Source organism: Typopeltis vanoorti, chromosome 19, assembly GCF_054136105.1.
Source record: "Typopeltis vanoorti isolate ZY-2024b chromosome 19, IOZ_Tvanoo_1.0, whole genome shotgun sequence".
In the NCBI taxonomy this organism is placed as follows: Eukaryota; Metazoa; Arthropoda; class Arachnida; order Uropygi; family Thelyphonidae; genus Typopeltis; species Typopeltis vanoorti.
Window position 1 is genome coordinate 52265890 of NC_143567.1, and position 978268 is coordinate 53244157.

Consider the following 978268-nt stretch of genomic DNA (forward strand, 5'->3'; position numbering starts at 1 on the left):
TTCCAACATTTTTCTCTAAATCCAGAGTAATTTAATAAAAAGGTGGCACACCTTTTGGCAACTCCTATAGGTAAAGATGACCTCTCCATTGCTTCTGCCTTGGTGGTCTCCACTTGGGCCTGGCTCCCAGTCCTGAAGATATTTTCAGGCGCAAACTTTGTTTGCTCACACTTGGATAGAGGATTAAATTAAATTTATTATAGTCTAACCAAGCGAAAAATAAACTTTCTGCTAATACCCCTAAACAACTTATGTCTCAGTCGTATCCCTGCACCTCCTCCTCCTTCTATCTACCAGTCTTAGTAAATTTAATTTCTTCAATCTTTCTTCAAACTCAACATTTCAAACACCAGAAACCATCTTAATCAACATCTCTTGACTCTATACCCCAGCAATACGAAATGTTATGGTCAAGGCTACAGCCGTATTGCGACTGTAGCCTGGAACTATTTTTTTTTAAAGCAGTCATATTATATATGTAAATAAAGTTTATTTACAAATGAAAACTTTAGAGTAATTTTCGCAAATGTAAAAGTTATTCTGAATAGCTTGGTCAGGGAAATACGCCAACCAGGTTAGTCATCGATCTACACCATTAAAAGTTTTTTTTTTTTCCATTTCGTCAATGAGCTTGTCATGTTTGCAGATAATTGTAGTATTAATTAGTGTAGCACTTTTCACTTAACATTAGCGTTGTTACTGTAACAACAATAGTGCTAGGTAAGTTCAGCTTATGGCCTATCACAGTGTTCAATACACCATCGTCACTAAAATGAATCATTTTAACCTTAGTATCTAATGCAAATGGATTTACAATTATTCTTTTGACTGGAGCAACCGCACCCTTTGAATCTGTCATTATGAACAACAACAAAATAAGACAATGGTTATAAGCCCAGGCAGTAGCGCACCCAGGATTTAATCTTGGGGGGGGGGGGGTTGAGTAGACGATTTGAGAATACACACTACGCATCGCATACGACCTATGTCTGAGCATCTGCAATGATCGCTAATTCATAAGTAGTATAGAAACAGAAGACACAACATAAATAAAAAAAAAAAATGAATTTTAATCAGGAAAAGATTTTTGGAAATTTTTCTAGTGTTTTTTTTTCCTTTTTTTTGGGGGGGGGGGGGGGGGCAGGGCTCCCTTGGCTCCCCTTCTGGGTGCGCTACTGAGTCCATGGGACTTTCTGATTTACTTTTTGCACATCGGTTGATTGAGGAGAGCGTCATGTCTCCAAACCTTCTTATGGGTAAATTCGCTCTTGTTTATTTCGCATTAGTTGTAATCGAAAAGCGTCGCATGGACGGATTGTCGTAAGGCGTGATATTACTGTCTCTTCATCCTTTTTTGAAAACCACGTGACCAAATCTATGCACATTAATTCATATGCGGCCTGATCAAAGCCGTATACAGTAGAACCGTAACTCTTACTTCTACACTTCACAATTTTAGCGATTTCTCACGAAATTTTAGGACTTTGTCACAGATCCCTCATCTCTTCCGCCTCCTCTAAGATATTTCCACCAATTTCCATCATGAAAAGGATCGTCTGATGAGATTATCAGACGATCCATGACCCTTGAGCCTAACGTGCCTTTTGTTACATACTAAGGAATTTTCTCTCGAAAACTCTAGAATTTCACTATTTCTTCATTTCAGTCTGTATTACCATAATTGAAATCACATTACCAATAATGATCACTCTTTTCTTATATAACAGGTTCATTTGTCTTATGCATTTACCCGGTTTACAGCAATACTCAACGAAATATTTCATGTTGCACACCTTTACCAAACACCATACTGGCTGAAACCACCGCCAGTATTCTCCCTTGCATTTCCACTTTAGATGGGCATCACTCCTCTGCTGCCATCAAAAGTACTCCGTCTCTTCTTATCTTTAAGAAAAATATATCCGTCCATCTCTTTTTTTTATCAGGATGTCATATTCTGATGAAATATTTGGGCGAATAAACTTCATCAATTCAACAATTTCATTCTCCTTATTTCGGATCCTTCTAGCATTGGTATACAAACATAATAGATCATTTCTAGTTGTATAAGTCTTAACAACACTTCTTTTCGGATGTGACTCTTCGATATCTTCCCTGGTCCTTTCTCTTGCATTGCCACCAATTCTATAATCCTCCCCAGACTCAAACGTTCCTATAGCATCGCAAACTACCTCAGACTTTTCTTGCTTACGCACACATTCATTTCTGAATCCAGCATCCACACTTTTTATGAAGTATCTCTCCGTCCACTCTAACTACCCTCGCTTTTCCTTTACTCGTGCTATTCACTTCTCCATTAACAAGCTCCTTCTTACATATCCCAATTTGATATGTTCCTTGTTTTCATCCAATACATTCATTCCTACTGCCACTGGTTGTTTTAATACACGATCATTTTTGCTGCAAGCAGCTGATTTAGAAAGTTTAGATTCTTGAGTAGCATGGTCCATAGTTTGTTCCTTAACACTCTGTCACAAAAATCCTATGTGTGTTTCTGTGTTGAATTCGCCATATTTTTCCATTAAGATTTTTAATGTAAAAGCTGGTTCAATGGACGATCTTCCTTTTCGGAAGCCATTTTGTTCTTCACAAGGTTTGTCTCCTACATATGATTCAAGTTTTCAAGTTAATATTCGTGCATATAACCAGTATTTAGGAGACTAATTCCTCTGCAGTTATGACAATTGCGCTTATCGCCTTTTTTGTATACGTGGATGGTCTGAAAGGTTCTCGGCCTCATAAGCATCCATGTGAAACTGCAAGTCATTCTATCAAGTAGTTTGTTTTATACAGCTGTCTGAAGCCAAAGGGTTGTCTGTATCCCCTGAAATGGGTAAATTTGAGTATAGTGCGGTTATAAAATTCTTCGTAAAAGAAGGTTTAACGCCAAAAGAAATTCATTCGAAGTTCATAAAAGTTTATGGACACTCTTCTCCTTCGTTTTTGACAATTAAGAAATGGGCTGCCGAGTTTAAATGTGGCCATACCAGCCTTGAAGATGATCCACGTGAAGGACGTGGATCATCTTCAAGGGACGTGGATCGTGGACCAAAAAGTGTAACAACACCAGAAATCATTGATCAAGTGCACGATATGGTACTGGATGACCGGCGAGTCAAAGTGCATGAAATTGCTGAAACTATAGGCATTTCAAAAGAACGTGTAGGATATATTTTGCGTGAAGAATTGCAAATGAAAAAGCTTTGCGCAAGATGGTTGCCGCGCTTGTTCACAGCAGATCAAAAACGCCCTCGCATGAAAATCTCTGAACAGTGCTTGGAGCGTTTTAACAAGAATAAAACTGATTTTGCGTAGATTTAGTACTATGGATGAGACTTGGATTCACCATTTCACACCAGAATCAAAACAGCAGTTAAAACAGTGGACAGAAGCCAGTTGTTCAACGCCAAAGAAGACTAAAATCGGTTTAATCAGTAAGAAAGATTATGGCATCGGTGTTTTCGGATGCTGAAGGCATTTTGCTTATTAATTATCTTGAAAGGGTAAAACAGTAGCAGAGGAATATTATTCCGATCTTTTAACTAGACTAGACGAAAAAATTCGTGAGAAAAGACCCGGTTTGCAGAAGGAAAAAAAACATCTTTCATCAGGACTATGCACTTGCCCACAAGTGTTTTGGCAATGGGAAAATTAAGGGATCTGCACTATGAATTGTTAGGACATCTACCCTATTCTCCACATTTGGTTCCCTCTCACTTCTATCTCTTCCCAATACTAAAATTCTTCCTCGCTGGTCAACGTTTTTCTTCAAATCAAGAGGTGATTGCAGCTGTAGATGGATATTTTGCAGATCTTACTGAGAACCACTACGGGGATGGGATAATGGCGCTGGAACATCGCTGGAATAAACGTATTAGTCTTAAGGGATTATGTTGAAAAATAAAATTAATTTTGAAATTATAAATTCGTTTTTTCACTGCTAGGCCGAGAATGTTTCAGACCACCCTCGTATTGGGATGATAACTGCTTATTCCACCTTACTGGTATTTTCCTTGCTGCCAGATATTAAATTATTTTAAAAGTTGTTTAGAGATTAGGATGCTTGCATATTTTATAAGTTTTATATTTATTCCATCTTCTCCAGGAAGTTTTCTGATTTTCTTTGCTGTATTGCTTGTTGGGTTTCTTGTAATATTATTTCTTCCACTGTATAGTTAGTAGCATTATATCAGCTTTAGATTCGTTACTATCTTGCCATAAGTTTTGGAAGAAGTCCAGCCAGGATTGCTCTTTGATTATTTCAAATTTTAGTTGTTCTTTCACCTCCTTATTCATACTTCTTAGAATTTTGTATATATTTGGCCTCTTCACTGTAGAATCTCTTTCCATTTTTGCTATGAAGTTGTCCCATGTTTCTCAATTCATTTTTCGGCCTTCTTTTTTTTTTTGCTATTGCTGTTTTGTATTTATAATTAACTTCTACTTTTAGTAATTTTATGCTTATCCATTGTTTATATGCTTCTTTCTTATCTTTGATTATTGCTTCAATGTTTTCATCCAAGTTTCTTATTTCCTTGCTCCTTTTCCATTTACTTCTTTGTTCTAAGGCATTCTGTTGCTGCATTTATTAAAATACACTTTTTTAATTATTCCATTCTATCTCGATGTCATCATTTTCTTTTATTTGCTCTAGTTTTCTAATTATTCTTGGCAAATAAAGGTAGTTACTACCTTTATCATCCAAGAGTTGAACTCTAAAAGATTCCTGTAAATTTCTCTTAGGGTTGATTTGTCAAATTTTATACACCTTGGAGATATTGTTAAATTTCCTTGTAAAAAATAATAATCAGATTCTTTTTCTACACTTTTGCACCCTGCCATCTAGTGTCATATTAGCTGTTTTCCTATTAGCTATTATATACTCTGTTATACTTTTTAGGTTTCTTGTTTCCGAAGTGAATTTATAGCAATATTTATGCTTGAAAAAAAAAAGTATTAGTAATTTTTAATGTAGTTAAAATTATTTATCATGTAGTTAAAGATTTCCAAAATGTATAAAAACAAATGCATTATTTCTTGTAATTACAAATGTTTATATAGGACAGCTTTGTTACTTACGACCCGTCGAAAACTATTTGATTGTGATATTTATAGTTATAAAAAGGACTCACCTCTAGTGTAGTTTTTTTTTTTTATTTGATTTCTGTAAAATAAATTTGAGAGATGAAAATGTTGAACTTTCTGACTACGTTTTCACGTCATTGAAGAACTGCAGTCTTGTTTACAAACGACATCCATCCCACCGCCATATTGCTTACAGCGTCAGGCAGTAGTGCGCTTGCGTGAACATTGTATTTCCGAACAGGAAGTTGAAGTTGATTTACTTAACAAGAATAAAATAGAACAGCTGTTGCGTTCCTTTCAGAACAGACAGAGACGACGCTTGGAAGTCGTAGGGGAGAAAATAGAGTTTTGCTGAATTTCTTAAGACGAAAAGGTGGATAAGAGTGTTATGAGGGAAACAAATAATCCCAAAATTAACAGAAGAATTTAAAGTTAGTGGTTTCTCAGAAAATCCTGTGATTTTGAAGAGAAGGAATCTTATGTAATGTTTATTTTATTTAATTGTGTTAAATGTGTGGGCCTTTCTTCTGTTTAGGAGATAAATTTAATTAAAAATACAAAATTGTATATAGCGCTTTCGAAACAAACATTTTACACATACCACTGAAGATCATACCGAAAAATGTACACTAATTTTTTTATTTTTGAATTTCCTTTGTCTCTTACTCAATCTCTTAATTTATCATAATAACATATCGAATACGAATCTGTGGTATTACCCATCACATTACTTATTATAATAATAAGTAATAAAAATAAAAAAATGCACTCATATGTGGAAAAATTCCAAAGTCTGTATTCATTTCTATTGCATGTAGTTTCATCATTTGTTCCTATATTTGTACCTAGTGGAATGCTCCGTACTCTTGCATTGAAATCTCCCATTATTAAAAGATAATCATTTGAGTTTATTTGATCCTTTATTTATTTATTTTTTTTTTGTAAATCTAAATAAAAAGGCATTGATATCCATCCTCTAGGGCATAGTCACAAATAAATCAGGAAGCTAGTACTTATTTGTAATCTTAGTTCTAGAATTCTATCGATTCAGTACTTGTGATGTGTGATATTATTTTAAAAATTGATTTGTGAATAAAAATCATTATTCCTGCTTTGGCTTTTTCTTCCTTTTCGACTCCACTGTAGATATTGATGTAATTATCTGTTTCATTTGAACCCTTTTTTCTTTATTTCTGTTATTACTGCTAATTTGATATTTGTTTCTAATAGAGTTTTGTGTAGATCTTGGTATTTGTGATGGATACTGCTGATATTCCAAGTAGCAGCATTCCAGATATTTTTTTTTTCTTTTCTTATCCTGCTCACGTCCGTTAATCTGTCAAAGTCATTTTGCAGAGTGACAGTCCAGTTACTTCTTTCCTGAGACACTGGAGTAAGAAAGGATTCAGCTGGTTTGCTTACCGGCCATCCTCAGCCTAGTTTGGTGGTGGGAGCTGCTACCTTAGGGTCTCCAAACTTGCCCTAATTTTCCCTTCTCTCCTTGTACCTGATCAAGCTTCCCACCGAAGTTAGTATCCAATCTTCCACTTGGTTGTTCAGGTCCCCAAGATCACCACGTAGGGGTGAGAGTTGGATCGGGCAGAAGAGGCTATGCAGTCCTACTTGAGAGGATCATATACTGCATATCCATCCCCTTTGCACCCCTTTATTTGAACCCACTCTACATGAATAACTACAGTGGTTAAACTATGTTTTTTTTTTTTCATTTTTACATTTTTCGTATTTATTTATTTTCAAACAATATAACTGCTTGGAAAGAAGTCAGCGGACACGATAGTGCGAGGAAGAAACAGCCATGGAGCTCACCTTAATAAGATGTAGAACCGATATCTATCTCGACTCTGAATGTTTTTGAGCAGATTCGTGTTCCAGTCAATGCTCGGAACTCTGTATTCAACGTGTCGGCCTACGAATAGCGGTTTTTACATATTATCCTTCCTAGCACACGCTACGGTCATGTTTGGTGAGCGTGGTAGGTGGTCCACTGCGGGTAGTACTTGCAGTTGACTCCCTGCGCTTCCATCTCAGTATGGTATCACTGACTGTTGAACTGGAACAGCTCAATTTTTCAACAATTTGCTGAATAGATAGGCCTGCAACATGACATCCTTTCAAACTCCGTCAATTCCTTTCTCGCAGCCCGGACACAGTCGCAGTGATTTGGGAGCTTCATAATCCTCCAATTTCTACAAACACGTAACTCTTTACATGGCACGATGCACCTTGTCGGGGGGGGGGGGGGAGATGTCCGTGACTTCTTTCCAAGCAGTGTATAGTGTTAGGGATCACCAGAGATGGCGACAGTTGTCTGCTGTAGTCTTTTCCAGATGTCAAATAAAATCTTTACCAGCTGACCAGCCTAGAATATTCTTCATTCGGGACTTAAAGGTATTAATGAATATATTTTATATTCGTTCTTCATGGTTATCACTCTCTTTTGGAAGATTATTAATTGTAATTATGTATTGCAAATTACACAGTTTTAACGAACAATTATATTACTGGAGGCTCTGTAACTTAGTTTGTTTCGACGGAGCAATTTACTTGGAAAGAACGTTCGAATTTTGTCTATGACGCAAAGAACCTTTATTAGGTTTTTCACTTGGTCATAATAAATTAAATTAAACTTGCAAAGAAATTATATTTTTGTTTATCCAAGTGTAAGAAAAAAACAATGTTTGGGCATGAAGTATCTTCGCGACGAGGATATCATCAGCCTCTATTTACTTGTATATAGAGGCTGATGACTTCGCATCAATTACCTTGGCATCCCATAATGCAAAGCACACTTTCTTTGGGACACTTGGATAAAGGATTAAACAAGAATATAATTTCTTGTCTAGTTTAATTTAATCTTTATCAAGGTTTTTAAAATTACAGGTTAGTTATCCGGTCTCATACGGTGGCAGAGTGTTTTGGTCAAGAAAATCCGGTTTTTCATCCCTCAAAAGGCAACCCACCCCTTGAACGCACATCTACAAATGTAAAATACTCGTTCTTAGGGATACAGATTTGAAAGACGTAATTAGGGGGTTCGACCCGTATTGGACGGACGAGAAATGAATGGTTTATATTAGTTATAAACTTCAGGAAGGAAAGAAAAAAATCTTAATACTAAAAAATCTTAATGTTCTTGATATGTTGTTATGGCAGAGAAATGTATTATATGCGACAGCAACCTGCTCAGATACGTTTTACAGAATCGATTCCATAAACCATAGTTTAATTTAAGAATTATCTATATCTATATGTTCACTGGACATTCACAGATGCCGTATGTTCACTCCGATGCTCAGTGATGTGCCACACCAGGCCTCGCATGTAGTCCTGTTGTTTGCTTTTCTGGAGACTTCAGCTGTCTGAAGATCAGTCACTCCACACACGCCATCCATCCATCTCATTAATGGTCTACCCCTTCCCCTTTTTCCAGGAACTTTACCTTCTATTACTGTTTTGAGAAGTCCTCCTTCCATCCTTTCAATGTGTCCAAAATATTTTAACTTTCTTCTGTCAATATCCTTAAGGAGTCTTAAAGTTCTGCTGATCTTTTCTAACACCCATTCATTTGTACGCTTTTCAGTATAAGATATCCTCAACAGTCTTCTGTAGTAGATATCCTTTTCTTATCTGACTTCTTTAGGTTCCAAGTCTCGCATCCATAAGTCGCTGTTTGAAAAACAACTGCATCCAAAATCCTCAACTTTGTTCCCATGGAGATAGATCCATCCTTCCAGATTTTAGACAAGTCTCTGACTGTTGTTTTAGCCATTCCTAACCTTCTTCTGATGTCTTCTGAACAGCAATTCTTCACAATAGTAATGGGTCCCAGGTACTCAAGCTATTTAAGAATTAACTAAATCTTAATCGAAAAAATAAATAAAAATAAAACGGCGTTCTACTAATCCACTATGACGTTCAATTGTGATTCACGAGAATTGCAAAATATTTGGACCATTTTAGAGAGAGTATTCGAGCAAAATTACTTCAGATCTCTAGTCCAAATCCGGTGAGTTGGTGATCATTGTTATTCTAGAGAGCTGCTAATTTTAATAACAATTATTTCTACTGGCGACTAGCGCGCCATCTGGTTTTAATTTAATAACAGAATATATAAATGGCAAGAAAATAATCAAAAAGTAGTCAAACATCTTTTTAATAATAGCTAACGTAAAAGAACCAAACACAGGTTCTGAACACACAAGCACGCTAACAAAATTAACTTCAAATTCACTTCCTATTTATCAATCACACTTTCACTCAGTCATTCTGGAAGTCTGTACAAACGTAATCAACACTCATTAGTCCTCATTCATACAGACTAGAGGCTTACTGTAGTTGCTAAGGAAACCGGATGTGACGCTCCTGTTATGTGCAGCGGTAAACTTCCGGAAGAATTCTGCGTACCAGGCACATATTCCTGAATAAAAGATGTTGCTGAATGCGATTCAGTCCTAATTGTTTCAATAGCTCCTCCGCCAGGAGTATTCCCGTAAGGTACACTTTCGACTGGGACTTGAAATTCAGGCTGACGAAGGCTCGCGGAGGTGAGTGGAAGAGCGATGGAATCGCACGCAGACACCTGCTCACTTTCTACCAAATGCGAAGTAGGGGATGAAGATGAGATAGCATCGGTGATAACAGGTGTGTCATGGCCGCAAGTGTCCAACAGATTCACTCCCGAGTCATCCCCCTCAGCGGCGGCGTGACCCAATATACTGTCCACATCCAAGTGAGCTTCCTGAAATAGCAGGTGCTGCCACAAACCGAGAATGAGAGGGCTATCGGATGGCACGTGCTCTTCTTCCGTTAAGAACCGGATCGCTTCTGCGGCACACGCGCGGTAACCGGCAATTAACATTTCCCATTCGTCCTCATTTTCCTCGTGCGATTGCGATGCAATAGGCATGGTGGGCGTTGTTTGTTTGGGGGGGAATCCAAGTGGTCTGATGGGAAAGTAAAAGATGGATTATCTCGTCATGGTCAAAAACCTGCGGGAGAAAAGAATTAGTTAATAACAAATGCACAGTTTGTAATTTAAATAAACATTCATTTGATTTTTACGTGAGTAAAAATCAAAATATTATTATACAATACAAATAAGATAAGCGAAATGATGTAATGTTTACTTGCAGAATGAGTAACTTCACTCGACCAGTGAATTTTTATACCCATATCTACCATTAAAGATAAAAGTTTAGCAAACGTTTATAATAAAAAATATAAACAGTTGACACACAATTATTCTAAAGTTCTAAAAAGAACTGGGCGATGGACTGAGTCCTTGACTCTTTATCCCGTCATCTGAATGAAGGAAATCTGTGTGGATGGGGTGTTATTGAGATAAAAGCTCTAGTCATGGCTGAGTAACGGCAGCCGAGCCTCAGTTAAAACTTCATTGGCTACAGCATTGCTATCCGCTGCCCTGGAAGTCCTAAAAAGGACTGGGTTGTTAATTGTCCGTAGACCCCCCCATTACACACAATTATTGAGCAATTGATTCAAACATATAGATGCTTCTTAAAGGAAATTTTGAGGTGTTTTTGCAAACCTTAATAATATTTAGGATTTGAATATTCGGTGAAAAATTGTTAATTATCTTTTCAAAATTAGAATATTAATGCAAATTATATATATATATATAGTATGGCTTAGTATGTAATGCAAAGCAAACCCCTTTCAGACGTGTATAATGCAATGTATAATGGGAAGGACGACTACCCAGACCGGTTTCGACCTTTATTGAGGTCTCTTCAGTGGGAGCCAAACCCGGGAGAGAGATATCAACGCAGAACGTTACTGTCTATATGGTGAAGCATAATGCTTTTAATCCCTTCTATCTGATAAGGTTACTGTGTAGGGAAAAATTTATAAGCTACGTGCTCGGCCCGAGTTGGGCAAGTTATAGATCTTGAAAGGGAACTAGAATGGCTTTAGGTCGTCTATATTTGCATAATTCCGATTCATCATAATTTGCTGCTTGTTGGACTATCATTTGGAGGATATCATTTGGAGGTGAGGATGATTTTGAGAAGTACTTTGCTGGAGAGATTGCAGGAAAGAGTAGATATAAGGGACATTTGTGTCTTGATGAAGTTGAACATTTCTGATGTACCATGATGCATTTAAGATCATGCGCAATTTTGCGCATTTGTTTTGCAGTCTAAGGATATTTGAGCTTGAAGTATGGCTCCAGGCGGGGGACGCATAAGTGATAATGGGACGAATCACTAACTGGTAGAGGAGCAATTTGATTTTAATATCTAGCTTGCTGTTCCTATTGATAAGAGGGTAAAGCTGTGCTATGACTTTTGATGCCTTTGCACATAAGGATTTTGTATGCGGGCTGGAGGTAAGTTTTCTGTCTAGCAGTACGCCGAGATATTTGGCTTCTGTTTTACAGGGAATCCTGATGCTAAATAGAAAGATGTCTTCTTCGGGAGATGTTAATTTTTTTGTGAACAGAAGAGCACTGCTTTTTTGAGGATTTACTTGCAGTCTCCAAATGGAGAACCAGTGTTCCAGTTTCAACAGGTTATCTTGTAGTTTCTTTGTAACAAGATGTTTTTTAAGAGATCTGACCAGTATTGCTGTATCGTCGGCATAGAGAGCAATGGCATCGGGTTATGTGGGATGTCCGCCATGTAAATCGAGATACAAGTAGACGAAAGGTGCTTGAGCTTCTTAATAAAAATCTCTGGATGAGAGAAAGATGTAGAAAGTTTTTTACCTTGAGTGTAAAATACTTTAAACATACCAAGAAATTCTGAAATTTCTTGTTATGTTTAATTCAGACGTGAGTATATTTCACACGCAGTTATTTGGGAAAAGGGATTAAAACCAAGTATAAAATTTGTTGATATCCTTAATGTATTTTACACCCAAGGTAAAAAACTTTCTACATCTTTCTCTCATCCAGATATGTTTTTTTTAAAGAAGGACAAGCACTTTTCGTCTACTTGTATAGGAGATATGACTTCTGCATTACTTCAACCTTGGTATCTCTCCCGGGTTTGGCTCCCACTGAAGAGACCACAATAAAGGTCGAAACCGGTCTGGGTACTGGCCCTTCCCATCAGTGGCGGCTCTTGTGGCTTGAAATCGTGGGGGTGCTGCAACTTTCGAAATATACATACACACTGTAAGTACAGTGTATACGTGTTTGGATAAAATATAAAAATTATGATAAAAAAATTTTAAAAAAATGTTTATTATCGATAAAATTATACAGTTTGGTATAATTCAAAATTACTTAAAAATAAGATCCACTCCTTTAATTGCAATTAAAGGAATGAATTTACAATTTTTGGACGTCACAATTAAATCATTTAATTGTAAGGTCCAAATATTTAAAGAGACGGAGTAAACACGATAAGCACTACGAACACTCTACTACTGGCGCAAACTGCATATAAACTACAGTGGAACTGCGCAACGGACAGTGCCGCATTACGCTAATATCTCGCATCTCAGTATGACGTGCATATACTTGAGCGCGTAGCAATATGACACTGTGGTAAACACAGTGCTGCTAGCGTCCTTTGTCCTCCTAAGTGCTACAAGATGGATTTTTATTATTTTTTTATACAAAATAAAAGAATTGTATAGGATTGCTGATGATAAAATTAAATATTACAAGCAAATAATTAAATTAATAAATATATTTATATATCGAGAAAAATTGGGGTGCTGCAGTTCTGCAGTGCCTATGCACGAGCCGCCCCTGCTTCCCATTATGCATTGTATTATACACGCCCGAAAGGGGGTGTGCTTTGCATTATGGGATACATAATTCAAAGCACACGCGCAAAACTTTGTTTTGTTTACTTGGAAAAAAGGATTAAAAACAAGTATATAAGATAAAAAACTTTCTACATAAACTGCATTTCGAAATAATGTAAAATAATAATCGAAATATTTCAGAATAAATAAATTACTAATGCAATATATTTTAAATGATTTAAGTGATTTTAAATCTGCCTTCTCAATTTAATGTAAAGTAATAAATATTTGTCATCAAAATGTTGATAGAATAATCCAGATAATTTCCTAGAGATATTTCAACAGTCTTTTTTTTAAAAAAAAAATAAGTAACATAAAGTGCACAAGAAAAGAAAAGACTTAATAATATGCAAAAATTATTCATCTTAATATAATGCATAACAGTTTTAATATAGATTTTAAATAAATACTGATTAATGTGCGAAAAGTTCGCTATTCGGTTGGAAGCAATTGTCTGTCGAAAACGCAGACGAGATCATAACAGCTGCATGTTGAATGCTTTACATGTACCAAGCGACAGATGTTACGATCTCACGGAATCTCCTGACAAGTACGACGTAGTGTGCACACAGGAGTGGTGAGAGGACTTTCGTGTACGTTCGGATCAGAACAGAAAGGAGAACCACGAAGTGATTGTTCAGTTCAGGGTTCAGCAAAGCCTATCTCCCCTCCGTCATATTTACTTATAGATAATCTATTATATTAAAAGAGCCCTAGGGTTTATTTAATCAGCTGTTGCGAAAGTGAACATTAATTTTTTTGTAATTGATATGGCCAATGAATGATTATATATATATATGTATGGGTTTACTATATTTACTTGTACCAAGCGACAGATGTTATGATATGTCGTTTGGTACCGAGAGGATCATAGCTCCTAACATACAATATTTAGTTATATATCTTTATACTGTATTACTGCTAGAATATAATGAGATTAGTTCTGGAATTTGACAAATCTAAATTATAAAGAAATGGGGAAATCTTAAAACCACGTTTAAACTCGGCAGTCCATTTCTTAATTGTCGAAAACGAAGGAGAAGAGTGCCCATAAACATTAAGAACTTTGAATGAATTTCTTTTGGCGTTAAACCTTCTTTTACAAAGTATTTTATAACCGCACGATGACAAGTGTATCAACTTAGAAAAAAAAAATTTCTTGCCGATAGTGTTGCCATCTATGGTCGAAGCCGAGAACTTTTCAGACCACACTCGTAAAATAACATGGGAAATAGAAAATTATTCTATTTCTATTATTCTAAAATTATTTTAATTAAATTATTAAAGTTGAGAGACAGAAATTAAGAAGATTATGCTGGGCTGCTTTGAATATACAACCGAAGCAAATAAGGCTGGGGCAAGTTTATTAACTGTGTGTGTGTGTGCCCCGGCTGGTTTGTTTCTTTTGTAGAATGAAAAATTATTTTTCTTTTCGCTTTATAGAGTTCCGCATTGGCCAGGAATTTCATTATTACCTGATGAGAAATTTAATACCGTCGTTTCTAATAGTTTATAGTCAAATAATAGCTGTTCATCTAGTTATACTATGCTTTGAGGAGAGGCTTCCTGTTCCTGTTGTTTATATAACGTTGGTGTTTTTAGTCTTACGTTCTTATCGAATGAGGGCTATAAAACTTTCAAAATTACTTTCTAGAATCAATTTTAAGCAGTCATTAACAAGGATATATCAACAAAAATGACTCTGTTTTTACAGAATAAACTGTTTAAACGAAAGCAGAAAAAAATGTTTCGTCGCCATCATTAGTTCAACCCATTAGCAGCATCACGGCCATCATCATATCATTCATCGTCGTAGAGGTTGGTTCCAGTAGGGGTCGCTTAAGAAGGTAATAAATGATTGCGAATATTTGGATTACTGAGCTCCCCCTTAATAGTTTTAAGCTTTCGTTTTATCAATAGTCAATCTCTTTTCTTCCCCCCCCCCCTCCATATTTCAAGTGCTCAAAGATCAACGTCCTTCCCTATCAACAGTGAAAAGAAGGGGAGGAGATTGGGAGATTTCTTTTTTTTTTTTTCTTTTCTTTTTTTTTTTTTTTTCTCCTTCAGCAGCTGCACACAACAATGTTGGGTCAGTGACTTGCCAAAAAAAAAAAAAAAACCGTAGTGGGTGTTGGCTGCGATAAACGAATGAATGACTCGTATACAGCAACGACGAGGCAAAGCATGCCTGAAAAAACATCAATTATTTGTAGCTGCTAAAGCGCGGTAACCTTAGGCTGGCGCGTGCCAAGTTATGGCAGGTGACTTCCGTCTTCTGCCTCTTCTCACCTTAGAAAGATAAAGGAAAAAGTTTTCATCCAAGACAATCTTGTCTCTTTTCTCTTGCTGGTCTTGGGTGATATTTCAATCCCACAAATAACGATCTCTATTAGCAATAACATTTTGAATGGGACTACGTAAAAGTTTTACAATTCTTATGTTACTCATTTGAAATGCTAAGTGCATAACTTTTCAAAAACGGTCTCATGAGACAGACATACACATCCGGTGGAAAAAAAAAAAAAAAAAAAAGGAATTTCATTGATGTCTCTTCACAAAGCCATCCTGGATGAATTTGTCAATCGGTTGATCTCTTTGTTTGTTTCTTGAAGTGTAATCCCTGATCCGTATACGAGCAACGGTGTGGAAAAGAAAGGAGACGGAGCTTCATACTCTGTTTCTCAGCACAAGTGGAACTGAATGGTCTATACGATTCCACCTTTTGCTTGCCTTATCTGTGATTGAAATTAATAGAATTCTCAGATATCGCGTGAAGCATTACAGCAATCTCTTTCTCTGTTGCACGACTGGGAAAGAATTTCCAGTCTTATTCCTATATGTATTTTTAAATAATTAGGTTTATTATCGTACCAAAAGGAATTACATGTATATGCCAGAATTTAAGTAACAATATTACATTTTTTTTATAAGTTGAGAAGAAGAGAAAATAACTTCCTGTTGTCACTTTAAAGCAGTTATCAATGATATTACATTTATTTATTGTGGCATTCTACATTTTTATTTACATTTATTTATTTTATTATTTTTATACCATATGCCACCAACGAAAAATTATTAGTAAACCTATAGTATATTTGAATCGTGGGTAGGCTAAGGATGTTTTTATTTTCATTTTTATCAATTTTGTATCTTTTATTTTTTATTTTTTGTAATTTTTTATTTTATTTTTACATAGTCCGGAGACCAAACAGGACTTTTTCAAGCGACTTCAGACCTCAAAATAAGTGAGGCGGTGGTGTCAATACCGGGTGATTAAATTCATCTCCCACCTAACGACAATCGCAAAGACTCGAATCTGCAACCTATTGGTTGGAAAGCGGGTATGCTAACCACTCGGTCGCCCAACCAATATTTATAATTATACTGCAGTAACATAAGTTTGTTCTCTTGTTAAAGACACTCACGAATGACAAAAAGGGACGGAAAATCCTTTAATGTTTTTTGACTCTAAAACAAAAGAGACAGAACATAAATTTCCTCAAATGAACGTTTCATTCATTAAGAATATTTATTTAAGTATTTTAAAAATGCTTAAATATATTTTTCAAGCCAGGCAGCTGTTCAAGTCAAGTGATATGGGAACATAGTTCTCTAATGGAGACAGTAAAATAAAAAACTGCCCAATTTTAACATGAAGATTAATGCTACGAAATTAGTTTTAAAAGGATTATTGTACAAATATAAGCGCAGATATAACATGTATAATTGTATATAATCATGTTATATTTGTATAAGTACAAATATAACACGATGAAAGTCAATCTCCGTGAATCTTTTTGTGTATTTATTTATTTTGATACGTATGGTATTCTCTATTTAGTAAGTTTTGTATTTGTGTTATATTATTATTATTATTACTACTTGACACTTCAAAGGAGTCCATGGTCTCACCGCGAGAGGGCACTGTACACCACACAATCTGCTATCTAGTCTGATTAATTCTGCATATCACACTGCACCATCTTACCGCCAACTAACAATATTTTTGTCTGAATTTCGTATGCTCCCTGGCCGATCCGTCTGTATGCGAGATAAAAACCCGAATTTCTTGGAGGAAACCTTGCTGCTTCCGTATGAGATTGGCTAACTCACCTTCAATTGAAAAAGGCATTTTTATTATACACAAGAGAGCTAGCTTCTTTACGTGAAAAGTCCTTTATATATAATGTAAAAAATACAAATCAAAGAACGTATGCAAATATAAAAGTGGATATATTCAACTTTATTTGCTTCAACCTGACCTCAACAACAATAGCGCTGCTACTGACATAAAATACTTACAGTGGAGTTGTTATATTTATATGCGCTACACGTTATTCACATAAAACTATTCATTTAATTTATAACTCACAATAATAAGTTAATTGTTATCTAAGGTTGCTGGGGAGATATAAATAGCTTCACCATCTGTAAGAAACTATCAGTTCCGGGTAGCCTGAAAAAACAGAGTCTGAATGTAGTAACTTCTACTGGATTTGTTTCGTGATTTATAAACATCACCGTGATCAGAGCGTGGTTTTGGATGGTTCTTTATTGCATGACTTTATGAGAATGAAGCCAACAATGAGTACAATCATACTGAAGGAAGGACCGACGAGAGGATGATCTGGTTCACAAAAAAGGAGCAGCAAAAAGGATTATATATTAGCAATTTAAAGGAGTAAGGAATGTTTGGCCACCAGGATTTCCTAGTTTCCGCCATATTTGGTTGGCGAATTGAAACTCTTGAGTAGGAGATTGCAGAATACTGTAACCTTTTGTGGAAGCCCCGTAGAATATCTTTTGATATCGCCGAAAATTTTAACCGTAGCTCTAACAGTCAGTGGTACTATTAGTATCATGTGTGGGCATATCCGAAACACTTTTATATGCTTCGGATGAGTATTGATAACAAGCCACAAAAGGGAAAAAAAGTAAATAATAAAAAGGAACTCCAATATATATATTGCAATGATTCGTTCTGATTTAATTAAGTTTGATATGCTAAAATTTGTGAACTTATTCAACTGGGCCATTTCATCGTAAAATTTGATAAAACAAAATTATGTCTACAGGACAGAATCCAAAAATCGACCACAAATTCAACTATTGTGATAATGAATCATGTCAGCATTACAAGAATGCTTTACAAAAGGCACTTTTTTTTTTTAAATGAATATCTAGATCAATTCTTACTTCCTGGCAATGCACACTAGAACACATAATTGTGATTTGCTTAATTCTTCTACAAAGAGTCAACTGAAACTAAAACTGACAAGTACACAAATAAAGATATCCCAAGTGTCTAATTTTATTAAATTGCATTCGGCCACTGCGAAATATTAACTTAGTTCAACTGTCCTGTCAAATTTTGTCAATAAAAAATGTTCGCATTAATCCAAAATCGAACCACGTGAGCATATTTACGTCCTAAATTCCAAATATGAAATCCATCACTCCAGAGTGCAGGTAGCTATGCAACGTATAATAAGAAGCTGTTGGTGGTTCCTTTGTGCACGTGGAGATTTAACTGACTGAAACGAAACACTGAGATGGCTCGAGAATGGTTTATAAGGATTACAAATTTTACTGGGATTAAATTTCAATAAAAATCCGTATAGATAAATTGAAGTGAACTACTTTCGGGTTCTGCTACAATGAATTGGTGATAACTTTTGAAAAACCTGAAGATAATCTTCCTCTTTTTGAAATACCTGATAATGCGAAGTGATATGAATCGTTGATTACGACTTTGAATTACAAACTATACTTTTACTGGCATTTTCTCAAAAACAGTTTTACACAAACATTCGTAGAATGTCATTGTTCCAAATGTAGGGGCAGAAATAATCCATACCGTGTTCCATTAATCTTAAAATATCGAAACTCACAAGTTAACCATTGAAGCAAAAAATAATTAATAATAAAGAGAACTCATACATTCGAAAATGGAGTATTTTAAAGTCTCCAAATATTGAAGAACTGTTTTCTAATATCCATTGTGATTCCGCCGCTTAAATATGCAACTGGAATACTTTCCAATTAAAAGTAGATCTGTTGGATATGAAACATTAAATATATATCATAAATGCACCATCACTTTAGTACTTGTATCTCAAGCAGAAAAATAGTTACCATGACATGCATCAGTCCAATCCAGTCGCCAATTTATTCAATACGTGTGTAATATTAATTTGTTTCTTTCTGTCTTTTTTTCTTTTTTTTAATTTCTCCATCTTATTCCATCTCTCTGTGATTCTCAAATTAATGTTCTTCAGGATCATCTAACTGAATATCCTGAAATAAAATTAGTTTTATTTTACAAAAGAAGCGTCTCTGTCAGGTTTCTCTTTTGTAAATGGTGTAAACTAGCAATCCCTCTCTCTCATAGGGGTTCGTGTATCTCCTACACCAAATGACAGCTTTTCTAAGCCTGCTGCTTTTGCTGATCTCGTAACTTAGCAACGAAAAGACGGGCATAGCGGCAGATGGTGCACCACAAACAAAAGATGGAGCACGCACCAGGAGACAAAGCACTTGAATTGGCGCGTGTGGAAACCTAAAGGAAGCGGGTACATGTGATGAGGGAGGGAAAAGACATGGAGAAGCAAAGAGAATATATTTTCTACTAAGTCATGAGGTAACAACTGGGTGAAATATTATCTTTTGCAAACTATATTAAGTCACTTGGATTTACAAAAATATGTTTTAATCTGCAGACTAAAACAATCACATTTGTATCGATTAGGGAAATACATAAATCAACTTTCGTGCCAGAGCAAGTCGAGTCATTATTTTATGACTCGACTTGCTCTTAAAGGCACAAGGAGTTGTGCCTTTAAGTCCCTCCCTCTCTCCATTGCTTCCTCTCTTGTCTGCACACATACAACAAAAATGAGATTGTAATTTGTGGCGGAATCTAGTCCTAAACTTTTTCCCTCTGGTATTTATACCTAACTGGGCATCATTAGACTTTGTTTCATTCCATCCTGGAATTTAAAATCAAATGATTTATGCACACTTTCTCTGTATATACAGTTCAGGCACAAGAGCAACCTCTGTATATGTTGCTCACCTGTCTCTTTCATTTCTGTCTCTTTTTTTTTTTTTGATTGCCATGTAAAATATTAGAGAAATCATCATGACTACGATATTGGAGCACCTAATGGCACTCTAATTCGGTTGCATTCTGAAATCCTAATTCTTAATCACACATCGTTAAGTTATTTTAAGGTTCATTTTAATTTAATTTATTTCATAGTAAACGTAAAGCATTTCATCTTACTAATGTAGAAAATGTCTGTTTACTAAACTAAAATTTAACATATTCCATAGTAGTTGTAACAAAAGGTCACTATTTATGATGTTCCGTCAAAGACATTTTCCATAGCGTCGATGTATTTTGTTAGAAGTAAGAACAAAGCAAAGCATTTAAATGAAAGTCTGTCATCTTCACTAGAGGAGCAGATGGAAAATCAGAGATAGAATGCATTTAGTTTCTTTGATAAGCTGGTAAGGTAAGAACAGATTCTTTAAAAGGGCACTATCGCAGAAGTTCTTTAAAAATAGAAGACGGTAATGTACTTCCGGTAAAAGTAACTGGGCAGAAACAGAATACTACAGAGGAGAGACTACTGCAGTAGAACTATGGTGTGTCACAGTAGCACGGTCTGCAAAAGAGAGTATAAATTTTAGACAACTACTTGAGGCGATGGGCTTCTAATGTTTCATCCCCATTGTACAAAAGGGCTGGAATAATAGTGAGAACATGTTCATAGAAATAACTTGACTCTGGGATAAATGTCAACCTATATTTAAACAATGTCGTGAATCACGTATATCCTGAATCAGTGTTACTTTCAAGATGCCATTGTACCTATTTCAGGAGATGTAGCTGTGTGAACATTGGCGAAATCAATTTTTTTTTTTCCCCTGGGAAATGGGGGCAAACCGAGTTTTCTGGAAGATCTCTAACATGTCTTTGGTCTGAATTATAGCTTTGATTCTATATCGCAGCCTATAAAATAATGAAAGCGTGGAAAAAAATTCATTCCAATTCAGTCATCAACAAAATTCGCAAATCTCGAAATAACACTATCACTGGGAAAGCCTGCGTATCTGTAATATTCACTATGAATTCGGTTTTGGCAACAAGACTCTTAGGATTATAACCTTGGAAATAACTGCCTCCATAAAGATAGAAATCTAACATTGCCAAATGATATATTATTCCTCTACTAAAAGCATCTATTGTCGATATAAAAGCAGTGGAGGATGCACTGTTTCGCGTGGTTTTGGAGCTTCCTCTCAATTAACTTTTCTATTTGAGTAATAAAGCGCAGTTATTTGTAGAAGCTGTGGTTCTACCATTCCTGAAAGACTAAGACTGGCCATTTTCGAGTCGTGTACTATCGCAACAGTCCTCTATACAGCAGCACTTATATGAGTCCCATGATGCTATTTGAGAATACTGATTGGAGGCGGAGGAATGAAGAAGAAAAAAAATATGTTCACCAACATTCTTCCTCCCTCCACACTTTACAAGATCGTTTTGATAACATGGGAACGCCTTTTTTCACGAGCCCAAGAAGCGGTTGTTTTGTTTCCACAGAGAGAGACAGGTGGATGCGAGGTCAGTGCAGAATGAAATAGGAGGCAACAACTAATGAACCGTTCACTTACGGCCGAGCTGGCGGTGTCACCTGCGGCTGCCCTCATTCATTACGGCATCTCTTGGCGCTTACGGCAGACTTTCGACATGGCACACGCAGATGGGAGAAGGTTTTTAAACACTGTACAGACCTCGTCTGGCGGGAACTTGTTTGGCTACGTCACCACTTTCAACACCTGGCCCCATGTGACGGAGGTTGAAAATAGAAACGACCGGATGTAGGGCTTCTAGAGGTTTATAGACGCCTTAGTGTAGCAAACTGAGGCAGATGGGCAAACACAGAGAGAGATTAATTTCTTTTAGAACTTTTCTTAATGCAAATGCATTCATTTGTAAGAATTCATTACAAAATTTCCAAGGATTATCATTTTCTCATCTTGATCATAACTTATTTCGAAATATGGTGAAATTACCGCCTAGCCGATACAACTTTTTTTTCTACCCATAACAGATTTTTCAATAACGGTTGTACAATTTCATAAAACTCATCATATAATTAAATCATTACTTTTGTGTATAATTATCATCTACACTTTATTTTTGAAACTTCGGTGGTATTTTGTTTTAGCAATTACTGCACGAATATTATTACATATACAGTATATAATGCCTGTATACACGATAGATAACAACAGGCCATTACTATTTTGCTGGTAAATTTATATATAAAGTGTCTGATAGGACTTGTAAAAGGTAAATTGTTATGTACAACTTTTCTTCCCCCCCCCACCCCCTGGAAATTCATTCTTTGAATAAAGGATATTTTATGTTATTTGATACTAGTCTCTAATCTCAAACAAACATACATCGGTTAATGCAGAGGATTGAGCATTAGCTTAAAAGCTTCTCGTAATGGGATAAATGAGCGTAGATCAATTATATATTCTATTTATGTATGTTGGTTTAAAAATCTTTCCATCTGTATAATACAATACAGCACACAGACTATCTATCTGTGTGCTGTATAATCTGGAATCCTTTGTGGAATTCCAAATTAGGCAGTTTTAACTTACCACTTCATGTATGTCGTATTATACGAGCGCGCTATTTAACACAGCAGTCATGTTCATATTGCAATATTGCATGCTACTGCTAGTAACACAGGAAAGTCGACCAAACCTGCGCTAACTATTTCAAAACAGCATTAATATTTCTCTACACTGGCATTGTATATATATTCCTGTACAGTTACAGATACAGGTAAAAAAAATACATCAAGTTCTTCTTCCTAGTGTTATGTCCCGCTTGGTGTAGGGTTCGCTAATTAATTAATTAATTTGGTCTAGTTCTCCCATGATGACCCACTCCCTCATGGGAGTGTATATATAGATGTATGAATGAATATATAAAGCTGAAAGACAATCACAAATATCCACGGCGGGATTCGAACCTACAGCCTTTTGGCTGGAGAGCGGATACGCTAACCACTCAGCCAACCAGGCTGGCAAAGAAGTTACCAAGAAATAATACGAACATATAACTTATTATACTTTAATTTTTTTTTTTTACTATAAATGCTTATAAGTTATGATACCCACAACATTTTCTCCTGAAATGCCTTTTTCTCATTTATAATGCCGTCCTGCTTGCCTGTGCAACCTTGCACTAACTTCTATAGTACCAAAAGCGGAGGAAAAGCTATTATGGGTTCGATTCTAATCGCCAACAGAGGTACTATTTTCTAAGTTTTTTTCAGCTCGTCCCCAAGTCAGACGATCTAGCAGGCAAATAAGATTTTCATCCGCAACTCAGAATAATTAACGGGAGGACAAACTGTTTTAAACAATAATACCAGTTAGGCTTAGAAACTCGAGATGGCGGCAGTTGGCTTCCATACGCTTTCATTCCCGAAATTTTCGAATTACAGGCAGCTATGAACTTAACAACTACAGCAGGAGACGGTTCCTTACTGATTTCATAAAAATTAAATAATAAATAAAACAAAATAAATAATAAAAAAAAGTTAAAGCTATAAAAGTTACAGCTACCTCCTTTGGGAGCTGAAAACTGCGTTAGATTTATAAATATCCAAATGACGTCATTCAGATTAAGAGAGCCAATAAACAAAAAAAGCTTAACGCCTTCAAAATTTACCATCACGCTTTCTTGATGTTACGTATGTATAACTTGATATTGTAAATAAAATTCTGATCACACCACCTTTCTAGGTGGTGTGAAGCCGGAACAGGCCAGTAGGCCTAATGCCCTGGAAGGAAGAAAGGAGTTATTACAATGTAATTCTTTGGCGTAAATTTACTTAATTTTACGTTTCTGTTACAACAGAAATGTGAGGTAAAAAGTTGGGCAAAAAGGACAACAGTTTAAAAATTTTGCAGATTCCATCCCTCGAAGTAGATGCTGAATTACAACATCCTTTCTTTTATTATGAAGTCATGTAAGGTGGTTCATAAATAATCTACTTTTAAATTTTAAACAAGAATTTTATTTCTAAAACAAGCAACTTTATTTCTAAAACAAGCAACTTTATTTCGGGTTTAAACATCGAAGGAAAGTTGCCACATCGCTCAGAATTACGGCAAACTTTGGATGAGTCTCTCCCAATCATTGGTATTATTCAGGGAAGATCGAAATCTCGGTAGATTTACAACTTTTATTCTTTGTCCTAATGATAAGTCAATATTAAGTTTGAACTATTTCCGATTGAACAAAGTGTAAAACACGAAAGCGGATAATAATATTCGTTGTGAGTGCAGATGGGAACAAAGCATCAGAACCATAGAAAAATTCGTCTGCCTAATATTTCAAAAACTTTCCATGTATCAGGTGGTTTATGTTCGCGGAAATGCAAATAATTCCTAAATGAGCTATCTTACAACTACAGAATAAACTTTTTGTTTGAAGATGAGAAGATGAATAAGAATACAATAGCTTTCTTTCTTCTTTCCTTTATTTTTTAACTTACTAACATTTAAAGAATAATACAGAACTGCACCTATTCTAATGACTTTTATGTCGAATGCATGAATAAATGCATCGGTTATTTAATTTTTGAACTTCTGTAATTATGTAATAATAAAATTGTTTCATTTAAGATAAAGAAGTATACAATTGAATACTGTGTGCTTCTTTCGTATAAAACAGTGCCTCCAATAGCATGAACACAGAATTTCTTTCATTGACCCCCTCTGATTTCCTCGAAAGGTCAAAATCCCATTTCACGGGTATATACTTCGGGAGAAAACTAGGAGATTAAACTCCGGAAATTGAAGCTTAGGATTGCCTTCAGTCGTAAACACTTTGATCGCTATTATCTTGCTTTGTTTCTCTCCTCTTCAGTTATATTTTCTAGCAAACCTAAAATTTCATCTACTCATTTTTCAAAAGAACAGAATAGATTTCGTGATCAGTTTGTAATCAGACATAATTACGTGCTATCATATACGTATAGCGCGCGCGCACACACACTTAAGTGAGCGGTGTAGCTGGAAAAAAGCTACTTCGGGGTTAACTTACTTATTTACCAAAATACATTCACATTCGGCAAGCTTAGAGGAATAAACATCAAGTGAAAACATCAGTAATATGCGCACCATCGTATCGATATATAACAAGCTTTTTTTTTTCTTATGAGTGCCGATCTTGCCTAACACCCAATGACCTTCGTCTCTAAATCTTGTCTTATTTTGAATAATAAGCCTTAATTGTCTACTACCACATATTTCTGTATAAACAAACAGAATATAAACTGGATATTTAAAAAATATCAATAAAAACTTTTCGCCTGCAGTTTCGTCCACCCTTAACCTTGATTTCGAAGCGTAAGAAAATAATAAACAAGCGTAATGAAGTAGTTAATATCATATGATAATGAAGCAATAAACCGTCAAAAGTAAATAAGATAATCTCATTTCCATTTTATGCTAGTATTTCAAAAAACTAGACGACCATGCTTGTGTAAAGTCATGCGGACATTTTGAATATTACCAGAATGACATTACGTCTGCTCTGATAATTCACTGGAAATAAAAATATCTTACTTACCTTCAGCAATAATCATTAAAATACTTAAGTAGTCTAATTAATAAGGTCAATAAATATATAGTCGTGTCCTACTTTTCTCCTTACACATGCACATTCCTCTCCCTCCAATCTATTATGTGAGGTGACATATTGTATAGGTAATAGCTACTCTTTGACACAGTAATGAATACATCAAATAATCAAAGCTAAGCGAATAAACAATAAACGCTGATTATTCCGGAACAGGAGCCTCCGTAGCTCAGTTGCTATATACGAGCCTTTTGGTTGGAAATACTCGCGTTCGAATCCGGCCTACGCCTGAGGAATTTTTATCAGGTGTTTTCAATCCAATGGTGAATACGGAAGTGGACGATTTTTCTCCAGGACACTCAGGTAGAGATCCGTAATAGTCAACCTTCTAGATAACAGAATATTTCGGAAAATCAATATTTTTTATTATTATTATAATGAAACAGTATCTATCACTGCAAAATTAAATTAGCTGATTTGCGCATGTTCGGTCTCTAGTGTCCGTTAATGCTGAGATCCGGAAGATAACTGGGTTAGCGTATCCACTCTCCAACTAATCAACAGGCTGTGGGGTTCGACTCCCACAGTGGGCATGAATGTTTTATGAAATGTCCTTAGGTTATTAAAAAAAAAAAAGTGTGACCGGGTGTGAGACCACTAGTCTCATTACTGGAGACCTGAAGTGGTTTGAACAGGTTTACTGGATTCGGCAGAATTCTACATTAGTATTGAATTTCCCCAGGTCTATAAGTCTAACTTACATCACCTATCTTTGGACAAGTGTACGGAAAAGGTGGGGAAAATGCACGTTCCTTGTGTTTGACATATCAGAGGAATTTGATCGCTCAGACATAAATGTTTTTTGAGCAACATACGATCCTATGGGATTCTACTCAATATTGCATCTAGAAATAGTCTGATGGAACACAGCTTTTCATCCTCAAATTTGTCTACTCTTTAAATCTTCTGTATACCACTTTGTATAAAAGAGTTGATGAATACATATCAAACAGTACTCAGGATACTGTTTGATATGTTGACACGTCTTCTTGTTTTAGAATCCTTGTAATGCACAACACAATTTCAATAACATCGACCAGCTCCATAAATGCCAGTCTTTATACCGTGTTGGAGCATAGCAGAAGAATTAACCCACTGCCCTTTGGATCTTATATTTAACGAAACATTCAGATTTGCAAATGAGAAAAAGATATCGCTTCTCAAGATAAACTTAGCATCCCCAAAGTGTGTAACTTTCTCTTTTATTCTAAGCATTTCTTCTTAGCCGAACAATTTCTTAACCTCTACCAAATTCACTCGATCTACAGAATAATGTTTCTTCATTGTATGATATTTTTAAACAATAAATTAACTAAAATTAAAAAAAAAAAAGACTTTTGCTCTCTCGATCCATTCTTTATCATAAAAGAAGCTCAGTTTTCTCTCTGTACTTCTTCAACTGATGGTCACTGTTCAGCAGATTTGGCATCGGCAATTCTGCCATTCTCCTGAAAAACCTATTGAAATGTTAAATTCGCCATAATTATTTACAGCCCAATTTTTGAATTCATTGCCTGATTGGAACTTGAACTGGGTTAGCGTATCCGGTCTCCAACAAACCAACAGGTTGTGGAATTCGACTCCCACCGTGGCCATGAATGTTTTGTGATTGTCCTTAAGTCGTAAACAAATTTATTTCTTGGTGTGAGAACACCAGTCTGATTACTGGAAACCTGAAGTGGTTTAAACAGCTTTTCCAGATCTGGAAAACCTGTTGTGATAGGGAAACCCAGATCAGATAACTTAAGGTTATTTCATCCGGAAACCCTTTTCAAACCACTTCAGGTATCCCATCCACAGTATTAATAGTGATGCACTGTACTATACGCGGTGGGATCCACATAAAAAAAAAATCCTCTTATCATTCTATGCTACAGGTGAGTAAGTCAATCTCACAGGGAGGCGGCAAAGATTTTCTTCCCGGAAAAAGACAAATCAGCCAGAGAACACATACTTGAAAGAGACATCTAATACAACTGCCTGTCTTAGTGTAATGCTAAACAACTTCCAGTCACATTATTAATAAGCTAATAACTTCCAGTCACATTATTCTGTAACGAAATAAGCAATAAAAGCTCACACACATATACATATATATAAGAAAACCTCTGTGTACAAAATATTGAATCACATGCATAAAACAGTAAAATTTTCATCCTTTTAAAGTGAGTGTCGAATACTGCTAACTTACTTGGAAAAAGAAAAAGAAAAAAAATCCTATGGTTTAATGATAACCCGTACTTCACAAAGCAAGCAAATGGGAATTACTACATTATCTTGTTTCGTGGGGGGGGGGGGGAATTAATTATAACCGTCTTGTAGTAATTGAATTTGTAGAAATATTGCAGGTAGCCAGATTAGAGAATGGAAAATAACCAAGCTTTTCCTGAAAGAAGTTACATTAAGACTTCAGCTTGTTATTGTGCCCCGAAATCTGTTTACTGAAATCTGAGCGCATCATGTGAATTGCTCAAATTAATTAATATCAGTATAGTGAAGTCTTCTTGGCTGATAAGTTGCTGCCTCTAAAAGACACATTTAATATTTTATTTTTCTTTATTTGGAATATACAGAAAAGTGCGTTTCAAATAAATATTTGAAATATAGTATATGCATTTCAAATAATTTTACACATAAAATGTAATGTATCGTGAATTAAGAATAATTTTACTAATCTCATAAAACAGTGGAGTAAAATATTACATCACTTAAAATAAAAACAACGATATAAAATTTTACACCACTAACGTATTTTAAAACGCTTCGTCAAATATTGTCAGTATATTAATCAATAAATATCATATTATATATGATATTTATTGATTAATATAATGGATGCATACAAATTGAGATCACATCAATTATATTTAATATAATAAAGTTTCAGCATAATTAAGCGGAGGTAATGCTAATTAAAAATTGATTGAATTTGGTCATGAAGTTTAGTTCAGTCTCTACTCTTAATCAATTCATACAGTTTCCGCTATTAATTATTTCTGAATCAAACTTAAGTTAAAGATAATGAAGAACTATAATTTGATTGTGTAACAAAATCCACTCTTTCTTTAAGTTTTGCTAGGCGATATGCTTGCAGAGTTAGTAAATTAATACAAAGTATTACAAAATATTACATATAGAGATGGACATAAATACGGTACTGTATTTATAAACTAATTCTACGACAATCGAAAATAAAACGAGTCATAAAATCTGATTATAATAATATGATGAAATGAAAAGCAGAAGCCAAATCTATCAAGTTGTTTTTGGTATTACATATTTACCCGCAGTTCCTTTAATACTAGCAATCAACTTAAATAAATTTTAAGAAGGCTACTTTGCAATAACAATAATAATTGTATTTGGCGTTTATTTATTTATGTCGCAAGAATGGGGGGAAACAGCGTTGAAGTATTTAAGAGAGAATAAATTAAATATCTAATGTTGTACGACCATATTTATAATAAAATATATGAGAATGCAAAATGCACTAATAATGCATATTATAAAGAATCATAATGATATTATTAAATAACAAACAAAAGTTGTAAACCGCGATATCAAGAACATCGGCTTCTAATCACCTATTATAATCTTCGAACAAAAACTAACTTCCTAGTAAATATTAAATATGCAATATAAATACCTTCAATCATTTATTTCCTTGTGATACTAAATGCTACTGAAGATGAAATGTAGTTAACAGAAGCGAAGTTTCATATTTACATAATTAAAAGTTCTATAATTTATGGGATATAGCCATTACCAAATATCAGTTGGAAGGCTTACCTTTGCAAAGAAACAGTACAGCATAAAGTATAATAACAAATGCAAATAATAAAATTTAAATAAAATATCGGGAACTAAACGATACATAAACTACAATTCAAATATAATATATCGGAACAGGAAATCCTCAGATCTCGCAAATAGATAAATGAAGCTTTTTTCTTTTCCGTGCGTATCTGTGGACTTCCGGTTTCAGTCGATTTCTTTTCCTCAGTTTTATATTTTGATTTAATAAACGTTATGAAGTAATTATATCGTCTGGTATGTACAGAGGCGCCGCCTAACATATGCAATATTAAAAGAAAATCAATAATATCCTTCGTTTATCAAATACAGCTTAAAATTAGCTGAATGTACAAAATCGATCGCCAACTTCGATAACTACAACAAAAACAGAGAGATTTTCGTCTCGCACTGGCTTTTATTATGTAACCAGAGCAGCATATTCGAAAAGGGAATTAATGATCACTGCGAAAAATAACCATAACATGTGCCGTTATTATCAAATTATCAAAAGTAAGGCAAGGCTTACCTTTACAGCGAAATAGAATGCACTCAGAGAATTGCACGGTGATGGCCAAAACGGAAGTCCATTGGGATACGCATTCCTTCAGTTTACGATTTCGACTCACGTAGTGTCGGACCCTCGCTGCACGCGCCAGGTGTGTTTGTCTGTATCAGACTCGTGCACGCCACACGCAAAAGATTCGGAAGCAAAAGGAAACGAGGCCGTCACTAACCAATAGCGCAATGCGTGTGCGCACGTGCTAGACGCCCGAGACTGAGCCGCACGCGACTCGTTGCACGTGCGCAGAACAATGCAGTTTACCGCAAACTGTGTTTAGCCAACGTCCTCCGTCGTTCTACTTTCCAACCCCCATTTTTTCCACCCCTCTTCCTCTGTCTTTCCTCCACCAGTTCTGTGCCACTCTTTCCCCTCTACCTTTCGTTCATGCTCCCGTGGTTATGCATGCGCAGAATCATCCCGGCATACGTACTGACGCGGGTAGCTTCCCAGATGTTGCTACACTCCATCTGTTGGTGGGGGTAGTGGAAAAGAACCCGAAGCTACCAGGTGATACCCCGAGGGCTAGGGTAGGCTTATTCTCCTAGTTCGCCTGTACTTCCAGTCTCAATGTCGCCAGATGCTTGACTACAGGGCACGTGCCAAGTGCTCACCCAGAGGTCCGAATTGGTCTCTTCCGATAGGCTGCAATGTTTATGACAGCAGTGTCTCCCCCCCTCCATCCCGTACACACTTCTATCCATACAAACAATAAAGAAACAGAATAGGTAAAAATACTGAAACGTTTCTTGACCAAAACTTCAAGCACTGACATTTGACTTTGGATAAGAATTGATTTTTACTTAATAGTATCGATTATACTTACAGTAGATTATGACCAATCCAAAAAAGAAGAAATAAGCAAGACTAAAAAAGTGAGAAATATAGATTCGTCAATGACATAAGAATGACTTGATATTCGTGAATTATAAGCCATTCAAACGACTTTCGAAAATCTATTAGCAAGGATGGAAAGAAAGATGGAATCTTGCTTCACTGAAGAGCGGGCAGATTTTACATGAAAAAAAAAAAAATAGAATAATAAAGCACACCACAATAAACTGGCTGGGTGAAGCATACATTGAAAACGGTAGCATGTTATGCCACAATTTTCTGTATGATATGATGCTCTGTGGAATTAACAGCAAACGTATAAGACATCAGATTGCTGTATCAACAACTGAAATTGTGGTTGAAAGTACTAGAAGACTGAGAAAACCTTTCTTTTTTTCAAAACTGAATAAGACAGATGTGCGGTCTCTTTATCTCTTTTTTTTTTCCTTGAATGTCATTAGAAAGTCTACTACTGAAGTAGGCTCATCAGCCGGTAGAAGAAGGATCAACAATCCGAAAATTTAGATAATCATTTGCTTTAAGTTTAATTTTAAATATAAAATTAAATATACATTATTTTGAGAATGTTTCAGCAATCCTGTTTCTTAGTTCCTATAATTCATGGAAGCTGGAGATCTAAAATGAATATAAGAGCAGGGAAAGCAACATTAGGATTACATGACTTAGAACCATTACGAAAGATTCTAAAATACTACTGAAAAAAAAAAAAAAAAGACTTGTGGATACTTTAGTGAACTTCCTGCTGCTTTACAGATGTGAGTAATGGACTTTTCTGCAGAAGGATGAAGCAGGAAAATTGGCCTTTTGAAAAGAAATCTTACAAAAATTTCCTGAAGATTATTTAGATCATTTGCGAAATGAAGGTGTGAAAAAAATAAATATATGCAACTAGAAAAAACAATTATAAGAATAAGAAGAAAAAGAAATGATTGGGCATGCTATACATATAGAGGAATAGCCACTGGATCATAGGAAGACCAAGAGCTGCTTGGTTGAATGAATCACGAAGTGGACAAACACTTTATTCCTCGTCCCACACAAAAATTTCCGCTGCCCATTACCCAAATCCTGCTTTACCAACTACTGTGCATCAACAACTACTTCAACTATCACACTCTAATGGTACTATTGTATTATCACTAAAAGTAAATAAAAGACCACATACTCTCATCATATTTACAACTCGTACATTTACGATATGAATAAATCTCTTCATAACATACCAAGAAAGGAAAGATCAATGGAATGATCTTTCCTGCAGAAATGTCACAAAAAGCTTTATTGGTTTCATACTAAAAAGTCTTCAGTCTCCAACTATATTCTCTAAATCTACTAAAATCTTACGTCCCAGAGATAGGGTAACAATGTCCTCCCTATGGTTTCTGCCATTCTCCTTGTATATACCTGACATCTTTAAGGTTAGCTATATTCAATCTCCAAAATAAGAAAATAAAAGTCCGACTTCAAACAATCATTGAATTGCTTCATTACGTATATCTTAAAAGAAATGGATCGGTAGCATTTTTTTTTGTATTTTTAACTGCTCAGAATCTTCCAAATAGGCAGATTATGAACTTGATTATTTATTAGCGATCGTTAATATGGATTTTAATACACTCAGTTTATAGGAGACTTTACTAACAACATATCACTGAACAGAATCAAACATTTTTCGAAGAAATTCAAATAATTGCCTGTTATTGTTTATTAGAATGTATTTAGAGAGCCTCCTTAGCTCAATCAGCATGGACGCAGCCCTTTGGTCTGAAAGACCTGGGTTCGATTCTCGTCAGTGATGTGAGGAACCTTTATCTGGTCTCTTTCGACTAAAGGTGAATTAGCCGGTACCATAGGTGGGGGTAGGGGATTTTTTCATAGGTGGGGGTAGGGTGTTTCGTCTCCTAGAACACGCAAACCGGCCGGCCCAATGAACACACACATAGATTACAGCCATCAGGTCCGGCTCGAGGCAGGGGCGGAATGCCGCAGGCGAAAAAACTAAAATATTAAATTTATATATACATATTTATAAAGATAATTATATTTTATTCTAATTATATAAGCTCCAAATAATTATTTTTATTTTGATAATCCCCGGGAGAGAAATATTTAGATCCAATTTCATTGAGAAAATTTGATTCTCTTATAAATAGAATATTTTTATTTAAGAAACAAAATTAATCGGAAATTTTTATTTAGTAATTTAATATTTCAATATAAAAATTTGATATATTAATAAATAATATAAATATGAAACCGAAGGGCGGGAAAAAATCTTTTCTTCGACCGGAGGGCGGAAAAAAAAAATCTTGCACACACTCAAAAATTTGCTCGGGCCGGCGCTGGCAGCCATATACCGGTCCCGAGCCCGGATAAAATTTGGGGAGGGGGGAAGCAATGGTGCACTACACTGTATAAATCTCAACAGGAATACTTTGTGGTCAATGCCTACAAAGTCACCTACGGGCGGAAACGACTGAAAGGAAAACCAGGAAGGAAGAATGTATTCATGAATGATATCCTTTTGCAAGGCTGGTCGGAAAAGTGTAAAGCGTTTCTATTCTCCAACCATGCTGTGATCAACAAGCTTGGAGAAGTTTTACCCTGAAAATCTAGCATAGAGCTCTTGTTGACCTCACCTCTCTTTTCCTTCCCAGTTTTTTCTCTCTACTGTCTTAATTGAGTTGTCAGTTGACTGGCTCTCTGCGTGTCATAGGACAAGGGTTTCTCAAGGTACTCAAGGATTTCTCGTCTCTCTCTCTCTCTCTCCCACTTGCTCATATACATTTGTGACTTCATTATACTATATTAAACATTATACTTCTTTTAATTCGTAGGTTTCATTACTTAAACAATCACAATTTCAAAATATTTTACAAGTGTGAGTTAGGTTGAGATCTATTTGCCATCAGGATGAAAACCACCTAGGTTGAAGTGAAAATAAAATTTCAGATTGCAAAAAAAAAAATTAGCCTCTTCCCCCATACATTAGATGATGTCAAATTTTCTCAGAGAAGATCGGATTTTTTAATCGGGCTACATATTACCTTCAGCCTACTGCAAAAATTCTTCATTTCATTCAGAAGAGCACAGCCTGGGCCACCATCCATACATGGATGGTGGCCCTATTTCTTTTTCAGTTTTCTCCAAGAACTACTACCAGCAACGGTTGTTCAAAAAGAACATGAATAAACTTCTCCTTATCATCCATTTCCACCCAAGACACATATATGACATTGATGCAAGCTCTAGACTTCTCATGCATGAGAATAATATTAAGGAAAAAAAAAGTGCAACTACAGAAATTCAAATATATGTATAATATTATGTAATAGGTAGCTGCTATCTGAATGGGTTTACGCAGATTTTTACTGAATTTCTCATATTTTTCACAGCCACCTGCTGTATGCCAGATGACGCTTTCATCGTTTGTTGAAAACCAGACGATTACGTCTTGGTTGAAAGTTTATTTCTGTGAATTAATTTATTCTTTTAAATTTACCAAATAATTAAATATTTGATTAACGTAAAACCAATGTGAAATTCCACCTCATAAGCTTTGATTCAGAATGGAAACAAGTTTAAAACGTAAGTGATTTTTAGAGGAAATTAATGTAGTTTAGTAACACAGTAAATACTTATAAGTTCATTTTATTATTTTGTTCAAGGAAACTGTCAGTTACTTATACTGATTATGTTCTGAAGTTTGGGTAACATTCAATAAAGTTTCGTATTTGCGTCTATTTAAGTATTGCTTAATATATATTACATATACTTAGGAGCAATGATAGCTTAAGAATGGATCTGAAGTAAAGAGTTCAATTCATTTATATTTGTATCATTTTTTTTTTCTGAATGTATCCGCGAATAAATCGTTTTTTTTTTTTTAACTTTATTTTGTAACATTTTCCTTTTGATAGCATTCGGTTTTAGTCAGTTATATAAAAGTAGGATATTATTATCAAGCAAGATACATCCCAATTTGATCACGACAAGCTAATATATCCACGTGGATTGCATTATTTTTGTGGTTGCTACTTGTTTTTACTTCTTTATTTCTTTTTAAACTCGTTTTCAGTGCCACAGAATCTGGTTATAGTAATCACATCTCTGAACTGGATATATATATAAGCTGAGAAAAAAAAAAAAAATAACCTCCAACATTAAAATATTTTTTTGTATATACAGTGTGGTCCAAAATGTACCTACGAAATATAATGATGTATTATTCTTGAACGAGGAGGCATACGAATCTCATCTAAAGTACTTAAAGGACGACATCTTATGCCATTTATATTACAACATGTTCAATATGTTTATCTTCAACCTCGACGATCTTCCGCAATCGTATCACAAAATTGTACACCACCTTGTGGAGGACGTCTGTTGGAATAGCCAAGATTTCACGCTCGATAGATGACTTTAGTGCAATCAGAGCAATTCAAAGTCTTTGGATTATTCTGATACACTTTGTCTTTGAGATGTCCCCATAAAATTAAAAAAAAAAATCCAAAGAATTGAGGTCTTGTGAATAAGGTAGCCAGTCAATTCCGCTTCCGTACTGCTTTGGATAATCCAAAGCAATGACATTCCCATGGAAATGTTCATTCAGACGCACGAAAATGGATTATGTGCAATGGGGACAGTAGTAGTAGGGGCACTTCTGACAAGATCAAGATAAGATAAGGAATCGTGACGTGAATGTGTTGTTATCAGATGAATATAAGTGATGTAATTTGTTAGTTGTAAATAAGTGACGTTATTATTTTGAATGGAAAAAGAAGATATATTAGTGTCTAAGCATTCGTGTCGTGATTGGTGGGACACTTCTGACACGATCAAGATAAGGAATCGTGTCGTGGATGTGTGTTGTTTTCAGATGAAGATAGAGATTGGAATTTCACTAGGGGTCCCCATGAGTTCGTGAACAGGCAGAACTGGGGGCGAGTAGCACCTCTTGCATGAAAACGTGACCCAGAGGCCAGAACCATAGAGGCCCAGAAGGAAAGGAATGAAATTGTTTTCATTCCTATGGTATTTCATACCTCTGCAGATACAATCTCCTCAGGAAAAACAGGTCCAAAATGCCAACTTTTGACAAGGCACACCACACAGTCACACGTTTTGGGTGAAGACTTGAAGTAACCGAAACATGCGGATTTTCTGATCCCCATATTCGCCATTTCTGCCTGTTCACGAACTCATGAGGCCAAAAGTGTGCCTATCTGAAAAACAGATGAGATCAGAATCAATTTCTTGGTACTAAATTCTTCTGATCATTGCATTAGCCCAATCTTTCTGCCATGTTCGCCTCTGTGAGCAGCTGTTGAGTCTGGATTTTATACGGAAACAGATGAAGATCTTCCTTGAGAATTCGCTTAGGACTCCTATGTCTTTCTTGGCATAATATTTCATGCATACTCAGCTTCTAGAAAACTTAACATGCTTTTTTCACCAAAGATTTTATTTGACATCACTTCTCTCCTGTTATTTACATTATACAAATCATAGTTGTTGTAAGTGGTCCAGGAGGCTTGGTACTTTTGGACGCCTTGTTTGAGCCATTAGCTTCATGTTACCTGTGATTCATCTCTTAGGCTTCTTTTGTCTGAAGCGCCAACAATGTACCACAAGGTAACACTACTGGTGTGTGTGTGGGGGGGACAATGGGAAGGCTGTCTCAATCCCCCAATCTAGAAAGCCTCTCTGGTCCATGGACGAACTCTCTTGCTGCCCTGCCATCAATACCTGACATGTGGAGAGAATGCTGGTCCAACAATCTCCCAATAAACGGCTTTCTGGTAGAAGATCCCTGTGCTCTGTAGCCTGGTTTTGCTCTTCCTAGGAAGATTTGGTCATCAATCAACAGGATTAGAACTAACCATGGCAGATGTGGCTACCTACTACATAAATGGGGAGCTGTTAGACCACCCTTATTGTGATTGTTCTCCCGTGGCTCGACTGCCCAAGGCGCCAATTTTATGGTGGTGGCCTACAGGACATCCACAAAGTGACGGATGAAGCCCTGGATTGGCTTTCCAGACTAGACATTAACCTGTAGTTGGTATGGTGGTGGCGGTGGTTATGGAGGAAACAGAAGATCAAGGTCCCGTTTCACCACGAAGACGTTATTCTCGTAGTCGCTCTCATAGTCCTCGTCGAAGTATCAGCAGAACTCCTCATGCTAGAAGATTATGATGTAAAATGAAATGGCTTTTCTCTAATGGATCAAGATTTTCACACAAGTCACAACTGCTCTCTAATAAAACCTCGGATACAGCTACATTTGTGTTGTGATGTGTTGAGAGAACATACAGTCTTGTCATATTTCGTGCAGTACGATGATAATTTTCCTTGGCTTGATTATAACAAATTACTTTTGCTGTTTTTTAAAAAAGGAAGACTTGGAAAGCAGTTTGTGTCTTTTATGTAATGAACTTTTACATGTTAATATTTTCATCATTTGTTTCTGGATATTATGATTGTACATTTCACTTGCCAGTTTCATAAAGCCATATGCGTAAATAAATCAAATTATACAAATCTAAAATTCATCCAACCTTGCAACTTCACAAAAACCACCTCTAAAAATTCTTTACACTGTTTTCAGAAGAGGTAAGTTTGGTCGATTGCCACTCTCACAGACTCTCTTATTGTATGTCTGAGACATTTCGAAATTGTGTCTCCTACAGATATTTTCATACGCGCTGTCCATCACGCCCACATTTCTGCTAAACCTGTAACACGAACAACAGCTGCTCAATATCCTTTTATACAGTTGAACTGCTGCCTCACCATACCTGCTGCTTGCCTTCGTCTTTCATTCCAGCAACCTCAATTCTGTGGAACAGCATTTCTCATAAAGTATACTCAAACGCTTCCAGGTCTTCAGAAAGAATATCAACAGATTGCTTTGCTCTTAATTCCTGTCCACACATGGTTGATTTGCTGCAGGCCTGCCAGTATTGGTGCGTGAGATCGAGAAAAAAAGGACGATGGGAAGATTTTCCAAAAATTAGGACAAGGGGCATTCCTAGAAGTTATGCAAATTAATTGTAAGTTACAAAAAAAAACCGAATTGTGCTTTTTTGCATGCAGAGCGATAGGCACATCTAAGGCATTGTCTGAGGAGATGGCGAGAGCGCAGATATTTAGTCAATTTAAATTATGGTAAGGTCAACTTTTTGGTATCAAAAACGAACCTTCTGCAATGCGTCGCAAAACTCCTTGTACCTTTTGTTGTTGTTCTTGTTGTAATAATAACAATAATCTTAACAGATGCCTGCATAATCTTGTGGTAATGTTTCTGATACCATAATAATAGATCACTATAAGAAAGACTGCTATAGTTGTGATTCAAGTCACTAATGAGGAAAAAAAAAACACTTTTGTAGGGCCTTTTTCCCGCTTGTTCTTAGTCGAGCTTTGGTTTTTAACCACGCTACTGGCCAAGACGTCTATAAGGTTATCATGGATGCGAAGTGCATATTAAAATTGTAATACCATTGATATTACATTGAAATATATGATGGAAGCGTATGAAGACCCGTATTTCATCCATAATGGCCGGTAAGCTGGTTAATCTCACAACTCTCAAAAAATCAAGTGCTGAACTCATAGCAGCAGTTGTCTCCTATGACCTAGTCCAGATAATTTTAAAATCGATAGTCTTGAGATCAGCTTTCAGTGCCTAGGATAGGACAGTGGCGTGGCTGGAGGGAGGAAAAAGGGGCTGTCCGCCCCGGGAGGCACTTTGCCTTTACGAAATCTTGCCGTACTCTCTATAGAACAGCAAATGAGTGATGAAATGGACTTCGCCAATGTCATCGACGATTTTGCTAACAGAAAAGCAAGAAAAATAACATTTTAGAATGTTGGAATTAAAGTTTTACTTCAAATATAAACATAGTGTTTTAATTTATTTCCCCATACGTCATTTTGACTTTTTGTAGTATTTTTAGTGTGCATTGATACAGGCGGCAAACTCAGGGACCGCCCCTGGAGGTAAAAGCCCTAGCTACACCACTGGGATGGGGCCTACCCTATACCGATTTCCAAAAGTTTGTGAAGGTTAAAAGAGCTTCGCTTGCTCCCTTTAGGAAATTACGAACATTAAAGTACGTTCCGTTTCAGACTTATGAAGGATAAAACAAGAATTTTATCTAGATGCTGAGACTCATTTGTTATATGAAAAAAGATCGCCTACTGGGATTTTTTGCTTCACCTGGGAAACAGCCTACGTTATCTTCCTGAACTTTTTAGGAAGATAATGTAGGCTGTGGAAAGATAATTTCAGCTGAGGAAAGTATATTTAACCACGCTACCGGCCAAGACATCTATAGATGTCAAGGTTATCATGGATGCGAAGCGCATATTAAAATTGTAATCCCATTGATATTACATTGAAATATATGATGGATATGAAGCGTATGAGGATGCATATTTGATCCATAATGGACAGTTAGGTGGTTATTATTTCTCATTTCTCGTTCTCATTTCTGACTGCAGTCAGAAATGAGAACGCGCCACTAGTTGAAAAAAAAAAAAAAAAAAAAAAAAAAAAAAAATCGCAATATTACGCTTATCAAGGCAGACAAGGAAATGTGATTTTGGATTCCCGAGTAAGTTAACGGTTCTTCTGAGGGATCTTTTTATCAATAAACCAATGATAAGAGACGCAAACGTTCAGCATGCAAAGAATGAACGTTGAACCAGAAAGAGTAATACATGAATTAGGCATTATTAACCTTGTGGTCTACTTATAAGCTTCGGATTTTTTTAAAAATCTAAATGCTTGTGTAACCATGTGAAAATGATGCTTGCGTCTTATAGCGCTAGGTCGCCCTGGGAAAGATCGATTATAGTCGCCGATTACAGGAAAATTTTCTAACTCTTTCATCGATCGAATTAGGTGATTTCTGGTGCGAGGAACTAGTTTATTTTTCTTTCTTTTTTTTTTGGTTCCTGAAACTTTTTTTACACTGTCAACTCCATAAAATCGACCTTAGGACTTACACTATTTCAGACAGTACAATAACATATAGTGTCATGGGACACGAGATGGCGGCCGTTGTCTCTCCTTCCGGTGTGCCATTTGAAACCACAGTATTGGATCAGCTATTCTGTGACTGATTAAGAGTTGAGGTTAGCTGCCCAACCCGTAGTCAAATCAAAACGGGCGAGCAGCTAGCCTTCAAAAGTTAGTTGGGCTAAATGGCTTCGCCTACTCCCTTTGGGGAATAAAAGAAGTTAGAGATTTTTGTTTTTTAAACAGAAATAGTGCACTTTGCAACACCTCTTTGCCTTTCCTACTTCACGTAATAGTCCACTTTACTGAGTTTTTTTACTCTGATGATGCGTCAAGATACTCATTATGAAATGTGTATTTTGTATTAAATTCTACTGTATTTTCAACTTTACATATTTAAATGTGCAGTCACTTCTTTATAGAAACGAGAAAACAATTTGTAGTAAATTTAGGTGGAAACTGAAAAGTAGTGGTGGTCAAATTTACAGTAGAACATCACTTTTTATTTAAAAAAAAAAAAAAGAATTGTGTTGGTACGGGTGATCTGAAAAGGGTGGTCTGAAAGTTCTCGGTCTAACAATGAAAAAAACGAATTTATAATTTCAAAATTATTTTTATTTTTCAACATAATCTCCTTTAAGACTAATACATTTATTCCAGCGATGCTCCAGCGCCATTATCTCGTCCCTGTAGTGGTTCTCAGTAAGATCTGCAAAATACCCCTCCACAGCTGCAATCACCTATTAATTCGAAGAAAAACACTGACCAGCGAGAAAGAGTTTTAGTTTTGGGAAGAGATAGAAGTCAAAGGGAGTCAAATCTGGGGCGTAGGGTAGATGTTCCAACAATTCATAGTGCGGATCCCTTATTTTTCCCATTGCCAAAACACCTTTGTGGCATTGTCCTGATGAAAGATAATTTTTTTTCCCTGCAAACCGGGTCTTTTCTCATGCAGTTTTTCGTCTAGTCTGGTTAAAAGATCGGAATAATATTCCCCGGTTATTATTTTACCCTTTACAAGATAATTAATAAACAAAATGCATTCCAAAACACCGATACCATGACCTTTCCTGCCTGCTGATTGTTTTCTTTGGCGCCGAACAACCGTCTTCTGTCCACTGTTTTGACTGCTGTTTGGATTCTGGTGTGTAATGGTGAATCCAAGTCTCGTCCATAGGAATAAATCGACGCACAAAATCAGTTTGATTCTTGTTTAAACGCTCCAAGCACTGTTCATAGATTTTCATGGGAGTGCGTTTTTGATCTGCTGTGAGCAAGCGCGGCACCTATCTTGCGCAAAGCTTTTTCATTTGCAATTCTTCATGCAGAATATATCTTAAATGTTCTTTTGAAATACTAATAATCTCAGCAATTTCACGCAATTTGACTCGCCGGTCATCCAATACCATTTCGTGCACTTGATCAATGATTTCTGGTGTTGTTACACTTTTTGGACGTCCTTCACGTCGATCATCTTCAAGGCTGGTACGGTCACATTTAAACTCGGCAGCCTATTTCTTAATAGGCTTCCAAGTTTAAACGTCTTTAAAAGTTTTATGTCGAAAATGAAAGAGAAGAGTGCCCATAAACTTTTATGAACTTCGAATGAATTTCTTATAGCGTTAGACCTTCTTTTACAAAGAATTTTATCGCAAGATACTCAATTTTATCCATTTCAAGGAATACAGACAACACTTTTGCTTCAGACAGCTGTATGAAACAAACTACTTGATAGAATGACTTGCAATTTCACATGGATGCTTATGACAGATGTACCAACTTAGAAAAAAATTCGTGCCGATAGTGTTGCCATCAATGGTCGAAGCCGAGAACGTTTCAGAACATCCTCGTATATCACGTAATGGGGGAAAACATTTTTTTTATATACAAGCATTACATATCCAGATACAGATATACCAAGTACCAATAAAACTGGAGTTAATATTTTATTTGAAAGTGATGTAATGGTGGTAGAAGAATTTATTGTTCTGCAAAACAAACTGCCAAGGAATGCACACACAAATCGCAGATTTAGCAGATGATATAGATATTAGATTTCTATGAAACCAAGTTAGCAGGCAGTTGCAGACTGTTCACAATTGAGAGATGAAGTCGAGTTATAAATGAAAATTAAAAAAAAAAAAAAATTGAATTCATTTTCTTTACTCCGTCCCCAAGAAAAGAGGTAGAGCTTTTGACATTTTTTTTGAAATCCAAGGAAAGCGATTATCACTTCTTAGCCATCAAAGGCTGCTAGAGTGTGGTAGACATCTGCCGCCATTTCATGGTTCTGAACCCTAATTAAACCGAACTCTAAATGCCCATACTCTTATTGTTGTCTAAAATAGTATAAATATAATATTTTCCATTTTACACTTTTCATACACACAGATTTGTGTGAAAACAAACCTACTTATCCTGTGCTAGATTTTAACGAAAAAGATTGTTTTATGTAAATAAATGGCGGACGCTGCAAAACATGCGCTGATATTAGTGCATAAACAGAACATACCGTTGCTGTAAGAATGTGGAATCATGACATGACACTTATCTTCTAAATAAATATTTATATTTTAAAAAAAGCATAAATAAAATATATAAATTGGAACAAGAAGCAAGGATTATTCTCGACTTCCCCACACTGCGGTTTCATGATATGCCACTGTGCTTGTACCCAGAAACAACAGTGAAAAAAACCTGCAAGTATGAATAATTCTGGCGCAGAAACAAAAACAAAATTGAGAGAACTGTCAATGACTTCTAGAAATGCAGTTAATGATAAAGTTATCACCAAGTATTTCAATAGAGACTTCAAACTGCCTATTTCATGATTCCATGAAGAGCAGAATAGTTATATTGCACTCCCTGATCAAAATCTTCTCAATTCCTTTTCATATGCTGCAGTAGCGTAAAGGTCATTTCTGCTGTTCAAGGTCGTGTGGGAACTTTTATGGTGCGGGAAGGAATTTTTTTTTTTTTTTTCAAATTGTTTATTCAGGACGACGTTCCTCCACCCTTGATGGTGCTGTAACCTCCCTGGTATATACCACGGTGACAAAACTTTGTCACATGGCTGGTGGTGTGTGCGTGTCTTCTAGAATGCAAATACCACTATCTTCGGTCCCAACCAGAATTAGGAGAAAACAGGATAGTGAATGCCAAAAGATCTTTCTGAACGGCACAATTACTTGCTTTCTCAGTTACATTTCGTGAGATATGCTGTTACAACGGCCATCATATGTCTTGTTGGCTGTAACCAACACTGGGCTTAGTCGGCTGATAGGGGGAATATTGCACAAGTAGGTAAGGCTATGAAGCTACCTTAATGTCAGCAAACTGTTTTTCCTGTTTTCTGGGATGGAAAAACTGGAGTTTTCGAGACTAAGCACTTGCAGTTAGCAGCGAAACTACAAACAGTGGATCACCATCCATTTTACAATTGTGTCCATGCATAATTTGCACCTGATTGGTTTATAAACCAGCACAAAATTTACATACATTTTTTAATTAATCGTATATGAGAAAAGTCAGATATTGAGAATCTAAAAATAAACCATTTTTTGTTTTTAAAATACTGCCGAAGCAACTACAGTTATAATGTCAGTATATTATCTATAAACTGCGTATTCTGGCTTGCGGGATGAAAAACGTTTTGAGAAAACCCTCATAAAAGTTCTTGCAAATAAATCTTCTAACGCATTTTTTTTTTAACTTCTTGAAGGAAGTAGGTGATATTTTTAGCTCTTATCTGACAATCGAGGCATTCCATCTCTCACCATTACCGATGCATTCTTGTGGCATGCAGATGCGATATTCCTAATACTTGTAAACATTCGCGTGTATTGTATGTTAGATTTTGAAGAGATGCTGACTTAAAACCCAGGATGGAGCACTATTTATCTTGTCAATGGCGACTCTCAGAAGAGCAATAGTGTTCACCGAACACTAATAAAGCTCTTGTAACATTGTCGTCAGTTCCTCTGAACATTTTAGAGAATTCATTATTCGTTCAATGAAGAGCCAGCAATATTAAGAATGTGAACATCCCAAAGAAAAATGATCATTAATCAGCCTCACGTAATAATAGTTCAGTGAGGCCATATGCATTACATTCGATTTGGCATAGCGATTTTTGCAGAAACATGTGCACCTGCACCTTTTCAAACAAAATGAAAAACATTCGTCAAAATCATTTCGAATTAAGTTCACATTTTAATACACTATCTGATCAGACATATATACGGGTAACCCTTCGATAAGGCTAAATACATCACAACCGTGGCTCATATAGGTATAAAAGGAAGCATACGGTCTTGCAATCATCATAGAAAAACAACTGCAAAATGAGCGTACCGAAAAGCTCCGTGACCTTCGACATGGCACTATCATACGATGCTACATTTGTAACAACTCAGTTCAGGAAATTTCTGCCCTCCTGCAACTGTCCCGATTAGCTAAAAGTGATATTGTAAGGTGCAAATGCCTTGAAGCAATAACAGCAGCACAATCGAGACCTGCTAAGTTTGTTACCTAGCACAAACACGAAATCTGTGATTTTATGCGACTCTCGCCATCGAGTTTGGAAATCTGCGTGCAAAGTTAATATCACAACTGTTCGTTGGAGCTTATGAAGTTCCATGCCCCCGTAGTTGCACACAAGCGTAATATCTGCAAGAGTAACCCTAACCGTCTGATGGAGTGATGTAAAGCTTGCCACTAAAAGAGCGGTAAAAAAAACACGTCTGCAGCAATGAATCATGCTTCATCTGGCCCCTACGGAAGAGTCTGGGTTCAGTAGATGCCATAAGAACGCTACCTCCACGAATGTCTTGCGAACTGTGAAGTTTGTTGGAGTGGGCATCATGGTTTGGACTGGGTCTCCTAGTTCCGGTAATGGGAATCTTAATGCTGCAGCCTATGACATTTGAGACAATTCTGGGGTTTTAACTTTATGGAAAGTTCGGTAAAGATCCTTTTATGTATCAACATAATTTCCCCCACCCCTACCACAAAGTAAGGTTGTGCAAGAATGGTTTAATCAGGTGGATATTGAAAAACCTGACTGACCTACACAGATCCCTGATCTCGACCCCCATCGAACACCCGTGAATGAATTGAAATGCCAATTGCAAGCCAAGCCGATTCGGTCGACATCAGTGACCAATTACGCAAATGTTCTTCGAGAAGAACGGAAGGGAATCGCTGCAGCATACCAAGATTTGTCGGAAAGTCTTGCCAGAAGAATGAGTTGATGTACCCTTTAAAGTAGAAAAGAGTAAATCAGCCCCATAGTAATGCCTTTTATATTAGATTGGAGAGAGTTGGGAGGGACAGGTATCTAGATATTTTTGATCAGATAGCATATGCTAATACATGAAATCTATGGACATGACATTACTTCTCCTTTGAAGAGGGAAAAAAAGTGAATTTTTGGACAGATTAGAAAAATGGCAAAATATTTTGGAATATTAAAAACGCATTAAGGGTCAAAGCTGTATAACTGAGAGGAGACCTCCACATAGCCTTTAAAGGAATGCGTAGAACCGATCAGGGCTTCTGACCTAATGCCCAATCCTCACCTTCTCGTGGTGCACCCTGTTGGGTATCTACCTGGATACTGAACGAACGAGGATGGGCTGGCAATTTGCGATTTAGCTGACCAAATTGTATTCTTATTGGCTTAAACCACAATATTAAATGTTGGTACAACATGATAGAATTTCATGCTGGCTGGGGCGTCGCCCAGTTAAACAAGGTTTAACTGGGCGACGCCCCAGTAAAACCTTCCATGTCAAAGACTGATTGCACCTCGTTGGCGCGCCGATGAGCTCTTGCGTTTAGTCACGTGACACTCTGGCACATCAGGCCGTATATACGCCATCTATCAACCTCTTTTGTTAATACATACAGCAGCATTTTATTCCACAGAAATTAATATTGTGATGAGTGGTTTCGCCACAGTAAAATTAGTCTTGTTACTTATTGAACAGCCCATCTACATTAGAAAATGAAAAAAACATATATAAATAAAGTGAATTTTTTCCGTGCTAACATACTTGCCAATTTTTTTATTTTTTTTTGCTGTAATATTTTTGTTGGCAATACCTGCCATTTTTTTTATGAAGATAAAGATTTCAATCAAAATGCCTTACAGCTATACAAGTAGTAGCAAGGAATATCAAGTTTGTGAAAAGGGTGGTCCATCAATTTCATATATATTCCTACTAATTATATGCAAATACTGAATGATGCATCCTCAATACATCCCTCTGTATGTCTATACTAAGATTTTTGCAACTTACAAGTCTTATTCCATAAAATCAACTATCCATCAAAAATATAGGCTTATGTTTTGTACTTGTATTCCTTTTCCCTACAGGTATAAGATAAGAAAACCAACATATTTCCCAGTTGTCCTTGTCAAATGTATTGTATTAAAATATTCTGTTGCACTCACTTCCATGGATTATACTTATAACAACAGTTCATTAACATCTCAAGACAATCACACAGAAGATAGACCTATGATAGTCATTCTGTATCTTCCCGAGAAGACAAGGATTCCATTCCATGCATACAATTACTTCAGAGAAGAGCCAGATTTTAATCTTATCCATTTAGCAGTCATGTAATCTGAATGATAAGGGTGTGTGTGTATATACAAATAGGTGCATGCTCACCCATGGTGAGATTTTGCCAGCTGGAAAGTAGGCAAACTGGGCAAAAATATTTTTAAATAACTTTCTAAACAGAATCTTTATAAGAAAACAGAATATGCATAATTTAAAGGACTAGTAACAAAATAATTTTCTGAAAAAAAAAGTTAAAAATTCATTTTATTTGACTTTTTTTTGGAATGGTTCTCACACAAAAGAAACGCTCTCCAAACAATGATACAACACCAGTGATCACTTTATGAAATTACTGACTTATTGAGGCATACAAATAGTCAATGGGAGAGCCTTAAGTGAATACTTTTTTTTTTTTTTTTTAAATGGAGAGAAGGATTTTGCACAATCTCACAAGCCTTGTGTGTGAAATATCCACCTATGAAAGACTAAACGCATATCATGTCAGCATTAGTATTGTGGATAAGCTAAAAAAAAAAGCTCATGAAAAGTTAATATCCGTCTAAAAATAAATTGAAAAAAAGATGAAAATTTAATTTGGGAACACATTCAGCCTTTAGATTATGAGAAAGTTTTCTGATGAAACACAGAGAAAATTATGGAGTACAGCATACAAATGTTACACACATACATGTTAGCTTCCAGACCAGGGCAATAGTGAACCCACCCACTTGTAGATGTCTGCAATAGTGTTTCTTTAAAGCATTCATGTATGTGCATAAACAATGTTGATATAACACAAATGATAAATTGAGAATAACCTTTGCAAACAGAAAAGTTATTCTGAATAGTTTGGTTTAAGGGAACATGTCAACCAGTTTGGTCATCAATTTACACTTAGTTTTCCACTGCAGCAATAAGATTGTCACAATTATGGATAATTATAGTATTAACTAGTGTAGCACTTTATTTCATGTTTTTAGCAACTGTAATAACAGTGGTGTGAGGTGAGTTTAGCCTGCAGCCTAAATTCACCTATTTTAATCTTTCTACGTAATTTACAGGTTTAGACATCTTGTTCTCACTGGATGCAACAGCACATCCTTACTTTCAATTGCATATGCCATTATTAACAACACTAAACATAAAATAATGGGTAGTTTATAATTCACAGCAAAACACAAAAGAGATGTAGCAAGTGATGATGTTCACAAAAACTATATTAGTTGATTCACAGCAGTGCGATGTTACTAAAACCTTCTTATAAATGGGCTTGGTCATAATTGAAAACTGTTACATGAGTGAATGCAGCACTGTGCAAATGGGCACTGGTTATAACTGAAAAGCATCATGAGCAGATCGTTTTAAGGTGGAGTATTACTGTATAATGGAAAAACATGGATATCCATTACATTTAGTACAAGCGATACAAAATTTATAAAGACAAAGTTATAATAGGTAATGAATTAAGATATTGAAATTAATCAAGATTAAGAGAAGGTTGTAGTTTGTCTTCAACTTTATCAAATTATCATTATAGAAAACAATCCAGAAGGACTTCTCTCAATACAGTGCTGTATGCTCATGATCAGATTATATTACAAGAAAATTATAAATTATGACAGGGTGCTTTCAAGGTCAAAGCTGTATAACTGAGAGGACACCTCCACATAGCCTTTAAAGGAATGCGGAGAACCGACCAGGGATTCTGACCTAATGTCCAATCCTCACCTTCTCGTGGTGCACCCTGTTGGGTATCTATTTGGATACTGAATGAACGAGGATGGGCTGGCAATTTGGGATTTAGCCGACCAAATTGTATTCTTATTGGTTAAACCAAAATAAAAAATGATGGTACAACATGACAAAATTTCATGCCCGCAGGGGCTTCGCATGGTTAAACAAGGCCCCCCCCCGTTGTTTTCGCCAGGGAACCAGGACGAACAGCGAAAAGTCAGCTACTGGAACAAATCTGAAAACAAACCCCAACTCAACATCACCAGAGTTAAAGATCGGTACTATCAACGTAAGAAGCCTGAATGGCAAAGAAATGGAGCTAGCTGAGGAATTAGATAAGTATTAGATAGACATAATAGGGGTGACTGGAACAAAAAAGACCAAAACTGGTGAGATCTTTCTGAGCAATAAATACAAAATGTTATATTCAGGCAATGACAATCAAGGAAAAGAAGGAGTAGCCATAGTATTCAACACAAAATACAAGGCTAATCTTCTTGAATGGCAGTCAGTCTCAAGTAGAGTAATGTGGGCAAATATTAGAATGGGGAACTGGACAATGAGACTTATTTGTGCCTATGGTCCCACAGAAGATTCTAAGATAGAAGTGCAGGAATTTTTTTTGAGGCTTTAGAAAAAGCAACTGACACAATGAAAAAGGAAAAGTTGGTCCTTCTTGGGGATCTAAATAGCAGAGTAGGCAATGACTGTGCAACATACAAAAATATTTTGGGAAAATTTGGAGAAAAGAGCAGCTAATAATAATGGCAAATATCTGTTGGATTTTTGCTCAGGACATGGACTGGTTATTACTAACACCATGTTCCAACATAAAAATGTGCACAAATTCACATGGAGAGAAGAGGCTAGGAATAAGAAAAGTCTCATTGACTATGTTATTGTTGATAATGATGTTTTCTCCCTGGTGCAGGACACCAGAGTGTACAGAGGATTTGAAATTGGAAGTTATTACTATTTAGTCTTGAGCAGGATAAAATTGAATTTCATATTGAAAAGAATAACATGTAAGAAAGTTTTAAAGCGAATAAAAGTTGAGCAGCTTTCAGATGTGAACTATGGACTAAAATACACAAAGATTACTGAAGAAAAAATGAAAGAGTTTGAGAACAGGAATCAAATCTTGGAGATTCAGGCAAACTCTGAAGAAAACATTGATTCAGCTAGAGAGGCATGTGGTGAGATTGTGTGCAAGGATAAAAAAATCGGAACTCCCTGGTGGACACAGAAAGTTAAAGAGGCAGTGAAGGAAAAGAAGAAAGCATATCAAAAGTTCCTGGCAAATAAGTCAGCTTTTACTCTTACGGAATACAGAGACAAATGTAAGAAAGCTAAACAGTGTGTAAAACTAGCTAAACAAAAGTCATAGGAGGACTTTGGCAAGAATATAGAAAATAAATATCAAGAAGGTGGCAAAATATTCTGGAGGTTGTTGAAGAAGCTTAGGAATGGAGGAAAGAGTGCTGTAAAAGGAGTTAGAGATGATAAAGGTGACATGAAAACGGGAGAAATAGATATACTTGAAGTATGGAGTAATTACTTTGAAAAACTGCTAAATGAAACAAGCAGTTATGACAGCATAGTGGTAAAAAACACTGACCATGCATGCAGTCAGGAATACATATTCATACTTGAAGTAGAAAAAGCCATCCAAGGCTTGAAATGTGGAAAGGCAGCAGGAGTAGATGAGATTCGACCAGAAATGCTGAAGTATGGTGGTATAAGTCTTACAGTGGCTGCACTGTATAGTTCAGAAAGCCTGGACAGAGGGACAAATTCCCAATGGTTGGAGTAGAGCTCTCATAGTACCCATATATAAAAAGGGAAATAAAACTGAATGTGAGAATTACAGAGTGTTCCTAGCAAGATCTATGCAAGTATACTTGAGAAACGGTTGAGAAGAATTGTGGAAGAAAAGCTTGGTGAAGAACAAGCTGGATTCAGGCCAAATAGAGACTGTCAGGATCAGATCTTCACTTTACGACAAATAGTCGAGAAAGCATGGGAATATAAAGATCCGCATTTAAGTTTTGTCGATTTGGAAAAGGCATATGACAAGGTGCCAAGAGAGAAGCTATTCAATACGCTGCAGTTATATGGTGTCAATGGGGCATTAAATCAAGCAATACTTAGTCTTTGAGTTGTAAGTCAGCAGTTAGAATTGAAGTACAGGAAGGTGATTTAATATTAAATCTGGTGTCAGACAAGGATGTACATTACCCCCTCTGTTATTCATTATCTATATGGATCACATTATGAAGGAAAGTGGTGTTAAACATGATATCAAAATTGGAGATGTTAATGTCAGCTGTTTGCTTTATGCAGATGTTATACTTCTAAATAAATCCGCTACAACTCTGCAAGATTCTCTGACTAAATTGAATAGCTGTTGTAATAGATATATGAAGGTCAGCAATAAAAAGACAAAGACAATGAAAATAATCAGAATCATTGAAAATGTCAACTGTGTTGTGAATGGAGAACCTGTGGAACAAGTAAAACATTTCAGCTACTTAGGCACAATTTTTAGTGAAGAATAAAATTAAATATAGTAATAGACAACAGAATCAGCAAAGCTGGTATGGTGGGAAGTCAATTCTCTCTTATTCCATGTGAATAAATTCATATGGAATAAGAGAGAAATTAGTTGGAACACTAAATTAGCTGTATACAAGACAGTGTTCAAATCAGTTTTAACTTATGGATCTGAGAGCTGGGTCAGAAGTAAAACACTTGACCAAAGACTAGAGACCACAGATATGAGAGTCCTGAGAAAGATTATAGGCATGAACAGATGGCATCAATGGCAATATCATATTAAAAACGAGGATATTAGGAAAGAACTTGACATTGTCGGCATCCAGGAATGCATTACCAGAGCTAATCTCGGGTGGTATGATCACTTAAACAGAATGGTCGAGGAAAGATTAGCAAAACATGTTCTCTGCCAGGTTGGCAGCAAAATGACCCACAGGAAGACCAAAATATAGTTGGATTGATACGGTACAAAGTGCCTTAGACCAGTGCTTCCCAAACTTCTAGATGCCAGGGCCCCCTTTGGAAAAATTAAAATATTTCACACCCCCCCTTTCGAAAAAAGATCGTGATATAGACATATATTATTAGAATATTTATTGTATTTATATTCAATACAAAACATACACAGCGAATACCGCAAAAATCAAATATTATATTTTTTGCATTTTACATACACATTTGACATGGCACATTATCTCATTTTTATATAGACAGATATATTGTTATGGTACATTTGCAGTAGAAGCACATGAAACGTAAGTTATTAGAAATAAAGAAAGAATTAAAAACATAAAAGAAGTTTAATAACAATTTAATGTGATGGATGCGTTTCAGTATTGCTAAACAAAAAGTCAATATCAGGTGAAATATTTGAAACCTCAATTGTTAGATTTCTGCTTTGAAATGAAACTTATATGAATAAGTATATTTTTACTGATATTCATCAAGTGCCAAAATACTCAGGAAGCAAAATTTGTGAACCCGCACCAATGCGATTTTTTTCCATTAAATATCAAAAAGGAAATAATAAATATTAAAATACGTTTCTTTTAAGATAAAAAAAAATCTACTTAGTCTTAAAACATTTAAAATTTGTTTTCATTATTTCACGCCCCCCCTCAACAAAACTTACGGCCCCCAAGAGGGCTGCGGCCCACAGTTTGGGAAGCGCTGCCTTAGATGATAGAAATATAAGATCTGATAGAGTTGGAGTCTTGACATGTAACAGACTGATTTGGAGGAAAATTGTAGATAGGAAGTCAGTAATGATGTAATTTTTTTCATGTAGTACTATCATATCCTGTACACCCCCTTGAGGGTACATGGCAGAAATTTGACGATGATGAAAATTATGACCTTCAAAAATCAGTTTAAGAATTAAATAAAGCCAACAATAGAATTTAAAGATTTCAACATTTAAAAATTAAGATCATATTAGATCAAAAATAGTCATAAAAGGTAAAATAGAACAAGTGACAAAATGTAATTATTTAGGTTGCATAATAACATATCTAAAATATAGATATCAATGACAAAATAAAGTAATTTCAGAAAATCAGTTGAACAATTAAAATAAAACCATAAAGTAATGACCACTTCCATTTCACTATTATGGTTCAGAAATGTGTACTGTTAAAAAGAAAGATTTAAGTAATATACAGGCAGCAAAAATGATTTTTAATGACATTTAAATTTTTTGACCACAAAATTAGACTTTATAAAAAATGCAGACAGTTTGATATCTTCAATATTCTGGGTGAAATTCACAACATTTCACCCAGAATATTGAAGATATCAAACTTTAAGCAATCAGTTATCTTTTCATGGGGATCTCAGTAATGTGTTCAGGTTTTCAGCAGAAAAAAGTATCTATATATACTTCTGCTGAAAATGCACTCTTCATTCAGACTCAGAGTTAAGGATGGGACATTGAATTATGAGTATTAAGAATCTGATGGACTGCAAGAATGACCAGTAAGGTTTTAGAGAATAGAATATAAAGACAGAATGCTCCTTGGAGAAGATGATCGCTAAACAGAAGTTTATGTACTTTGGATATATTATGCAAAATGATGAATCATTGGAAAAGGCAATTATGTTAGGGAAGACTGAGGGAATGATGAAGGCCACATAAAATAACTTACCAACTTGAACTTACAATTGTCAAAAGAAAGGATAGGAGGCCAGGTAGGATGGAGAGCCTTTGTTCACAAGATCACCAAAAGTTGAAAATGACTGGATGGCACATAACACAGATGGCAAATTATTAGGACTCAGTTTGACAGAAAGCTTACATTCCTTGGATATATTCAACTAAGAGAAAAGTACAAGAGAGCATTAAATATCCTTAATAATTATTATCAGAGACCTCCAGGGAATTTAGGGCTCATTTAACCCTTTCTGCCCAAATGATTCCAATTGGAATCACTTACTTTCTTGGCTTTCATAACCCATATTACTTAGCCAATGATTCCAATTGGTATCGTATGTCGTAGTTCCATTTTTTGCTGACAGATTGCAGCTGTCTGCTGTTTCATCATGATCGGTTGTTCACGTATTTTCCTTTTGTGCGTTTATGTCCGCATGGCATGTCGACATCCTGGTGCCCTTGAAACTCTCAAAAATAATAACAGTATAAATCTTACCAATATCGGCTTTTATGACTTAGATAATTGTAGAATAATATGCATATATTGGATTATAGAGTATAGCTCAGAAGTTAAATATTTGCTACCAGAATATAATGATTCCATTTGGAATCAGTTGGTCACGTGTATATAATAACATGTTAGCTACAACCTTGTTTATTTGGGATTACGTGGCTATTTGTGCGAATTATTTAGTTTCTTCTTCTGAAAATTTATAGAGAAAAATCTTATCCTGAGCTGAGAATCTAGCCCAGATCCTCCACAATGATAATGTGGAGGACCTGGGTTTGATTCCTGGCTAGTTAGGCATTTGTAGATTGTGTCACAATATAATTATGAGTTTGATATCTTTTTCTTTTAGAATATGTCGAGGCCATTATCATCTGAAGAAATTGTATTTCTCTTAGAAGGGGATATATCGGATGTCGAGTTGCAAGATGATGTGGAGGAGGAGGAGACATTGAGGGCAGCTGTTCGAGGCAGATCTTCAGATGAAGGAGCTGCTGCAGGTGAAACTTTCACTGTAGACAGCTACAGTGTGCCTGTGGAAGTTCATAGGAGGAATGGTGATGAAGATGACACACCCCTCAGTGTGCGACTTGAAACATGAAATCAAAGTGAGCCACCTATATGTGACATAAGAAATCTATGGTGGCGACACAAAAACATGGAAGCAATAGATGTGACCTATAATTCCACATTTTCTGATCCTCCAAATGACAACTTAAGCCCACTGAATTACTTTGAAAAATTTATTAATAACAGTATCAGAAAATTTAGTTGACCAAACAAATTTGTATTCTATGCAAAAAACAGGAAAGTCTATCAACACATCTGTGATTGAAATGTGCAAATTTATTGGTAAACATATTTTGGCTGGAGTTTTTCAGAATCCAAAATACAGAATGTACTGGGCTGATTCTACATGTTATGAGCCTATTGCAGGAACTATGTCACGTGATCGATTTTGAATTGAGGAACTATTTGCATATAAATAATAATGATAACATGGTTCCAAGAGAGCATAGGGACTATGACAAACTCTTCAAAATTAGGCCATTCATGGAATCTCTGAGAAAAATTTTTCTGAAAATCGAGCCAGAGGAACACAACTCAGTTGACGAAATGATGATACCACTCAAGTCTCATACTTCTATGCTACAGTACGTAAAGAGCAAGCCACACCGCTGGGGGATAAAAGTATTTGCACTGGCTGGAGTAAGTGGGATAGTGTATGATTTTGAAATTTATGTGGGCAAGGGGACAAAAGTGAAAGATGATCCCTTAGGTATGAGTAGCAATATGGTCATGAGGCTAGTTGAGGATTTAACATAGGAGCCATAAGTTATTTGTTGATAATTGGTTCACTTCATTTGACCTGGCAGTAGAACTGAAAAAGTTAGGCATATATATGGTGGGAACTGTCATGAAGAACAGATTGGTAGGCTGCTCTTTGCGGACAGATGCTTCTTTGAAGAAGAGTGGTCGAGGCTCGTATGATTATAGAGTAGAGACCAACAAAAATATCATACTACTGAAATGGTTCGACAATAAGGCAGTTCACCTTATCTCCACTTATAAAAGTCAAGAGCCCATTGAAAATGTCAGACGATGGTCTGTTGCTGCTAAACAACATGTGAATGTCCCTCATCCATCAATAATCAAAGAATACAACACTTTTATGGGAGGTGTCGATCTGCACGACATGCTTGTTCAGCTATATCATACCAACATAAAGGTCGTCGCTTCTACTTGAGGATCATATTTCATTTGATCAACATGTCATGTGTCAATGCATGGCTCTTGTATAGAAGACAATGTGATCAGAAGAATGAAAAACACTAACCACTGCTTGATTTTGTGTAACATTGCTACTGGCCTTCTAAAAAGGAGAACGAATGAACCAAGAAAAAGAGGGCGTCGATCTGACTCGCCAAAGCCAGGACCACTGAAGAAGAGTGTAGAGAAAGCACTGCGTCCTGTTGCTGAGGTACACTATGATGGTGTGGGTCACTGGTCAGAGTACCTCCCTGACAAGTCAAGATACAAAGTGCATATCAAGAGTTACAGCAGAATGAAGTGTGGGAAATATAATGTTTCACTTTGCCTGAACAAAGAGAAAAACTGTTAAGGAATTCCACGTAAAATGACTTGAAAGTTACTACACCAATATAGCAAGCGTTTTCAGAATATTTAATGTCTGCATGACAATGTCTCCTAATGATGCCAATTGGAATCATTTCAGAACCTATCCTGAAATGTATTTTTCAGAAAAATACTTGATACCGTTGCTTTTTTTAGACCTAAAGACAAAATAAATAGAAAGAAAAAAAAAATTCAGGTCAGAAAGAGTTAAGGAGGCCATACATCACCCATGTGCAGCTGTCGTAACTTCTCTTAAACTGATTTATACTACATACACTCACTACTTCAACAGGCAGCCTATTCCACCATCTCACTGCTCTGTGAGAGAAAAATCTTGCTCTCACTTTCTAAACTGCACACAAACTTCCATATAATATAAATTTCATCAACTTCCTCTAACACCCTTTTAGAAGTTTAATGTCTATCATAACTATTTCTCCTGTTAACCAGTGTCTGCAGTCCACAGTCTAATTTATATTCCAGAACTCTGATATAGTCTTTGTAACATCCTTTTGTCTAAAAGCATATGTTTTAACTTGTTTAATACAATTTTTTGTAGAAAAATAATGATTACAGTTCCCCACTCTCAGTTTGTTCACTCCAAAGCCAAATTCATATTCAAAATCAAATTTTATTTTTCACATATTCATAATAGATATTAGTCTTACAAAAATTTCATTAGCACTTCAAAAAAATATTATACAAATTTCAGATCTAGATTCGTAAAGAAATTATAAAATATTTATTGCAAATTTAACAGTGAAAAGAAATTAAAAGAGCCATAAAATAACAAACAGGGAATAAGTTCAGCAAAAAGGCTGATAGCATACAGTTATACTAAGAAATAGATAAGAAAAAAATTGCTTTGTAGCAGCTAAATTTAACAAGATTTAACTTACATGATATTAAATGGATACTTTGCATTTCTTTTTTTATATAAAAAAAGTAGATAATACTGACTGCACTTGAGCATAGTTTCTGTTCAAGGTAAACAGTTAACAGCACTGCATGAATATTTTTCTCAACAAACTCTTACAACATATGGCTTTATGGGAAATTTAAAATTTAACAATAACAAACTCTCCATTTCAATTTAAACTGCAAATATTTAATGTTTTTATTAAATTAGATATGCAAAAACTTTCAGAGCAACAAGAAAAATATTTCTGCACACACAAAAATAGTCTGACAAACAATCAGTATTAAAAAGGAAATCTGTAACAAGCTTGAACTAGCACCCCTACTGCACTTTCCAATGTTTTAATAATACTTTGCAAGCTAAGTATGACCAACTTGATAAACTGACCATCTTTATAAAGTTACTCAAAAAGACAAACCCCACTTTCACATAATGATATTTTCAATGCTAAAAGTGAATTTCATCTTTAAATAACACTTACAAACAATTAAATTGAATTTCTAATTCAATTTAAGAATATCAAGAGATGAATTATGTTAAATGAGTTGAGTTATGAATAATCATTGTTGATCTAAACAATTCAGATGGCCAAATATGAAGACAATTTTCACTTAAAAAATCCTTTCCTCTCATTTGCCTTTATATTATAAAACAATATTTATTGCCTTTTGAACTGAACTGTGAGGAACAAAGGGCACCATTCTCTCTACAAAATTCTTTTAATCCACTGCTGTCATTGTTGCACAACTCTTCAGAGGCCTAACAAAATCAACAATTTCTCGATATGAACCATGAATGATTCAAGATGCATAATTTACATGAACCACTTTTCATTGGTCCCAAAGGTGTAAGAGTTTTACTACACACTTTCCTTTTGCAGAAACTGGCAGTGGAGGAATTTCTTAGGAGGGACCAAATAAAAGCATTTGTCAGAGAAATGAAAAACATGCATCTTAAAACTGCTATTAACTCACAAAATTTCAGAGCACATGATATGCTCTGAAATAATTAAGTAACATGTCAAACAAACAAAAAAAAAAGCTTAATTAAAAACAGATATGATATGTTTTATATTTCTGACTAAAGACTAATTCCATAAAACAGTACAGAAATAATGTGTCATACATGGATACAAATGGGGTGCTGTTCATCCAGACATCAGAAAACCACAACCTCACTGAGATTCACTCATGCAATTGAAAACTTTGCAGTGATATCCACAAACTGTACAAGCAGTGCCTCCAGAATATCTTCTTCCAAGTGAAAATGTCAGTACAGGAATAATGATAGTACAGTATAAAGTACTCAGCTAGAGTGACAGCAGATCATCCATTTGATCACTTAAAAAGTGGTCAGTATCACGAGACTTCTCTTGGCTCTGTACAAATTGTTCAAGGTCATGAATATCTTCAGGTTTCAGGGTAGTGTTGAACATTGGATGAGATCTGGAATGTGCTAATCTGAAATAAACATCAAGTTTCATTTAAATATAAAGAGCCAATAGGCTTCATTTCAGCAATATAAACATCATTTAAATTAAGGGGATATTAAATCCCACATTATTTTAAAACCGAATAAGAAACTCAAAGAATCTTTGAGTTTCTTATTCGGTTTCAAAATAATGTGTGATTTAATATCCCCTTCATTTAAATCAAGTTTCATGATAGTATATCTCAAAGCACATTTTAGAAACTAACAAGGAAATTACATCTTTTTTGTTGAACACTTACAGAATTGCAATTAAAGCTTGCATAGCCAACTCTCACTGTAACAAACACATTTTCAAGAACATGACTATAAATGAGAAAATTGTAAATCTTGGAGCAATCTCTTCCTCCATAGCAAGGATGCTCTAAAGAAATTAACCATTATAAACCATATCCTTGGGTCCCTTGAGTTTGCTATGGTGAGAGTTGACAGTAATATGAAAACTGTACAATACTAACAAATGAATTATCTTAATAGCAAATCTTGCTGTGCTTTTCTCTAATGAAATAAACATCAAGGATACTGCATCTCAAGGAATTTCCTGAAATGACTATTTCAGGAAATAGTCATTTCAGGAAATTTCATATATTGCAGGAAATGACTCCATTTTGTGGAATCTAAGCCAATATTAAAATATTATCTGTGTATGTACACTTAATTTCTATATTATATTCATTATAATTGTGAATCACTTGGACATAAACAGCAACACACCAGTAATCAGAGAATTAACTTAAAATGATTCTGGGTTCAGTCTGACCTTTTAGAGATTTTCCTAATTGCCTCAATTTGCTTAGTTTTGTTCTTCCTATGGAACTTTTAAAAAGCATAAAACATCTTTTGTGATTTTCCTTACTTATTGTAGAATGTTAAATTCCTTTCCATCTATCTAGTATTCAATTAATTATTTCTGACATAACTTTCAGATCCATAAATTAAAAGCTGGTTTAAATACTTATTTAATGCTACTTGGTGTTTTGGCCATTTTCTCTCTTATTTTCTATAACTATCAACTGGTTTCCCATTAAACTAGCTTTGCTGATTCTATTATCTATTGCCATGTTTAATGTACACTTCACTACAAATTTTGCCTAAATAACTGTCATAGTTTTACTTGTTCTATATGCTAACTATATTCTCCACTGATAATAATTGATGTTTTTCATTCTTGCATATTTTTCATAGTTTTATTTTTATTGTTTTCATGTCAAACTTCTATAGCAGTTACTCAATAAACTGAAAAGTTTTAGTGAATTTAAAATATATACACTATCTACCTAAAACAGATTTTGATATCAGGTTCAATGCTACTTTCCTTATCCTTGCCTTATTTATACCTTTCATATAAAACACCTTATCCTGTACACTCTTCAAATCTAACTGCTGACTTACACTGAAGTATAGGGTTACCTACTGCTCTGTATAATATTTCTATTTACATTATAACAGTAGTGTTTTGATGAGCTCCATGGCAGCTTAATCATATGAGCTCCCCCTCCCCCAAACCTATTCCCACAATTTCAACTATTTGTGATAAAAATACAAATATGGTCCTGACATCTATTTAGCTGAATCCAGCTTGTTCTTCTCCAAATTTCTTTCCCACAATTTCTCTTAGCCTCATATCAAGTATACTTGCATACATCTTACCTAGAAAATTCAGTAAGGAAATTCCTTTGAAATTCTCGTATTCAAATTTATTTCCTTCTTTTTTGCAGCATGTCATAGAATTCTTCTTTCTCTTCTGTTTTTGCATTGTTTGTTGGTCCATATATGTTTATTATAGTCACATTTCTGTATTTAGTTTTAAATCTAGCTTTGATGATTCTTTCAGAAACTAGTATCTTCAATCATCTGGAATATCAGAATTACACACTGTAGTTACTGTAAAACCTATACTTTCATATCTGAGCATTTCTAGTCAATCTATTCCAAGTTGTCTTTCCACATGTTTTCTAAGAGGGTTTTATCATCACCAACACTGAAATACACTCAACTCCATTTCTAGTGGATATTTTCTACCACCGTTCTATTACTGCTTATTTCTTTTAACATTTCAGAAAATTCTTAAAACATCCAGAATATCTTGGGTTTGTCCAATTTGTTATATGATTTTTCTACTCTTCCAATTTTTAAGCTTTTGTTAGTCCTGAGAAATATTTTGCCACCTTTGTGGCATTAGCAAATTATACTTAAAGAATTATATATTCTTGTTTTCATTCTTATTTTTGATATATCATTATTTCATGCATTATAGGAAGGCTTACTACTCAGATCAGTGTTAACCTTTGCTGAGGTCTTACCAATGAGAAATCTGTGCACACACTAAGAGCTAATACAATGGCATCTTTAATTTGTAGTATAACCAAGTGGAAAAATTTCCAACATCTGCACATAATAGTCCAAGTGAGGTCTTATCAAGGCCTTGTAAAGAGGCAAAATGACATCCTTATCTTTACATGTGAATTTCAGCATTGCATCTATCTTTTGAGTTTTATTTGCAATCTTTGCTACATGGCCTCTGAACTTCAACTTGCTATCTACTAAAACTCCAAGCATAATCCCACCAATACAATATGACAATGTATCTAATCACAAAGTGAATGACTTATATTTATTGACATTGAACTGACATCCATTTTCACATGCCAAAATTCCAGCTTATTCAAATCATTCTGCAAGTAGTACTCCTAAATTATCATACCTATCTTTGCATCATCAGCAAATAGCTATATATAGCATGTCAAATCCTTCCCAGTGTCATTAATGTACAGACTGAATAACAATGAACCAAAGACTGATCCTTGAGACACACCACTGGTTACCTTGAATCTTGCAGATTCACCTCCATCCTCCACATACAACTTTTTGATATCTATCAGTTAGCCATCCTCTTATCCATGCCAATAGTTCATAATCCAATTCCATATTCTCTTATTAAAGTCTTCCATGTAATATTCTGTTAAAAGCCTTAGAAAAATCCAAAAGTATCATGGTGTAATTTACTGCCCATGGTATTAAAGTACACAATTTTATAGCCTTCCACGAATGAGATCATCATTTAAAAAAATAATTATGATGAAACTTGACACTATAATTAAAAAAAAAAAAAAATTAACAGATTCATAGTATGATTTTATATCTGTAGAATTTCACTCAGCATGTAGGAATCATTGGTATGATTTTTAATGAGTATAAATAGCAGCATAAATGACAAAAACTAACAATGCATATCAAGAGCAGCAGTCTATAACTTAAGTTCCAACAACATTTAGTAGAAGGTATACAAATTAACTTTGATGAGTAGTGTTAAGCATTATTACTTCCCACAATTCAGATAATATCTACCATATCTATAGATTTGGATGAGGTAGTAGTAATGATTCCAAACTTTCCTTAGTTCTTTCAATAAGGAGCCTACTTTTATGCAAGAGACTGTCTCTTGCATAAAAGGTGACTGCATGCTCTGCAAGCCCAGACCATTCTAATTTCACAATACTTGATATATTCATATCCCTCACAATGAACAGCTGTAGTTTCTCAGATTTGCTAAAGTAAAATAAAAATCACAAAATGTCACCAGTCACTAATGGGAACTTATTTGCAGAACCCAAAAACAAAGAAAGCATCACAACAGAATGACTTGACAGCTAAAATTTCTATCATAACATTGTGCATGGATTCCTTGGACATAATAGATAGTATTATGTCCTCTTCTTGGATGATTGAGGTAGCTCATATCTGTTTATGGCCTTGTTGATGAAGCATCACTTTTAAAACTATTATAGAAATTAGACCATGCTCTATTTCTTGTTGTAATAATCATAGAGACAGAAAACTCATATAGAAAATCTTGATATTAATTGTAAAATTTTTGCTTATGTTTCACAGGCATGGTATTAAAGTACACAATTTTATAGCCTTTAATTTTATAGTCAATTTGCTGTTCCACTTCTTCAGCACAGAAGTGGAAGAGCAAAATATACAAATACATATTCTAAAAGCACCACCATAGTAGCTACTGTAAGCTAACAAAAACTAACATTTTCCTAACACACACAAATTAGGAAAGATTAGCTACTTGAAAAGTAGCTTTTCCCATAAAGGAGATAAACATAGACCAAGATCTACTTTGAGTTTAGGTAATGGAGTAATGTTTCACAAGTTTCCTTATAAATTCCATAAAAACATGCTTTTATGAAATTTTTTTTGTCTTATTCCAGAGAACATTGTGTTTGGTAGCAATAACATCTTCAGAAAGCCCTGATTGTTCAAGTTCATGGCATCTGATATAAGACTTGCATTCTTTATGATGGATAAAAGCAGATCTCCCAGATCCACAAAAATTTACTCATTTAAAATGTTAGGAGGTTTTAAAAATTCTTTTTTTTTGAAATTCTAATAATTTCAAAACTTCCTTTCACAGAAGGGAGTGGAATATAAGTGAGTTCCTCTTCAGCAGAAGAAGAAGAAGGGATCCTATAGTTGCTGAATGATTTATTGCTGGTGTCATTGAAATCATTTGACATGAAAGTTGAACTAATGTGCTGCAATTCTTTCTATAGAAGTTCACTTGAAGAACATAAATAAGCATGTCAACATACCTGTACCAGTGTGCAGGTCTATAAGAAATATTGTTAAGGAGAGACTTCTTTCAAAGTGTTCCATTAAATAGTTGGAAGAGGACTTCCCATTGCCATTCTTTCAGTCTGTTGGTATAGTTTGTTTTGAATAAATATCCAGAATTAATAACAAAGTCAAAAAGTTTGACCATACCAAATTGAAATTCTTGCTGGAGTAATTCAATGGGATCTGACATGTGACGACAACAACAACAAGCTTAGATGATAATAAATATTGTTTTTCAAGTCTAAAGTGTTTTTAATATAAGTTGAAGATTTATCTTACTCATGTTACTAAGGAAAAGCTTCGATTTTAACTTCAAATTTTCATGAATGGAAGAGTTAAACTTTAGTCAATTGTCATGTAACATAGATGGCAGGCAACAAAATATCCTCTCCCCCAGAGAGAGCTTAATATTAAGTTTTAGCTGAAAACCATAATTATACACAATTGCTCTCAAAAGGTGATGGATTTCTTTTATTCAATAAACATGAATAATAACCCAGTGGAGTGGTATTCTCCACTTCCTAATCTGACCTTAATCTTCAAAAAACATTTTATGTCCACAGTGGGATTTGAACTTGCTGTTTAATTGTTGGAAAGGAGAACCTCTCCATTCAGATTACATTGGCAATGTGAAGAGTAATTTGATTACAAAAATAAGGAAGCAGTGGGTTACCATAAAAAGCCTATCTTAATGCTTAGGGATTACTCACATATTATTAAATCGATGATCCTACTGAAGGTCAGAGTAATGGACACCCCACCCCCTCTCCTCCTTGAAGTATGACACTATAGGCATCCATGAACATTTCAGCAGTCCCCTATAGCAGACCACTGTCTGTACCAACTATAAGCGTACATGCAATATTTAAGCTGCTTTTATAACAGCATCTCTATGGATTTTAAAAACAATCAAGGAACTTCATCTCACATATACAGATATCCTAATTAGTGTTTCATTATGTGAGATGAAATTAAAATTAAGCTTTGATTTTGTAATTAATTTTGGCTATTTCAGTTATCAAAATAAACTATATAACAAATCATAAAATATACAAATAAAAAAAAAAAAAAAAAAAAAAAAGGAAAGATCTCTTCTGTCTACAATGGCTATTCCCCACAGCATTTATTCCATACCTATAGTGCAGCAGATTCACTGATGAGATGTTTGCAGCATTGCAAAGTTCATTAATTAGGTTTGAAAAACTAGGTGGCACACTGAGGAGGATGACTGTTAAGAGTGCTCTAAAAAGATAAGTTTCTTTTTATTAAAAAAATATTGATTTATAAATTTTATGTGGTTTAGTTTGGATTTAGATTATTATCATAGGGTATGGTTGGCATTGTTCCTAACAAGTCATGTTCATTTTTGATGCTCTTAAGTTTAATATTTAGCATTGTAAAAACTATCATTATCTATTTGTAATATGTGCTCTCACTGGGTATAAAAGGATATTATGATGTTAGGAAGACATTAATTACTAATTACAAGGTATTGTAATTAGTAATTAATATGTAAAACGATATATGTATAACTATAAGAAACAATGTAAGTAGCAAGTCATTCAAAGTGTGGCTAAAAAAATTTTTGTGCAATGTTTGCAGAATGTAATTATCAAATGGGAATAGTTTATGAAAATAGGATAGTTTATTAAACAGTTAATGGTTAAACTATTTGTCAACAGTTTATTAAATTCTAGCATTTTTGTGCTAGAATTTGTCAAAAATGTATTATCAGAGAAAATATGAATGAGTGGAACTGCAAATGAGGGAGCAAATGAAATGATGTGGGAGGTAGTGATACATGCAGGTGGAATGCAAACACAACATTAAATTAACCTTTTTATAAAATGATTAAGAATTCTTTAATAAAAAAAAAAAAAGCTTTCAACATTATGGTACCTCTACCTCTTCCAATATAGAAGAAATAACTCTTATTCCTATTCCTTATATGCAAAGCATTTCTGAACACATAGCCAAAGTTTAAGGATGAGCTTCCACCTCAGGTTTTCCAGGCCTCTACTAGATTCCTTGCTCTTGTGGGTTATCTCATTATAAACAAACTCTAAGATTTGCTTTTATATGTCTAGAAGAACACAAGTCTTATATTAAATATCATAAGCCTGAACCAGTCTGGACTTGCTAAGCATGCTATCGGCACTAAACATAGTTTATTGAAACAAGACAAGAATCCTTCATAAACCATTTCCTCATAAAGGATCTTTATAAAGAAATGTGTGAAACTTTACTTCACTGTTAACTTAAACCAATCTGAAGTTCTATGCCTATCCCCTTTATGAGAGAGAGTATTTTTTAAATCTGCTAATCTTTCTTAAATGTTACACACACTTTTTTTTTTTTTTAAGAAAATTAAAGTTAGGAAATTATTGACTGTATTTAATTATCTTACATTAGCTACTCAGGTGGTGCTTTTTAAAATTGTCTGTTATTGTTTATTTGCCATTTTATGATCCTGTACTAAAGATGCTTGCAACACACCTAAGTGAAAATTTTACATTAAGTTATTTAAGTGAGGTTTCCTCTGTTTATATTTACTGTATTTTTTGGACCATAAGACTCACCTTTTTACACAGAGAAAGTGACTTAAAATTGTGGCGTGCCTTATGGTCAGATAAGTGATACCAGGTAAGTCTTGGATTCCCACATTTTCTATGCGAGCCAAACAAGTGTTTCGCTGCATATGTGGGAATCCCCGATTTACACAGGAAAACTTCACTGCTGTCAATAGTAGTTAGTAGGTGAACGTATGCAGTTTTAAACTGAAAATACTATTATTAAGTCTTTCAAAAGACGCAGCATAAGTAACGCGATGGATGGTACTGAAGATGACTTGGTTTTTCAAGAGAGTGATAACAATAGTTCAGACAATAACACGAAAAGTGAAAGTAACAAGACGAGTGAAGACAAACTGAATGCTGCTGGCACAGGTTCTGGTAATGATAAATGAAATTTAAGGTTTGTGAATATTTTTATGTAATATATTTCTTCTAAAAATTGTCTCAAATTTGGGGGTGTGTCTTATCTGAAAAATACGGTATTTTGATTATGTTTGGTTTTTGATAAGCAAGACAGCAGACTGTCATTTTAATAAAACCCCTCTACCACCTAGAATTGACCACATAAGAAACTCTTCCCTCCTCCCCATATAGTTCGCCCACTGATTAGAGGTCCCTTGACACTTCTGCGCATGTCAGAAAAAGGAGAATCCATTCCGATAATAGGGTAATCAATCTGTCTTCTGGGATGTGTTTGTTTATTATTACAGGTCGGAAAATTTAGCTTTTCTTTTACGAACATTGTAGTTTTTAAAGTGTAACTATTTCGCTTATATAACAGTTGGAAAAATGTACGTAGAGTATTAACAAAATTAAAAAGGTATAGCATAAAACAAAAATTTAACTAAGTTTATTTTTAAGAAAGTTTTCTATAAAATAAAAATAATTATACAGAAAAACAGCAATTTTTTCAAATGAATTTGGATATTCTAAACTTAGTTGGGAGAACTGAGACACTTTAATGTCCTAAACCGATTAATTATTTATGACTTGTTGTGACTCTTAACCCATGCAAAAAAAGGTTGGAAAAAAATACCATTATCAAATCCTTTTAATCTTCATAGTCATCTGAATTGATGTCTGAATCGCCATCACTTTCACTTAAACTGATCACTAAAGGTTCACATAATTCTTCGACAATTCCGTCTCTGTCCCAATACAGATTTTCCAATGATGTGACATGAAAGCAATATTTTCCCCAGTTTTGAACTGTAATACTTTCAATCGCCTGTTCTGAAAGCTTAGAAAGTTTCGACATGTCAATATCTCCAGTAACGTTGCGATGGCGAATGAAACTTTTCACTTCTGCCCAAACATACTCAATAGCATTAATATCGCAATGATATGGTGGTAGCCTCAAAGCTAGAAATCCATGCTCTTTGGGCATTGTGTCGAATTTAAATAGTTTAGTTGTGGGCAAGTTTCTTTTGACCAAATTAAGCAATTAAATTTTTCGCTAATCTGGGGAATGAGAAATGTTATTTGCAGAGAGCCAATCCATAAGAACTTGCTTCTTGTTAGACCAATTTGGAACTTTGTTTAATCGAATACAGTGATGATATGAAGCGTTATCAATTATAACAGTATTTTTAGGAAGGTTTGGAATCAGTTTTTCTTCTGCCCAATTTTCGAAGATTGTAGAATTCATTTGCCTATGGTAAGTGGCTTTGTATAGTAAGTTTGAATTCAGCATAAAATCAATTTCTCCACTCGCACACAAAATTATTATGCGTCGCAAGGCATTTCCGGTTTGTAGCACTCCACATTCTTCTTTAGACTGCCAACATTTTCCATAAGTTAAATTACTATCAATCCAAGTTTCATCTAGATACAAAATCGGTCTTTTCTCCTCCCTGAAACATCTTATTGCTCTCAAATACTGCCCTTCTAGATAAAACAATGTCACTTCGCTCCATGATAAGTTTCCTTTTATTCTGGGACTTTTTAAAACAAAATCCGATTTCATGAAGTATTTTCCTTAAAGTTTCTCTTTTCCAAGGAAAATTAATTTTTTTTTTAAGCCACAGGAATCAATTTCGGAACAGTTGGCACTCTTTTCTCGACCACGTAAAATTCGTGAATAGTTCTTATAACGTCTACATCAAAATCATTCAAAGCTACTGTTTCGATGCTTTTCTTTACTCTGGCAGTTTTTTTTTAGGAGATTTAAATTTTGGCTTACCTTCACCTTTTGATTCCCTACGAATTCTTTTAACAGTCGACCACGATACGCCCGCAATTGCACTTGCACGTTTTATGACCTGAGAAAGGGGAACACGGAGAAGATTTTTTTTCCGCAGAATGTCAGCACATCATTCAGTATTCTTTTGCAAGAGCTACTGAAACGTTTAACAACAGAACTTGTTGACTGTACTGGATCCATCATACAAATTAATAATAAAAAAATAATGCAAAAAAGCAACAACAAAAATCAAGCTAGTACTAATACAGCGACAGACAAGAAAGCACGTGATTTCACATGTTGGTGACCAATTCATACATCCTTCATTTCTTTCTCCCCTTCTGCATGAATCGACTATTCTTGGCAAAATGCCAAGGAGAGATCTACAAACGGTGGGCGAACTATACTAAAATTCAAATGAACTTACAGTAACACTACTACTGCAGTGTTACCATAGGTTCACTACTACTGTGAAAGGAAAAGAGTATGTGATCTTCTGCAGTAACAAGAAAACAGTTTTCATTTTAAGAATATAGTCAGTATGACAAAAAAGGTAGAGAATTCAGTTGCTAATCAAAATTCAATGCTGAAAGAGTGTTCAAATATCAAGCACTGCACTAGCAGGTTGATCCAAGACAATAACAAAGGCACATTTTTGCATAGTGACAAGATTTAGAATAGCAACTGAACAGAGCCATTTTCTGATTTATGTTTATTTCCTTTTGAATCATGCCAGCAATTTTAGTCCCTGAAATGCAATGAGGTCCAGCAAAACAGAGATCAAAAATACATAATATCAACCAAATCCATCCAGAAAAATGTATAGATGGACAATACAGCTGATAAGAGCTATTGCATTTTTGCAAACCTAACCTAAACCATTTTCTTTAATTAAAAAGGAAATTGAAAATTAACCTAATTTTCAAAAAGTTACAAATGATTAACTTTTATACTGTCAAACATTGTTTTAGGACTTTTTTCGCATTTTACGCATTTTTCTAGTTGATTCTAAACTAAGATGCACTGAGTTTGTATTAAACTAAAGAAAATTAAAATAACATTACCTAGAGAAACTGTCATCTAAATTCCTGTCATTGTCAAAACCCTAGAAGTAAAGAAATTATTATTATTATTATTATTATTATTTTTTTTAACTGTTTTGCAGTGACTAAATTAAATTCAAATATAAATGGCATACAATTTGTTATAATCGACTATTCCTAGAAAATTGGTATAATAATGGTAACTAAAAATTATTCACTTTTTTTACTAATGTATTAAATCTGATAAAATACATACAACTGAATTCAAACTTTTTTTCACGAAAGACTGCTCTAAAGCATAATCCAACCAAATATATTTAACAGGTACAGTCTACTTTCACTACAGAAAACCCCATTATGAACTTATTCATTACTACTGAAAATTTCAGATCAAAGTTCCATAAGCACCATGCTACTCTAAAGAAAGTTCAGTATAGCAAACATTCCACTATAACAAACTATTGCTGCAAATAAATTAAAGATACTAAGAAATTATATATTTGGTTTAATCCTTTATCCAAGTGTAAGCAAACAAAATTTGCACCTGAAGTATTTTCATGACTGTGGCAACTTATATAGAAGCTGATGACTTCACATCAGCTGTCTTAGTATCCCATAATGCAAAAAACATATCATTATGGATATGTACAATGCTATGTGTAAATTGTTGGAAGTTTTTCTACTTGGTTATACTATAAATTAAAGATACCAAGAAAAACTTCCAACAACTATCTCTAATCCAGAGTATTTTAATAATAAGGTGCGACACCTTTTGGCTACTCATATAAGAAATTATGACTTCGGCATTACTTCAACCTCAGTATCAACTCTAGGTCTGGGTAGTGACCCTTCTCATAATGCATAGCATTATACATACCTGCAAGGGTTTTTGCTTTGCATTATGGGATACTAAGGCAAGTGATGTGAACTGATCAGCTTCTATATAAGAGTTGTCGCAGTCCTGAAAATACTTCAGGTGCAAACTTTGTTTGCTTACACTTGGATAAAGGATTAAACCAAGTATATAATTTCTTAATATCTTCAAATTTATAGTATAACCAAGTGGAAAAACTTCCAAAACTGTTCCCACAGTTCCTAAGAGTTCTGTATTGACTGCAGTTTTACAGGTTTGGTACATATACAGGGTGTTCGGGATAAATTTGACATATTTATAATTAATTATATTTTTCCGTAAGTTACATGTATTAACACACACTTCTCTTCATTTAAAAGTTTGGACCCTTCTTCATTCATATACAAGATGTCAGAAAGGATGGATAGCTGGAACCCACCTGAATCATGGAAGAGAATAACTTGTATCATGATGATTCGTGCCCGCCATCAAAATAAGGATATTACGACTGCTGCCCAATGCTCCCTGAATACAGTAAAAACAATCAGGCATGAACTAGAGACTTGCAATGGTGACTACGAGGATGTAGCAAGAAGAAAGATCCCTAGCAGACGATCTGATTGCGTTCGTACAGCAGAATTCCTCGCAAATCTGCAGGAACAGGTGTTGAAGAACCCTGGCATTGGAATTCGGGCTTTGTTCGTGGAGTTGCTAACTGTAGTCAAGCCCTGGATAACAAGGGTAGCCAATGGTAGGCCGTATGTATGGCAGCAGGATTCGGCCCCTTGCCACACCTCTGGGAAAAGTCAAAAATGGTTGTCTGAAAATTTCTACGACTTCACCAGTCCAAATGTTTGGCCTCCAAACTCCCCAGACCTTAACCCCATGGATTATTTTGTATGGGGCGCAGTTGAAAAAGACACCAATCGCACTTCCAGTAATACAAAAGCCCAGTTAATGGATAAAATTAAAACAGTTTTTGCGGCCCTTCCCAGGGAGACTGTAGCATCAGCTTGTTCGAGGTTCCGAAGCAGAATTGAAGCTGTGATCGATGCTAATGGTGGTTATTTTGAGTAAATCTTGTTGATAGTATTGTAATTAACTCTGCCTGTAATGTTTTTTTGTCAATTCATTAAATTTAATAGATACAAAGAAGATTTTCTTTTTCCTTACGAAACTGTCAAATTTATCCCGAACACCCTGTATATATATACACACATGCAGGCAGAAACCTTAATCTGACCTGATATTGTTTTGGTATTGAATGGAAGGTTTTGCTCTTAAGATTTTTACCTGGTCTCTGAAGAGAACCAACCAGTTCAAAACAACTGTCAAGCCACTGAAACCTTTATCAAAATCCACTAATAAAAGGCAACTATATGAATGCCTGGGCAGTGCTCAGGTCTTAAGTAGTACAAGCTAAGACAAGTCTAATGCAGATTTGTGTTATTAGATTAGATATGTATAAGATTTCTGGTAAGAATTTCGAAATTTCTACATATTTGGCTTTGAAATAACGTTGGATCTTTAATACTAAATATTTCTCTTTAAAACACAACATATCTTATTGCAACGAAATACAGTAACTACCCACATATAGAATGGAAATTAAAATTTATCATTTTTGAATTGTAAGGCCCTGTTAATCCTCAAATGGGAGCTTGTGTAGATGAAAATAGAACATAATTACTTTGAAAGATTAAATTAGATAAGCAGTGACAGAAGAGAGTGGTAGAAAAAGCCAAAACCTGAGATTTGGAAAATTAACTGGGATACATGATACGAAGTTTAATAGTGGCTAACTGCACTTAACATGAGAATGAAAAGGGATAGTTGGCTGTTTGGAATTATGACCAAATCAGCTAAAATTATAAAGCCAGTGTATCATATTAATTTGCTGTCCAGTTTATTTTCCAGGATGAAAAACCCTTCCGCCTCTACATGAGACTAACCACTAGCTAACTCACTTTCACATGTAAACCACCTTATAAATGTTCATGTCCTAGATGGGATTTGAATCTAGACCCTGCTAAACCAAAGGACATTGTTGAAGCTGAGCTAGAATTTCAGGGGAATTATCTGCTAGTGCTCCAAGCTGGGTTTAAGTCGAATAAGTTATGAAGACCAGATCTTTTACTTTAAGAAAAATTCAGGAAATCAAGAAAGGATAACAAGGATTTGTAAGTTTTGCAGATCAAGAAGAAAATCTCTTCAAAATGCTATAATTATATAGTGTAAATATTGTACAGGAAAATATAGAGTATATATTTAAGTTGAAAGTCAGCAATTGCATCTAAATGTTCAATCTCTTCCAAAAGTCTTTGATAGAAAAGTTTCCATCTTTAACAGTTGCTTCTATTAACATTTCAAAAGTCTGAGATAATGTGCTTTAAACACTGCAATCACTCCTGATCCATTGGTTGTAAAAGAGAAGTTACATTTGGAGATAAAAAGACTATTTTTACATTATGGAAAATGTAAGCTACTGATGAGAGATGGCTAGGTGCACTGTCAATTATCAGAAGCACTTTAAATGGAATTTGTTTTTTCTCATAATAAAGTTTCACTTCAGGAACAAAGTGATGCATAAGCCAATCTTTGAATAGGGAACCCATCAGCCAAGCCTTCTTATTTGCCTTCCATATTACTGGGAGAGTATCTTTATTAATTTAAGCATCTTGGATTTTCTGATCGATGCACAAATAAGGGTTTTAACTTGCAATCACCATAGTTCTTACAGGCATCTGTTTCCAAAAAAACTATCTCATCAACATTAAAAATTTGCAGCAATGGCAAGTAATTTCCTTCTAATTTTTCTGGATGAGATTTTGCAGCCCCACTATCGGCACTTGAAGCTTCACAATGTACTTTAATGTTATGCCAACCAGTTCATTTTTTTATAGTGGTAATAATGGTATAGTGCCTTGGCGACACAAGTGTGTCGCCAAGGCTCATTCTAACTGATCATTGTCATTACATCCTGCATAATTCCCCATATACATCCCTAATCGCCTTTGCAGTGCACAATTTAAAATAAAAATTCCGATCCAAAAATTTGTAAAGTGAAAACTACCTATATTCAACACTAAAAATAAACAACTTGAATGAGAGCGTTTCAAAGTAAAGCATTATAAACAAATTTTAAAATAAGAAACTGAGACTTATTTGTGCTAGTCAGTCCCAAGGAAGGTTCTAATAGAGAAGCATTATTCAAGCCATTGAAGGGACAGATGCAGAAAAAGGAAATCTGATTTTTGAGAGAGATTAGCAGCAGAGTAGAAAATAAACCCCAGACATAAAAATGTTTTGTGAAATTTGAAGAAAATGATAGGGCTAATGAGGTCAAGTGCATGAGAGGCTTCTGTTCAGGGCAGACTAATAATTTTTAGCACTGTTCTAAAATAAAAATATTAGAGAAATGAACATGAAAAGAACTCACACAAAACATCTCATGTTAGTCCAAGATACAAGTGTACAGAGGATCTGAAATAGAAGTGAATGTCAATTAGCATTAAAAAAAAGTGAATATTCCACTGAAGAGAAAAATGTGTAAGTTTTGTAACAAATCACTTTTCACTTGATTTTTATTGAAAACAATCAAGTTGAACTGTAGACTCGCATTTTAAAGGTTACTAATTAAGAAGGCTTAATGAACAAAGGAAAAGTATCACAGAAGAATTCAAAGAAATGATATGAAACTGAAGATAAGGATATCAGGAAGAATTACTTTGAAAAATGAGGTAGTGAATGACAGAACAGTCAGTATCCAAGAATATATTTTCTCATGTTTAGGAGCAAGTACAGTCAATTCTTGCTAAAACAATGCTACAAACTACTGAAAAGACCCAATAAAGTCTTATTAGATACATTATGCTCAAAGAGATTCACTACAGCAAACTGTCTTTATAAATCAGACTATATAGTGAGCATCAATTGCTGTACTTAGGTAGAAAACATCAGTAATTTGAAATGTGGAAAAGCAACCAGAGTAGATAATAGTCAACCTAAACTAACAGTGAAGATGTTTTGCAGTGGCTACAATGCATAATCCAGAAGGTTTTGGGTTCAAGTTAAATTCCAGACAATTGGAGTAAAGCTCTCATCATACAAATCATTATTATTTATTATTGTGTGTCATATCCAAGGACTCACTGTAGGAGAGCACTCCACTATGTGCACCACTGTCTATAATATTTTTGCCTATAAAATTGCATGTGTATTATGGCTGATTTGCTTGTATGTGGAATTAAAGAAATCAATTTTCTGGGAGGAAAAAACCTTGCTACTTTCATATGAGAAAAATCTTCAACTAACAGAGCACATATAAAGATTCCTCTTGTCATGATAAACTAAACTCCCATCTTTTCCTACTGAAGGGGACATTGTCCTGTTGTTCTTTCAAATGCAATATGGAGGTACTTTTTTTTTTTTTTTTTTTTAAGACAAATTAAACAATGAGATCAGAGAAATTTCCTTGCAGGAAAAGTATATGTGAGCATAAACTTCAGAAAAGACTAGGCTAGACAAAAAAATCATAGAAATAAATTATGTGTGTTTGATCACTGTTGATATTAAAAAAGACATGATTAAATACTGAGAGAAAACTGTCAAAACACAAAACTTTTGCTTAAGTTATAAATTAGCTGTACAAAGAGACAGTTCTGATGTTAAATCAAGGGTAAGGCAGGGTCATGTCCCCCTCAAATGCTATTTATGATTGTATATGACCCACACTGAGGAAACTTGTATTAAACCTAATAATTGAATAAGATAAAGCTTATTAATTTACTCAGATGACATTCTTTTAAATCAATCCAATACAAGTCTTCAAGAGCTTTTAGCCAAATTAAATAACTACTATGACAAACATGGTATTAAAATCAATAAGTGCTTTCAGGACAATCCATTCTCTGAAAGGGGAAAAACCCTGCACTTCTTCAAAGACGACACGCTAACTCACCTTTAGCTGAAAATCTTACAAAAGGTTCCATACATTACTATAAATGCAACGGTGGTCAAGTTTCCCAGACAAAGAAGATGTTTTTCAGATATTTGCAAGCCACAAGATATTTTCTAAAAACTTTACTTATTAAAAATAGACTATATAGAATAGAATATTCTGAATGATACAATATTAAATATATCTGTTAAAATTATATATATCATGAGATTGTCTTTTATGATAAAACCCCAAACAACTCAGCAAGTAGAATGCCACTAGAAAGCCGGGATATGACCATCACTGCTATAATGCCACTGTTTGATTGGCTGTTCATGAAACTGCACTACAAAGTGGCGCAGAAAAAAAACTCTCAGAATAGACAAATTTCAGCCACAATTTTTAGTGAAAGGTGGTAAATTAAATATGGAAACAGAAAAGATAGCCTGTATATCCCTGTGGAAATGGTGTTTGCATCCATAGTGCTATGCTGACTGAAGAAAATGTTCTAGATTTGATTCTGGTCACTGACGAGAAGAAATTTTTATAGCCATTTCTCTGACCACCTGAGTCAATCAATCTCTGCCATGGGCAAGCAGGTTTTTCTCCCCTATAACTCAGGTTTTTCGTCCTATAAGCCAAAGAAAACTGACCATAGAACACACCATTTCAGACAATAACGTATTGCATCAGGGTTAAGGACCATGAGAAGGCAGCACCTCTCTGTCCTCTTCACATGCCATTTAAAATTAATTACTCTTCAGCCAGCTATTTGATTGTGGAGACTGACTGCCCTTCAGTCTCCAAAAGTTAGATGGATCTAAAACAGCCTCAACCTATTCCCCATTGGGAATAAAAAACATTACTGGATTTATATTTATATAAATGTATAGAAAAGATAAGGCTAGTATGGTAATAAACCAGTTAAATTTATATGGAATAAGAAATCAGCAAAAAGACCAAGCTAGAAGTATACAAGACAGTGTTCAAACCAAATGAGCACAAATGACAACTGATCAGTTTAGAAAAGTTGATGGACTAGTGATGACATACTGTGTTAGACTAACATACTATCTACCAAATCCTTTACAGGTATTCACAACAGAAAATAATAATGAACTGTTTATTAAATTAATTATCTTGTACTCCAAATTCTGATGCTGCTCCAAGTGCAAAAAGCTTGAAGCAGCTCTCATTTATCCAACCAAAATCAGGTTTGTTTCAATTTAAAAGGTGACTTGATTTTATGACCTTGTTTGTGAACAGCTAAATTTATTTAGCTTATGCTAAGTATAGATGCATCCAAAACACCACAAACTAGTTTAGATATTTCATTATATATTACATTTAACAAATATTCTGTATGTATTGAGAATTAAAGAATTCTCAATTAAGAACTGATTTTAAAAAAAATTAGAAAATATATTATGAGGAATATCTTTTAGATTTTACAGCATATTACTATGCAATATAATACTGGCAACTGCACATTGTCATTAAAAAAAAATATATTGTATAGCAATGTATATACAGTAGTTTAGTGCTTATCTAATCATGTATCCAAAATGATAAGTTTGGATAATTGAAGGGTCAGATAACTGAAGTACTAATTACATGGTGCTCTACAGAGAAGTCAGTTAACATGCAAAAGTTGGTTAATTGAATGGTCATTGTTTTGAAGGTCAGATAAATGATAGATCACTGTACATTTTTTTTAACGAAGATGTTTAAGCTTAGTGCATCAGTAGCAACAACTGCCCTTTTAGATTAAATTCTGTGTAATTTTACATTATATAAAATTTGTGTAAAATCTGGAGAGGTCATTTTAACAGGTAAAACTATTTAAAATAAAGCCACTATAGTGTAACAGCTGGAATCAATTTTATAATCTTCAAATACTGTTATAACTTAAAAAAAGAAGCAAAGAAGCAACAAAAACTACTATCAGTTAAAACTAGTAGTCTTCTCAAAGACAAGGTAGTCAAAGTACTACTACTATCTGATCCTAGACAAAAGAACATGCAGTTTTATTTCAGCAAATTCCTGATATGTACCCTCAAGAGATGTACATAATACTATGACAGTACTACATAACTATCCCAGTACAATTTTCTTTCAAATTAGGTTATGTAGCCAAAAATTACAACAAATTAATAGAAACACTGTCATGATTCTAAGTGCAGGTTACCTTTTGCAGCAATTTCTGGAATCCCTCATAAAAATTTCAGATGGTCAATTTCTTGCTAAATTAGACTTTAGCCACTGATTCATTTCTAGCAGTGAAAGGGTATCTGGGAGACATTTTTATCCATTTTTAACACAGCAGAACCATTTAATTTAATTAATGTTTCAGTTACCATAAAGTCAATTTTGGTTTTAATAGGAATTTATATAATCAATTAAAACATTTAAAAAACATCCAAGAAACAAGATATATTAAATAAAAACTTCATACCCATATTTTCATTGTTTCACTTGCAGACTGGCAATCCATTCCCAAGTCAATTAAAGTGACTTGATTTCCATCAGATGTTCCACTATCAGTAATGTTGGAACTATTGGTATTGGATATGTTATTTTCAGAAGTACAATTTACTCTATCCTATGAAAACAACATGGGGAATTAGACTTGTAACTCTAACAGAAATATATTATAATATTTAAATTAAGGGCATTAAACTTTATAGCACTGTGTTATAATGACTAGCAGTAGTAATTTGTACATTCACATTAAAAATTAGACATAAACCAAACTGCTGGCCTGGTAAGCAACTATTCTCTAAACTACAGTGCCCATTTAAGTCCCACTGTGGAATGGATGTTTGTGAATATATTTAGATTATAAAGTAGCTTCATCTCCTGGTTGTAAGACCAGCAAGCACATTGCACATACTTGGAAGTCTAAAGAAACTTATAATCCTTATAGACTTTTGGCTCTTTATTTTAGTAATTACTTTTAAGCACCAACTGAGAGTTCACTTAAGAAAAATACATTTCTGACATTTAGTACTTCCTTAGTACTGAACAAAAGTTTTTGTTCTCTTAAGGTTTCTGCCAGTCTCTGAAGAGAAGCAACCAGTTCGAAACAGCTGTCAGGCCAGTGAAACCTTATCAAAACAGACTAATAAAAGGCGAAAATATAGATGATTGGGCAGCGCCTGTCTTTTAAGTAGTCCACACTAAGGCCACTCAGGGATGCCCAGGGAATGTATTCCCAAAACTTTTGTAGTTTCTACATTCAATTTTGAAATAATGCTGGATCTAACATCCACTTTACTTATGTAATTTTGCATCGCCACTCTGAAGCCTTTTGGCTCTTTATTTTAGTAATTATAATCCTTAGCTTGCTTGTCTGGTTGGCCGAGGGGTTAGTGTATCTGGAGTAATAAACCCAAAACCCATGTGTTGAGGCTTAAGTGCTGTGAAGAAATCATGTTGAAGGTTTAATGGAATATTATCAGCACCGAAAAAGGATTAAAACTAATTTTAATGCTTTCAATATTTTGTCTCCGTCACAGAGACATCTTCAGGATTACAAGTCCTTCCACATTCCCCAACCATCTCTTCAGAAGGACTTTAGAAATGCTATCACCATACCTTACATCTGTAGATCATCAGAAAAAATAGCCAGATCGTTAAAAAAGTACAACCTCAATACAGCTTTTAAGCCTCACTGTAAACTTTCTACCCTTATCCATTCTACCAAAGATCAGCTTCCTCCTCCTCTCTCAGTGCCTGGAGTATATAGAGTACCTTGTTCCTGTAAACTGGCTTACTTTAGACAGACTGGCAGATCAGCAACATCCTATTAGAACACAAGTAATATCTCCGTAAATCACGAATACGGTTCTAGCCTTGTAGACCATGTTTTGGATACAACCCCTCTTCTGGGAAAAAACACCATGCTCCACCATAGTAAATTCAAAAAAGAAAGACTGTTCTTTGAATCTGCATCTGCACTCAAGAATCAACCTAATTTAAACAAATACAGTTGCATAATTTTCCCAAATTTTGGGAAGTTTTATGCAACTTAATTACTTTATTTACAGTGCTGATAATATTCCACTAAACCTCCAACATGAAACCCAAAACCCTCCCACAATGGAAGAGGCCTTCACCCTGCAGTGGATAGAAAAATAGGCTGCTAATTAAAATTAAATCCTTAGCTTACCAGAAATAAATATGCAATAGATAAACTCTCACTTTGTTCTAAATTTCATATACTTTTCATGGATATGAATAAGATCATTTGTATCCATAAAAGATAAATCTATAGCATATTTATTTTTGGAACAAAGGGTCATATAATCCAGAAAAAACCCTACTTTAGAGTCTGAACATAGTACTTTTCCCCTTATCTGAAGTCGATTTAGGCTTCAAATTACACATATTGCTGGTCTCACAACCAGGAAATAAGAATAGTTTGACATCTAAATACATTCACAAACAATACAACCATATATGGAGATTCAGTAGCTCAGTAAAACTGCCCATTAGATAGAAAGACTAATTTGAATCATGTCTAGTTAGCCAGTATCATATGGAGGAAGCAGGGCTTTTTCATTCCACAAAACAAACAGCAGGTCAAAAAACACAAGATGGACAGGATTAACTTCCCTATCATTAACTATCAGGTTTCTAGAGAGCTGACTATTTAGCTAATAGGCCATGGATTCTAACATGCAAAGAGAAGATAATATATACCACTAAACAAGAAAGATTTCTTGATATGAAATCTCAACCAAACCTGCCATAAGATGAGCAAGTTGAATCTAAATCCAAAAGGGAGACCGAAAGGTCATTAAAATCATACTTTAATGCAAGACTAAAGAATGACAGAAAGATTAGGAGAATTTCATAATGTTTTACCTTGCAAAATGAAATTTTGCAACTTTTCATCAAATTCCTGATATGTATTCTCAAAGGATGTACAGGATACTATCACAGTACTACAAGAAAAGTTGATGTTACTAACTTCATACTGATACAATTATCCAGAAGTCAAATTTCTGCACAAGCTTTCTAAATTATGCAATACAGCCATTGTAAAAGTTTTATATATTGTTTGAGCATTTCTGGTTGAATATCAACCAGATTTCAGCATCATTCCATAATTCAAGCTTTTTGCAGCCTTTTTTATCTCGAATAAATGTATTCGTCATGAATATTCTCTACCAAAGTTTTCTCACTTGTTTCATTTAGAAATCCTCAAAGTAATTACTCCAGATATCCAGAACAGAATATCCATCTTCAGTCACATTACCTTTATCATCCAATTCCTTTTACAATATTCTTTTCTCCATTTCTAAACTTTTTGTAATAACCTCCAGAACACTTTTGCCACCTACCTGATATTTACCTTTCATATTCTTGTCAGTCTTCCTATGAATTTTGTTGCAGCCCCTTTTAACACAATGCTTTATTCTTACATTTTTGTCTCTCAGAGAACATGGCTCACTTACTTGCTAAAGACTTTTTATATATTTCTTCTTTTTCCATGGCTGCTTCTTTAACTTCAGGTTCTCTGGCTAAACCAATGTTTTCTTTAGTATGCCACTGTGTCTCCAATGTTTGATTCTTGTTTTGAGATTGTGTTTTCTTGAATATTTATATATTCAGTCTCCAGTTAATGAAGAAAGCTACTTGACTGATTTTTCCTTTCAATGTTATATTCAGTTTCATCCTGCTCAAAACTAAATAGGAAACTAATTGTTTCCTATTTCAAAATCCCTTGTATACTACTTGTGTTTTCTGAACCCACATGAAAATACCACGACCAGCAATGAGACTTTCTCTTATCTGCTCTCAAACCGAGAATCTGTCAATTCCCCATTGATATTTGCCCATATCAATCTACTTTAAAATGCCAGCCAATCTAGAACATTATCCTTATGTTTAGTGTTAAATACTATAGCTATTCCCTTCCATTATTGCCAGACTATGATATCATGTATTTGTTATTTAACAAATGTTATTTAATATCTTGTTATTTCGGTAACACCAATTATGTCAAAGTACTTCACTAATTCTTCTGCCAGTTCCATTTCTTTTCCAGTGCTAGAAAAACATTAGATGCCTGGAATAAACCCACTGAAGGCTGTTTGAAAGAAACTGCTCATCGTTAATTGAAGACTTAAGGTTTTGAATCTTCTTTGAATAAGAAAAATGAAAGCAGATGAAATACCAAATTGGTTTGCTCTAGAAATCTTTAATGAAGATGTAAATGAAAAGGAGCCTACATTAAGGAACTTTTTGAAATAGAAGAGAAACCATTGAACATGATGCTGAAAATCTATCCACACTTTACATCACAAAATCTCAGGCTTTTGAAACAGATGATCCCAATCAGAAAAATTTGAAAATCAATTATCCCATTTTGTAAAAATAGAGCTCAACGGTGTTGTTAGCCAGGGTCAGGAAAGTCTTCTTTGAGTGCATCAACAAGTACCTTATGTGCCACCACTTCAAGGTGGTATTATATTGTTCAAAACTATTTTCAAGACTAACCTCAATTCATAATGAGCCTATGGAAATTAGGATTTGATTTACAATGGCTGACTTATAGTTTTCCAGAAACCAATTAGCAAGGGTCTGCTGATATGTCAAAAATGGCTCTAGGTTTAATTGTTGATAAATATGAAGAACCCATCATGCTTGGTCCTGAAAGTGTAAGGTTGCAATAGCAGAGTGAAGTGATGGGTTCTTCATATTGTCACATTATCCTTGTCTTTCCATAAATATGAATTATGGAGAATTGGGATTCATTCTATACAGCCTTTTTTCCACTGTCTTCTGATGGAAGCCTACCATATCATTTTAATTGGATAAACATAGTATCCTCACCAGCTGTCTGCTGTTCAAGATAGCGTCATGACATTTTGGTCATATTAAGAATATGATGGAATGAGACATTCATGATGGGAACCCACCAGCACATCTGATGACCAAGAATTCAGATCTGAAATAGGATAATCTATGAAATGTTTTTGTACCATCAGTATGGTCAAAAGTCATTCTGAAGTAGCATTAGTGATGTTACAAAATGATGTTTCAATACCAAGTGCTATTGAAATATCAATAGAATGGCAATCTTCCAACTGTTCCATATTAATGTATCAAATCTAAACCCTTATTCCATAAATGAGCTGGATGTTTTTTTTTTTTTTTTTTTTTAAATAGAACCGAACCTCTTATTTCTATTGAAATAAAACATGTTTATTGTCCACAAGATATAGTAATCATCACTACAATATTACATAACATACAACATCAAATTGTAGTGATGACCTGGCTGAGGCCATATGGAATGAGGTCAAGTGAGATTTATAAAATACAACTCAGCTGAACTGCATTTATAGTATGCTCATGAATGTACTAAATGCATCAATCATGATGATTGATATGGCTCAGATAGGAAAAATTAATATATATTTTAAAAACATCTGAAAGACACTGGGACAATAAGGATTTATATCATTTTATTAAACTACTTACAATTTTCATTTACTCATAAGGATTGTTTTTAGAAGTTTAAATGATAATTACTTTTAGAAGCACATGTAACATGGAATTAGATTTACCTCTTGAGGTGTGGAACAGTTTGATCTTTCTTGTCTTGCTCTTTCCCACAAATCAAAGGCGATATTGAAAGCTTGCGAGATTGTAAGTGCTGCTGCTTGAGCAACTTTCCTTTTGGAACACAGAAATGCATGACATTCCAGTGTTTCATTTTTATTTGTTGCAATAAAAGCCACCACACGATCATAGTTTGCATCTGCTGAACAAAATGATATCCTGAGAAAAAAATACTTTTTTAAATACTCAAGAATAAAAATGTCTAGATAATATAATTATTTTATGATTATACATACAGTCAACTCACAGGGACCAAAGAAATAAATGTTTAGTGGGAGTTTTGTTTGAATTTCCTATTAAAAATAGGAATTGTGCATAGTCGGGACTAGTAGTTTGTTATACTGAATCAAGATTACTCCCCCCCCCCCCCCATGAGAATAAAGCATTTCTATTAGTAGCTTTAGATTAGATTTTAGACTTGACTATCATTTCAAGGTTTGTAAAAACTACTTTAGTTATTATTTCAGTTAACTGTTGAACTGTGTATGTAACAAAGAAAACTATCTAACGCTTATAACAGCCCAGTATGCTATGTCTGAAATGTTCTATGACTGGCTTGCCTATCATGCATGATTAAAAAGAAAAACATACCACAATCCATATTAGATCAGCTAACTCAACATTTATTTAAAAAGCATTTATAAACATTCCTCACACTATTTGAAAAGGAACCAATTAGTCCTTCCAAAAAACATTAATCATTACTAACTCCAATATAAGGCCCAAGGATATTAAACAAGTCAAATATTCACAGGTACTCTGTTCCAGTTCTGAATTAGCATTATTTTTTATGCTGATGATATGAGCATCTAAAAAGAAAGATGTCCAATTATTTGCTGAAGATGAGAGGTTATACAATTGATGCAGTATACCTTAATGAGAACATGAAAAGCCATATGCTGCAAGTGCCAGTTGAGAATAGTTTGATATTGCCAAGTGTAACAATTTGCAATATATTATTAAAAACTTATGCAGTTCATTATACAATGCAGGTGACATCCTTCATAAGCATGCCTAATACTAGCTAGGCAGTCAGTATCTCCTCCATTTGACTCTACAGATCAGCTGCAAGAAAATACGCAGGACTGAACCTGATACACGACTTCAATGCTCATAATTTAAATTTACTTCACTTCTGTTAAACACCAGCAATCAAGCCGGAACTAAAAAAAAAAAAAAAAAAAAAAAAAAAAAAAAAAAAAAAAGCTATTAGTAATCATTTGACGCAAATTATCCATTACTCACCAGAATAATGGATATCGTGTCCAACATGATATCCATTATTCTGGTGGGTATGGATCGTATACAGCACTCAGAAAAAGATTCTAAAAATAGAATCTGCAGCAGCTCTCAGAAATCAACCAAATCTAAATAAATACGGTTGCATTAAGCTTTCTAAGATTTGGGAAACACTAATCATCAGAGATCCCACCTTACACTCCAGGCCACCTACAACCACCCATAGAGGGTCCTCCACCTAGATAGAACTTTAGTCACCAACGTGATTGGCATAGTATTGCGTGGTATTTGTGTATATGTTACGTTAGTATTTTTGTAATCCCAGATGTCTCAATGACTGAGACAAAATATAGGAAGTATTAAATTCTGTTTTAATCCTTTCTGAGTGCTGTATACAATCCATTAAGCCTCCAACATGATGTCATCACAGCACTTAAGCCTCAACACACGAATAATGGATAATTATTCATCTTCCCAGCACTCTGGACCTTCTCTTAACCAGCTTTCTTTCCAAATATACTGCAGATGTCAATTCTCTTCTTGGTAACTCAGATTCATTACCTTGCTCATTTTTTTCCCTCCCTCATTCTATGGAATATTATTTAGCCATTATCAGTCTTGTCCTTTGTAAGGCAGTACCAAACAGGATGCCTTCTAATTTCTACTCTTTTCCATGGTCTAACTACTGTGCTGTCACTCTCCCAATTCAAACACCAATAACCAAATAAATAATTCTTGTTAAAATAACAACCTTCATCCTCCACTTCAAACCTTGAATATTCAACAAGTGTTGAAAACATGCTAAAGTTGAAAAACCGTAAGCTTTTAACACAGCCTACTTTGCAACCCATGACATCTGTAAAAAATACCATCAACAAATGCAAATTTAACCCTAGAAGAACCAAATGCAGAAACTTGTCTTATATCAGTCCTTTGATCCATCAGCATGGAAGCCAATATCACCTCCAGGTGATACCAGCTGAACAGAAGTTTAAATTTTCATGTCTTTCTGGTGAAAGGAGGCATTAAGCTGTTCTTGGTATAGTGATGTCATTGCCTCATACTTGATCACCTCCAGGTGATTAACCAGAAGACAAGTATATGGCAAGGTTCCTGCATTTGGTATGAGACAATCACATGACTATACCAAGAACAACTTACTGTATGCCTCCTCTTTTACCAGAAAGACATGAAAACTTGTAAAGTTTCTGGTGCAGCTGGTAGTCCCTCACCCAAAAGTGCTGAAACTGCTCCAGAATTAACCCATCCTATATAGCCTATGAGCAGCACTTATCTGTCACATACCCAACAGCATGGAAGCAATATTCACTGAGGAGTGGAATAAAAAGCCAGCCAATAAATTATTGCCACTTTGCCTACACATCTGAAATTCTCTTGAAAACAGGTCATCAAAATCTTCACAACCCAGAGACCTATCAATCAGTGATCACCAATATGGATTCCACCACTCTTACACTACAGCAGGCCACGCCAACTTTTGAACAAGCTAAGAAAAGATTTACGCACACATGGTTGTACTTACTTGACATTTCCAGGGCATCTACTCAAATCTAGTATAGATGTCACCTTATAGCCTGCTCAATGCAGATGGGCTATCAGTTTTCTCTCTCTTTCTCCTGGTTTCACTGCCAATGCTGGAGTACCCCAATGGCTATTTTTACCCACACTTTTCCTCCTATACACTAATGGCAATCTTACCAACTTCAAATCCAAACCATAGTATTGCTAATGACAGTACACTCCATTTCTTTTCAGTTGACTAACCTTGTAATGCTCAAATGATCCAAGCTGCAAGATCTATAATCAATGCTTTAAACATTCATTGCTATTTTGCAGATAAGTGAGGATAATCCAACAAACTGCTACCGTTTACACTCCATTATTTCGCGTAAAATCTCACTTCAATTTCTCTTCTTGATAATAGTCAAATCTCTGGTCAAGATTTGAATATATATATATATATATATATATATTTTAATAGCCGACTTATGTGTCTAACCTTTTTCGAGCACTAACATTTGGTCTCCAAAATCCTGTACTTTTTGACACTTTACCTACAGAACTCCCCACCATTAGAATACTGATTTTTTTTCACATTAGAAGCAGTGCACTGAAACCCTTCTCTAAACATGATTATGAATGAGATGGGTCTTTTCAATATACAACCAATTTAAGTCTTGCTCCACTTTCTCAAAAAAGTACCTGGGCATTTCAGAAATGTAGGCTAGGATCAACAATAAATCAGTTATTCTGCAAACCGATTAAGCAGTGATAAAAACATGTAAGCTAATTCTTCCACTATCATGCCTAGATGCTTGTTGTTCCACTGGCTTTCTATCCATTATGCCAATCTATTATCTTGCATTATTTTTTTAATACTGTTACACTTTCAGTTTTCCTTTGATATTTTCCTCTTAATGGTTTCATTTGCTAATTTTTATAGTTTCTACAACACATGTTAAGTGTATATATACATATATATATAAATTAATCCCACACAGGAGAGACAGTGAGGCCTATAACATAAATACTGTGCATGGGCAAGGGTTAAGATCAGAATAATCTCTGCTGATATTCCACTTAAACAGTTGGATGTTTTAGTCCTTTGAAATACTTCATGGGGTAATTGATCCACAGAACTGAGTGGATAGAATTAAAGAAAACTAAATAGCAAGTTTGGTGAGTATGCAGTTTGACTGTAAAGGGATGTTAAGCAGCTGTTGCCAAAGTTCTATAGATCTGGTAGAAATGGAAGGTATAATAGATGCTAGATCTGCTGAACAGCAACCATGGAAATATCTGTAGAAGAGACAATTCAGAAAATGATCTATGAAAAAGTGACTGAAGAAATCTGTAAAAGATGCATCATTAATCAAACCACCCTTTTATAGAATTTTTAGAGGGCTTCAGCATACCACCCCAAACATAAGAGCAGTATTCCAAGATTGACCAGATTTGTTTATATCAAGTAACTGATCAGAAGAGAAGTAGTCTTGATAAAAAAATAAAAAAAAAGGATGCCAGAGAAGTGATATAATTATGCCAGGAAAGATTTGGAGTAAGTCTATCTGAGAAGAAAGATTTGGTCTTTCACTGATAAACTGACCATCAAAAATGGACAAGATCGAAGGTTTTTTTTTTTTTTTGCAAGAAAAGAAGCAAAACTGTATTTTGGAAGCAAGGAAGTTGAGTAGAGGGAAAGGAAGGTGTAGCTCTATAGTATTGAAAATACGAGGCTAATTTTCTTGAATGGCAAGCAATATCAAGTAGTGATGTGGGCAAATATCAGAATGGGGAACCGGATAATGAGACTGATTTGTGCCTATGGTCCCACAGATGGTTCCACTAAGGTAGAAGAGGAGAAATTTTTTGAGGCTTTAAAGAAAGCAACTGATTCAATGAAAAAGTAAAAGTTGGTTCTTGCTAGAGATCTAAATAGCAGAGTAGGAAATGATTGTTAGACATACAAAAATATTTTGGGAAAATTTGGAGAAAATGGCAAATACCTGTTGGATTCCTGCTCAGGACATGGACTGATTATTACTAACACAATGTTCCAACATAAAAATGTGCACAAATTCACATGAAGAGAATAAGCGAGGAACAAGAAAGTCTCATTGACTATGTTATTGTTGATAGTGATGTTTTCTCACTGGTGCAGGACACTAGAGAGTACAGAGCAGCATTTCTCAACCCTTCTAAGTAAAATTCCTAAATTAATTCTACAGACCACTAAGTTACAAAGGCATAGCTTGGGGGGGGGGGGGGTCCCCCTCGGATGGCACTTTTTTGGAGTTTAAAAAATCTTGCCATGCTGTCTATAAAACAGACATTGAGTGATGAAATAGACTTCGACAATGTCATCGACGATTTTGCGAACAGAAAAGCAAGAAAAATAACATTTTAGAATGTTGGAATTAAAGTTTTACTTCAAAAATAAACAGTGTTTTTAATTTATTTCCCTATACGTCATTTTGACTTTTCGTAATTTTTTTAAAAACATAAGTAGGAATTACCAACATTTCGGAAAAACTGTGTCATTTATAACATAATAAATCTAAAAGCATGTTTTGAATACATACGGAAACATAATTAATTAGATTGGAAGTAAACGATCAAAAGTGTATCATCATTGAACAAAGTTTTAATTTTTATTAAACAAATAAATAATATGATCTAATTATGTTACTACTTACTTTTAATGAGATGGTTGAGCTTCTCGGTCCTTGCAGAGTTGCTGGATATCTGGCTCAATATTGGTCAAATTCAGTCGAAGATCGGCACACACATGAAGACGATTTCTGTATTTTGTTTTTATTTGAAGGAGCGATGAAAATCCTTTCTCACAAAGATAGGGTGTAGAAAACTGCATGATGATTTTCAATGCTTCTTCAGATAATTCGGAAATTCACTTTTCACTGAAGGCGAGATCCAAAATCGAGCCAAACCAAGATCACTGAATTGCATTTTAAGTCCACTGTCACTTAAAAGCTCAATTAACTGTTCTTTTTTCGATAATGAAAGGTCGTTCTCGTGACTGCAAGCCTGAAATGGATTGCGAACGCACAGAAATTTCTTATAAAAGTTATTCGGAAAATATATTTCAAAATTCCGTTTCAGATTTTTGAGGTGGTCACAAACCCTTTCCAGAAACTCAGAATCAACAAAAATATCATTTACCACTTAAAAATGATTCCAATGTTGGAAAAGGTGCAAATTGTCTGTCTTTTACATAATTAATCCATAAAACCAGTTTTTTCTCAAATGCCTTTATTTTGCCATAGGCATACAGTTAAAGAATTTCTCTGAAGGGAGAGATTTAGTTCATTTAATTTCGAAAAAATATCTGAAAGATAGGATAGTGTTGATAACCATGCTTCGTTAACAAGGAGTGATGCAAAATCAGAATTGCGTTCATTTACAAATAATAAAACTTTGTGCCTTAATTGTAATAACTTAGTTAGTACTTTGCCCCTGGAAAGCGAGCGAATTTCAGAATGAAGCAAAAGTTGTATATATTGACTGCCCACTTCATCGCAGAGTACTGAAAATAACCTGTTATTTAACGGTTGAGCTTTAATAAAATTAACTAGCTTTACAGCATTACATAGGACAGTTTTAAGTTCTGGTGGCATTCCTTTGGAGGCTAACGCTTCCCTATGTATGAAACAATGTACCCAATTCATAACCTGAGCTACTTCCTTGACCATAGAAACAACCCCACTATGCCTGCCCATAAGGGAGCAAGCTTCATCCAAACAGAAGCCTATACATTTTTCCCACTGGATCCCTTTGTGTATTATGTAATTATTGAGAGTGTGAAATATTTCTTCTCCAGTTGTTTGGGATGGCAAAGTTCTGCAAAACAGAATATCATCATGAATGTTGTTATCATGTGCATATCTTACATAGCATATTAACTGTGCATCACTTGTAACATCAGTAATCTTGTCTATTTGTAACGCATAATAAGGGCTCTTAACTCTTTCGATTAACTGAGATCCTACGTCACCTGCCATATTATTAATTCTGTGACGGACAGTGTCATTTGAAAGAGGAATCAAATCAACATCTTTAGAATGTTCGAATTAAAGTTTTACTTCAAAAATAAACAGTGTTTTTAATTTATTTCCCTATATGTCGAATTTTTTGACTTTTCGTAATTTTTTTAAAAACATAAATAGGAATTACCAACATTTTGGAAAAACTGTGCCATTTATAACATAATAAATCTAAAAGCATGTTTTGAATACATATGGCAAAAAGTTACTAAAAACCACACATTGTTTGTTTGGCATTTTTTACCACATCTTTTATAGCTAGAAGTAGCAAATTTTTCCCGATAGAATGAGGTTTCCCTGTTTTCGCTATGCATAAACTTAAGAGATAGGATGCTTCCAGTGATTTGCTATTAATGGAACCCATGGCCAAAACTTTCTCATAATTTTTGTCCCTAAGTGTCGCTGAAAAAATTCAATTGGCTTATTTTTCACATCACAATGTTTGGTTTCTAAATGCTGGAGTTTCGCAGATTTCATGCACTCATTCAACACTCCATAACACAAAAAACATTGAGGTTTCTGTTCGCTTTCATTTCCACACCAAATAAACCCGAATTCCAAATATGAACTGTTATATTTCCTACTATATATATATATATATATATATATATATATATATATATATATATTTTTTTTTTTGAACTGCTTGTTTATTCTTCTTTAATAGTATCAGATTTACTCGTCGTTACAACACTTGTATCACAATTAGGGTTAGCATCACCTGTTTCATTTGCCCTTGTTTTAAAAGTCCTAGTTCTAAGCCACTTTTCCATTATTAAAAAACGTTTCCAAAAAATATATAAATATATAATACTGGGGTTAACTCAGGACACACTTTGTCCAAGTATCACTAAGCACTTCTCAAGGCATACTGAGCCTTGGTTGAAAGAAGGGAAACTTTCAATCATAAAAATCAATAAAGAACAAGCCATTGGTTTAAATGTGAATACCACATGTTCACTTCAAATCAGACAAAACAGCAAGTGAAGGCAGACGCAATAAAACTATATTGTTGTTCACTTCACCTCTTTTTTATTATTGTCATTCTACCGCTACAAATTTAGTGGCAGAATGACAAATAATAAAAAGGGTGAAGTGAACAACAATATAGTTTTACTGCTTCTGCCTTTGAACATTCTGACGACATTTGGTGTGTTCTTTTAAGTCTCCATTTGATTTCAATAATTTTTACTTACTTATTCAATTTTAATTTGTTCAGATAATTCAAAATATATTTATTAATTTAAGTCTGCACGCAGACCACCTGTCCCATCGTCACAGACCACAGGTTGAGAAACACTGGTACAGAGGATTTGAAATGATCACCATTTAGTCTTGAGCAGGATAAAATTGAATTTCATATCGAAAAGAAGAACATGTAAGAAAGTTTTAAAGCTTTAATAAAAGCTCAACTTTTATTAAAGAATAAAAGTTGAGCAGCTCTCAGATTTAAACTGTAGACTAAAATACACAAACATTATTCAAGAATTGAATAATGTTTGTGTATTTTAGATTGAGATTCAGTGGCAAGCCTTGAAGAAAACACTGGTTGCCAGAGAGGCATGTGGTGAGATTGTCTGCAAGGATAGAAAAATCAGGACTCCATGGTGGACACAGGAAGTTAAAGAGGCAGTGAAGGAAAAAGAAGAAATCATATCAAAAGTTCCTGGCAAATAAGTCAGCTTTTGCTCTTAGAGAATACAGAGACAAATGTAAGAAAGCTAAACACTGTAAAACTAGCTAAACAAAAGTCATGGGAAGACTTTTGTTTAGCTAAGAACATACAAAATAATTATCAAGAAGGTGGCAAAATATTCTGGAGGCTGTTGAAGCTTAGAAATGGAGGAAAGAGTGCTGTAAAAGGAATTAGAGATGATAAAGGTGACATGAAAACTGGTGAAAAAGATATCCTTGATGTATAGAGTAATTACTTTGAAAAATTGTTAATCGAAACAATCAGTAACAGCACAGTGGTAGAACAGGCATGTAATCAGGAATACTTATGGAAAGGCAGTGAGAGTAGATGATATTCGACCAGAAATGTTCAAGTATGGAGATATAAAAGTGGCTGCACCGTAGTTCAGAAAGCCTGGACAGAGGAATGAATTCCAGATGATTGGAGTAGAGCTCTCATAGTACCCATATATTATTATTATTTGACACCTCCAGGAAGTCAATACTCATTGAGGGAGACACCTGCTCTATGACTCTGTCTCTGCCAACTGACTGCAACTACACCAACGTTATCTACCGCCCACCATAAACACTGGTATTTCCACAGATAATCACAAACACCCATCCCTAAGGCAGGATTTGAACCCACAGCCTTTTGGCTGGAAAGCAGATACGCTAACCATTCAGCCACCAGGCTGGCAACATATAATAATGGAAATAGAACTGAATGTAGGAATTATAGAGGTATTTCCCTATTGAGTGTTCCTGGTAAAATTTATGCAAGTATACTTGAGAAACAGTTGAGAAGGATTGAGGAAGGGCAGCTTGGTGAAGAACAAGCTGGATTCAGGCCAAATAGTAAAGAAATCATGGGAATATAACAAAGATCTGCATTTAAGTTTTGTAGATCTGGAAAAGGCAAATGACAAGGTGCCAAGAGAAAAGCTATTCAAAAGGCTAAAGTTCTACAGTGTCAGTGGAGCATTATATCAAGAAGCACTTTGTCTTTATTTGAGTTGTAAGTCAGCAGTTAGAATTGAAGTACAGGAAGATGGTTTTATGTTAAATCTGGTGTCAGACAAGGATGTACATTATCCCCTCTGTTGTTTATTATCTATATGAATCACATTATCAAGGAAAGCAGTATTAAACCTGATATCAAAATTGGAGATGTAATCTCAGTTCTTTACTTTATGCAGACAATGTTATACTTTTAAATAAATCCAGTACAAGTCTGCAAGATTCCCTGACTAAATTGAATAACTGTTGTAATAGATTTGGTATGAAGGTCAGCAATAGCAAGACAAAGACAACGAAAATAGGCAGAAACATTGAAAATATTAACTGCATTGTGAATGGAGAACCTATAGAACAAGTAAAACATTTCAGCTACTTAGGAACAATTTTTAGTGAAAATGGCAAATTAAATATGGAAATAGACAAGAGAATCAATAAAGCTAGTTTCCCCAAGGGCTCACTTTAGTGAGTACGGGTATGGCAAACCCGAGGTACCTGATGCTGGACCATGCCTTACTTCATGTAATATATATATCTGTAACATTATTATTCTGTAGACTGGTCCATCCTCTTCTTTCTTTGCTTCTTTCTCCTCTCCTTGCTCCTTCCCCCTGATGCTATTAGAGTATTCGAGGGCTAGGGGTGAGTCTTTCCTATCTTGCCAAGTCATTTCGTCTTATGCAGCCACCGAAGGAGGCAAGCTAGCCTCAACAGGTGCCGGTCCCAAGTCCAGATAAATGCGAGGGTTGATGTCAAGAAGGGCACCCGGTCGGAAAACTTCAGTGCCAACTCAAACTATGATTATGAGTCTAAGAGAAAATGATATAAGGGTTAGGGCGTACCCCTTAAGCGACGCGCAGCCACATCGCCCTACAGCTGTGAGAAGTGGACGAGGGCTACCGCATCAATGGCGGGTGCGGTTAAAGAAGCGAGCCCAGCAGGTGGAGAGGATGTTGCGAGTGGGAACAATGAATGTTGGAAGCATGACTGGAAGGGGAAGAGAGGTGGCAGACATGATGAGGAAGAGGAAGTTGGACATTTTATGTGTGCAGGAGACAAGGTGGAAAGGGGGAAAAGGCAAAAGAACTGGGAGATGGATATAAATTGTTCTACTCTGGAGCGAATAACGAGGGAAGAAATGGTGTAGGAATTGTGGTGTGTAGCAGAATGAAGGGTGAAGTACTGGACGTGGGTAGAAGGAATGACAGGATCATGCGAATGAAATTGGGTCTTGGAGAAGAGCGGGTGGTCGTATTATGTGTATATGCCCCGCAAGTTGGTTGTACAGCAGAGGAAAAAGATGAGTTCTGGAATGTGTTAGATGAAGAAATGAGGGAACTGGAAGAAAATGAGATGGTGATTGTCGGAGGAGACTTCAACGGGCACATAGGAAGACAGGATAGAGACTGTGAAAGGGTGGATGGTGGCCACGGAGCGGGAATGATGAACCAGGAAGGAGAGAGGGTTGTGGACTTTGCAGTAGCGTTTGATCTGGCAATTGTGAACTCGTTTTTCTTCAAGAGGGAAGAACATTTGATAACATTTAGAAGTGGTAACAACAGCTCACAAATTGACTACATTTTGACTAGAAGAAAACATCTTAAGGTTGTGACAAATTGTAAAGTAATTCCAACAGATCAAGTAGCACAACAACACCGACTGCTGTGTGCAGACTTTAAAATAAGATCGAAGATAAGAACTTCTGGTTGCCATGGGATGAAGACAATTAAGTGGTTTCGCTTAAAAGAGGAGAGTGTGAGGAATCGTTTTAGGGAGAGAGTGTTAGAGAGGATTTCGGATGGACTGGAAAGTGTACAAGATTGGTGGAAACATAATTCAAAAGTAATCCTGAGCTGTGCAATCGAGGTGCTTGGTGAGACATCTGGAAAGATTAGAGAGCAGAAGGAGGGTTGGTGGTGGAATAATGATGTACAATTGGCAGTGACAGCTAAGAGGAAGGCAAAGCAGAAGTGGGATGAGTCAAGAGTGGAAGAGGACAGAGAGGTGTACAAAGAGAGAAAGCAAGAAGTCAAGAGAGTTGTGGCACAGGCGAAGGCCATAGCATATCAAAATCTGTATGATCAATTAGAAACAAAGGAAGGACAGAGAAAAATTTACCAACTAGCGAAATGTAGAAATAAAGCAGTTAAGGACATCTTACATGTGAGGCAGATCAAAGATGCTGAAGGAAGAGTATTATGGAGGGATGTGGACATAAGAAACAGATGGGAAATATACTTTGAGGGACTTTTGAATGAGGAAAATGCAAGGACTCAGAGAGGAGATGGGTAGCCTTCTGAGGGGATGGTACAGAACATCAGTAGAATGGAAGTGACGGAGGCCATGAAGAGGATGAGGAATGGAAAAGCGGTGGGCCCCGACAGAATTCCAGTGGAGGCATGGAAGGCACCGGGGAAAGAGAGAATTGACCTGCTGTGGGACCTGTTCATGAAAGTTTGCCAACAGGAAAATATACCCGAGGAATGGAGGGAGAGTGCTCTTGTTCCCATCTACAAGGGTAAAGGGGATGCACAAGACTGTAAAAATTACAGAGGAATAAAGTTGATGTCCCACACAATGAAGATCCTAGAAAGGGTTCTTGATAGTAGATTGAGGGAGGAGGTGGAGATTGCAAAGGAACAATTTGGCTTCATGCCTGGTAGATCAACAACAGATGCTATCTTTGGGTTACGACAGATGATGGAAAAATATCGAGAGAAACAAAGGGAGCTACATCTGGTATTTATTGATCTGGAGAAAGCATACGATAGAGTGCCAAGGCAAGAAGTCTGGAGGTGTCTGAGGGAGAAGGTGCCAGAGAAATATGTCAGGTTGGTGCGGGAAATGTACAGAAATGTGAAGACAAGTGTTCGGACCTGTTTGGGACAGACAAAGTTTTCAAGTAACAGTTGGCTTGCATCAAGGGTCAGCATTAAGTCCGTTTCTGTTTAATATTGTGATGGAGGTGGTAACAGAGGAGGTGAGAGAAGATGCACCTTGGACAATGTTGTATGCAGATGACATCTTGCTGTGTGTAGATTCAAGAGAAGAAGTGGAAACTAAACTGGAAAGATGGAGAAAAATACTGGAAGAGAGAGGTATGAGACTGAGCAGAAGTAAGACAGAGTATATGTGTTGTGCAGTGGGCAGTGGCCAGGAGACAGATCTGGAGCTGGAAGGAAATGTCATCAGGAAGGTGAGAGACTTTAGATACTTAGGTTCAACAGTGGAAGAAGATGGAGGAGCTGAGAAGGAAGTGGGATGCAGGATAAAAGCGGGTTGGAGGAACTGGAGGGAGATGGCTGGAGTGATATGCAATAAGAGGGTGCCGATCAATCTGAAAGGCAAAATTTATAGGACAGTAGTGAGGCCAGCTATGACATATGCTATAGAAACTGTGGCCCTGAGGAAAAATAACATCAGCAGGATGGAAGTAGCAGAGATGAGAATGCTTAGGTGGATGTGTGGTGTGACCAGAAAGGATCATCTGAGAAATGACTATGTCAGGGGAACAGTGAAAGTTACGAACTTAGGAGCGAAAATACAGGAGGCAAGGTTGAGATGGTTTGGTCATGTGATGAGGAGGGAGGTCGAATATGTGGGAAGAAGGGTCATGCAGATGGATGTGCAAGGAAGGCGGAAGCGTGGGTGGCCAAAGAAGAGATGGAGGGAGCTGGTAGAAGAGGACTTGAAGATGAAGAACTTGGATGTGGTGACAGCCCAAGACAGGAAGGTGTGGAGGAGACTCATAACAAACAGTGACCCCACTTAAGTGGAAGAAGCTGTAGAAGAAGAAGAAGAATCAGTAACGCTAGTATGGTAGGAAGTCAAGTGAATAAATTTATATGGAATAAGAAAGAAATTGGTCAAAACACAATCAGTTGTATACAAGACAGTGTTCGAATCAATTTTAACTTATGGATCTGAGTTAGAAATAAAACACTTGACCAAAGACTAAAGGACCACAGATATGAGATTCCTGAGAAAGATAAGAATGAACAGATGGCATCAGTGGCAATATCATATTAAAAACGAGGATATTAGGAAAGAACTTAACATTGTTAGCATCCAGAAATGCGTTAGCAGAGCTAATCTTAGGTGGTATGGTCTAAACAGAATGGGAGAGGAAAGATTAGCAAAACAAGGTTTCTCTGCCAAGTTGGCAGGAAAAAGACCCACAGGAAGACCAAGATTATAGGTAGACTGATATGGTAAAAAGTGCATTAGAAGATAGAAATATAAGATCTGACAATGATGGAGTCTTAACAGGTAACAGATTGATGTAAATGATTTCAATTTTTCATGTAGTACTATCATATCCTGTACATCCCTTGAGGATATATATCAGGAATTTGATGATGATTAAGTTGGGTAGGTTGTTTTCATACCTATCAAGGATACTGCAAAAATCAGTGTTCAGGGCACTTATTACAGATAATCTTGAAGCTCGAGATGATTGTGCACTGCAAGGCTTATCGTATGAGATGGATAATCTCACAATTTCTTTGTAGATTTTTTTTTGTTTATGTTGTTATTTCAGATAAGAGTAGTGAGAAATCTAGATAATCCATTAGCTTTCATTTGCTCGTTCTTGTACTTCATTTTTGTTATGCTACAGTCATTTAGTTCTATTCCTATAACTTGTTCGATTATTTTCCTTTCAATTTCTAATTTAGATCTTATGGGCTGTCTAGCAGTTATGATTTTATAGTTCCTGTTGTTATCTATATTTCTTTCTTTTTTTATGAATGTACTTAGTAGATCATTATGAATCATTTTCTGTTAGTAAAATAATATCATCAGCATATTTAATTACTCTTCATTTTTAATCTGTATTCCACACTTTTTCATTTTGTTTACATCAAATGCTTAACATGTACTCTCAGAGGGATTTACAGGATATTATTATAATACTACATGAAAAAATTACATTAATAACTTCCTATCAACAATCTTCTCCCAAATTTAATCTGTTATCTGTCATGATCCCATTATTAAATCTTATATTTCAGTTTTCTAAGGCACTTCTAACTGCATCAATCCACTTAGTCTTCTTTTCCAATGGGTCTTTTTCCTGCCACAAACCATCTGTTTTGCTACCTTTCCTTTCCCATTTCTATTCAAGTGACCATACCACCCGAGATTAGCTCTGCTCACGTATTCCTGAATGATACCAATATCAAGTTCTTTCCTAATATCCTCAATTTTAAATGATACTGCCACTGATGTTATCTGTTCCCTTCCTAATCTTTCTCAGAACTCCTATATCTGTGGTATCCAGTGTTCTCCCCCACCCCAACCCAGTTCTCAGATCCATAAGTTAAAACTGGTTTGAACACTTCTATAGTTTTGTGTCTTCACTAGTTCCCCTCTTATTCCATATAAATTTATTCAGCTGACTTCCCACTATACCAGATTTACTAATTCTGTTGTCTATTTCCATATTTGTCATCTTCATGTCATTTCATATCAGGGAAGCCTGCAGACTTGTACTAGAAATATATCATCTGCATAAAGTATGGATACATAACAGTGAAGATAATGTACATCCTTGTCTCACACATCTGATTTAACAAACCATCTTCCTGTACCTCCTCTAACTGCTGACTTACAACTTAAATATGGCCTAAGTATTGCTTGATACATCCATTTACACCATATAACTGTAGTGTTTTGAATAGCTTTTCTCTCAGCTCTTTGTTATATTCTTTTTCCAGATCCATAAAACTTAAATACAGATCCTTGTTATATTCCTGTGATTTCTCAACTATTTGTTTAAAGTGAAAATCTGATCCTGACAAACTCTATTTGGCCAGAATCCAGATTGTTCTTCACTAAGCTTCCCTTTCACGCTTTTCATCATCTTAGAAATAAGATTTGAGTGGTAACTGTTAGAAAGCCATGTTGATTTAATATGCTGCAATCGTAATGCAAAGAGCTTCCATAGAGGAAACTAACATAGGAGGGTGGTCTGAAAAGTTCTCGGCCCCGATGGCAACACTATCAGCAAGATAGTGTTGCTTTTTTTTTTTTTTCCCTAAGTTGGTATGTCTGTCATAAACATCATGTGAAATTGCAAGTCATTCTATAAAGTCTCTTTTATACAGCTGTCTGAAGCAAAAGTGTTGTCTGTATCCCTTGAAATGGATAAAATTGAGTATCGTGCAGTTATAAAATTCTTTATAAAAGAAGGTTTAACAGCATAAGAAATTCATTCGAAGTTCATAAAAGTTTATGGGCGCTCTTCTTCGTTTTCGACAATTAAGAAATGGACTGCCGAGTTTAAACGTGGCCATACCAGCCTTGAAGATGATCCACATGAAGCTTGTCCAAAAAGTGTAACAACACCAGAAATCATTGATCAAGTGCATGATATGGTATTGGATGACCAGCGAGTCAAAGTGTGTGAAATTGTTGAGACTATAGGCATTTCAAAAGAACATGTAGGATATATTTTGCGTGAAGAATTGCAAATGAAAAACTTTGTGCAAGATGGGTGCTGTGCTTGCTACAGCAAATCAAAAAACGCACTCGCATGAAAATCTCTGAACGGTGCTTGGAGCATTTTAACAAGAATAAAACTGATTTTGTGTGTCGATTTATTACTATGGATGAGACTTGGATTCACCATTACACACCAGAATCCAAACAGCAGTCAAAACAGTGGACAGAAACCAGTTGTCAGCATCAAAGAAGACAAAGTCAGTTCCATCAGCAGGAAAGGTCATGACATCAGCGTTTTGGGATGCTAAAGGCATTTTGTTTATTAATTATCTTGAAAAGGGTAAAACAATAACGGGGAATATTATTCTGATCTTTTAACTAGACTAGACGAAAAAAATTCATGAGAAAAGACCCGGTTTGCAGAAGAAAAAAAATCATTTTTCATCAGGAGGACAATGCACCTGCCCACAAAGGTGTTTTGGCAATGGGAAAATTAAGGGATCTGCACTATGAATTGTTGGAACATCTACCCAATTCCCCAGATTTGGTTCCCTCTGACTTCTATCTCTTCCCAAAACTAAAACTCTTCATCACTTGTCAGTGTTTATCTTCGAATTAAGAGGTGATTGCAGCTGTAGAGGGGTATTTTGCAGATCTTACTGAGAATCACTACAGGGAAGGGATAATGGCACTGGAATAAATGTATTAGTATTAAGGGAGATTATGTTGAAAAATAAAAATAATTTTTTAATTATAAATTCGTTCTTTCATCGTTAGGCCGAGAACTTTTCAGACCACCCTCCTATGTGTATAATGAACTAATGTCTTGATAATGGCCTCGATACATTCTACAATTTCTTAACACACCTAAACAATGAACACCCCGATGATCCAGTTTACCGTGGAAAAAGGAAAACAACAGTCTCCCATTCCTAGACTCTGATTACAGAAAATCTACACATACAGGTAGATACATTAACCAGCCATCATCCCCCCCCCCTCCTCCTCCCAACACTATGGGGTTATAAAAATCCTATATAATAAGGAAAAATTAATCTGTTTGGATAACCAGAGCCCCTAACTACTGAACTTGACCATATCCTTAACACTTTCTTAGCCAATGGCTAAGACTCCCAAAAAATAATAAAACACTGTAACAGCCACCCCCTCTCCCCCTTCAAAACAGATTACTCAAAATCTATCACCATTCTATATATCTGGGGCACATCCAAAAAATTAACAAAAATTCTAAGGAAATATGACCTTACAACCAGTTACAGACCACATAAGAAATTCGCATCTCTTATCTGCTCCACCAAAGACCAGCCACATCCCCTAGACCTACCAGTAGTATACCATGTCCCTTGCAGCGTAAACTGTTCTACTATGGTCAAACAGGCAGGATAGCCAATATCAGGATATCCAAACAAGGACTACATCCAGTTCCACCAATACAGTCACTCCAGACCATGCTTTGGACACCCACTGCAGGATACACTGGAAAAAGGCCAGTATTACACTGTAGCAAATACAAGTATGAGACTATTCATCGAATCTGCCTCAGCTTTGAAAAACTTTCCAAACCTCAACAAATTTGGATGCATGAGACTGCCCCAAATCTGGGAAGCATACATTTTAAGAATGTCAGCCCAGCAGCCAAGGCAACCCAATTTAGCCCACAGGGCACTGTTTAGAACTGTAGTCCCAACTTCTGTTGCCTTTATTCAGCTCATTTGCTCAGTGTTAGTGCCTGCATACAGGAAAGTATTAAAGTTTATTATAATTAATATTCTAGTATACATTGTCATTTCCTGAAAAATTAAAAGCAAGGTAATAAGTAATAAACAGTTAAATAACACTTTATATACAAGGAAACGATAAGTAAAAGCAGCATCTTACATAGTTAAAAAAAAAAATAAGACTATACATAAATGCAAAATCCTCTGGAGGTAGGTGAAAGCTATGGTACAAAGGATTTCCAATTGCTCTATAGCACTTATCTTGCGACTAGCATACATTGGGTAGAAAAAGTTAGATGTTTGTCAGATATGAGCCAAGAATTTAGCTTCTGTTGCAACTAGGATTTAAGCTTGTCCTCTCTTCTTAGTTCTGGGTCAGGTGAAGATCTGAACCCATCTGCAAACACTAATTTTGAAAGATGGTCAATGGCTTCTCATAGCTGTCTATGACCCTTATTACACAAATGGCAGAAAATGGTAAACAACTCATCCAAATAGATGCCGTTAATTACAGTTTGTGACAGTGTCATTCAATTGAGTTAAAAAACATGCCACTTAAAACATTGTAGGACGCTCCTCTTGAGTATCGGGTTGAGAGAGGATGGATCCCACTCAGACTTTGAAGATTGGTTGGATAAAAAGAGAGAGATTTCTAGAGACGAAAGTAGTGCAAGTAGTTCAGTATTCCAAATCTTCAAGCTTTGTCATATTCTTTTTTTTTCCACGTTAAAGTTAATTGATACTAAATACCCTATGTTTTGGGAAGGCATCTCTAATGGATGTTCTAGTCAGACTAGATCAGTTGTTAAATGTTTATGAAAGACTACTTTGGGAAAAAAGTTCTCTCCTGAAACTATGAAAAGATGATAGTTAACCATTGCTTCTATGATCTTGCATTTGCAGCTGGTCAGAGCAACTGGACAATAATTTGAATCTTACATGGCTTTGGAAAGGCAATAACTGCCTTTTGCCAAACATCCAGAAACATTCTCACAGAAAATTCTGTTCACTAGCTGTAGAATAGGTGATCCATGGAGGATGGCAAAAAATGTTTGTCTCAATGTAATCTGGTCCTATAGCAGCTGGGTGGCATTTAAACAAAACGACTTTCAGTTCTTGTTTTATGAATCACCACCTGTTATAATCTTCCTGGCCATTCAAAGAACAGAATTTAGTATTTTCTGCTTTGCTTTTTTTTTAGACACCAGGAACTTGGGAGAATAAAAAGTTATTGTTAATATGTTGGCAAAAATCTCCCCAAGAGTACTGACAATTTCGTTGTTGGAAGTTTTAAATAATTTATACAATTTCCTTCTCAGCCAGCAAGGACTAAAAGTAAGTGGGTGATATATCTGTCCTTTATTTTCTTGATTTTATCCTAGATCACTTTGGTATTGGTTGATTTAGTTATAAATTATGTACACAAGCACAAAACAGATTTGTTTTTATCTATGCAAGATGCCTTAACCTTTATTCTGAGCTTCCTTCACTGCTCTGTGTTCAGCATTCCACCCTGGTTTGGAAAAGTGGAAACAACTAGATGAATTAAGTATTGCAGTTAATTTTAGTTATAAATTAGATTAAAATAACTGGATTTTAGTGCATAAATAACAAATCTGAATGGGATGGTGAGGATTCTATTAGGTAGGATACCTGAATATTGCACTGGAATTCAGATTTAAGTTCTAGCATTAAAATTACAGTAAGAGGTAGAAAATATTTTATGCAGGCTGGATCGCATAAGAATGTCATTCAAATACATTGGTCTGTGTTTATTTTTTTTTCGGGGGGGGGGGGGGGGGAATTCAAAACTAACTATTGCTAAATCAAATAAACATTAGCAAATAATTTCATTAGTATGCTGCCTAGATTTAACAGCAAGGAATCCATGGTCAAGAAATGACAGCTAATCAGAATTTTGAATGGTTCAACATTAATTTATGGGATCAGCTTATTAATCAGAAAGGATGTAAGCAGCATTGGTTTCCACTGAAATCCATAAAATCTATTTTTTTAAAAGAAATTAAAAATGGCACCATAGGAAATATAGCAAATAGTCTGCTATAGCAAACATCCCCCACTCATAGCTAAGAGGCTTTGGTCAGGAGTTTTGGCAGTTTGATAGAGTGAGCAAGTTTGTGTTTACTATAGTGAAAATAAACTGTAATGCATAAAGAATAAGCTATGTAGTTTAAATTAGTAACTGGTGAAATTAAAATGCATATTGTGGAGATTTCCAAGTCTTGGTTTTGATATGAAAGGGACAGGAGCTTGAAACCGTGTAATACATTTAAGAATGTAGCTTGTACAACTGAGGAAAATAGAATGTGTTACTATAGTGAAGAAAGAACTTCAGTGATATGTTATTTTAAAAAGATAAAAGCAAGTATTATTAAAGGGGAATTTTAATACCGGAGACACTGCATGAGAAAATGAAATGGCTGATAATACAACGGGTAGTATTATTTTACACTTCAACAACTTTAACAATTTTATACTTACAATGTCAGTTATTTGCAAAAACATAAGCTGCTAAAGATATAAGATCCTTGATTTTACAACACCAGAGAAATCAGTGATAGACCATATTACCTAGAATCCCTTTGTGACAGTGATCACTCTGATCATGAAAGGAGATTAAAAAAGAAGAGCAAAACTGATAATTAGAAGCATCAAAGCAGAATTTCAAAAAGTTAACTTTGAGGATATGAGGAAAGATTTAATTGGAAAATACTGTTTAATGAGATCATTAAAATATTCTGTTATTTCAATTTATTACAAGAAAGAAATTTCATGATAAATCTGAAATTGGCTAAATGACCAGTCTCGAATAAATGTTAAAAAAAACCCTATGGGAAGAATATATATATGATAAATCAGTTAAGTATAACAGGATTTAGGACTATGTAATGTTAATTAAATTATTAAAGATTATAAAGTAAAATGTGAATTGATGATAGCCAGAAATAATAAGATTAATTCTAAAAACTTTTATAGAATTTCTTTATGTTTTATAAAAAGAAATAAAGGTAAAAGAACAAATTAAGTAAAACCAACCTCCTTGGATATAAATATTTTATGATATTTATTATCTAAAAGCAGGGCTGTCCAATCATAGGTAATCTGAGGGCCGCATTAAAAAAAGATTTATCCGAGGGCCGCATCACAATGCGTATCTAGTAATTTGCTGAGCAGCAGTGATGCAATCTCAAAAGCTGAACAAACGGACAACACTAATTGCACACGCACCTTCCCCATGAGCATCCAGATCATGCGCATTGGAACAAAATAGTGTATAAACGCTTCTTTGAGACATCTAATATTTGAAAAACACATGGGTATATAGTGATGTAAAAACACCAAATAAAATTACCAACATTGAGATCAACGATTGATGATAGTTAAAATATCTAATACGCATTCAATTCAAATTTTTATTTTATTTTTTTGCTCGTGAAAACCAAAGTCCACAGGCGAGCCGCATCCGGCCTGTGGGCAGTGCTTTGGACAGCCCTGATCTAAGGCACTTATGATTTGTTGGCATTATTATGTGAGAATATATAAATGGTAAAAAAGTGAGAACGAAAAAGAGAACAGACTGACTGAATAAATACAAGCCATCCTACACATAAAGATATAAATCTAGTGTTATACATATTGGTTTGAACATAGGTATGATTACTTAGTACAATTTATTTGCAAACATAAAACTGACCTTTAACACATTAAGCAAGTAGTTAGACTTGCTGTCTGGATATAAATACAAATGTGGATAATCAAATTCCTGATATGCATCTTCAACAGATAAGTGTACAAGATAATATGATAACACCATGCAAACTTTAAATTAATAACTTCCTACCAACAATTTTCTTTCAAATTAGTCTGTCATCTTTCTCATCTGGCTATCTCTGGCCATTTGTCACCTCTCTGAATCACGATAATTGTGACCTTTTCCTTCAAAGACTGCAGTCATCAAGCCACCAAGTTCTTTTTAGTCTCCTCTTGATAATTTTCTTCCAATGACTGTTCAAGAATGCTTTGTAATCTGAGATGACATTCTCTGGAGATGTCCAAACCATCTTAACTGTCATTTAAGAATTATATCTATGATATCTTCTCTATGGCTTAATTGGTATTCTGACCAGTGAGTTATTTTTCTTAAGCATTTCAAATGCTCTGCTTTTCTGTATGTCTTCCTGATTGAGTCCATGTCTTGACTCCAAATGTTACACAGGTATAATAATGGTTTTATAGAGTTCAGGCTTTTTGAAATGTTATTTTTCCATATTTTGTTCAATTGATTCATATTAGACCATACTATGTTAAGCCTGTATTTTATTGTTTGTGTTGTCAAATTTATAAATAATGAAACTGATAACATATGTAAATTGTTTTACCTGTTTAAACATATGATTTTCTAAGTTCACTGAATTTTTCACCTCATCTCTTCCTATATATTCATTGTTTTTGTTTTACAGCAATCCCTCGATTAGTGCACCTAATGCTTTCTTTAAAACAGGCATACTAATCGAATATAATAACCTATGGAAAAATGCATAATTCGTTCCCCAAATTTCTTTTTTGAACCTTAATTTTTTTTTTTATAAAAGAATTAAGATATGTCTCAGGGCCTAGTCAACAGGAAAACCATGAAGTTAAAAGACAATAAAACATTTTCAGAATATAAATTTTATTATTCTACTTCTTAATAAAGAATTAAGCTAACGTAGTTGGCGGGCATTTTGTTTCTTTTTTTTTTCATACAACCGACAGTATGGCCCTATTGCCTCTTCTACTCTTCTGCAAATTTTACTGCTTCTCTCTCTTTATCAGGGTCAGCCTCTGAGCATTGCCGTTTAAAAATTCCGATTGTATGAAAAATATTTTCAAACTGTTTCTGTGAAATCTCTTTTGGCTGACTATCAGTGGTTAAATTTTCTTCATATTCTTCGGGACCTTCCCGTTGTGCATCTAAATTTAGCAGGGCGGAATCACTCAATTCTTCAGAATGAGATTTAATTAACTCTTTGACGTTATCATTGAAGGGGAGAAAGAAATGAAGAACGTATGAATTGGTCGCCAACACGCGAAATCACATGCTTTACAGATAAAATTTTCCAACTGCTATACAAGCATAATAGTTACCACTTTAAAAACTACAATGATCATAAAAGAGAAGTTAATTTTCCAACGTGTAAAAATAAACAACTCATCCCAGAAGATGGATTAATTACCCTATTATCAGAATGAATTGTCCTTTTTGTGACATGCACAGAAGTGTCTCGAATCTGTGTGCGTACTATAGTAGACTACATAAATTTTGGGGGTAAAAATTTGGAACAGTGTACATGGAAGTTATGTAGCATGCCATTAAAAATAACCTTATAAAATGTTTTAAATCAGTAACTAAATATTTCATTCTGGCGAGTGATTGTTTAAAATAATTAGCCATAAAAATGTATAGATAGAAAATTTTTAAAATTTAAAGGCGCACTAATCAAATTTTAAAGGTAAACTAATATAATTTGGGTATCGAAAAAAAAAATAAAAATGACGCACTAATCAAGGGATTACTATACCTAGATTGATTTTAATTCCAAAATAGTTTTGTATTCTTCATTTAAAATGTCTTTTCCAATTGTGTTCTAGATTCGGCAATAATAATAATAATAATATAGTCTGCATAGTGGTTGATATCCTTTCAGGACTCCAATATCATCAGATCTCATAATTTGTCTTCTAAAGTAATCCTAACTACACCAATCCACCTATATTTTTGTCTTTCTCAGCCATTCTTCAACATAAAACCTGCTTTGCTAACCTTTTCTCTTCTATTGTTTAAGCGATAATAACCACCTGAGATTAGCTCTGCTCTCACATTCATGAAAGCTATCAATGTCAAAGTCCATATTTGACTTCTGGATGGAGATCAAATGTTTATCAAAGAAAACTAGTTTTATTACTCTGACAGTTCCTTCTAATAAACTCCACATAATCACCCTACATCACAAATGTTACAGAAAGATTGCAGTGATCCTAAGTAATTGTCAAAGTTGAAAATAACCAAATACAAATCAAAGAATGCTTATGTTGGACTTGTGCTACAGGATCACCATGCTGTGATTTGACAAAGATTGCTGAAAATTTGTATCGACATCATAATACTCTTCAAATCAGATGATTATATTTAAGTACAGTGTCTGCCAGAACATTTAGACTGTATTATCACATCTATTAAGTGTCATGTTATGATGTACAGATGCTTTCCCTAATTTAGACCAGAATTCTTTTTTCTAATGTACCCCTTCCCTGCCAAAGGAAACAATACATTATATACTGATGTGCCAGACAATTCTGTGTTGGTGGAATTCAACCTAAACTACCTAGCTGAATATTAACATATAATCTATCATGTCATACTGTGACAGCAGGGAGAACAATTTCAGGATACAGAATTGTAAATATTAGACTGGACAGCCATTCCAAACTAAATCCTGTAGAGCATCTTTGAGAACAGCTAGAACAGGGAAAGACCAATACTCAACTTCATTACAGGAAATGACTACTATTTTGGTGGAGAAATATCTTCTCTATTGATTAACATTTATCTAGGAGAGAGCCATCTGTAATTGTGGGCCGATATGTAATGAGGTTTATAAATCTTAAATGAAATACTCAATTCCACATAAGTTTTGCATGTTACTACTGTAACATGAAAAATAAGAAAATAAGAAAAAATGCAATAAATGAAAATCCAAAGCAGTACACACCTATATACAGAAAAATCCAAATGTTTTTCACCACTGGTAAGGTCTGTTGTAATAATACCTTTAGGATTAACTGTCAGTGCAACTCGCATCAGTTTCTTACTGCTTGCTTTGGCCTAAAATGGTATATTATTTGTATTAGAATGTAATTTACATAACCTTCAGAAAGAAAATTAAGATTAACTAAAATATGATACAAAAAAAGTACTTCTTGAAAAAAGTAAATATACATAGGTTACAATGTATATGTTAAAGAATAAATATTTATTAGAATAAAAGCTGGTAGTTCAACTATTCCATGATTTCACATAATTACTTCAACAAATTCATGCAAAAAATGTTCTGCAGTCTGAACAAATCACTGGCATTATCTTTTTAACCAATGAGATGAATGGGAGCAGTTGCAGAACTAACTGCTTCTCACAATGCTGTGAAGTTTGAGTGGTGTTTAGTTCAAACTAATAGGATTTTCATCTAAAAGACTTGAGAATACTTTTCTATCTGCCTTCATACTTTATACTGAGTATAGTAGAAAATCACTATGCTTGGTTCAGAAGTATATATATTCTTGTTTTAATCTTTTACCTAAGAGTAACAAAACAAAAGTTTTCACAACGTATCTTTACAACTAGGCTACTTGTATGTAGCTGTTGACGTCATACATCAATTGCCCCAGTATCCCATAATGCATAGTATACACTTCCTTTCAGATGTTTATATTGCTATGCATTACAGGAAGTCACTATTCAGTTTGGTTTCAACTTTTGAGGTCTCATTCTCCTTGCATTCAGCAATCTTAACAATTTCATCTTACCATCTTTTTCTTGGTCCTTCCTTCTACTACTCCTTTCCATAGATCTCCAAGTTAATAATTTAGGCCAACTGGTGTTACATCTTGCAATGCCTCCATTAAAAAAAAAGTTTATAAACTCAAGGAGCTATATAAACTTATTTAGAGAGGGCTATTACATTCACACCCACAGTGGGAATTGAACCAACAACCTGTTAGTTGGAGAGCAGGTATGCAAGTCCACTCAGCCAAACAGGCCATCAATTTTGAATTGCGCAATTTATATGATGTCCTCTACACCAATTCTCGATTTTATTATATGGGATGGTAAGTATCAGCATATTTCTTTTCATTCTTCTCTCGGTAAGTTTCATTTTGTGAACTATATCTTGAATCAAATTCCAGGCAAGTAACTAATCAAGAGTTTCAAACTAATGGGAATATCACCTTTCAAGATATCTTTCATCTTTCTAAAAGCATTCACTTGCATCTTTTTTAATTCTTCTATTTGTCCATCTTTCAATAATTTTTTTATGGTTTGATCCCAAAATACATGAATCTATACTCTTTCTCCACTCCTCCATCTTAGAGTATAATTATTTTTGGTGGTAAACTATAATTCACCATTACTTTAAGTTTTTCAACCCAATTTGGACACTTGAGCTAATTCCCTTAATTTTATTTCTAGATCTTCTGCCAAGAGACCTATCATCAGAAAAACATAGATAAGTCAATCTTTCCATTAATTTTAACTCCTCCAGTCTCTCATTTCATGAAAAACTTCCTCTAAAGCATATGTAAGGAGTTATGGAGATACTGTACCTCACTGTCTTATTCTCCTATTTATTGAAATATTTTTCACTTTTCTTATGCACTTTATGGGGGTGGCATGACATTATAAATTTTCTTTCAAGTTTTCTATGTATGTTTCTTCTATCCCTGTTTAATTAGTACAGTAATTACATCTAGACCATGTTTCTCTCCTGATTGCATATACTCAAGCTGATGCATTATTACTTTTGTAAATGTTTTGTATACAGTAATAAACTAATGGGTTTGTAATTTGATATTTTCCTTTTCACTTTTTATAAATAATTATTAATGCCCTATTCCATGCTTCTGGTATTTTTCTGTTTTAGTATGAAGTCTTGCCAGATAATCAGCTGCTGTCTTCTCTCCAAATTTCAATAACTCCATTTAAATCCCATCTTCTGAAGGAGCCCTTCCCTGTTTCATTTTTGAAACTGCTTCAACTTTTTCTCTTGTAACTTTTGTTGATAATGCAAAGAGATACATAACTGACAATCCCTGCAAGATGATTTGAACAGACTAGTTCTGCAGACAAATACTAATGAGTATCAGTTTATTACTGCCATGTGTCAAGGTTATGCATCATGGACTAAAGATATTGCAGGCAGAGTATTATATTAATGGGAATATACTACAAGTAATCAATAAAGTCAGACCCGAGGGTGACAGTGAACAGGGCTGAAGTTTAGCTGCATAGAAATAGTTGAAGAGAACAATGGTCCAACTACAGAACCTTTGTAGGAATAAGAAGTTTACTCTCCTGCTTTGATAAAGCCATCTATATTAATGCTTATACATAGTTGCCTAGGCTCCATGAAAATGGACAGTTAAAAACATCCAGTGAAAGGTGACCAGGATTGATGTCTGGCTTATGGAACTGTGAATGAGGATTCAATGGACTCTTGATAAGAAATGATAACAGATTTGACATATGCAAATCCAATTTCATCGATCATCTTACAGGAGAAGGCGACATTAATTTCAAAGGCTTTTTTTAAAGCAATTTTAGATATTGAAGTATTATAGATCTAGTCGAATAATGGCGAGACAGACCATCAACACTTGTGCCTCATACATTTCTTTGTATTATCACTTGGTCGCCTCCATAGTACTATCTTGGGTTGGAAACTTTCGCTTTCTAATGTTGTGGTGTAATGAGATAAGAGATTGCATATGCATATTATATTGCATATAAACATATATAAATTTATTATGCAAGTTTAATTGTATAGTATGTTAGGAAATTATAGTATATTAATACTAAAGCAGTAAAGCTGTTGCTTTAATTTCAACCCACAGTTGTTTGACTTTGAAGTTGAGAAATAATCAAATGAGGAGATATGATAAAAATCTACAGGTCAGTAAGAGAATCTTACAATATAGATATATTTTGGAGCGTGTGATAGATGGAGGGAGAGCTTAGAGTGATCCCTAGAAACTGAGTAAAGGTGAAGCTAAAAAACAGTGAAGTCCAGGTTATTCTTATGGCTTGTAGTGAATGTGTGGAATGGGCTATCACCTGCATGATGTGTCTTCAGTGAATGTATTCAAGAAGAGATGATAGATAAGATGACAGATGATTCAGGCTGTTACACAAGCACACTTCAAGGATTAATGAAGTAGGTTTCCTCACACAATAGCCTGAAAACGAAGAGTCTCATTTCACATGATGTTCAGAATTCATATCCAGACTTACAATTCACACCTAATATGCTTCCTGCAATAAAGTGCAAAAAATGATAGACAGATCATGCATATAAGCTGCCATCAGCTGTGAACTATCGTATAATTAAAAAAAAAAGTTTTTTTCCTTCAATTGACTTTAAAATATATCCAAATTTGTTCTTTGAAGTTTGCAATCTTCATTGTTTCCTTCAACAAGGAAATTTTACATCTTGAGACAGATTCTTTGTCTTTTGATGGATATTTACATCAGAAAGGAATAGGTGATATAAGCCTTCATGCCTAAGGTATGAAGGTTTATAAGGTATAACCTTCCAAGTGTTATATGCTACTGATATGCTTCACCTATTGCTTGTTTTGCTTTCTTACCAGTGGAAAGAAGGATGTTTGTGAAAAAAAAAAATGAAAATATACACCTAGAAGGGTAATGAAATATGTCTATAAGACATCATATCAATATGATGTTTTCTTTGTATTTTTGAAATATTTTCTGGCTCAGAAAATATTTCAAAATCTATATCTGTGAAGTTAGAATGTTAGCAAATATGCTGGCTTGGATAACCAATTGGTTAGCATACTTTTCATTGCAAGTTCAAATCCTGCCATGGGCATGGATATTTGTGAATGTCTTCGGGTATTATGATTTTGACTCAGTGGGAGACTACCACCCTGCATAATGGAGAACACTGAAATGGCTTAAAAAGTTCAATGTATGGTCTTTAGAGAAGGTTTTTCTGGATTATGTTAAATAAATTATTTTAAAAAAGTCCAGGAAATCTTAGCCCACCCACAGCACTAATATACTATAGGTTTACAACTTTTTGTGAATGGGAATTTAAAAAAACACTAATTCTTATAGGACCTAGCAGTATAAATTTATGGTCCATTAATGGCTGGTGATGCACAGTATAGATATAACATCTTACCAGCTAAACCAATACCACACTCTTATGGTGCCATGGCCTGATTCCACTAACAAGACTGCTGAAACAAGTATTGTCAACTTATATGCTCATCTTTCTCACATGAACAAAATGCAAGCAAGACCTCTAAGTGATAGATATTTTCATTGCCTAGTGAAATATCATTGCCTTGCTCAATGGAAGTATGAAGTGACTACCTACCATGCTTTGTTTCCAGAGCGAGGTCTCTAGTTTCTGTTCCCTTCATAAATGTAGTGTGAAATAGTTATGGCTTTGCTGGACATGCTCAACATACCATAATTAACCAGACTGGACTGTGCACTTCTTCCATTTGAGAATACAGTGATAAAGCAGTTCTGAAGGCTGGCTGCCAGAGAATACATGGGGCCCGACCTGATGTAGCATGTCAAGGGTAACCAACTAGGTGGTGAATTGTCTTGTTTGTGCTTACTCTGCAATGAGAACCCGAGTATAGCAGCATACAGGAAGTAATTGTCCAGGCAACACTGGAGACAGCACTACATGTAGGAATTACAACCACAATTTATCCCTGCTGAAAACCTCTGCTTTGAGATTAATATTATACCAATCATTAAAGATATTGACATGCAGTTAAAAGCCTAAAACCCAACAAAATTCCATGGAAAACTTTCACATTGCCATTTCATCACATGTGGAAACCTTAATACAAGCATTAATGATATGCATCACCACTTCAATGTAATGGACCAATTTAGGTCTAAATGCTGCCATCACCAGGTTTATTCACCTGTCTTGTTTACCATAGGCTATATCTGAAGAAAAATGTTCATCCAGTTTTTTTTGGTCTTTCATTACCACATCAACTATCCTGTTCAGAGTTCTCCTGTAGATCATTTGTCAATTTTTATTTGTAAGTACTCATTTGATCAGCTGGTTACATATCCTCCAAACATTATCAAACCACTCAAATCTTACTTTTTATAAACAATAGTGTTGGATCTTTGAACAGAGTTTGCAATTCTCCATTTGTCTTCATATAGTACAGTATGTAAAATTTAAATGCAAGATGGTCCATAAATCTTTCTCAATACTTATCTTTCAAATAATGTCTTTCATTATATCTAGTTAATATCTGGGCAAAAGATAACTATCAAAATCCAAAAGAAAAAATAATTTCAAATTTGTAGGAGAAATAAAACACAAAATATCCATGACTTGTTATCTCAATTTCTCCTGTATCTATTGTTGAGTATCACACAGCTATTAGTATTGAATTCTCCCATCTTCTGTTAGTGCTAGCCTCAAAGGCCTGTCAAAATTAAGTAACTTGGCATCTCAGAAACTTGAATGTTGCTTATGAGAGATCAGTCAATCCCATATGCATTGACTTTTATGTCTGCAAATTGCATATGTTATGGGATGAAAAACAGGAGTTTCTAGGAAAGAAAGCCAGCTAACTCACCTTCACCCTAATAAATGTTTCTGTCATGGACAAAATTTGCTCCCAGAGTTTTCTTCCAACCAAATGAAATCTATGCTGAGTTCAGTTCAGATATTTCAAATTATCCCAACAAAAATAATTATCAACAAATAAGTTGGACTGGTGATGATGAATCCTTGAAATGCACATACATTTACAGTCTGACCACAGATGCAAGACCACTCAACAATTCTGCACAAGGCAGAAGAAGGTGAATCCATTCTGACAATAGGATAATCAATGCATTTCGTGGGATTAGTGTTTATTATTATACGTCGGGAAAATTAGCCTTTATTTTATGAAAATTCTAGTCTTTTAAAAAGGGCTAATTTTCCCTTTTTTTGCTTGTATAACTGTTGGAAAAGTTTAAGTATAAAGCAATGATTTCTTGTATTGGTGATGAATTCATACATCGCCTTATTCCTTTCTCTCCTTCAACGTGAATCGATTCTTCTGAGCACTGTACCAACTAGGGTTCTCGCAACTATGGGCAGACAGTCATTTTTTTCCTGGTTTATTGACAATGCCCACAAGCTTCTTAGTTAATTTAAGTGTACTTTGTATAAAATCCAGAAGAGCCTCTAAGGATAACAATGTCATCAGCATGACTAGGTCTTGCCGCTAGGTGGCAAAGAGAGAACTGTTCATCGAGATCACTGTGAAAGGATAAGTTTACATTTTAAAATTGTATGTGTCAATAGCGATATTTAGTTTTTTAAATATTGTTTTCTTGTCATATCGCTATTAATCCTGTCCACATAATTATCTTCAATCTCTCCCCAAGCATATATACATTCATGGAATCTCACCGTTTTTTAAAAAAATCCATCCCACTTTTTGTTTCATGCATGCTGTCTTACATTTCACTGCCAGTTTACTCATGCTCAAAGCTGTACACAAGAAACAAAAAGAAATTTAATAAATACAGAATTATAGTTACACTTAACACCACCTACCAATCATAATTATCATACAACAATATTATTATTATTTTTCCGGGAAACTCCAAGGAGTCGACAGACTCATCGAGGGAGGCCCTAACATCATGTCTGGAACAACTATTCAACATTTACACAGTATCTATCATATCTTGCTTTGAAATCATTCACGGTCGTAGCACCCACAACAGACTCTGGAAGCTTATTCCACTCATTCACCACTCTCCAAGTAAAAAACCTAGCTCTAACACCCTTGTCAACCACGCTCTTGCCCAGCTTCCATGCATGGCCCCTAGTCCTCCCACCACCAGTCATATTTTCAAAAATATCTTCTGGATCAATCTTATAAAAACCCTTCAGTAATTTGAATGTCTCAATCATATCACCCCTCCTTCGCCTATCGTCCAATTTCTGCAACCCACAAATCCTCAACCTATTCTCATAAGGTTCATTCCACAGACCTGCTATCATCTTGGTCACTGGTCTCTGGACCCTCTCCACTTCCTCCGCATCATGAAGAAACCCTGGTGACCATAACTGCAGAAGTCCAGATGGGGCCTTATCAAGGCTCGATACAGAGGAACAACAACTTGCTTCTCTCTGCATGTTAAAGTATTTTTCATAAGCCAAGTGATTTGGTGAGCTGTTTTAGTTACTTTTGCAATGTGCCCCCTAAACTTAAACTCCCTATCCACCAGTACTCCCAAATCCCTGGTCTCATCAATCTCCTGGAGTACGGTTCCACCTATGCGATATACTGCTGCTATTCTTTTCACCCCAAAGTGCATAACCTTACACTTTGCCACATTAAACTGACATCCATTTTTCCTAGCCCAGTCCTCCAAACTATCCAAATCATCCTGTAAAATTTTGACATCCTGTGCACTCACAATTGCTCTACCCAACTTTGCATCATCAGCAAACAAGTGAACACTTCCTCTCAAATCCTTTCCAATATCATTGATGAACAAATTGATCTCTGGTTCTCTCCTTCAACCACCCTCCTATCCATCTTACCAACCCTATATCTATCCCCATCCGCTCCAGTTTACTGATTAGGGTTCCATGTGGTATCCTGTCAAAGGCCTTGGCAAGGTCCAGTAGTATCACTGTAAACCCATTACCCCTATCCAGTTCAGCCATCACTGTGTTATAAAACGTGAGCAAGTTACTGAGGCATGATCAACCCTTCACAAAACCATGTTGTCCCCCATACAATATCCCATTTTCATCTATCCAATACTGTATTCTTTTACTGACTAATTTCTCTAAGACCTTGACAATGATTCCTGATATGCTAATCAGTTGGTAATTTACAACAGCAGTCTTGGAACCACCTTTATGCAGTGGAACTATTTTCCCTTCCTTCCACCCGCTCGGGACTAACCCAGACCTGAGACTCAAATTAAACAAAATGGTCAAGGGTACTGACAATTCTTTAGCTGCTTCTCATACTACACGAGCTGGTATACCATCCAATCCCACAGATGTATTGACATTGAGGTTATGCAATAGACTACTCACCTCCACTTCATTCACTGCAATTCCCGTATAATCTACTGGTTTATTCATTTCTGCAATGTCACCACCTGGATGATATATTCTTGCAAAGTGCTCACTCAGTAACTCAGCTATTTCAACTGATTCAGTTACCACCCTACCATCGGCATTCTTTAAAATCATTCTGCCATGTACATTTTTTCTTTTACTTGCTACATATCTAAAAAACTGTTTAGGATTCTCTTTAGCCTGCATGGCCAAGGTTCTTTCGTAATCTTTTTTGCTTTTCTTACCACACTCGTCACCCTTCTGGCCTGCGCTTTATACCGTTCATGTGACTGCCGGTCACCTTTCTCCTTAAATTCCCTCCATAGTTGTTTCTTTTTTTTTGCAGCTCAAGCTTAATGGTGTTATTCATCCATTTAACCCCTACTTGATTTATTATTCGGACTCTAGGTATACAGTCAGCCATTGCTTCATGCAAGCACTTCTTAACTACCTCCCATGCACTATCAACTTCTAGTCCTTGCAGTTGTACATGCCATGGCACTGAGCCAATCAAACTCCTAAGCTTGTCATACTTTCCAGCCCGATAATTCCACATGTACCCTGTCTTAATTGAAAATTCTACACCTTTAGCCACCTCCCAAGTCAAAGACCCTATGATCACTCTCACCGATTGGTGAGAATGTGGTCATATTTGTTACAGCCAAATCCTCAGATGTAATTACTAGGTTAAGCACTCTCTGACCCCTAGTATTTTCCATTACATGCTGTCGCAGATAGTTATCCCTTAATAACCGTATAAAATCCAATTCCTTCCTCCCGTGTGTCCTCTCCTCACTCCAATCAATGCGACCATAGTTGAAATCTCCCATAATAATCACTCTCCTTCCACTCATTTCTTCTATTTGCTTGTGCATATTGTCACCACCATCTTTTCCATCACCTGGTCTATAGCAGCACCCAATTGTATATTTAGTTCTGCTAGCCACAATCTCACACCAAATGGCCTCAAATGTGCTCTTTTCTCTATCCTGCAATTCAACTTCTATTCTCCTTGGCTGTAGCTCATCAGCTATCATCAACAATACTCCTCCCCCCATTTTATTCTCTCTGTCATTCCTGAACACACTATACCCATCACATTCAATCCCACTAGCTATATCATCTACAGTCAGCCATGTTTCACTAATACCAATAACCTGTGGTCTGGAAGTGCCAACCATGGCCAAAAACTCTTCCTTCTTGTTCCTAATACTCCTAGTATTAGTGTACATGAATTTAAGACCCCCATTAGCCCCAACCCTACCTTGATGCCTTATATTAATCCCACTCTGGTTTGTTGTCCTTATTTGCTCTAGCATATTATATTCATTCTTACATTCAACTGCCTCCCTAAGGACTGTATATCTACTCCCCCCCCCCCTTAACAAATCTAGTTTCCCTGAATTTGCACATCCACTACATTCAGCAACATTTTCTCAAGTCTTCTTACACCATAACCATTCAAATGCAAGCCATCCATCTTATATAGATCCTTTCGCCCATGAAACTCACTCCACACGTCCACAAATTCCACACCACTCGTCATACATAACCCACGCATAAAGTCATTCGCAATTATGGCCCTCCTTTTAAACATTTCACTGCCATACCGTGGCAAAAGACTAATCATTCTCTCTCACTCTTTTCTTTTGCTACCTCAAACAATTCATTCAGGTCTTCTATCATTTCCATTTTATCTTCTTTCAAATCATTCGTACCTGCCACAACAATCATTTCTTTCACCCTTTCCTTTTGCTCTCTAATAGACTCAGTTACATCCTTTATGGTCGCACCAGTTTGGTACGATTTTGTCAAATCCTCTACTAACACACCTCGTACTAACGAGTCTCCATACAGCACTCTATCCTTCATTTTGTTCATGTTCACATTCATACGCCTATTTTTCTTGTCATACCTATTATTATTGGTTGGTTCATTCAGTCAACTTTTGTTCATGCACACTAGCTGCTGTTTTGCCCTTTCTATCGCACCATTCAACAACACGATCTCATTCAATGCATCTATCTCATCTTTTTTTTTTTTATTCTCTGAGAAACCATTAATACTATCATTCACACTTTCTACATTCACACTCTCATAATTCTCATGTACAACCTTGCCGTTTCTTGTCATATCGCTATTTGGTGTGAGATTGTGGCTAGCAGAACTAAATATACAATTGGGTGCTGCTATAGACCAGGTGATGGAAAAGATGGTGGTGACAATATGCACAAGCAAATAGAAGAAAGGAGTGGAAGGAGGGTGATTATTATGGGAGATTTCAACTATGGTCGCATTGATTGGAGTGAGGAGAGGACACACGGGAGGAAGGAATTGGATTTTATGCGGTTATTAAGGGATAACTATCTGCGACAGCATGTAATGGAAAATACTAGGGGTCAGAGAGTGCTTCACCTAGTAATTACATCTGAGGATTTGGCTGTAACAAATATGACCGCATTGCCACCAATCAGTGAGAGTGATCATAGGGTCTTTGACTTGGGAGGTGGCTAAAGGTGTAGAATTCTCAATTAAGACAGTGTACATGTGGAATTATCGGGCTGGAAAGTATGACAAGCTTAGGAGTTTGATTGGCTCAGTGCCATGGCATGTACAACTGCAAGGACTAGAAGTTGATAGTGCATGGGAGGTAATTAAGAAGTGCTTGCATGAAGCAATGGCTGACTGTATACCTAGAGTCCGAATAATAAATCAAGTAGGGGTTAAATGGATGAATAACACCATTAAGCTTGAGCTGCAAAAAAAGAAACAACTATGGAGGGAATTTAAGGAGAAAGGTGACCGGCAGGCACATGAACGGTATAAAGCGCAGGCCAGAAGGGTGACGAGTGTGGTAAGAAAAGCAAAAAAGGATTACGAAAGAACATTGGCCATGCAGGCTAAAGAGAATCCTAAACAGTTTTTTAGATATGTAGCAAGTAAAAGAAATAATGTACATGGCAGAATGATTTTAAAGAATACCGATGGTAGGGAGGTAACTGAATCAGTTGAGATAGCTGAGTTACTGAGTGAGCACTTTGCAAGAATATATCATCCAGGTGGTGACATTGCAGAAACGAATAAACCAGTAGATTATACGGGAATTGTGGTGAATGAAGTGGAGGTGAGTAGTCTATTACATAACCTCAATGTCAATACATCTGTAGGATTGGATGGTATACCAGCTCGTGTAGTACGAGAAGCAGCTAAAGAATTGTCAGTACCCTTGACCATTTTGTTTAATTTGAGTCTCAGGTCTGGGTTAGTCCCGAGCGGGTGGAAGGAAGGGAAAATAGTTCCACTGCATAAAGGTGGTTCCAAGACTGCTGTTGTAAATTACTGACCGATTAGCATATCAGGAATCATTGTCAAGGTCTTAGAGAAATTAGTCAAGAAAAGAATAGAGGATTGGATAGATGAAAATGGGATATTGTATGGGGGACAACATGGTTTTGTGAAGGGTAGATCATGCCTCAGTAACTTGCTCACGTTTTATAACACAGTGACGGCTGAACTGGATAGGGGTAATGGGTTTACAGTGATACTACTGGACCTTGCCAAGGCCTTTGACAGGATACCACATGGAACCCTAATCAGTAAACTAGAGCAGATGGGGATAGATATAGGGTTGGTAAGATGGATAGGAGGGTGGTTGAAGGAGAGATACCAGAGAGTGGTTTATTCAGGAGTGGAGTCAAAAAGACGTCTTGTGGCTAGTGGAGTGCCGCAGGGCTCTGTTCTTGGAACACTGCTTTTCAATTTGTTCATCAATGATATTGGAAAGGATTTGAGAGGAAGTGTTCACTTGTTTGCTGATGATGCAAAGTTGGGTAGAGCAATTGTGAGTGCACAGGATGTCAAAATTTTACAGGATGATTTGGATAGTTTGGAGGACTGGGCTAGGAAAAATGGATGTCAGTTTAATGTGGCAAAGTGTAAGGTTATGCACTTTGGGGTGAAAAGAATAGCAGCAGTATATCGCATAGATGGAACCGTACTCCAGGAGATTGATTAGGCCAGAGATTTGGGAGTACTGGTGGATAGGGAGTTTAAGTTTAGGGGCACATTGCAAAATTAACTAACAGCTCACCAAATCACTTGGCTTATGAAAAATACTTTAACATGCAGAGAGAAGCAAGTTGTTGTTCCTCTGTATCGAGCCTTGATAAGACCCCATCTGGACTTCTGTGCCCAGTTATGGGCACCAGGGTTTCTTTGTGATGGGGAGGAAGTGGAGAGGGTCCAGAGACGAGTGACCAAGATGATAGCAGGTCTGTGGAATGAACCTTATGAGAATAGGTTGAGGATTTGTGAGCTGCAGAAATTGGACGATAGGCGAAGGAGGGGTGATATGATTGAGACATTCAAATTACTGAAGGGTTTTTATAAGATTGATCCAGAAGATATTTTTGAAAATATGACTGGTGGTGGGAGGACTAGGGGCCATGCATGGAAGCTGGGCAAGAGCGTGGTTGACAAGGGTGTTAGAGCTAGGTTTTTTACTTGGAGAGTGGTGAATGAGTGGAATAAGCTTCCAGAGTCTGTTGTGGGTGCTACGACCGTGAATGATTTCAAAGCAAGATATGATAGATACTGTGTAAATGTTGAATAGTTGTTCCAGACATGATGTTAGGGCCTCCCTCGATGAGTCTGTCGACTCCTTGGAGTTTCCCGGAAAAATAATAATAATAATAATAATATTGTTGTATGATAATTATGATTGGTAGGTGGTGTTAAGTGTAACTATAATTCTGTATTTATTAAATTTCTTTTTGTTTCTTGTGTACAGCTTTGAGCACGAGTAAACTGGCAGTGAAATGTAAGACAGCATGCATGAAACAAAAAGTGGGATGGATTTTTTTAAAAAATGGTGAGATTCCATGAATGTATATATGCTTGGGGAGAGATTGAAGATATTTATGTGGAAAGGATTAATAGGAGAGATAAGTTTGGGTATGTAAGAAGCATAGCATATTTATGGATTACGAGATGTAATTGAATGTAAGCAATCGCAAGCAAAAGACCATGGATGTAGAGCTATGGGAGTAAGCAAAGTTGACGGTATGGCTGAGTGCTCTAACAGTAATGGCAAGACAGTTGACAAGTGTCAATGATTTTAGCAATGCTGATTGGTAAGACAGTGTACATAGATCAGTAAAGAGCAGTAAGACAGCATACTTGCAAGATAGTGAAAATGTTTGTGTAAATGGCACTAAAAAATTAATTGAAGATATGAAATTGCAAATATGAAGAAGAATGGGATGAAAAATTTGCAAGCAATATTAAATGAATTGAGAGTGGCAATGCAAGGAGATTCAATGATAAGAGGTGCAGTGAATGAAAAGGTGCACAAGATCTGTTTTCCAGGAGGTAGAATGAGCAGGGTGGTTGAAGCAGTGGATAAGAGGAATAGCCGAGCAAAAGAGTTGGTAGTGGTAGTTGCCACTACCAACTGTTTAACAAGAATGTAAGGTAAAAAGAATGTAAAGAGAGTGATGGATAACAGTATGGTAGATAAAGTAGTCCCCGTGTTGCCCAGGTATGATGAGTTGAGAAGGTGAGTGAAGATTATGAATGGTGTGCTAGTAGAGTAGTGTGATGAGAAAGGAGTTCATTTTGTAAATGTGTAGGATGAGTTTGAGGGATAGATAGTTGTATAAAAGAGATGGGCTGCATTTGAATGTAGTTGGAAAAATTGTTACTGCAAGAGAGAATGACTGAAGTGAATGAAAGACCTGAGGAAGCAAAGAGATGTTGTGGAATGGACAAGTTAACAAGGGAGGTCAGGGTAGACAGGAGGACACTGCATGAAAAGTGTAGATGATTTCAGGAGCAGATGTGTGAGTGCACAAAAAAGGATTAAGATAATAATATGCATTGTTATATGTCAAGGATATGGGGATGACATTTAGGTCTGGGGAGGAGCATAATATCAGCAATGATAAACAGGAATGGATTTGGGGAAGTCATATTCAAAAAGTGGGGTTAGTGGGACTTGTTATAATAACAGAAATGAGCTTGTGTGTGTTTACAAATGCTAGAAGTATTCAAAACAAGAGAAATGAAAATGTAAAACTGATAAAGTTCATTCACCCAAAAACTATTGGTATAAGTGAGACATGGTTGAACGAGGATGACATTCTGACAGGAATAGAGATGGCTGTAAACGCAGTCTTTCATGAAGACAGACAAAGCAAAAAGGAAGGAGTGTTATTGATGATGGCAGAAGATTTGGGTCCATCTAGGGTGGAGATGCAAGGAACAAATACTGAAAGTAGTTTTGAACCAGTATGGTGTGAAGTGGAGGTGGACAGGATGAAATGTTTAGTAGGGGGTTGCTATAGACTTGGTAATGTGGAAGGCAGTGAGAAGGAAATATTTAAACAAATTGGTCTAGTTAACAAGAAAAGGGTGATCATTATGAGCAATTTCAATTATGGTAACATAAGACTGGAATGAAGAGACAGTATCGGGAACCAAAGAGAATGCATTTCTTGAGTTTTTAAGGATAACTACCTTAAGCAGTATATAACAGAGGCCATATGTGGATTAAGGGTCTTGAATTTGATTAGGTCAGAAGATGTAAATGAAGCACCACGTCTTCCTCTAGTTCGTGAAAGTGACCATGAAGCAATCACTTGGGTAGTAGCCAGCCATATCAGGACTTTCATGAGAAAGGGTTATATGTGGAACTATAGGGCAGGTGATTATGGCAAGCTCAGAGGCAGCAATATCATGGAATAAGGAATTGCAGGGGAAGGAAATCAATGCTGCTTGGTCTCTACTCAAGAAGTATCTGGCACAGGCAATGACAATATATACATTCCAAAGGTCAGGAGAATAAATAAAGTAGGTGTAAAATGAATGATTGAAGAGGCGAAATATGCAATCTGGAAGAAAAAGGCATTGTGGAGGTAGCACAGTATGAGTGGAGATAATCATTTACATGATAAGTACAAAAAGCAAGCAAGGAAGGTGACACTTAGTAAGGGTAGCAAAAAGTGCAGTATGAGCAGCAGTTAGCAAATGATGCTAAAAAATCCTAGGGAGTTTTTTTTGATATGTGGCCAGTAGAAAAAAGAATGATTATGGGAGGATGATGTTGGTCAGTGATAATGGGAGAATGATAAACACTGAGGATGATTATAATAGATGTGTTAAATGAACTGCTGATATGAGAACGATAGGAATGGGGGGAGGGGGGAGTTACAAATGGTGAGTGAGCAGGAGGTGTAACGAATTCAGTAAATTCGGTGTCAACAAAGCCATGTGGCTTGATGGTATATCACTATATATGTCTTGAGGGAACGTTCCAGCTTTAACTTGCATTTTTAACATGATTCTTAAATTAGCACAGGTTCCAAAGAAGTGAAAAAATGGCAAAATTGTTCCACTTCATAAAGGGAATAAAACCAAGGCTTCAAATTATAGGCCAATCTGTTGTCTGGAGTTGTGGTCAAGGTGTTGGAAAAGCTAGTGAAGACAAGGATTCAGAACTGGGTTGAAGCAGTAGAATTCTCTGTAATGGACAGCATGGATTTGCTAAAGAAAGATAGCATTTTAGCAATCTGCTTGCTTACAACAAGGTGACAAATACATTAAACAAGGGAGATGCATATACAGGGTATATTTAGATTTTGCAAAGGCTTTCGATAGATTGCTACATGACAACTGGTAGTTAAATTGGAACAGTTGGGATTGGATAGTAGATTAGCGCATTAGATGGGATGTCTGATAGGAATCAGCAGGTCGTGTATGAGGGAATGATGTCCCAGAGATCTCTTCTGGGGCCATTGGTGTTTAATGTGTATGTACAACAAATTACATTGGAAAGGACTTAAATGATGATATACAGTTGTTTGCACATGATGAACAGTTGGGGAGTGTTATGAGAAGTAGAGTAGATGTAACTTTGCAAGAGAACCTAAATAGGGCAAGTGCGTGTGGACGATGTCAGTTTAATATAACAAAGATGAGATGCAAAGTTTAGGATTGGTGGGGATATCTTAAGAGGAGGTGGAGAAGATGAAAGATCTGGAGGCAATAGCAGATACAGATTTGAAATTTCTTGGCTATTTTGCTAAAATTGTGAGGACAACACAGTGGATTATGGGAATGATGTGTAGAAGTAAGGAAGTTTTGATTCCACTGTACAAACCTTTGATTAATCTACATATGGATTACTGAGCACAGATTTGGCTTCCAGGTTTTCAAAAGGATGAGATGTTGGGTTCAGAAACAACTAAGTTGGTTTCTGATCTGGAGTGCGAAATATGAGGATAGATTGAGAGAATGTAAATTATGAAGAACGACACTTACAAGTTGGTAAGGGGTAATTACGAGATTAAAGTAGATGAGAGTTTTAATAGAATATCTGGAGACTAGGAGAAAGAGAAGTCATCCCTGGAAGCTGTATAAGGTGGGTGTGGGCAAGGGAAGTGAGAAGTAGATTTTTTGTATGGAGAATGGTGACTGGAATGCATTTCCTGAGACTGTGCAGCAACAATGAATGCATTTAAGTGTGGGTATGATGAGCTGTGCATGTGAGAGTGGGACCTCCCACAATGAGTCTTGATTCTATGAAGGTCTGTTGATAATGATAATAAACCAATAGGATGCTCTTCTAATTAACATTAGTCTGACATTCTTGCTAAAATTCAGGATTTTTGGAGTTACAAAACTGCAAAATATCAAATTCCCAAACTTCTGTGCTATTCTGAAGACTCACTGCAGTCCATAGTTTTGATATATACCATCATTGCCTATTTATAGTCCACAAATACTAAATGCAGTTCTTTGACAATTATTAGAACACAAATTTGATCAAGTATGAAAATGTCAGCATCAAATTTTCTTTACAAAAGTCAATGATAGTTTAATGTTAGAGGCATTAATTATTTTCCAGAAAAGTGAAGATGGCATCCTGTAGTTTTGAAGCAACTGCCAAAGAGGAAGAACCTCTACAGTAATTGGCCAGCCTGGTTGGCTGTCTTTAGATCCACTCTTCAACCAACAGCTTGCTTGTTCAAATCCCACTGTGGGCATGGATATTTGCAATTGTCTTCTTTTGGGGGGGGGGGAGAATTTTCACTGCACAGTAGGAGACCACATTCCCACTCATTGGAGGTGCAGCTTGAAAAAGTTCTGTTCGATCACTACAACACGGTTTGTGGACTACATAAAAAATTAATATATATTACTCGCCAGCTGCAATAGTGGCAAAACTCAAAATTCTTAATTTTTGAGTTAATACAATATTTGAGTTGTTGGGATAATGGACATTATCCCAACAACTTATGCCATTATTCAATAAATCTACATTTATGGAATAATGGCATAAAAGTTCAATACTTCCTTTCTAGGTGACACAAGTGTCATTATGCCATATTTTTCAGATATGCTACTATTGCAGCTAGTGAACAACATAAAAAATTAATAAAAGAAATGAAAAAAAAAAAAATCCTTAACCCACCCACAGTGCAAATGCACTATAGGTTTATTATAGAAGCCTTTCATGGGTGGAAGTCACATAAAAAAAATCAGGTCTGATTGTTTAAAAATAAGATTTTTAAAAAAATATTCCAATACACTGCAATTTCTTGACATATGAGCCTGATAAGTGCATAAATTTCAGTTGCTAGGGGTGTTCCCATTTTTAGTTTTGCTACAATTTATTCACCTACTGCCTTATTTATTTTTTTTTTTTTAGCATTTTAATAGCATTCTTGATTTCAGTCGGAAATCATTTCTTCAAATGTGGAATCAAACACCAGAAATATAAGTGATTAGTTTAGTGGTCTCTCAAAATACTGTTTGAATTCCTCAACAATTTCTTTTTGTTGGATAAAGATCCTGCTATATCTGAAGAACTGGAAGATTTGTATTTCTAATTTCTTAATTTAAATTTTTTCTCTGCCAGCCTTTTCTCGACACATTTACTATCTTAACCTACTGCACTTCAATATTCTTTGATGATTGGGCCTTATATTTCACCTCATCCTATTATGTTTTTTTACAGCCTTTTTACATGCACTATGATACTATTTGTTTTATTTCTAAATTGAAGTTTCTTCTGTACAAGCACAAGAAGTAATATTAGCCGGTTCAAATCAGTTGCAAACCGGATTGAAAAGTCTGGTGTTGTAAACTCAGTGCAGGACTTCATAACTTTTTTTTATTATTATTAACACAATGTTCCAACATAACAATGTGCACAAATTCACATGAAGAGAAGAGGCGAGGAATAAGGAAAGTCTCATTGGCTATGTTGATGTCCATAGTGATGTTTTTTCACTAGTGCAGGACACCAGAGTGTACAGAGGATTTGAAATTGGAAGTGATCACAATTTAGTCTTGAGCAGGATAAAATTTAATTTCAAAAGAAGAACATGTAAAGAAGTTTTAAAGCAAATAAAAGTTGAGCAGCTCTCAGATGTGAACTGTAGACTAAAATACACAAACATTATTCAAGAAAAAAATCAGCCAGAGAGGCATGTGGTGAAGTTGTCAGGAACTTATGCTTCTTTTCCTTTACTGCCTCTAACTTCCTGTGTCTACCATGGAGTTCTGATTTTTCTATCCTTTCATCTAGAAAGGACAGAAAAATCAGAAAACCTTTCTAGAGCATCTAGAAAGGACAGGTTACTATATTATTTTATTTTTCTAAGGTGACCTGGATTCTGGGGTGCCATCTGTTAAGATGGAGGAGGAAGAAGTAATGTGTCTTAGCTATGTGGCCAAATAGAGACACATATGTATCTTAGATATAAGGTTGATAATAGCATATCAAGAGCCTGTTTTTGAAAATGCTCCATATAATAATGGCCAGAGGAGGAGAGCCAATGACTGTGCTCTCAATCTGTTTATAAATACTTATCATTCCAAGTGAAGTAGCCAGAATGAATGCCAAAATTAAAAAAATATATATGAGGGAAAAACATTTTTTAGTAAATTGAAATGTTTCAAAAAAGAGGGATATTGGTAAAAAAGAAAGCGACATCAAAGCTTATGATTGTTATTGTCTAAAACAAAATTTTGGATTAAAGATTTGAAATAAGTGGAATTTTTAATATAGAAAGAATAACCTGCAAGTGGTATTAAGGATTTAGCTAACTTAAAAAAGAGAATCAGTAGTATCTATATGGGATGGAGTTATTGAGTTTACGAATTTTGACAATCTGCATTTATGGGGCGGGGACGAAACAGAGTTTTTTTTAACTATTTCAGAATGCCAAGATGTGACATTTTTAAGAAGCCTTTTTAATGTTTTCTTTTGAGAATTAGTGGGATCATAATCCAGTAGTTTATAAGTAGTGTGGTCTCTGAGTAACACATTCATCTTCTGATTATCATCGGTGAGACAGTTGAGTGTAAGAATGTATATAATGTACCCAAGCCAGTACTGCAGCGGAGAATAGTAGTTGTATTGCAGGATAGTGAAAAGAGCTCATTTGAGGCTATTTGGTGTGAGATTAAGACTAGCAGAACAAAATAAGGACAAGAAATCAGAATGAAATAGTTAGAATAAAGCATCAAGATAGGGGTGGGACAAAGGGACCTCTGCATTTCATGTATGCTAATACCAGGAGTTTAGGAACAAGAAGAAAGAACTTTTGGCCTTGGTTGGCTCTTCCTGGCCACAAGTTATTGGCATTAATGAAACATGGCTGACGGAAGATGATATAGTTAGTGGGACATAATGTGTAGGTTATAGTGTGTTCAGGAGGGACAGAGAGAAAAAAAATGGGGGGGGGGGAGTGTTATTGATGATAGCTGATGAACTGCAGTGGAGAATAGTAGTTGTATTGCAGGGTAGTGAAAAGAGCTCATTTGAGGCTATTTGGTGCGAGATTGAAATTAACAGAACTAAATATACAGTTGGGTGCTGCTAAAGACCAGGTGATGGAATAGATGGTGGAGATAGTATGCATAAACAAATTGATGAAATAAGTGGAAGGAGGGACTGGAAGGAGGAGAGGACACGTGAGGAAGGAACTGGATTTTATTCAGTTATTAAGGGATAACTATCTGAGACAGCATGTAAGAGAAAATACTAGGTTTGAGAGTGCTTGACCTGGTAATAGCACCTGAGAATTTGACTGTAATGAATATGACCATGCTGAGAGAGACTATTGGTGAGAGTGATCATAAGGTCTTGACCTGGGAGGTGGCTAAAGGTGTGGAATTTTTGATTAAGACATTATATGTGGAATTACCATGCTGGCAAGTATGACAACCTTAGGAGATTGCTTGGTTCAGTGCCAAGACATGTAAAACTGAAAGGCTGGATGTCGATAGAGCATGGGAAATAAGGAGCATTTTGCAGGAGGTTATGGCTGATTGTATACCTAGAGTCCGAATAGTAAAACAAGTAGAGGTTAAATGGATGAATAACACCATTAAGCGTGAACTGCAAAAAAAGAAACAATTGTGGAGGGAATCTAAAGATTTTTGGGAATGCCAATGGCAAGAAGGTCACTGAATCAGTCGATATAGTGGAATTACTAAGTGAGCACTTTGAAGAGTATATCATCCAGGTGGTGACATTGAAAGAATGAAGGAACCGTTAGTTTATAAGGGAATTGTGGTGAATGAAGTGGAAGTGAATAGTCTATTACAGAACCTTAACGTGAATACATCTGTGGGATTGGATGGTATACCAGCACACAGGTCTTATGTGAAGCAGCTAAAGAATTATCAGTGCCCTTAACCATGTTGTTTAATCTGAGTCTCGGGTCTGGTTTAGTCCCGAAAGTGTGGAAGGAGGGGAAAATAGTTCCACTGCATAAAGGAGGTTCCAAGACTGCTGTTGTAAATTACCGACCGATCAGCATATCAGGAGTCATTGTCAAGGTCTTGAAGAAAGTAGTCAAGAGAAAAATACAGGAATGGATTGATGAAAATGAGATACTGTATGGGGGACAGCATGGCTTTGTGAAGGGTAGATCATGCCTCAGTAACTTGTTCAAGTTTTATAACATAGTGACGGCTGAACTGGATAAGGGTAATGGGTTTACAGTGATACTGCTGGACCTGGCTAAGGACTTTGACAAGATACCACATGGAATTCTAATCCGTAAACTGCAACATATGGGAATGGATAAAAGGTTGGTGAGATGGATGGGTGGGTGGTTGATAGAGAGATATCAGAGAATAGTTTATTATTCAGGAGTAGAGTCCAAAAAGGCAGCCTGTGACTAGTGGTGTGCCACAGGGTTCTGTTCTTGGACCACTGCTGTTTAATTTGTTCATTAACGATATAGGGAAGGATCTAAGAGGAGCGGTTCATTTGTTCACTGACGATGCAAAGTTGGGTAGGGCAATAGTGAATGCAGAAGATGTCAAAATCTTGCATGATGATTTGGATAGATTGGAGGTCTGGGCTAAGGAGAATGAATGTCAATTTAATGTGACAAAATGTAAGGTTATGCATTTTGGAGTGAAAAGATTAGCAAGCAGAGACAAGCAAGTTATTGTTCCTCTGTTCCAAGCCTTGATAAGACCTCATCTCGACTACTGTGCCCAGATTTAGTCACCTAGGTTTCTTCTTGATGGGGAGGAGGTGAAGAGGATCCAGAGGCAAGTGACCAAGATAATAGCAGGTCTATGGAATGAACCTTATGAGAACAGGTTAAAGATTTGTGGGTTACAGAAATTGGTTGATAGGCAGAAAAGAGGAGATATGATTGAGATATTCAAATTGCCGAAGGGTTTCTATAGGATTAATTCAGAGGATATTTTTGAGATCAGGACTGGTGGTGGGAGGACTAGGGAAGCTGTGCAAGTGTGGTTAGTAAGGGTGTTAGAGCTGGGTTCTTTACTTTTAGAGTGGTAAATGAGTGGAATAAGCTGCCAGAGTCTGTTGTGGGTGCTATGACAGTGAATGAGTTCAAGGCAAGGTATGATAGATACTGTGAGAATGTTGAATAGTTGTGTGCATGATGTTTAGGGCCTCCCTTGGTGAGTCTAAGGACTCCTTGGAGTCGCCCGTAGTAATAATAATGATGTTCGCTGGCAGTGATGACCACAGAAGAATTACCTTTGTTGATTACCCTACTGTCTTTGCATAATTTACGGAGAAAGAACAGTTGGCTGTTAGAGAGATTTCTTCTAGGCAGAGAACTTTGAGAAAGGATGCCAGCTATGTCAAGCCCAATACTGTTGTTGACGGTAGGAGGCAAGTTGCAAATGCCACATTCTACATGCAGCATGAAGTTTAAAGATGAAATCTGATACTGCAAAGATGTGCCGAGGCTAAGGACACTAACAGTTGTTTCGTCAAGCATTTTACGTCAAAGATAAATTTTCAGTCAGCCATTTACAACTTGAAATGGCTGACTGCAACCGAGAAAAAAAGAAAAAAATAATCGACACAGTGCTATATTTCTGAATGTGTTTCTCCTTAATTTTCAGAAATTCTTTACAAGTCAATTTATCTGATATATAGAGAGATCAGTACAAAGTTCAGGATTAAAAATTGATGACAGTTCTGCTTGGAGAAAGTTAAATGGCATTGACAATAGTCAGAATAGCACATGTAGCACCAATCTGTTCTTGCAGTAAAGCAAAGGTAGTGCACCCGTAGATATGAAGAGCTTTAGAAGAATGAAATTTAATTTTCAGCTTAACACATGCAGCAATGATTCCAGTGTTCCTGAACCTTTTCTGCTGAGGCTGATCTTACTGCTGAACTCTCCTTTATTCACTACTTTTCTGTTCAATGGCTATAATGCCAGAAATACCAAATTAATTGTTCCTCCCATCTCCTTGCATCCCTCTCATGCTGACTATAGCAATGCTATCATTGTTCTTTACATCCAAAACACCTCAGGAAAAAAAAAAAAAAAAAAAAAAAAAAAAAAAAAAACAGAACTAAAAAAAGTACAATCTCTGTATGACATTCAAACCTTATCTCAACCCTCATCTCCCAAGAATCCTCTACCTCCTCTATCCATTTCAGGTGTTTACAAAGTTCCTTGTTTCTGCATCTTATTATGGTTGAATTGGGATATCTGCTAACACTCACCTAGAAAACAAAAAATGCATCTGTCATCATAAGTATGGTAAGTCAGGGCTTGCTGACCCTGCCTTGGATATCTTGTATAGAATCAAACACTATGCTTCATCACAAAAATAAAAACTGAAAGGCTTTTTTTAGAATCAGTAGAAGAATTAAAAAACTAACCTAATCTTAATAGACATGGTTGTATTAAACTTCCCAAGATTTGGGAAATAATTCTTACGCCACCCATCCAACAGCACCCATAGAGTGCCCCTCATAAAACTTTAGGCTTTTAGTCTAATCATTTCCACTTATTGTTTGTGCAAATTTGTGTGTTTTTGCAATTTTAATACTTTTTCCCTGACGATATCTCAGTAACAGATGAAATATATAGTGATTAAACATTTTAAATTATTTATTTGAATTTATTTATCTCAGGCAATGCATTCCATGGTTGAACCATGGAATGCATTGCCTGAGAGAGTGGTGAGAGCAAGAACAGTCAACGGGGGATATGACACTGTTTCCTAAGAAGGACCTCCCACAATGAGTCTCTTGACTCCATGGAGGCCTGAATAATAATAATATGCACTGTATTATTCCATTAAACCCCATAACGAGTTCAAACCAGCACATAAGTCTAAATAGTCAATCTTTCATACCCAGTGTGTTAAATATCGATCCCAAAATTCTTGAATTTTAGCACTATCAAAACACTATCTTGCCTTACTTCTCAGATCTTACTTTACTTCTTTTTTTACCTTTGATAAATTTTTGATTTCCAGTAAGGATCATTTTTTTCTTTCTTGGATTTACTTTTGCATCTAGCCTAATATGTCCTAATATGACATCCACAGTTTCACCAGCCTCCATGAATTTCATCAGCTAGTGTGAGAGCATTGCTCCACTTAGTAGAAACCTGCAGTAGCTTGAAAAAGTTCTGTATGGTCTCAAGAGCAGGGTCTCCAAATTATGTAAAAAAAAAAATAAAATAAAATAAAAAAAAATCCTTAGCCCATCTGCTGTACTAGGATAACTATAGGTTTACAACTTTCATGGGTGGGGTTACATAAAAAACATTTTCTATGTAACAGGCTTAGTTTGACTTTTATCAATTAGCTTATATGCTAATTTAGCATTTATCCCATATGTTCTTAAAATCTATTGCACTTACCATTGCAATAATAGATTTAATGGCATCAGCTGTAGCCTGTTGTCCATTTGGCTCCTCGACTAAAGTGCTGCCCAAGTATTTAACATAAAATGTAATTCCATCAGCAACAGGTTGTTTAATACTATCATCCCATTCCTCTGGTAGTTCTAGCAAAAAAAAAAAAAAAAAAAAAAAAAATCTTTAGCTTAATCTCTAGCTTAAATCAAATTTTATATATGCTTAATAAAATAATTAAACATTAACAATAATCATGATCTGCTGAACACAAACAATATCACAACCTATTAAACCCAGCTTTAGTTATTTGTCACATTCGTTTTTTGGTCAAAAAATCCACACTTATCATTAACAATATATAGTATTTTTCACAATATATATTATTTTTTTCTTTTTATTTCTTTTGTATTATAATACAACTCTCATTATTGCTATTTCAAATACAAATTTAACTACTCATTACCAATGAACACTTTAATGAAATTCTATTCACAAGAGTTTCCAGCCTACAATACAAGTCCCATAATAAGTAGACCAAGAGAAGGAAATTTAACTTAAGTTTCTTAAAAATGCCATCTGAGATAAGAGGAACTTGTTTCAGGACAGAAAAAAAAAGATGAGTAGTTTGACTAATACTTCCAAATATTAAGATTATGAAGATAGTAGTGGAATAATAGATATGTTTAGATGAACTATGCCAAGCAAATCAACTATTAAAGAGCAGAAACCGAGCATCTGCATGGGATGGAGCAAATTAGTAAAAGATTGCTGTGTTTTACAGCTAACTTGACTAGTGTTACAAGTCCAGTGTTATTATGTTTGTTAATGATGCATATTCTGAGTGGCATGCTAGTTTGCAAGATGAAAAGAAACAGTTTTCATTGGGTTTTTTTTCCTGCAAAACTAGCATCCAGCAGATTTATCTGGGAGGAAAAAACCCGACCCTGCCACCTCTTTATGAGTCAAAATATGGTAAGAAAGGAGATGTTAATCAATGTTTTCTTACAGAATCTACAATTTTCAGGGATGAGTTTTTAGGAACATCTCAGATTGTATTCAATAGAATGAATATAAAATTTTTAAAGGGTAAGCAAATGTTCAAACAATGGGTAGTGTGTAATGTAGACGAGTGTATCCAGTTTCTTAGATGTGGAGTGCTTATGTCAGGAAAGGATTGAAGATACTGTAGTCCTAGTAAAGGAAATTTCGTTGTTAATCTTTGATAACCTGCATGATAACTAAAATTAGGTTAGCAGGATTATTTATTTATTTTTTTTTTTAATGATAAATAAGGTAGGATTGAGTTTTGGAACTGAATTCAAGTATGTTTTCTTCCATTGCAGAAGGTACATTATTATTATATTGGGTGGAACTGTGACCTATATAACTAAGGCTATCTTATATTTGTGTGTTCTCTAGCTGCTTTGCCTGTTTTATAAGGTGAAAATGGTTCAGGGATCAGCATTTAAGGAAATGGTTCTGGATATTCTTGATAATATCTTATTGTTTGCACATTAAAAAAGGTTTCATAAAATTTCTCCAGAGAAAAGTAAAGTAATGCTCATGAAATGGCTCAAACAGATTTCATCTGACAGTTGATTTGATGCAATACTACAAATGCATCATAGAAGTTGGCTGTTGTGAATTTCTCTATTTGGAAAGGAATATTTGAAAATGGCAACAAGATGGAGAGGTTTAGGGATTTTCAGAAGAAATGAAGGGATACTACCAGGACTTGATAATCTGGGATATTCAAAGTGTTGCTCATGATTTCCCATTTTTTGCTGACAATTAAAAGAAGCATTCCAAATGTGTGAAATGTATGATGTAGCAATAAGAGGATATCTTCATTAACTACTAATGCAGAAATTTTAGGAAAAATGTGATACCGATAGTATGATTTGCCTTTTCATACTGTTCTGGAAAACTGAATTTTAGATTAGGAGGCCGCCAGGCAGACAGAAGTTGCAACCATCAAATTTCAGATCACAGGCCTAGTTATGTGAATAACTTTGCTACTACCCTTCAACCAACAGGTTATGGATTTGAATCTCAATATGCATATGGATATTCTTGAATGTGTAGTAGATGAAATTTACTGCCAGTGATAATACCACCCTTGCTTATTGGAGGTCTGAAGTAACTTGAAAAATTACTGTGTAGTCTCTAGAGCAGGGCTTCCAGATTATCTAAACCCTTAGCCTCACAGTACTAATGTACTCTAGGCATACAACTTTACATGTTTATGATTCACATTAAAAAAAAGTGTGGCCACCACAATAACTACATAATCATGAACCGCGTTTCTAATGGGACAAACAATAGAAGATATTGTTTGTCCTCTACAACCACTTTCTGATAATAAGTTACATAAAACTGATAAAACGTAAATTGATCAAAGTAGAAATGTCTTGTCCCACATTTAGCTTTGCAATTTCAAACCTAATTATATATAGCTGATAACTTATAATGACAATAGAACCTGCACACACTTTTTTCTATTCAAAACAATACTGTACATATCAAAATGCAAAAACTTCACTGGAGTCTTAACATGTTCATGCCAGGCACATACCAACTGTCTCACAAACTTACTCACAGGGCAGGAGATGAGATGAGAAATTGTCTTGCTTTCCATTTTCGCATCTTTTCTAGTGAATCCAAAGCTAAGTAGAGAGAATCTGTTGGTTTCATAATTATATAATAAACCAATTATTAAGAGTATTTTCACATTTGGAAAGTGCAGTCATCCCTCGACTTGTGTCTGTTCGAGTTACGTCCGTAATCCCATAAAGGAATAAATAGCTATACTTTCGAACAAGACACAAGCGAGCATAAGGTAAAGCATGCACAGTGGCAACAGTGCATATAGCGGCAACCTCCCTAGGCAGTCTGCATGCGTCTTCAACAGTTTCTCTGTTGATTTTGTGTTTGAGAAATGGGTTATTTGTGTATTTATCGTTAAATATTTCCCGGTGTTTTGTGCAACATGGCTCCTACATGCACAATTAAAAAACCTAGTGAAGAATCACAGAAAAAGAGGCAAGCATTTGATCTTGAAATGAAGTTGACAGTTATAAAGCTGGTAAGCCCATCACTGATCGTACATGACTTCGGATGGTCTCATTCTACAGTGATGACCATTTTGAAAAATAAGGATAAAATTGTGGAGACTGTTAAAAGGATCTGCTTCCATTAAATCGATGATAGTGATGAAGTAACGAAAACTATCGATGATATGAAAAAGCTACTTGCATCACGGATAGAGGACCTGAACCAAAAGCACATACCCCTTAGCTTTGTGACCATAATCGCTATGGCACTAAGTCTCCTCAACATGTTGAAGGAGAAACCAGAACCCGAATATGACTACGAATTCAACATTTCTTCCGGTTGGTTCATGAGATTCAAGCAGCGTTTTGCGCTGCATAATGTGAAAATATATGGGAATCTGCAAGTGCTGAAAAGGCTGCCCAGGAGTTTGTCGAAAAATTGAATAAAATTATTATGGAGGAAAATTATTTGATACAGCAAATATTTAATATGGATGAGACGACCTTGTTTCGGGAAAAAATGCCTGAGCGGACATTCATCCACAAAAAGCTAAAATCTATACCTAGTTTCAAAGCTCTTCATGCCCTTATTATGATTCTGTTACGGGTAATGTAGCTGGATATAAACTGAAACCAGCTATGATGTGGCACAGTGAGAATCCACGGATCTTCAAAACCATACTCCCATACTTCAAAACCATAGGAAGCATACTCCCAGTTCATTATCGGAGCAATAAGAAGTTGTGGATGACTCAAACATTGCTTGAGGATGCCTTAATTAACCTGGAGCATTATTAATTCTAGATAATGCTCCAGGTCATCCGTCTTATAACAGCGATCTTCACCAAGTTCAAAGCCATGTTTCTCCCTCCAAACACTACTTTGTTGATTCAACCGATGGATCAGGAAGTTCTTGTTTTAAGGCTTATCTACGGAGAACTTTTTCACAAGCCATTTTTGCTACTGAAGGAAATGACCAGACTCTCATGCAATTCTGGAAAATATTCAATATTTATCATGCTATTAAAAATATTGCTGTGGCTTGAGAAGAAGTGACCTCTCAATGAGTGGTATATGGAAAAAGACATTAAAAAAGGTTTGTGCATGATTTTGGAAGTTTGTAATAGTGTGCCTAACAAACAATCTGAATATAGAAGTGAATGGTGACGACATAATTCAACTCATAGAAAGTTCCCCTGAACAGTTAACCAACTAAGAATTGGTCAAACTGGAAGAACAACTGTTGCAGAAGAGGAAAAACGAGAAAAGGAAGAGGTAGTTAAACAATTTAGAGTGAAGAGTCTTGCAGAAGTGTTCTTTGCAGTTAGCAATGTTCTCAAAATGGCTGAAGACATGGACCCCAAAGTTGAACGCTACTTTAAAGTAATGATGTGTTTGCTTGCTATGAACAAATTTATCATAATAAAAAGAAGAGGAATAAGCAAAGCACATTTTCCTCAAAAAAAAAAAAAAAAAAAAAAGGCTATACCAGAGGAGTCGCAGCCTGGTACTTCACATAGTGAAGATAATGAAGATGTGATTGTGGAGAAAGATTTGGATGATTATTCTCCTGTTTTATTGTGACAGTATCACACAGTACAGTTTTATAATAAGGTTTAAAAATTAAAATGACAGTATACTTCTTACGGTTAAGTCCCTAACCTCTATAACTCTGTCGATTTCATGTATCGACTTACGTCCTGCCAGATGGAACGGAACCCAGACATAAGTCGAGGGATGACTGTATATTAAATTAGCAAACGATGGAATAAATTACTTCTGAACCAAAAACCAAGACAAGAATGTGTGTATACCAAGCTTAAAGCAGAAAAGGAAAATTATAGAGAGATTCAATACAGAAAAGTACCTAATAGTTTAGAGAATTTCTGTATATATGTAGATGGTACAATAAAAATACAACAGGATGGAGAGAATTACATGTAAGCCTATAATCTATCAACAGAAAGCTGATAAAGACAGGGATTCACTGTTCAAAAAATAATCAATAACTGTGTGTGTTAAAGATACAAAGCTATTTTAAACCTGGTTTTACTCCATTTCCCAAGTAAGCAAACAGACAAATAAGTCAAATTTGCACCTGCACGTAATGCAAGGCTAGCTGACCCTGCAGGTAGTGCAAGACCAAGGTAACTCATGGTAAAAGTAGAATAAGCTCTGATCACTAATCTTAATATTTACCCATAATGCAAAGCACATCTCCTGGAGGAGATGTATGATTTGTATTAAAGGCAAGGGGCCACTATCCAGACCGGTTTCGACCTTTATTGAGGTCTCATCAGTGTTAATAAATTTGTAATAAGGTTAAAACACCTTATGGTAACTTGTTCTGGTAAAATACTTATAAGCTCTGTATTGCTAAAATCTTGGTATTTCTAGCCTGGCTACCACTGATGAGACCTCAATAAAGGTCGAAACCAGTCTGGGTAGTGGCCCCTTGCCTTTAATACAAAGCATCATACATCTCCTCCAGGAGATGTGCTTTGCATTATGGGTAAATATTAAGATTAGTGATCAGAGCTTATTCTACTTTTCCCATGAGTTACCTTGGTCTTGCACTACCTGCAGGGTCAGCTAGACTTGCATTACGTGCAGGCGCAAATTTGACTTATTTGTCTGTTTGCTTACTTGGGAAATGGAGTAAAACCAGGTTTAAAATAGCTTGGTATCTTTAACATTTATTATACCCAAGGTAAAATACTTTCTACACGTTATATATATAATTTGTGGTTTAGTGTAAGAAAGATCAAATCCAGCTGATCACAGTATGTGTGATAAAATAATTCATCTGGGTATAGACTAAATCATGCAAGCATTCATCAAGTAGTGTACATAAAACATTTAGTCTAAGATTATTTCCAGAAAATTCTTGCTATCATTTTGTTATTTATAGAAATCAACTAAAAAGATAAAAATTAGGAATCAACTTTATGAAAGATATGCATTTTGAAATTGGCAATTTTCAAAATATGCAAATTGTGATTAAGAGTTTAGTTTTAATTTTCTTTGTATATAAAAAAAACATTCAAAGTAATAAAGCACAATAGCAGTGAACGTATTATTTTCATGTTTATTACATTTCAATGGATAAATTGAAGGAGTGGTGAAAACTGAACCTGTAGACATTCAACAGCCTATAAAAAAACTTTTTTTTAAAAGTAATTGTTATAATTATTTATAATCTTAGTCATATATAATTATAAAATCTAATTATCTAAACCATAATTATAAAATGTTAGTCATGCTATGCACACAAATATCTTTACTCAGCACAAAAATCAATGCATTCTCATAATAAATTTTAAAAATTTAGTTAATTGACATATTTGTGAGTTCCATGAAAGTACATTATTGAAATGGTCTTCAAACTTTCATCCCCCCCCCAAAAAATGCCATCCAAGAAATGTTGATGGATTTATAAAATACGAGCATGCCAGATGTAAAATTCAAATGCGAGTGCTTCAAATGATCTGCACAATATATATGATACACAGCACAGCTTGAATGTATTAATAAATTACCTAAACTGCATTACAAAAAAAAATTATTGCACAACTAGCTAACAAATAATATAGACAGTAAAAAAGCCAAATCCTGGTATCCTGGGGGGATCTTGGTTATCATGATGAAAATTCTTCTGATCAGAGACAAAAAAAAACTTACATGTTATTCAATTTTCAACTGATATAAAATTCTTACCATAGGGAAAAAATTTTCAGTTATAAATTGAATAATATGTGACAGCTTTTATATAGACCTTTTCCAAAATAGGAAGTATTATTCTTCCTAAAAGAATCATCTTTAATACAATCAGTGGTATTATTCCCAACTATATACTACTGATAACATTAAGCTTAGTTTTACAAAATGATATTGTGAACCATAGCTACAATCTAATACTTCTGAATAATTCATGACTACTCTGCATTATTAATATCAAAGGTGTTTTTTTTTTTGTTTTTTTTTTAAAATATAGGATGTCAGTTTTCAATGAGGTAAAATAATGAATGCTTGACATGCAAAAGCAATTGCAAAGAAAAACTTCATAAGTGGCCAATGGCAAACACTTAGAAATATGGAAATAGTCTATTTAATGCCTGCAATACAATGAAAAACTTGATGAGAACCTTACTTTTTTTTTTTTCAATGTTATTTCTTTGAATGTTAAACTACTTTAATGGTAAATCACTTTAATGAAAAATTTATTGAAATGAAACACTGGAAATGATCATAATATACTGAGAAGATAAATTTTGAAAAGCAAGATGAAGGAAAAACATGTATTTATAAATAAGCTGACCAAGTTCCCCCTCCTTCTGACAATGTTATTATCCACAAACAGTTAAACATCAACTGTCCTTGTTCAGTAGCATTAGATATCAGTCATGTTATTTCAAATGCCCTCTCACAAACTCTGAAGTGATGAGATGTTTGAGTGATAGCAAGTTAGGCACATGAAATAAATAATGCACAAAATGGCATTCTGCCAAACATTTGTTTTTTTCCTGGTACACTAGATGTGTAATACCGAAAGAATTTTTTTTTCACTTGTTGCATCCAATTTAAAAGAACATTTTAATTCAAAATATAGGTGGAGACTGGTAAATTAATACAGATCATCTTTAAAATTGCAGTAAAATGCTGTCAAAATAAATAACCAGTCACCATGCAGTTCTGCAACCTAATCATATTAGCTGACTGAACAGCTATATATCCAGACTGATTTTTGTTGCATGCTTCTCATTCCACAAAAGAAAAATGAAGAAATTAACTTTAATAAGGTACATTCCAATACAGATGGCAAACTTACTAATCTATAGATGTGGGCAAAATGTATACTTTAAGGCTCAGGTAAAGGTATAGATTAACCTGCCAGGTTAATCCATAGTAACATTCAATATGAAGCTGGAAAGAGTGCACTATCTTGTATGCAAGAACTAAAAACTATAAGCTAGGAATCCTACAATGAATTCTGAAAACATTTCTGTCATGTGTTGGAGCACTTGATAAACACTACAAATCACAAAAAACAAAAACTTTGTCCAAGTGAGTCAATTTAAAAAAAAAAAGGCTATTATAAACTATTTCATCATATACAACTAAAACTGTATTAAAAGAAATGTTGAAAGCCTTTGTAAATTTTTTTTTTTTTAATGCAATGCTAAAATAAACTCTTGATACAAACTTTGTACAATCCAACAAGCCTCTCTTTTAAATGTGATAACTTTATCATATCTACTAATGTGGATAGGCTAAGGATTAGATAATCTGATTTCTAGAGCACAATTCCCAAACAGTACATCTTCTAGCTACTTCAGAATATCACCTGGGTTTCTTGGGGAACAGGAGGTGGTCAAAAAGATTCATGGACTAGTTTTTATTTTATTTATTCATATGGAGTTCCCTCCCTTTTCTCCCCTGTCCCTATTGGGGAGAGTTAAGCCCCTTCATGGGGGTTAAGTATTTATGGCTGTAGATCCGTGTGTTCACAGGGCCTGTTTGCCTGCTTGAGGGATGAAAAAAAAACCAGATAAACTGGGGAAAACCCTGCAGTCCACGCCCAAGACCGGCTAACTTGGCTATGGCTGAGGAAGATCCTTAAGCTCCTAAAGTCGGCAACGGGAATCAAACCTAGGACCCTCCTTGTCCAGGCATATGATTGCAAAGTGCAAAGCCACTAGGCTAACCGTGCGGACCATGGACTAGTGACCAAGATGATAGGTCTATGGAATACTCCCGATGAGCATAGGTTGAAAGTTTGTGGGTTACAAAGTTTAGTTGACAGACAGAAAACATGATAGAAACTTTTAAGATATTAAAGGGGTTTTATAAAATTGATGCAAGTGAAAATTTTCAATATATGAATAGAGAACTAGAGGCCATCCGTGGAAGTTGTGTAACAGCGTGGTTAGTAGGGGTGTGCAGACCATATTTTTTTGCATAGAGTGGTGAATGAGTGGAATGATTTGTCAGAATTGGTTACGAGTTTCCTGACAGTGAATGGATTCAAGAAGGGGTATGATAAGATTTGTGTGTATGATGGTTGATTTGGGTCTCCAGCAATAAGTCTCCAGACTCCATAAATAATAATACCAGGTAACTAAAATAGTGACTGGTGTGACCTTAAGAATGGTTTATATTATTGCAGTTTATATCCAAGCCATAACAGGATTTGAACTCAGTTTGAAAGGCAGGGGATTATCCATTCATCCAACTAGCCTAGCCTTTATTTTAAATATAAAGTTCCTCAAACAATGGAATGAAATTAGTACTGTATTATCGATCGATATCTAGAATAATATATTATTAACATCAGATCTCCAAGGAGTCTGAAGACTCATTACAGGAAGTCCACATCATTATTATTATGTGACACCTCCAGGGAGTCCAAAGACTCATTGAGGGACAGTGTGCCAACAGCATCGAACGATCGATTCCCTTCCACCTGCTAACTGCACTCAAACTTGCTTAACGTTTTGCTTAGCCATTAGTAGCAGAGGCTCTATGCAGGTCTTCATACAAAAGATAAACCCTGTCTTAAACCTATTTAGTTTCTGCACTCGCCACTCTCAGTCAATTCATTCCATTCACCAACCCTCTCCATGCAACCTTATTCCCTTACATTCTCCTTATACAATTTCTAGGAATGATCTCTTCTACCTTTGTCTCCATCCACTCTTAGGAAAAACCTCTTCCACAATAATCTGATAACCCCTCATTAGCCTATACATCTTAATCATATTCCCTCTCCACTTGACTGACAGTCAATCTTCCTCTGGACAAAGATATTTTCATCCCCTTAAAAACCAGGCAATCGAAATCTGTGCATAGCAGTCCATATGCAGTCTGATCAAGGCATTACATAAAAGGAACCATAACCTCTTTGCTTCTGCATGTCAAGGTCCTCATCATTGCAATAATTCAATATGATGTTCTGAACCTTAATAATGTAACTCCTATACTTCATCTTCTGTTCACCAGATTTCTCATTTCTTTCCCTTCCTTCAAAATTTCCCCATTAACTACAACCCATTCCTGCCTACCAAATTTCAAATACCTTTCACTTTGCAACATTAAATTGATAGATCCATTCTTTCCCACTCAGTGTACCAAGATCCTTCCTGTAAGACTACATCTAATCTACACCTCAAATCTTCCCAACTTTGCATCATCTGCAAATCTGTTGTCAAGCATACTCCAATATCATTAACATATAAATAAAACAACAATCACCCCAAAACAGACCCCTTAAGTAATCGACTAGTGACCTTTCTCTTTTAGGATACCAATTCGTGACCTTATCATTAAAGTAGATAAGGACAATGCCACGTGAATGACATGTTCTATTTGGCTACATGGTTAGAATACATTGAAAATGTATTAGTATACCTAAACAAGCAACATCCAGGAATCTGTCATCAGTGGAATAAATATGCCCTTTTTTGACACTCTGGTCATTCGTCTGCCCAATGGAGCCTTATGCTTCAAGTGTATGACAAACCTACCCACACTGGAAGAAGGTACTCCATCTATCGTATCACCACACTGCCCATGGTTATGTTATCAAAACCTCACCAAAATGAGCTAGAACCATTTGCTCCAACCATACTAGTCTATCTATAGAACTAGGCCACATCTGAAACTGCTTTTAGCCACTGATTTTCCCCTTAACAAAAATGACAGAACTCTGCACTCTCCTCCCAAGGTAAAAAATCTTCCAGAACAAAGAAACTCATTGCCATTCTCTACATCTGAGATCTCAGAAAAAAATCCTTGCATATTCTAAAAAAGTATGACGCACCTCCTTCAAAGACATAGCAAAAACAATTAGCTATATTTATCTGCTCACCATCTTGACCCATCCTGAAGTCCACAGCATCCCTCACTCCTGAACTTTTGTGCTTAGACAAACAGGAAGAATAGCTAATATCTGTCTGGAAGAACACAACTGCTATGTCCATTGCCTGCAATAGTCATTCTGAAGTAGGAGACCATGCCATGGATACAAAGTACTGGATCCAATGGAACTAAACCTCCCTTTTATACAGAAGCAAATGTGAATTAGAGAATATTTCTGGCTTCCTTCACTCCAACAGAAGGCACCAGTTAGGGCCATAGGACACTGCCTTTCACACAAGTGGTAGAACCCAACATAATTGCCATATGTAGTTTGTTAGTGAAGATACAGAAAGGAAAAGGAGGAATCGGTTGACATTTTTCTTGAAAAGCTGGAGGTGGCTGTTGGGGAACCCTTCACGAGAAAGGCATTCCAAAGAACAGACAGAGAATCAAAGAGGATGAGGATAGGCTGGTTTGGCATGTTTGCAACTGAAATAATAAGTCAGCAGAAAGGAAAACAAATATGGATGCTAATTTGGAGCAGCAATGTCATGAAAGCACCTACAGAAAAGACATGAAACAGACTGGCTGTCAGATAGTGGATGTAGTGAGTCAATGAAGAAAAGACCTATTAAGTTGAATCTTCTGAATAAAATCAATAATTTTGGGAGGATTTTGAGTGTATTATCTTAACTATAATAGTATTCTAAGGATGGAAAGATTTGGGATTTGCATAATTAGTAGCTACAGGATGAAAAATAGGTATTTTAACCCTTCAACCGGCCAGGAAATATATATACGTCCAGCTAAATCTGGATATGATTTAATACACCTGTTGAAAGAACATGGATAAGAAGTGCAATTTGACTGTTCTGTCCTTTAGAAGGTGCGATAATCCTTCACACTGCAGAGAACACTTAAACAGATTATCTCACGAAGCTGAGTCTCAGGTCTCTATAACAAGAAATGCAGTTCCTTGTTTTATGCTGGGCAACTTGACTGTTACTTATATTAGAGAGGCTAAAAATATAGAAATTATTTTTATTTTCTCTTTTTATGTACACGTTATAATTCCAGGACAAAATATAAATCCTTGCATACTTTCTTCACTTAAATATTGTGTTACCTTGGAGAACCAATGCTTAATGTTTTTGTGCTAATTTTGTCATATCATATCACTAAGTTTTTTCAAAATATCATAATGTACTGTTCTTTGCACTTTCACCTTGTTGGTTTCCCTGTATAAACAGTCTTTACAAAATGAAATAAACGGTTATTATTTAAATTGATATGTATATATTTTCTGCTAGTTTATATATTTTTCTCCAATTTTAAATTAAGCGATACTTTTGCATATATTCTCCAATACAAATTATATATGTATACATGTGCATGCATCAAATGTGAAATTTCATATTTTCACAATAGAATTGTAGCAAATTATTTGCTTTTAAAAATTGTAAAGTTTCCAATGGCGAATTGATGTTTTCTGGAAGTAAACTGTTTAGAGATTTAATTTCTTCTAAGAGATTCAATGTCACTATTATTTTCATGATGAAGAATCGAATGCAAATCCATACATTGATTTTTTAATTCATTTAAATCGCCTATTTTATATTAAAAAGAAAACCCCAATTTCGCTCGTACGCTTTTATTTGTTCAAATCTTTCTCCAAGAGATGTTAATATCGTGTCCACAATGATGTTGATTATCATCAACTCTTGTTGCTGAGAGAACAAAGAGTGTCTTCAGATTCATAACTAAATAATTTCTTCCTACGAATTATTCTTTTTTCAGTAAATATTGGCTCCGTTCCTAAAAGCTTTGCTAATTCCTCAGCTTGAGTCAAAGCATTTTCAAATTCTAGTGTATAGTATTGTCTAATGAATTCCATACATGATTTTAATAAATTTATAACTGCTTTTAAATCCATACTTTTTGTTTGCATTGATTTGCTATGTTAATATGACATACTTCATCAGATTAACATAGCAAATATCAGATTAACATAGCGTCACTAACATAACTAAAAAAAGGAATAATTGCAAAGTTTTTCTGCTAGTGTTAAAGATTCAGATTTGGTGGCTGCATCGGTTGAATTTTCACTAAGTATTATCAGGGCAATATGACTTTCGACAATCTGATACATAACTGACTATGCATTCAATACAACTCTCCCAACGAGTTTCACATACTGCTTTAACAGTGAAATTTGGTACATTATCAGTCAAAATTTTCCATCTAGAAGGATGCTGAAAATAATGTATAAAGCCGTTGAATAACACCAAAAAATGAAACAGATTGTGGGCAAGACATTGCTGCATCTCCAATAATTAAATTTAAAGAATGGCAGCCACAAGGTATGTAAAATGCTTGGGGATTTACTTGCCGTAAATGAGCTTGAACACCTTTATTTTTCCCTCGCATATTGAACCCATTGTCATAGCCCTGTCCTCTAATATCATTAATATTTAATTTTAAAATCTAAAAGCAACTTAATGATCTTATCATATGATTCTCCTGTAGATTCATTGATTTCATAAAATGAAATCAAAATGTTCTTGAATAACTAAAGTAGACTGTTAAATCTACGAATCGTAAAGTAAAAGAAAGTTGTTCTTTGTGACTAATATCTGGGGTGTAATCTAAAATAATTGAAAAGTATTTTAATTATATGAAGAGCCAAAGGCTTCAATTCGGCAACATAAACTTAAGTTAAGGGATATTACATCCCATATTCATATTCGAATAAGAAACTCAAAAGAGTTTCATGCCAAATATAATAAATATATAAAGTTCGGCGAGTCCATGCATAAGCAAATACCTGGATAGTGTTACAACTAACCATTTAGGGAGTGCAACACTGAGGCAACTCATGGTAAGGGTGGAGCAAGCTCCGATCAATATTCTTGATATTTCCCCATAATGTGAAAAGGTCACTACCCAGACCAGTTTCAACCTTTGAGGTCTCATCAGTAAGTAGGTAGACCTAGAAATACCAAGTTTGTAGCAAACAGAACTTACATATACCATAATATGAAAATTGCCAAGAAGGTGTCCTAAGAAATTATTAATTATGCGAAGAGCCAAAGGCTTCAATTCGGTAACATAAACTTATTTAAGTTAAGGGATAATACATTCCATATTGTTTCTTATGAAACAATATGGAAAAGTATTTTGCTTCTTTGGCACGCTTAACAATATCATCGCAAATAGCTGATGCCAAAAGAGAAATTATTTCATTTTGAGTAGTTTTGCTGCAATATGTTACATGGGTTTCTTTCGACAAAATGTGACGTACATGTTCGTGCATAATGACATTTACTCAATAATTCTATCAAACCCAAAAAAATTGCCATTATTTGGAGTATACAATCGATTTGATGAACTGCAGAAAGCCAAATTATGGGTTGATAAAAATAATATAATATCACACAGCCTTTTCAATACATTTTTCCAATGCACTCGTTCTTTAACAATGACTGACTGCATTTCTTCTTCTATTGTTTTACTTTTTTGAAATCTCTTATTTGTTTCAACCAATTTGAAATAATTTTTTTACATGTTCTGGTGAATTTTCACGACTCTTTAAATTAATCATTTATGTTTCCACTTACAATGACGAACTAATCCTAAGGCTGAAGTTACTTTATTAGAGTAAAATAATTTGCAGCAAATACAAAATACTTTGTTGGCACTCGTTGAATAAATAAGCTATTTTCGTAAATATTTTTCACCATTTGGAGTTATTTTATAATACATTGATGCTGAAAAACATCGATTTTCTATGTCTCTGGGATAAACGAAATCAGTGCTTTCATCTCTGGTACATTCTAATAAATCTGAAGATAAAATATAATAGCGAAAGGCCATGTAGCAGGATCGTTATACTGAGAAGTATTTTCAGAACTGTTCTGCGAGTTTTCTTTGAAATTTGCAAATCATTATTTTCATTTTTTTTTTTTTATCTTTTTCATTTAGACTTATATCAGAGTTTAATTCTCTAGAATTTATCACGTGACAAATCTGCTTTTATTTAAATGTTAAAAGAAGTAGAGTCAGGTGAAGATGAATTTGTTGATTCTAGGAAGTTAGTTAAATATTTTGCACTTTTAGAAATATTTCTTTCTTTTTCTAATTTTCTGCTTCAGATAATTTTTAGAAGATATTTTGAAGGGTTAGAAATTCCAAATTTCTATGATTAAAAAAAAACACAGAACAGACAGAGACGATCTTGTATAATTCTAATTTAACGAACTAACACCTAAAATTAGAATCAATATGGAGAAAGCCTTTGACAACTTTTCCAATTAGTACAGTAAAACCCCGAAGTTACGCTGTAGGTGGGGCCAACAAAAAGCGCTTTAGTCAAATTCACATAACTCGGGGTATAATTTTGCATGTAATTTATATGCAAACATACAATTGGGACCAAAGGTTTACAAAAACACCTATATTTTTTAAGAAATATAATCATAATTGTAGTTTTTCGTACATAAAAAAAAGAAAGTTATTTCGATGTCGATGGTTTCATAAAATCTAATAGATTCGTCTGATGGCATAATGTCTTTGTCTTGTCATGCAAAATTTCTTCACCGCAAGCTAATGATGTTTTTATTCCTTGTCTTGTAGCTACAATTCGTTCCTTGTTAGAATCTATGTCCTCCAAAAGCTGTAAACCTTTCTTTTATGATTGTTCTTACTGTGGATTTCTGTAGATCGAACTTCTTTGCTAGCTCACAAATTTTCATTCCACCTTCAAAATCCTTAATAATGTTGAGTTTTGTTTCCAAAGTCAATATTTCTCTTTTCTTGCTAGCTGTAGAAGAATCGGACTTGCTTCTTTTGGATGACATTATTATTTTTTATGTGATAAAATTTTTATCAAGAACATAACATTAAACAATCGCAAGGTTTGTAGACTATAAAAATCATGTATGAATGGAGACTGCACGAAACACATCAGTGCTTGTTCACAGCATGTGCGACACTAGCGAATGCGGCCGGCACCTAAAAGATACGACTAGTGGTGAGGCGTGAAGCGGGACAGGAATATGTACACATAAGAAACCGTGTAACTCCGGATTCGTGTAAGTCGGGGTATGACTGTAATTGGTTTAGCCAAAGCGCCATAAATATATTCAACCTTTTGTGCAATCTTCCACCTCGCCCACTGAATAGTAGGTACATTTTTGATTTGTTTACTAAACTTTCATAATTCGAGCTTCAATTAAAACAACTTTATAGTACATGGTATTTTTAATTTCTTTGCGATCCATCCTATCTTAAATATTAAAAAAAAAAAAATCACACATAATGAATAGTGATGATGACTGTTATAAGATCAAGTCCCTGCTATCTAACGGTGGTTTATTTTACTGCTACTGTTTATTGTTGATATCAATACATTCTTAATTCTTCCTAAGAAATAAGACCCTGCTTCTTTTCAAAGTTGCATAGATATAAGACTCTGTTGCTGGCCTTAGCTTTGGCTCACCCCTACATTTGCCGCACCCGAGCAGCTGCCTGGTCAGCCCGCCCCTTAATCCAGCACTGATTACAAAACAGCAAAGTTTGATAATAAATATTTGCACTGCAATACAGTTCGACAGATTGAACAATATTATTGCATTATTTCTTTCCTCCTGTAGGAGAAAAACGGTAAAATGTCACTCGTATAATTATAGCAGATTTTCTATTGGCAAAAATGGTAAGAAAATAATCATTTGCACTTTCATTTCAAAACACAAAGAAAGAACATTGTAAATTCACCCAATGAAAAAGAAAGTACTACATATTTTTCTTTTATTATCTGTTTTTTTTCTTGTAGTAGAAAGAAGAAATTACTGCACATATTTCTTTTGTCAATACAAGAGTGCAAAAATCTGTAAATTGATTACATTATAGCTGATAAATAATTTTTCTGGCATGAATTCTCTATGTAAGAGCATCAGCAGATATAACAAAGATCTTCATTTTTTTCAACACTTCTGAAATCACACACAAACCTTTTTAAGGTCTTTTTCCATATGTCACTCATACATTGAGAGGTCACTTCATTCCAAGCCACAGCAATATTTTTAATAGCATGATAAATATTGAATGCTTTCCAGAATTGCATGAGAGTATGATGGCACATGAAAGTTCTCTGTAGATAATAATCTTTAAACACTGCAAGAACTCCCTGATCCATCGGTTGGATCAATGAAGTAGTGTTTGGAGGTAGAAACATGACTTTGAGATGAAGATCAATGTAAGGTGGATGACCTGAAACATTATCTAGAATTAATAAAATTTTAAATTCTACATTTTCTTTCACACAATAGCTTTCCATTTCATTCGCATAACAGTTAAGGCATCCTCAAACAATTTTTCAGTCATCCACGACTTCTTATTGCACCGATTATAAACTGGAAGAGTATGCTTCCTAATGTTTTTGAAGGCTTGTGGATTCTCACTGTACCATACCAAATGGTTTTAGTATATATCCAGCCACATAATTACATTATATAGAAAAGCTTCTTGCATCATTGATAGAGGACCTGAACCATATTAAATATTTGCTGTGGTAAATAATTTTATCCAATCTGTCCACAAACTCCTTAGCAGCCTTCTCATCGGTACTTGCAGATTATTATTATTGATACCTCCAAGGAATCTGAAGACTCATCACGGGAGGACGCCTACTATACAACTGTCTCCACCACTACACCGAACCTCTACTACCAATCATCTCCATCAACATCATCCACTGTCCACCACCACAACTAGTATTCTTTGTCTGTAAATTACGTGTGTTCTGAAGGGCCAATTTGTCTGTATACAGGATGAAAAACCAGAGTTTCCAGGAGGAAAACCCTGCTACCTCCATATGAGATCGGATAACTCATTTTTGATTGAAAAAATCCACATAAAGATTCCTCCTGCCACGACGAGAATCGAACTTAGGCCTATTCCAACCAAAGGGCGCAATGTACCGTCATTCTTCCAATTGCGCTACGGAGGTATTTAACCATACTTTTTTCCACGTTATGCTACATAAAATGCTACTTGAACCTCATGAACCCAACCAGAAGAAGCATTGAATGTGTAGTCGTAATCAGGCCATGCTTTCTCCTTCAACATGCTGAAGAGACTTGGTGCCTTAGCAGTTATGGTTTTAGTGCTAAGGGGTATGTGCTTTTGGTTCAAGTCCTCTATCCATGTTGCAAGAAGCTTTTCCATATCACCAATAGGATCTTGTCATTACTTCATCACTATCGTCGATTTAATGGAAACAGACCCTTTCATAGCCTCTACGATTTTATTCTTATTTTTCAAAATGGTCCTCACTGTAGAATGAGACCATCTGAAGTCATGTGTGATCACATTGACAGGCTTACCAACTTCATGTTGTTTTATAACTTGCAATTTCGTTTCAAGATCAATTGCTCACCTCTTTTTCTGCGATTCCTCACTAGGTTTTTTTGATTGTGTGTGTAGGGACCACGTTGCACAAAATATCGTGAAATATTTAACGATAAATACACAAATAACCTATTCCTCAAACACAAAATCAACAGAGGAACTGTTAAAGACACGTGCCGATTGCCGAGTAATGTTGCCGCTGCGCATGATACATTGTTGCTAAATAAAAACTTTTTTATTTTATGCTCCCTTGCGTCTTGTTCAAAAGTATAGTTGGAAATGAGAATTATTCCCTTATGGGATCACGGACGTATCTTCAAACGGATGTAAGTCAAGAGATTACTATTTTGCTTATTGGAGACTTGAAGTTCCATTTTTTATCTCTAGATCAGAGTTTTTCAGATTATCTAACCTTTATTCCATCACAGTACTAATAATATAATACAATAATACATTAGCATTAGTACTGATTGCTGTGAAACAGCAGAAAATAAAAATGTATAAAAATTACAACCTTTCATGGGTGAGATTCATATAAGCTCAACAAACTTGACATTACATTTATTTATTGTACTGAAGTAAATCAATCAAAAGCTAAGGGCATATAACATCAGATTCATCATATGGTCAACCACTGATTCTGTTAGCAATACCTATATAGTCAAAGTTTCTGTCTAACACTGTCTTATTACAGGTAATTCCACAGTTCATACATCAAAAATATCACTAACTTACTCTCAAAAAATTTAACGTATGATTCTTCTGATACCAGAGAGTTCAATCACCTCCTTTTTTTTCTTAAAAAAGGAAAAATAATAATAATAACCTTTAGGCAGAACATTCATTTCTTGACTTCAAGTTCCTTCACTTTATGCTGGGTAAAATTCCATTTTTCCCTTTCTGGCTCTTGATTTATATACAGGTGAACAACTAACAAACCTAACATTCTTAGAAATGTGTCTGTCAGCTGAATGTTCATAAGAATTTTTTTTTATGAAAAAAAAAAATTTTTTTTTTCATAAGATAAATTGTTAAATTTGATGTTTCTTAAAATAATGTAATACACAAAGTAAGAATGAATATTGAAGATCTATGCTAAATTAGATGAATTAAAGATGCCAAGAAATTATACTTCGTCTTTACGTGCAAAGTTGGCAAGTGAAGACACTTCACATCAATTGCCTTGGTATCCCATAATGCAATGCACGCATCCTTACAAACATGTAAAATGATATGCATTATGGGAAGGTCTGCTATTCAGACCATTTCATACAAGTAGCCCAGCCATGAAGTGTCTTCACATGCAAACTTGTTTACTTACAGTTGGATAAAAGATGAAACTAAGAATATAATTTCCTAGCATCTTTAATTTATAGTATAACCAAGTGAGAAGAGTTTTGAAAGATAAATTAGATGAATTAAGCAAACACCATAACCTCTTTGGTTCTTTAATTGAAAAAAATAAAAATAAATTACAATTTACGTAATAACTGTTGGTACACAACCAATGTAAATTAACACTTCAGCAGCATAAAAAAACTAAGCATTCCCCCATTTCGATTCTGAATCCAAATTGTTAAGTAGCATTCCATTTCTTCAATGACAATATTTCCTTTTTATAAAGGACTATGGACTGAACAGAGATTGCATGCAAGTATAAACAATCCTTTGTTGTTGTTTCTTTTAAAATTGCTACAAGTATTAAAACAATGGCAATTATAAATGTGACTTGAAGTGAGTGAGTTGCCATTTTCAAATCAATTATTTCCAGTTTAGTTTCTATTGAAATTACTTTTTTTTTTGCAAGTTTAAGCACTTTCACAATCACTACACCTTCATTTGTTTTCCACATAAAGCCTCCTTGACTCAGTAATAACATTGGTGTTTGGTAAGAAATCTCATTTAGAACTTCAAGAATGTTTATAAGGACTACAGAAGGTGAGTTAGCCAATCCTATAGAGTCCATCATCTTACAAAAATAGGCAAGCTGGTCAGAAAATAAATGCAACTGACAGACTATGCAGATAGGATTAACCCACATATCATTAGTTAGGTTATATAATGCCAAGTTACTTGGCAATACTCGATGAGTCTTTGGACTCCCTGGAGGTGTCAAATAATGATAATGACAAGTCAGCATAGCTAACATGCTAGAGAAAAGTCGAGATTTTTTTTTGTATCTGAACACCGATTGGTTTGCATGTCTCGATGAAGAAAGTCAAGAAGTTATTCAAATTTTGGTTAGTAGATCTTCATTGCCTAGTGCACTAATCTTGCCTACTGCAAGATTAAAATGGCATCTAGACCCGAGTTCCCATATTAGTACTGTGAGTAAGCTGAGGATTAGACGATGTGCAATGATTTCCCCACCTTTCATGAATGGGTCTGTCAAAAAAGCTGATATAAATTTCCCTTATACCAATGGTCATAAAGGAGTACTAAACTCTTCGTCAAAATTCAGCTCATCTTCAATACATTTTAATGATAAAAACATTTTTCATAAATTTTAAAAAACTGTTCATGAAGTACTGATATGCCAAAACTATCTGAAAATATACGAAAATTCCTAATTACAAAATTTTAAATGCTAAATAATAAAATGTTTCATTATCATTCTCCTGTGATTTAGAAAAATCATAAAAATATTCCATTAAATTTTGAAAACAAAAATTAATATGGAATATATACATAAATATATTTAATACTTTATTATAAAAGTGAAATAAAAATCTAGGCCGTAATGGTCAACTGTCCAACAAGCATTATTCATATTCTATTACAACATGCATATAAAGATGAAATCTTTTACAGACCTATTATTTTCTCATTTAAAGCATGTTTGTTAATTTTATTCTGTATAGCAGTAATCCCTGTTATGAAGAAATTAACAGGAATTAAATGAAAAATTGCCAAATATTTAATGTACTTTTCATACTTCAGTGCAAGAATTTATTGTAAAGGTAGTACTAACTTCAAGAAGGATACACAGAAGCTGAATTACTATTCATAATATTCTTTTGATTCCGAAGTACGATTTTGGAAAGTTGCCAAAGTAATCAGGGTCCTTGCCCTGATAGTCACAACTACTTCTTGTTAAAGAGACAAAAGTCAGGAAATAAGATTAAAAAGCTGATAACTTTATGCATAGTAAGAAAGAGAAAAACAGTATAACAAATTAAAGTTTAGAATAGTACTTGAGAAGGATATAATTTTTTTAGGCTTTAAAATAAAAGTGAATCATCATGTTATCAACAATTTGATATAACGGTATTTGAATAACAGTATGAAATTTAATTCTCTATAGCTGAGTTTCACTAGTTTCTTATAAGTTAATGGTGAGCCACTACAAAAACAGAAAAGCTCCCACTTAAATGCTTGAAATATGAAGTATTCAAAATTTAAAAGTAACTTCACCTATTGAGCCTCTCTTTGACAATCAATGATCACACAATATGACTAAGATTAAGTTATCATCCAAACTTAACACCAAGCGACAAACATGTTAGAAAAGCAAAAGTATTTTATTTTCAGCTCATACTTCTAGAGATATTATTATTATTATTATTATTATTATTATTATTAAACAAGACCTCATGGAGTCAAAGACTCATCTAGGAGGTCCTTTTATCTCACACACATCTCATCATACCGGGTCTTAAACACATTCAAACTCCCTGCAGACACCACACTCTCAGGCAAGGCATTCCAATCATTCACAACTCTGCACGAAAAAAAACCTGCCTCTCACTCCCCTACTCACACCCTCTTTATACAGTTTCCAGGGATGACCTCTGGTTCTCCCCTGATCTCCCACTATTCGCTGTAGAACTTCTCCACCATTGATCCTATAGCAACCGCTTACCAACTTGTAGGTCTCTATCATATCTCCCCTCTTCCTTCTCTCCACTAGTCTCTGCAAATTACATCTTTTCATTATATCGCAGTAACATTGAAAGTAATGGCCACAATGTTTACAGAACTACAGAGATTACAAACAAAAAACATCAAGTTTTAAGGGAGGAGATGGAGAGAAGCAACTAATAGCTATTAGGAGAGCTAGTGTTGTTACTGTAATTTACTAGAGTTTTTCATGTATTTATAATGAAAAATTTTAAAGTTTCAGAAATTTTTTTTTGGTTACTGTTTAGCCAAAAATTCCCAATTGTTCTGATTTGTATTTAATCTGATAGAAATTGGTCATCTAGTGTTCCAAAATGTGACTTTGCACAGGTATGTATACATCAACAAATGACAGTAGACATGATATTTTATAAATGAGCTGCTACTTTTGCAAGATTTCAAAACTTCAGGCAAGTTTGTTTCATGAATGGAAAATCCAAGTTTCCAGAAGGGCACTTACTTTCAACTGAAAAACCTTCATATGTTCTGATAAGGAAACAGACAGGCAGAACTGCCATAAACAAGTGTGCAAGTTGTGCACTGCACAAAAGGCATAAAAGAGGATGGGACAAATTGATTTCTAAAATTAAATTTTAGAAATCAATTCTCTATGCTGAACACCATCCACATGCGTTCACTTGCATCAGGTTTTACTTTTTGCAATACTAGTGCTGTATATAAAATTCAGAGAAACCATATGCATCACTCAATCTAAAACTATCAGCACTGCTGACATCTTCCAGTGAGCATATTATTGCAGTTTCAGGAAGTGCAGTCTAACAAGTAAGAGATGAGCTTAGTCTTCTATGCAGATACAAATCAACACCCTTCAGTCTTTCTATTGGTTCTCTAAGTTAAAACTTTGTAGTCATCAGAACACTATATTCGATTACTGAAATACTGGAATGTTTGTGATAACATCTGCAATGGCCATGTGAAGGATTTCATTACTGTACATGCATGATGTTGGAGGCTTAATGGATTTTTTTTTACAACACTCAAAAAGAATTAAAATAGAATTTAATACTTCCTATATTTCGTCCTAGTCACTAGGACATCTACGGGGATTACAAAAACAATTAATGTAACATATGCACAAATAACAAACAATACTAAGCCCAACCACGTGGGTGACACTAAAGTCCTATCTAGGTAGAGCGCCCTCTAAGGGCAGTAGTAGGTGGCCTGGAATGTAAGGTGGGAACTCTGGTGATGAGTGTTTCCCAAATCTTAGGAAGCTTAATGCAACCATATTTATTGAGATTTGGTTGGTTTTTGAGAGCTGCTGCTTCTAAGAAAAGTCTCTTTCTTGAATTTGCTGTGGTGGAGCATGGTGGTTTTCTTCCATGATACTCTGTGGGTGGTGTCCAAAACATGGTCAGCCAAGCCTGAATGGCCATAGTTGTGTTTGAGGATGTAAGACTTGTGTTCCTCTAGACGGATGGATGCTGATCTGCCTGTCTGTCCAAAGTACGCCAGCTTACAGGAACAGGGTACTTTGTAAACTCCAGGCAGAGAGAGAGGAGGGAGTGTCACCCACGTGGTTGGGCTTAGTATTGTTTGTTATTTGTGCATATGTTACATTAATTGTTTTTGTAATCCCCGTAGATGTCCTAGTGACTAGGACGAAATATAGGAAGTATTAAATTCTATTTTAATTCTTTTTGAGTGTTGTAAAAAAATCCATTAAGCCTCCAACATGATGTCCTCACAGCACTTAAGCCTCTACACACGTGTACATGCATGATTGGAGCTCTCTGATGCTGATGTATTTGTAAAAGTATAGTCTGACTTTAAAGAACAGCATGTAAAAAATATATAATTTTTTTGTTTTGATAAATCTTGCAAAAGTCTTATATATAGGGGAAAAATAACTTCTATATCCCTGCTTTTAGTATAATCTGAAGTGGTGTTTTGGCAATCTTTGCAATATGTCCTTTAAACTTCATCTTCCTGTCTACAATTACCCCCAAGTAACTGGCCTCATCAGCATAGTACACAGCTAGTGATCTCATCTTCTCAAAGTGCATCATCTTACACTTGGCCACATTGAACTGGCAGCCATTTACCTTTGTCCATACTGCTAGTCTACTTAAGTCTTCATGCAGGATCTCTACCTCACATTCATTTATCATTGCTCATCCAAATTTAACATCATCAGCAAACAACTGGATGTTTCTTGTCAAATCATTTCCTATATCATTGATGTATAAATTAAGAGGATCAAGTACAATGACTAGTGGTACACCACTAGTCACCTACCTTCTACTGGACTGAACTCCTCCATAAACCACTTTTTAACATCTGTCTGTCCATCAGCTACCATTCTAAATCCAAATCACCAGATTCATATCTATCTCCATTTGCTTCAATTTATGCAACAGTTTGATGTGGAATCCTGTCAAATGCTCTTGCAAGGTCTAGCAATATCACTGAGTAGCCATTTCCCTTATCCAACTCCACTGTCACTTTATTATAAAAAAAAAGCAAATTACAAAAGGCAAGCCCTATCCCTTCACAAAACCATGCTATTTCTTATAGAGTATCATATTGCTATCCACCCAGTCCTGAATTTTTTCACCAATTTCTCCAATACCTTAACTACTACTCCTGAGATGATTGGCCTATAATTTGCCACTTCTGTCTTGGAGCAGTCTTTATGAAATGGGACCATTTCCAGTCATCATCATCATTAGTGTTCTGTCTCTTGACAGGTCCAATGGTATAACTCAGCAGATTCTCTTCCCCCAATTTCCTCTGTCTCTTGCTTCCTCCTTCATTTCCTGATATCTTCTTGCTCCCATTATATCATCAAGCATCATTAGTTGTCTCCTTTTTTTCCAGCACTGAGGCTTAAATTAAACAGCATGATCAGAGGAACTGTTATTTCTTTGCACATTCTCATAATACATGTATGATATGCCATCTAATCCCATGATTTTATTTATGTTGGAGGTTTAATGGATTTTTTACAACACTCAAAAAGAATTAAAATAGAATTTAATACTTCAATTTAATAATTAAAAAAGTAACCTCCTGGCCCTCCGACGTCACGAAAAAACTTAAACCTTTCCGCTCCCGTCCCCCTCGAATATACGGTTTACCAAAAATCCACAAACCTAATTCCCCACTCAGGCCTATAGTAGATGCCACCAATGCACCTTGTTACAGACTGTCTAAACAGCTGGCCAACTCTGTCCCCCCTCACCGGAAATTCAGCTTCCTATATAAAAAACTCGACCCACTTTAAAGCCCTCACAGAAAATTTAACCTTGAATAATACAGACATATTAGTAAGCTTTGATATCTCCTCCTTGTTTACCAATATTCCCTTAACTGACACTTTATCTCTCTTAGAAAACGTTTTTCCCTCTGACATCTTAGATCTCTTTTCCTTTGCCATCAACTCTGGGTATTTCGCTTGGAATAACAAAATCTACAAGCAGATAGAGGGAACTGCCATGGGCTCCCCCCTCTCACCCCCCCTTGCCAATTTCTATATGGAAGATTTCAAAAAACGAGCCATAGACTCAGCCCCACTCAAACCGTCTATCTGGCTTAGATATGTAGATGATGTGTTCTCTATTTGGCCTCATGGCCCAGACACGTTAGATTCCTTCCTTGGTCATCTCAATAGCCTACATCCAAGAATCCAGTTTACTATGGAAAAGGAAAAGAACAATTGTTTACCCTTCCTAGACACCTTAGTCACGCGCCTGCCTAATGATATACTTGCCTTCACTGTATACAGAAAACCCACACACACAGGCAGACACATTCACAAACTCTCCCACCACCACCCCTCACAACAATATGGCATCATTAAAACCCTTACCAAGAGAGCCCACAATCTTTGTTCCAGTGGAACCGCCCTCACTACTGAGCTTAACCACATACAAAGAACTTTCCTCTCCAATGGCTACAGCGAACACAGCATCAAAAAAATAATAAATTCCTCCCCCATTCCCCGTCCCTCTCTTCAACAAGAATTCAAAAATGCCATCACCATACCCTACATCCGTGGCACTTCGGAAAAAATAGCCAAGATACTAAAAAAGTATAACCTACACACAGCATATAAGCCCTACCGCAAACTGGCTACCCTTATCCGTTCTACAAAAGATCAGCTCCCTCCTCTCTCTCTGCCTGGAGTTTACAAAGTACCCTGTTCCTGTAAGCTTGCGTACTTTGGACAGACAGGCAGATCAGCATCCATCCGCCTGGAGGAACACAAGTCGTACATCGTTAAACACAACTATGGCCATTCAGGCTTGGCTGACCACGTCTTGGACACCACCCACAGAGTATCATGGAAGAAAACCGCCATGCTCCACCACAGCAAATTCAAGAAAGAGAGACTTTTCTTAGAAGCAGCAGCAGCTCTCAAAAACCAACCAAATCTTAAAAAATACGGTTGCATTAAGCTTCCGAAGATTTGGGAAACAGTCATCACCAGAGGTCCCACCTTACATTCCAGGCCACCTACAACTGCCCTTAGAGGGCGCTCCACCTAGATAGGACTGTATTGTCACCCACGTGGTTGGGCTTAGTATTGTAAGTTTTTGTGTGCATGTTACATTAAGTGTCTTTGTAATCCCCGTAGATGTCCTAGTGACTAGGACGAAATATAGGAAGTATTAAATTCTATTTTAATTCTTTTTGAGTGTTGTAAAAAAATCCATTAAACCTCCAACATAATGTCCTCACAGCACTTAAGCCTCTACACAATAATCCCATGATTGTGCTTGCATCGAGGTTGTGCAATATTTTAAACACCTCCATTTCTTCAATCTCTACTCTCCCATCAGTCAATGCAACATCACCACCTAGATGGTACCCTGCAAAATGTTCACTCAATAATTGAACCATTTGGTTTCCTTCTCTTACCTCCATTAGCACTTTTTAAAGTCATCTTTTCTTAGTCGTTCCCCCCCTTTAACTTGCAAACAATGAAAGAACACTTTAGGATTTATTATGGCACCAGCTTTCTCTCATAATTAGCTTTGGCCTTCGTCCTTACCATACAGGTCATCATCCTTCTTGCCTGTACTACTCACGGGGCATGCTGATCACCTTTTTTCTTTATATTCCCTCTACTACATTACTTTGTCTGCAACTCTTGCTTAATGATGCTATTCATCCATCTAACTCCTGATTTATCCTTTTTGGCATACACATTCTGATACTGCTTTCTTCAAGATCCTATTGACCACCCATGTACTACCAACACCTCTCCTCTCCAAATTCTTATGCCATGGCAATGCCAACTCTTCAAGCTTGTCAAAATCACATGCTCTGTAATTCCACATATCTCTTCTTAGCAGAAAATTTTGCATGTCTTGCAATCTACCTGGTCAAGATTAAACTAAACGAAGTTCTGATGCTAAGACCAAATCCATCACTCTTGAACCTCCTGTCCCCTTCATTACATGCTGCCTCAGGTAATCTCTTAGCAGATGCATAAATTAAATTTCTTTCCCACTCTGACCCTTCCTCCTCCTCCCAATCCATGTCCCCATCGTTGAAATCCCCCATAATTACTTGGCATGCACTCATCAGGCTAATTTTGAAAAATGCAGATTTTTCAAAATTAGAATTATACATCTCCTATACATTCTTGGAATAACTGATCCAAAATCTGAACAAAAATGATGGATTAATTATTCCAAGAATGTGGAGGATCCATTTGCAACCCATATAGAAACCAGAACAACCCAAGACAGAGGAAAGTCTCAATATGAAAGAATTAGAAATTGTTTAATATAGTTCTTTTTTTTCTCACCAGAGGTCAGGCTAGGATAAATGATTAACAAACATTTAGATTTATTTTACTTTTGTATAGTGCAGTGGCATGTAGCTTGTATATTGTACATATGTATGTTTTCCCTGATGATCAACCCAATACAGAGGTTGAAACTTCAATTGTTACTTGCTTAATGTTAAGTAAAGTAATTATTCTAACACTGTTGTGTCTCCATAAATTCTTCACTATGAATACTCACCACGTTCCTTCTAAGGAAGGTGGTCAGCATTCTGTGTAACCTTAGAAGAAAGAATTCATTAGTTTTTTTTTTTTTTTTTTCCTTTTATCATTCTTCCTTTTATTTGGCATGTAGCAAAAGAATTTTGAGCTTCATGTGGCCTGACTTGATAATTTTCTTTCCATTCGATTTTGCATTCTTTACTGCTGACTACTTCTCTTTATATACCCTCCACAACTTGTGCTTGATGATGCCACTTATCAATTAAACTGCCATGTAAATTTGTCTTCCATCTTAGATACACAATCTGATATTACTTCCTCTCAACACTCCTTGATAATTTCCCATGCACTGCTAAGAGTTTCCCTTGCAGTTTTCCATGTCATGGCATAACTCAAAGCTGCCTCCTTAACATCAGCTTTGTAGTTCCACATTGTCTTAAATGAAAACTCCACAAGCTTAAATGGTTCCCAGTCCTAGACTATTATGATCATTCTTGTCAGTCAGAGGATGGTTATAGGAACTTTTTTTTATGCTATCATCAAAATCACCAATCCTAAGGTTCCTTTATTGCACTTTCGATAATTGTCTCTAATGCAAAAATTCCGTTTCCTCCTATGTTCCTCTCAATCTATTTTCCCATCATCCAAGTTAGTAGCATAACTAGGTTACTGGTACCCTTAACAAATTCGTAGTAACACACTTTTTTTTTTTTTTTTAAGTGCAACAGTTTTGATGACTTAGTACCCTTTTGACACTGTGCCCTTTGTAACTGCCCCAATGCTATAGCATTCCTATGTCTCTAGTTGTTCAATGACTATTTATCCTACTCAATGAGCAAATTTACTGATGCATCATCCACATTTCTTCTGTACTATCCCTGTCCCAGCCTATAGCAACAACCAACTATGTATTTGTTTACTCTTATCACACACCAGAAGATAGCTCCAAATGCTCTACTTCTTCTCAAACCCTACCTTCCTGAACTCATGCCTTGCCAGCTTCAATTTTTCTGCTATCATTAACATTTCTGTTATCCTTCCTTTCATTCTGTTCTATACCAGTTGCAGTATCTTCTTCTGTCAACCTAGTGTCATTAATGCCTATAATTTTTGGCCTAGTCATGTTAAGCAATGCCAAAAAAACATCCTCTTGGATCCACAGCTACCCTTGCATTTTTAATGAATTAAAAATGCAAGGGTAGCTGTGGTCTCTCATTCTATTTTGAGATAAGAGAGAGAATGCTGAATGCAGTTTCTCTGAATTCAGTATTCTCTGATCTTTTACATTCTCGCACTAACCTCAAGGGCAGCTTGCACATGATCATCTGCATCCCACCTCTAACAGCTATATTTTCCCCTGATTTTGTATTTTCATTCTCTTCCTAAACAAAACTTTCTCCATAAAACTAATTCCATATCTATTCAAGTGTAATCTATCAATCCTTTCATCCATTAAATTCATTCCAAACATTTAAGAAATGTACAACATTCCTCTTTTCCTATGCAATGACTTATTTGCTACAACAGGTCTTCTCAATTCACTACCATATCTTACAAAGATACAACAGGAGTGAGCAAACTTTACTTTACTTTTTGCTTCTAACTCACACTGTAAATTTACACACTTTTCTTTCCAACTGCTCCAGTGCTATAGCATTCCTGTCTCTGACCGAAGTCCCAAGTCCCCCATAACTACTTGCCCCATGTTCAATGATAAAATTTACTAATGCATCATCCACATTTCTTTTGCACTACCCCCCTTCCTTGAGAATACAGCAACGAGTGGACTATAAGAAAAAAAATTTCCTAGAAAACTAGGATTTTAGCTGCTTGCTGACAGAAGTGCTGGCAATTTTAAAACTTCAGTTTCAAAAGCAAACTTTACTTAGTTATAAAACAGCAATGGATCTTTACTATTTATTCTCTGGCCAGAAAGTTTAATGAGCATCTAAGAAAATGCATCTCCTAAATGGCAAGTGCCAATTAGGAGATGCATTTCATGTCATACTAACAATGCCAAGTTTTCCCTGTATAACCCTAGATTAATGATTAATATTTTTAAACCGAATTTGCCACTTATTTAAATAACTGTAGATACAAATACATTGCTGAAAACAATCCTACAATTTAACTGTCATACAGAGGTGGTCAAAAATATTATGAATAGTTATTTGGCAGTAATTTAATCATGAATAACATGGGGGGGGGGGCAAAATAATGTTTACATTTTTTTAAGCAGAATTAAACGAAATGCGGTTATTTGTTAGTAGCACAAAATCTGACAAGTTAGACCCAATCTATTAGCAATGCTTTTTAATATTGCTCTACTGAATTCTGTATCATATTAAGACAATCTAAGAGAAAGGCTGATTGCATCATTCGTTCTCAAATGTAACTCAGTGTGCGCTATCTCTATAAAAATTCATGATCAAACATAGCCCACATTAAAACAACTAATGAAATCTACTTAAGCTGCATTCCAAAAGTGAGCATAGCAAAACAAAATAGAAATTAAAAATATTTATATTTCATAATCAAAAACTGCGTGCATAATAATTTTCCATTCCTCTGCAACTTCTCTTATCAAAACGAAGTGGCATAACTAGCTAGCTTCTCCAGACCTGTCTAGGCGAACCAAACACGTGCCCACAAGGACGAAGAAGCTGACGGGTCAGTCGAGGAACAGGTGCTACGCCCAGCAGTCAATTATACACTAACACAAAGAAACAGTTTTCAAAATTAAAGTTCAAATATTTTCTGAACATCTATGCAATGAAACTAACGATATAAATCTATGGCAAAAATACTCACTTTTATGCTTCAGTCTTCCAAATAAACCAGAGGAACTTATCCTAACTGCTTTCAATAACGAAGCCATTCCTACAAACACGCTCCTAAAGATTTACTCAAATCGCACGCAGCACGGTTAACCACAAATATTTGCCGTTTGGCGCCCTCTATATGAATATTGGTTGTTTTCTTAGCTGAAATATATTTCCAATAAGCAAAATAAACAAAAGATTTCAGAATTACTGTATTGCTAAGTATCCTAAAATGACACATTACATTATTTATGTAAGCCACCAGAACATCCATTATGAAACATTTATTAGGAACCGATTTCAATTCGTAAATCGAAATACACAAACCGGTTTCAACCTGATGGAGACTATACAAAGACAGAAGTTAAATTGTGCGGGGTACTTTAGAAAAAATCCACTAGCACTTATTGCACGGTAATAAATAGAATATCCAGTTTAAAATATCAATTCATTCTTTGTCAATAGTAACGTTATGCATAATATTGTCTTTGATAATCATTTTACTCAATTACAGCAAGCAAAGAATATAATTTATGAAATTTCTTAAATTTTCACGCCTCGATTTAACTAGAAATGACGCGTCAAACGTTCATTTTATTAAAATATTAAAACTCAATCCCTTATAATGTTCAAAGTCTGTTACAGCCAAGTAACCTGGCTTCTTATAAAGCTATTTTTTTGTTACGATGGGGTGGTTACTATCTAGATAGTCAGCTGTCTGCGTGTATTCTCTAGTTAGTTTGCATGTATTTTTATCGGCAGTACCTATTATCTCCGTAACCATTAAACCAGAAAGTTAATTTTCCGTAACCAGAAAGTTAATTTTCGGTTGTAAAGCTGCCATAAATGTTCTTGCGTCCTCGAGATTAGAACCAGTTCCTTTCAATAAATGAGCATCATCACTACAGCTATAATGTTGCTGATTAATTAAAACTCATTATTTTTTTTGTCAATATGTCTGGGTTTCAGCCAAATGAGGTGAATTGTCATTAAATGTTAATATTAATTTTATCAAAGATATTATAAATGTAAATATTACTGGATATTTATATACTTATATAATATTATATAAAATACACCTCCGCAGCACAAATGGAAAAACGAAGAAATTGTACTTTGCATTGGCGCACCCAGGGAGGGGGCCAAGGGGCCTTGGCACCCCCAAAAGAAAAAGGAAAAAAACACCAGAAAAATTTCCAAAAATCTTTTCCTAATTAAAATTCTTTTTTTTTTTTTTTTTTTTATTTATGTTAGGTCGTGTCTTCTATTTCTATGTTCGTTATATGTTCCTTATGAATTAGCGGTCACATAAGGTGGGAATACCCTATAACGCTCGAGAATCCTGGGCGCTGTGAACGCAAGGCGAACGAAGTAGTGCTCGGGGCCACGGGAGATCACCGGTATCATGTATTGGCGATCGCTGCAGATGCTCAGTCATAGCTCGTATACAGTGCATAATGTGTATTCTCAAATCGTATACTCAACTCGATCTCCTCCTCCCTCCCCCCAAGATTAAATCTCGAGTGCTTGGCCCCCCCTCCAAGATCAAATCCTGAGTGCGCCACTGGTACCTTGTGAATGAAAAGACCCAAGTTCGATTCCTGTGGTGACTAGAGAGATAATATGAGCTTTTCAACTAAAACTGAGTTAGCCGATCTCATACAGAAACAGCATGGTTTTCTGCTCCCGAAGTTTTCACCCGTCCCCAATACAGACAAATCGGCCAGAGAACAAATAAAACCTAGAGACAAAACTATGCTAGACCAAGTGCAGTACCTGTCAATGAATGCAATTGAGCCGAGAATTTAACTGGTGAGCATTTAAATTTTTTTAAAATCCTGATTGCATTATTTCTCTCGACGCATAGCAACATTAATTGCATACTAATGATTTAAAAGAAGATGAAATATATTATTATTATTATTATTATTATTAAGAGACTTCCAGGAAGTCAGGGATTTATCAAGGGAGGTCACGTATACACGTGACTTCTGTCACGTGTATGACCAGCTGTCATACTTTTTCTTGAATTTATTCACACTGCTTGCACAGACAACATCCAATGGCATTCCATTCCAATCACGCACCATTCTAAGAATGGAAAATCTAGCCCCCCCCCCCCTTTAGCAGCATACCCTCTTGTCCTTTTCCCTCTCTTCATAAAATTGAAAATTCCATCAATAGAAATCCTGTATGACCCTTTCAGAAGTTTGTAAGTCTCAATCATATCACTCCTTTCTCCTGTTTGGTAGTGTCTGCAGTATACAAATTCTCAATCCATTTTCGTAATCAGTATTTCAATCCTGATATTATTTCTAACACATTCCTTTGCACTCACTCTCTCCACTGTATCAAAATCACAACGGAAACCAGGAGACCAGTCCTGTGCCCAATAGTCTGGTGAGGTCTTAACAAGGCCTTCTAAAGAGGCAAAATGACATCCTTATCTTTACATGTTCAAGTTCGTTTTGGCATCGCAGTTATCTCTTCAGTTGCATTTGCAATCTTTGCTACATGGTCTTTGCTTAATGTACAGATTGAAAAACAGTGAACCAAGGACTGATCCTTGTGGTACATCACTGGTTACCTTAATTCTTGCAGACACATCCTCCGTATTTCATGTATATATATTTCATCAGATTGTAAATTAAATACAAGTAGCTCAGACGTGAAAATATTTCACGCGCAAAACTTTGTTTTGCTTACTTGGGAAAGATTAAAACCAAGTATAAAATTTCTTGGTATTTTGTAATATATATTTTTTTTTTTATTTATATATATATATATATACAGGGTGTTCGGGATAAATTTGACATATTTATAATTAATTATATTTTTCCGTAAGTTACATGTATTAACACACATTTCTCTTCATTTAAAAGTTTGGACCCTTCTTCATTCACATACAAGATGTCAGAAAGGATGGATAGCTGGAACCCACCTGAATCATGGAAGAGAATAACTTGTATCATGATGATTCGTGCCCGCCATCAAAATAAGGATATTACGACTGCTGCCCAATGCTCCCTGAATACAGTAAAAACAATCAGGCATGAACTAGAGACTTGCAATGGTGACTACGAGGATGTAGCAAGAAGAAAGATCCCTAGCAGACGATCTGATTGCGTTCGTACAGCAGAATTCCTCGCAAATCTGCAGGAACAGGTGTTGAAGAACCCTGGCATTGGAATTCGGGCTTTGTTCGTGGAGTTGCTAACTGTAGTCAAGCCCTGGATAACAAGGGTAGGCAATGGTAGGCCGTATATATGGCAGCAGGATTCGGCCCCTTGCCACACCTCTGGGAAAAGTCAAAAATGGTTGTCTGAAAATTTCTACGACTTCACCAGTCCAAATGTTTGGCCTCCAAACTCCCCAGACCTTAACCCCATGGATTATTTTGTATGGGGCGCAGTTGAAAAAGACACCAATCGCACTTCCAGTAATACAAAAGCCCAGTTAATGGATAAAATTAAAACAGTTTTTGCGGCCCTTCCCAGGGAGACTGTAGCATCAGCTTGTTCGAGGTTCCGAAGCAGAATTGAAGCTGTGATCGATGCTAATGGTGGTTATTTTGAGTAAATCTTGTTGATAGTATTGTAATTAACTCTGCCTGTAATGTTTTTTTGTCAATTCATTAAATTTAATAGATACAAAGAAGATTTTCTTTTTCCTTACGAAACTGTCAAATTTATCCCGAACACCCTGTATATATATATATATATATATATTGAGAACTTTAGACACCAAACTATATATCACTGCAAAAATAGTTTAAAAACAAAAGTACATTACATATGAAAACAGCACGATATTTAACAAAAGGTTTTAGATTTTAACAAAAATGCGGTTTAGGAAAGCAATTCGCAATTAGAATTATTTACAAAGATTATGTAAGCAAGAATAATATGAATAAATTAATTTTGAAATCCATTTATAATTCAGATAAGAAAATAGTTTCCGTGCTTAAAAAAACCATTAATACAAAAACTAAAACGGAAAAGAGCATTAATGATCACTAATTGACACCGTAATACAATGCAATCTTACAAATGATATATAAAAAAAAATAAAAAGAGCATGTTATGCTCTGTAAGATGTAGTGCATTACACCAATAATAAAAGTAAATTTTAAAATAAATATTTCCGATGAGCCAAAATTATTTTCTCTAGACTGTTTTAAGCAAGTAGTCGAACTACTTGCTTAAAATCTTGATTTGCATCAAAGAGGTCATGTAAAGTCAAGGAAAAATTAGAAAAGCGGTGTGGTGACTTTATGAGAAAACTTGTATGTATAAGTTAATGCTCTTCCCAAATGAAATTTATAGGATAAATAAATGATTCATAAGGTAAGTGTCTGATAGGCTCTTATACATTCTTCAAACGCTTATATAAAATAGCGAATTTTAATATAAATGATTTTCAGATTTTTTAAAATTAGTCTTAACTTTTTATTCTTTTTTAAATAGTTATTTAAACTATGACTGCCCATACAAATAATAAAGTTTAAATAACTTTTATTTATGTTAATATTTTAAAATACGTATTTGAGAATGGTATAAAAAACACCAGTCTATACTTCCTGATATTTATTTCACTGGACTAAAAGTGTGACATGATAAAAATAAATCTTATATGTTCATTCCCATGTTATAATGTTACCCGTGTCAATAGCACTTCCACTCTCCAACCAACAGGCAGCAGATTGGCATCGCACTGCAAGAGTGAATGCGTTTAGTTAGTAGATGAAAATATTCTGCTGCGAAACAACCACTATTTACTGGAGCTCTGAAGTGGATCGAAAAAGTTCGATGTTGGTCTCTAGAGCAGGATTTATGTATTATCTAATCATTTTTCCACCCATCGTACTAATACCATAGCTTTGCTAGTTTGCTTTCGCTAATGTGATTCATGGTGTGTGTGTGTGTGTGCGTGTGTGTGTGTGTGGTGAATTGATTGGACATTTATTACTACTATGGCATATTCACTTCCAGTTTTAGGAATAGCACCTATGCTGCACAGATTACCTCGTAAGGTATATTTTTTTCATGGAGGGGAGGAGGGGTAGAGGTTTGTTAATTTTATGCGTTCTCTTGGAAAAGTTTCCCCAGAGTACACATAATTCAAATACTGAGATATCTTCTGTAAATCTACAGAATCTCAGTATTTGGAAACTGCATTGTGCAGGACCAATTCTGAACTCAGTCGGACGGATTTTGTCCAATTAGGCTCAGTACTAAATGATGAAGCAAGGAAATGAAAGTTTTGGAAGATTCTGAACAAAAAGCAAAAAGAAAGTTTTCTTTGAACAGTGTGTTTTTTGAAAAATTATAATAAATATAAATTTATTTATTTTCTTAACTTAGGGGTTTCAAAGTAATTCCGTTTGAGCCCCACATAATTGCTGGGGTTGGGACTGGCTCTGTGTGGACAGACAGAGAAGAGATGAATAAGTAAAGAATGCGAGATCGCATTGGAAAATTCTCCTTGATTATTAGTCCTTCCCGGAAACACGTGTTACCATTGTAGGTCATGTGAAAATCCTATATCCTGCTTCACCTTAGTAGTAGTCCGGCCACTAGTGACAAGATCAAGATAAGATAAGGAATCGTGACGTGATTGGTTGTTGAGAAGATGACGTCATTTTGTGTGTGTGAGACATCATCAGTTTGGAATTTCCCTGGGGGTATGTGTGTCAATGGCTTCAGTTCGTGTTTTGTTCGCGTATGGAATTATGGGTGTGATTAGAGATAAGAATTCGTGTTGTGATTGGTGGGACTTTGAATAAGACCAAGATAAGATAAGGAATCGTGTTGTGGATGTGTTGTTATCAGATGAATATAAGTGACGTAATTTGTTAGTTGTAAATAAGTGACGTAAGTTGTAAATAAGTGAGATTATTGTTTTGAATGGAAAAGGAAGGTATAATAGTGGCTAAGCATTCGTGTCGTGATTGGTGGGACACTTCTGACAAGATCAAGATAAGGAATCGTGTCGTGGATGAGTGTTGTCAGATGAAGACTGAGTTTGGAATTTCGCTTGGGCCTCCCCCCCCCCTTCTGTCAGGGACATCACGTGGTGTGTTGGGTTTGCATTAGTATTGTGGGTTGTAAATTGTTAGTTGTAAATAAGTGACGTAAGTTGTAAATAAGTGAGATTATTGTTTTGAATGGAAAAGGAAGGTATAATAGTGGCTAAGCATTCGTGTCGTGATTGGTGGGACACTTCTGACAAGATCAAGATAAGGAATCGTGTCGTGGATGCGTGTTGTCAGATAAAGACTGAGTTTGGAATTTCGTTTGGGCCTCCCCCCCCCTTCTGTCAGGGACATCACGTGGTGTGTTGGGTTTGCATATAGTATTGTGGGTGTATTTAGAGATAACGAATTGTGACGCTATGCGCTTGGAAATTTCTGGGGAACACGTCTCTCTGTGATATCACATGGTGTTTTGGTTTGCCTATGGAATTGTCGGTGATGTTTTTGAGATAAGATATCTTGGAATTTTTCCCAGGGTGACACACATCCATCATTGTCGTCATGTTTTGTCTTTGGTTGTCTATAGATGGCTGTACTAATTTTCCAATACAGTTTGGGGTATTTCTTTCCTGTTCAAGTTGGAAATTTTTAGAGTAGAATCGTGATGGCGGCAGTTATTAGGCTTTACTGAATAATGAAATTATATGCTGGTGTCCCTCAAACACACACTTTTTTTTCCATAGCTCATACATTTTATTAATATTCTAAAGACTATGGTAATTCTTAGAGTATAGTAGAATCAATATGGCGGCAGCGTTTAGGATTTTCTGAATAATTTAATTTTATGCTGCTGTCCCTCAAACACACTTTTTTTTTCCCACAGCTCATACCATATTTTATTCATAATTCATCCGAATATTTTGATTTGTCTAAAATTAAGATCTTAAATTTCAATAATTAAATAAACAAATCGTGTGTGAATTCACTGTGATTTCAAAAGTGATCTTACTTAAATATGCATAACACATCAACGACACTGTTTGTTCTTTTAAGCTTACACATTTATTTCACAGATATAACTTGCATTTCTTTCCAGAATGGGACATCTTGGAAATATCGAGGTTTTCTGAATAGTCCAAATTGCTGATTTTAAACATATATTCACAGCACAAAACACACGATCTGAAGCGCAGTTGACTCTTTTTTTTTCATTATAGGGTACTGGGGCAATTTTTTTTTTCACTTCATTTGGAGGGAAAAAAAATTTTTTTTTTTCCTCCAAAGTTATTAGTATCAGTTGGAGGTGACATCACTAAACGATATCTGCAAATGATGAGCTGGCTCATCTTCACTAGGCTGAGCAGATTTTCTGGAGGAGAGAGGGATGAGGGGATTAGAGTATGGGGTGGGGAGCATTGCAGGGAAGCGTTTTTTCTTTTCGCTCTGCAGTTATCACTATCAGTTGGAGGGGACATCACTAAAAGATACCCACAAATGAGGGGCTCGCTCATCTCCACTAGGCTGAGCGGACATCTTCTGGAGGAGAGGGGGTTAGAGCATGGGAGGAGCATTGCAGGGAAGACCACTGTCACCCTATCACTACCCTTTCACCACCACCACCTAATGCTATTTATTTTTTTTTCCATCACAACAATTTCGGACATGAGTAAGAGAACTAGTCACATGGTCTTACATCCTGAGCAGACATATTCTGGAGGAGAGTAGGGTGAGGGATTAGGGGATGGGTGGGGAGCATTGCAGGAAAAACCACTGTCACCCTCTCACCTACCATTTCACCCTCCACCACCTAATGCTATTTTTTTCCCATTCCAACAATTTCGGACATATGAGTGAGAGAACTAGTCACATGCTCTAACATCAAAAACGCTTTTTGAGGATAAAATACTTAACATAATAAGGACAAATAATATAGAATACCCTTCGAACCACAGAGATAAGGTGTGCCCTGTGATGTCTCAAAGTAAGATAATCTCACATCAACATCATATCCAACAGCATGTAGAAACATGTCTGTGAATCATCTGTGTGAAAGTTTCAATTTGGAAGGAACGGTCAGTGTAAGGGTCAGGTAAACAGTACTATAAGAAAAACAATCGAGTCGAGTAGCTTTTCAGTTGCTGCAATTTGTTCATAGTGCAGCTATCGTATTGTGTTGTTTTGTGTCCAGTAAATTAAAATAATGAGTGAACCACAAAAGTCTTTGAATATTTTTAGGTAATTACATGTTTCTAATATTTTTCTCTGTAAATAATATTTCAGCAAATTAAAATATGCATTTATAAACTTAAATAAACAAAGATGTGTGATGTTGTTGTTGTGTTTTCCACAATGAAATTTTTACACATTTATTGTTTACAATTTGATAAAAAAATCCATAACTTTATATACCTTAACGCAATTCTGTTTAAAAAAAAGGTATCGTACTGTGCCAGATAACACAAATACAAATTTTGGGGATTGAGAAGACAGGGTGAATTAATGTTCATACAAGGAACAAGAAGAAATAGACAGAAAACATTTATGGTGTTTTCAAAATAAAGAGAAGGTACATGTTCTTTTCTTTTCACGCATTTGTACATGATAAAACTTTAAAATCAAGTGACTGCGAGTCAAAACTTATTTCACAACTTTACCACCCATACTATTTTAGTGTAGGGAAATTAAAACCAGAGGTCATAGCAAATAACAGAATTGTAGTTTTGTGAATAAAGTACAAATGAAGTGAAAAGTGACAATTTTGTTACTATATTTGTAGATATCTCCACCAGACTAGAAGAAAACACTCGTACCAAATACTAATGGCACGACTGTTAGAATTTGGCTATTTTACAGAGAGACAGTATATAATTTAACCCATCACATTACTAAAACTCTTAAAAAGTTTGGAATAGAAAAAAAAGGTATGATACTGTGTGCAGAAAGCAAAAATATAAATTTTGGGGGAATGAGAAAACAGGATAAAGAAGAAATAGAAAACATTTACGCTGTTTCCAAAAATAAAGAGAAGGTACTTTTTTTTCCTTTTTCACACAACTGTAGATGATAAAAGTTAAAATCTAGTGACTTGAGTGTGAGTTAGAACTTATTTCACAAGTTTATCACCCATACATTCTAGTGATGGGAGAATTAAAAACAGAGACCATAGCAAATAACGGAATTGCAATTTGAATAAAGTACAAATGAACTGAAAAATGACAATTTGTTCCTATATCTGTTGATAACTTCAACAGACTAGAAAAAGTTGTAGCAAATTCAAACAATACGACTGTTAGAATTTGATTTTACAGAGACAGCAGATATTTTAGCCCGTCACATTACTGAAACTATTTAAAAGATTGCTGTAGAAAATAAAGAAGGTATCAGTAGCATGCAAATAACAAGGAATCAACACGTATATATCAAATAATGCTCCCCATTGGAAGAAAAAAAAACATTAACGAACTTCATAGCCCGATCCGTTCTTCTTTTAAATGATACCAAACGATGAAAACAATATGGATATGAATTTCAAAACTTTGAAAAGCTGATGAATTTGCTTGCTGTGATCATAAATATTTATTTGAAGGTAAACATCTTATTTTTCTTTACAATTTTTCTTTCCTTTTTTTTTTTTTGATGTTTGACATCGTTGCATACTGTTTTCAAGAAATATGGAACCCTGCTTTCAGACACACGTTAAGTTTAATGTCTTTATTTTTGTTTAGTTAGGAATGCAAAAAATCCTTGCAATGTAAAAAAAAATCCTTCTAATGCTAAAGAAAGAAAAATAAATAAATTTCAGTTACATAAGTAAGTTACAAGCTTTGGAATTAAAATGCGACTGTAAGCATTTGATGATTTAATATTTGAGCAATATAAAATATACATTTGTAACATAATGAACAAACATGTGTGCTGTTGTTGTTGCATTTTCCAATAAAAGTTTAAAAACATGTGACAGGCAGTCAAAACTTTTTTTCTTCAAAACTTAACACATAATATTCCATTAGGGGAACGAAAAAAAGTGGGAAAACTGATATCCTGTAATTAATTATTTTAGAAAATTGTCGAATGCTAACTATTGACATTGTTTGAGATATATGTAAACGTTTCGTTCATATATTCGAAAACCCTAAACTACTAATCTCTAATAGAATGTTGGTGTCATAAGAACACAGAAAGACCATGCAAAACATCAAAAGGGAGGAAATTGAGTCATGAAAAGACATGTACGCTTACCTAAACATATCATATAGTGTCAAGTTTTAAATGAACTAATGTTCCCACACTCAGAACGAGGACTGAAAACAAATGACCAGATGAGTCACTCAGTTATCTACAAACAAGACTAATGAAATTAACAGTGTGGGAAAATAATACACATTTATTTATTTACTAAGTTAATCTGGGACTAATAATATTAGTCAGGAAAAGACAGTTTGAGTTTACACTCACCACCGTGTGAATAAAAACATAGTATGACCCCAATGTGAAGGAATTAACGGACTACCAAACGGACAGAAAATCTAAGGGAACAAAAGTCAAATAGCTTTTCAGGTTGTTTACAGAAATTTTGTTCTTTCAAGCTTGTGTGTGTTGTGGATATATGCTTTAATTCAACTAATTTTGGAATATCATCTATTCGCATTAAGAAGATTCATTCTGGAAAGACTAAGTAAATTTTAATTATCATTAGAATTTCTAGACTACATACAAAAGTTCTTGATAAGCAAAGAAACTCCAGAAGTGTGTGAAAAAAAAAAAAAAAAGCCATGAGTGAAGGGAAATGAAATGTCCCAGTAACCTATAATGAAAAAAGAGTCAATGCACTTCAAATCTTGTGTTTGTGTGTTTTGTGCTTTGAATATATTGCTTAAAATCAGCAATTTGGACTATTCAGAAAACATCGATATTTCCAAGATGTCCCATTCTGGAAAGAAATGTTAGTAATATCTGTGAAAGAAATGTGCAAACTTAAAAGAACAAACAGTGTCTTTGATGTGTTATGCATATTTAAGTAAGATCACTTTTGAAATCACGGTGAATTCACACATGATTTGTTTATTTATTTATTGAACTTTAAGAACTTAATTTTAGACAAATCAAAATATTCGGATGAATTATGAATATAATATAAATAATAAAATATGTATGAGCTATGGGGAAAAAGTGTGTGTTTGAGGGACAGCAGCATATAATTAAATTATTCAGAAAATCCTAAACGCTGTCACCATATCGACTCTACTATACTCTATACTACTATATAGTATCTCTAGTCAAAAAAAGAATCGAACCCCAAGTTTTTTCAATCAAACAGTGCATGTTTCATCGTTCTTCCAGCTGAGTTCGGAGAGCGCATAAAATCAAGTTTGAAACTAAGTCGGACGGACCATAACTTTTATTCGCAGTCTGTTTTTTGTGGGTAGAGTATATTGACAAGCTTGTTCTTCAGGGAGAGGGAATTAAGTTTCTTATGTGTGAAACGTTACCAAAGATTTTGCTGAAATCCAAATAAATCAACATTATAGCTATTAGTTGGTCTACAGCAGGGGTGGCCAACCTTTTACTTTCCATGCGCCAATATTTTCCCGTATGAGTTTAGATGTGCCATACAACTCTTGTATCTTTAAAAATATGTTGTTATAGACATGTTTAATAAAATCGAATTCACGCTTACTATCACCTTCTGTTTTCCCTTTTGCACTGTGATGGGTAACTGAATGTAGAAAGTAAGCGTGAATTCGATTTTTTTTGAACTTGATTTTTCGAAAAAGTACAAAACCGTAAATGTTCACAGGCGACGAACAAAGCACAACTCCGTAGCGCACGACTATCAATTGTAAACTGACTGACAAAAACCTGCGACGCACCGCTGTTGCTAACGCTTGGTGCCTCGGGATCAGACAAGAGAATGTGCGAAAGATGTGCATGAGACAAAGTCGCTAAAAATAGTGATCAAGTTTTAGCCTTTTTTCCCCCTACAAATCGGTTTCTGGTTGATATTTTTTTGCAAAAATAGGCTTACTTTTTTATTATTATTATCGTCATCATTGGGGGTCCAATGCGCCACTTCTAATCATCTGATGTGTCATAGATTGGCCATCCCTGCTTTAAGTGCTTGCGATCTCTTACTGAAATGTAGAAGCGTCTTCTCGCTTACTAACCAAGAAAAATTTCATCGTGGTTATCCTTTCTCCATTATAATAACTACAACAAAAATTCTCCAATAATAATTATTATTGGAGGTGAGATTACCTAAAGGAGGGGGGTTACGTAAAGAATCGGCAGATTTAGAAGATAGAGGACTATACTTGATGCATCAAATCGGGGATAGATAATTCTAGTCCAAATTCAGGAACAAATAGTTGGAATTCAAGGGAAAAATCCTATCCGGGGGAGGCATTTTTCCCTGGAATAAACAGGATCTCTTGAATGAGCATGTGTTAGACACTGATTTTAATCTGGCGATTTCAGACATATATACTTGAAGCTAGAACATGCGATCTGTTTAAAGCTATATCTAAGAAATGGGGCATAGTTTTTTTTTAAGGTGTTTGTAAATAGTGATTTAAAACTCATTTAAAGAAGTTATTGGTCACTTTGATTTGTCATTCATCCCTAAGTAGGCTATTTTCAGATTATCTTAGCCCACCGATGCTACTAACAATCTTTTCCGGCTGGTGATGTGGATTTTAAGTAGCATATTGCGAAGATTTCTGTATCTTGACTATCAGAACTAGAAAGTCGATCCTCACAGTGGAAACATTTGATTTCTCCTCCCCGAAAATCTTGTCAGTAGTTGATGATTAAATTAATAATGGTGGATTACGACAGACAGAGTACCTGCAAGGTCGGTCGATTACCATCGCATTATAGGAAGTTTCTAAAAAGGTATTTTGTGCTCGAAGGTACGCAGCAAAAAATCCTGACCTGTTCACTGCCAGAGCCTCACATTTTGATAATGCGTAGCTGCATGTTTCATGTCAAGTATCTGATCTTACGGAAAAGTATGGATGACAAGTACTTCCTCATTCCCATCCCTCCACTGTTCACTACAATCCTGACATGAACCCCTCAGATGTTAATCTGTATCCTAAGTTGAAAGAACCACTTCCGTAGGAACTGTTTCCTCGCAATTAAAAATGTTTCTGCTGAAGTTATCAGCCTTTTCAAAACACATCGGCAAAAATTATTTGCTGGCATGAATATAGGACGTACTCAAACGTTGGACAACAGTTAAAACAGAATTGGAAATTTTCCAACGTCATGCTATTTGGGAAGATGGTTCATCGCATATAGATTAATGCTTGTTATAGATGCAATAATGGAAAAAATAATTAGGAATAGTATCAAGGATATAGAAATCACTTGAGCAGGATGTAACATAATATAAGGGGAGATCGGTTCTGACAAATCTGTCTTACTTTTTGTGATGACCATGAGGGAAATACTGTAGACCAGGGCCAATCTATGGCGCATGCGCCCAAAGTGGCGCATCACATGATTAGAAGTGACGCATTGGACCACAATGATGACGATAATAATAAAAAAAAATAAGTCTATTTATGCAAAAAAATATCAACTAGAAACCGATTTGTAGGGGGAAAAAAGGCTAAAACTTAATCATTATTTTTAGCGATTTTGTCTCATGCACATCTTTCGCACATTCACTTGTCTGATTCCGCGGCACCAAGCGTTAGCAACAGCGGTGCGTCGCAGGTTTTTGTCAGTCAGTTTACAATTGATACTCGTGCGCTACGGAGTTGTGCTTTGTTCGTCCCTTGTGAACATTTGCGGTTTTGTACTTTTCGAAAAATCAAGCCTTTCTACATTCAGTTACCCATCACAGTGCAAAAGAAAATGAGCAAAGGAAACAGAAGGTGATAGTAAGCGTGAATTCGATTTTTTTAAACAGTCTATAACAACATATTTTTAAAGATACAAGAGTTGTATGGTGCATCTGAACTCATACGTGAAAATATTGGCGCATGGAAAGTAAAAGGTTGGCCACCCCTGACTTAAAGTATACTTATTTCGATTTTATTGGCCACCATACCATCCTATTCCAATTAATATACCACTAATACGCTGTTTAGATGTGTTATGCATGGGAAGCGATTCAAAGATGGTGAAACTTTCTATGTTGAATAGTTTACGTAACTACATCGTGAGTTGCTCTTGGCGAAGCAGGGGGAGAGAGAGAGAATGCAAACGCATACCATGGCTATAGTCACTTGGGCCAGCAAGCACCTGAATTCCTGAACCTTTATTTCATGAAAAGAACCCCAGCTACTGCTTGAATACATTCATCGGAGCCAGAGGGCAAACTCCCGAACCCTTGGGATGGATATGCCCTACTACTGTATCTCCTATTCAAGTAAATCTCTTCATTTAAATGGCATGTCGTCAGCTAATCCGATACCCAAATACCTCTCCCTCCCATGTTTATATTTAGTAGAGTGTTGCTAATCCAGAGTTTGTTTATTACTATCTAATCTATAGTTCATATTTGAGTTATTTCTAAGCAATGCTTATAAATAAACTTAATATTAGCTAGTCACTTGATATGGTCCGCACAATTTTTTTTTGTTTTGTTTTTTACCGTAGGTTTCTTATCCATTCTAAGAAAAATAAAAATTAAGGACTAATATACATAATAAACTACTTCCATTCTAAATTAATTCTAAAGCTAACATCCTGCACAATTGAGCAAAGTTTAAACTTCTAATTTTCTTTAATTTCTCTGCAAAAAAAAAAAATCATATGCATTCTAAATATCAATCCATACAGAAACACTAGAATGAGCTGCAAATACACCTCGTTAAAAATCCTACTACTTAGGTCATTATGCTACAAAATACTACTGTTCTTAAAATCCGATAAATCAGGATGTAAACATTCGCTGCTGCTTCTGTAGAAAAGTGGGCATGAAATATGTAATCCTAAAAGCACACAAAGTAATACGTAAACACTATTACAGTATTTGTTTGTCCTAAAACATCTTTTGACAGCTTACCTCTCTTCTACCATCAGAAAGAGGGTTTCCTAAACCGTCAGTTTGTTTAGAATTAAGCGTGTAACTTAAGGAATCAGTTCAGAACAGTCAGTTATGTGTGTATATAGTATTTATAGGTTATCCCGTATATCCTGCTTGTCAAAAAGGTCAACATTGATGTGTGTGTGTAATTATATATTTACAAATTATACATCTCAAAATATGAATCAGAAAAAAACATATACCTAATCAAAATTTAAGCTCACAGTAATTGCTTCCACACACCACCTATTTAAATAACATTTTATAATTAAAGCTAATTATATTTTGAATTATGAATACTTTTTTATAAATACAAAATTTCCACAATTTATTCTAGGAAGACGCACCAGTTGAACAACTTTGGGGAAATTTGTTCTGACTGCCATCCTGGTTCGAACTTACAACCGGAACAACGAATTGTAGGTTCAAATGTGGACCTTAGATTTTTTTTTTTTTTTTTTTTTTTTAATATATTTAGCCGGTCAACAACTCCGCTTGCGTGAGACCACGACCATCCTCCCGTCTTACATATCCCGAAAAAGTTCTATAGTTAATCCTAAAGTTGTTTCAACATTTTGTAGGTGGGATTGACATATTATATATACATATACACACACCAGATGAAAAATCCAATATAGTGAAGCCAGTCGACAGTTATCGTTAATGAAGATTTGAAACTTGGCCGTTTTTAATTTTTTAAATTGAATTATTATATCATTTAAACAAAATTATTAGATACTCCCTTTCATGCATGTTAAAAGATAAAACCTTCTATTCTTGTTAATTAAGATAAACCTCAATGGCTCCTTTCAGTTGTCTAAACAAAAAAAAAAAAAAAAAAAAAATCCTATCTACACCAACATATACCCTGAATACCTAAAATTCATGGAATTTACACCTATTACCACCCGATCCAAAAATATGGATTATTTAAAACGTTGGCATTTAAGGCTAAAATATTCCAGCAACAATAAATTAAGCCATATTACGTAGCACTGTAAGACTTCAGAAGTATGCGTTTGTGAAGAGTTTGAAAAAAATGCATGTAGCAGTATAGCGTTCACACCCAAACAAGATCCTACCCAGGATATATTGTGCTCAAGAATAGCACATGTAAACAAGGCTATAGTCTCTGGCATGCCTGAATTCAGAAATGGGAGTCAACGGAAGTTATAAACACAAAAGTATATCGACTGTTTCGAGAGGCAGCAGATGCGAGTCTGAATAATATTAATTGAAATGCGACATATGATACTCAGTTGAACAGTGGCATGTGTTACACAGGCACATTCATGCAACCATCTGATAAACTCGGCATTATTCGGGAATTGTGTGTGAGAGAGAGAGAGAGAGAAATGTTAAGTTACTATTAACATCGATTCGTGTATATTATATATACCTTGACCTATTTCAATAAAAATCACATACTCGAAAAGTTTTCAGCCTTTCTTTGGAACGAAATCGAGATGGACCAGACTTCCAATTAGGTTGTGTCAATATATAGAACTATCCATTCCCTCATATATCGTAAGACATAGCCAGACAAATAAGCGTGTGATCTGAAATAACACATAGCCCCAGACTTTGAGAACAGAGTGCTGGACAAGAATTTTTTGACGCATTTATTTATATAGTGGGCTTGTCTTCTACAAGAAAACTCCCCCCTCCCCCAAGAGTTTAACGATTAAAAAAAAAAAAGGAGATGTGCCTTAATGTTCTCCCAGCTTTATTGAATACGCCCACAGTTGTTGATGGAGTGATACCAACCGCGCGTAGCTTATTTATTAATAGAAGTCTCGGCTGATTAAATTATATATATATATATATATATATATATATATATATATATATATATATAGCCCATGGCCACGGTTTGTGTTAACAATTCTTAGATGGAGTTAATATTACACTTTACAAGATAGATGTGGAAATAGGGGAGGGGGGGGTGTTAAATCTCAAAAACTGAAGTCGAAGATTGAGTACAGGCGAACTGCTTACTCTATAACAGCCTTTCCCAATCAGAAAGTGTTTGTTTCTTTTCAATGTAATTTTTTCGCGATCCATGATATATACATACATGTTTGTGTATGTATACTTCATATTTTTGCTTGTATCTGATACTGGCTAGACAACGGACATGGACGAAGTGTGTATTTCTATTTCTGTGTGCGCGCACGTTTGTTATTAAACTTGAATACGCAATACACTTTTTTTTTTTTTTTTTTTGAAAATAAAAATACCGTTTTATAGTTGATTTCTGAGACTATAAAACGGTATAGTCTCAGAATCCCCCCCTCCACCTCCAAGGACCTTATATTCCATTTATTGAATACTATTTTTCCCCATACGCTAATTATGGCTGAAACATACATAATAAATTATGCTAATTTATTCTGAAAAAATGTATTTAATATTATTATGTGATACCTCCAGGGAATCCAAAGACTCATCGAGGAAGAGTGTGCCAACAGCATCGAACGATTGAAGCCTTCCAACTGATAACCGCGCTCAAACTTGCTTAACTTTTTGCGTGAGCCATTAGCAGCAGAGGCTCTACCACTCGACCAACTTTTGCTGGCAATATGAGCAGCGAATGTTCATTGTGTGTGTTCCCCAGTTAGTTTGCCTGTTTAGAGACGGAGGAAACAAATAAATAAATAAACGATAGCCGCATTCATTTGAAAATACATTCTAATGTTCCTCATATCTCAGACGGGACTCGAACCCAGATTTTTTCCAACCGAAAGAATAATATTGTATATTTGTGTAGCGACTAAATCTATTAAGAAACAAATCCCTTAAGAATTTTAAAATAACCGAAGCGGGGGTCTTTAAATAAATCCGATTTTATCCGGGCTCGGGACCAGCATATGGATGGGACGTATTCATGACTGTAATCCATGTGTCCACGGAGCTGGTTTGCCTGTTCTGGGGGACGAAAAACCCGAGTTCTCAGGTGAAAAAAAAACACTACCACCGTATGAGACCGGCTAACTCACCTTTAGTCGAAAGAGACCAGATAAAGGGTTCTCACGTCACTGACGGGAATCGAACCCAGGTCTTTCCGAACAAAGTGCTTCATCTATAGCGACTGAGCTACGGAGGCTCTTTTAACGAAATTGCATAATTAAATGCCACTAAAATAAACCAAATGTCTTACAATTTTATTTTTGTTTTTGGTGTGATTGTGGCATTAAAGTAGAGGAATTAGATTTAAAACATCTAATTCCTCTACTTTAATGCAAATCAGCCATTGAAACTGGATCGACTTACTCAACTGCAGGTGAGGGAAACTACTGCCTTTCTCCCATTCCTATAGATATACAAAAAGGTTTTCACCCTTCCCCATTGTGTTTATGGAGGAGAAAATCATTCACCAGAAGTAAGAAAGCTTAACGCGGCTTTCCGGCACTCTAAAGGAAATTCAGGAACGACTTTTCTCCATCCATCTCCCGACAAGAGGTCAACGAACCCTGAAATATGTTAAGAGACTAAGGGAAACAAAGCTTTCCCCTCCTTTATATACAGCACATATCCGTGAGATGAATGAAATTCTTGGAAAACAATCCATAAATATTATTAATAATACAAATTTTTAAAGCTTTCTCGCAGTGTGCCGTTTTTTTTATTTTTTTTATTTTTTATGCTGTTCATACTCTATAAAAGGTGGTACCTATAATATAGTACATTAGTAGTGTCTAGAGATTAAACATGGAACTTTTCTGAAGCCACTTCAGGCCTTACGATAAGGCTATGAAATTTATCTCTGCCTAAAGAAGACAGCGGGATTCAAACTCGCAACTTAACTTTGTTGGAGAGCGAGTAAACTATCCAGTATCCACTCTGTCAACCAGCCCAGCAAGATGTAAAGCCAATTGACACATTATTCAACTGCCATTACAACAGTTCACACCCCCCCCCCCCCTTTTTTTTTTAAAGCAGTTGGTGGGTTTGATATCTCTAAATATTTTTATGATGTTATTATGGTTTTCTTGTTGACAACAGTTATCACCGAGAGTTAGTTCCTGCTTCCGTAGAGTATTTAACTGATTATTTGAGATTTTTTTTTATTGTCTTTTATCAGTTTTCGGTACTCGATTAGATTTTGTCAAAAAAATCCTCTAGAATTAAATCCCGAGTGTCAACACTGATAAAACAGAACTAATTGCACTGACATTGAAAATGAACAATATAAAACTATTCCGAATCAGAAAACAGGAACAAGAAAAGCGTAAAATCAACTTTGCAAGTTTATTTCGATATTTTATATAAGGGCATTTTATTTTGCATTGACTTAACGTTGTTTTACGACAGTCCTAGTTTTTTTTTTTTTGTGTGTGTGCGCGCGTTATTCAACAAGGATAAATATTCGTATTTTTTCAATGAAAATAAAAAAAAAATTCGCCTCATTAGTCAGCCATTTTTTAATCCACGTAATCAAGATGACTGAACGGAGTCATTCAAGAGGTTTTACGAGCTATTCAATAATATTTTTTTAATGCAACTGCTTACCTCATATCCAGTGATGTAAACGATTTTTTTTTCCTTATTTTAACTAGTTTTCAGAAAAATCTTTAAAATTTATTTAATGGTTTTATTATGTTTATAAATAACAACGTAGCCTAAATTTCCCTCAAACGCTATAATTCAAAATGTAAGCGGTTTAAAATATTTTTAAATTCTAAGAACATATCAAATACCTTTTAAATTTTCTATATCGTAACATTAGACACCATAAAACGACACAGTTCTATGGAAATCTTAATTGTTGGCGTTTTATACTTCAAAGAACAGACCCTCGTATTCCTTCACTATGGGTAAAAATATTCTGTTATGGTTGTATGAAATGAGACAACAGAAGCGACGCGATCGGGATGGATAGATACTTCTACTCGCGGTTGCTGACTGAAATAACAGCGAGTAAAACATTTTAATTAAAATGTACGATTTCTAGTAACTGATTCAACGTGATTTATTATTATTTTTTATCGAATGAGTGAGTTTTACGTCACGAAATATTGCATACATATATTTCCATTAAAACACGTCGCTGTGCCCAGATTACTTCACAAATGCAATTTACTTCAAATTTGTTGACTGTGTAGAACATGTACATATTTATATTTATAACCTCAAAACTCAAGAATAATAAAAAAAATTTTAAAGACACGGAAAACAATGACATTAGAAGAAAATATCTTTTTTAGCCTGAAACAAGTCGGGTTTTAGGGAATCCTCGCGTAAAAATTATCGCATAATATATAAATAAATAAAGACACACACAATGTTTATTTATTTATTTTTTCAATCACGATTTGTCGCGAAACCTCAGTTGAAAAAAAAAAAACGAGTTAAAAATTGGCTACTAATCAGACGAGACTTGTATTATAAAGGCTTTTGTTGTGTTTGGTCTACAACGCCGATTTCTATTAAGAATAAAAATCGCATGAAAATAAGTTAAAGGCAGGTAGGTTTGGATTCGATGCCCGAGCATAGTCTTTTCCTTTATTCCATCGCCTTTTAGCATCTCAGCAGCAGTTTGTTGAACAATGTTCTCCTCACGTCACTAAGCATTCCATTTCTCTTCTATTTGAAACCGCGATTTAATTATACTGTACTTTAAAAAGCAGGAATGTTCATTATGTTATCCTTGTAAGAGGCTGGCTTTGTACACTGCAGTGTTGAAGCTTTTATCTTGTATTATTATTATTTGTAACATTAAATTTGGGTTATCTATTGGCCCAGTTTCCATCAACTATTTCATAAATCTCAGCTTCTCCATATCCTCTTGTAATCTGCGAACGCATATTATATCCAATTCCAGAAGAATGTCGTTTTTTTTTTTTTTTTTCTTCCCCAACAGATTCTTAATTTGGTTCGATTTCGGTAGGGTTGTTTACTCTCGAAAGAAATTTGAATTTTTAACTGAGGGTTTCTTTCAAGTTTTTATTGCTCAAATCAGAAAAAATCGATTATATATAAAATACTAGTTAGGATTAGGAATGCAAGATGGTGGCAGCCGTCTATCGTATTTCTGTCACTTGTCATCTAGAACGCCAACAAGATACGTCCGGCGTTAAATCTGGATACTAGGAAATTTGCGGGTTTCTAAGAAAGAAAAGAGGTAAAAGAATCCCAACTGCTCCAATTCATTTATTCATAAATATTTGACAATATATGGTTACTTCTAGGTATGTTTGTTGTTTTTACTTATACCCCTTTCAACTCAATGCTTGAAACACACCATTGTTTTCGTTTTGTAGCAGAAGTCTCCTGCAAAAACATTCACTGTGCAAACTCGAATATTTTACGATGTTTGTGGGTTACACATCTCATTCTGAAACCACTGCTGTAAACCACCTAGAAAAGTGGAATTTTTCATCAAAACTGTGGCGAAATCGAGTACAAGATTCTTATTTGTTTAATATACGAACAGTGAGTCATTCACTCACTGTGAGTGAGTCATATGTCCCCCCCCTCTCCCCGACACATGCATAACTCGATAAACTTATTTCCTGAAAGAAAAAGTTCAACTGCACGTAATATATTTGATTATATATTGGATTAGATGAAAATATAAAAACGAAATTCATAAAACAAGAATCGCCGATTTCATACAATGTTTTCAATATTATGTAACCCTTTAATCCATCCGGTATTAAATAAACAGTTAAAAGCAACTTATTCGTCATGCAAACTGTTATACATCTCCCGCTATACACTAAACAGTATAGACGTCCTTGAAGTGAACAGTTCGACTTCCGTATTCATTTCTATTATTAGCGAATGATTAATTTTCATAGCAGTGATTCATTATTTCTCTCTGTACTTTGCAGATCTTATGATAAAGGGATAGCAATTAACATTATTTTTGGAACAAACAACTATTACTTGAAGTAAAAGATTAAAACGAGGGCTATACGTACATACGCAGAAGATGCATTTAGAACATTCATAAACACTCAGAATTAAAAACAAAAAGTCTGGCAATTATGTTCGTATTCTTCCATTTTACGAGCTACCGCACGCGGAATCTTCCAAACTTTAGGAATCAATTATTTGAGTGATAAGCCTTTTTTTAACGAGAAGTGCGCTAATAATTATTCCATTTTACGGTTTTTGTAACAGGTAATTTTGCATGAAATCACTGGAGGAAACAACCGAAGTTTCGCAGTTACTCCAGAAATATCCTCTTGGCTGTTTCAAGTGATGAGCTGGATCCGGTTCTTAACTGTGAGAACCTGCCCTAAACGCTTGCTCTTACTTTTTTTTAAATAAAGGAATCTGTGCGTAAAATTTTAAGGTTAGAGCATATTTAAATTTTAAACATTTAGAAAATGTGTAATAATTCTAGAGAAACAAGCCTTTAAATCCAACAATAAATTTACACCTGCATTTAAAATTCAGTTTTTTTCGCCATAGTCTTCTTAATCGGTAAAGATACATGTAATATGGAAATCTAAGTATGTATAGTGGAGAATAGCCGACTATTATTATTATTTCTGATACCTCCAAGGAGTCCGAAGACTCATCGCGGGAGGACGCCTACAACTGTCTCAACCACTACACCAAACCTCTACTACGAATCAACGCCATCTACCGCCCACCTCCACAACAAGTAGTAGTTTTTGTCTGTAAATTGCGTGTGTTCTTAACGGCCGATTTGTCTGTTATTTGACTATTATTTCGGTTGAGCACTAAACTTTTTTCTCAGTGAAGTATGAGTTAAGGATACAATATTTGCAACTAGTTATCCTGATCCTATAAAGAAATTGAAATAAATTTACTCGCTCCTTTTATTTCCAGAGATGGGAGGCGAAAAAACTCTTTTTGACCTAAATCTTGGAAATCGGTGGGCAACTGGGGTCAACTTTAATTCGTTGCCAATAGTTGAGTTCGAGGCTACTGGCAATTTCAAGACTTCGGGAAGTATCAATAATTGTTACGTTTCGTATTCCAAAACTGGTATGTTATTGTCTGAAAGATTCTGAGTTACACGGTCGATTTTTATAAACTCAAATTTCTAGGAGAACAAACTACATGCCAGCAGCAAAGTTCAATTAACTCGGGAACCATCTGAAGAGGGGGGGGGGGGAGGAAGCTCAGAAGTTTCTCCAGCCAGCGACAAGATCGAACTTATAGTGGTCTTTATTCTTAGCAGAATATCACTACAGAAGCACTTTACAGGGGTACCTACACATCAGAAAAGAAAGAAACAAGTAAACGTTGAAGAATTTTAGAAGCAAGTTTCGAACTTCATCAGAACAGCTAATAACATATGCGACTGACAAAGTAATCTGATCAAAAATATCGGGATGCCTGCTCATTCCAACTCTCACTCTAATATGAAAGGCATTGATATGGAGTTGGTTCACACTTTCTGAGAAGGGATTTAGATTTTGGTACTTTGTCGCGGTAATTCCCGTCCACTTCTCCAGAAACGAATTAGCGAGATCAGTCACTGATGTTGGACAATTCGACCTGGCTCGCAATCGGCATTCCAATTCACCGCGTAGGTGTTCGATGGGGATGAAATCAAGGCTCTATACAAGCCAGTCTAGTTTTCTTCAATACCCTTCTCATCAATCCATTCGTGCACAGACCTCGCTTTGCGGACAGAGACACTACCGTGTTGATACAAAAAAGGCCCTTCACCAACTGATGCAAATAAAGTTGTAAGTACAGAATTGTCTAGAATGTCATTATAGACTGCAGCGTAAGATTCCCTGTCATAGGCCTACTAACCGAAACCATGAAAAACTTCCCCAGACCATGGGGGACGTTTTTCTCCTTACACTAAACTTCAGTTGAGAACACTTTAGGGAAAGAAACTTACTTTTTTCGGCTCTCGACGAACAGTTGTGATGAGGTTGTGCAGGAAGTATTTCGGAACTGGGTAGCGAGTGTTTCAACGTGCTTTATCAATTGCAGTTCTGCTCTGTGATTTTATGTGGCCTACCAGGTCACGATTATGGTGTTGTGGCCCCTAGGCATTTCATGTCACAATAACATTACTTACAGTTCATCGAGGAAGCTGTAGCAGGGCAGAAATTTCATGCCCCAGGAGATGTAGCCATTCTTCAAGGGTTGATTCCTTGAGTGATTTTAAGTACGCGCACACACACACAAAAAGTTTACATCGACATGGATCCAGTTTTTAAGTGATGTGGAACATTCGAATTGTGAGGAAAGAAAACAAAACTAAGCTTCTTAAACATTTCAGAAGTATTTAATAATTTTAAAATAAAGTTAAGAAATAAATTATTTTAATAAATGATCAACAATAAAGCTCTTATAATAAATGTTAAAAACGTTTGCGTTCGATCTACTTGGATTCACACTACTGCGCATCATACTGCCGGCCTGGTTGGCCGAGTGGTTAGCATATCTGCTCTCCAACCAAAATGCTGCGGGTTGGAATCCCGTCGTGGGCATGGATGTTTGCGATTGTCTGTGAAAATAGTGGTAGTGGGCAGAAAGATGGCGTTGGTGTAGAGGATGCGGTTTGCTGTAGTTGGTGGATTGATAAGTCTTTGGAGTGTCACATAATAAAATAATGACTGCGTTATTTCCCTATTGTTAATTGATCATTATGAATGTAGTCTCCAGCATAAAATATTTCCTGATGCACTGAATTCCCACTTTTTACTTTTTCCTTGTACACCAACACTTTCACGTTATTATCTCCGAGTCCAGTCTAAAGGGTCGAAGCTTGAAAATCTAGATAACTTGCCTTGACCTAATCCTATAGGAAGGGCTGTTTCGTGGGTTTCCGTCGCCTAGGTGCATTCTGCACCCCCTTCCATTAAAAATTAAAAGATCCCGAAGTACAATAACACGTTACATAACTGCCCCTAAATTGTGTCGCCCAGGTTCTTTGCACCCCGGTACGGAACGAGCCTGCCTGCAGGATTAGTTCAGCGACTGAGAACACTGACGATTCAGATACATGGAAGAAATGCGGGAGTTCCATTGTGACGAAAATACATACGCCATCCTATCAACAAAAGACTGCTTCAAAAACGCCCGGAAATTCACTTTAAAAAAGGGATTCTCCACTGAATTCCTTTAACATATATGGTTCAATGAATTGTTGCCACTAACTCCGCATCTTACATTTACTGAAACCCGGTGCCGTATTAGTACACTATGCTCACAATAAAGGCTCTTAACAACGTCCGTGTTACAACTGAAATTGAATCCACGCTAGTATGTAGGTTGCCAAGTGAGTAACGTATATGGTTATACTAATACACCATGATTATCTGTATGTTACACGACATTGCTATGATTTTTGTAGCACTTTCCTTTCCCCTATTCTACAAGAATTGCTTTTAGGGCCATTCAAAAGCTTATCTTGTCTCAGAACCATCTCTGGATCTGCATAAGTTCGCCTGGATTTTGCGAGATGGTAATTATCCAATCTACATGGTGATTGCAAAACTTTCGGAAACTGACCACTGGCGTACGATTATTTCACTTAGCGACTAGCATTTACAAATGGTGGAATTGTTGCTAGCCGAAAGAGATATCATTAACCATTGTAGGACGCTTCAATTCACCATAATAATTAGATTTCGTATTGATTCATCAAGAACAGAACTAGAATAATATGAGCGCTGATGAATCGTGGCTTTATAGCTATATCTGGAAATGAAACAGCAATTTACACAATGGAAAGCTCTTATTTTCCATGACATACTCAGAAAGCGAGAATGAATACAGTCATCCCTCAACTTACATCCGAGTTCCGTTCCATCCGGCAGGACGTAAGTCTAGTCAAGTCGATAAATTAAATCAGAGTTATACTGATTAGGGACTTAACCGTAATAAGTATACTGTCATTTTAATTTTAAACATTATAAAATTGTACTGTGTTACTGCCACTATAAAACAGGAAAATAATCACCCAAATCTTTCTCTACAATCACATCTTCATTACCTTCCCTGCGTGAACGATCAGGATGTGGCTCTTCTGGTGTAGCAAAACATAGCAAGCAAACATCATGCACTTTCATTTCTATTATTAAGTAGCATTCAACATTGGGGTCCATGTCTTCAGCCATTTTGAGAACATCGCTAACTGTAAAGAACATTTCTGCAAGACCCTTCACTGTAAATTGTTTAACTACCCCTTTCTGTTTCCCTTTCGTTTCTCGTTTTCCTCTTCTGCAACAGTTGTTTTTTCTCTAGTTCGACCATTCTTCGTTGGTCAACCCTTCAGGGGAACTTTCTATGAGATGAATTATGTCGTCATCATTCACTTCAAGATTCAGATTGTTTGCTAGGCCCACTATTACAAATTTCCAAAATCATGCACAAACCTATATGCCACTCGCTTTGAGAGGTACTTCGTCCCAAGCCACAGCAATATTTTTAATAGCATGATAAATATTGAATGTTTTCCAGAAATGCATGAGAGTCTGGTCATTTCCTTTAGTAGCAAAAATGACTTGTGAAAAAGTTTTCCGTAGATAATAAGCCTTAAACACTACAAGAACTCCCTAATCCATCGGTTGAATCAATGAAGTAGTGTTTGGAGGGAGAAACATGACCTTGAACTTGGTGATTTCCTTCAGTATCTCGCTTCAGTAACTCGGGATCACTATTAGACGCATAAGACGGATGACCTGGAGAATTATCTAGAATTAATAACATTTTGAATTCTACATTTTCTTTCACACAATAGCTTTTTATTCCCCCCCCCCCTCCTTATAGTTGATTAAGGCATCCTGAATTTTTGAGTCATCTACGACTTCTTATTGCCCCGATAATGAACTGGGAGTATGCTTCCTAATGTTTATCAAGATTCGTGGATTTTCTGATTTTGAAAATTCATGGATATAAACTGAAACCACAAATGGTTTCAGTTTATATCCAGCCACATTACCCGTAACAGAATCGTCATATGAGCATTAAGAGCTTTGAAATTAGGTATATATTTTAGCTTTTTGTGGATGAATGCCCGCTCGGGATTTTTTTTTCTGAAACAAGGACGTCTCATCCCTAAAAATATTTGCCAAAGCAAATATTAATATCTAATTTTTCTACAAGCTCCTTGGCAGCCTTTTCAGCACTTGCAGATTCCCATACATTTTCACATTATGCAGCACACAAAACGCTTCTTGAATCTCATGAACCAACTGGAAGAAGAGTTGAATTCATAGTCCTAATCGGGTTGTGCTTTCTGCTTCAATATGTTGAAAGTTATGGTCACAATGCTAAGAGGTATGCACTTTTGGTTAGAGGATGGATAGAGGATGCAAGTAGCTTTTCGATATCACCGATAGGACCTTGTCGTTGCTATCATCGACGTCATGGGCGATCACTTTGAAGGGCTTACCAGCTTCATGTTGCTTTATAACTTGCAACTTCGTTTCAAGATCAATTGCTCTCCTCCTTTTCTGTGATTCTTCACTAGGTTTTTTAATTGTGCGTGTAGGGGCCATGTTGCACAAAACATCGTGAAATATTTAACGATAAATACACAAATAACCAATTTCTCAAACACAAAATCAGAGGAACTGTTGAATACACGTGCCAACTGCCGAGGGAGGCTGCCGCTGAAAGCGCTGTTGCCACTGTGCATGCTTTACCTTACGCTCGCTTGCGTCTTGTTCGAAAGTATAGCCGAAAATGTTATTTATTCCCTTATGGGATCACGGACGTATCTTAGAGGATGTAACTCGAACGAACGTAAGTCGAGGGATGACTATTTCTTTTTCCTCGACGTGGGAGGAATCTTCTAGAAGGCATTGACCATGAAGCAAACTTTTTAATACAGCTGTGGCAACAAAGCCACAAACTTTGAATAGCAGCGACTAGTTTCTCCACCATGACAATGCATCTGCTCTCTATCGTGTCCTTACAATTTGATCTCATGGTAATGATCGCCTATCTGCTGAACCAAGTTTAACACTTTCGGACTTCTTTTTTTTTTTTTTTTTTTTTAAACTCCTAAAACGAAAATCAAATTGAATGGATGCTTTAAAAATAGGACGAAGGCCATCCTAGTTCGGTACTGTTTTCAGACATAAAAATCCTGGTGTACTCCCTACATCTACACTAGAAAGGATTATTTGGAAAAGACAACGTTAATTATTTCCCTTACGAATCATATGGTTTATAAATCCATTCTCCGAAGTATGGATTATGCCTCGTATTTCTACCGAAGTGTTACTCAGCACGGCTAAAATATAGCCCTATTTATGTACAAGCAGTAAAAAGAACCGCTTAGGATGCTAAATATGTAAGGTTAATTTATATAGTCTTCACATTGAAATGACTCATCTTATTGATCTTTTTAAATTCGACATGTTTCAGTTAAGATTTGTATATATGTATATGGAACAAAAAGAAGAGCCTGTGTAGCTCAGTGGATGTGGCGTTTGCATACCACGGCGCCTCATCGCACGAAGGAAGATTGCGTTTGGAAGTCGGCGACTAGAGGAAATTTTTCTAAGCTTTTTTCGACCGGTTCCCGAGTTAGTCGATCTCTGGCACGGGCAAGCGGGTTTTTCGTCAAACTCAAGAAAATCGACCGAAGAACCCACATTATCTGAGAAATTAAATATATTGTATTAGGGACCACGAGATGGCGGTACTTGTCGAGCCCCATTCTCTTCACTGCGTGCCGCTTAATTAGTGATAGCCTTGGGCCAGCTATCTCTGATTGGGTACCAGTGGAGATTGAACTGTCTACTCAGTCTCCAAAAGTTAGTAGGGCTAAAATAACCTTGCCTACTCCCTATACGGGAATAAAAAGGCGTTAGCTGATTTTTTTTTTTTAATGGAGCAAAAGGTGCCCTAATTATGCACAAAGTTGATGGTTGGCATGATACCTTGGAATGATATTATAATAACAAATATATTAGTTTTTTTTTATATAACTTTATATCAATACCCGAGTTTCGGTCGGGTAGGCCAGTTCTCCTTGAATTCTGATGACTCGAATTTTGAAGACACGAAAGGGGGGTTCACCCCCCCTGGCGCAATCGGCGCCCAACCCTCAAGTTCTGGACTGGTAGGCCGGTTCTCCTTGAATTGTGATGACTCGAATTTGAAAACTCGAAAGGGGGTTCCTCCCCCTGGCGCCTACAGCACCCAACCCCCGAGTTCCGGACTGGTAGGCCAGTTCTCGAATTCGTATGACTCGAAAGGGGGGTTCCTCCCCCCATGCCACATACGCCCCCCAGTTCCGGACTGGTAGGCCGGTTCTCTTTGAATTCAGATGAATCGAATTTTGAAGACTTGACACTCAGGGTAGTCCTGAGTTTCAAAATGTTTCAAATAGCTTTACAAAAAACGTGACACAAAAACGTTACAAAAAAGGCTTATCATTTTATATTATAGTAGATATATAGCTATAAAAAAACAAAGCAGAACGCTTTAACTTTTGTATATCAAACTCCACACGTGCGCGCACACACACACACACGAGAAATTGGAAAACATATAACACAACAGTGATGTGTGAAGAAATTGTTACAGAAGGAAGAAAGCCTACTGATGAAGGATGAGAAGTTGAAACTAAACTTAGCTGCAAACTTTGGAAGATGTTTACTAGCAGCTGATGGTATTTTTACATGCTTGGAGGAAAGTGGGAAGAACTGATAGGACCATCTCGGTAGCAATAGCTCCCTTGAAAACTCTTAAAGACAAGACCCAAGCAAGAAGCAGAACGTCTATCTGAAAGTTAGGACGTTAACGCACGACCCAAATGCGAGAACAGTATTCTAAGGTTGAGCGAATTTGGGATTTATAGTGTTAAGTCATACAGGCGAGAAGTACTATCTTCGGTGGAAAATGCATCAAGATATTTGGAAACTGAGAAGGCCATAAGTTGTAATGCTTGGTGTCAAAGAAAAATAAAAGGTGTAAGTCAGTCCATGAAGAGAAATCTGGTATTGTCTAGAGATCTGGGAATTATTAACAAAGTAAAGGAAGAGAAATAAGACGGGACTACCTTTGGATACCAGTGAAACAAGATCCAGATCCCACTGAAGAATGGAAGATCAATGTTGAAGACACTGGTTATGGGAGATATTGAAGTGGATTATGGATAGGATTTGAGGTTAGTGAGAGATTAATATAGGAGGAAGAGCGTGGGTAAAAACCCTGGGGTACTGCAACATTAAAACAAAAGCGAAAACTTGCAACCCAATCGCAAAGGTCAGAGTTAAGATAGTAGATTAATAAGAATGCTTATATGCCAGATCCAATCAAATGTTCAAGAGCGACTACAGCAGTTTCTCGAAACATTTCCACGACTGGAGTCCAAAGTTAAGCAAGATTGTCTAGATATGTTGATGGCAGAATCCATGTTGGCGATTGATAATTTAAAAATAAAAAGGTAAAAATAAAAAAAGTTGGAAATGTATAAACAAAATTTTTATTGAATATTATATCTAATTATATTTGAATATCTAATTATACCAAATAATACCAAAACAATATCTAATTATATTTGAAGAGAAGAACATGGTGCACACAAAAATAAGGCTGATAGGTGCTACAAAATCTTAACCGATCACTCAGTTTGGCTTACAAAAGCTATAAAAAAAGTATATTTTAATTAACTGTATTCGAAATGGACGTGTAACATCAGATTGCATAATACAAACGCTTAAAAATGCGCTGCAAACTTTTTTTTTTTTTTGATAATACTCTTCCTTGAACTTACTAATTACGAGAACGTTAATGAATCATAGGAAAACCTAAGGAGATAATTTTTCGATATTATCATGTAAACAAGACAGCAGACGCCAAGTTAAATTAAGCGTTAAAATATATTGCTTATTATTTCATTTTTAAATTCACGTTCTGCACACGTTCAAATGTGCCGTTTCTTTGTCTCTGTTATTCACAAATAGAATTTCGTTGTGAAATCAATGCCAAGAGAAACCAAGTTTTAATAATAATAATTATCATAAAAAACAAAGAGGGAAGAATGGAGGTATTTTAAATTTCAACATGTCGAACACGATGTGTAATTAGCTGGTGTTAGCTCTTGTGCTCTTTTGATATCGTCGTGGAAAAAACAGGTTTTGTACAAAATGCCAATTTAACTCTCCATGACACGAACGAGTTTGAAGATGAGTCAGAATTAAAAGCAAACGTGTATTTCCACTGGGAATAAAAAAAAAAGTACGAATAATTTAAAGAATTTTATTTTGATGTGTGCCCATATTGTAATGTCTAAAGTTTCCGGAAGTGTCAAAGTTGATAACTGGTGTGGTCAGTGAATAACAGTATAGCCAGTTATTGTACAAAAATGTATACATCTTGAATAAAATGTTAAACCCACTAAATTGAAAATAAATATTTAAATATCTATTTTAAATTTTATATATCAGTTTTACAAATTAGTTTACAAATACGGTGCAGGTTGTTAATTAAAATGGAACCGAGCTAAGTATATTCTTCCGAGTAACTTTTTTTCAATTTTTTTTTTCGATATGCGTTGCCCCCCCTTCCTATCCGATTGTTAAAAAAAAAACGCTATTAATTTTGTTTTCTTCTTTTTTGTTTTGTAATTTTGGATGCACAGAAAAAGTGTGGTGGAGAGGCTCCATATCCCTTTGTTAAAGACCAGGTAGCTAATTTCATTTTCTCTTCGGAGAAATACGTCATTTCCTGTTTCAGAACCTTCAATTTCCTTGCGACCACAATCTTTAATTTTTGGTTTAACCCACTTGGATAATTTGGAGATGCGTAAATGAGGCATTGGTAAAAGGTGGTTGGGTTATTCAAATAATGAAAACTGTAAGGTAAATTTTTTCTACCTTAACGCTTTGACAACAGAAGTGTACCGAATAGTTAACGAACATTCCTACCTGCAAAACAATCAACTCGGCATGCGCATAACGCTGTAAGTTATGCGCATAACTCCATCAGTAAGCGTCAGTATCTTTTCTGTATACACATAGATATCTGCAGAAGACGATTACTTATAATTGCAATTTGGTATAAAAAATGTTAAACCTAGTGTGTCAAGACCTTCAAGACAACCGATTTCTCGTCTTTAATTTATTAAATCTCCTTAACGTGTTAGGCTGAGTGACCTGCCAATGTTTAAGTGACCCAACTTCACAGAAACTTAAAGAATGCTATGTACGATGTTAGTTTATCTTATTATTTTGACACCTCCAGGGAGTCCAAAGACTGTCTGAATTGTGTTTATTCTCTGGCCGGCTGGTCCGTCTTGAAAATATAAATCCCATGACACTTTCGTATGAGGTCAGCTTACTCTTGGCAAAACATTTAAACTGGTATTTATTTTATTACGGTTTAGGATCGGGCTAACTATAAAGAGCTCATGCATAGTCTATAATGTATTTCTAGAGGTACGTAGCGTTGCGATTTGCCCAGAGGCGGCTCGTGCATAGGCATTGCGGAACTGTAGCACCCCCGATTTTTCTCGATATATAAATATTTATTTATATTTGCTTGTAATATTTAATTTTATCATCAACAATCCTATACAATTCTCTTATTTTGTATAAAAAATAATAAAAATCCATCTTGCAGCACTTAGAAGGGCGAAGGATGCTAGCAGCACTGTGTTTACCACCGTGTCATATTGCTACGCGCGCAAGCACATGCACGTCATAGTGAGATGCCAGTTATTAGCGTAATGCGGGTTCGCGTTGTTAGCCTAGTGGCTGTGTGCTTCGCAACCATATGACTGGGGAAGGAGTGTCCCAGGTTCGATTCCCGTCGAAGACGTGAGGAATCCGAGGATCTTCCTCAGCCATAGCCAAGTCATCCGCGGGCAGTAGGGTTTTTTCCGTCAGTTTATCTGGCGTTTTTCATCCCGCAAGCAGGCAAACCGGCCCCGTGAACACACACGGATCTACAGCCATAAATACTTAACCCCATGAGGGGGCTCAACTGTCCCCAATAGGGACGGGGGAGAAAGAGGAAGGAAACTTCATACGAATAAATAAAAAATATAGCGTAATGCGGCACTGTCTGTCGCGCAGTCCCACTGTTGTTTATATGCAGTTTGTGCCAGTGTTCGTAGTGCTTGTCGTGTTTACTCCGGCTCTTTAAATATCTGGATATTACAATTAAAGAATTTAATTGTAATGTCCAAAAATTGTAAATCCATTCCTTTAATTGTAATTAAAAGAATGGATTTTATTTTAAAGTAATTTTGAATTATACTAAACTGTATAATTTTATCGATAATAAACATTTAAAAAAAAATATTTTAACTTCAGTTTGATATTTTATCCAAACACGTATATACTGTACTTACAGTGTGTGTATGTATATTTCGAAAGTTGCAGCACGATTTCCCACACAATTTCAAGCCATGAGAAGCCACTGGATTTGCCATCTCCTTTTCCAAGATTTTGTCTGTCACAAAATTGCTCATTGATACGATCAGATTTTTTTCCTTTTTTTTTTCTTTTTTTAATTTGATCTGAACTATCAGTTTTCCTTTATACATGTGGATGGAAGCGTTTTTCAACAGGGGAAAAAAAAAAAATGCTAATGGACAGTCGAGAATACCAGAACAGTTTTCAACTTTGAATACGTCGCATTTGCAGTAACAAATCTAATGCTAAAGGGTGCACAACGTGATAACGGAAGATGAAACGATCACATTCCTTTTCTACACGTCTTACAGTATGCATTTATTATGCAGTATCATCTTCAAGATTTTGGGTATTGCTTCAGCATTATCATATGCCGCATGTGTGCATTCAGTTTGGGTTTTAAAAAAAAATCGATAACATTGACCGAAACTCATGAATTAATGCAAATATAATTCAGCGATAGCACAATAAGTGGAACAAGAATGCTCGAATAATTCAGCAGGTTTTAAAGGTAGATGAGAATGTATCCAAAGTGTGCTCTCCCACGACGAGTCCTTGGAGGTGTCAGGTTGTAATAATAAAGTAACAAGATGCCTGAAAATTATGAATCGGTTATTGAAGATTGTCTAGTATTGAATTTAAGCGAAGAACCATGGGGGAGTAAAGCTAGGCTCAACAGTCCCGCAATCTCGTGTCACACAATCGGATGTACAATAAATAATGTTATCAATTAAGCAGGAAATTTAGCCAGTATACGTTTATCATCCTGATAGCGAAACAATGTAGTATCTTACATGATAAGACAAATATCCAGTCTTTGATATGAATATAGTGAAACTTTCGCTTGCAATATCAATAACAAGCAACATTGCTAAGTGAAATTTTAACACTTTCATATTACAATAGATCAACTGTTTTTGCACTTACCTGCTAATAAATTACTGACCGTTCTGTCACTTAACATTATGTAAATACTAAAAAAAAAAACATTGATGGTGTGAGAAATAAAAGCAGTACTGGGATTCGGAAACAGCCTTACCCTTTCAAACTAATAAAATTAGGTATTGTAATACTGTATTTTTTTTTTTTTTTTTCCAAAGATCAACACTAGGGGGAGAATAAATAACGTTTTCTTTCCGATGCATCGTATAGAATTCAAAATCTCTCAATAAAAACGAATCCCTCTCCGATCGCTGTAAAGTTTGATGACATTATCATTTACATAAATAAACATTTATGATCACTGGGAGATTCGAACGATGCAAACTACGGTTTATCATTCACAATAGTTTATGTCGAAAAAGGGGACGAGCCAAGCGAAAACATCTCGGCAAGCAAAACAGCGGGTTAAAGTCGTAAATTGAAATTTCTGTTTTGTGCGCCATGATTTATGTGCTGTATCAAGTGCCGTTCGAAATGTATCTGATTCATTATTTGGACAACGACCATTTATCACGTTCATTGTCGTTTCGAAATGGAAGCTGCGAACACCGTTATTTTAATCGATAAAACAACACTTTCTTTTGGGAATTAAACTGTCATTCTCACCGGTGTGGAAAAAGTTTATTACTGATATTCCTGTATTCTTACACAGTTGTCTTTATAACAAAAGGCTTAACGCTATCTCTTAAAAAAAATCTGATCCCGTGTTGTTTTTTAGTGCCATTCATATGACCATAAATTTTACAAAAACATATAATACACATCTTTTTCCGAAAATAAAAACTTAGACAGACCTATATAATTGCATTAAGTTGCTATAAGTCGCTGGATAGTTAAATAAATGGTACGAGCTTCAACACAACTTACTTTAATCACTGCTCTCAGCACATTGAACGAACATTCTAAGAGTAAAATAGAGAATGAGCAGTGGGTGTGTGTAATAATGGCTGCATACAATAAATAATAAGAATGGTAATATAAATATACAAAAACAAAGTAATTAACACTAAACAAAAAATATTTTATGCTTAATGCATGATGGAATGGGATCTCTTATTTTCGTAATGAAAATAAACATACGGGACATATTTATTGCAAATTACTTGAGTAAGCTTTTTCCTCATTTTTTTCGTCTTACTTAACCTAGAATGGCCTCGAGTGTCGAGTTGTTTCTCGAAAATAATTAATATACATAATCAATTGTGTGCTCACAGTACAGAGTTGATGATTTTTTAGTAAATATCTACGTTAGTATTAAAGAAGGTAAGTTGTAATATTAATTTGCTAATTTATTTCTTCCTCCACATCTAGATCTGGAGAAAGAAAGAAATTAGATTACAAAATAAATTATCTAATGACACTAGAAAAACAAACTGATAAATGCCCTAGATTTATGCGATGAATTAGATACTATTAAATAGGTGACTTGGAGGGTAATGGATGGCACTGCTGTAGCCAATGAAGCTCTAACTGAGGCTCGGCTATTGCTGTTACCCTCCTGCCATGATCAGAGCTTTAATAGCTCAATAACACCTTATCCTTACACTGTCCTCTACAGATAACGGGGAAGATGAAAAGCATTCTTGCTTCGCCCCTTTAAGCCAGTCCTTATAAGGACTATTAAATATTATTTAAAACCACAAATGACTGTTTAAATATTTTGCAATTTATATTTGAAAATAATTTAACAATGTTATTTCCGAATTTGGGAATAGCTTTACGTATTTTTTTTTTTTTTTTTTTTTTTTTTTTTTTAACAATACCATTAACAGTTGCTTCTGGAGAAAGATCCTTTTCAAAATTAAAATTAATAAAAAAAACCACTTACGATCGAGTATAACACAAGAAAGATTAAAAAAGTTATCCATATTAAGTATAGAAAATGAAGTATATAGCAATTTAGATTTAGAAGATATAAAAGATTTTTCTGTAATGAAAGCCAGAAGAACATCTCAGTAGGAAATGAATAAGTTTATTATTATTATTTAATACACATTCCTCTTAATGTGCAGTATAATAAAATGTTTCGTAACGTGTTATTGTACTTCGGGATCTTTTAATTTTTAATGGAAGGGGGGGGGGGAATTTTGCACTCAGGCGGCGCAAACCCAAGGAACGGCCCTGCTGATGCCATCCGAAATCTGGTAAATCTTTTAGACATAAACCTGACATATAATGCATTCACTTTCTGTCCAAAAGTTTCTATCATTATCAAACGTAAACAGAAATGTCGCCTGCTTTCTGTTTGTTACATTTTAGTGTGAATTAATCATCTAAAAAATAAAAATAAAATTTATTGTGTACATGACGAATGCATGAAAAAATATGGCGTATTAAATGTAATAAGACCGGAACAACAAGACACGGGGAAAAAAAAAAAGTTTAAGTGCTTGAATATGAACAAGAAATAGCAAATTAATTTTTTCTGGATATTATTATTATTTCGGGCAACTCCAAGGAGTCGACAGACTCATCGAGGGAGGCCCCTAACATCATGTCAAGAACAACTATTCTACATTCACACAGTATCTATCATACCTTGCCTTGAACTCATTCACGGTCATAGCACCCACAACAGACTCTGGCAGCTTATTCCACTCATTCACCACTCTTCAAGTAAAAAACCTAGCTCTAACATCCTTGTTAACCACATTCTTGCCCAGCTTCCATGTATGCCCCCCTAGTCCTCCCAGCACCAGTCCTATTCTCAAAAATATCTTCTGGATTAATCTTATAGAAACTCTTCTGTAATTTGAATGTCTCAATCATATCACCCCTTTTCTGCTTATCAACCAATTTCTGCAACCCACAAATCTTCAATCTGTTCTCATAAGGTTCATTCCACAGACCTCACACCATCTTGGTCACTCGTCTCTGGATCCTCTCCACCTCCTCCCCATCAAGAAGAAACCCTGGCGCCCATATCTGGGCACAGTAGTCCAGATGGGGTCTTATCAGGGCTCGATATAGAGGAACAATAACTTGTTTGTCTCTGCTTGTTAAAGTATTTTTCAGTAACCAAGTGATTTGATGAGCTGATTTAGCCACTTTTGCAATGTGCCCCCTAAACTTGAACTCCCTATCCACCAACACTCCCAAATCCCTGGCCTCAATCTCCTGGAGTACGGTTCCACCAATGTGATTTACTGCTACTAATCTTTTCACTCCAAAATGCATAACCTTACACTTTGCCACATTAAATTGACATCCATTTTCCCTAGCCCAGAATATACAGTAGCACGGAGAAATTTTTTTAAATATTCGCACATATATAAAACGTTGACGCTGTATTTTTGTCTTTCATTAGTCAAATAGTTATATCAAAACCAATTTATTCATCAGCTTAATAAATATGCATGTTCCTAAGTTTGTTAAATTTTCAAAAGACTGTTCAATTTCTTCCACCTATATTTAGACTCGTATTAAATATGCAGATTATCATCCACTGACACTGGAACGAATTACTTTAATTGATAATTCTTTAAACCGAATTAATATAATTATACAATATGCTAAGTATTTCAAATTAAAATAACATTCCTAGTAAGAAAAAATTCCTGTTATTTAATATAATGGTATTTACAGAGCTATTTCACATGAGCGTATTTATAATTCAAAGAGATTCAGAAATAGGCAACAAATAGTTCCCAAGAACGAACGAAATGCAACTATATACAAAGTATATGAGAAAAACTGCATACCATTATAGCACAACTGCAGATTAACAAAGAATTCAACGTACACATTAGCCACTAACCTAATTAGATAAGCAGAATTAGGAAAAGAGAAAATTCTAAGAATGCATCTTCAAAATGATGCTAGAATTCCTTCCGCCTTTCTCCTGTTATTGCGACATGGGAGCTATTATTCTAATGTTGACCTTAATTTTTCTTGCAACCGCATAGAGCGCAGGTGTCCTTAGTATGTGTGCGCATGTGCGATTAGCAATCTACAACAGAAAGTAAACATCAGAACATATAATAGTCCAAATATAAAGCTATAAATAGTATTAAAAATCCTAACGTCTGTTAATGCAAGTTGTGCGCCCTCTACAAGAAATCAGCTATCGTTAACGTACTATGTAAATAAATAATTGTATTCATTTCGTAGGAACAACTTGAAACTCAGTCGCAACTTGGATAAAAGGATGTCGGGTTATCACCTGTAGGAGTGGTATCCGGCTAAACCTGGTACAGTTAAATACTAAGAATAAGAAGGAAAGATGTTCTTAGGGGGGGGGGAATCCTGTATTCGCTGGACATTAACGGTTTTTTTATTTTATTTTTTTTTTAATTTGTTAAAATATTTCTCGCCTTCCTAATAATGGAGACGAAGCTATCTTAAGGCTTGCTTTTTAGACCTCTCCTAATACTTAGCTTCACAAAAAACGTGTGGTATATATACATTTTAAAATATAAATTGATGTTAATTTTATTTCAGAATATAAAATTCCACATAAATTAAAATAAGAATCTGATCTTGTGTCGCGAAGTAATATATTTTAATTGTGTGGCAAAATGCATACTTTATAACGATCATTATAACCTTCCATTTTTTGTATTAGTTTCTATAATTAAAAATAACTAAAACAGTAATGATTATTTCGAAAGCAATTTACTATTTTGTTATTAAATTATTCTAAAATTATACCAATATGCCTAATTATTTAAATATAAATATTTAGGCATAGTGGTAATAATTTGCCAATGTGCCTAAATATCTTCAATGGAATAAAGAAAAAAAAATGCATAAATCTGCTAATATTAAAAAAAAAAAACTCCAATTTTTGCCAGTTGTGAAGACAGAATAAAATCAATGTCTAAAAATGAATGCCACGAGATGACTTAAGGCACCGAATGGTTGACTTTCACGTCATTCTCTTAGCTCTGCTAAGACAGCTAAGGAAGCCATAAAATGTCCATGTTAAAATACACTGCTCAAAACAATTACGGGATATTTTAGTTTCTCTCGGATAATTATACATTTCTGCAAATAATTATAACTATTGGTACTTTATACATGCATAAATATTTCTTACTTATGGGTACTGTGTAATTGATGAGATAGTTTAAATAATCGATATTTATTACAAATTGTGCTACATTTGTAAATTATTTTTATAACTTTATAATTTACAAGAAAACCAAAATATCCCCTAATTGTTTTGAGCAGTATAGTTGTTCTCACCCACGTAGGGTTGTAAAATCCATCCATATTTTTTCTCGACACTGTGGGTAGGCTAAGGATGGGATTAATCCCGAATATGTGCTCTAGAAACTAAACACGGCACTTTAAACTACATCAATCCTGCAGTATGCAGGGTTATGGCTTGTACTAGGAGAACGAATGCAGTGTTCTACTTAAAGAAGCACAAACATCGTGCAGCAACGTCATTCGAATCTACAGCCTGTTGGTTGAAGATCAGAGACGCTATCCACTCAGTGAGTTCCAGGGATATCGGATATAAATGTGTTTCAAAGTTACTGTATGAAAAGGGTCAATTCTTGCTTCTGACAAGGGGAGATTTAAGAGATTCATGAAGCTCGAGGAATGTAAATAACATTTATTGTAATATGCAATTTGTGATCTCAAATTGTTTTCAGGAGCGAAGACATTATCTCCAGAGGATTCAACATAGTATTATTCAAGTAAAAAAAATTTGCTGGCAAATTTCACTGAAACAAAGACAACGCGATTTAGCGATTAAAACAAAGTAGCTATTAAAAATGACTCATAATTTCCCCAAGATAAAAGTATTCATTTTTGTACGTAGTCAAAAAATTTTTTTTAATACTTGATCAGGCGTATTTTCTATTTTTTTTACTCCTTTTAGTGAGCAAAATCATATAGCTTCATATTTACCTACGCACTATCCTATTTCTATGCGACTTCTACCTCTCTTTAATCCCCAAGTTTGCAATGCAAAATTCAAAGATGCCTGTCAGTTGAAGATGGCGAGGAAAAGTCCATAAGTTACGCACTATTTCCCCTCCCCCTCCGCGCGCACCCAGATTAAAATCTTGTAACCTGTTAAGACAGCAGTCCTTTAAATGACAATAGCACGATGTATAACTAAGTTTGTATTGGGGGGGGGGCACAAGCTTTGAGAGAAGTCAAATTCAGAAGCAAAGTCAGTTACCGTATTAGTGGCAGAATTTTTTTTTTTTCCCTACTTTAGAAGCCTTTCAGTATCGTATTCTTCAAGTAGTAATGGCTAGCAGAACTAAACTATGGTGAATATCTGAAATATATATTAAGTAAAATTAACAAGAGCTGCTTTTTTTTTTTTTATTGTAGTTAAATTTGAAGTAATCTGTAGTTCCTGAATTTCTTGTAATATACGGCTATTTTCTGATCGGACCGTAATCTAGTCTAAACCATAATGGGGGAAGGGATAAACCACCTTTATCCCTTCCCCCATTTTATTCCCTTTTTTCCCAATTACCTATAAAATGATTTTGAGTCATCTGAAAACAGTGAAATTCAGCCTAAGCAAGCATCTGCTCCAAAAGGCAAGACAAGACATTTAACCTTGATGCTAATTTTATACATATCTCAAACCAGCTGTCATGACAGCATATAAGTCACCCAAACCAGATGATACGACGGCTGGTTTGGGTGATGTATCGCCTCCCTCGAAGAGTGCTCGACTCCCTGGCAGCAGGTAATAATAATTAAGTGTTCTGGTAGATTAATTCAACGACACAGATTCGCCTTAAAAATATTTACAAATGGATAATAATTAGCTGAAAATTCGCATGTCCATATACGTATTTACTAGTTTTAACAAAATAATAATAATTCTTAATGAATTTTAAGTTTGTTACAAGCAAAGTTGAACAAAGTTTTTTCTGTAGAAAAATGAAAAAAAAAAAAGGGAAGGAAGAAGCCTTGTATTTAAAAGTGAGTCCTTCTTGCGACTATTTGGATAAAAGAAAAATGGTTCCGTGTTGTACATCAGTCGAATTTATATATTTAGTCGGCACTAGATGGCGTTCGCGTACAATTTGCATGGTTTTGAATATTCACTGCTGTATTAACATGCTTTATTATTATTACGTGACACCTTCAGGGAGTCCAAAGACCCATCGAGGGAGAGTGTGCCAACAGCATTGAACGATTGAACCCTTCAAACTACTAACCACGCTCAAACTTGCTTAACTTTTTGCGAGCCATTAGTAGCAGAGGCTCTACCAATCGACCAACCTTTGCTGGCAAATCGTTTATTTTTTATTAGTTACTTCGCTACACACCAGAGAATAAAGTAAACAGGTTTTACAGTTCGAAGACCAAGTATTATGCATTTTTTGTTTATCGATAAACAGCTTAAATTTGTATACCTAATTCCCAGATTTCATATTAATACTCATAGATGTCAAATTACAAATGAGATGCCAAATTACAATTGATTCAACTAATGTCTTATTTAATTGCTTTATTATTTTAAAAGATTATTAGTATTACTTGATATCTCCATGGAGTGCAAGGACTCATCGAAGGAGACCACTTTACCCTACTCGATCCGCCATCTACCGGACACCACTACTACACACTGAAGTATTTTTGTTTGTTAACTGCGTGCGCAGTTAACAAAATTCCGTTTGTTTTTTTCCTGTAGGGGGAAAAAAAATTCTACTTTCATATAAGAATCGTCTGCAATTAACGAAAACTATAAAAAGATTCTTCGTGGTCATGATGAGAAATTGTGAATTTCCGACCACGTGATTATTCAAACAAAATTTATATTTATAAAGCACAAATGGAACATTATTATTCGAAAATAAAATATTTTATACTATTATTCAACCAATTATTCTCTTCTGGAGATGTATATAAATCTCCCCTTTTTTTCCCTACCTTAATTCCTTCGACAGTTTTAAGCGTTATATTATTAGGAACTCACAAAATGACTAGAATCAGAAACAGGCCATTTTGATGGGGAGGGGGAAAGCGCGAACGGTTATCAGTTTTTTTTTTCCTCCATTTTTTTCCTTTCATATCGGAATCATCTTCCGTAATAACATTCCTATGGGAGAACTCATTTGTGTTAATGCAGAATGATTGAGGTTCTCGAAGGAACTAAATTAAAAGAAAACAAACTTATCTAACGAACAAAGAGACGTAAGATTTCCCCGAAGAATGGGTTTTTCTTTTTTGCTGTGATTCGTTCATCAAAGCTCCTAGCTTCGTCAATAGAACATGCTATATGATCAACTATAATTAATGTAGCCGAAAGTATAATTAACTGCAAGAGGCAAAAGAACATCGGAACAACATCGTCAGTAACAATCAACCTGCATTTCTCTTTCTACTTTTCTAGCAAATATAGAAAATATGATTTGTAAATGTTGTTTACTCTAATGGAACATCGATGATACTATACAGAAGTTAAAATCAACAGAGCAGGAAATATTAGTAGAGGGATAAAGAACAGTAGACGAAGGATACACAAAGAATGGCGAATGCTGCAGAAGGAGATGAACAAGAAATTAGATTGTTATGACAACCTACTCTTTAATTACAATGGCATCTGGGGGGGGGGGAATAATTTATGTAACTGCATTTTATTTGTCCGTTGGAAGACTCAATTACTAATAACGCACAGTTTTTTCCCCCTTAATACATGAGAAATGTAATTAATGACAGTGTGTAATGTTTTATATTTCAAATAAACTATTCAATCTCTACAAAGACAACAAAATTAGTGCTGCCATCTCGTGTTAATTTCGAAAAATTAACTGCTGCAAAACAAACTTTACTAATTATTTTTTATTTTGCAAATCAAATTAATACATTAAATTATGGATATCTCATAAGTAACCGTGGATATTAATTCGAACTAAAGATCCTTGACACAATATAAAATGCGATGAAAGCGAAATACTTTTAGATAAAAGATTTGATCTGGGTACACGTCACAAAGTAGAAACTGGCAAAATAAATAATTATATAAACAAATAATGAATATATTATACATATTTGAGAGGATAGATGCCACTGTATGGAATATTGCATATCATTATAACAGTTATTTTTTTTAAAGGTAATGTATATAAAAGCCTTTCCAAATGTTCGTAGACTGATTTCACTCTCCCTTCAGTTTTGCTCAGCATAAGCGCTTTCATCTATATATGTTCGTTTAATAGAAACCCATCCTCATCTCAATATATATATATATATATATATATATCAGATTTAGGTGGTAAATCTTTGTTCACTGAGATCACCATCTTGATTATTGGAGGCCTGAAATAGCTTGATAAAAGTTCTCTGGTCTAGTGGGATTAAAGATTCGATTCAGAGTATCGCTGTCTCAGAGCTTTCAGAACCCACCGCGTTGGTAGCATGTTGTAGGTTTCATGAGCGTGAATACTCACTCACAAATTGAGGGTTTTTTTTTTTTTTAAATTCCACAAGGGGTTAAAAATTGTGATTTACAAATATACTTCGTGAATACAAAAGAAACCTGCTTCCCAAGAAGATCAATGCAAAAGTGAGCAAAAAATAAATTATTTATTCGACTTGTGTACAATCTAAAATATAATTCCCACGTAACAAGCCGAGAATAGCAACCTACGTCGTAAAACTAAATTACGATGTAAATTCCAACTACTTAATTATTATTACGTGAACACCACCAAGGAGTCCAAAGACTCATCACGGGGGAGGGGGGGAACTATTTCGCTAAACACCCTCTCACCTACTACTACTTAATCCTACTACAAGACCCCCTTTACAAGTCCATCATACGACTTGCAATATTACAATTGACGTACAAATCTCAAATCATTAACTACATGGTATTTTTAAAATATATATCGTGAAACAATCATTACATAATCTTTCTTCCACCCCACCCCTTTAAAAGTCCTTGGTTTCTTCATAGAGAAGGAAACATATGCATGCAATTAAGGGGTTTTATAAGGTCCCACCAATAAAATGACAAACTAAAGTACCACATAACTTGAATTGTTGATTATGTCAACCAATAAAACCATTTTCTCAAATTTGCTTTTATATTCAATTGTTTTACACAGAACAACGGAAGAGGTGTATGAGTAAATTTTTATAAATAATCAAAATTATATCTAAATATTTAAAATGTTCATCCAAATCACTTTTGTTTATAATGTTTACATATGTATTTTAAAGTTATTGTAACATTATTTAGTTTATATTAATTAAAATTTCAAGTTTTTTTTCTCGTGTTATAAAGATAAATAACAACAGCAAGATACAGTACAGATCTGAAAAAGTGTTTCTGTATAGCTGCTGTTATTTCATGTTTGGATTATCTAAATATAACTAAGCGGGGAAAAAATTAGTTACGATATTAAAAAGAAAATCTGCAGCATATATCACAATCGGCAACTAATTGCCAATGGCAATAATATCGCTTAAGCAACCTCTATGGTCGTTTTAGTAAATATAAGATACAATCATGGGAGGAAAGAAAAAAAAAGTGATTATCCTTCACCACTAATCTTCCTCCTACCTTTAATATTCTTCATATTGTGCTACAAATTTCTTCACAGAATATGCACTCATACGTCTCTTAGCAATCTCTACGTTTCAATTTTCAAATGTTGTGACTAAATTCTTTAATTTAGATGTCTGAAATCTCTTGTATTGTACTGATACTGATATCTTTTGCATGGCGAGCGGAAGCTGTATTCAGGTTAAGCTACCTGGAGCATAGGTACAATGTACTTGATTTTACGATTTGCGATCAATTATATTTATTCATATATTGTCAAAACACTACACATATCACTTTATAAAATTTAAATAAAGATACTAGTTAATTACTACTTATAAATTCAATATTTATAATTTCCCAAAAATTTACGTTTTCACCAATCACGATACTTTGTACAGCCACGTTTTATAAATAGAGAACCTGCTGCAAAATTATAAAATCGTCAACAGCATAGTCAATTCTAATATTGCATTTATATTAATGTCAGTATGTACTTGTCGATGTACAATGGAACTGTTGCTTTCAGAATAAATCTACTGTTTAGTACTTTATGGGGAATTCGCTACAAAACATCAAACTTAAATCATAGCCTGAAGGCACCCCTAAACATCCTACGAAGGTATCCTTTATCATTCAGGTTGCTATCATTGCTTCAGTCGCTTACCTGAGTAACATTTGTTTCAATTTGTCTTTTGGACTGCAGTGAGTGCCATGCTTTCAGGCTGTTACGTTCGGATAATATGGATGGCGGAAAGCACAGTTCGCTGTAATCACAAAAGCAACACGCCATCCGCATTTGGCAACAGAAAGGGAGTTACTGATTATAAATAACCAATGTAACGGACGACATATCGAGCAAGAGATACTTTTCTAGTATCTACGAATCTGTATGTCTTTTCTAGTCTTAAAAAATTAATTCTACTTTCGAGATTACATTAGACGATAGTGTCTCCATCTAGTGTTTTTACAGTATACTAATTATCAACAAATGCTGTAATTTAATTCTAAACACGTTCAATTTAAATGAGAAAGAAAGGCAAAGAGATAAAAATTAAAGCGCAAAAACATAAAATGTTGTTTACGATATTTAACGAGATTATACTTTGGCGTCGTTTGCAAAAACTGAAGCAGGAAAGAAACATTAGCGTGATTTGCAAATTGTTGGAACAATAAGTATATAATGAGATCATTAGTTCTGCTTCAAGTTAATATTGATTAAAAAAAAAACATTATTTTTATCTTGAAACTTCAAATTATTCTAAAAAATAATGTAATTTAGAGTTTCAGAGAAGGTTGTTTTTTTTGATGCAGGTAATTTGTTGTTGAAGTAGTTGTGGTTAAAGAATTTTTACAGTTTACAAATTACACTAACTTGTTAAATTATACGCCATAAAACTGGGGACACTGCGTAACAACTCATGAATATGATAAACGGGTAAACAAAATTTCGGTTGTAAAAAAAAAATGTTTAAAAAAATGAGGGAATGCTAGGGAATAAAATTGTGAGCATGCTTAAGTTTGGAGTTTATTCATGTTTTAAATAAAAATATGCCTGTTTCTAATAAGTTCAATTTCCTTTATTTCATTAAATCCTTGTTGTCATTAATATTTCAATCATACCATTATGTGAAGAATAATTTATTATGCCATAAAGAAATATTATACTACATACACTGTTTTAAACATTGTGCATATCAGCATATCCACTCTAAAGTAATAAGGCTACGGGTTCGAATCTGGCTGCGGGCATGGATGATCATGACTGTTTTTAGGTGGGAGATGAATTTCATCCAATGTGAGACCACTGCTCAGCTATTTATTTATTTTTTCTAACTTCGCACTGAAACAGTGCTACTTACTACGGCCCCACACGTAGGACCAAAATAGGCCCAGGTCCCATCCAGATCTTGTGCTATCCAAGACCTAAGGATTCGAGAAGTCGTTCTCTGGTCAGTCCTCTACTACCGCGTGTGCCCTTCAAGGCACGCAAAGAGAGAATCTTGAAATCAACCCGAGAGAGTCTAAAGCTCTTAGTAAGTCCATATAACTCTGCTAACGCCACACACCTTTAAAGGATATAGTTGTAGAAGTAAATTTTGGTACAATGTGGTGCTTTTCCTGAAGAAGCCATACCAAGTCTTGGTTTTCAGCATAGCAGACAGCTTTCTCATGATGGAGGGCAGTGAGTGGTCGGCCAGCACCCACAACTTGTACATCAATAACGACTAACTCATCTCCTCTATTTACTACAAGGTCACGCTTCTTTAATCCAACGTTAGTCCTATAATGGGGTTCTATTTCTGTTATCTAATCTTTGTTCTTTATTCTCTATAACCCTACCTACTGCATTATGTCTTCTGGCACGTACTCCATGTGTGCGATAATAACATTGAACAACATGAGCCAAAGTTCCTAGACTCTGACAGCCTACTGTGCACTTCTTGTCATCACTTCCTCGAGTTATGAGCTCGCGTCAGCAGAGCGTTGATTCGTGTCCCAATCAAATCCATATATTCAAAAACAGGCAGGAAGCGAGTTCCATTTTTGATCCATTGATGCTCAGAAGGAACGTGCGTTTTTTGTAATGCAGCTCCATTAACTGAATGATGCAACATTAAAACTCATCTCCTTTATTCAGACAAGGCAATCGTAATCGGTATCCTTCCATCAACACCCATCCAGAGATACATCGATAATCATCCTTAATATATGAAGTCCTAGAGGCAACTAGTCTAAAGTAGAGATAGAAATCTCTGTAATCTGGACAGACGTAATCTAGGTACTAACCATCGCAGATGGAATACCAAGATCTCCATGGTTTACAGTGGCATGAAAAAATGCTAGTGGCACATCGTGAGGAAGACGTAACCACGAAAGGACTGCTGAGTGAACTGCCACGTCCATCCGGAATAGTGCTGAGAAAGAGAAACTTTAACTTGGACTAACGTATGTTAGAGTGCAGGAAGAAGAAAATAATTCGGAACGAAGAGCCTCTATTGAGGTTTAAGTGAAGCTTTACGGAAAGAAGAAATACGAGAAATATTCGTATACTCGTAAAGTATCCCAAGGTATCTCCATTCTTCCAGAACCGAGATAGAATGCAAGGAAAACTCAAAGTTTTCAACCTTCAATTTCTTGTCTCTACCTGAGGGGACAAGAGAAAGCATACTCAACTTTGTTGCATTGATCTTTAAGCCTAGAACTTGAAATTAATCGATTCATGATTAAGGAGTTCCTACAAGCGCCTTCTCTAGTAGAGGCTATAAAGTCATCAGTGAATGTCATAGAATTAACGATGGTTGTGTTAAGAGAGTAGCCAATATAACTTGAAAGAGAGCGAAGAAACTCATCATAGGAGAGAGAGAGAGAGAGAGAGAGTCTCCTTGGATAAGGCTCCTAAGTGCTGAGATGGATGTCGATTTGGAGCCAGGGGTGATAGTATATCTCTGATTTCACCACTAGGTGGCTTGAAAAGGTTCTATAAAAAAATGTTATATATTCTATAAAAAAGGTCGACGCGGTTAACCGAGTGGCTATGCGCTTCGCAACCATATGCCTGGGGGAAGGAGCACCCTGGGTTCGATTTCCGTCGCTGACGTGAGGAGCTTAAGGATCTTCCTCAGCCATACCCAAGTTGGCCGGCCTTGGGCGTAGGCTGCAGAGTTTTTCTCCGCAGTTTATCTGGGGATTTTCATCCCGCAAGCAGGCAAACCGGCCTTGAGAACTCAACACTTCTACAGACATAGGATACATCGGAAGGCATAGGGCTAGCCACCTTATCTTTGAAGAGGAAAACAGGAATAATAATAATAATAATAAATATATCCGGGAGTTTTTTCACCCGGAAACTCGGATTTTTCGTCCCCTGAATTTACAGAATAAATTCGTCTCCCAGAACAAGCAAACCGGCCCCGTGACCACACGTATATCTACAGACACAGGACACACTGGGAGGCATAGGGCTAACCACCTTATCCTCGAGGCGGTCGCAGTTTCGAATCGTAATAGACCATGCTAATACGAGCGTAACAGGCCACTAGGCCCAATATACGTATAAAGAGGAGGAGGATATATATAATTAATAAAAAGTAACAAAAACAAAAAAGAATAAAAAATCCTTAGTACACTAACGGTACTAATGTTCTATAGGTTTACGACCTTTTGAGCGTAGTAGATTGATTTGGATTTACAGACAAAGCAACTGTAGCTTGGAGGTCAGTGTATTATGTCTTCATTGCAGGTGTTCTAATGAATGTTTTGCGGGATGAGAAACTCCGGGTGAAAACCTTCTGCCTCCGTATGAGACCGACTAACTCACCTTTAGCTGAAAAGCCCTGTAAAGGTTTTTCGTGTCCTACATGGGATTCGAACCCATGTCTTTCCTTTGTAGCTGGGAGTCGCATAAGTGTGTGTGTGTGTGTGTGTGTGTGTGTGTGTGTGTGTGTGTGTGTGTGTGTGTGTGTGTGTGTGTGTGTGTGTGTGTGTGTGTGTGTGTGTAATATTTTACTATGAAAGATGCGTTCACAGTTTGTCAGATAAGGATATCATTTGACATGAATCACTTGTATAACTCTTTGAGATCTGAAGTAAACAACTGTCTTTGAAAGGCATTGCAGTGTTTGTGCTTTCACTAGTTGGGCTTCAAGAGCGTAGCAACCTCCTCTTGATATCGTACGGGGTCATGTGATGTCTCCACGTTTGCAACAGTGACAATAACCATATTAAGAGGCGTAGAAATTACAGGTATTGATAAGAACCATCAATGCAAATTTATGTAATCATGAAAAGAAATTAATCCCACACACGATTCTTCTATAGTCAGAGGTTGATGACAGAAAGAACTGTTGTGGACTGTAATCCTTTGGGAATACTGGATGAGAAAAACTGTCCTAGAGAACAGAAGCAAAACTATGGATGAAGAATAAGAGAAGCTAGTTTGAAGGGCCGCTCTGGCATTGATAAGTAGAGTGGGAAGCGCTCCCCCTCCCTCATGAAAGGTCTTATCGAAAAGGCATGCAGCAGAAACTCAGTGTGATAGATATCAGAATATATCTGTATAGAAAAGGTAACTAATGAAGTGAATTGTCCTTTCCTATATAGTATCGAGAATTTTTGGTTCCCAGGTGGCGCTCTATTGTAGTATTAGCAATATAATAGAAACAACATTCTCCAAGAATTTTCAAAATAACTATAACGATATTTAAACATATTTTAAAGAGACCTATGTAAAGACATGGATGTTTCGTGACTAGTGTTTAGTTGATAGACCATCCGTGTAACAGAATTTAAATTCTGTTACACAGATAGCAATGTTAGAATGTGGAAACAACCACAATATTTCAGATCACGAATACCCTACAGTGTTATTTTATGTACCCCAAAAGTGATGGCTAATTTCAGATGATACTGCACCCGTAGTTGAAGTCAGATCTACCTGTCGTTTAGAAATGTGATATCAAAAACCTTAGAAAATGTAACCCGACCTTTTACGTGACCATCGCACTGTTTCATTGTCTTAGGGAAGACATCCTCTAATTATCTCAAGAAATACACTGTAATCAGATGGTGACAGACTTGTCCGTATAAGACTAACCTTTGTGTAAACAATCACTAGAGCTGAAGATATTAACCAGTCAACGCGAAGCCTGTCCGGTAATGTACCATATTAGAATCATTTATTTAATCAACAAATACTTCTCTGTACTGCGAGCAGTCTTTTTATTAGGACTACTGCTGTAGTCCTAATAAAAGGATCACTGCTGTGGTTCTGACAGACGTAAATATACGCGATACACGTAGTACTTTTCATACAAAAGTAGAAGAGTTTATCATCAGACAAACTAGCCAGGAAGACGATACACACATTTCAGACATAGCAGACAACACGAATAAATAGGTTAATCGCCCGTTTCATAAGCACTTAGCAGGTTTTCTAAGAGGCCAAGCCGTAACAGGCCATTCCTCCTAACACGAAAAAGGAAGACAGAATGGAACGGACGAAAAAATATTCATTTTTTTTTACCACGGAATCACTTAAGTTTTGATTTTAAATGCGAAACAAGTCTTATAGACTATGATTTTGCTTTCATTTTCGTATATACACTACGTAACTAATTATATGGTCCATTAAACCCACCAGGAAATTGCCGATACTGAACTTAATATTATATTTGTTTAATCGCTGTTCGCCACCAATTTTCAATCTCATTAATCATACACAGGAATGTTTTTTTTAACGGTTCTTGAAACGCTCAATTGCTAGCAACAGCGCATTCATCGAAATTGAATCTTGCCTGCACACACACTGGAAAACGTTTTTTATAATACCTGCTGCACAATTATTCCTAAAAAACTGCAGCAGAGACGAGATCAACCTCACAATTTGAGTTGGAATGAAAGTATTTTAGGCTTTAAAGCAACAAAAAATTCATATAAATTTTGTAAAGGATTCAAAGCACTGAAATCATCTCTAAAGTATTAGGAAAAGATCGACCAAGAGCTACAATCCGTTGTCAGACGTAATCTTGCCGCAACAACTGGACTAGATGGAGGGTCCCGCACAGCTCCTTCTGTAGAGTTGCATCTCAGTAAAAATTCATGCTGAAGTAATCTCAAGAATTGTCTTCAGAACTGAAAACATATCTCCTGGAGATATTGAACCTCCGTAGCTAACCCGGTCCATAATGACCATGTCCTTTGACTAAAAAGACCTGGGTTCAGATCCACTCCAGGACACTAGAAACCTTTATAAGATATTTTTCAACTGCTTAACCATTCACAGAAGGAACAGGGTTTTTTCTTCCGAAAATTGGATTTTTCAGAATCTAATTCGGATGACGTCTCCCAAAACTACTCGGCCATGCAGGAACCAAAGCATTGAGTAGTATAAACACAGTCCAACCAGAGATATATCATCCAGGCTGTGACAAGGCATTTGAGTTTTATTTTATTATAAAAGACAAAGAAAAGGACAAAGACTATAAAAATAGGCAGAAATGCCAAAATATAGCTGCATCCAGAGTGGAGAACCTATAGAACAATGAAAATATTTCAACTATTTACGCACACTTTTTTTTTTTTAGTGAAAATGACAAATTAAATACGGAAATAAACAACAGAATTAGAAAATCTGGTATGGTGCAAGTCAACTAAATAAATTTGTACGGAATAAGAGAAAAATTACCCGAAACTTTAAACTGCAGTAGGTGTATTGCCTTGTTACAACCAGGCAATATTCAAAAACTCATTTTAACTTACGGATCTGAGAGCTGGGTTAGAAAGAAAATATTTGGTCAACGACTAGAGACCTCTGATATGAGAGTTCTGAGAAATATTACTGGAGTGAACAGATGGCATCAATGGCAGTATCGTAAATGAGGATATTAGGAAAGAACTCGAAGTGCTATCATTCAAGAATTTGTGAGGAGAAGTAATTTAAGGTGATAGGATCAATCAAAACAGAATGAAATACGAAAAGTTAATAAAACAAATGTTTGATGTCAAGATGATAGAAAGAAAGACCTAAAGAAGACCTAGGTGGCTTGATATAGTTAGAAGTGCCTTCATGTATCCTCTACACCCCCTTGAAGGTGCATATTAGGCATTTGATAATGATGTTAATAAACTGGGTCTATCCTTTGAAACAATTACGATACTATTTTATCAATAACCCATCAAATAGCTTTACGGTTATTTCTGTGTCTTTTCTAGTAGTCCACAAGGCAAATATCCACGCTAAAAGTACCCACTGTATGAAAACGTTGAAGCAACAACATTGGTTTAAGCTATGAAGCCAGCTGCAGATAAAATATTCTGCCTGCTGACTATGAATGTGACCATTCTCGCAACCTGTCCAATTTAACTTTCGCAATGGAGGATGCTACTTTCATTGAGTCGTCTGTTATTTTTGTCGAACACTTGTTCGGTACATTGGTTGACCAAAAAGGATTCTAACAACCAATGCAAATACTCGTTAGTAGCTGCTGCTTTGCCACATTCGCCTTATACATGAAAAATCATAAAAACGTTCCTCGAGGCTATAGAAAAGAAACAGATGTACACAATATTTCTTTTTATTTTGCTTTCCGAATAAGAAAGCAGGATTGTACCGATCTTTTCTAAAGTCTCCAACGAAGAAAATGTGTGTTATAACAAACTCTGAAACTGACTGCTAATGCAAAACTTTTTTTCAAAAGTGAACTCATTAAATATGTGGTTTGAGCTAATTTTTTTTTATTATGTAACCCAACAAGTAGGACACACACTCTCTTTAAAGTTAAGTAGATTATCGCAATTTTCTCCTAATAAATATTTAGCGAATGTACTTAGGACTAGGGGCCATGCATGGAAGCTGGGCAAGAGCGTGGTTGACAAGGGTGTTAGAGCTAGGTTTTTTACTTGGAGAGTGGTGAATGAGTGGAATAAGCTTCCAGAGTCTGTTGTGAGTGCTACGACCGTGAATGAGTTCAAGGCAAGGTATGATAGATACTGTGTCAATGTCGAATAGTTGTTCTTGACATGATGTTAGGGCCTCCCTCGATGAGTCTGTCGACTCCTTGGAGTTGCCCGGAACAACAATAATAATAATAATTATCACGCATGCGCTTCGGGAAATGCTATAACCTACAGGTTCATTTCATCTTCTGCCTACTAGAACAAGCAAATAGCCACTTGGGGCACTAACTTCAAAAACCACTAAAACATTTAAAATAGGGTTCTTCAACGCATGGCCTGCGGAGCTTTTTGCCGTGGCCCGCCGGCCATTTTAGAAAAACAACTACTTAACATTAAAACGGGATTAAATAAAAAATAATTTCAATGAAGCCCGCGGGCCACTAAGCTATACTGCGGTATTTAGAATTGTAAGATGCTTTCCAGATTCACAAGGAACGCTGTTGCATTTGATACTTTACATAAAATCCTATAAAAATAAATATTAAATAGACATGATTCTTCAGCCATCTACCAGCGCCCAGCGGTACTTAAGTACTAGTACTAACGTCGCAGATAGATGGCTGAAGCAGTAGTTCGTTCGAGTGCGCTGTCTAGTGCCTTCCAGATACATCTCGAAGGTTCTCGATACTTCGTTATTTTCATATAAATATAAGAGGATCTCATCCAAGGATATTCTGTGCCCAAATAATAAGAAAGTGTTTAAAAATACGAGTTTGTCTGGGGTAACTGTAGCACGACGTGTCGAAGAACTTGCCAATGACATTGAAGGAACTTTAAAAACACGGTCGTCCGAATTTACGTCATATTCACTTGATTTGATGAGAGCACAGATGTGAAGGATACAGCACAACTGGCTATCTTTGTCCGTGACATTGATCAACAATTCAATATGACAGAAGAACGGTGCCCCTGCTATGGTGGGAAAGAACGAAGGGTTTGTTGCGCTGCTACGGAAAGAATAGAACCGGACCTAGAAGGAAAAGATTTCGTACATTACCACTGTTTCATCCACCAAGAGAATTTGTGCACGAAAACTATTGGATTTGAGAATGTCATGAAAGTTATTGTGACTGTCGTCAACATTATTAGGACAAGAGGACTGAGTCATCGTCAATCCCAAGAGTTTTTTGACCCAAGAGTGCGAAGCGGATCACGGCGATGTGGTTTATTATAGTGATGTGCGTTGGTTGAGTAGAGAGAAGGTTCTTAAAAGAGTCTTTGACTTGAGGAGAGAAATACAGCAGTCATGCAAAGCAAGGGGAATCCGATTGGGGAATTTAACAATCCGAAATGTATGACAGACTTTGCCTTTGTGACCGACATTTCGTTGCATATGAATGACCTAAACACGCGGCTACAATCCAAAGATGAACTGGTGCATACTCTGTTTGATCACATCAAAGCTTTTGTGGCCAAGCTCATACTTTGGGACGCACAACTCGCATAAAAAGACTTAACTCATTTTCAGGTTCTCGCTGAGTCCAACTGTTCGTCTCTTGATGAATAGGCTACGAAATTAGCCGTGTTGCGAAGTGAGTTCGAAGAGAGATTTAGTGATTTTCGTAACCAGCAGTCTTCTTTAGATTTATTTTCAATGCCATTCGGTGTCAATGCTGCCGAAATGCCAGGATCAGTGCAAATGAAGCTGCTTGAACTCCAAAACAACTCTTCTTTGAGAGAAAAATTATTCAATGTGCCTTTGCTTACATTTTGCAAAGACTACATTTCTCAGGACGCATTTCCTAATCTTCGCCGGCATGCTTTGAAGATGTGCGCTTTGTTAGGAAGCACATCCTTATGTGAGCAGTTTTTCTCCAGAATGAAGCATGTGAAGTCCAAGACAAGAACTCAGATTAAGGACCAACATCTCGAGAATACTCTGCGCATAGCGACTTCCAACATTGACAAGCTGGTCAAGGAAAAACATTGCCAAGTCGCCCATTGACATTGCAAAAAATGAATGTTTTTTCATTAAATTATCTTTTTTCAAGTATTGATTGCATTTACTTATCACCAACCCGATTTCTACCTACGCTCTTAAAGCTGAGTTTGTTTATTTTTATAGGATTTTATGTAAAGTATCAAATGCATAGCGTTCCTTGTGAATCTGGAAAGCATCTTACATTTCTAAATACCGCAGTGTAGCTTAGTAGCCCGCGCGCTTCATTGAAATTTTTAATGAGGGCTGCACTGTCTGAAAGGTGGAAGACCCCTGATTTAAAAGCTCGTAGAAACTACTATATTTAATCGTTTCCGGTATATACATTATTATTATTATTATTATTATTATTATTATTATTATTATTATTATCATCATCATTATTATTACAAGTACGCCGTCCTTATACTGCTGGACCTAACCAAAGCATTTGACACACTTGAACATGACATACTACTCACCAAACTGTATTCAATAGGTATAAGAGGAACACTGCATACCTGGTTCAGGAACTATCTCTCAAACAGAACACAAGTAACAAAAATAGGTACAAAAATAGATCCCACGTGGTCTAGTGGTTAGGATATCTGGCCCTCACCCAGGAGGCCCGGGTTCGATTCCCTGCGGGGAATATTTTTTTCATAAAAGCTAACCCAAGCTTCGAAGTAGGTGGGATTAACTTGCCTCACTCATCTACAAGTAATCTTTATAAGCAAATACAGAAATTTGTATGTATAATCATTCTTTCTCAAACTTAAAAAAAAATCTACATATTGTACTGAATCTTTGTAATGTACAGAAAATATGTCTCATGTATATATACGTAAATACTATGCATGATAAATCTTCTCAGCGTGAAAAAAAATACTGTTATTATTATTAACATTATTATATTAGTCATTCATTATACAGAAAATTCTGTACAATCTTCATTGTTAATATGCGAAGAACATGTGTTGTAAATACATAATACAATTAATATAGAGGCAAAAATTGAAATTTTTAATTGAAATCCAATGTAGAAAATTAATCATATATGCAGCACTTAGTGCTGAATTTTGTAAACATAAGTTAGAATGTCACTCAAGATGATCTTTGCATATGTGTAAATATTTTAGAAATCAATAAAATTATATATTATAATATATATATATATATATATATATATTATTATTATTATTACAAGTACGCAGTCCTTATACTGCTTGGCTTAACCAAAGCATTTGATACACTTGAACATGACATACTACTCACCAAACTATACTCAATAGGTATAAGAGGAACCCTGCATACCTGGTTCAGGAATTACCTCTCAAACAGAACACAAGTAACAAAAATAGGTACAAGTCACAGCCGGGGTATACAAATAAAACACGGTGTTCCTCAAGATGCCATATTATCACTCACTCTATTCAACATATACATTAACGATGTTCATAACATATCCATAAGACGCCAAATATTTCAGTACGCAGATGATACCACACTACTAGCAATCCACACAGACATCGACACGGCTCTCTGCAAAGCACAACAAGACCTAAATGAAATCACAACATACTTCTACCAAAATGCAATTGTAATCAACGGTACCAAAACACAGATGTTGATAATACACAACCCAAGAATCATGCGCCCCGCACCACTATCGATACACTGTCACACATACCGCTGCATTAACAACAAAAATACCTGCCAATGACCCGAAATCAAACCTGTAACACACGCAAAATAATTTGGTCTCTATACATTGCCTACCTTAAATGGACAAAATATATAGAATACCTACATACCAAACTCCGGATCATCGCAGCAAAACTCTTCCAAGTAAAAGGCATTATTCCATCCAACATAAAAAAAAAACCCTACTCTATTCAACATAAACATCACGGTATCTGCGAATCTTTACTCAGATAGGGTATAATAGTCTATGCAAACACATTAAACAGCCACTTAACAAAATTAGAAACATTACACAGGAAAATTGTGTCGACAGTGATTTGGACACCTTCCACGCAACAACCAATATCCGACCAGCACATGGCGACACATGGAATCCTGAGCATTAGAAACCTGAAACACTACATGACATTAACAAGGAATTACTTCAACATCACCTATCGAAACAACAGAGACACATATCGTATAACACGACCTACAACAACTCTCTACATCTCCACACCCTTCAACAACTCATACGGTTCTTTTGTGAGATCACATCAGATACCCACGCAACTCAACAACCTACCAAGAAAGTTAAAACACGTAGATAACTACAGAACATTAAAAAACGAACTCTGGAAAATAAACCAACAAAGTTAAGATACCATTAACACTAATATACACATCACAAATCACCCGCATCCAATGTCTACATCCCATACATAAACAGTAGCAACAACACAAATAGTGAAGGCTAAATCCCACTCTCTTCATAAAAGCTAATCCAAGCTTCGAAGTAGGTGGGATTAACTTGCCTCACTCATCTATACGTAATCCTCATTATTGAAAAATTATGGAAACAATGAGTTTACATTGTACAGTATGTTTGTGGATAATAGGAAATATAATATTTTAATTCCATATGTGTAAATACTGTTTGTATAACTTTCTCAAACTTTGAAAAAAAAAGTAAATTACAACATGTAATATTATATAACTTGTGTAACTCTGAACTATATAATTGTAAATTATTACTGTGATTGTTATTTAAAAAAAAATAGAAAATAACTATGGTATCATCATTATTATTGAAAGCTCATTATATGTAGCACTTAGTGCTGAACCTTGTAAAATAATATAAGTATTTTACTTATATTATGGCTGGGTTATATTATGGCTAGGTTAGGTATTTATGGCTGTAGATCCGTGTGTGTGTTCACTTTTTAACCAGTATATGTATAAATAATATACTGAATGTTACTCAAGATGATCATTGTATATATGTAAATATTTGAAAGATCAATAAATTATTAAGTTAAAAAAATTATTATTATTGAATACATTTAAAGCAAAAATTGTAAAATATATATAACGTATTGTTATACTATAAATACTGTTAAAAATGTAATCTTATTCAACTGCAGCTATAAATTACCATCTACAGTAACTATTATTAACATGTGGAACAACATGTATTATAAATGCATAATACATAATCATAATATTAATAATAAAAAAGCATTGAATTAAAAAATACTATTATTATTATGATTATTATTATTATATGTATGAAATTTTCATAATTTTTAAATTTTGTAACTTCTATAATTTTATAATGTAATTATTAATTGTATGCAAGATATAATAAAGTGTTCATTATTATTCAAAATTAAAAAATATATTATTATTATTATTATTATTATTATTATACAAACACCTCCTGGAGTCAATACTCATCAATAGAGGCAAATAGTTTAATCCCTGTAGATTAACCATAGGGATTAAATTTATCACTATATCCATTAATCCATTTCCCATATCAATGGAAAATTTTCGCCGAGTTATCGAGAGGGAAAAAAAGAACTTTCTCTTTCTGTACAAGAAAGGCCTAAAGGAGTTGCTCAAGCCAATGGCGGGATTTGAATTATTTCTTTTGCAAGCCAAGTGATGCGTTACTAAACTATCGGCAACTGTGACACCGTAATTAATTTTTAAGAAATATCCGCAATGCGTTTTATTAAGCAAAGGGAGTAGGCGAGGAGGTTTAGCTCTCACTAACTTTTAGAGACTGAGAGGGGCACTCAATATCAACCCTTAACCAATCAGAAATAACTGGCCCAAGACTATCAATGATTCTGATGGGCATCCAGGGTGGGGAGTATGGCAGACAACTGCTGCCATTTCGTAGTCCGTAATTCCAACATTATAGATTATCGTCTGAAATGTGAGAGTTCTACGGTCAAATTTCTCGCATTGTGGGATTGAAACCTGAGTTTTCAGGAGAAAACTTTATTTTTCCGTGATAGAGATCGACTAACTTGGATAATGGTAAAAAAAAAAAAAAGGTTTAGAAAAATTTCTCTAGTTGGCGACTAGAATCGAACTTAGGTCTTTATTTGCATGCCCTATCGCTATGGATGCAAATGTGATTTCCACAGGGCTACAAAGACCTTAAGTAATTATAATAAATAAAAAAAAATCAGCTAACGCCTTTTCATTCCCGTATACGGAAGTAGGCGAGGCCATTTAGCCCTATCTAACTTTTCGAGACTGAGTGGGCAGTTCAATCTCCACTGGTACCCAATCAGAGATAGATGGCCCAAGGCTATCACTAATTAAGCGGTACGCAGTGAAGAGAGACGGCTCAAATGTGCCGCCATCTAGTGGTCCCTAACCCTAACACAATATATTTAATGTCTGAAATAATGTGGGTTCTACGGTCGATTTTTTTGAGTTTACAGGACGAAAAACCCGAGTTTCCGGGAGGAAAAACCCGCTTGCCCGTGCCAGAGATCGACTAACTCGGGAACCGGTCGAAAAAGGCTTAGAAAATTTCCTCTAGTCGCCGACTAGACTCGAAACCAAGTCTTCCTTCGTGCGGCCAAGCGCCGTGGTGTGCAAACGCCACATCCACTGAGCTACACAGGCTCTCTTATAATAAATTAAAATCGAAAAATTGTAATCAAAAACTAATATCAGAACTAAAAATAATTTAAAAATTAAAATACTAATTAAAATGAATTAAAAAACTAAAATAATAATTAAAATTAATTTAGATTAAAATTAAAAAAAGTAAAAGTAGATTCAAATTTTAACATTTTTCAAAAATTTAAATAAACATTTTAAATTAGGACTATCTTTATCCTCATTCTATTTTGATATATTTGACATCAATTATCTTCAGTGAGAGACAAGAAAATGCAAAATTTATCTCAAAAAAGATGTTACAGAGTGCTCCTATGATTTTGGTTTGGAGGGGAAAGACATCACGGCCAATCTTGAACAGAATAAACTACAATTATTATTGTCACCACTAGTCTCCATTGTTTTTCGACATCCAAATAATGTTGGCCGAAGTAACTGAGTGGATGGCATTTCCATTATTCAAACAACAAGTGAAATGTCGAATCTCGCTGTGCTATTCTCCTCCTCCTTCCAAGTATCTTAGCCTTAGTGGCCCATTACGTTCGTATTAGACATAACCTATTATGATCTGAAACTGCGACCGCTTCGAGGATGAGGTGGTTAGCCCTATGCCTCTCCGTGTGTCCTATTGTGTGTAAATGCGTGTGTTTACGGGACAGGTTTTCCTGTTTTGGGGGAAACCCAAAACAGGAAACGCTACCTCCGTATGAGACCGGCTCACTCACCTTTAGTCGAAAGGTACCTCACGTCTTGGACGGGAATCGAATCCAGGCCTTTCCAACCAAAGGGTTTCGTCTATACCGACTGAGCTACGTAGGCTACGCTGTGCTATAGATGTTTGTAAAAGTCTTCAGGAGATGCTTTTTCATTGTTCATTGTGAAATCGCCATCTTCTTTATTGGATTCCCCGACGACTTTACAGCACAGCTCCCAAAATATCTGCCCACGTTACTAAATATATTATGGAGTTCCATCCTTTCATGGACAGCATAAAAACAGTTAATAAACCTCTACAATCAACTCATAAATCCTTTTATACATTGTGTATTTAACAAACTATCTGCCTCTATATATAAACCATAGCATAGTAGCAATTATATAATCACCATCTTTCCTAAAATCAATTTTTCATCTAATTTAAACCAGTAATGTTGCTAAGGCACGCATACGGATGCAGCTCTTGCGTGCCTTACAAACATTATAAGGCCAATTACCCCCAAGATGCTTCTTATCAAATACATGCAGCTAAAATAGCAACAAAAACAGCAAGTGTAACAAAATCTATGACGCTTAGCAAAAGTAAAATTTTATTAATCATCTACAGCTGCTTTGGTTTTGAAAGAAGGAACCTATTTTCGTCAGCAACTTGGTGAATAGGTTGCCAACGAACAAACAAGTCCATCCAGACAATGATTAATAACTGCACCCAAAGTATATTGTATTGGATTCCTGTCACCGTTCAACCGAACTTTGTATTCTGTCTCTAAATCGGAGCTTCTTCCGTACAAAAAAAAAAAAAAAAAGGAAGAAATTAAAAAAAGAGAAACTCGAAGGTCTTCCTAGTCATTTTGGACACTTAGTATTTTTATCTTTCATTCATTCCATCGACGTCGGTGGCGTCCACTGAAAGAAATTTCGTACAAACGGAAAGAGAGAGAAATTTTGTGACAGAACCATTGAAACTTGTGCCTAAAGAGGGAGGTCTATTAACCCGTCCATTTATCACACGATCATTAATCTACCGTTACTTATATAGAAGTGGAAATGTAATCGATCAACCGCACCATGAACAGTAGCTGATAGTTCCGACAGAGTTGTAGCCAACAGGAGTTAAAGCGACTACTAATCTCATGCAGGGGAGGAGAGATCCCCCCCCCCACACACACACGCAGAGAGAGAGAGAGAGAGAGAGAGAGTTTTCATGTGCAAATTGGTAAATGACAATCTTGGATCTTAGGACTAAAAAAGGAGAACGTTCAACTTCTTGTCATTTGTTTGCAATTGTTACGACATCATAGGCATGTTTTATTACCTCTGCATTATACAAAATATAAATTGAAATTGAAGATACAAAAAATGCGATTGTAGCACATAGGTATTCGAGGAAGGAGATTGGTTACCAGAATCAGGTATCTTTAAAATCGGAATTTAAAGATGGTAAGGACTGGATACCTTTTAATTTGAATATATGCAAAAAAACAATTTTTTTTTTTAAATTTACTCCATTTTCCAAGTAAGCAAACAGACAAACAAGTCAAGTTTGCACCTGCACGTAGTGTGAGTCTGACCCTCAAGGTAGTGCAAGTCTAAGCAACTCGTGTTAAGCATGGAATAAGCTCTAATCACTATTCTTAATATTTACCCTTAATGCAAAGCCCATCTCCTTGAGGAGATGTATGATGCTATGCATTAAAGGCAAGGGGCCACTATCCAGACCGGTTTCGACCTTTATTGAGGTCTCATCAGTGGGAGCCAGGCTTAGAAATACCAAGGTTAAGTAATACAGAGCTTATAAGTATTTTACCAAAACAAGTTACCAAAAGGTGCTTTGACCTTATTAAATAAAAATCTCAGGATGAGAGATTATACCCAAGGTAAAAAACTTTCTATATATATATATAGCTCGAAGTCAGACTTAAGTTCAGCCTAGTCTCCGACTGGAGGAACTTTTTCTAAGCCTTTCTTCGACCGATTCCCGAGTTAGTCGATCTCTGGCACGGACAAGCGGGTTTTTCCTCCCGGAAACTCGGGTTTTTCGTCCCGTAAACTCAAGAAAATCGACCGTAGTACCCACATTATTTCAGACAGTAACATATCTTGTTAGAGTTACGTACCAAGAGATGGCAGCACTTGTTTGCCAGCCTCTTCATCGCATCGGTGGCTGCTATAATTAGTGATAGACACGGGCCAGCTATCTCTGATTGGCTACCGGTGGAGATTGAACTGCCCACTCAGTCTCCAAAAAGATAGATAGGGTATAAAGACCTCGCCTATTCCCTATAAGGGAATAAAAGGCGTTAATGGATTTTTTTTTATTTTATATATATTCAGTAGATCTATGAGTTATTTTCAGATTCTAGATTTGCGTTTACAAGAAAAAGAAACAAAAAAAAGCAAAAAAAAGACGCTTCAGGCATTCACTATGTCTTCCATCTTGGTAGAGGCAAATTTGAAGCTTTCGACATCTTTCAATACACTTGAAACATAACTCGTTTGAAATTCAAAGCTCCATCGATTGATGTTTTCAACAGCAATTCATGGTGCTGAAGGTGAAATGGTAATGACGAAATGGTAAAAGACATTGTCGATCCATGAAGACATGGATGTTTCGTGACTGGTGTTTAGTTGACAGATACATTTCATTGCCGTGTGCGACCACCATGCTGCTTACAGGAAGCATGAAGTGGCTTGAAAGTATTTGGTTTCTTGAACAGAGTTTGCAGACTGACTGTCAACCGCTCTTAAATGAAATTTACGTAGAAATATGAACGTGAATCCGATAATAAACGTTTAATGAAATTATGCCTGTTTGAATTTAAACCAAGTATGAATATGGCAGGATAAATCAAACCGATTACTCGCGTGTTCAACCACGCAGACTATGCATTTGATACCGCTATGGTAGACGAAGTTCATTGTCCGGTTCATTTGAAGATCACCCTCCTGCACACTGCTGGCCTGAAGTGGCTTCAAAACAATGTTTGGTCTGTAGAGAACATTTTACAGTTTATATGATCCTTAGTTTACCCACGAACACCAATGTGTGTGATAGATTTGTCAACTCTCTGTTCGAGTTCAGACTTCACATGTGCGAATACTGCGTGCATCGTGTGTTTATTTCAGATTATAGGAAACATATTAACAGATAGCGGGGACTGCGTGTGAGTACACGTGTGCAATTCAACGTAATAATGGGCTAACACTGGGACTTAAATGGCTTTAAGCCGTGTTGGTGTACCAGATGGTGGCGAAATTATCACTGGAATATTTTGACTTGTTTGAGTATTCATACAGCACATGAGCCTAGTGTACGGAGAATGGGTGAACACTCCCGAAAACGTTCAGCCAACTTGTGGCAGGAGACATCTTTGATGTTACAAGCCAACAGATGTTTTCGAGAATCGCGCAATCTAAAAGACAAGTCACAATCGGCAGGCACAACAAATGGCAGCGAAGAAGGATACAGGTATACCAAAAACGGACACCTAGAGAGTGAAAAAATGTCGCCGATCTAGTCAATTCCAATTTATGTTATTCCACACTGATCGGCTAGGACGTGGTGATTCAATTGAAGCCTGCTGGGAGACAACATGGCCATCAGGAAGTAAGTACGGGAATTTGAATACAAGTAGTATTAAAACTTCGTTTCAAATTGTAGACATTAAGATTAAATAAGGCTAACCTTTATTAAGCTCTAGCTTATAAATGTTTTTATAAGCCTTCCATCTTTGATTTCATTTAGATATAGAATTTCACCCAAATTCGTCAAAGGATTTAGGACAGTGATCGCTTTTTTCAAATGTGCACGTAGCACTTTGTGAAAATAGCTGTAATAAACGAAATCAGAAAGAAAAATGTATTGCCTTCGGATTTCTCAGACGAAGGACAATAAAACATTTAAAAGATATATTAATGATAATGCATCCTAATGCTTATAAAAAAAATAAAAAATAAAAAAAGGCCTAGTTTTCAGAAGGAAAAAATTTCGTATGGAATCCGGTAAAGCCGAAAAGGAGTGGAATTTGTGTGTGTGTGTGTGTGTGTGTGTGTGTGTGTGTGTTAACATATTTTGAACTCTTTCTTCTTTGCTGGTAAACTGAATGTACTACTCGTTTATTTGGTTGGGATTTGGTTGGGATGTCGATCGAATAAAAATAAATAAATAAATAAGCCATTAGAAAATGACTTTTAAAATGAAAACAGAGAGAGAGAGAGAGAGAGAGAGACAGTGAAAAATGAGAGGTTGGATGTGATTATTGGAGCTAACAAAGAGATAATTAATAGTTATTAATTATGTCTGTAATTGGAGTAGACATCATGCGATATGGTTGCTTTATAAGAATTAATTAACAGTTAACATAACACCCTGTATGTTATCTTTAATGGATGACGTGAACACAAACACATTGCCTGCAAATATCACTAAACATCTGCCTAAACAGGAAATTATTTGTTGTGCTGATGACAGTCTAACTTAGCACACCATAATTACGTCCCGATAAATGCAGAAACATCGGCGAAAAAATTTGTAACAAAAAAAAATTATTTATCTTTCATAACACACGAACAATTTTTTTTTTAAAAAACCAACTTAAGACAGCCAGGGTGAATTAAAGTTTTCTTTTTCCGATCTCATCAAGCTACTAGTGGCACGCTAACAATACTCTTGTTGACAGAATCGATTTATTGGTGTACTCCCCCACTGCGAGATACCATCATTATTAATACAAGTAGCAGTGAGTTTTAGATTTGGAATTATGCCAATACATTCTTACAGAATGGTTCATTCTGTTGGCCATTATATCTGAAATAATTGCATTTCATAAAGGCTTGCAATAAATATACAAAAAGAAACATTAAATTTGACAAAGTGCATTTATTGTTTGGTTGCAAGTTTGTTTGCATTTAAGAATTTTTTTTTTTTTTTCTTAAATACCGGTAAATACCAGAGATGCGCTGAAAAGATGGAAGAAAACCTAATGATATTTGTTTATTGAATTATATTTTATGGGGAAAAATGAAAAAAAAAAAGCTAGTGATAAATCACTAAAGAGAATGGAATTATTTATTTATTTACAGAAAGGATAACCTATTTAAAGTATATCAAGCAAGCCAGTGTAGAAGTCAATTACAGAAAATGCAGCATACATGTAAGGTTCGTGGTTTAAACTAACTCATTTTTTTTCCGGCTTTCTCTAAGGCTAAATGGTAACGCGATCTTAAAATCTGTTGTTTTTGTGCTCTCTGCGCATGCACAGAAATGCCAGTAGTAATCCATATTTAAATCATGGCAGTAAATTATATGAAAATAAAAACAGAATTATCCACACGTTTCCATAGTAATTACTTAGTAATAGGAATACTGAAACAGTGAAACTAACAATAAAATATTGTATTCGCGAGTTTCTATGGTAACCAGTACTTTATAATCATGGCGCATGCTAAAGTGGAACTTAAAAAAGAAGCTTCATGCGCATGTTTCTATGGGCAAATGTTTTGATGAGGATGAATTAAAAATGAGAAAATTAAAAATAAAATTCCGCGCTCGTTCGTGCCAATGAGTTTCTGGTAACGCTTATCTACTATAACGGCAGTAAATATGATAATAGTAAAGATAAAAATGCTGTGGTTTCGTGTTTGAATTATTATGCACCTGCTCTGTGGTAATCATAACATGGGTAAATTTTTCATTAAAAATTATGAGAAGCGAAACATAACTACAATTATGTTCTCTCGCTATTCTTAAAACAAGCAAAGTAGTGAGATCACGTAAAGGATTATTCTAATAAAATATTAAAATTGTATTTTGGATCATGATGTTATATTTGACTAAATGAATGCAAGGATACTGTTTTCATGACAAAGTTCTGATTGTTTCTGCGCCATCAGAGTTGCGCATTTTCAGACAAGGGTTGTTTAATGGACACTTAGTACCTCCATTTTTATTATTTTGTTGTTGCTTCAGCGTATTATTCCTCCCAAACGATCAACCGCCCGAAGATTTAATATTTTTACTGCACTGCATCGGATATTTATGGACTGAATCTCACCTCTTTCACGCGATTTACCTCTACCAAATTACCATTTTAAATGAATGCAATTTTTAAGTATAAGAAGCTACAATTTATTCATCCTATTTGCAAAATTTAATCCACCAGTCATTTTAAGTTATCCTCATTTCTTTCGAGAATAAACTTCAACATCAACACAGGCGTGCAATGAATTATAAGTGCAATGTAATTTATTGCTGACCCGAAATTTTTTTTCTCCTTCAGTTAATTTATGAACACTACTGAGTAGTTTTATTGGTTGCCATAAAGTACCCGTATGCAGCAACGGGCCGTGACAAATACTTTGGAGCAAGTTTTCTGATAGCCGTGACTTGCAGTTAGTTGGCATGAATAATTGATTGGTCGTGGCCAAGAAAGCTACTTTCTTCCCAAACTTTCGGGAGGACTTTCCACATTTAGCTGCTAACCCCCTCGTCATATGGAGTTAATTTGTTAAAGTTTATTGCCTTGCTTCATTGAATAATCGATCTTGGAAGCTTAAAACTTTACTAGCGGTCAAAAATAATACTTTGATGCCAATAAATGGAAGACAAACCAAACTATATAGTTGGCAGATGACAATATACAGTAAATCACAGTATACAATTAGCCCACGGTATACAACTTGCAGACGACAATATACATTTCAGTTTACAAATGGCAGACGATAATATTATCACAGCATACAACTGGCAGACGACATATATAATAGTATACAATTAGCAGATAACGTTATTATAGATCTTTAGATCCTGAGCAGTTTTTAAGATTTATAAGCTATAAATAATTACTTTTTTACTTATTTATATTTCATTTTTATACAAGTATTTTCATAGCAATTACAAGGCAAAAAATGAATGATTTCGAAACCTAGGAATTCCTTTACTGTAAGTAACATATTTCCCAAGAGATGGCAGTTCTATCACAAAAAACCGACTCACTAAATGTTCGTGCAGTATAAAAATGAACTGCTTGATGCTGCAAACCTATAATGAATTCCGTTTTATAATACGGCAATTCCCAGTCAGGTAAAGGCATTATGATTTTTAATAAATCATCACTCGGCCGTTGCTATTTTCGGAAGTCTGAGAGATCACTACGGCTAGAGGAAGAGATTCCGGCCATTATAAAAGTAGTTATTGCTACTACTCAAGAGAAAGTGGGGGATGTTCGGTGTTATCATTCAGTGCAACGGCAGCCAAGGAAGTCTAATACAGATTTAATCAGGACCACAGTCATTAGCATGTGCATAATTAAGAAGGTTTGGGACGAAGATATCGTTGATGGTATTAGACGGCGGATTTCTCATTAACTGAGAATAAAAAAGAAAAAAAAATTAAAAACGTTTGAGATGATTAAAACCGACATCTCTAAAGGACTAAGGATGGAATTCCAAACGTCCGCTTTTCTCTGTTGATTATGTTGTGTGTTTCTTTGTGTTATTAGTTAACTAAAAAAAAGTAAATAAAATAAAGGACTAACTTCTTAAGATCTAACGGTGTTTCATCAAATAAGCTGAAAAGATTCTGCTTTTTTTTTTGGTAATCTGGAAAGAGGAAAAACTGAAAAAAATCGATTGTTTTTCACAATGCTTTCTGTTTTTCTCCAACTTTGTATCAACAGGATTCAATGAACCTATACCACGTATCGCAATACTGTTTTCAAAAAGTATTGGAATACGTAAAAGTAAAAATACTTTTGGAAAACAGTATTGGGATAGGTGAGTACAGTGGCGCACCCAGGTGAGGCCAAGAGCCCTGCTCCCCCCGCCAAAAAAAAAAAGAAAAAGGGAAAAAAACACTAGAAAATTTTCCAAAATTTTTTTCCTAATTAAAATTATTATTATTTATTTATGTTGTGTCTTCTGTTTCTGTACTACTTATGAATTAGCGGTCACATAAGGTGGAAAGATTCTATAGCTCTCGGGAATCACGGCAGCTGTGAACAAAAGGAGAATGAAGTAGTGCTCGGGCGGACCGAGCGCTACTTCGTTTGCCTGAGCTGGGCCAGAGAATATTACGGGTATAACGTAGTATTGGCGATCACTGAAGATGCTCAGTCACAGGTCGTATGCGATGCGTAGTGTGTATTCTGAAATCGTCAACTCAACTCGCCCCACCCTCCCAAGATTAAATCTTGAGTGCTCGGCCCTCCCCAAGATTCAATCCAGAGTGCGCCACTGGGTGAGTACATGTACATCAAATGCATAAGCTCTAAAAACAATGCACAAGAAGTTCTGATGGTTTTATTGGTATAGGTGAGACAAAATGGGTTCAAATACTTCGAATGTAGATATGTGGTCGGATATACATTTCAATGTGTTTAGATAACTTAACTAGACAAAGAAATGGCTTTTTAATGAGGTCACTTTTAATGGTGAAGAAAAAAAAAATTATCTATGGCTACAGTGGAATTAGTCAAGAGGTCCATAAGTGCCACGGCAGTACGATAACTGCATACAAGCCCTTGAACCCGAAGAGATTTCATGGATGACCTGCGGTTCATAAACCTAAGATCAAAAATTATTGTGCGATGGTTACAATATTTCATGCCGCAGATGCTGGACTCTGAAGGGCAAAATGTTTCAGAGTATTGAGATTTATAATAAACCTCAATACTTCCCTATTTTAACTAGTTAAAGAATCAGGATCTAGCAACCGTTTGGGTGGCTACTTCCAAACAAGAGTATCCAGCCATTATAATATGGAGGTAAAAGTGTATTATTATTGGGATGTATTTTCTAGTATGGTATCGGCTGCTTGTTTCTACCGATAGTAGAATGACTACAGACCAGGCCTCATTGAGAAGGGGGGGGGGGTTCATAGCTTCATGACTCCTGCGAAATAGAAAAAAGCAGAAAAAACTGTTTTGAGTATAGATTACACCCATTAATTCTCTGCGTCGAAAAGTCTCGGGATCCTGCAACTTTAATATGAAAAAAAAAAAAAAAAATCTCTAAACCCGTGTAACCTCAGTGTGCAAAAGTTAACCTGACCGCTGGGTCAGGCTCCTTCCCCACACATTATTCTGAAAGACGTCCCAATTTAAAATTAGTCACCTGAATGACTTGATGGACATTATTTCTTTTAATCTAAATTAATTTTAGCACAGAAACGAATACGTAGAACATCATCGTGCATCAGTTTGCAATGTCGGGAGTTAAGAAGAAATAAACGTATTATTATACCACACGAAGGAACTATGAGCGTTGGGATGCCAACAATTCTTCTTGCTTAGTCTTGAACAACTGATGACATAGTGAATGAATCTTCAAGTTCTATTATTTTCATCCAAATATATTAAAATGTATGAAATATAATGAACGTACCTAAATAAATCAGTAATAGATATAATAAAAAAATCCAAATTCAACTAGGATATCGCCCAATTAAACAAAAATTTAAAATCTGAAGTCATTTAATAAATGATTCCACCTTGTTCTTTCGGAAAGTAGAAATCCAACAAATACGAATCGATTTTAAAATAATACGATTTAATTGGGGAAAATATTAAATCCCCGTCAAGAATTCCAATATACTTTTATCTCAGGAAATTTCTTAATGAAAAATCAAAATAGATTAAATTGAAAACAAAAAGAGGAAGTAGTTAATTAATTTCTTTCTAAAGTTACCCGAAAAAGACTATCGATGGCGAAAAAAAGAATAACCAGATATCGATTCATTGTCAAATGTCTCAAGTTTTAAATTTAAACCGAAGTAAAAAGAAAATCTTTCTGTCTGGGTTTATCATATTGGTTTATTAATTGAAGTAAGACATGGAATGAAGATAAAGAAAATTTTCAATTCCTATTTAATTGACTAAACAGATCAATCAGGTTGTATTCACTGAGATTTCCATCAAAATTTCTTCTAAATCGAATCAAAACAATCTAAAATGGAGAGAGGATCATGGAACAAATCTCTTCGTTCTAATATCTAATTTATTTAAACTTCGAGTCAGTAGTTGCTTTAATGTTGAATCCAGCTTGACAGCAAATACTTGTAATGCCTGCATTTGTTTCACTAAATTTCCCAGCTCATTCCAGTAGAAAAGCTTGGTCCTTGGTTAGGAAGCTTGACCTTCTAATACAAGGATTCTGGTAAACTGCCCGCAATAGATCCGAAACACACATTGCAAAGCATATCGTCTCAATGACTAAATCCTCAAGATAAAGTAGCTCCAAGAGAGGTGAAACAAAAACTACAAAATCTCAAAACAGATCTTCCACCATCATCACTATCTCAGGCTTTCACTTCCCAGGAACTTACCAAAGCAGTTAACTTATTGAGGACTGGGAAGGCGACCGGACTCGATAACATCTACCCTGAATTCATTAAAAACTGTGGACCAAAAACTATTCAATGGCTTACTGCTATGTACAATAATATCCTGGACTCTGGCATACTTCCATCAATTTTTAAAAGATCTAAAATCATTGCTGTCTTAAAACCTGGCAAAGACCCTACAATTGCTTCCAGCTACCGTCCTATTGCCTTGTTAAGTATCTGCCTGAAACTTTTCGAAAGAATGCTACACAACAGAATTTCTTCAAGTATACATAACAGGACTCCACAGGAACAGGCTGGCTTCAAACCTAACAGAAGTTGTGATCAAGTACTGGCCTTGACAACCTTTATAGAGAACGGTTATGAAAAACAATTGAAAACAATAGCGGTATCCGTGGACCTCTCTGCTGCCTATGACACAGTGTGGAGAGAGGGTCTTATCTTAAAATTCCTAGAAACTATCCTATCACAACTAGCTAACCAGAGAGACATACAAGTATCTCTCAATGAATCCCAAAGTAAATTCTTTAAGATTAAAAATGGCCTACCTCAGGGGTCATTTCTTGCCCCATTGCTCTTTAACTTATATATTAGTGATATCCCAGAGACAGCATCCCGGAGATTCATGTATGCTGACGATATTGCCATTGCAACTCAACATTCAACATTCCAAAAAAGCTGAGAACACCTTAACTGAAGATCTGGCTGTACTTGATAAATACTTTAGACGATGGCGATTACAACCTAACCTGAACAAAACCGAAGTAGCATCCTTTCATTTAAGTAATATCCAGGCCAACTATATCCCAAAAGTTTACTTCAGAAATAAACAGGTGAAATTTAACAATCATCCAAAATACGTAGGAGTTACCCTAGACAGAAGTTTGACACTTAAATATCATCTAGAAAAGATTGCTGGGAAATTAAAAACTCGTAATAATATAATGCATAAACTTGCTGGTACTTCTTGGGGTGCTGATGCCAACACACTGCGTACTACCGCACTGTCTTTGGTCTATTCCACAGCAGAGTATTGTGCTCCTATGTGGCTGAACAGCGCACACGCTTCTTTAGTCAATGTCCAGCTGAATCAAACTACGAGGATAATCTCTAGAGCTTTAAGATCTACTCCTGGCTACTGACTCCCAACTCTCAGTAATATAGCCCCTCCCTCGCTCCGCAGGACCCAAGCCTTAAGCTATGGCCAAAAATAATTGGACACAGTTCTTTGCCTATCCACCGAGACATTTCCTTCCATACTTCACAAAGACTGAAATCCAGGCACTCTGCCTGGAGGAGTGCAATACAAATAAACGACCAGAACTTCGACCTATGCGAATCATGGGGAGAGTAGTGGTTTCAACATACCCCCCATCTTCAAATACACATCTCAAATCCGACATCTCGTCTGGAGGGGTTCAATCTCCCTAGACATGTATGGACTACTTTAAATCGGATCAGATCAGGACATGGGAGATGTAAGCATCTCTTGCATAAATAGAACTGGTCCGATACTCCAAACTGTGAATGCGGAAGAGGGATCCAGACTATCAATCACATTGTGCTTGAGTGCCCTAGCTACTCATTCTCTGGTTCTGAAGAGGACTTTTTTAAACTGACCCCAGAATCCCTGGAGTGGATCCGGGATTTAAGGATTAAGCTGTGACTCCTGATTCTTAATTTTGATATTTAATCATTTCACCCTAGTGTACCCCTTTTAATATGATTTTTACAATTGTTTTCATGCTGTTTTATGTAATTTGTATGTTTTATTCTAAGACCTGTACATCATACGCAAAATAAATAAAAACTAAATTTCCCAGCATAACTTTGAATCTCGATTGCCACAAGGTTTTAATTCGCAATTGTTGAGATAATTACAGAAAAGCAACCGAAGAGAAAAACTTTTTTTTATTTTCCGGCCTGAATTTTTAACTGTCGTGCTCAGTGAAGCGCAAGATGAGTTTTCCTTTGCGCATGTATTGGAGATGCGTATGATATTTATTTTTAATAACGCCAAACAGCTGTTCGTCTTCCCTGCATTAAGCTATTTCTTTGACCATTCATTAAAAACATTATTACGGATACGTCCAAGGAAAAATCAATGCTTTTTTTTTTTGTTGTTTGTTTGAAATTCTCTTCGTTATTAAGTTTTCTTTAACTGAACGAGTATCTTAATAGCTCAGCCCATTAATCGTTCATTAACAACCCGTGAATTTCATGAAGTGGCCTGTAATTCGTTGAAGGAACGAAAGTATACGTTGGGGAGATTTTAATCGAGTGGGGGAAGGGAGGGGGTTAGTCTTATCGAAATACGACTCAACATGCATGCATCATTAAAGTTTAGAAGGGGCGCAAGTTTGCGTTATGCGTACCAAAGTTGTAAAATAAAACCGCAAAATTATTTAATTTTATTAAATCCTCTAGAGAATCCAAACATGGAATCTCTAGATAAATTGATGGCTTGTTAGTCTTGTGATCAGCAAACCGTAACTAATAGACGTATGAATTTTACAGCATAGAACCGTTAGGACCTATTTTACAGAATAGGATCAGTCTTCAATCATTTTGATTTCAGATTTTGGAATCAGTGATGCATTGATTTAGTGATTATTTACTTGGGTCGATTATTTATTTATTTATTAGGCAACTGTTGCATTTTGGGATGGTCCATGACTTTCTACGGAGCCCAAAATCCCGATATTTCTTTTTCGCCAAAGGGTCAGTGCTTCTTACTTCATAAAAATCTCCGATCTTTTTATGTCATGAAGTAACTTTCCCCTTTGGTGAGGTGTCTCCCCAATATACCAGGCAAATCAAAAAACTTTTGACGACATCTTTATTGTCATATAAGCATCTCAAAATATTCAAATACAAGACAAATTCTAGATGCATCTTTCAGAATTTTTTTTTTTTTCTCGAACAGGTGGCAACACTACACTGGTTGTTCTTGCATCCTAAACATGGCAACTATCCAAATCAGAACACTACCTTATAATGCAAGTAGTCATGGGGTGATATCGTAAACGTTTCATACGAAATGTGAAAATGAACAGCAACTATCTTGATTTTTCGCACTTTCTTTTGCTCTGAACCATCAGTGGCGTTCGGGATCAAAGTTCTTGGACCACTAGACCTTTCCAAATTTGTCTGTTTATCGCACCAACAATTTATCACCTAGTGTGGCAAACATTTATCGCCATATACAGTGCTAAATATCGCTTTGTATAATATTCCGGACCTTAAAAAAAAGTACAATACTTTGTTGTCACCTTGTCCTTGAGACAGAAGGCAGAAACGCCACTGTTACAACATTTGCTATGCCGTAAATCTGAAATGTTATCTGTTTATTTGTATCGGAAACAGAGTAAGAGATTGCTGGCAAAATAAATATTTGGATAACAATAGTATCTGTTCATCTCAGTTCACCCTCCCTTCGCGTCGTTCATTATTGGCTATATACTAGTATATTCCTAAATTTGTACCTTTCCTTCGAGAGAGAGAGAGAGAGAGAGAGAGAGAGAGTTAGGTTTTTTATAACTCATTTATTACTGAGGGTAGTACCCCCGCTCCTATCACAAAAGACAGTTTCTCTGGTTCCTTTGTTGTAGATACTTGTTCAACTGAATTGGTATCTAAAATTTCTCCCCAAATCCCCAAATCTGTAGTCGTCAACCGGTTCCTATCTCTGCTTCGTATATTGCTGTCCATCCATTGGCTGAATGAAGTTTGTTGGCTTGTAATCAAAACAGACAACACTATGATGTTCATAGAACCGTTTACTTGTGCATGCGCAGAATATAACAATTAATTGCACATCACTACTCTGCTTCTACGCAAGCGCACAGATTTTAGGAAACGTTGTCCACCATCCAATCACATCGAAACTTCAAACTTCAAACTTTCATTCTCTGCATTCAATCCTGCTATTTCCTATTCATTTCGTAATAATGCTCACCCGCTAGTATTTCACAGAAATTATAATCTGCGATTAAACTGAATGCCAATCAATGCCACCTTTTGTCCTGTATGGTCTGGTACTAAACATAGTACACCGGAATTACACCAGTAAGTAATACAAAATTTAGTAAAATAAAGAGACAAAAATCTGTTTTCCTTTAGCGTATAACTTTCATATGTTTGATATTTTAATTGGAATAGTTTAGCATGAAATGGAATATACATTTCATTTTATAATGATTTTGAATATATATATATATATATATATACACTATGAATACATAATAAATGATAACATTAGTGTTTATTTATTATATCTCTGAGCGAAAAAAACATCGCAAAAAATTGTCTATGAGTTCAAAAATAAAATAAATCCACTTGCAGATGTGTGTGTGTGTGAGGGGGGGGGGGATCTCTTGGAATATCATTGATTAAAATATTCACGTAGTTTAAAATTAGCCCTGACTACCAATGGAATTTATCTTCGAAGTTTGTTTACCCGTCGTAATATGAATATAAAAAAAAAACAAAAAAAAAAAACAGGTTTCCTGTTCGCATCATCTGCCATCCAACCTTCATTAATCTCAGACAGCGGACGTCATCTCAAAGTTACTTCAGAGATCCGTCCAAAGTTACGCAGTTTATGATAAATTATTGTCATGTTTTCTGGGTGAATTCTGTTGATCCTGAATGAAAATTATCTCAATAATTGTCTGTATTTCTCAGGACAGACGGTTTATTGTTCAACTGCGCTTCTCGGGATTTGTGACTGACTTAAACCTGAGCTGGATTTAATATTGTACCGAAGTACTTTAATAAATATGTACAATTTAATAATCCTTAGTACTTGCAGGCCTTTAAAAGGCCCAAGACCTGCCAAGATTGGGTTGCAAATTTTAGGATGAGATCTATGTACGGATTCGAACCCAGGTCTTTCTAACTAAAAGTTGAACTCAGGTCAATTCGAACCCAGGTCTTTCTCATTCCGTTTCGTCGAAGCGGAGTGAGCTAAGGAGGTTCTTGCCGAAGCACTTAATCATGCTTTTTTCTTTTTTTTCCTTAATATATCGCCAAGTTCTCGTGCAAGTGTAACATTCCCTTAAATTTCGGAACTATTTTATAAATATAAAAGTAATTACATCATTAATTACACCATACGAAAAGTGTGATTCAACGAAAACAATTCGCCACCTCCAATCGATATTGGTTCAATAAATGCTTTTTCATTGCACCTCGGAAATCTTCGAAACCTTAACCAGCCTGTCTTTGTGTGCATCCTTTGAAATACTCCCCGTGTAGCACTGCCCCCGTGGGAATATAATTACGTTTATCGATGCACACGAACGGCAATTATTTTCAACTGCCTTTCGGTGCAGTTAAATTTTTAATACAAACCACCACACAATAGAGAAAACCCACTGGTAACTATTGATGAAGATTATCGATTACGTGATCGATTTTCCAGTGGCCATTCCATTTTTTTTTTCCCCCTTCTTGGAAAAGTGATTAACTTGGAGAAAATTCATGAATATCCTAGGCTGATCACCTGTACTTAGTTCTGCACATTGGTTTGCCCGTCAGAAGAAAATAAGTCGCAGACTAAGTATCGGCAATATGTCTTCTTAATACCATCAGTCTAGACGGCCAGCAAAATAACTCAGAAGTGATGACGGGTCTACTTTTCAAGTACGAAGTTCTCTAGAGGTTTATTTAAGCAATGATATGTAAATTTTTCGAATTATCCATCATTATTTCAGCACCACTTTTAAAATTCGCGTAGTTTTCTTTTGTTTCCTTTGAAGACAACCAATTGAATTAACATCCGCTTTCATCTTCTTCAAGTCTTCTTCCGCCTTTGCTCACATTTAATTACCCTTAGCTTATTGTTAATTATTTGTCTCAACCTCTTTCTCGTCTTAGGTTGCATGTACTTAAGTTAATTCGCCATGAGCCTCTTATGGAAATTTCGGTAGGAGTTGAAGAAATTTATTTCAAACATGAAACTCATGGTTAGTTTTTTTTTTTTTTTTTTTTTGTTAAAAATCGTTGATTCTCAAAGATCGTCTTGAGTTTACTACATTATTTTAAAAATTATGTAAACTCAAATTTATACTTTATGAAAGAGTACTTGAGAACTCTGTAATAATCGTATAATTAATTCGTTACACGTAAATGTCGTAGATGCCAAACTCGAAGAGGAAAATTGGATAATAAAAAAAATACATAGTGAATTTAATTCCTTAATTATTATTATTATTTATTTTTTTTTTTTTTCACATTCAGTTTTGAGTTGAAAATCTTTTGAATAATGGAAGAATCCGTAGAGAAAATATAATGGAATATCAGATGGTTTTTAACCGGTCTGGTAATGCATAGTATTATACACACCCCAAAGGATGTGTGCTTTGCATTATGGGATATACTAAAGTGATTGATGTGAAGTCTATTATATAAGCAACCCAGTCGTGAAGATACTTCACACCCAAAGCTTTATTTGTTTATACTGGGATAAATGATTAAAACCAAGAATATAATTTCTTGGTATCTTTAATTTATGACACTTGCTTTGGTGTCCTACTGAGCAAAGAATTCAATTTCGATTATCAAACTATTAGCCTATGTGATATTAATAAACTACAGATTCCTAACATTGGACATCGTCGACCGACTCCAATAAATTGAGAAATCCGTCAAGGATGTCCAAAATCACCATTCATTTAATATCTATATAGACGAAACAGTAAAGAAATGGAAGAAAAATATGAAACCATTTAAACTGGATCGTGGAACTATACATTATACCCTGTTGTTTACAAATGACCAAATAATCATAGCAAGAAATAAAAAAATATAAGATCTGACAATACTGGAGTCCTGACAGATTATACTGAAGTAAAACTGTCAATAGGCAGCTAGTAATAATGTAAGCTTTTCATAGGGTACTTACTATAATAATATTCCGTGCATCCCTGAGGGTACATATCAGGAATTTAATTATGATGATGTAATTTCACCTTCTGTCCATTGCTTAAAATTAATGATTTTTAACCCCAACTCATCATTTAATACTCCAAGCATTAAGCTAGGTGTAGAAAACTCCGAGAGTGTAACTAGTAACTATAAGCTGTGACTTTCAACAACCATCAATTAGCTATCAATTGATATCTGCATTATAATTGCTTTGTTAATATACGTAAGCAGATTTATGACTAAAATATTGTTTCTTCTATGATATTTAAGGAATCTCATTTTGCTATGAAATATTATTGTTATTATTCCTGATACCGCCAAGGAGTCCGAAGACTCATTGCGGGAGGACACCTACAACTGTCTCAACCACTACACCGAACCTCTACTACGAATCATCTCCATCAACGCCATCTCCCGCCCACCTACACCACCACAATTAGTATTTTTTGTCTGTAAATGGCGTGTGTGTTCTGAAGGGCCGATTTGCCTGTATGCGGGATGAAAAACCCTAGTTTCCGGGAGGAAAAAACCCTGCTACCTCCGTATGAGATCGGCTAACTCACCTTCGATTGAAATCGTCCAGATAAAGATTCCTCCCATAGCGACGAGAATCGAACTTAGGCCTATTCCAATCGAAAGGCGCAATGTACCGTCGTTCTTCCAATTGCGCTACCGAGGCGCTTTAAAAGGAGGCGAAATAAAAGCATGAACTCAGAATATTACGAAGTTATAACTTACCAATTTCCTGAACTTTCCGTGACTTAAAAAGAAAAAATGATTTACACTTTGAGCCAAACAACAAACTATTAACATTTCCTAAGTTACTCCCCACCCCCTCCATACACACAATGATTATCCAGCAGCGTGGTGAAGGTTACTACTGCACATGCTCAGATTAATACATGCAGCGAGCGCCATTGTTATACGAACACAGAATACAGTAATTAAAATAAATCCAATTATTTGTTTAGACCCAAAACTACTTATTTAGTGATTTAAAAAAAAAAATCAATAATTCACATTACATCTAATACAGAACATGATAATATTATCGACTTAATGTTATAATACAGAAGTACATGAACAAAAATTATACATAAATTTTTTATATAATTCATTTGTAACATTACTCTAACATTTGGTATATAAGATAATAACGTTATTTTTATTATTATTTGTCACCTTTATGGTGTCCAAGTATTCATCATTGATTTCACCCTATTAAATGTATTTTTGTTCGTTAATTGTAACATTCTCCAACCAGTTTGCGTATTTTATCTAAATAAAATCCCGTGGAAAAAATCCGGGCGAAATTTATATGAGATGAACTACCTCTTCGTTTATCTATACAGTTCTGAATGCATTTTTGTGCGAACAATTATTGAAACTATTTAAAGAAAAATATATGAATGTATATGTATACATCTCGGTGAGTCTTTGGACTCCCTGGAGGTGTTAAATAAATAATAATAATAATAAGGTATGTTCATACACATATACGTATTACTTTATTAAACAGGGAAATAGGAGAGTTATAGTAACAGTATTAAAATAGTCGTCACTACTTGCATGTCCTGTATTTTTATCAAGATATGCCACAAATATACAACCGATAATATTGTTTAAATATTAAATTCTCTATGAAGTCGAAGTCACACAAAGATGGCAAGTTTTTACCAATAAATTAAAATCTGCATTTTGCAGTACATATAAAACAGCGTTTATTAGATCTTAGAATAATGAAAATACGTCTTATTTAAAAATTCTTTAAGTATATTCATTTTAAAATCTGTATACAATATTGGAGAGTGGATAGATTTCATTTGACACATCTGTGTGACTTCGAACGAAGTTAATAAATGTAAATATTTACTTACTGATTAGTTTATAAAGTGTTATATTAATAACCTGTTGCTATGCTATATTAAGAGCAATACACTATGTCTTTTGAAATAACACTGACGCCAATAGGTGATGACGGCGACTTAATTCAAAAGACGAATTATATTTGTATGATAAACACCGTAATCATAAACATATGTGCATGTCTGGGAATTGGCAAGCGAATGAACAGTTTGCAATTTGAGTGCGAGATAAAAAAAAATAATAATTTATTATTTTTTTGTTTGTTTGCCACTGAGAGTAGACGTATTCAAGTCCTATTAAAAGTATACCATAATTTAAGAATGACATTTCATGTATTTACAATAAACAGAAATTCAATTTATAATTCTTAAAAAAATATTTTAGAAAAATATGAAACGTATATGTATTAAATATAAATATATATATATATATAAACACAATTACGTGTTTGTTTCAAAGGCAGCTACTTCATTAACATAGGTGGCGCTACTACAACCTGGTGACAAGCTGCCATCGTTCGCTTTGCTAGAAGCAAAATTTTATGCATGCAACTCTTTTGAGACATTGATCAACATCTTATCATAGCAAAGAACCGGAAGGCTGATAGACATTAAGAAAAAAGAACATTACTTACAAGCAGACCTTTTTTTTTTTTTTTTTAATTTTTCTTTTAAGATACAAGGAATTTTTAACTTTTAACATGACAGCACAAAAATCTTTGTAAAGAAAATAAAGAAAGGTTTTGTTGGGAAAATACTGCACTGAATGACAACTAATTGCATTATGGAGCTCTTGCAGTCATATAAGGTGACACTTGAAATAACGAATCAATTCTAACATTGTAAAAATCGTGTCATATTGGAGAGTTTCTCTCGTAAACAGGATGTTGTTTGTCATTTATTCCCTCTAAAAAGAATTCATTGTGTTTCCACGTGATTTATGTAAATGTACAAACATTTTGAATATTTCTTTGAAAATTTATTACAAACCACGCTTTATGGTTCATTTACAGGTTTATTAATGTGTTTCGCACCAGCATAAAAACAAAATAGCGCTCTAGTGATTATGCAAATGAAAAATTACTAATGGAATTAAAGAGTGAAAAATTACCTTTCCTAAAAATTAATATTGAAATGATTTTTTGTAGCCTAATGAAATGATAAAGTAAGAGTTCCTTGATACAACACAACTTTTAAGAGGACGGGTGTGACGAGAACGCATTTTCTCAAGTAGACAGAAATATGTTTTTATTTATTATTTTTTTTACGATGCTTCTGTATTATAACATATTATGTCAGTTAAAAGTCATCTAAATGAGTATTCAAATATGGTCAAGTCTCATTCAGACCACTAGAATGGCGAAGTAGATGAAAGCAGATCTCAGAAACAAATTAAGGATGAGAGGCATTATCACTGTTTTCAACATAAACAGCTTTTGGATGCGCTGAGTGGAATTACTGTCGACGCAACTAAGCCTACGAGAGTATTATGTCCGCTGATTAGGTGTGGGTATGTTCTGTTCGACTCGCTTGTTTTGGCGGGACAGACAAACCATGTTTTCGGAGAGGAATAAAGTTTTTCACCCGTATCAGACCAGCTAATTCACCATCGGGTGAAAAGTCTTTATAAAGGTTCTTTGTGTCCTAACTGAGATTCAAAACCGAACTTTTCCTAACCAGGGTATCGATAATTTATATGAATTTAAGGACCAAAGCTGCCACTTAGTGTGTGTATATATAAAACAAGCATCATAAGTATGGTCTCGACCATGAAATAGAACAGGAAGTGTTCCACGAGAAGTTCTCCTGGAATTTGTCATTTTAGTTTTCTAAGCATTTTTCATTAATAAATATTTTATAGTGGAAATATTCTGAGGAGAATAATGTTCATGAATATGTCGAAAAGCTCAGACCCAGAACGCCTAATAACATGTGTAGCAAATGTTAGTGACCAAGCCGTGAATTTTTAAACGTGTAAGTATTCGTGAATTATCGTTAATTTTCACACATCGAAACCTTTCAACATTCGAGAAAGGGAATACCGCTGTTTATGACCGGTCATAAAAATTGCCTGCAAGCCGATTACAACAATGGGCGGCGTATCCTCTGTTCTCAAAACTGAACGAAATAACATGTGTTGCAAAGGTTAGTGACCAATCAGCAAGGAAGTATAAAGAAAATTTTTCCAATGAAATTGAAGATCAAGGTAGTCTGTATCCGGTTCTCAGCTCTAGTAATACTGAATACTTTCTTCACAAGTTCGTATTGTAGGGTGAAAGTGCTTGTTTCGAAACCGTAGTGCCGTGATTTTTTAAAAGTAATAGGCCTACAGATTTAAATTTTAATATGAATAAGAGACAAGGGACTTGTTTAATTTTTGGTGTTAAGAAATCTCTTATTGAAGGTGTTTGTGATGCAACAGATAGTGATTCATTCCCCCTCCAGCCTACAAAACGATCACTAGGATGTACAAAAGGAGGGGAAAATGATATCTTTCAACATTCGATTAGCACACAGGTTAATTAATTGATCAATAATTATTAATTAATAATTATTGATCAATTATTAATTAATTAAAATCAGTTAAATTAATTAGTAATTAATACGTTACAAAATAACCAAGGTGTTCCGTGAAAATTTCAGGATTTGTGAAGTGTTCCGTCGTAGGAAAAGTTTGGGAAACGCTGAAATAGAGATTCCATTGAAGATCAAGGACAAATAGTAAATTAAAATAATAATAATAATATTTTATTTGGGATAGGAAATTCAAGATCATTTTAGCAAAATGCACCGCTAGAAAATAAACATTTATTTTATATAAAATACTATTGCGGTATTTTACAATACCAGTAAATATTATTAGGCTAACTTTGTCCCAGTGATCGTAATAAACTTGTACAATGTCATTAAGAGAAACTCAAATTAATGGTTTAACTTAAATTTTATTCCGAACAACCACCAACCACTAGAGGCGAGTGATAGACAGTTGCAGGTCTGTGGAATGTTTTCTATGAGGAATCATTGAAGTTCTGTAGGCTAAAAAAAAATGATAGGCGTAAGGGAGAAGATATGATAGAAGCATATAAGTTATTAAAAAGGTTTTATAGGATTGATCAGGGGCGGCTCGTGCATAGGGACTACGGAACTGCAGCACCCCCAATTTTTCTCGATGTATAAACATATTTATTAATTTAGTTATATTTGCTTGTAATGTTTTATTTTATCACCCACAATCCTATACGTGAGATGCGAGCTATTAGCGTAATGCGGCACTGCCCGTCGCGCAGTTCTACTGCTGTTTACATGAAGTTTACGCCAGTAGTAGAGTGTTCGTAGTGCTTATTGTGTTTACTCTGTCTCTAAATATTTGGACATTACAATTAAAGACATAACATTTGGTATAGTTTTTATTTTAGAACATTATTGGGGTTATGATAATGGATTTTATTTTAAAGTAATTGTAAATTATACTAAACTGTATAATTTTATCGATATTAAACGATATTTTTTCGTGTTTAATTTTTTTTTACATTTTTACCATAATTTTGATATATTATCCAAACACGTATACACTGTACTTACAGTGTGTATGTATATTTCGAAAGTTGCAGCACCCCCACGATTTCAAGCCACGAGCTGCCACTGGGATTGATACTGATGACTTTTTTTTCTGTACAGTGCAAGAAGGGAGAGAACGAGGGGTCATCCTTCCTGGAAATTATGTAAGAATGTGGTTAACAAGTGTTATGACTATATTTTATGCTTGATGGGGCGAATGTGTGAAATGCGTTGCCAGAGGTGGTTGCGAGTGTTTTGTCTGTGAATGAGTTAAAGGAGAAGTATAATTTTTGAGATAAAAGAGAAGTATGAGAAGATAATGGTTGATGTGTCAATGCAGGGTCTTCCGCGAGGAGTCTTCTGACTCCATGGAGACACCGTTATAATAATAATAATAATAATAATAATAATAATGATAATAATATCTCCATGAGGTATTAGTTTTTCTACTAATAATTTTAATTTAGGTTCTATTAATTTTTCTTAATTGCATCTCATAATCAGCTTAGTTTCCTATATTTTATTGCCTGTGCTTTTCTATAGTTTTCAAGAAATAAAAACTCTCACAAGTGTCTATTGTTGTGGGAAGAAAGGGAATTATAGGAATAGTTATTTCTTGAAAAAAAGAAACATAACTATACATATATATTTGCTTTTAAATATAATATATAGTTTTATTTTATGTTTAGTTGTAAATATTGATATTTTATTAGCGTGATCATTATTATTTATAGGAATATCGTGCAATTTTTCGCATTACGTTTCATATAAGATTCAAAAGATTTCTTTGAACAACTTCTGTAAGCTCATTTGAAATGACGATGCCCTTCGTTTGGATAGACTCATACTATAATCCCGTCTAGGAAAGGATAAACCTTTATATGGAATTTACAACCAAAAGAAAGTTAGCTGGTCTCATATGGAGGTGATGGTCCCCCCCCCCTCTGTGAAACTAAGTTTTTCATCACGCACAATGTACAATCCAACTAGATACACGCAACTAACAGCAAGTTGGCCGTGACATACCACTGCAGCTACCACGACAAGGAAATTTGAAGATGATTTCATTTATCGGAGAATGTGATTCTATACGATCTAGCAATAATTACATTGGCCGAGTTGATATTACTACTTACACGTTCCATTTTTTTTTTTCTTTGTACAGTCGGAAGATATACCATGTTAGAATCAGAAGAGTCGCGAGTTACATCATAGCAGTATCAACACATACAAAAATGCTTATATTATTATTATTATTATTACTATAAAAACCTCCGTCTCATAGACTCATCATGGGAGGGCTACTGTTATACACACAGTTTATCATACCACGCCTTAAATATATTCACTGTCTCTGCGCTCACCACACTCCCGGCAATGCATTCCAGCCACTCAAAACTCTCCATGCAAAAAACCTGCTCTCACTCTCTTGCTCACACCCTCTTGTTCTATTCCTATCTTCACCCATTCTGTGCAAAAGCTCCCCGACATTAATCTGGTAATAACCTCTTAAGAGCTTATTGTTTCGATCATATCCCTCCCCTCCTATCCACCAATTTCTGCAAATTGCATTCTGTCAATCTGTCTTCATACTCAACATTCCAGAGACCAGAAACCCCCTTAGTCAATCGTCTCTGAACGTTTTCCAATACATCTTCATCTTTTTGAAAATCAGGTGACCAAATCTGTGCACTTGTAATCTATATGTGGCCTGATCAGTCTTATACAAAGGAACCATAACATCCTTACTTCTACAAGTCAGTGCCCTCCGCATCATTCCCATTATCCGCTGTGTTGTCCTCACAATTTTAGTAACATGCCCCGAAATTTTAGGTTGTTCTACAATAACTACCAGACCTCTCATCTCCTCTACCACTTCGAAGATATTTCCCCCGATTGTGTACTCTACATCTCCCATCTCGGCCTCCAAATTTTAAAACCTTACACCTTGCAACATCGAATTGATATCCCCACTCATTTACCCATTCAGCCAGTGTATTCAAGTTCTCTTGCAAAGCTACAGCATCCTATCTACTCCTGATAGCTCTCCCCATCTTTGCATCATCTGCAAACAACTGCATATCACCATTGAGACCTCTCTAAATGTCATTTACATACAAATTAAACAGCAATGGACCCAAAACAGACCCTTGGGGTACACCACTAGTAATGTTTCTCTTCTGGGATATCGCTCCTCCATAGACAACTCGCTGATACCTATCAGACAGCCAATATACAATCCAGCGAGCTAATCTACTGTTCAGCTCCATCCATTACAATTTAATTATCAGCTTGTCATGTGGCAATTTATCAAAGGCCTTTGCAAAATCTAAACATACCACTGTGTATGCAACACCCTTATCCAACGCATTTGTCACTTTATTACAAAAAGTAAGCAGATTGCTAAAGCACGATCTTCCTTTAGTAAATCCATGTTGGTTGCCAAAGAGTATTTTTCGGTTGTCAACCCAATTCTGAATCTTGGTCCTAACTAATTTCTCTAATAACTTAACCGCAACTCCAGACACACAGACTGGTCTATAATTGAAAGCCCTACTCTTATCATCTCCCTTATGAATTGGTACAATTTTACCCTCTTTCCACTCCTTTGGAACTTGACCCAATGAAAGGCTCATGTTGAAAATATATGCTTAAGCTGTTGTTAATTCTCTGGAGCATTCCCTCAAAACATGATGAAATAGTATCAAGTCCCACAGCCTTATTTAGGGGAGAGTTGCCTAATGCGTACCGGTTGCCTAAATCGTACTTTAGGTATTTTTCATAAACCCATTAATATAAGCAGTATCTAGCGGCTGGCACATAAACTAAATGACTAGTCTGTATTGTAGTAGGAAAAAAGTTGAGAGGTTACATTGTGATTTTCGTAAGTTATTAAGGTCTAAAAAAATCAGGTAAGTTCAATGTAAATTTTAACTTTATTTATATAGATGATATCGATCGAATAATAACATTTGACGGTACGTTACTATAGTTTTTTTGATACTAGACTTGTTATATTATTTTCAATATTTGTTTTATAAAAACCATTTAACTCTTGTTAAGGTTATGTTAGTTTTTTAAACGAAATGCATAGGTTCCTAAATCGTACCACTGTAGTGTTCCTAAAATCGTACCGGTATTCAGGACTTCCATCGTGCCTTTGAACACCTGTATGACAGAGATAAACGTTGTGTAGTATTGGAGGGAGATTATTTTGAATCTGTGTAATTGACAATTCCAAATATATTTTTTTTTGTTTTGATATAATAATTGCTCTCCTATGAGCAAGAAGTTGCAACATGTAAAGAATGCGTCCAAAAGACTTTCAAAACATCGGGGTTCTGATAAAGTTCATTTTAACGTTCCATCAACAAGTACCGCTCCAGTAATTAAAATATATCTGTAAATGAAGAAGAGTGGTTCTGCTTCCTTTGTCGACAAGCACGTTTAGAAAATATGATTCAATGCATTACTTGCAAGTTATGGGTTCATGAAAGTTGTGGTGGTGTACTGAAAGAGGACAAAATATATAAACCTCAAATGTGATTTATAAAAATCCCAAAACATTTTGTAATTTTTCAATTTTGTTTATCAATCAATTGACTTTCTAGAGTAAGTTTCATATTACTGTCATTTCCTTATTCACAATTATTAGGTACGATTTTGGAAACAGACCAGTACGATTTAGGCACCAGGTTTCCTAAATGGTACCGATTGCAGAGTCATAAAAAAAAACGTTTAAAAACACTTGGTCAAAAAAGGAAAAAAACGTGCTAAAAATACAGACATGAGATGCATAAGGAATCAATTTGTAGAAACAAACATGATTTATCATTTAAAAGCATATTGGGTATATGCTTTTAAATGATAAATATGCCGAAAATGTCTTAAGCAGTACGATTTGGGCAACTCTCTCCCCCTACATCAAGTCTATTCAATTCCTCATATACCTCCGGTTCACTTACTAACAGTTCCTCCTCCTCCTTCTTTCCCACTGCTTTCAAGTTCTGCATGATGTCACATTCATAAGAATGAAATACCTTTATAAATGGCTCATTAAATATCTCAACTATATCCTCCGCAGCGGTTTACATTACTTTCTTTCCAACCTACATTGATCATGACAAGATTTGACAAAGTTGGAAAAAGAAAAAAAAAAGTTGACTTCTAGCAAAGTGCTCTTTGAGTCAAAATCAGTGAATCAAAATCTGAGTTATTTAATCTGAATTTATTCTGAATAATATTTTATCTAATTTAAGTTTGTTTCTTTTGCAATTTATTTATCTGTGGTCTAACATACATACTACTGCCATCTAGTGGTCATGTGCAGATTACAAAAACTTTGTGATTAGTTTCTTGTTAGTAACCCGAGGAAGCAGAACAAGATCTAGTTAGGATACTTTGAATAGTGGTCTGGGTTGATAAATTATCTTGAATTGTCTTTCTGTCCTTTTATGCTCATTTAATTCACTGTGGATTCGACCAGAAAGACAAAAAAAAAAATTGATTAAGCCAATGGAAAGTTTTAAGTGTTTTTTTTTTTTTGTTTTTTTTTTGTTGTTGATCAAACAGTAAACTAAATTTACTTTTTTTTGTTCTTTGTAAATTTAATTAAAATGCATATTTACGATTAGATAAAAAAGTCTACTTTTGACGGTCGTGTGCGAAACTAGATAGACAAATATCTTTATAGGATTTTATAAGCCTTTAAATTAGTGTAGTGAATTGCTATTGCAAACAATGTTAGTTCGTTCGTATTCGCTAAGCCTAATGAACTTACCACTTCATTTCCTATCTCATTTCGAAGACGAGGGCCAGTTTTAATGCATACATCTGTAGCGTCATTAATCCATTTTCCTCCACATAATTACTATTCATTATTCATTATCTGAGACAGTAATGGTAACAGCATCAGAATCGTTCTTTTCACTCGGAGAGCGAACTTCGCTTTGGATGATCATTTGTATACCATGACAGCTATAATTAACCGATGATCAAATTCCATGCGCCCTCTGAAGTATAGGTTTGGCAACTCGTCATTATATCGTATCTTGACAGGGACACTACAGTTTCACATGTCAAGATTCGCTGTTCTGCCAATAATAAAACCAATTCTTTCAAATGATTTAAAATCATTTTACTTCTGTTCAGTAGAAGATTCGTATATAAAATTAGCCAGAACTGCAGTAGGAAAATTATACATAACTATATAAGTAGACAGCGTTTTGTTTATTAAAATGTACGTACGAAATATTTTTATGTAAAGAAAAACAAATGTGGTCGTCTGCTTTTTAACTCGGTAACCAATAGATGATCAAAGTCAACAGAAATGAACAGCGGTCTCTGGCGGCCATTTCATAACTAGTGTCGTATATATTAATCAGAAAAGAAAATGTAATGATTTTAATAACAGAACTGTCCTTTTTTCTGCAGACGAGAATAAAAAAAAAAAGATCCTACCTCAATACAAGTTAATAGGAGTTGTTTTGAAGGGGAGAAAAAGAAAGCACATAAATAAAAAGAAAATGAATGAAAATGGAAATATTTATTCCAGTTTCAAGATACAAAACGATATGACCACTGAACTCGAGTTCAGTGCGCATGGCTGATACAGGCAGTCATACCTGACGTCATGTATTGATAGTTCATTATCTGTGTAGTCATGGCGATGGTTGGCGTGAAATGTAATACATACATTATTAACACAGTACTGTGTGGTATTGCGCACTCTATTTATTTTTTATTTTTCATTTTATTATTTTGTAATATAATAACAAAAATCAATGTAATGGTCCTGATGAATAAGCTTCTGTGTTCGTTCCAACTTTCTATCCATTCTCACTATAAGTGTAGAGGCTTCTTTATCATTCTTTTTTATTTTTGGAATCGCTATCAAAAGTTTTTCTGTCTCTGAGGTTGTTGCGTTTAACATTATAAATTTCTTTTTCGGCATATTTTCCAGTAACATTCCTCATCCATGGTTAATCGTTGCGATTACCCCTTCCCCTCTAATTGATTTACTGAGAATTTGTTTTTCTTCGCATTCAATACAGTTATTTATTTGTGCTTTTATGTTTAAAAAAAGTTTTCAGCTTCGGACTTTAACCATGTTTATGAGATTATTTTGAAAAGTTAGAAGTATCGAACTAACTTGATATCTTTTCATCTTAACATCATCTAATAGCATTCTTGCATAAAGTCATCAGCCATTATTACTAATCCTAATTTATTATTATTATTATTATTATTATTATTATTATTATTATTATTATTATTATTATTATTATTATTATTATTATTATTATTATTATTATTATTATTATTATTATTTAAATCTGTATTATAGGGAACTCATAGCCGCTTGTAACAACGTGTAATTCTGCTTTGTTTTGCCTAATATAGTTTGATTTAAGCTAAAATTGCACGATAATATCTAAATATTAATAAAATGCGAATTTTGTTGAAATTTTATATTTCTAAATCCTTACAAATATTTTTCTGTATCGATATTTGATTTAAATCGGACGGTTTTTAAAATGGTAATATTTACCAAAAATAAAAAAAAACCATCCTTATCCAGTGCAATAATTGATAAAAATGTAACAATAGTTACTTTAGAATCTAGAATCTCTGGAATAGCCTTCGCAAAGAGTTCCTTATAACCTCCAGATTTTCAAGAAAAATATCAATAAGTTTCTTATATTTCTAATTTCGCATAACTCCTACACACGGCACTAATGTGCTATCGATTCTTCCACCTCTAGCGTGTGCAGGACTGATATTTAAAATAATAATAATAATAATAATAATAATAATAATAATAATAATAAAAAGTCACCCTGGCTGACCAAGTTTGCGTTTCGAATTTCTAACCGACAGCTGTGGGTTCGAATCTTAACCTGAGCATGAATCTATATGAATATCTTTAGACAGTAGTTGATTTTTCATTGCGCTAAAAAACCATAGTAAGATAGATCTATAACCTTACTTGGGTGGGGGATTCAGATGAAAATTATAAATGTTATAAATCATTGGTATGCTATGACACTGTCATACACATTCACCTGTGGAAAGCATCGAGAGGTATCTACAATGCTGCAGGCCATATTAGCGTCGTTCTGAACATAATTTCACTTAATAATAAAATTTAGGAATACCCGGTCAAAACGATAATGCTATGTTAACACTGAATTATGTGAAATGGAGCATGTTTTACTGTCACTTCATAACCGCAGAACATCACACGCTTCAGTAAAAACACGTCACTCATTCTTGTCCAGCTCAGTAAACTTAAGTAAGACGAAGGCAACACATGCCATCAGCTAATAACGTTGAGAAGTGGGATATGTGAGGGGGGGGGAGAGACGATCCATGAAAACTTTAACAAGGGACGAAGATATCTTTCACTTAACAGACAGTGTGCATTCTCCTTAATCCTCAGAGGTTTCCACCAACTGATAAAGATGCCTATACGGAGAAAGCTCTCTACCCAGCATCTGAGGTGGTTTAACTTGTCTTACAATCAACTGACGGGCCGTACATTCAACTGACGGCAAGAAAACAGCGAAAGATCAGCCAGCCGAGAATTATAAATGACATTCTGGAAAATTCGTTCTCTTGGCACAGAAATGCGTCTATAGGACGCGCGAGCCCACATACACACAAAGAGAGAGAGAGAGAGAGAGAGAGAGAGAGAGAGAGAGAAGAGAGATACTGTTATTAATTTAACGCTGCCCTACATAACTGTACGCTATTCGAACACGCATATCACGTGAGGATAGAACGCTAATGGTTGAACTTTCTGACTTTTGTGTTGATACGACATCGTTACTGGGGCCTTTTACTCCCCATTCCCTCTGTTCTACGGATTTAATGGCGGAAATAAATGTCTGAGTTTGTTTACGATAACTAAAGTTAGAGCAAAAGGTTAATTGTTGAGAACTGTAAAAATATTCCACATTTGAATTGCATACTGCAGCGCCACTGGAATACTGCCAACGCCTTACTCCCATTTAATATTGCATAACTTTTGTTGGAAAACAGCGCTGTAGATCGTTTCGTGTGTGAAGAATAGTTATTAGTAATCTCTAGTGTCTCATTTATGCTTTTCATTTTATTTTACATCATCGTTTTAAGAGCCACTTGTGTGCTATTACAACAACATGCTGTGTGATCTATCTATGACATCACCATTAAAGGCTCAAGTGCCATCTACAGAAATACTTATAAAAAAATAACTTCTAAATTTCTAAGCTTTTTTTTCGCAGTAATTACGGCTATGATTTTATATTTTATTTACCGTCCTGGAAATAACTGAAAGACAATATTTCTTTACCCAATGAGCTTTATTTTAAAAAGATAGCAGCGATTTGTATGCTAATATTATTTTGTATTTCAGTTGTAAATTTGAAGATTCCACATTTGAGTGAATTGTGCGCCATTATAATAATTTGCATCCTAAGCTACCTATGACATCACCAGTAGTAACTGAAGTGCCACCTATAGAAATATTTGTATCAAAAGCAAACTACTAAAATTCCTAAGCCTTTTTTACGCAGTAATTACGTCTATGATTTTATATTTTATTTAATGTTCCTAGAAACAACCGGAGGAGAATATTTCTTTAACCCACAGTTTTTTTAATTAAATAACAGCATTTTATATGCTAATGTTACTTAGTATTTAGTCGTAAATTTGAAGATTCCATATTTGACTAAAATGGTCACTCACATTTTTGATGTTTCCAATATATATATATATAATTTTTATAATATTCAATTCACTTTTTTTTTTTTTCACCAAACTTGGTTACGATGCTTTCGTTTTCAGGCTTAACTTATTTATTTAACGCTGGTTACCAACTTCTAAATATTCCAAACTTCATTATCACTTAATCCCCCGTAGAAAGAATTAATTGCTGTTTAATAATATATCATTTTTCCAGCAGAAACATTTCACATTTCCGTGTAGGAAAAACAAGAAAAAAAATTGATTGAATCCGCTTCTCGAACGAAGATAAACCGATGCTACTATCATCTTGTAATGTATTGTTAACAGCAATTAAGACGGCTCAGTATAGATTAAAGGCTCTTACAGGTATAAAGTTTATCAAACTCACTTAGAGGGTTATCATTCTCTTGCATCGTTCTGAGCGCTTTATGATTCTATCCATTAAAACTGAGTATATTACTTCTTTCGTTTTTTTCTTTCTTTCTTTCCCTTTTTTTATGAATGTCATTTGATCGAAGCTTTAGTTTATTAAAATTTTGTTTTCCTGGTCAAGGCTTTATTTAATCAATAAAAGTAGTTACTCTGGTTTTAAAATTATAATTAAGATATCTCCAACATAAATGTACTGAAATATGAGTATTTCTAACTTATTATTAATAGTTTTCTTTCGGTAATTTAAAATTTAAATTATTTTTAAATTTTAAAATTTAAAAATAATTTAAAACTTTTATTTAAAACTACCCAACGAAAAGCGCATGAAGAAAAATTCAAGGTGTTCTTAAATTATCATTTTAAATTCTTATTAATGGCGGTCAGGTCAGAGAAGTTGGACTGTAACCTATCATTTAAGTTTACTTTTTTCTCTAACGTTGAATTTATTAATTACATAAAAGTAAAATATGATTCATCTTTGACATTTCTAGTACAGTATCAATACCCTAACTGCTTGCATCCATGTTGGCATACACTCCACTAGATCACGGGATATATTCTGGACCAACTACAGAATAACGAGCCGGAGGTTAGCCACCAGCGGGTGCTACATTCCACATGGTCCTACAAATATTAGAAGTGATTTTCCAGTCAAGAGAATTAGGCAGCCAAAGGAGCACACGGAACTGGGATGTGCTCTTCAAACCATGCTTCCATAATGCAAGCTTTGTGACTCAAGGAGTCTTGCTGAAAAGTTCCGATCCATCGGCCGACATTGTTACCATGTAGAGTAGAATCTGTTTTGAAATGATCCCCGGTTAAGAATTAGACGTCCAGTGATCATCCAGTGATGTCTGTGAGAACAATTCACATACCAGTATAGTTATTACCGGCGTGTTTCCGGCCAAACCGTGAATGGTTGACCAGAAACAGGAGAGATCATAATGTTTTGGCGTGTGAGTGTGATTTTTCCTACAGTTTACAAATATTATCTGCGTATAGATGGTTGACCGTTATATCATTCATTACCAAGCGTAAAAAAAAAAAAAAAAGTATGACTTACAAATATTCAACCTGATTGGGTTATTTGAAATTACGACCAAAGTAACCAAAGCTGTAAGGTAGTTTATTATGTTTATTAATTGCGTGTATTCTTTTGGCCGATTTATCTGTTTTACGGAATGAAAAAATCTTCCTCCAGAATATAAAATCGCTCAATTAACCTTCAAATGAAAAGTCGAATAAATTATTCTGTGCGTGCTAGACAGAATTCGAATCCTAGTCTTTCCAAATAAATGACATCGTTATTACAGACTAAGTACAGTCAGTGGTTGTGCTTTTTTTTTTTTTTCCCGCCTCGTGCCACATTTATAGCGATAACCTATCCCCACGTCAAAGCTACAAGACTTGGACTTTACCAACCTTGAAGTTCACCTATTAATAAATGTGAATATCAAGGAGATATCACTGAATCTTAAAAAGCCATTATATTTCTTCTGTCGTTAAGATGGGAAAATGATAGAATTTTAATAGTGATTACATTTTCCAGCGAAATGACAGAAAAATCAGTAAAATAGTTTTATTGATTGGGAACTACGTGGCGAAATTATTCAGAATTATATCTGGCCGTTTAAGACTACGAAAATCAAGTCTTTGTGGAACAGTAACTTCAAAATGACTGTAAATAACCTCGATTAGCTTCACCGGTTGACGAAAGCTCAGCATAGCAGCATCACAGACATAACTCATGGTATTTCCTTCTTGTAACACTTATCTAAATTAGTAAATATATTGGTTTTCAAGGCTTTTTCTTCCTTCTTTGATATAGTGGGAATGAAAGAGAAGCTGTTTTGTCTGTAGGTAGAAATTTTCCTTCGTCTTGCAGTGTGTTCAAATCTTTTATGGTAGAAATGACAGTTAATGGAATGTTTTGTGGTATACCATCTGAAAGAGTGTTTTCGATACAAAGTTATTTAATGAAGGTGGAAACAGGAACACATTTGAAAGTCTTCAATCTTTAGTGATGACATTGATGTAATGTTGCGTGAGGAAATCTGTAGCAAGTACGAAAACATTTCTCAGAAAACCCTTAAAATGGAAGAATTTTTTACCGAGCATCTCTACTCATCAATTCTTCTTTTGCGTTTTCTTTGTTTTTTAGAAATGTCACACGAAGACCATACTCCATCTTGATGTACTGTCCATTGTATCATCGAGTTTTCTTGAAACGGATAATGATGTGAATGCTATCATCTGACAAGATCGAATGTAAGAAAAATGTACAATGAGTGTCATATTCCACTTTTCATTTGATTGGATATCCCGTCATAGGGATATCCAATCAAATAATAGCATTCAGAAAAGACAAAAACTAGGCTTCGCTAAAGATATTATTAGACTTTGGTTGTTTTCTTCTTTCAAAGTTATGCTTGTAAGGAGGATTTCCTGATAATCCTCTACAAATATCCAGAGATAGTCAATATTTTCCGACCCAGTAAACTCTTATGCTCTTCAACAAATGTATGCCATTTTTTGTTTGGCTTACAGGCATGCACATCCTTTTTTGTCGTATTGCGACAAACTAAAGAAGCAAAAAATACAATAAAAAAACCATTAAAAATAACTTTAAATGACCCTTCACTACTTTGTCTCTGTGGGACAAAAAAAAAATCCCTAAAGCACTCTGACTTGGTGTGATTTTATTTTTGTGTGAAGGGTTGTCTGCCATTCACATACGAGAAACAGTCCATTAGCTGGGTGGCTAAGTACGATCGATGCTCTAATTTGTCGTTCTAAAAAACCATTCCACCTAATTTGTCACTGTTTTTTGGACCTCTCTAGATATTAAAGGTTTGATTAATAACTCCACATCCATACAGGAACTATTAAGTGTAAAATTAATTAATTACGCTGTAGGTAACAGGAGGTTTGCTTTAATTAAGGATACATGACAGACAGGTTAGAGTTATACGTGGGGATAGTTGCTGGTTTGCTGATTGGCAGGAGCAACAAATGATTCGTCTTGAGTAATTGATTTCTTATGTGCTTGTGTGGTTATGATGCCCTCCCTCTCTCCTATTGTAATAGTCAAGTAATCAACCGGTCATATTTTCTTTGTCTACTTCTCTCTCTCTCTCTCTCCAAATTAGGACACCACACACACACACACACACACACACACACACACACACACACACACACACACACACACACACACACACACACACACACACACACACACACACACACACACGCGCACGCACGCACGCACGGAGGGAGAAAAGGAGAGAGAGAAATACATTATTTGTACCAAAAATTATGAAATTTTAAAGCGCAAATTAAATTATGGATTTTTAAATAATAATAATAGCAGTTTATTATCACTTAGAGAAATTACATATGTATAAACAAGCAGTATTATTACAAATTCAACACAGAGAACTGCATAGGTATTGTTATCATAATTAAAAATTTAAATTTTTAATCGTATTCCAAGTTATGTGTTGTGGTAATGGTAAGCTGTTTAGATTAACAGTGAAGTCATTCAATGCTCAAGAAATGTAGAAAAGTTAATTAGTTTCTTTGTTCATAAACTAAGTTACAATAGCACTAGAGTATAACTATTATCACGATCCTTTCTATAGAATCTATAAAAAAATCTTATTTATCTCTTGTACTCTACAATGACGTCACATCCGGTTTATCTGCAGTTTAGGATATTGGAATAATCCTTCCACGCGCACAAAACAAGTAGAAATTAAACAAGTAAAAACTGTCACGTAAGCAAGCACGCACGCACGCACGCACGCACACACACACTCACTCACACACACACACACACACACACACACACACACACACACACACACACACACACACACACACACACACACACACACACACACACACACACACACACACGCACACTTTGTTGACAAAAGTGTTTCGACACTTCACATGCCATGCAAATTTCCGATCATACCATATGCAAATATTTATGGGGGATATCTGCGTAAATCTGGTAATAAAAAGTAGGATGTGCTACATGTTTACCACTGTACTCGATGTCAAGATGCCACGTGCAACTGAACTGATAGACTTCCAACGTGAGATAGTAGCGGGTAATAGCGCACTCAGGATTTAATCTTGGGGATGGAGATGAGCGAGAACTCAAGATTTAATCTTGAGGGAGCGAGTTGAGTAGACAATTGAAGAACACACACCACACATTGCATACGACCTATGACTGAGCATCTGCAATGATCGCCAATACATGATACCCTTAATCTCCTCTGTTCCTGCTCGGGCAAACGGAGTAGCGCTCAGTCCGCCCGAGCACTTCTTCATTCGCTTTGCATTCACAGCTGCCGTGATTCCCGAGAGCTATAGGGTATTCCCACCTTATTGACCGCTAATTCGTAAGTGGTATAGAAATAGAAACGCGACACAACATAAATAAAAAAAAAATGAATTTTAATTAGGAAAAGATTTTTGGAAAATTTTCTAGTGTTTTTTCCTTGTCCTTTTTTGGGGCAGGGCCCTTTCCCCCCTGGATGCGTCACTGCTAGCGGATAATTAGTGGTCTTTCTGTCCGTGACATTGCTACCCGTCTTAGTATAACGAAATCCCCCGTTGCTTGTGTCATTTGTAGATGAAATGTGGTGCTATCACAGCAGGAAACGCTCTGGGAAGCCACCGACTCACTGGCCAAGATTGACGAACTCTGTCCAGGAATATTCCAGCATCCCGCACGTCATCAGCGGCGGATCTCGAAATCAACCTGGAAAATGCTGCATAGATATCTGGCAATACCAGAACTGTCTGCAGACAGTTGCATGACTTAGGTTACCAAGGCAGAGCCACTGTGAACAAGCTACACTTCGTCCTACCTCAACGCCAAAAGGCGTTTGGATTGCTACCTCTTTCACACCATTCCTGGACCATAGATGATTGGAAAAGGGTTCGGTTAAGTGACGAATCATGCTTCCAAATGTTTAACTCTGACCTGGGAAACGATTCTGACAGGACTGCATCATTAGGGTACTGGATTCAACAACCCAGTACCATAATGGTACTGGGTTGTTGAATCCAGGTAGCCACCAGGCGCCACAACCGTGATGTGTGGTGGCTATCTGGACATCCTGGACAACTTCATGCCTCAGACGTTGTGGTAGTACTTCGGCAGTAACCCTTGCATGTTTCAGCACAACAACGCACCATGCCATACTGCACTTCGTGTCCGAGATTGGTTTCTCAAAACAACATTGATGTGTTGGACTGGTCTGCTCAGAGTCCAGACCTGAATCCCATCGAACAACTTTGGGGAAAATTAGAATGCCAAATTCTCTCCAGCAGCAGTAGTAGTCATAATCAGATCAGCAGGGATAAGTTTGAGCAAGAAATGGAAGAATGTTCCTGTTGCAGCATATCAGAAATTGACTGAAAGCATGACCTGAAGGGTAGTTGCTGTCAAAGGTGGTCCCTCTGACAACAACTAGATGTTCAGATACTTTTGTTAACATACTGTATATATAAACGCCTTTCATAGGGATTATACAAGGCTGTTTTAGCCCTATCTATCTTTTGGAGACTGAGGGAGAAATTTAGTGTCCACTAGTAGCTAATCAGAGATAGCTAGTCCAAGCCTATCACTAATTTTAAGCGGCATCCGATGAAGAGACGACTGACAGGTGTCACCGTCTCTTGGTCCTTAACCCTAACATAATATGTTATTGTCTCAAATTGCACATGGGATACACGGTCGATTTATTTGAGTTTTTGGGACGAAAAAATTGAGGAAAAAAACCTGCTTGTACGTGCCAGAGATCGACTAACTCGGGAACCGGTGGAAGAAAGGCTTAGAAGTTCCTCTAGTCGGCGCCTAGCGCAGAAGATGCAAACGTCACGTTGCAGTAAAGCAGTTTCATCATGAAGCGTTGATGATGGGAGAAAAAAAAAAAAAACCAAAGTTCCTCACTAACACCTTCATACTCTGCAGTATTAATAAAAAATAGTCAGTGGCATTTTCACTAATATTGAGTACTGAAGTTTTAATGTAAGTTCACAAAGAAAGAATTTCAAGAAGACTATATAAAAGAGTTTTATGCAAATTATATTTTTTCATGTTTTTAAGTTCTATTTACCTTATACAGTAAAGTAGTATCACAGTTTGTAATGGCTACAATATAAGCATTGGAGGAAATGTAAAAAGCGTTTTTTTTTTTTTAATAGTTTGGATGGATAAGCCTTACTACAATTAATAATCGCAATTTAATAAAATAAAACAAATTAATAAAACAGGAAATTTCAAATACAACCTCATCAAGCCATTTAAAGAAACTAGATAATATTATTATTGTTAAACTTGGAACCCTCTAGCGGACGTTCTGGATAGAACAAAAACTATGACAAAAGCTTTTATCGAATAATAATCAATCAGAGTGTGTGTAGTCAGCGATGGTCTCTATTATGATATAACTGTTATTAATATCACTCCAATAGAGGGCGTACGTTTTTGTTAGAGTAGATATTTTAAGCAATTCGATCATTGATTCGTAGCACGGAAACTGTCATTTTTTGCATCTCTTGTTTTCCGAATAGTCAGCGATTATTGAAATTATAAACTGAAATTATAAATTTATTTTTCATTTTTGTTCGCGTATCATAGTTTCCAGATTCATTCTTTGAAATAAACTGCAGTTAATATCAGCTTAAATTATGTAAGTTCCTTTTATTTTCTAATAGCGTTCCATTCCACATAAAAGAATATTCTTTTATTCATTTTATACCACGAATACTTGGCAGTGAGTTATAGATTCTTGGATCTGACACAATAAGAACAATGTATACCCAGAATTCCTTAAGTATATTGATTACTGCTTCTTGCAAACTGGCATTTTCCAACTAAAGACTACTCCGCGTGCCAGTTAAAATATGCGGTAGAAAAGCAAGCGTATTTCTTGGAATAAAAAGCGTTATTGTCAGACGTCTATCTACATAAAAGAAATGGATACTATTAAATAAAAAGCGGTATTATAATGGTCACTTTAACTCTATTTCTGAGTGATTGGTTACCATGCCAACCATTCAGTGCAGAAGAACATAAACGTCTATCGTTAAATATTTCTCTATCACTCAGAGGTTTGAAAAGTTGTCACTTTCACAAAAATTATTTATTTTTTTGTTTGTTTTCTACTTTTATCATTACTCTCGTATTTTTTTTTATTTTATTGTATTTTTTTTTCGAGATCATAACTTGTTTACCTGCACAGCCTATCAATCCACAAAAATACTAACCAGAGACAAAAACATACGAAAAAAATAAACTTTTCAGAACTGGTTTGTAATTTCGTTTACCGATGGTGTGTTGTCTTAGCTGATACGTCAGGATACAAAAACATGTGGGCGCCTAAAGCAAGATAAAATGATATTTTTTTTTTTTTTTTTAGCGAAGACCTGGTAAACAATACGGGTGTTATCAAGTTAGCGCCTTCAAGTGTCGTAGGAAAAGGAAAAGACATTTTTTTTGGATAAACTTATTCGGTGTTCTGCCGATGAGATAACACGACTACATAGACAGAAGTTCACAACATGAAAAGAAATGTTTTGTAACAAGTTGTTCTGGCGTGTAAGCCTAGAGATTTTTTTTTTCTTGTCAAGGGAAATGAAAATGCAATCTAAGTATTAGATTATAACATATCCCTTGGATTACTTTTACATCTATCTCACATTTAATATTTTTATTTTCATACGAACGACTTCTTCAGTTTCTTTCCTTTTTTTTTTTTTTTTTTTTGTGCTTCGGGCAATGAGAAACTTAGTGAACATTTCTGATGGCAAAGTGGAAAGAAAAGTAAGTATCTAGAAGCGTAAAACTTTTATAAGTCTTTTATCTGAAGGTGTCAGGTAGACTTATACGGGGACAGAGGGTCCTTTCATCATTCGGCTTTTTTTTTTTTTTTTTTTTTAATTCTCGCAAAACAAACAGACCAATGATGTGAAGAAAATGAGATCAATCGCATCCTTCCCGTTTTTTTTCCCTACTAAATGTGTTCGAAACAGAAAAAAATACTCCGGTGTTTTGTCTTCACAATTTATATTTGTGGCCTCTTTACATTAGTTATTTCTGCTGTAATTCCAAACAACCCCACTTAAACAAACAACAATAACCCCTTGTATGTTGATTTGTGTATAGTCACTAAACTAAAACAGCATTATACAAAAATGTTTAGTTAACCTAGCTTCCAGCGATAACAACTACAGTATTTAATCTTTTCTTGGTAAATCCATCTCTTCTAGAGCTCGTTGCCGAAGGCTTTTCCACGCTGTTTTCAACCTTGACAGTAAATAAGGAACTTTCCATAATTGTTCCCACTATCGTATTCACTATGTTTTTGTTATGCTTTCTACTAAATTCTGGTTCAGTCAAGTGCAATCTTATATATGTGCACAACTAAGTGACAGTCTTCAATTTAGTCCCCTGTCAGCTAAAGTCAACAAATAACACTAACCAACCGATTGTCATAACTATCACGATTCAGTCCACTTAGCGAAACTTCTATTATACTTTCCAATTTCTCTTTGCATCCATTAGAAACTTTGGTGAAAGCTCCGAGCAGTAATTTAATATTAGCTTCACCAGATACTTCTCTAATGGTGTCATATTTTCATTACCCTTATACGTGAAGCATCTCTTAAGTAAACCGACAATCTGCTGTGTTTACTCATTTACTAATACCATGACCGCTGAACTTGAATTCCCAATACACCCAATACTTGTATGAACTAAAATCTAAATAAATCACTCATAGCCATTACTTGGTTTATTTCCCATCATGGTTTTTATAAGAAGGAGGCGATATTGGCATTCGAACCCCCCCCCCCTAGCAACCCTGTTCTTCCCTAATCAACAAGAATCTTTGAATTTGCAGGACTAAAATAAGAAACGTGGCTAATATCCTCATTTTTAATTATGATTCTGCCATTGATTCCATCTGCTTACGCTTCTAATTTTTCTCAACACTCTCTTATGTCTGATCTCCATTCTTTGATATTAAGTGTTTTATTTCTAACTCAGCTCTCTCATCTATAAGTTAAATTTGGTTTGAACACTGCCTTGTATTTAGGTGAAGTTTTTCTCTGATCCTGCCTATTTTCACAGTTCTTTTATTGCTAAGTTTTATGACAAATTTGTGTTAGCAATCACTCAGTTCAGTTTAAGAAGTTATAAGTTTGTAGGATGTCTTAAATAAACGGAGATTAAATCTTCAATCAGGTTTAATGCCTTTTTTTCCTTCATAATGTGATCCATATAGATGATATGCACCCTTATCTCGCGCTTAATTTAAAATCAACCATTTTTTCTGTACCTCCTTCGATTCTAACAGCTGACTTACAACTGAAATATATACTACGCATTGATCTATACGATGTCCCGTTTACGCTATATAATTGTAGTGGTTTGAATGGTTTTTCTTAATACCTTGTCATATATCTTTTTCAGATCTACAAAACTTAAATACGAATCCTCGTTATATTCCCATGGTTTCTCAATTAATTGTCTTAAACTGAAAACTATTTGGCAGGAATCCAGCTTGTTCTACTTCCATTATCCTTTGCAATTTTAAGCTTGTTTTCAGTTATTTTTTAATACATCTTACCTGAAACACTCAGCAGCGAAATTCCTCTGTAATTCTCCTATTCAGACAGATTTCTCTCTTTATAGATGGCAACTATGACAGCTCTACTCCAATCATCCAGAATTCGACTCTGTGAACAAGCCTTCTGAATTTTATGAGTAGCCACAGTAAAACTTTTATACCTCTACATTTGAGAATTTCTGTCGAATATAATCCAGCTGCCTTTCCACATTTCAGATTTTGATGGCTCTTTCTATTCTCTCTGAAGTATCGATATGAATTCGGGAATGCATTTCTCTAGAATATACGATATGCTTTTTCTTTGTCTGTCTGTCTGTTAATATTTGGAATCTCAAGTTCATTCAGTAAATGTATTTCCTGTGTCTTAAAATAATTACATAAGAAATAATAAGAAATAAATCATTACGAATAAACCTATAGCTTCGTTTCCAGATAATTCGAAATTGGTGGGAGATGTCAGAATAATTATTTTTGCAGCTTTTTATAAATAAGGGATATTACTGTTGTTTTATTTATATTATGTCATCCAATGATCCAAATGCTACGAAACTTCGTAGAAATACATTGTGCATCATGCGGAAGCGATAACCGAGAAAAAGAAAGTAGTTGCATAATTCAACACCAGGGGCGCTGTATGATGTACGAATGTAGATGTAGTAATTTTTGCATGTGTGTAAGGAGAAAAGTGACACAAGCATAAATAACACATTTTTGTTCACTTTTATGCCATCACTGTTATTATTATTACGTGACACCTTATTATTATTATTAATTAATAATAATAATAATAATTTATGCCATCACTATGGAGGGGATAAACAAACAGAATGAAGGGAAAAATTCCGTGTCCATCTTTTTCAACCCTCCTAGCACCAGCTGAGTTGCGTGATATGCAAATTCCATGCATTAGCTGTTTACAACGCCCCCCCACGGTGGTGAGTTTTGAAACGACTCCCCCCCCTCAGATATCGCTTTCGCAAGTTTTGCAGCATTTGGATCTTGGATGGCGCTCCACAAGGCCTTAAATAGGGATACTTTAATTTTGATCACCCTGTGTGTGTAAGGCCTCAAAAATGCATCAAAACTTATAAAGACAATAATTAAAAATAAATATGAACATTAAAAATTGTATAAAAACCAGTATAAAGTAGAATAAAATGCTTGGAAAAGCCACTTAGACGGACGGACGAAAATAATAAGACAAGGAAAAACAAATTGTGAAGAGACCTGGCTTGGGAGATCCGGACTTAAAAGAACTGGGAATCGTTTCGCTGTTGGCCTTTGCAGCCCGGGTTTATTCAGGATGGCCCCTTCCCACATAAAATAAAACGAATTTCAATGTCAATAATGACAAAAATAAGTGCCCAGATTAAAATCAATCAATGTAAAATCAATGATATCCCAGATGGACGCCAACTTTAATTTTTCTTTGTATGACGTTACAAAGTGTGGGTGGCCTACACCATTTCCTTAAGAACCCTTCTTCGCCCAAGCTTTTTGGGTAGAATCGAAGTAAATAGGCTAGGGAAGAGTTCCTAATTTGAGGAGAGTTAAGTTTTCCTTCGTGAGGAGATGTTTCTTTCTTATTTTCCATATGTAGTATTTTAGATCGTCAGTGAGTAAAAATTGGCATATTTGGTTTTTCGTCTCGGCGGGGGGAGGGGGGGGGGAGAGGGAGCTGTAACAGGATCATCTCTGAAAAAGTTGGCATTGGAATCCTAAGCACTTAGCCATCCTCTGTCAAATAGGCAATGATAGAAGAAGTGCCATGCCTCACCGATTCAATTCCGTGGAACACGGCGCAATAGCGGTCGCGATCTTTCAAGCTAACCCCCGGGTGAAATGGAAGCTCCGAACTGTATCTGATGTTCGTGAAGAACACCTCTTCTTTCGTGCCAAGGGCTGGCTCATCAAAACTAGTTTCCAGTACAATTGTTTCGGAGTTAAATGAGATACCCTGAAATCATCTGTTTAAAGTCATTTTTTTTTTTTTAGTGTGTTATACCATTTTGCACCGTCTCCGCATGGAAAGTGGTTCCCAAACACGGTAAGAAAAATACTTCTGAATGGTTGAATATTAATTTGATGCCAGTATTTTTTTCGTATAGTTAGAAAGAATGTAATCTTTGATAACAGACTGAAAATAGTATGACATTTTCGGTACACTACAAGGAACATATTAAAAAAGAAAAGGTGAATTATGAAATTTTACAATATCTTTTATAATTTTAAATTTATACTCCAAAATTTGGAGATTTTCCTTTTAGAATATAAGTTGTTTTATTATTCTATAGAAATATGTAATTCTTTTGTAGAGTTTTCTTATCCTTGCTTTTTTTTAGCTTTTTATTTAAATCAGTTCTAACAGAATGATGGGAATTGCACTAATAGCTTAATAGGTGAGTGTAAAAAGATACCAGTTGTTAAAAAAATTAATAAATGAATAAAAAATGGCATATATCGATTCTCGATCACTTGACTTACTAAGATTCAGTTAGAATTTAGAGACGAGATGGGAGAAGTGAAATGTTAAATCAGCACATTATTCACATCTCATTTCACATCCCATATTTATTTTGACACGTAGAAAATAGAAGTGATCTCGCAAGGACGGTTGCTTTTTTTTTTTTTTTTTTTTTGATTTTGTGGTTGATTTCGTTGCTATTTAAGATTACACCAAAGCATCTTAGACGAATATGTTATGTGTACTTATTGGAAATGTTCTCGGGCTTGTTTGTTTGGCTGCAGTTCGCCAGTTTCCAGAAGAAAAAATCCTGCCGACACCTTACGAAACTGGCTAACTCACTTTCATTTGAAAAATTTGTTATTACGAAGTTTCCTTGCATCCCAGATTAAATTCAAAATCAGATGTTTTCAACCTACACTTGCAAGAAGGCGTCATCGTGTTCGAGGTCATTTTAATGTTCCACAGACGCTTATTTTTTTTTTTTTTTTTTTTAAATCATGGGATTTTTTTTTTTTTTTTCAACAACACCTTTTCAAACAGACCTGAAGCCATTAAACTTTTCACCTTATAACACAAGAGAAAATGTCAACATGCTTCTCACCATTAAACAATATTTCAATGATCTTGATTAAGAAGAAGACAAAAGTAGTTCTGTAAAGGGGAAAAAAAAGTTAAAATTCACATTTTTTTCTGATCTTTATTTCCCTACTTTCTAGAAAAAAAAATCAAATTTACTTCGCATAGCAGCACTTATCATTGCGGGAGAAGTGTGCATTTCTGCGATTCCGGCCAAATGCTAACCAGCATTTATTTATACAGCCACTGATTATTTAATACCATGTTGGACCTCTTTTAGTGACAGACTGTCTTATGACCGCAGCAATGTGGGTTATTTTTCCACTGATTTAACACTCAAGATATCTCACCTTTTGAGAAACTAGTCAGCTCCGCTGTTTTCAAAATCGAGACATGCACTTGCAATAAGCCCTTTATTGAACTCCCAAAGATCTTTTTTTTTTTTTTTTTTATAGATCAACACAATTGACGATTACTAACCAGCAACATTCTTACATATTTGCCTACAACACGTGGTGACATACGTGTTCACGTATTTTGCATGTAAACCGCTCAGTGACGACGTACATCTGCATAAAGGTTTCTAACTCAGTGGTCGGTATTGTGTATGCACTCATATTATCTACAATCGATTTTGTTGTAGAATTAAAAACCGAAGTTTCTTTCGAGAGGAAAGGGCTCTACTTGTCTCTGTTGAAGAATGATTAACCATGGAATCTACTCGGTAATAAAAATTGACTTTGTAAATCTATATTCTTCAACCTACGTGGACGGTGCTAAGAACTACACGGCGGGTTTCCGAATGATAAAATATCTCGGAATAAAAAGCAGCACGTTTCACAGAAAAGCAAATACAAAACGAACAAACAAAAAAAAAGAGGAACAAAAACAATAATTTTGTCAATCTTTGTAAGTTATAAGTTATTTATCACTTAGCCATTGTCATTGATTTTCGTATGCTTTGCACTACATATGATCGTTTGAACAACATATAATATTCAACAAGTTCAAATATAGAAAAAATTACTCTTAGGACGTTGAGTTTCCAAAAATAGTTGGAGAAATAGATAATACGATCTTAAATCACCAATGTCAATAATCCGATATTGTGCTTAATCAATGTAGATGGCAGCAAATGAATTGCATCAGTTTTATTGTACAGAAATAGACACAGATATAGAGTGGTGACATGATAGAGTGGTCTAGAACATGTTTACAAAACTAAAACAACGCTCGTGGATAGTCTTGGATCGTTACGCTATTAAATGTTCGTGTGAGGTAGAAGTATTGTCATATGGAAATATTAATCGATAAAGGAAGGATCTTATAGCTATTTAGAGATCTTTTATCTATTTAAAATAATTATTATTGATTTAATTATTTATAATTATATCGCATTGTCTAGCAGAGCATAAATTACTATCTAAAATGACAATCATTAGTGCAGATCGTGTGTAATTTTAATATTTTGCTAGCATTGTCTTTTGCATAAAAATTGTCAACAATATCGTATTAAATGCTTCTGACATATTTCCGCTTCTCTTATCTTTGTCGGGAACCTATTTCATGCACTACACGCCATATTACACTTGCGAGATTTGCTACATCTCTTTTACAAGCACTCTTTTAGCCTCCATTCATTATTCGCTCATCCATAGTGGCATTAGCAGACTCGACTTTAATTTTCAACAACAAACCAAACGTCATTGTAAAGAGGAAAACTTCTCAACGCCTTCGATTTTAATTATCTGGCCAACACTCGAGTTCGAGAAACACATTTGTAGCATTTTCTCCATCCAAACGTGGCATGTTTATACGAGAGTACTGGAGCGAATCGATTAAGAAAAATCGGAGTGATTCTTATCCTCAATAATTACTTAAAGGCAAAGATACTTCAGTTGTGGCAGGTGTTTGTCGATATTAGTGCCAAACGAGAAATATTTTCTGGAATTAATCTTTTTTTTTTTTTTTTTTTTTTTTTTCACTGACATAATCCTACACCAATGTGTGTTCCCATAAATACAGAAATGTATTTTTTTTTTTTAATTTTTGTTTCTTTATTTATTTTTTTTTTAACGCAATTCTAGTTTCCCGGTGGTGTTCGCCCAATTAGTTTAGCACACGAAAAGCTGTCGTTTGTTAAAGTCTGTTTTCTCTTTACCAACAAGCAGACGAATAAATATTTTTGCAGGTCTAAATTTATGAGGAAATTGAGAAACTCTCGTAAGGCTTTTTGCACTAGAAGAAATGGAATGCATAAAACATTTGCGAAATAAAAATGAGAACGAGGCGAAAATTTAAGTAAAAAAAGCAAAAAAAAAAAAAAAAAAAAATAGGAAGGTAACGTCAGTAGATGCTTTCCTGTGTGGCTCCAGGCTGCCCGGGGTTTGGTGAAGAAAAATAATTTTGGAATAAATGCACACGGTTTCTTTTCTTTTCGGTATTCTTTCTAATTATATGTTTTTAGAACGGTAGCAAAATGGAATTTCAAATTAATTTAATTACTTCCGAGGTTTCTTTGCTATGTCTGATAAAAAAAAAATACTGCTTGCTCTGTTGGTTGTTCTTTTTTCTCTTTAATATATTTTACAAAGCACCGTTATCTAAGTGTGCTACTTAAGTTAAATGATATAATTAGAGATAGTTTTGTCCGGCTTTGTTGTCATGGAAATAGCAAGATCACGTGATATACTACCGGAATGCTATCTATGAGTTTATTTTACGCGCATAATTGTTCATTTCGCAATATTTAATATTTCTCTTAAGCAGACGAAAAAATATATTTGTTTTTTCGAATAAATTTTTCAGTGGTATTTGTATTGGCCACCAGGGGTGTTAAAAGGAATATCTTTTAACAGTGCCAACGTTGATCTGCAATGCGCATGTGTATTAAACAACCTCAGGTATGTTCTTGCATCGTAATTACGTCTATCAGCTAACCTGCCTGTTACTTCAACATCTGCCATTTTTACCGATATCCTAGGCTACTAATTAATTTTGTTTCTGGCAAGCAATTACCTCGTGATGTGTGTTCTTTTCTGTCAGTCATCTGCCATTCTGTCCATTGCGGCCTGTAATTACCAGCAACTCTTTGTTTTTATTCTCATCGCAGTATGAGTAGCTTAATTAGAATCGCTAATAAAGGACAATGCTAGGAATCTAAGGGAAAATTCCATTGGGTCACCATCCTTTTGATTAGACTGAAAGCTCTCTCTCTCTTTTCTCAATCGAAGATTATTCTATAGAGATGGGTTGAAGAGAGTTGTAATATTTTTCGGTTTTTAATTTCAAAAAATGATTCTTACATTTAATATATTTTTAAATCACAATGTAATGTTCAAGATTTTTTTGCTTTATAATTATAAACGAATAACAACAGAAAGTGCTAATACTGCAGAGGAAATGCCATTGGTATAAGTGAATCTCAAACTAAGATGTTTGGATCATTACTCATAATTAAGTAAGCCAGTTGATTACTATATATTTATGTATAAAAAATAAATATAGATTTCCAGGAAATAAAAATTCCTTTTTTTCTTAATATTTTTAAAATTAATGCTATTTTAATAAAATACCTTACATATATTTGTATTATACAAATATATATAATCACACGTCTTTCGTTTTATTCTGATAGATTATTAAGTGTCTATACTGTATTGGAGTCTGATCTGATATTCTGTAGCATGGCTATGTCCAAGACATCAGCCCAACCATATATATGTGCTGGAATGGGTGGGCTCGGCGGGACCTATCACAACGACGTTGTTGAATCCTGTATAGTTTGCTAGTATGTATCCGTTTTTGTTGGTAGAACAGCTATTCCAGACGACCATAATCCAATACTCTTAAAGTTGGGAAACCAAGAATAAACTGTCCCCCCCCCCCTCCCACTCATTCATTCCTTGAGAAAGGTTGTCCAATGTACTCCAGAAATATATTAGTTCCGTACCCATCACTCGACTTCAATTACATATATAAGATCCATCGACACGTCAGATTTTCACTGAAATCTTCTGTCACATACTCCAGTCAAACTACACCCGCATCACCTGCTGAAATATAAGATATAAGCAAGAAGTTAAACAACAAAAAGACTCCCGGTTCTGACGGCATCTCCAACAAGGTGATAAAGCTACTACCTCGCAGAGCTATTGTGCATCTGACAAATATAATTAACTCCATCCTTCACTACAAATATTTTTCTTCCTACTGGAAGCTGGCGGACATATTGCCAATCCATAAGTCTGGAAATGATCCGCGATTGCCTCAAAGTTAGAGACCAATCAGTCTCATCTCAAACCTGGGCAAAATCGCCGAGAAGATAATTCTTATCAGACTAAAAGAATCAGTACACAAGCTAAATATTCTTCCTCATGAGCATTTTGGGTTCCGTCAATTTTACAGCACCACGCAACAAATATACAGATTAGTGGAATATATCACCACGGGTTTTAACTGGCATCAATGCACTGGGGCTGTTTTCCTTGACATAGCCAGTGCGTTCGATAAGGTTTAGCATTATGGTTTGGTATAGAAACTGATATCCACTGGAATACCAATGGGAATGATTCATCTAATCAAGGCACACCTCTACGATAGGAGCATGCAAGTTAGGATGTGCGGTACAGTTTCGACACAAAAACGCTTGTAAGGATCCTTGTGGGCTTGAGTCCCACAAGGATCCTTACTGGCACCGATACTGTTTTCCATATACATGTATGGTATCCCGCACAACCCATTGTCATCAATCAAAGCCCTATACGTGGATGATACAAACCAGATCTTTAAAGTGCAATATAAGCCAGATCTTTAAAGCCGCACCTAGCCATCAAGAAACTACAGGAAAACTTATTGCTAATCGAACAATATTTTGTCAAATGGCGACTCCAAGTGAATCCTCAGAAGAGCGTGGCCGTACTATTCTCCAGAAGATTAATGCTTCCTAAAGAAGACATCCTCCTATTTAACACAAAAATTCCATGGCTAACTGAGATCAAATATCTTGGTGTACTATTAGACAGAAAACTGACTTTCAGCTCCCATATCAAGACTCTCTGTGCAAATACATAAAACCCATAGCCCAGCTCTACCCGCTAATTAACAGAAACAGCAAGCTGAGCACCAGGATCAAACTATTCATATATAAACTGATGGTTCGTCCAATACTCACCTACGCTTCTCCGACCTGGAGTCATACCGCTAATACTGATATTCTTAAGTTGCAACGTGTGCAAAATAAATGTCTCAGAATGATCCTGAACGTCCCATGGTTCGTACGAACTGTGCAACTTCATCCGGACACAAATGTCCCCTATATTTACATTTTCATGCAGACTATAGAATAGAAACCAAATTCTCCTCAAAAGCATCTGTGCACCCTAACAAACTAATTTAACTGGTTGCGGATTATTACACAACGGATCATTTCGAACATAAAAGACCAAAAGCCATCCTAAACTACAATTCTGAGGACTAATCTTCAAGCCCACTCAGAGCGATCAATTAGCTCAAAAAGTTTTCTCCACTCACAGTTTCTCTCAAGATAGCGGGGAATATGAAAAGCATTTGCTTCACCCCTTAGGTCAGTAATGTTCTAAGTTGACATTTTATTCTTGTTATTTTGTTATTTTTTTTTCGATATCAGATTTGAATGTTAGTCGCCGATTATTCCCGGATTATTTCACTTATTAATATAAGCGAAATGGCATCATTTCTATAAATGAATTAACAGATGTTAACATTAGTTTTATTAAATGCCATGTCACTAATTATGTCACTAATGTCATTAATTAGCATGCCCATTAACGTAGCTTCTTATAAAGTTAACTTAACGTCATGAAAGAGCTGGTGATCGTATTTATGTCTGTTAGGTCTTGTGAAAGGGTTCTCTGGCAGTTCTGTCGGATACCAAGTTTTGAGTCTGATTTACCTTCAGTTTTTCAGACCCATGAAAGATTCGCGTTCTAAACACTATTCGAACCATATCTTTTCCAACGAACATGTCCATTCGATTCTGAAATACAGAGACGATGAGATAATAATATTTATTTCAAATCTTTATTTTACTGTAATGAAATTTTAATTAATATTAACAATTTAAATTTGGATTTATAATTTATATTTATATTTGCATTCACACGGCTCTCTAAGCAGCCAATTGAGAGCCTCCTATCCATTACCAGCGTTCCCACAACTTTATTTTAGCAATAAATCACAATCAAAGGGTATTCAAGGTCCGTTTTTGTGTTTTTGAAGAAAAGAAAAACTGCATCATCCGGAGGTAAATGTTACACAACATCCTGAGACACGATTAATTCAGTACTCGGCAAAAGATTGATGGAGGTGTCATATTGTGACACTTATTGGAGTCTTGAAGCGGATGGAATAAGTTCCATCTTTTTTTTTTTTTTTTTTTCTAGAACAGGAATTTCCGGAATATTCAACTCTTATCCTACTCCGTCCCCCGCTACGAAATTTGCTTGGATGGGAATGACATAAAAAAAAAAGCGTTTTGATTAAACCAAAGTATGTAACATAAGATTGGAATCTCATGTTAGTGATACAAGGAGGTTCGTATCTTCAGGCCGATAACCTAACAGTGAAAGATATTTTTCAGTCTAATTACCATGTCTAACTCTAATACTTGTTAACCAGTTCGTTGCCACTATTCGTTTAACAATTAAAACTCAAACTTCAATAATTTTAAAGTTTAAAATATAACTTTTCTTAAGTCCATGTTGGTTGTTACATAATCAGTATACTCGCTAAAAAACAGCAAGTTAAGACTTTACTTTTGCCAGTGTACGCGAATAACACTGGGAAAATTGACGCGACGGTAGGACTGTGTGTGTGTGTGTGTGTGTGTGTGTGTGTGTGTGTAGACTCACGTTCTGCACATTCGTCTGACCTGCTCCTACACTAACGATGAGATGATTAAACTCCACTGTACTATTTCATGCCATCTTTCCTGGGACTCACGGTCATTTGAATGCATAACAAGGACATCATCAATATTTGTTCATTGTGTCTACGGCAATTAATATTTCACATTAACATACATACCTGGATGGCTACATGTGTTTGTGTAGAAATAGCAATAGTGGTCTACCTACGCTTTGCACGCCTCTTTTGGGACTTACCGTCATTAATATTTAGCTGTCCTTTATCAGACTTAATACGTGCGGGAAAGCCTGTGTGTATACGGTGGGGGGAGGGGGGGGAGGAGGAGATTTGAAGGAGCGAAAACTCCAACAACGTAACCATACTAATGCTGGCCAATCGTCCAGTGTCATCAGCGATGCTTGCACGACCCATTAGCTTCTTCCACGCTTGGTTTCCTATTTAAATTGCTGGATTTGCGTTAGACTAATATTTTCCGGTTCGGTGTACAGAGACTCCCGAGCGTTGGACGCTTACAGAGCACGTTCTTATCTATTCACCACCAGAACGGACAAGATTCCCTCAGCTCTGAAGCAATTTTCGTAGATGCAATCAAGACAAAAGTTTGCTAACCGAAAAATAAAAGATAGCCAAAGGAGACCAAATAGTGGGAACCGTAAGGAAAATAGTAAGGGTATAGAGGGGGGGGGTCGACTCGTAAAACTCTCCACTGAAACCTTATCTTTCTACGGAATCAGTGCATGATCGCAAGACGTTAAATACACTTCAGTGTTCGGCAAAGACTCTTTATTGTTGTATCTTTTTTGATTAAACTCAGCTACCGTGAATCTGTAAGAAGAGTTGGATTTTAGAGTCCGTTTCGGAGTTAATGAAGCTGTTCAATTAACCTCCTTGCTATTACTGAACCTTCACTTGTGACATGGCTGTGGCCTTAAAATCTTTCTGGTTTAAATGGCCGGTAAGGTAGTTAAAGATCAGAGACTTCAGGATTGCTTAACTTTTTCGGCTCTTTATTCATCCTAAATCTCAGAAGGGCATTCTAGAAGCTCACGATATATCTTTTAATAATTTAAATATTTTTATTATACGATTTGTTACATGATTCAGAGGAATTCGAAGTTTATTTGTTTGTATTATTTTTATAACACCGTAGTTTCCCTTTTTTTTTTTTTCCGGTTCCTAATTTCACACAAGAATAGCAACAGTCATACGAGCAGTTCATCTTCCATTGTCATTAAATTCTCCTGTTGATAAATAATTTGTAAAATTGAATATTTTTACCCTGTTGGAAAAGCCAAGTAATATGTGCATAACGTTTCGACAATTTATATCGAAACCATAAGCAATTTATTTTACTAAAATACACAGCGTCTCAGTTTTCTTAAGGAATTGCATTCCTATTTCATGAGAACACTATGATATTCCAGTAAGTTTAAAAAAAACGTCCGAAGAATGCAATCTATTTCGAAATAAACGTCCAGTATTCCGTAAATACCCAATTTTAATTTTAAATTCGCTTGAAATAACAAATAAGATATTGGCTGCGATCCAGAAATAATCTATAGTCATCTTTGACGGCATATTATTATTTTATTCTTCCTTTTTTTTAGTCCGTTTTTCTTTCGTCAATCCATTTATTTGTAATTAGAGTTAAATCCAAAAACTAATCAAGAGTATGTCGCTTTTTTCCCGTCTACAACTGTGTCAGTGGATATTTTCATAACTCCACACCATTCATTAGATTGCACTCTAATAATCTTTTGTTGTCCTATTTAGCCTTGTCAATATTTAGACTATTAAACAACATCTGTACAAAAGTAATCATCCCTTCAACATCGCAACAATTTTTTTTTTTTTTTTATGTTTCAATCTAGTAAGTAAAACACTAATTATAAAAATATGGACTTGTAATATTTGCTAAAGCTTAGAAAGATTGGCTGGCTGTGAAGAAATAAAGACAAAGAACGGTCTTTAATTTTGTCACCGTACAATTACACGTTTCCAGTGGGTGTGTGGAATTACAAAAATAATGAATTTGTTTCCGGCGGATGTCTTTTCTCCTTAACTAACTCATTTCAACGACTGCCCTAATCAATTACAATGAAGAATCCTAAGTGATAAATGAATACGATATCAATTATGGTTGATAATCGAGAAGTCCGATGGCGTTCAGGACCTCCCACTTTTGCATAGGGAAACTAAAGACTTCATTTGTCTCTCTGTGCTAAATTAACTTTGACCTTCTCATTAAATTGTGACGAAGGTGCGCCGAAGGCAGCTATTGAATGCACTAATGAAATCCCTAACATGCATTATTCAATGCTAGCCTGACTCGAACATCGGTACATAATACAGTTTTGCGTGGATACTCACAATTCGATGATATATGAGATCAAGTGGAATAATAATACTCATAGTAACGGCAACGCAAACAGCTAATAAAGAGATAGAAAACAATTAATAATAATGTCAAGAATGAGACTAATTTATTCAGATGTTGAAGATGATCGGAAGAGAAGGGCCCTGATTGATGTTAGGCTAATATTAGATCCAACAGTACGCAAGCAGGACCTGCAGACAGGGCAGGGGGGGGGGAGGGACTCAAAGAGAAAAACATGGTTGGATTGATTCACTTCAAGTATAACAATGATCCAGTTTCGATCCCGTGTACATGATCTATGGCCTTTGTATTAAGCCTTGAATACACATAACAGTGTTAAATAATAGTCATAGTAGCAATAATAATAAACTATCGTTCTTCCAGAGTAATGTTATTCATTGCCACTGCAGTCACGTGTTTTAGTTGCTAATATAGCATCATGTACGAGGGTGGTCTGAAAAGTTTTCGGCCTAACAATAAAAAAAACGAATTCATAATTTCAAAAGTATTTTTATTTTTCAACATAATATCTCTTAAGACTAATACATTTATTCCAGCGATGCTCCAGCGCCATTATCCCGTCCTTGTAGTGGTTCTCAGTAAGATCTGCAAAATACCCCTCTACAGCTGCCATCACCTCTTGATTCAAAGGAAAACGCTGACCAGCGAGGAAGAGTTTTAGTTTTGGGAAGAGAACAGAAGTCAGATGGAGCGTAATCTGGAGAATAGGGTGGATGTTCCAACAACTCATAGTACAGATTCCTTAATTTTTCCATATCTAAAACACCTCTGTGGGCATTGTCCTGATGAAAGATGTTTTTTTTTCTGCAAACCGGTTTTTTTCTCACGAATTTTTTCCTCTGGTTGAAAGGTTGTAATAAATATTCCCCGGTTATTGTTTTATCCATTTCAAGATAATAAACAAAATGCCTTTAGCATCCCAAAACACCGATGCCATGACCTTTCCTGCTGATGGAACCGACTTTGTCTTCTTTGGCGCTGAACAACCAGCTTCTGTCCACTGTTTTGACTGCTGTATGGATTCTGGTGTGTAATGGTGAATCCAAGTCTCATCATTGGTAATAAATCGACGCACAAAATCAGTTTTATTCTTGTTAAAACGCTCCAAGCACTGTTCAGAGATTTTCATGCGAGTGCGTTTTTGATCTGCTGTGAGCAAGCGTGGCATCCATCTTGCGCAAAGCTTTTGATTTGCAATTCTTCATGCAAAATATATCCTACGTGTTCTTTTGAAATGCCTATAGTCTCAGCAATTTCACGAACTTTGACTCGCCGGTCATCCAATACCATATCGTGCACTTGATCAATGATTTCTGGTGTTGTTACTTTTTGGACGTACTTCACGTGGATCATCTTAAAGGCTGGTACGGAAACGTTTAAACTCGGCAGCCCATTTCGTAATTGTCGAAAACGAAGGAGAAGAGTGCCCATAAAGTATTATGAACTTCGAATGAATTTCGTTTGGCGTTAAAAATTCTTTTACAAAGAATTTTATAACCGCACGATACTCAATATTATCCATTTCAAGGGAAACAAACCACACTTGCTTCAGACAGCTGTATAAAACAAACTACTTGATAGAATGACTTATAATTTCACATGGATGCTTATGACAGATGTACCAACTGAGAAAAAAAATATCATGCCGATAGTATTGCCATCTATGGTCGAGGCCGAGAACATTTTAGACCACCCTCGTAAGTTCCAAAAATTGCGCAGTTTAAAGTCAAACTGAACAAATAAGATATCCAGTGTCAAATTTCATCCAAATGAATCCATCCGATGTAGAGGTAAATGTGCATATAGACGGATGGATAAAATTCACCTTATAATTATGAATATATTAGTTTTTTAAAAAAAGTTAAAACTTAGCAGATCAATAAAAGAAAGAGAAATAAGACGAGAAAAAAAGGGGGGGGGATAAAAACAAACATAAAAAGAAAATCCATGAAAGAAAAAAAAAAGAAACACAAAGGAAAACGCAATAGCTTTTTATTGCGCCTTTACTACAGCTATAAAAAAGAGGTGAATGGCAAAGCATGATGGGAAGGACGCAACGAAATTCGTTAGCGTTTATTTGGTCTCAGATAAACATCGAAGGTGAAGCAGTGCTCAAGGCAGATTAATCACCCTCCCTTATATATACCCCCTCTCTTAGCTACTGTTGTATGTAATGAACACCCGTCATTACCTGGAAGGAACGCAGTGATGCAAGCATTTTGGACACCCTCTGTAATCAGTACTGCGAATGCGATTGGGAACGCAACGTAAATCACTAAATAGGACACATAACAATTTGATAGCTGGGTTGCTTTTCCGATCCATTAAACCTACTATCTCCATTAAATGGGAAGGTTTTGTGTCCTAAACACACACACACACACACACACACACACACACACACACACACACACACACACACACACACACACACACACACACACACACGTAGATCAATACTTCTTACGTCAGGTTTGCAAATTGAAACAGTACACATGTTAAGCCTTATTACTATGCTCACTGACGCTAGTAAACACCGGAGTCTACACAGAACATGTTGTACTAAAACTTTGACATCTTACGGAGTACAGTTCTCTAATCTAAAACAAGCTAACGCACTCTCGTGTGATGCCAATTCATTATGGGAGTAGTTTATGCAGTCGAAGTCACTAAAATGGGATTTTGAACTCATCTACTTAACAGTTTATTTGGGAATAAAACCACCAGAGATCACAATGTCAAAGTATTTTTTTTTATTGAATGGAAACATCTTTTTTATTTTATTGTTAGTTTATTATACTATATAACATCATAAATACATTATAAAACAGGTAGATTAACATAAACGTATTTGCTTTTTTTTTTTTTGACAGCGAACGCATTTGTTTGACACCTCATCGTTTTCCAACAACGCCATTCCAGGCTTGTCAAAATAGTTCTCTCATTGACTTAGATAAAGTTTATGTAATCACAGCGCCATCATACTCAGTCAAGCCTCCTGCTCGTATGCATAGAATCAAACAACAGTGGGACTGATGGTAGTCTATCCATGCACAGATAAATTTTACATTTTTCACTTACCGTTCTTTCATTGATCTTAATATAAGATCAATGATCTTATATTACTCTTAGTCGTATATTGACTGCTATTACAGTCAATATACGACTAAGAGTTTATAAAGCAAAATATCGGGATAACATGATAACATTCATTTTAATTGATAACAAGACGTTTCATCCTAAATGCACTGGACTTCCTCAGGTGTAAACATACAAACTAGTAGAAAAAAAACAGTAAGGACTAACAAAGGTGACAACTGCTATACACTTATAGAAGAGACTGATTTTTTTTTTAGAATATTTCTAATTGTTATGTTGTATTGTTCAAAACGTTGTGCGTGCTTACGCGTTCGCGTGTTTGGCTAATGAAAGCTAGAATGTATTCAGACAAGTTGATACTTGGGTTAATATTTAGATGTTTAGGATCTAATGCCATTCCCAAAGCCTCACACATTTTTTGTCTCCGTTGTATCATAGCAACGGTGTAATAGTTCCGATTTATCCTATAACACTGGATGTCACATTTGCGAAGCTCTTTTCGGTCAGTTGAAGAGAGAACACGTGATGATAAACCCGAAGAGTGAAGCTGGCGTTTAATTTTCCGGATTCCTTAGTTAGTAGAAGGTCCAGAAATGGGAATGAACCATTAGATTCTAATTCATAAGTGAATTTTATATTAGGGTGTTGACGATTCACTTATGAAAAAGTAGAAGTACTAGGGTTCCAGACTAAGAATATATCTCAACGTATCCTTTCCATCATTATGATAGTATTCTTCTGGGACCTTGTTTTCCAATATTTCCATATGAAGATTTGCTATGGCACTCCTCAAGCATCTATGCAGATGCTTGAGGAGTGCCATAACCTTAGAGAATTTCTCTTGTAGCATATAGATCATCAATAGGAGCATCGGTAAACAGATTAACTATATCAAAACTTGTTAAAATGTTGTGTTTGTCAAGGATAATATTGCTGATGCTCGAAAGAAAATGTTCAGAGTTTTTAACAAAGGATGGTGTTTGTTCTGTCAGCCCCTTAACTAGTTTAGCTAAATGTTTGGCAAGAAGATATATCGAAGAATCTATCCTTTCTATTGGACTTAGAAGTGTGTCTACTTTATGGATTTTAGGAGTCCCGTATAGGTATGGAGTAAGAGGATGAAGAGATTGGAGAACTAGGTTGTTTTCTCTGTTAAACTCATAGGGTTGTTTTCAAAAGGTTATTGGTACGATTTTGAAGTTCTGAGTGTTGAGAAGCTGTCTAACTTTGTAATCATAATGATCTGAGTCCAAGATAACCGTAGTGTCTGTAGGCAGGATCACTATGTTTACAATTGTTTCTAAGGTTATTGGGAGCAGCCAGTTTTTAAGGTTTCAAAATTATCTTCGGCCTTTGGGACACATTAAGTTTACGTGCCATGCAAATTTCGGATCGCACCGCATACAAATATTCAGAGAGTGTCTGCATACGTCTATCAATAAAAGGTGGGATGTTCTGCATGCTTTGCACTGTACTCGATGTCAAGATGGCACGTTCAGCTGAACTGGCAGACTTAGACCGAGATTGTAAACGTGGAATGGTAGTTGGATGTCACATCAGTGCTCTTTCTGTCCATGACATTGCAACCCTTCTCAGAACACCGAATCCACCGTTGCTTATGTCATTTGTAGATGGAAAATTAATGGAGCAACAATAGCAGAAAAACGCCCCGGGAAGCAACCGACACTCACTGACCGAGATTGTCCTCAGAAGTTGCATGTCTTGGGTTACCAGGGCAGGCTGCGAACAAGCCCAACATCATTACCCCCCACCCCTTTCAATGCCAAACGATTTTGGGGTTGGTGGCTTTCACGCCGTTTCCAGACAGTAGATGATTGGAAAAGGTTCTATGGAGCGAATCACGCTTCCAAATGTTTCACTCTGATAGTCGTGTTTGGATCTGGGGATTACCCGGGGAACGGTTCTGTTAGGGCTGCAGCATTCCAATTGTTAAGTCTAGTGGAGGCTAGGTAATGGTATGGTATGGAGTGTTTTGGTTGGATTGTATTTGATTCATTGGTGGATGTGCCCGAAACCATAACGTCTAAATAGCCACCTGGACAACTTCATGCTTCCGGCTGTGGAAGTACCTCGGCAGAGATCCTTGCATGTTTCACTACGACAATGCTCCATGCCATATTGCACTGCGTGTCCGAGACGTATCGAAATTTCTGTCATCTAGAAATGTAATTAAAACGCATTTTTAACACAACTAGGTGTCCTAATTCTTTTGTCAACACAGTGTATATCGGTAGTAATAGAAGAAGATAATTTCAAAATTATCTTCGGCCTTTTTAGTGTATCGTGTAACAGCACAAATGAATTGCTAACACTCAATTCATTTGCCCAGAGTTTCAGCCTATATTCATTTCATTCTGCACGTGCTGATTGCCCAAAAGTTATTTAGGTGTAACCAACTGAATATCCTCTGTTCGGCCAGGTCCTTCCCAATATCATTAATGTATACACTGAACAATAATGGTCCATGAACTGTTCATCTTATAAATCCTCTTTATTCCCAAAGGAAGTAGGCGAAGCTCCTTTAGATCTAAATAACTTGTTGAAAAGCGAAGGAGAAATATGTTTCTCCCTTCAGTCATCACTGAGAGCGAGCTTGAGACTGTTAGTGAAGCTAGATTTTCAGGGAAGAGATTATGGAAAACGATTGCCGCCATGTCGTAATTCTAAATTACTACATGACGTGTGTATGTGTGTGTGCTTGCTTTTAACTTGACAATATGTTGTCAATTTAAAAGCAAATAAATTGACAGATAACCACCTGCCGTTATACGCACACGGACTGCGATCTCCGTAAACCATTACATAATAAAATATAATGATTATTTCATTTTAAATGTTTTAAAGTACATTATTATATATTATTGTAACTCTGCATTCGCCATTATATATTATTATTATAATAATATATAGTGCCTATATATTATTATTAAATAATAATATATAGGCACTCTGAAAAAATATCTTCTTGATTATTTAACACAACTGCACGGTATGTTTCGCTTATACTGCACATTAATGGTGTAAAATATTGTATAAACAAAAAATATGCAGCGCCCTCTAGCTGTATGAGAGGAATTATATGTATAGCGCCCTCTAGTAGAGTGACGAGAATTAGATTTTAGTAATTACCGAATACCAAACAAATTATATAATCAATTATTACATCATATTATATTAAGTGTACTTCAGCCTAGCCGGATTGAATCCTTGATGTATCGCGTTCTAGGTCTATGCGTTTAAAACTCCTCCGCTAAATTCTTCGGAAGCATCAGCTCAAATGGAAATAAACAGGAACTCGATTTTCAACCCAAATGTGAAATACCCTAGCGTACAGCTCCCATCCATCTACGTGGCTATCGCGTCTATGTAAGGAAACTTATTACCCTCAGGGACTTCAGTCACTGCGTTTGGCGTAATTCCCGAGGGTGGAGTAGAGAACTTGTGTCTGCTTATTCTTCATCTTCCTCTACCTTCTACACGTTATTAAGAAATGTGGCGAATGCAGAGTTACAAAGCGACATGCAGATAAAAAGAAAGAAAAAAAAAACCGAACGAAAATAAAATAAAAAAAAAAAGACAGAAAAATGCTTCAATGGTTCATTTCAGTGGGTCCTTAAACTCCCTTCAAACGTGTTCTTGTCTAAAAGAGGTCGCCGGTCGAGTACTGTCAGATTAATTATAATACGGGCCATTCTTTCTTGGAATGCATTGGCGAACTCTTGACATGCAAGCAGATTTCAACTGTCAAGGCAGCCAGAGCCTCGTTCGTTGGCAAGACATAAGTGTCAAGAGTCTTAGCGACAGCTGCTTCCATCATTTGCAGAGATGGAAACACCTTCCTTCCTAGTTCATTTATTTGTGGCATGCAAGATCACAAGGATGGCCCCTCTTGTCGCTCTGTACCAATAGAAATAACGCAGTTCGGCAGAGGAGGGGGGGGGGAACTGTTGCAGCAGACACAACATCAAAATCCATAGACATCTTTGTATTGATTGCTCAGTAAACTCAGGAAAAAGTCCAGGATAAACTCAGAAAATGCTCAGAAATAAACTCAGAAAATGCTCAGAAATAAACTCAGAAAATGCTCAGAAATAAACTCAGAAAACTCAGGAAAAGTTCAGGAATAAACTTAAACATACACACACACACACACACACAGAAAAATTCAAAGTCGATATACATATGGAGATAGTTTCTTTCTTCATATTTGTTATCGCAATAAATTTTCATCTGTATCTGCCTTTCTTTTGGTTGCATTTTCTCTTCTTCTGCCATTCGCTTCCTCTATAGACTGTATATGAGTAGAAGATGAGCAGTAGTTTTTTTTTATTTTTTTTTATTAAAAGCCTTTCATTATTTATGTATAAATTAACACTAGCTAATATTGACTTTGCAGTTCCGCATATCTTCCTTCAATTAGGTAATGTTATTTATTTGCGCATGCGTACCTACCACCACCAAGCGGCCATCCAATCAAGTAACCAAATTGCTTTTTCTTTTTATTCGTCTGTGTTAAATTATTAAAAAGTTCGACTTCTGAACCTTTATCAACAAGAGAGGTGCAAAGCACAACGAAGTAAAACTATTTAAATGTTAATAGGCCCAGGGATGCACATCATATATGCACAGAACGTGCCGAAATTGCAGCAAGCGCTTGATAAAAATATCGTCTGCTAAACTACTAAATAAAACCTCTTAGCAGACGATGTTTTTTTAAAGCAGAAGACCGGTTAAAAATAGCGGTAACTACTCGCAATTTTCCAATCTTTCGTGTTCCAAATTGTTTGAACACGTACGCCCCCTCCCCATCCCCCCCACTCACGTCACAGTTCTCCTGGGACTGAAATGACCACATAATAAACCCCTTTTGCTTCAAGGCAGCGAGTGTTGCTTGGTGTGCCGGCACCATTTCTATTGATTTAATCCCATTTGTTCGACCCAAAACTTCCCAGGGCTGCGTAGAAAAGATCTTTAAGATGATCTCAGAGTCAGACTCTTACATCTGAGGTAGTTGTACTTATGACACGGCCGATGCTCACTGAGCATCAGGTGAAGTAGCCCTGCAGGACTGGAAAACATAACCTGATATGTTTTCGCGTACACGAACTCTTTTAAACCAGAAGAATCGATCTGTGTTGCCCAGCAACGCAAATAAAATCGGAACATGACATTTATCAATGCTTGTTTGGGGAGATATTCAGAGCGTGTGTAAGTGAGAGAAACACGTTCTGCCTTTGGCCCCCTAGAGCAGGTGTAATGGCTCGGATTTAGCAGTTTATGGTAGAAGATTAAAATTTAAATATTTTATCGATGCACTTAGAGGAAATCGTGCATAGAATAATCATGAAGAAAATCCAGTCGCATACACATACACACAAAAAAAGAGATTCTATCCTTACATGTATCGCTTATAGTTATATATGTATATATATTAAGCTAAGCCTAACAATATGGTCAGTCTGGGCGTGCATACCGAATATGCAAGACATAAATAGACCCACCCGTCAGGAGACATAGGTCCATCTAGAGTTGCAATGGCATTAACTCCACGAATTTTATTATTAGATGTTTCAGAACATCTAATAATATTCATGCAAGAAAAAGAAGCGTCCTCAGCACGAATTATGAACTAAATTTACTATACGAACTCACAGCTATTAAATTGCAAAAGTTGTAACCTTGTTGTCAACTGTTAAATTTTAGGGCGAGATTTTAACGAATTTTAACGATGAAGGGATTTTTATCCCTTCATCGTTAAAGAGTTGAGAAATGAAGAAAAGTTTATCGAGCACCTGGCTCACCCAATTTAGGGACTTGTGAGAGCGCTTGTACCGATGAGCAGAACTGCCTTCGGGCGCTTATGTTTCCACCTGTCGTTCTCGTCCTAGTTTAATGACTCTTGAATCAGCTGATTGGGGTGGAGAGCCCCCTTGGCGAAGTATGTAGAGGCAATCCTGAGAAGTAATGTGGATATATCTGGGGATGTTAGCATCCCGTTGGAGAAGAGCATTCATGATAATGGAGCATCAAAAATCATACGCAGACTTATTTGGAATCACTTGTAGTTTTTTTGATGTTGCTGGGGGGGGAGGGGGGAGTGTGGCTCCAAGCCGGTGATCCGTATGTTAAAATGGGTCTGATGATTGACGGTGTTAACTGGCTTGTCCTGTTGAGAATATTTGATTTTGGATTGCCATGGAATAACTGCATTGAACAGTTTGATTTCTCCGGAGTGGGATGTTTTCCGTCTTGTAAAAAAGTATGGCTGTGCTTTTGTCAGCATTGACATCTATCCTCCATTTCTTAAACCATCTTTCCAGGATTCACTGCTGCATTTTGTAATCGCTGCGTAGCTAAGTGCGGCCTGAGAGATCTGGTCAAAATTGTCATATCGTCCGCATAGCAAGCTATGGTGTTTGATGCTGTGTTTGGGGCGTCTGCGACGTAGATGCTGAAAAGCAGCGAGGATAATAGCGAGCCTTGAAGTACACCGGCAGTGATTCTTTTTGTAGTGGATTTAAGTCCGCGTAGCTTGACTTGGAATTTACGTTTTTTTAGAAAGGAGTCAATAAGCTTAGCAAGGTATAATGGAATGTTGGCTGTGATTAATTTGTAGATAAGGCCTTTGTGCTAAACCTTATCAAAGGCTTTTGCAATATCGAGAAAGATAGCTCCTGTATTTTGCCTCCAACTGAAGCCTGTCGTTATAAACTCTACTAATCAGTGGACTTGTTGAGTTGTGCTGTGTCTAGTACGAAATCCGAACTGCTCTTTCGGGATAAGACTGCTTTTATTCACCTCATCTTGTAGACGGTTGAGAATAATGTCTTCGACAATTTTCCCCCAAAATGATAAGAGGCTGATGGGCCTATAATTCTGAGGGAACTGTGGTGCTTTCCCCGGCTTATGGAAGAGAATTATGTCTGCTTGTTTCCATCGAGTGGGAAAATAACTGAATCTGAGCATTGCGTTTATGATGGCTACCAGATACATAACTGCTTTATGTGGGAGCGCCTTTATGGTTTTGTTGGTAATCTCGTCAGGTCTTGGAGCCTTTTTGTTGTTGAGTTTCTTGATGATGGTATAAACTTCCCTAGGTGAAGTATGACAAATATTTTCGCTGCTGCAGGGCTGATGGAGAGCGCAGTGAACATGTCTGTGGATGTTTTCAATGAAAAACAAATTCGCATGCGTGTAGTTAGGACTACATTGTAGCTCCAGGGCGTCCGCAAAAGCTTCAGCCTTCTCATCATCTCTATAGACTATGACCCTTTCTCCGTGAATGGGCTGTGTGTTGGAACGATCCGTGGGAGAGATTTAACCAGTTTCCATAACGAGTTATCCTCAGCTTTTAGGGAACCATACAGTATCACACTTCACTGTCAATCTTCTTATAAAATTCAATCAGGCACAGTCTAAAATAATATAATATAATATAATATAATATAATATAATACATCTACATCCGATCACCTTTCTACAACACAATTACTACTCGAAATTTTCTAACTTTGTAATACTTCTCTAACCATTTATGATAATTCATTAGATATATAAATTATGGTGTGGGAATTTATTGGAATCAATTAGAAAAATATTATCCTATATTCCAAATACTTATTCATTTTTTTTGCTTTTAGTTATAAGTTGCAAGTGTTTTATAATTATTTTATTAAGATCACAGTTTGAAAAACTTGGAATAGGACATATAGAAGTGACAGGCAACACACAATCCTAAAAATTAAAATGATTACAAATTCTAGTAAAGATTCTGTATATCAGATTTCACCTGCGTGTTGGTACGAACAACGACACTGATATATAATTTACAGAGAAACACAGAATAATGAGAATGTTCTTAGTTTACTAAATAGCAGGATGAACTCTAAATTATGGATTAAATATCTGTCTGTGAAATTTTTCTTTTGCTAATTGAAAATAAGACCGATGTGATCATGCATATTACTCAACGCTGTTTAAATAGTTAACTAACAATATTTTTAAATTTTGATTAGAAATAATGTTGTAAGTTATATTTTACTTAAAATTTCAAAATATATTTTAAGAAATAAAACTAATTACCACTAATATTTCAAAAAATATTAAGTACAGTTTTAAATTTTTTTTATCACATTATTATAATTAATTTATGATACGTCTTGTATTTTAATTTTTTAATTAGGGGGAAGGTGGACAATAATACTCTTGGAGGGTAATGAAGTTTAACTAAGGCTCTGTTGCTGTTATCCCCTGGGGCGCAGAGACTCGAAAGTTTGAGTTAGCTCTCTTAAGGTTTTTGCCCTAAGGGAGCAATTTGATTCTCCGGGGAAGGTGTTCTCCGGCACGGCTTGCTGATGATGGGCTTTGTCGGTGAATGCTTTTCTTCGGAATCGGAATATGAGCGGTTCTGCTCGGTGGTGGTGTGTGGGTGAAAGACCAACGATGAGATGGACGGTCTTTCGCCCACGATTGAGTGGCCGAATTTTTAGAGACGGCTTTACCTTTACATATACATATGTAGCCAATGAAGTTCTAACTGAGGCTCTGCTATTGCTGTTACCCTCCTGCCATGATCAGAGCTTTAATAGCTCAATAACACCTTATCCCTACACTGTCCTTTACAGATAACGGGGAAGATGAAAAGCATTCTTGCTTCGCCCCTTTAAGCCAGTCCTTATTATTATTATCATTGTATTTTAATTGAGGAAGGAAGAAAGTCCTTTTTAGGACTTCCAGGGTAACAAATGGCAATGCTGTAGCCAAGGAAGTTTTAACTGAGGCTCGGCTATTGCCGTTACCCAGCCATGACTAGAGCTTTTTAGCTCAATAACACCCCATCCACACAGATTTTCTTCATTCAGATGACGGGATAAAGAGTCAAGGACTCAATCCATCGCCCAGTTCTTTTAAGAGCTTGTATTTTAATTAGCAAAAAATATAAGAAATCTTTTATTACTGTGTTTTTTCCAGGTAATAGATAAGAGATAAGATAAAATATAAAGATATTTTTTTTTGTTTATTATTAATGGCTAATAATATTTTTTCAGCAACGATATCAGTTAGATTTTTTTTCCCCATTGAATCATCCTGCATTATTTAACTGGCTTTGTGCATTAGCTAGAGAATGATGCAAATAAATAGATGTTTGCAAACCCTCGTAAACTAGTATGATAACTAACAGCAGCTCGCATAGTGGAAAAACTTGCAAATAAATTTGCAAGTTTTTCCACTATGGAAGCGAGCTAACCAAAATAGCATGTAAGCCCGGAACATCTAACTACACAGTAGGCTTTATGATAAATCTCTAGCTGCAACGTTAGTGCAGCAATTTTTATCCTGGCCTCGCTGACGTACGAATATGACTGAAGCAGAGAAGGTGCTGACAGTGTGGAGGAAGTTTTTTGAGAAATAACAACTCCTTAGGGTAAGCTGTCTTGTCATGTCATGTTTAGTGGGAGAACCAATCCACAGTGCGGAGTCCAGGTCGACGGCCATCATATAAGAGGAATTTCCAGGTACTGTACTGAAATGAAAGGCCTGTCGCATACCTCCTGAGAGCTTCAATGTCTTTACTTTGAAAAAAAAAAAGTTTTTTTATCATCGCCTAGCGAGAGATTCCGACATTTGGTATATCAGCTTCGAGTTTGTCATCTATTTCAATTCCCTCTTGGCCAAAATAAATAAATATTAAAGTGTTAGAAGAAATTGATGAGAAAATAATTTAAATTAATATTTTTGAACATTATTATTATTTTTTAAATGTTCAAGATATTTAAATATATTATTCATTTTGCTATTAAACTGCATACGATTTTTATTTCAAATCTTTCAATCATTGCTATTTTCTCTAAATTAATAGTTTTGTTTTTTAAATCAGTTGACTGCATTTCCCGATAGAGGTCGCGAATGCTGTTATTAGCGTATGTTATTTTGTATAAAGAGATGCATTAGTTTTTAATTAAGTTTTTAATTATATAATAATAATAATATTCGTATGGGGTTGAGCCCTCCTGATGAGGGGATTAAGTAAATATATTTTTCATCACTATAGATCTGTGTGTGTGTGTTCACTGGGTCGGTTTGCTTGTTCTGAGGCACGAAAAAAACCCTTTACCTGCGTATGAGACTGGCTAACTCACCTTTAGTCGAAAGACACCACATAAAGGTACCTCACTTCATAGACTGGAATCGAACCCAGGTTTTTCCCAACAAAGGGTTCCGTCTATAATGACTGAGCTACTGAGACTTTTTTTTTAAATTATATTAATTTCTATTACAGAAACTAATGAAAAAGACGTTACACATTACCTGCGAATAGGATTCACTAGTCAAATACAATCTGGTGAATTATATTACGAAAATCACAAAGGAAGTGCAACAGACGGTATATGATAAAAGGGATGTTATGTTAAGAAGAAATGGATGTTATCGAAGCTATTATTATAATACACCCTCTGTCCAAAAAGAAACCGAACTTTCCGAAAATAGAAGAAACTAGTGGCGCCACCTGCTGCATCTTTTTTGTTGTCGAAAGCTGTAGCCTTCATTAGTGTTGTGTCAACTTTTATGACATTTGTTTCATTAGAAGCTGAGTTATAGTGCCAAGAGTGAGTGTGTTTTGACGAACGGTCGGAAAATGAGTTTCAAACAGAGAGCTGCGATTGACTTTTGTGGTAAACTTGATAAAAGTTTTACCGAAACGCATCAAATGCTTCAAAAACATTGGGTGATGAATGCTTATCCCGTACTCAAGTTTACGCGTGGTTTAAGCGATTTCAAAGTGGTCGTGAGAGGCTTGAGGACGACGAAAAGCCGGGCCGTCCAAAAACTGGACTGAGCGAAGTTAACATCCAAAAAGTGCGTGATTTCATCAAAGAAAACCTGAAATCGTCCGTGAGATTGATTAAAGATGAATTGGCGATTCCAAACAAAATCAACTGTATATAACATTTTGACCGAGATTTTGGGCCTTCGTAAATTGAATTCGCGATTTGTTCCCCACAAGTTGACCGACGACCAAAAAATATATCAAATTGAACACTGCTAGGACCTCATTAAAACCGCTCGTAAGGACTCAAACTTTCTTGAAATGATCGTTACTGGTGACGAAACGTGGTGTTTTGAGTATGAGCCCGAAACAAAGCGCCACAGTGCTGAGTGGAGACCAGCAGAAGAGAGGCATCTGAAAAAAAATCGCTTGGAGAAGTCAGAAGTAAAGACAATGCTGATTTGTTTTTACGATTCCAAGGGAATTATCCACAAAGAATTCGTTCCGCCTGGCCAAACGGTCAATGGTGAGTTTTATCTCAAAGTTTTGAAGCGAGTGATAGCGAGAATTCGTCGCGTACGGCGTGAATATTGTAACGACCGACCGTTCGTCAAAACACACTGTCACTCTTGGCACTATAACTCTGCTTCTAATGAAACAAATGTCATAAACAGTTGACACAACACTAATGAAGTTTGCTGCTTCGACAACAAAAAGATACAACAGGTGGCGCCACTAGTTTCTTCTATTTTCGAAAAGTTCGGTTTCTTTTTTGGACAGAGGGTGTAGATTACCTGAAAATACGTATAATAAGAGAGAGAGACAGAATTTACGTGTAGCGGAGCATGCAAATATTTTTCTTCCCTATTATATTCATATTAGCTAGGTTTCCTACGATTATGGCAGGGTTTTTCTTCCAAGAAACTTGGGAATCTTATCCCACAGAACAGGCAAACCGACCTAAAGAACACACACAATTAGGAGACATAATACTCTGCTGTTGTAATCTTTTTGAAATGAGTGAAGAGTACCATGCAATTTAAAATAATAATAACAACTATTTAATAAAAAAAAAAGCGAGCAAGAACAAAACAGACCAGCCATGATTTAATTTTGTGTTCCAAAAATCTTCAGGCACAATTTTAAACCGATGCTTCCCAGTGAAAGGGGGGGGGGGCGTTAGGAGGGAGAGATCCCGGTCACTTGACTTTTCGCTTCTATTAGCAAGCGGTTTCCGTTCCCAATGCAGGGAAGAGAACAAAGCATCGAGCACATCCATCTTTGATGCATTCTACTCTTTCGTATTGGCACAGTCAGACTTTATTCTCTGGTGACTTTTATGTTCTGCCACGCGTTAGGAACACAGCGGTGGCTAATGCGAGCCCTGTCACTGCCGTATGGAAAGGAGTGCATATTTACCTGCGATGTTAAGGCTAAGAGCAGTTTTCGGGCAAGAAGTGGGAATCCATGCAGGTGTGAAAGATAAGGAAGCAGTCTAGTAAATATACTTCAACGATGCCGGAGAAGGAGAGGGTGAGGCTAGGAAAGGGGCGGGGGGAAGAAGTTAAAGATGAGAAGAATGCTATCAGTTCAGCGTCGTGTGTGTGTGTTGATAGTTTGAGCTCTTGCCAAGTAAGTGTAAAAAAAAAAATCCATACCCGGATGTGGTGACAGATGACTTGAAATAAGACAATCTTTGACAGATCTTAAGAGAATGTTAAAGACTTTCCCAGACATTTGGAAGTGGTTTTACTCTTTTATATATCTTCAAATTTAGTGCATTTTGATGTAATTAAATTGGAATAACGAAAAAATAGATGGCGCTACCATTAACTACAGTTAAAGTCCGATATAAGGATACTGCCTATAACAAGATCATTTGATGAGTAATTTTTTTTTTAATTATTTTCTGATATCACGTGAAGTTATGGCAACGCGGCTTAGTTTTGACTGCTGTGGTCTGTCAAATACCAACGGCAACAGTACTCTGACTGATGATGATGACGTCATTGTGTCATCTAAGATTTATATTTCGTTCGGTTTTTGACATGAGTGAAGAGTACTATGGTGATGGTTTTCCCTTTCAGTCGTTTCCGACCGTACGTGACTTTGAGGTGTGCCCACAAAGTGTTCTTGGTGAGATTTTTTACAGGGTAGTTCACCATTGCTTTCCCCCAATCCCTCCAATTTTATCCGGGCTCGGAACTAGCATATGGCTGGGAGTATTCACGACTGTAATCCATGCGTGTTCACGGGGCTGGTCTACCTGTTCTGGGGGAGGGGGGGAACCCTACCTCCGTATGAGATCGGCTAACTCACCTTTCGAAAGAGACCAGATAAAGGTTCCTCACTGACGGGAATCGAACCCGGGTCGTTCCGACCAAAGGGCTTCGTCTATACTGAATGAGCCAGGAGGCTCGAAGAGTACTATACTGTACTTAAATCCACATATTTACATAATTATACGTGATTGGTCATGTTTATATGCTTCTGCAGTGAAAAGACATCTGAGAAAAAATCGTTCCTTAATCTCCACCCAGACCAATCATATTAAGTCATAGAGTATGGTTCTACTCTATGATTCGTTTATTTCTCCACCTAATTAATATTCGATAGCCATCCAGTCGATTAGTTTTTTTATTCTCTTTCTACCATAGAATGGAAAATAGCCTGTGGTTAGCACTATTGTCGTGATAAACTGCCTTTCGTAGATAGCAGATTTTATTCTCCACGATACGATGCCACTGTATGACTAATGATGTTGATGTCGACTTATAGACATGGATATCTACAAAACATCCCCACAGTCCATAAATGGGGATAAGATAGCTCTGGAACCTTGTAAACCCCCGCGACGTGGTCACTCATACTTATTCACATGCCTTTAAGTTTATCATTCTGGTTTGCATATCGCACATCCAAGTACTATGGTAACAGTTCGTGTTGCAAGTAATATTATACTGGCGTAGACTGGACGTGTTCCACTCTGGATGTGAATGGTCATAGTTCAACATTGTCAGCGTAAAACCACATTTATTCGGCTGGGTTACAAACTCACATTTATAATAGAATTCTGCTGTATAATACGAATGTATATATCTAGTTTTATAAATAGCAAATAGACGCTTCTATTATTATTCCCATGCATGTAAATGAACGTAACATAATGGTATAGATAGGTTTTTACTATACGCTTTATCCAATTATAATAATATATCCATTCGAGAATATATACATTTCGCTAATCGAATTATACCCACCATGAAGCCGTATGGCTCTTTTTTAGATTACTCCTAAAGTAGCATATATCATTAGGTAGCCAACCAATTCCCTTGTTCCCCTTTTTTGATAGTCCAATAGATGGCGCTGTAATCAAGAAATGTAATTCGCTTACCTTATGTTTAATATCCTGAGTCAGATAAGCTTGTATAAAGAGAGATAAGCAACGATGTTTTCACACACACACACACAGCAAACGATTTAGCCTGCAGTCAATATCCCTGTGTAAATTTCTCGCTACAGCAAAATTCAACCACCCATAAATTATCTTGTGCCTTCCGGCAGAGCCCAAGTCAACCGACATACATTGTTGACTTTGGTAGGTAAACCAGACATCGATCTTGTGCCTCCCTGTCTGCAACACCATCGTGTTCTCTCTCTCTCTCTCTCTCTCTCTTATACTCTCCAGTATTGTCAACATCCTGTTTTTCATATCCCGAAGACATTTATCAACTAATTTTAAACAGTGCTACCTTCAAGTCTTTACAAATTCCCCATTCTAACAATACCCAAGCTTTCAAAGTCGTGTTCAATCCCTAATTGAGTTTGCACTGATAATTAATTACCTTGTAAGATATAAGACACTACTACCGTTATTTTTATTCAGCGATAAAATCTTTTCTTGGGCTAACAAACTCTTGTATCATTGAGTTTGAAAGCGAAAAAGAAACATCGTCTATGCTTTTGCTAAGACTTTTACACATTTATTGATAAAAACAATTTTTTTTTGTTGTTCTTTTTTTTTTTTTCTATTTCAAATTTCAGCTATTTGGTATTCTCCAATGCAACATGGACAAGGTAATATTCCATTGAACTCACCATCTGGAGTTTGGTATTATGAAATGCAACACACAAGGATTTTCTGACAGTATAGCCAGTGTGACCCAATAGCTCGGAAGTGTGACGTAACACAAATATTTGCTGCCACAGCGCATCACGTTCGTGTGTGTGTGTGTGTGTGTGTGTGTGTGTGTGTGTGTGTGTGTGTGTGTGTGTGTGTGTGTGTGTGTGTGTGTGTGTGTGTGTGTGTGTGTGTGTGTGTGTGTGTGTGTGTGTGTGTGTGTTTCGGAAGAGAGATAAGACAAGTTATTTTCCCATACAAGAGCCCACAGCTAGGAGTGAAGGAAAAATGATAGAAAGACAAGTTGAATGTAAGAAACAAAATGATAAAGCATCTTCGTTCTTCAAACTTATGATTATTGTCATGTGTGTAGACGTCACTTGGTGATATGGAAGGGATAAATCGAGATGTCAGCTATCTTGCAAAATACCATCTGGTGGCAGAGGATAGTACTGTCATATGATATAAAAATTCTCTCATGAGAGGAATATTTAATCAAAGAATGGGTTTCTTTATTTAATGAAAAAAAAAAGTGATTTTCCATCAGTATTTTAGAACTTTGGCAATGGAAAGATTGGATTTTTTTTTTCAATCTTAGTCAGATTGGTTAAAATCAATCAATAATACTTTGGTATTATTATTGCCAGACTTTGGTTGTTTCAGAAATTTTATTCTTAAAAAAAATCGTAAAAATGATCAGAAAAAATGCTCTGTTTTTTTACATTGGGATGGCACACAGGAAAGATTTTGGCTTAGGTATGTTGTCTGCAGTGGCGGCTCGTGGCTTGAAATCGTGGGGGGTGTTGCAACTTTCGAAATATACATACACACTGTAAGTACAGTGTAGACGTGTTTGGATAAATCAAAATTATAATAAAAATTTTAAAAAAATTAAACATGAAAAAATATTGTTTATTATCGATAAAATTATACAGTTTGGTATAATTCAAAATTACTTAAAAATAAAATCCATTATCATAACCCTAATAATGTTCTAAAATAAAAACTATAGCAAATGTTATGTCTTTAATTGTAATGCCCAAATATTTAAAGAAACGGAGTAAACACGATAAGCACTACGAACACTCTCCTATTGACGAAAATTGCATATAAACAACAGTGGAACTGCGCGACGGGCAGTGCCGCATTACGCTAATAGCTCGTATTTCACTATGACGTGCGTATGCTTGCGCGCGTAGCAATATGGCACTGTGGTAAACACAGTGCTGCTAGCGTCCTTCGCCCTCCCAAAGTGCTACAAGATGGATTTTTATTATTTTTTTAAAAAATAAGAGAATTGTATAGGATTGTTGATGATAAAATTAAATATTACGAGCAAATATAAATAAATTAATAAATATATTTATATATCGAGAAAAATTGGGGTGCTGCAGTTCCTTAGTGCCTATGCATGAGCCGCCCCTGGTTGTCTGGAATGAGAGAAAGAGTCAATTCGTAAGAACCGTTATGCCTGCCTCTCTGCTTGACGAGTGTTTAGCGTATCTGGTTTTACAACCAACAGGCTGCAATCTGGTCGGGAGATGTTGGTGATTTTTGTCACTCATGTAAAACTACCATCCTGTTGATCTGAAGCGTTTATTAAATTAAAAGTATAAGATTAACCCTAAGCTTTCCTTCTCCCCTGATTCTCCCTCCCCCGGTACTAATCTGCGATGTTTACAATCTCTCATGAGGTAACTATTGCACACGATATTCGTTTAAAAAATAAATTAATTAAGGGATTAAACAAATAAAAGGCTGTGTATTTTTATATTTTGTTTATACTTGTGATTTTAAAGTTACTGAATACGTTTCAAGTGAGGGATAGATTTTTGTTAGCTTTAACAACAGTTGAATGAGATTTCGGTTGTTCTTCAGGAAGATACTGAAGCAACTATAATAGATCTTGTCTGATATTTCGTGTATTGTCCAATTGTTTTATTTGTTTATTTGAAAAACTCAGATGAATTGGAGATATTTTAAAGTGCATATAACACCATTTTTATTTTTTAAAAGTCCAACTTTTGCAATATATATTTTGGAACGTTTTATCCCTTTTTGTCCATTCAAAAATGTCCAAGTAACACATCGGTGGCTTAATCGAGACTTCTCAACTAAAAGTTGAGAAGCCAGAATACACAAATAATTAAAAAAAAATAATAATAATAATTGTTTACTCTTTTTTATCACAGTCATTTCAGACTAATGATGAACAAATGCAAAGATTAAAAACCGACTACAAAAATCTTATTCTCTATATACATTCAAATGAATACTTTTGAGTCATACATTATTTTATTTATTTATTTATTGATTCGTGAAGGGGACTGAGTGATTGCGAAAATTACATTTTAAGGGAAATGGCTCGCAGCTCTTTTTTTTTTTTTACACAAGAGGATTCTTCAACTCCATAATAAGACATTCTGAAGGCAACCATGACATCACTGTTAAAAATCAAGAGACAAAATGACAAAAAAATTTTTTTTCGTATAAATAGGGTAACGCTAAGTAGAAAAACGAGTACAAATTCTCGTAAGCCAACAACTCGGCTAAGAAAAAAAAAAAAAAAAAATCAAACAGTTTATAGCGATCTCATCCGGTGGGAATAAGTGAATGGTCATGTGTCTCCAGTAACAGGGAAAAAAAGTCACAAAGAACCGTAGATGGGTGGGGGATGAAGTTTCTTACGACACTAGTACTCCTAATAAATTGCAACCTCTTATCCATTCGGTATATTTATTTTATTTTTATTGTAAGCGAACTGCAATAGTGGAGCATCTCATGCATAACAAAACCACTGGCAGACAAACATGGGAATTCCAAGGAGAGGAAACGCGTATTTTAATAAATTATATTTTGTGTGACATCTCTTTTCCTGTGTGAGATGCCCCCCTCCCAAATGAAAACACTTTTGGATTCCTAATGCGATTGTTAAATTAAAATAGAAAACGCTTTCATTACGCTCTACTCTCTTGTGCCTTCAGCCGTGTCTGATTGGTGTAAGAAAAATATTTGAATGACTCCATTCACTGGCAAAACAAATGCCATCTTTTTCTTTTTTTTTATAATCCTTTCTTTTCATTTTTTTCCCCATTCCATAGTTTCAAATCACATTTCTTCCAACTCATTCTGTATTTTGTATTAACAGAATAAATCTGGACTTCCAACTCCCGGGACTATTAAATTTGCTTATTATAAATACCACATACAAAAGAAAAGGAGAAATTCTCTTTTTTAACAATATCAAGATCGATTTTAATTCAGTTGTTTCTAAGAAAATGTAAACGAATGAAAGATCTTACTGTTGTGAAATAGTCTGCAAGAGCAGGAAGAGGCAGAAACAGAGAGGATGATAAAAGAGAAATATCTTTTTTGAATACGCAAACAAGAAAAGAATATTTCATAAACATTGCATAGAAGAATTTTAAGGTTTTCCTGATTTTCTCGCATCGGGTTTATGAATTTTTAATGTAGTTATACGAAGTTTCAGCTCTTTTGACAAAAATTCTGCTCTTTCTTAAATAAAAATAATAATAAATGTTGAATCGGCGAGTGTCTTATATTCACGCAAGAAGTAATTTTGATAGAAAACACAGGTTTTTAATTAAAAATTGTAATTTCTTATTGATTCATAAAGTATACTGTATAGGGTTATGCATGGAATAGCATATCGGGTAAATGGCCTCCACGGCTTTGCTGGCACATACGCACTCTTTTGTCGAAATTTTCCATGACCGTTTTGCATAAATGTGGCTGAATTTCGTTGATACAGCGCTCAATTTCCTCCTTCAAGGAGTGGGTGGTCGTGGGCTTGTTGGCATACACCTTAGACTTCAAAAAACCCCAAAGAAAAAAGTCCAACGGCGTTAAGTCACATGATCTGGGCGGCCAATTCTGATCACCAAAACGGGAAATTACACGACCAGGAAATGACTCATGCAGTAATTGAATTGTTTCTCAGGCTGTATGGCATGTGGCACCGTCTTGTTGAAACCACATGTCGTCCACATCCATATCTTGCAATTTAGGCACAAAAAAACTGGATTATCATGTCGCGATAGCGAGCACCATTAACTATTATTGCCTTACCAGCCGCATTTTTGAAGAAGAATGGACCGATGATGCCTCCAGCCCAAAATCTGCACCAAACAGTGACACGTAGTGGACGCATTTGTTTCTCAACAATCACTCGTGGATTTTCTGAACCCCAAATGCGACAATTTTGTCGATTAACGAAGCCATCAAGATGAAAATGAGCCTCATCGCTGAAGATGATTTTGTTCGAAAAATAAGCATCCACTTGCTGTTGTTCCATAATCCATTTAACGAACTCTCTTCGCTGTGTGTGGTCAGTAGGCTTCAGTTCTTGAGTCAATTGAACTTTGTAAGCATAAAGATGCAAATCTTTCGTGAGAATACGCTGTAGAGAGCTTCTCGAAATGCCCAATTCAAGACCACGGTGCCGAATTGATGTTCCTGGACTCTCAGCAACACTCTCACGAACTGCTTCGATGTTTTCTGTTGAACGACTTGTTGAAGGACGGCCAGAGTGTATAAGATCACTAACTGATCCAATTTCCTTGAATTCTTTAAATTAATCTTTTCACAGTTGGTGAAGTTAAATCACTATTCCGACCATATTTTGTACGAAAATTGCGAATTGTAGCTGCCAAACCTTCATTATTTTTAAAATATTGCTCAAAATGAAAATGCGTTGTTCTTTCGTGTAGCGCTCCATTTTTAATAACCCTGAACTGTCAGCTGTCACGCTGTCTTTTTTTTCTCGTTGGCAACACTTTACCGCACAAATGGCGCTAAATGTAAATCTTGCGTGAATTTTGGGACACTCTTAATTTTATGTTTATTTTATTCATTTATTTATTATTTATATTTAATTTATTCATTGTCCTGGGAGAAAACAGTTCGTTACTTGATCAACAGATGGTGCGCTGGCTTTATTTTTATTTACTTATCTTCTATTATTTATATTTTATTTATTTATTGTCTCGGGAGAACATAGTTCGTTATTTGACCAACAGATGTCGCGCTAGCTTCGCATACGCTTGTTATTGTGTGATATATTCTATAAGGGGACAAATTCATTCAGGGGGGTGTGCAGTCTTTGAAATACAAAGCTTGGAACCCGCATAATTCTCTTTTACTAGTTCATCGTTAAGGTTTCCTATTAGACAGCACTTTTCTTTTTTGGTCTCTGTATGTATGTTTTGAAGGAATGAGTCGAATAAATGAACCTAGAAAATGTAGGATACTTCGTTGCTACCAATTAATAACCGTAGTGATTGCATATCAACAGATTCGAATGAACCTCGTTTCTGGCTAAGCTGTGTGGACCGTAGGTGGAGATTGTAGATTATGCTATGAATGCCTGCACAAAGTACCTGGCCATTGTTGCTGAACAAATACTGTCTGTTCAGCAACAATGTCTGTCTTCCCAGAGGGGACGTTGGTTCCAGCAAAAAATAATGTGCTGTGCTGTACCACATTGCTGGTGTCATTTGAAAAGGGTTCGCTAAACAGAACAGCAATTCCAGATGTGACCATGGCTAACGAATTCGCCGGATTTGAATTCCACAGATCATTTCTCAGATTACGTGGATCTAGATCAGCATTTGAATCCTTCAGTTAAGACACTTACATCTACGAGAATGTTCAAAATTCATGGCACCCTCTTCTAATAGCAACAGGGAGTTCTGTAAACTATTAGGTTCTTATTCATGTTTTGACTGGCAACATCGCCTGACAGATAGCTTTTTGCATAGTGGTAAACATGATTAACCATACTTTCGTTCCCCATTGCATTGTGAAAGGAGTTTATTAAAGGTGCATCATCATCAAATGACCCTTCGGCACATCTGTTTCACCCTGGCTAAAGAAAGCGAACTCTAATCAAATATCTAAACAATCCTGATTGCTTTGCTTTGTAGACTGTTTGGTGTATCAGGAATTTCATCTTCAAGGCTAATTCGTGAATCAGATGGTCGAAACGGAATCCAGACAAATTCGTCGGGGAACGGCTTCACGAAGCAACACAAATTCAACACCATTACAATGTACCACCATCAACAAAAACAACTTTGACTCTCCAGGAATTCTTAGCCAAGCACAGCATTTAAACTGAGACTTTTTTCCCCTTTCCACCGAGGCTGGTGATCCCATAAAGAAAACGATTTCCGATAGTCAAGGATATACAGCTCAATACCGGAACTGCAAAATTATTTTCCCAGTTTCTTCTAAAAACTGCTAGAACGCAAGCTACTGCTAGTCAACACACTTCAACTTCAAACTTGCTGAATCAACTTCATTTCCTTTTCTTTCCACGTAATGTATTCTTTAGAACAGCCTTTCTCATTCTGTCTTCTCCTGCCACTGAAGATGACCTGAAAATAACAGGTCATCTTCAGTGGCAGGCTAGTATATACAAAGGTAAAACGTTAACAATGAATATTAAAACACACTCACACAATAGAAGCTGCGTAATTCTGTAAAAAGTAAGGCGCTGTGTGGCGCGATGTACTAATTGATATGTCTGATAAGAATGAGACTCCCATATTTCTGGTAAATGCGAGGCAGTGATTCCAATTCAAATTAGGACAAATCAAGAGGGCTTCAGTTCTCTTCTTAAATAAACGTTTGAATTTGAAGTGGCAACGGTGGAGTAAGCCTATCTTAGACCAGAATAGTCTGTTCCATGATGTGCTAGACCTGATTTCTCAGAATCTTGTATCAAAAAACGTCCAATTTGTCTAACGCATCAGGGGATTGATTTCGACCGCAGAATCCCTGGTATCAGTGATAGATCTGGATAGTGCAGTCAGAAGAGCTGCAGATGCCTTTGAATTAAGACTGTTGGAATCTAATCTAGTATCGATGAGAAGCACATGCATGCTAGAGACATTATACCTTTACTGATCTCTTCATCTTAAACAGCATTTAAGAGATTTCAGTAAAACAATGTGGACTGAGTTTCTTTTTTTTCTCATAAACGTGTATGTGAGGAGAATTTGCTGTTTTTATGTAGAGAAAATAATATTACTATATCGCTTGTTTGTATTTTGTGATTTATCTTTGAAAATTCGATGTTCTCTGATAACCTGTATTTTGAATGTTACTGCATGACATAAGACATATCACCACATCACAATGCTCCTGCACATTTTTAGCTAACTTTTGGCTACAATTTTGGTCAGTCTCGAAAGGGAAACACACACACACACACACACACACACACACACACACACACACACACACACACACACACACACACACACACACACACACACACACACCCTCCATAGTCACCAAAATAACTCCATGTGACATTTTTCTTTCTTCCTTTCATTAAAAGAAGCCAAAACATTTGAGTATGTTAACACAGTTAATAAAAAGTAATGACAAAACTTTTAAAGATATTCCAAAAACGACTACAGTCAGCATTTTGGTTTCCCTAACTTCAAAATTGCAAAATTTTTATCAGACTTTACATTCTGGTAGAGTCTGATAAAAAAAAAAAAAAAAACTTCCAGCGCCACCTGGTAGATAAATTTACAATTTTTCTACTAGGTGGCGCTGTAAGTAAACTTGCTTAAAAGTCAAATAAAAATATTTGGATAGACATCTGTTTGAATTTGCATTGCAAATAGAGGTGTATCAATGGCGCAGATAATGTCCAAAGCATGTTTATAAAGGAAATGTGTTAAGCACTAAGTTGAATTCAAATTAAATGAGAGAACAATATTTCAAGTGAACCAAGAATCCAACAAACAGAAAACATGCATTCTATTAGTGTTTATAAAGCGGAGAGTGTTTTCCTCCATTAGCATTAGATCATCCCCATACTGGTGGAACTTCGTGTGAATGCCTGAGCCCTATTTGAGCAGTCATTCAATGCATTTCTTCGCTCTATAGTATAATAACGTTTACATCCTGGGTTTTCTATTTTCATGATGAGCTATTAGAAATAAGGAAGTACAGCACTTTGCATTGTTTTCTCCCGGTATTTATATTTCTAAATTTATGTATAAAAAATAAGGTTAATAAAATTAAATATATGTCCATCGTCGATAAAGTTATCAACACATAAGCTGTAGATAATGTTTTTAAAGATACACAACAATATACATGCCAATCGACTGATCATTCCTTACTCGCTCACTAGATGGCGATACTCAATACTAGTCTTAACTACAGTACTGTACTGCATTCTATCCAACATTAACAAGCGAAAATAATTAAACTCCTCCCTTCTCAATACTTGGCAAAGTTCCATGATGGTCACGTGAGACTGGGTAACAATGAACAGCATTTAGTGTTCAACCAATAAGCAACAGACAAACATCAAGAATGGTCTCTAGGGAACAACTGTTCTTCTATGGTCTACGATTTCTCCCGGTCGATAACCCAAACCATATACTTGAAGAAAGCAAAACGTTCTAAGTAAAGATGCTTTGTACCTATGTTCCTGCTGTGTGTTCCCATGTTGCTACAACTTGGGCTGTACAATGGAGAGGTAAAAAAAAAAAAAAAAAGCTAAAGAAAATCTCAATGTACGCTATGGAAAAGTGTTGCTTAGTTACCGCCTACCAAGTAAGCAGATTGCGAAGAAAGTGCGTCAGGTTAACGACTTAAAAAAAAAAAAAGAATTTGCGCTTAAGTATAGCGAGTAAACAACCAAGAAATGAACTAGCGCTGCCATAGAAACGCACGTTCTGTAATAAACTAGGGAATAATTGATGGGTTAGTTTCATGTTTGAAAAGATAAACTTGGAAAATGGGTTCTAATTTTTTTAGGTTACTTTAAAATTCTTATGTATTGACGAATTTTTTTTTTCTATTTTAATTAAAAAGAATTAAATTTTAAGGCATGCTGTATATTTAGAATTAGAATTTATATTTCCTCACTCATTCTTATAACACGCCCACCAGTTCAAAAAAAGAAAAAAAAAAAAGAGAGAGACAGCTTAGACTCGAATGCAAAATACAAGGTGTTTGAAAAAGAATGTCCCGATTTTAATATTGTATATCTCTGCAACCACGAACCACAAATAAATGCGACATGTACCACGTGAACGGACTTGGCCCATAGTTTTTTTTTTTAAAACAGATTTTTGTGCTAATCTGTTAGAGAAGGAGGACGACACCTTCCTACAAAGGTTCAAATTTTAGTGATGAAGCCACCTTTCATCTGAGCGGTATAGTTTCGCTCCACAATGTTCGCATATGGGGAATTGAGAATCCATGAAATTGTACATGAACACGATTCACCAAAACTGAATGTTTTTTGCGCGGTTTCTGTTAGAAAGGTTTAGACGGCCCTTTCTTTCTTTCTTTCTTTTTTTTTTTTTTTTGAGGAAAACACTCTTACGGGAAACTCCTATCTTGAAATGCTGCGGGACTGGCTACTTCCACAGCTGAATGAAGAATCTGAAGATTACATTTTCCAGCAAGACGGAGAACCGCCACATTGGAACCTCCAAGGTTTCTAAACGAAACATTGCATCAGCGTTGGATTGGACGCACGGGGTCCCACGACTTGGCACTACACTCTTGGCCTCCAAGATCTCCGGACATCACGCCTTGTGACTTCTTTTTATGAGGATACGTAAAAGACTGTGCTTATATTCCTCCATTACCCGCTGACTTGGTTGAGCGCAGAACCAGAATCATGGCTGCAGTAAATTCTGTGACAGAAGACACTCTCAGACGCGTTTGGGATGAATTAGCTATCGGCTTGATGTTGACGGTGCAGCAGGTGGAGGGCACCTTGAGCATTTGTGATTTGTGGTGCGTGAAACGTTAGGCCTTACTTCATACTTGGTAATTTATTTTGTAACTGTACCACATTTTCATTATTAAATATAATTATTTGAAACACCCTGTATTTTGTAAATATTGGCCTGCTTCTTACCACCAAACTAGGAACGACTCGTCTATTTCATCCTTGGCGAAGCATCACGTGCTGCTCAAGAGAAATATACATTCATAAGACAACAAATGACCACAGAACCTATTGTTAGTCAGTTAAACTGAATGGTTGTCTGAAAGATTCACGAACCTCCCATAGCTCAGTCATTATAGACGAAGCCCTTTCATTTTTATTTATTTACTTTATTAATTTATTAAAATAAATAAATAAAATAAAATAAAAATGAAAAGCAGGAAACCCCGAGTTGACAAAAAAAAAAAAAAAGAAAATATATTTATCTGTATTTAGGCCATTGTTGCATAAAAGGCAACTTTAAAATTTGTTGTGTTTTATTTTATCGCATTTTTATGTAGCGTAGCACTAATATAAATTCGCTGTTATTTCCAATTGGAAATACGTTTTTTTTTTTTTTTTCTTAACCATGAATCGAAAGCGAGTACTTAAACTTCACGAAGTTTATGCACATGGCCAAACAACCACAGCGAAATGATAATAAACCGATCCTAGCGTCCCCTCAGTATCTCGTTTATTATTGTTTATCAATCCGATAATATTGAAGAATTCTGAAAATTACACACTGGTCTCATGCATTTGTTTCTATTAACTATATACCAAATAAGGCATACTGGATATAAATACTATAACAAATTTCAATTTTATTCTTTATTATGCTTCACATCTACACACAGCTTGAATTTTTCATGAAATTTATACTTAATATCAAAGCATAAAGATAATTAATTTTTGTTTCGCTTCCAAATAACGAAAAAAAAAACTTAGTTTAAAGAATGTAATCCTTTTATGAGCCCATCAACAATCAGCAGAGCCTCCTGCTTCGAAAGTAATTTGTATTGCCATCCTCGCTCTAGCAGGAACTATAAATTACACTTTAGATAGTGGATTGGGTTATAAAATAAGTTGTAGCGAAATTCAAATAATAGAAATCTTTTGGGCCATTTTTTAATCTCGAAATTTAATTCTATGGCTTCCTTTTGACACCGCGTAATATATGAATGGTTACAAAACAAACCAGTGCTTTCAAAGAAAAAGAAAGTACATAAATCAGACTACAATATAAAAGAAAAGGGGAGTGCTTTTGCTTGCAAACAAACCCAATCTATGATGCCAGTTGCGGTTTCTTGTTCAAAAATATAACGACAATGCAACATTTTGTTGTTGTTCTTGTTGGCCGTTTAAGAATAATTCTCAGTTTTTGTCAAAGAAATCCAAACATTCTCGTCTTTTAGAAGCTCAATAAAATTTGATTTTGTTTTCTCCATACAAGGATGTCTTTGTTCCTACGTCTTCGGAAAAGGTCATGATTGCGTTGCTGAGTTACAGTCGGTGCAAATATCAAAGAAAGAAGTTCGTTGTAGGATCTTTATTGAGCAATTCTCTTCTTACTTCATTCTTCCTATTTGGACATTAATACACTCAGTCGGAAGGGGGGGGGGACGAAAAAAAAAAGGATTATCGCTAGAAGCTATAATGGTGTCTGTGTTGCTTTGGTGTAACCGCTCAAAGAATTCATTTCGAACAAGACCGTACTTTTTTAAATCAGATGATTTATTGGATTTGGCGATGTTTTCATCGAATGCATCGTTTCATCAGGTGAATTGCTGTAGTTTGCGGGCACCGAGTTGTAAATAAGCAAAGAAAAGGAACTAGAAGCGGTTTAAGTGTCCACATGAAATGATTTGATCAATAGAATCTTAAATTATTGCTCCAAACCTCTACGACATTTCCTGGGCTATCCAACGCTTATATTGTTGTGCTAATTAATGATCCATCCTAAAAGAATGACGTTGATTATTGTAGCAATGCCACTTAGGCCATGGGGCATTCGATTGTTGTATTAATAATAGTGACTGCCATTCGTTGCTGCTATTTTAGCACGTGATTTATGAACCAAAGGCTTACAACAGTAATTTACTTGTGCTAAGGTGAGCGATACAATTAGATCCGCAACACTCCATTTGATTTTATTCTTTGGATTATTTCCACACTTGTTGTTTATGAATTTTAGTAGCAAGCATAAATGTATTCGTCAAGTACGGTTTGCTTAATTTTATTAAATTCGATCTGTTTTTGTTATTAACTTGCATTCATTTGGTTAATTGCTTCCTACAGTGGAATCATTGATGGGTGGACTGAGGAAAAATTTGCAATTTAGAAAATGTTATATATATATATATATATATATATATATATATATATATATATATATATATATATATATATATATATATATATATATATATATATATATATATATATATATATAGAGAGAGAGAGAGAGAGAGAGAGAGAGAGAGAGAGAGAGAGAGAGAGATGAAAAAAGGAAGGATATGAAAACATAATATGAAACATACTCAGAAAGAAAGAGAGAGAGAGAAAGATAAAGAAATGAATCCAGATTAAAACAGAACGAAAGAGAGAAATGAACACAGACTAAACTAGAGAAGGGGAAAAAAAAAAAGAAAGAACGAACGATGAAAGAAGAGAGTTTAAATACTGGATGTGATAAACAAAAATACGATGAAAAAAAGCGAATGAAAGTAAGAAAGAAACAGGGCACGTTTCGGATGCGAACACAAGTGAACGAAGAATATGGAAGAGATGGGGAATGATGACGCGTTATTAGCCATTGAATATTTTTCAGGGATTAATGATCGTTGCTCGAAAATGAATGCGATACGTCCAAAGGCAAATTTAAATCGCACACCAAAGAAACGAAGTATCCCACTGCTTGCCTTTCAGTGTAGCTCGCAATTACCCGGAGATTGAAACCATAATGCGGCACCACCGCAGACATCTCATCTCTTCTCCTGTATCCACTTCCAGTTCGGTGTTTCATTTTGCATTTGCAGCAGTCTATAAATAGCCGCACACATCATTTTTCCTCTCACTTCCCATTCCCTGTTACAAACCAGACATGGTCAATAGATCTGCGCGACTAAAATCAGTAAATCTTACCGAGTTTCCTGAAGACTGCTGTGTGTGTGTGTGTGTGTGTGTGTGTGTGTGTGTGTGTGTGTGTGTGTGTGTGTGTGTGTGTGTGTGTGTGTGTGTGTGTGTGTGTGTGTTATGCATGCATAATTCACCTGAACGGATTCTCCCCCTTCATTGATTGAGTACTCGATACATTTTAAACACGCGCTAATTACTATTGAACCTTCCCCCTCCCCCCCCTCTCTATCGCACCATTCCGACGTGCGTACTTCGTCTAACAGTGTGCAGTACGCGCATATATTTCCATACAACAATGCAACGGAAATGCTTGCCTGGACGTTCCTTCTGTGCAGCCTTTCAATAACAAGATTGTCGACTAAAGTGTATAGGAATTCACGGCTATTGTGAGGATGACTGAGTACACTGAGTGGAAAAGATGTTAGGAACCTCGTAGGTTAATTTGTTTCGACGCCTATGCAATCTTAGTAGTGATTTGTCCACTTGTATTTGAAGACGACAAGCAAATATGAAGAGAATGAAAGAAAGAAAGAACGGGTTCAAAATGTTCATAGAAAAGTGAAAACACACACAAAGAAAGAGAGAAAGAGAGAGAGAGATGTATATCCTTGATTTTATTTTATTTTATTTATTTATTTTTTTTTGAGAAGAGAAATGATAAACGCTTTCAGGGGTTATATCTTAAGTCCTGTGTATGAATTTAACTTTAATAACATTCATGATTAGTACTAAACAATGAAAATAAATATATAAAATCATCATATTCTTTCATTGTTCTAAAGAAAATTGCATAACTCTTTTAGCCCTAATATTTGAAAATCAGCAGGAAGCTGGTTTCCACATCATGCGATCATCGATTGTTGAGTTCATTTCGACCGGAGATCTACAGAATAAACGGGTAACGAGAGCATGACAAACAAAGGATTCCATGTTTTGTTTCTAATCTTAACTAGTACTATTGTTCGAAATAATGTGAATTTATGATCGACCGATTTTTTTTTGGGGGGGGGGTATAAAACCTGAGTTTTCCAGAGAAAAAAATTTATATATATATATATTATATATATATAAGAAAAAGAACAACAGAAGAAAGAAAATCTATATAAAAATCACAAATACGTTTCAGTAGCTCTAAACTTGTAAAATTCAATAGAGATTGAATATTAATTTATGAAATTATTTGCCAACAATAGTCACAATAGATCATCTGATGATTCTCCCAACGAACACTGGCAGCATAATCCAAATTAATGTAATAACAGCTCTCATCTCTAATTGTTCTTACAAACAGACATACCTACCTTGGAACACACAGAAATCCGAGAAAAGATGCGCCTCTATAAACATTAGAAAGTAACGAGAAGACAAAACCATCAATCACACACACACACACACAGAAAAACAGTTTTAGTTGGCTAGCGATCTACAATAGTCCCAGGAAAGCAAACACTCAAAGAACTGCCAAAAAAAAAAAAAAAAGAAAAAGAAACTTGTGATTCGTATCACCATTGGGAAATTCTGACCGGAGTTTCCCCATTTGTGCTCTGTTCTCTTTTTCTTGACCATTCACGTTTCTTGTGTTATCATTTGCTTTTTTCTTAACAGTCTTATAAATAGGAACTGCACTTATCAAAAGTTGTTGATGCGAGTTTGGGTTTTAATCTCTGAGAAGATACTCAAATAATACAGTAGTTTTTCTCTAATTCAGTTCAATTTGTAATTGAAATGAAGTGAGTTTTATTTTAAGCTCATGCCAACAGAGTTCTAGGATACTCTAAATCTACTGAGCATCCAACTAATTAAAGTTATCCATCTAATAGCGTATTGGAATATCTGAATCTTCAGAAATAACATCTGAACCTATAAAGGCGAATTCTTGTGTAACACGTGCTGAACGAATCCTTGTTCAATCTCCTGCAGAATAGCGATGGATCTCTGTTACAGACATCTTGTTCCACTGCATTCCAAAGCCATTCATTGAAATCTGGTGAATGGCATGGGGAGTGGAATATTAAGATCAAGTTCCGACCATATTCTTGTAATCATTCTTGGGCATGTTCGTCACATACATGGATGGATGTACTTAGCCGGCACCGATGTTTAGGTAAGCCAAACCATTTAGCTCTTGTTAAAGTGGTAGGTATGAAGGGACTTGAAGAGCTCCAGGAAAACATTCTCCAAACAATCACTTCTCCTTAACTATCTTGAATTTTTGTGTTTTTGGTTTCGTGTTATTATTGGAATAATATAAACCCGGATTCATCACTCCAAGCATTCTTCCTCCACCCCAATATTATGTATCTATACAAAAGTTCAGATACACTTCCTCACCAATTATAACAGTTTATATAACAATTAACTCTTCTATTCTCCCTTCTCTGCCGCTTGCGTACAATATTTGTTTCTTTTCGCGTTACCTATTGACCTGATTCTGAGCAGGGGCGGCGCGTACATAGGCACTGCAGAATCGCAGCACCCCATTTTTTCTCGATATATAAATATATTTATTAATTTATTTATATTTGCTTGTAATATTTAATTTTATCATTAACAATCCTATACAATTCTCTTATTTTGTAAAAAAAATGATAAAAATCCAACTTGTAGCACTTAGGAGGGCGAAGGACGCTAGCAGCACTGTGTTTACCACAGTGTCATATTGCTACGCGCGCAAGCGTATGCACGTCATAGTGAGATGTGAGCTATTAGCGTGATGCGGCACTGTCCGTCGCGCAGTTCCACTGTTGTTTACATGCAGTTTGCGGCAGTAATAGAGTGTCCGTAGTGCTTATCGTGTTTACTCCGTCTCTTTAAATATTTGGACCTTACAATTGAAGACAAACACATTTGTTATAGTTTTTATTTTAGAACATTATTAGAGTCATGATAATGGAATTTATTTTTAAGTAATTTTGAATTATACTAAACTGTATAATCTTATCGATAATAAACAATATTTTTTCATGTTTAATTTTTTTTTAAATTTTTACCATCATTTTGATATTTTATCCGAACCGTATACACTGTACTTACAGTGTGTATGTATATTTCGAAAGTTGCAGCACCCCCACGATTTGAAGGCATGAGCCGCCACTGTTCCTGAGTCAGTATTACACGTGACATATAGTTAGCCTATTAAACGTATCCGTCCTAATAGGCTAACTATTTCCGAAATCCTCTTATCCGCTAGTGTGGCTTCCATTATTACTTTTTATTTCAAGTTTACCAGAATCACGACCTTTGTCCATTATCACGCACTGGAACGCAGGTAGTAGTGTCTGCAGCCTAGTTCAATTCGCATGTTTCTCTTAGATTCCATTTAGGGGACGTATTTGGCTTTCTCATCGTACTTTCCTGTAGAGTGGAGCATTGAGAAAGGAAAACCCTGAGCGTGTTAATGAAATCCGGTTGGATTTATAAATCTACAAATGTTAAAAGATATTCCTCCAGAAACACAATATGCCGAAAATACGCTAAAACCGTCTTCAGACCATGAAGAAAGATATTTTGGTGATCATATGTGGTTCCAGCATCTGGGGCTATGACTTTCGGCCCTGAAAGATCTACTTCCACGTCATTTCTCTTCAATATTTGCAATATTCCATCAGAACAAGTCAAGGATCATTGAATATTTGCGTAAGTGCAATTAACAGGAAGGAAGGATAAACAAAAATTGCTGGTCGTGTGTATAAAATGGCAGTCACAAAAGGCGTTACTTAATTCTTCTGAAGTAATATATATATATATATACTGTATATATTTCAGACATCGTATATCACTGTATACGTGTACACTGTATACTCAAGTTCCACAGATATTCCCAAAGTAAGATATAAAAAAATGGAATGCAGTAAATATATATTAGAAAGAATATTAATGTTTATAATGACTGTTTATTTTCTTGATCATCTAACTAGAGTAATTATTTGGACAATCGATCAAGTGTTAACTAATAAATATTTATTAAACCTACTAGTTTCATCAAACTTTAGCTGTTGCATCTTCAGGGTGCAAGCACTTCGGTTAAAAACATTACACAAATATGAATAACTGTAAAATTCTAACGATTATAGTTGCAAACTGAAATAGCATTGAACGTGAGTGACACACGTATCGCGTGTACATGATTAACTAGTTGTTGCTAAGGGATGTTCTGGGTTGCATTGAAGTTCATTTCTTGTGCGTTAAGAGATCTAATTAGGGTTTTCTATATCTCTGGGAGTATTAAACTCTGGTTCCTCTTAAGGTTATCAACAGAGCGAGCGACTGTAGCTGCTTCTTTAAACATTCGGGAGTGGTAGTCATCTTCTATGTAAGGGGAACAGCTTTTATCCCATTCAATGAAATAGTTAGTTATAGAAAAATGAGATGACAGGCCTGATATGTCTTGTCTGTTATTTTTGACGTGACCAATGTGCTCCTTCTGTCTAATTTCGAGGCTTCTTGATGTCTGCCTGATGTAACTTGAACCACGTGAGCATGGAATATTGTAAACTCCAGCATTTTTATAGAAAGGATGGTTATCTTTTGGAGATCTTAGTAGTTTACGAATCGTTTCTATAGGTTTGAATGTCACTCTTATTTTGTGTGGTTTGAGGAGACTAGCGAGCTTGTTGGAGATGCCACTCACATACTGAATTGAGATAGTTTTGATGTATTGAGTATCCTCTCGCTTTCTTTGTGGTGGTTCTGAGAAAAGCTGTTCCCCTTACATAGAAGAGAGACTACCACTCCCGAATGTTTAAAGAAGCAGCTACAATCTCTCGCTCTTGATAACCTTAACAGGAACCAGGGTTTAATACTCCCAGAGATATGGAAAACCCTAATTAGATCTCTTAACACACAGGAAACGAACTTCAATGCAAACTACAGAGCGTTCCTTAGCAACAACTAGTTAATCATGTACACGCGATACGTGTATCGCTCACGTTCAATGCTATTTCAGTTTGCAACTATAATCGTTAGAATTTTACAGTTATTCGTATTTGTGTAATGTTTTTTTACCTAAGTGCTTGTACCCTGAAGATGCAACAGCTAAAGTTTGGTGAAACTAGTAGGTTTAATAAATATTTATTAGTTAACACTTGATCCATTGTCCAAATAATTACTCTAATATTAATGTTCTAAATAAATGCCGATCCATATTCGCACTTGAAGTGGTTAGAATGAATGAACATGGCGAATTTATGATGAGTAGGAAACAAATAGAAAACGGAACCAGTGCATTGCATGCTGGGATGTACTAATTCCATATCCATTATCTGAATTTCCTGACTTCATAAATGGCGTTATAATCAGTTTGTAAATAATAGGAAACTGATTGGAAAATTTAAATAAATTATATATATATATATATATATATATATATATATATATATATATATATAATAATCAAATAAGTTATATACACATTTTATTGTTTAATTTTTTTTGGAGACTTTGATAGTTTAAACTATTTAACAATATTAATTTTTATACACCTTTTATTTATTAATATCAGTTTTTTTCTTAATAATTTTATTTTTGATCATTTCGAGTTGCTGTATGGTAATTCAATACCAAAAGGAAGCAATTCTGATACATAATCCGAAAACACTGTTTTAGAGATTAATTTCCCAGTAAGGAAAATCGATGGTCTCACACATAAAGACCATTCTGAAAATGCGAATTCAACTCGACTTGGATATGCTAAAAAAGCATTATGTAAGTAACCGTTTCTAAATAGAAAGCAATCAGTTTTCAATTTTTTATTTTTTGTTTTAGAGATTAATTTCCCAGTAAGGAAAATCGATGGTCTCACACATAAAGACCATTCTGAAAATGCGAATTCAACTCGACTTGGATATGCTAAAAAAGCATTATGTAAGTAACCGTTTCTAAATAGAAAGCAATCAGTTTTCAATTTTTTATTTTTTATATAAAATAAGCGTTATGCATTTTAATGTCGCTGTCTGCACCTGTTCTGGTAATTTAATGAAATATATTGATGAAAATACATATTTCATGATTCTTCATCAAGGCGTATTTTTAAATGAATTTAAATAATTTTATTCTTGAAAAGATAATAAAATAAGCGTTCAAATGAAAAAATGTAGCTGAAATTTTAATAGAAATCTAAAAAAAAGGTTTTATTGAATTCTATAAGAAATTATTAAAATACACCTTTTTCATTAATATAACTTTTAAATATAATAGCCGTAAGACAACGGCTTGTGAAATTTCATCTTGTTTATGTAATTCATCAAACATAATCCCTGAAAATACCGATATTTCGTCCAATCCAATAATAACTTGGTAAATTAAGTTTCAATATCCAAAATAACACATCATTATTATATTTATGAATAACAAAAAAGAGACAAAAATCTGCATATAAATTAAATCGACACAAGCACCCCATTGTCTTCTTCACCAGTGCAGCCTATAACACCACAGTAATAATAATAATAATTTCAATACACTTTATTATGAAATTCATGAATAATAACGAACTCATAAATTCATTAGCAAACATCATGACGACATAAAGAAATGAACCAATGGCATTACCAGAAAATAACAATTATCACGAATAACGGTACTGTTGCAAAGGGTGGAGCTCACCGTTGTCTGAATCGAAGTAAACATTGGTAAGAAAAAATTATGAGCCTTTAACTTGCCTCGTGAGGGCTGAGGGACTAAGCGATATCATTGGAGAGTAGAATGGCTTTAGGTCTACTGTGCTTGTAGAAATCGTGTTCGCTGTAGTTTGCAGCTTGTTGCATCAGCTGATTAGGGTGCATTGTCGCATTTGAAAAGAGCTTCGCTACTAAAGAGTCAAGGAATGAGGTGATGTGTGGAATATTGGTATCACGATGAATATGTTCGTTTCTGATGAACCATAGAGCATCTACTATCATTCGGCAGCATTTTTGCACTCGTAATTTCAGTGTGTTAACGTTGGAGTGTGTGGCCTCAAGCTGGGAAGGCATTGCATCTGATAGAGCAATAGTTTGCTCCTTGTGTTTAATTTGGTTTCTATTTTCCATGGAATTTTGTTACCAAAAGAATAATCTCCCCTTTCGAAGATGCTAGCCTTCTGGTGAAAAGTATGACTACGCCTTTTTGAGGGTTTACTTGCAGTCTTCCAGTCTAAGAACCATTTTTCTAACATCGAAATGCTATCTTGAAGTTTTTTGGTTACAAGATGAGGAGAATGATCTACTTAATACTGCGGTGTCATCTGTATATAAAGCCATGATGGATGCCATGGAGTTCTGTTGATATCTGCTATGTAGATTGCAAATTCGGGGCCAGTAAGGATCCTTGTGGAATCCCATCCAAAATTCTACGTCTTCCAGAAAATATCATGAACAAAATTAGAGAGAAAAATAAACCAAGAAAAAGATATAACACACGTGCTCCAAGATAATAAAAAAATCCTCAACAAATTGAACAGTTCAGTCAGAGAAGCTCTCAAAAATCATACAAACCAGCATTGCGAAAATAACGTATCTTCTCTTAATCCTGAAGATCATTCTATCTGGAAATTCTTAAAAAAATCTCAGAAACAAACAAATCTTTCCTCTTCATGCAATCAGATCAGGGTACACAATGATGCTGAAAAAGCAGATGCTATAATACGTAATCTAGAAAAACAGTTTTAGATCTTGCATACGAAAATGTAAACATCAATCATGTTTCTAAGGTATTACAATAATTAAAATATGATTATTCCTACTTTACCAACATAATTCATTAACATCAAGTATCTCAACAATAAAAAAAAGCTCCAGGTCTGCATGACATCACAAACAAAGTTATCAACTACCGCGCAAAAGCTATAGTGCATCTTGTCAACATCATGAATGCAATCCTTAGAATACAATATTTCCTTCCTTCCTGAAAAATTGCTGACATTATACCAGTTCATAAGCCGGGCTAAGATCCTCATTTATCTCAAAAGTATCCCCATCAGCCTGTTATCAAATCTAAGAAAAATTGCCGAAAAAATTATCCTCTCCAGACTTCAAGAAACAACAGACAGATTAAATATTATACAATTTGAACAATTCGGCTTTAGTCGAAATCACAGTAGCACCCAACAAATTCATCGTTTAATTGAGTACATTACTATGGGATACAACTGGAAGCAACACACCAGTGCCATATTTCTTGACATTGCAAAGGATTTTGATACCATGGTTTGCCTTATAAACTTATTACTAATATATATCGCTGAAGATGGCACATTTTAATCGCATTACGTCATATTTGTTACACAAAGGTCAAAATAAACGACAAATACCAAGTTTTTAAAAGAACTGGGAGATGGACTGAGTCCTTGACTCTTTATACCGTCATCTGAATGAAGAAAATCTGTGGGGATGGAGTGTTATTGAGCTAAAAGCTCTAGTCATGGCTGGGTAATGGCAATAGCCGAGCCTTAGTTAAAACTTCATTGGCTACAGCATTGTCAGCCTGGAAGTCCTAAAAAGGACTCTCAACCTCATTCTTCATAATCACTCCTCATACCACGACAAATACCTTATATCCTTATAAGGACTGGCTTAAAGGGGCGAAGCAAGAATGCTTTTCATCTTCCCCGTTATCTATAGAGGACAGTGTAGGGATAAGGTGTTATTGAGCTATTAAAGCTCTGATCATGGCAGGAGAGTAAAAAGCAATAGCCGCGTCTCAGTTAGAACTTCAATGGCTACAGCATTGCCATCCATTACCCTCCAAATGTATTAATCACCGCATCTCACGGTCCTCGACAAAAATACCAAAACCTAACAATCATATATATTTTTCTGAAATGTATATTTATAAAAGGTGTTTTTATTAAAATTTAATGTTAAATTTGAAGTTTATTTAATACCAAAATTTTTTTAAAAATTTAATATATAATTTAAACTTATATTCTATATGAAATAAATAATTATATTAATAATTTAATATTCTTTAATCTTTTATTTGTATTTATGTACAAATTATAAATTAATAAAATATTTTGATAAGTGGCTTCAATGTGTCCGTTTTTAGCTATGAAAATACGATAATCTCAGAATTCAACCAATATCGATTTATTATCAGATTAAGATCTCAAACCGCGTTGTGTTGCAAGCCTAAACCTGCACGAATACGAACAACTCGGTTCTATTGTCTGTTTGAACGACCAGTGATAACTAATAGAATGCACCCAACTGTGGATAGATAGAAAGTTATGCAAATCTAATACACGAGCTGATATGTGTGGTGCAAATACGTCACTAGTCCATTACTAAGCGGAGCAGAGAAAGCTTCCCCATCCCGCTGGACTCTGCAACTGCTAGCAGACATCTTAACCAATAAATTAGCGCCGTAGATTTGGTATTAACCAACCGGTAAACTCATTAAATTTTCAAGTATTATGGAGCCCCAAGTGACCGCTTGCACGGCTAAAGTAACACCTGGGACTAAAATATTCATGTAGCTTTGGTAATTACGTACTTCCAGGTATTAGAAGTTGCGATGTTGCATGCGGCAAACGTATATGTGCGACCGCTTGGGACAACTCCGGCTTCCTGTTCAAGCATTCAGACGCCATCTCTTGAGTAGCAAAAATGCATCGAATCTTTTTTTATGTATAAACATACAGGAATGGGCCAAAGACATTTATAGGATGCTCTTATGTAATATGTATAAACCAGTAGAACTGTTTGTCGGAGTTAAATAAAACATTATGTAGCAATATAGACAATGAGATCTGAAAAACTATTTTTTTTTTAATTTAAATGACTGTATAAATTGTATAGACTTTTCACCAATCGCTAAGTTTTCCATTTTTACAAAATAAAAAAGTATAGGAACTATTTTTCGTCAATTATAAAGCATGCAAGATACTGAAAGGATTATTACTAGTAGCAGACGTCTTAATATCGCGTTCTATTCATGTAGGTGTACTAAGAGACAGAATAATCGATTTCATGTAGCCCTGTGCAACCTTCAACTTTGTTATTTTCCAACAAATTCCTTATAAATGTATTGAAGGTTATGTAAACATGAGTTGCATATGACACCTTCCGTAGCTTTTCATTGTTGTCTCGGTTAATTGTAAATTTCACTAACTTTGTGTTTGAGTTAAAATGAATACATAAGTAGGCTTAGCATTGACGTATTCTCTATAACTTAGGATGCATTTGTTGTTGGAAGTTCACGATAATTACGCATACAGCAAGAGAGAGAGAGAGAGAGAGAGAGAGAGCTTTGATAGTATTCCATACTCCCACGGAAGCACTATCTCTCTCACACACCTATCCATTACATCGTTCATTAATTATTCACTAGCGAAGATCGAACCTCCCAAGTGAGTTAGCTATTTGGAACAGCAATAGCGCTATCGCCAAAACGATACGCTATTCAAGAGAATGCTGATGTCAATGATAGTAGATTAGGAAATTAATCAAAGGAAGCTTTCTTTTCGCTCGCATTTGTTTTAACTGAAACGTATTATGATGGAGGTACAGCTGATTACAAATTTATTTCAACAGTTTGCTCGTGGGGCTATCTTTCCAAACTAATTCCAATTGTATCTTGTTTCCCATTCACCTTACAAAGATGAGATCGAAATAATTATCACTACCATTTTAACAATGTTTGGCAGCAAGTTAATTAACAGTGTTCTTGATCCAACTTTTTTATTTATTTATTTTTTTGTGAGAGAGTCAGTTGGTAGTGGTGGAATTTAAGAACAGACATAATAACGCTATGCTTACAGCGTTTGCATGAGAATTTCTTATTCCCATATAGATAGAACATGTAGTATCGTAAAAAATAAATATTAAAAAAAAATATATATATATATGTAAATAATACTTTCTGAATATTAATAACAGAATACAATCCTCTATTCCCCAGTTCTACAACAAGCCATGGATTGTATGCAATATAAACACATACAAATATTAGTCCTTATCCTTATAAGGACTGGCTTAAAGGGGCGAAGCAAGAATGCTTTTCATCTTTCCCGTTATCTGTAGAGGACAGTATAGGGATAAGGTGTTATTGAGCTATTAAAGCTCTGATCATGGCAGGAGGGTAAGAGCAATAGCCGAGCCTCAGTTAAAACTTCATTGGCTACAGCATTGCCATATGTTAAGGTAAAAGCGGTCTCTAAAAAATCGGACGATCCCTAGGCTACTCAATCGTGGGCGAAAGACCGTCTATCTCAGCGTTGTCTCCACTCAGTGATGGCTTTCCACCCACCACCACCACCGAGCAGAACCGCTCATATTCCGAAGAAAAGCATTCAACGACAAAGCCCCTCAGCGGACCCTGCCGGAGAACACTTTCCTGGAGACTCAAGGCAAAAATCTTAAGAGAGCGAACTCAAACTCTCGAATCTCTGCGCCCCAGGGGGTAATAGCAACAGCTACAACATTGACATCCATTACCCTCCCAGGGTTTTATTCTAACTCTCTCCACTCATATCATACAAATATTGTAAAAATATCATTAAAATATAAATATTGTAAAAATATTCTGACTCTCGTCACTCATATCATACAAACATAAATATAAATATTGTAAAAATATCATACAAATATAAATATTGTAAATAAAAATATAACGAAGTTGTTAATATACAATTATTAGTAGCTAATATTTGTATATATTTGTATATTATTGACAATTGACAATTGACATTTATTCTTTAAGGGTGAAGCAAAATGCTTTTCATATTCCCCGCTATCTGTCGTGGATTACAGTGAGGGTAAAATTTACGAGCAGTTTGCTCGCCCTGAATGGGCATGGTGATTATGTATCGCTATAGGACGCTAATATAGTTTTTGGTCTTCTATATTTGAATATGTCCGTTGGCTCGTATGCTGCAGCTTGTTGAACCAAATCGTTGGGATGTGTGGACGTCTTTAGAAAAAATTTGGAAGCTAAGGATTGTAGATAAGAGAGAATATAGGGAATATTTGTGTCTCTGTGGAGTTGGCTGTTTCTAACATACCACGGGGCGTTCAAAATCATTCTCAAGCACTTGTTCTGCACTCGCTGTATTTTGATGATGTTAGCATTAGAGGTGTGGCTCCAGGCCGGAGAGGCATAGGTGATTATAGGACGAATCGTCAACTGGTATAGCTGCAATTTGATTCTGTTGCTGAGTTTGCTATTTCTATTAATTAGCGGGTAGATCTGAGCTATGGCTTTAGATGCTTTTGCACATGCAGACTTGATATGTTGGTTGAAAGATAGCTTTTTGTCGAGAATCACACCCAGGTAATTTGTTTCTTTCTGCCAGGGAATTTTAGTATTGAATAGTAACACATCTCCTGCAGGAGACATTGGCCTTTTTGAGAAAAGAACCGCTGAGCTTTTCAGGGGGTTGACTTCCAATCTCCAATTGGAGAACCAACCCTCCAGCTTTAGAAGATTTTCTTGAAGCTTTCTGGTAACGAAGTGGGGTCTGAGAGATCTGGTTAGTATTGCCGTATTGTCCGCATATAGTGCTAAAATGGAAGTCATCGGATTGTGCGGGATGTCTGACATGTATACAGAAAACAGCAATGGAGCCAGTAGAGATCCCTGCGGCACTCCAGCAAAGATATGGCGCTGGGACGATGTAGAACCGTTAATTTTAACTTGCATTGATCTATTCTGAAGATATGAACGGATTAGATGAACCATTTTTAGTGAGATACCGGCTGAGATAAGTTTGTGCAGGAGTCCAAAATGCCAGATTTTGTCAAATGCTTTAGATAGGTCTAGGAATACAGCTCCTGTGCACTGGCGCCAGTTGTAGCTATTTGTATATTAGTTCTTAAAAGAACTGGGCGATGGACTGAGTCCTTGACTCTTTATCCCGTCATCTGAATGAAGAAAATCTGTGTGGATGGGGTGTTATTGAGCTAAAAAGCTCTAGTCATGGCTGGGTAACGGCAATATCGGAGCCTCAGTTAAAACTTCATTGGCGGCAGCATTGCCATTTATAACCCTGGTAAGTCCTAAAAAGGACTTTTCAATCAGGGCCTTTTTTTTTATTTGTATATTTGTATATATTAGGAACTTCGTAATATTTTTACAATATACATTATATTAAAATATAAAATGTGTATTTAAAATTTCATTATAATTTTAGACTTATTAAACTTTTTAAGATATTTAAACTATTTTTTTATATTATATATTATTTACTTTAAGATTTTATATGAAATATATTTAATTATTGTATAAATAAGATGCTTATGTTAATTGATATAGCTACCTTTTCCACGATTTTTAATATTTTCATATCTTAGCATTTTTGTAGAATAATAATTACTTTTGTTAAAATAATTTTAATAATCAATTCTAAAAGTCACTTCTTTATTAGTTGATCAAAAGAATGTAACTTGAATTAATAGACTGCATTTAATATGTAATCATTAAAAGCCTATTTTCAAAAATCATATTTTAAAATCGGTAATCAGTCCTTTTATTTGTAATTTATGAAGTGTGAGCAGATATTGTCGTTTCCCGTTGCTTTAAATCTTCTCCCATACTACTTCCAAATCCTCTTTTAAAAGCCTTCGTTTAAGTAAATTGAAACAATCTAGGAAAATTTCTAATCCCATTATCATCCCAATCATCCGTACATTGAATATGATTTATGAAGTGAACCTTCTCCATTAATACGCGGCATTTGTTCGTGAAGAGTTTAAATTTATTGTCCGTGTTGACAACGTCGACGACGGTTGAGCGATAAAATAAACAGAAGCCTTCTACAGGTATTAAAACACACAGCGAATTAAAACGATCAGTTACACGAACATTGAAAGTACATTTAATAAGGATTGGAAAAGCAAAGCTTCTTAAGAGATTACAGGAGATTTGGAACCCTTAACGGAGTCTTAAAAGTACGACATTTTACCGAAATAATAAGTATTTGCATACCCGTCAGGCATAAGAGCAATATGTCGATTACACAGCGCACACAAAAAAGAAAATAAATAATACATGAAACAGGATTTGTTGTTTTCTGGCGTGAAGCGCCTCTAGTAGAAACTGTATAAACTATTTCTTTACGATAATGTAGTTTTCAATATATTACTGATTTCTTTCTTTCTTTTGTTTTATTTTTATTTTTTTTAAGTGCCACCTATTGTAGTTAATTATAATGAAATATGGATTTGTTGTTTTCTGGCTTGTAATTTATGTAAACTACAAGCATTATCGTAAACTATTTCTTTACAATAATGTACTTTTCGATATATTACTTTTTTTTTTCTTTTAAGTACCATCTATTGTGGTTAATTATAATGAAATATTAGCATTATAGGCAAAATGCTGATATCAATTTCACTGTATTATGCAAAAAAAAAAAGTAAAAAGTAAGTAAAAATTCTGGACCCCTAATTTAAAGCGAATTTTTTAAGCATTATTTAAAGTATATATTTTAATTCAGTCGAAGCCTGATCCAGAAATATCTGGAGACCATTTTTGTACACCCACCCACCCACACACACACACACACGGAGAGAGAGAGAGACAAACACCACTTGGTCAGTCTCATCTTTCTCCTTTCTTCTTCCTTTTATCGACCGGAGATGATAATTACCAACGAAATGCAATCATTTTCCTAGGATTGGGCTCATCCCGTACTCCAAAAACCAGTTTATACTTGTCACCTAGCCTATTTCTTTATGCTTGCTACATGCAAGCTGCATTCAGCAGCTAGAATACTTATCGAAAATTTTATTAACTAATATAATTATATAAGATACTTTTGAAAAGTAATAAGTTTGAAAATTGTATTAATATAACATAATAATATATAAAGGTAATGATATGCCAGTATACCAATCTAAAATAAAATCAAAATGACAAAATTTCTAGCATTACTACTAATAACGCGATGTCATTACTTTATACTTAACTCTAAATGCTGTTCGTTTAAAAATTTCATCATAAAAAAACAAATAATTTCAATTTTATTTAATTTTAACAAAATTCAGTGTTAATCCATGCTAAGAGATGATTTTCATCGCCTGGTGTAACACAGTATATAGCTAGTAAAATCACATAACCCATTTAATCAATACATTACTTGTCAGTTGATTATGATTATTCTATTTTCTTTTTTATTTTTAATATTTTTTATTTATAGAAATTTTAATTTTTTTTCAATTTTTAAGCTGTTTAAATATTTTATTTTTAATTTTAAATTCGATTTCATGTTTGAAAAAAAAAACAAACGAACGAAATACTTCGATTTAAAATTAATTTATAATTTAAACTTAAGTCAGAAAGATTTTAAAAAAAATAATCTTGTAATGCATTTGAAACCAATACTTTTTTTTTTTTTTCATTCCCAAGAATGTCCCTATTAATGCGATGCTTATTTCCAGTAACCACTTGCTCTTCTGTCTTATATTTGCTGAAAACACCACCACTCGACACATGAGGTCGCTGCTGAATCACGTACCATCGAAGCCTTACGTCATCGGCATGTATGTTGTGTGTGTAGTTTCCTAGCTATAAAGGTTGTAACTGGCGAGAGGCTATCACCTTGATGGAGAGGAAAGAGACAAACAGAAAAGAGTAGAGCGCTGATGAGGAATAACTGTACGATGAACTACTCTCGGTTACTTGTTTTCTGCGCTGTGTTCATCTGTGCGGCAAGCCGTAAGTAAAACTTATTATCGTTCTATGAAAACAACAACAAAAACTTGAAAGTATTCGCTTGGTAGGTTTTTTTTTTTTTTGAATCTGTTGAAAATAACGAAATCAACGCATGTCAATTTTGTGCTTAAAATTTTAATCTACATTAAGTTTATGGCTAATTTAATTGATTATATTCAAAACTAGGCCAGATATTTTCTACTCTGTGCAAACTATAGCACGTGTTTTATTCGTCTAAACACGTGCTTACTTGCCGCGCGCTAAAATTCGTATATTTCAGGAGAAGCAAAATTATTTCACATGAAATAGACAACGTGAAAGAGAAAATGTTTCTTTCACTGACTGCGAACTTTATTTTATTTTATTTTTTTTTCTCGAGCTGAAACGCGCTGGTGAGCGCGTGCCATCGTGTACTCGAAAACTTGTGAGTTTCTCGAATTGGGAGTTTTATGAAAGATAAATATTTATGAATAAAGAAAAAAGAACAGTGCAGCTGTCATTTTTCACTTAATTCAGTTTTCGTTCGTTTTTTTAATGAATAATTTTTAGAAGCTTTTTTCCTATGGAGAAAATCACGTTATTTTCAATACAAAAGACAAAGAAATAGAGAAATCACGTGATTTCTCTATTTCTTTGTCTTTTGTATTGAATTCGGGTTTATCTGCGTATTATAAAGACATCTATTTTGTTATCCTGTATGGATCCATTCAGCATGCGATTTGTTGAATAAAATAGAATCAACTATAAATAAAACAGAAACCTTATCTAAATCTTAAATTTAAAATCTAACTGCTAGTAGTATCAATTACTATAATATTATTGCAAGTAAATAGTATAGTTGTGACATAATATTTCATATAGTGATGGGATACCGATGTTATTACAAATTGTAGTTCTTAAAAGAACAGGGAGATGGACTGAGTCCTTGAATCTTTATCCCGTCATCTGAATGAAGAAAATCTATGTGAATGGGGTATTATTGAGCTAAAAGCTCTGGTCATTGCTGGGTAACGGCAATAGCCGAGCCTCAGTTAAAACTTCGTTGGCTACAGCACTGCCATCCATTACCCTCCAGGGGTATTAATCACCGCATCTCACGGTCGATTAACCATAAATTGTAGTCCTTATAAGGACTGGCTTAAAGGGGCGAAGGCAAGAATGCTTTTCATATTCCCCGTTATCTGTAGAGGACAGTGTAGGAATAAGGTGTTATTGAGCTATTAAAGCTCTGATCATGGCAGGAGGGTAACAGCAATAGCCGAGCGTCAGTTAGAACTTCATTTGCTACAGCATTGCCCCATAAATTGTAGATTATTGACGAGTTTTAATATATTTTGCTTATATTCGAAACGAGTGGGTGTAGTTATATTTTATTAATATTATTTTCAATTTTATTAATAAATAAATAAATTATCAAAATGTCAAATTAAATTACTTTTCCACTTCTTTTATATACGTTCATACGTTCTTTGTATTGGGTTCATTAATATATATAGTTGTCTTAAACAAATTATGGTCCAATCAAATTTAATTTCTCATTTGAAATATTTTTACATAGCCTGAACCATCTGGAATCACGTTAAGTGGTCACATATGGCTTTCGGCACGATTCGGTCACTACCTTGGCGTAAAATACATCGACTTCCTTCTCTTGTTAAACAAATAAGAATTACAAGATCTCTCAACTTCTTAGCACACATCATTATCGTAAAATATTTGCACGTATTGCATGCTTTTAAGAAGCGAGGACAAAGACCTCACCCTAAGGGCCATCATTATGTCCGCAGACCTTCTACGGAAAGAATTAAGTGTGAATTATGAGGTAGAAGTAAAGGATAAACTTAGGTTGTCAAGTATGGTGTTGAAGGGTCTTCTAACCTTGCTAAGTTCAAGGGGGTTTGTGAGAATGCACCAGGGAGGAATATCTTTTAATGATTGTATTTGCTAGTCCTATACCGGATATACATATATAATCCAAAAATTTGCGTTTGATAGGGATTAGCCGTCTCATTTGATTCTTAGCAAGTGAAATAAAGATAATCAAATACACGCTTGTCCCCTTCAAAGCGTGCTTCTCTGCATAGCTGCAGACTTTTATTGTTACCGTAGTTTATATTTTTAGATTTTTATAGCTGCTCTGCATGTACTCACACGCATTGCTAATGCTAACTTAAAATCGACTTTCTCCACTATTAACACAAATTTGTTATTCTAAAAGATGCAATGCACCAGATCGCATGACCCTGACCGCAATCAGTCGCGCGAACATACTACTGGTAATGGAGGGTATGCTGCTGCTTACCAGGAAACCTTGCCAATTTTTAACAATGAAGTTTATATTTCAGCGTATTTAACAACAATGTGGAAGCGGCATTTTTTTTTTTCTTTTACTTGTAGACATACGCAGTGAATCATGCTGCAGCTTCATTAGATTTAGTCAATTTCACTTTGGACTCGTGTGTTGCTATTAGCAACTAGAAAAAAATTCAAAATAAAATGAAAGCAACAATCAGCCACTAATTGAAATGACATAAACAAACACTGATCGAAATCACTTTTCGAAATTGATCTAATCCTAAAACTCATTATTGACGTCCGGGTCGCCTAGTACAATCATTTAAATGCGAAAAGTACTGTGCAAGCGGTTTTATTTCCTGCTTGCCTCAGGCATAGGTGAAAAACCTCGCTTCACATAACCTTCTACAAAGTAGTTTTACGACCTCAACCAGACGCCCCATGGACCGCGGACTTGACTTTCATCCGCGGTGTGTGTGTGTGTGTGTGTGTGTGTGTGTGTGTGTGTGTGTGTGATCATAGCCTTTCACCAGAGTCCTGATTCACCGGTAGGCATTTGTTAGGAAGCAACGAACTGGCTTTCTGAATTTGACGGCTTGTGATAACTCTGGCAAAAGGTCTCCGTCCGCTACGAATGGTGTCTGAGCGTCCCTTACCATCCCCTCTCCCCCTCTGCTTAACATGTGTAATTGTACATAGGAATTTTAACTTCACTCTCCGCTGTGAATCGCATCATGGATAGCTTATTATAGCATTGCAATAAAATATTACAATGCTTTAAATACATTGTAATATTTTATTGTACGGATCTTTATAGAATTGTCTGACGATATCGCATCTATTATTTTAAAATTAATACGACTGCGCATGCTATTTTATTTGGTCTGGTTTCGATGCTAAATTGGCTGCAATAGTGAAATTGACTGTTTTTTTTTTCTTTTTATAATTGACTTTTTTTTAATTTTTTATTTCGTTTGTTATTGTTCTGAGAATTGAAGCTTTTTGCTTTGTGCAGTTGCCGATAACAACCACGCATGCGCTCCAAAATAAAATCGACTAAATCTAGTCCATGTAAAATCTCATAATTGTTATATTTTGGTGTGCATGTTTTGGGGTATAGGGGGGAAGGGGGACTACTGAATCCTCAATTTACCGACTAAGTCACTCTACATACTGCGCCATCTACCGCCAACTAATAGAAAATTTCCTTTTAATTGCGTGTGTTCTCTGGTCGATTTGCCTGTATGCGGGATGAAAATCCTGAGTTTCCGGACGGGAGAGAAAAAAAAAAAAACTGTTAACCTTGTATGAGGTTGGGATGACTTACAGAGACAAAGGAAAACGGCCATACAAGCGAAAAATTCCTTTACAACAGAAATCACAGATTGCCAAATTCTGGTACCTACCTAGCGCGATACTCACCACCCTACCAGAGGGCGCCTCGATAAAATTTGGTAACGTCATTGATATAGTCGAATATCGGTACAATATTTGGTTAAAGTAAGTTCAGGAATGTAGAAGTCCTACTAGAACACAAAACTCACCACCACCCACGTCTGTTTGCCTTCATAGAATAAGGCGAATACCCCCCCCCCCCCCTGCTGCGGAACGGTCTGCTTAAGTAGGAAAGTAAGCATGTCGCCTGCCTGCATGGGTGGGACGAGTCTTTTTGAGTTATGCGACTTCCGGTACAATAGCTAGTGAGAGGTGCATACTCAAAAACATGAATTAGTGTTGTGTTTTTCAGTATTGGTAGCAGGTTTTTCAGTAATTAATTTTTTTTTATGGAAAAAGTTTTTTTTTTTTGGGGGGGGGTATAACTATAGATATCTGTGTTAAAGATTGTCTCACCTGAATTTTTTATTTATTTATTTAATTCCAAAGGGTGTTCTAAATAATTCGCTTCCAACTACTGTATTAGGCTTCGTAACTTATACAATCAGTTCCATCGCATCCGTTTGATAAACCGGCTTCGTTCTATCACGTAAAGGACACAATACGACCCCGAAATGAGCAAGACTTCGATGCTCGCGCGTCCCTCCGGGGACAAATCAAAATCAGCGGTGCGCGAAAGATAAAATGCTAACCGAGGACATCATGGGAACGTTTTCCAATAAATCAGACGCTTTTCGAATCCCCTTTCCACCTCCCTAGGAGGATAAACTTATCAGTTAGAATGTGTCAAGAAGCATCAGGTTAAAAAAAATATATATATAAAAATAAGGCGACATATCCACGCTCTCCACTGTACTTGTTTATCCACATCCACGTCTCCACCATTAGAATGATCCTCTCTCCGGACTGGACGCAGTTAAAGGTGATGAAGAACCCCCCCATACATTAAACATGTGACAGTTTATTGTGTTCGCAGAGGCTCGGCAACAAAGCGAGTGACCATCGATCCCCCCCAACTGCCTCTTGGCGATAGCGGCATCAGCCGAGTGGAAAAGTTCGGGGTATAAAGTGGGCACAAGCGAAAAACTCTTTCTCCCCCCTGGCTTCCCCCTTAGTCGACACGACAAGGGAAATTAAGGAGTTTGTGCGAACATTGAGACGGAAGTCCTGTTTGTTTTCGTGTGTGTGTGTGTGTGTGTGTGTGTAGATGCGGGTGTGTTTTCGCTCGGAAACACGACTGTCACTAACGATTAATGTTGATAAGAAAATAGCAGTTACAAAGGGAAATAAAAGTTTTTTTTTTTTAAGTTTGTTTTAAAACCGATTAACTTTTATTTCTTGTAATGATACTAGAATCTGCAATCGATATATCGGCCCACTGTAAAGGCGGTATTTTGGTATTGCAGTTAGTTTTTTAGAAAAAAAAAACCCTCCAAAACTGCAGATAATACAGACTTTTTTTTTGTATGTTTTGAAGTTCATTTGACAGACGTTGTGGTAATAAAGAAACAATTGGCGCTATTCATGATCACATGTAGGTTTCGCGGTTGATTTCTGTCCCGATACGCGTGGTATCCGTATTAATTTCCATGGCAACCGCGTGAATTTCCATTTCTCATAATCAACAATACGATATTATCACGCTTACATGCTACCCGCGCGTGAATAACCATGGTAACTGAAGGAATCTAATGGCATAGTCAACAATGAGAGCTCTTATTACTTTTCACGTACCTATGGCGTCATGTCATTGTACATTTCTAAATGGCTAATGGAAATTAACGCTATGACGTCATCCAATATTTCACAAAATAAGTAAAATGCTACTAAAACAAACCTGGTGTAAAAGCTGTTTTTTTTTTTTTTTGGTTGTTTTAAATCTTAAGGACCTTTTTTAATTTAAAAGTTTTTATTTGGAATTTTGCCACACCTTCAGACATTGTAAGTGTTTGGCTTTCGTGTCAATAAAGGTAAAATTTAAGAGAGGGATTTCAAGTCGATGTAGCTGATTCATTCGCCTGGAAATGCTGTCAATGAACTTGCCATGAACAGCAGCTTGCTAGCGCGCCTCAAGTTTCCGACCGATCAGGTCCGGGAGTGTTTGCACGCGACATCACATGTGTACTCAAACCCCCTTCCTCTCATTTCCTCTACCTCCCCCCCCCCCCTTTCCAGGTTCCTTGTTCCGGTCAAGAACTTGAGGGTTACTCATACATTTTATTTTATTTTATTTTTTTATGTTTCTTCGTCTGTCATTTAATGCTTTGATATCTTCCGGAAGTGATGCCACACAATAGTGACGTCCATAGGCAGTATGACCTTTGCTTTATTAATCATATTTGGACACGACTAGCAGAAGACGATGACCGATGGTGCGCATGGACGTGCGACGGAGGATAAGTTGTTAAGAGTCGCCATCACATTTGATCATGTTCCTGTGACGTCATAGACGTGGGGCTATTTTTGAACTCAAAACATTAACTTCGGGTTCAACTGGCACCTTTTAAAAACAAGTATGGAAATGAACGTGTTTCTTTGGAGGGGGGAGGGATAATCCATTAAATTCTTTGTCAAATAAATCACTGAACCGAATCAAATATAAAAGCAAACGTCTTTCAACGGGGGTGGAGCGTGAGCCTCTTACGGGGAGGTACGGCACCATCTCAATCCCTTATAATTTTACCCGGGCTCAGGACTAACATAGCTGACGGGGTCCTAAGTATTCCTGACTGTAATCCGTGTGTGTTCACGGGACCGGTTTGCTTGTACTGGGGGACGAAAAACCCGAGTTTCTGGGTGGAAAAACCCCTACTTCGTCTATATCAATACTGACTGAGCTCTTCGTTTCTTAACACAGTCAAACCAGCCTTTGAACACACACTACAGATATAGAATACTATTGGGCGGCAACGAGAAACTACCTTGTTCTATAATAATTCCCTAGTAAAATAACATTGCTACCCCGTCAACCACTAAATTGAGGGGGAAATGCGCGCCACACACACACCATAACAGTAGCGGTCACAACAATAGTAGTAATTATTTAAATTAACATCATGAAATATCCACTACTAATTACAGGTAATCTCTTGTTTCGCCAATAGGTGGCTCATTTTTTTTTGCGTATCACTTAAATGTATTTTTTTATGAAGTATATACTTTTTAGAATGTATTTATTTGTTTTTTTTTTCAGGATAATAATTGAACGAATGTCGTATTGAAATTATTCAAAACAATAGTGTAGACCGCACTGTAAATTTGATTATCATATAAATCTAACGTCATATCCTCAAACAAACAAACATTCGTCTCGCGCCACCCCTCATGCATAATGTCTACAATCTATGCTCGTTTGTTTTTAATTTGAAGAAACCAAATTAAGAAAGAAAAAAAAAAAGATAATCCTTAACCCTTTGATTTCCTTATCAACAGCAATGATTATTTTTTACGGAAACCGCAACCGGATATAGCTACTCTAAGTACTTCCGGTTAGAAGTACATTATTATTAGAGTAGGATGATCAAGGAGAAAATCACGCAGAAAACAAACGGATTCGAGATTTCATATGTGCACCCAACATGTTACTTGTTGCTAGGTAACAGACTCGAGACTCTTTGGCATTTACTTGCAAGAACATAACATACGAAATACCCAAGATCAATCGATCCAGGAAGAAGGAATTAGCGCAACATTGCTCGGACGCCTTCTTACTAATATGTCTCTCTAACCCTCCCACTTATCCAGTGGTTGCCGAAAAGGATGAGGGGGGGAAAGGCCAAGATGAGAGTGGGGGGGGGGTGAGAGATGGAGACGTCCATCTTATTGCGATTATAGCCTTACACAATTTTCATTAGTTCATCCCATTTCTATTAGGCCTAGCTGGGATTTCTCATTACAGACCGTAAGAGTCTTTGATAATACGGCAGCTGGTAACCCCCCCCCCCCGCGTCCCGTCGTCGCCCTTCACTGGATGTATTAACTGCGCTAGATGTATTAATACGGAATCGTTGAGACAATCGCCTTTTGAAAGATGAAGTTTCCGGAGAAGCTCCGTAGATGAATTGCGGAAGTCGGGCATTGTGAGGCCGAGCAAGGTAAGTAGTGTTTGTCAGGACAAGCGTGCTTAAGTGGCTGAATTACGTGTCTGATGGGTGGGGGGGGGGGATGCAGACACAAGCAGCGTTCTGAGGTCTGGAATCGTTATAGCTAATTATTAGGAATTGAGGGGGGGGGGGGGAGCCGAAGTCTCGACGCTTTAGTAAATCTCAAATGATTGCTGACAGAATCGTTGAAGCATTTTGGAAAATGCTGATTACACCGTCTTCCGCTAGGGATTTGAGTGTTAGGGCAATCCGCGAAGTGCGCGTGTTGTTATCTGTTATCTACATTTAGTGTCCATCAGCGAAATTTAAATCTCTTCGGAAGTAGCGATTGGTCTAAAATTGAAATCGGGAGCGACCTTTTGGTCACAACGAATTAAGAGAGATGCTTAATCTCGCTATCAATGCGCAGAGTATACTTGCTAGATAACCCAGTCGAAAATGGATTTCTGTAATCCCAAATTGCTGTACTTTGCAATGTAATGTAATGTACATTTCAGCTGTTCGCTGTGATTGTTACGTCATTATTTTTTTTTATTTCTCATGCTTGTTGTGGATTTTTTTCTACTTGCGAGCGCGTGCTGTTGCAGAAGAAATTTACATTTGCGATTTTTTTTTTCTCACTGTTACGTCATCAGTTGGAGTACGCTACGTTATGCTGTTTGCTATTAATAACAATTCAAACTGTAGAAGCAATAGAAAACTGGAAAAAAACCGCTCTAAAACGTACTGTATTTCTTTTACTGTGCACAATACTGCATAAATATTTATTATTTAATGAATTCTAACTCTTTATTCAATAAATAATTCATCTCGTGTTTTAAACCGGGCAATTTTTATTCAATTGTGAAATCTTAAAGAAATATTTTCATACATATTTTTTGTTGCTGTTTTCCCTTTTTTTTTTTTTTTTTTTTTTGTTACTCGTTATCTTTAGTCGCTTCTTTTCTAAACAAAAGAAGACCAAAAGGAGGAGGGGAGAGAACAAGTTTGTCTTTTCGTCTAATCCTATCCTGTATTGTATTACGATGTTTTTAAGAGGAAGTGCTCGCTAGTCGTTTATCAGACTGGTTGTCCTTTTTTTTTCCCCCCCTGCTTCTTTTCAGGGATATATACGAGATAGAAAACTACATTTCACCCTTCCAGTAATTGATGATTGCTAGAAGTCGGAATTGGCTTTTTGAATGATAGCGTGTTTCTGTTGTAGATGTTTTCAGGGAGAGAATGAATGCTTACTATTTTCTTAAAAGATTCTTTAGAATATTGCTCTGCGAAATCTGCTGTTACTATAAAGAGAAACGTTTTTGTACACCCCCCTTTCTTCAAATACAAAACAAAGTGAAATAAAAACCGTCCACTTTCTTTCCATTCAACTCTTACTGCTTAAGAACAGTATTTTGTCATTTTTTTAAAAGTATTCGTAAAAACGTCTACTTATCTAAAGCCTGATTCCTTGTCCATTCTTGAAAGAGCATTCTTTATTCGTAAAAGACTGAAGAGTGAAAATAAACTGAAATCTCTTTCTTTCTCTCGCTTTCGCGATTTGTTGTCTAGTAAAACACACGCACACACACAAAAAAAAATCATCTTAAAGCAAATATAAAAGAGGAATTGTTTTGATGACAACCGTACTTTGGGTTCTGAATTCTCATCTACGTCTCGTAAAATATGCAGTTTTTTTTTTCCATATATATATATATATATTTATGAGATAATACATTGTTTTCTTCATGCTAGTTTTTGTTGCCCTCGTAATGCGCTAAATTTGTTCTTATAAACGCCGTCTGTATATCCAGATGTTCGCCTATTTCGTTCTTGATGACTCGGTGTTCCCGTGCCGCCAGGAAGAAGCGAGCAGAATCCGCTGTTGTCATTGAAACCAGAACGCACAGCTCTCCACATGCGTCTTAGGCAACTAACAAACAAACGAAACTATAGTATTATACAGACACTAACGTTTTCTTCATGGCAACGCTGTCATCTCCGTAGATAATTCGGTAGTATCCTGGTACAACCATCGTATGAAGAATTTTCCTGTCGGTAATCATTTCAAATACCTTCTTCGAGATTAAAGACCTTTCAGATTCAATATTTAGGCTTTCCATTCTTGTAAACTAAACTGCATTTCATTATATTAAACTGAAAGGTTTACTATTAGCTAAGGCAACAATCGACAAACTTCCTGGGCCATATACGGCTCTCGAGTCCATTTATTCTAATCAGTAAAATGTTTTCCCGTAATCCTAAAAGACGATTCGTCTGATATCTTTTGATAAACCACAGATTCAGGCAGGATTTTTTATAGACTAACTAGGGGGGGGGGATCCCCACCCGGCGCCCAATCTTCCGAGTTCCGGGATGGTAAGCCGGTTCTCCTTCAATTCTGATGACTCGAGACATGAGACAAACACATTGTTGTCTCATGAAGGCAAACACATTGTTGGACGTTTCAAAACAATGAAGAGACAAAAAACGTTTCAAATTTCGGCTTATCTTTTTATGTATATAGAATATATAATAAATCATCGACAGAAGGCTAATAAGAATTTGTCCACTTCAGTGGAACCATAAAAGCAGCTATGGCATGGTATCGTATCCTTTACCAAAATAAAGAGCCAGGTTATGTACACTATATTGAAATAAGTATTAGGACACCCATATTTTAGAAGTAAACACTGTGTATATTTTTGTCCACACACGTGGCCTATACTGGTATATTAAAGCAAAAATGAAGGAGTCGACTTTTAAATGTTGGGAGAGTTCCAAAAAAAAAAAAAAAAAAAAAGGTGTTATGATACCTGTCGACATTAGTGGTCTACAGCTCGTGATACTGTTAAAAACACTACATCCGAAACTGAACCTAATGAATGATAATGTGGAGGTGATAACCTCCTGCCAAGAAGCGCACGGAGGGCTTAACAAGGAACTAAAAGACGGTTCGGTGTACAAAAAATCAAATGAGGAGTTCCATCCTAAAAAAGCTCAACATAATAGGACCCTACATAAACATCTCAACGGTTCTTAGTTTGTATAAAAGGACATATACACATAAACCAATCAAGAGCAGACTACACTGGTTTAAAGATCATCGTAAGTGGTTCACGGATCGTTGGAAGTCTGTTATATCGAACAAATCATGCTACATCTTTTCCGACCAGAATGGTCTGTCTGAGTGAAAAAGATATCGGAACGTATCAATCAAACTGAAGTTTGATGGGCGACACGGACCTTTGTATGTAATGTACAAGAAGAAGAGATCTATTTATGGTTCAACACGATAGTGCACACTGTACCACAGCTGATACCCAGGGGCACGCTGGCCATATGTGCAATGTGTGCGACGCACACAGACGCCAGAATAGTAAAGGCGCCAAAGAGGAAATACTAAAAAAAAAAAACGTTTTTTTTAAGTGTTTTTTTTTTTTTATTGGGGGGGGGGGTGGCGGATAGGGCGCCAACTAAAGTTTGCACACAGGCGCCGGACACTACTGGTGCGCCTCTGCTGATACCCATGGGTTTGATGGTCTCTATGTTCGGCCTTTTAGGACGAACTGGGACAGATCAGCATGGCCAAGTATAGGTAGACTGCACTAAACAATAATGCTCCAAGGTACCTGATTGATATGATCACAAACTAGTGGTAAAGTAAAGCCCACATACACGTCATCAAAATATAGTGCTGTTCCAATACTTATCTTTATCTTCGGAATACCGCACAAATAAAATAGCACTTGTTTTTTTTTAAGCTTTTGGGAGTTTTTCAAAATTGACAATTCCATCTTGACAAGAAGTGGCTTATTCGCGTGCCACATGCGCATTTTAATCCTACTATAATGCAATGCGCATGCGCCAATGGTCCCTGTCTTCTGCCAAGATGGGCGCGTGCACACCTGAAATGAGCAAACCGTGTGTTTATGCTATTTTCTAAAACGGCTGTTTGCTGGTTGCAGTTTTACTTTGAAAAAGGGAATTAGCAAGCAACGAAAGAGGCGAAAGACAAATTAACCCGAATTCATAATAATTAAATGCTAATGCCAGAAATTCATTAACTGTAAACTGTTGCTCGTGCGGGGTTACTTTAGTTAATGAGGGCATAGCGTGCGTCTGTAGCAACGCTTCTCTATAAAGGGACTAACTTGGGATTATAATTTGAGAACATGATTAATTAGGTACTCCACTCCATACTTGCTCACGCCATCGATAAGTCCTAGTGAGTACTCTTTTTTTTTTTTCTTTCTTTCTTCAGAAGTGCAGAAAACCGAAGGCAAAACCCAGTTCATCAGTTCCACCTTTTTTAACGAATTAATTAAAAGATTATGTCTTAATACTGTGAATTATCGTGGATTTCTCTTTATGACGTGACGTATTCAGTGTTTTGCTATTTCATGACGTGTAAACAAATGAACATCGTCGTCATTAAGCTTTTAATAACTTTCAATGATCAGAACTCGGCTATTTACTGTTTAATTTTTTTATAGATCTCATATATATTTAAACATATAAATACATTTATAAACTTGATGCATATATAACAAATAATTAAATCTTTTTTTTATTTGAAAAATTAATGAAAGTAAAATTAAATTTTTGGGAAATTGTAATACACCTAAAAATATTATTAATATTAATAAATTTAAACTTACAAATTCAGAAAGCAATTGAATTGGAATTCCAGATTGGATGGATCAATCGACCCTGAGATGCGGTGATTGATTTTATATGAGATGCCCATACATACATATAGGGTAACGGATGGCAATGCTGAACCAATGAAGCTTAACTGAGGTTCGGCTGTTGCTGTTATCCTGGGTAAATGAGTTCGCTCTCTTAGGTTTTGACCTAAGGGAGCACTTTGAGTTACCGGGGAAAGTGTTCTCCGGCACGGCCCGCTGAGGGGTACGTGCCGGTGAATTATGAATTATTTTCTTCGGAATGAGCGGTTCTGCTCGGTACTCGAGGTTCACTGAGTAGAACCAACGCTGAGATTTGGACGGTCTTTCGCCCACGAATGAGTGGCCTAGAGATCGTCCGATATATTTTTGAGATATCACCTTTACTTACACATTACGGTGATTGATTTTATATGAGATGCCCATATAGGGTAACGGATGGCAATGCTGAACCAGTGAAGTTTAACTGAGGTTCGGCTGTTGCTGTTATCCTGGGTTAATGAGTTTGCTCTCTTAGGTTTTGACCTAAGGGAGCACTTTGAGTTACCGGGGAAAGTGTTCTCCGTCGCGGCCCGCTGAGGGGTACGTGCCGGTGAATTATTTTCTTCGGAATGAGCGGTTCTGCTCGGTACTCGAGTTTCACTGAGTAGAACCAACGCTGAGATTTGGACGGTCTTTCGCCCACGAATGAGTGGCCTAGAGATCGTCCGATATTTTTGAGATATCACCTTTACTTACACATTACGGTGATTGATTTTATATGAGATGCCCATGTAGGGTAACGGATGGCAATGCTGAACCAATGAAGTTTAACTGAGGTTCGGCTGTTGCTGTTATCCTGGGTTAATGAGTTCGCTCTAGGTTTTGACCTAAGGGAGCACTTTGAATTACCGGGGAAAGTGTTCTCCGTCGCGGCCCGCTGAGGGGTACGTGCCGGTGAATTATTTTCTTCGGAATGAGCGGTTCTGCTCGGTACTCGAGTTTCACTGAGTAGAACCAACGCTGAGATTTGGACGGTCTTTCGCCCACGAATGAGTGGCCTAGAGATCGTCCGATATTTTTGAGATATCACCTTTACTTACACATACGGTGATTGATTCATTAATGCCCTTGGGGGTAACGGATGGCAACAATGCAATGCTGTACCAATGAAGTTTAACTGAGGTTCAGCTGTTGCTGTTACCCCCTTGGGCGACGAGTTTTTGAGTTCGCTCTCTTAAGGTTTTTGCCTTAAGGGAGCACTTTGAGTCTCCGGGGAGGGTGTTCTCCGGCACGGCCCGCTGAGGGGCTGTGTCGGTGAATTATTTTCCTCGGAATTTGAGCGGTTCTGCTCAGTGGTCGGGGAGCCCGTCACTGAGTGGAACCAACGCTGAGATTAGGACGGTCTTTCGCCCACTATGGAGTGGCCTAGAGATCGTCCGTATTTTTGAGATTTCACCTTTACTTACATAGTCGGTGATTGATTTTATTTTATATGAGATGCCCATATAGGGTAACGGATGGCAATGCTGAACCAATGAAGCTTAACTGAGGTTCGGCTGTTGCTGTTATCCTGGGTAAATGAGTTCGCTCTCTTAGGTTTTGACCTAAGGGAGCACTTTGAGTTACCGGGGAAAGTGTTCTCCGTCGCGGCCCGCTGAGGGGTACGTGCCGGTGAATTATTTTCTTCGGAATGAGCGGTTCTGCTCGGTACTCGAGGTTCACTGAGTAGAACCAACGCTGAGATTTGGACGATCTTTCGCCCACGAATGAGTGGCCTAGAGATCGTCCGATATTTTTGAGATATCACCTTTACTTACACATTACGGTGATTGATTTTATATGAGATGCCCATACATATACATATACATGTAGGGTAACGGATGGCAATGCTGAACCAATGAAGTTTAACTGAGGTTCGGCTGTTGCTGTTATCCTGGGTAAATGAGTTCGCTCTCTTAGGTTTTGCCCTAAGGGAGCAATTGAGTTACCGAGGAAAGTGTTCTCCGGCACCGCCCGCTGAGGGGTACTTGCCAGTGAATTAAATTATTTTCTTCGGAATGAGCGGTTCTACTCGGTAGTCGAGTTTCACTGAGTAGAACCAACGCTGAGATTTGGACGGTCTTTCGCCCACGAATGAGTGGCCTAGAGATCGTCCGATATTTTTGAGATATCACCTTTACTTACACATACGGTGATTGATTTTATATGAGATGCCCATATAGGGTAACGGATGGCAATGCTGAACCAATGAAGTTTAACTGAGGTTCGGCTGTTGCTGTTATCCTGGGTAAATGAGTTTGCTCTCTTAGGTTTTGCCCTAAGGGAGCACTTTGAGTCTCCGGGGAAAGTGTTCTCCGGCGCGGCCCGCTGAGGGGCTTTGTCGGTGAATTATTTTCCTCGGAATTTGAGCGGTTCTGCTCAGTGGTCGGGGAGCCCGTCACTGAGTGGAACCAACGCTGAGATTAGGACGGTGTTTCGCCCACTATGGAGTGGCTTAGGGATCGTCCGTATTTTTGAGATTTCACCTTTATTTACTTACATAGTCGGTGATTGATTCATTCAATCCAATACCATTGGAGGGTAACGGATGGCAATGCCGTAGCCAATGAAGTTCTAACTGAGGCTCCGCTATTGCTGTTACCCTCCTGCCATGATCAGAGCCTTAATTGCTCAATAACACCTTATCCCTACACAGTCCTCTACAGATAACGGGGAATATGAAAAGCATTCTTGCTTCGCCCCTTTAAGCCAGTCCTTATAAGGACTATAAGCAATTGAATTAAAAATTGATTCATTCAATCCAATACACTTGGTGGGTAATAGATGGCAATGCTGTAGCCAATGAAGTTTTAACTGAGGCTCGGCTGTTGCTGTTACCCCATTGGACGCAGAGATTCGAGAGTTTTGAGTTCGCTCTCTTAAGGTTTTTGCCTTACGGGAGCAATTTGAGTCTCCGAAGAAAGTATTCTCCGGCACTGCCCGCTGAGGGGCTTTGTCGGTGAATGATTTTCTTCGGAATATGAGCGGTTCTGCTCGGTGGTGGTGTGTGGGTGGAAGGCCATCATTGAGTGGAGCCACCGCTGAGATGGACGGTCTTTCGCCCACGATTAAGTGGCCTAGGGATCGTCCGAATTTTTAGAGTTGGCTTTTACTTACACATCGCCAATGAAGTTTTAACTGAGGCTCGGCTATTGCTGTTACCCTCCTGCAATGATTAGAGCTTTAATAGCTCAATAACACCTTATCCCTACACTGTCCTCTACAGATAACGGGGAAGATGAAAAGTATTCTTGCTTCGCCCCTTTAAGCCAGTCCTTATAAGGACTAAAGAAAAGCAATTGAATCAGTCAGACAATCCACTGTCTTCAACCCAACTAACCGTATCCCTGAAGAAATCATGGACCTAATCAGAGCAAAAAATAAAGCCAGGAAGGGATACCAGAGCCCCACAAGATAAAAAAGTATTGAACAATCTAAACAGGCAGGTCCGAGAAGCTCTTCAGAAACACAGAAACCATCAATGGGAAACCAAATTGGCTAACATCAATACTGAAGATCATTCTGTATGGAAATTCTTAAGAGCAATCCGCACCAAAAAAGCAACTCATACCCCCCTATCCAAACCAAGAAAGGGACAGTTCACAAAGATGAAGAGAAAGCCGAAACACTAGTAGATAACCTAGAATCTCAGTGCAACCCATCGTATACTAATTTAAATATCAACCTTATGTACAAGATTCATCGTCATGTTAGGTCAACCTTAAAACAGAACACTGTCAACTCAGAACAAATCACTCCTACAAATCCAACAGATATGATAAATATCATCTCCCATCTAAACAATAAAAAAGCTCCAGGACCGGATGGCATAACTAACAGAATAGTAAAACTACTTCCAAGAAAGGCCATAGTCCATCTCGTCAACATTACAAATGCCATCTTTAGATTCCAGCATTTCCCTTCTACATGGAAAATAGCCACAATCATACCACTGAAGAAGCCAGGAAAAAATGCTCACCTTCCTGAAAGCTACAGACCCATAAGCCTATTATCCAGCCTCGGAAAGGTAACAGAGAAAGTGGTCTTCTCAAGATTCCAAGCAGAAACAGATAAGTAAGAATTTTGCCTAACGAACAGTTCGGCTTCCGTAGGGCCCATAGTACAGCCCAACAAATGCACCGGCTGGTAGAAATCATTACTAAAGGTTTCAACTGGAAACTCAATACAGCTGCCATCTTCATCGACGCAGAGAAGGCGTTTGATAAAGTATGGCATCAAGGTCTTCTCTACAAACTGATAAAATTTAATTTTCCAGTCAGGCTAATAAAGGTAATACATTCTTACCTGAAAGACAGATACATGCAGGTCAGGGTAGGCGAAATGGTTTCGACCAGACGCAGGATCTCGGCAGGCGTACCTCAAGGATCTCTTCTGGCACCTCTGCTGTTTTCAATCTATGTAGCAGATATCCCTCTGAACCCAAGAACAACATTCACTGTATTATATGCAGATGATACTGCACTGATGGCAAGATCACTGAGCCCAAAACTGGCAACTAAAAGACTACAAAATAGCATACACACTTTAGAAAAGTGGATGGCAGACTGAAGGATCCAAGTTAACCCCCAGAAAAGCTCAGCCATACTGTTTACTAGAAAGAAAATCCATACCATGGAGGATATTTATTTATTGGGAGTAAAGATTCCATGGCAGACTGAAGTTAAATATCTTGGAGTGATTCTTGATAGTAAACTCCTATTCAACAAACATATTAGTTACATTACCTCAAAGACATCCAACGTCTTAGCACAGCTCTACCCTATGATCAACAGACAAAGTAAACTGGACATGCAAACAAAAATAACAATTTACAAGATGGTAATTCGACCGGTTATCATTTACGCATCCCCAGCTTGGAGCCACACCGCAAATTCAAACATTCTAAAACTTCAGAGATTACAGAATAAGTGCCTGAGGATGATTTTGGATGCCCCCTGGTTCATAAGAAACACCCAGATCCATAGAGAAGTTAATATCCCTTATATTTCTTCCTTTCTCATAAATCTAGCTGAGAAGTTCTTTACCAAGGCAAGTAACCATCCAAACCCGTTAATCAAGGAAGCCTCGGAATATAATGAAGAAGAAATCAACAAATATAAAACACCAAAATCTATTTTAAGTTCAGCTGAACGCAACTAACTTCACTGCCCTCAATGTGCTAGCATATAGCTCGCAAACACTCCATCCAAAGTTCTTCCATTACAAGACAGAGGGGAATATGAAAAGCAATTTTGCTTCACCCATCTAGCCAGAAATGTTAAATGTTAATGTTAATTAATATATATATATATATATATTAAACTGTCCTTCGCCCCTTTAAGCTAGTCCTTTTAAAGACTTTAATCGGAGATACTGGTATGAACTAAATCGACCGTGAGATGCGGTGATTAATTAATACCCTTGGAGGGTAATGGATGGCAATGCTGTAGCCAATGAAGTTCTAACTGAGGCTCGGCTATTGCTGTTACCCTCTTGCCATGATCAGAGATTTAATAGCTCAAGAACACCTTATCCCTACACTGTCCTCTACAGATAACGGAGAATATGAAAAGCATTCTTGCTTCGCCCCTTTAAGCCAGTCCTTATAAGGACTAAGAATCGGAGATACTGGATTCGAACTCACATCTTTCCTTCTGCTGGTACGGTTTATACTGACTGAACTAAGGAGCCACATTCTTAATTTTTTGAATGTGGTGCTAATGAGAATTCTCAAATTCTCATTAGCATAGAAAGTTCCATTAAGCTTGTACATAACTCGCTGTTTTATTTGCGTTGTTTTTTGAATTTGTCCTTGTACTGAATAATATTCCTCGATGTATCACCTTATTCCCAGCATTGTTAACTGAAATGTTTTTAAAGTCATAGCAATTCATTCGTACATTGTTTCCGTATGTTTCTCTGTTCACATTTGTAGAACATGAAAACAAACAAAAAAAAAACGTTGGGTGTTTTAAGGGATTTTTTAGTTTTCTGTAGCTATCCGAAATATTTGGCTAAATTCCAGAATGCTTTGTTTTGGGAACGAAAATATGCTTTGCTTGTAGCCAAGTTAAAGGAAGACCAAACACGAAACATGCCAAAACTATTTGCAATTCTCTTCAAATATTTTTTAAAGTTTTGTGCTTCTTCTATTGAATATCATGCGTCGTTTACTAAGAATGCAATTTTTTTTTTTAATTTTTCTTAGGACTTGCATGAGTGATCCTATAATTTCAGTTGTCTTTCATGGCTAAGGCGAATTTAATTGGGATCTACAGCTTTGTCAATGAGACTATCGTTTCCTCGAACTTCTCATTGATTGAACGATTATTTAAAGATGCCCTATTAACACGTGACTTGTAAGATTCTCAGGATAATCACACCCACGTTTGCAGTTTTTCTGAAAATTCCCCTTAAGGTGTATTACAACACTTAAGGGATTTCCCATACTAGCAAACACGATTTCGTGGAATAATTATGTCGCGACAGTTACATATTATAAGGAATTTTAAAAACACTTGCATCATACGAAATAAATTAAAAAAAATCGAAACCTAACGGAAACAAGAATCAGATATTCAACTTTTTTTTTTTTTTAACTGTTGTTTTCTGTCGTAGGATAAAGATATAGCAGACGTGTCAATTAAGTATGTCAAAAAGACATACTTAATCCCTCACTAAGAGGGTTCAACCAGTCCTAAGGGACGGTCGAGGAACGGGGGGGGGGGAACCGCATACGAATAAATAAATAAAAATTTGGGTTTTAATCAGATAATTTTTTTGTTTTGTTTAATGTTAACAAAATAAAAAAAAATAGTTACGATGTATACATTGCTAAAAGATTACTTGAGTTTAATTGTAGTGTTAATGATAATACAAGACGGAATTAAGACACATACTTTTTTTTTTCTGATTGTGTCCCATCGTTTCTTTACATGTTCGTGTTTCGGGAAAGCAAGCGAAATAGCCGCCCTCCCCCCTCGGAAGGAGAGAGAGAGAGAGAGAGAGAGAGAGAGATGATAGAAAATTTCAGATAGCATTTAAACAGCCTTCTTTTTACTACCACCTTGGTTTGTATTTAGCGCATTTAACCCACAGGACGAAATATAATTTTGCTTGAGACGGAAGTGAAGTCATTGGTGACGTAACGTTGGTTTGGTTAGGTCTCTAAAAAAAAAACAGGTTTTAAGTCTCAGTAGCTGAAGATGATAGGTGTTATATGTGTTAATCCTCTAAGGAGGATAAAAATGAAGTGGAATACGCCAGACAACCCTCAACAACATATTTTCTGCACCCTTTTATTCTCCATCTCCGGGATTCAACGATTAAACTTCTTTCTAATTTAAACAAAGTTCGAAAATCTTCTGAATTTTCTCTCTCGTAAATGCAGCTGGCATCGGATTGATCAATCCTCTCCCGTTTGCAACGTAGCGGAAGAGATTAAAAGGTCAAACGGGGTAGAAAAGAATACAGCAGTAGCCCAATCTAATTAGCGGAAGAAGGGGCTGATTATTCGGCGTTGTTAGCACTAACCCGGATAACTAATGGACGTTCGGCTTTTGCTGACAGGTGCGTACGATGGGAGAAGCGTTTAAGGCGAGCACTTTACAAATGGGGGGGGGGGGGGAATAAGGATCGTTCGTTTGTGGGGGACCCCGCGATGAGAATTTAAATGAGTGCCTCCACCAAATGGACCCAGAAGTCAATGGTTCGAACAAGTGTGTTGTTTTCTGCCTTGTTCCTAGTGAACCTTATCCGTCAGATACTGCGGTGGGTCGTGTCTTAATTACAGGGGATCTTGTCCGTCGACTGTTGTACGAGGAGTGTTCGGTATCCTTTGCGATCGTACGGCTACTAGACATTTGCATCGATTGTCGGGCAAAGGTCTCGTTAGTATTCGCTCTGTTCTTTGCATTTTGGAGCGAACTCTCCGTAGGCTTATCCGGCAAGTTCACAAAAGGTCGAATGGTTAATTATCCGGATGTCCGGGATCGTTCGATCTATCATGTCGGTTGTGTACGGCCGTCTCCAGAGGCCTTCAGGTACGAAGAGAATTAATCAAAACCGATGTCGAGCATCTACCTGAGTTTCGGTTTGGTGTTTCTCCATTTTTTTTTTTTTTTTTTTTTTAATTTTTGTGTTTTTCTTTTTTAGCCGTTTTAGGTGCAGCAACTTCCGGTTGACTTTGGTGGTCAGATGCACCCGCGGGGGGGGGGGGGGGGTTCGCGGTAAGGATGGAAATCGCCTACTCGATTACGATTCATTCTTGAGAAAACGACGTCACTGACTGGTTTTGTGCTCGTGCCGACGGTTCTTTTCTCAGAGAGATAGAAGGGGAAAAGAGCCTACCCACTTTTCCGTGTATTTTACTTGATCTTTGACCTAAGGTAAAGATGCGGGTTTCAGGAAATGAGATAACCCAGCATTTGTTTAACCTGTCTCCGAATGCTGATGGCGTTTCGTCAAGAATGACAAAACATCCGGAATTCTGGTTAATTTATTCTCTCTTTCTACGTATATTCCTTACGCAGAAAGATAAAATCATCGCTCACTACATCCCACATGTTGATTTGCATCCATTCTTACGTATTTTAAGAAAAGAGTGTTGTCAGAGAAGGGATTGAGGCGTTTCAAACACACCCAACCCTCCTTCTCTTAAATCCTCTAATAGCAGAAAAATTTAAGATAGGAACTAGCATTTAAAGAATTTTTTTTGTTTTCTCTTTTTTTAAAAAAAAAAAACAAGTATGAATTCATCCTAGTGAATTGCGATGAAAAGATATTCCTTGCTGAGACGGCGTTCTAGTTTTTTTTTTTTTTTTTTTTTTTTTTGCTCATAGCAATACGTTCGTTTATCTTTCAGCAAGTTTTAGAATAATTATCGCAATATATTTAATGTAAAATGTATTAAGAAATGTAAATATTTTAGCAGTTGGTATTATTAAATTATTGAAATATGTAAAAAAAAAGTATTACGAGATCATATCTCGAATACAAACAATAATAATAAGATTTAATCACACTGTATACACCTGTTGTTTAGCCAAATACATTTAATGGCGTTCGTCGCCATTTATATCTGTATTTCAGTCGGTTTTGACGATGTCTTTTGGTTGGAAAAATCCCGGTTTTCGAATGCCGTCTAAAGAGGAGAAGAACATTGAGTGATTTTCATGTGAAGGTGAGTTAGCTGGTTTCATACGAAGGCGGTGTGTGGGGGGGGGGGAGGTTCCTCCAGAAACTCCGGTTTTTCTTTTTTACAAAATGGGTGAACCGGCCAGTGTGGGAATATAATCAACATAATCTCGATTCTGCATTATCAACATTGACCAACTTTTGGATAAGTTATATTCCTGTTGGTAAACTTAATTTAAAAAAAAAAAAAAAAAAAAAAAAAAAAACTTAATTTTTTATTTTATTTTATTTTATTTTATTTTTTGTTAATGTGTTTGATAAGATCCACGCAGTGGTTCTTTCAACTTAGGGAATAGATCGATGTTTGATGGACGCCATCTTCGCAAGTTTGCTGTAAATCTCAGTTGCGCTTTTTTTGCATTTTAATATACGAATGCTGCTCATTTCGCGATATCGGAAGTAAGTCTGATTTTTGTTTGTCTATTTATTTTTGTTTCCTTCTCCATTTTGAAATCTTATCGCGGAACAAGAAAATTCGAATCGGAAAACAATCCCAATACGATTTTACTTAGTGTGGCTTATAATTGATGTAAAGATGAAATCTAATACGCCATCCCATTGACCACGCATGCGTGTTCTGTCAAACTTTTGAAATAGCCTTCGTACAGTAGCGATAAAGAATAATCACATTTCTCATTTAGATTATTTAAAAAATCTCTTAACTCATAAAATTCATAGATTTTTCTAGGAGTTTAATGCGCCTAACCCGAATTAATGGTAATTGCTAGTAAAATTATGTTTAAATTGTAGGTAACGCTTTTTTTTATTTTATTTTTTTTAAAATATCATTGGTCACGAAATACAGATCCTTTCCCACTGGTAAGGGGTTAAAATTGACGAAATTAGTGTTTTACACTCATTTGGTTCTCTGAATTTATGTCACTTCGTTCATAGTTTGGTTAAAATGGAATTCTAACCAATAAATACGTATTTCTTTTAAAGAACATTAACGAATTAATATCAGATAAGCTTATTAATTATATGAAGAGCCAAAGGTTTCAATTCGGCGACATGAACTTATTTAAGTTAAGGGATATTACATCCCATATTGTTTCTTAGCCGAATAAGAAACTCAAAGAGTTTCATGCCGAATAGTAGAAACTATATAAAGTTCGGCGAGTCCAAGCGTAAGCAAATACCTAGGATAGTGCAACTGACCCATTTGGTAGTGCAACACTGAGGCAACTCATAGTAAGGGTGGAGCAAGCTCCGATCACTATTCTTGATATTTACCCATAATGTGAATTTAGCTCCTAGGAGCTGTATTACTGTTTTACATTTATGAGAGAAGGTCACTACCCAGACCGGTTTCAACCTTTATCGAGGTCTCATCAGTGAGTAGGTAGAATGGGAGTTCATGTCTTTCATCATCGGCCTTTGGAGTATAAAGATTGCTGAGGGTCAGCAGGTAGTAAGAGGGGAAGTTAAAGGTAGAGTAGGATAGTAGGAGGTAAAAAAGAGACCTCAGTCAACCTGTTTAGCTGTATAACACAGAGGGCTCATCACCTACTCACTGATGAGACCTCAATAAAGGTTGAAACCGGTCTGGGTAGTGACCTTCTCTCATAATGTAGAACAGTAATACAGCTCCTAGTAGCTAAGTTCACATTATTGGTAAATATCAAGAATAGTGATCGGAGCTTTCTCCACCCTTACTATGAGTTGCCTCAGTGTTGCACTACTAAATGGGTCAGTTGCACTATCCAGGTATTTGCTTACGCTTGGACTCGCCGAACTTTATATGGTTTCTTATTTGGCTATGAAACAATATGGGATGTAAGATCCCTTAACTCAGATAAGCTGTGTAACAGAACACCTATACGACTTTATCATAAGGAAATGACGTTTGTTTGCGTTGTCCAATTGTTTTTGATTTCCACCGAATTCACAACAGACTACGCTTTCCGAGAAGCATCGCAAGGGGGGGGGGGGGGGGGAATACGGTCGCCAAACATACGAACGTTTTTTTTTTTTTTTTTTTTTTTTTTTTTTTTTTTTTTTTCTATGGACGTGGCAGTGAGACTTTTATCCCACATCTTTTGCCATGTAGTAGCGAATAAAATCGTTTCTGTATCCGACAGGCCGATCCATCACCGTCCTAATTCCACCTGTCTCCAAGCACACCAAGAAACAAGTGTGCGGAAGCGGAACGGATGTAAGTCCGGAGGCTTCCAGGATATCGACATATTTACCTGCAAGTTTCTAATAAAAGAAAGTACAGCCGTGCATAAGTTGACCTTTTTTCCCTCCCACTTTTTTTGAATGGAAATTTAGGACTGAAGGGATTTGTAGCAGCTTTCCAGTTCGATAAACTATGGGATTACCACCTCAGATCGTCTTGACAAAGAAGGGTTGAATCTAGAAAGAAAATTACATATTTTTCAAAGAGGAAATTAAAAGATAAAGTCAAGATTTTCTAGTCCTCATCCCCCCCCCCCAAAAAAAGAGATCATCGTTTCGGTAACAATCACTCTCTTTTGCTCTCTCATAATCTATTATCTACATAACGTTTAGTGAAACTGAAATGTGTTTTTCTTGTTTGTTTCTGTTTGAATTGAGATTTTTTTCACACTCGAATATAAACCCAAAATCCTTCACAATACAATTTATACCGAACAACAATGCAGTGTAATAAAACAGAACATGTCGTTGGCGGTTGCGCAGTGAAGAACGTCCATCAGCGCCTCTAGCGGTTATTTGGCGAACGAAAATTAAATCCTTGAGTAAATTGGTTGCCTGTTTTGTAGGATGTCAAATAAATGGATTTTTACGTGTTTCTTGAATAAGCAACCTTTAATACCTATCCGTTTGTTATTAAATCTGAATTCTTTTGTTATTTTTGAAAGGAAATATAAATCCGTTCTTTGTTCTTCCATTTCAAAAGTAAATTTTAATTTTAATGAGCCTGACTGTATAGCACTTGGGAATTTTTCGATAGTTCTTTACAATGTCTGATTAAAAGGAATTGAAGTTGACGTGATTGATTCCAATTGCAACCTTTCGGAGTTTTGCAAAATGTCGGCATATTGGATATAACATTAAGAGGGAGGATGAAAAATTTCTCTTTTTTTTTTATTATTTTATTTTATTTTTCCCGTTCCGACATTAGCGTCTCTTGAATCAATCGCCGACGAATTTCACTCTTTCGAGTTCTTCATCGGAACTTGTTTCCCAAGTAACTCTTCACTTCTCAGTAAAGCCATCAGAAATACTTTTTTTTTCTTTTTTTTTTGTCCTTTTTTTTCTTTCAAAGCCTTCCATCGGTCAGTAATGGTTATTTGATATCCCCATGTGTGACGAAAGTGAAGGACCCTCCTGACCTTAATGATGGGTTAAAAAAATATCTAAAAAAAAAAAAAAAAAAAAAACTTGGGCACTTAAGTCTGTCGGGTTTTTGTGTGGGGGAGAAGAGGGAAGAAAATAGGATTTTTTTTTTTTTTTTTACTTTCTCGTTTTCTGTAGATCAGACAAAGTTGTGTCGTTTCTTGTTATTGAGTTTGTGTCACAGCCATCCTTCTAAAGCCCCGCTATCATCCCATACTGCCTGCGGAGATGTATGGTGTCGGCAGGTTGCGGTATTGAGACGCCTTTTTTTTTTTTTTTTTTCCTACTCTAAGAAGGGAATTGCTCTGTCGATATTTCAATTTTTTTTTTCTTTCTTAAATGTTCCTAGCTTAGTGTTAAATTGTGATTTTCTTATTAGAAATACGCATGCGCTGTTCTTGTATATTTCCATTACTTTTTTTTTTTTTTTTGAACACGAGATTTTTACACATGCGCAGTAGTACTTTAATTATTACAGTTAATTGTTGTCATGACTACGGATACAGTCCTGTGTATTTTAAACGCTAATACATTATTTTTTTTTTTTTCCCCTGTTACGTTGGCATCTGGGAATTGGTTGGCAGTATTGATGAGGATGGTTAGACCATCCGTACCCGACAACCATATCGACAAAAAGCAGTGCAGAAACACCGAGATTAATCTAATCCCTTGACCCACGGTGGGCTAATAAGAAAACAGCCCACGATACTTTGCGCGTTCCACTTCCCACTCGAATTATTAATCGTCCGCGAGGCTTATCTGCGCTCCCAGACGGCTTGCTTCTTTAGACTCGGCAGGATTCTGCTTTTTAACTACGCATTGGCGCTTCTTAACGAGGCCATCTCCGTTACGCACACACACACAGTATGAGGCAAACGATTCTGCCAGCAGCCTCCTTTTTTTTCGCTTCTTTTTCTCGGCTTGTGCCAACCCCAGAGGATGAACATGTCATGTCCGTTTAAGTGTTCCCAACGTTAGTGTGTGAGGTGTGTGGCACTTTTCTTTCATCGGCGATGCGATCTGATTTTTCTGACGGTCTCCATTAGAGACGTTCGCCTAGAAATTTGTTCGTAAGCACCGTAAAGCCGTTGCCTCTCTCACTGACACTGCCTGCCCCTTACACGCTATCCGCACTTCAACTAACTGCTCCATGCTCGCTTTTCATTAACATTCTGTCTCTTCTACCTTTCTGTCGTGCTTTGTTTCACTAAACCTTAATTTTTTTCTCTCTCCTGTATGTTATCCCACCCCATCTTCGGTATATTGTGTTTTTGTCATGACATTTAGTTCCTGTCCCTTTTTTTTCCCATTACTTTTTTCCTTTCTCTCTCTCTCTCTCTCTCTCTCTCTCTCGTTTTCACCGATGGAATAACGGTGAAAGTATTTCCACTTTCACTGTTATTCCATGTTTGGTCAAGCTGCGTTGTCAACTTAGTGTTTAGTATAACTAAACACTAAGTTATTTTCATCTTTTGCTCTTCATTTTCCTTTATTTCTTTCTTTATGTGTTATCTCTTCTTTCTTTCCTTATCTTTTTATTTCTCTTTCTTTTGGTCTCCCTATTTCTTCTTCTTTCTTTTCTGTTTCTTTTTTCTTTCTCTGTTTCCTTTCTTTTTCTTTCTTTCCTTTTTCTATTATTTTTATTATTATTATTTATTATTTATATTTATATTTATTATTATTTTTTCTATTTTATTTCTTACTTTTATCTTTTTCTTTCCTTCTTCTTTCTTTCTTTTTCCTTCCTCGTTTGTTTGTCTTTCATTATTTGTTTATTTGTTTCTTTTTTCATTCTTTGTTTGTCTGTTTTATTGTTTCTTTCTTTCTTTGTTTGTCTTTCATTGTTTGTTTGTTTCTTTTTTTCATTTTTTGTTTGTCTGTTTCATTGTTTGTTTCTTTTTTTCATTTTTTGTTTGTCTGTTTCATTGTTTGTTTCTTTTTTTCATTCTTCGTTTGTCTGTTTCATTGTTTCATTGTTTGTTTTTTTGTTTGTCTGTTTCATTGTTTGTTTTTTTGTTTGTCTGTTTCATTGTTTGTTTTTTTGTTTGTCTGTTTCATTGTTTGTTTCTTTCTTTTTTTCATTCTTTGTTTGTCTGTTTCATTATTTGTTTCTTTTTTCATTCTTTGTTTGTCTGTTTTATTGTTTCTTTCTTTCTTTCTTTGTTTTTCTGTTTCATTGTTTGTTTGTTTGTTTCTTTTTTCATTCTTTGTTTGTTTGTTTCTTTTTTCATTCTTTGTTTGTTTGTTTCTTTTTTCATTCTTTGTTTGTCTGTTTTATTGTTTCTTTCTTCCTTTGTTTGTCTGTTTTATTGTTTCTTTCTTCCTTTGTTTGTCTGTTTCATTGTTTGTTTGTTTTTTCTTTTTTCATTCTTTGTTTGTCTCTTTTATTGTTTCTTTCTTCCTTTGTTTGTCTGTTTCATTGTTTGTTTGTTTTTTCTTTTTTCATTCTTTGTCTGTTTCATTGTTTGTTTGTTTTTTCTTTTTTCATTCTTTGTCTGTTTCATTGTTTGTTTCTTTTTTCATTTTTTGTTTGTCTCTTTCATTGTTTGTTTGTTTGTTTCTTTTTTCATTCTTTGTTTGTCTGTTTCATTGTTTGTTTGTTTCTTTTTTCATTCTTTGTTTGTCTGTTTCATTGTTTGTTTGTTTCTTTTTTCATTCTTTGTTTGTCTGTTTCATTGTTTGTTTGTTTCTTTTTTCATTCTTTGTTTGTCTGTTTCATTGTTTGTTTGTTTCTTTTTTCATTCTTTGTTTGTTTGTTTCTTTTTTCATTCTTTGTTTGTCTGTTTCATTGTTTGTTTGTTTGTTTCTTTTTTCATTCTTTGTTTGTCTGTTTCATTGTTTGTTTGTTTGTTTCTTTTTTCATTCTTTGTTTGTCTCTTTCATTGTTTGTTTGTTTCTTTCTTTCTTTCTTTCTTTCTTTCTTTGTCTGTTTCATTGTTTCTTTCTTTCTTTCTTTCTTTCTTTCTTTGTCTGTTTCATTGTTTCTTTCTTTCTTTCTTTCTTTCTTTCTTTGTCTGTTTCATTGTTTCTTTCTTTCTTTCTTTCTTTCTTTCTTTGTCTGTGTCATTACTTCTTTCTTTCTTTCTTTCTTTGTCTGTGTCATTACTTCTTTCTTTCTTTCTTTCTTTGTCTGTGTCATTACTTCTTTCTTTCTTTCTTTCTTTGTCTGTGTCATTACTTCTTTCTTTCTTTGCTTGTGTTTGTCTTTGTTTTTTCCTCTTTCTTTCTCGCTGTCTTAGTTTCAAGCATTATTTTTTCTATATTTCTATCTCTTTCTGACTAGTTTGCTGTATCCATGTGTCTCCTGATATTTCATCGTCATATATTTTGAAATGAAATTTCTCAAGAAATCCCTTCTTTCCTTTCCTTTCCTTTCCTTTATCTGTTTTCTGCAAAGTATTATCACTCCAAATATATGTTTATCATCTTTTTTTTTTAATTATAATCAAATGTTTGTCTTCCGAACAAAAGAAGCGGCCAAAATTATCTCCGTTGTATATCCCAAAGAGATGTGACGTTTCTAATTAGCAAATAAAAGAATTTTTTAAAGAAATTGCTCAACCGACGCAATAAATTGTTAAGAGAATTAATAAATGATATCCATTTAAATTGCGGGATCTTTGCCGTTTTAAAAGCACGCAGAAAAAACAACCAGGAAAAGGGGAGAAGCACGCGGTAAAATGTGTGTGTGTGTGTGTGTAGTTTCTTTTTAAGTAACCAAAGTGACGCAGTTTGTCTTTTCAATTACGCAAAGTGGAGAAACAGGAGCGATAAATCCTTTGTTTTGAAAGGGAATTGTTCAAACTCACGCAAATATCGGTGGGATTTTTGAAAACGAAGAATGGCTTCGCTATCGCACCTACTATTTCATCCGCAACCGAATTAATTGTTTTTTTTTTCCTTCCTTCTGTTTTACTAATTAATCTTCTGAAATTGCGTATCTTCCAAGCAGCTGATAATTTCACGGAAATAAAGCTCTATTTAGGCGTCGGTTTGGTGGTGGTGGGGGGGGGGGGGAGTAATCAAGGAATGTTTATCCAATAAGATGCGCTTTTCTTATATCGTTCGAGAAAAGAAAGAAAAAAAGAATATTTATATATTTTTTATGTATTTATATACTTTTTTGTACATTGCTAAATAATACAACATAATAACGTAATGACTGCTCTTTGCATTTCTTTTTGAAACATTTTTTTTTAATGTCACCTGCTCACGATAGTTTGTAAACCAACACAACCAGTAATTATTAAAATGCAACATTTGTGCACAGCTATAAATTAGACTATTAATTTAATATTAATATTAAAACGATTAATATTAATAATTTTTGAATAATCAAAAACTGCCTCCTCCATTTCGTGTACCTAATGCTAACTAGTATCTCTTGCATATATATCGTGCGTATTTTAGGAAGGGTTGTTCTTAATAAAATAACTTGTATTTAAGTTGCCTTAATAAATACGATCTCAAGTATTAGTTATTCTTAATTTAAAAAAAATTCGTTCTTGATGACGTAATATACTTATTGTGCTTAATATACGAAGGATGGAGGCATATTCTTCTACAATGATGCCCCATCGTTGATGACGCCCATCCTTTGCAAACAATATAACGAAAGTTTTTGATTGATTCTCTTCTGTGGAGACCGGTTGAATACTTCATGAGTTCCATCTTCTCCACTCTTCTCTCAGTGAAATCTTTCTTGAAAGATCTTGAAGGCTGTTGAGCTTAGCAGCTTTCTTAATTGGTGATCCAGCTTATCCTTGGTCTGCCTCTTGTCCGTTTGGTGGTTTTTCCGTCCCTGTAGGGCAATGTAAGATAATCTCTGTTGATTCATTCTGTTCACATGCCCATGCCATTTTAATCTCTTTTTATTTAGATTATCTAATATTAGTTCTTTGTCATTTAGCCCATCCCTCACTACTTGATTGGTCTTTTTCTCAGTCTATTTAGTTTGGTTTATTTCTCGTAAGCATTTGGATTCAAACGCTTGTAATTTTATTTCTTCCTTTTTCTATTTTTATAATTTTTGCAATTTTTTTATATTAAAAAAGACATTTTTATGAATTTTTAAAAAAAATTAAAATATTAATAAAAATGTGTTAATTTTAACATTTTTGATAAATATAGTTAATTTTCTGCTGAAAAATTATGATATCTTTTCAGCTACCTTTTCTATTTTTAAATGCTTTATTATTTAATAGCAATCTGTTTGAGTATTTTAGTATTTACTAAAGATTTTCGCATTGTTGTGCTTTATTTATGTTGTTTCTTCGTGACGTAAAAATGATTACTTCATAGGTGGCGCAAGGTGAGGAGGCAATCCTCACGCATTAAAGTTTTCAGGTATTTCCATTTTAGGAGAAAGAACAAACGAGTCATTTGTGGCGATGAAAACGCATTGTGCCATCCGAAGGAACAGTTTGGCTTGTTGCCAGTTATGTTCTTACATTAATAATACATTTTTCGGTTAGCTCTAAAATACTTTTATACTTTTTTTTTATTATTAATTACTACCGAACAAAAGGGCGCGAGGCTGCACGCCTATTTGGCAACTTGAAATGAGAGATGCTAATAAAAATTTTTTTGGTTTTATAATTTTATACATAATTCACAAAGATGTGTAAAGAAAGTGATTATCCAAGCAGAAATCTTCAATTAGACTCGCACACCATTTATTTTCGCTAATAATATACAATGAAATAATGGCTTGCTCGGATGCAAATCCAATGCTTTGTATGTTACTCATTTTTGCATTTCTAACTCGCCAATTAGAGGAGACATGATTGACCCGTGACGTTACCAAAGTAAGCTACGTTTTGACGTATTCTTTCTCTTTCCATGCTTTTACTAGGAGTCGGTCATGTGTAGCTTCAATTGAGCCTACTTTGTCAACTGAACCAAATGCTTTCTAGCTTGCCCTTTACGAAGAAACATCGCATTGTGCAGGTTTTCACAGGGGAGAACATTAGCGACTTCATGGGAAACGGTAATTTGTTGGCGATGTGTAATACGTGTCACTCATGTCCACAGTTTGCAACAACAGCCTACTGGCGTCATTAGTAGGGTACATTTCGCTATGTACTTTGGGAATACAGAACATCAAGCTCAACAGATTATTAAAATATATTTTACAAAAGTAATATAAACGACATTGTGAAATTTTAATTTTAGAACTTCGGTGCGCGTCATACGCTAAAATATCCGCCTATATTTTTCTTGATGACGTAACATTTCTTCATTCTTTAGTGCTGCTGACAACAGAAACTTACACTGAATGGGATGCTACCTAATAAACTTGTTGCTATGGAAACAGTGTTACACTCGGCTTGAAAACTTTTATATAAAGATGATATGCATTATATATTATGTTATATTGATGAGCTTAATTTATCTCTTTGATCGTAAGTCGCTATTATGTTATATTTGTTTCATTTTTTTAGTTTCTTCTTCTGTCAGTCTTTCTCTATATTTTGTTTCTCTCTCTCTCTCTCTCTGTCTGTCTGTCTCCATTTCCTCCTTCTTTTTCTCACATTTTTCTTTCTATTTTTGACGCCTCCCCCCCCCAGCACGTTTTACGTCGTCTCCCATCTTCGATATTCTGTCTTTTTAAGGGAAAAGGAAAGCTCACGTATTTTTCCTCATTAATGTGGTCGCTGACAGTTAGTCTCGGTAGTACCAAAGCGATTGTGCGCTTGTTAACTTTGCCAGAGCTTTGTCCGCTCTCCCCCCCCCTCTTCCCCAGCATGAGGTGCTGCTAAATACATGCGGCTCACGTCGGTCTTCAGATAGAAGATGAAAACTTTGTCGTCCATAAAATAAACAAACGTGGGACTATTACTAGTTGTCCTTCCCAGATTACAATTTATGACACTTTGTCTCACACACACACACACACACACACACACACACACACACACACACACACACACACACACACACACACACACACACACACACACACACACACACACACACACACACAGTGACTGCTGGAAAGAGAGCGAGCGACCTCTGCTGAGTTAAGCCTTGATTTATGTCTTTTAGTATGTCAGCTGCGTCATCCAAACCACAACTTGGACTACGTCCAATTCAACTGCCGATGAGCAGTCAGTTACTACGCACATATTTAATTTTTCGACCATAACATGAATAGACACATGTGATATTCCCCCCTTTGTTTGTTCTTGGAATACGTAATGTTCTTTCTATGTTAAGTATTACGATATAGATAGCACTCAGCCGGCTATGGACTAGACTCAATTTTATATCCGTGGATTTCTGCTGAGTACTGAGTTAGTCAGCCCCAGTACATGTTTCTAAATTGTTCTTCCAAAATGTTCAACATTTTTTCATTCAGACAAATAAACCTTCCTTGGAACACACCACTTGATATCTGAAAACGTCAAGTTCCCCTTACTTTGCTGATATTCCAATATATTGTACGCCCACAGTTCATAGAACCGGGTCTGGCCATGTGCCAGGAATAGTCAATTCATGCTGAAAGGGAGAAGGAAATAAAGAATGTACGCGAAATCACGTGCTTTAGACGTAAATTTTCCAACTGTTGTACAAACAAAACAGTTACCACTTTAAGTTTCCATCTCATGAAACGCATTGATTACCTTAATATCGGAATGGATTCTCCTTCCTCTGACATGCGCAGAAGTGTCGAAGGGGTCTCACATCTGTGGGCATACAGGATTGAGAAAGTCACTCCATTTGCCTTATTGTTTTAAAGTAATCGTGCCCTAATAATGATGTTATATCAGGCTCTTGCATGCGTCAGAAGAATGCCTAATGTATTTCGCATCCCAACGGAAATAAATTTATAAATATAACTTTTTCCTCTTTACTTCTTCTGGTTAAGACTTACATGCGGGGTCCCCTCCAATTCGATCTTTATTTCATATTGATGCTACTCAGAGAAAGTCAACGAAGCCAAAAAAAGACCATTATTATGTGTGCTTTGTATGTTTTTTTCCAATTTCTCGTACGTAAAGAATACATTCTCTGGTCTGATACGGATTATGAGTGCTTGGAGTTGTAATAAAATTTTCGGTATGTGTATGCGAATCGATACGTCCGTTTTATAGAAATTCCATCTCTCTCTCTCTCTCTCTCTCTCTCCTTTCTTCCATCGCCGCCAGAACAAAGTGCAAGTGACATCGCTCTCGGTGGGTTGTGCTTTGTATGGAAAATGCAACATCGGAAGTGGATGTGATTGCTCCTAAATACGAGAACAGCATCTTCCGGAAATGGACGTTCTCTTCGAGATACGGAAATCGCTGCAACTTTTTTTTTCCTCGTGTGCTTGGGCCCAGAAATGCTATCCTTAAAAGCTCAGTAATCTTAGCCTCCCGTCCATGTTTCTTGTATGAAGAAATGTCTGCTTCATCCGCTAACTGTAACGCTAAGCTCGGGGCCGGGATCATCTTAGGTGCGTCATCATCTTCACTCATCTCTCTCTCTCTCTCTCTCACTCTCTGTGTGTGTGTGTGTGTGTGTCGCTCGATCTTTCAGATTCCTGGCACGAGCAGGACTACTTTTAAAATGTTTATTGATTCGACGTCCGATCTGACCATCGCCGACTTGGTTCGCTCGCTAAGGAAATGGTGTCCATTTGTCTAGAGTTCTCTCTCTCTCTTAGATTTATTTTATTTTTCTTTCACTCTTTTTCTGCGTCAGAGAAGAGATATGGTTCTCAGTAGAAAGTATTAAAAAAGTCTCTACTTTCCATTATCACACACACGGTCAATTTCTTAAATGTTTCTATTCTTCTTTCTTTCGTTTTTTCCCTACAGTGCTCGGTGCAATGCTTTCTTTCCCCTAAAGTACCCCTCCTTTTGGGGACCTTTTTTTTGCTTGCTTCCTGGATGGTTGTTCGGATAAAGAATTTTACATCTCATCTGAAATTCATACACATTTAATGTGTGGGGTATTTTGAGAGCACGCAAGAAATTAGATTGAAACTGTTTTCTCATCTTTTTTTTTGTATTTTCTTTTCTTTCTTAATTCCACGTTCTCGTTCTTTCTCTCATTCGGGACATCATTAATCTTCTTTTACTTTCTTTCTATCTTCCTTCGCACCCCCCCCCCTTCATCTTTTCTAAATCATTCTTTCTGTTTTCTTTAGTAATAATTCCTATTTATTCTGTTTTTTTTTTTTATCTTTCCTTCCACACTTTGCTCATCTTTCTTTTCTTCGTAGCAGGATAGAAAGAATAACATGTGACTTTAGAACCGAAACTTTTTAAATCACTTCCGTCCCTTCATCGCGACGGCTTCACGGGGGAGGGGGGGGGACGGTGCACGAGCCTTCTAAACATCGCAAAATCTTCCATAACAGGATTACACGTAATTGAAAAAGATAACAATGAACACACACAAATCTATGCGTAACTTCTGCTTTAAAATGTACTTTTTGTACTACTTAATATTTCCATAAAACCCTTGTGTGAAACCATGTAAAAGTCGGGCATTTTATCTTTGTAATACCGAACTCAGAATTCATAAATAGTTTATTATTATTATTATTACATGACACCTCCAGGGAGTCCAAAGACTCATCTAAAGACTACACCAACCCCATCTACCGCCCACCACCACTAGAATTTTCACAGACAATCGCAAACATCCATACCCACGTGGGATTCGAACCCGTAGCCATTTTGGCTAGAGAGCGGGTACGCTAACCACTCGGCCAACCAGTTGTCAAGACATAGTCAAATATTTGACGGGTTGGCCGAGTGGTTAGCGTATCTATTCTCTAAACAATATACTGCGGGTTCAACTCCAACAGTGAGCACGGAACTTTGTGATTGTTTGAGGTGGGAGATGAATTTCATTGCCGGTGTATGACCATTACCCCCTAAACTTCTTGTAGGCGGTCACATACCACCCTCCAAAAAGTTCCGTGTGGTCTTTAGAGCGGGATATATATATATATATATATATATAAATGCTTAGCCCACCCATGTACTGATGTACTATACTGATTGTCACTGAAGAAAATATGCCAGTAGTCATAAGGAGTAAAATAGATAGGAATCGACTGTAAAATATTAGCTTTGAAGTACAGCTGCAACTTTTGCTAAATCGTTATCATGGGTGGTTCTAAAAGGCTTTTAAGCGCTCACGATCATCCAAGTTTCCTTGGATTTCATAACCATAATTCTAGGATAGGATAGTTAACTCTTATCTTGCAAAAACGACTTCAACTTGCATTTCCTTACCTTCAGTGAAACACAAATCATCAGACAAGATCAAATCTCTCTGCTTGGACTCATACATGTCCATCCTCCATTGACACATAAACACGTCACATCGATCGCTTCATCATTATCTAAAAAACTAGCTTTTCTCTTCTTCTTTAGATGCTACTTTCACCCACTTAGCTTTATATAAATCCCTAATTCTCCCATCTTTAGTATACTGTTCGCATGTTTGGGATGGTACACCTAAAAACCTCCCTAAAAGTTCTCGATGCTATCCAGAGAAGAACAGTTCGGCTCATAAAAGAAGAGGCTTCCTCGTGAAGTATTCCTAAAGTATTACAACCTACACCTCTTCAATAAAAATGTCAATAAGCTGCATCGATCCCAATTCTCATCTGTACTCCACAAACACAGCACTAAGGTGCTTATAAGTTCTTCGACCTCATGTATGGGATCAATACAAAATAAATAAATAAAATTGGCGTACTTAGTTGGATTCTAAAAACTTACTTCACCGCTCTCTCAGCTAATTGCAACTACGTTTATATTAAATCCATATATATTTATCCTCTATTGGACTTCTTGTGTTGAGACACACGCACAATGGCTCTGCTTATAGCTCTTTTCTTCTCCGTACGCTTCCTATTCCAGTTGTTTACTAGCTTTCTATACTTTAACCCTCTTCCCTATCATCAATTTAGCAGCCCATAGCATTAGCGTGTTTATTGAATCCTGCAGCTATCCGAATGTTTGTTATCACAGGAAACTACAGTGGCTTCTGGTAGGCACAATATTTCTTTATGCAGCCAACAACCACTTAGCTAAGTGCAGCTCTTTATGTTAATGGAACTTAATGATAAATATTGCTCACGATAATGCACAGTGATATCGACACATCGGCTGTCTCCGACACCATCAACCAAACTGCATCTTTTGCCTAGAGCACATGATTATTTGGCACGCTAAGTAAGGTAAGTCTTTTGAGGGCCTTGATGCAGGATTTTCCATTTTGCTTGATTATAGTGGGGGGGGGAAGTATTTTGCTCTTATTCTGACCTGTACGTTGCCATTATGTGCGCTTAAGGCTATAAAACTAACGAGAAAAAAAATAGACGAGAAAGGAGAGTCTAGTTGTGGTCAAAGAGTCTCGAGGTTGGTTATTTTATCACTTCCGCCTTTGTTATGTTGTTTCCTGTTCACATTTTGTAGGATGGATGTAATTTTTATGGAAACAGTAAACCAATGTTACATGTCGTAAATGATTTGTGAGCTTTGATCGCAACGTTTAATCAGCAAGTTTATTCAAATTAAGTGGATATTGAATCCAACATTATTTCAAAGCCGAATAGAGAAACTATAAAAGTTTCGGCTGATCCAAGCGTAAGCAAACCTTTCATGACAGAGGCAACTCGTAGTAAAGGTGGAGCAAGAACTGATCACTATCCTTAGTATTTCCCATAATGTAAAACACATCTCCTAGCGTATGATGTTATACATTATGGGGGGGGGGGGTCATTACCCAGACCGGTTTCGATCTTTGTTGAAGTTTCATCAAAAAGGTTTGACACCTTGTTTGGCAACTCGTATGGTAAAGTATATAAGTTCTGCATCACTTCAACTTGAGTATTTACATCTGGGTCTGGCTCCCACTGATGAGACCTCAACAAAGGCCGAAACCGGTCTGGGTAATGACCTCCCCATAATGTATAACATCATACAGGTCTGCTAGGAGATGTGTTTTACATTATGGGAAATACTAAGGATGGTGATCAGAGCTTACTCCACCTTTACTACAAGTTTCCCCTGTCATGAAAGGTTGGCTTACGCTTGGATCCGCCGAAACTTTTATAGTTTCTCTATTCGGCACGAAACTCTTGTAGTTTCTTTATTAGGCTTTGAAATAATGTTGGATTCAATATCCACTTAATTTGAATAATTTTGCATCGCCGAAGTGAAGCCTTTTGGCTCTCTTTTTTCAGTAAGTTAGTTTATTATAGTTTTCATAACCAACAGATATCAATTCCATTTTTTTAAAACAGAAAAATAAAATAAAAGATGCCACTTCTGAATAATGTAATATGCATCTCTGAAATTATAAGCAAATGATCTAGCAGTTTTTCATTGTATCTACTCCTAGCGGAGAAACTTTGTACTAGCTGCACTAGTGACATCTACTGGTCACTTAAGAAAAATGTCGATTACACTCCTCGTTAATTCATCCGAGCCAATTACTATCATTGAAAATTTTGTGAAATAAAATTTTTATTAACCAATTAAAATGTACTTTTTTTTTCGTGAAGAAACTGTTGCCAAATTTAAGCATACTATTTTATAACTTCCCCTCTTCACGTAAAAAGGATAAAAAAATTTACATAACAATCTAAGCCTTCAGTAAGCAGTAGAGTGGTATCACATTGGGTGGTGGAAATTTATCCGTCACCTAAGAGCATTCCTAAAAACTCATACAATCACTATGGAAATCAGAGGCTGGTATTCTGAAAAGATAAATGGGGCGTGGTATGATGAATGGCATTTACAAAAATGCCATTCACTCTATTTCATAAGGTTTTGTGCATGAAGCCTTCCCTACATGAAGAAGTGGTAGGATTGTAGACGCCATATCTACTCAAAATTAAAACATTCGCAAGTATCCATTTCCCCTGGTGGGATCTTTTCCAAGTTCAGTAAAAAAAATCGTAGATTACATCGTTTGATTTCTATAAACAAACCAGTAATCCAAGCTAAATATTGCAATATTTAAGAAAATTTATGTACTTATCAGCGCCATTTTGTGCCTTTTATTAAATATTTTTATGAGTATCCTTCTTGCAATCCATTTGTTGAATTACCTGAGAATATCAACTTTTATCGCTATATTAGGAAGGAAAAATGTCTTACACAGTCTTTAGCTTTCTATTTGTGTGTGTGTCAATTCTTATTTCTCTCTCTCTCTCTCTCTCTCAGAATAAGGCAATTCATTTACCACCCAAGAATTGAAATATTAAAAACAACAAAAATCTCCTCAACTTAAATTTCGTAGTTATTCTCTTGTCTGCTAACTAAAATTGCAAAATTCTTTCTATCTTTCTTTCCAAAGTAGCCGTTTTTGACCCGTAATTCTACTTCTTCCCAAGTGATCCATCCATCCATGGGAAAACTCTATTAATGGACAGACCTCACGAATAGTTTGCCTGTCCAACATGCTTGTTCCCTTGTAGTGGCTGCTCCCTGGAAGCACGCAGATGCATTACCAAACAGTTGGGCGGTCACAGTTTTCCCTAACAGCAACCGTAGAAACTTTTGAGAACGAACAGGTGTTACTCATCACGAAACTTGCAAACAGGCTATGAATTTTGTATCTTTTCCACCACATTCTTACTTGCAGTTTGCAATATACACGGAATAAAACGTACGCTGCAGTAGAATAAAGAGGAGGGGGGGATGGAAAAATCTCTCTGTTCGTATATGGAGGAGAATGAGTCTTGATAAATGGGTACTATCTCGAGGAGGGGGAGGGGTAGTGGTAATAAACGGATGCGCCATGCATAGATAATAACCACTAGGGACTATGTAGTGTGAAGTATAACATGGTTTTTCAGAGACGTGGTTAGGCATTCACGCACATATACTTCTCTAGTCACGTTGTAGGGTTGAAATAAAGTATCAGGAGGACAGAATACGATGCAAATAAATATATATATATCACAAAATGTTTTTTTTTGTTTTCTTTTGAGGAGAAAATGAGAAACTACGTGTAACCATCTCAATAGAGTTATTCCAACGTTCAAAGACCGTATCTAGACAAAACCAGGCTGTCATTAGTGTCTAAGGGATCCGCATCACTGGCTTCCAAGAGGCATTGAAGAATAACAGATTATCTTGCTTATCATTTATCCATCATTAACCTCAGACGAGATGTAGAAGGAATTCTTCTCTTCTTATACCACCATAATGTCAGTAATAATTAATTGACAAAAATACTTATATTAGTATAAACATCAAAAGTTAGCGAAAAGCCATGAGACTAAATTTGAAAAAAAAAAAAAAAAAAAGGGAAAATAAATCAATAAAGAAAAAGAAAACTATGGTGGGAGTTGCAGAAAAATATGTGTAGTCTTGTTTCCATCAAATACACATTATTATTATTATTACGTGACGCCTCCAAGGACCCATCACAAGGGGACACTCCATTTTCCCCAATTCGCCACTTTCTACAAGCCTTCCTCTACACAAACTCACTTAACGCCATTCTGTCAACACCACCCCGCGATCCATGAACTATCCACTACATCTACTGCCACTCATGGTATTAGTTCTCTATAAATAGCGTTTTATAACGAAATAATACTTTTTTATTCGTACCAGGGATGAATATTTCCACTTTTCGGAATTATTTGATTATTATTCTGAGATTCTACTGCGAACTTTGTAAATGGTATTTTCTCATTAATATATAAGCTCTGAGTAGTTTTAAGTGGGGCTTTAGTACAAAAGTTTACCTAAAGTGAAATGCACAGAATAATCTTTGGTTTTTAGTAGCTTTAGACGAAACAGTCTTTTCAAGAACATGTTCAAAACTGCCCAAGATCCAAACACTTGGATCGGGCGACCTTTAAAAGGTCACTGTCCAGTATCTGCAAACTTGTTAGCTCCCCAAAAGAGACCACTGTCTAAAGTAGTTGGCGACGAATTAGCACCCAAAAGGGCAGGGGCGCACTAGTAGTATCCAGCGCCTATGTGCAAAAACTTTAGTTGGCGCCCCTGTACCCCTCCCCCCCAATAAAAAATCACCACTTTATAAAAACGTATCAGTGAGTTAAAATGAAATACGAAATATATTAATTATAAGTTTATTGAACAAAAAGCAGAAATTACAAAAACAATGTATTAAAAACAATAAACATACAAGAAAGGTACAAAAACAACAAAAATAATTTGGAAAAAAATAAAGTAAATAAATAATAAAATAAAAAAATCATAGTGACTTACAAGTATATAAAATAGGAACATATTAAACATTATTGGGTAAAGAAATAGTTAAATAAATATTTAAACAGAAAGAAAAATCACTTAGTGAATTGAACTTTTCTAGTTTTCATTAATGAAAATTCTCGAATAATATCAAGTTGATCCAAAATATCTGACTCTATTGATATAATAGCAAGATTTGAGAGTCTGTCTTGTACCATTGTGGAGCGCAAGTAGTTTTTAATAATTTTAAGTTTAGAAAAGGACTGTTCCGCAGATGCTACAGATACCGGTAATGACAAAAGAATCCAAAGAGCAATTCAGTATATTTACTGAATTATCAGATAATTCAGTAAATATACTGAATTATCTGGTATGTATCGTTTTTTAAAATGAGAAATAAATGGTTGACAGTGTAAAATTTCTTCGCATAAATCGTCTGCGTGAATGTCTGAATGATTCTCGTGCGTTAAGTTTTGTCGTAACTTTTTACAACAAGATAATAAATATTCTTTATTTTGTGAAGTACTTAACAAATACAAAAACCGAAATGAATTCGTGTGTTTTTTTAATAAAGTAAATCTTTCCTTCAAAGATTGTAATGTTTGATCTATTATGCAGAGAAAAAAAATTGCTTTAAATGAAATTTCAGGATCTACTATATTTTTTCATAATAGATTTGACAAATTATGTGGTGGTGACGTCATTAACTACGATGCGTATATTGTTTGAAACTATCCTATCCCTCTCATCCGTCCTAGGACGGTTGAGTCCCCTCCTCATGAGGGGTTACTGGCATATTAATGCAGCCGGTTCGCCACTCCTCTGCTGCATCTCCTAAGGGCGATATTCCTGACTGTAATCCGTGTGTGTTCACGGGATCGGTTTGCTTGCTTGCGGGATGAAAAACCCCAGATAAACTGGAGAGAAAAACCCTGCTGTCCACGCCCAAGACCGGCTAACTTGGCTATAGCTGAGGAAGATCCTTGAGTTTCTTGATTACTAAATACTATGCTGCATTTAGTAATCAAAATTTATTCTAATTTATAAACTGGTTGAAGTATTTTAGATACTAGCAATAGATTTTTATTTTTTAACGAGTTATCACGTGTACACTATACCACTCTTTCTCTCTAAATTCATACTAACAAGCGACTAACCAGTGTTATCATAAATCCGGTACCCACAGCTCAAGCACGACTTTTGGTACAGAGTTACACTTGTTGATCTCAACCTCCTGGTAACATAAACTACAAACAGCTACTGACTAGAATCAAAAAGACCGACGTTTATACACTTATACCAGAATATTGAAAAGTAATGAAGGCAGTTCACTGCCATGCTCTTACCCTAAAATCTTCAAAGTGATTAGAGACTGCGAACTCAGTTACTGGTGAAATAAAGATAGAAATCGACTGCACACGGATTTCTAAAATGCAACAATAACACAAGTTTACGAACTGGTTTTAATGAGGTTGCATTTAGCTAGTTCTCCACTGACCACTTATAATTTTATCGAAAATAAAATAAGTTGATTTGTAGCAAAAAAGTTTTGTGTCCTCTTGTTATGAAATATTTTACTGATATTTTTGGATACTTTTATTGAGATGAACGTACATATTAAATTGAGGGTACTTTCCACTATCCTCATTTCCCAAGATAACCATCAAAAATACAGTCAAACACCAATTAAATATAAAAATACAACACAATCTCTTTTAATATATAATAAATCCTCGAACGCATTTTATTCCCAAAAGAAATAGGCAGCGCTTCTCTGGATCTAACTTTTTGAAAATTGGTAGCAATTGATTCCACCATTTCGCTATCACTGATAATGAGCTTATGCTATCAATGGATCAATGCTTTCAGGGAAGAGATTATAGCACACAAGTACCGCCATATCACGGCGGTACTTGTCTGCTATAATCTTATAGTATGTGTGTGTGTTCCTACAATTTTGCTGAAGGTTAGGGCAGAGAAACCCTTTTTATCACTATAATATATCCAAACAGGATAAGTGCATTTCAAATTCCGGCCCTAGCAAATGCCAGATCCAGTTGGGATCGTTTTGGTGGGGGAGGTCCCTAATTTAAGACAATTAAATTTCGGGAATATATGCTAGTAAACAATAGTAAAAATTTAAATGATTTATTTATTGATTTTGTTTTTACAAAAAATAAAATGAAAAATTTCTTCCTTTTTTTTTTTTGTTCAGCAAAAATTGCCCAAGTTTCAAATGTTAAATTTATTGCATAATCATACTGCGGGGCCAAATCGATCTCAATTATCCATTTTTCAAGTGGCTCCCACCCACGAGTACCATACTTAATCGTCACTCTTCCCACGAAAGACAAAAATTTTACCAGTGATGCTGAAATTCATTTTAAACTGTGCAATGCTTCTCGCCAACTAACGCCACCTGGTGATAACTTTTGACACTAACTAATTTTCCTGACTTTTTTTTTTTTTTTAAACAGCGTGTATACACAGATACATATTAGCAATTTGCTTATCTTGACCTTCATTTAATCTCTAGTGATTGCATCGATGCGCATGTGTGTGTGTGTGTGTGTGTGTGTGTGTGTGTGTGTGTGTGTGTCCTCACCGAGCCACAGGCGAAAAGTAGAAAATTTCTTGCAACGTTGATGGAAGAAAAGTAAACTTCTTGAACACTCATGTCATGTGCGTCATTGGAGGAGGGGGGGGGGGAGGAAAGAAAGAGAAAGAGAAAAAAAAATATTTTGCCATTCACACAACGTTTCTGTCTCTCTCCTTCTCGCGACGAGAGCGCGATCGTGTAACAGGTAATCACGGAAATTACACAAGTTATTACGGTCGGCCGGGTTTTGCCGATAGAGCAATCATATTGCCGTCCGAAACCCATTAACGTAATAAGCAAATCCCCGTTCGGGCGTGAAAGACAATTTCGGCACGCGAGCAACGGTAACCCCTCCCGGTCTTGATGGGAGTTCCTCTGAAAATTTCACAACCACAACAATTTCCTCCCGTAATTTGTTCCCTCTTCCTTCGGGCTTTTTGCGGGGTTGAAAGGGGGAGGGGCGGATGGGATGGGGAGGCGAAGGAGGAGCGGAGAAGTGTTCGCGACGTCCTTGCGGTTTACCAGACGCCAAAGCAGTAAAAGATTCAAATTTGGCTTCTTTTAAACCTCATATCTTGATATTGCTCACTCTTTTCTTTCTTACTACTTTTTTTTTTTCTTTCGGTCTTTCTTTTTGTCTTTTTAAAATTTACTTTTATTTTGTTTTTGCCTTCCCCCTATTTTTTCTTATGTTAATTTTTTTAATTTTAATTTAATTTTATTTTTTAGTTCCTTTTCTCATTATTTTTACATTTTTCGTTCCATTTTTCTTTCTCTTTTTTTTTTAGTTTATATTTCTGTATTTACTTCTATTTTTTTAAAGTGTCAGTTTTGTTAAAATGTGTAAACATTTTTATTCCCTATTTACTCTGCAAGTACATAAAAGAATCCGTCCAGTCAGAGGGAACTCTGACTGGACGGATTTTGGTGAAATTTAGCAATTCAAATTTTCATTTTATACTCTGCTATAGACTCTACATATCTTTCTTGACGTGCCAAGGGATACCAAACTATTAATCCCACTTCATTTCCTTTCGAATGGCTGCCCCCCCCCCCTCTCTCAATTCGATGCTCAATTTTATTTTGAGAAATGACTACAAAATAAAAATAATAATTTGACTAATCTTTTGTAGCTAAGGTAGTATTGTATAATCTTGCTCTTTTTAATGCACTACAAAAGCGATGAAAAGTATAAAAGTCGCAATGAATTATATTCTTCAAGGTTACGATTACCTCCTGAAGGTGTACTGCGATTTCACTGATATCCATTATTCAATTCATTTTCGTAGTCCTTGGAAAATGACACGTAACCACCGTGTCATACCACGGTGCCATACTGTGATTCGGAAACCATGTGTCCAAAGACCATGAGGTTGTTTCCTGCGAACTGCGTCGAAGTTATTGAAGAATGGTTAGTAGACAATGATTCCAGGTCTACTCTTGTAGAAGATATTTTTGATGCACTAAATTTCTCTTCTCTCGCATCAACGAAAGATGTCGGCATTGCCTTAATATTGAAACGGATTTACCTTGCCCAAATTTCTTGGATCAACTCAAGATTGTCCCTCCAAATGTTTGTTTTGCAATATTCCATGTGTTTCTGTGTTTAGTTTGCACACTTGCTGAGGCTGTTGCCTTTTCCAATAGATGACTTCTGGAATTGTTGCCAAACATCCAATACAAACATAACTTCATTGATATGCTAGTAGTTTCCCAATAATAATAATAATAATAGTAATAATTCCACCATTGAGGCACGAACTTGTCGTGGCGGAGGGGCTTGCGTCCTTTGAGGATGCTGGGAAGTGTGCTGGCGATAGCGCAGCTATCAGCAGGGCCTCCCAAGCTAGACTGGCTTTAGCAGAGCAGCCAAACTTCATCCCCCTCATTTTAAATGGTGAATAGAAGAAAGAATTTTATCCATACTAGATCGGTCGTCGCCCGGGCAAACGAGGACCGCGTTTGGTGCTATAGCTTCTGGGCATCAGGCGATAAATGGGCTACAGGACTCAGACTCTTTTTGTCTGGGCAGAGAACTGGAATGCGACTGGAAGAAGAACAATTCAAAACGAAAGAAATGGAGTTTCTGAAAACAAGATGATTATGCAAGTTTATTATGAATTAAATCCGTCACCAAGAGGATACTACAAGCGAGGGTGTAAAATTTGGAAACAGAAATTTCTTGATGCAAGAGTCAGTGAGCAGCAATTAATGAACTAACGAAGATTTGTTGTAAGAAACAATTTTCAATGATGACGAACTTGAAGAATTGCAAAGAGAGAGATTGCCATGGAATCCTGGCAAGAACTTGAGGGAGCTGAAAGACCTATTGAAGAAATACTTCAGGTAGATTTCTTGAATTAAGATAATCAAAATAATAACCAGCAGATCACTTAAGTGCTACACAATGAGAACTGAGACGTATGATTGCAGAACAAATGCAGAACACCAGAGAAAGCAACTATCGACACTCAGCCGAAGACAAGATCTAGCTGCAATATTGAACAACATCAACTTGGTAATAGAAACAATTCCTGCAAAACCAGTTGGAGAAACAAATTAGTTGATGTGCAGTCGTAGTTACAAGAGAACTTGGTTATAAAATAAAACAGATGAATAAAGCAAAAGGAGGACCCCCCCCCCAAACTTGAAATTACGTTTAGAATCAAAAGTAAATAAACTTCGAGCAGATATTAGCAACTTAAAGAATTTAAAACAAGAAAAGAACTTAAGCAAAAAAAAAAGATCAAGAGAAGTTTAATAAAGGGATACAACCTTGAAAAAAAATCGATAACTGAAGTAACAGAAGAATTAAAACAAAGAATTGTGGCTACAGCTAAAAATTCTTCTCCATGAAAGCGGGATAAATCAATAGAGGCAAAACATTCAGTTTAGAACTAACCAGCATCAGTTTTTACCAAAATATTGATGAGAAATCCGAACACAATGTTAACCACCTAAACGCAGAAGAAATGCTCAAGTTCTGGAAGCAGCTCCGGGATAACCCAAAAGAACATGATTAAAAACTAACTGGATTAAAGATGTCGAAAAATAATTGAATAACATTCAGATGGAAGACCTTGTCATAACTACAGAAATGATCCAAAGGCAAGTAAGAAAATGAAGAATTGGAATGCAGCAGGCAAAGATGAATTATGTGGATTTTGGCTGGAATACTTGCCAGTTCAAAGTAATTACCGCCCAATGACTTGCTGCCAACAACATTAGAAAGCTCAGTTAATAAATGAGATAATCTGAGTAGAGCGAATATCAAGGGAGGAATTTTTCAAGGTGACTCATTATGACCGCTATGGTTCATCCTAGCACTGATTTCTCTAACATTAATTCTAAAGAAAACTAGCTTTGGATATCAAACATCAAAGCAAGCAGGAAAAATCTAATTTGTTATACATGGATGTTCTCAAGCTATACGGAAAATCATAGAAAGAAATTGAGCCACTACTCAACACAGTCCAAATCTTCAGTGAAGATATTTGTATTGACTTTGGACCTGAGAAATGTGCAACACTCTCCATAGTTCGAGCGAAAATAACAGGCAACAAAAGAATCGCATTTGCAGATGGAAAGAAAATTAAAAAACTGCACGAATCCTATAAACATCCAGGAATTCTTGAGGCAGACGCTAATATAAGTTCTGAAGTCAAAAAGAAAAGTATGTGAATATCTGAAAAAGAATTAGAAAAGTTCTAAAGTCCAAGCTGAATGGGAGCCACATCCCTGTAATCGGATGCACAGCAGAGATAATTAACTGGACACAAGCCAATTTAGATGCACTTGATCGTGAAACACGAAAATTCATGACAGTGAATACCCGCGCAGTTGAGGAGGATAGGTTATACACAACAAGGAAAAGTGGAGGACATGGTCTTTTACAAATCAAGCTAACACTAGAAGTAAAATGTTGAATGTAAAAAGTAAAAGTAAGAAGTTGAATGATTTCATCAAGGAAAGCACAGAAAAGATGCTAATTGAAGCCTACAAAGAAATAGCAAAAAGATCAGAAGGCTAGAAAAATAATGCACTCCATTTGAAAGGTATTGAACTTGGCAATGGGTTCATCAGGGGAAGCATAAAGAAAGAGGCAGAAGGTCTGATACTTGCTGCTCAAGAACAAGCAATACAAATGAATGCAATTAAGGCGAAGATTGAAAATATTTGTAACGATAGCAAATGCCGACTGTGTACAGATAAAGAAGAGACAGTGGACCATCTAATTAGTTCTTGCAGCAAGATTGCCCATACAGACTATCGGGTAGCAAAAGCTGTACGCTAGAGCTTGTGCAGGAAATACCCAACTTGCAAAATCCCTTGGGAACACACAGTGGAAAAAAGTAATTGAAAAAGAAAATACGAAGATATTATGGAACTTTAAAATTGAAACAGATAGACAACTTGAGCGTAATATACCAGACATCACTGTAGTCGAACAATAAGATGTGCAGTTTATTGATGTGGCAATACCAAGGGACAGTAGAGTAGAAGAAAAAGTACATGAAAAACTAATCACGTATTGTGGGATCTGGAGTTTGAAATTCAACAACTCTGGAGCAAGAAAGTAACAACAACAGTTCCAATTGTCATAGGAGCGCTATAGTGACCAAGAACATTTATAAAAACATCTGGAAAAGTTGAGCCTCCCAGATATAACACCATCTCAACTCCAGAAAACTGCACTTTTAGGGACATCTCATTACGACGATATCTAGTTGATCTCTTTGGATAAGGCCAGAATTGGACTCAATTGCCAGTCAAAAATTTCATTATTCTGTTGTATGTTTCTTGTTACTCTTTGACTATAAACTTGTTAACTGAACATAATAATAATAAAATTCCATCTCGGATATTTTTGATTAGTCTTCAGAGCACACTGTGCTGCTAAGACCTCAGCCTTTTGGATTTGGTGTAAGATTCTTCGCCACAAAGTTGCATCATAGTAGGAAGTAACATGTTTATCAAAGATGCCGCACTATAATGATTACTTAATAACCGATGGACCGATACACACTAAAATATTTCCACCAGGTCCATTATACCATGTTGGAACAGAGTCTCCATTACTCAGTTGGTATTGACGTTACCCTTTGTTTAGAAAGATCTAGGTTTGAATCCAACACATATGAGATTCAGTGGATAAAATTATTCGAATTCGGACTCGTTATGATTTTCTAGAGAATGTTTCGTTCTCCTTTTGAAAAGTTACATTATATCCAAAGCTAGTATTTGTAAGTCATGTGATTAGGTGTCCTTATATTTTTTTTAAACATAGTGTACGTATTCCAGTTTGGGAAAACTATTCCAAGCTGCTTTATAATGCCGTTAATATAAAATCATCGATTTGTAGTCGAGATGAACCACCAACCTGGCCTGCTTTTAAATTTATGAATGTGTAGTTGGAGTGTTTTTATTGCGATATAATTATTACCACAGGTTTTTATAGCTGAATCGATTAGCTGTCTGACTGGATTATATTTTAAGTTTCTAATGGTTTTCTATCCGTCTTGTCAAAGATTTTTTAGATCTGCACATGGATTTTTTTCCCCTCTTTTCGATTGAAAGATTCACCAAGAAGAATGCATCTGTGTACTTTTTTTTAGCTCACAAATCGTTTGGTTTTATAAGTCTACATGTTTACTTATTTTATTATTTATTTTTTTTAAATTTTTATTTAGTTAAAGATTTATGTTATTTTATGATCTTTGTTCCATAGGGGTTTATACTTATATAATTTCCAGTCAATTTCATTTTCTCTTTTCTTTAAGCAAATAAGTTAAAAGCCTGCTTTTATAATTAGTTTTTGCATAATTGAGTTTATTCATCTGATCATATACGGAACTGTTTTGTAACAATTGAGTTTCCAGTTCATTAAGATTGATCTTTCTTAACTTGCCATTTTCTGATATGTTTTGATAATGGCTTGTTTACATTTGGTTCCATTTTTTATTTATTTTTTGTATATGTGTGTGTGTGCGTGCGCACGCGCGCGCGGGCGATTTTATTCGGCATTTTCAATGGCGTCGTACTAATTATTTTATTAAAAATATCATATTTTTGTCACTAACTGGTTTGCATGAATAGTATCGCCCCCTATCGACCTATAATAAAAGTATTGCTATAATAATATATAATCACCAAGAAGAATGCATCTGTGTAATTTTTTTTAGCTCACAAATCGTTTGGTTTTGTAAGTCTTCATGTTTACTTAATTTTTTTTTTTTTTTTATATTGTTAAAGATTTATGTTATTTTATGATCTTTGTTCAATAGGGGTTTATACCTATATAATTTCCAGTCAATTTCGTTTTTTTCTTTTCTTGCCATTTTTTTATTCAGCATTTTCAATGGCGTTGTACTAATTCTTTTATTAAAAATGCTATAGTTTGTCACTAACTGGTTTGCATGAATAGCAACGCCCCCTATCGACCTATAATAAAAGTATTACTATAATAATACTGCCTCGAGTGTTGATTTCGAATATGTTGTGCTTTTTTTTAAATAATATTTTTTTCTCTTCCAACATTTTGCGTTTCATTTATTCCTTGCTATTATTTGTGGAGGTCTTTTCAATCAATGAATTTTTTTTTATTACTCCCATACACGACAGGTTGCAAGGACTACGTATGTGTAAACTGGAACTTTTTAACATTCTCTGTTACCGGATTCATGTAGTTCTAATTTATCTATTTATTTTCTTAATTCTAATTCTTTCCATACATCACTCTGTCGTTGCTATTTCCCCCAAATGCTCAAATATTAATGTTCGAACAATTTTTTTAATCCTATAGAAAAATAATATTTAAAAGGACGTCACAAAAGTTAATGAAGACTTCGAATCCGTCCTTTTGAAGAAGCTTAAAATTCCCTAAACGAACTAAGTTATTTATTTTCGAACGATGTGTGCTTTACTATTCAGTCTTCACTATCAGCAAGTGGAGCCTGGGCTTTTTCTTTCTTTTCTCTCTTGGTTTACAACGCTAAAGAGAAAACCTAATTAAGAGTCTTGTCACGCTGGCTTTCAGCAAAGAAGACATGCACTATCATATTTTCGTATCGTTAATTATTGAATTAAATATGCCCCTGCATCTTACGAATTTCTCATTTCAGTGAATATGTAATTAAAATTGCCACTAAGTCTAAACCAAGTATTTTAACTTGTTTACGTAATACTATACCTTCGTTTTATTCGTTTTTCTTTTCTTTTCTGCCTTTATTTATTGTGAGACTACGACTAGAATTCTTGAAGCTTTTACTAAGGCAAGTCAGTGGTTTGTAGATAAGTTGGAATGCGAGTTCTTTTCATCCCTCTCTCTCTCTCTCTCTCTCTCTCTTTCGCTACCCACCCTTAACTCTTAGCTTTATACAGAACTTGGCAACGGTTATAAATAACTTTGTGTCAAATTCAGATGGTTTGTTAAAATTTCGAAGACGCGAAAAAAAAAAAAAAGTCTTTTTTGTGTGCTTCGTTTCTTTAAAAAAAAAAAAAAAAAAAAAAACGGCTTGGTTCGCAGCTTGGGGAGGTTTAATCTGGAATTTAATATCAACTGCATATTTTAAAGCGTTAAGGAAAAGAGGTGGATCGCTAGTAGATGACAATGACGTCAACTTATCTTTCAGTAACGTCTTGGAAGACTTTTAATGAATTCGTGTATGTATGGACTAAGGATTTATGGAAATCGGATGCTATTAAAAAAAACGACACGCACACGCACATCCGTCCAGTGAGATTAAACTTTTACAATATGTCCCTTGGTAACAGAGACAGGATCCCGAAGCTGGAGAATTCTTCAAGAGAGAGAGAGAGAGAGAGAGAGGGAAAAAATAAATACATTCATATGTAAAGTCTTAGATGAGGGTAAGGAATTTTTTGGCACTTTGGAATTTGCAGTAATATGACATCATTAAAAGACACTCCGGTCTTTATGAGTATTCCAGTTAGATTTTAAACTCATCAAAATCAACTGTTGATGGTCGAATTTTACTATTCGTTCCATCTTGCCTTAAATGAATGACAACTGGAATGTTTTACTACTGCTTTTGCCGACAAGGAATGTCTAGGCGTTGTTCTGTAACTATGACAACTAGCGTGATGTTGATGTACCCCCTGGTGTATTATATAATTCCATGTACATTGAGGGACACATGAGCATCCACCCAATTGGGAATAAGGGCCTGTTTGTTCATTACTGTTGCATTTTCTGGGGGGGGGGGGATTTACGTAGTATCGTGTGTCATTGTATGTGTTGTGGGGGGTAATGTTTGGATTGCTTCTAGGCGTGTCACAACATTCGATCTGGGTTGTTGCTATTTCCATTAGGCTTAATGAAATAGTTAGGCCTAATGTATTCCGTTTGCTATTGAAAGTCTCCAAAAAAGGAGGGGGAAAAAAATCGCCTTACCGTTTTGATATTTTCTATTCTTTCATAACCGGAGCTTTACTGTAGAAAGTGCGTGTGATAGATTTTTGTGTCTCCAATCACTGTAGGCTTGATCTAAAGCACGCGAACGGATAGACTATAAAGAAAAAAATAAATAGAAAATCTGGAACTTTTATCGATTGTTTTAGCGGGTCGTTTGCGAGTTTGGGAAAAACAGCCACACAACAGGAGATATCCAAGGCTGTAAATCTCTTGGATATATTGTTACCTCGCCTGACGATATGGTTCTAGGTGATTGTTTTTCAACGTTCAGTTTTTAATCAAACTATTTATGGCCCGCTTCACCCATTTTTATAGCACTGCGAAAACTGATTTGATGTACAGCGATTGGTAAACTTTACACCAGAGGAGACGTAATTTTATTGTGTGTGCGTGTGCGCGCGTACTTTAAGGGTTTCAAGCACATGCACACACAGTTCCAGACCCGTGTTGGATCAATTAAATTTTTGATTAAAAATGTTCGACTAAATATATTCTTATTATAGACACTGATATATTTTAAAATAGGAATAGAGAGATGGAGATAATATTGAATATCCATGGAGTAATTGAGGAGAACTCCTCAATAGGACGTACCACACTTAAGGCATTGAATCTACAGATGAACACAGATATCTTTAACGATTTATAATCGTTGACTCGTCAATTTCTAGTCTGTAATTCTTGCCGCAGAATATAAAAGCGGAGATTCTATCCGATTAGTGGAAATGGATCGTTTTTATTACTCTATCACTGATCTTCAGTTAGGAACTAACATATTCACCTGAAAATACTACATCTTCTGATAAAAGGTAACCGTAACAACAATGACGCATTAAAAAGATTCTCCAAATCATCGGACTACCACTGTTGACTGTTGACTATATCCAGAAAACATGAAGAATACTATATCGGGCCACGTAGAGATCTCGATGTCATTGCACTGCTACCTTGTGAATAATTGCCTGCATAATTCCATGTCCCTTATTACAAGCGTAAGAATACAAAGAAAGGAGAAGATTCTATGAGTAAGTACGATACGATTATTAAAAAAATGTTAAGAGTTAAATGTTAATGTAAAATGCAAGAACTATAATTATTATTTAATTATTAACTCTCTTCTTTAAGGTTCATTCTGTTAAGTTCACTCCAAAGAAGGATAACAAGTCTTAATCTCCTCATATTTCTAATGCCACCTAACATAGAGAAATGGTGTACTCCATTGCATTCTACACGATGATAACGTTTGTCTTGCACATATACAATAAGTGATGTTCTGGATGGTAAATATCGTTTATTGCTGCCATATCTTACTTTGCTTGCGATTTCGTTCTTTGTGCATCATGTTAATATGGATTTTTATTTATTTACTTTTTTTTTTAAATCTATGCAGCTCTACCCCATCGATACTCTTCGAATGAGATTCTATTTTCTTCACTCAAAATACCTTTTGATTGTTCCGAGTGACGCAATTCTATTAACGTCTTGTTCGGGATGGATTCTAATTCCATTGTCCTTCATTTTACCGACGATGTTCTGCGCGTTCTTTCCAATTCTTTGTCGTTCGGAAGCGTTTTAGTATTGCCGTAAAACGTCTTCTTCTTCTTTCTTCTCTCTCTCTCTCTCTCTCTCTTCGTAACCTAGAGTGCTGTGGTTACCCGGATCAATAACTTGCTGACGTCACACATAACTTTTAACTCTTTTCTCAACATTAACATGCAGGGCTGTCATAAAAGCTTGCCCATTACGAAACGGATGGACCTGTTCTTTACTCGCGAGCGCCCATTAAGAGTTTCCCAGTTTAATGTGGGGCCGGGCTAAGTATTGTACGGCACTCTCATTACCTGCCGAGAGAGCACACGAACAGAATAAAATTCTAACTTTGTGCGGCTCTTCATTAAATACGAGGGCTGTGTAAACAGGGGGTGAGCATGGGCGGGTTGAGAAGGGGGGAAAAGGAGAATATCAAAGGATGTACTGATCGCACATGTCGACTCATTCCAACCGTTACTTACTGCAAGACAAGACTGGGCCATTATCATTGACGGCTGATTATCGCTTACACTCTTGTTACTGTTCTGTAATTGGCCCATTTGGCTTCATTCGACACGCCAATTAACTTCCCTTCCATTTTACGACAGATCCACAAGCATCGGTGGGAGGAATGTTCGGAATTCAGTCCCTCCTTTGATTCGGAGTCCATATTTCGCTAATGATGCTTTTTGAATGGGGATGTCTTTATTACCAATGCATTTTTTTTATCTGTATTTCCACTTCTGTCTGCATTACCAATTTCACTCATCCATAGTTGTATTTTCGTATTATCCTACGTGCGAATGGAAAAGAGGAGTCTCCCCTCGAAGCTAAACTGTTCATTCTAATGTATTATTATAATGAAGAGCTTCGTGTTTGTTTCGTGTAGTAGGGTCCCGAAATAATGTTTTGATCTCCGGCTCTACAGATGATGATGATGATGATAACAAATTCATGTCTAGATTATTATCATTATCGGCCTTCCACCATCTCGGGTGAAAACGGCTTGAACTCCACGAAACAACAAATTCTTGTTTGTACCCGGATGTTCACATAATTGCAAACACGTTCTAGTTGGTTTTATTGTATTGCATATTATTTATTAGTAACCATTTTCCCCGTTCAAATGGACACGAAATTTTCAAATGACGGAGAGAGAGAGTGAGTATCATAACCGGAAAGAGAAGGGATTAAAAGTTCAAGGTGTTTGCTTTTCGCCACCTGATTGTCCTAGTGGATAATGTTTCTACTCTCCAGCAAGTGCGAATCCCACTGTGGCATAGATATCGGTGAAGGATTTAGAAGGTAGATGATTTTCAATCTCCGATGCGAGACCATCAGCGTGCCTATTGGAGGCCTAAAGTGCCTTGAAAAAAAAAACACCAGGATTGCTCTGTAGAGCAGTAGAGCTCTTTTAAGTCCACCCATGCTATCGATGTACGATTTTATAATAAATACAATACGCTTTTCATATAAGAAATTATTCAATGATATTTAGAAATAGTTTTGCTCTCTGTAACGTACATGTAAATCATTCATCATCAACAACAACAACAACATCCATGATTGAATAGAAAAACGTAGACGAATATAGAAAGCGTATTAATGCACTGATCTTTTCCCTAGATTCTCAGTTGGCCATAATGGATTTTTATAGACTGTACATATACATAGTTATAGCATAGCTGTTAGCAAACAGAACTAATAAAGAGCTACTTCTGTTCGTTATTAATTTTTTTTTTGAGATACTGTACAGTATACGTGAATATATATTCTATATTAAATGCATACTATTTTGGTGATTTCTACTGACCTATTTAATATTAAGTGTAGGCTAATTTTTATGTGATCCTAGCGAAATATTCTTTACACCAGTGTTTTTCAAAGTGGGTCAATTTGAATATTTGGGGGGGGGGAGGCAATTAGAAAATGATGTTGCATTCGTCACCTCATCACTGATATACTCAAAACACTCACCATTGTCGGCGAGGGGGGAAACATCAAAATCTTTGAGGCGTTGAGGTGGAGCATGATCCAAAAAACGTTGGGAAATACTGCTTTATACATGGTATCTCATTTATCTTGGCATGAGAGCTCGTTACTGTTACCTTGACAACGGTCTAGGATTTTGTATAATACGATTCTGTATATAACAAAATTTTTTTATCCAGTTTAAGTGGATTACTCAAGATCTCCAATTTCATTATAATCCGTTCGACTAGAGTGGCTGTTTTTTTTTTTTTTTCCTCGCATATAGTGATTGTGCGTATATAACCACTATTTGTGGAACTCTATTATATGGCGGAAGCATTGTGCGTTTTTGCTTTGTGTTCTTGTATTCACAGAGCGGGACTAAAAAAAAAATCACCGTCTTATCTTTCTCTGCCACACAACTGTTTCTGTTTTGCGGTGGACAATAGAAGCCTTGCCCACTAGGCATCATTTATCAGTGTAGCTACGAAATCGTGAGGTCACACACCAAAAGCGGGAAAAGCACTTCCGAAACATTCTAACGAGCCAGGGCAGTCCTATTAATTCTCCGCACAAGATCAATGAGGCTAACTATTGAATCAGAATTAATCGGCTGGCATTCAATTCCCGGTCATCAGGGCTGAGTGATTTATGTCTTTTGCAAGCGTATTCCCAGTACTATTCGGTGAACATGCGTGGTAACGTTAGTTGCCTAAAAATGCCTTTTTTTTTTTTTTTAAAGTTCTACTACTACTGCTCATTTAAGGGATTATCCGAAGAACAAAGGATCCCCCCCCCCCCACACACACGTACACTCTTTGACGTTCATAGAAGACTGAATAGTGCTCGCAGAAGGATGGAGGGAGTTATAAGTCCCTGTCACAAGACGTACTTTGACCGAGGGAAGGCTTATCATCAATCACAAATTCTGTAACACGGCTCTCGCTGGCATGATGTCATCGGTGAATGAGCGGGTTCGCATGATTGGCATCGGTCTCACGCCAAGCTGCCATGTGCATCCCACGTTTGCGGTCTGCGTTAAGAGCCATCCGCTTCGTTTCTTTTGTATAGCAGCAAAATGTAGTTTTTGTTACATCGTTCCAGAAATCATCTATTATCTACTAAAGTGACCTCTACTGGATGCTTTAGTAACTAATATCTCTCCCCTACCCCTCCCTGTTCTCTTAGCCGTATTTTATTGTAGCATATACTGTTTGCAAAGAAAATGTTGATGCATTAATAACGGCTTGAATTCAACTGATATCTCTAGGAGAAATTTGCTTCGGGTTGCCTAGTGGATAATATATTACTCCCTAACCAACAGGCTACCGGTTTGAATTTTATCGTGGGTATGTTTGTGAATGTCTATAGTTGGGAGATGAATTTCATCAACCTATGTGAAAAAATTACCTTGCTTATTGGACTTCCCCACCATATCTAGAGACGCAATATTAGACTGCATTTGGTTTCTGGGTGTAGTAAGGTTTCCGAATTATCCCATCCATAGCTCCTTCACGGTACTATAGGTTTAAAACATTTTATGGTGGAATTCACGTTAAAAAAAGTGTGGATTAGAAGATATGAAACCAATCTTGTGAAAAATGCTTGAGTAATGATAATTCTTTCAGTATGTTTTCCTTCTGTAGAAGACTAGCAGCGAGAAAAACTCGTAGATAAAAACTCCAATTAATCCATTTTTAGCGAATGGAGATAGAAGTTATATTTTCCAAGTCTCTCTCGCTATATTTTTACGGCGGTCTCTGATAGTTTCTCGTATGTCACTGGTTAATGAAGCTGAACTGAAATTGGAACGAATTGTCGTCGTTAATTGTCTACAATTCTCGTATTACCTCAGCCATTTCTGTTAATGCAAGGAGAACCGAAGAACATGGCAAAATTATACATTAACTCAATTGAGCAATGCATCAAGGGAGATAAAGTTCATCTGTAGAAACGGAATGATGCAACAGAAACCACGGGTCAGTCAGAGAGGAGTTATTAGCCAATCTACTTAGGTTTTGCCGAATAATGTATGATTTTTGAACAACATTCCCTAAAATTAAACTGTAGGAAAGATCGATAACATATATGGAGTAAGCAACTGTGATTGAGAACTAAAAGCCGAAAATAAAGATAAAGCTTAAGATTTTATTTTACTTATGGATGCGAAAACAATTATACTAAAAGCTGAAGGGATATGCAACATCAAAGATTAAAGTAATGGATGTCACCATCTATTCATTCCTTATAACTTACTAAAAAAATAAACAAATAAAATCTGTTCACCAGCGTCATCTCTAATAATACCACCACAGTCCAGACAGAAACGGATTCCTTATCATGGGACAAATGGATTCATCTTACTGGAATAACGTGTTATGGAGATTTGCTTGACCTCTGTTGGATGGTTTCTGAACTATCGATTGTACAAGAGATTAACAACAGTGAGCTTCTGTTCCATAATGTATTCAGAAGTTCAAATATCCTATTAACATAACTATTGTTATGTGCTCCATAATTATACCGGCTATTTTACCTTTATTCTACATTTCTTGATTTTTTTTTATTGCAAACGCAGCATCATTAAATGTAAAGAGAATTTGTAACCTATGTTAGCTACATGAAAAAAAAAAAAAAACACGGGGGAGGGGAAAATAAAAACATCAATCTGTGACTAGTAAAGATCAAATAACAAAATGCTTTATCACTTTCCCACCACCTTTCTATTCTAGTTTAGCATGAAAACCGTTTCGCGATTATTTGAATTTTTTTTTTTTCAACTAACAATACTTCCCTTTATACGCAATCATGCACTCACACACACACACACACACACACACACCGTCACTCCAAATGGTCTTACTTCCTGCTTGTGAACTGAAAAATTAATGATCCCTACTACGATCAAGATAGTGTATCTTGTAGAACGTGTTCGACAGCACGCCTGAAGTCAACAGGACAATCAATATCTAAAATTATTGTGCAGATACGGAATTCTGAACCTTGCTAAAAGATTTTAATAACCTCATTCAGCAGCTATTGCTGGCTACGAACACTAGTTTAAGGTATGCGAAATCTATACAAATACCGAATAAAAGACAAGATTTAATCACCATATTATATACAGGAAGAAAAGTTTCAAGAAACAATTGGTTTTTTGGGAGGGTTGGTGGAGGGGAAGATAGCAGAACGAAAATTATAGCCTGAATTTTCTTATTCTTAGACTAAAGGTAGTATAAAAAACGAAGCTTACATGTTCTGAATCTGTAAAAGGCCGAACAGTTTTATTTTATTTCAATAATATCTTAATTTTTTTTTTTTTTTTAGTACTGTATGTGTGTATTATTATTATTTTTTACATTGGTAGCAATAAGCATTATATTTAGTATTAAACAAAATATTGGCAATCATGTTTTATTTTGTATACGATTCCAAACTTATTAAGTATTTATGATTTTATGAACGGTGCAACGTTGGAAGTTAGGAGGCGCTTTAGTAGCATCAACCAATTCTTGTTTACTTAACAGACGAAGGTAACGGGAATGCAATTTTTAGTTTTTTCCCTGAAATTCAACAGGTATTTTTAAATTAGTTTAACTTAGAATATATCTATGCATGTGTGTGTGTGTGTGTGTGTGTGTGTGTGTGTGTGTGTGTGTGTGTGTGTGTGTGTATGTATCATGAATTTGATTTGCTAATTTTTATGTATTTGGATGTTTTCATTGCATTTCAGTAGACTAGCAAATGAAAAATGTTCATGAATTTTTGAATAACTGTCATAACTTTTAACTTATTCAGAATTCTTAGAGAGATGTTAGAGAGAAATATATATTTAATATTTATTCAGAGCTGCTGTCTATCGTGTATAGGCAACTTCCCTGTTTATTCCTCGCTGTTTACTTTTGATTTATTCAGAATTTTAGCAGTGTTCGAGAGAAATATATAGATATTTAATTACACATCCTTTGCGACGTAATTAAAAATACTTTTCGGAATAAAGGCAAAATAAAATATATTAATAACAGTGAAGGTTAAAATATCTGTAACAAACTATTCTGTTAGTAGTTCAGCGCGGTTGTTTGAAGTGGAGAGGCTCTTCTCTGTTTATTCTCTTTGAAGAAACTTCTAAGGAAAGAAAATAAAAGTATCCTTCACTTTTTTTTTTTTTTTTTTTGTACTTCATCCTATTAATGTCTTCAGACAAGGAAGCGAAAAAATAGTCGCAGGAATTTATAGATAAAAAAATGCCTGTAAAGTTTTTGAATCTCTCACAAAACGAAATGTTGACGTTCTAATTACTATCAAGGCATTGCTTGTCCTATTTGAATTCCATGGCCGCGCTATCAACATAAACGTATAAAATAATAAAGATTAGGCTGGCGCCAGTGCCCACATCTAGATCTGCAATTGCAGACTGTGGACAGTTGAAAGTGTGGACGAGACTATTTTTCCCAACGAGATCAGGTTCCTAATTACATGTTTCCGAGGAACCCCCAGGTTCTCCATTGTCTGACAGGAAGGAAATGCAGTTGGAGAAATCTCGCCCCGCCTTTGAGCAAGGAACGAACGCTCTCACTAGGAGGCGAGAGGCGTCTGTCTTTCTCTTTGTCAGTGTTAATCTTGGCTCCTCTTTATCGAAGGCCTGGCATGGTTATATTTAGAAATGAATAGCAATGAGCGTGATGGATCTTTAAATTGTGAAATAAATGAAATCGTTTTCGATGGTTTGTGAGGTGTCTTTGAAACAGATTAAATGATGTGTGCAGACGACTTTAATATTTTCCCCTTTTTTTTGTTGTCATAGGTGGTGCCTAAAATGCCTACTAGGTGGCGCTCACGCACGACGAGCTTTAACGATGGGTGGAACCCACTTTTATTTTGTGCGTGCAGTGTATTCGTTTTGATTCTGCATATGGGAGGTATTCCCAAACGCTCGCGATTGAGGAATGTAACGACAGGCAAACATTAATAGGGCTGTTTTAATGGCGACCACCTGCCGCTTCATTTTTTTTCCCGAAGACGTATTTAATTGTGCCACTAATGACCGTGCAGTTGGGACGATTTCGCTGTCGATATCTTTGACCGATGAGAAAGTGCATGTGTCAGGCGCGTGAGAGACTGTAGGCTGACCCGTAATATACTGTTAAAGGAGGAGGAATAATAATAATAAAAAAAGCAGTTTGAGTCTGATGCACAAATAAAAGCAAACACGTACGTTCACCTTATCCTGACGAACATTCTCAATGTTGATACGCTCCATTAGCTAATATTTTATCCACCAGAAAGCACATTACGAAACTCCCTGTGGTGGTCCCTCTCTCCATTAATGGTGGTAATCTTTTAGAATGGATTTATTTAAGTTTTCTGGTCTGGGCGTAACGAGAACCTAAATTATTCCTGTGCGATTTAATTTATGACCGTACAAAATCATTTCGTTCGGAATGTTTGAGATGAGTGTTCCCTAACTTTCGACAATATAGTATACTTTTTTCCATAACGTTTGTGTCTCTTTATCTTCCATTATGATTTAATCAAGGTCTGTGGGAATGCGTTTATCTGTCTGTTGTTAAGCCGAAGCCATAGCTAACATTCCACAGAGAGGCGAAGTATGCGAAATTGGTTTTATCTCGGCTTTGAAGACGGAATGTTGATTGGAAACTCCCCAAAATAGTTCATTCTTAAGACCCGCTTTCGCATTAATTATCATTTGCATATAGAAGGATCTTGCTAGGCAGCCATGTTTTCTAAAATGCACATGTCAGATGTAATTAAGCGAGAGAAATTATGGGATAAGAATTTCAACATTTCTGCTAATGCTGTTAACCGAATTCTGCATCTGTTCCTTTTGGTTTAGTTTTGGAAAATGTTTTCAAAGTGAAATCAGTTTGCCGTGTATATCTGTCGGCATACGGAAATCGTTATTGCATACGAAAGGATTGTTGCCTTACATTGAACTAGAGAGATTAGAGTTCTATGTCTTATACAGTTTTCGTATGAATAAATTCAAATTCAAACATTAGTAGCGTCACAAGTTTCGCATTAGTTATTGAAATCAAAGATCGAAGCAGTTGCAGGATTCCCAGATGGGCTGCGAATGATTTCAACCTGTATGCATAGCATCGGGCATATTTTTTGCATTTGTTCACAATTTATTCGCAGGTTTTTTTTTTGTTGTTGTTGTTGTTCTACAACAGAATTTCGTTTAAAAAATCCTATATTTGATCGTATTGGACACGGAACGAAATCAACAAAGGAACGAAGAAATCACGTACCAAGGAAGTATAATAAAAACGTGCTACGTTTGCTGAGTCGATGGCTGAATGTCTTGTGCGAAACGATGCGTTGATAGTCTATAAAAAGAATACATAAATGCACGAAGAAATATAATGAATAAATGCTTGATATCAAGTAAATTAATTTATGTTTGCCGAGGATTTATTCATCATTAAATAAAATCATTTTTACTGTTGGGTATTCCATTGAATTGCGCCGTAATTTGTATATGATATTGGCTCGCAGAAGAAAGTTTTTTTTGTTTTTTTTAAATTGCTAATTCTTTTATTTAAACTGTATCAGATCTGTCCGTAAAATCAAATTGCTGATGTTGTTTTCCTGCAGGAAATTATTCCAGCAGGTGTTGTCATCGGTGGTAGCGTAATTCGACTCACTTGAACTGTTGCGGGTTAAGATGTCAGATGTAATTTCGGTCAAGGGTTAAATCTCAGACAAAACTTCCGCTTATTCTGTCGCTAAGTGGCACAGAATGGAATGTAGTAACTCAACACTGAATGCAAACATTGATTTACATAAATCCTTATTAAAAATTGAACAAAGTGCGGGTTACGATTTACTTATAGAGTTCTTCCAAAATAATACGAAGAGCATCATTTCTATAGAACATAAAATGAACGGAAGTTGGGAATATTTGCATCGAACGAAGAAAAAGAGAACTCGACGCACTAATTGTAATAATTTCCAGTCGTCGTTGATAAGTGTGTAGAACTGTACGTTATATGCGTAAAGTCCGTTTTTATAAGGGACTTCTACACCCATATTCTTTTACTGTTTTTATAAATAATAAAATAAATGTTATTTATAACCCTACACACGAGATGTTGCAAAATCTCAGTATTACTTGGCAACTTCCTTTCATCAACCAAATACTTCTGGATGGTAAATTATTTGGCAATGAATGACATAAATTATTTGACATTACATCCGCTTACATGAAGCGGATGTAATGTTTTCACGAATTTCGAAGTAACAGTTGCTTAATATTGTGAAAAGCATCGATGCCACCACCTTCACAGGACGTCTTAAAATTCCAAGGCCACTCTTGTCACGTAACCATAATTGTAACGACTATATACATTGCAGGACCTGAACCTCTCTTCAGGAGTCTGGCTATTAATTCAGTCATTATATGGGAACCCTCCGGAGGAAATTCTCCGGACGGAACTGTCTGCTAATGGGCGACTGTATTATGATCTTATTGGAAGTCCCCTGGCCTTGACCAATTCGGATAGCGTCGCTGCTCTTCAACCAACACACACTGTGGGTTCAAATCTCACCATAACCTGGATGTAGGAGAAAAATTTTGAAACTTGATCTCAAAATGTTGCGATCAAGTTTTAAAATAAGTTTTTCCAACTGATGGAAAAAGAATTAGAATTAAAACAAATTAGAAAACAAATTAGAACTATTTATTCGCAGTGCTTGAGGTTGTTTAATTTTCTGAGAGAACATGCATATACATTAATTTTAAAATTGATGAGCTGTATTCTTGACAGCCCCGCCACCCAGAATTATTTGCCTAACGTCAATCACAGATTCAGTAGCGCAAGAGGATTAGTACGCAATTGCACTCTCCTTGTCATGGATATGGAACGCTGAACTTATCCCAGTGTGCACTGAAACATGGGGGATGTGTATCGTCACACATTGCGCTCGGAAGAACACGGGGGGCCTTGATCAAGTTGCCTTGAATTCGGAGCGCTCTCGAAAAACTACCGACACAGTGTCGGCAAAGTTGTTTAACCGAACGTAGAATCCTTGGCATGAAGCCAGTTAGTGGAGACATCTTTAGATAATTTTTTTTGTGTGTTGTTGTTTTTAAAAAGAATTCCTTGATATGTCGCGTGCATCAAAATGGCTTCCAGCATATCTACGTTTCTTTCATCTCTGACTCTATGTTCCAGTGAAAGGATGTGGGGGGAAGGAAACAAAAGTGCATTACCCCAAACGTATTTCGACTTACTAAGGTATAGTTGTAACACGCTGCGTTCATAGAATGGCGACGTTTTTATTTTATTTTTTTAAAACTCCTTACCACTCTCTCTCTCTCTCTCGACAGTGCAATGATAAGATATCGAACACAGTTGCTATCGCAATACTACTAAGGAGTTCCTGTGTCGTAAATTATGTGCTCAAGCGGGCGGGATTTTCGCTCTTGTGGCGTTCAGTTTTTTTTTTTTTTTTTTTTTTTTTTTTTTTTTTTTTTTTTTGAGTATGAAAGCAAAGGACAGAAAAAAAAAAATTTGTGTGTGTCCAGAGCGTGTGCGGACATCAGAGCGAAATGCTTGACAACAGAGAAAAAGCGAATTGCTAGCTAAATCAAAAATAACGTTCTTTGAGAGGTGGGGGAAGCGAGGATGCGACAGTTAGATTAAAAAAAAAAAAACACGATCAAAGAATGGTATATGGAATATATGAAAACGTAAATTTCTTAGCAGAGATCAAAGCCGATAAATTTTTTTTTTTTACAATTGCTTTTACAATCATCATTTTTAAAGAGAACTAGATTTCATTCACTGTCTGAGGATTTTTTAACGAAAGCATGTAATAGAGATTTTAATAAAGAATGAGTCCGTTATTTCATTCCGTTTCCTAATTTTTCGATTAGGAAACGGAGTCTATACTGTAGTCACACATACACATAAATATTGCAATATTAGGGATAACGGTGTGAGAGACTTGGAAGATATCCTTCCTGTTATTTTGGTCACATAACCCTTTGTAGTTAACTCTGACGATGAGATGGTGGCATTTTATTGAAATGCATTTATTTTTAGAAATTATAATAAAATGCGTTATGTTTTTCATTTCCCACTTTTTTCATAACGTCTTCTCCTCAGCGTCCTCGAATGGAAAAGACGTGAGTTCGATGTTCGTAAAAACGTAAGCCTTTCTTCATGCGAATTCACTAGCCAATTTTAATGTGGGCTTTTTCAGTTGAAGATAAGCTAGTCGTTTTCATACAGAGGTAGTAGGGTTTCCTCTCCTGTAAAACATACAAACCGACCAAAGAACACACGTAATTAACAATCAGAAATGCTCTGTATTTAGCAGTAGATGTAGTGCGGACTGTGGATTGTAGTGCATGTAATAATTGTAATAAGAAATTGCGGTCCTAAGGTTTTTTTTTTTTTTTTTCCCTGTTGTTATGGCTCTTGATCCAATAAAGTTTCCCGATCCTCGTTGTAAAGGTTCCTTAATTTCGGTGTCACATAAAAAAAGACTTGTACATTTAATACCGCGAGTGGACTAAGTGCTAGATAATCCTCCCGGGAAGCTTATTCTAGAGACCAAACATGGAACTTTTTTTTTTTCTTTTCCCAAGCTACTTCTAGCCACCTATAAGTAAGATGATGGTCTTATACTGGGCGATGAACTCCATCTGCCACCTAAAGAATCTTTAGAGAACGAAAAGACCAATCACCCTGGCAGATCCAGTAAACACGTGTAAAACAGTTTAATATTTAGGTATGCATTTTAATTCTCGTTGTAAATGATAAATTAAATGCCTGCAGATCGGCCAGGGTACACACGCAAATTACAGACAAAAAAAACAACTGGTATTGGCGGTAGATGGCGCTGCTGTAAATGATGAATAGTGGCGTTGCGTATAGATGGAGGGTTGAGTAGTATGAACGATGGATTGTGGAGTGACGTTCTTGTACTTCTTGGAGGTGCTACGCAATAATTAATCAATTATTAATAATTTGGATTGCCTTGAGATATTATTAGATAACTCACGGGCGGGGAGACAAAGTATGGTTAAGTAGCAGGTCGTGGAACGGCATCGAGTCTCACATAAAATACAAACAAGACAACATTCTGTTATTCAGGTTGATAAGTAAGAAAACGATTCTTGGTGTAATTTTCTTTTTTAAATTAACCTATTGGACAGTTTGGGATTAAAATGAGAAATCACTGTGAACTGATTAGGTAAAAATGTATCCACGATCTTACAGTTTGTCTCGAGAAAGGTCGCAACTAATTGCCTGAACGAAAAATGAGTTGCAGAGAAAAAGTTTGCCACTCTGGGATAATTATCTCAAAATAGTGGAAAATAGGAATTATAGCCGCTTAGATAAAATGTGGCTATAAACCCATAGGATTATAATTTTAAGGATTGGCTTTGAATTTAACATTCTTGTGTAGGGAAAAGCAGCGCCCTCTGGTTCTGCAAGTCATAGTGATGATCACTTCGTAGCTGCTGTTAAACTGCATTTATTTATTTATATTTTTTTACGATAGGTGGCGTTCATTTCTCTTCGATTTTTGAAGGCTTTTATTCTCCGGGGCATTTCGCTGTCAAAGGGGTTTATGCACGTGTGTGTGTGCGTGTGTGTGTTTGTGGAAGGGGGGGGATGCTCTTTATCAAAATAAATTGCTGCTATTGTTGCCGTAGTCAGTGTTTCTGGGTCACAATTGACGCGACCATCACTTCGCCGACCTTCCAAATGACTTTGAACGAAATATGCGGACGTATTTTTGAAAATGATCATCACTGATTTATCGCTGCTCCCCCCTTCCCCCCCCGAATCGCATGTAACGTGGACACCTTGAGCAAAATGGCACCTCTTTAAATTCCTACTGACGCGTTCTAAAATACATGGCACGCGCGCCTAGACGAACACTTCCGTTCGGGGCCGTGGCACAAGGCTGCGATGTTGCTGCAGGCGCCCGGACGTTGAATAAGCGCTGCTGCAGACATTAGGTACAGACGACTAACTCCAGTCGGACTGCACTATCGCGAACCGTACGACATGCGGGCGCCGCCGGATGACTTATTTTTCTGAGTAGGGAAGGGGCAGCGACAAAAGAAACGGAATTATTCAGTCCTTTTCTTTTGGCCCCGATTGTGGTGCTAAGTGTTGTTTCATTGGTCCCTTCACTTACTCCAATGGGAACCACACGAAGTGCTTGCTCTCTGACGTGCGTTATTCCATAACTGCAGCCATTTTAAATTTTTCTCTATTTTATATGTCGGGAATATTCTATCGCCTATCCCCTCCCCTTCTTTCCTTTTTATATATTTGTTCATGCCTCTCTATCTTGTTCCCCCTTCTCATCTTTTCTTTTCCTTCCATTTTTTCTCTACTTTTTTGTGTGTTTGTTTTTCTTCTTTGTTTCCCATTTTCGTTTTGTTCGCAAATCTTTTATGTGAGTTTCCGAGCAAGTTTTCTCTTTAAGGATTTTGATTTGAAAGCGAGTTTAACTGTTCGAAGTCACCTTCAACAGAGGTGGAAGTGCTTTTTTTTTTCCACATTTCAGAAACCCATTTTCCCCCTCTCCCAAAACAGAACTATCTGCAAACATATTTTTAATATACTGACCACATGGCTTTAGCCGTTGCGAATCCAAATATATATATATATGTATATGTATATGTGTATATGTGTATATATGTATATGTGTATGTATATATATATATGTATATGTATATGTATATATATGTGGTGCTAAGTGTTGTTTCATTGGTTCCTTCACTTACTCCAATGGGAACCACACGAAGTGCTTGCTCTCTGACGTGCGTTATTCCATAACAGCAGCCATTTAAAATTTTTCTCTATTTTATATGTTGGGAATATTCTATCGCCTATCCCCTCCCCCCCCCCACTTCTTTCCTTTTTATATATTTGTTCATGAATATATATATATTAGTGCAAAATTTTAGTGCAGAATGACTAATTTAAGGCTATTTTATAGTTTCATTATATGAAAAGGGCTATTTGTTATTATAATTTTATAATTCTAGCTTTTTGTGCTTCCCCTGCTGCTGGCATTATGCCAAGAGAAATACAAGACATGGCGCATGACCAAATTATTTTATCAGTAGCTTTCTGCTTAAATTTGTATTATTTTATTTATTGAATTTAGGGTTTATGGAACAGTGTGACACCGACCTGTGGGTTACATACAAGTTAATAACACGAATACGTTAATAACAAGAATCCAATGGGCAAATCTTGAAGAGTAATGAGAACTTCAAATATTTGGAAGTGCCATTTCTATTGGTGGAAGTTGGGACGTGGCCTTAGCTGAGACAAAGCATTTTTTAACAGTATAAGTTTTGGGACAGTGAGGTTCCATTAAAATATAAGAGAAAAGGCCAAGAGGAAGACCTCCCCCCCACACACACATATAAAACAAAATAAAACAAAAAAAAAACGGAGAGACCAAAGAAGACATGCATTTAGAAAAAAGAAATTTTAAGTTGAAAAAAATATTCCGGAGAAATCAATGCTCCACCTCTCCCATCTGAAATCAGCCGACTTAGCTTCGTTTGCGAAGACCTGCTGAAATAGATCTCGGGATTCGAAGGTATTTCGAGTATTTTAACGGATCACGTGTTTATGCGCATAGATAATAATAAAAAAAATAAAAAAATAAAATAATTCAGTTTAGTTTCTTCTTATTAATTTCTTCTCCATTTGGTTTTTACACATTTGATCTTATAAGTAGAATAACAAAAATAACAAACGGATAACTTACTTGATAAAAAATGATTTATTGTAAACTTTTCGCCGCGGTGTCAAAAGACTTCTTCAGGATGAATGCAATTGGAAAACAGGCCCAAGCAAACATAACAAATTAAATAATGCGAACGTGAAAATGAAACCGTGTGTGAGCATAACGGAGTAGGGACTTAAGGCAAACGATATGGAGGAGAAATGTTAATTCATTTAGACGAGCAGTGTTGAAAAGCACTGTCTCCAGGGGATAAACGTAACCCATGATTGGGATTGGGGCGATGTAGTGAAGCTTGACAGGTTTCTTTGTGTAATTTTGCCACGAACTGCTCTAAGTAGGATTTTAGTTTGTTCAAAGAATCTTGTGTTTAGGATGGTAACATGTTACCCGGAACAAGATTCCGGCTCATGGGGTTTAATGTGATTTTGAGGTTAAATTGTTCCTCCCTAAATCCAGTACTCTTTCCAAATAAAAGGATAAATATTACTTTTCGAACTGCACCATAGCGGCGACGTTAAGTGAATTTATTAAAATATTTAAATAGAACAGGAAATGCGCAGAAGAGCACCTGCGAATTTCATTTATGGAGTGTGCTTTGCCTTCATTTTTTTTTTATTGTATTGAAAAATGTATTGTCACATTTAGTCTCTCTCTCTCTCTCTCTCTCCATGTTATCGCATTCTTCTTCTTCTTCTTTCTTATCTGTTGTTTTTCTTTCACGTTTTTCTTTGTTTCTGTTAGTAATTTCAACTTTAAAAAGAGCAACAACAGTATCCTATACTCTGCCTGGTAACCTATTCTGTGAACAGGTATTAAAATCAAGTTACTTCTCCCTTAGAATGTTTCGTATTTCACATCTTTGTGAGTATGGTCAGAAGTTAGTAAAACGAATGAAATTCCTGGACCGAATCCATACAATAACTCGCAATTATCTTGGCGTGTTGAGTAATATAACTTAAGCATTGTTGTGACGCTCCACACGTGCGAAATAGCCTTAATCACAAACACCTCCTTTTTTCGGGTAACACTCAGACATCGATTCTGCCGAGTAATCTTATTCCCTCTTTCTTACTGGTATTGTTTGGATGGTGCATTGTCTCCTTTGAAAATAACTCGAATAAGTTAGAAGAGGAAGCCAGCCTCTCCACAACAATACAGAACGAGCTTTCTGTTGGAATAGTATGAAGGGGTGAAAGTGAACTGCAGGAATTATTAGCATCGCAAACAGATCGTGCTGGTGTTACCTCCCAAAACAAGCAGGTGCCATCATTTTCAACGAGATAAAACTTTGATCATTTACAGCAAGCAGTTAACATCTGGTAGAAAACACATAATAAGAATCTCAGCGAGTGCATTTCGTTGGGTAAAGGAGATTTCTGGTACATCTTTGAGAGAGAGAGAGAGAGAGAGAGAGAGAGAGAGAGAGAGAGAGTACAGTACTTGATTATACAAAAAATAAAAACGCAGTGTGTAAAATTACATGTATGTTCATTATGTACGTGTGTGTGAAAGGAGCTGATATAGTAGTTAGCTAGCACGAGCAGTGTTGAGGGGATTGTCATGTTGGAAAGTGTATATGCTGGATAAATCATTGTCTTAGCCTTGTCTTAGTTCGGCCACTCTCTCCTCGTCATGATGATGAAACTGAAGTCACAAAGGTTCCTCCGACCTACTTTCTTCCTCTATTTGTCTTCCATTTCAATAAGATGTTGGAACGTTTGTCGTGTCTAGAGATGGTTAATCTCCCTGCTTCTTGAAACCATTTATTTTCTGAGTACAAAACTAAGTGCTTTGGTTACCCGGATGGCAGCTAAGTGCTGACTCATCACTTATCGACCATTCTTCCCTCCGTCTGGATTTATGACGCCAAGATTTGAGTTTTCCTCTGAAGAATCTTAATTTCCAATTTGTTTAAATTTTATTTCGGTTAGTTTGTTCTTATATGTTTTGAAGTGATTCAGTGAGCTCCAAGGATGAATGGGGATCAATTGTTATTAATAAAGTCTTAATTTAAAAGGAAATTGTCTAAAATGTTAGGAATTTAATTTTCTAAGCGGTTATGTCATTGCTGTTTAGGACACGTTGTCTAGATTGGGATATTCACATTGCTGTAAATCTACTTTGTTTCGAGATACAAATTCCTCCTGAAACTCAAACTCCGTTCCGTCATGTTAAAATGTAGCATGCATAGAACTTATTTTTTTAAGCCAACTCATTTTAAATTCTGTGCTCGATAAAATATTAAAAAAAAAAAAAAACTCGGATAAACCTACATCACTCTTCTGTGAATTCTCTCATGTTCTCCGTATAACCTTTTCAGTTGCCTGTATATCAGTTTGGGAATGTTGTCTTTTCCTTTCAGGTATTTACAAAATAGCAGAGAAAAGGAGATGGATTTTCATCACTATAGAACATTCCAAGTCTCCAGAGAAGCACTATAATTGCAGCACTTTGTGTAAGAAAAGAATGTGCAATCTCTGCCATTGGATCGATTACAATACATTTCAGATGGTACTTGCATCAGAACAAAAAAAAAAAAAAAGTAAACCCCATTATAGCGTCTTCTACAAGGCTTTCCTATACTAACTGAGTTCACATTAACTGTGAGCGAACTAGTGCGTCGGCATTCGCAGCGCGCTAAAATATCATCTGTTTCGTTCTTAAAAGTGCCATTCGTACACGTAAAGTGGTAAATTGGACATCGACTGAAAGCTCTTTCTAGTAATCTGCTTGTTGGAGGTCTGAAGTGGCTTGAAAAGGTTCCATGTTTGATCTCCAGAGCAATTTTTCCAGAATTATCTTTACCTTAACCCGAGGTACTGATACTATGTATTATAGTGTATTGTAGATACTAAATACTATGTACTGATAGTATGTGTTACTGTTACTATGGAAGCACACCACCTAACGTGACAACCATTTTATAGCATTAAATATCAAACTATTGTTTATATGCATTATTTGGTGTCATACGGTAGTGCGCATGCGTGTGGGTTTCGTTATTAAATCAATCTTACGTTGACAGCAGTTTAATAAAATATTAATTTCTTTTTTTTAAAATTTTTTTTTATTTTATTTTTAGCTGCAAAATAATTTGAAGTAATTTTTTTTTTAAATTTTTGTTATAATTCAGCATTTTAAAGACAATAACAGTTATAAGTTCAGTTGCTGTGATAGTTGGTTGTTGGTTGTGGATTTGGAAAAATGCATCCAAATAATTGCATTTTTCTAAATACAGAATCAAAAAGTTTCCTTTTTTTTTGCTTTTAACATTTGTAAACTAATAAGTGTCGAATACAGTTTGCTTTTTTGATACCGTTGTGCTTTTCATTGTACACAAACTTTTTCTTTCCCTCTATAGCAAAATATTAGTTAGGTATAACAAAACAAGAATGAATACCGTAGTATTCTCTTACATCTTCTTTTATAATGTTTTTTTTTTTTTTTATAAACTGAGTTAAAAGGCCATGCTAATTTTTAAATAAAATAATACAAACCAAAACAGTCAAAAAAGAAACAATAAATATTTTATTTTAAAATCTTTCTATATATATATAAAGAAAGTTTTGATTAAGTTTTATAACTTTTGTCATAAAACTTAATCCAAAATATTACCATTGTGATCTTTTACTATATTGTTTTTGTTTATTGTTGTTAAACTGGTGTTTGTAAAAGCAATTTTACGAACACCAGTTTGAAAAAAAAAAAAAAAAATCCTAAAATGCGATGTATTGAAAATAGCTTTTATATGTATAAAAAAATCGTTATTGTGCTTGCTGTTGCAAGGAACGTGATATTTAAATTTTTGCTTTTTAAGTATTAACTTTTAGATTTCGCAGAAAATAAAAATAAAATAAAATAAAATAAAATAAATTGCAATGTGAAGATCACTATTTCTTCGCTCCTAGTGCGATGCGTTTATTTTTGTTATCAGCTTATTGCAGTTCTATTCATTTGATAATTATTTCTTTTTGGCTAACTATAAAGTTATTACGCACATTTCACTTTCTTAATTTTATTTGATTATAATTCACTGGATTCGATAAAAAAATCATACTCATGTAATGCTTCACTTTTGAGTATTACCCTTTGAACTTAACGAAGGCAGGGCAGAAGCATTGGATATTATAAACCTTATCTTTGTCCGAAAACCTCTGTTTCCTCTCTCTCTCTCTCTCTTTCTTTGTATATCGTTCACTTCAATCTATTATTCTAATATATATCAAGCATTATAAAAGCACCCGCTCCTTTTTCAGTCCAATTTTCTTTCTTTCTTTTCTCTATGGCTGAATCATTCCATCACGCATAACTTACTTGAGCAGAGGATGAGGATTCGAATTCCGTTCATGCTGGAGAGGACGTTTATCTTCTTCTTTTTTTTTTATAAAGAAGCAGAAAGATTTTTCCTTCAACAAAACATACAAACCCGCCTTGAACACACTTAATTAATAGATATCATGAAGTGATGAATGTTCCAGTCACAATAAAAATAGTCATTCTTTCTTACTGGTTTATTCTTTCTTTAATCCCTTCTCTCTCTCTCTCTCTCTCTCTCTCTCTCTCTCTCTCTCGCACACACACACACACCCACATAAACACAAATTCTTTTCATCCGTTCTCGCTCTTAGTCTATATACTTTGTCTCGCTTTTCGTTCCATATTTTTGTCTCTTTTTTTTCCCTAGCTGTTTTCACGTCCGTCAGTGATTCATTTCCTCTCTCTCTCTTTCTCTCTCTCTCTCTCACACACACATACACACAACACATTCGTATTCGCTCGCGTGAGCACACACATATACAAACTTTCGTTTCTACCACTTTCTCCTTTTTTTTTTTTTATATCCCTTCTTCATTATTGTGTGAGTGTATGCGTGCGTGTTTTTTTTTTTTTTTTTCTCAGATGGAAACTTCTGTTTCTTTGTCGCCGATCAGTGAGCACTGCCAAAATCCCCACGATTCAACGTATCTCAGTTGAAGATAGTCTTCCCAAAATCCCTTCAGGGAAGAGCTGCATTCGAAGCCAAAGTGACAATGTTCTCTGGCGTCCGTTGCCCGTAATCCTCCTATCTTTATCCGTTTTGACTGTGTGTGTGTGTGTGTGTACACATACGCACACACTTTCTAAAAACATTTTGAGGATCCGCCTAAGGGAATCTGTCACTTGTGAAAGCCTCAGTCAATATTTGCTGCAGCACTTTTGACCGTTTCACTTCCTTATTCGACTACCCAACATAGATATTAAAAAAAAAGAAGGAAAGGAAACTTCAACAATACTTGGGAATTGTATTTTGTAAGAGTAATCTATTGATATCGCGTCTGGTATTGCAATATATCTCTGTAAGATGACTGCAGACTTCTGTTTTGTGCTGAAAAAAGCGATATTTTCTTTAGGAAATCGGCGCAATCAGTAGACAATACAGTATTGGTTGTCTGAAAGGACAGGTCAGGGGGTATGGATATGATTTCCGCTGATAAACAGCGTGCTGTTTTCCCAGGGAAGTATTTTATCAGATAAATGAACAAAAACCCAGCGGTTGCTGCTTCTTCATCTTCTATCGCATCATTAATTTTGTGCCATCCGCAAAGTCGCATTCTGGATGACGTAAATTAATCTTGTATTTCTTGCCTTTTCATTGGATTTTTCATTTTCTCCCTTTTTCTTTTTTACAATGTAAGTGCGAATAGGCCATACACAGGTCATCTCTTCTTGCACTACCTTAGTTTCTGTTTGTCAAGAAACCTGTTTAATTTAGCATTTTTTTTTTTTTGTTTACAGACAGTGAAGAATACAAATGATATTAAGCCTCATTGGAATTGCTAACCATTTAATGAAAGTCTCAGCCACTCATGGTGACTTTTACCGACGATAACTTCCTGTCTGGATATTTGGATTAGCAACACCGGAAATTACCAACCTGTCTAGTATTTTTTTTTCCCTTTTTCTTTTTTGTCAAGTATACGGCATTGAGAAAGCAAAGTGCAATCATCCTTTCACTTCCTCATTCTTATTTTATCTCCCTCTTTCCGTCACCTTCTTGTTACGGTCAAACATTAGTAATTAAAGATCACCGGTATGAAGTACAAGCGCAAACAGAACCCACTCTAAACGATCACCTGTTTCTTTTACCATCTCTTTCGCTATTGAACTAGTGATAGGGACCGGGATCAAGGAAGTACACATACCGCTTAGGAAAACCTCTTACTTAGATTTTTATATTGGCACTGTATATGCTCATTCACTTGTGAGTGGGATTTTGTGTGTGTGTGTGTGTGTGTGTGTGTTATTTTTATTTATCGGTTGGAATATTTAATAGTAACAGGAATTTTGAATCATTGGTTTAAACAAATGTTTTGAAATTTCTTTTAACTTAATTATTCTAGGAACTTGTCCGCAACATATATTGTCAATAGCTTGTAAGTACCACATGCAAATTGACCGAAACACACCCTATTAAGAGATCTAATTACACTTTTCTCATATCCTTTTGCTTCAGCCGCAACCTAATCAAATCAAACGAAGCATAAATCACCTGCGCTACTTAACATCCTCCCTTGCCAGTTCAGCTCAGCGTTTTTGTGTGTTTACAAAAAGAGTACCATGGAATGAAAAAAAGGCGTTATAAAATTTATTATTTATTTATATGTAACTTGATTGAAAGTAATTTGAATTTAATCCAAATCTCACTTTTCAGTGACCAACATCAGAAAACTCACTATCTATCTAAATGCAAATCGTGCCTTCTGGTCTCTTGCGAAGGTCACCGGAAGCAACTTTTCTTGACCTTCCACCTCTTTCTCTTATTTAGTATAAGAGAAAGAGGTGGAAGACTTCCTGATATCTCCTCCAATTCTTGCATAGATGATAGGTCAAATGGCCTCCTACCATACCAGAAATAGAGCACCATATGCATTCTGTTGTGGCTTTTTTTTTTGGAAAAAAACAAGACATCAGAACAGGACATCTTTCCACATGTATTCAAACCTTGCATTCCAGAACTATTCCTTGTCCTATTCTGTGCAATCTTTTGTACTCAATTGGCGCTTATTCGAAACACATTGGAAAGCAAGCATATACCCAACCTATTCAAAAAAAAAAGGGGGGGGGGATAAAGTACGCTCTAAAACTACCGTCTGATCACCCTCACTTCAGTCCTCTCCAAAATGGAGAGACCTACCAGTTAATTAACGATCACCAGTATGAATTCTTCCACTCTAGATCCACGGCTGATCTTTTAACCTTCGTCACCTATCATTAGGTACGTACCATTAAAAGCATCATACGCTGTGTCATTTCGAATTTCCAGAGCATTTGGTCTTGTTTGGCATCGAAGCCTGCTCAGTAAATTGCTATCCTTAGGTGTACCGTCCACTCTATGGAACTGGGCGGCCAGCTAGCCATTGAGAAATCTCTCTCTCTCTCTTTCTCTCTCTCTCTCTGGTCTTTCAGTGTATGTCTTAGTAGATGACTCCTAATTACCTAATCGCAATCATTAATAATCCTATCCATAGTTTCTCTGATGATAACACACGTGTATATATATGTATGTATGTGTGTATGTATGTGTATGTATGTATGTGTGTGTGTTAATGATACCAAGAAATTTTATACTTGGTTTTAATCCTTATCCTAAGGAAGTAAAACAAAGTTTTGCGCGCGAAATATATTCACGTCTGAGCTACCTGTATCCCTATACATATATCACTTGCCTTAGTATGCATCCCATAATGCTTTGCATTATGGGATGCATACTAAGGCAAGTGATATGAAGTCATTAGCCCTCTACATATATACAAGTAGCTCAGACACGAATATATTTTCACGCGCAATACTTCGTTTTGCTTCCTTGGAAACCCAAGGTATTCCACACACACACACACACACACACACACACACACACACACACACACACACACACACACACACACATATATAGACAATTCTAGGAACTCATTGAAAGTGGACCATGGAAGGTGCAATTCCTTGTAATTCACCAAAGATGCACTCAACGTCCCCTGAAAGCGTATTCCATTCACTCGTCACATACTATCGCTTCCTGACTCAGGTTCCACAGATAACTCCAAGTTCTACCTTCACCAGTCATGAGTTGCAAAATTTCTTCTGTATCTATACTGTAAGATCTCCTTACTAGGCTCTTATGTTTTTATCATCCTCTTTTCTTCTACACTGGTGTCCAAAACCTAAGGACCAACAATATTTCTGAAGATTACAACCATAAATTCAGACGAATCAGCTTGTAGCAATTTGTATAACTGACGATTTCGAGTAGGAAACAGGTACACATTGAAATTTTCGAATCTCGCGCAAAGAAGTCACGTGGTAGCGCTCAACAGGATAAAAGGCAAAAGGCAGCATTAAGCGAGTTGTTTTTGAAGGAAGCTGTTTCGTGAAGGAATCAAGTTGAAAGACATCAAAAGACCTCATTCAGATGATTTTATGCAGCGAAAAATTATTGGAAAGCTTGAAGAAGGCTGCAGAATTACCGATATTATCAGAGAGTTGGAACGTGTTGCAGACGTTTGCTAAGAAGTCGCCCTCGCTCTACCACGGAGCACGAAGACAGATTTTTAGTTATAATAACAAAACGTAATCGACGCACCACGGCAGGTCAGCTTTCAAGTCGGCTCCATTCAAGTACACCTATACGCCCGACGGCTTGTAGTCTGCGTCCCTTTATCCATAGCTCATCGCAGTGCACGTTTTCAGTAGTGTTGTATCCATAAAAATTGGACAAGACGCCAATGAGCTAATGGACTCTTTACAGATGAGAGTCGTTTTAGTCTTACTCCGATTCTAGAAAACACTTCGTCTGGCGTGAAAGTGGTACTGCTTATCATCACGAGAATGTTCATGAAAGGGATAGATACTGGGATCATGGTGTTGGGATACATTAGGCTTAATGGACGCGCCGAGTTACAAGTGCTAGAAAAGGGGACTACGACTGGTGAAGTATAGTTCAACGAAGTTCTTCAGCGTCATGTTCAATTGTTTCGGGTGCTGTAGGCGAAGAATTCATTTTTATGGATGACAATACCGCACCACATCGTACACGAGCAGTGGAGATACTTCAGGAGACTGAGGATATTAATCGAATCGAGTGGCCAGCACGCTTCCCAGATCTGAACCCCATAGAACACATTTGAGACACAATAGGTGAGATGCATTGCTGCTCGAAATTCCCCCTCTAGAAAACAAGTCATGCCTTATCCTTGCTCTGAAGGAGAAGTGGGCCAGTGTGTCTCAAGAACTCCTGAATCACTTGGTGCTAAGCACGACGTTGTAACAGCTGCATCGCAATTCGGGTGGACATATTCCATACTGAAATGTCTCTCAGAATAGTTTCCTGTAAGCACTGTACATTAATTCCTTAACTACGTCCTTAGGAAATTTGTAACTTTTGCCAAAAACGTATTGCAATTTAATTTGTATGAAATTTCTAACGCATTTTTGTGTAACATAATTTATTCGTATGCTGGCAATAAATTTATGTCCACATATGGGTGTAGTCATTAAAATCTTTTCATATGCAGGTAAAAATTTGTTCACCCTTAGCTTTTGGACACCAGTGTATTTCTGTAACCTTGAATGTATGCTTATTCAATCTATTTTCATATGCAAAGCTTCATAGACAATATTTAATATTAGTTAGCTGGTGTTGGATGCTCCATGGAATCCAGGTGACCATATCTTAACACAAAAATATAGATGGCTTTATCAAGACCTTGAAAAATGAGTGAATAACTACCTTATATCTACCAGTTAGTGTTCTTTTCAACATTGCAATTATTCAATGCGATGTCTTAACCACCTAGGCAATGTAGCCTCTAAACTTTAACTCATTATCCACCTGCATTATCTGTGGTGGACGGACAGCGAGTCTCTAGGGTTATTCTAGAGACCTAGGGATAGCTTCATCTAAACTAGAGACCTAGAGTTAGTGATAGGTGACTTATTAGATGTCTCTCTTATCTACCGATCCAGCACACCAACCACAATATCATTGATATGCAACTTAAACAGAAATAGTCCGAGGACAGGATCCTGATACTCGGATTTACACCAGTCAATCGGATTATCTGAGATTCAACTCATCCATACATCACTTCGTTACTCTTTGATACCTGTTAGTCACGCTTTAATCCATGCTAGAGGACTATTTTGCATGCTCATCCCTTTAAGCTTGTATAATAACCACCTACGTGGAATTCTGTTAAATACTATGTCAAATCTAAAAGAGCCATGGTATATTTATTCCCCTTGTTCAACTCCACTATCAGTGTATTTTAAAACGTGAATAGGTTGGTAAAAGAAAGCCATGCTGTCCTCTATATCTCCATCCATCTGTGGATGCGATTTCTCACCAGCTTCTATAATACCATAAGAACAGTTCAAGAGATATAGATTGGTCTATAACTGGCTGCATCAGTTTTAGCTCCACTCTTGTATAGTGGAATTATCTTGTCCTCCTACTGCTCATTAGGAATCGTGTTCGTCCTGAGACTCAACCCGGTTACAGGCATATCTAAATCTCTAGCACATTCCTTTAGTACACGTGCCGATAATTCATCCGAACCCATTTCTGCGGAAGCATCAATCTCTTTCAGTATATTTAACACCTTTACTTCTTCCACGTCTACCGTTTCATCCAGATCTATCTCAGTTTCCGGACAACTAATGGATCTGTCAAGAATGTATACGCTACCAAAGTGATTACTTAACAACTGAGCTATTTCCAGCGCATTCGAACTTTCTTACCGTCTGTGTTTACTAACGTTATCCTACTATGGTCATTCTTCCTCTTATTCGCCACGTGACGAAAGAATTCTCTCGCATTTTCTTGCTATTCAGCTAACTTTTTTTTTTTCATAGTGCGCGATTGTTATATGTATATATATATATATATATATCGCGTGAATTGTGAATGTAATTGATATTATATTAATAAATGTGATATAAATATGAATATCTTTTTTATATAATAAATAAATTCATTATATACTGTAAATAAACATAAATATGAATAAGTATTATCTGTTCATATTTATTTATTTATTCTATCTATTTATTTATATTACATGAATAAATATAAATGTAATTACTTTTATTTCTGATTTCTTTACGAATATTAAAACAATAACTATATTTACACTTGAATTTACGAAGTTTAAATAATTTTGGGTCATCACTTATGAAACATATTAGTTTAGTTAACTGACGGGGAATTAACTGCTGTCATATGGTAGCGGCCTCATTCTTCTCCTCCAATGAAACACTCAAAACGGTCTGAAAACATATAATTAGCAGGCAAAATATATTTAATAACAAGTGGATCAAAACTTACACTATTTTAGACAATAACATACAGTGTTAGGGACCACGAGGTAGTTCCAGTTGTCTGCCTTACTCCCGTTCCCAGATGCCTGTTGAGAGCCATGGGCCAGCTGTCAGTGATTGGTTCAAAAAATTAGTCCGAACTAAAACGGCCTCACCTTCTGGGAAACAAAAGGCGTTTGCGGATTTTTTTTTTAAATTTGTTATACAGGCATATCTCTGTTAATATATCCTTCAGCATCAAATTATTATTACACAGCTGTCTGAATAGTACAAGTGTTTTCTTAAAGTTTTAGTTTCCTGTTATGTTTTTGAAATCTAGTTGATAGTTTAGATTTCAAAAGCAGCTAATGAAATACACATAACAGCCACTAAATTAGAAACTTTTATTTAATACCGTTTTGGACCTCTTTTAACCCGATTTACAGCACATGTGGGGTTTCCCATAGCTTCCGCAAGGTGTTGGATTGAAAATATGTTTACAGCATACCAGGAGCTCACCAGATTTCATGGAAGACGTAGCATTATCGTCCATGAAATAACTGTCACCTGAGGGCGTGTCAGGACAAAATTACACAGGAAAAAATTACACGGGATAAAATTGCGCTGCAAAAATTACACAGGGACGAAATTACATAAAATTACAAACAAAATTTGTTTGTAATTACATAAAATTACGAACAAAAAATTAGACATAGGTAAAAATACACTAAGAAAAAAATTAAAAGGAAAAAATACACAAGTAAGAAATTACAAATAAAATAAAATTTACCAAAAATTGTACAAAATTTATAACCAGCAAGGGGTAAATCACTAGTGTAGATTTGGGCAAGGGGATTAGGGAGGTGGTTGAGTTGGAAACTCAAAATGACGTAGTGATTAGCTACTCTAATTAGTACTTACCTCAGATTTACAAGGAATAATTTCCTAAGGTATAATTTAATTTCCCAAGGAATAATTTACAAGGAATAATTTCCTAAATCAATCGACAATTGTTAATCACCATGAACTGCTGAAGAATTTCTAAGAATTGTTTGGGTGAAGGTATATAAGTAAATTTTTGTCTTACATTCTTCAGTGCTAGTTTAGTGACTCGTAATACAACTAGTGTATAACGTGCGACGTAATAAATTTCGTGATTAATTTTTTAAAATTAATTTTTAATTTACTTATGGCTGATTTTGAGTACGGCGTTAGTAATAAATGTGGTCAAATTATAATTTACAAAGGATTTGAGTTTGTTTGTCACCGTGAAACTGCTATCGGAACTATTCATTGGCGTTGTGCAAAGTTTAGAACTTTACGTTGTCGATCGCTGCTCCATACCAGAGACAACAAGATTATCCGTGAGTCTTCAGAACACTGTCATGTTAACAGCACTTTTGAATCTGAAGCTCATCAACTTGCAAATCAAATGAAAAGAAAAATGTCGAATCCAGGCGCAACGGCTCGTGCAATTATAGCTAACAGTTTAGTGACTGTATCAGACGGATTAAAAATGTGCCTACCGAAAAAGTGCTCCATGACGAGGCGATTAAATAGATCCAAAGCTAAAAACAATCGGAAACGTTCCGTCATATCCAAATAACAAAAATTCTGAAATACCAGAGAAGTACTCTAAATGAATTATTCATGATTCCGGGGAAAAAGATCCAGAACGTATAATACTAATTGGTCACAATACTATTCTAGATCAACTTGTAGTTAACGATTTTTAAAGTGGTTCCAGAAATATATTATCAGTTATACAATATCCATGTCTAATATGATCCAGGCGTCGCTTTTCCTTGTCTACCGGCTCTTCTACTAGGGAAAAAGGAAGAAATATACGTGAAGATGCTGAACATGTTACTGGAGAAAATTTCTCACGCTTGACCACAAAAAATTTTGACCGATTTTGAAACAGCAGCAATGAATGATTTCCGTACCATGTTTGAAAACATCGAAATTGGTGGCTGCTTTTTCCACTTATCACAATCTTTTATACGCAAAGTAAATGAGTGTAGACTAAAATCTCTGTATGAATCCAATCAGTCATTTGCAGTACACATTAAAATGTTACAATCACTTGCACGTTTGCCAGAAGAAGAAGTGTTAGAAACATTTTTAGAAGTTGCTGATCTGTTCTCTAATTTAGACGAATATAATGAACAAATCGAGCAAGTTCTCCTTTACTTCAAACGCACATATATTCGAGGTCGACAGCTCAGGAACGGCTCTTATAGACAACCTCTATTCAATATTTCTACTTGGAACCATAGACACTCTGCAGCCAACTGTATAGCTAGAACTACAAATTGTATCGAAGGATAGCACTATGGACTTCAGTCGCTCTTTCAGTGTTCCCATCCAACTGTTTGGAAATTTTTGGATAACATTGTTAAAGAATTTTCTTTACAACATACAAACTATTTGCAGCATTTAACTGGTCAACGAACCCAGGACGTCGTAGGTACATTTCGTTAAATTGTACAAAAATTTAACGACATTTTAACGTATTTCAAATATTGTACAAAATTACGACTCTAATAGACGATTGAATTTTTTACGTTGTATAGCTTATATGACTTAGTGTTTCTTTTTTTATTATTTTTTAAAATAAAAGTAATTTTTGCAATATTAAGAAAGTTTATGTGTTTAATTTGACAACAAAATACCAATAATATTTTAATCGAATTAACGTCAATAGGTAGGTCTTATAAAGTGTTACAAATTAACGGAACTCTTATCTGAAAATAAATATAAAATTCATCATAAAAATTTTAAAACTCTAAAGTAAAAAACTTCTGTGTAAATATACAAATTTGTGTCATTTTTTCTTAGTGTATTTTTATCTATATGTAATTTCATCCTTGTGTAATTTCTTCCCTGTGTAATTTTGGCAGTGTAATTTTATCCCGTGTAATTTTAACATGTAACCACCTGAGGGATAACAAGTCAATTGTATGATGGACATGATTAGCAACAATGTTCAGATATTTCTTGGAGGATATGCAACCTTCTAGTAGTATTAGGGGATCAGTTCCGTACCAATAGAACATGCCCTACACCATGACACCACCTTCAGAATCTTGAGTTGCTTTTACAAAGCACGCTGGATTCATTGTTTTATGGGGCTTGTCAAACTCTCTGCCTACTGTCTGTACAGAAGAAGGTATACCGTGACTCGTCGGACCACATGACTTTTTTCCAGTCTTCCAGTGTCCAGTCACGGTGTTCCTGACACCACTGTAGATGAACTTTACGGTCTTCGCAGAAATAAGTGGTTTCCGTATAGGCATGCGACTGCCAGTACCAATCATCCTCTTCAATTCCCTGCGCATAGGTCTGCAATATATGGGTCGGGAACAGATTTCATTAAATGCTTCATTCAGTTGCTGCACACAAGAAACTCTGTTTGTTCCTACAAGCCCTCTCTGAGACATCGGCGATCTCGTTCCCGCCAGGCTTCTTATGACTAAAGTAACGCCTCTTAGACAAGCAACGTGGGTTATTTTTCCACTGGTTAAACAATCGGGATATTTCACCTTTTGAGAAACCAGTCAGCGTTGCTGTTTTCAAAATCGTTTTCAAGATCTTTTGTCTTTCCCATTGTGATCAACACTCTTGACGATTACTGAACAGCAGCATTCTTAAATAGTTGGAACACGTGGTGATGCACGTGACCAAGTATTTTGCATATACGCTGCGTAAGTGATGTTTACGTATCTCTGCATAAAGGTTTCTAATTCAATGGTGGGTATGTGTATAAATTAATAAGTTGCTTAGGCGAATGCAAATTGGCCTTCTTTGATCGGTTTGTGTCATGCAGGATGACTAACCCTAGATTCCGATTAGGAAAATCTTTTCCACCTTCAAGTGAAAGCTCTTATAAATTCTTATTACGGCAGAAATTTGAATCCAGCTTGGATATTCGACTTAAAGGACCTTGCTATTAATTATGTGATGGTATTACTGCATTTCTGTATTATTATGTTGTTCTGTAATCGAAAAATTTGTAAAAAAAAGTGAGGCACTCTTTATTTGCTTCCTATATGTTAAAATGAAACAGTGAAGTAATGTTGTCTAGTCTAAGATGGGAGAGGAAGGACTTTAGCTTGTCTACTGAAACTTAGGGTTTTCCTTCCCTAAAACCGTATACAGCCGTGAACGCACAATTGGCAGGCACAATAAACTGGCCTCATGGCCTGAATTTCCTCATTATTAATTGTAATCAACTCTGATAATCCCACTGTAGACCACAGTAGAATGCAGCCAATTCTTTGAGGATATGAGGGCGAACATCTTCATATTTCACATAGTAAATGTTCCACAGGTATTCATGAACCACTTTGTGGAAAGCAGCTGTACTTAATTCATATTTTAGTAAGTATATAGGAAATAAATAATATTTTAATTGACATCATTTTATTTCCCTTTAATTGTTTAATGTGCTGTTAATAGGTTAAAGGGATTAGATAAACTTCTCAAGCCACTTCAGTCCTCTAGTAAGCAGGATGACGGTTTAACACCGGATTCTAAAACGGTTTTATGATTCGTAACATTTTCCCAGTTGGCAGTTACGTCACAGTATGTTTCTAAGCGATAGTTGCCTTGGCAACCGAACGTTCTACCGATAAAAAGAGGAACTTACCAGGTTTTGAATATTTAATCCGGTCACAGGTTTTAAGGAATGCAGTACTTTAAAAGCATCTAAAGTGACTTTTGCTTACGGAGAGAGAGAGAGAGAGAGAGAGAGAGAGGGAGGGAAAATAAACATTTGTTTTTATGTAAATCGTGTAGCTTGTTTGCACCAAAAATCCTACAAAGACCAGTTTTTAAAATGTTCTTGTGCACCTTTGCTATTATTATGAGTACAAATTATTTTTAAATCTAAAAAAAAAGTAACTAACTCTCACAAAAGACATTAGCAAAGAACATTATCCAAAGAAAAACGAGACTTCCTTTTCCTTTCAAACAGGAACGCATGTTTTTTCCCATTAGGAACCGCTTATCTATAGCAACTAATATCCTACACAGGAGGATATCAGTGGAAGTTAAATTAACATAAAACTAAGCACACATAGTATCTGAATGTCCGACAGGAGTCGCTGTGTATGCGCTTGCCCTAGTTTTAGTTTTTCTAAGTTTTTGTATGTTTCATGGCTGGCGAATTAGAAATAATTTAGTCCTAAGTATTTGTGCATGCAAATTGCATTACATAATGGTTATTTGACCATTACATAGACGTTAAGTAAGAACAAATGCTGTCTTATATCGCGAACAAGTAAACATTGAGATTGAATGGATAGTTTTAACCAAAATAGGCTGCTTGATAATAGAAACAAAACCATTGTTGTATTAGCTTAAAAAAAAGCAAGCCTCTTCTTGGTTTAATTACTTCTCCTTGAATAATGATGTGTATTTTTTAAAAATTGTAAATAAACACACTGCCTAATGATTCTACGAAGTTTTTCGCCTTGTTAGCGGAAACATTTTTTCTTATAATTTATATTTACTCTTTTAAGAGTACAGTTGCAGTTGTTGTTTTTTTCTCATCTTGCGTCTTTAATATAGTTCGCTAAAAAATAAATAAATAATTGTGATCAAATTTAATACCCTATCTTTTTTTTAAAGCACTTTTGGTGTATACTAGCACCATGTGTAGGTGAGCTTATAGCAGGATTATGAACACAAAGCATTTAATAAGAACAATGCAAAAACTCTAGATTTAATAATTAACATAGTTTCAAACTGATTATATAATGACGGTTTGCCTAACTAGCTAAATATTATTTTCTCACTCTGGATATTGCACTTTATTGTTTAGATGAGGTTGTCCGAAAAAATGTTATCAAGCTGTGGCGTCCTGGTACAAACATAAAACCTTAATTCGCCATAGGGGATTATTACACAACACTAAATTTGAAGTAAGACGGAAGGTAAACTTGAGGAAACGAGATAATTAATACCATAAACTTAATTTTTATTATTAAAATTGGACAACATCATCTATATTTAAAATGCTAGCCTAACCTGGGGAGGGAAGGGATGTGAATATCTTTCATCTGCTGTTTTAGAATGTCTATACCTCCATCGGTGTAATATTCCATATAGAAATGTCAGGAGAGAAAAATCAGAGACCAATCGACCATAATAGTCTTCTTGTAAGGGTCGAGCTGATTCCTGCCTAGCGTGAAATACAACGTGGACGATCTTTTGTGCTGATTTTCGATTATTTGCTTGATCAGTTTCTTTGTCTCTTGTGTTTGTGAATGCTCGTGCTTCCTCAATCGTTTCCGGAAGATTTATCTACGATTTTACTCCCCTTTTTAGGTTCAATTCTCTGCAATATCAAGAAGAACGAAAAATGGTCGTGTTGAGTTTTCTGTTTATGTTCGTTTTTCTGGTTTTCCTCATCTCTAGAGAATCTTGAACTAATAATTACTGTTCTTTTCTGTATTTTTAAGTAATCATTGCTATGATAATTGAATTTGATACAGTTTTTCAAAACATACTCATAGTCACTGTCCTGTGTTTTACACAACACATTTTTATGGAACTAAACATTAAAAAGAAATCCATGCAGTTCAGTTCAAATACAGATAAAATATAAAACCAAATAATAATAATAATAAAATAACTGTTACGCATAACTGTTTAGCATGAGCTAAATAGTATTCTAAAATTTTATTCTAAATAGTATTCTAAAATTCTACGTATAACGAAGTCATTTGTAGATGGAACTCAAGTTTTTTTTAATTTAAGTAGGATTTTGCTTTAAAAGTACAAGTTTTCGTGAGTTGTAGGCTACTCGCTGCCAATCTTCTGCTTTTAAGTACGCAATGAAAATTAGCTTCTAAAAGCAGAAGCTTAAATTGGGCAGCCTGTGAAAATTGCTTTTCACTAAAATTTGGAAATCGTCTACTTACGTCTGCCTATTGCATTACATGTGACAAAACATACGATTCTTTTGTCATCCTCTGCCTTATATTTGTATAAATAGCGCTGGACTATTTATTGCATGCCCATTGCTTTTTCTCTAGCTTTAATATTGGAGGAATTTAGGAAATCCGGATTTTTTTTTTTTCCCTTTTTAAATTCAGTTGTCAGAGATTTCAGAATTGATTTTAAAAAACCACGGAAAGAGTTTAATTTACGGCATTTATGGAGACGGCTGTGCTTACCTTTTTGCATACGATTTGTTTCCGTCGTGGGATTTAAGAGAAAATTTACAGCCATTGTGGCTTTTTTTATGCATTCTAAGCTCCATTTCTTTTGTTGGCAGTGCATTCCTTCTGAGATTTCGCCTTTTTAATCGTCTAAGTATTTTAATCTGTACTGAACAACCTTAAGGGCACACAAGTCTCTTTTACGAGGTCGTTTGACTCTGCTTTTACAGACAGCACACTCTCTATAGTGCAAATTTACTTTACCACCACACTATCCCCTTGATTGCAGTAAAGAATTGTCCGGTTCTTTAACAAATGCAGAAAAGAAAAAAAAAAAACTCGAAAAGAAGTCGTGAATAATTTACGCCCGTGCAGATTTTGAACCTCCTTTTGTATCGTCGGAAATATCGGTTTTAAAGCTTGCGAAACACAGCGCGTAACATTCGCTTTTCAAGTCGGAGCAGTGGAATTAAATATTTATTCTACCCGTGCAGCGCGCGCATTTAATATGTGTTGAATGTATTTCTTGCGCTTGTGTTATTGACCATTGGAGACCCATGAAGTTCATCTGCATGCCAGACTACTTTCGGAAAAGATACACTGAAATGTATTGTCTCGTAGCTGAACAATTTTATAATGCCTAAGCCTTAAAGAAGTGAGCGAAATTATCGTTGTATACGATTTAACGCCCATTCTCTCGTTTTTTTTTTTTTTTTTTTTTAATTTTCTGGTGTTGGTAGGACGTTAAGTTTTCTACTTGGGCAAATACAATAAAGACAAGATTCACGCATTAAGAAATGTTCAGTGAATTGATGACACTGGTTTAGTCTTTTAGGCAAATAATTGTTTAGATTATTTGCCGCAATGTCTTAAGTTTATTCACAGCCTTACAAATTGACAAATGTGATAACAGATATTTATTAATATTATTAAATCCAAGAAAAATTCTTTATTATTTATTGGAAGTCATTTGTCCTTCTGAATCACCAATAAATTTTGCACAGCCTCTTCATTTAACTAGAGGACGACCATACCTTTGTTTAGCTCCAAAATCTCCCCCCCCGGGGGGGTCGGTTCTGTTCTCACCCTCAGTAATAGCATATCGTATACCAGTTGGTTGACATTATGCACACGAGATATATAGCGATTATCATTAATGTCAAGGTTATATCATTCTAGGCTATGACAAATAAATATGTCAATTCTATCAAAACAGTCCTGCCTCATATCTGAAAGATCCTGCTTCGCTCCACCTTACTTTTAGTAATGTTCCGATTTCTAGTTAATATCAGTTTTCCCTTCTTGGGCTCACTTTCACAACTAGATTATCCTGGCATAAACCTATCACATCCATAGCCTGCTCAGTTAAATCCGACCAACCCTAGAATACTGTTCTCACATTTGGGGCGGTGCACTCAAAACCCTAAGAATTCTTGACTGTATACAAAAGAGAGCAGTCCACCTGATGGTCGAGTTCCTGTTACAGACCCTTCAGTTACTTTCCCCATAGGCGCTCTGTTTCTGCATTATATTTATTTTATTATTTTTTTTAAAGATACTTTCAGGGACGTTCTTTCAGTTCGAACTGGTCAGTAGCATTCCTCCACTTTTCTCCAGTCATGTAAGAATATGAGTAACGATTGCTCAACACACACACACACACACACACACACACACACACACACACACACACACACACACACACACACACCAACTTCTCATTGTTCTACTGTTTCCTGCTTTGAAAGGGAGGCGACAACCTTGCTTTCTGTGTGTGTATGTATGTGTGTGTTTTAAATAATTGGAATACTTTTAAAAATGGTAAACTCCTCCCTAAATGTTTGCAAAAACATTGTCTTAAAGAATTTCATTTTATAGTCAATATTTACTCGTGCATAGCTATTTTTGGCAACTGTATGCTCACTTTAAGTCTTGTAAAATCAAAAATTTAAAAGATAGCTTCGAGAGGTGCATCGAAAGTTTACTTTTTTTTTGTGTGTGTGTACTTTCTGTCAATATGCTGAGACATACCTTTTGCATCTGTATACGAATTTCTCCGATAGAACTTATTTTATACGATTACGCCAGCTTACGGGAGGCAAATTGGTTTTTCGTATTATAAATAATAGATTGTAAAACTGGGTAGACCCGAGGATACTGCAAGACAAGCAGAATTCTTTAGGTTTATTTTCTCGTTTGTAGTCAAGAATTCAAGGCTTTATTTTCTTCTTATGTGCTAAGCCTATTTCTTGTGCCTGCCCAAATCGATTTCAATACTTGGACATAAATTCGATTTTTTTTTTCTTTCTTTGATTAAAGTCTCATTTTTTTTTGTCGATATTTTGTAGCGATATTTTACGTTTTAGTTCAGTCACTGATTTTTTTCCTAACTCCATATTACTTTTTTAAACAAATATTTTTCAACTAAATATTGTAATGGATTTTCGAAACTTATGGAACTCTTGGAAAAACGAGCTTTTTTTGACTTCCCTCACCCTAAAGAAAAAGACTTCATAATGACTAAGTATAACAGTCCTTACGAAGATCACTTATAATTTGGCCTAATTTAATAATACTATTCAAGTAGAGCTTGCCTGAAATTTAGCTATTGCTGATTTAGGCTTGCATTTCTCCTCTGAGGCATCTGCCCTTTACTAATGTCCAGAAACAGTCATCAAATAGGCTGGAACTTCCAGCTGCAGGTACTGCTTGTCCATTTGGATATTTCGATGCAATATCCATAATGGAATTTTCGATGCAATTTCTTAAAATAAATGTATGACTACTGCGAGCATTAAAAAAGTTTTTTCAAAAAAAAAAAAAAGGGACAATTTTCTCTCTGTTGAAGTATCTCTCTGTTGAGGAAATTTTGTAGTTTTCGATTTAAGATTTTCATGAAATGCACGGTTCCTGTGGGGGTGGGGGGGGGGGGTGAATTCATCGATCTCATATGGAAGTGGTAGGGCTTTTCCTCCAGATATCTCTGGGGTTTTATCCATAAAAACGGCCAGACCGCCTAGAGAACATAAAACACAACTAAGAAATATAATATATCAGCATAGCCTTGCATGCTCCGACCGTAATTCCAAACCAGCCCTTGTCACGATTTGTATAATTTGCAGGCCCGCCAATATTCCTTCGTTGAATTTGGCTTCGATAATTATTGGAAAGTTTTAAGTAAAAATCTTTTACCATTTCGATCCTTAAAGCTTAATTTTTTAATTAAACCAGACTGAATATGCATCAGCGGTTGTCAAGCACAGACCCAAATTTTGCATCCAGTCAGTCATTCGTTGCTATGAAGGTATTTATTTCTAAATCAGCAAAATTAAAATATTAAATTTAAAAAAAATAAATAAAAAGCTTCCTTAAGCTTTCGCATCCGTTGTCAATCTTGTGCCCTTTGTTTCTAGTAGAATGCGTGTTTGATGTTTCAATTTACGTGGGCCTTGCTTGCTTGCTTCAGACATCTTGAAAGTAGTGAGTAATTTATTAACAGATTTCTTAATATATTGACATGTATTGTATCAGTTCTTGTCGAATGGCAATTATTTCTTCGAAGAATGACTCTTCACTACTCGACTAGCTGTCCCATTCACAAGGAAAGAGAATTTCGTACAAATATAATCGTCTTATAAGCTGGAGAACACAATTATGTCTTAGTTCCTTCTTCTATAATTACAATCGAACCAACCCTCAGGGCTTCGTTCTCTCAACTACTCTCTTTCTCTAACACATAAATGCCTTACTCTCAATCACTGCAAATCCTGTCCATAGTTTTACAACATTAGTAATCTCCACTCATCCTACTTCTTTGACAAATCGTATAGTTCCCAGACATCCCTTACATCAAGATCATCTGCAACCAATGCCTTAAACACGGACCGATCTCCATACCATCCTTCAGTAAGGGAAAGATAACCAAGCAGTGGCGGCCGGTGAAAATTTTAAGTGGGGGTGCTGCATGTACAAAATAAGAAAAATAATTCATTTTATCCTAATCAGTAACCAATTTATTAATAAGTAAATTTGCATATTAAAAATGTGATTTATTAAAAATATTATTTAAAAAAAAAATCCATTCTTCTATTTTTGCCCCTCGTATCTCACAGAAATAACGCGCGCAAGCATACAATTTATTTGTAACGACACTGCTGAACGAGCAGTGTCGGATTCACTTGTCACTTGCAGTGACAATTGCAAACAAATATCGGCGAGGCCGTAACTGACCGAACGTGATTATTCCGACACATTTGTTTCGTAATCTAAAGCGTTAATCGAACATTACAATTATTAACTATTCAATCAATGCAATTCAATTCAATACAATTCAAACATAAGCTGTAACCTTTAACATGTTGTATTGCATTTATATAATGTTGTAAGCATTGTTATTATTTATAAACACAAATAAAATTTAAGTTTTTCGTTTTTTCCTTGGTGGATGCTGCAGTGTCGCAGTGCTTATGTACAAGCCGACACTGTAACCAAGTCACCTTCAATGCCACGAAAACGCAATCCTGCCTTTTCTCTTGCAAAAGAGATCTCAGCTCATCTTCCTTCACCCAGACAGGATGAACTATCTCTCCTTGGAGTGACATTTACCTCCACCAATTTCTTGACACAAACACATCACATAAATTGCTTTTAAACAACTAGATATTCTTTTCCGCTCAAGAAGCAATTTATACCCATCCAGCTACTAACTTTATATAAATCTCAAATCTGCCAATCTTTAGAATATTGTGCACGCATCTGGGGTGGTGCACCTTAAACCTCCTTAAAATTCTTGATGCCGTCCAGAGGAGAGCAATTCAGCTCATAGATGACCCTTTTCCTCATAGGTTCACTTCACCTTCTATCTCACAGATGCGATGTTTCAGTTCTGTGTCTCTTCTACAGGTACTTCCATGGGCACTGCTCCAGTGAATTGGCAAACATCATTCCTCCACTTGCTATTAGGCCTGTTAAAACACAGCAGGTGTTCAACATCCCTTTACTGTACAACTGCAAATTCATCGAACTTGTTTCTCCTCTTCCTCATTTATTCCATCTACCTCTGTCCTTTGGAAAAGCCATCTTCATGGTGTGTTTTCCCAACAATTTCAACCTACAGCTCGTCAAGAAGAATATCAATAGGTTCTTCTTCTTCTCAACCCTCATCTGCACCTCACACACGGCACTAATGCGATTCCATATTGTCGTTTACATTTGCGAATGGCTTGCGCTATTGGAATTGAATATTTCATTTTATGGAGTAAGACAGTTTGTCATCTCAGCTTCTGGATGTCAGTAAAGGCGGTGTGCCTTTGATCATGCTATAAGCATGGAAAACCTACGTTATTACACTAATTACCTTGATCATCTTGATGGACCTGTGTTTCACTCAGGATTTCTCCATGAGTGCAGGTCACAAAGATGCCTCCAACGTGACGATCTCGGTCTTCCTGGTTTTCTCTTTATTCTTGGTTGCTAGTTGAGTATTCTATATGTCCATCTGTTATCGCTGAGTCTGGCTATGTGACCAGACCATCTCATCTTGCTTTCGTATACTGCAGTTACCACATCTTTTATGCCTGATTTCTTTCTGATTTGTAACATTTTGCTGATGTTACAAATCCTACGTTCTATTGCACGCTGAGTTATTCTGAGAGTCTCTTCTTCTTTTCTTGTCGTGTTCCATGTTTCTGATCCATATGTGAGTGATGGAAGAATGTCACTATTAAATAAGTTTGCCTTTGCAGAGATGTCAAGATTTAAATCAGTGTTTCTTTCTTTTAGTCTGTTGAATGATAGCCATGCAGCTTTCTTTCTTTTTTTGCTGATTCTTCAGATAAATCGTTATTCATTTTTATCGTTTGTCCTAAGTAATTGTAGGAGTCGATTCTATAGGGATGTTATTAATACATAGGTGACTGTCACTTGTGTAGATGTGTTTGATCCATTTTGTTTTTTCTAGGTTCATTTCTAATCCTATCTTACTGCTGTTTGTGTATATTTTTTCGCTCATTTCTTCTAAGTCTTTTGAGTTGTGGGATATCAGTACTAGATCATTGGCAAACATAAGGATTTGTAGTTTTTCACCATCTATGCTTATTCCTCCGTGTGGTCATGTGGTCTATTTTTTTCACAATGTATTCTAAAATACTGGTAAATAGATTTGATGAGATCACATCGCTTTGTCAGACCTCTCTTTAGATCTATATTTATAGGTTGATGACTTTGCAAATGAACAGGGCTATTTGTGTGGTCTGATTTTTGTTAATTTCGTTTATCATGTGGATGTAAGTAGGGTCCACATTTATTTCTAGTAAGGCACTGATGACTGCATTGTGTTCTATGGTATCAATTTTTTTCAGGCTGGTTTTTGCCTGCACTACTTCTCTTAGTTTTTGTATCCTGAACGCTTTATAGTCTTCTGGAATTCTTTTCCTTAGTAACTTACAGATAATTTTGTATTCTAGAAAATTTTCTTCAGATTTCTTCTGTTCTTTTCTCTTTTTCAGTAGTTCTATAGTTTGAGGTGAGAGTCGTTCTATTTTCTTTTGTTTCACAGGAATTTCTGATTTTTTTTTGCACTCCTTGAATTTATTAATAAATTTAATATAGTCATCATTTATGTAACAGTTCTTAAGAGTCCATTCGGTCTCTTCTATGTACTTCTTGAACTTGTGGTAGTCTATTTGTTTAGGTTGTCTTTTGTGGTTTGATGTTGCCCTGATATGTTCTTTTTTGTGGTCTATTCTTATAATGGCTCTGAAGAGTCTGTGGTCAGAATCTATGTTGAAGTATGTTTCGCCTATTGTACCAACAATTTGTACCAGTCTTTTACAGTCTGTTGAAATGTAATCAATTTCATTTTTTGTGTCTCCATTCGGTGATTGCCAACTCCTTCTTCTTCCTGGGCGTTTGTTGAAAAAAGTGTTCATGATAAAGAGTTGTTCAGCAGCAGCTAATCTCTCTTTCTCTTCTCCTCTTCTGTTTCTTTCTCCAAGGCCATGTGTTCCTATAAACTTTTCGTTTTCTTTTCCACATCCTATTTTGGCATTAAAGTCACCACCAGTGAATGTGTATGTTGACTTGTAATTTAATGCCTGTTCAGGATTCATCTAAAAACTTTCTATTTCTTGATTATCAGCTACAGATGTTGGAGCGTAATAGGATATTGATTTTATTGTTATATTGTTCTCTATTCCAATTAGGAGTACACCTATTCTTTCAGATATGATATTACAAGAAAGGATCGACCTGGTGAGCTTACGCGATCGCTCAGATGTGCTAGAGTTTAAGTGCAGCTCTCTCAATGAACAGAATAGTTCAAAACCTGGATCAACATCATAATAATTTTCGTCGGTAAACTGTTGCCTTCATCATTATATTTTATAAATGTAAAATAGGTAAGGACTTGTAAAGTAGGTGTTTCAAACCTTTTTTAGGATGGCCAATTTTTGTATTGTGTCTAACATAGACTATCTTAAGCCTAAGGCAAACAAGGCCCGTTTTTAAGGGCTTGAGCCTTAGGCAGATAACATCTTATGCTACGGAATGATACATTAACTGTGTTTTTATAAATTGTGACGTAATTTTTCATGCTCGAATATAGCAAAGTAGCCCTGATTTGCATTAATTGCTACTATATTTTTATGCTTAAGTCTTTACGATTTAAAAGTACTTTCTACACCCAAGAAAAACTTTAGATGGTTGATGCACTTACCGGCATTCTGGCACAAAACAGTGATTTAAAAAAATCATTTACAAGATTACTAGCTATTAAAACAAACGCAAATAATATACACGAGGTTTACTCCGCAAAATCGAACGAATAACTCATAAATAAAAAAGTCACCATGTAAGTTTGCGTGACAGATAGGAACAGTTATGAGCATATGCTAATTATAAACATGCAAACGCTGATGTACTAGGGCTTACAAAGTCAAGCAAGCCAAGCCGGAGCAAGCGCCCAAGTCCATTCCGTTGAAGTAATCTGGATGGAAAAACATCCCATGTTTTACCAAATATCTGTAATAACAAGCGATAAAAAAATTCCCCGAATTCTGTTTTAATTTTCATAATCAGAGTGAAAAAAATCTAAATGCATCTGTGAAACAAAAATTGAACCGTATTATCAAAAACTCCCTTTTCTCCTTTCGTTCTCTGCTCATCAGTTCAACCAGTGGGACTCAATCTGAAAACTGAAGAGCTTGGATTGAAGCGTTACTCAAAGACGTTCAGCCGATGATGTAATCAAAGGCATCGAAACTTAACTCAACAAAAAAAGTTGAGCTGGAAGCCTTATCCAACAGTTAGTTTGCATCTCTTACCTGAAAGAGATGCAAACGTTATGAGGGATGACGGTGTCAGCCCTTATGAAAACATCGCTTGCTGAAACAAAGAGGCTCGCTGTCTCTCTCTCTCTCTCTCTCATCTTAGCTAGTATTGTTTAAATAGCGATTGCTTCTAAATTTCACTTTAAGCTGTCAGCATTTTTTTTTTCCCCGTTAAGCAGCCACGTCCCTTCCGGGCATCAGCACATATTCGAAGGCGCGCAATAAAATTTTATCTCCCTCACTGATAATGCGGATCGATGTAAAATGTCGCCTCTAAGTTGGCCCAAGAAGCTAGCAACTTCCATTGAGGTACAGGTCGATAGAGTTGAAATGAGGTTTTCGGAGGAAATCAAGATGGGCTCTGACATTGTCATTAAAGGATGGGTGTAATATGTGCGCATTTCCTCAAGGGGGAAGGTGGGATTTGGGGAAAAGGGAGCAATGCTGTCATTTTCATGCCCACTAAAATTACGTCAAAGAAGTCGTGGAGTTATTTTATTATTTCTACTCCGTTCTTTATGACTTTTTTTTTTGTCGTTCGACTGCCTACTTTTCTTTTAGTAATTCGGTTGTAATAAGTGCACCAACTTAAAACGCTTTCTGCACCCTAGCTGGTGCAGTATCCTAACTGTCTCGTGCATTTTGAGGTCACGGAGAGAGAGAGAGAGAAAGGAGGATCGATTCCAGATAACTTCGCCACTTTTTTTTTCCCGTCACCATTTAGCCGACTTAGTGACCGTAATATGGGAGTTGCAAATGTTCTTCAAGTTGAATGCCACGATTATGAATGATTATGGATTTTGGAACCGGTTGTGGTAATAGAGAGAACGTTTCCAAGTGTGCGCCTCTCGCTACGTTTTCTCCTCCTCAGTTAACTTGTCTTTTTTTTTTTTTTTTTTTTTTTATATTCTCTCAACCGTTTACTGCTTTAAGATCTCAGTTAATTCAGACCACATCCGGGAGTTTAGCAACCGAAGCTGAAAGTAGCAACGAAGTGAAGGAATAGTACAAAAGAATTTTGTTTAAAATATTCAGGAACTTTGGGAAATTATGCTTAGCACAACCCAAGATGTTTTCATAAAGGAAAAGTGTGGAATTGGAGTGGGGGAAGAACATGAAATACAAGCGCAGCTGAGGTTAGTGTTAAATAGAAGTTGTGGAATTTTCTTGTTCGGGTAATTTTTTTTTTTTCTGCCACAAACAAACAGGGTGGCCTGACTACGTATGAAATTCTCAGACACAACACATATTGATGTTTCATAGGCTTTAGTCAATGCCGGGATTATGTAAAACACCTTAATCTCATGTCTTAATATTATTAACAGTTAGCTAACATAAGTCTGTAAACTATTTTAAAAAAATAACGTAGCGAGCATATTAAGAAAAATCTTTCACACTAAAATTTGATAATTTATCTGACCCCAGGTGTGAGAGTTGTCGCATTAAAAACGGACAGGATAGCAAAGTATACTGTAGAATACGTAGATCTTTCAAAATATTTTTTATTTTTCTCCTTAATAGCATTCGTATGCCATGCTAGATAAGATGCAATGATCATAATCCTAAGTCTGTTCTTGTGCGTGTAGTATCGCATTCTACAGTCTGTTTGCGGAGTTGTAGATGAATAATCCAAGTTTCTTCCGGAAGAAGAAAAACTTGCTTATTATGCTCTAAAAATTCGACCATTTTTAGAACCTGCTGTAAAAAGGGTTAGGAATAAAATCCTCTAGTCAGTAACTAGAATGGAACTTACGAAGGTCTTTTCTTCTGGAGACCTAGCGGTATGGAAATTTCTGAGGAGGTACGCAAGTTTTCGCTTTATATAACTTTAGTGTCGTTAACTATTTAATCAGTTAAAATATAATACAAAAAATGTAGTTAAAAAATCGCTCACTGTTAATAAAAAAAATACTGTAAACTTAAAATTGTCTCTGTTTTTACAAATAACGGTCTTTGCCTGCATAATATTTGAATGTAACTATAAATTCTAAAAACAATACATACAACCAATTAACAGGGATAAAATACTGTCTAAAGCAGGTAAAGGTATGAAGTTAGCATTTTTGCTTTTTTCTTCTGACTCGTCTGTTTTGTGGTATTAAAACCTTTTCCACACCAGTTAACTCACTTTCATCTGAAAATCCTTGTAAAGGTTATTCTTGTTGTCCTAGACTGAATTCGAACCCGCATTTTTCCAATCAAAGAGTAACCTCGATACCGATACCTCGATACGAGACAAAGAGCTGTGGTCTCTACAGCTCTTTGTCTCTCAATGAGTCTTTTCGAATAATAATAATAATAATAATAATAATAATAATAATAATAATAATAATATATTGCAGTAATGATAAACTCATTTCATATAGCTGTTGTTGTTCGCATGAAAATTCAAAATATTTAACGATATACAACTGAATAAGTTCTGCTCTCACCAAAATCCAATGCACGATTTGGGATTCAAGTTATTTTTGATCGCAATAGTGGTGAGTTAAACTTATTATTTTTAAGTAGCTTAAGGTTAGGAAGAATTGCAACGTTTTCATCTCCCAGAAAATAAGGGAAGGAGCATGGAAATTAACTCGTATCCGTTCCAGGAAAACAAATTAGTTGTTCCAGCACTATCGATATCCAAAGGGCTGCAATTTAACGTAGCGCATACGTGACATTAAGTTGCATCTTACCAAGCCTCTGTCTGATGAGATACGAACGTGTTCAATATATATAAGCATTCTGTCTCCAGAGTTCAAAGATTAAGAAAGTAACAATGAAAACCTGCTTGTTTGAAGTAGTTGTAACCATTTATCTGCTGAAGTCTGATACAATTCAGTCGAAACGTCGCTTTAAGTAGTTTATTCCAACTTGAGTGGCAGTGCGATTAGAGTAACCTCGGTAAGCAAACAGGCTGACCTTTCCATTCTCACAACGTCCCTTCCTGAAACTGCAATCAGCCGAAGATTTTTCTTTCTTTCTTTTGTTATGTCAACTCGTTGGTACTTGTTTTTCCCAGAGAATTGCTGTTGAACTAAGTAAAGAGTTTGTGTGGCTCACCAATCCCCTCTCCTCCCGAAACACATTTTACAGAAACGGTCGTCCAAAATTAGTACCCGGCTGGGAATCGTTTCGTTTGATCGTTATGCAATTCTTTGCTGTAAGTTAGCCAAAGAGCAACCATTAGTGTGATGTAATGATCCCCGTGTGTGGTGTAATAAGGGACTAGCATGTTGTCATTGAGAGCCCAGCCTAAGTGTCCTTTCTCTCTCGCTAAAACAGGCAAATTACCCGACGCATTAATCACGGGCGTGCTGCTGCTACCAACACAGATCCCGGTGGCAAGGTCGGACCGTTCAGCTGCAATGAGGTGCAACAAAAGAAACGAGAAAGAGGTGGAAGAATACAGGAAAGACGGAGGGGGGGGGAAGAGAAAGATAAGGAAAAGATAAGAAAGTGGAAAGCTGAAATTAATGGAAGAGGAGAGTGACAAAAACGAAGAAAGACGAGAGGAACGAAAGAAGAAATGTATTATTTATAGATCAGATTTAAATTGCCATGCAATTTTCTTACTTAGGTAAGTGAGAAGACAGAGTAGATAAAATCAAGCAACTGAATTTTTTTTAAAAATACTATGGAATAACTGAAGGGTTGGTGAATTCCTGGGTTATACAAATAAGTGGGGGGGATGACAAAATATGAAACGAGGACAATCTGAAAAGAAAACGCAGAAGCAAAGCAAGGTGAGGGGATGGTGAAATAAATAAAAATAAGTGAGAAAGCTTAAAAAGACTTAAAAAGAGAGAGAGCGAAGGAGAAATAGAAAAAAAAAACCCAGAAATATCTGCAGTTTTCGGTTTTACATAGAAGTACAATGACAGAAAAGAAAATAAGAAATATATATAAATATATATATATATATGTTAATATGTATGAAAGGTGTATAAGAATTAGAATAAAAGACCGATAAAGCAGTTAATCGTCTTCTACTTTTTTTATTTTATTATCTTATTCCCTTTTTTTTTAGATGTCCCGAGGAACTGAGTTTTGGGCAGAGTGACTTAGGTATCCCGTAATGAATTGAGGTCAGGCCAGGCGTGAAGTTGAGTTGTTTACGTCTTAGCCTACAGTTCAGCGGAAAAAAATGTTTTTTTTTTCTCTTTATTTTCTTTTTTTTTTTTCAAATGGTGTTCTAATCAAAGAGGAATGGATGAGTCATTTATAGAAGATGAGGGTTTCCAATATGGGGAATTCATATGAAGAGAACAGTGCTTCTAATCATCATAATTATTTGGATGAATTGAGTACTGATAATCCAACAGTCGCCTCCGTAGCTCAGTCAGTATGGACGAAGCCGTTTGGTTGGAAAGGCCTGGGTTCGATTCCCGTCAGTGTGAGGAACCTTTATCTGCTCTCTTTCCACTAAAGGTGAGTTAACCGGTCTCATACGGAGGTGGAGGTTTTTTCTCCCGGTAACTCGGGTTTTTTATCCCTCAAAACAGGCAAACCGGTCCCGTGAACACACACACTGCCACAGTCAGGATACAGTACGAAAAGGAAGGCAACGGGAAACCATCTTGCTCATAATCATCTCCCTCCTAGTATGGTAGCATATAACTACCCTACCAGCCGTCTGACTGAGAATATGGGATGGGATAGAATCCAATAATCAGCTACAGAAAAGAAGAAAAAAAAAGAAAACATAATAGTTTCACGCACGAAACACAAGAGGGCTGTTTTAAGTTGGGACATAGAAATGGAGTCCGAGTGGGACTTCGACACTGCTTCGATAAGCGAACGAGTCTGAGATTTGATCACATGTGGTGGATGACAATAAGATGCTCTTGTTTATATATTGGTTTAGAGCAGGGGTCTCAAACTCAAACGCAGCAAAGGGCCAGTCAATTAGATGTATATCAGACTCGGGCCGTATTCAACATTATTCTGTGAACCAAAACACTTTGTCTACATATCAAACATGTTGGAATATTTTTTACTTCCACAAAGAAATATGCCTTCTCCCATTTTTTTTGAAAAGTTCTGCCTTCTTGATTTATTTTTCTTTTTTTAACTTTAAATTCAGACATTGTTATGATCAAAAAAAATATAAGTTATTGAGTTAACTTTTTATTAACACACTATCATATTACAATGGTAACCTGTAACTTATTGACATTGTATCACGTGGCTTAAAATGGCTGCGTGACTTCCATTCAGTGGCAACATTTGATGATAGAAACATGGTAGAAAGAATTGTAGTAATAAGTTTTACTTTTGTTTAAAGATGTCATAAAACATTTAGAAGTTTGAATTTTTTTCTGTTTTAATCCACGCAGGATGTTAAAAACATTGATTTTTAGGAAAGAAATCATTAAGGTCGCGGGCCGCCAGTTTGCGACCCCTGGTTTAGAGGAACGTAGGAACGATAGATAATAATATAGTTTAAAAGGATCTTTTTAAGTATGTAGAGAAAATCTAGATAGGACACTGCCCTGCATACGCAGTGGTGATTCTGGGATAATGTTAGTTGCATTGCCGTCTTCTGAATGGAACCAGTGATGTAAATGTGCTGAAGTTTAATATTAACCCTAGAAGAAAGACATGCTATCTAGATACATGTATGTTATAGGTTGGTAATTAGAAGCGTTAAGTTACTTTTTTTCCCTATACAACGAATACCAAATAAAATAGTGAAATTATGGACGATAGCCGTATTTCTTAGCCTATGTATAGGATCTGTTTGTTTACTGTGTATTTGTATGGTGGCCAAATTATTAATCTAACTCGGGCTAAATGACCATTGTTAACTAGAATTAACAAAGTGATCCGGTTAGCTGTGTGCGCATTCCAACTAGAGTAAAACTTCCAGAATAAATGCCGAGAAATGTCATAAAAACTGGAAAGATGAAGTATTAAAAAAAGATGAGAAGTAAAGAAAGGAAAACACAGAATGGAGGAGCAGGAACTGAAGAAAAGAAAAGAAAGCGTAGAGTTAGCCCGAGACTCACGAAAGGCTTTTCTGTTTCCACGAGGCTCTTTTTCATCATCCAAGCGAAAACATGAAACCCATTTTTAAATCCTAAAAATACACGAAAATTGATTTAAAGTTTGAAATTAATTCGACACTTTCGACAGAAGCAATAAAAAGGCAGATTGTAAGAAGCTCGAAGCCATCTCTGGTGCCCGAGTTTGATTTACTTTGTCATAATTATAGTTTGCAGTTCTGCAGTTACATATTTCCATTGCACTCGTGCTTATCGCTCAATAACTTTACGTTGACTCGCCGCGATATTTGCCACTGACGTTATTTATTGAAGATCGATGGAAACACATGTAAAGCCAAAGTCAAACTTCCCTTGTTTGCACACACAGATTGGGTTTTCACATCCGCGCTTGAAGATTGTTTCCCCCTGTTCAAAGTTCTCCGTAATCTTCGATATTAAAAGGACACTGTACAAGGACGGGCGCACACACACACACACACACACACACACACACACACACACACACACACACACACACACACACACACACACACACACACACACACACACACACACACACACACACACACACACACACACACACACACACACACACACACACACACACACACACACACACACACACACACACACACACACAGATAGAGAGAAATAAATTGATAGAAAACATGGTCAACTAAAGACGAGAGAGGATATAAACACATTCCTGGCAGACAGAGAAGGCAGACAAAATGTTGAATAGAACAACACACACACACACACACACACACACACACACACACACACACACACACACACACACACACACACACACACACACACACACACACACACACACGGGAATGCAGAAAGTATGAGCAAAAGATGTAAGATAAAGTGAATACAGAAAGCCAATGAAAAAGTAGAGAAAACAAGCCTAACAAAGCCGAAAGAAAGAGAGATACAGATAGAGAAAAAGAGGTATAAAAAGAAGAGAGCGACACACACACACACACACACACACACACACACACACACACACACACACACACACACACACACACACACACACACACACACACACACACACACACACACACACACACACACACACACACACATTAACATAGAAAAAAAAAAAAAGGAAATACTAACCTCGAGCAGCATGCAACTAAATATTCATATTGCCTTTCATAACTCGTAAACAGTTGATAAAGAAGTTGCGGAGCTTATCCTCTTATTTGTTCCTTCCCAGATCTCTGATGAACGATTAGTTAATGTGATTTCGATGCTCACAACAGCTTTCCAGATCGTACAGAAGCTGTCAAAAGTCTCGGGTAGCGTTGCTTGAACAGATGTGACATTTTGCGCTGTAACTTCAGCAATAATTGAGCTGTCATGATAACGTATGGTTTATATTAAGCCGATTTATATCACTATCTCTGAGATAAATCGCGAAACCAAGTACCTAAAACCGAAACAACTCGTTCCTATGAACTGCGTTCAAATATCATTCTCCTCGCTGTTGTTGCATCAATAAAAAAAAGGCTCTGCGATACTGTGACACATTTCTAATTTACTGTGATGACTTGTCGTAAAAAAAAGGATTTTTTATTGACGGCCCTAACTTTGCAGTGCTATTTAAAAAGATAGAATTCATAGTCGTGAAATAAATTGCAGTAAAAGGATTTTAATGCAACTAGTCCACGATTATCATTAGGAAATCGAACACACACACACACACACACACACACACACACACACACACACACACACACACACACACACATACAGATTCTAGCTTAGTAGAAAGAACACACTTCGATGCCAAGTCTGTTCTCGACAGTTTGTCGCCGTTTACGCGATGCCAATCTGACTGAGAGCAAGGCAGAAGCCACTGCTAGCGAATACCTTAGTTAAACAGCTATGAACGAACACAAATATCCATTGGACTGCCATTCGATGGAACTGTGTTATTTTTAGAGATCCCTATCTGCAGTGGCAAGAGCTGTGAATATGTTACTTGTTAACAAGGTGGGAGAAACTTGCTGAAAAGTGTACAACGAAAATATCCATTATCGATAATGAAATGGAACTTTATAACGCAGTAGTATTAGCAGAATATGGCCAATGATGAATTCATAGGAAGTGTGTAAGCTGGACGCCCAGTTTTTAGATCTGATTCATATGAGAATCATCTGCAAATGACCAAAATAAAGTAATCACTGTGGAGCCAAAAATCCGATTATAGCTTCCATACCTTTGAGACAATGGTGAAACTATAACAGATGGTGGTAAAAACATGCTAATCTTTTCTAATAGCAAAGTTTTTTATTGCAATTCCGTAGATTACAGGACATTAGGGACAGTTGGCACTTTTCAGTTTTTTAATTTTCTAGAAATCTTACAGTAGCGAACAAATTAATTAGAACAAGCCGAAATGTCAAGTTTTTGGTTTGAATTTGTTTTTTGTTTCAGTTCACAATAATTTTGGTTTTGATTTTTTAGTTCTTGTTTTAAATAGAGACTTGGCATGTAGTGGGATTGATGTTTCTGACAGGACAGTCCATCGAAGATTGTTGGAAGCAGGTAGGACTGCCCACCGACCATAACAGAAACAGCTGTTGACGAAGGCTATGCAGAAAAATAGGCTCCAATGGGAAAAGTGTACAAAGTTTGAACTGTTGAGAAGTGGAAGAAGGTCATATTCTCAGATGAGAGCCATTTCTTTGTCCAAGGAAAGGGAGCACCCTATGTTCCGAAATCAGCGGCTGAGAAGACTTCTCGTGCCCAGCTTCAACAAGCTCCTAAACACCCAGCTAAAAAGATGTTCTGGGATTGTTTTTACACGTGACGGTCCAGGAAACTGTGCCTGCTGACGGTATGATGAAAAGTGTCCAATACATAAAAATATTGTAGATAAATATTGTAGATACATAAAAATATTGTAAATAAAAATACACAAAATATCAAAAAGAAGCGAAAGAGTTCTTCAAACATCACAACATCCAATTGCTTAAGTAGCCAGAAAATTCTCCTGAGTGGGCCATAGTGTAAGAGACATGGAAAATTAAATTGTGATACAAAGAATAACTTAATCCATTATAAAAGTATGGTTTCGATATGTAGAAATAAGAAAAATGTGTTCTACGTTGGTAGAGTTCATGCCTAAATGAATTAATGAACTTATTAGGAACAGAAGAGCACACATAAATTAATAGGTAAAGTTGGAGTTTATTTTTATACTTGTTTTCTTGCAAAATGAAAATTTTTCTTTAAAATGTGAGTGTTCGGATTAATTTCTTCGCTACTGTATTTATATTTTAAAGTGTTTTTTTGAAAAACGCCAAGTTCCATGGTCAAGATTATTGCTCATATTTTTCTAAATTAATAAACATATAACAAAAGTGTAACTGGAATTGTTTCAGTTTTATTATTATTAATTTTATGCATACCACCCATTCCTTTTTCGGATAGGTCAACAGTAGTTTAAACTTAAAATTAGAACAAACTATTTATGTGGTCAGAGTTCAGAAAGAAATGCCAAAATCATTTGCATTAGTTATTGATAATGATGGGTCTTTACAATATAATTCTTTACGATCCTTATAGTATTTTTTTAATTTCTTTACATAGTTCTCTGCAGTCCTTCAAGACTCAAATACCTAGGATAAATTATGCTATCATTTTCCGCTTCGTCCATAACGGAAAAATTATGCTATAATAGAGCCTCCGTAGCTCTGGCGGTATTGATGATTCTCTTTAGTTGGAAAGACCTGGGTTCGACTCCCGTATAGAACGCATAGAATTTTTATATGGACTTCTCAACTGAAAGTCAGTTAGCCGGTCTCATAGAGTGGCGGATGGGCTTTTTCTCCAGATTATCTTAATAAATTTAGGTTAGGGAAGCGAAGGACACTTGGCCTGTCATGGATCGTCAAGTACCAGTGATGATGATAATAACAACGTTATAAAACCTGCAAAAATTTATTTTTTATTGCCTAAATTATATCCCGTAAGTCCACTCCGATTTGCTGACCAGCCGTGGTTGTCTCCATGCAAAAAGATTTCATTTTTTTAAAAAAACGAAATACATTTTTGTTAATTATTGATTGTCATTGTTTTACAGGTCGGGTAATCAATACGTGTAAATTTTTTTATCATTTATTATTTTACGTTTTTATTGTAACAAAACGCGTTATATTTTGGAATTCCCCATGAAGTTTTCTTTCACACAAACCAAATATTATTGCCATGTATTGCTGAAATTTCGTGACAAAATGTCAAGAGAAATAAAACTGAACACGAGATGATACATGGAATTCTGACAGGTCTCTGTAACCTGGAATTTTTACAGGAGAATTCGGACTTACAGACAAGTAAAATATCTTGAAAATAACACACTGGCGTTCAGTAATTTTTGCGAGACACAATGCACGCATTCTGAGAAATCCAAATCTCTTCTGTTTCAGCATGACTGGCAAAACTCTCCGTGCGTTTTGTCCAAGGAAGAGTGCACACGCTGCTCGTCACAAAGAACGGTTATCAACGATGCCCTTAAAACTTCGTTCGGCTCCAAAACAAACTAAACAAAGATGACCGACCAGTTCCATTTTAGCCAGCAAAACTTCTTGCGAACAAACACCTAAAAGCGTGCACCTTTTATTACACAACGATGTAAGAAAATGTAGAAGCACATCTTGGATACGGAAAGAAATAACAAATCTGTTTACTGGCTGAGAAAGTGACCATCTGCTAGCATCCAAGTTCAAAGCAGAAACAGGGAGAATTACAGGGTTATGACGCCATAAATATTTACTCCAATGGGCTTCTATGACTGGTGGAGTCTTCCTTAAGAAGAATTGCTCATCTTATTGTCGTTAGAATTTTGTTTACACAATAGACCTACGAAATACGGAACATCGCGTTTCTAAAACGGGTGTTTAAGTAATTAAAAGGTTGAAGCATAGCGCTGGATAATATGCAGGCTTTTTTTAAACTATTTCTGTTTAGTATTTATGGTGATCTGAAACATGTTTTTCTCTTTCAGGAAAGTTTTAGAGGCAAAAAGGCATAACGAACCTTTTATAGATTGGTTTTATCCATTCTTCTGTATATGCGCGTAACAGTTGTGCTCTTTCTTGACAGATTTTAATGAAATTTGATATTTGGGACAGTTAGTAAGACGACTTTGGTTTAAATCAGACCTTTTTTAGTGTCCAAATTCAACAAAACGATTCGAAAGTTTAAAATTATGTGTTGTACACCACATACATCGCCTAATTATATGAGCCAAATCTAGCTTCACTATACAAGAATGCTGTTCAGAAACGCCTTGCTTATTATCTAGAATCATTTCTGCACAATTGTTGTTTTGACGTATCATAATACGTCAAAAAAAATCAGCTAACGCCTTTATTCCCGTATAGGGAGTAGGCGAGGCCGTTTCAGCCCTGTCTAACTTTTGGAGACTGAGTGGGCAGTTCAATCACCACTGGTACCCAATCAGAGATAGCTGGCCCAAGGCTATCACTAAATAAGTGACACGCAGTGAAGAGACGGCTCAACAAGTGCCTCCATCTCGTTGTCCCTAACCCTAACACAATATATTTAATGTCTGAAATAATGGGGGTTTTATGGTCGATTTTCTTGAGTTTGTGGGACGAAAAACCAGAGTTTCCGGGAGAAAAAATCCACTTGCCCATGCCAGAGATCGACTAACTCTGGAACCGGTCGAAAAAAGGCTTAGAAAAATTTCTTCTAGTCGCCGACTAGATTCGAAAGAAAGTCTTTCTTCGTGCGATCAAGCGCTGTGGTGTGCAAACGCCACATCCACTGAGCTACACAGGCTTTCATCATAATACGTTTCTCTCAGAAACTTTGGTTTCTTAGCACTAACGTTAGATTGCCTGTTTGGTTGGAAAATACGAACAAACTGATCTTTATATAGGGTACACATTACAGCTAAATGTACCTCTAAAACAGAAAACGTGTTAGAAATAAAAAAAAAAAAAAGAGGTCGTCTCACATGTAGTTCAGAAGCTGCTGTTTCGAATCTCATAACATGTCTTCGCACCTCTGCATGTATTAGAGTTTGATAATCTTGCCTTTAGCATGGATTCCACAGGCTATTGCTATCTGATTGTGAGTGACATGCATGTAATTGACACCTCAGTCGTGCTCTACATACGGCCCCAAATAAGCCATCCATGTCACTTGATCTCCAACCGCTATTACAGTGTTATTAAAGCGGTTCTGACTAGTCAATAATACACTTCAATTTCACGTGCTTACACAGGAAATACATCGTCTGATTAATCTGTCTCTTGCGCCCTGTTTCGCTAGAATTTGTAATGCGTCATTTTAGTTGGTCTATCAAACCTTTTCGACTGAAATTGAGTGCGTGTTTTCAGAAATAGAGGCTCATACAACGCCCAATTGTCTTCGTTGTTGAATAGTCGGAAGTTAGATGAGATTGGCGTCGTACGTATAGTGAGGAATGTAATTATCGAAATTGTCCAGGCGATTATTGTATTATTGACGAATACTCACAGATGAGTTAGGAAGGGAATGTGATTTAGCATTTAATCCTTTGATTTCAAGTCAGAAGTTTGGGGCTTTCCTTCATCCCTATTAAAAAACCACGGTCCCGAAAATGTACTTCGACGGTTGAGTTTTTTAGTTTATTTTAATGTTTATGTGTTTGTCTTGTATGATTTCAGTGTAATCACTGCCATCTTGGGCTACTTTTCCTGCACCAGTGAGGTCACCGAAAAAGTCTAATCTTATCCTTTGCTTACGTCTTAAGCTCAAGTAGCCTGTCACGGCTCAGTAAGTGGTATCTTAGAAACAGAATTAATATTCTGATAGGGCAATCGATGTTGTCCACATTATGTATTATGTCTATTAATTGTGTGTATTCTCTGGTCAGTTTGCTTGCCAAAACAGCATACGCAGTATAATATAAAATTCTGTCCACTAGCTGTAATTTCCTAAAAAGTTTTATTTTATTTTAACATTCTATTCTATAGCTTAACAAGGCACATGTATCTCCCCCCCCCCCACACACACACACAAGGTCTTGGCATTCTATAGAATGCCAAAAGGCAAATCGGCAAAGTATAAAATACTCCCGGCAGTGACTTTTAATGTCACAAGGCGAGTCACGTGACTTTCGACTCGCCTCAAACAGAGAGCTAGAGCACTTCCGCCATTTGCACTGCTGGCTTTGTTTCACTTTCGACGCTCGCCTCAGAGAGCCAGAGTACTTCCTAACCTAACCTAACCTAACCTAACCTAACTTAACTTGAAACGTTCATGCAGCATGTGGACATAAGAGTAAAGACGATGGAAGTGAGAAAATAGAAGGTTATGATGTTAACATCATATATTTTGTGTACTCTTTGCTTCAATATTGAGAATACTGTCGAAGGTAAATTTCGATCTAAATTGAATCTGGAAATACAGGCCAAAGAAATGAAAATGGATTCCGACAAAAAATTTCCTCCTGCACCTTTGGGGGCCACTGCGCGAGTTCCTATCCCAGACGTCGACAAGGGACTGGGTGACTTGCGCAATCTGCTGGCAATTGTTATGAGTGTGACAGACGATGGTTTTTACCGACTTGGAACTGCTGAAGGAATTTTAAACCAACTCTATGCCAGATCACAATTCACTTTATGTCCCAAGGACTTACTGAGAGTTGGAGACGTTCCTGACCACGAAATAGCTCTCCGGTCAGCGGCTTCCGCTCAGTCCACGGGTAGCGACCAAGGGTTCGTGAGGTGTACTTGCAAGACCGAGTGCCGAAATCTGATGAAGTGCTTTTGTATGAAAAAGGCAGTTAAGTGCAATTCAAAATGTCATTCCAGTCTACCTTGTAGCAACAAGTAGTTCAGCACTGGTGTTTTTCTCTTTTTGTAGAAAAATCCAGAAGAGAAGTACAAAATGTATCTTACATTTTGTACTTCTTACATTTTCACTTGCATCTTTTCGATAAAAGCCTTTTCATACTTTGCTGAAATAGTTTGTCATTCTATATAATGCCTAGGTATTCTATACAATGCCTAGGGAAAGTATGTAAAATATTAAAATAAAACAGACATTTCATACTTTGCCTAAAAACGTCACGCATTCTACACAATGCCTGCTTTTCACACTTTGCCGGTAACGTATATATTTGACTACTATTTGGGAGAAGGGAGCAACAGATATTCCATATTCTATTTTGATATTCTAAACGCTTCCTCTCCATTTGCATATCTTGTCTAATTAAGCCAAACTCTCAGTACTAACCGAGAATGACTAAATCAATATGATGCATGTTTCTTTGTCTATGGAAGCAGTGAATCGGATAGAACAGTATAAATCATCAGTAATAACGTTTCGAATAGATACTGTTTTTGATAAGGCGTGCTGAGTATGTATATTAATATCTAATCTGCATTCTTTGCATTTTTTCCTTCTTTCTTTTATTCTAAATTCTCTATCTTGCCGCATTTAAGAAATTGAATATAAACGTTGCTACACTGTATTCCTTCAGGTGATTTTGTTCTAAAAATATTTGAAAATAGAATAATGCGTTTTTTATTAATAAAATTTCAGTATTAAAATGAAAGTTTACTTCAAACACAGTAGAATGCTTTCACTGGTCTCTCTTCCGAAGTTCCATCAGGTCCATCTAGAAGAGGATGAAGTCCTATAAGGACTACATTCTTATGATCTTAACAAGTATTAGACGCACAAAGGTACGATCCTCGAAATTGGTACCTAAACGCCATAATGGCACGTATCGTCAAACTCATCCGCTACTGAGAACTTTGGCCACAATTAAGCAAGATCAAGATAATATTCCTCTTGGTAATTTTGCGATTCAGATAAGAAATCAGAGATTGGCAAGCTAAAGTTCTTCCGTTTTTCTCAATTCATTGTTCAGAAGTCTGGACATTCCAGGACGGGTAAATGTTGAATGAGAACATGGTCTCAATTTTATAGACTTGTCAGCATGCAGGATCGTACTGACTGTTTTTCGTTCAGACACTATTAAAATCAACCTCACACCCTGACACCTTTTCCTTCCCCTTCTTCTTCAAGTGTCATCCCCTAGAAGGAGGTTGGCAACCGTGTCACGGAACTTTTTTTCTTTCTTTTGCCGTTCTGGAACATTTATGGTAATTCAAGCCAGTCTAATCCTTAATGTCTTCAAACCACATTCTCCTGGGTCTACCTCTGCCTCTTTTTCCATCTAGTTTCCCTCCTAATATTAATTTCTGAATGCCTTCTTGTCTAGTTAGATGTCCAATCTCTGTCCATGATATTTTCAACATTCTTCTGATAGTCCACATTTCGAAAACTTCTAATTTTTTCTCTGGTCCTTTATTTAGAATTCCATGTTTTACTGTTGTAGAGACTGCATTGCATTAGCATTCTTCAGACATTTTTCAAACTCAATCTTGAGTTTGGAAAATGCCTTTCCATATTCCGAGAACAATTGGCAACGCACCACTCTAAATTTCTTCTGCCATTTCAGTAGCGTTATGTTGACCGATGAGTTGTTGTTTTACCTTTAAAAGCAACGCACATCATACGTTTTTGTAGGAATATATTTTGAGATGATATGACCATGTTCTTCAGACATTATTCTGTGATTCTTATCCTTCACCTTTCTTGCATATTGGATTCTTTTCTTATTAGTCTTCCATCTCTGTTCACATCAACAGCTCTAAGGTTTAAATTTCAAAGAGTTGATATAGCAGTCCCAACAAATACTAATATGCTGTTCGATAATACCCAGATCTCTGAACGTTATCTTTACAATTTCCTATACAATTTTTTATCTATTTTTTCTCGTTAGAAGGGAGAGAGGAGATGTCCAGTTATTTTTGATAACGTAGTGTATATACAAAGAAGTTCGGTTACTTTTTTTTTTTTACTTTATTTCTTCGGATTGTTGATTAAAGCGTAAATAGATGAAACAAGTGTCTATTTGAAAGTTTACTGTGGCAGAATAATGCTCATTATTAACTTGCCAGAATCTGTGTTGTTGATAACGGAAGCATGGTTTCAATAGCAATTTAATAGCAAATTTCATTGGCGGTTTCTTCTCCCATTTAAGTCCTCAGAAAGACGCGCGCTAATGCAATGTTCCGTCTCTGATCCATCCCTTCCTCATTTTACACTCGAAAACGTTTTGCTGCCACAATCTATCCTTCGCTGTTGTTTTACATTTTTTTTTTTCGTCACAAATTAACCGCATGACTAAGTTGTTGAAAGAATTTGTCTGAGAGAACTGAAGCGCCTCGTACTGCGCCTTTATGAAAAGTAGGGGCTTCGTCTCGCTGACAACCAGCTTTATCCTTTGGCACTCTTCCTCTGTCCCTCCCTTTCCGTCGGCCCCCTTTCTTTTTTTTACTGGAAACTGGCGGCATTAGAAACCAACCGGCCTCATTACCTCCCCTCTTTCTCTGCAAAATGACTTGCTAGTGGTAGAGCTGTCAGTAATTCTGATACAGCCGCTGAGAGGATTTCTGTGTCGGAATTTCAAGCGATGAAGGTTTTCTTAGCTCCGACTATTCTTCCATTTAATTATTGCAAGACGTCTAAGGTGTCATAAAGGGATAATTTACGAACTTTAAAAGGAAGTATTCTAAATTCACATCTTTATCCATTTCTGTAGTACAACAAATCTGCATCTCTACTAACAATCCTACTTTATCTCGATGTTTCTAATCATATATTAGACTGCAGTTTTAAGGTTGGAAAAGCCATTATTATTTTATTTTATTTTTACCAGTATTTAGATTTTATTCGCGAATGATGAAAAGTGCTGCCATCTAGTGTCAAAGGTATTTTTCTCTTTGATAAACTTACTAGAACTGGTTCTTTAGCACTCTTATAAATGAGCAGTGTATGTTTAGTGTTAGTTAATCAAGATCCACCACCCTCCTACTACAACCAATGTCTTTATTCCTTAATACACAACGAAAGCAAGATTCTAAGAGGTTTTTCCCCACCTACAGTTGAAAGTGTTGGGGCAGACGCATTTGGAGAAAGATGGTCAGCTCTTATATAGGGCAACCATTCGTCTGCTAATAAAACAAACTAATTTGAGCAAAGCATTTATTCTATTAGACATTTTTCCTGCTTTTATAAATACACCTTATATTATCTTATATCATATCTACTATCATATCAGTATTAGATGAAAATTTGGAAATACCATCTGTCCTACCTGAAGAAGTAAAAAATGGCTATCCACCATATGAAAACAGGTCGATCACCAGGAATTGACAGTATAAAGTCTGGTAAATTAAAAAATGGGTGGACAAGTACTCAGAGCTCTAGCAGAACGATTTACTCGATATATACAATTATGGAAAGCACCTACTGAATGGAAAACATCAAAAACCATAATCCTGCATAAAAAAGGTAATAAAGAAGACATCAGTAATTATCTGTCTATTATAAAATTTTATTATCTATATAATTAATAATATTATCTATATAATATTATTATCTGTCTATTACATGCATATAAAATATTCGCCAGAGTCATCCTAAACAGAATACAAACCTCCTTCAATGAAAATAGCTGCAAAGAACAGGCCGGTTTCAAAAAAGGCTTTTCGACAATATACCACATTCAAACTATTACCCAACTAACAGAAAGATGCAGAGAATACCAAATGCCAATTTTGTTTTCGTTTTATAGATTTTAAAAAGGCATTTGACACTGTTGAACATAACGCAGTATTCCAAGCTTTCATAGAACAAGGAGTAGAAACAGCATATATCCAGCTCATAAAAGATATCTACAAAGAAGGCACAACAGATATCACTCTTTTCAATCACCCAATTAAAATTAACTTAAGAAGAGGAGTACGTCAGGGCGATGTCTTATCTCTTCACATCTACTCTGGACAGCATTATTCGAAAAAGTGACATGAAAGGTGGAATAAGCATTGATGGTGAAATGTTAAATATTCTATTATTCGTGAAAAACGAATACTGTAAAGATTATACAGTTACTCTAGAATCCCACACCATCGAAAAAGTTGAATATTACATTTACCTCGGACAGTCAATAAAAATGAATAACGACATATCAAATGAAATAGCAAGGAGAAAAAGAGCTGCTTGGGCGGCCTTCAACACAATAAAATCAACATTTACCAACCAAAACATACAAATAGAAATAAGAGCCCACATTTTCTATTGTCTCATCCTACCATAATTAACTTATGGCAGTGAAACATGGAACACAACTTTAAAAGAAGAGCAAAACTTAATAACAACTCAACGTGCAATAGAAAGAAGAACGTGCAATATAAATAAAATAGACCACGTAAGACACACAGAAATCAGGAAGAAGTCTGGACTCAAAGATGTAATAAAAGTAATCTGCAACAGCAAAAGCAGATGGGAAGAACATCTCGCCAGAAGGAGAGACAACAGATGGACAGTCACAGTAACAAACTGGTACCCAAGAGATACTGGAAGACCGGCCTTAAGGTGGGAAGACACCCAATGATTAAGAAAGGTGGAAGAAAATGGAGAAGAAAGGCTCAAGACAGGAATAGCTGGACTCTTTACGACCTGCAGTCATGGAGAAATCGTGATTGAAATCACAGGTCCATCAAGGTAATCATATCTATTTATGAGTTGGATCATATGCATTTCGACTCCAATCTTCCGATATTTTTGTCAATTTTAATACATTAAGCTCTCCCTTACATTCACATCTGATAGCAGCTGCATTTTTTTTCCATTTTTCTTCTTTTTTTCCCACTTTCTTAAAAGTGTTTCAATTCCGTGTTTAAGTAGAAGGTTGTTTGGTTTTGAAACAAAGAACTAACAGAATATTTTTCGATTGTTTCTCAAATTCTCCAGTATTTGTACTTCTAAATAAGTGGTAATCTGATGGTTCTTAGTTTGGTGGATACCGCCCATGTGGAAAATTTTACCAACAAATGCTCTTGAATTTTGGATGCGTAATTTGAGCAGTTTTGGGAATTCCGACGGCTATTCTGATAAAAAAGCAGTGCTTTTGTAAAATTATCAAAGAAACGCTTCTCATGCATAGCAGCGCCTTTTTGCTAGAGGTAGCTTTTTTTTTTTAAATTAAGCTCTCAATCCAAATGAAATAATAACCATAATAAACATGGAATGTTATTTTATTTTTCTACAATAGTTCAAATTCGCAATCTTCGTTTGTCGTAACGTGACTCATTCTTTGGAAGTAACTCCCCCCACACACACACCATTGCGTTTTTTATCACTGTAGATGAAATATCCACCTTCTCAGATTAATAAGGAATATTCATATTTTCCATGGTGGACTATCAAGCATTTATAGACTTCCAAAGACACAAAAAAAAATCATCCAAATGACTTTATAGGTGATTATTCATTCTACATAAAGAAACTATGGATGATTTTATTTCTAGAATTACCCATCTACATCTAACAAAGCGTATCTTCTTCTATAAAGAAGATATGCCTGATATTTTAAAAGAAAAGCTACCTGATGTTATTCAGTTCTTTAATTTCGTGATTCATGAAAGTTACTTTACATATAAATGAAAGAGAAAATATTCAAACATATAGAAGGAATTTGGTTAAGTTTTCTATGGAATATTCAGAATAAGAAAGACTACTCGATAATATTTTTTCACAACTCTATATTGGCTTCGATTTGTAGCATCGCCTGAATTTGAATTTAATCAATTCCCGGATAAAACCAATAATATTTATTGACTTTTGACCGTATAAAGTTCACTGTTAAAATCAAAGAATCCAACGATTCATTACTTTTCCTTGTTTGTTTAATAACCAGTTTCCTAATGACTCCTTTTGAATTTCAGTTTACAGAAAACTCACTTTTACTGGATTTTTTTTAACAAGATTTATTCATAAAAATTCTCATTATACATTAATCCGAAATAAAAACTCCGGCACATTGAGAGAAACCACATGATAAAGTGGGAACACATATGACCCAGTTATATCGTAGCTAGTTTACAAGTCTGTTTTGAAGAACTTTTGTGATGCCTTCTTATACTAACCAAATAGCAACAAAAAATAATTTGATAATGTTATATATTGCACATATAACATTACATAATATCTAATAGCCGTTACGTGCTCATTCAAAGTAATAATATCATAATAAATGTAACAATACAGTTCTAGTACCAGATCAGTCCAATAGGGGCGCACGTCACTTCATACAACAGCTTCTGTCTGTCCGCTGTTTTCTATCTAGTTGTATCCTATTTCGCTGGGAAAAAGTAAACAAAGGTCAGTAATTTATTTCCGCATTTTAGCTAGAAGTTGTTAAAGCGATCTTTGTCTGTGGATTACTCATCCGAGAATTTATTTATTTATTTTTCCTGTTAATAAGCAGGGGAGCCTGAGCGTATATAGAGTTGATAATACATAACGTGGCGAATTGGGAAATAGTTAGGGAAAAATTGCACCAATTTATTTATCGAATGCACTGGTTAAAGAAATTGGTTTTCTACTTAACTTCGAAAATGGAGTTCATCCTTTTTCGCTGACTGTTTAACAAGAAATTTTTGGAGAGTTGAAGATATATCACTGCTGCCGATGGAGATTAGTTAAATCCGATATTCCTTGTTGGAGAGCAATCCCCACAAAAAAGATGGGAGCATTATTGCCTTCATTTACAGCCACGAAATAGAAAGCACTTTGTTCCGAATTGCCTTTAAAAAAAAAAAAGAAAAGAAAATCCAGTACAGAAATGTCGTTCGGATCATTTCGAACAAACGTAATTTGCTGAAAAAAAAAAAAAAAAACCCAATGAGATTGGAAAGAAGTGGAATTGATAATGTCGTTTTATCGCGATTGATAAGGTACGTCGATTAAAAGTGCATACTCAAAGGTATTCGACTCACGTCATGTATTCCGATGTATTAAACAAATCGGACCTAAGAACGACGCTAAATTTTCCTAATTCAGCGATCTTTTGGCAGTTAATTTACATTCGCTTACTTTTAGTATTGCAACTAGTTACGTGCGCCATCTAGCGCACGAAATTCGATTTGCATTATTCATTTCTAGCATTGATTTTTAAAAATTTTTTTTTATCGAATATATTTGTTTAATGTAATAAAAGACGTGCCGTGTTTCGATTAACTTTACAAACTAAAAAATGCAGGTTTTGTTTAAAATTTCGACTGTTCGGTAACTATGTACACTTGCATGCTGAGTAGAAAATAGGAAACTCACATTTTTTGGGGTAAAAAATAGAATACGGTCATATGTATTAGTCTTTAGCTTTACGATATTACTTGTGTAAAAAATTTGACTCACTGTCGTTCCTAAAAACAATTTCTGCAATTGCGGATAGGTTAAATAAAGAATGAAGCATTCCATAGACATATCGTGATAGAAAATTTTGGATGGCTATTGGTATTTTAATGCATTAAAAAAATGGTTTACTTGAGAAAGAAATTCATCTTAAATTAAACGCAGCGTTTAATTTAAGGTGAATGCATACAAGTTCTTGGAAGTAAATAATAGTATGCGAGGATATCAGAAAATATATCAATGTTTCATTTATTTATTTATTTACTTTCGCTTTGTTTACTTCCGAATACATGTGCGTTCGTGTTCAATAAAGTATTTGGATTCTGACGGTCTTGCTGAATTATCCGCGTGAACATGGCCAATTTCGTTGATTGCTTGAAAAATAAACAGTATGCAACGATTCTATTTACTAGGATAAAAGTGTCAAGGACAGAAAATCGTCTAACATGAGAAAACGGTAGCTCATTCATAATGTTTTTTTTTTTTTTTCGATGGTTCCATTAAACAGGAAGATGACTGAGTGAAGTAGTGAAGTGCAAAACCGGATGTAGATCACTCAAGGTTCTGCCTCTGAAGTCATCGCAGACTGTTCTACCATAAAGTTTGTATAAGCGAGGTTCTCCAATAACTTAGATGAGAATAGGCAAAACTTTAACGATTCTTTTCTTTTTCTTTTTTTTTTTTCTTCTTCTTCTTTCTCTCCTTAGTTGAAGGTGAGTTAGGCGATCTTGTATGGAGGTGAACGGGTTTTCTTCCTGAAATTGGTTTTACATACCGCCAAACAAGCAATCCACAGTTAACAGACAATAACACTGGCGGCATAATCTTAGTTACGTCAGCCGTAATTCCGGCAGTTCAACAGCCATTGCAAAGTGTTCTGAATGGCTATCGTGTTGGCGATTATGAGATAACGAAGGAAGCGGGGAATACAGTATATTATTGTCTAAGCAGTTTTTCTCCTCAATCATACAAAAACCCGTGCACCTCTGGTTCAAGTGTATTTAAAATCAGTCGAACTCTGTTGGCATTATTATTTTTTTTAAATGTTCAAGCTGCTAATAGTAGACTAAAATTGTCTGTAGTTTGTCTGGAATCTTATGCTCGTTTATCACGAGCGTTTATGTAGACACTGTCTATAAATAAAACTGAAACCTGCTCGTTAATAATAATAATAATAATAATAATAATAATAATAATAATAATAATAATAATAATAATAATAATAATATTATTATTATTATTGCTATACTGGCAACTTGATTTACTGTTGGAATTCCCGATTCAGGCATTGTTGGTTAGGGCAAAGAGAAACAAAAAATACAGTCGACACACACACGGGATATTTTAAAACTTATTTAAAACATATCAATAATATTTTATTGAAGCGTCACATAAATTCATTTGATTTATTGCGTGACACGAACAGGAATTTATATTTCATATCAATAGATAATAATTCATTCGATGTGTTCTTTAATTTATTTTAATTTAGTTTAGGATTTCTCAAATCATCACTTAGAAAAAGCCACTGGTCCTTAGTGGGAGAAACTAAACTCTTCTTGTGTTTAATATTCAAGATTATGAAAGCATTTGTTATCGCAGAAATTGTAGTCGTAAATATTTATTTATAAACAAACATCGTTAAGATGAAAAAAACATAATTACTGTGTATGGTAATTTAAATATCAAGTTCTATTGTTGCAATTCTCCCATTTACATGATTCTAATACATATTTCTGTCAACATCTTTATTGTGCCTTCGAATCAATAACGTCAAAATGCATAGCTAGCAGGTCGCATCTGCCTACAAAACGCTCATTTGTTGATAATAGAACGAATAAGGTACAGAGTTGAATTACAAATGAGATTCACTGGATATTGCTTGTTTCTCGAGGCTCAATAACTTGAGATTTCTTATTCAAACAAACAAATAAACAAACAAAAAAATAATAATGAAGCCCCTCGAAACAACAGATGAATAGAAACGTAATAACACAGTTATTTGCATATATATAACAGTGACAAGTAAGTAGCCGAAATTTATAATTTAAGTAAAGATTTTCATTTAATGTATAGAACATCAAAACATCTATATGTAATAAAATAGAAAATATTTCATTAATAAATAAAATATAATAAATAATATATGTATCTCCCTTGACACTGCTGTATTCAGTGAACGGGTTTTTTAAGCAACTTATATTTAAAACTAATATTTTTCAGCATTATCGAATTACGATTGTCTGCGTATAAAAAAAAAAAAAAACAACTAAACTTCTCTTTATCTTAAGTTAAATGTAAAATTATTGATCCAAAATCGACTCTATGCATTCTTAGTGATTAAGTATTACGTTTTTATTGCGAACTCTAGTATATAATAGTTTAGTCTCTGATACCGAGTCACAAATGGATTTATATAAACCATTAGAGATAAAGTGTTCATCGTAGTTTCAAACAGTGCCTAGCACTCAAAGAATCAAATATTCGCATTCTAGAAATCCTGTCAACCAGATAATGCGCTAATGAGTATGAGGAGAAACGTTTACACTTTGAATAAATGAGGGTTTGTGCCTCCCCGAAACTATATTGGGTTGAATGTAAGAATTTTTTTCTTCCCAGAGCAGAAAATTCAAATATACTTTAATGTTGAACACAAAGTTTTTGGAGAAATATTTGTCTTTCATTTGAAAGATAAATATTTCAGACAGTTTATCGATCTTCCATGAAATATATTTGAATATTTGAAATCTTCAAGTTTCTGTTTACATAATATATTATCAATTGCGTGTTCTCAGATGCTTCGACTTGTCTGATTTATGGTAGGAAAAAAATAGAGTTTATGGAGAAAGCATCCATTACAACTAATCCTATATATAGAAAGTGTTCCTTGCTTTCTTGGTAGAATTTTGGACTTAGGTCTTTCGGACGAAAGGCAATCGGAGCGATGACAAAAAATAGGATCAGCTAGATTTAATCGAGACTGGCCAGCTTCCATCGATCTGTCTGATGAGTTTAATGAAAACAGTCCAAGCAGAAAACCAGTAGGCCAATTTAATAGTGAGGAAATTGATTCCGTGGTTTAGAGAAACACGAATTACCCTCCATAGACACACAGCTGAGGGCTATAGGACGAACGTTGTCAAAGCAACATCGAGGCAGCGACTCTTACAATCATTTTATAACTGACCTTTTAGGAAATCAACGTAGAACTTAAATCAAGAAAACAAAAATACCCGTAAATATTTTATCAATACATATTATTAAAAGTGTTTCATTTTTGTCTGTAATTAGATGCAAATGATTTGAAATCTTAATCTTAAGAATGCTAAGTTTTGTTCGCCTTTGACTTATCGCTTCTTCAAGTTTTGCGTTCTGAATCATATCGCTTAGCCACTGCTACTTCGTTCTAACCATTTCCAGTTTCTTCACATTTTCTCATTTAAGATTAAATCTCTTTAGTTTTTTCATTCTCGCTTGAAAATTACTCTTTGTATGTTATCCTCTTTATATCTACTACGCTAATGGTAATTTAGGTAATTCTCTTTAGATTGCCTTTTTCGCTAACTGTAGTCCACGGCGTCCTCCATTATAGCAGTGTTTCAAGATGAATTTCTGTTTTTATGATTTTCTGTTTCGTTTAATTTTCGGCGATATGCACTGCATCGGCGTTAGTAAAGCAATTTCCTGGATTCTTATACAGTAAATTGTTGCTAGCAAAATACAATGAATTATTAAATGCGTAACTTCTTATAAAAAGAAAAAAAAACCTAATGGGATGAATAAAAAATTCTCATTTGTGCAAGTATTGAATAATTTATTTAGTTCAAAATAGAAATAAATAAATAAAAGAGTATTATTTCGTGCTTTAAATAAATAAATTTGCCGAGTAATGGCTATATATACGTTTGCGCATGAGCTGAATTGAAAGTAGCAGAAGTAAGTCACTAATTTGCGCATTTCAATTAAAATGCATCGCTAGCGACATCTAGTGTCAACCTAGTATCTCCATCAAACTATCGTAAACTAGATTTTACGCCGACAAGATTCAGCCTTTATCGAATTTCGATTATGTACTGTAATTTAGTATCTCGTCATAACAAGTTGCAATTTTATTTATGTACTTCGTTTAAAAAAAATTAAAAAAGCAAACAAGGAAGGAAGTAAATTATAGAAACTTTACATTACTGACATATCTTTTCGCTTTTCGAAAACAGTCCATTTTTTGAAATAGTGAAGAAGTATCGAAGTCTTTTTCCCATTAAAGGGTGTTGTTGCCACTCGCGAATGGATATATTCAAATTGTGTTCAGAAGTAGAGCACGGCTATATAAAGTTACCAACTAAAAACTTTGAAAGTAATAAAGTAAAATAAAGTTTTAATGCTATGAGAAAAGAGTACTCGTGGAAAGTCAACAAAGTCAACGACCTAATCAACGTCTTTAAAAGATATTCTCCCTCGTTTAAAGAATTTGCATAAAAGAAAAATTTACTGCCGCTATAGAACGAAGAATGTTTAGAACAGGGAAAGGCAATAAAAAATCGCTTCAAGTTAGAAAAAAAAAAGCTAAATTATATTCCTATTTATCTTCACCTGCAGTAAATGGCACTTTTGAGTTATAAAAAAAAAAGTTTTCTATCGATTTCCGTGTCTGTTAGCGCCTGCAGCTTACTGCTCTTTCATATAGGTATTAACAAACGTTTCGAGATTTGTTCGCTACGTAATCGATATGGTTATCGACCAGAAAACTAACCTCATATTAACATTTCAACTTTACGGAAAGTTTGGAGGATATGAAAAACATATATATATATAATCGTCAAAGCTTTTTTTTACAGGAATATATATATATATATATATATATATATATATATATATATATATATATATATATATATATATATATATATATGTATGTTAAAGATACCAAGCAATTTTAAACCTGGTTTTACTCCATGGAGTAAAACCAGGTTTAAAATTGCTTGGTATCTTTAACATATTTATACCCAAGGTAAAAATACTTTCTATATATATATATATATATATATATATATATATATATATATATATATATATATATATATATATATATATATATATATTATTTAGTACAATCGACAATATTCGTTTCAATTTTTAAAAATTCATTCAAATATATATTATGTCAGTTTATAAATAAAGCTCATGGCAGCAATTATGGGGAATGTAGTGATATTAAAAGGGAAAGTAAAGAATATCGTAGAGGACAAACTACTAGAAGAACAAAATGGATTCCGATAAGGCCGATCTTTCATCAACTCGACATTTTTATTTTAAAATTAACAAGTAAAAGAAGAGAATTTCAAAAAAAAACAAAAAAACAGAAGGCCTTTATTGATTCATTATAAATCGTTGATAAATTTAAACAAAAATTCTTAGAATATTACTTGATTTAGATATACTAAACCAACTCATATAGTCTATTCAAGAATTAATGGTTACTCTTTTACTATGGCGAGTAGGATCAGACTGGATGTGATATAATCTCTTTTTAAAACGTTTTTATCCACGAAAGGTCATTTATAAACCGTGGGCGGACTAAGGATCCCCCCCCCCCTATTTTTATGTTATTTTTGTTTTTGTATTTTTTTACATAATCCGAAAAACCTGCTCTAGAGATCAAGCATGGAACTTTTTCAAGCCACTTCAGATCTCCAATAAGCAGGTTTGGTGATCTCACACCTCACGATCAAATTTTCGAACCTACGACTTGTTGCCGGTTCATAAGTATGTGACTAAGAGTTTATAAGGCAGAACACCCGAATAAGATGATAACATCTATTTTTACTGACAACACGGCGTTTCATTAATTGCACTGGATTTCTTCAGGTTTACACCTGAAGTCCAGAGCACACAAACTAGTAGACAAACGTTAGTTAGTAAGGATTTTTATTAGTAAAGACTAATAAAAGTGACAATCAATATGTAGTTATAGAGGAGACATGTTATTTTAAAATACTATACTTCTAATTGTTATGTTGTATTTTCAAAACGTTGTGCGTGTTCATGCATTCGCGTGCACATGATATCAGAAAACTTTTAACAAAGATCATTAAACGAAATCTCAGAGCCGTATAATATAATATAATACGAAAATATCTGTATCTAAAGAAATAAACAAAAAATGATAGTTTTCAAATGAGAAAACTCAGTAAGAAGAAGATGAAAAAGATGTAGACATTAAAATATCAAATTTTGTTAAAGTAAATAGAATAATAAATAATATGTTCTGCCTAAACTAACTTTGTTATATGGAAACTAAACGTGGACCATACCATTAAATCGATATCAATTTGAGTATAAACATAATGAAAAACGATTTGAAGCTGCAGAAATGAAATTCTTCAGAAAAACAACCGAATGACCATGCAATACCATAAAACAAATGAAGAAATTGTACAATCATGGAATATAAAATCTGTTAAGTCATTACTTAAGTAAATATAAACAGAAATGGACAGAACATCTAAAACGAATGGTAAACGATAGCAGACTACCAAGATTATTTGTGTTGATATATAACTGAAAGACCAAGAAAACGTAGGCCAGAGACCGAATAAACCATTTAGTTTACGACTGTATAGAAAGAAGATTATGTATGCTGTTTTTTTTGTTTTTTTTTTAAATGCAAAATGAATCTTGTAGAACTATTATCGAAAACGTATTTTATCATTTTGTTTATATCATGCGCTATACATTAGACTTTTTTTTTCTAACAAAGTCACACAATTTACATACAGAAATACTGTTAGTAGACGGTAAATGATGCAGAGTAGACCGTGGGTTATGTGAAGTAGGGTGGCTGCCCTCCTGCGGCGAGTCTTTGGAAGTGTCACGTAATATATTTATTTATTCATTATTTTGTTTATTTATTTTTATTATTATTTTTTGTTGCTAAGTTATAATGTACGGCATATTGCAAAATTTATATATATATATATATATATTTTTTTTTCCTTCTCGAATATTGCGTTATAGAGCAAGGTATAAAAACAAAGACTGTACGCCAAATGACTGTGGTTGCTTACAATATATTATGTTATGGACCAAGTGACTAATAAGTCATTATAAATAATGACTAAAACAGCCGCGCAGCCTGATAAATATTGATTAATTTATTAAATTGACCAGACATTATGAATAAAGCTACATGCCCTTTGGGAAATTTGATTTTCAAAAAAAAAAAAAAAAAAAAAAACCTCCTAACCTAAATTACGATCATGTCCCTTGTAATATTTCTATATTTTACTTAATTCTTTTTCCATGCGGTTTCTGCCGCCATTGCCAATAGCGATATGGGCATCGGGCAATATCTGAGCTATTTCTTCAGTGCGAACGTAATTTTTAATCAAATTGCCATATGCATATTGCAATACCGTATGCGATGCCTATATGTTATGGGCCAAGTCACTGGTTTTTGACTCTCACTTTTTCTATCATTGTCAAATACGCTGATTTTGTAAAAAATTGAGTGACCTGGGCAAAGTTCCCTTCACGTCTTCCGACGAAAAAGAAACCCGAAGAATCTCTCCTCCCCAACCTTACCGCTTCTAATACTGCCAAAAAGGTATGATTATTATCACTTTGCCCGACCAGATGATAGCAGTATTCATACCCGTCAATGCAATAAATTATGATAAACAACGTGAAATTTATTACAGTGCCCGATTTTGTTTGTCATTATATATCCTATCCCCATATATATATATATATATATATATATATATATATATATATATATATATATATATATATATATATATATATTTGTCATTAAATTATATATATATATATGTATGTTAAAAATACCAAGCTATTTGAAACCTGGTTTTACTCCATTTCCCCAGTAAGCACACAAACAAACAAGCCAAGTTTGCGCCTGCAAGTGTTGCAAGTCTAGCTGATCCTGCACGTAGTGCAAGACCACGGCAACTCATGGTAAATGTAGAATAAGTTCTGATCACTAATCTTAATATTTACTCTTAATGCAAAGCACATCTCCTGGAGTAGATGTATGATGCTTTGTATTAAAGGCAAGGGGCCACTACCCAGACCGGTTTCGACCTTTATTGAGGTGTATTTAAGTAAAGACCTCTCTAAAAATTAGGACTATCCGTAGACCACTCCATAGTGGCCGAAAGACCGTCCAACTCAGCGTTGTTCCACTCAGTAACAGGCTCACTCCGTCACCGAGAAGAACTTCTCAGCGTTGGCTCTACCCAGTGGCAGGCTCACCCCACCACCAGCCAGAGCCATAATCTCAGCAGTGGCCTTACTCAGAGACAGGCAAAAACCTATCCCCAAGCAGAGCCTCTCAAAGCCAGCCCCCACCAGTTCCGACCCCTACCGAGGTCTCATCAGTGGGAGCCAGGCTAGAAATACCAAGATTTTAGTAACACAGAGCTTATAAGTATTTTACCAGAACAAGTTACCATAAGGTGTTTTAACCTTATTAAATAAAAATCTCAGGAGGAGATATATTTATTATACCCAAGCTAAAATACTTTCTACATAATATATATATATATATATATATATATATATCTTATTTGATGCAGACTTCGACATGATTGAACAGTCAGTTCGGAAAGTTGCTTGGAATTGCGAATCATGATATACGTACCTTAATCATACGATTGCGTTTATAGGCTTTTAGGAGAAATATTATTTACAGCAATGAACTCCGTCTATCAAACGTGGTGGCAGTGGTATTATGGTTTTTTTGGATTACTTCTCTGTTTTGGACTGGTACTCCTTTGTGTAGTGCTTAAAAAAATGAACATTCTATACAATTTGATATCAGTTTGAGTATAGTGCACCACGGTATATTGCAAGGGCTATGGCGAAATGTCTTGAGAAAAACTGAAGTATACAGACTAGGCTGGCTAGTAAAGACGCCTAACTTTTTCCAGTAGAGAGGAGTGTTAGAACGTCGGTTTAGTGAAACTCACTATATTGACTGCTCTTTTGATGGAGGTAAGGACCTGTCCCTTTATCAACATTTAGTGAAGAAAGTTTACACAGGAGAGTGGCATCTGCGATCGCACCAAAAGTCGACGAAAGTAATGTATTTGTGAACCACTGCGAACAGATATTAGAATAATTTTCAGTAAGAGGCTGCACGGGTAGATAATAATGCCAATGACTGTATTTATTATTTTATTTTTTTTTAAAAGTCGTACATTCCTTACATAAATCATTGGATTCAACTTTATCGAAATATCTTATGTGTAGATTTATGCATTACTTTTGAGTTTTGATTTTTTTCTTTCTTTCCATCTTTCTTTCTGTTTTTTTTACGCATTTTATAAGATATAAGATTACAATTCAAATGGTGTTTACTTTCAAGTAGTAATTGATATTGATGTTAACCAGCAAGGAAAAAGAAATAAAATTGATTTAGTTAACGCATTTTATCTAGCAATGATGCGGGAAGCTGAAATGTATGATTTTCCCATGTGGCCTTTGTTGGTATTGCTTTACCGTTTCAAGTAATGAACATAACGACATGGATCGATTTTTAGGAGTAGAAAGAAAAACCCTACAAAAACACTTCTGCCAAGAAGAAACTCTGGTTAGGGCAGTGATGACGCAAGTAACTTTTTTTTTTCCACGGAAGCAACGACTAATTCAGTCCTCGACTATTGTGTTTTGTACTATCAAATGGCATGTAGTCACGGAAACGGAAAAAGCATCTTTTATAATCGAAGTAAAATGGATTTGCTTATTCGAAACAAGATGAAAAGTCCATATATGTTGTTTTTTTTCTTTCTTGATTCAGATTGAAACAGCGTGTGTCAGTGTGAGTATAGCGACCAATGACTGTTTTTAGTTCGTGTTTGGTGACTTCAGAGCGGTCAAAAAAAGATCTGATTCCAGTCATCAACCAGAATTCCCCTCCCCCCCCATTGATCATATAACACTGATTACATTTGCAATAGTTTGCTATGCTCTCTTCACCTTTTTCTAGCACGCGTCGGCAAGAACTACATTCAGCGGCCAATGATGGAAAGTCAAAACCAGACAGCCCGATTTCCAAAAAACATTTGCAACTAAAAGAGTACCACCTCTTCCTTGAAGAATAAAAAGACATTAAACGATTTCGTTATTATTTTACTATATTGGATGAGTGAGGACTCAAAAAGCTGAAAGTAGTTTGTAGCTAGAGCCTGATATATGCTATTTAAATTTTAACTTTAGTGTATGGTAGTTCAAAGTGTTTCCAGTCATCATCATCATCAAATTCCTGCCATGTACCCTCAAGGGGTGTACAGGATATGATAGTACTACATGAAAAAAAAAATTACATCATTATTAATTTCCTATCTACAATTTTCCTCCAAATCAGCCTGTTACTTGTCATCACTCCAACATTATCAGATCTTATATTTCTATCGTCTAAGGCACTTTGTACCATATCAATCCACCTATATCTTGGTCTTCCTCTGGGTCGTTTTGCTGCCAACCTGGCAGAGAACACTTGTTTTGCTAATCTTTCCTCGCCCATTCTGTTTAAGTGACCATACCACCTGAGATTAGCTCTGCTGACGCATTCCTGGATGCTGACAATGCCAAGTTCTTTCCTAATATCCTCGTTTTTAATATGATACTGCCATTGATGCCATCTGTTTACGCCTATAATCTTTCTCAGGACTCTCATATCTGTGGTCTCTAGTCTTTGGTCAAGTGTTTTACTTCTGACCCAGCTCTTGGATCCATAAGTTAAAACTGGTTTGAACACTGTCTTGTATACAGCTAATTTAGTGTTCCGACTAATTTCTCTCTTATTCCATATGAATTTATTCAACTGACTTCCCACCATACCAGCTTTGCTGATTCTGTTGTCTATTTCTATATTTAATTTACCATCTTCACTAAAAATCGTGCCTAAATAGCTGAAATGTTTTACTTGTTCCACAGGTTCTCCATTCACAACACAGTTGACATTTTCAATGACTCTGCCTATTTTCATTGTCTTTGTCTTTTTATTGCTGACCTTCATACCATATCTATTACAACAGCTGTTCAATTTAGTCAGAGAATCTTGCAGACTTGTAGCGGATTTATTTAGAAGTATAACATCATCTGCATAAAGCAAAGAGCTGACATTAACATCTCCAATTTTGATATCATGTTTAATACCACTTTCCTTCATAATGTGATCCATATAGATAATGAATAACGGAGGGGATAATGTACATCCTTGTCTCACACCAGATTTAACATTAAACCATCTTCCTGTACTTCCTTCAATTCTAATTGCTGACTTACAACTCAAATAAAGACTAAGTATTGCTTGATATAATGCCCCATTGACACCATATAACTGCAGCGTATTGAATAGCTTCTCTCTTGGCACCTTGTCATATGCCTTTTCCAGATCAACAAAACTTAAATACAGATCTTTGTTATATTCCCATGCTTTCTCGACTATTTGTCGTAAAGTGAAGATCTGATCCTGACAGCCTCTATTTGGCCTGAATCCAGCTTGTTCTTCACCAAGCTTTTCTTCCACAATTCTTCTCAACCGTTTCTCAAGTATACTTGCATAGATCTTGCCAGGAACACTCAGTAGGGAAATACCTCTGTAATTCTCACATTCAGTTTTATTTCCCTTTTTATATATGGGTACTATGAGAGCTCTACTCCAATCATCGGGAATTCGTCCCTCTGTCCAGGCTTTCTGAACTATGCAGTGCAGCCACTGCAAGACTCTTATACCACCATACTTCAGCATTTCTGGTCGAATATTATCTACTCCTGCTGCCTTTCCACATTTCAAGCCTTTGATGGCTTTTTCTACTTCAAGTATGGATATGTATTCCTGACTGCATGCCTGGTCAATGTCTTTTACCACTGTGCTGACATCACTGCTTGTTTCATTTAGCAGTTTTTCAAAGTAATTACTCCATACTTCAAGGATATCTTTTTCTCCCATTTTCATGTCACCTTTATCATCTCTAATTCCTTTTATAGCACTCTTTCTTCCATTCTTAAGCTTCTTCAACAACCTCCAGAATATTTTGCCACCTTCTTGATATTTATTTTCTATATTCTTGCCAAAGTCCTCCCATGACATTTGTTTAGCTAGTTTTACACAGTGTTTAGCATTCTTGCATTTGTCTCTATATTCTCTAAGAGCACAAGCTGACTTATTTGACAGGAACTTTTGGTATGCTTTCTTCATTTCCTTCACTGTCTCTTTAACTTCCTGTGTCCACCAGGGAGTTCTGATTTTTTTATCCTTACAGACAACTTCACCACATGCCTCTCTGGCTGAATCAATCAATGTTTGCTTCAGAGTTTGCCAATGAATCTCCAAGGTTTGATTCCTGTTCTCAAACTCTTTCATTTTTTCTTCAATAATCTTTGTGCATTTTAGTCTACAGCTCACATCTGAGAGCTGCTCAACTTTTATTCGCTTTAAAACTTTCTTACACGTTATTCTTTTCAATATGAAATTCAATTTTATCCTGCTCAAGACTAAATAGTGATCACTTCCAATTTCAAATCCTCTGTACAATCTGGTGTCCTGCACCAGGGAGAAAACATCACTATCAACAATAACATAGTCAATGAGACTTTTCTTATTCCTTGCCTCTTCTCTCCATGTGAATTTGTGCACATTTTTATGTTGGAACATGGTGTTAGTAATAACCAGTCCATGTCCTGAGCAGAAATCCAACAGATATTTGCCATTATTATTAGTTTGCACTTTTCTCCAAATTTTTCCAAAATATTTTTGTATGTCTCACAATCATTTCCTACTCTGCTATTTAGATCCCCAACAAGGACCAACTTTTCCTTTTTCATTGTGTCAGTTGCTTTTTCTAAAGCCTCAAAAAATTCCTCCACTTCTACCTTAGTAGAACCTTCTGTGGGACCATAGGCACAAATAAGTCTCATTGTCCAGTTCCCCATTCTCATATTTGCCCACATTACTCTACTTGAGACTGACTGCCATTCAAGAAGATTAGCCTCGTATTTTGTGTTGAATACTATGGCTACTCCTTCTTTTCCTTGATTGTCATTGCCTGAATATAACATTTTGTATTTATTGCTCAGAAAGATCTCACCAGTTTTGGTCTTTTTTGTTTCAGTCACCCCTATTATGTCGATCTGGTACTTATCTAATTCCTCAGTTAGCTCCATTTCTTTGCCATTCAGGCTTCTTACGTTGATAGTACCGATCTTCAACTCTGGTGATGTTGAGTTGGGGTTTATTTTCAGATTTGTTCCAGTAGCTGACTTTTCGCTGTTCGCCCTGGTTCCCTGGCGAAAACAACAGGGGCCTTGTTTAACCGGGCAACGCCCCAGCCGGCATGAAATTTTGTCATGTTGTACCATCATTCTATATTTTGGTTTAACCAATAAGAATACAATTTGGTCGGCTAAATCCCAAATTGCCAGCCCATCCTCGTCCGTTCAGTATCCAAGTAGATACCCAACAGGGTGCACCACGAGAAGGTGAGGATTGGACATTAGGTCAGAAGCCCTGGTCGGTTCTCCGCATTCCTTTAAAGGCTATGTGGAGGTCTCCTCTCAATTATACAGCTTTGACCCTTAAGCACCCCCGTGTTTCCAGTCGAGGATGCGAATGTTTTTTATACGTTTTCATCTAAAGGTGAGTTAGCCAGTCTCATGATGACATGACAGTTTTTTTTCTCAGAAACCGGCCAGAGTAGATATTATTATACATACTGACCTTATAGCCTTCGTTGCTTCGGCCTGGTTATCCCAGTCATCTCAATCCCATCTGTAGTTTCAAGGACGCGTTAATGGTTAGCGGAAACTGAGTGCAGGTCCTAATTTGCAACCGTAGCTTTTGTTCCATTTTTAATAACGATACTGATGTTGACATTGCAAGTTTATTATTCAACTTTTTAGATGAAACCGAAATTGTTAAGGTAGTGTACCTCGGGAATCTTGGCATTAGCCTTCTGCTAAGTGATTTGGAGATGATAGAATGACATTCTCCATAATGGTAGGTAAAATTAACTACTCTATTAAATTAGAAAGTATGCAAATCAGAATGCCATACAGGTAGAAATAGCGTCTAAATTAAATATAAGTTGTAGCGACTGATAGCATGAAGGATCTAGATGTAAAAGTATAATCAAATGTGAAAATTTGACATGCCGTGCCAGAATTCTCATCAGTGTTGTTCGAATCTTTGCATTCCGAAGAGTAATAGTTCACTTGTACAAAGGTTATATCTCGAAATATTGTTTCATAATTGTCCTAGATCCAAGACATCGTCGACAGGGGGGGGGGGGACGTGTAACAAAAATTAGTTTGACATTCTGTTATCAGCCTGGTAGCAGAAGGAGCCTACAAACTAATCAAGATGGTCGTTATTAACTGGACAATGTATTTGGCAGGAATATACGAGTACCGTGTTATTTCTCACCCAAGTGACTATTTTGGATTATGCTCGAAATTATTTCATTTCTTTATATTTATAGCTTCTTTTGCAGAAAACAGTCGTCTGATTTACGAATGTAGTAGGTTTAGGTTCGCCGCAGATCGGTGAACCTACTACATTCGTGTTGTTTATTATTTTAACGGTATAATAGAACACAGAAACTAAGTAAATAATTAATTTATTAACTTGATGCTGATATTTCGCTGGTGTTATAACCAGCATCTTCAGAGCACAAAAACACTGTTTGTCATAATACGCGAGACTAAAACAACATGGTGTACTTCAACAAAACTGTAGCAGCAACACAAAGACTAGAGTCCTGATTTTGGCGCCCTCTATGTGAAAAAAAAAAAAAAAAAACGCTATCATATATTACTAGAGTCCTAGAAAAGTGCTAGTTTTTTCTTAATATGACTGTCTCCCTATGACTGTCTAAATTAATTATTTACTTAGTTTCTGTGTTCTATTATACCGTTAAAATAATAAACAACATGTTCGACGAACACATAAGTCTGTCCACACTACTACATTCGTATCAGAATGGCAGTGAACATAAATGATGGTATGATGAAAAGCTCATGAGCTAGAGTTATCAGAAAATGCATTTCCATGGAAATATACACGTTAAAAAAAGAAAAGAAAAAGAAAGAAAAGGAAAATAAAGCCGACGCTTTGAAAATCAATCATCAGAATGACAGAATCTATTTAAGAAAATATGGTTTTGATCTGATGATCGCGAATAGTTTGGAATATATTGCTTGAGGAAGTGGCTGACATAGACTGCCTGGCGAATTCAAGTCAAAGTTTCAGTGACTCATTCATTCTCATCCTCTTTTCAACTCCTTGGCTTAGTTTGCTTTGATTCTATTCAGCTATGCGACATGCTGTTTTGCATATTTTCTCTTTAGAAAAGAAGCTCATGAACAGACATGAAAGGAGCTATTCATGTTGTTTGTAATCTCCGAATAACTTTTGAACCAACGCAGCTATCTATTCGAAGCTTCCTATCGGAACTAGAACCATTGCAACATCCTGTTTTATAAATTTATTCCTTCGACAACATAATGCTTGATATTGTAGAAATCAAGAATTATATTTGATATTTTGATATTTACACGTGTATTTATTTATTTCGTACGATGATTCAACGGCCGTGAACCCCTTTTACGGGGAGGTACGGCACCATCTCAGTACCCCCCTATTTTTTTTATCCGAGCTTGAGACTGGCATAGCTGAAGAATCAGACCTATGGCTGGAGGGACTGTCCTTATACACTACAACATCGAATACAGAAGGTGATGAAAACTGCTCCGATAACGAGAAGATTAATTTAGAAATTTTAACTGAAGAAGAATCACATCAGTTGGAATCACAAGATGAACATGTAACAACCTGACGAAGCTTCTAGACAATTTAAAACTTCCATATGACATTTCCGCTCTCAGAAGCAAGAACATAAAAGTTATCTAGGAGGCCTTACAGAAACAATTTCAACAGAAGAGGTAACTGAAGATCTCATTAAACACGGGCTCAGTCCTATCAAAATAAGCAGAACGTACAAATGTTTTAGTTAAGATTAGTAAAAACCAGAGGCGAAATATATGACACCACATTGATATGTGGGCTTATTATCACCCCAAACCTCTTCGTAAGACTGCATCAAAAGGACACTTCCACAGACGTCAGAAATTTGGTCACGCAAAGTCGATGTGTGAAGTACGGTGAGAACCACCCAACTAACTCCTATGGTAAAAAAGCCCAAAAACCATACCTGCTCATACTACTCGTACAAGCCCATAAAGGCAAATGTCCCACATGATATGATACAATTAACCAAATCATATCTGAGCGACAGGAAATTGCAGTTGAAAATCAATGGAATCAGATCCACACAACTGGAGTACTTCAAGGATCCCTACTGGATCCCCCACTCTTATTCTTCATTTATATGGCAGACATCCCTTAAAAACCTCGACCATCCTAGCAGTAGGTCCACACTCGGAAACCAAAGGACTCCAAGAGATAGGAGATAGGACATCACCACCTTAGGAAACTAGTTTACTGAATGGAGACTAGAAGTGAACGCACAAAAAAAAAAAAAAAAAAAAAAAAACAGCCACACTCTTCACCAGACGACCAGAATCTACAGAAGGAGACATACAGATGTTTAATACCAGAGTCCCATGAATAGAGGTCTACGTTTTACTGACCGAACGAATTTAATGCGAATGAAACCAAAGCAATCGCACAACTATCTTCCATGACTATCCGACGCAGCAAGCTAAATGCAAGAAATACTCATGCCTTGGAGTTACAGCTAAATGCAACATCCAAAGATTACAATGAGTGCAAAATAAGTTGCCTCAGCATTATGCACCGAGATGCGAACACCCCGGACATCTTTCCTTTCACCACTCAATAGCAATAAAGTACTTCACAGATGCCGCCACGCATTCAGACCAACTCATCAAACAAGCTACAGATTATAACGAACGAGACTACTACAACCATAAAAGACCAAAACCCATCCTCCTATCTGCTGATAACGCCTAAACTTACAGCCCTAAAAGGCGAACATAAAGCTCACATACTACTCATAACCAAGTATCCCTCGCAACAGACAAAGGGGAATACGAAAAGCAATTTCACCCATCCAATCAGAATCGTGATCTGATTTGTTTAAGTAGATGCTAATAGTAGTTCGGTATTTAAAGAATAATGAGCGGATATATTTTGCTTACATTAGAAAAATTATTCATGTAATCAAACTGTTAGTTCGATACGTTTCGCATTTTGTGTTTTAAAACTGAAATACCAAAATTTCAAAACAGCCAGCAAAGATTGGTCGATTGGTAGAGCCTCTGCTACTAATGGCTCACGTCAAAAGTTAAGCAAGTTTGAGCGCGGTTAGTAGTTGGGAGGGATTCAATCGTTCGATGTTGTTGGCGCACTCTCCCTCGATGAGTCTTTGGATTCCCTGGAGGTGTCAAATAACAATAATAATAATAATAAGATCGTATTTTTAGTTCAGATTTCTGATAGATCCATAATGTTAAGTTCATATAATCTAATCTCTGCAATTGTAGCGACACCTATGGGTGGTGATTAGATCCCGTGTTTAATCGTTGCAGTATAATTTAAATTAGATGTGATCATTGTATCTACGTAGTTAAGATATTACTTTTTTTTCCATTACTTTATTGTTTAAAATAATCCGTACGTCCACAGTCTATTTATCTTCACTGTTTTTGTTTTGTCGATAGCAATTGACACATTATATTTTTAAAAGTTTCTTCTATTTTTTTTTTATTTGATATACTGTAGATTAGGTTTAGTATCTCTGCAGTTACGAGAAGGTCATCTGCATATTTTGAGTGATATTTTTGCCGCTTATCACAACGTCATAATTAACTTTTTACACCAGATTACTCTGCAGAATCTAATCAGCACGTTTCTTCATGTATCATCCCTAGTGTCTTACTGCTAAATAATATTGAGAATGATTGATTATTATTATTAAACTTCAAAAATATGGAATACAGTATTAATGAAATTATGGCACTAGTTGACTGTATTCTAATGTGGACGCCTTTTGGTTCAATGCATTTACCGTCAGGGAGTGATATTAACCGTAAATATCAAATTAATGGCAATTACACGCTTTAGATGGCGTATGCTGTACGTATTGAAGCATATGATTTGTTATCATTTAGATGCTAAAAGTTTACCAATTTAAACTAAAAATTGAAATGGTATGAAAAAATTTCGGTAAGACTCCAATACCAAATTTCACCAAAATTTGTCCAACCAAAATATTTGTGTTAAATTGCTGTTCTTGCAGACGGATTCTTACTCCTGCCTATCGTTATGAAAAACATTATAAAATGAAATCATCAGTAATTTAGTTAATACTACAACTTCTATTTTAAATAGCAGTTTTTATTTTATTTTTTAATTATCTTTCATTTAAATAAACAAATAGCAAAGATTAAACTTCGACGCGAATCTTGCATAGTAGCAAACTTTTAATTAAAAGAAATGGTTCTTTTCTAATCCTATTACACCAAACGTCAATAAAGAGATGTTAAGAATATCACGATCGAAGCTAGCATGCAGAAAAACCGATCGATTCTTGCTTTTAATGATTAGCTAAGGAAATATTAAACTGATACTCGAGTTATTTGGGAACTGTAGGCTTTAACACGGGAGAGAGAGTTTGAAAACTTTTAACTCTCTCTCTCTCTCTCTCTCGCTCTCTTACTCTCTTTGTGTGTGTGTGTGTGTGTGTTGCTTTGCTCGTCCAGAAATTATAGGTGATGACTCATCATTTCTAGAGCGAAACTTCATACCTTAATTGCTTCAACGAGTAGCGCAGTAGATCAAATCTAATCCAACATGACGTTTGTGGCGCGATCAGCATTCTGCTGCAATCGAAGGGCTGTAACTGACGTATCGAAATGTGGCTAGTAAATGTAATGTTACGAGCAAATTAATTTTACTATTCAGTGGTCTGTTTCCACATTTAAAAGTAAGTCAATAAGATGACCTCGAGAATAATGAGCCTTGTCCATATGCTCTATTTAATGTGAGAGAGTAATTTGTAATAACATTATGTACAAGATACGGCGCTCTTTCTCAAGCTGTACGCATTACCTGAAATGTAACAAAATACTGGAAATTTGACAGTATATTATCGTTGCAGTGGGTATCTTTGGAAGTAGGTCACCATTGAGTGCTCTTTCATGTGGATCGAATCTCTTTGCTTGAATGCGCCTAGAGAAGAAAAAATATATATTTAAATAAGTTTCTGAAGTTAAATTTTTGAGAAAGCGAAGTTTGTTCTAAGATAATTTAAATAATGCAATTTATGGACAGCCATTTCAGAAAATATCACAGAACTTTGAAAACTACAAAAAGAAAAAGTTAATCAAATGTAGTTCGATAAATTCAAAGAGAAAAAAGAAAAAAAGCCATTGAAAGGGATTACTGCAGGCAGGAGAATCCGAATTATATGCAACGTTGTAGTTCAAACAGCACTGCTGTATCAAAAAGGAAGGCTAATGAAATTATTATTCGTAATAACTTGTGTCAATGAACTAACCTGTGTCAATATTTGCATATTGACACAGGTTAATCTGACGGTCTAGTATCAAAAATAAAGGCTAATGAAATTATTCGTTGGCGGTCTAGTAAAAATAAAGGCTAACGAAGGTATTCGCTGCCTATCTAGTATCAAAAATAAAGGCTAATGGAAGCATTCGTTGTCGACTAGTAAAAATAAAGACTAACGAAGTTATTTTGCCTATTTAGTATGAAAAATAAAGGCTAATGAAATTATTCATTGTCCGTCTAGTATTAAATTAAAGGCTAACGATATTGCCATGTGTTTTCGTTGCTTTTTATCATCTTTTTTGCATTCAAATCAATTACATTTTCTTTATCAACGTCAGATCAAGTAAATTTTTAAAAAATATTTAATGATTCTTCATGCATTTTACTATTATTTATGAGTATATTGCGTTACATTTTCAAACGAAGTGTGCATCTCGAATTTTAATTAAGGTTAAATGGCGATAAATAAAAAGAAAATGTCGGGAACTATGTTAAGTAGGGATTGGTGTTGGGCAATGCTGGATAAATAAGTTTTCTGATTTTTACATCTTGGCATCCCCTTTCAGCATGAGTAAACCATTTTCTGCCCTTTTTCTTCTTCAAAAGGCTGTAGGAATACTCTGGATCTTTATAATGCTTTAAAGTAATTACAAGTTTATGTCCTCGAAAATCACTGAATACAAATTAAGTCATTTTCGAGGACAAAATTGTTTATGAAGAGATTGCAGTCATCACTGAGGCAGTTATAATTGTCACTGGAAAACTCCTTTTGAAAGTGCTAATGATTCTCTTTTGAGAATTAGCAGTGCATTATAAGCTAACATTTTCCAAAAGTAATGGAGCTAATTGTAAAGATTAACAATCTTTAGAGGACTCTTAATTAATGAAGCCTTTTGTCAATAGAAAAACATCATTTATTATGTCGACATTTGGAATATTTTGAAGTGAGTTCAATGCAAAAAAAAAATCCTTTGTGAAAAACAGAACTCATCCCTTTATCACTTTAAATACATTTGATGTTTGAAATACCTTCCAAATATATTTCCATCAACTTGAACATTTCACAAGTTCACTTGAAAATGTTGAAATCTTCGCATTCTCTTTTATGGGGATTATTATTATTATTTAATTTTTTTTTCGCTTGAGTTTCGTGAATTTCCAATCCTCTCTTTCTACATCAGCCTTATTTTTAATTTTTCACGCAGGCATTTGTGTGAACCGCGTAATTTTTAAGGTTTGAGTTTGAGTTTTTTTTTTTTTTTTTTGAAATAAGAGTTGAATGTTGAATTTGAGGGTGTTTTCAGGGTAAAGAACTCGAGTTTCCGAGTGAAAAAAAAATCTCCGTATATCCTGCCGTCAGTTGAAAAGCGTTCGTAAAAGTTTTTTTTGGCGCTCCAGACTGGATTCGAATTCAGATCTTTCCAACAAAAGGACAACGTCTCAAAATGCATAGTAACGAATCTATTCATTTGATTTTGTCCCTTCGTACAGACATAACAAGTGCCTTCTGACTATATGGGTCTTATAATTCATAAAATTAATTTCATTATTTTAATCTTGGGGAAAATTAATTATTTAAAAAGGCCTTTGCCACATTATTTAATGAAACACAATAATACAGAATAAATGTTTTTTAAAAAAATAACTGTTTCAGTCGAAGACTTTGCTGCAATCCTGAAAATGAAGGGTTGTAGCCAAGGATAGAGATCGATGATACACTCACTTCTTGAGACGTAAATTTATTTACATGTTAAGAAGCGAACTTCTGTTTACAGAACAAACGTTCTTTTCCGGTGCCTGCGTAAGCTAATGATAACATCCACTTACCAGTTCTACACAAGAACAACTTAAAAAAAAAAAAACTACAAAAAAGATCATTTCTAAGTCTATTTTTTAAAGCTGGTTTTCGAGACTATCTCGATCTTTTGCAAAGGTGAGTAGACTTTTTTTTCCAGAATACATTCGAATTTTTACAAAAGATTGCACACTCAAATGAATAAGCTAATGACAAATGTTGTAGTTGTGCAATCATAGTTCTTATTTTTCTCGATGATAATCCTAATCACGAAAGTTTGTAAGATCAACACGTTTCAAACCTAAGTGGGAGATGAACTTCATCGCCAAGTGTGAGACCACTTCCCCGCTTACTGGATTCCTGAAGTAGCTTGAAAAATTTCCGTCTTTGCTCTCCGGACTATGTAGAAATAAAAAAAAATACAATATATATATATATAATTAATGAAATGAAAAAAAAATCCTTAGCCCACCCATGGTACAAATGTACTGTCGGTTTAATAATAACATTTCGTGGTTGGGAATCACATTAAAAAAACCAAAAAAACTGCGGGCCTGTAATGGACAGAACAGAGTAATAGTCTTACACTGACTTTGTAGACTTTCTAGTCTACAGTGTGTACGTACCAGCCAGCAGCCTGATAATGGAAGATTTTTCTTTATATATTTATGCTTTGAGAAGGAATTGATGTTATGGATGCAACTTTTACTTATCATTATCAATTCAATTCAGCACCATCAGAATAATAGTAATAATAATAATAATAATAATAATAATAATAGTACTTCAATTCATTACTTGTGCACTTAGAACACATGCTTAGCACTCTCTCTCTTCATACAAAAACCTGCTATTTGTCATCTCATAACACATTTTATCATATTACTTAAAGGGATATGTCCTTATTCTCATTCTCTGCGCTTATTTTGCAGTTCAAAAGAGATGTGCACAATTCACCTAGTATTTTAATTTCTCCCCTCCTATTTACCATAAATTACATTTATGCAATCTGTCTTCCCAGATGATATTCCATAGCTCTCTCTCTCTCTCTCTCTCTCTCTCTCTCTCTCACATACTCAGAATTTCCTCCTCATCATCATCATGAAATCCAAGAACCAAATCTGTGCATATTAATCCTGATGATTCTAACCAAACAGATCAAAAAGTCAACATTATTATTCCAAGATCTAATTCTTACTTTAAAAAAATAAAGTTCTTTTAATCTAAGTATAAACATTATTTGTAATATTTATCAAGCATGAAGCTTTTATTTAAACGTTATATTTTTCTAAATTTTAAGCTGGTGATTATTAAGTGGAGTGTTTCAGAGTTGTTTTAGAAGATGTGTGTTAGAGAATTTTTCCATGAGTAGATAGATTTCAAGAACACAAACAATTTTTTTTTAATTTCCTGTATAACAAAGATAGAGAGAAAGAGAAATAAATTATTATTATTATTATTATTATTATTATTATTATTATTATTGTTGTTGTTGTTGTTGTTGTTGTTGTTACTATGGGCGACTTCAAGGAGTCCTTAGACTCATCAAGGGAGGCCCTAAACATCATGTCCACACAATTATTCTACATTCTCACAGTATCTATCATACCTTGCCTTGAACTCATTTACTGTTATAGCACCCACAACAGACTCTAGCAGCTTATTCCACTCATTTACTACTCTAAAAGTAAAGAACCCAGCTCTAACACCTTTACTAACCACACTTTTGTCAGTTTCCATGGATGTCCCCTAGTCCTCCCACCACCAGTCCTGATCTCAAAAATATCCTCTGAATTAATCATATAGAAACCCTTCAGCAATTTGAATGTCTCAATCATATCTCCCATTTTCCGCCTATCAACCAATTTCTGCAACCCACAAATCTTCAACCTGTTCTCATAAGGTTCATTCCATAGACCTGCTATCATCTTGGTCACTCGCCTCTGGATCTTCTCCACCTCCTCTCCATCAAGAAGGAACCTAGGTGACCAAATCTGGGCACAGTAGTCGAGATGAGGTCTTATCAAGCTCGGTACAGAGGAACAATAACTTGCTTATCTCTGCTCGTCAAAGTATTCTTCAGCAACCAAGTGAGTTGATGAGCTGATTTAGCCACTTTTGCAATATGCCCCTAAACTTCATCTCCCTATCCACCAACACTCCCAAGTCCCTAGCCTCATCAATCTCCTGGAGTACAGTTCCACCAATGTGGTATACTGCTGCTAATCTTTTCACCCCAAAATGCATAACCATACATTTTGTCACATTAAATTGACATCAATTCTCCTTAGCCCAGAATCCAATCTATCCAAATCATCCTGCAAGATTTTGACATTTTCTGCATTCACTATTGCCCTACCCAACTTTGCATCATCAGCGAACAAATGAACCGTTCCTCTTAGATCCTTCCCTATATCGTTAATGAACAAATTAAACAGCAGTGGTCCAAAAATAGAACCCTATGGCACACCACTCGTCACAGGCCGTCTTTTGGACTCTACTCCTGAATAAACTACTTTCTGATATCTCTCCATCAACCTACCCTCCTATCCATCTCACCAACCCTTTATCCATTCCCATATGTTGCAGTTTACGGATTAGAATTCCATGTGGTATCCTGTCAAAGGCCTTAGCCAGGTCCAGCAGTATCACTGTAAACCCATTACCCTTATCCAGTTTAGCCGTCACTGTGTTATAAAACTTGAGCAATTACTGAGGCATGATCTACCCTTCACAAAGCCATGCTGTCCCCCGTACAGTATCTCATTTTCATCAATCCATTCCTGTATTTTCCCTTGACTACTTTCTCTAAGACCTTGACAACGACTCCTGATATGCTGATCGGTCGGTAATTTGCAACAATAGTCTTGGATCCTCCTTTATGCAGTGGAACTATTTTCCCCTCTTTCCACACCTTCGGGACTAAACCAGACCCGAAACTCAGATTAAACAACATGGTCAAGGGCACTGATAATTCTTTAGCCGCTTCACGTAAGACCCGTGGCGGTATACCATCCAATCCCACAGATGCATTCACATTAAGGTTCTGTAATAGACTATTCACCTCCACTTCATTCACCACAATTCCCGTATAAACTAATGGTTCCTTCATTCTTTCAATGAAGGAACCATTAGTTCATTGAAATTCCATCACCACCTGGATGATATACTTTTGCAAAGTGCTCGCTCAGTAATTCCACTATATCAACTGATTCAGTGACCTCCTTGCCATCGGCATTCCTTAAAATCATTCTGCCGTGTACAGTTTTTTTTTTTTTTTACTTGCAGCATATTGAAAGAACTGTTTGCGATTCTCTTTAGCTTGCGTAGCTAGTTTCCTTTCATAATCCGCTTTTGCTTTTCTTACCACACTCGTTACTCTTCTGGCCTGCGCTTTATAACGTTCGTGTGCCTGCAGGTCACCTTTCTCTTTAAATTCTCTCCACAGTTGTTTCTTTTTTTTTTGCAGCTCAAGCTTAATGGTGTTATTCATCTATTTAACCCCTACTCGTTTTACTATTCGGACCCTAGGTATACAATCAGCCATAACCTCCTGCAAACAAATGCTCCTTGACCTTATAAATAAAGAAAAAAAAATCTTCTGGAAAAATATTATATCTGAGGGAGTAAGATGGCGTTCTTTTAGTCCTAACTTTGGAAATAGGTAAACATTCCTAATAGTCCGCCAGTAGTTGAACTAATGGCTATCGATGATTTTAATGCATCGGGAATTGACTACGATAGACAACTGCCACCTTCTCGTTATCTTAAACCATAACACTCGTATGGTTGCCAGAAATCATGACGATCAGTGACTTGAAAACGTTCCATCTTTTGTCTAATTTCCAAAACAACCCGAATTTCCAGAAGATACTCCACTTCTCTGCCCGCCCGCCATTTCGTGATCCTAAACCATGACACTCATATTGCTATCTGAAATCAAGATAGTTCTGTAGTCGTTATTTTTGAATTACGATATTAAAAATTTGACTTTTTTCAAGAAAACCTACTTGCCTGCGCGAGAGATCGAGTGAATCAGTAACCGGGTTGAAAAAACTCCTAGAAAAAAATTCATTTCATGCTACTTCATTTTACTCATAACACTTATAATTGACAATTTTTCAATAGTTATTTGTTATTTTTGTGATGACATATCTTAGAGCTGAAATATTTTCAAAACATTACATAAACAGTTTTTCAAAAATGTATTTGAGAACCAAGCGCGCGTTTTTCTTAGTGCATTTCTTTGTGAGGCGTTCATTTTTTTATTAATTCAACTTGACTTTTGGATAGTTATATAAAAGCTTCCCAATTAGGTAAACAGAACTTCTAAAGTATAGTATTCATTTTTTTTTAAAAAAAATTCCTCCCCTGTACTCGTACTTGTAATTTTTAATTATCCTTTCTGTCTATATATATTTATCAGAGACTGCCTGGATCTGCTGTTTCCTTAGGATTTGCCCTTGAATTACACTCTTTGGGCGAGGGGCGATATTTTGTTATGTTGAAAAAGAGGAAAGAATCATAGGAAACTGAAAATCTATTCGCTAATTCACCTGATCTGCATGGGACAATAACCCTATATAATCTATAATTGATCTTTAGTTGTTGCTTGCTTTAAAAATGTAATAAATGTACATTATTAGTCAAGAATTTTTGGAGTCTAGGCTTACAGGAACTCCCTCCTACTGAGAGTTTAAAGATCGTGTTTTAGCCGAGAAACACAACATGCCAATAAAGATCCTCTTTCTTTATCCTCACTTTGATTCTTACACACAAAAGAACGATAATATTAGGAACACAGTGAATGCTTTCAGACACTGTTGTCATGGAAAAGCGTTACCAGGGTAACTAGAATTCACGTCTGCTAGCTGATTACTGCTCGATGTTAATATCAGGTCTCCTTAAATGTGCAAACGATAATTAGAGTCTCAAATATTATAATTACGGCTAAGCCTAAATATTTTGTAAAGTATTTTATAGCGTAAAAAACTTATATATAAAAAACTGTAATATGTCATACGTTCAGAAAATCATTTCTTGCAGTTCATTCATTTATTTATTCTTCTGTCTTTCTGCCAGCGCTGTTTATTCCAATGATTACTACTTGTGTACCTTTGTGTTATCAAACAAATGTCTTCTTCATATCACTGACAACTGTCGCCGATGATTTTTCTCACTTTAACGCATTACCCATACACGAACGTCTAAAAGTCAGCTTCAAACAATATTCAGGTTGCCCGGCGTAAAGCTGATCTACTCGGTTTTCATTATAGCCGACAGCTGTCGGAAACAAAATGTCATTTACTCTTCCCGAAACTAAGCTAGAACCAACATTCATGATTCTTTTGTGATATAGCACCGTGTAGTCTAATCCGTGTTCGAGACGTTAAGTCTGGACTTCTGGGGTTAGAGAAAATCAAACTAGCGCAGTGTTTAATAAAATTTCATTAGATATTGTGTTTTGATTCTTACTTGAATTAAAAATCACATTTAAAAAGTGTTTGAATTCCAATAAAACGAAATGAATATTCGGTGATGTTTTCTGAATTGTAAATTGTGAAAACGATCGATTCGAAATGAAATTTTCTCATAATGCTTCCCTTATTATTATTATTATTATTATTATTATTATTATTATTATTACAAAGTACAAATTATGCTTTATGTGTAAATCATCGCTATTCGTTCATTATCTAGCAGTGAAGAATAAAATAAACGAATAGATGAATTTTAATGAAATTTCGTAGGCTGGAAAATTTATTAATTTTAAATCTTCTTGGGATTTAAGTTAAATACATAAAGAACTATCGCTTTTAATAAACAGGAGAAAAATACGAAAGTATATATGAATATAAAGTCAAATCTTGAAATGCATTTCCCAAAATAGTGACAAATAATGATCTATAGACTTGAGCATTGTCGTATTGCAACAGCTAGTTATACTTGTAATGCTGGCTTTTCTTTTGATTGGCAATCCTTCAGTTATCGTAGTTCGTATGTGCTCTGTCGCCTGTCAGCATATACCAGCTTCTCAAGATTCTTGGCGCGTTTCTTTGTTTGTAAACTATTTGGCATGTTCCGGTCACCTCTATACCTTCTCGAAGATGATGCTTGCAAGAAACTGGGTTAACATGACTGTACTTAAAGGAATAAAACTTTCACCATCCTTCTTTTAAACTGCTTAAAGTACACTCGTAATAGTTGCACTGTAAGTGACGAATGTGATTTTGTAAGCATTCTGCTGCTAATTTTCCAAATTTAACCACAGAATTTAAATGCGCCATTTCAATGCCTGTGCCATTGTGATGATGATGCCACACCCACATCCACACACGACCATCGTCAAATAATAAATACGTTATGCTTTCAATGATGAAATGAAATCCTGTATTTGTAACATATATGACAATTGACATTTATGACTTAAGGAGTGAAGCGTAAAGCTTTTCATATTCCCCGTTGTCTGTTACGGTCACAGTGAAGGAAAATATTATGAGCAGTTAATATATCCGTAGGCTCATAGGCTACAGCTTGCTGAACTAGATCATTGGGATGAGTGGACGTCTTTAGGAAGAACTTTGCAGCTAAAGTTTGTAGGAAGGAGAAGATATGAGGAATATTTGTATCTCGGTGGAGTTGATGATTTCTGACGAACCATGGGGCGTTTAGGATCATTCTCAAGCATTTGTTCTGAACCCATTGCAATTTGATAATATTTGTAGTGGAGGTGTGGCTCCAGGCTGGAGAAGCATAAGTAACTATAGGACGAATCGTCAGCTGGTATAAAAGCAGTTTGATTCTGATGTTTAGCTTGCTGCTTCTGTTTATTAGGGGGTAGATCTGAGCGATGGTTTTAGATGCCTTTGTACATGTAACATATATGACAAAAAAGAAGACAATAATTATGCCCCTCTTAATTGTTTTAACTTACAATAGTGTTTCTTCATTTCCTGCTCCAAATGGAGTAGGAAATGAAGCTCAAACGAAATGAAGCTCTGTGATCGAGGCTAATTTGAGTCTCGATCACAGACCGAGGCTAATTTGAGCTTAGTTCAGTGATTTGTGCATAAAATATTATTATTATTATTATTTGGCGTGTTTTCTCTTATTTTCTCTTATGTCGACGCATGACATTTCAGAAAAAGAAAACAGTAATAAAAAAAGATTGATCGCGTAAATCTGTGGTGAAATTCGAGTCGTAACTTCTTTGAACTTGAACAGTATTGCACAATAAAGCAATCAGTTGTATACAATGGGATCAACATTTTTTTATAACTCCATAAAAACACGTTTTGATTTTGTAGACCAATGACGTTTGAAAAGTGCTACAAATTCGACTCCAGATTGAAGAAAAATCCTACTGAAAAAAAAAAAAACGTTTATTATTGTTTATTATTCTTATTTAAGACTTAAATTTACTACAAGAAGTCAATAATTATTCAGTACTCACAATTAATCAGTTATTCATAATTAATAAAAACGTGTATTGAAATATACTGTTCGTTTAGTGTTTTATTAATTTTTGACTCCTAAAGGATCTGGACCTTTGCGAAATAAACTTTTTAATAGGGTGACTGCGAAGAAAACTACCTGATGAACCTCCTTCGATTTAAGCATTGACCATTAGAATCATACAAGTAAATCATAACAATTTACTCATCAGAATTTTACGCAACAAATGTCACCATGATATTTTTAATAGAGCTTAAAGGCGCTAGATTTAATCTTCATCGATGCAAATTAAAGCGCTACGAAAAGTATCTCTATAGCTTCCATGCAGACGTTAATGGAATCATTCTATAGAGCACGATTTCTGGATATTATTATTATTATTATTATTATTATTTGACACCTCCAGGGAGTCCAAAGACTCATCGAGGGAGAGTGTACCAACAGCATGGAACGATTGGCCCCCTCCAACTACTAACCGCGCTCAAACTTACTTAACTGAGCCATTAGTAGCATATTATCTAACCTTTTTGTCTACTTACGCTACTAATGGTTATAAGTTCACAACCTTTCATGGGTGAGATTCACATAAAAAATGGAAAACTTCCTTAGCTCATTATTAGCATATCCACATAGTCCTATAGTATTTCATAACTGATTATATTGCATATCTAATATCTTGACCTAGGTGTTTTTTTTCTGTACTGGTTCTTTTATTTTATTTTCTTAGTTCTTTTATTTTATCCATTTATTTCGTTTTTCATTTCATAGAAATAAAGCCAATTGGCAAAAGACTGGAGGGGATCGAAGTAGATATATGACTTAAGTGACTGTATGCCGTACTTTTTTGAGATATGACAGAAGAATACTGAAAAATGATAAAAGGGTTGAATGAAGAGGTGGAGTTAATCTCGAAATTCAAAAATTGGATGCAAATGAATGATAACTAGTCGCTGCTTTTTGTACTGACATGTTGTTGGGAAAGTGGGAAAAAAAATTACAGATGCTATCTCAGAGGAACAATACTCATAGATTATCTCTACAAGAAAGAGAGAGCCAATTGGATTGATTGCTAGTGAAGAGGGTCAGAATTTTTAAGATAATTGGATATTGTCCACAGTATTCCTTATGTGGAATTTATGACAGTAGTCGTTCGGATGAGAAATAAGCACTTGGAGCGGAGGAGAAACCGCTTAGTTTTAGGATGCTGAAATAGCCAAAGGTGTGATATGTTGATTTTGAAAAGGCCTGAGAGTATTTTAAGACCAGAAATTTATTATATCTTTTAGGTACTGTTAAAAGTAAAATATATTGGCGAGAATTCTTTTTTTCGTTTTCTCCCCAAGCAATGAAAGTAAATTACGTTATTATTATTATTATTATTATTATTATTATTTATTTATTTATTTATTTTATTTATTTTTTTTTTTTGAAGTCAATTGAAGTGTAGAAGTCAGTTAGGTTATTTCCTTTTCTCAACTAGATAGCAATACGAATATCAGCATTGGATTGGTTGTTGACATATTTGGGATTTTCATTTTTTGTTTGTGTGTTGAACATTGGAATCGCGAGGAGCATTCTATTAGCAGAAAATCCGAGAGTGGGATTTAGTCGATGAAAGATCATTGGTAATAAGGAATGACATAAGGCAGTGCTTCCCAAACTTCTGGATGTCAGGGCCCCCTTTGCAAAAATTAAAATATTTCACGGCCCCCCCTCGAAAAAAAATCGTAATAGAGAGATATATTATTATAATATTTATTGTATTTATATTCAATACAAAATATACACAGCGAATATTGTAAAAATCAAATGCATGTATTACATTTTTGCCTCTTACCGTTTGGTTCTGAAGACGATGCGGGATGTTCTGGTAAATTACGAAATACTGTCTTTTTTTTTTTTTAAGTCTGTTTCTGCTTCTGATTGTTCGCGGGAATTTTTATTTTTATTTTTTATCAGCCACTTCTCCATCTCAGGGTTAAATTTTTTTAACGTAGAATAGATCAAATAATATCACCACTTACCGATACTGGTACACCACGGACTGATAACATGAAATTAGTGAATATTACCTGAATAAGGGAATCCCCGGACCAGGAACATTTTTCTCTTTTGGGACTTTTCTCCCTTTAAGGTAATTAAGCCTAACGCGAAACAGACAGCAAAGGCAGGTTATTGAAACGTGCATATGATTGGTGCGGTATTAACAAAAGATCGCGCAACCGAAAGATAAAAGCATAGCTGACAATTGAGTTGAAATGCTAACTCTCTTCAACCGAATTCCATATGTGAAACTGCAATAACATTCATTATATATATATATTACTTAGTTTTAACACTTTTACGAATTTTAACACGTTCGGTTGAATTTTATTGCTGCCTTGGGAAATCGAACTCACACACATCTAATTAATAACAATAGTTTTTAGTTAGATACTGTGTTTGTCCATGCAGCATATGGTTTTGTTTCAGTCTATACAGATAGTTTCTGTATGAGGGGACATGTGATTCATTAATTAGTGTGTTTTTATCCCAGTTGTCTCTAATTGCACTATTTGCTGAGAAATATATTACACAGACTCCTCATACCTTATTCACTGGCATAATAAAAGTACTTGTTTTTATTGCCTCTGCAGTATAGTGGTTGTTAGGGAGGGGTGTTGTTTACTACTGCAAGGGAGTTACTATCTCCCCCACATGAACTTGTTTAAGCTTTTTTTCATGTGTGAAGTATATGCGAAACTTTTATTGGTAACAGAAAACTAACTCGGATGACAGTGATAATATAAAACGAGTTTTGATATGTATATAAAGTCAATATCAACAGTCTCTGATTACGAACGCGTGATGAAAGGGACAGGAAGATTTGGAGCTTCCCTGGAGAGCATTCGAAGTAAATACAATTAACCACTGCTTTGAAATTAAACATATGAATAAGCAGTATTTACTAATATTCATTAAGCGCCGAAATGCGCAGGAAGCAAAGTTTGTGAACCAACACCAATGTGTGACATTTTGCATTAAAATATAAAAAATAACAAAAAAGAAATAATAAATAATAAAAGTTAAATACGTTTCTTTTAAAATAAAAAAAATCTACTTAGTCTTAAAACATTTTCAATTTGTTTTCATTATTTCACGGCCCCCCCCTCAACAAAACCTACGGCTCCCAAGGGGGCCGCGGCCCACAGTTTGGGAAGCGCTGACATAAGGTATTGAACTGAACTTTGAAGCATTCTAGTGTTTACAGAGAAGTTAGAGTTTAAAATAAAGCTGTTTATGATCTTATGAAGTGAACGGTGAGCGAGGTGACTCAGTCGCAGTAATTATAAATATTGTCAAATAGCTAGTAGTGTATTACTTTCACATTGTGCTACTTCAACAAATAAATGATATGTGAATTCTCGAAACCAGACTTCATATTATATTGTCTTGCCAAAAAGTCGCGAAACCCGTCCTAATGAAGTAAAATGGATTGCGCAATATGCCAATTTTGTGGCCTACAAATAGTCAGTGGGTCACTTGATCGGTAAGTACTAAAAACGATAAGTACTAAAAGAATTAGCAACCTCAGCGGAGAATGAAAAATGTCTATGCGAGTTACTGCGAAGTAGCTAAGCATTCCCAAGTCAGCAGTTCATAACGTGCTGAAAAATGGAAGTGGACAGGCCTACACTGAGCCCGAGACACGACGTTCATTAGTTGAACTTTCCTTGAGAAGAGTGATAATTTCATCTCTCCTTTAGACTCTGGAAAATCAGTGCTTAGAAATGCGATTAACTACAACCATTCCATTAAACGTTTCTTCAATATAGAGACAGAGTGAAAATTCTCTGTGTGTCGTGAATGTTCAAGGAAGAACTACACACATATTTTTCTAAAAAAGAAAATTCTTGTGTGCCATCTCAACCATGAAGTTGGGTGTGAGTGATATGTAATGATGTCAAGTTGCTTCTTTTGATATTATGGATTAGATTTCAATCCATAATATCTTTAGGGATTAATAGCTTTAGTGAATGAAGCCTGGTAGGTCATAGTCATACACTGATATTGTGGACAATTGTGCGTATCCTCAAAACATATTCTGGCAATTGTACGGTATCTGTATCTTTCAATACTCCATGTCACAAATGAATGATTTTAAACTTTAATAATAATAATAATAATAATAATAATAATAATAATAATAATAATAATAATAATAATAATATCGGAACGTTGCAGTGCATTCAGCACAGATATCTGACTTGAAACTCGAGAGAAAATCTCTTTGGGCTAAACTCATTAATGAAGAGGTCAGTTATGACTATTTTTTTTTTTTACTCGAAATTAGTAGAAAGTCTTTTATAGCATTATTACGACCAAAGACGAGACAATGTTATTAAAAACATGTGTTCTTTAGATCCGCACGTATCTCAAGGTTTTTGATAGTACAGTATAGGATAGAATAGTATATAATGAGTTTTTAGACCAGTTATGACATATTGAGTGGAAACAGATACTACATATTACAGGTGATGCCGCCACATCAGATAAATTCCTATCTTACCGAAGATAACTACAAAACTAGAGAATGAAGTCGATCGAGCATTGTAAAAAAAAAAGGACTAAGGACTGTTAAAACATATTTCAAAGAGATAGAAAGGCAGAATCAGAGTAAATTAAAATGTTTTGATTGCAACACACCTACTTCGCCTGCACAAATTAAGAATTTTTTAAAACTGTGAATATTACAGAAAAGCATCTCAATAAAACAAACATGTTTCACTTGAGCAGTGAATAATTATTTGCGAATACACACATGTATTTTGCAAGTCTGTTCGCAACCATATTTATTGTCGGAGTATTCAATTATGTTTTTGAGATCGTTTCGCATTTTTTATCTACTGATAAACAAAGAAAAAAAAATTGTTCATTTATTTTAACGTATTCATAGAATCCAAGTTACATGGCCTTTCAGGCTGCGAAACTTGAGTGTATACTTAACTATCTTAATATACTTGGGAGTTAAGAAGATTTGATGTGAAATGAATGACTAGCAGAGGAAGAGAGTATGGTAAAGGTATAAAGAGAGAGAGAGAGAGAGAGAGAAGAAGAAGTATGAGTTACGACTCAAACTAGAAAAATGACTAAGTAAGAAAGAAAAAAAATAGAAAAGGAGAGAAGACCACCACTGCTATCAAACGGAACTTCTCCTTAGATTCATTATGAATAACGAATATTCATATTCATTATTTATCCTCATACTGATAGGACCGGTATGATAATCAAATATTGCAGAAGAGTGACTTTGTTAAATGGAGAAGAGTTTCTTCACGTTTCAAGAAATATGCTAAAGAAATGACAGTGCGTTGAGTACGTAGTTCAAAAAAATCTTATTTACTTATCCTATGTGCTAGAAAGCTCACCTGATTAGGCGTTTGTGCATATTTCCATATTAGTAATAATTATAAAAATAGATGTACTTATGTATGATAAAAAGAAAGAATTCTTTTTGTCATATATAAGTTAATATTTCTGTATTTTATTTCATTAACGTTAATACGTTCGTGGGAATTTTGTTGTCTGCAGGGTATTAGATATCCTGCGTAGTCCTGCGGCAATATTTCTTGTCTCATAATGATCGGCTTCCAAATGTTTTCGATTCTAGTTGCTAACCAGAGGAACTTTTTTCTAGGCTTTTCTACAACCATTTCCTAAGTCAGTGCAACTTTCCTATGCTAACAGGATCTTCCACCTCGAACACATTGATTTTTAATCACACATCTGAGTAAAATCAACACTAGACACGTGTACATTGTTCCAGAGAATAATACGAGTGTTAGGTTTAAGATCACTAGTTAACTGCAGTTGTCCGCCATATTCTCGTTTTGATGCCTCTAAAATCATCAGTAGCCATGCTCCAGCTTTCGATAGCAATTCAATAAAGACTGACTGCATCCCCATTTCTAAAAGTTGGATAAAGAATATGCCTTTTGGCCACTAAAAGGCGCTAAGGTGGAAGGGAAGGAATAAAGGATGTTGTTCTTCTTTCTTGGCTCGCTGAATATGCTAAAATATCATCCATTTATTTATTTATTTTTATTTTTGCACCGCTAGTTAAAAGCTAATTATGTTTCACCTCTAATTAATACGATAACTTAATTCAAATATCGTATTAGGTTGGTATTAGGTTATTGTGTTTCATTCAAAATCAGTGCCAGATTACCAAATAGGTAGAGTAGGTACCGGCCTATGGGCCCTACTTCATTTGGGGCCCTGCGACAATATTGATTTGATCTTGAAAGAAAATGACAATCAAGCTTTCTTAAATTGTTTCCAAAAGATAGAACAAATGAATCAACTCAAAGAAAAGAAAACTTTACATTAAAGACTCTATAGAAAAAATACTGTATTAATGTAATATACTCATTAACAACTTAAAGTACATAAACTATAGACATCAGGTTCACATTACAGTCTGTTGCTTAATAGCTCATTTTCTGTCAGTTAGCAAAACATTTCGGTGCAACTTACGTATGTGTAATGTACAGTAGTGATGATCATCTCCAGCTAGCGGCCGACATGCACATTACTTAGTTCAATGTTATCCCACTAGAGCGCGCGCAAGAGAAACCTCCAGAAATGTTTGTTTTGTGTAATAAAATTGGTTTATTAAAATTGTTAGTTGCTAAAATTAAAAACGTGTTAGGAGATAATTTGCGACGGGGAGATTTCGACCGCCTAGGGGGCTCCTCAGAGTTTGATTTGGCACTGATCAAAATAAACAAATAAACGTCTATTTCAAATATAAATTCACCAAAAAGCACCAACTAAAATTTTCCTGAATCGTGAAATTCATCATAGTATCAAATTTCAGGTATGCATTATGGTAATTGAGAAGGGGGGGCGGGAGATAAGGCGATATGCAGCAAATATTTGTTATTTCAAAAATAAATAGCGTAGTTGAAAGGATAAAAGTAAAATATATAAATAAATAAAACTGTGATTTCTAAGTACGCACTTTCATCGCAGTTCAGCTTCTGGTTTTGCTGTTATTTACATAACAGATGCAGTTTTTGAAATATAATTTTTGGACAGAGAAAAGTGGCTCAAATATTCGCCGCTCGTTGCTGTTTATATAACCAGTGCGCTTTGCAAATTTGAAATAAATAAATAAATAAAAATTCTCTACCTTCAGTAAATGCCAGATGTGACAATATCATTCGAAGTTGCTGAAATCCTTGTATTTTATCTCTTGATGTTCCGATACTTCTGAATTGAGAATGAATAGCTCAGAAAATTAGCGTTTTCTCATATTGCGAATCTGGTATTAATTATTGGTGACATATTCGTCAGTGTATTTATTCAACTAAAGTGCACATACTATATGAAAATACTTCAGATGGCGCTGTTTTAGTTCCATAGGAAGTCAATGTTGAAGAACACGAATGGTGAAGGTCGGTGGGGAAGTCCAAAATTAACAAAACAACAACAACAACAACAAAAAGCTTCAACAAATCTTTTAATTTAAATAAACGCAACTAGTTTTTGATTTCTATTTTCAAATTGCATTTGATTATTTCGTGTCTATTTATTTTGTATCTGCTCACAATATTTCGTTGGGAAAAAAAAAAGTACAGTAATTTGAAGCACAGAATAGATATTAAATAAAGAATTATCTTTTCTTGATGGATACTAGGTTTTTGAAATATAATTTCAAAATATTTCAGATTATTTCAGATTTTGTTAAATTAAATTTCAAAGCAATCCACTTGCGATTGCAATTTTGACTATGCTTCGAAGTTGTATTTAATTTACTATCTAAATAATCGATTAGTATTTAAGTTTGTAAGTAAGGTTGTAAGTATTTACTTGGTTCCGTACTGGTTGTCTGCTTTAGTTATTGCTGTAACAGCTGAGGTCACAGGTATTAGCATATTATATCCGTTAATATCTTACCGTCCAAAAAAGTGCGGGGATGCATAGAGATACCGCACTTGCACGTGCGGAAGTAAAGGAACACCGTTCCCGTGTGAGGCCTGTCTGTATTGACAAAAAAAAAAAAAAAAAAAAAAAAAAAAAAAAAGGCCAAAAAAAGGTTAAAAATTACTGATACAAAATGATCGTGTCTTAGATGGGATCGAACCATAGTCTTTCCATGCAAAGACTATGGTTCGATTCCATCTAAGACACGATCATTTTATATCAGTGGTTCTTAACCTTTTGTTTTGCCTGGTGCCCCCTTTCAACTATTTGTATGGCCTGGCACCCCTTGTTCATTTTGCACTAGGTTAATGACTCAATAAGATAATCATAATATATTATTAGGCAAACCTAAATTACCATCAGCATATTTGAACTGATAGTTAGTTAAAAATTAATGACTTTTATACAAATTAATTTTTACTCAAAATAAATATAAACGTACTGTATTTAATAAGCCAATCATTAATGACTACCCTGAGCCTGATGAGATGCTGCTAATTTTTCAATATCAGGTTCAATGTTCGACAAACGAAGTCTCAGGTCTCCTCTTTCACTTATTTGCAATCTATTTCGCTGCTTAGCTAACAATTGCAACATGACGCTGAATCCTTTCTCGACCAAGTATTATTATTATTATTATTATTATTATTATTATTATTATTATTATTATTATTATTATTATTCGTGACACCTCCAAGGTGTCCGAAGACTCATCGCGGGAGGACACCCACTGTACAACTCTCCGTCTCCACCACCACACAGAACCTCTACTACCAATCACCCACATCAATGCCATCCACTGCCCACAACTACCACCACCACCACCACCACTAGTATTTTTTGTCTGTAAATTGCGTGTGTTCTGAAGGGCCGATTTGTCTGTATGTGAGATGAAAAACCCGAGTTTCTGGGAGAAAATAACCCTGCTACCTCCGTATGAGATCGGCTAACTCACCTTCAACTGTAGAAGGAAAAGCAAAGCAATGAGCAGTAATTTTATTTGTTGCCAAAGATGAGGATACTTGCATTGCATGTTTGGCCAGAATCTTTTACACCCACGCTATTGAAATTGTTACTTGAGCTTCAAAATAATTTTTAAGTCAATAAATTCTTTACACAAATTTGGATTAACAGGAGTGGCATCAGAAAGAAATGGATTTATGACCCATTTATTCGGGTATTTTAAGCTCATCAAAGTCTTTGAATTTGATCATCATGTCTTCTTTCAATGTCAGAAGATGGGAACAATAACAATCCAAATCGGTATCTAATATTAAATCATCATCTATTATTTGTATAGAAAATCTCGTCTTGCAATGCTCTGCTTGTAGAATGTTAATTTGCTGATAAAAGCATTTATAATTCTCTTTGCTTTAATAAGATTCATATTGCTTCTCTGCAACGTGATGTGATGTTAACTTCATTTAATTTGGTGAATATATCGGAATGGTATGCGATGTCAACCTTTTCCTTTTTTTAGAACATTACAGATGTTCTAATCACGCGAATTAAGAAATTCCAAAACAGTATCATAGAGATCATTAAAGCGTCGCAGGCAGTTTCCATTTGAAAGCCATCTAACTTCAGTGTCGAGCAAAAGACGCACAAATACTTCTTCATTTTCATGGCAAACTTCCCGAAAAATATGGGTATTCAATGATTGGGCTTTTATCTTATTCACTGCTTTAATAACATCATCCAAAGTCTTATGTAGTCTACAGCCAAGATGTTTTGCAGCTAAGTGCTGTCTATGAAGAATGCAGTGAATTGTAAAGATATTTGGAATTGCTTCTTTTAAATGTACTGTAAATCCACGGTGACGACCAATCATAGCTGATGCTGCATCAGTTGCACGCCGATAATATTTGCGAAAGGAATGGTGAATGGTTTTAGCATTAAAAAAGTCTTTAACAACCGTCAGAATTGTATTGTAGAACCTTTTGTGCCAATTTTCAAATATTCAGCAAATAGAAACTCTTCAATAATTTCTTCATTAGTATTTATATAACGTACGTAGGCCATTAACAAAGCTTCGTTGTCACGTAAAGTTGTGTCATTGAGTTGCAAAGAAAATTCTATTATGCAAATCAAGTAGATATTAAATCGAGCATTATTGAAGAGCCTTTATTTGGCTCTTTATTTTAGAAAATTATATAGTTTTTAAATCATCATAAAGTTTTTTTTTTCAATGTCCTTTGCATTTCGTCAATTCTTGTTGATACTGAACTATTGTTGAGAGGAATTTACTTGTAAGACACAAAAAGTCCCTTCTTTTGTTTGTTACTTTGTTTTGCAACCAACCCTTTAAGTCCAGAACAATTTTTAAATTTAGTCTTTAATTCGCGAAAGTACTCCACATCTTTTTTTTTTTTTGCTTTATTTGGGTGCGTTGTTCTTAAATGCTCAATCATTTCTGAAGGATTCATTCCTTTGTTTGAGAAAGTTTTTCCACATATTAAGCACATTGGTAACAGCTCATTATGTATAGACTGAATAACTTCATATTTTAACTATTCACCTGAATATTGACAAAAAAATTTTTTTCACTCATTTTAATTGGATACAGTACTACACAATATCAACGAAGGCGCCATACCATACCACAGGCTATATGCAAACTGCAAACCAGATAGGCGTTTGGAACAGTATCAGATCAAGCTTATAAATGCAGTGGATTCGGCTAAAAATAGCCCAGATTAATTATTTTCAATGTAGAAAATTCAGACCAAAAAGTAGCCAAATTACTTAACTTTCAATGTTAAAATTCTAAAAAATAAATAGCGAATAAATTTGAACAGTATTGCCAGACATACAATATAAATAGGGATGCTAGATTAAATGTGGAATTTTTTGCTTTCATTATATTAATAGTATTAAATTCTTACTTCCCCCCTTAGCTTCCCCTAACGCTTACCGTCCCCCTCAGTCTTCATTTCAAAAGTGGTTCCTAACCAGGGGGCGCTACAGCTCAGGTTAAGAACCACTGTTTTATATGAACCTTTTCAGGTGAAAATGAGATAATCGATCTGGTATGGAGAGGAAGAAGGTTTTCGCTTTGGGAAACTTGGGTTTTCCATCCCGCAAAGCAGACAAACCGATCAGAAACCACATAGCATTAACAGACATAATATGCTGGCTACAAATCCTTACCGACTTTGGCGTCGTAATTCCAAACAACAGCAACATCTACGAGGGTGGTCTGAAACGTTCTCGGCCTCAACCATAGATGGCAACATTATCGGCAAGATTTTTTTTTTGTTGTTGGTAGATTTGTCATAACCATCGATGTGAAATTGCAAGTCATTCTATCAAGAAGTTTGTTTAATACAGCTGTCTGAAGCAAAAGTGTTGTCTGTATCCTTTGAAACGGATAAAATTGAGTATCATGCGGTTATAAGATTCTTTGTAAAAGAAGGTTTAACGCCAAAAGAAATTCATTCGAGTTCATAAAAGTTTATGGGCACTCTTCTCCTTCGTTTTCGACAATTAAGAAATAGGCTGCCGAGTTTAAACATGGCTGTATCAGCCTTGAAGATGATCCATGTGAAGGACGTCGAAAAAGTGTACCAACAACAGAAATCAAGTGCACGATATGGTATTGGTTGAACGGCGAGTCAAAGTGCGTGAAATTGCTGGGAATATAGGCATTTCAAAAGAACGTGTAGGATATATTTTGCATGAAGAATTGCAAATGAAAAAGCTTTGCACAAGATGGATGCCGCGCTTGCTCACAGCAGATCAAAAACGCACTCGCGTGAAATCTCTGAACAGTGTTCTGGGCACGTGCAATGTCCTGATGAAAGATGATTTTTGTTTTCTGCAAGCCGGATCTTTTCTCGTGAATTTAGCGTTTTAACAAGAATAAAACTGATTTTGTGTGTTGATTTATTACTATGGATGAGATTTTGATTCACGACTACACACCAGAATCCAAACAGCAGTCAAAACAGTGAATAAAAGCAGGTTGTTCAGCGCCAAAGAAGACAAATATCGGTTCCATCAGCAGGAATGGTCGTGGCATTGGTGTTTTGGGATGCTAAAGGCATTTTGTTTATTAATTATCTTGAAAAGGGTAAAATAGTAACCGGGAAATATTATTCCGATCTTTTCACCAAACTAGACGAAATAATTCATGAGAAAAGATCCGGCTTGCAAAAAACAAAATCATCTTTCTTCAGGACATTGCACCTGTCCAGAAAAGTGTTTTGGCAATGGGAAAATTAAGGGATATCTGTACTATGAATTATTGGAATATCCACCCTATTCCCTAGATTCGGCTCCCTCGCACTTCTATCTCTTCCCAAAACTAAAACTCTTCCTCGCTGGTCAGCGTTTTTCTTCGAATCAAGAGGTGATTGAAATTGTAGAGGGGTATTTTGCAGATCTTACTGAGAACTCCTACAGGGACGGGATAGTGGCGCTGGAGCATCGCTGGAATAAATGTATTAGTTTTAAGGGCGATTATGTTGAAAAATAAAAATAATTTTGAAATTATAAAATCGTTTTTTCATTCTTAGACCTGGAACGTTTCAGACCACCCTCGTATATAAAAATTATAATGACCACCAAGAATGGTATTGCCATTCTTGGTGGTCATTATAATTTTGAATATTATCACCATCTTTCTGGTGAAAGATCACAATAATAATGATAATGATAACTAACAAATTTATATCGTGTTATATGACGACGAACAATCACTCAGCTGAAAAGGGTGTGTTCAGCTTATTCTTCTGCACACTGAAACTTCTCACTCCTTTTTCGTTGGAAAGAAATGATGGCACGGTGGGATGAGACATCCAGCCACTTCCATATGAGACCCGCTAATTCACCTTTACTTAAAAAGCCCTTATAAAGGTTCGTTTGTTTCGACATGATTCAAATCTATTTCCAGCCAAATACATCCTCGGTATCTACTGAATTATGAAAGTACTCAAGAAATATATATATATATATATATATATATATCCTTATTGATAAAATGGTTCTTAGAAATTTATAAAGACGAGACGAACTTTAACATGTCATGAATAGATCTCCCACCCCTGGATCCTAAAATCACTAGAAATACTTGAAATTATCAAAAACATATGTTCGTTTCTGGCTGCTGCTATGAAATCATGTAAAAGAATTTTAATAACCAATAATGAACGATTCGGAAATATTGGCATTAAATATGTATTTTCGAAGGTGATTCCCTATCACCATTACTCTTCAACATTTCTTTGACACCCTTGTCTATGATTTTGAAGAAAACAAAACTCTGATATGAAATTACTAAAAAATCATATTAAAATTCCCATCTGCTGTGTATCGATGACTTGAAGTTATGGAAAATTAGTAGAAAATAACTCATTACTGAAGACGGTTCGTATTTTCAGTCAGGACATCAAAATGGAATTAGGTTTAAATAAATGCCAAATTTTATTCATTAAACGAGGAAAAATTAATGACACCAGCAGTTTTAATTTTGATCAAGAGAAATATATAAAAGCAATCTCAGCTAACAAACACTAAATACCTAGGAACATTAGACGCCAGTGATTTTCTCCAGTCGAAAGTTAAATGACAAGCAGCAACGGAATACAACAAATCGTCTCTCATCGGAGCGACCATACAGCATCTGTGGATGCTGTGTGGTCACTCCGATGCTCGGTGATGTGCCACACTGGTCATCGCCATGTAGTCCTGTTGTATGCTTTTCTGGAGGCCTCGACTCTGAAGATCAGTCACTCCACACGCGCACACACATCATCCATCCCATTGAAGGTCTATCTTTTTCCAGTAACTTTAAATTCTATGACTGTTCTGAGAAGTCCCCATTTTATCCTTTCAATGTGTCCAAAGTATTAAACAGGAATATTCTGAAGATAAAGATTAATAGATAAACCACAATTCGAACAATGACCTCTTGGGTTATGCCATCGCACAACTGGCAACCTGGACAAATTGGGCTGCAAAACTCGGAAACTAATGACCATGAATCATGCATTACATCCACGAAGTGATGTTCATCAGCTTTATATACCTAAAAGAATAGTTGGACGGGACCTGCTGCAAGTGAGACAGACTGTAGAAGTAGAAATTAAAAACAATTTCTTCTGTGAATTTTAAAAAATTACATTCAGTCTAGCAACTGAGCAAATGTTCTAAGCGATTTCGCAAGAAGGCCATCTAAAGAAACATTACAAAAAAGAACGGCAAAATAACCGATATGTGCGCTTGAGAAATAAACCCCTTGCATGGCCAATTTCTGCGAGACACTGAGGAAAAAATTCACGTTACCAAGATGTGGCACTGGTTAAATCATGGGTAGTATTATTGTAAAGGCACCTCCATGGAGTCCGAAGATTCATTGGATAGATGTATCCGAAGATTCATCCATCCAATGTATCCACACAATCTGTCATACCTCTCCTTGAACCCATAATAGACAAAGCACTCACGACTGACTCTGGCAACCTATTCCATTCATTCACAACTCTCCAAGCGATAAATCTTGCCCTCACGCTCCTAATAACCACACTTTTTTTACTCAACTTCTAGGGATGATCTCTTGTTTTTCCCCTCCAGACAAGTGACAAAACATGTCTCTATCATACCCCCTCTTTTTCGTCTGTCAACCAACTTCTGTAGCCCACACCTCTCAATCTATCCCATAGGTAACGTTCCATAGACCACTCACGATCTTTGTTGCTTGCCTCTGAATCTCCTCCACCGCTTTCTCTTCCCTAAGAAACTAGTGTTCTTCAATGTCAAGTAATCTTATGAGCTTCATCGATTTCCTGGAGTAGAGTTCCATCTATGTGGTATACTGCTTATAATCTGTTCATCCCAAAATGCATAACTTTACATTTTCCACATTAAACTGATACCCATTATCTTTTATTCATACTGGCAGCCTATATTTAAATCATCCTGCGAGTTCTCCGCATCGCATTGATTCAGTGTTATTCTGCATAATTTTGCATCATCAGCAAACAACTGAATATTTCCTCTCAGGTTATTTCCTATAGCATTTATGTACAAATTACACAGTAGTGGTCCTAGCACTGAACTTGTGGTACACAACTAGTCACCAGCCTGTATTCTGCTCTTCCATATACCACTTTTTGATTATCTGTCCATTTGATATATTAAAAAAAAAGGATTCGTTTTAGCAGCTCAAGAATAGGTGTTACAAACGAGTGCAATTAAAACAAAAATTGAGTAGATGCAGATTATGTGATCAGAAAGATGAAACATTAGAAAATCGGATCACTTCCTTCATCAAGATAGCCCAAAATGATCATGTGGTCAAAATAATTCCTTGGCATATGTGGGAAAAAAAACACGAAGTTTTCCTACTTTTGGTGGCGTCATGAAATCGAGACAGTATTGGAAAACTAAACAGCATAAATTCTCTGAGACTTTAGAATCCAAACTGATCGGCCTTTGGAACACAACAGACCTAACATCACTATTATTGAACATCGAGAAATTTGGATTATTGAAATCTCACTGCCCTGTGATATCATTTATTTATTAATATGGGGTTTCCTCCCTTTCTCTCCGTCCCTCTGGGGGGGGGGAGAGGGTTGATCCCTCATAATGAGGGACTAGGTATATATATTTTTTGACTGTAAATCCGTGTGTTCACGGGGCCGGCTTGCCTGTTCTGAGGGACGAAAAATCCAAGTGAAAACCCTCTATCCCCGTATGAGAGACCGGCTAACTTACCTTTAGTCGAAAGAGGCCAGAGAAAGGATCCTCACATGATAAACGGGGATCGAACCCAGGTCTTTCTGACCAAAGGGCTTCGTCTATACCGATTGAGCTACGAAAACATCAGTAACCAAGAACTGAAAAAAAAAAAAAAAATATTGAGATCTGGCAATTGAAGTTAACCGGCTGTGGCTTAAACAGATCAAAGTCATCTTAATTATTATTGGTGGGCTTGGTGCAATTTCAAAGAAGCTATTCAACTATTTACCAAAATTAAATATCAACGAATTAACCACGTATGATCTAGCATTATTACACATTGAACAGTCCATATTTTACTGCTACCCGACAGACTATTCCTAGATTCTTGGTCAGTATGTGAATTGCACTGTGTCACCGGCAGCAAATTGCTGTTTGAACGATATCTTGTTCAACTGTGTTTCAGTTGTGTGAATAAAGTTAGAATAATAGTAAAAAATAATAAAACAAGCGGTGCTATAAAATTTTTTGCTAAGCATCATAAGGTAAGCGTCAGCACCGCTTTAAGACCGATAATTGGTTTACATTGTTTACCTGTTTCTTGATACATTTCTTTTCAATATAGTAATAAGTTTTAAAAGGATTAATTTGTATAAATGTTAAATTGGATTGGTGTGGCAACGTTTGTAATATTAGAATGTTCTATCTCCAGTGGAAAAAAAAAAAAAAAACTGTTAAGGTTCCGTTCTGCTTGCGGAGTAGAAAACTGTTCCTCTTTGTTATTCTTTTCAGCTTGCTTCTGGGTTAATCGATTTCTGGAGGCAAGTCAAGTGTCTTTTTTTCTTTTTTTTCTTTCCTCCTCCTAGAAACTCGAATTTTTAACTCTACTTCGCCAAAAAATCGACTGTAGAATTCTCACACTATTTCTGACAACGATACAAGTGTTAGGGTGTAGAATCACGAGATGGCAGCAGTTGTTTGCCTAAATCTCGCCCGTGCCTTTAAAATCATCAGCAACTATGGCCTTTTGGTGACTGCTAACAATAGAGAGAGAGACTAGTTACTTTAATAAAAGTTTGTTAGAAGTAAAAGAGTTCCGCATCATATTTATTATTTTATGTTGTGCATACAATGTATATATATGATGCATAAATGACTGAGTGTGAGAGTAGCGTGGATGCAACAAGAACTGATGTTAGTTTGCTCGCGAAGAGAGATAATGGGAAAGACAACGAGTACTGAGAAAGTTATGAAAAAGTGGGTGAGTGATCTGTCGAAATAAATAATCGATAGGAGGGTGAATGGCATATCGAAAGTAGTCGAATAGCGACTACGTCCTACACAGCAGGGAGCATTGAAACAGAGGAAAGTGGGAATGACAGTGAAACGGTAGAACAAAGGCAGAATGATATAGAACAATATCAACTTGATATTGTTCTATATATAGGGAAGGAGGAATATAGGGAAGGCTGGGGAAAGAAGCGAGGCATGTGCAGAATAAGATAGGACATTTAGAGAAGAAATTGCTCATTGGAGGTGTTAAGCAGGAATGTACTAATAGTAGACAATGCATAGCATTATACATGCCCGGAAGGAGATGTGCTTTACACAGTGGTGTAGCTAGAGCTTTTGCCACCCCTCTCAGCACATACCAAAAATACTACAAAAAAGTCAAAACGACGTATATTGAAATAAACTAAAACACTATGTTTATTTTTGAAGTAAAGCTGGATTTTACTTCCTTCCAAAGGAAGAAACTGGATTTTATTCAATTATTAAGGGATAACTATCTAAGACAGCATGTAATAGAAAATACTTGGAGTTTGAGAGTGCTTGACCTGGTAATAGCATCTCATAATTTGACTATAATGAATATGACCATGTTGCCACCTATTGGTGAGAGTGATCATAAGGTCTTGACCTGGGAGGTGGCTAAAGGTGTGGAATTTTCGATTAAGACAAGGTATATGTGGAATTGCCATGCTGGCAAGTATGACAAGCTTAGGAGATTGCTTGGTTCAGTGCCATGGCATGTAAAACTGCAAGGGCTGATGTCGATAGAGCATGGGAAGTGGTCAAGGAGCATTTACAGGAGGTTATGGCTGATTGTATACCTAGGGTCCGAATAGTAAAATAAGTAGGGGTTCAATGGATGAATAACACCACTAAGCTTGAGCTGCAAAAAAAAGAAACAACTGTGGAGGGAATTTAAAGAGAAAGGTGACCTGCAGGCACGCGAACGTTATAAAGCGCAGGCCAGAAGGGTAACGAGTGTGGTAAGAAAAGCAAAAGCGGATTATGAAATGAAACTAGCTACGCAAGCTAAACAGAATCCCAAACAGTTCTTTCAATATGCTGCAAGTAAAAGAAAACTGTATAAGGCACAATGATTTTAAGGAATGCCAATGGCAAGGAGGTCACTGAATCAGTTGATATAGTGGAATTACTGAGCGAGCACTTTGCAAGAGTATATCATCCAGGTGGTGACATTGAAAGACTGAAGGAACCATTAGTTTATATGAGAATTGTCGTGAATGAAGTGGAGGTGAATAAATTATTACAGAACCTTAATGTAAATACATCTGTGGGATTGGATGGTATACCGCTACGGGTCTTACGTGAAGTGGCTAAAGAATTATCAGTGCCCTTGACCATGTTGTTTAATCTGAGTGTCGGGTCTGGTTTAGTCACGAAGGTGTGGAAAGAGGGGAAAATAGTTCCACTGCATAAAGGAGGATCCAAGACTACTGTTGCAAATTACCGGCCAATCAGCATATCAGGATTCGTTGTCAAGGTCTTGGAGAAAGTAGTCAAGAGAAAAATACAGGAATGGATTGATGAAAATGAGATACTGTACAGGGGACAGCATGGTTTTGCGAAGGGTAGATCATGCCTCAGTAACTTGCTCAAGTTTTATAACACAGTGACGGCTGAACTGGATAAGAGTAATGGGTTTACAGTGATACTGCTGGACCTGGCTAAGGTCTTTGACAGGATACCACATGGAATTCTAATCCCTAAGCTGCAACATATGGGGATGGATATAGGGTTGGTGAGATGGATAGGTGGGTGGTTGATGGAGAGATATCAGAGAGTAGTTTATTCAGGAGTAGAATCCAAAAGACGGCCTGTGACTAATGGTGTGCCACAGGGTTCTGTTCTTGGACCACTGCTATTTAATTTGTTCGTTAATGATATAGGGAAGGATCTAAGAGGAACAGTTCATTTGTTCGCTGATGATGCAAAGTTGGGTAGGGCAATAGTGAATGCAGAAAATGTCAAAATCTTGCAGGATGATTTGGATAGATTGGATTTCTGGAATGGATGGCAATTTAATGTGACAAAATGTAAGGTTATGCATTTTGGGATGAAAGATTAGCAGCAGTATACTACATTGGTGGAACTGTACTCCAGGAGATTGATGAGGCCATGGACTTAGAGTGCTGGTGGATAGGGAGATGAAGTTTAGGGGACACATAGCAAAAGTGGCTAAATCTGCTCATCAAATCACTTGGTTGCTGAAAAATACTTTGACGAGCAGAGACAAGCAAGTTATTGTTCCTCTATACTGAGCCTTGATAAGACCTCATCTTGAATACTGTGCCCAGATTTGGTCACCTAGGTTTCTTTTTGATGGGGAGGAGGTGGAGAGAATCCAAAGGTGAGTGACCAAGATGATAGCAGGTCTATGGAATGAACCTTATGAGAACAGGTTGAAGATTTGTGGGTTGCAGAAATTGGTTGATAGGCAGAAAAGGGGAGATATGATTGAGACATTCAAATTGCTGAAGGGTTTCTATAGGATTAATTCAGAGGATATTTTTGAGATCAGGACCGGTGGTGGGAAAATTAGGGGACATCTGCGGAAGCTGGGCAAGAGTGTGGTTAGCAATGGTGTTAGAGTTGGGTTCTTTACTTTAGAGTGGTAAATGAGTGGAATAAGCTGGCAGAGTCTGTTGTGGGTGCTATGACAGTGAATGAGTTCAAGGCAAGGTATGATAGATACTGTGAGAATGTCGAATAGTTGTGTGGACATGATGTTTAGGGCCTCCCTCGATGCGTCTAAGGACTCCCTGGAGTTGCCTGTAATAATAATAAAAAACTTCGACATTCTAGAATGTTATTTTTCTTACTTTTCTGTTAGCAAAATCGTCGATGACAATGGCGAAGTCTATTTCATAGTAACCTAGGTAATTTTTAATCTATTTTTTTTAGAAAAACTCCTCTCTCAACTAGCAACACTTACAGCAATTGTGAGGAAAATTCGCAGTAGTCTTACAATATTTGGAAATGAGTTCTCACGACTGTATTTTAGAATTAACTGCAAAAGTTCAAAAAGGTTCAAAGTGCTGCCTGGGGAAGACCGTCCCCCTAGCACCCCTCCCTAGCTATGCCACTGGCTTTACATTATGAGATACTAAGGCAAGTGATGAGAAGTTATACCACCTTGCCACAAGTTGCCCCTGTCCTGATAATACTTCAGGCGCAAACTTTGTTTGCTTACACTTGGATAAAGGATTAACTAAGTATATCATTTCTTGTATAACCAAGTGGAAAAAACATAAAAAAAAACTTCCAAGAATTCAAAGATGAATAACTGCAGTGGAATGATGGAAAGTAGTGGCATGCTGTATGAAGATTCTGTGGCAAAAGATGTGAAAATGGAACAAATGCTGCAAGTATGCCTGAGAGGAGCAAAAATAGGAAGAGTGACTGAGAGGGTATGGAGGGGGAGAAGAAGTGCAGAAACAGTTGACATCTGGTAAGAATAAATTATTATGAGGAAGTGTTAATGAGGTAATAGGGAATTGCGAATGTTGCTAGGAACAATAAAGAGTGAGTGGTAGAATTGTGAGTGTGTGTCAAAGGTATGATAGTAGGGAGCTGAGGAGAAGAGCAGTGCATATCAATGCTATAATAACTAGAATGTGGAGGAAAAGAGGACTTGAATATGTAGATGTATGATTAAATTTGAAGGTAAGAGAGAGTTTGATATAGATGGTCTTCATTTGAATGATAACAGTAGAGTGAAGCTGGGCAATGAAGATAGCACACAAGTATAAGATTTAATGATATTTTCTCATACAGTGATTACAGAAGATGTTGCCAATTGAGAGTAATCATGAAAGTGGCTAGGCAGGTACAAGTTTAGAATAAAAGAGATGTGTGGAATTACAAAACAGAGGACAATGATACATTTAGGAAAGAGATTGGTCACATGCAGTTGCTTGATCAGTTGAAAGTCAGCACTGGGACTTGTTTTGAAATCAGTAGCTTATGGCAATGTCAGATTGTATTCCTAAGATTAGGAGGATAAATAAGGTAGTGATAAAATGGATTTATGCAGGAGCTCCTAGAAAGAGGATGCTACGAAGGAGATATAAAAAATAGAGTATTTATTCCTTTGCAGCCTGAGGAGTGTGAGGCACAAGCTAGGAAGGTGATGAGCGTAGTGAAGAAGGAGAAATTTGCATATAAAAGGAGAAAGGCTGCAACAGTAAAGCAAAATCCTAGAGAATTATACAGTTATGTCACTGGCAGAAGAATGTGAATATGGAACACTGAATTTAGTAGCTGGATGGGATACAGGTTACGTCTACTGGAGATGTAATGGAACTGTTTAATGAGTATTTTGTTAGTGTATCCATTTAGGAGGATTAGAAGTAACAATAGGTAGGAGGTTGACAAATCAAGAATGGGAAGTGTTTAGAATATTAAGTAATCGTGATGTTCATTAAGCTGTGGGACTGGACAGGATATCACCATATATTACAGGAATATGCAAAAGAACTGATGGTGCTCTTGACTTGGGTTACACAGGAATCTGGAAACAGGAAGAATAGTCCTAGAAGAGTGGAGAGAAGGAAAAATAGTGTGCCACATAAAAGAGAATCCAAGTCTGTAGTGTCAAACTTTAGGCCAGTGTGTGCATCAAGTGTAGTGGTGAAAGTGTTAGAAAGGCTGCGGTTAGAGGCAGAATACAAACCGGGATTGACGAGAATGGAAATCTTTTGAGAGACTGGCTCGAGCTTGTTAAGGGGAGATTGTGTGCGTTGATAACTTAGTTACATTTTATAATAGGGCGACTAATGTATTGGGCAGTGGAGATGTTTATACAGTGATTTATCGGGATTTGGATAAGGCATGTGATAGAGTACCATATGATGAACTACTTTCTGAAATTGAGTAGGACTGGGATGAATGTTAGTTGGTAGCTTTGTTACAGGTATTGTCAACTGATAGAAGCCAGTGAGATATGGAGATGCAGTATCCTGAAATAGAAAAGTGAGTAGGACTGGGATGAATGTTCATCCCAGTAGGATGAACATTCTCTGTGTTCTAATGGTCCTAGAACAGAATCCCAGTGGGGTTCTGTTCTAGGACCACTGCTGTTTAATTTATATATTATTATTATAATTTATACAGGCACACTCCATGGAATCAGAAAACTTGTCATGGGAGACCCACACTGTCTAACATAATACCTATCATACATCTCCTTAAACTTATTCACTGTTGTGGTGCTCACCAATCACCTCTGGCAATCCATTCCACTTATTCAGCACTCCAAGTAAAGAACCTAGTTCTCACATCCTTACTAATCACTCTTTTAGACAACTTCAAAGTGTGATCCCTTGGTTTCCCCTCTACTCCACATATAGCGAAAATTTTCTTCTGTGTCAGTCTTATAGAATCCCTTTAGTAACGTATAAGTTTCTTTCATCTCCCCTCTCCTCCACTTGTCAGCTAAACTCTGTAATAACCCACACACACAAACATCCTCACACCACACATCCTCACAATGTTCCTCATTCTCCCTACCACCTCCACAGTCCATTAGAAATGCTGGTGACCAAATCTGTGCACAGTAGTCAACATGTGGCTGAATCATAGCCTTATAAAGAGGGATAATAACCTCACTATCTTTACTTGTCAATGTGTTCTTCAACATCCAAGTAATCCTCGAGCTATTTTGCCAACTCTTGCAATATGTCCTCTGAATTTCAAGTCTCTGTCTCAGATCTCTAGGCTCATCAATTTCCTGTAATCTAGTACCATCAATATGATATGATACGAAGTATGTAACCTCTTCATCCCAAAGTGCATTACCTTACATTTTTCAACATGGAATTGACAACCATTATTCTTTGACTACAGTACCAATTTAAGCCATACTGCAAGATATCTATATCACCTTTATGAACTATTGCCATACCCAGTTTTGCATCATTGGAAACAACTGAATATCCCTCCTCAAATCTGCTTCAACGGTATGGTAATTTGGGCTGAAGAATGTTGATATTATTTTAGCATTGCTAAGTGTGAAGTCATGATCTTTGAGAAAAAGAGAGAATATGGAATGATGTTTATTATACTGGAAGAAACTTGACTCCAGGAGGTTAGGAGGAAGGAAGAGATCTGGTGGGTAGGGTATTGGTGGATTAGGAACTGAATTTTGAGAGTTATTGCAAATTTGTAACAGTTACTATTGCTGCTATAATGTGATGGCTCCCTACCTGTTAGGAGCCATCACATTATAGCAGCAATAATTCAAGAAGCTGATAATTCTACTATATAAGGCTATAAGGCACTAATCAGGCACATTTATATTTTGCAAAGATCTATGTAACTGGATATCATGTATTACCAAGAGTGCTTCCATGGGTGAAGTTATCTATATCTCAATCAGTATCAGCATTGCCTTTTGGTTGGAAAGAGTGGATCTGAAATTTCATCTAGAATGCAAAAGATTCAGCTGAAGGTTAAGTTAGCCAGTCTCATGGAAGTGGCAGGGTTTTTTCATTGCAAATGATAGGAAACAAGCTAGCAGAACACACATTGCAGATAGAATTAACTGCCTTATTATAATCAGTAATCAGGTTTTAAGAAGTCAAGTTACTGGGCCAATGGCAGGCCCTTGAGCCTGACATGAAGAGCAGATGGATCGCAATAGTAAGTGACTAAGGCTGTCTCAGGACTGGAATGTTGAGTGTGAAGACAGATTAAGGGAATGCAGTCTGCAGAGATTGGTTGATAAGAGAAGAAGAGGTGATACGATCAAGACATATCAGTTATATATAAGACTTATACAGTATATATATATATATATATATATATATATATATATATATATATATATATATATATATATATATATATATATATATATATATATATATACACACACTGTATATGTATATATATATATATATATATATATATATATATATATATATATATATATACACACACTGTATATGTATATATATATATATATATATATATATATATATATATACACACACACACACTGTATATATATATGTATATATATATATATATATATATATATATATATATATATATACACACACACACTGTATATATATATGTATATATATATATATACTGTATATATAGAATGAGAGGTCATCCATGGAAACTGTGTAAAAATTGTAACTAAGTAAATGAAAGAGAGATTTTTTGCATGTTGAGTGATGAATGAATGGAATGTCAGACCAGAGTAGGTGATGAATTCTCCAGTGATAAATGATTTGAAGAAAAGGTATGATAAGCAGTGGTGCACCCAAGGAGGGGGCCAAGGGGCCCTTCCCCCCTCCCAAAAAAAAGAGAAAGGAAATAAACACTAGAAAATTTTACAAAAATCTTTTCCTAATTAAAATTCTATTTTTTTTAAATTTATGTTGTGTCTTCTATTTCTATACTACTTGTCATGTATTGGCGATCACTGTAGATGCTCAGTCATTGGTCGTTTGCAATGCGTAGTGTGTATTCATAAATCGTCTACTCAACCCCCCCCCCCCAAGATTAAATCTCGAGTGCTTGGGCCCCCCCTTCCAAGATTAAATCCTGAGTGCGCCACTGATGATAAGTATTGTGGTCTTTGAGTGTTTGGCCTTCTGTGATGAATCTTTTGATTCATGCAGACCTGGAAAATAGTGCTGAATACTAAAAGGATTAATTGATTGCTGAACTTGCCCGCTCTTAATGAGAAGAAGAGGTGATTTGCCTACCCATGTACCATTAACTCATTGGAAAAATGTGTGACAGATTAGTTGCTAATACAGATGTTTTGTTTTTCTAATTAAATTTTTTATCTATTGCATATACAGGAAAATACTGACACATTGCAGTGCTACTGGTGTTCTTGTTTTCATCCAGATGGAGTTTTTTTTTATTTTGAGTAAGCTAATCATATGCCATTGTGTAGGGACCTGGGTTTGATTATATAAATACTGATTAACAGCATTAGTTTTTCTTTTTATAAGATCAGTAATCTATTACATGCTTGCACTAGTTGGGAAAAAGCTGTTTATTACATTCATTTAATTAATTGCACTTGGTCGTCGACTTAAGACCGACTTCCATTCTGGCTGACAGGTCGTAAGTGATCTGGTCATATGTCGGCCATATATTTATTAACAGTATTCTTTAACCTTTCTAATTTTTTTATCATCTTTATAATTTATTTTTATAATCTTTTAAATTTAGAATTATGTATATTGTACATAAGGTGAAAAATAATACTGTACATACTGTACTGTAAACATAAAAATACAATCTAAAATTAATGTAAAAATTAATACAAATGAAATTTACAAAATCAATTTTTAATCTTTGCTTGTGCTGGGTTGTGGATCGTCAGGGTCATGTTCTTGGGTTGAGGTAGGAGATGTTCTCTTGATGAGGAACATGCTGAGCTTTGTTTGAACAATTTGTTTCTTTTTTTCTTCATATATTTCATGATAACAACGCACAGCATCTTGAATGATACATTCAAACCTTTGTGAATCGTTCGACATTAGGGTCCATTGCTTCAAAACTGGCAAGAGCTTTATTCAGTTGCGAAAAAGAATTTGATAAACATTTTGCAGTGAATTTCTTTTCTGGCTCCTCTTCTTCTTTCTCTTCTTCCTCTCTCGCTTTTTCTTTTGACACTCTCTGTGCTTCCAATTCAACAACTCTTCATCCGAAAGTTCTTTTATTTCACAATCTAGCAACTCCTCTACGTCTTCTATTTCACATTCTAATTTAAGATTTTTTGCAAGTTTAACTATTTTTTCTGTAATCACTTTCAGTTCCTCTCCTTTTTCAAATCCTTCAAATGTATTTGCATAACATTTTAGACACTTTTTTCCAAATTCCTGACATACAATTCTTTGTTGCACATTCCCATGCGGTCGAAATATTCTTGATACACTGAAGAATGTTGTACTGCTTCCAAAGATAAATCTTTAATAAATCAGAGATTTATCTCTGATTTATCAAAGATAAATCAGCATCAGAATCTATCGCTTCAATGGCTTGTGCGAATGTCGTTCTGAGGTAGTGAACCTTGAATGCTGAAATAGCACCCTAATCCATGGGTTGAATGAGAGTGGTTGTGTTAGGTGGCATAAAAACCACTCTAACATTATGTTGAAAGTCGTCCAGATGAGGAGGGTGGCCAGGGGCATTGTCCATAATCAATAAAATCTTGAAAGGGATACCTCTCTCTGCACCAAATTCACGAGCCTGGGGAATAAAGCAGTTCGTGAACCGGTCTTCGAACAGTTCTTGAGTCATCCAAGCTTTAGGGTTTGAATGGTAGTAAATGGGAAGTGTGTGCTTGTTGATGTGCTTAAATGCACGAGGCTTTTCTGAATGATAAATGAGAAAAGGCTTCGGCTTAAAACCATCGGCATTCCCACCAAGCAACAAATTCAATCGATCCTTAAAAGCTTTGAATCCTGGCATCCTTTTTGCTTGTTGGTATATGATCTTGGTGTATGTACGTATGATTGGGCATGCGTTTCCATTACAAGCCAGTTTCATCTACGTTAAATATTTGTTCCGGTAGATAACCTTCTTCTTTGATTAAAGATCGAAACTATTAACAAATTTTTGGGCTTCATCATCTGCACTTCCTGCTTCTCCTGTGACACGTACATTATGCAAAGCAAATCTTTTTTTAAAACGCTTAAACCATCCAGTACTAGCTTGAAAATCTTCAGCGTGATTGTCTCCGGTGCGTGATTTTAAACTCTGAAACAGACTTCTAGCCTTCGCTTGTACTGTGCAAAGGCTCATGGGTGAATTTTTCTGTATTAAATCTTCCATCGACATAAACAACAATTTCTCCATTTCATGGATGGGTCCTTGTCATTGTTTGGTTAAAATTGTAGACTTCATAGGTGCGAAACCTTTCACAGCTTCCCGAATTCTTTCTTTGTCCTTAAGTATCATCGATACCGTGGAATGTGATAATTTCAATTCGCGTGCTATTGTATTCACTTTCTTTCCGCCTTCATACTTCTGGATAACTTTCATTTTACACTCTAAATCAATAGTTTTCCTTGACTTCTTAGCTGGCGTATCTGTAGATGAAGGCATTTTCCTTTTACTAGACATTTTATGGGTAGTATTTCAGTAGAATTTTAATTAATAGACCACACACAACAGATGCTTGAACATGACTGAGTGTGTGTGAGAGATAGTTATCATACGCGGGTTATTGTACGATAATTATTGTATCCCATAGATATCGTATGCGCAGCTGCCTGATTTATTATTAATTTATTCATTAATTATTATTTTTTTTTTGTGGTCATAAGTGTGGATGGTCATAAGTCGATGACCAGGTGTACTTATTAATTTCATTCATATGCTAACCACTCGGCCAGCCTGATTGGCTGAGTGGTTAGCACATCTGCTCCCCAGCCAAAAGGCTGCAGGTTCGAATCCCACCGTGAGCATGGATGTTTGTGATTGTCTGTGGAAATACCAGTGGTGGCGTTGGTGTAGTTGTGGTTAGTTGGTGGATTGTGAGTGGCGGAGACAGTTGTAGAGTGGATGCTCTCCCTCGATGAATTTTTGGACTCCCTGGAGGTGACAATTAATAATAATAATAATTTCATGCAGTTATGTACAAGAATTTTTTTTTTCAGTTATATAAAATTACCTTGCATATTCATTTATATCTTAATAGTCATCTTATACTTAATAATGTTATTTACTTCTTTTTTTTTTTTTTCAGGCACTTTGAAAAGTATAGCAGATGAAAATCAGTCTGAACAGCCGGAAGTTAAAGGTAAGATTTATTACATATATTATTTTTTCTTTTATTAATTTTATCTGAAATTAGGTATAAATGAATTTACATCTTGACATTACTACATGCTGCTTGTACAAGTTATGGTAATAATAAATGAAATTTAAGGTTTGTGAATATTTTTATGTAATAATATTTTTTTTCTAAAAATTGTCTCATAAATTTGGGGTGCATCTTATAGTCTGGTATGTCGTATCATCTGAAAAATACGGTAAATTTGTAACACGTTTTCTTTTTAATGTTTTTTTTTTGTCCAAAAAAGACATTTGCCCTTTGTCAAAATTAAACAAACAAACAAACAAAAAAAATGCCACTTGAATAAATATTATTAAAACTTATTTAATAGCAGATTAGTTTGTTTGCTACATTTTTTTAAATATTGAATTAAAGCTAATTTGTTTTTCATTGTTATTATCAAATGTTTACAGTTGAGTAGCAGTTTTAGATCAAACTTGTTCTATCATTTTAAAAAGAATAAGTGCATATCAGCATTCTGTAATAAGATGCTTTGAAAGCAGTGAGTGATTATTATTATTATTGTTATTATTATTCCTGATACCTCCAAGGAGTCCGAAGACTCATCGCCGGAGGACACCTACAACTGTCTCAACCATGCAGTTGATTCTCAACCATGATGATTCGAACCCTACTACGAATCATCTTCCATGCAGTTTTTTTTTTTTTTCAGATAAAAAACATTTTTGGAAATTATTATTATCATTACATACTCCAAGGACTTATTACAGGGGAGAATAGCCCACCATCTACACTTCTTAATTTTCCATTTACACACTATGCCATCTGCCATCCAGTGGTAGTATTTTTGTCTGTTCATTGCATTTGGACTCTGGCCAGTTGACTGTATGCAGGATGAAAAACCCAAGTTTCAAGGAGAAAAAACCGATACCTCTGTATGAGATTGGCTAATTCACCATCAGTTGAAAAAAGCCCACATAAAGGTTTCTCTTGTCATGAAAAGACTCAAACTCAGGGATTTTCCAACTGAAGGGCACAATGCCCCATCCTTTTTCCAACTTCTGCTGGCCTGGTTGATCAAGTCATGCCCACAGCAGGATTCAAACCTGCAGCCTGTGTTTGTGATTGACTTTAGGTGAGAGGTGGATTTCATCTCCTGGTTTTAGATCACCATCCTGGTTATTGGAGGCCTGAAGTGTCATGAAAAAAAATTCATTATTTGGTCTTTAGAGTAGAGTTTCCAGATTATGTAAAAAATAAATAAAAATACAAATGTATAATTAATAAAAAATAGAAAAAACTCTCCTTATTCCACATGGTATGAATGTACTATAGATTTACAAAATGTTTTTGTGAGCAGGAACCACATGGAAAAAGATGAAAAAAAAAAAAAGAAAGAAAAATTGCACTATGGAAGCTCTTTGTAATGTGAATTTTTATATCTGAAAATTCTATTCTCGAACATAAACTGAATAATTTTAATACTTCACCGTATATAAAGGAAATAGATTATTAACACTTCTTATGGAAAATGTTTTGAGTGTTGAAGAAATAATTTCTATTTTATATATCTTTTACAAACCATTTAAAATTTTATTTTTATATATTTTATGAAAATTATATTCTTATTTAGAATGTAATTTTTATAAAATTGTATAAAATTTATTTTGTATTCTTAAATATAATGTGGAATTTTATATATATATACACACCTGATGGCAAAATAGCACATATTTTTTGCTTCCCATTACACAAAAAACACAGAAAGAAAAACAAATATACATATTGTTTTTCTTTCTTGAAATTATTTTATATATGTATATTTAAGAATTAAATCCTAAACTGACCTTAAATTCTTTTGGCATACAGAGATGTTCATAATTTTGAATTTATCAAACATTTGACAGATATAATAATACTGAAAAAGGATATAATAAAAGTCTCTACCTCTTAACATTGCAGACAAAATTAGACTAGACTCAAAATATACATCTTCAATATGCAAGTTGAAGAAGAAGAAAAAACCTTGTGGAGACAGATGAATAATGGTAATAATCAGTTGCATTAGAAGTGCAAAGAACATTGGAACACCTACAGAAACTTGACCAAAGAAGAAGAAAATTTAACTATAAAATCACTCAAAAAAAGTTTATAATTGCTCATTATAAAGGCTGACAAAGGTAGCACTACAATGTTGTTAAATAGGAAAAAAAAATTACTTGAAGAAAATGAAGCTGTTGGATTCTGATACCAATATCTATATAGCATTCAGGTACAATCTTATAAAAAGAACCAAGAACAGAACTACAGAGTTCTGTTCTGAAAGGGATTATATCATGGTCTTCTGAGGTAGTAAAAAAAAATTAATCTACACTATTCTAGACTCTCAGAATCTGGGCTTCCCAAAATTGACACAAATGATGTACTGATAAAACTCATCTCTAGACAGTAGCAGCAACACTGAAGGAGTTGGTAGGTGTTCTCCCTCCTATATTAAAAATAGTCACCACTTGATTATGAAAATTAAAGACTATTTATAATTAAGATCTCTCAGTTAGCTTTAATATATTTGCCCTTTTATGAACATCCCCATCAATGATCAAATTCTTCTACATAGAACAAACTTTTGCCCACCATTATGGTCCTTGATGTCCATGTGCTGTGCTCAGGTTACATGTGGCAAAGTAACTTCTGTATTCAGAAAGAAGAGATGACCTGACCATTATCTCATCACTGTTTTCTCCTGTTGCAAACTTCTATATGGAAAAATTTCAGGTGGTTGAAGAACACACTGACAAGCATGGATATGGTATTTCTCTTTATAAGGCTTCAATAAGACTGTATTTAGACTACTGCATGCTGATCTTTTTGTGTGGATTTCATGGGGGATGAAGCCATTTAAAGGATCCCTAGGCAAGTGCCCGAGATTGTGGCAAGCCTATGAAATGCTCTATATGTGAAAATAAATTGAAGGTCTGCATGCTTCAAATACTAGCTGATAGGTGAATAAGAGAGGATAGAAACATATAAGTTATTAAAGGGATTTTATAGGATTGATAATGAAGACTTTTTTCCAATACATTGCAGGAAAGGAGAGAACAAGAGGTTACTCCTGGAAATTGTATAAGAGCGGTTAACGAGAGTATTTGTGAATGCTTCATTGGTGAGAGTTCAAGGAGAAGTATGATAGGTATTGCATATGAACAATGGTTAGAGTAGGTTCTCTTGCAGAGCCTTTGACTCCATGGAGATGCTTGAGAAATAGTAATAATAGTTAATGACTATTGGTCTTTGTTTATTTCACAGCTCTTTATCATAAAAATAAATATTAAAAAATTATATATATATAATCTATTCAAAAATGGAGGAGAAGATCTAAAGTATGAATATACACATACCATCTTTACTTTAGATAGTGAGTTTTTACATCTATCAGTTTGTCCACAGTAGTGATTAATCATCATTAGGTTCACTTATTGTTGGATTTTAATTTTGTCTTTTTTACAGAGTTAGTTATTATGGGATGAAAAATCAGAGCATCAGATTTTCCTTTCGCTAACAACCAACCTCAGACACATTTGGTAGTTGCATTATATGGCCTGTAAATGTATATTTATACATTTACAGGACATGTAATGCAGTGTTTGGATAATTTGTGAAGATCATGCCTCTGCCACTCTAGATGACTTAAGTTTTCTGGAGGAAGATTGACAATAATAGTAATGTTCCTAATTTTCTGTATTTCTGACTAGAATTTTTAATTTGTTTCCTTCATGCTTACGCAGTGATTAGAATACATTATGGAAACAACTACCATGTTACAGTAAAACTTTAGTTTAATATAAACCAAAATAAACACTCGACGTTTTGACCTTCACATTAAGGTCATCATCTGGAGTATACGCATACATACAAAGAAACAAGCTCCACTACAATCTACGTGTTATGCTAACGTTACTGATCAACTGTTAAAACTATTGTCCAGACCTCTGGTGAAAAAAAAAAAAAAAAAAACTTACTACGTCAAAGCTAGAGTCCTGTTGTTATGATTATTTGTTAGGTTACAAAATTAAATTAAGCTGGAGTGTAACATGTTCACACAAAAAAAAAATACTTATATAAGTATACATATAAATTGCAACAAACCAATATGGATGGTAGCCAATAATTGCTTAGAGTCTTCAAGTCAGGATTTGCTGGAAAACTAAGTGGGCTGAATATGTGCCATCCAAATTCTTGGGATTTGTATGCCACCATTATTGTTAAGTTAGGGTAGTTAATCAAAATTTCACAGGCTTCTTTAAATTTCCTTTCTGGTTTTTGTATCATGTAAAGAACAAGTACTTTCCCAATCAATTTGGTGTAGGTGTTAAGGGTGGTGTAGGTGTATAAAATTATTTTATACAATTTAGTAACCAGAGCACACAGATTCTGCTCCTCTGAAGAATCTTTAAACCAAGAATTGGAAATAATCAAAAATACAACCATATAAAATGGATACAATCCAAAAACAACTAAAAAAATCATCAGTCACTTCCCCACACATCAACCTAGACAAGAATAAACCTGTAGGATTCCCATACTTTATGTCAAAGGCATCTCTGAACGTCTTTAAAAAATTATGAAGCAATATAAATTGGCTGCTACCTACAAATCAATCAACCAAATCTACAATTGGTTACCTTCTCCTAAAGACAAACTCTCACCTCTGATGCTACCTGGTGTACTAGGTCCCATGCTCCTGTAAATTATCCTACTATGGACAGACAGGTATATCCATTAGCAAATGCATTTCAGAACATCAAGGCCATATCTCTTATCAAACCGCAGAAATCTGGCTTTGCACATCATGGCATTGAAAACCCAAATAATTTTAATATATAAGTAAAATAATTTTTATATATGTTATCTCATTTTAATGTAATCTTTTTTTTTAATTTTTATCTAGATATATTTTAATTTAATTCTATAACATGCTGCTGCATGCATAGAGGGATTCCATTGTAAGCATGCACCCTAACTGTATGTAATTCCTAGTATTGTTTGAATTAACTGTACTGAAGATGTCCTATGATACTTAGGATGAAATATTTATTTATTAAAAAATCTTACTACTGTGGTCACATGTATATGTTTAGTCATGAATGCTCCACAGGTTTTCATTATATAACAAAGTTTTATATATATATATATATACAGTAAAACCCAGTTTTTACGTTCCCACAATTTACATTTTCCTGCCATTTACGTCATTTTCTGTTGGTCCCGTCTTAAGGCCTATTCTCACGATGTATTGTTTTCCCGCCATTAACAACTTGATGGTGACATTATTTCCCGTGATTTGCATTTTTTTTTCTCGGTGGCAATACCGATTTTTGAATTGATTTCAGCTGAAATCTGCGCATTTCTGTTCTCAGGTGGCGTTGCTTTCGGCTGTAATTTTGTTTCTGCCATCAAAGTGACTTGCACGCATGCAGCAGTACTGTAGTGATGAGCGATACCGTGATTTTTCAATCACAGTACGAATTGATATTGCAGAATTTTTGCAAAGTAATTTAGCGTGTGAAAGTTGCTTTGTGGTGGTGAATTATCCATGTTAGTAACATGTAGAAAAAAGACAGAAAATGTATTTTGGTAGAAGAAAAGATGGCAATTCTGCGACGTGTAAATTGGCATCCCGGAACACATGTGCATTTAGCATAAGATCTTGGACTTTCCGTGTCCAATTTGAACACGACAGTAAAAAAACAGGTCAAGCATCGAACTCAATGCAAAGCAATCTGGCATTAAGTCAAAAAAAGAAAAAAAAACGAAAAGCAAAAACAATCAAGAATTAAAGATTTTTTTAAATAGATAAATGTAAGCACATTGTAAATTCATTTATTTTCAGTTATTAAATTTTGTAATCTAGTATGTAGACTCACATACTAATAGTAAGTCATCTTTTAGCCTTTTTTTAATGTTTTTTTACATTTCCTGCTATTTGCACTTTTTTTCATTAGGCCCTTGAAAAGTGTAAAAAAGAGGTTTTACTGTATATATATTGCTGTTTTAAATGCATTATTAAGCACTCATATTTTGTATGAAAAAAAAATGTACCCAGAATTTGTTTTTGTTTCATTAGGGAGCCAAATTCAAACTCTAAAACATTAAAAGGTGGCTGAAATGGAGAATGTAATGTACCATGTTAGAAACTTGCAGAATCAGTATTTATATTATTATTATTATTACAGAAGTATGAATTACTCATCATATTTCAATTATGGTAATTATTGGCAATGTCAAGTATGGTAATACAGACTAGAATGAAGAGACAGCATCGGAAACCAATGAGAATGAATTTCCCGAGTTTTTAAGGGATAGCTACCTTAAGCAATACATAAGAGAGGCCACGTGTGGATCGAGGGTGATGAGATTTGATTATCTCATCAAAGATATTGTTGTAAATGAAGTCATACATCTTCCTCCAGTTGGTGAAAGTGACCATGAAGTGATTGCTTGGGTGGTGGCTAGCCATATCAGGATTTTTGTGAGAAAGGGTTATATGTGAAACCATAAGGTAGGTGATTATGACAAACTCAGAAGGCGGCTTGTAGCGATATCATGGAATGAGGAATTGGATGGGCAGGAAATCAGTCTTTTCTCAGGAAGTATCTGGTAGAGGCAATGACTGAGTATTCCAAAGGTCAGGAGGTTAAATGCAGTAGATGTAAAATGGATGACTGAAAAAGTGAAGCATGCAATCTGGAAGAAGAAGGCATTGTGGAGGTAGCACAAGATGAGTGTAGATAATCAATTACATGAGGAGTACATAGAGCAATCAAAGAAGGTAATGAGTAACTTAGTAAGGGTAGCAAAAGTGTGGTATGAGCAGCAGTTAGTAAATGATGCTGAAAGAAATCCTAGGGAGCTTTCTCGATATGTGGCCATCAGAAGAAAGAATGATTATGAGAGGATGATGTTAGTGATAATGGGAGAATTATAAACACTGAGGAGGATATAGTATATGTGTTAAATGAGCAGTTCATTAAAGTATTCCATCCTTGTGATTGCAGCATATGCAGAACTTGAAAACAGTAGGAATGGAGAAGGAACAAATGACAGTGAGTGAGTAGGAGGTATGAGAAATTCAGTAAACTTGATGTCAACAAGGCCATGGGGCTTGATGGTATATCACTGCATTCTTGAGGGAATGTTCTAGGACAGGGGTCGGCAACCGGTGGCCCGCAGGCCGCATGCGGTCCAAATGTGCATCTTTGGCGGCCCATAAAAGGTTGACCATACTTACATGGCATGTGGCCTGTATGTTGAATTATTTAAATAATACATTTCATAATATGAATAATAAATTAAAAATAATTTTATACCTATACTTCGTGATATCGCTGTGCAACTTTGTGCAGGTCAACTGTGTGAGTCGTCATGAGTGGGAATAACAAAAACGACTTCATCCGACAACAACCGAGATTTTGGTGCAGTTTTGCAGTTGCATTTTCCCTGGTCCATCTTTTCATATAATTCAACTATTATTTTCAGAGGATATATATTTGTTAAAAATAATTTAAAAAATGGGTTCAGGAAAACGTAAAATTGCAGATGAAGGAAGAAGATTTAATGATGAATGGAACAGCAAATACTTCTTTATTGAAAATGAGGGTATGCCCCTTTGTCTTATTTGTCATAAAAGTGTTGCTGTTATGAAAGAATATAATATCAGATGTGATTTTGAGAATGTAGTACTTTATCTCATAATCTCATACTTTAAATATTTCTGTGTTTTTTAAGATTGATATAATAAAAATTGATAACTTAAGTATTTTTTTCACTCACTATTTTCTCTTAATTAAATGCTTGCAGTCCAATTATTAAAAATAAGAGTTGAATGTGGCCAGCGGGTCTGAAAAGGTTGCCGAACCCTGTTCTAGAGAATTAACAACAGCTTTAACTTACATTTTTAACATGAGTCTTAGATTATCCCAGTTTTCAAAGGAGAGAAAAGATGGCAAAATTGTTCAGCTTCATAAAGAAGATAAGACCAAGGCCTCAAATTATAGGCCAATCTGCTCATCTGGAGAAGCTAGTGAGGACAAGGATTCAGAACTAGTTTGACAGCAATAGAATTCTCTTTAATGGACAGAATGGATTTGCTAAAGAAAGATCATATTTTAGCAATCTGATTACTTATTATATCAAGGTGATGAATATATTGGACAAGAGGGATGCATATCTTCTTCTTCTTTATAATGCTTTTTATTCTGCTTAGTGCAGAGTCTGCTATGATTTTGCAACTCTGGAAAACCTCAACCAGCTTGTTGCAGAATCTGGCATTGAGGGGTGGGGGAGAACACAATTTTTATGACTAGAAGTACGTTCACGGAACTGGTTTGCCTGTTCTGGAGGACGGAAAACCCAAGTTTTGGGTGAAACCCCTGCCCCCACCTCCATATGAGACCAGCTAATTCATCTTTTCATCTTTAGTCGAAAGAGACCAGATAAAGGTTCCTCACATCTTGGATGAGAATTGAACCTAGGTCTTTCCGACCAAAGGGCTTCGTCTATACTGACTGAGCTACAGAGGTTCTTACAAGGGGGATGCATATACAGTAGTATATTTAGATTTTGCAAAGACTTTCGATAGTTGCCATATGACAAATTAGTAGTTAACTGGAACAGATGGATAGTAGATTAGTGCATTGGACTGGAGATTGCCTCTCTGATAGGTATCAGCAGGTGGTGTATGGGGGGGAGTGTTATCCCAAAAAGAGGAAAGTCACTAGCTGCATGCCCTAGGAGGTTGTTTTTATTATTATTATTATGGACAACTCCAAGGAGTCCTTAGACTCAAGGGAGGCCCTAAACATCATGTCAAGAACAACTATTCAGCATCTGCACAGTATCTATCATACTTTGCTTTTAACTCATTTACAGTCACGGCACCCACAACAAACTCAGGCAGCTTATTCCACTCATTCACCACTCTCCAAGTAAATAACCTAGTTCTAACACCCTTGCTAACTACACTCTTGCTCAGTTTCCATGGATGGCCCCTAGTTTTCCCACCACCAGACCTGTTCTGAAAAATTTCCTCTGAATTAATCTTGTAAAAACCCCTTCATTAATTTGAATGTCTCAATCATATCACCTCTTTTCTGCCTATCAACCAATTTCTGTAACCCACAGATCTTCAACCTGTTCTCGTAAGGCTCATTCTGTAGACCAGCTATCATCTTGGTCACTCGCCTCTTTCTCTGGATCCTCTCCACCCCCTCCCCATCAAGAAGAAACCCTGGCACTCAGATCTGGGCACAGTAGTCAAGAGAGGGTCTTATCAAGGCTCGATAAAGAGGAACAATAACTTGCTTGTCTCTGCTCGTCAAAGTATTCTTCGGTAACCAAGTGATCTGATGAGCTGATTTAGCCGCTTTTGCAATGTGCCTCCTAAACTTCAACCCCCTATCCACCAACACTCCTAAACTCGTGCTTCATCAATTTCCTGGAGTAGAGTTCCACCAATGTAATAAACTGCAATACTAATGCATGACAATCTGCAGTTAAAATCCTTTAGGCTTGTGTTCAGCAAAAAAAGCTATGTGAAAAAGCATTATTTTCACATTATGACATGTGAAAAAGAAGTGCATTATATGAAAAGCTACTTGAAGTTTTTGTAATGCTCCCACATTGTGATATTTGTTTACTTTTCAGATGAACTTATAGTTTATTGAAGCACCTATAACCTTTTAATTCAGGAATATTTATTCTTGAATTAAAAGATTATGGGTACATTCTTATAAAGATTTTGAGTATGATCTGATACGTAAATGATCATTTGCCATGACATTGAACTAATCCAAGATTTTAGTGCCTTCTATGTTCTGTCATTTCATAGGCTCCTTGTATATTTAGTTGATCCTATCATTCTACATTCATACCTAGACATTATTATTATTATTATTATTCAGGCCTCCATGGAGTCAATTTAAGACTCATCGTAGGAGGTCCTTTCTAAGAAATACAAGTCTATCAAGACTCATCGAGGGGGATGTCCCTCCTAGGAAACACAAAGTCTATCATACCACTCCTTAAACGCATTGACCGTTCTTGCTCTCACCACTCTGTCAGGCAAATGCATTCCATGGTTCACCCACCCTCCATGCAAAGAAACCACTCCTCACCCTCTTTCTCACAGTTTCCTTTCGTAACTTCCAGGGAAGGCCCCTTGTCATGACTCCTTCCCGCTGTTCAACCAAGCGAAAAAACTCCCCAGTGTCAACCTTGTAACCACCTCTCAACAGTTTAAAAGTCTCAATCATATCACCTCTCCTTCTTCTATCCACCAAACTCTGCAGTCCACACTCCCTCAGCCGATCCTCATAACTAACATTGTACAATCCTGACACCATCTTTGTTATCTGCCTTTGTATCCTTTCCACAGTTAATTTATCCCCTTCAAATCCTGGTGACCAGATCTGAGAATAATAGTCTAAGTGTGGTCTGATCAGAGTCTTATACAACAGAATGATAACCCTTTTATCTCTGCAGGTGAGTGTTCTCATTATTGCAGCAATCCTCTGTGTTACCTTCACTACTTTACAATATTTCTCCTAAATTTCAGGTTTCTATCAATCATCAACCCCCAGATATTTTGTCTCCCCTACTTCCTCCAGTTTAACTCCTCCCATAGAGTATGCAGCATCCCATCAATGTGTCCCAAACCTCAAGACCTTACATTTTGCTGCATTAAACTGATACCCCCATTCATTTATTCATCTATCTAGCTTATTCAAATCCTCTTGCAGGGCTACCACATCTGCACTATTACTAATAACAATTCCCAGCTTCGCATCATCCGCAAACAACTGAATATCCCCTTGCAATCCACGGACAATGTCATTGATATAAAGGTTAAACAATATAGGTCCCAGTACTGAGCCCTGTGGAACCCCACTTGTAACCTTCTGCCTCTTTGATATTGCTCCACCATACAAACTCTCTGATACCTATCGGACAGCCAATCCTGAATCCAGTTGACCAATCTGACATCCAGACCCATGTGCTGCAACTTAAATATCAGCTTATCATGTGACACCCGGTCAAATGCCTTTGCTAAGTCTAGGAAAATGGCAGTATATGCCTTTCCCCCCCCCCTCATCTAATGCTCTTGTAACTTTATTATAAAAGGCTAGCATATTGCTAAAACAAGAGACCCCCCCCCCCTTCACAAATCCATGTTGACTCTTACAGATAACATTACCCTCATCTGCCCAATGCTGTATTGAAGGATTTGTTTTTTCTAGATCTCCAAAGAGTGAATCTTCTTCCTGATTGCTAGTTCTTCCAAAAGGATGAAGTCCCTGTCCATTATGTCATTTGTGTTAGGGAATTCTTATGTACATATGATGTGTTTCAGGGTAAGTGGATAGGTTGGGGATATCAGTGCATTTGGAAGTCTGGTCTCTCCTTAAATCACTGTTGAGGTATTATATCCAAGGAAGAATACCAGATAATAAAACATTTGAAAGAATGCTGTGATGATTATATTTATTGTATTTACACAACTGAAAGTGCCTAGAATATTAAAGACCCTTGAATACAACTATGAAAATCATTTTTCAGGAAAATATTTTTTAAGTCGTGTACATCCATTAGTTCCATTGAAGAGAATACTGCAGTTTTGGAAAATGTTGTCATGGATGATGATAGTTTTTCAGTTAAGGAATTGCAAACTATTCTAACATATCCTGATAAGGCCATCTAAATGCAGTTTGAATCAGTTTTCCTAGACTATGCTCAAATGATCATCCACATATTCAACCTCAGCATCCAGAGTTCAAGTTTGGATTCAATACACTACCAGTCTTCACAAACTTTCTCTTTGCCATTTGTAGATTCATATTGTTGATACAAGATTTCTTTGAAAAGGTCTTATTAATGGTCTTCTGAAATTTTTGTGTTCTTTCATGTCTTATTTGATTTCTACAAAAGGAACACTCACTGTACTTTTTCTCGAGGAGTTCCCATTTCCACTTATTGAAAAACAAACATTTAAAGTAGTACATGTACAACATTGATAGATGTAATTCATGATGCATTAAACATACCTGTGTCTATTAACTGTTTTTTTTTTTAAGTTCATTTTCAGTTATCCAGGAATTTTATGGCCACCTATATAGTTAATTTTTTTTTCATTTAAATAATATAAATATACACTTTGCTGATTTCAAGGGTTTTTTTTGCTTTTTTTTTAAACCACTTGTCTTTTTAATTATGTTTTTAACTGCTCCACAGGATTGCTTTGACTTTTTGTGATGCAGTCTGTTTTGTAGGATGTGTATAATGTAACATTACATACATCATGCTGTGATTTTACAAGCATAACACATTAAATCTTCATCTACATTTTAGTTATTGCATTAGTACTAATCCATTATAATCTACTCCTTTTGCAATATATTTAAAAGTATTATTGTCTATGAAAATAATTCTTTATTATATTTTACTTGAATATATATAATTTTTATTATTGACTTAGTACCTCCATACATGCTAAAAGAAGTACATTAGTACTTCTTTTAGCATCTAATGTTTCATATATTGAGATATATTAAAATTCATTTTTATGTATATTTCAAAGTTTCCTCTATTCATTTATGTTTGTTTGAATAAGTAAAAAAAATCTAGATATTAATTTAAAATGTGTTTAACATTTCAATTTTGGTAAGTGTTAAAGCTCTTCTTGCCCAGGGATATGTTATTACAATGGCACATGGTATGATGAAGGAGAAGAACTCCCAACTAGAGGACTCTGTTTGGTGTGTGACTGCTTTGAAGGCTTTATAGAACCTGATGCTCAAAGTTGTGCAGTTATTGACTGTCCATGGGGATACTATCGCAAACAATTTCCAGGATGTACTCCAGTTTATGCTGACAAAGATTGCTGTCCTGTTAGCTGGGAGTGTGGTATGTCAGTGGCGAAAATCTTACTCATCAATTCTGAAATATTGTTTAAATGCCATTGTTTCACTTGCTTGGCATTGATGCTTTCTTTACACTAATGCTTATCAGTGGTGCCCACACTTTTAATGCATAAGATCTACTTTACCTATAACCCAGCCACTATCAACTGTATTTTTTTCACATAGTCTCATATTTTTTAGAAGTTAATAAACATTAACAAATAGATCAATAAAAACTTCATAATACAGTACATGTTTTAAATAGATTATTATTTATTTTATGAACTTCCATACATATACTGATACTGGAAGTTTTGTATGCTTTCTACTGCACGACATTCCTGTGCAAGAAAACCTTAAATACAACTTATCAAATAAGACTGGTATCTTTGTTTTAAGGTTTAAAAAATGTTGACAATAATGACTTTAAAATCATGATTTGTGTGTTGCAAATCATGCCCAAAGGGGTCACATAGTAGCACTCAACAGGATAAAGGGTTACACTAAGTGACTGTGTTTGAAGGAAGCTCTTTTCATGAAAGAATGAAGTTGAAACTTGGATCTCTTGTAATGTCTCATCGACATCATTGGGATGATTTCACACAGGGAAGAAATATTTGGAAAGCTGGAAGAAGGCCTCAAAATTACCGAGTTTGGAATCTCGCATAACATTGCATCCAGGCTCTGGGCAGCATTTCAAACCAATGGAATAGGTTCCAAATGTTTGCTAAGAGGTTGTCTTCACTGTACCATGGAGCCTGAAAACAGATTTTTGGTTATAACAGTAAAATGTAATCAAAGCACCACAGCAGGTCAGTTTTCAGGTCAGCTCCATTCAAGCACAGGCATGCAGATCTCAACATACTGTGGCAAGATGTCTGCAACAGGTAGGCCTATACAACTTGAAGGCCTGTAGTCTACATCCCTTTATCCAGAACTCATCGTAGAGCATGTTTTCAGTGGTTTTGTATTCATAAAAATTGGACAAGATACCAATGGTCTAATGTATTCTTTACAAATGAGAGTGGTTTTAGTCTTTCCTCCTATTCTAGACTACATATGATCTGGTGTGAAAGTGGTACTGTTTACCATCGCAAGAAAGTTCTTGAAAAATGACAGATACAGAGCTGCTGGGGGTCATGGTGTGGGAAGGCATGCTTAATGGATGCACCAAGCTAAAAGCTGGAAAAATGGAGTATGACTGGTGAATGATATTGCAACAAAGTTCTTTAACTTCATGTTCCATTGTGCTTTAGGTGAAGAATTCATTTTTATGGATAACAATGCCACACCACATTGTATGCGAGCAATGGAGATACTTCTGGAGACTGAGGATATTAATCAAATTGAGTGGCCAGCATACTCCCCAGATCTCAACCCCATAGAACACATTTGGGATCCAATAATGGGGACACATTGCTGCTCAAAATTCCCATCTAGAAAACAAAGCCTTATCCTTGCTCTGAAGGAGGAGTGGGCCAGTTTGCCTCAAGAACTCCTGAATCACTTGGTGCTGAGCATGGTAGTATGACATTGTGAGAGCTGCATCACAGTTCAGGGTGGATATATTCCATACTGAAATGTCTCTCTGCATAGTTTTCTTTATGCACTGTACATTAATTCCTTAACTACATCCTTAGGAAATTTGTAAGTTTTGCCAAAAACGCATTGCAATTTAATTTGTATGAAATTTAGAAAATTTTTTTTTTGTGTAATATAATTTATTAGTATGCCAACAATAAATTTATATCCACATTTGGCTTTAATCATGGAAATTTTTTTCATATATAGGTAAAAATGTAGTTTACCCTTAGCTTTTGGATACCAGTGTGTATACACACACACACACACACTTGTTTGTGAATGATGTCAAATTAGGATGAGAAATGACAGGAATCTCTGGTTGGATGTTGTTACAAGATGATTTGAATTGGTCAGTACTTTGGGCTGTCATTTCAACCTTGCTAAATGTAAAATTGTGTTTTAACCAGAGGAAATAGAATGAGGTTTATTCTTTGGAGGAACTTTGCTCTGGATAAGACATGAAATCTGGAGATGTAGATAGGATTTGAAGTTCAAAGTACAAATTGCAAAGTTGTGAAGATCGCCCAGAAAATTGCTAATATAATGTGAAGAGCTCTGAACATGTGTTAAGAAGTTGATAGTTCCAATTTATATGAAGTAGTAATCAGGCCACATTTGAATTTCCCTCCACAGATCTGGTCAGTGAGATATGTGGACAATAAGGAATATTAGTGAGTGCAGAGGGAAGTGACGTGACTCTCTGAACCCTGGAATGTTGAGTATGAGGACAGATTAGTGGAATGTGGTCTGTGCATGGCTTGGTAGATAGCATGAAAAATGTTTAAGGCATATAAGTTGGTGCTTATCTGATAAATTATAAGGGAATTATTGTGCAGGGAATAGATGGTGGAAGAATGAGCTCAATGACTCTAGAAAAAAATTCTAGAGTCATTGAGTAAGGAACATGATGAGTTATGAATTGTCAGAGCTGGTGATGAATGTTCCAATACTAAATGTGTTCAAGGCAAGGTATAATAGATATTATGGTCTGTGAGTATTTGGCCCCCTGCAATGAGTTTTCTGACTCCATGGAGTCTTGAAAAATAATACTAATATTAATTTTATTAATAAATTCTTTTTCTCCTTTAATCTATAATGCTTCAACATTGAATTATTTTAATATTATTTGTTTTGATGAAAAATGGTATGATTAGAAACTCAATTCAGTTTGGTTTATTTGTACATTATAAGTGCTTTCTTCCATACACATTGGTTATGCCTCTTTGGGTCAGTGGTGCACCCGGGGGGAGAGGGGCCATGGCCCCCTCCAAAAGAAAGAGGAAAAATATACTCGAAAATTTTCCAAAAATATTTTCCTAATTAAATTCATTTTTTATTTACGTTGTGCCGTGTCTTCTATTTCTATACTACTAATGAATTAGTGGTCGCATAAGGTGGGAATGCCCTGTAGCTCTCTGAATCACTGCTTGCTGTGAATGCAAGGCGAACAAAGTAGTGCTCGGGCAGATGAGTGCTACTTCGTTTGTCTGAGCCAGGCCAGAGGAGTTCACAGGTATCATGTATTGGCAATCACTGCAGATAATCAGTCATAGGTCGTATTCAATGTGTAGTGTGTATTCTCAAATAGTTTACTCGACTCACCTCCCCCTCCCAAGATTATATCTTGAGTGCTCGGCCCCCTCCAAGATTAAATCCTGAGTGCACCACTGCTTTGGGTAATACATTTGATTTATAACTGGAATATCAAATTTCAAAAAAACTCTTCAACTACAGGTGTACTTTGAATATGGATATCTGTGGTTGAAGTCCAGTTTTGTAAAAGTTGACGTGGCAAATTATTACTACATAAATGTTATTTATTATTACTGTGGTATTTTATTAAATTCAAGGGAGCTTCTAAGATGACATTTACTCCCACTCATTGCAGTAAAAATCCAAAGTATAACTCTTAACTATATGTATTCTGTTTTCCTTGTAAGCTAATGCAGTCAGAAGGATATGGGAGATATTCTGTTCAGCAAATAAACAGTTAGGCTTGTAGTTGACAGCAAGCATGCATGATATATGTTTTAATACTAAGAATTGTGATTTTTTTTTATTACTGTATTTGTAGTAACTTACTCAAAACAATTTCTGTACTTCTTCTTGAATATGCTGATAATAGCCGTCAAACTAGTAAAATTATAATAAATAACATTTATATAATATATCATGTTAACTTTTACAAATAAGGTGGTACTGCTGCTACATACTGAGACAAATGATCTATGGTTTGCTATATATAGAGATCACATAAAAATATCTGTTTAAAGAATGTTGAATATATATATATATATAATGTTCAATTATCTTAAACAACACAAACAACGAATGCTTGTCTATGGCTTGTACATTGAGAAATAATTACACACACACACACACACACACACACACACACACACACACACACACACACACACACACACACACACACACACACACACACACACACACACACACACACACACACACACACACACACACACACACACACACACACACACACACACACACACACACACACACACACACACACACACACACACACACACCAATAGTTCATAGGAGTCTTATCACAAATAAGGCATCATGATTCATACATTCATTACAGTATTCCATTTTTTATTTCATGTGACAGCCTTTTAAGTTAATACAGTAGCAACTAGTTTTATATAAAATACCGATTTTTTCATTTACACTAAATCCAAAATGATACCATAATTAACCTTTAGTGCACCACTGCTCTTATGCTTCATGTTGTCCTGCATGTCTTTAACTGCACAAGTTTCTACCAGTGTTCCTCGCATGATAATATTCTATGCAAGTTTCTGCAAGGGCTTATGAAGAGCATGCCGATTTTTTCATGTACTGCATCAGAATTGCACTTTAGCAGAACTGGATCTAAAATTTTTTGGATGTTATGTAAAATTTGGAAAATCATTGCTTCCCTCTGTGTAATAGTTTGTAAGGGGAAGAAAATTAATTTTTTTTATGTATAATGTTTTTTTTTTTAAAAAGTGATTAGTGATGTCTAGTTTTTAATAAATGGTGTTTTTTCCCTTTCTTCTTCAAGTCTCAATGCATTTTATAATAAATAGGTACTACTTTGCTTGATGTTTGGCTTCATCACAGGGTTCGTGGTAAAATTCCAGTAGTTACTGATGACTGATCACCATCTGCACAAAATGAAATCACATTTTGGAATGTAGGTCTCTTTTAAGTTGGGGATGGGGGAACTGTATGTATAAGGGAAATTCATCCTTTCCAGAATGCTAGGATTCTGGATTTTTTTAAAAATCTGTATTGATTTTTTTTAGACTATTTTAATATTATTAGCAAAACTGGATCAAAAATTTGGATTCTGTATGAAAACTTGCAAATTTATTATTATTAATTTTTTTTCATTTCATAAAATATGATAAACTATTAATTTTTTATAATGTTATGTGTTTTCATTAATGTTTAGTTTTAGAGTGATTTTTAAACTTGCTTCTCCTACTGTACTACTTTGCTGATGTCATTGGGATAAGAAAACAATTTATATTTTTCTGTTTCCTGTTTTCGAACAGGATGAAATCTTCATTACCACTAAAAATAAATACTTTATAATTCAGTAAATGGTTTAAAGAATATAAGATTTGGAAGTGGTGAGTGGCATTAATAAGTTATGTTTCCCCTACTCTTCTCTCCATATTCCCACTCATCAAAAGGAATGAGTAATCACCCTTTGCATTGGAGGAGAGAAATAAGATTTCACTGTTGTGACAGTGAAATCTGTTTTTTTTTTTGGAAATGAAGACATTATAAAAATGAAAAAAAAAAAATAAACCCTGAGGTTTTCTCTAAAACCTGCACATATTATTATTATTATTAATATTAATAATAACAGAACCCATGGAGTCATATGACTCATGGGTAATGCTGCTCAAATAATGGCATGTTTGTTATATCGGAAATCATATCTTTCAGTTTTGACACTCAGAATTATCTACAATTCTGACATTTTATTTAAAAAATCTACTCTCCATCCCCTTGTTTATTGCACTTTTATACAAGTTCTGTGGATGATATCTTTATCTTCCTTTCTTCCCATCAACTCTGTGAATAATTTCCTGTGTAATCTGGTAAAATCGCCCCATCTCAAACTTATCATGTCATCTCTACTCACTTATCCATTAAACTTGGTAAACTAAAATCCTTCCATCATCTGAGTTTGTTATCCAGAGTTTAGTACATTAGTTGTTTCTGGACCTGCTCCAGTGTCTCCTCATTATTTTCAAACCTAGACAGCCTAATTTGTTGACTCTACACCTTAAACTGGCTGCCATTTATCTTTACCCATGCTGCATTCTATTTAAGTCATTCTGCAGGATTTCTACATCATCTTCATTGACTTACTTCATTGCTTTTACTAGTTTTGCTTATCAGCACATGAGAGAATATTTTCCCTTAAATCATTTTCTATATCACTGATGTAAGAATTAAACAGCAGAGGATCAAGTACTGAGCCATGCATTACTCCATTAGTGACCTATATTCTCCCCAACTAAACTCTCCCATATACCACTCTTTGATATCTGTCTATCAGCTATCCTTTAATCTAAATCACCGTTTCATATCCATTCTAGTTTGCTCTGATTTCAACAGAATTCCATTCAAAATCTTGGCTGATGCCTTGCTTTGCTTTTGTACTGCGAAGTCCATTAGTATTACTCAGTAGCCATTTCCTTTATTCAACTGAATTGTTACGTTATTATGAAAAGTAAGCAACTTACTAAGGCAAGATCTACTTTTAATAAAACCATGTTGCTCCCTTTATAGGAAGTATAATATTCTTGTCCACCAAGTCCTGCATTTTGTCTTTTACTTCATCAGTACCTTAACCACCACTCCTGAGATACTGATTGGTATATAATTTGCAATTTCTGTCTTGCAGCTTAGTTTATATAGTGAAATTATTTACCATTTTTCTGCTCCCTTGGCTCCTCAGATCTGAGACTCAAGTTAAACATCTTGATCATAGGTGTCAGCTGCATGGCACATTCTCATAATACACAGGCTAATATGCCATCTAATCCCATGGTCATGTTTACATTCTACAATAGCATGGGTACCTCCATTTCATGTGTCTCTATTCTTCAACCTATCAATGTCACACCTTGCACTGGAATATCTCCACCTGGATGGCTATACACTTGCAAAACAATCATTCCTTCAGTCATCTGTTTTGTTTGCATCTGTTACTACCCTACTGCCAGTATTTGTTAATATTAACCTTTCATAGCTATTATTCCCCCTATTTGCCATATGGTAAAAGAACTCTTTGGGATTTCTTTTGGCTTCATCAGTTAGATTTATCTCATAATTAGCATTGACCTTCCTTACGATATAGTATCACTCTTCTTGCCTGTGCCTTATACTGTTTATGGATTTGCTGATCACCTTTATCTTTATATTCCTTCCACAACTCTTACTTAATGATACTATTCATCCAATTCTTCCTTGATTGATCCTTCTGACTCTGGGTATACACTCTGATACTGCTTTCTTCAAACACCCGTTGACAACCTCTCATGCACTACCAACATCTCTCCTTTCCAAATTCTTATGGTATGGCACTTGCTTTAAGCTTAATTTTAGTTTATCATAATCACCTGCTTTGTTATTCTACACATATTTCTTCTTAACAGAAAGTTCTGAATTTCTGTCAGTCTTCTTGGTCAAGACCACATGATCACTTTTCCCCAAGCAGAGGGAATAAGGCAACAATGGTTATTGCTAAGATGCTGCAACCAAAGTACTCTCAAACCTCATGTCCTCTACATTACATGTTGCCTCAGTTGTATAAATTACATTTGCCTTCTCTCCCTGTGACAATTCCTCCTTCTGAACTCTTAGTTGAATTCCCTCACAATAATTACTTCACCTATACTCATTGTGCTAATTTGTAAATGCATGTCATCCACATTCTTCTTTATATTCCTGGCTTACAGTAGCAACCAACTATATATTTCATCTTCTTGGCCTCTGTCATACACAGATAGCCTTGAATGAACTGCTTTCTGCATCCCTATCCTCTTGATATACTTCTATTCTTTTTTTGCTTCATTTCCTCTATCATAAGCAAAACTCCTCCTATTCTGTTCCCTCTGACCTCTCTAAAAATACTACCTCTTGCATTCTTTCTCTGTGACTGTATCATTCTCTATTAACCAAGTCTGACTGCTGCCTATAACTTTTGGCAGCAGCAGCAGTCAGATTAATTAGATGTTGACGGTTATTCATGATATTTTTAACGGTATTAACAACACCAAATGAACTATTTTATAAAAAGATGTTTTATTAATTTGTTTATATATTGCTGAATTTCAAATCAGCATCATTAGAGCATAACACAGTATGTATATGCGATAGTGAGTAAGTAAAACAATACAATTGTAACAGACTGAGGGTCTAAAGTCTTAATTTGCCACCCTATAGTGTTGTAAAAAAAATATATTATAGATATGTGGGAGTTGCTCTTAGGATAACAGTCTCCCAAATTTTTTGGCAAATTAATTCAATTATACTTGTTTAGGGTAGAATTCTTCATAGCTATGACTGACTCAAAAAATAATTTTTCAGATCTGTAACCACTTCTAAATAGCACATTAATTTTCTTCCATCTAATCCTGTGTGAAGGGGTGTCCAAAGCATGGTCTGCCAGTCCTGACTTGCCATAATAATGGTAGCAAATGCATTTTTTATGTTCTTCTAGGCGAATGTTAACAGATCTTCCTGTCTGCCCATAGTAGGCTAAGTTACAGTTACAAGGAACTTCATACACTCCAGGTGTGCTAGAGGGTGAAGTTTATCCTTAGGAGAGCAGATCAGAGTTGCTAATTTAACATGAGGTTTGAATGTGGTGGGAAGGCCATGTTTCATTAGTACTTTGGCTATCTTTTCTGATGTACCTCTGACACAGAGAACAGAAATGGTAAAATTGTGTTCCTTTGTATTAGAGGAGGAAGCAAGTCAGGACTTGCAGACCACGCTTTGGACACCCCTTCACACAGGATTAGATGGAAGAAAACTAATGTGATATTTAGAAGTAGTTACAGATATGAAAGATTATTTTTTTGAGTCAGCCATGGCTACAAAGAATTCTTCTAATGTGAATAAATATGGTTGCATTAATTTGTCAAAAATGTAGGAGACTGTTATACTAAGAGAAACTCCCACATAGCTGTAATAATTTTTTTTTTTACAACAGTAGTGGACACTAAATTAAGACTTTAGACCTTTTGTTTGTTACAATTATATTGTTTCACTTACTCAATGTCATGTATAAATGCTGTGTTTTGCTCTGATGATGCTGATTTGAAATTCAGCAATATATAAGCAAGTTAATAAAATATCTTTTTATAAAATAGTTCATTTGGTGTTGTTAATACCATTAAAAATATCATGAACTTTTGGCCAAGTTGAATTAACCCATGCCAAAAACTCTGTCATTATTCTGAATACTTCTGACATTAGTATATATAACTGCAATATCCAGTCATGCGATCATGCAATCATGATAACTGCAGTCATTCTATTCATCTCTCTCTCTTTTCTGGTACTCAGTTGCATTTTCTTTCTGTTTTCTGTTCTCATTAGCAGGAAGACTGACACTATTATCACCCAGTTCCTCCAGTGGCTGCACTTTAGATATACTTATATTCCCATTTCTCACATATATCATGGCTGTGTTTTAATAGAGAAGGTGTGCATCCTACAAGCATAATGTGCTGTTCAATTCTATGATATATTGTCCAAATATATCCTATCCTATCCCATCCCTGAAAGGTAGTGAACTGGAAGACACCGAACGTGATATGGTAGCCAGAATTTTACCTTGGTACAATGAGATGAATTGTCCAGAATTAAACAAAGCTTTACAATGCAATTACATGATTCTGTTAGACTCAGCACACTCAGTATCATTACTCTGTTGTTATGTAGAATATATATAAATATTGTATTTTCCTTTTTGGTAGTTCATTCACACATTGCATCATCAGTTAACTTTTGATTGTTCTGGATGAGTCATTTATCACATAAGTGACAAGTGCATACACTGTAATATTCCTAGATGCATAATGCTGCAATGTTCCTGGATTTTCAAATGATATTTGATAGAATACTCCATGAAAAGTTATCACATATAAGTTTAAGATTTGATATGATAGAAATGGACTGAATAGTCTGTACAGAAGATTGGCTGATAAGTACAGTATCTGAAAGTAGAAGGTGGCAGTGTCTAGGAGAAAGAAGGTGAATGGTATAACAGCCTTTTTGTCCTTGGTCCATTGCTGTTAATATGATATTGTGAATATTTGAAATGGGATATCCTTGTTGCTAATGATATAAAGTTTTGATGGTGGTGAGGAAAGACTGATATAATACTCCTTCAAAACACTATTATTTGACTAGCATCATAGGTACATGAGAATTGGTAATATTTTAGTGTTTAGAAAGGTGCAAGATTAAAATTTAGATTTTAACCTAGATTTAATTTAGTACATAGTTTTCCACTTTTAGAAAGTGACTCATTATGAACTACTGCAGTGATTTCTCAATTATCTAGTTGCATTGCAAAAATTTTTTGTCTTGTCACATAATTACAAGTATGGTTTAACTGAATGTAAAGTTGGTTCTAAGGGTCAGTTGATATGTTATAACTCATTCAAGGTTTGGTGGTTAACTAAGGTTTCTGTTATTTGATGACTAGATGTTTGAGCAATAATTTTATATAGTTGATGAAACTGCAATGAAAAAAAGTTGTGGAGAAAGAGATCTAAGCATAATAGAGAATTGAAGTGAGAGGACATATTGCAAAGTTGATAATGGAAAGGGGCGATTTGATTATTCTGAATTATACCATAATTCTGAGCATATATTTCTACTTTATTTTTCTTTAATAAAATGTTATTTTATCATAAGTAATGTTTGATATCATGCCAGATATAGACTATCAAGCACAGATTTGGTCACCTGGATTTTGGAGAGACGAAGAAACAGTGGAGGAGTGGATAAGTTAAGATAAATCAAGAATATGAAATGACACGTATGAGAATTGGCTAAAGGAATGTGAATTAATTTGGTAAAATGGATCAAAGGAGGAACTGTGAAAAAGAGATATAAATTAGTCAAGGATTTTTACAGAGTAGATGTAGATATAGAATTTTCATATTATGAGAGAGAGATGGGTATGTAGGTTTAGTGAGATGTGGAATAGATCTTCTAGAATGACTTTAGGATTTTATTATAGTCTCATTAATAATAAGATTATTAATGGTTAACATTGTAGACTAAAAAAAAAAAAAGATAAAATTAGAAATTGAAAATATATAAATTTCTCAAAATAGGAAAACATTGAAAAACGATGTCCTTCTAATCTGTTTCAATTAGTTTTAAAGGAACATGTAAGACTTGTTTAATCACACCTATTTATTATAAGATATACAGATTGCACAGATGCTTGATCATAAATAGTACCAACTTTTCAGATGCTGATGAAGTTTATTATCCACTTCCATTTACTTGTATACTTTTAAATGTTGTCTTTTCTTAGATAATGGTGTGTGTGTGGGGGAATATGAGCTGTTTTTTGAGAATATAGAATCAACTTTATTAGTTTCTGGAAATGTAACTATTTTTTTTTTAAATATATTATTGCTTACAGAAGAATTACGGTTGAGAACTGCAATGTAATTGATGCATCATTGATAATACAGTAACAGTTATTCTAAAATAGAATACTATAAAACTTCCAGTCATTTTCATATCTAGTCTTTTTTTCATTTTATAAAAAAATAATTTGTTAGAATTTACTAAATGGTTTAAATTTAAAACTAAATATTAAAGCTGCTTATTCTGCAGTTAATATATTTTCTTTTTATTCATGTGATAAAGAATCATCTTTTATGGTTTTTAAATTTTAGAATTTATTGCAGCTGTGAAATTAAAATCCTTAAAACAAATGTCAGTTGAATGCTAGGAAATTAGTTGATATTTAAATTCATATTAGACAATTGTTTCTGTGCATTACATCTGAAATACCATGCTGTCACATTATTTATATATAAAAATCCTGCTTATGTTTCAATTTAATCTTGTTAAAAACAAATGCTGAACTTGAGGATCTAGTATTTTAGCTCTTCTGGACCAATTCTCAATAATAATGTGCATTTTTATGAGTTATAAGTAAGTCTGACTGCCTCTTACTTGTGAATGTTCAAATATGGATATTTAAATGGTATGATGTATTGTTGGATAGAGTGATAAGGAATGATTCAGACATGGAGTTCCTGCAAGATGACCTGAATAAATTAGTGATATATGCTAAAGATAAAGGATATCAAGTCATTGTTACAAATACAAAGTTATGTATTTTTTATGAGGTGTTATATTGCTTCTTTGCAAAACAAAACTTGTTGGGTCTAGAGATCTTGGAGTGATGCTAGATATGGAGTTGAAGTTTAGTGGCATTGCAGAGGTAATGAAAATGATGCAGAGTATGATGGCAGTATTAAGGGAGGACATTGATGTTCAAAGATATGGATGCCATTGTGTCCTTTACATGGCCCTTGATGTGGCTAAATCTGGCCAACTGTCCCAGATTCTGGTCAGAGGAGTGAAGAAATAGTTGCAAGGGGACTGAGTCAAGGTGATATTAGGATAGTGAAACTTTGAATAATAAGCAGATTAAGGAAATATGGAGTATACATTTGATGAAGAGGTGGGAAGGGATGAAATGATAATCATACATAGTTTATAATCAGAGTCTATCTATATTAAGGCATATAAAGAGCAAAAATGATAGTCATATAATGATAGACTTATATATAGACATAAAGTTTGCTGACATTTGGGTGTAGGATTAAAATAAGAATAAGATAGATAGATAGTGGTGTATTGGTATATAGTCGGATGGATGTTGGAGGCCAGGGAATGTGGAGGGTGGAGATGAAGAAATATATAATTGGGTTAGTGAACAAAGGAAAGATGATTGTTATGAGTAATTTTTAATCATGGTAATAATTATAAATTAGAATGAAGAGATAGCATTTGGAAATAAGGAAAATGCAGTGACTTAGAGTGAAATTGCAAGGATGCAAAATTGAAGAATGATTTTCAGAATGAGAAATAAAATGAGCAATATGCTTGATATTACATATTTGGTGGAAAAGAATGAAAGAGTGCAAAAGGATAGGGTGAAGGAAAGTAGGGAAAAAGAGGTGATGAATGACTTGAGAAGAGCAATGCATGGAACTTCCATTATTAGAGATGTATGTAATGAGAGCCCACAAGGTTTCTTTTTCAGGAGAGAGAATGAGCAAGGTAATTGATGCTTTGGATATGAGAAGTAAACAAGCAAGAGAATTAGTAGTAGTTGTCGGAATAAATGATTTGGTTGGCCTAATGAGAATGTAAGTGGATGTTCAAATATGAGGGAAGGTTGCAGTGTGGTAGGAAAGGTTGTCAGCATGTTGCCAAGGTATGACAATGACAAGGAGCAAGAATCACAAATGCATTTGATGGGGAAAAAAGGGTTTATAAGTGATGTAAGCAAGAAATCAGAGGAAGTAAGGGATGAAGCAAAAGATCAGTAGTACAAAAGTGATCGATTACATTTGAACTGGAGTGACTATTGCTAGAAGGACAGTGAGTGATGTAAGCAAGAAATCAGAGGATATAAGTGATGAAGTGATAGATCAGGGGAGTAGAATGGATGAAACTGGTGTGCTTGGTATAAAAATAATAGTAGTGTGAGAGATGATGAGAGAATGCAAGAGAGACAGGAAAATGGGTGGGAGGGAAGTGAGGGCAGACTGAGACAACATAAGGAGAGTGGACGTTGGAAGTGGTAGTGAATGTCAAAATTATCAGCTAGAGAGATGCCAGAAATGGACACAAATAGAGCTAGGTAGTAAAGATTTCTTATTCATAGGGACTCAACCCATCATCTGATGGATGAGTCTCCTCAATAACCTCCCAATTTCCATCCATCCTTACATTCTCATTAGGCCAACCAAATCATTTACTCCGATGAGATAGCCTGTATGTAAGTGGATAGATGAGTCTGAGGAGATATATAGGATAGGTCATGATAAAGGCAATTAGGCATAGGCGAGGTATTGGGAATAGGTAGGATTGGTTATAGATCTGAAAGTGAACAGCTGTGTTTATTTATGAATGCAAAACATCAGAAATAAGGGAGATGAAATTGTTTCACTGATCAATTGAGGGTGGTGAGGAAGAAACATATGAGCAACTTGGGTTAGTGAATGAGGAAAGAATGATCATTATGGATGATTTTAATTATGGTAATACATCCTCACAAAAAAATGAGGGTGATATCCTGACAGAAATAGAAATAGAAGGTAGTGTGTTTTTTGTGAGGATAGAAAGGACAAGAGTGAGGGGAGGATGCCACTTATATAATTATGTGGAAATAATTCCACATAAGGTGGAGATGCAAGAAAGAATTAGTGGCAATGGTTTTAAGGCAGTATGGTGTTAGGTGGAAGTTGACAGGAAGAAATATTTAGTCGAAGTTGCTATAGGCCAGGGATTGTTGAGGATGGTGAGGAAGAAATGTATAAGTTCTTCCTCACCATCATTATAAATGATTTTAATTATGGTAATATAGATTAGAATAATGAGAACATTTGGGAGTAGTGAATGTCAAAATTGTCATTGTCAGAATGTCGATCAGGAGTCTGAGATCTGGCCATTCATCAGAGGAAGTAATTGTAAGTAGGGTGTCACATTTCCTTGTAGTTGATGAGAGTGATCATGAAGTGATCACTTGAGTGATGGCTAGCCATATGATTTCTTTCTTTGAGGAAAGGATATAGGTAGAACTACAAGGCCAGTGATTATGAAAAGCTTAGGAGAGAGCTTGGAACTATAGCATGGAATGAGGAATTAAACAGAAAGGAGATAAATGCTGCTTGGGCACTGACACAAAGATATTTAACAGTTTTAATGTGTGAATGTATTCTGATGGTAAAAAGGTTGAATACGGTAGTGATGTCAAATGGATGAATGAAAGATTAAGCATGAAATCTGGAAGAAGAAGGTACTGTGGAGGCAGAACAAGATAAATAATGGTAGTAATTAGTTTCATGAAGAGTATAAAGAGCAGGTTAGGAAGGTGACTCGTTTGTTGATAGGGACAGAAGAAGTGCATTATGACCAGAAATGAACAAATTGGACCAGTTTCAAGTTTTTTCAATGTGGCAAGTAGAAAGGAGAATGATTATGGCAAGATAATGTTAATGGATGAAAATTGTAGATTAGTAATTGCTGCAGAGGACCTAGTCAAGGTATTTCAAGGTAAGTCAGTGTGAAGCAATGAGAAGCCCAAGTAGAGAGCAAATGGAAGAGGATGGTTTACTGGTGAGTAAGCAAGAGGTATATGAGAAATGGGACTTGATGAAATATCCCTACATGTGTGTAGAGGCTTAAGTGCTGTGAGGACATTATGTTGGAGGCTTAATGGATTTTTTACAACACTCAGAAAGGATTAAAACAGAGTTTAATGCGTCCTATATTTCGTCTCAGTCACTTAGACATCTTCAGGGATTACAAAAAAAACTAATGTAACATAAACACAAATAACAAACAATACTAAGCCCAACCACATAGGTGACACTAAAGTCCTAACTAGGTGGAGCGCCTTCTAAGGGCAGTTGTAGGTGGCTGGGAATGTAGGGCGGGATGTCTGATGATAAGTGTTTCCCAAATCTTAGGAAGCTTAATGCAACCGTATTTATTAAGATTTGGTTGATTTTTGAGAGCTGCTGCTGATTCTAAGAAAAGCCTCTCTTTTTTGAATTTGCTGTGGTGGAACATGGTGGTTTTTTTTCCATGAGATTCTATGGGTTGTATCCAAGACATGGTCGGCAAGGCCAGACTGACCATAGTCGTGGTTGCAGATGTATGACTTGTGTTCCTCCAGGCGGATGGTTGTTGATCTGCCTGTCTGTCCAAAGTACTCCAGCTTACAGGAACAGGGTACTTTATAAACTCCAGGCACTGAGAGAGGAGGGAGCTGATCTACACTAAAGTCACCACACACGTGGGTGGGCTTAGTATTGTTTGTTATTTGTGTTTACGTTACATCAGTTTTTTTGTAATCCCTGAAGATATCTCAGTGACTTAGACGAAATATAGGAAGTATTAAACTCTGTTTTAATCCTTTCTGAGTGTTGTAAAAAATCCATTAAGCCTCCAACATGATACCTACATGTATTAAGGCAATGTTCCAGGAAGTTAGCATTAACCATAGTTTATATGTTTAACTAGAGTCTTGCAACAGCACAACTCTTAAAGGAGTGACAGAAAGGTAAAATTGTTCCATTTCACAAAAGTGGTGATAATAAATTATAGGCCAATGTATATATCTAGAGTTGCAGTTAAGGTATGGAGAGGTTGGTGACAGTTAGGATACAGAAGTGAGTTGATAACAGCAGTATTCTCTGTGATTGTGACCATGGGTTTGTTAAAGATAGGTCATGTTTTACCAATTTACTTATGTACTATAACCAGGTAACAAATGCATTCATGAATCTATGTCAGTATACTTAGATTTTTGCAAATGCTTTTGATAGTCTGTCACATAACAAGTTGGTAACTAAATTAGAATAGATGTGATTGGATTTGATGCTAGATTAGTGCATTGGGTAGGTGACTGGTTGTCATATCGATATCTCAAGTTGTGGTATGGAATGCGATATCCTGAAAGATGAAAGTCGCTAGTGGTTTGCTGCAGGAATCTGTATTGGCACTGTTATTGCCTAACTTGTATATTAATGATATTGGGATGGGTTTAACTGGAGATATGCAACTACAGTATCTCTCATAACTGGCACCCAATTAACCGACAATACCAAAACAACGCCACTTTCGAAGGCCTAAATTTAAGCCTATGAGATAAGAAAAATATGCAATGGGCTTGCATTCTGGCAACACTGTCGTATGTGATGTGATAATACGTCTTGTAATTTTTAAATGCTGTTTAAATTTGATTTTGTGAAATATAAAATTGTCTGTATGTGTTTTAAATTTTAAAAAATCCGCAAGATTTTTGATGTTATTTATTTAATTATGGCCGGCAGATCGAAAAATACGACCAACAAACTTCGCATGCTGCAATTTCTACAGATGGCATCACAAAACATAAACAGGTAAGTTCTCGAAATATATATTCAGTTATCCGGCAAAATCTCATATCCGGAATCGGCGAAGTCCCATTGTTGTCAGTTAAGAGAGATTCTACTGTATTTGGAGATAATTATTTATCTCTTTTTTATCTCAATTATTTATCTCAACTATTTATCTCTTTTGGAGATAAATATTTGGAGATTCTACTGTATTTGGAGATAATTATTTATCTCTTTTTTATCTCAATTATTTATCTCAACTATTTATTTCTTTTGGAGATAAATATTTGGAGATTCTACTGTATTTGCAGAATTAAGGAGAATGATGAGTCAAGCAAATGGCATGACCTTGCAGGAGCACTTAAATAGATTGTGTGAATGGACCTCTCAGTTAAATGTTGCAAAACGTATGATTCTGAAATTTGGTAGGAAATGATAGGATGCAAAGTATACGCTGGATGTGGAAATTTTGAAGGAGGTTGAGTAGTAAACTCAATCTCCTTTAAAAGTTCACAAGTCTACAGGTAGTAGACTTCACGAGTTGTGAAGTCATCACATTAAATTATGACAGTGATGCATAGGATGTTAACATAGAATAAAGAGGTTGTGGTTCCACTGTATAAGGTCTTGATCAGGCCTTATATGGATTATTATGCACAGATATAGCCACCTGGTTTTCATGACAATGAGGATGAATGTTAGAAATGGTCCAAAGAAGATTGACCAAGGGGGTAACTAATGTTTGGAATGTGAAGTATGAAGACAGGATGGAATGAAATTTGCAAAACTTCATGAATAGGAGGAGGAGGAAGAGTAGAGATATGATTGAGACATTTAAGTTGGTAAGGGGCTGTCACCAGATTTATATGGAAAAAGTTATGACAATCTCCTGTTCTATGAACAGGTGGCTGTCCCTGGAAACTGTATAAGGAGAGCACGAACAAAAGAGTAAGGAGCAGGTTCTTTATGGAGATTAGTTGATAGGTGAAAATGCATTGTCTGACTGTGTGGTGAATGCAGACACATTGAATGAGTTTGAAGCACAGTTTGATGATCTTTGTGTGCAACAGTGAGTGTGTATGTGCCTCCTGTGATGAGTGTTTTGACGCTATAGACTCCCTGGTGTTAATCATAATAATATGAAATCTTTCATTGCATGGGAGGAGGAGAAAGAGAGAGAGAAAGAGCAAGAGGTCATTTTCTGAAAATTGATCAAATGGGCAGTTATTTGAATGTGAAGGGTAAATTTTTCTCATGGAGTGAGTGAGTGGAGTGGATTTTTACTAGAAAATTACTGATTGAATCCAAGGAGAGAAGAGTCAAACCCTAGAAGCTCTATAAAAACTTGATGAAGGTGTGAGAAGAAGGATTGTTTATCTTCACACTTGCAAAACTCTCTTTCTGGGTCTTTAACAAATTAATGTAACCATATCTGTTTAAGTTGGAAGAGTGCTTTATAGCAGATTCTGATTCTAAAAACAGTCTCTCAGACCTATAGTGACTTCTATATAATACTGATGTCTTCTTCAATTTAATCCTATGTGAAGGAGTATCCAGATCATGGTCTGTTAGTCCCAATTTGCCATTCAGATAATCACAGATGTAATTTTTGTGTTTTTCAAGGCAGTGTTAAGTGATCTACTAGTCTCTCCAAAGTAGGCTAAACTGTGCACAATGAACTGTATACACTACAGGATGTGCAAGAGGATGAAGTTGATCTTTAGCAGAATGAATGAAGGTAGCTATGAATGAATGAATGGTTTGAAAGTGGCACAGAGATCATATTTGGAGAACTTTAGCTGTCTTTTCTGATGTCCCCTAAATATACAGGATAGGAATAGTTTTGCTGTGATCCTGTGTTTGTTGATTGCTAGAGAAATGGGGGATACATGCAGTATTTTATGTTTTATATGGGTTGTAACAATTGGTAAAAAAGGTGTTGTGAAAATCCTTGAGCTCACTTTCAAGGGCTGTGTCATTTGAACACATAGTCCTGACTTGGTGACTAAATGTTTTGAGGATTCTATACTGTTGGGATGGGTGCTGATGTGATTGCTTATGTAATACCTCATATCCACTAGTGTATCTAAAATTTGGTTTCTTTTTCTATCATGAAGTTTATTTTAGGATGCTGGCTGTTGAAATATGCTAAGAATGTATTCAATATGTCAGGACCATGTGGCCAGATAGAAAACACATCATCAACATAGCATAGCAAGACCATTGATTTGAGTGTAGCTGTTTTCAAAATGTTCCACGTAGAAGTTGATTAGTGGGGGTGGGGGTGGAAACCCATAATTGATCCCATCTAGCTGTTTATATATTTTTTCTTTCCATGAGAAGTAACCAGAATGAATGGTAAATTTGAATAATTCAGTTATATCGAAGTAGGAATGTGGCTTAATGAAGTCAAGAGTTTTTGTCAAAGATATATTAGTGAACAGTGAAGTAGATTATGATGTCAGAATTGAACTCATGGGAGGGAACTGCCATGATGAGTCCTTGGACTCCTTGGAAATATTGCATAATAATAATAATAATAATAATTTTATTAAAGTTTTATAAAGTGTAAAGAATTTTTAATAAAAGGGAGAGTTGCCTGTGAAGTGAATGTTTGACAATTTGTAAGTGTAAGTGTGGTTGTCTATGTTGTCAACTGTTAGACAAAGGGGGTTATTGGGTTTGTTAATTTTGGGGACCATATATCCTTGGTGGTTTGGCATGAAACGTTTTTAGCTTTTTAGTAATCTCTTTAGGCCAAGATGTAACTTTTTTAAATAATTTATAACTTATTTTCTTTTGAGATTTGGCAGAATCCCAATCTATAATCTGATAAGTAAAGGAGTCTTAAGGAGATGATTCATTTTTCTGTTATAATATGTTTGTCCATAACAGTTACACTTCTTTTATCAGCTTGGGGTTATAATATTTTTATTCCTGCATCCTCTTGCATATCCTGGAAGTGCATAAGGCTCCTTGTAGTTTAGCTTGGATGCTCCTTCACACTGGATTAAATGGAAGAAGACATCAGTATCACATGTAAGTTGCTATAGGTCTGAGAGAGAGAGAGACTATTTTTAGAATCAGCACATGCTATAAAGCACTCTCACAACTTCGACAAGTACGGTTGCATTAATTTGCCAAAGTCATTCTGAGACATGATAGCCTGAACTTGTCCAAATTATGGTTATCTGGCCCATAAAGATACTATGATAGGACATTAGTTACATTTCAGTTACAATTCGAATTGTTTCTAATGATTTAGTTTAGTGCCAGTACTTGTCACAGTTCTTGTTCTTCAGAACACAGTTATAAGTTGTGTTCTGAAGCTGCTGGGTAGAAAACCAATGAAATATTACTAAGTTTAATAAATAAATTTATTTTTTCCTCTCTTGGTGTTGCTTATATACCATGAAGTGCTATTATGAATAATCAGCAACCTAAGCTTTTCTATATGTGTAAGAGTGTGGTCAGCAAGGGTGTGAGGACCAGATTTTTTTCTTAGAGAGTAGTGAATAGGCGGAATGAGCTGCCAGAGGTATTTGTGAGTACTTTATCTGTAAATGAATTCAAGAAGTATGATTAATGGTTAGCATAGGCCTCCTGCAATCAGTCTTTGACTTCATAGAGATTCTCAAGCAAATAATAGTAACAGTAATTCACATATCAGTAGCATATAGGGAGGAGTTCAAGGAGTTTTAATTCTCCCTGTTCCTTTTTATGAAAAATCTATTTTCTACATTCCATTGCTGTGGATATCTGTCTGCACAATGATAATGATTTGTCCCCTATTATTTTGAATTTCCTTGCAGGAAATTTGTGGGCAATATATTTTGTTATTATTATTATTACCTGACACCCACAGAGAGCTGGCACCTACAGTGAGACGAGGGAGGTGCCCTCCCTCGACTAGTCAAAAGACTCGTCGAGGGAGGGCACCTACTCTACAACTCTGTCTATAACTGCAACTACACTAACGCCATCTACTGACCACCACCACCACTAGTATTTTCACAGACAATCACAAACATCCATGCCCACCGTGGGATTCAGACCTGCAGCCTTTTAGCTGGAGAGCAGATACGCTCGGTCAACCAGGCTGGCATAAATTGGTGTACTTTTTTTGTCTTGTATTCTAGTTAATTTGTAATTTTTCTTTGTTTTGCAATATTAATAGTGAATACTTTATATAAATATATATATATATATATATATATATATATATATATAATATCATCATCATGCATATCAAGGATTTAGGCCTAGCATGGCCTGTTTATATATATATATATATATATAAAAACAAATAAAATTTGTTTTTCTCACTTATTAATGCAATCTGATATTTTTTTTAATAAAAGAAAGCTAGCAGAATGATGCTATTATTATTATATTTTTCACAAAAATAATACTATGTAATTATTTTTATGAAGCATTTGATGGCAAAGCAAGAGAGAACATTAATGTGCTCTTATCCTCCTGATAAGCACATATAGACTTAGGCTAGATATTACAGTCTAATTTGCTTAACCTTAAAAGTCATGTAATTATTTAATAAGTACATAATACAGTATAATTATGGTAACATTGAACAGAATTGGTGTAATTTGTAACTTCTATGTTAAATATTAATTTCACCTATGTGAAATTAATATTTAACATAGAAGTTAAATCTCAGAGGAATAGTGGAATTAAAGCAAAACTGACAATAACAAATTGCACTACTTAAGACAAGTAATCCAGGAATAACCAGCACCTCCTTTTGAAGGTTGAAGAATTGCACGTTCGATTTAGTAATTCTCTTACTTTGAAATGAATTATTGGTTTTATACTAAAAGAAATGTTTTATTTTCTTTTTTTTCCCATAGGGAAACCTGTTGCATTTGGAGAAGATGAAACTCAGTCTTCATTATCAGATGCAAACCAGTGTAATTGTGAATGGCGATATTTGAAACATTATTATGCCAAGGGATGCAAACCCATAACAGAAAATGTTGATTGTCCATGTCCGACTAGATTTGAATGTCCTACAAATGGAGCTCAGCAGAGTGATGATAAAGGTAAAGTTATTTTTATCTAGAGTATCCTTGTTTATTATTATTATTATAGATAACGTGAATTCATTTACATTACCTGCACTCACCGCCTCCAGGTATAAGCCATTACCATCGCATACCTCTCCATGAGAGAAAAATCTAGTTCTCACTCCTTCTTGGGCTAATTTTATTCTCAACTTCTATAGATGACCTCTTTTCCTCTCTCCCCCCTCCATAAAATAAAAAATTCCATCTACATGTATCCTTATATGATCCTTTCAGAAGTTTGAAGATCTCTATTATGTGATCCCTCTTTCTCCTATTTGCTAGGAGTCCACATATTCTCCATCTATCCTTATATTCTCCATTCTGCAATCCTGATATATCATCTTTAACACCCTCTCTTTTGCACCCTCTATGTACTATCTTCATTACCTCCGAAACCAAGAGGCCAGATCTACACATAGTAGTCTAGGCGGAGTTGTGTCGAGGCCTTGTAAAGAGGGCAAAATGACTTCCTTATTCTTATATTTCAGTGTTTGTCTCAGCAGTTCAATTATCCTCTGAGTTAAATTTGCAATCTTTGCTATATGGCCTCTGAACTTCAACTTCTGTCTACTATATCTTCGAGATTCTCCAGAGCGATTTCTTCAATCATAATCCCACCAAAAAATATAATATGCTGTTGGCAGGGCCATATTTACACTTTTTTGACCTCTCCTTACAAAATAAATAAAGACAAATATAAACAATCACTGTATACAAAACACTTTTATTACATTTATTAAAAAACTTATGCTAAGTCAAGACAATACATATCAAACACAAATGTCAGTAAAGTAAAAGTAAAGACACTACATGTGTTTTTTCCTAGACTTATTTTGCAAATGTATCAATAATATTATCATAATTCAAATTATTCACAACATCATTTTCAATAAATAATAGTGATAAATTTTACATTTTATTCTGATGCAAAGAGCTTCGTAAATAATTTTTCACCCTTTTAAGAACAGAAAATGAATGTTCTCCATTGCCATTACTAAAATTTTTTAGTATTGTTTCAACATTAGGAAATGGTGATCTGAGTCCATTATTTATCAGATATTGCACATGTACTACATTATAAATATTTTCTTCTTTTATGTATTCCAGAAACTGGATGACTTCATCTTTAAATTTATCTATTTCACTTACAGTATCTGAGTTATCAATTTTTACCAGTTTTTTTAATACCAGCATCAATTTCAGCCAAATTTAAATTTGGTCTAATAAATACTTGAAAATTATCCAGCGTATCTGAATATGCCTCACATCAATGATTTAACTCTGTAACTAATCTATCACAAATTACATATACTGTATTAATAAAAAAAAACCTTTCTTTTCTCTACAACACAACCTGTTTTTATTTGTATCACCATACATACATTTTGTTTTTATAATTTATCATTTTTCATCTTTAAATTGATGTATATACATATGTTAATAGTTTTTCCTTTCTTCAAAAATTTGTTCAAAATTATTTCTTATTTCTAAAATGAACCCATTTAATGACTTTAATAGGTTTGTACCTTCCGACAAGTTAATCATAGAATTTTGTGAGGATTTCATTCAATTGTGCCAGTATTGAATCCCATAGTATGTTTAGTAATGTAGTTTCATATTCATCAAATGTCTTAAATACATAAATGAAAAATCAAGTTAAGCTTTAAATAAACGAATAGATTAGCATCTGGATATACAATATCTTTGGTGACAAATAGATACACTAGTGACCAAAATTGTGGAAACCTTTTGGAAAAAGTGTATTTTTGAGGTTTGATGGCTCATGATACCACTTTTTTTTTGGTGTAATACCATAAAATTATATATCAATGAAAAGATAATTTAATCAAGAATGTAATGCAACAAAGTTTTTTCGATTATCTGTATTCTATGAAAAGTTATAGCCAAATAACCAGAAAAAAGAAGCACAACTTGCTTAGGTTGATATGAAGTAGCTTTCCTTCATTTGAATGTAGCCAATGAGCATGAGTGTTTAGAGAGCCAATCAGGTGTCATCTTGTTTTGGCAATGAGCCAATAAGGTCACAGTAGGATTCAGCTATCGATGTCATGTATTGGAGCTGAGAGGAGGACATTTGTCAGTGTGTTATGTGATTGCTGTCAAGTTGGTTGTTTTTTTTTGTGTTCTTTCATTTAGTTAGCTTGTAAAACATAATAAAATTAAAGAAATGGCGCAAAGAGTTGACTGGTCACCCAGAAAGTGATGTAAAATAGTACCATTAAGTGAACAAGGCTAGTTATGAAGAAATTAGAAGAAAAATTGGTGGAAACTTAACCAAAGGTGGCATTTCTAAATTTTTGAAAAGGTATAAGGAGACTCAGTCACTACAAAACCAGACTGGTAAAGGCAGGAAAAGGTGCACAACAGCAAGTGATGATAGAAGAATTGAGAGACTGTGCCTATGTGACAGAAGAAAATCATCTGGGTGTATACAAGATAAAATGGGGCAATACAATGTGAAGTTGAGTGCAAGTTTGGCGCAGACTGCAGGAATTTGGTATAAATGCTAGAATTCCATGAAAAAAAGCCATTTTTATCTCTCAAACAAAGGTTGAAAAGATTAAACTGGGCTAAAACCCATGTTAACTGGACAGCGGAAGAATGGGACAGTGTTATTTGGAATGATGAGACCAAAATCTCCCTGTTTGGTAGTGATGGCATAAAATACGTAAGGAGAAAAATCGGAGAAGATTTGCATCCTGATTGCATTACACCTATTGTGAAACACCAACTTAGTGTTATGATCTGGGGTTGTATGACATCAAAAGGTGTGGGCAGAATTTGAGTGATTAATGGGAATTAAATGCCCAAAAATACATAAATGAATTACTTGAGTCCAAACTGAAGCCTTCTACACATGAACCTTTCCAAGATAATGAAGCATTTATATTTCAACAGGATTCAGCTCCATGTCATGTTGCTGCTGTGTGCAAAAAGCGGTTGCAAGATAATCATATTCCACTGCTGGAATGGCCTGGGAATAGCCCAGACCTTTACCCAATCGAAAATCTATGGCACCGACTAAAGAAACTTGTTAGTCAGAAGCAACCCACCAGTAAAACCCAATTAATAGAAGCAATAATTCAATCTTGCTTTCACATTATAACAGCTGCAGAACTAAAAAACTTGGTTCACTCCATGGGAAGGCATTGTAAGGCCATACTTAACGCTATAGGTTACCCAACTAAGTATTTACTCACATTGTGAGAATTTTTGCATATCTCATTTTTTCTATGTGTTTCACTTTTCTTCTTTATAACTGCTGTTTTAGTAAAAAAAATCCTTCATAAAAGTTATTGCATTACATTCTTGATTAAATTATCTTTCCATTGATATATAATTTTATGGTATTACACCACAAAAAAGTGATGTTATGAGCCATCAAACATCAAAAATACACTTTTTCCAAAAGGTTTCCACAATTTTGGCCACTAGTGTAAGTGAAAATAGGGTTTCAAGATTAATGACTGCAAATAGGTCATGGACACAAAAAAAATATGAAAATAAATAGCATTTGCATTTTTGTTTTTTAAAAAAGGGCATATATTTAGATATTGACTTAAAGCAACAAAACCCTTTTTCTGAGCTATATATATATATATATATATATATATAGATTATAGTGATAGAGGAAATCTAACAGAAAACAATGACAATTTTTTTTATGTTCACTTTTACTGATTTATACTTTTAATTCTTCAATTTTAAATTTCATTCTTTGGGGTCCCTTAAATTGGCCCTAATTTTTCGTCCCCCACACGAGGCTCTAGCTGGGCCCCCCAGCTAGAGCCTCGTGCACCTGTACATAAGTATGGCCCTGGTTGTTGGATATCTCATCATACCAAAAGCATAACTTTTGGTATGGAGATTCCATTGTTAGAGGATTGGTTAATGAGAGAGAGTATAAGGTCTGCTGTCCAGGAGGGAGAATGAGCAAGATAATTCATGCTTTGGACACGAGGAGAAAACAAGCAAGAGAATTAGTGGTGGTTTTGGGACACATGATTTAAGTGAACATAAGGAGAATGTAAGGATGGATATCAGGAGGTTATTGAGGAGAGTGAAAGATAATAGTATAGTGGGAAAGTTTGTCAGTGTGTTGTTGAGGTATCACGATGATGAGTTGAGACATGAATCATGAAAGGTATGCTGGCAGAGCTATGTGAGGAGAAGGGAGTGCAGTTTGTGGATGTATGGCATGTATTTGAGGTGAGAATGGAATTATATAGACATAACAAATTGCATTTGAATGGCTTTGGAGAATGGGTTTATTTAGGAATAGTGGAGTTTTGTTCCTGTGTATTTGGAGAGAGAGAAGTAGGACAGCTATGCAGTATTTTATCTGTTTTGTAGAAGTGCAGTGTGCGATGAGAGAGAGATCTGAAGTAAGAGGTGAAGTGAGAAATCAGGAGAGTGGTACTGAAGAGACTGAAGTGCTTGGCAAGGCAATGGAAACAGTAGTAATGTGACAGGTGAAGAGAGAACAGGAATGCAAGAGGAACAGGAAAACAGGGAGAGCCCAGGTGGACAAGGAGAGTGGATGTTGAAAGTAGTAGTGAATGTATGTATGGTGTGATCAGTATAGAAATGGAATAGATCAGGATAGAGTGGGATAGTTGAGACTAAGCAGATATATGTGGTAAGCAGTAATAAAGATGATTGGGCAAGGGTGTGGTGGAAAATCACAACCAACAATTGGTTTGGGTAGGACTGGTTATAGACCTAAAAGTGAACTGCTGTGTTTATTTACAAATGCCTGGAGTGTTAGAAATAAGGGAGATGAAATTGTTTCACTGATTGAGTTTATTTGTCCCCAAATCATTGGAATAAGTGAAACATGGTTGAATGAAGATGATATTCTAACAGGAATAGAAAAGAAAAGAAATTTCAAGGATAGAAAGGACAAGAAGGGAGAGCGGAGTGCTGCTGATGATAGGGAGAATTATGTCCACATAATAGGTTTTATTGCTTGCTACAACAGAAAAAGAATTTTCCTCTCTTAGGATAGTATCCCAAGAAACACCGTCATTAGCCTTATCATCATCATCAACAACCTCTGCTCTGCTGTATCTTCTAATTGTGACCATTCCATTTTGGTGTTTCTATTATCCTCATTCTCTCTCTTCTGCTCAAGGCCTGGGTGTTCATTGATTATCTAAACATCCTGCTGAGGCTAATACTCTTATCTCTGTAGGACAGGCCAAGGCTAGATGGACCCCAGAAGAAGAAGAAGAGCAAATTCTTGCTTCAAGGGAGGTTGATCTACTAATTGCTGGTGAGTGAAACATCAACGTGGCTCTTTGATCTGTTCTACCTTATAGATTTTTCAATGCAGTTAAATCACATAGAAAATTGGAAAGTTATGGATCAGGAGTGTTCAACCTGTGAGCTGCATTCAGCCCTGGACTGTTAGTAATGTGGCCCCATAAGTTCTTAAACTTTTAACATTATTATGTGATGTGAAAAATATGCTGTCTTTCTTTCCATTTTGATACAGGAATTTGAGAATAGGTTTCAAGATTTCAGAAAAAATTATCATTTTTTTTTTGTATATCATTTTTGCAACTCCATTTTCAGTCGACATAAATACATTACCTTCGAATTTTCAAATGGAATGTGTAGTGTTGCAATCAGATATTCAACTCAAAGAAAAATTTGATCATGTTTCTTTGCTATGTTTTTATAACACCTATCTTCCCAGAGAAAAATATCCTTTGCTTCACAATCACTTTTTATTCATGTCATTGCTTTTCGGTAGTATGTACATTTGTGAACAACTATTTTCAAGAATGAAGCATACGAAGAGTAAAGTTAAGATCAAAAATTTCTGAAGAGAACCTTGAGAACTCACTACGAATTGCAACCACTTCCATCAAACCAGGACATTGATGGATTGGTTTCACGTGAATAAGGCCAAATATCTCACTAGTTTTGTGTTTATGCTGCCCTCTTTTTTTTTTTTTTAATATTATAATAAAAAATTAAAAAAAATAAAGGAAGTTTTGTTACTTATATACATTAATTATATTATACATTTTATATGTAGCCCAAGACGATTCCTTTTCATTCAATGTATCCCTGGGCAAGCCAAAAGGTTGGATATCCATGTTATAGATCATTAGTATAGACAATGTTAAATGATTTTATTTATAAATTTAGTAATGATCATGAATTCATGTCCTGTATAAATATAAATACATATTCTTTAAATGAAACTTCTTTAAGCTGCCTTTTCGGAAAATTTTTCTGCTCCTGGTCCTGATGGCTTTACTGCAATTAAGTTGAAGAATATTCCTCTCAAGATCCTATAGGACATGTTGAACTTTCCCTTGTTTATTAATCATATTCATCCAGTGCTTGAAAAGTCAGGATCATTTTCATACCTAAAAAATCAAATGCTACTCATCTGTTTTATCATAATCCTGAGTATGTGGATTGCAGACTTTGGTTAACAGGAGAAAGAGGGGAGACGTAATAGAGGTCTATAAACTTTTGAATGAGTGTTATAGGATATCATGTGATGAAATTTTTCGTTATATTGAAAGGTGGAGAGAGAACATAGGGCATCCGTGGAAGTTTGTTCACCGTCAAGAAAGGGGTAAGAGCTAGGTTTTATTCCCAGAGAGCAGAGTGAGTTGAATAGTTTGCCTTTAGGGGTGGCGAGTGCATCTAGTGTGAATGAATTTAAGGGAAGATATGACAGCTATCTGGGTGATTTATAGCCTCCCTCGATGAGTCCTACTCCCAGGGGGTCTCAGATAAATAATAATGATATTTCTTTGACTGTTCCACCAAATATTGGTAAAGCATTTACAAAAACAAAAGATATTTCCTCATGATGTTAAGCAAAAGCCTTCATTCCAGCTGACGGATGTGCCAAAAATATCATAATATTAACTGCCTTAATTTCTGAAGCTCGTTGAGTGAGAATTCCACTTATGATGGAGAAAGATGGAGAAAGCTCCGATCACTGTTCTTAGTATTTTCCCATAATGTGCAACACAACTCCTAGGAGATGTATGCTGTTATACATTATGAGAGAAGGTCACTACCCAGACTGGTTTTGACCCTGAGGTCTCATCAGTGAGTAGGTAGACCCAGATGTAAATACTGAGGTTGCAGTATTTACATCTGGGTCTACCTACTCGCTGATGAGACCTCAAAAAAAGGTCGAAACCGGTCTGGGTAGTGACCTTCTCTCATAATGTATAACAGCATACATCTTTTAGGAATTGTGTTGTACATTATGGGAAAATACTGAGCACAGTGATCAGATCTTACTCCACCTTTACTACGAGTTTCCCCAGCATGTACCAGGTGTTGGCTTATGCTTGGACTCGCCAAACTTTTATAGTTTTCTATATTCAGCATGAAACTCTTAGATTTTCTATTTTTGAGTTTCTAATTCAACTAAGAAATAATGTTGGATTCAATATCCACTTAATTTGAATAAACTTACTTTGCCGAAGTGAAGCCTATTGGCTCTTTATCTCAGTAATTTATTAGTGCACCTTTTTTGCGACTCGAACAGTAAAGAAATAAACCCTGCATTACTGCAACCTTAGTATTTACGTCTGGGTCTACCTATTCGCTGATGAGACCTCAAAAAAGGTCGAAACTGGTCTGGGTAGTGACCTTCTCTCATAATGTATAACAGCTTACATCTCCTAAGTGTTGTGTTGTGCATTATGGGAAAATACTGAGCACAGTGATCGGAGCTTACTCCACCTTTACTACGAGTTGCCCCAGCATGTACCAGGTGTTGTCTTATGCTTGGACTCGCCAAACTTTTATAGTTTTCTATATTTGGCATGAAACTCTTAGATTTTCTATCTTTGAGTTTCTAATTATGAAATAATGTTGGATTCAATATCCACTTATTTTGAATAAAAAGGGATAATAACTTCCTTATCTTTACTTGTTAGCATGTATTTCAACATCCTAGTAATTTGTTGAGCTATTTTACCAACTTTTGCAATATGCCCTCTGAACTTCAACTTTTGTTCAGCATTATCCTCAAGTCCCTAGCCTCATTAGTTTCCTGGAAACCAATATTATCAATATGATATGCTATATGCAACCTTTTCAAGCCGAAGTTTTCATAACCTTACATTTTGCAACAGTAAATTGACAATCATTATCCCTTGCTCACAATTTAAATCATCCTGCAGGATATCTACATCAACTTTATAAACTATTACTCTCTTCAGTTTTTCATCATCCTCAAACAACTGAATATCCTCTCTTAAATCTTTTTCTATGTCATTGATATACAAATTAAAGAGTAGTGACCCTAGTACTGAACTCTGAGGTACTCCACTAGTTACCATCATTCTCCTAGACTCCACTCTCTGGTATCTATCTGCCAGCTAACTCCCTATCCATGCTACTAAGCCTCATGTCTATTCCCATCCTCTCCAGTTTGTGCAATAGTTTTCCACGTGGTATTCTGTCAAATGCCTTGGCCAAGTCGAGCAGTATCATGGTGTCACCATTATCTTCATCCAGTTCTGCTGTCACTTTATTATAAAATGTGAATAAGTTACTAAGACAGGACCTACTCTTTACGAAGCGATTCCACCCACTGTAGAGTATCGCATCCCTATCCACCCACTGTTGTGTTTTACCTTTCACCAAATTTTCCAATACTTTAACAGTCACTCCCAATATGTTAATTGGTCTGTAGTTTTCTACCTCTGTCTTTGAGCCACCTTTATATGATGGTACTATCTTACCCTCTTTCCAGTCCCTCAGAACCCTGCCAGAACTGAGACTTAGATTGAAACTTTGTCAGAGGCAATGCCAATTCTCTTGCACATTCACTTAGCACACAGGCTGATATGCCATCCAGTCCCACTGCTGTGTTCATATTTACATTTTTTTAATATGCTGAACACCTCCTGTTCATCTACCTCAATGTTGATATGCATCTCTGTAACATCAGCAACTGTAAAATTACCACCTGGACGATACTACACCTTTGCAAAATGTTCACTTTGCAACTCAATTATTTCTTTTGGTTCAGTCACCTTTCTACTATGAGCATTATTTAAAGTCATTCTATCATAGTCATTTTTCCTCTTGCTATGTAATAAAAAAACTCTTTTGGGTTTACTTTGGCCTATTGGCTAATTCTCTCTCTCTCTCTCTCTCTCTCTAACAGTCTGATTTGGCCTTCCTTACCATACTTCCTTACTCTTCTTGCTTGCACTCTTTTACTGTTCATGTGTATGCTGATGACTTTTTTCTTTATATTTCACCCACAATGTTTTCTTCTTCTTTTTTTTTTTTTTTTTTTTGCAGCTCTTGCTTTATATTCCTACTCAAGTTAATTCCTACATTGTTTATCCTCCTGATTTTGGGTATGCAGTCTGATACTGCTACTCTCAAGCAATCTCTGACAACTTGCCATGTCACTAGTGACATTCTTTCCTTGTAGCTTCTCAAGCCATGGCACTATTCCAAGATGACTCCTGAGTCTCTCATAATCACCAGCCTTATAGTTGAACATATACTCCTTCTTGACACAGCCCTCCACATGTTTGTCAACTTCCCAGAACAAGACTATGGTCAATCTCCCCAATTGGAGGCAGGGGGTCTACCTTGATTATCAATGCATCTTCTGATGCTATTATCAGATTCAATACCCTCAAACCCCTTGTACCCTCTATAACATGTTGCATCATGTAATTATCCCTTAGTAACTGTATAAATCCTGCTTCCATCTTGACCTTTCCCACTTTCCTCCCTCTAGTTGATGTCCCCCATAATAAATGTTCGGCCTACACTCATTGTGCTAATCTGCCAATACATGGCATCTACATCTTCCTATGGACCATACCCCTGGACCCTCAAATGAACCATCTTCTTTAGATCTAATATCCTCTTTAACTTCTAATTTTGTTGATTGTACAGTAGTCCTCTCCCTTTTTTCTGCGGGCGATATATTCCAAGGCCTCTTCCCACTAATACTGGAAACCGCAGATAGTACCGAACCCTATATATACTATGTTTTTTCCTATATGTACATACCTATGATAAAGTTTAATTTATAAATTAGGCACAGTAAGAGATTAAGAACAATAACTACAATAATAAAATAGAACAATTATAATAATATACTGCAATAAAAGTAATAAAACATTGTAAGGGGTTAATGAAACACAAGCACTGCAATACCACGATAGTCGTGCTGATAACCAAGACAGCTGCTAAGTGACTAATGCATGAGTAGCGTATACAGGATGGATACACTGGACAAAGGGATGATTTGCATCACATGCAGGATTGTGCTTGATTTCATCACGCTACTCAGAACAGCATGCAGTTTAAAACATAAATTTATTTCTGGAATTTTTCCATTTAATAGTTTTGGACAGGGGTTGACCATGGGTAACTGAAACCACAGAAAGCAAAACTGCAGATAAGTGAAGGGGATTATTACTGTAATTCTGCAGCTATCATCAGCAATACCCCACCTCCTGTCCTGTTCCTTCTATCCTCCCTGAAAATACAACACCCTTTACGTTTTATCCCTGTAACTATATCATTTTTTTCAGTCAACCAGATCTCACTGATGCTTATAATTTTTGGCCAAGTCAAGCTTAGCAGTGGCGAAAACTCTTCATCCTTACTCTTGATCCGTCTTGCATTCGTGTACGTGCATTGCAACATCCCTTTGTACCCATAGTTATCCTTGTGTAATGTCATTACCAACCCATTTAAATTGGAGACTTGTGAAATCTTGTTTGGCATTGCATAATCATTACTGCACCCATCCTCATTTATCACAGTGGTGGCCAGACACCCTTCTTAATATCTCTAATTTTTTTGGTTTTGCCTTACTACACTCTCACTAAACAACGTTTTCTCCAAACATCTTACTCCAAAACCATTTAAATGTGGTCCTTTGGACATATATGAATCCTTTCGTCCATCAAATTCATTCCATACATCAATAAACTGCACACCATTCCCCCCTGCACAATCATTTGTTCATTGGTAATCATGGTCCTTTCAGTTCTGTCCTGTCATACCGAGGCCACAGACTCACAATCTTTACTTTCTTGCCCTTCTTTTTTGCTCCCACTAGCAACTCTTAAATATCTTCTCTCAATGCATTTCTCACTTTTCAATTTCTCACATAATTTCTCACTTTTCAAATTACTTGTGCCAGCCAATACAATCAACTCGTTTGCTCCATTCTTATACATACTTACAGAGTCACTACCTTCCTTTATCTTCACACCTGGAAAACACACTTTTGTCACTTTCTCCTTAAGTACATCTCTTATCATTGAATCCTCATACAATACTACCTCCTTTCTCCCAGTCTCTCACATGCCACATGCTAATCATTTCTCCAGTCGCTTGAGCTCATGTTTTGTCCTGTGAAGGAGTCTGTGTAAGCGTGCAATTTCTTTCCACGCTAGCATCTTATCATCGACATTATTACCACTTCCTTTAAACTCTCATTCATATTTTGCACACTATCACTCACTGCTTCCACTATATTCTCCACAACATCTTGACAATCCTACCTTATATCCTTATTATCAGTCATTTCATTCTTTCGTGACTTGCATTTCTTATATTTGCTAACAGAACATTTCTGACAAGTATTTTCTCCATTCTCACTCTTGTACCACAAACGATTCACTCTTGTTAACAAATACATTAAATACACACTACATTGCACTAAATCACGCATGTTGATATCATTCAACATCTATTTTGGTCACCATTTTTCTCGTACATATTGGTGCCATAACAAAAACTATTCTGAAAAGAATATCACCACTTAATAACACCATGACTCAACTACACAGTCAAAAATAAACAAAACACCACCAAATATATATATAACAGCTTCGGTAATATCTAAAAAAAAAAAAAAAAAATCAGCTAATGCCTATCCCTATCTAACGTTTGGAGACTGAGTGGGCAATTCAATCTCCATTGGTAGCCATTCAGAGAGAGCTGGCTCAAGGATATCACCAATTTAAGTAGCCTGCAGTGAAGAGATGGCTCAACAGGTGCTGCCATCTCATGGTCCGTATAACCATAACACAATATTTTTATGTCTGAAATAGTGTGGAGAAAAAACCTGCCAGAGATCAACTAACTTGGGAACTGGTTGAAGAAAGGCTTAGAAAAAGTTCCTCTGGTTGGCGACTAGAATATCTACTAAATAATAACTTAGCTGAGCAACACGTACTGCATCTGCTACTAAGCAACAAAGCACTGAAGTGCTTTCTTGTTTGTTGATTTGTTGTCTCTCATTTTACTGCTTATCTTTTATGTTCATCATAAGCTTCTCTAAATGTTGTTTGATTTTTCCAATTAACACACTGCCTGTCTAATAATTTATTTTTGTCTTGAGATTTCAACATTTCATCCATTTTCAATATCTTAATTTGTCTCAGTATTGGTGTCTTTCTGTTCAGTGGGAAAAGCCTTCTTTGTGACTTCAGTATTCAGGTTAGGGTTTGTTTTTGTTGCTGCTCTGTTGTTCTTGTGCATTATTGGTATAATTGCTGCTTAACTTCTATTTTTGTTGGCTGAAGTTCTTCTTCAACTATCATTAATAATCTTCCTTCCCTATTCCCTGTATCTTTTCTGAAAATACAATATCCCTGTAACTACATCATTCTTTGTCAATTCAATAGGGCCTCACTGATGCCAGTAATTTTTGGAACTGACTAATTCCAAAAACTCCTCTCCTTTATTTCTTGTACTTCTGACTTTCGTGTATATGCATTTCAACGTCCCTTTGGACCCACAGTTACCCTTCCTCAATGTCATTACCAGCCCATTCAGACTCAAAATTTGGGAAACTGCACCTAGCTGTTCATGATAATTTCTGCACTCTCACTCATTTGTCTAGGTGGCTAGACATATGCTTGATTGCATTCTTCCCTAATATCTCTACTTTCCCTGATTTTGCAGTTTCTGCCTCTCATTGAATAAAACTTTCTTCCAAAATCTAACTCTAAAACTGTTCTAAACTGCAATCCATCAGGCATATGCAAGTTCCTTTTATCCATCAAATTCAGTCATGGCCTTTCTTCTCATTTCTATCCTATTATACAAGGTAGCAGCAGACTTGCAAATTGTACTTTCTCACTTTCAGTTTTGCTTCTTTCAGCAACTCTTATATTCTCTCTCAATGCTTATTTCCCACCTTTCAAATCATTTGTGCCTGCCAAAAACAATCAACCCTTTCACTTCTCCTTTATGCAGCCTAACATCTTTCTGACATTCTTGATCTTTGCACCTGGGAAACATGATTTCATCACTTTCTCACTCAGTATACCTCTTATCATCAAATCTCCATACAATATTTTCTCCTTAATCACAGTTTCACATACTTTTATACTTTTCTCATCCACATTTCTTTAATTCTTCCTCCTGCTTTCACATGCCAATAGTTTCTCCAGTCACTTGAGTTCACATTTTGTCTTGTGAAGTAATCTGCATAAGTGTGCTATTTCTTCACACTGTCACCTCTTCATCCACTTCCTTCACGCTTTCATTTATCTATTATTTCATTAATATTATATTCATCTTTCATCCATACTCTCACCCACTTCTTTTATACTCTCATTCATATTTTGTACATTATCATTCACTTCTTCCAATAAATTCTATACAGTACTTTCACTATCCTGCCTTATATTCTTAATATTAGTTACTTCATTCGCTCTCTTTCAACATAACTTGCATTTCTTGCATTTGCTCATGAAATACATTTCTGATGCACACACACTCCACTCTCACTTTCATATCACAAACTGTTCACTCTCAGGAATGAATACATTAAACACACTGCATTGCACTAAATCCCACTTGTTGAAATCATTGAATATCAAATTCTTGGCTGCTATTTTTCTCATTTTCATCTTAGCTATGAATGTAGAACACTTTAAATGATGTTATAATAATGATAGTCACAATTAAGCAAATACACTTAACAACACAGTCAAAAATAAATAAAATACCACTAATAACGATTACCAATTTGAAAATATTTACTAAAGATAAAGGTTTATCTCAAATAACACATGCATAACCCTGCCATTTCTAATGACCATTCTAAGGAATTCATGTGCATATATAGTTCTTGTAGATTTGTGAAATGTATTTTATAATAATCAAATTTAAATTTTGTTATCATAATTACTGCAGTGATACTCAAATTAAGAAATGCAGAGTTTTTTTTTGGTTTTTTTGTAGTGTGTTCATACAAAGGACAGAGTTATGAGGTTGGAGCAAGCATCAATATCTCAAATCCATGTGAAGTTTGTTCATGTGTTGCAGATTATTTTACACAAGGTGCTTCTATTAGTTGTATACCGATTGAATGCCCTGAAGTTTTTCATCCTCCCATTAGAAAAGGATGCTACCGTGTTTATGAAGAAGGGAAATGCTGTGCAACAAAAACAGAGTGTCGTATGTATTTATAATCAGTTTTTCTAATTATAATAGCAGTGGTTAATATATATCATATATATTATTAGTACAACTAGCAATGATTTTTGCTGAGTTTGAATATACTTTTCACTCATAAATAGCTATCACTGTTACTAAAAGTATTGGTGATTGATAGAATTGGAGACATGTTGCTTGTGCACATATGCATATTCACATATGTATGACTCGTGCAGTTCTAGTGATGTTCTTAGAATATTTGCTGATTGTTTAATCTCCAACAGTAAATACCCTGAACAACCTATATAATAAATCACAAACTATTGCTCTGATAATAATGGACAATTATCTGATCTCAGAACAAGAAAATTTCTCATTTGTTCACGTTCACGAGTAGTTTAATACCGACATTAATTTGTGTCTTTAAACCATATTTCTCTTCATCTCTTTATTGGACACCAGGCTTGTTAATCATTACAAATAATGCAAAAGATTTCAAAATAATTTTAAGTCTTTTGCTATGCTATGTCAAATCCTGAAACATCATTAAATAGGAATCTAGTATGTTTCTGATGAACAATCATATTTATTATAAAAATTAATAAAATATAGAATGACAAATCTTTATCCAACTCATTGTACTAGTGTACAATAGACAGGCGTACAACTTTTCATGAGTAAGAACCACATTTAAAAAACTATCTATAATAATAATTATTATTATTGTTATTTCCTGACACCTCCAGGGAGTCCAAAGACTCATCGAGGGAGGGGCCCCCTACTCTACAACTCTCTCTCACCACTCAAATCCACCAATGAACCACAACTACACCAATGCCATCTACTGCCCACCACCACTGGTATTTTCACACACAATCACAAACATCCATGCCCACCGCGGGATTAACCCACAGCCTTTTGGCTGGAGAGCAGATATGCCAACCATTCGGTTAACCAAGCCGGCTGGTTGGTCTATAAGAAAATATATCTTATATTTAAAAAATATCAGATTACGAAAAAGCATTTGACAGAGTAAAAAAATATATACTGTTTGATATATTACGAAGAATAAATATACCAAATATTTTACTACATGCAATATTGAATATATACAAAGTTAATAAAATAATAATTAATAATAAAATTAATAATGAAATAAAAATAAATGAAAAGTTGTCTGAAAAACAATCTATAAACCAAGGAACAGGTGCCCTTTGTCTCCAACACTTTTCAATATTTACATTAATGAAATATTTTTATTTATTTATTCATATGGAGTTTCCTCACTTTTCTTCCTTGTCCCTATTGGGGTGAGTTGAACCCCCTCATGGGGTGGGGGGATTAAGTATTTATGGCTGTAGATCCGTGTGTTCACGGGGCCGGTTTGCCTGCTTGCGGGATGAAAAACCCCAGATAAACTCGGGAAAAAATCCTACTGCCCACACCCAAGATCGGCTAACTTGGCTATGGCTGAGGAAGATTCTTAAGCTCCTCATGTTGGTGACGGGAATCAAACCCAGGACATTCCTTCCCCAGGCATATGGTTGTGAAACGCATAGCCACTAGGCTAACCGCATGGACAATGAAATATTAATACAGTGGAACACCTTAAACAATCAAGGTATAGAAATTTCCTGGAATAACAAAATAAATACACTATTATTTACAAATAATCAGGTAATAATATCAGATAAGGAAGATGATTTACAAAGAGCAATATATAATTTAAACATTATAGTAGAACAGTTTGGAATGAAAATTTCCATAGATAAAACTAAAACAATGTCATTTTGTGGACAAACTCCAATTAGAAGCAAAATAGTTATTAATAATAAAATAATAGAACAGATAAATACTTTCAGTTATCTTGGATGTGAAATATCATGTGAAGGAGAAAAAGACATAAAATTAAAAACTTCAACATTTTTACAGATTATAGGCCTGATAAATAGAACACGCAACCCAAATATAGTACAAAAAAGAAATGCTTGAAAATATACAATACTTTAGCAGTGCCCACATTATTATATGGCATTGAAATTTGGGCAATAAACAAACAAGATAAACAAAGAATAAAAACAAGTGAAATGAGATTTATGAGAAGAACTGCAAAATACACATTATTAGATCAAAAAAGGAATGAAGACATTTTAAAAGAACTAAAAACAAAATCAATAGAAGAAAAACTAAACAATTATAAACAAAAATGGATTGAACATGTAAACTGAATGGCCAACGCTCGACATCCTAAACAAATACTAAAATATAAGCTAATTGGAAAGAGAAGGCAGAGAAGGTAGACCTCAAAAAAGGATATTGGATGGATAATGAGAGACCGGAACAGATCAATATGGTCTGTAATTAGTGTTATGATGATGATGATGAAAAAATATCTTATCTGTAAGAAAATAGATTTCCCCTTTTCTAATTGAGTTTCTTTTCAAAATTACTGAAATGATATTTCTGTCAGTACTATTATCAAACTTTAGCCCTTTCAAACAGGATTAATGAATACACCAGTGACTATAGACAAATCAGTTGTTTTGCACATGTGATAAACACATCTCATCCATAGCCTCTTCAGCCTCCATAAAAGTGTTTTTTCATTCTAAACACTCAACTCCTAACTCTTTCTTCTTCATGTAGCCTCCTCAGTGAGAGGGTGCAGCACCATGTCCTTCCTGTTCTCTCTGTTGGTCGCTTTCCTTTTTGTTAATGAGCGAATGAAGTGACTAATGTTAATAATATTAGTCACTTCACAATTCTCTCTCACTAGCTTCTTACATCACTTTCCCATAGATGCCTGGTCTCTGCATTTTTTACTTTTCTATATGGTATTTCTATGGACTAAATTAAATGCCACTAACTGGCCACCACCACCATTCTTCCACTTTCCTTTAATCATGTATGACACAAACAGTTGCTGTTCAACATCCATGTATCATTCAGCTCCAGACACCTCAAACCAACTTCTCATTATCTTACCTGTTCCATGTTCCTCTGTCATTTAGAGCAATCTTTCCTGTACCATTTTCCACAATGAATATAACCTTTAGCTCTTCAAGAAACACATCAATAGATTATTTTCATCTCTCTTTCTCTGGTAACTTATCAGCACACAGCACTATTGTTTTATAGTTCATTATAGGTCTTGAGATTTCTTGTGTGTGTGTATATGGTTGATATAAAAATTAAAAAAAAAAGTACTAAAAATTCTGTCCCTTTATTCCTGATGTCTCTTTCTTTGAAATGCAATCCATTGAGTAAAATAAATTATGTATATTTTAATTTGTTTCAAGTTTGTGACTGTCAATTGCAATAAAAAAAAAATAATGAGCAATAGATTCCACAAAAATTCTGTTGAAATACTTAGTCATTAGTAGCTATTAGATATCAACTCTTCTGTAGTGGTAGCAGCACTAGCAGAAAACTGGGATATTTACAGTTAACATCTACGAGGCCCTGTCATTCAAACAAGACCCCAGCCAAATCATGCTTGTCTTCTGCTATACTAAGGATAAGCACAATGTCTCTTAGATATTTCATGCTGTATATTATTTTCTCATCATGTGGATATAATTTGCATCCATTTAGTGACAGAGATAAACAGCAAATAAAACGATAACTTCATGCCTGACCTTTCTTGACACTGACTGCTTCTGACAAGCAGTGTTCTATAGTGCAATTATGAAATAGTTCCATGAGCATTGTTATGTCATTACCTTTGATAACATGAAATCTAATCCTTTCAAAGTGCACTGCTGCAATTGTGATGCTTCTTATAAAAGCATCACAACTCTATTGATTGGAATACCATTTTCCCTCAAGATTTCTTGTGGATATTTATGGGGTTCTTATTAAAAATCTCAACATTTCATTGACCCCAAAGTGCATGATAAAATTATCCACCCAAACTACTTTTCTCATCTTCACATTTCTATGTTTAGCAGTACTTTACATATTTATTTATGACTTGTATATTATATGGATAGATAGTTTATTTGCTAAATGTGCACACAAATATGTGTTGAACAAATAACTCACTTAAAATATTCTGCTTTATTTGCAGCTTCACCAAAAGAACAAAATATTACTGGTAAGTGTTTTGCATTGTTGTTGTTGTTGTTATTACTGCTATTCTTCATAATATATGCTTCATGTTAAGTATTTTTAGGATTTTTCTTCATATATTTCTATTATGTAGCATTAAAATAAATGAGTGCTATATAATTTGCTATGTGAACTTGGAATTGTACATGATTGCAGATATTTATATAGATCTAGAGGAACATTTGTGAAGAGAGAGAAACAATATTCAGGTTAATTAAGAAATTGCTATGATGAATATGCAGCTCTGAGATTTTTTCTCTTTGAAGGGCTAGTTCTTAATAAAGCACATAGCGTTACTTGTGAAGGCCGAGAGTAGATAAGAAAGGTATTTCGCATTTTTTAACACAGCAAACCAATGCAGTTGATGAGAGGTCATAATAGAACATTTGTTTTGTGGACTCCAGGGAGCCTATACAATCTAGGAGATTGTAAAACACCATTTTCTTCTTGAACATTTACACAAAGAAAGCTGTGAATCTTTAATTCATTGTCCCAATAAAAACAATGAATTAAAGTTTTATGTCCCCTTTATGGTAAATTCTTCTTCATACATACTGTCCTTAGACAGTTGTTTAATATATTTAATTATTTAATTACTTTAAAATAATTGTCCTTATGACTGAAAAAAACCACTTGAGAACTCTGCCTCTATATGTCATTTTTCCATGTCGCTCATGTTTTCATTGTTGTGTCTTCCTTTTGTTGCTTATGTTTGTTAAATTAAAATTTTATACTGATTATGATACTTTGCAAAATTAAATTGATATCTCCACTCATGTAGTCTGTTCAGATCCTCTTGCAAGGCCACAATATCTGCTCTACTTCTCATAGTTCTTTCCAACTTTGCATAAATGGCAAATAACTGCATATCTCCAGTTAAACCTGTCCCAATGTCATTATCATACAAGTTAATCAATAATGGCCCCTGCTTTACTCTGCTAGTGACCTTTACTTTTTTTGGGGGGGGGGATAGCACTTTCCATATACAATCCCCACTGATAACTTTCTGATTCCAGTTGCCTATTTAACTGACTAGTCTCTTATCCAATCTTATCCATTTCAGTTTAACTACCAGCTTGTTGTGTGGCAAATCCAAGTATACCACTGTATATGCATCTCCCTTATCCAGTGAATTTGTCACCCTGTTGTAGTACATAAGCAGATTGTTAAAATATATTCCCCTTCCCCCCAACAAAACCCATGCTGACTGCTATTATCAACTCAGTGAATGATGCTAGAACTACAGAGGAGCTGAGTGTGACAGTGATAAACAGACTTGCCCTATTGCAAGACTCGTGTTAATTAGGTGTGCCAAAGGTACCTTTGGCATGCCTATCTATTTAATTCCCTAGAGCATTTTTCCACTGCTCACTCACCATCAATCTATCCTCCACCAATATCCTGTACTCTCCAGCTTCTCACAATGTCATCTTCACAAGGATGAAATATCCTGATAAACTGCTCATTGAATACTTCAACTATATATCCTCTGTATCAGTTGCCAATCTATTATTGTTATCAGCTAACATCATCCTTCTATAATTTTCTTCTACTTGCCACTTATTGAAAGAACTCACTAGGATTTTTCTTAGCTTGATTGGCTAATTTCTGCTTATACTTCATTTTTGCTGACTTCATGAGCATATGTTCTCATGATATGACCAGATCTAAGACTCTCAGCCCTTGCATGCCCTCCATTACATATCACCTAAGATAGTTGGTCCTTAAAATCTCACAAACATATCTCACAAAAAATGACCACTCTCTCATTTTCCTTGTTTCTTGATCCTATTACTTCATTTCAGATAATACTGAGTCACTCTCCTGTCCTGCTCTTTGTACCCTTCACGAAATTGATTATTACCAACATTCAGTTTGTGTGGCCTCCAAAGTGCCTTCTTCCAGATTTCATGCTTATCTCTTCATTCATTCATCCATTTTACTCTTAATTTAGCCTTTCACCTTTAGAATACACTCGGACATTGCTGCTGTTAAATAGCTTTCAATCAATGCCCAAGCAGCATCTGTTTCCTTTCCACTCAACTCCTCTTTCAATGCTTTAGCTCCTAGTTTCTTATAAGCTTTTCATAACCACTAGTCCTGTAGTTCTGTATATATATACAGGGTGTTCGGGATAAATTTGACAGTTTCGTAAGGAAAAAGAAAATCTTCTTTGTATCTATTAAATTTAATGAATTGACAAAAAAACATTACAGGCAGAGTTAATTACAATACTATCAACAAGATTTACTCAAAATAACCACCATTAGCATCGATCACAGCTTCAATTCTGCTTCGGAACCTCGAACAAGCTGATGCTACAGTCTCCCTGGGAAGGGCCGCAAAAACTGTTTTAATTTTATCCATTAACTGGGCTTTTGTATTACTGGAAGTGCGATTGGTGTCTTTTTCAACTGCGCCCCATACAAAATAATCCATGGGGTTAAGGTCTGGGGAGTTTGGAGGCCAAACATTTGGACTGGTGAAGTCGTAGAAATTTTCAGACAACCATTTTTGACTTTTCCCAGAGGTGTGGCAAGGGGCCGAATTCTGCTGCCATACATACGGCCTACCATTGGCTACCCTTGTTATCCAGGGCTTGACTACAGTTAGCAACTCCACGAACAAAGCCCGAATTCCAATGCCAGGGTTCTTCAACACCTGTTCCTGCAGATTTGCGAGGAATTCTGCTGTACGAACGCAATCAGATCGTCTGCTAGGGATCTTTCTTCTTGCTACATCCTCGTAGTCACCATTGCAAGTCTCTAGTTCATGCCTGATTGTTTTTACTGTATTCAGGGAGCATTGGACAGCAGTCGTAATATCCTTATTTTGATGGCGGGCACGAATCATCATGATACAAGTTATTCTCTTCCATGATTCAGGTGGGTTCCAGCTATCCATCCTTTCTGACATCTTGTATATGAATGAAGAAGGGTCCAAACTTTTAAATGAAGAGAAGTGTGTGTTAATACATGTAACTTATGGAAAAATATAATTAATTATCAATATGTCAAATTTATCCCGAACACCCTGTATATCCTTCCTTCACAGAAATTCTCATGACTGAAAACAACTCAGTTGATCACTTCATAGTCACTCTTACCGAATTGGGAAAGATTAGACACTCCATTCATGAGCACATCCTTTCATGATATGACCAGACTCTCTAAGACTCTCAGCCCTTGCATGCCCTCCATTGCATATCACCTAAGATAATTGTCCCTTAAAATCTCACAAACATCATTTTCCTTGTTTCCTGATCCTATTGTTTCATTTCAGATAATATCACCATAATGATCACATTTTCTTGCTCACTTTGCCAAGTTGCCTATACATTTCTTTGTCTCCTCCCTCAACATTCTCTGTATCAACACCCAACTAAATATTTCATCCTATCAACCTCTTCCTTACACCATACTGCTTCAAAACCACTACCACTATTTTTCCCCTTGTATCTCAACAAAGTTGAGATCAAGGGGAAATCATATAAGTCGAATATATCATATAAGTCAAATACAAACCGATAAAAACAAAATGCCACATTATTTAAGCGAAAAAATGCAAAATGAAATAATTTCAATAATAGGAGAAAAAATAAAATCTAATATTGTTAAAATGCTAAAATTAAATAAATATTATTTTATCATTTTAGACACCACTCCAGACGCATCTCACAAAAATATTAAGTATTGTTGTAAGATTTGTTTACCTCGATAATGACAACAAGAAAATAGAAATCAGAGAACACTTTTTAGAATTTTATTCAATCTAACTCAACAGGCGAAGGTTTAACAAATTTTGTTGTAGATTTTTTGCAATCAGAAAATATAAATCTTTACAATTTACGTGCTCAAGCATATGATAACGGGGCAAACATGAAGGGCAAAAATCAGGGTCTCCAAAAGAGAATATTAGATATGAACCTAAGAGCATTTTTTTGCCTCTCATACGCTTAATCTAGTTTTAAATGATGCTGCAAGTGTTCCGTGTGAAATAGCAAATTTTTTTTTCATTAATTCAGGAAATATCTAATTTTTTTTCTAAATCAGCCTATCGTTGGAAAATTTTAAAAGAGGAATGCCGAAGTTTTACTGTTAAAAAGTTTGTGATACGAGATGGTCAAGCCGCATAGACACTGTAAAAGCTTTAAGGTATAATTTAGAAAAAATATACGGTGCTTTATATATTTTACATCAAGATAAATCAAGAGATGGGTGACACAAGGAACTAAGCTGAATCATTATTATTAAATATTAAATCTTTCAAACTCATATGTTCTCTTGTTATATGGCACCTCTTATCGAAAATTAATATCATAAGTAATTTGATGCAAAAACAGAATGTAATTATGTCTACAATAATGAAAATGTCGATAGACCTAAAAAATTATTTAAAGGATTGTAGAACAGATGAGACATTCAAAAAATATGTTTGAGGAAGCAACCAAAATTGCAAATACAGTGGATTGTGATCCAAATTTCCCTTGTATGCCAGTAGTCAGACCTCGGGAAAACAAAAAGATTATTCTCATATGAAAGTGAAGATGAAGTTATTGAATCGCAAGAACAAAATTTCAAAGTCAATTTTTATTTAGTTATAATTGATATAGCTATTCCAAAACTTGATGAAAGATTTACATTATTGAAAGAACATAATGATGTTTTTGAATTTTTAAATGACATTTATTTATTAAAACCAACGGAGAAAAAAGAAAAATTAAAATATTATAAAGATTTGGAGATAAAATTGACAGATGGTAAAGATTCTGATATAAACTCCCTGGAATTATGCTAGGAAATAGAAAATATTTTAATCCATCTTAATCCGAATACGAACACATTTTCGGTACTTGAGTATATATTTTTGAATGATCTTAATGTTTTCTCCAATTTGTCAATAACACTAAGAATTTATTTAACAATATCTGTGACTGTTGCAACTGGCAAAAGATCTTATTCAAAGCTGAAAATTATAAAAAATCATCTCCGCAGTACAATGACACAGGATAGACTCAACAATTTAAGTCTTGTTAGCATAGAACATCAAATTGCAACTAATTTAGATATGGAGGATATAATAAATGATTTTGCTACAAAAAAATCATGTCAAATAAATTTTACATAAAGGCATGTGCAATTAATCTTTGTTTATATTAACAAATAATTGTTGTTCTTTTTTGTTTGTTTTTGAAAAAATGTTAAAAATAACTATATGAAACCATTTATTCTGTGTTTTTAATAATTAAGACGTAACTTTTGGTTTGCATCATCATCAAATTCCTGCCATGTATCCACAAGGGGGTGTACAAGATATGATAGTACTACATGAAAAAATTATATCATAACTAACTCCCTATCTACAATTTTCCTCCAAATCAGTCTGTTACTTGTCAAGACTCCAACATTATCATATCTTATATTTCTATCTTCTAAGGCACTTTGTACTGTATCAATCCATCTATATCTTGGTCTTCCTCTGGGTCGTTTTCCTGCCAACCTGGCAGAGAACACTTGTTTTGCTAATCTTTCCTCGCCCATTCTGTTTAGGTGACCATACCACCTGAGATTAGCTCTGCTAACGCATTCCTGGATGCTGACAATATCAAGTTCTTTCCTAATATCCTCGTTTTTAATATGATATTGCCATTGATGCCATCTGTTCACGCCTATAATCTTTCTCAGGACTCATATCTGCGGTCTCTAGTCTTTGGTCAAGTATTTTACTTCTGACTCAGCTCTCAGATCCATAAGTTAAAACTGGTTTGAACACTGTCTTTTATACAGCTAATTTAGTGTTCCGACTGATTTCTCTCTTATTCCATATGAATTTATTCAATTGACTTCCCACCATACCAGCTTTGCTGATTCTGTTGTCTATTTCTATATTTAATTTACCATCTTCAGTAAAAATCGTGCCTAAGTAGCTGAAATATTTTACTTGTTCCACAGGTTCTCCATTCACAACACAGTTGACATTTTCAATGATTCTGCCTATTTTCATTGTCTTTGTCTTTTTATTGCTGACCTTCATACCATATCTATTACAACAACTATTCGATTTAGTCAGAGAATCTTGCAGACTTGTAGCGAATTTATTTAGATATATAACATCATCCGCATAAAGCAAAGAGCTGACATTAACGTCTCCAATTTTGATATCATGTTTAATACCACTTTCCTTCATAATGTGATCCATATAAATAATGAATAACAGAGGGGATAATGTACATCCTTATCTAACACCAGATTTAACATTAAACCATCTTCCTGTACTTCCTTCAATTCTAACTGCTGACTTACAACTCAAATAAAGACTAAGTGTTGCTTGATATAATGCCCCATTGACACCATATAACTGCAGCGTATTGAATAGCTTGTCTCTTGGCACCTTATCATATGCCTTTTCCAAATCGACAAAACTTAAATACAGATCTTTGTTATATTCCCATGCTTTCTCGACTATTTGTCGTAAAGTGAAAATCTGATCCTGACAACCTCTGTTTGGCCTGAATCCAGCTTGTTCTTCACCAAGCTTTTCTTCCACAATTCTTCTGAACCGTTTCTCAAGTATACTTGCATAGATCTTGCCAGGAACACTCAGTAGGGAAATACCTCTGTAATTCTCACATGCAGTTTTATTTCCCTTTTTATATGTGGGTACTATGAGAGCTCTACTCCAATCATCGGGAATTCGTCCCTCTGTCCAGGCATTCTGAACTATGCAGTGCAGCCACTGTAAGACTCTTATACCACCATACTTCAGCATTTCTGGTCGAATATCATCTACTCCAGCTGCCTTTCCACATTTCAAGCCTTTGATGTCTTTTTCTACTTCAAGTATGGATATGTATTCCTGCCTGCATGCCTGGTCAGTGTTTTTTACCACTGTGCTGTCATCACTGCTTGTTTCATTTAGCAGTTTTTCAAAGTAATTACTCCATACTTCAAGGATATCTTTTTCTCCAGTTTTCATGTCACCTTTATCATCTCTAACTCCTTTTACAGCACTCTTTTCCCCATTCCTAAGCTTCTTCAACAACCTCCAGAATATTTTGCCACCTTCTTGATATTTATTTTCTATATTCTTGCCAAAGTCTCCTCCCATGACTTTTGTTTAGCTAGTTTTACTCTGTGTTTAGCATTCTTGCATTTGTCTCTATATTCTCTAAGAGCACAAGCTGACTTATTTGCCAGGAACTTTTGATATGCTTTCTTCTTTCCCTTCACTGCCTCTTTAACTTCCTGTGTCCACCAGGGAGTTCTGATTTTTTTTATCCTTGCAGACAACCTCACCACATGCCTCTCTGGCAGAATCAATCAATGTTTTCTTCAGAGTTTGCCACTGAATCTCCAAGGATTGATTCCTGTTCTCAAACTCTTTCATTTGGTTTGCATAAATTGTTATTTTATTTATTGTAGTAAATGCTACATGCAATTTCTTTTAGTTATGTTTTTAAGGAGTGGCCGATAAAAGTTTGCACCTGGGCAGCAAATACCCTTGGTGTGCCCCTGCAACTGATAAATGTTTTTTTAAGTATTTTCATATTTTTATTGTTTTCAATTATTTATTTTATTTTTGTATATTGTAGTGTTGTAATATCTTATTTCATTTCTCATCTTTTTCCTTATTGTTTTGCATAGTTCTGCATATTCTATTTTAGAAGTTAAGTTTTTGTTTAGTCAAAGTTTTTCACTATTAGTTGCTGAAATTTAAAATGCCACTTCCTTTAAATATCCTAGAACATATTGATTATCAAGATATAAAATTAGTCCAGAAATACAAGGGATACATTCCTGCAATAGATTTTATCATCCACTTCACTTATTATCCTTCATAATTCTCTTAACCAGAGTTAAAAAAAGAAATATACAAGACAATCTTTAGACCTATTGTCCTATATGGAGTGCAAACTTGGTGCATAACAGACCCAAGATGAAAACGTTTTGCAGATCTTCGAAAATAAATCCTTAGCAAGGTCTTTATACCTGTAAGATATAGCAGAACAGGTGAAGCAAAGAGAAGACCTAATCAAGAACTATACAAACTGTTATAGATTGCTACTATTAACTGATGAGATCACAGCTTGCAGATTGAGACAGCTTTGACATGTGAAAAGAATGGGTGAGGAGAGGAGAGAATTGCTAGACACACATCTAAGATGAGACTTGATAGAAAGTAACCTAGAAGAAGACTATGACAATATTGGGAGGATAGCATCCAAAAATGCTGAGCTGAGATAGGAATACTGAACTGGCCTGGAAGAATTTAAGACATAAAAGAGTGAAAGAAGTTGGTACTTGCAGTAAAGAACCTTGGAGGTTCACTAAACTAGAAAAAAATACAAAGTGGAATTTTTCACATGTTAAATGCTTATTTATTTATTTACAGTGAACTCTTACTATAGTACATCATTATAACAAAGTTACTCACTTTAACAGACTGCTAAGGACATCTTTATGTTTCAACATAAACTGTGAAAGAAAAGTGTATAAGAAAGTTTTAAAAATAATCATAGTCAAGTAGCTTTCAGAGATGAACTGTAGACAAATATACAAATATTATTATTATTTCTCAGGCATTTCCATTGTGTCAAAGACTCATCATCACAGACCCATTAACCATTATTCACATAATATATCTTTACTTAAACTCATACAATGATGAAGTAATCACAGCTATCTCTGGTAACCTATTATACTCATTCACCACCCTTCAAGCAAAAAATCTAGGTCCTTGCAACCTTGCTAACCACACTCATAGTTTTCGGGGTTGATCCTTTGCTCTCTCTCCCTTCCTGCCATATATATATAAAAAAAAAAGCATTTGGCATCAATCCCATAAAATCCTTTTAATAACTTATATCTTTCTATCATTTCCCCTCTTTTTCTCCTCAGCTAGTGTTTGAACACTACACACTTTCAATCTGTTCTCATAGGAAGCATTCCATAAATCTGCCACAATCTTTATCACTCACCTCTGCATCCTCTCCATCACTTCTTCATCCTAATGAAATCCAGGCGACCATTTCTGTGCACAGTAATCTAGTGTGGCCTTATTAAAATGTAAAGGGAAATAATAACCTCCCTATTCCATCATGTTCCCCTGACAATCACGTAATTCGATGTACTGTTTTGGTTGCCTTTGGAATATTTCTTCTAAATTCAACTCACTATCCACAATTGACCCCAAATCCCTGGCCTTGTGAATTTCCTACAGTTTGTTTACACTGTGTAATACACTGCTTGTGATCTCTTCATACTCAAATGCATGATCTTACACTTGGTCACTTCAAAACAGCCATTTACCTTTAATTAAACTGCCAGATTGTTTAACTCAACTCTCAGTTATCACTTTCTTATAAAAAAAGTAAGCAAATTACTAAGGCAAGACCTACCCCTTCACAAATCCTCTACAGAATCATATATCTTTTACCAATCCCCAACACCTTAACAACCACACCTGAGATACTGATTGACCTATAATTTGCAATTTCTGCCTTGGAGTCTCCTTTATGCAGTGGAACCATTTTGCTGTCTTTCCATCCTCTAGTTACCTTCCTAGAATTAAGGCTTAAATGAAACAGCTTTGTAAAAAGAGGTGCCAATTCCTTTGCACATTTTCATAATACAATCTGTTGTGTCATTTAATTCCAAGGCAGTGTTAGCATTAAAGTTCAGCAATGTTGTAAGTGCCTCCAGTTCATCTTCCTCTATTCTCATACCACTCATTGTCACATCTGGCACTGCAATATCTCTGCCTGGAGACAGTACATCTTTGCAAAATGATGTACTGTCAATCACTAAAGCATTAAATCATCCTTTCATAATCATTCTTCCTTTTACTTGTCAAATATAAAAAGAACTTGTTCGAATTTTCTTTAGTCTCTTTGGTTAGCTTCCACTCATAATTAGCTTGGGCCTTCTTTACCATGCAGGTTACTCTTCTTGCCTGTGCCTTGAACTGCCCATGGCCTTACTGATCACCTTTTCATTATTCCTTCTACAACTTTTTCTTTTTCTATAGTTTCCACTTAATGGTAATATTCTTCTATCTAACTCATACCTGATTTATCCTCTTGACTTTAGATATACAGTCTGATATGCTTTCTTCAAATGCTCCTTGACCATCACCCATGTATTACTAACTTCTCTTCCCTCCAAATTCTTATGCTATTGCACTGCTCAAAGCCGAATCCTCAGTTTGTCATAATCACTCATAATCACCTGCTTTGTAAGTCTATATATATCCCTTGTTAACAGAAAAGTCTGCATCATCTGGCAATCTCCCATTACAAAACCACATGATCATTTTTTCCAAGTGGAGGCAGTGTGGCTACCTTGGTTACTGTTAAGTTCTTTGATGCCATAACAAGATCCCTCTGAAACTCGAACCTCGAGTCCCCTCCATTACATGGTGTCTCAGGTAATTATCTCCTCAAGTTGTATAAATTCTCTTTCCTTCCCCTCTTTCCTGTGACCATTTCTCCTTCTTTCTCTCTCTCATAATAATTACTCGTCCTACACTCATTGTGCTAATTTGCCTATGCATGTCATTCACATTTTCCCTTATATCCATCTTACCTGTAGTAGGCCAACTACATATTTCATCATGTTGGCCTCTATATTACACTAGGTAGCCTCAAATGAACTGCTCACTGTATCCCTACCCTCCTGATGTTTCTGTTCTTTTTGGCTTCATTTCTTCTGCTATCATTAGCAAAACTTTTCTTCCCATTCTGTTTTCTCTGTCCTCTCTGGAATACTATACCTCTTGCATTTTCTCTCTCTCTGACTACATCATTATGAAAGTAAGTTAGCCAAGTAAGCAAGTCAAAGGAAATCCGAACGATGTCATTTGCTTTGTGATGAGCAAAAAGAATGATTATAGAAATATAATTGAAGTTATCTTTTTATAACTGTATAGAAAGATAATACTGTACTATACAGCAGTCTCATGCTAAGGTGACCTTCACAGTGCCATGCTGCTGCATTTGGGTATCATATTCCTGTCCATCCAACCATTTCTTAATTCTGCCCATAACCAACTTTTCCAATATTTTCATCACTACTGAGAGTGATGAGTAAGGTCTCTGAAACATCTGTCATATCTGCAATTTACAATAGTAACAATACATTTATAATTTACAATCTTGGTTTTGGAACTGCCATTATATAACTAAGCTATATCACTTTCTTCCCTTTACACTGGAAACTTATCAATGCTGAGATACATTAAACAATCTGGGAAAAGGCAATGCCAATTCTCTTGTTTTTGCTTTCTCATAATAAATTGGCCAACACCCTACCAAATCCTGTGGATATATTCAATAATTCAGACAAGTATGCCTGAATTTTATTTTTTAATTGAGACATAAGACAAAGATGTAACTAATTAGTAGACATTATATAATAGCAGAGTTTTATGACCATTATCAATACAGATCTAGATTAAATATGAAATCATAACATCATAAATAAATGGACTCATTATCATCATATGTTCACTGGGCATCCATAGATGCCATATGAGGATGAAAAAGTGGTGGAGAGTATCTATAGGCAAGTTATGAAGATTGTGGCAGGTCTATGGAATGCTCTCTATAAGAATAGATTGAAGATCTATGGACTTCAGAAACTTGCTGATAGGCAGAAATAAAGCAGAGTTGGGGGGGGGGACATGATATAGGCATATAAATTATTAAAGGGATTTAGAAGACTAATTTTAAATGTTAAAAATACCAAGCAATTTTAAAGCTGGTTTTACTCCATTTCCCAAGTACAAGTCAAGTTTGCGCCTGCAAGTGATGCAAGACTAGCTGATCCTACAGGTAGTGCAAGACCAAGGCAACTCATGGTAAAGGTGGCATAAGCACTGATCACTAATCTTAATATTTACCCTTAATGCCAAAACACATCTCCAAGAAGGGGATGTATGATGTTTTGTATTAAAGGCAAGGGGCCACTACCCAGACCGGTTTCGACCTTTATTGAGGTCGAATGGGAGTTCATGTTTCTCATCATCGGCCTTTGGGGAATAAAGCATGCTGAGGGTCAGCGAACAGTAAGAGAGGAGAATAATGAAAGATAGAGTAGGACAGTATGAGGTAAAAGAGGCCTCAGTCAACCTGTTTAGCCTTATATGGCTAATTGGTCTGTGACACATATTCTCAATTTATCTGTTAAAAAAAAAGAAAATTTAACCATAAAAATTTTGACTAATAGTTCACTTATAAATTTATCCTTAATAACTTCGTCAGTTATCTATGAAGGAGATCCATTGACCTGTTTTGAAAACAATAATTTCAGTTAGAACTTTTTTAAATTACATAAAAATCAAAGGACTTAAGGTCCGGTCAGTTGAACTGAAAGGAAACAAAATAAGGAACTTGCAAACCTGGTACCACTGGGACTTAGAATGGGGTAGAAGACTGGCCCGGGAGATGCTGCTCACAAGGAGCAGCACCGCCTCGCAGTAAGCCTTCGCAGCCCGGGTTCTCAGATCTACCCCCCTTATTTGGAGTAAAGGAAACCGTGCCAGCGAAAGCTTTGTGGCGAGGAAGAACAGAGTGGTTGTTACTTTTCCTAGGAAGAGTTAGGTGGAGTTTTGGAGATACTAAAGAAATATACAGGGCTTGATACGTCCCTGTATAAGAAAGCATATTTTCGGTGGTTTGCAGTATTTGTTCACAAATTTAAAGTCGCCTAGTAGATGTCTCTCTTGCGCAAGAAATTTAGGAAGGTAAAAAAAGAAACCTATCCTTATTCCTGCATACATTAAATTTGCGTCCCGTACCTGGGATTTTTTCCGTACCTTCCAGATGTGATACTTTAAGATGTTAATTAAAAAAATGGCGAATTTTTGGGTCTTGTTGACTGGTGGCAGGAATTGCAGGTATATGACCTCTTCTAGTGATAGCATCGGGATTCCCAGTGCTGTGCTCAGTCTTTGCCAGACGCGTTGGGCTGGTGGGCAAAAATTAAAGAAATGCTCCACCATTTCCATGCCCCGGCAGACATCACAAAAGGGATCGCACGGACTGGGTACGTACCTAGATTTAACCTGTTTCACCAGGAGCCGCCCATAAGCTATTCGCCAGGCCAGATCCCGATGAAAAGGCTGTCCCCAGCTATTCTTGATGTTTTTAAAGAGAATTTCATTGTTTGTCCCGAGGTTTGGTGTATCACGCCTGGAGAGTTGGAAGAAATCCCAGTATACTGCTTTCGGTTTGTGTGTGAGGATTTCTGTTCCTTTGTCTCTAAGTACTGTGAGTGATTTTACTAGTGTGCGGTACCACTTGGGCACAACCCTTGCATGGGGTCCAGCATAGTCCGTGGTTCCAAAGATGGGGAGGAAAAGTCCTATAAAATATCTAATTAGGAGGCCTGAAATATGGTTTGAGTTTAAGGCCTTCCGTACGGTTTTGAATGTATTTGCATAAAGCAAGCTTTTGAGATCAGGCAGAGCGTAACCCCCTTCTTCATGTTTTAGTTGCAGGTATTGTTTTTTAACCTCATGTTTTTTTTCATTCCAGAAGAAATCTATGACTTTTTTGGATAATTGGTTTTCTTGTAGCAGTGTGATGCCTGTGATATTGACTGTGTGCATCAGCATTGGGGTAATGATTGTTTTTATCACTGTGGCTCTGCCATAAAAGGAGAAAAAGGTCGGTTTGAATAGACTTATCTTTTTCCGTACTTATTTCCTGTAATTTTTTAACTGGTAAAGCTAGCGACTCAGAAAAGGGAACTCCTAGTATTGTTAGCGGCTGCATATGCAGCGCTAAACCGTAGGGAAGTCCGGTGTTATGGAAATTTCCAAAATTTTCGATTTTGGTTTTTTGTGCATTAACTCGGAGACCACTGACTATGCTGAAGTTTTGCAGTATGTCAAGATAGATGCAGATAGACTCAGAGTCTCTGAGTGTGGCCACTACATCATCTGCATATGCTACTATTTTGCACTGTTTGGAAACTTGGGGCAGTGGAATACCATTAATTGCAGGGGTGTTCTCTATTCTTTTGATGAGGGGTTCTAATGCTAGGGAAAAGAGAAGGGGGCTTAGTGGGCAGCCTTGCCTAACCCCTCTCTTTATACGGATTGGTTCTGTCAGAAACCCATTAATAGACAGTTGTGTCGAGGCCTCCGCGTACATATGTTTAATTGTATGCCGAAGTCTCGGGCCTATGCCCACTTTTTTTAGGGTGTCCTGTAAGTACGTGTGGCTGATGCTGTCGAACGCTTTTTCCAGGTCGGTGGAGAGAAGTGCCAGGGGGTATTTTTTTTCCTTGGCCAGTCTGATTAGGTCTCTTAGCAGGAAGAGATTAAATTCCATAGATCTACCTGGGATTCCATAGACCTGTGAACTTGTTATTATGTTTTCTATTCCGCCCTTAATGCGTGTACAGATAATTTTTGCGAAGAGTTTATAGTCTAGGTTAGTTAAGGAGATGGGACGCCAGTTATTTGACAAAGTCCGATCTCGGTCTTTTTTGGGGATAAAGATTGTATAGCTCAGCGAATTCCTCGGGGATGTTTCCCGAAGTGAGGAATTCGTTAAAGATCTTTACTAGTGCTGGCAGTACAAGGTCCCAGATAGATCTATAGAATTCTATCCTGAGTCCGTCTGGCCATGGGGTCTTTTTTGTCTTCATCATTTTGCACATGGCTTTTATTTCAGCTGCAGTTATCGGCTGTCATGCAGGACGCTAAGATGCTCCGGAAAACGTTTGACGTCCCACTCACCGAAGTCGTCCGTGCCCTGCTGGTCAGCGAAGATGCTGAGATACTGCCGGTGAAAGTGACGGAGTATTTCATGGGTGGAATTTAGAATCTGGCCTTTCTCCTCGATCTGGTAAATCGTTCTTTCATCGTTTGCTGCCACCCGTTGTTGATTGTAGAATGCAGCGGAGGGTGTTTCCAAATTTCTGAGATAGAGTCTCGTGCGAAAGTCGAGGTCATCGACTCTACTCTGCCGCTCTTGCTGCAGCTCTATTTCTACCTGTCTGATAAGATGTCCGCAGGGAACTCCGCTCCGTTCGCTTGACCGGTACCAGCCGAGTTCCCTGTAGAGATCCCTCAGCCGTTTACGTTGTTGGTAGACCCTTTCGCGCCCACATTTTTGAAACAGTTCCTTAGCCTGCCACTTGAAGTGCAGCCAGTTTTCCCAGTCCCAGTTGATGTTTGTCCATTCATCACAGAGTTTCTGTAGCTGGTTGCTAAAAAGACTGGGAAAGGTAGGAGGAAGCCTCCAAGGACCTCTGGCTGTTTCCATAACCTCTGGGAGTGTAATTTTTAAAATGACCAATTTGTGGTCTGTTGACATGTTGTGTGCTGTGGTGTGACGTGTCCTTTGAACATACTATTCCAAGTTTTGGGACACGTACACCCTATCTAGTCTCGTCGATATCTGGCTGCGGCACCACGTTGTTTCTACCTTCGATGGGTTATTCCTCCTCCAGACATCGACGAGATCAAAATTTACACAGCATCTTTTTAGAGCGGCGGTTCCGCCGGTTCCGGAGTTTGCGTTCCCGCCTACTTTGTCCAAACGTGTGTCTTCCACACAATTCCAGTCCCCGGCTACTATTAGGTGTTCTGCTCCCAAGAGGTAGTTTTCAAGGGCAGAGAAGAAACCGCTTCTGTGGTATGGGCTGTTCGGGGCGTATACTGCAACAAGCCGGATGGTACGGCCACCGTACTTCCAGTCTACCGTTATTAGACGTCCCATGGCGTCCTTCTGGACGTTGAAGAACCCCCCCGCGATTGGGGGGCGAATTAGTATTCCGACCCCTCGCGAGTGAGCATCCCCAAAGCACCAGTAGCTGGTAACTGGGTAGCTTCTCGAGAAGTTCTCCACGTCCCAATGCTTATAAAAATGGGTTTCTTGAATCAGGAGGATATTAATTTTGTACCTTAACATTAGCTTCCAGACAGTGCTTTGTGCGTAGGGGTTGCGTAAACCGTTGGTGTTTAAAGTGGCAATTTTAAAATCCATGTTGGTATTTGGAGGAAGGGGGGTGTTGTCTGTTTGTTGCTCTACATGTTCCACCTGTGATTCACTATCGGAGCTGTTTGGAATATCCATAACGAGGTCGTTTTGAAATTCCATTTCTGTGATGCTATAAATGTCCGTGCTGCAGATATGTGAATGGGGTTCTGCAGGTTGGTCTGCTACTGGGGATAGGTTTCCTGTCTTTGTTACTGCCTCCTCAAGGGGCTGGGTGCCTTCGCGTTGGCTTGTAGTTTGGATGTTGTCCATTTCATCTTCTGACGAGAGTAGGCTGCTTTGTTTAGCCTTTTTTGCCTCTTCTGTTTCTGCCTCTCTTGTGCGCTTTATTGGGGCACTGGTTGTTACGACTTCTTCCTCTTTGCTGCGGGTTTCGAAGTTGGCTGTTATTTCCTTGATGTGGCGGGTTGCCCTGGGTGTCTTACTCGTTACGGGTTTCATGGAGGTTGTGTTTTCTGCTAGTGTTTCTTTTTCGGTCTGTTGCCGGAGCTCTGGAAAATCGCTCCCTGATGATACCTCAGGTTTACCGAGGGGTATAGCCCTGATCGGTGTTATGGTCCCTCCAGCTGCTTCTGAGACTATTCTGTGTGAGCACGTGTCCACTTTATGGGTCAAGTCCCCACATTTAAGACAAGCTTCTGTGCAGTTTACTATTTTGTGCTCTGTTGATTTGCAATTTCTGCACTGTAGTTTTGGGCATTCTGCCCCTAGGTGACCCTCAGAGTTACATCGGAAACACAATCTTTTAACTCCCGGGTAGTTAACCATGACCCTTGTTTGGCCCACTAAAATGAAGTTGGGAACTTCCTTTTTCATATCCATTTGTATTTCAACGTTGCCTGTTTTCCAGCCTTTGTAATCTGGATGTTCAAATGCTTTGATACTAATAATATCGCCCCATTGGCTAAAAAATTTCTTGACGTTGTCTTCATTCTCCAGGTATTCCAAGGGAAATCTAGTTATTCTTAAGGTTTTCCATAAACTCTGCCCCTACTGTATCAATCAGAGCTTTCACTAACGTCCGCTCATCTGGGAGCCGCTTGACTTCGATGCCAAGTGTTCTAGTTCTGGGTAAGAATAAAGGCATTGTTGGGGGATGACCTAACTACTGGCTGTAGAAGGGGGGATGACCTAACTACTGGCTGTAGAATGTAGGTAAAGGAGGTAAAGGAGGGCGAAGTCGGGGAACGCCCGGTGTCCCTCACAACAAGCGAAGAGATACCAGAAGGAATGGGTAAAAGAGCCAATAATAAGAAAAAAGGTCTTACCAACACTGAGGTACTTCTGCAGAAAATGAGCATGGAGCTCTCTTCGGGCCGCGGGAACTGGATCCTCTTTTGGACTGGTAGGCACAGGTGCTTTCTTCTTCGAACTGGAGCTCTCTTTCACGTCTTGGCGAATAATGCTGCAAATAGGTCTCATCAGTGGGAGCTAGGCTAGAAATACTAAGATTTGGTAATACAGAGCTTATTAAGTATTTTACCAGAACAAGTTACCATAAGGTGTTATAACCTTATTAAATAAAAATCTCTGGAGGAGATATAAATGTAGAAAGTATTTTGCCTTGGGTATAATAAATGTTAAAAATACCAAGCAATTTTAAAGCTGGTTTTACTCCATTTCCCAAGTAAGCAAACAGACAAACAAGTCAAGTTTGCGCCTGTTTGTCTGTTTGCTTACTTGGGAAATGGAGTAAAACCAGCTTTAAAATTGCTTGGTATTTTTAACATTTATTATACCCAAGGTAAAATACTTTCTACAAGACTAATTTTAGTACATTCCAGGAAGAAAGATAACAAGGGATCACTCCTGGAAATTGTATAAGAGTGTGATTAGCAAGGTTTGAACTTTTTTTTTTCCCTTTGGATGGAATGCTAGAGGTAGTCATGAATGCTTCATCAGTGAATGAGTTCAAGGAAAAGTCTTCTGTGATGAGTCTTATAACTCCATAGAGCTACCCATATAATAGTAACAACAAGAACAACAACAATAATAATAATAATAATAAATGTAGGGTGTTTTCCATTTCTAATCACTCAAGAAGAAAGTTAACCATGTTTTCATCATATATGCAAGGAATAGTGAACTAGTTACATTACATCCTGCCAATCTTTCTTGGTCTTAGTAAAGGATATGTTCCACTGGGATTTCCTGGTGTTTACAAGATACAACAGCGAAATTATGATTTACTTTATTATAGCCAGTCAAGTCTACAATAGTTCATTGTGAAGAGCATAAGAAATATATCAAGCATCCTGAACTGGAACTGTGAGCACTTGTAGAATGGACAATCATTTTCTCTCTCTCTCTCTCTCACACGCACACACACACATGCGCGTTTTTGTGTTGAAACATTATTACATTACCCAAATTTGAACGTGTCTGATAGACTACGTTCCTCCCTGTTATTAAATTACCATTACTTTAAGACTTCTCATTGGTGTTGATTTTTGTTTCTGTATCTTTATTACTTTGTTGTTGCTATGCTGTCATTTATGATTAGAATCATAATGCTACACTGTTAATCTTTCCCATTTATGCTTGTTCTATTGTTCCATTTTTTTAAACCAGTTTTGTTTTAAAGATATGCACAAAACATTGAGTGAAAATTTTACTAATACATTGCTTACACTGGCCAACAAAAAAAAATTTTTTTCTGCTGATTATGATCTGACACTTGTTTTTTACTAATTTGAGTGCCCTGATTTCAAATATCAAACCCATTTTTCTCTATCACGTCAGGTTTTTCCTCTATGGCATTTTCTTTTTGCTAATTTGTAAGTTTTTGATAGTTTTAAGGAGGCAGTACTAATTGGAGGATCAAAAAAATCGATTTTTTAATATTTTCTGAAAGTATGTACTTTTAAAAATCTATTCCTAACTTTTTATCAAGAAATTCGAAAAATTCCTGAAGATAGCCTATTAATTCAAAGCGGTGCGCAGATCAGAATTAGAGTGCTCACCGCTCTCGCTTGTTAGTAAATGAATAAATGCGTAAGAACCTGCAACGGCACGTACTGGCGCTTTGAATGCGAGAGAGGCCGATAACCGACCTAATACATTTAGGTGATGAAAAGTAGGTGATGACAACTGCCTAAAACAAATGAATGCTATATGCATCATAGCGGACAAAGAACGATTGAAATCAGTCAATCGTTAATCGATCATGAAAGTATGATGAGAGCTTATAACGTTTCAATAGTCTCTGTTTTTTTTGTCTTGTTAATTGCATGTTAGTCAGCAGTGAAGAAAATACATCATGTCTACTACTCGAAAATGTGTCAATAGTGTATTTTCCTTCTGCTACATTTGTGGCAGCTTTACTGTTCCCAGTCAAAGGACAAATATCACTGATTTCGTTAAGAAAGTGTACTTTGCATACTTTGACGTAAAACTTGCAGATCAGGACAATTCATGGGCTCAAAATAAAGTGTGTAAGTCATGTGTAGAAAATTTACGACAGTGGAGCAAGGGAAAATGCCAAAAATTAGCTTTTGGCATTCCAGTGATTTGGCATGAACCGAAAAATCATGTAGATGATTGCTATTTTTGTTTAGTTCAGACTTCTGGTTATAATAAGAAGAATAAGAAAAAAATTGTGTATCCAAATCTCGACTCAGCAATTCGGCCAGTTGCTCATTCCAATGAAATAGCCGTGCCAATTTATAAAGGACTTCCTTTACTTGAGAACAAGCATGATTGGGATATGCCAGATGTTCTTGAGGAGCAAGACCTGGATGTTGATTTAGACAATGAAAATTTAATTTCTAGTTCTGGACTGCAACGTTTTACTCAAGCGGAATTGAATGACTTAGTAAGAGATTTGGGCCTATCAAAGGAATCATCAGAATTGTTAGCTTCAAGATTAAATGAAAAAAACGACTGGAGCAAGATATGAAGATAACTTTTTATCGTAGCAGGGAAAGTAATCTTGTACAATATTTTAAATATGAGTGTGGGTTTGTTTACTGTAACAATGTGTCAGGTTTACTAACTGAAATGAGTGTTGTACAATATCATCCAAATGAGTGGCATTTATTTATCGACAGTTCAAGCAGAAGTCTCAAGTGTGTCTTACTACACAATGGGAATGTATATGGCTTAATTCCTATTGGCTATTCAGTCCACTTAAAGGAAACATATGAGGGCATTAAAAAGGTTCTGAAGTTATTAAAATATACAGACCATAACTGGATCATATGTGTGGATCTTAAAATGGTGAACTTTTTTTTTACTTGGCTTTCAAAGAGGATATACAAAGTTTCCGTGTTTTCTATGCTTCTGGGATAGTTGAGCTAGAAACCAACACTGGAGTCAGAAACATTAGCCTCTTAGAATATCCTTAAATGTTGGAGAACAGAATGTTATAAATCAACCTTTAATCAACAGAGAAAAAATCATTTTTCCACCTCTACACATCAAACTAGGTCTTATGAAGCAGTATGTTAAGGCTTTAGATTTACAAGGTGACTGTTTCCAATGCATATGTGAAAAATTTCCATGACTTAGTTATGAAAAAATTAAAGCTGGTTTATTTGATGGACTGCAAATTAGAACTTTAATGAGAGACCCAAATTTCATCAACTCTATGAACGAAATTGAGAAAGAGGCCTGGACTTCATTTACAATGGTTGCAAATAATTTTCTTGGAAACAAAAAAGCATGCAATTACAAAGATCTAGTGGAAACAATGCTTGAAAATTTCCAGTGCCTAGGTTGCAACATGAGCATAAAGCTTCATTTCCTATACAGTCATCTTGATAGATTTCCCGAGAATTTAGGTGCTGTAAACGATGAACAAGGCGAAAGATTTCATCGACTTAAAAACTAAGGAAGATGGGATTCACATATGATGGCCGACTACTGTTGGAGTATTCAAAGGGATTGCCAAAACAGAACACACAGCAGAAATGGCTACAAACAAAAATTTATTCCCTGAAACTCAGTGTAAGTAAAATTGTTATTTTTTTATAAATATTCTTGTAATTTTTAATGAATATTGTTAAGTAGTTATGTATCTAATTATTGGCCTCTCTCGCATTCAAAGTGCCAGTACGTGCTGTTGCAGGTTCTTACTCATTTATTCATTTACTAACAAGCGAGAGCGGTGAGCACTCCGATTCTGATCTGCGCACCGCTTTGAATAATAGGCTATATCTTCGGGAATTTTTCGAATTTCTTGATAAAAAGTTAGGAACAGATTTTTAAAAGTACATACTTTCAGAAAATAATATTAAAAAATCGATATTTTTGATCCTCCAAATAGTACTGCGTCCTTAAAACTATCAAAAACTTACAAATTAGCAAAAAGAAAATGCCATAAAGGAAAAGCCTGACGTGATAGAGAAAAATGGGTTTGATATTTGAAATCAGCCAGCGCACCCAAATTAGTAAAAAAACAAGTCTCATATAAAAGTTAGCAAAAATTGTGTTGGACTGTGTTATTATTATTACCTATGTAAAGTAATTCATTTAAATTATAAAATGGATTACTTTATCTCTGAAGTCAGCTTTTTTTTGTGTGTGTGTGTGTGTGTGTGTGTGTGTGTGTGTGTGTGTGTGTGTGTGTGTGTGTGTGTGTGTGTGTGTCAAGATCAGTAGCATTACTTCTGATAATATCTATTTCAGAGATTTCAGAGTTTGTTTTTAAAAATACAGAGAACTAAAATGACTAACAATATATATTTTTTTTAAATACATGCATTGCATGGATATTCTTCAAAGATTATGATATAAAATTTTTATTACATTTCAGTTCCAATGTGTGAGTATAAAAATAAAAAGTATCACTTGGGTGAACAAATCTATCCAGATGAAGATCCCTGTGTTACTTGTTTATGTACTGAAGGATGGACTGGATTAAATAGCAGCAGCTGTCGGACACATGATTGCATGTTAGAGAGAAAAGCAGAAGAGCTAAATAATGGTTGCATTCCTATTTACCATGAGAAAACTTGTTGTCCCATTGAATATCACTGTGGTAAATAATTTTTTAAGATATTTATTCATTTAAAAACTTTATATATTCATCATATATATATACATGCAAAGCTATTTAACCATTTTTAAATGAGACATGACCAAATTTTAAATGGTTGTTTAGAAAATACCAACTCTAAAATTCTTTTTAATGTAATCCAAGGCAACCAATATTTTCTGTCTTGCTTATCTGATTGCCCAACCTGTGGATGTAGGTTCAAATCTCAGTCTGGTAATGTTTATATGAAGATTTTTAGATAGTAGATGATTTTCATTGTCTGGTGTGAGTCACCACTCTTTTTAATAGAGGAGGGTTGTGATTTATTTCTGTTTATTTCTTTTAATGTCTGTTTTTTTTTTTTTTTTTCAAGAACATTTTTATCTATTCAGAAAACAACATTATTATTATGGTAAACAGTCAAGTAATTTAATGTAATACTATAAGTGAAAACAAGTCAGTGCAGTTAACAGGATACAAGAATCGAAAGTGGGCTTGGCAAAGTTGAGAAAGAAAATGTGTATGTAGTATGATAATAGATGATTGGAAAATGAAAATGGAAAGGTGAAGTAATGCAAAACTGGTCCTTTATGGGGATTCTGTTATTTAAAATTTGGTGAATGAAAATATATGAAAGTTTTGTTTTCAAGGAGGAAGGATGAATAGAGTGATTGAGGTTTTCAATATTCTGATGAAATGAGCCAGTAAGTTAAAAGTGGAGGGAAGAGCACCTAATTTTAACTAATTTCTGTCATACTGAGTGGTATGACAGAGAGATGTGAAACAACAAATGAAGATGAAAAATGGTATTATTATTATTATTATATGACACCTCAAGGGAGTCCAAGGACACTCATCGAGGAAGAGTGCCTACTCTACATTCTAACTTCAACTACACCAACGCCATCTACCACTCACCACCACTACTAGCATTTCCACAGACAATCACAAACATCCATGCCCACAGTGGGATTCGAACCTGTGACCTTTTGACTGGAGAGCGGATATGCTAACCACTCGGCCGGCTATGGTTTCAGAACTGTATAATAATAATAATTATTATTATTTTATTGACCTCCATTAACTCACAAGCTTCACTTTGGGAGAGCAATGCTAATCAACCCAAAGTCTAATTGGGTTAAACTCATTCCTTAAACTCGTCTGCCATTTGCATTTTCAACACCCTCTCAGGCATTGCATTCCATTCTCCTACCACTCTCCATAAAAGCAACTTACTTCTTACCCTTTCACTCACTACTTCTTTTTCTAACTTTCCATCTTCCTTCCCCCTTGTACTAACCATATGATTCCCAATTAATTTGATAATAACTCTTCAACAGCTAAAATTTCTCAACCATATCAACCTTCAAAGTCAGGACTAGATGGTCACTCTCACTAGCTGAGGACAAGTACACTATCTTCCTGTGGAGGTTTCTGTGGTTAAGAAGTTCAATATAGTTATTCCAGTTTTGTGACCACATGTGTATTAAAAAAAATTGTTTTTAAAACTAAACAAATAATCAACATTGTATAGTCCATATATCATTTTTGTTATCTGTCTCTGTACTCTCTTCAAGGTTACTTCATCCTCTTCAAATCTTGGCAACCAGATCTGAACACAGAAATCCAGATGAGGTGTGATCAAAGCTTTATATAATGGGACTGCCACACTTTTATCTCTTGTAGTCAATGTCCTCCTCAAAACTGCATCAATTTGCAGAAATGTCTTTACAACCTTTCCAATATACTCTCTGAAGTTCAAATTTCTGTCTACTATCATTCCAGTATTCCTTGCTTTCTTCAGTATAACTACACCAAGTGACAAGTGGAGTTACAAATAACTGCACTTATTTCCTGATACTGATCTCTCCCCATATACAATTCTCTGATATCTATGAGAAAGCCAGTTACCAGTCCAATCCAATCCTCAAATCCACATGCTACAGTATAAAAAATAACTTATCATGTGGAACTCTGTCAAATGCCTTTACAAATTCCAAAAAAATAACAGTGTATACTTACCCTTATCTGCTGCTCTTGTTACTCTATTGTAAAAAGTAACCAGATTACAAAAACAAGAGCATCCCTTGACAAATCCAAACTGATCTGCATAAATAATATTGTCCTCATCTGTTCAATTCTGTATATGAGTTCTACCAATTTCTCCAATATCTGTTAACAATATATCATTAACAATTCCATACGAAATACAAACAGACCTATTTGATACTTCCATTCTACCAACACCTTTTTGTAATGGTAGTATCTTAACCCTTTGGGACAAGTTCCTGGATTGGGGGGGGGGCAATCCAGGAACTTGTCCCATTGCAAGACTTTATTAAACAGCCAAGTTAGTGGCATAGTCAGTTCAACAACTCATTCCCTTAAAACATGTGGCAATATTCCATCTAAGTGCCCCTGCCTTTTTGTAATACATCCTCTTCATCCTCTTCATTCACTTCTAACACTTCACCACTTCTCATCCCTCAGGAATGCACAAATCACTCTAATAAAATGATCATTAAGTAGGTCCGTTGTGTCGTTTGCATTGGTTACCCAAGTCCTATCTCAATCCAGCAAGGTCTACAGTCATTTTTCCTCCTACTTGCTACATAACAAAAAATTGCAGTGCTAGTCTCCTCTTGAAATTCTAATTTTTCTCTGTGTCCAATACTAGTCACTTTCCTAGTCTGAGTCTTCCTCATGCAAATGTACTTGGCAGTTCCTCTTTTATTTCTTTTATCATCCATTTGATTCCAAATTACTTTATCTTCACTCAAGTGATAAAATCTGCCATTGCTGTCACCAATTTTTTTTTTAAGTATCTCACATGCACGACTGATCTCTTTTTCTTCAGTTGGTTTTATCCATTGTAATGTAGCAAGCTGGTCTCTAAGTTTATGATAATTGCCTGCCTTATAATGCCACATAAATTCCTTCTGCCTGGATACTTTTACATTGTCTGCTCATCAACCTTCAAAATTCAGGACTACATGGTCACTCTCACTAGCTGAGGACAAGTACACTATCTTCCTGTGGAGGTTTCTGTGGTTAAGAAGTTCAATATAGTTATTCTGGTTTTGTGACCACATGTTTATTAAAGAAAATTGTTTTTAAAACTAAACAAGTACTAAAAACAACACCCGACAAGTTTCGTTAGTCGTCAGACTAACATCTTCAGGGGTAAAGAGAACTAAACATTTAAAGCACAAACTACTAGAAATTACGAAAATTAATTCATTTGTTGGTATTGTGATCGTCACAATACCAACACAACACAATACTAGAGGATGTAGTTGAGGTATTCAGTGAGCAGTTTATGAGGGTGTTTCATCTTCATAAGTCTACCATCATGAGAATCTCAAATGTAAAGGGAATGGGAGTGAGCAAGAGGTATATGAGGAAGTAAGCAAACCTGAGGTCATTAAGGCAATAGATGATGACATATCACCACATACCTTAAGGGAATGTTCCATGATGTTAATAGTGGCCTTGGTGTACCTGTTTAACAAGTCTTATAATAGATGAAGTCCCAAAGTAACGGAAAGAGTACAAAATTATTTCACTTCACGAAGGTGGCGATTAAGTTATTGAATTAATAAGAGCAGATACAGAATTGGGTTGATACTAGCAGAGTTCTCTGTTTATCACAGAGAACACTGTTATTATCAATTCCAATTCTTATACTAGCTATCAAGCCCCAGAGGAATGGAAAGAAGAGAAAATTGTTCCAGTTCACAAAGGTGGTGATTAAGGTATCAGAAAAGTTAGCAAGAGTTAGGATACAGAATTGAGTTGATAATAGCAGAGTTCTCTGTAATGGATAGCATGGGTTTGTTGGGAGGTCATGTTTTACCAATTTACTTTTATACTACAACAAGGTGATATACTATACTTAGATTTTGCAAAGGCTTTTGATAGATTGCCACATAATAAGTGGGTAACTAAATTAGAATTGATGGGATTTAAATGCTAAATTAGTGAATTGGATAGCTATTAGCAAGTTGAATATAGAGCACAATCCTGAATGAGGAAAGTCACTAGTGGCGTGCTGCAGGTGTCAGTTTGGGGACCATTGTTGTTTAACTTACATATTAATGATAGTGGAATTGGTTAAACTAAAGATATGCAACTGCTTTCAGATGATTTTTTTTATTTGATTTTTATGGTGCAAAGACATCAAAGGTCATACTACACCAGGACATAGGTCACTGCAGTACAGGTGGTAATTGGTTATTAGGACAATCAGAAACATCCATGCCCTTGGCAGGATTCGAACCCACAGTCTCTTAGCTGGAGAGAAGATAAGCTAACCACTCGGCCAACCAGGCCAGCTTTTCAGATGCTGCAGACTGGGGAGAACACTGAGGAGTCAAGCAGATGTTGTAGCTACAGAAGAATTTGAATAGATTTTATGAGTGAGCAAGTAAGCAGAACTATCAGTTCAGTGTTGCAAAGTTGCAAGGTTCTGAAATTTGGTAGGAAAGGATGGGATTCAAAGTATACACTTGGTATGGAAATTTCAATAAGATGGACGAGATTAGAGATCTTTGAGTGTTGGTCGCAGGGACCTGAAGTTTAGAGATCACACTGCTCAAGTTGTGAAATCATCACATCAGATGATGGCAATGATGAAGAAGATGAAATGCAGAATTAAGAAGGTTTTGGTTTCATTTTATATCAAGTTTCATATGGATTACTGTACACAAATCTGGTCAACTGGTTTTCTTGAGATAAGTATATATTGGAAAGAGTTCAAAGAAGATTGACTAAAGTTGTTTCTGGTCTTTGAAATTTCGAGTACAAGGACAGATTGAAGGAGTGTCACTTGCAGAGCCTCATGAATAAGAGGTGGAGATGGGATCTGAGATATATCAGTTGGTAAGGGATTATTACCAAGCTAATGTGAAAGGTTTTTTCATAGAATGGAGGGAGTCAAAACTGACTAATAAACAAGCACAGAACACACTTCCATTTCTAGATACACGTCACAAATGTTCCTACTGGCAGTCTTTCTTCACTGTTTACTGGAAACCGACACATACTGGCCAATATATATACAAAAAAACTCCTACCACCACCAACACAAAAATTAGGGGTCATTAATACACTAAAAAAATAGGGCTGTGAAGATTTGCTCCAATGAACAAACACTTAAAATACCTTCCTAAAAAATGGTTATAGCCAAAATACTAGCAATAAAATTCTGTACAAGACCTCACTTAAAAACAAAAATGAACAAGACTACAATAAAAATGTAACCATTCCATTCATTAAAGGGATATCAGACAAAATTAACAGAATACTACAAAAATACAACCTTAAAGCCACCTTTAAACCTCCTACAAAATTAAAGAACTTACTGAACTCATCCAAGGATCCACTCCCTCCACTGGCCCAACCTGGAGCATACCGTATTCGTTGCACCTGTAATTTGCCCTATATGGGGAAACAGGACACACAATTCCTGTCAGAAAATATTCTATCCACTTAACCTTTCTCCCTAAGAGTTAATTTTAAATACGACTATAGGTAATCCAGGATGCTAAATCTAATATAACAATTGTCATGTTAAATTAGGACATCATTTTTACTGTAAAAAAAAACTATCTATATGAAAGAATGTTTCTCTGATGTTGTCTTAAATAGAATATAGCTTTGATGTAGTTAATTTATTTTATTTCATTTATTTATTGTAATTTTATTTTCACTAGAGGTCAGGTCAGTAGAATAACTGTTGATCAAATCATTGTCTCTTCAGCATACTGTATGAAATGTAATTTAGCTTGTCTCTGTGTAGATATATATATATATATATATATATATATATATATTAGGATAACCAAGCCATTTTATATGCTTGGTTATTTTAACTCCTAATCCCAAGTATGCAAACAAATAAGTTTGCGCCTGAAACAAAGTTCAAGTCTAAAGATGGTACAACACCAGGGCAACTCATTGTAAAGGTGGGTAAAGCTCTGATCACTATTCTTAGTATTTTCCCAATCTCTCTAGAAGATGTATACCGCAATGCATTATGGGTGGGGTCACTACCCAGACCGGTTTCAACCTTTTTTGAGGTCTCCTCAGTGAGTAGCTAGACCCTGAATACCAAGGTTTTAGTAATACAGAGCCTTATCAACTTTACCTATATAAGTTGCAACAAGATGTATTAAGTTTTAATAAAAATCTCTGGAGGAGATATTGATGGGAATAAATTTTTAACTTGGGTATATTGTATATTAGGATAACCAAGCAATTTTATATGCTTGGTTATTTTAACTCCTAATCCCACGTATGCAAACTCACTGAGGAGACCTCAAAAAAGGTTGAAACCGGTCTGGGTAGTGACCCCACCCATAATGCATTGCAGTATACATCTTCTAGAGAGATGTGCTTTACATTATGGGAAAATACTAAGAATAGTGATCAGAGCTTTACCCACCTTTACAATGAGTTGCCCTGGTGTTGTACCATCTTTAGACTTGAACTTTGTTTCAGGCGCAAACTTATTTGTTTGCATACTTGGGATTAGGAGTTAAAATAACCAAGCATATAAAATTGCTTGGTTATCCTAATATACAATATACCCAAGTTAAAAATTTATTCCCATATATATATATATATATATATATATGTGTACACTCCAGATGATGATGACCTTGATATGAAGGTTGAAATGTTGGGAAATTAAAATAGTTATTTATAACACTGTTGTAATTTTCCTTTTATTTCATTTTGTTTTACATATAATTTGTGTAAAATGATTGTTTTAACATTCCTTTACATTTTTTTCTTCTTAATTAAAGTTAGGGAAAAAGTGAATTTTCAACTTTGATTCTTTTCAAGTTTTTGTACATTTTTTTTTTTTTTTTTTTATGAAATACTCATTTACATTCTGCTCAAAACTTGATGATGATGATCACTTTGAGACCTAACCTCCAGTCTTGTATCTTGGACAAATCTAAATGTTTACACTATCAACAATAATGTAATCATAAAATTATTCATTATTAATTTTTAGATTCTTAAGGTTATTTATGAACAGGTATAACCATTCATAGTTAATATCCAAAAACAGCCAATTTTAAAAACACAGTAACTTAGGACATTTATGTGAAGAAAGCTGATATTTTTTGCATTAATAAGTTAAGATGTCAGTCACTAGAAGATATCAATAAGGCAATTTGTGTGGAATTATTAATATATTAGTATCTTTTATTATTAAAGATGACCACTTAAATTTCTTTTGTTTTAGGCAAAAAAGATCAACTTAAACAATCCCTGCCATCTCAGTCACTAGCAGCTGATAAAGGTAAGATTTATTATTATTTTATTTATTTTTTTGTTTTTGTTTTAGTATAATACATACATAGATCTTTTGAATTATCTGCAACACCCATTTATCTGGACAAAACAAAATGTGTCTTCAGGCAAATGTAGTTGATCTTGACATAATTTTTAGGGATGAACAAGACAATTTTCTATTCTACGCATAAAAAAATATGCATAGAATACAAAATTGCATCCATATGTGCCATCATCCATAGCTTGTTTTAAAAGATGTCTTTTGTTTGGTAGAAGTCAGTAACATCAAGTTATATTAATGTTAGTCGAGATGAGCCTCTGTAGCTCAGTCAGTATAGACAAAGCCCTTTGGTCAGAAAGACCTGGGTTTGATTCCTGTTCATGATGCGATTGCAGCTGTAGAGGGGTATTTTGCAGTTCTTACTGAGAACCACTACAGGGATGGGATAATGGCACTAGAGCATCTCTGGAATAAATATATTAGTCTTAAGGGAGATTATGTTGAAAAATAAAAATAATTTTGAAATTATAAATTCATTTTTTCCTTGTTAGGCCAAGAACTTTTCAGACCACCCTCGTAGGTGTATGGAGAGCTATCGCATCCCATACCATCTAATATGTGCCACAATCAAGGCAAAGAAACAAAGCTTCATCACTCAACAGCAGATCTCAGGCTTCTACTCTGAACACTACATCTGGTTTTGCATCTATGTGATTAAGCATTTATTTTCTCTTATCTGGTGACATGTGGTACAAGTGTAGGCTTCACTTTACTGTAGTTTCTCATTTCTTTACACAAAGGCCAGATTGTGGGATTTTGGTCTTAAGTTTGGTCTTTCTCTCTCTCTCAATGAAGTTATATAAGCGTATGAATAGTGCATATTCATTTTGCCAGGTTGGTGTTGCAAAGTAATATTAAAATCTTCAAAATAAGCAATCAAATCTCTGATCAAGAAAGAATGTGAGTTGAACTGAACTATATTTTGATACCATTTAATATTAAAACTTTCTTGTGCATCTGATATTAAAATCATTTATCCTGTATTCATATCATATTTCCTGTATTCCTGTATTTATGATATAAAGTATCTAGAAAGTATACTGCAGTGATACATTATTATTATTTTCCCTGGTCTCCATGGAGTCACAAGACTCGTCATGTAAGGTCAACACTAGACAACACAAAGTTTATTGTAACACTACTTAAAGTCATCCACTGTTTGCATTTTTGCCACCATCTCTGGCTACTTTCCATGCAAAAAACTTACTTTGTACTCTTTTACTCATGTTCCCTCCAGTAAATGAGGGACAACTGTCTATGACAGACAGTTGTCTCTCACGAAGTCCAAAAATTTAGTTCTCTTAGTACTGCATGCAGCCTTCTCTGCACAGTGTATACTGGTAGCATAGTTGAAGTTCCCCATAATGATTACATGCTTTGCAATTCCTAAACTAATTTGCTTAAACATTTCATGCTCATCACCATATATATTCCTTGATCTCTATCAGCATCCCATTAAATATCTTATCTTATAAACATCTATCTCACACCATATATTCTCAAAGTCATTAGTGTTATTCCACTGTGATTTTTCACCATGAGTGGTGCAGTGTGATCTTTGCTGTCCTTGTGCCAATAAACCAACCAACCAATCTCCACCACAATAGGGCATAATTCATTGCTTATCATGACACTCCACCATGACCATGTTTATCTTACTATAATGCTGAAATATGATATACTCATTGATTTCTTTTCCTGTCAGAATGTTCTCTATTAAGCAAGTTTTAACAGTACCAACAATTTTTGGAGTGATTGAGTCAATCATTGACACAAAGTCATTCTTCCCTTTATTCCTAATGTTGCTCCTGGCATTTGTATGTAGAAAAGCCAGTAAATTAACGGTATTCTTTTAGCCATTATTACTCCCTGCATACTCTACCTTGCTCTGCATTACAGTATACTCCTCTCATTTCTCAAGCCACTATATTCACGAGACCATCCCTGTTATGTTCCACCTATACAATTCTAGGTTTCCTGCACAGATGCGGTCTCTGGGTAGCACATTCATCTTCTGATTATAATCACTGGAATTGAGAACAACAGTAGCATCACCTTTGTTAGCTCTAGTAATGATTATGTTGTTGTGTTTACGGAGTTTACGTGATGCATGGAGCTACCTATTAGAGAGAGATTTTTTTTTTTTTTGGTGGTGACTTTTGTGATACATTAGTGACATCGAGTCTGATGTTGTTGGCAACATTAGGAGGTTAGTTGTACATGCTGCACTCTATAGCCAAATGATTTCTAAAGTATGAACTTGCTAGGTTACAATGCCTAAAAGATCTACAAATTATCTGTCCCTTCTACCTTCTTGCATATGTTGAGCAGCGCCGCTCAACATCCATTCACAGTTCAACTCCAAACCCATAGAAGAAATTTCTCTTCCTTCTCATTCATTTCTTCTACTACTACCTTCTGTAATAGTCTATTCTCTTATGTGTATCCCAGGAAACACAACCCAAAGTTGCTTAAATAAAATGTGAACAGGTTTTTTCTTGCCCATTCACAGTACTGATGTATTGTTAGGTTGACCATTCAGCATACTGTGAATTCAGCCCATTCACAGTACTAATGTATTGTTAAGTTGACCATTCAACCTCTCACTTGAGATAAACATAAAAAAAAAAAAGGTCTAAGCATTCTGTGTGCAGTTTGAATTTGTCAAAATAATAGTCTGGATGGACCTCTCCCATGACAGTGACTCCATGTAGTTCTTGAAAAATAATAATAATAATAATTTTTGTCTCTAGATTATCTTATATAGCTAGTTCTCACTATTTAAAAATCACCATTATAGTGAAATCTAACAAATTCTTGAAGTGTTCTGTTTAAAGGATATTTGCTATTATAATGTTAATAACAGATCCATTACTTGATTTAACGGAATCAATACAGCACATAGGAACAATAAAATACAAGTTTATTGGATCCTGCATTTCGTGTCTGTTACAGCAACATCATCAGGGATACGATCTCAAAATTGTAAAAGTGCACACAAAAGCACTCAAAACAATAAGGGGAAAAAATTAGACTAAAAGCTATAATACCGAAATATGCTATACCCATTGATTTCTTTTCCTGTCAGAATGTTCTCTATTAAGCAAGTTTTAACAGTACCAACAATTTTTGGAGCAATTTAGTCAATCATCGACACAAAGTCATTCTTCCCTTTATTCCTAAGTTGCTCCTGGCATTTGTATATATAAAAGCCAGTAAATTGATGGTTACTTCCTGCATACTCTACCTTGCTCTGCATTACAGTGTAGTCCTCTCATTTCTCAAGCCACTATACTCACGAGGCCATTCCTATTATGTTAAGGCTAGCCAACAAAGAGGGCATTCCACCTATGAGGAATGCCCTCTTTGTTGGCTAGCCTTAACTGTTGTGTCCTAAAATTTAAAAGTTTCCCAAATCTTGGGAAGTTTAACACAGCCATATTTATTAAGATTAGGCTGGTTTAACAAATCTGCTGCTGATTTTAAGAAAAGACTTAAAGTTCATTTTGTGGAGATGAAATATAGGAAATATAGAGGAAAAAAAACTTGTATTTTATTTATCCTCTACTATATTCATTCCATTAAATCTAATGTACGATAGGGATAGTGCAGCAGAAATGTGTCCCAGGAAAGATTGTGAGCATGCTTCCCTGGTATGAAAAGAGCAAGAGATGAGAGGGAGGAGGAAAAGTTGGAGAGAAAGGAGAGAGAGAGAGATTGGAACCAGTAAGAGTCAGTGAGAGAGAAGGATGAATGAATCTGTTCAATGTGTCATGTATGGAGATTCAATGATTTAGGCAGTGCAGAGTAGAGTGCCAGAGGGGTGCTTGTCTGGTGGAACAATAGTGTGTGTGGCAATGGCAGTGAAGAGGGGGAACAGTGTTGGTGAGATTATAATAATGGTTGGTATAAATGATCTGGGAGGCAGCATGAATGGTGTTGCATGAGATTTCAGGTTGATGTAGGGATAGTGTAGCAGAAATGTGTCCCAGGAAAGATCATGAGCATGTTGCCCTGGTATGAAAATGCAGAGTGGAGGAGAAGCACAGTGATAATGAATGAGATAATAGCAAAAAATATAAGAAGAGAGTACTGGAATATGTGGATGTATGTAAGTATGTAGTACATTTGAGGATAGAAGAGAGCTGTATGCAAGAAATGGATTGCATTGAATGCAAAAAGGTGAGTCTGTTGTTTTTCTGTGCAAGTGGGTGTGCCAGAGAAATATGTTGGAAGTTTTTTCACTTGGTTAGACTATAAATTATATATTTAGTTTAATCGTTTATCCAAGTATAAGCAAACAAAGTTTGTGCCTGAAGTATCTTCAGGACTGGGGCACTTCGTGGTAAAGGTGGTATAAGTTCTCATCACTTGCCTTAGTATCTCCTATAATGCAAAGCACATCGTTTTGCAGACATGTATAATGCTATGAATTAAGGGAAGGGCCACTACCCAGACTGTTTTCAACCTTTATTGAGGTCTCATCAGTGGGGCCAGATCCATTGGTGATGATACCAAGGTGGAAGTAATGGAGAAGTCATATTTATCTATACAAGTTACCAAAAGGTGTCACACCTTATTATTAAATTACTCTGGATTAGAGAAAGATGTTGGAAGTTTTTTCACTTGGTTAGACTATAAATTATATATTTAGTTTAATCCTTTATCCAAGTGTAAGCAAAACAAAGTTTTCACCTGAAGTATCTTCAGGACTGGCGCAACTTGTGGTGAAGGTGGTATAAGTTCTCATCACTTGCCTTAGTATCTCCCATAATGCAAGCACATCTCCTTGTGGACATGTATAATGGCCACTACCCAGAAGGTTGAAACCGGTAGAAATACCAGTTTCAACCTTTATTGAGGTCTCATCATTGGGAGCCAGACCCAGTGGTGGTGATACCAAGGTGGAAGTAATTGCTTACACTTGGATAAACGATTAAACTAAATACGTAATTTATAGTCTAACTAAGTGAAAAAACTTCCAATATCTTTCTCTAATCCAGAGTAATTTAATAATAAGGTGTGACACCTTTTGTAAACTCGTATAGGTAAATTTAACTTCTCCATTACTTCCACCTTGGTATCATAACCACTCGGTCTGGCTCCCACTGATGAGACCTCAATAAAGGCTGAAACTGGTTGGAAGCTTGGGTGATGAATGGGAATGCTGTAGCCCATGAAGTTTTAACTGAGGCTCGGCTGTTGCTGTCACTCAGGTCCTGGGTGGTGGTGGTGGTGGGGGAAATGAATGGCAATGCTGTAGCCTATGAAGTTAACTGAGGCACGACTGTTACCCCTCAGATGACATTTGAGCAAATTAGTGGCTCTGCTCGGTGATGGGGTGAGCCTGGCACAGGGTAGAGCCAATACTGAGAGTTCTTCTCAGTGGCAGGGTGAGCCTGTTACTGAGGGGAACAACGCTGAGTTTTTGGAGTTTGACTTGTACTTGAACATTTAATAAAGATCGAAACCGGTCTGGGTAGTGGCCCTTCCCTTAATGCATAGCATTATACATGTCCGCAAGGAGATGTGCTTTTCATTATGGGAGATACTAAGGCAAGTAATGAGAACTTACACCACCTTTACCACGAGTTGCTCCAGTCCTGAAGATACTTCAGGCACAAACTTTGTTTGCCTACACTTGGATAAAGGATTAAACTAAATATATAATTTACAGGACAGGGAAACTAGAATTGTATGGGTGAAATGTAGCAGGAATGGACTCATGTGGAGATAGTGATATGAAAAATAAGAGGGTTTATGCTATGTTACAAGGCAAAGTATGAGGAGAGTAATAATGGCTGCTAGAATACTGGCAATGTACTGTTTTTTTCTGTATATAAATGCTAGGAGTGTAAATGAGGTTGCATGGCATTGATTGACTCAGTCCCTCCAAAGACTTTGGTATCAGTGAATTTGGTTAACTGAAAAGGATGTTATAATAGAAATACAAATTGAATATTTTGGCAGGATAGGGAAGGTAAATGTGAAAGAGGAGTGTTACTCATGATGAGATATGAATTGCCCTTTATCAGGGTGATAAATCACATTGGAAATAACACTAATGGCTTTGGCAGAATATGGTGTGGATAGATGTTTATAGGACAAGATGTTTAGTGGGATGTTGCTATAGTTGACTCAGTCCCTCCAAAGACTTTGGTATCAGTGAATTTGGTTAACTGAAAAGGATGTTATAATAGAAATACAAATTGAATATTTTGGCAGGATAGGGAAGGTAAATGTGAAAGAGGAGTGTTACTCATGATGAGATATGAATTGCCCTTTATCAGGGTGATAAATCACATTGGAAATAACACTAATGGCTTTGGCAGAATATGGTGTGGATAGATGTTTATAGGACAAGATGTTTAGTGGGATGTTGCTATAGATGTTGCTCAGTAAAATTTATGTGGAATCATAAGGCAGGTGATTTAAGCAAGAGATTTGTAAGAAAAAGATGATGTGGAAGGAATATGGTGTGCAAAGGATAATGTCAGTTACTATAATTATAAGCAGTAGGTCAGAAGTGTTACAGTATTGTATGGAAAACTAAGTCCGAGTATGAAAAGAAACTGGCTCTTCAAGTAAAGACAACCCAAAAGAATTCTATTGTTATGCTGCAAGTAAAAGAAAGGATGATTTGGAAGAATAACTTTACTGAATGCAGATGGTATGCAGGTGACTGATGCAGAAGTGATTGTTCAACTAATGAGCAGCCATTTTGCTAAAAGCTAGGAACCTGGTGTACATAAATTGAATTCGCTGCTACCTCTTCACTGTATGAGGAAACTTGTGGATGAAGAGGAAGTACTAGAGCTGTTGCACAAACTGAATAGAAACTGATGGGATATCAGTTTCTATTCAGTTCTATTCATCAGCACAAATGACGAAACATCCTGCAGCATATCCTGTAAAATATTTTGTAACATCCATTCAAAAGTTTATAGACCTCTATCATATCACCCCCCTCTTTCTCTTGTTAACCAAATTCTGCAATCCACATACTCTCAATCTGTCCTCATAATATAAATCCCATAATCCAGATATGATCTTTGTAACTCTTCTTTGCATCCTTTTCACAGTTTCTTTATCCCTTTGGAACCCAGGAGACCAAATCTGCACACAATAATCCAGGTGTGGTCTCATCAAATCCCTATAAAGAGGCCAAATGACTTCCTTACATGTCAGGGTTCACTACAGTATCGCAATTATCCTCTGAGCTGTATTTGCAACTCTTGCTATGTGACCTTCGAACTTTAAATTCGTATTCACCAATATGCCAAGATCCCTTACCTCTTCAGTTTCTTGTAGCATAATCCCGTTAATATAATATGTTTCTTAAACTGATAGTCATTTTCATTTGCCCAAATTTCCAGTCTATTCAAATCATTTTGTAATTGCTGAATATCAGTAGCATCCCTGATTACCCTGCCTATCTTCGCATCATCGGCAAACAGTTGCACATCTGATGTTAGATCATGCCTGATGTCACTAATGTATAGATTGAACAATAATGACCCAAGGACTGAACCCTGAGGTACACCACTGGTCACCTTAAATCTGGCAGATTCACACCTGCTGTATACCACTTTTTCATATCTGTCTATCAACCATCCCCCTGATCCAAGTCAAAGTTTATATTCCAATCCCATATTCTCCAGTTTATGCAACAGCCTTTCGTGTGGTATCCTATCGAATGCCTTAAAAATTCAACATTATCTTTATCCAACTTGACCGTAACATTGTTATAAAATATGAGCAAATTGCTAAAACATAACCACTTTATTAGATTCCTTTATAAACCCATGCTGTTCCTTGCAGAGTATAGCATGTTTGTCTACCCATTTCTGTATGCGAGTTCTTACCAACTTCTCTAAAATCTTCACTACCATACCAGAGATACTGATAGGTCGGTAGTTAGACACATCAGTTTATGCACCACTCTTGTACAATGGAACTATCATACATTCCTTCCATTCCTGTGGTATCATTCCTGAGCTGAGACTCAAGTTATACAAACATGTGAAAGGCCTACCCAATTCTGCTGAACATTCCTTTAGCATACGGCTAATATTCCATCTGTCCCTATAGACAAATTCTTATCCAGGTTATGCAACAGCTCTTCAACCTCCGTTTCATGAACCTCTAACTCTTCATCTATCAGTAGCACTGTGCACCATGTTACATAAGGGGATGAGTACCTGTACTCATCCCCTTCAAATTCCTATGAGCAGATCTGAATGCAGAAATCCAAATGTGGTTTGATCAAAGCTGGAACCACCACACATTTATTACTCATGGTTAATGTCCTTCTCAATATTATTATTATATATTTTGTTGCAGTATAATATATTATATTGCAGCTATTCTCTGAGCTGTCTTCACAACCTTTGCAATATGGCCTGTGAACTTCAAATTTCTATCTAAAATCACCCCATGATCCCTTGCTTCCTCCACTTCTTTCAGTATAACTCCACCAAGTGAGTACAAAGCATCCTATCTGTAGATCCCAAATTCTAAAACCATACATAAAATTAAACTGAAATCCTCATCCATTTGCCCACTTTTCTAGTTTATTCAGATCCTACTGAAGGGCCAGAACATTAGCACTATTACTAATAATCCCAAGCTTCACATAATCTGCAAACAACTGAACATCTCCCTATCATCCTGTGACAATCTCACTGATATGAAGACTGAACAGTAATAGTACCTGTACTGAACCACGTGGAACACCACTTGTAACCTTCCTACTCCTTGACAGTGCTAGACCAATATATAAGGGGGGGCTGGAAAGTTCTGATAAACACCTAGAACAAAAATGATATTAAAGCAACTGATATAACCACAAGAAAGAACATACTAGTAGCAGTGTCTTTGAACATAGTTATGTATGTGGCAAAGGAGTGGAAAAATATGCTTTGGGTTCAGACCTTTTAAATATGTCTGGGGAGGGAAAAGAGAAAATTCTAGAACAAGATCAAATAGATTGCATATCTAATTATAAGAATAGGCAAGATGGTAATTTGTTATGTCTATACACAAATGCCAGCAGCAGCATTAGAAACAAAGGGATTGAGCTTGTTGCTTTATTGAATACAATGCAGCCTAAGATTCTTGGCACTAGTGAAACTTGGCTATCAGAATCAGCTAATGGGTATACTATTTTTAGGAATGACAGAAGAGATAGGAGAGGAGGAGGAGGAGTACTACTAATCAGATGACTTAAGTCCAGTTAGGGTAGAAACACAAGAAAACAATAATGGTGACAGTGTCCCATGTATCAGTGAGTTTGAATCTATCTGGTGTGAAGTGGAGGTTAACAGAATGAAATATATGGTAGGGTGTTGCTACAGACCTGGCTGCTCAGTTGCAGAAGACAAAGAAATGCATTGCCAATTTAGCCTTATGGGTACCAAACGAATGATCATTATGGGTGACTTTAATTTTCCAAACATTGATTGGATAGAAGAGAAATCTCATGATCAGAAAGAAGAGGAATTTATTGAATTGTGAGACAACTTTCTTAAGCAGCATGTGAAAGAAGGAACTCGAGGTCAAAGAGTGTTGGATTTGCTCATAGTGTCAGAAGGGGTTTCTGTCAAGAATATTGCTATTTTACCACCAGTTGGTGACAGTGATCATGTACTTTCTTGGGGAGTATCTAATTGTAGTGATGCTCCAATTAAAACAGGTTACATGCTGAACTACAAAGCTGAAAATTATGATCAACTTCAATACTGTCGTTGATCCCATGGTATCAGTTACTGAATGGGAAAATGTCAGCAATGTATGGGAAGCTTTGAAAAATGCTTAAATGAGGCAGTATCTGAATGTATCCCTAGTATTCAAAGAATAAATAAGTGGGGAGTGCAATGGATGTGCAACCTTATTAAGCAAGAGATCCACAAGAAGAAGATGTGGAAAGAATATCATGAGAATAAGAGTAAGAAGAGTTATAAAATATATAAAGCTCAGCCCAGAAAAGTAACGAGTATTATGAGGACAGCTAAATCGGAGTATGAAAAGAAATTGGCCATGCAAGCTAAAAGCAATCCAAAAGAATTTTATCGTTATGCCACAAGCAAAAGAAAGAATGAATGTGGAAGAATAACTTGATTGAACGCAGATGGTATTTGAGTGTCGGAAGCTAATGAGATTGTTCAGTTAATGAGTGCTTACTTTGCTAAGATATATAATAATAACAACCCTGTTGAAGGGTTATTATTATATTAACACTGAGGGAATTTTTCATATGGTAAAATGAAAGGAAGGAAAACAAGGATGTGCCATCCCTGAAAGTTACAAAAGGAAGTGGTGAGTAAAAGTCTAAGATGTAAGTTTTTTTGAATGCAGAGTGGTAGGAGCATAGAATGCATTACCTGAGAGGGTGGTGAAAGTGCAAATGGTGGATGAGTTTAAGGAGTGGTATGATAGATTTTTTTATCGACTAATGTTGACCTCCCACATTGAGTCGTGACTCCATCAAGAGGATAATGATAATAATAATGATTTAAACCAGCACAAAATAGATTCAAAAAAGGCAGGTCTTGCATAGACATTGCATTTAAATTAAAATTACTAATAAGAAAAACATAATAGAAATGAACATAGAAATACACATAGCTTTCATTGATTACACCGAAGCATTTGATAAAATCATCAGAGAAAAACAATGGGAAATCCTGGAAGAATGTGAAATACCAAACCAGCTCTTTAGAGCCTTATTTAATATATATATATCAAGACAATAATATATCTGTGAAGTACAATAATTTAACATCAAGCTGGAAACCAATAAATAGAGGAGTACGTCAGGGTTGCCCTCTCTCACTGGTTTTATTTAATATATATATATACACACGATATATATTTTATTTAGTTGATACATGATTTTATGATAAAATCATAAAAGAATGGAAGATAACTAATTAAGGAGGATTCAAGGTAAACCATAACAATAGATTAGCTACTCTACTTTTTGCTGATGACCAGATAATCCTCGGAAACAATGAAGATGAACTACTAAACTCATTATACAGTCTAAATAATCTCAAAAACATATGGTATGGAAATATCAACAGACAAAACAAAGGTTTTGTCTGTTTTGCTTTAAAGGTGCTAATCCAATAAGAAGCAAATTAGTAATACACAACAAATTAATAGAGCTAGTAAATACATTCAAATATTTACGATGCACAGTATCATATGAAAATGAAGCTGATATAGAACTGAAGCCATGAAACAAAAACACACACGAATACGAGGGTGGTCTGAAAAGTTCTTGGCTTAACAATGAAAAACGAATTTATAATTTCAAAATTATTTTTATTTTTCAACATAATCTCTTTTAAGACTAATACATTTATTACAGCAAAGCCCCAGTGCCATTATCCCATCCCTATAGTGGTTCTCAGTGAGATCTGCACAATACCCCTCCACAGCTGCAATCACCTCTTGATTTGAAGAAAAATGCTGACCAGCGAGGAAGAGTTTTAGTTTTGGGAAGAGACAAAAGTCAGAGAGCCAAATCTGGGGAATAGGGTGGATGTTCCAACAATTCATAGTGCAGATCCCTTAATTTTCCCATTGCCAAAACAGCTTTGTGGGCAGGTGCATTGTCCTGATGAAAGATTGCATCTTTTCTCATGAATTTTTTTGTCTAGTCTGATTAAAAGATTGCAATAATATTCCCCGGTTATTATTTTACCCTTTTCAAGATAATTAATAAACAAAATTCCTTTAGCATCCCAAAACACCGATGCAATGACCTTTACTGCTGTTGGAACCGACTTTGTATTCTTTGGTGCTGAACAATCGGCTTCTGTTCACTGTTTTAACTGCTGTTTGGATTATGGTGTGTATTGGTGATTCCAAGTCTCATCCATAGTAATAAATTGACACACAAAAATCAGTTTTATTCTTGTTAAAATGCTCCAAGCACTGTTCAGAGATTTTCAATGCAAGTGCGTTTTTGATCTGCTGGGAGCAAGCACAGCACCCATCTTGCACAAAGCCTTTTCATTTGCAATTCTTATGCAAAATATATCATACACGTTCTTTTGAAATGCCTATAGTCTCAACAATTTCATGCACTTTGACTCGCCAGTCATCCAGTACCATATCATGGTGTATAGTGTTTGTGGAGAGCTCCTGAACAGATGAGCGCCATTTTGAGTAATAATTGGTGAATTTGCATAGTATTTACATAGTATTGTTTACTTTTCGTATTTGAGCATGTCTGGTGATTTTTGGGTGTTTTCTGAGTATTTTCAATAGTAAATTGAGAGATATGATTATCGTGCACATGGCCCGCATAAAGAGGAATACAACAAAGATGGCGTCCAGGTCGCCATCTTTATCTTTGTCTAAAAATTTTAATTTAAAGGATTTGATTCAGTGTACCTTTTTCGAAATGTATGCATTGAGGAGAGCGATTGGAGTCTGGTTAAACAACGATAGTGGAGTGAATGTGTGCAGAAAGTGTAAAGGTCGTGAGAGTGATATCGTTGTTGATAGTGAGAATCGAGAAAATAGTGATATTTGCAAGGTAGTATAGCTGTGAGAGTGGCGTTGAAAGTGAAAATGAAGGTAAACATACAGAACGAATGAATGAATTATCGGAGAATAAAAACGATGAGACTGATGCAATGAGTGAGATAGCTCAGTTACGTGGAGCGATACACAGGGCAAATCGGCAGCTGGAGCGTTGGCAAAAATGTTTACCGAGTGTAGCAACTGATAAACGGCAAAAGTATGATAGAAATAAATAAGAGTATGATAGTGAGCGTAAACAAAATGAAAGAGCGAGTGTTGTATGGAGATTCCTTAGTAAGAGGTGTGTTAGTTGAAAGTTTAACAAAATCGTGCCTACCTGGTGCGAACATTAAGGATGTAAGCGAGTCAGTTAGAATGCAAAAGCAGCGGGTGAAAGAATTGATAGTGGTAGCAGGTACAAATGATTTGAATGGAGACAAAATGGCTATGAGTGAGGATGTGAAGGAATTGCTTGAGGTAACAAAAGAGAAGAGTGAGAGAGTTAGAATGGTGAGTCTGTTGCCGCGGTATGACAGTGAAGAGTATAGAAGGAGGGCCATAATTGCAAATGACTTTATGCGTGAATTATGCAGGACGAGTAGTGTGGAATTCGATGGGCGAAAGGATTTATATAAGATGGATGGTTTACATTTGAATGGATTTAGTGTACGGAGACTTGAAAAGGTGTTGTTGAATGTAGTGGAAGTGGATGTACGGAATCAGCGAAACTAGAGTTATTAAGGGGGGGGGGGTAGATATGCAAACTTTAGGGAGACAGTTCAGTGTATGAATGTGTGTGTGATATGCCCAAGCAAGTACAAAAGACTATGAATCAGAATGGGATAATTAGTATAAGGCATCAAAATAGGGAGGGGACAAATGCGCTTCTGCAATTCATGTATACTAATATATGAAGTATTAGGAACAAGAAGGAAGAATTTTTGGCTTTGTTTGGCACTTCCAGGCCACAGGTTATTGGCAGGTTATTAGTGAAACATGACTGACAGAAGATGATATAGCTAGTGGGATTGAATGTGAGGGGTATGGTGTGTGTTCAGGAGTGACAGGGAGAATAAAATGGGGGGAGGAGTATTATTGATAATAGCTGATGAGCTACAGCCAAGGAGAATAGAAGTGGAACTGCAGGATAGAGAAAAGAGCACATTTGAAGCTATTTGGCGTGAGATTGAGACTAGCAGAACAAAATATACAGTTGGGTGCTGCTATAGACCAGGTGATGGAAAAGATGGTGGAGATAGTATGCACAAGCAAATAGAAGAAATGAGTGGAAGGAGGTTAATTATTATGGGTGATTTCAACTATGGTAACATTGACTGGAAGGAGGAGAGGACACATGGGAGGAAGGAATTCGATTTTATGCGATTATTAAGGGATAACTATCTGCGACAGCATGTAATGGAAAATACTAGGGGTCAGAGAGTGCTTGACCTAGTAATTGCATCTGAGAATTTGGCTGTAACGAATATGACCACATTGCCACCAATTGGTGAGAGTGATCATAGGGTCTTGACTTGGGAGGTGGCTAAAGGTGTGGAATTTACAATTAAGACAGGGTACATGTGGAATTATCGGGCTGGCAAGCATGACAAGCTTAGGAGTTTGATTGGTTCAGTGCCATGGCGTGTAAAACTGCAAGGGCTAGATGTTGATACTGCATAGGAGGCGGTTAGGAAGTGTTTGCATGAGGCAATGGCTGACTGTATACCTGGAGTCTGAATAATAAATCAAGTAAGGGTTAAATGGATGAATAACACCATTAAGCTTGAGCTGCAAAAAAAGAAACAACTATGTAGGGAATTTAAGGAGAAAGGTGACTGGCAGGCACATAAATGGTATAAAGCGCAGGCCAGAAGGGTAACGAATGTTGTAAGAAAAGCAAAAGTGGATTATGAAAGAACATTAGCCATGCAGGCTAAAGAGAATCGCAAACAGTTTTTTCGATATGTTGCAAGTAAAATAAAAAATATATATGGCAGAATGATTTTAAATAATGCCGATGGTAGGGAGGTAACCAAATCAGTTGATATAGTTGAGTTACTGAGTGAGCACTTTGCAAGAATATATCATCAAGGTGATGACATTGCAGAAATGAATGAACCAGTAGGAATTGTGGTGAATGAAGTGGAGGTGAGTAGTCTATTAGAAAACCTCAATGTCAATACATCTGTGGGATTGGATGGTATACCAGCTCGTGTTGTATGTGAAGTGGCTAAAGAATTGTCAGTGAACTTGACCATTTTGTTTAATTTGAGTCTCAGGTCTGGGTTAGTCCCGATGGGGTGGAAAGAGGGGAAAATAGTTCCACTGCATAAAGGAAGTTCCAAGACTGCTGTTGTAAATTACCGACCGATTAGCATATCAGGAATCATTGTCTAGGTCTTAGAGAAATTAGTCAAGAAAAGAATACAGGATTGGATAGATGAAAATGGGATATTGTTTGGGGGACAACATGGTTTTGTGAAGGGTAGATTATGCCTCAGTAACTTGCTCACATTCTATAACACAGTGATGACTGAACTGGATAAGGGTAATGGGTTTACAGTGATTCTACTGGACCTTGCTAAGGCCTTTGACAGGATACCACATGGAATTCTAATCAGTAAACTGGAGCAGATGGGGATGGATATAGGGTTGGTGTGATGGATAGGAGGATGGTTGATGGAGAGATACCAGAGTGTGGTTTATTCAGGAGTTGAGAGTCCAAAAGACGGCTTGTGACTAGTGGTGTGCTGCAGGGTTCCGTTCTTGGACCACTACTTTTCAATTTGTTCATTAACAATATAGGAAAGGATCTAAGAGTAAGTGTTCACTTGTTTACTGCTGATGCAAAGTTGGGTAGAGCAGTAGTGAGTGCATAGGATTTCAAAATTTTGCAAGATGATTTGGATAGTTTGGAGGAGTGGGCTAAGGAAAATGGATGTCGATTTAATGTGGCAAAGTGTAAGGTTATGCATTTTGGGTTGAAAAGATTAGCAGCAGTATATCACATTGGTGGAACCATGCTCCAGAGATTGATGAGGCCAGGGATTTGGGAGTGTTGGTGGATAGGGAGTTGAAGTTTAGGGAGCAGCAGTATATCACATTGGTGGAACCATGCTCCAGAGATTGATGAGGCCAGGGATTTGGGAGTGTTGGTGGATAGGGAGTTGAAGTTTAGGGAGCATCACAAAAGTGGCTAAATCAGCTCATCAAATCACTTGGTTGCTGAAAAATTCTTTACCAAGCAGAGACAAACAAGTTATTGTTCCTCTGTATCAAGCCTTGATAATTCCCCATCTAGACTACCTGTGCCCAGATATGGGCCAGGGTTTCTTCTTGATGGGGAGGAGCTGGAGAGGATCCAGAGGCGAGTGACCAAGATGATAGAAGATCTATGGAATGAACCTTATGAGACAGGTAGAAGATTTGTGGGTTGCAAAAATTGCTTGATAGTCTTAAAAGGGCTGATATGATTGAGACATTCAAATTACTGAAGGGTTTCTATAAGATTAATTCAGAAGATATTTTTGAGAATAATACTGGTGGTAGGAGGGCTAGGGGCCATACATCGAAGCTATGCAAGAATGTGGTTAGCAAGGGTGTTAGAGCTATATTTTTTACTTGGAGACTGGTGAATGAGTGGAATAAGCTGCCAGAGTCTGTTGTGGGTGCTATGACTGTGAATGAGTTCAAGGTGAGATATGATAGATACTGTGTGGATGTCAAATAGCTGTTCTTGACATGATGTCAGGGCCTCTCTCGATGAGTCTGTGGACTCCTCGGAGTTGCCCGAAATAATAATAATATTGCGCCCTTGATCAATGATTTCTGGTGTTGTTACACTTTTTGAATGTCCATCACGTGGATCATCTTTAAGGCTGGTACTTCCATGTTTAAACTCTGCAGTCCATTTCTTAATTGTCGAAAATGAAGGAGAAGAGTGCCCATAAACTTTTATGAACTTTGAATGAGTTTCTTTTAACTTTTAACCTTCTTTTACAAAGAATTTTATAACCACACGATACTCAGTTTTATCCATTTCAAGGGATGTATAAAACACATTTGCAAATGTACCAACTTAGAAAAAAAAAATCTTGCGAATAGTGTTGCCATCTATGGTCAAGGCTGAGAACTTTTCAGACCACCCTCGTAAGAATCTACAATACAGTAGCTAAACCTGCCTTACTTTATGGCAGTGAGATATGGATAACAAAAAAAGCAGATGAAAGAAGAATTGAATCATCCGATTGAATTTTCTGTGCAGAACTGAAGGAGTCACAATAATGGATAAAATGAAAAGCAGCAAAATCAGAAATAAACTTGGAATTACAAACTCCCTGAATGAAACAGTTATTTGCTATAGAGAAAAATGGAAAGAACATGTACTGAGAATGAATAGAAGCAGGATACCTAAACAAATTCTGAATTATCATCCAAAAGGTACCTGATGCAGCGGAAGACCCTTAAAAAAGATCGAGTTGAGTCTGGAACAAGCCACTTGGCCTATAAAAAGAAGAACCAGCATATAAGCCTAAATACTAGACAGTATAACAAACATTTCTTTGATCTCTAAGTTTGTAGTGCAGTAGTGAGGGTTGACTGCATTTGGTTTATCTTTGTGATATCTTTGTACCACAATGTCAGAAAGACTTTTTGCCCTTTTCATAATATTTTTTATCTGTTCATTCACAAGTTATTCAGATTCAGGCTCAACGCTTTTATTGAAATTAAGTATTTGGAATATTTCCACAGATTTGTTGAGCTCTTTTAATTTTTATTTCATTGGGTGTTTTTTAGCAGTGCAACAGTCTGAAGATCTCAAAATATATATTCTAATAACTAGACATTAGCTGGGTGTAATTGAATAAAATTTGAATTTTAAGATAAGGGCTAAATGGCCTCGCCTACTCCCGTATATACGGGAATAAAAAGGCGTTAGCTGATTTTTGATTTTTTTTTAGATATGCTAAATTATGTTCATAAGCCAGTATTTGTCATGAGTTGGATTATTTTTATTGGAAAAATGATATGTAATAATTCTCTACTGACTGGATGGAATGTAATGAAATTTGATATATAGGATCTGTATTAAAATGTTTTTTTCAAATAATTTCAATTTTGTTTTTATAAATCAAAATTGAAGGTTACTTTGGGCAGAACCACATTATGTCTACAGTTCATAAGCCAACAATGAATTAAAATTTCATACTCTGATTCTTTGCCACTCTTGATAGGGTTTTGCAGAAGTACATTTGATAGCCATCTTTGAATACTCTATGTGGAGTTTGTGGACCTATTGTGTAAATTTGATGGCTGTCAAGATTTGTACAGTTCTAATGGACTGTACTTTAATAGATTCAGAGTTAGGTGTCTAGAGAGTGCTTTGTTCATTGAGAATGTGGAAACATAAAGTCAGGAAAACTAAGGAAATTAGGGAAGATGCAGACTAGCATCAAGGCATCCATGAAAAACAAATGAGTGTGAGATTGACCAACAAGTGCAGAATATAGTCTCTTAAACAAAAATATTGAATAAAGTAGTCAATTCAGGAAGTAAAGGTGGTTGGGGGTCCTACAGGGATGCTGCAATTTCTATATACTAATGCCAGAAGTATCAGAAAACAAGAGGGAGGAGTTTTTGGCATATGTTAGTGCAACCTCACCAAACATTATAGGCATTAGTGAGACTTGGCTAACAGCAGATGATGTAATTACAGGGACAGAATATGATGGGTTTAGTATTTTCAGGAAGGATAGAGTAGACAGGACAGGGGTGGAGTACTACTGATGAATTTCAGCCAACAAGAGTAATAGTCAGTTATGCAGGTGGCAGTTCATTTGAGTGAATCCAGTGTGATTGAGGCTAATGGGGCAAAATATAAAATTGGTTGCTGAGATATAGGATAGGGATGATTTGGAAGATACACATCAACTGATTAGTATAATGAGTGCAAATCAAGTAATTATTATTACAGACTTCAAATTCAAAGACATAGATTAGAAGGATGAAAGATCACATATCAGGAAGGAAATGGAATTTATACACTTACTGAGAAATACTTACTTGAAGCAGAATGCGATGGAGGGAACTTGGGGGTACAAGAGTGTTCAATTTGTTATAGGATCAGAAGACTATCCATAACCTAAGGTAGCTGGGAAAGAGATCATGTGGTCTTGACTTGGAAGGTAGCGAAACTTGGAAATTCCAGTTAAGAGGAGAGTATATGTGGGACTACAAGACAGGTGATTATAATACACTTAGAAGGCAGCTTGAAACAGTACTATGGCATAAACATCTGTAATGGAAGGATCTGGAGGAAGCAATATCACACTGTATACAAGGTCAGGAAAGTAAATCAGATGGGTAGTATCATTAAGCATGAGCTACAAACAAAAAAAAATATTGTGGAGGATATATGAGCAAAAAGGTGACCAGTTGACTCATGAACAGTACGAGGATAAGGCAAGAAAGGTGATCAGCATAGTAAGGAAGGCAAAATCAGATTATGAGAAAAAATTTGCTGAACAGATGAAGGGAAATCCCAAAGAGGTTTTTTTCATTATGTGTAAATAGATGGAAGAAGAATGAGTTTTAAAAGAAGTATACCGTGAGTAGACATATCGATACAAAATTATGATACACTCTCTCCTTTTCAACTAGAAGAACTGATACTTATATAAAAAAATACTTCGGATTTCAAAAATAAAATTTCAGATCTTCATTTGGACATTTCTGATATCATGATCATGTTGTTTATTATTTTAACGGTATAATAGAACACAGAAACTAATTAAATAATTAATTTATTAACTTGATGCTGATATTTCGCTGGTATTATAACCAGCATCTTCAGAGCACAAAAACACTGTTTGTCACAATACGCGAGACTAAAACAACATGGTGTACTTAAACAAAATTGTAGCAGCAACACAAAGACTAAAGTCCTGATTTTGGCGCCCTCTATCTGGAAAAAAAAAAAAAAAAAACTATCATATATTACTAGAGTCCTAGAAAAGTGCTAGTTTTTTCTTAATATGACTGTCTCCCAGATCTTCGGCAAGTTAATACAGCCATATTTGTTGAGATTTGGAGTGTGTTTTAGGGCTTCTGTCGCCTCTAAGAACAATCTCTCTGATTTATACGGGTTTCTGTGTAGTACTTTTGTGTTTTTGCAGTTGATCCTGTGTGCAGGGGTATCCAGAGCATGGTCTGCTAGGCCCGACTTCCCATAATGATAATTCCGGACGTATCGTTTATGTTCGCTGATGTGGATATTCACAGTTCTTCCTGTTTGACCGTAGTAGGCTTGATTGCATGAGCAGGGTACTTGGTAGACTCCTGGATGTGATAAAGGAGGAATGCTGTCCTTGGGTGAGCGGATGAGGGTGGCTAATTTGCTACATGGTCTGAATGTAGTGCGTAGTTTATGTTTATTGAGAATTCTTGAGATCTTTTCGGATGTGCCTTTAATGTAAGGGATGGTGGGAGGGGTTTCTTAGGAGTATTTAGTATTTTGTTTATTTTATGTGGATTGTAGCCGTTGGCCAAGAAGGTGTGGCATAAGTGAGTCAGTTCAGCAGTAAGAGCCATATATGCCATATTGTTGAGAAGGATGATGGTGTGATTGTTTGTGTAAGTATCTGCCTGTATGTGTGGGTTTTCTAAAAACTGAAAATGATAAGGAACCATCTGGGAGACGTGTGATGAGTGTATCCAGGAAGGGCAGACAGTTGTTGGCTTCCAGTTCCATAGTAAAGTGGATTTTTGGATGTTGGTTATTTAAATGTGCTAAGAATGTTTTCAATGTCTCAGGGCCATGTGGCCAAATAGCAAGCACATCATCAACATAGCGTAGCCAAAGTGTTGGTTTGAGAGTGGCTGTATTGATTGCTTGTTTTTCCAGGTGTTCTATGTAAAAGTTGGCTAGTGGGGGGAAAGGGGGGAGCCCATGGCTGTCCCATCAATTTGTTTCTATATTTTCCCTTTCCATGTGAAATATCCTGCATGTATTGTGAATTTGAATAGTTCAAATATATCAGGGGGAAAGTGTGACTTCAGTAGATTGAGGGTTTCTATTAGTGGTACATTTGTGAATAGTGAAGTGATGTCAAAGCTTACTATTAAGTCTGAGCTTTTTAGGGTAAGGTGTTGTAAGATGCTTTTTAGGTGTGCTGAATTTTTGACAAAGGAGGGAGAATTGTTAGTGAGAGTGGCTAGTAGCTTCGCTAAATGTGTAGCCAGTTTGTATGTGGGACTATTTATACTGTCCGCAATTGGGCATAGGGGTGTGCCTGGTTTGTGAATTTTTGGTGATCCATAGATCCTCGGTGTTTTAACATGGAAGGGTTTGAGTTTGTTAACTGTGTCTTTGGGCCAGGAAGTGACTTTTTTTAATAATTTTCGTGCCTTATTCTTTTGTGTGTTGGTGGGATTGCGATCTATCATTTTGTATGTTGACTGATCTTGTAATAGTGTGTGCATTTTGTTTTCATATTCAGTTGTGTCCATCACCACGGTTGCATTTCCTTTGTCTGCTTTTGTTATGGTAATCTGGCTGTTGTTGTGTAATTCTTTTATAGCAATGAATTCCTTATGTGGGATATTATTTTTGGGAGGCTTGGACTTGATTAGGATGTTGGCCACATCTAAACGTATGTTGTTAGCTATTGTTGGAGGCAGGTCGTATATTCCTCGTTCGATGGACGCCATTATTTCGGCTTTTGGAACTTGCTTGGGAGTTATGGCAAAGTTGTGCCCTCGACTTAAAGCAGTCGTGGCCTCTTTGCTTAAGGCGAGTGACGATAGATTCACGACGACGAGGTCTTGTTGTAATTGCGGTCGTTGTATGGTGTTCCGTTGTTGTAGATTTTCGAACTTATTTTGGTGCCGGTTTTTGACTCTGTCGAATTCTTTTTTTGCCGTTGCGTCGGTGATGTTCTCTAAGATCTGCCAAAGTTCCGTATTTAGAATATTATGCAGTGATTCTCGTAATGCGCTGATGGTTGTATTTGCTTGTGCTAATTCCCGGCGAGTGGTGTTAATCTGTTCCCGTAACAGTGCTACACTCACTCATTTATAGATGCGTTGGGCTTTGGCCGAGTGGAACTTGTTTTTGATTTTAAAACAGTTCGGTATTAATTTGGTGTCTCGGCACCTCTTTAAGAAGGCCAACCTGTTTAGTTGCCGCGCCAATTTCAACTTCCACTTACCATATTGTCGTGTCTTGCGTACGATATCGTCTCCGTGAAGAATCCTTAAACGTGTGAACAGACTTATGTGTTCGTCGAACATGTTGTTTATTATTTTAATGGTATAATAGAACACAGACACTAAGTAAATAATTAATTTATTAACTTGATGCTGATATTTCGCTGGTATTATAACCAGCATCTTCAGAGCACAAAAACACTGTTTGTCATAATACGCGAGACTAAAACAACATGGTGTACTTAAACAAAATTGTAGCAGCAACACAAAGACTAAAGTCCTGATTTTGGCGCCCTCTATCTGGAAAAAAAAAAAAAAACTATCATATATTACTAGAGTCCTAGAAAAGTGCTAGTTTTTTCTTAATATGACTGTCTCCCAGATCTTCGGCAAGTTAATACAGCCATATTTGTTGAGATTTGGAGTGTGTTTTAGGGCTTCTGTCGCCTCTAAGAACAATCTCTCTGATTTATACGGGTTTCTGTGTAGTACTTTTGTGTTTTTCCAGTTGATCCTGTGTGCAGGGGTATCCAGAGCATGGTCTGCTAGGCCCGACTTCCCATAATGATAATTCCGGACGTATCGTTTATGTTCGCTGATGTGGATATTCACACAGGCAAAAATTATACTATTAAATAATCTTTGTATGTGAGTTTTCCATTATTGATTTTGTATAGAAGAAGAATGATTATGGAAATATAACTTTAATGAGTGCAGATGGTAGAGGTAACAGAGTCAGATGAAATTGTTGAGCTAATGAGTGATCATTTTGCAAGGGTATATCATCTGAATCAAGATATTGTTATGACAGAGATGACAGGGACTGATGTGAGAACAGAGATTGAAAAATTAGAAGTACTTAGTATATTGCAGAATCGGAATGTAAATGCAGTTGTGTGATTGGATGGGATATCAGCTTGCATTTTACAAGAATATGCAGGGGCACTGGTGATGCCTTTGACTAGACTGTTTAATTTAAGTCTCAGTTCTGGCAATGTTCCAAGAGAGTGTAAGGAGGGGAAAACAAGTCTTTTGCATAAAGGAGGATCTAAGCCTTTTGCAGCAAATTATGGACTGATTAGTATCTCAGAAATGGTGGTAAAAGTTCTGGAAGAGTTGATCAGAATGAGAATTTAGTAATGAGTGAATAAGAATGTGATACTCTATGAGAGGCATCGTGGCTTTGTGAAGGATTGGTCATGCCTTAGTAATCTACTAACTTTTTATAATAGAGTAACAACTGAGTTGGATAAAGGGAATAGCCACAAGATGATACTACTGGCTTTTGCAAAGGCATTTGACAGAATAACCACAAACTCTGTTATGCAAACTGCAACAAATGGGGATGGATAGGAAATTGGTGATATGGATAAAAGGATGGCCGATGGACAGATACCAAAAAAGTAGTATATGGGAGAGCAGAATTCAGAAGGCAGGTGACAGTGGTGTGCTACAGGACTCTTTGCTTGAACCTCTGCTTTAATTTGTACATAAATCATATGGGAAATAATTTAAAGGGATATATTCAGTTGTTTGCTGATGATGCAAAGTTAGGTAGAGTAATAGTTAATCAAGGTGATGTAGAGAGCTTGCAGGATGATTTAAATAGGCTGATAGTATGGGCAAAACATGATGATGTCAATTTAATGTGGAAAAGTGTAAAGTTTTCGACATTAAATGATGAAGGAAAATGATGAAGCTAGGGATTTGGGGATAGTATTAGTAGATAGAAAGCTGAAGTCTAGAAGGTATATTGCTAAAGTAGCCAGGGTAACTCATAGGATTACTTGGTTATTGAAGAACACACTAACAAACAGAGATAAGGAAGTTATCATTCTTCTTTATAAAGCCTTAATATGACCACATCTGTATAACTGTACTCAGGTCTGATCAGCTGGGTTTCTTGGGAATGAGGAAGTGGTGTAGAATATCCAGAGGTGAGTGACCAAGATGGTGAATAATATGCAGAATGCTCCCTAAGGATAGATTGAAACAGTTTGTGGATTGCAAAAGTTGGTTGATAAGTGAAAAAGAGGGATATGATAGAAACATTTAAGTTATTATTTAAATGCTTTTATAGGGTTGATGCAAGGGAAATATTTCAGTATTTGGCTAGAGGGGACAGAACAAGAGGTAATCCCTGGAAGTTGGGTAAGAGTGTGGTTAGCAAGGGCATGAGGACTACATTTTTTTGCTTGGATAGTGGTAAATGAATGGAATGGGTTGTCTGAGTCAGTTTTGAGTGTGCTTTATCTGTTAATTAATTGCTTTCAAGGCGAGGTATAATAGATATTGTGTTGATAGTCTGGGTCTCCCATGATGAGTCTTAGGACTCCATGGAGGTGCCCAAGCAATAATAATAATTGTTACTAATGCAAATGTCCTTGGAGTCAAAAGACTCATCATGGAATCCGTGTGTTGAGGCTTAAATGCTGTGAAGAATTCATGTTGGAGGTTTAATGGAATATTATCAGCACTGAGAAAGGATTAAAACTAATTTTAATACTTCCAGTATTTCATCTCCATCACAGAGACATCTTCAGGGATTACAAAAAGACGTTTTGTAACAACACACACACACACACACGAAAATTATACAATAGTGAGTGAAACTAAAGTCCTATCTAGGTGGCCCTCTATGGGCATTTGCAGGTGGCCTAGGATGTAAAGAGGGATCTCTGATAATTAATGTTTCCCAAATTTTGGGAAATTTAATGCAACCGTATTTGTTTAAATTCGGTTGATTCCTGAGTGTAGATGCAGATTCAAAAAATAGTCTTTCTTTTTTTGAATTTACTATGGTGGAGCATGGTGGTTTTTTTCCAGGAGATCCTGTGGGTTGTATCCAAAACATAGTCTGCAAGGCCAGATTGACCATAATCGTGATTGCAGATGTATGACTTGTGTTCTTCTAACTAGATGGTTGCTGATCTACCTGTCTGTCCGAAGTAAGCTAGTTTACAGGCACAAGATACTCTATATATTCCAGGCACTGAGAGAGGAGGGAGCTGGTCTTTGGTGGAATGGAAACGGGTAGCAAGTTTATGGTGGGGGCTTAAAAGCTGTATGGAGGTTGTACTTTTTTAATGATCTGGCTATTTTTTCTAATATACCACGGATGTAAGGTATGGTGATGGCATTTCTGAAGTCCTTCTGAAGAGATGGTTCGGGGAATGGGGAAGGACTTGATTATTTTTTTTTAATTCTGTAGTTACTGCAGCCATTGGAAAGGAAGGTGTTTTGTATGTGTTTGAGTTCGGTTGAAAGGACAGTTTCACTGGAAGAAAGATTGTGGACTCTATTGGTAAGAGTTTTTTTTAATAATGCCATATTGCTGAGAGGGGTGGTGGGAGAGTTTGTGAATGTATCTGCCTGTATGAGTAGGTTTTCTATATACAGAGAAAGAAAGGTACCATTATTTGCCTTCCTAAAAAGAAAGACTATTCTTTGAATCTGCATCTGCACTCAGGAATCAACCGAATTTAAACAAATACGGTTGCATTAAACTTCCCAAAATTTGGAAAACATTAATTATCAGAGATCCCTCTTTACATCCTAGGCCACCTGCAAATGCCCATAGAGGGCGCACCACCTAGATAGGACTTTAGTTTCACTCACTATTGTATTATTATTTTTGTGTGTGTGTGTGTGTGTGTGTTGTAACAAAAAGTTGTTTTGTAATCACTGAAGATGTCTCTGTGACGGAGACGAAATATCGGAAGTATTAAAATTAGTTTTAATCCTTTCTCAGTGCTGATAATATTCCATTAAACCTCCAGCATTAACTCATCGTGGAAGGTACGCACAATCACATACAAAGCTTATGAAACTGTGCTTTAAATTCAATCAATATGTCCACACATTCACCACTCTCTCATGCAATGCATTCAACAGCCCAACTACTATCTATGCAAAGAATCTGCTCCTTGCTCCATTGCTCACACTCTCCTTACATAGTTTCTGGGGATGGCCTCTTGTTCTATTCCCCTCTTCCGCTCAATGAAAAATTTCTTCCACATTAACCTGGAAACTGTTAACTAACTTATGTTTCGATCATATTGCCTCTCCTCCTCCAATTTTGAAGTTTTGCAAATTGCATTCCATTAATATGTCTTCTATCCCACATTCCCAAGACCATTTACCACCTTTGGGAATCTTCTCAGGAACCTTTCTAAGCTATCTAACCAAATCTGTGCACAATAATTCTTATATGAAGCCTTATACAATGGAACGATAACCTCTTTATTTCTGAATGTCTTCCACATCATTGCCATTATCTGATGTGATGACCTCACAACTTGTGCAATGTATCCCATGAATTTCAGCTCCTTGTACACCACCACTCTCGGATCTCATTTCCTACCTCCTTCAAAGTTTCATCCTCAAGTGAAATTTCTTTGCATCTCATTGCTGCTTAGCAGATTTCAGGACCTTACTCTTTGCAACAGTGAATTGAGAGTTCCACTTACCTTCCCAATCATACAATCTATTAGTGCTATTCCCCAATTTTGCATCGTCTCGTGAAATTTCAGAATTCACTGATCCTCTAATAGCTTCAATCACAACTCCAGATATACAGATTGGCCTATAATTTGTAGCCACAGCTTTATCACCACCTTTATGCAGTGGAACAATCTTACTTTCTATCAACTTTTTTGGGACCTGTGCTGTTGCAAAACTCTTATTAAATACGAGGGTAGTCTGAAAAGTTCTCGGCCTAACAATGAAAAAATGACTTTATGATTTCAAAATTATTTTTATTTTTCAACATAATCTCCCTTAAGACTAATATATTTATTCCAGCAATGCTATAGTGCCATTATACCATCCCTGTAGTGGTTCTCAGTAAGATCTGCAAAATACCCCTCTACAGCTGCAATCACCTCTTATTATTATTATTACGGGTGACTCCAGGGAGTCCTTAGACTCATCGAGGGAGGCCCTAAACATCATGTCCATACAACTATACGACATTCTCACAGTATCTATCATACCTTGTCTTGAACTCGCTCACCGTCATAGCACCCACAACAGACTCTAGCAGCTTATTCCACTCATTTACCACTCTAAAAGTAAAGAACCCAGCTCTAACACCCCTGCTAACCACACTCTTGTCCAGCTTCTAGAGGTGTCCCCTAGTTCTCCCACCACCAGTCCTGATCTCAAAAATATCCTCTGAATTAATCCTATAGAAACCTTTTAGCAATTTGAATGTGTCAATCATATCTCCTCTTTTCTGCCTATCAACTAATTTCTGCAACCCACAAATCTTCAACCTGTTCTCATATGGTTCATTCCATAGACCTGCTATCATCTTAGTCACTCGCCTCTGGATCCTCTCCATCTCCTCCCCATCAAGAAGGAACCTAGGTGACCAAATCTGGGCACAGTAGTCAAGATGAGATCTTATCAAGGCTTGGTACAGAGGTACAATAACTTGCTTGTCTCTGCTCGTCAAGGTATTTTTCAACAACCAAGTGAGTTGATGAGCTGATTTAGCTACTTTTGCAATGTGCCCCCTAAACTTCATCTCCCTATCCACCAACACTTCCAAGTCCCTGGCCTCATCAATTTCCTGGAGTACAGTTCCACCAATGTGGTATACTGCTGCTAATCTTTTCACCCCAAAATGCATAACCTTACATTTTGTCACATTAAATTGACATCCATTCTCCTTAGCCCAGAACTCCAATCTATCGAAGTCATCCTGCAAGATTTTGACATCTTCTGCATTCACTATCGCCCTACCCAACTTTGTATCATCAGCGAACAAATGAACTGTTCCTCTTAGATCCTTCCCTATATCGTTAATGAACAAATTAAACAGCAGTGGTCCAAGAACAGAACCCTGCAGCACACCACTAGTCACAGGCCGTCTTTTGGACTCTACTCCTGAATAAACTACTCTTTGATATCTCTCCATCAACCACCCATCTATCCATCTCACCAACCCTATATCCATTCCCATATGTTGTAGTTTACAGATTAGAATTCCATGTGGTATCTTGTCAAATGCCTTTGCCAGGTTCAGCAGTATCCCTGTAAACCCATTACCTTTATCTAGTTCAGCCGTCACCTTGTTATAAAACTTGAGCTTTGTTCGAAGGTAAATGCTGACCAGTGAGGAAGGGTTTTCGTTTTGGGAACAGATAGAAATCAGAGGAGCCAAATCTGGGGAATAGGGTGGATGTTCCAACAATTCATAGTGCAGATCCCTTAATTATCCCATTGCCAAAACACCTTTGTGGGTTGCTGCATTGTCCTGATGAAAGATGATTTTTTTCTTTTGCAAACCGAGTCTTTTCTAACGAATTTTTTCGTCTAGTCTGGTTAAAAGAGTTGAATAATATTCCCCAGTTATTATTTTACCCTTGTCAAGATAATTAATAAACAAAATGCCTTTAGCATCCCAAAACACTGATGTCATGATCTTTCCTGCTGATGGAACCAACTTTGTTTTCTTGGTGCTGAACAACTGGCTTCTGTCCACTGTTTTGACTGCTGTATGGATTCTGGTGTGTAATGGTGAATCCACGTCTCATCATAGTAATAAATCGAAGCAAAAATCAGTTTTATTCTTGTTAAAATGCTCCAAGCACTGTTCAGAGATTTTCATGCGAGTGCATTTTTGATCTGCTGTGAGCAAGCACAGCACCCATCTTGCACAAAGCTTTTTCAGTTGTAATTCTTCATTCAAAATATTATTATTATTATTATTATTATTAAACAAGACCTCATGGAGTCAAAGACTCATCTAGGAGGTCCTTTTATCTCACACACATCTCATCATACCGGGTCTTAAACACATTCAAACTCCTTGCAGACACCACACTCTCAGGCAAGGCATTCCAATCATTCACAACTCTGCACGAAAAAAACCTGCCTCTCACTCCCCTACTCACACCCTCTTTATACAGTTTCCAGGCATGACCTCTGGTTCTCCCCTGATCTCCCACTATTCTCTGTAGAACTTCTCCACCATTGATCCTATAACAACCCCTTACCAACTTGTAGGTCTCTATCATATCTCCCCTCTTCCTTCTCTCCACTAGACTCTGCAAATTACATCTTTTCAATCTTTCCTCATACTCAACATTCCAGAGGTCAGAAACTACCTTAGTCATTCGCCTTTGGACCCTTTCCAACATCTCTTCATCCTTCTGAAAACCCGGTGACCAAATCTGGGCACAATAGTCCAAGTGTGGCCTAATCAAAGCCTTATACATTGGAACAAGTATCTCCCTACTTCTACATGTCAGTGTCCTCCGCATCATTCCCAGAAGTCTTTGTGTTGTCTTCACAATTTTGGCGATGTGTCCCCTAAATTTTAGATCCTTATCCACTATCACCCCCAGATCTCTTATTTCCTCTACTTCCAACAATATATTCTCACCAAGCATAAATTCTGCATCCCATCTTTGTTTTCCAAATTTTAAAACCTTACATTTTGCAACATTGAACTCACATCCCCATTTGCTTGCCCAATCACTCAATTTATTCAAGTCTTCTTGCAAGACCACAACATCTTCACTACTCTTTATGGTTCGTCCCAACTTTGCATCATCTGCAAACAACTGAATATCTCCATCCAAATCTTTGCCAATATCATTAATATACAAGTTAAATAGTAATGGCCCTAAAACAGATCCCTGAGGCACTCCACTAGTGACTTTCCTTTTCCTGGATATTGCACCCCCATACACAACTTGTTGATACCTATCAGATAGCCAGTCTCCAATCCAATGCACTAATCTAATATCCAACCCCATCTGCTCTAGTTTGACTGTCAACTTATCATGAGGTACTCTATCAAAAGCTTTTGCAAAATCCAAATATATTACTGTGTATCCTTCTCCTCTGTCCAAGGAAGCAGTCACTTTATTGTAATAAGTAAGTAGATTACTAAAACACGACCTCCCTTTTGCAAATCCATGCTGTCCATCAAAGATTATACCATTGTTGTCAACCCAACTCTGGATCCTAGTTCTCACAAGCTTCTCCAACAACTTAACCACAACACCTGACACACAGATAGGCCTATAGTTTGATGCTTGAGTTCGATCACCTCCTTTATGAAGTGGCACAATCTTGCCCTCCTTCCACTCTTTAGGGATTTGACCAAGTGCAAGACTCGTATTAAAAAAATATGTCAAGGCAGGTGTCAACTCTCTGGCACATTCCTTCAGAATACGTGGTGATATATTATCAAGTCCCACAGCCTTATTTAAATCTAGTTTACTCAACTCCCCAAACACCTCTTGCTCACTTACAGTCAGTCTCTCCTCCCCATCATCAACTGCTCTTAATCTCTCCATGAAGTGACATTCACAAGATTGAAAGATCTTTATGAACTGTTCATTAAGTATCTACACCACACATTCTGCAACAGCTGTCTTTATACCATTTCCTCCAATCAATGTCATCCTTCCATAATCATTCTTTCTTTTGCTGGCTACATATCGAAAGAACTCCCTAGGATTCTTTTTAGCTTCATTAGCTAACTGCTGTTCATACCTCTCTTTAGCTACTCTCACCAACCAAGTCACTCTCCTTGCCTGGTCTTTGTAGAACTCATGAAATTGGTTACTTCCACTTCTCTTATGCTGCCTCCACAATGCCCTTTTTCTCTGTATTGCATGCTTAATCTCTTTATTCATCCATCTCACACCTAACTTATTTAACCTTATCACCCGTGGTATACATTTAGACATTGCATCCACTAAATATTTTTTGAAAATCCTCCAAGCTGCATTGATCTCTTTTCCAGCTAACTCCTCATTCCATGCTACACCTGCAAGCTGTCTCCTGAGCTCTTCATAATCACCCCCCTTGTAGTTCCACATATACCCTTTTTTCACTGGGGTCCTTGCACTGCTGGCAACCACCCAAGTAATCACCTCATGGTCACTTTCACCAATTGGTGGATGATTTGATACCTCATTGATAATTACATCCTCCGATGAGATGACCAAATCCAAGACCCTTAATCCTCTTGTGCCCTCTGTTACATACTGTCTGAGGTAGTTATCCCTCAAAAACTCAAGAAACTCATTTTCTTTACTTCCAGTTGCTATCTCTTCATTCCAGTCTATATTGCCATAATTAAAATCACCCATAATGATCACCCTTTTCTTATTTGCTTGGCTTATTTGACTATACATTTCACTATCACCACCATCCACATTACCAGGTCTATAACAACATCCCACCAAGTATTTGATTCTATTCACCTCTATCTCACACCATACTGCCTCAAAACCACTGGCCCCATTTCCCTCTTGCATCTCTACCTTGTATGGACATAACTCTTTCTCTATCATCAATAGCACTCCCCCTCCCTTTTTATCCCTTCTATCCTCACGAAACACATCATACCTTTCCATCTCTATTCCTGTCAGGATGTCATCCTCATCTAACCATGTCTCACTTATTCCGACAATCTCTGGGTGCACAGACGCAATTAGTGCAACCATTTCATCCGCCTTGTTTCTTATACTTCTAGCATTGGTATACAAACACAACAACTCATATGCTGCATGTTCTTTTGAAATGCTTACAGTCTTAGCAATTTACATGCACTTTGACTCGCTGGTCATCCAATACCATATTGTGCACTTTATCCTACTGGCTGCGTATTTTCTTCTGATAGGTATCAACAAGTTGTGTATGGGGGTGCAATATCCAGGAAAAGGAAAGTCACTAGTGGAGTGCCTCAGGGGTCTGTTTTAGGGCCATTACTATTTAACTTATATATTAATGATATTGGTGAAGATTTGGATGGAGATATTCAGTTGTTTGCAGATGATGCAAAGTTGGGACGAACCATAAAGAGTAGTGAAGATGTTGTGGCCTTGCAAGAAGACTTGAATAAATTGAGTGATTGGGCAAGCAAATGGAGATGTGAGTTCAATGTTGCAAAATGTAAGGTTTTAAAATTTGGAAAACAAAGATGGGATGCAGAATTTATGCTTGGTGAGAATATATTGTTGGAAGTAGAGGAAATAAGAGATCTGGGGGTGATAGTGGATAAGGATCTAAAATTTAGGGGACACATCGCCAAAATTGTGAAGACAACACAAAGACTTCTGGGAATGATGCGGAGGACACTGACATGTAGAAATAGGGAGATACTTGTTCCAATGTATAAGGCTTTGATTAGGCCACACTTGGACTATTGTACCCAGATTTGGTCACCGGGTTTTCAGAAGGATGAAGAGATGTTGGAAAGGGTCCAAAGGCAACTGACTAAGGTAGTTTCTGACCTCTGGAATGTCGAGTATGAGGAAAGATTGAAAAGATGTAATTTGCAGAGTCTAGTGGAGAGAAGGAAGATGGGAGATATGAAAGAGACCTACAAGTTGGTAAGGGGTTGTTATAGGATCAATGGTGGAGAAGTTCTACAGAGAATAGTGGGAGATCAGGGGAGAACCAGAGGTCATCCCTGGAAACTGTATAAGGAGGGTGTGAGTAAGGGAGTGAGAGGCAGGTTTTTTTCGTGCAGAGTTGTGAGTGATTGGAATGCCCTGCCTGAGAGCGTGGTGTCTGCAAGTAGTTTGAATGTGTTTAAGACGCGGTATGATGAGATGTGTGTGTAAGATAAAAGGACCTCCTAGATGAGTCTTTGACTCCATGAGGTCTTGTTTTAATAATAATAATAATAATAATAATAATAATAATAATCAATGATTTCTGGTTGTTACACTTTTTTTGGATGTCTATCACGTGGATCATCTTCAAGGCTGGTACGGCCACATTTAAACTGGGCAGCCCATTTCCATTTCTTAATTGTCGAAAATAAAGGAGAAGAACGACCATAAACTTTTATGAACTTCGAATGAATTTATTTTGCCATTAAACCTTCTTTTAGAAAGAATTTTATAACTGCACGATACTCAATTTTATCCATTTCAAGGGATACAGACAATGCTTTTGCTTCAGACAGCTGTATAAAACAAACTACTTGATAGAATGACTTGCAATTTAACATGGATGCTTTTGACATATGTACCAACTTAGACAAAAAAAAATCTTGCCGATAGTGTTGCAATCTATGGTCGAGGCCGAGAACTTTTCAGACCACCCACATAGGTATGCTAAATTACCACCAACTGTCCAGAATAAGTTTTTCAGAAATCATAAATAGTTCTTGTGAAAAGAAAATTATGGAAAAATCAACAGTTAAAGAATCAACTCTCTATCCAAATGCATTATGTGTAAATAATTATGAGATTGCTAGCACTATATTCATTTGGTCATATGTATTTACAGTGGTACACTGTAGTAGTACAGTGATTTTCAGGCAGACTTTACAGTAGTTGATTGACAATTGTTGTCCCTTCCTGAAATGAACTGTTTTGAAATGATGATAATAATTTCTCTCTCTCTCTGTCTCTCATTGGTTGGAATTTAATGAAAATTGAAAGTAATGATCTTTATTAAAATGATCAAGTCATTTCAGTTTTTGTTTAAGTAAAACCATTTCAATGGTAAATTTAGGGAAAAAAAATATGTTGATAGCACCATTGCTGTGATAATGAATGGTATCACTGTATAAGATTATGATTATCATTTTATGATTATCTTATGCTGATTTCCTTACCTGATAATTTTTTATGAGTATGTTTACATCATATACCATTTTCCTGACAATAGAAAACTCTGCATATATAACAAACTCCTAGTACATTAGAGAAAACTTAGCTTGTAAAACTGGTTATTAATTAAATTAATAAATTTATTTAAATTTTAAATTATTTTAAAGGAATGCAGAGAACCGACCAGACCTTCTGACCTAATGTCCAATCCTCACCTTCTCGTGGTGCACCCTGTTGGGTATCCACCTGAATACTGAATGGACGAGGATGGGCTGGAAATTTGGGATTTAGCCGGCCAAATTGTGTTCTTATTGGCTTAAACAAAAATACAAAATGATGGTACAACATAACAAAATTTCATGCCGGCTGGGGCGTCGCCTGGTTAAACAAGGCCCCCCGTTGTTTTTGCCAGGGAACCAGGGCAAACAGCAAAAAGTCAGCTACTGGAACAAATCTGAAAACACACCCCAACTTAACATCATCAGAGTTAAAGATCGGTACTATCAACATAAGAAGCCTGAATGGCAAAGAAATGGAGCTAGCTGAGGAATTAGATAAGTACCAGATCGACATAATAGGGATGACTGAAACAAAAAAGACAAAAACTGGTGAGATCTTTCTGAGCAATAAATACAAAATGTTATATTCAGGCAATGACAATCAAGGAAAAGGAGGAGTAGCCATGGTATTCAACACTAAATAAGAGGCTAATCTTCTTGAATGGCAGGCAATATCAAATAGAGTGATGTGGACAAATATCAGAATGGGGAACTGGACAATGAGACTTATTTGTGCCTATGGTCCCACAGAAGGTTCTACTAAGGTAGAAGTGGAGGAATTTTTTGATGCTTTAGAGAAAGCAACTGACACAACGAGAAAAGAAAAGTTGGTCCTTGTTGGGGATCTAAATAGTAGACTAGGAAATGATTGTCAGACATACAAAAATATTTTGGGAAAATTTGGAGAAAAGAGCAAAGCTAATAATAATGGCAAATACATGTTTGATTTCTGCCCAGGACATGGACTGGTTATTACTAACACCTTGTTCCAACATAAAAATGTGCACAAATTCACATGGAGAGAAGAGGCAAGGAATAAGAAAAGTCTCATTGACTATGTTATTGTTGATATAGTTTGCCCACTGATTAGAGATCCCTCGACACTTCTGCGCATGTCAGAAAAAGGAGAATCCATTCCAATAATAGGGTAATCAATTTGTATTCTGGGATGAGTTTGTTTATTATTATGGGTCAGAAAATTTAGCTTTTCTTTTATAAATATTGCTGTTTTTAAAATGTAACTATTTTGCTTTTATAACAGTTGGAAAAATGTATGTAGAGTATTAACAAAATTAAAAAATATATAGCATAAAACAAAAATTTTACTAAGTTTATTTTTAAGAACGTTTTCTATAAAATAAAAATAATTATACAGAAAAACAGAAATTTTTTCAAATGCACTTAGATATTCTAAACATACAGTTGAGAGAACTGAGACATTTTAACGTCCTAAACCGATTAATTATTTATGACTTGTTGTGACTTTTAACAAACCCAAGCAAAAAAAATGTTGGAAAAAAATACCGTTATCAAATCCTTTTAATCTTCAGAGTCATCTGAATCGGTGTCCGAATCACCATCACTTCCACTTAAACTGATCACCAAAGGTTTGCATAATTCTTCTATAATTCCGTCTCTGTCTCAATACATATTTTCCAATGAGGTGACATGAGAGCAATATTTTCTCTAGTTTTGTAATACTTTCTGTAATACTTTCAATCGCCTGTTCTATCTATCTATCCCAATGGCTTTAACAGGCCTTTAAGGCCCACAACCTTCCAAGCATGCTTGGATTTCGTAACCGAAATACGAGGATAGAATGGTCACTCCTATGCCTCAAGGTATTCTTGGCTGTATCTATCCCTGTGCGTTCACGGGCCAGTTTGCCTGCTTGAGGGATGAAAAACACCAGATAAACTGGCGGAAAAAACCCTACAGCCCGCGCCCAAGACCGGCTAACTTGGCTATAGCTGAGGAAGATCCTTCAGCTCCTCACGTCTCCAACGGGAATCGAACCTAGGACGTTCCTTCCCCAGGCATATGCTTGCGAAGCGCAAAGGCACTAGGTTAACCGCGCGGACAATCGCCTGTTCTGAAAGTTTAAAAAGTTTCGACATGTCAATATCCCCAGTTTCATTGCGATGGCGAATGAAACTTTTCACTTCTGCCCAAACATACTCAATAGCATTAATATCGCAATGATATGGTGATAGCCTCAAAGCTAGAAATCTATGCTCTTTGAGCATCATGTTGAATTTAAATAGTTTAGTTATGGGCCAGTTTCTTTTGACCAAATTAAGCAGTTCAATTTTTCGCATATCTGGGGAATGAGAAATGTTATTTGCAGAGAGCCAATTCATAAGAACCTGCTTCTTATTAGACCAATTTGGAATTTTGTTTAATCGAATAGAGTGATAGGAAGCATTATCAATTATAACAACAGCATTTTTAGGAAGGTTTGGAATGGTTTTTCTTCTGCCCACTTTTCAAAGATCGTAGAATTCATTTGCCTGTGGTAATCTCCAGTAGTTGAATTGGCTTTGTATAGTAAGTTTGAATTTGGTAAAAAACCCATTTCTCCACCCACACACAAAATTATTATGCGCTGCGAGGCATTTCCGATTTGTAGCACTCCACATTCTTCTTTAGACTGCCAACATTTTCCATAAGTTAAATTACTATCAATCCAAGTTTTATCTAGATACACAATCGTTATTTTCTCCTCCCTGAAACGTCTTATTACTCTCAAATACTGCGTTCTAGATAAAACATTGTCACTTCGCTCCATGATAAGTTTCCTTTTATTCTGGGACTTTTTAAAACAAAATCCGATTTCATGAAGTATTTTCTTTAAAGTTTCTCTTTTCCAAGGAAAATAAATTTTTTCTTTAAGCACAGGAATCAATTTCGGAACAGTTGGCACTCTTTTCTCGACCACGTAAAATTCGTGAATAGTTCTTATAACGTCTACATCAAAATCATTCAAAGCTACGGTTTCGATGGTTTTTCTTTCTCTGGCGCTTTTTTTAGGAGATTTAAATTTTGGCTTACCTTTGCCTTTTGATTCCCTACGAATTCTTTTAACAGTCAACCCCAATACGTCCGCAGTTGCACATGCACATTTTATGACTTGAGAAAGGGGAACAAGAAGATGGCCTTCTGACGATTCTTTTTCGCAGAATGTCAACACATTATTCAATATTCTTTTGCAAGAGCTACTGAACTACTACAACAGAACTTGTGGACGGTACTGGATCCATCATACAAATTAATAATAAAAAAATAATGCAAAAAAGCGACAACAAAAATCAAGCTATTACTAGTACAATGACAGACAAGAAAGCACGTGATTTCGCATGTTGGCGACCAATTCATACATCCTTCATTTCTTTCTCCCCTTCAGCATGAATTGACTATTCTTGGAAAAATGCCAAGGAGAGACCTACAAATGGTGAGCATACTATAGTGATGTTTTCTCCCTTGTGCAGGACACCAGAGTGTGCAGAGGATTTGAAATTTGAAGTGATCACTATTTAGTCTTGAGCAGGATAAAATTAAATTTCATATTGAAAAGAATAATGTATAAGAAAGTTTTAAAGTGAATAAAAGTTGAGCAGCTCTCAAATGTGAACTGTAGACTAAAATACACAAAGATTATTGAAGAAAAAATGGAAGAGTTTGAGAACAGGAACCAAACCTTGGAGAGTCAGTGGCAAGCCTTGAAGAAAACACTGATTGATTCAGCCAGAGAGGCATGTGGTGAGGTTTCTGCAAGGATAGAAAAATCAGAACTCCATGGTGGACACAGGAAGTTAAAGAGGCAGTGAAGGAAAAGAGGAAAGCATATCAAAAGTTCCTGGCAAATAATTCCCTTGTGCTCTTAGAGAATACAGAGACAAATGTAAGAAAGCTAAACACTGTGTAAAACTGGCTAAACAAAAGTCATGGGAGGACTTTAGCAAGAACATAGAAAATAAATATCAAAAAGGTGGCAAAATATTCTGGAGGTTGTTGAAGAAACTTAGAAACGGAGGAAAGAGTGCTGCAAAAGGAATTAGAGATGATAAAGGTGACATGAAAACTGGAGATATCCTTGAAGTATGGAGTAATTACTTCGAAAAATTGCTAAATGAAACAAGCAGTGATAGCACAGTGGTAAAAAACACTCAACAGGCACATGGTCAGGAATACATATCCATACCTGAAGTAGAAAAAGCTATCCAAGGCTTGAAATGTGGAAAGGCAGCAGGAGTAGATGATATTCAATCAGAAATGCTGAAGTATAGTGGTACAGTGGCTGCACTGCATAGCTCAGAACTACTGGACAGAGGGACGAATTCCCGATGATTGGAGTAGAGCTCTCATAGTACCCATTTATAAAAAGGGAAATAAAACTGAATGTGAGAATTACAGAGGTATTTCCCTACTGAGTGTGTCTGGTAAGATTTATGCAAGTATACTTGAGAAATCGTTGAGAAGAATTGTGGAAGAAAAGCTCTTGGTGAAGAACAAGCTGGATTCAGGCCAAATAGAGGCTGTCACGATCAGATCTTCACTTTACGACAAATAGTTGAAAAATCATGGGAATATAACAAAGATTTGTATTTAAGTTTTGTCGATCTAGAAAAGGCATATGACAAGATGCCAAGGGAGAAGCTATTCAATACGTTACAGTTATATGGTGTTAATGCTCCATTGACATTAACAATACTTAGTCTTTATTTGAGTTGTAAGTAAGCGGTTAGAATTGAAGGAAGTACAGGAAGATGGTTTAATGTTAAATCTGGTGTCAGACAACGATGTGCATTATCCCCTCTGTTATTCATTATCTATATGGATCACATTATGAAGAAAAGTGGTATTAATGATATCAGAATTGGAGATGTTAATGTCAGCTCTTTGCTTTATGTGGATGATGTTATACTTCTAAATAAATCCGCTACAAGTCTGCAAGATTCCCTGACTAAATTGAACAACTGTTGTAATAGATATGGTATGAAGGTCAGCAAAAAAAAGACAAAGACAATGAAAATAGGTAGAATTGTTGAAAATGTCAACTGCGTTGTGAATTGAGAACCTATGGAACAAGTTTCAGCTACTTACGCACGATTTTTAGTGAAGATGGTAAATTAAATATGGAAATAGACAACAGAATCAGCAAAGTTGGTATGGTAAGAAGTCAATTGAATAAATTCATATGGAATAAGAGAGAAAGTAGTCGGAACACTAAATTAGCTGTATACAAGACAGTGTTCAAACCAGTTTTAACTCTGAGTAAAGTTTTAACTTCAGAAGTAAAACACTTGACCAAAGACTAGAGACCACAGATATGAGAGTCCTGAGAAAGATTAGAGGCGTGAACAGATAGCATCAATGGCTATATCATATTAAAAACGAGGATATTAGGAAAGAACTTGATATTGTCAACATCCAGGAATGCGTTAGCGGAGCTAATCTCAGGTGGTATAGTCACCTGAACAGAATGGGCGAGGAAAGATTAGCAAAACAAGTGTTCTCTGCTAGGTTGGCAGGAAAATGACCCAGAGGAAGACCAAGATATAGGTGGATTGATACAGTACAAAGTGTCTTAGACAATAGAAATATAAGATCTGATAATACTGGAGTTCTTGACAAGTAACCGACTGATTTGGAGGAAAATTGTAGATAGGAAGTTAGTAATGATGTAAATTTTTCATGCAGTACTATCATATCCTGTACACCCCTTGAGGGTACATGGCAGGAATTTGATGACGATGTTGATGATAAATTATTTTGAATTTAAAGAATTGTCAGTTTTAATTTATTAATTCAATTAAAAAGCAATCAAAATTAATTATTTATCTGATACTAAAAAACTGCCTTTGAAATTGGTATATGAGTGGTAAAGATATGTCAAATGCTGATTAATACTGACTTACTAAATCTTAATGTTTCTGGTAAGGGGAAAAAAAATTTTTTTTTTTAAAAGAAGAGGAATAACTTGTTTTTTCAACTTTTCCTTAAAGTTACTGTTAAGTATTATGTGATATTAAGTTAGCTTCGAACTAAATATTGTTTAAAATGTCTTCTATTTATAGGTCATATGTGCTATTTTGAAGGAAGCTACTATGCCATTGGAGAATTTCTTGATATTAAACATCCAACAAACTGCGTAACATGTACCTGTAGTGTCCCCCCTGATTTCACATGCATTCATCGTTCTTGTCCACGTCTTCCTGATATCAGTACATATACAAATTGCAAAGTAGAATATAAGCGAGGGTCCTGTTGTGCTGAATATACTTGTGCACAACAAAGCTGTAATGTACTTTTTTTGTATTTAAGAAAATTATTTATTTTTATATATTGCTTCATTTCAGTTATACATAAATAGAGTAGATCACATTTGTGAATAACAATTTTCATATGTTGAAAATTTTCATAAGTTGAAATTATAGGATACTAATATTTATATAAATCTAGATGCTAATATCAGTATGAATCTGAATGCTAATATATTGCCTCATTCAGCTGGTAATCTTCCAGCTGAATGAGGCAGCTGGTATTCTTCCATTTATATATTTAGGCAAAGTATATTTGTATATTCCAGTGGAAGCTCATATTATTGTTTAATGGAATGAAAATAGCGCAAAGAATGAATTAAACACAGATTTAATAGTTCTTATATTTTGTCTGCCACAGACACTTCACTTAGGATAGAGTAAGAATTGTGATAATATATATAAATAATAAGTAGAAAAAGCTGGAGTAAAAGAAAGCCTAAAGTCCTTAGAGTGGGTGCCCTCAGTGGTTGTAGGCAGCCTTAGCTGTTAGGCAGGAGGTCTAAAAATTTCTGTTTCTTGCAAACTAAGTAAAGTCAAACATTTTTGGTCCCCTCCAGAGTACAGATTATCCAAAATGCATAAACCAATAACCCTCACCAACCTATAATAGATGCTACTGATATTCCTCCCACTTTAAATTAGTCAAACAATTAGTAAAACCTTTAACCCCCCCCCCCCCTCAGTTGGCCTTGCTTCATCTTATATAAAAATTCTACTCAGTTCAATCTTTAATACAAAATTTAATTTTGAGCTGTATCATATTATAGTTACCATATTTTTTGCTTTATAATTGATAGAAACCTGAAATTTAGGGGATATATTGCAAAGGTGGTGAAGGTAACACAGAGGATTGCTGCAATTATGAGAAGGACACTGACCTGCAGAGATAAAAGGGTTATCATTCTGTTGTATAAGTCTCTGATCAGACCACACTTAGACTATTGTTCTCAGATTTGGTCCCCAGGATTTGAAGGGGATAAATTAACCGTGGAAAGGATACAAAGACGGATGACAAAGATGGTTTCAGGACTGTACAAGGATAGTTATGAGGATCGGCTGAGGGAATATGGACTGCAGAGTTTGGTGGTTAGGAGAGGTGATATGATTGAGACTTTTAAACTGTTAAGAGGTGGTTACAGGGTTGACACTGGGGAGTTCTTTCGCTTGGTTGAACAGCGGGAAGGAGTGATGACAAGAGGCCATCCCTGGAAGTTACGAAAGGAAACTGTGAGAAAGAGGGTGAGGAATGGTTTTTTGTGTGGAGGGTGGTTGAACCGTGGATTGCATTGCCTGATGGAGTGGTGAGAGCGAGAATGGTCAATGAGTTTAAGGAGTGGTATGATAGACTTTGTGTTTCTTAAGGTGGACCTCCCCTCGATGAATCTTGACAGACTTTATGTTCTTAGGAAGGATCTCCCACAATGAGTCTTTTGACTCCATGGAGGCCTGAATAATAATAATAATATAAAATGTGCTTTGTTGTACCTAAAATTTATCTGAAAATTAGGATGTGTCCTATGAGCTGATGCATAAAAAATACACCGATGTGTTTTTTATGTATGTGCAGTTATGGTGCGTCATGCTTGTCAATAATAAGTGATCAGTTTGAATAGTTGCACAGTCATTAATTGTCATGTGTTTAAATTAGTAATCAATACATTATTATATTTAAATTTTTTTTTAACCCATGGATTCTATGAAGAATAGACATAGCAATATAATTGCATTTAAGCGTAGTGTGATTGAGTATGCAAAAAAGAATGGCAATAGGGCAGCAGAGCAGCACTTTAGGCCTCTGCCTACAGAAAAAATGGCATGAACTTGGTTTGTGCAACAAGGGAAAGACTTTTTTTCTCAGAGGATTGCAAATGATGCAGTAGCATTGTAACAAGCATATAACACTTTGTGGGGAATATGTAGAATAATGTGTAAGTTACATGGTTCTACCTCAATTCCTTCATGGTGATTATCACAACTTTTCAGCACACCCTTGTACATACATTGAGGCCTTTGTTTTAATCTCACTCACAAAAGGTTGTTGTAAATCTGTTGTATGATTTAGTAACACACATGTGCTAAGTGTTAAATAACTTAGGAACTCACTCTTAGCCAAGCATGAAACTTTTTCAAGCATTCAGTAAGGAGAATAGCAATCCCACACTGAGTTGTGAAACTCCTCTACTTGCTAAAGCCATTCACAAACACACATCAGTAGGATTGAAATTGAGTGCCTTTTGGTTAGATAAGAAATGTCCATTGAAATTAAAATAACATTTGGATTCCATTGAAATAACATGGATACCGAGCATAAATTAATTGATATATGAGTATTTCATGGCTGTTTGGGTGGTTAATACTACCAAAACATAGCTCTGCTTCCTTCTTCCAAAAAAGATCTTAAATCAGGGAATCAAGGACAAGGAAGAATGATCTAACTGGACATAAGAAGGATGTGAGGATGAATATCAGGAGACTATTGTGAAGAGTGAATGATAACAGTGTAGTAGGAAAGGTTGTAAGTGTGTTACCCAGGTATGATGATGAGTTGCGACGGAGAGCCATAATCATGAATGGTATGTTGGTGGAGCTGTGTGAGGAGAAGGGAGTGGAGTTTGTGGATGTATGGCATGTGTTTGAGGGAAGAATGAAATTATACTGGCGTGATGGGTTGCATTTAAATGGCTTTGGAGTGAGTGTGCTGGAGAAACTGTTGCTGGATGAAAATATAATGTGTGATGCATGCCAGAGATCAGAAGGAAGAGATGAATTGAAAAATCGGGCGAGTGGTACTGAAGAGACAGAAGTGCTTGGCAGTGGAAACAGTAGTAGTCTGAGAGAGGAAGAGAGAACGGGAATACAAAAGGAACAGGGAAACGGGGGAGGGGAGCTCGGGCGGACAGGCAGACAGGGCATAGAGAGAGAGAGTGGATGTTGAAAGTGGCAGTGAATGCGTGTATGAAGATGGAGTATATTGCATTGTGGGCGGAGAAGTGGAGACTGAGCAGGTATATGTGGTAAGTAATGATAAAGGTGATTTGGCAGGTGTAGTAGGGAAATCACAACCAACATATGGCTTGGACAGGACTGGCTATAGACCTAAAAATGAACTGTTGTGTTTGTATACAAATGCTAGAAGTATCAGAAATAAAGGGGATGAAATGGTTTCAGTGATTCACTCCCAAATCATTAGAATAAGTGAAACATGGTTGAATGAAGATGATATCATAACCAGAATAGAAACAGAAGGTACAGTATTTTCGTGAGGATAGAAAGGACAGGAAGGGGGGGGGGGGAGTGCTGCTGATGATAGCATGGGAATTAAGTCCACATAAGGTAGATATGAAAGGGGAAAATAGTGGCAATAGTTATGAGGCAGTGTAACGTGGAGGTTGAGAGGAAGACATATTTAGTTGGATGTTGCTATAGGCCTGGGAATGTGGAAGGTGGTGATGAAGAAATGTATAAATAACTTGAATTAGTGAACAAAGGAAGGGTAATTATTATGGGTGATTTTAATTATTGTGGTATAGATTGGAATGAAGAGATAGCATTTGGGAATAAGGAAAATGAATTTCCCGAGTTCTTGAGAGATAACTATCTCAGGCAGCACGTAAAGAAAGGCACTCAAGGATCAAGAGTTCTAGATCTCATCATTTCATCAGAGGATGTAATTGTTAGTGGGGTTTCACATTTTCCTCCAGTTGGTGAAAGTGATTATGAAGTAATCTCCTGTGTTGTGGCTTGTCATATACAGACTTTTGTGAGGAAAGGATACATGTAGAATTATAAGGCTGGCGATTATGACAAGCTTAGGAGAAAACTTCGAACTATAACATGGAACAAGGAGGTTGAGCGGTAAGGAAATAAATGCTGTATGGGAACTTACAAAGTAATACATTATTATTATTATTTACCCAAGATCCCATGGAGTCAAAGACTCATCTAGGAGATGAATCTTTGAATCCATGAAATATGATGATGAGACATAACAGCATCAATGTATGAATGTATCCCAAAGGTGAAAAGGCTGAATAAGGTAGGTGTAAAATTGATGAGTATGGAGCTTAAGCATGAAATCTAAAAAAAGAAAGTACTTTTGGAGAAAGTACAAGATGAATAATGGTAATCAGTCACATGAAGAATATAAAGAACAAGCCAGGAGAGTGACTCAGTTAGTAAGGAAAACAAAAGTAGAGTATGAGCAGAAATTGACAAATCAGGCTAAGAAAACCCTAGAGAGTTTTTTACATATGTGGCAAGTAGAAGGAAGAACGATCATGGAAAGATGAAGTTAAGGGATGAACAATTTATAAGAGTGTTTCATCGTGATCAGTGTGGAATCATGAGGAACTTAGTGTAGAGGACATAGGAGAGGATGGCTTAATTGTGAGTGAGCAGGAGGTATTTGAGGAAATAAATAACCTTGATGTTAATAAGGCGATAGGAATTTGATGACATATCACCACACATCTTAAGAGAATGTTTCAGGGAACTAGCAGTAGCATTGGCATGCCAGCTTAACAAGAGTTTTGCAACAGCACAGGTTCCAAGGGAGTGGAAGGAGGGTAAAATTGTTCCACTGCATAAAGGTGGTGATAAGGCTGTAGCTTCAAATTATAGACTGGTTTGTATATCTGGAGTTGTGGTGAAGGTCCTGGAGAGATTGGTGAGAAGTAGTAAACAGAAATGGGTTGATAACAGCAGTATTCTCTGTGGTTATCAGCATGGATTTGTTGTATATGAAAGTTGTACATGGGGGTGCAGTATCTTGAAAACGAAAGGTCACTAGTGGTGTGCTGCAGGGGTTAGTTTTTGGATCATTGTTGTTCAATTTATATGTTAATGATATTGGGTTGGGTTTAACTAGTGATATCCAGCTGTTTGCAGATGATGCAAATCTGGGGAGAGCAATGTGCAGTCAGGCTGATGTTAATTCCTTACAAGAGGACTTGAATAGATTGCATGAATGGGCAGTTAAGTGGAACTATCAGTTCAGTGTTGCAAAGTGTAAGGTTTTGAGATTTGGTAAGCAACAATGGGATGCAAATTATACACTTGGTGGGGAAACTTTAACAGAAGTAGAGGAGATGAGAGATCTAGGAGTGATAGTGAACAAGGACCTGAAATTCAGGGGCCACATTGCACAAGTTGTGAAGACATCACATGGCAATGATGTGGGAACCCCGACATGCAGAAATAGAGAGTTTATGATTCCATTGTATAAGGCCTTGATCAGGCCTCATATGGATTATTGTGCACAGATTTGGTCGCTGGGGTTTCATGGTGACGAGGATAAGTTGGAAAGGGTACAGAGAAGATTCACAAAGGTAGTCAGTGGTCTTTGGAATGTGGAGTACGAGGACAGATTGAGAGAATGTAAGTTGCAGAGCCTCGTGAATAGGAGAAAGAGGGGGGGGGGATATGATTGAGACATATAAGCTGGTCAGGGGTTGTTATTAGGTAGACATGGAAGAGATTTTTCATAGAATTGGGAGTAGAACAAGATTCCATTGCTGGAAACTGCATAAGGAGGGTGTGAGCAAAGGAGTGAGAAGCAGGTTCTTTGCATGGAGGATGGTTGGTGAGTGGAATGCATTGCCTGAGTGTGTTGTGGATGTGGACACGTTGAATCAGTTTAAGATGCAGATGGATGAGCATTGTATGCAATAGTGAGTACCTCTCACGATGAGTCTCTGACTACATGGAGGTCAAATGTTAATAATAATAATAATCTTTCCTCTCATTTCATTTCACTTAATCTTGAAGTTGGCTTGTGTCTTGCTTGAAATCCATTGTTGTTCTTCTGCTGTTTGAATTGTCAGTTACACTAAAGATGGTCTCTAAGTTAGACTCAGTTGCCTGTTATGGTCAAATAATGCTGCTTGATAGAAAATTAATATCCTATAGTGTATTAATCAAATCTGTAAAGTCTGTATGCCTGTGAATTTCCAGCTACACTTCATTAATCTGATATGTAAACCATATCAGATTGTAAACCATAAACTTAAATTTATTTAAATTTAGCATAGAATTACCCCTAAAGCTGTAGTTCCCACTGGGCCTGGGGCACTATCTCTTTGGTACATTGCAGTGATTGTGTTTGCATTTAGTGTCTCACACTGATAACGAATGCCAACATCATATAAAAAATTTGTTTGAAGATGAAGATCAGTATTTGCTTAGCCAGTGTACTTTTTGTGACATATTGAGTAGACAGAATGATGGGAGAGGTGCTTATAGTAATTTATCTGGATTTTGCTAAAGCATTTGATTGAGTACTGCATGATAAACTGCTGTTGATATTGAACAGGACAGGGATGGATTGTCATTTGGTAGCTTGATCACAAGGCTGGTTAACTAATAACAGTCAGTGAGTTGTGTATGAAGGTGCAGTTTCCTGAAAGAAGGTGATGAGTAGGGTGCTACAGGATTCTGTTCTGGGACCACTGTTGTTTAACTTATATATCAGTTCACATTCTGAAAAGAGATATTCAATTATTTGCTAATGATGCTAAATTAGGAAGGGTACTGTCAGGAAGTTCTGATGTATTGCTGTTGCAAGAGGATTTAAATAGGTTAGTGCTTTGGGCTAAGTGTAAAGTTATGCACTTTGGCCAGAGAAGATGGAATGAGGTTTACACATTTGATTTTGGGATAGTGGAGGAGGAAAGGGGTCTGGGGATCTTAGTGGATAGTAAACCGAAGTTCAGGGAACATATAATGCAAGTTGTAAGGATTACCCGAAAAACTGCTGCCATAATGCAAAGGATGCTGACATGTATGGATAAGGAGGTGATGCTTCTGCTCTATAAGATGCTAATTAAGACCATTTGGATTTCTGTGCTCAGATCTGGTCACCTGATTATAATGGTGATAAGGAAACATTGGAGAGCGAGAGAGTGCAGAAGTGAATAATTAAGACTGTCTCACGTCTCTGGAATATTGAGCATAAGAACAGATTGAAGGAATGTGGTCTTCAGGGCTTGGTAGATAGGAGGAGGGGGTGATACAGAGGAATTATTTTATAGGATAATAGTTGATGTAAGAACAAGAGGCTATCCCTTGAAATTGTACCAAGGTCATGGTAGTCAAAAAGAGATATTTTTTTTTTTTGCTTGATGGATGGTGAATGAGTGGAATGCATTACCAGAGTGTGGAATTAAGTGCTCCACTGCTGAATGTGTTTGAGGCAAGCCATAATAGTTATTGTGATCTGTGAGTATTTGAACCAATATAATAAAGATATTAGGAGAGGGTTTCAAAAGGAATATGCAATTTTGTAGATGACACAATATTGGGGAGAACTTTGAGTGAGCAGATATTGTGAATGCTGGCATTGGATATGCTCTCTGTGTGGACAAATGAGTGGGGTGATAAAATGCAGTATAAAGTGAAGGTTTGAAATTTGGAAGACAAGGATGGGATATCATGAATGCACCTGGGTGGAAATCTCATTGAAGAAGGTGGAGGAGAGAGGGGTTCTGGAGGGTGGGGGGATACATAGATCTGAAATGTAGTGTCCATGTTGCTAGAATTGGTCACAATCAATTACAGCAATGCTGAGAAGGACATTAATATATAGAAGTAAAAAGGTTATGATTTTGCTGTATAAGATCTTGAGTAGAACATATTGATTACTGTTTGCATTTGGTTGGAAAGAATTGGGCTTAAATCTTATTTAAGATTCAAAGAACCTTCATAACAGGTTTTTTTTAACTGAAGGTGAATTAGCAATCTCAATATGGAGGGGGCAGGATTTTATCCCTTCAGAAACTTGGGTGCTTATCCTGCAAAACAGACAAACTGATCTCAAAGGAAGGATACAAGCAATTAATGATATACTGGCCTTATAGCTGTAATTACTTCAGCCATAAATACAAAAAAATTTCACCCTGATGATCGCTCACAGATATCATTGCCTTATTTTCAAAGGGAGGAAAGATATTCATAACTTATTTTAACAGTATTACAACACCAAACTAAATTGTAAAAAGATTATTAACTGGCTTATATTTCACTAGATTTCAAACCAGCATCTTCAGAGCAAACATATTAACACCTTACACACTACGAGTAAGTGAAATAGTTCAAATTGTAACAGACAAAAGATCTAAAGTCCAAGTGTTGCATCTTGTAGTGTTATACAAAAGAAGTATTATTAGAGTTGTGTAGAAGTTGATCTTAGAATACGATTAACTCTTAGTTGGGAGACTTAGGATAAGTCTCCCAAATTTTTGGCAAATTAATGCAGCCATACTTGTTCAGGTCAGGAGAATGCTTCATAGCTATTGGTGACTAAAAATAATCTTTCTACCTGTAACAACTTCTGTTCTGTTTTCTTCCATCTAATCCTGTATGAAGGGTTGTCCAAAGCATGATCTGCCAGTCCAGACTTGCCATAATAATAAGTATAGCAAATGTATTTTTTATGCTCACCAAGTCTGGACTGGCACACCATGCTTTGGACACCCCTTCACAAAAGATTTCATGGTAGAAAACCAATATGCTATATAGTGGCTTTTACAAATCAGAAATATTGTTTTTAAAGGCAGCAATGTCTATGAAGCATTCTCCTAACCTTAACAAGATTGGCTGCATTAATTTTTTAAAATTTGGAAGACTTATCCTAAGATCAACTGCACATAATGTTAATATTATTCTCTCTTTTTTTTTTTTTTTTTACAACATTACAGGATGCATCATTAATACTTCAGATCTTTAGTCTGTTACAATTTAAATCATTTCTCTTACTCGTTGTTGCAGGTAAACTGCAACATGTTGTTTGAAATCTAGTGAAATTGTAGCCAGTTAATTAACATCTTTTTATAATTTAGTTTGTTTGGTGTTGTAATACTGTTAAAATAAGCTATGAATAATGCCAGCACTTAAGTTTGTTAGAGGGATAAAGATATATTGGAAAGAGTTCAGAGTTTCTGGAATGCTGAATGTGAGAATAGATTAAAGAATTATATTTGCTGAACTTGGTAGATATAAGAGGAATGAGTGATGGTGATACAAGTTAGTGGAGAGTTTTTACCAAATTAATATGGAAGAGTTTTTTTATACAATAGAAGAAAACAACAACAGGAATAGAAAAAGAAGGCTACAACAGTAATAGAATTTTGCATGTGGCCTTTTGAGATGTTCAGTGCAGCCTTTTCACATATTTTGCTAATTATGTATCTTCATCATTTACAAATTATACATTCCCAAACAGTGTGTATTTTAATTAATTATATTTAAAAAAAATCATTATTTTTAGAGCTCAGTGTTAAAAAATCAACTGCTATTATCGATCTGTCCATTTTCCTGTGATCGACATTTCATCCTTATCGATTGTTTAATGGTTATCATACTATCATATTATATTAATTTGTCACTAGAGGCCACTATGAGCACTTGGTGCAACATCAACTTGATTCAAAGAAACAGTTTAGTTTTGCAAGTGTATTGCTATATTGCAGTAGTATTGTCGTTTTATAACAAGCTAAATGAGTAGGAGTTTTTGTTTAATACATTTATTAATTTTTTAAAATTTTATTTGATATTCCAAATATGAAAAAAAAAAAGAAGAATTAAGTTGGAGAATAGAGTATTTAATGAAGAATGGGAGCTGCAGTACTACATGTTGACAGTCAAAGATAAAATGATGAGTTTACTTTGTGATATTGTGATTTCAATAGTGAAAAGATACAATGCTCTTCAGCCTTATGGTATGCATAAGAACCACAAATATGCAAAATTGGAAGGAGAACCAGGAAAATCTATATTTATAAATATGAAGCGTCAAAAAAACAAACAATTATTTCAAATGATGACAGGACAAAGTAATGAAATTACTGAAGCAAAGTAGTATATATACTCGAGAAAAAACATAAGTTATATAGTGATGTGGAAATCGCAAAACAGTGCATTGTTGAAGTTGTAGCATGTTTGGATTCATGAAGACCTATAACCGAACGATACCATGACATAAAAATAGAATTTTAATATTGCAATATTGATATTCATACTGTATGCATATGACCTGTTTATAATTTTAACAAAATTTATCATATATGAATTATGTGCCTCGTGAGTAATCCGTGAAGTGATATATGGCCTTAAAATGCCTGAAGGTTCCCCATCTTTGAACTAGAATAAGAGGCATCTATGGAAGTTGTTTAATATCACTTTACTCAATATGGTTTGTATAGATTTGAAGCAATACTGTAGATAGCACATATCCCTACCTTACACTTTATTTAACAACAAACTGTCTTTCTCTACATTCTTCAGTTTTATTTACTGATTTTTGACTTAAATACATATAAGCTGTTTGTTGCTGTATTTTTATTTTATTTTATTTTTTCCACACATGAAATGCCACAAGATCTATAGAATATTAGTGCCATGTGTGGGCAAAGAGGAATAGAAGAAAGGAAGAATCTGTTCACATTTTTGCTTGAACAACTGAAGGTTGTAATCTTTGGGGAAGGCAGAGTGGGGAGACCATTCCAAAGAACAGAAGTAGATGGAATGAAAGAGAAGACAGTGAATTTGGTTCAGTGAGTTTTGAGGTGGACTGTAAAAGGGTGCTTGTTAGTAGTGGTTTTGTTCTAATGATTTTGGAGGAGAGTGGAGGAATAATAGTGGCGAATTCAGCAGCGCATGTCCATGAAAATATCTGTAGGAAAGGCACAAGGCAGAAACTGAACAACTGTGAGAGAGGGATTGAAGTGTGTGTGTGTGTGTGTGTGTGAGAGAGAGAGAAGGAGAGAGAGAGAGAGAGAGAGAGAGAGAGAGAGAGAGAGATTCATTAATTAGCCAGATTGTCCTCTTCTGGATAGCATCAAGCAATCTTAGTGAAGATTTTGGTGCACCATCCCAAATATGGGAGCAATATTCCATGGTTGGGCAGATTTGAGTTAGCAGCTGTAAAAATGTAGTGTCTTGTGCAAAAATGTACACCAAGTTTTTTGGCAGCTGAAGAAGCTATAGATGAAATGTGGTTGTGCCAGGAATGATTGGAAGTGCAGGTCAGTCCAAGAAGAGAAATTTGATCATGTTTGGATATCTGAATATCGTTGAAGGTAGGGGGGGGGGGACGCGAGTTTGTTCTTGTGAGAGATCAGATAGGACTGAGTTTTGGTGGCATTGAAGTCTATTAGTTGTCCTTTCCCCATTGGGATATAGCTAAAAGATCAGAGTTCAGACCACTGGATGTGGTGGATCTTGAGGATTCTAATACTTGAACACTATAGGTTGTCAAATGAAAAGGAGAAATGGAGTGAACTGTCATCAGCAGAGATGTGGAGGATTGGAAGTCTGTGAGAGCAGGTCATTTATATATAAAAAGAAGAGACTGGATGAAAGAACAGAACCCTGGTACTCTTGCATTGGTGGGGAAATCTGAGGAGAGGAAACCATCCACCTTGACATGTAGTGCATGACCAGTGAAGTAAGAAAGTTAGCACTCCAGTTGCAGAATCTGGAAGGCAGATCATAGGATGGCAATTTGTTAAGTAGGTCCCTGTACCAAACCCGATCAAATGACTTTGAAATGTTGAAGACAACCGTGCGAGTTTCTCCAAGTTTTTCCATAGCTTGAGTTTAGAGGTGGGTGGTGAAAGCAAGATCAGCTGTAGATCACAAGTGGCAGAATCTGTACCGCTGGTTATTGGTTAGTTGGTAGGTCTCTAGGTGGTTCAAGAGTTGGTTGTTGATGATCCTCTCTATAATTTTAGGGAGCATAGAAGTGAGAGCATTTGAATGGTAGTTTGTTGACTTTTATCACCTTTCTTTGGAATGGGCAGAGAATGCTACAGTCAGCTTTCACTACAGCACACAATGATAGAGTGAATTCTCATGTTGTAACAAACTACCAAAATTTTCCAGCCATCAGTGCCTATAGCATCAGTGAGCAATGATAATTAAAATTGGTATAACAAATTATTCACATTGATATACTTTTGATAGGCACCTTTGGTGCCTATGAGTTCGCTATTTTGAGAGTCAGAAATTTATATATCTTTGATATATAAATTTAACATCAAGGGTTCTAGACTCTCTCTCTCTTTCTCTCTTGGGCATTCAACCAGATACTTTTTTCTTGAATGTTTACATTGTTTATGTAGAAAATAATCATGAAAAAGCAATTCTGTTAGTATATGAAAGCTTATTAACTTTGATAAACCATCACTGGTGATATTTTTAAACCATTTGAAATTGTCATGACACCTTCTGTTGGTAAGCAAAATATGTATTTTTGATACTTTTAAGATATAAAATTGTGAGCATACACATTCAAGCATGTAAAATAAGATATATAATTAACTTCTTTTTGTTATACAGACACTGTGGCATGTCCTGATCCAACATGTACAGGTTACAACTGTAGTTTAACAACAGACACTAACGGCTGCCCTGTTTGTGAGTGTCCCTCTAAATGCATTCCATGTCCTCCATATTGCCAACGTGAGAATCCAGAAGATGAATGCTCCATGTGCATCTGCAATACTTCTAGTTATGGTGAGCATTTTAGTTTATTTCAAAATTTATATTTCTGCTTTTTAAAATATACTTACACAAATTGAATAATATAAAAGCATAAAACATTATCAGTAGATATTTGCAATAGTAAGAAAAGTTGAATCTGTGCATTTTGGAGTTGAATGTGAAACTATCATTTCATTTATTATCATTATGAATATTATTAACATCTCATCTTCATGGAATCAGAGATTCATTGTAGGAGGTACATACTATTGCACATAATGCTCATCTAACTGTGCCTTAAAGTGATTCAATGTGTTTCACAACACACTCAGGCAATGCATTCCACTCACCAACCACTCTCCATGTAAAGAACCTTCTCCTCACTCCTCCGCACACACCCTCTTTATACAGTTTCCAGCTATGGCCTCTTGTTCTACCTCCCCATTCTATGAACAATCTCTTCCATGTCAATGTGATAACAACCTGTGACTAGCTTATATGTCTCAATTATATCCCCCCCCCCTTCCTCCTATTCATGAGGCCCTGTAATTTACATTTTCTCAATCTGTCCTTGTTCTCCACATTCCGAAGACCACTGACCACCTTTGTGAATATTCTCTGGACCTTTTCCAACATACCCTCATCACCATGAAAACTCAGCGACCAAATCTGTGCTCAATAATCCATATGAGGCCTGATCAAAGCCTTATACAATGGCATCATAACCTCTGTTTCTTTATGTCAGGGTCCTTTGCATCATTGCCTTTATCCGATGTGACATCTTCACAACTTGTGCAATGTGGCTTCTGAATTTCAGGTCCTTGTCCACCACCACCACCACTCCCAGATCTCTCTCATCTCCTCTACTTCCTCAGTTTTCCCACCAAGTGCATACTTTGAATCCCATCATTGCTTACCAAATCTCAAAACCTTACACTTTGCAACATTGAACTGACAGTTCTATTTACCTGCCTATTCATGCAATCTATTCAAGTCCTCTTGTAAGGCCATAACATCTGCTTGACTCTGCAATGCTCTCCCCAATTTTACATCATCTGCAAACAGCTGCATATCACTAGTTAAATCCATCCTGATATCATTAACATACAAACTGAGCAACAATAGTCCTAAAACTGACCCTTGTGGTACACTACTAGTGACTTACTGTTACCGGATACTACACCCCCGTATACAACTTTCTGATACCTATCTGGCAGCCAGTCACTGATTCAGCTCAGAAGTCTGTTATCTATCTGTTTCAATTTATTTAACAGCTTGTCATGTGACTGTCTATCAAAAGCTTTTGCAAAATCCAAGTATGCCACTCTATATGCATCTCCCCTGTCCAAGGTATTTATCACCTTGTTATAGTACGTAAGTAAGTTAGTAAAATATGATCTCCCTTTAAGAAACCATGCTGATAACCACAGAGAATACTGCTGTTATCAACCCATTTCTGTGTCCTTCTCACCAAATTTTCCAATACTTTCACCACAACTCCAGATATACAGATTGGCCTATAATTTGAAGCCACAACCTTTTCACCAGTGCCTCCATAGCCCAGTCAGTATAGACGAAGCCCTTTGGTCAGAAAGACCTGGGTTCAATTCCCGTCCATGACATGAGAAACCCTGGTTTCTTTTGACGAAAAGTGAGTTAGCCGGTCTCATACAGAGGTGGTGGTGTGTGTGTGTGGGGGGGGGGTTCACCCAGAAACTCAATTTTTTTGTCCTCAGAACCGGCCTTGTGAACACACACATCTACAGACATAGGACACTCTGGGAGTAAGGATTGACCGACTTATTTCGTGGGATTTCCTGTTTTGAATCATAACAGGCCACTAGGCCTAATACATCTGTAACAGGCCATAGTCTTAATATGTAAATGAAGAAGAAAAAGAAGAAGACCTTATCACCACCTTTATGCAGTGGAACAATTTTGTCTTCTTTCAACTCCATTGGAATAAGTGCTGTTACAAGACTTATTAAACAGGCATGCCAATGTTACTGCCAATTTCATGGAACATGCCCTTAAGACGCATGGTAATATGTCATCAAATCCTGTCACCTTGTTGATATCAAGGTTATTTATTTCCTCAAATACCTCCTGCTCACTCACAATTAAGCCATCCTCTCCTATGTCCTCTACTCTTAGGTTCTGCACAATTCCGACCTGACCAGGTTGAAACACCCTTATAAATTGATCATTGAATAATTCAACAAGTTCAACTCAACAGATACCATTCTACCATTTTCAACCATTAACATCATTCTTACCATGATCATTCTTCCTTCTACCTCTAGGGTTTTTCTTTGTGTGATTTGCCAATTTCTGCTCATACTGCACTTTTGCTTTCCTTACTAATTGAGTCACTCTCCTGGCGTGTTCTTTATACTCTTCATGTAACTGATTATTACTATTATTCATCTTGTACTTCCCTTCAAGTATACCTTCTTTTTCCAGATTTCATGCTTAAGCTCCATATTCATCCATTTTATACCTACCTTATTCAGCCTTTTGGTCTTCGGGATATATTCGTACATTAATGCTGTTATGTATTTTTTGTGAGTTCCCATGCAGCATTTATTTCCTTACTGCTCAACTCCTTGTTCCATGTTATAGCTCCAAGCTGTCTCCTAAGCTTGTCATAATCACCAGCCTTATAATTCCACATATATGCTTTCCTCACAAAACTCTGCATGTGACTAGCCACAACACAGGTGATTATTTCATGATCACTTTCACAAACTGGAGGAAAGTGTGAAAACCTTCTCACAATTACATCCTTTGATAAAATTATCAGATCTTCTTCTTCTTATTGTGCTATCTTCTATCGAAGGTCAGCGACCATCTTGGCGAACAAACTGCGCTCTTGTGCTAATCTGAGCAGTTGTGCACTGCTCTTTCCTGTCCACGTCTTGATGTTGTCAAACCATGATATTCTTTTTCTTCCTCTAGTTCCTTTGCCATCAATTCTTCCTACCAAAATAGTTTGTAGAAGTTGGTATTTGCTGTTTCTCATGATGTGTCCAAGATATGATGTTTTTCGTTTCGTGATTATTTGTACAAGATGTTTAGCTTTGCCAATGGATTTTAAAACGTCTTCATTGGTAATTTTTTCTGTCCATGATATCTTTAGCATTCTTCTGTATAGCCACATCTCAAGGGCTTCGATTTTCTTGATGGTTGTCGCCTTCAATGTCCATGTTTCAACTCCATAGAGCAGAATAGACCACACGTAGCATTTCAGCATTCGGCATCTGACTTCCATGTTTAGGTCTTTATTGCAGAATAGTGTTCTCATTTTCATGAAGGACTGCCGTGCAACTTCAATCCTTGTCTTTATATCTATTTCTGGATCCCACCGTTCATTAAGCCAGCAACCAAGATATTTATATCTTGACACTTGATCAATATTTTTCCCATTGAGTGTCAGTTTCATTGATGAGGCTGGATGTTTGCTGATGATCGTGTATTTTGTCTTGTTGATGTTTATATTTATTCCCATTCTTTGGCTTTCTGTGTATACTCTGTCAACGAGTTTTTGGAGATCCATAATGTTATCTGCAATTAGCACGATGTCATCTGCATATCGTAGGTTGTTAACAATCTTTCCATTTATTGTGATTCCCTCTGGACATTCTTCCAATGCTTTTTTAAAGATTACCTCTGCATATATGTTGAACAGGAGTGGTGAGAGCACACATCCTTGTCTCACTCCTCTTTTGATGTTAATATCACTGGTGGTAATGTTGTCTAATTGAACGGTAGCTGACTGATTCCAATAGAGATTTGTTATTAGTCTTATGTCTTGTTCGTCTAGCCTTATTTGTTGAAGGATTTCTATTAAGTTGGTGAGTCTGACTTTGTCGAATGCTTTCTCAAAATCTATGAAACACATAAAGACAGATTTCTGTTTTTCTATGCATTTTTGTATCAATATTTGGGTACAGAAAAGGGCCTCTCTAGTACCAAAAAAATTCCAAAAGTCGAATTGTGTTTCACTTAGAGTTTCTTCACTTTTTCTATAAATGCAATTCTGAATTACTTTCAAAAATATTTTTAATGTTTGGCTCATTAGACTAATAAGTCTGAAGTCACCACAGGAATTCGCTTTGGGTTTCTTTGGGATAGTGATAAATGTAGATTTGAGCCAATCTGATGGAAATTCATCACTTTCATATATTTTATTAAATAGTTTTTCAAGAAGTTTGATGTTATCTGGTTCGATTAATTTTAAAAATTCTGTTTGCACACCATCTGGTCCACTGGCTTTTCCTGTTTTACTTGTTTGTATAGCATTCTCTATTTCGCATTTCATGATTGCTGGTCCTTGAATGTTATCTTTTATATTTATAGGCTTCTGTCTAGTATCATTGAAAAGTTCTGTTACATATTTTATCCAAATCTGTGCTTTATTCTCTTCTTCTAGAACTATTTTTCCATTTTCGTCTCTTAGAGACACTATTTGCTTTTTCCTCAGTTTTCCGGAAATTTCGTTGATTTTCTTATACAGATTGAAATTATCATGTTGTTTCTGAAGCAGTTCAATTTCAGTACATAAATTTTTCATCCAATTTTCCTTGGCTTCTTTTATTTTTTTCTTGATGATGTTATGTGTTTCTGTATACCTGGCTAGGTCTTTGTTTTTATACATTCTTCTTGTATCAATAAGAGAAAGAATCTCATCTGTCATCCATTCCTGTTGTTTTATATTATTCACATAACCTACTTTTTCAATACTTGTTGTTACGATGGCATTCTTTAAGCTATTCCAAAGAGATTCCACACTTTTATTTTCTTCTATGTTAATCTGTTGTAATCGCAGGTTAAGCTGTGTCTTGGCACTTTTATTTATGTTCGGGTCTTTCAGTTTTTCTACATCAATTTTCTTTTTCTTCTTTTGTGATTTTTTAGCTGATTTTAATCTAAGACGTACTTCTGCAACTATGGGATTGTGGTCTGATGAGATATCTGCTCCAGGATAAGTCTTTGCACTCTTTATACTACTGTGGAATCTTTTATTTATCAGTATATAATCAATTTGATTTCTGACAATATTATGTTGGTTATCTTGAGGCGATTTCCAAGTGTACAGTCTTCTTGGTGGAAGTTTAAACCAGGTATTTGCTATTGTTAGATCTTCTTCCTGACAGAATTGGACTAAGCGATCTCCTCTGTCATTTCTGGTGCCTAAGCCATGTTCGCCAACAATTTCTCCATCACCCCCTCTTCCCACTTTTGCATTGAAGTCACCCATCACTATGTTTATATCATGTTTCTTTGTTAGGTTTTTAATCTCTTTTAGGTGTTCATAAAACTCTTCAACATCTTCTTCACTTTTGTCAGCTGTGGGTGCATAAGCTTGGATGATATTTATGTTAACGGGGTTTCCCTTAAGTTGTAACAGCATTATCCTTTCAGAAAATGGAATCCAATTTATTACTGATTTATTGATTTCTTCATCTACTATTACAGCTACACCATGTCGATGTTTGTTCTCATCATTCCCAGAGTAATACATTGTCATATTATCTTGTTGACACTTTCCAGATCCTGGCCACCTTGTCTCGCAAATTCCCAAAATCCGGATGCCCAGCCTCTTCATTTCTCTTGTGGCATTTCTTAATTTGCCAGCTTCATACAGAGTTCTGACATTCCAAGTTGCAATTTTAAAAGTGGACACCATTTTGAGCCTGGAGATTCTTCGCACCCCTGTCCCATTTAAGGGACGCCGGGAACTTGGGGCCAATTGCAAGGGTTTGCTCGCCATGGTGGTTGTTCTGGAGATAAGGTAGAGCAGTAGTTTCTCCGTTTGCTTTCTGCTCCGCAGTATTACAGACGTACACAATATAATCATATTGCCATCTGCAAATCTCTGATCACAAGCTTTTCTGTCATCATTCATTTGGCTTCAACCTTGTGTCAGTACTGACAGTGCTGCTTCCCAATGTCAGGGGCGGTGACCCCAGCAGGTACTTATTTAATGGCGGCACTACTCACCATGTCACCGAGTTATCATTGGGCTTTGTGAGGTTTTAAGTGAGACAGAGTTGCCACTTCTGCTCCCCCATGCCCTGATAGCTCAGTCGCTGTTGGTCCACGGCTGCTTATTCGCCAGATTGCTCTGCTTATATCGCAGCTAACCTCCATATCTGAAGGCTGTTCCCCGATCCGCCACCTGGGGACGCACCCGGTAGTAGTCAGCTCTGCCCCGGGATTATCAGATCAAGAACTTTCAATCCTTGCATGCTGCCTGAGATAGTTATCTCTCAAGAACTTGAGAAATTCATTTTACTTATTCCCAGATGCTATCTCTTCATTCCAATCTATACCACCATAATTAAAATCAGTCATAATAATTACCCTTCCTTTATTTTTTTTTTCACTAATCCAAGTTGTTTATACATTTCTTCATCACCACCCTTCACATTACCTGGCCTATAGCAACATCCAACTAAATATGCCTTCCTGTCAACCTCCACATTACACTACACTGTCTCATAACCATTGCCACTATTTCTCTCTTTCATTCTACCTTATGTGGACACAATTCCCCTGCTATCATCAGCAGTACTCCCTCTCCCTTCTTTTCCTTTCCATCCTCATGAAAAATACTGTAGCCTTCCATTTCTATTCTTGTTAGAATATCATCTCCATTCAACCATGTTTCACTTATTCCAATGAATTTGGGATGAATAAACTCAATCAGTAAAACCATTTCATCTCCCTTATTTGTGATAATTCTGGCATTTGTAAACAAACAACTTGATTCGTTTTTAGGTCTATAGCCAGTCCTATCCAAGCCACTTGTTGGTTGTGATTTCCCCACCACATCTGCCCTTGCCTAATCATCTTTATCACCACCTAACACATATATCCATTCAGTCTCAACATCTCTACCCACATTGCAACATACTCCATCTTTATACATGCATTCACTGCCACTTTCAGCATCAACTTTCCCTATGCCATGTCTCCCTGTCCACCCAGTTCCCTCTCCCCATTTCCCTGTTCCTCTTGCATTCTCTCTCTCTTCATCTCTCACTCTACTACTGTTTCCACTGCCAAGCACTTCTGTCTCTTCAGTACCACTCTCCTGATTTTTCACTTCATCTCTTACTTCTGACTTCTGATCTCTTGCATGCATCTCATGCTGTACTTCCATCGAAAATTTTTTTTCATCTATCATTTGTTCTAAACAGGTTTAAAAGAATGTAGGAGTGCAAAATATACCATTCTGAATATTAGTGAGAATGGTGTTTTTTGCTATATTTTCTTCTCCCAAGAAATCCAGGAATGAATGCAAATAGTTGTTTGCATTTCTGGATTTCATGAGAGAAGAAAATGTTACTGAAGATAGGATACAGAGAAAAGTGATGATATATGATCTTCTGTAGAATACTCCTTATTGGGATATGTAGATAGCAAAGTTTATTTGATAGCGAAATATAATATATTTCTCTATCAAATATGCTATATTTGATATAATATGGTAGAAATATAATTTATTGAAAACGGTTTTACTGAATGAATGCAGCAGCTCTTTTTTAATACATAATAGGACAAGAGACAACAAGCTTTTCATCTGAAAGTTCAGCCAGCTGGTGACTGAAAAGATGTGAAGACTAGAATAGCTACTAGAGGTGTCTTGAGTTAGAGTTTAAGAAAAGATATGATATTTAATATCTATCATACTTTTTCTTAAACTAAGATGTATTGTGGGAAGTCCACAGTAACTATTATTCACATTATGTGAATAATGTTTACTGTAGATTTTTGTAGCTATGCAGATTTAAGCAAATGAATGTAATGTTCACAGTTTTACATATTATAGCTAAATGAAAAAGGGCAACATTGATATAAGAAATATTTCATTAGTGGTTTTAGTGTGTTAGACACTAAATGTATGCTTTGTATTTTTAGTATTTTTTATGAAAATGTTCCATGTGGAAATTAGGTGTGTGTGTTGTGTGTTTGGGGGAGAGTCCATAACAATAGTTTCTGTTCACATGTGCATTTTATCTTTTCAACTTCAGTTTAAAAGTTGTATCATAGTTGAAAGGTCGATCTTTATGGTTTGGTTTTTTGTACTTGTTACTGAAGTAACAAGCACAGAAAGCCATATCACGAAAATCAGTAACGTTGGAGGGAGGACATGACTTATTTCTGTTAAGTTATGAAAAGAGATATTTGTGAAGAGGGAAGTGATGTATGGGCACCTCCATAGAGTCTTAATACTCGTCGTGGGAGATCCAAACCATCAACCTAATATCTATCATACCACTCCTTGAAACCATTACCAGAAAAAGCGCTCACAACTGACTCAGGCATCCCATTCCTTTCATTTGCAGCTGTCCAAGCAAAAAATGTAGTCCCCACACCCTTGCTAATCACATTCTTACCCAACTTCAAGGGATGATCTCTTGTTCTGCCCCCTGTAGTCAAAGTGTTGAAATATTTCCTTTGGATTAATCCTATAAAATCCTTTAACTAACTTAAAATCATATTATCCTTCCCTCCCTTCCTTTTCACCTATCAACCAACTTTTGCAATCCTCAAACCCTAATCATAGGGAGCATTCCATGTACCACTCACTATTTGGTCATTTGCCTCTGGATCCTCTCCACCACTTCCTCATCCCCAAGAAACCCAGGTGACCAGACCTGAACACGATAATCCAGATGTGGTCATATCAAGGCCTTATAAAATATATTTATTACGATAATTCAGTTTTTAAGGATTACATTTTGGAGGAGGATTTGAAATTGGTAGATGTTCATCATTATCATCATCATCAAATTCCTGCCATGTACCCTCAAGGGGTGTACAGGATATGATAGTACTACATGAAAAAAAGTGCATCATTACTAACTTCCTATCTACAATTTTCCTCCAAATCAGTCTGTTACTTGTCAAGACTCCAACATTATCAGATCTTATATTTCTATCGTCTAAGGCAGTGCTTCCCAAACTTCTGGATGTCAGGGCCCCCTTTGCAAAAATTAAAATATTTCACGGCCCCCCTCGAAAAAAAAATCATAATAGAGAGATATCTTATTATAATATTTATTGTATTTATATTCAATACAAAACATACACAGTGAATATTGCAAAAATCAAATGTATATATTACATTTTTTGCTTCTTACCGTTTGGTTCTGAAGACGATGCTGGCTATTCTGGTAAAATATGAAATACTGTCCTTTTTTTTGAGTCTGTTTCTGCTTCTTCTGATTGTTTGTGGGGATTTTTTTTTATTTTTTATCAGCCACTTATCCATCTCAGGATTAAAATTTTTAACGTAGAATAAATCAAATAATATCACCACTTACCGATACTGGCACACCATAGACTGATAACATGAAATTAGTGAATATTACCTGAATAAGGGATCCCCGGACCAGGAACATTTTTCTCTTTAGTGACTTTTCTCCCTTTACGGTAATTAAGCCTAACGCGAAACAGACAGCAAAGGCAGGTTATTAAAACTGCATATGATTGGTGCGGTATTAACAAAAGATCGCGCAACCGAAAGATAAAAGCATAGCTGACAATTGAGTTGAAATGCTAACTCTCTTCAACCGAATTCCATATGTGAAACTGCCTTAACATTCATTATATATATATATATATTACTTAGTTTTAACACTTTTACGAATTTTAACACGTTTGGTTGAATTTTATTGCTGCCTTGGGAAATCGAACTCACACACATCTAATTAATAACAATAGTTTTTAGTTAGATACTGTGTTTGCCCATGCAACATATGGTTTTATTTCAGTCTATACAGCATAGTTTCTGTATGAGGAGACATGTGATTCATTAATTAGTGTGTTTTTATCCCAGTTGTCTCTAATTGCACTATTTCTTGAGAAATATATTACACAGACTCCTCATACCTTATTCACTGGCATAATAAAAGTACTTGTTTTTATTGCCTCTGCAGTATAGTGGCTGTTAAGGAGGGTGTTGTTTACCACTGCAAGCAAGTTACTATCTCCCCACATGAACTTGTTTAAGCTTTTTTTCATGTGTGAAGTATATGAGAAACTTTTATTGGTAACAGAAAACTAGCTCAGATGACAGTGATAATATAAAACGAGTTTTGATATGTTTATAAAGTCAATATCAACAGTCCCTGAATACGAACGCATAATGAAAGGGACAGGAAGATTTGGAGCTTCCCTGGAGAGCATTCGAAGTAAATACAATTAACCACTGCTTTGAAATGAAACATATGAATAAGCAATATTTACTAATATTCATTAAGCGCCGAAATGCACAGGAAGCCAAATTTGTGAACCAACACCAATGTGTGAATTTTTCCATTAAAATATAAAAAATAACAAAAAAGAAATAACAAATAATAAAAGTTAAATATGTTTCTTTTAAAATAAAAAAAATCTACTTAGTCTTAAAACATTTTAAATTTGTTTTCATTATTTCACGGCCCCCCTCAACAAAACCTACGACTCCCAAGGGGGCCGCTGCCCACAGTTTGGGAAGCGAAGCGCTGGTCTAAGATACACTGTACCGTATCAATCCGCCTATATCTTGGTCTTCCTCTGGGACGTTTTCCTGCCAACCTTGCAGAGAACACTTGTTTTGCTAAATCTTTCCTCGCCCATTCTATTCAAGTGACCAATACCACCTGAGATTAGCTCTGCTAATGCATTCCTGGATGCTGACAATGTCAAGTTCTTTCCCAGTATCCTCATTTTTAATATGATATTGCCATTGATGCCATCTGTTCACGCCTATAATCTTTCTCAGGACTCTCATATCTGCGGTCTCTAGTCTTTGGTCAAGTGTTTTACTTCTGACCCAGTTCTCAGATCCATAAGTTAAAACTGGTTTGAACACTGTCTTGTATACAGCTAATTTAGTGTTCCTACTAATTTCTCTCTTATTCCATATGAATTTATTCAATTGACTTCCTACCATACCAGCTTTGCTGATTCTGTTGTCTATTTCTATATTTAATTTACCATCTTCAGTAAAAATCGTGCCTAAGTAACTGAAATGTTTTACTTGTTCCACAGGTTCTCCATTCACAACACAGTTGACATTTTCAATGATTCTGCCTATTTTCATTGTCTTTGTCTTTTTATTGCTGACCTTCATACCATATCTATTACAACAGCTATTCAATTTAGTCAGAGAATCTTGCAGACTTGTAGCGGATTTATTTAGAGTTATAACATCATCCACATAAGGCAAAGAGCTGACATTAACATCTCCAATTTTGATATCATTTTTAATACCACTTTCCTTCATAATGTGATACATATAGATAATGAATAACAGAGGGGATAATGTACATCCTTGTCTCACACCAGATTTAACATTAAACCATCTTCCTGTATGTCCATGAATTCTAACTGATCACTTACAACTCAAATAAAGATTAAGTATTGCTTGATATAATGCCCCATTCACACCATATAACTGTAGCGTATTGAATAGCTTCTCTCTCTTGGCACCTTGTCATATGCCTTTTCCAAATCGACAAAACTTAAATACAGATCTCTGTTATATTCCCATGCTTTCTCGACTATTTGTCGTAAAGTGAAGATCTGATCCTGACAGCCTCTATTTGGCCTGTAACCAGCTTGTTCTTCACCAAGCTTTTCTTCCACAATTCTTCTCAACCATTTCTCAAGTATACTTGCATAGATCTTGCCAGGAACACTCAGTAGGGAAATACCTCTGTAATTCTCACATGCAGTTTTATTTCCCTTTTTACATATGGGTACTATGAGAGCTCTACTCCAATCATCGGGAATTTGTCCCTCTGTCCAGACTTTCTGAACTATGCAGTGCATCCACTGTAAGACTCTTATTTCATCAGCATTTCTGGTCGAATATCATCTACTCCTGCTGCCTTTCCACATTTCAAGCCTTTGATGGCTTTTTCTACTTCAAGTATGGATATGTATTCCTGACTGTATGCTTGTTGAGTATTTTTTACCACTGTGCTATGATTGCTTGTTTCATTTAGCAATTTTTTGAAGTAATTACTCCATACTTCAAGGATATCTTTTTCTCCAGTTTTCATGTCACCTTTATCATTTCTAATTCCTTTTACAGCACTCTTTCCTCCATTCCTAAGCTTCTTCAACAACCTCCAGAATATTTTGCCACATTCTTGGTATTTATTTTCTATATTCTTGCCAAAGTCTTCTCATGACTTTTGTTTAGCTAGTTTTACACAGTGTTTAGCATTCTTGCATTTGTCTCTGTATTCTCTAAGAGCACAAGCTGACTTATTTGACAGGAACTTTTGATATGCTTTCTTCTTTTCCTTCACTGCCTCTTTAACTTCCTGTGTCCACCAGGGAGTTCTGATTTTTTTATCCTTGCAGACAACCTCACCACATGCCTCTCTGGCTGAATCAATTAGTGTTTCCTTCAGAGTTTGCCACTGAATCTCCAAGGTTTGATTCCTGTTCTCAAACTCTTTCATTTTTTCTTTAATAATCTTTGTGTATTTTAGTCTACAGTTCACATCTGAGAGCTGCTCAACTTTTATTTGCTTTAAAACTTTCTTACATGTTATTCTTTTCAATATGAAATTCAGTTTTATCCTGCTCAAGACTAAATAGTGATCGCTTCCAATTTCAAATCCTCTGTACACTCTGGTGTCCTGCACCAGGGAGAAAACATCACTATCAACAATAACATAGTCAATGAGACTTTTCTTATTCCTAGCCTCTTCTCTCCATGTGAATTTGTGCACATTTTTATGTTGGAACGTGGTGTTAGTAATAACCAGTCCACGCCCTGAGCAGAAATCCAACAGGTATTTGCCATTATTATTAGCTTTGCTCTTTTCTCCAAATTTTCCCAATATATTTTTGTATGTCTCACAATCATTTCCTACTCTGCTATTCAGATCACCAACAAGGACCAACTTTTCCTTTTTCATTGTGTGAGTTGCTCTTTCTAAAGCATCAAAAAATTCCTCCACTTCTACCTTAGTAGAACCTTCTGTGGGACCATAGGCACAAATAAGTCTCATTGTCCAGTTCCCCATTCTCATATTTGGCCACTTTGCTCTACTTGAGACTGACTGCCATTCAAGAAGATTAGGCTCATATTTTGTGTTGAATACTATGGCTACTCCTTTATTTTCCTTGTTTGTCATTTCCTGAATATAACATTTTGTATTTATTGCTCAGAAAAATCTCACCAGTTTTGGTCTTTTTTGTTTCAGTCACCCCTATTATGTCGATCTGGTACTTATCTAATTCCTCAGCTAGCTCCATTTCTTTGCCATTGAGGCTTCTTATGTTGATAGTACTGATCTTTAACTCTGGTGATGTTGAGTTGGGGTTTGTTTTCAGATTTGTTCCAGTAGCTGACTTTTCGCTGTTCGCCCTGGTTCCTTGGTGAAAACAACGGGGGCCTTGTTTAACCGGGTGACGCCTCAGCTGGCATGAAATTTTGTCATGTCGTACCATCATTTTTTTATTTTTTTAACCAATAAGAATACAATTTGGTCGGCTAAATTCCAAATTGCCAGCCCATCCTTGTTCGTTCAGTATCCAAGTAGATACCCAACAGGGTGCACCACGAGACGGTGAGGATTGGACATTAGGTCAGAAGCCCTGGTCGGTTCTTCGCATTCCTTTAAAGGCTATGTGGAGGTCTCCTCTCAGTTATACAGATTTGACCCTTAAGCACCCCTTAATAGATGTATATTGGTAGATGTTATGTGTATGAAAGAGTGATGCTTCATTAATCTGTGTATGTGTTTTTTTAAGGGAGGATGGATTAGCACACTCTTTGTAATTTGGGTTTATGGATTTTGCTTGAGTTGTATATCTTTGTATGTTGTATGTGTGTGGGGAGGGGACAAGGATGAGTAACTGAAAGGCTTAAAATTAATTTTGCAGGCTTTATTATTATGTAAAATAGAACAGCTTCCAGGCTTTGTTAAGTAATCCTAGTTTTGGACAATTTTGTAGGACATGAGCACTCACGCACACATACGCACACACTTATTAATTTTACTTTTTCTCAATATTTTGTAGCTGTCAATATATTAAATTGTAACTGCTTAATTATAGTATCCTCACCATCATCTGCAGATTTACATGAAAAACTGCCTGAAAAACATATGGCAATTCAAAGTGAAGAGGAAAAGTATGCTTCCAAAATGAAAGAACTGCAAAAAGCATGTAAGGTAAGTTGATAGTGTGTATATATGTTTATTTCTTTTTTTTCTTCTCTTTTTATTTTTAATATATTTTTGTTTCACCAGTATGCATTTAAAATTAAGTGAAATTTTGAATTAATTTCTGGAATTTTTGAGGGACAAATGTATTAGGCAGCATATTATGGCAGAAACATGAAGATTGAGAGTATTGCATTTGGTCATTTGGTCATAGCATCAGGAGATGTGACCAAGAGTGAGATGTTATCCTGTCATTCTCACCAGTCACCTTAGAGAATGAATAGGTATGAAAAAAGTTCTGACAGTGGATGATTATGCATAAAAATAATTCTGATAGAGGACAAACTGGCATATGTAATTATAAGGCAAGTGATTATAATAGATTTAGAAACTACTTTGAAACTGTACAGTACATGAAGGAATTTCACGGATAAGTTAACATAGAAATTAGCAAGAAACATTTTCTAGCAGCAGTGGCAAATTCCATATATGTTGAATTTAAAAGATAAAGTAGTTTAGAGTAAAATGTATGATGAGAGAAATCACACAATAATTGCATGTGAGCAAAAAAAAAGAAAGAAAAAAAAAGAGGTTAAGGAAGATATATAAAGAGAGAGAGAGATAGAGAATAATTGCATGAGGAATATAAGACCCAAGCTAGGAAGATATATAAGGAGTTAAATATTACAATATGAGAGGAGAATAACATTGCAATCCAAGAAGAATCCCAAGGAGATGTTTCATTATGTGGCCAATAGGAGGAGAAATGATTTGGGATGAATGATTCTGCTGTATGGAGATAGTAGTTAGGTTGCCCAGTGCAGATGATGTAGTAGAGTTGTTTAATGATCATTTATTAGGGTGTTTTGTCCCGGAAAAGCCAGCTTTATTTCTAGAGGGATAGGGAGGGTTGAAGGATTAGAAGTGAATGAAGAGAATGTATTCTGAATACTGAGCACTCTAGATGTTAATAAGAAAGTAGAACTAGAGGAGATTTTGGTGTATTTTAAGAACAGAGTATGCCAAGGAATTCACCTGGCTTTTGCCCTTCTCAGGTTGTTGTTAAGATGTAGTGTATATATATTATCTCCATATACAGTTGAGCAGATGAGGATAACATTATTTATGAAGGCCAGCATGGTTTTAATAAGGGACATTCTTGCTTTAGTATGGCAGCCTTTTATAATAAAGTAATAAGTGCAGTACATGAGGGGAAGATCATATTTGCCATTTTTCTGGATTTTTCAAAGGCATTTGATATGGTGCTTCATGATAAGATGATATTTAAGTTGAAGTATATGGGTTTAGATATTGTGTTAGATGATTAGATTGGATTGGCAAATTGGCTTTCTGCATTTATTATTATTATACATGTATCTCCATGGCGTCAGAAGACTTATCATGGGACATCCATTATTCACACACTACTTATCATACCTCTCCTTAAACTAATTTGCTGATGAAGTTCTTACAACTAACTCCAGCAATCTATTCCACCCATTCACAACCCTCCAAGAAAAAAATCTAGTCCTAACACCCTTGCTAAGTGCAATCTTATGTAACTTCCGATGACCCTTTATTTTCTGCCTTCTTGCCATGTACGGAAAAAATTCTTCAGCATCAAATAAAACCCCTTTAATAACTTAAATGCTTCTATCATCTCTCCTTTTTTTTGCTTATCAGCTAATTTTTGTAGCCCACAGACTGTCAATCTATTCTCATGGGGAGCATTCCATAGCCCTGTCACAATTTTTGTCACTCACCTCTGGATCCTCTCCACCACTTCTTCATCCCCACAAGTACTGAGCCCTGTGGTATAACCATTGGTCACTTGCCTTCTCCTAGAGTCAACTCCTCTACAAACCACTCTTTGATATCCGTCCATCAGTTACCCTATAATCCAATCACCAGATTCATATTCATCCCCATTTGCTCCAATTTATGGCAAATGCTTTTGTCAAGTCTAGCAGTATCACTGAGGAGTCCTTATTCAACTCCATTATCACTATCATAAAAAAGTAAATTACTAAAGCAAGACCTACCCTTCACAAAACGATGTTGTCCTTTATAGAGTATCATATTCCCATCCACCCTGTCCTGAATTCTGTCCTTCACTAATTTTTCCAATACCTTAACCACTACTCCTGAGATGCTAGTTGGCCTATAATTTGTTACTTGTGTCATGGAACTTCCTTTATGCATTGAGACTATTTTATCATTTTTCCACTCCATTTGGCACCTTCCCAGTACTGAGGCTTAAATTGAACAGCTTGGTCAAAGGATCTGATAATTTCCTTGTACATTCTTGTAACATGTGCCAATATGCCATCTAATCCCATGACTGTTTTATATTCAGGTTCTGCAATATTTTAAGCCCCTCCATTTCTTCAACTTCTATTCTCCTATCAGTCGGTATCACATCTGACATTGCAATGTCACCATCTAAATGGTATAACAACCCCCCCCCCCCTCCCTGCAAAATGCTTACTTAGTAATTCAACTATTTGGTTACCTCCCCACCATCAGCACATTTTTAAAGTCATCCTTCCATAGTCATCTCTCTTTTTACTTTCCACAAAAGAAACTCTTTTGTGGAAAGTAAAAAGATATCATCCAAAAGATATCATCCTAAAGAGTTCTTTAGCAAAAGAACTCTTTAGGATGATATCTTTTGGCCTCATAAGCTAGCTTTCTCTCATAATTAGCTTTGGCTTTCCTTGCCATACAGGTCACCCTTCTTGCCTGTGTTTTATACTGTTCAGGCATGCTGATCACTTTTTTCTTTATAATCTCTCTACAACCTTTTCTGTGTGTGCAACTTAATATAGCCATTCATCCATAAATAACTCATAAATTTATACAGCCATACTTGTTGAGGTTTGGAGTATGTTTCAAGGCTTCTGTTGATTCTAGGAACAACCTCTCTGACTTATAAAAGCTTCTGTGCATCGCTTTTGTTTTTTACCAATTGATCCTGTGTGCGGAGGTATCTAAAGCATGGTCTGCTAGACCATGGTAAGTCAGGTTTAATTAAGAAGCTTTTATAAGTCAGAGAGGTTGTTCCTGGAATCAACAGAAGCCTTGAAACATACTCCAAATCTCAAGTATGGCTATATAAATTTGCCAGAGAATTGGGAGACAGTCATCTTAAGACCAAATTAATACCTGCTTTCTCTCTCTCTGTCTCTCTTTTTTCCCCCTCAACATAGATGATGCCTATTTAGGACTTTAGTCTTTGTGTTGTACATTACAATTGTTCAAACTAGTCCCATTGTTATACCGTATAATGGTTGTCTCACATACTGTGACAAACTGGTTTTATGCTCCGAAGATGCTGGATAGAATACCAGCGAAATATAAGCAGTAAGTTAATAAATAGTTATTTTCTTATCAGTCTGTGTTCTCATCTATACTGTTAAAATTAATCAACATGTACAATGAACACATAAGCCTTCCCACACATTTAAAGCAATTGATTATAACAAACTGAGGAGTCAGGTTGGAGCACTGCCATGCATAAGAATATGCAGGGGAAAGATATTAACAGTGATTGGGAAATAGTCAAGGGGTGTTTGAAGAAAACTATATTAGACTGTATATTTGAAGTCAGGAGGATAAACTACGTAGTAGTTAGATGGATGAATGGCAGCATTAAACTGCAGTTGTAGAAAAAGAAAAAAGTTGTGGAGGGACATATAAAGAAAAGGAAGTCAACAAGGTCACGAGCAGTACTATGCACAGGCAAGAAGGGTGACCAGTATGGTAAGGAAGACAAAAGCAGCTTATGAGATTAGACCAGCTGAGCACCAAAAAAAAAAAAAAAAAAAAAAAAAAAATCCCAAAGAGTTCTTTCGCTATGTGGTGAGCAGAGGAACAACCATAGAATGATAATCTTAATGGGTACCACTGGTAAGATGTTACCTCAGTATCCTCACTATGCAGACAAAATAATTGAGTTACTGAATAATTATTTTATAAGGTTGTACCTTGCAAAATGATCATTCAGGTGGAGTATATTAAAGTGCTAGATATGGCACTGACCGATGGAGGAATAGAGGTAGATCATTTCGAGACTTAAAAGACTGCAGAACCTTAAAAATATGGCCGCAGGATTTGTTAGGATGTCAGCTCAAGTATTAGAGAATGTGCAAGGGAATTGGCAGTTATGCTAACTAGGTGTTTAATTTAAGTTCTGGCTCTGGAAAGGCTAAGACTAAATTACAGACTAACCAGTATCTTGAGAGTGGTTGTTTAACCTTTAATTAGTCACATGGGATCTATTTGACCCCCAGCCATCATTCAAGTTTGATTTCTGACAAAAACCAGTGATGGATTTTTGTTGCGATTTTGAGTAGTTCAGTTTCTTGCTGTCCCCGTGCCAAATCAGTCATGTGCCAGCTGTTGGTACAATCATTTGTAGAGTAAGGAGTAATTTCTGATGTTCTGACCCAATGTGACTAATTATTTAACAAAAAAAAAAAAGTACAACAAATTAAGGGTTAAAGTATTGGAGAAGTTGTAAAAATGCAGAATTCAGGAATGGATGGAAGGAATATGATACTCTATAGGGGCAGCATGGTTTCTGTAAAAACTTGATCGTGACTAAGTAATTTGCTCACTTTTTATAATAAAGTGACATTTGAGTTAATAAAGGAATGGCTACACTGCAATACTGCTGAACTTTGCAAAGCCGTTCAACAAGATAATCATGTTTAACTGTCTGTTACATAAATTGAAATAAAACGGTGTCAGATATGAAACTGGTAGTATGGATAAGAGAGAGAGAGAGAGAGAGAGTGGCTGATGGAGAGACATCAGCCAATAGAATATTGGGGAATTGAATCCAGAAGAAGATGGTGACTAGTGGTGTAGTGCATTGTTCTGCACTTGGACATCTGCTATTTAATTTTTGCATTGGTGATATAGGAAATGATTTAAGAATAAATATCCAGTTATTTGTTAATGATGATGCAAAATTAGGAAGAACAATAGTCAATGAAGATGATATAGAGATCAATTTGGAAGTATGGGCCAAGGAATAACTGCCACTAGTTTAATGTGGCAAAATGTAGAGTAATACAGTTTCGGAAGAAGAGATCATAAACTGCTAATTACATTGTTGGAACTGGATAACAGGGAACTGATGAGGACAGGAAATTGGGAGTGATTTTCAACAGGAAATTGAAGAACTCCCCTGTTCACTATCTAAACTTGGATGTTGAAGAGCACATTCAACTGGACAAATGCCAAATCTTGTCACCAGGAATATTGCAGATGAGGAAGTAGTGAGGAGGATTCAGAAATGAGTAACCAAGGTTGCAACAGGTCTATGGAATGTTCTCTATGAGTATAGATTGAAGTGGGTTAGAGATATTACTTCATAAAAGAAAAGAGGGGTATGCTGGAAATATTTATGTTACTAAATTGAATTTATAGGATTTATACCAAAGCCTTTTTTTCAATACATGACAAGACATGAGAGAATTGTATAAGAGTGATGATTAGCAAAGTGTGACAACTAAATTTTTTGCTTGAAGGGTGGCGAGTGGGTGGAATGGGTTGCCAGAGGCATTTGTGAGTTTGAAATCATTGAATGAGTTCAAGGAGAAGTATGATAAGTGTTATGTGAATAATGATTGATATGGGTAGTCTATGTTGAATCTTTGACACCATGTAGATGTCTGATAAAATAATAATTTCACTCTTCATCGTTTGGTCTATAATTGCTTTTTATATCAGTAATTATTATTATTATTATTTTATATTACTTTATTGGTTTTTGCTCCTGGCAGACGTAAAGTAGTAACATGGTCATCAATGGCATCATTTATAAGTGAACCACCATACCATATTACATTGTTCTTTTTATATTCTACTTTTACTTACCTGATTATCATTTCTCAATAATATCTTACACATTTATTATATTATTATTATTTTATGGCATCTCCATGAAATCTGGAGACTCATCACAGGAGACTCAAATCAACCATCATACATACAAATCCTATCATGCCACTCCTTGAATCCATTCACTGTCAGAGAACTCACAACCAATTCTGAAATCCATTCCACTCACTCACCACTCTCCATGCAAAAATTTGGTCTGCACACCCCTACTAACCACACTCTTACACAACTTCCACAGATGGTGCTTAATTCTCTATTTGTCATATATTGAAAAATTTCATCATCATCAGTGGTCCTAACAGGCACTTCACCCATGACCTTCTAACTATTCTTGGACTTCGTAAGCACAACTGTAATTCGATGATAAGGTGGTCAGCCCTATGGCTCCTGCCGTGTCCTATGTCTGTAAATGTGTGTGTTCACAGGACCGGTTTGCCTGTTCTGGAGGACAAAAAACCCGAGTTTCTTAGTGAAAACAACCCTACTTCTGTATGAGACCGACTAACTCATGTTTTGTTGAAAGAGACCAGATAAAGGTTCCTCATATCATCGATGGGAATCGAATTCAGGTTTTTCTGACCAAAGGGCTTTGTTTGTCCCAACTGAGCTATAGAGGCTTATTGAAAATTTTCACTTGCATCCATTTTATGAAACCTCTATGACAACTAAACTTTGGAAACCACAAACTTTCAACTTATTCTCATAGGGACTATTCCACAGACCTGTCACCATCTTGGTCACTCGGTTCTGAATCCTCTCAACCACCTCCTGGTTCTCAAGAAACCCAGGTGACCAAATCTGTGTGCAGCAGTCAAGATGTGGCCAAATCATAGCCTTATAAAGAGGGATAATAAATTCCTTATCTTTACTTGTTAGCATGTTTTTCAACATCTAAGTAATTTGGTGAGCTATTTTACCAACTTTTGCAATATGCCCTCTGAACGTCACCTCTTTGCTTTTGATCTCCTCTGGCTTAAGGTTTCCTTATCCCATTCAGTAACATTTCTCTGCTGTATGTATCTCTCTCTCTCTCTCTCTCCAAATTACAAAAAGTACCCTGACCTTTTCACCTTCTTATCCCCTGAAGCTTGATGTTTTATACGCATGGATAGGCTTATGTGTTCATCAGACATGTTGTAATAGGTTTCACAGTATAATAAGAACACAGATGGTTAAGAAAATAACTATTTATTAACTTAAAGCTAATATTTCGCTGGTATTATATCCAGCATCTTCAGAGCACACAACACAAAGTTTGTTACAAATGTAAGACAACCACAATCAGGTGTAACAGTGGGGGCTAGTATAAGTGATTGCAGCGTGCAACACAAGACTAAAGTCCTAATATGGCGCCATCTAGGTAAAAAAAAAATCAAAGTTTTGAAATAGTAGTCAAAAAAATTCAAATTGAAAAAATATAAATTAAAAAATATTAATTTGGTCTTAGGATGACTGTCTCCCAAATCTTTGGTAGATTTATACCACCATACTTGTTAAGGTTTGGAGTATGTTTTAAAAAAAAACTTGTTAAGGTTTGGAGTATTTGGGAGACAGTCATCTTAAGACCAAATTAATATTTTTTAATTTATATTTTTTCAATTTGAATTTTTTTGACTACTATTTCAAAACTTTGATTTTTTTTTTTTTTTTTTTTTACCTAGATGGCGCCATATTAGGACTTTAGTCTTGTGTTGCAACCTGCAATCACTTATACTAGCCCCCACTGTTACACCGGATTGTGATTGTCTTACATTTGTAACAAACTTTGTGTTGTGTGCTCTAAAGATGCTGGATATAATACCAGCGAAATATTAGCTTTAAGTTAATAAATAGTTATTTTCTTAACCATCTGTGTTCTTATTATACTGTGAAACCTATTACAACTTGATGTTTTATAATCAACTATCCAAATAGTGAAGTCATCCTCCTAAGTGACCTTAATATCTACACCTCCAGTGGTTTCTCTTTATCCAATTTCACTGACCATTCTGGATGAAATGTTGAATCATTTGTTAGATGTGACAATCTGGTGCCAGTTATACAACCAACCTGAATGCCTCATAACCCTCTCCACCCTTCTACACCATAGAGATCACTTCTCTATGCAAGTTTCTTCTGCCACAGATGCTCTCCTTTCAGTTTCCTCCATCCTCATCTTTTGGCAGCACTACAAAAGCAACAAGTGGAGTGACCTCCAGAACTTCTACTCTTACTTCCTTCCCATGATCAGACTACTACTTCCACTGTTCTGATCCAAACATTTACTCTGAGTGAGTCACAGAATTCTTCTTACCATCACAAAGGCCCTACATTCCCCATTCTGTTTAAAATTCCTGTCCACTTTTTTAAGCCCTTATTTAATAAAATGCATACCGAAGCAGTTGAGGGAAAAAATTCAGTATACCACAGGTGGCTTGCAACACGAACCAAAGTTTTAGACTCAACATATGCAAAACAACCATCAGAAACTCCAAATCTGACTTTATAAGGACAAGTAATAGAAAACTCACCTCTCTCTCTCTCTCTCATCCAAATAGCACCACTTTTACAGCACTTAAAGATAAAGTTGACTTCCTGCCATCACTGCTTCTCCTTCAACTCCAACATAGATGATCAAGACAAATTATCTTCTATCATGCCATACCAGAAATAGAGCATTATATGCCTCCTGTGGTCTTTTGTCAAGAAGAATACTAAATAACTTAAAACACCCAAAAAGTTTTTCGGTTCTTATGGCATCTTTCCAGTTATACTCAAACATGGTACTTCAGAACTAGCACCTATCCTATATTGTCTCTGCAATCTTTAATAACACTTATCCTAACCATGGAAGCAGACATATACTGTATGAGAGTAGTCTGAAAAGTTCTTGGCCTCTGGCAACACTATCGGCAAGATTTTTTTTTTTCTGAGTTGTATAGCTGTCATAAGCATCTATGTGAAATTGCAAGTCATTCTATCAAGCAGTTTGTTTTATACAGCTGTCTGAAGCAAAAGTGTTGTCTGTATCCCTTGAAATGGATAAAATTGAGTATGGTGCGGTTATAAAATTCTTTGTAAAAGAAGGGTTAATGACAAAAGAAAGTCATTTGAAGTTCATAAAAGTTTATGGGCACTCTTCTCCTTCATTTTCCACAATTATGAAATGGGCTCCCGAGTTTAAATGTGGAAGTACCAGCCTTGAAGATGAACCACATGAAGGATGTCCAAAAAGTGTAACAACACCAGAAATCATTGATCAAGTGCACAATATGATATTGGATGATCAGCGAGTCAAAGTGAGTGAAATTGCTGAGACTATAGGCATTTCAAAAGAACGTGTAGGATATATTTTGCATGAAAAATTGCAAATGAAAAAGCTTTGCCAAGATGGATGTCACGCTTGCTCTCAGCAGATGAAAAATGCACTTGCATGAAAATCTCTGAACAGTGCTTGGAGTGTTAACAAGAATAAAACTGATTTTGTGCATCGATTTATTACTATGGATGAGACTTGGATTCACCATTACACACCGAAATCCAAACAACATTCAAAACAGTGGACAAAAGCCAGTTGTTCAGTGTCAAAGAAGACAGTCAGTTCTATCAGCAGGAAAGGTCATGGCATCGGTGTTTTGGGATGCTAAATCATTTTGTTTATTAATTGTCTTGAAAAGGGTAAAACAATAACCAGGGAATATTATTCCGATCTTTTAACCAGACTAGACAAAAAAATTCATGAGAAAAGACCTGGTTTGCAGAAGAAAAAAAATCGTCTTTCATCAGGACAATGAACCTGCCCACAAAAGTGTTTTGACAATGGGAAAATTAAGGGATCTGCACTATGAATTGTTGGAACATCCACCTTATTTCCCAGATTTGGCGCCCTCTAACTTCTATCCCTTCCTAAAACTAAAAATCTTCCATGCTGGTCATTGTTTTTCTTCGAATCAAGAGGTGATTGCATCTGTAGAGGGGTATTTTGCAGATCTTACTGAGAACGAATACAGGGATGGGATAATGGTGCTGGAGCATCGCTGGAATAAATCCATTAGTATTAAGGGAGATTATGTTGAAAAATAAAAATAATTTTCAAATCATAAATTCGTTTTTTCAATGTTAGACCTAGAGCTTTTCAGACCACCCTCATATATGCAACATGTTCAAAAAAAGGGGAGGTAAACGTTTGCTGTTACTGACCAGTCATCCTCACTTCATTTTGCTCCCATGTAATAGAAAATTCATCAACATTCACCTTCATCACTACCACCTAGAGATCCATCCATTTAATCAATAACCACCAGTATGGATTCTGCCACTCTACATCCATGGCTGTCTCTTAAATAACTTTTATAACTTACTGTATATCACTATAAGGATACACATCATGGAAAGGTTTGGAGAAAACATGTTGTTACTTAGCATTTCCAGAGCATTTGACTGTGTCTAGAAGCAAGGCCTGCTCAGTAAATTGCCATCTTTATTCTTTCCATCCTCTATAACTGGGAAGCAAGCTTTCTCTCTTGTCATTCATTTTGTATATGTGTGTGTGTTATGGTAGATGGCTACCTCTCTTAAAGCTTCCCCACCAATACAGGAGTACCTTGGGACTCTGTTCTGTCACCTACACTCGCTCTTCGGTATGTAAATGACCTACTCTCAATCACCAGTAATCCCATCCACAACTTTGCTGATGGTAGTCTTCATTTGTTCTACTCATGGAACAAATCATACGAGGCTCAAACATAAGCTTCAAGATCATCTGCAGTGAGTATCTTAAACATTAATCTCCTAAACATAATGTGTGCCATCTTTCAATGGGGTGAGGATCATCTGGTTGCCTTCACTCTTACCAAAATATAGTCTTGCCTTTTTTTTTTATAACAAAAGGAATCGCAGCTCACCTACCCTTGTCCTAAGTAATATCACCAGATAGATCAGATCTTTCTCCTTGGACTTACAACCTCCAGCCACTCCTGACATAAACATATCATATCACATCAATGGCTTCCTTGGTCTGTAAAAACTATGCTTCTTTTCTGCTCAAAACATTACTTTTCATCCCCCCTACTACTAACTCTATACAAATCCCAAATCCACCCATCCTTAGAATTCAGTTTACATGTTTGGGGTGTTGTATCTAAACTTCCCTAAGAATTTTTGATGTCTTGGGGAGAGAATTTAATTCAGCTGATAGATGATCTCTACCTCACTAACTCACTTTCACTACTCTCTCATAGATGCACTGTTTTAGCTTTATGTTTTTCTGCAAGTTTTTTCATGGACACTGCTTCTCTGAACAGACATTCATCATTCCTTTGCTTTCTGCCCAACATCATCACCTTTCAGTTCAGCTGCAAATACACTTACCTGCTTCTCTTCTTCCTATTTTATTTTATCTACTTCTCTGTTCTGGAACGACCTTCCACATAAAGTGTTTCTTAACAATAACTTCAACACTTCAAGAAAAATGTCAATACCTCTTCCCAGTCTTCATTTGCTCCCCCAAATGAGCAAATGATAGGTTCTTCTGTCTCATATATATCGGGTTTTATATTTAAAAAAAAAGTGCTTTTTCAAGATTCTTATTAGAAAACAAATTCCAGGAAATATCAAGAGAATTTCAGTGATATTTCTGACCAGAAAGGTGAATCTTTGGCGATGTTTAGTGCATCTTATTAACCTTTGTCATAGTAACCAGGAACATTGTTTATAAATTTACTTAAGTTGAATATTATTGAACTTAAATCGTGGGCTCTGATTAAAAAAGTATCTGAAATTTCAAGGATGCATTGCTAAAATTGTGAGGATATATCAACAAATTTTGGCAGGGATGCCAGAGGCATTACCATGTAGAAGTTGTATATGGCCTTTATCACGAGGCTCAAATATAAGCTTCAAGATCATCTGCTTAAACATTAATGATAAGCTTCTTCATCAGCTTAAACATTAATGACTATGCACAAGTTACGTGGTCATTTGATGATTCGCCTAGTCATCGCCTAATTTTCAAGCTGATGAGGAATTATTAGAAAGGATCTGTAGATGATTGAATAAGGTGGTTGGTTTCTGTAATGGTGGGTAACCACCTTATTCAATCATCTACAGATCCTTTCTAATATTTCCTTTCTAATAATGTGCAGAACATTGTGAATTGGAGTATGAGGAAAGATATAATAGAGACATAGGTTGGTAAAGAGTTATTATCAGTTTAATAACTGATAATAAGGGGGAGCAGGGATAGGAAAAATAGGATCTTCCTTGAAAGCTGTATAAAGAAGATATGACCAGGGGAGTGAAGAGCAGATTTTATATGTGGAGAGGTGGTGAATGGATGTGATGATGAATGAGTCTGAGGATAGTTTGATGAACTATCCTAATGTGACAGGGCACCTCCCGTGACGAGACTTGACTCTGGAGGTTTGATGATGATGATAATAATAATAATTATATAATAAGAATAATTATTATTATTATTAATAAGTGCCCATTATCTCTGTATGTTTTATTACTTCCTTATTCACTTATTAGTTTTCTTTTTTTATCCAACTGTATTATTTTCAGTCTTTTCAGAAAATCAGTATGGAATGAGATAAAAAGTGGCTCAGTGTGGGTTGGTGAAATACACTATCAGGAAATGGGCTACATTGGAAATTTTTTTTTTACCATCACATGATAGATGCATGCATGTTTAGCTGAATCCATTGAACTCCATTAAAAATATACAGTAGTACTAATAATGGTCTTGACTGAATAGTTTTATAAAAAGGCAGAAATTGTTAAATAATAATTATGAATCATCTGATTTTATTATATTTTTAATATTCTAGGAAATGAAATGCCAGTCAGGTGAAGCTTGTATGATTAAGCGTATTACATGCATCACTGCACCATGCTTTCCAGTTCCCACATGTAAGTTTTTGTATGTTAATGTTTATAAGTTAATTTTTTTTAAAACTACCTCTCTGTTTCATTTGTTTAGTAGATACTAGACTGAAATCTTGTTGTCATTTTTAATTCGGATATTTATTTTAATCTTTAAATATATCTTTTATTTAATTAACTTCTCCCGAGCATGAAACACACACACACACACACACTGACTTGATTATTAATGCAGGTGGCTACTTTTGGCTACAGATGGAAGGGTATGATGTTTTTTTGTGAGAATAAGAAGAGCAAAAAGAGAGAGAGAGAGAGAGTGTGTGTGTGCTTATACGATTAAGCATATTACATGCATCACTGCACCTTGCTTTCCAGTTCCCACTTGTAAGTTTTTGTATTTTAATTATAGCATAGTGAATTAAGTCCATATAAGGTTGAGATTTGAGGAGATGAAGGTTGATAGAATGAGATATTTATTTGGGTGTATAGGCTGAGAAATGTGGAGGTGGAGACAAATAACTGTATAGGCAAATTAGCTTAGTGAGCAAGAGAATTGTGATCATTATGGGTGATTTTAATCATGGTAATATTAGCTGAAATGAAGAGATAGCATCAAAGAATAAGGAGAATGAATCTCTTAAGTTCTTAGGGGACAACCTAAGTGATCATGAACGGAGTCTCAGACTTCTTCCACTTAATGAGGATGACCATGAGGTGATCACTTGGGTTGTAGTCAATCATATGAGAACTTCTCTGAGGAAGGGATATATGTGGAACCACAAGGCTGGTGATTATGAAAAATTTCAGAGACAACTGGGAGCTATAGCATAGAAAGAAGAGTTGGATGAAAGAAGATAGATAGATGCTACTTGTGCACTGATCAAGCGATATTTATCAGCAGCAATGTCCATGTGCATCCAAATGTGAAAAGGCTAAAGAAAGTAGGAACAAAATAGATGAATGAAAGGATTAAGTATGAAATCTAGAAGAAGAAGAAGACAGTGTAGAGGCAGCACACAAATGAATTTCAGTAAGAATCAATTGCATGAAGAGTATAGGGAGCAGGCCAGGAAGGTGACTTAGTTGGTAAAGACAGCAAAAGTACAGTATAGGCATAAATTAGACAATCACGCCAAGAAAAATCCTAGTGAATTCTTTCAATATGTGGCCAGCAAAAGAAAGAATGGTTATTGGATGACAGTGATAGATTGGTAACTGCTGCAAAGGTATAATTGAGATATTCGGTGAGCTGTTTATCAGGGTATGTCATCCTCATGAATGCAACATGGTGAGAAGCTTGAATGTAGAAGGAGGAGAAACTGATTAGGAGGTATATTGAAAATTAAGTAAATTAGATTTTAAGAAGTCAGTAGGACTTGACAATATATCGCTGCATGCATGTCTTGAAGGAATGCTCTAGAGAATTAATGGCACCATTGGCACACCCCTGTTTAACATGAGCGTTACAACTGGGCAAGTACCATAGGAATTGAGAGTAAAATTGTTCTTCTTTACATAGGGCGAGAATGGGGAGAGAATAAGACTGAGGCTATAAATTATAGGCCAGTCTGTGTGTTTGGTGTTGGATGTCAGTGAGGTGTCTGGTTAAGGTGTTAGAGAGGTTGGTGTTGGCTACCACTGTCATTCAGAATTGGATTAATGACAGCAGTATTCTCTGTGATGATCAGCATGGGATTGTTAAGGAAGGTCATGTTTTAGCAGTCTGCTTACATAAAACAAGGTGACAAATTCACGATATAAGAGATAATGTACATAGTGGTATACTTGGATTTTTCAAAAGTGTTTGATAGATTTCCACATGACAAGGCTGGACTAAACTGAAATGGATGGGACTGGATTAGAGACTAGTGAGTTGAATAACTGACTGGCTGTTAGATAGATATCAGTGAGTTGTGTGTATGGAGTTGTATCCAATAGAGGAAGGTTACCAGCAGAGGGCCATTATTGTTTAACTTGTATGTTAATGACATTGGGAGAGGCTTAAATGAAGATATGCAGCTCTTTGCAGATTATTATTATGTGACATCTCAAAGAAGTCCAAAGACTCATTGACGGAGGGTATCTACTCTACAGCTCTCCATCTCCACCAACTACAGTGAATCGCATCATCTACACCAATGGCATTTACTACCCAGCACCACCACTAGTATTTTCACAGACAATCACACACATCCATGCCCACAGCAAGATTTGAACATGCAGCCTTTTGGCTAATTAGAAGAAACACACGTATAAACCACAGTGAAAATTATTTAATTGTAAATATTTCATCCTAAGTATCATAGGACATCATCAGTACAGTATTTAAACAAAATTAGGAATAACAAACAGTTAGGGCACATGATTACAATAGAATCTCATGAAAACGTGCATAACGTGCTAAAGTAGTACAAAAAAAAAAAAAAAAAAAAGATTATCAGACATGAATATTGCCATGCATTATTCTACCTAGGCTGGTTTCAACCTTTATTTTGGTCTCATCCAGAGTATTTTAATAATATGGTAATACACCATTTTACTAGTATGTGGAAAACAAATATTCATTCCCACACTGGGATTCGAACCTGCATATATGGAGCTGTCCATTTGACCATGCAAGCTAGTATACTCACTAATTAATTGTATTGTATTTCATTAAACTGTTTACTTTGTGAAAGACATACAAAGTTCTAACTCGAAATATTTACCAGTCCAATGCCCAAATTTTCATTAAATAATTTTGGTTATGATGATTTTTAATTTTATCAAGTTGGACTGTAAACAATTTTAACGAATTTCTCTTTTTTTATATTGACATTTATGTTTCATGCTGGTTATTAATTGTTCAGAATTTCTTATGACATGAAGGTTATACTGAAAATTGATCTTCATTTAGCTTGGGATAATGTTTTATTTAGGTTTTTAAAGGTTTATCATTTTTAAGTAACTTTAGTTTCAAAGAAACCTTCTTATTATGTTACAGGTGAAAAATATAATATCTCATGTAGGCAGCCAGTTTGTGCTGTTGGTTGTGAACTGGTTGAAAAAGACGAATCCAACTGTCCAATCTGTTGGTGTGAAGAAGGTAACATCGGTAAGTAAATTATTTATTTATTACTATTATTATTATTATTATTATTACGTGACACCTCCAGGGAGTAGAATAGTAGACACACTATTCTACTTTGCTAAATACATCTCATCCTCTCCACTACTACTTAATTCTCCAACTACGACACTACTATCATCAATGCCACATATGGCCCATCATCACCAACAACAGTATTTTTTTGTCTGTAAATTGCGTGTGTTGTTCTGAAGGCCAAATTGTCTGCATGCAGGATGAAAAACCCAAGTTTCTGGGAGAAAAAACTCTGCTACCACTGAAATAATCAACAAGATTCAAGTTTATCATGCCAAGTTCATCACTCCCAACTTGATGGTCTTCCAAAGATTCTTAAAGAAAATATTCCTTTGAATGTTGTAAATTCTATTCATTGTCCTATTTGGATGAGGACAGACCAAATTCATGCAAATTTGAGTTTGGAAGATAGAAGATGAAGAAGAAGGGGGGGGGGAATATGATTGAGACATTTAAGCATCTGAAACATATTTACTGGATTGACACAGGTGTTTCATATGGTCAAAAGTAGGGAAGGATTAGGGCCATTTCTTGGAAGTCGCAAAAGGTAGTAGTAAGGAAGAGGATAAGAAATTAGATTTTTTTCATAAAAAATGCATTGCCTAAGATAAGAGTAATACCCATTATGAGTCTTATGATACCAGAGAGAATCAGAATATTACTAATAATTTTTATTATTATTACTCCTCAAAACTAAATAGTGGTGACTTCTTATTTGAAATCTTCTGGAGCTAGCATGAAGATATCTCTGTCACCAAAGTTAGACCTTTCTTATGTCATGTGTCTTCTATGTAAATTTGTACTCATCTTTGTTGGAATATGGTATTAGCAACATCCTATCCTGAATAGAATTGTGTCAGATATTTACCATTATTATTGACTTTGCTCATTTCTCCAAATTTTCCAAACATATCTGGTGTAAAATTCTGTAAATTTTTGTCTATATTATTAAATCTTATTACAATTTTGTTGTTTGCACTTTTGTAAAAACTAAGATATATTATATTATCTTTTTCAAACCTTTCTTAACTTTAACTTATAACTCCTTAACTTTAATCTTAACAGTCGTATTCTGAGTATATAATCCGTTGCTTGATTTAATCTCTAAAATTTTAATCCTCTCACTCAACTTAATTCTCTCTTGTCTCCAGGCCATAAATATTATTGTTCTCGTGTGCAAAACCTTCAGAAAATGCCTCTGGCTGGAGTCAATCTCTTTGAACAACTGGTGTTTTTCTAATTTGAATTTTGGAAAATTTATTTGATTTCTTTTACTTACATTTAGTAATTGTTGATTAATAGCAAATGGAAAAGATCAGCAAAAATGCATCAGTTTATGTCCAAAACATTTGATCCAGTTTGGTAAATAGTGGCATTCTAAATATCCTCCCATTTTCTGATATGTATTCTGGCTTTTACAACAGAGTGACCATTTTTCACCATGTGAAGAGGTGCCACAATAAAATTATTTTCTTTTCATAATCATTTTAGCTTTTTTATTTTTCTACAAACATATCTATAGATTTTTCACTGTTAAAAAAATAGTTTATCCCTAGGAGTTAGTTGTCGTATGAACACAGTTCCTATATTCCTACATGTGGCATAACTCCCTCAAAAATTGGGAATTATCACAAATGACTCTTTGTCAAAGATTTGTCATCCTTCATGGATGATATATCCTTTGCCATTAGTATATAAATTAAACACTGAGTCAGCATTTCAATAGTAATGTGTTATCAATACCCACCAAGTATCAGTACTCAAGTGACCAATTAATCTCACCGAGGACAATAATTGCTATATTATCCACTCTTTCTATAAGCAACACACAGTAACAAAAGAAATAATTTATTATGACGGAAAGTTTGCTATAGTAAATTTCCTTTAAAATAATATTATATGCCATGTGCATTGGCTGAATCTTTCTAGTAGTTATTAATATCACACTGCTTCATAGTGAAAGACTCTGTAGGAGATCTGCCCTTCAATCTCATTAAACTGTGCCTTAAACTTTCATTGTTTCTACATTTCCAATAATCTTGGGTAATCCATTCCACTGACCAACATGTTCTTTCAGCCAGAATTTCATCTTGGGAACAGGAAAAAGCCATGGTGGGGGGGAATGACTGTGTTGTGTTTTTAGAAGCTAGGAACTGGTGAACAGTGAGTGATGTGCAGGCAGGCATCCACATATCATCCATAAGACAGTCCTCTGATCTTACAAACTATGGATAGTTCACCTATGATCTGCAAGGATAGCCCCATGCACTTTTTGCAATGTTTTTCAGTGTTGTGTTTGTTGACGGTTGTCCATAACATTCATCATCATCATCATCAACAGGTGTTCACCGATCCTTGAAGCATTTGTACCACAAAAAAGTTTTGCTTTGGCTCATAGCATTATCACCAAATACTTCTTTAAGCATTTGGTGGGTTTCTTCAGCAGTGTTTTGATGTTGAAGCAAAATCTGACATATTCTTGCTCCTTAAAATCTGCTGTTTCAGTTGGAGAAGAAAATCAGTAAACCACTAAAACATGATGTTATAAAAATGCATAAAAATGCATATAACCCAAGAATGCAGCTTCTTAGTTTGCATACTGATTCACAAAGGGCATTTGTCCCTTATAGCAGCAGAAGGCCATACTAACTGGTTCACACATGCTATTCAAATTCCTCGAACTTTTTAGTAGCACCTCATCACTTAGCAAAGGTTGGTCGATTGGTAGAGCCTCTGCTTCTAATAGCTCGCAAAAAGTTAAGCAGGTTTGAGTGCGGTTAGTAGTTACCAATCATTCTATGGTGTTGGCACATTCTCCCTCGATGAGTCTTTGGATTCTCTGGAGGTGTCACATAATAATAATAATGTAAAACAGTAATACATCTCCTAGGAGCTGTGTTTTACATTATGAAAAAATATTAAGGTTAGTGATGGAGCTTTTTCCTTTGCTCCGAATTGTCATAGTGTTGTACTACCCAGGTGTTGACTTACAATAGGACTCGCTGATAGTTCTTCGGTATGAAACTCTTAGATTTCGATCTCCGAGTTTCATATCCGGCTTTAAAATAATGAGGGATTTATTATCCCCTTAACTTAATTTATGCTTCCAGAGAAAAAATAGCCTCTTGGCTCTTTATCGTAGAATATTACTTATTTTTTACAATCTCCCAAGTCAAGACCATGTAGTCACTTTCCCCAATTGGAGGCAATGTGGTTACTTTTGTTATGGATATTCATTTTTATATCAGATATCTTCTGTTCTTATGATCCAGTCCAATACTCTAGCATTCCAAGTTCCCTCCATCACATGCCGTCTCAAGTAATTATCTCCCAGTAGTGTATGAATTTCATTTCCTTGCTGCCATGTGCTTTCTCTTCCTTCCAGTCTATATTTACATAGTTGAAGTCTCCCATAATAATCACTTGACTTGCACTATTATATTAATTTGCTGATACACGTCTTCCAGATCATCCCTATAGCAGCAACCAACCATATATTTTGTCTTATTGGCCTTGATCTCACATCAGACAGCTTCAAATGAACAACCACCCTCCCACCTATTGCTTATTCTTATTGGCTGCAATTCATCTGCTATCATAAGCAGTACCCCCCTCAATCATCCTGTCTTTTCTATCTTCCTTGAAAATTCAAAGAAAGGATTATAAATATCCATTCGGTGGGAGGGTGGTTGTTCATTTGAAGCTGTCTGATGTGAGATCAAGGCCAATAAGACAAAATATATGGTTGGTTGCTGCTTTAGGGATGATCTGGAAGACATGTATCAGCAAATTAATATAATGAGTGCAGGTCAAACAGTCAGATAAAACAATAATGAATATTTATTGTGATTTCTTTTAACCATTTTAATTGTGCTTTTATATTTTCTTAACTTCTCTCTCTCTCTTTGTGTTCATGAAACTGAACACTGATTATATGCCCTACTCAACTCCTCACGAAATAAAATATATATATATATATAAAATTTAAAAAAAATAAAAAAAATTGCTATAGAACATCAACATCACAGTAAAGGAATGTCCTGCACTGTATTACTACTCTTTTAATAAAAGATATCATAAATCAAAAGTGATATCATAAATCATTCCTTTAATTATTAGTTTAAAAGTTGAGTTTTTTCATTTTTAATTGTTTTTTTTTTTTCTAGATGGCAGATCCTGTGAACAACCTATATGTGATGGATTCAACTGTTCTGTTTCAGTAAATGATGATGGGTGTATAACTTGTAGTGGATGTCAAGGTCAGTGTTTATCAGAAATTCCTTCAGACTGCAAACCAAGTTTTGAGAATGCCCACATTCAGGATTCACAGAATTGTAAATATACATGTGATGAGTAAAATTCTATCAAAGCATCTGAGAATTGATGACTGTTATTACCTTACAAGGCTATTTTTATTCAGATATTTTTATGACAGAAATATTAATTTTGCAATTTTGCCTCCACTTCTTAATCATATATTTTCACAAATTGTAAATATGCCAGTTTCTTATTGAAAATACTCACTTAGCACACTAAAATTTATGTATAATTAAAATAGAATGGTGAACTCTGAAATTATTTGTAAAACACCTCATCTTTAAAAACGGTATAAAAATAAGTTTTCTATAAATATAATAGTTCATTACAATATTGTATGTGGCTTTAAGTTTTAATTATTCTTATTGAAAGTAAATCATATTTTATATAAAAAAACTACTTAAACAGAAGGACAATAAGTATTTATTGTTACTTCAGATCCCAGTAAACAGACACTGTTTCCCTTCAAAACTTTTAATGTTGTTTTCAAAGGCAAATATTTTTTGCTTACTAAGCTGTAAAATAACAATGGATATTTATTGTCTTTTATTTATGTCAAGATGAAGTCTTTTAAAGTTCTTTTCTTGAATAATTCAAAAAATGGTTTATATATAATAAATTACAGACACCTCTTACAAGATATAATTTTTTTTTTATCTGTTATATATATATGGAGTGAAATAATGCATTTGTTTTGGTGATGGTGATGCTGTATTCTTCTCTGTTATAGCTTTTTTTTTTTTTTGTATGCATGTTAACTGTTAACAGGGCTGTGTATTTTTCTTGGAACCTTTTAGAATGGGACTGACATATACTTGTAACTTTTCTTTTCAGTGTTTACTAATGCTGATGTGTTCTAGTTTGCATGTTATTTTTTAAAGAAATCTTTTAATATCCTTTTTACAGTCTGTGTAATGATCATAACTGTAATATTTAATGTATCTTTCATTTATATTAAAATTCTGAACTTTTTCTATGAATGGCTTGTAGGTTTTTTCCTTAACTTCAAATAGTAATCTTTAATTTTTCCTAACACTACTGATTATCATACTAACAAGATATTAACAATATTAAATGTTATAAGTAAATAAATAAATAAATAAATATATATATATATATATATATATATATATATATATATATATATATCTCATCTTATCTCATTTTCCTTTTGCCCTCTTTTACCTTGTGGTGTTGAGGGTTTATTAATCATCGGACCTCAAACTGTTCACAGGATAAGGTGATCAGCCCTACACCCTGGTGTATTCTATGTCCATAGTGTTGAGTTCTCAAGGCCAGTTTGCCTGCTTTGCAGGATGAAAAACTCCAGGATAAACTGGGGAAAAACCCTACTGTCCACGCCCAAGACCAGCTAACTTGGCTATGACTGAGGAAGATATCCTTCAGCTCCTCACGTCACTGATGGGAATCAAACCTAGGACACTTCTTTCCCAGGCATATGGTTGCGAAGCACACAGCCACTAGGCTAACTGATACCTACTGTCTGATGTTTTCATATTATATTACTTTGGATATCAAAAAGAATTTACACATTTCAGATAGTTAGATCTAAATGACTGCTATAATAGTAGAATGAAAATAATTTGCTTGTAAGCTGATTTGCAGTATGAAAGAAACTGTAGCTAGTTCTACTATAACAAATGCTGCACAATGTAATTGTCCTGTTTTATTTATCCTGATTGCATAATGCAAGACTAATCAAATCATGATATGGCTTGCATAGTGGCAAATACAATTGCATGTGAGATAGCATAGTAAATATTTTCTTTTCTTCATTTTTTTTATTTCATGCATGTCAAATTAAGATGGCATGAATATAAATGTTAAGTAACATGCTTAACTCTAAATGAATTTTTCTCAACATTAAGAATTATCTCTGATGTGCTTGTATGGGATTTCACATTAAAATTACACCTTTCATCATTTTTTCCAGTGTTCAAGTCTGTCTGCACTAGCATCAAATAATGAATGTTAAGAATTAAGAAATATATAATTTTTTCATGTGATTGAAAAGATAATTATGGGAATATGATATTATGGATGAAAATGGTAGATTTGTAACCACTGCAGAAGATATATTATTATTATTATTACTACGGGCAACTCCAGGGAGTCATTAGACTCATCGAGGGAGGCCCCAAATCATATTCATCACAACTATTCGACATTCATACAGTATCTATCATACCTCGCCTTAAACTCGTTCACTGTCACAGCATCCACCACAGATTCTGGGAGTGCATTCCACTCATTCACCACTCTAAAAGTAAAGAACCCAGCTCTAACACCTTTACTAACCACACTTTTGCCAGTTTCCATGGATGTCCCCTAGTCCTCCCACAACCAGCCCTGTTCTCAAAAATATCTTCTGTATTACTTTTATAGAAACCCTTCAGTAATTTGAATGTCTCAATCATATCTCCCCTCCTCCGCTTGTCAACCAATTTTTGCAACCCACAAATCCTCAACCTGTTCTCATAAGGTTCATTCCACAGACCTGCTATCATCTTGGTCACTTGCCTCTGGATCCTCTCCCCCTCCTCCCCATCAAGAAGAAACCTAGGTGACCAAATCTGGGCACAGTAGTTGAGATGGGGTCTTATCAAGGCTCAATACAGAGGTACAATAACCTGCCTGTCTCTGCTTGTCAACGTATTCTTCAGCAACCAAGTGATTTGATGAGCTGATTTGGCCACTTTTGCAATGTGCCCCCTAAACTTCAACTCCTTATCCACCAACACTCCTAAATCTCATGCCTCATCAATTTCCTGGAGTAGAGTTCCACCAATGTAATAAACTGCTGCTAATCTTTTCACCCCAAAATGTAAAACCTTACATTTTGCCACATTAAATTGCCACATCCATTCTCCTTAGCCCAGACCTCCAGTCTATCCAAATCGTCTTGCAAAATTTTGATGTCATCTGCATTCACTATTGCCCTACCCAACTTTGCATCATCCGCAAACAAATGAACTATTCCTCTCAGATCCTTTCCTATATCATTAATGAACAAATTAAACAGCAGTGGTCCCAGAACAGATCCTTGTGGCACATCACTAGTCACAGGCTGTCTTGTGGACTCTACTCCTACTACTCCTATCTATCTCACCAACCCTATATCCATCCCTATATGCTGCAATTTACTGATTAGAATTCCATGTGGTATCCTGTCAAAAGCCTTAGCAAGGTCCAGTAGAATCACTGTAAACCCATTACTCTTATCCAGTTCAGCCGTCACTGTGTTATAATACGTGAGCAAGTTTCTGAGGCATGACCTACCCTTCACAAAACCATGCTGTCCCCGATACAGTATCCCATTTTCTTCTATCCAATCTTGTATTTTCCTCTTGACTATTTTCTCCAAGACCTTGATAATGATTCCTGTTATGCTGATTGGCCGGTAATTTTCAACAGCAGACTTGGAACCACCTTTATGCAGCGGAACTATTTTCCCCTCTTTCCACCCCCTTGGGACTGACCCAGACCCGAGATTCAAATTAAACAAAATGGTCAAGGGCACTGACAATTCTTTAGCCACTTCATGTACGACACGAGCTGGTATACCATCCAATCCCACAGATGTATTGACATTGAAGTTCTGTAATAGACTAGTTACCTCTACTTCATTCATCACAATTCCAGTATAACCTGTTGGTTCTTCCATTCCTGCAAAGTCACCACCTGGATGATATACTTTTGCAAAGTGCTCGCTCAGTAATTCCACAATATCGACTGATTCGGTTACCTCCCTACCCTCAGCATTTTTTAAGATCATTCTACCATGAACATTTTTCCTTTTACTTGCAACATATTGAAAAAACTGTTTGGGATTCTCTTTAGCCTGCATGGCCAATTTTCCTTTGTAATCCGCTTTTGCTTTTCTTACCACCCTTGTTACCATCCTGGCCTGAGCTTTATACTGTTCCTGTGCCTGCTGGTCACCTTTCTCCTTAAATTCCCTCCACAATTGTTTCTTTTTTTGCAGCTCAAGCTTAATAGTGTTGCATCCTGCAAACACTTCTTAACCACCTCCCATGCACTATCAACATCCAGCCCTTGCAGTTTTACATGCCATGGCACTGAGCCAAGCACACACCTAAGCTTGTCATACTTACCAGCCGGGTAATTCCACATGTACCTTGTCTTAATTGTAAATTCCACTCCTTTAGCCACCTCCCAAGTCATGACCTTATGGTCACTCTCACCAGTTGGTGGCAACATGGTCATGTTCGTTACAGCCACATTCTCAGTTGCAATTACTAGGTCAAGCACTCTCTGCCCCCTGGTATTTTCCACTACATGCTGCTGCAGATAGTTGTCCCTTAATAACCGCATAAAATCCAATTCCTTCCTCCCATGTGCCCTGTCCTCTTTCCAGTCAATGTTACCATAATTGAAATCACCCATAATAATTACCCTCCTTCCACTCATTTCTTCTATTTGCCTATGCATACTATCCCCACCATCTATTCCATCACCTGGTCTATAGCAGCACCCAATTGTATATTTTGTTATGTTAGATTCTATCTCACAACAAACAGCCTCAAATGTGCTCTTTTCTCTATCCTGCAGTTCAACTTCTATACTCCTTGGCTGCAACTCATCAGCTATCATCAATAACACTCCTCCCCCCTTTTTATTCACCCTGTCACTCCTGAACATGCTATACCCATCGCATTCAATCCCACTAGCTTTATCATCTTCTGTCAGCCATGTTTCACTAATACCAACAACCTGTGGCCTGGAAGTGCCAACCAAGGCAAAAACACTTCCTTCTTGTTCCTAATGCTCCTGGCATTAGTGTACATGAATTGCAAAAGCCCGTTTGTTCCATCCCTACTTTGATGCCTTATATTAACTATCCCATTCTGATTTGTTGTCCTTCGTACTCGCTCGGGCATAATATACTCATTCATACATTCAACTGCCTCCCTAAAGTCTGCATATCTACTCCTCCCCCTCTTAATAAATCTAGTTTCCCTGAGTCTGTACATCCACTTCCAGATCATTCATCAACACTTTTTCAAGCCTCCGTACACCAACTCCATTCAAATGTAACCCATCCATCTTATATAAGTCCTTTCACCCATCGAACTCATTCCACACATCCACAAATTCCACACCACTCTCCATGCATAACCCACGCATAAAGTCATTGGCAATTATGGCCCTCCTTCTAAACACTTCACTGTCATACCGCAGTAAAATACTCACCATCCTAACTCTCTCACTCTTCTCTTTTGCTACCTCAAGTAATTCCCTCACATCCTATATCATTTCCATTTTGTCCTTTTTCAAATCATTAGTTCCTGCCACGATTATCACCTCTTTCACCCTCTGTTTTTGCACTCGAATAGATTCGCTGATGTCCTTTATGTTTGCACCCGGCTGGTACGACTTCATCAAACTCTCAACTATCACACCTCTTAATAGCGAATCCCCATACAGCACTTGCTCCTTCATTTTATTTACGTTTACGAACATTCTATTATTTGTCGTCACAGACTTTCGCCAGTTATTATTCGGTACGTTCAGCACACATTTTTCCATATGCTCCAGTTGCCTTTTTGCTCTGTGTATCACTCCATTCAAATGTCCAATTTCACTACTCACATTTATCACACCATTTTCATTATCAATCAAATCATCCATTCGTTCTGTATTTCTACCTTCATTTACACTTTCAGCGACACTCTCACACCTAACTGGCACTACCACGCAATTCTCTATCACACTGCCATTTTCTACATTCTGACTATCATTAACGATATCACTCTCGCCACCCGAAACACACTTGAGATCCTCATTCTCCTTACACTTTCTGCACATATTAACTCCACTATCACCCTCTAACCAGACTTCCACTGCTCTTCGCAAAGCATACATCTCACAGACAGCACATTGCATAAATTCATTTACATCAAAACTCTTAAACAAACATGGCGACCTGGCCGCCATTTTTTTCTTTATCGGTGCCATATGTACACTATCTTATCTTAAAAATAATAATTAAAATAACAGAAAACACACAAAAATTGCACAGACACACCAAGAAACAAAAAGCAAACAATACTACTTAAAATTCTAGTAAAATTGCCAATGTTAACACAAAATACTACTAATCTTTTCAGGAGCTCTTGACAAGCCGACTATCTAATCAGTGCGACACCAAGCGAACAATATAGTTGATGTATTCAGTGAGCAGCCAGTAAAGGTTGGTCGATTGGTAGAGGCTCCGCTACTGATAACTCATATTAAGCTCATGTTAAGCAAGTCTGAGAGCGGTTAGTAGTTGGAAGGGGTCAATCATTCGGTGCTTTTGGCACTCTGCTGAGAACTAGCCATTCTCACAGGGTTAACTTCGGGCTGTAAACTGACGTATGTCAGACCTCTGTACCATCGAGGGTACTGATGTGGGGGATATGACAATAATTCAGTGAACAATCTTCACTGAATTATTACATCATGTTACATCATACAGTTCTTCGAGTGTTGGGGATATGTTGAAGGAGGGGAGTGATTGAGTGAGCAAGACGAATTAAGTAAAATTGATGTTAAATAAAGCAAGTAGGACTTGGTGACATTACTTGCCACCTTTTAAAGTGCATAGTAATATTCAGAGAGTTGATAGCAGTCTAGACATACTTGTTTAACAAGTCTTACAACAAGGCAATCTCAAAGGATTTGAAAGAGATTATAAGGCTTATTAAACAAGTATGTCTAGACTGCTATTAACTCTGAATATTACTACGAATTAATTCTCTGAATATTACATCAAGTCTTATGATGCCTTTGTTTCATTAAATAAAGGGATCATAATACTTGATACCATGAATTACACGCCAATTTGTATGTCTTTAGTGTGGTCAAGGTGGTGGAGAAATTGGCAAGGAATGAAATCCAAAACTAGATTGTTAACAGCAGTATTATCTGTGATATGCAGCACAGAGTTGTTAAATAAAGGTTATGTTTAGCATTCTTCTTACATATTATACACTGCAACAAGGTGACAAATGCATTGGGCAAGAGAGAATATATAGAGTGGTATATTTACATTTTGCAAAAAAATTTGATAGACTGTCACAAACAAGATAATAACCAAATTGGAACAGATGAGATTGGATAGGTGATTAGTTGTCAGACAAGTGTAGTACAGGGTTTTCATTTTGGGCCATTATTTAAATTGTATGTTAATGATATTGAGATCAAACTGAAGATATGCAATTACTTGTAAATGATATAAAATTTGAGATAATTCTGAGGAATAGAAGTGTTGTGACTTTACAGGATCTAAATAGACTGTGTGAGTGGGCAAGTGAATGTAGCTACCATTTCAGTGTTGCAAAGTGTATGGTATTGAAATCTGGTAGGCAAGAAAGAGATAAAATTTTGACAGAGGGAGAGAAGATGAGAGATCTGGGAGTGGTGGACAGGAACATGAGGCTTAGGGATCACATTGCTAAAATTGTGAGGACATTACAAAGGATTATGGCAGTGATGAGGAAGATCTTGACATGTAGAAGTATGTTGTCTCTTGTTCTGTATAAGGACTATTTGATGGAATACAATATGAAGTCACTAGTATACAAGTATCCTAGTTGTGAAGATACTTCACATAAAAACTTTTTTGTTTATACTTGGATAAAGGATTAAAAAAGAATATAATTTATTGGCATCTTTAATTTAATTCAGAACTACGGGGGGGGGGTGATTATGAAGAGCTCAGGAGACAGCTTGCAGGTATAGCATGGAATGAGGAGTTAGCTGGAAAAGAGATCAATGTAGCTTGGGGGATTTTCAAAAACTATCCAGTAGATGCAATGTCTAAATGTATTCCAAGAATTAGAAGGTTAAATAAGGTAGGTGTGAAATGGGTGAATAAAGAGATTAAGCATGCAATACAGAGAAAAGGGCATTATGGAGGCAGCATAAGAGAACTGGAAATAATCAATTCTATGAGGAATACAAAGACCAGGCAAGGTGGGTGACTTGGTTGGTGAGGGTAGCTAAAGAGAGGTATGAACAGCAGTTAGCTAATGAAGCCAAAGAGAATCCTAAGGAGATCTTTCGATATGTAGCCAGCAAAAGAAAGAATGATTATGGAAGGATGTCATTGATTGGAAAAAAAGTATAAAGACAGCTGTTGCAGAATGTGTGGTGGAGATACTTAAAGAGTAGTTCATAAAGATGTTTCAATCTGGTGAATGTGACTTCATGGAGAGATTGAGAGCAGTTGATGATGAGGAAGAGAGATGGACTGTAATAAGGTAATAACTAGATGTAAATAAGGCTGTGGGACTTGATAATATATCACCACGTATTCTGAAAGAATGTGCCAGGGAGTTTATGCCAGTCTTGACATGTTTTTTTAATACGAGTCTTGCACTGGGTCAAGTTCCTAAGGAGTGGAAGGAGGGCAAGATTGTGCCACTTCATAAAGGAGGTGATCGAACTCAAGCATCAAACTATAGGCCTATCTGTGTGTCAGGTGTTGTGGTTAAGTTGTTGGAGAAGCTTGTGAGAACTAGGATCCAGAATTGGGTTGATAACAATGGTATTATCTTTCATGGACAGCATGGATTTGCTAAAGGGAGGTCATGTTTTAGTAATCTACTTACTTATTACAATAAGGTGACTGCTTCCATGGACAGAGAAGGATACACAGTAATATACTTAGATTTTGCAAAGACTTTTGATAGATTACTGCATGATAAGTTGATAGTCAAACTAGAGTGGATGGGGTTGGATATTAGATTGGTGCATTGGATTGGAGACTAGCTATCTGATAGGTATCAGCAAGTTGTGTATGGGGGGGGGGTGCGATATCCAAGAAAAGGAAAGTTACTAGTGGTGTGCCTCAGGGGTCTGTTTTAGGACCATTGCTGTTTAATTTGTATATTAATGATCTTGGTGAAGATTTGGAATGAGATATTCGGTTGTTTGCAGATGATGCAAAGTTGGGACGAACATGAAGAGTAGAGAAGATGTTGTGGCCTTACAACAAGACTTGAATAAATTGAATGATTGGGCACAGGAATGGGGATGTGATTTCAATGTTGAAAAATATAAGGTTTTAAAATTTAGAAAACAAAAACTGGGATGCAGAATTTATGCTTTGTGAGGATATATTTTTGGAGGTGGAGAAAATAAGGGATCTGGGGGTGATAGTGCATAAGGATCTGAAATTTAGGGAACACATAGCCAAAATTGTGAAGACAACACTAAGGCTTCTGAGAGTGATGCAGAGGACACTGACTTGTAGAAGTAGGGAGATTCTTGTTCCATTGCATAAGGCTTTGATTAGGTCACACATGGACTATTGTGCCCATAGTCCATGTGTGGTCATGGACTATGGGCACAATAGTCCATGACCATTTGGTCACCTGGTTTTCAGAAGGATGAAGAGATGTTGGAAAGGATCCAGAGGTGACTGACTAAAGTAGTTTCTAACCTCTGGAATGTTGAGTATGAGGAAAGATTGAGAAGATGCAATTTGCAGTCTAGTGGGCAGTAGGAAGTGGGGAGATGTGATAGAGAACTACAAGTTATTACGGGGTTGTTATAGAATCAATGCTGGAGAAGTTCTACAGAAAATAGTAGGAGATCAGGGGAGAACCAGAGGTCATCCCTGGAAACTGTATAAAGAAGGTATGAGTAAGGGCACAGGAATGGGGAAGTGAGAAGCAGGTTTTTTTTCATGCAGAGTTGTGAATGATTGGAATGCTTTGCCTGAGAGTGTAGTGTCTGCAAAAAATTTGGGTGTGTTTAAAGCATGGTATGATGAGCTATGTATATGATAAAAGGACCTCCTAGATGAGTCTTTAACTCCCTGGGGTCTTGGGTAATAATAATAATTATAATAAATTTAGTCTTTTTTTTATTAATCTTTAGGCCCTTTCTTTTCGCTGAGTTTTCCAGTGAGATGAATGCCTCTACGAAGGCCTTCTGTGTTCTAGCAATAATATCAATGTCATCAGCATATGCCAAGACCTGGACTGATTTATAATAAATTGTATTTGTTCTGTGTATTCCAGAATCCCTTAAAGCCCTCTCTAACACTATGTTAAACAACAGGCAAGCTAATGCATCTCCTTGCCTTAGACCATTTTGTTTCAAATTCTTCTGACAAAACAGAATTGAATTTTAATATAACATATAATGGATTTCATTGTCATCTGGACTAATCGAATTAGTTTAGTTGGAGTGTTCATTTCTATCATTGCCAAAAATAACTGTTGTCTGTCAAACAGTGTCATATTCAGATTTAAAGTCCATAAATAAATGCTGAGTAATTATATTGTATTCACATGTTTTTTTGCAATATTTGTCATAGTGTGAATATTTGCTCTGTTGTTGACCGTTGGCCTGTTAGGTCTTAATTCACATTGATAGCTTCCTATTTCTTTTTCAGTAAATTTGGACAGTCTATTATATAAGATATTAGAGAGGACTTCATATATTGTATTTAAAAAGCTAATCCCTCTATAATTAGCACATTGTAGGGGGTCTCCTTTTTCTAATATTGGACATATAACACTGGTGGACCAGTCTTTCATAAGAATTTCATTCAACCATATATGAGTCATTAACTAATGAATTTGATTGAGGTTCTTTTCATCCTTATTTCAATAGTTCTGCCTACAGATTATGGGATCTGGGAGCTTTACCATCCTTTAATTAGACACTGCTACTTGTACTTCCTCCAAGGTGGGCAGTTGTTCCTCTATACTGTTACTATTGTGGTTTTAATAGTGATATTCATTGCTACTATTATCTAAGACTGTTTTTTTAGATAAAATATTTTTAAAATGTCTCTGTCACCTGAGCAATATATTTTCTTTATCGTTTATTATATCACCGTTTTCATTCCTGCATATTGTCAGTGTAGGCTTAAATTTTTTTCTAGCTTTATTTCTCTTTCCATAAAACATCTTGCGTTTATTCTTAATTCTTAAATGCTCCAGCTCTTCCATCTTATGATTTACATAATTCCTCTTTTTTCTTCTATGTACCTTTTTTTCCCCTTTCTCTTGCTTCATGATGCTCGTCAAGAGCAGCTCTTGTAAAATTCTTCTGATGCATCCTGATATAACATTTATTCTTTTCTTCTGTAACTACTTTACATTCCTCATCATACAAATTATCTAGTTCTTTTTTATTTTCTTTTATACCTAATATCTGTTTTATACCTAATAGCTGACTCTTTAATCCCAGTTACTAGGCGAGACCATCTATCTTCAGTGGTTGACTGTTCATTTAAGTCAGAATTCTTCAAATATTCATGTAGCTTATTTGCATATTCAGATTCAATTTTAGACTCCTTGAGTTTGTCTCAGTCAAATTTTTTCCATCTTTCATACATAAGTGCCTTGAACTATTCTATCATTAGAAATCCTGGCTCATATTCAAAATAATACTAATTAATGATCGGAGTCAGTGTTGGCACTTCTATATGTTCCTATGTCCATCAGGTCAGAGACATGTCTCTTGTCAATTAGGACATGGTCTATCTGGTTAAAATATAATTTATCTGGTGAGCTCCAAATAGCTAGATGTATATCTTTATGTTTGAACAAAGCGGATCCTATTACCATATTTCTAGAGGCAGCAAAGTTGATAAGTCGTTCTCCGTTATCATTAGTTATATTATGTAGTCCATTCATACCTATAATAGGATGGTATTCATTTTTTTTTTCCTATTTGTGCATTCGCATCTCCAATTACTGTATATCATGTCCTGGACATTTATCATATAACTTGGCCAGAGCATCATAAAACTATCTTTTTCATTTTCATCATTTTCTTCAGTAGATGCGTGTATATTAATGATACTATAGTTAAAAAATTTTCCTCTTATTCTTAACCAGAATAAGAGGAAAAGAGTCTTTCACTAATTGCTTTGAAGTTAAAAACAAGGTATTTAACCCTCTTGTTAACAATAAAGAATACTCCTAACTTATGTTCCTTTTTTTTTGACAACTATAACATATTGCACAGTCCTTTTTTTCAATAATACCTTCTCCATTCCATGTTATTTCCTGTAAACATATGATGTCTTTATTATAGGGTTTAAGTTCATCCAGGAGCATCATCAATTTTGTTTATACATTCCAAGTTCCAATAATCATATACTTAATTTGCTTAGCAGGTCTTTGTCCTTTAATCAGTCTGACTTTTACTTCTTTGGATTTCTTAACAAGTTTTTTTTTTTTTTTTTTACAAGATGGAGTTGTCAGCACCCAGCCCAACCTGGGGGACCAGGTCTCCATATTTATAATTCCTGGAGGTAGGATGGTCTTGCTATACCCCCAGACACTGAGTGTTCACTTGATTGCCTTTTATGATGCATATAAACTAATGGTGATACTATTCTAATTCCAAGTCACCACACGGAATGTAGCTTGTGTTCACAATAGTAAAATTCTGAAATTCACAAGCCAGAAACTATTAATTTGAAATGCTTAAAATTAGTGACATCTTTGTTAAAAGATGATGAATAGTGCATGCTAAATATTTCTGTGAGAGCAGCCTAACCCCAGCTACATAAATGCTGCATATACATAGAGTTTATGTATTATTATTATTATTATTATTCAGGCCTCCATGGAGTCAAAAGACTCATCATGGGAGGTTCTTCCTAGGAAACACAAAGTCTATCATACCACTCCTTAAACTCATTAACCATTCTCACTCTCACCACTCTATCAGGCAATGCATTCCATGGTTCAACCACCCTCCATGCAAAGAAACCACTCTTCATCCTCTTGCTCACAGTTTCCTTTCATAACTCCCAGGGATGGCCCCTTGTCATCACTCCTTCCTGCTGTTCAACCAAGCCAAAGAACTCCCCAGTGTCAAGTTTCACTTATGTGCCACAATTACATAAATTATGTCAAGTTCTACAATAGGAAATTCTATGCCATTTTATTACTATTAATGTTGTTTTCATGCTCTAGTAAACTGCAGAGTACAAAGTAATTTGTACTACAAAGAACAGAATCAGTATATCTAGAAACTAAAATCTACAGTCTCTCCACAAAGTCTTTGTCACATATCCATGCTGTGTATATGGATATGTGGCAAAGAAACACTCTGCCCAAATTGTTAACCCCCACTGTTAAGCAGCCAGCTCTTGGTGCACATAACACGTCCAAAGTTCAGTTTCCAAGCAGTTCCTAAATTTGGTTATTTATTAAACTTAAAACTTGCTCATCTATGCTTGAGGCTAAAAATGTTCCTCCAATATCCATAAGTATTGCGAATGTTTTAAAATTTTCATTCTCATATTCAAGCATCAGTTTGGATAGTTTGAAATCAAGTTGCATTTAATCTTCTCTTTGTACTTACTTTCTGAGAACAGTATCATGTTTACCAAGAAAGTTTGTGTATCATGAGCGATTCCTGTTCAATTCCAAATTTGAAGTTCAAACTGAGACTGCTGTGCAATCAGATACAACCCATTCTTCCACCTCATTATCCAGGAATCTCTCTTTCAGATGAATGCAAACATTTATAAAAGTTAATAGTGCTGTGGTATCTACCAAATTGTTTTCTAAAGAAGTTTTTTCTAGAAATGTTTTTTTTTTATGTTTTACACCTTAACATCTTGACAATACAAGCACACAACTATGCCATTCTCATCATATCTAAATATTTCACCAAGTGCAACTCACATGTTATTCTTTGACATTGGCATTGCTGTTTCAGCACATTTTCTAGTCATTCAAATTTAAACAAATTTGCAGTTTTTTCTGCTTTCATTTCTACAGTGACACCTTGAGGAATTAATGCACTGAAACTGCTAATGTAATATTTCTCATTTTTATGTTGCTCTGTTTTTATATAACTGTAACTTGTAAAATTGTAAGCACTAAATTATTTGTTTAAATCTGTATAGCTACAAAAAATCCATCACTGTTTGTATAACTGTGTAGACAGTAAATACTCTAAACAAATATGCCTATACAACTTGCTGATGTCATCATCAGTTCGCCCACATGGCACAGGCTGAAAGTAACAAAATAGAGCAGTAAGTCAGAATGGGTTAGAGTAATATTGGAATGGAGACATTGGAGAAATTACTAAATAAAATAAATGACAAATATGATTTATGATAAAATTCATCTTTATAGTACACTCAAAAATTATTGACTGCAAAACAGAAATTCTGAAAGGAACAATTTTGTATGCATAGTTACTAGGTGTGTGTGTGTGTGTGTGTGTGTGTGCATGCATGCATGCTCACTTTTTTATCTGGTGTGTACATGCATGCACGCACAGCTTAGAGAGAACCTTGTTTGTAAGCCTTTAATTTGTACACCTTTGATAATCCACATCTCAAGTTAGTCTTTCATTCAGGTAAGTCAGGTTTTTTCTCTCAGAAACATTATTCATCCTGCAACTCAAAAATATTTGACCTAAAAATCACATTATAAATCTTTAATATCTAAAAAAGAATACTTTGTGAATACGCCAGCAAGAGGTTTGGTAATCCTTCAAATGATGAAGGTGAGGACTAACTGTTGACCAGTTCCCAAAAAATTGGTTGATTCACCATATGTCAGTTGGTTCTTGAAATTGTTTTAAAACTCAAGATGTATGTCACAAAAGACGTTATTCATTTTCCAGACTATATCGAAACAAAGTATAAGGAAAAAATAAAACAAAATGACTGGTGCTTGCTTTGAAGACAGAAAATAGCATAATACTAGGAACTTCCAAAATCTAATTAAGAGTTACTAATGGCAGATATCACATATCAGTTTTGTAGATGATCAGATTGGTATTTGCTTTAGACTACAGGTGTTATGCTTATTTATATACAGCACAGACATAATAAGTGCATCATCTTTCACATATAAAAATTGTTATAATTTTACATGTAAAAGATTGTAGTGAGAAATTGACTATTTGGTTGATCTAATCGACTCTCTTTGGATTTCCTACTGTAGCAGAAATGTTTGTTAAGATGGCGGTTTTTTTTCATCACCTCATATTAGACCACCATTCAGCTTGATAAGATTTCTAGAGCAGGATTCCTTAATAACCCACTCCCTCTGCTGGCCCACCCTGGAGTATACCATATTTATTGCACCTGTAATCTACCACATTATAGAGGAAAACAGGATGCACAATTCCTATCAGATAAAAGGAACATAAACAACACATTAAATATAATAACTATGGTGAAGCTGAACTTTACATGGAATTGACTGGAAACTCACCAGTTGTTTACATCACACCAAAACATGGTATGAACGCAAATTTAAGGAAGCCTGTGAGATTCTTATCAACCACCCCCAATCTGAACAATAATGATGGTCTAAAAATTCCAAACATATGGAAGGCACATATTCTACCTATGAAACCTTTCTCCCTAAGAGTTAAATGTAAACAGGACTGTAGATAATCCAGAATCCTAAATCTAATATAACAATTATAATGTTAAAAATAGGACATCATTGTTACTGTAAGAAAACTATCTTGCAGTATGAAAGAATGTTTCTCTTGTGTTATCTTAAATAGAATTTAGCTTTGATGCAGTTTCTAAATAATTAATTTTTAATTTTATTCGTTTTTTTTTTTTTTTTTCACTAGAGGTGATGCTAGTAGAATCACCGGTGATCAGATCATTGTTTCTTTAGCTTACTGTATGAAATGTAACTCAGCTTGTCCTTGTATATTTGTATATACTCCAGATGATGACTTTAATATGAAGGTCAAAACGTCGGGAAATTAAAATAGTTATTTATAACACGGTTGTAAAGTCCATAATTTCTAAAATGAATGCTGATCACAGTGCTACACTAAAAGAAAGGCATCTTATCCACACTTTCACCTTACTTACTTGCCATAGTCACACACATACTATCATTCCTCTAGGAATTCATTCCTCTAGCATTATATTTCGCACTCCACAAATCACTGAATTTCCATACATCTCACTACTCTGTTCATTTCTTGTTCACTTGCATCTCTCACTTTCTCTCCTCTGATGCTTGCACTTTCACTTACCTGCCTTCCTTTCATCTCCCTAGATCTGGGACTATCTCACATTCCTCTCATTTCCTTTATTCCCCTGGTTCTAGTATTTTCTCTCTCCTATCATTCCCATCTCTCTCTCTCTCTCCTACTCTCTCACTTTCATTTGCTTCACATCAAGCCTTTTCTCATCTCCTAATCTCTTCTTTGATGTTTCTGAACTTCTTTTTTTTTTTTTTAATACTTTCTACTTCTCTTTATATTTCTCCAAGCAACCTACTCTTGCTTGACATTCACTGCCCACCCAGTAGCCCAGTTATTACCATCCTCTAAATCTTCTATATTCTATGATGCAATATCCATTCCATATGATGCTTGTCTTCCTCATCCTCATCCTTGTTTCTGACAGACTGCTACCACAGCCACTTAAATCAGTGCTGATATCTATGTCACCAAGCTCCTTGTTCTTCCTACATTTTATGCAGGCACTCCCTGGTCTCTTATCTGCCACATATTTTACTGCAGAGATTCAAACATGCCTCAAGCACTGCATGCCACAAAATCTTGTAGTATAGGGTGTAAAATGTTGTCCTTGAATAGTGGTGGATTGGGTGAAAACATATCGACAAAGAGACGTATGGCAGCTGCCATTATTGAATCACAGAGCAAATAACACTGACAAGATATACTAAAAGAATAATTTAAACAACAAAAATCTCAAAATATAAACCATCCACAGACTAATTATGATGTTAACCTGGACAACACTTGTAAATTAGACCAAATGCTTTAATAGTTTCTATTGAAACTTATGTTTTTTATCGGCACCATATTAACGCTTCCAATATCATAGTAGAAGGAGGAGAAGGGGATTTTCCTTAATCATTAACAGAGGCATTTGATAAGTATTACATCAAGTCAAATTCTGAAGGAGTAGAAGGAAGGGCAAAATTGTACCACTTCATAAGGCAGGTGGTGGTGACGGAACTCAAGCTTAATATTATAGGCCAATCTCTGTCAGGTGTTGTGGTTCAAGTGTTGGCAAGGTTAGTGAGAACCAGGATCCAGAATTGGGTTGACAATAGTGGTATTTACTTTGATGAACAGCACGGATTTGCTAAGGGAGGTCATGTTTTAGTAATCTACTTACTTATTATAATAAGGCAACAACTGCATTGGACAAGGGAGATGGATACACAGTTGTATACTTAGATTTTGCAAAAGCTTTTGATAGATTGCTACATCATAAGTTGATAGTCAAACTATTTTGGAAAGGTTGGATAACAGACTAGTCCACTGGATTGGATATTGGCTATCTAATAAGTATCAACAAGTTGTGTATGGGAGAGCAATATCTCAGAAGAGGAAAGTCACTAGTGGTCTACCTGAGGGGTCTGTTTTAGGGCTATTGCTATTTAACATGTATGTTAATGATATTGGGGAAGATTTGAATGGGGATATTCAGTTGTTTGCAGTTGATGCAAAGTTGGGAAGAACTATGAGGAGTAGAGCATATATTGTGGCCTTACCAAGAAGACAAATAGACTGAGTGAAGGGTATGTGAGTGAGGATGCCAGTTCAGTGTTGTGAAATGTAAAACTTTAAAATTTGGAAAACAAAGATGAGTTGTAGAATTTATTCTTGGTGGGGATGTTGGAGGTGGACAAAATAAGAGATCTTGGGATGATGGTGGATAATGATCTAAAATTTAGGGTATACATTGCCAAAATTTTGAGGACAACACAATGAATTCTGGAAATGATGTGGAGGATACTGACTTGTAGAAGTAAGGAGATTCTGGTTCCATTGTATAAGCCATTGATTAGGCCACATATGGACTACTGTGCACAGATTTGGTTACCTAATTTTCAAAAGTAAGAAGAGATACCAGAAAGGGTTCTGAGGTTGATTGACTAAGGATAGTCTCTGGAATGTTCATCATCATCATCATAACACTAATTACGGGTATAGACCATATTGGTCTGTTCTGGTCTCATTATCCATCCAATATCCTTTATTTTTGTTTATAATTGTTTAATTACATCTCTCACTTTCTCTCCTCTGATGCTTGCACTCTCACTTACCTGCCTTTCTTTCATCTCCCTAGATCTGGCACTATCTCACCTTTCTCTCATTTCCTCTTTTCTCCTGGTTCTCCTATTTTCTCTCTCCTATCATTCCCATCTCTCTCTCTCTCCTACTCTCACTCTCATTTGCTTCATATCAATTAGCCTTTTCTCATCTCCTAATCTCTTCTTTGTTTTTATACTTTCTACTTCTCTCTATATCTCTCCAAGTAACCTACTTGGAGAGATATAGAGAGAAGACAAAATCAATAGAAGAAATAGTTTTTCTTCTATTGATTTTGTTTTTAGTTCTTTTAAAATGTCTTTGTTCCTTTCTTGATCTAATAATGTATATTTTGCAGTTCTTCTCATAAATCTCATTTCACTTGTTTTTATTCTTTGTTTATCTTGTTTGTTTATTGCCCAAATTTCACTGCCATATAATAATATGGGCACTGTTAAAGTATTGTATATTTTCAAGTGTGTTTCTTTTTTGTACTATATTTGGGTTGAGTGTTCTATTTATCAGGCCTATAATTTGTAAAATTTTTGAAGTTTTTAATTTTATGTCTTTTTCTCCTTCATGCTATATTTCACATCCAAGATAACTGAAAGTATTTATCTGTTCTATTATTTTATTATTAATAACTATTTTGCTTCTAACTGGAGTTTGTCCACAAAATGACATTGTTTTAGTTTTATCGATGGAAATTTTCATTCCAAACTGTTCTACTATAATGTTTAAATTATATATTACTCTTTGTAAATTGTCTTCCTTATCAGATATTATTACCTGATCATCTGAAAATAATAGTGTATTTATTTTGTTATTCCGGGAAATTTCTATACCTTGATTGTTTAAGGTGTTCCACTGTATTTCATTAATATTGAAAAGTGTTGGAGACAGAGGGCATCCCTGTCTTACTCCTTCGTTTATAATTGTTTTTCAGACAACTTTTCATTTATTTTTATTTTTATTTCATTATCTTTATATATATTCAATATTGCATGTAGTAAAATATTAGGTATATTTATTCTTTGTAATATATCAAGCAGTATATATCTTTTTACTTTGTCAAATGCTTTTTCGTAATCTATAAACAAAAGATGAGTTTCCAAATTAAATTCTCTTATTTTTTCTATAAGTAGTTTTAAACAGAAAGCTGCATCCATTGTATAGCATCCTTTTCTAAATTCATTTTGACATTCTAATAATATTTTTTCACTGTATATTTTAAGTTTTTCATTAAGTATTCTGCTATATATTTTGTAGCATGTATTCAATAAACTGATACCTCTGTAGTTAGCAGGTTTTGTTTTATCCCCTTTTTTAAATATAGGTATTACTATGCTTGTATTCAATTCTATTGGTATTTGTCCATTTGTATATATTTTATTTAAAAATTTTTGTAATCCTTGATGAAATTTTTTCCAACAAATTTATACCGTTCAGAGTTTATCTCATCTTCTCCTGCTGATTTGCCATTTTTTATTTTATTTAGGTTGTCCTTTAATTCTTTCATTGTTATCATATCATTTAAGGTATTTTGTAAGTTTCTGGTGTAATTATTTTTGGTGCCAGTATTATCTGTCCAAAGATCTGTAAAGTAATCCAAGAATTCTTTTACATCTATTTCACAATTTATATTTGCAGTTTCTTTTATATCTGCATTCATGTGTTTTAGTATTTTGTATGCACTGGGTCTTATTTTGTATATGCCATTTTCTAGATATGATACAAATTTTTCCCATCTTTCTCTGTCTCCCTTTCTGGTTTCTCTTTTGGCTATTGCTCGTCTTTTTTATATTCAATTTCATCTTCTTGTTTTTTGCTACTTAACCATCTTTTAAAAGCCAGCTTTTTATTTTCAATTATTGTTTTCATTTCATTGTCCCATATATGTAATTTTTTATTTTTATGATATTTTTTGTGTGTTCTTAGACTTTCATATGCTGCTGATGTGATAATTTCTTTTATATTATTCCATTCTTTCTCAATGTCTTCATTTTCTTGTATTTTTTCTAAGTAGTTATTAATCCTCTATTGGTATAAATTTCTTATACTTGAATTATTTAGTAGTCTTACTTTGTAATTAGATTTTGTTTCTCTAGTTTGTTTATTTTTTGTAGCCAGTTTGGTGGAAATCTTAGTTTTGCCTGTACTAAATAGTGATTGTCAATTTCTAGCCCTCTTCTAACTTTAACATCTAGGAAGAGGTTTGCTGCTTTTTCATTTGCTATAAAATAGTCTATTATTGATTTTTGTCCTCTTGCACACCACGTATATTTATGTATATTTTTATGTTTGTAAAATGTATTCATTATTTTTAAATTATTATATATTGTATAATCCATGAGTTCCTTTCCATTTTTGTTTACTGTTGGTTCTCCAAATTTTGTATATTATTGTTAATTTTTTTCATTCCTATTCTGGCATTAAGATCTCCAGTTATAATTATATGGTCTGTTTTATTTAATTTTTCATATATTCCTTGTAACTCTGTAAAAGTAATCATTTTCTTCTTCTTTTCCTTCTTAAGGGGCATACACTCCAACAACTGTTGAATTTTCTTTATTTAATTTTAATTGCACTTCTAATATTCTTTCATTCCAGTATGTATATTGAGTTATTTTTGCTTTAATTGATTTATGGATCCAAATCATTACACCAGCTTTTCCATGTATTTGTTTGTCCACTCCACTATATATGATATTGTAGTTAGCTGTTTCTTTTGTTCCTTTAAGTTTCTTTTTTGTTTCTGTAAGAACTGCAATTTCTATATTTTTGTCATTTAAAATTTTCTCTAATTCTTCTTTATGTGCTATGCTTCTAATGTTCCATGTAGCATATTTCACCACGTTCTTCTTTTTCCAAAATTTCTTAACCTTTTCCAGTTTGCGGTCATATCCCATGTTTTCTGTCTGGTTTGGATTTCATTGAGACTTGAAAGTAATATGTGTTTCCCTATGTCAAGTGACTAGCATGACGATAGGTATCCTAGTGGTGGAGCTGCCACCTTAAGACAACTAGACTTGCCTTTTTTAGTAGATAGTGGAAACTACAGTTAGAGAGGAAAGAGTCACCCCTTGCCCTCAAATTGCTCTAATAGTACTGGGGGGGGGGGAGTAAGAAGTAAGAGAGTACAAGACCAGTCTCCAGATATGATATACCAAGTGTATATTGTATGAAGTAAGATCAGAGCTTGGGTATCTTGGGTTGCCATGCCTGTACTCACCAATGTGAGCCCCTGAGAAAACTGTGATTGACTAAGGTAGTTTCTGGTCTCTGGAATGTTGAGTATGAATAAAGGTTGAGACAATGCAATTTGCAGAGTCTGTTTGGATAGGAGGAAGAGGAGTAATATGATAAAGGCATATAAGTTGGTAAGGGATTGCTATGAGATTAATCTTTGAAGAGATTTTTCATAAAATGGTAGGAGATGGGGGGAGAACAAGAGGTCATTCCTGGAAGCTCGTATAAAGAGGGTGTGAGCAAGGTAGTGAGAAGCAGATTTTTTACATGGAGAGTTGTGAATGATTGGTGTGCATTGCCTGAGAGTGTGGTGTCTGCAGAGAATTTGACTGTGTTTAAGGCACATCATGATGAGCTGTGTGTATAACAAAAGGTCCTACCACAATGAGTCATTATTTTGGCTACATTGCACAAGATTTATGTGGTTATAGAAGGGATGGTCAGAAGTTCAATGATTTAAAGCAAATAATTAAAAAAACAAGGATGCCATTTGAGCACAAAAAATGTTTGTTTCTTGCTTTTGATCTTTTAAAAATTACTAATTTTAAAATTCTATTTAGATTTGATAATGATTATTCTGGATATATTATGCACTTCAGTCTAGGTGAAAAATGAAATTAAACTGGTCATTATGCAGTTGAAGGCTTCATATTTGTTGCTGGTTAACTATGACTTGAATAATAATTGAGGAGAATGATGATTATAACATCAGTTGTTATCATTTTAGAGTGGCAGCATGATTAGAATGCACTGTCATAGAACTTATGTTAATCTCATCCACTAAAGGATTTAATTAGCCTATAATTACATTACTATTTAGCATTGTGGGAGTGCCAAGGGTAAAATAGTTCAGAAATTCTGATTTAGAGATTGAACTCTGAACTTTTTTACAAGTTGTGCTTTCACATTGCACTGTGGTTATGTATGTTACCACCTAAAGACATCTGCAGTAACATCCATATTGCATATCCACAGTGCAATGTGAAAGCACAACCTGTTGGTTGGAAAGTTTAGATATGCTAGCCACCTGGTCATCTAGGCCTCCCATAGCATAGGGATTGTAAATGAATTATTATTATTATGTGACACCTCCAGGGAGTCCAAAGACTCATCGAGGGAGAGTGTGCCAACAGCATCGAACGATTGTTCCCATTCCAACTATTAACTACGCTCAGACATGCTTAACTTTTTGCGAGCCATTAGTAACAGAAGCCCTACCAATAGACTAACGATTTAGGATGTAGTTTGACAAGTATTGTCTTGTTATATCCTAAATACTACATCTTATTGTCAGAGATACAATAGAATGAATTTATGAGAATGAGTCTTTTGATTCATGGAAGTGTGTTGTAATAACAAAAATTCAAAGTTGAATGAGGAATGAAGATATTCATTGATAAAAAAAAAATGATGATAATAAGATTAATTTCAATAATGAATTTAGAGTAGGTGTTCAAATCAGTATTGCATGTTACCTACAAGTTTGTCTTCAGTAAAAACTAGCTATGGCATCGAAAGTGTGGTTGGTGTGTAGATTGGCATGAAAATGAATATTGTGAACGGTGTGGATTTTTTAAGAATGATATCGAACCACAAATGTAATATGTATATGTGTGTATGTATGTATATATATATATATACATACATACATGTATATATATGCATGGAGGTTCATTTACTTGGTTGTTATACATATTTTTTTTAAAAGAATTGAATGATATAAACCTAGAGAAAAGGAAAAAGGTTTAATAGTATCACACGACTAGTTTATGCTTTTTACAGCCTTCTTCAGGTGTTTTTATAAAAGAAAAGAAAAAACATTAAACATTGAAGATAAAAACTGTGAACAGCACAGGAAGTCACTATACATATTTAACGCAAAAACGTTGTAGTTAACGTATTCAAAGCTATTCCTTCGTGTGCCACATTGTTGGGTGAGTGTGTGCGTATAGCATCCCGTGAGTATTTGATCACAGTCTGGGAGGTCATAGCTTAAATTATTATTTAAATGTATAGGGTTGAGGATGATTTCTCTAGATTCTACAATTTTTCTCTCCAATTCGTCATGGCAATGGAAAATGTTGTTAGATCTGTCCCAAAGGATTGTATGACTATGGTTTTGTTTTCATCATCAGAATCGGCCGAAAAAAGGAAATGGGTGGATAAAAAGCATGGCACGTGTTCTCTTATAAGCAATGTCCCTCTTATGCTCTTCCATACGCAATTTAATAGACTTATCCGTCTGGCCAAAGTAAGGAATGTTGCAGTCACACCATATCTTGTACACACTGGGATATTTTAGATTATGATGGCAAGGCTTTGGACGGCTCACTAAAGAGCGGATCTTAGGAAGCAGAGTAAATAAAGTTCTAATGTTATATTTTTTGAGAACTACATTTTTTTGAAAATTAGCCAAGGTTCTCAAACAATATAACATTAGAACTTTATTTACTCTGCTTCCTAAAGATCTGCTTTCTAGTGAGCCATTCAAAGCCTAGCCATTACAATCTAAAATATCCCGATGTGTATAAGATATGGTGTGATTGTGACATTACTTACTTTAGCCAGATGGATAAATTTATTGAATTGTGTATGGAGGAGCACAGGAGGGACATCACTTACAAGAGAACACGTGCCAGTGCTTTATCCAGCCATATCCTTTTTTTTTTTTGGCCAATTCTGATGATGAAAACCATAGTCATACAATCCTTTGGGATAGATCTAACAACATTTTCCGTTGCCATGACGAATTGGAGAGAACAATTATGGAATCTAGAGAAATCATCTTCAACCCTATACATTTAAATAATAATTTAAGCTACAACCTCCCAGACTGTCATTCTGCTGTGATCAAATACTGGTGCTCACGAGATGCCATATGCACTCACCCAACAATGTGACCAACGAAGGAACAGCTTTGAATACGTTAACTATAATGTTTTCACATTAAATATGTATAGTGACATTCCTGTGCTGTTTACAGTTTTTATCTTCAATGTTTAATGTTTTTTCTTTTCTTTTTATAAAAACACCTGAAGTCGTGTGATACTCTTAACCTTTTTCCTTTCCTCTTGGTTTATGTCATTCAATTCTTTTAAAAAATATGTCTATGTATATATATGCATGAAGAGATATTGAAGATGTTTATTATGGAGGGTTTGAATAAGTTTGGTTGAAAGACTTATATGGTGGCTATTCATAACTATTATTTTTCAGGAAATTACAATGCATACTAAATATTAATTATAATAACTTTAATTAATACTTCCTATTTTGCAACATTGCATTGCGATCATCATCAGGGATCACAAAGCAATGATATGTGCATGTAGCAACAAATACTAGATATATGAGGCTGAAGAAAGGCAGCCAAATTCGGGTCTAGAGTCCTAAATTTAGCCCATCCCTAGTGGGCTAAATTGGGTGGTCTTGGCTGTTGGGCTGAAGATCTGAGGAGAAAGTGACCTTCTTCCAGCATATCTTGCGGTGAATGTCCAAATCATGGTCAGAAAGTCCAGAGTGGCTATAATGGTGAAAGGGATGTAGTTCATGTGTTCAGATATTCTAATATTGGCTGTCCTACCTGTGTGATCGTAGTATGACAGTTTGCAAATGCAAGGGACCTGGTAGATACCTGGAAGGTCTAGGAATGTGGGGTGGAGTGGATAAGGGATGCCAATTTTTTATGTGGTCTGTAAGTGGATGTAAGATTGTATTTCTTTAGGATTTTTGTTAATTTTTTGGATGGGTCCTGGATATATGGAATGGTGACAGATTTTGTGTAATCTCTGCTCTGGAGTGGAGGGGGGGGTACAGTGTTTTAATATTTTGTGGGTGTTGTAATCATTGGCTAAGAAAGTGTTGAGAATGTGGTCAAATTCAGTAGTTATGGCACTGCTATCAGACTTAAATCCAAAAGGAAGGTTGGCATCTGATATTCCTCGTTTGAAAACAAGTCTTGAAAATTGGAACTTGGAACGTGAGAACATTATATAAATTAGGGAATTTTGACAACCTTATACAGAAAATAAAAAGACTTAAAGTTGATGTGATGTGAATTAGTGAAACAAGATGGCCTAACAGGGGAAAACTAGAGAAAGATGGATTTACATTTGTATATTCTGGTGGAGAGAAGCATGAATATGGAGTGGGTTTCATGATTAAGAAAAACATCTTTAAATGTGTAATGGGGCTGTGGCCCATAAACGAAAGAATAATACTTATCAAATTAGCCGGTTTATGCCCCTATGATGAATCACAATGATGAAGAAATAGAAGATTTTTATAATAACTTACAAAAATCTATAGAATATGTAAAATCAAATGAGATACTCATAGTGATGGGTGACTTGAATGCAAAGGTTGGAGAAGGGGAAGAAAATCCAGTTGTTGGAAAATTTGGACTAAGCAACAGAAATGAAAGAGGTGAGAGATTGATACAATTCTACATTCAAAACAACTTGTGCATAATGAATACTTTCTTTCAACATCCAAAGCACAGACTGTATATTTGGACAAACCCAGATAACTCTATAAGAAACCAAATAGATTTCATAATGATAAATAATAGATACAAAAATAATATAACCAACATAAAAACATACCCAGGTGCTGATATAGGTTCAGACCATAACCCTGTTGTGTCCACTTTAAAAATTAAACTAAAAAACATTTCTAAAAACAATTATACTGAAAGACTCGACTTCACAGCTCTGAATATACCTGACAACATAATGGTGTTTAACTCAGAAATTAGGAAGAAATTAGATTATGTAGGATATAAAACAGAAGACAATATATTTTGTAACACAGGGGAAATTGAAAACAGGTGGTCAAATTTTAGAAGTGCAATATATAAGACAGCTAATGAGGTTATCCCAAAAATTAAATACAATAAGAAAAAACTCTGGATGACTGAATCAATACTAGAACTTATGAATGAAAGATGAAAAAAGAAAAGTACACAACAGTATAGAATACTCAGTAAAATTATAAAAAATTAATGCAGGAAGGCTAAAGACAAGTGGCTAAATGAAAAATGTAAAGAAATAGAGGAATTGGACAAGAAACACAATAGTAAAGAAATGCATAAATCAATCCAAGCCCTGACAAATAAAAAGAAAACTTTCAACCATAATCCTTGTATAAAAGATCAAAATGGAAAAATGCTACTAGAGACACAAGATATCATAAAAAGATGGAAAGAATATGGAAAAGAACTGTTTGACTCTGATCGCACAGACGCATCAGATATACAAAATATAGATGGTGAACCAATTACATATGAAGAAATAGAATATGCTCTAAGCCAAATGAAAACAGGTAAAACACCAGGCCCTGATCAGATCCCTATTGAATTGTTAAAGAAAGTAAATGAAAACACACTTAATGACCTAAAGGTTATTTTTAATAACATCTATGATTCAGGATACATCCCTGATGATCTAAGGAAATCCATCTTTGCCACTATTCCCAAAATTCCAAGAACTTTTGAATGTACAGAATATAGACTAATAAGTTTAACAAGCCATGTTACAAAATTACTACTGAGAATAATCTTAGAAAGAATAAAAGGCACTTTGTCAGTAGAAACAGAAGACACTCAATCAGGTTTTCAAAAAGACAGGTACAAGAGAAGGAATCTTCAATTTGAAAACATGATGTGAAAGAAGTCTTGACAACCAGAAAAGCATATATCTTTGTTTTATTACACCAAAGCATTTGATTCAATAGATCACAAGAAATTAATACATATCCTACAGAATAATGGGTTAAAAGGAAAAGATCTATGTATAATTACAAATATATACTGGAATCAAATGGCCTCAATAAGATATAAAAATACATATTCTGGCAACTTTGAAATCAAAAAAGGAGTAAGGCAAGGATGTGTCTTATAACCCTTACTGTACAATATATATAGTGAGCAAGTTTTAAAAAATATTTCAGAACTGAAGGGTGTAAAAGTCGGAGGTAGGAACTTCAACAACTTCAGGTGTGCAGATGACACAGTTCTTATAGCTGACTCTGAAGATGATCTTCAAAACTTAATCACAGAAATTTACAACAGAAGCTTAGACATGGGACTAATTATTAACCTAAAGAAAACAAAGTGCATGATTATATCAAAAGAACCAATAAATAAGAAACTGAACATAACTCTTAACAAAAAGAAAATTGAACAGGTTCAGTCTTTTATATATTTGGGACAAATGTTTACAGACAGAGGAAATTATTATTATTATTATTCCTGAATCCTAAAATTCCCTTAAAGAAATAAAAAGAAGAATAGAGATAGCAAGAAAAGCCTTTACTGATATGAAAACTGTTCTAACATCCAGAGACATTAATATAGACACAAGAAAAAGATGAATAAAATGCTATATCTGGTCAAGCCTTCTCTACAACAATGAAACTTGGACTCTAAATAAAGAAGCAGAGAAAAAATTAGAAGCGTTTGAAATGTGGACCATCAGAAGAATGCTGAAAATACCATGGACAGAGAAAATGAAAAACGAAGTTGTTTTAAAGAAAGCAAAAATGAAAAGAACATTAATGAAAATAATTAAAGAGTGAAAACTTAAATATTTTGGACATCTAACCAGACAAGAAGGCATTCAGAAATTAATATTAGAAGGGAAATTGGATGGAAAAAGAGGGAGAGGTAGACCCAGGAGAATGTGATTCGAAGACATTAAGGACTGGACTGGCTTGAATTACCAAATTGTTCCAGAGCAGCAAAAGAAAGAAAAAGGTTCTGTGACATGGTTGCCAACCTCCTTCTAGGAGATGACACTTGAAGAAGAAGATTAATTTTGCTCTGTTATACAGAATGTTTATAATCCCATATTGTTGGTGTGTGGGGGGGAAGAATGATGTGACTGCTGGTGGATGTATTTACTAGTATATGTTGGTTTTCTATGAACAGAGAATCCCTTGGATCCATCAAATTGGCATGTAACCAGTCTAGGAAGGAAGGAAGGAAGGAAGGGGGGTGGGTGAAGACTGTTGTTTTCATTTTCTAAGGCAAACTGGATCCTGGGATGTTGATTGTTTAGATGTGTTAAGAAAATGTTGCAAGTATCCAGGCCATGTGGCCAAATGGAGAACACATACTGTATATAGCATAGACAGAGAGTGGATTTATGTGGGGCACAGTTTTTGAATAGTCAACATATAAGTCTTTCAGCCAGAATTACCATTATCCATAGAGATTTTATTGCACACAAGACCCATCCTGAAATTCTTTAGTAAGATTTGAATTTTTGATAAACTCCTAACTCTTAGTAAAAGAGTTAGGAGTTTATCAGAAAGCTGGTTATTCCAGTTTATTAAAAAATAATAATAAAATAAAATAAATAAATAAAGATGACTACAGAACATATATGGGAATTATTCCACTTAAAGCAGGATACAAAATATTTGCAGGAATATTGAAAGAAGACATCAATTTTGCTTATTAATATAATATGCAAAGCAATATTATACAGAACAAACTATTAGAAGAACAAAAGGGATTCTGAAAAGCTGATCTTGCACTCAATTTTTACTCTAAAATTAATAATTAAAAATAAATGAAAATTTCAAAAAGAAACAAGTGACCTTTATTTATTACAAAAACTATTTTTGATAAAATTAACAGGCAAAAATCATTTAAAATATTAGCTGATTTAAATATACCAACAGCTCTTACAGTCTATACATTATATATACATAAAATAAAATAGCAGTGAAATTTAACATATATCAGAATGGAAAGATATCATTAGGGTAATGCAGAGATGTATACCTTATCATCTTTACTTTTTAATATATATATATATATATATATATATATATATAAATGAAATTTTAACAATGTGGAAACATCATAATCCCATTTGATATACAAATGAACCCATAAATAAAGATAGACAGCAGATGATCAGATTGTATTACCTACATCGGAAGATGATTTACATCTTCTTCTTCTTCTACTACGCGTTATTCCCGCTTCCCATGCAGGGTCCGCGTGTTACTTTTAGATGTGACTTCTTGTTAGTACTACTCCCAACTGACCCGTCGCCTAGTCTGCCACTGGGGGGGGATATATTTTTGACTGTAGAGGCGTATGTTCATGGGGCCGGTTTGCCTGTTGCGCGATGAAATACGCCAGATAAACTTGCGGAAAAAACCCTACTGACCGCGCCCAAGACCGGCTAACTTGGCTATGCCTGAGGAAGATTCTCAAATTCTTCACGTCTACAACGGGAATCGAACCTGGGACACTCCTTCCCCAGGCATATGGTTGCGAAGCGCAAGGCCACTAGGCTAACCGCGCGGGACAGAAGATGATTTACATAGATCAATAAAATCGTTACTGTTTGGTGAGAAGCTGAAATCAGCAGAATACTATATCTAATAGGATGTTGTTATAGGCCAGGGAATGTATAGAGTGCTGCTTATGAAATGTTTAGACAAATTAATTAATATTTTGAATATTAATAATATTAATTTTGAATATTAATTCATGTGCAGTGATGTTCTTGGACTTTGCAAAGACATCCTATAGATTGCCATGTGACATATTGGTGTATAAGCTGTAGAAGAAGAAGGAAGTCAATGACAGATTGATTAGATGGGTGAAGATTTGCTTTCTGAATGATATGGGGAAGTTGTTCTGTATATGATGGAGCAGTGTCTCAGAAAGGAAGCTAACTAGTAGTGTGCCTCAGGGCTCTATTCTTGAGCCTCTTCTGTTTACTTTATTATTATTATTATTATTTGACACCTCCAGGGAGTCCAAAGACTCATCGAGGGAGGGCACCTGCTCTACAACTCTGTCTCTCCCACTCAATCCACCAACTGACACCAATGGCATCTACCACCGACCACCACCACTACTATTTCCACAGACAATCACCAACATCCATGCCCACGGCGGGATTCGAACCTGCAGCCCTTTGGCTGGAGAACGGATACGCTAGTGTGGACTACTGAAGATCTTCAGCTGTTGCCATGATGCAAATTACAGTATGTAAAATTATAAGGTGCTGCACCTTGGAATATAGAAGTATAAGTTTGTGTACTGTATTCATGGAACTGTATTTCAGGAGGTGGATGAGATGATTTTTGACAAGTGGGCTAAATTCCAAGGAAACATTGCAAGTACTGCAAAGACTGTACATTGTATTGCTGCTAATATGTTATTATTATTATTATTATTACCACCCCAATACCTCATGGAGTCAAAGACTCATCTGGAAGGTCCTTTTATCACACACACACAGCTCATCATACTGTGTTTTAAACACATTCAAACTCTTTGCAGACACCACATTCTCAGGCAAGGCATTTCAATCATTCACAACTCTGCATGAATAAAACCTGCCTCTCGCTCCCCTACTCACACCTTCTTTATACAGTTTCCAGGGATGACCTCTGGTGCTTCCCCTGATCTCCCACTGCTCTCTGTAGAACTTTTCCACCATTGATTCTATAACAACCCGTTACCAACTTGTAGGTCTCTATCATATCTCCCCTCTTCCTCCTATCCACCAGACTCTGCAAATTGCATCTTCTCAATCTTTCCTCATATTCAACATTCCAGAGGTCAGAAACTACCTTAGTCAGTCTCCTTTGGACCCGTTCCAACATCTCTTCATCCTTCTGAAAACTCGGTGACCAAATCTGGGCACAATAGTACATGTGTGGTCTAATTAAAGCCTTATACAACGGAACAAGAATCTCCCTACTTCTACATGTCAGTGGCCTCCGCATCATTCCCAGAAACCTTTGTGTTGTCTTCACAATTTTGGCGATGTGTCCCCTAAATTTTAGATCCTTATCCATTATCACCCCCAGATCTCTTATTTCCTCTACCTCCAACAATATATTCTCACCAAGCATAAATTCTGCATCCCATCTTTGTTTTCCAAATTTTAAAACCTTACCTTTTGCAATATTGAACTAACATCCCCATTTCCATGCCCAATCACTCAATTTATTCAAGTCTTCTTTCAAGGCCACAACATCTTCACTACTCTTTATGGTTCGTCCCAACTTTGCATCATCTGCAAACCACTGAATATCTTCATCCAAATCTTCACCTATATCATTAATATACAAGTTAAACAGCAATGGACCTAAAGCAGACCCCCTGAGGCACTCACTAGCGACTTTCCTTTTCCTGGATATCACTCCCCCATTCACAACTTATTGATACCTATCAGATAGCCAGTCTCCAATCCAATGTACCAATCTAATATCCAACCCCATCCACTTTAGTTTGACTATCAACTTATCATGAGGTACTCTATCAAAAGCCTTTGCAAAATCCAAGTATATTACTGTGTATCCTTTTCCTCTGTCCAAGGAAGCAGTCACTTTATTGTAATAAGTAAGTAGATTACTAAAACATGACCTCCCTTTAGCAAATCCATACTGTCCATCAAAGATAATACCATTGTTATCAACCCAGCTCTGGATCCTAGTTCTCACAAGCTTCTCCAACAACTTAACCACACCTGATACACAGATAGGTCTATAGTTTGATGCTTGAGTTCGATCACCTCCTTTATGAAGCGGCACAACCTTGCCCTCCTTCCACTCCTTAGGAACTTGACCGAGTGCAAGACTCATATTAAAAAAATATGTCAACTCTCTGGCACATTCTTTCAAAATACGTAGTGATATATTATCAAGTCCCACAGCCTTATTAACATCTAGTTTACTCAACTCCCCATACACCTCTTGTTCATCTGCAGTCAGTCTCTCCTCCTGATCATCAACTGCTCTCAGTCCCTCCATGAAGTCACATTTACAAGATTTAAAGATATTTATGAACTGCTCATTAACATTCTGCATCAGCTGTCTTTATACCATTTTCTCAATCAATGTCATCCTTCCATAATTATTCTTTCTTTTGCTGGCTACATATCGAAAGAATACCTTAGGATTCTTTTTGGCTTCATTAGCCAACTGCTGTTCATACCTCTCTTTAGCTACCCTCACCAACCAAGTCACCCACCTTGCCTGGTCTTTGTATTCCTCATAGAATTGATTATTTCCAGTTCTCTTATGCTGCCTCAACAATGCCCTTTTTCTCTGTATCGCATGCTTAATCTCTTTATTCATCCATCTCACACCTACCTTATTTAACCTTCTCACCCTTGGAATACATTTAGACATTGCATCTACTAAACAGTTTTTGAAAATTCCCCAAGCTGCATTGATCTCTTTTCCAGCTAACTCCTCATTCCATGCTAAACCCTCAAGCTGTCTCCTGAGCTCTTCATAATCACCCCCCTATATTATAAGGAGGCGGGGGGAGGGAAAGAGGTTATGATGCCACTGTATAAAGCACTGGTCACACCACACATAGACTACTATGCTCAGATTTGGTCACCTAGTTTTCACTAATGTGGAAACACTCCAGAAGATTCAGAGACATTGACCAAAGTAATATCAAAACTGAAATATTGGTCATGGAGAGCACTGTAGTTTGGTAGATAGGAGGAAAGGAGGTGATATGATATAGATGTTCAAGTTAGCGAAGGGATTTTGCCAGATTAATACAGAAAGGATTATAAAAAAGAGTGGTGGCTGAAAAGCAAAGTATGAAATCCTGGGAAGTTGTTTAAAGATGTGGTGAAGAAGGGTGTGAGGAGTAGATTTTTTACATGGAGAATGAATGGAACTCATTGTCAGAATGTGTTGTGAATTGTTGGAGTGTAAATGATTTCAAGGTTCGGTGTTGCTAGTTAGGTGAGTCTCCCATGACAAGTCTTCTGACTCCACGGAGGTTACTGTAATAATAATAACAACTGTGGTACACCACTAGTCATTCTCACCTTGCCACAAACTGCCTCCACTTTGTTGATAAACTCTCTTTCTCAGTGATTACTCAATAATTCAGCTGTTTAGTCTGCTTATCTCACCTTCCTAATCATTCTTCCTTGTACTTGCTGTATAGTGAAATCCCAAATGGCAAGGAAATTCCAAAGAACTCTTTGGGATTTCCTTTTCTCTCACAGTCTGATTTGCCTTCCTCACCATGCTGAGACTCTTCTATTCCTTCTACAACATTCATTTAACTCTTATTTAACTTATCCTTTTGATTATGGTTACTTAGTCTGATACTCTTTTCCTAAAACACCCCTTGACAATTTCCCATGTACTGCTAATAGTCTTCCTTTGCAGTTAATAATGCATGATGCTTTCTTCTAAAATATCTCAGTCATTTGCTCTGCATTTTCATATATTAAGCAACTTGGCACTTTCTTTTCTTCCAACTGCAAAGTTAACATACTTGGCCACCTTTCAGATTAAGGCTGCATGATCACTGTCTCTAGTCAGAGCCAAAGGACATATCTTGGTTGTGGACAAGTCCTTAGATATTACATACAGCATTCTCAAAGTCCAGGTCTACTCCATCATATACCATTTTAGGTAATTAGCTGCATAAATTCTATTTTCTTCCTTCCGTGTCATTCCCCTTTCAAGTCTATGTCCCCATAATTAGTCTTGTCTCTATATAATAATTACTTGTCCTGCTCACTGAACTAATCTGCAGATACATTCTATATATCTACCCTTGCATCCTCATGCTTGGTATAGATAATGTATAACTTGACTGATATATTGATAATGTATAACAGTAATGTATAACTTGAGAATGCATCAAAATAGAGGCCTGGATTATATGGATGAATGCATAGAGTAATTTGATGATAGAAAAGAGTTATATGTGAGAAACTGCATTTCAACATGGATGGAACGAGCATTTAGAGAGATTGTTTTTCTCTGCACAAGTGAAAGTGATAAAACAGGGAAACTAAAATCATCAGAGGGAGATGGTGGCAGGGATTGCCTCTTGTAGGGATAGTCACATGGAGATGGGAGAATGCAGGGCCATCGCCACATTAGACCACATTAATGCAAAACAATTACATAATATTATTTAAACGTTTGCTCTACGGGGATAGCGCTAAAACTGTTTATAAGCTCTTCTAAATTTAAATGATAATCTATGTGCGCTTCTATCGATATAGTTGATAGACCAACCAATCTTTCTTGGGTTATTACTGTTCGCAAATAATTTTTAATCGGTTTAAGCTTGGGAAAACTTCTTTCCGCACTTGCTACGCTAACATGAATTGTTAGTGTAGCGACGGCGCCTACCGCAACATGGTTGAACGAGCTCTTATTAAGCCGTAGCGTGAGGCAGGCTGCCTCTATGCTACACCCTGTCAACAGTACTGGGAGAATGTATTGTATATCAAAGAGGCAAATGGAATTTGGAAGAATAATAGTAGGTGTGATATAGGAGCCGTGATAATGTGCTGATGCTTTTGTAAGCAAATGTCTAGAGTATCAGGAATAAAGGGAATGAATTGGTGACATTAGTAGCATCAACCTATCCAACGATTGTTGGAATCAATGAAATGTGATTTGCAGAGGATGCAAAGTATGCGGTGTGAGATGGAATGGGCAAGACAAGATGTTTAGTGGAATGTTGCTATAAGCCAGGGAACAATGAGGGTGAATGGCAGGAAATGTTTAGACAATTGAGTTTAGCAAGTGTAAAACGAGTGATCATTATGGGAGATTTTAACTACAGAAGTATAAATTTGGAAGAGGAAATAGCATGTAGTAGTTAGGGAATGGAATTTCTGGAATCGTTGAAGGACAAATGTCTTAGGCAATATTTGTAATAGAAGGAACATGAGGTTCATGCGTTTTGGATTTAGTCCTAGCTTCAGAGAATCTGATTGTAACTGAAATGTTATCCCTCTCCTCAGCTGGAGAGAGTGGACATATAGTCTTGACTTGGGGGATGAACAGGCATGCAAGAAGTATTTAGGAGAAAGGAATTTATGTGAAATTTATGAAATTATAAAGCAAGTGATTATAATAATCTCAAAAATCAGCTTTTGTCAGTTCCTTGGGTGAAAGAATTGGAAGACCAAGGATATCACCAATGAATGCGAACTAATGAGGAAATATTTATTCACAGCAGAATTACAAGTGCTATGTCTCGAGTGAAAAAAATAACAAGATTTGGTATAAAGTGGATGACCAACACTATCACACAGGAATTGTAGATAAAAAGAAGTTATGAAAAAAAGCATAAGGATATGGAGAGCAGTTGCATTAGGAATATAAGACTCAGGCTAGGAAGGTGATTAGCATGATAAGGAAGGCAAAACTTGAATATGAGATTAGATTAGCCCTGGGATCCAAAGGAATTCTTTCATTATGTGGCCAGGTAGGAGGAAAAATAATTGTGGATGAATGACACTGTTAGATGAACATAGGAGCCAAGTGACCAATGCAGTTAACATAGTGGAGTTGTCTAATGATTATTTTATTGTTGTCTTTCATCCTAGAAAAGCAGGTTTTCTTACTAGAGAGTTGAGGAGGATTAAAATTTTAGAAGTGCAACTACTAGCCAATCCATCTACTAGCTATTAGGATGTCAATAAAGCAGAATGTAATAGGATTTCATCACACATTTTAAAAGAATATACTTTTTTTTTTTTTACCACATATTTTAAGAGAATGTGCTAAGGAACTAATAGTTCATTGACTTGACTGGTCAATGAAAGTCTGGTTATAGGAAATATACCCAAAGAAAAGTTAGGTAAGATAGTGCCATTTTATAATGGTAGTGGTAAAATTATACAAAACTGAGTAAATAAGGGTAATATTATCTGAGAGAGTCAGCAGGGATTTGTTAGGGGATACTCTTATTTCAGTAATCTGATTATAATAATAAAGATTTTATAATAAAGTAACAAGAGCGGTTGATGAGGGAAAGGCATATACTGCCATGTTTTTGGATTTTAACAAAGGCATTTTACTGGGTGCCACATGATAAGCTAATATTTAAGTTGTAGCATATGAGATATCAATATCACCAAGCATTTTCATCACACATTTAGAAAGAACAATGGATAAAATGAAGGAAGATGCAAAGGGAATATCAGTGCATGGGATAAGAATTGACAATCTGAGATTGTTATTATTAAAGAAGACAAAAGAGAACTACAAAAAACATTCAAACTATTAAATGAGGAAGGGAAAATATTTGGACTTGTTATCAACTTGGAAAAAACAAAGACAATGATATTTGGTGAGAAGAACATGAAACAAAAGATACAAGTGGATGGAATTGATCTAGAAAATGTAGAACAATTCACATATTTAGGAAGCAAAATGACATATGATTTGGACTGTGAAAAAGAAATAAAGATCAGGATTACAAAGGGAAAAACAAATCTCAAGGCCATGGATAACATCTGGAAAAGTAAAGTGATCAGCCTGTAAACAAAACTAAGAGTATGGAAACATGCATCTTCAGCGGTGTACTGTACGGATCTGAAACATGGATAATAAATAAGGAATGAAGAAAAAGAATTTTGGCATTTGAAAGAACTTGTTACAGGAAGATTTTAAGAATAGGGTGGGTACAGAAAATCACAAATGAAGAACTCTGTCGGAAGATACCTCCAAAGGAGAATTTAATGCGGAAGATTATAAAACAGAAGTTGCAATTATTTGGACACATCTGCAGAATGAGTGAGGACCGGAAGATAAAGACATTCATGTTTGGTATTATCGATAGTGTAAACAGAAGAGGTAGACCATACAGAGAATGGATGGACGACATAAAGGACTGGTGTGGAATGGGTGTACAGAAACTGTGATGCTGTGCACTAGACAAAGAAAGGTGGAAGAAGGTAGTGAAGGAAGCATCGGACACCAACGGGCAGTGAGTCCATGGTTCATGATGATAATGATGATATGAGATAGATAGTGGATTATTGAATTGGATTGGTGATTGGCTGACTGCTAGATATCAGTTGTATACAAGAAGTTCAGTACTGATCAAGGAAGAAGAAAGTCATAAGTGTGATTCCACAGGGCTCAGTGCTGGAGACCTCTACTGTATAGCGGTCCCCTGAGAAGCCACTGATATTGATACTCAGGAAGGATTTCAGGGGGATCTCAGACCCTTCTTACTAACTACCCTTCCCATATGAATATGGGAAAGGTAATTAGTATTAGTAACAGTGCCAATGTAGTGGCCCAGATTGATATCTTCCATCAGGAGGATTTGAATAACCTGGACAGGTTAGTAAATGAATGGAAATGTTAGTTTAATGCAATGAAATCTAAGGTCTTGAAGTCCATGATGGAAAGTTGTATACTCTATGGTAGAAATATACTCAAGGAATTGAAGTAGGGAAGGGAACTGGAGGATGATGATCTATAGAAACTTGAAGTTAAGGATACAAATCCTAAATGTGATTAAAGTAACCCAGAGGATCGCTGCAATGTTGAGAAGGATGTTGACCAGTGATGATTCCATTGTATAAAGTACTGATCCAACCACATCTGGACTATTGTACTCATATCTGGTCACTGGGATGTAAAGGGAATAAATTAATCTTGAAAATGGTACAGAAGCAGATGAAAATTATATCTAGACTGCAGTGGCAGCCGGTGAAAATTTTAAGTGGGGGTGCTGCATGTACAAAAAAAAACACTTTTTTTTCCTAATCAGTAACGAATTTATTAATAAATAAATTTATATATTAAAAAATTGCTTTATTAAAAATATTTCATCCTCACCACAAACAAACACCAATAATAAAAGTTTCGTATTATCAATAGCAAGTGCAAACGAATATCTGCGTTAGATCGCAGTGCATTTTTTTCATGGAACGATAATTGAAAAAATATAATTATTTTCATATTTTCAACAGTGACACTCGTCATAATTCAGCCTTGTATCTATAATAAATAAATAATTATATGTTATTTTAACAAAATAAAGTAAGATTTACAAAAAATAGTTCACCACGCACACTCACCAGTAATAAACGTTTTCATATCTCACAGAAATAAGGCACATAGCATACTAAAAATACACTGCGGTTTGAGCAGTTACAGTTGGGAATGACGTAACGTGCAATGACGAGCAAATTAATATCGGTGTTAGATCACAGTGCATTTGTTTCGTAATCTAAAGCGTTAATCGAACAATTCCAATTACTAACTATTCAATCAATGTCAGAACATAAGCTGTAACCTTTAACATGTTGTATTGCATATAATGTTGTAAGCATTGTTATTATTTATAAACACAAACAAAATTTAATTTTTTCATTTTTTCCTTGGGGGTGCTGCAATGTCGCAGTGCTTATGTACGGGCTGCCACTGCTAGACTGTTCAAAGTTAATTATAAGAGTAGGTTGAGGACATGCATTAGGTAATGGAATGACCCTTTAGAGCACAAGAATATGAGATATGCACATGCATGCAGACACAACAGTAAGAAGGCAAACACTGACTAACTTCAAAATGACCTATAGCCCTAACTATTGTCCTCTTTATAGAGGTGGTGAGGGATCTTGATATTCAGCTGATGGGACCATGATGATATCCTAGACTTTTTAGAAGAATGAGGCAGCCATATTTTTCAAGATAGGAGAATCTTGCATAAGAAAATGTCTAGGTGACATTTTCTTACAAAATTATTATTCTTATTAAGGACCTTCATGGAGTCATAAGGTTCATCGTGGGAGGCTCATATTAGAGAACACAAAGTCTATCATATCATACCATTCCTTACTCGTTCACTGTTCATACTCTCATCACCCTATCAAGCAATGCAGTCCATGGTCCAAACACACTCCATAGTTATTGTGCCGTACAAAAAAAAATTTTTTTTTCTTACATCTTGATTTTTCAGATGGTATTACTCTTTGTTCTTTCTCCTTCTGCAATCTTAAGACAAATCTATGTATCTATCTGATATAAACAACCAGTGTCAAATTATGTGTTTCTGCTGTTTCCCTTTTGTTCATATTTACTGTTTAACATATATTCTCTTTATATCTCTTCCATATACCTTTGTACTCCTATTATACCTTCTCCATAACAGTCTCCTGCAGAGGAAGAGGATGTTATTATTATTACACAATACCTCTGAATTTGATGACTCATTATTGGAGGCCACTATACTACATTACGTTGTTATTATTTTCTTAATCTCCATGGAGACACAAGACTCATCATAGGGAGGGGGGGGTAAACACAGTCTATCATACCATTCCTTAAATTCATTCACAGTCTGCATGTTCACCACCCTCCCAGGCAATGCATTCCATGTTTCTTACCACTATCCATGCAAAAAAAAAACTTACTTCTTACCCTTTTACTCACCACCACCTTCTTTTGCAACTTCCTGGGATGGCCCCTTGTCCTTGCTTTTTTTGCACATTCTACCATATGAAAAATCTCCTCAGCGTTAATATGACAATAACCCTTCAACTGCTTAAACGTCTTCGATCATATCCCCATCCCTCTTTGTCTTCTATCCACCAAACTCTGCAGTCTGCATTCCCTCAGTCTTTCCTCATAATCAATGTTGTACAGTTCTGATATCGTCTCCTGCACCCTCTCCAAGGTTACTTTATCCCCTTCATATCCTGGTGACCAGATCTGAGCACAGAAATCCAGATGTGATCAAAGCTTTATAAAATGGGACCAGCACACTTTTATTTCTTGTGATCGATGTTTAACTGGAAACACACGATGTTTTTTATTATTTCAACTGCACTCATGTTTGTCTCTGAACCTGTAGAACTGATGTGTTATAGGTTCTGCAACCTCTTATGTACTACACTCACCATCATAAGAATCAACTCATGCATTTTACAGTTGAATAGACATGTCCTGCTCTTCTAATTCTGCTAAGAAGGCATTATGGAGGAGAAGGTATAAAGAAAAGAAAGGAGTACTTTTCTTCGTGGGTACACGGTGGTCATAATGCATTATAAAATTATGGAAACAACTACCGTGTTAGAATAAAACTTCAGTTTAATATAAACCAAAATAATTACTCAACATTTCGACCTTCACATTAAGGTCATCATCTGGAGTATACACATATATATATATATATACAAAGAAACAAATAATAACAGGACTCTAGCATTGATGTAGTAGTTTTTTTTCCCACCAGAGGTCATGCCAGTAGTTTTAATGGTTGACCATATTACTATTATTATTACTATTATTACGGGCAACTCCAGGGAGTCATTAGACTCATCGAGGGAGGCCCCAAATCATATTCATCACAACTATTCGACATTCATACAGTATCTATCATACCTCGCCTTAAACTCATTCACTGTCACAGCATCCACCACAGACTCAGGGAGCGCATTCCACTCATTCACTACTCTAAAAGTAAAGAACCCAGCTCTAACACCTTTACTAACCACACTTTTGCCCAGTTTCCATGGATGTCCCCTAGTCCTCCCACAACCAGCCTTGTTCTCAAAAATATCTTCTGAATTAATTTTATAGAAGCCCTTCAGTAATTTGAATGTCTCAATCATATCTCCCCTCCTCCACCTATCAACCAATTTTTGCAACCCACAAATCCTCAACCTGTTCTCATAAGGTTCATTCCACAGACCTGCTATCATCTTGGTCACTCGCCTCTGGATCCTCCCCATCAAGAAGAAACCTAGGTGACCAAATCTGAGCACAGTAGTCGAGATGGGGTCTTATCAAGGCTCGATACAGAGGAACAATAACCTGCTTGTCTCTGCTTGTCAACGTATTCTTCAGCAACCAAGTAATTTGATGAGCTGATTTGGCCACTTTTGCAATGTGTCCCCTAAATTTCAATTCCTTATCCACCAACACTCCTAAATCTCGTGCCTCATCAATTTCCTGGAGCACGGTTCTACCAATGCAGTAAACTGCCGCCAATCTTTTCACCCCAAAATGCATAACCTTACATTTTGCCACATTAAATTGACATCCATTCTCCTTAGCCCAGACCTCCAATCTATCCAAATCATCCTGCAAAATTTTGACGTCATCTGCATTCACTATTGCCCTACCCAACTTTGCATCATCCGCAAACAAATGAACTGTTCCTCTCAGATCCTTTCCTATATCATTTATGAACAAATTTAACAGCAGTGGTCCAAGAACAGATCATTGTGGCACACCACTAGTCACAGGCCGTCTTGTGGACTCTACTCCTGAGTAAATCACTCTCTGATATCTCTCCGTCAACCACCCTCCTATCCATCTCACCAACCCTATGTCCATTCCCATATGCTGCAATTTACTGATTAGAATTCCATGTGGTATCCTGTCAAAGGCCTTAGCAAGGTCCAGTAGAATCACGGTAAACCCATTACCCTTATCCAGTTCAGCCGTCACTGTGTTATAATACGTGAGCAAGTTACTGAGGCATGACCTACAATTCACAAAACCATGCTGTCCCCGATACAGTATCCCATTTTCTTCTATCCAATCTTGTATTTTTCTCTTGACTATTTTCTCTAAGACCTTGATAATGATTCCTGTTATGCTGATTGGCCGGTAATTTTCAACAGCAGCCTTGGAACCACCTTTGTGCAGTGGAACTATTTTCCCCTCTTTCCACCCCCTTGGGAGTGACCCAGTCCTGAGGCTCAAATTAAACAAAATGGTCAAGGGCACTGACAATTCTTTGGCCGCTTCACGTATGACACGAGCTGGTATACCATCCAATCCCACAGATGTATTGACATTGAGGTTCTGTAATAGACTAGTTACCTCTACTTCATTCATCACATTTCCAGTATAAGCTGTTGGTTCTTCCATTCCTGCAAAGTAACCACCTGGATGATATACTCTTGCAAAATGCTCGCTCAGTAATTCCACAATATCGACTGATTTGGTTACCTCCCTACCCTCAGCATTTTTTAAGATCATTCTACCATGAACATTTTTCCTTTTACTTGCAACATATTGAAAAAACTGTTTGGGATTCTCTTTAGCCTGCGTGGCCAATTTCCTTTCGTAATCTGCTTTTGCTTTTCTTACCACCCTTGTTACCATCCTGGCCTGAGCTTTATACTGTTCCTGCGCCTGATGGTCACCCTTCTCCTTAAATATCCTCCACAATTTTTTTTTTTTTGCAGCTCAAGCTTAATAGTGTTATTCATCCATTTAACCCCTACTTGATTTATTATTCGGACTCTTGGTATACAGTCAACCATTGCCTCCTGCAAACAGTTCTTAACCACCTCCCATGCACTATCAACATCCAGCCCTTGCAGTTTTACATGCCATGGCATTGAGCCAAGCACACACCTAAGCTTGTCATACTTACCAGCCCGGTAATTTCACATGTACCCTGTCTTAATGGTAAATTCGACTCCTTTAGCAACCTCCCAAGTCATCCTTATGGTCACTCTCACCAATTGGTGACTATATGGTCATGTTCGTTATAGCCACATTCTCAGTTGCAATTACTAGGTCCAGCACTCTCTTCCCCCTGGTATTTTCCAATACATGTTGCCATAGATAGTAGTTGTCCCTTAATAACCGCATAAAATCCAATTCCTTCCTCCCATGTAGCCACATTCTCAGTTGCAATTACTAGGTCCAGCACTCTCTTCCCCCTGGTATTTTCCAATACATGTTGCCGTAGATAGTAGTTGTCCCTTAATAACCTCATAAAATCCAATTCCTTCCTCCCATGTGCCCTCTCCTCTTTCCAGTCAATGTTACCATAATTGAAATCACCCATAATAATTACCCTCCTTCCACTCATTTCTTCTATTTGCTTATGCATACCTTTCCCACCATTCACTCCATCACCCGGACTATAGCAGCGCCCAATTGTATATTTTGTTCTGTTAGATTCTATCTCACACCAAACAGCCTCAAATGTGCTTTTTTCCCCATCCTGCAGTTCAACTTCTATACTCCTTGGCTGAAGCTCATCAGCTATCATCAATAACACTCCTCCCCCCTTTTTATTCACCCTGTCACTCCTGAACACGCTATACCCGTCGCATTCAATCCCACTAGCTTTATCATCTTCTGTCAGCCATGTTTCACTAATACCGACAACCTGTGTCCTGGAAGTGCCAACCATGGCCAAAAACACTTCCTTCTTGTTCCTAATACTCCTCGCATTAGTGTACACGAATCGCAGAAGCCCATTTGTCCCATCCCTACTTTGATGCCTTATACTAACTATCCCATTCTGATTTGTTGTCCGTCATACTCGCTTGGGCATAAATACTCATTCATACACTTAACTGCTCCCCTAAAGTCTGCATATCTACTCCCCCTCTTAATAAATCTAGTTTCCCTGAGTCTGTACATCCACTTCCACATCATTCATCAACACTCTTTCAAGTCTCCGTACACCAACTCCATTCAAATGTAACCCATCTATCTTATATAAGTCCTTTCGCCCATCGAACTCATTCCACACTTCAACAAATTCCACACCACTCTCCATGCATAACCCACGCATAAAGTCATTGGCAATTATGGCCCTCCTTCTAAACACTTCGCTGTCATCATACCGCAGTAAGATACTCACCATCCTAACTCTCTCACTCTTCTCTTTTGCTACCTCAAACAACTCCCTCACATCCTCTATCATTTCCATTTTGTCCTCTTTCAAATCATTCGTTCCTGCCACGATTATCATCTCTTTCACCCTCTGTTTTTGCAGTCGAATAGATTCGCTGACGTCCTTTATGTTCGCACCCGGCTGGTATGACTTCGTCAAACTCTCAATTATTACGCCTCTTAATAGCGAATCCCCATACAGCACTCGCTCCTTCATTTTATTGACGTTTACGAACATTCTATTATTTGCCGTCACAGACGTTGGTTATTTGTCAGTACGTTCAACACACATTTTTCCACACGCTCCAGTTGTCTTTTAGCTCTGTGTATCGCACCATTCAAACGGGCAATTTCGCTACTCGCATCTATCTCGCCATTTTCATTATCGATCAAATCATTTTACCTTCATTTACACTTTCAGTGATGCTCTCACACCTATCTGGCACTACCACGCAATTCTCTAGCACACCACCATTTTCTACGTTCTGACTATCGTTAACGATATCACTCTCCACACACGAAACACACTTGAAGTCCTCATTCTCTTTACACTTTCTACACATATTAACTCCACTATCACTTTCTAACCAGACTCCCACCGCTCTTCGCAAGGCATGCATCTCACAGACAGCACATTGCATAAATTCGTTTACATCAAAACTCTTAAACAAGCATGGCGACCTGGCCGCCATTTTTTTCTTTATCGGTGCCATGTGTACTCTATCTTTTCTTAAAAATAATATAATAATTAAAATAACAGAAAACACACAAAAATTGCACAGACACTCCAAGAAACAAAAAGCAAACAATACTACTTAAAATTCTAGTAAAATATCTAATGTTAACACAAAATACTACTAATCTTTTCAGGAGCTCTTGACAAGCCGACGATATCAATGTAACTTTAGCATACCATGTAGACTAAAGTGCAGATTGTTTCTTTGGAAGAAGAATCCAAGTCAGTTTGTATATGAGGCATGGTGGTGTTGGAGAGGCTAGTTAGAGATAGAATGTAAAACTGGATTGATGTTATGGGAGAGTGAAAATGATTAAAACAAATCATGTTGGTATAAAAGAGGTAACGAAAGATGAGCGAGTGGTGTTGTATGGCGACTCCATTATTAAAGGTGTGGTGGATGAGAGGATGTACAAGGTATGTTTTCCAGGCGATAAAATGAGTAGTGCAATTGAGGCGTTGGATATGAGGATTGGGTGAGCAAAGACGTTGATGGTTTTAATAGGTATGAATGACTTGACAGAGAACAAAGAGGATGTCAGAATGGATATCAGGAGGCTGCCTCAAACGATAAAAGAGAATAATGTGATAAGAAGGGCAGTAAGTGTGTTGCCTCGGTATTACAGTGGCGAGATGAGGCAGAGAGCAAGGATAATGAATGATATGTTAGCTGAAATGTGTGAGGAGAAAGGAGTACAGTTTGTTAATGTGTGGAATGAATTTGAAGGACAAAGTGAACTATATAAGAGAGAGAGATGGACTGCATTTGAGTGGTTTTGGTGTGAGTTGCTTGGAGAGACTGCTGCTGGAAGGTAGAGAAGTGAGTACAGAGAATGAACCCGATCAAGTGGGAAGTTATGTGGAAAAGTGGGAGAGTAAGACAGGAGCAATTGAAGAGGTGGTTATGAATGAGGAAGTGAGTGGCATGAGTATGGAAAATGAGAGAATGGGTGTGCAAGAGGAACAGGGAAACGGAGAGGCTCAGGGTGGACAGGGGTACACAGCATGAGAAAGGTGAATGCTCCAAGAGGATGTGAATGCATGTGTAGACAGGAAAGGAATGGGATGACCTGGGATCAAGAGGAAGCTGTTGGACTTGAAGAGAATTCTAAAATAAATAAGGGAAATGGTCCCAGTTGAGCATGGAGAAATCGCATCAAATGAGTGGTATCAGTGAAACTATCTGTAGATCCAGAAATGAGCTGTTGTGTTTGTATACAAATGCTAGAAGTGTAAGAAACAAGGCAGATGAAATGGTTGCATTAATTGAGTCTGTTCATCCAAAAATTGTTGGAATAAGTGAGACATGGTTAGATGAGGACGACATCCTCTTCTAACCTCATTTCACTAAGCTTTGATATCTTCCAGGTCTACCTACTCACTGATGAGACCTCAAAAAAGGTTGAAACCGGTCTGGGTAGTGACCTCTCCTCATAATGTAATGACAGTATTACATCTCCTAGGAGCTGTGTTTTACATTATGAGAGAATATCAACGATAGTGAGGGAGCTTGCTCCACCTTTGCTTCGAATTGCCTTCGCCGATAGTTTTTCGGCATTGAAACTCATAGATCGTAGTTCTCGATCTTGAGTTTCACTTACTGGCTATATAACAACATAGGATTTTTATCCCTTTAATATCTATTAAGTTGCCAGAAAACTAGCCGTTTGGCTTTTCATTTTAATTACAAAATATAAGCACACCTTTATGGCATTTGTATAGTGAAGGTATGTAAGTTCTTTTCACTAAGCTTTGATATCTTCCTCCTTCATGACCATGCAGAAAAGTTCTTCAGCAAGGCACATTCTCATCCCAACCCACTAATCAGACAAGCTTCCAGTTATAGTGAACATGACTATCACAAACATAAAAGACCTAAGGCAATCCTGCTTTCAGCAGAACAGAGCTAACTCAATAGTTCACAAAGTGCAAGCATAGGACTCACAACCTCCCCCCATCAAGCTTCTCGACACAGATAAAGGGGAAAATAAAAAGCATTTTATGCTTCACCCAGCAAGCCAGTAACGTTGTTGTTGTTTGTTATCTTCCAGGTCTACCTACTCACTGATGAGACCTCAAAATTGAAACCGGTCTGGGTAGTGACCTCTCCTCATAATGTAATGACAGTATTACATCTCCTAGGAGCTGGGTTTTACATTATGAGAGAATATCAAGAATAGTGAGGGATCTTGCTCCACCTTTGCTTCAAATTGCCTTCGCCGATAGTTTTTCAGCATTGAAACTCATAGATCGTAGTTCTCAAGATCGAGATTTCACTTACTGGCTTCCCAAGATCGAGGTTTCACTTACTGGCTATATAACAACATAGAATTTTTATCCCTTTAATGATTAAGGTACTTTCTAACCTCTGGAATGTCGAATATGAGGAAAGATTGAGAAGATGCAATTTGCTGAGTCTGGTGGACAGGAGAACAAGGGGAGATATGATAGAAACCTACCAGTTAGTAAGGGGTTGTTATAGGATCAGTGTTGGAGAGGTTCTGCAGAAAACAGTGGGAGATCAGGGGAGAATCAGAGGTCATCCCTGGAATATGTATAAAGATGGTGTGAGTAGGGGAGTGAGAAGTAGGTTTTTTTTTCAAGCAGAGTTGTGAATGATTGGAATGCCTTGCCTGAGAGTGTGGTGTCTGCAGAGAATTTGAGTGTGTTTAAAGTACAGTATGATGAGCTGTGTGTGTGTATGATAAAAGGACCTCCTAGATGAGTGACTCCATTGGGACTTGGATAATAATAATAATATTTCATAACTCCTCCTTCATATGCCTTCATATTTTAATCTCTCTTCTTATTAATATTTTTATCTTAATCTAAAAACTATTTCACATACATCTAAATGCATCAGATAATTCTATACTTTGCCATCATTTCTTATCCCTAAGAAACTGAAAGTGACAAATCTGAGCACAAAATCTTATAAAAAGGGATAATAATTTCCCTATTTACACCTGTCAGTGTGTTATACAACATCCAAGTTATCTGTGCTTTTTTTTTACCTCATTTTGCAATTTGTTTCATGAAATCTAACGCTCTGTCCACCATCACTCCCAGTTGTCCTGGTAGCACAATCCCATCAGTACAATACACAGCTTGCAAAGTGTATAACTTTACACTTCGTCATATTAAACTGGCAACCATTAGTCTTTTCCACATCAGAATAGACATTGTTACATCTATTCAGATCATTGTTCTGTCACTTTTATTTAATATTGCTTTCCAGTTAACATTTGGATCAAACCTTTTACTTGTCACATAGTGAAAGAGCTCTTTGGAATTTCCTTTGGCCTGCTCAATTAATTTTCTCTCATAATTAAGTTCTTCATCATGCATGTCATCCTTCTTGCCTGTGCTTGGTGCTGTTCTTTGAGCTTGCTAATCACATTTCTCTTTATACCACTTTATAACATTTTTTTTCCCCAAGCTCCAGCTTCGTTATACTACTTGTCCATTTAACTCCCACCCAATTTATCCTTCTGAGCCAGGCTGTTAAGTTTAATACTGCTTATCTCAAATGTCCCTTTGCCAATTTCTGTGCTCCTAGCCACCTCTTTGGGCCCTACAATCAGAGTCAAAGTTGCTATCTTGAGTTTGGACATTTCTTTGATGCTATCACCAGATCCAGTGCTTCCAAATCCCAAGTTGCCCTCTATCATGTAGAGTTTTAGGTAATTGTCTCTCAGTAGTTGTATAAATTCCATTCCCTGCCCATTCATTTCCTTCTTTAAATCTATGTCCTCTCATAATAATTAATCATCCTGTGTACATTGAGCTAATTTCCTGATGCATGCAAGTTACATCTTGCTTTCTTCCTATCCTTATTGCAGTAAATGACCATGTAATTTGTCCTATGGACCTATATCTCACATCACATATGCAACAGAAATTAAAAAGAAATTCACATGTATATAATAATTATTATTATTATCTGAAGACTCCATGGAGTCAAAGAGTCATCTAGGAGGTCCTTTTGTCATACACAGAACTCATCATACCATGCCTTAAACACATTCAAATTCTCTGCAGACACCACATTCTCAGGCAAGACATTCCAATCATTCACAACTCTTCATGCAAAAAACCTGCTTCTCGCTCCCCTGCTCACACCCTCCTTATACAGCTTCTAGTGATGTCCTCTGGTTCTTCCCTGATCTCTCACCGTTTGCTGTAAAACCTCTCTAACATTCATCTATCTTATAACAACCCCAAAGTATTGAAAGTTTTTCCACTTGGTTATACCATAAATTAAAGATACCAAGAAATTATATATAGTGGTACCTGGACTTACGAACCGCTTGACATATGCACTTTTCAAGATATGAACTTATTTCATATCCCATTTTGACCTCTAGGTACGAACCTAGACTCAAGATATGAACTGTGATGGTTTTCTTTTCAAATGAACTAAAGCCTGTTTTACATTATACTTTTTTAAACTTTTTTATGCATGTTTAGCTGAGCGCTCACTGAACCGTCTCTAGTGTAATGATTGCTGTTACTACGTCGTATTTATCTGAAATATGACGAACGCTGCACATATTTGCTTTTTTGTGTATCTATTTCAGTTTGTGTAAACAAACAATACACTTTGTGAAGATTTTTTTAGGTTTGTATTTATTATATGTACTGTATGCATTTCTTTTTATAAGTGACGTGTTTTATTGTAGCTTCACATTTATTTTCTGAATAATCTACCAGATAAGCATCCTTTCACTGATCAGCATATTATTTTCAACATGGGGCCAAAGAAAACTAAGAAAGAAGAGAAGAAGAAAATCACAATAGAAATTAAGAAAGAGATTGTGGAAAAATATGAGAAAGGAGTCAGTCAAAGTGATCTGTGCAAACAGTATGACTTGTCCAAATCCACCATAGCTACAATTGTGAAGAAAGCAGATTTTTATAAGGAACTAGATGTGGCCAAAGGAGTGTCTATCGTGTCATCTCGAAGAAATGGAAACTTTTCTACTTGTCTGGATTAATGACATGCAACTGAAAGGAGATAGTGTATCTCAAAGCATGATCTGTTTACAAGCTCAAATAATTTACAAAGATCTTTTGCAGAACTTGCCATCCACTAGCAGTATCAAAGACATCGGCAAAGAGTTTAAAGCTAGCAAAGGGTGGTTTGAGAAATTCAAGAATAGAAATGGTATCCATAGTGTTGTTAGACATGGAGAAGGTGCTAGTGCTGACAAAGAAGCCACTGAAAGTTTCGTGAAGGAATTTCAGAAACTAATGGAGTCAGAAGGTTACAGACCAGAACAAGTTTTTAACTGCGATGAAACTGAGCTTTTCTGGAAAAAAATGCCTAAGAGAACATTCATCACTAAGGAGGAAATGGCATTGCCAGGACACAAGCCAATGAAAGACAGACTAACTTTGCTTTTTTGTGCCAATGCCAGTGGTGACCTGAAGATAAAAACCTCTGTTAGTTTACCACTCTGAAAATCCTAGTCTTTAAAAAGCAGAAAGTTAACAGGCACAAACTCAGCATTATGTGGAGAGGTAACAGCAGAGCCTAGGTAACCAGGCAATTCTTCTGTGAGTGGATGACAGAGGTCTTGCTCCCACAATGAAACGGTATCTACAAGAAAAGGATCTGCCTGAGAAAGTTCTTATAATGGACAGTGCTCCAGCACATCCACCACAGTTGGAAGAAGATTTGGATGAAAAATTTGATTTCATCAAAATTAAGTTCTTGCCTCCTAATACCACACCACTCCTACAGCCAATGGATCAGTATGTTATTTCCAACTTCAAAAAGCTTTATACCAAAGCTCTTTTCCAAAGATGTTTCGAAGTTATCACCTACACAGAATTAACCCTCAAGGAATTCTGGAAGCATCACTTCAATATTCTTCATTGTTTGCATCTTATTAATCAGGCATGGGAAGATGTTTCTGTGAGAACTCTAAAATCCGCCTGGAAAAAGTTATGGCCCAATTGTGTCCGAGGATCTGCATTGGAAGGACCTGAAATTGACATTGTAGATAGAGTTGTCTCCCTGGGCAAAGACCATTCATTTGGAAGTTGATGGAGCAGACGTAGAAAAACTGATAGAGGAGCACAATGTTGAGCTGACCACTGAAGAGTTACAGGAGTTAGAAGAGAGTAGGAAAAAGAATGGGATGAGGAGGAAAAGCAAATGTCTTCAGAGGACAAAGAAGACAGCAACAAAAAATTGGAGCAATTCCAACAAGTGACGTAAAAAAAAATCTTGCAGCACTGGGACGAATTGCAAGAATTGGTTAACAAGCGGCATCCAAATCAAGATGTTGTTTCTAGAACCACCAATATCTTCAATGACAATGTCATTAATCACTTTAGAGGAGGGGGTAAGGAAACGACAGATTCAGTCAACATTGGATAGGTTTTTAACTGATGACAACAAATTGAAAACTCCTGAACCACAAAACCAGCCACAAGAAAATTGATTTTTTTTTTTACAATTTAATGGAAGATGAATTTCATACTAATCATGTAAAACAAAGATTTCATAAATAAAAATTAATATGTAATGGTATACAAAATGCATATTTATAGCGTAAAAATGTTCCTTCTCCATTTCTTTGCATTTTCTTCATTTAGTTGAGAATAGTTTCTTATTTATTTTATTTTTTTTTAAATTTTTGAATCTGGGAACTGATTAATTGATTTCCCATAAGATATAATGGAAAATTGGGTTTCAAGATAAGAACCGCGGTCAGTACCTAATTAAGTTCATAAGTCGAGGTACCACTGTATTTGGTTTAACCTCTGGGTGTGGCTCCCACTGATGAGACCTCAATAAAGGTCGAAACTGGTCTGGGTAGTGACCCTTCCCATAATGCATAGCATTATACATACCCATAAGGATATGTTCTTTGCATTATGGGATACTAAGGCACGTGATGTGAAGTCATAAGCTTCTATATACGAGTTGCCCCAGTCCTGAAAATAGTTCAGGTGCAAACTTGTTTGCTTACACTTGGATAAAGGATTAAACCAAGTATATAATTTCTTGGTATCTTGAATTGATAACCCCCTTATAAGTGTTGAAATGTACAAATAAGTTAGAGCAGTTGAATTAAAAATTCATATTTATTAAATAAATGTTAGAATATTAAAAATCACTAATTTTTGGTATGTAGACAGTGCTAAGAAAGATTCAGAACTACCACAGGGAGACCAACCAGAAGATGATGATACATGGCAAATTTATCGAATTGTTCGAGAGGAATGCAAAGTGAGTACTACTTATTTTAATGTAATTCTGGTAGAAATGTAGACTCTTCATGATTTTTCAAATAATTTATTGTTACTAATTCTAATGCTATTGCAGTTTAGTCTGCATAACACCTCAAGGATGGAAGTCTACTCCTTCAGTCAAAAGGAAAGGTTCTGATTTTTATAAGTCTAGACAAAAAAAAAAAGAAGAAGAAAAAAGGGAAAAAAATGTATATTGTATATTAAAAAAAACAACATAAAGTTGAGAGTTTTTGATTGCAATTTTAATACTAAAATAAAATAATAATATTAAATACTAAAAATAAAATAGCATTTGGAACAGCCACATAAATAAAATAAAGAATATGAATGTTATTCATAGGAGTTCAAAGCATGGTGAAATGGAGATGTCAAACTATAGGCCAGTTTGTATTTCTTCTGCAGATGTTAAGATTTTGGAGAAATTAATTGTGAGATTGTGTAGTGCATTGGACAGATGAGAATTATGTTATCTGTTTCACCCTTTTCTGAAACAGATAACATAATCTGGGGCACTCTTCTTTCAGTAATCTTCTTGCCTTAAGAGCTGTTGATAAGGGAAATTTTATAAAGGCATTTAATAGGATGCCACATGATAAGCTGATAATTATGTATGAATTTGGATATCAGGTTAGTGAATTGGATTGAGGATTGGCTGTTTGATATATATCAGAAAGTTGTCTATGAGGGAGCAGTATCGAAGAAGCAGAAAGTTACAAGTGGGGTTCCACAACTCAGTACTGAGACCTCTTCTGTTCAAACTTTATATCATTATAAAGTGAGCAAGAGGGTAAGGAGTGATTTCTTTGTGTGGAGGGTGGTTGAGCCGTGGAATGCATTGCCTGATGGAGTGGTGGGAGCGAGAACGGTCAGTGGGTTTAAGGAGTGGTATGATAAACTTTGTGTTTCTCAGGGGGGGACCTCCCCTCGATGAGTCTTGACAGACTTTATGTCTTAGAAAGGACCTCCCTCGATGAGTCTTTTGACTCCTTGGAGGCCTGAATAATAATAATAATAATAATAATAATAATAATAATAATAATAATAATAATTAACAATGTCATTGGATTGCAGGGGATATTCGGTTGTTTGTAGATGATGTGAAGTTGGGAAGGGTTATTAGTAACAGTGCCAATGTGATAGGCCTTCAGAAGGATTTGAATAAGTTGGACAGGTCGACATGGAAATGGAGATGTCAATTTAATTTAACTAAATATTATTATTATTATACTGACACCTCCATGAAGTCCAAAGACTCATTCCAGGAGACCCAATCCATCCACACAATCTATCATACCTCTCCTTGAACCCATTAACAGACAAAACCCTCACAACTGACTCTGGCTAAAGGTGTGGTTAGTAGAGGTGTGAGGACTAGATTTTTTGCTTGGTTGTGAATTCTAAATTTATTCTTTTTAAATGTCCAGACCACTTCAAGCAGGAATTACAAGGTAATTTCTTCACATCTCTAGCTCCAATTCATTTCTGATGTCTATTTTTCTTATTCTCTTGTTTTTGCTTAACATTGTCTTAAAAATTCCCTTTCCACTATCATCTTAAAGGTGCAAATATAAGGAGCGTGTAATCTCCATCTAAGCCTTGATATTCACGACCTCTCCACCCCATTCTTTATCAAGGACAAATAATCTATTATAGAGTGTTGTTTACCATCCCAACTGTACACTAAATCCACAAAACATTAGAGATAGAAGTGATCAGAAGTTGACACTGGCATCCTCCACGCAGAGTGAAATGTACCCAAATAGAACAACTTTGATGATGGACGTATTATTGGCACAAGACAAATGGGTTATTTTATCACCCAAGTGGTAAGAACACTAAGGTTCTTGAGGGCAAACATATCAAGGGTCTACAGTGAGTATACCATCAACGGATGTACCAACATCCAGCAAGCAAGTGGTGGCTGACCACATGCCATTGATGACTGGGATCGACATAGACTGTCCAAGCTCATACAGACCAACCGCAGGGCAATGGCAGCACAAATCACATCCAGTTTCAATGTTGGAGGTCCAAGCAGCATCAGCAAGCAAACGGTACGGCATACCCTATGTGTCATGGACTACAGGAGCCGACACCCTAATTGTGTACCATTGTTGACAGCTCATCATCAGGCATTGTGCCTCACATGGTGTCAGGACCATCAAAACTGGACCTCTGCAGAGTGGACCAAAGTCGTATGGTCACTGAATCCCATTATCAGTTGTACTGAGCTAATGGGAGGGTGCAGTTGTGGCATCGGCAACATGAGATCATGGCCCTGGGAAGTCGTGCCATGTCAGCTTTGTGCGATGATTTGGGGAGCCTTATCATGGGACACATTAGGTCCCTTGGTGTGTCTGGAGAGGTCCTTAAATGCTGTGAGCTACCAGAATGTGCTGGCTGATCACCACCCAGGCATGGCTCGAAGACCATCCAGTGGCCTCCAAGGTCCCAAGATTTAAATCTGAACAAATCCCTCTGGGACCGACATCTAAGGTGCAGTCGTGGACAATGCTGCAACAAGCTTGGCTGGAATTACCTCTGGCATTTGATGGAGTCAATGCCTTGGAGAGTATAGGCTGTTATTTTTGCTAGAATAGGACCGACACACTATTAGGTAGGTATCTCTAATGTTTTGTCCATTGAGTGTACTTTGTAATGCTATATATTTGTCTCTTTTCGAATCAGCTGTTTTCAGTTTTATAATAATTTCTCATGCAAAAAAGTTGATAATCTTTGCCCTTCATTATTTCTTTTATTGAAACTAAATGTTCTCAAATATGTTCTGCTCCTGTTCTCTCTTTTCTAACCTGTGCATTAAGATCTCCTTTGATGATCTACACTAGTGGTAGCAAAAGGGATCGATATTACATTGTTAGGAGTTGATTTGGGCTCAGGGGTCGATTGGGGGTCGACAGAAAAATATAAGACATCATTGTATGGGTAATATTTAATTCAGTTAACTTGGATTACCTCCATGACAAAAGACATGGAGGTAATGACAACGCAATTAAGAGTGAATCGTGGGATCAGTACCTCCATCTTACAGGTCCATGAATAGGACCTGTAAGATGGAGTAAGAGGCCAATCAAGTAGACCAAAATGACGTATTTACCAATAAACAGATGTTGGTGGTTCCTGCCGGCCGGCGCAGTGGGAGCAAGATTGCAACATGTGTGTGGTTCTTATTTACTGATACTTACAAGTATTCGATCCCAGTTTCATTTTTGTGCATCGACATACAAGTGAGCGTTAATGTTCTAAAATTCATCAACATACATATTATAATTCAATCGTTATTCATTCACGAACTAAACTTCTCTATGTTAAAGAGTTGAGCAGCACTGGTAGTAATACCAGTGATATTAATACCAGTAGTTTATTAATATCACTAGTAATACCAGTGCTATTACTAGTGATAGTAATAGTAGTAGTAATAGTAATATAATAATATATACTATATTATATATACAATAAACACTGTAACTATAAAATAAACAATCTAAAAACTCACATAAGCGTCGTTTTTTGCTTGTCCTATTATAATTACGTAATAGTAAAATATAGGGGTTCGATAAAAAGTCAAGAAACTCTTGAAGGGGTCGACGGGCAAATAACTTTGGCGACCCCTGATCTACACTCTCATCTTGGTAATTCCTTCCAACTCCTAATACTGCAGTGCATATACCTGAAGCAGTGATCTACTTTTCATTGCATACAAATATGAGCATCATTATACTCAAACTTTTTTTATGTGAATTCTTACTTATGTTAATATTTACTTCTTGAGTGATGATAACATCAAACACTGGTTCTGACTGGTCGTCAGCACCTTTCCTAATAAGATATAATCTCCCTCTTAAGTTCTTCTGTTTTTTTTTTTTTTTTTTTTTTTTTTTCTGCTTTGTATTATTCAAATTTAACATATGTAATTTCCTCTCCCTGATAATATGCACCTTCTCAGCTGTACCTATAAACATAAAAATGTTTAATGTTCCTATTTTCACTTTCCTTTCCATTTCAGTTAGTCTTCCATTTATATCCATCTGGCATGGATTCTTTTGTGCTATAAATAAATACACCGCTGATTTTCTGGACCTGTTATAATAAACTTTGTAATGGAATTCTTAACTCTTAGCAGCTACCAGAATCTGATAATGACATGATAAACTCCTCTAATCATGATCATGCTAGCTGAGGGATCTAATAAGTTGCATATTAATTTAACGTTTAATATTTACATTGCAGGATAAATTACAGTCAGGATTTAGAGTAGGTCAGTGAATGTCAAGTTGGAAAATTCCTGAGCATTCCAGGATATCTAGCTGCCCCTACTGTCCAGCATGTATCATATCTTTTGTAACTAAGGAACAGATTAAAAAGAAGAGACTGACCCTAGTAACAGAGCATTGGGAGTGAGAATACCAAAGCCAAGTAGATATCTGCTAGTTTAATGATCAGTGTTTTTGATTGAACAATGAAAACAATGTTTTTCATCTGGGGCTTGTTTTATTAGCTTTATCCTAAATAAATTTTTTTCTATGGATAAAAGTAATTTATTTTATTCGTGTGGGGTTCCCCCCGATCCTCGACTGCCCCTTAGGACAGGTTGAGGCCTCCTAATGAGGGATTAAGTATTTTTCTCCTGGAAACCTGAGTTTCCAGGAGAAAAAAAAACCCTCTACTCCCATATGAGACCTGCTAATTCACCTTTAATTGAAAGAGACCAGATAAAGGTTCCTCACATCATGGACAGGAATCGAACTCAGGTCTTTCTGATCAAGGGGCTTTGTCTATACCGACTGAACTACGGAGGCTCTGATAAAAGTAATCAAACCATAGCAAATATCAAATAGCCAGAAATCTTTGCCAATTGGTGTAGATCTATCTTATATTTATTCACCATTACTGCACTGATTACCAAAATTTCCTCTAAATATTTCCATCCTAGGCCTCACATTCTGCAACACTTACAAATGGTCAGTTTCAATGTCTCCTTATTCACAAATATCCCACTTAAGGACACCTTGCTCTTCAATCAGAATTTCCTCCCAATATCTCAGTCTTGTTTCAGTTCACTATGAACTTGGGCTACTTTGTTTGACAAGGAATATTCTACAAACAAATAGAGGATACAGCCATGGGGTCCCCTCATTCTGCCCCCCCCCCCCCCCGGCTAACTTTTTCATGGAGGCATTTGAAAAGAATGCCCTAATTCTTTTCATTGCATGTTCTTATCCCAATTGAACAGCCATCAGTTATTTGCTTCATCGTTCCACCAGGAAAGCATGTTTTGTGCACTTTATTAGTAATCGCACTGAGTCCCCATACAATGATATATGACTATCCTTTGACTCTTTCTTCATAATATTAACTTCTCCTTCACATTATCATCAGTCAATCTCTTCTTTAGATGTTTAATATCCTCTTCCAGATGTATACATTAATTAAAAACACTTTTTTTTAGCACAGCTCAAATTTACCGCTACGTTCACTCGTGACATCCAACATTATAACTAACCTTGTGCAAAAGTTCTCTAGCCCCTAGAGATTTGCTATAGCAAGCATCTGCTGTACTTTCCTTTCAACACAGTTCCCATGTTAGAGAACTTAGATAAAATAATATTTGATGTTTATATCAAGTTCTGATAAACACCTAGAACAAAAATGTTTTTTTCATATAAAATATTTTTCATAAATTTTTTTTCATATTAAAAATGTTTTTTTCAGAAAATATCTTTTCTTTTAGGATATATAAGAAGACATAAAATTAATTGGTTTTTGCTTTAAGTGTTTATCAGAACTTTCCAGAATTCCTTCCCCCCATACAATCAGTGGCAGACAAAATAGCAAGATTGCTTCACCAACAAAACTTGAAAGTTGCCTTCTACCCAATCAATAAAATCTCTGATCACCTTAAACCTCAACATCTGCCACTTAAAAAACCAGGTGTCTACAAGATTAGTTGCAATAGTGGTCAACACTACATAGGACAGACAAGCAGATCTGAAGAGATATGCCAATTGGAACACTTTAAAGACTTTGAGAATGAAAGAAAGCACAAATCAGCACATACAACAGAAACAAAACATTAAGTAGAATGGCAACAAACTGAAATACTCCACATAAATTACCATTTTTACTCAAGAGTGTTCAAAGGATGAGCTGAAATGATGAAGCAGCCTCTACAGTGTAAAAAACACAAGGGATGATTTTACATCAAGTCCGGTCTTCATTAATATATCAAAACACACTTATATCTACCAGTAATATACATGTATTTTAATTGCTTTCTAGTTTGTTAGTTTATTTATGTTATTTTCTGATGAAGTGAAACAAAGCATTTCATGAAACTAGTCAAAATAAACAAATAGTTTCTGTAGGTAGTTTTCGGTATTGAGACCACATAGTAATATAAAGAGTTTATTAAAAATAAACAATTAAAAAACCCAACAAGTTTTGTGCATCATAAAACTTACATCATTAGGGATAATGGTACATAAAAGTTTTACACAGTAAAAACTTATTGACAATTAATTACACATATTACATGTTTTTTATAACTTCACAACTGTTAAATAATTGAGAAACCAGAATACAAACAAGAAACCAGAATATATTCTTTACTGCATGTGTGTTGGAAATGATTTTTATTGCACTGTGTAGTGATCCTAAGCATTTGTGCGGTTTCTTTAAATTTTCTTGTGAAACAGTTATTATCAATATATGACATTTTTGTCTGTTGCCAGAGTACTTGATGGCCAATAGTGGCTGTGTGGAATGCTAAACCATGATTTGTGTTCCCTTCTTTTTTTGATGTCTTTTATATGTTCAGACAAGCAGATCTCTCCCGACCTTTCCATCTGGCCTACGTAACAAATGCTACAACAGCAATGAATCTCATAGACACCTGCTTTTTTTCATGGGGTGATGTGTCAGTTTTGGTGGATGTAGGAATCTTGATATTTTTTGTAAAGGTAGAAACGCCACGTTTATGTTATGCTCGCGGAGCAACGTAGCATATGACATATTTGATGTACGGCAGTGTGATTGTATTCTTGAAATCTTGTTTAAGTAAGGGAGTTAAAGTAAGGGATCAAAACCATTAAGTGCGTGGTTCTGTGCCAGGTAGTGTAATTCTTCATTTCTTTTAATTGGTGTGCTAGATATATTGTATGCCCTGTCTCGCAAAGTTTTAATTATGCCTATTTTTTTGTAATGGATGCTGGTGTGAACCATCATTTAAAAATCTTTCTGTTCTGGTGGATTTTCTTTATTTGGAGAAGGATAACCTTTTTTTCTCTTCATTTACATAAAAGAGGGTATCCGGAGAGTTCATCGAAAAACAGTTTACTGAAAGACAATTCATCGAAGACAATTCATCGAATGACAATTGATCGAAAAAGCAATTCACCTAATAAACAATTCATCGAAAAGCAGTTTATCGAACAACAATTAATCGAAAAAACAGTTCATCGAAAGACAATTCCCTGAAAAAGCAATTCACCGATGAGCGGTTAATCGAAAAGACAATCCATCGAAATGCAATTGATCGAAAAACAACAATTCATCGAAAAATCACAATTCATGTTCACCGAAAAATGAATTATAAGGCATGTGGCAGGAAGATGTGGGTGCAATTTTTTTTTTTTTTTGTTTGTTTTGGATTATTTTGAGAGGTATATATCTTTTTATCATCCTACTATTTATAACTACTATATATCCTACTTTGTTCGGAAAGCGATTTTTTGGCGGGGCATACTGGTTGCAGTGAATGATACCCACTGAGGCGGGTATAGATGAGATGTTAAAAGAACATTTCATAAAGGGATTTCATCCTCGTGAAATTTTTAGCTCATATTCTAACCGTTGATGAAACATGGCTTCGTCACTATGACCCAGAGAACAAACAACAGTCAATGGAGTGGAGACACAAAGGTTCTCCGTGGCCAAAGAAGTTTCGAACCAAACAGTCAGCAGGGAAAGTTTTTGCCATTTGCCCCAGGCCCTACAAATTTTGTCGCTACATGCAGCAGCATATTTTTTCGCCCCTTCCCCTTAAAAAAACTCTTTTAATGACGTCTTAAAAGCCATGATATTAATCTAGGCTTCAACATCTCTGATCATAAATTCTAAATAGCAGCATTCGCTAATAAAAATTCATACGTTAATGAAAAAGGATCATAAACTATATTTTTTACAGAGAGAGAGAGAGAGAGATTTCCTCTTAATGTGCAGTATAATAAAATGATTCTAAACGTGTTATTGTACTTCGGGATCTTTTAATTTTTAAAGGAAGGGGGGCACAAAAATTTTGCACCCCAGGTGGCGCATACCCACCGAACGGCCTTGAAGATTAGTCCCTAAGACTTGTGTAGATTCTAGCTAATTGTTAAGAAAAGTTAATTGCTCTCCACATGTTTACTTGTGGTACCAAATAATGAATGAATGATTCCAGGAAAAAAAAAAGTTTCTTTCCCAGGCATTAAAAAATACACAGCCTATATATTTACAAATGAATTATAAGAATAAATTGCTGGTAGAGAGTTTCATTTCCTGATCATGTTATCAGGAAATGAAAGTTTATGCTAAGAAAGAAGATTATATATATATATATATATATATATATATGTGAAAAATATATGTATTCAAGATAATAAGTAATTTTATATTAATTTGGTTTTAATTCTATTTCCCAAGTAAGCAAACAGACAAGAAAGTCAAATTTGCGCCTGTAAGTAGTGCAAGTCCAAGGCAACTCTTGGTAGTGCCAATCGAGGCAACTCGTGGTAAAGGTGGATAAAGTTCTGATCACTTTTCTTAGTATACTTTATTAGTATATTACTTTTTATTAGTTATTATTTAGTTATATATATTAGTTAGTTAGTTAGTTATTAATATATTAGAGAGGGCGCTAGTGGGTCAAGCGCTACGGGCGTGTTTTGAAGAGCCCCTGATTCAGATAAGTTTTACTAGGAATAATTAAGTATATATGCGTAATTGTTTAAGTAAGAGCGGCTGTAAACGTTGTATGCTACCGATATTATTAGTGTGTGTTTTTTTTTTTTGCTTAAACTAAATACGAAAACCTTAATATTAGACCTAGTAACCTGCAGAGAAAAAAAAAAAAATTGCGGCGGCATTGTCATTCCATGATTTTAATTTGGATTTCAGTCGCTTCGTTAAGTGTGAGGTCTGTTATATGTATTCCTTCGATTACATAAATGATTTGTGGATGTTTAGTGCGGATGGAAGAAGGGTGTGTGCGAAATGTGACCTGAACGAGGAATTGATGAATGCGAATATGAAGTTGATGACAGAAAGTGCTAGTACCGATTGTGTCGCGAGTGCACGTTTGAAAGAGGATGGCGAGAAAGACAGGCGAAAAAATGTTAAAAAATCAGGAAAAAAGAAAAAGAGCGATTTGACAACCGTAACGGATGTTAAAAGGGATGAAAGTGAGGCGGAAAGAAACGAAATTGAGAAAACGAATGAAAGTAGAAATGGCGTGATGCAGAAATCGCAAGTAAAAAAAATCGAAAGAATGAATGATAGCGAAAAAAGAATGACAGATGGCGAAAGTTGGACGCATGTTGGAACGAAAGTACTGAACCAAAGAAAGATGAATGACAGTAAAAGTGAGAAGAATGATAGCGAAAGTTGGACGCATGTTAGCCCGAAAGTACGGAAACAAAGAAAGATATGTGAGAGTGAAAGTGAGAAGAATGATAGTGAAAGTTGGACGTATGCTGGACCGAAAGTACGGAAACAAAGAAGGATGAATGAGAGGGAAAGTGAGAAGAGGGGGTCGAGAGTTAGAAAGTTAGAAAGATTTAATAATAGAGTGAATGTGTCGCGAGGTTCGAAAGGTGAATTGGATTGGATGAAGCAAGAAATGAAATGGATGCGGAATGAAATTAAGAGAATTCAGTTCAAAACTATTAAAATAAATCATGATGGCATGAAAGAGTTAACAAAAGATGAGCGAGTGGCGATGTATGGCGACTCCATTATTAAAGGTGTGCTAGAGGATAAAATGCACAAGGTATGTTTTCCAGGTGGTAAAATGAGTAGAGTGATTGAGGCATTGAATATGAGGCGGGAACGAGCAAAAGAGTTAATTGTATTAATTGGTACAAATGATTTGAGAGAGACAAAGAGCATGTCAAAATGAATGTCAGGAGACTGCTTGGAAAGATAAAGGAGAATAGTGTGACAGGAAGGGTGGTCAGTGTGTTGCCTAGGTATGATTGTGGTGAAATGAGGCGGAGAGCAAGGATTATGAATGATATTCTGGCTGAAATGTGTGAGGAGATGGGAGTACAGTTTGCTAATGTGTGGAATGAGTTTGAGGGATGAAGTGAGCTATATGGCCTGCATTTGAGTGGTTATGGTGTGAGTCGCTTGGAGAGACTGCTGCTGGAAAGTGGAGAAGTGAATAGAGAGAATGAATCAGATCAAGAGGGGAGTGATGTGGAAGAGCAGGAGAGTAAGACAGGAGAGATTGAAGGAGTGGAAATGAATGGGGAAGTGAGTGGTATGAGTATAGAAAATGAGAGAATGGGTGTGCAAGAGGAGCAGGGAGACGGGGAGGCTCAGGGTGGACAGGGATAGATACACAGTGTGAGAAAGGTGGATGCTCCAAGAGGAGGTGAGAGCATGTGTAGGCAGAAAAGTAATGGGATGATCAGGGATCAAAAGGAAACAGATGGAATTGCCAAGGGTTCTAAAATGAAGAATCAGAAAGGGAAATGGTCCCAGTCCAGCATGGAGAGATCACATCGAGTGAGTGGTATCAGTGGAACTAGCTGTAGATCCAGAAATGAGTTGTTGTGTTTGTATACCAATGCTAGAAGTATAAGAAACAAGGCGGATGAAATGGTTTCACTAATTGCGTCTGTGCACTCAAAGATTGTCGGAATAAGTGAGACATGGTTAGATGAGGATGACATCCTGACAGGAATAGAGATGGAAAGGTATGATGTGTTTCATGAGGATAGAAGGGGTAAAAAGGGAGGGGGAGTGCTATTGATGATAGAGAAAGAGTTATGTCCATACAAGGTAGAGATGCAAGAGGGAAATGGGGCCAGTGGTTTTGAGGCAGTATGGTGTGAGATAGAGGTGAATAGAATCAAATACTTGGTGGGATGTTGTTATAGACCTGGTAATGTGGTTGGTGGTGATAGTGAAATGTATAGTCAAATAAGCCAAGCAAATAAGAAAAGGGTGATCATTATGGGTGATTTTAATTATGGCAATATAGACTGGAATGAAGAGATAGCAACTGGAAGTAAAGAAAATGAGTTTCTTGAGTTTTTGAGGGATAACTACCTCAGACAGTATGTAACAGACGGCACAAGAGGATTAAGGGTCTTGGATTTGGTCATCTCATCGGAGGATGTAATTATCAATGAGGTATCAAATCATCCACCAATTGGTGAAAGTGACCATGAGGTGATTACTTGGGTGGTTGCCAGCAGTGCAAGGACCTCTGTGAAAAAAGGGTATATGTGGAACTAGAAGGGGGGTGATTATGAAGAGCTCAGGAGACAGCTTACAGGTGTAGCATGGAATGAGGAGTTAGCTGGAAAAGAAATCAATGCAGCTTGGGGGATTTTCGAAAAATATTTAGTGGATGCAATGTCTAAATGTATACCACAGGTGAGAAGGTTAAATAAGGTAGGTGTGAGATGGATGAATAAAGAGATTAAGCATGCAATACGGAGAAAAAGGGCATTGTGGAGGCAGCATAAGAGAAGTAGAAATAACCAATGTCATGAGGTCTACAAAGACCAGGCAAGGAGGGTGACTTGGTTGGTGAGAGTAGCTAAAGAGAGGTATGAACAGCAGTTAGCTAATGAAGCCAAGGAGATCTTTCGATATGTAGCCAGCAAAAGAAAGAATGATTATGGAAGGATGACATCGATTGGAGGAAATGGTATAAAGACAGCTGTTGCAGAATGTGTGTTGGAGATACTTAATGAGCAGTTCATAAAGATCTTTCAATCTTGTGAATGTGACTTCATGGAGAGATTAAGAGCAGTTGATGATGGGGAGGAGAGACTGACTGTAAGTGAGCAAGAGGTGTTTGGGGAGTTGAGTAAACTAGATGTAAATAAGGCTGTGGGACTTGATAATATATCACCGCGTATTCTGAAGGAATGTGCCAGAGAGTTGACACCTGCCTTGACATATTTTTTTAATACGAGTCTTGCACTTGGTCAAATCCCTAAAGAGTGGAAGGAGGGCAATATTGTGCCACTTCATAAAGGAGGTGATCGAACTCAAGCATCAAACTATAGGCCTATCTGTGTGTCAGGTGTTGTGGTTAAGTTGTTGGAGAAGCTTGTGAGAACTAGGATCCAGAGTTGGGTTGACAACCATGGTATAATCTTTGATGGACAGCATGGATTTGCTAAAGGGAGGTCGTGTTTTAGTAATCTACTTACTTATTACAATAAAGTGACTATTTCCTTGGACAGAGGAGAAGGATACACAGTAATATATTTGGATTTCGCAAAAGCTTTTGATAGAGTACCTCATGATAAGTTGACAGTCAAACTAGAGCAGATGGGGTTGGATATTAGATTAGTGCATTGGATTGGAGACTGGCTATCTGATAGGTATCAACAAGTTGTGTATGGGGGTGCAATATCCAGGAAAAGGAAAGTCACTAGTGGAGTGCCTCAGGGGTCTGTTTTAGGGCCATTACTATTTAACTTATATATTAATGATATTGGCGAAGATTTGGATGGAGATATTCAGTTGTTTGCAGATGATGCAAAGTTGGGACGAACCATAAAGAGTAGTGAAGATGTTGTGGCCTTGCAGGAGGACTTGAATAAATTGAGTGATTGGGCAAGCAAATGGGGATGTGAGTTCAATGTTGCAAAATGTAAGGTTTTAAAATTTGGAAAACAAAGATGGGATGCAGAATTTATGCTTGGTGAGAATATATTGTTGGAAGTAGAGGAAATAAGAGATCTGGGAGTGATAGTGGATAAGGATCTGAAATTTAGGGGACACATCACCAAAATTGTGAAGACAACACAAAGACTTCTGGGAATGATGCGGAGGACACTGACGTGTAGAAGTAGGGAGATTCTTGTTCCATTGTATAAGGCTTTGATTAGGCCACACATGGACTATTGTGCCCAGATTTGGTCACCTGATTTTCAGAAGGATGAAGAGATGTTGGAAAGGGTCCAAAGGCGACTGACTAAGGTAGTTTCTGACCTCTGGAATGTCGAGTATGAGGAAAGATTGAAAAGATGTAATTTGCAGAGTCTAGTGGAGAGAAGGAAGAGGGGAGATATGATAGAGACCTACAAGTTGGTAAGTTGTTGTTATAGGATCAATGGTGGAGAAGTTCTACAGAGAATAGTGGGAGATCAGGGGAGAACCATAGGGCATCCCTGGAAACTGTATAAAGAGGGTGTGAGTAGGGGAGTGAGAGGCAGGTTTTTTTTGTGCAGAGTTGTGAATGATTGGAATGCCTTGCCTGAGAGTGTGGTGTCTGCAAGGAGTTTGAATGTGTTTAAGACGTGGGATGATGAGATGTGTGTGAGATAAAAGGACCTTCTAGATGAGTCTTTGACTCCATGAGGTCTTGTTTAATAATAATAATAATAATAATATTAGTATTATACACACTAAGAAAAGTGATCAGAACTTTATCCACCTTTACCAAGAGTTGCCTCGACTGGCACTACCAAGAGTTGCCTTGGACTTGCACTACTTGCAGGCGCAAACTTGACTTTCTTGTCTGTTTGCTTACTTGGGAAATAGGCTTAAAACTAAGTTTATATAAAATTATTTGGTATCTTGAATACATAATATACCCAAGTTAAAAAACGTTTTATATATATAGTTCTGTAGTACGCAAGTTTACATTACTGAAATACATGAACTTAATTAAGAAAGGAATATTAGCAACATTTTTAACATAGAGAAAGCAAAGCATTCACTATGAAATTTCTTCACGTACCATGGTGCATGAATGTCAAAAATAGACTGGACGTGCTTGTAATCTTTTTTTTTTTTTTACTAAATTTAGACAATTAAAATAAACATCGATATTTCTTAGGCAATTAAAACGAAACGAGAGAGAATGTTTGCTATGAAATAGTAAATTGACGGAAAGAAGAATAAACATCGATATCGCCCTACCTAAGTAAACTCAAAGAGACCAAATATATAAATCAGAATTACATTAATCTTTCTAAATATAAAAAATGAATTCGTTTACGGTGCCATACCATTTTTGCAGAAAATGTGATATTTTCAGCTATTTTGCCTAGTTAAAGTTAGTTTGTAGCTTAGCATCATTCTACATTTCTAGAAAGAGTGATATCTAGTGTTATGGAAAAAAACAATAAATTGATAATTTCGACTGACTACACAGGAGCCCTAAACTATCGCGAGAAAGTGAAGTTTCTCTGGACATCTGACCTACGGTTCAAATCTTTGAACGATAGGTGTTTCAGATGTCAAATAAACTGTAGATTACTAAGACTGTGTGTGTGTGTGTGTGTGGTGTTTTCACTTTCTTCCCAACAGTAATCCTACCAGGAGGTTATTTATTCTTTAGCGTATGGCAATCTACATAAAGTTATAAAAGTACATTTACAAAAATGGGTACAGTTATGTAAAAAGTAAAATAAAAAAAAGTGTAAATGATAAATAATTACAGTAAAACAGGCAGTTACACGTTTGACGGACAAAGCACTTATAAGTTAAGATCATCATGTTCTCTGATCCAGTCTATAGAAAGCGGTGTCGCCTCTAGGAAGTCGCTCCTTTGACCCGTATATGCGTGAAGACTGCACTCAATGCAAATATGATGGATTGATTGGTTCGGGTGTCCACAGTCACACTCCGGTGAGGGAATTTTCCTCCACTTGTACAGAAAGCTTGCACATCTTCTATGACGTATGAATCCTGTTCAGTGTTATCCAGGTCTTTCCAATTCCACACCCGGGATACAGGGGCATGCTGGCCATATGTGCAATCTGTGCGACGCACACAGGCCCCAGGATAGTAAAGGCGCCAAAGAGGAGGAAATACTTTAAAAAAAACACGTTTTTTTAAAGTATTTTTAAAGTAAATGCGATCGTGCATGATCGCATTTCAACAATGCGATCATGCACGATCGCATTGTTGAGCCATTTTTTCGAACCAACTCGAAAATTCCAAGACAGAAAAATCAACTTTAAGAAACATCTCATCTCTGGAAAATGGAAGACTACAAAAAAACTTGGCATGAATGTATAAAAAAAAGTCCTCCATCCTAAACTTATTTTCTACAAAACTGCAGAAACCGAGAAGAGAAAAATTGTACAGCTCATTTAATGAAACTGCTGAAAAGGACGTCAGCATCCTACATTTATCAAGGATGTCAAGCGCCTTTATTATGGCATTTAACCTGAAGGTGAGTAGCCTGTCTCATACGAGGATGAAAGGTTTTTCCTCTCTGAAATTTTTTCTTTGTTTTTTTCTTGCCGAAAAACAAGCGAACTGAATTGGAAAATCACACAGGGATTTAAGGCCAGTTGCTTCTTCCTTAATTCAAAACAGCTCAACCCAATTCCAATTTCCTTTAGCACTGTGTTTTCTAACTGTGATCTGCCGACCGCTGGCATCCTTCAAAAGTCGAATAAGACTTCCAACCGCTGCTCATCTAAATATAACACTAGATGAGTATGCTTCTAAAAGGTTTACAGGTTTGTTTTTAAGACTCTTTATTCATCATTCCTTATTTTATTATTTTCCTTTCCTAGAGAATATTTTAACCTTTTATTTTATTTTTTTAACAAACTCCACCGATCACCTCCTCAAAACCCAGAAATATACCCACACATATACTCATTAGTATTCTTAGCCTATTCCTTCCCTTATTAACTGCAATTACTTGCTTTCGAGGTTATTCGGGAGATAATTGCTTGTACACTCCTGTCGTTGAGGAATAACAGAAACAGGAGTAAATAAGTGAAACATCGATACAAAATAAATAACGGAAAAAACTCACGTAGAAGGATTATTTAACAGTATAATTTTCGTCTGTGTGTCACAGGCATCTTCAGTACATTAAGCTCAAAATTAAACACTAACTGACAATCCCAAAAAGTGCCACCTAAGTAACTGGTGTACGATAACTAAAAAGGTCAATAACTTTCCTAAAAAAAAATAAAAATAAAAATAAAAAAAATTAATACAATAAAACGTTAGGAAAGATTAGCTGATTTGTAAAGTACTATCTCCCATAAAGGGGATAGACGTAAGCCGTCGGATCTGTTTAAGTTAGGAGAATGAAGTAGAGTTTCACATGTTTCTTTATTATTATTATTATTATTCAGGCCTCCAAGGAGTCAAAAGACTCATCGAGGGAGGTCCTTCCTAAGACATAAAGTCTGTCAAGACTCATCGAGGGGAGGTCCCCACTGAGAAACACAGTCTATCATACCACTCTTTAAACTCACTGACCGTTCTCGCTCCCACCACTCCATCAGGCAATGCATTCCACGGCTCAACCACCCTCCACACAAAGAAACCACTCCTTACCCTCTTGCTCACAGTTTCCTTTCGTAACTTCCAGGGATGGCCTCTTGTCATCACTCCTTCCTTATAAAGGCGTTCCATGAGAAACTGACTTTTGTGAAGAACTCTTGTCTTTCTCCAATGAACACTGTGTCTAGTGAAGATGGCATGTTCAGAAAGTCCAGACTTTTCAGGTTTAAAGTATTCAATATAAGATTGGTGTTCTTCTAGCCGAATAGAGGCAGATCTTCCCGTTTGTCCGAAATAAGATAATCCACAAGAGCACGGAATCTGGTAGACACCTGGATGATTAAGATGTGGAAGCTTGTCCTTAGGAGAAGTGAGAAAGGTGGAGATTTTTCTAAACAGTTGAAAGGCAACAAAAATATTCAGTGGTTTTAAAACTTTTGCTATACATTCACTGATGCTTTGTACATAAGGGATAGTAATGCGCGGTATTTCCTCTATGTTTGAAGAGGAAGACATATCAAGTTCTTTTAATGAAGCAATTCTTATAACCATTAGATAGAAAGGAAGAAGTTATATATTGTAGTTCTTTCTGTAAAAGATCATCTGTAGAACAAAAGGAGTGGGTCCGATGAACCAGTGTTTTAATAGTTCTTGCCTTTTGACTGGGATGGTGATGAGATTCCGCATGGATATAATGGCCTGTATGAGTCTTCTTTCTATAAACTGAGAAATGTAGGTTACCATCTGGTTGGCGAAGAATTAGAAGATCTAAAAAGGCTAACTGCTTATTTGATTCTACTTCTAGGGTAAACTTGATCCTAGGATGAAATGCATTTAACTTAGTGAGAAATTGTTGAAGTTCATCAGAAGAGCCATTCCATACAGCAAAAATGTCATCGACATATCTGAACCAATGAGTAGGTCTGGGAGAAATATTGTCAAAGATACGTTGTTCAAGGCATCAGTGAACGTATAGCAAAAGTTTTTAAAACCACTGAATATTTTTGTTGCCTTTCGACCGTTTAGAAAAATCTCCACCTTTCTCACTTCTCCTAAGGACAAGCTTCCACATCTTAATCATCCAGGTGTCTACCAGATTCCGTGCTCTTGTGGATTATCTTATTTCGGACAAATGGGAAGATCTGCCTCTATTCGGCTAGAAGAACACCAATCTTATATTGAATACTTTAAACCTGAAAAGTCTGGACTTTCTGAACATGCCATCTTCACTAGACACAGAGTTCATTGGAGAAAGACAAGAGTTCTTCACAAAAGTCAGTTTCTCATGGAACGCCTTTATAAAGAAACATGTGACTCTACTTCATTCTCCTAACTTAAACAGATCCGACGGCTTACGTCTATCCCCTTTATGGGAGATAGTACTTTACAAATCAGCTAATCTTTCCTAACTTTTTATTGCATTAATTTTTTTTTTTAGGAAAGTTATTGACCTTTTTAGTTATCTTACACCAGCTACTTAGGTGGCGCTTTTTGGAATTGTCAGTTGTTTAATTTTGAGCTTATTTAATTTTTATTGTATTATTATTATTATTATTATTTTTTTTTTTGGGAAAGTTATTGACCTTTTTAGTTATCTTACACCAGCTACTTAGGTGGCGCTTTTTGGAATTGTCAATTAGTGTTTAATTTTGAGCTTAATGTACTGAAGATGCCTATGACACACAGGCGAAAATTATACTATTAAATAATCTTTCTACGTGAGTTTTTTCCGTTATTTATTTTGTATCGATATGTCTACTCACGGTATACCTCTATTAAAACTTAAGTGAAACATGATTGAAAATTCTTCAGGAATGAATTTTTGCAAGTTTTCCAATATTTTTACTCTGAATTCCTGTATATTTTATTATTATATTGTGAAAAATATTTATATCAAAGAATCAATTTATTATTATTATTATTAGTAGTAGTAGTAATATTAATGATTAATACTATTTTCCCTCATCCTCCTCAATATAATGATTGTTGGTATAGCAATGCTGCTTTACTAAGGAATAATTACAGAACAATATGGATTCTTATTGTCTTTCTTGTCCGATTTGCCTATTTCCAGGAGGAAAAGCCTAGTCATCTCAGTATTAGGCCTACTAACTTATGTTCAGTAAATTTATTTATTTATTACATTTATTAATGAAAAAATTTTATTTGGATTCCATATTTGAAACTTTTACAAAAAAATGTCGAACCCTTCCAGTTTTCAGTTCAGCTATGTCGAAATTATGTATACAATAACTCGCTGACTTAGCAGAAGTTTTCAGTACAAGAAGCTGAATGCATGGTTCAGTTTTAGTTCGTAATGGATCACTTTTATCATGACATTTCCGTAAAGAAGTTCCTAAATGATATTAGCAATTTCGCTCTGGCTGGATGAAATTAATGAAATTTTTAATTTCAATCGACTAGACTTATTGTGACAAAATTTGGTAGAACGAATTTCTTAGCCAATTCCTCCCCTTATTAACTGCAATTACATATTTTCGAGGTTATTCAGGAGATAAGTGCATGTGGTACTCCTGTCTTCCCTACAGATAAATTGCTAACTGCACAATGAAGCAGGATGTACACCTACATTAAATGCTCTAAGCAAGAAAATAATTATTACGTTTCAATGACCGCTTCCATATGTTGTCTGTATCATGAGCAACGTTCCGCATTGTTACTGAACATTTTCTAAACAATAGTTTGCAAGAAAAATGACTTTTCGATGAATTATGAAAGAATTCATCTAAAAATTTTCAGTGAATTGTTTTTTCGATGAATTGCATTTTCGACGAATTGTCGTTCGAGGAATTGGTCATTCGATGAATTGCCTTTTCGATGAATTGCCATTCGTTAAATTGTCGTTCGGCGAATTGCTTTTTCGATGAATTGCATTCGGTGAATTGTCTTTCGATTAACTGTTTTTCAATGAATTTGCCTGTAACCCAAAAGAGTGATTTTTCTAGCTTTACAAAATATATCAAGATTCGTACATCCACCACCACCACCACCACATCACCTCATGAAAAAACCAGGCATTTATGATATTCATTGCTCTTGTGGCATTTGCTCTTGAACATGTAAAAGATGTCGAAAAGAGAAGGGAGAACAAATCAGGTTTAGCATTCCACACAGCCACTACTGGCCATCAAGTATTCTGGCAACAGACAAAAATGTAATATATTGATAATAACTGTTTCACAAGAAGATTTAAAGAAGCTGCACAAATGCTTAGGATCCCTATGCAGTGCAATAAAAATTATGGCTTGATTTTACATCAAGTGTGGTCTGCCTTCAAAAATTTAACTCCCACGAACCTAGGATATAGCATGCATGAATCACAGAATGTGACAACAACTAGCAATGTTCCAACATGTATACAGTAATGAATATATCATTTGTATTCTGGTTTCTCAAATATTTAACAGTTGTAAAATTATAAGAAACATCTAATATGTGTAATTAATTGTCAATGAGCTTTTGTTGTGTAAAACAATTATGTACCATTACCCCCTGATAATGTAAGTCTTATGATGCACAAAATGTGTCAGGTTTTTTAATTATTTATTTTTAATAAACTCTTTATATTATTATGTTTTATGGAGAAGGTGTTACAGAGGATTTTTGGATGGACTAGAAAGTGTACAAGATTGGTGGAAACAATTCAAAAGTAATTCTAAGCTGTGTAATTGAGGTGCTTGGTGAAACATCCGGAAGGATTAGAGAGCAGAAGGAGAGTTGGTGGTGGAATATTAGTGTACAAGACGCAGTGACGGCTAAGAGGAAGGCAAAGCAGAAGTAGAACGAGTCAAGAGTGGAAGAGGACAGAAAGAAAAAGCAAGAAGCCAAGAGAGTTGTTGTACAGGCGAAGGCCATGGCATATCAAGACCTTTATAATCAATTAGAAAGAAAGGAAGGACAGAGAAAGATTTATTGATTGGCAAAATTTAGAAATAAGGCATCAAAGACTCTGGAGTCTTTGATGCCTTATATCAAAGAATCTGCCTCATATCGTACATGTGAGGCAGATCAAAGACTCTGGAGGAAGGGTATTAAGGAGGGATGTGGATATTAGAAACAGATGGAGAATATACTTTGAAGGGCTTTTTAATGAAGAAAATGCAAGGACTCACAGAGAAGATGGGGAGCCTTATGAGGGGATGGTGCAGAAAGGGAATTGACCTGCTGTGGGACCTGTTAATAAAGGTTTGTCAACAGGAAAATATATCTGAGGAATGGAGGGAAAATACTCTTCTCCCCATCTACAAGAGTAAAGGGGATGCACAAGACTAAGAATTACAGAGGAATAAAGTTGATGTCCCACACAATGAAAACCCTATAGAAGGTTCTTGATGGAAGACTGAGGAAGGAGGTGGAGATTGCAAAGTAGTAATTTGGCTTCATGCCTGGTCGATCGACGACAGATGCTATCTTTGGGTTACGGCAGACGATGGAAAAGTTTTGAGAGAAGCAACGGGAGCTACATCTGATATTTATTGATCTGGAGAAAGCATATGATAGAGTGCCAAGGCAAGAAGTCTGGAGGTGTCTGAGGGAGAAGAAGGTACCTGAGAAATATGTCAGGCTGGTGCAGGAGTTGTACAGAAATGTGAAGACAAGAGTTCAGACCAGCCTGGAGAGACAGAAAGTTTTCCAGTGACAGTTGGCTTGCATCAAGAGTCAGCATTAAGTCCATTCCTGTTTAATATTGTAATGGAGGAGGTGAGAGAAGACACACCTTGGACTATGTTGTATGCAGATGACATCGTGCTGTGTGCAGAATCAAGAGAAGAAGTGGCAGCTAAACTGGAAAGTTGAAGGAAAGTACTGGAAGAGAAAGGTATGAGACTGAGCAAAAGTAAGACAGAGTATATGTGTTGCAAAGTGGATGGCAGCCAAGAGACAGATCTGGAAAGAAATGTCATCAGGAAGGTGACTTTAGATACTTAGGTTCAACAATGAAAGAGGATGGTGAGGCTGAGAAGGAAGTGGGATGCAGGATAATACAAGCAGGATGGAGGAACTGGAGAGAGATGGCTGGAGTGCTATGCCATAAGAGGGTGCCGATCAATATAAAAGGTAAAATCTACAGGACAATAGTGAGACCAGCTATGACGCATGCTATGGAAACTGTGGCCCTGTGGAAAAATAACATCAGCAGGATGGAGGTAGCGTTGATGAGAATGCTTAGGTGGATGTGCGGTGTGACCAGAAAGGATCGTCTGAGAAATGACTATGTAAGGGAAACAGTGAAAGTTATGAACTTAGGAGCAAAGATACAGGAGGCAAGGTTGAGATGGTTTGGTCATGTGATGAGGAGGGAGGAAGAGTATGTGGAAAGAAAGGTTATACAGATAGATGTGCAGGGGAGGAGGAAGTGCGGGTGGCCAAAGAAGAGATGAAGGGAGATGGTGGAGGAGGACTTGATGATGAAGAACTTGGATGTGGCTACAGCCCAAGGTTGTGGAGGAGACTCACTACAAACAGCGACCCTACTTAAGTGGGAAAAACTGCAGAAGACAAAGAAGAAGAAGTAGGTCTCAATACCTATCAATACTTAACCATAGAAACCTACATCTAAAAATAGTTTCTATTTGTCATCTTTGTTTGTGGACCAAACAAAATATTTCTAAAATAATCCTAAACTTTATTTAAATTAAGGGGATATTAAATCCCACATTGTTTTAAAACCGAATAAGAAACTCAAAGATTGGAATCAGAGAGTATCTTGCCGAATATAGTAAACTATAAAGTATCAGCGACCACTATTTGGTTTATTCTTATTCTTATTCGGTTTTAAAACAATGTGGGATTTAATATCCCCTTAATTTAAATAATGTTTTTGTTGCCGAAATGAAGCTTATTAGCTCTTTATATTTAAGTAATCCTAAACTGTTTTTAAGTAGGGAAAACCCATTGAAATTGAATATAGTAAAATAATTACAAAAATATTTTTATGTTTATTTTTATCATTCATATTTTTGTAGAAATAAAATACTGGTAAAAATGTCTTTCATTATTTATAGCTATTTATTAAAAAGGATTGCTTGTTAATTTTTATTTCTTACATTATTTAGAGGATGATATGCCCAGCAGGTCAAATATGTATGGTTCGAGAAAGCTACTGTGATAGTGAATTTTGTCCTCTTCTTCCTGTATGTAAGTAGCAATCACTTTTGCTCTCAGCTATATCAGTGTTAAATGAAAATTACTATTAGTAGTTGGAATTCAAAGTTCACCATACTTGTAAGAGAGCTCTATCATTTCCTGATAGAGCTTTTGTTCATAGAAAATACTTTACAAAAGCTCTATCATTTTCTGATAGAGCTTTTCATAGAAAATACTTTCTGTGATTATCAGTGACCCAGAGTATTTTAAAAATATGGAGATACACCATATTAAAATACTCTAGATGAGAATATATGGTTTATCTTCACAGGTCTAGCACCCGCTAATGAGACTCAATCAATATCAAAACTAGTCTGGGTAGTGGCTTTTCCCATAATGCATAGCAGTATACATGTCCAAAAGGAAATGTGCTGTGCATCATGTGATATTAAGGTGACTGATGTGAAGTCAACGACTTCTGTATAAGTAGTCTAGTCACGAGGATACTTAACTTTGCTCTTATGCTTGGGTAAAGAATAAAAACAACTTTAATATAATTACTTGTCTGTTATAATTGATATTTCATTTGCATATAAAATAAAAATACTTAAACACTCAGCTGTGGTAGCCCTGCAAGAGGATTTGAATAAGCTAGATAGATGGACAAATGAATGGGGGAGGTGTCGGTTTAATGCAGCAAAATGTAAGGTTTTGAGGTTTGGGAAACATCGATTGGATGCTGCACACTCTATGGGAGGAGTTATACTGGAGGAAGTAGGGGAGACAAGAGATCTGGGGTTGATGATTGATAGAAACCTGAAATTTAGGGGACATATTGCAAAGGTGGTGAAGGTAACACAGAGGATTGCTGCAATAAGGAGAAGGACACTGACCTGCAGAGATAAAAGGGTTATCATTCCATTGTATACGACTCTGATCAGACCACATTTAGACTATTGTTCTCAGATTTGGTCCCCAGGATTTGAAGGGGATAAATTAACTGTGGAAAGGGTACAAAGGCAGATAAGAAAGATGGTTTCAGGACTGTACAATGTTAGTTATGAGGATCGGCTGAGGGAATGTGGACTGCAGAGTTTGGTGGATAGAAGGAGGAGAGGTGATATGATTGAGACTTTTAAACTGTTGAAAGGTGGTTACAAGATTGACACAGGGGAGTTCTTTTGCTTGGTTGAACAGCGGGAAGGAGTGATGACAAGAGGCCATCCCTGGAAGTTACGAAAGGAAACCGTGAGCAAGAGGGTGAGGAGTGGTTTCTTTGCATGGGGGGGTGGTTGAAACATGGAATGCATTGCCTGATGGAGTGGTGAGAGCAAGAACAGTCAATGAGTTTAAGGAGTGGTATGATAGACTTTGTGTTTTTTAGGGGAGGGGACCTCCCCTCGAGATAAAAGTCTTGATAGACTTTGTGTTTCTTAGGAAGGACCTCCCACAATGAGTCTTTTGACTCTATGGAGGCCTGGATAATAATAATAATAATAATAATAATAATAATAATTTGCCAAAGAGATCATGTTATAAAAAATATTCAGCTTTAGTGATTATTGTTATTATTAGTCCATGAGGATACTTAACATACTAAACTACACTAAACTTGTAGGGATCACAAGAATAGTTTGTTATAGTGGATAGTTTGCTATAGTGAATTTTTTTAACATAGAATTGTATCCATTGGAGTTTTGATTAGGACTTTTTACTTTGTTACAGTGAATGAGCTTGTTGTAGTGGTGTTTGATATAATGAGAGTTGACTGTAATACTATCACAGGATTGCCATGGATTTGTGACACTCATCAAAGATCCACTTCAGACACCATAAAATCTATTGCACCACTTCTTAAACTCATTTACTATCTGCACTTTGGCTACACTTTCAAGCACTTTCCATATCCCTGTCACTTTCTATGCAGAAAAAAAAACTATTCACTCTGTTGCTCACTACTGCCTTGCGCGCTTCTAGGAATGACCCAATGTTCCAGCTTTTGAAAATTCTCTCCAGTGTCCATTCAGTAAATACTTCAAAACAGCTTATATGTCTCAATCATACCACTTCTTTGTCTTCTATCTACAAAACTCTGAAGATCACATGTGTGTATGCTCACTCTATCCTCTAGCCAACATCACACAATACAGATATCAGTTTTGTTACTTTGTACTTTCTAAAGTTTCTACATTCCCTTCAAACCACAGTGACTACATCTGAGCATAACATTTTGGATGTGCTCTGATAAGGGCCTTACTCAGCAGAACTACTGTACCCTTATTTGTGCTGTCAGTGCCCTTCTCACTATTGTAGGAATCCTCTGAGTTGTCATCAGACAACCCCCAGAGGATTCACCACCTTTGCAATGTATCCCCACAGCTTGAAATTTGTCATTGTTCAAAATTCCTTGCTTCCTCAGTTTCTGTCAGTATAGCTCTACCAGTAGAATAAAAAGCTGTGCATCTGTTGGATCCCTGTATTCAAAATGTCACACTTAATTATATTAAAAGTCGTATCCCTGCTTATTCATCCACCTTTCTGTTTATTTAAATCCTTCTAAAGCACTGCATCAACATATCAATAATAACTCTTCAAAGCTTCACATTATCTTCAAATAACTTAATATCTCATCGCTGCAACCTAGTAACAATGTTATTGAGTTTTTGAGAAAAAGTACATCAGGCAGTATGTAACTGAGGGTATGTGAGGATCAAGGGTCTTGAATTTGATCATCTCATCAGAGGATGTCACTATAAATGAAGTGTAAACTCTCCCTCTGGTTGGTGAGAATGATCATGAAGCGATTACTGGGTGGTTGTCAACTAAGTGAGGACTTCTGTGAGGAAAGGATATACGAGGAACTACAAGGTTGGTTATTATGAAAAACTCAGGAGACAGCTTGCAGCTGTATCATGAAATGAGTAGTTGGGTGGAAAGGGGATCAATGCTGCTCAGGTGCTATTCAAGAGCTATTTAGAAGAACCAATGTCTAAAAAATATTCTAAGGGTAAGAAGGTTAAATAAGGTAGGTGCAAAGTGGATGAATGAATATATTAACCTTCTTACTGGCTGAGATGAATGAAATAGCCAGACCACCCCAGCATTTTTCATGGATCAAAACTTCATCGGCATTCTACCTTTTATCAAGTATTTATCCTCTGCCACCATCAATCCCTTAATGGCGATTTTAGAGCCATTAGCGGATAAACTGTGGTGGAGCAACTTTTGTGTCACTTGTCTTTACCTGTGTTACTTGGAATTTCCTTTACGGTACTAGGATATTTAATTGTTTTTTTTTTGCTGCACAGTTTATTTATTGTGTCTCTTTTCAAAAATGAAAATGAGTTTCACATCTGCCAAAATAAATAATCAATCCTGAAATGACCACAGATCAGTCTTTGCAATGAATATATTTTAGTAATACTAAATTTCCTTCACTTTACTGACAATATAGATTTTTTTTGTGAATATTTTCAAATGTTTGTTTGCATTTAAAATATTTTGTCAAATATTTATATTTTTAAATAACATTTAGTGAAATAAATACGACATTTTGCTTTCTTTCTTTGCAAAATATCTTTATATGGATCATGACATTTCAATTTTAGGAATGCATTTTTTTTTTTTTTTTTTTTTTTTTATGAACAACAAATGATTATAAATTGCATTACTTGGTTTCTGATTGTGTCTTTTTTTAGTATCAAAAATTTATATCCAATGGTATTTTATCAGCGACTCTTCACTTTCTTCTTTTGCTTAAAATTGCAACAGATTTTTTTTTTTTTTGTGTATAATGCACATTACTATAATATCCAGTTCACCTATTCCTTGTGTTACATAATCATTTATTTTTTGGGTTGGGGGGAGAGTTATAGACCTATTCAATCTGCAGGCAATTGTTACAAACATAAATCACTTTGGGAAGGAACATGCTCATGAAGTTTAGTGTAAAATAGTAGCAAAAGTTAAACTACAATAATGTCATGTATCTAAACTAGAAGAAAATGTCATTATATCTGCTGATGTTAGAACTCTTACATAAATATTTTTTCTGGCATATATTCTCTATCAGCTGTAATGTAATCAATTTACAGATTTTTGCACTCTTGTATTGACAAAAGAAATATGTGCAGCAACTTCTTTCTACTACAAGAAAAAAACAGATAATAACAATAGAAAAATATGTAGTATTTTCTTTTTCATTGGGTGAATTTACAATGTTCTTTCTTTGTATTTTGAAATGAAAGTGCAAATGATTATTTTCTTACCATTTTTGCCAATAGAAAATTTGCTATAATTATACGAGTGACATTTTACCGTTTTTCTCCCACAGGAAAAAAAAATAAGCCAATAGTATTGTTCAATCTGTCAAACTTTATTGTAGTGGAAATTTTTATAATCAAATTTTGCTGTTTTGTAATAAAAAAAATATTATTATTATTATTATTATTAAAACAAGACCTCATGGAGTCAAAGACTCATCTAGGAGGTCCTTTTATCTTACACACACATCTCATCATACCGTGTCTTAAACACATTCAAACTACTTGCAGACACCACGCTCTCAGGCAGGGCATTCCAATCACTCACAACTCTGCACGAAAAAAACCTGCCTCTCACTCCCTTACTCACACCCTCCTTATACAGTTTCCAGGGATGACCTCTGGTTCTCCCCTGATCACCCACTATTCTCTGTAGAACTTCTCCACCATTGATCCTATAACAACCCCTTACCAACTTGTAGGTCTCTATCATATCTCCCCTCTTCCTTCTCTCCACGAGACTCTGCAAATTACATCTTTTCAATCTTTCCTCATACTCAACATTCCAGAGGTCAGAAACTACCTTAGTCATTCGCCTTTGGACCCTTTCCAACATCTCTTCATCCTTCTGAAAACCCGGTGACCAAATCTGGGCACAATAGTCCAAGTGTGGCCTAATCAAAGCCTTATACATTGGAACAAGTATCTCCCTACTTCTACATGTCAGTGTCCTCCGCATCATTCCCAGAAGTCTTTGTGTTGTCTTCACAATTTTGGCGATGTGTCCCCTAAATTTTAGATCCTTATCCACTATCACCCCCAGATCTCTTATTTCCTCTACTTCCAACAATATATTCTCACCAAGCATAAATTCTGCATCCCATCTTTGTTTTCCAAATTTTAAAACCTTACATTTTGCAACATTGAACTCACATCCCCATTTGCTTGCCCAATCACTCAATTTATTCAAGTCTTCTTGCAAGGCCACAACATCTTCACTACTCTTTATGGTTCGTCCCAACTTTGCATCATCTGCAAACAACTGAATGTCTCCATCCAAATCTTCACCAATATCATTAATATATAAGTTAAATAGTAATGGCCCTAAAACAGACCCCTGAGGCACTCCACTAGTGACTTTTCTTTTCCTGGATATTGCACCCCCATACACAACTTGTTGATACCTATCAGATAGCCAGTCTCCAATCCAATGCACTAATCTAATATCCAACCCCATCTGCTCTAGTTTGACTGTCAACTTATCATGAGGTACTCTATCAAAAGCTTTTGCGAAATCCAAGTATATTACTGTGTATCCTTCTCCTCTGTCCAAGGAAGCAGTCACTTTATTGTAATAAGTAAGTAGATTACTAAAACATGACCTCCCTTTAGCAAATCCATGCTGTCCATCAAAAATTATACCATTGTTGTCAACCCAACTCTGGATCCTAGTTCTCACAAGCTTCTCCAACAACTTAACCACAACACCTGACACACAGATAGGCCTATAGTTTGATGCTTGAGTTCGATCACCTCCTTTATGAAGTGGCACAATCTTGCCCTCCTTCTACTCTTTAGGAACTTGACCAAGTGCAAGACTCGTATTAAAAAAATATGTCAAGGCAGGTGTCAACTCTCTAGCACACTCCTTCAGAATACGTGGTGATATATTATCAAGTCCCACAGCCTTATTTACATCTAGTTTACTCAACTCCCCAAACACCTCTTGCTCACTTACAGTCAGTCTCTCCTCCCCATCATCAACTGCTCTTAATCTCTCCATGAAGTCACATTCACAAGATTGAAAGATCTTTATGAATTGCTCATTAAATTTTTTCCCAACACATTCTGCAACAGCTGTCTTTATACCATTTCCTCCAATCAATGTCATCCTTCCATAATCATTCTTTCTTTTGCTGGCTACATATCGAAAGAACTCCCTAGGATTCTTTTTGGCTTCATTAGCTAACTGCTGTTCATACCTCTCTTTAGCTACTCTCACCAACCAAGTCACCCTCCTTGCCTGGTCTTTGTAGACCTCATGAAATTGGTTACTTCCACTTCTCTTATGCTGTCTCCACAATGCCTTTTTTTTCTGTATTGCATGCTTAATCTCTTTATTCATCCATCTCACACCTACCTTATTTAACCTTCTCACCCATGGTATACATTTAGACATTGCATCTACTAAATAGTTTTTGAAAATCCCCCAAGCTGCATTGATCTCTTTTCCAGCTAACTCCTCATTCCATGCTACATCTGCAAGCTGTCTCCTGAGCTCTTCATAATCACCCCCCTTGTAGTTCCACATATACCCTTTTTTCACAGGGGTCCTTGCACTGCTGGCAACCACCCAGGTAATCACCTCATGGTCACTTTCACCAATTGGTGGATGATTTGACACCTCATTTATAATTACATCCTCCGATGAGATGACCAAATCCAAGACCCTTAATCCTCGTGTGCCCTCTGTTACATACTGTCTGAGGTAGTTATCCCTCAAAAACTCAAGAAACTCATTTTCTTTACTTCCAGTCACTATCTCTTCATTCCAGTCTATATTGCCATAATTAAAATCACCCATAATGATCACCCTTTTCTTATTTGCTTGGCTTATTTGACTATACATTTCACTATCACCACCATCCACATTACCAGGTCTATAACAACATCCCACCAAGTATTTGATTCTATTCACCTCTATCTCACACCATACTGCCTCAAAACCACTGGCCCTATTTCCCTCTTGCATCTCTACCTTGTATGGACATAACTCTTTCTCTATCATCAATAGCACTCCCCCTCCCTTTTTATCCCTTCTATCCTCACGAAACACATCATACCTTTCCATCTCTATTCCTGTCAGGATGTCGTCCTCATCTAACCATGTCTCACTTATTCCGACAATCTCTGGGTGCACAGATGCAATTAGTGCAACCATTTCATCCGCCTTGTTTCTTATACTTCTAGCATTGGTATACAAACACAACAACTCATTTCTGGATCTACAGCTAGTTCCACTGATACCACTCACTCGATGTGATCTCTCCATGCTGGACTGGGGCCATTTCTCTTTCTGCTTCTTCATTTTAGAACCCTTTGCAACAACATCTGTTTCCTCTTGATCCCTGGTCATCCCATTACTTTCCTGCCTACACATGCTCTCACCTCCTCTTGGAGCATCCACCTTTCTCACGCTGTGTATCCCTGTCCACCCTGGGCCTCCCCGTTTCCCTGCTCCTCTTGCACACCCATTCTCTCATTTTCTATACTCATACCACTCACCTCTCCATTGATTTCCACTTCTTCAATCTCTCCTGTCTTACTCTCCTGCTCTTCCACATCACTCCCGTCTCGATCTGATTCATTTTCTCTATTCACTTCTCTACCTTCCAGCAGCAGTCTCTCCAAGCGACTCACACCATAACCACTCAAATGCAGTCCATCACTCCCATACAGCTCACTTCGTCCCTCAAACTCATTCCACACATTAACAAACTGTACTCCCGTCTCCTCACACATTTCAGCCAGAATACCATTCATAATCCTTGCTCTCCGCCTCATTTCACCACAATCATACCTAGGCAACACACTGACCACCCTTCCTGTCACACTATTCTCTTTTATCTTTCCAAGCAGTCTCTTGACATTCATTTTGACATGCTCTTTGTTCTCTCTCAAATCATTTGTACCAATTAATACAATTAACTCTTTTGCTCGCTCCCGCCTCATATCCAATGCCTCAATCACTCTACTTATTTTCCCGCCTGGAAAACATACCTTGTGCATTTTATCCTCTAGCACACCTTTAATAATGGAGTCGCCATACAACGCCACTCGCTCATCTTTCGTTAACTCTTTCATGCCATCATGATTTATTGTAATAGTTTTGACCTGAATTCTCTTAATTTCATTCCGCATCCATTTCATTTCTTGCCTCATCCAATCTAATTCACTTTCCGAACCTCGCGACACATTCACTCTATCATTAAATCTTTCTAACTTTCTAACTCTCGACCCCCTCTTCTCACATTCCATTCGTGCTACTTTAAAAATTTCTAATCTATGGCACACACTGCTATCAAAATTTAATACACAAAGTTTCAGCAAACTGTATTCTTATTTACAAAAAAAAATCTTAGAATAGGCATATTTGATAAACAGTTGTATTAGACAAGATTGTGGTACACAGAATGTTTCAAAATAAAACATCTCAGAGAATGATTTACTCTACTATTCAGAACTGTTTGGAATATAATTAAGGTATTATATATATATATAAATCTCCCACACAAGAAATTTGGAACTTATATCACATCAATGCTGTGTGTAGTAGTGTTGTTGGCAAGGGGAAAATGCTCACATTATTATTTATAGATTTTAATTATTTCTTTTATTTATTATTTGTATTTTGAATATTTTGGTGAAATAATTTACTTGAAAGATGAAATGAAAACAGTACAGTCAGGCATCTCACAAATGAATTGTGTATTGGTATACTTTCTAATATTCTTTTCTGCCCAGTAATAAGCTGTGAGCTAACAAGATTACTGACCCCCCCCCCCTCACTGGGAAACAGATCAAAAGAATATGCCCAGCAGACAGCACACTAAAGTGCCTCGTGCAATAACTGAATATTTTACAGGCAGAAATTCCTTGCTTTGTTTTTCCATCTTTCTGATTGATTAGCAGACATTCGAAACATATTATTCTGATATTGCATATGTAGGATGACAGTGTTTTTATTATTATTATTATTATCATCAACACCCGACCTCCATGGAGTCAAAGACTCATCGTGGGAGGTACTCACTATTGCATACAATGCTCATCCAACTTTTCTTAAACTGATTCAATGTGTCCACATCGACAACATACTCAGGCAATGCATTCCACTCACCAACCACCCTCCATGCAAAGAACCTGCTTCTCACTCCTTTGCTCACACCCTCCTTATACAGTTTAGAGCAATGGCCTCTTGTTCTACTTCCTTCTGCAGTTCTACAAAAAATCTCTTCCATGCCTACCTGATAACAATTCCTCACCAGTTTATATGTCTCAACCATATTCCCCCTCTTCCTCCTATTCATGAGGCTCTGCAACTTACATTCCCTCAATATCTGTCCTCATACTCCACATCCCAAAGACCACTGACTACCTTTGTGAATCTTCTCTATACCTTTTCCAACGTATCCCTGTCACCATGAAAACCCGGCAAACAAATATGTGCACAATAATCCATATGAGTGAGGCCTGATCAAGGCCTTATACAATGGAATCATAACCTCTCTATTTCTGCATATCAGGGTTCTCCACATCATTGCCATGTGATGTCTTCACAACTTGTGCAATGTGGCCCCTGAATTTCAGGTCCTTGTTCACTATCACTCCTAGATCTCTCATCTCCTCTACTTCTGTTAAAGTTTCCCCACCAAGTGTATAATTTGCATCCCATTGTTGCTTACCAAATCTCAAAACCTTACACTTTGCAACACTGAACTGATAGTTCCACTTACCTACCCATTCATGCAATCTATTCAAGTCCTCTTATTATTATTATTATTATTACCCCAAGACCTCATGGAGTCAAAGACTCATCTGAGAGGTCCTTTTATCACACACACATCTCATCATACCGAGACTTAAACACACTCAAACTCCTTGCAGACACCACACACTCAGGCAAGGCATTCCAATCATTCACAACTCTGCACGAAAAAAAACTGCATCTCACTCCCCTACTCACACCCTCTTTATACAGTTTCCAGGGATGACATCTGGTTCTTCCCTGATCTCCCACTATTCTCTGTAGAACTTCCCCACCATTGATCTTATAACAACCCCTTACCAACTTGTAGGTCTCTATCATATTTCCCCTCTTCCTCCTCTCCACCAGACTCTGCAAATTACATCTTCTCAATCTTTCCTCATACTCAACATTCCAGAGGTCAGAAACTACCTTAGTCAGTCACCTTTGGACCCTTTCCAACATCTCTTCATCCTTCTGAAAACCCAGTAACCAAATCTGGGCATAATAGTCCATGTGTGGCCTAATCAAAGCCTTATACAATGGAACAAGCATTTCCCTACTTCTACATGTCAGTGTCCTCCGCATCATTCCCAGAAGCCTTTGTGTTGTCTCCACAATTTTGGCGATATGTTCCCTAAATTTTGGATCCTTATCCACTATCACCTCCCAGATCTCTTATTTCCTCTACCTTCAACAATATATTCTCACCAAGCATAAATTCTGCATCCCATCTTTGTTTTTCAAATTTTAAAACCTTATATTTTGCAACATTGAACTCACATCCCCATTTCCGTGCCCAATCACTCAATTTATTCAAGTCTTCTTTCAAGGCCACAACATCTTCACTACTCTTTATGGTTCGTCCCAACTTTGCATCATCTGCAAACAACTGAATATCTCCATCCAGATCTTTGCCAGTATCATTAATATACAAGATAAACAGTAATGGCCCTAAAACAGACCCCTGAGGCACTCCACCAGTGACTTTCCTTTTCCTGGATATCGCACCCCCATACACAACTTGTTGATACCTATCAGATAGCCAGTCTCCAATCCAATGCACTAATCTAATATCCAACCCCATCTGCTCTAGTTTGACTGTCAACTTATCATGAGGTACTCTATCAAAAGCTTTTGCGAAATCCAAGTACATTTACTGTGTATCCTTCTCCTCTGTCTGAGGAAGCTGTCACTTTATTGTAATAAGTAAGTAGATTACTAAAACATGACCTCCCTTTAGCAAATCCATGCTGTCCATCAAAGATTATACCGTTGTTGTCTACCCAACTCTGGATCCTAGTTCCCACAAGCTTCTCCAACAACTTAACAACACCTGACACACAGATAGGCCTATAGTTTGATGCTTGAGTTCGATCACCTCCTTTATGAAGCAGCACAACCTTGCCCTCCTACCACTCCTTAGGAACTTGACCACGTGCAAGACTCGTATTAAAAAAATATGTCAAGGCAGGTGTCAACTCCCTGGCACATTCTTCCTTCAGAATACGTGATGATATATTATCAAGTCACACAGCCTTATTTACATCTAGTTTACTCAGCTCCCCAAACACCTCTTGCTCACTTACAGTCAGTCTCTCCTCCCCATCATCAACTGCTCTCAATCTCTCCATGAAGTCACATTCACAAGATTGAAAGATCTTTATGAACTGCTCATTAAGAACCTCCAACACACATTCTGCAACAGCTGTCTTTATACCATTTTCTTCAATCAATGTCATCCTTCCATAATCATTCTTTCTTTTGCTGGCTACATATCGAAAGAACTCCCTAGGATTCTTTTTGGCTTCATTTGCTAACTGCTGTTCATACCTCTCTTTAGCTACTATCTCCAACCAAGTCACCCTCCTTGCCTGGTCTTTGTAGACCTCATGAAATTGGTTATTACCACTTCTCTTATGCTGCCTCCACAATGCCTTTTTTTTCTGTATTGCATGCTTAATCTCTTTATTCATCCATCTCACACCTACCTTATTTAACCTTCTCACCCATGGTATACATTTAGACATTGCATCTACTAAATAGTTTTTGAAAATCCCCCAAGCTGCATTGATCTCTTTTCCAGCTAACTCCTCATTCCATGCTACATCTGCAAGCTGTCTCCTGAGCTCTTCATAATCACCTCCCTTGTGGTTCCACATATACCCTTTTCTCACAGGGGTCCTCGCACTGCTGGCAACTACCCAGGTAATCATCTCGTGGTCACTCTCACCGATTGGTGGATGATTTGACATCTCATTTATAATTACATCCTCTGATGAGATGACCAAATCCAAAACCCTTAATCCTCGTGTGCCCTCTGTTACATACTGTCTGAGGTAGTTATCCCTCAAAAACTCAAGAAAGTCATTTTTTTACTTCCAGTCACTATCTCATCATTCCAGTCTATGTTGCCATAATTAAAATCATCCATAATGATCACCCTTTTCTTATTTACTTGGTTTATTTGACTATACATTTCACTATCACCACCATCCACATTACCAGGTCTATAACAACATCCCACCAAATATTTAATTCCATTCACCTCTATCTCACCCCATACTGCCTCAAAACCACTGGCACTATTTCCATCTTGCATCTCTACTTTGTATGGACATAACTCTTTCTCTATCATCAATATCACTCCCCCTCCCTTTTTACCTCTTCTGTCCTCATGAAACACATCATACCCTTCCATCTCTATTCGTGTCAGGATGTCATCCTCTTCCAACCATGTCTCACTTATTCCGACAATCTTTGGGTGAACAGATGCAATTAGTGCAACCATTTAATCTGCCTTGTTTCTTATACTTCTAGCATTGGTACACAAACACAACAGCTCATTTCAGGATCTACAGCTAGTTCCACTGATACCACTCACTCGATGTGATCTTTCCATGTCTGACTGGGGCCATTTCCCTTTCTGCTTCTTCATTTTAGAACCCTTTTCAATTCAAACTGTTTCCTCTTGATCCCTGATCATCCTATTACTTTTCTGCCTACACATGCTCTCACCTCCTCTTGGAGCATCCACCTTTCTCACGCTGTGTACCCCTGTCCACCCTGAGCCTCCCTGTTTCCCCTGCTCCTCTTGCACACCCATTCTCTCATTTTCTATACTCATACCACTCACTTCCCCATTCACAGCCACTTCTTCAATCTCTCCTGCTCTTCCACATCACTCCCCTCTCGATCTGATCCATTCTCTCTATTCACTTCTCTACCTTCCAGCAGCAGTCTCTCCAAGCGACTCACACCATAACCACTCAAATGCAGTCCATCACTCCCATACAGCTCACTTTGTCCCTCAAACTCATTCCATACATTAACAAACTGTACTCCCATCTCCTCACACATTTCAGCCAGCATATCCTTCATAATCCTTGCTCTCTGCCTCATTTCACCACAGTCATACCTAGGCAACACACCGACTAAGCAGCCTCCTGATATCCATTCTGATATCAGGAGGCTGCTTGGGAGGATAAAAGAGAATAGTGTGACAGGAAGGGTAGTCAGTGTGTTGCCTAGGTATGACTGTGGTGAAATGAGGTGGAGAGCACACACTCTTTGTCCTCTCTCAAATCATTTGTACCATTTAATACTATTAACTCCTTTGATTGCTCACACCTCATATCCAATGCCTCAATCACTCTACTCATTTTACCACCTGGAAAACATACCTTGTGCATTCTATCCTCTAGCACACTTTTAATAATGGAGTCACCATACAACGCCACTCATTCATCTTTCGTTAACTCTTTCATGCCATAATGATTTATTTTAATAGTTTGACTCTTAATTTCATTCCTCATCCATTTCATATCTTGCCTCATCCAATCCAATTCAACTTCGAATCTCGTGACACATTCTCACTATCGTTAAATCTTTCTAACTCTCGATCCCCTCTTCTCACTTTCACTCTCATTCATCCTTCTTTGTTTCCGTACTTTCGGTCCAACATACGTCCAGCTTTTGCCATCATTCATTCTTTTTTCGCTATCATTCGTTCTTTCGATTTCTGCATTACTTGTAAGGCATTAACATCAGCCTGACTGTGCATTGCTCTCCCCAGTTTTGCATCATCTGCAAACAGCTGGATATCACTAGTTAAACCCAACCCAATATCATTAACATACAAATGTAACAACAATGGCCCCAAAACTGACCCCTGTGGCACACCACTGGTGACCTTTCTCTTTCGAGATACTGCACCTCCATATACAACTTTCTGATAACTATCTGACAGCCAGTTACTGATCCAGCACAGAAGTCTGTTATCCAATCCCATCTCTTTCAATTTAATTATGAGCTTGTCATGTGGCAGTCTATCAAAAGCCTTTGCAAAATCCAAGTACACTACTGTATATGCATCTTCTCTGTCCATGGTATTTGTCACCTTGTTATAGTACATAAGTAAATTAGTGAAACATGATCTCCCCTTAACAAACCCATGCTGATAACCACAGAAAATACTGCTGTTATCAACCCATTCCTATATCCTACTTCCCACCAATCTCTCCAGGACCTTCACCACAACTCCAGATATACAGACCCGTCTATAATTTGAAGCTACAGCCTTATCACCACCTTTATGCTGTGGAACAATTTTACCCTCCTTCCACTCCCTTGGAACCTGTGCTGTTGCAAAACTCTTGTTAAGCTGGCATGCCAATGCTACTGCTAGTTCTCTGAAACATTCTCTTAAGATGTGTGGTGATATGTCATCAAATTCCTATCGTCTTATTAACATCAAGGTCATTTATTTCCTCAAATACCTCCTGCTCACTCACAATTAAGCTATCCTCTCCTATGTCCGCTACACTTAAATTCTTCATGATCCCCCCCCCCCCCCGATCAGGATGAAACACACTTATAAATTGATCACTGAATACCTCATCTATGTCTTCTGCAGCTGTTACCATTCTACCACTTTCATCCCTTAACTTCATCTTTCCATGATCATTCTTCCTTTTACTTGCCACATATCTAAAAAACTCTGTAGGGTTTTTCTTAGCCTGATTTGCCAATTTCTGCTCATACTCTACTTTTGTTTTCCTTACTAACTGAGTCACTCTCCTTGCTTGTTCTTTATATTCTTCATGTGACTGATTACCATTATTCATCTTGTATTTCCTCCAAAGGACTTTCTTTTTCCAGATTTCAAGCTTAAGCTCCACATTCATCCATTTTAGACCAACCTTATTCAGCCTTTTGGCCTTTGGATTACATTCGTACATTGATGCTGTTATGTATTTCTTTGTAAGTTCCCATGCAACATTTATTTCCTTACTGCTCAACTCCTCGTTCCATGTTATAGCTCAAAGTTGTCTCCTAAGCTTGTCATAATCACTAGCCTTATAATTCCACATGTATGCTTTCCTCACAAAAGTCTGCATATGACTAGCCACAACACAGGTGATTACCTCATAATCACTTTCACCAACTGGAGGAAAATGTGAAACCCCCCTCTAACAATTACATCCTCTGAGGAAATTATGAGATGTAGAACTCTTGATCCATCTGCGCGGTTAGCCTAGTGGCTATGCGCTTCGCAACCATATGCCTGGGGAAGGAGTGTGCTAGGTTCGATTCCCGTCGGTGACGTGAAGAGCTGAAGGATCTTCCTCAGCCATAGCCAAGTTAGCCAGTCTTGTGCGTGGATAGCAGGGTTTTTCCCCCAGTTTATTCTGGGGTTTTTCATCCCGCAAAGCAGGCAAACTGGCGTTGAGAACTCAACACTACAGGCCATAGGATACACTGGGGCATAAGGCTGACCATCTTATCCTGTAAACGGAGTGAGGTCCGATGATCAATGGACCCTCGACACCGCAAGGTAAAAGAGGGTATAAGGAAGATGATGATGATGATGATGAACTCTTGATCCTCACGTACCTTTCTTTACATGCCTCCTGAGATAGTTATCTTTCAAGAACTCGAGAAATTCACTTTCCTTATTCCCAAATGCTATCTCTTCATTCCAATCTATACCGCCATAATTAAAATCACCCATAATAATTACTCTTTCTTTGTTCACTAATCCAAGTTGTTTATACGTTACTTCATCACCACCTTCCACATTCCCAGGCCTATAGCAACATCCAACTAAATACGTCTTCCTCTCAACCTCCGCGTTACACCACACTGCCTCATAACCATTGCCAGTATTTCCCTTTTTCTTGTCTTCCTTAATTTCCCCTGATATCATCAGCAGCAGCACTCTCCCTTCCTTCCTGCCCTTTCTATCCTCATGAAAAATACTGTACCCTTTCATTTCTATTCCTGTTATGATATCATTTTCATTCAACCATGTTTTACTTATTCCGATCATTTGGGGGCGAATAAACTCAATCACTGAAACCATTTCAACTCCTTTATTTCTGATACTTCTGGCATTTGTAAACAAACACAACAGTTCATTTTTAGGTCTGTAGCCAGTCCTATCCAAGCCACATGTTTGTTTTGATTTCCCCACTATACCCGCCAAATCGCCTTTATCACCGCTTACCGCATATACCTCCTCAGTCTCCACTTCTCCACCCACATTGCAATATACCCCATCTTCATACACACATTCACTGCCACTTTCAACACTCTTTCTCTCTATGCCATGTCTCCCTGTCGACTCGAGCTCCCCCCCCTGTTTCCCTGTTCCTCTTATATTCCCATTCTCTCTTTCTCTCTCACCCCACTACTGTTTCCACTGCCAAGCACTGCTGTCTCTTCAGTACCATTCTCCTGATTTTTCTCTTGATCTCTTCCTTCTGATCTCTGGCACGCATCACACACTATACTTTCATCCAGCAACACTTTCTCCAGCACACTCACTCCAAAGCCATTTAAATGCAACCCATCATGCCTGTATAATTTCATTCTTCCCTCAAACACATGCCATACATCCACAAACTTTACTCCCTTCTCCTCACGCAGCTCCACCAACATACCATTCATGATTGTAGCTCTCCATCGCAACTCATCATCATCATACCTGGGTAACACACTAACAACCTTTCCTACTACACTGTTATCTTTCACTCTTCTCGATAGTCTCCTGATATTTGTTCTCACTTCCTCCTTATGACCACTTAGATCATTCGTCCCTACAATCACAACTAACTCTCTCGCTCGTTTCTTCCTAATGTTCAATGCCTTAATTATTGTACTCATTCTACCACCCAGATAGCAGACCTTATGGACTCTGTCAGTAACTAGCCGCCTAATTATGGAGTCTCCATATACTGCTATCCTGGAATCACTTGTCACTTCTTTCATCTTTGTTCTTTCATTCTGTTTTCACACTTTCATTAATTTCCGCTAGAAGCCTAACATCACTCAACATATTCTTCATTTCATTTTTCATTTCCAATATCTGTTTCATTAAATCTTGCATTCTGCCAATTTCACTCTCTATCTCTCTCTACCTCTCGTTTGGCTGCACTTTTCTTCCTTTTCCTCATTCATACTTTTCTTCACCCCTTATCACTAATATTTTCTTGTACATCTTTGTATTCTTTGTAATCTTAATATTCTATTTTAAATATTAATTTCTCCTATTATCCAATATCACATAACTTCCTAATTTATAATAATTAGGAAATAATATGTATATTTTCTGATTTATAATGCAATAAATTTATAATTTATTGCCAGCCTGGTTGGCCGAGTTGTTGGCATATCCGCCCTCTAGCCAAAAAACTGTGGGTTCGAATCTTGGCATGGGCATGGATGTTTGTGATTATTCGTGAAAATAGTGGGGTTGGCGGTAGATGGCATTGGTGTAGATGATGAAGGTAGTTGCAGTTGGTGCAGAGTTGTAGAGGAGATGCCCTCCCTCGATGAGTCTTTGGACTTTCTGGAGGTGTTAATTGATGATAATAATAATAATTAAAACCTAGTTTCTGTGTCAAAAAATTAAATGTTATGTGGAACAATTACTATAGAAAAATAACAAATTAAATAAAACTGTACCTATGTTTCTTAACAGTTTTCGGGTGTGTGGTCGTGTTGCAGCAGGAGGGGGGTGGGTGTAAAACTATGAAAGTCAAAATAAAGTTCAATAGAAAAATAACAAATTAAATAAAAACTGTACCTATGGTTCATAACAGTTTTTGTGCATTTGGTAATATTGCAGTGAAGGGTGGGGGTGTAAAACTATGAAAGTTGAAATATAGTTCAATTCTATTGTAAAAATCTGAAATTTCACATTTGATGCATGCACATATATGTATTTTGTACGAGAGAATATATGCAAAAGTATCACTTACTTTATTCTCTATAAAGCAAAGTCTTCAAAGAATAATTCACAGATTTCCTGAAGGAAACCTGTGAATTATTCTTTGAAATATGATTTTGAACAAAGATAACGTAATCTATAATGTCGGCAGCCAGGTTTTTTTTAAATAATATTTCAGATAATTATCGTGAATTAATTTCTGGGAAAACAAAGAAAATGTTCTGTCGAGTAAGCGATAAGACAAAATTAGCACAAAAACATTAAACATTGGTTCTCCAAGATAATGCAATATTTAAGAGAAGAAAGTATGCAAGGATTTATATTTTGTCCTGGAATTTAAAATTATACAATAAAAAGAGAATATAAAAATAATTTCTATATTTTTAGTCTCTCTAATATAACTAAGAGTCCAGTTGCCCAGCATAAAACAAGGAACTGCATTCCTTGTTATAAAGAACTGAGACTCAGCTTCGTGAGATAATCTGGTTAAGTGTTCTCTACAGTGTGAAGGATTATCGCACCTTCTAAAGGACAGAACATCCAAATTGCACTTCTTATCCATGTTCTTTCAACAGCTGTATAGAATTGTATACAGATTTAGCTGTACGTATATATACGTCCTGGCCTGTTGGAGGGATAAGCATCATAAGATGAGTGGGAATAATCAATTCCATGAACAGTACAAAGAACAGTCAAGAAGGATAACTTGGTTGGTAAGGATAGAAAAGGTGTAGGATAAGAAGCACTTAGCTAATGAAGTAAAAAAAAAAAAAATGCCTAGAGAGTTCTTTCAATATGTAGCCAGCAGAAAAAAGAATAATTTTGGAAGAATAATATTGATTGATGAAAATGGTAAAAGAATAACTGCTGTAGAAGATATAACTGAGAGATAATTATGAGCAGTTCATAAAAGTATTTCATTCTTGTGAATGCGATATCATGCAAAGTCTGAGAGCAGTGGGATGGAAAGAGGAGGAAAGACTGACTGTGAGTGAACAAGAGTAATATGGAGAATTGATCAAAGTTGATGTTAATGAGGCTGTGGGACTCAATGATATATCCTCATGTGTTTTGAGGGAATGTGCCAGACAATTTACATCTGCCTTGGCATACTTCCTTTATATCAAGTTCCAAAGGAGTGGAAGAAAGGCATGATTGTACCACTTCATAAGGGAGGTGACAGAACTCAAGCTTCGAATTATAGGCCAATCTCTGTGTCAGATGGTGTGGTTAAAATGTTGGCAAGGTTATTGAGAATCTTGCCAACGTTTACATGCCAACAGGTTATTGAGTCATGTTTTAGTAATCTGCTTATAAGGTGACAAGAGTATTGGATAAAGGGAGATGGATGCTTGCCAGTATGCTTCAATTCTGCAAAGGCTTTTGATAGATTGCCACATGATAACTTGATAATTAAAATAGAATGGTTGGGTTTGGATATTAGATTAGCACATTGGATTAGAGATTGGCTGTTTGATAAGCAAGTTGTATCAGCAAGCTGTATATAGGGAAGCGAATATCCCAGAATAGGATCCATTTTAGGGCCATTGCTGTTTAACCTGCACATTAATGATAATGAGGAAGATTTGAATTGTGATATTCAGTTGTTTGCAGATGATTCAAAATTGGGAAGAACCTACGAGAGGTAGAGAAGATGTTGTAGCTTTACAAGAGGACTTGAACAGGCTGAATGAACCGGATTAACAGTTTAGTGTTGCAAAGCGTGAGGTTTTAAAAGATGGGATGTAGAGTGAGGACAATGCAATGAATTCTGCCATTGATTCAGAGGACACTGACTTTTAGAAATACGGAGATAGTAGTTCTATTGTATAAGGTTTTCATTAGGCAACAACTGGTTTTCAAAAGGATCAAGAGAAGATGCAGAAGAAGAGGTTTTTTCATAAAATGGTGAAAGATGAGGGGGGGGGGGGGGACAAGAGATCATTCCTAGAAGCAGTGGTTAAATTCAGCCGGCACCACGGACCCAGCTTTTCTGTGTAGTGTGTAGGATAATTAATGAAAATAGTATATAACTTAAATGTTAACTTTAATTTATATATTAAAACATAGTTGAAGTTATGATGATAATTAAAAAAAAAATGTTTCAACTTTAGTACACCAATACATTATTTACACCACCATATCCTTATATCTCCAAGTTCAGTTGTTTCTTTAACTGCTCAGGTTTCCTTTCATAGTTTGTAATGGGGGGGGGGGGACTGATGCTAAGATTGTGGCTCTGTATGGTGGTGGGGGTGAGCCTGCAACTGGATGGAGCCAATGCTGAGAAGTTCTTCTTGGTGATGGGGTGGGTCTGTCACTGAGTGGAACAAGGCTGAGTTGGGAGATCTTTCGGTACTGTCTAATTTTTAGATAGAACTATACTTAAAGACAGCTTTCGCCTTTTACTAAAGATTACCGTGGAGGGTAGCATTTAAATGAGTCTGTTGGCGAATTCTTGAGGTCTCACCGTTAGGTGGGGCTTGATTCGAACATAAAAAAAGAATTACCCGTATATATAATATGATATAATGTGCACACAGTATGTAACTTACTGGGGAGGTTATTGTTTGCGAAAGTTTTCAATTTCTTTCTCTGAAAAGTAATATCAGGTTTGCGAGTTATATTCGAGTTATTAGGTATTTAAACTATGGATGAGTGCTTTGGTACTTTCTTTGAACAGACAAAGAGTTGTTCGGATTAAAGTGATATTACAAAACGAGTTTGCAATGAGACTTTGTGAGTAATTTCTGAAGAGAATGAGGTTGTAACGAATCCACAGTAACAAAGAATTACCATCAGTTGCAATGAACGAAAGGAAAGATTTCACGCCCTTCTACTCACTCGATCAGTGACTAGCATACAACGGTAAATACAATTGTAATTTTGTAAGGACGATGGTTTGGGGGTTTATAACATGTGTAGAGGTGTAGACCTCTACGTGGACGTTCTTCACATCAGGGTATTCAGTTAGCATCAGAGTGGATAAATGGATTAATATATATTAAAGAGGAAGGGTATAAACAAACTCCACCAGAATAATTAAAATTTTAATGACAGTCTAGCAAAACCGCATATTTATGATCCGACTTTAAGGTCCCCGGAGCCTATTCGTTTAGAATTTAAACCCTTAGCAAATGCTCAGTTATTGTGCGTTATATTTTTGAGTATACTGAAAAATTTCGTAATATTTTTCGTTAAATCTAAGAATAATTCGAATTTCTAAAGGTATGTTGAATAAAAAATAAAATTTCCTTACATGCATCCAGTACCATAAGCTAAACTTTTTTTGTAGCATTTCTTATATGTAATTGATTTTACTGTATACTGCATTACAATATTAGAACACAATATTCTTTTCATATCCAATCTATATTGCTGTTCTATGTATATTTATGTAATTGTATTACTGTTGCTCGCAGTATTCTTTTTTTATACCAAGTGTCCTGATTATATAGTGTGTGTATGTATATATCGAAATGAGAAATATTAGCACATTATAGCAAATTAATAGAAATCATAAGGTATACCTTCAGATACTATAAAATTTCTAGTTAATATATTTATCTGAGAAAAACTTATGTTTGTTGTATACAGAAAAATGGTTAACTTTATAACCCTATCTATTATGCCAGTTCATGATTAATGGAAATTTTCCCCCCTGACGTCATTCGGTTAAAGTGTAACTCAGTCTGCAGAATCCTTTTGGCTCTTTATTCAAATAAATCTATTTTACTTCTTCAACATAGCGTTTATTAAATAAACTCTATGTTTAAAATAAAGTGCGTAGGATAATTAACGAAATCGGTATGTAACTTCAATGCTAAATTTAATTTACATATTAAAACCTAGTGAAGCTTTGAAGATAATTTAAAAAAAAACGTTTCATCTTTACTACACCATTAATTATTTACACTACCTTATCCTTATAGCGCAAGTTCAGTTGTTTTTTAATTGCTCAGGTTTCCCTTCATAGTACGTGATAATCTTTCGCCTTTTACTAAAGATTACCGTGGAGGGTAGCATTACAATGAGTCTGTGGCGAATTTTTGAGGTCTCACCGTCAGGTGGGGCTTGATTTGAACATAAAAAAAGAATTATCCTTATAACCCAAGTTCAGTTGTTTTTTAATTGCTCAGGTTTCCCTTCATAGCACGTGATAATCTTTCGCCTTTTACTAAAGATTACCGTGGAGGGTAGCATTACAATGAGTCTGTGGCGAATTTTTGAGGTCTCACCGTGAGGTGGGGCTTGATTAGAACATAAAAAAAGAATTATCCTTATAACCCAAGTTCAGTTGTTTTTTAATTGCTCAGGTTTCCCTTCATAGCACGTGATAATCTTTCGCCTTTTACTAAAGATTACCGTGGAGGGTAGCATTTAAATGAGTCTGTTGGCGAATTTTTGAGGTCTCACCATTAGGTGGGGCTTGATTCGAACATAAAAAAAGAATTACCCGTATATATAATATGATATAATGTGCACACAGTATGTAACTTACTGGGGAGGTTATTGTTTGCGAAAGTTTTCGATTTCTTTCTCTGAAAAGTAATATCAGGTTTGCGAGTTATATTCGAGTTATTAGGTATTTAAACTATGGATGAGTGCTTTGGTACTTTCTTTGAACAGACAAAGAGTTGTTCGGATTAAAGTGATATTACAAAACGAGTTTGCAATGAGACTTTGTGAGTAATTTCTGAAGAGAATGAGGTTGTAATGAATCCACAGAAACAAAGAATTACCATCAGTTGCAATGAACTAAAGGAAAGATTTCACGCCCTTCTACTCACTCGATCAGTGACTAGCATACAACGGTAAATACAATTGTAAGTTTGTAAGGACGATGGTTTGGGGGTTTATAACATGTGTAGAGGTGTAGACCTCTACGTGGACGTTCTTCACATCAGGGTATTCAGTTAGCATCAGAGTGGATAAATGGATTAATATATATTAAAGAGGAAGGGTATAAACAAACTCCACCAGAATAATTAAAATTTTAATGACAGTCTAGCAAAACCGCATATTTATGATCCGACTTTAAGGTCCCCGGAGCCTATTCGTTTGGAATTTAAACCCTTAGCAAATGCTCAGTTATTGTGCGTTATATTTTTGAGTATACTGAAAAATTTCGTAATATTTTTCGTTAAATCTAAGAATAATTCGAATTTCTAAAGGTATGTTGAATAAAAAATAAAATTTCCTTACATGCATCCAGTACCATAAGCTAAACTTTTTTTGTAGCATTTCTTATATGTAATTGATTTTACTGTATACTGCATTACAATATTAGAACACAATATTCTTTTCATATCCAATCTATATTGCTGTTCTATGTATATTTATGTAACTGTATTACTGTTGCTCGCAGTATTCTTTTTTTATACCAAGTGTCCTGATTATATAGTGTGTGTATGTACATATCGAAATGAGAAATATTAGCACATTATAGCAAATTAATAGAAATCATAAGGTATACCTTCAGATACTATAAAATTTCTAGTTAATATATTTATCTGAGAAAAACTTATGTTTGTTGTATACAGAAAAATGGTTAACTTTATAACCCTATCTATTATGCCAGTTCATGATTAATGGAAAATTTCCCCCCTGACGTCATTCGGTTAAAGTGTAACTCAGTCTGCAGAATCCTTTTGGCTCTTTATTCAAATAAATCTATTTTACTTCTTCAACATAGCGTTTATTAAATAAACTCTATGTTTAAAATAAAGTGCGTAGGATAATTAACGAAATCGGTATGTAACTTCAATGCTAAATTTAATTTACATATTAAAACCTAGTGAAGCTTTGAAGATAATTTAAAAAAAAACGTTTCATCTTTACTACACCATTAATTATTTACACTACCTTATCCTTATAGCGCAAGTTCAGTTGTTTTTTAATTGCTCAGGTTTCCCTTCATAGTACGTGATAATCTTTCGCCTTTTACTAAAGATTACCGTGGAGGGTAGCATTACAATGAGTCTGTGGCGAATTTTTGAGGTCTCACCGTCAGGTGGGGCTTGATTTGAACATAAAAAAAGAATTATCCTTATAACCCAAGTTCAGTTGTTTTTTAATTGCTCAGGTTTCCCTTCATAGCACGTGATAATCTTTCGCCTTTTACTAAAGATTACCGTGGAGGGTAGCATTACAATGAGTCTGTGGCGAATTTTTGAGGTCTCACCGTGAGGTGGGGCTTGATTAGAACATAAAAAAAGAATTTTCCTTATAACCCAAGTTCAGTTGTTTTTTAATTGCTCAGGTTTCCCTTCATAGCACGTGATAATCTTTCGCCTTTTACTAAAGATTACCGTGGAGGGTAGCATTTAAATGAGTCTGTTGGCGAATTCTTGAGGTCTCACCGTTAGGTGGGGCTTGATTCGAACATAAAAAAAGAATTACCCGTATATATAATATGATATAATGTGCACACAGTATGTAACTTACTGGGGAGGTTATTGTTTGCGAAAGTTTTCAATTTCTTTCTCTGAAAAGTAATATCAGGTTTGCGAGTTATATTCGAGTTATTAGGTATTTAAACTATGGATGAGTGCTTTGGTACTTTCTTTGAACAGACAAAGAGTTGTTCGGATTAAAGTGATATTACAAAACGAGTTTGCAATGAGACTTTGTGAGTAATTTCTGAAGAGAATGAGGTTGTAACGAATCCACAGTAACAAAGAATTACCATCAGTTGCAATGAACGAAAGGAAAGATTTCACGCCCTTCTACTCACTCGATCAGTGACTAGCATACAACGGTAAATACAATTGTAATTTTGTAAGGACGATGGTTTGGGGGTTTATAACATGTGTAGAGGTGTAGACCTCTACGTGGACGTTCTTCACATCAGGGTATTCAGTTAGCATCAGAGTGGATAAATGGATTAATATATATTAAAGAGGAAGGGTATAAACAAACTCCACCAGAATAATTAAAATTTTAATGACAGTCTAGCAAAACCGCATATTTATGATCCGACTTTAAGGTCCCCGGAGCCTATTCGTTTAGAATTTAAACCCTTAGCAAATGCTCAGTTATTGTGCGTTATATTTTTGAGTATACTGAAAAATTTCGTAATATTTTTCGTTAAATCTAAGAATAATTCGAATTTCTAAAGGTATGTTGAATAAAAAATAAAATTTCCTTACATGCATCCAGTACCATAAGCTAAACTTTTTTTGTAGCATTTCTTATATGTAATTGATTTTACTGTATACTGCATTACAATATTAGAACACAATATTCTTTTCATATCCAATCTATATTGCTGTTCTATGTATATTTATGTAATTGTATTACTGTTGCTCGCAGTATTCTTTTTTTATACCAAGTGTCCTGATTATATAGTGTGTGTATGTATATATCGAAATGAGAAATATTAGCACATTATAGCAAATTAATAGAAATCATAAGGTATACCTTCAGATACTATAAAATTTCTAGTTAATATATTTATCTGAGAAAAACTTATGTTTGTTGTATACAGAAAAATGGTTAACTTTATAACCCTATCTATTATGCCAGTTCATGATTAATGGAAATTTTCCCCCCTGACGTCATTCGGTTAAAGTGTAACTCAGTCTGCAGAATCCTTTTGGCTCTTTATTCAAATAAATCTATTTTACTTCTTCAACATAGCGTTTATTAAATAAACTCTATGTTTAAAATAAAGTGCGTAGGATAATTAACGAAATCGGTATGTAACTTCAATGCTAAATTTGATTTACATATTAAAACCTAGTGAAGCTTTGAAGATAATTTAAAAAAAAACGTTTCATCTTTACTACACCATTAATTATTTACACTACCTTATCCTTATAGCGCAAGTTCAGTTGTTTTTTAATTGCTCAGGTTTCCCTTCATAGTACGTGATAATCTTTCGCCTTTTACTAAAGATTACCGTGGAGGGTAGCATTACAATGAGTCTGTGGCGAATTTTTGAGGTCTCACCGTCAGGTGGGGCTTGATTTGAACATAAAAAAAGAATTATCCTTATAACCCAAGTTCAGTTGTTTTTTAATTGCTCAGGTTTCCCTTCATAGCACGTGATAATCTTTCGCCTTTTACTAAAGATTACCGTGGAGGGTAGCATTACAATGAGTCTGTGGCGAATTTTTGAGGTCTCACCGTGAGGTGGGGCTTGATTAGAACATAAAAAAAGAATTATCCTTATAACCCAAGTTCAGTTGTTTTTTAATTGCTCAGGTTTCCCTTCATAGCACGTGATAATCTTTCGCCTTTTACTAAAGATTACCGTGGAGGGTAGCATTTAAATGAGTCTGTTGGCGAATTTTTGAGGTCTCACCGTTAGGTGGGGCTTGATTCGAACATAAAAAAAGAATTACCCGTATATATAATATGATATAATGTGCACACAGTATGTAACTTACTGGGGAGGTTATTGTTTGCGAAAGTTTTCGATTTCTTTCTCTGAAAAGTAATATCAGGTTTGCGAGTTATATTCGAGTTATTAGGTATTTAAACTATGGATGAGTGCTTTGGTACTTTCTTTGAACAGACAAAGAGTTGTTCGGATTAAAGTGATATTACAAAACGAGTTTGCAATGAGACTTTGTGAGTAATTTCTGAAGAGAATGAGGTTGTAATGAATCCACAGAAACAAAGAATTACCATCAGTTGCAATGAACTAAAGGAAAGATTTCACGCCCTTCTACTCACTCGATCAGTGACTAGCATACAACGGTAAATACAATTGTAAGTTTGTAAGGACGATGGTTTGGGGGTTTATAACATGTGTAGAGGTGTAGACCTCTACGTGGACGTTCTTCACATCAGGGTATTCAGTTAGCATCAGAGTGGATAAATGGATTAATATATATTAAAGAGGAAGGGTATAAACAAACTCCACCAGAATAATTAAAATTTTAATGACAGTCTAGCAAAACCGCATATTTATGATCCGACTTTAAGGTCCCCGGAGCCTATTCGTTTGGAATTTAAACCCTTAGCAAATGCTCAGTTATTGTGCGTTATATTTTTGAGTATACTGAAAAATTTCGTAATATTTTTCGTTAAATCTAAGAATAATTCGAATTTCTAAAGGTATGTTGAATAAAAAATAAAATTTCCTTACATGCATCCAGTACCATAAGCTAAACTTTTTTTGTAGCATTTCTTATATGTAATTGATTTTACTGTATACTGCATTACAATATTAGAACACAATATTCTTTTCATATCCAATCTATATTGCTGTTCTATGTATATTTATGTAACTGTATTACTGTTGCTCGCAGTATTCTTTTTTTATACCAAGTGTCCTGATTATATAGTGTGTGTATGTACATATCGAAATGAGAAATATTAGCACATTATAGCAAATTAATAGAAATCATAAGGTATACCTTCAGATACTATAAAATTTCTAGTTAATATATTTATCTGAGAAAAACTTATGTTTGTTGTATACAGAAAAATGGTTAACTTTATAACCCTATCTATTATGCCAGTTCATGATTAATGGAAAATTTCCCCCCTGACGTCATTCGGTTAAAGTGTAACTCAGTCTGCAGAATCCTTTTGGCTCTTTATTCAAATAAATCTATTTTACTTCTTCAACATAGCGTTTATTAAATAAACTCTATGTTTAAAATAAAGTGCGTAGGATAATTAACGAAATCGGTATGTAACTTCAATGCTAAATTTAATTTACATATTAAAACCTAGTGAAGCTTTGAAGATAATTTAAAAAAAAACGTTTCATCTTTACTACACCATTAATTATTTACACTACCTTATCCTTATAGCGCAAGTTCAGTTGTTTTTTAATTGCTCAGGTTTCCCTTCATAGTACGTGATAATCTTTCGCCTTTTACTAAAGATTACCGTGGAGGGTAGCATTACAATGAGTCTGTGGCGAATTTTTGAGGTCTCACCGTCAGGTGGGGCTTGATTTGAACATAAAAAAAGAATTATCCTTATAACCCAAGTTCAGTTGTTTTTTAATTGCTCAGGTTTCCCTTCATAGCACGTGATAATCTTTCGCCTTTTACTAAAGATTACCGTGGAGGGTAGCATTACAATGAGTCTGTGGCGAATTTTTGAGGTCTCACCGTGAGGTGGGGCTTGATTAGAACATAAAAAAAGAATTTTCCTTATAACCCAAGTTCAGTTGTTTTTTAATTGCTCAGGTTTCCCTTCATAGCACGTGATAATCTTTCGCCTTTTACTAAAGATTACCGTGGAGGGTAGCATTTAAATGAGTCTGTTGGCGAATTCTTGAGGTCTCACCGTTAGGTGGGGCTTGATTCGAACATAAAAAAAGAATTACCCGTATATATAATATGATATAATGTGCACACAGTATGTAACTTACTGGGGAGGTTATTGTTTGCGAAAGTTTTCAATTTCTTTCTCTGAAAAGTAATATCAGGTTTGCGAGTTATATTCGAGTTATTAGGTATTTAAACTATGGATGAGTGCTTTGGTACTTTCTTTGAACAGACAAAGAGTTGTTCGGATTAAAGTGATATTACAAAACGAGTTTGCAATGAGACTTTGTGAGTAATTTCTGAAGAGAATGAGGTTGTAACGAATCCACAGTAACAAAGAATTACCATCAGTTGCAATGAACGAAAGGAAAGATTTCACGCCCTTCTACTCACTCGATCAGTGACTAGCATACAACGGTAAATACAATTGTAATTTTGTAAGGACGATGGTTTGGGGGTTTATAACATGTGTAGAGGTGTAGACCTCTACGTGGACGTTCTTCACATCAGGGTATTCAGTTAGCATCAGAGTGGATAAATGGATTAATATATATTAAAGAGGAAGGGTATAAACAAACTCCACCAGAATAATTAAAATTTTAATGACAGTCTAGCAAAACCGCATATTTATGATCCGACTTTAAGGTCCCCGGAGCCTATTCGTTTAGAATTTAAACCCTTAGCAAATGCTCAGTTATTGTGCGTTATATTTTTGAGTATACTGAAAAATTTCGTAATATTTTTCGTTAAATCTAAGAATAATTCGAATTTCTAAAGGTATGTTGAATAAAAAATAAAATTTCCTTACATGCATCCAGTACCATAAGCTAAACTTTTTTTGTAGCATTTCTTATATGTAATTGATTTTACTGTATACTGCATTACAATATTAGAACACAATATTCTTTTCATATCCAATCTATATTGCTGTTCTATGTATATTTATGTAATTGTATTACTGTTGCTCGCAGTATTCTTTTTTTATACCAAGTGTCCTGATTATATAGTGTGTGTATGTATATATCGAAATGAGAAATATTAGCACATTATAGCAAATTAATAGAAATCATAAGGTATACCTTCAGATACTATAAAATTTCTAGTTAATATATTTATCTGAGAAAAACTTATGTTTGTTGTATACAGAAAAATGGTTAACTTTATAACCCTATCTATTATGCCAGTTCATGATTAATGGAAATTTTCCCCCCTGACGTCATTCGGTTAAAGTGTAACTCAGTCTGCAGAATCCTTTTGGCTCTTTATTCAAATAAATCTATTTTACTTCTTCAACATAGCGTTTATTAAATAAACTCTATGTTTAAAATAAAGTGCGTAGGATAATTAACGAAATCGGTATGTAACTTCAATGCTAAATTTGATTTACATATTAAAACCTAGTGAAGCTTTGAAGATAATTTAAAAAAAAACGTTTCATCTTTACTACACCATTAATTATTTACACTACCTTATCCTTATAGCGCAAGTTCAGTTGTTTTTTAATTGCTCAGGTTTCCCTTCATAGTACGTGATAATCTTTCGCCTTTTACTAAAGATTACCGTGGAGGGTAGCATTACAATGAGTCTGTGGCGAATTTTTGAGGTCTCACCGTCAGGTGGGGCTTGATTTGAACATAAAAAAAGAATTATCCTTATAACCCAAGTTCAGTTGTTTTTTAATTGCTCAGGTTTCCCTTCATAGCACGTGATAATCTTTCGCCTTTTACTAAAGATTACCGTGGAGGGTAGCATTACAATGAGTCTGTGGCGAATTTTTGAGGTCTCACCGTGAGGTGGGGCTTGATTAGAACATAAAAAAAGAATTATCCTTATAACCCAAGTTCAGTTGTTTTTTAATTGCTCAGGTTTCCCTTCATAGCACGTGATAATCTTTCGCCTTTTACTAAAGATTACCGTGGAGGGTAGCATTTAAATGAGTCTGTTGGCGAATTTTTGAGGTCTCACCATTAGGTGGGGCTTGATTCGAACATAAAAAAAGAATTACCCGTATATATAATATGATATAATGTGCACACAGTATGTAACTTACTGGGGAGGTTATTGTTTGCGAAAGTTTTCGATTTCTTTCTCTGAAAAGTAATATCAGGTTTGCGAGTTATATTCGAGTTATTAGGTATTTAAACTATGGATGAGTGCTTTGGTACTTTCTTTGAACAGACAAAGAGTTGTTCGGATTAAAGTGATATTACAAAACGAGTTTGCAATGAGACTTTGTGAGTAATTTCTGAAGAGAATGAGGTTGTAATGAATCCACAGAAACAAAGAATTACCATCAGTTGCAATGAACTAAAGGAAAGATTTCACGCCCTTCTACTCACTCGATCAGTGACTAGCATACAACGGTAAATACAATTGTAAGTTTGTAAGGACGATGGTTTGGGGGTTTATAACATGTGTAGAGGTGTAGACCTCTACGTGGACGTTCTTCACATCAGGGTATTCAGTTAGCATCAGAGTGGATAAATGGATTAATATATATTAAAGAGGAAGGGTATAAACAAACTCCACCAGAATAATTAAAATTTTAATGACAGTCTAGCAAAACCGCATATTTATGATCCGACTTTAAGGTCCCCGGAGCCTATTCGTTTGGAATTTAAACCCTTAGCAAATGCTCAGTTATTGTGCGTTATATTTTTGAGTATACTGAAAAATTTCGTAATATTTTTCGTTAAATCTAAGAATAATTCGAATTTCTAAAGGTATGTTGAATAAAAAATAAAATTTCCTTACATGCATCCAGTACCATAAGCTAAACTTTTTTTGTAGCATTTCTTATATGTAATTGATTTTACTGTATACTGCATTACAATATTAGAACACAATATTCTTTTCATATCCAATCTATATTGCTGTTCTATGTATATTTATGTAACTGTATTACTGTTGCTCGCAGTATTCTTTTTTTATACCAAGTGTCCTGATTATATAGTGTGTGTATGTACATATCGAAATGAGAAATATTAGCACATTATAGCAAATTAATAGAAATCATAAGGTATACCTTCAGATACTATAAAATTTCTAGTTAATATATTTATCTGAGAAAAACTTATGTTTGTTGTATACAGAAAAATGGTTAACTTTATAACCCTATCTATTATGCCAGTTCATGATTAATGGAAAATTTCCCCCCTGACGTCATTCGGTTAAAGTGTAACTCAGTCTGCAGAATCCTTTTGGCTCTTTATTCAAATAAATCTATTTTACTTCTTCAACATAGCGTTTATTAAATAAACTCTATGTTTAAAATAAAGTGCGTAGGATAATTAACGAAATCGGTATGTAACTTCAATGCTAAATTTAATTTACATATTAAAACCTAGTGAAGCTTTGAAGATAATTTAAAAAAAAACGTTTCATCTTTACTACACCATTAATTATTTACACTACCTTATCCTTATAGCGCAAGTTCAGTTGTTTTTTAATTGCTCAGGTTTCCCTTCATAGTACGTGATAATCTTTCGCCTTTTACTAAAGATTACCGTGGAGGGTAGCATTACAATGAGTCTGTGGCGAATTTTTGAGGTCTCACCGTCAGGTGGGGCTTGATTTGAACATAAAAAAAGAATTATCCTTATAACCCAAGTTCAGTTGTTTTTTAATTGCTCAGGTTTCCCTTCATAGCACGTGATAATCTTTCGCCTTTTACTAAAGATTACCGTGGAGGGTAGCATTACAATGAGTCTGTGGCGAATTTTTGAGGTCTCACCGTGAGGTGGGGCTTGATTAGAACATAAAAAAAGAATTATCCTTATAACCCAAGTTCAGTTGTTTTTTAATTGCTCAGGTTTCCCTTCATAGCACGTGATAATCTTTCGCCTTTTACTAAAGATTACCGTGGAGGGTAGCATTTAAATGAGTCTGTTGGCGAATTCTTGAGGTCTCACCGTTAGGTGGGGCTTGATTCGAACATAAAAAAAGAATTACCCGTATATATAATATGATATAATGTGCACACAGTATGTAACTTACTGGGGAGGTTATTGTTTGCGAAAGTTTTCAATTTCTTTCTCTGAAAAGTAATATCAGGTTTGCGAGTTATATTCGAGTTATTAGGTATTTAAACTATGGATGAGTGCTTTGGTACTTTCTTTGAACAGACAAAGAGTTGTTCGGATTAAAGTGATATTACAAAACGAGTTTGCAATGAGACTTTGTGAGTAATTTCTGAAGAGAATGAGGTTGTAACGAATCCACAGAAACAAAGAATTACCATCAGTTGCAATGAACGAAAGGAAAGATTTCACGCCCTTCTACTCACTCGATCAGTGACTAGCATACAACGGTAAATACAATTGTAATTTTGTAAGGACGATGGTTTGGGGGTTTATAACATGTGTAGAGGTGTAGACCTCTACGTGGACGTTCTTCACATCAGGGTATTCAGTTAGCATCAGAGTGGATAAATGGATTAATATATATTAAAGAGGAAGGGTATAAACAAACTCCACCAGAATAATTAAAATTTTAATGACAGTCTAGCAAAACCGCATATTTATGATCCGACTTTAAGGTCCCCGGAGCCTATTCGTTTAGAATTTAAACCCTTAGCAAATGCTCAGTTATTGTGCGTTATATTTTTGAGTATACTGAAAAATTTCGTAATATTTTTCGTTAAATCTAAGAATAATTCGAATTTCTAAAGGTATGTTGAATAAAAAATAAAATTTCCTTACATGCATCCAGTACCATAAGCTAAACTTTTTTTGTAGCATTTCTTATATGTAATTGATTTTACTGTATACTGCATTACAATATTAGAACACAATATTCTTTTCATATCCAATCTATATTGCTGTTCTATGTATATTTATGTAATTGTATTACTGTTGCTCGCAGTATTCTTTTTTTATACCAAGTGTCCTGATTATATAGTGTGTGTATGTATATATCGAAATGAGAAATATTAGCACATTATAGCAAATTAATAGAAATCATAAGGTATACCTTCAGATACTATAAAATTTCTAGTTAATATATTTATCTGAGAAAAACTTATGTTTGTTGTATACAGAAAAATGGTTAACTTTATAACCCTATCTATTATGCCAGTTCATGATTAATGGAAATTTTCCCCCCTGACGTCATTCGGTTAAAGTGTAACTCAGTCTGCAGAATCCTTTTGGCTCTTTATTCAAATAAATCTATTTTACTTCTTCAACATAGCGTTTATTAAATAAACTCTATGTTTAAAATAAAGTGCGTAGGATAATTAACGAAATCGGTATGTAACTTCAATGCTAAATTTAATTTACATATTAAAACCTAGTGAAGCTTTGAAGATAATTTAAAAAAAAACGTTTCATCTTTACTACACCATTAATTATTTACACTACCTTATCCTTATAGCGCAAGTTCAGTTGTTTTTTAATTGCTCAGGTTTCCCTTCATAGTACGTGATAATCTTTCGCCTATGCCGATGACATCGTCGGAACTCTTCTGGTTTCCGACTCGATTTACATCTTCTTCGGCATACTGCGAGAGTTCAGCATGCTCAGTGGTCTTCACACTAATCCCGAAAAAACAAAAATCAAAATTTATGGGAAATTCGGCCCTGCCAGTCTTCCGTATGGTCTGAAACCCACAACCGGCCCATTAACAATACTAGGAATTCCCTTTCTAGAGACCCCAGTGTTGCAAACACAACACTTAATAGAAATGTGTCGCGAAAAACTCAAACTCTTCAGTCCCAACTACCTATCATTCGAAGGTAGAGCAACAGTTATCAAAACAGTCCTAAAACCGATGTTACTACACACCATTAACCTCACAAACATCACAGACACACAAGACAACGCCATTCACAAACATGTCACTGATTTTTTCTGGAACAACAGGAGGCACGAGGTGCGCAGGGCCCTTCTCCATCTTCCCCCCACACAAGGGGGATTCGCCCTGCCAATCCTCAAATACTGCCACCTAACCAACACTGCTCAGACCATACGGAAAGCACTGGCATCAAATCACCCTTCCGGCAATCTGATTAAATACTTCTTAGGATTTTTCCTACCCTACTTCGGGACCACTGGCCACGCCGGACCATGTGCGGAGACGGTGCCAGAGTGGTACTACATAATATGTAAACTTTTTAAAAAAATGGCAACGGATGGAGTTCGAGTGCTTCAGCTCAGCCCAAACAAGCTGTACTGGAAAATTTTTGAACACTTTGACTGGGAAAAGCCCGATCTGGGCACAAACGAAGAGGTGCTATTCACTAACATAAAAAACAGCTGGAGGCAACCATTTCACCGGGACTTAGCCTGTAGAATAGCCTACGGCAGACTCCCGGTGAAACTGGTAAAATCAGCCTACAGCTCGCGACCGTGCAACCCCTTCTGCGGCGCGGTAGAAACCGTAGGGCACTTTTTCTTTCACTGCCCGCCAGTACAGCGTGTTTGGCACAGACTGGCTGAGGTACTGGCGATCCCAGCGCTCACATTCGCCGAAGTAGTTTTTCTACAGTTTCCTCCCCCAGTAACCAAAAACAAGAAACACCTGATTTTCCTAATAAATGTGATCAAACACCACATTTGGAAAATCAGGAAAAAACACCTTGTTAACGAGGAGGATTGCATCTATCTCCGTGTTAGGAGCTGTCTCTCAGCCTACCTCCGCCGCTTCCTGGAGCAGGAAAGGTACTTACGTGGTGAGGAGCGGTTCCTGAGGAGATGGTGCGACCCGCCAACAATCTGCCAGATCATACAGGGGGGAATCCAGTTGTGTATGCTCCTATAACACCTTCAAGTTGTAGGTGGTGACGCTATCTCGATCTTCCTTCCTGATCAGCGTTTAACCCACAGGTATGTCTAGTCCTTTCGCAGTTGAAAGTTTTTCTGTCCCCCAGGTTGGGGTTGATCTGAACAAACCCGGACTGCGAAGGCCAACATCGAGGTGGTCCCAAGCCCTTTTCAGGGCGGGATCTTCCGGGCCAGGTCATCTCCCTTCTTTTCCTGGTTATACTGTTCTGGGTTTGCTCGGCAAACTCATTCCTCTGTAGAATTGTCTTCCACATAGTCTTTAGATTTATTTACACATGTTAAATTTGCTTAGTCTCTCCTTTTTTTTTCCTTTTCAGGATTTTTCCTTTTTTAAAGTGAAAAATCAAAAAACCGTTTCTAAACCGTTTCTTCTAAAAAACCGTTTTAGAAGAACCCCTGGGGGGTCAACAGCTAAAACAGGTCAGCTGAGGCCTCATTCATCTACTCTACTACTATGCACTCTATCTTTATTTCGTCTACTACTATCTGCTGAATCTCAGCCTATCTTACTCCACAGGCCAATGATGAGATACGTTGAACTCACAAATTATTATCTTTCGCCTTTTACTAAAGATTACCGTGGAGGGTAGCATTACAATGAGTCTGTGGCGAATTTTTGAGGTCTCACCGTCAGGTGGGGCTTGATTTGAACATAAAAAAAGAATTATCCTTATAGCCCAAGTTCAGTTGTTTTTTAATTGCTCAGGTTTCCCTTCATAGTACGTGATAATCTTTCGCCTTTTACTAAAGATTAGTAGTATGGGAGGCGCTTTAAACCAAATGCATCCGGTGGGCGTGGCTTCCTGACGTCATTGTGAGTGACGTCATGAGTTTGGAATGTTTGGAATTTCCATGTGGGCAACTGTGTGAATGGCTTCAGTTCTTGTGTTTTGGTTCGCGTATGGGATTATGGGGGATTTTTTTGGTTCGGCTATGGAATTATGGGTGATGATAGAGATAAGGATTCGTGTTGTGATTGGTGGGACACTTTAAACCAAATGCTTCCGGTGTGCGTGGCTTCCTGAGTCAGAAATTTCCCTGGGAGCATATGTGGTCACTGGCTTCAGTTCTTGTGTTTTGGTTCGCGTATGGCATTATGGGTGATGGTAGAGATAAGGATTCCTGTTGTGGGTGTGTGTTGTTGTCAGATGAATATCAGTGACGTCATTTGTTATTTGTAAATAAATGTCGTCATTTGTTATTTGTAAATAAGTGACGTTGTTGTTTTGAATAGAAAGGATGATATTAGTGGATAAGAAATCGTGTCGTGATTGGTGGGACATTTCTGACCAAATCAAGATCAAGATAAGATAAGGAATCGTGACGCGAATGTTTGTTGTTATTGAGTTTGGAATTTCGCTGGGCCCCCCTTCTGTCAGAAATATCACGTGGTGTGATGATAAGATATCTTTGAATTTTCCCAGGGTGGCACACATCCGTCATTGTCGTCTATGGGAATTCTTAGAGTATGTCGTGATGGCGGCAGCCTTTCGAGCTTTTCTGAATAATTAATTATATACTGATGTCACTCAACACACATACTTTTTTTTTTTTTTTTTTTTTTTTCCATACCTCATCTGTATTTTCTTCTATATACATATTCTAATCAAGTTCATATTTTATTCATAATTCATCCGGATATTTTGATTTGTCTAAAAGTAAGATAAGGAATCGTGACGCGAATGTTTGTTATGAGATGTAGATAAGTGACGTCATTTGTTAGTTGTAAATAAGTGACGTTATTGTTTTGAATGGAAAGGGAAATATATTAGTGTATAAGAAATCGTGACAAACATACAGTTTTTTTTTTCTTCTCTAGATGGTTGTACTAATTTTCCAATACATTTTGGGTATTTCTTTCCTGTTAAAGTATGGGAATTCTTAGAGAAAGTCGTGATGGGTCTCGTGTTTCGATCTTTTCTGAATAATTAATTATATTCTTAAAGTACCTGTCCTTAAACACACACACACACACACATTAGACATAAAAAATCGCTAATGTGTCCATGTTGATACTCTAATATATAAACTATGATTATTCTTATGGAAAAAAAAAAACTATTCAGTATTAGAATTACGCTTACCAAACAACATGCGATCAGTTATGTTTAAGTTAAACAAGTACTTACAGCTTTCCAGATGACTCTTCGAAATTCGATTATTCCAAAATAGTTCAATTTTATATCCACAACACAACACAAACACAAAAACCACAAAGAATGAAATTTCTGTAAATACTGTAACCTGAACTAATTACTTCGTCCTTTTGATTACGGAGCGTAGATGGTGAGGTTTCGTCATTGCAATATCCCCCAGCGAGCGCTTTTCTTCAAAGGGGATGACATGAGTCACAACCGTAAATTGTGAATTTATTTTCCAACACTGAATATTTCTCATTAAGTCTTTTACAGTAGGTTTTCTGAATAATCCAATTGTTGATTAACATGTATTCACAGAACACAAACACAAATGTGAAAAGAACATTTCACTTTTTCATTATAGCTTACTGTGGCTAACATATATTCACACCACAAAACACACAAAACATAGGAGTTGATAGATATTTCTGTAAATAACCAGAAAAGCTAGTGGACTACTTAATTTACTTTAGTATCCGTTTGGTTCTCTGTATTAATCTTTCCCACGGGTGTCCTTCCTCGGTAGGAAGCTCTATGCGCTGTTTTGTTTAGGGTAAGTGTTATTTCCGGTTTCGAATTCCGATTGCTGTTAGAGTATGGAATTCAGACAAGTGAAATTATTATTATTTTTTTTTCAAATTGATTGGTTATTTTCTGTATTTTACTTTTAAAAGTCATATTCTAACAGAATAACTGAGTAGAATTAATAAATATATAAAGTATATGTGAATTTATTTTCCAACACTGAATATTTCTCATTAAGTTTTTCTTAAAGTTCCCCAAGCTTAGTGGGAAAGTCTATGTGCCGTTTTGTTTAGGGTAAGTGTTATTTCCGCTTTCGAATTCCGATTGCTGTTAGAGTATGGAATTCAGACAAGTGAAATTTTTATTTATTTTTTTTTTTTCAAATTGATTGGTTATTTTCTGTATTTTACTTTTACAGGTCATATTCTAACAGAATAACTGAGCAGAATTAATAAATATAAAGTATATGAGAATTTATTTTCCAACACTGTATATTTCTCATTAAGCCTTATCCGGTCGCCTTTTGTTGTACGTAGGTGAGAAATCGTGTGTTTTGTTTCGAATTTTTTGTTTCCGCTGGGAAATTACCAATATAACTATTAATTTTACCTTCGATTCCTTGTGCTCGTAACCTATTTCTGTAAGTAGACTTTATTTATGAATTATTTTCCCACACTGTTAGTTTTCATTCATTAACCTTGTTTCTAGATAACGAACAAATAAGACTTTTACTTCAATGAATCAAAAAAAAAAAAATTCTCTGGTTACTTTGTGGCATGAAATTTCACAAGGAAAAAAAAAAAAAAAAAATGTTATCTTCTTTCTTAAATTTGTATAACACATCTACGACACCCAATTTGTTCATTTAATTTACACATTTTATTGAACGAAATATTATTTACAAATTGTATTTACTGAATCTAACAATACAGAAAATAAATAAATTGAAAAATACATCAAAGGTTCTTCCATGGTTGTGGAATTACCATCGTATGGTTTTGACAATGTGATTCTCATCTGAAAGTTAATTTTCATTTGGTGGTTGTTTGTTGGGAATTTATTACTGTAGTAGTAAAATTAAGGGTTGCATATTTATATTTTCGAATCCAATACGTATACTTCAGAGAATTATTAAAAGCACAGAATCTTTCGTTATGTTTCCAAAAGCATTTAAAAGTACACATTATGTTTTCACATTTTGGGCATCCAATTTCATTTAAATCAAGAACAGGCCTCCCTATTAACTTCGTTAATGTTTTTGATTTTTCTCTTCCTTTGGCAAGTAATATATGATATTTGCATGTTGATTCTATCATCCAATCTCTTAGTTTGTCCAAAGCTAGTGAACCAATTTCCCACTTCAGCTGATGGTTATATTTTATTAACCAAGAATTCTGTTTTTTAACTCTTTCAGGTAATTCTTTCCAACTACAAGGTGATTTTGTCACTGCATATCTTACACTAAATCCATCAGAAATACAAATTTCTTTAGGAAATAAATTTGAACTGCTATTCAACAAAAATTGTACATCAATTATCCCAATGATAAGTGAAAATTCGTATTTTTCACCCACTGTCGATTTTTCATAATCGTTTTCCTTCATTCTTCTTCTTCGATTACTTCATATGGCACCACAAATAAATAGTTATTTATTATTATTTCACTGATTATTAGCTCTGATCGTATACTTTATGGTAACTTTCGTTTACTAAATTCTAAACAATTAGAACTTTTCGCAAAGAAACTTTCAATGAATTTGTGGCTCACCCATTATTGATACTGATACCATCCAATTGATACTGATAACTTTATTAAAAGATAAATTTATAAAAAAATAAAAAAACGCGTTTTTTTATTTTTTTTCCAAAAAAGTTTTCATAAAAAATGCGTTTTTTTCCTAAAAAGTTATCATAAAAAACCAGTTTTTTAAATTTTTTTTTTCCCAAAAAAGTTATCAGTATCAATTGGAGGTGACATCACTAAAAGATATCCGCAAACGATGAGCTCACTCATATCCACTAGGCTGAGCAGACATCTTCTGGAGGAGAGGGGATGGTGAGAGACTAGGGTGATGGGGTTAGGTTGGGGGAGCATTGCAGGGAAGACATCTGTCACCCTCTGTGATATCACAGTATGAGAGACATATGTTCCCCAGAAATATCCAAACACATAACGACATTGTTGTCATGTTTTGTTTGGCTATGGAATTGTGGGTGATATTTTTGAGATATCTTGGAATTTTCCCAGGGTGACACACATCTGTCATTGTCGTCATGGTTTATCCAACACCATGCAGAAACATGTCCGTGAATCATCTGCGCAAAAGTTTCATTTTGGAAGGAACGGTCAGGGTTAAGGGTCAGGTAAACAGTACTATAAGGAAAAATAAACGAGTCAAGTGTCTTTGCAGTTACGACAATTCGTTCATCCTGTGAAGTTATCGTATTGTGTTGTGGTGATTGGTATCCAGGAAAGTAAAGTAAAGTAAAATAATGGGTGAGCCACAAAAGTCATTGAAATTTTCTTTCTTCAGGAAAATAGCACGAGACAAAACTCTTCACCTAGCTCTAAAAGGATGGAAACCGATTATTATTTTAGAAGACACGTACATTGTGATGTATTTATCCCGGACCACTTGGGAAAAATTACGCAGGAAGTGGTCTGATATCCTCGGCTACTTGCAAAGAAGAGTTGACTACGAAATGGACCTCGGTGATTGTTATATTCTGAAATGCCAAGATGGGGAACTAATATTTGATGATACAGGAGCTGATGGAAGTAAGGTTTTTTCTATTAGTTGTGAAGAAGCTGAGAGATTTTCAACAAAAATGTATGACATTGATAATCATTTACTATTTTTGGAAACTGAATTACCATCTGTCCGATTAATGGGAAAAATTATCGCTCAACATTTAAATTCATCAATGGTAAAATTAGACTTTCAAGATTTTATCCAATTCGATAAAGATTCTTTATTTTGGGACCTTTACGAACATTTTACAAAAACTGTTTGTGTATATTTGCTGACAAAAGAATACACAGAATGTTTAGCGAGGCATGGTGTCATTTCCAGACTGACACAATATCAAACGTATGGAAGTGTGGTTACCATGGTATCTGATTTAAAAATTCTTTTGCATGACCAGCTATTTTGATGTAATGTAACCAAGAAACAGTGAGTAACAAAAATTTTATTCATTGAACTCTTTGGAAAATGTTAAGAGTCTAACTAAATATTGTGAAATATTTTAGGTAATTACATGTTTCGAATTTTTCTCAGTGAATATACTTGTAAATAGTATTTCAGCAAAATAAAATGTGCATTTGTAAACTTAAATGAACAAAGATGTGTTTTTGTTGTTGTGTTTTTCAACAGTGAATTTTTACTCAGTTATTCTGATTAGATCTTGATATTTAAATCCACAACTTTATATCTTAATGCAATTCTGTTTAATTATTTTAAAAAATCACAACTGTGAAATTAATGCCAGGACAGGGAAAAAAAAAAAGTGTTGAAAACGAAAATCCATGTATTGATTATTTTAGAAATTGTCTAATGCTATCTATTGACATTATTTGAGTTATCTGAAAACAAATCGTTCACATAATCGAAAATCCGAACTGTTAGAATTTGGTTATTTTACAGAGAGAGAAAGAGAGAAGCATCTAATTAAACCAACAAAACGTGACTTTAACACTTCTTTAAAGTTTGGCATAGAGAAAATGTTTGTACTCTACAGATAACACATATACAAATTTTACCTTTCCCTACACAAAGTAAGATAAAAACACACCAACAGTATATCCAACAGCATGTGAAAACATGTCGTTGAGTCATCTGCACAAAGGTTCATTTTTGAAGGAACGGTCAGGGTAGGGGATGGTAAGTGTAAACAGTACTATAAGAAAATACCAGAGGGTCGAGTGAGTTTGGACTTAAGGTAATCGTTCATCCACTGCAGCTGCTGTTTTGTGATTTGTGTTTGGTAATGCAAAAATAATGGGTGAGCCACAAATTCATTGAAAGTTTCTTTGCGAAAAGTTCTAATTGTTTAGAATTTAGTAAACGAAAGTTACCATAAAGTATACGATCAGAGCTAATAATCAGTGAAATAATAATAAATAACTATTTATTTGTGGTGCCATATGAAGTAATCGAAGAAGAAGAATGAAGGAAAACGATTATGAAAAATCGACAGTGGGTGAAAAATACGAATTTTCACTTATCATTGGGATAATTGATGTACAATTTTTGTTGAATAGCAGTTCAAATTTATTTCCTAAAGAAATTTGTATTTCTGATGGATTTAGTGTAAGATATGCAGTGACAAAATCACCTTGTAGTTGGAAAGAATTACCTGAAAGAGTTAAAAAACAGAATTCTTGGTTAATAAAATATAACCATCAGCTGAAGTGGGAAATTGGTTCACTAGCTTTGGACAAACTAAGAGATTGGATGATAGAATCAACATGCAAATATCATATATTACTTGCCAAAGGAAGAGAAAAATCAAAAACATTAACGAAGTTAATAGGGAGGCCTGTTCTTGATTTAAATGAAATTGGATGCCCAAAACGTGAAAACATAATGTGTACTTTTAAATGCTTTTGGAAACATAACGAAAGATTCTGTGCTTTTAATAATTCTCTGAAGTATACGTATTGGATTCGAAAATATAAATATGCAACCCTTAATTTTACTACTACAGTAATAAATTCCCAACAAACAACCACCAAATGAAAATTAACTTTCAGATGAGAATCACATTGTCAAAACCATACGATGGTAATTCCACAACTATGGAAGAACCTTTGATGTATTTTTCAATTTATTTATTTTCTGTATTGTTAGATTAAGTAAATACAATTTGTAAATAATATTTCATTCAATAAAATGTGTAAATTAAATGAACAAATTGAGTGTCGTAGATGTGTTATACAAATTTAAGAAAGAAGATAACATTTTTTTTTTTTTTTCCTTGTGAAATTTCATGCCACAAAGTAACCAGAGAATTTTTTTTTTTTTGATTCATTGAAGTAAAAGTCTTATTTGTTCGTTATCTAGAAACAAGGTTAATGAATGAAAACTAACAGTGTGGGAAAATAATTCATAAATAAAGTCTACTTACAGAAATAGGTTAAGAGCACAAGGAATCGAAGGTAAAATTAATAGTTATATTGGTAATTTCCCAGCGGAAACCAAAAGTTCGAAACAAAACACACGATTTCTCACCTACGTACAACAAAAGGCGACCGGATAAGGCTTAATGAGAAATATACAGTGTTGGAAAATAAATTCTCATATACTTTATATTTATTAATTCTGCTCAGTTATTCTGTTAGAATATGACCTGTAAAAGTAAAATACAGAAAATAACCAATCAATTTGAAAAAAAAAAAATAAATAAAAATTTCACTTGTCTGAATTCCATACTCTAACAGCAATCGGAATTCGAAAGCGGAAATAACACTTACCCTAAACAAAACGGCACATAGACTTTCCCACTAAGCTTGGGGAACTTTAAGAAAAACTTAATGAGAAATATTCAGTGTTGGAAAATAAATTCACATATACTTTATATATTTATTAATTCTACTCAGTTATTCTGTTAGAATATGACTTTTAAAAGTAAAATACAGAAAATAACCAATCAATTTGAAAAAAAAAAATAATAATTTCACTTGTCTGAATTCCATACTCTAACAGCAATCGGAATTCGAAACCGGAAATAACACTTACCCTAAACAAAACAGCGCATAGAGCTTCCTACCGAGGAAGGACACCCGTGGGAAAGATTAATACAGAGAACCAAACGGATACTAAAGTAAATTAAGTAGTCCACTAGCTTTTCTGGTTATTTACAGAAATATCTATCAACTCCTATGTTTTGTGTGTTTTGTGGTGTGAATATATGTTAGCCACAGTAAGCTATAATGAAAAAGTGAAATGTTCTTTTCAGATTTGTGTTTGTGTTCTGTGAATACATGTTAATCAACAATTGGAATATTCAGAAAACCTACTGTAAAAGACTTAATGAGAAATATTCAGTGTTGGAAAATAAATTCACAATTTACGGTTGTGACTCATGTCATCCCCTTTGAAGAAAAGCGCTCGCTGGGGGATATTGCAATGACGAAACCTCACCATCTACGCTCCGTAATCAAAAGGACGAAGTAATTAGTTCAGGTTACAGTATTTACAGAAATTTCATTCTTTGTGGTTTTTGTGTTTGTGTTGTGTTGTGGATATAAAATTGAACTATTTTGGAATAATCGAATTTCGAAGAGTCATCTGGAAAGCTGTAAGTACTTGTTTAACTTAAACATAACTGATCGCATGTTGTTTGGTAAGCGTAATTCTAATACTGAATAGTTTTTTTTTTTCCATAAGAATAATCATAGGTTATATATTAGAGTATCAACATGGACACATTAGCGATTTTTTATGTCTAATGTGTGTGTGTGTGTGTGTGTTTAAGGACAGGTACTTTAAGAATATAATTAATTATTCAGAAAAGATCGAAACACGAGACCCATCACGACTTTCTCTAAGAATTCCCATACTTTAACAGGAAAGAAATACCCAAAATGTATTGGAAAATTAGTACAACCATCTAGAGAAGAAAAAAAAAACTGTATGTTTGTCACGATTTCTTATACACTAATATATTTCCCTTTCCATTCAAAACAATAACGTCACTTATTTACAACTAACAAATGACGTCACTTATCTACATCTCATAACAAACATTCGCGTCACGATTCCTTATCTTACTTTTAGACAAATCAAAATATCCGGATGAATTATGAATAAAATATGAACTTGATTAGAATATGTATATAGAAGAAAATACAGATGAGGTATGGAAAAAAAAAAAAAAAAAAAAAAGTATGTGTGTTGAGTGACATCAGTATATAATTAATTATTCAGAAAAGCTCGAAAGGCTGCCGCCATCACGACATACTCTAAGAATTCCCATAGACGACAATGACGGATGTGTGCCACCCTGGGAAAATTCAAAGATATCTTATCATCACACCACGTGATATTTCTGACAGAAGGGGGGCCCAGCGAAATTCCAAACTCAATGACAACAAACATTCGCGTCACGATTCCTTATCTTATCTTGATCTTGATTTGGTCAGAAGTGTCCCACCAATCACGACACGATTTCTTATCCACTAATATCATCCTTTCTATTCAAAACAACAACGTCACTTATTTACAAATAACAAATGACGACATTTATTTACAAATAACAAATGACGTCACTGATATTCATCTGACAACAATACACACCCACAACACGAATCCTTATCTCTACCATCACCCATAATGCCATACGCGAACCAAAACACAAGAACTGAAGCCAGTGACCACATATGCTCCCAGGGAAATTTCTGACTCAGGAAGCCACGCACACCGGAAGCATTTGGTTTAAAGTGTCCCACCAATCACAACACGAATCCTTATCTCTATCATCACCCATAATTCCATAGCCGAACCAAAAAAAATCCCCCATAATCCCATACGCGAACCAAAACACAAGAACTGAAGCCAGTGACGACATATGCTCCCAGGGAAATTTCTGACTCAGGAAGCCACGCACACCGGAAGCATTTGGTTTAAAGTGTCCCACCAATCACAACACGAATCCTTATCTCTATCATCACCCATAATTCCATAGCCGAACCAAAAAAATCCCCCATAATCCCATACGCGAACCAAAACACAAGAACTGAAGCCAGTGACGACATATGCTCCCAGGGAAATTCCTGACTCAGGAAGCCACGCACACCGGAAGCATTTGGTTTAAAGTGTCCCACCAATCACAACACGAATCCTTATCTCTATCATCACCCATAATTCCATAGGTGAACCAAAAAAATCCCCCATAATCCCATACGCAAAATAAAACACAAGAACTGAAGCCATTCACACAGTTGCCCACATGGAAATTCCAAACATTCCAAACTCATGACGTCACTCACAATGACGTCAGGAAGCCACGCCCACCGGATGCATTTGGTTTAAAGCGCCTCCCATACTACTAAGATTACCGTGGAGGGTAGCATTACAATGAGTCTGTGGCGAATTTTTGAGGTCTCACCGTTAGGCGGGGCTTGATTTGAACATAAAAAAAGAATTACCCGTATATATAATGTAATATAATGTGCACACAGTATGTAACTTACTGGGGAGGTTATTGTTTGCGAAAGTTTTCAATTTCTTTCTCTGAAAAGTAATATCAGGTTTGCGAGTTATATTCGAGTTATTAGGTATTTCAACTATGGATGAGTGCTTTGGTACTTTCTTTGAACAGACACAGAGTTGTGCAGATTAAAGTGATAATGCAAAACGAGTTTGCAATGAGACTTTGTGAGTAATTTCTGAAGAGAAAGAGGTTGTAACGAATCCACAGAAACAAAGAATTACCATCAGTTGCAATGAACGAAAGGAAAGATTTCACGCCTTTCTAGTCACTCGATCAGTGACTATCATACAACCGTAAATACAATAGTAATTTTGTAAGGACGATGGTTTGGGGGTGTATAACATGTGTAGAGATATAGACCTCTACGTGCACGTTCTTCACATCAGGGTATTCAGTTAGCATCAGAGTGGAAAATGGATTAATATATATTAAAGAGGAAGGGTATAAACAAACTCCACCAGAATAATTAAAATTTTAATGACAGTCCAGCAAAACCGCATATTTATGATCCGACTTTAAGGTCCCCGGAGCCTATTCGTTTAGAATTTAAACCCTTAGCAAATGCTCAGTTATTGTGCGTTATATTTTTGAGTATACTGGAAAATTTCGTAATATTTTTCGTTAAATCTAAGAATAATTCGAATTTTCAAATTTCTGAAGGTATGTTGAATAAAAAATAAAATTTCCTTACATACATGCAGTACCATAAGCTAAACTTTTTTTGTAGCATTTCTTATATGTAATTGATTTTACTGTATACTGCATTACAATATTAGAACACAATATTCTTTTCATGTCCAATCTATATTGCTGTTCTATGTATATTTATGTAACTGTATTACTGTTGCGCGCAGTATTCTTTTTTTTATACCGAGTGTCCTGATTATATAGTGTGTGTGTGTGTGTATATATCGAAATGAGAAATTGTAGCACAGTATAGCAAATTAATAGAAATCATAAGGTATACCTTCAGATACTATAAAATTTCCAGTTAATATATTTATCTGAGAAAAACTTATGTTTGTTGTATACAGAAAAATGGTTAACTTTATAACCCTATCTATTATGCCAGTTCATGATTAATGGAAATTTCCCCCCCTGACGTCATTCGGTTAAAGTGTAACTCAGTCTGCAGAATCCTTTTGGCTCTTTATTCAAATAAATCTATATTACATCTTCAACATAGCGTTTATTAAATTAACTCTATGTTTAAAATAAAGTGCGTAGGATAATTAACGAAAATGGTATGTAACTTAAATGCTAAATTTAATTTACATATTAAACCCTAGTGAAGCTTTGAAGATAATTTAAAAAAAAAACGTTTCGTCTTTACTACACCATAAATTATTTACACTACCTTATCCTTATAGCGCAAGTTAAGTTGTTTTTTAATTGCTTAGGTTTCCCTTCATAGTACGTGATAATCTTTCGCCTTTTACTAAAGATTACCGTGGAGGGTAGCATTACAATGAGTCTGTGGCGAATTTTTGAGGTCTCACCGTTAGGTGGGGCTTGATTTGAACATAAAAAAAGAATTACCTGTATATATAATATAATATAATGTGCACACAGTATGTAACTTACTGGGGAGGTTATTGTTTGCGAAAGTTTTCAATTTCTTTCTCTGAAAAGTAATATCAGGTTTGCGAGTTATATTGGAGTTATTAGGTATTTAAACTATGGATGAGTGCTTTGGTACTTTCTTTGAACAGACACAGAGTTGTGCAGATTAAAGTGATAATACAAAACGAGTTTGCAATGAGACTTTGTGAGTAATTTCTGAAGAGAAAGAGGTTGTAACGAATCCACAGAAACAAAGAATTACCATCAGTTGCAATGAACGAAAGGAAAGATTTCACGCCTTTCTAGTCACTCGATCAGTGACTATCATACAACGATTAATACAATTGTAATTTTGTAAGGACGATGGCTTGGGGGTGTATAACATGTGTAGAGGTATAGCTTTATTGAACTCTGAAAGATCAATGCTATTGACAATTACTGACTAGCAACATTCTTAAATAGTTGTCTAGAACACTTGATGCACATGACCAATTATTTTACTTATATATGCTGCATAAGTGATTTGTGCATATGTCTGCATAAAGGTTTTCAATTTAGTGACTGGTATGTGTATATCCATCACAACAGCCTTGCATTAAGTTTACCGTATTCCCCAGACACCTCCTGCTCACTCTCCATCAGCAAATGAGTTTGCTATATGTAATGACTATAATGGATGGTAAGTGGCAGCATTATACCTCTGTTTTCTATTGCATAACAACCTTGAATATTTCAAAAATCTTGTAACTGTTTTACAGTTATTGAAACAAAAATATTTTATTTTAATTATTCTTATAATTTTTTTTAATGTGCATACCATTCACTAAACATTGTAAACTATAGTATCTATAACTTGGTAATTTAGCTCTAGAGACCAAACAGGTAACTTTTTTAAATGAAATGGTTTTCATCATTCAGAATGAAACATGGAAAAAGTATGTTTTGAAATGTTTTGAAATTATCAGCATTAGGGTAACCTGGTTGAAAGAAAATAATAAATGGTACAGAATGGAATATAAGGGGGTCTAGAATTTTCAGGACAGATAGAAGGAATAGGAAAAGAGGAGGTGTAGAGCGATGGTTAGTCACTAATATAGACCAATGGGTCCACAGGAAGACGTAGATACCATACATCAACAGAATTGCAGGCTGTACAATTATTATTGGGAGACATTGACTAAGAGGACATAAAATGGAGGGAGGAAGGCTGCATGACAAGATAGACATGGAATTTATACATTTACAAGGGATAATTACCTGAAGAGCATGTCATGGAGGAGATCGGTGATCTGAGAGTGCTATAGTTATAGAATCAGATGTATTATTGATAACCAACATAAAAATTAAAGATGCCAAGAATTTATATTCTCGGGTTCATCCTTTATTCAAATGTAAGCAAACAGTTTGCATGGGAAGTCACTTCATGATTGGACTACTTGTATATAGAGACTGATGACTGCAAGTCAGATTGGAGCAGTACCATGGCTTAAGAAGCTACAAGGAGGGTATGTCAGTGGTGTATGGGAAGTGGCCAGGGTACCAGAACTAGAGGTTAAATCAGATGGGGTTTCAAGTAGAGGAATGGAAATATAAAGCTGGAGCTGCAAAAAAAAAAAAAGAAAAGAAAAGAAAAGAAAACATTGCGGAGGGAATACAAAAGAGAAAGGCGATCGGCATACTCGTGACTAGTACAGATTACAAGTAATGAGGCGTGACACCTTATTACTTGCCAAAGGTCAAAGAATGGTCAAGTCATATTATGGGAGAAAACTAGCTAAGCAAAGCCAAAGCATTTTTTTGCTATGTTGCAAACTCTTGATCAAGAAAGAGTTTATGTTGAACTACAAAGCGAGTAAGAAGAAATTGATTATGGAAGAATGACTTTAATCAATGTTGATGATAGGTAGGTGACAAGCAGGAGAAATAGTTGAGTTACAAAGTGATCACTTTGCAAAGGTGTATCATCCAGGTGGAGATTTTGCAATTGCTGATGTGAGAATTGAACAGAGATGCTCAGCATATTGAAAAATATCAACATGAATATGGCAGGGAGATGGGATGGCATCTCGGCCTGTGTGCTACATAAATGCGCAAGAGAATTGGCATTGCCTCTGATGAAGTTGTTTAATCTAAGTCTCAACTTGGGTAAGGTTCCAAGAGAGTGGAAAGAGGGTAAGATACTTCCATTATATAAAGGTCGTGCAAAGATAGATGTATCAAATTACAGATCAGTTTGTATCTCAGGAATAGTGGTATAAGTATTGGAAAAGTTGGTTAAAGGTAAAATACAGGAATGGGTAGATAGGAATATGACAGTATGGTGGCAGCATGGCATTGTAAAAGGTGGGTTCTGCATAAATAATTTACTCCCATTATATTTTATAGTAGTGGCAGCAGAATCAGATAAGGGAAATGGCTACACCATGAAATTGTTTGACTTTGTAAAGGCATTTGACATAATACTCATGGAAAACTATTACAGAAGTTGAAGCAAAAGGAAATGTATATGAAGCTGCTAGCATGGATAGGGGGAAAGGGCTGACAAAGAGACACCAAAGAGTAGCATATGGTAGTATATGCTGGTTTTGAAATTCACGCTTGCTCTTGTTATCATTCAGAGAATGAGAGGTGTGATTGAAGTCTGATTAGAGCGGAATAATGAATTACTGACCATTTAAAACTATGTACAGGTAACCTTCATATAACGTGAATGTTAGGTTCCACAGAAAGAAATGGCGCGTTATATAAATCGTGTTATGCAAGTCTCAGATCACATAGAAAAAGTAGGGTTATGTTCCGAAATCATTTTTTTTTTTTTTTAATTATATAAACAACAATAACATATCCAACAAAACATATATTTTTATTTAATTCAGGTAATTCATGTAAGTTAAAAAAACATATAAACTATGAAACAAATACATAGTATAAAAATTACAAATTGTACTTAAACTTTATTGCACATATTGCATAAATGTTTTAGGCAAAATAAAATAGTGCATATTTTAATCTTTCATAGCACGAGGATTTGAGGATTGGTTAATAAACACTGGTTTTGTCATGTAATCACCTGATGCATTACTACAAAACAGTAGAGTAATTCTATCTTTGGAAACTTTGAATCCAGGAACTGATCTTTCATTTTTCGAAATATAGGTGCGTTTTTGCACTTTTTTCCAATATAACCCAGATTCATCCACATTGAACACCTGATCTGCACTATAAATGTTTATCAACTTTCAGAGTTTTTTTGTTTAATAAGATTTCCATGCATAGGAATTTTCTTTTGAGGTGCAACCTTCTATCGAAATCATTAGAGATTTCTCCATTTTTCTATTAGAATATAACGTACACAAGCAACACACTTTGCACTTATCGCTGACCCAGCAATAAACACTTTCTCGGATTTTATGTTCATTTTGTTTGCTTGTTCGAATTGTTGATTCATTTAAATTCAAAGTCCCTGCAAAAACTCCTGGTTTTTCTCCATTTTTCAACTGATCCAAGATTTTGAATATTTTTCTGTAAGAGAAATTAATTTTGTTTTCAATGTTGGTTTTTTGTTGCAGTTTGTGGCCATTACTATAAAAATAATTTTTTAACACAAAAAAAGCAAGCATTACATATTGTATGTAACTCACCAAAAAATAAAGTGCTCAGCTTGAGGTGAACACGCTTATGATTTTTAATGCACTTTCCTGGCAGAAACGAGGACAATTTTCAACAATAAACGTTTTATACGGTAAACAATTGAGGTACATGCGTGCTAAAGGGTATTTTCCTTAATATAAATTCGCTACTTATAACTACCTGCGTGATATGGGCAGACACAAATTTAACAAAGATAAAATTTGATTTTTAAGTCATGCGGTGAAAAACATATGAAAAGATAAAGGGTTACTACAATTTGTAGACCGTGTTTTTATCGGAACCGTGTTGTATAAGTACTGCATTCAACAAGGGTTGCTACAATTTTAGACCACGTTATATTGAAACCGCGTTGTATAAGTACCGCGTTATATGAGGGTTACCTGTATTTAGAAATTTATGTACATTTAATCATGCAAATACAACATTTATTTTACAAATGATATTCTATCTTTTTCAATTTAGCTACTTGAATACAAATTCTACCCTACAGTTCTTCTTTATGAACTGGTCAATAACATCATCATAAAAAGTTGGTTGTAACTTAATTTTCCTAAGCAAGCAACACGCACACTTGTAAAGGCTGGCTGAAGCTAGAGCTACTTTGACTGTGTATGAACTGTGTTTAAGCAACAGGGCGAGATGATGTGGAGGGAGCAGAAATGGCTATGCATGCACATGAAATCACAGTGCTGAAGCAAGGACCTGGATGCTCCCACAACTGAACAAGCCAAAGTAGCTTTGACTAGACGAGCAAGCATCGGCCTTCGATACACAATGCAAAGCTCAATTATTCCCGCGCAAGCTTAAAATGTCTTCTGTCTACAAAAATAAAAGCCTAAATGGAATGCTTATAAATGCATGCATTTATTAACAAATAAATATTACTTCTTTCTCAATTAATGAGCTTGTGCAGCAAGCATGGAGAATTCGCCACTGCTAGAAGAATGGAAATGAGTAGTGGAGTGCCTTAGGATACTGTACTATAGCCACTACTCTTTAATTTGTATATTAATGATGCAGGAAATTATTTAAGTGTGTGGGGGGAGAGACAGTTTCTGGCTGATGATGATGATGCTAAACTAAGGAGGACAATAGTTGATCAAAGTGAGATAGACATCCTTCAGGCTGATAGAAATAAATTCACAGTTTAGGGAAAGTATAATGGTTGTCAATCTAATGTTGCAAAATGTAAGATTATATTCTGTGATAAATTTAGTTTAATCCTTTATCCAAGTGGGAGCAAACAAAGTTTGCACCTGTAAATATCTTCAGGACTGAGGTAAGGTAGTACAACACAGGGCAACTTGTAGCAAAGGTGGACCAAGCTAACATCACTCCTATCTCAGTATCTCCCATAATGCAAAACACATCTCCTTGCAGATATGTATAATGTTATGCATTAAGGGCCACTACCCAGATTGGTTTCGACCTTTATTGAGGTCTTATCAGTGAGACCGGTCTGGGTAGTGGCCCTTCCCTTAATGCATAACATTATACATGTCTGCAAGGAGATGTGTTTTGCATTATGGGAGATACTGAGATAGGAGTGATGTTAGCTTGGTCCACCTTTGCTACAAGTTGCCCGGTGTTGTACTACCTTACCTCAGTCCTGAAGATATTTTCAGGCGCAAACTTTGTTTGCTCACACTTGGATAAAGGATTAAACTAAATTTATTATAGTCTAACCAAGTGAAAAATAAACTTTCAATTATATTCTTTGAGTTGAAAAGATTACATACGCCTCCGTAGTGCAATTGGAAGAACGACGGTACATTGCTCCCTTCTATTGGAATAGGCCTAAGTTCAATTCTCGTTGCGATGGGAGGAATCTTTTTGTGGACTTTTTCAATCGAAGGTGAGTTAGCCGATCTCATATGGAGGTAGCAGGGTTTTTTCTCCCAGAAACTCAGGTTTTTCATCCCGCATACGGACAAATTGGCCCTTCAGAACACGCAATTTAAAGACAAAAAATACTAGTTGTGGTAGTGGTGGGTGGTAGATGGCGTTAATGGAGGTGATTGGTAGAGGTTCGGTGTAGTAGTGGAAACAGTTGTATAGTAGGTGTCCTCCTGTGATGAGTCTTCAGACTCCTTGGAGGTGTCACGAATAATAATAATAATACTGTGTATCACAGTGATAGTATTGGATTGCATGAAATTGATGAGCCTGGGGACTTGAAGGTAATGGTGAGTTCAGAGGGCATATTGCAAAAGGTGGCAAACTAGCTCAAAGGATTACTTGGAATATTAAAAAACACACTAACAAATTAAAATGGGTGGTTATGATTCAGTCACATCTAGACTACTGTACACAGATTTGGTCATCTTGGTTTTTTTTAAATCAAGAGGCGGTGAAGAGAGGATTCAGAGATAAGTGACAAACCTGATGACAGGTCTGTGGAATGCTTTCTATGAGGATAGGCTGAAGGTGTGTGTGTTTGTGTGTGTGTGTGCATGCATGCATGGGTTGCAAAGTTTAGTTGATAGGTGGAGAAGCGGGGGACATGATAGAAACTTATAAGTTACTAAAGGGGGGTTCTATAAGATTGACACAAAAGAAAATTTTTAATACATTATGAATAGAGAGAGAGAGAGAGAGCTAGGGGATAAACCTAGCTCTCTCTGGAAACATGTAAGAATGCAATTGGTAAGGATGTGCAGACTAGATTTTTTGCATGGAGAGTGGTAAATGAGTGGAATGAACTGCAGAATTAGTTGTGAGTACCATGACAGTGAAGGAGTTTAAGGCTAAGTATGATAGGTATTTGTGTACAAAGGTTTGTGTGGCTCTCCTACAATGAGTTTTCTGACTCCATGGAAATATACATTTAATAATAATAATAATAATAATTTTCAAACTAAAACATGTTTTTATAAGTTGTCCAAATAAACTTAGTTTGCTGCTTACTTGCACATTAAGACTAATGACAGTAGTTTTCTGTTTTTCCATTATGCAACATTAATAGTGATAGTCTTGTGACAGTTGATTCTTACCAATGAAGATTTTGTTTTTCAGTATTTGCAGTAATGATTTGATTCTGTTTTTGATGAAATACAACAATTAAGAAGCAGAAGGTTACAAGTGGGGTTCCAGAGGGCTCCGTATTGGGACCTATATTGTTTAACCTTTATATCAATGACATTGTCCATGGATTGCAAGGGGATATTCAGTTGTTTGCGGATGATGCGAAGCTGGGAAGGGTTATTAGTAATAGTGCAGATGTGGTCGCCCTGCAAGAGGATCTGAATAAACTAGATAGATGGGCAAATGAATGGGGTGTCAGTTTAACGCAGCAAAATGTAAGGTCTTGAGGACGCATAGATGGGACGTTGCATACTCTATGGGAGGAGTTAAACTGGAGGGAGTAGGAGAGACAAGAGATCTGGGGTTAATGATTGATTGAAACCTGAAATTTAGGGGACATATTGCAAAGGTAGTGAAGGTAACACAGAGGATTACTGCAATAATGAGAAGGACGCTGGCCTGCAGAGATGAAAGGGTTATCATTCTGTTGTATAAGACTCTGATCAGACCACACTTAGACTATTGTTCTCAGATCTGGTCCCCAGGATTTGAAGGGGATCAATTAATTGTGGAAAGGGTAAAAAGGCAGATAACAAAGATGGTGTCAGGACTGTACAATGTTAGTTATGAGGATCGGCTGAGGGAGTGTGGACTGCAGCGTTTGGTCGATAGAAGGAGAGGTGATATGATTGAGACTTTTGAACTGTTGAGAGGTAGTTACAGGGTTGACACTGAAGAGTTCTTTCGCTTGGTTGAACAGCAGGAAGGAGTCATTTGAAGGGGCCATTCCTGGAAGTTATGAAAGGAAACTGTGAGAAAGAGGGTGAGGAGTGGTTTCTTTGCATGGAGGGTGGTTGAACCATGGAATGCATTGCCTGATAGAGTGGTCAGAGCAAGAATGGTCAATGTGTTTAAGGAGTGGTACGATAGACTCTGTGTTTCTTATGGGGGACCTCCCTCCTTCTTGATAGACTTGTGTTTCTTAGAAAGGACCTTCCACGATGAGTCTTTTGACTCCATGGAGGCCTGAATAATAATAATAATAATAATTAAGGTGGGTGGGAAAGCAATTGAAACCATACAGAAGTTTTTTTATAAAGATTATATCAGATTTATATTATGATTATATTTTTAGAAATATAATCAGAGGTACAAATAGTCTTCACTTTAATTTAATTTTTTTTTTAATAACTAGGTGAAGAATTTAAAGTTGGGTGTCATCAGCTAACCTGTCCAGTTGGATATGTTTTAATTGGCAGATATGAAGATAGTTGTCCAATTTGTAAAAGCCCAGACAATCCGCAAGGTATGCTAACTTATATATGTTTAAGGATTTTTTTTATTCTATGTTCCTAGTCTGTCTAAATTCATTTAATTCAAAAAATTATTCAATTTATTATTCAAGAATGCATATGCTGCATTCTTGAAAAATAAGTTTTATTTGCAATAATGGCGAACTTCATTCTGAACATGATTTGATGCCAAATTTTTAAATCTAAGAAATTTGGGGTTCTAAAGAAAGTGATTCCAAAACAATGTAATTACATTCCTTTGAAACCTGAAAATTGCTTATTGCACAATAAAAAGGAAAAGAAAAGAACCAGATGAAGAGAAATTGGTAAATAAAAAATTATAATAAAAAATGTTGTTGTTCTTGTTTGTTATTTACAGAATATTTGGCATAACAAGGAAAAGGTCCAGATTGATTCAATCCATCAATTGAATTAGCTTGTTGAAAAGTTAGAGGCATAAGTGACAATGCCTGACTGAAATGAACATTATGAATGGTAATAGAAATTGAGACGGTGTAGTCTTTGATGAAATGATAGGAAAGACAAATGAGGAGCAGAATTAATGATCCAGAGAAATTCTCATACATATTAGAGAAACAAGCGAGTAGCAATAGTTATCACTTTGAGGTTGCTTAGTGCAAGGTTGAGTCACACAAGACAGGATATTTAATAAATTGGATGGTACAGTATCCAAAATGATACTGTAGCATCCAGCACAGCATCATTTTGGATATTATACAGTACTGGATATATCCAATATGGTATCTAAATTTTCAGGAATTGCTTTTTGTCCTTTCCTTCTTTCCTTCCACTCTATGAATGATTCCTTAAGTATTATATTACAGTTGACTTCTGTTCACTTAATGCACACTTTTGCTGCTTGTCTTCACTCTCCATTCTCATTGAAGTTTCATACTCCATTACTATTCATATATATACACTTACTTTACATAATGTACGTTCATCTTCATATATGCATCACATCATATCAGGATACGTACTCTACTCTATTGCCTTGAAGTCCATGCCACCTAATTTTTTAACCTGTGATTATTCTATGCAGGGTATTATTTCAACCATCTTACTTTTGTTGGCTTACTGATATCAAACTGCTTCAGATGATAATTTTTAAGAAAATTGTGCAATTTCAGAACTTTAAAAATCCCATAAATGAATTATTTCATTTCATCCCATTACTCTCATGCTTATCTCACATTCTTTCACAACTATTCTGCATGTTGTCATTCACAGCCTTCTTGTTAACTACTCATATTCTTGCACTGTGTTCATTCACTTCCACTTCTTGCTATACTCTGTTCACTAGTCTTGTTCAATGAAGCTAAGTAATTTTAAATTGTATTAAAAACGCGCATCTTATAATTTCTTTTATTTCTCCTCTCAATATATACATTCTCAACAATTCTTTTTCTCAGATGATTGCAAGTAGTGACACCATCACTTTGTTTTATGGAGGCCTGAAGTGGCTTAAAAATACCATGTTTGTCCTCTAGAGCAGGTTTCAAAATTATCCAACCCTTAGTGCATCCACATATCAATGATATTTTAAAGATACTAGGATATGACAGCTTTGTAACTTTTTATGCATGGGATTCATATTAAAAAAAATAATAATAAATAAAAACATGCTACACCCCTAATATCTTACCATTTTTTGAAAAGTCTACAATGTACCTAATCTATTTGATCTATGAGCTACTCTGTGTACAGTTTCCTTCAAACTACTCTCATATCTTTGTTCACTAACATACCCAACTACCACCTAATGTCTACTGTTGATCATTTTCACTATTAGGTAGATCCTTGAAAACAACAGAGGACTTTAATATAATTACTCACCACTCATTTTTAGGTTTTTAGACTGCTCATGACAATATTAATAGGAATGCACTGTATATAGCCATGACAGAATTAAAATTTCCAATAAAATTAGACTTGTGAAGATAACCATGGCAGATGTTTGATGCTGCATAAAGATCCGGTCTGAACTTTCAGATTAATTGAAATCTTATAATTGGTTAAGGCAGGGGAGTGTCTAGATTGTTTGTTATTTAACATGGTACTGCATCATTGTGGACTGCAGAGTTTGGGGGATAGAAGAAGGAGAGGTGATATGATTGAGACTTTTAAACTGTTGAGAGGTAGTTACAGGGTTGACACTGAGGAGTTCTTTCGCTTGGTTGAACAGCAGGAAGGAGTCATTTGAAGGGGCCATTCCTGGAAGTTATGAAAGGAAACTGTGAGAAAGAGGGTGAGGAGTGGTTTCTTTGCATGGAGGGTGGTTGAACCATGGAATGCATTGCCTGATGGAGTGGTGAGAGTGAGAACGGTCAATAAGTTCAAGGAGTGGTGTGATAGACTATGTTTCTTGGGGGGGGGGACCTCCCCTCGATGAGTCTTAATAGACTTTGTGTTTCTTAGGAAGGACCTCCCACGATGAGTCTTTTGACTCCATGGAGGCCTGAATAATAATAATAATAATAATCAGAAAAGACTATCAGAGATTCTAGAATCCAGAGATAACTGTACAATATTTAATAAATTTATCCAACTAGTTGCTTATGAAGATGATACTGATATTATCAGTTGCTTCATTAATGCTGTAAAAGAGGCTTTTCTTCTGCTAGAGAGAGCTGCCAAGAAGATTAGGATCATAAATAAAATATGTGTATTTTGGTGGAAAAGTGTGGCTATTTATCTAATGAAATAGACAGTTATTTTTTTAAGAAGGTTGAGTATTCACATATCTTGGATCTCAGGTATAAGTGGGTAACAAAGTTTTAAAGTAGACTGCCTCCTTGTGGTGCACCCTGGATAATGCAAATTAATCTACAGTAATGATGATGGCATACTTCCATTGCAGGACTTGAAGAAGACTTTAAAGTTATATATATATATATATATTTATATATATATATATATATATATATATGTGTATAAATATATATATATATATATATATAAATATGTGTATAAATATATATAAATATGTGTATAAATATGTGTCAACTCAATATAGAAAGCATTTCCAGATCCAAATATGACTATCTAACAAGGATTTTAAATGACCCAAATTGATATTTTTATGCTGTAAGAGATTCATACAGAGGATGACACTCAACTTCTTACCAGCGAGAAAATCCTTGGATCTATCTGGATCTCTAACCTTACCCTAAATCTCCACTCTAAATATGGAATGACCACTTACTTTAAGAACAATATCACTAACTATGCCGTCTACAAACCAAACTCCAATGTAGACATCTTTAGAAATTCTGTAGAAGTCTGTGGATTAACTATCACAAATGTATATAAACCTCCCACCTCCCGGTGCTATCTGGCTTAATTTGTTCTTAATTTGTTCTTCTTTCAGCATCATTCTTGATGATTTCAGTAGCCATCATTCTTTAAGGGAGATTCCAAGATGATGACTTTAATGCGCACATGCTAGTCATCTAGCTAGAAAATTAGAACCTATATTTAGCTTTTGATGCTAAAGACAACCCAGACTTTCCCTCATCTCAATGGAAAAGAGGGTACAATCCTGACCTTTGCTTTACAACCTTTGATGATGGTCACAGATGACTCCCTATCAACAGTAAAATATTTGATGACTTCCTAAATTGCTAACATTGTCCTATCATCTACACAATAGAAATTTTATTCCTATTACCAAGTCTAGATGGAATTTTTATAAAGCCAATTGGAGATCCTTTGCTAAGAAAGTTGACTCCAACTTGAGGTAGATCAAACTCACTGGTACCAACTGTGAAAGATTTGTTGGAGTTGTTTTGGAAACTGTTGAGAGGACAATTCCAAGAGGTTACTGAAAATAATATATCACTGGATGGAATGATGAATATGAAAGATTATTTCAAGAAGTACATAATTATTATTATTATTATTATTATTATTACGGGTATCTCCATGGAGTCAGTAGACTCATCGCGGGAGACCCAAACTAGCAAAACAATATCTGTCATATCTCTTCTTGAATTCATTTACAGATGAAGAGCTCACAACAAAGTCAGGCAATGAATTCCACTCATTCACCACCCTCCAGGCAAAAAACCTTGTTCTGACACCTTTGTTAACCACACTCTTCTTTAATTTCCAGAGATGACCTCTTGTTCTTCCATCACTATCACACAGCTGAAACATTTCCCCTGCATCAATCCTATAAAAACCTTTTAGTAATTTGAATGTTTCTATCATATCCCCTCTTCTTCGCCTATCAGCCAATCTCTGCAATCCACAAGCTCTCAATCTATCAATGTAGGGAGCATTTTTTATATCACTCACCAACTTGGTCACTCTTCTCTGAACCCTCTCCACAGCCTCCTCATCTCCAAGGAATCCAGGTGACCAGACCTGAGCACAGTAATCCAAATGTGGAAGTATCAATGCTTTATAAAGGGGAATAATAACCTCTTTATCTCTGGATGTCAGTGTGTTCCTCAACAACCAAGTAATCCTATGTGCAATCTTGGACACCTTAGCAATGTGTCCTCTGAACTTCATCTCCTTATCTACCAAGTAATAATGTCAATTACTCCAAAGCTTCTGAATTGTTACACTCTCTTGACTAAGCTAGGAAAGACAAATGGATCAAGGACTTCACCAACTTCACATTCTAGCACAAAGGCCATTTAGGATGTAATACCTATTATATTGGAACTAATATTTGTTTCATAAAATCATATATAATTAAACATTATTAAGATTGCAACATTCCTATACCAGACTACTACCATTCCACTGCTAAGAAAAGACACCAACATAAACACTAGCAACAACAAAAATCCCACTACTAAGATATTTACATGCAATGCGATCCAAACACACACCTGAAATTGAGATCACATTATTGATTTCTGAGAAAATGAAACCAAATTATGTTGCTCTGAATCACTAGTGATAAGAAATATCCAATATTACTCCCCATGACTCTCAAGCCAACCATATTCTTTGGAACTCTTGAACCAACCAAACTCCTGAAAAGCTTGACCCAACCTAACGCCTCTTAATACATTGTTATGTATTAAGAGGCGTTATCTTAATACATGCTTTACACAGTAAAGCATGCAGCAAGTCCACAGTTAATCATCTCTGTTCTACATTTCATGAGGTTTTAAAATGAAATGCCCACACTATAACATTGCCGGTTTGCCATGTATATAACAGGTTTTATGTTCCTTTTGTTCTTTATTTTCTGCTCTTTAAATTTTTATGTGGGTCCCACCCATGAAAGTATTCTATAAAGTATAATACATTCATACTATGGGTGGTCCAAGGATTTTTTTTCCCATATATATATATATATATATATCTATGTATGAAGATTGATTTACTCGGTTGTTATACATATTTTTAAAAAGAATTGAATGACTTAAACTGAGAGAAATGGAAAAAACAGTTTATTAGTACTACAAACTAGTTTCAGCTTTTTAACAGCCTTCGTCAGGTGCACATTATGAAAGAAATAACCATTAAACATGGAGGAAAAAACTGTAAACATCAAGTAAAGTAAATGTGTATATTTAACATTAAAATGTTGAAGTCAACATATTCAAAGCTGTTCCCTTGCTGGCTATATTGTTAGACGTGTGCTTGCATATAACATCTCGTGAATGCCAGTATTTGATCAAAGCAGAATGACAGTCTGAAAGGTTGTAGCTTAGGTTGTTGTTTAAATGTACAGGGTTGAGGATGATTTCCATAGATTCTATAATCTTTCTTTCCAATTCGTCATGGTAATGGAAAATGTTGTTAGATTTGCCCCAAAGGATTGTATGGCTATGGTTTTCTTCATCAGAATTGGCTGAAAACAGAACATGGCTAGATAAAGCACTGGCACATGTTCTCTTGTCAGCAATGTCTCTCTTGTGCTCCTCAATGCATAACTCGATGGAGTTATGCATTATCTGTTTGGCAAGTAAGGAATGTTACAGTCATACCAGATCTGATAAACACCAGGCTATTTAAGATTATGATGACTAGGTTTTGGATGGCTTAGTAGAGAACGGATTTTTGGACGAGGAGTAAATAAAGTTCTTATGTTGTATTTTTTAAGAACCTTGGCTAATTTGGGAGAAATAGAGCTTATGTATGGTATAGAGATATTACCTTTGACATTATTCAACTCTTCATTATGGCGACCAGGAGGATTAAATAGGTATTTTTTAGTAATTTTTTGAGAATATCCATTTAGTTGAAAAGTAGATCTAAGAAAATTGATTTCTTTATGAAGTTCAATCGGGTCATCAAGAAGAGAGCGAGCTCTATGTCCCAAAGTAGAAATTATTCCAAATTTCTGAGGAGGATAACGATGGGATTGACTATGGAGATATCTGTTGCTATGGGTGGGTTTTCTGAAGAATGGGTGTTCTTCAAAAAAACAGTGACTTGCCAGATGTTTTTCCGGCAAGTCACCGTCTTTTATTAATAACTCTGTGGATTTTGTGTGATATATTAAATATATTATTGTCAAGGAAGATGAAATCATGGCTAGCTTTGACATAGTCTCCTTGTTCACAAATGTTCCTACAGACAAAGTTCTGGTACTACTCAAGGATAAATTATCTAAAAAGATCTTAGCCTTACTTACTCATTGCATCAAGTCAGGATACTTTAAATTTCAGGATACCGTCTATAAACAAAATCATGGTCTTGCTATGGGTAATCCTTTATCTCTTGTACTTTCCAACATTTATTTTGAAGATTTAGAAGTTAAAGCTATCTCTTCATCCCTTAAAACCAAGAATTTGGAAATGATACTTTGATGACATTTTCTTAATTTCGAGCTATGGCCGTGAATCTCTCCTGAAATTCCTGAACATCTCAATGGCCAACACCCAAATATTAAATTTACGGCTGAGTTTGAAGCTAATGGTTCCCTTTCTTTTTTAGACATCAATCTGACCCATTCTTCAGAAAAACTAAAAATCTCGATCTACAGGAAACCTACCCACACCAACAGATATCTCCATAGTCAATCCCATTCATTATCCTCAGAAATTTGGAATAATTTCTACTTTGGGACATAAAGCTTGCTTTCTTCTTGGTGATTCGATTGAACTTCATAAAGAAATCAATTTTCTTAGATCTACTTTTCGACTAAATGGATATTCTCAAAAAATTACTAAAAAATACCTATTTAAACCTCCTGGTTGCCATAATGAAGAGTCGAATAATGTAAAAGGTAATATCTCTATACAATACATAAGCTCTGTTTCTCCCAAATTAACCAAGGTTCTTAAAAAATACAACATAAGAACTTTATTTACTCCTCTTCCAAAAATCTGTTCTCTAGTAAGCCATCCAAAACCTAGTCATTGTAATCTTAAAATATCCTGGTGTTTATCAGATCTGGTGTGACTGTAACATTCCTTACTTTGGCCAAACAGATAAGTCCATCGAGTTACGCATTCAGGAGCACAAGAGAGACATTGCTGACAAGGGAACATGTGCCAGTGCTTTATCTAGCCATGTTCTGTTTTCGGCCAATTCTAATGAAGAAAACCATAGCCATACAATGATTTAGGATAAATCTAACAACATTTTCCGTTGCCATGACGAATTGGAAAGAAAGATTATAGAATCTATGGAAATCATCCTCAACCCTGTACATTTAAACAACAACCTAAGCTACAACCTTTCAGGCTGTCATTCTGCTGTGATCAAATACTCTGGCGTTTCACGAGATGCTATATGCACACACACACGTCTAACAATGTAGCCAGCGAGGGAACAGCTTTGAATACGTTGACTTCAACATTTTAATGTTAAATATATACATTTACTTTCCTTGATGAATTTCCATAAAAAGCTGAAACTAGTTGTGTAGTACTAATAAACTGTTTTTTTCCATTTCTCTCGGTTTAAGTCATTCAATTCTTTAAAAAAATATATATATATATATATATATATATATTATATATTGGTTTATGTTTTTTTTTTTGCTATCTGATAAGTATCTCTACACTCAAATTATCAGTTCTTTATCTTCAGCACCTCCTAATTATATATTGTCTCATCCTGACCTAGTCTTGGCCCATACTATATTATCCTTACCTTCAAAAATTGCACGCAGGTATGTCAAATTAATAATTGTTATTTAATATAATCCCATTTATTTAACAATTCTGTAATCTAGTTGGATAAATAAAAAAGGTTGTTTCATTACTAAAAATAGCTCTGTTGTGTAGAAATTATGGAGACAAAAAAGTATGTGTTGGAGTAATTACTTAAACTAAGAAAAATAATACTTGATGTTTCAACCTCTATATCAAGGTTATCATCAGGAATACATACATACATATATATATACATACATATATATATATATATATATATGAACTAAAATACAAGCTACATCACAATACACATAAGTAGGCTATAGTATAACAGCTTTGTTAACTATTTGCACTAGCCTAACCTCTGGTGAGGGAAAGAAAGACAAGAAGTGTAAAATTTAAAATAAATAAAAGAATTGTGTTTTATAATAAAAACAGCAAATTATAATGCAAAATTAAACGTGAAACTGCATCAATTTCTACTCTACAGTCTGGTTATCTTTATGTTCTGTCTACTGATCAGGTTTTAACGTGTTGAGGTTCTGCCATCTTCTTCTTCTGATGTTCTATACGTGAATGTTCTATGGATTATAAATGCATCTTCCATGCTCTTGTAGTTGCTTATACATCATTCTTGTTGAGATTGGGATGATGAATCATCATGTCACAATGTTTTTGAATTTTCTTTCAAATGAAGTTTTGGTGTAGTGTAAGAGTTTGGTGCCTTTCCAGTTAATTCTGTCATGTATTTGGAGTGCATGATCAGAAAGGCTTGTTTTACCATAATGAGGGAATTTAATGTGTCATTTGTGTTCATCTTTTCTTATTGGAATTGTGCATCCTGTTTCCCCCTATATAGGATAAGTTGCAGGTGCACTGAGTTTTGTGAACTCCTGGGTGGATACAGTAAGGAAGTTGATCTTTAAATGAGCTTAAGTATGCTTTTAATTTTGTGGAGGTTTGAATGTTGCCTTAATATTGTATTTATGCTGCATTCTATCTATTATTTCTGATTTTTTCCTAATGTATGGTATGACTATGGTATTTATTTATTTTTTTTTATCTTTAGCAGCTTTGTTATGAAGGACCTTGTGAACTTATTTTTTGTTGTAGTCTTTGTAAAGGTTTGGCTTATAATTTCATATTCATTCTTCAGCACCTAGTGATGGGATATGAGTCTTTGTATATGTATTGGCCTGTGTGTATAGATTTAGTGGTAGACTCTGAAGAAATGACAGCCTGAGGGAAGGTGTGTGTCTAGAAAAGACTTGAAAAGAAGAGAATTTTAAAACCCTCGTTTTTAAATTCACATATCTCTTGCCTCACCTGCAATCTCCCCCACCCTTCCTTTCAGTCATACTTCAACAGTAATGTAAATGTATATCACCATATGCCAGATGCTGCTCAATAAGAAGACAACCAAGAACATCCTACAAAGGTATGTACAAAATTATTCTTCCCATATATTCTGCAATGTATCTGTCTTTAAAACTTCAGTAATGCCCTAAAAATTGAGTAAAAAGCCAATGACATTATAAAAGGGATACTCCTAAACAAAAATAGGGAAAATAGCCATAAAAATTAATATTTATATTTAGAGGAGTAACATAGAAATTTTCCAGAAATAATATCTATAAAAAATTGATTTCTTGGCCTATAATCAGTCCTACCCATACCATCCTCCTGATTTGTGACTTCCCCACACCTGCTTCTCTCTGCTTACCCCTTTGTTCCATCTTTCTCCCCCCCCCCCACACCAGACCTAATTATTCCCATGCATTCCACGATTCATTCCTATGCTGATCATTCTCATACATGCATTTATTACTGTTTCCCTCTGTTCTCCTTATCCTGTCTCCTTTTTTTCCTTTTCGCATCTTATTCTCATCTCATACTGCTCTCATCCCCATTGATAATCACTTTGGTCTCACCTGCTCCATTCTCCTGCTCATTTTCATCACCTCTAATCTCCATTGATACCTTGTTCATGTTACTCATTACATTTCTTCCAGAGTTGATTCACACCAATTCTATTTAAATGTAATCCAATCTTATATAATTCAATTTTTCCCTCAAATACTTTCCACATCAATAAAATGCTCCCCTTTTTCCTCATGCAGCTCTGCTAGCATGTTATTCTTGATTTGTACTTGCCATCTCAACTTATCATTGACATTACTTGGGTCACATACCAACTACTCTTCCTACCATACCGTTGCTCACTCTTCTCAATAATTTCCTGATATCTATCCTCACATTCTCCCTATCATTCATTCCTAACACTACCACTAAATCCCTTGCACTTTTACTTCTCATATCCAGAGCATTAATCATCCTGTTTATTCTTCCTGCTGGGAAATAGGCCTTGTACACCCTCTCATCCACCACACCATTTCTAACAATCTGCTGCTCTTGAATCATTTGCAACTTTTTTTTTTTCCACTATCATTCATTTTATTCTTTCACACTTTTCCTTTCATATCCATCATACATCGAATCTCATTCTGCATATGCCTCTTAATCACTTCATTCTACAATTCTTGCATTCTATCAATAGTGCGCTCTTTCATATCAGCAATCACTCCCACTTGTGTTCCATCAATCAGGCTTTCTTCCATTCCACACCTGCTTTCTCCATCAGTCGCCTCACTTCCAGGTTTTCAAGTTTTAACATTTCAAACTCTTCGTGACTGTGCTAGGAAGGGATTATTATTATTATTATTATTATTATTATTGTTATTATTATTATTCATGCCTCCATGCAGTCAAAAGACTCATCGTGGGAGGTCCTGTCTAAGAAACACGGGTCCCTCCTAGGAAACACAAAGTCTATCAAACACAAACTCTATCAGGCAATGCATTCCATGGTTCAGCCACCCTCCATGCAAAGAAACCACTCCTCACCCTCTTTCTCACAGTTTCCTTTCATAACTTCCAGGAATGGCCCCTTCAAATGACTCCTTCCTGCTGTACAACCAAGTGAAAGAACTCCCCAGTGTCAACCCCTGTAACCACCTCTCCACAGTTTAAAAGTCTCAATCATATCACTTCTTCTATCCACCAAACTCTGCAGTCCACACTCCCTCAGCCGATCCTCATAACTAACATTGTACAGTCTCGACACCATCTTTGTTATCCACCTTTGTACCCTTTCCACAGTTAATTTATCCCCTTCAAATACTGGGGACCAGATCTGAAAACAATAGTTTAAGTGTGGTCTGATCAGAATCTTATACAATGGGATGATAACCCTTTTATCTCTGCAGGTCAGTATCCTTTTCATTATTGCAGCAATCCTCTGTGTTACCTTCACTACCTTTGCAATATCCCCTAAATTTCAGGTTTCTATCAATCATCAACCTCAGATCTCTTGTCTCCCCTACTTCCTCCAGTTTAACTCCTCCCAAAGAGTATAGAAAGTTAAATAATTATATGTAATTTTCTAGACCTATTTCTTTTGACTAGCCATTCTTAAACTGTGAGGCACACAGCAGAAGAGAAAAAGATTTATAAGTGATTAATCTTTGGAACAAAAAAAAAGTGTTATTTCAAAACAGTATTTTTACATTTAAAAAATCGTATATAGTATTTAAAAATATGCTTAGTACTTTATATAGTACTAAGCATATTTTTAAACATCAACTTAAATATAGCTCCGTAGAACCAATAACTGTTTCTACCACTTCAGTTATTGATTCTAACCATGTATTGTTGACTGCAGCATACTGTGTAGCATATATAACTTACTAATTAAGAAGTGAGGAAAATCAAGTGGATGATTTCCATGAAGAGGAGGGAGAAAACAGGCAAAGTTCAGAACACATAAGGATACTTCAGTAAAGAATAAGAATCTTTTCTGTAGTTCAATGAATAACAAGAGATACCTGTTTACCATGGACCTCCAGAGTTGATGGAGAAGAATCGCTCAATTTTCCACTCTCCATTTTAAAATCGTGCTCTCTATTTCAAACTACATTGTGATATCTTTTTTTACACTTCAGTTGCAATTTATTTGTGTTAGATGTAGTTTGAAATCTCTTTTCAGTACTTTCAACTTCTTATTTAAGACCATATCTTTATATGGTTTTAAAAAATGATCTTAAATAAGAAGACTTGATTCCAAGACTAGAGCTTCAACGAACATTACTTTGTCAATATTAATCCCATTGCAGAATATATTGTCTCTCCCAACTTATCAATGTGACAAACATGCTATGAAAGATGAAGGCAAGGCCGAGAAATCCAATAGAAATACAGTTCATCACTTATCCTATTCCCTTTCACATTGCTAGAACTTGTACAGGCTATTGAATTGCTGAAAACTGGGAAAGAGGTTGACCTGGATAGCATCTATCCAGAATTCATAAAGGACTGTGGTCCAAATGCCATTAAAATGGCTGACTAATATATATAATGACAGAAGAGAAAAGAGCATTACCAACACTTTTAAGAGATCAAAAATAATAGCTATTTTAAAACCTGGGAAAGATCCATCTCTTGTTACAAGCTATCAACAGATTACTTTGTTAAGCACCTGTCTGAAACCTTTTGAAAGATTACTGTACAGTAGGATTTCTTCAATCATCTATGGTAAGATACTCATAGAGCAAGCTGGATTTAGGCTTAACAGAAGTTCCTGTGATTGGGTGTTGGCCTTAGCCACCTGTATTGAAAATGGTTTTGTTAATGCCTGCTTTTGTAGATCTTTCAGCAGCTTATGGCACTGTTTGGTGAGAGGGTCTAATCCTGATATTTCTAGAGATTGTTTCCTCTCTCAAGATTGCTAATCTTGTATACAATATGTGGTCCTATTAATAGATGGATTCAGGTATATTCTAATGACTCCAGAAATAAATTCTACAAGCTAAAGAATAATCTTTATTATTATTATTATTATTAAGAGAGACCTCCAGGTAGTCAGGAACTCATCTAGGGAGGCCATACTATTCGCAGCAGCTATCATACCTGTTTTTGACTTCATTCACGTTATTTGCACACATAACATCCAATGGCAATCCATTCCAAATCACTCACTACTCTATGAGAGAAAAATCTAGCCCTCCCCCCCTCCCCCCTTTTTTTTGACAGCATTCATTCTCAACTCCATGGATGCCCTCGTGTTCTTTCCCCCACCCTCCATAAAATGAAAAGTTTCATCTACTGAAATTCTGTATAACCTTTTTAGAAGTTTGTAAATCTCAATCATATTACCTCTCTTTCTTTGTTTGCTAGTGCAAACAGGAGAAACCATTGAATCATTGCCAGCCTACAAATTCTCAATCTGTCTTCATAATATGTATTCCACAATCCTGATATCATTTTTGACACTCTCCTTTGCACTCTCTCTCTGCTGTATCAAAATCACTGCAGAAACCAGGAGATCAGACCCGTGCGCAATAGTCCAAGTGCGGTCTTATCAAGGCCTTGTAAAGAGGCAAAAATGGCTTCTTTATCTTTACGTGTCAAGATTCGTTTTAGCATTACCATTATTCTCTGAGTTGCATTTACAATTTTTGCTCTATGACCCTTGATATATTACTTCAACTTCCTGTCTACTAAAACTCCATGATTCCTAGCTTCATCAGTTTCTTCAAGCATAATCCTACCAATATAATACGACAGTGGATATCTAATCACACCAAAGTGCATGACTTTACATTTAACATTGAAATGATAAATATAAAGTCATGCATCATCTTTGCATCATCATCAAATAGCTGTATGTCACATGTCAAATCCTTCCCATTGTCATTAATGTACAGATTGAATAACAATGGACCAAGGACTGATCCTTGAGGCACACCACTAGTTACCTCAAATCTTGCAGATTCACCCCCCCCCCCATATACCACTTTTTGATATCTGTCAGTCAGCCATTCTTTTATCCATGCCAATAGTTTATAATCCAATTCCATATTCTCCAATTTATGCAAGAGTATTCCATTGCCTTCTGTCAAAAGCCTTAGCAAAATCCAAAAGTATCATGGTGTATCCATTCTCCTTGTTTAACTCAGTGGTACCATTATTACAGAATGTGGGCAAATTGTTAAAATGTGACCTTGCCATAGTAAAGTATTTCTACTTTAGAAATAGCATAATAAAATACAACAGAACCCCAAAATATCTATGAGTGACTCTTGATAGATCCTTAACTTTCAAAGATCACCTGACAGAGATTGGTGACAAATTAAAAACTTGCAATAACATCTTATGGAAACTAGCAGGCTCTTCATAGGATGCAGATACTAGAGTAATACATTATTATTATTATTCCTGATACCTCCAAGGAGTCCGAAGACTTATCGCGGGAGGACAACTACAACTGTCTCAACCACTACACCGAACCTCTACTACGAATCATCTCCATCAGTGCCATCTACCGCCCGCCTCCACCACCACTACAACTAGTATTCTTTGTCTTTAAATTGTGTGTGTTCTGAAGGACTGATTTGTCTGTATGCAGGATGAAAAACCCGAGTTTCCAGGAGAAAAAAACCTTGCTACCTCCGTATGAGATCGGCTAACTCACCTTCGATTGAAATTGTCCAGATAAAGATTCCTCCTGTCACGACGAGAATCGAACTTAGGTCTATTCCAATCAAAGGGCACAATGTACTGTCGTTCTTCCAATTGCACTACGGAGGCGCTAAACAAGCAATAGTTTTGGCATTAGTGTTTCCCATACTGTTCTTCAGTGTGCTTAACAATGTTCACATCTCAATGCTTAATGTCCATCTCCACCAAACCATGAGATTTATCTCTGGAAGAACAGTAAGATCAACACTAACTTAGTGGTTTCCAACACTCCTCCATTAATTATTATTATTATTATTATTATTATCATCATTCTTCAGGCCTCCATGGAGTCAGACTCATTGTGGGAGTCCCTTTCTAATAAACACAAGTCTATCAAGAGAGGTCCCTCCTAGGAAATGCAAAGTCTATCATACCACTCCTTAAACGCATTGACTGTACTCGCTCTCACCACTCTATCAGGCAATGCATTCCATGGTTCAACCACCCTCCATGCAAAGAAACCACTCCTCACCATCTTTCTCACAGTTTCCTTTCGTAACTTCCAGGGATGGCCCCTTAAAATGACTCCTTCCTGCTGTTCAACCAAGTGAAAGAACTCCCCAGTGTCAACCCTGTAATCACCTCTCAAAAGTTTAAAAGTCTCAATCATATCACCTCTCCTTCTTCTATCGACCAAACTCTGCAGTCCACACTCCCTCAGCCGATCCTCATAACTAACATTGTACAGTCCTGAAACCAACTTCGTCATCCCTTCAAATCCTGGGGACTAGATCTGAGAACAATAGTCTAAGTGTGGTCTGATCAGAGTCTTATACAACGGAATGATAACCCTTTTATCTCTGCAGGTCAGTGTTCTTCTCCTTATTGCAGCAATCCTCTGTGTTACCTTCACTACCTTTGCAATATGTCCCCTAAATTTCAGGTTTCTATCAATCATCTACTACAGATCTCTTGTCTCCCCTACTTCCTCCAGTTTAACTCCTCTCATAGAGTATGCAGCGTCCCATCGATGTGTCCAAAACCTCAAGACCTTACATTTTTCTGCGTTAAACTGACACCCCATTCATTTGCCCATCTATCTAGCTTATTCAAATCCTCTTGCAGGGCTACCACATCTGCACTATTACTAATAACCCTTCCCAGCTTCGCATGGTTACAAAGGTTGCACTTGTAACGCAGAAGGTTACAAGTGCAATCCCAGTACGGAGCCCCATGGAGCTGCACTTGTAACCTTCTGCCTCTTTGATATTGCTTTACCATACACAACTCTCTGATACCTATCGGACAGCTAATCCTGAATCCAGTTGACCAATCTCCAATCTGACATCCAGACCTATGCAACTTGAATATCAGCTTATCATTTGGCATCCTGTCAAATGCCTTTGCTAAGTCTAGGAAAATGACAGTATAGTATATGCCTTTCCCTCATCTAATGCTCTTGTAACTTTATTATAAAAGACTAGCATATTGCTAAAACAAGAGTGCCCCTTCACAAATATATGTTGACTCTCACAGATAACCTTACTCTCATCTGCCCAATGCTGTATACGGTCCCTCACCACTTTCTCCAAGATCTTACTAACTACTGATGACACACAAACTGGCCTATAATTAGACACTTCCAGTCTGCTACCACCCTTATGCAATGGCACTATCTTTACCTTCCTTCTGTTCCATGGGCACCTTTCTTGCAGCCAGACTTTCATTGAAAAGCCAAGTCAAAGGCACTGTCAGTTCCCTAGCACATTCTCTCAGAACTCGTGGTGAAATACCATCCAATCCCACAGCTTTACTGACATCCAGAGTACTCAGTATTTGGAACACCCTCTTCTCCTGCAACTCTAAACCTCGAACCTGCCCTATCTCTCTAGTATTCAAATTGACTACTCCAGGATGAAATTCTCCAATAAAGTGTTCATTGAACAATTCCACTGTGTTCTCTGTATCAGTCATTCTATTCCCATTTTTATCCCAAAATGTCATTCTTCCACAGTCATTTTTCTTCCTACTGGCCACATAGCTAAAAAATTCCCTAGGATTTTCCTTTCATCTAAGGGACAATCTTTTCTCACATTCTAGTTTTGCCTTCCTTACCATACTAGTCACTCTCCTGACCTGTGTCTTATATTCTTCATGCATCTTCTCTTCACCTGTCTCCATATATCTCTTCCATAGCCTCTTTTTCACATGCAGTTCCTGTTTAATATTGTTTGTCATCCACTTTACTCCAAATTGTGTCCTCTTCTTCACTCGTGGAATACAGCTTTCCATTGCTGCTGACAAATATTCCCTCAAAATTCCCCAAGCACTAATGATATCCCGCCCTCCCAATTCCTCCCTCCACGAAACTTCTCCAAGTTAAGATGGCTAAGACTATTATAATCACCTGCATTATAATTCCACATAAGTTCCCGTCTCTTTGATACTCCTGCATGTCTATTCATTTTTCAAGTCAAAACCATACGGTCACTCTCTCCAACTGTGGGAGAGATATCATCTCAGTTATTATCAACTCTTCTGATGCTATAACCAAATCCAAAACTCTTGAACCTCTTGTTCCCTCTGTGACATGTTGCCTAAGATATTTGTCCCTCAAGAATTCTAGAAATTCCATTCCCTTATTGCTACATTCATCTTCCTCTCCCCAATTTATACTACTGTAGTTAAAATCTCCCATAACAATCATTCTTCTTGCACTTGCCACGCTCAACTGTCTCAACATCTCCTGGTCCCAACCCTCTGTGCTCCTTGGTCTGTAGCAACACCCCCACTAAATATCCTGTCTTGCCCACCTCCACCTCACACCATATGCTTTCAAAATCATTAGTGTCACAACCTTCTAAAGCCTCCACTCTTAGAGGACATAGGTCGTCACTTATCATAAGCAGTACTCCACCACCATGCTTTCCCTTCCTATCCTGCCAAAAAATGCTGTACCCAGCAACTTCTATTCCTATTATTATATCCTCTTCTTTCAACCATGTCTTGGTGATCCCAATAATCTTTGGCCAGGCTGATGCTATCAGTGCCACCAATTCCTCTCCCTTATTCTGAATTAGTATAAAGCATAAAAATGCCATTGTTTCTATACCCAGCATAATCCCCTCTAGACTCCACTGGGCTCAGCATTACCTGATGTCGTTCCCCTCCCCCTCTCCCAAGTACCCATTCCCACAAGAGGCCACCCCTGCTACCATCCACACTGGGACACACTGACTCGTTCAGAACTGCAATCTCTCCAGATGCCTACATCCTTCCTCATTCAAATGCAAGTGGTCTCAGAGGAAAGGGGCTTTAGGTCACCTACGGAAAGAAATTATTGAGAACAGTGACTTGTCTCACACATGAAGACATCACATATGCCAGGAGAAGTACTGTCCAAATGTTGCATGAACCCTTTGATATCACATAAGCCTGGAAACTATGCTAGCAGAAATACACATCTTAACTTCTACATCACTATTCCTGATCCAACTACCATAGTAAAATATTTGATCTTCCTTGACATCTATGGTCCACACTTAACCTAACTCTCCATATTGTGATTGTGGTAATGTAGCCCAGACCATTAACCATGCTGTTAGTGACTACCCTGTATTCTCTTATCCTGGAAAACTTATATGGATGTTTTTGATCTTAAACCTGAAGCTTTATTGGGAATTCAGAATATGACTGTTAAACTATGATGCCTTTTCTGTTTTATGTAATAGTGCCACCTGTTTATTCTCTTTCACTTTCTACATGTATATCATTCTCTCTCTCTCTCTCTACATGTGTGTGTGTAGTGGATAACATCAATCAGGAAATAAGATGGAGGATGTTAGTTGCCAGTCAATGATATTATGGGCTCTTAAGACATTTAGAAGTCTAGTTAAAAGCTACGAAAAGCATATTATTTAGGATGCTGACATAACCAGTATTTATGTATGGTACCAAAACATGAACAAACATACCAAAACTAAATCAGATGAGAAAGGATTTGACTTGTTTGGACAAAACAAGTTCTTAGAAAGATTTATGGATCTATCTCATATGATAAGTCTTGGGGAAGGTACTATAACAAAGAGATCTATTTACTTTTTAGGTACCTGCATATCATGAGGTGTTTAATATGAAGTTCTAATGAAGCCAAAAAATAAATAAATAAAAACAATCCTAGGGAATTCTTTCAATACGTAGCCAGCAAAAAAAAGAATGATTCTGGTAGGATGGTCCCTCAAGAAATCCCAAAATTCATTTCCCTTATTAGTGCATGCAGTCTCCTCTGCCCAGTTTATATCACTATAGTTGAAGCCTTCATAATGATCACCCGCTTTGCATTTGTCCAAACAACTCAAATCATCCATTTCACACCATATACTATCAAAGCGATTAGTGTTATTTCCACTGAGATCTCCACCCTGAGAATGCACACTTCATCTCTTTATCATGAGTAACACTCCACCACCACATTTACCTTCCCTATCCTGCCAAAATATGCTATTGTATGCCCACAGTTCATAGAAATTGAGCTGGGAGATTGCCAAATCAATTCATGCTGAAGGGGAGAAAGAAATAAAAGATGTACGAATTGGTCACCAACATGCAAAATCACATGCTTTATACATAAATTTTTCAACTGTTGTACAAGCAAAATAGTTGCCATTTGAAAATCTAGAATTTTCATAAAAGTAAAGCCAATTTTCCAATGTATAATAATAAACACTCATCCCACGAAATGTATTGATTACCCTATTATATAAATCAAGTGGATATTAAATTCAGCATTATTTCAAAGTTGAATATAGAAACTATGAAAGTTTCGTAAAGAAGTTGACCAGAGAACTTACAGGAATATGCTCACCAGCATTTATGAGTTGCCCTAGTGCAGACCATATAGAAGACATAGGCACCACCCAGCATCTATATATTCGCCTTTTATTAGTCCATTTTGATAAGGTTTCACTGGCCTGACAGCTGTTTTGAACTGGTTTTGGTTCTCTTCTGAGACCAGGCAGAAACCTTAAGAGAGCAAAAACTCTTGTTCAGTACTAAAGAATCGAAGTGTCGGAGAGGTGTATTTTTTGTAAGTGAACTCTTGATTGGTGTGTAAAGCATTTACTAAAATAAAGAGCTAAAAAGCTTCATTTCGGCAATGTGCAATTAGTGATTACCCTATTATCGGAATAGATTCTCCTTCTTCTGACATGTGCAGAAGTGTTGAAGGGTCTCAAATCTGTGAGCATGCAGTATACCCTTTGATTTCCAGTTAACTGATTTTCACTGATACCAACAAGCTTTGGAGAGGCTGAGTCAATCAATTCCGCAAACTCATTTCCTTTATTCCTAATGCTCCTGCCATTTGTATAAAGAAAAACCATTGTATTTCCAGCCTTTTTATAGTCATTATTACCCCCCTCATACTACACCTGGCTCTGTAATATAGTGTAAACCCTCTATTTCTCAAGCCATTATCCCCCACATGATTCCACCTGTGCATGCCTGCACTCTTCTGCATTCAAATGCAATCCATTTCTTGCATACAGCTCCCTTCTATCTTCAAATGTACTCCATACACCTACATATTCCAGACCCCCTTTTCGTGGACATTCTTGCTATCATCTCATTTGTTATCACAGCTTTTCTCCTCCACTCCGCATTATTATGCTTGGGCAGCACGCTTACTATCTTTCCTCAGACACATTTCTGCTGCACTATGTCTAACATCTACCTCAAAGCTCATGCTACATGATGTATGCTACCTCTCAGGTCATTTGTCCCAACCATTACTATCATCCCTGCCACACTTTCACCCATCTTCACTGCCAGTGCCACACTCTTTATCATTCCAGAGAATATAAAGAGTGTGGCACTCTACTCTGCCCACCCTGAATCGTTGAATCTCTATACATGACACTCCAAATAGATTCATTAATCCTTTTCTCACTGGCATCTCTGACTCTTATGGCTTGCAATCTCTCTCTCTCTCCCTCCCTCCCTCCCTCCCTCTCACCTCTCTATCCCTTGCTTCCACACTCTCTCCAATTCTCTCACATTCCTCTCTCCCTTGCTCTTTCTGTTCTTTTACACTGTTCCTTGTTCCTCTCACACTAGCCAACCTCTCTATCCTCTCAAGATCTTTATTCACTCTCCTCAGCTCAGTCTTCATTCCCTCCATCTCCTTTTTCAGCAGTTCTGTTTCTCTCTTCACACATTTTGCTTTCAATTGCCATTCACACACAATCATTGCCATCAGAAAAACCATCTCCATCTGCTAAACAACCCAAGGCTAAATCTATAAGTAGGTCTTTAACATTCTCTCCATCCTTGAACATGCTACTGCTATTCACAAAATGAAAATCACCCACTTCCAAAGCATTATCTCTGCCACCACTAAATCCTGAGATTAAGACGCTCATGTCTCCCAGCACTATCCACTGCCTGCATTTCATGCACACATACATATTCCTATCTCACACCTGCCACATTCTTAGACAATGAGGTCATGTACATACCGTAAAATTTTCAACTAGGCTACAAATAATGTACTTTTTAAATTGGGGAGAACTAGGGCTGTTACTGAAACTGGGCAGCTGCTATGTTGAATATAATTTCTGCACATGGAGACAATGCTGAGATTGTAAAATCCAACTGAATACTAAACAAATACCACACAATTATACAAAAATTCATCAGTTGGATAATACATAATATATTAGATGTTCTTGAAGACAGCTAATATATTATGCAGTAAGCACTTTTATATAGAAAATAAAATTGACCTTTCTAATTTGATTTAATTAATAATTAAACTTGTTAAAAAAATATATATATATATATATATATTCTAAAAGCTCTTTTACACTGATCCTGAAGTAAGCGTTTTTTTCTTTAAAGTAAGAGTTTTTTTACATGAAAGAATAAAATCAAATTTACATTATTTTTTGATAAGTATCTTATTTTTTTTAGTGGATACAGAGTATAGGCCACAGTGTAAGCATTCAGTATGTTCTGAAGGATGCATATTAATCGGAAGAAATGACCATAATTGTCCTATCTGTCGGTGCCTAGATGGAAAAGCTGGTGAGTGAATATTAGCTTTATTTAATTTTGAGACAGTGTAATAACACCTTACTCAAACTATATAATAATAATTATAATATTTATATTTTATAAATATTGTGTTTAAACTAAATTTTAGTATGCAGGCCTCTACAGACAATTTATTATTTTCTCTAGAGACCAAGTTGATAATAATAATAATACTTATTATTAGTACTATTAGTATTATTATATGGGTATCTCCATGAAGTCAGAAGACTCATCATGGGAGATATGTACACTAACCATTATTCATAGTGTATGTCATACCCATCAATCTGTCATACTTCTCCTTAAACTCATTCATTGTCAAGGCACTCATAACTACCTCTGACAATCATTCACCACTCTCGAAGCAAAAAATAGTCAGCACACTCTTACACAACTTCCAGGAATGACTCTCTCTATATACTCATTATGTATAGAAAAATTTCTTCTTCATGTCAGTCTTATAGAACCCTTTTAGTAACTTAAAAGTTTCTATCATGTCCCCTCTTTTCCACTTGACTTTACAACCTACACACCTTCAATCTAGACTCATAGAGAGCATTCCATAGGCCTGTCACTAGCTTGGTCACTTGTCTCTGTATCCTCTCCAGCACCTCCTCATCCCCAAAGAAACCCAGGTGAATGTGTTCTAAAACATCCAAGTAATCCTTTGAGCTGTTTTGTCAACTTTTGCAATATGTCCTCTGAACTTCAGCTCTCTGTCTTCTATCATCCCCAGATTCCTAGCTTCAACAGCTTCCTGCAATCCATAATAAACATTATATAACTTTTTGATCCTGAAATGCATTACCTTACATTTTTTGACATTAAATTGACAACCATTATACTTTGCCCACATCAAAAATTTATTTAAATCATCTCGAAGGATGTTTACCTCACCTTTATCAACTATTGCCCTCTCCAGTTTTGCATCATCAATATCCCCTCTTAAATAATTTCCTACATTATTAATATTGAAACTGATTGCACTTCACACCTTATACCACTCTCTGGTATCTGCCTGTCAGTCTCTGCATCAATGCCACCAGCTTCATGTCCGTTTCCATTTGCTCCAACTTATATGCAATACTTTTCTATTCAGTATTTCAAAAATTAATTTTAGAACAGTCTTGACCCATAACTTTAAGGTGCATTGTATTTGTGTGAGTGAATGAGTAAAAAGAGGTCTTTCATCCATAGAGATTTAATGTTTTGTATTGTATTGTATTCTTATATATATAAATACTTTGTTAATAAAATGCTGACCAGACATTTCTTAGTATGATTTATTTAAATGCTTAAAAATTAATCTTAAATATGAAGTGTATGTCATAGTGAAGCATGAAATACATATGTGCCTTTTTTTTTTTTAGATTAAAGAAACCTATCTAATTAATTAAATAGGAGAAAGGATATTTACATTAAGTGGCATAGTCCAGTCCATAACAGCACCAATGAAATTTTAAAAAAATAACATCATTGCATAAGTATCTAGAAATTACGAATAAAGACAAAAAATGTAATGCTATCTATATAAATACTCATTGACCATGCGTGTGCACATGCACACGCACTGTACTTTAAGAAGGCAAATTATTGTCTAGAAATATATTTTTGTAACAGTTTACACATATTGAAAATCAGAATTTATTAACTCCAATATATTTTATTGTCAAGGAGAGAAGAGAAGATTGGTTAACAACATTCAAAACATGAATCACAAGATGCAATGATGTCCTTGTAACATAGGATAAAATACAGCATGTTTAAAATTATGTATACACATTTTGAAAATTTATATTTCATGAACATCATGCACAATTTTAAATTTTAAACAAAATTTTTTGAAGTAAAGAGATAGACAATTTTTTACAATATCATAAATTTAGTTTAACTGTTCGAAATGCCCACCATCAGCATGAATACATGAGTCACATCTCTCAACAGTTTTAATATATTTAGTTTAAATTTAGTTTAATTTAGTTTCAGTTTAATAATAAATTTAGTTTAAATGTTCCAAATATCCACCATCAGCATGAATACATGAGCTGTATCTATCACAACTGATCTACAAACTGAAAGGCACAATTTTTTTCTGCTTTTTTTTGTATTATCATCCACATTTCCTCCAGTGTTCACAGTTCGCAAATATAAGCATGCTTTTACTAGTATTCCCATGGAAAAAAATCTCAAGGGATTTAGTGGTACTATTAATGGTGAAAATTATCACTAAGTGTTGAGAGATTATGCTGTACCAACAAAAACATAATTAGAGATATATTGGTGTTTTTTCAACAAGGTGCATCCCTATATTATCTTACAACAGTGTGGGATAATCTTGACAATGAATTTCATGATTATTGGATATGTTGCTAATAAAGTGCTTTTTGGATTTTTTAGATTTTTCTCTTTGGATTTTTCTGTGTGGGGATGCTTGAAAAAGCATTTTTATAATTGCAAACTGCAAACATTGGAGGAAATGTAGATAATGATACAGCAGAAAGCAGAGAAAAGTTTGCTTGCCTTATGCCTTTCAGTTTGTAGATCAGTTATGATAGCTAATGCTCATGTATCCATGCTGATGGTGGGCATTTTAAACATCATCATCACAAATTTCTGTCATGTATCCTCAAGGGGTGTACAGGATATGATAGTAGTACATGAAAAATTTACATCATTATTAACTTCCTATCTACAATTTTCCTCCAAATCAGTCTGTTACTTGTCAAGACTCCAACATTATCAGATCTTATATTTCTATCGTCTCAGATCTTTTATTTCTATCACTTTTTACCGTATCAATCCACCTATATCTTGGTCTTCCTCTGGGTCATTTTCCTGCCAACCTGGCAGAGAACATTTATTTTGCTAATCTTTCCTTGCCCATTCTGTTTAAGTGACCGTACTACCTGAGATTAGCTCTGCTAAAGCATTCCTGGAGCTGACAATGTCAAGTTCTTCCCTAATATCCTCATTTTTAATATGATATTGCCATTGATTCCATCTGTTCATGCTCCTAATCTTTCTCAGGACTCTCATATCTGCAGTCTCTAGTCTTTGGTCAAGTGTTTTACTTCTAACCGTGGTGTAGCTAGAGCTTTTGCCGCCCAGTGCAGTCCCTGAGTTTGTCGCCCCTCTCAATACACACCAAAAATACTATAAAAAGTCAAAACGACATATAGGGAAATAAATTAAAACACTATGTTTATTTTTGAAGTAAAACTTTAATTTCAACATTCTAAAATGCTATTTTTCTTGCTTTTCTGTTAGCAAAATCGTCAATAACATTGGCAAAGTCTGTGTTTCATAGTAATGTATGTAATTCTTAATCAATTTTATTCAGAAAAACTCCTCTCACAACTAGCAATACTTAAAGCAATTGTGAGTAAAATTCGCAGCAGTATTACAATATTTGGAAATGAGTTCTCAACACTTTATTTTAGAATTGACTGCAAAAGTTCAAAAAGGTTCAAAGTGCTGCTTGGGACAGACCCCCCCCCTCAGCTACGTCTCTGCTTCTAACCCAGCTCTCAGATCCACAAGTTAAAACTGGTTTGAACACCTGTCTTGTATACAGCTAATTTAGTTTTTGACTAATTTCTCCCTTATTCCATATAAATTTATTCAGTTGACTTCCTACCATACTAGCTTTCTTGATCCTGTTGTCTATTTCCATATTTAATTTACCATCTTCACTAAAAATCTTGCCTAAGTAAAACATTTCAGCTACTCTGAAATGTTTTATTTGTTCTATAGGTTCTCCATTCATTATGCCCTTCAAGTTTTTGCTGACCTTCATTCCATTGTCTTGTTTTTGCAGCCTTCATACCATATCTATTACAATAGTTATTTAATTTAGTTAGAGAATCTTGCAAACTTGTAGCGAATTTATTTAGAAGTATAATATCATCTGCATAAAGCAAAGAGCTGAGATTAACATCTCCAATTTTGATATCATTAATACCACTTTTCTTCATAATGTGATCCATATAGATAATGAATAACAAAGGGGATAATGTACATCCTTGTCTGACACCAGATTTAACATTAAACCATCTTCCTGTACTTCCTTCAATTCTAACTGCTGACTTACAACTCGTGTGTAGAGGCTTAAGTGCTGTGAGGACATCATGTTGGAGGCTTAATGGATATTTTTACAACACTTAAAAAGAATTAAAATAGACTTTAATGCTTCCTATATTTCGTCCTAGTCACTAGGACATCTACGGGGATTACAAAAAAATTAATGTAACATATGCACAAATAACAAACAATACTAAGCCCAACCACGTGGGTGACACTAAAGTCCTATCTAGGTAGAGCGCCCTCTAAGGGTAGTAGTAGGTGGCCTGGAATGTAAGGTGGGAACTCTGGTGATGAGTGTTTCCCAAATCTTCGGAAGCTTAATGCACCCATATTTATTGAGATTTGGTTGGTTTTTGAGAGCTGCTGCTACTTCTAAGAAAAGTCTCTCTTTCTTGAATTTGCTGTGGTGGAGCATGGTGGTTTTCTTCCATGATACTCTGTGGGTGGTGTCCAAAACATGGTCAGCCAAGCCTGAATGGCCATAGTTGTGTTTGAAGATGTAGGACTTGTGTTCCTCTAGACGGATGGATGCTGATCTGCCTGTCTGTCCAAAGTATGCCAGCTTACAGGAACAGGGTACTTTGTAAACTCCAGGCAGAGAGAGAGAGGAGGGAGCTGATCTTTCGTAGAACGGATAAGGGTAGCCAGTTTGCAGTGGGGCTTGTATGCTGTGTGTAGATTGTATTGTTTTAGTATCTTGGCTATTTTTTCAGATGGATTCAATTGGGTTTGTGGATTTTTGGTAAACCGTATATTCTTCTCCCGTCCCCCCCCGAATATACGGTTTACCAAAAATCCACAAACCCAACTCCCCACTCAGGCCTATAGTAGATGCTACCAATGCACCTTGCTATAGACTATCTAAACAGCTGGCCAACTCTCTGATCCCCCTCACCGGAAGGTCCCCTTCCTATATAAAAAACTCGACCCACTTTAAAGCCCTCACAGAAAATTTAACCTTGAAGAAGACAGACATATTGGTAAGCTTTGATATCTCCTCTTTGTTTACCAATATTCCCTTAATTGACACCTTATCTCTCTTAGAAAAGGTTTTTCCCTCTGACATCTTAGATCTCTTTTCCTTTGCCATTAACTCTGGATATTTCTCTTGGAACAACAAAATCTACAAGCAGATAGAAGGAACTGCCATGGGTTCCCCCCTCTCACCCCCCTTGCCAATTTCTATATGGAAGATTTCGAAAAACGAGCCATAGACTCAGCCCCACTCAAACCTTCTATCTGGCTAAGATATGTAGATGATGTGTTCTCTATTTGGCCTCATGGCCCAGACACGTTAGACTCCTTCCTCAGTCATCTCAATAGTCTACATCCAAGAATCCAATTCACTATGGAAAAGGAAAAGAACAATTGTTTACCCTTCCTTGACACCTTAGTCACACGCCTGCCTAATGATATACTTACCTTCACCGTATACAGAAAACCCACACACACACAGGCAGATACATTCACAAACTCTCCCACCACCACCCCTCTCAACAATATGGCATTATTAAAACTCTTACCAAGAGAGCCCACAATCTTTGTTCCAGTGGAACCGCCCTCACTAATGAGCTTAACCACATACACAGCACTTTCCTCTCCAATGGTATCAAAAAAATAATCAACTCCTCCCCCATTCCCCTTCCTTCTCGTCAACAAGATTTTAAAAATGCCATCACCATACCCTACATCCGTGGCACATCTGAAAAAATAGCCAAGATACTAAAACAATACAATCTACACACAGCATACAAGCCCCACTGCAAACTGGCTACCCTTATCCGTTCTACGAAAGATCAGCTCCCTCCTCTCTCTCTGCCTGGAGTTTACAAAGTACCCTGTTCCTGTAAGCTGGCGTACTTTGGACAGACAGGCAGATCAGCATCCATCCGTCTAGAGGAACACAAGTCCTACATCTTCAAACACAACTATGGCCATTCAGGCTTGGCTGACCATGTTTTGGACACCACCCACAGAGTATCATGGAAGAAAACCACCATGCTCCACCACAGCAAATTCAAGAAAGAGAGACTTTTCTTAGAAGTAGCAGCAGCTCTCAAAAACCAACCAAATCTCAATAAATATGGGTGCATTAAGCTTCCGAAGATTTGGGAAACACTCATCACCAGAGTTCCCACCTTACATTCCAGGCCACCTACTTCTGCCCTTAGAGGGCGCTCTACCTAGATAGGACTTTAGTGTCACCCACGTGGTTGGGCTTAGTATTGTTTGTTATTTGTGCATATGTTACATTAATTTTTTTGTAATCCCCGTAGATGTCCTAGTGACTAGGACGATATATAGGAAGCATTAAAGTCTATTTTAATTCTTTTTAAGTGTTGTAAAAATATCCATTAAGCCTCCAACATGATGACTTACAACTCAAATAGAGACTAAATATTGCTTGATATAATGCCCCATTAGCACCATATAACTGTAGCATTTGGAATAGCTTCTCTCTCTCTCTCTCTCTCTCTTGGCACCTTGTCATATGCTTTTTCCAGATCTACAAAACTTAAATACATATCTTTGTTATATTCCCATGCTTTCTCGACTATTTGTCGCAAAGTGAAGATCTGATCCTGACAGCCTCTATCTGGCCTGAATCCAGCTTGTTCTTCACCAAGCTTTTCTTCCACAATTCTTTTCAACCGTTTCTCAAGTATACTTGCATAAATCTTACCAGGAACACTCAGTAGGGAAATACCGTTGTAATTCTCACATTCAGTTTTATTTCCCTTTTTATATATGGGTACTATGAGAGCTCTACTCCAATCATCAGGAATTCGTCCCTCTATCCAGGTCTTGCAGTGCAGCCACTGTAAGTCTTTTATACCTGCATACTTCAGCATTTCTGGTCAAATATCATCTACTCCTGCTGCCTTTCCACATTTCAAGACTTTTATGGCTCTTTCTACTTCAAGTATGGATATATTCCTGACTGTATGCTTGTTGAGTATTTTTTACCACTGTGCTATCACTGCTTGTTTCATTTAGCAATTTTTCGAAGTAATTACTCCATACTTCAAGGGTATCTTTTTCTCCAGTTTTCATGTCACCTTTATCATCTCTAACTCCTTTTACAGCACTCTTTCCTCCATTTCTGAGCTTCTTCAACAACCTCCAGAATATCTCGCCACCTTCTTGATATTTATTTTCTATGTTCTTACCAACGTCTTCCCATGACTTTTGTTTAGCCAGTTTTACACAGTGTTTAGCTTTCTTACATTTGTCTCTGTATTCTCTAAGAGCACTAGCCGACATTTCCCAGGAACGTTTGATATGCTTTCTTCTTTTCCTTCACTGCTTCTTTAACTGCCTGTGTCCAGCATGGAGTTCTGATTTTTCTATCCTTGCAGTAAACCTCACCCCATGCTTCTCTGGCTGAATCAATCAGGGTTTTCTTCAAGGCTTGCCACTGAATCTCCAAGGTTTGGTTCCTGTTCTCAAACTCTTTCATTTTTTCTTCAATAATCTTTGTATATTTTAGTGTCTACAGTTCACATGAGAACTGCTCAACTTTTATTCGATTTAAAACTTTGTTATATATTCTCCTTTTCAAAATGAAATTCAACTTTATCCTGCTCAAGACTAAATAGTGATCACTTCCAATTTCAAATCCTCTGTACACTCTGGTGTCCTGCACCACGAAGAAAACATCACTATTGACAATAACATAGTCAATGAGACTATGTTGCTATGCCACTAAAAGAAAGGATAGTCAATGAGACTTTTTTTATTCCTTTCCTCTTCTCTCCATGTGAATTTGTGCACATTTTTATGTTGGAACATGGTGTTAGTAATAACCAATCCATGTCCTGAGCAAAAATCCAACAGGTATTTGCCACTATTATTAGTTTTGCTCTTTTCTTCAAATTTTCCCAAAATATTTTTGCATTTTAAACATTTTTACTAAATTTAAGTGATTGGGAAAAAAAATTATTTATCTCTTAACTTTAAAATTTAATAAATAAAATTATATATGTTGTACATGAAATATAAATTTTTAAAATGTGTATACATAATTTTGAAACACCCTGTATATTATAGTTTAACAAATTGCAGTTTTCGATACATATACCAGCCATTACAAAAATATAATATGTCTACTACATGTTTATTTTAAACATCTGGTTGTCTGGAAATGTTACAGTATTACAAAGAAGACCTAGTTGTTTATGTGTGTGTATATGTTATTTTGTTTTTGTATTTAACAACTCACACAATAAACTTTGTTAGAGTATTACTGTATACTTATACTTTTACCTTCCTTTTCAGATGATTATACATGTCCCTTGTCTCATTGTGAGGGATATAACTGCACCTTGATACCAGGTGATAATAACTGCCCCATTTGTAAATGTCCATATCCTTGCCAGCCATCTGATTGTCCTGGCTGTGAACAAGACCTGGAATCATCTGCTCCCATTTGTCCTTGCAAATGCAAAAATTCATCTGTTGGTATGATTTGAAGATATACTACTCATTTTTTATATAAATATTCATATTTGTTAAACAGTGAAAATGATTTAATTTCATTATTTTTATAAGATTTCTCTATTATAACTCTTATCATTAAAAATAATTGTGTTAGACAAGCATTTTTATTTATTTATTTTATTAATGCCTCATAATGAGACATTTCACCTTGTGAAATGACTATGAAAGATGAGTAAGGCTGTCATATTAACCCTATAATGGAATGAAGATAGCATACTAGAATCAAATAAACAACAATTTAATGACTCGAGTAATTCCATTCATCACAGTGACATCAGGGGTATCATCAGTTGACTTTCCCTACAGCAGACTTGTGGGGACCACAGTAACAGTTTGGTACACAGCGTTCCCACTAAGCTGTGTGTATGCATATGCACACACACACACACACATGCGCGCGCACACACACACACACACACACACACACACACACACACACACACACACACACACACACACAAATGTACACTACAGCTGTGTCTGTGTAGTGCATATACACTACACACACACACACAAATGTACACTACAGCTGTGTCTGTGTAGTGCATATACACTACACACACATACACACACACAAAATTTTTGCTTTTGGAATTTGTAATTTACAGTGAATTTTTGAATGTACTATTAAAATGAATTATATGATAAATCATAATTTATCTTATTTTGTTTAGTAATTTCTCCTATGTCTCTCTACTCCAATATTATTCCAACCCATTCCAACTTAATACACTCTAATTAGTTACTTTTAGCTTGTACCATGTGTGTGCGAATGATGTTGATGTCACTAAGTTGCAGAGGCATGTTTGTTTAGAGTTTACTTCTAGATCAGTGGTTCTTAACCGGTGTTCCCTGGAACACTTGTGTTTCGCGAACTGGTTTCAAGTGTTCCGCCGATGAAAGATGTCACATGACGCAGTTCTGAGTGTAATTGGCTACTCTGAATAAAAATGTCTAGAGAATTATTTCTGTTATAACAGAACAATTAACAATATTGGAAGAAAAGATTTCAAGTTACTTTCCATCCTTAAATATACACAATTATGACTGTGTGTACGAAATAAATTTAGCACAGTTAATACATTGAGTTGTGAATTTTCTTTACAAGAAGAAGAACATTTAGTTAACTTATCAATGGATCGTACCCTAAAAATGAAATTCTTTGAAACAACTCTTGAGAAATTTTGGAATTTATCAAGAGTTGTTTAAATATACAGTTCCTAGCCGAATATACAGCTCTCTCCACAAGAGCAGTGAAAATTTTGTAACAGTTTTTCAACATCATATTTGTGTGAACTCGGTTTCTCAATATTAACCAATAATATTTTATAATATTTCTTATAAAATATATTTCTTATATTTCTTAAAAAATATTTCTTATATTTCTTTAGTTTTTATAATATTTCTCAATATTATAAAAACAAAAAGCATGAAAGACTTACTGATATAGACAAAGAGATGAGGTTAGCTATATCACATATTAGACCTGATATTGCTGAAACCTACAAAAGTCGACAGGCTCAAGTATCGCATTAAAATAAGTTCCATTTTTATAAAAGACAAGTCCATGCATATGTTTATTGTTAGTTTTATGACCGTAATGCTTTTAGTGTTCCCCAAATTTTTCTTATAATCAAAAGTATTCCATGACTTTGAAGAGGTTAAGAACCACTGGTCTAGACAGTACAATCACTTGAACTTGTGCACATGTTAATAGATTTTTTTTGTGGCTTCATGGATTTAAGCGAATTAATTTTGTACTTGCAGTTTTACAGGTTATAGTGAAAAAAGGACAACATTAATGTGAGAAATATTACATTAGTTTTAATGTGGTAAACCCTCAAAACTGTTGAATTAAAGTGGAAAAGAACTGCAAATTCACTTAAATTTGAGTTGCTGGAAAAAAGTAACATAATTTGTTTATAAACAAATTTCTGTTTGTTTGTAAGGCCTGTGTAGCTCAGTGGAAGTGGTGTTTATGTCCTCTGCACTTGGCTGTTTGAAGTTAGACTGAGGTTTAAGTCTAGTTGCTGACTGGAGGAACTTTTTCTAAGCCTATTTTTAACTGGTTCCTGAGTTAGTCGATCTCTGGCAAGGGCAAGTGGATTTTTTCTCCCGGAAACGTGGGTTTTTCGTTCCGTAAACTCAGGAAAATCGACTATCATACCCATGTTATTTCAGACAGTAACGTATCTTGTTAGGGTTAGATACCAAGAGATGGCAGCACTTCTTTGCCAGCCTCTTCATTGGTGGCTGCCTATAATTAGTGATAGACATGGGCCAGCTATTTTTGATTGGCTACTGGTGGAGATTGAACTGTCCCCTCAGTCTCCAAAAGCTAGATAGTGTATAAAAACCTTGCCTACTCCCTATAAGGAAATAAAGGGCATTAGCTGATTTATTTTTTATTTTTATTTACAAATTTCTGTTTCCTATAAACAGAAAAGGATATTGAACAATATGGAAGCCATGTAATCAGTGTGGAGGAAAGACAATTGTTCATTTTAATTTTTATAGTGAATGTATTTTTTGACATTAGTTGACTAAACGTGCTAAAAATGTACCCAATGTATGTAAACTGTGAGACCAAATAGAAAACCAATAATCTACATTATCATTATTATTATCCTAAAACCCCATGAAGTCAAAGACACATCTAGGAGGTCCTTTTGTCATGCATACCTTGTCTTAAATGCATTCAAATTCTCTGCAGACACAAGACTCTCAGGCAATGCATTCTAATCATTTACAACTCTCGCAAAAACCTGCTTCTCATTGCAAAAACCTGCTTCTCATTCCCATGCTCACACACTCCTTATGCAACTTCCAGGGATGACCTTGTTCTTTCACAACTCTCCATGCAAAAATCTGCTTCTCATTCCATTGATCATATACAGCTTGAGATTTGAAAATGGCATATCTTGTGATATCTGTGACGAGATATCAGTAACTAAGGTAGCTTCATTGCCTCCAACTGGAGAGCATGATCATGCAGTCTTGACTTGGGAGGTTGTGAAATATGGAATTATCAGTTAAGAAGGAATATATGTGTAACTGCAGAGCACATGCTTATGACAAGCTGAGAAGGCTGCATGAAGCAGTGCCATATCATAAGAATCTGCAAGAGAAAGATGTTAAGAATGCATGGGAGATGGTTCAGGAATGCTTCAGGGAAGCAGTATCAGGCTGTATACCCAGGATTAGAAGGATAAATCAAGTGGAAGTTAGATGGATGAGTAGCATCATTAAGCAGGAATTGCAAAAAAAAAAAGAAAAGAAAGAAAATATCGTGGAGGATATATAAGGAAAAATACAATCAGCACACTCATGAGCAATACAAAGCACAAGCAAGTAGGGTATGGAAAGCAAAATCACATTATGAGTTGAAGTTAGTCATGTAGGCAAAGAAATTGCAGGATGGATATGGAGAGGAAACTTTAATAAGTGCTGATAATAGGAAAATAACAGAAGCTAACAAACTAGTTGAGTTCATCAACTGTAACAACAACACAAATAGAAATATTACAGCCAGATTGACAGGACAGGTGCACTGAGGTTCTACAATAATCTTAATATCTTAATGGAATCAAAAGACTTAATGACGGATGCCAAACTCTCCCAGACCACGATACATATACTATCTAGCCTTCAAAACATTGAATGCCAAAGCATTCATCACTCATTTTTTTGACAACACATTCCTCATTTGCTGCTCACCATGCAAAAAATCTCCTTTTATTGTATAGAGCAATATGCACTATTGCCCTATACAATAATATATTATCAAAGTTTGATACTATGGCTCCCATTTGTCTCCTGAGTTTTTCATAATCACCATTCTTGTATTTACTCTCCTCACAGAACTTCTCATATGACTGGCTACAACCCAGGTGATCACCTCATGGCCATTCTTGTCAGCTGGAGGAAGATTAGGCATTCTATTCACAATCATATCCTCTGAAATGATCAGGTCTAAAACTCTCAGTCATATATCCTTTACATATTGCCTAAAGTTTCTCGAGATCCTTGAGAACTTCATTCTTCTTATTCTCTAATGCTATCTCTTTATTCAATCATTGTTACCATAATTAAATTACATATAATGATATATATTTGTTTGACTCCACTCTCCACCTTCCTACCTATATCAACATCCAATTAAATATATCATCCTATCAATCACCACCTCACACCATACAGCTGTTTTAAAACCATAGCCACTATTCTCCTTTTATACATCAGCACTGTAAGGCCATAATTCCCTGTAATCATCAATAACATTCCATCTCTTGTCCTTCCTCTCCTCATGAAAAACATTATGTTCTTCCATTTCTATTCTCATCAGGATATCATTCTCATTCCACCATGTTTTACATTTCACAGAAAATAAACTCAATTAGTGCAAAAATTTTATCTCCCTTATTTTTAATACTCCAGGCATTCATAAATAAGTATAGCAAAGTGATTTCTTGATCTATAACCAATTCTATCCATGCCACCCCTCATTTGTGACTTCACACTTTCTCCTGTCTGCTCACTTTTATTATCCTTTTACCCATATATCTTTCCAGACTTAACTCTCCCCCAATCCATCTCAGGCCATTCCATTCATATGGAACGAATAGAGTTGCTGATCATCTTGCACAAACTTTATTTGCTTATGCTGAGAAGTTATAGGATTAAAACAACCATATAATTTTTTGTCTAATATAATTTATTTTCTAATGAATTGGAAAATCTTTCTACAACAATTTCTGATTGAGTATTTTAAAAGTACTGATACACCATTTCATTATTCGTATATGGAAAATATATGATTTCTGCATTTGACTTGGTTGTTAGTAAGTATCTCACCTATGAGACATCAATTAACATCAAAGCTGGTATAGGTAATAATCCTTTCCATAATGCACAGCACCATGTCCAAAGGGAACTGTGCATTATGGGATACCGAGGCAACTAATGTGAAGTCAACAGCCACTGAATACACAAGTAGCCCAGTTTTGAAGATACTTAATGTGCAAACTTTGTTTGCTTACCATTGGGTAAAGGATTAAAACAAAAATACAATTTATTGTCTAGTATATACTTTGACTTGGCAGAAAAACCTTTTTATAGACTGATCAGAATCTCATGAGTGGTTGTTAAGGTATTGGAGAAGTCGGTCAGAGGCAGAATTCAGGAATGGATGAGAATATGGTACCCCCAAGAGAACAGCATGGAGTTTGTGAAAGGTAGGTCTTGCCTTGATTATGAAATTGTAATTTACTTACATTTTTATAATCATTTGAATTGAATAAAGGAAATGGCTACATGATGTTACTGCCTGAAATTGCAAAGGCATTTAACAGGATGAATGCGAAGCAAGTGATATGGATGAAATGGATGGCTGATAGGCAGATATCAAGTGGTATATGAGGAAGTTGAATCCAGTAAAAGGCAGGTGAGTAGCATTGTGCTTGGAGGGCCTGTATACTTGGACCTCTGCAGTTTAATTTGTACATTAGTGATATAAGAAATATCCAATTGCTTTCTGATGATGCATAACTGAGTAGAGCAGTAATTAAAAAAGGAGATATAGAGATCTGAAGAATAATTTAAACAGACTGGGAGTTTGGAAAAAGATAATGCTTGCCATATGACAGAGGATTGAAGTGTATAGGACATATTGCAAAAGTGCCAGAATAGATCATTGGTTTATCTGGATATTGAAGAACACACTGATAGTCAGAGATGAAGTTATCTTCATAAAAGGGTTGACAAGGCTACATACTACAATGTACAGATCTGGTCACCTAGGTTCCTTAGGAATAAGATGGTAGTAGTACCGAGGATCTAGAAGTGAGTGGTCAAGATGGCAGCACTTCTGTAAGTGCTCCCTATAAGGATAGATTGAAGGTTTGTGGGTTACAAAGTTTAGTTTGATAGTGGAAAAGAGGAGATATGATAGAATTATATAAGTTATTAAAGAGATTTTATAGGATTTAATGCAGAACATTTTCAATACATGAAAGGAAGGGAGAAAACAAGAGGGTCACCCTTCTTCACCACATCGTTATACATCTTCCATATGATAGGTATTTTGTGAATAATCATTAGTGTGCCTTTCCTCCAACACACACACACACACACACATGACGAATCTTCGATTCTATAGAGATAACTGAGAAAAAAAATATGGTAATAACTAAAAACAAGAGGTCATTCCTAAAAATTCTATAGGAATATTATTATGAATAGAATGAAAAGTACCGTATTTTTTGGAGCATAAGACGCACCTTTTTACATAGAGGAAATTGACTTAGAATTGGGATGCATCTTATGGTCCAAAGGTAGATGATACTGGATAAGTCTTGGATTCCCACATGTTTGATGCAAGCCAAACACGTGTCTTGCCGCATATGTGGGAATTCCTGATTTACATATGAAAACTTTACCAGCGTCAATAGTAGTTAGTGGGCGAGCATGTGTGGTTTAAAATGGACAAAACGATTATTAAGTCTTTTAAAAAATGTGGCATAAGTAACGTGATGGATGGTACTGAAGATGACGTAGTTTTTGAAGAGAGTGATAACAATAGTTCAGACAATAATGCGAAAAGCGACAGTAATGAGACAAGTGATGGTGCCCAGATGAGAGAAGATGAACTGAATGCTGCTGGTACAAGTTATGGTAATAATAAATGAAATTTAAGGTTTGTGAATATTTTTATATAATAATATATTTTTTTCTAAAAATTGTCTCATAAATTTGGGGTGCGTCTTATTGTCCAAAAAATATGGTACATATTTTTACATGGGGAGGTAGTAGTTGAATGGAAGTTATTACCAAAGACAGTATTACATGCAGCAACACTGAAAGTGTTCAAGGTGAATTCGAATAGGTATTGTAATATGTAGGACTGTCAGTGAGTTTAGTATCTGAAAAGTAATACATATATAGACCAAGATTTAAAATTTTGCTCAGCATACAAAAATTGAAAATATCATTTACAAATGTTACTTTTATTAAAAAATATGAACAATCTATTTATGTCAGAGGTGCTGTTTATTTTTCAGATGTAAAAAAATCCAGTGTTGAAAATTGCCCTCCAGTGACATGTATTGGATATAACTGTACTGTAGAAAAGGGAGAAGATGGTTGTCCTGCATGTTCCTGTAAAAAGCCATGTTCACCTCCTAGCTGTCCTGCTGGATGTGACCCAGAGGAGGAAACACCAACTGATCGTTGTCCTGGATGTGTCTGTAAGCTGTCACGCTCACAAAGAGGTAATATTAAAAATAATAATTGCAAAAATAAGAAAATTACTTTTGAGTTTTACATTTTGTTTATTAATTTATAGAAAATTTGATATTCATCACTATATAAGTACTGTAATTCATTATCTATAAAGAATAACATTATGTTTTATAGCATAGTCACAATGATATCAAAACATTTGCAGTTGGCAAGACCTGGATTTGAATGTTTTCTAGAGTGTGAGAAAACTTTATTAAAGCTTTTCAGCTAAAGCTGATATAGCAAGTTGGATATATATAGATAGAATTTTCTTCCTGAAAATTTGGGTTTTTCATCCTGCAGAACAGGTAAATCAGCTGGAATACACACACCATTAGAAGATTCAACATACTGACCTTTATAGCCTTTGTTGCTTTTGTTGTAATTCCAATCCATCAAACAAACTTTATTTTATATTTTTTCTTAATTTATGAACAACATTTAGTAATATTATAAATTCTGTATCAATGATATAGGACTCATTATATATACATGTTGAATGGGAATTTTAATCCAATTTAAACTATAGGGTTTTTATTGGAAGTTTTTGCTCATCAGTTATAGTCCAACCACATAAGTGAGAGCTGTTGTTGGAAGACTGCCAAGAAGAGTCAATTCATGTTGAAGGGAAAAAAGAAATAAGGCGATGTATGAATTGGTCACCAGCATGTGAAATCACGTGTTTTATATGTAAAATTTTCCAACTGTTATACAAGCAAAATAGTTACCACTTTAAAAACTACAATGATCATAAAAGAGAAATTAATTTTCCGACCTGTAATAATAAACACTCATCCCACAATACGGATTGATTACCCTATTATCGGAATGGATTCTCCTTCTTTTGACATGCGCAGAAGTGTTGAAGGGTCTCGTATCTGTGGACATACTAGTTTGAAACAAACTAGTTGGCTTGTTTCAAACAGAGTTGCAGTTTTTCTTAAGTATTTTAAGTTCTGTGGTCTTAACTATAACAAACATAATATTCAGTCATCAAGCAACTGCTTCTTAAATCCAGTAACACTAGTCTGTTTAAGGTAGTATGTTTACAGTTCACCAGGTCTCTCAATCTTCAACTATGAAGATGTCTGACACATAGTCCACAGCCATTTCAACATTAGGTAAGCATCATGTAATGTTATCTGACTCAGCCTCCATAGCTCAGTCAGTATAGATGAAGCCCTTTGGTTGGAAAGACCTGGGTTTGATTCCATTAGCGATGTGAGGAACCTTTATTTGGTCTCTTTTGACTAAAAGTGAGTTAGCTGGTCTCATATGGAGGTAGGGGTTTTTTTCACCTGGAAACTCGGGTTTTTCATTCCACAGAACAGGCAAACCGGTCCCATGAGCACACGCATCTACAGACATAGGACACCCTAGGAGGCATAGGACTAACTGCCTTATCCTCGAATTATAGTTGCAGTTAGAAAGTACAAGAATACTTGGAAAGGTCGTGGGTGCTTAAGTGCCCTTCAGGACCACTGATAAAATTTTATCTGATTCATTTAAATATATATATATATATATATATATATATATATATATATATACACAGGGTGTTCGGGATAAATTTGACATATTTATAATTAATTATATTTTTCCGTAAGTTACATGTATTAACACACACTTCTCTTCATTTAAAAGTTTGGACCCTTCTTCATTCATATACAAGATGTCAGAAAGGATGGATAGCTGGAACCCACCTGAATCATGGAAGAGAATAACTTGTATCATGCTGATTCGTGCCCGCCATCAAAATAAGGATATTACGACTGCTGCCCAATGCTCCCTGAATACAGTAAAAACAATCAGGCATGAACTAGAGACTTGCAATGGTGACTACGAGGATGTAGCAAGAAGAAAGATCCCTAGCAGACGATCTGATTGCGTTCGTACAGCAGAATTCCTCGCAAATCTGCAGGAACAGGTGTTGAAGAACCCTGGCATTGGAATTCGGGCTTTGTTCGTGGAGTTGCTAACTGTAGTCAAGCCCTGGATAACAAGGGTAGCCAATGGTAGGCCGTATGTATGGCAGCAGGATTCGGCCCCTTGCCACACCTCTGGGAAAAGTCAAAAATGGTTGTCTGAAAATTTCTACGACTTCACCAGTCCAAATGTTTGGCCTCCAAACTCCCCAGACCTTAACCCCATGGATTATTTTGTATGGGGCGCAGTTGAAAAAGACACCAATCGCACTTCCAGTAATACAAAAGCCCAGTTAATGGATAAAATTAAAACAGTTTTTGCGGCCCTTCCCAGGGAGACTGTAGCATCAGCTTGTTCGAGGTTCCGAAGCAGAATTGATGCTGTGATCGATGCTAATGGTGGTTATTTTGAGTAAATCTTGTTGATAGTATTGTAATTAACTCTGCCTGTAATGTTTTTTTGTCAATTCATTAAATTTAATAGATACAAAGAAGATTTTCTTTTTCCTTACGAAACTGTCAAATTTATCCCGAACACCCTGTATATATATATATATGAGAGGGATAGGGCAGGTTCAGGATTTAGAGGTGCAAGAGGAGAGTGTGTTACAAATACTGAGCTTTGGATGTCCGTAAAGCTGTGGAACTGGATGGTATTTCACCATGGGATTTTGAGAGGATGTGCTAAAGAACTGACAGACCCGGCTCTTCAATAAACGTCTGGCTGCAGGAAAGGTACCCAAGGAATGGAAGGAAGGTAAGATAGTGCCATTGCATAAGGGCGGTAGCAGACTATAAGTGTCTAATTATAGACCAGTTTGTGTGTCATCAGTAGTTGTTAAGGCCTTGGAGAAATTAGTGAGGGCTATATACAGCATTGGGCAGATGAAAGTAATGTTATCTGTGAGAATCAACATGGATTTGCTAAGGGCTGCTCTTGCTTTAGTAATATGATTGTCTTTTATAATAAAGTGACAAGAGCATTGATGAGGGAAAGGCATATTCTGCCATTTTTTTGGATTTTGCAAAGCCATTTGACAGGATGCCACATGATATTTAAGTTGCAGCACATGGGTTTTAAATGTTGGATTGGTCAACTGGATTCAGGATTGGCTGTCTGATAGGTATCAGAGAGTGGTGTATGGTGGGGCAATATCAAGGAAGCAGAAGGTTGCAAGTGGGTTCCACAGGGTTCAGTACTGGAACCTGTATTGTTCAACCTTTATATCAATGACATTATCAATGGATTGCAAGGGGGATGTTCAGTTGTTTGCAGATGATGTGAAGCTGGGAAGGGTTATCAGTAATAGTGCAGATGTGGCAGCCCTGCAAGAGGATTTGAATAAACTAGACAGATGGGCAAATGAATGGGGATGTCGGTTTTATGCAGCAAAATGTAAAGTCTTGAAGTTTGAGATACATCGATGGGAGGTGCATACTTGATTGGAGGAGCTGTAATGGAGGAAGTAGGGGAGATGAGATCTGGGGGTGATGATTGATAGAAAACTGAAATTCAGGGAGCATATTGCAAAAGTGGTGAAGATAACCCAGAGGATTCCTGCAATACTGAGAAGGATGCTGACTCTGCAGAGATAAGAGTTATCATTCTATTGTATAAGACCCTGATCAGACCACACTTATACTACTGTTCTCAAATTTGTTCCCCAGGATTTGAAGGGGATAAATTAACTGTGGAAAGGGTGCAGAGGCAGATAACAAAGATGGTTTCAGGACTGTACAATGTTAATTATGAGGATTGTCTGAGGGAATGTGAACTGCAGCGTTTGGTGGATAGAAGAAGGAGAGGTGATATGATTGAGACTTTTAAACTGTTGAGAGGCAGTTACAGGGTGGATACTGGGGAGTTCTTTCATTTGATTGAGCAGTGGGAAGGAGCGATGACAAAGGGCCATCCCTGGAAGTTACAAAAGGAAGCTGTGAGCAAGAGGGTGAGGAGTAGTTGCTTTGTGTTGAGGGTGGTTGAACCATGGATTGCATTGCCTGAGTGAGTAGTGAGTGCAAGAATGGTCAATGAGTTCAAGGAGTGGTATGATAGACTTTGTGTTTTCTAAGAAGGACCACCCATGATGAATATCTTGACTCCATGGAGGCCTGAATATTAATAATAATAATAATAATAATAATATGTACAAGGCTCCTTAATTGTGTATTATCTCTAAAATCTGTATATAATTTCTTCTCATTAAATAAATTATCATATCTTTATTAATAATTTAAGTCAACCAAAGAATAAAAGAAAATTGTCATTTGCTGGCTTACCATGTATATAACAGCTTTTATTCCTTTTCTTTATTTCCCAATTTTTTAAAATCCAAAATTTGCATAATTCATCTTTTCAGTATTTATTTTTTCATTATTGGTTTTACATTTTTCATTTATCTGAATGTATTTCTGCACTCAGTTGTTGGTATCCTGTGCTCATCGCTTTTAATTGTATACTGTCTTGGTTCTGATCAAGTCTTGTATCAAGTTTTTACCATCTTTACCTTCAAACCTTTACATGGGTATTGTCATTTGTAATTTTTTAAAGTTTTCTAGTGAAATATTGGAATTATTATTATTTGTCACCTCCAAGGAGTCCAAAGGCTCATCGAGGGAGGGCATCTACTCTACAACTCTGCTTCCACCACTCACAATCCACTAATTGACCACAACTACACCAATGCCATCTACCGCCGACTGCCATCACTATTTTTTCCACAGACAATCATCACTAATTTTTTCCACAGACAATCACAAACGTTCATGCCCACAGCGGGATTCGAACTCGCAACCTCTTGACTGGAGAGCAGACATGCTAACCACTCGGCCAGCCAGGCTGGCAATATAAAGAAGTTTTCAATATTTGGCATGTGGCTCTAAAATACTTAATACTGGATGACCACTGACAGTAATAAATATGAAAGTATTGTTAAAAACAGTTGAACTATAAGATTATTTTATGTACCTTGGGTGTTTTATTGATTTGCTCCTCTCAAGAAATGTGGATGAAATTTTGCAATTTTCAATGAAGCTTTTATGCTCTATCGGTAGCCATTTTGTTTTTGGCTGTTGTCTAGGTTACTAGCAGTCAGATTCACTGTTATGTGATATGTTTGGAGTTGTGTTTATTTTTGTACACATGGAAACAGCTAAGAGAAGAAATTATATTATTATTACTATTATTATTAATTTAGACCTCCATAGAGTCAAAAGACTCATTGTAGGAAGTCCACGCTCTTGTAAAAAAAAAGATTGTTGAACCACGCCTTAAACATATTCACCGTTTCTGCACTCACTACACTATCAGATGATGAATTCCAGGGATTGTCTCTTTCCACTCTATGAAAAATCTTCTCCATACTAATCTGATAACAACCCCTCATCAACATATATGTCTTAATCATATCTCCCTCTCCTTCTTCTATTCACAAAGTTCCAAGTTACATTATCTGACACCAACTTAGTGAGCCTTCTCTGAACTCCCTCTTGAAAAACCAGGCAACCAAATATGTGCATAGTAGTCTTTGGCCTGATCCAGGCCTTATACAAAGGAACCATAACCGCTTTGGTTCTGCATATCAATGTCTTCATAATCATTGCCATAATTCATTGTGATGTTCTTACAGTTTTAAAGTGTGATCCCTAAATATCAAGTCTCTGTCTGCCATCATTCCCAGATCTCTCATTTCTTCCACCTCCTTCAAAATTTCCCTATTAACTGTATCATCTTCATCCAAACTTTGCCTACTAAATTTCAAGGCCTTACACATTGCAACGTGAAACTGATAGCTCTACTCACTTGCCCATTCATATCTATTGAGATCCTCCAGCACAGCCACAACATCTGCTCTGTTTCTCAATTTTATTTTTTTTCTAGGCATGAACCTTTAAAAATAGGGTTTTGTTGATATAATATTTGCAAAGATTTTGGGGAAAATCCTTTCTTCTTATATGTCTTATCTGCATGTATTAAACTGATAAATAGTGATAGAGTATTTCAGTTTAATTGATTGAATATGTAGAAATAGCCAAATAGAGACCAATACTCTTTCACATGAACATCAGTCCAAAGAAACTAAACTCTTTATTAAATGGATTTCACTTAATTCAATTTCTTCATGCTTAAGCATCATCCTGTGTCGCTTTTTAATGATGATGGGTTGTCTCATTGATGCATAAAGTATGATGAAGTCTAAATCAGTTCTGTTTCTTTCTTTGTATACTGGATGAGAATATTTGATAGTTATCTTCAGCAAAGAAACTCAAGGAAAGATAGTTTCTGCATACTTGGAATTTGAATAAATGAAGCTCTAGAAGATTATTCTGAATTACTGCAAATATGCATTCTTTTGTATTCTTTTGATGAATTTTTTTTAATGAAGTTTTTTAACTGTACAATGATTTGGGAGGTGATTGTGGACAGAAGTTGAAGGCCATATTGCAATGGTGGCCAAGAAAACACATCAGACTGCAGTGTGTTGAAGAACACACACTAAGCAGGGATAGGAAGGTTATTATAACCCTTTATAAGACCATTCTGGACTACTGCAACAGATCTGGTCACTGGAGAGGATCCAGAGTGAAAAAAAAAAGAGTGTGATAGGTCCATGGAATGCTCCCTATGAGAACAGATTGAAGATCTGTGGTCTTCAAAAACTAGGCAAAAAAGAAGAGACATTATAGAAGCATGGAGGAGGAGGATTGACACTGGATACTTTTTTTTTTCAGCCATAGAAAAAAGAGAGAGAACAAGGGAGTAATCCCTGGATATTGCATAAGAGTGTATAATTTTTTTTTTTTTTTTTTTTTTTTACTTAGAGGATGGTGAATGGGTGAAATATGTTGCCAGAGGTGGTTGTGAGTGCATCATCAGTGAATGACTTCAAGGAGAGTTATGATAGGTATTGTGAATTGATATATTGAATTATAGATCTCCTACAATCAGTCTTCTGACTCCTTAAAGAGCAATATAATAATAAAAATAATATTTTTTTCAAAGTAAAATATGTGATTATCAGGACAGATAAAGAGTTATTTATCTTGGCACCAAAGAGGCATGTGTTGGCAGTATGAATTCCTTCCATATGCATTCACATAGTGATCTGTTTACTATGTGAATGCTTTTTATTTACTATGAAACATTTCTTTATTTATACTATAAAGAAATGTTTCATACATTTTTCATAACTAATGTATGATTAAATCCACTCACAACACTTGTGATTGTGATATTTCATTTTGCAACAAATTACTGGCCAAGCACCATTGGAAAAATGATAAAAATAAAATAAAATGAGTAAAAATAAAATGCTTTTGAAATAAGTTTTAATTTATGCATTCAATCATGATTCAAAGAAGTACAACTAATTATAGGCTATGATTAAGAGCCAAGAGGCTATTTTTCCGGCGGCATAAATCAAGTTAAGGGGATAATAAATCCCTCATTATTTTAAAGCTGGATACGAAACTCGGAGATCGAAATCTAAGAGTTTCATACCGAAGAACTATCGGCAAGTCCAAGGGTAAGTCATCACCGTAAGTTATCATAGTAATACACCGGTCTGGCAATTCGTTAGCAGGGGTATATGTAAGTTCGGTTCACTTAAACCTTGGTATTCCAGGTCTGCCTACTCACTTATGAGACCTCAATAAAGGTCGAAACCGGTCTGGGTAGTGACCTCTCCTCATAATGTATAACAGTAATACATCTCCTAGGAACTGTGTTTTACATTATGAGAAAATATTAAGTATAGTGACGGAGCTTGCTCCACCTTTGATATGAGTTGCCCTAGTGTTGTACTACCCAGGTGATGACTTATGCTTGGACTCGCTGATAGTTCTTTGGCATGAAACTCTTAGATTTCGATCTCCGAGTTTCGTATCCGGCTTTAAAATAACGAGGGATTTATTATCCCCGTAACTTAAATTATAGGCTATATGTAGTTGCTTTACAATACAATGTAAAGTAATGTTCTATGTTCTCAAATAGAACTATGGGAGAACATAGATATGTATATGTTATATAGTATTACGCTGCCTATACAGTATGTATGTCTATGTAGGAAACATCTTTAAAGAACAAACTAAAAAAATTTCTACAGTTAAATTTCTTACTCCCTCCCTTGCTAACACCCTTCCTAATATAGCATAAATGCATGATCTCTTGTTTTGTCCATCTGCATTATTCAGACAATAAATAATACATAAAATTGCTTGGTATCTTTAACATATAGTATAAAAAAAAGTAAAAAACTTTCTACATCTTTCTCTCATCCTGAGATTTTTATTTAACAAGGTCAAAACACCTTGTGGCAACTTATATAGGTAAAATTTATAAGTTCTGCATTACTTCAACCTTGCACCTCAGGGTCTGGCTCCCGCCGATGAGACCTCCATAAAGGTTTGAAACCGGTCTGGGTAGTGGCCCTTCCCTTAATGCATAGCATCATGCATGTCTGCAAAGAGATGTGCTTTGCATTATGGGAGTAACTAAGGAAAGTGATCAGAGCTTATTCCATCTTTACCATGAGTTGCCTCAGACCTGAAAATACTTCAGGCGCAAACTTGACTTATTTGCTTACTTGGAATATTGTTTGCTTACTTGGAAAAAAAGGATTAAAACCAAGTTCATAAAATTTACTTGGTATCTTTAATGTATAGTATACCCAAGGTAAAGAACTTTCTACACACACACACATGGAGTAAATTAAAAAAAAAAGAGAAAAATATAAAATTTTGTGTATCACATTTTTAGCAAAGGTGAAGAATGTCCATCAAGATTCATATTTTCAAAATATTACTTACTCTGGACTCCCTCTTAGAATTTAATAAGTAATATATTACACTTTCCAGAGAGAGGAATAAAATAAATGATTTTTTATAAAGAAAAAAATCATTTGTTTTATTCCTCTCTCTGGAAAAAATCACTTATATAATGTTCCTAATATGATTAAAAAGTTTTTAACTGACAAACATTTTCAGCTGTAAAATAGGAAATATATTTTAGTAATGGGGTTTACTTCAAAGATAAACTTAGCTGTTGTTAACAGAATTAATATAATATTATTGTTATAAAAATATATTGCCTGATTTTTTAGACATTGGCAAAGCATGCCCACCACCTACATGTGTTGGTTACAATTGTAATGTTTTTGTGGAAGCGAATGGTTGTCAGACCTGTGTATGTGAATCCCCATGCATTCCTCCTCAGTGTCCTCCCAAGTGCGAAGTAGAAAAAGATGTGCCACAAGGCCGTTGTCCTGGATGTGTCTGCAAATTAGGAGCTATGTCTACTGGTTAGTCTGGCTGTACAAAATAGCAGTTATATTTTATCTTCAAGAGAAGTAGGAAAAAAAAACTAACCATAATATGAGCTATAAGTCCTTGGTTACTGATACACTGATTTCATTGGTTATTACTTTAGGTGCCATACTTATCTTTCTTCTTCTTCTTCTTCCAGGTTGTGGTCCTGCTTTACACCATATTAATAGCTATTTTTGGTAATAGCATATGTATGGATGTATCTACCACATAAAAATTTTGATTTACTACTGGCATAGTTTGTTTCATTGTAACATTTATAATAGCACTATTCTTTCATTTACCTTACCTTCACAGTCTTATATTTAATACTAGAACTAGAAAATCTTAGGGAATGGTATTTCTATTGATTCTAATTAACTGTACTAATTGTTTATTTTACTTACATAATCTTGGATACATTTTAGAGTTCTCTTTATTAACTTATTTATGAATTATTCCATTGTAATATGCAGTGTAATATGCATTGTAATTATTTAGAAATGTGCAAAGAAAAAAAAAGTTTTTGTTATTTTGATCTTTTATTTAGACAGATAATTTTTTTTAGAAATTCTTAGAAAATTTTGATGCTATGTTAAGAAAAATATAATAAAGATTAATATATAAGTAATATACATGCATATTTATATATTATTCTAGCTTGGTTGGCAAGTGAGTACTTCCACTCTCCAACCAACACGCTATGGGTTCAAAACCCACTATGATATGGATGTTTGTGGATGTCTTTAGGTGGCAGATGATAATGGGTTTACATCAAATTCGTTATCATCACCACATGTAGGACCACCACTCTGCTTATTGGAGGTCTGAAGTTCTTGATATGCCTGGATTCCCAGATTTTCTAATCCTTAAGTCTACCCATGACACTAAAGGTATAATGTGGTATGGCCTGTTTCCACAAACAGACTCTGGTGAGCCAAGTATTGCTATCTTAAAAGCATGTCTTCCTAGATGGATTTTCCATCTAGACCTAGATGGTAAAAACTTTCAGCAATGAAACACCACACTCTATTCATTGGAGGCATGGAGTGGTATTGCTATATTTCATCTCTAGAGTAGTGTTTCTGGTTTCAGTCTTACCCTTTCTTCTTACATGCAAGGCATGAGGGAACAACAGTAAAGTGGTTACTGCTGGCCAGATAATGCATGGTAGCAAACGTATTGGTAACTCTCCTGGAGGATTACCTGATCAACTGGTGAATAATTCTGTTGCTGTTTACTTTTCTAGGTTTTGCCATGAGTATAGCAGTTTGCATGGGACACTGTCCTAGGCGACAGTTGGATTGGAATCTGGGCACTTCTGTGTGGGAGTGGAAGCCTTAAAAATGCCCTATAAATTTTCCTTTATCCACTACCATGACAAATAGCATAGAAATTTCTAGTCACTGTGGTCAAAAAATATTGTCCACAAAAACCACCAAAAAAATCTCAAACAGTTCCAAAACAAAAAAAAAAAAAAAATCACAAAACATCACTACTCCATGTAATAAAAAAACTTCCAGATTGATTCTACCAATATCCAAGGTCTCAACACTAATGTCAGTGATGTGCACCATCACTGCCAACTACAGACATCCAAACCTGATATTTATTCATCACTGAACCATAACTGATATTCTCTGCAACAACTTTCCTCATTACAGTCTCCATGAGCCTTATATAAAAAGAGTGAAACTTATGCATTTGTCAGATCTGATATTCCACATCTAAGGTTACCAGACTGGGAATTCCCTTTATATGACTTACTTTGGCTCAAGATAGTCTTACCTTACTTTTTGCCTTCATTTTCTGCTTCTTCCTTTCTCTTAACTCTGATGACTTTCTCTATTTGACTGTTTATCTCTGAAAGTCAATCATGTACAATCTAATTATCGCAGCAGCGAAATAATCTTCCTAAATGATTTCATCTTCCACAGTTCAGACTGGCTTCTCTTCTCCAACTTCACAAACCAAACTAGAAGAGAAGCTGAACTGTTTGCTATCAGTTACTGACTTTAACACAAACTGGTCACCAACCCACCAGAATTTCTGATAATCCTTTTCATTCTCACAACACCCTGAATCTTTTCTTAACTAGTTTACCCTCCAAATATACTGCTGATGTTAGCTATCCTCTTGGCAAGCCTATGACCTTGTCCACGTTTCATTTTCTACAATTCATCCTTCTCCCAGTCATTCCCAGCCTTGCACTCTGTGGCACTAACAATGGTACTAATTGTAATGACCTTCAGGATGTCTCTGCCTGTATCCATGGTCTGATCCTAGCATGTGCTCTGATCTAATAACAAAAATTATTCTCACTGGGATATGAGTGCTTTCTGTCAATCACATAAAGCTGATTTTATAAGTGCTAAATCCTCTAAGCTTGTCTCCTGTTCAAATGGCAATCAAGTCTCCTGGTCTGTATCTTCAGGACTAGGGTAAAGTGGTACAACACCGGGCAACTCCTTGCAAAGGTGGAGCAAGATACCAACAATCCTATCTCAGTATCTCCCATAATGCAAAACATCTCCTTGCAGATATGTATAACGTTATACATGAAGGGAAGGGCCACTACCCAGACTAGTTTCGACCTTTATTGAGGTGTATTTAAGTAAAGACCTCTCTAAAAATTAGGACGATCCCTAGATCACTCCATAGTGGCCGAAAGACCATCCAACTCAGCGTTGTTCCACTCAATGACAGGCTCACCCCGTCACCGAGAAGAACTTCTCAGCATTGGCCCTACTCAGAGACAGATAAAAACCTATCCCCAAGCAGAGCCTCTCAAAGCCAGTCCCCACCACTTCTGACCCCTATTAAGGTAGAATGGGAGTTCATGTCTCTCATCATTGGCCTTTGGAGAATAAAGCATGCTGAGGGTCAGCAGACAGTAAGAGAGGAGTATGATGTAAGATAGAGTAGGATAGTAGGAGGTAAAAGAGGCCTCAGTCAACCTGTTTAGCCATATTAGGCTAATTGGTCTGTAACACATAATCTCCATTTATCTGTTCAGAAAAAAAAAGGTTAAACATAGACTTTTGCCTAGAGTTCGCATATGATTTTATCCAAATTAATAATTTACTAAATATAATATCCTTATTTGTATTCCGGGTAATTAAATTTTACTGCTATTGAGAAACTGAGGACTTATGGTCTGGGCTAAATATATGAATTGATCATAGAGGTCGAACTTAGGGTCCAGAGTGAAAAAATAAAAAAAAAATAAAAATAAAAGTTTTTTTTTTTTTTTGAATACATTTAAAATATAAATTTTATTATTTAAATTTAAAAAAATTCAAATAATAAAATAACAGGACTTAAGGTCCGGTGAGTTGAAATGAATAGGGACTTATAGACCTGGTACCATTGGGACTTAGAATGGGGTAGAGACTGGCCCGGGAGATGCCGCTCACGAGGAGCGGCACCACCTCGCTGTAAGCCTTCGCAGCCCAGGTTCTCAGCTCTACCCTCCTTATTTGGAGTAAAAGAAACCGTGCCAGCGAAAGCTTTGTGGCTAGGGAAGACAGAGTGGTTATTCTTTTTCCTAGGGGGGCGGTTGGTGGGGTTTTGTGGGTTCTAAAGAGATATACAGGACTTGATGCGTCCCTGTATAAGAAAGCATATTGTCGGTGGTTTGAAGTATTGATTCACAAATTTAAAATCTCCTAGTAAGTGCCTTTCTTGCGCAAGAAATTTGGGTAGGTAGAAAAAGAAACCTTTCCTTATTCTTGCATATATTAAATTTGCGTCTTGTACCTGGGATTTTTTCCGTACCTTCCAAATGTGATATTTTAACACGTTGATTAGGAAGCTAGCGAACTTTTGGGTTTTTTGGACTGGTGGGGGGAATTGTAGCCGTATGACCTCTTCTACTGTCAGCATGGGGATTCCCAATGCTGTGCTGAGTCTCCACCAGATGCTTTGGGCTGGTGGGCAAAAATAAAAGAAATGGTCCACCGTTTCCACGTCCCGGCAGACATCGCAGAAGGGGTTGCACAGGCTAGGTACATACCGGGATTTCACCTGTTTCACCGGGTGAAATCCCGGTATGTACCTAGTGAAATCCTGTAGGCTATTCTCCAGGCTAGATCCTGATGAAAAGGCTGTCCCCAGCTGTTTTTGATATTTCTGAAGAGAATTTCATTATTTGTCCTGAGATTGGGTGTATCACGCCTGGAAAGTTGGAAGAAATCCCAGTATACTGCTTTGGGTATGTGTGTGAGGATTGCTATTCCTCTGTCTCTGATTGTTGTGATCGATTTAACTAATGTACAGTACCACTTGGGCACCCCCCTTGAGCGGGGTCCAGCATAGTCCGTGATCCCAAAGAGGGGGAGGAAAAGTCCTATAAAGTATCTAATTAGCAGGCCAGAAATGTGGTTGGAGTTTAAGGCCTTCCGTATGGTTTTGAACGTGTTTGCTTGTAGCAAGCTTTTGTGATCGGGCAGAGCGTAACCCCCTTCCTGTTTGAGTTGTAGATATTCTTTCTTTACTTCGTGTTTTCTCCCATTCCAGAAGAAATCAATGAGTTCTTTTGATAATTTATTTTCTTGTGACAGTGTGATGCCTGTGATGTTGACAGTGTGCATCAGCATTGGGGTGACGATTGTTCTTATTACTGTTGCTCTGCCATAAAAGGAGAAAAAGGTTGGTTTGAGCAGCCTTATCCTGTCCCTGCTTGTCTCCTGCAATTTTTGGATTGGTAGTGCTAGGGTGTCTGAAAAAGGCAACCCTAGTATTGTTAGGGGCTGTGTCTGTAGCTTTAAACCATAGAGAAGTCCAGTGCTATGGAAATTTCCAAAACTTTTGATTTTAGTTTTTTGTGCGTTAATGCGAAGACCACTGACTATGCTGAGCTTTTGCAGCGTGTGCAGATAGATATAGATGGACTCAGAATCTGTGAGTGTGGCCACTACATCATCTGCATATGCTATTATTTTGCATTGTCTGGAGACTTGGGGCAGTGGAATACCATTAATTGCAGGGGTGTTATCAATTCTTTTGATTAGGGGTTCTAATACTAGGGAGAAGAGGAGGGGGCTTAGCGGGCAGCCTTGCCTAACCCCTCTCTTTATGCGGATTGGTTCTGTCAGAAACCCATTAATACATAGTTGGGTCGTGGCTTCCGCGTACATGTTTTTAATTGTACGCCGAAGTCTTGGGCCCACGCCTGTTTTTTGGAGGATGTTCTGCAAGTACCTGTGGTTGATGCTGTCAAACGTTTTCTCCAGGTCGGTGGAGAGAAGTGCCAGGGGGTATTTTTTTTCCTTAGCCAGTCTGATCAAGTCTCTTAACAAGAAGAGATTGAGTTCCATAGATCTATTGGGGATCCTGTAGACCTGTGAGCTTGTTATTATATTTTCGATACCGCCCTTAAGGTGTGTGCAGATAATTTTTGCAAAGATCTTATAGTCTAAATTGGTTAAGGAGATTGGATGGCAGTTATTCGACAAAGTCCGATCTCGGTCTTTCTTGGGGATAAATATGGTATAGCTCTTAACGAATTCCTCGGGGATGTTTCCCGAAGTGAGAAATTCATTAAAGATGTTTATTAATGCTGCCACTGCAAATTCCCAGATAGATCTATAGAATTCTATCCCCAGTCTGTCTGACCCTGGGGTCTTCTTTGTTTTCATTGTTTTGCACGTAGCCTTTATTTCGGCTGCAGTTATCGGCCTGTCATGCAGGGCACTGAGATGATCGGGAAAACGTGTTGTATCCCACTCACTGACGTCATCTGTGCCTTGCTGGTCAGAGAAGATGCCGATATACTGCTGATGAAAGTGATGGAGTATTTCGTGGGTTGAGTGTAGAATCTGGCCCTTCTCTTCGATCTGGTAAATCGTTTTCTCGTCATTAGCCGCCACCCATTGTTGGTTGTAGAATGTGGCGGAAGGTGTTTCCAAATTTCTGAGATAGAGTCTCGTTCGAAAATCGAGGTCCTCGACTCTACTCTGCCGCTCTTGCTGCAGCTCTATTTCTACTTGCCTGATAAGATGTCCGCAGGGAACTCCGCTTAGTTCGTTTGTCCGGTACCAGCCGAGTTCCCTGTAGAGATCCCTCAGCCGTTTGCGTTGTTGGTAGGCCCTTTCGTGCCCACATTTTTGGAACAGTTCCCTAGCCTGCCACTTGAAGCTCAGCCAGTTTTCCCAGTCCCAGTTGGTATTTGTCCATCTGTCACAGAGGTTCTGTAGCTGGTCGCTAAAAAGACTGGGAAAGGTGGGAGGAAGCTTCCAAGGGCCTCTGGCTGTTTCCATAACGTCCAGGAGCGTGATTTTGAGTATGACCATTTTGTGGTTGGTTGTCATGTTGTGCACTGCGGTGTGACGTATCCTCTGAACATATTGTTCCAAGTTTTGGGACACGTACACCCTGTCTAGTCTTGTCACTATCTGGCCGCGGCACCACGTAGTTTCTACTTTGGAGGGGTTATTCTGCCTCCAGATATCGACGATATCAAAATTAATACAGCATCGTTTTAAAGCGGCAATGCCGCCAGTTCTGGTGTTTGGATTCCCACCGATTTTGTCTAGAGGTGTGTCTTCCACACAGTTCCAGTCTCCTGTAACTATTAGGTGTTCTGCTCCCAGGAGATGGTTTTCAAGGACAGAGAAGAGACCAGTTCTGTGGTGTGGATTGTTTGGGACGTAAACTGCAGCAAGTCGGATGGTACGGCCACCGTACTTCCAGTCCACCGTTACTAGGCATCCTGTGGTGTCTTTTTGGACGTTGAAGAACCCCCCCCTGCGATTTGGGGGCGAATTAGTATCCCCACCCCTCGCGAGTGAGCATCCCCGAAGCACCAGTAGCTGGTGACCGGATAGCTTCTCGAAGTTCTCCACGTCCCAGTGCTTATAGAAATGGGTTTCTTGTATCAGGAGGATATTGATTTTGTGTGTGTTAACATTAGCCTCCAGACAGCGCTTTGTGCAAAGGCGTTGCATAGTCCGTTAGTGTTTAAGGTTGCGATTTTAACTTCCATGTTGGTGTTAGTATGAGGGTGGGGGTGTTATCTGTTGGTTGTTCTATGCAGGCCAGTTCTGGTTCCTCGTCGGTGCTGATTGCAATTTCAGCACCCGAGTCAATGACGAGCCTGTTTGGGGAGTCCCTCTCCCCTTTGTCTTCAGAGTCCATTTCGTGGACTTGTGGTTCTGCCGGTTGATCCCTTACTGGGGGTAGGCTCTCTAGCATTGTTACGTCATTGTCGAGGGGCTTTGTGCCTATTGTTTGACGTCGACCTGTAGTATGGGTATACTCTGTCTCGTTCTCCGATGACATCAGGCTGCTTTGTTTCGCTTTTTTCTTTTCTTTTGATTCCGTTTCTCTTGTGCGCTTTGTTGGGGCGCTGGGTGTGACTTCTTCCTCTTTCCTGCGCGTTTCATGGTTTGCCACTTTGATGCTGGCGATGTTGTCCTGTGTGTGGCGGCTTGCCTTGGGTATCTTTTGGGTTTTTTGTGGAGGTTGTGTTTTCCGTTGATGCTCCCTTTTCAGCCTGTTGGCAGAGCTCCGGAAAATCGCTGCTTGCTACTGTCTCAGGCTTCCCGATGGGTGTACTAATCGGTGTTATGGTCCCTCCAGTTGCTTCTGAGAGTGTCCTGTTTGGGCATGTGTCCAGTTTGTGGGTCAGATCCCCACACTTCAGACAAGGTTCCGTACAGCTTTCTATTTTATGTTTTGATGCTTTGCAATTTCTGCATTGTATTCGAGGGCAATCTGCCCCAAGGTGTTCCTCTGAGTTACATCTAAAGCACCTTCTTTTCACACCTGGGTAGTTGATCATTTGATCAACTACCCGGGTGTGATAATCCCAAAAAAACGAAGTTGGGGACTTCTTTTTTAATTTCAATCTGGATTTCGATGTCTTCTGTTTTCCATCCTTTATAGTCTGCGTGCTCAATTGCTTTAATCTCGTGAATTTCCCCCCATTGACTAAAGAATTTCTTGACTTCAGGTTCATTCTCTAGGTATTCTAGTGGAAACCTGGTTATTTTTAGCGTTTTGTGTAGGCTCCCTATTAGAAACGGTCTGATTGTTTGTCCACAACAAATGAAACCTTCTAATAATTTCTTTTTTGTTTGTTCGTTTTTGACCACTATTTGGAATCTATTGTTCCCGTAAGGTATAAAACCGTATATATTTTCAGCCCCTACTGTTTCGATTAGAGCTCTCGCTAACGCCCACTGATCTATGGGCTTCGTGAGCTCGATACCGAGCGTCCTGGTTCTAGGCAAAAAATGCGACATCGTTACAGAAATTCCTGACTACTGGCTGTAGAAAGGGGATGTAATGGAGGGCAAAATCGAGGAACGTTGGGCGTTCCTCGCCGCAAACAAAGCGATACCAGAATAGACGGATAAAACAGGCAATAAAAAGAAAAAAGGTCTTACCAAAGCTGGCGTACTACTGTGGAATCTGAGCATGGAGCTCTCTTTTCAGGCCATTGAAACTGGATCTTCTTGAGAGGTAAACGTCCACCTTTGGCCGGAGCTTTCTCGGGGGTCCTTCGGAACTGTCGCTGGAATCCCCTGCGTTCTGTCGATGTCGAGCGATGTCGATATTGAGGTCTCTTCAATGGAAGCCAGGCCCAAGTGGAGATACCAAGGCAGAAGCATTACCAAGGTCATCTCTTCCTATAGGAGCTGCCAAACGGTGTGCCACCTTTTTATTAAATTACTCTGGATTTAGAGAAAGATGTTAAACGTTTATTTTTCACTTGGTTAGACTATAATAAATTTAGTTTAATCCTTTATCCAAGTGTGTGCAAACAAAGTTTGCACCTGAAAGTATCTTCAGGACTAGGGTAAAGTGGTACACCATAGGAGGAGATGACCTTGCTAATGCTTCTGCCTTGGTATCTCCACTTGGGCCTGGCTCTCACTGAAGAGACCTCAATAAAGGTTGAAACTAGTCTGGGTAGTGGCCCTTCCCTTAATGCATAACATTATACATATCTGCAAGGAGATGTGTTTTGCATTATGGGAGATACTGAGATAGGAGTGTTGGTAGCTTGCTCCACCTTTGCAAGGAGTTGCCCGGTGTTGTACCACTTTACCCCAGTCCTGAAGATACTTTCAGGTGCAAACTTTGTTTGCACACACTTGGATAAAGGATTAAACTAAGTTTATTATATTAAAATTAATGTTTTGATACCTGGTGGTCATCGTTAGAAGCAGAGAGCTCATGTAGAAGTAACAAATACAGTAAACAATAAACTTATTAGAATAAATTAACTACACTACTATCCTAACATTTATTACAATATATTATATTAATATTGTTATATTTTATTTTTATTGTGAATTCTTTCATTTTATTTTTTATTTGTTTATATTTTAACAGGTGTCAAACTTAAAATGCAGTTAACTTATTCTGATTTACCTGAGTACCATATTTGCTTGTATTTCTTTAGTTATTTCTCAATATTTTGAGAAATAACTAAAGTTACTTCTCAAAATATTGAGAAGTAACTTTAGTTACTTCTCAATATTTTCGAAAATGGCTTTTTTTTTTGTTGTTGTTGTTGTTTTTTTTCATTAAACCACTAAACGTGCAAACTGTTTAAAATTTATCAGTTAGATAAAGATCATGTGCGTGTTTCGAGGGCAATTAGTTCTCTTCAAATGATCAAAAATTGGAGAAAGTTTATTAAAGAATGATGCTAAGCAGTGTCCCTTCAAGAGGATTCGAACAAACTGAAAAAATGAGGGTTGTTGCTTTATAGTTATGCCACAGCAACTAAGGCTCAAAGGTGAACAGTTATATCTGTTAACTATGTTGTGTTTTCTAAATGTTTTTTTAGAGGGAGTAAAAGCCCAAAGAAAAAATTTACCACCTCTATGTATGACTGACTAGCTTGCCTTTAGTAGAAACATTTTATAAAGTTTGTTCACAAATCCATTCAATGGAAGGAGGAATACAATAAGGTGGTAGTATGATAAGGTCATATTGCCAGACTTGATCAAATGCTTTGGAATTATCAAGAATGACCACATAAATTTCTCGAAATGTTTTTAAGGCTTATGCCCAAAGATGAATGAGGTTGGGTGGATCTGCTGTGGAACATGAATGATGGAACCCAAATTGGTGATCACTAAGTAATTTGTGAGTAGTGAAGCTGTTGATGACTTTTTTTCGTTATTTTTGAGAGTAGTGAAGCTAGAGCAGTAGGGAAATAGTTTGATCATTGACTCTTTTATCTCCTTCTTTGGGAACTGGCCGGATAAAAGCTTGTCTCCAAGTTGTAGGATAAATGCCAGATGAGTATGACAGCTTGAAGAGATGGCACACAAGAGTTGGAGGAAAAAACTGATGGCAAGAGGCCTGCCTTATACTTAGGAGATTTTACCATTGTACCATCAGGATGTAAGAGAGATGGAAATATGGAAGGGCAGAAGTTGCATCCCACAGCTTTGGCAAGGGACCATAAGGCTCGACTGCCATTCAAACAACAAACAAGATTAGAGGATTTTACCTTTACAAAGTCACCTTTAGATTTGTTGGTGATTTTTTTTTTCCTTTTCAGTTGTTAAAATCTATAGTATAACCCTCCAAATATACTGGTGGCTGGAGTTTTTGACTCAAGCCATTGGACTTGCTGAATTTTTGGCTTGGACTGCTTTCACACAATTGTTAGAGAACCACAATTTGGACAAGAATTGAAGGTTTTGAGTGGAATGGAGATAAAATCCCCACTATACTCAAAACTTTAAAACAGGACCAGAAGGCTTGTTAAAAATTTATTTTTCACGTGGTAAGACTATAATAAATTTAGTCTAAATCCAGAGTAATTTATTAAAAAGGTGGCACACCATTTGGCAACTCCTATAGGTAGAGATGACCTTGCTAATGCTTCTGGCTGGTATCTGGCTGGTATCTGAAAGATACTTTCAGATATACGTCCTGAAGATACTTTCAGGTGCAAACTTTGTTTGCTCACACTTGGATAAAGGATTAAACTAAATTTATTATATTCTAACCAAGTGAAAAATAAACTTTCAACATTAATTTTGATCCTTATAACTGTAACTTTAGTTTTATTACTTTACTTCTAAAATAGTGTAATAGCGTTTTCTGTGAAATTTCCAAACAGTTACACACAGTGTCATTCATGTGCGCATTAAATAATAGTAATAATAGTATTCCAAGAGCAGAACTTAGCGACACTTTCACAGGATAGTGTTTGTCACCTTCCTTTTCTGGGAAATTGCTTATTTTACATGCAGTTTATTATTATCTATTGTTGTTATTCATATCAATTATTATTATTGTAATTGGATTTATTGCAGATGACGCACACTTAATAATATCTACTGCACCACTTTAAAGTCATTCACCATTCATGTACTTGCTGTCTTTTGCAGCACATTCCACTCATTTTTTTTTAAACTATCAATCCAGCCTGTGAAAGGTTGTAAACCTGTAGTACATTAGTACCATGAATGAATGGATGGGCTAAGAATTTTTAATTTTATATTTTCAAGTTTATTTATTTATTTATATTTTTATTGATATTTTTCATATAATCCAGAAACACCACTCTAGAGATCAAACATGCAGAACATGCAAGAAACGTTTTGGAAGCCACTTCAGGCTTCAATAAGTGAGATAGTGATCTCACTCCAGAAACCTAAAGAACAATCACAAACACCTACATCTGTGGTGGGATTTGAGCCAGCCCCCCCCCCCTTTTTATTTTAAATATTGCTCCCACCCATGAAAGGTTATTTGCAAACCTATACTATATTTTGTACTGTGGGTGTGGTTAGGGATTTTTTTCCTATTTTTATTAATTTTTTAGATATATTTTGTATTTTTAATTAATTCTTTACATAATCTAGCAAAACTGCTCTAGAGACAAACATGGAACTTTTTCAAGCCACTTCAGGTCTCCAATAGGCATGGTGGTCTCACACCAAGGGATGAAATTCATCTCCATAAAGACAATCACAAACATGATATGCCAATAGCACGATTTGAACCCACACCCTATTGGATAGAAAGCAGATATGCTAACCACTTGGCCAACCAGGCTGGCAGATCTCTTTCATGTACATTCCCTTGCTCACCACACTTATAAGACTTTCTGGTATGACTCTCCTTCTTCCCTATAGAAGATCCCTTACCTTTCATTAGTGTCTTTACTACATACCAGACATTCACCAGACAGTCCTTTAGCTGGATCAAATTTTGCACATTTTGCTTTGCTCCCAGATCTGAGCTTTGTAGTGGCCAGGGAAAGTCACTGTCATGCTTGTTGAGCTACTGCTGAACAAGCAGTGGACAGTAGCATTATCATCCTCCATGAAAAACCGTCAACTGCTCAATAAAAATTCCAACATTGCAGGATTGTCCTATTGATCTCACACTATTGCTGGAAGGTTAGGTGTCTTCCAAGGACACCCAACCTTCCAGCAATAATCAAGGAACCTGTTCTGTTCGCTACCAACAGAACATGTCCGATACCTTGACTCATCATACCACACAACTTTTTTTTTTTCAGTCATGGTGTTCCTTACACCACTGTAGATGAACTCTCCGCTCTTTGCAGAAATCATTGGTTTCCCTACAGGCACGTGACTGCCAATACCAATCCTCTTCAATTCCCTGCACATAGGTTGGTGGGATATAGGTTGGGACAGCCTTCATTAAATGCTTCGGTCAATTGCTGCACACATGAAGTTCTGTTTGTCCATACAAGCCCTCTCAGGCGATGGTGATCTCATTTCTGAGATTATCTTAAGACCACAGTTATGCCTCTTAAACAAACATAGTTGGTTATTTTTCCACTGATTAAACACCAGGAATATCTCACCTTTTGAGAAACCAGTCAGCTCTGCTGATTTCAAAATCGTGACTCCAGTCAGACAAGCACCCACAATAAGCCCTTTATCAATATTCAAAAGATCCTTTGTTTTTCCCACTGTGATCACATTATTGATGATTATTGACAGCAGCATTCTGAAATAGTTGCCTAGAACATGTATGGTGATGCATACGATCAAGTTTTTTGTATATATGCTGTGTAAGTGATATTTACATACATCTGCATAAAGGTTCCTAATTCAGTGGCCAGTATGTGTATATCTACTCTATTTCCTACAAAAAAATTCCACCAGTAAAGTAGATTGCATTCCAAAGTTTAGTGTACTTTATTCTATTGGTGGAACGTATCATGCACTGTAACAGTAAATTGCTACCACCACACTTATTTGTCCATGTTTTCAATATTTTGATGCAGATATCAGTATGTTTATTTAAATATCATCTCCCTTCAAATCCTGAAAGGAAAACATGATATTTACATTATTCTTTGAACTTCTCTAACTTCACAATATCTACAAAAATCTGAATATCAACTCTCTCTCTCTCTCTCTCTCTCTTACACACGCTTCAAACCATGACAATATCAAAAACTTGAATTGAACAGTAATGGATCCAAAATAGACTCCTGAAGCATATGATGACTTGTATATTTCTCCATTCAAAATGTACATGTCCGTTAAACAATTCCCTATATGAATCATTAATCAGTTAGCTATCTCCAATTGGTGTAATTTAAATATTCACATGCACTCTGATAATCTTTTAAGTACGTTTGCAAAATCTAGAAATATCACAGTATATACACTTCTCCCCTTGTTAAGTATATTCATTACCTCCTTATATAAAGTTAATTATTATTATTATTATTCAGGCCTCCATGGAGTCAAGAGACTCATCATGGGAGGTCCTTCCTAGGAAACAAAGTCTATCATATCACTCCTTGACCATTCTTGTTCTCAAAACTCTATCAGGCAATACATTCCACACTTCCACCACCCTACATGCAAAGAAACCACTCCTCACCCTCTTGCTCATAGCTTCCTTTTGTACTACTTTCTAGGAATGGTCCTTTGTCATTGTTCCTTCCCACTGCTCCACCAAGTGAAAGCCCCAATGTCAACCCTGTAACTGCCTCTCAACAGTTTAAAAGTCTCAATCATATCACCTCTCCTTCTTCTATCTACCAAACTCTGAGTCCACATTCCCTTAGCCGATCCTCATAACTAACATTGTACAGTCCTGAAACCATCTTTGTTATCCACCTCTGCACCCTCTCCACATTTAATTTATTCCCTTCGAATCCTGGGGACAAAATTTAAGAACAGTAGTCTAAGTGGGGTCTGATCAGGGTCTTACACAATGGAATGATAACTCTTCTATCTTTGCAGGTCATCATCCTTCTCAGTATTGCAACAATCCTCTGGGTTATATTCACCACCTTTTACAATATGCTCCCCGAATTTCAGTTTTCTATCAATCATCACCCCCAGGTCTCTTGTCTCCCCTACTTCCTCCAGTACAGCTCCTCCAATTGAGTATGCATCTCCCATCGATGTATCCCAAACTTCAAGACTTTACATTTTGCTGCATTAAACTGACAACCCCATTCATTTGCCCATATGTCTAGTTTATTCAAATCCTCTTGCTGGGCTGCCACATCTGCACTATTACTAATAGCCCTTTACAGCTTCGCATCATCTGCAAACAACTGAATATTCCCTGCAATTCACTGTCAATGTCATTGATATAAAGGTCAAATAAACAATATAGGTCCCACAGATAACATTGCCCTCATCTACCCAATGCTCTATAAGGTCCCTCACTACTTTCTCCAAGATCTTAACAACTACTGATGACACACAAATTGGCCTATAATTAGACACTTCCAATCTGCTACCGCCCTTATGCACTGACACTATCTTACCTTCTCCCCATTCCTTGGGTACCTTTCCTGTAGCCAGACTTTCATTGAAAAGTCAGGTCAAAGAAGCTGTCAGTTCTTTAGCACATTCTCTCAAAATCCGTGCAAAATATCATCCAGTCCCACTGCTTTACTGACATCCAGAGTACTCAGTATTTGGAACACACTCTCCTCTTGCACCTCTAAACTTCGAACCTGCCCTACTCTTCTAGTATTAAAACCTTCTTCTCAAGGATGATATACTCCAATAAAGTGCTCATTGAACAACTGCACTATGTCCTCTGCATCAGTCACTATATTCCTATTTTTATCCCACAATGTTATTCTTCCATAATCATTTCTCCTCCTACTGGCCACATAGCTAAAAAAATTCCCTAGGATTTTCTTTGGATCTTAGTGCCAATATCTTCTCATATTCTGGTTTTGTCTTCCTCACCATATTAGTCACTCTCCTGGCCTGAGTCTTATATTCTTTATGCATCTGCTCTCCACCTCTCTCCTTATATCTCTTCCATAATCTCTTCTTCACCTGCAATTCCTGTTTGATGTTTGTCATCCACTTTACACCAAATTGTGTCCGCTTTTTCACGTGTGAAATACAGCTTACTATTGCTGTTAACAAATATTTCTTCACCATTTCCAATTCTGCCTTCCATGGAACTTCCCCAACTTGATATCTAAGACTATTATAATCACCCGCCTTATAATTCCACATATGTTCCCTTTTCTTTAATACTCCTGCATACCTATTCATCTTCCATGTCAAAACCACTTGGTCACTCTCTCCAACTAAGGGAGAGATGTCATCTCAGTTATTATCAGCTCTTCTGATGCTATGACCAAATCCAAAACTCTTGAACCTTTTGTTCCCTCTATTATTCTTGTACATGTTGCCTAAGACATTTTTGGCTTGTAGCATCACCCCTAAATATCCTCTCTTGCCCACCTCTACCTCACACCATATGCTTTCAAAACCATTAGTGGCACTGCCTTGCAGTAAATAAATAGGTTTATCATATTTTCCTGCTTATCTTTTATGGGCTTAAAGTGTGATCTGTTGAGGTAGTATTTTATTTTATTTTATTTTTATTCATGGAATAAATATAAGTAGATAGAACTAGCTGGTAAATGTGGCAGTTGTTCCAGACTGTAAGCTTCATTTTTGCCAGAAACCAACTTGGGCTCTTCATTGAGATGTTTTAGCTATCCTTGTAGAAACTTAGGTCCTGGCAATATTTTCAATTCATAGATAGTGTTGCTCTGCTATTATTTTAGTAGTCAAATACCTGTTGTTTTGTACCTAGTAAATTACTTTATTGACAATTTCATTCGGATATACTGTTCCTGAATATCCAGACTGCTTGTCCAATATCTGTTTGGAGAAGTGGTGTTTCTTCCATTCAAAAACATGAACTGTAGAAATGAAAAATTCCATCCACTAAAACCCTGTATGATCCTTTCAGAAGTTTGTAAGTCTCAAACTTTCTTCTGTTTGTTAGTGTCTGTAGACTGCAGACACTAGCAAACACTAGTGTTTGTAATCTACAAATTCTCAATCTGTCTTCATAATCAGTACTGCGCAGTCCCAATATCATTTTTAACACTCTCCTTTGCACTCTCTCTCTCTCTCTCTCTCTCTCTCTCCTCCCACTGTATCAGAATCGTAATGGAAACAAGGAAATCAGACCTGCATGCAATAGTCTAAGTGAGATCTTATTAAAAGGCCTTGTAAAGAGGCAAAATGACTTTACATGTCCAAGTTCATTTCAGCATTGCAATTATTCTCTGAGTTGTATTTGTGATCTTTGCTATATGGTCTGTCTACTAAAACTCCAAGATCCCTAGCCTGATCAGTTTATTCTAGCATAATCTCACCAATATAACAACAAGGCCTTGCATGGTGAATAATCATTCCCTTATCTCTTGTCTTATTTCCTTGTCAATGTTTAATTATTTATCTCTACTATGCATTAGGAATATATTTCTGTTGCTAAGATCTCATTATACATCACTTTCCTGAGAAAAAGGACCTCAATTCAAATATTGTTTGTGACTGGAAACATTTTATTAAACATTTTTCAAGCATGACTAATTTAACTTGTCTTAGAGTTGGAAGTTTTTTTTTAAGTAAACCTGGTTCACGAACAGGAAGAACCAGTCTTCCTGTTTGTGAACATGATTTATAATAGACTGAATGCTCACCAAAATATTGTATTGTGTATATTGAATCCCATTATTTGGTTAAGATTCACTGTTAATGAGTTCCTAATACACTAAATAGATATTTTATTTTTTTATTGAGATGATGATAACAACAATAATGAAGATAGCGCTTCATTGGAAATAATATGCCGATTAAACTAATCTCTGATGTGAACTAATAAATGTTCGTTTTGCTCTGTTAGAACCAGAAACTAAAACTCCTGGATATCCTGAAGATGGCTGTTCAGTAAGTTTTTATTTGTTTTATATTTGTTTTTATTACATATCATTTGGAAAGATTTTACTTAGATGTAAAGTAATTTAAAATAGTTTATATTTTAAACAATAGATCTTAAACTTTGTTAATATGAGTGCTAGCTAGGAATAGTGATGAAGATGAGGTGCTCTTAGGAGGTCAGTTCTAAAAATCTGTGTTCAGATTCTTCCATGAAGAACTTTATAAGTTTTTGATAGAGAGGTAACAGAAGCAAACCAGATAGTTGAGCTGCTGAGTGATCATTTTACAAGGGTACACTACCTAGATGGTACTGCTGTGCCAGATGCAATATTGACTGATGAAAGAATAGAGGGAGATGAATTGAAGGTGATTAGGGTATTGCAGACCTTAATATGAACACAGCCATGGGATTAGGTGGTATATCATCAGCCTGTGTATTACAAGAATGTGTGAGGATATTAAGACCGCCTCTGACCAAGCTGTTTAGTTTAAGACTTAGTTCTGGGAAGGTGCCTAGACAGCAAAAAAGTTCCACTGCATAAAGGAGGCTCCAAGACAGAAGTTGCAAATTATAGGCCAATCAGTATCTCAGGAATGGTGGTAAAATATACCTAAGCCTCAGTCGCTTGTCTCCGAACCCTCTCCAGAGTTTTTTACATAACACTGGAAACCAGGTGTCCAAATTTGCATACAGTAGGCCATGTAGTCTAACAAATGCCTTATCATAAGTAGCAGAAGCAACAGTGTGTTTGCTTTTCTTAAAATATCAAATCTACACAGAAGGTTGCAAAACCTTCAATTGGAATAGGCCTAAGTTCAATTCTTGTCGTGACGTGAGGAATCTGGACTTTTTCATTCAAAGGTGAGTTAGCCAATCTCATACAGAGGTAGCAGGGTTTTTTCTTCTGGAAACTCGGGTTTTTCATCCCACATACTGACAAATTGATCCTTCAGAACACACGTAATTTACAGACAAAAAATACTAGTTGTGGTGGTGGCGGTAGATGCCGTTGATGGAGATGAGTGGTAGTAGAGGTTCGTTGTAGTTGGTGGAGACAGTTGTATAGTAGGTGTCCTCCCACGATGAGTTTTTGGACTCCTTGGAGGTGTCACAAATAATAATAATAATAATACATATTATACATCAGTGTCATGTATGCTTTTTTTTTATGAATGCCACCTGTGTAAACTGCTAGTCTAGAATATATTAGTATTAGTACTGTAAATGAGTTGAGGGTTAGATTATCTATGAGTCCTGTTCTAGACATCAAATATAGATTTTTTTTTCAAGCCACTTCAGACTATCAGTGAGCAGGATGGTGGTCTCACATTAGGTGATGAAATTCATTTGCCAGTTAAAACCATTCACAAAACATACTGCAGACAGTGGAAACTAAATTCACCGCACATTGGTTGGAGAGAAGATACATAAACTATTCAGCCAACCAGGCTGGTAAAGTCTTTGCAACAATTGCAAAATTCAGTCTGGCCTTCAAGCCTCTGTTGACAGTCGCTACCATATCCAAAATATCAAAGAGGAAAGCATAATAGTGTCTTGAAAAAAAAAAAAAAATGAACCCTCTCTAGAGTTGAGTTCTCTGATTATCTAACCATTAGCCTACCTGTGGCACTTTAGTGCTCTAGTAGGTTTCCAGCCTTTCATGGTAGTATTATTATTATCATAATGAAATAAAGGGGGGTGGGTGTAGAATACATAACTTGCTGCATAGATGAAATCAATTATTTCTGTAAGAAAGGGAGAAAAGTGTTTATATACTGCTGGATGAAGTGCATTCAAAACCAGAGGACTACATCAAAAAATGATGAAATTATTTGTTCTGCATTATTGTTATGCTTATTTTAATAAAATATATCGAGGTATTTTCTGCCTCACTCAGAAATAATTAATTTTTTCTTAGAATTATGTTAAATCTAAAAAAGTACCTTATTTTTTCTTATCTCTTCATGTTCTAGAAACTGTATTGCCCTGAAGGACAGACCTGTGTTCTAAGCAGTAGAATTAACTGTGATGATCAGTCATGCCCACCTGTTCCTGTATGTAAGTAACAGCTATTTTACTTGTGACCATTTAATATAAAAATTGAAATATTTTAATATTATTTTACTTACTGTTTAAAAATTAAATTTTTAAGTTGCATTGACAAAATTTCCACACAAAGTTCAAAGAAATAACTCTTGAAAAATTATCATCGCTATTGTTATTACCTGACATTTTTTGTCAGGAAATTAGGTTTATTTTGTCATTAAAAATAAAAAAAAAAAAAACATTGACTAGTTTTACTACAAGGAGCTTGTGACTTCGTCATGGTAAATAAAATTAAAAAGATGATGAGTGAAAATTGCATATTAACATAAAAAGCTGAAAGAAACCATTGTAATATAAACAGTTGACACATGAGGAGACAGAGTGTGACACACATCTCTTTTCTGGCATAATATTGGAGATGATTAGCTGAAAACTTGAATTCATGTACATGGAGCAATCTAATCATTGACTTCCAGATATCAATTCAGATGAGTTTTTGTGGCTTTTACTGAGTGAGCCATGTGAATAAATGGCAGCCTTGAATTCTTTAGTCCAACGAGAAATAAAGTTATCTTTTAGATATGGCATAGAGGCTTTGTCCCAATCAATATCATAAAAATATGTTGGAAGATTGGCAAGCCAGTCCTGATTTTTCTTCTGTGTTATAAACCATATCAATGAGATGTTCCTTCTTTCTTATTTTGAATCTTCTGCAAGTCTGACCTATGTAGAGAACCACAGGAATAAGAAATACTGTAGTCATGTCAAAGTTTCTGGAACAGAAAATTATGTAGATATGGAATGCAAATAAGTAATTTTACTAGTAAAATTAATCATTAATTAACATTATTTATGAGCCAACGTTTCTGTTCCAGAAACTTCAGCATGAATAATAGCAAAGCTACTGAAATTTAAACATGGAGAAGAAACACTATAGAGCCCTGGTTATTTGTAGAAGGGATTAATGTCCTTTGGAGAACTAAGAATGTGGCATGTGTGAGAATAAGTTGAAGGCTATTTTGATGGATAGATTACTGATGAATTGAATGTCAAGATATGGACATGGACAAGTAGAATTAGAAAATGGTATTTTTTAGACAGTCTTCCTTGAATACCCATTCAGGATGAACTGGTTGAATAGAAACTGTAGTTCCTTTTTCCATCTGTCCTCATTCTTTATCTGGCCTGGTTGGCTGAGTGGTTAGTGTATCTACTCTCCAGCCAAGAGACTGTGGGTTCGAATCCCACCATGGGCATGGATTTTTGTGATTGTCCTACTAACTCTGTGTGGAAATAGCATCTGCAATCCTACCAATTCTTCTAGCAGAAGACTTCATTTCCAAAATCCAGTGAGAGTGAGGTACGGGAGTAACCATATGGTGTCTATGGACATCAAATGTGAATTTTTTTTTTTTTTTCTTATTCTCTAAAGACTGAATGTCTTCAGTCTTTGGAGAATTAGTTAGATAGGGCTAAATGGCCTCGCCTACTCCTGTTTACGGGAATAAAAAGGCGTTAGCTGATTTATTAAAGATTTTTTTTTTTTATTCTCTAAAGATGAACAGCATGTTTTTTTAGGGTGTGAATGATGCCTATTTTTTGTGAAGGATAGTAAAGATGAGGAATGGAGTTAAAATCTGATATGGGTGGACTTGCAGTAAGTAAGCATCCAATGTGAAACTGTTCCCTGATGTTTTTGAGATCAGAAAATCAAGGAAAAAATAATCTGCCTTCATTTTCTAATTCTAAGTGTGACTTTGATTTTTGGGTGGAATGAGACAATCGAAAACAGCAATGTCAATTTCATCATGTTTTTTTGTAGTTTAAAACACCAACAAATCTACTACAGTTGCAATGCTTATCTTGCTTTTCTTGAAATTTCATCATCTCATCTCATCCACTTGATAATGGGTTGAGTCCATAAGAAGAAAGGTTCTCCACTTATCACGATCTTTAGCCATCTCACTCATGACTCTATAGCTGGGTAGATGGGAATGTTCTTTCAGCAACTTTATCCAAGTACTTCTTGGTCTGCCTCTAGGTCTGCCTCTTTTCTTCCTATATATCCATTCAGAGCTAAATATGGGAGTCTATGAGAGGCCATTCTCTGAATATGACCAAACCATCTCAGTTGATGCTTAATGATTGTCTATTATATTATCTGGGAAGTTTAAATCTGTTCTGACTTGATCATTAGTCTTGTGTTCCATCCAGTGGGTGTTATTAATTTTTCTGAGGCATTTCATTTCAAATACTTGAAGTTTCTTGATTTGTTGTTGAGTTAATCTCCAAGCTTCTGAAGCATAAGTAGCCGTTGGGATAATAATTGTTTTATATAATTTTAATTTTAGACAGGTTGGGATTTTTTTATTTTTCCATATTTTGTTTAGTTTATTCATGTTGGTCCAACCTAGGTTTAGCATGTGTTTTACTGTTTCCATATTGTTAAGGTTACCAGATATAAGATTGCCAAGATAAACATATTTATTAACTTGTTCCAGCAGATGATTTTCGAGATTTATAGAAATATTTTCTTCTTCTCTACCTATCTTCATTATTTTTGTTTTATGATGATTTATTTTCATACCATAAGTTTTACAAGAGTCATTTAAAATATTAATAGTTTTTTCTAGCTGTGGCTTAGAATCTGCTAAAATAATGATATCATCTGCGTATTTTATGTGATTAATGTTGGTACCATTGATTTTTTTACACCTGGTTCATCAGCTATGGTTTTACAGACTTCTTCTAGGACGATGATAAAGAGTTGAGGTGAGAGAGGGCATCCCTGCATTACACCTTTCTCGACTCTGAAATCCTCGGTTTTAATGTTGTTCATTTTAACAAAAACTTTGGTGTCTCCATAATAATTTGTAATAAATGTTAAAATATCTGAATCCATTTTTATGTTTTTTAGGATAGTGATCAATTTGTTTCTATTAACTGAATCAAAGGCTTGCTTAAAATCTATAAAACAACAGTATATGGGCAGGTTTTATTCCCAATATTTTTCTTCTATATTATTAATGCTGAAGATATGGTCTATGGTGGATCTATGTGGCCTGAATCCTGCTTGGTTTTTCCTCTATGATTTTTTCTGTAAGCACCTGCATTCTTGTTTGTATAATTCAAATGAATAGTTTATGACTTAAGAGTGTTATGGGTCTATAATTTTCACATATTCTTTTGTCTCCTTTTTTGTGAATTGGTATAATAATTCCTGTTTTCCAGTCAGTTGGGATTACTCCAGTATAAAGAATTTGATTAAATAAATTCATTAAGAAATTAATAGCTTCCTTACCACCATATTTCCATAGTTCTATAGATATTTCATCTTTACGCGTAGCTTTTGAAAGTTTAATTTGGTTTATTGCATTTATAATTTCTGCTGGAGTTATGGGTGGTGCCTTTTCATATATCATCTTTTCTGTTATACTTTCCTCCTCCTGTTCTTTTTGAAATAATGTTTGATTGTAGTCCTTCCAAATTATTTTAATATTTTGTATTGACTTAGTTTCTAGATTGTTTTTATCTTTCATTGTTAATGGTTTATCTTTATAGATCTTAGTTAATTCTTTGATAATTTTGTATACCGTTTTATTATCATTTCTTTTATTAGCTTCTTCGCACAGTTTTGCTTTTTCCTCCAACCAGTTATTTTTGGCAGATGTGCACATTTTATCAATTTTGTTTTTAAGATTCTTATAATGTTGTTTATTTTCTTCTGTATTTTTTATATTTAATATATGCTTTGCTGTTCTTTTTTCTTCTTATTTTTAGAGGGACCTGTGGCATGGTATAATTATTAAAAACAACACATAATAACTTTAATTAATAAATAAGGTAGTTATTCATCATCATCATCATCATCATCATCATCAAATTCCTGCCATGTACCCTCAAGGGGTGTACAGGATATGATAGTACTACATGAAAAAATTACATCATTAGTAACTTCCTATCTACAATTTTCCTCCAAATCAGTCTGTTACTTGTCAAGACTCCAACATTAACAGATCTTATATTTCTATCATCTAAAGCACTTTGTACCGTATCAATCCACCTATATCTTGGTCTTCCTCTGGGTCGTTTTCCTGCCAACCTGGCAGAGAACACTTGTTTTGCTAATCTTTCCTCTCCCATTCTATTTAAGTGACCATACCATCTGAGATTAGCTCTGCTAATGCATTCCTGGATGCTGACAATGTCAAGTTCTTTCCTAATATCCTCATTTTTAATATGATATTGCCATTGATGCCATCTGTTCACGCCTCTAATCTTTCTCAGGACTCTCATATCTGCGGTCTCTAGTCTTTGGTCAAGTGTTTTACTTCTGACCCAGCTCTCAGATCCATAAGTTAAAATTGGTTTGAACACAGTCTTGTATACAGCTAATTTAGTGTTCCGACTAATTTCTCTCTTATTCAATATGAATTTATTCAATTGACTTCCCACGATACCAGCTTTGCTGATTTTGTTGTCTATTTCTATATTTAGTTTACCATCTTCAGTAAAAATTGTGCCTAAGTAGCTGAAATGTTTTACTTGTTCCACAGGTTCTCCATTCACAACACAGTTGACATTTTCAATGATTCTGCCTATTTTCATTGTCTTTGTCTTTTTATTGCTGACCTTCATACCATATCTATTACAACAGCTATTCAATTTAGTCAGAGAATCTTGCAGACTTGTAGTGGATTTATTTAGAAGTATAACATCATCCGCATAAAGCAAAGAGCTGACATTAACATCTCCAATTTTGATATCAGGTTTAATACCACTTTCCTTCATAATGTGATCCATATAGATAATGAATAACAGAGGGGATAATGTACATCCTTGTCTCACACCAGATTTAACATTAAACCATCTTCCTGAACTTCCTTCAATTCTAACTGCTGACTCACAACTCAAATAAAGACTAAGTATTGCTTGATATAATGCCCCATTGACACCATATAACTGCAGCGTATTGAATAGCTTCTCTCTTGGCACCTTGTCATATGCCTTTTCCAAATCGACAAAACTTAAATACAGATCTTTGTTATATTCCCATGCTTTCTCGACTATTTGTTGTAAAGTGAAGATCTGATCTTGACAGCCTCTATTTGGCCTGAATCCAGCTTGTTCTTCACCAAGCTTTTCTTCCACAATTCTTCTCAACCGTTTCTCAAGTATACTTGCATAGATCTTGCCAGGAACACTCAGTAGGGAAATACCTCTGTAATTCTCACATTCAGTCTTATTTCCCTTTTTATATATGGGTACTATGAGAGCTTTACTCCAATCATCGGGAATTCGTCCCTCTGTCCAGGCTTTCTGAACTATGCAGTGCAGCCACTGTAAGACTCTTATACCACCATACTTCAGCATTTCTGGTCGAATATCATCTACTCCAGCTGCCTTTCCACATTTCAAGCCTTTGATGGCTTTTTCTACTTCAAGTATGGATATGTATTCCTGACTGCATGCCTGGTCAGTGTTTTTTACCACTGTGCTGTCATCACTGCTTGTTTCATTTAGCAGTTTTTCAAAGTAATTACTCCATACTTCAAGGATATCTTTTTCTCCTGTTTTCATTTCACCTTTATCATCTCTAATTCCTTTTACAGCACACTTTCCTCCATTCCTAAGCTTCTTCAACAACCTCCAGAATATTTTGCCACCTTCTTGATATTTATTTTCTATGTTCTTGCCAAAGTCCTCCCATGACTTTTGTTTAGCCAGTTTTACACACTGTTTAGCTTTCTTACATTTGTCTCTGTATTCTGTAAGAGTAAAAGCTGACTTATTTGCCAGGAACTTTTGATATACTTTCTTCTTTTCCTTCACTGCCTCTTTAACTTCCTGTGTCCACCAGGGAGTTCTAATTTTTTTATCCTTGCACACAACCTCACCACATGCCTCTCTGGCAGAATCAATCAATGTTTCCTTCAGAGTTTGCCACTGAATCTCCAAGGTTTGATTCCTGTTCTCAAACTCTTTCATTTTCTTTTCAATAATATTTCTGTATTTTAGTCTACAGTTCACATCTGAGAGCTGCTCAACTTTTATTCGCTTTAAAACTTTCTTACATGTTATTCTTTTCAATATGAAATTCAATTTTATCCTGCTCAAGACTAAATAGTGATCACTTCCAATTTCAAATCCTCTGTACACTCTGGTGTCCTGCACCAGGGAGAAGACATCACTATCAACAATAACATAGTCAATGAGACTTTTCTTATTCCTAGCCTCTTCTCTCCATGTGAATTTGTGCACATTTTTATGTTGGAACATGGTGTTAGTAATAACCAGTCCATGTCCTGAGCAGAAATCCAACAGATATTTGCCATTATTATTAGCTTTGCTCTTTTCTCCAAATTTTCCCAAAATATTTTTGTATGTCTCACAATCATTTCCTACTCTACTATTTAGATCCCCAACAAGGACCAACTTTTCCTTTTTCATTGTGTCAGTTGCTTTTTCTAAAGCCTCAAAAAATTCCTCTACTTCTACCTTAGTAGAACCTTCTGTGGGACCATAGGCACAAATAAGTCTCATTGTCCAGTTCCCCATTCTCATATTTGCCCACATTACTCTACTTGAGACTGACTGCCATTCAAGAAGATTAGCCTCGTATTTTGTGTTGAATACTATGGCTACTCCTTCTTTTCCTTGATTGTCATTGCCTGAATATAACATTTTGTATTTATTGCTCAGAAAGACCTCACCAGTTTTGGTCTTTTTTGTTTCAGTCACCCCTATTATGTCGATCTGGTACTTATCTAATTCCTCAGCTAGCTCCATTTCTTTGCCATTCAGGCTTCTTACGTTGATAGTACCAATCTTTAACTCTGGTGATGTTGAGTTGGAGTTTGTTTTCATATTTGTTCCAGTAGCTGACTTTTCGCTGTTTGCCCTGGTTCCCTGGCGAAAACAACGGGGGCCTTGTTTAACCAGGCGACGCCCCAGCCGGCATGAAATTTTGTCATGTTGTACCATCATTTTTTATTTTGATTTAACCAATAAGAATACAATTTGGTCGGCTAAATCCCAAATTGCCAGCCCATCCTCGTTCGTTCAGTATCAAAGTAGATACCCAACAGGGTGCACCACGAGAAGGTGAGGATTGGACATTAGGTCAGAAGCCCTGGTCGGTTCTCCGCATTCCTTTAAAGGCTATGTGAAGGTCTCCTCTCAGTTATACAGCTTTGACCCTTAAGCACCCCTAAGGTAGTTATTTCATACTAAAAATAATAGTACATCTTCAGTGTTACAAACAGATAGGAATAGAATACAAGTAACGAATATTCGGTGGATCACCTATTAAAATACAATGTTGTCGTGAGCTAGGAAATGAAAGAAATTAATAAAGAATTAATATTTAAGATAATTAGTTTTTTAATGATTACATAAAATAAAAGTCTCCCATAATATCCAGTGGGATAAAACTAGTTTTTAGTTGTTTTTAATAATATTTTTTCTTCTAAAGTATTTTGAATTTCAGGGTTATCCATTCATGATTTGGCCTTGATGTTGTACCAAGTATGTTTCTTGCAGTACTTGTAACAATTTTTTTACCTTGATTCCATGTATTTTCTATATTGTCATAGGAAAATTTTCTCAACTCATTTCCTATTAGTGTCTGATAGTTATCTTGCATAGATTTCTCTTTCAGTTTTGACAGGTCCACTTTGTTGATAGGAGCTCGTAATGTACGATACTTGAATTGTAGTTTAATTTTTGCTGCAAGCAGTTCATGGTCAGTGTCGAAGTCTGGAGATTTTAAAGTTCTAACATTCTGCACTGATGATTTCCAATTGCGTTTGATTAGAATGTAGTCAATACAGTTCTTTATTGTACCATCTGGTGAGGTCCATGTATATTTGTGGGAAAGTCTATGGAAAAAAAGGGTATTACAGATAAATAGATTATTTGCTTTACAAAATTCTAATATTCTTTTTCCTCTTTCATTTCTGTTATCAACTCTGAACCTGCCCATCACATCCACCATGCCTGGGGTAAACTTCCCAATTTTGGCATTAAAATCAGCCATCACATTAATATATCTTTCTTATTGGTCTTGTCTATTAGATCTTGCAATTTATCATAGAAGGTATCGATTTCTTCATCTTCAGGGGGCATTGATTTGAATTATTGTAACGTGAACATTTTTTTCTTTGCGTTTTAATCTGATAGTGATCATTCTTGGGCCATGTGGTTCTATGGCCATGACTGTATTTTGTAGCCTATTGTTCACTAAAATGGCGACGCCTTCTCTATGTATATTGTCTTCTCTGCCCGAGTAGAATAGTTTTCCTGAATTTAGGTTTATAACTCCTTCTCCTCCAATGGGTTTCAGCCAAGCCTACAATGTCCCATGTAATCCTAGCAAGTTCTTTTTCCAGCAAATTTATTTTCCCAAGTTTTAACAGTGTCCTTGTATTTAAGTTTAAGAGATGAGAAACTCTATTGGCTGACCACATACTAAACTTCTCGGCTGCTTCCTGTGATCTAGGATCAGCCGCGTCGGTTTCCTCGGACGTAGTAATATTCTCTTGACACAGTGGAGACTCCTGATTCATAGGGTTGAATGGCAGAATAATGCAGCCGGCTTGCCACTCCTCTGCTGCATCTTGAAATTTACTGGATGTCAATTACACTACACTTGTTCCTACTTGTGTAAAAAATCAGTTATTTATACCATTTCCATTATTAGCTTCCAGTGATTTGGCTCCCCACGTGTTCTCTCCTTTCCCTCCTCCCCCTCATATTTCCACATGAAAGATATAACTCTCTGTTATAACTCTCTTTTTTTCTTCTGTTAACCATATTCTGTAATCTATAGTATCTCAATCTTTTCTCAAAACTGATATTATTATTATCAACTTCCATGGAGTCGAGGAACTCATCATGGGAAGTCCCACTCTCATGATGATCATACCTCAATTTAAATACATTCACTGTCCCTGCAGTCACCACACTCTCAGGCAATGCATTCCAATCACCCACCACTCTCCATGCAAAAAATCTACTCCTCACCCCCCTTGCTCACACACTTTACATAGCATCCAGGGATGGTCTCTCATCCCCCCCCCCCATCTCCAGATATTCTATGAAAAACTTCATAGAATATCTGGTAATTACCCATTACCAACGTATACATCTCGATCATTTCTCCCCTCTTCCTTCTATCCATTAGTCTCTGTAATCTGCATTCTCTCAATCTGTTCCTCATATTCCACATGCCAGAAACCAAATTAGTGAATTATCTCTGAACCCTTTCCAACATCTCATCATCCTTTTGAAAACCAGGAGACAAGATCTGTGCACAGAAATCCAAATGCATCCTGATCAGAGCCTTGCAATGGAATCAGAACATCCATACTTCTACATGTCAGTGTTCTCTACATCACTCCCATAATCTGTTGTTGTTGTTGTCCTCATAATTTTAGCAAAATGTCCATGAAATTTCAAGTCCCTATCCACCATCAACCCCATATCTTTCATCTTCTCCTCCACCTCCTCGAAAATATCCCCACTAATCCTATACTCTGCATCCCATCTTTGCTTCCCAAATTTTAAAGCCTTACACTTTGCTACATTAAACTGACATCCCCACACACTTGCCCGTTCTGACAGTTGTATTTAGGTCTTCTTGCAAAGCTATATCATCTACTCTACTTCTCATAACTCTCCCAACTTTGCTTCATTTGCAAACAACTGTATATCGCCATTTAAGTCCTTTTAATTGTCATTTACATACAAATTAAACAACAATGCTCTCAAAACAAACCTGGGGCATGCTACTAGGGACTTTCCCTCTTCTGGGATATCACTTCCCTATATATAAAACCTCATATCAGAGGTTATATCAGACATATCAGACATCCAATCTCCAATCCAATACACTAATCTACTATCCAAAGCCATCTGTTCCAATTTAACTACTAGTTTGTGATGTGGTAATTTATCGAAAGCCTTTGCAAAATCTAAATATACTACTGTATATGCATCATCCTTGTCCATTGTATTTGTCACCTTGTTAAAATAATAAGTAAGCAGAGTGCTAAAACACAGTCGTCTGTTAGCAAACTCATGCTGTTCATTCAAGAGAATTCTTTTGATGGACAGTCTTTATTGTAGTGTAAAACTCCAAGAGATAAGAATATGAAAAGGAATATCGACACCCACTGAACAGGTATTCTGATTTATTTTCCCAAATGTAATCATTTATAAATCTTTCTAGCATCATTAGCAAACCACTCAAAATCTTCTATCAAAAAAATTATGATGTCGATAACATAAAAATTGAGCTGTAGTGCATGCTCTAAGATTAGAATTCTGAAGTACCTCCTTATGACATATTTTTCTTCATCATCATCATCATCAAATTCCTGTCATGTACCCTCAAGGGGTGTACAGGATATGACAGTACTACATGAAAAAATTACATCATTACTAACTTCCTATCTACAATTTTCCTCCAAATTAGTCTGTTACTTGTCAAGACTCCAACATTATCAGATCTTATATTTCTATGGTCTAAGGCACTTTGTACCGTATCAATCCACCTATATCTTGGTCTTCCTCTGGGTCGTTTTCCTGCCAACCTGGCAGAGAACACTTGTTTTGCTAATCTTTCCTCTCCCATTCTATTTAAGTGACCATACCATCTGAGATTAGCTCTGCTAACGCATTCCTGGATGCTGACAATGTCAAGTTCTTTCCTAATATCCTCATTTTTAATATGATATTGCCATTGATGCCATCTGTTCACGCCTCTAATCTTTCTCAGGACTCTCATATCTGCGGTCTCTAGTCTTTGGTCAAGTGTTTTACTTCTGACCCAGCTCTCAGATCCATAAGTTAAAATTGGTTTGAACACAGTCTTGTATACAGCTAATTTAGTGTTCCGACTAATTTCTTTCTTATTCCATATGAATTTATTCAATTGACTTCCCACGATACCAGCTTTCCTGATTCTGTTGTCTATTTCTATATTTAATTTACCATCTTCAGTAAAAATTGTGCCTAAGTAGCTGAAATGTTTAACTTGTTCCACAGGTTCTCCATTCACAACACAGTTGACATTTTCAATGATTCTGCCTATTTTCATTGTCTTTGTCTTTTTATTGCTGACCTTCATACCATATCTATTACAACAGCTATTCAATTTAGTCAGAGAATCTTGCAGACTTGTAGTGGATTTATTTAGAAGTATAACATCATCCGCATAAAGCAAAGAGCTGACATTAACATCTCCAATTTTGATATCAGGTTTAATACCACATTCCTTCATAATGTGATCCATATAGATAATGAATAACAGAGGGGATAATGTACATCCTTGTCTCACACCAGATTTAACATTAAACCATCTTCCTGTACTTCCTTCAATTCTAACTGCTGACTCACAACTCAAATAAAGACTAAGTATTGCTTGATATAATGCCCCATTGACACCATATAACTGCAGCGTATTGAATAGCTTCTCTCTTGGCACCTTGTCATATGCCTTTTCCAAATCGACAAAACTTAAATACAGATCTTTGTTATATTCCCATGCTTTCTCGACTATTTGTCGTAAAGTGAGGATCTGATCCTGACAGCCTCTATTTGGCCTGAATCCAGCTTGTTCTTCACCAAGCTTTTCTTCCACAATTCTTCTCAACCGTTTCTCAAGTATACTTGCATAGATCTTGCCAGGAACACTCAGTAGGGAAATACCTCTGTAATTCTCACATTCAGTTTTATTTCCCTTTTTATATATGGGTACTATGAGAGCTCTACTCCAATCATCGGGAATTCGTCCCTCTGTCCAGGCTTTCTGAACTATGCAGTGCAGCCACTGTAAGACTCTTATACCACCATACTTCAGCATTTCTGGTCGAATATCATCTACTCCTGTTGCCTTTCCACATTTCATGCCTTTGATGGCTTTTTTTACTTCAAGTATGGATATGTATTCCTGACTGCATGCCTGGTCAGTGTTTTTTATCACTGTGCTGTCATCACTACTTGTTTCATTTAGCAGTTTTTCAAAATAATTACTCCATACTTCAAGGATATCTTTTTCTCCTGTTTTCATTTCACCTTTATCATCTCTAATTCCTTTTACAGCACTCTTTCCTCCATTCCTAAGCTTCTTCAACAACCTCCAGAATATTTTGCCACCTTCTTGATATTTATTTTCTATGTTCTTGCCAAAGTCCTCCCATGACTTTTGTTTAGCTAGTTTTACACACTGTTTAGCTTTCTTACATTTGTCTCTGTATTCTGTAAGAGTAAAAGCTGACTTATTTGCCAGGAACTTTTGATATACTTTCTTCTTTTCCTTCACTGTTCTAATTTTTTTATCCTTGCACACAACCTCACCACATGCCTCTCTGGCAGAATCAATCAATGTTTCCTTCAGAGTTTGCCACTGAATCTCCAAGGTTTGATTCCTGTTCTCAAACTCTTTCATTTTCTTTTCAATAATATTTCTGTATTTTAGTCTACAGTTCACATCTGAGAGCTGCTCAACTTTTATTTGCTTTAAAACTTTCTTACATGTTATTCTTTTCAATATGAAATTCAATTTTATCCTGCTCCAGACTAAATAGTGATCACTTCCAATTTCAAATCCTCTGTACACTCTGGTGTCCTGCACCAGGGAGAAAACATCACTATCAACAATAACATAGTCAATGAGACTTTTCTTATTCCTAGCCTCTTCTCTCCATGTGAATTTGTGCATATTTTTCTTAGAAAATATTATTTTATATTATTATTATTATATTATATAGTATCTCTATATAATATAATATAATCCAATGACTTATCGTATAAGGTTCCATTTACCATTATTCATACAGTGTCTATTATTATGCCTCTCCTTAAATCCATTCACGTGTGTTCTGATATCTATCTCTAGCAACCCATTTTCCTCCTAGCAAAATATCTAGTCCTCACATCCTTATTGACTGTACTTCTACTTCACTTCTATTGGTGATCTCTTGTCTCCCTTCCTGTAATTTATTGAACAATTTCTTCTATCATATTTCAGTTTCTATCATATTTCCTGTTTTCTCCTGGCAACCAAGTTTTGTAGCCTACAAGCCTTCCATCTGTCCTTATAAGAAATTTTCCACAGACCCAATGCATCTTGGTTATCTGCCTAAATCCTCTCCATCAGTACTTCATCCTAAAGAAATTCAAGCACCAAATCTGAGCATAGTAGTCCAGATTAGCTCTATCAAATACCTTTTGGGTAAAATTACTCTTAGCAGTACACAAGGAACAAATATCACCATCATCATTTGAAGTATAACTTTCCAAGAATTCTTGATATTCTAGAACACAAAACTAGAATGTTAACTAAAAAAAAAAAAAGAATAAATGGTTGAGATTGCAGATTAAAATATATCATACAGATATGCAGAATCTTCCATAATAAATAAGAAATGTTCATTAAATCATTTGGTTTTATTGAAGAGAGCTGTTTCTAATGAAGAGCTGTTACTTGTGACACACAGATGTGAAAGGAAAGAACTGCTCATGCTAGAATGATGATTAAGGGTGAACTTAATTTTTCAGTAGGGCACTCCACTGGAGCTAGATTTGAAAATACTTTTCCAATCCATCTGAAAATATTCCAGATATATCAGCCCTTTCAACAGTGATTCATGGCTCTGAGTATGCATATTTGCTAGTCCCATTCCAGTATGAAAAGTTACCTTTTCTTGACCTGGTAGTGAGCTTTTCCTTTACAACAACATCTCAAGATCTTCATTCTCTTCAAGACCAGTACCATTAGATATTCTGAAACATATGGTATTTGAGAGAAGGGGGACGACATCAGGTAACGCTGAGCCCAGTGGAGTCTAGAGGGGATAATGCCGGGTATAGAAACAATGGCATTTATATGCTGTATACTAATGCCAGGAGTATTTGGAATAAGAGACAGGAATTAGTAGCACTTATAGCATCAGCATGGCCAAAGATTATTGGGATCACCGAGACATGGTTGAAAGAAGAGGATATAATAACAGGAATAGAAGTTGCTGGGCACAGCATTTTTTGGCAGGATAGGAAGGGAAAGCGTGGTGGTGGAGTACAGCTTATGATAAGTGACGACCTATGTCCTCTAAGAGTAGAGGCTTTGGAAGGCTGTGACACTAATGATTTTGAAAGCATATGGTGTGAGAGTATGCAGGAGGATATTTAGTGGGCCTTGCTACAGACCAAGGAGCACAGAGGGTGGGGACCAGGAGATGTTGAGACAGTAGAGAGTGGCAAGTGCAAGAAGAATGATTGATATGGGACATTTTAACTACAGCAGTATAAATTGGAGGAGAGGAAGATTCATGTAGCAATAAGGGAATAGAATTTCTAGAATTCTTGAGGGACAAATGTCTTAGGCAAACATGTAACAGAGGGAACAAGAGGTTCAAGAGTTTTGGATTTGGTTATAGCAACAGAAGAGTTGATAATAACTGAGATGACATCTATCCCACCAGTTGGAGAGAGTGACCATATGGTTTTGACTTGGAAAATGAATAGACATGCAGGAGTATCAAAGAGACGGGAACGTATGTGGAATTATAAAGCAAGTGATTATAATAGTCTTAGACGTCAATTCGGAGAAGTTTCGTGGAGGGAGGAATTGAAAGACCGGGATAACATTAGTGCTTGGGGGAATTGTGAAGGAATATTTGTTAGCAGCAATGGAAAGCTGTATTCCACGAGTGAAGAAGAGGCAAACAATATTAAACAGGAACTGCATGCAAAAAGAGGCTATGGAAGAGATATAAGGAGACAGGTGAAGAGATGATGCATGAAGAATATAAGACACAGGCCAGGAGAGTGACTAGTATGGTAAGGAAGGCGAAACTGGAATATGAGAAAAGATTGACCCTTAGGCCAATAGATCCAAGGAAAATCCTAGGGAATTTTTTAGCTATGTGGCCAGTAGGAGGAGAAAAGGCATTTGACAGGGTGCCACATAATAAGCTGATATTCAAGTTGCAGCACATGGGTCTGGATGTCAGATTGGTCAACTGGATTCAGGATTGGCTGTCTAATAGGTATCAGAGAGTTGTGTATGGTGGAGCTATATGAAAGAGGCAGAAGGTTACAAGTGGGGTTCCACAGGGCTCAGTACTGGGACCTATACTGTTTAACCTTTATATCGCTGATATTGTCCGTGGATTGCAAGGGGATATTCAGTTGTTTGCGGATGATGCGAAGCTGGGAAGGATTATTAGTAATAGTGCAGATGTGGTAGCCCTGTAAGAGGATTTGAATAAGCTAGATAGACACGCAAATAAATGGGGGTATCAGTTTAATGCAGCAAAATGTAAGGTCTTGAGGTTTGGGACACATTGATGGGATGCTGCATAATCTATGGGAGGAGTTAAACTGGAGGAAGTAGGGGAGACAAGAGATCTGGGGGGGTTGATGATTGATAGAAACCTGAAATTTAGGGGACATATTGCAAAGATAGTCTAGGTAACACAAAGGATTGCTGCAATTATGAGAAGGACACTGACCTGCAGAGATAAAGAGGTTAACATTCCGTTGTAAAGGGTGTCCCAAAATTCACGCAAGATTTAAATTTAGCGCGATTTGTGCGGTAAAGTGTTGCCAACGAGAAAAAAAAGACAGGTTGACAACTGACAGTTGAGGGTTATTAAAAATATAGCGCTACATGAAAGAACAACGCATTTTCATTGTTGAGCAATATTTTAAAAATAATGAAGGTTTGGCAGCTACAGTTCGCAATTTTCGTACAAAATATGGTCGGAATAGTGATTTAACTTCATCAACTGTGAAAAGATTAATTAAAAAATTCAAGGAAACTGGATCAATTAGTGATCTTATACACTCTGGCCGTCCTTTAACAAGTCTTTCAACAGAAAACATTGAAGCAGTTCGTGAGAGTGTTGCTGAGAATCCAGGAACATCAGTTCGGCACTGTGGTCTTGAATTGGGCATTTCGAGAAGCTCTCTACAGTGTATTCTCACAAAAGATTTGCATCTTTATGCTTACAAAGTTCAATTGACTCAAGAACTGAAGCCTACTGACCACACACAGTGAATAGAGTTCGTTGAATGGATTATGGAACAACAACAAGTGGATGCTTATTTTTCGAACAAAATCATCTTCAGCAATGAGGCTCATTTTCATCCTGATGACTTCGTTAATTGACAAAATTGTTGCATTTGGGGTTTAGAAAATCCACGAGTGATTGTTGAGAAACAAATGCATCCACGTGTCACTGTTTGGTGCGGATTTTGGACTGGAGGCATCATCGGTCCATTCTTCTTCGAAAATGTAGCTGGTAAAGCAATAACAGTTAATGGTACTCGCTATTGCGACATGATAATCCAGTTTTTTGTGCCTAAATTGCAAGATATGGATGTGTACGACATGTGGTTTCAACAAGACGGTGCCACATGCTATACAGCCTGAGAAACAATTCAATTACTGCATGAGTCATTTGCTGGTCGTGGTGATCAGAATTGGCCGCCCAGATCATGTGACTTAATGCCATTGGACTTTTTTCTTTGGGGTTTTTTGAAGTCTAAGGTTTATGCCAACAAGCCCACGACCACCCATGCCTTGAAGGAGGAAATTGAGTGCTGTATCAACGAAATTCAGCCACATTTATGCAAAACAGTCATGGAAAATTTCGACAAAAGAGTGCGTATGTGCCAGCAAAGCCGTGGAAGCCATTTACCCGATATGCTATTCCATGCATAACCCTATACTGTATACTTTATGAATCAATAAGAAATTACAATTTTTAATTGAAAACCTGTGTTTTCTATCAAAATTACTTCTTGCGTGAATTTTAGGACACCCTGTATAAGACTCTGATCAGACCACACTTGGACTGTTGTTCTCAGATCTGGTCCCCAGGATTTGAAGGGGATAAATTAACTGTGGAAAGGGTACAGAGGCAGATAACGAAGATGGTTTCAAGACTGTACAATGTTAGTTATGAGGGAGTGTGGACTGCAGAGTTTGGTGGATAGAAGAAGGAGAGGTGATATGATTGAGACTTTTAAACTGTTGAGAGGTAGTTACAGGGGTGACACTGGGGAGTTCTTTCACTTGGTTGAACAGGGAAGGATTCATGACAAGGACCATCCCTGGAAGTTATGAAAGGAAACTGTGAGCAAGAGGGTGAGGAGTGGTTTCTTTGCATGGAGGGTGATTGAACCATTGAATGCATTGCCTGATAGAGTGGTGATAGCGAGAATGGTCAATGTGTTTAAGGAGTGATATGATAGACTTTGTGTTTCCTAGGAGGGACCTCCCTTGATGAGTCTTGATAGACTTATGTTTCTTAGAAAGGACCTCCCATGATGAGTATTTTGGCTCCATGGAGGCTTGAATAATAATGATGATAATAATAATAATAAAATAATATCACAAAAACAAGTAAGAGTATACTAAGGATAATATAACATCATACAGGAAAAATCCACCTATCGTAGTGGACTTTTTTTTAAAAAAAACAGCCCAGCATGGTATAGATTTTTTAGTTGCATAAATTTGAAATTGCAAAAATTAGATTATTATGAAATAATCTAATTTGTGCATTATTTCCCCCCCCCCTTTTTTTTTTTTTTTCAAAATGAATATATTTTCTTAAAACCCTGGCTGTTCTTATGAGATTTTCAACTGATTTTCTCTTATTTGACTCACATAACATAGAGAAAAATACTACTACTACCACAAATTATGCAAACTGCACCAACATAATCATTGGCCTGTTTTATTTATTTAATTATTATTATTATTATTACATCATCCATGGAGTTGACAGACTCATCATGAGAGGTTCATTCACCTGACAACATATTTATCATATAGAATCTTAAAATCCTTAACACTCCTTGCATTAACAATACATTCTGGTAATGCATTCTGTTCACTGACAATTCTCCATGTAAAAAATCTACTCCTCACACTCTTCTTCACCACATTTTTACACACTTCCAGGAATGACCTCTGGTTCTTCCCTTCTCCTTCCTACTCTTTTTATAATCCACTCTGGATTAATCTGATGAAATTCTCTCACTAACTTAAATGTCTCTATCATATCTCCCCTCTTCCTCCTATCTGCCAAACTCTGCAATCCACATCTCTTCAACTTCTCTCCATAGCCAGAATTCCAAACTCCTCATATTGTCTTAGTCACTCATCTCTGGATTCTTTCCAATGTCTCCACATCTCATCGAAAACCAGGTGACCAGATCTGAGCACAATAGTCCAAGTGTGGTCTGACCAGTGCCTTATTGTATATGTCATATACAATAAGGCACTGGTTATAAAGTACTTAATATATATGTCATAAATATTACTAGTGTTGCAACCTTTGCAACACTAGTAATATGCCTTCTAAACTTCAGTCTACTGTCAACCATCACTCCCAAATCTCTAATCTCCTCCATTTCTTGCAGTACAGCACCAACAATATAGTGCACAGCTTTATATTTCTGCACTCGAAAATGCAACACCTTGCACTTATTGATATTAAACCTACAAACCCCCCCCCCCACTCTTTTGTCCAAGTAAAAAGTCTATTCAAATCTTCCTGAAGAGATTCAGCATCAGCAGTGCTACTTATAATTCTTCCCAACTCTGTATCATCAGCAAATAACTGAAGATCCCCAGTCAGTCCATATGATATATTGTATTATTTCTTTTCTTTTCTTTTTTTAATACCTCAGAACGCCTCTCTTAAATTATCCATTTTCTTTTGTCATAAATATGCTAAGCACATTATTATTTTTTCCATGAAGCCATAAGATTCACCAGGATGCTCTAGTGATTACTAACAGAAACATGAAGATCTGTTAGTGATTACTAACAGACCTTCATCGAGCAGATCCACTGTAGGAGTTCTTATTCAGCTTGACTGCTACTGTGATATGCAGTGCAGTCTAGCAGTGCATTCGCTCATCACACTCCATATAAAAAATCTTCTCCTCACTCTTTTTTCACACTCTTATACAAATTCAAGAAATGGTTTATCTATTTCTCTCCACTTTATGAATAGTTCCTTTCATATTAATCTTGTAAAGTTCCACTGAAAACTTATAGGTCTCTATTATTTGACAGGAGACTGTTGACCAGTGAGTAACAAAAAAAAAAAACCTGGGTATTTTTTAATGGTTGTAAACAGTTACAGTAAAAAGCCTACTAATTTTCTTTGCCAATAAATCCTGTGGCTTCTTCGTAAATGTAAAGTCAGCAAACATAAACTTAAACATTACTAACAAAGCTATGTAGGAACTGTTACAATATAAATCATAGAAACATGCTTAACATGGGATGTAGCATGAATTAGCTGTTGTTCAGCATTGTTTGCAGATGGTTGGTGGAAAAGTTGAAGTCTGACATATGAGAAGATCTCATAAGTGGTTTTCAGATATCACACAAGATCATTCCTTGGTTCCTATTAAGCATGCCATGTGAAAGATGACCATAGTAGATTCTTTTATGTTGTAAGTGATAAAGTTCTCTTCTATGTATGAAAGGCTACAAGAGAATGGAATTCTATATACCCCAGGATGTTTATAGAAGAGGTTATGGTCTTTAGGAGAGTAAACTTTTTATTGTCAGAATAGGTTTTTAATCCACCCTAATATCATGAGCCTCGAGAAGACCAGTGATCTTGACAGAGATTCTACTGATGAAAGGAATGAACACTGAGTCCCTGTAGTAAATATCAGGATTTTGCTGTGGAGCCAGATTAGAGAACAGCAGTTTCTGTATGATTTTTTTTTGAATACCTTTGCAAGGAAGTTGTTGGAGAAGAATTTGTAGTTCTTCGTTAAGTTTTTTCTCATCTTTTTAGGATGAAGATAGCCCTTTTTTTGAGTGTATGAATAATGCCTGGTTTTTGTGGAAAGGTGGTGCATGGGGGGGGGGGGGTTAATGACCAGTGTGGATAGACTTGCATTATACACCAAACCTGAGGCCGTTATCAACATCTGTGCATAAATTTTATTTTATGTGTGAAATGAGTTAACAGAGGGAAAAAAAACATTTAAATCTGCAGTACCATATTTTCGGATGATGAAAATGTTGCCAGCATATCTCTACCAGACAAAAGGTTTGGTGACATAAGAAAATGTTTTTCAAAATTTTGCATAAATAAATTGCTACATGGAATAGACAGGAGACTGGATTGCCCATTGCAAGGATGGAAAGCTGCTTGATAATTTGCTCATTCCATCTGAGTAATTAGAGTGGGGGACAATGTTTGAACAGCTGAGAGATATCAGGAGGAAAAAGATCATCAGTAAGCTATACTGATGATCTTTTTCAACAAAGTCCCTGTATATGACTTCATATACAGGGACTATGTTGAACAAGGAAATGACATTTAGACTAACTACAATGTCTCTGATGGCAAGATGGAAATTTCACATAGTTTCTGGACAAAGTCTACAGAGTTCTTAATGAAAGAGTCATTTGTTGGATGTAATTCTTTAATAGATTAGAAAGATGCTTGGATAAAAGATACGTAGGTGAGTTAATCCATTCACTATTCGTGAGAAAGGAATACTGGTCTTGTGAACTTTTGGTACCTCATAAAGTTAATCGATGCATGAATTTCAACCTTTTCTTTAAATCTCTAGGCCAGATGAGTATGTTGCATGGTCATTTCATGATTGCCCAGTAAATTCATGGTCTAATGAAGCAAAAGTGGATGAGTCTGAAAGCAATAGTGGAATCTTTGACATGTAATCTGCAGTATCCATGATTACTGTTATTATTATTATTATTACCCCAAGACCTCATGGAGTCAAAGACTCATCTGGGAGGTCCTTTTATCACACACACACACACACACACACACACACACACACACACACACACACACACACACACACACACACACACACACACACACACACACACACACACACACACACACACACACACACACACACACACACACACACACACACACACACAATCTCATCATACCATGTCTTAAACACACTCAAACTCCTTGCAGACACCATACTCTCAGGCAAGGCATTCCAATCATTCACAACTCTGCATGAAAAAAACCTGCCTCTCACTCCCCTACTCACACCCTCTTTATACAGTTTCCAGGGATGACCTCTGGTTCTCCCCTGATCTCCCACTATTCTCTATAGAACTTCTTCACCATTAGTCCTATAACAACCCCTTACAACTTGTAGATCTCTATCATATCTCCCTTCTTCCTCTTCTCCACCAGACTCTGCAAATTACATCTTCTCAATCTTTCCTCATACTCGACATTCCAGAGGTCAGAAATTACCTTAGTCAGTTGCCTTTGGACCCTTTCCAACATCTCTTCATCCTTCTGAAAACCTGGTGACCAAATCTGAGCACAATAGTCCATGTGTAACATAATCAAAGCCTTATACAACGGAACAGGAATCTCCCTATTTTTACCTAGACAGATGTTTTCAATTATAGACAAGTCACTGTATATTTGTAGTAGTAGTTAAAGTATTAGATATAGGTTAGCAATTGAATACAGAAATATTGTGAAGTGGATATAAGAGTAATTGATGGCGAGATATCAGATAGTAATTTATTCAGGAGTAGAGTCCAGTAGAAGACCTGTGACTTAGTAACGTGCTGCAGAGCTCTGTTCTTGGGCCTGTACTATTTAATTTGTACATTAACGATATAGGATATGATCCGAGAGGAACTATTCAGTTGTCTGCCGATGATGCAAAATTAGGTAGAGCATTAGTTAATAAATATGATGGTAAAATTTTGTAGGATGATTTAAATAGACTGGCAGTATGAGCAAAGGAAAATGGATGTCAGTTTAATGTGGCAAAGTGCAAGGGTGTGCATTTTAAAAGATTACCAGCTGTGTACCATAACTGATGGAACCGTACTCCAGGAAATTGATGAAGTTAGGGATTTGAGAATAGATAGGGAGTTGAATTTTAGAGGGCATATTGCAAAAAGTGGCTAAAACAGCTCATCGGATTACTTGGTTACTGAAGAACACCCTGATAAACAGAGATAAACAGGTTATTATACAGCTTTATAGTATAATAACCTCATCCTTAGACCTCATCTTGACTATTGTGTGCACAGATCTGGTCATGTGGGTTTCTTGGGGATGAGAAAGAGATGAAGAGAACAGAGGCTAGTGATCAAGATGATGGCAAGTCTATGGCATGTACCTTATGAAGATAGGTTGAAGATTTGTGGGTTATAAAAATTGGTTGACAGGAGATAAAGGGGTAATATTATTATTATTATATAACATCTCCACGGAGTCCAAAGAGTCATCTGCTCTACAACTTTCATCTCCATCACTCTGCTAACTGCAACTACTTTCATCATCTACATCAGCGCCATCTACTGCTGACCACCACCACCACTATTTTCACAGACAATCACAAACATCCATGCCTATGGCGGGATTCGAACCCTCAGCCTTTTGGCTGGAGAGCGGATACGCTAACCACTTGGCCAACTAGGCCGAGTGGTTAGAGTATGACTGAGACCTACAAATTACTTAAGAGTTTTATACATGATTAATGTAGAGGAAAATTTTCAGAACAGGTCGAGTGGTGGGAGAACTAAGGACCATCCTTGTAAATTGAGCAAGAGTGTGGTCAGCAAGGGTGAGAGAACTAGATTTTTGCTTGGAGAGTGGTGAATGATGCAGATGGAAGTACAGTTTGTTAATGTGTAGAATGAATTTGAGAGACAAAGTGAGCTGTATGGAAACAATGGACTACATTTGAGTGGTTATGGTGTGAGTCGCTTGGAGAGACTGCCGCTGGAAGGTAGAGAAGTGAATAGAGAGAATGAATCAGATCAAGAGGTGAGTGATGTGGAAGAGCAGCAGAGTAAGACAGGAGAGATTGAAGAGGGGGATATGAATCGGGAAGTGAGTGGTATGAGTATAGAAAATGAGAGAATGGGTGTGCAAGAGGAGCAAGAAAGGAATGGGATGACCAGGGATCAAGACGAAAGAGTTGGAATTGAAAAGTGTTCTAAAATGAATAAGCAGAAAGGGAAATGGCCCCAGTCGAGCATGGAGAGATCACATCGAGTGAGTGGTATCAGTGGAACTAGCTGTAGATCCAGAAATGAGCTGTTGTGTTTCTGTACAAATGTTAGAAGTATAAGAAACAAGGCAGATGAAATGGGTTACACTAATTGCATCTGTTCACCCAAAGATTGTCAGAATAAGTGAGACATGGTTGGAAGAGGATGACATCCTGAGAGGAATAGAGATGGAAGGGTATGATGGGTTTCATGAGGATAGGAGGGGGTAAAAAGGGAGGGGGGGGAGCGCTATTGATGATGGAGAAAGAGTTATGTCCATACAAAGTAGAGATACAAGACGGAAATAGTGCCAGTGGTTTTGAGGCAGTGTGATGTGAGATAGAGGTGAATGGAATCAAATACTTCGGGGGATGTTGTTATAGACCAGGTAATGTGGATGGTGGTGATAGTGAAATGTATAGTAAAATTAGCCAAGCAAATAAGAAAAGGGTGATCATTATGGGTGAATTTAATTATGGCAATATAGACTAGAATGATTAGATAGCAACTGGAAGTAAAGAAACTGATTGAGGGATAACTACCTCAGACAGTATGTAACAGAGGGCACACGAGGATTAAGGGTCTTGGATTTGGTCATCTCATCAGAGGATGTAATTAAAAATGAGGTGTCAAATCATCCACCAATTGGTGAGAGTGACCATGAGGCGATTACATGGGTGGTTGCCAGCAGTGCGAGTACCTGTGAGAAAAGGGTATATGTGGAACTACCGGGGGGGGGGGATTATGAAGAGCTCAGGAGACAGCTTGTGGGTGTAGCGTAGAATGAGGAGTTAGCTGGAAAAGAGATCAATGCAGCTTGGGGGATTTTCAAACACTATCTAGTAGATGTAATTGTCTAAATATATTCCAATGGTGAGAAGGTTAAATAAGGTAGGTGTGAGATGGATGAATAAAGAGATTAAGCATGATATACAGAGAAAAAAGGCATTGTGGAGGAAGCATAAGAGAAGTGGAAATAACCAATTTCATGACGTCTACAAAGACCAGGCAAGGAGGGTAACTTTGTTGGTGAGAGCAGCTAAAGAGAGGTATGAACAGCAGTTAGCAAATGAAACCCAAAAGGAATTTCTTTCGATAAGTAGCCAACAAAAGAAAGAATGATTATGGAAGGATGACATTGATTGGAGAAAATGGTATAAAGACAGCTGTTGCAGAATGTGTGGTGGAGATACTTAATGAGCAGTTCATAAAGATCTTTCAATCTTGTGACTTCATGGAGAGATTGAGAGCAGTTGATGATGGGAAGGAGAGACTGACTGTAAGTGAGCAAGAGTTGTTTATGGAGTTGAGTAAACTAGATGTAAATAAGGCTGTGGGACTTGATAATATATCACCGTGTATTCTGAAATAATGGGAGAGGACTTGAAAGTATTGTTAAAGGTAGCGAAAGAAAAGAGTGACAGAGTTAGAATGGTGAGTCTGTTACCGCGGTATGACAGAGAGGAGTTTAGAAGGAGGGCCATAATCGCAAATGATATTATGCGCAGGTTATGCGGACGGTGTGGTGTGGAATTTGTGGACGTGTGGAATGAGTTTGATGGGCGAAAGGACTTATACAAGATGGATGGACTGCATTTGAATGGACTTGGTGTGCGGAGACTGGAAAAAGTGTTGCTGAATGAAGTGAAAATGGATGTTCAGAACCAGGGAAACTAGAACTACCAAGGAGGGGGGGAAGTGGATATCCAGACATCAGTGAGACAGTTGAGTGTAAAAATGTATATAATGTACCTGAGCCAGCAATAAGGACAAAAAATGGGAATGGGATATTTAGAATAACGCATCAAGATAGGGGTGGGACAAAGGGAACACTGCAATTCATGTATACTAATGCCAGGAGTATTAGGAACAAGAAGGAAGAATTTTTGGCCTTGATTGGCTCTTCCTGGCCACAGGTTATTGGCATTAGTGAAACATGGCTGACGGAAGATGATATAGTTAGTGGGATAGAATGTGTAGGTTATAGTATGTTTAGGAGGGACAGAGAGAATAAAATTGGGGGAGGGGTGTTATTGATGATAGCTGATGAACTGCAGCCAAGGAGAATTGAAGTATTGCAGGATAGTGAAAGGAGCTCATTTGAGGCTATTTGGTGTGAGATTGATACTGGCAGAATAAAATATACAGTTGGGTGCTGCTATAGACCAGGTGATGGAATAGATGGTGGAGATGGTATGCATAAACAAATTGATGAAATGAGTGGAAGGAGGGTAATTATTATGGGGGATTTCAACTATGGTAACATTGATTGGAAGGAGGAGAGGACACATGTGAGGAAGGAAATGGATTTTATTCAATTATTAAGGGATAACTATCTGAAACAGCATGTAATTGAAAATACTAGGGGTGTGAGAGTGCTTGACCTGGTAATAGTATCTGAGAATTTGACTGTAATGAATATGACCATGTTGCCACCTATTGGTGAGAGTGATCATAAGGTCTTGAGCTGGGAGGTGGCTAAAGGTGTGAAATTTGTGATTAAGACAGGGTATATGTGGAATTACCGTGCTGGCAAGTATGACAAGCTTAGAAGATTGCTTGGATCAGTGCCATGGCATGTACAACTGCAAGGGCTGGACGTCGATAGAGCATGGGAAGTGATCAAAGAGCATTTACAGGAGGTTATGGCTGATTGTATACCTAAGGTCCGAATAGTGAAACAAGGAGGAGTTAAATGGATGAATAACACCATTAAGCTTGAACTGCAAAAAAAGAAACAACTATGGAGGGAATTTAAAGAAAGGGGTGACCTGCAGGCACACGAACCGTATAAAGTACAGGCTAGAAGGGTAACGAGTGTGGTAAAAACAGCAAAAGCCGATTATGAAAGGAAACTAGCTATGCAAGCAAAAGAGAATCCCAAACAGTTCTTTCAATATGCTGCAAGCAAGAAAAAAAACTGTACATGGCAAAATGATTTTAAGGAATGACGATGGTAAAGAGTTCACTGAACCAGTCGATATAGTGGAGTTACTGAGCGCGCACTTTGCAAAAGTATATCATCCAGGTGGTGACGTTGAAAAAATGAAGGAACCATTAGTTTATATGGGAATTGTGATGAATAAAGTGGAGGTGAGTAGTCTATTATAGAACCTTAATGTGAATACATCTGTGGGATTGGATGGTATACCGGCACAGGTCTTGCATGAAGCGGCTAATGAATTATCAGTGCCCTTGACCATGTTGTTTAATCTGAGTCTCAGGTCTCGCTTAGTCCCGAAGGCGTGGAAAGAGGGGAAAATAGTTCCACTGCATAAAGGAGGATCCAAGACTATGGTTGCAAATTACCGACCGATCAGCATATCAGGAGTCATTGTCAAGGTCTTGGAGAAAGTAGTCAAGGGGAAAAATACAGGAATGGATTGATGAAAATGAGATACTGTACAGAGGACAGCATGGCTTTGTGAAGGGTAGATCATGCCTCAGTAACTTGCTCAAGTTTTATAACAAGGTGACGGCTGAACTGGATAAGGGAAATGGGTTTACAGTGATACTGCTGGACCTGGCAAAGGCGTTTGACAGGATACCACATGGAATTCTAATCCATAAACTACAACATATGGGAATGGATATAGGGTTGGTGAGATGGATAGCTGGGTGGTTGATGGAGAGATATCAAAGAGTAGTTTATTCAGGAGTAGAGTCCAAAAAACGGCCTGTGACTAGTGGTGTGCCACAGGGTTCTGTTCTTGGACCACTGCTGTTTAATCTGTTCATTAACGATATAGGGAATGGTCTAAGTGGGACAGTTCATTTGTTCGCTGATGATGCAAAGTTGGGTAGGGCGATAGTGAATGCAGAAGATGTCAAAGTCTTGCAAGATGACTTAGATAGATTGGAGTTCTTATCAGGGCTCGGTACAGAGGTACAAGTTATTGTACCTCTGTACCGAGCCCTGATAAGACTACTGTCATCTCGACTACTGTGCCCAGATTTGGTCACCTCGGTTCCTTCTTGATGGGGAGCAGGTTGAGAGGATCCAGAGGCGAGTGACTAAGATGATAGCAGGTCTATGGAATGAACCATATGAGAACAGGTTGAAGATTTGTGGCTTGCAGAAACTAGTTGATAGGCGAAAAAGGGGAGATATGATTGAGACATTCAAATTGCTAAAAGGATTCTATAGGATTAATTCAGATGATATTTTTGAGATCAGGACTGGTGGTGGGAGAACTAGAGGACACCCATATAAGCTGGGCAAGAGCGTGGTTAGCAGGGGTGTTAGAGCTGGGTTCTTTACTTTTAGAGTGGTAAATGAGTGGAATAAGCTGCCAGAGTCTGTTGTGGGTGCTATGACAGTGAGCGAGTTCAAGGCAAGGTATGATAGATACTGTGAGAATGTTGAACAGCTGTGTGAACATGATGTTTAGGGCCTCCCTCGATGAGTCTAAGGACTCCTGGAGTAGCCCGTGTTAATAATAATAATAATGTGCCAGGGAGTTGACACCTGCCTTGACATATTTTTTTAATACGAGTCTTGCACTTGGTCAAGTTCCTAAGGAGTGGAAGGAGGGCAAGATTGTGCCACTTCATAAAGGAGGTGATATAATTCAAGCATCAAACTATAGGCCTATCTGTGTGTCAGGTGTTGTGGCTAAGTTGTTGGAGAAGTTTGTGAGAACTAGGATCCAGAGTTGGGTTGATAACAAAGTATTATCTTTTGGACAGCATGGATTTGCTAAAGCGAGGTCATGTTTTAGTAATCTACTTACTTATTACAATAAAGTGACTGCTTCCTTGGACAGAGGAAAAGGATATACAGTAATATACTTGGATTTTGCAAAGGCTTTTGATAGAGTACCTCATGATAAGTTGATAGTCAAACTAAAGTGGATGGGGTTGGATATTAGATTGATGCATTGGATTGGAGACTGGCTATCTGATAGGTATCAACAAGTTGTGTATGGGGGTGCGATATCCAGGAAAAGGAAAGTCACTAGTGGAGTGCTTCAGGGGTCTGTTTTAGGGCTATTACTGTTTAACTTGTATATTAATGATACTGGCGAAGATTTGGATGGAGATATTCAGTTGTTTGCAGATGATGCAAAGTTGGGACGAACCATAAAGAGTAGTGAAGATGTGGTCTTACAAGAAGACTCTTGAATAAATTGAGTGATTGGGCACGGAAATGGGGATGTGAGTTCAATGTTGCAAAATGTAAGGTTTTAAAATTTCGAAAACAAAGATGGGATGCAGAATTTATGCTTGGAGAGAATATATTGTTGGAGGTAGAGGAAATAAGAGATCTTGGGGTGATAGTGGTTAAGGATCTAAAATTTAGGAGACACATCGCCAAAATTGTGAAGACAACACAAAGGCTTCTGGGAATGATGCGGAGAACACTGACGTTTAGAAGTGGGGAGATTCTTGTTCTGTTGTATAAGGCTTTGATTAGGCCACACATGGAGTATTGTGCCCAGATTTGGTCACCGGGTTTTCAGAAGGATGAAGAGATGTTGGAAAGGGTCCAAAGGTGACTGACTAAGGTAGTTTTGACCTCTGGAATGTCAAGTATGAGGAAAGATTGAGAAGATGTAATTTTCAGAGTATGGTGGACAGGAGGAAGAGGGGAGATATGATAGAAACCTATAAGTTGGTAAGGGGTTGTTATAAGATCAATGGCAGAGAAGTTGTATCGAGAATAGTGAGAGATCAAGGGAGAACCAGAGGTCATCCCTGGAAACTGTATAAAAAGGGTGTGAGAGGCAGGTTTTTTTTCGTGCAGAGTTGTGAATGATTGCAATGCCTTGCCTGAGGTGTGGTGTCTGCAAGGAGTTTGAGTGTGTTTAAGACACTGTATGATGAGATGTGTGTGTGTGATAAAAGGACCTCCCAGATGAGTGTTTGAATCCATGAGGTCTTGGGGTAATAATAATAATAATAATGAGTTGCCAGAGTCTGTTGTATATGCCATGATAGTTATTGGATGAATGTTGGATAATGCTTAGCATAATGTTTAGGGCCTCCCCTGATGAGTCTATGAACTCCATGAAGTTTCCCACATAATAATAATAATAATAATATTGTTAACCACTTCACCGGCCGTTATGGATCAAATACGCATCCTCATATGCTTTGTATCCATCATATATTTCAATGTACTATCAATGGTATTACAATTGTAATATGTACTTTGCATCTATGATAACTTTGATGTCTATAGATGTCTTGGCCGGTAGCATGGTTAATCAACATTGGTTTGAGAAGGTCTTGCTTTAGCAGTTTACTTGCATTTTATTATAAATCAACAGACTATACTGACAAATTTTGTCACCCAGTTTCCACTGTCGAGAGTTTCTTTACTTTCTCAAGAAAGTAAGACAGTAACAGGACTCTGATATATTGGTAATGGGGAAGAGTTGAAGAAATGTAAATTGCAGAGTTTAGGATATAATGAAAAAGAGGTGATATGAAAGACCTTTAAACTGGTATGAGGAAATCTTACAAAATTTTATAATAGATCATACACTAGATAAATTATACACTGAATAAATTGAGAGTAAGATGGGAAAAATGAGAAACCATCCCTGGATGTTGTGCTAAGGCATGGCAAAGAGGGAATTGAGGAGTAGATTTTTTATGTGGGGGAGTGGTGGAGTGGATGTAATACATTGCACGAATATGTTGGGAATGCTAGTAGTATGAATGAGCATGAGGTTCAGTATGATGAATTATGTTGCCTGTTGAATGAGATCCTGGCATTGAGCCTGTTGATTTCCCTTGTATAAGGAATCATAACAGACAGACTACTGTGTACTGATCGTCTCCTAGTTTTCAAGGTGAAGTGGATAACTTAGAGAAAGTCCAGAGAAGATTCACTAAGTCATTATTGGGTCTGTGGAAAGTGGAATAGACAGATTGGAGAAATACAATTTGCCGAGCCTTATGAATAGAAGAAGAAAAAAGATATGATGGAGATTTATAATGTGATGAAGGGGTTATTACCAGATTAAAGTGGAAGAGATGTTTCATAGAATAGAGGAAGACAAGGGTAGAATATGAGGCCCTCACTGAAAGCTTTCTAAGCAGGAGTGAGAAGCAGGTTCTTTTGTGAAGAGTGGTCGGTGAGTGTGTGTGAATAGGGTTAAGGCACAGTATGACTTTTTGTGTGAGAGTAGACCTCCTGCAATGAGTTTTTGACTTCTTGGAGTTTGTTGTTAAGAATAATAATGATGATGATAATAATAATACATTGTGTCCAAAACCTAATTTTTAGATATTGGAGAAAACGTACTTCAAAAGAAACGGAAATGGACAGGACACTATAATAGATTTAGTTTAATCCTTTATCCCATCCCAGTGAGAGCAAACAAAGTTTGCACCTGAAAATATCTTCAGGACTAAATATATAGTGTTGTACTATCTTATCCAGTAAGTAGTGCAACACCAAGGCAACTCGTGGCAAAGGTGGAGCAAGCTACCAGGCACTTCTAACCCAGTATCTCCCATAATGCAAAACACATTTCCTATGTGGATATGTATACTGTTATGCATTAAAGGGATTGGCCATCTACCCAGACTAGTTTCGACCTTTATTGAGGTCTCTTCAGTGGGAGCCAGGCCCAGAGCTGGAGATACCAGGCAGAAGCAGTAGCAAGTCATCTGTGCCTATGGGAGTTGCCAAAAGGTTTATCACCTTTTTTAAAAATTACTCTGGATTTAGAGAAAGATGTTGAAAATTTATTTATCACTAGGTTAGACTATAATAGATTTAGTTTATCCCAGTGAGAGCAAACTTTGTTTGCTCTCACTGGGATAAAGGATTAAACTAAATCTATTAAAGGATAAAGGATTAAACTAAATCCCAGTGAGAGCAAACAAAGTTTGCTCTCACTGGGATAAACTAAATCTATTATAGTCTAACCTAGTGATAAATAAATTTTCAACATCTTTCTCTAAATCCAGAGTAATTTTTAAAAAAGGTGATAAACCTTTTGGCAACTCCCATAGGCACAGATGACTTGCTACTGCTTCTGCCTGGTATCTCCAGCTCTGGGCCTGGCTCCCACTGAAGAGACCTCAATAAAGGTCGAAACTAGTCTGGGTAGATGGCCAATCCCTTTAATGCATAACAGTATACATATCCACATAGGAAATGTGTTTTGCATTATGGGAGATACTGGGTTAGAAGTGCCTGGTAGCTTGCTCCACCTTTGCCACGAGTTGCCTTGGTGTTGCACTACTTACTGGATAAGATAGTACAACACTATATATATATTTAGTCCTGAAGATATTTTCAGGCGCAAACTTTGTTTGCTCTCACTGGGATAAAGGATTAAACTAAATCTATTATAGTCTAACCTAGTGATAAATAAATTTTGGACAGGACACATTGCAAGACTTAAGGACAATAGATGGACAAAAGTCTTACTGGAGTGGCAGCCATATGAAGGTAAAAGATCAGCTGGAAGACCTGAAAGAAGATAGTCACATGATATAAGAAAAATAATTGGAATAATTGGCACCAACAAGATCAGGATAGAAACAGATGGAGAGAATTGGGAGATGCCTATAGTCAGAAGTGGCTATAAAAAGGGTTAAAAGAAAAAAAGAAAAAGAGTCCAAAAGAGTCTAAGGACAAACACTATTTCTAGATTACAAGTATAAATTCAGATGAATCAGCTTGTGGTGATTTGTATAACTGTTGATTTCGAGTAGAAAGTGAGTACACGTTCAGATTTTTGAATTCATGCAAAGGGGTCACATGATAGCACTCAATAGGATAAAAAGCAAAAGGCTGTGCTAAGTGAATTGCGTTTAAAGGAAGCTCTTTTCATGAAGTAATAAAGTTGCAAAGTTCGATGTCTTGTAATGTCTCAGAGACATTATCTAGGTCAGTAATGAGCAACCTTTGTCCTTCAGTGGGCCACAGTTGAAAGCCTAATATTCCACATGGGCTGCAATGAACATAATATTAAATACTTTAATATAGTGATCAAAAATTTTTAATTTTGGGGTGGAATTTTTTATTTTTGACATAGATTTACAATGAAAAGTATTTTTTTTTAAATTTTATTTACTTTTTATTAGTAATACTTTCAATATATACACAGTATGTGTCATCGTATGTTACATTTTCATGCATGCCTACACATTTTACTGCGTAAGCTCCTAACCGACAGGTATGTATATATAATTTTATTAATGAGATATTTGGCTCTGTTTCTCATCAACAAGCTTTTCAAAATTGGAAGGTATGTTTGAAATTGCAACTCTAATATAAATTTTTAGTCTTTCATCATCAAGGTGATTTCAACAACTCTTTTTATTTTCGAAAAGTGTTGTTCACATAGATAAGTACTATCAAATAAACTCATTATTTGCCTGGAATGGGTAGACAGCAATGAAAATTTATCGGTTGGAAAGTAACTTATAAAAGTGAATAAGACTAACATTTTGAAATTTATTTCTTAGTTCAGTGTTGTTTTGCAAATCAATTATTTCCATTTGAAATTCTTTGGGAACCCTTTCAACGTCTATATTAAAGGTGATGAGAAAACATCGAAATTAGTTTCATTTCACGTAAGTTTTTGAACCACGAACTGAATTTTTTTCTTGTAGTCTGTATTTCCTCTGCATATTTTTTTGTTTCAGGTGGATTTTCTTTTTTCAAAATTGGAAAATGTGTCCCATTATTAGATTCCAGTTGCTGATTCTAGAAAAGGCTTTTATTTTATCGAACATTTCATTAATAAGTTTATTCTGTCCTTGAAGATTTACATTTAATTTGTTCAAATGTTGAGTAATGTCAACACAAAATGCAAAGTCACACATCCAGTCTTTGTCATTACATTCTGGAAACGGGTTGCCTTTCTTTCATCTCCAAGAATAACTGAATTTCCCTCTTCAAATTGTACACATGCTTAAGTGTTGTCCACAACTTAACCATTGAACCTTGGTGTTAAAAAGGATATCACCATATTCGCTTTCCATATCTTTCAAAAATTCCTTAAATTCGTGATTCAGTCCTTGAGATCTAATAAAATTTACAATTTTAATGATCGGTAAAACAACATTGGACATTTTCAAAACTTTTGCACTGAAATTTTCTTGGTGCAAAATGCAACGATAAATAATTATTTTATGTATGTTAATCTTTTTATGTCTATAGATGATAATTCCAACAGACCAACATTCATACTAGACATGGCTCGAGCTCCATCTGTTGTTATACCGACAATCCTTTCTATTGGAGTATTTAATTGATTAAGAACAGTTTCAGTTCCCTGTAATATATCTTTTCCAGTAGTAGTTCCTTTCAATGGAACTAAAGATGCAAATTCTTCGATGATAAAAAGACAGCAAGTTGTGCTGTATCTAATATCACAACTTTCATCCAAAGCCAAAGAAATCCATTCTAACTTAGAAATATGTCCCTGCAAAATTTCCTCAATGCTTTGCAAAAGATCATCAATCCTTCTTGTGCTTGTAAATTATGACAAGCTGATTTTCAAAATTATCTTTTTTTTACCAGGGAAAGTAATATCTGCTACTGCTAGTAAGCATTCTTTTACTATTTTTCCAGTTTGTTCTCCAGCAATTTTTAAAAGAAAAAGATTATATTACCATTATAAATTTATAATTTACTTAGGTTTTGAAAGAACTTGTATCAATAAGTTTATTCAAGAATAATGCAACTACTTTCATATCGTTAAAGTACGACTGCTTATGCTCAATTGAAAATGCAAAGGTGAATGGCACAATCGTGGGAACTATTGTCGTGTGCAGATATTTTTCACATGACCTTTTAATGGATACTTCATATTGATAACACATTGTACCTTTTGCTAAAAATTTTATACTTCAGCTAAATGAAATCCAATGTTTCAGCAAACTGCAGGTTAGTGGTTGAAGGGCCACATACGGCCTGTGGGTTGCTCATCACTAATCTAGATAATTCCTTGCAGGAAAGAATTATTGGAAAGCTTGAAAAAGGCTGCAGAATTACTGATATTGTCAGAGAGTTTGGAATCCCACATATCATTGTATCCAGGCTCTGGGAAAGCATTTCAAACCAATTGAATATATTCCAAACATTTGCTAAGAAGTTGTCCTTGTTCTTCATGCTCCATTACTATGGAGCATGAAGACAGATTTTTGGTTATAACAGCAAAACATAATCGACACACCATGGCAAGTCAGCTTCAGAGGTATGCAGATATCTCAACAAACTGAGGCAAGATGTCTGTGACAAGTAGGTCTATACACGTGAAGACCTACATTCTGTGTCCCTTTATCCACAGCTCATCATGGTGTTGTATCCATAAAAATTGGACAAAACACCAATGGGTTAATGTACTCTTTACTGATGAGAGTTGTTTTATTCTTTCCTCTGATTCTAGGCGATACTTGATCTGGCATGAAAGTGCTACTGCTTACCATTTCAAGAATTTTCTTGAAAGAGATAAATACAGCAGTGCTGGGGGGGGGTCATGGTGTGGGGAGCATTGTGCTTAATGGACATACCAAGCTACAAGTGCTGGAAAATGGGACTATGACTAGTGAATGATATTGCAACAAAGTTCTTCAACATCATGTACAATTCTTCCATGGCGCTGTGGGCAAAGAATTCATTTTTATGTATGAGTGCATATCACATCATACATGAGCAGTGGAGATGCTTCTGGAGATCGAGGATATTAATGGAAACCGAGTAGCCAGCACACTCCCCAGATCTCAACCCACAAAACACATTTGGGATGCAATAGGGAGATGCACTGCTGCTCAAAATTCCCCTCCAGAAAACAAACAAGTCTTTATCCTTGCTCTGAAGGAGAAGTGGGCCAGTTTGCCTCAAGAACTCCTGAATCATTTGCTGCTAAGCATGGTACGACATTGTGAGAGCTGCGTCACAGTGCAGGGTGGACATATTCCATACTGAAATGTCTCTCTGCATTGTTTTCTGTAAGTGCTGTGCATTAATTCCTTAACTGTGTCCTTAGGATATTTGTAACTTTTGCCAAAAATGTACTGCAGTTTAATTTATACAAAATTTATAACACATTTTTGTGTAATATAATTTATTAGTATGTTGCCAATAAATTTATGCCCACATTCATAAAAATAGTCATAAAAATGTTTTCATATACAGGTAAAATGTAATTCGTCTTTAGTTTTTGGACACCAGTGTAAATTAGTAATAGATTTTAATTAGTAAAACTGTCAATTTTTATCCTATAAGTTGGAATATAGGGGTAGTTCCATTACCATGAAAACTTTGCTATTTTCAGTTAATTTTGCCAAAGTACTTTTCAATTAATTTAACATTTTATATTCTATTATATTTTTTATAATATTATTCTATGTATAATTTATGTATTCCAGTTATAAACATAATATCTTTGTTTTTAATTTAGGCCTTAATGAGTAGTATATAAATAAAAATGGAATGTCATTAAACTTATTTTTTAATTAGGTGTAGACATGGAGCCTGTATGCCCAACACCAATCTGTGCTAAAGGTTGCATTGTACTTAAAAGGGAAGGAGACGCATGTTCTTCATGTTATTGTGGCATGAACAAAGGTACTAGTATTTCATCGTAAGTATATATGTGTAACATTTAATTTAAGTTACATGAGGAATATATATGGCAGGCTAGGAAGGCAACACATTTGATGAGGAAAGAGGAAAACAGTATTTAGCCAAATGGGCCAAGAAAATCTCAAGGAATTCTTTCAGTATGTGGCCAGCAGAAATAGGAATAATTATGAAAGAATGACACGAGGTGATGGAAATGGTAGACAAAATGACCACTACAGTGGATATAGTTGATTTAATGTTCATTAAAATATATTTGCACTGGTGATATTGTTCAAAGTTTTGAATGAATGGAATGATGGAGTGAGTTTGAAGTGAATGAGCAGAAGCTTGCTGTGTTGTGTGAAACACTGTTCTCTATGTCATTTCTACCCTTGTATGTCACAAAAAAGTAATCATTTCTGTTCCCTATGTCAGAGGTACTTCAGAAAAGATAGCCAAAGTGTCATAAAATATAGCCTTCACACCACATTCAAACCCCATGTTAAACTAGCAACTCTAATCTGCTCACCTAAGGATAAACTTCACCCTCTAGCACACCCTGGAGTGTGTGAAGTTCCCTGTGACCGTGATTTGGCCTACTATGGGCTAACAGGAAGATCTGTTAACATCCACCTGGAAGAACATAAAAAATATACCATCAACACCTAAGCTTATATGTTAGATTGGTTTAACTTGTATGTTAATAATATTGAGAGTGATTCAGGTGACAGTATGTGCAGTTGTTTGCAGATGATGCAAACAACTTACATATTACAGGTAAGGTTTTTCATTACCTGGAAGTAATGTCAGATTACTTATAGGTAATGTTGACTGTGAAATATTTGAAAACAGGAATAACAATGGAAAGTGTGTATGTTCTATGAAGGTATTAACTGGTTCATGGTCCTCTGCGAACTTCTGGCAACCATGTGCATATCCTGTGTAACGAGAGAAGACCAGACTTGGATGTAATATCATTCCTTGTTTCTTGTTGCAATGTTGAGGGTGCTTTATCATTTCAGCTGACTCCTTGAATGCTCTTGAGAAAAATCTATAATCTCTGTGGGGCATTTTGGTTTGTTGCAATAGTACTTGATGTTTAGTTGCAGCTTTATGTGTTCTCAGTCCTGATTTGTATTTTCTTTCATGCTTAATGTCCTTGATTTGTCTATATCCCAACTTACCTGTTTGTCCAGTGTAATACAATCAAACGGTGCAGTTGATCTTGTAGACAATTTAAGTGAGGGATGGAGAGGTTTCACAGGTTTTAAGAGAATAGCAATCTTGTTGATTGATAGAAGTCAACCTTTATAGTCCATTGTCATAGTAGCCTTGATATCTTCTCCGTTACTGGCTGTATATAAGGAAGAATCACTGTTTCTCTGAAATATTGTGTTTCATGTTCATCCGATGTTTTAAGAGCAGAAACCATACAATTACTACAGGACTTATTTCCACTGAGAAGGACACTGACCTGCAGAGATAGAAAAGTTATCATTCCATTGTATAAGACCCTGATCAGACCACACTTTGGCTATTGTTCTCAGATTTGGTCCCCAAGACTTGAAGGGGATAAATTAACTGTGGAAAGGATGCAGAGGCTGATAACAAAGATGATTTCAGAACTGTACAATGTTAATTATAAGGATTGGCTGAGGGAATGTGGACTGCAGCGTTTGGTAGATAGAAGGAGGAGAGGTGATGTGATCGAGACTTAAACTGTTGAGAGGCAGTTACAGGGTGGACACTGGGGAGTTCTTTCACTTGGTAGAGCAGTGGGAAGGAGCAATGACAAGGGGCCATTCCTAGAAAGTACAAAAAGAAACTGTGAGGAGTGGTTTCTTTGTGTGGTGGGTGGTGGAACCGTGGAATGCATTGCCTAATAGAGTGGCAAGAACGGTCAATGAGTTCAAGGAGTGGTATGATAGACTTTGTGTTTCCTAGGAAGGACCTCCCACGATGAGTCTCTTGATTCCATGGAGGCCTGAATAATAATAATAATAATGTTCTCTTATCTTAGCAGATTTGTTCATGGAGTGGTTTGTAGAGAAAGCATTAGAGAGTACCAGAGAACACGACCTAAAGTTTGGCTGAGATATGTCAATGATATATTCATTATTTAGCCCAGCTCTGCTAAGCAATTTGAATTTGTTACATACCTGAATAATATTGACCCTTACATGAAATTCACTTTTGAATTGGAAGTCAAGAGGTCATTGCCATTTGTAGATACACTCATAGAATTATCCAAGCAGAACACACTCAATTTCACAGTTTAAAGGGGGCCAACAAACACTAGACATGACTTGTATGTCACAAAAAAGTAATCATTATTTATATCCTTCATGATAGCATTTACAAAATCTCTACAAATGTAGATAAAAGAAACCAAGAGTTTAATTTCGTCGGTATCATCTTCCAAAGAATGGTTATAGCAGTTCATTGGTCAGCAAAATTCCATGTCAATTACAGACAGTCAAATGAACACAAAACAAGATTTTAGAGAAATAGTGATTTCTCTCTCTCTCTTTCTCTCTTACAAATAAGATATCAAGGCTATTACAACAACAGAGTATAAAGGTTGCCTTCTATCCCCTTCAACAAGATCTCTAATCCTTTAAAACCTCCCCATTCACCACTTAAATAACCTGGTATCTTCAAGATCAACTATACCTGTGGGTTGTGCTACATTGGAAAGACATCAGGAGAGAGACACACAAGTCTGAACACATCAAGGATGTTGATAACAAAAGAAAATACAAATAAGGACTTGCAATACATACAACCTAAATGAAATATCAAGTACTATTGCAACAAACAGAAATGCTCCACACACAGATTACAGATTTTTCTGAAGAGTGCTCAAGGAGTCAGCTGAAATGATAAAACATCCTCAACAGTGCAACATGAACAAGGATGATATTATATCAGGTCTGGTCTTCTCTCATTAAACATGATATTTCCACAGGCAACAATGGTACTGTCAACCAGCAACATATGAACCAGCAAATCCCTTCATATCACATGTGCACTTTCTGTTGTTATTCCTGTTTTGAAATATTTCATAATGAACATTACCTGTATGTAATTTGATTTTTATTTTAGTTATTTTATTCATTTATTTCTCCTGATGGTGTTAAACAGATGAATTTCATGAAACTAGTTGAATAATAAACTATTTCACTCTTTCTTTTAAGGTTGCACGGTGATCAGCATTCATATTTATTAAATTAGGGAAACAGAACACACGTGTTAAAAAGATCATTTTACTGATTAATAATAAAATAATAACTTTACGTTTCGACCCCTGTATTGAGGTCATCTTCAGAAGGATACATTCAGAAGTATAAGAACAAGCTACATGCTGTTGCACTCTATACAAGTAAATTACATCTACGTTGTTAACTAATCTTTTCTTAGCCTGCCCTCTAGTGAAAAAAAAAATAAAATAAATAAATAAAAACTACAATAAACTCTGCTAAAGTCCTCATGTACTAGGATTCTTCTGGAATTATACAGGTATATTACGATTATCTTCTGTATTTGTACAGGTTGCTATTGAATGCTCAAGGGAAAAAAAAAAAAAAACACTTCACTAGGTCTTGTATTGAGATTTTTCTTTGTGGTTGCTATGAAGGTTATAGATGGGTCCTCCACATTCTTGGAATTGTTAGACCATCATTTTTATTCAGAAACGGATCATGTTTGAGCAGTATATCTGTATAATTCCAGAAGAATCCTAGTACATGAGGACTTTAGCAGAGTTTATTGTAGTTTTTATTTATTTTTTTTTTAATTTTTATTTTATTTTATTTTTTTCACTAGAGGGCAGGCTAAGAAAAAAGATTAGTTAACAACGTAGATGTAATTTACTTGTATAGAGTGGAACAGCATGTAGCTTGTTCTTATACTTCTGAATGTATCCTTCTGAAGATGACCTCAATACAGGGGTTGAAACGTAAAGTTATTATTTTATTATTAATCAGTAAAACAATCTTTTTAACACGTGTGTTTTGTTTCCCTAATTTAATAAATATGAATAAACTGTTTCAAATTCCAGATGTTTTATGTAATAAGAATACTGGCAACACAACTGTATTATGTCCTCACTCTTAGAAGTCTGTGTAGCAAAGCTCTCCATTAGGATTTGAATAACTGCCCTTGTGGGCAGGTAAGTGGAATTTCTAATTTCATGTTGCACTGTGTAAGCTTTCCAAATTTGGAAAGCAAAGATGAGATGTGTATATACAGCTGATTAATGTAGGTGGAGAAGATAACAGAACTTGGTGAAGTAGATCAATTGCATGCAAAAAAAAATTAAGGGGCCATATTTTGAAAATTTGAAGACAACACTCTAAATCAGTGTTTCTCAAACTTCAGATATCCACATACCCCTTCTTAAATTTTCATTATTACCAAGTACCTCCTTATCAAAATAATAAAGAATTAATTAAAGTATATTTCATTGTAAATGTCTATTTTATTTGAATTTATATGTTCGTGTAAACAAAAAATATGATTTATTTTTAATAGAACAAAATTTGGAATAGGTTCCTCTTCATTTCCTGTCTTTGAAAATCCACATTTCAAGTAATTCATGTTATACTTACGAAGATTTTTCATCTTCTTCCTAGTTGGTTTTCTAGAGATGTCAGACGACATACCCTTATCAATTTCATTTGATCCAGATACAATATCAATGTTTTCTTGTTGCTTACAGCTACTTGTATTTGCTCTATTGCTCTCTTTTGTGTGTTATATAAATCCAGTCTTTAACCAATGATCCATAATTAAGAATTTGAAAGCTAAAAAAAATTACTGTATTTACTTGAATATAACTTGCACTTTTTTCCCAAAATTAAAGCTAAAAAATCATGGTGCAAGATATATTCAAGAATTTTTGGGAACTAAAGTTTTCAGAATAAAGCTGAAAATGGTGTGACTTACCAAGAAGCTCCTATTCTCTATCGCTACTTTTGGCATCGAGAGCAGTTTCCTTGTGTGCATCATCAAAGTAATCTACTCAAATAGCTTCATCTTCTTTCCCATTATTTCAAGCAAAAATTACCAGTAACTTAAAAGACTTGAGATATGTAATGAACAATCTTTCACAAATGACTAATGTGAAGTAAAAGCAGAGCATAAAACAGACAGCAATAGTAGGCCAGTAGAGATAGAACAGCTACGAAGAAGTGCATATGATTGGTGCGGCATTAGCAAAAGATCGCACGAACCAAAGACAAGTCAGCAGTTGAGTTGAAATGCTAATTCTCTTCAACCGAATTCCATAATATCTGAAACACATTCACTATATGTTTCTTAGCTTTAACACGTTCACGAAGGGGTAGTGTCAAGCAAAACCATATGTTGAACTGGCAACATGGTTTTGCTTGAGTCTATACAGCAGTTTGTATTGGAGGGGGAGATGTGATTCATTAGTTAGTACCATTTATATTCCCAGTTGTTTCTAATTGCACTGTTTGTTGAGAAATATATTACACAGACTGCAAATGTCTCTGTACCTTATTCAGTGATACAATAAAACTACTGTACTTGTTTTTCAGCATCTGAAAAACGGATTTAGAGGTCTTACTCTAAATCCATTTACTCTGAATTTAGAGAAAGATGTCAGAAACTGCCAACATCTTTCTCTAAATCAGAGTAATTTAATAATAAGGTGGTACACCTTTTTGGCAACTCATATAGGTAAATATGACCTCTCTATTGCTTCTGCCTTAATATCACCACTTCTGGGTCTACCTCCCACTGACAAGACCTTAATAAAGGTCAAAACCAGTCTGGGTAGTGGCCCTTCCCTTAATGCATAGCATTATACATGTCAGCAAGGAGATGTGCTTTGCATTATGGGAAATACTAAGACAAGGAGTGTTGAGAGCTTGGTCCACCTTTACTACGAGTTGCCTCAATCCTGAAGATATTTTCAGGCGCAAACTTCGTTTGCTTACACTTGGATAAAGGATTAAACTTATTATAGTCTAACCAAGTGCAAAATAAACTTTCAACACTTTTGGTATTCTATATGCACAAGTGCAAGCCGAATGGTATGCTCTGCTGTATAATTACTGAATTAGGAATGGTGAAGAGAACATTGACAATACTGTTTAATTAAAGTTTCAGAACTGGCAAAGTAATAATCTTCTCTCCTTCCACTACTAATGGATGGAGGTTGTTTATCATTATTATTATTATTGTTTTATTACATAAGAAAGTTACATAAGATTGTTGGAGTGGAGTGATATTGTGCGAGTCGTGTAGTTATTTGTGCTTCTGAAAGATAAGTAATTTTTTTCATATTTTAGTTGATAATATTAGGTTAACTTATTGTAGTTTTTGTTTTAAATGAGTGTGTAATTGACAGTTATTTAGTAAGTAAACCTTGTATATATTTATTATTGTAAGTAAACCTTATATATATTTTTTGTTTGTTTGTTTAAATACAGTATTGTTGGTGTGGCCCCACCGTGTGGTAGAACAATGGATAACAAAGACCACATTGCTGGTGATTTGAATTTGTGTGATTTTGTGCAGTGCAGTATGTGTGAGATGTATTCGTCACAAAAATTAAAAGATATATGGAAGGAAACTGGAGAGTGAGTGTGCATTGAATGTGTCAAAAGTGAGTTCCAGTTAGCTGATAAGAACAAAGCAAATGTTAGTAGAGTGGACAGTATCGACAGTAGGATAGAAAATGTTGGAATTAATGTCAAACATGCAGCAACGACTTGCATGGATTGTGAATCAAATATATCCGTTATCACTCATCCCAACTTAGCATTATCAACTAAGTTGATAATGTTAAGTTGGGATGAGTTGGGATGAGATGTTCAGTTGTTTGCCTTAGCAAACAACTGAATATCTCTCTCTCTAGTCCTTCCCAAATATCATTTATGTATAAGTCAAATAACAATGGCTCAAGCATAGACCTCATTGGTCACCTTCCTTCTCTCAAATTTAGCATCTCCATACATTGAGTTCTGATAACTGCCAGTCTCCTATTTAAGTAAAATGTTTACTTTGCATACCCAATCCCTTTGAGTATATGACATTGTATCCCCTCCCCATTACACTTTGCTTGCAGAATTCTGTCACGATCCAGAAATATTGTGGTATAGCCACTTCCCTTATTTAACTCTGCTATTACTTTATTATGGAACATGAGCAGATTGCTAAAGCAAGGCCTTTTTTTAATGAAGTCATGCTCTCTTCTATGGAGGGTCCAAATGCTGTCTACCCACCTCTGGATGTGATTATTAATCAGCCTCTCCAAAAGCTTGAGTAGCCCAGATATGAAAGAGTGGTATATGACTGAGCAGAATCAGGGAAAAGTATAACTCTGTACTTCCCTACTAAAATACGCCACATAGCAGCATCATTCCGCTTAAGATTTTACTTTTCATCCATTCAGTTATTAACTCTGTAGAAATTGCAAAGATACCTATCCTTAGAATATTGTTTACATTTGAGTTAGTGCATATAAAATCTTAAAAATTGTCGCTGCTGTCCAGAGGAAAGCAGTTTGGCTGATAGATGCCCCTCCCCTACCTCACGTCACCATTATCTCACAGTTGGTCTGTTTCGGGTTTGTCTTTTATACAGGTACTTCAATGCACACAGCTCTACCGAACTGGCATCTATCATTCCTCCACTTTTTCCATTGGGCGTGCTAAAACATGATTAGTGGCTGTGCAACAGCTCTTTACAGTATAATTGAAAATGCATCAAAACCTACTTCTCATTTCTTTTTTTATTATTCCATCTAGCTCAGCCTTCTGGAATAACTTTCCTCACAAAGTGTTTTCCAAAAAACTACAGCTGCTAGATTTTCAAAATGAATATCAATAGATTCCTTTCTTCTGGAAACTTACCTATATCCCATATACAGCACTAACATGTTGTTGTTCCTTCCATCTATCATGTGGGAGATTGGTATATTAAAAATATATTTTAAACAACATTGCATTCATATTTGTGAGTTGCTTGGAGAGACTACTGCTGGAAGGTAGAGAAGTGAATAGAGAGAATGAATCAGATCGAGAGGGGAGTGATGTGGAAGAGCAGGAGAGTAAGACAGGAGAGATTGAAGAAGTGGATATGAATGGGGAAGTGAGTGGTATGAGTATAGAAAATGAGAGAATGGGTGTGCAAGAGGAGCAGGGAAATGGGGAGGCTCAGGTTGGATGGGGATACATAGTGTGAGAAAGGTGGATGCTCCAAGAGGAGGTGAGAGCATGTGTAGGCAGGAAAGGAATGGGATGACCAAGGATCAAGAGGAAATAGTTGGAATTGAAAAGGGTTCTAAAATGAATAAGCAGAAAGGGAAATGGCCCCAGTCGAGCATGGAGAGATCACATCGAGTGAGTGGTATCAGTGGAACTAGCTGTAGATCCAGAAATGAGCTGTTGTGTTTGTGTACAAATGCTAGAAGTATAAGAAAGAAGGCAGATGAAATGGGTTGCACTAATTGCATCTGTTCACCCAAAGATTGTCGGAATAAGTGAGACATGGTTTGAAGAGGATGACATCCTGACAGGAATAGAGATGGAAGGATATGATGTGTTTCATGAGGATAGAAGGGGTAAAAAGGGAGGTGTAGTGCTATTGATGATGGAGAAAGAGTTATGTTTATGTCCATACAAGGTAGAGATACAGGACGGAAATAGTACCAGTAGTTTTGAGGCAGTGTGATGTGAGATAGAGGTGAATGGAATCAAATACTTGGTGGGATGTTGCTATAGACCAGGTAATGTGAATGGTGGTGATAGTGAAATGTATAGTCAAATTAGCCAAGCAAATAAGAAAAGGGTTATCATTATGGGTGATTTTTATTATGGCAATATAGACTGGAATGTGAGATAGCAACTGGAAGTAAAGAAAATGAGTTTCTTGAGTTTTTGAGGGATAACTACCTCAGACAGTATGTAATAGAGGGCACACGAGGATTAAAGGTCTTGGATTTGGTCATTTCATCAGAGGATGTAATTATTAATGAGGTGTCTAATCATCCACCAATTGGTGAGAGTGACCATGAGGTGATTACCTGTGCAAGTACCCCTGTGAGAAAAAGGGTATATGTGGAACTACAAGGGGGGGGGGGTGATTATGAAGAACTCAGGAGACAGCTTGCAGGTGTAACATGGAATGAGGAGTTAGCTGGAAAAGAGATCAATGCAGCTTGGGGGATTTTCAAAAACTGTCTAGTAGATGCAATTGTCTAAATGTATTCCAAGGGTGAGAAGGTTAAATAAGGTAGGTGTGAGATGGATGAATAAAGAGATTAAGCATGCGATACAGAGAAAAAAGGCATTGTGGAGGAAGCATAAGAGAAGTGGAAAGAACCAATTTCATGAGGTCTACAAAGACCAGGCAAGGAGGGTGACTTGGTTGGTGAGAGCACCTAAGGAAAGGTATGAACAGCAGTTAGCAGATGAAGCCAAAAAGAATTCTAGGGATTTCTTTCGATATGTAGCCAGCAAAAGAAAAAATGATTATGGAAGGATGATATTGTTTGGAGAAAATGGTATAAAGACAGCTGTTGCAGAATGTGTGGTGGAGATACTTAATGAGTAGTTCATAAAGATCTTTCAATCTTGTGGCTTCATGGAGAGATTGAGAACAGTTGATGATGGGAAGGAGAGACTGACTGTAAGTGAGCAAGAGGTGTTTGTGGAGTTGAGTAAACTAGATGTAAATAAGGCTGTGTGACTTGATAATATATCACCATGTATTCTGAAGGAATGTGCCAGGGAGTTGACACCTGCCTTGACATATTTTTTTAATACAAGTCTTGCACTTGGTCAAGTTCCTAAGGAGTGGAAGGAGGGCAAGATTGTGCCACTTCATAAAGGAGGTGATCGAATTCAAGCATCAAACTATAGGCCTATCTGTGTGTCAGGTGTTGTGGTTAAGTTTTGGAGAAGCTTGTGAGAACTAGGATCCAGAGTTGGGTTGATAACAATGGTATTATCTTTCATGGACAGCATGGATTTGCTAAAGGGAGGTCATGTTTTAGTAATCTACTTATTATTATAATAAAGTGATTGCTTCCTTGGATAGAGGAGAAGGATACACAGTAATATACTTGGATTTCACAAAGGCTTTTAATAGAGCACCTCATGATAAGTTGACAGTCAAACTAGAGCAGATGGGGTTGGATATTAGATTAGTGCATTGGATTGGAGACTGGCTATCTGATAGGTATCAACAAGTTGTGTATGGGGGTGCGATATCCAGGAAAAGGAAAGTCACTAGTGGAGTGCTTCAGGGGTCTGTTTTAGGGCCATTACTGTTTAACTTGTATATTAATGATACTGGCGAAGATTTGGATGGAGATATTCAGTTGTTTGCAGATGATGCAAAGTTGGAACGAACCATAAAGAGTAGTGAAGATGTGGCCTTACAAGAAGACTCGTGAATAAATTGAGTGATTGGGCACGGAAATGGAGATGTGAGTTCAATGTTGCAAAATGTAAGGAGAGAATATATTGTTGGAAGTAGAGGAAATAAGAGATCTGGGGGTGATAGTGGATAAGGATCTAAAATTTAGGGGACACATCGCCAAAATTGTGAAGACAACAGAAAGGCTTCTGGGAATGATGCAGAGGACACTGATGTGTAGAAGTGGGGAGATTCTTGTTCTGTTGTATGAGGCTTTGATTAGGCCACACATGGAGTATTGTGCCCAGATTTGGTCACTGGGTTTTCAGAAGGATGAAGAGATGTTGGAAAGGGTCCAAAGGCGACTGACTAAGGTAGTTTGACCTCTGGAATGTCAAGTATGAAGAAAGATTGAGAAGATGTAATTTGCAGAGTCTGGTGGACAGGATGAAGAGGGGAGATATGATAGAGACCTAAAAGTTGGTAAGGGGTTGTTATAGGATCAGTGGTGGTGAAGTTCTACAGAGAATAGTGGTAGATCAGGGGAGAACCAGAGGTCATCTCTGGAAATTGTATAAAGAGAGTGTGAGTAGGGGAGTGAGAGGCAGGTTTTTTTTTTGTGCAGAGTTGTGAATGCCTTGCCTGAGAGTGTGGTGTCTACAAGGTCTTTGAGTAGTTTCTGACCTCTGGAATGTTGAGTATGAGGAAAGATTGAGAAGATGTAATTTGCAGAGTCTGGTGGAGAGGAGGAAGAGGGAGATATGATAGAGACCTATCATATCTGCCCCTCTTCTCATATCATATCAGGTCTCGCTCTCTTATCAGGGGAGATATGATAGAGATCTATCATAACATAGAATGAGGAGTTAGCTGGAAAAGAGATCAGTGCAGCTAGGGGGATTTTCAAAAACTATCTAGTAGATGCAATGTCTAAATGTATTCCAACGGTGACAAGGTTAAATAAGGTAGGTGTGAGATGGACGAATAAAGAGATTAAGCATGTGATACATGCGATAAGTTGGTAAGAGGTGGTTATAAGATCAATGGTGGAGAAATTCTAAAGAGAATAGTGGGAGATCAGGGGAGAACCAGAGGTCATCCCTGGAAACTGTATAAAGAGGGTAGTTTGACCTCTGGAGAGTAGGAGAGTGAGAGGCAGGTTTTTTTCATGCAGAGTTGTGAATGATTGGAATGCCTTGCCTGAGAGTGTGGTGTCTGTAAGGAGTTTGAGTGTGTTTAAGACACGGTATGATGAGATATGTGTGTGTGTGTGTGTGTGTGTGTGTGTGTGTGTGTGTGTGTGTGTGTGTGTGTGTGTGTGTGTGTGTGTGTGTGTGTGTGTGTGATAAAAGAACCTCCCAGATGAATCTTTGACTCCATGAGGTCTTGAAGTAATAATAATAATAATATTTATAATACTTTATTAAGAGATCATAGGAACTGTATAAAAGATGTTGAAAAGAAAAGATTTGAAAAATTTTGAAAAAGATTTCAGAATAATAGTGCTATATTTACTTTATCTTACATATCATATTTCCAGATTCAAATAACTGTCCTCCTGTTTCTTGTCCTGGTTACCACTGCTCATTAGTAAAGGGTACTGATGGTTGTCAAGCCTGCTCTTGTGATTCTCCATGTGTTATTCCTCAGTGTCCTCCAGAATGTGAAGTGGAAAAAGACATTCCCTCAGGTCGTTGTCCTGGATGTGTATGCAGATTGGGACTGTTAGGCAATGGTACACATACAAAAGCATTGTTTATCAATTAATTATCCACCGTATTTTCATTTAGTTTCAAACATTTTTTTCTCATAATCTTTTATAATGTGGATAGTGGAGAGTGGTGAAATTATCGAATATTGTCATGTTTAAAAGAAGCTATTGGAAAGAGAAATTATATTAGTTGCCTCATGAAATGACTTAAAGAATGTGTTGAGAAAAGATTTATGTCAACACTCAAGAGTGAAGTCATCTATCAGACAGTCAAGACATCTACTGTTATACATTAAAGATGCCAAGAAATTATATTCTTGATTTAACCCTTTATCCTAGTGTAAGCAAACAAAGTTTGCACCTGAAAACTATTTTCAGGACTGATCAACTCGTATAAAGAAGCTAATGACTTCACATCACTTGCCTTAGTATTCCATAATGAAAGCACATATCCTTACAGACAAGTATAATGCTATGCATTATGGGAAGGGTCACTACCCAGACTGGTTTTGACCTTTATTGAGGTCTCATCAGTGGGAGCCAGACCCATCACCTCTAGGTCTGGCTCCTACTGATCTGAACTCATCCACCAGAGACTGACACAATATAAGGATCTAGCTTCTCAGAATAGGCTACATTTAACTCAGGGATTAGCAACCTAATCAGTTACCATCTGATAACTGCTTACTGTTATTATTATAATATATGCCAACCTTCAAGAAGTCTGCAAACTTACTGAGAAAGGTTCTATTCAGTTTGCACAGCACGTCTTATCTCCTTAAATTCATTCACAGATGATGAGTCACTCACTACTTCCAGTACAACTTATTCCACTGAGTTGCCACTTGATCAGTTTCCTGATATATACCCTCAAGGAGTGTTCAGGAAACCATGATAGTACTACATGATTAAGTTTACATTATTACTAATATTTTGGACTTCTATGACCATTCTGACTGAAAAACAGTCCACCTAGATCTTGGTCTTCTTCTGGGTCTTTTTTTTCCCCTGCCATCTTGACTTCAACCTGCTTTGCTAATTTCCTCTCTCACTCTGTTTAAGTGACCATACTACCTTAGAATAAGCAAACCTGTATAGTGGCGAATCTTAGATTAGCTCTGCTCATACATTCTCAATGTTAACAATGTCAAGTTCCTTTCTAATATCTTTGTTTTTAATATGATTCTACCACTGCTTTATTTTTTAACCCAACTCTCAGATCCATAAATTGTTTGACAAAATCTGGTTTGAACACTGACTTGTCTACCTTAGTGTTTTAGATAATCTCTCTCTTATTTGTATTATATAAATTTATTCAACTGGCTCCCCACTATACCATCTTTGCTTATTCTGTTGTCATTTCTATATTTAATTTGCCATCTTCCATAAAAATTGTGCCTGAATAGCTGATATATTTTACTTGTTCGATAGGTTCTCCATTGGGAATGCAGTTGAGGTTTTCTATGTTCCTGCCTAATTTCATAATTTTAGTCTTTTATTGTTAATTTTCATGCCAAATTTGTTGCAACTGTTATTCAATTTAATTACAGAATCCTGGACATCCACATTGGATTTGCTTAGAAGTGCAACATCACTGCATAAATCAAATAGATAAGTTTGATATCTCTGATTATAATATCAGGTTTAATGCCACTTTTATAACATGATCCATATATATAATGAATAACAGTGGAGATAGTGTGCACCTTTGTCTTACACTTGATTTTACGTCAAACCATTTTTCTCTTTCTTCCAATTCGAACTGCTGACTTACAAAATTAAATATAGACCATGTATTGCTGCATATTTTGTTTAATCCATATAATTGCAGCATTTTGAAAAAATTTTCTCCTGGCGCTTTGTTGTGTGCCTTTTTTCCAGATCTACAAAACTTGAGTACAGATCATAAAATAAAGATGTCAAGAAATTATATTCTCGGTTTAATCCTTTATCCAAGTGTAAGCAAACAAAGTTTGTGCATAAGTATCTTCATAACTGGGCTACTTGTATATAGAGGCTATTAACTTCACATCAATTGTCTTAGTATCCCATAATGCAAAGCACAACTTTTGGATGTGTATAACGCTATGCATTATGAGAAGAGCCCCTGTTCGCATGGTTTCGGCCTCATTAGTAGGAGTGAGACACCAGATACCAAGTTTGAAGTAACACAAAATTCATATATTTTTCACATAGATGTGGTGAAACATCTATCACCTTATTATTAAAATACTCTGGATCAGAGATACTGATGAGACATCAATATAGATCAAAAACTGGTTTGAGTAGTGGCCCTTCTCATAATGCATAGCATTATACATGTCCAGAAGGAGATATGCTTTGCATTGTGGGATATTAAAACACTGGATGTGAAGTCATTAGCCTCTAGTCATTAGTGAAAAAACTTCAACATTTAGGTATGGATCCTTGTTATATTTCTGTAATTTCACCGCTATTTCTTATAAAATGAAAATCTTATCTTGACAACCTCTATTTGGCCTGAATTCAACTTGCTCTTCTCTAAGTTTCTGTTCTCCAATTTTTTCTTAGCCTATCACGTTGCTTATATAAATCTTACCAAGAACATTTCTCACATTCAACTCTATTCCCCTTTTTACAGATGTGAACTACAAGAACTCTACTCCAATCATCTGGAATTCATCCTTCAGACCAGGCCTTCTGAATTATGCACGTTTTGTCACTGCAAAGCTTTTACACCTTCATATTTCGACATTTCTGGTCAAAGGTGGTGCAAAGACTGATGTCAACCTATCGGTATCTCTGGTTAAGTATATATTATGGTGGTTAAGATTTTGGAAAAGTTAGTAAGAGCTCACATATAGAATGGGTTGACAGAGAATCTATATACTTTGCAATGAACAGAATTGGTTTACTAAGGGAAGATCATGTTTGAGCAGCTTGCTCATATTCTATAATAACATTACCATTGACAAGAGGAAGAGATGCACCATGATACTTTTGAACTGATTTGGATTTTGCTAAGACTTTTAATAGAATACACCATGAAAGACTTGCAAACCTGAAATTTAGGGGACATATTGCAAAGGTGGTGAAGATAACACAGAGGACTGCTGCAATATTGAGAAGGACACTGACCTGCAGAGATAAAAGGGTTATCATTCCATTGTATAAGACTCTGATCAGACCACACTTAGACTATTGATCTAAGATCTGGTCTCCAGGATTTGAAGGGGATAAATTAACTGTGGAAAGGGTACAAAGGCAGATAACAAAGATGGTTTTAGGACTGCACAATGTTAGTTATGAGAATCGGCTGAGGGAGTGTGGACTGCAGAGTTTGGTGGATAGAAGGAGAGGTGATATGATTGAGACTTTTAAACTGTTGAGAGGTGGTTACAGAGTTGACACTGGGGAGTTCTTTCACTTGGTTGAACAGTGGGAAGGAGTGATGACAAGGGGCCATCCCTGGAAGTTATGAAAGGAAACTGTGAGAAAGAGAGTGAGGAGTGGTTTCTTTGCATGGAGGGTAGTTCTTGGTCCATCATTATTTGTTCTATACAAGTTAAGGTGATGAAAGATGTTGCAGGGTAATCAAGAATGTGATATGCAGTACTTGAAGAATAATTTAAATAGACTGGAATTGTGGACATGTGAATATGACCATCAGTTCAATGTCAGTAAATGTAAAGTCATGCACTTTTGGTGTGACGATATCATATTATATTGATGGGATTATGTTAGAATAAACTGATCAGGCTAGGAATCTTGGAGTTTTAGTAGACAGGAAGTTGAAGTTCAGTAGCAATTGCAAATATAACTCAGAGAATAACTGCAGTACTTCAATGACCATGACCATTTGTATTCTTGACATGTAAAGAAAAGGAAGTCATTTTGTTTTCTTAAAAAACTTTGATAAGACCTCACTTGGACTATTGCATGCAGATCTAGTTGCCAGAGTGATTCTGATACAGTGAAGAGTGTGCAAAGGAGAGTGTTAAAAATGTATCAGGATTGTAGATACTGATTATGAAGGTAGACTGAGGATTTGTAGACTGCAGACACAAGTAAACAGAAGAAAGAGGGTGATATGATTGAAGCTTACAAAATTTTGAAAGGGTTATACAGGACAAGAGGGCATCCTTGGAAGTTGAGAATAAATGATGTCAAAAAGGGATGAAAAAGTGAGATATTGCTCTCATAGGAGGGTGTGTGATTGGAGTGGATTGCCTTAGGATGTTGTGTGTGTGCAAGTAGTGTGAATGAATTCAAGAACAGGTGTGATAGCTGGTGTAGGTAATATGTGGCCTTCCTCGAAGAGTCCCTGACTCCCAGAAGATCAATGTTCTTACCAAACTCTTCCTATGATTTTTGATTAGCTTCTTTTACATATAGCTTAGCTCTCATATATTTTTTGCCACTTGCCATGAGAAGATTCCAGCCAGCAAATTCAAGGGATGACTTCTCTTTTTTTCCCTTCCTACCACACACTAAAAGATTTCATCCCATTCCTCCTTACAAAATCCTTTTACCACTTTGTATGTCTCTATTGCATCACATCTCTACTCATTCATCAAGGTTTACTGCACATTCCCTTAACCTTATCTCATACCCAATATTCCAAAGTCCTGATAACTTTTCTATCAACTATCTCTATGACTTTCTACTATTTCTTCATCCTCACAAAATCCTGAAGACAAGATATTATAAAAAGGCATGTTACTTCTTTATTCTGTAACATCAATATCCTAATCAGCATCACCGTAATACTCTGTCACTCTCACCACCTATGCAATTTGGCCACTTGAACTTCAGTTTCCTGTCCACATCATCCAATATTCCTAGCTTCAGTAGATAGTTACTTATAGCAAAATTCCATTAGTGTAGTATACTTTGTAGATTTCTTCTACACAAAATGCGTAAATGTGTTGAGTAATATTGCATTGGAATGTGTTAATTCTCAACATGCAAGATCTCAACAGAGGGGAAAGAGGACAATGATTGGTCTATTATTTGCTACCACCTATTTTGGAGACTGCATTGCATAAAGGAGTCTACAAAACGAGGTAAATCATATACCAATCATTATCTCAAGGGTGGTGATGTAGAGATTGGAAAAGTTGGTTTAAAGCAGAATCCAGGAATGACTGGATAGAATATGATACCACAGGGTATCATATTCTATCAGAATATGATACCCTATAGAATATGATACCCTGTGGTATCATATTCTATAGAATATGATACCACAGGGTATCATATGTGAAGTGAGTCTTGCCTTAGTAGTTTACTCACTCTAAAATAAAATAACAGTCAAAATGATAAGGGAAATGGTTATCCATGATATTACTAGACTTTTCAATACCAATTCACTGCATATCACATAGAACCTTGTTACATCAACTGGAGCAACACAGATGGATATGGTGATAACAGAAAGATGACCTGATGGAAGACATTATTTATTTATTATATAAGGTCTTTATCAATTATATCATTATATAAATTATTTGTTTTAAAATACAATATTGCTTATATTATTTAAAAGTTATTTAAATAAATAAAATCAGTAAATTATGTTTATTTATATAAAAGAATTTTTTCAGATTTAGAATCATGATTTTATAAAGGTTCTCTAGAAACCATTTCACAAGACTCAGGGATGAAATATTATTATTATTATTGACCGAAATATTAATTATTATTATTATTATTGCTGGGAGATATGTTTTTCTTGGGTGGCAAAGACATGAACTCAGCAAATTACCTAAATTCCATTTATACCTTTACAGTATATGTAACAAATGTGTTCGAGGTTGGTTTATATTTTATTTGAAGTTGAATGTGCTGCAGCTTTTATGTTGATTTTATAAAAAATGTATTTTTTTAAATATTTAAATTAAAGAGATCATTAATATAAATAAATAACTGTAAAAAAAAAGAGTAGGACTGAAGTTAGCATATTCATACTGAGTTACATATTGAGCATATTGCACATCACGCAGAGGAGCATGCTCGACTGCATATTACATCCTTTTTTTTTTTTTTTTTTCATCAAGTGAGTCATTTTTGAAAATTCATCAGCATTTATAGGGAGAGTTTTTGGCATATATTATTTTCATGTAAAATGAGCACTTTTTAATTATACATAGAAAACTTGCACAAAAGCAATGTTATATTACAAATATTTCAATTAAAAATACTTTTTTTTAAAATATTGATTAATGGAATCAGTTGTTTTTTTCACACTAGTAAAGATATCTATGCACAGTAAGACTTGATTTTACAATTTTAGCATGATCTTTGAATACAGTAAGAGAAAATGGGCATTCATTATAAGTTAGTATTTTTTTTTATAAGCTATTGAATGTTAATATTTAACAGAAGGCCACCGGTTCCATTCTTATTCCCCCCCCCCTTCCCTTAGTGGGACCATTGAGAAATACAGTACACATTTAAAACATGTCTGAAAACAATCACTGTTGTTGTGATTTCTTATAATTTATTTTTATTTATTTTTAATAATTAGGTTTTTGTTTCATTTACTAAAGAAATTCAGAATTCTCTGATATAGTGTTTGATATTTTTTCACATTAAATAAGGTCTCTGGCTTCAACAGATTTTTATGCAGATCTTGCATGAAGTTTTATGTTTTGTTAGTTTTAACATTTTACTGCAGATAAACGGATACGCTAACCACAGCAGATATGCTAACCACTCGGCCCCTTGTTGGCCGAGTGGTTAGCGTATCTGCTCTCCAGCCAAAAGGCTGTAGGTTTGAATCCTGCCATGGGCATATATGTTTGATTGTCTGTGAAAATATTAGTATTGGTGGTCAGCGGTAGATGATGAAGGTAGTTGTGGTTCATTGTAGTTAGTGGATTGAGTGATTCATTGTAGAGTAAGTGCCGCTCCCTCGATGAGTCTTTGGACTCCTGGAGGTGTCACGTAATAATTTTTTGCCTATCTGCGTATTTGGTTAGCATATCTGCTCTCCAGCCAAAAGGCTGTGGGTTTGAATCCCACCATGGGCATAGATGTTTGATTGTCTGTGAAAATACTAGTATTGGTGGTCAGCAGTAGATGATGACGGTAGTTGTGGTTCATTGTAGTTAGTGGATTGAGTGGTGGAGATGGAGAGTTGTGGGGTAGGTGCCCCTCCCTCGATGAGCCTTTGGACTCCTGGAAGTGTCACGTAATAATAAATTTTTGCCAGCCTGGCTGGCCGAGTGGTTAGCGTATCTGCTCTACAGCCAAAAGGCTGCAGGTTTCGAATTCCGCCGTGGGCATGGATGTTTGTGATTGTGAAAATACTAGTGGTGGTGGTGGTGGTCAGCACTAGATGCCGTTGGTGTAGATGAAGGTAGTTGTAGTTGGTGGATTGAGTGGTGGAGGCAGAGAATTGTGGAGTAGGTGTCCCCCCCCCCCCCATCAATGAGTCTTTGGACTCCCTGGAAGTGTCACATTATAATAATTTTTTGCTGGCCTGATTGGCCGAGTGGTTAGCGTATCTGCTCTCCAGCCAGAAGGCTGTGGGTTTGAATCCCGCCATGGGCATGTTTGTTTGTAATTGTCTTTGAAAATATTGGTGGTGGTCAGTGGTGGATGGTGCTGGTGTAGATGATGAAGGTAGTTGCGGTTAGTGGAGTGGTGGAGACAGAGAGTTGTAGAGCAGGTGCCCTCCCTCAATGAGTCTTTGGACTCTCTGTAAGTGTTATGTAATAATAATAATAATTTCCAGAATCAAGATGAAACAATAACGAAGGACTCCTTGCATTTCTTGATATAAACTCCCAAACTAAATGTTTTACTATTACATAGGAAAAGTGGATATTAAAAATTCACCACCCTCCAATCAAAGCCAAATGTTTATAGAAACTTATGAAAATTTCATAAAATTTGACCTGAGAGCGTATGAGAATACAATCCTCAGCATTGGCAGCAGCCATGTACTTTGAAGTAGTGCAAGCTAATGTTGAGGATTGTATTCTTGTAAGCTCTCAGATCAAATTTTACAAAACTTTCACATTTGGCTTTGAAATAATGTTGGATCTTTAATATCTACTTTTCCTATGTAATTTTACATTGCTGAAATGAAGCCATATGGCTCTTTTTTTTTAGTAATTAAATGTTTTACATATTATGAACTTCATTAATGCATATAATTTGCATTGTATTCAAAAGAATTATATTACAATTATTACATGGGAGATTCATTGGAGTATAGAGACTCATAATGGGAGGCCTACAATAAGCATTATTCACACAGCACCTATGACATCTTTCCTGAAACTGTATTCACTGACAGTACTCATGATCACTTCTGGCAATCTGTTTCACTTTTGTTAACCAAATAAGATTTTACACAACTTCTGGGAGTAACCTCTTATCATACAGATTATTATTATTATTTGGGTATCTCCATGGAATCATCATGGGAGACCCATTATTCACACAATACCTACCATACCTCTCCTTAAACTCATTCACTGACAAAGCACTCACAACCACTTCTGGCAACACATTCTATTCACCATCCTTCAATCAAAAAATCTAGTCCTACCCAAACTCTTATACAATTTTCACAGTTGGCCCCTCATTCTCTCCCTTCCTACCACATACTGAAAAAAAAAAAAGTCCAGTGTCAATCCTATAAAATCCCTTTAATATACTTTTATCATGTTTCCTCTATTTTCCCTATCAGCTAGTTTTTGAAGTGCAAAGACCTTCAACCTGTTCTCACAGTGAACATTTCATTGACCTGCCACAATCTTTGTCTTGATTCTTGATCCTCTCCACAACTTCTTCTTCATCCCCATAGAATCTAGTAACAATATCTGCACACAGTATTCCAGATGTGACCTTATTAAAGCCTTATACAGAGGAATAATAACCTCCCCCATCCCGGCTTGTCAGTGTGTGTTCTTTAACAGCCACATAATCGGATGTGCTATTTTGGCTACCTTTGCAATATACCCTCTAAACTTCAACTCTCTTCCTGTCCACAGTCATCCACAAATCCCTCATTTCATCAGTTTCCTGCAGTTCAATTCCATAAATATAGTACATAGCTTATTATATCTTTTTTCCCAATATCACGTTAAATTGACAGCCACCTTTGCTCATGTTGCCAGTCTATTTAAGTCATCCTACTGGATATTTACACAACCTTCATTTACTCTAGCTCTTTCAATTGAATATTTCTTATCAAAATTTTCTATATCATTGATGTACAAATTAAACAGTCGAGGACTAAATACTGAGCTGTGTGGTACACCACTAGTCGCTTTCCTTTTCCTGGACTCATCTTCTCTGTAAACCACTCTTTGATATCTGTCCATCAGCCACTCTCTTATTGAAATCATCAAATTCATATCTATCACCATTTGCTGTAATTTTGACAACAGAGTTTTATGAGGAATCTCAATTCCCTTTGCAAAGTCCGGCAGTATCACTGAGCAGCCATTTCCTTTATCCACTCCATTGTCACTTTATTATAAAAGTAAGCAGATTACTAAGGCAAGACCTACCCTTAAAAAAACCATAATGCTACCTATAAAGTATCATATTCCTATTTACTCAGTCTTGCAGTTCTGTTTTTTACCAGTTTCTCCAATACCTTAACCACTTGTTACGTCTTGTTCTCCCTGTTATTTATTATTTTATATTAGACTATTCACTTATCTCATTTAATTTCAGCTCTTCCATTGCCGACAAATTTATATTCTTTAAGTCGACTGCGCCAGCCGACAACAGAAGTCTGAGACACAATTTTAAACTACTGAAAACAATATAGGGATCAAGTGGTTTGCAGTCGTGGTCCCCTTTCTTAGTTGCTAATGGATTTCCCTACTAATTATGCATGATCTGAATTTTAACAAGTGGTAACTCAATTCTCAGAACAATGACAGACTCATGAGGTTCAAATTAAAGAAATACATTTATTTTAGACAAAAATATATATGTATATATATATATATATATATACACTTTGGTCAGAGATTTCAATTCTAGAGAGTCTGAACTTCCCCCCTTCTTAAATTTACATATCCAAAATTATTTTCTCTAAAATCTTATAGTATCAATCTTACACTCTTCTTTGTATAACTATATTCAGGCTCGGTTAATTTCTACTGAGTTGCTCAGTTCCCATATATGGGGATAACACATATACATAGATACATTCTACAACTCTAGTGTGAAGCATATTAGACGTACTCCCCCAAAATTCAGTTAATATTTAAGTTCAAATTTAATACAATAATAACAATGTTTCTTCTAACATAAACAGTCCGAAGCCTTGGTTCCCAGCTCAGCCTAAGCTTAGGGTGTTACTTGCTCTTTAGACATAGACAGAATGTCCAAAAGATTACAGTTCTTTAGATATAAAGTAGAAGTAGACTATATGGAGCTCCTTGACATTCTGTTTCTTATACCCTCTTTGGTTATTATTCAATATAATACGAAAACTTGCATCTTACCGTTCTTGCTTTTTCTGGTTGTTATTGGGACTTCCTTAACTAGACCTTTGGGTTTTCTCACCGTATATTTCTTATGGCGTCTGCAACACACTTCTATTCTTTTCGAAAGAGTTCACCTCTTCGCTGATTTTATACGTTGGCATGGCTAACCAACGGCTCTATCTGGCAGCATTCCTTCAACGTGGCTACACTCGACGTGGCACCGTACAGGCAACGGAAAATGTTGCTGGGCACGGCGTCAAGCTTCACAGCTATCCAGCACTTTGAATCAGGAACCAGGAACAGAAAAAAGAGGACGATTGAATTTGGCGCCGAAACCTATATACCTCATGTGAGCGCCCTCTCTTGGTTGCTACGTCACGCACACAGCGGCAGCTGATTGGTCACCGCAGCTCTGAACTGTTTTTGACATGGCTCAATACATGAATTATCTTATATACATTTTAAGCATTTATACAAATCCTTTTCTCTGTTAAATAATTCACAAACATTATCTATTTCAATTATGGGGTTCTCAAAATTTACTTAATATCTACAAAAATGTTTAGACACAGTTCTGGCTTACTAAGTTGCACCATTTTCTTCACGGAGGCATAAGGATGTCCTTATCCATGGCTTTTAACGTTACCTTATGTTGGGTCGGAAATAGGATAACTCATTAAAAGTGAGTTGGCACTTTTTCCGACACAACACACTACTTCTGAGATACTGATTGGCCTATAATTTGCTCTTCTGTCTTGGAGCCTCCTTTATGCAATGGGACAATTTTGCCCTCTTTCCACTCCATTGGCACCTTCCCAGTACTGGTGCTTAAATTAAACAGCTTGCTCAGAAGAGCTTATAATGCCCTTGCACTTGTAATACATGGGCCAATATATCATCACATTAAGATTCTGAAATATCCTAAGCACCTACAATTCTTGAACCTCTATTCTTCAGTGTCAATCTCTGTCACATCCAGCATTACATTTTCACCACTTAGATGGTACATCCTTGCAAAATGATCATTCAGTAACTCAACTATTTGGTTTGCTCTTGTTCCTTCCTAACTTTGGCACTTTAAATCATCCTTCCATAGTTATTCCTTCTTTTACTTTGGCCTCATCAGCTAGTTTTCCTCTTATAATTTGCTTTTCCCTCCCTTACCATACAGATCACCTTTCTTGCCTATGCCTTATACTGCCCATAGGCATGGTAATCAACTTTTCTTTGTACTCCCACAACAAATTTTCTTTCTGTGCAACTCCTTCTTAATGATGCTATTCATCCATTTAATTCCTCCCCGATTTATCCTTCTTACTCTGGGTAATTTTCTGAGTATAAAGGCCAGATGAGTCTCTAAATTAAATTCTCATCTTTTTTTCAATAATTTGCTTTAACACGTAAATATTGTCTATACATGAACTTTCATGTCTGAAACCACTGTGAAAGTAGATTGTTTGTAATATTTCTGTCTTTTATTCATGATTTCATTGTAAATTTTGTAATCTGTACTTAATAGAATAATTCCTTTGTAATTTTCACAATCATCTCAGTCTCCTTTCTAAAATATAGATATAACCATTGATTTTGACCAATCTGATGGAACTTCACATTTCCTCCACCAGTTATTTTATTAATTTTAAGAATCTATGATGTGAATATTCTCTACCATGTTTCCAAAGTTCTGTATTTATGCCATCTAATCCAGTTGATTTTCTATTTTTTGATATTTTTATTGCTTCTTTTAGTTCTTCTAATCTAACTGGTTCTATATCACAGTGATTTTATTATTATTATTATTATTATTAAATTTGGGTTATACCATAAATTCTGATGGTCTGTCCATTGTTTCTCTTGTATGATATTGATTTGTGCTGTATCTCTTTCTTCATTGTTTAATTTCTTTAATACTTTATTAACTATGCTTTGTCTTCCATGTACTATGCTTCTTCTATTTTATTAATAAATCTGCCACAAGAATCTTAGTGAGGTTTCTGTGCTATGGTTTCAGCTACTTTTCTTTTAGTTTTGCATATTTCTTCTGTTTCCTTGGTATAAAAGAATGGTTTATACGCCATTTGTTTTTCTTTTATTGCAGTTTCTATATCTGTGTTCCAAATTTTAATGTTTTTCTTTTTAATATTTTATTTTTCTTTCCAAGTATTTCAGAGGCTGCTTTATGAATTATCTCTATCAATGTTTTCCATTCTTCTTCTATATCTTCATTGATTTTGGCTTCTTTTAGGTAATCTGTTACTCATGATATATATATATATAGCATTCTAACACTTACTTCTTGTAACAGATATACTATACTTTGAATACTTGTTATATTTCTTGTTATTTTCTTATTTACTTTCTGTCTCCATTTTGTTAGTATTTCTGTTTTAAAAACTATTAAGTAATAATATGAAAAAAATTTGCTCTGTAAATGTACATTCATTTGCTCTGTAAATGTACATCTCTTACAAGTGGAGCTAGTTTCTTATTATTGAAAGTTTATTTTTCACTTGGTCAGACTATAATAAATTTAGTTTAATCCTTTATCCAAGTATGTGCAAACAAAGTTTGCGCCTGAAAGTATCTTCAGGACTGGGGTAAAGTGGTACAACACCAGGCAACTCCTTGCAAAGGATGGAGCAAGCTACCAACACTCCTGGGAGATACTACTGAGATAGGAGTGTTGGCAGCTTGCTCCATCCTTTGCAAGGAGTTGCCCGGTGTTGTACCACTTTACCCCAGTCCTGAAGATACTTTCAGGCGCAAACTTTGTTTGCACACACTTGGATAAAGGATTAAACAAAATATATTATAGTTTCTTATTAGTTAATATATATTATTATTATTATTATTATTATTCAGGCCTCTATGGAGTCAAGAAACTCATTGTGGAAGACCCTTCCTAGGAAACAAAGTCTATCATACCCCTCCTTGAACTCATTGATCGTTCTTGCTCTCACCACTCTATGAGGCAATGCATTCTACGGTTCCACCACCCTCCACGCAAAGAAACCACTCCTCACCCTCTTGCTCACAGCTTCCTTTCATACTTTCCAAGGATGGCTCCATGTCATCGCTCCTTCCTGCTGCTGAACCAAGTGAAAGAACTCCCCATTGTCCACCCTGTAACTGCCTCTCAACAGTTTAAAAGTCTCGATCATATCATCTCTCCTTCTATCCACAAAACGCTGCAGTCCATATTCCCTCAGCCAATTCTCATAATTAACATTGTACTAGTCCTGAAACCATCTTTATTATCAGCCTCTGCACCCTTTCCACAGTTAATTTATCCCCTTCAAATCCTGGGAACCAAATTTGAGAACAATAGTCTAAGTGTGGTCTGATCAGGGTCTTATACAACAGAATGATGACTGTTCTATCTCTGCAGGTCAGCATCCTTCTTAGTATTGCAGCAATCCCCTCTGGGTTACCTTTATCACCTTTGAAATATGCCCCGCCTGAATTTCAGTTTTCTATTGATCATCACCCCCCAGATCCCTTGTTTCCCCTACTTTCTCCAGTACAGCTCCTCCAATTGAGTATGCAGCCTCCCATCAATGTATCCCAATCTTCAAGACTTTACATCTTGCTGCATTAAACTGACACCCCATTAATTTGTCCATCTGTCTAGTTTATTCAATTCCTCTTGCAGGGCTGCCACATCTGTACTATTACTAATAACCCTTCCCAGCTTCACATTATCTGCAAACAACTGAATATCCCCTTGCAATCCATTGACAATGTTATTGATATAAAGGTTATACAATACAGGTCCCAATACTACTGAGCCCTGTGGAATCCCATTTGTACTTGTAATATAATCAGTTATTATTATTATTATTATTATTATTATTATTATTATTATTATGGGCAACTACCCGTGCGGTTAGCCTAGTGGCTTTGCGCTTCGCAACCATATGCCTGGGGAAGGAGTGTCCTAGGTTCGATTCCCGTTGTAGACGTGAGGAATTTGAGGATCTTCCTCAGGCATAGCCAAGTTAGCCGGTCTTGGGCACGGTCAGTAGGGTTTTATCTGCCAGTTTATCTGGCGTTTTTCATCCCGCAAACAGGCAAACCGGCCCCATGAACATACGCCTCTACAGTCAAAAATATATCCCCCACCCCCAGTGGCAGATCAGGCGACGGGTCGGTTGGGAGTAGTACTAACAAGAAGTCGCATCTAAAAGTAACACGCGGACCCTGCATGGGAAGCGGGAATAACGCGTAGTAGAAGAAGATTATTATTATGGGGAACTCCAAGGAGGCCCTGAACATCATGTCAAGAACTATTCAGCATTTGTGCAGTATCTATTATACTTTGCTTTGAACTCATTCATAGTCATGACACCCACAACAGACTCTGGCAACCTATTCCACTCATTCATCACTCTCCAAGCAAAAAACCTAGTTTCTGCAGTTCAGTCCATGGACAGCCCCTAGTTCTCCTACCACCAGACCTGTTCTGAAAAATTTCCTCTGAATTAATCTTGTAAAAACCCTTCAGTAATTTGAAAGTCTCAATCATATCACCCCTTTTCTGCAGGTCTATGGAATGAACCTTACAAGGTTCATTCCATAGACCTGCTACCATATTGGTCACTTGCTTCTTGTTCCTGTCCACCTCCTCCTCATCACCAAGAAACCCCTTGTGCCCAGATCTGAGCACAGTAGTCAAGATAGGGTCTTATCAGTTCTCGATAAAGAGGAACAATAACTTGTTTGTCTCTGATCGTCAAAGTATTCTTCAGTAACCAAGTGATCTGATGAGCTGCTTTAGCCACTTTTGCTAAGTGCTTCCTCTGCCAAGAGAGGGGATACATAGCACTCCCAAGTCTCTGGTTTTGTCAGTTTCCTGTAGTACAGTTCCACCAATATGGTATACTGCTGATAATCTTTTCACCACAAAATGCATAACCTTACAGTTTGTCGCATTAAACTGATATCCATTCTCCTTTGCCCAGTCTGCCAATCTATCCAAATCATCCTGCAAAATTTTGACATCATGTATATTAATGTATTAACTATTTCTCTACCCAACTTTGCATCATCAGCAAATACCTGAACAATTCCTTTCAGATCCTTTCCTGTATTGTTAATAAACAAACTAAATAATAGCAGTCCAAGAACAGGATCCTGCAGCATGCCACTAGTCCCAGGCTTCTTTTGGACTCTACTCCTGAATAAACTATTCTCTGATATCTCTCCATCAACCACCCTCCTATCCATCTTGCCAACTCTATATCCATCCCATAGTGCAGTGGTTCCCAAATTTTTCCACTTATGTACCCCTTTTAAACCCATTTCTATAAATTGTACCCCTTGTTTTTAAGATAGCTGTTTTTAAATCATCATCATCAACAACCATGGGTCCAATGCCCGTAGGTGTCTGCTGCCATCTTGATATGATTCTTCCATTGCATTCTATTTTGTGCAAGACGACTCAGTTTGTGTATAGAGTTTCCGCACCATTTGACGATGTCATCGTCCCATTCTCTGTTTGGTCTTCCTCTTTTGTTCTTTCCTTCAATCATTCCAAACAGCAACATTTTTAATTTTCTCTCATCATTCATTCTACATAATATGGCCAAATAGACATAGTTTCCTGTTGATTATTTTTCTGGATCAGGTTTTCTTTTGGTTGCATTCATCTGTAGATTTCCTCATTGTTCACTTTCTGTATCCAGCTTATTCTCAAGATCTTTCTATAGCATTTCCTCTCAAATGCCAATATTCTCTTTTCAGATTCTCTCAGGAGTACCCAAGCCTCGCATCCATAGAGCATGCTGCTGAAGATACAGGGTTCTACATTACGCAGTTTAGTTTGCATCTTTATAGCTTGGCTCTTCGATATTTTGTCAAGGGCTTTTAAAATAGTTGTTGCTCTGACTATTCTAATTTTTATCTCTTTTTTTTTGGGGGTCCAAGTCATGCGTCATGTGGCATTGCATCCAAGATATGTGAAGTGTTCTACATTTTCCAGTTGAAATCTGTCTATCGTAACTCTGTTCAGAAACTCCTGTTGTCCGAATATCATTGTTTTAGTTTTTTCAAAGTCGACATTTAGTCCATATCTTTTTTTTCCTTCTGTGTATAGTGTTTGCAATGTCTGTTCGAGCCTTGCTTTGCTGCATCTTCTTCAATCGGGACGATGTCATCTGCAAAGCAGAGGTAGTTTATTCTCATGCCATTTATTGAAATGCCTCGACCTTCTTCTTTAATCTTATCTAGTGTTCTTCCCAGATGTGTGATGAAGATGATTGGTGATATTGGGTCCCCTTGTCTTGTGCCTTGACCAGTGGCAAATCAATCTCCAGTCTCACCTGCTATTCTGATTTTTGCTTATGCTTGGCTGTTTATATCTTTCAGCAGGTGGATCAATTTATTGTCCACACCATAGGATTCAAAGACAGCCTATGTTATATTTTGGTCAATATTATCAAATGCTTTTTGGAAGTCCATGAAACAGCAATTTATCTTTTTGTTCTTTCTTCAAGCTTTCTCTGTTATTAGTCTTAGTGCGAGTATTTGTTGCACTGTACTTTGATCTTGTCGAAATCCGGCTTGCTAATCCGGAAGATGTCCCTCCATATGCCCCTGCGTTCTGTTAGTATTTTCATCAGCACTTTGCCAAGATGACTCATTAATGTTTTTAAATACTGACATTTATTGTTCCATAACTAATGTTTTGCATTTTGTTTACTTTACTTGTTTTTCTGCCATTACTGATTATTTTTTGTGTATCCCTGAACGGCCCAGCACCTACCCCCAGGAGTATGAGTACCACCGGTTGGGAACCAATGCCATAGTGGATGGATATATACATCCCATAGTGGATTATAGATTGTGTTCCTTTGCCATTCCAAGTGTATTTATTTATTTATTTACACCTATATTCTTTTTTGGAAAAAAGTGTTAGTTGTGTTATTGAAAATACAGAAATATAAGAGTTCTTGGCCACTGTCATTCATGCAACATTCTCCATATTTTCCTAAGACATTTGGGATTCGATTATTTCCAAATCTGCATTAAGAATCCATTACCCAAATATGGAAATTATCTTAATGCATCTTGAAATCAAACACTTTATTTCTTATATACAGCAGTTTTGCTTTCAATAGAAGGAACTTGCAATATTTCATGGCATACACACTCAGTAAACAGAACAGAAAGCATGAGGCAATTCATCCCTGTCTAATTAGCACATGAATGTGCTAATTATACAAAAAAACTTTTGAAAAATGGCAGATAGAAATTGAAAGTTTTTTCACTTGGTTATACTATAAATTAAAGATGCCAAGAAATTATATACTTGGTTTAATCCTTTATCCAAGTGTAAGCAAACAAAGTTTGTGTGTGAAGTAACTTCACGACCGGGCTACTTTTATATAGAGGCTGATGACTTTACATTAATTGCCTTAGTATCCCATGATGCAAAGCACATCCCCTTTTTGGATGTGTGGAAGTCATTAGCCTCTGTATATAAGTAGCCAGTCATGAAGATATTGCACAGGCAAACTTTGTTTCCCTACACTTGGATAAAGGATGAAATAAAGAATATAATTTCTTGGCATCTTTAATTTATAGTATAACCAAGCAAAAAATAAAATTTTAACATCTACCTCTAATCCAGAGTATTTTAGTAATAAGTTGTGACACCCTTTGACTACTTATATTTGGAAATATGACTTCTGCTTTACTTCAGCCTTGGTATCATTTCATCAAGTTTTAACTGAGGCTTGGCTATTGCTGTTACCCAGCCATGACCAGAGTTTTTAGCTCAATAACACCTCATCAACACAGTCTTCAATCAGATGAAGGGATAAAGAGTCAAGGACTTGGTCCATCTCCCAAAAAAATGATACTTGGTATCATTTCTAGGTCTGGCTTCCACTGATGAGATGTCAGTAATGGTTGGAACTGGTCTGGGTAGTGGCCCTTCTCATAATGCATAGCATTATACATATCCAAAAGGAGGTGTGCATTGCATTATGGGATACTAATGCAATTAATGTGAAGTCATCAGCCTCTATATACAAGTAGCCCATGTCATGAAGTTTACTTCACATGTAAACTTTGCTAATACTTTGATAAAGGATGAAACCAAGAATATAATTTCTTCGCATCTGTAATTTATGGCAGATAGACTTCATCTTTATTACCATGTTTAAATGTTTACTTTACTGGCCAAACTTTTTTTAAAATTTTGGATTTGAGAATAATTATAGGCATTGTTGAATCATCAGTGGACTATACGAGTCTCAAAACTCATCTCAGGAAGGTCTATGTCCATTGTGCTTTCCCTTAAATACACTCAGTGCTTTCTCTAGTAGTACATTCCAGTTACCTACTATCCTCCACATAATGAAACTATTCCTTATTCTGTTCTTACTCTGTCTTTAAGCACTCCTTTCCTTATTGATAGTGTCATTGCATAAGATGATAGTGTCACTATAAAAGAGCCTAATTAGTGTTCCTATGAAATATAAACACGTTAACACAAGAATATTTTAATATTTACCAAATATTTCAGTCTGAAATTAACAGACTATCCTCAGTGGCTTGATAGGAACAGTTTTTTTACAAGGTGGAATACAAACAATTGATCATTCCAAAGTAGAACAAGCTGCATGATGTTACATTGCTAAGCACTAAAGAGAGGTAAATTTCATCAGAGTGATGAACAAATTGTAGGTATTAATTCACAATTTCATATAATAATCTTAATTTATAAATTTAATTAAAGATAACATTAGACTAATGTAGGAATTAGAAGGTCTCAATTAAAAAAAAAAAATAGTGTGTTATCAGGATTAAACTTTCTGTCCATGCAGTTAGCCTAGTGGCTTTGCGCTTCACAACCAGATGCCTGGGAAAGGAGTGTCCCAGGTTCGATTCCTGTCAAAGACGTGAGGAACTTGAGGATCTTCCTCAGGCATAGCCAAGTTAGCCGGTCTTGGGCATGGGCAGGTCTCAATTAAAAAAAAAAAATAGTGTGTTATCAGGATTAAACTTTCTGTCCATGCAGTTAGCCTAGTGGCTTTGCGCTTCGCAACCAGATGCCTGGGAAAGGAGTGTCCCAGGTTCGATTCCTGTCAAAGACGTGAGGAACTTGAGGATCTTCCTCAGGCATAGCCAAGTTAGCCGGTCTTGGGCATGGGCAGGAGGTTTTTTTCTGCCCGGGGTTTTTCATCCTGCGAGCAGGCGAACTGGCCTCGCGAACATACGCTTCGATAACCAAAAATATATCTCACCCAGTGGCAGGCTAAGCAACAGGTTAGTTGGGAGTGGTACTAACAAGTAGTCACATCTAAGTAACACGCGGACCCTGCATAGGAAGCAGGAATGATGCATAGTGAAAGAAGAAGATATGGATTAAACTTTCCCATATTTTTGACAAGGATAGGCAATCATTTTGATTCAAGTTAGGACATTGACATAAGGCCTCAGTACTCTCTTTGAATAGGCGTTCGAATTTATAGCGACATCTGTGTAGAAGGCGAGTGCTGGACCAGAGAATGTTGTGACTTGTCTCTATCCCGTGCAGTGCGAATCCAGACTTATTGGATTTGTTGTGAAGAATATACGATTGGTGTTCTTGTATTCTTTTTTCTATAGAGCATCCTGTTTGTCCAAAGTACAACAAATTGCAATTAGAAGGAACTTGATATATACATGGAAGTGACATAGTTGAGCATTCATCTTTAGAAGATGGGAAATATGTGGATATTTTGTTAATAGGGATATAAGTGACAGTTAAATCATATTTCTTCAGAATTCTTGAAATTGGTTCCGAGGTTCTGGAAATATATGGAATTGAAACTAGACTTATTGATTCTTTGCTGTTCTGGATTGGATTGTAGGAACCGGACAGATGTTGTGTAGTCTTTTTGGAGAAGCCATTTAATTTCATGTGATGTTTGATAGTTGAAAGTTCTTTCTGTAATTCATGGGGAATTGAGCAATTAGTTCTAGCTCATCGAATTAAACATTTTATAATTTCTGTTTTTTGAACAAATTAAAAAATATATCATTACAACCTACTGATCTTATGGTGAGTTCGATGTAGAATCTCTATTTACAAATGTACTCCTCAAAGAGACCTTACATTTATGGGCTGACATCTTCCCACAAGATATCATAAAATTATTTAATTTCATGATGCACTTTGGATATTCCTTGTGTCAAAACAAATTCTACAACCAAGTGGAAGGAACAGCCATGGGAAGTCCACTTTCACCTGCTCTAGCCAACTTTTATTTGGAACATCTAGAAGACATCCTTTTTTCATCTATATACACTCAACTATCCTTTTGGGTTAGATATATAGACGACATTTTGTCAGTGTGGCCTCACAACAGGGATTTCTTACCTTCCTTTTTAGCCAAAATCAATTCTCTACACTCTCGTATTAAGTTTACCATGGAGATTGAAAAAGACAACAAGTTATCCTTTTTAGACATCCTTCTCATCCACTCACCTTCATGTATTCTTACAACAACAGTTTACAGAAACCCCACTTTTACTGGACGTTACATTCTCAAACAATCTGTCCATCATGCTTATCAAAAAATAGGAATTATAAAATCTTTAATTCGACATGCTAGAATTAATTGCTCAACTCCCACGAATTATAGAAAGAACTTTCAACTATCAAACATCACATGAAATTAAATGGCTTCTCCAAAAAGACTACACAACATCTGTTCGATTCCTACAATCCTATCCAGAACAACAAAGAATGAATATGTTGAGTTCCTATTCCACATATTTCCAGAATCTCAGAACCAATTTCAAGAATTCTGAAGTACTACGATTTAACAGTCACTTATATTGCTAGCCTAGTTGGCTGAGTAGTTAGCGTATCTGCTCTCCAGCCAAAAGGCTGCGGGTTCAAATCCCGCCTTGGGCATGGATGTTTGTGATTGTCTGTGAAAATACTAGTAGTGTTAGTCGGCAGTAGATGGCACTGGTATAGATGATGAAAGTTGTTGATGTAACGAGTGGTGGAGATGAGATGGAGAGTTGTAGAGTACGTGCCTTCCCTCAACTGCCTTCCCTCGATGAGTCTTTGTACTCCTTGGAGGTGTCATGTAATAATAATAACATCCCTATTAACAAAATATCCATATATTTCCCATCTTCTAAAGATAAACGCTCAACTGTGTCGCTGCCCGGTGTATATCAAGTTCCTTGACTGCAATCTCTTGTACTTTGGACAAACTGGGCACTCTATAGAAAAAAGAATACAAGAACATAAATTGTATATTCTTCGCAACAAATCCGATGTCTGGATTGGCACAGCATGGGATAGAGACAAGCCACAACAATTCTCTGGTCCAGGACTCGCCTTCTACACAAATGTTGCTATAAATTTGAACGGCTATTCAAAGAGAGTACTGAGGCCTTACTTCAGCCCTAACTTGAATCGAAATGATTGCCTATCCTTGTCAAAAATATGGGAAAGTTTAATCTGGATAACAAACTATTTTTTTTAATTGAGACCTTCTAAATCCTACATTAGTCTGTTATCTTTAATTGAATTTATAAATTAAGATTATTATATGAAATTGTGAATTAATACCTATAATTTGTTCATCACTCTGATGAAATTTACCTCTCTTTAGTGCTTTGAAATGTAACATCATGCAGCTCGTTCTACTTTTGAATGATCAACTGTTTATATTCCTCCTTGTAAAAAACTGTTCCTATCAAGCCACTGAGGATAGTCTGTTAATTTCAGACTGAAATATTTGGCAAATATTAAAATATTCTTGTTTTAATGTGTTTATGTTTCTTAATTTAATGTCACAAGTATCTCTCAAGAATAGTGTTTTTATGTAGCGATACTATCATCTCCTTATCCCTACTTTTTGGTGTCCTTCTCATAGTAATAATAAATTATTATAACAAACCTTCAAGGAGTCAGTAGACTTATTGTAGGAGGTTTCACTCGATGAGCAATCATAATTAACCTTAAATTCATTCATACTCCTCGCATTAATAACACAAAAACAATCCCCTCCACTTTTGTGTAAATCTACTTCTTGCTCTCCTCTACACTATGCCTTTACACAACTTCCAGAGATGGCTCTATTCTCACCTTCACTTTATGTATAAGAATCCCTTTTGTATTAATCTGTAGAATCTTCTCACTAACATAATTTTATTTTTATTTGGTCTCCAATCCACAATCAATCATAATAAACCTTAAATTCATTCATACTCCTAGCATTAAGTTTTATTTTATTATTATTATTATTATTATTATTATTATTATTATTATTATTAATAAAACACTATTAATAAAACAATAAAACACTATTCTACGTATCAAAGGTCTCAAGTATCTTGAAAAAGTTCCATGTTGGGTCTCTAGAGCAGGGTTTCTGGACCATGTAAAAATAATAATAATAATAATAAAATAAAACTTAATGCTAGGAGTATGAATAAATTTAAAGTTCATTATGATTGCTAGGAGTATGAATGAATTTAAGGTTTATTATGATTGATTGTAGAATCTTCTCACTAACATAATTTTTTTTTTATTTGGTCTCCAATCCACAATCAATCATAATAAACCTTAAATTCATTCATACTCCTAGCAATCATAATGAACTTTAAATTCATTCATACTCCTAGCATTAAGTTTTATTTTATTATTATTATTATTATTTTTACATGGTCCAGAAACCCTGCTCTAGAGACCCAACATGGAACTTTTTCAAGATACTTGAGACCTTTGATAAGTGGAATAGTGGTCTCACAAGAGATGATGAAATTCAATGCAAACTCCATACCATAGCAGGATTTGAATCTGCCTGTTAGTTGGAGAGCAGATATGCTAAACACTCAGCCAGTCAAGCCAGAACTCCATCATATTATCTCTTTTTTGCCTGTCCACTCAATAAACTCTGCAATTTATATAGGGTGATCCAAAATGTACCTACCAAATTTAATGTTGTATTATTCCTGAACGAGTAGTATTATTCCATATGAATCTCATCAAAAGTGTATTAAGTGTATTAATCTTATGCCATTTATATTACAAAATATTCTGCAATTGCATCACAAAATTGTACATTACCTTGTGAAGGATGTCTGTTGGAATAGCCAAGATTTCATGTTCGATATAGGTGACTTTAGCTCCTCCAAAGTCTTTGGATTGTTCTGATACACTTTGTCTTTGAGATGTCCCAATAAAAAAAAAAAAATCCAAAGGATTGAGGTCTGGTGAATAAGGTGGCTAGTCAATTCTGCTTCCATACTGCTTTGGATAATCCAAAGCAATGACATTCCCATGGAAATGAAAAAAATTAAATTAAACTTGGTAGATACATTTTGGGGTGCCCTGTATTTCCTCAGCCACTTTCCGTAACTAGTATTCCAGAGTCTTGATATTGCCTTAATCACTTATCTAAGGCAGCAGTTTTCTGAGTAACTCACAACTTTTGCAAAGTGGTGCCTTTAAAAGTACAATTTTTTATCCACTGTCACACCTTGATCCTTTGTTTTTACCTAGAGCAAAGTTTACGAATATCATACACTTTATTCTCTGTTGCCAAGGGTAAAGTCATGCACCCAAAGTATATGACCTTACATTTGGCAGCAGTGAATAATTATCTCATTCATCTGTTCCAAGAGCAGTCTGCAGCCCAGTTGACAGAATTTGACATGATGCTCTATCATCATGTCAAATTCTCTGCAATTATTCTTCCCAATTTAACATTATTCAAAACAGTTGAACTGTATTATAGTAGAATAGGATTTCAGAGAAAATGAATCTCCTGAAAATTTATATCATGATAGGATTTTGAGAAAGAACTAACATACTAATGATATAGTACATCATAATTAATACAAATTAAGCAATAGCAACACCAGAGCTGAATGATGCAATACACTGCTTGTCATTCTTTTACTTTTGAAAACCTCACTCTTTCCATACATAACTTCCTGATATCTTATCAGTCAACTATACCTATTATGCAGATTATCAGTCAGTCAGTCAGTCAGTTGTGCATCTTCATCCTTCTCCACTTCAACAGTAACATGCCATGTGGTGTTCTATCAAACATCTTGACAAAATGTATAAAAAAAAAGTTACCACATATGCATCTCCTCCATTCAAAGCAGTTGTCACTCTGTTATAAAATATAGCTAGGTTACTAAAACAAAGGCATCTTTAACAAACCAATGTGCTTGTGCTCTCAGAAACATCTATTATTCATATTTTTTCCTTCTATTTACCAAGCTGTAACTTTCATTTCTTCAGTGTATTCTGCTATCTATATTGTATAAACAAGAAGGTAGATATTCCTTTTTAAAAGTTGAATTTACAAATGGCACATCAATCATAGTTTATTGAAAATATGCATGACTGACTCAGAGGATTTACGGATGAGGATTCATTATTATACATTGAAAAATAAAATTATTAATGTATTGCTTAATTATTTTTCCTTTATAGAAGAGCCAGGTTGTCCATTAGTAAACTGCAATGATGATAACTGCCGTGAAGTAATAGGTGCTGATGGTTGTCCATTTTGTGTATGTGATCCTGTATGTTCCCCTCCAAAATGTGAACCAAACTGTAGGATACAAACTAAAGTTCTTCCAGGAGAATGCCCAAGATGCATCTGTGATGATGATGCAGGTAAGTTTATATCTTTTATTCCACTTCTGAAGTATATTTTTTATGCTCTAAGTAAATATACTACAGTGACCAGTTTTCTTTAAAGGTTCTATATCATATCACTTTCACCACACACACCTTTTCTGAATAAGATTTTAAGCAGTTCCCTGGCCTCAGTTTAATTTGGACTTATTATTATTAACAACAGACCATCATGGAGTCAGAGACTCATTGTGGTAGGTACACACTATCTCTCTCTCTCTCTCTCTCTCTCTCTCTCTCTCACACACACACACACACACACACACACACACACACACACACACACACACACACACACACACACACACACACACACACACACACACACACACAGCTAATCAAACAGTGCCTTAAACTCATTCAGAGTGTGTCTACATTCACAACACACCCAGACAATACATTACACTCACTCTCCATGCAATGAACCTTCTCCTCACTCCTTTGCCAACATGGATGATTTCAGTAGCTTGATCAGAGCAAGTAGTTGGATTTGGAGACAGTGGAAACAATAGTTTGATCATGGAAAGAAAGAGTATTAATCCTGTGGATCATACCACTTAACACTACTGTAATATCAAAGTGCAATTAATGGGAGTGGCTAAATGAAGAACATTACACTGGAGGTGAAACTAGTATAAGATGATGGTGTGAGTTACCAAGAGATAAGGTGAGGTAATCACAAAAGCATACTTAGAAGGAGAATAGTTCAAGTTAAGAAAAATATCTTTTTTCTAGTATTCTATTTGTTAGAAGGACATTTTGCATCAGATCACTGCTTGCAGCAACTATTTCAGGTTCTCTTTCAGCTTGATCAGCAGAATTGGAAAAGAGGTGCCATTTGGAGATGTGGACATTGAAGTAATCAGGGAAGATGACTTCACTGTTGGGTGATTGGACTGCTGTTAAGTATCTGTTTTACCTAGCATTCTGTTTGTCCATGAAAAGCATCGCATTATTATTCATCAAAAATTATCCACCCATGAAAAGATTTTTTTGGAAACCTATAGTGCATTTGTACAATGGATGAACTAAGGATTTTTTTTTTTTGTATTTTTATTTATATTTTACATGGATCCAAAAACCCTGTTCTGAAGACTAAACATGAAACTTTTTCAAGTCACTTCAAGCCTACATTTAAGCCACTGTAAGCTGGGTGATAGTCTCATACCAGGTGATGAAATTCATCTCCCACCTAAAGACAATCACAAACATCTATGCCCATGGCAGGATTCAAACCTGCAGCCTGTTGGTTGGAGAGCAGATATGCTAACTACTGTTGCTGGATCACTTAAGGATCAAAGCCAAATAACTGGGAGGAGACTCCACATTGCCTTTCAGAAATGCAGAGAACTGAATAGGGCTTCTAACCTAATGTCCAATCCTCATCTTCATGTAGTGTGTTCTGTTAGTAGGTATCTACTAACAGGAAGGGTTAGGATGGGGTGAGAATTTGGAACTTAGCCAGTAAAATTGTAATCTCTATTGACTTAAACCATAAATACTTATGATGGTACAACATGATAAGATTTCATGCTGGCTAGGGTGTCACCTGGTTAAACAAGGCCCCTGCTGTTTTCGTCAGGAAACCAGGGCAAACAGTGAAAAGTCAGCTACTGAAATAAGCTCCAACTTAACATCTAGAAGAAGAAGAATAAACCCAACATCAGAAACACTGAAGATAGAAACCATCAATATAAGGAGTATTAATGGAAAGGAAATCGAACTTGTAGAAGAACTGGAAAACGGATATCATATTGAAAATGTAAGAAACAGAATTAAACTTGAGCAACTTTTACAGGTAAATAAATTGTAGACTCAAGTATACACAAGGAGATAATTGGCATTATGGAGACAAAGAAGACAAAAAAAATGGGTGAGATCTTACTAATAATAAGTATAGGATGTTATTTTTAGGCAATAATGATCAAGGAAAGAAAGGAGTGGTGATAGCATTCAACACTTAACATGAAGATAAACTTCTTGATTGGAAGGCAGTTTTAAGTAGAGTTATTTGGGCAAACTTCCAAATGGGAAAATGGACAATGAAACTTATTTGTGCTTATGGTCCCACAGACGGTCTTCTGAGGAAGAAGTGGGGGAGGATTTTTTTTGAGTCATTAGAACAGGCAGCTGACAAAGAAAATGGAAAATGTAGTCCTTGTTGGAGATCAGAACAGCAGAGTAGGAAATGAATCCAACCAGGCATATAGGAACATTTTGGGAAAATTTGTAGAAAAAGGGCAAATCCAATAATAATGATAAGCATTTACTGGACTTCTACTTGGGACATGGACTACTCATTACTAACACCATGTTTCAACATAAAGATGTGCACAAGTTCACATAGAGAGAAGACACAAGAAATAAGTAAAGCCTCAGTGATTATGTCATCGTTGATAGCGATATCATCATCCTGGTTCAGGATAGAGAGGATTTGAAATGGAATTGACCACTACTTAGTGCTAAGCAGGATAAAAATGGATATTATTATTATTATTATTATTATTAAACAAGACCTCATGGAGTCAAAGACTCATCTAGGAGGTCCTTTTATCTCACACACATCTCATCATATCGGGTCTTAAACACATTCAAACTCCTTGCAGACACCACACTCTCAGGCAAGGCATTCCAATCATTCACAACTCTGCACGAAAAAAACCTGCCTCTCACTCCCCTACTCACACCCTCTTTATACAGTTTCCAGGGATGACCTCTGGTTCTCCCCTGATCTCCCACTATTCTCTGTAGAACTTCTCCACCATTGATCCTATAGCAACCCCTTACCAACTTGTAGGTCTCTATCATATCTCCCCTCTTCCTTCTCTCCACTAGTCTCTGCAAATTACATCTTTTCAATCTTTCCTCATACTCGACATTCCAGAGGTCAGAAACTACCTTAGCCAGTCGCCTTTGGACCCTTTCCAACATCTCTTCATCCTTCTGAAAACCAGGTGACCAAATCTGGGCACAATAGTCCATGTGTGGCCTAATCAAAGCCTTATACAATGGAACAAGAATCTCCCTACTTCTACACGTCAGTGTCCTCCTCATCATTCCCAGAAGTCTTTGTGTTGTCTTCACAATTTTGGCGATGTGACCCCTAAATTTTAGATCCTTATCCACTATCACTCCCAGATCTCTTATTTCCTCTACTTCCAACAATATATTCTTACCAAGCATAAATTCTGCATCCCATCTTTGTTTTCCAAATTTTAAAACCTTACATTTTGCAACATTGAACTCACATCCCCATTTGCTTGCCCAATCAATCAATTTATTCAAGTCTTCTTGCAAGGCCACAACATCTTCACTACTCTTTATGGTTCGTCCCAACTTTGCATCATCTGCAAACAACTGAATATCTCCATCCAAATCTTCGCCAATATCATTAATATACAAGTTAAATAGTAATGGCCCTAAAACAGATCCCTGAGGCACTCCACTAGTGACTTTCCTTTTCCTGGATATTGCACCCCCATACACAACTTGTTGATACCTATCAGATAGCCAGTCTCCAATATCACATTGAAAAAAACAGTATGTAAGAAAGTTTTAAACAGAATTAAACTTGAGCATCTTTTACAGGTAAATTGTAGACTCAAGTATACAAACATGAAATGAAACAAATTAAAACAAGAACCAAACCTTGGAGTCTCAGTTGCAAACTCTAAAGAGGACATTGATTGATTCAGCTAGGGAGGTATATGGTGAAGTTTTCTGTAATGATAGAAAAATAAGAACACCATAGTGGATACAAGAAGTTAAAGAAGCAGTTCTGGAAAAGAAGAAAGCATACCAAAAGTTCCTAGCAAATAAGTCAGCAGATGCCCTAAAAGAATACAAAGAAAAATGTAAGAGAGCTAGGCTATGTGTAAAATTAGCTAAACAAAAGTCATGAGAAGACTTTTTTGTAAGAGTATGGAAAATAAATACTAGGAAGGTAACAAAATGTTCTGAAGAGTATTGAAGAAGCTTAGAAATGGAGGAAAGAGTATTGTAAAAGGAATCAATGATAATAAAGATGACATGAAAACTGAAGATAAGGATATCATAGATGTCTGGAATAATTACTTTGAAAGACTGGTAAATGAACCATGCAGTGAGACTATACTAGAAAATTTTCAAGAGGAATGCAAAGAGGATTACAATATCAATACTTGAGGTAGAAAAACTGTCAAAAACTTGAAATGTAGAAAGGAAGCTGGAGTAGATGATATTCGACCAGAAATGCTTAAGTATGGAGGTATAAAAGTTTTGCAGTGGCTACACTTCATAATTCAGAGCGCATGATCAGAAGGTAGAATTCTTGATAATTGGAGTAGTGCTTTCATAGTACTCATACCCATCTATAAAAAAGGAATAAAGCTGAATGTGAAAATTATAGAGGAATTTCTATACTAAGTGTTCAAGGTAAGATTAATACAAGCATACTTGAAAAGAGGTTGAGAAAGATTGTGGAAGAGAAACTTGGAGAACAACGAGCTGGCTTCAGGCCAAATAGAGGTCGTCAAGATCAGATTTTCACTTTAAGAGAAATAGTTGAGAAAGTGTGGGGGAATATGATTGCGATCTGTATTTGAGTTTTGTAGATCCGGAAAAAGCATATGATAAGGTGGCCAGAGAAAAGCTTTTCACTTCAGTTGTATGGGGTGAATGGAACATTATATAGAGCAATACATATAATCTAGATTTAAGTTGCCAGTCAGCAGTTAGAATTGAAGGAAATACAGAAAAATGGCTTGATGTAAAATCAGGGGTAAAACAAGGATGCACATTATCTCCACTCTTATTCATCATCTATATGGATCACATTATGGAAGAAAGTGGCATTAGGCCTGATATTAGAATTCAAGATGTCAAACTTAGGAATACAACATCATCTGCAGATGATGATGATATATCTCTAAACACATCCAGTGCAAGGCTCCAGGATTCTCTTACTAAATTGAATAACAGCTGTAACAAGTTTTGGCATGAAAATCAGCAATAAAAAGACCAAAAAGTATGAAATTAGGCAGGAGCATAGAAAACTTTAGCTGCATTATGAATGGAGATCCTATGGAGCAAGCAAAATATTTCAGCTACTTATGCACAGTTTTCAGTTAAGATAGCAGGTTACATCTGGAAATAGACAACAGGATAAGCAAAGTTGGTATAGTGGGTAGCCAGCTGAATAAATTTAGAGAGAAATTAGCCAAAACACCAAACTAGCAGTATACAAGCCAGTTTTAAGTTATGGATCTGAGAGTTGGGTTAGAAATAAAGCACTTGATCAAAGATTAGAGACCACAGATATTAGGGTTTGCGAAAACTTGGAGGAGTGAACTGATGGCATCAATGGCAGAATCATATTAAAAATGAAGAGATTAGAAAGGAACTTGACATTATTAGCATTCAATAACATGTCAGCAGAGCTAGTCTAAATGGCCACTTAAATAGAATGGTGAAAAATGATTAGCAAAACAGGTGTTTGATGCCACGATGGCAGGAAAGAGACCCAGAGGAAGACCAACATCTAGGTGGATTGATTTATTCAGAAGTGGCTTTGAAGTGCAAAATGTTAGATATGACAATATTGGAGTGTTCATAAGTAATAGAATGATTTGGAGTGAAATTGTTGATAGGAGATTAATAATAATGTAAACTTAATCACGTAGTACTGTCATAGTAACCTGAACATCCCTTGGGGTACCTTGCAGGATGACTTGGATAGATTGGAGTTCTGGGCTAAGGAGAATGGATGTCAATTTAATGTGCCAAAATGTAGTTATGCATTTTGGGGTGAAAAGATTAGCAGCAGTATACCACATTGATGGAACTGTACTCCAGGAGATTGATGAGGCCAGGGACTTGGGAGTGTTGGTGGATAGGGAGATGAAGTTTAGGGGGCACATTGCAAAAGTAGCTAAATCAGCTCATCAACTCACTTGGTTGTTGAAAAATACCTTGACGAGCAAGTTATTGTACCTCTGTACCGAGCCTTGATAAGACCTCATTTCGACCTCATCTGTGCCCAGATTTGGTCACCTAGGTTCCATCTTGATGGGGAAGAGGTGGAGAGGATCCAGAGGCGAGTGACTAAGATGATAGTGGGTCTATGGAATTAACCATATGAGAACAGGTTGAAGATTTGTGGGTTGCAGAAATTGGTTGATAGGAGGAAGAGGGGGAGATATGATTGAGACATTCAAATTGCTAAAGGGTTTCTATAGGGTTAATTCAGAAGATATTTTTGAGATCAGGACTGGTGGTGGCAGAACTAGGAGACACCTATGGAAGCTGGGCAAGAGTGCGGTTAGCAGGGGTGTTAGAGCTGGGTTCTTTACTTTTAGAGTGGTAAATGAGTGGAATAAGCTGCCAGAGTCTGTTGTAGGTGCTATGACGTTGAGTGAGTTCAAGGCGAGGTTATGATTGATACTCTGAGATTGTCATATAGTTGTGTGGACATGATGTTTAAGGCCTCCATCGATGAGTCTAAGGACTCCCTGGAGTCGCCTGTAATAACAATAATAATGATGTATATATAAAAGCCTATTACGTCGATGCAAATAATTTACTCCACGTTTGTGGGAAGGTCCTCATGCTCTGTCATTATTTTTTTTGGGGGGGGGCTTCCTTTCCTTCATAAAATATCACTTATAATTGTTTAGAGACAACAGCCCTCTGGATCTGCTGATGTATCTGCCTTTGATTACCAAATTAGAATTTTGGTTTTCTGGTCAGTGGATGGTCACAGTCCTTATTTTGGAGAGCACAAGATCATAAGTTTTGTTTGTCTTAAATTGCTGCATGATGATAATCCTCTACATTAATTGCATTATAGGTATGATATATTTTTCTGTTTCTTACAGATGATAGGTGTCATGTGACCTGCAACCATTGAAATTTTTTGAATCCCTGAATGCTCAAGTTGAGAGTCAAGTTATATTCCTTCAAAACTTTGTTGTGTTTTTTTCAGAATGTTCCTGTTGAATATGGAATAAAAATAGCCTCTGAAAGATTTAGTATTCTGTTTAAGAAAAGTGCAGGCCTTCATTTTTTCTTTTCTATAATATTTTTTTAAAAGATAATTTCTGCTTTGTGCAGTTTCTGTTGCAACTCACAACTAAACTTAGAACTTTAGTTGACTAGTCTAAGGGAAAAATCAGCACATTCAATTTTACTACAGGAATGGAATTTGGAGGAAGGGAGGAATAGCAATATCTGAAATCACTGCGAAATGTGAACTAATGATATACTGATATACTTGAAAATGCTCAGATGACAGTATAATATTTGCAATGTAGTGTATATAATAATGTTGTAAAGGAATAGATAATATTACATAATTGATTATATTGTTGGGATTGCAAATGGACCAATAAAGTAATTCTTCATTAAACTAGCTTTAGACTGTGTAAGAAACTGTTCTTTTAAATAAGAAGTCTCAGTATATTGTTAAAACATATTCATTGGTCTCATTTTTATCCTGGAAATCAGGAAAACCAGCCAGAAGAATACACTGACATCATAGCATTAATTGCTTTGACCATAATTTGTTTGGAATTACAGCCAAAGTAACTGATATTTTGGCCCAACAGCAACAACAGCTGAAACATATTCATTATAATCCAGGTGTTGACATTGCAGGAATGAATGAACCAATAGATTATACGGGAATTGTGGTGAATGAAGTGGAGGTGAGTAGTCTATTACAAAACCTCAATGTCAATACATCAGTGGGATTGGATGGTATACCAGCTCGTGTCGTATGTCAAGCGGCTAAAGAATTGTCAGTGCCCTTGACCATTTTGTTTAATTTGATTCGGGTCTGGGTTAGTCCCGAGGGGTGGAAAGAGGGGAAAATAGTTCCACTGCATAAAGGAGGTTCCAAGACTGCTGTTGTAAATTACCGACCGATTAGCTTATCAGGAATCGGTGTCAAGGTCTTGGAGAAATCAGTCAAGAGAAAAATACAGGATTGGATAGATGAAAATGGGATGCTGTATGGGGGGGACAACATGGTTTTGTGAAGGGTAGATCATGCCTCAGTAACTTGCTCACGTTCTATAACACAGTGACGGCTGAACTGGATAAGGGTAATGGGTTTACATTGATTCTACTGGACCTTGCAAAGGCCTTTGACAGGATACCACATGGAATTCTAATCAGTAAACTGGAGCAGATGGGGATGGATATAGGATTGGTGAGATGGATAGGAGGGTGGTTGATGGAGAGATATCAGAGAGTGGTTTATTCAGAAGTAGAGTCCAAAAGACGGCTTGTGACTAGTAGTGTGCCGCAGGGCTCTGTTCTTGGACCACTACTTTTCAATTTGTTCATTAGCGATATAGGGAAGGATCTGAGAGGAAGCATCCACTTGTTTGCCGATGATGCAAAGTTGGGTAGAGCAATAGTGAGTGCACAGGATGTCAAAATTTTGCAAGATGATTTGGATAGTTTGGAGGACTGGGCTAAGGAAAATGGATGTCGATTTAATGTGGCAAAGTGTGAGGTTATGCGTTTTGGAGTGAAAAGATTAGCAGCAGTATATCACATTGGTGGAACCATACTCCAGGAGATTGATGAGGCCAGGGATTTGGGAGGGTTGGTGGATAGGGAGTTAAAGTTTAGGAGGCATATCGCAAAAGTGGGTAAATCAGCTCATCAAATCACTTGGGTGCTGAAAAATATCTTAACAGGCAGATACAAACAAGTTATTGTTCCTCTGTATCGAGCCTTGATAAGACCTCATCTAGACTACTGTGCCCAGATATGGGCACCAGGGTTTCTTCTGGATGGGGAGGAGGTGGAGAGGATCCAGAGACGAGTGACCAAGATGATAGCAAATCTATGGAATGAACCTTATGAGAACAGGTTGAAGATTTGTGGGTTGCAAAAATTGGTCGATAGGCAGAAAAGGGGTGATATGATTGAGACATTCAGATTACTGAAGGGTTTCTATAAGATTAATTCAGAAGATATTTTTGAGAATAGGACTGGTGGTGGGAGGACTAGGGGCCATACATGGAAGCTGGGCAAGACTGTGGTTAACAAGGGTGTTAAAGCTAGGTTTTTTACTTGGAGGAATAAGCTGCCAGAGTATGTTGTGGGTGCTATGACTGTGAATGAGTTCAAGGTGAGGTATGATAGATACTGTGTGAATGTCGAATAGTTGTTCTTGACATGATGTTAGGACCTCCCTCGATGAGTCTGTTGACTTCTTGGAGTTGCCTGAAATAATAATAATAATAATAATAATAATAATAATAATATCAAAGCAGTTATACCTGCACTAGTGAAGAAGGGGAAATTTTAACTACTTCTACTGCACCAATCAGAAGTATTTATTCTATATAATCTGTCTACAGTAATCTGAATGTGAGAGGAAGCAAATGTGAGCTAGAGGCATAAATTGTTTGGTCTATGGTGTATCATGTTGTGATCAGTGGTTGCATGGGAATAATCGGAGTGTGGTTTGTGGAAAAAGAGGTTTAAGTGAGGCTTTCAAAATGGTTCATGGTACAGCACATAACAGCTCCATATTTTTATGGGGCATACAACACTATTTTTTTTTTTTTTTTGCGTGGGACTTCTGAATTTAAAATGACCCCAAAAAACAAAAAAATTATCATGATGAATTTTTTTGTTGTTGTTGTTGTTGTTAAGTAGTCACATATGATCACGAAACAGGAGTATTTATGGAAATTTTACAGATGTGAAAAATTTTCTGGTTTTGTGGACAGCAATAGAATGCATTTTAAGAGTAATTGGGGTCTTAACAGATATACACATGAGCTCTACAGTCAAATTGGTGAACTACACAGAGATTACAAGATAATACTTCAGTAATAATGACAAAGTTAAAAAAGACAAAAAATGGATAGAATAAATCAGTTTTGCTTAAGCATTTTTTAAAAATTTATCTGCATACTAGTCTTTGATATGAAACAAGAGCATCATGGATAGAAATTCTAATTTACAATTACTTGCATTTTTCTAATTTGATTTTACAAAATTAAAAATATTAAATCTGTTTTAAAAAACTAGGAATGATGAATGAGTGTTAAACAGTGGTAAATATGAAATACTCCTAAAATAAACAATATAATTTAGTTTAATGTTTATTAAAATCTTCATCCTTTACTTATTAAGTTATACTACATAATTTGCTTTCATGAAAATTTATTGCTGTTATTTATAAAAATGCTTTATTATTTTTCACTTTCCATTATAAGTGTTGCTAATATCTTTAGCAGATGATTTTTTATTAGTGAGTAGGCTAGGCTGTCCACCAGCCAACTGTGATGAAGACAGGTGCAGAGAAGTATTAGGAGCTAATGGCTGTCCAACTTGTGTGTGTGATAAAGCATGCCCTACTCCCAAATGTGATTTTGGTTGCACTGTTGAAATGGATGCAGAAAGAGGAAGATGTCCTTTCTGCAGCTGTCCTACATCAGCACAAAGTTAGTAGAATTTTAAATTTGAATGGGATTTAATCTTTCTGTTATATCCACATTCCCTTCACAATCTTTTAGTAATTATATTTATTTTTTAATTTCTTTTTTCTTTTGTTTTTTTTTGACCAGAATGAGGTATTTTACATAGATGAAATGAGTCGAAAATATAGTCTTTATAGGTAGTGTTTGTATATACTGCATACATTCAGTCTATAATCCAGATCTTGCAGGAATCTGGATTACAAATTGAATTCCAGATACACAAATACTGTGTGTTGCATTATGTCTGGTCTCTGGTGAGAACTTTAGTGAATTGCTCATTTTTTTCATTCAGTAATAGATATTTAACAGAATAATTATATGTACCTTATGAATTAAATATGACAAAAAATTATATTCTTGGTTTAATCCTTTATTCAAGTAAGCAAACAAAGTTTACATGTGAAGTATATCTTCAGGACTGGGTTACTTGCATATAGAGGCTAATGACTTCATCAACTGCTTTAGTAATATCCAAACCACACATCTTGCATTATGGAATACTACTAAGGGAATTTATGTTATTAGCTTCTATATACAAGTAGCCCGATCACGAAGATACTTCACTTGCAAACTTTGTTTACACTTGGATAAAGGCTTAAACCAAGAATATAATTTCTTGGCATCTTTAATTTATAGTATAGCAAAGTGAAAAAGCTTTCAATATCTGTACCTTGTTGTACACTAGGAATGATTGTTATCTAGTTGCATGATAATTAAAAGATTTTTATTACATGCATGATAATTTTGTTGTTATTCATAACCTATGTATAATCACATTAAATTAAAACTGCTTGCAGCTCTGATAGCATTCCATCATGGTTGACAACCATAAATGCTCCCTTTCATTAAGATCATTCTGTCCTTGAGATGTTCCTATGAGAAAAGCTCTTATGGAGGTATGTTTCCTCTATAATTTGTAAGAACACAAAGATATTTCTGGAAATTGTAGAAGAGAAGTTATTCCAAGTAAAATCATTCAGAGACTGAAGAAGCATAATTTTTGATCTTGATGAAAGCAAGTTTTTTGTCAATCTCTCCTTTAGATGGAAGATTTTTTTTTTTTTAGAGTTTTCCCGACATCCTTAATTATGGTGGCCATTTTTACTTTGCTTTACTTTTTTTTTAAAAGCATTCATTCCATGTATTATTATTATGGGCTACTACAAGGAGTCCTTAGACTCATTGAGGAAGGCCCTAAATATCATGCCAAGCACTATCCAACATTTGCTCAGTATCCATCATACTTTACTTTGAACTTATTGACAGTCATAGCACCCACAACAGACTCTGGCAACCTATTCTGCTCATTCACTACTCTCCAAGCAAAACACCTAGTTCTAACACCCTTGCTAACTGCACTCTTACTCAGTTTCCATGGATGGCCCCTAGTTCTCCCACCACCAGACCTGATCTGAAAAATTTTCTCTGAATTAATCTTGTAAAAACCCCTTAGTAATTTGTATATCTCAGTCATATCACCCCTTTTCTACCTATTAACCAGCTTCTGTAACTAACAAATTTTCAACCTTTTCTTGTAAGGTTCATTCTATGGACCTGCTACCATCTTGGTCATTCACCTCTGAATCCTCTCCACCTCCTCCTCATCATCGCCAAGAAACTCTGGTGTCCAGATCTGCACACGGTAGTCAGTACTGGATAAAAGAAGTATAATTAATAAATGGTAGGAAGGTGACAGAAGGAAGCAGAAGAAATGGTGGGGAGGGGCACTGCTCAATTCATTTTCACTTTCTTATAATGCATGAGCTAATATTGCATCTAATTCCATGGCTGTATCCATGTTGAAATTTTATATCCTAATTACTTCTAGTTCATTCAGCTCTATTCTCTCACTGATCCCTGTTGCATCAGTCAGCTGTCATTATCTCCAACTGGATGATACACCCTCATTTAATTATATTTCTTCAATTCTGCTTCTTTTTACTCACCAAAATGCAAAATAACTGCAGAATGTTCTATGACCAGATTGACTGATTTCCTCTCATAATCTATTTTTTTTGCCATCCTTACCATGTTGTTCATCCTTCTTGACTTTATTTGGTACTGCTCATGAGCTGGCTAATGACAGTTCTCTTTATAATTCCTTCACATTTTCTCTCTCTCTCTCTCTTTATTTTTTAGCTCCTACTTAATGATGCTACTCATCTTTTTTTTACTTCCACCTGATTTATCCTCCTAATCTTGGTCAGTTTGATATTGCTTCCCACAACTATCTCTTCAACATTTCTTATACTATGCTGCTAATATCCTTCCATTGGAGTTTCTTATGTCATATGTCACACTGCTGCTAAGTTTTTCATAATTACCAGCTTGTAGTCTCTCATAATAATTACATGCTCTCTGTTTATTTGAACTAATTTGTTGACATGGCATCTACATTTTCCTTTGCACGTCATGGCCTATAGAAGCAACTTACTATATGTTTTATCCTACTGAACCCCTGCCTCACACCAGACAGTCTCAAATGCACTGCTTCCCATAACTCTATTCCTGCTTTCCTGCAGTACTTCTCTTTGTACAGTATCCCTTACATTCTGTCACTATAACTATATCCTTTTCCATCAACTAGATCTTACTAATGCATTATTTATTTAGAGAAATAACTAGGATTATTTTATTTTTAGCCTTAAATAGAAATCCTACTACTACTACTACAACCACTACAGAATATGCACCACGCATACCTTGTCCAGCTAGGACTTGTCCTCCAAATTGTGATTTAGGAACAGGAGAAGATGGATGTCCTACTTGTACATGCAACCTAAACTGTACTATGCAATGCAGTCCTGGGTGTCAGCTGCAAACAGATGCACCATTTGGGGAGTGTCCGACTTGCATTTGTCCATTAAATGCAGAAGGTAAGAAGTGTTTATTGTCATATCTCTTTTTTTATTTTTAATACTTTCGTAGAATCAATAAACTAATAATGGAAGGTCACCAGTGACCAGATCTGAGCACAGTAATCCATATGTGTTCTGATCAGGGCTTTATATAGTGATTCCATTGTATAAAGCCATGATCAGAACACATATGGATTACTGTGCTCAGATCTGGTCACTGGGATTTGAAGTGACCAGTTACAGTCCTCATAACTAACAGGGTACAGAAGTAGATAAAATGATATCAGGATTATAAAATGTTAGTTTTGAGGACAGCCCAAGGGCATGCAAACTACAAGTTTGGTGAATAGAAGATGAAGAGGTGATATGCAGCAATCTTCTGTATTACCTATACCATCATTGCATTGTCCCTAAACTTCAAATTTCTGTCAACTATCACCTCAGGTTCTTTTGCCTCCTTCCTCTTCCTCTCATATAGTTAAACAGAGTATGCAACTTGCAATCAATGAATCACAAATTACAATACCTTACATTAAGTTCCATTAAACTGACATCCTCATTTGTTCATTTTGTCCACTTATTCACATCCTCCTGAAGGGCCATAACATTGGCAATATCACTAATAATCTTTCCAGTTCTATATCATATGGGTTAGTGAAATGTATAATAGAGTATGTAGCCTGAAATCGATGAATCACAAATTGCAATAACTTACATTTAGTTCCATTAAACTGACATCCTTATTCATTCAGTTACCTGTCCACTTATTCACATCCTCTTGAAGGGCAATATCCATAACATCGGCAATATCATTAATAATTCTTCCAGCTCCATATCATATGGGTTTAGTGAAATGGATTGGTAATTGGCTGTATGAAAGATATTGGAGATTTGTGTACAAGGGAGCAGTATCAATGAAGAGGAAGGTCACAAGTTGGGTTCTGCAGGATTCAGTACTGGAACCTCTACTGCTTAACCTTCATGTCAATTACATTGTCAGTGGAATGTTAACTAAGTCAAGGACAACATCTCAGTTACAATCAGATCCTCTGATTATAATGCATATCTATCAGTCTTTAAAGTGCTCTTTTAATATAATTTAACTGGAAAGTTAACTTAAAATTAGTGTATGATTATTACATTAAGAGTTTATAGTTATGTTTGCTATTAAACTTATAGACACCAGTGCTATAATATTCTTTTGATATTCAGTTGAAAACAACTCAATTATTAATGACATAGTGAGTTTATGAACTTCATTGTGATGTGTATATACTAATGTCTGAATGTATATTTTATGGTCTTATAAATATATTTAATAGTATACAGCTTTTAAAATTGCTCCCCTCCCTTTTCCCTTGTTAAGTAAATTATGTGGAAGTTCTGAATTTGGGATGAATATTCCTATTTCATCTTTCTTTATGTATTAGATGCAATGGCCTACTACAGTAAGCCACTGAATGTAACTTGGCTTCGTGTAGTGATTATCTACAAGAAGTATCCCAACACTTATTTCAATATAGTATGTGTATATATCTTGGTAATGATTATCTAATCTTTAAGTCACCCACAGTATACTAGGCTTACAGCCTTTTATGGATGGAATTCACATAAAAAAAGGACTATTAGATTAGGGGAGAAGTACTGAGTTTTTGAAAAAAAAAACCTGCAACCTCCAAGTTAATGAGACTGATTAACACTCATTTACTCAAAAAGCATAAATTTTTTTTTTTATAAATATTCCTTGCATCCTAGATGAGATTCAAGGAACATCACCAAGGAATATGTTATTCCTTCAAATGCACTATGGAAATGTTTCATAATTTTATTATATGTTTCTAATTTTCTTTTTTTGTATTATATTTATCATACCTCTACAGATATAATGAGATAACAATCATTATTAATAAATATATATATATATATATATATATATATATATATGTTTTTCATATTAAAATTCATAGGTCTGGCAAATACTTACACAATCGAACAATTGTACATCCTGAGAAGTGCCAGAATCTCTTGGATAACTGAGTTTTTGATATACATTATGTTTAATAAGTACCAAGATAGTGTTCATCAGTATGTTTCATTCTAAAACAGGGAGTATCCCAACACTTATTTCAATATAGTATGTGTATATATATATATATATATATATATATAGCAAAGGTTGGTCGATTGGTAGAGCCTCTGCTACTAATAGCAAGCAAAAAGTTAAGCAACTTTGAGCGTAATTAGTAGTTGGAAGGGGTCAATTGTTCTATGCTGTTGGCACACTCTCCCTCGATGAGTCTTTGGACTCCCTGGAGGTGTCACATAATAATAATAATATATCTCTTTCTTGTAGCGAGGCTTATACGCTGGTTAAACATGATAACTAATATTTAAGGAATCGACAGCGTACACTAGAAATATAAATTAAATAAACTTTAATATATACTTTTCGATATTTCGGCAAACGTCACGTTGCCATCTTCTTGGGAACTTAATATAAAGACATATGCACACAAGTACTACATAACAGCAAATGAGAACCGAAGCTAGGAAGCTAACGTTTTCCTAAAGTCCTGATGGTGCCCCCTGGCGGACTATATTGGTAGTTCTTGGCCTTTGGGCTGAAGTTCTTCTGATAAATGTTTCCCAAATTTGGAGCAGTCTCATGCATCCAAATTTGTTGAGGTTTGGCATGTTCCTAAGGGCTGAGGCTGATTCCATGAATGGTCTTTCATATTTGAACTTGCTGCAGTGTATTATTGTGGCTTTCTTCCATCTTATTCTGTGGCGAGTATCCAGAGCGTGGTCTGCAAGCCCAGAGTGGCTGTACTGGTGAAATCGGATGTAATCCTTGTGTTCTGAGATTCTGATATTTGCTGTCCTGCCTGTTTGGCCAAAGTAGGACAATTTACAGCTGCAAAGGACCTGTATACACCAGGTAGGTCTAGGGGAAGTGGTTGGTCTTTGGTGGAGCGGATAAGGGATGCCAATTTTTTGTGTGGTCTGTAACAAGTGGTCAAGTCATGTTTTTTTAAAATTTTGTTGATTTTTTCTGAGGTGCCTCGGATGTAAGCAATGGTGATGGATTTAGAGTAAGCTTTTTTGTGAAGGGGGGGAGAGGTGGGTTGTAGATAACTGGTCTAAGTATTTTTTGGATTCTTTTTTTGGGGGGGGGGAGCCATTGGCTGAGAAAGTGTCACGGATATGATTTAGTTTAGTGGTTAGGGCTTGATCATTTGAACAGATTATTTTTGCCCTGTTGAATAGTGTCTTAATAACTCCATATTGTTGTGAGGGGGCAGGTGATGGAATTGCTGGTGAATGTATCTGCCTGTATGGGTGGGGTTTTCTATAAACTGAGAAAACCAAGGTTTCATCAGGTTGGCAGGTGACTAGTGTGTCTAGGAAAGGGAGATTATTGTTTTCCTCTTTTTCCAGGGTGAACTTGATTCTAGGGTGTTGGTTGTTTAGATGTGTTAGGAAGGAGAGGAGTGAATCCGGGCCATGTGGTCAAATAGCGAACACATCATCAATGTAGCAAAGCCATATGGTAGGTTTTTGTGGGGCTGAGTTTAAGGCTTTCTCTTTAAAAGTCTCCATAAAGAAGTTGGCCAAGGGTGGGGAAAGTGGCGAACCCATGGCTGTCCCCTCTATCTGTTTATAAAATTTTTCCTGCCAAACAAAATAGCCTGAGTTCATTGTAAACTGAAATAGGGCTGAGATATTGGGAGGAAATTTAGCTTGGATTAGCTCTAAGGTTTCTTTGAGGGGGGGACATTCGTGAATAAGGAGGAGACGTCAAAACTGACCATTATGTTATTATGTTGGAGTGTAAGGTTTTCTAAGAAGATTTTCTTAAGAAGGTCACTTCTTGGCCTGTGGAGATTACCAACAGACTGAAACCATATAACTCTAGACTCCCCTGCATATATGGGCTCCCAAAAATACATAAAGAAAATGTGCCATTACGTCCCATAGTGGATGGCATTGATTCCCCCACTTACAAACTAGCCAAGCATTTAGCCAAAGCTCTCTTACACTATACTGGCAACACACCTTCACACATAAAAATCTCAGCCCACTTCAAAGCCAGTATAGAAAACCTTACACTCCAACATAATGACATAATGGTCAGTTTTGACGTCTCCTCCTTATTCATGAATGTCCCCCTCAAAGAAACCTTAGAGCTAATCCAAGCTAAATTTCCTCCCGATATCTTAGCCCTATTTTAGTTCACAATGAACTCAGGCTATTTCGTTTGGCAGGAAAAATTCTACAAACAAATACAGGGGACAGCCATGGGTTCACCACTTTCTCCACCCTTGGCCAACTTCTTTATGGAGACTTTTGAAGAGAAAGCCTTAAACTTCCCCACAGAAACCTACCATATGGCTTCGCTACATTGATGTTGTGTTTGCTATTTGATGGCCCGGACACACTCCTCTCCTTCTTAACACACTTAAACAACCAACACCTTAGAATCGAGTTCACCTTGGAAAAAGAGAAAAACAATAGCCACCCCTTTCTAGACACACTAGTCACCTGCCAACCTGATGGAACCTTGGTTTTCTCAGTTTATAAACCCACCCATACAGGCAGATACATTCACCAACAATCCCCCCCTCCCCTCACAACAATATGGAGTTATTAAGACACTATTCAACAGGGCAAAACTAATCTGTTCAAATGACCAAGCCCTAACTACTGAACTAAATCACATCCTTAACACTTTCTCAGCCAATGGCTACCCCCTCCCCAAAAAAAATAAAATAAAATCCAAAAAATACTAAAACCAGTTATCCACAACCCACCTTCCCCTGTCACAAAAAAAGATTACTCTAAATACATCACCATTCCCTACATCCGAGGCACCTCGAAAAAAAATAACAAAATCCTAAAAAAACATGACAACCTCTTGTTACAGACCATATAGAAAATTGACATCCCTTATCCGCTCCACTAAAGACCAACCACTTCCCCTAGACCTACCTGGTGTATACCAGGTCCCTTGCAGCTGTAAATTGTCCTACTTTGGCCAAACAGGCAGGACAGCAAATATCAGAATCTCAGAACACAAAGACTACATCAGATTTCACCAGTACAGCCACTCTGGGCTTGCAGACCATGCTGTGGATACTCGCCACAGAATAAGGTGGAAGAAAGCCACAGTAGTACACCACAGCAAGTTCAAATATGAAAGACCATTCATGGAATCAGCCTCAACAAATTTGGATGCATGAGACTGTCCCAAATTTGGGAAACTTCAGCCCAAAGGCCAAGAACACCTAATATAGCCTGCCGGGGGGGGCACCATCAGGACTTTAGGAAAACGGTAGCTTCCTCGCTTCATTTCTCATTTGCTGTTATGTAGTACTTGCATGCACGTGTCTTTAACCTAAATTCCCATGAAGATGGCAACGTCAATATTGGAATTGGAAAGTATATATTGGAAATATATACTTTCAATTGGAAAGTATATATTAAAGTTGATTTAATTTATATTTCTAGTGTACGCTGTCAATTCCTTAAGCATTTAGTTATCATGTTTAACCAGCATATAAGCCTTTCTACAAGAATTAAGGAGGAATACAAGAGATCGACCAAAAATCGCTCCGCGGTCGATTGCGATCAACAGGTTGAACACCCCTACCCTAGTGCCTTCCATGCCTCCACTGAGATCCTGTCAGGGCCTACCAATTTTCCATTCTTCATCCTCTTTACGGCTTCCTTCACTTGCACTCTACTAATGTTTTGCACCATCCCCTCATTAGGCTCCCCATCTTCTCTGTGAGTCCTTGCATTTTCTTTATTCAAAAGCCCTTCAACGTATATTCTCCATCTGTTTCTTATATCCACATCCTTCCTTAATACCCTTCCTCCAGAGTCTTTGATCTGTCTCACAAGTACGATGTCCTTTGATGCCTTATTTCTACATTTTGCCAATCGATAAATTTTTCTCTGTCCTTCCTTTGTTATTACATTAGAACCAAAGGAAGACCTTTATGATCAACCTTTGGTTCTAATTGATCATATGCCATGGCCTTCGCCTGTGCAACAACTCTTTTGCTTCTCACTTTTTCTCTCTGTACTCCTCGCTGGCCTCTTCCACTCTTTGACTCGTCCCACTTCTGCTTTGCCTTTCTCTTAGCCGTCACTGCATCTTCTACATTATTATTCCACCACCAACCCTCCTTCTGTTCCCTAATATTTTGAATGTTTCACCAAGCACCTCAATTGCACAGCATAGAATTACTTTGGAATTATGTCTCCACCAGTCTTGTACACTTTCTAGTCCATCCAAAATCCTCTCTAACACCTTCTCCCTAAAACGGTTCCTCACACCCTCTTCTTTTAAGCGAAACCACTTAATTTTCTTCCTCTCATGGCTTCCAAAGGTTCCTATCTTCGACTTTATTTTAAAGTCTGCACACAGCAGCCGGTGTTGCTGTGCAACCTGATCTGTTGGGATTACCTTACAATTTGTTACTGCCTTAAGATGTTTTCTTCTAGTCAAAATGTAGCCAATCTGTGAACTATTGTTGCCACTTCTGAATGTTATCAAATTCTCTTCCCTCTTACAGAAAAAGGAGTTCACAATTGCCAGATCAAACGCTACTGCAAAGTCCAAAATCCTCTCTCCTTCTTGGTTCATCATTTCCACTCCATGGCCACCATGAAGCCTTTCACAGTCCTTATTCTGTCTCACTATGTGTCCGTTCAAGTCTCCTCCGACAATCACCATCTCATTTTCTTCCAGTTCTCTCATTTCTTCATCTAGCATGTTCCAGAATTCATCCTTCTCTTCTGCTGTACAGCCAACTTGTGGGGCATATACACATAAGATGACCAGTTGCTCTTCTCCAAGATCCAGTTTCATTCGCATGATCCTGTCGTTCCTCCTACCTACTTCCAGGACTTTACCCTTCATTCTGCCACACACCACAATTCTGACACCATTTCTTCCCTCTTTATTCGCTCCAGAGTAGAACAATTTATACCCGTCTCCTAGTTCCTTCACCTTTTCCCCTTCCACCATGTCTCCTGCATGTATGAAATGTCCAACTTCCTCATCATGTCTGCCACCTCTCTTCCCCTTCCAGTCATGCTTCCAACATTCAACGTTCCCACTCGCAACATTCTCTCCACCTGCTGGGCTCGCTTCTTTAACCGCACCCACCCTTGATGCGGTAGCCCTCGTCCACTTCTCACAGCTGTAGGGCAATGTGGCTGCGCGTCGCTTAAGGGGTATGCCCTAGCCCTTGTATCACTTTCTTTTCAACTTATTTGATCATAGCTAGAGCTGGCAGTGAAGTTTTATGACCGGATGCACTTCCTGACGTCAACTCTTGCCATTTATCTGGGCTTGGGACCGGCACCTATTGGGGCTAGCTTGCCCCCTTCAATGGCTGCAATAGGCGAAATAACATAACAAGATAGGAAAGATTCACCCCTAGCCCTCTAATAGCATTGGGGATAAGGAGCAAGAAGAGAAGAAAGAAGGGGAGAGGACCAGTCTACAGATAATATAACAGATGTATATTACATGAAGTCCAGCATCAGGTACCTCGGGTTTGCCATGCTCGTACTCACTAAATTGAGTACGAGCATGGCAAACCTGAGGTACCTGATGAGGTTTTCCAAGAGCTCTCTGAATTGGTTAATATAGTAGAACTTTAGCATCATAGTTAGCTATCATATATATGCATTTGTTATAATAAATATATGTTTTCTGTTTTCAGCTGTTGTTGCAGAAACTACAATGCCTTTCACAGATATTACCACTACGTATACTACTCTTCCACCTAGAACTTGTCCTCCAGTTGTTTGTAGGGGCTTAAGGTGCCATAAAACAGTGGGAAATGATGGTTGTCTAAGCTGTGTATGTCAGTTAAGGTGTCCTCCTCTTCGTTGTGCTGGAACATGCACCCCTGAACAAAATCCACCAGCTCATAGATGTCCTGGTTGTGTTTGTCCCCGTATACAAACAGGTAGATAGCTGGCTTGCTAAATATATTCCTCATTATGTTTTATATTATAATTATAGGAACAACCAACTGCACTAAGAACATGAATGAAGTGCCATGTTATTATTATTTTTTTTAATAGAGTAACTATTTAACATAATCATAAAAGTAACATAATTAGCATAATCTTAAATAAATTATGCTAAATATGTCATCTATATAGGATATAAAATGATACAGGATTTTATTAAACTGATATGACTTACTTACAATATTCTGGTATTTAAAATATACAAAGTTTTTTGAATAACAAATAAGTTTGAAGCATAAAATTTTTTAAACAATTATCACTTTAGAATATTTATTGATGCTATGGAGTTTTTGTTGGGCTTTTTTAGCAATTTGTTAAAAGGTGAGTGTATTTTAAACAGCTTATCAGTATACCTATCTTTCTATTTAATCAAGAGCTCTGAAACGATGAGCTGGAACTTCAAATTCAACATATAGCTTCTTCTTACCGTAACGTAAAAGCAACTGAGTTTGCAGATAATAGTCATCCTAGGCATGGAACTTAAACTGCTGTGTTATTCTTTACCTAAATAGTAAAAGTTCAGACTACCAAATTTGGCATATAACTTCTTCGTACTCAAATAAAAATGGTGTAGGAATTCAGCTGAGCTTTCTGAACTTCTGATAATTTGAGAAATCTTTGGTTTAATTCTTCAACCGGCCAGGACGTCTATAAATCCGGATACAATTCTGTAACACCTATTGAATAACATGGGTAAGAAATGCAATTCGGTTTTACTATTTATCCACCTCAGCAGGTAGGGATGTTAATCTTCTAGTATTATTATTATTCACGTGTTTAGACTCATGTGTTGGTTATACATAATGCTATGAAAATTTAATTTACAGTTACTGTGGCATTTACAAGGGTAATCAAAAAATAATCAGAAGATGCACAATATATAATTGAATAAAAACATGAAATTTCAGGCAAGTATTCTAATTTTCTGATTATGCTTACTGACTGAAATCAAGGGTAGCCAGTTTTGTTGTTTTTTGCAGAGGATGACAGCCTCTCAAATGTTTGGCAATTTTTAGACCCAAATTTATTTAAATTAGGAGTTATATTTACGGCTATTTGCCTGCTTCTGTTTAGGAGTGCCCCAGTTTAAATGGCATTGGCTCTTTTCTCACGGATTCTTAGGGCATTGTAGATGTATATTTATTAATAAATATATGTTGAATAGAGGACAAGAAATTTGCGCATACCTTTTTCTAGGTGTTGTGGCTCTTCTTCTTTTGCATTGTCCAAAACCACTGTGTGTGTGTGTGGCGTGGGGGGGGGGGGGGTTGGCAAGTGGGAGAATTGAAATAACAAATGGAAAAAACCCGGGTTTTTTTGAATAACATATATATACATATATATTATAAGGGATGGGTGGAGCGTTTCTTATATTTATATGAGGTGGAAAAGGGTGAAAGGGGTTGAAAACAGCAACTGATTTTTAGAGGCGGATGAAGGGGGGTTGACGGGGTGCGGTCCGTTTCGACTATTCTTGGTCATCGTCTGAACACATGGAGGAAGTGGATGCTATGTCAGGTCGGGTAGGTGCTTCTGCTCTTGAAGTGTTTGTGTTATCGCCTATTGGTTGGCGTTGTGACCTCAATTTTATGTTGTGTAGTTTCCAAACCTCGGAGATTATGTAGGGCCTGTGTACGTTGATAGAGTTTGCATCACACTTTATGGCTATTGTTTCCGATATTCTAAGCATTATTTCATTGTCTTGTCTGTCTACTATGATGGCCTTCTCAATCTGTGGGGTATGTTTTTGTTCAAGGGCATGGACAGCTATTTCTGTTTTTCCTGTGCTTTGTATTTAATTTTTCTTTTTGATGTTGCGTTTTTTAGTATTTAAATGTTCTGGAATAGGGATGTTACAATCGCAGAAGTGTTCTTGTAGTCTTGCCCATAAAGACCTGATGGTGGAACCTGTGTAGGTGATATCACAGTCTTTTTGGCAGGGAAATTTATAGACTACATTGTGGTGTTCAAATATTTCTTTTTGTGTCTGAGATTTAGTGGATTTTAGGAGACTTGCCAATTTTTGGTTTGTGGTGAATACCAGTTTGTAGTCAGTATGTTTGAAGATGTATTTGTAGGCTTTGTATGTATTTTGGGTGTATGGTAGTTTGATAATTTTTTGTGTAGGGAAGTTTATTTTGGTACTTGGGCTGTTTTGGCAGTCTTGTTTTGCGTAATTTATTAGTTCTGTAGGATAGTTGCGATTTTCGAAGATATGTGTTAGTTTTTTTATTTCTGCATTTAGATTACTCTGATTGGTTGAAAATTTGTACGCATTTAAGAATTGTGATAAGATGACCGATTTTTTTAACGGAATATGGAAGGTATGAATGGAAATGGAGGTAGTTTCCGATATGTGAGGGTTTGTGAGTATACTTTTGTGGCTATTTTGTTGTGTGTTCTGGTTATTGTCAAGTTTAAAAAATTGATGGATTTGTTCTGTTCGGTTTCTGAGGTGAATTTTAGTCTGTTGCTGTAACTGTTTAGGGATGCTTTTAAAGTGGTGATGTGTGTAGGATTTCCAATGCACAGAATATCGTCCACGTATCTGCCATAAAATGTGATGCCGTGGGGGAGGGAAGGGTGGAGTAGGAGTGATTCTATGTGTGCTAGAAATATTTCTGCTAGTTGTCCGCTGATGTTTTGGCCCATGGTGAGTCCGAAGATTTGAATGTACATGTTGTTGTTGACCTTGAAGAAGTTTGCTGAGATTATTAGTTTTATTAGGTTAATAATGTCATTGGGCATTAGTTTAGTATGAGAATGTAGGGTGTTCTTCTGTGAGTAGTGTGTGTGTACTATGTGTAAAGTTCTGGTGACATCCATGTTGGTGTATAAAGAGGCTGCATCCAATGAAGTGAGGATGTCTTCTTGGGATAGGGTTAGGTTTTTTATTTTCTTGAAAAGGTTGTCTACGTTTTTTATCATGAAGTTAGATGCTGTAATTAATGGTTTGAGAAATTTCGCTGCGAATTTCGATAAAGGAGCTGCAGTGGTGTTTTTGTAGGAGACTTTTGGCCTCATCGGGTACCCGTCTTTGTGGGTTTTTATTTGTCCGAACATATGAGGGGTGCATGTGGTGCGGGGGGTTGTGTTTTTAATTGTGGTTTTGTCTATTTTGTCTTCATTTCTTAGGGTGTGTAGGGTACTGTTGATTTGTTTAATGAGGTCAGGGGTGGGGTCAGTTTGGATTTTTTGGTAGGTGTGTTGGTCAGTTAAGATAGCTGTTATTTTGTTGTGGTAATCGGTTAGGTTTGTGATGACTACTGTATCTCCTTTGTCAGCTTTATTGATAATAATGTTCGCGTTCCTTTTTAGGGATAATAGGGCTTTTTGTAAGTTGGGGCGATGTTTGGTTTTATTATTATTTTACTGTTTATGATGCTGTTAATTTTGTGGAATATTGTTTCTTTGTTAGGGTCATACTCTAATTTCGCTTGGATTTTGGTAATGATGTCTCTGTTTTGTATGTATTTTGGGGATACGCCAAAGTTTAGTCCTTTGTTCAGGATGGTGATTTCGTCAGGTGTGAGGTTGTGGTGCGATAGATTGATGACGGAATTTTTTTTTTGTGGGTTTTAAGGTGGTAATATCCGAAGGGTTGGAAGCAGCGCGACTGTTGTATTGGGTGTTTGTTGGTGCATACCATTTCTTTGCATGTCGAGCTTCTAATAATACCGTATAGTCGTTGATGTGAGATTGGGTATCATCCCAAAAGACTGCCCATTCGTTTGGGGTCAGTAGCATTTTCAATCTGTTTTTTGTTTTGTGAATGTATGAATATGCTTGTTGCTTCTTTTTAAATCTGTTGTTTATGGCTTGTTTTATGAGAGCACGGGATGCCTGATAGCAAATTTTTTGTTTCCGCGAATCGTGCTGTTGCCGTGTACTGCCGAAAATTTTGGTGTGATGTTGTGATCGAGGCATTTTTTGAGGAATGTTATGTGTATTTTTTGTGCGGTGTATGTTAGGATGGTTTTTTGGTATATACTTTTTGTAAAGTTTATGCACTCATTGAATGTGTGACGTGCAACCATGACATATGCTTGTGTTGATATGTGCGTAAAGTGAATGCTATTTTTAAGGGTGTTTTTGTGATCGAGGGGGGGGTTGTGGGGAGATTATGAGTAGAGAGCCAATGATAGGGGGGGTTGTATGGTTATAAGACACAAGTAAATTATGGATATTATTTCTGGGAAAACTCCCATGTTACTCCTCTTAACAAACTATTATATTTACGACTATTTGCCTGCTTCTGTTTAGGAGTGCCCCAGTTTAAATGCCATTGGCTCTTTTTTCTTATGGATTCTTAGGGCATTGTAGATGTATATTTATCAATATATTGTTATTCAAAATTGCCGTTATTCAAAAAAACCTGCGTTTTTTTGAATAACATATATATACATATATATTATAAGGGATGGGCGGAGCGTTTTTTATATTTATATGAAGTGGGAAAGGGTGAAAGGGGTTGAAAACAGCAACTGATTTTTAGAGGGGGAGAAGGGGGTTGATGGGGTGTGGTCCGTTTCGACTATTCTTGGTCGTCGTCTGAACATATGGAGGAAGTGGATCCTCTGTCAGATCTGGTAGGTGCTTCTGCTTTTGAAGTGTTTGTGTTATCGCCTATTGATCGGGGTTGTGACCTCAATTTTATGTTGTGTAGCTTCCAAACCTCGGAGATTATGTAGGGCCTGTGTACGTTGATAGAGTTTGCGTCACACTTTATGGCTATTGTTTCCGATATTCTAAGCATTGTTTCATTGTCTTGTCTGTCTACTGTGATGGCCTTGTCGATCTGTGGGGTATGTTTTTGTTCAAGGACGTGAACAGCTATTTCTGTTTTTTCTGTGCTTTGTATTCGATTTTTCTTTTTGATGTTGTATTTTTTAGTATTTAAATGTTCTGGAATAGGGATGTTACAATCGCGGAAGTGTTCTTGTAGTCTTGCCCATAAAGACCTGATGGTCGAACCTGTGTAGGTGATGTTTTTCAACCAATCAGAGTAATCTAAATGCAGAAATAAAAAAAACTAACACAGATCTTGGAAAATCGCAACTATCCTACACAACTAATAAATTATGCAAACAAGACTGCCAAAACAGCCCAAGTACCAAAATAAACTTCCCTACACAAAAAATTATTAAACTACCATACACCCAAAACACATACAAAGCCTACAAATACGTCTTCAAACATACTGACTACAAACTGGTGTTCACCACAAACCAAAAATTGGCAAGTCTCCTAAAATCCACTAAATCTCAGACACAAAAAGAAATATTTGGACACCACAACGTAGTCTATAAATTTCCCTGCCAAAAAGACTGTGATATCATCCACACAGGTTCCACCATCAGGTCTTTATGGGCAAGACTACAAGAACTCTTCCGCGATTGTAACATCCCTATTCCAGAACATTTAAATACTAAAAAATGCAACATCAAAAAGAAAAATCGAATACAAAGCACAGGAAAAACAGAAATAGCTGTCCACGCCCTTGGAAAAAAACATACCCTGCAGATCGACAAGGCCATCATAGTAGACAAACAAGACAATGAAATAATGCTTAGAATATCGGAAACAATAGCCATAAAGCGTGACACAAACTCTATCAACGTACACATTCCCTACATAATCTCCGAGGTTTGGAAGCTACACAACATAAAATTGAGGTCACAACTCCGACCAATAGGTGATAACACAAATGCTTCAAAAGCAGAAGCACCTACCCGACCTGACATAGCATCCACTGCCTCCATGTGTTCAGACGATGTCCAAGAATTGTTGAAACGGACTGCACCCTGTCAACCCTCTTCACCCCCCCCTCTAAAAATCAGTTGCTGTTTTAACTCCTTTTCCCACCTCATATAAATATAAAAAAACGCTCCACCCATCCCTTATAATATATGTGTATATATATGTTATTCAAAAAAACCCGGGTTTTTTCCATTTGTTTTTCCATTTGTTATTTCAATTCTCCCACTTGCCAACCCCCCCCCCCCCACACACACACAGTAGTTTTGGACAACGCAAAAGAAGAAGAGCCACAACACCCAGAAAAAGGTATGTGCAGATTTCTTGTCCTCTATTCAACATATATTATTGATAAATATACATCTACAATGCTCTAAGAATCCATGAGAAAAGAGCCAATGGCATTTAAACTGGAGCACTCCTAAACAGAAGCAGGCAAATAGCCATAAATATAATAGTTTGTTAAGAGGATTAACATGGGAGTTTTCCCAGAAATAATATCCATAAGAGTTTATATTAGCAGTCTGTTCTGTACACTGCTAGTAATAATGGATGGATTTCATTAGAGAGCAGATAAGAGAAGTTAGTGTAAATATTGGTTTCTTGGTCATAAGTACGTTATTTGTTGTGTATTTTTTTTTTATATAAAATTCCTCTAATGTAGGGAACTGCTATTGATTTGAAGTGTTCTCTGTTAGTCTACTTGTTATCAGAAGGGATAATAATCTTTTTTTTTTTTTTTTGTAAGATTATATCCATTACTAGTGAAACTAAGATATAGTGTAATATTGTCCAAATTATGACACTATATCTTAAATACTTCAAGGATTCAAATTCAAAGAGCATGATATAATTTGTTCAAATGACACACTCATTTTTGCAATAGAATATTAGAAGAAACTTGACATTCTTAGCATTCAAGAATGTGTGATCGTGGATAATCTAAGGTAGATGTTCAGTTAAATAGAATGGGCAAGGAAAGGCTAGCAAAAACAAGAAGTTCTAGGTAGTTTGATGCTGTTATTAGTGCCTTACAAGACTGTGCCAATATTAGAAACTTGAAAAGTAACAGATTCATTTGGAAGACAATCGTTGAAACTAATCATAATATAAACGTAATCATGTAAATAGTATCATAGTAAAATAAGAATTTTGATCTGGACATTTCTTTCTCTTTTTTTCTCCTTGGTTGGTGGCTGCCTGTCATTCATACTAGTAGGTAGTTGAGGAGACCATGATTTCACCTATGATCTATGTCCATCATGGTCCCAGTCCATTATCTTTAGATCGTGGGGAATGTGCCCTGCTATACTGTGGGACACATCGTGGATGTGCTTGGGGAACTGCCCAGAGAACTTCAGGGAGAAGGACCATTGACGAAACTCCAACAACAAACTATGAGTTTACTCTCCGAGTCAAGAGGTATGAGCTACAAAACTTCCAGCCCAGAACTCCTAATAATCTCCCTTTCTCTTCTCTTCCAGTACAGCTCAAAGGACAGGCCCCTTTACCTTGTCTTTCAGCCCCTTAAATATCCTCATCATTCTTTGTTTCGACTGCAAAGTGTTCGCGATCACCCTCTGGCGCGATGACATCACTCAGATTCTCTCTTGCGAAAGTCTTTGTTTTATGTGCCTAAATGTTCGCAAGTTGTTGCGAACTTTCTGTTTACTGACTCAATAAGGTATAATCCCTTTTCCCTGGTTTTTCACATTATAATTTATATTTAAGGATATTAATAAATCATATTTTCTATATTATTTTGATTTGTCAACCTTGGAAAATCGAGCTTGACAGTTAACTAAATTAACTTGTCGTGCGAGATTTTACAGTTCATTGGGTTTCAGTGCCATTAATGGGGATGCACTGCAGAAGATATATCTAAACTGCAGAAGATGGACAAGATAAGGGATGGTGGTAAGCAAAGATCTGAAATTTAGAAGCTACATTGCAAAAATTGTAATGTAGCTTTTAATTTAAGATTGAATTTTAAAGACAACACAAGAAATTATGATAATAACAAGGATATTGACATTCAGCATACCTGCTGAATGTCAATATCCTTGTTATTACCATAATTTTATTATTAGTCTGTAAATATCCTTGTTCATTGACTGATGTGTGTGTGGATTTAGTCATCTCAGTTTTCCAGGCAGTGAGAAATTTTAGAAAAGGTACAGAGAAGAATGACTAGGGCAATGTTAGGTTTAAGTATTGAATATTAAGGCAAATTGAAAAATGTTATATGCAGAGCCTGACAGGTAGGAGAAAGGGTAGTAGTATGATTGAAATGTATTTGAATGGTTTGGACTGAATTAATACAGAAAAAATTATTCACAAAATGGAGGCAAGAAAAGGGTGAACAATCAGCCATCCCTAAACATATATTCCAGTTGAGATCCTACAGTTGTCTAGGAATACACATAGGTATATTAACATTTAACTTCTGTCCCTCCCACTCTTCCCACATGCAGTGAGAGTGATACTCTCAGTGACATAACAATTTCATTGTGGGGGGGCTGACCCTCCCCCATTTGAGGGTACAGCAGTAAAACGGTTCTGCAGGCTGGCTGCTGGTTAGTACATCTGACCAAACCAGGTAGTAATGAACCTGGAGGCTTCCCGATTAGCTAACGACAAATTCTGCAACCACATATTTTTCCATTTCATGACTGGAGGGAGACCAAATACTGTGGCAGCAGGGGGAACTTTCGAGGCCATGTATGGACAGGAGACTGACTCACCTCTGTGTGGGTGGTATGTTTGTGAGATTGTTATCTCACTGCATGCCCCACTTCCTTTATCTCTTCCTCACCAAACACAATGAACCACAACTGAAAGAAATGCGTTTCTACTGCAGATCTCAAAAATTCTCAATACACAAATAGTTAAAAAACCAAAAACATCAAAAATCCAACCCAAAAAATCATAAAAGACAACAGAAATTCAACCAAACAACCCACCAACACTAATTCCTACAACAAAAAAAAAAGTTTCCACATCCATTTCACCAATATCTGTGGCCTAAATAGCAATATAAACGATATGCACCATCACCCACAGTCATCTAAACCAGAACTATTATTCTTTCATAACCCCAACTGGCAACCTCAACAGCCATTGTACACCTCAGCTACCCAAACTACACATTATACAACTCTTTCTTCCACAAGGGTGGCACTTGTGCATTCATCACAACTAACATACCATGCCAGAGACTGCAAATTCTTGAATCCCCACTGTTTGATCTGCTTTGGCTCAAAGTTTCTCTACCAAATCAACCTGTCCTTTTCATATGCTCCCAATATCACTCTCCAAACTCCATCAACCACTGTAACTTCTTCAATTCTCTCTAAAGCTCGACTTTCTGCAGTCTCAATACCCCAATAGTGAGGTCATCCTTTTTGGGGAACTTCAATGTCCACAACTCATATTGGCTCCCCTTTTCCAGTTTCACAAATCAAGCAGGCAGGGATGCTGAGGTGTTTGCCATCAGCAATGACCTGACTCAGATCATTAATCATCCTACCAGAATACCAGACAACCCATTCCAATTTGCCAACACACTTGGCCTCTTCCTAACAAGTTCCCCTTCCAGGTATACTGTGGTTGTTGGTTCTCCTCTTGGAAACTCAGACCACAACCTCATACAAGTCTCTTTTGCCACAGAACAACCTTCACCCACTAGTTTATGTTCTCGTGTCTTTTGGAACTGCAAGGGTGCCAACTGGAAGGACCTCTGTGACTTCTGTTCCTTCTTCCCATGGTCTGACTATTGCTTCAGTTCTTCTGATCCAAACACCTGCTCAGATTGAATAACAGAAATAGAAATCATCCTCACAGGAATGAAGGCTTTCCTTATTCCACCCCCAAATTCTCAGCCATTATCCAAGCCTTGGTTCTCATAAAAAGTGTGCCAATGCTGTAAAAGAAAAAAATCTCTGCTTACCACAATTGGCTCAGGACCAAAATTCCAGCTGCCCTCTCTGCCTATATTACTGCTTGCAACAGTTGCAAAAGAATCATCACCAAGTCCAAATCAGACTTTGAAAGGCCAAATGCTGCAAACTCACCTCCTGCCCAAATGGCAGTTGTTCCATCTGGTCCCTTGCCAAGGGCATTGGCTGCAACTTCTGCCCACCCAGGTTAAGCAATGGTACTGTAGTCACCTGACCAAAAGACAAGGCCAACTTATTGGAATCACTCTTCTCTTCCAATTCCTGCATTGATGATTTGGGCAAAGCTCTCTCCACTCCACAAAGATTAGCTCAATTCATGTCTCCCATAGTCTTCTGACAAAAAGAAATCTGAAGAATCCTTAAACCTAAACATAAACAAGTCATCTGGTCCTGATGGTATCCCACCTACTGTGTTACAAACCTGTGCCCTTGAACTAAAACCTATCCTGCATCATCTCTTCAATCTATCCTATTCAGGCATCCAGCCCTTCCCAAAGTCAACCGTTTTATCATTGGTTGATAAAAGTCAACCAATGAACTACTGTCCAACTGCTCTTGCCAATTGCTCCCTCAAAAATTATGGAGGTCATCAGCAACCAACTCTTGAACAACGTAGAGACATATCAAGCAATCAGTAACCAGCAGTATGGATTCTGCTACTGGTGACCTACAGCTGATCTTTGTACTCTCACCACCCACCTAAGGACTCGGGCTATAGAGAAATTTGAAGAAACTCATGGTTGCCCTCGACATTTCAAAGGCATTTGATCAGGTTTTGTACAGCGGCCTACTCACCAAACTGCCTCCTTTGGTCTGCCTTCCTCACTCTGCAACTGGATCATCAACTTTCTCACTGGTTGCTAACTATGTGTCATGGCAGATGGTTTACTCTCCTCAGATTTCCCCACCAATACAGGAGTAACCCAGTGTTCTGTTCTTTCACCCACTCTCTTCCTCTTGTATATAAATGACCTACTCTCACAGACTTCCAATCCTATCCATAGCTTTGCTGACGATAGTACACTCTATTCTTCCTTTTCATTCAGCAAACCTTGTAGTGCTCAAGTATTAGGATCCTCAAGATCTACCATGACCAGAGAACTGAACTCAGATCTCTTAGCTATATCCCAGTGGGGCAAGGACAACCTTGTAAACTTCATTGCCACCAAAACTCGGTTCTGTCTAATCTCTCACAAGAAAGAGCTTGCATCCCTCCCCCTTACCTTCAATAATACTGAGATATCTAAATACGATCAGATTTCTCTTCTTGGACTCGCCTGGACCTTGGATCTTTCCTGGCACATCCATATTTCAACTATAGCTTCTGAAGCTGCCAAAAATTTAGTGTACTTTTTTCCACAAGAAAGTACATCACAGCTGCTAACTCTATACAAAGCCCAAATCAGCCCAGCCATGGAATATTGCTCCCATATTTGGGGTGGTGCATCAAAATCCTCTCTAAGATTGCTAGATTCTATCCAGAAGATGACAATCCAGCTAATTAATGATCCCTCTCTCACAAACCCACTTCAATCCCTCCCTCTCTCACAGATATAATTTTGCCTTGGGTCTCTTCTGCAGATACTTTATTCCTTCACTGTCCTCTAAAATCATTAAAACAAGAGCCACTGCTAACCAACACCCTTTTACAGTCCATCTAGAAACTCAATGAAACTCAATGGAACAGTCTTCCCCACTCTGCCTTCCCTAAAGATTACAACCCTCAGCTGTTCAAGCAAAATGTGAACAGACTCCTCCTCTCTTCTATTCCTCTTTCCCACACACACGGCACTAATGTGCTATAGGATTTGTGGCCTTTTGTGTGTGGATCAGATATAAAGAAAAAAAATGCTTTAAATGCAAAAGGTTAAGCAAAATTACAATATTAGCTTTGCAACTTGAACATGGGTGCTTACGAATTTGCAGCATGCACAAATGTAATACTGAACTATTAAAGGACGTGACCACCACACTGCTTGTATATTATCTGTCTTTTATTAGTTCATTTATAAGGTTTCACTGCCCACACAGCACTCTTTCACACTCATTGGTTTTCTTCAGTAAGTAGGCAGAAACACATTTTACGAAATGTGCAAGGAATCCTTAGTCATCGTCATCATCATCAAATTCCTGCCATTTACCCTCAAGGGGTGTAGAGGATATTAGTACTACATGGAAACTTCACATCATTACTAACTTCCTATCTACAATTTTCCTCCAAATCAGTCTGTTACTTGTTAAGACTCCAATATTATCACAGCTTTATTTCTATTGTCTAAGACACTTTGTACCATATCAATCCACCTATATCTTGGTCTTCCTCTGGGTCGTTTTCCTGCCAACCTAGCAGAGAACACTTGTTTTGCTAATCTTTCCTCGCCCATTCTGTTTAAGTGACCATACCACCTGAGATTAGCTCTGCTAATTCATTCCTGGACGCTGATAATGTCAAGCTCTTTCCTAATATTCTCATTTTTAATATGATATTGCCGTTGATGCCATCTGTTCACGCCTCTAATCTTTCTCAGGACTCTCATATCTGCGGTCTCTAGTCTTTGGTCAAGTGCTTTACTTCTGACCCAGCTCTCAGATCCATAAGTTAAAACTGGTTTGAACACTGTCTTGTATACAGCTAATTTAGTGTTTTGACTAATTTCTCTCTTATTACATATGAATTTATTCATTTGACTTCCTACCATACAAACTTTTGATTCTGTTGTCTATTTCCATATTTAATTTACCATCTTCACTAAAAATTGTGCCTAAGTAGCTGAAATGTTTTACTTGTTCCACAGATTCTCCGTTCACAATGCATTGACATTTTCAATGATTCTGCCTATTTTCATTGTCTGTATCTTTTTATTGCTGACCTTCATACCATATCTATTACAACAGTTATTCAATTTAGTCAGGGAATCTTGCAGACTTGTAGCGGATTTATTTAGTATAACATCGTCCACATACATCAAAGCACTGACATTAACATCTCCAATTTTGATATCATGTTTAATACGACTTTCCTTCATAATGTGATCCATATAGATAATGAATAACAAGGGGATAACGTACATCCTTGTCTGACACCAGATTTAACATTAAACCATCTTCCTGTACTTCCTTCAATTCTAACTGCTGACTTACAACTCAAATAAAGACTAAGTATTTCTTGATATAATGCCACATTGACACCATATAATTGTAGCGTATTGAATAGCTTCTCTCTTGGCACCTTGTCATATGCCTTTTCCAAATCAACAAAACTTAAATACAGATCTTTGTTATAATGCCACATTGACACCATATAATTGTAGCGTATTGAATAGCTTCTCTCTTGGCACCTTGTCATATGCCTTTTCCAAATCAACAAAACTTAAATACAGATCTTTGTTATATTATTATTATTATTCAGGCCTCCATGGAGTCAAAATGACTCATCGAGGGGAGGTCCTCCCCCTAAGAAACACAAACTCTATCATACCACTCCTTAAACTCATTGACCATTCTTGCTCTCACCACTCCATCAGGCAATGCATTCCACAGTTCAACCACCCTCCATGCAAAGAAACCACTCCTCACCCTCTTGCTCACAGTTTCCTTTCGTAACTTCCAGGGATGGCCTCTTGTCATCACTCCTTCTCACTGTTGAACCAAGTGAAAGAACTCCCCAGTGTCAACCCTGTAACCACCTCTCAACAGTTTAAAAGTCTCAATCATATCACCTCTCCTTCTTCTATCCACCAAACTCTGCAGTACACATTCCCTCAGCCAATCCTCATAACCAAAATTGTACAGTCCTGAAACCATCTTTGTTACCTGCCTTTGTACCCTTTCCACAGTTAATTTATCCCCTTCAAATCTTGGGGACCAAATCTGAGAACAATAGTCTAAGTGTGGTCTGATCAGAGACTTATACAACGGAATGATAACCCTTTTATCTCTGCAGGTCAGTGTCCTTCTCATAATTGCAGCAATCCTTTGCGTTACCTTCACCACCCTTGCAATATGTCCCCTAAATTTCAGGTTTATATCAATCATCAACCCCAGATCTCTTGTCTCCCCTACTTCCTCCAGTTTAACTCCTCCCATAGAGTATGCAGCATCCCATCGATGTGTCCAAAACCTCAAGACCTTACATTTTGCTTCGTTAAACTGACACTCCATTCATTTGCCCATCTATCTAGCTTATTCAAATCCTCTTGCAAGGCTACCGCATCTGCACTATTACTAATAATCCTTCCCAGCTTCGCATCATCCACAAAAAACTGAATATCCCCTTGCAATCCACTGGCAATGTCATTGATATAAAGGTTAAACAATATAGGTCCTAGTACTGAGCCCTGTGGGACTCCACTTGTAACCCTCTGCCTCCTTGAAACTGCTCCACCATACACAACTCTCTGATACCTATCAGACAGCCAATCCTGAATCCAGTTGACCAATCTGACATCCAGACCCATGTGCTGCAACTTAAATATTAGCTTATCATGTGGCACCCTGTCAAATGCCTTCGCTAAGTCTAAGAAAATTGCAGTATATGCCTTTCCCTCATCTAATGTTCTTGTAACTTTATTATAAAAGGCAAGCATATTGCTAAAACAAGAGCGCCCTTTCACAAATCCATGTTGACTCTCACAGATAACATTACCCTCATCTGCCCAATGCTGTATACGGTCCCTCACTACTTTCTCAAAGATCTTAACAACTACTGATGACACACAGACTGGGCTATAATTAGACACTTCCAATCATAAGGGTTACCACCCTTATGCAATGGCACTATCTTACTTTCCTTCCATTCCTTGGGCACCTTTCTCGCAGCCAGACCTTCATTGAAAAGCAAGGTTAAAGGTACTGTCAGTTCCCTAGTACATTCTCTCAAAACTCTGGATGAAATACCATCCAGTCTCAAAGCTTTTCTGACATCCAGTCTACTCAGTATCTGAAACACACTCTCCTCCTGTACCTCTAAACCTCGAACCAGCCCTATCCCTCTAGCATTAAAACTGACTCCTCTAGGATGAAATACTCCAATAAAGTGTTCATTGAACAATTCCACTATGTCCTCTGCATCAGTCACTCTATTCCCATTTTTCTTCCACAGTCATTTCTCATCCTACTGGCCACATAGCTAAAAAATTCCCTAGGATTTTCTTTGGATCTTAGGGCCAATCTCCTCTCATATTCCAGTTTCGCTTTCCTTACCACACTAGTCACTCTTCTGGCCTGTGTCTTATATTCTTCATGCATCTTCTCTTCACCTGTCTTCTTATATCTCTTCCATAGCCTCTTTTTTGCATGCAATTCTTGTGTAATATTGTTTGTCATCCACTTTACTCCAAATTGTGTCCTCTTCTTCACTCGTGGTATACAACTTACCATTGCTGCTAACAAATATTCTTTCACAATTTCCCATGCACTAATGATATCCTGGCCTTCCAATTCCTCCCGAAGTTGACGTCTAAGACTATTATAATCACCTGCTTTATAATTCCACATAAGTTCCCATCTCTTTGATACTCCTGCATGTCTATTCATTTTCCAAGTCAAAACCATATGGTCACTCTCTCCAACTGGTGGGAGAGATGTCATCTCAGTTATTATCAACTCTTCTGATGCTATAACCAAATCCAAAACTCAATGTCTTAGACAACTTACATGTTGTCTAAGACATTTGTCCCTCAAGAATTCTAGAAATTCCATTCCCCTATTGCTACATGCATCTTCCTCTCTCCAATTTATACTACTATAGTTAAAATCTCCCATAACAATCATTCTTCTTGCGCTTGCCAAACTTAACTGTCTAAACATTTCCTGGTCCCCATCCTCTGTGCTCCTGGGTCTGTAGCAACACCTCACTAAATATCCTGTCTTGACTACCTCTACCTCACACCATATGCTCTCAGAATCATTTGTCTCACTTCCTTCCAAAGCCGCCACTCTTAATATTGTTATATCCACTCTCAATCTTGTTATATTCCCATGATTTTTGAACTATTTGTCATAAACTGAAAATTGATCCTGACAGTCTCTAATTGGTCTGAATCCAGCTTGTTCTTCACCAAGCTTTTCTTCCACAATTCTTCTCAACCGTTTCTCAAGTATACTGTATAAATCTTACCAGGAACACTTAGTAGGGAAATACCTCTGTAATTCTCACATTTCCATTTTTATATATGGGTACTATGAGAGCTCTACTCCAATCATCGGTAATTCATCCCTGTGTCCAGGCTTTCTGAACTATGCAGTGCAGCCACTGTAAGACTTTTATCCACCATACTTCAGCATTTCTATGCCAAATATCATCTACTCCTGCTGCCTTTCCACATTTCAAACCTTTGATGTCTTTTTCTTTGATGTCAGGAATACATATCCATACTTCAAGTATGGATATGTATTCCTGACTGTATACCTGTTGAGTGTTTTTTTACCACTGTGCTATCACTGCTTGTTTCATTTAGCAATTTTTTGAAGTAATTACTCCATACTTCAAGGATATCTGTTTCTCCAGTTTTTCATGTCACCTTTTTCATCTCTAACTCCTTTTACAGCACTCTTTTCTCCATTTCTAAGCTTCTTCAACAACCTCCAGAATATCTTGCCACCTTCTTGATATTTATTTTTTATGTTCTTGCCAAAGTCCTCCCATGACTTTTGTTTAGCTTTCTTACATTTGTCTCTGTATTCTCTAAGAGCACAAGCTGACTTATTTGCCAGGAACTTTTGATATGCTTTCTTCTTTTCCTTCACTGCCTCTTTAACTTCCTGCGTCCACCATGGAGTTCTGATTTTTCTATCCTTGCAGACAACCTTCACCACATGCTTCTCTGGCTGAATCAGTCAGGGTTTTCTTCAAGGTTTGCCACTGAATCTCCAAAGTTTGGTTCCTGTTCTGAAACTCTCTCATTTTTTCTTCAATAATCTTTGTGTATTGTGTGTTTTAGTCTACAATCCTTAGTCTTGTTTCATAATAGATGCATATATGCATGCATAGAGTATGTCTATGACTGTATGTGTATAATCCATACAGTCAGATTGAAATGGACATGATGAAATTGAGTTTATATTTAACTAATAACATAAGCTATTTAATAGCAAGAACATTATTAATGAAATTTAATATTTGAAATCTACTAAAATTTATGTTTGAACTTTGATGTAAATCATGCAACTTTTATCATATAAAATATCACAGAATGTACCTGTAGGATTCATCAATAATATTCATACTTATTAAAAAATTAATGTTTTGCTCTTAAAAATATGTCCCATTGTATAAAATTTGTTTTGCTGATTTTTAACTGTAAAAGTTTCCATTTTAGGCTAAGACAGTGATACTTTCCTATGTCCAGTTACTGCATACATCTTTGAGGGCACAAATATGTTGTTTCAACCCACCCATCCACCCCTACTTCAAGTCCAGACACTCCACTGTAGAGCTTTTTTGATATAGATATGAGAGATATCTTTTGTGAAATTTTTATAAATGTTATTGAAAAAAAAAAGACTTTTATCATTCCTCTAATTACAAACACACTTATATATATATATATACACACAATACCTTTGGCAGCTAAAGAACACCTTTATATTAGTGATAGCTGGATTCTATCATTATTGTAATGCACATTCCATCTTATTTATAATGTTATTTAATGATACTTCCTTATGCAGCTGTTTTTATACAGAATTATAACAATCTTTACCAAAAAAAAATCAGATCATTTTAATTTATGAGCTCATTCTGTTTATGATTAGTCATATGGTACTCACATTTAATTAATGTTTTTTTGTAGTTGGTCTTATGTTGGAAAATAAAGATGTTTTCTGTGACTGAGTATTTTTTTTTATTTACTTATTGTATTAGTATATGTTATGGTATAAGACTTCCTATTACTATTAGTGCTCAGAATATTATTACAAAATTGTATTGTCACCAATGACTAAATCAAACTGATGAGTAGTCCGATTGTTTAATAATCCATTTTTTGTACAAAACTCATGTGCGATAACTGTATATATTGTTCTAAAAGCATTATGTAAATGTAACTGTAATAACTGTGGAACTATGCTTTTCAGTTACCATAAATCTTATCTATGGTAACAACCAAAACTAGGATAATGGTGAAATTACCAGGACACCTTCCCTAAGGCTTGAAAGGCACATGAACCAGAAGAGATTATGGAAGAGTAAAACACAGTTAAATAGAAACTCAACAGACTAAGTTTCAACTTCAAGCTAATAATAAATTTGAATTATCTGAAAATTTTTCTGCATATGGCATTTCACTGAATATTTGGATATAGTAGCCTATTTCTTTGAAAGAAATATGAAAAAAAAAAAAAAAAATATATATATATATATATATATATATAATACAAAATCCAATTACTGCTGGTAGATAGAATATCTGATCATTCACATTATTCATCTGTCAAGAAAAGTAGAACAACAATGTTCTCAAGAAGAAATGAAAGAAATTTGAATGTGAAACAAAATTCAAGCACTAGTGTTAGATTAGATAGATAAAAATGCTTTGCATGCCAGCAAGGGTTGGTCGATTGGTAGAGCCTCTGCTACTAATGGCTTGCAAAAAGTTAAGCAAGTTTGAGTGCAGTTAGTAGTTGGAAGGGACAATTGTTCGATGCTGTTGGCACAGATGAGTCTTTGGACTCCCTGGAGGTGTCACATAATAATAATAATAAAATAAGATAAAGCCGGCAAAGGTTGGTTGATTGGTAGAGCCTCTGCTACTAATGGCTCAGGTAAGTAAGTTTGAGTGCGGTTAGTAGTCTGAAGGGGGAACAATCGTTCGATGCTGTTGGCACACTCTCCCTCGATGAGTCTTTGGACTCCCTGGAGGTGTCAAATAATAATAATAAATGTTTAATCACCAAAATTCATTCAGTTTCACATCTGCAACAGTTTTAATGTCTAAAAGATGAATGTGACAGCATAAGTGACTATACTATATTTTGCCACAATAAAGAAACTTCATTAAATCCAACAGATCAGAATGGGGTTCAGTTATGCTCTACTCCAAAATAAAAAAATAAAAAATTCTACAAATAAAGGAGTACTTCTCCAGTTTAGTAGTACTTCTAAAGAAGTACTTCTCCAGTTTTTAAAGTACTGCATACTACAAGTATTGGCTAATCACAATATTTACTCATAACTCAGCTGGTGGTGCCAACTAGAACTATAGGATATAAAATGTTATGCACTTTAGTTATATTCAAGGAAAATAATAATTATTGTTATAATTTTCCTTGAGTATAACCAACACTCCTGAGATACCTATAATTAGCTGCTTCTGTCTTGGAATCTCCTTTATGTATAAGAAATATTTTGCCCTCTTTCCATTCACTTGGTACCTTCCTAGAACTGGAGCTCAAATTAAACAGCTTGGTCAGAGGAGGTGCCAGTTCTTTTGCACAACTTTGAATCCCTTGTAATACCCTGGCTGATATGCCATCTAATCCCATGGCTGTGTTTGCATTTAGGTTTAGCAATATCGTAAGCACATGCAATTCTTCTCTGTACTCCCAACAGTCAATGTCGTCTAGCACTAGAATACCTTCACCTGGATGGTACTTCCTTGCAAAGTGATTTCAACTATTTTGTTTGCTTCTGTCACCTTCATACCACCAACACATGTTAAAGCCATCCTTCCATGGTCAATCTTCCTTTTACTTGCTATAAAGCAAAAGAACTCTTTGGGATTTCTTTTGACCCCCATCAACTAGTTTTCTCTCATGGGTTGCTGATCACCTTTTTCTTTATATTCCCTCCTCAACTTTTTCTTTTTCTGCATCTCTTAGCAGCTGGATAATTCCATTTCGTTCCCTCCCTCTGACCATTCCTCTTAATCTATGTCAGCCCATTATAATTACTTTACTGCACTCATTATGCTAATTTTCCAATGCAAGTCATCTGCATTCCATTTTCCCTTATACTCTCTAACCTATAGGCAACCAATTATATATTTCATCCTGGACTCTCACATCAAATAGCCTTAAATGAACAGTTCTCTGCATCCCTGTTTTTCTTGAGCTACTTCTACTCTTTTGACTTCAATTCTGGTATCATTAGCAAAATTCTCCATTCATTCTGTACCCATTGCCTTAACAAGATTTTATTTTTGGCCTCCTTTTTTTTGGAAAAAAAAATAAAAAAAACAAATACGATCAAAATAGATCAGTTAATTTTTAACTGTAACCAAAAATGTTACAGAATCGGCTCCCACAGTGACAAAATTTAAAATTTGAAAATGAAAATATAATACTGATTATTTTTTGATACCCCATTTCAGGACCTTTCATCCTGGACCCTATATCTATGCACCTGTTGCACCTGCCTAGTTATGGCACTGTCTGTACCATCATCTATATCTACATCCTCCATCAACCAAATCTCACTAATGCCTGTAACCTTTTATATCAATGACATTGTCAATGGATTGTAGGGGGATATTCAGTTGTTTGCAGATGTTGTGAAACTTGGAATGCTTATTAGTAATAGTGCAGATGTGGTAGACCTGCAAGAATATTTGAATAAATTGAACCAATGGGAACGTGAAATGGGGTATCAGTTTAATGCAGCTAAATGTCAAGTCTTGAAGTTTGGGGTACATCAATGGGAGGCTGCATAGATACTCTGTTGGAGGAACTGTAATGGAAGAAGTAGGGGAGGCAAGGGATGGTTTACTCTCCTTTTGACATGGAGAGTAATAAAAACATACTCTTGTTTTTAATAAAAACATACTCTTACATTACATCTTTCAATGAGAATATGTTTAAGGTGCATAAAAACTTAAAGCACCTTCACAAACACGAATCCAACATTTAATTATCTTTGGATTCTTAATTGGGAGGAGAGGAAAGCGCGAACGCAATCCCCCAATTAACAAAAATTCACACTCCATCTATCCCTGTTTGGGGAAGTGGCAGAAGTCAGCTACCCAAAGTGCAATGGAACAGCCTCTTTCTGGGAAATCACCCTTTGTGATCAGTAATTTTCAAATGCCAGGTAAGTATGGGAAATTTCCTCTTTGTGAACTTGACTGTAGTAGCCATATAATAAATGAAATGGTAATTGAAATTCTATCTTTTATTAAGTTTTAATACACATTCTTTTGAATTCTTAAAAGTAGAATAGGAACTTTTGAGAACATTTACATCAAAGAGTCACAAATGATTGTACTGTATATATAAAACAGTAAGAAGATTTCATCTGATTTGCATGGTACCATAGAAATGGTATAAAGACAGCTGTTGCAGAATGTGTGGTGGAGATACTTAATGAGCAGTTCATAAAGATCTTTCAATCTTGTGAATGTGACTTCATGGAGAGATTAAGAGCAGTTGATGATGGGGAGGAGAGACTGACTGTAAGTGAGCAAGAGGTGTTTGGGGAGTTGAGTAAACTAGATGTAAATAAGGCTGTGGGACTTGATAATATATCACCACGTATTCTGAAGGAATGTGCCAGAGAGTTGACACCTGCCTTGACATATTTTTTTAATACGAGTCTTGCACTTGGTCAAGTCCCTAAAGAGTGGAAGGAGGGCAAGATTGTGCCACTTCATAAAGGAGGTGATCGAACTCAAGCATCAAACTATAGGCCTATCTGTGTGTCGGGTGTTGTGGTTAAGTTGTTGGAGAAGCTTGTGAGAGCTAGAATCCAGAGTTGGGTTGACAACAATGGTATAATCTTTGATGGACAGCATGGATTTGCTAAAGGGAGGTCGTGTTTTAGTAATCTACTTACTTATTACAATAAAGTGACTGCTTCCTTGGACAGAGGAGAAGGATACACAGTAATATACTTGGATTTCGCAAAAGCTTTTGATAGAGTGCCTCATGATAAGTTGACAGTCAAACTAGAGCAGATGGGGTTGGATATTAGATTAGTGCATTGGATTGGAGACTGGCTATCTGATAGGTATCAACAAGTTGTGTATGGGGGTGCAATATCCAGGAAAAGGAAAGTCACTAGTGGAGTGCCTCAGGGATCTGTTTTAGGGCCATTACTATTTAACTTGTATATTAATGATATTGGCGAAGATTTGGATGGAGATATTCAGTTGTTTGCAGATGATGCAAAGTTGGGAAGAACCATAAAGAGTAGTGAAGATGTTGTGGCCTTGCAAGAAGACTTGAATAAATTGAGTGATTGGGCAAGCAAATGGGGGTGTGAGTTCAATGTTGCAAAATGTAAGGTTTTAAAATTTGGAAAACAAAGATGGGATGCAGAATTTATGCTTGGTAAGAATATATTGTTGGAAGTAGAGGAAATAAGAGATCTGGGAGTGATAGTGGATAAAGATCTAAAATTTAGGGGTCACATCGCCAAAATTGTGAAGACAACACAAAGACTTCTGGGAATGATGAGGAGGACACTGACGTGTAGAAGTAGGGAGATTCTTGTTCCATTGTATAAGGCTTTGATTAGGCCACACATGGACTATTGTGCCCAGATTTGGTCACCTGGTTTTCAGAAGGATGAGGAGATGTTGGAAAGGGTCCAAAGGCGACTGACTAAGGTAGTTTCTGACCTCTGGAATGTCGAGTATGAGGAAAGATTGAAAAGATGTAATTTGCAGAGACTAGTGGAGAGAAGGAAGAGGGGAGATATGATAGAGACCTACAAGTTGGTAAGGGGTTGCTATAGGATCAATGGTGGAGAAGTTCTACAGCGAATAGTGGGAGATCAGGGGAGAACCAGAGGTCATCCCTGGAAACTGTATAAAGAGGGTGTGAGTAGGGGAGTGAGAGGCAGGTTTTTTTCGTGCAGAGTTGTGAATGATTGGAATGCCTTGCCTGAGAGTGTGGTGTCTGCAAGGAGTTTGAATGTGTTTAAGACCCGGTATGATGAGATGTGTGTGAGATAAAAGGACCTCCTAGATGAGTCTTTGACTCCATGAGGTCTTGTTTAATAATAATAATAATAATAATAATAATATGTGAAAACGAAGAAAAAAAAACACTTTCAAATTAGGAAATTTAAGCTTAAAATATTCATAAAAAAACATTTAAATAACACAAGTTTAAATATATTTAAGTTTCATGGAAATTATTATTAAACTATGGTGATAAAATATACAAGTTTTCACAGGTGAAGTATCACTCACATTGTTAGCTTACAGGAATAAAAAATTTCACAACACAAACAAATCTGACTTTATTGACCTTGGAAGTGACTCTGTTGAAGTACTAATTAAATGAATCGCCATCTGTTGAGTTCATAATTACATAGAAATAATTGATATTAAGGATCCAACATTATTTTAAAGCCGAATGTATGTATGTTTAAATATATATTTAAATATATGTGTTATGGTTAAATATATAGTTAAAAATATATGTTTAAAATAGTGATATGACAAGAAATGGCGAGGTTGTACCAGAGAACTGTGAGGGCGTGAATGTAGAAAGTGTGAATGATGGTATTAATACAGAGCAAATTAATGGTTTAACAGAAAATAAAAAAGATGAGATAGATGCTATGAATGAGATCACGTTGTTGAGCAGAGCAATACAAAGAGCAAAGCAGCAGCTAGCATATGAACAAAAGTCTACTGAGTGTACCAGCCAATAATAAAAAGTATGATAGGAAAAATAAGAGTATGAGTGTGAACTTAAACAAAATGAAGGAGAGAGTGCTGTGTGGAGATTCGTTAATACGAGGTGTGTTAGTAGAGGATTTGACAAAATCGTACCAACCTGGTGCGACCATCAAGGACGTAACTGAGTCTATTAGAGAGCAAAAGAAAAGGGTGAAAGAAATGATTGTTGTGGCAGGTACGAATGATTTGAAAGGAGATAAAATGGAAATGATAGAGGACCTGAATGAATTGTTTGAGGTAGTAAAAGAAAAGAGTGAGAGAGTTAGGATGATTAGTGTTTTTCTGCGGTATGAAAAGTGAAGTGTTTAAAAGGAGGGCCATAATTGCAAATGATTTTATGCGTGGGTTATGTATGACAAGTGGTGTGGAATTTCTGGACGTGTGGAGTGAGTTTGATGGGCGAAAGGATCTATATAAGATGGATGGCTTGCGTTTGAATGGATTCGGTTTAAGGAAACTTGAAAAAAGTGTTGTTGAATGAAGTAGATGGGCAGAATCAGGGAAACTAGATTTACTAGGGGGGGGGGAGTAGATATGCAGGCCTTAGGGAGGCAGTTGAGTGTATGAATGAGTATAATATGCCCAAGTGAATAAGGACAAATCAGAATGGGATAGTTAGTATAAGGCATCAAGGTAGGGGGTCTGAAATTCACGTACACTAATGCTAGGAGTATTAGGAACAAGAAGGAAGAATTTTTGGCCATGATTGGCACTTCCAGACTACAGGTTATTGGGATTAGCGAAACATGGCTGACTGTAGATGATATAGCTAGTGGGATTGAATGTGATGGTATAGTGTGTTCAGGAATGACAGGGAGAATAAAATGGGGGGGGGGGGGAGGATTGTTGATGATAGCTGA

At 36.0% G+C, this 978268-nt stretch overlaps 3 protein-coding genes, 20 non-coding genes and 1 pseudogene across 28 annotated transcripts; 21 read left to right on the top strand and 3 right to left on the bottom strand.

The window, feature by feature from the left end:
• Positions 1–9327: 9327 nt before the first annotated feature.
• On the bottom strand, positions 9328–30372 carry LOC150096088 (uncharacterized). Its single transcript, XM_090409416.1, has 2 exons — positions 29970–30372; positions 9328–10115 (listed from the first exon to the last, which is right to left on the bottom strand). Exon 2 carries the CDS (start codon positions 10031–10033, stop codon positions 9446–9448), a length of 588 nt encoding a protein of 195 aa, XP_090265542.1. The 5' UTR covers positions 10034–10115; positions 29970–30372; the 3' UTR covers positions 9328–9445.
• A 25779-nt stretch (positions 30373–56151) lies between these two features.
• LOC150096089 (low density lipoprotein receptor adapter protein 1-like) lies at positions 56152–161710 on the bottom strand. Its single transcript, XM_090409090.1, has 7 exons — positions 161604–161710; positions 130596–130741; positions 106270–106382; positions 81747–81960; positions 76622–76768; positions 68396–68436; positions 56152–57919 (listed from the first exon to the last, which is right to left on the bottom strand). Exons 1-7 carry the CDS (start codon positions 161668–161670, stop codon positions 57769–57771), a joined length of 879 nt encoding a protein of 292 aa, XP_090265216.1. The 5' UTR covers positions 161671–161710; the 3' UTR covers positions 56152–57768.
• A 160652-nt stretch (positions 161711–322362) lies between these two features.
• LOC150096090 (kielin/chordin-like protein) lies at positions 322363–971613 on the top strand. Of its 6 annotated transcripts, none has more exons than XM_090408779.1 (30): positions 322363–322484; positions 494603–494656; positions 507395–507610; positions 529256–529447; positions 543728–543943; positions 547992–548018; positions 569797–570021; positions 577277–577333; positions 616862–617083; positions 629441–629617; positions 643661–643776; positions 656487–656568; positions 659525–659635; positions 663850–663942; positions 715637–715731; positions 738338–738419; positions 793721–793831; positions 815396–815509; positions 823880–824062; positions 831160–831369; positions 840405–840602; positions 857758–857801; positions 859767–859851; positions 895344–895451; positions 907384–907578; positions 932464–932649; positions 942912–943118; positions 945797–946030; positions 953752–954000; positions 971103–971613. In XM_090408779.1, the coding sequence occupies exons 1-30, from the start codon at positions 322412–322414 to the stop codon at positions 971105–971107; spliced, it is 4167 nt and encodes a 1388-aa protein (XP_090264905.1). In that variant the 5' UTR covers positions 322363–322411; the 3' UTR covers positions 971108–971613. The 6 variants fall into 6 exon arrangements, with proteins under 6 accessions (XP_090264905.1, XP_090264906.1, XP_090264907.1 ...); XM_090408780.1 differs by having other exon boundaries at positions 942927–943118; XM_090408781.1 differs by having other exon boundaries at positions 643682–643776.
• Positions 760345–760464, top strand: LOC150096091 (U5 spliceosomal RNA). Its single transcript, XR_016550004.1, has one exon. It is a non-coding gene; the product is annotated as a U5 spliceosomal RNA (small nuclear RNA).
• LOC150096092 (U5 spliceosomal RNA) lies at positions 760522–760641 on the top strand. Its single transcript, XR_016550013.1, has one exon. It is a non-coding gene; the product is annotated as a U5 spliceosomal RNA (small nuclear RNA).
• On the top strand, positions 760699–760819 carry LOC150096093 (U5 spliceosomal RNA). Its single transcript, XR_016550011.1, has one exon. It is a non-coding gene; the product is annotated as a U5 spliceosomal RNA (small nuclear RNA).
• LOC150096094 (U5 spliceosomal RNA) lies at positions 762291–762410 on the top strand. The gene has a single exon (XR_016550005.1). It is a non-coding gene; the product is annotated as a U5 spliceosomal RNA (small nuclear RNA).
• LOC150096095 (U5 spliceosomal RNA) lies at positions 762468–762587 on the top strand. Its single transcript, XR_016550014.1, has one exon. It is a non-coding gene; the product is annotated as a U5 spliceosomal RNA (small nuclear RNA).
• Positions 762645–762765, top strand: LOC150096096 (U5 spliceosomal RNA). The gene has a single exon (XR_016550021.1). It is a non-coding gene; the product is annotated as a U5 spliceosomal RNA (small nuclear RNA).
• On the top strand, positions 764237–764356 carry LOC150096097 (U5 spliceosomal RNA). The gene has a single exon (XR_016550006.1). It is a non-coding gene; the product is annotated as a U5 spliceosomal RNA (small nuclear RNA).
• Positions 764414–764533, top strand: LOC150096098 (U5 spliceosomal RNA). Its single transcript, XR_016550015.1, has one exon. It is a non-coding gene; the product is annotated as a U5 spliceosomal RNA (small nuclear RNA).
• LOC150096099 (U5 spliceosomal RNA) lies at positions 764591–764711 on the top strand. The gene has a single exon (XR_016550020.1). It is a non-coding gene; the product is annotated as a U5 spliceosomal RNA (small nuclear RNA).
• On the top strand, positions 766183–766302 carry LOC150096100 (U5 spliceosomal RNA). Its single transcript, XR_016550007.1, has one exon. It is a non-coding gene; the product is annotated as a U5 spliceosomal RNA (small nuclear RNA).
• Positions 766360–766479, top strand: LOC150096101 (U5 spliceosomal RNA). The gene has a single exon (XR_016550016.1). It is a non-coding gene; the product is annotated as a U5 spliceosomal RNA (small nuclear RNA).
• On the top strand, positions 766537–766657 carry LOC150096102 (U5 spliceosomal RNA). The gene has a single exon (XR_016550022.1). It is a non-coding gene; the product is annotated as a U5 spliceosomal RNA (small nuclear RNA).
• Positions 768129–768248, top strand: LOC150096103 (U5 spliceosomal RNA). The gene has a single exon (XR_016550008.1). It is a non-coding gene; the product is annotated as a U5 spliceosomal RNA (small nuclear RNA).
• On the top strand, positions 768306–768425 carry LOC150096104 (U5 spliceosomal RNA). Its single transcript, XR_016550017.1, has one exon. It is a non-coding gene; the product is annotated as a U5 spliceosomal RNA (small nuclear RNA).
• On the top strand, positions 768483–768603 carry LOC150096105 (U5 spliceosomal RNA). The gene has a single exon (XR_016550012.1). It is a non-coding gene; the product is annotated as a U5 spliceosomal RNA (small nuclear RNA).
• LOC150096106 (U5 spliceosomal RNA) lies at positions 770075–770194 on the top strand. Its single transcript, XR_016550009.1, has one exon. It is a non-coding gene; the product is annotated as a U5 spliceosomal RNA (small nuclear RNA).
• On the top strand, positions 770252–770371 carry LOC150096107 (U5 spliceosomal RNA). The gene has a single exon (XR_016550018.1). It is a non-coding gene; the product is annotated as a U5 spliceosomal RNA (small nuclear RNA).
• LOC150096108 (U5 spliceosomal RNA) lies at positions 770429–770549 on the top strand. The gene has a single exon (XR_016550023.1). It is a non-coding gene; the product is annotated as a U5 spliceosomal RNA (small nuclear RNA).
• Positions 773937–774048, top strand: LOC150096109 (U5 spliceosomal RNA; annotated as a pseudogene).
• LOC150096110 (U5 spliceosomal RNA) lies at positions 785680–785799 on the top strand. The gene has a single exon (XR_016550019.1). It is a non-coding gene; the product is annotated as a U5 spliceosomal RNA (small nuclear RNA).
• A 3041-nt stretch (positions 971614–974654) lies between the features above and the next one.
• Positions 974655–974817, bottom strand: LOC150096111 (U1 spliceosomal RNA). Its single transcript, XR_016550003.1, has one exon. It is a non-coding gene; the product is annotated as a U1 spliceosomal RNA (small nuclear RNA).
• Between the last annotated feature and the right edge of the window lie 3451 nt (positions 974818–978268).

Coding starts and splice junctions, on each gene's coding strand:
- LOC150096088 (XM_090409416.1), bottom strand. CDS start 10,033: ATGCCTATTGCATCGCAATCGCACGAGGAAAATGAGGACGAATGGGAA.
- LOC150096089 (XM_090409090.1), bottom strand. CDS start 161,670: ATGGCTTCGTTATTGAAAGCAGTTAGGATAAGTTCCTCTGGTTTATTT. Junction 81,961..106,269: donor TTGGATTTTTCTGTATATAG/GTGTGTACTGCT, acceptor TTTTTTTCTCAG/GATATCATTTTGTTCAGCAG. Junction 68,437..76,621: donor GTGAAACAATGAAAATATGG/GTATGAAGTTTT, acceptor CTTTACTTCTAG/GGTTTTGACAATGACAGGAA.
- LOC150096090 (XM_090408779.1), top strand. CDS start 322,412: ATGAGGAATAACTGTACGATGAACTACTCTCGGTTACTTGTTTTCTGC. Junction 529,448..543,727: donor TCAGCAGAGTGATGATAAAG/GTAAAGTTATTT, acceptor GTTTTTTTGTAG/TGTGTTCATACAAAGGACAG. Junction 907,579..932,463: donor ATTGGGACTGTTAGGCAATG/GTACACATACAA, acceptor TTTCCTTTATAG/AAGAGCCAGGTTGTCCATTA.